Here is a 1,087,398-nt window from a genome sequence, read left to right as displayed (position 1 = left end):
ATACAGATCCTACGGACGTATATGAATCAGACACATGCCAGTTACATGTATATACAAAGAACAGGCAATGGCATTAGTATGTGTATAAGGGAAAGATCCCAACGCACCAAAAAGAGCTATTACTTAAATCACCTCGATATAAAACAAAAGACCACATGGAATACCCACTACTAAATTGCTTAAAACATATAGTAGATAAGGCCAGAAAATAGCACAAGTGGCAATGTGGAACACCAGTAGCATACAAACGGACACAGCAAGCATTAGACATACTCAAACAAAAAGACCCCAGGGGAACCACAGAATTAATATACCATAATAAACAAAATCTGGATAAGTAGTACAATAAACAGAAGTTTAACCCTAGATACAACAGGAAATATACAGTAAACTACAACAACCTAAGATACAAAAAACACAGAGAAATAAAAAACCAAATTTATAATTGCCTATATCAAATGTTTAACAATAGGTTTTGCTTTAAGCACCCACAAAATGGAACTAGACCTACAGAATAGTACCAAGAAATAAAACGACAAATCGCAGAAGAATCTATTCCAAAAAACTCAAAAAACGAGGCACGCCATCTGTAAAAGGGCTACAAGCTGGCATAAAGAGAAAGACGCTAATAACCCTCAACGCAACCAAAAGCAGACGAAGCAATAAGATAGTATTAAACGCCGAAGTCATGGGACATCGCGTTCACATACTTATGGACAGTAGCGCGATAGGCAATTATATCTCACCCAGAGTTATAAATCGTTACTAACTACCGTGGAAACACAAAAAGGCACTATACGAGTTAACTAATATTAAAGGAAAACTTTTTGCCTATAATAACGGAATTATTAACCAAGAGACTGATCATCTTAAAGTACAGATTCAAGGTTATTTAGAAGTGATTTAACTTAATATTATGGACGTATCGGAACACGACCTAGTGTTAGGGTACCTATAGTTATAGGAGAGTAACCCACTAATCAACTAGAGGACAGGCTAACTAAAGTGGAACGAGACTTCAAGCCAATAGAATCAGCAGAATTCAGAAGAAAGAACGAAATTTCGTCATAACTTAGCTCATAAACAGAGTTCTGAAGAAAAAAAACCTTTAAGCAAGTTATCTAAGGACCAACAACAACAAACAAGCGGCAGAAAAGCAGTCAAAACAATTGGATCCACCGTAACAACCTTAACAGCGCTACAAACCGGGATACGAACAACAATAAGCAACAAGAAGACAAAAGCCAAGATCCGAAAGGTTATTACCACCTTAAGGAAAGACCTCGCGAACACAAACAAGAAACTCGAAGGAGAAAAGAGGAATAAGAACGATAAAGACGATAAAAGCCTAATAACAAAAGAAGAAAAACTTAAGAATATCCCTAAAGAATACCGGAAATACAAAAAATTATTCGCAGAAGAATTAGAAACCAGATTACCCGAACACAGTCAATAGGATCATAAAATCGAATTAGCAGATGGAAAGTCAACAATATTCCACAAGATCTATAACTTAAACGCAAAAGAACTCAAAACGTTACGAGAATATATCGACGAGATGCTAGTAAAAGGCTATATCAGAGCATCAACATCAGAAGCTGGATACCCAGTTATGTTTGTTCCAAAGAAAAACGGAAAATTGCGGTTAGTAGTAGATTATTGGCGATTGAACGCGATTACCATGAAAGACAGAACACCGTTGCCACTAATATCGGAACTACGGGACCGATTGCACGGTATGAATTGGTTTACCGCGGTAGACCTAAAAGGAGCATATAACTTAATTCGAATAAAGAAGGGTCACGAATAGATGACAGCCTTCAGAACGAAGTTCGGACTATTCGAATATTTGGTAATGCCAATAGGGCTTACTAATACACCAACAACATTCCAGAGAATAATTAACAGCGTACTACGAGAATATTTAGATAACTTCGTGGTAGTATATCTTGATAATATACTAATCTTCTTGAAAACCCTAGAAGACCATAAGGAACACGTACACACGGTACTAAGAACACTACAAGACGCTAAACTATTGCTTAAACCAGCAAAATATAAGTTCTATACACAGGAAGTAAACTTCCTAGGACACATAATACGACCAAACGAGATACAAATAGAAAAAACAAAGATTAAGGCAGTAAGGAACTGGCCAACACCGAAGAATATTAAGGACATATAAAGCTTTAGAGGCTTTGCGAACTATTACAGGAGATTCATCAAGAGCTACAGCGAAATCGCAGCACCCTTAGATAAACTCACCAAAAAGGATAAGCAGTAGGACTAGAACAATAAGGCGTAATATACCTTTAATAAGATCAAAGAACTTATCACATCCGAACCTGTTTTGAGAACCTTCAACCCAGAAAAGGAAACAGAATTAAAAACCAACTTATCAGACTTTACTCTAGGAGCACAAGTTAGATAAAGAGATAATAACAGAAAACTACACCCTATTACGTTCTACTTAAAGAAACTTCATGGAGCAGAACTCAACTACCCCATCTACAATAAAGAATTCCTAGCAATCATCAATACTTTCAAGGAATTTAGACACTATCTCATGGGAAGCAAACACAAAGTTAAGGTGTATACCAATTATAAGAACATCTCTTATTTTGCGACGACGCAACAATTAAATGGACAACAAATTCAATGGGCCAAATATCTTTCAGAATTCGACTACAAAATCATCCATCAAAAAGGATCCGAGAACGGACAAGCAGACACTCTAAGTCGAAGAAGCAACTATAATACAAGAGTACCTATAGCAACAAGACAACTCCTTAAGATCAATAAAAATGGCAATTTCCAGCAAAGACAACTGAATGCCATATTGAAAGTACAAAAAGAAGACCCAGTATACAATAAAATACACTAATAGGCAACAAATAATATCCAACACATTAGAGACGTACCGATGGGATGCACATGCTACCCAGGAGGAGTACCAATGTATGGAGAAAAAATCTGGATACTACCAGACTTATAAGAAGAATGCATTAAAGAAATGCATGAACACCCAGTTTACAGACATTAAGGAATCCGCAAAACACTGGATAAGATACGACGACAATACGATTTCTTAGGAATTAAGAAAGTGGTCGAAAAGGTTATTAACAAATGTATATAATGCGGAAAAAGTAAGGCTTCACGACATAAGCCATACAGAGAATTACAACCATTACCAGTACCAACACAACCATGGGAATCGATAGCTTTCGATCATATTACAAAGCTACCAATATCAAAAGAACCAATAACTAATATGGAATATAACAGCATATTCGTGGTCACGGATAGACTCATAAAGTATAGATACTTTCTACCGTACAGAGAAGCAAGCAATGTAGAAGAACTTGCATATATGTTCTTACGAATAATAGCAAGCAACTATAAACTGCCAGAAGAAATTATATCGGACAGAGGAAGTACATTTACTTCTAAGTTTTAGTAAGTACTTATGGCACAACTTAGAACAAATCACAAGTTAAGCACTGCATATCATCCACAAACAGATAGACAGACAAAAAGATTAAACCAGACGCTTAAACAATATCTGCGATGCTACATCAACCATCAACAGGACGATTAGGTTAAATGGTTACCTACAGCGCAATTAGCTTACAATAGCTCAATATCGGAATCGACAAAGCAAACACCAGCCTACGCCAATTACGGATTTAATCCCAAAGTATTTCGAATACAGCGTAAAGGACCACAAGCAGAACAAGCGATACTGCAAGCAGATAAACTAAAAAAATTGCACGAAGAAATGCGACACGAACTGGAATTCGTACAAAAAAGAATGGCACAATACCATAATCAGAAAAGATTAAAGGGACTAATCTTTAGGGAGGGAGACATGGTCTACCTACTCCAACGAAACATCAAAACAACGCGACTAAGCAACAAATTAGATTACAAAAAATTAGGACCATTCGCCATCAAAAAACAAATATCGACAAACAACTATGAACTTTCGTTACCAAAGACTATGAGAAATCATCCTATAGTACACATTTCACTCCTTAAAAAGGCACCAAGCAACGCACCAGCAGAAAAAGACATCAAAGTTATAAACAAAACAAAATACAAAGTAGAACGGATCCTAGACATAAGAACAAAGAACAAAACACGCCAATATCTTATTAAATAAAAAAACTATGGAGACAAGGAAAACACATAAGAACCTACAAAACACCTAAAGAATTACCAGCACCTGCTATAGCAGTATCACTAGCAGCTTACGACTCAGCGCTAAGCAAAGCGCCCCAGTCTAAAACATCAAAGGCACCCTAGTCTTAAGCATCTTAAACAGCCTCAGACTCTTACCATTAAACCTGCTCTAATTCACGCTTCTAAGCCTCCTCCTCCTCCTTCTTTTGATCCGTATCCTCTATCTCCTCCAGAGAAGCGAAGTCACAACGAGCTATTTCTAGACCCTTCTCACGTAAATAATAACGCATGCGCCGAAGACGCATCAAACAATTTAAGGCCTCATCTATTTCCAGCTAAGCCTTACAACGCCTCTCAATTAACAGTTCCTCCGTCAATTCCTCCTCCTTCTCAAGCCGACGAAGTTCCTCGGTGATACAGTTTACTAGAACACGTCAGCAGTACACACTACAGCAGGAAAACCCCGCACGTACAGTTCGCCATAGGAGTGCAAGAACTATCACAAGAACGACCCAGAGAATAACAAAGAGCACAACAACCAATGCTCTTAACAACCCAACAAGAACTCTTCTTTTCAAAACAACAACTACAAGGCGATACCTCAAAACCCTGTTCACGAATAAAGGCGGCGGTCACAACGCGATTAGTGGTAGAACAAGATCTCTTAGGTTTATCCACACGGTTAAACATAGTAAAGGAAGGATATTACAAGGAAGCAGAACACTTATAACCAACAGAAGAAAGGGCGAACAAGACTATTTATGAAACAAGGCTTAGGTCTTAAGGGCAAGACCATGGGAGAGGGGACATCGTGTTACGACCCAGTCACAAGCTACAGCGTAGGTCGCAGGTTAGGCCGGCTGCATAAGCCACGGGACGGCGCAAGCACAGCGGGTGACGGATTAATGGTCGGAACGGGCCGCTAATAGGGGAGAGTTCACTGACTGTTCAGTAAACTCCAGACGAACCAATAGCACGCATGTAACCATAGTTTACCAGGACTTTAGTGAATAACGGGTGAACGCTGTAGTATATAGGGACCCCCAAATTCGCTTCATAGATAGACTCTAGCTCCTTAGCTTTTAACACCGATCATTACATTAAATAAGCTTTGCTTACAACTCTTTGACTCTGATCACCTGGTTACGGTCTACGACCTATTACCAACGTAACACCCAACTGCTCAGATTGACTGCCCTAGTGGCTCTGCCAACATAAACTACGACTAGTTTATCCCTTGGGAACCTTAGCCGTTACACTTAGCCTAATATAGCCTAATATTATTTTAGATTTTATGCTTATATAATACTTATATTATATATATAATTTTATTTAATTATAGAGCGAATTAACCACAAACTAATATTATAATAATTATTTATTCTAGATATAAGTAATAATATTACTTATATTAGTTTTATTATAATTACTTATATTACTTACTTTATATATAGTAAGTACCTTTTTACTAGTAGCTTATACTAACTATTATTTTGTGGTCCCTCCTGCTTGTGCTGCCACGTAGCTTATGCAGCTTGGCCTACTCTTGTGACCTACACTGCAGCCTGCGGCTGGGTCGTAATATTATAAATCGCCTTTTAATATTTTCCTAGCTTTTTTTAATTCCTGTTATTAGCCTAATTAGGCTAGCTAATCTATACTTATTAATATTAGTATTAGGAAGCAAATTTGGCCCTATTTTAGCTTACTAATATTATTAGCTAATTTAAGCTTATAAAATAGCTACAAATTATATTATACTAAAATTCGAATTGTAATACAATTGGAATTAGAGCTATAAAAGTAGTAAAGTTTTATAGTTTTTAGTGAAAATTAGTATAATATAATTTAGTATAATATATTATAATTATATTATAATTCGAATTTTAGTATAATATGGTTTTTAGATATTTTATAAGCTAAAAAAAATTAAGACGAAAAATTAAGAAAAATAGTATAAAGCCAATTAATAAAAAGTAGTATTATATTATAATTTTTCCTCTTATTATAAAGCAATATAATATAATATTATATAATTATAAGTGCTTAAAAAACGATTTTAGTCTAAAATAGGGCTAAACTTGGAATTACCTGGACGTACTGTATATCGGCGGGCTAACCGCGCCCTGCGCAATTTCTTAATCCAATATCCGAAATAGGGCAAAGAATTACATTTATGCGTGGGGGCTCGTTTAGTTGAGCGTTTCTTGGAGCCAGCCACGCCGGGTACACCCGTGGAGCTTTTACATCTCGGCGCCTGGTCCCGAAGCCACCGAAATAGGGTGCGCATCGTCCCCGCTTCCTTGTTTGCATGTGCGGTCAATTAAAATTTTAGTCGGACCCTGGACCGCCAATTTGGCCGAGCAAAATGCAAGGGATAATGTCAACTATGGTTGGATATTCTTTCCTTCCTCTATTCTAGCTACACATGCATTTTGCCTTGTGCCAACTCACCTCGCGCCCGCGCCCTCTTGAGCCCATCCCTTGAAACCACGCGACACACCACCAGACGATATTGAACCTACTCCAAGCCGCTGGGGGCTTCACATGTCTATTGACCGCAACAAGCAGAGGACACCTGCGACAAAAACCGCCTCAGCCCCCAGGACCATGGGTTCAAGACCACGAGTTGCCATGAGCAGGGGCCATGACGACCAACCACGGCGAAAAGCCATCCACACCGCAACGAGATATCGCCGTCTCGGCCCCTCGGAATGCCAATTTGGTCTCAGCCGAGCGCGAGGTTCAAGTCTCGTTCCCTGATGGCGGGTTCCAGGCGTGGCTGGTTGTATTGCCCTCAACACCGCGGCCGTGTTTGAGTCGTACTTCAAGGCGCACCAGCTAAAAGACTAAAGCAACTCCCAGGTTGGCTGGATCTTCAACCTGTGCCTGTTTCTGGTCTTTTTTGTCGGCGTCCAGGCCGGGCCTGTATTTGATCGGCAAGGGGTAAGACTTCTCCTGGCGGCGGGCAGCTTGTGTGTTGTGGCCAGTCTGATGTTGCTGAGCATCTCAACGAGTACGTGCCCCTTGCAGCCACGGTGCTTCTTGGTGTCTGGTGCAGACACTTTTCATGCAGGGGCGTCTAACGGTATTTTCTTGTAGCCTGTTATCAGATCATGTTGACGTATTCTGTTCTTGGCGGGCTCTGCGCCCTTGCCAACATCTTTATCCGCACCCGTCTTGCACCCCGGGTCAACGGACCTGATGGCGGAGCCAATGGCAAGAGGAACTCTGTGTGGATGGGACAAGAGATATGATCTGTCGGCGCTGGGCATCATCTTCATGGAATTCGGGCTCTTTGTGCCGCTGACCTACATCGTCTCATACGCAATGGCACACGGATTCAAGACTTCAGAAAACTTCACGGTTTTGTCTTTGCTCAACGCAGGCTCCGTCTTTGGTAGATTTCTGCGGGGCTTTCTCGCAGACAAGATGGGGCGCTTCAACGTTATCATCTTGACAATCTCGCTCTGTGTTGCCACCTTGCTGGGGCTTTGGCTACCGCCTGGTTTCTCGAGAGCGACTATTACTGCTTTTTGCGTCCTGTTTGGCTTCGCAAGCGGGAGCAACCTTGGACTGGCGCCCGTGTGTATTGGCCAATTTTGTGCTCCGCAAGAGTACGGGCGGTTATTTTTGCACGGCGCAGATGCTTGCGAGCTTTGGCGCCTTGACCAGTGTACCCATCGGAGACGCCTTGCTGGGGGGTGGCCAAGAGAGCAGCGGTTGGTTGGGCCTGATTCTATTTTCTGGCTTGTCCTACGTCGTTGCCTTGGGCTGTTACTCCGTACACATCTGCGCGTGTTCTCGCCACCGGATGGCACCCATGGGCAAAGTTTGAAAGCCTCCTTGAACTGACATGCCGATACGCTTGTGACGCGTTTGAGTACTCCGTAAGCATGAACTTCAAAGCATGACATGCATATGGCAACGGATGCCATCCCTGGCTCGACAGCGATAAATCTACTGGCGCTGTTGTGGATTTATACCTATCAAGCCATTACTTTTCCTCCCCAAGTAACAATCCACACGCCAATTTTTTGTATATAACTAGTTGGAAAAATTCATTAAATCCAGCTCAATGTGCGCCGGGTATCATCTTTGAAGTAAGATTTGGATTGAGATTTCCGCGCCGTGGTGACAAGCACCAAACGGATGCCGACCAGGCCCATTGTGTTGTAATAACGTATTTGACTCTCGTTGAGATTTATTTAATTGCCGACGCTGGGTAAACGATTGCTAGGCAGCTACGGAGTACTTTGAGCAAGTTATGTTTTAATCTCGCTGCCTGATTTTATTTTGACGCACTTCCCTCCGGAATATGTCTAGGGGATGGGTGCCTTTCTAACAGCTACCTTGCCTATGTGCGACCAAGTTTATCCCACATTCCAACTTGTCAGTGTTCTCTCCAGCCAGTGAATGCTTCGAGTTCCATGTCAGCTATCACAGTGACTTGTACATGCTCTGACTCGCGTGCTTTCTGTCTATTGTCATCAAGTGCGGGCCGTGTCTACCCAAAGGACGACGCATGTTCATCGCTACTGTGAGTTCTACCATCCGTCATCTTTTATCACGCAGTCAAAGTCTCATGCACACCAATCTCAGCCGCTAAGTAAACCAATATAACGTAAAGATTCACCCTACCACCCAATTCCGACGTTTAGAACCAATCATCGGCTGTTATTACTAGATTGTGTCACGAAGAAGCTGAAAGGCCCGATTAGCAAGTCTGTTCAAGATATGCATCTTCAGCTTGTAATTTGTACAGAGTAGATCGGGCTTCCTGTCAGACCATGTGCCGGCGCAAAGCGGCCATCTTAGCGTGTCCAAAGCTCAATTTCAGAGAAGTATCAAAGTCTGGAGGCATTTCTGTCCAAGCGCAGGCATTGCTCAACTCAAGTTAACCTCCTGAGGAATCTTTACTCAAATGTTCACTTACTATCACCCTCTGCCTACGTTTCAAAAAATCACGTCGTCATCACAAACATGAGGTTCCTAATTCTGATCTCGATCCTTGCTGGCCTCGGCCTGGCAGAACCACAAAATCAGCATCTTGCTGAGGCACCCATGTGCCCAAACGGTGGTGAATCATGTCTCACGGACGACGCCCCCCAGGTATGCTGCCCAGGGTATTACTGTCTGGTACCACCACCGTTTGGTGGGGTAATCTGTGCTTGGCCAACAAAAACTAAAGCAATCTTTAATACTAGCAAGTCGTCAACATGGGGTGTAAATGTTAGCTTGGCCGTTATATAGAGTTCTCCGACGGAGTTTAAGCTCAGCGGACTATAGCGGGTTGTCAGTACTACCGGCGTAGCTATTGAGCAAATAAATTATATGAACTATTACAATTTGTATGGAGTAATACGGAGGCGTATTGAAGCACTAGACCAAATACTATCTCTTTAGATGCGGAATAGCTCGCGGAGACTGTTTTGACATACAGTCTTCTTTGATAAGCGAGTCTCCACGAGCTCTTCCGCATCTAAAGAGATTTGTCGGCAGGTTGTCGAATTTCACAAAAACGGACCTCGAGTGATAATGAGTTATCAACAGCAATTTTCGCAGTGGAATAAAAGATATTGATAGTGCAAAATAATAATATTACCAATGTCTAAAGGTCTAAGATGGAAGCCCTGAAAACTCGGGAAATTGACCTGTACCTTTTTATACCCTGTTAAAGCCCCTGCGGACCCATGTGATGGCCCTCACCCTATCCCTAACTCGAAACCCTAGAAAAATCAAATATGTTATATCACGGCTCTCGGAGCCTCGGGCCCTTGAAACCTCTAACTATCGCCTGATAAACTCAATACGTGAGCCATCCACACTTGGCCTTCGTTTTATCTGCCCACAACTCCCAGAAACACTACCCCCTAATATTTCTTGGAGGTTTTCCTAAATTGGCTGAGGATAGGACGTACACAGGTTCTCTTAACAGTGAGCATTATATTCAAGGCATCAACTTTATTTGAGACGTCTAGTTACTCGGTGAAAAAATAAAGCTAGGAAAGAGTGGCCCCGAGTCCAGCAAATACAGACATGATACTGAAGAGAGCTGGTAATCCGTCCCAGAGCTTGGAGGCCCCTAACCTCTGTCAACGAAGCCGTGGGGACGCACGTTCTGGTGAGGTTGAGCCGCGCCGGGACTGTTGCATCCGCCGCGGAATCCCGGCAGATGCACAGGCGAGCAGCGTAGACTTCGACTTCAGGTGAGCCCCTGCAAGACCTAGATACGGCAAGGTCTGGCGGGTGCCGTCGGAGCCCTGAATGCCAATCCAGCCAGACCATAGGGGTAGGCGCTTCACATCCAGGCCCTCGGGATCAGACGCGGAGACATCAATGGTAGCAAACTCTCCCGGACCGAGTGTGATGCCGCTCTCGCTAAACTGGACCTTGGCCGGGGCTTGGACAGCCTGGCCAGAGGCGCGGCGATTATCTTGACCCAGGGTGGATAGGGTCAGGGCTGAGATGGGGGATAGTTGGTATTGGACTGTGGTCTTGGCCTGATTTTGAATACGAAAGCTGACTGAAGGGACGCGGTGGGCGGTATCGTTGAAGGCCAGGCTCGTCGGGGTGACGACGAGGGTGATGGCACCCGCGGCTTCCGAGGCGCGGACGAGACGACTGCCTTGTTGAGCCACGCTGACGAAGCTGCTCGGGCTCTCGATCTGCGGCTTGCCGGTTCCTATGATGACGCTGTTGAGGACGGCGGCATCCCAGGTACCGCGCGCCTCGTCAACAAGCGCGTAGATGCCGGTGCTCGCGCCCAGGGCCGGATGCTGATGGTCTACCTATCCAGTACGTGAGCTATTTGGTTCCGGAACGGGCGGGGATCAGCATGGCAAACCTACGCCCGCGTCAATCACGGCTATTCCGACGCCGTGTCCCAGATATCCCTTCTCATGAAGCTTGTCTATAGTTGTCATCAAGTGCGTCCAGCGGACTTTGGAGTCTTCTCGCTTCGCGGCACGGCGTATCCTCTCGTCCTTTTGCTGGGTGCCAGGCTGCTCATCATCGGCAGCGGGCTCCGGGCTCGTCGTCACAGACCAGGTCCTCCTGGCGAAACCCTTCTTCTGAAGCTCAGCGTGAAACTCCTCGGCACGAGTGGCATTGGGTATTTGGAACACCAGACCCCGAAACACGGATGAGTTGTATTTGTGGCGGATGATACCTTGGCCCTGCTGAAGAGTGTTGGCTAGTGCTGTTAACTCGGCTTCATCCGACTCAAGAACATACAGTCCAGAACCGACATCGCCCGTGCTGCTGCCCTGTTGCCCAACGTCGGCAGCTAAAGACGATGCTACGAGAACCCATGAACGGGCGAGGCTACGTAGACGCATCATGACGCCCATAATCAAGACCCAAAAGAATGAAGCAGAAGAAATAGCCAAGTGTCAAGTGTAAAACAGCGTCTTGTTGTTGCCATGAAGAGCTTTGAGCTGGTTCTGCGGCCCTCTACCACTTTATATGGATGTATTTGATACGCTGGTGAGGTCTTGAAGATTTATTCAACGTATTGCTAATTGTTCGGCATATACTACAACCGGGGTGTAACGCCAGGGACGAAGCGAGATGTTTCTTCATGACCCGTCAGAGTCCAGACCACCTTCTTCTCCGTGGAACATACAGAGGCCTATTGCATGGCCAGGCCCCGGTGCTTTGTCACAAAGTTTCGGAGAGCTGAAGTGCATAATGTTGCTGGTGGTACCGGACGTTAGGCACCCGAATAATAATCCCCCCACAACCCGAACAAAACGGGAACAAGCTGGCTTGCAAGCTGTTAAATTAAGACCAGGTAAGACTCCATCGATATATCTGGTTTTTCCTGGGCATATGCAGCTGGCGGGCGTGAAATGGGCCGGTCATATTATGACCCACCAGACATGTTGCATAACTTGTGTAACAGTTAAATATGGAGATAACAGAAATGTTACGTTAGTAAAATCTCCTATAAGAATATCCTTTTATAAGAAAAAAGTTTAATTTAATTAAGAAAACCTTAATATATAAGCCCTGGTAAAAGGCCTAAAAGAAATATAATATTAGGTGTATATACTTACCTAATACTAGCTTTATTTAGTGTACTACTTAGGGTTAATAAGCGATTATAATTAGTATTAGGGCAACAATAAGGCCTATTTATTTTTCTACGCTATTTTCCTTGACAATTTTCTAATATATATTTATAATTTTAAGACTTTTAATATATATAAAAGTAAGTAATAGCTAGTAATAGCTTTAAGCTTCTAGTAGTATTAAAGGGTATTTATAATTAAAAAAAAAGATATTAATTTATGGTTAATTTGCTCTATAATCAAATAAAATTATATATATAATATAGGTATTATATAAGCGTAAAATCTAAAATAATACCTAGGTTATATTAGGCTAAGAATAGTAGGAAACTAGAAAAGTAAACTATTTATATATATATTATAACATGTTAAATATACTAGCGTAATTAGTACCGCGCCGCGGCTGCTAGCTAAGGCTATTTTATAATAGCCTTAGCTACTATTATTATAAAGGCAAACCTTATATATTATAGCGTAAACCTATTAACTTTATACTTATAACTCACGCTAAGTTATACTAAAAACCTAAAATACTTATATATATAATATATTTATATAGTTTGCTCTCGCCTATATTCTAAGTTAGTCCTGTTCCTTTTTATCTAAGTTATCTGCCTTTTTTACTATTAAAACCCTATTATAAATAACTAATTATAAGTTATTACCCCTATATATATATATCTCCTATAAGTACTATAACTGCTTACTTACTAATATCTACTATAGCTATTTATAAATAATAATAATATAGGCAAAGGTGCTAAGCTACCTAATATAAAGCCTAATATAAGTAAATTACTTATTATAACTTTTAGGGGTTAAAAGCTAATAAGACTTAAAGGGTAATATAATTAATATTAGATTAAAAGCTTTTTATAATAAAAGGGATAGCTATTATAAAGCTAAAAATCTTAACCTAATAAAAATTAAAAAAAATAATAAAATTATTAAAAATATAAAAAAAAAGGCTTTTAGAAATATAAAGCTAAAGTATAGCTTTAAAAAGGCTATTATACTAGCTATAAAAAGGCCTAATAAGGCTAGTAATACTAAGAGTAAAGCTGCTTAATAAATTTATATTAGCGGTTTTACCTCTTCTAAAAGGGAAAAAAAAAAAAAAAAAAAAAAAGATATATATAAAATTATATAACAAATTTTTAAGTTAAAAATATATACTAGGTTTTTTTTTCGTATAATATATAGAACTGTAAGCCCACCCACGAGCTATACTACATTCTATAAGATAACATTTGAACCTTTATAAATTGCCATATCAGGTCACTTGTTGCTGGACTTTCTTATACTGCAGCGACTCCACCAGCGGCCCGCGGGTGCCGACAACTAGGAGTACTTGCTGCTGCCTAAAGTGCCCTGACTCGGCACCAGAGTCTAGAAACTAACGACATGCCCTATTCTGAGACCTTGATTTATGACAAATCTGCTTCGGCTTTGTGCATGTGAAGCGACAGCTGCATTGGCAATCTATTTTTGTCTTTTAGCTTCAAGTATTTGTCTGCGTTTACAATATGCTACTTCTTCGGAAAGTGGCGCTTTTTCACAAGCCTATTAATAAGAGCTTATTTCGCGACAATACGCTTTCTAGCTATTATATTCCCTGAATCGCTTCCAAGAATAGTATGAGAGTCTAATATAATATTATTATATAGCTCAAAAGGCCGACTAGATTAATATACTTGCTCTTATTTTAGACAAGGCTATCGTCTTAACATAAAGTAGAACTTACTTTCGAATAAATTCCCGGCTTATTAGGCTGACAGTATTCCGTGTGCTCGATATATAGTAGCGGCGTCCAAGAGACGTCGACTATCTGATATCTGGTAAAGCTTTTAGAGTAATTATTATATTCGTATACGTATTATCGGCCCGACGCAAAATCCTGTCGAGTTACCGCTGCAGATGTTTGAACTCCTGGCTTTAATGCTGACATGGCAAATAGTCGTGTAAGTGCAAGTCGACAAAAAAACTTGCTTTCGTGATACCGTCGTGGTGTTGCTAAGCGTCGCTGTAGGCTGGTCTGGCAAGCGAGTTTAACGGCCTAACAGGCAGCTGATTCTTTGACCGACAATGCTTTTACGGCCTGGTATATAGGACTCCCGGATTGTTGCACGCGCAGTGAGAAGAATATAGCTAAGAATAGCTTTATACTCCCGGTTGCTCTTCTGGAAGATATTACCAATAATACCTACTAGATTATACTTTTATTAATGCTAAAAGCTACTTTTAATAGAAACAAGCTGCTATTTATTAGCATTACTAAAAAGCTCTAAAAGGCCTTATTATAATTATTAAAATATAATTATTAAAGCTTTTAAAACACTTATATTATAATTTTATTTAAATTAAGTTTTTTATAATAAAATATTTTAATAAATAATTTTTTAAAAAGCTTATTAAATAATTATAATTAAATATTTTTAAAGACTTTTATTTATTATTTAATTGCTTTTATAATTTTTAATATAATAGTTTTAATAGTTTTCTTATTAATTATTATAGAAATATTATATTATTATAAAAGTATAAACCGGAGTTTAAAATTAAAAACAATTTTATAAAAGTGTAAAAACTAGTAAAAAAAGTTAAGTATTTAGTTTTATTTACTTATTATTATTTAATATGTATATAGGTATTATTTCGAGTTGGTTTATATCAATCGAGGACACTCAGCGCATGCGATCGTTGGCATCAGCGTAGAAATACTAGTGGGGTTGTTTTTCAACATGACGTGTTTTGTGAAGCTGAACTCATGGGTGCTCTCTTCCTCAATCCACATTTCGCCTTGCTGGATGATTTCCATGTTGACAGCGGGGGAAGTAGAGCGGTTGTATATAATGGTATTATGACCGGGCAACATGAGATTTGTGGCAAAATCCAATGATGCACTGCACGAGTAAAGAACACCTTGGTCGCTATTAAATGAAGAGCAGGAACCGAATAGCCTTGTTCCTTGGCTGTGACAGGGGCTAAAGGCTGAGAGCAATATAACTCAATTTATCTAATAACAGTCTTTGGTATTAAAGGTCCTTGGATTTCCTCAAGGCCTAGTTGGCCAAAGAGCTCTTTAAATACAAGAAGCCGGTGAGGGTCTTCTGCCCTAGGTCCCGTGATCGAGCCCTCGTGTAACCGTGTAGCATAGGCTCGGTCGGTTGGGCGATTGCGCTGAGTCGCTGACAAAGGGTCAATGCGATTGCACTTGGCTCAAGCTTCAGTTGGTCCTATTGACTGGCTATCCAAAATGCTTGGCGTTGGGCTGGAATTGATGCGGCGAGGCCAAGGTGTTGAGTCAAGCAGGCGATAATTGAAGGTCCGTGAGGCAATAATTGAGCGGTCTGAGAGGTCCGAGGATTGTGATATTCGTTCTTTCTAGGGTTTCGAGTGTGGGCTAGGATGAGGGCCATCACAGGGGTCGTCAGGGGCTCCAACAAGGTATAAGAAGGGTCAACATCCCGTGTTATCAGGGCTTTTTTATCTTGGACCTTCAGTCATCAGAAACATCATCACTTTGCACCGTCAATAGGCTTGATTCCAGTGCGAAAATTGCTGTTAGTAACTCAACGCAAGAATGTCTGATTTATGTGACCGGTTTTATTAATGCCGTCGCCGTCACAATGTGGACAGCATGAACAAGACATGACGGTTAAACGGTCAAAGCCCATCTCCAACTTTAGTAACGAGCACCATGACTCACAAGGGCGTCAGATTTCGTATTATCGAATAATTCAAGTGTTAGGTCGGTTGGGCGTGTTGGACGCGTTGGACGCGTTGGGTGTTTGTTGGTGCTTTTTTCTCTTGGTCTGCTTGCATGTTCAACACAGAAATTTGCTCCATATTATGCTTTGCTGCATTATCTACACATAAACCAATGAATTCCATGTCTGGTGACTGGGATGCCTCTTCACACCCAGAACCCTGCTCCTGCAGCACTCTCCATTCCTCCAGGCCACTATTTAGCTGCGCCATCGCCCAGGCTCTGGCCAAGGCCCTACCAGGCTTCGATGACATTTCCATGTTTGACAAATCAGGTGTTCCGCCAATCATCTCCTCCCACCTAATTTCTTTGGAAATACGGCGTTTTCTATCCAGCCAACGCGGAAACCCGCCAAATGGCCAATTTATTGGCCGGGGGAGCTAGAAAGCGGTAAAGGCAAGACGGAGAGCCTTATTAATAGGACTAAGAACAAGCGCCATCTACGGAGCATGCCAGTAGCACATGGCAAGGTTCAGGGAGTCAGGAGGACAGCGTGGGGGGCTGTGTGGCAGAATAGCGGCAGAGCGAGCGTGGTGCGTACGGATGGAGAGTTGGCATTTAATAGACCATGTCGTAATTTGTTTGAGACATAAATGCCTAACTTTTATGTATTATTATCTAGAGACATGCAAAAAGAGAAGCAACCTCAAAGAGAGCCTTGAGCCCGCGTCCATAAGTTGCCAGGGGCAAACTTATACGAAACCAAATCAACTCATGCCAACGGGGCCATGCCCGGCGCCCAAGTTCAGGGTCCAACACAGTCAGCTTGGCAGGATCAAGCGCATAACATGCTAAGCTATGATGACGGGCGAGCGTCGGGCAGCGGAACCAAAATAGACTGAAGCATATTTGAAGCCCAATCTCATCAACCCTCCAGCCATCTCTCCTCATATAGAGATAAGATTATTACGGCACTCCATTGCTCCAGTCTATGATAACCGTCGGTTGTTTAAAACACGCGGCCGCAGTGATTGTTCAAGAAGTTCATGTTGACAAAGCCGTTCTGTCAGGTAGGTAATGGTTAGCAGAATATAAAGTTGAAGCTGAAATGACTCGGTATCTCACCTGCTCAACCTTGTCCCCAGCGCAGCAGTAGGTGCTACCAGAGCAGTTTTCCCCAAGAACGTTGAAGTTGCAGAAGAATCCACCCATGAAGCCTCCCGAGCCGCTACAGCAAACGTTCTTTTGGTCATTGCTGCATACATTCACGTTGCCACCATTGTCGCCGGGGGTTTCGCCAGGGGTTGGGCCGGGAGCTGGGCCGGGAGTTGGGCCGCAACCGTCGCACTCTTTGCAAGGCAGAGCAAAGGCAGAAGAAGCGAAAAGAGCAAGAAACGCAATAGTGAACTTCATGATGGCGATTGTGAAGAGAAGAAGCTGGAGTTGGTTGATGGCTGGCGGGTTTATAGAGTAGAGAAGCGAATGTTGAGAAAGGATACTGTTTGAGGGATGGAGATGAGTGGTGAGAACACGGGGGGAATGGCTCTATTTAACTTGCATCTCATGACGGCTTGAAGCTTTCTCAAGATGGTGTAGGATTATGGACAAAGCTCTAGTGCCTCTAACTGTCCACCGCTAGACTTGAACTCTCGTGGTCAAAGCAAATTACAGGACGGTTACAGCCGACGACTTGAACAAGTGCTGAGCAGAGGCAACTTGGGAGCACAGACGGATTGTACCTCCTGAAACGTGATTAACCTAATAGCTATTTCTTCTTGTAGTAATTATTGATGTGACCTACACCGTTTACGTAGCATGAGTAAATAATAGAACCAGTGAGATCCTTGGCAGGCATGTCCAAGTAACAAGAACTGACTAGTAATTTTCATCTGCTCTTCTTGAGCTGATATCCGTGGCCTTGTGTAATGAAAACTTTTTTATACTATTTCAAGACACATGGCATATTAAGATGGGTATTGACTAACACTGAATAACTTGGCAAGTTGATTTAAAACCAGTGCTACATGATCCTTAGACAAGGAAGCATTCAGGTGTGACACTAAGGAGTAAAATAAACAGAGAGCAGTGCAACAAGTCGATCAATGGCAAGTCAGCATCGGTGGTCTCATTTCTAGCATCAGCTACTCTGCCAGAACTAGCCTTTACGGCCTCTTCTCCCCTTTCCAGGCAGTCGCCACCTGGACCCTCGGGCTTGCAAATATGGCAACTAACAAATCGCTCAAATTTCCCGAATTGGTAGTAAAAAATAAAGCTGGAGTTGGTGCTAGTGTGTGTGAGGGAGAGACATTTTAAGCCACCTCAAGCGCTAGCTTTTCTAGCGGCGACGAGAGAAATATGCGCATAAGTCTTGGGCATTTGTTAGTGGATCATGGCGCATGTGCCTGTCTGCTCGATTACCCAACTAGGCAATAGTTTTTGTGTGAGCAATGGCCGATGTTGATGCCTTGACCCTGTTGAAATGTCTCGGACAAGAGGCGTCCGGTTGGGTCATGAGCGGGCGAGTCTCCGCTCCATGACACCCAACCCAGTTGAGGGCGAATTACTTGGGGCACGGCCGCTCTTGACTTGTTGTCAGGGCACGGTTGTCCCATATTGACATATTTCTCCGCTTACGGCTCAAGTGCCGCCGCCAGCCTTGCAAGTACCAGACGGATGTTCCAAGGATTTGGACTAAAGATATATCGTGGGGTTTGGCGCCCGGCCGCTAGCCTGAAATGGGGTGTGGAGTAACGTCAACGGTGATGTGCACCTGGGGTCGAGTAATTCGCGCTGGGTTGGGTGTCATGCAGCGGAGCCATGTTCCGTGCCATTTTGTCTGTGCAATTTTCAGGTACAGACATCAAATGTTGCGGCAGTACGATTAGATTTGGGGGTCATGTCTTGCACGTGCAACTACTAGAAGAGTCAAGGTGGTATTATTGAAAATCTATGTTCGTAGGTAACAGTACATGTATGTTTAAAGCATTTTGAACATGGGGCTCGCGAATGGCGCCTTGCCCGATCGGGGTGCGCCGCCTAACCCTAACCTGGTCGGGAAACAGCGTCTGAGGCTGTAGACTCTTGGAATCATGCCGGAAATCCGCAAGGCGCGATTCACGGACTCGGAACCAGCCAAGTTGAGTATCGGGGAATTTTCTCCACCATGATCGCCGTTGATGCTAGGATGCCCAAGGTCACATCGTGCTAGGGAGCCGATTACCCAAATACAAGACTAAGATGGAAGCAGTGCTACCACTCACTGTCTGGCGGTCATTTCCCCTGGATGCTATGTGCCGCACTCGTCGATTGTAACCTCATAATTGGTCGATGGACGGGTGAGGTAAAGGAACTCCACGGACCGATCTGCACGTACAACTCAGGGGGGACCGGAGCTCCCGTCTTTCACCAATAAGTCGCCCACACAAGGCAGGTGAGAAGGATTCTCCCTATTGACCAGACCAGGCAGTCAACAAAATTCTTCCGGGAGCAAGTGCTTGCCCAGGACTATTCCATCAGCACTATCTTTCCTGCTTGATGAACATCTCTCCTCCTCCTTCATGCTCGGCAAACTCTCCCGACATCACGCAACAGAGAAGCTAATTTGTGTTAATTCTTCAAACTTGAATCTCTTCACCCCTTCCATCCAGGGAACCTCGGCGATGCCTACACTTCTGGCCTGCTCCCCAATACTGAGCGACTGAGGGACAACGAACTCCGCGTGCATGCTAGACTTCTCTCTCCAACGGCTTTTGTCTGTTAATCTCAAGGCTTTAATTCTGAGCCGGGCAAGACACCTCTTCTCAGTAAGTAACTCTTGCATTACATCGTACTCCCCAACAAGAAGGGCAAAAGACAAGGGTTATATGGATGCCGTCGAGACGCGTAGCCACTTTTCCATGTTGAAGGACAAGGCTGTCCGTTCCAAAGCCAGATACAATGGATTACAGCTGCTTTTGGTTGAATCTGCCTGTTTGAAACCGCGAGACAGTATTGTTTCGATGATTTCCACCCAATCACCCAGTGCATCGCGACAAGCCACCCAATGCAATGCGGTCGAAGCCCCCGAGACTGGAAGAAACAAAGGTGGCTGTACCGTCTAGTGCTAGTTGGATTTCGGAGCTGTGAGCTTTCCTGCCGAATGACTGTTCAGACTACGACCAGAGACAGCCAAACGTCTCAAAAGTGGCCCTAGCCGCTGCGAAATAAAGGGGCAGCTCGTCGAGCTGTTTCTCACAGTCCGCTTCACCCCGAGCTTGGCTAGTTTTTTGACGACGTCAGCCGTGCCAAGAGATTGATTCCGGCAATATAATGCAGGAGTGTGCTCCTCATGGCGTCGTCGCCGTTGATGTTCAGTCCCCGCTGTTTCGGCAAATCCACTTGACAGTGTTCAAATTCGTCGCCCACTCGTATTCCTACTAGCATAGATTTGGAGGATTTTGTGTCCGTGTATGGCTGCCTCAGAATATCCTCGACTCTTCACAATATAGTGGACTTCAACATTAATGAACAGTGCAATGTCATCCTTGACCCTGCTTTCAGCGTTGTCCCTGTCAAAATGTGTCCAATGGTCATGTGCCAACCGTCTAATCATATGTCCTTTCCCACTCTCCTCTGACTAGCTTATTATGAGAATCCTCAGGTTGACAGCCCGCTTTCTAATATATTGGATAGTGTTTTTTCGGCTATAGTATCACATTCAACGAGGCCTTCAATGATGAGGAACATCATGTCCAAGTCTGAAGAAGTGATAATATCGCACAAGTATTCCCAAGGGGTTTCGGGTCGTACGAACTAACAGCTGTCAAGGATGGCGGGCATGAATGCTACCTTACATGTTATTTATAATTAAAAGTGCGTTTTCGAGGTCTTTAAAAAATATATATTATTTAAAGCTATTAACGCTATTATCCTAGCCGCTTGAACTAGTCTCTATATAGCTTAAAATTAACTAGCAAGCTTATTAATAGGTTATTCTAGATAAATTAACTTACTATAAATACTTGAATACCGGAAGTTTTACACGTATTTTAAAGCTAAAATAATATATAAAGGAACTTAATCTACTCCGGCCTAGGACTGCTATATAATTTAAATCTAATTGCTATATATTAAGTTGCCCAAAAAAGTAACCTGTAAGTATATGGATTTATTAATACAAACAAGTATATACATAAAGAATCAATACGTATTTTAAGTCTGTAAGAAAATATATTAAATATCGACTTGAGTCTTTTGTAAGTACTTCTTCATATTTGTTATATATTATTCTCTGGTACTTGATCCTACCCTATACCGTTGTGAATACCAATTCAAGTATCCACCGGTCCACAACCTGTGCGCAATATCTAATATCCGCTTGTGCTGTCTGGTGGCCTGACTAGTTACCCAATCCAGCATAGTTCAACGTGTGACACGTTCATTCTTCCTTGTTCATAGTTTGATGTCTCAGTTTCCAAGTCCTCCATCCCCAACCTTGCCGAGAGGATGGTCTCCTATGAGCTTTACGATGATGGCGCGTGGGACCGTGGCGAGGCTATATTCCAGGCTTTGCGGGATACGCTGTACGATGAAGATCTTTACCACGAGATTGCCACGTTTGTCACTAAACATCGAAAAGGTGGTAGCCCCGTCAAGTGTTTCCCTCCCAAGATTGGAGGGTTCAATTTCCATTATCGCATCCTGTACTGCGATGGGAGCTCCGCAATCATTCGCTTCCCCATGCCGGGGTACTTCCGGATGGCTGAGGAGAAGCTCCTCGGCGAGGTGGCTGCCATGCGTTACATAGCCGATAATACGACCATACCTGTGCCCTCCATCCTCCACTACGGCATGGCAGACGAGAGCCCCAGAAGGCTTGGTCCTTTTCTAATCATGGAGTACATTGAAAATTCCGGCGACATGGCTGATGTGCTGAGGGCGCCCGGGCACCCCCATGAAGACAAGCCAGTCCTCGATCCAGCCATGGACGAAGCGAAACTCGACCATGTGTACGGCCAAATTGCTGACATCATGCTCCAACTGGCCAATTGCGACTTCTCCCGCATCGGATGCCTTGGAATGAGCAACTCGAATGGCCATGATGGCGACCCAGAAATCACCTCTCGGCCTCTGTCCCTCAACATGACCCAGCTGGGGGAGGTAGGAGGCGTCCCTCACTTCGAACTACCCCCTACCTCCAAGACATTTTCCACCTCGTCCCAATACTACTCTTCTCTGGCCGATATGCATCTGCAGCAACTCTCGTTCCAGCGAAACCAGGTCGTCCTGTCAGACGATGAGTGTCGCAAGAAATACATCGCCAGGTAAGCGTTTCGGCCCAGTTCCCATCAAGCCATCACTAACGTCTTGTCGAGGCAACTCTTCCGCAAAGTGGCCGCCAACCATGGCGTTGCCTCGCCGGACACAGACCCGGGCCCTTTCAAGCTGTGGTGCGACGACTTTCGCCCTGGCAACATTCTCATTGACGACGAGTACCGCATCGTCGGTGTCATAGACTGGGAGTTTACCTATGCCGCCCCCGTTGAATTCGCCTACTCCCCGCCATGGTGGCTTCTTCTCGTCATGCCCGAGGAGTGGACCGAGGGGCTGGACGACTGGGCTGCCAAGTACGAACCCCGGCTGAACAGCTTCCTGCGAGTCATGGAAGCAAAGGAGCGTGAGTTGATGGAGCAGGGCCGCCTCCGTCAGCCCCAGGTGCTGTCCACGCATATGCGCCGCAGTTGGGAGACGGGGGACTTTTGGCTCGTGTACGCGGCGCGCAAGTCCTGGGCATTTGATGGCATCTTTTGGAGGACGCTGGATAGGCGCTTCTTTGGGGACAATCCCGCCGGCTTCATGGAAAGGCTCAAGCTGCTGCCGCCAGAACAGGTCGCCGCCATGGAAGCTTTCGTGGAGAGGAAGATGCAAGAGAAGGAAGAGAGCACATTAATCGACTGGTATGCCAAGGACTCGGCGTCCAAGTTGCCGCCGAATATTCTGTCTCTAGATCCAGTAGAACCATGCGAAGCACGCCCTAGCTGTGCACCAATTACGGACGGACCTGACGTAGAAGTCGTACCATGACACTCACCTGGGCCTCAATCTGTTTCGACTGTCGACTGCATATTTTTTCTACTCGGATTCTTGCTGAAGGCGGCCTCATTCTTTTACGCACGTAGAAGGGCAAATGGGGATTACTTCGTGAGTCTGAGGCGTCATCGATGTTACGCCAACCTGATATCAGGCAACTTCCTACTTGCATATGGCTCGCATCACGCGATGCGCAGACTGGTCACACCAACGGGTGCGGCTGGGATCCCGCCCACCTTGTGCAAGTAAAAACTGCCTGGCGCTCCGGGTTATTTCCGATCCTGCGGGAATCGCGAAATTGTGGCTGAGTTGTTCAACGACATCTAGCCTTCAGGTTATGTGCATCACAAACAACGAATCTCGGTCAAGAAGCTTGGCAACAATCGATCTTGGGTTCTGTCAACACATGTTGCTAAATCGATGATTCAGATCACAAACTGCCCATCAAGTCAAGGTACACTCCCTCTGATATACCAGGTATAAAAACGGCAATCCTTCACTTTCTAAGCCCCGAGCCAATAAAACCGCAATTACTTTGGCTCGGTGGCTGGTTACGGAAGTGTACTTCCAAGAGAACTCACGCGTCACTCTCGGACCCGTTTCATGTAACCATTCCCCTGCAAAGACGGCAGAGTCCGCGGCCGAAGGAAGCCTCGTACGGATTCTGTGTGTATCTCATTGGCTGGCTGGTTTGTTGGTCACACGAGTACGCGTGCTGCCAAAAAAAGGAGCCCGGGGAAGCCATTGTGCAACCGCCGAGATGCTCTCAAATTACGGAGTAAGGGGTCCTGTCGTCAGTTCAATTCCTTCCGACTGGACTCTTGCGTGAAATCCAGCTCTCATCTGCCTGGATGCTCGCGAAAAGCGCAGGAGTTGAGGCGCCTTCTACTCCGAACAGCCTGGGTCCTTATTAGCGGCCCCAACTTGTGTCTTTTTGCAACTATAACCTTGTGAGCACGTATGAGGCAACAGGAGGAGACACGGCTTGAGTCAGGCTGAAAGAGAGACAACAAGAAGCCGGATGAAAACCATGAAAGCTGTGACGAGATCGCCAACGTTGATTCAAGACCCAGAGAGCGATGTCCTACGACAGCGCCAATACCGCCCACACTGTCGGTCCAAAAGCGACCAAAGCAAAACACTGCCGCGCCCACGACCAGCCTCATCTTCTTCCAGATTATCCAGTCCGAAGACACCCGAGGAGACGGCGGAGGACACTTGCCTGTATATCGACACACAACTGGAAAAGAGAATTCTCACGCCCCCCGGGAAGACGGCCACGGGCAACAACTACATGCTGGAAGCCGAGGTTGACGATAAATCCCTCATCGCAATCGGCTTCACCAAGAAAGCAGCCTACGACGGCCTCAACGATATCCAGAGCATTCGCAAGCCAGCACAACTCAGCGTCAAGGAGCCCAGGCTCCCAAAAATCGTCAAAACCGCCGAACAGCTGATCCTGAATGAAATAAGGCATTTGCAGCGCGAGTTCACCTGCAAGGCATGTCAGGTTGAGCACGGCGAGTACTTTTGCCATTGACCTCGGGTCTGCGAGACAAGTCACGGAGCGACGGACGAGCTTTTGCGCCAGCGAGCCGTGGGACGAGCACGGAGAGCTGCATCCATTTTGGAAGCGGCGCCTGGAACACACAATGAGCGCGAGCAGGTTTCTCTCCGGCCACGACCACAAATCTCGCGCAGGCGTTGGCAAGCCCTTCGGGAAAGGACATGGTGGTGTTCAACGCGAGGAGAGTAGCGGTTCTGGCGCTTTGCACCTTCTGCCATGTTCCCGGGCGCGGGACGCTGGTGATGTTGCTGTCTTTGATGGCCTTGATGTTGGTCGAGAGGGACTCGTGGCCCCGTGGAGCTGTGCGTTTGAGACGTTTGTCCCGGCCGCGACATTTTCCCGCCCAAAGCTGCCGTCCCCCGTTCCTGGCGACGTTGCCGTACGCCATGTATGCGTCTGTCATCTTGGCGCGTTGGCACGGCTGATGAAGGTGGAAGACGACGATGTGGGCAGAAGGGCCGACCAGCCTCGCGACAAAGACGAGCCGAAACAGGACCAAGGCGAGGAAATTAAACCGAGTACAGAGGCGATGGGCATGGAGTCATCAGACGACGGACATGACAGCTCGGACGACGAGCCCAGCAGAACAGGCCAACTCGTCTGCCCAACAGCAAGTGACAAGTCATGCGTGTACATACAAGCATCAATTCGCGTTGCCCGCTTGCGGCACTTGGATCCAAAAAAGAAGACGACGCGTCCCAAGCGCAATGCACCCAGCTCGCCGGTGAGCACCACTCCGCCCAAGACATGCATACAAACATGGAAGCATCCATGATTGCAACCCCACGGATGCGCCCACGGCCAGATCCACGGTCCCACCAACATGCAGTTACGAGCCAAGGCGACAATAAGACGGGCAGAGCAAACAAAGAAGACAACGACACCAACCAGTCCCATTCCCCGCCGGCCGCCCAAATCGTCCAAGCACATTGCAATTTCCCGCCATATCCGACCTGACACACCAGCGGGGTCCAAATTCGAGACCCGAGCGTACATAATACTACATATGTATGCGTCCGGTCCGTCGTCGGCCGTGTGTGTGTGTGTGTGTGTGTCTGTATTCGCGCCGCACACGATCCATATAAGTAGCACTCACATCCTATAAACAACACGTCAAGTCCGTCACATCCCCCCCATCAGCCAATCTCCAAAACACCACATCCTACCGACCAGTCCGGACATGAAGCTGCTCGCCCCCCTCCTCGCCCTCGCGGGCCTCCATATCGCATCCGCGCAGCAACTATCCATCAAGTCCCCACGACCAGGCACCGTCGTCCACCGCAACACCCCCACGGCCATGACGGTCCAGACAGAGGTCTGCTGCTCCCGAACCGAACTGACAGCACTTGACTAACACGGCACAGAACAACGGCACCGTGCAGGAGGTCTCGGTGGTGCTCAGCATCCTCCCCTGCCCGGACGGCTCGTGCCCCAACGCCGGCGAGGACCTGGGCACCATCCTGTCGGTCGGCCCCTTCCAGCCCGTCGGCCAGCCGCCCGAGCAGACGTTCAACATCACCATCCCCGACTCCTTCCCCGTGGGGTACGCCGAGCTGGTCGCTACGCACTTTGTGCTGAGGGGGGTGAGTCACCTTGTTCCGACCCGGTTGGTGGCGGCGTGGCGAGAGAGCCGGGCACTGACGAGCAGACGCAGGACAAGCATGCGCCGTTTCTGCAGATTGCGGGCGAGATTGTCATTGTGGTGTGAGGCCGGGTGCGAGGCCGGGTGCGCCTTGACGTTGGGCATTCGAGTCTGCCCATGGCTGCCGGCGCCTGACCACGTCCACTTGGTGGCATTTCGAGCATGGCCATTTTTTGACTTTGTGTACAAATTCAATGAGCGAGAGACTCTTGTTGATTGGCAGCTGGGGCAATATGCATTACACCACCACGAGTCAATTCGTCATCATCTTGGGGCGGAACTTGGATTAAAACAGCTCAATTGGATACTCCATGTAAACTACTCCGTACCTAGTAACTTATATAATGAAAACGTACTATATACATATACCCACCCCAAAAAGCATGCCCGTAACCAGTCGACTTTATGCCGTGTTTCCATTCTTTTCCAAGTGTGAGGTGCCAGGGATGCCATCGGCATCGGCCACAGTCGTGGGCCCATCTCCGGCGACACTGCCTTGCTTGGCCACACTCTGTCGATGCACCCATGTGTCGTTGGGTCTCCACTTTGTTGACTTCCTCGCAGACTTGACCTCGGTGTAGAGCAGGTCGATCTCCTCCAGGGTGAGGCCCTTGGTTTCGTAGATGAAGAAGTAGACGAAAGCAATGCAGATGAAGCAGCAACCGAACCAGATGAAGAAAATCTTGGACTGCAGATTCGCAAAGCCGGGACCATAGTTGACAAGATAGGGAGTCGAGTACGCAATGGCCCAGTTGAAGAGCCAGTTTGTGGCTGTAGTAAGGCTGAGAGACTTGGCACGGAGCTTAAGCGGAAAGATCTCGCCAGTGACCACCCAAGCCAGTGGTCCCCAGGTCGAGGCAAAGAAGAAGATGTAGATGCAGGAGAAGGCGACGGCAGCCTTTTGGCCCGCCAAGTTTGTGACGTAAATGTCGCCATTGGGGTGTTGGCCCGAGGACAATGTACCCGTCATTGCGACAATGAATTGCGATATACACATGCCAATAGCGCCAAAGAAGAGCAACGGACGCCGTCCCCATTTGTCAATGGCGTACATGCCAGGTATGGTAGAAACCACATTGATGGACGACGTGATCATTTGAATGACAAACCCAGACGACACGCCGGAATTCTGAAAATATTTGGTGCCGTAGTAGAAGATGAAGTTGATGCCAGTGAGCTGCTGAAGCGCCTGCAGGGCCATGCCTGTGAATTGCTTCTTGATATTGAAACGACGGAAACAGTCGAGGTATGTGGCAGCCCCGAGGCTCATCTCATAGTCGTGGTGAGCTTTGACTTCGTCCAGCTCCGAGCGCACGGCAGGGTGGTCCGGTGGAAGTCGGCGGAGCCTTCCCAGGGCTTTGGCGGCCTTTTCATGCTTCCCGGATCGAACCAAGTAGCGAGGCGTCTCGGGAAGAATAAGCAATCCCCCAAAGAGAACAAGAGACCAGGCAAATTGCACCGAAATTGGAATCCGGTAGCTGCCCGAGTCGTTTCGGTTGGATGTAGCATTGTTGACAATGGCGGCGAGGAGCAAACCAATGGTGATGGCAAACTGGTAGGCGCCAACAATGGCGCCTCGAATCCACTTGGGTGCCGTCTCGGACTGGTACAGAGGGACCAGGGCAGATATCAAGCCGACGCCCAGGCCAGCGAAGAACCGGCCGGCCAGGAACAGCGGAATGGCAGTCGAGGCGGCCTGCAAAGCGACTCCAAGATTGAAGACCCAGGTGGAAATAATGAGAGCCAGCCGACGGCCTATGTAGTCACCCAGAAAGGGCGAGGCCAGGGCACCAAAGAAGGTGCCGGCGGAGAGGATAGAGACAATGGCGGACTCCTGGTTGGTCGTGACGTCAAGATGCCCCTTGGGGTTGATGTATCCAGTGCTAAACTCGGTCTGCCAGTATGGCATGGCCAGGATACCCGAAATTGTTCCAGTATCATAGCCAAACAGCACGCCACCAAAGGCGACGAAAAAGCCAATGGCGATGCCGGGCCACGACTTGCCTGCCTCACCGGAAGGCTTGGAGAGGGAAACTCTTCGCAGAACACTCATAATTGCTCTCCCCCGGATACTGAAGTGCGTGAATTTGTCAGTAAGGAAGATGCTCAACTGCTGATGACACGGAGGGGGACACTGCAAAGGAGGATATGTGGGAGGTGATGCAGACTATATATAAGCCTTGAAGCTACGTAGAAGAGCAAGCCGAAGCCAGCTTGGTGGATGCAGAAAAGCGTAAATTTCCATCCATGTCAAAACCGGAAATGCTAGCTTTCGCCCAAGAGCGTGCCAGTGGTGGCAATGGGCGCTCCCAAGCTATTGGAGGCGAAACTTGGGGGCAGATGAGTGTGGATACATGGTTCATCTAAGTGGTGTGTGGCATGTGCACGATAGATGGACGAGGTTTGGATATCGGCAATAGTCTGCAAGGAGATGGTGGCTGCACTTACACCCTCTCTGGTTCTCCCATGGTGACAAAGTAAAAAGTGCTCAACGGTCGATGGGCCGGATGGTTGCTGCAGTCGGCAGATGCCAGTTGAGACAATGTGTGGCGGTCAAGGCAAGCATTGGCGTCCAAGAAGGGCCGAAAATGGGTCTTTAGCCGTGTACTGAGTAGAATTAAAGATGATGGTCAGGGAACGCGAATGAGAGTACTGAGAGAGACTTAGGTTTCGGTGGCGCAAAAAGAGGCCGAGAGGTTGTATCAGGATGAGGTCGTCATGCCGTTGCCAGGTCGGAGGAGAGACGAAGAGTCTGGCGCCAAAGTCAATTCGCACTCGAGGCAGGCACTGGCGCAAATCATGTTGAAAGTGCAAGCGGCCCAGCTCTACTCGACATGTCAATATGTCCGGCGCATTCAGTCATTCGGCGTTTGGGACGGCAGGGGCCATCAAGGCCGAATCCGGTCGATTCACGCATTATTCGCCTGGTCTGTGAATTGGTTGTTTGTCAGTAGAAGAAGACGCAATGGAATAGCTTCCCTCGATGCTTGTTTGGCAATCTGGGGTAGACCAAGGCAGGCAGGGGTCTGTCGGTCGGCGCCACCATCGCTATACTCCACCGAGTCCGCGCCGATGCCGGTAGATGCACACGGTCTGCCGATGCGCACCTCACAGGGTCGTTTTGGCAGTTTTGCTTCGTACATGTTGGCCGCTCGAGCATTGGACCTCATGATGCTTCAAGTTCCACTCTCCAGCAGTTTCGGTTCCGTTGCTGCCCGACCATCTCGGCAGGAACGTTGAAGTGAGAACCAGCTGGCGCCAACTGCTCTGGTCCAAGCAGGGCAAGGGCCAAGCTGGCTCCTCCGCATGAGATCCACATGCAGAATCCAGTCATCCCAGATTCCCAGTGCCATCAATTCCCTGCTTCTCCTCCATCTGCCGTCGTCTCTGCATCTTGGGAGTTGGAATGCGCCCGCACCGGAGCGCCCTTTGGCACAGCAACCGTCCCAAGGCTGTTGCATACCCCCCTTGGTGATCCAACTTGCCAACCCTCTCGAGCATAATCGCAACGCTACAACGTCGTCATCGGCTGCTCCTCCCCAGATCTCCACGCGCCTGAGGCGTCTGTTCGACTTTACTTGGCAAGATCGCCACTGATGCACTCGAGCCATGCAACGCCACAGGCATTGGTATCCAATTGCCAATTACCGAACCCACGCTGACTGACGCCGCGGGCTTCCCTAGCGCCGCCACGGCATGGCTGGCAAAGACAATCACGGCTTGGCCGCGTCGACTGCAGCGCCAAAACACGTTTTGGAAACAGAACCTGTATTGTATTGGACGGCTCCGGTCTTCCATTGGACCTGGTCGCCGCCCCAGACCAACACGGCTTGAATGTCGCAGTTCCCGACAAGTGCCACCCATGCAACGACTGAATATTGCCGGCACACGGCCGACACGCGCCGCCACATGTGCCAGTTCACCTCTGCACTTCGCTGTACGCGATCCCCCGAAACAACTTGAGAACCAGACGTGCTTATTGGACCATATGTCGCGGGGCGGTCACGTAGTGCCATCGCCGGCCGCCTCTGCGCCATTCAGGCAAAAGCACCTGCTTCGTGGTTTGTATTCGTTTCAGCGGGTTCCGTTCTGGCATCCCAATCGTAAAGATGACGTCCAGGATGGAATGTACGAAGCTTGCGCAGGAAATGCAGAGCTGCCATTATTGGTTGATTTTGCAACGCCTGGCTCTCGTAGTCACTACCCTATACACCACCGCCAACCCTTTGCCAACGTCAGAGGCGCCATTGATGCGTTTCGTTTGGCAAACAGCTGCCAGCAATCAGTCGCTGGGATGGCCATCAAAGCCACCTGGGGCAATATCTCACACATCTATCCGTGATTTGGCCGAAGCCCTTTGGAGTCTTTTTGTTGCCAAAACAGACAAATCCGACTCCTGGGTTGGCGGCGCCAGTTAGCTGTCGGACCGACGAGGTCTCACCCAACAGCAAGCAGGATGCTTTTCGGCAAAATCGCGCATTTTCATGCATAGGGTATTGCCATAGTCACACTGCTAAGTTTTGTACTCGTTTGTTATCACATGGCAATTATCCGCCTCACCACAGCTTAACCACGATGAAACTCGGCTTCTCGAGTTTGCAAACTAGATACATGTAATGTGTCATCTAGTTGTATATAAAACAGCACCCATGTCCCAACAGTATCCTACGGTGCTTATTTGTTTCACAGCTTGACTACAGAGTAGCTATGAGGTTCCCGTGCAAAAAAAAAGAGAGAGAGAGAGAAAATACAGCCAAGGTACAACAACACCTACGCAGCGCCTTCGCTTGATCCATCTTGGAGATGCTCCGTGCTCAGTCTGCCCATCTTTCACAGCCCCTTTCACAATTTTGTTATGCATATTAGCGAGGCCGCGACCACGATAGTTCTCAGCAGTATGGGAATTGCCGTGAAGATATTATTTTTTTATTATGATTTGCCAGCCAGCGTGCGTTCACACGTCATATTTGCCATTCGGGGCTCGGATGGACAGACTACGCAGCACTACAATAGAACAATAAACATGAGGGCCAAGGATGCCGTGGGCTTGCTAGCGGGCAGATCAATGTTGAGGTTGGGTTGCGTCGCTGTTGCAAGTTGGTTGATGCCCGTGCTGCCCGCAAGCTCAACCACTTCTGGTCTTTGCAGAGCCGCTGCCCTTCAATTCTGGCAGTATGTAGGCTACAGGCAGCAATTGCTTTTGACACGCAGCGGCGTAGTATGTACAGATCAGATTGACCATCGTGGGAATGGCTGTGTTGCCGAGATTTGTGAAATAGCGGCCAAGAGGGCAACCCGGCTCCAGCTTCCATCGTGTGACGGCGCATTTGTCGTCCAGCACTTGATGTTCCATAATAACATTGAATGCGCGTGGAGTGAAACACCAGATAGCCCTCTTTGAGCCAGATGTCGAAACACCACGACAGGTGGATGGAACACTACGCAAGCGCCGTAGAGCAAGGAAGACGCTATGGCGTGAAGGAGACGGCACAACTATTGAGAAGCGAAAAGCTTTTCGGAATCAAAGGGATGTTGAGCAGCCGGTACAAGAAGAAATGCCGTGCTCGAATCATTTATATCCGTCGACGCGACGTTCAGCCGTTGCAGCGACGCGGTACGATGGTGAGGCGCAGAAAGCCGCGGACTTGACTGACAGTGGAATTGCTGGATTCAACAGCTTCATCGGCGAGCAAATTCCACGGCTGGAGAAAATGATGAATTTGATATGGATGGCCGGTCGCAGGCCCTGAAAGCCCCTGCATCGTGACCCTCGATTTGAGCCCTAGACAAAGCAACGCGGATTTTATTTGGCCAGTCCCCGGTTAAAGGAAACTACGGAGATGTACGTAATTACTTCCGTTATAACGTTACTTGAAATGTATTATTACCGGGTAGTACCTAATTAGTCGTCGGCCCCTGCTGGGTGCCTCCACCAGCCTTACGGCAGTCGGAGAGATGGGATGTGTCAATGTGCCAGGGTAGCTCCTCTGCTGATGCAACGCGAACCCAAAGTCCGATTAGGCTACACAGGTGGTTCGGAGATGAGGACCAGCATCGCCATCAGACTCGCTCGCATGTGATGCCACGGAAAGGGACCCAAGGCCAAGGAGCTGTCAGCAGCCCAAGACGGCGGGCAAATGTCAGCGTCCGTGGAGAATGCGGTGCGACGATAAGAAGACGTGCTGACCCAATGCAACGGCCGGGCCCATTCACGTTTCGGCCAACAATGAGTCGAACGGCGAGGAAGCCGCCAAGATTAAGCTTTTACGGGACGAGGCGGACATGCGGGCTTTGGCGGGCATCAAGGATGCTGATACCAGACAGGAGTGCACGGTCATGGAGGGCGATGCGAGGTGACTCGAAATGAATCATTCTCGCAACACGGCCTCGTGATTGGCTGCCTGGGTGCCGTGGACGGGCCACGGACGGAGCTAACCTAACAGCAGGTTGAAAGTAGAGAGCTGCTTTGAAATCGGCACGGCTTCCTGCTCCATGTCTGGTCAACCCAGTGCCCCTTTTGCAACGCCAGGTCCGCACCCATGGCGTGAATTCCTGTGAACTCCTCTCAGGTCCGCTCAACCCCGGAGCCGCAATTGGACAGACCCAGCATGCTGAGGAGTAGCACGACTGAAATGTGTCCGTGAATGTGTCCGCGTCCATTAATAATAATCACGAGCGGGTCCGGCCCCAAGCTGGCAATGTCGAGACGGTTGAGAAGTCGAGAACCCACATGGCGTGAATCCGGGTGACGGTACAAGCCGGAGATAGTACCTAATCTCCAGCGTATGATGCAACATGAAGAACTGTCAGGCCTAGTGCCGTCTAGTACAAGTATTGTCGTCATGGCCGCTTCGTTCAAACGGCGTCCAGACCGTTGAACCAAAGCGACTGCCTGTCTTGAACCTCTTGCCTGTATCCCACCGTCACTCACCTATACCCGGACTCAGAAAACCCTCGCTCCTTGATCCGTACTATAATTGAGTCTGGCTGTTGGGTCGATTTGTACACGCGCTTGTTTTTTTCAGTATTCATCGGGGCCTTTCGGCCGAAAAAAAAAGAGAGGCGCAACATGCCAGGCAGCGGCGATGAAGTGGCCGGGTCCGGTCCTCCAGCGACCCATGACACCACGAGGACCTCGAATACCAACAACGAAACAGACGGGCAGCTGTCAGACGACACTTCCAACGATGGATACTGGGGGGACACATACGCCGACGGGCCCGTCAGCCAGCGTGCTGCGCGGGCCGACTTCCGGGAACTGCAGCACGAGCTGAGCCGGCGAAGCACCAATGCCTCGGCCGCCCACAAGAAGTCCGGGCCGGGACACGGACTCATGGGCAGGATCTTCTCTGCCAGGAGCGGCGGCGGCGGCAAGGAGAAGCAGTCCTCGCCGGCGGCCGACGAGGCGGACAGCGAGCGCACGGCACACGCCGACGGCTTCGAGCTCGAGCAGTTCATCCGCGACGGCCACCTGGAGAAGCGCAACCCCGACAACGGCGAGTCGACCAAGAAGGTAGGCGTCTTGTTCAAGAACCTGACGGTCAAGGGCGTGGGCGCGACGGCGACCAGCGTGCGGACGCTGCCGCAGGCCATTGCCGGCACGTTCGGCCCGGACCTGTACAAGCTGCTGTGCCGCTGGATCCCGGCGCTCGACGTGCGGCGGCCCGGAACGCCGCGCGACCTGATCCGCGACTTCACCGGCGTCGTGCGGCCGGGCGAGATGATGCTGGTGCTGGGCCGGCCGGGCGCCGGCTGCAGCACGTTCCTCCGCGTCATCGCCAACAACCGCGGCTCGTACCAGGCCGTCGAGGGCGACGTCGTGTACGGCGGCATCCCGTCGTCCAGGATGGACCGGCGGTTCCGCGGCGAGGCCGTCTACAACGCCGAGGACGACCAGCACATGCCCAGCCTGACGGTCGGGCAGACGCTCACCTTTTCGCTCCTCACCAAGACGAGGAAGCACGAGCGCGGCAGCATCGACGTCATCGTCGACGCCTTCCTGCGCATGTTCGCCATGGCGCACACCAAGGACACGCTCGTCGGCGACGCCTTCACGCGCGGCGTCTCGGGCGGCGAGCGCAAGCGCGTCAGCATCGCCGAGACGCTGGCCACCAAGAGCACCGTCACCTGCTGGGACAACTCGACGCGCGGGCTCGACGCCTCGACCGCCTTCAACTACGCCAAGTCGCTGCGCATCATGACGGACGTCTCGGGCCGCACCACCCTGACCACGCTGTACCAGGCGGGCGAGGGCATCTACGACCTCATGGACAAGGTGCTCGTCGTGGACGAGGGCCGCATGCTCTACCAGGGTCCCGCCCGCGAGGCCAAGCAGTACTTTGTCGACCTGGGCTTCCACTGCCCGCCGCGCCAGACCACGGCCGACTTCCTCACGTCCGTGTGCGACGTCAACGCGCGCCAGTTCCGGCCGGGCTTCGAGGCCCGCTGCCCCAAGACGGCCGAGGAGCTGGAGCGGGCGTTCCGCGAGAGTCCCGCGTACCGCGTGGTCCTCGACGACGTGGGCGGCTTCGAGAAGCACATGCGCGACACGGGGCACGCCGACGCGCAGACGTTTGTCGACTCGGTGCGCGACGCCAAGTCCCGGACGGTCCTGAAGCAGTCCGTCTACACGGTCAGCCTGTGGAAGCAGGTGCTGGCGTGCACGCGGCGCGAGTTCTGGCTCGTCTGGGGCGACAAGACGTCGCTGTACACCAAGTTCTTCGTCATTGTCAGCAACGGCCTCATTGTCGGGTCGCTCTTCTACAACACGCCGTCGGACACGGGCGGCGCCTTTCTGCGCGGCGGCGTCGCCTTCTTCTCCATCCTGTTCCTGGGCTGGCTGCAGCTCTCGGAGCTGATGAAGGCCGTGTCGGGGCGCGCCGTCATCGCCCGCCACGGCGAGTACGCCTTTTACCGGCCGAGCGCCGTGAGCCTGGCCCGCGTGCTGGCCGACCTGCCCATGCTCGCCGTCGAGGTGGTCGTCTTCAGCGTCATCATGTACTTCATGACGGGGCTGGATGTCGAGGCGGGCAAGTTCTTCATCTACATGCTCCTCGTGTACGTCACCACCATTTGCCTGACGGCGCTGTACCGCATGTTTGCGGCCGTGTCGCCGACCATGGACGACGCCGTGCGCTTCTCGGGCATCGCGCTCAACCTGCTCATCGTCTATACCGGATACACGCTCGCCAAGCCCGTGCTGCTCGGGCAAAAGATTTGGTTTGGCTGGCTGTACTACGTCAATCCCATCAGCTACGCCTTCGAGGCCGTCCTCACCAACGAATTCGCCGGCCGGACCATGGAGTGCGCGCCGGGGCAGCTCGTTCCCCAGGGCCCTGGTATTCGGCCCGAGAACCAGGGCTGCGCCATTGCCGGATCACATCCGGGGAACCCCCGGGTCGCGGGATCCGACTACCTGGCCTCGCAGTTTGAGTACAGCCGCTCGCACCTGTGGCGCAACTTTGGCATCGTCATCGCCTTCACCGTCGGGTACATTGCGCTGACGGTGCTGGCCACGGAGAAGATGTCCTTTGGCGGCTCGGGCCTCGGCGCCCTCGTCTTCAAGTCGTCCAAGACGCCGCGGCGGGCGGCCCGGGCGGACAACAAGACGGACGAGGAGCAGCACGCGCAGCCGGGCGACGTGACGGCGGCGGCGGTGGCGCGCCAGAGAACCCCCGACGAGGTCCTCGAGGCCTTCAACCGCAGCGAGCAGGTGTTTACCTGGGAAAACATCAGCTACACGGTGCCCGCGGCGCAGGGCCCCAAGAAGCTGCTCAACGACATCAACGGCTACGCCAAGCCCGGCGTCCTGGTCGCCCTCATGGGGGCCAGCGGCGCCGGCAAGACGACGCTGCTCAACACGCTGTCGCAGCGGCAGACGGTGGGCGTCGTCGAGGGCAGCATGCTCGTCGACGGCTCGGCCCTCACGTCCGACTTCCAGCGGCGCACCGGCTTCGTCGAGCAGATGGACCTGCACGAGGCGTCGGCGACGGTGCGCGAGGCCCTCGAGTTCTCGGCGCTCCTCCGGCAGGGCCGCGACGTCCCGCGCCACGAGAAGCTCGCCTACGTCGACACCGTGATCGACCTGCTCGAGCTGCAGGAGCTGCAGGACGCCGTCGTCGCGTCGCTGGGCGTCGAGCCCAAGAAGCGGCTGACGATTGGCGTCGAGCTCGCGGCCAAGCCGTCGCTGCTGCTCTTCCTCGACGAGCCCACGAGCGGCCTCGACTCGCAGGCGGCCTATTCCATCGTGCGCTTCCTCCGCAAGCTCTGCGCGTCCGGGCAGGCCGTCGTGTGCACCATCCACCAGCCGTCGTCGGAGCTCATCGAGCAGTTTGACAAGATCCTCGCGCTCAACCCCGGCGGCAACGTCTTCTACTTTGGCCCCGTCGGCCGCAACGGCCACGCCGTCGTCGACTACTTCGCCGCCCGGGGCGCCCACTGCCCCGAGGGCAAGAACGTGGCCGAGTTCCTCGTCGAGACGGGCGCTCGCGCTGACGCTCGCGAGCACTGGAACGAGCAGTGGCGCGTCTCGGACGAGAACAAGGCCCTCGTCGACGAGATCCAGCAGATCAAGCGGCAGCGCGGCCAGGCGGCCTCGTCTCACCCGGTGCTCTCGCACGAGTTCGCCGCCCCCGTGTGGGAGCAGACCCGGCTCCTGGCCAAGCGCATGTTCGTCAACCAGTGGCGCCAGCCGTCGTACATTTACGGCAAGCTCTTCACCGCCGTCATTGTCGGCATCTTCAACGGCTTCACCTTTTGGCAGCTGGGCGACACCGTCAACGACATGCAGAGTCGCATGTTCACCTCGTTCCTCATCCTGCTCATCCCGCCCACCGTGCTCAACGCCATCCTGCCCAAGTTCTACATGGACCGCGCGCTCTGGGAGGCCCGCGAGTACCCGAGCCGCATCTACGGCTGGGTCGCCTTCTGCTCCGCCTCGGTGCTGTCCGAGATCCCGGGCTCCCTCGTCGCCGGCGTCGTCTACTGGGCGCTGTGGTACTGGCCCACGGGCCTGCCCACCGACTCCCTGACCTCGGGCTACGTCTTCCTCATGACGGTGCTCTTCTTCTTGTTCCAGTCCAGCTGGGGTCAGTGGATCTGCGCCTGGGCGCCCAGCTTCACCGTCATCAGCAACGTCCTGCCCTTCTTCCTCGTCATGTTTTCCCTCTTCAACGGCGTGGTTGTCCCGTACGACCAGCTCAACGTCTTTTGGAGATACTGGGTACGTATATACACTTGCACACCTCGTGTCCTCGAAAACCCGGCTAATGCGATTCCAGCTGTACTACTTGAATCCCAGCACGTACTGGATCAGCGGCGTTCTCGCCACCACCCTGGCCAACCAGCCCGTCCAGTGTGCCGCCAACGAGGCTGCCTACTTTGACCCCCCGGCCGGCCGGACCTGTGCGGACTTTGCGGCCGATTTCGTCGCGCGCGCCGGCAGAGGCTACCTCGTCAACCCGAATGACACGGACAACTGCAGCTACTGCCCGTATGCGAGCGGCGCCGAGTACCTGGCCTCGCTGAACATTGAGCCGAGTCAGAAGTGGAGAGATCTCGGCATCTTTATTGCCTTTTGTGTTTCCAACTGGATGTGAGTATTGTGGCTGTTTATTTGCCGAGACATTCGGTGACTAATGGGTGTTGTCTAGGCTGGTTTACTTTTTCATTTATACCGTCCGGGTCCGACGATGGAACTTTGGTCTGGGATATATTTTTGGTTTTCTTTGAGTGTACTAGTAGACTAACGGCCGCAATGGCGTTTTTGGCCCAAGTGAATCTGAGTCGTCAACCGGCTCGGGAGTACCAGCGTGCATTAAAAAATTAGAAGCGCGAGATGCAATAGATTACTAATACAGTTCAACATTTCGATTTATTAATAACAATTTGGACTACTGAATTCGTTTCCTGGCAATTGACCTATGTACTATACTAACTTGACAGGTTTTGTTGCTTAATCGTAAAGTAAGCAAGTACGACCAATATCATGTCTTAAATACCTTTTAAAACTTGTGGTATAAAGTGGATTTTGTGTTAATAGAAGCGTTTTTGAAAGATATTAGTTACTGCCTGTAGACTATTCGAAAAAAAAACCAAGGCATTCGCTGGTTTACTTCTAAACTGCACTGGGACAAGGACAGCACGTCTATTGAACATGAGCCGGCTTGAATCCTCCCAGTTAGGCGGGCTATGAAGCAACCCACAAACACACCAGGCAGTGTCTGGTGCGCCATACGCATGTAGAAGGGTACGTGTATAGGTTCAAGCGTGACGTGGCTCCGGGTGGTGATGCCACAAGTGCGCCATGACAACTAGAGCGCGGCTACATCAACGTTTTCTCCAGAACTGCATGGAATGCTGATCTAAGACCTTGCGCATTTCAGAACGGCCCTGGTGCTCTTCAGCAGCTAAACCCGAGGCCATGGCCATGTCGTATGCAGATTCACTCCTGGGCGACGCAGCAGACACAACCACAACGGCTTGGCTGCAGCGACATCGCGTGGACGATAAGCTGTCCATGGAAGTTGAGTCTCCAAGGATGATGTAAAGGAGTATTCTCTTGGGATAGTTTGAATGGCTTGTATATCAAATTGCAAAGTCATAGGTGGTCAATGAATGGAGCATTCAATGACCAAAAAGACTTAAAATAGTGTTATAATACAACCATAGGTGGACAAAAAGACCTAGTGTGTGGTTTCGTACCAAGGGCTATATGAGTCCTCTTATCTCAGTTTCCTCGAGTAGCCGTGTGCCTCAATAAAGACGTTGTCCATCTCACGGCGGAGTGATGAGGTGAGTAAGGCCACAGAGTAAATAACAAAACAGTCTACTAATAACCCAAATGGCAAGGCAATATCATGCCCGTTGCCGTGGTGATGTCCTAGGTACTCCCCATGGAGCAGCAATTGCACAGCTTTATTCGAGTCGTTTGATGAAGCCGTCAGCCAGTCGCCTCATTTTACAGGTTGGTGTGTCGAACGATCCTGACCGTTGTATATTCGTGGTGAAAATTTTGCCCCCAGGTTCGTAGGAGTCTGTGGATGCCCGCAAAGTTATCTCAGTGGTGTCTGGTATTGGATGTTTTCTTTTCTTTCTTTTTCTTCCTCTTTTGGCGAATGAGCAGAATGGGCTCCAATTAATGACAGGAATAATCCTGACGACACACGAATCATCAAAGCAGTACTCCCTATACCCTTCTTCTATGACCAATGTTGCTCTGAATTAGCCGTGCACAACTGTTAATATTTTAACATCAACTAATATAAAACCCACTATTAATAATAACTTGAGCATCCAAATTTGTTGTCTCATTAATATCTCACACTATGCCTCGACCCTCGAAGGACGTAGGCGGTCTGCTACCTCTAATAGCATTTGACACCATCGACTTAGACAAGAGAAGAGCATTCAAGTCCCGCACATGAGCACGACAGCCTGAATGGAAGTGGACCGGTATCCAGTAGTGAGCCCGATGCACCCATGGGTCAATCCAACTCTGCTGAATGAAGCGGTAATACCAGAAGCTGAGAAGCCTTTAGTCAAGACCGAGGCCAGTGACGCCCACGCCTTGGGTAGCGGCAGCTGTAATTCTCTCAAATCGTTCAACGGCCAGTACTACTCCGGCATGGTCGTCGGCGGCTCTCACACTTGGAACTACGACGGCGGTGTGTGGCACGAGGTCAAGACGGAGCCGGACCTGTGGAAGATTAAACTACGGTCCCTCCATATGATTTGCGGGCGAATCCGCGCCGGCTTGAGCCGCAGGTGGAGAAATTCGGCGAGCACAAAGAAGCTGGCCGTAAGAGCGCGGCCCATTTTGTTGAAGAGGCTATTAGTCGGTGTGATGGCCAAGCGATTGACTGGTGGTATTTGCAGCATTTTCCTATTCCACCGAGTTTATAGGGGACGAAATGAGTAACGATTAGTAGTATTTTATTTTGTAGCACATTGTGGCACATCTCGTGTTTCAGTTCATTGGGTCACCAGAAATCATGCGTAGTTGTATGCGGTAGTATAATATGGCTAGGTGGGATGGTGTGAGTTGGTATTAGTGGCAGAGACGGCGATTAGAGCGGTATGTTTGCCTGGCAAGAACACGCCTAGTCTGTTTTTGTTATATTAGGTTCTTGTATAAAGTAGTTAAAACTATGTAATAGTTAAATACGCCGCCATATATATATTGTATCGCCCGCGAGCCAAGTATACGCCTGTAAGACATGGATAATATATTACTCTTTACCTAGTATAAGCTACTCTTGTGAATGAGGAGAAGTGACAAAAGTTATAGTGAGAGCCTCCACGGCAGTTACTGCATTGGAGTTGCCTCAGTCCCTCTCACTGAATACAAGTCGTTGGCCAACGTTCATAATGACACATGGTATATATACGTTTGACTAAGTGATTTCTCCATTATTATTAACCGTAACCAGACGTGAATTGAATTCACAGGCTCATTACACGCTAAAAGCGTTTGGAGCAAACGACGTTGAAGTCTTGTACCGAGTTTGAACTGGCCGTCGGGCTTTTACCCCGAGTTTTGTCATGAGCTTTCTGTTTTTCCGCAGCGGAAAGCAGATCGCCACTGCTGCAATTGTCTTCTTGAGGGGGCCTGTCCGGCCTCGCCTGTGGCTTACCAGGCGGCAAAGCTGACTTGGCGTCTTGACCGTGGTCCGATGTCTTGGAGTGAATCTTTTTTGTCTCCCCCACCCCGACAATAGGAGGCTTTACGGGTCTCCGAATGTCTTCCGTGGGGGTACTTTTCGAAATGCTTGACAGTGGTCCGAAAATCGCTGTAGACGACTCGCCCGTTCCCACTAGTGAGCGGCTGTCGCCTTGAATGTGAACGTCTGGTCCTTCTGATGAATTACCAGAAGGATCCTCGTCGGTCTCAGCATCCTTCGTAGATGCCGCGTTTCTCTGGTTTTCTCCCAAGCTTTCCAAGAACAGGTAGGTGATGGTCACGGTTTTCCCATCCCAGGATTCAGCCTTCTTCTCTTGCCTTTTCGCCTCTGCCCCAATTGGCTCATCACTTTGTGGCAAGAGCTTTGGACACGTTGAAGCTTCCCAACGCAACTCGAAAAGATGAAACAATACTTTCCGATGCAATTCTTGTTTGCCTCTCTGTTCAAATACTTCGTTAAGCCCTCCTAGAAACAATGAGCCCGCGTAGTGGCGCAATGCCGCTTGAGCTACCACCCAACGTCTCATTGGATGCTGTCAATCTGCTTCTCAAGGAGGCTGGATGGTGCCCCAAGGATATCGACCTCTTACCCAAGGATGTCGTCTATCGATTCTACTTGACAAACCTTCGACCGCTCGATTTGTGGCCATCAGCCACGTACGCAGCGTCGGGCTTGGCAATGATAGAAAGAATTCTCTGCCCTTCTGTCAACTCACTCTTATCCAAGTGTTGGTTAATCAGATCGACCCTCACCAAAATGAACAGACCGACACTCCTTTCTGGATTGACACAATGACACTGACCACCAACTTGAGGCGTCGCAAACTCATGCTTTCGTCCCTTCGCAGGGTCTTTGGGACGGCAACCGCGGTTCTAGTCCTGGATCCCTCCTTGTCCACGCATTGTTTCTGGTCTGCGGAAGAAGCTCTCATTCAGATACGATACTCGCTGTGGAAACAAAGACTCTGGACGATTGAAGAAGACTTTTTTGCCAGGAGACTCATCTTTCGCTTTGCCAACCGAATGGTCTCTTTGGAGGAGTTGCTGACGGCATTTTCGGCTTCCCGACCTCTACGAGTACCAGTCCTGAAGCCGCCTCTGGAAAATTTACCCGTCGACCATGAGAGCATGATGTCTCATCTCATCTGCTTTGCTAATGACATTCATGCGACCCCGGAAAACACAATAGACAAGCGGGAATTATACCGAATACTCCGTGCTGGATATCTTTCGTCGCCCAAGGTTCGGTACTTTGTGGAGCCTGGGGAATTTAATCTTACGAAACAAGCTTGCTTCGCAATCCAGAATACATATCAATCTACTACCTCACTGAATTCCAGCTTGGATCACGTTGCAGCTAGATTGGGTTTAGTGCTGCACGGCTTTTTAGGAAGAAAGTCGTAGTGAATTCGATGCGTTACAGATATAGTAAAAGTTGCCGTGAATCAGAGACGAGTATATACTACTCTTTTAAATACCAAGAAACTTCCTCTTATCCAGATTTAACTTTTGGCCATGTTTAGTCTTGATAGCCGACGCTACGATAACCGGCAATTATACCAAGCTCTACGAGTTTAGTCTACAGAGGCAGTTTCCGACAGGTAACTCTCCCAGTACTCCCGTGAGCCTGGTTGTGCAAATCATGCAGCGTTTATCCGTCCACTTTCATCAAATCGCATTTAATTCTAGATTCCTTTCTCTCAAGGATGATTAGCCAGTGCATGGATGCTGCTTTGGCCAGGATATCCCCCCGTCACAGCCCGTGCATTGATAGAGCAGAAAAGTGCATCGCGCGGCAGGTAATTAGGCACTGGAGGTAGACAGTTACTGGGAAATAACGTAGTAAAAAATTGGCTCATGGCTCTATAAATGAGTGGAAGAGATAAGAGTGCTTGAAGGCACCCAGTAAAAGATTGAGTAGTATAAATTTTCGCAAACCCAAACGTCGCCCTTGACATGGAACCCCCAATTAAGCCCAAACCCGTTTAAACACCTCGTTAAATTGTAGTTGTAGCTGTTGGAAAGCTGTCAACACGAGCTTGAAACTCACCTCGTCGTCGTTCGGCCCATTCGGCGTGGATACTTGTTCCACGGGTGGGACACTGTAGCGTTTATTAGGCTGGATAGAAGGTGTGTTCTCATCTTGTGAGATTCCGCTGCTCAAGTCATCGTCCCATGACTCCGCAAGAACAACCTTTTTCTTCTTTGCAGAGAGAGCAACGAGGTGTTGCGGGGCTCCTTGATCAACCTCATCCCTGGCCTCGGAGGCATATTCGTCCCCGGTATCGTCTTGGAGGACATCACTCAAATTTTGCACATCCATCATGGCGGCATCGCCAGTGGAAGAGCCCTGTTCGAAAAAGTTTGTGAGGCTTGTGACTATGGTCGCCAGAATAAGCGAGAAATCCTTCAAGTGAAACCATACATCGCCACCCTTTATACCGTTATCTCGTACCAGCGCCTCCATGTCTCCATGCTTGAAAAAGTCATAGATGTAGGCATTCCAGGGTATACGAGCATCATCATTTGGATGAATGGGGATGTATGGAACCCCAGATTCCTCAAGAAAGACACCGTCTCGGACGGTAGTGCAGAGATCGTGGATAGACTGGAAGTCATCAGTGAATCCAGAAAGAGCAGCAAATGGTGAGCAGAGCTTGGGTGGAGGGAGATGGTCAATGATTGACAATGCATCTCGTCCATTTGTCCCTTGAACCTTGCGTTTTGTAAAAGGGAGCTGGTTGTCTGGCTGACCGTCGAGATATTGATCGATAAACGAGCTGACGTAGTTTCGAAATATGTGGAGAGTCTTGTTATTGTGCTCATGAAGGATAGTCTCGGCCCGTTTCGGTAGCGGTGGCAAGATGACGAGAGATGGAGACCTGTGAATTCTGTCCTCAGTCGGTTCGTCACTCCCCAAACGGAGAGGTATACGGCAAAACAGATGGGCGAGAACAAGTGCGAGCTCAAGGTGAAGCTCTTGCGGCTTCTGGTGAAGGGTTCGGCACAGCTCGTGGAAATAACCACCCTTCAGCAACGAGTGGAAAGCAAAGACGGCGTTCTCAGTAAAATAAAGATGGCCGATCAAGCCTGCAAAATTGAGGGGAGCCCCGGTGTGAGACAATAGATGCTGTCTTCGGAGATACTCTATTGAGAAGCGCAAATGATGTCTGATTGTCATCTCATTGGATGGGCCACCGAGGTAGAGGCGAGTTTGCGACTGTATGGACTGAATCGCCTTGACCGCGTATTCCGAATTTGCTGTGTGATGCAGCAGTCCCAATAGGCGCAGAACCAGAGTAGTTGATAGTGGAAACTGGCCGTGGAGGTCGGGGAGTCTGGACGACATGATTTCAAAAACCCTCTCGGGAGTCATTCCTACGAAGACAACGCTTCCGAGAAGGTCGAACCCCCGGCGGCCAGCTCGCCCTGCTGCTTGATTGTAATTCAGGGCTGTGAGGAACACGGAATCGCCGAAGAATACTACAGTCTTGCAGGGCATGTTAATGCCCAAGGCCAGGGTGCCCGTGGCGACCACAACCCTCAGAAAGCCCCTCCTGAAAAGCATCTCAACCCTACAAGGCAGTGTCAATGGGGCAACAAGACGACGACTCGAGGACGAGATGGACTTACACTTGGCGATATTGCCGATTCATTCCCGCGTGATGAACTCCCATGCCCCGTCGTAGAGCGTCAATGATGCCCGGTTTCAACTTTGCTTTTTTGAGGGGCGCGATGATATCATCAAACTCGGAGTCGAGTAATTTTGTTCGGTCAGCAAACGAGAACATGTCTAGTATTCCTTTTGGATCAAAGCTTTCCCAGAAGCTAACGTCCTGATTTGTAGCTTCTTCGACCATGTCTTTCTTGCAAAGCCCATCCTGCGAGGACAATGACGTCCTGTCTTTCCTTTTGCCGTGGGTTTTGGAGGTCTTCTTCCATTTTTCATATTCAGCAGCCTTCTTCTTCAATTCAATTCTGTTTGTATCTTTCCAATCGGATTCTGCGAGCGTAAGCTGCTTTTCAACAAAAGAGATTATTTTTTCACAATATTGCCGATCGTAGTTGAATACGATTGCAGGAAGCGCCCCATGGCAATGGAGGTCAGCAAGGAGCTGTAGCGCTGAAGCAAGTAGACCAGACTTTTTACTGTTTGGGTTTACATCAGTATTACTCGGCTCGTATGTGCTCAAATTGGATGCTTCATGCTGAATAGACAGGTGCCGTTGAATAATTGGCGACTGAAGGTCGCTTCGGACGGATGAAAATGGCGAACTGGTGTCTTGCATCCATGCGAACAAGGCCTGCTTCAACTCAGCCTCCCAACGAGCAATATCATCCTTCTTCAAAATGGTAGGAAGGGCATTCCGAGGATTCAAGGCGTCATGCAATGGAAATTCTTTACTTTGATGCTTCATCATACACTGCCATAAGACGAAGCAATCTCTCCCTTCGAGATTGATGTCGTTGATGGTACTCCGATTTCTAGAGCAATGACTTTAGCTTGAGTATGTCAAGAAGCAAAATTTGCACTTGTCCATACCTGTTGATGAGACTAGCCACTGGGTGAATACCCGTGAAGGGCGACATCTCATGCTGCTCCTCATCTAACCCTGGAATCGATAGTCCTTCTGCAGGTCCAAGCCCCCTAAAAACCTGGTCTTTCGTAGGATGATATATGAATTTTCGAAGATCCGAATACCTATGTGGATGAACAATTATTTCCAGCTCGTGGCCTTTGGCTTTCTCCGATCCTTCCAACCAGGCACCGAAATCCATTGGATTACCCACCGTTGCGGGCAAGGCAATGATGGGACAGGGCGCGAGAAGGAGTAACTGCTCCCATATGACTCCCTCGTCTGATTGTCCGATACAGTGGACCTCGTCAAAAATGATCCTCTTCACCCTCAAAGACCACGAGTTGGCCGTCTTTGCATTTGATGGTGCTAACAGCATGATTTGCAGCATATGCGGGACTGTAATGAGGACCTGGCAGCCTGTAGGGTTATTGATTCTGTAGTCCCTTGTATGGATTGCCCATACTGATCTGCCCGGAGTAGAATAAGTCTTTGAGAATCTGGCTTGCACCTCGGCGGCAATTTGATTGACAAGGGCCTTGGTGGGAGTCACATATACGACGACGTCGTCGTCGTTTGAGTGCAGCACCTTCTTCATTGCATAGAATGAAATAAAAGTTTTGCCAGCCGAGGTCGGCGCAACGACGAACAAGCTCTTGTTGGCATCTATGGCATCCAAGACATCCCTCTGCCAGGCATCTGGGCTGAACGGTACACGAGGGTCTGGCATCGAGTCAAAGCCTCTTTCCAAATATGGTCCGCAATGAGTCAGCTGAAACTCGAGAGAATCAACTGGAATCCGTAATTGATCGCTCAGACTTGACGTTATACTGGCAAAGGGAAGCTTGCGTCCCTTTGAAAGAGTGTCTGGCACCATCACTGTCGGCATTTTGACAGCCCTTGCGAGCAGCGTAAACAATGCAGCCCCTTCCTGCGAAAAGGTAAATGTGCTGATTTCGACGAGCTTTGACCACAAAATCGCCAATAAACCCATCTCTGTGTACTTGCATTAGGGTGTATTACTCGGTGGTGAAGTAGACATTGATTCTATTCACTTGCAGCTTACCTGGCATTCTTGTCCCTTTTTTCCTGGCATCGAGTATCATCAAGGCAATGGAATTGCACAGATACAACGTCACCTCTCCACCAACAGTGTCCATGTCTTGAGACGACAACCCGGCAAGATACTTGACGACCTTTGGACATCGGCTCTCCAAGTTCATCTCCGTTTCGAATTCCCGCCTTCTTTCGCCCCAAGCCATTATAGACGCACTGGCTTTGCTTTTCATCTTTTCTGCTTGGATTCTTTGAGCCTCCTCTAGAGCATTTTGCCGACCGCTGCACTGCGCCGCTTTCTTGGAGTTGTGCTTATGAGAGGCTCTCTGAGATGAACCGCTGACCACCACACGTGTCTTGTCCTTGCCTTCATTAGAGCCAGATTTGCCTTCGGGGGTGGACACAATGGTTTCCGGATGGATGGCTTTGCCGGCAGAGTTTACCAGGCTAGCAGAGTAAGCCATCGTGCTTGCAATGAGCAATTGGTTTCTCCTCTTCGCAAAATAACCTTTTTGCCGTATTTTGTGCCTGGGGTCGATAGGGACACGCGCATTGTGCCAATGTGAGACTTCTTCAAAAACCTTTGTTGTGACCTGCGAATCATTCGAAGCTGCGGTGGACATGTTTACAGGAGCAAGGAAATCGTCTAAAGCTGGGTGACTGAATGGGAGAAGCGAAGGAGACACATGTTGTCCGGCATCAATGGCAGTATCGCTCGCACTTTTTCTCCAGCGACATTGCGGAATCGATGCCGAGACATCAACAAGCGTAAGTTGGTAGACGAGGGCGGCGAACTTTTCGACCTCGGCGGTGATGCATCCGGGGAGAGCCAGATCTTGTAGACGTCCGAGAATTTGGCGCAGAATGCGACCGTCAATAAGATCAAAAACGTCCCATCTCTCTTTAAAAGACATAGTCTCCACGACAGAGGTGCAGATGTTGCTGAATGACGCAAGGAATTTGTCAAGGCATGACTGCTGAACCTTGCTGAGCGGCGCTTCCCAACACGCTCTCTGCGACAGATCAAGACGTCTCAGGAGAGACAGATGGATGATATAAGCGACAGTGCAGTCTCTCATATCATTTCCGGATTCGACCAACAGCGTGTTACTGATGGCGGTGAGACAGACCATGTCCCTACCCGACAAGGGCTCGCCGTGTTCCCAAGGGGAGCATATGGAGAGCCTCGTCCCGCGGCTGGCCTCCATTTCGGCAATCCTTTTGATTGGGATTCTAGGTGTCCGTGGCATTTGGTCTACCCAAACATGTCCGCCACTCACCGATGGGGAGCATATTGATGCGTGGACCTTTCCTCTGGTTAGTCAAACACGAAGCACTGCAAGATGGGACGGATCTCTATCTAACCTTGGAGCTTACAAACTCGATATTGCTTATGAGAGCTACACTATAGCCTTTGAGAGATAGGTATTGGATGACTTTGACGTACTGGATGCTATTGGCGCCGGATTTCCTGTCGATATCCTGGCCATCAAGACAGAGAAAGAAATGGATGGCATTATGTGTGAGATAGTCCTGAAAAGCGTCACCTTGCATGCTCTCGAATTGAAAGCTGATGGGACTCTCCCCAGTTTCGGCAACTCCGATGGCATGCTCCAAGTGTTTGATGACAATGGCTCGAACAAGCCGGTATCCGGATGCAAGAGCATCAGAAACGTCTTCGGGGACACAGAGCTCCTCTTGATCAGCAAACCAAACTATATGGAATTTGCATCCACGCCTCTGGAGATTGGCGAGAAAAAATTCTACTCCATATATCGCGTGCAGTAGTTGGAATCCATCTAAAGCTTAGTTTAGCAGAAGTGTTCTTGGGGAACAGCAGAGACGACAGCATGCCAGATGCACGTACTGGTAAAGTCGACCCTAGCCTCAGTGATGCAGTGAAATATTAATGAATCCCCGTGAATGGCGAAAAGTTCCTTTCCAGAAAAATGATCGACAATATCTACCCTGAATGGTGATAATGATTTGTACCAGAGTAGCAGCTCTGTTTCGCCCTCTTTGCACTGGCCGTCTGACATTTTATTTGTTTTGCGAGGCGATCAGTGAGGCATGAAATTCTTGTAAGTGAGCACACACTCCGCAAATCGCGACTAAAAATGAGGCATAAAAGGATGCTTGCTCAGGGCATAGTGCATAGGGTCAATTGCCATATATTTGAGAACACGGCCGAAGGACGAGCAAGGTTCAAGCACAGTTGACCTAGTCCTGTGTCAAGGGCTTTCAGCGTAATAACTCGATTCAAAGATGATTCTGTAGGACGTCAAAGGTCCTTGGGTTTCCAAAGGAAGGCAGCGACGAGTGACCACTATATATTCATGAAGGGAACAGTCATGCCCAAGGCTTCCAACGGGTCATGTGCTCAGGCTGTGTAACCTCGAGGTCCTTTGTAGGCGATGCCCCTCTGTTGGGCTTTGTTGTTGGGTCCCGACTGTGTAACAATTACGATGGCTTAGGCCAACATGAGACGAAACCGGAATTGTTTTGTAGTCTTGGTTCACAGTATGGCTATTCTCAATACTGGGCTTCCGGCAACTCAGCATTGGTTTTGGTTTGAGATATTATTGAGCGCACACATTGCCCATCGGAGATGTGTAGCGGCCACCGAAACCGCGTCAAATGTATGAGTCGGAGTATGAGATTCAATATCCTGTTCCAATACATGGCGGTTGACGTGACGGTGAGATATTGGTTGGCCAGCAGAGCGTCAGAGTTGGCGTTTCCTCCTGTAGTGGTTCATGGGCACCTTGAGTCCGTCGCACGAGCGTGTTGACCGTATGCATGCACTCTCCTATGAGATTGCTAGTGGTGCCAGCAAAGTGCCTGTGCTCGCCCTGATAAGCCTTCGGTTTTAGCTAGTGATAAGAGTTTGTGTAACCCTCCCATGGCTGTGCTTTGAGCGGTGGCAAAACTTATGCCAGCAGTACTACAGACTACATGCTCGGCATAGTCTATACATCAACTTGGGTTAGTTTGTTTTATATGTCGCGAGATTAGAATTTAGCCTCGGCCCCATTCCCTGGGCCTATCGGGAAGTCACTAGTAGTAATGACCTCAAGAAAGAGAAAAGCAAATAAAGGGAGAGTTCAAGAAGCCCGACGTGTCGTGAACCTCACCCGTCTATTGGTCCCAGCCGGTGCTGTAAGCCCGCCCTCTGGTCACTCGTGAAGCCAAACCCGTGCTCCTTGCGCAGCGTCGCTTTATCCAGTAATAACACGCGACGGCAATAGCAGAGGAACCGCTTCCAGTGGGCCAGGTACCGCTCCATAATTGTCAATCTTTTCCTGGAGCGGCCCAAATAGCCGGCTGTGGACAGGACATCTCCTGGATTCCATGTCACGCCTGGCAGCAAACAGGTCATTAGCAGCATACTGGCGAGGCCCGCAACGAAGCGTCCAAAAAAGATGGTATTTTTTTTTATAAAGACTGCCCCTTCCGAGAAAATAAAAGGATCAAGAGCACTGTAGTAATCAACTATATACTCTCTTTTGTAAAAACCAGACGATTTTGTCCATGTGCAAACTCCTGGTTCTACTCCTTGTTCCAGTACTTGCTCCAGTCCTTGTGGCTCCAGTCCTTGTTGTCCCAGTCCTTGTGGCTCCAGTCCTTGTTGTCCCAGTCATTGTGGTTCCAGTCCTGGTTCCAGTCCTGGTCCTGCCAGTCCTGGTTCCAGTCTTCAGGCCACTCCTGGTTACCGTCCTCGTTGCCCCCCTGGTTACCGTCCTCGTTGCCCTCCTGGTTACCGTCCTCGTTTTCACAGTCGTCTTCTGGTTCCTCAGGCTCCTTCGGAGGTTGCTCAGGCTCCTTCGGAGGTTGCTCAGGTTCCTTTGGAGGTTGCTCGGGTTCCTTTGGAGGTTCCTTGTCAGGTTGCTTTCCTGCCTGATACACGTCCGTATCGCTCCCCTTAGTCTGCTTGAGGACGTTATTTTGGTAATCGTTGTTATAATTGCCAGGAGGATCATAGTTGCACACAACATAGACGCCAAGCCCGCTGCACGACTTCTGTCCACATCCCACGTTCTCTGTGCCCTTCCACACGACCTGCGTGAAGTGGCCGGTATCCTTGGAGAAGCCTCCGTTGTCAAAGTTATACTTCTTTCGCTCGGATCCCCACATGTTGACAAAGCTGCCCCAGTCGCCAGCGGCAGAGTTGACCGCGAGGTTCTCGCCGCCCTATAATTCATGGTTTTTTTTAGTATACGTGGCTGGTTAGGCAGGCAGGGCGCTTAGGGATAGGAAACCGGCGGCGCCAACTTACACCGTTACTGTGCTGGTATTTGCAATCATTGGCCCAGTTTTGAGCCTTGCTTGCGAGAGCATCGCTCCATTTGAGGTCATCTACGCCGTGCTGGCTGCGGAAGAAGTTATGCGCGGCGAGCATCTCGCCCTTAAAGTCGCCGCTTGGTGCCCTTTTCGCGGGTGCGGCCATGGCCATGCCAGTGGCCGTAAGGGTGGGAAGGATGCTGGAGAGACGCATTTTATGATAAATCGTGCCGAGAATAGGCGATAAGGTAAAAAGAATGTAAGCTGTTGGAAAGAAAGTAAATAGAAGGAGAGGCTTGAACAAGTAAGTTTGTTGAGATGGATCAGACCAAGGTAGGTGGTGGTTTATACATATATAGTATTTTCCTATCCTTTTCTCCCATGTATATACTAGGGTCTTTGGAGACAAGCATACGTAATTCTCACATGGGATATCTCAGCTAGGCCGCAGCTCCTTTATCCGGTCCTATCCAACCTGGAAATTAAGGATAGTTCTTCTCTACACGGCATATCCCAGCTCCATGTCTTCGTACATGGGATTCGCAAATCATGGTCGATCCGCGTTCATGTTCAAGATTCATGCGACCGGAATACTACCTTGCAGTTCTCCATGTAGTGATCAGCCATGAAATCCAACCTCGACCTTGCTTGGTGTGTGTATGTATGGGCCGTTCCTTTCATTCAATCTAACAAACAAATTGCGCAGGATTGTCAGCTATCAGGGTCCCAAAATTAAAGGGCATGGTGGAGTAGCATTGTGAATCAGATTTTGTCTGAAAATAACCCTGCAGTTTCAACGGTTCCAAACAAACATTGTTTCCACCACGGAGACTGCCAGAATCAGCAAATAGCTGCGTTATTTTTTCTGGGGAGCGCATGAATAACTCCACCCATTGACCCAAGTTTTCATCCCAACTTGCTGGCTGTACCCCGGAAGCCATGCACTCCATGTCCGCTAAGCTTTGACATGATTGGCCACCCGGAATGGCTCAATCATCAGACGATTCTGGCCAGTAGTAAATTATAGGGGGGGTGTCTGACCGTACGAGTACGGTACAGGGGGCTGTTGAACGGTGCGGGCAGCTATTAAACGGTGCAGAAAGTTGTTAAATAGTGTAAAAAGCTGCTGACGATACAGAAAGCTGCCAACGGTACAAGAAGCTACTAGTCGGTACAGGCACGGTCTAATTAATATAAAGAATTTATATATAAAAATTACTTATTAATTAATAATATAAATATATGTAATATATTATTAAATTAATATAAAAAAATAAAAAAAAGGCTAGCTAATTACCAGGACCCACTAGTAACACAATTAATCTCTTTGAAGCTCGAGCACCTTGCGGGGCCCCCGCTGCCCCACGGATTGTGGTGAACAAAGCCGGTACTGAGTATAAGTACATCAAAGGTGGGCAAGACGCTGTGCGCGAGTACGCAAGAATTAGGAATCATGAGTATGATATTGTCCGCGGTGAAACAATGATGATTGCATTGTTGCCATTCCTGGAAAATGTTGACCAACTGATTATCGGACATGGACGGAAGCAGCTTGGAGGTCATCATCAAGGACTTGCCGCAACTGTACGACAACTAGAGTCTACCAGTTGTTCCTATGCAACACCCCGATTTCTCGATTATGCAGCACATGGAATTCTATAACGGCCAATGGGAAAATGAGATGTCGCGCTGGAAATCAGAGTTCGCCACCATCCCGAAGCCACTGCCCGTTCTGCCACCTGCAAAGAAAATTATCCGCGCACCACTGGGAATATATTGACCGTAGCAACACGATTCGTCATTAGCCTCTCAAATTGGGAGTACTTGCAGAAGGACCAAAGTTCGCCCTTTCAACTTCTGCCTTGCAACGTTCAGGGTGCTTCTTGATCGACTCGCTGGTGGCAAGATCGCGGACATGTGCATTGGTATGGCGGACAGCGGGCGAAATAACCATCTGGATACCAACAGTGTCGGCGTCTTCCTAAATCTTTTACCTCTTCTCTGCCAGCAGCAACCTTCTGAGGTATTCAGGGATGCGCTAAATGAGACTCGGTCAAAGTGATCACTGCATTGGCGAATAGCAAGGTGCCATTTGACGTGCTTCTCAACGAGGTAAACCCGCCTAGAACATCTACTTCGAGCCCTTTGTTCCAAGCGTTTATTAACTACAGAGAAGGAGTCCAGGAGAGAAGACAGTTATGTGGATGCGATAGTGAAGCCATTCAATTCGACGCTAGCAAGACTGCCTATGACCTGAGCCTCGATATTCTCGGTAATGCAAAAAATGTCGTCAATTACCTTACTGGTCGGAGCGCTCTTGATAGTGATTCATAGGCTGAAATGATGGTACAAAGCTATGTTGTCCTCCTCAAAGCATTTGCAAAGAGTCCCCCGTTGCGGATCAACCGACCTTCACTCTACGATTCGCAAGCGACACGCGACGCATTAGTCTTCGGGAAAGGGCGAACCCAAGTAAGATCGTGGCCAGATACATTGATTCACAGAATTGAAGACATGGTCCAGGTCCATGGCGCAAAAACTGCATTGAAGGCTCGACAATCAAGGTTCACAAATAGCTAGAGGGCAGAAGGCACTAATGCCATCGGGGCAACTCTATTGTCAAACGGCCTTGAAAAATCGCGCATTGGAGTTCTGTAGCACACCAGGGTTGACTTTTACTGCAAATTATTGGCAATACTCCGCATAGGAGCTATCTATGTTCCCCTTGAACCCAGCTTGCCGTCTGCGAGGCTCTCTGACTTGGTAGAAGACAGCCGACTGGAGGCCGTCGTGTATATGACAAGGGTTCAATACAAAAGGCTTGGAGCTAAAGGGCTCAATTTAATAATAATCTGAAAGGGTCTCTAAGGTTATAAGTTACTATAAGAAAGAAAGAGAAGGGTAATTACCTTATATATACAAAAGAAATACCTAAGCATAGAGCTCTTACCTAGGGATATACTTAAGCTATAACTAATAAGTCCTATATTAGTAAAGCCCCTTTATTGGGCGTCACGATCTGTTGCGCCTTTTCCGTGTAACAGTGTATAACAAGCCTAACCAAACGACAATAACTTATTTGGAGTAAGGTTTCAAAAGAACCGATGCAACGGCACTGCAATTATCCTGTACACTAGCGGCTCGACCGGTAAGCCAAAGGGCATTTTATTGAGTCATGAATCATGGCGCAACCAAAGCGAGTCATCTTCCTCGCCGTGGAAGATTCGTGTGGGTGCTGGGTTACATTTTAAACATGTCACAAATATTTGCGGCTTTAGCAGATGCCGGCTCGGTTTTAATTCTTCCACTGAAACTCCGAGGGGCTTCCCTTGGAATTTCCAGGTTAATTGTTTCAGAAAGAGTCAGTCATGTGCAGGCTACGCCATCAGAACTGTCTAGCTGTAATAGATGGGTTTAGAAAGCTCTCTAAGAATGATCTGAAGATGGTTAATGCCTGCGGACCGGCCGAGGCTACACCAGCAGTTGGAAATCCTGAAGTCAGGTATATGACAGAATATGAGCTTGATACACCATTTGACCTATTCCCCAACTACTCCATTTATATCATGGATAGCCAACCCCATCCAGTCCCTGCAGGAATTCCTGGAGAAATTTATATCGGTGGAGCGGGTGTTGCTCTAGGGTATCTGAACCACGATGCGCTGACTAAAGAGAGATTCTTGCCAGACGACTTCGCGACACGAGTACACTTTGTATAATTGGACTACAATGCATAAAAATGGCCACTATAGCTATTTTACATTGGATGAGCACTTATTTCTAGATGGAAGAATCGACGACGACGCACAGATCAAGCTACCCGGAATCCACATTAATCGTCCAGCCATCAAATCAATCATAGTACAACAGCCAACGGAGCAATTGAGGACGCCATTATTTCTGTTCATGACTCTAATAGTACTGAGTAACTTATAGCCTACGTGGTTATGTCTGCAACATTTCAACGGGGAACCCCTTGTTTTCCTTGAGTGTCTGAGAACTTCCTTAGCAATCCCACAGTATATGCAGCCGGCAGTTCTGACCATGTTGGATCAATCAACAACTAACTACTCGGGAAAAGTCGATGGAAAGGCTATTTCAGAACTTCAATCTCATCCGAGAGAAACATTTAGCACGATAATGCCACAAGCCAACGGCTTAGTGGCGAAGTCAAGAGAAATATGGTTACAAATACTGGGTGACACGCCATCTTCCCTCCACATTATCGATTCAGATACAGATTTCTTTCATGTCGGCGGAAGCTCCAGGTCCCTGATCGAGCTGCATGCGGAGATTAACAAGGAATTCAATACTGACATGCCTCTGATACAATTGTTTGAAAACTCCACACTGGGTGCAATGGCTCGCCAGATTGATCCAGCAACAGGCTCGCTTCCAGCCAGCACGGGCCTTAGCTTTACAGTTCCCGCTCCTTCAAATAATCACGAGGAGCCTTCAACAGTACCCAAGTTGGACTGTATGTCAAGTCAAATCAACTGAGACCTGGAAACCAGCTTGACGGATGATCTCTACGACATCGACATGGACCCGCAGTCAAAGGATCAAGGCCTGCCATACAAGACGATAGTTGTCATGGGTGCAACAGGCTTCCTGAAAGGCTGATGCGCAGAATACTGAGCGACAAAGATACTCCGTATAGACAAGATTCATGCAATCGCTCTCCGACGGCGTCGATCCAACTTGCCGGCAATTTTCTCCGACCCGAAAGTACAACTGCATATGGGCGAACTCGACGCACTGCGACTTAGCCTGTCCAAACAAGCGGCCCAGGAGATAGTCAAGCTGTGTCTTCCCCAACGAATCCCGATGCACCTTATCCCGTCGGAAAATGTGGCGTACCTCTCCGGGCAGGCTTCGTTTGGTGAAGAGTCGGTTGCCGACTTCAAGCCACCGTGCGATAAATCCGATGGATATACGGCGACAAAATGGGCGAGTGAGCAGTTCTTGGAGCTTATAAGCGAGAAGCTCTTGATTCCCATCTGGATCTATCGGCCGAGTAGCATCGTAGGAGATGATGCTCCAGCCCCTGACTTGATGACAAATCTATCAAGTTTCTCAAGGCAACTTCATCTCCCGCTCGGCGGGGCACGTTTAGACTTTATTGGCGCGGAGCGAGTGTCAGCAGAGATTGTGGATGAGGTGAAACATGACAGCGCCTATCCCGGCGGACTAGTCAAATACATGTACGAAAGTGGAGACCTTGAGTTCGCCGTGGACAATATGAAAGGGTCTCTCGAGAGGCAAACGGGTGCAAGTTCCGAGATCCTTCGTCTGGAAGAGTGGACCAGGAGGGCAGCGGCGGCAGGATTGAATGAGATTGTCGCTGCTTGCCTGGCTAGAGCCGACGAGCTGCCTATTGTGTTCCCTAAGCTGCTGAGGCGGACCAGGCCTAAGATTGTTGAGGAGACTCTAACGACATATACATCGTCATTCTCGCTGAGGAATGTGGTAAGCCGGTGGTGGTCTGTCAAATGAAACAACCTGTTGGCTATGAAATATGGCAAACACTAATTGACAAGTTTCTGGGTGTGATGTAGGATTGCTGAATTGGGCTAAGCGGTAACAGGATGCGACGTGTCGAATGTCGTCAGTTGTAAAATATGGAGTATTCTGGAAGATAAACTAATAAAGAATGGCACAAGGACTTGGCAGATTTGTGTAGAACCCATGAATTTACTAAATTGTAGCGCAGTAATTATTTTGACTACCGTATTATAACAAGCCTTTATATTCTTCTACATCTAACCGTTTACGGGTGAACGCGAACCAAGAGCAAACTACCGAATTACGCGGAGATACGGGCTTGCCGCGGCAAAACTAATCTTTATATAGCTGAACAGACGCAATAAACTTTTTCGTGGCTTGAAGCTCTGTTGGGAGTCATACATACTAACCTATTTATACTTGTACCGTAGTATTTAGTTCGTTTCTAGATTTACCATCTTTAGATCCAGCAAGAGGGGATTTTGGTTGCGGGGCGGCAGTGCCGAACCGTCAACGGGTGCACGCTCGGAGCGGGAGTGTGGAGACTTTTCGGAGTAGGGTCTGGTGGGGCATCGGTATTCCGAACGCTCCATCAATTGATGTCTGGTCTGATTCGCCCATCCGGGCTACAGATGCTTCGCCTATACGCGGTAACAGAGCCGTCATTTGAGGCAGTCAATCAAAAAAGGATCCTTATTCGAGCGAACACCCAAACTCTAATTTTTGCCTCTTTCTCGAATTCATCGCCATTCACGACGAACCCAAATGTCAGAGCCAGAGGAACAAAAAAACTGGAAGGAGAAGCGTCGGAGGCTCTCCCCTCCGACGGACTCGAGGCCATTACCATTCGGAGCCGCAGTCACAGCCCAAGAAACGATACACGCTCCATCTTTGGTAGGCTTTTGGGTGGCTTTGTTTCACTGGCCTTATATCTGCCCTTGACGGTTCTATTCTACCAACATCCTTGCCGAGCATTATTGCTGATCTTCAAGGCGGAGATAACTTTAACCAAGTCGTCAGTATCTACTTCCTCACGAGGTATGTGGTTCTGGGAGTACTGAAATATGTTCTGGTATGTACCGAGAAACGACAAGAAGCGAGGGCTAACCGACAGATCCCAATAGTGCTATATTCCAACCACGTATGGCCAATTGGCAGATCTCCAGGGCCGCCGGTATGTCATGATACTAGCCACCGCAATCTTCCTTCTTGGTAGCGGCGTTTGCGGCGGTGCCAGCTCCATGGACATGCTCATTTGGGGACGCGTTGTACAGGGAATTGGCGGAGGGAGCATCAATATCCTGGTTGGTATGATCATCTGCGACCTTGTGCCGATGCGAGAGCGAGGCAACTTCATGGGCACAACATCCGGCCCTATCATCGGCGGAGCCTTAACAGATAACACCACGTGGAGATAGATCCTTTATATCAATTTGCCTCTTGGGGGGGTATCGTTGGTGCTGTTAGCGCCTTTCCTCCAGGTAAACTGGAAGAAGGACTTATCTACGGCAGATCGATTGCGGAGGATCAATGTTGTCGGCAATATGCTCCTCGTCTGCGCTACCTTCTCGATTTTGAGGGCATTGACATACGGAGGCACCATATACCAATGGGGTGAGAGCAACATCGTGATCCCCCTAGTCCTCGGCTTTGTTGGGTTTGGCATCTTTTTGTAGTGGGAAACGAGACGGTGGTACCCATATCCAGTCATGCCGCTGCATCATTTCCAGAGGCGGACCTCATCGGCCGCGTTCTTCATTTCTTTCCTGACCATGGTCATATCCTTCTGGGTCGTCTACATTTATCCTGTATTCTTCCAGTTGATGCTGGATTCGCCTACGCGTTCCGGGGTACACCTACTCCCCTTCTAAATGGTCTTTCCCGTCTTTGCGGCGGTTGGCGGAAGCATCGTGTCAAAAACGGGACCGTACAAGCCTGTTCACCTTGTGGCCATGGCTGCCGTCGCAATTTGCACTGGCTTCGCCAGTCTTCTCACCAAAAAATACGCACATGGCTGTCTGGGTTGTACTTCAGCTACTTGCAGCCTCATGTTCGGGTTGCATAATTTCTACCACACTCCAGGCAGTGCAGGTTGGTCTCCCGGAAAGTGAAGTAGCCTCAAGCATCGCATCGGGGTCCTTCATTCGCTTGCTAGGTACTACACCCCCAGCAGTGTTCTACAACCGATTCGATCAGCTAAGCAAGCAGTTTGACCCCAGCATCCGCGATAGTTTCACGCGAGGAAAAGCGTACGAGCATACCACTGCAGCTTTTGTGCAAGCATTCAACCCAGCTACTCCTAATGTTATAGTGAATGCGTATATGAACGCCCTCAAGAACGTCTGGCTTGTAAGTATTGCATTCGGAGTAATTACAGTATTGTCGGTTACCCCTCAATTGACCGTGGAGCCAAAAGGGTCAATCCGTATTGAACAAGTCTCTCGTGACTGTTCAATCTAGCACTGTACAGAGTCGCTACCATCAATCGCTACATATGTAGGTCTAGGTTCTAGCCTGAGACCATAACATCACATGTGCAATCAATTAATGCCGCCAAGCCGGCCGCAGGCACCCCCCGGGAGGGTCCCCGAGGGAGGGTCCCTGGAAGGCCCCCAGATAGTGTAATTCAAAGGTCGAGTTGATCTATTGAGTCATTCGCTCTGTCCTGAGAGCATAGCCTGGTTGATTTATCGCTATAAATGACGATACGAGGTGTATTGCCCATGAGCATAACGCCTAGCTGACTAGGACGTGGCGCCCTCTTTGTACCGGGGTTCGTTGGCAAGGAAGGTACCACGCCATTGACGACAGGAGTCATGTCGCCAGAACTGTCGGCTAACAGTAATGCTACAAGTCAGTACCAAGAATATTGGATTGGGATAACATGCTGAGCGGATTAAATGAGGCCCTGGTCCTTGGTTGCATTGATGGAATTGTGCTCTATTAAGCGGCCGCGCAATAGATAGTCGAATCGCCAAGAGCAAGGGGAGGTTTCGTGATCAGCCTGTTTTTTTTTTTCATGATTACAGAGTGTTGAGAACAGAGTGTTCCAACGCGGACAGAGCTTTCCGACATGGATAGAGTCTTTCTACGTCGAGAGGGTCTGACCTCTTCAAACTATAAGTAGTGTCGTAGTAACGCCATCAAGACTGTTTTTCTTTTTTCACCATCAGCGAATATCCTCATCGCCCCTCTTTATTCATTATCAATTTAACACAGTCATTTTTAAAACATCCCGGCCTATAGTCAACAACTATGAGGGCCTACCAGCTACTTTCTCTTTCGGCTATGCTCTCGTCTGCTGCCTCATGGGGCATTAAACGAGCGGCGCTGGAGCCAAACCTGGACCTCTCCGTTGATATAACGAATGATATCAATATTGACCCTGATATTATCGGCAAGGCTCTTTTCGAGATTATTCCCGATGAGAAGGCTAGAAACGAAGACAATCCCATCTCGCGTCGAGACGTCTTCAGCCGCCAGGAGCCAGGAAATCCCACTCTCAGGTCAGCGGAAGAAGTCTCCAAGATCAAAGCACCCGGGACAAGCAAGTCGGGAGTATTCTATCGCGGCGATTCTCGGCCTCCCGAAGAGATATTCAAGTCGGGCTTTAAGCCCCAAGGCGAGAATACGAACTTACAAAATCACCTTGATTTTAAGCCCAACTCTGGTCTTGTATCTGTCTCGCGATCGCGTGAGGCGACGTACGGGTACATGTTTGGTAGAAGCGCAGATAAAAACCCCAAGGGATACGTCTATGTCATTGCAGCCAAGGATATGCCCAATGGCTACTGGGTCCCAGGAATTCATCCCCCAGAAAAGAACGCTGCTGTGAGCCGTAACCAGGAGTTTGCCGTCAACGGTGCTATTCCAGCCACAAGCATCTCCCACGCCTTCGAGGTGACCCAGGCCAACCCCACCGATAAGGCGCGCAAGATTAAAAATGAAGCGTACTCGCTGAGGTCGGCTTCGAAATGCACCATAATGAAGAGGCGAGCAGGCGGTAGCTGTGACCCGGCTGGATGGGTCGACATTGAGAAAAATGAGCCTAAGAAGCCTGCTTCTGGAGACGGCGGCAAGGGCAAGAAACCCGTGGGACAAAAGATCTCGCAGAGCAAGTTCCTGCAATTCATCACCGAGCTAGAACCTAAATCCATTGGTGGCCTTATCAAGGTGCTCAAGGATGGCGAGGCCACTATTGCCGACGTGCAGCTAGGCTTCAAGCGGGCACTTTCAGAGGCCATGGATAACCGTTGGGCCGACTTTGGGGATTGGGACAAGGCAGCAGAATCGCTAAAGAATATTGTCGTTGATGTCGCCTCGACGGTCCGATATGCAACGCCGGCTGGCTACTGGTCCGACGTTATCAAGAGGCTCCCTGATATCGCAAAAGAAATCAGCAAGGGCAAGACACCTAAAGAGAAGCTAGAAATTGCCAATAAGAAAGTTAATGGTGCTGTTAATGCATGGGCATACACACCAGTTGGCTTCGTTAATGAGGCCTTGATGAGGGAGGCGGCTATGAGGACGCCTGCTGTGCAGGCTGTTGCGATTTCTATCAATAAGCTGTGGTCATATACCCCTCTGGGATGGCTTATTAACCAGATCGCGCCTATTGAGTCCTTGCGTAGGAAAATCAATGCTCGTGAGGAGGTGTTGAGCCTGGGATACTAGAACAGAGCCAACCATTCGCAGCGATGGCTGATGGCAATAAAGCAGCGGTCAGAAACTATGTATAACTCAAAGCACTCAAGTGCCATGAAGTATTCTGGTTATAACATTCCATAGGCCAATTTACATTACATTGTTGCCTATTTTTTCTGCGAGTCGTCGTCTAGTGATGTTGATGCCACTCAACACCTGACCCCTTGTACAAAAGCCTTCCGGAATTGCAGTGGCTCGTTTGACCACTTTTTCTACTTATTAGAGACTATAGCAGAGTGTAGTTAAATCGTAGGACTTGTTTTCGAATAGCATGACTTATGCGGCCTGCGTAGTCTGTCATCGCCTCCCACAAGCAAGGGCGTACCGCTTCTCCGGGGTAAAATAGCCGGAACAACACGAATCCGCATGAGGGTTATTCGGTGCACCTCGCACCTACGATCACGGCGCCGAAGCAAGCCTCTTGCACAACAGCAGAGCTAGGCACTGGTTCATCACGCTTGACTATCGTTGCCATCTCGTGTCCCCGAAGTTGAGTGGCGGTAGAACGAGACGAGAGTTTCTTACTCGTGTTAGGACACGTTAGGATCTTCAATCCAGGCGTTAAGCGCATCCTTCACCTTTTTTCCATTGTTCTCGGCGGAGGCTGAGACTTCAGCCTACGGTGCCATGCTTGCACCCGTATTTGTTATTTCGCAGAGCAACCTCGATTTTGCGGCCTGAACAATTTCCATTACACCAGTCTGGTCCTCTCTTCAAGGCTGCATACGGAGGCCTCAGTCAAGCCTGAGTCGTCGCACGATGCCCAGTTCTTCCAGTGCGCATGACTCAAGTCAGACACATCGCAGCAGTAATCTCTAATACCGCGGCGGCCAGCACTATCTCTGCAGAGCCGAGCACCACTGCTGTCCCGGCTAGAAGTGAGAGGCGTGTTGAACGTGCTGCTCCAGGCGTACCAGCAGTTTTGTCCCCACCAGACGTTAATGGCGCATTTATGCGCCTTGCCATCAATTGATACCTCTCACACCAGACTGGTGTCTGCATGTGGTCTAACGCCGGCGCTTGTGCCTGCATGTGAGTACATGTATCGTCAGTGGGGGCCTATAGGGGCCTGTGGCGGTGCGGCCACACCAGACCAGCAGTAACAAAAGCGGCAAGAAGCGCCGCGAGGTGCTAAAAGTACCCGGAAATTTAAGGCTACCGTTGGCAACTAAGTGGAATTGTCCACGTAGTTAGTCATCAAATTATAGGACAGCTATAAAAGTTTAAAATACTTAAAAAAAATTATAAAAAATCTAATAATATTAATATTAAGTTAATTTTAAAGTATTTTACTTTATAACTAAATAAATTTATATTAATAGTTCTACTTTTGTTGGTCTCATAAGGCGTTGGTGTTACTAGTAACAGTGTGCAATTCGTATCAATTCAAAGGCTAAGGAAAAGGAAGCTATTGCCCGCGTACAGCCCGGCATCGTGGCCTTTATAGATGGTGTTGTTGCCCTGGGTGACCCCTATCGTGGGCCGCCCCACAGGCCCGGCTGGTGGTGCCGGAACGGAACAACATTATTCCAACCAATCAGGGTGGTTGCAGGCCGGAGCAGATTGGTCCGACCGAACAACGCCACGTCATGGGCCAATAATTATCACAACAACTTTTATTTTTAAAAAAAAATAAATATTATAATTTTTATTTTTAAAATATGCTTTTTTATATATAGAAATATTAAAATTATATAAAAAACCTTAGCAGAATTTTAAGCTTTACTAGCAGCTATAATTCTGTATATTAGAAACTTGATATATTTGTATTATAATACTACGTATTAACTTTGCGAGACAAACCTGTGTGAGGCGGACCGAGACTTTGTTACCCAGGCTCCATCCACGTTGCTGGACTACTCCGCAGAGTCTGGTTGTTTGTAGGAAAATAGTCAAGCCCTCAAGCTTCTATAACAGCAGTCTTTTCACCTATAGGGTAGCCCGGTCGATGCCATTTATATCCGCCAGTCATTTGCCCCAAATGGGTAAACACTGTCCCATGGCCTCGGCGTCAATACGCAGGATAGATTTACACTGTCAAACGTTACAGTCGACATCAGGAAGTTTGCCTGGCCCTTCTCCTATTGGCTAGTTCGGGAACCAAGGTGGCTTCAAAAAAGACGGGCGGACTCCAGTCATTACTATCTGCCGAAGCCTGCTATAGCAAAACTATGAGTAGTAGTTTTTAACGTACCAGATATTCTTTATTTTTGGCTTACTAAACCGAAGATTTTTAATACAGGCAGTAAACGGCGCCCAATATATTTTTCATCCGTCTTGTTTATCGTCACAAATTTTTGACATTTATTCTCGTAACCAATCACGTCCCAGGACGCCTCTCGCACTAGGATAGAAGTCCCCATCACGTGCGGCGGCACTGCAACCTACAATTCGGCGCCCCGGACTTTTCTTCGACACCCAACACAAGACGAGCACTTGAGATATCAGAAGGAAGAATGAAGAAGCCAGAATGGCCAAATGAACACTGAATTTTTTGCCTGGATATCACAAGCAGCAGCCCTGAAGAGGGCAGGGCTTCGTTAGTGATAACTCGAACAACCCCATATTCGGAAACCGCGATGCCTCCTCTTGACGTGCCCATTTCAGCTGCGGCGTGTAGACGGTGTCGACATCACAAGGTAATGCAATAATTCGCGTCTTCTCGAGTACATGCCTCTGAAACTCTTTTCTCAGCTCAAATGCAGCCGCGAGCGCCCCGTATGCCTTCGTTGCAACAGACTACAGACAACATGCACGTACCCAGAGCTGGTAGACCGGCGCCGGGCAGGACGGACGCCTCGCTCACACCGCCGAGCGTCGAACCCAGCGCCCGGGGACGCTACTGTCGAAAGTACTGGCGACACGGATGCACAAATTGCAACTAGTGCGCCCTTGACAGGCTCCAACTTGGCTGACGACTCATTACTTTCCAGCCGACTGGCCCCAAACGCTGAACAAACCCCGTCCGACACAATTGTAGACATGCCGTCAGACGTATGTATACGGGTCCACTGAACATACTGAATACTCACTTAAACCTTTATATAGTCTTATGCTCGTCACTTGCGAAGTTGTGATTACGAATCACAAAGTATGAGAGCAAGCCATGGCCACGGGTTTAATCCCGATCCTTGCCACCTACCACCACGTACTGTGGGCCTTTGTTTGCTTGAAATCTACTTTGCTCGCATTTACAACGCCAACTTGCTCTTTTATAAACCCCTTCTTTTCCAAGAATATCTAGAGGACCAAGTTCCAGCTGTACTCCTCCAAGCCGTCTTTGCCTTGGCTTCTTTGTAGGGCACCTCGTCGCTTGCAAGGCCAGCAGGAGCTAATCATAGCGCCAGATTCCTTGCACCCAGAGACGAAGCAGATGACATATCCGCTGATTTCTCAGAGCTTCGGGCCTTCGCCACCTACCACTCTCGCAGCTTGCTTTGGGCAAAAGCCGCCACAAAAGAAGCAATGGCCGCCGTCATGGAAGCGCCGTCCCTACCGGCTGCCCAGGCTCTAGTCTGTCTGACCTTGTACTGGTTTGGTACCGGGGATTCCAAAAGTGCCGATTTATGTCTTGGTACGTGTGTATTGTCTCTCCTTGTTGATCTTTTCTGACGGGGCGTTGGGTAGTTTTGGCATACAGGTTCTGCACTGTTTGGAACTATAGAAGGCAGATTTCTGAAGGAGCTCAAAGCTTGGACACTTCACTCGAATCTGAACTGAAGCGTCGGTGCTTTTGGGCCTGCTGGGCATCCATGTGCATCGTGGCTGAACCTGAACCCATCTTCAAGGATGCTTGGTCCGAGGCAGCGTTGTTGCCGCTGCCGTCGGTGATATCCAACGGGCCGTCTGGCTGGCAAGTAACCATTGGGGAATACATGGACTCTGAATGGTCTTTAATGTCAGAATTCAATCAGCTAGAGCCCGGGAAAGAAGCTCCACCATCGGCTGCATTGATCAAAATGATTGGAATTTGGTAGGAGCAACGCTTTGGGCCTTTTCTTCAAGTGGCTAACATTGTCACAGGGCGAGAGTTCAACTTTTCGTCACCAAATCCATGCATTACTCATCTACCGAGAAAATGAATGCCCTCTCGAGTCTAGCGGCGCAAGCTACCTCTATGCGTCACAGCATTGTGCCTGGGCCGTATAGTAATTCGACGAGACGTGGGAAATTGGATAGCCGCCAGCAGTTCATGGTTATCGATGCCTTCTATTGTCTTTGTCACGTAGCTCTACACTCTACAATTGTGCCATTATTTTCCGGCTCGCCACTCGATCAACAAATAAGTGCCGAGGATGTGAGGCATAGCGCTCAGGCTGTGTTATACCATGCAGAGTCGTTTACTTCGTCGCTGGCTGACTGCTTTGGTGGAGAATTAGATGTTACATATCTGCCTCCGGTCGTGGGCTACGGTGCTTTTCTAACAGGCTCAGTGCTTCTGGCCTTTGAGATTTCATACCAAGACAAAGATGTGCGTCTCCAAAAGCACAGCAGAATGTCTGCCGTTCAGTCAATTGTTACAATGCTCGACACTCTATGTACTTATTGGAAATGTCTCAGACGCCCGGTAAGTCGTCCTTTGCTCGTTGTTGCTCAGAAAGATTTCTAAATCAGATCCTGTAGTGTGAAAAGCTCCGAAAGGCGGCCAATGCAGCAATGTGTCATGACCCGCGAGCAATACCTGCTGGACCACAAACAAGTTTCCACACACAATATGGCCCTCGCTCAACGGTACATGATAGGAGATATTCTGGAAACCCGTCCAGTCCGCGCCCGCCTTTGCATGGCGCGCCAGACGAGAGGCTGGCTCGACAGAACCCATCGGCATTGGTGCACAATGACGTGATGCAAACACATACACCTGACACTCAACGTTCTGATCAGGATCCGCAATATGCTGTTGGTAGCAGCATACCAAACACGTTACGAAGTGATGGCACTGCGTATATCACATCAATAGACGATGAGTGGTGGAACATGCCCTTTACCTCATATGGTGACTTTCTTGGTCTTGATCCAGTCAACCTCTTTCGTCAAGGCGATGACCCTTTCGGTTAGGGTGTCATGAAGCTTGGATAGGCTGATGGCGATTGTTCTTTGAAACATATTGACGCTGGACGTTTGTACACTACCGGGCTCTGTTTTTAAACTGTGGCTGAAAGGTTCCCGAGAAACATGACACGATACAATCCGGGGCAGCAACATCCAGGATTGGTTGCTCGAAATTATGCTCTCCACGCGTACATCTTGCACATGGTTTCTTCCACGAAATGAATATAGAGAATCACCTGAATACAATCTGCACACCTTCCAAACCACCTAGCTCCAGAGGTCAATCCACACAATCACTTACCGTACTTGCGACGACGGCACATGCTTAGTTACCAGTTACGTCCTTATACGGGTCTTAGCACGGGATCACTATTCTACTCTTCGAACCGCTGAAGTAACCAGATTCCCGAAGTAACCAGTGGAATATCACCTCTATCAGTCGCGCCCCAAAACCCTAATGACAGTGCGAGCTTGCGCCCTCGTGGACACTTATTTCCACAAACTCCTTCCCACACTCGAGCCTCTCAAAGAGCTCTCTGGGCAGCTCCTATGAGAATTGATCATCCGGAGCGTCCAGGACCAGAATTGGCGTTTTAATCTTGTCTACCAAGACCTTAAGCGTGTACCCCTTCACAATACGCAGGACATCTAAAAACCCACTTGCCATTTGAGATGCGCCATTTGAAACTCGTATTCACGGACACAAGCAAGCGCATAATCGCATTCATGTTACCGTCCCAGCCTGCCCATATAAAAAACTTGCCATGAGCGGGCGTTTTCTTGCGCAAAGCAGTGTCAAAGTCGTACACGCCATATGTGAAGATAACAGCCGGGGCACGAAGCTCGAATGCGGCGGCACGTCCAACCAAGTACACTCGCCCCAATATTAACGGCCAAGGATCACAACCTTTGTCTTGCCGACGTGTTCTTGATCGAGGGCGTGGTCAATCACTAGTTAATCACCTTCCACCAGTCCGATCGGAAGAATAGTCGCTGTTCGCGTACAGTCTCCCCTTGTCACGTCCATCGAAGGTCAGCGCATTGAAACCTAGCTCAAGCGCCGAGGTCGCAACTGCATAACGAAGTTCCCCCCTCGTAGAGTCAAAGTTTCCATTGGAAATGGTTGTCGGCCTTGGCGTTTCGCTCCTATCTGGTCGCAGGATGGTGGTTGGCAACGTGGTGTTTCATACGGTATGTCGACTCCCTCCGTAATATGTGGCATGAGGTCCATGGCCGAGTAGAACGTCTGGGTGTTCAAGTCTGCTAGACTTTTAGACACGGAGTCCTCGAAGGGATTGTTGCGACGGTAAAATTCGGCCATGCGGCAGTAATTTGAGGGGCAGAGATAGGCGTCCTGGGTTCGTTTCTCCTTTTAGGACTAATTTGGCATTTTTCATAGCACGGTCGGCGGCAGCTTTCCAATCTTGCAGACAGCTCTCCTCGTTGTCGGACTTGATTCGCGAACAATGGTAATTACTTCAGCGATGTCTTTGGCGCAGCCGGCTGCTCGGAGTGTCTCGTAGCCAAATGAGGGACTGCTGGGGAAGAAACGTCGTAGAAGATGCGCCAGTGCTGTTGGCAATTGATTTGGTCGCCATGGAGTGTCTGTGAAGTTGGCTGGGGAGAATTACTGTGCCATGCCTTGGTGGCTTCATAATTCGTGGAGCGGCATCGACTTGTCTCTCAAGCCTACACACAGGACATGTATCCCAAGGTCATGGCCTAAGCTGCGGCCTGATGTGAACAATCAATTGACCAATTCGGCGTGAATCAACTGGTGATCAAGAACGTCCGAATTGGATTTACCATCGGGTGAGGTTGTCGTTCGGGCCGAACGTGTTTTCTACGACGTCACCCGTTCGGGCCGTATCTCCACCATTTCCCTTTTTAGACTAGCCGGCAAGTTCTGCGACCCAATCGCAAACGGTGCCGTGCCAAATCAGCGACGATAGCACATTCGAAGGAGGTGTAACTGGTTGCTATATGGCCCTTATCTGCAAGCATTAGCAAAGGGTCCATTATAATGCGAAACGTTTGATGTAGGCCGAATCTTGGTTCCACTTGCCAATTGTTGCGACGTTGTCACTGCAGCATTTGTAATGTACGGCCCGAGGCATGACACAAACTATAAAGATAAGATGACTTGCAGAAATCTTGTCACTATACGGCAATTGAGTTACGGACCTGCGTCGCCTAGTGTGCCGTTCAAGTATAACAACTTTACATGTCATGTAACCCGATTCATCGTACATCCACCCACCAAAAAACTACCATCGTCCCCCGATGCAGGAAACACGAATAAATCAACCCAGCATGAGCAGAACAAGCAACAATTTGATACAAAAACCAGAAGGCTCCTCTTTCGAAGTGTCTTGGGACGGCGACAAAGACCCCTCAGATCCTCGCAACTTTACCAAACTGAAGAAATGGACCATTACATTCATAGTTTCCCACGTGAGTTTATGCGTGTAAGTTTTACCACTTCCCTTCAGAGAAATCTAGTCGACCCGTCTCTCAACTTGGCAGGACCTGTGCAAGCTCCATTTACACCTCCACATATGAGGGAATGGAAGCGCAATTCCACAACTCAAGAATTGTGTCAACACTCGGGCTTTCAACCTTCGTCTTGGGCATTTCTCTAGGCCCCATGCTTCTCAGCCCACTTAGCGAGCTCTACGGCCGACGACCAATTTACCTCGTGTCATGGAGCTTATACATCATCTTTCTCATACCACAGCTTGTCGCCAAGAATATTGCCACCATGCTCGTCTTTCGCTTCCTAGATGGCCTACTAGGTAGCACATTCCTCGCCGTATCTGGTGGAACCATTCGAGATTTATTCGCAAGTAAAGAAATAGGAGCGCCCATGGCCGTGTTTGCCGTCTCGCCATTCATTGGCCCCAGTCTCGGACCGTTGGTGGGCGGTTTCATTAATTATTACACAGACTGGCGCTGGACATACTATGTTTTAATGATTTGGTCCATCCCTGTGTGGTTGACGATTGTACTATTGGTTCCCGAAACATTTCGTAAGTCACAAGTACCAAAATGCATTTATCTATTCTAACTCGTGTATAGATTCAACGCTGCTGAAAAAGAAAGCGAAACAACTTCGCAAAACAACTGGCGACAATCGGTGGATAGCGCCCATGGAGCCAGTCGAAAAGTCCATAGCTCAAATAGTTGGCACGTCCCTCCTCCGGCCCTTTCAGCTCTTGATTTTTGAGCCCATGTGTCTCAGTCTTTCCGTCTTCTCTGCCATACTTCTGGGCATCTTGTATCTTTTCTTTGGCGCCTTCCCGCTTGTTTTTGGGGCAGTGTATCAATTTAAGCTGTATCAGACGGGTATCTCATTCTTGGGCATCATGTGCGGTATGCTGATACCAGCCGTCACCGGCCCGTTTTGGAACCGCATTGCCTCCATTCTCGACGTTAGGGACAAGGGGGAAAAAGACCAGGATGGGGAGGAGCCTGAGGGTAGACTACCGCCTGCCATTGTTGGTTCGTTCTTGGTGCCCGCTGGAATTTTCGTCTTCGGCTGGGCTGCGTATTCGAGGGTGCACTGGATGGTGCCTATAGTTGGATCCGCCATTTTCGGACTTGGGTGAGTGTAGACCAAGTTGATCTTACTTCCTACGACTATAATGCGAGCTCACGATGCTTCATTGCTGCATTCTATCCACGTAGCGACATGGAATTACTATTAAGCAGAATTTACCGTCTTCACAGTTGGGGAAAATTGAGACTAATAAACTGGAATGCAGGACCATGTTGGTATTTACCGGTATATTCACATTTCTTGTAAGTACATTGTGCTACCTCTGCATCGGAAAATATTAAGAAAAGGCGCTAAACGAAGTCCATAGGTCGACGCCTACCCCTTATATGCTGCGAGTGCATTAGCCGCCAACGCCTTTGTGCGTTGCCTGTTTGCCGGTGAGTCCCCCAACGCCCTGAGAATCTAAATACTTTATTCGTGGCGGCATTGGTCTGACTCTTCTCATGAACAGCCGCATTTCCCCTATTCGGAACGCAAATGTATGAGACGCTGGGAATTCAATGGGCTTCGTCGCTGTTGGCATTTCTTACCGTGGCAATGATACCATTTCCTTTTCTGTTCTTGATGCGTGGCAAACAAATACGAGCGAGAAGTCGCTTCGCTACTTCACTGGTATAGACCTGAATTTATATTGTTTGGATAGAGGACATTATGACAGGAAAAGTCAGGCTACGTGGGACCAACTCATGACAGGCCTGATTCCATTTCAGGATGCGTAATCTTAACGTATTTGAGATAGAGGTTCCTATGTCTGCTCTGGAGGTGTAATTCGAAATTCCAGCTTGAATGTATCCAAGTATTCAGTCTAGTTCAGCGCCAGATCTACTGGCATTCCGGGATGATGTTTAACCGCAACACTAGCTATCGCCCTAGTATATAACTGACTAGTCTAAAATGTTTAAATAATATTAGAGTAAAGAAAGTGAAATCCACTAATAGTTGACTTGACACTGAAATCCAGCTAGCTATTCAGCAAGCAGGTTGGTGTACAACATGTTGCGTCATTCCATTAACTGGAGCCACACTGTCAACGAAACTCAAGAGGGTATAATTTCTGTCCAATTATGGCATGTTCGGTTTATTACATGGGATGCAGTATACTGGGTCTGGGTGTCCAGATTGTTGGGTTAAAAATGTTCCGTCGAGGCTGCTGACATGTCAGAGTGGTTATCAGGTTAGACCACGAGGCCATAAGCAAAAAGGTCGTCCAGTAATAGCGGCCCTTGGCGGAATAGCTCCTATACCCAGCTAATAAGTATGCATGTCTTGTCTATCTTTCCATGTGGCTTCTGACACTACGATAGCTGCTTTCTTCCCAGGGCTTGAATTAAAGGCTACGATCCGGGTCTTCAGGGGGTCGACTGGGAATCAAATAGTCAGTCGTCTAGTCAAACTTGCAGGCTTTTCGAGGACCTCCAATCGTCAAGATTATCATATTTTCCACTATGCAATTTCGTGGTTACCATCACTGTTAAATCCAACATAATTATACTGCAAAAGCCAGCCAGTTGTTCGGCTAATTCTAAAGCGGGACAGTTTGAATTCGCCCTACCCCGTAAAGATATTCCAATTGTGTTGCTCTCATACCAAGGCGTTACCAGTGCTTGCACATTATCGTCTTTAGGTTACCTCTGTCAAGGATGTTTACTCGATGGAGCATCGACCACGTCCATACTCCATCCTTGAAAGATCTTGTCTGCTGACCAAATCTCGATATTTTCTGAATAAAACAAGCTTTCTGCCCTTCCAGGTATCGGCTCTGGTAATGTTACACGGAAGTCACGTTGTCATAAAGGCACGGGCCGAGCCTTGAACCCGACAACGGCTACACTGTTGAGGGTGGTCACGTGATGAGTTCAGACTCACGCGATGCCCACAGCATCACACACTCCCGGCTTGTTAGCATCGTAGCTAGTTCTCACAAGCACAAGCAATACAATTGATATTTGCTGTCAAATATCCATTATAACATACATGAGGGCTCGAGACCTAGTGGAAGCCTCAGACGCGCAGGCTCAATTACTCACCGCTGTTTGATATAAAAAAACGTGCATGCATAAACGATCGAGACATCGGGTTCAAGTGTATGCACAAACAACTTGATGACATTCAAATCTACGTTTGGCTTTGTGGGCTCCATTTTATGGTGTTGAGCCGGCTTACCTCAGCCGGCTCGCCATCCCTTTTGGGGCCCCACTCCGGTGGCTGCAACCAATCAAATACATACATCACTTCTGGTGCTGCAACCATTCCAACAAGAACCAAGGAAGGACCAGACCTTTAATATTGAAGCGAATTATTAGCCGGATGCGATATTGTCCTACGCCCTTCAACACAAGCCGTTCCATTTTGTCACAGCGAACAATCTTCTCTATAATAGCCAGTAAAGTCTCAGTCCACAAAATGTTTCGACATAATAAACAGCCGTGTGTGCATCTATGTAACAAGGCCTAATATTTAGGGGCTTAGAACAACAGTCGTATGCATCTAATACTTTGCTTTGATATCAAAGGTCCTTAGTTTTCCTTAAAGCCCTAAGAGCAAAAGACCGTTATTTATATCAAGAAGTGGTAAGGGACTTTACCCTAGGTCTCGTGATCCGAGCCCTTGTGTAACTATCGTCGGGATCAAGGTTTGGCCCGTGTCTTCATGGCAACGTGTCATCCGTGTAACAATTTAAATGCTGGGACCTTGAGAGAGAACCACCCAACGGAATGACCTGGCCTTTCCACGATAGATCTGGTCTGTGTCCCTGGCACACCGCTTCTCTCCGAGCAATTTCCGAAACCTTGTCGCGGCAATGGAGAGCAGTCTGGTTGACGCCTTGGGCATTGTAATAAGGGGCTTTATCTCAACCACTTCTTTCATGGAAAATGCAAACAGAACAACCGCAGCATGGATGCTTTCTCGAACATGGGATTCGTAAACAATGTGGCATTCAAACTCCGTTGTGTCAGGGGAGAGCACGTCAAGGCGTTTATCAGAGTGGTCCGTTCGGCAATGGGGGGGTTGTTCAAAACGCAAGAAGGGCACATCGCCCCGGAGCCCTCTTGTGACAAGGGGCAAAGGATTGGCGCAATACCTCAATTCATCTAATAATAGTATTTTGTATTAAGGCCCTTGGTTTTCCTCGAGGCCTCGTTAACTGAAAGGCTCTTGGAGTACAAGGTGTCGCGGGGGTCTTCGGTTCTTTGAGGTCCCGTGCTCGTATCCCTCCTGTAACCGTGTGGCATGGGGCCCCGATCCAGGTCTCCTGATGCCTCCTTTACGTGACCTCTGTTGGCTCGACGCCTTTGTTACGGCCTAACCGTGCAACACTCGACGTCTCGCTTACCAAATCCGACTTCATTGTAGTCGATGCAAAGGCGGTGGTCCTAACATATGATATGCATCGCAGGGGCTTCCATGGCTTCTAAATGCTAACAATCGTCGGCGTTTTAAATCGGATCAAGTAAGAAGTACAAAGACCTAGTCTGGAGCGTTTCGCCTATGCTGCGGTACTTGGGTGAGCCGCCGGCTCCGTGTACCAGATATCTTGACAAAGACTGGGTGTCACAATAAAAGTGTGCCGCACATGAAAATGAAAGGCGCACCACACATTGCAACATTCGACATCTGGGGCTATTTGTACCGCATCCTTTCACACCCAACCATTGAGGACAGCAAGACCGAATCGCTGGGAATCGGGGTGGGATGGGGAGCTGAGAGTGGCACGCATGAAGCTGCCAAAGAAGCTCAGTAGAAAACAATAAAGCACGAAGACTTATAAAAGAAGAAGAAAGGCAAGAACTACTGTGCAATGGCCGCCGTTAACGATCATGTGGACGTTTCTGACGCAGCTTACAACTGTTCGGACAAACATTCCCAGACATATGCGCCGTACCTGGTCCATCCAAGAACAAATAGAACTTACAACAAACATAACAGCTTATAAAATAAGACAAGGCGTAGACTAAAAAACCCAGTTCATCGTCTCGCCTTCATAAATGCCGACAGTTGCAGCTACCGACACTACCAATCCTTCATTATCATCGACATCAAACTGCCAGCAACTACTCTCATCCAAGTAAATATTCCCTACACTGTCAATCTATACGCCGCAAAGTTCAAACATCACCAGCATTTTGCAAACCTCCGCCGAGTTGTCGCCGAAATGGCTTCAACCGAAGTGTAGGTGCTCATCCCCCGAAAAACTTAAGGCAAATAAAGATATCTAGGACGTGCTCTAACCTCTAGATTTAGGGAACGATGCGATTTCTGTTCACACAACGTTCCAGTCGCGTCCATGGCAAGCCACTTGCGCAATTGCACTCGGTTTTTTTTATCCGACTATTGGTGCCCACGCCGTTGGACCTGCCGTCGATGTAAAAGACAGTATGACAATCTGGGTAATGCAGTTCTTCATTTAGATCGCTGCTGTTGTTCGGAGTGTGGCGGGCCCATGGTGACGAATCCCTGCTCAGCGGAAAATCACATAATATCCGCGAAAGGGAAAGAAGGGAAAGAAGGCTTGAAGCCTGAGGATATCATCATTGGTAAATCGGTTCAATACCGAACTGGAATGCAGTAAGCTAGGTGGCTTACTACCTATCGAGTGCAATGTGTGCACTGAATGTGTGGGAGGATGGCCGGCAACGGTAGCGATAACGCTACGATCCCGGCCCGGAGACATGGTTGGATCTGGGAGAGCAGGTTTTTTTCCCCATTCTAAGGGTTTTCCTCACTCTAACTAGACAAATAAGTAGCGTGTTTGAATTCAAATGTTTACGATTTGCACACCAAGTGGCTCGAACTAAGGACGGCGGTTGGGTTTTTAATCAGTTAGGATATTAATTTGGGAGGGAGGTGAATCGACTTGCAGCTCTATTCAGGAAGAAGCACTTCCATAATGAGCCCTATCTTCTTTTCGAAATCGGGGTGGGAGGGGGAGCTGTGACTTTGTCTCCTTAGCTTCCGCAGTAGCACACCCATGAAGCTGCCAAAGAAGCTCAGTGGAAAATAATAAAGCACGCAGACTTGTAAAAAAAGAAAAACTAAAAGATTCATTATGGAATAGTTACTGTTAACGATTATGCGGATGTTCATGACGCAGCCTGTGATTGTTCCAAGAATCATTCACAAACAGCTTAAACTTATAACCAATACAGCAGTGTATGAAATAAAGCAAATGGTTCATTGAAGCAGCCTCTCTATCTTCTTCACTATATAAAGGCCGACAGCTGCCGCTACCGAAGCAATCCATTGCTCATCCTCATCCACGAAAACAACCAGCAGCTACTCTCATCGCAGCAGTTATTCCCCACGCGGTCGGCCTATACACTACAAAGTTCAAATATCGCCATCACTCTGCAAGAACACCCTCGAGTTATCATCACCATGGGAAGGAAGTAAGTGCTTATCTCTCGTGAAATTCGGGAAGAAAGAGATCGGAGACATGCACTAACCACTGAGTTTAGAAAACCTTGCGAGCAATGTGGATCCGAATTTAAAGGAAGGAGGGACAGGCACAAGATAAAATGCACCCGATTTTTATTCGATCCTGAATCCAAAATGTTTTTGTGCCGTCGATGCCTAGTTGAATTTGCAACCATGGAAGGCGCAGAAGATCATAGGGGAAAATGCATATGTGAATGGTGTAAATTTCCTTTGAGCAAAAAGCCTGTGGAACGTTGTGAGTGCGCTTATGACGACAATGGAAACAAGGCGCCGCCGCGTCCAGGATGTGCCCGGTGTCCCGGGACCGGGGAAAAGGAATGCTCATCGGACTCTCACTACATCAGCTATTTCGGAAAGACAAGAGAACCAATTTGTTTCTGGGGTCGTCCCCTCAGCGAAATCATGAAGGCAGGGGGGCACTTGGATGTAGGAGAGAATAACCACATGCAGCAATAATGACGAATATGCTACTATGCGGGTCGGGAGATAGGCGGGGATCTAGGAGAGGAGGTGAGGTTTTTTTTCCCATTTAAAGGGTTTTCCTCACTCGGAATAGACGGTTAAGTAGGGTATCTAAATACAAATAATTACAATTTGCACACTGAGCGGCTCGAACCGAGCACGGTGCTTGCCTTTGCTTTCAGAGATTGGTTCCTGCCATGCTAAATTGATAATTTCCCGGACAAGGCGGTCTAATAGTTTGGCGATTACGAAACTAGAGGCTTCGCTTGCGTCTTTCATATAAAATGCGTAACCTCGGTTGATGACAGAGGCTTGCTATGTCTTCTTTCTTGTATTTATCACAGTATATATAATTAAGTTGCGTGAATAAAAGAATAAATAAAAAAATATGAGCCAGATAATCATGCGACACATCTGGCCACAGTATATCTTGGCCGTGTTAAGGCCAGGGAACCGCAACTGACCACGCAAGTCACACGATGTATAAGGGCGAGGTCCCTAGGATCTGATTGAATTAACTCAAAGACTTCTCTCGGAGGTTGTAGAAAATAAATATAACTATTCTTTTACCCACTTATGTTCAAAACGGGCCATTGTATATCCTCATAGTACTAATGTCGCAAGCTCGCCGTAGCGTTGGACAAAGGGTCATTGGGTGAATGGAAAACACCAACTATCGACTATTATGGAACTGGTAGCCGCTCCTACAAAGCCAACCTTAGAGCGTTAATTGAACATCTACCGAATACACAGGTTTCCTATCACTTTAATTTCTGTCCACATTCACGCATCCTCCTGCTCTCGCGATAGTCTTGCCTGCCGCGTTAATGCTGTCCTCACTGTGACAAGGGCAGGATCACTGGGCGTGGAATAGAGGACTTAATTTAAACTATAATAATTAACTTTAAGTTATTAAAGGTCCTTGGGTTTCTACGAGGCCCTAAGGGGCGGGAGGCCCCTATAAATACAAGAAGTCAGTAAGGGCTTATGCCCGAGGCAGCCCTCGCTCGTGGTCTGACACCGGGCTCTCGTAACACCTTTCTTTGTTGTTGTTGTTGTGTAACCTTTACAGTCTGATACCTCTGTTCAGGTCTTGACCGTGTGACAGTCACAGATCTTTATGTTCTAAGATTCCCTGTTACTGCCACATGATCAGTTTACGCTACTGGCACGTGCGATTAGCAGCGTCTTATGTTCGACTAGTGGGCAGAATTTAATGCAGCACGACTTGCAGAAAGGCCGTTTCATAGAGGGAGCTATGACTGTCGCAACCTTGATCACGCCACATCGACCGGACAAAGAATCGACAAAGAATAAAAGCAGCCATCCCGGGTCACAGACCACAGCCGTGAAGGAGAGCTTGGTCAAGCAGCGCGCACAGCTTTCTGAGAGTGGTAGGTGCGGCGGTTGTGGCGGCACGATGAAACTAGGTGTTGCAGAAACACAAAGGCTGTTGAAGATCAAGGGCGGTCTTGACACCGACTGAACTACCCAGTCTACTACGACTACATGTCTTGAGCAGAACATGTACATCTAAGACTTAACATGTGTGCTCTTTAGTGTCTTTGTGAGGTAGGGCAGTGAATTCATGGTAGGACAAAGCCTCACTTCCTTCACTGAAACAGCATGCCAACTTTATGGTCTTGACTAGGCAGTGCACTGGCAAAAACAAACCCTGTGCACCTAGGCCTTTGACACCTGCGTAGTGTAGTGAATCCAGGTTTCATGCTCTATTTAAAGGGCCATGTGCTCCCTCCCTCCCTTTTCGCGGGTCCCTAGGCTTTTCTACTCAGCAACATCCAAAGCTCCATCCTCTCAAGAGACAATTACAATACCACCCATCAAGGCCCTCATAATGGCAGAGCAACAACAAAATGCAGCTGGGTATGTTCCTTGAGCTTCGCACTATGCATCATGCCATCACTAATACAAAAGCAACTACTAGGAACGATGCGACTAACCAGACGTCTGCTCGAGGACGTGGCCGGTTGGATTCTCGTATCCAGGTTTTCGACTATAAGAAGACTTCTCGTCAAGAATACGAGGTCACATGTCCGATATGTTCTTCGAAAAGGTCCACTTTTTCTGAACTGTTTGACCACATGTCGAGTTGTCACACATGTCGTTGCTGCGAGAAGTCACTTATAGAGAGTCTCGAATTGAAGCCTTGTCCTTTCTGCGATTTATCTACGCGGCAATCATGCGATCGTTGTTGGGGTCAGAACTCGGCGGTGTGTGAGGATAAGGACAAGCTTCACTATAGCATACGAGAGGCGTATGAAGTGGTGCAACTGCTCCAACAACCCAAGACCACTTGAGCTTTGCACGTTTGGCTATTACCTTCAATATGCATGGCAGAGTTTCCAGGTGTGGCTATCCGATAGGGTACGGAAAACAAATCAAGACGACGTGCTTCCTGGACAACTCATTTCATCCGCGTACTCTTCGAACCGGATACGGATACGAAAATAGCGGAGGAGAAATGCCCATGCAAGGCGGGGGGGGGCGGGAATTGAGGCTTCAAATGTTACCTACGTTTGCTTTCTTACACTACACTCTTTATATTGCTTTTTTTGTCAAGGGTATCTATAAGTATGCGCTTCGGCTTGCATGTAGATACCCTTTCATTTGTTGACTTGTTTTTTGTTATTTTCCTAGCCTTTAGTTTTAGTATGAAACTAGCTGATTAATTCAACATGATCAGCTCTAGCTTGATTATATTACGGCTGGAAAAAACTTCCTCTTATGAATGTTCCTAATTTGTCAACATGTTCACTCGAGTGGGCTAGCTTTATTCAGAATCGCATGTCCGTCTTTTTGGCTTTCTTTCTTGATGTAATCGCATCAACACGCACATCCTCTTGCAATGAAGAACGAACCAGCCTCTCTGGGCCTCAACAGCCCTATGAACGAATCTTGGGTATATTATGATCCTTCTCTCTCATGTTGCCACCCCGATATACCAGTAGTATCGTAAGAGGAATCGTGGCCAGCGAGACGAATGCCAACAGGCTGTTGCCCCAACCATATCCCAGCGTCGCATACATGTCCAAACCAGCAAGCGGTAGGACAGCGCCAAGAATGCTGCGCAACAAGTTGTTGGCCGCCAATGCGGATGTTGAGTGGTGGTCAAAGGCACGGATCAGATATACTTGGACAGGCATGAAAACAGCCATAATGGCAAAACCAAACACACCAAGACCGATCAGTGGCACAAGCCAGAAACTTTTCGCTTCCACCGACCACCCATACCAGAACAACCCGGCCGGGACAAGAATGCCGGCCGGGATAAGCAGCCAGAGCACTTTCTCCGGGGCAGATTGTGTGTCTATGCTGGCTTTTTTCTTTGCTATTTTGTCCATTGCCATGGCGGTTGCGAAGACTCCTAGAAGACACATCAAGATTTGCCGTCAGCGATATCATGCAAACGTGGGTTAAGCTAGATGTTCACAACCGTTTCGCCATTTAACGGAACAAGGTTGAGAAACTCACCAGCAATCGCACCGATTCCGTCACCGAGATAGGTGAGACCCGCTGAGCCCGCTGAAAATTGGTATCGCTGCTCAAATACCAGTGCCAGGGTGGTGAAAACGAGATATTGAACTCCATATACGATAGCTACCTCCCACGATAATATAAAGACAATTGGGGACGTGACTAGAAACTGTAGTGGGCGTACTAAAGCTTCCTTGAAAGCTGGTGTCCGACTTGTGTTGGAGTCTAAGCAGTATCTGTATCGCGAATCTCCCGTCTCTCTACGCAGACGTCTTGCCTTGCGCGACAGTAAAATCGGCGCGTAAGTTTCTCGAAGAATGAACAGTGATGGGACAGCAATTGCTCCATACTAACAGTGGTTGAATAAGTCAGCGTTTCTTTCCCGATGACGCACCAGACATTTCATAACTTCCTATACGAACCAGAATGGTGTTCAGCCACAAGACCCATCTCCATCCTGCGTACTCACTCAAATAGCCTCCAATCACGGGGGCGATAAGCTGCAGAACTTGTCAGCTTGTGTATTTTGCTCGTCTATGATTCCACTCACAGGTGCGATCAAAGATCCTATAGCTATACTTCCAGTCGCTTTACCCATACTCGAGGGTGGCATGAGATCACCGATAGACCCGCCAAGCAAAGCGGCAGGTGTAATTCCTACGCAGCCAGAGAAAAAGCGGAAGGCGATAAACATGCCAATATTACTACTCGCGGCGGAGGCGGAGGTGAAGGCGAGGAATAAGAGGCTGGAAATATGGTACACAATGATTCTTCCGTACATTTCTGATAGTGGTGCAGTGATGAGTGGTCCCAAGGCAAAGCCTACAACATATATCGACAGCGATAGCGAGGTTAACGCAGAGTTGTGAGTGTCGAGATCAGACACCAAACTTGAGAGGGCTGGTGCGAGCATAGAGGAGGACAAGCATCTACAATACAGTGACATACGAAGGTAAGTATGCAACCAATGCCTGGAAACTGGAAACTTGCACGTGTCTCCAAATGAGTCAGATCAAGAGACGAAGACCTACGTGACAAAGTTCAACAAGCCAAGGATGGTCAACTGAACCCATCGCGACCGTGCGGACCAGTTTTTGGGATTTGACACATCGCCATGTCCATTCCATGCAACATTGTATGGATCGGTCTCCGCCTCTGTTGTGCGAGCATGGACGGTCTTCTTCTCTTGGGCCTGGTCTTGAGCGAGGATGGTTTGCGCGGCATGCGGATCGGGTGAGAGAGTTGGCTCAGTCATTGCCAACGTTTAGCAGCGGCAGTCTGTCTCATGAGAAACGAATGACTTTAAGCTGAGGAGGCTGACGATGGCCATTCAGAGACAATTGTTGAAGTGACGCACCGACTGGTAGACGACCGGGATGACTCCATCGTTTTCATCTCAAGGCATGTTGGCCGCGCTGACCAGAGATTTTGCGCCTCATGGCTGCATATCGACTCCCAACGCAGTTCAATGCTAGCTTCCCTTTCTGGACGACCATCTGCAGTGGCGTCCGGTGGCCATGTGAGCATCAATGATGCCCCGACCCCCAGATGCATACTGGGTGCGTGTGCGCAAGCGTCAACTCCAGTCTGTCTCGGCGCATTCCATACTCAGCCATGGCGCCCCCCTTAACCCGCCTGTCATGCTGGTTGGTTCAACACATGTTGTTGTGAGTCAACTTGTGCACACCACACGGACTGTGAAATGCCCGAAAAGAGTCAAGTCGACGTCTGGTCAATTGGATGAAGTTGATTGACTTGACATGAAGGAGGGGGTGGCTGTGCCGTGCCGTGCCGTCGATGGGCCAATCTGGTACCCCCAGCCGGCCTCCTCCAATGTTGTCTGGTCAATGCAATGTTCAAAGTCAGAGTTGCGCATGCTCGCTGCAAAAGGTCGCCACGTACGGAGTCAATCAAATAGTAAATTGACGTGCTGGGTCCTTGTTGATGACAAGCCAGGCATCAATGGCCACACGTTGCGCGTGGCCCTGTGCTGTTTCGTCAACCGAATCGTTGATTCGGTCCATCTGGACCGTCTTGCTCGGACACACGTCCCTCGTGGATTTCGGCCAAGCCAATGTTCCCTTTTTTTTTTTGAACCACGTAGCTTTCACAAAGCCTACATGGGACATTGATGTTTTCTTCGAATCTTACCAGACACCACAGATTCCGCCATGGCCACAACGCACGACTCGGTCCACGAGGCCAGGGCCGAAACGACACCACTCCTAGGACAGTCAACATGTCGCGAATACAATCAAGAAGATGAGCAGACATCAAACATCAGCGCCAGAACAGTCCTGATATTGGTCGGCATCTGCATCATCGCCATTGACTTTGGAAACTACTTGTCCTTCGCGCCTCAAATAGACATTCTGGAGCAAATTGTCTGCAGAAGACATGGCATTGCAAGACCAGGCGATGCGTCAGGCCCAGATTGCAAGGCGGATGGCATCCAAGCTGAGCTGGCCATCTTGGTCGGATGGATGGCCTTCTGCAACCAGGTTCCCGGCATCATCTTGGCTCTTCCGTACGGCTTCGCTGCAGACAGATTCGGCAGAAAACCTGTTTTACTGCTCAGCTTGATTGGCCTCATATTGGAAGAGATGGTAGTTCGATTCATACTTGGGACGAGCGATAGAATCCCTGCCGAGGCCATTTGGGCCGCGCCGCTATTGCAATTGATTGGAGGAGGACCTCAGATTGCAACATCCATGGCCTTCACCATCATAACAGATGTTTTTCCGGCTTCACAACGGTCGTCCATCTTTTTCAGGTTGTCGGCCATTATCTTGCTCGGCGAGCTTCTGGCAACTCCGTCTAGCGCTCTCGCAATGTCATGGACGCCTTGGTTTCCGTTTTTGGCCGGTGTCGCTTTCGAGTTCATCGGCCTTGCGGCTGCTTTTGCGCTCCCTGAAACGATGCCAGCACGTTCTCGGCGAGAAGCACCGTTGGAAGAGCGGCGTGCCTGGCCTGATGACCAACAAGGGACCCGAAAACACGTCTTTTCCATTCGGTCCTTGTTGCAAAAATGGTCGCTCTTCCGCGGTCATGGGATTAGTGCCAAAGTCATGATGAACATACTTCTAGTCACAGCATCATTTTTGATGGCAAGCATTGGAAGAGAGGCTCTGCAGTTTGTCGTCCAATATGCATCAAAGAAGTTCTCGTGGACTATTGCACAATCAAGCCTTCTAATAACTATCAAAGGCGTCATTAACTTATTGAGCCTCTTATTCCTGTTGCCTCGGTTCTCCTTTTTGATGTTGAAGCACATGTCAACCGTCAGAGCCGACCTTTTTCTCGTGCAGGGGAGCGTGTTTCTCTTGATGGTAGGCACGGCCATCATGGCTCTTTCGCAGCAATCTGAAACTTTCACGGCAGGAGTCGTCAGTTTTGCCTTTGGCTGGGGCTATTATGCGGCACTCCGCAGCCTGGCAACCTCTCTGGTTTTGCCGTCACAAGCTGGAGCTCTCAACACGGCCATCGCTTTGGCACAAAGCTTTGGCGCCATGGTATCCGGACCCGTCTTGGCTCTCTCTTTCCGTCGGGGCCTTGCCATGGGTGGAATTTGGGTAGGACTCCCATACATGGTCGCCTCAATTCTTTTCTCTGGGGCTGGCGGATTGGTCCTTTGTATCCGCCTGCCGCGACAGCTTGAGCGGACTCGGAATGGCTTAGAATGAACTTGACAGATTCAGATGCCAGTTCATGAAGCAAGTACGGATACAGAAACGAGTAGTAAAAGTGTACTTGGATGCAAGGACCCCGGTTTCGAGGCCATTACCTCTAGCTATGTATTACGACCGAGGCCAACTAACCAACGTTGTCCCTGGCACTGGGTGAAGATGGCTGCTTGTTTGTTTTGCTACGTTGAGGATACGAGGTAAGCGAATATAACGCTTGATATGACGCGGTCTTTGCCACAGCTGGAATAATTAATCATTCTACCTCTGCTTCAAGAAGTTGGTCCTGGCTACTCCGTACCTATGGTTTGAAAAGTTCTTGAACAGATGTTGGTCTATTTAATGCCCTCCGGTTTTGCTTGCCCAGTGCTGTAGGGGCATTCAATGTTCGGACCACGGAAGTTACCCGAAGGAAACATTCCATTGCCCAACGTTATTAGAGATGGATCATTATGATATGTTGGTTAATCCCCTAAGCGGCACGACTGTTGTTGGAAACGCCATTTCCTCAGCCTACTTCGTAAAACCTGTTGCAGCAAGCCATGCCGGTGACGCATTTGCTCTCCCAGCAATGGTGCACGAATCGTGCCAGGATTACTCACTCGCGTCACTAGCGAAGCGGTACGGGCAAGCGAAGTTTCAACGATCTAAACCGCAATAGTTAATGCATGCATATGCTGTTGGTAAGACCGCCTCCACGTGCAGTGACACGAGGAGGAAACACGGTACAGTAATAGAATCAATGGGTTAGGACGTTTTGTGAAAGGGAGTTTTGCTGTCGAATGAAGAACGGAGACACCGACAGAGACGTACTCGCACGGCCAACAAGCCGAGTTCTCTTTGCACGCAGCACAATGAGAGGATAAAGCTGCTAGCTTTACCTAATGGGGTCAAGTTTAAGTAGTGCAAGAGTATCTCATATCTCCCAGGTGAGGATTCGGCCAAAATGTTGAAATGATGTTTTTTCTCAATCAACCTCCGGCTTCAAATATTGACATGGAGCGAAGGCGTGAGCGTAACCGCGTCTCCAAACGCAGATCTCGTGCGTCAGACTTCGGCCTTGCCACCTCATCGTATTGACGATTATAAACAAGCTGATCTCTGGATGTAGGTGCGCGGCAACGCTCAAGTCTACCGGAAAATCTTCAAGTTGATGCTTTAAACATGCAACCTGACCGGGCCGAGTCAAATACGAGAGCCAACGAGGGGAATCAGCAGGCAAGTTGTCGGTCGCATGCCAAGTTGCTCCAGATGTCCTTCTTTTCCTGACGCGACGATCTTGAACTGCAGTTAGAAGCTCAGCCTACAATGCATCTGCTCGAGACAACTACACAAGACGGCGGGCGGAACCCGGTGGGCTCAGACACCGTTCTTAACGCGCCGCTCTACGATCTGGAAACCGCAATGAGTTCCGTCACTACAACGCACCACCAACATGGAGACTGCTCTGATATTTTTACTCCTTCCCAGGATGGGTTTGGAGACTACTCGACAGACTCTGGGCAAATAATCGGACAAACCGAGCAGCAATTCTTGGATTGCACTGATTTAGCAGGCCAAACACACTTGTCAATCTCGAGGAATAACTCGACGTTGCCTTCTTATTTTGAGGAAGAACTTCTCCCATCCGAGGTGCGTATCCTTTTGATCGATTTGTTTGTTTTTCTTTTTCTTTTTCTTTTTCTTCTTTATTTCATACCACGCAGCAAACTAGCATAGACCAAGTACAGCCGAGCGTCAGCTGGATTGCGGTGCTCATCATCACTGCAATCGAGTTGGCTAACATAGTACATGTCTAGGCCTCCTCAACTTGTTTCCTCGAGCCCTGCGACTACACGAAAAGCAGCATGGAAAGTAGAGTTTCCCGTCAAGTTTCTTCCAACATGCTGCTAATGACATTGAAGGGGGGTTCAGTGGTGATCGCGCGTTTGCTTATTCTGAACGGTGCAGATGTCAATACCCCGGACAAGACCGGCTCTTTCCCTATTCACTTGGCTGTGCAATACAGGAGAACTTCAATGGTAGAGTTGCTATTGAGCTATGGCGCAGATATCAATGCAACTGATTCATCGGGCACAACACCACTAGAGTTGGCAGTCATGTCACAGGACGAAGTATTAGTGCAGAGCCTCCTCGCACGGGGGGCGAAAATATCTTGATTCCTGCTAATAGCTAGTACACTTATTACTGCGAAACATTGTCAGAGTGTCAGTAGTTGACTATTTGGCCCTGGCAAGCAAAGCTAGAATAGACACTTTTGTAATTGCGCGGTCAGTTCCTTTTCTTCTCAATCATGAAATCCTGGCAATTATGGCTTTCCCCATCTGGTCCGATAATATTGTAATCTTCTGGGGCATATCCCTGGCCCGCTGCATAGGTATATCGAGTCAGTATCTCTTGGGAAGCTGGTACGAAGTACAATGCGTACAGTATAAGAAATAAACCTACACCAAATTGGGAATTTTGCCAACTCTGTATAATTATTCTCGGCAGCATACCTGCGAGCTGCACTTGCGGTCCCTTTAGGCATGTAAATCGACCGATGGATACCCTGATCGTCTGTATAATCGTATCTGTTCGTATCCGCTGCGAGTGTATAGCCAGCTGGGAGTTTCTCTCCCGTGATGGGGTGGAAAACTGGTGGCATTTGGGGTTTTTGAGGCGGTCGCGTTGACGAGAATGACTTGCCGCTCTCTTCTGTGTTGGAAGTCATGTTGTTCAAGCCGCGAAATTCCCTATTTAGCCACGACAGAGCGACTTGTTGCATCCGTTCGTGTAGTCACACAGGATATGAGGACTCTTTTTCAACCCAACAGCACGCCAAGGAGCTGATGACAGGAAGAGCAAATCAACTGAGGGTGGTATTTCTTGTGAGTCTGTGCTCATGAAATCCGGAGCACTTCTTCGTAGTCGTTGAGGACGTTTGACTTGATGTGGACGACCAAGGCAGCGCTGAGGATGTGACTGAAGAGCGCTGCTTACTTGGTTGCCTGGTGAGGGGGAATGCGGAGGGCCAACCAACCGTAACGTCAATCATCGATGAAATGGTGGCACGGGTCACTTGCAAAGTGTCAACGGCGCACTCGCAGGGTATCTGGGTACATGTAGGGCAACATTCTCCACGGTCAACGGTAGCCTGCATGGCCACTGTCACCTGCAGGGTCAACATGCATCGCGCCGATTATCGTGTAGTCCGGTGGAGGGAACAGTTGTAGGATCAAAGTGTTGCAGCTCCCAGGACACTTGGTTTGAGCCATTATAATTTACAATTCATTAAATTATATCCAGATCGCTTCCAGCTTCTGTTGTTGAGAGTCAAGTCATTCGCTTAACTTGGTCTTGGTCATCGCCTAGCATGCCCCATCCCACTTGACATCTTACATATCAATCCTTAGTACTGTTTTGAACATCATCATGGTTTCCTTCATTTGGAAAATATTGTGGCTCAATGTTATCGTCACCATTCCGGCCATATCTGGCAAAAGAATTTCATTTTATAACGGCGGTGGATGCTCAGGAAGCCCGATGACTTGTGAGAACATGAGTGCGGGAAGCTGCTGTCAGTCAGCTGCGCCGTTTTGCGCCTTCGCAGAGTGTGTCGACTGTCGAGTTGGCAATGACGTCTACACATACAATCAGGCCAGATGTCACATCGGCTCGCTCAATGCCTGCCGCATCGGCGCCGATGCTGAGTGCTGTCTAGGTGCTGGGGGCGGAGCAACTTGCGCCGCCAATTGGTTTCTCGGCTCCGGGCCTGCATTCAAAATCGTCGGAACAGGATTCCCAGACTCAAAGAAGACTTTCGGCCGAAATGTCAACCAGAGTCCGCCATTGGATTGCGGTGCTGTGGTTGAGCCTAACCATTACAGGTTCATGGACAGCAATGGTGCGAGACATGATATCTACTTGCCAAAGGGAACCTTCCAATCTGCAGTAGCATACGTAATGAATGGAAACCTTGACGAACTCATCAAGTTCCCAGTGTGGGGTGAGTTGAGTTTCATCTTTGATGTCATTTTGCGCCTCATACAAGTGTGTAGACTACTAACATAATTTACGTTGTGATTAGCTGACCAACACTATGCTGCGGACGACTGTGTCAGGGTTAAGAACGAGGATACTGTTATTGAAAAGTAATCAAACTTGACCGTTTCTCATCAGGGGACAACCATTTTTCAATGAAAAATGAGTGGACTTGAGTGCATAGCGATGCATTAGCATGGAGATAATGCCAAGACAATTCCCGTTCTTCAAACTGTGCTGCAAGCGACGATTCTCTCCTTACGGTCCTCGGACCGGGTATAAGAAACTTGATCATTAGTGACTTGATTTCCAGTAGAATACATTGCCAAGCATTACTTGCTTCAGACGGGTATTTAAATTATTAATCCCTCCGCCCCCCAAAAACCCTGATGTTTATCTAGCACGGAGTTACAAAACGCACAATGTCAACGGTCTCGCCTCTCCATTCTGTCAACTGGCCTTGTCCTCTCCCACTCAGACACCCAATGCACCATACAATCCAGCAATGCACGAGATTCATTCACTCTGTTTCCCAATGAGGGTGTGGAAATCTCCAGGAGGTAGTCGTCCCCTCCGCGCGGCGTCACGTCGACACGCAACGGTTCAGGAGGGTCGGCTCTGACCAGCTGCAACGGCGTCAGGTATTCGTCGTGGCCTGCAATCCGAGTGACTGGCTCCGCAGCGCTCTGATAGTAAAAGACACAGCCGTACTGGGTTTCAGGCGCCCAGTCTGTGCAGTGCCTAACGATGTCCGACAAGCCAAGGGTCTCGTGGGGAACGGCGGCGATGAACTGCTCTTGAATCGCCATAAGCATGTCGATAATCTTTTCAGGATTCTGGCAATTAATTCGTGCGGGAATAATGTTTAGACATGGCCCAATTACTCTGTAGTGATTTCTTTCAACAGCTAGTGCACGTCCCGAGACTCCGCGGCCAAGAATGATCTCATCTTGACCGCTCACGGAAGCCATCGAGACGGCCAACGCTCCGATGAAAAAAGTCGCAGCTGTCACCTTCTTGGGGAAGCAGCGAGCTACCACTTGATGCTCGAGGCGGCAGCGGTCGGTGTTAGTGGCAAGGACATCAGCGCCATTCGGGGAGAGACTGGTCGGTGGCGGACTTCCTTTCAAGACTGATCTCCAGAAAGTGAGACCACATGTAGTCTTGGCTTGCGACATGGTATCTTTGAGGTAGCTGAAGAAGGAGCTCATCTGAGGCAAAGGGCGCCTGTCGTGAAGAGCTCCAATACACTCTGCCAAGTATGGCAAACTTATGCCATCGTAGCAGGCATGTGATAAGCCAATGACGAGACAAGCTTCCGCTGCGTCCTGGCGCCGGACTATGAAGAATTTGATAAAGGGCAATGCTGGGTTAAGACGCTCAGTGAGATCTTGTTGGCATATGGTTTTGCAAGCTGCATCTAGCGAACCCGTCACCCGACTGACGCTCACATGCGGTTCAACACGATCAAGAAGCATTTGGAAATAGCCACCTTGATGCCGCAGAAAAATAGTTCGAAAGATGTCTATTCGCTCGACCAGTGCATGGCATATTCGACGGATTTGATCTTCATTTACCGGCTCCGGGTCCTCCAAGTCCTGAAATTTTAGAGCAAAATAGTTCCATTCGGTTCGTGGCATGGCGAGGTTGCATCTGATAGCATACGCTTGGAAGTCGGTCACGGGCAAGATGTCTCCGATGTGCTGCGCATCCGCATGCAGCATTTTAGAGACCTCAGAGGGTTTGGGTAGCCAAGGACCTCCATCAAACCGTGGTTCATGCTTCATATCGACGAGGTCGCCGTTTGATGAGGCTTCGTTTGAGACCTTGTCCATCTCCGCCCTCTTGGCCATGTCTTCGAGGTTGGGGTTCTGAAAGATCATCACGACTGATAGAGTCAACTGAAAGTTGCGAGCTATTCCAACCAGATGTATGGCTGTCAGCGAGTCTCCCCCCAGTTCGAAAAAGCTATCCTGCCGGCTGATTGCCTGCGGTGAGATACCCAAAGCTTGAGCCCACGAATGCGCCATCTTGCGCTCTATATCCGTGCTTGGCTCGGCGCCGGGGACTTTGCTGCGCAGGCTTTCTGCCTGTTTCTGGCATCCTATTTGTCGCAGTACCCTGCGATCAATTTTGCCCGATCTCGTAAAAGGTATTTGCTCTAAGAGAATGAACCCAGATGGTATCATATATCTTGGCAGTATGGTACTGAGTCTTTTTATGAGACCTCGAATCAGAGGAGCCGCCTCCTCTCTACCGATAGTGAGGCTTTTGTGAATATTACCAGCGATGAACAACATAAGGCTCTGGGATTTTATCTCCGGTGTTCCTCGATAGTCTTCTATCACGTCCACCGCAACCTGGAGATCGGGATCAAGAAGGTCACGTACATGCGTTTCAACCTCTTCTAACTCGACACGCTGCCCGCGAATCTTGATCTGAGAGTCTTTCCTGCCCAAAAAGTGAAGTCGTCCACGAGAATCGGTCCTGACGAGATCACCAGTACGGTATAGTAGCCCTCTCCGCCCCGAATTTGGGGTAGTATCGCTTCCTCGCAGCAGCCACTCTGGATCAGAGAGAAAAGACTCAGAATTTTCCCTTGGCGAGTTAATGTATCCTTGACCAACAAGGGGACCTTCAACAACAAGCTCTCCCTCCCCCCCAACAGGGGCAAGAGTATCTGGTTGAACAGAGCTCAGGATCCAAGCATTGACCCCGTAAGGAAGTCCCAGGTTTACTTTATCGAGGAAATCTTTTCCATATGTGGCGATCATGGTTGTGGGTGTGCATTCACAGGGCCCATACGCAATCCGAACTTCGACCGCTGGTCCCCATCTTGTAACGTCATGCATACTGCAGGCCTCTCCTGAAAGCATGACGATTTCAATGCCGGATATTGAAGATGGTTCCAGTGTCCGGGCTAGAGATGGTGTCATCTGAAGGAAATTCGCGCCGAGACGGGTGATTGCTGTAGCAATATCGTCAACACAGTCATGGTCTGTCGGTATGCAGATGCAACCACCAGCGTATATTGTTTGAAAGAAATGTTCCCAACAGACGTCAAAAGCATAAGAAGACAAATCAAGTACACGAGCAGCCCCTTTGAAGCCCAATGCCTTGTTCTGGTGAATAATTGCACTGCAACAATTCTTATGGGATATAGCAGCCGCTTTAGGAACTCCTGTGCTACCGGATGTGAAGATAATGTAAGCTGAATCTGTGGGGCTTGATGGGGGAATCCAAGAATCGTCATCATTTCTGAGCTTCCACGCTGACGATGGGTATGATAAGTCATTATCAATAACCACGATATGACTGGCAATTTGTTCCGCCACCGTCCCGGTGCCGGTCGTTGTCAATATTAAACACGCTCCAGCCTGCTTAGTGATTATCTTGAGGCGTCCCGCCTCTTGTGACGGATCTATCATCATCGCAGTGCCCCCGGAAATAAGAACAGCAAGCATGGCCACTGGAGTCCAGACAGATTTGACCGAGCATATGGCAACCACAATGCCAGGACTAACACCGTGACAAACTACCAGAGTATAAGCCAGTCGTCGTGCTTTCTTAGAAAGATCCTTGTTCGAGAGTTCGCCGTCCCATGCACACACAGCCGCCGTGAGTCCCTGGTTTGATATACAATCAACCAGCATATTGCCCAGATGGTTGTTGCATGTGGGGGGCACGCTCAGATTCGATTGCCAGAGTGTCTCACGATCTTGCCGGGTCAACATGTCTATCTTTGCTAGAGTCATCTTGTCTGTGCCGCTGTGCTCACATAGTTGTCTCAGAACATGCTCGGTCAGGCATGCTATACGCTGCACTTGTGCCAGTTCTAGGATCTTTGAGTCGTAAGTCATCTTGAGTGCCACTCCCGCCTGATTGGACCGAGGTTCATTATCTACTGCGAACTCGATTGTGATGGCAGTGCTGTCTCCCTGTTCGATATCTTCGCCAAGTTGCAATCCAATCATCTGGTCATCTAAGACCGCGTAGCCGGATGGGTGGACTATCACCAGTGACTGAAACTGTGTTGCCACTTTTGTGTCACCATTAAGGCGGCGGATACGGCCAAGGCCATATTGCTCTGCGGGTATCATCATCGCAGCGTGTGATTGAATGTCCTGCAGTAAAGCTCTTGGGCTGTCAGGCCAGTTTATACGAACCCGAATAGGGATTGTGGCAATGGTAGGCCCGGCAATCGTCTCAGAATTAGGCACCGGTCCCTGCCGGCCCATCACTGTCATGCCAAATAACACATCATCGCAATTTGTGTACAGAGATACGACCAGCGCCCACGAAGCCTTCAAAACAGTCGTTGGAGTGTTGTTCACTGGCCATGGTACACTGCTGATAGAGTGATTATGGTATGCATCCGTTGTAGGTTGATAACCCTGACTGGGCAGAACTGGAAACTGACGGGCACTGAGACCAGACAAGTACTCGGTCCAAAAACTTTTGGCAAAATCATGATCAAAATCCTCCACCAAGTATCGTATAAATTCATTATACGGACTCAATTTTCCCTGAAATGTTCCAGTCAAGTAGATGGATTCAACAGCCCTCAGAATGAGTGACATACTCCATCTGTCGTATATTGCATGATGAGCTGTGAGCAGGAGGCCAGGGCCTAAACACCGTCTCTCACCCATCGATTTGATGATACATAGCCGGATGAGTGGCCGCCCCAGCCCCATAGAATTCTCTGGAACGTCGTCAATTGTATCACAACTTAACCAATCTATTGCTTTGTTGACTTCCACCTGCAGAAGACCGGACCCCGGCCAGTCGATTATACGAGTTCGCAGTATGGGGTTGAGAGTCGCAACCTGGTGCCATGCTCGCTGAAGACGGCCGATGTCCACTGATTTAGACAATTGGACTAGACCTTGGGAGACGTAGTCCCCACCACGCTGTATCGTACGAGTCATCATGCTCTCTTGCAGAGGAGAACATGGGTATGCGTCCTCAATATCCGTACGATCGACATTGCACATCAGTGCTAAGCCCGCCGGGTCTGGAGACGGTTTGAGGAGTGAAAAGGGTTTTGGTGTTTGGTTTTCCGCTGAAATGTCCACGTTGAGATTCGCAGAGGCTGCCATGTCCGCCAAAGCAGGCTTTTCAAGAATTTGCGCAACTGATGTGGAATATCCTGACTTCCTTGCAGCTGCAACCAACTTCATTGCAGCAAGAGAATCTCCCCCAAGAAAAATGAATGAGCTATTCCTATGCACTGAAGTCATGGGAATATTGAGTGAATCGGCCCAAAGGCGTCGGAAGACTGCTTCTGCATCCGTCATCTCACCCTCAACCTGTCCTTCCAGCTGGCACGGCACTGGAGGTACCCATGAGAAGGTCCTGAATTGATGTAGATCAAATTTCTCCGCCCATTTCTTTAAAGAGATTCGATCCAGTTGTCCATTTGAAGACCTTGGGAGCTGTTCTAGCGTCAGATAATGGTTAGGAATATTATAACGAGGCAGATGTCGTGCCTGGTCGCAGTATACAGCAGAGATCCTCTCGAGCACTCCCTTGCCTCCTGTATGTGCCTCAAAGAAAGCAACAACTGGATTAGGGCTCAAAGGCAAATCGATTTTAGTAACAGCCACATCTGAGATCTCAGGAGGCAGGCTGCCTCTGATGGAATTCTCGATCTCTTCCATTTGCGCACTGGTGTTTGGCTGTTCCAACACTGCACTATGACTCCCGGACATTGCAATAGCCATGGCATCGCTAACGTACGAGTGGCAGTCTATAATAAGAATGCCTAAAACTCCCTCTAGTTGTTTCATCATCGAGCGCACCTGTTCACCGCTCAAAATATTTTGGTCGAAGCTTGCCCTCATGCGAACACCGCAATCCTTACCGAGCGAGCATTCAAGCATTAGCGCATACGTATTAAAGGCCGTAATATCTTCACTGCCACTAGAAAGGCTCAGAAAACTTCTATCAGTATCCTCCACTGGAGGCTGAACTACAAGGAAGGTTCTGAAGTCAGTTGCCATTCGAGCCTTATGACTCAATCTTTTCATGTTCCTGATACCAAAATGGGAGAAATCAATCATTTCAACCATTTGCATTTGTATGGTCTGGAGAAATTCCACCACTTTCATTGAATTTTTGACCTGAATGCATATTGGTACGGCTGCTATGGTTGGGCCACCAATTCTCTCGACTCCAGTCAAAGGGATTTGTCTCCCTAATACAGTGGTTCCAAACACGACGGATGATGACCCGGAGTACGACGCGAGGAGAATGGACCATGCCGCTTGTATGAATGTGCTTGGGGTAACATTGCTCGCCTTATTCCACGGTATAAGAGGAATACAGTGATCACACAAAGCCCCCGGTGACGGCTTGTACTCCAGACTGGGATAGACAGGGAATGGCTTGATCCTGGTGTTGTTTAGTTGACTGAGCCAAAAGTCGGCGGATTTTTTGTGTTCATTGGATATGAGATACTGAATAAAGTTGCGGTAAGGTAACAACGGGGCGTCATAGTCACCTTCATATGACTTTTTCATGCCTTGCATTAGTAGATTCAGAAACCAGCCATCGTAAATTGCATGATGCATTACAAGGACAACACAGTGTTCTTTTTTTGCTGTAGACCCCGGCAAGTCGGGCTTGACCACGCCGAGCCGGAAGAGAGCATCGCCAAGCTCCATGGCTTTATTTTTCTCAGACACTAAACATGCTTCCAAAGTCATGTACCACGAAAGTGGAACCGGCTCATCAATGACGTCCTGAACGAGGGTAGAAGGGCCATGTTCGCCTCCAAAGCCAACGTCGAGGATACGAGTACGAAGTATAGGTAACTGGACGGCAACTTGTTGCAAGGCATCGAGTAGTCTGGAAAGCACTATGTTATCCGGCAGACGCAGGACCTCGTGGGTGATAAAGTCCCTTGGTCGCATTGCCGCAAGAGCCATCATTTCTTCTTGTATGGGAGAGCAAAGATATGCATCTTGGATTTGACTCGCTCCGCATCCGGTCATTTTTGAGATTTCCGCTCGCAATATCTCAACTTCGTTTGAAGTACCGGCCAACATGGAGAAAGGGTTGAGGTCAAGCAGCTGTGCTTGCGGCTGTTCAGCTTTTGTGCCAGCCTGTGCAGCGAGGTCGACAAGTTTCGGATGACGGAAAACATCTGCTACAGTCAAATCCATCATTCCTTGCTTATGGGCTAATGATATGAGTTTCACAGCAGCCAAAGAGTCACCCTTTGCAAAAAAATTGTCGTGGAGTTGGACTGAGGATTCATCGGCATGGAGGGCAGCGGCCCATACTTGTCGGAGTCTCAGCTCATGATCTGACATCTCGCGAACAGCGCCCATACTATCCTCTACTTGCTTTCCAGTAACAGCTTCCAGGAGCTCATCAGGAGCTCCGAGGGCAAGGTTTCTCAAGGCCCTGCGATTCTTTTTCCCAGAAGCGGTCATTGGAATATGCTGAAGAGGAAAGTACGCCGAAGGAATCATGTACCTGGGAAGATGAGAAGCAAGAGCAGAGTTTCCCTGGGTTATTAGGTCTCGGAGTCGCTGTCTCGCAGCAAACTGTTCCCCGTTTTGTACCACGAAGGCAACGAGCTGCTTGACGCCAGATGGCCAGTGGATGGCTTCAACCACAGGAGACGAATCGTGAGGCCAGTATTGTCCGAGCCAGTGCTCGATCTCACTAACTTCGACTCTCTGTCCATTGATCTTGATTTGAGTGTCAGATCTTCCGATGTAAGATATTGTTCCATTCCCGTTATACCGTGCCAGATCTCCGGTGCGGAATAGCTTAGCCTGGGGTGCCCGGGTTACTCCAGCCAGATAGCCAGTGTCTGGAGGATCGATGAGAGATCCATAGCTATTGTTTTCGTCACCGAGGTATCCTAGGCCAATGAGTGGTCCTTCGATTACAAGCTCACCAATTGCACCAATGGGTGCCAATCTGTTGATGTTGTTGACATCTGCGATCCAGAGAGTCGCACCGATTCCTTGTCCAATGCTATCCAAATTTTCGATGCCATCCACATTCAGATTGGCGGCACACATGATGGTGCATTCTGTCGGCCCATACGCGTTTATCAGACGTGTTCTTGCAGAACAAATCCAGGCCCCGAGGACGGTTTGACCCAGCTTCTCGCCTGTCAGAATGAGCGTTTGGAGATGGGGAAGGCTGGCAGGGTCCAGCACTTGGGCCAAGGATGGTGTAAGTTGCACCAAAGTGATTCGCTGATCTTGCAAAACAGATTGGAGGCGGTTCATTCGGTCTACATCGGTGCACACGCAGAGACAGCCAGCGGAAAGCAAGGTGTAAAAAGTGTTGAAAACATATGCGTCGAAGCTATACGACGATGAGTCCAGAGTACGTGCATCGGTAAAACCGAGTTCTCTAGCTTGGTACGTTACCGCAGAGCAAAGGTTCCTATGGGAGATTTGTACGCCCTTAGGTTGTCCGGTACTCCCGGACGTGAAGACAATATATAATGTTTGTGCTGGGTTCACATTCGCGATGACGCTTGGAGGGGACAACGCTTTCGAGCAGACATGGCCGCGTAGTAGAGCGTCGTCTACCACAACAACCCTTGCCGCCAGCGACTGAGCCCTTGCAAGAGTCTCCGGCCGGGCCAGAATGCATGAGACTCCCAATTGGTCTATGATGCTCTTGATCCTCTCTGTGGGCTGCTGTGGATCGAGCAAGACAAAGATGGAGCCAGCCTTGGCCACTGCCAAGATTGTGATTGTCGTCCATACGGTCTTCTCAAAGTACAAAGGAACGACCTGCCCGGCAACGGCAATATTCCTTGTCGAAAGTAGGAGCCCCAGGGCTGAAGATTTTTCATCTAGTTGCGAGTAACTAAGAGCTCCGTCCCATGCGTCAACTGCGATACGATGCGGATGCACTTTGACAATTTCAAGAAACATGTCTTGCACAAGACAGTCTATGGTCCGGGATACTGACGCGTTCCATTTCCAGATCTGAGACTTGTCCTGGAAGCACACCAGGCCCAAGTCGGACAGTTTTTGTTGTGAGAATAAAGGCATCTCATCCTTCTGCCCGGAAGCACAGAGTTGACGTGCTATGTGCTCAAATTGCAAGGCGACACGGTCTAGTGAAATAACATCATCTTGGCACCGATTCGCATGGCAGCGAAGTGTGATCCTTTGCCCCCCTGATCGAACACACTCCACAACAAATTCGTCGCGGTTCCATAAGGTTTGGTGTTCTTCGCCAATGGTTGAGTTCATGGATCCGTCTAGTACTACAAAAGTCGTCCCGAACTCAAGTTCTTGTAATTTGCATGGACCACCACAGCCATCGCCGGCTTTTTTGACATTGTCGCAAAATTCACCCAGCTCTTCAGTGCGTAGCATGGAGTCCGATATTGAGCTGAGATAATCGGAAACAGTCGACTGCCAGTTCACCATGACATGGCAAGGGCGAAGAACTATATCCGCTGCCATCATCGGCGTCTCTGTCATCAATAATGTGTTCGTATTGAGTATGACATTGGAGGAGTGGGTGTACTCTGCCATAAGCAGTATCCAAGCGGCACGAAGTCCAACCGGGACAATTGCCGAATCATTGTCGCATGCCTCGACATTGATTCCGGTTATTTCATGTACTACTACTTTAGCCGGCTGTTTTTGCCCCGTTGAATACTGCGCGCTGATGAGATTGGCAGGGTCCCTGTCAGCAAAACAATTCTGCGATACAGCTTCCATTTGGCTCACGATGTCCAGTAAGTTTGCGACGAGATATTGGTTGGGCTCTTTTTAGTCAAATTCGGTGGCACAAGATTCGGGAAGATGTCAAAAATAGACAAATATGTTCTTCTCTTGTACCTGGGTGGATTTCTGTTTGAGTACATTGATTGCTCTCGACATATGCCTCTGTTGGATGCATCTACCCTTAGTGATGTGCGTATGTCAACGTAGTGCGAGAAAAGTCAAAGATTCTGACGCTTGTTCGAGTCAATCCTGGTACTACTGTTTGACGCATGGTGACAGCTTGAGCACGGCAGGTGAGACAAAGTGCTGCAAGGTGACATGCATTAGCTTAGGTCGCATCATGGGCATGCCACACGCAGATCAATCTCCATTTCGTCCACCAAACCTCGGTTGAGCTGCGGGCCGTCGTTATCAAGTAACTCGAATTCTAGGTCGAACCAGGTTATGCGTGCGCGCGTGACCGAGATATCAGGGTTAAAGTAGTATCGAAGTCGTCGTTAGCCAGGGTTAGCTATTGGTATCGTGCCCCCTGTTATGTTGTTTAGCCGGCTCGCTTCCCCTTTTCTGGGCCCCACTCTATTAGCTGCAACCAATCAGGGTGCATGCAGGGGCGGATACTAATTCCAACACAAATGGTTATGTTGCAAGTTCATCAATTCATAGCAGATACGTCAGCGTTGGTATGGCATCTGATACAAAATTATTAAGCAAAGCGCCGCTTTGCTTGAGGTTTGCGTCATTACAAAGGGCAGGCAAGTAAGGGAGCGGAGCTACCTAATTTGCTTCTTTAATAAGTGGTTACTATGCTACGCTACCACAATTACAGGCCATATATAGTTTGAACTTACATATGTAAGCTGTGATTAGTTTAGAGGGCCTTAAATTGCTATAATTGGCTCAAATTTAAAGGCCGGTACGTCCCTTTATAGTAGATTATTACTTGCGGACCTGCCCTAATTCGATAGCAGCTTCAAAAGCCCTCGAATTCAGCAGCCCCAAAAGCCTCAAATTTGACCCGCCCGGCTCACCGCTTTGCTTACATTCATGACAAGGGCTTACGTTGTCATAAAACCTACGTATTAACTAGAAGAGGGACAAAATAGCGAAAAGAGGAAAGAAAGACACCAGCCGCGGTGCTCCACTTGGTCACAATAGTAAAGTGAGTGCAAGTCCCTGCTTGTTCTAGAATCTAGACGGAGTTACTTTGGCACCTAACACTACAGTCTCGACTCAAAACGACAGCAGAGTCTGCGGGCCGGAAATTGGCTCCCACAGGCGCTTCATAAAGAAGAAGAAAAAGATTTCAGTCTACAGTTTCGCGGTAGACTTCAATAGCGCCTTGGGCCGCCGCATCATATCCCGATGGGGGATACAGGCGTTGATGCCAAACGGCCTCAAGTCCAAAACCGTCTCATTCATCACTTCAAATCCCAATTTTTGATACAGCCTCCAACCCATATCCGAGGCCTGCATCGCAGATATGATACCTCTCTCATCAGCAACCTTCACAGCATGTTTAATCAATAGGCTAAGTGCACCACGCCGCCAGTACGCTGGGAGCGTCATTCCAACCTCGAAAAGAAGGTAGGGCTCATTAGGGAAGTGCTTCTTCCTGAATAGAGCTGCAAGTCGATTCAGCTCCCTCCCAACTGCAGTCTCTGAAAATGCGCTCATTCTTTCTTCATCAATCCTCGTCAGGTCGCGGCTGGTCGCACCTTGTTGGCTCGGCCTAGATGCTGCAATACGGGTTGAACCTCTAGTCTCGCATCCTTTCTCGTCAGAATCAGTGTTGCCGCTGTAACCATCTCGTGTCTCAATTCGCCACACGATGAACGATACAATTCCATGATACTTGTCGCATTCTGATGGGATGCCTGTGTCCGTGACCCTGTAGAAGGACGTGTTGTCTTCTGCGCGACGACGAAATGCTGTGCGAACAACATCTCCCATACGCTTCAGATACTCCTCTTCTGAGACTTCTCGATTGGCCTCGAAATTAGCTAGTCTTCGCCTAGCGATGGAAAGGGGATGTAGCGGGCTCTGAGCCACGGCTGCATGCTCGATCGCTACTATGATCGGGATATCATCTTCAACGACGGGTGAGACGACTAGAGGCATAGTTGGATTTATTTCAGAGTGAAGCAGATCTGTTTTTTTCGGGGATTCGTAGGATCAGGAAGTCAAAGTTGAAACCTTACACGAGTAGGAGTCAACGGATACTCCTGCGGCATCATAAGCTTCTCTAGTACCACATGCAAGCAGGCTCCGCAAGCCTAACACCATGAAGCCAAGATGATGGCCGTCAAAGTCGCCGAATTGAGACTGGATGTGGCGTGGTCAGGAGACAAAAATCGGTGACTATGCATGCAATGAGTGACCTTGCATATCGACGGAGTGACCTTGCATTCTCTTTCCTAAATAAGTCAAAGCTTCCGATGTGCAAAGCGTTGGTTGTCCTTGGGTTTATGTTTTCTGGTGGAGTTCATGTCCGTTACTGGAAAATTGCAGCAGCGCTTCGACGGTTCGTACGGTTCAAGGTTGTTGTTGGTGGAATGGTCTAGTCAATGCAATCAGAGCATTCAGGTACCCAATTTGATTATTTGTTCATGTCGTGTCGCCCCTTTGAAGGTATTATTTGGCAACACTTCGCTAAGCATAAAACACAAATCACAAATCACAAGCAGTACCCGAGCCCTGATAGAGTTGTTGCTTTCCTCGAATTCTTAATCGAAACCATGTCTGTCTATTTGAATAGCCATTTCGAATTGGCTTCGAGGCTGTTTGAGGATACTGAGGCGTACAAGCCGGGTCAGAAAGTCATTATAACAGGACAGGATTTGGAGGTCTCAACTGTAGTGGCTGTCTCGAGGTAATTTGGTGTCCCGAATTCCCCCTCAAGGAAATTCCGCGTTATTCATGTGCTATTTGGTAGAGGGCGATGCCAGCCACAGCTCACCAAGGACGAAACAACTTCACGGCGCATCCGCGCAAGCGTGTCTCGGCTTGCCGAGTATCTTGGTAGTGGAAACACTGTGTACGGTACAGTCACAAATTCTCAACGCCCTGAATTTGATCATCGTCAGGTTAACATCCTACAGGGGTAACGACTGGCTTCGGTGGAAGCGCCGACTCACGCACAACAGAAACGGGCAAGTTACAGTTGGCTCTGCTGCAACTGACTCAAAATGGTGTCCTTCGCGAGTCAGATAAGACGGCTGATAATGCAAACGGGAACTTTGAGCACCATACGGAAATAAGCTGTTATCCAACCGCTTGGGTGCGTGCTTCCATGTTTGTCAGATGCAACGCAACTGCCCGTGGCCATTCTGCCGTCACGTTGGAAGTGCTGCAGGCCATTCTCCGTCTCCTACGACATGATGTAGTTCCAATCATCCCCCTGAGGGGAACAGTCTCGGCATCTGGCGACCTGATGCCACTCTCATACATCGCCGGCGCAATCGAAGGCAATCCCGATGTTGTTGTTCGCACAACGCTTGGCACAAAGTCTATCATTCAAAGTGCCAGCGAGGCGCTTGAGCGTGAGAATATCCAGAAAATCATCTTTGGTCCAAAAGAGGCCGTGGGTCTTGTCAACGGCACGGCTCCCTCGGCGGCGGTGGCAGCGCTGGTCATGTACGAGGCACATCATTTGGCCACGCTGACGCAAGCCATCACGGCTATGACAGTCGACGCCATGACGGCGAATGCGGAGAGCTTTCACCCTTTCATCGCGCTTGTCCGGCCACATGCTGGCCAAATAGAGGCCAGCAAAAACATCCTTGCGTTCCTGCAGGACTCATCTTTTGCCAAGGGAATCAAAACCGTAAAAGAGTCTAACCCAAGCGGCCTTGCGCAAGACCGTTACGCTCTTCGCAGCTCCCCTCAATGGATCGGGCCGCAGCTAGAGGATCTTCTTTCTGCGCATAAGCAGATCACAACCGAGTTGAACTCTTCGGCCGACAACCCTCTGGTAGATGGCGATTCGGGGGATGTGTACTATGGTGCGAATTTCCAGGCCGCAGCAGTAACTTCTGCCATGGAGAAGACCAGAATAGCACTGCAGATGCTGGGTCGATTACTTTTCGCGCAGTCTACTGAGTTAATCGACCCGAACCTTAATGGCTTGCCCGCGAACCTGGCCGCGGACGACCCAAGCACCTCATTCACCATGAAAGGGGTTGATATAAGCATGGCTGCATACGCCTCGGAGCTGTGTTATCTTGCGAACCCTGTGAGCTCGCATGTGCACACGGCAGAGATGCACAACCAGTCTATCAACTCATTGGCCTTTTTGTCCGCCCGTATGACCAAGAAAGCAGCAGAATTGCTTTCCCTAATGGCTGCAACATGTTTGTACATTGTTTGTCAGGCCATGGATCTACGGGCTTTCCAATCTGAGTTTCTCTCCGAGCTCCAGGTTGCAATTGACACTTTAAGCAAGGAGGTGCTTGCAGAACATATAGAGCAACCAGATCTGCTCGAGCTTAATCTTGCCTTGAGGCGATGCATAGAATCATCGTGGAAGGATGCATCGCGATTGGACGTTCCGGACCGTGCTAAAGCTGTCGGCGACGCAACAACGCTGGAACTTATAAAAGCCATCACTCTAAACCAATCATCGTCTTCAAAATTTGCATCACTCTGCATCATTGAATCGTGGCGACATGAGGTTGAAAACATAACAATGCGCGTGTATGGCATCGTCAAACGGAAATTCTTTGCGTGCCCTACCACTGAGAAATACATTGGAATTGGTCCCCGAGCACTCTACATGAAAATTAGGCATGACCTTGGCGTGCCGTTCCATCAGGGACTAGTCGAACACCCCGTCTCCCAGGGGAAGGACGAAAGGATCCAGGGCAAAACCGCAAGACCTCGAAAAACAATAGGCTCGTGGGTATCGATTATTTATGAAGCCTTGTTAGAAGGCAAGATCTATGATGCAATATACCGTTGCTTGCCCCGCGAAGCGGAAAACGCCGCCAGCAATGTAAGCATCACTAATGCGGACCACACGACTGATTGCTGTCGAAATACTGAAAAAATGCGAGCAGGGCGGAGTATCAGCTAGCGATATCATCTCAAACACACGCCCACGTTCTATCGAGAGCGCCGCACCAAGCTCAAGTCTATATGAAACATCGAGTATTCGAAAGAGGAAGCTGTCCCAGGACCATCTCGCGTGCGCAAGAAGCCAAGAACATCGCCCGATACGCTATCGACTTAATCTAGTGGATTCTAGTAATGATACAACAAACTCGGCGAGTATGGAATAAAACTAAATCCTTCTAATTACTTAAGGGAATTGCTAGACGGGCATGACACTTTGGCTACACGGGCATGACTCTTACATGGGTATGATTTTTACTACTTTTAATTAGTTATATTATTCCTATTAATAAATATAGGATTTTATTACCTTAGCTATAAGTACCTAGGCTATTTTACCTTACCTTTATATAAATTAGTTTATTTTACCTAAGCTATTATATAATAATTATATAATTATATAATTAATATAAGTTTAAGGCTTATTTTCTTTTTTTTCTTAGGTTTTAAATAAATTATAATATAATACTTTATATTAAAAAAAAAGTAATTAATTTTTTTATATATAAATACTTTTCTTATTTTTAAGACTTATAAAAATATATTTATAATATATTTATATTAAGTCTTTTATATTATATAAATTTTTATAAGTAATAAAGCCTTAATTTAGGTAATTAATTATATTAAAAAATATAATAATAGCTTAGTTAATAAGGTATATTTAGTTTTTTATTAATTAAAGATTAATTATACTTTATAAGTAGCTTTATAATAAGTATTAATTAGTTTTATAAACTTAAAAATAAAAATATACTTAATAACTTATTTACTTTTTTCTTATAAATACTTTTAAATTTTTTATACTTTTATAGCTTATAAAGCTTTTATAAGCTTATATAAGGCTTTTAATTTAATTATAAAATATATTTTTAAAATAACTTTATTTATAAAACTAAATAAAGCTAATATATTAAAGTGCTTATATTTAGCTTAAAAAAGGATTTATTTACTCTTAAATCTCTTAAATTACCCTTATTTATATAATAACTTTTAATAAGAATAAAACCTAAGTTTAAATTTATAATAAGTATAATATAAAAGATTATTAATAAAAGCTAAAAGTTAATTATAAATTTTATTTAATTATATAAATAAGTATAAGCTTAATAAAAGAAATAAAAGTAATTACCTTTAAGTTTTAAATTATATAATTTTTTTTTATTATACTTTTTACCTTATATATTATTTATATAATCTTTTTAAATATTATTAACTCTTAAGAATATTAATTTATTACTTATATAATAATTTTTATTTCTTATTTTAAAGCTAATTTTTAACTTATTAATTCTAAGTAATATAATATTTTTAGTTAAAACCCTTTTTAAAATAATAAATATATTTATAAAAAAAAATAAGTTTAATATTATTTAATAAAATAAGTACTTTTATAAAAAATAATTAATTAAATACTTAATTTAATATAATTAGTTTAAATAATTTTAAGCTATAAAGGGCTTTAATCTTTAAAACTAAAGAACTTATAAGTATAAATATAAATAAATAATAATTATTAAGGCTTTAAAAAAAGATAAATAGCTTTTTTAATAATATAAAAATATAAAATATTATTAATATAATTATATATAAAGTATTATATTATTTATATACTTTTTTTATTAATAACTTATTATATTAATTAAAGTAATTATTAAGTTAATAAGCTATTAAGTAGGTATTTAAGCTAATAATATAGCTATTATTATTAAAAAGTAATTTCTTAATATTATACTTTTATAAAAGGATATTTATAATACTTATTTACTTATTAATTAAAAAAAACTTAAAGGTTATATATTTATTATAATATTAATTAGACTTTTTAATAAAAAAAAAGTCTTATATATTATTAAGTAAGCTAATAATAACCTAAATAGATTACTTAGCTTTATTTAAACTTTTTTATATTATTTATAAATATAAAAGTACTTCCTTAAAGTTATTAGCTTTAATAATATATATAATATTAATTACTTTAAGCTTTTTTTATTTTAAGCTATTAAATAAACCTATTTTAGAATAATATTTAATATTATATTTAATTTAATAAATAATAAGAAAAGAAAAGGATTTTAATTTCTTATAAAAAGTATTTATAAACTTAATATAAAATACTTAATTTAATAGCCTAATATTATTATTATAAACTTTAATAAGGTAATAAAATTTACTTTTAATAATTAGTTCTTAAATATATAATAATAGCTTTATATTTATTATATTTTTTTAAATATTTTACTTAAATTAAAAACTAAGTAAATAAGTAAATATAAAAAGAATATTAGCCTTAATATTAATAATAATAAAAATATTCCCTTTAAGATATAAGTTAGGCTTAATATTATTATAGACTCAAGCTAAAGGCTCAGGTCTAGGTAGAATCCTAAGCAGAGCCGGCCCGGACTTAATATAAATAAACTTTAAGCTACTAAAAACCTTAAGGTTTAAATAAAACTCTAAGTAAAGCTAAACTAAATCTAGTATAAATAAACTCTAGATTAAAATAAGGTATATTAAGAAGAATAAAAAGAAGATAAAACCTTTTTTTTTCTTTTTTTTTTAAGTTTATTTTTATTATTTAATAATATATATATATAGCTATAAGTATAATTAATTTATTATAAAAAATAAACTTTACTATAAATAATCTTATAAAATAAATAGCTAGTATAAAACCAGGCTTATTTATACCTAGAAATACTATACTAGCTAGCAGCCCCTAGAGTAATATTATAGTACTTTAAGAAGTTATTACTACCTAGGTATAAAAGCTTTATAAGCTTATTAAATAATATTTTCTTCTTAAAAACTAAATAATATAAATTCCCTTTATAATAATAATATTAGCTTATATTAGCCCCTAAGTAAAGTGTAAACTAATCCTAATAAGAGCTTTATTTAATAATAATAAAACTATATTTATAGCCTAAAAAAGCCTAATATAATATAAGCTAGTTATAAATATAATATTTATAAGTAATAATTATAATTAATAAGCTTTTATTTTCTAGAATCTCTTAGCTAAGGTTTAGGGCTAAATAGCTCCTTACTTTAAAGATAATAGGAAAGTTAGCTATAACCTAGCTATATTTCTAGGCTACTTAGCTACTATATATATTAATTTTTATAGGAAGAAAATAGCTTTTACTAAGCTTAATTAAATAAAATAATAATAAAATAAATTATTTATAAACTTTTTTATCTAATTTAAAAATAAAATTATACTTATTAAAAGCTTTAAATAAAAGAACTTTATTAAGTTAATAAAATTATAGTAATTTCTTAATAAATATATATAAGAAAAAATTATTAGTTAAGAGATATTATATTCTAAATATACTAAGATAATAGCTTACTTTTATAGTATAGCTGTAAATATTAAATTATTATCATTAAAGGAGAGATTTTATAATAAGTAAGGTAAATATAATATAAACCTTAAAGGGAAGCAGCACAATAATAAGAATATAATTATAATAAATATAAGTAAATTAGGGTTTTAAGCTAGGCCTAGGAAGAGTATAAGTTATAATTACCCTTAAAACTAATAAAAGAAATAAGCTTATTAGGTATTAATTAATATAATTAATTAATAATATAAGAAAGAAAAATACTTATATTATAAATTTATAAGCTATTATATTTTAAAGTATATATTCCTTCTTATATAATACTTATAAGCGTTTAATATAAAGAAAATAATAGTAAAGAATTTTACTTCTAGTATAAATAAGAATAAAAAGCTGTTAAGAAATAAGACGCCCTTATAATAAGTCTCTTATTAAGAGTATTATAATATAATAATAATTATAAACTAAGGGATATATTATATAAGAAATAAGAACTAAAGGAAATTAGGTTAAAAATAAATATATTACCTCTCTTAGTTTTTATATTAATTAACTTCTTAAAGTTTATAAACGCTTAAGTAAATATAAGCTATAATTATTATATAATAATAAGTAAAAAATTTATATAGTATATAAAACTAGACCTAGTCCTATTAAGTAAACAATAATAAATATATACTATAGTAGAAATAAGAAAAAGAGGGGTAGTATAATAAGAGTTATATTTCTTAATCTCTTACTTAATATAATTTAAGGTAAATATAAATAGCTAGGAATCCCTGGTAATAGTATATATAATACTAGGCTTTACACGGGATATTATACTAGGAACGCTATAAATAATATAGTATAATATAAGCGTATAGCTAGCTAAAAAAGAAATTATAATTAGCATTATAAATAACTTAATAATTTAAGGGTTAAGTAATCAGGGGACCTAGAAGCTTATAGTATTAGTAATAAGGTTAGTATTTACTAGTATTATCTAATAAGCTTAAAAAATAAAAGAGAAGTACTAGTTAATAGCTATAAGCTTACGCAAGATAATATTAGTATTATATATATAAGGGGCTGACCTGGACTAATAGTAAAAGAAGCTACCCTAGCTTCCCTATAACTTATAGGACTTTTAGAACCTCTTTAACTAAGAAAAGGTAAATAAGCTGCCCTTATACTAGGGCTAGCTAGACTATTATATATAACTAAGGCGGCGTCTAGATAAGACTAACCTAGATCTGTGTTACGAACCAAGGGTACCTGAAGCAGACGGTCGGCGTTATAAGCCGTAAAAGACAGATAAGAATAAAGCCTAACAGGATTATAGGTTATATAACAGGATTAAATAGGATTAATCTAAGCTAACCTAATAAATTAAAAGGGATTAATCTGATTTAATATAGAGAATTAAGTAAGATTTATTTAATTTAAGAATATAATAAAAAGATAAATAAGTACTTAAGGAAAAGGTATTTTTATAGCTAGATAATCTAGATTTTTATTAATTAATCTAAGTAATAGTTTTATTATTAAGAGTTATACTTTTAATAGCCTTATTATAATATTACTTAAAAGCTACTTTATAGTATTTAACCTGACTTACTTCCTAAGAAATAAACCTACTATGCCTTAGAACCTAAGCTACTATTATATTTTAATTAATCTTGTTTAGTAAGTTACCTTAAAACTTTGAGCAGTAATAACTTCTAAGATATTTACTTTAAGCAGAAAGACTACTAATCTAGGGGAGATAATAAAGTACCTTTATAATAAAATTACTAAAATAAAGAAGCAGAATTAATAGCTTCTTAAATAATAAAATAATTTATATAAAAAACTTAACAAGTAAGAAAAGGAACTTATAGTAGTTCGCAAAACTATACTTATAACCCTTATTAAAACCTATAATATATTAAAATTTCTTAAGCTAGAACTATATAATAATTATAAGGGTGATATAAGGAACTTCCTTATATAAGCCTAAGCTTACCTCTAAGTTAATAAGAAAATTTATAAAACGCTTAAATCGTAAATTCTTTATATTAGTAATCTCTTAACTAGAAAAGCAATAAAATAGTAGGAGCTAATTCTTTATGCATATTTTAAGTATAGCGCTAAAGCCAGAGTAAAAGTTATTTATATCTTCTCTGATTATAAAACCTTTAAAGAATAACTTCTTGTTATATTTAAAAACCTTAATAAGTATAAAGAAGCTATATAATAGCTTACTTGACTTAAGTAGACCAGATTTGCAGCTTATTATGCTAAGGAGTTTAAATGTATCGCAGTAAAACTTAACTAGAATACTAAACCTAAAATAGAGGTCTTTTATTAAGGACTTAAAGAAAAAGTAAAGGATAACATTTATTAAAAGGATTGTTCTAAGCTATTTAATAACTTTATTAAAATAGTTATTAAGGCAGATAACTGTTTATATAAATAATATTAAGAGAAAAGCAGTAAGAATTATTAACTTTACGCTAAGTTTAATAAACCTAATAGCAGTAAATTATAATAAACTTCTACTATGTATAAATACTATACTGGACCTATAGAACTTGTGTAACGGCTAAGGTTCCCAAGGGATAAACTAGTCGTAGTTTATGTTGGCAGAGCCACTAGGGCAGTCAATCTGAGCAGTTGGGTGTTACGTTGGTAATAGGTCGTAGACTGTAACCAGGTGATCAGAGTCAAAGAGTTGTAAGCGAAGCTTATTCAATGTAATAATCGGTGTTAAAAGCTAAGGAGCTAGAGTCTATCTATGAAGCGAATTTAGGGGTCCCTATATACTACAGCGTTCACCTGTTATTCACTGAAGTCCTGGTGAACTATGGTTACATGCGTGCTACTGGTTCGTCTGGAGTTCACTGAACAGTCAGTGAACTCTCCCCTATTGGCGGCCCGTTCCGACCATTAATCCGTCACCTGCTGTGCCTGCGCCGTCCCGTGGCTCATATAGCTGGCCTAACCTGCGACCTACGCTGCAGCTTGTGACTGGGTCGTAACATGATGTCCCCTCTCCTATGGTCTTGCCCTTAAAACCCAAGCCTTGTTTCATAAATAGTCCTGTTCGCCCTTTCTTCCGTTGGTTATAAGTGTTCTGCTTTCTTGTAATGTCCTTTCTTCACTATATCTAACCGTGTGGATAAACCTAAGAGATCCTGTTCTACCACCAATCGCGTTGCGACCGCTGCCTTTATTTGTGAACAGGGTTTCGAGGTATCGCCCTATAATCGTTATTTCGAAAAGAAGAGTTCTTGTTAGGTTGTTAAGAGCATTAGTCGTTACGCTCTTTGTTATTCTCTGGGTCGTTCTTATGATAGTTCTCGCACTCCCATGGCGAACTATACGTGCGGGGTCTTCCTGCCGTAATGTGTACTACTGACGTGTTCTAGTAAACCGTATTACCGAGGAACTTTGTCGGCTTAAGAAGGAGGAGGAATTAACAGAGGAACTATTAATCAAGAGGCGTCGTAAGGCTCAGCTAGAAATAGATAAGGCCTTAAATCGTTTGATGCGTCTTCGGCGCATGCATTGTTATTTACGTGAGAAGGGTCTGGAAATGGCTTGTCGTGACTTCGCTTCTCTGGAGGAGATGGAGGATACGGATCAAAAGAAGAAGGAGGAGGAGGCTTAGAAGCGTGAATTAGAGCAGGTTTAACGGCAAGAGTCTGAGGCTGTTTAAGATGCTTAAAACTAGGGTGCCTTTGATGTTTTGGACTGGGGCGCTTTACTTAGCGCTGAGTCGTAAGCTGCTGGTGATACTGCCGTAGTAGGTGCTGGCAATTCTTTAGGTGTTCTATAGGTTCCTATGTGTTTTCCTCGTCTTTATAGTTTTTTTATTTAATGAGATATTAGCGTGTTTTGTTCTTTGTTCTCATGTCTAGGATCTGTTCCACTTTGTATTCTGTTTTGTTTATAACTTTGATGTCTTTTTCTGCTAGTGCGTTGCTTGGTGCCTTTTTAAGGAGTGAAATGTGTACTATAGGATGATTTCTCATAGTCTTTGGTAACGAAAGTTCATAGTTGTTTGTCGATATTCGTTTTTTGATGGCGAATGGTCCTAATTTTTTGTAATCCAATTTGTCGCTTGGTCGCGTTGTTTTGATGTTTCGTCGGAGTAGGTAGACTATGTCTCCCTCCCTAAAGATTAGTCCCTTCAATCTTTTCTGATTATAGTATTGTGCCATTCTTTTTCGTACAAATTCCAGTTCGTGTCGCATTTCTTCGTGCAATTTTTTTAGTTTATCTGCTTGCAGCATCGCTCGTTCTGCTTGCGGTCCTTCACGCTGTATTCGAAATACTTCGGGATTAAATCCGTAATTGGCGTAGGCTGGTGTTTGCTTTGTCGATTCTGATATCGAGCTATTGTAAGCCAATTGCGCTGTAGGTAACCATTTAACCCAATCGTCCTGTTAATAGTTGATATAGCATCGCAAATACTGTTCAAGCGTCTGGTTCAATCTTTCCGTCTGTCCATCTGTCTGTGGATGATATGCAGTGCTTAACTTATGATTCGTTCCAAGTTGTGCCATAAGTGCTTGCTAAAACTTAGAAGTAAATATACTTCCTCTGTCCGATATAATTTCTTCTGGCAGTCCATGGTTACTTACTATTGTTCGTAAGAACACATATGTAAGTTCTTCTGTATTACTTGCTTCTCTGTACAGTAGAAAGTATCCATACTTTATGAGTCTATCCGTAACCACGAATATGCTGTCATATTCCACATTAGTCATCGGTTCTTTCGACATTGGTAGCTTCGTAATATGATTGAAAGCTATCGATTCCCATGGTCGTATTGGTACTGGTAATAGTTGTAATTCTCCGTATAGCTTATGTTGTGAAGCCTTACTTTTTCCGCATTATATGCATTCGTTAACAACCTTTTTGACCACTTTCTTGATTCCTAAGAAATCGTATTGTCGTCGTATCTTATCCAGTGTTTTGCGGATTCCTTAATGTCTATAAACTAGGTGTTCATGCATTTCTTTGATGTATTCTTCTTGTAAGTCTGGTGGTATCCAGATTTTTTCTCCATACATTGGTACTCCTCCTGGGTAGTATGTGTATTCTATTGGTACGTCTCTAATATGTTGGATATTATTTGTTGCCTATTAGTGTATTTTGCCGTATACTGGGTCTTCTTTTTGTACTTTTAATATGGCATTTAGTTGTCTTTACTGGAAATTGCCATTTTTATTGATCTTAAGGAGTTATCCTGTTGCTATAAGTACTCCTATATCGTAGTCGCTTCTTTAACTTAGAGCGTCTACTCGTCCGTTCTTGGATTCTTTTTGATAGATGATTTCGTAGTCAAATTCTGAAAGATATTCAGCCTATTGAATTTGTTGTCTATTTAATTATTACGTCATCGCAAAATGAGAGATATTCTTATGATCGGTATACACCTTAACTTTGTGTTTGCTTCCCATGAGATAGTGTCTAAATTCCTTAAAAGTATTGATAATTACTAGGAATTCTTTATCATAAATAGGGTAGTTAAGTTCTGCTCTATAAAGTTTCTTTGAGTAGAACGTAATAAGGTGTAGTTTTCCGTTATCGTCTCTTTGTCCAACTTATGCTCCTAGAGCAAAGTCTGATAAGTTGGTTTCTAATTCCGTTTCCTTTTCTAGGTCAAAGGTTCTCAAAACAGGTTCGGATGTGATAAGTTCTTTGATCTTGTCAAAGGCATATTATGCCTCATCGTTCCAGTCCCACTGCTTATCCTTTTTGGTAAGTTCATCCAAGAGTGCTGCGATTTCGCTATAGCTCTTGATGAATCTCCTGTAATAGTTCGTAAAGCCTTTAAAGCTTTGTATATCCTTAATATTCTTCGGTGTTGGCCAGTTCCTTACTGCCTCAATCTTTATTTTTTCTATTTATATCTCGTTTGGTCGTATTGTGTGTCCTAGGAAGTCTACTTCCTGTGTATAGAACTTACATTTTGCTGGTTTAAGTAATAGTTTAGCGTCTTATAGTGTTCTTAGTACCGTGTGTACGTGTTCCTTGTGGTCTTCTAGGGTTTTTAAGAAGATTAGTATATCATCAAGATATACTACCACGAAGTTATCCAAATATTCTTATAGTACACTGTTAATCATTCTCTGGAATATTGCTGGTGTATTAGTAAGCCCCATTGGCATTACCAAATATTCGAATAGTCTGAACTTTGTTCTGAAGGCTGTCATCCATTTGTGACCCTTCTTTATTCGAATCAAGTTATATGCTCCTTTTAGGTCTACCGCGGTGAACCAATTCATACCGTGCAATCGGTCCCGTAGTTCTGATATTAGTAGCAACGGTGTTCTGTCTTTCATGGTAATCGCGTTTAATCGCCGATAATCCACTACTAACCGTAATTTTCTGTTTTTCTTTGGAATAAATATAACTGGGTATCCAGCTTCTGATATCGATGCTCTGATATAGCCTTTTGCTAGCATCTCGTCGATGTATTCTCGTAACGTTTCGAGTTCTTTTGCGTTTAAGTTGTAGATCTTGTGGAATGTTGTTGACTTTCCATCTGCTAATTCGATTTTATGATCCTATTGACTGTGTTCGGGTAATCCGGTTTCTAATTCTTCTGCGAATAATTTTTCGTATTTCCGGTATTTCTTAGGGATATTCTTGAGTCTTTCTTCTTTCGTTATTGGGCTTTTGTCGTCTTTATCGTTCTTGTTCCTCTTTTCTCCTTCGAGTTTCTTGTTTGTGTTCGCGAGGTCTTTCCTTAAGGTGGCAATAACCTTTCGGATCTTGGCTTTTATCTTCTTGTTGCTTATTGTTGTTCGTATCCCGGTTTGTAGCGCTATCGAGGTTATTACGGTAGATCTAATTGTTTTGACTGCTTTTCTGCCGCTTGTTTGTTGTTATTGGTCCTTGGATAACTTGCTTGAAGGTTTTTTTTCTTCAGAACTCTGTTCATAAGCTAAGTTATGACGAAATTTCGTTCTTTCTTCCGAATTCTGCTGATTCTGTTGGCCTGAAGTCTCGTTCCACTTCAGTTGGCCTGTCCTCCAGTTGATTAGTGGGTTACTCTCCCATAACCATGGGTACCCTAACACTAGGTCGTGTTCCAATACGTCTATAACATTGAGTTAAATCACTTCTGAATAACCTTGAATCTGTACTTCGAGATGATCAGTCTCTTGGTTAATAATTCCGTTATTATAAGCAAAAAGTTTTCCTTTAATATTAGTTAACTCGTATAGTGCCTTTTTGTGTTTCCACGGTAGTTAGTAACAATTCACAACTCTAGGTGAGATATAATTGCCTATCGCGCCACTATCCACAAGTATGCGAACGCGATGTCCCATGACTTCGGCGTCTAATACCATCTTATCGCTTCGTCCGCTTTTGGTTGCGTTAAGGGTTATTAGCGTCTTTCTCTTCATGCCAGCCTGTAGCCCTTTTACAGATGGCGTGCCTCGTTTTTTAAGTTTTCCGGAATAGATTCTTCTGCGATTTGTCGTTTCATTTCTTAGTACTATTCTATAGGTCCAGTTCCATTTTATAGGTGCTTAAAGTAAAACCCATCGTCAAACATTTGACATAGGCGATTATAAATTTAGTTTTTCATTTCTCTATGTTTTTCGCATCTTAGGTTGTCGCAGTTTACCGTATATTTCCTGTTACATCTGGGGTTAAACTTCCGTTCGTTGTACCACTTATCCAGATTTTGTTCATTATGGTATATTAATTTTATGGTTCCCCTAGGGTCTTTCTGTTCGAGTATGTCTAATGCTCGCTGTGTCTGTTTGTATACTACTGGTGTTCCACATTGCCACTTATGCCATTCTCTGGCCTTATCTACCATATGTTCTGAGCAATTTGGTAGTGGGCATTCCATGTGGTCTTTTGTTTCACATTAAGGTGATTTGAGTAGTAGCTCTCTTCGGTGCGTTGGGATCTTTCCCTTATACACATACTAATGCCACTGCCTGTTCTTTGTATATATATATAACTGGCATGTGTCTGATTCACATACGTCCGTAGGATCTGTATAAGCTTAGCATTTAATAGGTGTGTTTGAATTAGGTTCTAAGATCATCGTTTGATCGTTATTGATTATCTTTACTCTCCATTCTAGGAGTTCCCATCTAAAGTATAGTGCTTTGATTAGATATCCTTTTATCCTGATTAGAAATGCATCTAGTCGTGCCTTGGTTTAAAAGTGTGCCTGGCACATTATAAACGCGCATAATGCCCATGCTAAACGTGTATGTTCTGCGTGTCTTAGTGAGAGTTTAGGATTATCTTCCTTCTCTCCTTCCAGAAACCATAGTATCTGGTTTTCTATTACCGTGGTAGTGTCCACTGCTAGAATAGGAATTACGAAATGTTTTCTTGTTAGTGCGGGGAAATATCGCTGTACAGCTTGTTCTTATGTGGCTGTCAGCCTTGCAAGCGTTTCTTCCTCGTTTTGTTCGTCTTCGGACGCTTCTGGAGTATCTAGGATTACGTTGTCGTCATCAACGCTTATTTCCCTTACTCTATCTTTCGGTTCGTCAAAGGTGGTAAGGATTTATGCGTCTTGCTCCTCCTTATATTATTATTCCCTTCGAATCTTCCTTGCTTCTGCTTGTTATCGCACCCAATCGAGAATTTCTTGGTGCGAGTCTTCGTCCAAATATTCTGGCGATTTTGGTTCATAGAGTTCCTTTCGTCCTGTTATTACAAGCGTTCTCTTTTCTATTGATTGTTCGTCTAGGTCTTCTTATACCAGTTGTTGGGCTACTTGCAGTCCATTTCCCATAAAGTTCATAATTTTCTTCTTTAGTTTTCTTGGTTCTTTTGGAAACCATCCTCTTTCTTGTTTACTGCTTATATAAACGTAGCAGTTGTCGTCATAGCAGAAGGTCCAGTTGAGGTTCTTATGTTCCACCTCTGATTCGGTAACTTCGATTTTCTGTTGGTTAGTAGAATTGAGTTGTTTCTTACCTCCTTTTGGTACTGGCTTCTATTCTTTCCTGGGTTTCTTGTATTTATTGGCGAAATGTCCTGGTTTTCCATAGTTATAACATTTCTTTTCCTTTTTGTCGTCTTTCTTGGTAGCGTTAAGCTCCATTCGTCCAGGGTTAAGAGTGTGACCATAGGCAATAAGTTCGTCACGCTTTTTGCGTTAATTGGCTTGGTAACTCTTTCCTTTGGTAGGGTTCTAGGTTCCTTTATCCTGTTTTTTCTGTATGCGTTACTAATACTATCTGTCATCGATTCGTACCGCCATAGCAATATAATCCAATAAGTTATCTGGTTTGTTCTCTCTGTAAAGTTCATCTTTGACTTCTTCCTTAAGTCCTTTATAGAAAGCTGACATAAGAGGTTCATCCTCCTAGTCAAGCTGAGATGCGAGTTATCAGAAGCGAGCGGCATAATCGGATACCAATCCCTTCTGCTTAAGCCCGTTAATGTAGTACTCAGCAGCTCTAGCTTTATCAACTGTTCTAAAGGCTTTCTTGATGGCTTTTTCGAACTCATTATAACTTTCAAAAATAGTGTTGGTTTCTTCTTCGTGGTCGTCTTTTTCTTTATTAAGGTAGTCCCTCATAATGGGTTCAAACCATGCGAGTGCCACTCCCGTCATATATCCTCCTGCGTGTAGTACCTTAATAGAGGATTCTTCCATTTTATTCGGGAATTGTCGGTGGTAAGCCCTGAGTTAAGTAAGGAATCCTTAAAGCGCACCCGGGGATCCATCGTACAGTCCTGGTGCCCTGGGTCTAAGGATTTCTCCCAAGTCCTTTTTAATTGTGGCAGCAGTCGTGGCTTATTCCTGCCGTTCTTCTTCCATCTATTGGACCCGTTCCCAAAGGCGTATAATCTCAGCAAGCATCTCGTGAGCAGAGATGGTTGTTGGTCCTTCTCGGGTTTCATTTGATCCAGATGCGGTGGTAGTCTTGCGTGGTGCTATATTAATAGTTATTAGGTATTACTCAGAGTAACGTGGTAGTAGTCTGAATAAGAGCTTTTAACGTGTAACAGCTAAGGTTCCTAAGGGATAAACTAGTCATAGTTTATGTTAGCAGAGCCACTAGGGCAGTCAATCTGAGCAGTTGGGTGTTACATTGGTAATAGGTTGTAGACCGTAACCAGGTGATCAGAGTCAAAGAGTTGTAAGCGAAGCTTATTTAATATAATGATTGGTGTTAAAAGCTAAGGAGCTAGAGTCTATCTATGAAGCGAATTTAGGGGTCCTTATATACTACGGCGTTCACCCGTTATTCACTAAAGTCCTGGTGAACTATGGTTACATGCGTGCTACTGGTTCGTCTGGAGTTCACTGAACAGTCAGTGAACTCTCCCCTATTGGCGGCCCGTTCCGACCATTAATCCGTCACCCGCTGTGCCTGCGCTGTCCCGTGGCTCATGCAGCCGGCCTAACCTGCGACCTACGCTGCAGCTTGTGACTGGGTCGTAACAACTTGATGCTGTAAACAAGGAAAAGGGGAAGACTTGTTATAACTATAGCAAGATTAGATACTTTGTAAATAAGTGCTGAGCCCCTAAAAAACAGTAGAAGCTTATTATAAAAAGTAAGAAACTCCATATAGTAAATTAAGAAGAATTACCTATATAAAACCTTAGTATAGTAAATAATAAAAGAAACCACACGTTAGTAAATAATACTAGTTCGGATAAAAATTAGGAATTTAGAACCTAGCTAGTACCTAATAACTTTTAGGAATACTAGACGCTATTACTAAAAAGCAAACCTTTACTAGAACCAATCTAGAAAGAAGGAAATCCTTTAATTAAGGGAGACGAACCGGAAATCAAATATAAACTCCTTAATTGGACTTTTTGTTATAATAATAATTACTATACGCACCTTAGTAGTAAGTAAGGTAGTGGATAGTTTCCACGAGAATAAAAAGGGAAAAGAATAACCCTTATAATATAACCAAAATTATAACAAACCGATTTAAAGATATTAAATAGGAAATTATACTGTGCTAAGAATAACGTATACACTACCCAAACCATGACCTTATAATATAAGGATAAAGGGAATTATATGATTGCGAGCAACTTGCTTAGCCCGAGTTCAATTAATATAAATAGTAGATTAAGTAATTACTAAGAAAGCTTTAATAATATATTAGAAGACAACCGCTGATAATAGCGCCTAGAATAACGTGCTAGGGAATAATATAAGGATAAAACTAGCAAATCGGGAAATAATAGCTGTTGTTGTAATTAAGACTGATTTCTTGACGGAGATCTGACAGGTTTTTATGTACTATAAATATTAGTAGTATAGTATATCTTATAATTGATATAATTATAATAAGAAGAAAGATCCAGGTAATAATTAATAATAGAGTATAAGGAAATTTTATCTTATTAAATCTTATTAATAAATTATAATTGCCTTAGACACCTAAAAATAAGCCTTATTAACTTATAATTATAGAAGAAACTGCGGTAAAGTATAGCTAAGAAGTAGTTAATATAGAAGTTATATAGCTTTTAATTAATATATAAGGCACAAAACACTAAGTTATATTAGATATTATAGTAATCTTAAAACACGATATTATATTAAGGATACCCTGGTTGTAAGCAAGTAATCTATAAGTTAATTAAAGAACCGGCTAATTTTAATAGGATTTACTAGGATATAGTTACAATACTAAGAGCGGCTTATAAAGGGCACCTTATTTAGACTATAATAGGCCTCTAAGAATATATATAATTACTAAAGAGCTAAAGGCTAAGATAATAAAGATTCCTAAGGAATACTTAAAGTATAATAAGCTGTTTAGCGGAGAGCTAGAAACAGGACTACCAGAGTATTCACGCTGGGATTATAAGATTAGACTCTAGCCTGGTATTAAACCAATGTTTAATAAAATTTATCCCTAGAACTCTAAGCAGGATAAAGCGCTTAAGAAGTATCTAGAGGATATGCTAAGAAAGGGATATATATAACTATTAGAGTTCCTAGTAAAATACCTAATCCTATAAGTACTAAAGAAGAACAGGAAACTATAACTATATATTAATTACTAACACTTAAATAAGATTATAATTAAGAATCAATACCTGTTACTACTTATAACTAAAATATAAGATAAAGTTAGAAAAGCTAAATAGTTTACTATACTTAACCTGAAAGGAGCCTATAATTTAATACGAATAAAAGAAGGCTATAAGTAGATAATAGTATTCTAAACCAGCAGAGAACACTATAAGTACCTAATAATACCCTTTGGACTTATTAATGTACTAGTAACATTTTAAAAGATAATTGACATAATTATATAAAAATAACTAGGGATATTTATAGTTATATATCTTAATAATATCCTTATTTATTTAGATATACTTAAGGAATATAAACAACATGTCTATAAGATACTATAAACCCTATAAGATAATAAACTCCTAGTTAAGGCTTTTAAATGCTAGTTCTATAAATAAACTATACACTTTTTAGGCTATATACTTATATATAAAGAAATATAAATAAGCCTAAATAAGATAAAAACTATTAAGGAATAGCTAATACCTACTAATCTAAAGGAAGTAAGAGGATTTACTGTATTTATAAACTTTTACTAGAAGTTTTTAAGCGGGTATAGAGATATTTTACGACTTTTTACTAACCTAATAAAAAAAGAAGTTAGCTTTAAATAGACTAAACTTAAAGATATAGTATTCTAGAAAATAAAAGAATTAGTTATAAAAAAACTTATGCTAAAAGCACCTGATTAGGATAAACCTTATAAGCTTAAAATAAACGCCTTAGACTTTATACTAGGCGGACAGCTTAGACAACAAGATAACCAAGAAAGATTACACCTAGTTATATTCTTCTTAAAGAAACTCCACAAACCCGAACTTAATTATGGGATCCACAATAAAGAACTTATAGCTATTATTAAGTGCTTTAAAGAATAAAGATATTATCTTATAGGAGTAAAGTATTAAATTAAGGTTTATACTAATTATAAGAATCTTATATTATTCTTAACTATAAAGGATTTAAACAAACAACAAATCAGATAGTATGAAACCCTTATAGATTATAATTTTAAGATTATATATTATAAAGGATCTAAAAACAAAAGAGTAAACACGCTTAGCTAAAAAGAGGATTTAAAATCGGATAAGTAAGTAAATAATATATTCTTACTATGCACTACTAAGGATAAGAATTTTATGCTGGGCACCTAAAAGATTAATATAACCTGGCAAGTTAAGCTAGATAAAATATAGATATAATAGATTATATTATATATTAAGAATAATAATTATTTAAATAATTAGAAAACAAAAACGCATTTATTTAAGGAAGGTAAGACCTTTTTATATAATAAACGGTAATATATTTCTAGTATACTTTAAGAGCAGCTTATTAAAGAAATATATAAACACTTATTATATAAATATTAAAGTGTAAGAAAAATAATTAGTAAAATAAGAAGATTATATAACTTTCTAGAAAGCAGGAAAATAGTATAAAAAGTTATTAGGAAATGCAACACGTGTAATAAAGTAAAGGCAGCACGATATGTACTATACGGCGAACTATAACTGATATTACTACTTAAAAGAGTATAGTAAACTATTATTATAGATTTTATTATTAAACTACTAAAGTCTAAAAAACTAATAACAGGAGTTATATATAATAGTATTCTAGTTATTATTAATAAACTCACAAAGTATGCCTATTATATCCCCTATATAGAATTAAGTAATACTAAGGACTTAGTATATATGTTTTTTAAGACAGTTATTATATAATATGGATTACTAATAAAGCTTATATTAGATCATAATAAATTATTTATGTTAAACTTTTAGAAATACTTTATAGAAACTATAAAAGTTAAGTAGAGCTTATTTATAGTATTTTATTTATAGTTAAATAGATAAATAGAAATCTTAAACCAGATACTTAAATAATATTTATAAAGCTATGTTAATTACTAATAGAATAATTAGGTAGAATAGCTACTACTAGTATAATAGGCTTATAATAGCTCTAAAATTAATAATATAAAGATGTTATTATTTAGGGTAAACTATAGATTTAACCTTATTATTAAGATATATACGGTATAAAAAGTGAACGCGCTAGTAGCTATAGCGCATATAGTAACTATGACAAGAATATAAAAGCACTTATAATAGAAATAGATATTTTTATAAAACTAAATAAAATATTATACGGATAAAAAGAGATTACTAGCGCTAATTCTAGAGAAGGGATATAAAGTATATCTTATTTGCAAAAATATTAAAATAAAACAACCTAGTAATAAACTTAACTAAAAGAAGATCAGATTATTTCTTATTAAATAAAAAATCTTAAATACTAACTATAAACTATTATTATTAAATAAAATAAGAATTTATCTTATATTTTATATATTATTATTAAAGAAAGCACCAGATGAATTTATAATCGCTATAAATATTATAACAGAAAATACTAATAAATATAAAGTTAAACAGATACTTAAAGCACAAGAAAATATAAAAAATTATTATTATTTTATTAAATAAAAGGGATACTTAAACTTTAAGAACACTTAAGAACCAGCTAGAAACCTTATAAACTGCTTAATATTACTTAAATAATTCTATTAAAAAACAAAAACTTATTAAGAATAAAAAAACCTAAGTTTATTAAAAACTTAGGTATTTAATTAAGTATATTGGATTCTAACTCTAAACGCTCCTAGGCCTCTAACTTATTTAAACTCTCCACACTATAAGTAATTATCTTTGCAGCCTTTTATTATAAGAATTTCTCCTAGTAATAAATCCTTTATAAATAAGCTATTACCTGCTCTAATTTCTTCTTGGCTAAAGCACGTTCCTTATTAAGACGATTCTTCTTGTAAAGGACACGATTATAAGTATCTAAAGATATCCCGCCCGGATTATAGCTAGTATAACTATATAAAGCGTATTTGCTACACTGATTTTTTCTCTTAGTAATAATATACTCTTGATTATTTTTTTAACATAAGTTATAAGAAGGTATAATAAAACTAAAGGCAGAAATAAAATCGGAAAAACATTTATAATTGATTTTTTGGTTAGGATAGGATTGTTATTTTAAAATATGGTCAGAAGATATTATGAAAGAATAATAAAAAAAGGAAAGGGAAAAAGGGGAAGAAGAAGGTACTTACCGGATAACACGAAATAGCCTTAAGAATAAGACTAATAAGGGAGAAGTATTATATTATAAACCAAGAGTACCTAAAGTAAATAATTAGCGTTATAGGCTGTAGGAGATAAATAAGAATAAAGCCTAATAAAATCATAAGTTATATAATAAGATTAGATAGGATTAATTTAAGCTAACCTAATAAATTAAAAGGGATTAATTTAATTCAATATAGAGAATTAGGTAGAATTTATTTAATTTAAGGATATAATAAAAAGATAGATAAGTACTTAAAGAAAAGGTATTTTTATAGCTAAATAGTTTAGATTTTTATTAATTAATCTAAGTAATAGTTTTATTATTAAAAGTTATACTTTTAATAGCCTTATTATAATACTACTTAAAAGCTACTTTATAGTATTTAACCTGACTTACTTCCTAAAAAACAGACCTACTGTGCCTTAGAACCTAAGCTACCGTTATAATCTGCTATAAGCGCTACTTTATAATATACTATAAGAATATTTATTAGAAATTAGAAAGCAGGTTATAAACCTAATAAATAAAGGATAAATCAGGGCAAGCTTTTTATTAGCTATAGCCCTAGTATTATTAGCTAAGAAGCCGGGAGAAAAATAATAGTTTTATATAAATTATTACGCCTTAAATAAGGTAATAAAATAAAACTATTACTTACTTTTACTTATTAAGAAAATACTATATTTTCTTTTTAAGGCTAAATAGTTTATAAAACTAGATATTTAATTAGTATTTTATAAACTCTAGATTATATTAAGTAAAAAGCTTTTAATTATATTCTAGACTTAATTTAAGCTTTTTAAGTAGTTAGTTTACTTATTTAGGTTAGTAAGCACCTTTATAATATTTTAATAATATATTAATAATACCTTAAAAAAAACCCTAGGTAACTTTATTATAATATATTTTAATAATATTCTTATTTACTTAAAAAGCTTATAAAAAAACTATATATAAAAGGTATATAATATGCTTATAAGGCTTTATATAGCTGGGTTATATCTTAATATAAAAAAGTATATATTTTATATTTAAAAGATTAAATACCTAGGGTTTATTATTTATATAAGCAAAGAAATCCGCTTTAATTTAAAAAAAATTAAAGCTATATAAAGCTAAGAACCTCTAATATATAAAAGAAAAGTCTAAAAATTCTTAGGTTTTACTAATTTTTATTAGGATTTTATTTTAAACTTTTTTTCCCTTATAAAATTACTTCTAGGATTACTAAAAAAAGGCATATTTTTTTAATAATTAGCTAAGTATAATAAGGCTTTTAAGGTATTAAAAAAAGTATTTATTTTTTACCTGGTTTTAAGATAATAAAACCTTATTAAAAAAATAATAATTAAAGTAAATTACTTAATTAATACTCTAAGGGAATACTTATTATAAGTTACTAATAAGGTGCTTTACCTAGTAGTATATTACTTTATAAGGCTAATAGCCCTAAAAAGAAATTATATAATTTATAATAAGAAACTGCTAATAATTATCTTTTATCTAAAATTATAGTTAATAAAACTTTAAAGTATTATTAACCTATTTATAATTCTTATTAACTATAAAAACCTAGAATATTTTATAGCGCTAAAAGAAATATTAGAATATTAGGTATAATAGGCCAAGATATTATCCTTATTTAATTTTTATTTCTGGTATAAACCTAGCTTATAAGTGTAATACCTAGATATACTTTCTAGATAAGACTAAGATAAAAATCTATTACCACCTTATTTTAATAATATTATATAACTTATAAATATATAGCCTTTATTACTTAGTAACTAGCTATAATACAAAAATAATTAGGAGAAGATAAGTAGGATAATTAGGCTTTTTTTAGGAAGGAAAATTTTTAATAACTTATATTTATAAAGCTTATAAAACTAAGATATCTTATATAATAAAGTAATAATATACTATATTAAGGCTATCTAAAAAATACTTATAAGTTCCCCTAAAATATAAATACTTATAAGTAAATTATAAATTATACCTTTTTTATATATAATATACTATTATTTTAGGGCTATACCTAGGTCTTAAAGTAGGAGTTACTTATAATAACCTTAATATAACGCGTATATAACTTCTTTTTAGTAGGCTACTTTAGGAAAAATATAACCTTTAAGCTGTTATAATAGGAATATTATTAGGATAAAATATTCTAGAATATTATATAGTTTATAAGGAATTGCTATTATTATAGTAGGTATAAAAGCTGCTAGCTCTAATAAAAACTATTATAACTTATATTAGTTATAAACTAGTACTAGTTATAAATCTTAATTAACTTTATAATAAACCTTCTAGCCTAGGAGAAAGGGAATACTAAGTACTTAATAGTTATTATAAACCAGCTATCTAAATATATCTAGCTTAAAGTTATAATATTAATAAAAGCTAAGATATATATAAAATACTTTAAATAATATTAATAAAGGTTTTATAAATTTCTTATATAAATTATTATAAATTAAGAATTAAACTAATTAAGTAAGTTTTAGATAATATTATATATATTAGTAAGGATTATATAACTTCTTTTTATAGTATATTACCCCTAAATAAATAATAAAATAAAAAGGGTAAATTAAGAGGTATAAGTAGTTTTATAAGTTATAATTAGTTTTAAATAATTTAACTAGACTAAATATTTTATAGCTTATTAACTAGTATTAAATAATTATAACTTAATAATAACCAAGATAAGCTTAAATAAAGCTTTATATAGGTTTAATATGCTTTTAATTTAAGAACTTTCTTACTTATATAAGTTTATAATTTTAGCTAAGAGTAAAATAATTATATTTATTAATTATTTATAAGAGGGAATAAACCTAGCTTAAGCTATTATAATATTTAGCTAATAATAGTTTTAAAACTTAATAAATAAATAATAATAACTTATAAAAAGGTTTAAGAAAAGAGATATTATATAATTAAACTTATATAATATTAAAATAAATAAATTAAGTAAAAAACTAAACTAAGTTATAATAAAATATAAGGTTATAAAGGTATTATTATTATTAATTATTTAGTTAAATATTCTAGAAAGTATTTACCTAGTATTTTATATAAACCTCTTAAAGTAAGCAGCTTTTAACTTACTTTTAAGCCAGAAGCTTCTAGACTTTAGATTAAGATTAGAGCTAGTATAAATAAATAATAAGATAAATAGCTAGGTAGCTATAAAATTTATAATAAAGAAAATCCTAGTAGCTAAAAACGCGCCTAAATAAGAATATAAATAAAACGCGCTAGTAAAATAAAAGGGCTATATTTAACTAATATAAAAGCTATTAAAAAACGTATAAAACACTAAAGTACTAGATTATTTTAAAACTTATTAGGGGGATATCTGCTAGAATAATAAGCTTATACTAGCTTTATATTATACCTAAACCGCGTTACTATAAGACAAAAATAAGAATAATAAGCTTATACTAGCTCTAAGCTATATTTAAGCTATAATACTATAAAATAAAAACCTAATAATTTTTATATAAAAAAAAAGCTTATAAGAGCAAAAAATATTTATAAAGTTTAGTTTAGAGGTATAATAAAGCTATATAAGGCTATTTATTTCTCTTTTTAGGACTATTTAAACTAAAAAATAATAAAAGCTAATATAATAAATTATATACTTAAGGGTATTAAAACTAATATAAAAATAATATAAGCTAGGTATAAACTTTTACTATAAAAAAAAGGTAAAAGAAATATTATTTTAGCTTTTTAGTTTAGTATAAGTAAGTACTAACTAATAATAAAAAGCTACTAAATTATACGCTTATTATTAGGTAAATACTATAAGTTAAGTAAAATACTCTAAGAAAAGTAAGGCTTTTAGCTTATATATATTACCTAAAAATAAGTATAAGTTAAATATAATAATAAATAAAGCAATATATTATAAGAATTAAAGCAAATATAAAAAGGTATATTATTATAATAAGGTCCTATTAAATGCTATTAAAAACTAAAAAGAAACTACTTAGAGCTAAGCTAGGGCTAAACTAGGAGTATAAGTTAAAAGGACCTAAAAACTAAAAGTATTAATACCCTATAATTAGGCTAAATAAGGGAGAGATAAAAGTAATATAATATAAAGTATAAGGTAATTAGGTGTAATAAAGTTTTAATTAAATATATAAAAGCTAAGAATCTTAATAAAAAAAGTTTAGTTAACCCTTTTAATAGTTAAAATAAGCAAAAATATAATAAGAGTAAGAAAGCTAAAAGTAAGAGAATTAATAATAAAGCAAGGGGGATAATATATAATATATTAATAACTAATAGATAGGTTAAGGTTACCTAGATATAAGCTAGCACTAGGATAGTATAAAGTGTTAATAGTAAGGGCTAAAAGTATTTAGTGTGAAATACTAGGGATACTAGATAAGGTATAAGTAATATAAAACCTAAGAGTATAAGTACTAAATAAAGCGTGGGTTAGGGAACGCGTGGCAAGAATAGGCCTAATAATATAACTAGCTTAAGCCTTCTAGAACTAAATAGTATTAAGGGTATAATACTAGAGGACCTTAGGGTTAGGTAAAATACTAAAAGGTAATAGCTAGTTAAGGCTGAAGTTATTATTAGCTAGGTTAATATTACTCTTATTATTAGTATTACATTAATTATTAAAGTTAATATTATTATAAAATAAGTCCTTATTAAAAACTAAAATAATAGTAAAAAGGGCAGGCTAATAAATAATACCCTTATTAGGGGCTAAGGTAATAATAAAAAGAAAAGGCCAGGGAGTATAATAGGTAAAAGGGGTTATAAACTAAGTAATAACTTAATATAACTAATAAGTTTTACGTGTAATTAGGCGCTATTACTAAACTAATTTATGTTAGTTAGTAGTAATCTGGGTAATAAAGGCGGTTATACTGCTTTGCTTATAGAAGAAGTTGGTTAAAATAAGCTTACTAGCTTATAATAAGTCTTGCTTATACTAGCCGGGGGTTAAAAAAGCGTTCGCCAAGATAACAGCCTGGTTAAAGGGTTAATTATAAGTATTAGTAGCCTAAACCGCCTTAGGGTTATAGCGGGTATAGTTAAGTATAATCCTAAATTTCCTTATAGTAGAGGTAAATAAGGCTAAAAATCTAGTATAATATACTTTTTAGCTATTAGCTATATTTTTCTTAAGAGCTGTAAATATAATATATTACTTATTAATATATAAGTGTATAACTTTCTTTTATTAATAATATAATTTTATATTCCTAGTAAAAACATGTATTTTTTAGTAGTAGTATTTATAAGTATTATAATAAGCTTTATAAGCTATACTAGGTCTAGGTATATACTTTTTCTTGCTTATATTTATAATTTATTAGTAGTAAGAGATATAAAGGTTAGGTATTTTATTATTATTAAAAAAATTTTTATTATTTAAGTTACTCTTAATAATATACTTACCTAAGTAATAATTACAGCTAGAGCTAGAAGGGCGGTTTAAGGGTATTAAGTTAAGCATGGTAGTAATAATAAATATTTTTTTTTTCTTTTTTATATTATAAATAAAACAGCTTAAAAAAAAACATTTTAAAATAAAATAATAATAAAAGTATAAGTAAAAAGGTAATTAAGTGGTTCTAATTAAAATAATTAGAATATTAAGGTAATTAAAAGGAGAAAAAGGGAAGTTATAATAAATAAATAAAAATATTTTTATTTTTTTTAAAGGGGTTATTTTATACCTTATAAGAGAGTTAAAATAAATAAGAGTAAAAGTAAGGTATATATATATTAGCCTTAAAAGGGGGGGGTTACCTAGTAATATAAGTAGGTAGAAAGGTATATTATAAACTTAAGCTAAAAGCTTAAGTCTAGGTAGAATTCTAAGTAAAGCTAGCTTAGATTTAATATAAATAAACTTTAAGTTATTAAAAACCTTAAGGTTTAAGTAAAACTCTAAGTAAAGCTAAACTAAACTTAATATAAATAAACTTTAGATTAAGATAAAGTATATTAAGAAGAATAAGAAGAAAATAAAATCTTTTCTTTTTTCTTTTTTCTTTAAGTTTATTCTTATTATTTAATAACGTATATATATAACTGTAAGTATAGCTAGTCTATTATAAATATTATAAATAAATATTTAATTAAAGACTTTTTAACTTATAATTATATTTCTTATACTTATTAAGGTATTATTTTAATATAAAAATAAGTTTTTTATATTAAAATAAAAAAAGTATTTAAGTAAATATAAAAAGATTTTTATAAAAAGTTTAATAACTAATAAGTAATTTTATAATACCTTTATTTAACTTATTTATTTATTAATACTTAATAGGTATAATACTTTATTTATTATTATTATAACTTTAATATTTATATTATATTTAATATAAAAGTAAGTAATAATAATATTAAAAGCTATCTCTTAAATAATATAAGCTACTTATATTAATTAATTAAGGTAATATAAAATATAATATATAACTAAGAATATACTTTTATAAATATATATAAATAAAATAATATTTTTATTACTTCTTAATACCTAGGTTTAATTAATAATTATTTTAATAAACTATAAATAATTATATCCTTAAAAAAACTTAGGCTAATTAATAAGTAATATTATATTACTTATAAGTTTTTATTAATAAATAAGAATTCCTTTTTAGATTTTATTAGACCTTATAATAATAATTATATAATTTTAATTAAACTTAGAATTTTTTATTATTATAAAGTTTATATAAAGCTAGATTTTATAATACTTTTTATTAAATAAAAGGTTTACTTATATTAATAACTTTAAGAATTAATATTAAAAAATCTATATTAATAAATTCTTAACCTAAAAATTATTATAATATTATATAAATAATTAAAAAATACTATATAAGTAGTTCTAATAAGGTTAGCTATTATAATTAGTAATTAATTTATTAATTAACTAAGTAAGTAAAGGTAAAATTAATTATAAAGGAGTTTTAATAAGTTAACTTTTATTAAGAGAGTATAAAAAGCACCTTAAAAATTTATTATATAAACTAATAATTAAATTAATACTTTAACCTAATAATAAGTAAGTAAATATTTTAAAGTTCTTAAAACTAAGAAGATAATAGGTATATATTATAATAATTAAAGAATATAACTAGGTATTTATAAGATTAAAAGTTAATAAGAATTAACTAAAAGTAATAAAAATAATATAAATTATATTTTTATAAGATAATAAAATTCTTTAAGTAAAAGTTATTTCTTAATTATTTTATAATTATATTACTTTTTATAATAGATTTTATAATAGTTATAAGCTAATAATCTAAGAATATTAATTTAAATAAGATATAAGCTTATAAAAATATAAGGAATTAATTATACTTATAAATAGCTTATATTAATTTAAGAGATATTAATAAAGCTAGTTTTATTACCTTTTATAAAAAGTACTTATAAGTTAAGAAAGAATATAGCTAATTAAAAGTAATAAAAATCATGCCTATATAAGAGTTATACCCGTGTAGCTAAAGTGTTATGCCTGTTTAGTAATTCCCTTACTTAAACCAGCATCAATGAAGCTTTGAACGAGCTGCTTCTGAAATGAGTGAGGGACTTAGGATATTATCAACGCTAACTTATAGCGATTACCGACTAAACGAGAACAACATTGAAAGTAAACCAGATACTTTTTCACTAAAAATAAGTTTCTAAAAGAAGAAAAAAAGAGTATAGATAATAGATTGGTTCTCCATTCGGAAAATAGATACGCACAGATTTTGCTAGTAAATATTACAATATAAGTATTATCTAATTACTCTAGAGGCTGTATTTATCTCTCACCACGGCCGGGTCGAATGTGGCCGAGTAAGTAAGTGGAATCACAATCGGACAAGCACTTGAGCATAATACGAGTATCGTACAAGCGTAAAATCTGATAATACAATATTAAATTTTACGCTTGCACGATACCTGTATCATGCGTGTAATTTCATTTGACTACATAGCGAAACAACCAACAATTAATTAATACAATATTAGGCTATACCAGGCCAAGGACAGCAAGAGACCAGAACGATAGACCGTCTCAGCGCAATTAGAAGGCCCGCTAGCCAAGGCTATCTCACGATATAGGCTCTTTTTATAAATATTATAAGTTACTCAAAGCCTTTATTAAAGGTTCATAAATATCCTTAAATCGTTTAAATTCAATAAGGTAATAGTAATATTTAAGAGGGTTTGAATTATATCTAGCTTGGCCTTTTCAAATCTCCTCGAAACCTTCGCGTCAAAGCTGTTATCCCAAGATATCCCGCCAAGTTCTGTTGGGTTTGGTCCCCAGATGTACCTCCGTTGAAGTTCTTTCCTATCGCTTGCACATCTTCAAACTCATCATCATCGCCTTCATCATCCGACACAAAGTCTTCATCCTCTTCGTCCTGTATCGAGTGTTGTGCCATTATGGCAGCTTGTTCTGCTTTGAGTTTTTCGAAGTAATCATCAATCTCGACAGAAGTGCTCATATCCGCAAGGGTGTTCGGTATTGCGGCCTTGTTGGCTATGCCTTGGTTTGCAGCGCTGATTCCAACACCACTTGTGCCGGAAAACGATTCACCTGTCACAGTGCTGTAGGACATCCACGAAGGGAGGGCATTTTGGTGGGTAATGCGAGCCTTTTTGGCTTCTCGTTCTGCCACCGACGTGTCATCAGATGTTGAAATGTTCACGGTAATAGACTTTGGACCAGTATTGGTGAGCTCCTTCACAGCCATCGGCCGGTTTGGGTCACCTTCGATAGGGATTATTGCTGCACGCTGGTGAGCAGCATCGCGAATAACTGGACGAGCCTTCGATAGTGCCGTATTAAAGTCATATTCAGGTATATGTAAAGAATCTATTTTCGGAAGAAGTTCGCTAATAAACTGAAATTGTTCATTGAGTCGGGTTGACTGCTCGTGTCCAGTTGAAGTGCGATCAGCCTCACATATAATCGTGTGATTACATCGGTGGCAGAGGAAGCCACTTGCCCCAACACTATCCAAGATCTCCATGGTCGTCCATCTAGCTTCACAAAAATTACAGTAGTATTCTTTCTTCTCGTTCGCAGATACCGGGGAGCCCTGCGGTTCATTAATAATAGTGTATAGTCGCCACTTGATTGCGTCAATGGTATGACGATAATTGATACAGTACCGAGTTCGATTGCTGGAACGAGAGTTACCCTCACGTTGCTCCAATCTAGTATGAACAGTCAAGAAGCCGTCTTCTCGTAATTTACCGCATATTTTGTGCAAGTCTTTCGTGTTTATAGCCATCAAATAAGCCAAGTCGTCGTCTCGGAGAGCCTCATGGAGAATGAGAGCATCCATCACCAGAATATCGCGTGTAGGATAAAAGGCCCGCATCACCGATCTGATCAGAGTCACTGCGAGATCCATTGGGAAAATCTGTGAATGGAGTCTCCCGCCTGTACATCACAGCTGCGGCCGGCTCTCTTTAGGTCGTAGGTCGTGCCTTTGGGTGACAAAGCTCCAAACTAGCTCGCGACGGGGTTTGGGAAGAGGGTGTGCGTTCACAGGCAGCAGGGGCAATAAGATCCCAGATCGATTGACAGGTCTGGACTCTGCAGTCCATCCGCAAGTGTTGCCTTGAGAAGTGGCTTTACACGGTCGAAACTGAAGTAGTCAGAGATCGTGGAAACGAGCCACGAGATATCCTCTGCAAAAATGCCACAAGCTGATATTTTCGAGGGCAATCTGACTCCGACATCGACGTCGCGCTGCAAATGTGTCTCTGGATGAAGGTGGTGAGTCTGATGACACTGGTGAGGCTGGCGACGGATCCAATTGCATGAGAAGCAGCAACTCACGTGATCATGGTGAACGAGATTTGCGCGAGAGTGCTCCTTGCGTTGGCTGTCAACGGATCGCCAGTAAACCTTTAGCTCTTCAAAGCTGAATTCATTGGGTGCGTTGTCATAATGACCAGTGGATATCACGATTTCCGTGCTGGTCACTTTGCAAAATTTCTTCGTCTTCTTCACAGCTAACTTTGCCTCTAGGCGTGCTTTACGCACAGACATAATTCTCGCTCACCCTGTCCTACAATAATTCGATGTGTTATTTTAAAAAAAAGGTCGCATAAAAAAATCATAGACGGCATGCCTTCTCAGTGAAGACAACATGAAAGAGAAAGATAAATCAAGAAAGGAGAGAAACCAGTCAATACATCTTGCCCCATCTCCGAATCCAGTCGTTCTGTCTTCACATGCCCAGAAAAACTCACAATCGAACTTAGCTGTTGCAACAAGTGCTGTCTAGTTTCTGACGCTTTGAGGGCCAGAAATCCTCTGAGACTGATACACGCCGCTTGACGTTTCGGACATGGCCAGAAATTTTGCTGCTTCGTCTTGGAAGATTACACCTAAGGATCAAATTTCTTGCCCGAATGGCATTTGGCGTCATATACGACGGAATATTCGAGCTGCTACCATCGTTCGAGGGCGTCTCGGAACTCGAGCTGCGATCATTCAACACTCCGGATGGTGTTAATAGCGTAGGTTGTCTTGACGTCGGTGGCGGTCTCGGAAAGCCGACGCAATTCCTCGTATCAAGCGGTAAATATTCCATGTCCTGGGTGTTGTCCGACAGCTGACTTGTTGGGATTGATAATTCGCCTTGCGATTGCACGTAGTCCAAGAAACCTGACGCGCACAGTTGCGGATCGATTGCCCAATTCTCACCGTCCTTGTAATGCGATGGAGCATGATATTCTTCTCCATTTTGTTCAGGATATCGCTCAACCTGAGACTCGGCCTGTACTGAAACCACGCCATCTCTAAGAACGTTGGGACTAGTCAAGGTGGATGACGACAAACAGGCTTCGGGGGATGCACTGCTATTGACTTCATCGTTTGGATATGAAATTGCGGCCAAGCTTGCATCAGCCACGACTCTAGACCCCATGAGGAGATCCGAAGACACAATCATGCTGCCTTGTGAAGTCTCGATAGTCTGAGGCTCGCCATTCTCTTGTACCAGAGTGGATGACATCATAGGGTCGCTGGACAGGATACTGAGTAAGGGATATTTATTTTCGGAAATAATAGAGGTTTTAATAATCGATATTTGCAAATAGCTGACCAGTATGGTAGATCCTGATGTTTGTTGTATCCGTTAGAAATAATTGTCGCCTGTGATGGAATGATGCAGAAGCGGGCGAACTCAGCTCCTGAGCACCAAATATCTTCCACTGACGTCAGTGGGGTTTTAGCACCATGGTAAGAAAGTGACGTATCAATTGATGATACAGAGTACAACGTGTCCGGTGCAACACTCAACGGCTCGACTACTGTTGGATTTTGCCAAAAAGTCAATTCGATATCAAGTTCCCCAGCGGAATAAATGGCGTCAAGTCGGAGGCTGCGTCGAGTCTGACCCTCCCCAAGCCCAAATGAGTCGTGATCAGTGGGGATTTCAACGGAGCATTACTCGCCGTCGTTGTCCACAAGGCCCCGGTGCCAGCTTCGGCCGAGATGTCGACGGTGGTTGTTCTCGGTTCCGCCAAGCCTGACTTTCGTGAGGCACTTTTACAAAATCGACACCGACGTGGAAGTCAGCCAGTGCCAACAGATGGTCTACGCCCATGAAGCCCAGAAGCGAGATGACGTTGTTGGCGTCATAACCAACAGATTGCCAACTTGCCGACCTATTGTAATCCGTGGCACCTTGGCGGGTCTGTGTAACTCCAGATGTCTTAACATACCCGGTAGCTCTCAGTTGTGCAGTGCACTCCCCTAGATGGAGTTTGGGTGCGATTGAAAGATATGCATAACTACACTAGAATCGATGAATTATTTTGCATCGGCGTGCGGCCCTGGCAGCACACTTCAAGTCGTCACGGTGATGTCACCACTACGTCGCTTACATGTCTAAAACCTTCGCCATGTCTCAAACACTGCCTACCTACCACAGCATTTCAGAAATTACGCATAATATTTTCTTTCGACCATTGAAACATCCCATAGTCCATATCACTTATTTCCATTAAACTTCGCAACACAATTTTTCTCAGCTGAGGCTATCCGATTTCGCAGTTCGAAAATGTCGAGAGAGAAAGTTGTCATGACATACGCGACCGGTGCAGGTCTTATCGGTGCTGCCATATACGCTACGCGAAAAACCAAACCGAGACCGAAGATAATAGAACAATAGCTCAGCAGAAGCATGATATCGGGCTAAGTGGCGCTGGAATTGGAAATAATCGGATTGCCGGGGGCACGGGGATCAGGTCGTCAAATCACAACGGCGGAATCGAGAGACAAACTTTCTTCGGGTCAAATAGGTGGCAGTGAAGGGGCTGGAGGCTCTGGTTCTCGTAGAACAGAGGTTTCTTTCGTAACACTAGGTTCCAATAGCACCTCGCGTGGCGATCAAACGGGTCAAAACGAAGTCCGTTGTTCCCAAGGATAATCTGTACTAAATCGCCAGCTAACGCCACGACATTATCAGAACGAACCCAAAGCGCAACTGGAGACAAAGTCAAATTCACCAGAGAAGTCTGGCCGGTTTAACTCCATGAAGAGTGCGGTGAGTGGAAAGGACACTGCTAGCCGCAAAGGCGAAGAAGGGCTCCACGACACAAAGGGTATTAGCAAGATGGGAAAAGAGACACCTTCGAAGCGGGAACCGGCGGCCGCTTCAGATTAGACATGGAAAGGCATCCGTAATCATCTCTGATGGAAGAAATCATATCCAATCCCATGCGATGTGCTTCACAAGTAATATGACTTAAAGGAACTGTCTTGGAAGCACTTTATTGTTGGTGGAATCAAACGGGTTGAGGAAATGTAATTAAGCAACTCTTCGGTCACATAAATAACGATGCTCTGAGTCCATATTGATCTAAATAACCATGTCTTCGTATTGATGATGTCATCCTATCTTGACAAATCCCCCTTGGCCACGTCGGAGCGACTCAAGGAGAGATTGAACATGTTTGGTTGGCTCTCTCGCATCATGCCGAACAGTAGTACTAGTGTCCAAAACAAATACCCACATCAACAAAAGAGACTGTGTATTCTTCAACTTTGAAGATATTCCGGCCCTGTCTACAGCTTCTCCTTGTCAGGAAACTGTCGGAATAGATCAGCCACCTTGTCAATAGGGGCGGCAAGCAAACCCATTGCAGTCTCAAACGGCGGGTGCTCTCCAGCACTGGGGTGGCTGCGAGAAGGCACAAATAATTTGGTGCGCTCAAAAGACTGGGCCATGGACTTGGACTCATCCTCGGATGACTTTAGTTTGCTTTCCAGAGCAGGTAGATCTCGTTCCTCCTCTTCTTTAATGTGATCGGAAAGAGAACCCCAAATCTTCTTCAACTGTTTGACGTAGCCCGAGTCAGAGGCACTCAACTCCTGAAACTCTTTCAGCATTTGCTTGACCTGCATTGATATCTCTTATTAGTATTTGCTACGGATTGCTGGTTGAGCCCTGTGTTTCAGTTTCTGTACGTACGGAATGGTGCTCCTTCCTGTCAGATTCGGCCATTTCTTTACCCTCTGCACCGAGGTGCTTTTCTAGGGCTGGATAGACGACCAGTTCTTCGCCCACAGAATGCCTTGCGAGCTCCCAAATAAATTGGTTCCCGAAGCGTTGCTGATGGTTATGATCGTTTTCGTTATTAATTACTTCATTGTAATACTGCTCAAGCTCTCTGTGGTCATTGATGATTGCTTGGGATATGGTAGTCATGGTGGCAGATTGTTGAATGGAACGACTTGACAAAGAAGCAGGGGCAATATTGTAATATTTGGGAAACCTGGAAGCGACAGTGCGTAGACTAAGCATAATCCGTTCGGTAAATAGGCAAGTGTTGAACATTCTGGACACTGCCTCCACTGATATTTATACTCTATTTGAACTGGTGTTGATAAAAGTAGCACATCATGGAACAACTATACTTGGCCAATGAAAAGCTGGTTATTTGCAATCAGTAAATAAATGGTGACGTGCAGTCTTGTAACAGTGACGCCAGTGACATGTGTTGTGCTTCAACGTCGCAACGCGACGTTGACGACCAACGGCCACGGTGCTGCGAAATATTTCATCATCGTTCACGTGCAAACACCCAACTAGATGCGCAGCCACGGCGTAGGTGGAATAAAAAATGTCAAAAATCACGGTCAAGCTCTCAGACGGCAGTACTTATAGTCCCCAAAAGGCATTTTGCCATCTTTGTACCATACAGAACTCGGTGCAGTTGCAAGAGACCAGCAAGCAGAGGTCAGCATTGAGCTACAAAAGACTAAAAATGGGAAGGAAATTAGAGTTATAACAATCACCCCGCTAGGAAAAAGACGTCAGCCGCACCATGACATCCCGGTGCCGTCATGTTGGAGGAATGCGTTTCCCTGGCGGAGCTTGTAAGAATGGTGTCATCCTGGGTGATTTGATACGCTTACTAGTTTTTATGACGTTGGATCGAAATACGTTTTGACATGAGACTCAAAGATACGTAAATTCTGGAAACGAGGTATTACTACCTACCTAGGTAGGTACTTCACTGCATGTTGAGACCACGAGTAACTGAACGCCAACTTGCCGCAAATTTTCCCACCTACGCCATATTAAGTCCCAACAGCATCGATAATGCTTTATATATCTATGTAGACTTCAAAATCTCTGAGAGCCTGTCCCATCTTTTGTTTATGGCCGGGGGCTTGGAGATTTGGGGTTTAATGGCATCAGCGTGACGTCAGCAAAGCACGACAATTTGGCGACAACTAACTCGATGATGACACCCGAAAACAATTAATCAAGTATTTTCTCTCTTTCAGATCAACTCAAACTTCAATGGCTATTTCAGCAGTAATATAGTGGATAAGCGCCTGTACGGGAAAGATGACGTTTCTTCCACTAATCGACACCAACAAAACACGCGGGGATGTTATCTCGGCTGGGCATAACGGAGCACATAATCGATCATGGGTTTTATTTATATCCGGGCCCACGGCTTCGGGAAAGTCCACGGTGGCGAAATTTCTTGCCTCCAGGTTCAATGCCCAATATATTGAGGGAAACGACGTCAGACACGCACCCATGAAGCCTTTCAAAGCGGCGCTAACTGGTCTGTAGCTTCAACCGAAGGCCAACATTGACAAAATACACAACGGCGAGCCTTTGACTGATTCGGATTGCGAACACTGGCTTGAAGCCATCTCGGAGCATGTCTCGGACTACGAAAAGGACCAGGTTCACCAGCGCCGTCTCATCATCATATGCTCAGCATTGAAGCGGAGTTATCGCGAACTGCTAAGGCAAAGCTGCCACCATGCTGGCTATTCAGTCGTGCACTTTGTATACCTCGACGCACCAGAGTCCGAGCTGCGGCGTCGAGCAGAGGCTAAACATGATGATTTTCCCGAGTCAAATCTAGTGCACAGCCAGTTTCAAAAACTTGAGCGACCTGGGATTGATGAATCTGACGCCACGATTATTAGTGTAGTTCCTCCCCTAGAAGATGTCCAAACTGCTGCGCTGGAGGCTGTGTCAAAGACCTTTATCGACAAGGGAGTGCAGAAATAATCAGTGCTATACGAACAGTACCAAGAAATCGTGGAGCGGGTCAGATTACTGGGTGAGAATGATATGACCAAGAGGATTCCTTCCAAAATACAAATACGACTGAACGGGCAGGAATTTCGAGTATATCTAAGGTTTAAGTTGAGATATGGAAGTTGGTGAGGTGGTGGAGAGGGTGAGAGAAGCAAATTGCAGAATGGCCGTTGGTCTATGTTCATAATACGACCGTTCATTCTAGCTCTAGAAGCATTTTGACAATGAGCCATGTAATTTAAGCGCTAAGCCATTCACTCGCTTCCTAGTAATAATCGCCTGGGGTCAATTAGCTCTAAACGAGGCACAAAATTGGAGATGCCACCAGAAACTATTGTTAGCCTTGCAACGACAGACCCAAGCTAGGTTGAAAATAGATGAAGCAATGGTCTAGACTGACTCTCCGTTTGGACCTTATGCTTGTCCGCCTGGGAGGAATGACTATTCCAGGACTGAATCCACCGTTGTCGATGGTGACAATAGATTCGAACCAAGGAGTGCAACTTATGCAGTTGATGAATCCTGAAGTTACTATTCCCATTCATTGCGATGACTATAGTGTTTTTAACTCGCCCCCTTTTAACTTTCAGGCAGAAGTAGAGAGGGCTGGGCTGAAGAGCCGGATGGTGTATCTTGGTCGTGGGGAGGCGTATCGATTTGCACTGAGGAGTTAGTTGGAGTTAACGTATTAGTCCAGATGTCGTTACAGACATTTGCCATTGGTGGCTAGCTATGGCAATTGAACCCAATAAAATGAATATAAAGTGGATTCAGATTTGTACTTGGCGGCAAATAAGAAAGCGAACCATGGTCAAGTTGAAGTGGATTTTCACGATTTAAAAATGCTAATTGTGTCCTCTTGGCAGCAAAGGACCTTGATACCTACAAAGGGGGTATGTACTCATTATAAAAGACGGCCATATAGTATAGAGACCTATCGGACCACATGACGTAAAAATATGCCATGATCTTGTTGCATCAGTTGACTTGCGTCTCTAGTACGTCTCTGTACAAGCTCCTTCAGTCTCTTTAGTCTTCTCATCCTGTCCCGGAGCTATTTTTACGCGACGCTGAAGAACCAAAAAGGTACCAGGCACCTTTAACCTGAATTCCAGGGGTATTCAGTCAAGAGCTACTATCGCTTTATCCTTTACCCCATAGCTCAGTAGCGAAACCCAACAACCATCACGATAGCGAGCGACGGCACAGTGGCCACGCCATCTTCCAAACACACAAAGCGGCATCACGCTTCTCGCGTCATCATCTTCAACCCTTGGTACGCCAGACTCTCCAACTCAACCCACAGCCCAAGTACTCTAGGATCCCCAAATGGAAGAATCTGCGAGCAAACCATGCCACCGATCCCATTCTCCCTATCAGCCCAAAAAAACACATTTGCGATACCCGCCCACCAGCCCGTAGTGTCAGATCTGCCCGTTGGACCACCATTAAGCATAAACGTCAAGCCCCAACCTTGCGGGGGATTTCCAGGGGTGGGATAAATGTCCGTCACGGGGTTCACCAGTTCAGGCTTCGACGCCGGAAATCCCTGTCGACCAAACTGAGGGAACTGTGGAATCTGGTTGGTAAACATTTCGTCCACGGTGGATTTCTCGAGTATCTTGACACCTGTTCGCGGGCAAGTGCCGTCGTTCAACAAAGCGGCCAGAACACCTATAACACGCCCCGTGTGAGTTGTCAGATTGGACGAGCATGCGGAGCGACAAGCACAAAGACTCACGACAGTATTCCTGAGGCTTGGCAAACATGCCAGCCCCGCCGCTGTTAAAGATGGCCTTTTGCTGCTCGGCCGTCGTGGCCGTCAAGTTTCTGCGCTGGAGATGGTCGCGACGGGACAGCTTGCCATCCGGGGCCCGTTGGTGCATGTATACGAGATGCTTCTTCATCTGCTCTGTTGGAAACATGGTGAGTTGCTCAAGACCAAGGGGTTTACAGATATTTTCCTGTATGTACTCGTTGAGTTTCTTTCCGGTCGCTCTTTCGAGAATAACACCGGCCCAGTCCATGTTTACCTGCGCGCGCGCGATCAGCATGACGCCAGAGCGGGCGATTTGGCGATTTGCTCACTCCGTACTGCCAGCCTTCTCCGGGCTGGAATAGAAGCGGTTGCATGATATCCGCCATGTCGCCGGAGAACTCCTCGATGCCAGCTGGATATCCCCAGTCGCGGAGGCGGTCGCTGAAGAAGGAATATCCAAACCCGGCCGTGTGCGTCAACAACATTCGCAGGGTGATGGCGTTCTTCTTCTCTACCAACTCTCCAGTGGGTGTGAGGACTTTCAAGTCCCGCCATTCGGGGCAGAAGCCTTCGGTTTGAGTGGCATCGTCGAGCTTCAAGACGCCCCTTTCGACAAGTTGCATGCAGGCCAGGCCGGTCAGGATTTTGGTGCAAGAAGCCAGCCAGAAGATGCTGTCCGGAGTCATGGGCTCGTTTGTCGAAACTCCGCGTTTGCCGGCTGACTTGACAAACAGCTCGGAGCCATCCTTGGCAAAGATGACGACCGTCGTGCCTGGAATGGCATCTTCGCCAGCCACTGCCTTGTCAATGGTCGCACTGAGTTTTTGCTCGATTTCGTCGCTGAAGCTCATGGTGCTACTTTTCCAAGTTAATTCTGCTGATTATAATATAAAACAGCTCAACGAGTGGAAGGCGGGGGAGTGAAAATGATTCTCGATGTCGCCTTGACGGCTGGTGAGGGGTTGTGATGCATGCACGAATCTCAATCGGGCGATGGGTAGTTACACCCCAGGCTACAAATGCTCGGTGATGAACGCCGAATATGGACTATTGAATAAGGCCAATTCGTTAGACTAGATGGCTGCCGTTGCTATTCTTGCCGATTGACGCGATCGTGGCCTCGCTCCACCTTTGGGATCAATGTTCTTCAGCGCACCGTCGCCGCCTCGGACGGCAAGAAGTCAATCCATTTGAGAAGCACGACATGAGACATGTGGCTAGCACACGTACTCTGTAAGAGACATTATCGTTGTTCCCAATATACTGCCTGGGAAGAATATGTCCTGCAAAACTCCTCGTTGCGTTTGAATCATGCTTCGCAGTTTCTAAAGTGAAAACTTGGAATGCTCACCGACTTGATTCCCAATATCCTCTTGTATCGGACCAGTCAGAATCATCTTCTGAATGACTTGACAAAACACCTCAGTTCTGGCAACATTGATGTGGGTGAGGGGCTGCAGTGGTTTGCCACGAGCTGGTTACTACTTGACGTATTGACATATCATTGATGTCAATATACATGCGGTGTCGCCAGCCACTACGCCTTTCTGGCGTTAGGCAGGCCACTACTTCTCTGGAGGCTTCCATGTCATGGATAAGCCATCAACATCTGTCTTAACCTTGTGGCTTCTCCGGATTGCACGCCGGTATTGTTTCATCTCTGCGTTGCTTATAAATAGTGAGACGTCATCAAGGTCGGATACGTCGGAAACGCCAATTTGTGATGCAGAGCCCAGCCGTGTTAAATATCTTCGCCACCTTCACGACTCCTTGGATAAAAGAGGTCGACCAGACCCGACCGATCAATCGGAACATACACGGCATCGCGCTCTGAACATCACTGCTCACTGGGCCGGGCTTGCTTTCACGACAGCCCGAAAATTGTTTCGCCCTAGTACTATCATTCTACCACTGCCAAATGGCCCAAAAAGGCCAGGGACGCAAGATTGCCATTATCGGTGCCAGCGGCCAGGTCGGCAAACCAACAGTGAATACCCTCATCAGCAACGGCGGGCATACCATCACCGCCCTCCAGCGACCGGAAGCTACGAGCGCCTTTCCCAGCGAAGTCATTGTCAAGAAGGGCAATCTCGAGGATGAAACCTTCCTCACGGACGCGCTCACGGGACAAGATGCTGTAGTCCTGATGCCTCCGCTCTCTCTCCTCGCCAAGCTGCAGGAGCCGGCGATCCGTGCCGCCGCCAAGGTCGGCGTACCCTATGTGTTCCCGTCCGAGTTCGGCCCCGACCCCTTTGCCGGCAAGCTCGTCGAGGAGAACGGGCTGCTCGTAGCAAAGAAGAAGATTCGCAATCTAATCGAGGAGCTTGGCGTGAGCAGCTGGGTCTCCATTGCCGTCGGCCCATGGCTCGACGACGGCCTCAAGGGAGGACTATGGGGCATAGACTACAAAGCTCGCAAGGCGACGTTGTGGCGCGGCGCGGATGCCAAAGTCAGCACGGCGAGCATCGCCCACGCTGCCGAGGCTGTGGCCGCGGTGCTGAGTCTGCCCGAGGCCGATCTGGCCCGGTACAAGAACAAGGCTGTGTACACTCCCTCGTTCCACCTGACGCAGAGGGACATCTTGCAGGCTGTCCAGCGCGCGACGGAGACGACGGATGCAGACTGGGATATTCGGGTGCGCGATGTGAAGGACGTGGAGAATGAGTACGAGGAGAAGATCAGGCAGGGCGATGGTGTGGCGCCGTATGTAAAGTTTTTTGTTACGCACTTCCTGCAAGGTCATGGAGGCGATTTTCAGAATAAGGTCGATGTGGTGGAATTAGAGAAGCTGGAGAAGCTGGGCTTGCAGAGGGAAAGCCTCGAGCAGGCCATCAAGAAGGGATTGCAGTGATTTTGACGCTGGCGAAAAAAAGCACATGGCAGGTCGACTGGTTAAGTTTTCATTACTATGGAAAAGGTTTTGAAGATATTAACGCATTTGCATATTTTTTAGCAGTTCTCCATATCCATAATAGTCAGACTGTAGCCCTCTGCGGCTGGAAAGTTGGAACAAATATCAACAGACTATGGTCCATAATAAACAGTAATTACCATATTAAAGCCCATGTAGCTAAGAGCCCCCCAAGATTATTAGTGCAAACCCTTCTCCAGTTCCATTATGTCTTTAATGTGTTGGTTTTCGGACAACTTTGCAGACACCTCCTCCATCAGCGGCAGTGGCAGCCTCGGCGCAGCAGGATAACCAAACTGCTGGCTGAGGAACTGCTTCAAGCCAGACAACTGTAATAGCGTCAGCGCTCGTGTTAACTGTAAACTCAAATGGCGGAGCACCTACGCCTTTCTTGATAATGGCCGCTTCCCCAAGAGCAGCCAAGCCCTGAAGCTCCTTTGCAAACTGGCGGTCAACGGCGTTATCGACGCCACGAGACGCCCGCCAGAGCTTCATGCAAAATTCCTAAAAAAAACAGTAAGTTTGAATCACGGCCATGAAGCTAGAGAACTCACCGGAGCAACGTTGGGCAGGGGACTAATGGCCCCGGCAGATCCTACACAAATCGACGGGAGGAGAAAGTCGATGAACCCTGCGAGCGTGGTAAATCTCGAATTATCCACCAAGGTTGTAATTCTGGCCAATTTGCCAACATTGCCGCAGCTATCACGGACTCGGTCAGCATCACGAACGAGGGGCCTAGTTCTACAGGACTTACGATAGCATGATGCCGCATATATTCGGCGCAGCCTTTGCAATGGCGACCACATCGTCGCTGTCAAGGTCTATCCGAGCAGCAACCGCCGGGTAGTTGTATATGATTCTTGAAAATCGCCGATTAGCAAATTTGATTGCTTGCAATTGGGTCCACGGTGCCAGGGACGGCGGCCGTGGGCGCGGTATTTGGGGACGACTAACACGGGGACTGGGGACGCGGCAGCTACATCAATGAAGAACTTGTGCATCGCTGCTGGGTTCGCTTTTAGAACCCTGGCGTAGTAGCCTGGCGGAACAACGAGCACGAATTCTGCTCCGGAGGCGGCGGCGTCTCGCGCAAGCTGAATGGTTTCACGGGTGCTGGGGGCGCCGACGCCAGCCACGATGGGTGTTTCGTGCAAATCAATAGAGTTGAGAGCATCTCGCAAGGTCTTGATCACCTTGATACGCTCCGAGTGATCCTAACATATGTGTTGGATGGGATGAAACGCAGGGAGGAGGGGGGACATACAAGGTGTGCGGCTTCGCCTATACTTGCCGAAGCCACTGGCAGAATGCCCGCTGCTGCAACATCTGTTCGTGGTTGATAAGTGACTCATCTTTCTGGCCGTCATCATCACCGGTTCTTACATTTGGCGTGCTTTGCGTAGGCATCCAGATCTGGGTAGCTTAGTATGTTGGTTCTCTCGCGACTGGAAACACATGCCGGTGACGTACCTAGCTCGTCATCCTTGGTGAAAAATACTGGCAAGGGAGCGTAAAGTCCCGCAGGAGGTATCTTTGGCATTGCGTGAAAGGCCTTCGTGAGGAATCTGGATTATTTGTAGTTGTTTTGTCGAAGATGATTTATGGTTTGAATGCAGTGGTGAGAAGTTGGTGTTGAGTCTTGACAGTCAATCACGCCACGTACTTGAGCTTCGATGCGCGATGCTATGAGGAATGTTTGACGCCATCAATTGCAGCCACTGCACCCGAACTTGCCGGGCGGGAGGAGCTCTTTCATACCTTGACGTCACTGAGAAATTTCTTGGAGACTGAAACGCGATGCATCTCTTGACCGTTGATTGGGTTTAGAAGCGCCACAATGACAGGATGTTACACACCAGACATGTTTGCCTTTGGTTCTGGAACCGTCTTGTATCTTTTGCGTATCCGGAAGATAACATCTTTCAATCTCTCTGTCATCTTGGGCCGTCATTTAGCATCTGCTGACTACCTGAGTCTGTAGCTACCCAGTGCCTTTATATGAGCTTCGTTGTGATGCCGAAATTCGTGACGATAAACATTGCTGATTGTTCAAAGTATATATCTCTCTTTCGGGAAATGTCAAAATGCACTTCAAAAGGTACAATGACTTTAACATTGATGCTCTCCGCAGCCAGGAAAATAAATACCACGTCTGATATATCACAAGCCTCCTCGTAGTCTTCGCGACTCCTCACCCCTCATCAGTATCCAAGCCTCCCAAGAAATATCCCGATGGCCCTTGCCAATCCCACAACAAGCTGCTAATAAGGTCGTCGGTTTGGCATGCTCCCATCCCAAGATCATTATTCGTCTCAGCCTGAGACGTCTCCAACACGCTTCCATCAGCATGAGCCGAACCCGTGTGCGAAGCCCGCAAATAAGCCGTGAATGAAGGTTGCACGAACACACTGTTCTCGTTGGATGCACCACTATTTGCGCCACCGGCATCGCCCTCAGCTACACGGCCTGCTTTACATCTTGCTTCGCGCGCAGCCCGGGCCAGCTCCTGAGAGACTTGCACCAATGGTTTCAAATACGTGTCCTGCTGACTTGCCATGAGCTCCGACGTGAACAGAACCAGTCTCTCCATACACCGTAGCTGGCCTTCGGCATCCTCGCTCGACGGGTCCGAAAGAACAGCAATGACCAGCGGCATGAGGGCCTTGTGCGCATGAGATACCGCCTCCCTATGAAGTGGTTAGACTCACGTCCGGGTCAGCAGGGCGGTGACGACTCACCACATAAGGTTGTTACGATGGCGGGGAATCAGACAAGCCAGCCTCTCTATTTCAACGCTCGAATGCAGACACCGCTCCAAATGCCGGAACCTCATCCTGGTCTCGCCACGCCTTGCGTCACGGTTGGGGGAGCTTTTCGAATCGCGGTACCAGGTGGCACTGTGCACCGTGATGATGCAGCCATGAAGGGCCATCGCCAGGCCGATAATGTGTGAATAGTGGCCGGGATGCCAATCCAGGGTATGGCTGGGCGTGTCCCGGCCCAGCATGCTGCTTGGTATGACGAGGCTCAACTCATCTAGCTCTGTGCCGAGCTCTCCGATCCCGAATTCGATATCCTCGATGGACTTGGCGGACGCTGACGTCGTGAATAGTCTAGTGTAGGCTTTACATTGTATCATGGCTAGTCTGGATTTTGCCACGAGAATGTTGAGCGCCCTGTCGCCGGATAGACCCAGCAGGATGCCCAGGTTGTCCCTTGGTGAGAGGGCCGGCAACGGCACGCCAATGTCGTTGATGTCCTGCGTACATGGACGGCCGGTGCGCGCAGCCGCCGTCGAGTCGAATATGAGGGCGATCCAAAATAGTCGGTTCCGTTGGACTTTGTCGGTGGGTGACAGTAGTGAGTGGCCTGTCGTCCGGTGCATCCCGGCCGCGTGGACGAGGCGCACGGCAGCGGCGGAGAAGGAGAAGAACGGCTGCGGATTTGGTGTCCCGTAAAAGAACCATGCCAGAGTCAAAATACCCTGAACTGACAACATGCTCACGCTGCTCGTGAGGACGGACGTGGCGCCTTCCACGGCCCTGTCTGCAAAGTTCCATGCTTTCTCTAAAGCTTCCTGTGGGTTCGAGCTCTCCTCAGCGCGTTTTCTCTGTGCCATGGCGAGAATGGAGAACAATGCCACCGGCCAAGCTGGTTCTGTGCTGGCCTTGTCTGTATGTAGATTGGTTGCGTAGTGTTTCTCTAGAAGGCTAGTGAGCGTGGGAGGATGAAAGATGGGTAAAGCAATGTTGAAATTTTCCAGAAACTCGTCGACTAATGATGACGCCTCCTCCCATGGTAGCGACTGCGTTGCTGAGGCGGCCGTCGAGCAACTTGAGCAGTTGAGGCTTGCTGGGGATTGTGTAGATGCGTGGGGATGAGCCCATTTGGCCCAGCTGTTCCCACGAGCCGTCAATGGTGATAGAAGTCTTTGCCGCAGAGTCGAGTCGTTGGTGTGCAGCTCTAGCCATTCTAAGCCACCGGGTGAGAGGATAGCTAGGCTGGCAGAAGGCCCTGGTTGTGTTCCAAGTCAGTTGATTCCATCTGACTGGATTGTCGTTTGACATACCAAAGTATCTCAACTCCCCAGTATCTTCGACCACCATTGTACCTACGGCCGACCCGTCGGGAGGCGAAGTTGTTTTCCTTGAGGCCTCAGCTGACTCTTCATGCGTGTGCTTGCAATCTTGGTCCCTCAATGGCTCTTGCCCGCGGACGACGCTCTCGGACAACGGGCGAAACGTTTGATCAGTAGGTTGATGATCCGAGTAGTGGCAATCAGCGCCGCTGGTTCGGCATTGCAAACAGATGGGGCGCACGCCGTTGCATCTGATCTTTCGGTGACGGCAAGCATCACAAGCCTTGGCGTTTACAAACAGCAACTCCTTAGCAAAAATGGTCTGGTCAGTTCGGAGTGTGGACGACTAACCTTGGCAACTCGCCGTTTCCAACCGCTTCGGAGTCGAGTCCCGGGCCGTTGACCCGTCGGTGCTTTGGCATCCATTCGAGCTGCCACTGTTGGCTTCAACAGTGTTGGACACAAGGACACCTTGACTGTCAATAGCTGGAGTGACGTTTCAAAATTGCTTCTAGAAGTGCCGAAATGTCCGAGTCTGTGCTCCGCTCCTCCGCGGGGTCTTGGCTTGGCTCGGCGCCACCGTGACGGGATCGGCGGTGGCACGCTGTGTCCTTTGCATCCCTTCAATGTTCCCTTTATTCCCGGGTTGGCATTTACGTCTGTGACTCTGCAACTCTCAGGGGAAATGTGCACATCAGCGTCGGTGTCAGATTGCAAGGCATCGTCAGACCTTGAGGGTCGTTTCTCGCCATCACAGCTTCACAACACCCCACAACTAATAACGCACGCATCACAAAATTATCATGAATACAACCCAATTCTTGGCGCGAAATGTTACTGTTAGTAGCATTACCTGAGCATATAAAAACGTACCAGTGTCTCGCCGGCTACCTTCCTGCACAAAGCTCTTGATCAAACTATGCACAACTGTGGCAGGCGCTTGATATCAAGGGCTTGGAAAGGATTCAATTCAAAGATAATCCAGTAGGGTGTCAAATTTCATTGGTTTTCCTCGAGGAAAAGAGGGACTAGTGACCACTATATATGCATGAAGGGAACGGCTGTGTCTAGGGCTCTTGCCCGGGCATGTGTTCAATCTGTGTACATTAACCAATAGGTCCTTTGCCGGTAAAAAGCTCCTTCATTGGGTTTCATGATCTGGTGGGCCTTTTCTGTAATAACACTAGTCTAGTTTACCGGTATGCCAACCCTTGTGCGTCATGTCCCTATTCAACCATCTATGCCGCCCATTCAGGAATCGACCTCCCCCGTACTCCAGAAGGAACTGCGTACTCAAGCACCGACGTCTCAAATTTAAAGGGCGGTGCCAAAATGGTAATATCGTCACCCACTCCCCACTCTCGCCCAGACATAGTGGAAAAGTAGTCAGGGTTTTTAAACAGTTCCGGCCGAGCCTTGGATATGGCAGCGTGGGTTTTTTGTATCAACGAAAACATTTCGTCATAATGCCGAACGTGGAAGCCTTCATTTCGTGCCAAAATCGCTTTTCCCTGGTCCGCAGTGTACTGGCCAAGGCGATAGTACCATATGTTGTACTGCGTCAGGCTCACATCAATGTCGTACGTGCAGTCTACCTTGGTCCGTTGAAACAACGCCTGCAAGACTGCGGCTGCGCCCACAAGACCTGTCTGATAGTCGGAATTGGCTACAAAACGCGACAAGATTAGCTGATGCATCATTGGCAAGAAAGGGGGGACATTGACGTACGAAGCAGAGGCACCACCGGCTCATTCAAGCCCAGGAATTTCCCTTGCAGCCACGAGATGCCCACGAGGCAGTCGCTTATCTGCTGCCAGCCGGAGCGATATGCCAGCGGGCCCTTGAACCCGTAGCAGTTCTCGCGGACGTACACCAGCTTCGGGTTGATTGTGCGCAGCGACGCAGAGTTGAAGCCCAGTTTGGCCAGAATGCCGGGGCGATAACCGTCGATCAAGACGTCGGCGCCCGCGACGAGTCGCTTGAATGTGTTCTTGCCCTCGTCACTCTTCAAGTCGATATCTGCGTCCTTCTTGCCCGTGCTCAGATCAATCCATGTTGCAGTGACATCGGGCAGGTTCTTGTTCGACACCTTGATGACTTGGGCGCCGAGAACGGCCAGGACTTTGGAGATGACGGGGGCGGCAATCACACGGGAAAAGTCAATGACACGTATGCCCTCGAGCGGCTTGAGCTTGTCCGACTTTTGCGCTGGCCAGGTGCTCCGTGGTGCGGGAACCGGCTTCATAGTCCAGAGCGGCTCATCCGCCATGATCTTGCCGTGTTCCGAGGCAAAGAATTCCTCGGGGGTGAGGCACGTCACCCCTGCTTGGCGAAGATGTTCGTTGGCCGTTTTTTCCAGGTACGCGGCGTCATACTGGGCGACCTTGTCGCTGAAGATCTTGATGGCCTCCTCACGCGTCACGTCCTGCTCTTCCACACCAACCAGGCCCATTGTCGCCGAGGCATTCATTGACCCGTGCAAATGGTACCATTTGCCATCCTTGGTCTGGTAAACGTTTGTCGCCTGCTGGTGGATAGGCTTCGCCATGTCGTACAAGTCCCCCTTCTTTAGCTCGGCCAGCACGCGGTCATCCTGCATGGCCGGCTTGCCATTGATGGTGGGCAGGATAATGGACTCTAGGAAAAGGGTGGCGAGGTCCCTAACACGGCCAGGGGTGTAAGCAGCAAGCCCTTCTATATGTATTTCGAACGCCGGGCACTCACGTATCAACTTCGGCGGCTTGGTATCCGATGCCGTAGCGGTCGGCACTGATGGCACTCCCTTCGGCCGCTACGAGGGCAGCCAGCGCCGCTGCGGACTCGGTGACTTTACATGGGGTCGGGATAAATGGCTTGGGATCCTTGCCGGTAATTTTGACTCGCTTTGCTGCTTCCACAAACTCGCGGGGCAGGGATAATTGCTCGTTCTTGAGGAGTTGCTCCTCTAGGATGCGCTGGCTCTCCTGTTGAACCGAGTAATTCTCCATGACTGTAGTAAGCGACTTGCAGTGCTGTTGCAGAAAAAAACAAGGGTGATGATGATGATGAGGTGACACGTTTACTCTGTTTATTCTATTCTTTTTATACAACGGCCACGCTTACTTTTATATAATCTGACTGACAAACTGAGCGTTGCATCAGCCGACTCGGATCGGAGTAAGCCGGTTCCCCCGGCACGTCGCCATCTTCGCACTAGACAGAAGGGAATCGTATTGCATGCTCGAATACGGAGTAGATGCCCTCCCATTGAAAGGAGTTTTGGCATGTGCCCCGCTCAAAACTCCATCAGGTCGTGACGGCTCCGGAAACTCCGTGGGAGTTGAACATGGCGCAGCCGGGCTCTCGGAGTTTTTGGGACGCAAGTGTCGGCAACGTCATAAACTCGCAAGGATGGCCGGCACGTAGTATCGATGGCAGGTTGGTGGCCATGAGTTCACCGGGCGTTTGGAGAAACAATGTCAAGAGCCTCGGTCGGCATTCATCCACACCAGAGGCGGTTCACTTATAAAGTCGACGAACCGCCAGCCGGGGTCATTGGCATTTTCTGATTTAGCAACAAGTCTAGAGATTCTTACAGAGATTATTCAAAGTTATACTTCAAGATGTCGTCCTGGCGTGAGGGAGCATTCGGCAAGCGAGCAGTCCGCATAGCGAATTGCTCCGGCTACTGTGGTGCGCATCAGAAACCCCAAAAACACCGTCAATCAGTTCGCTAATCAACCATGCTCGTCAAGGCGATCCTGCGATAGAAATGTACAAGCAGGCCACTCTCGGAGATGTCGACTTCATCACGGGTGACTACCTCGCCGGTAAGTGTGTCATGTATAGTCAACTCCTAAAAATTCTATACTCACTCATTTGCAGAGGTCAACATTGCTCAAAACGCGGAAGCATTTGCTTCAGGCTCTCATCCAGGGTACGAAATGTCTGCACTTGAAGGTCTGGAAAAGACCCTCGATGTAATCAACGACAAGCGTATCAAGGTCGCTATAAATGGCGGTGCGCTCAATCCCAAGGGACTAGCTGAGAAAATCGCCATGATGGTCCAGGAGAAGCGGTACTCACTATCAGTTGCCTATATAACCGGCGATGATTTACGCCATCAAGTCGGCCAAAATATGCCCCCGACGCTAGACTCTGCGCTTCTCCCACACCTGGATGAATCATCGGCCAATTCCAACCAAGAACAAAGCCGTTCGTACATTCAAGACGCTCAGGACCTGGCCACGGGGGCCCAGATCGTCTCGGCAAATGCGTATCTCGGTGCTCGGGGCATCCTGACCGCTTTCCAACACGGGGCTGACATTGTCATCGCAGGACGTGTGTCCGATGCGTCACCCGTCATTGCAGCGGCCTGGTATTGGTGGTCTTGGAGCGCGGCTGACTATGACAGGTTAGCCGGCGCCTTGATTGCAGGCCACTTGATTGAGTGCTCTGCATACGTCACCGGGGGCAACTTTGCTGGATTCACGGAACCTCAGTACGGTGGACTGGATCGTTTCGTCGACCCTGGATTTCCGATTGCCGAGGTTCATGATGATGGATCTTGTGTAATCACCAAACATCCCGGTACTGGAGGTGTTATAAACAAAGACACCGTCAAGTGCCAGCTACTCTATGAGCTACAAGGTAATGTCTACATGCACAGCGACACCAAAGCAGTATTGGATGGTGTAGATATAAAATCCATTGGCGAAAATAGGTGAATCGATCCCCTGCTTGAGTTCTTACGCTCTCTTGCACGCCCATGCTAATTTATTCATAGAGTCCTTGTTACGGGTATCAGAGGGCTTCCTCCTCCGCCAACAACAAAGCTAGCTATTTTTTATAAAGGCGGCTACGAGTGCCAGCTGCTGTTCAATGCTACAGGGTACGGCTGGGAGGAGAAATGTGCTCTGTTGGAACAGCAAGTCCGCCGTAATCTTGGTGTCAAAGTGAAAGATCTTGATCTCCTCCAGTTTCAACGGTAAGATACGGCATCTATTCTCTTTATGAAACGATCCGGCTCTGACCCTGATTCTGGGCTAGAATTGGCACCCCCGCTACAAATCCAACCAGCCAGAATAGCAGCACCATGTACATCAGGGTAGTAGCCCAAGGCAAAGACGCAAAGGGGGTTTTGGAAGTCGCGAATGCTTTCAAAGACATCTCTCTCAAACACTTTTCCGGTTAGTCAACGGTCTTGCTCCCAAGATAAGAAAATCCTTTTGTGCACTCTGGTATTCTGATTTTTCTGAGTAGGATTTCACTGTGCCCTAGACATGAGAACTGCCGTCCCAAGACCGTACATTGCATACTATCCCGCCCTGTGCCAGCAGGCTCATCTCAAGGAGACAGCACATCTAATTGGAATTGACGAATCCGGTCAGACAATTTCGAAATCCTCCTATCCTGCAGGTAGTGCACCTGCCTTCTCGTCCGAGGCGTCAACTCCTCGAGATAGTTACGACACGAGCAACCCTGTGGCCTTTACGGGGGCACACAAATCTATCCGCCTTGGAGACATTGCTCTTGCACGGTCCGGAGACAAGGGGCCAAATCTGAATGTCGGTGTATTTGTCCGAACAGAGAAGCAATGGGAGTGGCTGCGGTCATGGTTATCTCGTGAGCGAATGTGGCAGCTGTTGGGTGAAGACGCCGACCCGAGCTACACCGTAGAACGGGTTGAATTCCCCCGCATTCACGCGGTTCATTTCGTCATATACGGCATTTTGGAACGGGGCGTGAGTAGCTCGACGAGACTGGATGCATTTGGCAAAGGATTTGCTGACTACTTGCGAGACAAAATTGTCGACGTGCCACTTGCAGTCTTGCAGTAGTCTATCGATGAGTCGTCTTCTGCCATAGCTCTACCAACTTATGTAAATTATAACGCCTTTATGCGTAACTGAGTTAGTCTTATTATATATTATACGCAAATTAAGTCAGCTTTTCTAGAATGTGAGCCGATACAGCTCGTAAAGGGAGGACTTGGAGCCTATGAGAGTCGACTGGTGCTCCCACATTGTAATTGATCAGATAATTCGAAGCGGTTAATATGGTGAAAGAACCTCGACTCGGAACGGCCGACCACATTATTAAGATGAGAATTTGAGTTCTTGATATACTTTGGTGGTACACATAACTGGCACGGTATGTGGTCGGCCACGGTGGCAAGCCGGGATGAGAGCAAGCCACCATAAAGTCTGTCAACTACCCATGTTTAAAAGACAGTGCATATTATTATGGACTCGAGCCTAGAGCTCATGTCTGTGGTGATTGCCTTTCAATGTTGGGTCAGCACTAAACCCGCTTTAAATGCGCTTCAAAGGTAGAATAAAACCTAACTATACGAGAAAAATGGACGGAGAGGGCCTTTCCCTTTTCTCTCCTTGAGTTTACGATTACATTCAGCGATGCGTACTTGCAGCAGCAGGTAGCACCAGTTTATTACACATTTCTAGGTTGATAGCAGATGCGTTGCGCTTCACAAATGCCAATGATGCCAAGTGTCAAACAGCCACACAAGTTAGGATCACGAGACCTAGGGTATTAGACTCTCATCGATTTCTCGTATACGTAAAGCTTTTTAGTTATCTAGGGCTTGAGGAAAACCAAGAACCTTCGATACCAAAGACTGCTATCAGTCACCAAGTACCTTCCTTCACCATTGATATTAATCGCAGTACCATCAACTCTGGTTGTAAAGTGCTGACTGCGAGCCTCATACATTCCGTGCTCGGTTCCGCAGCGTTCCGATCAATCACAAGACCACGAGGTCCCGCCACTTCGGCTCGCTCTGTCAAATGCTCTGAAAAGTAAAGGCAGCCAGAGGGAGCAGAAACTCCGACGTTGATACGGCTGGAGTGGGAGGCTTCTAGCATCGAGTATCAGCCGTCACGGCCTCGGAAAATCCGTAAACACCAACTTGTCCGAAATCTGTGCAAACTACAACTCTGTGACCAAAGACACCACAAGCACTAGGCCCGAACTGTTTAGGGAGAAAGATGACCTTCTTGCCACGCCATATGACCCACGCCTCATCTCCGTCCTTGTTGTACGAAATCCAGTACGGACTCCATGAAGGAAGTTGAGATGGTCCCGAGGAAGCGCTGACGGGCGACTTGGCTCCGTATGGTGTCATAACGTGGCTCGACGAGTGCTTATCAAGCCACATCTTGTAAATGCGTAGCTTAGTGTTAATGGGAGAATCCTTGTTTACGTCATCGCCACTGTCCATGTCCCAGATTCGGATTGTTTTATCCGCACCCGATGAGAGTATCTGCTTCGAGTCCGGGGAGATGAGAACGCTCAACACGTAGTCCCTGTGGCCCTCGAACGTGTGCTGCAGATTCCAACCACTCTCATCTTGTTGTGGTGCCCATACCATGATCTTTCCGTTGGTGCCGCACGTCGCGATGTACTTCCCACCGGGGGAAAAGGAGACGCCCGTGGCAAAGCAATCACCCTGTTCGAGGATTTGAGGTTTCTGCTCGTCTCTGTCTCCCACCTTCCAGACACGAATGGTACCATCATCCGAAGTGGAGGCTACGTAATCTCCATTCAGCGACCAGGGGGGAAATCGGAACCCGTCCGTGTGGCCAAGGAATTTGCGTAGTCGCATCCCCGTCTTGACATCACAGACACGTACGCTGCAGTCAGCACCAGAGGGGAGCAGCATCGCCCCATGCTTGGGTGAGAACGAAACAGACAATATCTTCTTTTTATGCCCATTATATGCGAGGATTCACGAGTTCGTTCGTCTCAATATCCCAGAGTAATATATTTTCTCCAACTTGAGATACAGCCAATGTTCGGCCGTCGGGGCTTAGAGCCTTGTTGATCGGTGACCTAGGCTCTACCCAACCCGCTGGCTCTGGTTCCTGTTCTATTCGCTTCCTAGGGGCGTGCCAAAGATCTACTGTGCCCTCGTATGACCCAGTGGCGAGGTAGGCTCCATTCGGTGAGGCAGCGAGGCCGCCGCACAGTATTCGACAAGGTGATCTCATCACTTGCAGATGTTCTCCTGTCCCGAAATCCCAGATGTCAACGTCCCTCTCTGTGCAGGAAGCGAGGCGATACCCGTTTTTATAGGCAGCCAAGGCAACGGAGTTGACGGCACCTCGCCTTGCGTCAGGAGGCTTACGTGCTTCGGGCTCCTCGGTGTTCAGCTCCCAGATTCGGACTGTGCTGTCCTTAGACCCGGAGGCGATATGCCTTAATTTGCACGAGAACACGAGAGAGTCGATTGCCCCTGTGTGACCCTTCAGTCTGTGTAGTGGTTCACGCAGCTTGGTAGTCTCTGTGCCGGGATGGGACTGGCTGCGTTCGATCCTATCCAAGTCTCTTCTACCGTTCGATCAATTCTCGGTGTTACTCACAGGCTTTCCTTCTCCAGGTTCCGTATGCTCATTTGTTGCTTCCAGTTCACTAGTATCCTTCTTCCCACCGTTCGCCTCCATTTCCACATTTCCACATCCCAGATGAAGCTCACGTCCCAGACTTTGACTTCGAAGTCAGTAGAGCCCGTAGCTAGTAGTTTACGGTTTTTACAGAAGACCACACTCTTCACTGTACTTGTAGCTGTATTCTCGATATCATAGTTCTTGAACGTACTGGACGCAGACATTTCACAGTCGAGATCCCAGATGCTTGCTGCCCGGGATATAGCCGCCGCAAGTTTGCTTCCGTCATCCGAGAAGTAAACCGCATGCACAATCCCAGGCTGATCTAGGAGACAATTCACTTCACGACGCAGAAGCTTTTTTAAAATGTTAATCATGCGGGTTTAAAGGCTGTCGTCCAAGACACTTGTCCCTTTGACATCGTGAAGTAGATCGGCCGCATACCAAGCCTCTTCGGAACGTAGGGCGTCGCAGACGATACTTACCCATAGGTAGTTAACCTGAGACGCCAAATGCAGTTGTCTGATAACTTGTTCCTCAAGCTCCTCGTCGTACTTGTTCGTTCTGGCCAGATCCCTTACTTTGGCTGCTATGTAATCGTGCATTGCGACGTCCATGCCAAGCAAGCCTTGGCTCAGGTCACCATGCCGGCAGCCAATGTTCAAAAACGTCGACTTGAAGCGCTCTGGCCCGTCACTTGAAATGAGGCATTTAATCTTCTTAGACAATTTTAAAGACTTTCTGTCGGGGACTGAAAGTCATCAACCCCCGGCTGACTGTTCCAAGACATACACTGATCAAGGGCATCAGCAACTATGTATGTTATTGCTAGACTTTCATCTTCTATCATGTCATAGAAAATCGCGGACAAGGCTAAAAAGTCATTAGGATCATTGAGGTGTCGACGCCTAGTTGAGTCAAGCTTCCTAGTCAGGTGCGTACATAGGTCCGGTTGGTACACAAGAATGAGCCATGCGCCAGTAAGAGATATCCCTGGGCTTCCTGAAGCTAATTCATGACGGTGAGAGCACACAATTGTCATCATATAAGACAATATGGCTGTGTAGAGCGATATTATCCGTTGCTTGAGCTCCGTGGGTACTCAGTCGCCTTTTGCTACCATATCCCATTCAGCATTCTGGGCAGACGGCAGTACCATTCCATCCTTGATATGATATAGGTAAGGCCCCGACAGTCATCATCGTTTTCTTTGGTTGGATGAAAAACGATCTGCTTCTCTATTAGCAAACGGATCATGGGTGCCATGATTTGCCGGGACTTCTCATACCTTCGATGCTGCATAGCTCGCAGCTACCCAGGCAAGCACTGCCTCTGCCGGCGTCATCGAAGCCGTAGCCCTAATGATATTAAAGAGGAAAACACCGTTCCCCCGAAACTAGAGACCGAGAAGATGCTTCATTTTGCCCCACCTGGTCTCCCAGTCTCGTTGATCGATCAGGTTCCGAAATGTGTCAGACGATGCGTTCTGGGACGGCAGATTTGCAGCAGTGCTCTCTAATTCTGGAGTAAGGATCGTCTCGTACCAAGTCACGAGTCTGGAATTTCTCGCCCGGAGAAGATCGTAGGCCTCGTCCCAGAGTGTTTCTCCTAATGTCTGAGTACCGGCAGCTGATAGCGACATGGGTTCCGGAGACATTTCCAGCCAGTTGCTCTGACCTGGATTATATGTCGCTTGAAGCTGTGTCTGCCCATGCTGTATCACTGGCTGTTTCTTCTCGTTCTAGCTATTCATTGTTAGGTTTTTTTTCCGGAATATAATTTGGGTTTTTTATTTTTCGCAGTATAGCTTGCTGGCAAGAGAGGCTGAAGTTCCAGATGTCTGGAAAGGTCGAGACTCGCCTCGCTCTGTATGGACAAAGAGATCTGAACTGGGACACGCTTAGGGACCAACAACAAAGCCCAAAGAAGCATCGCCAACAAAGGACCTCAAGGTGACAGACTGAGCACATGACCCAGTGGAAACCTTAGGCATAAATTTTCCCTTCATGTATATAGTGGTCACCCGTCCCTACGTTCCTTTAGAAAATCAAGGACGTTTGATATCCTAAAAGTTTATCTCTGAATGGATTCATTACGCGCCGAGCCCTTGTATCAAGCCCTTGTCATATTTGCTGCTTAGCGTCTGTCAAGTCGTTTCTATTGGGCGGGATATTGGTCAAAGACGGTAATGCCACATACGTCATTTACGTTGATGCTATTTGTACATACCTTGCCCGTATCTTTATTTTCGTTCACTCTACGTGAGACGGGGAAAGTATGTGATCACATTTACTAGCTACCCTCATGAAGGGTAATCAAATACTTGTCCCTGTTGAGTTATCAACAGTAATTCAAGGCAGTGCAATGAGGCATATTGATGGTGTAAAACGATGATATTTTCGGCATCTGATAGTCTAAAATAAACGCCCTCAAAACCCGGGACATTGAGCCTTCTTATACCCTGTTGGAGCCCTTGAGGACTCCTATAATGACCCTCGTCCTAGCCCTTACTCGAAACCTAAGAAAAAGTAAACACCACGACCCCCGGGCCTCTCGGACCTCTCGAGCCCCCGATTATTGCCTCAAGGACCTCCACTTATCGCCTGCTTGACTCAATGAATTTCTAGTTATTCTCGTCCGCATTGCCTACCCCTAAGACAGCTCCTTCGTTGGCATCAGGGTCTTGGAATACCATTTCCGTCACATGGCTTTCGTCGGCGCTGCTAAGACAGGTGCTTAGTGGCAGGGTGTCCGAGTTGCCTGGCGCGGATACGTGCGTTTTGAATCAATGGAGATGATATGCTTGTCTGTAATCTTTTGGCGACGGCGTAATGCAGAAAAGTCAAAGAGTGAACGGATCTGCTCCGGTATAAGCTGGACAAGCAGACGAATCTTTGGCATTCTGTTATTTTGGTATTTGACATCGCCTCATGAAAAATCAAGCACCTTTGACACCCTAAAGTCGATCATTATAGTTTAAATTTAACACTGTGTTCTAGGCCCAGCTGCCCTGCTCTTGTAACAGATCTCGATGAGGGAATTCGACTCGCAGCACGGACAATATCCGAGCCAATGAAGACCATGTATTACCAAGCACTGCATGGCGGATCGAATCAGATCAAACGTGCAACTGAAGTCATAGGAGATCGGACCGCGACACACTCAAACAATTCGCTCTTTGACGACAGATCCTCTGTCGAGATCTATCTTGCACCAGTGAAGCGGCTGGTGCTGCATACATCAGATACCTACTAGGCAAGTGGAGTACTCGGATATACGTTAAGTTGCATATCACCATTGTAATAGCTTTGTGGATGTCCAGCTGACTCCAGCTCACCATCATTCTAGGCACTGATATACAATAACCATGGCTGAAGCCGCTGGCCTCGTTCTGGGCGGCATACCGTCGTGATCTGGGCTCTTGAGAAATATGCAGAGCCTTTGGAGGTCTTTCAAAACTATATAACCTCTATAGGGACTCTCCGGATTAGCCTGTTTTTGTAAAACCGAAAATTGAGGTTAACTCTCTCCAACCTGGGACTCGGTACTGAGCCATAAAGACAAGAGTTGCAGGACTGTTTCTGTACCAAGTTCCCAGACACCTCTCACCAGTTGATCTTTATCGTTCAGCACGCCGATTGAGGACCTAGACATTGACTTCAACGGATATGCACAGGCTCCGATGCATGGAATTGCCGCAGAATTGAACCTCATCTAACCAGCGAATATACTATTAGACGAACGCCCTGCCGACTAAGGCTCAATGGGAATGGCATCGAGTCTAACATAGCTTTAGCACAAAAGAGAGTAACAAAGTGGTCGAGGAGCTCAGGTACTTGAATCGAGATTTGAGAAAGGGTCCTTGGCAAAGCTGAAGTGCCTGCTGAAGATGACAGTCACAAAGTTCAAGACCTCCAGCGTCGCTTCAACAGTCAGTGGTGCAACTTCATTCGTCAATGTATCTACTCTCTTATGGAGCGCTTCAGTCTGGATTCTGTTCTACCTGTTCTGAGCCTCACCAGGCCGCCATTGGTCTCGACTGGCAAGGGTTGGAATCGGATGCAGCCCAACGTTTTAAAGTGGCATCTCTTATGAGACAAATCCTCGCCCTCAATTGTCTGGATTATGGCAAAACATTCAAGTTACTTTGGATACTCGGGATGAGGTACCTAGCTTAATTCAGAAGGTACTAACGCCATCAATCTCTTCGGCTAATGCTCCCTCCCCAGCCTCTTATCTCAAACCTAAGAAAGCACGTTTTGAGTTCCGTTCACATATCCGGACACCATCACCACCGCCAATTTCGCCGACATTATCCAGAGAATTGACTGTTTCTCCTTCCATGATGAGTAACTAAATAGTGAGTCGTTGTGATGTGATCTGTGTGGGCTGTGTGGGCTGTCGTGACTGGGCTCCGTCAGGCATCGTCAAAGCCTCAGAAGAAGACGGGCATCGACGATTCGCCCTTGGCCACGACCAAACGAACTCAACAAAGGTCATCAGCGCAGTTCCCCTGAAGTCTCTGCTTTCATCTCATCAACAGTCAGTGCGGCAACGATGCTCGTGTTTTTCCACGTCCGCGAAACAGAGATACGGCATCGCCGCCTCAATAGCCTGGTCAGTCTTGCACCTGAGCGGCAGTCCCTGGCTTGGCGATTATTGGGACCAACACCAAATAAAGATTCTGATTGAGAACGGTCAAAGTGGAAGGGAGATGCTCTCGCGTCACCCGCATGCTTCGTACATTTGCACCTCAGCAACCAGGCCGAAGGAGCCACCCATGGACGACTTCAAGCATCTCATTCCCAACAGAACCATCTTCGCCCTTGTCATTATACTAATCTATTTTTGCATCAAAATGTCTTTGGTGGAGATTCAACAGACGGGCGAAAATTCAGTCTCTGCTTGAAAAATATGAGACGGCGCTAAAAACACGAATTAATGTCTGGTATACCGGGCCACGGGAGACTCACATGGATATGCGGTGGAGCGAGACGTAAATTCTATATCCAGGGACGGGATAGGTGCAAGGACTTTGGCGTGGCATAGTTTAGGCAGCAGTTCCACGATGCTGTGATTTCGCCGGTGCAGGCCACGTATCTCTTACGCCCCCGGACTCGCACGTCCCCACGTAACCAGAGCTTGGAGATATCGTATATAACTGGAAGATTTCACAGAGATATTCCGGGCATGGTCCTTGGTTGCGATGGATCACCGGGAAAGAGGTCTAGAAAACAGATTTCGTCAGGACCCAATATGCCGATATACCTCGGCATATTGGGTTCGGACCGACTTCCACTTATAGGCTCCTGCAATTAGATGTTAAGACCGACCACAAGAGACAATTCTGAGTTTGTGGGCTTCTAAATAAATTCTGGTCATAAGTGGCTGATGTGCAGGGAGGCAGAAAGGCTGGTGGATGGAGCTGGAACCAGGGAGGCGACTTCTGAAATTATTCCTAATTTACGAAGAGACGAAGCGAATCGCGATGGATTGGCGTCCTTGTAGCCCAAAGTTGCAATATTTTGCTCCGAGCCGTGAAGTGAGTCTATGGACCAAATGTGACGCAACACGGCTGCACCGCCCATTGACTTGGTGTGTGAGAAACAGGGGCGGCGCCGTGCTGCGACAAACTGTGATCGCTCGGGATATTTCCATCCATGTCTCCATCAGCGCTGCGCCTTCATAGTGGACCTTTGTGTGCCTTGTCAAGCTGCAGCCGCAGATCCCCAGACCATGACTCATGATAAGGCTGATTCTAGTTGCTGTAAATACGACCTATTAAATCAATAGTAAGGTTCTTTTCCACGCTCAATAGATTGTACCTTTTCAGTTGGACGTCCAAACGAGGGGCATTACGTAAAAGTTCAATAGTTGTTGAAATAGAATACTGTTGCCCTTGGGCCAGCTTGCTAAGAGGCAAGAGGGAGAAAGAAAAGAGAAATGACAAGTATGACAAGATACCAACCTTTAGCTTTAAAATAGTAAACAAGCCACAAGCTTTATTCAGTATGTTCAACTAGTTACCAGATATTTTCCAACTAGACAAAACGAATGTTCTCCCGCCTCATTACTGCCTCGCTCTTTGTTGGCCCCAAACCCTGCAAATGAAGGTCCATGTCTATTTTGCCCAACGGCCAAGGCGAACCGTCAAAGTTGTCTAATGCCAAAAGTAATACACCGCCTACACCAAAATTTGTCCCAAGAACGCAAAGGACCTTAGAAAGTCGTCGTCATAACATATACAGCCGCCTTGCCGGTCCTTGGGCAAGGTTTGCTTCCCTTTCGTTTTCTGACCCCCCCCCCTAGTTCTCCATCTAATACCCAAATGGCTTCCATGAAACATTGTGGAGCGCTTGATCACATGGAATGGAGAAATTGTTCTTTGCCTTCACTTTGTTGACGGGACTGGGGGCTAGCACCCCGTGGGGCGAGAAATTGGACGAGGGATATATTTCACAGATTTAATGCAGGGTCTCGGTATCCCCAGCACCTCTACTCCAGTTGCTGAGGGCATCCCTGGTGAACGTCAGCTCATACCAGCGCAAGGTGGTTATCCGCTTGCCGCGCTGCGCGTCCGATGTGACAAGGATTTCATGGAAGGCTTGGAGTGAATGACTCGATTTCAAAGATAATCTTAAAGGGTGTTAAGGGTCCTTGGTTTTCTTAGAGGAAGGATAAGATTAGTAAATACATAAAAGGAATATTTATGCTTAATACTCTTGCCCAGTCATGTGCTCAGCTTGTATAACCTTTAGGTCCTTTATCGGTGAGGACCCTTTGTCGGGCGTTAAAATTTAAAGTTATTGGGCTATTTCCGCGTAATATCCGAAGCGGCGAAACGGGCATGCCGGCCGGATATTAGAGCCAAGATAGTTTGGTGGAGCATGACGCGAGCACTGCCTTGTCCACGTAAGCAGGTTCAAGGTTACCTTAGTCATGTATTGCCTGAGACTCCAGTCTGTATGTAGATTGGGAATCTCTGTGTTCATGCCAAGCCTTGTTAGGGTTACAATTCAATTGGACCCTAGATGCTTAGCCAGGTGTAATATGGCAAGGGGGATCGATTGTTAAAAACCGACCGGACATCGACCATTAGTAACATTTGAAGGCTCTTTGGGGACCTGTTGCGGTACAGGCACCGTGCCGGGACCGTAATAGAGGTGCCTATCATGTTCTATATTATTATAGTACCGAACCCGTACGGTTCTACGCTCTAGCATAGTATTCATAAGGCATTTGACCAAACTACGTTATCTCTATGCATATAACTCTTAATAAACGGGCTCCTTGCGCCTTCTAGGTACGTGTCTATCAGCCCATGCTAATAGGCGTGGCCACGCTATATACGTTTGTGTCTTAGCACCCCCTATATCTTGTATTACGAAGAGACTTGGATTCAAGTTGCCAAGATCCAAGCTAAGAATAGGGATATGAGATATATGATATTTGGTGGTTTTCCAACACGCTCCGTATACGGCTAAAATGTATGTAGTGGATTGAACTCTATACTCTACCAAACGGAAGGGTCTAATGCCATGGATTCAACGTTAAGAGTATGTAGTTACTCTATAGAATCCTGCACATTATGGTCTGCCATAATCACAGATTCCTTGTCATGTATGGAGAGTTATGGAGAGTTATGGAGAGTAGACTCGTCATCTTTTATTGGGAGACTGGTGACACTATTGGAAAATTTTCACGTGCCCAAGACTTGAGCGGCTTGTATATAATAGACGTTCTTGCTGCCTACCTTTTTGCTTTCCAGCTACAAACTCATACACACCTTTAAATCATTGCTTCTACATTAACGCAGTCCACATATATCGAATCCTTTATCCCGCAGAAAGTCTCACTGCCATCTCAACCCGAAATGCATCTCGTCTCAGCGTTATCAGCCAATGTTTTGGCTCTATCCCTGGCGGTTCTATCGGCCACTACGGCCGCTGCCCCCAATCGAGTTGAAGAATTCTGTGACTGGCAACCCGGCCAAGAGCTCAACACGGTACAGGATACCGTCCGTCGGGCTGACACCACCTCCCAGGAGACTATATTGGAGTTTGATCCCAAAATAGAAAAGCTTATACAACAACTATGGCCTCCGGAACCCGTTGACGACGGACGAGTTATCAACGTCGGCGTGCATATGCATGTTGTGGGAAAACCACAAAATAATGAAAGTGAATTCCTCATCGATGTAAGTAATACACCGCCTCTCAGTTACAGCAGAATTCGCCCCTTGCTTACATCGTGTAGCGTACTGCTCTGGATAAGCAATTAGATTTCCTCAACGAGAGTTTCAAGCCGGCAAATATCTCGTTTACGCTTTCAAGTGCAGACTGGACCAAAGGAGGCATGCTGGCAAGGGATATTTTCTTGCGACGCCCACTAGCAAAGAGCCTCCACCGAGGTAATTTCTCGGAGCTTAACATCTTCTTCTGCGATGACGATGAGACAATTGGTGGGAGTACAGTGACCCTCCGGGGCTATGATCTTGACGACGACGATGATAAATCAGATGGCTGCGTCGTAAATGCTAATACCGTTCCTGGAGGGCCCCATCCTGTGTGGAATCTGGGCGTGACAGTTGTTCACGAGGTTGGCCACTGGTTCGGGCTTTGGCATACCGACCTTACCGATCCAGGAGACTGTGAACCAAATTGGCGAAACGCGACTGGTTTGAGCAATGAGTAAGTTTACCTACACTACTTACCCAAAACTGTAGGGGTGCTGACACAACGGGATAGGCCGTGCGGCGCTCGATGTGACTCAAACTATATGAGCTATGGTGCCGAGTAAGATCTATTCTGTAATTGTACTGTTTTTGCTTTTGTTTGGAGTAGCTAACACAAGATGCAGCGCATGCTTGACAGAATTCACGTCCGAGCAGATTGCAGAAATGAGAAAATTTGCGCGGAAGGAGCGCGGACTTTAATGGAATCTTACCATCGCGGACTTCTATGCCTCTCTTATCGGGATAGTCTTGGCAGGTTATGCACGTTGTGTTACACAATAGAAGATTGGCTCATGTTATATTGTATTGCCATGAACCCAGTATGTTGGTAGAACGAAAATTTGGGGAGAGCGATGCGTGTGAGGACCTTGGCCCGGTGGTGTTTAGGAGCTCAAGGGCTCGTCGGGCTCTTCTTTTCTTGTCCCTCGCTCTGTTTCTTTCTTGGCTTTAGTTTTTTTGGGAATGGTGTAGATAGTTGTCAATTATTTCGTCGCATTCGCTTCAATTTTCAGCTGCTATGCTACCTAACAAACGGCTTGCTCGCAAGGGCAACAGTGAAAGTATCACACTACGACTCTTGAGACAGCTTAGAGTAAGCGACGCTTAATTTCCTCCACAGACAGCGGATCCATACTCTTCTAAATGAGCGGGAAAATTGCGTTCCGGGGTAGCTGAACCTTTTGGCTTTTCGATAAACAGCGTCGCATGAGCTTCCTATTCGAGTCCGCCACCAGTGACTCAATATGAGAAAGAGGCTAGTCGAAGGGGTGGGTGACTCACAATAGCAGCATGCGAGCCCACTTGACGCAGATGAGGCCTATCATGACTGGTCGTTCAACTGCTTACGCTGCCTGCCGCAGAAGCTTGGCATGGAACGTGATTAATTCGTGCATCGTCTGTCTAGAGTTTACGGAGTTGGCCGGATCCCCACGTCTTGGCATCGCCAAGATCTCGGACCAAATCAAAACAATACAAAGAAATGAGTCTTCACTGCCAAGTGACAAGTATAAAAACGCAACCAAACCGGCTGGTCAAGTTGCAAAACCCACATGGTCAACACGTCAATTCCCACAGCACATCCCAACACCGTCAACATGGACAAGGGCGTGTTCAATTGCAGGACTTGCAACGTTGAGTTTAGCTCATCGCAAACGTGGCGCGCTCATGCTAAAAGCGATACTCAGTAAGTCGCTCAATTCTTTTCTTGTTGAGCCTGGTGACGTACTAATTGCATAGTGTTGCAAATCTCAAAGATCGCGTAACCTCATCGGGTGTTGTGTTGCCATCCACCATGGCCAGAGAAGACGAGTGGAATAATCATGGCTCGAGACCAGCACAGAAGTCGCAAGACATAAAATTATCTTTCAATCGTCCTACAACAGAAAGCGACGAGTCAGATGATGAGCTTGCCAGCGGAGGAAACTCAGACACAGAGAGCGACATGGCCCCAACCTTTGTACCCGATCAGTGTCTCTTTTGCGGCACATTGTGCGGTACATTTGAACAAAACCTCTCCCACATGTCAAAAGCGCACTCATTCATCATTCCGAATCAGGACTCTCTCATTGTTGATGTAGAGACTTTGATCTGGTATTTACACCTCGTCATATACGGCTATCAAGAATGTCTTGTCTGCAGCAAGACCAGGCGATCCGTCGAGGGCATACAACAGCACATGATGGCAAAGGCGCACTGCCGACTTGAAATCAACGACGACATAAGAGATTTTTATGAGTTTTCCGAAGCTCCAAAGCCCGAGGACATGATTATCTCTGGGGAATCCACCATGAAGCTGCCTTCAGGAAAGATACTCGGTCAACGAACATTACCCAGCGAAAGCTTATCGCGACGTGCACCAGCTCGCTCGGAGCCGCAAGTCCCGACACAATCAGACAGGTCAATGGCAAAACCTGGGTCAGAATTGACGACGAGAAACGATCGTACCTTGGCTAGAGTTGCCACCCAGTTATCGCAGTTTAGGGCAGGCGATCAGCAGAGTCTTTCCCATCTTCCCGCCTACGAACTTCGGTCTGTACTTGCTTCACGAATGAAGCAATTGAGTGCTGCGAAAAGGGTGGAAAGGAGAATGCAAAATAGGTTACAGACAAGGGGGAACAAGACTCTGATGAAGCATTTTCAGCCTGATGTCCCAGGTAGGCAAAACGGCTAAGCGGATCATTCCAATGGTTGCTGCACTTTATAGAGCAATACATTAAATATCCAATAGGAGCTATGATCCAACTTGTCTCCTTGTTGATATTTACAATATATTGTAATATGATGTGACAAGGGCTTGTGTTTAAACATATGGTGCCTAAAATAGATCTTTTTCCGCAAGATAAATCTTGCCACAAACCTCTGCGCCGTCATGAACAGCCAGTGCTATTTCACCCTGTATCTTCTACGTATACTTTCCCTCATTTTAAAGTTTCCCAGCCAAGTCAGCAGCGGTAGTAGACCCGTCCCTGCTGACATCGCCAAAAACCCCAGCATACCCATGTTGAGCGAGATACTCCCTAAAAAGAGCGTCCTCACTCTCAAGATCTCTCTCCTTGTCAGGAATCAAGAACCACGAAATGGCGGCACCAGTCATGGCAAACGCCGCACCGATGAGGAAAACACCCTGCACGCCCTTGTTCGTATCGCCGAATGAGTTTTGAATAGGGATGAAGACCTGGGTGCCGATGGCTGCGCCGGCCTTTCCAACGGCGGCAGCAAACCCGAGGAAGTGGCCGCGCACAGGGGTAGGAAAGGACTCGGCGCCGCAGAGAAACGTCGCAACCTGCACCTGTTAGCCTGGGTACATGTACTGTTTGCGTTTTGGCGTCGCGGTCGTCGACTTACACCGGGCCCCATTTCTCCGAGGGTGTTGAAGATGCCGTAGAGAACGACGAAGAGGGGGAAGATGGGGAGGATGTGGTGCAGGGCGCCGCCGATGACGAATCCGAGAATAGACCAGAGGACGAAGCCCAGCGTCATGGTCTGCTTGCGGCCAATCTTGTCCATGAGGAGGCCGCCAATCAAAGTACCCGGGATGTAGAACAAGTTGAGCACGGTGCCGTAGCCAATATTCTCCATCAACGTGTCGTTGGGGTTGAGCGTCGCAATGACGGTTGAGCCAAAAATGCCAAAGGGGTACGTCTGCGTGCCTGAATCAGTCTTATGCCAACCCGCATGTTATATGGGGGAACTCGGTACGCACAACAAAGTCGTACATGAACCAGGCCAGGGAGGTGCCGAGCATGGGCTTCCAGTAGCGCTTGATGACGAGCCAGTACGGAATATGCTGCTTCATGGCGTGCTTCTGGTACTGGGTCGAGTTGATGAGTCGCAGTCTGAAGAAGAGCAGTGCCACTGGTAGAAGGATGCCCAGGCCGAAACTAACGCGCCAGACGCCGTCGCCGACGTTCCAGCCGTACGCGGCCAAGACGATGAGCGCTACGATGCCGGCAATCACGAAGCCCATATCGATGGAAAAGTCGGTGGCGACGGCAGTCAGGATTCCGCGCCGTCGTCGCACGGACAAGGTCTCATCGGCGGCTTCGGCAGCGCTCGTCGCACAGGTTGGGTATTCGCCTTTGGGCAGCGCATGTCCATGTTAGCCGTCGCGTTCGAGGGCGTCGCCTGTCTTGAGTCTTGACTCACCTCCGGCCCCGAAGCCGGCTACGCCGCGCCCGATAATCATCATCCAAAACATGCCGCCGACGGTGGTGCCGTGGGCCGCGGTCGACAGGACCAGGCCCAGGACGAGAAAGAAGGTGGCCCAGAAGATGCCGTTGCGTCGGCCTAGCTTGTCAATGGCCCAGCCGAAGAACAACATGCCAAACACCTCGCCGATGAGAAAGGCGTTGGAGACTCTGGTCTTGACGTCCTTGGTGTACTCGTCGGGGTAGAGCTTGGCCAGCACCGTGTTCATGTAGCCGACAATTTGGGCATTGTAGCCATCGGAGAATAGGGCCAGGCCGCCGACCAGAACCATGAGCACCGATGACGCCTTGCTGACGGGTCGGGGTGCGACCTGCTCGTCCTTGAGGTCGACGGCGTTGTCTGCGGTGGACGGGGTAACGTCCACCGTCGTGGCATTTTCACCAAAGTCCTTCATGGCGACTAGTGCTTGCAGAAGCCTGTCTTGTCTGAATCGCTGATGCGGCTGTCCAAGCATCAGCGAGAGGATGACATGCAGAGGGTTGGGGGCATCGAGGTTTTTTGTTTGCGCCATCACGAACCTGGGTGTATTTATGTCCATGCAACCCGACATGTGAGGGTGTAGTCGACAGTCAATGCGTGGCGCTTGACTGTGAGACCCTTGGGACAGGCCTGGTCAGTTATCCGCATCTGCATCTTGTCTCATTCTGTCGCAGCTTGTATCCAGCCCACGTGGGTGCCTTCCGATACAGTTTGAGATGAGCGCATGGAAAGCAGTTGACGTCGCCGGTAAGAAACAAGCCACATGTCCGATAAACGCTTCATGCCCCGCCAATTCCTTCATGCCGGGCAGATTTGGCGTGCGCGTAGCCTGTCATCTGCAGCCACAAGGCGGCATTGTGCCGATGAGCCGTCACCCAAGGGCCTTGTTACGTTGGAGTTGATGAATTAACTGTTGCCGTTGGCCCACGTGTACATTATGAATGCAGATACGGTTCCACATCAGGAACAAATGGCCGTACGAACCATTCAATGTTTGCATATTGCTTTTCCGGAAGCCTTCTCCACACGGATGTGGCTGGATCGCGGTCCGGGAGGAAGTCCGAGTATACGAAGACGAGTCCATGAACACGTGTGTAATTCGAGGAACCTAAATCAACGGCGTCGTTATAAAAAATTCCGCAGTACGGCCGTAATTGAGTTTGGAATCGGGGCCTTGGTATTACACTCTGTGACGGCCTTTGTCTCTTTCACGCTGCAGGGCATCATCACGCGACAAGACTCTGGATTCATCTTAGACCCCCTCCCAGTACAGAGACCCTGCATCAGGCACAATCTCAACGACACATCACGTCCAGATACCCTTCAATATGGTCGTTACCGACCAGCAAATCTCCTTCTTCAGGGAGAAGGGATACCTCATTATCCGTGACTTTTTGTCCCCAGAGGAAGCCGAGAACCTCCAGAACTGGGCGCAACAAGTCCACGACTGGAAGCCTACTACAGAATCCGAATTCATGCCCTACGAGGTCCGTCTTGAACCCCGCTATCTGATCATCTCTGTCCGGAAATACTCATGTTAACACCAGGAGGTAAATGCGTCTGGCAAGCGTGTTCTCTGCCGCACCGAAAACTTTGTCGACTATCACACGGGTTTGAACAGTCTGCTCCGTGGGGAAAAGCTGCTCGGCCTTTTGAACGAATTGGCCGGCCAGCCAATGCACCTCTTCAAGGAAAAGATCAACTACAAGCTCGCTGGTAGCGGTGAGTTGAGCAAAATCAACCATACACTCTGTGGGAAGTAGAATAACCTGAAAGATAGGTGGCTTCGCGCCTCACATTGACGCCGTGGCATACACGCAAATCAAGGACGTCAAGCACTTGACTATTCTTCTCAGCGTCGACCCATCCAACATGACGAATGGGGGCTTGGAAGTTGTCGACGGCAGCCACGAGATGACCATTCCCATCAATGGCAAGACGCACTGCATCGAGGCTGACTGGGTTGATTCGCAGGAGTGGGTTCCTGTCGAGCTGGAAGCAGGTGTGTATTAAGAAGTCTGCCGAGGCTGCGACTTGGTTACTGAACGGAGGGATGTAGGCCAACTTCTCATTTTCCCGTCGTACCTGGCTCACCGTAGCGGGCCGAACAACAGCTCTGATGACCGCAAGGCTATTTACGCCACGTATAACTTGGCGGCTGAGGGCGACATGCACCGTGAGTATTACGAGGACCGCAAGAAGGAGTGGCCAGCGACTCATATGCGAAAGGAGGGGGAGTCGTATGCCAAGGGGGCTTTGACGTACGGGTTTGGGTCGCCCATGTTGAGTGTAGATGCCGGCAAGCAGGTTGCGTTTTGAGATTGTAGTGGTTATTGTACGGCACGGTGAATGGAATTCAATCAAGTCAATTTCGCAATGTAAGATGCGAATGCTCAGGTAACTGTGAATTACAAGTGTAGTGGCTTTGGCTACATTCCAAACAATATTTGACGTAGAGATCCTAACGTCGCCTGACTAACAGAGTCTTGCTGCCTTGGTTGTAAATTCGCATAGTCTGGCGAAACTTTCGGGACAGTTTTCCACCGAGACGGGATCAATACTTTCCAGAGATGAGTAAAACTTTGAACTGCCTATTGCATGCCCTACGCGTGGGCCGAGACACATGGTGTCAACATTGAATTGTTTCACACGCCATTGGGCTCTCAACGCCCACGTGCGTCGTGACGAGCACGAGTTTTCATACTGCCAGCAGGGGTTCGGGCAGCTCGGGGGGAAGTCCGACGGCATGAATTGATCCATAACAGGCTTCGCATGCATCAATTCTTTCCGGTGGACTAATTCTACAGCGGAAATATATGTAAGCTCGTTGCCGAGTTTCCTCAACGTCAGGGCATCCCACGTGTGAGAAGACATTTGAACTCAAACCTTGTCACACCGAACTCCATCGCGCGTCTGAGGAGACGCCGGGAACGACCTCAAACATTACCAATTCGCCAATTTCTTCTTTGCCTATTCTTCCCGTATCAACTCAATTCAAAGTCCGCGAGGCTTCTTCTTCATTCACAGCCATGGCCATGCCAATCCCCAGCCCTCTGGAGCCAAAATCAGTCACGTCGTATCTCCTCTCCGTCCTCGAGGCATCCGACCAGACACCGTACATTGGCGAGCCGATATCCCAGCTGCAACACTCTCTCCAGGCCGCGCACCAAGCGGCCTCTGCATCGCCCCCCGCGGACGAGGCAACCCAGGTGGCCGCCCTCCTCCACGACATTGGCCAATTCGTCCCCGGCAGGGACCTCATCTCGCTGACGGGCGGCCAAGCCGAGAACCTGGGCGGCGCGGCCACGGGGGAGAGCGTCGGGCGCGTCGGGCACGACACCTTGGGCGGCGCGTTTCTCCTCGCGCTTGGCTTCTCGGCCAAGGTGGCTCGCCTGGTGGCATCGCACGTCGAGGCCAAGAGGTATCTGTGCGCGGTTGAGAGCGGATACTACGGCAAGCTCTCGGACGCGTCGAGGAAATCCCTGGCCTACCAGGGCGGCCCCATGCGCGGCAAGGAACTGGCCGACTTTGGAGGCGATCCGTGGTGCGGGGAGATGTGTCGGCTGCGGGTTTGGGACGACGAGGCCAAGGTGCAGGGTCTGCAGGTCAGGAGCTTGGAGAGTTGGCGATGCGTCATTGAGCGACAGCTAGATGATCAAAGGCGCGTGGCAGATGGAGAGATGAAATAATAACAAAGTGACGTGAAGCTCTCTCTCTCCACTGGCCCCGGAATATTGATACTCGTTTTCTGGTAGGCTCAAAGTGAGAATAAAAGTACCAAGCAGTAGAAACCGCTCATTGGCGCAAACATCCAAAGATGCATTGTTGGAACCTGCGCTGCTCCAGGGGGATGGACAACTTCCATGGTTGCATGCAGGCCATGATTGTGCGTGGCGAACACGACTTCAGACGGACAGGCATCCTCATCCCTATTCCAGAAACAATCTGCTAGGTACAGATTGTCCTGTGCGACTTGCATGTAACCATGCTTTGCCGAGGTGTCATCCGTCTTGGACTGCTCCGTAGATTACTTCTGTAACACATCGTGTCACCCAGCAGTCACACATGGCAGGAACAGTCATTAGCGCAGCGCCTGGTAGATGAAGAGAATGACAAATTGGTCAAATTCGAAAAGCATTGTTTCTGATTGCTCTCGCTACCAGTCCGAGCCAAGGCCGGGGCTCGGCTTCGTCGCCAGTCTTGCCATTGTCTCGATGCCGTCCTGCACAAAATTCGACATGGCCACCATGATTCACAGTAATGAGACTTTTGCCTCGCCAAGCGGGACCAACAAGGCAGCATGGCGCCGGATTTTGCCATGATCCGAAAATAGTAGCCCCCGACGATTGTCGGCGTCACCAGTCTGCTAGCAAGGCTAACGTAGTCTGGCTTAATGAGTCTGGTCAATTGCTTCTTTGAGATGTCTCACCCGAAAAGCCGGAAATATAGCGCATGCAACACTCGCCAGCTTAATGTTCCTTCCCACCCTGTGGCTTTTCCTCTCCGCAAATGAGCAGCCATCGCCGTTGTGAACCAGATGCCGGGGCTGATCCCCGGGTTCCCCTTACTAAAACCAGACATGGAAGCCAAGAGTTTGTCAAAGCGGCCCCGAACACACGCCCCAATTCTTAAACGTACATTGAATGACACTGTGGGGATCATGGAAGGTTCAATGTTACTACCAGACTCCATCCTGCGTGGGCGGGAAGCCGTTTGCCCCGTGGCCGTCGTGGACAATGGAGCAGGTCAGACAGGTTGCTTTTTCCAGAGCTGGCTCGTGTTGCTGAAGAGGCAGAAGGCAGAAACACGAAATGGAACCTTGTCACACCTCGTGGTTTTTGCTTCACCTGACGTTTATATTCCTTTCTCGCCTCCGTTCATGATGGGATGGAGACTGATCTCTTCTGCCGAATACAACGGTCCACACACGGCGCGTCGACGTTGAAAGATGCCAAATAGCTTATACCCTAAATTCATGACCAAGGAACTAACAAAAAAAACTGCACAGACCCCGATGAAGCTAAAGTGGCGATGACTTGCGGGGAGGAAAAGACAGTGATATACAACCACTAACAAAAGACTGTATGCGGCATCTGGCTCACTTTCACGGCTTCCTTCTCATACTAAATACCGAACAGTTCCATGTCTATAAGGAGAGATTCCAGCCCACCATCTCTCTTTTTTTGTTTCTTTTCTCCCCCGTGGGTTCCTATTTCAATCTGTTTCCCCGTTATCAACCCAGCCGGAAACGCTTGTGAAGAAAAAAGCTCAGCCAGCAAGCCTTGGGCACGGAGTAGGCAACCATGGCAACCCCAGACTTACTTCACATGTCGATATACGACATGCCGACCTCGCCTACCCTCTGGGACAAAGTCGGCAGGTTCTACATAGGCTTCTGCTGCACGTGGACGCTCCTCGTGCTGTCCGGCATGGCGTTCTGCCTCGTCCACCGCAACAACCCGGCCCTCAAGATCCGCGGGCTGCCTCTCTCCTTTGGCTCCATCATCCTGCTTCACTCGTACTGGGTCCTGGCGCAGATCACGTACCCCGTTGGCCGCTCGATACCCGTCATCCTGGCCTATGACATTCAGTACTTCTTCATGGGCGTCTACTTCCCGCTGGGCATTGCGCTCTTCCACGCCTCCAACCTCCGGTTTCTCCGCGTCGCCAGGCTGCAGAGGCAGTTTACACATCTGCAATCTGAGCATCGCGTGGCGCCCAGGTGCAATGGCGCCAAGACTTCCCTTCTTTGCCGTGTCCGGAATATGAACTACACCGCGCGGACTATGCTGTTTATAGGCATCGCCATGGTGGCACAGGTCTGTAGGATTGTTATTTGCCGCGTGTGTTTCTTGTGCTTTTCTTCTGACAGGTTTTGCTAGGTCCTTTTGACTGTTGGCATGTGGTTTGCTTGCAAGAAGTACCACCCTACGTATGGCCTGCCTGGGACGCAAATCAAGGGCGATACGCTGCCGGAGCAACTGGCTGACCTGGGCCGTGGGTGGGAATGGTGGCCGTCTGTCCTCTGGCAGGTGGTTTGGACGTGGATTGTGAGTCGATTTGACCTTGTCCAGTGAAAGAAATACTCTGATTAACCGCATTTCCAGGTCGCGCCGTACTTGATTTGGCGCGCTTGGGGGATTCGCGACACCATGGGGTGGCGAACGCAGACTATTGCTTGCTGTTTGGCAAAGTACGTAAGCTGTTGTACAGATTTACGGCGTCTTCTCCATGCTAATTGTACTAATTGTATTGTTGTAGTCTTCACGCGACGCCCATGTTCCTCATCGCTTCTTACCTTCCGGCATTTGAAAAAGTCAACGTCTACTTCGCGCCGAGTCAATGGTATGTCTTCGACAACAACGGAAATGGAAAACTTTGTATCTAACGCGATGCAGGATCCACCTCTCCATTATGATTTTCGAAATATTCACCGTTTTCGTGCCCGTCTTCGAAGTCATGTCCATGTGGTTCATGCAAAGGAGAGTCAACCAGAGCAACGCAAAATGGGACACGGCATCACAGTTCAGCAGCGCCTCACAATCGTTCACATTGATGGGCAAGGTCTCAACACAAAGCCTGTACGAAAAGGGCAGGCCGCTGGACTATCTCGACGAAGAGCTCGGGGACCGGCTCCTGACCATGACGGCGCTCGACCACGTCCTCAAGGACAACCCCGGCCCCCTGCAGGAATTCTCTGCCCTGAACGACTTCTCCGGCGAGAACGTGGCCTTTTTGACGCGCGTGGCGAAATGGAAGACGTCGTGGCCCCTGATGCCTGCCGGCGAGCAAAAGCTCGACGTCTACAACGAGGCCCTCGCCATCTACACCGACTTCATAAGCCCCCGCGACGCCGAATTCCCGCTCAACTTGTCCTCGCGCGAGCTCAAATACCTCGAGGACGTATTCGAGAAGCCCGCCCGCATCCTGTGCGGCGAGGCATCTGCAAACCCCGCCACCCCTTTCGACATCGAGGCGCCCATGCCGCTGAACCGGGAGGTCTCGCACTCCGACATGGCAACCCTCGCCAAGTACCGCGGCGAGATACCCGCGGCTTTTACCCTCGGGGTGTTCGACAATGTCCAGAGCCACATCAAGTACCTCGTCTTGACCAACACGTGGCCCAAGTTTGTGTCCCAGATGCAGTCGCGGAGGCGGTCGAGTGAAACGGGACGCAGCGTGATTACCGACGCCTCGGGCCGCTCGCACGGCAGTCGGCTTTCTGCCCGTCTGGCCAAGTTGCTGCGCGACTTGGGCATGTAAATTCTAAAATGGGGTTGATGGCGCCGGTATATAGTGACCATGGACGGTCGTGAAAGGCAGGATATTGCCTTGGAATACGTATATTTTGTACTAAAAAATGGCTACTTTAGCCCATGTTGTTACATTTCTTATCCCATATTGCACCATATTCCAGTCTAATACTGTACAATTTATTCATCATTCTGCCTCGAGAGTGAAGAACTGCAATTTTGAAGACGACATGCATAGCTTGTGAGGCGCAAGTAACCCCGGACTGCCCACGAAATCCGCACCTCTAGCACCTCTACACTGATAAAAACAAGGCAATAGAAATTATGATGGCCGTTGAAATCGTAGTCCCAAGCATGAACGGCTCCTTCTGCGCCGCTAGGCTCGACTCCCAATTCGTATCGTTGCACGGCCCCGCGAGGGAAGCATTCGGCCAAGAATGCAAATTGGCACACTTGCCGTGGACAGCATACCCCGCGTCACATTCCGGACCAATTCCTCTGTAGCCTTGGCCTGGCAGGGCTCCGGGCGGGGATGCGCGTCATCGGGGTCGAAAACAGGACACATGGTGTTGGTGCTGTCGCCGTACTGGCTCTGGTTGCGCGCGGCATGGCTGTCGACGCGGTCGACAATGTTGACGGTCCATACCGGCAGCGGGCAGGCTGTGCTCTCGTTGCCCTGGAAGACGTCGGGTGGTTTCCCGCCGCGGGTCACGTTGAAGAAGATCTTGCCCTCGGCCACGGGGCGTTTCGGGGCGAGCGTGACTCGGTTGTTGTCTGGGGTGCAGTTGCGAAGCATGGTCATGTGCCACGCAAGATACCACTGCTCGACGGTGCTGTTGATATATATGCCGGCGGAATATATCTTGGTCATGGTTTGCGGTCCGCTGTAGTTTCTTGATGTCCACAGGTCTGCGCCTCGCAGGGGAAGCCGGTCGCAGTCGAAGCGCGAGGGTTCTTCGCCGACAGACCCCGTTTGCCAGAAGAGTTGGAAGTTGTGAGGCCATACCGGCGCTGGGTTCTGGATGGCGAATACGATGGGAAACGGGTACAAGCGCTGATATGTCTCGTTTGCGTGGGGGAATACAAGGTCGATTTCGGTCGTGGTAGATTGGGCTACGGCCACGGTCAGGATGCATGGCGCCGCCAGGAGGGAGAGGAAGAAGCATGGCAGCTCCATGATGGTGATGAATCACAGCACCGCTGGTGATTTGACTGCTTTGGATGTCGCCGTCGGGGGGAGGGAGTGGTGGCGGTGAATAGTCAGTGTAACCGAATCACAGCAGAATGATGTTGGACTTGGACTGTGTAATTAGTCACTATGACGACACTGCGAATGTCCAATCGCGTGTCAAGTCATATATCATGTGAGCATTCTTCGCTTAGGGAGACCCGAGTACGAACTCGGACCAAGAGGTTTAATTAATGAGGCGGCCAACACATTCGCCCGTACCCGTGTTTGATGGAAGGGAAAGGCCGCAGAGAGATGCCGGTACCACTGGGCTAACTGGTGAAATGCTCATCAGTTGCGAATGCGAATAACAGCGACCAAGGTCTATCATCGGGGCTTGCTCCATGTGTCATCTTCCGATGAAGTATATCAGGTTCCCGCCGTCGCGCTCAATATCATCTGATACTGTATTATCATGGAGTATAATTCCTGTTCAACAACATAATTTCAACTTCCTACTGTAAAAGACGTGAATCATGTCGCTAGATGGCTTCAATCAAGGACTTACATCACTATTTAATGCTACCCATAGCTGCCAATCGTAACAAAAAGGCTTCTCAGGGACGTGGATATGTGAAAAAGTCGGTCCAAGTGTGGGCCGCAGAACTAGCATCTTCAGACTTGGAGAAAACACCCGATTCCATGAGAGGATCACACCGACGAGAGAAAATTAGGCCACGGCTATCTTTGTCCCCTCGTTGTCCTTAAAGAAGCCGGTAGATGAGCAGGTGGATGTGTCGATTCTAATTCTGGAATCTTCGGGCGCCTGGACCCGCGGCACCGCGCTGCCGGTGCCATTTGAGTTGCAGCCTGATGGCGTCTCCCAAACGAGCTCCATTTGCATGGGGTTAAAGTGGACTGGATGTAAAGTGGCGTCAGGAACGAGAACGGTCAATGCCAGGCAACACTGGGCACATTACGTATGCAAAGAGGGACAGAAAGGCTGAGCGGTGCCAAACCAGGCATCCATAATGCCGATTTGAACAAAGACTCGGGGTTGTTCCAACATGATTTGCCGTAATAAATTACAATGTTGGATCTTTTCAAAATCCAATCCCAACAAGCGGACAGTGTGAACTTTGAAGTCTGACCTTGACTTGATCCATGGTCGGCCGTTCCCAGCCAAAACTGGGCATACCGTCATGGACAACAATAGGGCCATGCACAACCTGTCAACAATTATTAAGCGGTAGGCATGGCAAAGTTATTTTGTGCATGGCGCCAAGTTTGTATCTGACAACAATGCCAGATTGGAAGCCGTCGTCTCGCGCCTCGAAGATTTGTCCGTCTTTGATGGTCCAATTCTCCCCAGCACACTGACAGACTCGAATTCCGAGGCTATTCAGGCCTTTGACAACTTTATCGACTCGTCAGTCAAACAATACTTGCTTTTAAGTAACCGATTGGGTGGACTGGTTGCCGTGCAGGTTTGTAGAGCGGTTGAGCTGGCCGAGTTTTATTATCTACTTGTCCATTTGCTAATTATTACTGTGAACCAAAGGCTGCCGAGGTTTTCAAGGGATTTCAAGAACAGAGAAAATTCCTGTGCATTACCACGCAAACCGCCAAACCGGATCCAGCTACGCTCGAGACTTTACTTGGACCGACCAAGGACGCCATCGTGGCGGTGACGGATATTCAAAGAAAGAATAGGTTTGATGGAATGTATGTGCATTTGACTGCTGTTGCGGATGGAATCAGGATGCTGGCATGGGTCAACATCCACAGTCGGCCATTCGTCTTTGTTGAGGAGTCCCTTGGTTCGGCTCAATTTTTTGGAAACAAGATACTCAAAAATCAAAAAGAAAAGTAGGGAGTGTCCATCACAATTTATCCGCCTGTCAATTACGACCGAGGCTAATTATAATGGTAGAGACAAGCTGGAGGTGGAATGGATCAAGTCTTACTACCAAGTATGCCAGGGCTTGGCCAGTTATGTTAAGCTACATTTTCCTACAGGAATTACTTGGAATGCCCGCGGAGGGTTGGCAGAAGCAGTCATGGGATTGCCTTAGGTGGTATTTCGACACGTGGCAAGTAAACTAGTTAGACTGAAAGCGCTGGTCCTTGTTGGCCGAATTGAGATGCTGTAATATTTGTATATAGGTATGTATATGTTTAACTCACTACTATTACGCATATCGGACCATTGTGTCGTAGGCTGCGCTGGAAGCTGTGGACCAGTTTGTTATTGTAAGGTTCATTTCGCCCATGTTGCTATACAGCAAGTACGTAGTCGTAACTCATCATTTTCTTCCTGCCTCAGATGGACACCTCAGATGGACAGCGCGGTTTGTTGAACAAAATCTATACGAGTACCGGGCACATTGATACTATATCACAATCGGCGTTCAACAGCCTTGTGTTCAACTCTCAAGGCGGTCGATGACAAGCAGTCTCTCAGGTTCTCTTGCCGCTTTTTAGAAGCTTTGTGTTCTTGCGGCTATTGTAAATAATGTGAGCGCCTCGGCGGTCATGGAGTGCGTTGCTGTGCGTATCAGAAGAGAGACACGACAAATACAATCCCTCAATTGTTCATCCAAAGTCTATTTAGGATTCGCTTCTCTCATGTTCAGAGATAATATTGCGCCGGCCCCACCAGACCTGACATGCTTCAATGTTGTTAAAGGAACCAACGAACTTATGCTACATAACCACCAATATAGCTACAAACTGACATATGAAACTTGACCATGATATAGGCCAAATTGTGGCGGGGGCCGAGGGAATGGACTCCCTATAGTATATACCAAGCCATTAATACCGCGTGCCTCAAAAAAAGGTATCCATGCCTGCTGGCTGTCCACTGATCCAATTTGCCAAGAGCGCAGACATGTCCTGAGACTCCCATTGCGGCAAAGAACTTGTCATCGACTCATCAAACACCTGTTGCATCGTCTCCCCAGCCATGGCTTCAGACCGATGAACCCCAACGTCCAGTTGCAGCGAGTCTTGTTGCCGGCTGTACGTCCCTACACAAGAATTCCGCGCTTCCACCAATTGTCTAGCCAGCGTTGCAAAGGTCCCGCAAACCTGGAAAAGCCGCTCAGACGTCTTTGAGGAGCCCTGAACCTTGTGCAAAATGCCCACCATGTCGTCTAGAAGTTCAACATCGTCCATGCGGCTGCCTGCAACGGCATGAAGAAAAATGACTACGAATGAGCTAAAGGAGGAGCAGTGCAAAACCCTAACCAAGTTAGTCTGTCAAAGTATCACGCTCCAAGAGTGAGTGGTGGACTTACCAGTTGGCATAGTCCTTGTCCTCGAGGAAGCCGGAATCCAAGTAGCCAGAAAAGCACTGCATATGGCTCTGCAGACACAAGCGTGCTGCATGGAAGCAATGCGTGCTGATTCGTGCCACGCTTCCCGTCATCAGTGACCCCCGAAGAAGAGACGTCAGTGTCGAATAGTACGTTACATCCCAGTGTTTTCTCGACAAGACGAATATTTGCCTGTGGTTGACGAGGCTAGGATCTATCTGCTCAGGTGTCAACTCCAGGCCGTCAAATACTCTCCAGACTTTGAACTTTCTGTACCTGTTGGAACTCTGCACGCACCTCGTGCATATTGGCTTGAAGAGAATTGATGTGCTGCTCTCGGTCGGGCGAGCTACTTTTTATAGCCATGGTTGAGTAGAGATTATTGTAAATCTGGCCCTGGATCCTCGCTAGCTTGATAGCAACTATGAAGGATTCATCCCATGGCCTGACCCCTACAATAGGTGACAAGGCAGGATACTTGGCGTCTATCTCAAAGTCTTGCATATGGGATGAATGCCCCTGTAGAAGGGACATGTTCTTGTCGAAAACGTATACCGTCCAAAAAAGGCGGCGCATGTGCTCTCGCCTCCCCGTTTGGTCATTTCGATACGTAATCTCCCGGTGGTACCCGAGTCTTTGGTATTGACTGGCAGCGGCTGATATAAAGGTGGCGCAGAGCAAGGGCTTCGTTTCTTCCTGTGCTTTGATCATCTAAGAGCTCTGGGTTAGCAACATGACCCCCTAGCGCAATGGGCAGTATAAGAATATGCATCTTACTCCCATTGTTAGAGCCAGAAGATTTTCAAAACTTGGTACGGCGAATACATCATACGTTTCAAGTCCAGAGTTTACGTGTTGCTCGCACTTGTCGAGAAGGGGTTTAAGGTCGTAGTCATTACATAGAGCGGTTGAGAGCGTTATATGTTCTCTTAGCAGGAAATATAGAACCGCGTGCAAAGCAGTGATGTGGCCGATGGTTACAGAGTTGGTAGGGAAATAGACTTGTCGCGACAGGTCCTCGACCAAAGCTGGGTCGTTGATGGCGTATGACGAAAGAAATACCGGGTGCTGTTCTAATAATGTCAGCTATTTGCTTCAAAAGAGACTAGGCTACGGCTAGGTGCCAACTTTTGATGTGTTGTAAGATGGCGATTATAAGATTCACAGGCAGAGGTAGAATAATTGAGCCGTGGCTGGTAGCCTGAACTCTGTTAAATTGATAGTCGGCGGTTGACGGCGTCGACTTGGTGTCTCTGAGAGCCAACCGCAGCGTATCAAGGGTGGTATCGACGTCGGGTCCACCCTGATGCCTTTCTATATCAGTTGCCTGTTTTGCGAATTCAGCAGCCTGAATTGAGAGGTCGTCAAAGGACGAATGCCCCTGATATGGACTGGTCCCGGTGGTTGGTTCGGCCATGGACGGTACAACATCAGCCCTGAGGCCTCCCATCGGGCTTTCCAAAGTCGTGCGATAATCGGCTCCCCGTGGCTGGGGATCTTCTGCTTCTGCCAGTCTTTGATTTTCTACCTCACCAAGCCTCTTTTCAAGTACATCGACTCGTTCCATCCTGACTTTGAATTAGCATAGTCTTGTCCCAGGTGCAATAGTAACGCACAGAAGTGATATTCTATCAGCTCTCGCTCGGCTCTCGACCGCATTGTATGGAGTCTGGCAAGCAATGCCAGATGCAAGGCAATTAGAGCAGGGGGTAGATCTGTCGCAGCGAACCTGTCACCATTCACTTAGCACCTAGTTTTGCTTATCCTCGTCGGATCAGTACCTTGCGGACTTTGCAAGCTTCACACTTGGGAGGATTCGTTAGCGCAGAGGATTTTCAGAAAATTAGCAGGAGTCATACTGCTCGCGGGATGCCTGATAGCCGCAGCCGTCTGGCTTGAATCGTCTCTCCTTCCCCGTTCCTAGACATGCCGTTCGGTCGGTTCATTTCGTACTCTTTTGATCGTGGAAAACTGCATAGCTTCCGCGGCGCCACGGGCCCGAGGCCGATTGTACCAGACTGCAATGATCATGTGACACAAGTGCTCGTCCCACTTGGATAGAATTGGATGCTTGGTCAAATGAGAAGGAGAAATGGAAAGGGTAATCCCCATTCTCGGCTTGAACATGCGCTGGGCTACGACTGGCTTCCGACGGCGCCAATGTCAAGGCTGCCGTTGAGGTGCCAGATCTTTCCTGGCCAAGACATGTTCCGCGAGGCGCCGAATAGTCTGGTTCTCTTGACATTATTGTTGCCTGCTGTCCGGGTGTTCGGGGTTCGGGTGTCCGGCCGTCCGGTTGTCCGGCTGTCCGGCCGTACTCGAGACCCACGAACTGTACTACGTCACATGTCCACGTAAACACCCTTCGTACGATGTCTAATCACGAATAACCTGTCGCGTTCCCATGTATTCTGTGGCTTGTTCCTTGCATTCAAGCGATGCAAGTGATACCTGTCTTGTGTCCACAAATATAGGCCCAGAATTTTCAGCCATCCAAATGTAACAAACTGTGGCTGTGGCCCATGACTTGATCTTTAAAAAGTCCAACTATATAATGCTATGTAGTCGGTAAAGCAGGCCGATATGAATTGACATTTCATACCCACACGCAGCAACACCATGGCTCACAATTTGAAATCAGAGCGGCTTACACCGTTGGATACAATTATGCCCAGAACTTATATCAGAGCATTCTTAGTATTTCGGGTTGCTAATACAGGCGATGCAGCCTTGCAGAAACTGAGGGCCGGCTTAGATCTACTAGCAAAGCAAGTTCCATGGTTATGTGGCCGAGTTGTCTCGGTGTGCCCCGACGCCGACAAGGCGGCCTCCTTCGAGATCCAATGGGGTCCATGCGAAAATACGCTCAATATGGCCGATAAAGGTTCAACCACAGTCTCATACAAGGCCTTTTGTATGGACGGCATGCAACCCACTGCGATACCCGATAGCGTGTGGCCGATGCCAGACATGGCTGGCAACGACCTCACGGCACCAGGCGCGCCGATATTCGATGCAAGTGTTTTTCGTTTTGCTGGCGACGAAGCGATAGGGCTATGCATCTGCTTACATCACAACGTTGTAGATGCATTCGGATTCGCAGAGATTGCCAAACTCTGGGCCAAAAACATGGATAGCCCGGAGCGATTGACCCCCATACCGACCCGTGACGGGCCTGATCGGCTTAGACGACATCTCTCCTCTGACCTCGAAATCGCCTCGTCAAAATCTCTCGACGCCCTCTTTGCTTCTCATCCGGAATTTTCCAGAATCCCCCCAAACTTGCCTTCCGAGTTCCACCCTTGCGTCTGCAAGGTATTTGGAATACCGGTATCCCAGGTTCAATCTATCAAGAATCAGCTAAGCGGGCTCACCTCGACGACACCAACAACAAACGCCGTGGTTTGTGCTCTCATCTGGAGTGCAATCACAAGATCCCGAGCTCGACGCAATCCCAGTCTCCTCAACCAAACGAGCCGCTTGGTAACTGCTGTTAACGGCCGACCTCGTATCAATGCAAATCTCTCGGGTGAAGGGGAGCCGTTCCTTGCAAATCTCGTTCTTTATGCCATGGCCGCCATCCCAGCACCGGACCTTGATGTCTCTACTGAGAAAGGCCGTACACAAGTTTTGGCAAAGATCTGCGATGCCATTTCTCAATCTCAGGCACACAGTCAAATCAACTCCCGTGGCATTGCCGAAGTTTACAACTTGGTAGAGCGCGTGGGCCATCATGGGAACATCCATGTTGGCTGGGACTTGTTCAGCTCCCAGGACCTCACCATCACAAGTTGGTCCGACCTCGATCTCTACCAGGCAGACTTTGGTGTAGGACTTGGTAAGCCAGACTGTGTCAGGGTTCCATGTTCTCAGGCGGATGGCGTCGGCCTCATACTGCCGAGAAAGTGGTCTGCTTCCACCAACGATGGATCTGAAGTGGTGGAAATCATGGTTATGCTACGAGACGACGATATGAATGTATTGGAGGATATTTGGGATAACCTTTTGGTACACGAACTTCACGTTGCCATTGAGGCACGGGCTGAAACTTGAACCCGACAATGGTTGACTCGAGACATAGCTTAATCCTTTGGAAATTTAAGCAAACTACTCTATTCATCATTGATCGTGACGGTAATAACCCCCTGGCAGATCCTTTGGGGTGATGGAATTGCATATAAAGTGCTCATAGTCGATCTCGTTCCGCATGGCCGGAACATATGTCGGTAAATACGACTGTGAAGAACCGTCCCAGTAGTAATAGCCTTGGAAATTCGATAATGTACACGAATGTAGACTTATCGCATGTGTCTATACTACCGAGGGCGATAAATCGAAGAGGCTCTCATCTGCAACACTTGGAGTATACATCTGTCGCATAATAATGGCAAGTCGACAATAAAAGACTCACAACCAATTCTAAAGGCTCAGATCCTCATCTCGTGTCATGTATCATATCCATTCAGAATTCAGTACACCCATTGACTCCTTTTTGTCATCGCTCCGGCATCCACCATAAGGAGTCCAGTTCATCCACCAGCCACCAAGTTCCCCAACATTACAAACTTCCAGATTCTAATTTCCCTCCGGGGGCCCTTCGGGGACCCTGCCGGGGGCCGCCTGCGGCGAGCATCAGTGCATACTACATTCGCAGCAGCCAGACAATCCATCACAAGTGCGCCGCGCTCTCGTGCAGAAACCTCGTCGGCACAGGCACCCACCCGGCCCGGATGAACTCGCCAAACCCCTTGCCCAGGTTATCCAACAGCCCGGAGCTGCTGACGCCCCTGCCCAGCGCGCCGTACACGACAAAGTGCACGGCCAAAATGCCGGGCAGCTCGACGCGCTCGACAAAGTACCAGTCCCGCCAGTCCCCGCGCATCAGCTCCCTCAGCTTGTCCCTCGTCATAAAGGACCGCAGCCAGTCGAACTGGTCCCTCGTCTGCACAAACAGGCCGAGGTTGACGTTGCCGCCCTTGTCGCCCGAGCGGCCGAGCACCACGTCCCCCAGGGGCCGCATCGTCTTGGGCCCAAAGGACGCGAGGGGGACGGGATCCGCCGTCTCGTAGTTGAGCCGCGGGAGGAGCGGTTCCGTGAGTCGCGGCGGCCCGACAGGCATCCGGCGCAGCTTGCTGGCGTCGTCGGCGTCGGTGAGGACGGTGGCGGCCTCGGAGATTTCCGCCTGGTCCACCAGCGTCGGCAGGTAGCCCAGGAAGGGCTTGGGCTCGAGGGTGCGGAGATCCCAGGAGCAGTGCGCGCCTGGACAACGTGTCAGTACAGGCTTGTGTCATCTGGTGCTTTCGTGGCCGAGGCCGCGGGTCGTACGTACCGGGGAAGTGGCTCATAAAGACAAAGTTCCAGGCGCCGGCGACGGCTCGGCAGACGCTCCTGTCCTTGGCCTGCGCAAAGATCCTCATGTAGGTCGTGGACGCGAGCTGCGAGACGGGGTTCTCCTGCGGCGTGCCGACTCTCTGAAAGTCCAGGACGTCGAGGCTGTCCAACAGGCCCCATTCGTCCAGCTTGCTCTTGACCTGCGCCTCTTGCACGTCCCACTTGTGGTCGGTTGCGTATCCGCAGGCGTTCATCAGAATCTCCAGCTGGTAGCCGCCCTTGTAGAAGACGGCCAGCTTGGTGGTGGGCGGAGGCGGATGGCCCCTGGCGCCGGAGACGTGGACGCGGTTCTTTGCGGCTTGGGGCTGGACCTTGACGCCGGCTAGGTCTGCCTTGACGTCGCTGTTGAGGTAGATGTTGCCCTGGAGCTCGTACAGGAGCTGGCATCGGACCGTGTCTGGCGTGACGAAGCCGCCCAGCTCCTCGTGTTTGGTGATGACGCATTCGCCCTGGTGGGCGACTTCGGCGATCGGAGGGCCGAGGTTGATCAAGGCGCCCACGGGGTATTTGTACGCCCCGGAGAAGTTTCCGCCCGTGGCATACGTGGAACACTCGATGAGATGGCCGGCGACCAGCGCTCCCGCGAGTTCGTCATAGTCTGTTTCCTCCCAGCCATGCCACCAGGCTGCGGCTGCGAGGACAGGAGATGCATCGGCCACCCGGCCGCATATGATGATGTCGGCAGCCTCATCCAGCGCGCGTTTTATGGCGCGATATCCGAGATAGGCGTTGGCCGCCACGATGGGCATGTGCTCCGGGTCCTGGAGAAAGGACAGGGCATCCTCGGCAAGTTGGACATGCTTGTTGGCCGAGTCCAGGTGGATTTTCGAAGCTGTTGCGGCGTCGGGCAGAATGCTGTGAACTTTTTGCATGAGATTGTCGCCGTCTACGTAGGCAACACGCAGGTCCAGTTGTTTGTCTTTGATCTGCGATATTGTTAGCAAGAGTTGCAGAGTGGCATCATGTTTCGCACCATGTTGTGTGTCTTTATGGCCAAGCCTCTCGGGTTGAGCCCGCCCCCGTTGACGATGATCTTGATGCGCTTCTCGTTGGCAAGATCCAGCGTCAACCGCAGGCCCTCGAGAGCCGTACGGACCCATCCGGTCTCGATGGAATCCGGCTCGCCCGCGAGCTTTTCGGCTTCGGCAGCCATGTTTGCTTCTATTGCCCAGGTTTTAGAAACACAGGGAAACGTGTCAGCAGATGCTACATACCCGCCAAGTAATCGCCAGTAATGACATCGACAGAGCCGTACTTGGCCTGGTTGTACATGTAGACGCCAGGGTCGCTTTGTGCCGTTAGCAAGCGCTTCACAAGCAGCGCAAAGAGGCACCAGAAAAGTCATGGCCTCGATACGTATATTCACCCAGTAAGAACAGGTTCAACTACGAGGGTACACACAGACCTTACTGCCCCAGAACAGTTCGCGATCCGAACGGGTCGCTTGCGCGATTGGGAGGCCGGATTGGCCGTCATGGTGGCCGAATGGATGTAGGCGCGACTCCCAGGAACGGTTCCGCGAGGCAACAAGAGGCAAGGAAAAAAGAAGCAAGGCAAGGCAAGGCAAGGCAAAGACAAAAGGTAGAGTCAGATGATAACCTCCTGTTCAAGACGGAGCTCGGCCGGCGATGCGGGGAGCTGGCAAGCGGCACGAACGGAAGTGTGCCGAGGCAACATTGAACTGGGGACGCCGGCATTCTGGACTCCATCAATTGATGTCGCCTTCAAATCCAATTTGCCGGATTGGGCGGCCACCTTGCGTGTCTCGGCACCACGTACCTCAATCCGCAACCATCCATTGGACCTGTTCCATGGGAGCTGAGTCGCTTGCTTTTCATTACATCCTTTGTTTCCGGCCACCAATGGGGCCTGGTTCCATGCATGACAGCCCCCAAGCCTGCATGTAGTTATTGACGCTTTTGCACAACCAACAGCCACCAGGTGGTCACGTCTCACGTCATATCAAACACAATTCGAATTGCTAGCCTTGCGCTGTGTCGCCACACCATTGCAGCCCAACCCCAGAGAGAAAAATGATAAAAAAGAAATAAAACGCCCAACACCGTCCATTCCTCATCACCACCGCCCGTGGCATACGTCCGGGGAGTAGTCCGTATGCGACTTGATAAAAATACAAGTACATGAAATCATCTCCACCAACGCAAGTTGGCATCGTCGTAAAAGTGCAGGGCATGTGCCCATCAAGAAGGGTAAAAAGAGAGAGAGGGGAGAGAGAGAGGAGAGCACCTCAAGCCCGACGTCGACGTCGCCGCCCCGGCCGACCTGGCTGCACCGTCTTCCAGTATTGAGCCACGACCTCTGGCGCAGTCTCTTCGACCACAGCCCTAGGAACCCAAGTCGCCTCCTTTGGGCCGTAACCCACCCATTCCACCAGCAACTTTTTGCGGTCCTTGCTGTGTTTCCGGATAGCATGTATGTCAAACAAGTCGGCGTTATTCGGGTTCACAGGGCGCCCGCCCTGGCTCTCCCAGTACTCTAGCAGCGCGTCAGGCGCGTCCTGGTGCAGCTGGTCTTCGCGTTCCCACGTGGTATCGCCCGCCTCCCACTCGACCTGGACCTCGACCGAGTCCCCGTTCCAGCGATAATCAACGAAGCGATTGAACGCGTACTCTCCATCTTGTGCCCCCTGGTCCAGCGCATTGCCGGGACGGCGTGGGCTTTCCGCGCGGCTGCCCGCCCCGGGACTCGTCTTCTTCTCCGGCGACTTGGACTTTTCACTGGGCGACTTTGTGGATATGGGCGAGATGTCTGTGTCGTTTAGGATATGCTGCTACATAGCCCGCAGAGAAAAGTCAGCACCGTGACCCGAGGAGGTCAAGAGACGCGCACGCGGTTGCAGAACCTACGAATCGTACAGATCTCTCCATCTTTTGTTCCGGGAGCGACCTCCTCCTCGACTTGTTGCTCGAGAGCGCTGATTTGGGTCCGAGTGGCGACGGGGCGGCCTCTCGATCCTCCGACGTCTTACGTGGGGAGAATAGCGAGGTGAGGATATTTTTCATGGCGATGGGGGGGGTTTCCGACGGGGAGGAGATGGGGGACTGCTGCGCTCGGCACTCAACAAAGCACAGAGGATGTAGTCGCCATGTTTGCGCAGACCAACCTGCGTGTTGTCAATCCATCGCGTTTCGTCGAGACAAACAGGCCCGCCACTGACGCGGTGGACGATGAAACGCCACCAAGAATGCGACCCCACGTGACGATGCAAGGTTCTTCCTTGGCAACGCTCCTCTTCTCGGCAGATCCGCTGTGGCTGAGGGGAGTGAAGGGGCTGTGCGGCCCATAATTCGCGGAGCTCTCACTTGTCGACTAACAAGGGGATTGCCGCTAAGGTGTTGAAGCTCCACGGATATCCGGCGTGGGTAATTCTAAGTTGTAACCCAACTAGATTCCACCGAATCAATAATACGTGCTAACTTGTCGATACATATCATGGCCCTATATGGGCTTCTACGGGGTGCCCGTTTTCATACTGGGGTATCCGCGAATTACCCAAGTGTTTAATGAGAAAATGGGTAGCCCACGGATACATAAGTACGTAACCCAAGGCAAATTTGGATACCCGCGGGTGCCCATGGGTACTTGACCAGACCCCTTTTTACATCTTGGCTGCCGCTTAAAGTAAGCTGTCAATCTGGTCAATGCACACATGCATTTCAATGTCAACTTGAAAGCATCAAATTCTCCTAGCTTCCGCCCTCAAGCGCTATCTGAATCCTCGTTGTTCTTGATCGCTACGACTTGGGCACCCCTAACTTGCTCGATAATAAAGGAATTATTTCAAGAACCATTGATTCCAGGCCGGCATCGCCTCCTCCATGACGGTAATCCCATTCTTCTCAATCAGGGTGCCCCGGCTTTGTTATCCAGGCAGCAACCCGCCAGAGACAATGATTTTGTTGTCGACGTCCCAGTGAGTGCTGCAAGAGAGGCCTCGTTCCGACCAGACGTTTCCATGTATGCCAGCATGCAATCCAGCGCGAGCCGTTACAATTCGAAACATGTCACCTATTGATACGCGCCGCCAACGAGCTATACATGCCACACGTGTCACGGGGGCCTGGACAAAGGGATCGGATGACAAAGGTTACACAACAACAAAGAAAGGGTATCACGGGAGCCCAGAGTCGGACCTTGGCCAGGGCCAGGGCTGCCTCCGGCCTCTAGGGCTCACTGACTTGTTGTATTTTAGAGACATGGACCTCTGACCCTCAAAGCCGTTTAGGAAAAAGTCGATTATTAAATTCGCATTGAACCCTACTGTCCCAGGCCCAGTCACCTCGTACATATCCACTACCGGTTACAGATGAGAAGGCTTTTTTGACTTGGCTACGCCCGTTAGTCCTCTGATCACACATGCAACGCAGCAGCTCACCTTCAAGTTCTGCCCCCTTCATCGCGAGCCTCCTCAACGGCGTGCCGTCCACAAATCTCTCCGCCAGCGCATCCGCTGCATCGTAAAGAGCCAAGAGCCTCTCTGCCCTCAGCGGCGCGTTCTGCAGCTGCTTGGCCAGCATCATGCTCCTGCCATCATTGACCCTCAGCTGCTCCTGCAGAAAGGCCTCGACGCCCTCGTGGAACCCGGCCGCCGGCAAGATCCTGTTCACCAGGCCCCATTGCTCCAGCTCCTGCGCGGTGAGTTTCCGGCCAAACATGAGAAAGTCGTTGGCGCGGTGAACCCCCATGCTCTGCGCAAAGTTGCGTATCGACCCGTTCTCGGGGACGAGGCCGAGCGCCGAGAAGGGGACCTGCAGGAAGGACGACTCCACGGCGAAGATGATGTCTGCCAGCCCGAGGAACCAGGCCGCTCCGCCGCCGACGGCAGGGCCGTTCAGGGCGACGACGAGCACTTTCTGGTGCTCTATTATAGAGCGGACCAGCTCCACGCCTGCGAGGAGATGAGAACTCGGGCAGGGCTAGATGGTTGGGACGTGAATACCTGGGAATAGCTGTGTGGAAAATGCGAGCTTTGCCTCGGTGTTGTTTGCAAATGGGCCGAAGTTGACCAACGTGCCCCCTGGACATGTCCTTTGTTGAGTCTTCTGATATCCCTTGCTTAACGGGAAGCGTACGTACCTCTAATGTCGGCACCAGCGGAAAAGTACCGTCCTTGGCCGGTGAGAACCGTGAATACGGTATCCGGGTGCTCGTTCAAGTCCCGGACTGCATCGATTGTTTCTTGCAGCAGTTTCCCACCAAATGAGTTGAGGGCATGGGGTCGATTAAGCTATGGGCGGTTAATAACAAGCTCTCAGACGTTCAGTGACATGGCAGATACTTTAATGGTTCCGACTTGACCGGTAATTTCCACAATGATATCATTGTACTGTTTGGTTGACATGTTGTGAACTTGTGAACAGGATATAGAAGGGGAAATCTCCGCAACGAAAAAATGTAGTGTTTGATGCAAAATAAATCAAAAGTTGATGATGGAACCGCGCGTCTACTATTCAAAGCAGTATATATGTTTCTTCTCGACGACGCCCCGGTGTCTAGGATGGCAAGGCGATACGTTGAGACTTTGCTATTACCTCGGCTTACGGGCGGGGTAAGCTGTAACTGAGGCTGCCGGATCATGGATCGACGCCGATTAAGCTTCAAGGGTCCGGTGACACATACCGAGGCCAAGCCACAATCAAAGATTCAATCACCCTCTCGCTGGAATCGTATCCATAGACTGCCAAGTTGGGAAATCAAGACCCTAGCCACGGCGCGCCGATAGGAGGCCTACCAATGCCGTTGAGCCCGCAAATCAATTGCCAAGATCAATTACATGCCCTTTCTACGGGAGAGAAACCAGACACAACAAACACAGTATCTGTATACTTGCATCTTAAAAAGACTTGGCCTGCAAAACCCTCATTACGCGACACGTCAGCTAGACAAGATACCCCTATATCTTGGCAGACACTTCAAGTTCATTCTTGCTCTGCTCTCGAAGAAGCCGCTTCAGAATCTTGCCGCTCGCATTCTTCGCAATGGCGTCGACAAACTTGACGCCCCCCGTCAGAGCCTTGTACCTGGCCAGCCGGCTCTCCATGTACTCCCTGACCGCCCGCTCGTCCAGCCTCAAACCCTCGCCGCCGGGCCGTCGCACAACAAACGCCCGTGGGAACTCGCCCTCGGCCCCGGGGAGAGCGACACCGACAACAGCAGCGTCCACAACCTGCGGGTGCGAGATGAGGACGGCCTCGAGCTCAGACGGCGCCACTTGAAAGCCGCGCACCTTGATGAGCTCCTTCTTCCGGTCGACAATGTACCACTTGCGCGTCTCGCCGTCGCAGTAGCCTATGTCGCCCGTCTTGTACCAGCCTTCCGAGTCGAAGCTTTCCGCGTTGGCCGTGTTGTTGTCAAAGTAGCCCGGGGTAACGGTCGGGCCCCGAACGCAGATTTCGCCGCGGACCCCGTAGTCGCGTATTTCGCGGCCGTCGTCGCCAACAAGCCTAAGAGTACATACATTGTCAGCTGGTGTAAAAGACGCGAATGGGTGAAAATGCCTGCCGGACGAACTTTAGCTCGACGTTGGGGATGATGCGCCCCACGGAGCCGGTGTCGTCGTGCTCCCCGTAGGGAAACATGGTGGCGACGCACGAGGTCTCCGTCATCCCCCATACCTGCGTCAGTGCTGCTCCGTTGCTGAGGAGATGCTGCAGCCTGGCTTGGAGCTGCTTGTCCAGTGGCGCGGCGCCGCAACGAGCGTTCCTGACGGTAGCTAGGAACGGCCTCGTCGTTGCGTAGGGCGACGTTACAATGGCAATGGCAATCGGCGGCACGAGGCCGAGCTCCGTGGCGCGGAAAGTCTCTACGGCGTGCAGAAACGCCTTGAGCTCGAACCGGCGCATCATGAAGACGACGTGCCCGGAGGCGAGGGCGCTGACGTGCGTTCCCGGGGCGGCTGCGGCGTGGAAAATGGGCGTGGCGACGACGCGGGACACCTGGTTCGCAGGGGAAGGACGCAAAGTCAGTTATCGGACGTGGTAGGGCCATCACGCGGCCTGGCGGTGGGCGTGACGAGAGGGCATTCGGGGATGGGACCAGGTTAGCCTACCTCGTATGGCCGCTGGTCTGCCTTGACCACGAGTTCATGCTGGGCGATCAAATTATAGTGTGTGATGGTCACGGCTTTTGGAAGCCCGGTTGTGCCGCTGCTGAAAAGCCTCGCGGCTGTCGTCGACTTGGAAACATCGTGGTCATCAAATCGAAGCCAGTCTTGCTCGCCGTGCTTTAGCAGATCCGTCCATGGCCGCCTGCCTGCGGGAACTTGCTGACCCAGGGGATTGAATATCCAAATGTTATCATCAGGGATTTTGTTGTCCCTGGCGGCTTCAAGGAGAGGATTGAGTATCTCTGGCTCAGATATCAGAAAGCTGCACCGGGATGTCTTGATGTGGTGACTGAGCTCCCCGGCCGTGTATGCCGGATTTGTGCCGGTAAAAATCCCGCCAGCACCGATAATGGCCAGAACGAGCATGGAATAAGAAATCTGTACGGTCAGCGCGAGGAAACACCCTCACGGAGCGGATTTCGCGGCTCACATCATTAAATGAGTGGATGGCGATGCAGTCCCCTGGCTTTACGCCCGCTGCTCGAAGACCGGCAATCAGCTGGCGGATGATGACTCTGGCTTGATTGCATGATATTGTACGGGTGCTGTCGTTTGTATCCACATAGATCTGCATCATAAATGATTAGTGTGGCTGCATGGATTCAATTCCGCATGCACATACTGGTTTGTCCTGGTCGTAATCGGGTTCGTCAAATATGTAGGACAGGATGTCCTTGGTTGGGAGGTCGATCTGTCTGCTTGCTTTGAACATGGTGGAATGCAATTATATCTAGAACAAAGGAGGTTCGGGTCTGTCTATACCAAGATGGAGGCTGAAATTCGTGCTATTCGTCACGTTTATTATATATTGCAGATTGAGAGTTGAGACGGTTCAAGCAACGTCCATGTCGACTTACAAGCCGAGGTTTGGCTGCACAGTGCCGGTGCCATTGATGCGGGGTAAGCTCAGCTCAATTGACAACTTGGACCTTGGATTCCGAGGTGGTGGCTGGGTGGTTTGGCTGACACCAGGTCCGTGCCTGTAAACTATTGACCAGTGAGACAAAAGAGGGTTGTGTGACAGGTCCTGGACCGATTCAATGTGACATGGAGGACATCGGATGCCAGACGTCCCGTGCTGCATACGAAAATGGCGCCCGGGGTGCCGCTGCGCCATCAACCGGCACACATTGACCGGACCTTGCACTGTGCGAGGACTGTCCATCAAGTACACTTGACCCTAGCATGGCAATTGACTACATAGATGCAACTTCACTATATGCTGTTCCCTCGACGGTTCCCGTGCATTGAAGAGATTCATCATGCCACTTGAGGACAAAAAGTATTGAACCACCTCAGGTACCTGGCTGTTACGCTCTTTTACAACATGCTATAATACATTAGGCAATGCTTGGTCATGATCATATTGACTATACAATAATACACCGTATTTTGCTAGTATATAATATAATAAACCAGAATGTCGCGGTTTCGTCTGCCACGCTCAGCGGCAGTCGACGCCGCTTTTGGCTGCAACTGTTACGCGGAAATGGCCCAATGTCACGGTCACGAGACCTAGGGCAACGTCCCTCACTGACTTCGTATATTTAAAGACCCCTTTGGTCAACGAGGCCTTAAGGAAAACCAAGGGCCTTTAATACCGAAGGCTGTCACATGAATCAAGTCATGATACTCTAAGCCTTCAGCCCTTGTCCAGTCAGTCTCTGACTTCTCATGCCCGTGACAGCAACGTGGTCGTCCCATAAAATGATAAATTGCTATATGAGGCATTCGCAATGACAGTCTAGTACTCTTAATTATATCACACTTCCTTGTTGACTTTTATATGCCACCCTAATGATAGTCAAGTTAGAGCCAGGTGGCTTCTTGGCGTCAAGCAGATTTTCCCAAATTATAGAAACACGCAGCAGTTCCACTAGCCCTCGTCATCATCCAATCTCTTATTATCCTGTTCGGCCTTGAACTTTTCAGCATTCTGCGCAATATAAGTCTAATTATCCTGGCCATGGATAGATGCTATAGCCGTTTGACCTTGTTCGGTGGGCCTCAATCTTGTTCCTTCATCCTTGCCCTCCTTTTTGCAAGTGCTTCCTTTACAATAACACCGCCAAGACTATGGGCGATGAAAAGCATTGGTCGCACGTTGTATTCCTACGTAGCAGTGCTATATTAGCGTTAACAAAACACCCCGCAGATATTTCGGCACCGGCTGACCTTTTGTCTCGAAATCAAGTGGCTTAACAGATTTTTTGCCTGTTCTTGCCCACCCGCGATTGACGCCCCATGAAGAATGTTGGCGTTATATCGAAAGGCTAGAGTTCCCGCTTCCGCCATTCCTAAGGGTAGTAAGTCACGGAGACAGTTGAGCCTGGTTGTCCTGACAGTATAGGCACTTGTTACACGGAAAAGGCCCAACAGATCGTGAAGCCCAACAAAGGGGCTTCGCCGATACAGGACTTATTAGTTACACAGTTAGAACACGTGCCTAGGTAAAAGCCCTAGGCCTAGGCGTTCCTTTTATGTATATAAGGCGGTCACCTTTCTCTACTTCCCTCGTAGCAACTCAAGACCTTAGAGATCCTTCGAGATTATTATTGAATTAAGCCCTTTTGCTCCAAGCCTTCTATGTTGAACCTGGTTTTAACTCGCCTCAATATATTAATACCCTTCAGCGAGCACATAGCGAGGCGAGTTGCAACACGTGTGTAAGGGGTAACACGCTGCTATCCGTGCCTTTTTGCCTACAGTGCCTGGACAAAAGTGATGATCGATATCTCAAACGTCTATTCGGAGCTGTCAATAATTTAACATGCCAAGAGGTAGTTATATCTTAGCGGCCCTAGCTATATAATACGGCTATGTTCTCGTTACTATACCCCTCCGTGTATTTTTATACTGTAACACGTGGGAAGCAGATTCGGCTTTATTTGTATTACTTTCATACCCGTATTAATATTACTTGACGCGTTTATTCAGGCTGTCTTATTACTATAATTTTACATATAGATACACTGAAACGTGTGGATATGAGTTATCTAGCTAAATTTGATTGATAGCCACATGCATGCATATTATATTATAGCTCCGTGCCTCTTGGCAAACTAAACCACAGCTCCACCTAGTCTCGAGTAATGCCGGATATAGACCCCTGAGGAACGCCCTCATCATTTGCGATACTGTTGCACGAATTGCCTACAAAGTGCCTCATATAACCTCGTACGCTTATAAGGAGTATATTCAAGTCTTGAGTCTGTAGGGGTCATATTGACAGAGAAAATTACAATCAAGGCAGATGTCAGATTGACGCGATTCGTGACAATGTGGGGTTTTGGATCGTCACTTTTATCCCCCCATTATATTACCGGGTGTAGTCGACGACAATACGCGTAACATGTGTGGAGAGTAAAATGTCAATAAGCTGAGGCAGCATTGACAGAACCCACCAAGCGGATTTCATGGTCCTTGTATGAAGTTCGTCGTGTCATTGTCTCCGATGCCCGTAACAAGACACAGGACGAACAAGCACGGCCATAATAACCCGTGCTGACTCGTACTGACCCATACTGCCGCGTGACCTCCATAAGTAAGTTTCGAAGTTTTATAGGGGGCTCTGCAAGGCATAGAAGCGAGAAATAAAGGCTACGGGAACAACAGGTCGAGAGGAAGGCAGCCATGATTGCGAGGCGTACGCCCAAACGTGCCAGGGGTTTCTTTGAAGCCTGACTCGTCATCCACGTATGTATATTTTCCGTCCAGCAGCCTCGGTTTCCCTGGCAGCAGTACTGGTCAGTTTATTACGCTCCATGTCGGAGGGTTTCGCCCTAAAGGGCCGCTACGTTAACCTATCTGACCATTCGACACCTATGGCTACCTTCGCATCGGGAAAACCATTAATGTGTCGAGGGGCTTCCTGAATGCGAGCCTCAATAGCAACTAGTCCAACGAGGACGAGCTGGTTGACGTACAGGGTGTTGAACTGGGCAAGTCGGAAAAGTGGCTATTTTGGTGTCCAGCACCATCTTTATTGCTCCGCAAAGAGAGGCGTTCTTTTTGTATGACATGGTACAAGCTTGGCGAGTACCAAATAACGTGGTCAAAGCAGAGAGTAGAACGATTCTGCATAAACGTTGAATAATGATTCCATTGACTCAGATTCGGGTCCTCCGTGTCCATGCCAACGCCAAGCGACAATTGCGCGTCTTGAGGAAAAACTATCTGGATACATTATGCGGGAGCGGATATCCGCCAAGCCTGTCATTTGACTCTATACCTCATGATTTGATAAGCCAATAATCTGGGTTGAAAGAATCAATATAAATTAAATGTGTGAAACCTCATCATGGACATATATATAAACCAATCTTCTCATGAGAACAATTTCTCTTCCAGGCACTGATATCAACAAGACTTCAAACATGTTTCTCAAGTCGCTCGTGACGCTCCTCGGGGCTGCTGTTGCGGTTCAGTCACTCCCAGCTGGCGAATCCGCTAATGAGTTGGGTATGTCTCGATTCAATTTTGCTCATTAAGCTCATCAACTTATTTTCTCAGAAAAAATCGCGTCAAATGCCGGGTTCCAGCGATTCGAATATGTGACGGAGCACGTCCGTGATGGCGATGGGCTTAGTCGTTCCTCGGCGCCTAACTATGTCTGGAAGGACTCGGACCAGAACCTGACTGCAGACTCAATCAAATTTCTTCAAGCAGGAAATAACGCACGTAATTAGTCTTAATCACGAGGCAAATAATGAGAACATTACAACTGCTCTCCAGAACGTCGGCATCGCCTACACGCCACTACCTATTGTGGATTTTGGTACCCCAACGCTTGAAGACTTCCAAAAAGGTTATGAAGGGTTCAAAAAGCATCGACCAGGTACCCTCGTCTGGTGCGGCTTCGGCCATGGCCGCACTGGAACAATGATCTCAGCCCTACAAATCTATATCGAGCATGAGAAGCCCTCACCTCAGCTGCTTACACGTCAAGACTACGACAACAATCACGTCGAGGAGGATGCGTAGAGAGCTATACTTGATAAACTTCAAAAGGTACTACAGCAGCAAAGGGAGGAAGCTGCCAAGCCGAAACCCAAGCCGCAGCCGGGTTCTGCCGAGTACAACACACAGCTTCTAAAGGAGAAGTGCGACGCCTCTGGCAACTCGCCGGCGTGTATGAAGGCAGGAAACCGGTGCGCTGCCCGCTTCGCTGCAAGTGAGAAGATTGAGAATTTTCTCAACTGTGTAGAAAAGGTGCAGGTTTGCCTTGACTACTACCGGCAAGAGGAGTGCGAAGAATTCGCGGCACAATGCCAGGCTGAGCTGGGAACGCTCAGCTCTAATTTCTACAGCCTGGCCGAGTGTACGTGCAAGAAGCAGGGAAAGGTGGAAGGGGAAGCCCTCAAGTTCTGTGTGAGTGAAAAGGCAAAGTTGTAACTTTACAGACAAGGTCCAGGTTCACCACAAATGTGCCTCGAGTTCGGGCGGACACGACGGTATTTTTTGGAGGTTGGGATGCCGCTTTTGGAGGCCAACTTGCGAAGCTTAGCTTTCATGTGTGGACATGGTATTGCGAGTTTTACAATACATCAGCACCAGGCTAATTGAATTCTCCCTTTGTGTTTTTTTAGAATGCAGTGCGCTAGCGTATGCTGTCCATGGCCTTGCATATTCTCACTCTTGTCGCGCTCGGGGAGTTACTTCATTCTAGTTCCCGCATTAGAATAAACCTACATATGTAACTTGGTGCCAAGTGATTTATTTTAACCATCTAAAATAGCAATGACCAAGTCGGACTCTCTATAAATACGGTGCAACATTCTACGAAGCAGAAATGCTATTTCAAAGTATATCATCTTTCCCAAGTTTGTGGGATGTTCCACGCGTGAAAGAGTTCCGATACCAAGTTTCAAAGCTTTTAGAATTTGCTGAATGATGCTAGACGCTCTTTTAATTGATACTTGGGTTTGTTATTCTAAAAGTATATGCAAGACCAACCCTGTAAAGTCGTGAGTGTACGACCTACAGCTGCAACGTGAAGAACTCCACCTGGCCGGGAACATGCCAAATACAAGCCAAAGAAACAAATCGACATGTACAGTATCCTCATGTCCTTTGCCTTTCCTACTTCAATCAACACTTTGCCCTTGGGTACATCTACAGTAGCGAAACTCGTCGTGTTTGATACAGCAATAGAAAGTCGATGCCATCCAGTGGCAGCTTCAGAAATGGCAACAGGTCAGTCCTCACAAGACAGGCTGCCATTCTTGGTCGAACTTTGCTTCCGCCATGATGCCAGGGAATATTTCGACCAAAACGATGGCATGATCCACGCCTTTTAGTTCAAGTTTACAATGAGCGCAGACGTAGACAGGAGCACGTACATCTCCTCATTAGGACGCTTGATTAATGGCATTAGTGTCATTAGCTCTATTAAATAGTTTTACAACAATATTTGATTGTCGCGTCCCGCCAGTTAAAACTCCAGTTTGTTAACGGCGGCCATGATTTCTGAAGCCTTCGAGAACGTTCCATCCCAACAGCCCAGTATTATATCCCCTCCAAACAGTCCCTCAACGCTGGGGAATTTTCCGCTTGCAAAGCAAGCGTCCACACTCGCTTCGCACTCGTCCATTTCCTCTATGGAGGTAAAAGGTCCTGTACCTGTGCGGAACGGCCAGTGTCCTTTGACGATGGCATACAGGACGGATCCGAGGCTGAATATATCAACCGTAAAGGTTGGTTCCCACGGTAGCTTCGGATTAAAAAACCCAGAGTCTGGAAGTTTCTTGGCGGAGAGCGCAAGCTCTTCGCATGTGGAACCGCCGAAGTCACAAAGCCATAAGTCAAACGAAATCGGAGCAGTACCGTGAACGAGGAAGTTCTCGGGTCGCAAGTCACTGTGTATAACTCCTCGGCTGTGGATAAAAGCGATAGATTTGACGGCCTGGATGAACCATTTCTGACGGAGACAGGATGGAATCGAAGCATTGTGTTCATGTAGATAGCACTGGAGATTCCCATGGCTTGCTTCAACCAAGAGGAGACCACTAGGATGGGGACCTAAGAATCTTCAATCGTGTAAGAAAGTATGCATGGGTTTGACAGTAAGAGTACAACGAGCTTTCACTGTACCTAATGATCCTCGGATGCGGGCCAAGCCTTCGAAGAACTTGCTCCTCAATGCTGAAGTAACTGTCAACATTCTGTCGCTTGGCAATGACTTGATCTTCACCAATCTGAACGGCAGCTTTTAGTATGATGCCTCGTCGGGGCCGGAATAATATCGCCGTCGAGCCAGGGAACGCTGCAGCTGGTAATCTTTCCAGCTCTGCCAAGCTCGCAAATGGGGTTTCCGCACGTCGATCGTTATTGCGAAATACAAGGTTATACAGCTTCAGAATAAAATAGTTTTGCCATGATCGCAGAAGACACCAAAGGTTAGACAACGAACGCATCCTTTAGCATATTAGCGTCTTTTGTTCGTGTAGACACAAGCTTAGGAGAGACGGAGTCGTTACGAAAACGAGGACCAAGACTCATCATGCGTGTAAAACGGCTACGGCGGTGGAGCGGGGCAGCCAATTTGCAACGAACGACTTTACCGACAATAGATAGGAGCCATTTGGGGTCAACTAGGTCTTGAAGAAAATCAAGGACCTTTAATACCGAAGGCTGTTGATAGATGAATTGAGTTACGTTGCTGCAAGATTTTAGCCCTTGTCACACAAAACTCTCGTGGCACAGGCAGGAACTCAGACTGATAGGCCAAGCTTCAAATAGCTGTATACCATGGTAAAAAAAATAAAAAAAAATATACACTTATAGGTTATAAGTCTGTAAAGCAATCCAGGCTTAGTGCCCGGGGCATTCTTCACCGTCGCTTCCACAGCAAAAAATATCCATCTTTCCAGTTCGCATAGCATTTGACCAGAACGAGAAAGTTCAAAAAGAATGGGTCTGGCCGGGGATTGAACCCGGGACCTCTCGCAAGCTATGCATCAGGGTTATCCCTAAGCGAGAATCATACCACTAGACCACCAGACCAGGTAGGATGAAAATCCTGTTTCAATCACGTGATGATTGATTGTTGAAACCGGCAGCACTAAACAAGATTATAATGATGGCGCCACTGTTGGAGGTGCTTAAGGAGCATTAGAACAGGCACCGGGGGGCTGTTTCAATATAAATCAGTGCTTCCCCTGTTTACTATGTTTCAATTAACCTCTTATATTCTGTGATGCTTGCCTAATCGCGCAATTCTAGCACAAACACGTGGGTGATGTGCGGCCTTTAGGGTAAGGCTTTGTATGTGATTGTTTTAAACCCTGGAGCCGCTGCTCCATGCAAAGGGTGTATTGGAGGACTTTGGAGCTTCTATTTTATTTTGCTACGTGTTGTAATCGGTAATACTCGAGTTTTGTACGCATAATGGCTACCTCTCGCTTTGCTTTAATTTCCTAGAAGCTGCATCTTATCATGCGCCCGGCGCACGTAGCAGTCATGTCTGCGGTAGTCCAACGACCAATGACCAACATAAATTTAGTACCAACAGCGCCAACACGAGGAAAACACACTATAATCAACCAGAGCTATGAACTAGTATATAACTAGACATATCTTTTAATTGTTACACTGAAACTGCTTGGTCATCAAAGTTGCGCCATCTTGACGCGTCAAATCTTTGCGACCACGCGTTACTGAGGGACCACCCAGCAAAGCCCCACCACTCCGAGTTTTCCCTTTCTTCCGTGGCCAGACTTCGCAAGCTTTGCGAATCAGGAAGCGCAAACTCCCCAGACTTATCGGCAGTATTTGCGGCTGCTATAGCTGCTTCTTGGTAAAGGACTACAGTCGACACGTGTGTTGCCCCCATGACAGCTTGCTGAGGAAGTAGGCAGGCGTGCCCATGAACACCAGGATCAGGCATATCACATAGTCAAGTCCCTTGTCCTTCGCAACTAGACCTATCGACCAACTGGTTCGATAGGAAGAGCCCCGTCTAGCTGGATATGGCGGCTTCCCGAGGCGCAGCATTGACGCTGCGGTTGAACACGGCGCATCACGGACTCAGCAGATAGCGCGAATCTTGGCTCTCCAATTCCCCACAGTACTGCAGTGGCCATTCAATATGGCGTCGGTACTGTTCCGGGAGCGATTTTGCCAGGCCCCTCGTCCACGAAAGAATGGTCAGCTTTCGACCCGGGCATTTGGGCTCCTCCTTGAGTGAAAGACAAAATCGACCGAGCACATAGTCAAGCAGAAACATGTGGATGAGCAACAATTTTCCGGTATAGTTTTCTGGATTCACAAAGGCGAGAAACTCTTGGTTGTCGAATGTCGATGGCATCATGAAGAGGGGGACAAAATGCAACCAAGCTAAATACGTATTAGCATCCCCGGGGAGACTTGGATGGAGCAAATTCTTTACCAGAGTGTGACGAGGTTTTCAGAGCATCTATACAGGCGACCAAAGCCTCGAGGTATTTTGTTTCGTTCTTGGTTTGGCAAATAGGCTCCATGCCTAAAACAGAAGCCCTGAAAGCTTCAATCAAGGCCAAGTCTTTTGGCTGCTCTTCCACCATCTCGCCCAACGACATGACGTGGCCCTCGGGGCTGAATTTCTTGAAAATAGACGCATTAAAGTCAGGAATGATGGTGGTGGCAACGAGGTTGCCTCCCCTCGTCATGGTCAAGTAGTCGACCATGTTGTCTGACATCAAGGAGGACTGGGTGAGGAGGCAAATGAGAGTGGCGAACAGGATATCGGCATCAATTGGCTTTTGGGGCGGCTTGTCTAATTGCTCATTGACCAATTTGATGGCCGCGACGCGATGCTGCAAGGCTTGCGCCTCGTAGTTGACGTTGCAGTTCCTTGACAGATGCGATGCTCCGAGTCCGAGGATGGCATGTGCAAGGCATTCGGACTAACAGGGAAGAATTAGAATGCGGTTCACCAGCAAAAGGGAAAGAGCCTGTTTGATGAATAACAAATGTGTCACGGTTGGCCACCACTTACGCTGTATGACATGGCAGCGCATTCCGCCCAGACCTCCCCTCCCCTCAGAGGCAGCGTTGGAAATCCGGCGGTAAGGAATTGGTGGTAGAAGCGCAGGTCTTCAAGATTCAGGGCCGAAGGGTTGGGTCGGACCGCTGTCCGCGGCGTAGATGATGATTGAGGAGCGGGATATTCGCATATCAAGCCCAGTCGACGACATGGCGAACATTCTGGGCGAAGCTCGTTGCATTTGACCCTCCTTCGCTTACAACTGAAACAGCCCAATCGCGACTTGAAATGGCCGCGACGACTCGATGGCGCGGCTGCTTTGACGGCGTTTTTTGCCTCGGGCGACGATCCGTGACACTCGCTGGACGAGCTGTCCGGAGGCGTGATGGCTTTTTGAACCATGATGAAGCTGTGGATGCGAATTCCTTGGTTCGTGGTCTAATAACCCCAGGCCGACGTCAAGATCGGGGTTGAATCAATGGCCGTCGGCGCCCTGGCTGGCGCGCGAAGCAGACAGCTTCATTCAACGACAACTGCCACGGCACAATCTCGATGCAATCGGAGAGGGTCGATGAGGAGCAGCGGCTTAGGGTGCCGAACCAGATCTTGTGGTCGGCGGTCGCACGTCCGAGGAACATTGAATCTGCCGCTGACCTGTGGAGCCGCTGGCTGCATGTGTCTGGTGGCTCAACATTGAAGGGAGTAGGGACCTGGGCAGCACAGACATCGAATTGAGGGTCAACAACGCCCTTTGGCGCCTGCTGGTTTCCTTGCCGTCGCCCCAGCCGCTCCTTCCATCTGGCCGTCGTCGCCTATATGCACCACTACCGATTTGGCTACATCACGTGTGCGCATTTTGCAGGCGGGGATGTGCAGTTTCGCCAATTGAGTTCCACACCCGGTGCCTTGATTCACGGCTGAACGGCTTCTCGAAATCGATTATCGGTTGCACGACAATGGCGCTCAACTGCCGAGTCCAGGCGTCGCAGATAGAGTACGACCCCGATATTTGGCTGCATCGTGCTGCAGCCCTAACTGCAGCTAGCCTGTCAATCTGTGCATGACTCGACGCCATGGGGCAATGCCAAGTGCTGGCTCAGCCTGAAGCCAACAGGGAAGCGGCTGCATGGTGACAATTGACAGCCTTGCGCATCTACCAGACCTTGTCTATGTACCGAGGTACTGATACATGTGCCAAGGCCTTTGCGGCAACCGCCTCAACTCTGCCACTCGTCGTCCAGTGCCCTCTTATCTCGCACCATCAATCAGCCGCAAAGTATGAACGCACATCCGGGCGGAGATTTATCCGTCCGAGGATAGCGCCGCCAGGTGAGACATTGATACCAGACCAACTACTTTTCTCCCCATGGTCCACGGAGCATCTCACACAGAATACAGAATAGTCTGGTTGGCCAAATCCACCCCGGTGAGCAACATGGCCAGCTTTGCCGAGCATGAAGTTGACGGGTTCGTCGTCATTTCTACCGACGCAGACCAATGCATTTGTCCGGCGACGGAACCAAAGCTCCTGAAAGCCATCAGTGAAGCCGCTGCTGAAGTCGGCAAAGAATTTTGGCCCATCAACATCAAGATTCATGACAACCCCGAACTGGGATACAAGGAATACATTGCCCATGAAGCTCTAACGTCGTTTATGAGGCGACAGCCAGGGTGGAAAGTAACACCTTCAGCATACGGGCTGAAGACAGCATGGGTTGCGGTATTTGACAGCGGTGCCAAGGGCGCCGTTGTGTCGTTCAACGCAGAAATGGGCACGTTCATCTCGCAATCTTGGTCGTGTGCTTGCTGACCCTGAGATTCAGACTCCCTACCTGGAATCGGGCACGCATGCGGGCACAACCTAATTGCCACCGCCTCGGTAATCGGCGCAGTTGCAGCCGCGCAAGTAATCAAGGACGAGGGAATACCAGGCAAGATTGTTCTCTTTGGAACTCCCGCAGAAGAAGGTACGCATATCCCTCGGTGAACAAGGCCGGACATGCCTCCTCACATATTTCTCATGTAGGCGAAGGCGGCAAGATTCGTCTCCTGGAGGCGGGCGCATACTCGGACCATGGGGTCGACATCAGTCTCATATCGCACCCTGGCATTGTGCCTGACGCTGCGCGCATGCGCACCACGGCCATTGAGCGGTTCAAAGTGGAATACTACGGCCGAGAAGCACATGCCGCTGCCAATCCGTGGCTTGGCATCAACGCCCTAGACGCACTCGTATCCGCATACAATAACGTATCGATGCTCCGTCAGCAAAACATGCCTGGGGACATTATTCAAGGGTACATTGCTCACGGCGGCGTGGCAACCAACATTATTCCCGCGTACGCCTGTGGACATTTCGCCGTGAGGGCCAGTTCACAGGCCCGCCTTGAGGAGCTCAGGGCGAAAGTGTATGCTTGTTTCGAAGCAGGGGCCACGGCAACCGGTGCGAGAATGGTTCTCACAAGGGGCGGCGCGTACAAAGACCACGTCCCGAACGAGGAGCTGGCGCAGTCATTCACGCGGTATTTCAACGCGTTGCGCCCGGAGCACAAGATTTTGGAAAACGCAGAATTGGACGAAGCTAGGGGCACGACGTTGGCGAGCACGGATCAGGGCGACGTGAGCTACGCGATGCCCAGCTTGAGTGCTGCGTTTTTCATAACACCCGGCCCGGGAGGGCAAGGGCCACACAATCCCGAGTTTGCCGAGGCGGCGAGAACCAGAGATGCCTATGAGAATGCCGTGAGGGTTGGCAAGGGGTTGGCCGGCGTGGCGGTGGACGTTTTGAGCTCCAAGGAGTTGTTGGAGAGGGCTAAGAAGTCGTGGAGGGACAGGATGCACGCTGCATCACGATGTACAAGAGGGGAGACGCGAGTCATGCGCAATGGTCACGGCTATTCATGATGCATTGTTCAGTATGGTGTCCTGGTTCATATCTGGACGCACCTTCGTCGTGGTAACGAAAGAATGTGACGCTACATGTGAATCTGGGACGGCACACGTACGGCTTGCGACGGTAAGAAACATGGAAGCAATTAGCCCAGGCTAGGTAAACTCCGCCGCATCACAACCACCCGTGGACGGGACATCAAAGACCGCCGGAGACTTCGGGCCCGTCAGATTTGAACAGATTACCAAGCGTAAACCACGTTGTTCTTGCCGACGACCCGACAGCCCGGCCACCCCAACGTTAGCGGGCATCAAAGCCTGGCGGAGGCGTCGCTAAGTGGTTCCATGTCCAGCTTGTTTGGTTGGTTGTTCAAGCCGTCAACACCTTGCGGAGTTTGGGCGGAATTCCCGCCATGCAACTAGTAATTGCATTCATCCGCGGGCTAAAGACGCTTAAAGCGGCAGACGTCCCGTGTAGAAACAATGGCGGAAACACTCGTCGTTTGTGTGCAAAGCGTCTCTACGTCTATATACGACCCTGTCCGGATGGGTTTGTCAACTTCTCTACGCCTACAACCCTAATCCCCGTCGGAAGTTTGCATAAACTTGAGCGGTGCCGCAGCACCCATGGCAGGCCAAGACGGTTCTCGGGAGCCGCCGGATCGACCGCGCACCCCTTGCAATGTAACCCCGAAGAGAGACGGCAGCGGAAATGACCACGGGTACAACTCGTTCCCTGGATACAATACAGCCTCGTCGCGAGCGTCAGACACAAGACCGCCGACGAAACCGGCCGGCGCCCGCGTCCTGGCACCGGACCTGCTGCGCGGGCTGCTCATGATGGTCATGGCCCTGGACCACGCGGCCCTCGCGCTACACACGTGGGAGCATGGGACGGGTCGAGTCGCCGAGGCAGACGGGCAAGCGGTGCTGCGTTGGAACACGACGGCGGCGTACGCGGTGCGCACCCTGACGCACCTGTGCGGCGCGGGATTCACGTTCCTCCTCGGTATGGGCGTCGTGTACCTGGGCAGGTCACGCACGAGGCTGGGATGGTCGGCAGCGCGGCTGGCGCGCTACTTTGCGGTGCGGTGCGCGGTTCTGACCGCCGTTACGGCCGTCTTTGGGCTCGTCATGACGGGCGGCCGGGTGTGGTTTCTGAACGGGGTGCTGTTCTCGCTGGCCGTGGACTACTTGCTCGCTGGGCTGCTGTGGCTGGCCATGGACAGGACCGAGGGTTGGCTGACGCTGGCGATGGCACGGGTGGGAAAAGGCTGGACAGACGACGACGAGTTGGCGGCGGATGATGACGGCGTCACACGGCCCTTGCTCCGGGCGCGGGACGATACACGGGCGACTGCGGAGAGGTGCGCCCATCTATCGTGGAGTATTCACAACGTCTTGTTGGCGGTATTGAGCCTGGTCACCATCTTCTGGAACATCTGGCTCAGCGACGACGGCGGCGTCTGCGCCCCCAGCAGAGAGGACGTTTCGACACGCTCCAGTCCGTCGAGCCCATTGCTTCGCGTCTGGTTCTGGGTCATGATGGACGTGCAGTCGCGCGTGGTGTCGGGCTTTCCGCCGCTGGCGTGGCTCTCGTTTGCGCTGCTCGGCATGCTCTACGCGCGCGTCACGACGGCACGCCCGTGGACGCGCCGGGCCCTTGTCCTCGGGCACGTTCTTGGGGTCGTGTGCTTCTCCATCCTCTTCGTGCTCACGCGCGTCCTCCATCTGGGCAACCTGTCCGAGCGGTGCCTGCAGACGCCCGACCAGCAGCGCCGTCCCGGCCAGAACCAGTACCTGGCCTCGGCCGCGTCCTTCTTGTACGTGGTCAAGTATCCGCCCGACGTGGCCTTTTTCGCGCTCACCATGGCGGGGAACCTGCTTCTTCTCGCGCTGTTCACTGCTGTTCCGCCGCGGGTGGCGAGGCGCTTCGGCATGCTGCTGGATTTCGGAACGAGCGCGCTGTTCTTTTACATTGTGCACATGGTGGTTTTGTTCGGGGCGGGGACGCTCGTCGTGGCGGCATGGGGGCGCGAGACGGGCGTCGCCGACCCGATGGATCCTGAGAAGACGAGGGGGGTTGATAATTTGTTTGGGTATTTTGGGTTTTATGCCGTCACGATGCTGGTGTTGTGGCCGGTGTGCAGAGCGTATAGTCGGTTCAAGAGCACCAAAGGGCCAGATTCCATCTGGCGCTTCTTTTAGAGTAAAGAGTAGAGTGAGGACGGGCTTTGCATCTACATGCCAGACATCTGGTGCTTGGCGTTTTTTATAGAAGCATGCATTCTCCAGATGTCATGGTGTCGCACTTGTGCCTGGTGTGAGTGGATGTGCCAAGCTGTCATTGAGAGCGGCGGATGCAACACCTGGCAGGTTGAAGACGTCAATTGGACCAATTGGGCCATTGTGACTTGCCGCATCGGGCACCTCGCTGAACCGGTGACTCGTTGCTCAACAGGAAAAGACACACCGAGGTTGTGAGCCGCTTCCATCTGGGTTGGTGCGAGCGAAGCTGAGCAGCCGCCAAGTAGCCGGCCGGTGATGGCGGGGTTCTTTATTGCCGAGGCCGTATAGCCGGCCCGCGCCTCGACGGCTTCAAAGTTCAAATTCACGTCCATGTGGGATTGGAGGCCACGTACAAGTGCATTTAGCATTTATTAACAGTAGTGCGCGTAGGTTGGTGCTACGTGCAACTCCCGATTTCCATCGTCTGCTGTTGCCCTCAACTCTCAGCCTCAGCACTCAGAAGGGCACGCCAGGAGGACTGGCACCGGCACCATGTTGTCACGGAGCTCGTTGCGGCTCGGCAAACACCACGCCATAGCTAGAACATTTTGCACATCTCATCGACGACTTGCAGACTACGACAGCACGATAGACAGCTTGCGACACATCAATTCCAACACGCGCGTCATCTACCAAGGCGAGTCTCGAGGAAGCCTATACGAGCACGAAGCTAATGTCTCATAGGCTTCACCGGTCAAGCGGCATGTCGACCGACGGGGTGAACCACCATGTATTTACACATGCGGGAGATGCTGACTGGCGGCAGGCCACTTCCAACGCCAAAGACACGATTGGCTACGGCACAAAGGTCGTCGGCGGCGTCTCGCCCGGCAAAGGCGGCCAGACGCACCTCGACCTCCCCGTCTTTGGAACCGTCAAAGAGGTACTTAACTCCCAGCACACCAACTCGCTCGCCAACAAACAAACAAGGGCATTCATTGACCAGCCACAGGCCATGGAGCAGGTCGACCCGCACGTCAGCGCCGTCTTTGTGCCCGCCCCCTTCGCGGCCAGGGCCATCATCGAGGCCATCGAGGCCGAGGTGCCCGTCATCGTGTCCGTCGCCGAGCACATCCCCGTCCACGACCTCCTCCGCGTGCAGGAGGTGCTTCGCACGCAGAGCCGGTCGCGCCTCGTGGGGCCCAACTGCCCCGGCGTCATCGCCCCGGGCCAGTGCCGCGTCGGCATCATGCCCTTCCGGCAGTACGCCCGGGGCTGCGTGGGCATCGTGTCCAAGTCGGGCACCCTGAGCTACGAGGCGGTGGGCGCCACGACCGCCGCCGGCCTGGGGCAGAGTCTTGTCGTGGCCGTGGGCGGCGACCCCATGCCAGGTATGTTGCGCAGTCGTTTTGCCTTGTGTTCACCCTGACGTGGTCCTGACGTGGTCCAGGCACGACCATTGTCGATTCCCTTCGGGTATTGTTTGAGCATGAAGAGACGGAGGGCGTTATTGTGATTGGCGAGATTGGCGGCGAGCAGGAGCTGCGCGCGGCCGAGATGATTAGGGAGTATAGGAGGTCGACGCCCAACCCGAAGCCGGTGGTGGCCATGGTGGCGGGACAGACGGCGCCGAGGGGCAAGGTCATGGGCCATGCGGGTGCTGTTTTGAAGCCGGGGGATGTGACGGCCGCCGAGAAGGCGAGGGCTTTGGAGGACGCGGGTGCCGTGTTGGTGCCTCATCCCGGCGTCATGGGCTCTACCATGAAGGCCCTCCTGGGGCGGTGATGACGTCTGTTGGATATGGAGTAGGTGTAGCGTTGAATAGAGTTATATAGAGGGATTGGTTGCTCGTTTCGCTATGCAGAGCACACTGACTCGAGAGCTGGGTGTTTAATTTGAGGAATATCTGTCAATGTATTCTCGGGTGCGTCGGCAGGTCTGGTTGCTAAAGATGGGGCGGTCAAGGAACAGTTCTTCGCCAAAGCGAGGGCTGGGCATCTTGGCCAACGTGGCTCCAGCATCAAGACGTTGAAACGTGCAAGGTGTCCTCTGATTCTTAATGGCCACGGCTCACATCACGCAAGGCAGTTTATTGAGTGTTGCGATAAACACAATATTGTCCCTTTTGGCATGCGTTTGAATCTTAGGCATGCACTCCAGTTGACCTCTAGATGTTGTTTTCAACTATTAAAGCACTACCATGCTAAAGCGCTACATGTTGGAGTCTGAGACAGCCTTGGTAATATGACCTAGCTTGAGTTTCTCTCCTGCATCTAATAAGATTACTAGCTTTTGAGCCAAGTCCTATATGTTTTGCGTTCTGGAAACCAAGAATCTAGCCGTTCAATCCAGAGGTAGTAATTCAGCTAGATACCGGGGGCCCTTTATTTGAAAAGACACTTACCCTTCCTCTAAATCCAGCTTCACACTCTTTACCATTCGAGACATGCCCAACTCTTTGACAAATTGACAAAGTAGCTAGTAGATTGAAGAGAGGCTGAACTCTAACAAGACAAAGATGTGAATCCACGTCCGTAGCGGTTTGAAAAGGCAGCAAAGAAGGCTCGTAAATAGAGGGCTTCTAGGAGGCTACGTATGCGATTCCGAGTACGGTAGACAGTGGTTAAAGCGGTTTTAGTTTAGACGTTCCGAAAAGTGACTGTTTTGGTGTCTGGCACCAGCTTCTGCTGCTGCGAGTTCTACGAGTCAATATGTTTCAACTAAGTGGGTTTTAATGCTGATTGGCATGATGATTTTCCAGGCTTTTGCAGCTGGTAAATCTATGCAAGTAGTATAGTTATTATGCATTGTCCCTAAACTTTATCAAGTCTCCACTATATAATATGGCCACGACCTACTCTGAAACTATTTATTCATCATGGCAAGGAAGAAACCTCTGGTTGTATCTAGTCAGGTACTACATTAGCATGATATTCCAGGTTATTCAGCTGGTCATGCGCTGATGCAAAACGAGCTAGGACCATAATTGCATGCGTAAGATCCTAGTAATGCTATGCTTTCTAATATATCTTGTTTTATAAGAACTTTTATAAACATGTCTAAGTAGCCTACAAGTTGCAATTAGTATTACACTACTCGCAATATCTTGACTGACAATCTATACTTTCTAAGTCTTCTTAAAATACTTGCTTACTATTTGTACCCAACTATCATCATGAAGCTGTCAGCTACTTCTCTTCTTGTTACTTTTGCTACTCTTTCGGGAGTACTAGCGCAGACATGCATGTGTCCAGAAGTGCCCTCTGTAAGCAATGCCAATTAGCACTGATCCTATTCGTAGCGCAGTAAATTAACGAGCTATATAGATGGGCCAACCTATGAAATTGGCAAGAAAAATCGAACTTTGGGCCACTGAATGTACATATAATCTGGCTTACGGAGTACGATTCTCTTATATATTGTAAGGATTTGGCTTATAGGTAGCTAATATCATTATATAGGAGAAGGACTACCACCTACGCTGTAATTTTCACCGAGTAAGTAAGTATACTACAAAAAACAGAGTACTTTCTAATAAGCCAATAGAATCATCAAAAACCTGTAAGAGCTACTATAAGTAATTCAGAATCTTACACCAAGCAGACTTCTAATAAGACGTTTATTTATAGACAGAGGAGGAGGCCAAAGCATCAGGCGCGAAATGGTAAGTATCATCGCGGACGAAATATCTAGCCTAGAATGCATTACCAAACTAACTAATAATAGGAAGGTTCTCGCTACGGAGCTGTAGACGCGTAACATTCTGTCCGCAGGTGAGGCCAGTATAGGCTAGGGTGTTACGACCTGGTTCAGAGTCTGTATCTAGCCCTTTGATACATATGTAGGTTCTGTCACGAACCCGAGCGGACGATTTCGGCAGTGTGTGGAAGCTAGCCAACTGGATAGGACCCCTTTTCATAGAGCTTGCAGCTAGGTTAGCTAGTCGACAATGACAACAAGCATCTTGTAAGACTACAAGACTCTTCGGGCCCCTGCATGCGCCAATCCGCGCGGTAGTAGGCACCGCGGCAGAATATCCGAAGAATAAGGGTGTGTGAGTGATTCAAGTGTTCGACACCTGATTCCTAATGTCACGGGCCGGATTGGGCTCCTCTACGATCGGATTCGACGGTATAGGCGTCGAATTTATCGACTCGTGAAACGCGTGAGGCCATTTGACTTGAAGGATACATGATTTGCCCCTCTGGGCCTGGTTCCAATGCGAAACGCTGATGGAGAGATGCCTACATTTGGGTTGTATGTTTTCGACACCACTAATTTTGACGGCGACTATAACACTCCGCACTTTGAGTAGGGGAGGAGGAGAAAAACATGAATGGATTTGTAAAAACGAAAAAAGAAATTGGCTAATAATAATTCTGCTAGCATCACAGGTCAAACGAGAAACGGTTGCGATCCGTGAGCAATGACTGGCCATAATTTCCTCGCCGCAAAGTCGAGGAGGAAATGATGGAGAATCTACGCCGGGGAAATACTGTAAAGCTACTGAATCTACTATATCTGTTGAGTTTTGTAAGGAAGTCACGACATCGCGCCGAGGAGCAGTCTCATGCAGGCGAAGGCCGAGTGAGCTACGGCTGACACCATAGACTTTTGAAGTAGCCTGAATGTTTTGCTTAGGTATCTATGCCTTCCTTTCATGTCTAAAGTTGTATTACGTTCTTTATTTAAAGGCTTGATGGCATTTAATGCAGAAGGAAGGGGTTAAACGCGGACAGTTTCATTTTATTACTTGGCGGGCAGTTAGATATGCACATACGCAAATATAGACAAGATAGTTACAAATTGCTAGTGAAAATGGTTCAGCAAAGAATCGGGCTACTTGAAATACATCATTTATTGAGAGGCGTGCTTTGTGATGCCGTGAGACAGGTGACAAAGTTCTCCTAAATGTCGGATTTGTCGATCAGTGGTTATAGATTAAGCTATTTAGTTGAGACCGTGTACGGGAGGAGCTTTGTTTCCGCGCTTTGCCTTGGACGTAGAAATACCGCCATAGGCACATTTAGCCCCGTTAAAAGCAGAGTTAGCAGCCGACTTCCAGATCTCGGTGACGTCAGAAATCATAGGTGCAGTCCAGTATAAGCGACAGTCAGCCTTCTCAGTAATATACTGAGAAGGGATACCATCATTGATGTTATCGCGTAGAATCTGGTCCTGGGCGTTGATACCAGCAGCAACAGAACGCTCCATTGGTAAAGTTTTAAACCGTTGTAGCCCAGACTTGACAGTGCTGTTGGTGGTAAAACGGGACACAGAATTAATATACTGATAGATCTGGTTAAAATAAAGGCCTTCTGCTCCCTTGACACCGCCAACGCCTTGCATGGGGCCCTGATTAGGACGTCCACCCATGGCGATAGATTTAACACCGCCTTGGTGGCGGAGTAATGTAGAGACTGTACTGCAACTCGATTCGCAGAGACCGTCATGGAGAAGAACGATATTTTCGGCCTCGAATGGCTGAGTTAGGTTGGTGCGTGTACCGTAGCCAGAAATGTCAATGCCCAAGAGCTTAGTAGTAGTCAAGGGATCGCCAACGTTTATTCGTATAAGGTTGCTGTAATTGGTATTTTTGTAGGTATGAGGAGAGTATTTCTCCTCAAACTTTTCAAAATTGTGGTTGCTGATGTTTAGATTATGTCGATAGCTCCAAGGGGTATAGTATAGCGAACGCAACTCCAAATTGGTCTCCGTCGCAGGATCAATATCCTTGATAAGCTCAGACACGACCCGGGGCAAGTGCTCAAAAGTCTTGCTTAGCTTCCAGCGGGAGATACCGTCCTGTTCAATAGACGGGAATAGTTGTCGGAAGAAATCATAAGCAAGTAAAACAGCACCGCCTTTATTACCCTGCAAATCGATAATAAGCCTCGTCTTGCCTGCGGCCTTGGCCTTTCGTAAGAAGTCGCTAATAGCAGTCTGGAACTCGGCGAAATTGCTCACCGGGAACGACTGTAAATAGATCACGGCCACATTATCAAGGCCCGGCCCGCTGAGATAGTAGCCGGAGATAGTGCGATCGGGGGAGATGATAACAGGAGTGGGATAGCCAGGAATAGTAACGTTGGTGATGGTGTTTATAGTTGTGTTGGTATTGGCGGAGGCTGCAGCAGGCTGAAGCGGAAGAGGGGAACAAAACCTTTTGTACATGGAAGGTCCATCAACGACGCCTGTCATATTCCCATCGATCACGGCCTTATTTTCTACCTCTATAGTTGTACCGTTGGCGTACGTTAGATTTGTAGTATCACCAGGGTAGAACAAAAAGCTGTAGGCGCCGAAGAAGTCACCAACGTTGCCTTTAGCAGCAGTTGGTTTCGACCAAAACATGGAGTTGTAGGATGCGTCGGCGTCATGGAAAAGGCTGGCAGCATTGGCAGTGTCCTCGATATACTTGGTTGCATTAATACCATTGATCTTGGTAAGAGCCTGGGCAGTTTTTGGGTTGGCAAGAACGTCGGCTGAACATCTGTTAGCCAACTCGTCCGATATCCCCTCCTTGATACCTGAACCTACTCTGAAGCTTAATAGTAGGCAAGGCCTCTCCATTCTCGCTAATAGAAACAATCGAAACATTACGATACCAACGAAAGGCTCTATGCAACAAGTCGGGCTTAAAGTAAAAATGGCCATCATGGCCTGGGGCCCAGACCTGCTTATAAAGGTCGGTCTGAAAGTCGAACTCGTTTGAATATTTTCCAGCTTGTACATTTGACCGAACCTTGGCTAGGTTGCCAAAAATATCAAAGCCTGGATAAAAGTACGATTCAGGAGGGTCCTTCTTATAAGCCGCGTCACTCTGCCACTCAAGATAAGGTTCAATGGCATCAATCAGCTGCACAGCTTCGTGTTGACCTAGCGGTACGGATTTAAGGCATTCGTGGGCAAGTGACGCCTTGACCGTGGGAAGAGCTAAATAACGAAGAGGACACACGTTAATATGCCTACTTCAAGTCAAGCTCTTCTAGGCTTGTATATTCTGGCATCTGTACGCAAAAGGGTGCAACTAGTAAGAATCCACTTACTCGTCTTGTTCTGCCTATTGTGCTCTGCCCAATGTGCACTAATCTTGGCGCAGGGATTGCAAGTAGCCGTTGAGGTTGGCGTCGTGCCGAGACTGGTAGTGGCCGAAGATCCCGGAGTCATGACAGAGGAATCGGCAGCCGTCAATCTGGCTACGCCAGCAATGACTACAGAAAGAATGTTGATGCAGCGCATTGTGAACAAATGACTTGGATTATACCAGTTGTTGTGGCTGGGGCTAATCTTAACAACGACGAAGCTCCTTCATTATATATTGCTGTGGTAGTGTTACTACTGACGGTCCGCCATGTTGTCTCCATCATATCCGAGGCATAATATGGGTCTGGTACCCCTACCAGCTTTCTTCGCATACGCGTCAAAGAAGGCTGTACCTGGGCGGCCGGTATTGATGCCCCACGCTGCAGTTCAGCAATACGAAAGGCGATGCCATGTTATTTGTGGAGTGGTGCTTGACAAGTAGCCACGGGTCGCTAGATATTACCCTTCAAAGACTCAACAGATGATTGAATATCAGAGAACCACATCCCAGTTGCCTCATGGAGAATTCGTTGCGTCGGGTGACATGAAACGGTTACGAGTCATCGCTTTCCACACTCTTCATCTTGGCGTAATCAAGGCCGAGAACCCCGTAACATGACTTGGCTCAGTGGGCGTGTTTTGCTCCTTCTGCTTGTACTATATAGAGAATTATATCATATCACCTTGACATTTACCTAGTGCTCGGTCATGATTGCCGACGCTACGGGAACTAGAAATTGCACCACAGAAGCATTGTCCGCCAGGTTCACAGTGTCTATCTCTGCTTGGAAGGCAGTGAATTCCTCTTTTAGTTGGACCCAGAGAAGTCGGTTGTGGAGAATTTAGTTTCCAGCCCAAGGTAAACATCCGAGAGATGGTTGAGGCCCTTCTCCCGCCGCCGCTCCAGATATTGGTCACAGCGAAACAACGTCTCGCACTTGCTATCGATCCATCCACTGCCCTTGGAACATTGCCTGTCCTTTTCGATCTGCTCCCTGCTTATTTATTCACGATTCTTCAATATGGGCTGTTTGAGGTAGACCTGACGCTCGCTGTCTATCCATGTATGGAGTACTGGATTCAAGGATCCGGGACTGAGTTTTGCCATGTTGCTGCACCCCTGTCGTCCGCCTCCAGAAACTCTTGGTGATGCCGCTTTTGGAAAGCCTGCGTATAGCGCCCGTGGAAAAGGTCCATAGTGAACATGGTGCGGTCACAAGTGGCGTAGTGGTCCATTGTAGGTTTTGGAATCTTCCAACACGTCTGAAAGGCAGCGTTCGTGTATCCCAGGATGTCCTACTCGCTGGGGGTGAGGTAGACGTCCTGCAAGTTCTTATACTATTTTCTCTCATAACAGTGCTCCTTGCTGTGATGCGCAGAACCTAGAATTAGAAATCATGAGTTGCAACGCGTATCGTTGTCTAGCCCTGGAGACCACTCAATGTGCTCCATGAGACCTGAGCAGGCTCTTTCGAGCCCATAAAGAGAAAGTTTTGAACGGCAAGGTTGATTACTTACATGGCGCTGACACCGAATCCTGTTCTTTCCTGCATCGCTCAACACGATTGGATAGTACAGCTTGGGCAAAACGGAGTGTGGCTTCTTGATTGGGGCGTTTTGATGCGCCCTGAAAATTAATCATAGTCATTAGGTGCATGGATAACAAGACACTAGGTGACTTGTAAATTACGTGACTAAACTATACCACCAATGACCCTAAATATAGAATAGGGCATGTGCTAATATAACTCGATTAATGCATGTATAATGCGTGCTTTACCATGATGGCATGATGCGGCGACTGGCGCCATGTACCAGTCGCCAGACGCTTTTGTAGTGTTGGAATGGCCGTCAGGGTCAGCTAGATCCGAACTTGATTATTCCAGAAAAGGCAAGGCTAACAGGACACGGGTGGCGTCGTGGTACAACTGTCAAGGGTGTGACTATAATAGTGGCGCGTGGCGGTGAAACCTGGCAGGGAAACCTAGTCCTCGATTGGGGCATATAGCGGTTAGCTATTTGGGGAGGCGTATTAATGCCGTGGAACTCAGCTTATGGGTCAAGAACGAGTAGACCATAGGCTAGGGTGTCTAGTGTCTATTTATATATATTTGTGCTGGACTGGCCAAACGGACCATCGCGGTCAACTATGTAGGTCAAGCTTAAGCCTAGACCATAACAATATTGCTCACGAGGTAACGTGATTAGTGTATTAATCGACATCAAGTCCCCCACTATCTATTATTGGTTTGGTTGCACGTAGTCCTGGCATCTCATTATTACCTTGTGGTTAGAAAATTATAGTATAACGTGACTAGGTATCAGACTAGCTAGAAGATATCGGGTACTATTAGTGGAAATTCTTCAAAGAATGTCAATCTTTTCTGGTCCTCTCTCAGCGCCTCAGGCAGCGGGTATGAAAGACCTCTGACGAAAGCCAAAGTGGCAGTCCAATTGTCTTTGTAAAGCTAAGAAAGAGAGGAGAGTACGCTCGCTCGCGTACGTTGCCGCGCGACAACCTGACCGAAATGAATCCACGCCAATCCCAACATTTACCAAATTCCCAGCTCGATACCATGTTCAATTGCCACAGAATCTGTCGTTACACGCTCGCCCGCATTGGTTCGAGCCCATGTCTCCTCCAGGATGGCGGGGATCCAATTCTTGGACTCTGCGTCACCATATAACCCTAGCCCTTCAAGTTCCATTTTGACGTACAGCCTGGTATCTACGTCCACTGCCGATTTGCCGACAACATACAATGGCCACAGGGCCTGTCTTGCATTCAGGTCTCTGTCAACCAGAAGGGCTCTTCTGAATTGCCCGATATGGGCCTTGAGCGCTCTTGTGAGGTCATCCACGTCACTCAGAATGGCAAAATGCATGGTGTGCATGTGTAACAGGGTTGCAATAGCGCAAGCTTGCCAGATATGGCGTCTTGCAGAAGCAGTATCTTGCGTCATCAGAGTCGTTATCCACTGTCGGATATCGGCAGAAATGTCCGTTCCCAAACAAGACAGTGCCATCAGGTCCAGCAATGACCGTGGCAAGCCAGTAATTTGTTCTATTCCACTGCCTCCCAGGCACCACGTGGCCCATACATGTCTGGATGGCGTCCGCCTTCCCATGATCCACAAATCGAAATCCATGGATGCCAGCACTTCCAATTGTTTTGCGTAGTCTGTGTCTGCGCCTCTGCCATTGGAACAAAGTGAAACTTCGGCAAGGCAGCAAAGGCGATGGAGCAGTGTCGTCCACTTGTAGCCTAAATGCATCTGTCTTCGTTAGCGCCATATTTTCACCGGCGGCTCTACAACATACCGATGCATTGCAAATAATCAGTCCCGTGTCCAGTACATAAGTAATGTCCTCGGCCGATGGCATGCTGCGATAGAGGACCATGGCTTTGTCAAACTTTGCAAAGCTCTCGACGCCGCCTACTTGCGAAGCCTGGAAGCAAAGAACGGCTGCAGTCAAGGCCATGGACCTCTGGCACCGTGGAAGAAGATGATGTATAATTGGATTACAGTACAGGCTTGAATGATGAAGCATTCGTTGTCCATTCTGGAGAACTGTTGATTTGTTAGCAAGGGAAACGCAAGCCTTGTCTAAGAGACCACTTACAATCGTGAAATAAACCAAAATCAGTCGGGTCCAGGCCCAATGAGTTAGCCCAGTAGGGAACATCCGGCATCAAAATCGTCGGTTGGTGTGATGGAAACACACGCAGGTGCCCGCGGTTCCCATTCCTCATTGTCACGGGCAAAGGTTGGAGAGGGGCAGTCCTTTTCTGGATTCCCGCTCCGCTCCCATTCATCGTACTCAGTCGCTCCCTGTCCGGAAGCCTGTGACGAGATTTGGGCGATGCTGCCTCTTGCGAAGTCCCTTTTGCATGTACCCAGACAAGGCGAGTTTGGTAATTGCATTCGAAGCGTAGCCGTTGGCAGCGGCCACATGTAGGTTTGTGTTCATCACACTTGCGGCTGACCCTTCTGCAACGTCGACATCCTGCTCTCGACCGCGTTGGGCGCTCCATAGATGCTACTCTCTTCCCGTGCAGTCGGAACTGGACCCTAATCGGGATATGCTTTCTTTTTAAATCCTCAGAACCCCTTGCCACGCGAGACCTGTTTGAAACTTGGCTTAAGAGGGCTTAGGCCGCATCCGAGAGGGGCTTAGCGCATATGCACGAGAGGCCCACGATTGGCTGCCACAGACGATTGTGGAAAAAGGACGGTGATGTTGGCTTTTGCTTGTTTACCCAAGTGCTTTTCGTACAAGGTGATCCGGCGGTGCACTCGGTGATTTTGTGCACACATGCAAGCGGCACCCTTCGGTTGACCTCATCAACAACAGTCTCAGCTGGACAACCAAGGCGGTAACCCTCCTACTACGGCATTTCCACCTCGGTCAACCACCGGGCTGCATGCTGGGACGCGGCACCGCCACGGATATGTGGGAATACATAAGCGGGTCTTTACTATACCGCATATTTTATCTAATGCAATAGCTAGGTGTCCATACTCTCGGGTGCGCGTACACCTGCACCTGGAAGCGATAAAGACGGGGACTGTTTTTCAAAATGTCCAAGAGAAGCCAAACTGCCACCTCGTCAGATTCTTTATTGGTAAACTAGTTGGGCACAAAATGAAGAGAAAAAGTACAAGTCGACGCAGCTAATCTGCAGTCACAGGCAGACGGCATGTAGGGAACTCCCCGTCTAGAGACATTGAATCCGCAAACTGACTGATCATGAAACACAACCCTGTCACTTAGTAGCCCACGGCCACGAGAGCTACCACACCGCCGATGACAGGAATCCACGCGGGGCGCATCATGTCGGCGCCACTAACTGTCACGTTTCCTGAGAAATTGACACCGCCACCGCGGCCAGTGGGAGAGGCGCTGGTTTGAGCAGGCTTTGTTGGGCTGGCAATCCCGTTGTAGTAGCTGTCGCTTGCGCTGGAAACCCGCGCATTGTAGTCACTCGCAGTAAGAGGGACCGTCGCCGCGCAGCTGAGCGTTGTCGACTTGGGGTCGAAACGGGTTGGGCCAGTGCAGACAGGCCAGCCGGGGCAGTTGCTAAGGTTGAGCGTGCCCCCGACACAGCAGTACGTATTGCTGCCTTGGCTATTGGCCGTGGCGTGAAGGACACCGGGACAAGTCACGCCGCTGCTTGATCCTCCTCCCATGGTCTTGCCGTTGATGATGACTTGGGCTGAGGTTATAGCCACAAGAGCAGTGAGAATGAGCTTGGAAGGCATAGTGCGAAAATGAAAGTAGGACGATGGAAAAGGATGGGATGAAATGTATTGAGATGGAGGGCAAAAGGCTATCTGGCCGTACTCAGTGACGGCTTTATACACTTACCAGGCTATCGTGGGGTGAGGCAGGTCTGAGTCTATTCCTGGAGTTGCTCCTATGAGCACTGCCAGCAAGCGTGTGCCAATATTTGCATGGAGGATATAACGTCTGGTTGCACTATAGTGTGGCTGTTGTGGAAAAATGGGAAAATGGGCCGATGGTGATTGCGACGCTCCCGTACCAGCGCGTTGTACATTCGGATGCAATGCTCATCGGTGCCTCTCCACAATCAATCAGAGGCAACTACGTATAACACATGATATTGAATGGCAAGAGCCTTGAAGACGATTGGTTTGTGTATAGACGGCATTCTAGACTCTGCGCAACTGCCCTTTCACTTGCAATGGTTGTATTACGAGACTCATTGTTAACTACAGATCTTGACGAAATCATGATGCTTGTTCTTGGCCTGGCAGTGCCGCGCTGTGGGGACGTGTATTAATAACTTGTTACCCGGTCTGCCGGATCAGGATCCACTAGCAATACGGTTATCCCCAAAAGACTAACCTAGAAACGGCTATTTTAACAGGACGTGCGGGGCAGCGAGTGGCAGGGTGTCTATTTTGGTGACGAGTTTATTTTTTATAACCTCTGTAGTTCTTCGCTTGTTCACGAGACTATCGGTGAATGCGGCAGCGATGTCTTTTATTCGTATAAAGTTTTTTGTAGCATTGTCAAAGCTTGCATCGTACCCAAATTTCATGACCCTAACAGTTTCGAGTTCCTTCCGAAGTTCCCACGGCCAGAAGAAGCCCGTCTCGTCGTGGCTCCATGTGTCCTTGGGATGGCCAGTGAGGCCATGAATGAACACAATGCTACTGAATAATTAGCTGGCAAATTGAAGTCTTGATTGAAATCGAAAAACAAACTCGATGTTGGAAGCTTCTGTCGAAGTATTGTCAAATAGTATTGTTATCCCATCCTTCCGTATGGTAGGCAATGGAATATCGTAGTCTGGGGACATAGATTGTAGTGCCATCTCTTTGTAAGGGGTAGATAAATAGCATCATAGCTGATTTAAGTGTCCAAGGAGTAGGACAGATTGAAAATTGATCAAAATCTCCAGAGAGGGTGAGCACCCTCTTTTATTCACTGGCAATCGAGTAGTTCGAGACAACGCGACCCTGCTGGATCACACCCTGACGCCACACAAACAAGCTGTATCTTCCGCTGAGAAACGGAACTTTCCGGCAACACGACGCAATCGACGGAAAGAGGTGTGTAACCCGCGGTATTTCAGAACAATTTGTGTATTTACGAGGTTGTCATGCTGTTAGGGGGGGGGGGGCGCAAGAAAAGCAGCTCAGTGTATCTCATCGCATAATTCGCTATTCTAAAACTGATACGTCTGTAGCAGATGTCTCGGAGCGGTACGCTGAGTGAAAAAGAAACAGATATATATAGAATGCAGTTGCTACTGCCGCTGCGCAATGTGAAGACGACCCGTTAGTCCCAGACTGCCCAATCCAGAATGAGAAACTATATTGCCAAGGCGTTCCTGTCAAATGTATTATCTCTATGTTGATTCGTTTGAAACTTTTCTAGGCTGATGTTATTGGAGCTCAGCTGCGAACTGCTATTCAGCTCTCGGCCACACCAAGGCGCCACAGGCTCCACGAGTCACCTGGGTGCGATTCCCCAATCGATTGGCAGGAATAGAGGAATTGAAGTGTTCAAATTTACCAGCTCATAGGACTTTAAGCTCCTAACTCTAGAGAAGAGGGCTGAAAAAAACTTACCAAACCTCCAGCGTAAGGAGCTTATATTTCTCTAGCCCCTGTCTATTTGGAGTGCTGGCTGAACCTAGGCCACCGACTGAGCGACGCCACTGCTAGACACGACTACACTCAGTGGCTATCGTTGAGCTGCTACATCTCTAGAATGCTTCTTGTCGGCTGCGGTATTGAAGGCACGGCTTGAAGAGCTGTCTATTAGGATTGACGGGGCTACTAGGTTTCTCAGCGCCAAGATTATCCAAGCGCTTGCATCGGGGCTCTCGAGCTTGATGCTCGTTTGCAGGAGTATTGGCCATGGCAAGTTTTCGGAGGGATAGCTGTAGGTGGCAATGATGGAATAGAACCTGCCGTCTAGCTCTGCGGGATGCGCAAGCAGAGAGTGTTCGGCCAACCCTGGTTAGATCAACTTGGCCAGACATCAAGCCAGTCCGAATTTCCCCTTCAATAAGGTTAGTGACTGAAATCTCCCACTAAACTTGCAGCCCATGACAGCGAGAGGCGAGTATAAGCGCTCCATGTCTGGATCAACATCAACAAGATACGGCGCCACAGGGGCGCGCTCGGAAAGAAGATGCAACAAGGGTTCTCCAGAGAAAGCTCTTCACTAACAAAGGCAGTTTTATTTACAAGTGTAACAGTCCAAGCTAAGTATATTGACAGCAGCGTTGGTGTCATTTATCTTTAATTCGAGAAACTCCCCAGCCTGGCCAGCCTCTCAAACTACTAATATTAGCAATTATGACATCCAGCAACTACGCCAAGCCTGCTTGTTCAACTAACACAGGCAGGCTTATCCCATAACATTGGGCTCAGCCTTTTGCAATAAGCTGCGCTAACTGTTAAAACCCAGTAGCTTCACAACTAGATTCCAACGAATAGAGCTATCCTAGACATGTCTGTTAAGAAAATTGATAATAGCACTATATGTAGCAGGATGGCTATATTCCTGGTTCGGAGTTAGCTTTTGCCCCCGAGAAAGCGCAGTATCAACTTACAAAGTTTAGCAGATGCCCTGTCTGAGGAACAATCACAGCCTCAAAGTCAGTTACTTTGGTAAACTTTGGCCGGACTAGCTCTGCGGCCGATGGCGTAGAAGACGAACAATTCCCTCCACAAAATATCAGGTCTCGATCTAACAAAAACGTCAGTAATGACCCTAATAGCATTGCCAAGATCATCTTACCCCCATCTATAACAAGAACCGGGCCCTTGAAAGGATTCGAGACTTCTTGTGGGCTACCTATGGTGAGAATTTCACCAATGGGAATAGGCTGCGCGATCGAGTTTGCTGCAGCCGGAAGGGCGAGGTCGAAGTTGGATGGGGCAAATGCCACTGCTTGAAAGGCTTGGGCAGTCCCTAGAGCGACGTAGCCATTAGGAAACTGCTTCAAGGCCGGATTGCTGTTTGCCACGACCCAATTGGAAGCGTAGCCGAACCACGCGAAGAAGGTTTCATCGATGCTGAACCCTGTGAGGACGATCCCATCCGAATCCTCGGGGTACTTTGTTGTGAGACCATACGTTAATATTGAGCCGAAACTATGGCCAACATGGAAGATTTTGTCGAATTTAGTCTTTATCCCGGGCACTTTGGACTGGCGAAGCAGTTTGGTCAACTGGTGCAGAGCCGAGACCTCGAGCGAGGCCTGAAGTTCCTGGATGGGGTCACCGCGGGACGATTCGCCGACACCAAGACGATCATATATAAGGGTCGAATAGCCCTGCGCAAGGGCACGGTCGACATAGCTGTAGTTGTAATTGTTGTACGAGAAGTCCCAGTAGTAGCGATTAATACCAACGCCATGCGTCAGCACTTGAAGCGATTTGCCGTGTCCAGATTCTGGAGTACAGTATGTTGCTGCAAGATTATAGTTGGCTTGGATCGTTTTGTACTGTTGTAGCTTAGTATTAGTAAATGTATAATATAGATAACAACTGTATAGTTTACTTACGCCTTGTAGCACATCGTCCGTGTAGTTAACACCGGCTCGAAAGTTGTTCAACACAAAGTCGGTGACGTCTACGTCATTAGCCGGAGTGGCAAGACTAAAGACACCGTTGCGAGATGAGATTGAAATGGGTATCGTGATGTTCTGACATCTCCTCGCCACCGACAGTCCTGTCGTGAGGCTCAGAATTGTCAACAACAGGAGACTTCGAGCCATAATGTGAATTGTGTAGGTATAAAATGAATTAATTTCGGGGAGAATTTACTTCATTCAAGTTCAAGGCATTAGACAGAAGTCCAATAGAGAGAGTAATATATATAATAACTACAAGTAATCTAGTGTCTCTCGCGTTGCTTCATGTGAGTATTAATCGATTCCATATATGTGAAAGGTTAATACAACGCCACTCGTATTAATCAGCCCTTAAATTTATTACAAATTCAGTATTATACAAGACGCCATGTCCGCATTGCGTTATTTAGGTGGGGACGAAGATTTTTACAATTTCCCTGTGTAGTAGTAGTCTCCACTCCAAATATATACCTTGTAAATTCGAGATGCTCGCATGCAATCAAAGAAGAGGGACCGTGGCACGGGAATCTCAATACAAAAGTCTACTTTTAACTTGAGCCATATTCGGCTTAGCTGTGGCGCCTAGGGTGTGTTCTAGAACAAACAAATTTGCCCAAGCATAAACGCAGGCAAAACCTTCCTGGGAAGCATGTTAGCGTAACAGAATTCTTCTACTAGCTGCGAAAGAAACTTGATCCCAGCCAGTGTAAAGACACTGGCTAATTAGTATTACCAGTAGGGGTAATACTATTGACGACATTCTTCAGGTCTAGTCACATGACAAGAAATAAAAAAGGTAAATCTAACAGGCAGAAGGGGAAATTATTAATTAATTATGATATATTTCTTTGTACTATTTTCTGTGTTTGTTTCTTACTTTTTACGCTTTTCACGACCGGACAAATTTGACGAGTCAGCGGTCAATATTCACCAGCTGTCAAGAACCACTCATAAGCCGGGATTTAGGGATATTCGGGCAAGGGCCGCTGTTCAGCCACACCGGGTCCTGTGCACCTCGGGATTCGGACCAGATTTCTATTGGTTGCAATTCCGAACCGCGCCCAAGGCAGCCACGTTGACGTTAACGCCGCACCGACGTCACAACATTACTCGTTATTACTTCCGTGTTTTCTCTCAGAACCTGCGCCAAAAGCTACCAAGAAGCCTCGGCTGATTACATATCCATGCCGCTCGCGCAGTAGCCATACTATTCCTTCTTGGTCTGACTATCACGGCACCTGTAACAACATTTATTCCGGATGCTTTTTGTCAGCTGATTTTAGAATGTGCTAGAGTCGATCTTCCGTCTCTCAAGCTACTCCGTCGCCCGAGATATTCCCCCCTGGAACTCCTATTCACGAGGAAAAAATGCCTGGCTGTAATTTTACGCATTATGATCCGGTAAACCCTGGTGATATTCTCCTCAAAATATTAACTAAATGTAAAAATTGGCTGGGAATTAACATTTACAGTGTAGTTGGCACAGGATATTAGCAGGTATTTTCTATTCAGATTTGTCATCTCATCTAACTGCTTACATTTTTTATCGCTAATATTGTTTTCGACATAGGTGTCTGAGACGGAAGCGGTGTGCTACCTTGAAAATTTGTAATCACGATGCCACGAACGAGAATATAGCGTACAAGTTGGATATGAACATTTATTTAGTTGTAACAAATAGTAAGCATCAAGAGCGTCGTGTCTTCGATACAGCTATAAGCGCCAAGATTAGCTCGCCACGGGGAGACGTGTCGGCATCTTACACTTGCAGTTACACGTTACACCCTTGCGACAGCCGTTATGGTTATTCAGAAAGCAAATTGCCTGGCAAGACAAAACTACCTTAAGCCACTGCCCCTTTTAAGACCTATATTCGAATTCTGCTTCAAGGATTAGACTACGTACATATGCAAGCCCATGCAATACACCTTGGTTTGTGCTCGCTGCTTGAGACAAGGGCTCGAAGAGGGCTTGGAGCAATAGCTCAATTCAACTAATAACAGTCTTTGGTATCAAAGGTCCTTGGTTTTCCTCAAGGCCTTGAGGGACCGAAGACGTCTATTTATACAAGAAGTCGGTGAGGGACTTTGCCCTAGGTCTCGTGACCGTAGCCCTTGTGTAATCAGCCATTTCCGTGTAACACTGCTGCAGAAACGTATTCTGCTGACCCGGCTAGACCCGAAGCTCGACATCATGATTGCAATAGAAGACTAATCAACCATCGACAATTTCATCCAGGGCCATGGCAACCACCCCGTGGCACGCAAACATGTTAATGATTTGCTATTTACCACTGCCACAATGACTTTAGGCCGGCTCTAAAAGCTGCCCGGAACTTGATACCATCAATTGATATATTACTAACTTCGCCCTTTCACTACAGTAGTCTCCTGCTCAGCATATGGCAGACATAACAGCCCTTTTAGGCGATACCCCTCCTTTCTAGTCGGGTGTAAAGGACGCATACGACATTGGAGGTGGTCTCCTGCCACGATGAACCCGAATGGCCGACTCAGCAGCGGTGCGGCTTCCTATCTTAGTGACCCGTTTCTCACTAGAGAAGGCGAGTTTAGGTGAATGGGTTTCAGGTGATGTCTACTATTCTCTTCAGGTACATTTATGCGTAATGACTTGGTATTCCAAGTACGAAGCTTAGCAAGCGAGATCCCAGAGTGTATTTTTAAAAAAAAGAACGCGCAACAGCCTCGGAACTAGTAAGCGATCCTTGGCTTAACTCCGGAACACGATTCAGCCGGAATTGCATGCTCGGCATTGCACTTTGGCAGGCCCGCCAGGCGCACGATTTTATGGCTTAGCAAGGAATAGTTCTATCCGATTTCTATTGTAGGTTGAAGCCAAGATAAACCAGCACGAGCTTGCCTTTCCAGGCGTTGTTGAGACGTAGCTGATAGTTGACGTCTTGGCTTGAACTGACAGCAAGGCCCAATAGCTGTCCTCGCTCCATCCAGGATATTGCCGCCTTATAGGAAAGTGCTATATTCAAGCGTTACACATGAAGACTCGGAGATGTTACTCGGCGTCCCCGAAAAGAATCCATCTGCGTTAGGCTCGAGACACGGCCACGGCCGACCGTTTGTGTCTGGTCAATAGTTACGAGATGGGGTTCACGGACAATGCCACGTAGCCATTGACCTACAATACCGTGTGGTTGGAGTTCAACTTTGGACAAGCAGTTTCCAAATATACGAGGGCATATACACATCATGTCCCAAACGTATAAAATCATTCTTCTACTGCGATTCATTTATCATCAGCCTGTTTGCTGTTTGCTTTTACATTTAGCATACCTGCGCGTCAAGACACGTTCCAACCCAGTCTCTTTTACGCGTAAATTTTGACATCAAGAGCAGCAATTTCCGCTCGAGCCTTATGCGCATAAAGCGCCAAGGGTCCGCTCTAGCCAACGGCCGAGCAAAGTGAAAGGATACGAGCTCGAAACAACTCGATGGCCAAGCGGCATTACATCACACGACTGGCAATTTATCCTGATATTTTCTCCGTGCCCTATGAGCAGCAAGCACCCGCAATGCCTCCCCAGAAAAGACAACACTCGACCAGCCCTGATTTTTAATAAATACCCCAGTGCGCTCCGCAAAATCACGGTGGCTATGCTCGGCGAGCTAGGAACGGTATCTGCGACGCTCCCCGGGGCCCCAAATGCGGAACCTCCGCACCCCTTTACCTTATTGCGGGGAACATGTATCGGGTGATCATGGAACTTTTCCTTCTAGTCCGGTATTCAAATTTTGGGTCCGGACACCTTGTTCAGTGGGTTTCGACGCTCCTCTGCCTGCCGAGGCGGTCGAGCATAGGGCTGGGTGGACGGTCCGAGATGCCGGCCCTTGGAACGCCTGTAGATCTCCTTCTACGGAGCTCAAAAGTGATGCAATATCCAAACGTAGCTGGAACAAGAAAGTAGTTTGGCACGCTTTCGACGTCGTGCTTGAGTCACCCGCCGATCCACATCATTACAAACCACGCTCGCCGATCGTGAACCTGCCACATGGCGGCTACAAAGGCGCCGACTGGTTCAATTTCATCTGTTTAAATACGGCCGTCTGTATCGGTTCCCTTCGCCGCCGGCACGACATCACGCAGGATAAGCAAGAGAACAAAGACGCAGCCATGTCCGCAACGACGACTATTTCAGCCATCGAGCTGGAACAAATGCCGATGCCCATTGAGCCGGCTCCCGCAAAACAAGACATAAAGCAGCCCAATGTCCGCCCCGACGCAGCCTCCGGCTCGTCATGTCTCGTAGGTGACAACGGGGGCAGCGAGCCGTGTCCGCACCCGGCTGTCCCTGCGACGGAGCGCTGGAACGAGTCGCGGACGCATGTATACCGCATGGCGGCGTGTTTCTTTTCCTTTCTGGTCATGGGGGCCAACGACTCGGCCTACGGCGTAAGTCTGCTATACTTGCTGCAAGACGTCAACGGTTCTGTTGCTGACCGCGTGTAGCCTCTTCTTCCCTATGTATGTGTCCTGGGCGTTTTGTTCACCCGCGCCGGGGCCAAGCTGACGCGCTCTTGCAGCTCGAGAAATACTACAACCTCACGTATATTGTGGTGTCGCTCGTCTTCCTGTCCCCCTTTGTGGGCTACGTCTGCTCGGCCATCCTCAACAACTACCTCCACCACAGGGTCGGGCAGCGCGGTATCGCCGTCATCTGCGGCGCCTGCCACGCGGCCGCGTACACCATCATCGCGCTGCACCCGCCGTACATTGTGCTCGTGTTCGCCTTCATCCTCGCCGGGTTCGGCAACGGCGTGGCGGACGCTGCGTGGAACGCGTGGGTTGGCAATCTCGCCAACTCGAGCGAGGTGCTGGGCCTGCTGCACGCCTGCTACGGCGTCGGCGGCGCCGTGAGCCCGACAATCGCCACGACGCTCATTACCAAGGCGAATCTGGGGTGGTACTCATTCTACTACATCATGGTATGTTCCTGGAGATGGTGGCGTCGGAGAGAAAGGGGCGGGCTAATGCGTCGTGTAGATTGGCATGGCTGGCGTGGAGATGGTTGTTCTAGCCTCTGCTTTTTGGTCATCCTCGGGAGCAGAGTACCGCCGCATTCATAGCAGTGAGTCGAACAGGATGGGCCTCAGTGAGGCGCTTTTTTGCACGCCATCTGCGCGTGTGACGTGGGTGACTGCGGCTTTCCTATTGTGCTATGTGGGTGTTGAAGTCGCTCTTGGTGGATGGATCGTCATCTTTATGATCCGCGTTCGCCACGGCGAGGCTTTTGCCAGCGGCATGTCTGCTGTTGGTTTCTGGCTGGGAATCACTGCTGGCCGCGCCGTTCTTGGCTTCGTCACGCCCCGGGTTGGCGTCAAGCTATCTACTGCTGTGAGTTTCTGCGTCCCCCCTGTTTTGTATGGACATGCTCTCATATTGGTAGCTCTACATTGTTGCCGCGGGCGCTCTCGAACTCATCTTTTGGCTCGTACCGCAATTCTACGTATCTGTAGTGGCAGTCGCTTTCCAAGGCTTCTTCCTGGGCCCAATGTTCCCCAACGCAGTTCTCGTGGCTCAAAAGCTGCTACCACGCCAGCATCATGTCGTGGTCATCGGGTTTGCCGCCGCTTTTGGAGGCTGCGGTGCGGCCGTGTTGCCGTTTCTGACGGGTATTCTTGCGCAGGCAAAGGGTCCCATGGTTCTGCAGCCGATTGTGCTGGCATTGCTGGCCGTCATGCTGGGGATCTGGCTCTTCTTTCCGCGTGTCGAGACGAAAAGGGAATGAAATAAATTAAAATTGAGCGTTTTATATTTTGAAAAACTTTTATGGATATTGCATATACGAGGCGTAAAAGGTTTAGTTTGGGAATAGTTGGGTAGCTGTGGTTGCAATGGCGCTGGTACAAGTGGAAAGTGTCCTTGGGTAATTGACAAAACGGAGAAAATCATGAGAAGCTTGAGAACATGTTCATATGAGTCGTGTATATATACCTACCTATGTAGGTAGTCCTTGAAGGGTGTCTATATGCCACGCTTGATGCCAACCTCACAAGTCCGGCACGGGGTCAACCGTCTTCACAACCCGGGCCGGCGTGCCGATTGCCACCGAAAAATCTGGAATCGACTTTGTCACGACGCTCCCGGCGCCAATCGTACAGCCCTTGCCGATAGTCACGCCCGGCATGATGGTTGTGTTCCCGCCGATCCAGCAGTCATCGCCAATGCTGACGCTCTTGGCATACTCGACGCCGTCGCGGCGCGATTGCACGCCCGTCTCATGAGTGGCAGCGAAAATAGATACAAAGGGACCAAACTGCACCCTGTTGCCAATCTTGACGATGCCACAATCCAAAATGACAAGACTGTTGCAAGAAAGTTAGCCCAGGAAGCCAAGGGTGCCGGCGAGAGGCGAGGTACTTGAAGTTGGAGTAAAAGTTCTCTCCAATGGTAATGTTGCAGCCGTAGTCGATGTTGATGGGTGGCTCGATAAAAGCCCCCTTGCCGACTTTCCCAAAGGTTGACTGCAGCATGGCCTCGCGGTCTGCAAGGAGGGAGTCTGGGGTGGCGTCGTCGGGGAAGTGGTTGTTGTACTTGTGCATGAGGCGTCTTGCGCGGAAGCGGCCGTCTACAAGTTCTTTTGCCTGGGCATCGTACCTGGGCGGTATTAGTGAGGCTGTGGTTTATATGGTAGGGGGCTGCAGATAGAGTGGTGTTGGCCATACAGGACTCCTGATATCATTTTTTCGTAGTCTTCGCACCAGGGGGTGTTGGAGAGCGTTCGCGCAAACGCGATGGTTTCGGCGTCTTTTTCGGTGCTGGCCATTTTATGAAGGAAACGATGAATGCGAGAGAACAGAGACCAGGTGAGTGAAGACGGAACCAGAAATAGGAAATGGAACGTGGGAGTCTAGAGTGAACAGTGGAAGATGCGGATGAGCAGTCAAATAAATATATTGAGTCAAGTCGGCATGGACATTGGAACTTCCAAACGTGCACAGCCATGCCCAATATGAAGTCAACCGACTGGCTGAATGTGCGCCGCCCGCGCTCCCCCGAAATAGCGGGGCTCCAGGGCTAAGCGTGGCGCATCTCCTGCAGCAAGGGTCAACTGGTGCATGGCCGAGGCGGGGCGACGGGTGGCAGCGCTTAGTGAGCGTGGTCGCCGGACCGACAAGCTGTCAAAGATTCTGGTTGGCTGGAGGCGCTTTGACGAAACAACTTGACTATCTGGTACAATTGACGCCATACATATGTATCCTCCTGGCTGGCGATGCTGGCCAAGAATTTTCCAACTTCCCATATTGGACCTGCCCGTTCCTGACCGTCCCATGCCCGATTTCCCAGTCCTCCAGAGCCCAACATACACCGAGTCACCATCTACATCTATTGATCAGACTCTATCTCGACACTGCAAGTTCAACCGCCCGCTTCGCCGCCTGCCCAAAGTCCGACTCCACGACCAGCCCCAGATTTGCATCCTCGAGCTAACGGCCATGTCAGCGCTTGTCCGAACCTCAATCTTGACCTCATCATAGAGACTCACCATCTTCAATCCCTTTTCGGAATTTGTGCCCTGCAGCCGCACAACCATGGGCACCTGGATGTCCAACTCGCTCGTTGCGCCAATAATTGACTCGGCAATCATGTCACATTGCGTGATGCCTACCCGCCCACATGTCAGTTTATCCATTGACCACCATCCGATCACGTACGTACCGCCGTAAATGTTGACCAGAATGGCCTTGACTCTCTCATCGCGCGTAATGATCCGGAACGCCTGGATCATGGTATCTTTGGTCGCCTTTCCACCTGCGTCTAGAAAGTTGGCGCTCGCTCCGCCGTGGAACCCAATGGCGTCGTTGGTGGCCATGGCTAAACCCGCGCCGTTGACGACGTTGCCAATGTTTCCGTCCATTCTGACGTACACTAGGCCGTGTTTTTCGGCTTCCACTTCGTCGGGGACTTCTTGCGCCTTGTCGCGTAGCGCAGAGACTTCTTCCTGCCTGTGTTCGGCGGCCTTGTCAAATGCGAAATTGGCGTTTAAGCTGGTGAAGGAACCGTCAAGTGATCGTCCCAGAGGATTTATTTCAAGATGAGTGGCTTCTCGGTCTCGGAAGATGCTGTACAGTTGGGTTAGGATATGGGTCAAGTTTGCCGTTTCTTGGTCCGTCGTGCCCAGACGCTGCTGGATGTCTTGCACCAAGGCATTGGTGATGCCCTCCGATATGCCAAAGCCAAAGGTAAACAGGCTGTCAGGCCGTTCGCTGATGAGAACATCGAGTTCAACCCCGCCCTCTTTGGAGACAATGATGGCGGGCTGGTAGTTTTCCCGATCAATCGTCATGGCGAGGTACCATTGAGAATCGTAGGTTGCTGCCTCGGCAACGTAGAGCTTCTCCACGACATGGCCGTCGGTGCCATTGTCCTTTGTGAGAAGTCTCTGGTCGAGCATTTTGGATGCCACGTGCTCGGCTTGGTCCGGGGTGGAAACGGCTTGGATGCCGCTTTTGAGGCCATTGTCGAACTTGCCGGCGGCTCGTCCACGACCCAAGACTTGGGCTTTGATGATGCATGCCGGGCCTGCGATGTCAGCACTTTGAAGTGAGCATCCGTAGTCTGGAAGTGCAGTTACCCAGCTCTTGTGCTGCAATGCGGGCCTCACTGGCCGTTTTCACGGTTCGGCCGCGAGGAACAGGGACGCCATACTGCTCCCGTCAGTTCAGACTCACGAGAAGTTACGAGATTGAAGTTCCCACCTGTCTCAGAATGTTTTGCGACTGATACTCGTGCAAGCTTATCTGCCGAACCTGCTCCTTGCAAGTGAGCTACGCAGAGTCAGTACGAGTACAAACACCAAATGAGTGACACGACTTGCTCTTGGGGCGGCCTTCCAGAGGATCTGCGAGAATCTCGAGCTAGACATGCTTCGTCGTTCCTGACCGACCGGGCCTCGAGACGGAAGCCTTCCAAAGTGGACGCGGAGAGCAAATGATCGATGTGAGAATACTATCCAATTATAAGTTATAGCTTCGCTAGTATGCACCATTTCTGGTCGGGCGAGATGCACGAACAGATCATGAGGCACTCAAAGCATTCTACACAGCTTTGTGGAGATCGGCTACTTGGGTGGAGCATCATGACCCAATTTGGTCTGGGGTAGCTGGAGTTGGCGATGCTTATAACCGGGTGCCGAGGCTTTTGTAAGTCGTATCCTATTGCTGGCGGTGCTGAACTGTGGCTACTTTGAATGCACTTGAAGAATAGGCATATGTGCACGTTTAATTTGCGCAGGGTTTTTTTTTTTTTGCCGACTGTAAAATATGGCGGGAACTCCTTATACGTCCTCCTCTCATGAGTTTGATGTGATGAATATGTGGGGAGGACGGGTTGAAGCGGCCACAAAAGGACGTTGACGTCGAAATGATTGAAAAAGACATACCTCGATACTGTATGGCCGTCTGTGTAGTGTAAACGCCCCCAGCTGGGACTTAAGGATGCTGTCTGCGGTGATGAAGCATATTACGCTCCGAGACGCATCACGTCACGTATCTCGACCAGAAATCCGGCGTTTAGAGAGTTTCTGCGACCCTTCCCCTTTCTTCTTCTATCTTTTTTCTTTCAACTGACACTCTATTCTAAGTAATTATGTAAATTGCCCCCTGTGAGACAACATGGCGCCATTATGGTCTGTCCTACCCGCAGCTCCTGATCAACAACGAACAAGATTGCGCGGTCAATGTTGAATCGTCAGATCTTCAGTTGTGGGTCAGCCGTGCCCAGGATCAGGCAACACCGAACCTGATCCGCAGTCCACCAATCATTGTGGGCCAATCCAACTCAATTGGCTCGCCCGCGTTTATGCCGTTTGTGCCTGAGCCTTGCAGATTGAATGCCTGCTGACTAAGGCGAATTTTTTCCAGCTTCGAGCTCATAAGGTTGATTCACTTGCTACGCGACCAGTCCCGAAACACCATACGTTTTCTCAAAACAATCCGCAAAAGCCGTCATCATGGCGTCAAAAAAGCTTACCAGCACTTCTCGAAAGGAAAATCCTACTAAGGCTACCGTCATAAAAAAAGAACCAGCTAAGCCCGCCAAACGGGCGACTGTCGCAAAGAAAAACACTAGCGAACCAGGTCAGTCCTCGAGCCCATCTCGACGCGCCCCAGCGTATCAGACAATCATTCCACGACTTAAATTCTAACATTTTAATAAAAAGTGGTTAATGGAAAGACACACAATGAACCAGATCCCAAGCCGACTAAGCGAAAGCGCGTCGCAGAGGAAGATGAAGACGATGTTGCGCGCCGCAGAAAAACTATAAAGAATGAAGCTCCCAAAGAACGAAAACATGTCAAGCCTGTGGCCAAGAAGCCCGTCAAGAAGGAGAAGCCCATCATTGAAGAGCCGGCCGCTCTCAACAAAGCACCTACTGAGCTTATTGCTGTCTTTTCGTTCGGCAGCGGCGAATGTGGCGAGCTTGGTCTCGGTCCCAAGCGCACAGCTGCACTCGTTCCCAAGTTCAACCCAGCCCTGGACCCCAATGAGGCTTCCAAATATCACATTGTTCAGCTTGCTTGCGGCGGCATGCACACCATTGCTCTCACCGCTGATAACAAGATCCTGACTTGGGGCGTCAACGATGAGGGGGCTCTGGGAAGAGACACTGCTTGGGAGGGTGGCCTCAAGGACATGGACGCCGAATCCGACAGCGGCGACGAAGACGGCGAATTGAATCCACACGAGTGTACCCCAACCGAGGTTCCTTCCAAGAATTTCCCTAAGGGCACAGTCTTCACCCAGGTTGCCGCCGGTGATAGCTGCAGCTTCGTGCTGACCCAGACTGGAAGCGTCTACGGATGGGGATCATTCCGAGTAGGTGACACCGACATCCTCTGAACCGCATATAATGACATAGCTTATTGACACCCCTCATTAGGATAACAAAGGAGACAGACGATTCACAAAGACCCAGAACGACAAGGTTGTCGAGATTCAGAACGACCCCATTCTGATTCCAGAGCTTGAAAATGTCATACAAATTACTTGCGGTGCCAATCATGCGCTGGCCCTCGACAAGTCGGGCCAGGTTTGGGGATGGGGATCATACGAGCAGAACCAGCTTGGCCGACAGCCGTTTGGTCGATACCAGCAGGAGACTCTGCTGCCTCGCCAGGTTCGAGTGTGCACCCGCCCCATTAAGTACATTGCCTCTGGCGAGTACCACTCCTTTGCTGTCGATCGCAAGGACAACGTTTGGGCATGGGGTCTGAACAGTTTCGGCGAGGCCGGGTACGCCAAGGAAGCTGGTGGCGACGAAGCCATCCTGCCGTACCCCATGAAGATTCGCGACCTCTGCGGCAAGGGCGTTGTATCCATGGCCGGCGGCACCCACCACTCTGGAGCTGTCACCGAGGACGGCAAGGTCTACATGTGGGGGCGTCTTGATGGCGGCCAGCTGGGCATTGACTTCTCACAAAGCCAGCTCGACGACGAGCACCTCGTCCGCCGCGACGAGTACAACAAGCCCCGCATTTGCCTGCGGCCTACTGTTGTCCCCGAGTTGGGCAATGTCGTCGACGTCGCCTGCGGGACCGACCACACCATTTTCATCAACAACGAGGGCGTAGGCTATGCCACCGGGTTTGGATCCGTCGGCCAGCTCGGCCTAGGCAACGAGGATGACTCAAATACCGCCCAGCGCATTCGGGGCAAGGACATCAAGGGCAGAAAGCTCGTGGGTGCTGCTGCGGGCGGCCAGTTCTCCGTGGTCACCAGCACGTCTGCCGTGCCCAAGACGGAGTGAGGAGCCGCGTTTGGATTGATAAAATTACTTGTATAAAAGATGGATGGAATGGTTTGCAACTGGATGGATCAGCATGTGTTCTTCTTTTTTTTCCTCCTTTCCTTTGGTTTGATAGAGGCACCACAAGTTTGCACACGAAGCTTAATATTATGACTTGAGAGCTCATACATGCTATCTATGGACCATGTGATGTAGCCACGATCTGCGCCTTCATACACACCGTCCCGTCCTTGTCGGCCACCACGTCGTACACGCCGTCTCTCACGTCCCCCGTCTGGATGGTATACGTGTCCCCCGCGTAGAGGGGAGCCACGGCACGGTACGCAACGCTCGCCGGCGACGCGCCCGCGCCCCCGCCGTGAACGTCGCCCCAGTAGTCGAGCATGTTGATCAGGTTCAGCGGCCCGTGGACCACGACGCCGGCGTGGCCCTCGACGCCGCGGCTCCATCCTGCGTCGTAGTGGATCTTGTGCCCGTTGAAAGTAAGTGCCGAGAAGCGAAACAGCCCAACGGCCGACCAGGTGAGCTGCCGCGCGGGGAAGCCTGTCCATTAGCAACGGCACGTCGTTTTAGGGGGGGGTGCTCACCTCTCTGGCCGGGGATGTCGGTTATCGCGGTGGGGAGGGATGCCTGCGCGGGAGGGCGCGGTTCCGGCGGCGAGCCGGTGCGGAAGTCGGTTCTGAAGATCCACGAGCGCGTGTCGACGAGGCCGGCGCCGCGCGGGCCCCGGAGCTCCTTTTCCACCTCGACGAGGACCATTTCGCGGCCGCTGGACGTGCTCGTCTTGGCGGCGGCGCTGAGGAGCCGCGTGTGCTCGGAGACGGGGTCGCCTACGCGTAGGGGCGAGGCGGTCCAGGACATGTGCCCGCCTGCCCACATGCGCCGCGTGAAGGGGGCGGGGGCGTTGAAGGTCCGGTCTGTGCCGTCGGGGCCGAGGGCGCTTTCGAGGCCGCCTGGTGTGAAGTAGACGAGGTGGTGGCCGGGGGGGATGGGCGTGCCCGGGGCTGGCGGGGAGGTGAGGATGTTTTGGGCGTGGATTGTCGGGCGGTTGAGTGTTAGGGAGAGCTTTTGGAGCTGGTTTGCGTCGAGGACCTGGTGCTGGATGAGGGTTTTGCCGTGGAAGGTTTCCAGGAGGCGGGCTGCGGCGGCGGATGCGGATGTTGGTGATGGTGATGGTGTTGTGTATGCTCGTTTGGAGGGCGTGATGCGCCGGAGCGCGGAGGGGCGCATTTTGGCGTGTTTTTCTCGGGGGTTATATGTCTGTGGAGTTGGTTTGGGGTGTATTTGGTTCTGAATTGAGCTGGTGAGTTGTGTTGTTGAGAAGTTGTGACGATGGCTGACGGTTGGTGCCGCCGGTTATAAGATTCCGGGTGTGGTGGAGCGAGTTGCCGAGTTGGTGCAGGTGGTGCGGCAGGTTCAATATGTTACGATGACTTGAAGAATGGGTTCAGAATAGGAATGAGACTTATTTTGGTTCAAATATAATTGTAGTTTGGTGTTGGGTAGAAAATACTTGGCGTTATGGAGCGAGTTGCCGATGGGCAATTCGGCAGAGGTGTAAGCGGTTGGGGGTTCAACACGTTTGCATTGTTGCAGTTACCATAGGACCGGAATGAGAAAAATACATGTATTCACAGTATATTTACCATCTTGCAAATCGCACCGTCTCAGCCATCACACCGTCGAGTACATTCAGAGTGTAACAGAAGTATTGGCATCTTGACACGCAACCCCCCTTGCTGAATCATTACACAAACTCAAGAGACGATTTACATCATTTCGCAAGACTTTTCGCCGACGCAACATATTCTCAGTGACACAAGGTAACTCATCCCCGAAACTAGGAAGCATTCGCAATGCGCTTCAGCTGGTCGAGGTTGCCGTTGAAGATGTCATTGTCGCCGCCCCAAGGCGCCTTGTCGCTATTCTGCCAGATGGTCTGGTAGCTCCAGCCGGCAGGCAAGGTGCCGACAGAGGTAGCATAACGAGCCACCACAAGAGGGCACTTGCTGCCAAAGGCGGTGCTGCTGCCGGTGCACTGGTTCCACCAACTCGTCGACGTGTAGATGAGCGGGTAGACGCCCGTCTTGGAGCGGTACGTCTCGACAAAGTCGGAGATCCAGCTGACCATGGCGCTGGCCGAGAGCCCGTAGCAGGTGCTCCCGCTTGGGTTATACTCGAGGTCGACCATGCCGGGCAGCGTGATGCCGTCCCGGGACCAACCACCGCCATGGGCGAGGAAGTAGGTTGCCTGCGCGGCGCCCGACCCCGATCCCGGGTGCGCGAAGTGGTAGCCGCCGCGGATGAGGCCGGCCTGCGTTGCGCCCGTGTAGTGCGAGCTGAAGGACGGGTCGATGTACGTTGTGCCCTCGGTGGCCTGCCATTTGGTCGTGTTAGACGGGGTTTGCGTGGTCTGGTATAGTTGGGCCGTGAGGCTGTGAGCGTCGTACCTTGATAATGACGAACCGGGCGCCGTCGGCGTACGCCTTCTTAAAGTCCACGTTGGGCTGGTAGTGGGAAATGTCGAAGCCGGCAACCGTGGCCGTGGCAAGGTTGGCCATGGAGGCGAGGACCGCGAAGAACGCAACTGACTTCATGGTGGTGGAGGGCTCTGGATCTGACCTGCTTGCCAACGTGAAGCCATTGAATGGAGAGCATTCGCAACTTATATACTTTGAACGCTTGGAACTGGTGAAGCCAACCACTTGCTTTCTGTGGCGTCAGACAAGCTGTTTCTACCGCCTAATTGTGCGGTCCTTCAAGGGGGAGTTTGGCGGCGGATTAGAGTTGGCATGCCGCGCGATACAGAATGGGAATGACCTGCGTCAAAAGTGTCTTTGACGTCTGAGACGGCTTGATTTACCCCCGTGTGCTTCTGCCTCACCTGCCGGGATGCTCAATTGGCCTGATGGCAGCATGGCCGGCAGGCACATCCCCTGCGAAAACAGTAGAAACAATCTAACATGGAGGGCGCCAATTTTGTTTAGCCTCTTCGTCATAGTGGAAGGGATCTGCGATCCGCGATCCGCGATCCGTTGTGGCAACGCTGGTGCTCCGTGGACCCTGATCAACCATGATGGCCGATGTATGAAAGCAAGAAGAATTCACTTTGGATTCTTCAAAACGACAAGATATCAAAACCACTGTCATCTCATGCCATCTGCAGATTTACACCAATGTCGAGATGGGTCCAATTGGGTTGGATATGGCACTGGTAAACAATTGAATCGCCAACCATCGGCAGGTTATTGTCGCCCAAGCCCCCTCAGACAAAGAGGACACCAGACGGATGATTGTCTCTCCATCTTACCGGCTGGCGTAACTTTTGGTGGTTTTCGAGTTGAAGTTCAGAGCGGGGCGGAAGAGGGGGTTACATTTACGTTCGATCTGAGCAAGTTCCGCCAACCTTGAGCGACGGTGGATAGGCAAGACTAGGCGGCTTGCGGGAGGTAACTAGATGGCGCCGTGTCCAAAGCAGCTGAACATTTGCGGTTTCATTCTAATGTTGCCAATGCCACAATTATCCGGTGGAGAAGTAGCCCGTGGCCGTCCTACACGGCACCAGATGTTAGCGCTGAGACAAGCCACGGCGTTGCGGGAGAACAAGCCGCCTGCCATCAAGACATTTCAATGTTCGGATCCGAATCGTCCCCAAGATGCGGTCAATCCGCAGCATTGCTTGTCTGGATATGAGTTGAACCCTGACTGGATTTACTCCTTGGCGGTTACCCAGTAGGTGATTGTTTGTCATCTGGCGAAATCTACAGTCGGTCAGACACATTACATCGCAGTGAGGGTATTGCCGTTTGTGTCCGGCGCCGATCGCTCGCGTCATAAACGAGGACCGCGCCAGGTTGGGCATGAGGATAAAAGAAGTTCAACCCCCTGCTCGTAGTGCATGTGAGTGTTTCACAATCTTGTAGATGAGCATTACTGCGCCGTCCTGGAGGCTTCATGACGAGGGACAACAAGGATGGTGCGCACTGCATGCCCGATTTGTAGGCGCTTGAGTTTTCGGTATAAGTGAGGGCGGCGTACGGGCATTCGGGTTCATTATCGCCGGATGAGCTATCAACCAGCCTCGGCAACCATGTCCGCTTTCTGCTGTCTTTCTGTGTTGCCGGGAAAACCTTGCAAATCCCTTTTACCTGCGCTACAGACATGCATGAGATGGATCCGCCAACTCGACCCCAAGTAATGCTCTATCCGTCGTGTATTTTTCCCAATCAGGTGAAGCAATGGCCGACACACAACCGTTCTTGCCAGGCTAGTGTAGACACAAGAACACTACAACTCTAGCCAGTGTCTTCTTCTATGTATATACGCCAACATAACTAAAACTCTTTGCTTCTTGCACTGCCTCAAGTTCAGTCTCAGGGATGTCGAATAGGCAGACATTCTGAGAGGCCCTGGGAGGTGGCCTTGTTAAGCAATTTCCAGTACGAGCCCCAAGCACCCAGAATCGCCGTGATTCCCGTGCACAAGATCATAGGCCCGTATATGGTGGCATAGCCCAAGGATTCCTCGGACAAGGCACCTCGTGCTGTCGTCAAGGCACCACTGACAGGCCCCCCGAGCACGAAACCGACACCTCTTCCGCCAAGAAGCATGCCGAAAATGACGGCCGTATCCGAAGACGAGTCGTCCCGCTTGATCTCCCTCATCATGGAAGACCACGTGCTGCTGAAGCCCCCCGCAAAGAAGCCATAGACTAAAACAAAGACAATCATGTTGGCGAAGTGACGACTGAGCCCCCAGAGCAGAAAGACGGGCACGGCACTCCCAAACGACGAGATGAGAATGACCGCCGTGGCCGACATTCTGTCGCCGAGAACGCCGTGGACCACGGCGCCGGGGATGGACGCAAACGAGAACAAGGCGACGAGAACCGGCCCGCTGACCGACGACAGTCCAATGTTGGAGGCGTAGGTGGCCATGTAGGTGCTCGGCATGATGTAGCCAAGAGCCTGGATAGCGATGCCGAGCTGCATCATCCAGAAGGGCGCACGGCGCAGGAACCCAAAGGACAGAGGGCGGGCCTGGGTCGAGGGCGGCAGCGGCACACGCGGCTTCAGGAAGAACAGCAGCGGGCACGTCAAGACCACCGACGCCACCGTCCACGAGAGCAGCGTCGCCCTCAGGCCGAAGCGGTCCAGCAGCGCGCTGAAGACAAAGGGCATGGCGACACCGACGGCCGCCTTGCCGCTCCACATGACGCCGTACGCCATGCCCTTGCGCTGCACAAACCACTCGTCCATGTACATGGAGATGGGGCTGAAGAGCAGCCCGCACCCAACGGCGTAGAGCACGCCCTGCGTGGCAACGAGCCCGCCCACCGAGTCGACAAACGCCGACGACACCAGCGACGCGACGGTGACGAGCAGGCCCAGCGGGCCGCACCATCGGCGCAGACGGGGGTGCCGGTGAAGGAGGAGGAAGGCCACCGGCATCATCAGGTACATGATGCCCATTTGCGACGTGCCAATCGTGGCAAACGACCCGGGCGAGCCGGCCATGCCGCTCTTGGAGCTGCTGTAGTACTCCTGGAAAATGCCGTACGACACGGAATACCCTGCCGAGTGTTAATCGCCATTCCCGCGACGGAAGCTTGGTCGAGGCTGACCCCATATCGGAACCTGGGCCACGGTGCAGCACGCGAGGCTCACGTAGGCGCCTCGCCCGCGGTCGGTGGGCGGCAACGAGCGGCCGTTTTGCAGCATGTCGTCGTGGTCGCGGTCGTGGTCGCGGTCGTGGGCCGGGCCACGCTCGCGGCTGACGAAGCTGAGCTCTCTCGATTCGGGCTCGCGTTCACTCATGGCGAGGGTTGAGTAGTTGGTGGGTATGTTCTCCTGGAGCGGAACAGATGTCGACGGAAACTATTTAAACAACTCTTGATCGATCCATGGCGATGACGGGCAGCGTGTGGGGCTGTGGAAAAGATTGATGGCCGACATCGCCCACTGATCTGCAAATTGTGACGTTTTGTTGGTGACGCTGGTGGCCTGCATTTTGTGTCGTGACGGCATGCTCATCCCCTTCTCTTTGGCTGTGGATCGGCTTGCGGAGACTTGCTTATGTAAGAGAATTATGAGGCAGAGGAACCTCCACAAGCCATTCCGCAGTCAACGAGATTCGACAGCTTGCTCAATCGCTTCACGCATCAATGATCGCTCTTCCTCCCGAGATGTGCACGGGCACGCGACTCCTTGTCGTTTTTGGTCCAGTATCCGCCACCCCGCGGTGAGCTCCGGCGCCGATCCATCTCGCATGCGGCTGGTCATCTGTAGATTGTGCTTGATCCAATGGGAGCTTCATATCCGTGTCCCGCTGCCAACGACCCGGCTGGTACCGCCATGCCGTGTCTGCAAGGTAGACCATGCGCAGCGCCAGGGACGGGCTGATGCTCCATGGTTCGGGCTCCAAAGCAAAGTCTTGTTGGAAGAGATGGCTTGCCAGTTGACCAGAAAGAGCTTCGTGCATTCCCGGCTGAGCAGTCCAACTCTTTGCTTGTGGCCGAGGCTCCCGACTATTCGTCAATGATAAGCCCGCCAGTTGCTGTTCCATGGCTGTCGTGAACCATTCGACTTGCTAGACGACTTCAACCAGCAGAACGGCTTGCCCTTTACTCGGCTTCCTATCCGCTGCCCGGCCTCGTCATGCGCTTCTCAACTTTGCTGGCGGGCTTGACGCTGGGCTTTGCATCTTCGTCGCAGGCAATCAACATTCTCCTCAACAATGACGACGGGTTTGCATCAGGGAATCTGCGCGAGGTGTACCGCTTGTTGAAAACGGCCGGTCACGACGGTCAGTATGGCAAAGCCACCCGCAACTAGCATGTGTAGCTCACAAAAGCCAGTCTGGATTGTTGCGCCGGCCACCGAACAGAGCAGCCAAGGCGGCCGTTCATCCTTCACAGAACTCGGCAACCTGACTGGGCCGTCACAATACGACATTATTCCCGCGGGCGCCCCTTCAGTACGTCATGCGAGCCCTTGGGGGTTACCTTTTCCCATCACTGACGTCTCAGGTCGGCACCGACCCTCACGATTCCCAAATCTGGTACTACAACGGAACACCCGCCGCGTGTACGTTTGTTGCGCTAGACTACGTTCTTCCCCGACACGCGCCCTTCCACGTCCCCGACCTCATCGTGACGGGACCGAATTTCGGAGCCAACCTCGGTCCATTTGTTTGGACCCTGTCAGGAACCGCCGGCGCATCGTAAGTCGTTTCTTCAACGGCACTGTGTCACATTGCTCACCTCCACTTCAGCTACGCCGCAACGGAGCGATCCGTGCCAAGCATCGCCATTGCGGGGAGTAATAAAAAGATTGCCTATTTCGACATCAAAAACGAAACCAACGAGGCCACATGGACGGCCAGGGTCTCGGTAAAGGTCATTGAGCAAATCATCCGCAGCGCTCCCGACGGCGGCCCCCTGCTTCCTCTGGGCTACGGCTTGACCGTCAACATTCCCCTTCTCACGGCGAACAATACGGATCCCGAGATTGTCCAGACACGCATGACGGGAAACGCGCACATCAATGAGGCCGTTTGGGATCCAGCCACGGGCGTCTTTCATTGGGCCAATATCAAGCCGTACTCGGCGGGTCTGAATGCGTGTGTGAATGGTGACTGTCGGCTTCCTGGCGAGACGTATGTTGTGGAGAGTGGGAGGGTTTCTGTGTCGGTGTACATTACTGATTATGATGCGCCTGCGACCGAGTACACGCAGAGCATAAGGGAGCGCGTCAAGCCCCTGACGAAGAACTGTTCAACAGCGAAATAGGTCACCTGGTAGCTCGACTTGGTGGTTTTCCCTAGATGTTGACCAAATGTAAAGGCGTTTTACGCTTGAGTTTGACTACTTGGACATTTGCACATCTTGAATAGAGCCGCCAAATATGTACGTGACGGACAAGCAGGGAGTCATACAGTAGGCTGACAGGGACAAGGCCCTAGTCATGGAAGTTGGTGAATATGTCTGCTAGCACGAAAGCCTTGGGTAACGAACGCTAAGCAGCCACTTGGGGTCAAAGAAAGGACTGTATGTACTGGCGGAGCATGGCAAGGGAGAAACGCCGCACTCGAGCACTTGCGTTTCATTTACTAGCGCTGCTTTACTACGTGAGCACTTGTAAACCTTGGCAGATACAACAAGGGAAACGATTAGATGAAACAGCCGATGGTGTTAAAGAAAAGAAACTGGATAGGAAACATGACCAAGCCTTTACCAACTGTGATGAGTTATGAATGCCTAGGGAATCATTTAATTTCTGCTTTTGCTTGCAGACTTGCTGTGCTGTGCGGTTACACCGTCAGCTGTCCACTATTCAACCTTTACATAGCGTGTAGGATAATGTTGCCTTGGTGTTGACTTGCTTGTTAGATACGTCTGTTTGCAGATATGCAGGGGTTGGGCAGAAAATACCCCCAAGGGAGAGCTAAATACCGTCGACACTTGGATTCATTTCACACCCAGTTTGAACTTGAATGATGACAGAAGGGTTCATGCCGAATGTGTTATAAATACCACAAAGTTGGTGAAAAGCTTGAGCAAAACTTGCGAGGTTTTACTATATCTGGGTGTCGAAATGCCAGGCTTTCTTGGATGGCGTCTTATAACATCTCATACGCGACAAGTCGAGACTTTTATATTTCGCAGTTGACACGAATTTGGTATGCTTCTCGCGATAGTTGGCGAGATGACGAATAAAGTGATGGTATCTGAATATGCAACATTGGACTTTCACAATTGACGATGCACCTGAAACCTAGTCGTGGTCAACCATGATGAACCATAACCACAGTTCATATCCATTGCCCAGAACTTGGCATCCAAGTGGTCAGAACTAGTCGGAAGGCCTGGATACTTTTTGCACTTCACGCGTGTTCTGCACCACCAACCACACGAGCTTCTCAGTAGCGGCGACCTCCTTATCAGTCTTGTGCACAGATCTCATGAGAGATTCTCTCTTCTTCCGCGTCGTCGCACCAGGCACCTGGTAGAGTTTGTGCAGTGCCTTGCCACGAGCCTCCTCCATCAAGACTTCCGATCCTACGTGCCACTTCCAGATGGCCCGCTCCCTGCAGTCTTTGATATCCTTGGCATGTTTGTGCCGCACACCGCACTGCTCGACGGGGCTCACCCTGCCGGATAGGGCCAGAAGCTGACGCTCGGGAACCGTGTAGGCGGAACGCTTGCCTCCCCTCAAGTCATCCCTCGTCGGGACGGCAAACATGGGGTGCAGCGGAGCCAGCAGATCCGCATCGGGGCCGAGGCTCAGCAGACGCCGCAGCTCTTTCGAGTTGACGATTCTGGCGGTCAAGCCCACGGGGTTGAAGAGCGTTTCGTTCATCTTCTTGAGGTAGCCGACCTTGCGCGAGGTCGGGCCAGAGACGGAACCCCAGAAGGCCGCCGTGCCAGCTAGTTGGACCAGTGCGCCGGCAAGTCTGGTGAAGCCCGAGGGATCCAAGTGTCCCACGAGCTTGATGGCGCTCCCGGCCTGGGAAATGTACGTGAAGGCCTTGCTGCCTCGCTTGTGGACGTTGAGCGCGTCGATGAAGGCGATGAATTGGGCTTGGGGGATGCCAAACGCTCCCAGGGCCGGCGCGTAGCATCGTGTGAAGGGCTTGCCGACACATTTGTACCGCGACGGGTCTCCGCACACGCGTGGTATGACGACGGGTAGAGCGAGTTGAGAAGCTAGCGGTTTGCGCTTGATCTTTGCTGGCTTGTAGAATCGTTGGGCGTCCTCGATGCTGCTAGCATGGAGGTGAATATCTTGATGGCTGGTGAAGGACATGGTGCAAGGGGATACAAGTGCCAAATATGTGAAAGAAATCAGACCCGAGTGCTCTCATGGTTTGGGTGTGAAAGCTCAATTTATTTACTTTGGAAATTTGGCGAGATGGGCAAAACTACCCTTCCATTACCAGATTCTGCCTTGGCGAAGAGGGCGTTTAACGATCGTGTTGCATTATATACGCCTTTTCATGCCACGAACGAAACTAGTTGGTGGCGCCAACTGCAAGAAAATAGGCAACACTCAATTTAGGAACTGGCTGCATCAAATAAGCCAACAAGATTCTATTGCTTCGGTTCGACGCAAGTCAACGTTGTCTTGGATTGTGAAGCGTGGATATTTGAGGCCCCGATCGCCCATATTACCTTTTACTCTTCCTTACTCTTCTCATCCCCCGGTTCTATTTCTGGATACATCATGTCAACGGGACCATACAAGACTCTGGGCTGCAGCCACCGGCTTGACCACTACCGCCACCGCCACTTTCTGGCTTGTTCCGTGAGCGTGCAAGAGCAGGCTCCAGGCTGAGGATAATAGGTGTCGCCGGAAGAGTTTTGCCGAAGAGGGTGTATACTGGAACTTTCCGAGGTCGATAACTCGGGTTATTGCTTTTAGTTAAAGCTAATATATAATCTTAGCTTTGGTACCCTCCGTAATGAGGGGGAAAACTATAACACAGAGCTACTTTTTATTAACTAGCTCCATGGTATTCTTCTTAATTTTCCCCTTTATTTTTTATTTTTTTTTTATTTTTTTAGTTATTTTATTAAGTTTTTTAACTTTTTTAGTATTCTTAGCCTTTAATAATATATCCCTTTTCTTATTAATATCCTTTATAATAATAGCCTTTTTATTACCCTTTTAGGCTTATTAGCTTTAATCCCTAAAGTTATAATAGGTAATTTACTTGTGTTGGGCTTATTACCTTTTTTGGCACTAGTCATGGTTGTGGTTTCTTTTCTAGGTTATTGATTGCCGACCGAGTCTGACATTAGTAAGTGAGAAGCTATAGTGCTTCAGGGAGCAATGTAAAGCCGGAGACCCACGAGTAGCTGCTTTGCAGAGCGATTTGTTTAAATTGGTACGGTGATTGCAGGGAAGATGATGGGCTTCGCGAAAGTTGGGCGTAGACTTCGTTGATTTATGTTATGTCAGATTGCTCTGAGTTTTTTAGGGTATAACTCACGTGGTTGTGAGTTATTATTATTATTATATGTATTTTTAACGCGTAAAGTTATAGGCTTTTACTAGTATATAAGGTTATAAATTACCTTTTAAGCTAGTAAATTTAACGTATTATAATACATATATATAGTGTTTTTTAAATTATATATTATTATTAAATTAGCTAAATATAACTATTAATTATATTATTAATAGGTCCTGGTAACTAACTAGCTTTTTTTTTATTTTTTTATTATAATTTAATAATTTTAGCTTTAATTATATTTTCATTTATAAAGTACTATTTAAGGGTTAAAAAGTTAAAATATAAAGGGTTCTTCTTAATATTAATAATAATAACTTATAAATTATAATGAAATTTAATAAAATTAATAATATTATTATATATTAAGGTAACATGTTATTATTGGTTTGTACTTTATGTATAATAGTTTATAGATAGCTATAGTAGATATTAGTATATAAATAATAGCTGGATCTGGTTAATTTAAGTACAGGCTAAGTAATATAATACGTTATGTTTCCTCTGGTTATAATTACCGGCATATCTGGGGCACAAGCTATGGGCCGCAGGGTCTGCGACTTCAGTCTACAGAGGCATTATCCGACAGTAGTAGTCGATATTAATTATGCCGACAGATTCGCCAAGTCGGCTACAGAGTAGCCGTACTTTGAAGTTTCAGGGGTTACCGAAGTTCGGTAATTTGTGGGTTCATCCCTAAAATGCCGATCTGTAGTAGTTTAACGTTCCATCTAGTAATGCGGTGAACATTTTTTGCGTAAAGGCCTGGGCTTTTAGTTGGGCTATTGTAGGCCCCACTGCTAGTACTACCAGACTGCTTATGCACCACCCCACTTAATTGGGCACGCAACACAAATAAGTGTCAATGTAGTGTCCCACGAGTAAGGATTTGGGTGTGCTCTACCCTACATATATAGCAAGTCAACACTTACTATGGCATATCTAGGAGCTATTAAAGGTTTAGGCTATAGCCTAAGTTAAACTCACAAAACTACCTTCTTTCTTTCTCATCACCAAAGGTTGTCTATAATAGTGCTATAAGCTAATTGTATTAAGATGGTAATAGTCTAGCCCAACAAGACATGGTGAGTGTCAGCACAGACATCTAAGTGGTCGCCCAACCCAATTGACGATTGAGCCAAAAGGGTCAAGTACGAATTGAACTAGCTGCCCCAAGCTAGCTCAATTGACACTATACGGCCACGTCCACAGGTATCTTCAACAACTAGGTCGGGCTCTAGCCCAGACCCTAACAAAGATTTATCTGAGGAGCAAGAACTCTATAAGGGCTACACCGCAATAAGAGTTGCATTTCCTGCGTAGCTATTTATACACAAAAGAAACCCTTTAGTAGTTTCGGGTTGTGCCCCAGTTTTTCAGGAGGTACCGTTTAGGTAAGTGATATTATAGCTCTTTTTGTCACATTAAAGCAGGCACAGCCTCGATAATGCCATCCTGCAGACTAGCCGTGTACGTGTATATCTTATTTATCTTCAACCCGGCTTTGCTGAGAAGGGAAAACCATTGCTCGTGTGTGCGCTCCTGGGACGCTAGGGTGCTCATCATCACAAGGTCGATCTGGGTAGCCTGCCAGGGGACGCCACAATCAGGCAGTACCATATCGTCAATCAGAATAACCGAGTCGGGGGCCATAGCAGTAATAGTATTCTTAAGGATAACTATAGCCTTATCGTCGGGGTAGTCGTGAATAATATTACGCATGTAGTAGATCCGGGCGTTGGTAATAGTCTGCGGCTCGAATAAGTCTTGTGCCACAATTTCAATGCCTGGGTGCTTAATAGCATGCTCTAGCGTTGCAGGAATATCTTGTAGGATAATCTTATTTGGTAACTCGGGCAGTTTCTCTCGAAGAGCAACAGCCTGATGTCCAATTCCGCCTCCAACGTCGATAAAGAATGGCTGTTCTGTTTTAAGCCCCTTGGTCTTCTCCTTGTATGGGTAAGCGTCTAGCCAGGTAGGCATGCCTAGGCGGCCACCAGCCATAAATTGGTTGAAGTGCGTGAAGTTTTCCGGCTTGGATTGGACCCAGATAAAAGCAGGAAGATCGGTGTTCCATGCCTTCTGGAGAGGCGTGTCAACAGCACTAGTAATATCCTGGTATTTATTTTCTTTGAGAAAATCAGGAAGAGCCTGGATAGCAGGGCCAACATTATCGTGACTATATTCTATAATTAGATTGCAAGAAGGCAATATGTAGTTAAAACAGGTACGCAGTACTAACTAATGGTAAATGCCACCCCGGAAGCCAGGATAAGTGAATGTCTTTGTGATTTTATTGTTGGTGAAGGTATTCTTCCCGATCTCCTTAATTACTCCATGAGATGATAGGTACCGCAGGACGCGCCCTAAAGCCTCAAATTAGTAGCCGCTCCAGATAGGTCTTGACGTAACGTACCCAGAAGCGTCGGTGCCGCGCCAGTCTTTTGCGACAAGACATCGACAGACAGAGGTGTTGGGCTTTCAGCAAGAATGTCAAAGAGCCTCAGATCGCAACCGATTCGAACTAATGCAATCTGGATTTGCTAGCGGAGTATTAGCAGGGCAAATTTGGCGGATTAGAAAAATTCTTACTAGGTACATAATTCTCTGCGCGGAATCCTGAGGGGATTCCAGCGCTTGGGATAGCTTGCGGAGAGCACCCAGAACTTTTCTCTGACCAGCGTTAATAGTGGCCTCAAGAAAATTTTTAGCTTTAGTTAGTAAAGTATACATATTATTAGTATTGAGGGAGATAAGATGATTGAAGTCAGAACTACTCAAAGAATAAGTAAGAAAAGAATAAACTAGACAGAAATAAATATAATATTTGGCTTATAAGTAACTTTACCGCGTTTTACCAAAGTAGTATAATCGTAATAAGAAACTTGTATGATATAAACTTGATACTTGAAGTTATTAGTGATACTTATTATGTTGCAACAAGGTTTGATCAACGCCGAATACCTGATACCTGGCTTTAAATTCCAGGCGGGAGTTCAGCGTAGCACATTGTCGGATATTTAAAATAAGAGGGGCAAACCCGTCGCAAATTTACGTGTGACAAATAGCTGAGAAAAGGTTATGTTATATTCTTGGTGGCCTGGTTGCAGGGTGCAGGATTCTTCTCGCAGGTATTTCAAGTACGCAGACTAATAATAAAATCTGTTGTTTCATGTAGCTTATCAAAGATTATGCAATATTTGCGACACTCAATGTCAGATACCCGGACTTTAAAATGGGGCAAGTCGCTGGCCATGCAATTCGTCATGGGAGACGCTGCCTTGCAACGCCTAAGCTCTAGAGACGGCCGGCAACGGCGTGAACTTGAGACACCGACATGCCAGGCGGGCAACAATGGTACAGCAAATACTAATGCCCGCCAGATACCGCTCCCAGCTGCAAATCACAACCGCCGGCATCTTTGATCTTCCTCGTCTTGTTGACCAAGTTGATGCACAAAACAAGCCGTTTTACAACAACTTTTGTCACGTTATAAGACTTATTATTAACTAAGCTTATTTTCTTAAATAAAAATTCTTCTTCTTCTTTTTTTTATCCTTTAAAAGGGTTTATATTTTTTTATCTTTAGTTTAAAAGATTTCCTAGCTACCTGATAAAATCAGGGTAGCTGGCCAGCCTTTAAACCACTAATATTAATAATTTTATAATATCTAGCAATTACGTCAAGTCTGCTTGTTCAACTAACAGAGGCAGCTTTATCCGACAGATACAGTATAAGGCGTTAAAGCAGAACTCCTACTATACAAAGCAAGGCATAAGTTAGGCGGAGTTATAAAATTAGGTACTCTTCTTATATTTACCTGCTTACTAGGTGATATCTTAAGCGGTATATTTTTATAATAAGATAAGCTTTTTTTGGCAGGAGAACTAATACTATTTACAAGGTTTTTATTAGTTAAGTTAAAGGATACTATAAGTAAGTTAAGATACCTAGGCTATTAGGTTTTCTTATTTAAAAAAATATAAAAACTATTAATAAAAAGCTTGCTTTAAGCGTAAAAGTTTTTACTACTAAGAATATAATTAAATTTAAGAGATTATTTAGTATAAATATATTAAGTTTTTATATAAGTTTATAAAGCTTTAAAAGCTTTATTATTATATAAAGCTAAAGGGATAAAATTATTATAATACCTAGTAAGCTTTACTTTTAATTTAAATATATAAGTAGCGTTTATAAATCGCAGTATATAAGTTAACTTTACTATTATACCAATATATAATTAATAGATAGGCAGATAGTTTACTGCCAAAAAAATAGCATTAAAAGTAGTAAATTATATAATAATTAGTAAGTAACTTATAAAGGGTAAAGAATAATATAAAATTAAAGGATAAGGTCAAAAAAGAAAGAAAACACTTGCCTTAAGCGCCTCTATCTTATTATTCCCTAAAAGCCAAGCCTAACCGCGAATCATATATACTCTCCCTATATCTAATAGATCACTATAGAACGCGATATAAAAGCTCCTCTAGTCCCCTGCTGTGACATTACTGCTGCCTTCCTTGAACCCATATAGGTCATTGCAATATAAATATGTAGTTTCATGCTCATCAAAAAATCAACAGTGTGGGAACAACAAACCAGACGCACAAGCCACGGAATGTCGCACTTATTTACGCCAGATTTCTGCCCTCGGACGGCCTAGTCGACGCGACTACCAAATAAACAAGACACCTGGATGGTCTCAAGGGTAATATAATTGCTCGGCTTGCACTCTCGCGTCCATCCCGGCTCAGCAAGCGAAGTTACTAGCATCGAGATTAGGAGCTCAAAAGCCCTCCTCATGATGTTACACGGAAATGGCTGGTTACACAAGGGCTACGGTCACGGGATTAGGGCAGAAGGTCCTCACCGACTTCTTGTATAAATAGACATCTTCGGTCCCTCAAGGCCTTGAGGAAAACCAAGGACCTTTGATACCAAAGACTGTTATTAGATGAATTGAGTAATTGCTCCAAGCTAGGCCCTTGTCACACATGACTCGTTGTGCTATGACACTGTCATGCGCGTGCACCTTGATGTCGGATTTCATGACGCAAAACGAACTCGAGTCAAGACGGATACCGTAGAACAGACTCAATTTCACACTGTAACTCGTACGATTACAGTTTCAAATTACCAGCCTGTTTTATTGTATGCTCGTTTGGCTACAAGTCCGCGAGTAAGACTTCCAAACCCATACAAGCCACGTGTAATGATCAATGCAACACTCATTGTATCCCAATTTTCGAATTGATTATAAGTATTTCGAAGAAGGTGCCAAGAAAATACTAGACACAGTAGCCGCAGCCCTTTGCATTTCATTAAAATGAGCTCATGTTTTGCTCGCAGTAGGATATCTCACGGCGTTTTTATACTACGGAAGGAGGCTTGACTTTCAACGACTTTATGAATCAACTGCCTATAATTGGCAGCAGGCACAGGATGCGCACGTCTCCCGACCGACGGACTTGGATGGTCATTTTCAGTGTGCTGGCGACTATTATCATACTATTTTACGGCTACCAATCTCCTTGGACAAGTCAACTCGTCCGCCATGGCAGCAACAACCCAAGCATTCCCAATGACGTGCACTTCGTGTACGTGCTGAAGGATGCCAACGCCGACTTTTCGTTTCAGTTCAAGCACTATCTTTCTGTGTATGCGGCCTGGCATTACTGGCAACCGCAGACCATCTATCTTCACACCAATGCCCACGACGACTCCATAACTCGCGCACGAGACGGGGCATCTGGTAAATGGGACAGACTCATCTTTGGCATGCCCAACTTGAGGATAAACGTCGTGCCAGTGCCCAGTCACGCAAACAACAGTGTGGAGATAACAGGAATGGAGCACAAGTCAGATTTTCTCAGGGTTCAGGCGATCCGAGACTTTGGCGGCGTATACATCGACTTTGACGCCCACGCCCTACGAGATATTCGGCCCATACTAAAGAGCGGATTTAACGCCGTCGGGGGAAGGGAAATCAGCGGTCAATTAAACAGCGGGACCTTTATGTCGAAAAAGGGCGCCAAGATGATTTCACTTTGGCACGAAGAGATGCATCAGGTATATGATGGGGGATGGGTCACTCATAGCAACCTCGTGCTCACCCGGGTTGGCGAGCAACTTGTTGCAGAGCCGGGGGAGATGTTGATTCTCGACAAAGCAGCCCTGGCTCCGGTAGGCTGGGAGGCGGAAGACTGCAGCATGCTGTTCGAGGTCCATGACGATACACCCCCGGAAACTGGAGGAAAGGTAGAAGGACAACAGTTTCACGACGAGGGCTCAGGTCGACCGGGTGGCAACCCCCCTTGGGCGCGGGATTGGTCCAGTACATATATCCTTCATGCTTTTCAGCCCGACCGGCATGGATATATCATCAAGGGCTTCGATTATAATATCACGCCGCGATACGTGCTCGAGGGCCGGAGCAATTTTGCCCGCGCCGTTTATCCTGTCGCGAAACATATGCATGAGAACGGACTGATTGGGTTGGATGACTCGCATCATGGATTATAGTTTGGTACAAACACATCTGATCAACTAGACAGTACTGTATATACGTGGGATGGCATGGCATGGCATGACAGGTGTCTGGTTTGAAAGCGACGTTTGGCACGTTTTTATGGCCAAGTTCGGGGGCGGAGTTATCCTACAAGGACGCAGATACAATATATTTACATTGTTTATTTTGTCCATCTCAGCTTCCAGCCACTTGACCTCCTCTTGGTGGAGAGTTTCGAGACGGACGTACTTTCGATGCCAAGCTGTAGATGTCTTTCAATTATGCACCCTGGTTATGCTAGGGCCGCACATCAGGCTTACTTTGCGTCATGTGGCAGCATAAAGCACTGAAACAGGGAACCAACGACTATTGACAGCTTGACCGCCTGAATGGCAACAAGTCGCAGCCGCAATGGCATGTGCGTCTTTTACGAAAGAGCATTCTTGTGCAAGAGTTTTCACTCGCTGATGTGAACACCTTGCACGCATTGAAGCTCGATTCAATATGTCTCAAAGATTGTCTCATAAGTACTCCGTAAATGTTGAAGCGGTAGCGCGTGACTAGCAGGCTGCAGCGCTAGAGGCAGGTAAATGGAAGAAGCGAGATGGATGACCTAGAGCCTAGTGTTTACACATAGTTAATGAAAGGCTCAAGTGTACGTTGTGAGAGATGTGAACAGACGATACGGATTCCGATGGACTCTGCAGACTATCGGTTCTCTCGCTCGATTAGCAATGGCAGCGGGCTTGGCTGACTCAAAGCGCGAGATTCGGCCGAGACACCGCGCCCTACGTTCACATCGATGACTGGCCACGAATCGAGAGGAACGTAAATGTACTCCTCTGCATGTATGCCTTGTGCGGGGAAATGGCGGCGGTGGTTTTCAACTCGACAGCAAGGGACGTATTCCGATGTTGAGTAACCACAGCCACTGCCGTCAGCAACAAGACGAACAAGGCTCATGCGGCCCGGCGTGCTGTTACATCGTCGACACACGCCCAGTCGTATCGTCGAAATACGCAGTTGAGCGCCCGTACTACCGCGAAGCTGCTAAAACGAAGCGGTTTAGAGGCTCCGTCGGTGCTACTCTTGCGTCGGCGCCCCGAATGGCTCCCCAGTCCGCGGCTTTGATCGGTGCCAGGGTTGGAAACACAAAACGAGAGTTGTCCGTTCCCAACGTGGCACAACCTTGGACGGCGGCAGAGCGACATGACGTGACGTATCGCTGTTGCGCGAGGCATGCAGTTCCATGCACCAGACGCGGCAATCAGGCGTCAATGAAGCGACATGAGCACAGCGGCGTATTAGACAAGAGTCAAGGCTGCCTTGCTGGCCTTGCGGGTTTAACCACTTTGCGCCCGGTCTGTGGCCGTGACCAAAATAGCTGCTGCAACGGCATCCCGGGCCGATTTCTGCGACTTGACTTGACTTGACTCGACCCAAGGCTAAATATGTAATCACGTCTTGCAAAGTTGCGACCCATCGTCATCGTGGCGGAGAAGCGTCGGCAAAGAGCCGATTGTCCTAACCTGTAATTGCCAGGGCCCGGTCGTATTCCATCATTGCGATGTCCTCTTGGCATTGCCACGCTGTCGAACCTGGTGGATCATCTGTAGCGGCAGCGTTTCTTTTTGTCCCATCCAGGCTGTTGGAGAGCACGAAGCCACCCGCAGCCTCAGCCGCCCTATTCGAACCCATTGACCGGCCAAGTTTTCTCGGGGTTGTCGCACACGAACAGCCCTGTTGACAAGTGGAAAGGCATCCGGAAACCTCTCGAGGCCGTTGCAACGGCGGCAAAGAAAAGGGTCTCGGCCTCGGATAGTGCAGGTATCCGCGCAACAACACACATACGCCGCCCGGTTATGTCATGGGCAGCAACGAAGCCCTGCCGGGTTTAGCTGCGTCGGTGGCGCCGTCTCCTTCACCGACTGTCACGGTGACGTGGGAAAAGTTCTGTCCCCGTTGAGGCAAGGCTTGCTGACATGGAGTTCTTCATGGCCAAATACGAGGTTGCGGCAGCTAGGCCCCAGACAGCTTCAGCCGGATGCTCCCTGTGCTCCGTAGAGCCGAGATGCAGAGTTGCCGAGATGCAGAGAGCCCGGATCGAATCGAACCAGTCGGCCAGTAGCAAGTCGGACACGTTGACACGTTAGGTAATGGGGTGGCAGTTGATTCAAATCATACCACGACTGACGCTGCACGAACCATGGGTTGGACACGGCGCAGTAGGTTCTTTCGTGCCTTCTGAGCCACTGCCAAGCTCTTTGGCCTACGAGTGGCTAGGAGCGAGTGAGGAAGCCTGCGAGTGTCTTGCCTCGAGTGAGCCCGTGTCTTGGGCCGTGGGCTTGGGGCGAAGGGCCGTTCGTCCCAACCTCACCTTGTTCTGGCATATTTTCCGGAACCAGAAACCCGTCGCTGGCAGTCAATCGCAGGGAGACAAGTTTCGCCCGGGGCAATAGCAATAGGACGCTGCCAAAACGGCCGACATGCGGCAACGAGTGGTTGGCTGGGGTAGTAACCTCCAGCAGTGATGTGGTTTTACGAGGTGGGCCAAGCGACCCGTCTGCCGATCATGTCGTGTTACGGGCGTGCATGCTTGTCATGCTGGACCTGTTGCCACATGGGGTATCGACCTGGAGGCTGGACCGACGGCAGCTTCGTGATGTCAGCCTGAGCTGCTGTCTCGCCCGCCGTGACGACAAGAGCACAACGCAACGAGTCCGGGAGACTGCGCAAAACGAGAAAATTATATAAGGCGCCCTGTGTCTGTCCCAAATTCCAGCTATCCTCTTGCAATTCACTCCTCAGCATCCATCTACTGACTCGAGTCTCATCCCATCCAAGCCCATCCATCCACTTACACAAGACACTTGCACCCTTTCCACCACCGCCAACATGCAACTCACCCAGACCATCGTGGCCGCCCTCTTCGCCGCCTCCTCCGTGGCTGCGGCTCCCGCCCCGGCCGAAAAGTCCATGCTGGTCCAGGGCATCCCCGAGTGGACCATCGAGGGCGCCCACCGCTGGTGCAACAAGGACAACACCGAGTGCCACTGGAAGTTCGCCATCAACCCCAAGATCTACTCCAAGACGGCCGTCGACTTTGTCGTCAGGAACGCCGGGAGCACCCCCGCCGCCCAGAGCAACGGCGGCGCCCAGAACTTTGGCGACTACACCATCACCTCTGGCTGGAGCGGCCAGTTCGGCCCGGGCAACGGCTTCACCACCTTTGCCGTCGTCGACAACAAGCACCGCATCATTGCCTACCCCGCCTACAGCGATAAGGAGGTCGAGAACGGCCAGGTTGTCTCGCCCGACAAGAGCTACCCGGCTCAGGGACTTCCATAGGCGTTGCGATGAGGACGGACGCTATTCATGATGAATGACGATATTGCTGGCATCTGCTGAACGGGAGGCAGTCAAAGTATGTGGGGGCAGCATCTAATAGCATACTCAGTCGGGTTGGACTTGAGGCGACGATGATGGGAAATAGCATTAATGGACATAGCAAATTGACTATAATAGAACATGATATATTCCGTTTCCGTGTATCGCAACTATGACGTCCAAGGGTGTAAGACGCGCGGGCGGGAAATGAGCCCTTTCATGCCATGTGGCAATGCAGGTTGCATGGTCATAACGATCCAGCCTGGGGTCCTAGACGTCTTGCTGAACTTGGTACACGGCTGCGGGGCCGGGGGTCGTAGCCACGAGGACCAGCTGGACTGTGCAAAGTGTAAACTAGATATGTTGAAGGCGTTGAGCAAGGCGAACGGAATTCGTGAAACGGCGAGCTTGGAAAGGGCTCTGCCGTCTCTGGCCGGTGACTGCTTTGGGATTCATTTATGATAGGTGTGAACAGATTATCAGTGTAAAGAATATAAACGGCACAATGGTATGGGTTGATAAAGAAAAACCTCGGTTAGTTACTTGTAGACTTTTCAAGGATCCTTTACTTGACCCGTCAAGGCCCGTAACTGTAGCATTCCTCTCCTTCTAGCGCTGCGATTCCGAAATGTCACCAGAGCATGCCTTCAAGCTTCAACGCAAGATTCAATCATACCATCGAGCATCATGCCGCAACCCATGTGCCCTTCTCCACAGGGATGCCAACAGGTCTGGCGCTCAAGTGCCGACGAGATCAGCGCGCACTAAATATAGAACTCGGCCCGCCCCGCACCGAACATCTAGAAGGATCCAAAATGTTTGCAAAAACCACCAGAGGGAAGGAGCAATACTGCAAGTTTCCTCATTCGTCTACTCTGGCATCACCCCAATTTTTCCACTCAAAGGACAGCGAGGAAAAAGGCGGCAAAGACTCCCAACGCAAAGGTTGTGTCGACGGGTGGATGAAGAACAGTTGACTTGGTGGTCCTGCGCCACGACGCATCTTGCAGAAGTTGCCAGCTCAATCGTTTTATATACATGCAGCAGCCACCACTGGGCAGCTTTGGCCTTCACATGACAAGGCTGTCCAGCGCAGGAGCATCGCTTTAGAAGGACGACAAAGCCCAGGATATGTATATACACCTCTTCACGTGCGAGCCACGGCCACGCCGGCCTCACGACCAGCTGCACCTCTTGAACCACTCGGCGCGCAAAATGTCCCCCGTGCAGAGGCGGTTCTCGGGCGCGTACGCGCAAATCCCGAGCAGGAGCGCCTTCAGCGCGGCCACCTCGTCCCGCGGCACCTCCATCGTCTTGACGACCCGCAAGACGCCGTCGACGGTCCTCATGCTGGACTTGTCCCCCCGCAGCACGCTGTCGATGCCGTACGGCTCGCCGTCCACGTCGACCCTCCTGCGCAGCGTGTTGCCCTCCTCGTCGCGGTAGTCCCCGTGCTGCTCCCACCGCGACCACCACGGCTCCGGCAGCTTCCCGAAGAAGCTGACCATCTCGTCGAGCACCTCGTCCGGCCCGTACAGCATGTGGAACAGCGGCGTCTGCAGCCGGATCTCGAACAGGGTGCAGCCCAGCGCCCAGATGTCGCAGCTGAGCCCTACCCGGTCCTTTTGGTCGTCCACCAGCCGCTCCGGCGGCAGGTAGTTCTCCGGCGTGCCCAGGTCCGGCGGCGGCGCGGACTCGAGGTACAGCTGCCCGAGGCGGATCAGGCACACCTCCTCCCGCAGGTACTTGGAGTCGAGGCGCGACATGTCGGCCGCCGGGACGAGGTACCGCGGAGAAAAGGGCGGCAGCGGCCCGCCGTGGTCGGCGACGACGTTGCCCGGCTCTGGGTATCCTATCTGCGAGAGAAGCTCGTCCTCGCTCAGGCCGTCTAGCCCCGAAACTTTGAGCAGGATGTTGGACGGCCGGAAATCTGCTCGTGTTGTTAGCTTATACAGCTTTTTTTTTCTTTTTAGCCGTCAAGGCCTCACCTCCGTGGCCGACGCCGCCTTCGTGCAGGCAGTTCAAGGCCAGCACCGCCTGGTGGCACAGGTTTCTGAGAACCAGACCCGGGTGCTCGAGTCGCTGCCACAGGACGGGGGAAACACACTGGCCCAGCAGCGGGAAGACGATGCACTGGTGCGTGCCGTTGGGCCCGTAGACCGCGAAGCTGTCCAGCGGCAGGGCAATGTGCCGCGCCCCGGGGTTCGTCTGGTCGAGACGCTTCAGGATGGACATCTCGGGCACCCGGTCCAGCGACACGTCCGCCGTCATGACCTTGACGGCGACATAGCGGTGGAGCTGGTGGTCTCGACACAGCCACACGGTGCCGTACGCGCCGTGGCCGAGTTTGTGAATGACGCGGTATCTCTGCGCGCCCAGGCGGTCGTGTATGTGTACCGGGTGATGGCCGCCTTCTTGGTACTCATCCAGATTCTCTACCTCGTCCTGCTCGCCGTCGTAGTAGGTCCCGTGCGCGGTGGATGCCGGCGCAAACGCAATGTCATCATACGAGAATTGTATTCCCGAATGCATCATGTCGATTCGGTCCAGCTCGCACTCCATCGTTACATTCATGTCTGTAGAGAAACGAGAGAGGAGGCAATCCGTTTTTTTTTTTTTTGAGGCGAGGCGGTGATTTCACAGTGTCTCACTCGGTGTTGGGGCCAACAAAGCGGACGTCAGGAACTGGGAGGCATTCCGCTTCGACAGGGGCAACAACTTTCCCCCAGAGCTTTTCGTCAGTGAAAAAAGACGGTATGCAGTTGAGAATATACATTTGTCCACTGGCGGAAATGAGTGTCCATGTCGACTTGTCATGCCCTTTTTGAACCATCTCGGGAGGCGCCAACCCCCGCAGAGTCATTAGCCTCCATATTGCCCACAAGGCGCCACGGCGGCCAATGCGACAGGCTCTTTGCTGGTTCGTCTTGTTCGGATTCGGCTGGGTTTGCGAGCTTGTTAATGGCCACTGGTTATGACCAGGATGGAAAAAGCTTGCGTTTTGGCAGGGCCGTTTGTTTTGGTGGCGTCGATCCCGGGCCGTGTGAGCGCTCCCCCTTGCGCAGTTCGTGCACGACGCTCAATCTGGTCGTCGAGACTCGAAAAACGTGGCCATGTCTCGGTGCAAGGCCCGCGGTTATTTCCATGGATTGAGATTGACTTGGGTTTATAAAGCATGAGTGACGGCACATGTGCATTGGCCGGTGTCTGTTGCCGCTCATCGTCAGAGGCGACCGCGTCGACAAAATGTCGACATGCTGTTATGCGCAATGCAGCACAAGAGCAACCTGTCAAAGAGCGCAATAGTCTATTTCGCGATGGAGTTGGAGCAATGTAGTAGTACTCCATACTCCGTAGTCCATACCATACGGAGTAGTTTTGTTGTCCAATCGGGCAACGCGGAGGATGTGAAACGCGGGGGTCAAAACAGACTAGTACTAGTAGTATGTAGTTGACCTTGATTATTCTTCACCCCGACAGCAAAGGCCCTGGATAGAGCTTAATTGGGATGATCCGTCACGGCACATTTGCGGTGAAAGTCGGTGATGGCTACAGGCGGTCACGAAACGACACGCGCGCGTAGCAGCACCATAAACGCCCAAAGCAACATGTCCACTTTTTGGCCGCCCAGTTCCAAGAGCTCCTCCCGGCAAAAAGTCACTCCCGTCACGCGAGTCGGCAACAAGAGCAACAAGTGCGGCCAAGACAATAGTCAACGGTTCCCAGCCTTGGGCCACAGCAGCAGACATGGGTTTCAGAGTCGTCCGATGGCTTCGGAATTTGCGACGATGGACCCAAATTTGTGGTTCATCCCTAGTCGCCATGAGGGCGAAGGCCAGCTAGCAGCGACCCAAATCGTGCCATCTCCCATCGTTGCCAAGTTGCCAATTTACCCTCTCTCTGTCTGGTGGGTATGACGCTCAAGTGGGGTCCAGCACCAAGCTTTTGGGTGGGGTCTCCCGCCCGGCTGGGTAAATAGTGGGGCGGGCCGCCCACTCGGGGCTGCAGCCCGTTTTGGCAACCCATCAAACGGCACAGCCGAAAACACCACCAAAAAATATGACATGATGGAAAAATAACACAACAACAAAAAGAAATCGACGGAGACAGGACTCGAACCTGCGCGGGCGAACCCAATTGATTTCTAGTCAATCGCCATAACCACTCGGCCACTCCGCCTTGTTGTTCGTTGTGAAACCGGCTTCTTAATCCGCCTTGAAAAGCTTACACACAAACGAACCACGCGCGGCCCGCCACCCAAAGGGTAGTGAAATATTCCGGGCGATGAATGGTTCCCCAGTATGTGTGTTGCTCATGAGAAGGTAAAAATGGGTTGCTCATGAGTCATCACGGGGAAGTTACCAGCCGATATCTGATGGTAAACCCAGCGCTGGTCACCCACGATGGTGGTTGGAAGCTGAGCCGGAGCAGTGTTCCCATACCCTATAGCACGAGTCGAGGAGGGACAGCGGCCAAATCTAACGCGCAGTGCAAAGTCTTCCATTCCAAGCAATGTCAATCTCGGGAATAGTAGAAAAGACATTGCGTCGTGGAGAGCCAGTCTAAAAATCTAGGTCTTGGAGCAATTTGTGGCTTCTCGAATGTTGGCATTTAGCCTACGCAGAAAGACATGTAGAGTCATCACCAAATTTTGAATGCGGATTACGTGAACCTTGTAAAATGGCACACTTGCCAAGGAAGCAAACAACACGCCGGAATTTGTACGCCTCATGCCAAGCACTTCAACACACTCGTACACTATTGTCATGGGTTGTTCACAGACTGTATCCCCATGAGTTTTGCAATAACCTGAGCTCAACGCGCAGTATGCTTTTTCCCTTCTTGCTGCTCGGAAAATCAGCGGTAGTGTTACAAAAAGCATGCCCCGGAACGATTGTGATGACAATACCCCATTGGCTACGACCCTTGCTATTGTTCAGTATTGACACCAGTCACATATTTACCGAGTACTCCGTATTTTTGATCCAGATCAGATCGTTGTGCAACGCATTTGTCGCCGTGAAGCGACCGCTGAGTCTCAAGGCATTTTACTCGGAGCATCTCACCCTACTATTATTTGAACAATTTATGCGAGCTCTCTAGAGCCACGTCTTGCTTGTCCCAAAAATAGAGCCCTCAGGCACTAGGACCTAGCATCACTGTGTGCCACTCTTGCGTTGTGGGCGACGTACCGCGTGCCGTGTCCTGCAAGGTTGGTGATGGCTTCAAATTTGCGCCATCTCGCACCACCTCGCTTGTTCACTCTGGGCTGAGGGTCTTCTTGTTGGCCCAGGTCGCGGAGACAAATGCTAAAAGTGGACCCATGTCCAATCCAATGTGTGTCTGCAAAAAAAGTCGAAGCAAGCCACAAACATGTGGCCAACTCGCGAGTCTTCTTGTAAGTGGGAAACACAAAAAGAAAAGGACGACGGAGACAGGACTCGAACCTGCGCGGGCGAACCCAATTGATTTCTAGTCAATCGCCATAACCACTCGGCCACTCCGCCTGTTGTCTTTGTTGAAGGATGGTGAGTTATTTAATTATATGAGGGCGTTTGTGCGCCATTTTCGACGTGGTGGAGATGGTGGTTACACCGTCATCATCCATGATCCAAGTCTGGAAACGCCCCACCACACCACCACCCCGCACAACCTGGCTCGCCCCACCTCGTCCCGCCCCGCTTCTAGTATTTTTCGCGGTTCCTCCTTTGGTGACTCGCGCTTTCCCAATGCTCACGACCGCTGCCACAGCAATGCCGCCAACGTGCAACCTCGCGGCATGTTGGAACCACAATCACGGACGGTATTGTCAGTGGAGCGAGCGAGCGAAATACCAAGCTTCCATTGTGAAGGCACGGCCGGGCAAGGGAAAGAGTACTCAGGTGAGTGTACAGTGGCAGTGCCACTGTACACTCCGGTCTGGACTCTGGAGACGGCCGAGAGGGCGAGTTGCGATCCATTCGTTGGTACATGACTTTATACATAAGTTTGGGAAGCTACCGGCTAAGCCAACTAGTCGCGAATAGGTGGTAAGCTTGAAAGCTGCTTGCAAACGCTAGACACCACGTTCTCATTCTAGATATAGGTCCAGGAACTTCTGATCTCCATCGAACATACGCCCTGATGCCGCCTGGGTTACCCCCAAAGAGCACCGACAATTTTTCATCACTTTATCCATGGAGAGCATCTCTATCTTCTCGAATAACTCACCATCCTTCAACAAAGACAACAGGCGGAGTGGCCGAGTGGTGTTGTCGTGGAGGGCACACTTTGGAGTACCAGTGCCTCAACGCCGGGAGCTGCGTCGGGACACACACCAGAACCAAGTATCGATCAAAGTATCGAGTGATGGCCGTCGCCATTGAAGCAATCACTGACGTTGCGGTAGCAACGTCAGTGCACGTCTTGTCTCGGAACAGGGGTCGTACGAAGCTTACATCCCCAGACATGATGTTGAAACCAGTGCTCAATTAGTTGGATTCGACATCAACTTATACATTATACTATCAAAACACCGCATCTTGCGTGCTATTCCTGATCTCAGATACTTGCCGGCTTTCCGCACCGGCTGTGGCCTGCTTGCGCCTCTGCATTGGCTGCTTCATCCACAAAGAATGGCCGGTACACGCCGACACTGGTGGCGATTGACCCATGCTTCTGATGCGGTGACAAGAACGTCATTTGCTATCATCAAAGGATGGTTGTACACGTCGTGCAACGTGTTATCCGACAGCACGTACGTACTATCCCATCCCAGACGGGGAATAATTTCGCTTCGTGCTCGATTCGCTACGAAACGCAACTCGGCCCGCGCCGCCATGGCCAGAAAACGCCAAACACGAAAAACCAAGCTGAAAAGATGCTCCGACCAAAAGCAAAAAAGGCCCAACACGAGGCCAAGTCATGACTTGTCGCTGACAAGGGAGGTTCGCGCGGACCTAGACCGAGCAACATGCAGCAGCCCTAGGCTTTGTGGCGTTCTTGTTACCACACGCAAATGGCAACTGGTTGACGACGTCGGCATCACTGAGCATCTTGTCAAGCGCCTCATTGTCGTGAAGTGTGCCATTCACAACAACTCCGGCAATCGCGTCAATGTTGTCGATGTTTTCGACCGGATTCCCCCTCAGCAAGACCATATCCGCCATCTTTCCCGGCTCAATCGCCCCCAGCTGGGAAAGCATATTCAAGGACTCGTACGCATTAGTTGTCGCAGTTTGAAGCGCCTGCAGCGGCGTGAATCCCGCCTTGACCATCAGCTTGAGTTCCGTGTGTGTGGCGCCGTTCGGACAGAGGCCTCGCCCCTGCGGCGTGTCGGTGCCGGCGAGCATCCGGGCGCCGGCTATTCGCAAGTTGTTGGCCAGGCCGAGGCGGCGCTGCGACGGCCCTTGGATGAGCGTACCCGTCACCCAGAGCTGCTTCTCGCCTATCGTCTGGGTGAGGTTTGCGTCGTCGGGCGGAATGCGACTCATGTGCTCGATGAAGTTCATCCCCTGGTCCACGGCCTCTCGCGCGTCGATCGAGTCGGGGACGTGGCCCCCAAACATGATGTTGTTCTTTTGGCACGCTGCTGCTATGGCTTGAAACACGGGCCGGCTCGGGCGCAGGTGGACCTTGATCTTGTTGACGCCTTGCGCCATGAGGTTCTGGACCTCGCTTTCCACTGCTTCGGGATCTTCCAGCCTCTTGACCGTTTCGAATTGCGAGTCCGCGCCGTCGAGCATCTCGCACGTTGTGAATATGCGCGGGCCCAGCAGCTGGCTTTGCCCGATTCTTAGCACTGTGTTTTTGACGGCGTCGCAGTTGCTGCCGAGGTCTTGGACGGTCGTCACGCCGTTGGCTAGCAGCGCGGGGAGCACCGAGTTATCCGTCGTCGCGAAGCTCGCTGGGTTGTTGCTAAAGTATAAGTGGACGTGCATGTCGGCGAGTCCAGGCATGACGAACATGCCCGTGGCATCGAAATTGTTCTCGGCCCCCGGATTGATCGCTTCGCTTTGCATGCTCACAATCGTGTTGCCATTGATTAGAATATTCTGCGACTCCTGGACTTGGCCCGTCGCCATGTCGATGACACCGACATTGTTGATAGCCAGCGTCTGGGCTTGTATCAGGTTTACATAGGTCGATCCTACTACGCAGGCCGCCTGTAGAATCGTTCGTGTATGCATTGCTGTTGTAAATTTGAATTATGTCCGCAAAGGGCGCATGTATCGGACGTTAATAAAGGAATTGTGTGTTTACAATATTGTGGCCCCAAAGGGATTGTTGTAAAGAGCATTCCGCGAGCACTAGCTTCAACGAGGAGGATGCCGGGGCCTCGTATTTTAAACCGCCAACTTGGTTGGGATCTCTATGCAAAAAGATTAGATGGCTCTTTTATTCCTTGCCGGCCGGCCCGGCTTCCAGAACGCTACCCATGAGCCCACGGAGATTTTAGGTCGTAGGACTGAGGTCAGAAACAGCCAGATCTGCGACCAGAAACTGTTGCAGGTTGACGGGGAGAGGGGCTAGAAGCCCCTTCTAACACGGCGGCGGAAGCTTGCTTTCCGCGTCTACAGAGATTTTTAGAGAGCTCTTACAGGGGCTCCGATTGACGGGGGTTATTCGTGTCTCTTCAGTCTGGATTTTCCGAAAGGTACGGGAGGACGCGAGGACTTGCGCAGACTACGCCCGCGAACGCCCGCGAACGCCACAACCGTTACTTTGACCTAGGTGCTGGAGCGATCTTGGAACTATCCTGCCTGTCGCAAGCAGAATCCCCTGGAAAATAGGCAGGCTCGTGGCTTGTCTTGTAGGGATTTGTGTAAGAATCTGTCGTCTTGCATGTGGTTGATGTCGCAGGATATAGGGGGTATTAACAGACAATTACTTGTGGTGTGGCCACGCCCATTTTTTGTGCAACAGTTGATCCCCCCACCTTGATCTTGATACCGTCTGGGGGAGGTACGGCGCATGCACCTTTGTCTTCTGGGAGCATGGTGTCTAGTTTATCAAATGGCCCTTTCATTAGCCAAAGAGTCACTGGTGTCTAGAATGGAAAAGAACACGGGACTGAAGTCGGGGAAGGAGAATCTTGTTTTCACTCTGAGGAGCTCCTAATCACTGGAGCACGATGCTCAATAACTGACTCGTTAAGCGCGGACCATGACACACGGATCATGTATCCGACACACGGATCATGTATCCGACACACGCGCAAAATAATGCATAAAAAATGAAAATGACTTCAATGTTCTTTTAAACTTTCCCGTCGAAACCGATCATCTTACACGAATCGATACGGTGGACATTGGTAAGTATCAAGTCCAGCTGGTGAGCCAAAAGGCACTGGTCATCTCCAAGCGCGGACATCTGGCGTGGAGACATTGGGATAAGGTTACATTAAGAATAAAATAAACATTCGCATGAGTGCAGCAGCGTCTTTGTCCTCGTCGGGTCTCATAGTCATGTCGTGTGTCTCATCTGTGTGTGATCCCCGTCATGGTGTCCTCCTACCAAGCGTTTGCGAAAGTTGAATTGAGGATGGGAATGATGTCGCCAATCTAGTATAAATCAGTACTATTAGAGCGAGGTAAAGAGTAATAAACAGATAAGGTACCTAGTTATTAGCTTTTATATTCTAATATATTCTAATATATTAGTATATACTTATTTATAAATAAATATATTATAATATATTAGTATATACTTACTAATAAATAAATATATTATAGTATATTAGTATATACTTATTAATAAGTTAATATATTATAGTATTTTTAGGTATATCTCCTTATAAGTAAATATATTAATATATAGCTCTTACCAGATAAATACACTCTACCAGATTGTTTCTCTGTCAGAATATCAATCAGAGTACGATTGTGATCTGCACGGATGTACAGCATTGGAAGGTCTTAGGCTTATACTTTCCGACGTGAGCATACTGTCGACCTCTCATCGCTTCTTCCGTTGCTTCGGAGTCCAAAATAACGCGATAAGCTTTCAAATGTTACAGCTACCACCTTTATAGACAGTCTGCCAGCAGTGCCACAACACATGTGCTCCCAATCGTTTGGATAACGGTTCATGTCCAATGCATAAAAAACATACTGGTCCTGATGTAATAGGGCTTGTCTGCCCAACCAAGCCATGTCTAACGCGCAAGACAAGTATGGCACTACCCCAAGAATTCCTGGCCCAATTGAAAATAATTGGTTGTCCACAATAGTAGATGCAGCTGAGTTGACATTGTAGCCTAGTCTTGTAAGGGAAAACAGAAGATCTACCAAATTAAGACTCTTGGCAGAGTCGTAAAAACACAGAATATTGGCGGTGGGGCGGTTATCGTCGTCGTCGTTTTGTTGTCGCTGCCATCTTTGTAACTTCCCGTATAAAAAAAAAAAGAGATGCCGGCTTCTCACTAGCACTGCTTCTTTCATATTCCATTTCCTTCTATTTTACAGTTACTACCTACAAGCCACTTTGCACCTTGCTCTTGTATTCAGGAGAATTTATTGGCTGGACCTATGATTTCAGAAAAGTTGGCACCTGTCGTGTTTATTCCTGCCAGCTGTAACACTCTCTTGGTAGTTGCCCAGGATCCTGCCCTAGTAACGAGATGACCGGTCGGGACACAGGATCAAGAATTACCCAGATATCTAGTAAAAACAGCTCCATCTCTCTCCTCTCTCCTCTTTTCCCTCTTTATTCTTCTTCTCCCGCAGGACCAGCCACAAAGCTGTAAGTACGTTGCCACGTTTTCCCTTGTGGATTGCCTCGTTGAATGATGAAAAACACTTCCATCAATATCGAATTCCTTGATTTCTGTTTTTTCAATTGATCAAGTATCTCTTTTCCAGTATGGAAACCCCTTTGTCCATCTCCATCACACACTCAATCCTGCCTCACCCATGCGGCCAATTGACATTTGAACTGTATTTCTGGAACAACTTTGCCAACTTTTACGTTTGATAGATCTTTACCAAGAGTAGTAGGCTCCTTTTCACGTTTTCCCCCAAGTTTGTGCTATACTGACTATTTTTCTTTCCAGGTTATCCTCCAAAAGTGAGCAATTACTCCCTCCGTTCAGAGGACCGTACATGAATTGCACACTGACACAGCCATTGAATGCGACAGAACCGATCAAGTTCAATCGTAAGTTCATTTGTCATGCAATCAATGTACGGTAATGCTAACATCATGGTTGCAGATTTACTTACCCTTGTTGTGTACGTTGACCCTTACCGCTCGAGCCGCTGCCTGAAACAGACATTTCTCCGACACTCTGAATTTTGGCCTCTTCGCTAACGACTTACAATCTGTACTCATAAGCCAGTCGAATAAATTTTTGTAAGCCATACAGGTGTCATTTCTGGGGTTTAGGTAGCACTAATATTGGAACGCAGTTTTTCGTACGTTGAACGTGACGCAACTCAGGCTTTTTACTACCCAAATTCAATCAGTCTCATCTTGCCACCTCCAATTCTTCAATTTATACTGACCAATTGATCCTTTACGCTCTAGGTTGAAATCATTATTTCGGGACGTAAGTTTAACACGTACCTGCATTTTTGATATATTCATGTTGACCAGTCTCAGCAGCCTCTCTGAAGTACGTAAGTCATTTGCCGACAATGGCCCAAATCTTGTCCTGTCGTGACCTGTTCCATACAATTCGCAAAGATTGCCGAGACCCATATACTTATCAATTTTTTCTGGCCGCAGAAGTTTTTACTTCTATCATGTATGTCCGTCTACCCTTCGTGGTTCTGTTTCGCTAACTTTCCTGCTTGCCTAGTATCTGGTAGTTAATTTTGTAAGTGCCTTGCACCACGATGGCCGACTTGTCGAACACCGCTTCACCGTACCTGCTCATAACCCGATCTCCCAATCTTCTGACGCAAAATTGTTCATTCTCTCTAATTTCTCTCCAAGAAAATTTTGTGAGAGCACGCGCCAAGCCATTTACTCAGTCCGACAACTGACCCATCACAACAAAAAGATGTCTCAACTCCCTGGCCGCGTACGTTGCATCTTCTCTTATCCCATTATATATACTGATACCCAACTGTTTTTCAGATGGGAGATTACCAAGTCTCGGCCCCTGGGGCCCTTGCCGCTGCCGCCGCCCGGAAGAAGGGCAAGAAATATGCCGCGAAGCGGCAGCAGCAGAGGTCTACATGCCACAATTGTGGCCAATTGGGGCATTATGCCCGAGACTGCCGGCTCCCCCGCCGCCCCGCCGCCGCCGCCGCGCCACGTGAGTATTATGTACCCTCTGGGTAATAAAGTATTTTAACTAATGAATAGTGTACGCCGGCGTGGTTAATAATTTTTTTTTCAGTGGCTCGGCTGTTGTTCACGTAAGCTATATGACATGACACACCAGACTCTTATTTAAGCTCTTGCTAATGAAATACGGGAATTTAGGGGCCTTCGGGCACCATGTCTCCTGGTGGCCCCCCAGCCAATTCAAATGGGGGGGTGAAGAAGAATAAGAAGAAGAAGAAGGCCAAGGCCAAGAAGGCCGAATTGGCCAAGAAGGCCGAATTGGCCAAGAAGGCCGAGGAGGAGGAGGAGGAGGAGGAGGACAAGAAGAAGGTCAAGGAGGAGGTGGACGACGAATTTTTTTAGTCTTTTGTTGGCTCTTTTTTTTTAAGAAAATATTACGCGGGTTTATCGGGCGGTGGGTATTGACTTCTTAGCACGCGCTTTGTGATATCATGTCCTAGTCCGGAAAGCATCAGCAAAGTCCCTGCTCCTTCATATCATCAGCATATTTATCCCAACCGCTACATTTAACCTATTTACACTAAGCTACCTGGAGTTTGATTTTGTCTAGCGTAACAATAACAACAACAACGACAACGACGACGACGATAATAACAAGAACAATAATAAGAATAATAACAAGAATAATAACAAGAACAACAACTATAGTAGGAATTTTAAGAATTTTTATTTCTTATTTGATTCTTCTTTATATAAATTAAAGGATATCCGTGATTTCTTTGCCAAAATAGCCGCCTCATATCTAGTAACAGATAAAATTACATCCCTTGATAGCGAAGACGAGATTACAGATTTAGGCAACCGCGTCAAATCTTGGTACCGAGACGGATGAGACAACGTATGCGTCTTTCCTGCTGTCTCGAATCTCCGAAGGCCAAATGAAGAGAAAGCTCGTCCGATTTCTGGAAACGGATCCATCGGCTACGGACATGAGCCTCGTGCCAGTTACGAACTTTACGAAAAAGCCGTCACAGACAGGGTGGGACATCCATTGCCGAACCATGTCGGGACTCCAGGACGACTTTTGTGATAAGATGAGGATTGCTGGAGGTTGGAAAAGTTCACATCCCTATCCCGAAAATAGCTGCTCCATCAGGACTGATGAGAGCCAGATTCACGGTTTTTGGCATTATCCTTCTAAGGCATCCAAGACTAGGTGTAAAGCCATGCGACCAGCCCTGGCAACAGAACCGTTCCAACGCACAAAGTGTCAAAAGTATTGGCACCATTGTAACGTTATCATTGGATTGACTAGAGAGTAGGCAAATTTCGAGAGCCCCCCCTCCCTGGGAATGCTCAAGCGACGTAATTCGCAGGATTTCGTCTCGGTGACGGACAACAAAGTATAGAAAGACATTCGTCAATAATATCAACACGATGCTTTGGCCACATGGTGTCGGTCGCTAAATCGCACGCCGCCCATACCAGGATCCGCGTCTGATGTTGATGATACTTGGCGGGAAACCCCAGCGGACAGTTGCTTATTGTACAGACGGACCCCGTACTTCGATACTCTAGTATTCGTAGCAAAAGAAAGGGCAAAAGTCATCCGGTTAAAGTCGAAATTGGTGCGTGGCCGATTTGCATGGTCTCCTGAATACAGACGTGTTGGAAGAGATCTGAAGCGACAAGCAGGCCTGGCAAATGCATTACTCTATCATGAGTGCTTTTTGACGCTTTTCGCCCAATCAATTCGCACGCAAACGACCCGATTCCGTCGAAATCGACGTTGCACTCTGCATGCAAGCTCCACAATAGCATTTGTGCATCGCCTTAAACTAGACCAGCACGCTTCATGATGCGTCTGGCGATGCCCAAAGAGATGTTGAACCTATCCGTGCATAGAAAGAATCTTTCTACTCTGGCCGCTGCAAGCCCTAGAATATCGCCTCATTTAATTTATTTGCGTTCATTCTGATGTCTCCCAGAAGCCTGTCCCACAGGACCTCTGTCGCAAATCATTCCAGCTCATGAGAACCATGATGTTCAAACCATGGAGTGTTGCTGGAGAGCGCGTGGCAAGGGGATTCACGACAAGATCTCTGCTTAGGTTGAAGCATCAATGCTTCAACCTACCGTGCTCATAGGGCCTCAATAAGGCACATGGGGTGATTGGGAATTGGCGACGGCGTCTAATTTAATTCAAGCTACATTGTCTTCAGTTGCTGCCCGCCAGCAAGTTGTCTCTGGAGACAAAACTACCTGGGAAAACAGCGAGCTCTGAATCACTGGCGAGACGGGTGGCTGGTCATGCTCTTGAGTGGATGGCCAGCCATCAGGATAGTAAAAACGTCTTCGTGGGGAGGACTTGCGATTGATGAGGTCAAAAGAGGTCCCAAGCAGCGTGCGATGAGAACCGAAAAATTTGGGTATAGTTCCAAACGCGATTCGCACGACGATTGGCTCCAGCAGTGGGTGTTTTTCCCTTCTTTAGCCCAAACTTTGGTCGCTAATTCCTGTTGTGTATAATTATAAACTGTGTATATTTAAAACTTGAGCTCCTATCAGTATGCAAGACATCAAATGACTATTGTTAGCTTAAACTTCAAAAAAGTAAGGTGGGGTTGTAGGCATTTTCTCAATATAATTCGGTGCTATGACACAAGACTTGTAGTGGGAGGCAAAACATTAAGGGGATGCAAATAATTCAGGTACCTGGCTGTCGCGCTCCATATTATGATATACTACTGTAGTATACTAGGGTATACTACTGTATCTGCCATGTGGTGCTCCTTTCCTGTCAAGTCCGACTTGGTGAGTTTGGGGATTGTCTAGGGTAGGTTGATTTAGCGTTTCCCGGAGTACGATCGGTTCCGACCGGAAGAGAACTTGCAGCGCATCAAGGTATAATAGTTTGCGGAATGTGCTATTCATGTTCCATTGCCTTTGGTTTTGCTTTGCATCGGGCGATTTTTGCTCATGTCGTTATTTGACAGCGGCGTTGGTATAAATCGTGCAAGATGTAGGACTGTCAAGTCAAGAAACCTTGAGTGACACAAGAGTGCATGCAAGTCACACCATGACTGGGGGGAGAAAATATTCACAGCGCACCACGAACACGTGTGTTTCATGCGTGACCTTGAGGGCTGTATTGATTTATGGATTTTGTCGTATAGTACTGATATTGGCGCGCGTTACAAGTTTTGATTCCCGTTTCGCCCTTGATAGCTCGCGACAAGACAGTTTTCAGCTACAATGGCAAAAAGAGGTGCAAAATAGAGAGCAGATGAACAGCAAGACAAAAAAAAAAAAAGGAGAGAGACAGAGAGAGAGAGACTCGCTGGTGTACTCCGTACACAAATATTACTGGAATAGAAAGGAAAATGATCAGGCAGCAGAATTTCTGCAACAGCAAGTGGTTCGATCAAACCCAGCGTGCCCAGTCAAGATGTTTGCTACCAGACCACATTCATGCTTCAACCCTCTTCGTTCAGGTCATGAGATGGATCATGGATTGACCCCAAGTGCCTCACGACGCGACACGTTCATTGGTTTGTGGTAATGGATTGCTCAGAGTAAATTGCACTATGGCCGGGCTTGTGCTGCCATTGGATGATTTTGCACCGCGATGGTGCCGCAGGGTGCCTCAGGGTGCCTCATTGTGCCTGAGGCAGAAGTACCGATGTGGACGGGCCGAGAAATACGCGGCTGGTCTGAGGAATACGTCTTTGGTGAGAGTGCTGGCACGGCGCTGTGATGCCTGGGGACATGGGGAACAGGGGTCAAGTTTTGTTCTTTTGTTCAATGTGCAACATTCAATTTTTTTCTAGACAGTGTTTCTGCCGGCATTAGATGGACCACCGCACTGTATGCGGGCATATTTCTCAGCCCATACTGGCAGGACCAATTTATCAGCACTGTATTATGCACTGTCGTTATAGGACTGAGCAATTCGTGTATGTACCGTGCGCAGACCGTCTCCGTGCGCGTAAATCTCTGATCGCCATGCACACTGTATCTGCATCTAGGGACCTGGTGCCAGATTCCGGGCTCGGGACTTTGGCTGTCTCGCATCCGGCCTGGACATTAAAATTGATGCCTCCAGTCTCTGCTTCCGCCTCCACACAGCCAGCCAGGCGGCATGACATGCACCTCAGCCTCTTGTCCGCCAGAATAGACGTTTCCTGACATCTGGTTCCATGTCCATCGCGACAATTGTCTCCACGGGCTACCTCAAGTGCGGACGGGAGACGCTCTAGCTGACATCGCGGCCACGACCGAGGCTGCGGAGCGCGTATTGACTTTGCTAAAGGGCAGCCTCGCAACGTTGGCTTCGACTTGGTGAAATTTCTCCTCTGTTACAGTTCTGGCCGTTCCATACCCAGCCTTGGGTGAGTGACTTACTGTGAACTCGGACCAGGCTCTCTCTCTCTCTCTCTCTTTCTCTCGCCCAGCCCCCAGCCCAGCCCAGCCCAGGCAAAGGCGAAACTCTCCGTCCACCTTCACACCATCTCTTCCCCCATCATCATTCATCCATATCCATTCTTTTTTTTTCTGTCGCCTTCATTCCTTGCTTTGCCCCCATCGCGCACATCGCTCCTCACCGCGAATATATCCTCCCCGTCGCCTGCAGCTTTGCGCATTACCTCTGCTGCTCCGCCCTCCGATTTGCTTCGACCGCCGCGACCGAGTCTCTCACCCCCCTGCCCTGCCGTTCTGCGTCTGCCGTCCGCCGTCTGTCGTCTGCCGCGACTGGTGTCGACTGACTGACTTTCGCCCCTCTCACCCGCGCCACGCCAAACGGCCACACCGGCTTGAGCTGCTTGGACTGTTTTGCTCTGTGCCGTCGTCGTCTTTTGCTCCGCTACTCACGGCCTGGCATCGGATTCGTGGGGTCCTTGAGGCACATTGTCTTTTTTCTCTTGACCTCAGTCCTCGCCGGGCGTCCGCTGTCACCGTGATATCCTCACCTTACAACCCCCCCTCCACCGGCTCGTTCGCGTCGCAGCTACTCATATACCCGCCGTCATCATGGCCATGAACCCGAATATGGGCATGGCCAACATGAACCCCATGGGCGGTGCTGTCGGCGGTGCGCCAATGCCCATGATGAACAACGGTGTTGCCATGAATCCTCAGCAGGCTGCTGCCGCCGCCGCCGCCGCGAGACAGTCACAGCTCGACAGCCAGCGCGGCGTTCTCAACACCTATATTTACGAGTACTTCCTCCGCTATGAGATGTTCGACTGTGCTCGTTCGCTGTTGTCTAGCAATCAGCAGGTAAATGTCCACAAGGACGGAAAGGGTGGCAACGCGGCCAATGGCGAAGATCCCATGGACACAGACTCCAAGGATGATTTGGACAAACTGCCCGATGGCCTACCGCCTCCCAAACTTCCCATGCCCGCGTCCGACTCTTCGTTCCTGTACGAGTGGTTTTGTCTCTTTTGGGATATTTACAATGCTCAGCGTGTCAAAGGTGGCAATGGCACTGTTAACCAATATGTCGCTCACACTCAGGTACGTTTGGACTTTAGCTGCTGTCTCTCACATCCTGCCACGCCTGTAACATCTTGAAATCAATGTGTCTTGTCCCGCATCAACTAATGTCGAGTTCCTTTACAGCAACAGTCTCGATTGAAACAAAACCAGCAACAAGAGCTTTTGCGTCAGATGCGCCCCAATGAATTTGCGCAACAACAATATCAAGCCCAGATGATGAGAATGCAGAATGGCAACATGAATATGGGCATAAAGCAGGGTGCCCTCGCCCGTGCTGCCATTGCGAATAATCAGAATAAGTACGCTCTCATTCAAACCATGACTGTGTAAAACGACACAGTTGCTAATTGCCCTGTCTCGTTCTAGTCCTCAGATGATGATGCAACCAACCAAGCAGAACCAGATGCAACGTGATCCGTCTGGCATGGATCAAAACCGCGATCGCCCGTCATCACCCGCGTCCGGAGAGAATGCGCCGTCACCTTCCAAGCGACAACGTATTGATGGAGGAGCACCCTTTAACCCTAACCAGCCAGGAATGGTGGCTAATGGTCGACCCGCTCAAGGCATGCCCGGACAGCAGATGACGAACAACCAAAATATGGCCGCTGCTCAACAGATGTTGGCTGCCAACGGTATCAACCCGAATAGCTTAAATCCGCAACAGCTCCATAACTTTATCAACGCCCCGCCAGCCGCCCAGCAGAAATCGATTGCGACGTACTCTCAGAACCTGCAACAGCACCATGGTTCCCAGATGGGCAACAAGCAGCAGATGCCAAACGCTGGGGGGCCTCAGAACCAGGGCTCGCCCATGATGGGACCAGGACCGGATGGAACTGCCCTTAATGCCTTCTACAATCCCACCGGTGAAATGGGGGGTCCAGGGGGGATCCGGCCGGGCCCTGGCGGTGCCCAAGCCGCTGCTGGGAGCAATCACGCATTGCAGGACTATCAGATGCAGTTGATGTTACTGGAGCAGCAAAACAAGAAGCGTCTAATGATGGCTCGGCAGGAGCAGGATACCATCACTGGTATGCCCGCAAGAGACGGAGCTGCTCCCGGTGCTCCAGGCCAGCCAGGTCAAGGACCCAACGGCCAGCCCTTCCCCGAGGCTTCTCCTCAAGCGATGCGATCTGGAGCGTCACCAAACCCTGCCGACCAGATGAAGCGTGGCACCCCTCAGATGAACAATTCGGGCATACCATCACCGGTTCCTGAAGGTGGCCAATCGCGCGACTCCCCTAACCCTGCCATGAACTTCATGGGTAACCAAGTCGACCCCAACATGGCACCTCACTTCTTCAAACCCGGTACCGACATGAGTCAGGCCCAGATGAACGGCATGAGACCACCAAGCTCACACCCGGGCCAGCCATTCAATAGCCAGATGAATCCGCAGCAGATGATGGCCGCCCGCCAAATGCAAGGGCAACAGGGACAGCAAGCCGGCCAGGGCGCACCGGGACAATGGCAACAGGGTCCCAATGGCCAACCGCCGCAGGGTATGCAACAGAACCAGCAGGTGCAAGGAACGCCGCAACCGCGATCGATGGGCCCGCCTTCAGCTCCTGCCGGGACTGCAAATGCAAATAGCCGAACGACTGCATCACCCCAGCAAGCTGCGGCCGCCCCTCCGACGCCGAGCCAAGGAAACAAGCCTGCGCCCAAGAAGAAGGAGACGAAGGCTGCCAAAGAGAAGGTAAGGAAATACCTGCCCCTCGCTCAACAGATTTTTCATTGTTCTTCTTTTTTGTTCCGGAACTAACATATATACAGCGTGCCGCTGCCGCAAAGAAGGCCAGTCAAAATGCCAACGCTGCAGGAGCTGCTACAGCAGGTGAGAACTCGGCCGAGACAGAGGCTACGCCAGCGACGCCTATTACTTCGACCAACTCGGGATTCAACAAGAATGCGCCCAACGGAGCTGCTGGCGCCAATGCGCAGGCTACCACAGCCGCGACTGCTCCCACTGCTCCAGCTGCTGCGCCGGCTCCTCAAGCAGCACCTGTGCCGCCTCAGGCCCATGGCGATCCAAGCCAAAACGGAATGATGGACAATTTTGGCAGTATTGTAAGTTTGCAAAGGAGTATTGCATACATCTGGCGTCCCACTAATTGCCTTCTTAGATGGAGTTTGGATCTATGGAGCTTGCCAACCCCCTGCAATCCGGCGATGTTCTCAACGACTTTGATTTCGACTCGTTCCTTCATGAAGACAACACTGAGCCATTCGACTTCAACGGCTTTTCCAGCATGGAAGGAGGCGACCCGATTGGAGCCGACTAAAGGTTAGCGATACGGGGACAAATCCAACATGCATATATGGAAGGATGAAAAGACGAAGACAAGTTTGTGAATTTCTTATGGCTCTGACCAGTGTTTCTTCTATTTACTCTGTGTGTCATTGTGGCTCAACTCTAATCTGGCATCATTCGACACGGCGTTTCAGGGGGCTTTTACTATATCATGGAATTTCCTTCTTTTTTGTTTTTATGCGGCGATCCAGGCTCTCGGGAGAGAGAGGTTACGGATTACAGATGGGAAAAAAGAGCCGTTGTTTGTTGACTGTCATCTCTCTGTCTTCCTTTTGATTCTTGTGTTATTTCCCCTCCGTCCCCCCCTCTGTGTGTGGTTTGGCTCTTTGAGAGTGTTTTTATTTTGACGTGTCACTTTGACTTGCTGCGGGGAATGGCTGGGTTTCAGGCAGGTGCAAGGAAATCGAGGAGTTGTCGTTACCGTCTCCCGAGTGTTTATGTTTGGTCTACGTCGAAAGCGGTCTTCGAATATATCATACCACGTCCTGCATGCCGATCAATCACAGTGATTACCGTGCTTCGACGCCTACTTGTTTGCCGACTTGGGATGAATGTTTTGAGGACTCTTGGTATATCTAGAGGAGACTTTGGTTTCACCTTGGAACATTTGATGTATGACCATTATATTGACATGGATTTGTATGCGATTCCAACTCAGCAAACCTAGATGAATGACACCTAAACGCCACACTCCATTATGAACCCATCAAGCTAGGACTAATGAGGATTCTGTCCCCAGAGCGAATCAATCATCTTCAGGGGGCAGTTCGTCATCAATATAGCGCACCAACGAAACCCTCATTTCAGTAGTGTCATTTCCCCGCAGCACATCGCTGATAAAATGCGCTTCCACCTGCATCTGTACCATTTCCAAAGCACCCCTCAGCACGCCGCACAGGATATTCGAGTACCAAAGTTCGTCCTGGGCTCGCCCGTCATCCGGGAGCTCGACAAAGTCGGCAAAGGGATTCTCGTCGAATAGCAGCGAGAACTGGTTATTGTCGGAGGTCCAGTTGGTTATTTGGGGTGTGATGTTGAGGAATATTTTGAAGCCGACCTGGTTTTCGTCAGTGAACTGGACGAGGGATGCGGCCGAGAGACATACTCTTGCAATCATGTCGGCAGTTTCCCTAAAGTTTGCACACCGCTTCATGGTGTTCGACTTGGCGAGGTAGTCTTCTATTAGGCGTAGGCCAATGTTGTAGCCCATCTTGTCCAGTTGCTTATTCACCTCGGCGTAGTCATTGTCAAAGTCCTTGCAGAGCTGGGCTACGATGGTGCCGTACGTGAGGGTTACGAGTTCGGCGTTGACTTTGTCGATGCGCGTCCTGAGCTGTTAGATGACCGGCGGGTAGGAGGGGGAGACGGAGGCGCTCACTTCCATATTCTGGACATGTTAGTTGGGCACTTGGTCATGCGAGGGGAGTGACTGGACGTACTCTTCGCCTACGCGGGAGGCTTTGCTCGCCGCCATGATGAAGGCGGGGCGAGGTGTGGTGTAGGAGGTGGCTCGACTGCTTGCAATGCGGAATCAGTGACAGATTGGTAAGAAGAGCCGGTACCCGGAGAAGCTTGACAACAGGTAGACTGTCGTAAACTACCCCAATTAGAAGAGCTTCGTCGCGAGTACAACTAACCCGTTGTGCTCGAAGCTCAGTGGCGGGGATGGAGGTGGTCACAGACGTACGTACAGCAACAGAGGGAACAATCACCGGCCCGACCGCCAATCGTAGACCCGCAGTGGGAGTTGGAGCTCAACCCCAGTTTTTCGACATGGAAAAAGTTCCCTAGCCGCGATCACCACGGCCGCAACACGTACATAGTGACGCGATAAATTCGATTTTTGGCAGTTTGCAGACGCACCGACTTGTTGCACTTCGAGATACTGGATAATCGAATATCTCAGAATTAGCTTTTACTCCTCCCAGCACCACCAAAATGTCTGCCGAAAAACGTCCCGCAGAGGACGACCCCAGCTCGTCACAAATGCTTGTCAAGAGGCAGAATGTTAGCACGTCAGAGGGTGCTCTGGCGCGCCTGAATGCGTCCAGCAATGCATTGGTTCAAGCGGTGTGTAAAGGCTCACCCGAACAGACGCGAATTCGGCTAATGTATATTTAGAATGCACGAACAAGCGCACTGCAAGCGCCGGTGATGGAGCTGTCGGGGCACACGGGGGAGGTTTTCACAGCCAAATTTGATCCGACGGGCAACTTGATCGCATCGGGATCCATGGACAGAAGTATAAGTAAGTAAATTGAAGGGGCGGCGCGGTCTGAGCCCGAGAATATGCTAATAAGATGCCTTAGTGCTCTGGAGGACGTATGGCGACTGCGAGAACTACGGTCTATTAAACGGGCACAAGGGCGCCATTCTCGACCTCCAGTGGTCGCGGGACTCGGAAATATTGTACACTGCATCGGCGGACATGCACCTTGCCAGCTGGGACCTGACATCGGGCACGAGAATACGCAGATACGTCGGGCACGAGGAAATCGTCAACGCTGTAGATATCACCCGACGCGGCGAGGACCTGATCATTAGCGGCAGCGACGATTCCACCATTGGCATCTGGGACCCGCGCAGTAAACACGCCATCGACTATATCCAGACCGACTTCCCCGTCACAGCGGTGGCCATGTCTTCTGCCGGAAATGAGATCTTCGCGGGCGGCATTGACAATGACATTCGCGTGTGGGACCTGCGCAAGAAGTCGGTTGTGTATTCTTTGCTGGGGCACTCGGACTCCATCATGTCGCTCAAAGTGTCGCCCGATTCGCAATCCCTGGTCTCGTACGCCATGGACTCGACGGTCAGGACATGGGATATTCGTCCGTTTGCACCTACGGAGAGACATATCCGCACATTTGACGGCGCGAATGCCGGCGTGGAGAAGAACCTGATGGGCGTGAGCTGGGACGCCGACGGCAAGAAGATTGCCGCGGCGTCGGCGGATGGAACTGTGGTGGTGTGGTCGAGTCAGAATGGCAAGTTGTTGTACAAGTTGCCTGGGCATAAGGGGACCGTCAACTCTGCCGAGTTTACGCCAGGAAAGGAGCCGATATGTAAGTTGTGTCAAGACCATTCTTTTGACGCGCTCGCTAACCTTTGGTAGTGCTCTCCGCCTCATCGGATAGGACCATGCTTTTGGGAGAGTTGAAATGATCCTGAAATAAGGCTGTCTTGGTGGCATGGACTACGAATCACGGAGTCGCAATCAATAAGGGCAAGGGCAAGCCGAGCAGAGCGATTCGGATGTACGCTGGAGCAAGCTGGTTCATCGTCAGAGGAAGAATTAACCCATTTAGCGTCACTGCTGTAACAACAACCCTGTCCATGGCTGGCAGGCTAAAAGAAGCACTGGAAGCAGTCATTTGCGCAGACGGCACTACACATTTTCCCGACATGGTCAATGGCGTTGATTTGATATCTGGAACGCAAGCCATGGAAGATGAGAACGGCGTCTGGGACCTTTACGACTAATCTGTTTACGGTGCTGGAAGTCAATCTTGATTAATGTACGAGAAGCCCTATGAACTGCGCGGCAGTTGTCTTTGCTAGAGAAAGAGCAGTTCCTGACGAGATAGAAGACTAGGTCTGCGCAGTCGCGCTGTAATATACAAAGCCTTTGTCAAGTCGAGATATGCGCTGTGAAATCTTGACTTGTTGCCTGTCTCGAAACGATTTGGGGTTTCTATCTGCAACTTGAGTTGTACCTGCAATCGAGTGAGGAATATACATCTCTGTGAATATATCTACCGTCTGGCTCCCAGCACCGAGAGCCTGCGGGCATGACTTGAGCACTGCCGATACGTTTCATGCAATGACATTGGCTACTGAATCATATAGCGTCGGTGGCAACGAGCAGACGATCCCTCGTCATAGACATAGCTCTGACCGCCGCTTTTCCTCCTTCTTTTCTTCTTTTTTTTCTAAAATTTAGACTGATGATGTGTTTTCGGCAGTTATAGCGATAGGTATATACATCGGACGCCGGGCATACGGTGTACTTGGCATGTCCAGTAGGCGCATCTATCTGCGTCGAGGTACGGTCTGCACCCGATCATTTCGAACCAGCACATCATGTCCACGATATCAAGTACAAGGAATCTCTACATTCCAGAGGGCCAGATGGGCCGATGGATGGATGGGGTAGCACGTCCGTGCATGCGCCACCATTTCTACGGGAGTGCCGAGGCACCATGTTGGGCAGATTGTCTTTCATGTCACATTCACTTCACGCCGCTCTGAGAAGGAGCATTCATTGCTTTGGGAGGAGCCAGCTGGTGATGTGAAGAGTTTTATTCAGAAACTACCAGACTGCAGAGTTCCTGATTCTGCATGGATTTGACAGCCAGTACACCTCTGCTTGCAGGCCGGATAGCACGGCCATGGTCGACTTAAGGTGCGTCTCATCGTCATGGTTGTAGGATGAATGACCGCGCATGACCTGCTGACGTCTTTGGCGTTGTTGAAAGGAAATACGGAAGATCTCAAGACCAAATGATACCTCGAAATCCCCTAATTTCGGCAGAATGGCTCTTTCTTACAAGCGTAAACCCGTGGCAGCAGCAGCAGCAGCAGTGGTGGTGGTGGTTACAGCATGTGCGGCCAGTGTCCTCGAATGGCTGCTCGCGTGTAACCACGCGCCCGGCCGGAGAAAGATCACCGGGCCCGTCAAACGAGGATTCTCCAGGGCGGTACGCGGGGACATACATGTTCTGATTGACGGGGCTTCTTCCATCGTCGATAGTGCGCCAAGACCTCGACGGGGAGTAGGAATCTTCACCGGGGCCGATATTGGCATTGCGGTTTTCGCAGACTCGGGGGGGCTGGGAGCCTGTTTGTCTCGATGAATTTCGGCCACAGCCTTTGGCATATTGATTCGAGCCTATATAGACGTGGCAGTTGTTGAAGACTTGGTGGGGCTGGGAGGCTGTTTGGGACGATCCTCGCGTGTAGTCAGAGCCTTGGTCCATGTCCCTGCCGTCGTCTGCGAAGTTCGAGCCCTGGAACGAGTACGCCCGAGGTTCGCGCCTGAACTGTTCATCCATGTCGGCCACCGTCTCTTCATAGCGGGGTCGACTCAAGGGTTGGACCAGGTCTTGGTAGGGGCCTTGGGGAGAGTTTGGGGGAGGGTTTGGGGGAGAGTCTCGATGTCCTCCTGGGGCCATGGCGAGCTTTCAGAATCGGAGCTGTTGTTCTATCTGGGGAAGTGGTGGAAAGGTTGGTTGTCGTTGCGGAGTATGCCAGGAACCACGATGGAGCGCCGAGTGTCGCAGTATTTAATGCCCTGGGGGACTCTGGCGTTTGTCGATACAGTCTTGGTCAGCTTGTCGGGTTCGTCTCGTTGAAAAGACGCTGCACGACGAGTGTTCAAGACATGTGTGGTGTTCATCTGGACTACAATGCCTGCAGCTGTTGATGGCCACATGGGTTCACTGAAAGGCCATGTTTCGACAACCCATCGCTGAATGGGAGTTGTCAGATGCGCGAACAGCGCCTGATTACTATTATCTTGTAGTCCGACTCCTTCAAGGGACAGAGTGAAGGTCTCTTGGGACTCGAATTCACACACATGCTCTGTTCGGTATACGAGGCATGAACATGCATCTTGACGATATGAATGCAAGGCCAGGTCCTTTGTCGAAGTGTGGCTTAGGATGCACGCCTCTTGGAGCGGCTAGGAGCAAACTGACATATCAGAAGGGAGCCATGTTCAACTTTTGTGCTGGACACGGTTTTGTAAGCCAGTAACGTTTCCACGCGGTCTGCAGGATATCATGTTTGCTTTCTGAAGCCGAGCACACCCAGTACCGAGACTTTCTGGGCTGGCACACCGTCTGGCCATGATGAAAGAACGCATTGAGTGGGAGCCCGGCCCCTGCTTTCCTCCTTTCTTTCTCATGATCCAGGGCTTCTTTGTGTTCCTTTGTCCTAGACACACGGGCATGCTCTGTGTCTGCCGTCGGATGGGCTGAGTTATCTTTTAAGCCCAGTTAAGCCCGTGGCTTGAATGTGTAAAGCCGAACTTTTCCTTTGATCTACGCAAAGGCGCTGAAACTGTACCACGGAGGTCTTCTCCGCATCAATCTGCACCGCGCAACAAAGAAACCATTGGAAGCACAAAGGACTCATCAAGCCCGTTGATCATGCGAGTACACATGTATTCATTGTCCATACTGAAGGCCCGTACCACCTCAAAGAGGCCCTTGCATTATACTGCTCAGCATGCACTCCTTGTGTACAATTGTGCTTGTGTGACGCGACTTGTGCTCAGAGACTCCCGCATACAACTACGTCCGAGGAGCATCCATTGCCAGGATACAGCACGGACACAGCTAGGTTTTTTTTTCCTTAGTAAGCTAGCATCTAACAAAGATTATTACCTCTTTGCTTCATAATGAACTTTTTTAAGCAGAAAAAGCATGCCCCAGAGCATGAGGCATCGACACCTGGACAGTCGCTATCGGAAGCGGCTCAACGCCAGCCAAACATTACAAGTTGTACAAATTGGAAGCACCATGGCAGCTATCTATCGAGACTGATGTATGGGAAACAATAGTGAGTCAACTATTCTCCCCTCGCATACCACGCCTTGAAATTGCCTCGCAGCCGCAGATGCGATGGGCCCAATCCCAGAAGCTGACCTAGTCATCTTGCCGGAAGCCAAAGAGTCGGTGCTGTTGAGGCTTCCCTTTAGATATTGTGATATGTAGGCAAACTCAGACCGGCGGTCTCCTTGCTGCCCGTTGATGCCACCGTCATTCTACTCCCTGTGAGGTCTGTACATGTTTTTGGCCGCTTCAGTGGTGAATTTATTGCTGGGTATATTTATTTGCAGCTTTTTGCTTATAGATTCTGTTCCAGGGTCCAGTATAGAGGGCACGGAAAGTGATGAGTTAGTCTGCCGGTACTCTCATCGCCTCTCTTTCCTGCTAAGAATAGTCTAACAGCCCGCCAGATAAGTAGGCTCTATGAACTCGACCACCGATACGGTTGCTCCCCTCGAGCATGATTATTTTTGTAAAGCCTGCCTGGTGTAAGACCAGGTGGGTCATCAGACCGAACGTGTCAGCTCCCGCAATGGCAATCTTTTTGCTCTTGGCGGCGCTGACATCAATCATACCAGGCTCTTTTCGAGACAGATGCTTCGCCCCGTCAAACCAGGGTCGCGGCGTATCAGTGCCGCTGGCTCCTGTCATGGCGATGGGCTCTGTGACTCGTGACGCAATGTCAGCCGAGCACTCTTGCTCACTCGTGTGGTAGGGCATGAAACGTATACAGACGGGCCCGTCGTCTAGTGGTCGTTCTATTCACCACTCTATATACATTCTGCGGTGGGCTTCGGCCGGCCAACGCATCATCCTTATTACAGGCTGAAATACACCACTCGGTCGTCGTGTTCTGTGGGATGATGCATACAAGTCTCGAGTCAGATGCGGTGCATTCTATCCTAGCAATAATGTGATGACTGTCTTGCTCAGATTTTGCCTCGCATGCTCCGTAAGTGAAAGAAATTAATCCAGATACGTATTCTGACTGTAAGACATGAATGTTTACTAAGCGAGAGGTTATTTCTCTTCGGATTTCAAATTCTAGTGAAAGAGAGTGGGCAAGACATTGGACAATGAGTGGAAGGAAGTAGATGGCGAGAGACAATAGTTGGTGACCCATCATGACAACTTAGTGAGATTTTGAGCGGCCCTCCTATTCAAAGTGAATAAATTATGAGAGGATGCGGTTCCGCCGGTGTAGACGAGGTCTTTCTAAGATCAGAGACGATATTCGATGCTGCCCAGCCCAGGTGTCGCCTTTTAGCCCAACATAGTTCAAAAGTCCCGTATCCTGGCCTTTTCCTTTTCAGATATCAGAATAAATAAACAAGATAGATTCCAAGTCGCCATCAAGTGATGCACTGTCTGCAAATTTGGCACGGTGTCATGTAGGAGAGGCAGAGGAAGCACAGCCGGGACATGATTGCTGTAGTATATCACATGCCATTTATTTCTTGGAAAAGAGGTATACCGTGCCGCTAAAAAAAGAAAGAAACAAAATAATAACCTGTAGCAAGGATATAAAGCACACCGGCAAATAAAATTTGGTCACGTTGTGGAAACATCGGTATGCCGCCGCCAATTATTGCATGACGCACATCTCGGCCAACAATTGTGTGACCGAGGACCATGCTTTATTGTAGGCGTTTTAGAAATTGCAGACATGTCTGACGCTACTGTCTAACAGCATCTGGTGTTGGAAGCGCCCGACCCTGTCTTGGCCAAAAATGCCGCTGCAGAGCGAACTGGAACAACGTGGTGCAAAAAATAAACTCGCAGATTCAACTGACATCAATGGACAGGTCCCCAGTTTTCCGGGGGTCCAAAAAAAGAAACAACAATGTGGCTCTCCCGCCGGGAATTGAACCCGGGTCTCAAGCGTGACAAGCTTGCATACTGACCACTATACTACGGAAGATGGAATGGCTTTTCGAAGCCATCGTAGTGTGTTGTCATGTCTGGTGCGATGTTAATTATAACTATAAAGGCTCCATTCAACTGGGCAACTCGACCCGATTTCCAGCATACTCATTCAGCACCTCGAAGCAATTGACAAATGCACAAAAGTGTGTCTTTCAAGAAACAGCCAACAGCAGCAATAGGTCCATACAATTTTATTGCGACATTTCTGATCAGCCTTGGAACGAACTGTATGGGAACGATTGAAAACTACATATCTCTTGGGTATTTGCTCCGAGTTCGGCAGGCCCGTCTACCACGATACTCGGCTCTTGTTGGAGTTGTCGCGCTTTGGCTACATTACAAGCCCGTACATTTTTTTAATAGAAATTTGCACCTGGTATTGAAGATTTGCCAAAAAATTGAGACATACTTCAAGACATGGATAGACAATCTCACACTGGAGCTTGCGAGCTGCACCTCTAAACTGTTGCAAGTGCCATCTCTGGACAGGCAGGGCGAACCTACTTGAAAGTCTGGTAGTTTTCTTCATCATTCCGTGCCATTTGTGCTTCGTCACACTATTGTAGGTATGGCTCTCAATGATGTCAACAGATTAGTCATTAGTCAGGCCTGTATCTAGTAAGTTCAACAAGCTGGGCCATTTCTATGTGGCTCAAAACTAGGTCGCAAGGTTCAAACCAGAAGCTAGCTAGCAAAACTAATAGCTACGACCAGCTGTTCAACGGAAAGGGGTGTAGATAGATTCGGTCGAGGAACAAGTCCACATTCAACGCGACTCGTAGCTGCCAATCGTGGCAGCCATGGCTAGCCGAAACTATTTCCCATGTCATTGAAGCCTCGTGAGAGTAGCCATTATCAGTTTTAGCTTGTAGTCTATCATGGAAGTGTTATTTTACATATAGAGAATTGGCTGGTGCATAATCCTGGTGGAAATGACACTACAAGTCAGAAATATGTCAATAATATCTCGGTCACTGTTCTGCCGTCTGTCTTCGTCAACCAATGCCAGGGGAAACTTTGTTTTGGCATCAGAACACGAAGTCGATTGATGTGACTACCAGTTCCTCCCGGACCAGGCCCCTTCATATTCTCATATCCCGTAACATACCTAGCGGCCCTTTTTGCCGATGTTCGCTCCGAAGCTACAAGCCGGCTAGTGTTCCTTCGTAAGACTATCAACCATCCGAGGCAGGTTCGCGCCCGATAACGGCGATAGTGAGAGAAAGACTATGAGCCATGGGATGATGGAAGATCCGGGGGAAAGAAATGAGGAAGGGATAAGGATCGAAACTTTTGCGTGTTCAGGAATTGGATATCCAGCATGTTGGGCTCTTTAGGTCTATTTCTTTGCCTTTTTATCTTGCCTTTCTTTGGAAACACGCAGAGGTCGGTGCGGTTAGCTGAGAAGGAAAGCATCTGGCCGGGACACATGCGGTAGTAAGATAGGCCGCCGGCATCTGCGGTGCTCGCCGTCTCAGTTCCGGGTCGAAATCCTTCTCCCGAGCCTCTTGCCGATCACACATGTCTACATGATTCAATCTCAACTGCCTCTCGACGTACGCCATACAAGGCTTGGCTTGGCGAGATGGTAACTTTTGACATGCGCGATGATATTGTGCTATAGGATGTACCCGAGGGTTGGAACCACACAATGGATGACGTTAAAAGATTCAAGAACGTTTTTGTAATAATATCGAAATGGTCATCGTTTAATCATGCTCGATTTCGTGCTGTTCTAACCACATAGACAAACAAGGCCGGCGCCGGACCTACCCTCTGAGACGGCAGAGCCGCCACAATTTGTAATAAGCACATGCAAGACTCTGACAAGCAAAACTTACAACATTGGGGATTCTCGAGAGATATACAGCGTTTACTTAGTGGCATTACCTTGCGACTAGTTGTTCCCCCCGGCTCGCGAGTCGCCTACAGCATTCAGAGCCGACCACCAAGCTCTTTCTGAACACGGTTGGCTCGGTACGTGCTGGAACTGCTTACATCCCTATTTCTTGTCTCGCGAAAACAGGTCAACGTGTACAGCTCTTCCAATGATAGGGCTAGCGTTATCCGGCCATACGTGCGCTTCACTTGGTCGTGAACAAAAAACGATCCGGCTATACATGTATGTAAAAGTGGCTGCCCAGCCACGAAATCGATCTCAAGGCGATAAAATCGTATTTGGCGAGTGACGCACCTACCACTTTTTTTTTCAGAGCTGGACGAGTCAGGCGGGAGACAGCACGGAGAATATCAACGTTGCCCTGGCTGACGGAAATCATCTCAGCATACCAAGACACATGCCGTCGAGCCGTTTTCGCCAAGCGGCATGACATCCTTCTCCCCTGGCCAGGATTCGACTCTGGAGTTTTTCAATCGGTAAGCCTTTGCGGTGAGCCGTGGCCGTTCGCAAGTGAGGACCACTGTCCGGGGCCACGCAATATTACGTCTTTGATCTCGCGGCATGCCGTCTCTCATCAGCCGGGATTCGGCACGAATTCGGGACCTCTGTTGAAGACGTGGCTTTTGTCATCGACCACCACTCCGAAGACGGGTTTCCGAGCCGATGCACACTGCAAATATGCCTCAAATGGCAAGATTTGTGTAACAAACACCCCTTTGTGTTCCAAATTCCGAGTCTTTCACTCAACAAGGCCTGTTGGAATTTGGAACAGAGAATACTGGGTTGCATCGAGAACCTGGTGCAGAGTGCCAAATTGACCTGTCCGAATCCACCGCGGGACGAGGGAAGGCTACCATCCTCGAAACTCAGTCCGGCTCAAGCCCTTGATATTGCGGCATGGCCGTCGACAGTTCTTTCGCAACGATACTATCCCTTGGCCCTGCGTGACAAGGTTCCCGTGGTTGCAGGGGAACGGCACGTCAGCCGTTCACGTCTTTGGGATAAATGCAGTCTCTACAGGTGGAATATGCTGCGGTGCCGGCGTCATCCATGATGCGTGTTGATCGAGAGGGAACCGCTCTATGCTGAAAGCAGTTGCATACGCTCAACCTCGTCGTGTCGTGAAGCTCGCCATCGTCCTTCAGACCTAAGATATAAATCAGCTTAAACCAGGCGTTCGCAATAATCGTCTGTTGCGTCATGCCGGCGGGTTTTCTGAAGATATACGAGGCTGCTGGAGGTTGGAGAATCCATCTATCAGGGTCGTATCTTGGTGGCAGAGTATGGCACCCAAAGCTCATTCATTGCTCTGCGGCCTTCCAGAACCAACCCTCCGTTCGGTGCCGTCCATGTATCGCGTTGGAGCCGTAAATGAACCGTCACACCTCCCTCCGGTTGGATTGTCGGTGGCTATAGCTTTACAATTCGCTGTTTCCCCTGGTTTTGTTTCTTTGTCCGAGTCGTAGCCTTTTGCAAGAAGCTCAAGGATAGTCGGCATCCGTATCGACGTTGTTTGTTTCTCGCTGGCTTGCTCATGTAACCGGCTCTTTTCGTCGTCGTACTCGTCAGACTTTGTTCTCGTGCTTGACGATGAGGAGGTCGAGTTATTGGCCCTCACCCAAATCTCTAGGTCGTCCATGGTAGACGCTTTTCCGGAGGCTCAACTGACCCTGAAAGCTGGCCGCGTCCGAGAAGGGGGTATGCGCCTTTTGTACTCCGTATCGTCTTCGAATCACCCGTACTATGGAAAACAGTACCCACAGACGCAGCTCAAAGCATGAGTCGCGGCAAGCGGGTTCTTGCAAGCTATACAAAAGTTCCCAACCAAATCCGGGGTGTAGGTGGTACCATGTGTAGGCCATTCTGATGCAAACTGCGGAGTAACGGGTGCGGACTCGAGAAGGCTTGAGAAGGTTGCTTTTGCAAAGGTGACTCTGGGTTCGGGACTCGCCCCGAAACCCAACAGGATCGCAAAAAGCAAAAAAACACATCCCCCGCTTGGTTCTCGATGCTTCACTGTTCCATCGTGTCGCAACCCCCCACTCGTGTCGTTGCTCATTGACGGCTGTCATACGCAGAGGTACGGGGAGGCCTGATGCGAGGGTCAGAAACAACCAATTGGAAAGTTTATCTGATGTCACGAACTTGGCATCTGCCTGTTATTGGATCGCCAACAACCCCAGGGTCTCAGTGCAGCTTCTACCCCGTCCGCCCTGGGTTTGCTTGCCTTTCCGGCGTCTCCACGGGGGCGGGAGCGATAACACGCGTCTTATTCCCCTTCATCATCAACCTCCGCCGCGGCCAGATCTCGGGGCACGACCAATACCTACATGCCTTGATATCAGTACAGAGTACTACTAGTACTACACAACATACTCGGGTGCTACCCACAAGTGCGCGGATCGAGCCGTGTCCATGACAAGACGATTCATGCAAAAGCCAAACAAGGGTCAGCCGGCACGAACATGTTGGATCTGGAAATTGGTTTCCTGCAGGCCATCACGGATCTACACCCGTTTAGGCCAATCCTCCCGACCATGGGCTCGTCCAACAGGGGTCTGCTGCGCTTGCTCGACAGTTGACGCTTTGTTGTTTGGCAGCATCGACATTCCGGATGAGCGCATGGGAGGCGAAAGCGGTCAGAAGATTGTAATGTATGATGTATGCATGCCCATGAGTCTGGTGGAACAGATCGACCCATCAGCATTTCTCGTCGCGGTTCCCTGCTACCAAGACGGTACTCCGTAGACCACCCTGCTCTTGATGTCTTGCAATATCAGCGGCTTTAAGATCCTGTCATCTGGGTTTAGTGGCCGATTCATGTTGCACGACGTCCCTCGACGGGTCATGCGGCTTTTGAAGAGCAAATATAGTAACGCAAGGTATATTTGAAAAAGTGCCAAAGTGTAATGTTGAACCCCCCCTTTCTCGGTGTCGTTCTTGAAGTGACCCAGGATTCGGGCCCTTTGCGAACTGCCATTATTATTTAGAACATTTATTATACGGAGTAGAGGGTGGTACATACAAAAACCGACAAGGCAGTTCGGCCTCGTATTTCACCCGCTGTGCCGAGTATTCCGTACTGCATCTCGACTCACGCCGCCAGTCGTAATACACCGTCCAGATTTCTGCAACCTGATACCCGTCCTCTTTCCATTTTGATTTAATTTTCTCTGGTTCCGTGCTACCAGCTCTTCTGGGTATAGATTAGACCACTGTTCAACCTGGATGTTTAGCAATCAGCTCTCATGGTTTACTTGATCTTACTTACGTTGCTTCTCTTTGACCAAACGGCCCGCACATGACAAATTATACATATACGATGGCTTGATACAACTCGTGTCAGTCAGCGTGGGATGGGAGACTTTTCGGTGCCCCATTTAACATGCCAAGCGACACGTCGTTGCATTCGAAAGGGGCTCTCTGTCCCTGGAAAATGCCGCAACTCCAGCTTCTATACGTGGCCTGCGTTTGACTCTTCATGTGGTTCCGCCATCTCCAACAACGACATGATACACCGACGACTTTCAATGGCCTGTCGTTTCCCATCCTAGTCTACGACAAGCCAGATCCAACGCCCATCTTTGCTGCAGGCCATCCCCACTTGCATCAAGCTTACAAAAGAAAGAGGCTGTATTACCATCCGGCCACGAAGCACTCACATTGAGTAGCAGAGTCGTCTATCCTCAGAAAGACTCTACATAAACCCCATCTCCAGCGAGTCCATCTCTTCGCTGGACACGTCTGTCTCTGTAGCAGATGGGCTTGACGTCGGACAAGGGAGAATAACCGCTTCTTTGCGTCCCATGCGGGTGACTTTGGGCAATCAGATACCAGACTGTCTCGCCCAGTCAACCAGGCCAGGCCCTTGCATCACCTAGAGATGGCTCCCCGTCTCTTTGACGCATTCTCAAACCTGGGCCGTGGTATTGCGGCGAATAGCCGGCTTTGTATGACACCCCTTGCGTCCAACGTTGTCATACCCACTAGCATGTCATTCTCTACGCCAGGCTGTGTACTTGTATTCATCCACCAATTTTCCAGAATATGAGCGAAAGGGGGGGATGAGCTGTTCGCAACCATATCTACCCAAAGAAGATAAATACGCGTTACTGGGTTGAAAATACCATCTAGTTCTGCCGGGTGCCTGCACCACTCTTACTAGAGGCACGGCAATAAACATAGCCCAGGCACATGTGATGGCACCCAGATGGACATCTTACCGCGATATATAGCTAAAGTATAGCACGGCGGTGCTTCACATAGCAGTGTAGGCGCACCGCGTCCAACACTTACCAGCCCGCCCACAATGTAGTATATCCAAGGCTCTCTGGCAAACAAAGTCTTGAACCTAGTTCACCACCGAAACCTAATGGACGTCTTTTTCCACCAAAATAATAATAATAAATAAAAATAAATAAAAAAAGAAAGAAAGAAAAAGAAACAACAAGCGGTTCGCGGAAGGAAAACATGCGCCTCATTTCCAGCGCCACGGAGGCATCGACTTGCAAAAACAGGCACAGGAATAGGCTGTACACAGAGTATAAAAGTGGCCGCCGTCCTACGGTGCGCAGAGACTCTCATAATGCGACGAAAGGGATGCCATCAAGCCCAGGGAGACGACTATAATAAACCACGGTAGGAGTCAAGCAAAACCCGGTACGCGGGCGAAGAGCGAAGCCGTGTCTCACCGGCCAAGGCCCTCACGACTCACGAGCGCCCATCTCGTCCCGTGCCACGCATGACGCGTAGTCTCAGTGGGCGATGAGGCGTTCCTTTTTGTCGCGCCGCCCTTTATTCGACTCATCATATTCATTCAGGTCTTGCTTGCAAAACCGGACGGGCAAGCCAACTAGACGTGTTTTTCGAACCAGCTGGGTGGTTGGGTCCCCCGGCAGCGCTCTCCTTCCAGACGGTTACAGCGGAGCGGAATTGGGAAATATTTAGCGACGGTCACGGGCTTCGGTGCAACGGGGGGGTGTCTCGGGTCTTGTCCTCGCTCTCCCTTCTTCTCGGCCAAATAAGATGGTTTTGCCCCGTTCTGGCGCCATTTCCTGCTCCTGCTTGTTCGACTTCATCCTATTCCTCTGAATCCCATCCATCGTCAGGACCACTCAGGATTTTTTTTTTCACGGCCTTCTTTGCGATGGCCGTCGTTGATGACCATCTCCAGTGGGGTCATTCGCGGCTTCTGGCCTTCCAGACAAGAGGAGGATTGCCTGCGCGGACTGGAGGGATCGCGCAGCTGGCTCAGAAACAGCTCAGCAGGGTGGTATTCACACTCCATGAGGGAGTCGAGGTTCCACCGCGACGAAGCAGCCCTAACCAAAGCAAGCAGGTAAAGGTACTTGGGGGGCGTTGGCTAGTGGGCAGCTATGGCGCTGTCTCGCACGCTGACTCGACACGGGATGGTCCCAAGCCCTCGACGCCTCCAAGGACAGGGGCCGCGGCGGAGGTCGGGATGGGTCATTTCTGGATGAATTGGTCCAATGGCCGCTGGTGGTCGTTGTGCGACTCCATCACTTCTCAGGAGCTTGGCCAGCCCGTCACCATGCCTTGGGTGTACCAACCGTCAGTCAGTCCGTCCTGCCCGCCGTACGGATGGGCTTGGGGCCAAAACAGCCAGTCGCAGCTAGCGACCGCCGAGTCGATGGTGTTATCGTCTTGTCTGTTGCGTGTGTGTGCGTGCGTGCGTGTGTAGATGGATGCGTCTGGCGCATGTATGTACGGTTGGTTCGCAGCGCTCGCTTTGGGCTCTCTCCCTCCGCCTTGCGTCTCGAGGAGTCGTCGTTGGCCTACCCCATCACTCCGCACAAAGAAGCATTATGCATGCATGGAGCGTCAACACCAACCCGGCGGGATGAGCAAGTTTGATGGGCCTTACCTTACGAAATGGCGAGACAAGAGTCTCTGCTGGTGGATGATGCCGGCGCCCCGGCGCAAAAGCTGTCATGGTGCAGCATCAGATGTCCACAACGCACCGCGGGCTTCACGGGATAAGCGCGCACAGGCTTTCCCACCCGGGACTGGTTACGCACGGCGATTCCGTAACGAGGCAAGACTTGCGCAGCTGGCGGGGGGGTTTGCCTGTGCTGCCTGGCCTGGCCATCTCGTCCCACGGCACGGGGTGCTGTGTGGCACTTGATAGCTGTTGAACCAGCACAACCGCTTGAGCCGGTACCAACGGGACGGATCCGACGACTTTGGGAACGATAAGCTCGAATTGATGCAGGGCGTGTGCTTAGCAAGGCAGTCGTCCATCTACCCCCGGGTCCCCTCTCGCCACGTCCGTTTGGTGCGTTTTTGTGTATCCGATACCCGGGCAGCAGCTGCGGCCGCCGTGTGTGCGCTTGTATCTGCAACTTTGGCAACCCCGTGATAGCATGTACCGCGTGTTCTCGGCATACTAGGCGTTTGGGCAGATCGGACAAGCAAGAATGTCGACCTGGTTGCATCAGCAGTGGACCTCTCAGCCCATTTCCCACACGGCCCTTCTTGGCCCTTTAAAAACGACGACGACTGCTGCTAACCAACTGTCCCAGACGACGGTGTGGCAATCTAGAATTACTGGGTGGTTGTGCATTTGCGTGTTGTGTCGAGCCTTTCTGCCACGATCCTCCAGGCGCCGGGCTCCTCGCGGGGAGAAGAGGGCAAAAAAGCAATTAATCGATCTGCGTTTCCGTTTTGAGTACCCAGTCGTCCTATCCCATCAATCACATCGTCCCAAGTGTAAAGTCCGCCGCAGGTCAGTGGGATGTTGTGCGTTCTCCCCCCCATTCCAACCGCGACGCTACGCCGTCGAGTGAACTTGGTTCGAGTTTTTGACACGGATGGGCCATAGAGAATCATGCAAAAAGCCCGCATTGTCACTTGCAGGTAGATCAAGCGAACAAATGCAATGCCAGTCATAGGTTCATACCGCGGCTGCGACTCGTGTCGTAAATGGAAGAAGAAGGTACCAGACCAGATTGACAACACCAAGCACCACCGCCGGCCCCCATCCCCATCTCCATCCCCATCCCCCTCGCCCTCGCCCTCGCCTCTGCCACGACTGACATGCGTCCTTCACGTCTATCTAGTGCGATAGCACGCAGCCCGGCCAGCCGTGCTCGCGCTGCCGGACAAGGAACATTGCCTGCGTCGGCGTCGGCCAGCAGCGCTTCAAGTTTATAAACCAGTCCTCGTCCTCGTCCTCGTCCTCGTCGGCCTCGTCGGGTGGTGCTGCCGCTGCCGCTGCCCACAGCCAAAAGGTCGTCAGCCGCTTCGTCGAGCACGCGACGCCCCTGGCCACGGGCAGCCCCAAGTCGCCGCTGCGCAACGGCAACGACCGCGTCGCCGACACACTCGTCTACTTCCTGGCCTCGACGCACCAGGGCTACAACCTCAAGCCCTTCCGCCTGTCCGTGTTTGGGGAGCTGCCGCGCCGCATCGGCTACTCGCCCGCCCTCGACGCCTCCCTCGCCGCCTTCACCAGTCTCCTCGAGACGCGGCAGTCGCCCTCGGAGCAGCTGAACCCCAGGTCGCTGCAGCTGTACGCGTCCGGCCTCAAGGCGCTCGAGACGTCGATTGCCAACCCGTCGTCGAGATACCGCTCCGACACCCTGTGCGCGGCCTACATACTGTCCGAGTGCCACATATGGCAGGGACGAAATGCTAAGCTCTCCCGTGGACATGCCGAGGGCCTGGTGTACCTAATAAATAATATAGCATGTCAGGATTTAAAAGATTTATTTCTCCGCGGCATATGCTACGCGATAACGGCCAACTTGGTAGGTCCTCGACGAGCGAACAAACGGACCACGAACCCGTACACACACACAGAGAGAGAGAGGTACATGAGGCTAACCGGTCTGCGCTCTAGCTACAAGACAGCGTCTTCAACCCAAACGTCAAGCTCAACCCGTGGATCCAGGAGCTATACGACATGCCCGAGCAGCCACTGCGGCCGCTGCTGGACATCCAGGCCATGTCCCGCCTGCCCACCTGCGAGCTGCGCGTCTTCGCCATGCTCCCCGACCTCATCAGGCACCCCAGCGAGAACAAGGAGCAGATCCACTGGATCTACAGCTACATCCTGGACCAGTACCTACAGGTCAAGGTCTTCATCAGCGCCAACCGGGAGACGTCGTGCTGGAACGCCTACGACGGCATCATATGCAACGAGCGGCACGGGCTCTTCATCGCCATTGGCATCACGCTCAACGCGCTGCTGCGCGCCTTCAACCCCAGCAACATACTGCTCGTCAGCCAGCGGTCCATATTCTGCGCCGACGCCATCATCCTCGCCGAGAGGGCCAAGCAGGAGCGCCCGCTGGCCGCCCACCACGTGCCCCAGGCCATCGTGGCCGCGTGGTGCGTCACCGACGACGAGGGGACCAAGGAGACGCTCCGGCAGCTGATTGAGGACTACCGCTCCACGTTTGCCATGGCCAAGCTCGTGCAGCACCTCTCGTGCTGGCCCGAGGCCCCGGCCAAGCTGCGCGAGATTCCGTGGCTCACGCTGCCGAAGAAGACGGAGGCGGCAGCGGCAGCGGCAGAAGCGGCGGCAGAAGCGGACGCCCAGTCGGTTGACACGGACGACGGGACGGAAATCATCGACAGGGAGACGCACGAGTTTTGCTGCATTCTATAGCCTTTGGTTGGCGGCGACGGGCTCGCGTGCAGGTTGTTCGAGACAAAAGCAGGCACACACGGTACCATTGTACTTGTCTAATCAGAGACGAGGGGGGCGCCCCAAAGGGGGGAGGGGACGGATGGGGAGGGGAGGAGAGAATGGCCAAGGAAAAAAAGCCTGGCCATGGCTTTTTGTGTAGTCAAAGCTGCCGAGAGCGGCACACTTGGACCCAGGAAGCATAACGACTTGGGTTCGCATGCTTGAAGCGTCTGGCAGGAGGACGCGGGCTGGGCCACCGGACGTTTCACAACGGCGGGCGCAGCGCATGACAAATACACGGCGTCGGTGCGATGTCCATGGCGACGGGGCCATACTTACATACCCTTGATTAGATGAAAAGATACCTCTTGCCAACAACATCGTATCATTGTGCGTGTCTGTGCCGAGGAGGATGCTTTCGCAGATCCTTCCGTTCCACGCTGGGTCAACATGATGATCCTTGGGTGAAGCGACGGGTAAAAATTGTCAGATATCATATGGTCTAGAACGGAGAGGGGGTGGGTTTTATATAGAATTTAAAAAAAAAAAAAAAACGCTGGCTCGACTGCCGAGCCAGCAGTGACATGCGGTAAATAACTAGTACTACTACATACAATATCCTACAAAAGGGCAAGCAATCAAGAGGTTGATCCCATGTCGATCCCGTAAAGGATCCGGCCCACTTGGGGGACTTTTGCAGCGCCCCGACGAAAAAAAAAAAAAAAAACAAGAGAGAGACGTGGAGAGACTAGATACTGTTGGGCCGGTCGATGCTGTTGCTGCAGACCATGATGGCTGTCTGTCATTTGATACCAGTCCTACACAACCAACCAACTCGCAACTCGCAACTCGCCCTTGTTGTTGTTGTTGATGTCCAATTGCCTCTTCTGCGACGATGCCAACATGAGAAGACGCTTCCAAGAGGGCGTGGGAGGAGACGGTGCTCGGTGCTCCCGGTGCATAACTCGGCCCCCAAACCCTCGACCCCCCCCTTTCACCCCGGCCAACTGACCAGGACCACGTAGCCCAAGCCGACCAGACAGCTTCCTGGCCGGGAATGTGGTCTGGTCTCAACTTGTTTTTTGTTCTGAAACCCACGTGGGACCAGGAGTCAGCTAGTACTCCGTAAAAAGGAGAAGTACATAGTACCAGTCGTCCCTCGGCAGCTGCCGCCCCGACAAAGACACGGCAACCGGAAAACATGCATGACAGGTCGTTGAAATCGTGACCACTGCCCTGTTTTTCTTTTCCCCATTCACGTCTCCAGCTCGACGCCGTTGCGCTGCACGTAGTCGACGAGCGGGCCAAAGGCGCGGCACTTGTGGTGGATGTTGAAGTCGGCCCTGACGCCGAGCGGGCTCGCCTCGTCGTGGAGGAACAGCACGGGCGTGATGTCACCGGTGCACATGAGCGAGAGCCGGAGGGCCTCGATGCAGTGGTCGACGTGGGTGCGACCCGTCGCGGCGTCCTGCAGCATGGACGGGTAGAGGTCCTCGCCCCAGGATGGGTCGAACCTGTCGAGCGGCCACGAGTACTGGCGCAGCACGTTCTGGTCGCGAGTGAGGGAGTCAGCGCAAGTCGTGGTTGCCGTTGGGTTGAATATATGTATGTATGCATGTAGTCTGGCGTGGCAGTGGCAGTGGCAGTGCACACGGCGCAGATCACGGTACACCCAGGAGGAGGAGGAGGAGGAGGAGGAGGAGACCACATGTGCAGTATCAAATCAAGTTGGACGTACCAGGCAGTGTAGTTGGTGGAAAACCTCAATCGTAGCCCCAAACTGCGGATGGGCAGGGTCGCTGCCCTTGACTTGGGCGTGTCTGCCGGCGTGAGTCTGGTTCAACGCCGCCACGCCTGCGGCGTCGACGCGGATGAGATGGTCTGGGGGAGGGTCAGCGGGACGGGGTGCATCGTTTGGTTGCTTTTTTGCCTCTTGGTCGAGACACGGGAGGTTTGCTCACAGTGCCAGAGGTCGTTCCAGGCGCGCTCGCGCTCGAGCGTCGGCGGGCCGCGATACTTGGTCGACGAGTTGAACTCGTTGGCAAAGTTGCCCTCCCAGAACTCGACGGCCTCCCACATGGGCGCTGCAAAGGGCCAGACGGCGACCGTTAGCGACGGGCGGGTTCAGACGGGCCGTACATGTAGAATCGTGTTCAACCCACAGTATGGTGAGACCTTCTGGGCGCATTCCAGGTGCGAGGGGGACGGCCGCCGGCGAGCTGCCACCGACAAGAGGCATATCGACGTCAGGAGCAGGACGAGGTTGCCGAGAAGGGCCAGCGTTGCCTGTCTCCGCGTCCAGATCGGCCGCCTGCGAGAGGGCGAGCTGGTGTCTTCCGTCGCCGTGTTGATGATGTTGTTGTTGCTGTCGTCGTCGGCCGGGTCGAACTTGTCCGTCGCCTCCAGGCGCTCGTACCGAATTGATGCCATGTCCATGGTCGGTAGGGGATGATTTTTTTTATTCTTTTTTTTTTTTTTTTGGCGTCCAGGAGGAGGACGACAAGTCTTGTTTCAACATCAAGTCGTGGGATGATGAGAGGGGCGCCCCCCCCCCATCCCCCCTGGCCGCGGCGGTCCGGAACAGCTGGCGAAATTGATAGCTTCGTCGTGGCGGGCTCAAGACTCGGGCGGGCTAAACGATAGCGTCATTTGGTGGTAGGCCTCGAGCCTGTCGATTTCTTTGCCACTGGGAAGGACAACGGCGTAACCGGAGTCTGCCAAACTTTTCGCAAGTGGATGCAAATTAGACCCCCCCCCCCCAAAGACCCAAGACCTTCCAAGACCTCCGAGACCCCCCTATACTCCATAGTTTTAGATCCCAAATCCCTCGCCAACATTGAAAAGCTCACAAATGGGCAGAAATGGTGTGGCTGAGTGGGGCCTTCCAGACTTGAAGTAGTCGGTGCGTCGTCTGTCGTACCGACGTCAACTGGTACGATGGATGCCATGCTGCTCGAGTGTGGTCGCTCACAATAATATAAGAGAAGCCCGTCCTCTGGCCTTGATCTCCAAGCCCATCATTCAGCCTCCTCCGTCTCCCACATTGCTTTCTTTTTCCTCCCCGTATCCTCGGCCTCGTTCTACACCGTCAGAAACAGACCCCCCGTAGCCGACGCACGTCACGCTGCAACGTCAAAGTCACCATGCTCTTCCCGTCGACCTTTATCCCCGCTGCACTGCTCTTCCTTGGGGCCGCAGTTGTCTCTGCCCGACCTGGTATGATCTACATCCCAACCTGCTGTCGTGTCGAGTCCCTCCAACTCTAACCCGCACAGCCGCCGACGTGGCCGCCGAGAGCAGCGCCGACGACAAGACGTACGCCATCAGCGCCATTCTCCGCTACCGCCAGAAGGAGAAGAAGGACGTCGAGGACGTGGTCGTGCGCGTGGCGGAATAGTTTGGTCGCACCGGACATTGATGTCTGAGTCGACACGCCGCCGCCGCATACTTTTACACTACTACTACTACTACTAGTACATGTACATACATACATTTTGATTGACACTTGACTACATGCAGCCTCGCGCTTGATGCGATGGCCTCCTGGCGAGATTAGGACTAGCACGAGCATTTGGACGGAAATGAAGACGAGACGTCGTGGCCCACACGCTGCAGCGCTGCATCATGGCCCCCCTGTGCATTCTGTGAACATTCTCCGTACATGTGAACCCCCCCCGAGGCTCCCCGAGGCACCAAGTGACCCTGCCTCGCCGACCAGACGGTAAACCCAGTCCATGCCCTCGCGTCCTCCAGCCGCAATGCTACCTCGCAACGAGACGGCAGGCCCCAACCGGCAAGGTGCATGTCGATACCTGCCCAGGGTGGGCCCGGGGCGAGTCTGCACGAGTCTGAACGAGTCTGAACCCTCTCCATCTCCTCAATCGCCGGCATCGAGCCGTCCACCTGCCTAGTTGGGGGTGTGCGCAATCCCGCTTCCCGATCCGGGGGGAAATATCTATGTGGTTGTAGATTCCACACATGTAGTCGCCATCCCTCTCTCCGTCCCTTTGTCCTTTTGTCGGTTTTCCTCGTGCAGCATTGTGTTTGTTTGTTTGTTCGCTTGCTTGTTTTCTTTTTTTTTAATTATTACTTTTCGCCGGCTTCCCTTCCCAGCTCGCCCGGCCGCCGCCGCGACGCTGCCCCCAGCCGGCCACCAGCAGCAGCACCACCGACCACCAAGCACATGAATGCAGGATGGACCTCGTGTCGAGGGCCATGGGCGCCGACGGCGACGACGACTCGTTTGGGCCGCAGCTGGGGTCGCACTTTGACTTCACGCTGCTGTTCGAGCACGCGGTGCTGACGATCCTGCCGACGAGCCTGTGCATCGTCGCGTCGCCGTTTTACATTGTGCGCTACGCCAAATCGCCCGTCTGCGTGGCGAGCAGTCTGCTGCTATGGGCCAAGCTTGTAAGTGGACTTGACCTTGACATGGCGGACAGGGACGGTGGCGCACCCTTCCAGCGCCCAACCGGCCGGGCCAAGATGCTCTAGCTCACAAGATTGAACCACATCAGGCAGTGCTGGCCGTGCTCCTGGGCGTCGAAATCGCCAGCCTCGGGCTCTGGAGCCGCCTCCCGGCCGTCCGGTCCGACGCCTCGCTCGCGGCGCTGTCCCTCGTGTGCGTGGGCACGCTGTGCATCGTGGCGGCCGTCGGCCTCGAGCACCGGCACTCGTTCCGCTCGTCGGCCCTCATCAGCCTGTACCTCAGCCTGACGGCGCTGCTCGACGCCGTCAAGGCCCGGTCCCTCTTCCTCCGGCCGGGCGCGCGCCTCCACGCCGTCGGGGGCCTGGCCGCCGCCGCCGCCGCCGCCAAGCTGGCCCTGGTGCTGCTGCAGGAGGTCTCCAAGCGGACGCACATCAAGGACCCGGCCCTGCGCCGCTCGCTGAGCAAGGAGGCCACGAGCGGCTTCTGGAACCGCTCGCTGTTCCTGTGGCTCAACTCGACCTTTCTGCTGGGCTTCCGCTCCGTCCTGCGCATCGACGACCTGGGCTCCCTGGGCGACGACTTCTCCGCCGACCACCTCTCCGCCCGCTTCGAGCCCGTCTGGGCGAAATGTATGCTTTCCCCCTTACCTGTGGTGTCGAACTGTGTGTGTGTGTGTGTGTGTGCTGACCTGCCCAGACAAGCATTCGTCGTACGCCTTGGCCAAGTCGGCCCTCGTGACGCTGCTCCGCCCGTTTCTCGCCGTCGTCGTCCCGCGGCTCCTTTACACGGCCTTTACCTTTAGCCAGCCGCTGCTGCTGCGGCGCATCGTCGGCTTCCTCGGCGAGGACGACCCGTCCACCAATGTCCGGAACGGCCTCATTGGCGCCACGGTGCTCATATACTTTGGACTGGCGGTACGTTTCTTGTCCCACGGGCTACCACCCGCCCGCCTGCCCGGCAACGGACATGGAGCAAGGCAACTCACGGGCAGCACTAGGTTACGAGCGCCAGCTACAATCACCTCAACAACCGGCTGGTCACGCTCCTCCGGGGCGTCCTCGTGTCCGAGATATTCAAGAAGACGCTCGCCATCGACCAGTGCAGTGCGCGGGAACTCGCCGCCGCGACGCTGATGAGCACCGACGTCGAGGGGATATCGCTCGGCCTTCGCAAATTCCACGACATCCTGGCGAGCATTGTCGAGGTCGGCCTGGGCATCTACCTCATCACGACAATCGTCGGCAAGGCGTCCTTTCTCATCGTGTTTCCGGGAATCGGTAAGCCACACGTGCTGCTGTTGACTCCTGGTGTCCCGTTACACTCCCCGACTAACAGCCGTCCAGCTTCGACAATCGCCACGTACGAGATTGGCAGGCGCATGGCTCCCGCGCGCATCGCCTGGAATAAACAAGTCCAGAACCGCGTCTCCGTCACCTCGAGCGTGCTGCAGCAAATCAAAAACATCAAAATGATCGGCCTGCGCCCCGTCGTGGCCGACCTCGTCCAAGGCCTCCGAGAGACGGAGATGCAATGCTCTAAACGGTTCCGCGTTCTGGAAGTCATCATGAGCGCCTCAGGTTCGAGCCCTTGCTCTCTCTCCCTTCTCCCCCTCAGCCTCGGCCGGCAACACTGACTCTGTACACAGTCATGCTATGCTACCAGATCACGCCAACCATCGTCATGACTGCGGCGATCCTCTGGACAACCTTCTCCAGCGGCCTCAAGGCCTCGGAGACGTTTACAGCGCTCGCCATTGTCGTCATCACGTCGCTGTCCATGGCGCGCGCCATGCTGTGCTACCCCATCTTCGTCTCGACGCTGGGCTGCTTCCAGCGCATCCAGACGTACCTCCTGCTCGAGGAGCGACAGGACCGCCGCCGCGGCATCAACGACCTCGTCCTCTCCAACGGCTACCCGTCGGAAAAGCACGCCTCGTACCACTCCATCTCGCCCGTCGACAAGCCCCCGCTGGAGCTGCGGGCGCCGCAGACATCCACGTCCGTCATGTTTGTCAACGCGTCCGTGGCGGCCGCGGCAGGCAGGGAGCCTCTCCTCAGGAGCGTCGACGTGTCCGTCTCGCGCGGCAAGCTTGCCGTGGTCCTGGGGCGCACTGGCTGCGGCAAATCCACGTTTCTGAGGGCCATCATTGGCGAGGCGAACCTCACCGACGGCCACGTCTACGTCGAGAGGCACCAAGTCGCCTACTGCGACCAGACGCCGTGGCTGAAAAACGTGCCCGTCCGGGCAAACATTACCGGCGACCACGCGTACGATAAGGACTGGTACAAGACGGTGGTCGAGGCGTGTCTGCTCGCCGACGACATGCAGCAATTCCCCAGCGGCGACCAGACGCCCTCGGGAGACAATGGCTCCAACTTGAGCGGTGGGCAGAAGCAGAGGATTGTACGTTTCCCGCCATCCATACATGCCGTGTGGCCTTTTCCCCGTCTAATAAACTGACCCCCTTGGCTAGGCTCTTGCGCGGGCCGTCTACTCGCAGGCTTCTCTGCTCGTGCTGGACAACGTGCTGAGCGCCCTGGATCGCAGCACGGCCGATGCCATCTTCGCTCGGCTCTTCGCCCCCGGCGGCCTGTTGAGGCGGCTCGGCAGCACGGTCGTCATGACGATTCACTCAGGTATTGCCCGCTCTGATCCCACGCTCACCACACTACCCCAAAGCTGACTATTTTCCCAAGCCGAGTACATCAAGTCGGCGGACCAGATGCTGGTCATTGGCGACGGGGGCTCCGTCAAGTCCCTCGCCGGGCTTGGAGACGCCGAGCAGTGCCGGGAGGACGTGACGGCGTGGCTGTCGCCCGCGCTGGGCGAAAAGGTCGACGACGAGGGCGAAGCCGCGGACGAGGCCCGCGACGCTGGCAAGCAAGACCTTGAAGGTACTAGCGCAAACGACGAGCTGTTGATTCGTCGACACGGCGATTTCCGCCTCTACTCGTTCTATCTCAAGTCGACGGCGAAATGGCTCTGGGCGATATGGCTCGTGACGGTTATTTTTGTCGCCGTCGCAGAGCGGCTGCCCGGTGAGTTTTGATTGATTTCGTACATGTGCAATGGGCGCGACGGGCGGGACTAATACGAGGCGTCTGGTTAGAAATCTTTCTCCGAATCTGGCTGGACGTGGCGCCGGAGAATAAAGTCTATCTTGTCGGATACATCCTCTTTGGATTTTCGAGCTTTACAGCCGCCGGCATAACGTTGAGGTAGAGGACTTTGGAATTGCAGCCCCGGTTCCGTATTTGACAACTAACACGGCTGCAGCTTGTACTATCTGAAAATTGTGCCGAATAGCGCCGAGAATCTACACCGTGTTCTCTTGGACAAGGTCATGGGGTGCGGAGTACAACGGAACCCTGTCTGTATCGCGGCCGCGCTGACGTCGAGCTAGATCTACATTGTCGTTTCTCTCGTCTACAAGCAACGGATCGCTGCTCAACCTGTAAGAGTGGCCGAAATTTCCCAATCGCCAGACGAATGTATTCTAATGCTGCGCAGATTCAGCCAGGACATGAGCCTCATCAGCCAAGACTTGCCGCTGGCTTTTTTTCGCCTCTTGTATTGTACGCTTTGTGCTCGTCGTCGCGTGAACAAGCATATATCTAACCTTGTCCTGCAGCCTTTTTCCTATTAATCACAGACATTGGCATCATCGCCGCCGGCGCCACGTACATTTCCGTCATCATACCCTTCATCCTCATGTGCGTCTACATCATTCAGTACTTTTACCTCCGCACCTCTCGACAGATGCGATACATTGACCTGGAGGCCAAGACGCCTCTCTACACGCAATTTTCCGAAATCAGCGCCGGCCTGATGCACATCCGGAGCTTCGGGTGGGACAGTCAGTGCCTCTCCCGCAGCCGGCAGCTGCTCGACGACTCCCAAAAGCCCTTTTACTACATGTTTTGCATCCAGCGGTGGCTCGGCCTCGTGTCGGAGCTGTGCGTGCTCGGCGTGGCCACCATCCTCGTCTCGGTCGCGCTGTGCTTCCGGGGCACGACGTCGCAGAACGCCATGGGGCTCTCGCTGCTCACCCTGATCCAGTTTGGCGACTCCATCCTGACGCTGCTCAACACGTGGATCGACACCGAGACGTCTCTCGGCGCCATTGCGCGCATCAAGTCGTTTGCCGAGACCACGCCGAGCGAGGACGTCGACGATGGCGGTGGCGGCGCCGAGCTGCCCGCCGGCTACCTGGAACAAGGGGCCATCAAGATGGTGGGCGTGACGGCCACATACAAGTAAGGACTTTATTGTTTTACGCCCATCACTCGTAGCGAGGCTAACGTGGTGCCGCTGAAAAGCTCAGACGCGTCGTCGACGGCTCTCGACAACGTGTCGCTGGACATTAAGCCCGGACAAAAGGTGGCCGTTGTCGGGCGAACGGGGAGGTATGTCCTGCGCATCAAACCATAATGTAATCGACACGTATCAAAACACAGCGAACTGACAGCCAGATGTAGCGGGAAAAGCTCCCTCCTCCTCACCATCCTCCACTTCCTCAACTACACGGGGCGCATAGAAATCGACGGCGTGGACGTGTCCCAGATCCCGCGACAGCACCTGCGGTCTCGCATCACCACCATCCCCCAAGACATGGTGGAACTTCCCGGAACGCTGCGCGACAACGTGCTCCCCGTCACCACGACCGGGACACGGCCGGCCGCAAGCCACACGCGCGACGCGGCCATCGACGAGGTCCTGGCCAGGGTGAGGCTAAAAGAGCACGTCGACGCCCACGGCGGGCTCGACGCCCCCTTGGCGGACATGGGCTTCTCCCACGGCCAGAAGCAGCTGCTCGCCATTGCGCGCGCCGTCCTGCACAAGCGCGAGGGCGGCGGGCGCATCCTGCTCGTCGACGAGGCCACGAGCGCCATGGACGCCGAGACGGCGAGGGTCATGCGGCAGGTCATGGACGACGTGTTTGCCGACTGTACCGTCATTGCTATCTCGCACCAGCCGGGAGATGTGGAGAGCGCGGATGTTGTGCTGCACGTGGAGGATGGCAAGGTCACTTGAGGCCAGGGGGGTCAAACATGTTTATGGGATCATGAGCTCACGCACGCTAGCGATGATGCAGCTTTTAATACACGCTAGCGATAATGCTGCTTTTAATACATTGACGCGCATAAATAAAGAAGATGCGTGGCGGGACATAGCGAGAGGGCCGGATCTTGACGGCAGGCCACTCTTTAGTCTTTACTATACATAGCGGAAATACCAATCCAGAGCCACATACATGATGTGTGGATGCTGTCAACTGGTCTGGTGTCTGGTACATATGTAGCGGCACGGGCGTATTCTACTTCCTAGTACCTAAATTATCTTGCTGGGCGGGTTTCGTAAACCCGAGACCGCCCAGTCTTACAAACTTGTACATTCTACTAGCCACGAGTGACGCGACCTGCTGTTTCAGCAAGTGACTGTTCTTCGCATCCTCCGCAGATGCACACACGCGGTGGTTGAAAATATCGAAATACTATATATTGCTGCGTTGAGTAGCGATACTATGCAATATGTACTTATGTATATATATATGCGTCTAACTCGTTGAAGTCGTGCATGCTCTTGCCACCCATTCATTAATGCTGTTATAAAAAGATTACGTTCTTTTAAAGACCAAAACAAAAAACACCCGCATTAGAAGTGAGTAGAGACAAGGCCCCCAACCCCCCCCCCCCCGGTTCTGCATCCATGGCCGGCAATTTCAAAACGAACAAATACCGCCTCCCTCGTCATCCATGGTCCACGAGCCCGCGAGCCCCTTGACGTCCACGTCCGTCTCGACAGCGCCCTTGTCGGCCTTGGAAAAGACAGCGTCGGCCTGGTACTCGGCCTTGAGCTTCCTCTTCATGAAGCGGCGCGTCCACTCCTCGACGGCCGGCTCGCCCGTCTCGTCCCTCGCCTGCTTGAGGAAGGGGATCAGCGCGGTGCCGCCGGTGCCCGTCTGCCCCTTCTTTGCCTGGGCCGCCGACGCCGACGCGGCGGCGAGGTTGACGCGCTTCCTGCTCTGCGAGCGGCCGCGCGCGCGGGCCTCCCTCGACGGCGTGATGATGTACCGCGTCACAATGGCAATGTGCTTGTCTCGAAAGGCGCTCAGCATGGCGAGGCAGGCGTCGTAGGCGAGGCACAGCTGCCGGTTGGGCTTGTTGGCCTGCACAAAGTCGCGGATGTTGGCGACCCGCGAGACGTCGGCGAGGAAGCGCGCGTGCGGGCCCGGCATGTACCGCCGCATCTCCTGGATGAAGTTGTTCCTGCTGGGGGCGGCGTGGCGGCCCCCGGCTTCGGGCTCCGACTCGGACGAGGCCGGGTTCTGCCTCTCCCCGGTCGGCAGGTGCTGGATGCCGAGGACGATGTCGAAGAACTGGATCAGGCTGCTCTGCGCGTTGCTCCCGCCGCTGTACTGGCGGTGCTTTTCCGCCCCGGTGCCCTCGTCGTACAGCACGCCGTGCGGCAGGCCCGCCTCGGCCATGTTCTTGCTGCCCGCGAGGAACGGGCGGACGCGGTGGTAGAAGACGGTCGGGTCGCAGCTCTCGTGCATCCGAACCAGGATGTTCGTCAGGTCGGTCAACAGCTCGGCGAAGCCAACGAGGCACCGCGTCACCGTCTTCGCGTCGTCCTTTCTTGCCGCGGCAATGGCCGTGAGCATCAAGTCGAGAATGGGGGCGCCGCGGGCCTCGATGGCCACCGAGATGAGGTAGAACCACGACTCGTCGATGGATCCGGTAAATGTATTCAGCGTGGCCAGATTTTCCATGTTGTCAATGTCTTCATCCATGAAGACGGGCTTGAAATTCCACAAGCAGACGGCGGCGTAGGTCGCAACGGGGGGAACCTCGAGGTGGTCGGATATTTCGAGCAAGGGCACAGAAATGGCCATGGGAAGTCGGTCGGCCGGCGCGTCACCCCCCCAGATGTATGCGTGGGCCATGAAGCAGAGCAGGGAATACGCACGGCGCCATTCTGCTTCGTGTTCGAGGCCTATGGTAGAGAGGACGGGTAGGTGGTCGATGACGCTGCGGAGGCGACGGGACAAGACGAGGGCTTGCAGATTGGCCGCGATGGCCTCCCACTTGTTGTAGTAAGGATCGGGTAGGTGCGTCAATGGAAGGGTCTCGGGCAAGAAGCCATGTCTGGGAGATAGGCCGTAATCGGCGAGAACGGGGACAGGAGGCAGCATTTCGCCAGGCGAGGTTTTTGGTTGAGGCTGGAAAAGCCCTCGTCGTGGCCCCGATTCCGGTTATGGCCGATGGAGTCGGAGTATCTGTCTCTGTCCTGACTTTGGCCGCAGCCTCGGCCTTGGCTTCGAGAACTTGAACTCGGTTGCACGGCGACAAAAAAAAAGACTTCAGAGTCAACAGAGAGTCTAATTAGTAATAGCACGGTGATGCAAGTGCATGAGAGTTTGTCAAGTTTGCGCGGGGGAGGGGTTTGAAGGAAAAAGAGTCGCAATCGATAAGACCCGGTCGTAGGGGACCTGGGTGGCTTATTATTAATGTCTGGGTCATACGACTCGTGCCGAGGCCGGACGTCCTGGTTACAATAGTATTGGGTTTCGGTTGACTCGGAGTGGAGCTGGGACGTTTATATGCCAACATCGTATTCTAATAGGCTACCAAAGATTGAAAAGGAAACCCTTCTGGTCTTATTCAGTTGCATTTTGCTCCAGTTGTCTCGGCATTTCGAGCCATAGGTACGGAGAATCAGGTTCCATAGTTGCACGGGAAGCCTGCACAAAACGTGCGACTTGTCAGGGCGGGCTTTCATAGGGAGGGTTCTAAGGATTCGACCCCTTTGAAGTCAATCGACGCCGCCACGTGGTCATACTTGTATCCACAAACTGTAGGTCAATGCTAGTTGTTGCCATGAACTTGGTTCCTTTCGGGTGAGTGATGGCTTGTTCCAGGTCGAATCATATTCAATCCTTCCAAGTCGCGAGCCTGCAACTAGGACCCACAGGCAAGGTACCCGATAGCCGGTCGCTTCGAGTCCTCAAGTTGGTTGGGAATCATGAACTGATGCAAATGCCACTATGCAGTACGGGGATGAGAAGAGAGGTCAGCTTCAATTTACCCACTCAAGGGCCTTGCTGAGCATCTTAGTTACAACCCGAATCTTTGGAACCTGTGCTCCCATCGGATGCCCGTCCCCGTTTCCCCGCCAAGAGGCGCCACCAGTCAACCCACTTCAAAGCTCACACCTCACCTTGACCTTGCCTCACCTGGACCACTTGAGCCTCTACCACCGCATCGCCAGACCCCAACAAGCGCGATAAACAGCAGCTGTTCCGGCGACTTCGACACCGCCATCGCCAGAAGCTGACCCATTCCCAAACTCGCTACTTTGAAAAAGATAAACCCCTCCCGAATCACCTGTCATCGAGTGTTGCTCTCCAAGCCCTGCTCTCCTCAAGGCAGTCGCAAAATCATCAAGTCCATGCGAATGGCCACCGCTTCGCACGGTTGAGCTTGAGCCCCTTGGAGACAGGCTAAGCACTGCAAATCGAGGCATCCAACAAGCTCCAGCTTGTGGCTTCTCCAGCTCTCTTGTGCAGCCCTCTCCTCCACAATGCCAGTACAGCAACATGTTCTCAACTGGCTGTACAGCGTTCTAACCAGTGTATGCTTGCCCAAGCTGGGTCCAGATCAATCCTTCATCCTTCTGATATAACGCCATAGGAATATCACGACGTCAACCGCACATACCATGATGTCGCCCAAGCGTTGACACAGTATCCCACGCTCTCCCCGCGCACCGACGTACATAGTGAGCCACTTCAGCTTTGACCAGACACTATCAAATCGCTAATAGCATTCTAGCCTTCTCCAACGGCTCCAGCGCGCTTCTACTCCATATCACCGGCACGATACCCGTCAACTTTCGCGGAAATACATATCGATTCCCGATTTCAATATGGGTCCCTCACGCTTACCCTCGCGAGCCGCCGCTCGTCTATGTCACGCCAACCGACAACATGATGGTTCGTCCAGGGCAGCATGTTGACCCTCAGGGGCAGGTGTACCACCCATATCTGGTGGGATGGGCACAATTTTGGGATGTGAGTTGGTCAAATGATTTCTGTCAGCATTTGCATTCGTCTCCCAAAGCTAACGGCTCTTGCAGAAATCAAATATTCACGACTTCATGTCAGTTTTATCCGATATATTTGCCAAAGAGCCCCCGGTTGTATCCAGACAAGCGACTCAACCACAACCGCAGCAACCACCTATTCAAGCACCACCTCCGGTCCCCCCTCTGCCCCCGGAGATGGCACCTCGACCGCCGCAAACACTTCAGAGCTCGACAAACGGCTCCCGTCCGCCGCCGCCGCCTCCGCCAAAGGAAGATCAAACACCCCAAACCTCCACCCACCCAGCCTCTCCTTCGTCAGATACGACCGTGCGCACGTCCTCTGTCCCATCCCGATATGAATCAGCACCGCCGCTTCCCACCCAAGCACCAGCATCACCGCCCGTTGTACGACATGCTCAACCTTCCTCTCAGTTCCAACAACTCTCGCAGCAGCAGCAGCAGCAGCAGCAGCATACACAACCTCCTACGGGACATTGGCTTCCACATGGACCGCATAGCTCATCTCAAAACCCGCCGTATTCGGCACAGCAAGTGCCGTCTCACCAGCTTCCACCACAATGGCAAGCTCTAGGACCACCACCACCTGGATATGCTGTAGCCCCTGGGGTAGGAATGCCACCACATATTCAGCAGCCTCTAGTACAGCAACCTGCTCCTCCCCCTCCAAACATCCTTGATGAACCACTCACTCTCGACATTCCCGAAGCCACGACCGTAGCGCCTCCCCCAATACCACCAAATCCCGAAAAGGACAACCTCTTGCGACAAATTGCCCAGACCCTGTATGTTATTCGACAGCGGTCTCGACAACAGAATGATTCCACCATGGCAGGGCTTCAGGGGCAGCGAAGCGCCATGCAGAATGCCATGGCTGGTATTCAATCCGAATCGAGCCAGCTCACTCAGCTATCTAATGTGCTTACGTCGAACACGACCATTCTCCACGACGCTTTACGGAAGGCAGACGCGGTTATTGATGGGTCAAGAAGCCACCCTGCGCCTGATATCGACGAGCTCCTCGTGGCTCCGACAATCGTGTCTAATCAACTGTATAATTTGGTGGCCGAGGAGAAGGCCCTCGGAGACGCCATTTTCATGCTGGGCAGGGCTGTTGAACGGGGCCGGATTTCCCCGGCCGTATTCGCAAAGATGACACGGTCGTTAGCAAGAGAATGGTACCTCAAGAAGGCATTGGTGAGAAAGATTGGCCAAGGCATGGGCATGGCGTCAGCATAGTCTAGCAAGGAGTGTGAAGCCTTTGGAAAACCACAGTGGGATCACGGCGAATCAGATGAAACAATGTAGCCTCGGCGCGAGAAGAAGAAGAAGAAAATTCCCGTTTTGCTTACCGATTTACATGGTTCGTCGAACATGGCTCAATATCATATTTGTTTGCCCGCACTCTCCACGGTGACACGCCGAGCGAGCTGTCCGCCCAAGTCTCGGCACTTGAAGGCGCAGATGTTCCCATACAGACTTGACAACGGCCTCTGCGCTCCTCTCGTCTCTGGACCAAGTCGCGCCTCGCAGCCATTCCGCCGCCAATGTCCGGTCCCTGCGCCCCTCCCGGTCCTGCATGGCGCCGGCGCCCCGGTCCACAATGTCTCAAGAACAATACTACACCAGCGCCACAACCCCAAAGAACAATATCAACGGGGATACATGGATTCACCACCCGGCCCGGCCATCGTCAGCGGGAGGAAGCGTACACGTCCCGAGCTGCCAGAAAAATGTAACCCCATAAACGAAAAAGGGAACCCAGATATCCCGGTTGAAACTTGTTTGTCTTGACGGCGGGCGGCTCGCTTGAATTTGGAAAGCATACGCGATATAATGACTTTTTTTTTTATTTTTACTTTTTGTTTGTTTTTCTGCAAATGCTTTCGTGTCAGTGCAAGGCGGGTGCCGGTGTGACAGGGTGAACCGTATTTGAAGCCCCCGTTCAAACCGGTTGATATTGTACAACGGGCCCTCGTTGCGATTGTACCATGGTATTATCCCAGAGCCGAGCAGCTTCCATTGTCGACGTCCAAGCATTGATAGCCTCTGCTCAAACCTACGACATCAAAAAGGGCCTCTCGACATACAACACTCCTCCTCTCAACATCTCCAAAACGAAAAACTGGGCGTCATGAACACCACGACCACCGCCGACATGGCCTTCAACCCGCTCCTCCAGCCCGTCACGTTCCTCTCGGCGTCGCAGAGCCCCATCTCCATCCCGATCCCCAGCATCGACGCCTACAACGACGAGACGATCAGCGTGACCATCAACTACGCCTTCCAGCTCGGGTCGTGCGCGACGCTGCTCGTCATGGTGCTCGTCATGACGCCGCCCTCGAAGCTGCGCCGCCTCTCGTCGGCCCTCCACCTCGCCGGCCTCGCCGCCTGCATCGTCCGCATGGCCCTGCTGCTCGCCTTCTTCCTCTCGCCCCTCAACCACTTCTACCAGTTCTGGGCGGGCGACTACGCCTCCGTCCCGCGCCGCTTCCTGGTCAGCAGCGTCGCCGGCAACGCCGCCTCCCTGCTGCTCTTCGTCGTCCTCCAGGCGGCCCTCATGCACCAGGCCTGGACCATGGTCTCCCTCTGGCCGGGCCCCGTCAAGCTCTGCCTCGGCGCCGCCTCGGCCGTCGTCTCCCTCCTCGCAACCGGGTGGCGCGTCGCCTTCGCCGTCGTCCAGAGCCGGTCCGACCTCGAGCTCGCCCCGGCCCTCGACCAGGTCTGGGTCTTGCGCGCGGCCCTGATCCTCAACGCCCTCTCCATATGCTGGTACTGCGCGCTCTTCAACCTCAAGCTCGTGCTGCACCTAGCCGTCAACAGGGGCATCCTGCGGTCCTCGCAGACCCTGAGCCCGATGGAGGTGCTCGTCGTCACAAACGGCGTGCTGATGATTATCCCAGGTACGTCTTGTTTCTGCAGCTCGACAGTGAACTATTTATTTACTCTTGGTAAAAACAAAAAACTAACACCAAACCTAAATAGTCGTCTTTGCCGCCCTCGAATGGGGCCACTTTCCAAACTTCGAAGCCGCCTCGCTCACGCAGACCTCGGTCGCCATCATCCTCCCCCTCGGCACGCTCGCCGCCCAGCAAATGACCGCCGGCGGGAGCCTGGCCTACCTTTCCGGCGCGAGCAACCACAAGTCGAGCGGCCCGTCCGGCGGCGGGGAAAAGCCGACCCCGCCCTCGACGGCGGTGGGATTCTCGGGCCTCAGCACCACCTGCGGCTCGGGCAGCCTTCACCAGTCGCCGTCCGCGAGGCCTTCAAAGCTGGACCACTTCGATCTGGAGCTGAGCAGGATTGACTCTACCGGCGCTCTGGCTAATGACCGCGTGCGTATTGATACCGATTTGGAGCAGAATGAAACGAGAATCTAGGGGGTTCTTTGACTTCGCTTACCCCTGACAAGGGGCGGTTTGGGTAGATACAGATGGACATCTGCCAGCTTAGACTTTTTATTTTCTCCACAGTACAGGCTTTGCTTAGAGATTAATATTGCGCCGACCTGGAATTCTTGGATGGGGTCCAAAAGCCCTAGTTTATATCATCAAGTGTCAGAAAGGGGGGGCAGGAGATTGTGTCCGCGTACTGGCATAGTTGACAGCATACGGAATTTCACTTCAATTTAGCTTATACAATGGATATCTCCTATATTTGTGTAAATTAGGTCCTATGCTGCATGTGTCTTGGCAATGCCGTAACATGTAAACACCCTGTTCTCTGTACACATCTTTCCATGCGTTTGACTTTGGGCTCAAACCTACTGTTTTGCAATCAAATTCTTCGCTAGTCAGTTTGCGCACGGTCTTTTCTCATAGTCATCTTTTCCCGGCAGAGACTGACAAGTCGTTTCATCTCATTGACTCGCACTGGTTGCGGTTGCTCCAATGCACAATTAACACGGGCAATAAAAGGAGTGTTGCTTCGAGACGTCCACCGTCGCCCCGAAAGCCTCCAGGTTCGACGCCTTTCGCCAGTCTGCGTAACTTGCATGCTCTTGGGCCCCTGTCCCCATTGCCCTGCATAGCTGCCAACGGACGCGGAATCGTTCTGTGGCTGCTGTGTGTCCGATTCGGGGTGATTAATACTAGAAACCCTTGGAAGCGAGCCGTCAGACTTCTTTTCTTTCTCAGGGTTGTTGATATTATCGGTCCAGATCTCCCAGTGGCCAGATAGTGATGAACGCACCGTTTCCATGGGTCCATCGCTAGGCACACGCTGGTCCTCACCCTTTCGACTGATCGATTTGGGCTCGTCCAGAGCAGCATGGTGCTCAGTTTCTATATTCTGCCCGATGGGCCTCTGTCGCCACCGGGCTGGTCCCCAGGAGGAGGAGGACTTCCTCCTGACCTCCTCAGTTATCCCGGGCTTGGGTTGGTGGACTACCTGACAAGAAACCGATGCTGGGATCCGAGCTTTATATCGAATGCTATATTTGCTTTTTACATTTGTCTTTTCCTTGGCGATTAACGATTCGAAAAGGCCTATTTTATTCTCAATTTGTGACGGGGCCGAAGAGGCAGGTTGTTTGGGAGTTGCCTCTAACTGTGCCACAGCAGCCTCGACACTCATTTCATTGTGTAACAGCACTGGAGATGTCAAATGGCTGGGTCCGTGCTTGAATTCGGGCGATTTCCGTTTTATATGCCGCCTAAGTGGAAGCTTGCTCCTGGCCTTGCTGACTGATGGCGTTGGTTGGAACCCAACAAACAGAGGCAATTTATCTGTCTCCTCTTCCCTGCCACTCTTACCGGGGGCCGATTCGATATGCGGCACTGCCCTGTCATCTCGGGCCTTGGGTATGAGGCTTATCTGGCTTTCGGGCCGAGATGGAGGCCTTGCTTGGGCCGTCGAGGTGCTCTCGCTTGCATTCAGAGTCAGACGACTAGGGTGCATATCTGTCGGCTTTGGGGCCTGCAATGGCCCAGAAGCTTCTATTACTGACGAAATTGTTTTATATTGGTTATTTTCTTCCGCGGGATGGAGACCACAGGCGGATAAGCGGTGTGGCTTTGCGCTTTTCTCCACGTTTGGAAGCGATGGATAGGTGGATGATAGTGGCAGATATCCAGATAGTCGTTTCGACACGTTTGCTCTTTTCGGACAGGACAGGACGGCAGCTTGACTCTGGGCCAGGCATGCTAACGGCGATCGAGCTCGGACTGTTTGCCATCTAGCTGGCAAGCGTAGTTTGCTACCTTGGCGAGCTGGGCCGTCGGTCGAGCCTGTTGAATGAGACTTGTCTGCGTGTTGTCAGCTATTGCCCATCTTGAGACTACTCACAAGAAATCCGACCCTCATCAACGGTGTCTTCGACAGCACCTTACTAACCGGGATTGGTAGCACCAAGGTTCACTTCAAAAATCTTTTTTCTCTCTGCAACCACTGAAGAGCCCTTTTCGACAGTCTCCGGTCTCCCAGGTTGCCAGCTACACTGGACCTTGTCGTTTGATGCACTTGATTCCTGAGATGCCAGGTCTTGGCTTGTGGGTGCGTTTCTCGCAGAAGTACATAAAGACGAAGTTGTTATGGACGAGGGAGCAGGAGGTGGCTCGAAGAGGCTCGTTGCACACAATGTAACTGGAGCTCTTGCTGTCCCTCTCAAGGATAACGGTTTGCTTGGGCGCGACACGCTCTCCAGGCCCTCAAACTTGGAGACTAAATGAGCGAGGCCCCTACCCGCTCCCACTCGACGCTTCAATTGGCGCGCTGCGATAGCGTCAGCGTCTTGGGGCTCGGAAATATCTGTCGTCAAAGTTTGTGTCGCAGACAACAAAGAAAGTATCGGCATTGTTGCCAGGAATGCCGTTCATGCCTGATGCAGAGTAGACTGGAAGTGTGCGAAGATGTCTAGGATTTAGTTCAAAGCAATGTTTTCCTAGGTTCGTTGTCAGTGTTTCCAGAGTATTGAGAGACGCCTTCCTGGTGTGTCGGAATGGATCATGACCCTCCCTGTATGTAGGGAAGGAGTCGTATGACTGCGGTTGACAATCATGCTTTCCACAAGCTGTGTGAGCAGGGCGGCTGGCCGATCAGGACCATCACTTCAAAGTCCGCAACAGATGGGCTTCAAGGCGAAATATTTGTATTGATTCATGTTTGATCCCGTTCTCGAGACGAACTGCGCCCATTTACAATTCTCCCATTCATCACACCATGCTTGAGACCAATTCTATTTCTCTTCCTTCACAACGATATGCCAAGTGACCCCTCTAGCGTACATTCGTGTTCATCTATTATACAGGTAATGGTCGGTCGTCCAGCGCCCATTCATATTTGGCGCTTCGATTCCGCAGCTGGTGTGGTTTTAAAAGTCGGTCAATTACTGGCTATTCACATAATCTTGTCAGCATTTCGTCAATGCGCCTCGGCATTGCAGGGAGTTGGATATCGCATACGGAGGCAGAAGCAGCTCGCCCCAGGGGCTAGCGAGAAAAGTAACGGCGGCCTTCAGCAAGTGTCAGAGTCCAAGGTAAATTTTATCGAAAGTGACTCCCAGGCCAAACTCACGCCAAACATGGCAATGCTGCGGACAACAGCCGCGTTTTCGGATGAAGTCAAAGTGCCGTATGCGGAAACGAGGAAACCCTTAGGAGCACGGCGAGATGAAGGCTTCTCAGCGAGGACTCTCTTGGGAGCAGGCATTTTGTATGGATTGGGATTAATGCGACGGCGTGTGAAGTCGTTTTGCGTTGATCAAAATGGTGAATGGCAGATCAAAGCGTTTGGACGGAATGACGATTTTGCTGGAGCTCTTTAAAAATTTCGGGCGACGGCTTCTTTTCCAGTGACAAGGGGCCAAATTGACTACCACCCCAGACCCACTTGCCATCACATGATTGGCGTCATCAGCAGCCCAAGCAAGTCGAGGCTCAAGATAGACATGATCTTTGACACTTTAATTGAGACAACATATCGAGATATGCAAAGGCCTTACTTCCTCTTCGAGTGTATTTAATTCAACTTTTAAAAAATAGCATTCTGTGCAAATCATCTCCCATCACCGCATCCTGAACCTAACCCCACCTGTCCTCACTGGTCACGTCACGCCTTCCACATCAGCCATACATACATGCTCAGACAGCATAATTTCATAGAGACGTCTCATCCAACAAGGTCACATCAATAATGGATGATCAGTCGACTATACCAGAACCCGGCGGATTCATCCGGCAGACCGGCCTCCCGTCTCCGGCCCCATCCTCAGCCTCCACCAGGCCCCTTGCCGGACTTCCTCACCCACGAGGTCACTCACTACGCCCGGGGTCAAGTAAAGAGGACATGGTCCGTCGCTACGTCGAAGAGCGCCTCCTACACATTTCACGCCGCTACGTCAAGAAATTCGGCAACCCAAATCCCGGAGATGAGGTCGTCGGGTTCAAATCCTTCGGCGAAGTCGCCAAGGAGCTCGACGGACTGGTAAACGTCCTGTGGAAATCCGGAACACGTGCGTGCCAACAATTCGCCCTTTTCCCCCGCCTTCTTCGTGAATACTAACCGCCTTGTGCTAGCGAGCTTGCAAATTCCGTTTCTGTTGAAACTAGCCAGCGACTTTACGCAGTATGTGCGGTCCTTCCCGCCCTCTCCGCGAGCAACATTTGAGTTGCTGAGGAAACTGGACCACTGCTTCGCCAGTCTGTTGCGCGGCCAGGACATGGACACAAATGAGACCCTGCCCGGGTTTGAGAATGGTCTCCGGGCAGGCATGACCACGACCGACATGGTCCGGTGTCGGAGTTTGGTGGAGCAGACGAGGGTCTTGATCGTGGAGGTATTGAGCAGCGGCGACGTGGATGATGAGGACGATGAGGACGAGGACGAGGATACGGATATGGATATGGATGGCGGTGAAAGTGCGGCGGAGGCCGGCGGCAACCGGACCCCGACGCCGTGGGATATTGAGGAGGAGAGGTTGCACATGGATGCGGCGCGGATATACGAAAATACTATTGTGCAGCTGGGCGAGAGATTGGGCGATCCGTTGGGAAGTGAAAACAAGATTGATAGTTCTGCGGTGTGTTCGACTGCTGATTAGCGCATAGTATTGCTCAGACTAATAGTAATAATGGTAAACATCATGACGATTCCGCCTAGGCTCAATAACTTGGATAATATTATCTGGTATGGTCCTTAGAGTTCCTTCTAGATAATGTTATCAGAGGCCTCTGTGGACCAAATCATCTTTTATTCGTAGTCTTTACATACAATCGCGTCCGGTAAGACCTCTCCACAAAGTGATAGCGATAGTAAATACGCTCAATGCCTCACTAGCACTACCAGATATGATTGCCGACTAGTTTCTTTTGGACCTGCAGTTCAGTCGCACACCACTGCTACCAACGCCAGGTCCATAAACAGGTGTATTCAACCCATCGCAAAGGCACCACTAAAGCATGTATCTAAAGCCTCTATTCAACTTTACAGTTCCTTCGAATCTAGACTCCACAATACTGGTACTCTTGGCCGGAGCATCGTCCTCTCGGCGTGGCTCCTCATCAAGGACGGCCTCGGCCTCATCAAGCTTCCGATTTTCCCATTTCAAGCAAAAGAGCAGCGCAGTAGCAGCCACCATAGATCCGAATACAAAAGCGCTGTTGGAAATCATGGCAGGCAGGTATTGCGGCCCCGTCGATTTGTCATACAGGTAGGGCGAGTAGACCTGGGCAATGTTGCCGACCATGTTCGTGATGGCGAAGGCTGCCGAGCGCTTCTCCAGGGGTCGGGGCAACTACAACGTAAGCGGTCAGCCGGCAGGGTCCTGAAAGGACCAAAAGCAGAGCATAAAACGAGGGCAAAAACAGCGCTTACAGTCGACGACAGCCAAGCATACGTAATGTCGAAGCATCCGTACACGCCACCCAGCATGAGGAACAGGGAGAAATATCTCGGCGCCAACGAATGAGTACACGCGGCAACGATGAAGCCGACCATGCCAACGGCCAGCGGGCAAACGAGGTGCCAGTACCGCTCCTCCAGCTTGTCGCTCGCCACGGAGACTGCCATGGCAACAACAGCGGCAAACACATACGGCGGAGCCGTCATGAGCAGCGATTCGATCTTGCCAAAGTTGAATGTAGCCACCAGCGTGGGGATAAAGGCCGTGACAGCGGCGGCGGACGTCTTGAGAATGACAATCAGCGTCAGCAGCCAGACCTTGTAGTCCAAAAGCGCCATCCTGAGGCCCTGCAGCACGGAGCCCTTTTCCTCGTCGACGCTCCCGCTGTGCACGCGCAGTCTGTGCATGGCAACCGCCCTCTGCTGGCTCGACAGCCACGCCGTGGTCGCTGGGAAATCGGGCAGAACGAAGATGGACGCCAGGGACACGGCCACGGTCGCGGCGCCCTCGATGACAAACATCCACTGCCATGCGTGCAGGCCCCGGGCGCCATCGAGGCCGTACTGCACACCGGCGCCGACGAGGCCGCCAAAGGCGCTGGAGAGCAGGCTCCCCGTGTACATGACGGCCGTTCGCGTGGCCAGCTCGCGCGGCGTGTACCAGCTCGACAGCAGGAAGAGCGCGCCAGGGAAGAAGGGGGCTTCGAGGAAGCCCAGAAAGAAGCGGCATATGACGAGTCCCCTGAAGTCATGGACGGCGGCGGTGGATGCCGAGACGACGCCCCAGAGGGCCATGCATGTGGGCAGATAGATGCTCGGCCTGACCCGGGTGAGGATGAGGTTGGAGGGGATTTGCAGAGTCAGATAGCCTGCGAACAGGACCGAGATGCAGATGTTGAACTGGTTCCCTTGCAGATGGAGGTCCTTCTCGATGCCTTGGATGCGCGCATTGGGCAGTGCGTTGCGATCGAGATAGCTGCCGATGCGATTAGCCAAATGGAGATGGAGTTGTGGGGGAGGCGCAGTCTGGAGACTGGGACCGTCGACCCTTGGTCAGAGTCTGGTCGTGGAAACCAACTTCAGAACAATCATGGAAATCATGACGGGCATCAGGGTCCAGTCGATCCGGCGCACCAACTCCTTCTCTACGGCGGCATACTCCTCCTGCGAGGCTGGCAGGTAGTCAAAGACGGCATCTTCAGCTGGTCGGGTCGAATCGGCAGACAGTCGAGCTGTGTTGGTCGCGGTGCTGCTTGCTGAGGGATCCATGGTGCTGACCCTGCGGTAGCCCGTGGACCGAGGGCGTCTGAAAATACGCAGCATCCAGGGCCGCCTCTTGTCGGGGCAGTGAGGGGCCCCGGTGTCTTTTAAAATGTCAATCAGGCCAGATACGATGATTGCCGAGGCCTCGTTTGCAGCAGACTGGACGTATGGTGTACCGTCAATGTGACGGCGGGGTAAAAGTCAAGTCAAGTCAAGTCAAGTCGAGTCTGAGAGATAAAGACTCTCACGAAGCTAGTGACATGGAGGGGAGGGGCGGCAGCAAACCCAGGTTGAGGCCGATGCCGCGCTTGTTCCCGATGACGAATTCAATCGGCAGTTGGCCGAGTGGCTGCACGGTCAGACGAGCATGCAAGCCGGATTATGAAAAACAGTCCGCCATTGTTCTACTTAACTACACTAAAAATTGCAGCATGGGGACATGGTCCCCGTACATATACAGACATGGAGTCACTGGGTGCCAAATAGGCGAGCCACGTGGGGTGGAATGAATGACTGGCAGCAGAGCCAGCACCGAGTATATTTAGGCTTACTCGTACGGCTTCATCAACGCGTTCCCCAGAATCTTGTCATCAAAATCCGGAATGTGGGTGGTGTGGCTCCACGGCTTGAGACCAACCTCCTTCTGCACCGTCTTGGCAAAGCAGCCAAGCCATCCCTTTCGCGGAAATGCATCAATGACTTCCTCCCTGGTGACAGCATGCACAAGCTCCTTGATGTCGGGCAAGTGAGGGTGGTCGCTGACATTGTCATAGATGGTGGCCAACTGAATCACCTGTCCCAAAAAGGTAATGTTGCCGTCGGTGCCCAGGTCTTGGTGGCGGATGATGGCTTCGCAGACGGCATCGGCTTGGTCCTGTGTAGATCCAAAGTCTTGCAAGACCCCGCGGGCTTTGAAGCCGCCATAGAACTCAAACGACATGCGGGTTGCCGACATGTTCTCTTCGGCGGTGCCAATGTCGTGGAGGAGGGCCGTCAGGGCGAGAGTCGATGGGGAGAAGCTCTTGACATGCTCGGGAAACTGTTGCCGGATAATGGCAGTTGCTATGGTTGCTCATGTTAGTATATGGTGTTGTGTTGTGAAGCAGGGTCAAGCATGTTGATGCAACTTGATGGTGTGTGCCTAAGTTAGTACTTACCATAGTAGTACACCCTCATGGAGTGGTTAAATGTTTCGGGAGGCAGCTTGTCCTTGGCATACCCTTGGGCCTTGACCACAATAGGATCATCAGAGGGAAACTCGATGCAATCCACCTTGAGCGGAGTTGGCGTATTCTTATAAGTCTTGCCGTCGAAGAGCTGGCCGGCATCCACTGGGACAGCGGTCCAGCCATGGAGCAAGACTTCATCGGGTGCCATGTTGGCAGCGGCAATGAGAATTGGAGATGATAGGGAAAGGGCAAAAGAATATTTCATTTGGGTCGATTGATAGTTTGAAATGTTTACAGGAAAACTCGTGGACGTCGACTCCCCCCGCCGTTGAGTCGCTTATATACAACAACGCCTGCCTGAAACGACGGCCTGGCGTGTAATTCTGGCGGGCATCATGATGCAGCAGCCACGCGGGAATTCCGAGTCGCTTAATAATGTCATATTATTACGAGGTGTTATTAGACAAGGTTCAGGCACATCCTTATTTGTAGTCACCTGAAACGCTTCAATCTCTCATGTGACAATAATCCATTGATTGATGGAATTATTTACCGTCTTCAGAGTCTCCGGCGCGGTTAGGCTGGCCACCTACACCGTGGTGCAGGGTAGGTGTATCGTAGGGCGGCGCGCACGAGCCAGAAGCTACCAGACCACCCCAATTGGGTGCATCAAACCGCCAGGCCTGCAAAACAATTCATTATTGTTCACAACTCGCGTCTTGGCTCGCAGCTCCGGTTTCTGGTGACGATAGAGCTGATTGATTCAACTTTAACTTAGATTGAGTTCACTCCTTTATTTTTACAAAATGCAAAGGGTATCTTGGCTTGCAGCGGTTTCTTGAGCCAATTTATTCAACCGTAAGCAGACTGGTGTTATCTAACTTCGAATAACACTCCCCGTTAGCAATGAAGAGGACTTGCTTGAGCCAATTTATTTTTACTAGAATGAACGCCTGGCTGGCAACTGAGTGGCTCGTTTAATTTGGCCTTAGTAATCCTTCATTTTCTCAAAAATGAAATGCTGCGTAGGGCTGTAATCCTTTATTTTAGTGACATGCTGCATAGGGCGCTACTTGATTTAACCTGTTGGCAGCTGAGTGGCTCGTCTAATTGCCTGGCCTTAGTAAGCATTAAAATGGGCCCTACACACTTTGGGTCTAGCGTCATTGCCGTCTCCGCAGGCGCGTGCAGGCAAAAGCGTGGCAAAAGAGCGGCAAAAGAGCACTTCTGCTGGCGGCGTTTGAACATTTGGATGCTCTATGCACATCATCAACGACAAGTCAACCACGCCTCCAGCATTGCGATCATCAGCTAGCCCTCCCTAACCTGTACGCAATAAGAATATTGCGCGCCGATAATCTGCTGGATTGCGCTCCCAGCTGCACGCGCGGTGCCAGAGGCGCCAGGTGTAGCACTGACCCCCTCGACTCCGATCTGGTTTGCAACTCCAGCTCAGAGTCCTTGGACCTGATTCGACCTCAAGAAGCATTAGGCAAAACCGACTGCCGCGCATCGAACACCAAGCTGGGACATTGTGATAGTTGGTTAGATTAGCCCTCGAGCCTCAATAGAGTAAACGTAGGTTCTCTGCCGGCAACATGGCGGACTACGAGGAGGATTACGACTATTTAACTTATGATGGCGACGACGACGAGGGCATCACCCCCGAGGACTGCTGGACCGTCATCTCGTCCTTTTTTGATACCAAGGGCCTTGTTTCGCAGCAGACTGATTCCTTCGACGAGTTTACACAGACGACGATACAGGACCTTGTCAACGAATATTCCACCATCACACTCGACCAACCGAACCCTCCATCAGCCGCGGGAGAAAAAGTTGCCCTCCGCCGATATGAGATCAAATTCGGAACCGTCATGGTGTCACGTCCGACCATCAGCGAAACCGACGGAACTGTGACGTCGCTGCTGCCGTACGAGTGTCGTGACCGAAACTTGACTTATGCAAGTCCTCTCTACATCAACATTACTAAGAAGGTCTCCAGGGCTGTTGAGCAAGATATACCCCTCAAAGAGTTGGATGACGCTCAACGTGAGGAGCTGAAGAGGACCGGTGAAATGCCTACAAAGCTTGTCTGGGAACTCGAGGAATCCGCCGAGGACGATGACACTGGCAAGTCGGAGGACTGGAAGAACATGGTGTTTGTTGGAAAACTTCCCATCATGGTCAAATCCAAGATTTGCCACTTGAGTCGCGAGCAGGAGGACAGCTTGTTCATGGTCAATGAATGTCCCTACGACCAGGGTGGTTACTTCGTCATCAATGGCAGCGAAAAGGTCCTTATTGCCCAGGAACGCTCTGCCGCCAACATCGTCCAGGTTTTCAAGAAGGCTCAGCCTAGCCCGTACACGTACACTGCTGAAATCAGAAGTGCGTTGGAGAAGGGCTCACGTCTTATTTCGAGCTTGTCACTTAAGCTATACGGCAAGGGCGACTCCGCTCGTGGTGGCTTTGGTCAAACCATTCACACCACTCTTCCCTTTGTAAAATCCGATCTACCAATTGCCATCGTCTTCCGTGCCTTGGGTGTTGTGTCTGACGAGGACATTCTCAACCACATCTGCTACGACAGAAAGGACAGCCAGATGCTGGAGATGCTTCGACCATGCATCGAAGAGGCCTTCTGTGTCCAGGACAGAGAAGTTGCTCTCGACTTTATCGGAAAGCGAGGTAACCGAGACCAGGCCGGCTTGGGCAGAGACAAACGCGTTCGTGTTGCCAAGGACATTTTGCAGAAGGAGACGCTTCCTCACATCTCCCAAACCGAAGGCAGCGAGACGAGAAAAGCCTTCTTCCTGGGCTACATGGTTCATAAGCTCCTCCAATGCGCTCTCGGACGACGTGAGCCCGATGACCGTGATCACTTTGGCAAGAAGCGTTTGGACCTGGCTGGTCCCCTTTTGGCCAAGCTCTTCCGCGGCATCATTCGCAGAATGAATACGGAATTGTCCAATTATTTGCGAAGATGCGTTGAAGGTAACCGTCATTTCAACTTGGCAGTTGGTATCAAGCCTGGAACACTTTCCAACGGTTTGAAATATTCCCTTGCCACTGGCAACTGGGGAGATCAGAAGAAGGCCATGAGTTCGACTGCCGGCGTGTCCCAAGTGTTGAATAGGTATACTTTTGCTTCGACACTCTCTCACTTGCGACGAACCAACACACCAATTGGTAGAGATGGTAAGCTCGCTAAACCGCGTCAGCTGCACAACACACACTGGGGCTTGGTCTGTCCGGCCGAGACGCCAGAAGGTCAGGCTTGCGGCCTGGTCAAGAACCTGTCATTGATGTGTTACGTCAGTGTGGGTTCACCGGCCGAGCCATTGATTGAATTCATGATCAACCGTGGCATGGAAGTGGTAGAAGAGTACGAGCCGCTGAGATATCCCCATGCCACCAAGATCTTTGTCAATGGTGTTTGGGTTGGTGTACACCAAGATCCTAAGCACCTGGTCAGTCAAGTCTTGGATACTAGACGAAAGTCGTATCTGCAGTACGAGGTGTCTCTCGTCCGAGAAATCAGGGATCAAGAGTTCAAGATTTTCTCCGACGCTGGCCGAGTTATGAGACCAGTGTTTACTGTGCAGCAAGAAGATGATCCCGAGACGGGCATTGAAAAAGGCCATCTCGTTTTGACCAAAGAGTTGGTTAACAAGCTTGCTAAAGAACAAGCTGAACCACCCGAAGACCCAAGCGAGAAAATTGGCTGGGAAGGACTGATTCGTGCCGGCGCCGTCGAGTACCTCGATGCCGAAGAAGAAGAGACATCAATGATCTGCATGACGCCAGAAGATCTTGAGCTGTATCGTCTGCAGAAAGCCGGTGTTGCTCTTGATGACGATATTGGAGATGACCTGAATAAGCGTCTCAAGACCAAGACCAACCCCACAACGCACATGTATACGCATTGTGAAATTCACCCCAGTATGATTCTTGGTATTTGCGCTAGTATTATTCCCTTCCCCGATCACAATCAGGTAAGCAGCCTTTGTCAAGAATTGTCTCATGCTCTACTGACAGGCTTTTTTAGTCACCTCGTAACACCTATCAATCCGCCATGGGTAAACAAGCCATGGGTTTCTTCCTCACCAATTACTCTCGCCGTATGGACACCATGGCAAATATTCTCTATTATCCCCAGAAACCTCTGGCCACCACTCGATCCATGGAGTTTCTCAAGTTCCGTGAGCTGCCTGCTGGCCAAAATGCTATCGTCGCTATTGCCTGCTACTCGGGTTATAACCAGGAGGATTCCGTCATTATGAATCAGAGCAGTATCGACAGAGGCCTGTTCCGTAGTCTGTTCTTCCGTTCATACTCCGATCAAGAAAAGAAAGTTGGTTTGAACTACACGGAAGTATTTGAGAAACCATTCCATCAGAGTACTCTTCGTATGAAGCACGGAACATATGACAAACTTGACGATGATGGTATCGTCGCACCCGGCGTGAGGGTATCCGGGGAGGACATCATTATTGGCAAGACGGCGCCCATTGATCAAGAGAGCCAAGACCTGGGAACCAGAACCAGCGTCCATCAGAGACGTGACATCTCCACACCGCTGAGAAGCACGGAGAATGGCATTGTGGACTCGGTCATCCTCACAGTTAATGCCGACAATGTCAAGTACGTCAAGGTTCGTGTCCGAACAACAAAAATCCCACAAATTGGCGACAAGTTTGCTTCTCGTCACGGTCAAAAGGGAACCATTGGTGTCACTTACCGACAGGAGGACATGCCATTTACACGGGAGGGTGTGACGCCAGACATCATTATCAACCCGCACGCCATTCCATCTCGAATGACAATTGCTCACTTGATCGAGTGTCTGTTGAGTAAGGTGTCGACATTGGAAGGTATGGAGGGTGATGCCACACCATTTACTGATGTGACGGTGGACTCTGTATCTGAACTGCTGCGCAAACACGGTTACCAGTCCAGAGGATTTGAAATCATGTACAACGGCCATACCGGCAAGAAGCTGAGAGCACAGGTGTTCTTTGGGCCTACATATTACCAGCGACTCCGTCATATGGTGGACGACAAGATCCACGCGCGTGCTCGTGGACCTGTGCAAATCATGACACGGCAGCCAGTGGAGGGTCGTGCTAGAGATGGTGGCCTGCGATTCGGAGAAATGGAGCGTGATTGTATGATTGCTCATGGTGCAGCTGCCTTCCTGAAGGAGCGACTGTTCGAAGTATCAGATGCCTTCCGAGTCCACATATGTGAGATTTGCGGGCTAATGACACCCATTGCGTGAGTACCCGTTTAACGTGCCAGCGTGAGGATGAATTCTGCTAACATGTGCCTAGAAATCTTTCAAAGCAATCGTTCGAATGCCGACCCTGTAAGAACAAGACCAAGATTGCCCAGATCCACATTCCCTATGCTGCCAAGCTGTTGTTCCAAGAACTTCAGTCCATGAACATTGCAGCAAGAATGTTTACCAACAGGTCCGGCGCATCTATCCGATAAGCGGGACTCAAATTGGCCCAATAGATGGTTATGTAAGACTGGCGAAACGGAGAAGAGGAAATAGACAATTGCGTGGTTTCTGTTCAGGGAGTTGATTGAACGGGAAAAAAGAGGGACGAATGTATTATGATGACATAGCTGCACACCCCTTTTGCTAATGCATTGAAGTTGAGTTAGATTCTTTACAAGATGCATTTGTACTGCTCCCGCAGCAGAGGCTGTACCACCACAGGATAATATGAATATGCAAAATTTACCAAAAAATGACCCCCAAGTTATAGTACATGTTATACAGAGTCGTGATTCTATTTCCCCCCGGTTCGCTCAAATCTATGCTTCCGCACCTCGATTTCTGATTTTAATTTTCCAAGCATCGTCATGCATGTGTAGCATCATCGCGGCGGCGCGTCCTTGGCATCCATTTCAGCCGTCGAGTCACGCACCGTCTGGTGCTGCTTGTACTCTGCCTCGAGGGCCCTCTGCATGTCGAAGTCGAGCTGCCGCTCGCGCTTGACGCGCTGCTGCTCCATGTCGCGGACGACTCCCTCGTGCATCGCCTATACAAAGTCAGCCCCTTGGTCTTTGGCGCACGACATGAGCCAGCGGAGCGAACCTCCTTCTCCCACTTCTGCTGGAAGTGCACGAAGCCGATGGTGCAGGCGGCGAACAGCGACGTCCCCGCCAAGGTGAGCTTGGATGCGCGCGACATGGCGGCCTGTTCTTCTTTTTTTGTTTGGTGTCTGGCGAGCAGCAAAATGCCATGCACTTTGCTGGCGTGTAAAGTGAAGGGTTAGACAAGCTCGGCCAGATTAAGTCCTGCAGCCATGGTGGGGCACGGGGCCGGGGTGAGCTGTGGGCAAGACGTAGGCCCGCCGATTACCTCACTTGCTTCCAGCACCTCACCTTCATCCTTCGTTGTCCAATCCAATCCCCAACCCGTCGCAGTCTGCAATTCCGCCTTTTCTACAGAACAAATCGCCCACCATGGTCCGTTGCCTGATGCCGTGAATTCCCCGACGACGCTAACTCTGTGCGTGTAGTCTGCCCAGAACTCTGCAGGCATCCAGACGCTCCTTGATGTACGGCCTGCCCTGCTCCTCACCTCGTGTACTGTGCTAATTCGTGTAGGCTGAGCGGGAAGCATCCAAGATTGTGCAAAAAGGCAAGTTGGCCCATATACGGAGGAGACGCTGAAAGCCGTTTACTGACTGACCGTCGCAGCACGAGAATGTGAGTAGCAGCCCTGGGCACGTACGACCAGACGGGGTGCTAAAACGACGGGTCTAGTCCGCACCAAGCGCGTCCGCGAGGCTCGTGACGAGGCGAAGAAGGAGATTGCAGATTACAAAGCTTCCAAGGAGGAGGAGTTTAAAAAATTCGAAGCCGAAGTACGTTTTTTGTTGATTCATGGGCCGGGGAGGAGCGCGAGAAAGCTGACAGACGGGGCAGCACAGCAGGGGAAACCAGCAGGCTGAGGAGGAGGCGTCCAAGGAGGCCGACAAGGAGATCCAGATTATTAAGGAGGCCGGGTCGAAGGGACAGGCGGGCGTGGTGAAGAACCTCCTTAGCGCGGTGTTTGACGTGCAGCCCGTTGCGCCAGAGAAGGAGTAGTGCGTTTGTGTATTTGTTACGTCATGTTGGCTTGTATGGATTCAATGGCAGTGAGAGGGTGTACATGGTAAGCGAGATGGCCTGGACGGGCTCGCGTGCACATCATAGATACGTGCGTGGAAATACATATATTTTTTTTACATTATTGGTTGGTGCCGTTGGTTTTACTGCAGGAATTGTATGAGCGTGCCCAGCATTTCGCTGAGATCCTTGCTATCATCTTCTGATGTGTCGAGCCCACGCTGCTGTTCGGACAGGACGCTCGCGAGGGCCGAGACGTCCTCGTCTCGCTCGGCGAGGAGCTGCTTGATCTTTTTGGATGCGCCCGTGTCTTCTGCCACTAGCCATGCGAGCGCGACGTCAATCTGCTGCAGGGTGTGCAGGCCGGCGTCTAGCCTCTGCGAGAGCAGCTCAATCTCGGCCTCTTTCTCATCTGGTGCCTCTTGCCGCGCGAATTCCTCCTCTGCCCTCTTCACTCGTGAGAAATACTCTCGGTGTAATCTGACCATCTTGCTCGTCTTTTCATAGTCCTTCTCCACAAACTTGGCCAATGTGCGTATCCTCTCGGCCGAGGAAGCGGGCAATAGGCGCAGCATGGATGCAAATAGACTTATCAGGTGGCCCAACAACCGATGATCCTGAGTTTTGTTGAATAATGTGAATATGCCCTTGAGACCACCCGCTTCTACAATCTTCAGACACACTTCGGCACCAGTTGCACCCCCCGCCGCGTGGTCCAGCAGTCGTAGTGCCGGTGCCTTGCTCATTTTCCCCTCTTTCAGCATAATTAAACATAGTTCTACGCCTTCTGCGTCCAGGAATTTTGCTTTACCGGAGGGCTGGTCGACAAGACATGTTAATGCCTCAAAGAGGTTCTCCATGAATTCTTCCTCCTCGCCACCTTTGTCCGGGTCTCGCCGTCGGTAAGTAGCGACCAGCTGCAGGAGCTTGTCGATTGTGTCAAGGTTAGAGAGTTGTAGGCAGTTTTCCGGAGACGCTTGAGCGAGGATGGCGAGAATTTCAGCAGCATATTGTTTGTTTTGGGTCACGAGGGATTCTTTGCGCTGGACTCGTTGCAGTAGCCACTTCAGTAGACTGTCGTCTTGACATACTCGTGTGGCGGTAGCGGCTCGGGAGCAAAGGTTTTCTATTATCCCGAGAGCGTAGTAAACGCCGTTGCGGTCTGCTTCATCGTCTTCGTTGAGCCGTGAAAAGTTGGAGACGACGAGTCCCACGAGATCTGCCTCGATTAATGCATCCACTAGGGCATTCCATTGCTCATCCTCGGCTGATACATCCTCGTCGGTTAATTCGCCAATGATTTCTATGGAATCAATGGCAATGTCTGTGTTTTCATGGGCTAGTAGGCCTACTAAACTGTTGACGGAGCCTAACTTTACAAAGTCTGGGTACAGCTCTGGATGCTCCGATAGAATGGATAGGCCCTTGATATCGGCATCGAGATCGGCCTCGCTGCTTATGAACTTTTGGGGATCGCCCTCGTATTTCGCTCGTAGCTCGGCGTTTTTGGTAATGTGCTTTTCGAAGTTTAGGACCGTCTTGCGCAACCATGTGGCATCAATCTTGTCTGGGGCCTGATCCGCCTCGCCAGCCTCGTCGACGAAATCGAGCATCTGTGATTCTTGTTTGCTTATACCACCGCCGAAGAAGCGACCTTCCTCATCATCTCCATCTTCGTCTTCATTGTCTGGCGGCATGGAGGGCCCGAAATCATGGTCGTCGTCAGGCTGTGGACCGGCTTCGTCATCATCGTTGGGTTGGTCTTGGACATGGGCGCGGCGGTTTGATCCATTGACGCTGAGTTTGGTGGACTTGTAGATTTCATCTGTGCGGGTGCCACTGGTTAGCTAGACGGGACTCGAGCCAGATAGTGGTGATGTTGCGGGACTGACTTGGATCTTTGATGGCTTCGAGTTTCCTTTTGCTGGGTACGCCAGATTTCTGCTTGCGGTTTAGTATTTATATAAAAGAGAAGAGAACAGGGAGGATAGAGCCAAGTCGATATACCTTGAAAATATCATCAATGCTGGCCATGACGTCTGTTTGGTGTCAAGCAAACGCGTAGTATCAAGAGCTTTGCGACAAGCCTCGAGTTGCGAGGTCCTCGGTATGGAGTAGTATCTGGTGTGAATTGAAGGTAATTGTGGGGCTCGAGCACGAATTGCATGGTGGTTGGCCAGTGCCATCATGGGCCTGTCCATGCACACCTCGATCATGACAGCATCGGAAGACTTAGCACTGAAGCCGAATGGGGCCCGTCCAGATGCAAAGTTATTCAATCACCTGGGTAGGTACCTACTAGGCCGGTAGTAGGCCATCAAGACTCCCTACGCTGACCGGATGAGGCGTAGCATGGCAGACTGAAGATGGTGAACGGGCTGAGCATCGGCCTCAGCCAACGTCCGAGTGCTTACCGTCTGTATTCCGACCCCATATTTCCTCGTCGGCCGTCAAATCAAGATATCGAACCCCTGGAACTGGGCCCATGAGCGGCCGAAAACCAAAACCGGAACCTGCCTGGATCTGACTGGCCCTGACTAGAGATGAATGGAGCGCCATCGGCACATCGTGCGGCGTCAGTGGCCGAATTCTGGACGACGACGATGAACTGAAGGACGGAGACAGGGGCGGCCGCTTGGCACCAATCTGTCCCTGGCGTCAAGGTTGAGCATTGGAACTACGGAGTACTACTGGTACTAGTAATTTGGTCATCTGGTCCCTTGCGTAGCCAAGCACTCGATACGGTTGCCCTTCCAGCCCACCCCTTTCCCTTTGAATGTCTGCTTCTCCTCCGTAACACTTGAACGTCCGGAGTCTGAAGTCTGAGTGTAAAGTGTCAAGTCAAGTTGCCCCCTGACCCCCGGCTAGCCGGGCTCTCTGCTGCCCGAGTCCCTGTCCCTGGGTCGAGTCACGTTGTCACGTTGTCACGTTGTGGCTTTGCCATTTTGTCACTCCTCGCCTCCACTTTGTCTTGAACCGGCTGGTCTCCGCTCAAGAAGTTACTCGACTCCTTTTGACCTCGTCCCCCGTTTCCCAAGATTCATGCGCAGGCACGAAACATCCATCGATCCCGGATCCTGTCACCCAGTCGGCCCAGAGAGTCAGCGCGGCGCCGGTATGCCCTGGGGACGAGTTATGCTTGCTTGAAGCCTTGACTCTCCAAGTCCCTGGTCCCCTGCCGTCAAACATTCAGGTACCCTCCTCAATTGCACTCGCTCCCCACGCTCCATCCTCCGCGAGTCGTCGAGTCGGTTGCATGAACTGCGTCACAGCCCTTCGAACCACCGCCTGTCTCAACCAGTACCTTATCTGTCTAGACAAGCAGCGATATGGAATAGCTCCGTCGGCGGCACCGATTCGCCTCATATCTAATCGACAACAATTTCGACTCCTCGCCGAATATTGCCATCTATACCTCTAAGTAGGTACGGAGTACGTGGTAGACAGCTCGAGATTACCTGCCTCTCGCCAGCCATAGAAGAACCGCCGACTTCTAAACTACCATTGGCCTGGTTGATGCCTCCTCACCCCATCAGCATCGCGTATGTTGAAGGAGCATGCAGCAAGAGCATATTCTTGACCAGACTGCCAAGATAGAATCTCACCGTGCCTCATCTGCTACTGCCGTTGCAGTTGCTGCATCTCTTCAACAACCCACCACCCTCACCACACTGGATCCGTCCGTGCATCGACCACTTCCCGGCGCAAGCCCTCCACGGTATCGAAAGTCGTCACTGTCAGCCGCCGCTCAGGCGCGACTGCCACGAGTATCGTCGTTGCTGCCGCCGCGACGTTCTGTAGCGGCTGCAGCAACGACAACATCGACTTTGACCCCAGTGTATTCGCCTGGTGAAGACCCCCCCCCAGACCACGATTATTACTCCCGCCCGAATACGCTCCCGGTAACACCACCCAACGAGCCCGACTACGACAACAGGACAGAGCTAGGGGCTTCCAGTTCCAAAATCGAGCTGCCGGTGCTAACTCTGCCACCTATCCTACCTCTGGGCCCGCTCGACGAGCCACTTCAAGCCCGACCATCAAGCTTGGAAGTTTTACCCGGCGGTGACGCGAGTGACGTTGATATCCTTGGAACCTCGCCAGCAAAACCCGAATCCGCTTATTCCTCTGACTCATTGCCCAAAATGCCATACGAAACCATCAGAGAGCCATATCCCCCTTCTACGCGTGGTCACTCGCGGAGTCGAAATGGAAAGCGTAGCGTAGATCTAGCCAAGCCTCGCACAGCAAAACCGCCGTCACAGAAGGCAATGTTGTCACGGGCATTGCAAAAGGCAAACATGGCTGTCCAGCTGGACAATGCGCAGAATTTCGAAGGGGCCAGAGAATCCTATGCTGAAGCATGCGAGCTTCTACAACACGTGCTACTCAAGACCACGGCGGACGAAGACAAGAACAAGTTAGAGGCGATTGTGAGTGCGGGAACAGTGACTATCTTTTGTAAACCGGCGAGCTGACCTGACATCTGTAGCGACGAACATATGCTGGGCGTATTGAGGAGTTAGATCAAATGGCCCCTTGGCAAGCCGCAAAAAACAAGGAATTGCCAGCTCGACCAGGCAGTGCAGACGACCCAGATGTCACGTCGGAAATAGCAACTTCAAATGGGTCGACACATGCCAATGTAGAAGATGACAATCAGCAGGTGCAGCAGCGTCAACAAGACGTAAGATATCCTAGTGACAGCTCTCAAGAAACGTCACGATCAGCGAGATTGACAGCAGAGCAACCTTCACTGCACTCGGCTTTCTCACGCTCCCCACGTTCTCCGGCGAGACTTCGAGCCACGGATGAATATACCACGGAGCCCAATCGCACAATACAGCCGTTGGCCGCACGTCACCCTGTATCACCGGCGAAGCCCCAACATGATCGTCATGATCCAAACGATCGAGGCACCGAGTCTTACCACTCCGGATCTTGGAGGGGCTCGAGGGAGAGTGGTGCTGGGCACTATAGAAATGAAAGTCAAAATTCTTGGTTGGATCCTATTGACGAGTCAGGTGGATCGACGGGAAGAACGTCATCCTTACACTCGAGAGGCTCGTCTGTGTTTCATCGAGGTCACATTCGCAGCATCAGCGGCAACACAGAGGCGGAGTTCGACACAGCTTTGGATGCGGCCATTGAAGCTGCATACGACGATGGATACGAACCCATGGAATCGCCCAAGTACGATAGCATTGACCACACCGAAGAGATTGTGACAAAGGCGCTCCGGAAGGTCGAGGCTGCTCGAGAGCGTGTCAGACAAACGGAGCGAGAAGCGTACCCAGAGGAGTACCAAGGCAAACGAGCCGGAAAGCCAAGTAAGGGAATTTCTGGAGGGTTTTATGAAGATTTGTCTTCAGACGAGGAGGAAAGACTTTTGGAAGAAATGACCCGTGACTATAACATTGAAGATTTTATGATGAACGAAGAACAAAAGCTGGGTACCGCCCAACCAGGGAAACCTCCCGGTCAAGACCCACGAGGCTGGGTGAAGGAAAAGGAAAAAACTAAAGTACCAAACACACGATCGCTGGCCGCCACTGTCGACAGATCGACCGTACTGCCATCGCATCCGGTCCCCAAGAGTCTGCAACCGTCTGCGCCGCCGCCGAAGCAATCGTTGCCTGAACTGCCTTTAACTCGAGCGCAATCTCCCGGGCAGACAGTTCGCAATCGCAGGTTGTCCGGTCAAAACCCAAAGCAGCTCAAAATCCAGACGACACAGCTCCGACCGCCAACCGCTACCAGCTTTGAAGACTTGTCACAAGTGAAGTCTATCTCGACGCCCGACATCCCCCCCGAAGTAACTGTCCCGGACAGACCTCAGACCAGCCGATCGGCCAGAAAGCTCACACCACCTAGTCCAGATGTACCAGCGACCGAGCCCAAGATGCTAGGGTCGCCACCGCACCAACGCGGCCAGGTAGATGTTGATGAAAACACTGCAGCTCGGTCCGGCTCACCGACTGTAAGCAGGCTTCGGAAGAACTTTTCGTCTTCGAGCTTGCGCAGTTTGAAGAGTCGCAACATGTCGCTTTCTAATCTTGACGACGCATCCGACATGTCCCCCGGAACCCCTTCAAGCAATCATTTTGGGAGTGCTAGGACTCCTGCCATGCCTGCGATTCCCGGGTCACTTGCAATGTCCCTACGCGAGCAAATGGACTTGGTTTCTCCAGGGAGCCTATATCTCTTTGAGGACAACATTCACTTGCCGGCTACCCCTGGTTCGCCTAACCCCATGGTTCTGGATCCTCCCGTGGCCCTTGAACCCTGTCCAAATGATGTGATGCTGCGGCCGTTTTGGCTCATGCGGTGCCTTTATCAGACATTGGCGCACCCACGAGGAGGCTACCTGAGCACGAAGCTGTTTGTTCCCCGGGACGTTTGGAAAGTGAAGGGCGCCAAGCTTAAGAATGTGGAGGACAAGATTTCAAATTGTGACTACCTCACGGCGGCCCTCCTGAAACTTGCAAAGGTAGACACATGCGATGCGGATGCCGTACTAGATGAAATGCAGTCGCTGGAAGGTGTCTTGGAACAGGTGCAAACCGCACTTAACCGCAAACTCGGAAATGATGTGGGCGTGCAGGGCTCAGGGGGGTTGTTCAAAGAAGCGTCGAATGTTGTCGAAGGGGATGGAGCACCCCCTGTGCCACGGACTGCAAGCGTGTCCGGCAAGTCATCGTCCTTCTCTTGGAGACGACTTCGACCCAAGAACTCCAACATGGGACTGAGTGGAGCTTACAACAGCCGGATGAGCGGAGGAGAAGGCCATAAGGAATCGGCAACGATGCCAACACTGCCCATGACACCGCAGCCTACAAGCCGGCCTCCGAAGCGTGATCTCAGCCAGGCCCAATTCGTCGGTCCCAACGCGCACTACATGAGCTCGCTTGCTCGTTTGTTTGATGCAGCGCAAGCCATTGGTAAGGACATTTTGCCATGGACCTTTTGATGAGGCCCCAAACTAGTTGAAGACTGACACGTTTCGGCAGATCAAATCGCGCGGCAGGTTGATGACCCAGGACTGCGGCATGCGGACAAGACGCAGGTGGGGCTTGAACTTTGCACCCGACATGCTGCGGAGTTTTTCGGCTTTTACATTTGCAGGTTTGTCTTGACAGACCTCGGTATGTTGCTGGATAAGTTTATCAAGAGAGGGAGCGAATGGGTATTGGCATGAGATGCATGTTTTGTTCACGTAGTGGCGGGTGTTTTGGGTTTTGAGATGTTGTGCACATTTTGCAAGCAATGGAACAACTACAGGCGACTTATCGGGCATGACGACTACAGCATTACCGTTATTATTTTCTCCATCATTATCACCAAATACCAATTACGGCATACACGGGTGGCGGCTTGACTACTTTTGATTTAATTACACTAATGCATTGGCATTGAGAGCGTTGGCGAGGAAGCCTGGCTTGGGCTTTGTATGATGATGGATGTATTTTGGGGAAATATAAGAGATTCTGCCTAGTCGTGCGGGTGTGTCAAGTTGGTGAGAGCGCAACCAAATTTGTAGTATGCCTGGGCCTCGCCGCCTTTATCATGTCCCCCTTTGCTGCCACGGCCGCCCTGCCCAGCTTGTGCTCCAAGGCTGCGGTATAATTTACGTGGTAAACTCGTGTACGCTCTCAGCTGTATATGTTGAGCGAGCGAATCTAGGATAAGCAGGCCGAGGAAAGGACACGAAAAGAGATACGGATGCACATGGCCCAAATCATGGGACTAGACGCAGAAAATACGGGACGACTACTAGAACGACTGCCAAAATTAAGACGACAAGCTCTTTGGAAATACAAGTCATTGTTCCCCACACACACAAAAAAAAAAGAATGTTTTGCATTTCAAACTTGGGAGGAACTAGGATTTCTGTGCGTCGCATAATGCTTGACGCAAACACAAACGCTCAAATGAGCAACACCAACCACAGCCAACGTTCACACGGCAGCCGCCGCTCCGAATGCAGCCGAGTCACCACGTGTACACATACTCGGTACTTTTTAAAGCATTCATGAGGATTTGCAAAAGGATCCAATCATTACCAACCGGCCATGTTGCTTGCTAGCGCGGGCATTTTTGTTGTATTGCGTAGTAGCCATTATCAAGGTCGCAGATGGGCAAAGAGAATAATAGCCAGAGTTTGAGGTGAATAAATGGGTGGAGATTTTATTCGTAGTTATTAGCTTAATATAGTGAATATATGTATAACCAAGTAAATACAAGCTCATCTTCTCAAGAACCTACTGGATTACCATGCCAAGCCTCTGCATTTACATTGTGGCCTAGGAAAACCCCTCTATAGCAGGGTAAAAAACCTATGCTAAAGCTGGATAATATCGCCCACAAACATGTACTGTGAAATGTTGCATGCCTCACCTCTGCCTTGATTAACCAATGTTGAATGCTGAGGGACTCGATTGTTGTTGAAAGTCCAGGTGTAAGTTGTCAAAGTGCCTATGCACAGTGTGCAGTGCGGTGCGTATTGACCTTTTATTGGCCCTGTTAGGTAATCAGGCTTCAATACCCTGACCCGGTTTCTCCATGTGGTATCATTTCCATCCGTTTTTTTTGGCATTCATCAACAGCCAATTCACCGCCCATGCGTTCACGTTTCCAATTCCCTAGATGACCTGGGCGTGGAGAGCTGGAAGAGTCTGGGCGCGACAATGCTTACAGCCAGCAAGGTCCGCCCTCTTCGAGCAACAACCCATCCTCCGCCGCGCATTCGCTTCGACAGCAAAACCAACGCCAGCCAAGCTTGAAGCACGAATTGCGGCCATTCCCATTGAGCGCTATCGAAATTTCTGCATCGTGGCACATATTGACCATGGCAAGAGCACCCTGAGTGATCGATTGTTGGAGCATACGGGCACAATCTCGCCGAGTGATGCAAATAAGCAAATTTTGGTTTGTTGAGACGGGACCTGATGCACTGGCATTCGGCAGAGGTAGTTGCTAATTGAGGCCAAAACCAGGACAAACTGGACGTCGAGCGCGAACGCGGAATTACAGTCAAGGCGCAAACATGCACAATGCTGTACAAATATCGCGGAGAGGACTATTTGCTTCATTTGGTTGATACACCTGGCCACGTCGATTTCCGCGCCGAAGTGACTCGATCATATGCCAGTTGTGGCGGAGCCCTGCTTCTTATTGATGCAAGTCAGGGCATTCAAGCGCAGACCGTGTCGAATTTTCATCTTGCCTTCGCGCAGGACCTGGCTCTTGTTCCCGTCATTAATAAGATCGACATGCCTTCGGCAGACGTTCCCCGAGTCTTGGAACAGATGGAAACTACCTTTGAATTGGATCCCAAGGATGCTGTGCTAGTAAGCGCCAAGACAGGCAAAGGAGTCCCGGAGATTTTACCGGCTGTGATTGAAAAAATACCCCATCCTATTGGCGACGAAAACTTGCCGCTCAAGTTCCTGCTTGTGGATTCGTGGTATGACAATTTCCGGGGCGTGGTCCTACTCGTACGAGTATTCGATGGCACGATCCGGGCTGGGGATAATGTGGTTTCTATGGGCACGGGCATGAAGTACACAGTCGGGCAGGTCGGCATACAGTACCCCGATGGAACGCCACAGAAAGTCCTTCGAGCCGGTCAAGTTGGCTACGTGTATTTTAACCCGGGCATGAAGAGAATCCAGGATGCCAAGCTCGGTGATACCTTTACGACGGTTGGCTGCGAAAATGCGGTTGAACCTTGTCCGGGCTTTGAAGAACCCAAGCCCATGGTTTTTGTGGCCGCATTCCCTACCGACCAAAGTGACTATACTCGTCTGGCGGACAGCATCAATCAGCTTGTGCTGAATGACCGAAGTGTCACATTACAAAAGGACTTCTCAGAGGCTCTGGGGTCGGGTTGGCGGTTAGGATTTCTCGGCAGTTTACATTGTTCAGTATTTCAGGATCGCCTGAAGCAAGAGCATGGCCGGAGCATCATTATTACTGAGCCTACTGTCCCAACAAAAGTCATTTGGCCGGATGGATCAGAAGAGATTATTCAGAACCCGGCCTTGTTTCCAGACGCAACTGACCACCGCATTCGAATGTCCCAAACACTTGAACCGTACGTATGAGTCATTCTCACAGCGGTACAGGAAAGCTCACCGCATCACAGATACGTCAAGGCAACCATGACGCTCCCGCACGAATATCTCGGACGGGTAATTGAACTTTGTGAAGCAAACCGCGGCGAACAGCAGAGTCTAGAGTTCTTTCACACAACGCAGGTTATCTTGGTGTACAACATACCATCCGCGCAGCTGGTGGAAGACTTTTTTGGCAAGCTGAAGGGCGCTACGTACGTGTTGTTGTACCTTGGTCACAGGCCACAGACGAGATGCTAACAGGTAGTAGCAAGGGATATGCCACGCTGGACTATGAAGACGCCGGCTGGCGGGAGAGCAAACTCGCCAAGATCCAACTCCTCGTCAACAAGCAGCCCGTCGACGCAATCTGCCGTGTTGTACACGGCTCGCAGGCCGACCGCATTGGCAGACGATGGGTCACCAAGTTCAGGCAGCATGTCGACAGGCAAATGTTTGGTACGCTCCTATACCGACTCGCCCGCCCGAGTCTGCTGAGGCTAACTACAAACAGAGGTCGTTATCCAAGCAGCAGTCGGCAACAAGATTATAGCCCGCGAAACAATCAAGCCGTTCCGCAAGGACGTCCTCGCCAAACTGCACGCCAGCGACATCACGCGGCGGAGGAAGCTGCTCGAGAAGCAAAAGGAAGGTCGAAAGAGGCTACGAGCCGTCGGCAATGTCGTTATCGACCAGGAGGCATTTCAGAGCTTCCTGTCAAAGTAATGCACCTGTACAGTAGTAATTTGCTATAGAGCACGATATATACCCCTGTACAATACAAGATCCAATGCCCGTCCGAGGCCATGCCTCCCCAAGGAGCACGTCTCCCGCAGACTCAGTTGCGCAGGTCCGGCAGCCCGTCTCCGAGGGGAACCGTCTCCGCCCAAGAGAGCCCCAGGCCGCCCTCCAGCGTGCTCTCGTCTTGCCGCACAACGCGCCGCCCGTCCTCGCCGAGCTCGTCCTCAAACTCAAAGATCCTATAGTCGCTGTTGAAGAACCACCAGCCCACGCAGCCCACCCTCAGGAAACCAGAGTGCGACACGACAAAGACCACCTTCTCCGGCCGCCGGTACAGGTCCTCGAGGCACAGGCGGCCGCGCTCCACCACGGCCGACCGCGCGTGCGCATACCGCGTCGCCGCCGCCGACGTCTTGTCCGGCCACACGGGGTCCAGGCGCGCAAACGAAATCTGCGGCCAGGCCGGCTGCAGCCGGGCGAGCGGCGTGCCCACGTCGCACGGGTCCGCGGAGTTTTCTGCAACTCTTGCATTAGGGGGGGAAATTGTCCGTGGCTCCATGTCGGCTCTTGTTTTGAGGGGGTCAACTCACCCTGCCAGTCGGCGCTGGCTTCAAACACGACCCCCTTTGCGGCGAGCCAGTCGAGCGCCAGGACGGCGGTCTGCATCGTGCGGACCATGGGGCTGACGACCACGGCGGTGTCCTGGGCGGGGAGGGCGTCGAACCGCCGCCGGAGGGAGTCGCGCAGCGCGAGGCACTGCGACTCGCCTAGCGGGGTGAGTTGGGGGTCGGGCAGGCTGTAGTCTTGTGGGAGGCGTTAGTGGTCTCTTTGGGGGGGTGGGAAGGCGGGGGAGACTTATTGTCTACGTTGTGGTAGCCTTGGGCGTGGCGGATGAGGACGATTTTGGGAGGCATTTTTGCGGTGTGGTGATGGGCTTGACGAGTTTTGATGGTGTTGGGGCGGTTGGGCTTGCGTCAAAGTGGTTGACTGGCTGTGGGGGTGGAGCTGTTGGCCGTGCACACTTACGGGACGGGGGTTCATGTTGGCGGTTGGTAATTTTTTTTATTCTATCAATGATATATATTCATGTGGGATACAGGGCTTGACACCATTATGCTTTGCTATGTGAGTCCTGTTTCGGCGAGGTAGTGCGAATGCTGGTCGGAAACAGCAATATCCTTGGTCGTCTACGGCGGTTAGTAACTTATTTGGGGTCGCGTTTGGGGAAAAGACGACGTACATCGGCAACGACAACGAGCGAGCCCTGCGCAAAGCCGGTGGGCCACTCTGAGCTCGTGGGCTTGAGGGCCATCTCGGGCGAGAGCTGTATTGAGGGGTCTTGCTGCCAGATGCCCAGCCAGTTTGGGCCGTCCTTTGCGTGGACTGCCAGCACGCCAATCTTGTCTCTGATGAGCCTCACGCCGCAGAGGGCGTGTATCGTGGGCACCAGGTCTGTGGCGGCGCCGCGGGTGTCGTCGAACTCAATGGTGCGCAGGTATTTCATGCCGAGGGTGTACCCGCGGTCGTTGTCGATGTCGTTGTCGACGACGTACTTCCTGCGTATGGTGTAGAAGTTGAGCCGGAAGGGCACCTGGGGCTTGATGTCGGCCAGCGGTATGGAGCGCGGCCGCTCTAGCCGGGCCCGTTTGCCGTCCTTGGCGCCTGCGGTGGCCACGTCTTCCACGGGGATGGGTATCAGGGTGACGAGGATGGTGAGGGCGTTGGCGCGGACCGTGTCGAAGTTGGCCGTGTGCGGGAAGCGGTTGGGTCCCCCGAGACGCAGGTTCCTGACGGCCTGGGCGATGCGTGATGCGCGATTCGGCTCGTCGATGGAGAACTGAGCCGCCGGCGAGTTTGCGAGCATGCCAATGACCTCGGCCCAGAAGCGGGTGTTTGCATCAGGGCTCTTGCGGACCTGGGTTGCGTGGTAGAGAGCGTGGGCGACGAAGCTTTCCAGTTGGGGAGGCAGCTCGTGGCTGCTGACGGAGAGGAGGGAAGGGGGGATTATGCCCTCGTCTGCGATGCCGGTTTGAAGAGCCTCCCAGTACCGCAGGGTGTCGTTTGGCGGGTTGCCAGGCTCGTAGTCCAGGTCACTGGCGTCGAGACGGTGGTCGATGGTGATGTCGAGCTGCTCGGGGGTTTCCTTGAAGGGAATTTCCGGCAGGAAGGGCGACACGTTTCGGGCGCAGTCCAGGAAGCCGTCGAGTTCGGCCATGGTGAAGACCGTCTTGCCCCATAGCTTGACGACGACGCCCCAGCATGCGGCGTGGACAACTCTGGCTTCTTGGTCGGCCTCGAAGGCGTGTGAACAGAATCCCGGCTGGACGAGCGGCTGCGGCACGCGGGCCTGAGATGGCGATGGATGCTTGAGTTCCTGGGCAACGGCCTTCCAGCCCTCCCCGCGGAGGTTGATGGCGGCGAGGGCTATTTTGGAGCCACAGAGGTAGCAGTTGTAGAAGGTGGCGACGCTGTGAGTGAGGTCGTATGGGTTGACGTTCATGGCGGATGATGTTGGAGGGTCGAGGCGTGAGACGGCCTCATGGGCGGCTTGATGGAGTTGTGGAGGATGCAATTGGGTGGGTGCTCAATGGCGTCGATAGGATGATGGAATATGAGATTGCTGGGATTGTGTTTGTTCATCAACATACATATCTTCCAGGCCGGCTTGAATCGGTGTAACAGCAGTCGACTACTCGAGGGCCGTGTATGTCAAAGCATGGATAAAAGTCTCAAGCTGGCATTGACCAGGCGTGATGCTTACAGACGGCCGTGGCGGCGGCGCTGAGAGACATGAGTGGCTGCCGCGGTTGTTTCAGGGCCTGTACTCCGTACGTCTGGTGCCATGCATGGTCTGCCGGCGTCGACACATGTCTGGTGGGTGCAGCTTGCATGCGGTCTGGGTCTGGTGTTTTCAATGCTGTGCAGGTCAAATATTATTGGCGTGCAGTTAGAGAGTCGTCAAGTTGTTGTATCACGAATACTGTGCAAGCTTGGGTGCGTTTCCGAGCAATCCATTCACAAAGCCCCGCACGTGACAGCGCCATCGTCATGATGAACTTGGCTCAGCTGGACTCGACAATCCCATCCTCCCTACGCAATCACTGTTTCATTACTCATTGAGCCGAAAGGCAACTACCACGCACAATGTGTGGTCGATACGCGTTGGCGCTCGTAAGTCACCGTTGGCTCACAGGTCACTCAGACAGCCCAACTGACGGAACTAGCGCGCCTCTCAAATACGCCAAATGCTACAGGACGACGACATGCCCGTAGACTATTCGGTAGATGACGAGGACGGCCCCGGCGCCCCCCGGCAATCATACAACTTTGCTCCCGGATACCACGGCGTCGTCTACAGAGCCGATACCCCGGATTGGGGTGCGGGCCCCCGGTCCCGATCTCACCAGGCCAAGGGCACCGACGGCGACGAGGCCGCGCCAACTGAAGAGGATGCTGCCACCGCGGGCCAGGTCAAGTACAAGCTGCAATCCATGAAATGGGGTCTTGTTCCGTTCTGGACCAAGCGAAACCCCGACTACCAGACCCTCATGAGGACCATCAACTGCCGCGAGGATTCCCTCAGCACCCCCGGCGGCATGTGGGCGTCCATGAAGAACAAGAAGCGCTGCATAGTCATTGCCCAAGGATTCTTCGAGTGGCTCAAGGCCGGGCCCAGGGACAAGCTGCCCCATTTCGTCAGGCGAAAAGACGGCCGCCTCATGTGCTTTGCCGGACTGTGGGATTGCGTCCGATACGAAGGTGCATACGCCCGCCCGCCCACTGCTGACTGACCCATGAAAGCCCGTCTCGCCTAACAAGAGCAACAGGCTCCGACGAGAAGCTGTACACCTACACCATCATCACCACCGACTCCAACAAGCAGCTCAAGTTCCTGCATGACCGGATGCCCGTCATTTTCGACCCGGGCTCCGACCACATCACACAGTGGCTCGACCCGGCCCGGCACGAGTGGTCCCGCGAGCTGCAGTCCCTGCTGAAGCCCTTTGCCGGCGAGCTGGACGTGTACCCCGTCACAAAGGACGTCGGCAAAGTCGGCAACAACTCGCCGTCGTTTATCGTCCCGCTCAACAGCAAGCAGAACAAGTCCAACATTGCGAATTTCTTCTCGAGCGCGCAGAAGAAGGGACCCAAAGATGCCGAATCGGCCGCCGTCAAGACGGAAGACTCTAGCGTCGAGCGTAAGCCTGTGGAGGAGGATGAGCGAGAGAAGCGCAAGGAGCCGCCGACGAGTCCGGATCGCCCGGTGAAGAAGACGGCTTCGGAGAAGGCAAAGATTAGTTCGACCAAGAATGAGCACAAGAGCCCCAGGAAGGTCAAGGGGCCGGGGTCGCAGAAAATTACGAGATTCTTTGGAAATGCGTCATGAGGGACGGTGGACTGCTCGTGCGAATCTGGCCGTGCAACGCGGTTCCCATTCCTCCTGTCGGGAAAACGGACTCTCAAGGCGTCAACAATCAAGCTTGCAATGATGCTCGCAAAGGTGCTCCGCCGACTTGTGGTCGTGTATTGCCGTTTGGCAGCTCCGCCGCGCCAATGGGCTTCAATTCTGCTCCGTGCTTTGTTGGGTCGTTGGCTTGCGCCGGTATTGGCGGCTCATTTCCGTCTTTTCGTGCCATGTCCGCGTTCCTAGGGTCTGTTTTGTCAAGAGCAGTGCGAAATCGGTAACAGGGTCGTAAACGCCCGGTGGTCAAGGGGAGTGGCGGACAATTGAAATGTGTAATGAAGCGTGTATCAGGTATATACGCAACGATATTTAATCTGTACATGTACACGCGCATATTTTCGACGCAAGTGCTGGAGCCGCACCACGCGCAAATATCATGCATTGGACATTTTAAAACCACGGAGACTCCTTGTTGAAGCTAACCGTGCCGACATGTAATTCCAAGTACAATGACTATATCCGTACAGATGGTGGTGATGCAAGACCCTCCTCCCATTGCACCGTCCCCGGTATTCACAAGGACATTCCCGTTCTTATTTATGCCGGTACATGTGGACTCGTATAAAAATGCCGGGCATTTTCAAATCACAACACCTCGCAACATGTACTCACGCCATCCTCTCCACCTCCAACGCGGCCAGGACAAAAGCCGACTCCCCTAGCAAACTGTTTGGCACAAGAGACCGTGTGGTATAGTACTCAAAGGAGGCGCTGGAATTCAGGCTACACACAGAAACCGTCTTGTCGAAGCCAATCGTGCCGTTGCCCGTGTCGGTGACAAACCGGCCCACGGTGTAATTGTACGCCCGCAGCGCCGTGCCCCTGTAGTCGGGCGTCCGGCCGCACAGCAGCCCCGTCCGCAAGGCCTTGAGGATGGCGAATGTGAAGAGGGCGGTGCTCGAGCTCTCGAGGTAGTTGGCGCCGACGCCGGGCAGCGTGACAATCTGCCACCACGCGCCAGTGGCCGGGTCGGCGTGGCGCACGAGCGCGCCGGACACCTGGACGGTGATGTTCCTGACGAGGGAGCACAGCGCGACGCGGTCGGCGGGCTGCTGGGCGGCGTCGTCGTCGGCGGCCGCGCACGCCAGCTGGTCCCAGGCCTGCACGAGGCCCGCGAGGAACCAGCCGAGCGAGCGGCCCCAGACGTAGGGGCTCGCGCCGGTGGCCGGGTCGGCCCAGACGGCGGTGCGCGACCAGTCGTAGCCGTGGACCAGGAGGGAGGTGTTTTGCTGGGTGCAGCGGTCGCGGAGGAGCTCGACCTGGTGCCTCGCGTCGGAGAGGTTGGCGCGCGGCAGGGCCGCCATGAAGGGCAGCAGCGAGAACATGCCGTCCAGGTAGCTCCATTCGGGGTAGACGTAGTACCACAGCCCGCCGGCCGGGTTCCGGGGCTGCAGGGCGAGCGAGGCGTTAATGGCGGCGTAGGCGGCGCGGGAGCGAGCCGTCACGGGGCCCGCGTGCGATGCGAGCGCCGCGTCGATGGCGGTTGCGAGCGAGAAGCGGTCCAGCGGCCGCGTGGCGGCGTACGAGGCGTTGGCGAAGCTGGCCGAGGCCTTGTCCAGTACCGACGAGAGGTAGCCGCCGTATCTGGCCTTGGCGGCCGGGTACTGCGCGATGGCGTATTCGAACGCCTGCGCGAGGATGCCGCTTTCGAGGGTGCTGCTTGCCGCGCCCGAGTCAACGATGCCCTGCTGCCGGGCCATGATGCTGTCGAGCATTCGCGTCGATAGGGCGTGTTGGGAGGCGCAGGCCGTGGCGGCGAGGAGCCACGCCGGCAAGAGACGCATGATTATTTGTTGTTGCTCGACAGTTGAACGATTGGAGAGTGCAAAGTCGAGGGTGGCAGGTTAGAGGTGCTGCCGCCGCGGATTTCGTGCTTGCTTCTATGCGACCTGTGATGCTTTCGATGTGTGCACGATGCACTGTGCTGTGTGTAAAACCAAGCCCATGTTGAATACCGGTGAAGCGTCTCGAGCTTCCCGCCCAATGGCTTTCATGTTATCATTCGCGGGAGTGATTGAATCTCCATGGAGACTGTGACGTCGAGTCGGTATGCGGACACCGACGGCGTGTTTTGTGGAGTTGGTAGCTGGGATTTGTGCATCTCCAGACATGGAGCGTGATTTATGCTCAGCCGTCCGTGAACCACTTGCACATCTTGGCATGCCGTCCCAACGTAGAGGTAAGGTTTGTGAAGAACGGCACTGAGCACCCCGTGCAAGTTTGTTTCAAATACGGAGTATTTGCAAGCACATACTTCATCCTCGTCCTCGTCCTCCTTCATCTCATCTATTCCCTTGGCGCCTGCCACGTCCCACGATGCAAGTCAACACCCCGCCCTCCGTCAACGTGGGCGTCCTCATCCGCCGCCCTCCACACGCCGTCTTGGAAGCGCTCGCCGACCCATCCATGACCACGCGCTTCTGGTATGTACACCAAGTCGTCGGGACGCATGAGCCAGGGCACAACCCTGACGTGGGAGTTGGAAATGTACATGTATGTACGGCGTCTCCACGGCGGTGCACGTCGACGCGGTAGTGCCCGATCATCTCATCCGCTTCCGATGGGGCATGTACGACGAGGACAGCCCGTCCACTGTGGAGTTTCGTATTATTCCATGTCCCTGCCACGACGGCACTGCGTATCTGCGCGTCGTGGAGACGGGGCTTCACAGGCCACGGCGACAGCCAGCTCAAGAGGGCGGCCGAATCCACGGCGGGCTTCACCTTGTGCTGAGCGCGTTGAAGGCCGCGCCGGAGCACGACGTGACGCTGAGGGTGACAACAGGTGCGTTTCGGTCGGATTTGAGCGAGCAGCAAGGTCGGGTGGTGTGATGACGGCCACGAACGAGGACGAGTTCGAAATGGTCGCACTAGTGACATGTTCGCCGGGGACTGGACCATGGAACCCGGGGCCATGTCTTCGTTGCTCTGCGTCTTGGCGGGGGCTGTTGTACCCTGGCCAAACGAAAATAGCAAAAACGAATGTCCACGTTTGTCGACTTGGTATCTGGCATTTGTTTTCCTTTGCAGTACTACTCGAGCCGAAGTGACAAATGCAACCTCGCTGGCGGCGCATATCAGACAGATTCCGTCCGAAATCATGTCACCTTGGGGGGAAATCAAGTTTGAGCAAATTGCACATGTGTACCTGCATATGCTGCGCAACAACACGAACTCTGCTGCCGGAGCGGAGGCACGCTAGTGGTTGAAAAGCTTGGCCTGCATCCATGGGGCCCTCCATCATGGGTATCCGGCAATGCTACACCGCAGCCACGCCGATGCACAGCCAGCTCGGGCAGGGTAGCCTTGCGTTTGCTTCAAGAGGTTCTGCTTGAAAAAAAGGGGGGCCAAGAGGCAATCGTTTGTCTAGCGGTGCACAACAATACGGCTAGATAATGGCTCACAGTGCAATGCTATATCGGTCAAGGCTGTGGGAATTATATACGATTCATTCTATGTAAAATATTCTGAGCCTGTAATATCCATTCGCCCGGTACGGAGTATTATAGCGTACAAGATGTAAAAAACAACCAAAAAAATAAGAATAACAACAAGGCTCCGGTCATTATGTTCATTGCTCTTCACGTGCGGTCTGGATTCGCCACGCGTAGCGTAGGGGTGGTGTCCTTTTCCGGCAGAAACTCCAAGCTGCCAGACCTGTTTCTCCACGAGTACAGGCCGTGGGATCTCGAGTCGGAGAAGGGGTTGGACAGGTTGTCCAAGGAGCTCCTAGAGGTGCCGCCCGACCGGCCTGGCGTGCTCACGCTCGCGGCCGCGTCGCTGTCCTTGTCGTCCTGCTTCCGGCGGAAGAAGAACCAGATGATGCCTATGGCGATGATGGCGACGCCGCCTATGCAGCCAAAGACGATGCCCAGCAGGGTCGGCACCTTGATTCCGCTGTCGTTGCTGTTGCTGCCCGAGGAGTCGGTGTCGCCCGTCTGCGTCGGCATGACGGTGACGGTTCGCGCCACGCCGTCCACCGTCGTGACTTGCGGCGAGGCGGACGGTGCCGGCGTAGATGAAGCCGATGACGAGGCGGAATCGCTCGCCGATGAGGGTGTGGATGAGGCGCTGCTGCTGCTACTGCTGCTGCTGCTGCTGCCCTTGGTGCCCGCTATCAAACTCGCATCCACCAGCACGTAGCTGTATCTGCTTTTGCCGCCGCACATGTCGAACGGGTACCCGGGGCAGGGGAGGCTGCATCCGTCCTTTTGCGACGCCTTGTCGGGCGTGTAGTTTGTGCACCAGCAGTTGCTGGACTGCATCACCGCGTAGGCATACTTGCCCTTGCACGTCGAGGTGCACTTTCCCGAGCTCTGGTAGATATCGGCACCTGTTTGAAAGAAAAAAAACTCACGGTTAGTTTACCCAGCTCTATAGAAAACTGAACACGAGAAATGCATTTGGCAAGGGCGGTTCCGCCGTACTTGGGCTAGAGTCAGACGTGTTGATGTCTGCACATAGGTTCTGTGCCGAGCACAACGCCGCGAGCAGCGCCAGGCTGAGCACCCGTGAGGCGACCATGTTGTGATGGATGGAAATGTCCCACGATTGGAAAATGGGCAAAGAGGAGGGAGGAAAACAGAAAAAACGAATAAAGTAAAAGAAACAAGAAAGAAATACCCGCTCGTCCCGTCTAATCCGTCATGACGCGATGGAAAATGGAAGAACAGGAAGAGAAAGGTCGGTCGGAGAGGCAATTATTGTGTGAACAAAAATACGTGCTTACGGCCGGAGGCAGCCTGTTCCGGAACGAAGCCGAATCCCCTCCCCTCCCCCTTGCTTGGGATCCACCGCTGTGCCTGTCGTGCCTTGGAAGGTTGGCATGGCGTGAACTTTAACACGAGGGGTAATGATGTGTTGCACCGCGTCAATATTTTGTTGATTGCTGTCTTTTTTCCCCTCTCTCTTTTTGTCAAGCGGGAGCGAGGATCCGGCGGTGTAATTGGCTGGGCGTTGGGGCCAATTCCTCTGTCTCGCCTCGCAGACGGACGCCGTGGCTCTTCGTCCTGTTTACGATGCACAACTTTCTTCATTTACTCTGTGGGCCGCAGCGCGATTGATTGCACATGTGTCAGGAACTAGGGGCCGGTGGCTGAGTTTGTGGAACCCCGGGTGCCGTCTGGTACGTCCACACACGAGCCGACGGACCAGACATCCTTCAGCAGGACAAGGGGGGATGTGCAACACCAGCGCCTCGCCAGGAATAGTAATCCGCGCACTTGACGGTATTCTTCACCGGCCGGACATACAATAGGCCGTGTCGCGCCCGTACGATGGAGCCCAACATTCAAGCTTCCCAAGATGGCGCTAAATGCAGATCGCGATCCATTGCGACACCAAAACATTTTCCCCACAGAAAAAAAATTGTTTGTTGCCTGGCTCATGACAAACGACATAGCTGCGTGGTTTTTGTTTTCTCGCCAATGGGTTATCCTGCATTCATCTAACAATGCACGGATGCTCATCTCTTGATTCGTCCTCTCAGAACCGCTATCGTTGCGGATACCATGCGATCATAGATTCTCTTCTAGACGCGACTTGGCTGGTTACTTATGTGTAAATTCATGTGCTTTCAATGTTCTTTTACTAGATTTACCAGACCCTTTATTCGAGTTACTAGCGCCAAGGGTATTTATTACCAAAGCAACACTGGCGTGTAAGCTAAGCAAATACTAGGCTTAACCTCTTATCCCAACATAATTTTAACATCTATGTCGTCTCTCATTGCCAGGTATACTCAGCGTCAAGTAGAAAGGCTCTCGAGCAAGTAACAGTAATCTTGGAGCTATCAAGCCAGAATTCGGCATCCAGGTGAGCTCCATTGAGCACCTCGGGCGGAACAGATGCATTATGGTCAGATAAGCTTGCGACCCAGTCACTCATTCCGGACTGGATCTGCCCCGTTCGGTGGGTTTCGCACTCTGCAAGCTAAACGTCTGGTGCCGTTGCAAGTTGATATCCAGACTCATTGCATTATTCTGTTCTGCAGCAGGTCCATGCGGTTCCATGCGATGCGTACGGCTCTCTCGACGTTATATTGACGGGACTCTCGAGCTTCTCCTATCATTTCATTGACGTCTTAATACGCACAGTGTAGCTTCAGTGCATCGGCGCATCCTCACTCGATGATCTTGAAGCGACGGGAACGTCTGGTAGACGCTATAGCTTAAGAATAATATTTCCACCGGACGTCTCAAACATATGCCAGACGGCAAGTAATAGTAAAGCCGCCGCCTTTGGCACTGAACGAACGCTCTCACGCTACTACTAGCAACATGAATCACAAAAGTCCACCGAATGCATGGCATGCATTCACGGAAGGCAGCGAGGTCCTCCCAGCGGAGTATATTGACAACTGGCGTAGCGACCACTACGAGCATCAAACGATATCGTGCAAGAAAACAGAACCAGCGAAGGAGAACTCGTTGAACGACATAGCCTCGCTGTTGAGCTCCCGAGTTCGTCGCTGCCTATCTTGCTATTGGCCAATGGGTCCCTCCCAGCCTGGCAGACCATGAAGGCAAGGCTACATGCAGGTGTTACACCGGGGCTTGTGGGTCGTGCCGCTCCGTCACAGCACTAACATCGGACCAGTTGCGCCACAAACCACACACACAAGACCTGTACCTCATTTTTCTGCCACCAGACGACCAACGTTGAAATCTTAGGGCAAGAGTTGCCGTCTCCATGGCGCCAGCCAGACACCAAGAGGATGTAGGGCGAAATGGCGAGCATTTCGCTTCTTCAGTCGCTGCCTACGAGTCGGATACTGACTACAGCTGCATCTCGCTCGACTCCGACGACTTTGACTTCCCCGTTGTCGAAGCTCCGTCGAGCATAGAAGCGCAGAACGGAGCTGGCGTAACCGCCTCGATCGATGCGCAGCGGGCGCTCCCCCCGGCAGATGAACAGGTCCAACTGCTGCAAACTGCAGGCAATGGTGTCCAGCCACATGCGAACCAAGGAGACTCTTCAGCTCGGGGGGAAGAACGTGTCGATAACGCCGAACCTGAGCTGTGCCAGGAGCAGCGGGAACTGATTGATCTGATTGTCAGTGGTCGCAGGGTCTTCTTCACAGGCTCGGCAGGATGCGGCAAGTCCACTGTCCTCAAGGCTGCCGTCAGGAAGCTCAGAGAATTGGGCAAAAGAGTCCACGTCGTGGCGCCGACTGGCCGAGCAGCCCTTGAGGTCGACGGTGTGACGACGTGGACCTACATGGGATGGACTGCCAACCACCACAAGAAGTCGATAAACGAGCTGAGGGACTTAGTGCGCGTTAAAGAACGTGGCTATCTCAAGAAAAGTCATAACCACACCAACGTGCTCATTATTGACGAGATAAGTATGATCGAGAACCACCACCTGGAGCGTATGAACATTTGTATGAAGGAGGCCAGGCGATCGGTGCAATTCGGTGCGGATCCGGATACTTGGATTGCTCCGTTTGGCGGAGCACAGGTCATCGTGACTGGTGACTTCTGCCAGCTGCCTCCCGTGAAACCCTTTCAACATTGCATCGTCTGCGGGAAGAAGATGCAGGCTGACGATTACGAAACCGAGTACAACTGCCCGGAAAATCATGGGCCATTCCAGGAGTCCGACAAATGGGCCTTTAGGAGCAGGGCGTGGGAAGAATGTGAATTTATTCATGTGGAGTTGAAACAGATCCACCGACAGAAGGATGAAGGGTTTCTTAAGATGCTGCAAAAATGTCGACTTGGGATTCCACTCTCCATGGATGAGACGAATACCTTGATGGATCATAATCGTCATGTCACCAACGCTACGCGGCTCTTCCCAACGAAGACGGAAGTGTCTGGGGTTAATGAAAGAGAGTTTAGGAAGCTGGAGACTCAGATATACACATACCAGGCTTTGGATGGGTTTGACCCCAGGGGCCACAGGAGGTTGAAGTACCTCGCGAGTCACTCGAACTGGATGACAGAGAACCTCGAGGATCACCGTCTAGAACAAACAGTGGAACTAAGGAAAGATATGCACGTGGTGCTACAGGTCAATCTTGACCTCCGGGCGGGGCTATGTAATGGTAGTCAAGGAATTATTGTCGGATTTGAAGCCTATGATGATGCCAAGCGCCCCAGAGCCTGGTCAGGACAAAAAGAATCGTCTGGGCCACATGCGGAAAGCCCGACGATTTACGGGGAAAATGCCCCCCTCAAAGAACAACAAGTAAGGAGTTTCATGAGTCGGCAGAAAGACAAAATGTGGCCTCGAGTGCTCTTTCATCACAGCGACCAAAGGCGGACTAGTTGTATACGGACTATTTACCCAGAATGCATAGTCAACGAACGAGGTGACAAAGAGCCTTACGCGCTCTTACACCGTACGCAGATTCCCCTTACGGCCGCCTGGGCCATGACCATCCACAGAAGTCAGGGGATGACGCTGGACCGCGTTATTGTCGACCTGACGAGGGCATTCGAAGAGGCTCAGGTATACGTCGCCTTGTCGAGGGTGAGGGGTCTGGCTGGGCTTAAGATTAACGGTAGCTCGCGGGGTCTGTCGGTTGGGCATGGAGGCAACGCCGACGTCATACGATTTCTCAGGGAGAAGTCGATCGCATCCGACCTCCCGCCTTTAGAGCCTTAACCATCACTTGAGCTCCTAGCTCTTAAGTTTCAGCTGATTGTCCAAGGCGAAACCGCAATCTGGCGGATTGCGTCTTACTTCTCCTGACCAATGTTGACGGCTGCTAGCTGCAAGAGAAGACGACATGCAAGGCCCCGAGGTTCGCAATGCTGTTCGACTTGACTTGTTGAATGGGATAGTAGTATCATGGCGCTGTACGCGCTCAGATGATGTACTGCAACAAAGCGCTAATCGTCGAAGAAACCATGGGTCTACTCCAGTGCAAAATGCTGTCATAGTCGATGGGTTTCGTCAGGTAAACCCCATCGCGCTTGAAGCTTCTTTTTTTTTTAGGCAGTGGCGATGAGCTTCAACAGCTTCAACACCGGCTTTGGCACGATTGGCAGCAAGCTCGTGACGCGGTAAAAAAAAACCCCAATCTCTTAATATATATTTCATAACATCTTTGGGTATTATTTTCTCATAAAATGTAATCAATGGTATATATAACCCCACCATACCCGGACCTTGATGACAGCCGCTCGCCTAATGAAGATGCAAAACACCTCACCCAAGGTCATCGTTCTAGCCCTGGTTTACTAAACCAATATCTTGCACTAGATGGTTCACGAATTTCGGCTCTTGCTAGTGGCGCAGTAAGGATGCGAGCGAAATCGGCCACCAGACCGTTGAACTGCTTCTTTCAGCCAGTGCATGTGCCATGCCACCTCGGGCAGACAAATATCAGCTTTGCACAAGACACCACGACTCTCTTTGCATTCCCAGGTGTATGAGCGGCTAAAGCTTGACGAGTCTTCGGTTGACGCCAGGACGGGTGGCCAAGTCTGCCGAGCTGATACTCCCCTCCCAACTCCAGCCTGCCGCGCTGGCGGCTCACAACATTGAGGACGGCCTGGCTCCTCGCGCAGTCGTACCTGGCCTTGCCATCGGAGTCCTGATTCCTATTTCTAATGTCTACTACGGCCTTCGTATTGGAGTCGTCATCTAAATGTCCATGGCCTCCAGTCCGCTAGGCTTCGCAGGATTAAAGCTCGTCTTGCGATACATCACGGTGCCGCTTCTGCCCGCTAAGAATGTCTTGCTCGTCAGCGTGGCGACGACTACTGGCGCCGTGCCTGTCACTATAGGCTTTATCGGGGTGATTCCCGCTCTGGAGTATCTCGTTGGACTAAGGGACAACAGACCGTTGATACTGCCATGGGAGAGGCTGGTGCTTTGAAGTATTTCTCTGTGCTTCTTTGATCTCGTCTTTGCTGCTTGGCTGAGGCCGCATTTCATTCAACGGCAGGATTTACCTTGGCCTGGAGCCCGTGTTACCACTAATTTGATACATACTCTTCACCACGGGGCATCGACCCTTCACGCGGACGGGGATCCGACACCAAACATCTCACCAGAGCAAGACACAATGCCGCACGGCCTTGAACTGTTCCAAGGTGATCAGTCGATTCATTCGCAGCCCCTGCGGCGGTCAAGGTTCGCTACTCAGGCCGGTGGTGGGAGAAATTCCTTCCTAGTAGTGTTGCATTTACTCTTGGTACAAGCGACTAGTTGTCCTGTCCTACGGGGACCTTGGGTATCTGAATCCAAAAACTACCATTGCGGTGGGGATATACGACACATTATCTTTCACTATAACCCGTGCCATTGGTGGCTTTCTTTACTAGACGCAAGGCGGCGTAATGATAGGAAGGCAGGACATGTCATAATCTTTGCAAGTGGACTATTACTTGGGGAGATTCTTGCCAGCCTTGTCGCAGTTGCGCTGACCGCAGCCGACACCCTTGGCTGGGAGGTGTGAAGCTCGTAGGGGTGAGTATGGCCACGGACAAGGATTACTTCATTTAGAGAAGCAAATGGTTGGGTTGAATAGATGGGCATTCAACAGATTAGAAGCTGCATGCGTAGTCCCAGATCCTTTGCCGCCTCTCTCCCTGTTACACGGTTGGCAGTGTTGGCACACAACAAAGGGCGTTAGGCCAACAAAGGTTACACAACAACAAAGGCAACGGTCACGAGGCCCGAAGTCGGTCACAAGCGAGGGCTGCTATATCCCCACACGCTAGACTTTCTGCAAAGATTTTCCAGGGACAATCTTCTCCAAGGCATGTCTCAGGCACACAGCTCTCACCGACTTCCTGTATTTATAGGGACCTTCTGTCTCTGAAGGCCTGGTACTAAACTGAGGAGCTTTAATAACCCAAAGTCGATTATTATAGATTGAATTGAACCTTTCGTTCCAAGCCCGGTTACCCTGCCCTTGTCACCCTCCCGCAGTTGTGCAGCGTCTCAATTAAACCCTACCATCGTTCAGCAAGAAATCTTTCAATCTGAAACGGCCAAGTGATGAGAAAGTCCCGAGACTCACTTGACATCCTTGGAGAAGATGGTCCCGGGAAAATCTGTGCAGAAAGACTAGCATGTGGAGCATATCAGCGCGATATCTTGCCTCCCGGGAGACAAGTGTATCGTGCGTCAATCTTCACACCAGTTGATTTTTATAGGCCTATCAACGGCCGCAATGTTGCATAGCCACCTAGGTAAAAGGCGTCTTTGGGAACAGTGCTCAGAGGCGGGAGGTGTCTGAGGGTTACACACAATAGTTTTGCAAAGACAAAATAATGCAACTATTGTGTGATATGTGATCAAAATGCGGAGGCGGACCGCCGGTGACAAAGGAGTTTGGTGTGTTGTGAAGATACCCTACTATCGAGACTCATACCATGATTTGGAAAACTTCCGAGCAGCCTACCAAGTAAAAGATAGGAAGCCGCCATTCTTTCATTGAGCCTTGCATTGCATTGATAGTGTAAGTTCAATGTTGTCAGACTTTTCTGACTCACGCTAAGCAACTTACTGCGGCTGGAAGGCCGTTCGCCGTGTTGAGCAGCTCCAGTTCGCTGAACATGTCTCCCATGATGCAAGCCCCAAAGAAACTGCTCTAGGTTGGTATTAACCCCAGAGGGCTGTGTTATATTTGTCTGACTTTTCGTCCAGCTAGGCAAATAACGTTCGACTCCACGGTAGCCAAAGAAAAGAACACTATCCAGTAGCCGCATGCATCATTGGACCTCCAGATATTTTGGCCCGGAAAGACGGCACTCATCAACCATGACCTCGCATGACGCAGAAACAGACTTGCTTCTCGTCGAAATGGCTCTAAAGGGAATGGCAGCCGCCGGTATGCCGCATCGGGTGAAGGCCGGAGCACCGGTCTACTAACAAAAGTTCGTGGACGCGCTGGTGGAGCCCTTTTGTTTTCCTAACTTGCAAGTAGTGAATATGCGGCCATATACGGATGTGCCTTGGAAATCAAAGTGGTCTAGCAAAAGCTCTGAATCGTGGATGGGATTGCTCCGTGGCCAGCGGGCAAAGTAGAACCAATACATGAGATTCCCGATCTGCGAGCGCATCTGGTTAGAGAATTCGATCTGAACGCCAAGGCTGCAAGGCGATAAGGATGTTGCATCTTGTCATCCTGTGCAACGAGAGGTTCCATGGCGCGCAGATGGGCCCCTTCTAGGTTGCTTGTTAAGGTGTTAGTGTTGCCTCTTTTGTAACTAGTTATGCGGCCTTTACTATCCAGACGGGCAAGTGTTGCAATGGCAGCCGGTTCCGTCCAAGCTACTCCAGCCTATCGGCTTGTCCGGAGCGCTTTTTCGTGCTTGGCGAGCCAACTTGGCAGTTTATCAACGGGGCCAAAAAAGGCGACGTTGATGAATTCAAACACCATCGTGACTGGCTCTCTTTGTTTGTAAGACAGATTTGACGCGTATTCTATTATTCTATTTTGAGCATCTTGGTGCCGCTATTATCGTGGCGCGTTTTGATATTACTCAGGGGTGATGCGCAACCGTGGCGGCATCGGTCACACATTGTGATGCCGCGCCCAGGGGCAGAATTCCTCCCCGTCTACCATTGTTCCGCAAACAGACACGTCCCGCGGGACTATTGGCGATTCCCGTGCCACAAAGGATCAGTTCACAAGGCTATTTTGAGAATATTGTATTAGTATGGGCGGATCCCACCCCGGCTCGCGGTGGATTGGTATCGTGGATGCTCATCCACCACCTCTCCACCTGCGCTGCTGAACACCGAGGTCTCACCGTCCGTCAGCATTCCTTCCACGAAGCTTATTCATTGGGACCTTGGGAAATTTTTTCCCCTCGTTTTCGAAATGGCTATATAATCGGGGTGTTATGGCTGCTGGATGGATGTTGTGTCCGGCTGAACAATCACTTGTTGCTACTCCCAACTGTATACACTCGCTCCAGTGGACGTTCTATTCTCAAGAAACTTTTTGAAAAATTAATATCCATACTTGTTTATCCTTTTCTCAGGTATTGTTTGAATATTCGTCAACATGAAGGCCTCTCAAGTTCTCGCTGCTGGCGCTCTCGTCGCCCCTGCCCTGGCTCAGAACCGCACCGAGATTGTCACCATCACCGACACTGCTTATACTACCTACTGTCCTGTATGTGTTGGACTCGGCATATCAATATGTCCCATGGTCTGTGTGTGCTAATCTTGTCAGGTGCCTACCACTATTCCCATTGGCAACATGACTTATACCGTCAGCAAGGCTACTACTCTTACCATCACCAGTACGTTGGCCCTTCTCCCTGCTTCCTTGAGACCATGTTGCTAAATCGTACTGTAGACTGCCCTTGCACCTTGACCAAGACCGGCTGGTTCAAGCCCACGGCCACGCCTACGGCCCAACCCGTCTGCTCCGGCGGTGAGGATTGCGGCCATGGCGGCAACGGCGGCGGTAACAATGGCGGAGACCATGGGTGCGATGGGGAGGATTGCGGCAGCAACGGCGGCAATCCTGGGGGTAACGGCGGCAACGGCGGAGGCAGCGAGTGTAATGGAAAGGACTGCGGTAACAATGGCGGCAACGGTGGCAACCCTGGAGGCAATGGCGTCAACCCCGGAGGCAACGGTGGTAATAATGGTAATAACGGTGGCAACGAGTGCAATGGAAAGGACTGTGGCAACAACGGCGGTAACCCTGGAAGTAATGGGGGCAACCCCGGAAGCAACGGCGGTAACCCGGGAGGCAACGGAGGCAGCAACGGCGGCAGCAACGGCAACCCTGGCGGCTCTGGTAACCCGACGCCGGCGCCCCAGGGCGGCTGTGACGAAAAGACCGGCGCTGGCTGCCCTGCTGTCCAGACTGCAACCGGTGCCCAGCCCACCGGTACTTCTGCCGTAGTTGCCGGCGCCAATGTCAACGGCCTGAGCGCCGGAGCCATGGCTGTTGCTGGATTTGCCGCCATGATGCTGTGAGAGGCATGGTGGAGATGAAGACATCTACTGATCAAGTAGTACACATTTATAGAATGACGCTCGTACACACATTTTAATAATAGATTTTTATTCGTACATTTCATAACGGGGATATCTCTTCTATGCTCAACACAGGAATTGCAACGCAAAAACTTCATCTAATCGAGCCAACCGGAAATTCCAAGGTGCCGGCCTTCCAGCCCTCGCCGCCTTCTTTTTCACCTCCAACCCTTCTGCACGGGCATCTCCACATGAGCACTCAGAAGAAAATAGGCATACTCGCCTGGTTCTCGTAATCAACATTCGTCGAGCCACACTCAATCCGGTCCTTGCAGGTGCCAAAGACGCGGTCCCACAAACGGGTCTGCTTGCCATAGTTGCCGCTCGACTTCCACCCCTTGCGGTGGTGCAAGTCATGGTCCTCGATAATAAGCTCAGCGTCAAACATGCGCAAAAAGACGGTAAGCACATTCGGAGGCGTGGCGTGAAGACGCAGGCCACTGTGGCCAGCCAGCTCCGCAAACACAACGTACTGGTGGCAGATCCACCACTCGTAAAAACCCATCGGCATGCCCATGAGCTTCATAGAAAAGTAGGTCAGCAGCGGGATGCCGGCAATGTCGAAAATCTCCTGCTCGGTGTCGGCGTACAGGGTCAGCAGCGGGTTCGGGTGCTTGGTGAGGTGGTGGGTGCGGTGGAACTGCCACAGGCCGCCGACCTCGTGCATCAGGCGGTGGTACCAGTAGAACCAGAAGTCGAGGACGATGCCGTAGAGCCCGGCCTCGAGCGGCATCCACCACCAGCTCATGTCGGCGGGGGCCTCGGACGCGCGGTAGGCGAGGAAGACGGTGAAGACGGGGCGGAAGGTGGACGTCGAGACGAGCGAGCGCATCACCTTCCAGACGCCGACGTCGGGCACGCCGTCGCGCTCGTGGGCGTCGCCGTCGAGGAAGCCGTGCCGGTGGCCCATGGCGCGGAGCATGTGGATCTCGCGGATGGCGATGAGCTTGAAGGCGACGCTGTAGAAGAGGAAGGCCTGCAGGGCCGTGAGGTTGACGCCCGTGTAGTGGACGTAGAGCTGGTGCAGGGCGAGGGGGAGCGCCGCGTGGACGATGACCCAGCGGTGCATCAGCCAGTCGGACAGGTAGGGCACCTTTTCTGACTTTTGGTGCACGGGGATGTCGTCGTGCAGGTTGGTGGGATGCACGTCGGTCATCTCGTAGAACCAGTGGGCGAGGTTCCATTGCCGGCGGTCCTTGGTCCGCCAGGTAGACTTCATGGAGTCTTTGGGGTTGGGCTTGGTGTCGGACATGGTGGCCGCAGGGTGTCTGTGTCAAGGGCCGATGCCTTTTGCTTGCTAAAAAAAAAAAAAAAAAAAAGGAGCAAGCTGGTTCACAGACGGCTGTGTTGAGTTTGTCTGCAGTGTGAGGCGTTGTTCTTCTGCTTCAAGTTGCAGAGACGCGGCGGCCCGGCCGTAATTATATGCGCGACTCGCCACTGGAGTCTGACTCTCAACAAGGTGTAAACCTAAACTTGGTGGTGCGTTTGTGGAGAGAAGACGCCTGGCGGGACGGAGCGCCGGACCATCTCTGCCATCCTCAAAACATGTGAAGGGGATCAGGCCTCTCGTCAAGCGACAACCCCAGGTTTTTGGCTAATGGCCTTCTTGTCCAGATGCCCCGGATTGGATTGCGAGAGTCTCCGGATTTGACGCCCCCCCCCCGCTGCGTCATGTCTATGTATTTCGCGTCCTGGAACCAACATGCGGCGGCACAAGGTTGGCATGTGCAGGGAGAGTCGTTGGACATCAACACTCTTCTCCCTCCCTTGCAAGCCCTTGCTTCTACCTGGCCACCTGCTTGCTGCCGTTGTGATGAACCATCCGGCGGAATACGTTGTCACAGCCTGGGTTAGGTGTCGGGCACAAGACGCAGACAGGAGCCGCCTTTTGCAGCCATCATGACCAAACAGTTGAACTTTTCAGCCTCAGGGTCTGGCCTCATTGTCTCGCGCCCCTCGATGCCATGTGGACGGATCGGATTGCACAGATCTCAAAGAGCCAGTGGGCTGATGCTCCCCGTGTTTCCCTTTCCTAATCCGGCAATGGTTGCGATTGCGAGCCACCGTGAGTGGTGGGCTGGACTCTCGGTGGCGCCGGGGGTCGATGTCGCCTGCGTCTGCTTCCATTCACGTGTGAAAAAAAAAATGGTTCATTCTTCTCATGTTTGGTTGGTGGGGTTTCAGTTTTACCCTCCAGTTCACGAGTGTCTCTATTCCCCCAATTTATCGAGCCTGAAGAGAGCCTGTCAACCGCAAACGGAACATGACGGATTGACATGACGAGTAATAGCGAGCCCCAATGCCCATCAAACCAAATCTCAACATCAGGACAGGTCTCCTGTAGCTGCACAAGCCGTCGTGTCCGAGTCCGCATGTGCGTCTTGCGCGTTTCGTCGACTTGCCGCGTCAAAAGATGACTCTTACGTTTAAAGTGTTTCAGCTCACGCAATTCACGACCCTGGCGGCAACGCATGGCCAACGTCATGGCTTACCTGTCAAAGCACGAGGTTATCCATTTACATGTGAAAGGGACCTCGAACACGTGCGGCGTGGCACCACCGGACTTGATTAGTAGTACATCCCATCAACGATCTATTATGCTAAATAGACGGCACCTGACAACAGGCACCTTCACCGAACCCAGAAAGGCTTGTGGCGCCCCCATCGCCACCCGCCCCTGACTAGGCAGACGAATTTCCCCCTGTGATGGAAAGCTACCCCAGATAATGATACAGGGTGGCGAGTTTGTGGCCGCATCTCCCCATTCACTATACCGTTACACCAGAGGCCAAAAGAGCTGCTCATCATCTTGGTCATGGAAGTTCCAACTTGGTGACACTCTACATGACTCCATGTGCGTGTAGGGTTTATAAAGCCGTCAGTTAATTGGCTTCGATATCCAAGAATTGCTTTGTTGGTCCTCGATGGTGTCGTGCAGTGCGATGCATGTATCTCGCCGAGCCTTGGCCTCCTCCCAACACTGCGCATGCGGTCTTGCCTGACAAGTTGATGCAGTTTGCAACGTCTTTTTGTACCATGTCCCAACAGGGTTTCACAGCTTCAATCGCACAATGGTTGCGGCGGAAGTCCTTGACTGCTATAAGCCGACATGATTGTAAAGCGCCCATTTCCATACAACACTCGGCGCAACGTCTGATACCCGGCGATAGGTGGCCATGCAGCCCAAGTGTTGTAGCCTCATTTTACCCAAGCCATCCCAAATAATCATGCTGTGTGGCACGGCAGTGTAATGTTATCCTCTTCCTTTACTAATTTGCAGAAACCTCGGATTCTGGCCACGTCCGCGCTTAAATGCATACTTGTCTCACTACTCCGTATGGCCTCTATGATGCTAATATTACACTGAACCGGTTACCCACTATGATCTACAGGAATGACTATAGCCGAGAATGCATAATCATTAACGGCCCACATGAGAAATTGAGTAGTACCAGAATATTGTCCCAAACTCTAGCTTGCAGGCTTAAAGCGAGGCTCCAGAGAACTGGCCGGATGCCCATGATTCGTGTTGCGGGTGTTATACTAGGCAGATTTAATTCGTACAAACAATTCAACGTCCTTTAATGATTCAGAATATACGCACTAGATGGAGATTATGACCAGAGATTGTGCTCGAGGGCACGACACACAGAGACACTAAATAACATGTTTCACAACTGCCTCCAGCGCAGCTATGTATTTTCCCCTTTACAACAATTACCTCAAAATAAGTTAAAGGGCTTATTTAAATTTAGAAGTCCACTGTCAACAACCAATAAAACGTATATATATACCTATAATAAAGTCGTTAGTCGAGTAAAGTACCCGGAGGGTGCGAACCTACATATATACCGACGAGATTTGTCTCTTACCATCGGAAACCAGTCAAGTAGACCACATGCCCGCTGCCAATATCAGGTGTCTGGTTCCTTGAGAGAGGCCTCCTCACCGCATCATGCACGGCCATACAGTTCTTGTAGCGATGCAGCCCTACTGTAAACCCGATCATCTCCGACCGCCATTTAGCAAGGCAGGCCAAGTAGGCCAGGTGGGTAATACAACAAGTCATCCAGAGCACAACGGTAAGTTATTACTTGTACATGTGCGTAGGACTAGTTACAACGAGCTTTTTGTATATATACTATATTTGATTGGCTCAAAATCCACACGCTACCTACACGTTACCCTGTTACTAACTGTGGGTAGATATGAGCAACACTGTAAACCTAATATATTAAGGCGTACCTAGCTATACACGTAATTAAAAAGTCTTAAAGCTCTTTATTACCTAACTACAAAAGAGCAGGGGAAAACTCAAACACTGAGAACAACGTAATAACTCAAAAGTTCCGCATTCTACCTAGCTAGCTTATATCTATAATCCTTGGGTTTTACATGAGACCTGTATTCCCCAAGTATCCCCCTACTGCCTGCTATTAGGTGCAAGTAAAAATACATACACAACATCTATTACTATTATTAGGCCAGTAAAAACCAGCAAAATATTTATACTATATTAGTTCGTGTCCCAGAGTTCGTCGAGCATTCTAAGTGTCTCCAAGTTTTCTAGCTCCTGCGCCAAAAGTCCGGAGCATGTGTTACACGGAAATAGCTGGTTACACGAGGGCTACAGTCACGGGATTAGGGCAGAAAGTTCTTACTAACTTCTTATATAAATAGATATTTTTGGTCTCTTAAGGCCTTAAGAAAAACTAAGAACCTTTGATACCAAAGACTGTTATTAGATGAATTGAGTAAATTGCTCCAAGCCCTCTATTGAGCCCTTGTCACAGCATGCTCCAAGTCACCCTCAAAATGCATCAGAGGCGGCCGCACACGGTAATCTTCCCAATCACCCGCCCATCGTAAGTTACTCTGTGGTTCCGCGTGCTCGCTAACATTCATATACATCCAGTCTACGCTCTCAAATTCGCTTAATGTCACTTATCCTTCCCAGTTATTAGCGCTCTCTGCTCCTCCCTCCTCCTCATCTTTTTTATCCTCTCTCCCCTCAAGTGATTTCCTTAACTACTCCCTAATCTTAGCAAGCATGCGTTCCCAAGCAGCATCGTCATGTTCAGGGATATATGATAAGGGCTAAAGGCTTGAAGCATCATGACTTAATTTATCTAATAACAGTCTTTAGTGTCAAAGGTCCTTGGTTTTTCTTAAGGCCTAGTTGATAAAAGAGCTCTATTTATATAACAAGTGGTCTGCTTTTGTCAGTCTGGCCGATTCGTCTTCCCAAGTTGCGCTTTGAGGCTCACCCACGGTTGATATATTGAAAAATAAGAAAGGGAGAGAAACAGAACAATGGGAAGAGAGCTTCGAGAAAGGGGCTGTTACATGGCATAATTACTTACTAGCTGTATTCGGTGTCATCCCCCGTTCCCCGCACGGAAGTTAAAAAATAAGCATAATATTGTGTGGAGCTGGGCGCCCCTCAACTCGTATGGTAGGCGCTTAACTCGTATGGAAGGCGCATAATACTCTTTTTTATAGTTTAATTGAGGTATTATATTAATACAGAGATTTATATATAATGCCAAAATGCCCAGCTTCCCACAGCGGGCGCTCTTTGTCGGCGAGCCAACAATTGCCTTTGTGCCGGATCCGAGTGGACTCTGCTATTAGCAGCTTATTAATAGAGGCGAGAGTGTAGCCGATATTCTCAGGCCGATGTGGATGATTCTCGGGCTGTGTGGGTTGTTGCCCTTCAGGTCGAATGAAATTTTACAAATGTCCTTGCATTACGGGTGTGAGTACACATTTCTAGCATGGCATCTTCTACTCGATAAATAGCAGGTATTCCCCCGACTTTTTCTTCAAAGCTACTCTATTACTATTTACCTACCATCTAGTATTTCTTTCTTGTCAAGACATTGTACAAATTTCTACAAGTATTAAAATGAAATACTCTCTAGGTCTCATTTTTTCTTTCGCGGCCGTCTGCCTCGCCGGACCTGTTGAGAATGCCGTCGCGAAGCCGCAGCCAACGCAGCCGCTTGAGGGCCCGTATGACCACCCGGAAATTAACCCGGACGAAATGGTAACTGGCTTTTCATACCTTGATATTTATAAATATATAAGAATACACTAACTGTATATTATAATTCTAGACTCCTGGTCAAGTGTTACAATTATGGTCAGGCGCGAATATTACGTGCGAAGCTGATGTAAGTTAACCTACTTCGTAAAAAGTACATAATACTAATTATTAAATATAGTTTGGAGGAGTGGGAATATTCTGTTCTATAACTGCGCTATAAAGAGTATGCTAATACAATAGTTTTAAATAGGAGCATAGTACAATACACTGTCTAATTTACAAAAATCAACCGGCCTATGATGGACTTAGCCCTCTTTGTAGGGAGCACAAGGTAAGTTTTCTATACATTTATTTAAGCCAAGGCAGTCTGCTAATGCGTATGTGGCCTGATAAGTGCTTGGTCTGCGGGTACGAGGGGTCATATCTTATGAATCAGAAAAGAATGCTTGGCGCTCCGGTAAGCTCTTGCTACGAATAAGCGAATTAGTAGTATTTTCTAATATAAAGGCATAATAGGACGAGGTCACTTGCTTGATCGAAAAAGTACTATAAGCGTTAATGTGGTAATATACAAGTTATTAAGCACGTACTATATAGACTTGCAAGGCATAAAAGCACGCTAGGTTTCTTTGTATCTTGAGATATCACGTATAGGTTTTTATTCCCTGTGAGGGTTTTCCTGTACAAAGATATATTAAGTTAAATAAATTGCTTTGACGTGTACGCACCGCGACTCCAAGACACAACACCATGCCTAATTACCGGAAACTCGGATTCCACATGAATAAGTCACTTGACATTATCGACTACACCGTCCGAAGAAAGGTTGCGGAATGCGTTTAATCGGCAGGCGTACATTGGAGCTATCATCAGCCTTTTGACCCGCCACAGCGCGGCTTTTTTCATGGAAATGACCTGAAAGCAGAGCTCAATATGTGGGCTTAAGAGAGGAGCAGCGAGGGAGAGTATTGCCGGACGAAAGAACCAACTGCACCGCTATGGCTAATGAATTCAAGGAAGATTTTGAGAGGGATCCAAAATGGAAAGCTCGATGAGCTTATTGAGGCTTGTAATAAGGCATATCGTGGTGGTAATATGGACGTTTGGGAGCGGACAATGAGGCGCTGTGCGGCGCTTCGTAGCACCGACGAATATCTGGTGCGGATACGAGAGTTGGCAGTCAACGGGCTCTTGTATTCTTGTTTTGTGCTCAAGACCGATCCTCCGAATAATGAATATGTTCGGACCGCACTGGAAGAGCGCTGTGGCGCGTTTAAGACAGAGATACATATGGAGACGGCGGAAAGGGGTACGAAAAATACAGACGATACAGATTCTAGCCAGCACCCTAGGTGCCACGTGGTCAAGAGATAACTTCAACCCAACGAGGCGTATCAGGAAGAACTGGTAACGATCAACTGTCCCCCAGGGTCAGAGAATGGAGAGACCCAGTCCGCAGCTACAGCTACATCGCCAGAGCAAACCCCAGAGCCGCAACGGCAGTGTTTCGACTCGACGGGCCCAATCCCATGTGAGGGTAGACAGACCACGGCAGAGCTTGAGATGGGCCGTGTTGTCTGGAGTTTGCGCATTTGCTTGGGACCCGGAGGGCGGCAAATGCAGGGACGAGACCATGGCGGTTATCTGGGAGCGAGGGTCGTAACCACGGTTGTGGTGGCCGCATTGACTGGTCGTACATCTTCCATCTTCATGACTGTCTGCTGCCTCTTTTTGCACATCTGTCAAGGTCAAAGTCGCTCATTCAAGGCAACACCAGCCACGCTGCAACAAGTATCTGGTCTCGTATTATTCCAATATCGGCGTACTAGGTGAATACTAGCTTTCTATGGAGCCTAATGCTCACAAAGCCTGACCAAATGACTGATAGAGTGTTGTTGGACTGTTGTCGTTCCAGATGGATATTGGGCTGACGATGCTATTTGTATTCTCCGTAGTTTTTTGGGCTACCGGCTTGCTGAAAATCGAATGACTTTATTAATCAATGGCCATGCAACTTTACCTTGTGGCCTGGGCTGTGAGCCTCTGGATTCGGTCCGAGGTGTGAGTGGTAGTGTATCTACAATTGACTTTGCAGAACTGGCGCCGTTGTGATATGGCTTCTTCACAATGGTGAAACTTGGCTGTATATTTCTATCCGATGCGTCGTTATATACGGTGTCCCTTGCAACTGTTCTTCATGTCGTCTCATATTTTAGGGCTACCTGTGAAGAATGTCCTCAAACCAGTCATATATGACTTGATTATGCTGCTTCAACGCGCCAATGCCTGAATGCGTCCCAATAGAATCCTTGTTCTTAAACTGATACAAAGTAGCCCACTTGCCAATCGCTTGGGCCAACTGCTGCGCTTGGCCCTTGAAGAAGATGTCACCTTCGGCATCGCCAATCAACGCGGGTGTTCGAATCTGGTGAGCCACCTTCGCCAGCGAAAATTTCTGCACCCTGGTGACAAATTCGAATGGCGAAGTCGTGTTGAACGCCCACATGCCTTGCTCGAGACCCCAGCGCAGGCGTGTGCGTACGCCTGGCTTCAGATACTGCTGAGCGAGCTGGTCGAATTTTGCCTTGTCACCCGAGTCGTAGATTTGCATGGCATCGGGCCCAAAGTCGTGGCGGATAACGGCGCCAAAGTCCCATACACCGTCCAGGGCCATGATTGCGGCGAAGCGATGATCGAAGGCGGCCGCGCGCGGGGCCATGTAGCCTCCTAGAGATAGGCCGTAAAGAGCGACGGCTGTCGGGTCGACCGACTTGGTCATGTTGAGGACATGGTCCAAGATGGGGGTGACGACTTTTTCCCACTCCGCGATGAAGCCCTTGTTTTGGTAACGACGTGGCGACGGCTGTCCAGGACCTTCATAGGTGAGGACATTGTAGCCTCGTTCGAGCGCAGCGACACCAGCGACGTGGTACATTTCCTCTTGAGATCCATCATAGCCGTTGCCCATGATGATGGTTGGCCGTTGCTTTACCTCATGGTCTGGCGTGATCCAGATACAGGGAATATCGAACTCCGGAGTCTTGATGGTGAGTCTTGCGCCAGGCGGCGAGAGCAGTGCGAGGCCCTGGTCAAACGCTTCCGTCTGTTTGGCCCAATAGTCCATAATTCGAGGGTCCGCCGGATTGCCATGGAGATAGAAATCAGCACTACGAAAGTACGTGGCGGCACTGAAGAATGCAGTTCGCGCCGAAATGGGAAACTTGGTTTTGGCGATGCTCAATCCTCGCTTATAGACTGTGTTTGCAATGCTGAGAAATGACGTTGCGAAGCTCTCAAAGTCACCAGGTACAATTGAATTAGCAGCCCCGAGACACTCGTCAATATCTGAGCCGTCAAAGGGCGCCATCGCAAGAGCGCGAAGAATCCCAAAATGGAAATCGGAGTCCTTGCTGAGCTGATACATGGTTGCATTGGGGTCCGCCATTGTGGATGATATGATTCGGATGCAGCCGATCTGATGATTGGGGAAAGCTGTCGTTGCGACAACGGAACCGATTATCTCAATAGGCATATGCCAAAGTCTTACAGCGTCTTGTTACGATGGAGGCTTCCATAGCCTTCTTATACTTTGACCCGCCGGCAACCTGTTGTAAACCAACACGACTATATGCGCCCAAGTTCTTTGATAATGTGATAAAATGCCACAAGGTGGGGGAAGAGATCGGTGTTCCCTCGTGTGGCGGAATTTGTTTGTGATTGAGCCGAAGAGACGAATAACAAATAGGTGCAAACCGTCTCACGCTCGAAGAGGAATGGCCAAGGCACAAACATCCTGGAACCAATAACGAAGTTGACATCGTTACCTCGAATCGGGACCAGTGTTAAACGAAAAATGATGCATCATGCTTGCAGTGGCGTCTGTCAATGCGGGGGAAAGCAAAAGTCCAAGGTCGACCTTGACTTTGTCCCTCGCGCTTCATTCCCGTTCGGTTGCCGGCTGTCCCTCCTAGTTGTGCCGATGATCCTTCAAGGTGCATTATCTGGTGGCGGTTGGCAGAAATTGACACAGCCGGTCAGGCTGTCGTGGACGTGGCGTTGTGTTTGCATACTTGGGTGTCCATGGCTTCCTTCTTGAAAAAGGTCGTTTATGCAGGTCACAACCCGAGATGAATTCTCCATCGACACATTCGACGCTGCCATTTCCCCACGATGCCTTGGAGCTGGTTTGAGGCCGCCCAGAACGAAAGGGAGGGATCCTGCGTCGTCGCCTTCGGCTCCGGCAGTTGGAATCCGAAGGTTGCCCGACGAGCATTCGTATCAAGCTACTTTTCCCTGCGCCTGTGCCGCCGACAAACGATGCCTGGTGAGGATGGAAATTGCATTTTCGCGGGTATCATTTGTATATTTGCCCCTGTGAGCTTCTGTAGCTGCCTCTTCGACAACGTTGCGTCTGGTGCCACCAGTGTATTTGGGAGCACCAGACTGGAGGCAAACGTAGTCATTCTTCGCCTCGGGGAATGCAATTAAGCTTCACGGAGGTATAAGAGCTTCAAGACAACTACAAGGGACGACGGTGATGCTCTGTTGACAGGAGCCGTCGCAGATGTATCGGACCATGATAAGTATTGAGGGAATTCTGGAGCGACTGGAGCGGTGGTTGCCCCTGGTTTGGGAGTGGTGACTGTTCAAGGTTACATATGTAGCAAGAAATGAGGCGGAGATGAGTTGGAGATGAAGTTGATAACTCCATCGCTCTTTCCTACTGTGAGGAACCCTGTGGGGTGAATGTCACTGGATTGACTCAGTCAGCGCTAAGATCTGGTGTGCAATATGGCTTTGGCATGCGCCTAGCCAATACTCAAGTGCTGTCTGGTGCCAGTGCCAGGCGTATCCCGTCTGGTGCTACCAACCAATCAATTACTGACCAGACCCAACCGAACATTGACCAGACTGAACATTGAACGCCAGCACCCAGCCTGCCCAGTGTACCTGCACCAGCTTACCTCTTTTTCTACTCCGTACACATGCAGCGGCGTCGCCAGATAACATGAACCAGACCCCTTTTTGAGCCGCTGCAACCCCAGCATTTCAGAGTTCTACCAATTAACGGCCAAGCCATTGCATTTCAACGATGCCATAGGAGAGCAATCGGTCCATTGTGAACGGGATCGGTTCATCCAACGAGTACGCAATCGCGAGGCTGAACTTCTCCAACTCGCCTCATCTAGCTGTAACAAGACTTCTCCCTTTATTTTGTCCGGGGAAGCTACAATTTCATCATTTTTATCCAATTTTCAGACCTTTAGAAATGCGTCTTACACATTCCTTTACGGCATCGCCTCATATATTGCCCGGGCCGCAAGGTCCAAAGTGAGGTGGCTACAATGCTGTAGGTGCCCGTTCCACTTGGATACCAAACTGGATAAAAGCAAGTTGCTAATGGCATCCAACTGCCTCGCAGAAAACACAACCATACCTGCCCTGAAAGCTCTGGCTTATAGCACAGATGATAATGACGGACTATTTTCAACGTTTATATCATCCTCGATTATTCTGACGGCAGAAGCTCCGACGACTGGAATTCTCTTCTATCGGTAGACTGGAGCAGACCCCAAACGGATTCGAACTCCGTCAAAAGACTGCCTCAATGGACATGAACATGTAGCAATTGGAGTGTTCAGCTCATTTACCATTCAGAATACCTACTATAGCCAACATTGGTGTTTGCGGTCGGTCAATTCCTACGCAAATATGCTCCTGGACATTGGCTATAATGTATTCTCGAAAAGCCGATAAGCCGTTGAGATTAGCATGGGTCAAGATGCTACTTATTACCATTAGCTCTTTTATGCGTTTTTAGCAAAGAGATTACTGTGGTGATGGATGCAGCGGGCTCTCCGGGGAAACAGTCGGCGCTGTTGACCTTACTTGGTCACATTTCTAATGTTCCCCGTGCTCGCCCAAACGCCAGCATTGTCGCTTTTGGTACAGCCATCTCAATCGTACTAACCTTGCTATGGAGAAGATATTGGCCTAACATCAACCCCCAAGTGCTCTGATCTCGGCCTCGAGCTGAGCTTGCTCATGCCTCGGCCTCTGAATGGTCATGTCGAGTGCATCTGATTCGTCTTGGAGCCGGAACGACGAACCCCATGCTACCTTATTCCGTTTGAACTTGGCCGCTTTGGATGACGACGACATCCCTTTATCGGTCTATGATGACATACCTCTCTGATGTTTCGCATGCCTTAGGGATTGAATCTTAGCCTTCACGGGTTCTTTCTGGTTATTCGTCCTCTCGTGATAGAAACTACATCAGGCGTAGCACACAACGGTGTGGATCTAATCTGAGCGAACAAAGGATAGCAGTACAAACTATAACGCCACTAACGTGCATTAGCCAACCAGATTATGGGATTTGTCGACATTTCGTCCAAACCGGCAAGTCCATCGCGAAGTTCTGGGCCTGGCCTCTCTTTAAAGATACTCTGAAGCGACTGTAGAGTGTTTGTCGCCCGCTTTTTACTCTCAGAGTTCCGAAATTACTTCCTGGCGCAATTTTACAGCTTCAGTTCTTTATAAGGACCCAGTCTTCGTTCCAAAATCAGCCATACATCATCAATTTAAAGATTCTTCGCTAAAACATGCCTTCATACGTACAATTACGGGCCGTACCGATATTATTGTCACCAAGCTATCGTCTCTGAAAAGTCGCTCCACTCCCCATCCATACCATTGGGTCGAAATCGAAATAGAACCTTCACAAATTTTCCACCGCTTTGGGGATAAATATCTACCGAGTGAATACGGCACCATTCTGGCACGACGGCTGGATCGGTTGGCTGCGGCTCTTCCAAACACGCCTCCTCCAACTGCATCAGGCGCTCTGCTATTTTGGCATAGGTCATTGCATCCCATGAACCCCCAAGGCTAGGTGCTATCTGTAGCAGTTCAATTGCTCGTCGGCGAATGAGCGAGCTTCTGCATTTTAAGGCAGTGATATATAAGGAGTATATGACGGCCCTGTCGAGAGCAAATTCTACGTGTTGCCGTGGACTGCCCCCGTCTGAGATGGGGCTCACGGGAAGCGGGCTGAGAATTTCGGACGCGCTGTCTACTATAGCGAGGAAATCACAGGTGAATTGGTCGTATATTGCTTCCTCGGTGTACAATGACGTGGCCACGAGAATGATGCCCGTGAGGCATTTGACTCGTAGGTTGGCTTCTCCGGCGGGGGATAGCCAGTCTCCGTTGGAGCCGGGCGTGAGGTATTTTTTTCGGAATTGATGCAGTTTATCTTCCAGTAACTTGGCTTCTAACAGAAGGTCGAGTGGGATCGATCCTGGGACTCGATAGCGATAGTCGTCTGCTTTAAGTCGGAGGAAGGTGAACACTGAGCCCATTAGATCCGCAAGCTCGCTCTCTGGGTCTCTAGAGACTTTTTTGAGACTAAAATCCGCTAATTCTGTGATATTTAGAGCGATTAGGGGCGATCGCAGGCCAAGAAAGACGGAGACCTGCAGGTCAAGCCTGGTGAAAGCCAGAGCCAAATCTTGATCAACTAAGAATAAGTCAGTATTTGAATATACATTACAACGCCCCTCAATACTTTTAAGGGGCAGCTACATACTCGAGTCGGCATTGGAGTTAAGAATTTGAAGGCTATGGTCCAAATGACAGAGCGCCATCTCGGCATTTCTCATGAGAAGCTCAAAGCAGATGCACACAATCGTACACAACAAGATGACATTGATGGATCGTCCGTCGCCGTTCGGAATCATGTTCTGCATTCTGTGTATACACGCGCGATAATTAAGAATAGCAAGCTGCACGTCTTCCGAGACCTCTGTCGCTTTTGGATCCCACACCGTCATCGCCCTCTTAGCCTCGTCGTAGGCATCACACAACACGCTGAAAGCGATGACGGCTTTTAAAAGCGCCGGTTCTTCATAGGCAGCCTGCAGCATGAGGCCCTGTAAGGATGGCCGGCCTACGTCTTCCATAATACAATAGACGAGGCGGTGTCGAAAGGCTTCCATGCACTGTTGCTCTTCGTGGTCGAGGCTGCTGATTCTCGAGGGTTGGAAGTGAGAAAGCGTCAAGGGCTGGATGAAGGTGAAGCTGTTGGGCTCTTTCATAACGGGCTGACCGACGCCATCACACTCGCGGCCGGTTCGTTTACAGTTATTACAGGTCGGCCATGTTTCGTCACAACGGACCTTGCGGATCCTTGAACCAAAACCACGGTTATTAGTACAGGTTTCTTGCGATTCATCAAGATGGGCTGGATTCGTTATAAAATAACACGAAACAGCACAACTCACTTGCACGTTCTGCATCCAAATTTGGTCTTGGTATAACGGCGCCGCTGTCCTGTCGCGCGTTTTGGTTCGGCATTCGTTCTGACACTTGCTGGCTTCACCATTGTCGATATGAGTTTACCATGGGGCAAGTCAACCACAGTGCATGCCTAAATCAGGGAGCCCGCCATGCAATGAGACGGAACTGGGGCGTGGCGAGTTTCTTATCCTTCTTTCCCAGAGGTTCTCGAATGTCACTCCAAGTACAAATCCTGTGTGCCCGGGTCTGCCACCGCACAGGAAAATAAGGTTCCATGGGGGCATGCATACCTGTCCGTCGGCCGAGAAAGCGGTGATAAACTCTTTTTGAACGAGCACTGCCAAATCCTTCCCACCAGTAGTCACAGGCCGCCGACCACCCTCATGCCTCCTCTCCTATACGTATTACATACAGGAGGAACGGAGGTAAATGCGGGAGTCGTCAACAGGCCGGGAATTGCGCCACCACCACACCGTCCAGACCGGCAGGCATCTGTGGTTCTCGAGACGCCAATGGGCCGCTTCGAAGCCACCATATGTGCCTTTTTGGCCGCAGCATAGTCCCTGGTATGTCCATAAAGTTTCCACTTACTCAAGGCATCCCCCGAAAGTTCCGTCCTCAGTTCCGCTGTCACATTCGGAATGGCTCCTCCACGTTTTGTGAGGTCGTTGCAAGCGAAGCGGCTGAATTCAGCCCAGCAGGACGCCTACCATTGTAGAATCCATGCCGTTACAACACATGGCGGCGCGTGGGCGTTTGCGCCCATGGTTGGCTGGATTCTTGACCTGCCTGCATGTGTTCATCTGTTGTGGCACACGCACAAAAGGTATGCTTCGAGTCAGCGAAGCAGAGAAGGACAAGACGGCCCGTTCGGCGTTGCTGGGTTGCTACCCAAGCGGGAATAGCCTCATGTCAATATTGAGCCTTCTGTCGACACACTCGTTGCAACGTGTCGAGCTGATGTTGCCTCTTGCTGTTGTGCCTTGGTGGCAGCATCGAGATCATCTCTGGGGTCATGGGCAAATAGCATGGCGTTTTAATTTCCCCAGCATTTGGCCATGCCCAATAGTTCAAGCAGCCATACCAAGGTGAACCAGAGCGCGAGATGTACATAAGCACCCATTTTCGAGCATGACCTCAAACCCCCGACTACGCTCCTGCAGCCACATCGTCAATGCTGCCCATGGGGGCCGCCCAATACGTTCACAGCACCCGATGATCTGCGTTTTCGCTACTCTCAGTCTTCTTCCTCGTGGCCACCGGGGGGTGGGCACTCTTTGCTGCTGAGAACCACCAAGAAGCGTCTGCGTGGCCATCGAAAGTGGGCGCAATGGTAACACAGCAGGACCAAGATTCCGAGAGAGGCCCAGATCATCCGGCCCCCCCTTTCAAGCAAATCCATTCAGACCCTTTGCACCCTTTCGAAGGAATATCGAGCCCCCTCCCGGTGTGACCGGCTGTCTTTGCCGATGGCGGAGATGCAAGATGGCCGACGAGCAGCTAAATATAACCAATGCGGTATGCGTACTTTGCGCACGTTGGCATGAACAAGATGACCTGTCTCCTTTGACGTTCCTTCGTCGCCTGCAGGATTTGCCGGCGGTCAAACGACCTGACCGCAGCGCTGACTTTGTGCTCAGATGGCCCCGTTGAACGACCAGCCCTCCACGTTTCCCCTTCCATGCTCCCACATGGCCATTTTCAACAGCTGTTCAGGTGTCATTTCTCCGTGCCATGCGGAGTAATTTGCAGCTGCATGAAGGATTGTGCCGCATTCACGGAGTCCGGAGTACATGGCAGGGTACTGTACCACAAACAGCCTGGGTTTCGTCCAGCCTTTGGCTCACTCGCGGACCTCTCGCATCCAAGTTGCCCAACTGATACAACAGCAAGGTCAACGGCAAGAATAGCACAGCATGCTTGCCATTCTCGTGCACCGGTGGTAGTCGACCGAAACAAAGCTGCGTCTAGCAGAGCCGCGCGCAGAGGCGGGTCAAGCACCTGTGATTCTGCCCCTTGGACAACCAACCCTGTCCAGGTTATGCTTTACTTATTCTATTACAACTTTATTGACGAGGCATGAAGACTTTGTGTTATTTACAAAATAATATGGAGAGCAATTGTCCGTCCAAGAAAGGAATTAGGGAATACCTAGTCACACGTGCGGTAGCTCTGTGAATCCAACCACGTCCTCCGTTTACACCGCCCGGAAAGAAGCCAACGACAACTCCAGTCTATTCACTTGGCTGTTTCCGCTAAAAAGTCGGGCTCTGTTCGCCTCGGTCTAACAGCTCGCTGTCGTTAACTGCCGAGCGCAGCTCCACAACAAAGCAACTCGGCCAGCTCCAACTACACACGTCGTCTTAAACCTCCAGGTTCACTTCGTCCATCACGCGGCTCCCAGTCAAATAGAACCGTAAATTCATTGCCTTCGGGAACCTGCAGGGCACAATGGCCATGTTCACTGATAACCTTGATTCACCTGCACGCGCGCTTCCACCCCAAAAAAATTCTTCCGCGGCTCTGCCTGATTGTTTTTCGCCCAATGTTCTCAACTGCTCAACACGGCTACCCTTCTGCACGGTGAGTTTTTTTTGTACCCAACATTTTGCCATCCATCTCTCAAGGTCGTCGAATATTGCAACTATTTGTTCTGAATCATTGAATCAAATACAACGCTCATAGCTTGATATCGCCATCCTCAAAACCAGTTGCTTGGCATGAGTCTCCAGCAACGTGATGCAGGCGACTCTGTTCGTCACATCTCAGAATCATCCGGTGCGTGCGCCAATTTTCCAAAGAAGAAGAATAGCAACGATACCACCATTACTTAAACTCATTAGCGTTGGATCGAATTGTCCCTCCTTCGAATCAGCTGCCAGGACGGCGGCCCAGCTGGCTCACTACTACTGCTATCCAAGTTCAACCCAGTCAGAATGAGCAACTCCGTCAGCATCCCGGCCTTCAAGGTAACCATTTTCGCGGAAGACTAGCCTCCGCCATCAACAGCCAGGCATTGCAGACGTCTTTTAATAACACCTCGAATTGCCCTTCTACTATGACCACTCAGGTTGCTGGGTTTCGCCTTCCATCGCAGTACGATGGCACGCAAAGGGTTTCTGGAAGTGGCATTTGGCCTCTGACACCTATAATTGAGCATCCTAGTCTCGCGTTTTGTTCTGTGATGCCCTCACACCATGGGTCTACTAATGCTTTCGTGGCCTCACACCCCTATACACCAGCTTCCTCTGATGCGAGGATGGAAGAGTTGTCCCATCAACTCCAGCTCCAGAAAGTCAAAGCCCCGGCCATGATTGGCAACACTTTCGTCTCGAATTTGATTCAGCAATCGACTACAGTCGGGCGCAGTGCGGAGGGTGTTCTATCTGCAGTCACTGTTGGGACCGCTAGAGTTGCTGCAAACAAGGATGGTGTTCCAACCGGCAAACGTGACCAGGAAGGTGCCGAGGGTTGTATTCTCAGCGGCAGCTATGCGCCCACCAACCGCGGTAGCCCTGCTCATGCTTACGCCCACGCTGGGCTCCCTCGTCCTGTTGGTCGTATAGGCTCTGCTGGGCCCCATGACTCTGCCACCCCCCTTGGGTATCACGAGTTGTATAGTCCAAACGGCGCGGCCATGGCTACTAGGTCTGGCGGGTACATGAGTCCTACTCAGGTTGAGCCCAAAGGACTCGGTACTCCCACTAGTCCAGCCGAGCGTGCAAGTCCAAGCAACTTTACTCATTCGAAAGACGCCAATATTGCTGCTGGAGATCGATGCCTTCCTCCTGGATCTCGCGGGCATCCGGCTCCTTCTCGTCCTCCCACCCACTCTGTTGGTATCCCTGGTGTCTATCGACCTACTGATACCAGAGGTCCGTTTGGGCGTGTCCAGAATCCCTCTATGTATCCTACCCCTGACACCTTCCAGGATGCCAATCATCAGGGGAAATCCATAGCAGTAAGATGGGAAACAATACCTATCAGTAGAAAATGCAGCACGCACTGACAGTTCCGGATAGGTCAACACCAGAGGAACCCCGGCCAACCTGCAATGTAACTCCCAGCCCAGCCTCGCCACAACGAATGCTCTAGCCCCGGGCACACAAGCCACCGGCTTCGTGCCCATGTTGGCCGTCACCCGTCCCGACATGACCGGCCGAGACGTCACGCCCATGCCGCTCGGGAGCCAGGCCGTCATCGACTTGAAGTTCTCCCCGCACTACCGTGGCATGCACACCGAGACCAACGCCAGCGCAGATCACCTCCCGCCGGACCAGAACTGCTCCCTCTGGATCACCCAGCTGCCCGCGGACGTCAAGGTCGCCGAGCTCCTAGGCAAGATCCGCAACGTCGGCCGCGTCTACGCGACCGTCCTCAGCCCCCCGGACGGAAGCAAGCATCCCAAATCCGCCGCCAAGCTCGTCTTCTTCACGCCGGCCGGGGCGCAGAGGCTGCTCGCCCACGGGGAGGGCCACCCCGTCGTTATTCGCGGGCACAGGGCGCAAATCATGCCCAATAGGACCAAGTGCGGTTCGCAGAGCACCGAGAGGGGCGAGTCGCGCGTCTTGATCATCACGGGACACAGGCGATTTGTGAACGAGGCCAGCCTGACGGCGTATTTCGAGGGCAGGTTCACGTTTCAGATTGACAAGGTGCAGACGCTGGTCGAGTTTCAGGACCGGGCTGTGGTCGAATATCAGTTTGGTAGCTACCGCTGCCAGTCGCAGATGGGCCTCAAGGCGTTGCAGCTGGATCGTCCGAGGGGCCTGGAGATGGTGGAATTCGGTGCCGACCCCTGCGAGGTCGGCAGCGACACGACCTCGTTTACGGTTGCTGGGGAGAGGATCCAGGGGAAAGGGCTGTTTCCTGACCTGGAGTGAAGGGGGGGATATGGTAAACGCACAAATGAGAATAACTTGGGCTAGACGGAGGCGGTGGTTGGGTTGAAGAGTGGAACTAGTGATGCTTCTTGTTGGCACGCCCGAATGCCGGTTTGTATTGGTATTGCAAGTACTTGTTGCGAGTTGGACAATGGGGATTTGAGGACCAAGGCGAATGAAGACAGCTACTGTTCAGAGCTAGGCGGTGCAGAAGAGCAAGAGGCGTCGACCAACTTACTCTTCATATGGGAGTTGGGACGACAAAAAAAAAGTCTTGTAAGGGTATTCAATGGGCTATTTGGCGATAGATTCAATGTTAGAACACGCCGGTAGGTTTGTCGGCTTTTAATGAAGTACAGGTGCGAAGCTTAATCCTCCACGCCTCTCCAGAACGACCTGAGGTCCTCCTGTCGCGACTTGGTCTCGCAGCCAGTCTCCTTCTCGATGCGCTGCAACACGTCGAGAATGGCCTTGTGCTCGGCCGGGTGGCGGATGCACCGACCGGCCACCCACAACAGCTGCACGGCATTCATCCACGCCCCGTGGTGCTCATTGGAGATGCTAACGGCGCAGATTTGGCGAGCATGCCAAAGAGCAGTGCGGGCTTTGGGCGGCGTCACCTCGGTAGGTTGGTGTTGGAGCATGAGGACCGACGCGGTGTGGTAGAGCTGAGTGGCCGATGTGGCGGCAGGATTGGAGAAGATGACGGTTGGAAACGGGGTGTTTGTGGTCGTGGATGGCATCGACATGACGGGCAGAAACGGCGCCGGACGGCTCTCTTGCCAGTCGCACAGGTGCTTCCAGAGCCGGAGCCAGCGAGTGTGGAACGCCGGGTCGCGGCGGTTGGTGGTTTGGGATGAGAGGAGATTTAAGACGCGGGCTGTGAGGTGGACGGCGTAGTTTGCCCATCCGGCACAGGTTTTGGTCTGATGCAGTCGCACGTCGTCGTCGGTATTTGACTTGGACCAAGTTGATACGGCGAGAGTCGGGGCGGAGAGGAGGGCGCCGCAGACGTCCGTTCTTGCGAGGCACCAGAACAAGGCTTGGTCGACGCCCCCGACGAAGCCGTTGATCCCGACTGCCCCCATGAAGCTGGCGCATCCGTCGAGATGCCGGTGCCATGATTCAGGGGAGCAGCTAAGCGTCTCTAGGACGCTGAGGATCACGCATGAAGCTACGGCGGCTGTTGAGCGGGACGCCAATTCTGGAAGCAAGAGACGTACGGCTTCTTGGTACAGCGCCAGGCTCCGGTCCGTCGGGTTCGCCGGCCTTTTCAGCTCCTGTTGTCGTGCAGAAAGGGCGAGGATGGCGCATCGCAAGTGGTCGTTGGACGGTGCCAATGCGGGAAGAGTGTGCTGGAAGTGACGCTCCATGTCGAATATGTCTAGCCAGGGCGCTACGTTTGCGAACCAGTTTCGCCAAAGGCTGCATTCTTCTTCTGTTGATACTATAGCTTGCGTGGTCTTTGATATGGCTGTCAAGTTATCGGGCACGCTGCCAAGTGGTTCATCGTGGTTACAATCTTGACAAAGGTCGTTGTCTTGTCCGCCGACTTTGGCGCTTCGGGTGGCTGGCCTTGTAGACACGTTCCGTCTTGATTCTTGAATCAACTGTTGTCTCAAAATAGAGTGGGATTCATGATACGCAGAGCCTGGTAGGAATCGTCCGTCCTCAAAATACGTCCCGCTGGGAGTGAAGGGTTGGTAGTGGTCGAGGTCATCGCAATCGGCAACGGAGCGAACCGGCGTTGGATCCAATCGCACATGTACCGATTTGTGAGTAGGTTCAGTAGACTGGCCTCGTTGGCTGGCGTCGGACAAGTCAGCAACAGATATTTCCGTCTGTCGGCGGCTCGCCGGTGAGACAATGCCATTCATGGGTGGTGTCTCGGGATCTGTGGAAGAAGCGCCAACCGCTGCACATGAATCTACTCTTGACGCCTCGTTAGGAGCAGATATTTCTGTCTGTTGGATACCTCCAGAATAGCCGGTGAGAAGACGGTTCTCTCTAGCAACACGTCCCGCGCTGAAATGGTCACCATGGTCGTCATGGACGACATTTCGCTGCGACGCCGGTGGAAGGCTATAGTCACGCATCACCTCAGAGGTCACGTCCACAATCTCGTACTGTTTCGGGCGGTGTCGTGAGAATCGTCGCATGGACGGATGATTTCCGGCAAGATGCTGCGCATTCTCATGCCGAAAGCTGAGCTTCAGCCCCCATGAGCACTGGTGTTTCTTCTTTCTGCACCCGCCGCATGATGGCCGCTGCTCATCGCATTTCCGCTTCCTCTGACGGCAATTGAGACAGCCCGTCCGTGTTCGTAGGCTCTTGCGATGCGCAAGTCTCTGCTGGGCGTTGTCTTGGTCTGCCGATGCGGTCATGATGAGCCCAATGCAACGCTGGACATGAAAGCGATGCCAGCGACGCGTCAACTGGTACGTAGCTAACCTCTTCGGCCCGCGGTATATCAATCAATGATCCTTTCCAAGCAACACCCGCAGCTTGTCATGCCTTGGCGGTTGTAAACTTGTCAAGGCCACGATTCCCGAGCCCGGTTCTTGGCCACGACATGAAAGGCCTAAAGGCCCCGTAACTGACCACGCGATAGGGCTAGCGCCGTTGCCGCCGTTGCCCTCTGCAGCCAGCAATCCTAGAAATGGCTAAGTTATTGGCATATGCATCAATGATTTTTTATAATATTTGACCTAAATAATAGGAGCGTAAGTAAAGTCCGGCTTGGCCAACATGCATCTCGTTCATCTCACTTGTCATGGTGGGAAAGCGGCTGGATGCTGGCAAAGGCTCCAGCACTATTAAATACTTGGCGAGTTTCTCTCGTCCTTCCTCCGACCAACTTTCGAATGTACATTCAAGGTTCTCATATGTACGACTGTTGATTGCGCTTGGCTACTACGTCATGGGGTAAAAAGACGCCGCAATAGTGACTCTGGATTGAATATCCCCAATGTCCTGGATAGCTCATAACTTCATAAGTGTGTCGGTAATGAAAACCGTCACTCTAGACATGCTTCCCATCGCAAGTGCCAATATGCAGTATAAAATAGCAAAAGTAGCGAGCACTGTTCAAGTACAAGCAGGTTCCCGGTGCGCATGAACCCAACAACTCAACCATCGTGTCGCTTCGGGTTGGAGTGACTCGCTTGTTGAAGCAATCTCAAGCACCCTCAGTCCTAATACGAATACGCACTGCTCATCTGGTTGCCTCACTTCCATTTCAGCCAGCCAATGCCTTTCCCTTTCTTTTGTCCCTGCTCTTCCATCCTTGTTCGCTCTTGCTGCCTCCTGGCCATGTCCGCCTGCAACAACATCACTTTCCCATCCATCTGCTTCTCGGTCGGGAACCCACGGCCTCCGTCGGGGCTGGTCTCCTTGTCCTCCGACCCTTTATAGGTTCCCTCTGCTACGCCCAGCAGTTGGCAAAGCCCTTCTGCCTTTTGCATCAGCCACGACCCATGGCGCAGGCCGTCTCGCCAATGCGGCGGCAGCGCCCTGTATCCCACGTACGCGCCGAGAAGAGCGCCAGCGAAGCACGCGTTGGTGTCGGCATCTCCGCCTCGCATGACGAGATCCGTCATCAGGGGCTCGAACATGGCTGACTGGGCCGATAGCGAATGCCCCGAGTCGGCGGATTTTCGCATCGCCATGCGGAGGAGGTGAACACCAGAGCCGAATGTCTTGTAGACGTATCCCATTTTGAGTGCATCGTCGAGTTGCAGCGCGTCGAGGTTCTCAACCTTGGTGTGTCTTCTGAACTCGGCGAGATCCAGGTCTGGTTCGTCCCGTCGATCCGGGTCTTGCATCTGGCGAGCCCTGTAGCCCGTCCACCACGACAATCCCTCCGCAATGGCGGTATCAATGTCGTCTTCTTGGCGGACTTGTTGGCGAAGAAGACCTCGGATAAGGGCGGTCCCAATGGCACATGAGATTATGCATCGCGGGTCAACATGTGTGACGGCCGAGTACGCAGCTGCCGTCTCGAATGTGTCGTAAAGTGGCTTGTCCAAGCAAAGGAGGCCGAGGGGGTGCGTTCGCATGAGGCTTCCGTTGGGGGCAGCATGATAATTGGTATTCTTCCAATGGGCTCTGGCCGTGCCCTCGGGGTCATCGAGATATGTCCTTGTCCGCACAATTGCGCCCACGGTTCGTCCCAAGCCCAAGGGCAACGTGTCCAGCGCAAGCAGCCCGAATCGAACCCAAATCGAGAGCCGTGACGCAAAATCCTGCGCATCGAGCTCCGTGCAGTCCTTGTGCAGACAGGACAACAGTATCAACAGCGCATGGTCCGTATCATCGGTCCATTCCCCGGGGCGATGAGGATTCCGATGTGCGTCGCTCCGGAAGAGGGTAGCCTCAGATTCGGGATGGAGCACGAATTTCCGTGACGGGTACGCAGTGGCGGACATGTCTCCAGATAGAAACTCGGTGTATAGTCCGACGGCATCTCCCAAGGCTGACCCGAACAAGCATCCAATGATCCTATCATGGACCGTCTCCCTGGCCAAGGCGTTGATGCCTTCGGGGGTGATGCCAAATATATCCATGCTGCTGTGCGCTGTGGTGTGATTGCCCTCTAAAGGGATTGCCAACGGAGAGGCTTGACTCGATTATGTACAGTCACGTACCACGTCGTCGGTATATAATGCTTCACTGGCAAGGCAGCCATTATAGAGGCTGACAACCAAGGCAGACTCGATGTCTGGGCTCTCACGTCAAGACTCGACAGACTTAACTGGTCAATCCAGAAATCGTTAGCGCCAGTTTTCCGGTCTGCTCTGTCAGTTGTGGGGGAACAGAATCCATGTCAAGTGTCGAGGGGCTCAGTCCACACTTATCCACCCATCTCTGACCGTCTTTACACAGGGTAGTCACCAGTAGCAGTCATCATCTCATCGTGATATCGGCCATGATTCCCTTCAGTTTGCAAATGGATGTCGCTTTTCTGTGGATTCATAAATTCTATCCGCCGCCTAACTTTCATAGAGGCACGTAGGAGACGGCAAATGACCTGAAATCACCACCGCATGAAAGTCCCCTACTTCTGTCCATCTCGATCCGCCTGCTACCCTGTACTTGGAGTGAGATGAAGACCAATATCAATGAATTCATTGGGCTATTGACGAGGAAGGCGTGATTCGCCTTGCATCTTAACACAATGGCGACAACCGCTGCGATATCCCTCGGCGAGAGAACGGCGTCTAACGTACGACGCAGACAAAAAAGACTATGCTCGGATGCTTGAACCAACGACACTTGCAAAAGCTGTATATCTTGTTCTTGAAGAGCCCTGTTTCCGACAGACATTGGGACTTCGGCCATGTCAATAGTATCCTTGAGACAACCCTCGTTCCTTAGAGCGGCCGCTCAGCTGATGGGCTTTTGTAGAACAGTCGGCCTGGTACGGGAATACTAGCCGTCCCTTGAACAGTAAACCTGGAGTGAGAATTAAAGTCTTGGCCGCATGATTATAGTTCCGATTGAAACGTACTTTCTGGGGTCTTTTCGGCTGGGTACCACAGGAAACATGAAGGCGCCGTTTGAATCGTTAAAAGTCGCCATGCTGGGCAGAGCCCGTTGTGGGAAGAGAAATGCCGATCTGGGAACCAAAGAGTTCTGGAATCCGAATTACCCTGAGCTGTAAAAACAGCTACTTGTCAGTGCCCCATGACTCCAGTAGAGCTTTACATTCATAATCTCAGCTCGGAACGCTCGTGCTTTTGACGAGTATGTATATGGAACGCAAAAATACAGAAATGAACAAATCGTCATGTTTCCACCAAGTAGCAGCTTCGGCGGCTAAATCGTCGGACCCCGGCTGATTTGTAGACTCGAGGGGAACAATGTAGCTGGGTTGTGACCTAGTAAGGGAGGATCTGCTCTGTCCCCAAGGTGCTCGCGTCAAGGGCCAGATGAAGCCGGGGGAGGAATTGATGGAATATAATACGGCGTACAAGCGACTTAAGCAAGTCTTGCCTCTGGGAGTGCCATGATGGACTTTCTAAGCTAGCGGGTGAAGGCTTACGCTGATGTTGTGGGCAGATTCGTTTTTGAGGAGGTGAGGTGGTTTGGTCCAAAGCTGAGACAAAGGAAGCCTTTCGTCAATGCTCCCCGAGAAGTCATTATGCTGGCCCAACCTGGGAAAGCAATGAGGCTTGTTGCGCGGCACGGGCATCACTGGCGATTGATCACTGATCAAATGTCATGGCGTCAGTCGGAGAGTGCTTGCGAACCATCCACCAACATCTGTCTTGGGCATGATTGTAAAGCTGGAAGGCGGTGCCTTCATTCCATTTCGACCGGGCATACCTTCAGGGCGCTATCTTGTTTCCCGTTATAACAGGGTCGTGGTATCATAAAGTGACTGGTCCTAGTAGCCCCAGGACTCCATTGTTTGGCGGTGGATAAGATGGCTTCCCATCGCATCTAGTGTCCAGGCAACTTTCGTTGGCCACGGTCCAAGAGAGTGCTGCCATATTTTCCAACAAACAAACAGGCTCAAGGAAAGGCAGACAGTCGATTGAAATTTAATCATTTATATTCTGAAAATAAATGTTTCTCTGTAGCCGTCCGGTTGAGAAACCTGCGCGGAGAATGTAAAATGTTGTGTTTTGTGGCCAAGGGCCTGAGACTTCTTTGCTGGGAGCAATGCATGTCATTGCCGCCTCGCAACTATAAGTTTCTTTCATGGAAATGCAAACATTCTTTCCAATAATGCTCTTCTTACATCTTCAACTTCATCCAGAAAGTCGGCTGGCGTCTTGTGTAATCCACTGGCTGAAGGACTAAGAAACCTGATGCCAGAACTGCCGACCTGTCTCCATCAGCCAATATAATCTCAAATACAAGGTTAATCTTCAGCATATAACTAATACCATAAAGTAAAAACGTGAAATTTCTTGTCATAGTTCCCGCTTGTTTTGTAGACCAAGTGTGATTCAATGACGACTACAGCGGCGGATACATTCGAGCACAGAATGCAACTACTTCAGTGGCAAACCAATATTCCTAGAGTTTGTGTCAAAGCGTGTGCCGGGATTTTGTGGCGTCACTAGTTAGTACGCGATGTGCATGTCGAGGATAAATGAGATTCTCAAAAGCACTGTGCTCTGCATACTTGTCCCAGCGGGCGTGATCCTTATCCTGTACTCCGTAAAGGCATGGTCTTGATCCAGTGAAGGGGGCAAGACTCCTTGTCTTGTACTTATAGTGTTGGCGGCGTAGGGAGAACTGTCAACAATTGAACAAAAGTCAATCGCCCGTGGCTTGAAATAGGCAAATGCGGCCCAACCTTATACCATCTCTCGACACGGTGCATGGCAAGACCCAATCCGACTCTGCATATTGCAGCACTTTTCCTCATAGTGACCTGCTTGAAGCAATGTATCTTCTCATTTTCTTCTGGATTAAGTAAACACATCTACAAACAAGGCAACTTTGACTGGGACATATTTCCAGGTGTGGGCTTCGGTCAGCAACTATGGCCCGGTCTGTACACTCACTGACTAAATTAGCGAGTACATTCTTATCCATTAACGCCTACACCATAAGAGTGTAGGTTTGAACTACGTCTGTTCGGTCCTGTCGGCAATCGGCCCGTAGATGTACTCGGGAAGTTAAAAACATGCCTGTGTACCTGGGTACCTGGGTGACTAAAGGCCTACTTGAGTAAATGCTTGGGGTGCTGATTTATGAGACTCAATGTCCTGAGCAAATTTACGCCGACTTTCAAATATTCGTTCATATCCAATAACCAAATTTCTTCTATAAATTTATGTTGAGAAATGGAACCGCCGTGCGGCGGATATTGTTGCCTCCTACCAGATTGAGGACAACCGATCCAATAGTCGAGGAAGAAGAGCTTTTGCCAGGCCCAGCAGAGCCAAATTCTCGTTCCTTCGTGCCCGAGGAACAAGTTGACGAGCCTGAAGCATGGACACCTGAGCAAATATGTCTCTGCAGTGCTAGGTGGAAGAGATACCTGGAGAAGGTGCAAGTGTCGGCTCTTGGGGGAGAGGGTCATGAGACAGAGCAGGACAGGTACCGGACTGTCTTGGAGATGTTGGAGAGCGAAGATGCCCGACTGGGGAAGGAAGGATCGGAGGTTTCGCTGCAAAGAGAGAAGTGGGAGATGATGCAGCGGACTCGTCGAGTACGAGCTAGTCTTAGACCGCACCTCGACGAGCTGCAGGCCATTGCCAACGCTGCTGAGAGGGTGCAGACGCACGAGACACGACTGGCCCAGATGAAAACGGAACAGGAGGAGTGGCTGGAAGACATTTCCAAGAATCCCGGATGGCTTTGCAGCTTTAAGAACGTCCGAATCGGGGGCTTTTTTGATGTAGACTCTGTGGAGGTTCGAGTTGTTACTGGACTTTCACACTCGAGGTACTACCTGGGCCACAGCGGCGGTGACTATGTCTTTGAGTATGGCGGCCCCGGAATTACAAGTGGCGACGAATACTGCCAGGGAGACGAGGCATGGGATCCGAATGGTCCGGTATGGAAGCATCCTGGCTTGCACGGTGCATTTGGCCTTGACCAGGGCGGTGCAGAGACTGCCAGCTTCAAGTTCCGGGGCTTAGTGCCACGGACCTGGAGAGAATACTCGACAAGATTTGAACTCGTCTGCAAAGATGTCCTGCAGGTACTCGCCGCATTCATTTCCTTTGAGCCGGAGGGTGATGGGCCCCTATGGGGTGCCCAGTACCAGCACGTCCCGACATTCTCTGAAATCAACATTCGGATACTAGCCCATGTGCGCGATGCTTGGCGGATGAGGGTTTCGCTCAATCATCCGTACCTTTGCTGGGCCCGGTCGATTTTGGGCCATCATCCCCGGATCTGCGAGTTCGCCTTCCTGGTCGAGCAACTGGATGGAAGACTGAGCCGTGGACTTACCAGAGTGGCAATGGCACCACTTATCGAGACGGTAGAGTCGGCGACAGAAAGGGCCCTTGAAGAACTGCACGCCATCTATCAAGATATCCTGGGCAAAGAGGCATTGAGGGAACTGCACGAATCGAGAAATATTAAGCACTGCGTGCTTTATGACAAGAAAGGCCAAGAAATAGAGGTGAGGTCACAATTAATCCACACACCCTGAGAGCATCGGGATTATCTTAATCCGACCATCACGTCCTTCCTTGGCCCGCTAACATTTTTTTAGGAGATACATGCATTCTACGCGCAGCCGAAATTCTGTCTCGACCCTGTCCACCCGAACAATCGCTTCAATCGCCCACGAGTCCAGGAAGCGCTGGACACAGCAGTCAATCTTTGCTGTCAAGATTGGCAGTGGACTGACCGTACCGCTTCCGGAATTCTATTTGAGCTCCGCGACCAATTCTGCACACCAATCTCAACTGACAGCATCGCGACGGTTGCTCATCAGCTAGTGCCGCTCCAACCTCAGGCACTCGGTTCGGGTCAGACAGATCTGGCTCCAGGACAAGATAGCCACAACGACACCTCCACAATCGTAGTAAAAACAGAACCAGAAACGGCATACACTCCTCCAGAGACAAGGGGAAGGAAGCGAAACGCAACGGAGTTGCAACAACAGTCTCCAGAGTCGGCATCTCAGGGGGATAAACACGAATCCGACGACAATCCTCCACCCAAACGACGTCGCGGCCGCCCACGCAACCCACCGAGAACATAAAAGATAGCATCCGCCCACCGCACAACACCACTCATGGCGTCATTATTCTCCCTCGGCAGCCTCCTTGGCAAGCCGCCCAAATCAGCAATCCCCTCGGCCGCGCGCCTCCTCTCAACCACCACACCCACCATGGCTCGCCAAGCGCCGTCCAAACCCGGCCCGGGGACAAAGCCCGTCCGCAAGAGCCGCCAGGCCCCCAAGTCGGAAAACTTCCAGCGCATCAAGACCCTCAGGCAGAACATGTTCTCGCCGGCCCCGCCGCCGCTGAGGATGGCCCGGCAGCGATACCTGCGCCACTGGACGATCCACCGCGCGTGGCAGCTGTTTCGGCGCCAGCAGCATGAGAGCATGGGCAAGGAGAGACAGCGCATGCACGCCGGCATGTACAATGCCTGCGAGGAGCTGAGGAAGACGGTCGGGCCCGATGGCAGGGGCGAAGGGTATCTGTACAGAGTGGCCATGGAGAAGAAGGGCGTCTGGGGCACGGATGCTGTCCCCATTGAGTATGCGCGGTTCCAGACGGATAGTCCCGCAAAGGAGCCTTGGAATCACGACTGGAAAAGGTAGCCCTTTATTTCAAGGCATGGGCTTGTATAAAAGTACTGTTCACACACCGTTATGTGGATACGTAACAGTTGTAGACTAGCTTCTGAAGCAATAATAGAATAGCATAAGCCAACATTCAATGGCCAAATATTACTTTTCAAAATGGAGCACTTTCATCGTCATGGCACACAATGGGAAAAGTTGGCCACTGCCACGTCGAGTATAGAATCATTGTTGTTATTAAATGCCAATTGTCTGACACCTAATCTGCTGGTCCAACCCGCACCTACTTTTAGGAAATATGCACCCGAATCATCCCTGGTGGAATATTTCTTTATCCCAAAACAAATCGCAAAAAAACAAGTCAACACGCTGCGAGACGGACCGACTATGCGCTACGCACAGGCCAGCTGATGTGATCTATACCCTTTCCGCGCCATATTAATACAGAGACGCTGCTTTTTGTACTGCGAAAAGCAGATCCGTGTGTGCCTCGCTGTAAAAGTTCAGATAGACTCAACTGAGAGAGAGAACAAGTTCGCTTGCCAAATATCACGGCCCAATTAAATAAAGAACAAGCAGGAGACGAGAATTAGCAGTCGAAAGGAAGGGAGACGCACGCGTCGCCATTTAAGGAGAGGATGCTATGCTTTACCGAGATGCTGGTCAAAACGAAACGAGATGTGGCAGACGGTCCCAATTTGACGGCGATGAGGAGGGAAGCCTCAGGGACACTTCGTTGGCCCTCATATAATCACCAACGTATTTAGATTGCTGGTGAGCCCGTGCTCACAGAATGACGCAGCAACCGCCTCCTTCGCCCTTTTCAAATGTTAGGAGGGCGGCTCGCGTTGCGGCTTCAAAGACGTCGTCGACTCCCTCGCCGCTCAAACTCGAACACTCCAGGTAACGCTTCGCCCCAACTTCCCGAGCAGCCATCTCTCCATCGTGGGTTGTGAGGAATCGCTGAGATTTTTTGCGCATTTCCTCAACTGCGACTGGATCTTCTCGAAGATCCTTTTTTAACCCTACTAGAATGATGGGGACGCCAGCGCATAGTCGTGTCGCTTCCTCAATCCACTGTCCGATGCAAAGTCGAGTCAGCGTCAAGATACGTCTGATAGCAAGCTGGGCAGCACGTACCTTGTTCTTTACGTTCTCCAAAGAATCAGGTGTGTCAACTGAGAACCCGATTAAGATGACATGAGCTTTTGAGTAAGCCAACGGCCGTAGCCTCTCGTAGTCTTCCTGACCTGCAGTGTCCCATAACGCCAATTGCACGGATTTTCCATCGACTCTGCAATCGGTTACGTAGTTTTCAAACACTGTCGGGATCTAGATGCGTTGGCATTAGGATCATTTCTAGCTTCTATTGGGTCTGACATATATCTTACATATCGCTAAAAAAAAGAGAGAGGTTAGCTAAATAGCTTATATATAAAACTTATAAACTGGGATAGCACAAACCGTAGGAAAATATCCCAGAGTGAATACACTGAGCAAACTGGTTTTACCACAGGCACCGTCACCAATAATGACTAGTTTTCTGCAATAGTAGAAAATTCAAATTAGCAACAATTCATGGCTGTATTCTGCGGGCCGAAAAAAGAGGCAAAGGAAGACGCATTGGTAATCAAGCGTTGTGAAACGGTAATCTGCCAATGGAATTAAGCTCAATTGGCTGCATGCTCGTACCTGCGGATAACGTTTTGAGAATTTGAACTAGCCATCTTGAAAGCTAGGGATCAAGAAACTTGAATAGGGGATGAATTCGGCGCCGAGGTGTTGGACTCTGTTGTCGTTGTTCAGAAGTCCACGGCCGTTCAGTCCACGAATTCCAACTAGACCCGGGTGGCACAGCCGTTGGAGTTGGAAGGAAATTCGGGAGGAGTTGGGTGCAAGCAACGACGACAAGGGACGCTTTATGCTCCTGCGCAGTGTTTATTAAGAGCAAACAACCAAAGCAGGACGGCGGGCCGCGAGACGAGTTTGGAGGCCGCAGTGGGACGAGGGCTAAGCTGGGTGTGAGACGTTCGACCGAATACGAGGGATAAGAAGGCTGCCACCAACAATTGGCAGATTTCGGGTTCGAACGTCGGGCGGTAACAGGGTCAGATCGGACAAGAGATCGTAGAGCGTAGACGCGGTGGAAGTTTCGTGCAAGAACGAAGCGGGGGACTCGAACGGACACACGGTGATGATGAGGTCGCAAGGCAAGGATGGGGTTTGGTGAAGAAGGGAAGCAGCAGAAACAGCAACAAGAGAACCTTGGCCGAGCAGACCAGACTCGAGTTGGCTTCCAAAGTCGAACTAGTTTCTGGAGTCGGGGGGTGTGGACGAAGGAGACACCAGCGCCGGTTGAACCAGCATTCGAGCGAGAGTTGGGGGCAGATGGGGCGTTCAAATGTTGACTGCTCAGGTCGGCGCCGGCTTACATAACGGCAACTCCGGGCGGGAAACTCGTCATCAGCCATTTGATGACGGGCGCGAGACCCCTTACTGCTTCCATGTACTCCGTAGTATGTACTATTCCTTGGACTTGGCCGTGTCTACGTGCCGTCACAGGTCCCGGGACTTGTGCATGGTAGGACTTGAGCGCCTGCAAGATGGCAAGGGTCCGGTTGTTTGCGGGCGGAAGTGCCTACGGACACATCAATTGATCAACCCATGTTGTAGACACCAAGCCGACAGACTTACCCATCAGTCTGGATAGACTAACGTTATGCAGCCCCAGCTCAGGCCAGCCAAGAAGATCCCAAGCCTTCGCCCAACTGGTCTGTTGGAGTTTTCGTCTTGGCCCCTGGACCTGGTTTGGTGCTGCTGCCGAACTGATTGGTTGCTGAGGCATTGGGGGGGCAATTGACATGTGGGCAGCTAGCAGTTTCGCCTCTCCACGGAGTACGGAGTAGACCAGACAGCTTCCCCAACAAGGAGCACTGGGCCAAGCAGGCAACATTGCAATACCTGCGATTACTATTGTCGCGAGGCGCACACTTTTCAATGCATCTAGCGTCCCGCCTTGCCTTGCCTTGCCTTCTCATGCTCATTCTGCGTCTCTTGGCAAACAACAACCCGCAGAGACTGCGAAGAGACCTACGGCACGCCACGTTTCCCGGTTAAACGATGCCGCCGGGCAGGTCCAATGAGGAAAATGCCCCGGTCCTGTCCTGTCCTGCACCGCGTCCATACATATGCAGCGCAGTCCGGACTTGATGGTCCCATCGTTGGCTGTTCAAGCCGTCAGGGCAATAGGTGTCCTGTTTTACATGTGTACAAGTGTTGCAACTTGGTTCTCGGCAGCGCCTGAGTCCGCAAGCATGGGGGGATGGGGTTATTCATCCCGAGACCAAGTTGAATGGACTCAATGGAGTCTCGTCCAGAGATCAAATGGAGAATTGGCCTGCCAGGATGGAAGCTTCGGAACTCGGCTACCAGTGAATTGTACTCAAAATAACGATGAGGTGGCTTCGCATCCGAGACCAGAGAGGAGGCTGTGCTCCGTGGAGCCAGCCCTTGCATTGAATGGAGGTCAACCTGCTGCAAAGCCTGCAATCTGGTATCTTAGTTAGCCCAGCCGCTTGAGATCGAGTTTGGCTAGGTAGAGGCAGCAGACGCTGGATGGGCGACCGCCCTGACTGGTCGGAAGGGCGAAACGTCTCATGTTGAGGCTTGATTGTTTAATCAGTGGTATGAACTGCATTTATGCCGACTAGCAGTTATTTCCTGCATGCCCGGACTAGGTGACTGGGGAACAGGGCTGACAGGGTCCTGCTGCAGTCTCCTCGTATTCATTGACCTCTCACGATCCAACCTCCAGACTACCTAAGTACCCAGGTGGCTGCGGTGGTCCCTGTTGATGGAGGCCGGCAATGAAGATCCTTTTCTTTGAATAATCATGTGGACTTTATCTTACCTTTGACGTTTTACTTTTTTCATACGTACTAGGATGAAGCTCCCGCTTGACCCGAATCAACTCTGACTGGGCACCACAATGTTGCAAACCAAGACGACAGCCTTGGTGTGCACAATCCGACGACATTGCAACAAGTCTTGGAGAGTCACGGGGATAGAATCACTAGGAGAGTGGTATGGGTCTGTTAAATGTGTTAAAATTCCATTGTATAGCTTCGAGGAGGCTATACAAAGAATTAGAGTGTCGTCAACTCGGAAGTTTCCCTGTTCGGGCTCGGAATCACTCAAGTGGCTCAATTGGAGCAGGGCTGCCTCAAAGCAGTCAGGCATGCTGGCCATGAGCAAAGTGGCTTGTTAGAATACCACATGTACTACATGTGAGAATTGTGGAAAAAAATAACTCCGTAAGGAAAAAAGGGGAAAAAATGTAGGTTATGCAACCTCTGGATTCTGCTCAACACCTGGTCCCTCTCCTCATCAAGGTGCGCAGGACGAGAAGAATCCGTCATCGATGTGGTCACGTGCATGTGCACGGGCTATGTTTACTGCCAATGCCGACTAGCATGACCAACCGCCACACCACAGAATGACAGAAGGGGCTCTGATTGAAGGATGAGACCCAGTTTTTATGGGCTTCAAGAATGGTCCTCTTCTGGAGATGCAGGACTAAATGTACCGCCGCCATGTAACTACACCACATCGTGACTTCCACCTTGCAGCCAGCCCGATCATCAACCTCTAAATTGAAGACGACCTCCCACCAGTCCGCCTGTTACTGCTTCTGAGACTACTCTTGCAGCAGGAGCAGCTCGTCATTTTTCCCAGGGAGAACTTCATTCCAACGGGGGAAACGCGGCTCCCCCACTGGCGTCATTGCTGACCTAACCCTCAGTTGGCCGACTCGAATCTGAGTGGTTGAAGTGGGTGAGTACTCCATGGCGTCCCTCAATTTGAGCCGCTTTCCAAGAGCATCCACCAAATCCCATCTCAACCTCAGCCGTCGCCGTCTACCTGCCGCCGCTGGCGATCCCTTCCCGGCTCCTGTCGCGTGCTGCAGACTTATTCCTAGCGTGGCTCATTATCCGTTCGAGGCTGACTTGTTGCTTTGTGCGCATCATCAGAATCGGCCATTGACGTCGCGGCGAGCACGCCCCAAACAGCCATCAGCAATCACCACCTCTTCATGGTGTCGCCCCCCGACGTTCTGTCGAACGTACGATGCCGGCCACCAACCAGAAACCGGCTCCTCCTACGCCGGCATCACCTCGAAACACAGCCAAGTACACAAACAAGGATGGATCAAAGTTCATCACTGTTCCCAAAAGCACACCTTCCGACTCCTCCCAACCCTCAACGCCGACAATTGCCGCTAAATCGGCGAATCCGCTGCCAAACCCTCCCACGCCTGACGCGCCTTTACAAAATGTAAATCGCAAGAAGCAAAAGCGTCGACAAAAGGCATTAGCAAAGGCCGCCGCCGTCGAGCAAGCAGCCAACGCTCTTCCAGACCCCTCACCAACATCAAACGGGCTCAGCGAGATCTTACCCGACGACCAAGACATCGTCGTAAGCGATGAGGAAGATATGGAGGATGCGCAAAGTGGCGAATTTGCTGCTCCGGGGACGAATGGTCATTCCCATTCGGCTCCCAAGTCCAAAAAGACCAAGAAAAAGAAGAGAAAGAATGCCGAAGAGTTTGGCGATGTTGACAACTCTCCAGTTATTTCTACTTCTGTACCCCGAATGACCAGCCAAGATGTCTCTCGACCACCGGGCATGTCACGAGATAAGATTTGGAGCACAAGCAATCACGAAGAAAGAGAACGCATTAAAGAGTTCTGGCTTGGACTTGGCGAAGACGAGCGAAAGTCACTGGTCAAGGTGGAGAAAGACGCCGTCTTGAAGAAGATGAAGGAGCAGCAGAAGCACACATGCAGTTGTACTGTGTGTGGACGGAAGCGAACAGCTATTGAGGAGGAGTTGGAGGGCTTGTATGATGCGTACTATCTGGAGCTAGAGCAGTTTGCCAACCACGGTGATGGACCACCAATGCTGCAACCACCATCACGAGACTTTCCCCCGCAACCTCGCCGTCGACTACCCTCGAATTATACCCCGCAACAGCCGTCTCATGGTAGGATTGTAGAGCACGTGGGCGACGAAGATGAAGAAGACGAGCTGGAGGAAGTTTATAGTGAGGATGAAGCGGAGGACGACGAATATAGCGACGACGAACCCCCAGAGCAGTTTCACAACCCCTACGATCGAGACATGACGGATTTCTTGGCATTTGGCAGTAGTTTGCAAGTCAAGGGTACGCAGCTTCTTGAATCTCTTCTCAGCGTATATGGTAACATGGACTTAGGCGGCATTCTCACCGTGGCGGATGACCTACTCAAAAACGACGGCAAGCGATTCATTGAAATGATGGAACAGCTAGCAGAACGTCGCATGGCTCGCGAGGAGGACGCAAGAGAACACTTCTCCCGCGGCTACGGTCATCCCAACGGCTCATACTCCGCTCCTCATAATCATCCTCCTGACGATGATGACTACGAAGATGAAGAAGAGGAGGAGGAAGATTATGAGGACAGCCAAGACGAGGAGTATGAGGATGAAGAGGTATATTCTAATCCTTCTATAATGCCGTCCGGGTTCCATACTGAGTGCTGCTGCCAGGATCAAATGACGGAAGAACAGCGAATGGAGGAAGGCCGCAGAATGTTCCAAATATTTGCTGCCCGAATGTTCGAGCAAAGAGTCCTATCCGCATACAAGGAGAAAGTGGCCAAAGAGCGGCAAGATAAGCTGCTAGAAGAGTTAGAAGAAGAAAGCAGGCAAGTTGATCAGCAAAAAGCCAAGAAAGCGAAAAACGCGCAAAAGAAAAAGGACAAGGCTGCTCAAAAGAAGCAAGCCTTGGCCGAGGAAAAGGCGCGCAAGGAGGCTGAAAAGGCTGCGGAAGAAGCTGCTCGGCTTCTAGCCGAGCAGCAGAGGCTTGCTGAACAGAAACACAAAGCCGAGGAGAAGCGAAAACAGAAAGAATCCCAGAAGAAGGCTGAGGAAGAAGCCCGATTGAAGAGGGAGGCCGACCGTCAACGACGCATTCACGAGCAGCGCGAAAGACAGGCGGAGCAAGAACGCAAAGCCCGCGAGGCAAAGGATCGCGAAAAGAAACTCAAAGAAGAGCAACGTCAAAGGGACAAAGAGGCTCGGGATCTGAGAGAGCGGGAAGCACAGGAGCGTAAAGAGAAACAGGAACGCGACAAGCGAGAAAAGGAGGCGAGGGCAGCTAAAGCTCACAGAGAGCTTTATGAAGCTGCTCAACGAGCCAAAGAAGACAAAGCAAACATCAAGTCCTCCACCCAAACTGCTCAGGCACAGCCTATTCAAATCGCAAAGCGCGGACAGGGGTATACTTCTACCCCCCTTCCGGCTGTTCTATCGCAACATCCGCCTAACCCGGCAAGCTACGCTTCGCCAAAGATTCCAGTAGCCACGCCAGCGATCCCGAAAGCGCCCACACCTATTCGATCTCGTGCGTTGTCTCAGCAGCAGGACTCTGGTCCAGGGAGCTCGGCAGCTTCCCAATCCGCATCGGGGCCTAGCCAGAATCCGTCTCCTCATCCCGGGACCCCTATTCAGGTCAGCCCCGGACCCATTGGGCAAGAAAGAAAAGCCAGCACAAGCAGCTCGATACTTGCGGCTCAGCTCAATCAACCCGTGTCACCTCACAGTATGCAAACCAGACTACCAAGCCACACGCCGCCTTTCCAAATGCCGCCGACAATGGGTTTGCAACCGCCCCCAGGATTGACACAACACCGGCCGCCACGCTTTCCCAGCCCTATTTCACACGAGGCTATATTCCCCCCCCTGCAATTTCGTCCTGGTCCTAACGTGATGATGCCGCCTCCTGGACTGAACGGTCCAGTTGCACGAGGATTTCACCAAGGCCCAATGGCGCCTCCAGGATTCAATCACGCTTCCACCGATCCGTTCCCCATGCACCAAGGGTTCCCAATGGCGAAAGAGCCTCTGATTCCTACACATACACGCCAAGGCTCTCTTGGATACGATGGGGCAGCAGGAGTGCCGACCCAACCTATTGGAAGACCTGCACCGATTGGCCGCCCTGGCAGCCTGTCTCAACGCCAATCTCGCGAAGAAGATGACGAAACTAAGCATCTGGGTAGCAGCGCTCTGGTGGCTGATGATGCACCTCCGCTGGAGGGCATGAACCCCAGTAGTCTGCGTAATCAACCCCCGGGGCCCCGTGGAGGATTTCCGACAAGCCCTTTCATGGACGCAGGATTTCCCATGGGACAGAATCCCTGGGGTCCTCCGGCGGGAGCCGCACACGGGCAGCCTTTCGCACCGCCTGGTTTTTCGAGTTCGACGTGGGGCTCTCCGGGAATTCCGCCAGGCTTTGGCATGGCTAACATGGCCTCGCCAACTCCAACCATGAGTTCCATTCGATCTTCATCCCAGCCACGCCATGTTATGGTCAGATCTTTTCTGTGTGCTGCATACAGAGAACTGTCTGCGTCTGGAGCCGCCGATGCAGAGGGATACATGGACCTAGGCGCGATCAAGTCACAGGTGGAGATTTATGCCAACGACTTCTCCCTAACTGAACAAGACCTACTGAACCTCTGTGACACCGAGGGCAACAATTCCAACGGGGGTGGAACGTTTGATGCCAGGCGTGATATGAGCGGTGCTGGTCAGCACAGGATTCGATGGACTCTGGATCAAAGTGATGCTTCAGGGCATTCATATCGAGCGGTAGGGGCACCAGGAGAGGTTTGCAGTCCTCGTACCAACCACGCGTCTTTGCGGGGCCACTAGAAGAGCTCCTCTGAAGCAGGGGGTGTCGTCATGGCGAGCCCTCTGGTTCGAAGGAGCGGTTTCCGGAGAAGTGGCAGTGGCGACAGGAATAGGGCATCGACTTCTGCATCAAACATGGCAGTGGATCGAGATTTGAAGATTGACTGGTCTATCTGGAACAACCCAATCCCACGCCTCTCTGACGGTCTGTCGTGTAGTGTGTCACATTCCAGGATCGGTGCGGCGCCTTTTGACAGAAGAATTTCTTGGAACGTACTCCGAGGTCGTAATCCGACAAGGAGACATCACAGTGACGTCTAAACTATCTTGAAAGGATGGCAACTCTCTGTAGCCGAGCAAGACATGACGTATAGCACCATGGTAGCGTCTATATTGGAATTCTCAGCGAGACGGCATTGGAAGGGAATTTTGGTGGGAGAAATGGGAGCGGCAGGCAAGGAGGTAGGGCAGCGAAACATGCACGGCATTGATCAATCAGGTGTCGACTTTATACTAGCCACTGGTCGATTCGGTCGGCCGTCATTATTATTGATATGTGGCTACCAGCGGAACGGAGGGAGCAGGACAAGATTCGGTTTTCATTACTCTATGTTCGATTAACAAATATCAAACATGCCCATTGCCGACGGTACGGAAGGGTTATTTAACAGCGCCTGCAGAGGATATTTTCATCTGCGCGTGTCTCCTAGTTGTGAATGTGTTGTGAATGTGGATGCCGCCTATCAGTGCAATGTTGAGGATGAAATCGCATGCCTTGCAATGTGGTGCTCCGCTCGTGATATAACGTCGACACTGCGATGGACGGTTTGAACTTGTCAGCCAACTACTAGCCCTAGTATCGGGGACTTTACAGCCATTAGAGCGGGTGTGAACTGGAAACGCATACTTATGCAATTACAATCCTTGGGCTTGGAAATAACCCCACAACATGTTGGAGCCAAATATCCATGGAACATATGTATTGTTTTTCTTATGCCATAATTACAAGATGCTGAGCCAAGAAAAAAAATCCCTTTCGTTTCAATCCAAACCTTGTTCTTTATAAATTGAGGGGAAGAAAGCCCCCATCATCTCCCACGATCCATTTCCTCCGCAAAGATATCTGCCATTCCACAATATAACCTGGGTGGTCGTTCGTACTTGGCCCCCAAAAAAAATCGACCATCCATCCATCCATCCATGCCCCCAATCCTCGTTCCGCTAGAAAAAAATAAGAAGAAAAAAAGTCTAAGCATGGCTAGGCTGGTCCTGGAAAGGGTTGGGACTACTAGCCTCCTGCGTCTGCTGCATGAGGGGCGCGCGGGCCTCCTGCGAGCGCTGCTTCTTGGTGGCGGCGCGGGCGAGGGCGACGGCCTCTGCCTTGGCGGCGACGCGCTTGTGGTGCTTGCGCTCGCGGCAGCAGGCAAAGGTCAGGTAGGCGAGGCCGATGGCGAAGAAGGCGGCGAAGACGATGGCGACGATGATGCCGCCCGTGTCGATGGGCTGCTTCTTCATGCATATGTCCTGGTGGGTGCTGTCGACGGTGCAGATCCAGCCCGAGAGGCAGTCGCTCGAGGTGCCCTTGGACGGCGTGCACGTGCGCGTCACGGCCTTGCCGTTCTCCGTGGCCACGTCGCAGCTCGACGTGTCGAACTCGCTGGCGCTGAAGCAGTCGGCGCCCTTGCGGACGGGGGCCGGCGTCGTCGTCGCCCGCGCGGCGAGGTGCGCGGCCGCGACGACCGCCTGCGTGGCCCGGACGGGCTCCAGGGCGGCGCGGAAGCGTTTTCGCAGCTCGTTGCCGGTGCTGTATTCCTGGCACCGCGTCGTGATGTACCGGGCTTCGAGGGCCGCCTGGCTGGCTGAGCAGCCGGCGTTGGTGTAGCACGGCGCGAGGTCGCTTGGCTCGAAGCTGGACAGCGAGGCGAGGCACCGGCTCACGGCGGCCTGGTTGCCGCAGTCGGTGTACTCGGCGAGGGCTTTGCTGTGGACGCGGAAGCACTCGTTTCGGGGGAGGGCTGCGGCGGTGCTGGCGAGCAGCAGCGCGGCCAGGGAGAAGGACCGCATCGTATATGGAGCGGTGAGACGCTGGATATTTTTTTTAGCTGTTCTTCCGCGAGCGGGCAAGTCGCCTTTCGTCCGACCAGCGCCGATTCTTGCAACACTTTTTTTTTTTTGGTGGTTTGGATCAGGGGTCTGGGATCTTCACTCGGACGGCAAAAACTGGACCCCGTAGGAGAAATAGTTGGAGTCTGGGTGCAGCGCCGGCAGGGACAGGTGCGAGGCAATCGAAAGGAAAAGGAAGGACGGGGAGGGAGACGCTTCTGTCAAGGAGACAAGGGGGAGATGGATTGTCGACTCTCTGTGCTTGGAGGTGTTCGGAAAATGGGGGGAAAGGCAGCCAACAGAGGACTGAGGCTCTCGTTGGGAAGCGAAAAGGGAGCGCGGCTCGGACCCAATAGTTGGCATGCCATATGCCGCGCGATGGGTCCATCAATTGGACGACGTAAAGTGGTGCCCTCATTTATGAGAACGGTCCGGTATGGAGATCTCCATGGAGGCGCTGTCAGCCCTAGCTCAGTCGGACACTGTGGCTGACGGGTTTGCCGGGCCAGAGCACTTGAGCGCCATGGGACCAGGCATCAATTGCTGTCAGCAGGCACTGGCCTTTGCGTCGATAATTGGGCTGTGCGGCAGCGGATGGCCGATGGGCAACCAGCCTTGTACCACGACGGGGAGTCCATGACTGGCAGCAACTGGCAGCAAGAAGCATCGATGTCTACCATGCACATGTGTACTATTGACAGTTAGCCTCCATTACCCTGGCCCCGTTTTGCTGTCGACCGGTCAGTTTCCCAGCTATTTTTAGCACCTCGACCTGCTCCATAGAGGACTTGCTTGCGAATTGATTCTGTACAGAGTACGGAGTAATTTGTCTGGTAATTCCCTGGGTTCTGGGGCTCCAAATATCCCGACGTGTCCAGTCGCACTCATCAGCCAAACGTCTCATCTTTCAAGGACAGGACGAGTCTTCGCCACTAGGGGGGAGGGCTGCAGAATCTGGGGTCCGGAGCCATCCGTCCCCCTTTGTCACACCTAGAGTAAGGGGGCGGCAGCGCATGGCCACTCGTCGACGCCGTTGAGCCATCACTCGGGCGGCATCCGCGGCCAAGGTAAAATCATTGATGCGTTACAACTTTGCCGGCTATGCAAACTCTTGCCAGTTGTGTGTTGAATCCTGTCCTTTTTCTCACCACAGTTTTGCCGTTGCATTCCATTAGGAAACCCGGCTCTGTGGCATGGACTCGGTACCCAAAGGCTGTGCACGAAAAAGCGCAGTTGCGTGAACAAAGAAGAAGGAGAAAGGTGGTCTGGTCTGCGGCACCGTGCGGGTCTTTCGAAGGCCATCGATGGGCGCACCGTCGTTAGCCAACGACGTCATCGCCCACGACACCACTTCGTCATCGCGTCCGCTCGACTTACCCTACAAAGCAGGTCGAGGTGCCAATTTCATGTCCAGCATTAACCTTGAACGACTATATAAGTAATTCTCCCTGGTGCTCCGTTCTTCAAGCTCGCAAACCTTTATCGTCTTGACTACCCGTTCTGGCGATTTTCCCAGTCCATTCCCCCCAATCAACCCCCGAGTATCCATCCCGAGACCCATCATCGCCATGCCGCTTATTGTGCCCGGAATCACCAGCCAGCCCGGCAATAAGACTGAAGAATGGCAAAACAAGCTCGTCGGCAAGAAACTATCCGACACGGAGCACACAGAGACGGTAAGCCAGCCGAAAGGAACAACACTCGCTCCCTACTTCGTATGTCCACGTGCTTACCGTCGCAGCTCTTCTGCAAGAAAGACCTCCCGCAGGAGCACCGCGTCATTGGGCCCGGCCAGGCCGTCACCATGGACTTTAAAGAGAACCGGCTCAACGTCCACCTGGACGATAAGGGTACCGTTTCCCACGTCACCCACGGGTAGTCCCTCGAAGATGCCTGTCCCTGGCCAAGTTTGATGACCCCGGGTCCCGGGACGTCCAACAAGCGCTTGGAGACGTGTGTATTTTACGCCTGCACTCCAACAAAGTAGAGTCTTTTAATAAACACATTTTGCTTCAACACCAGATCCATCCATTCAGCTGCCCTCATTCAATCCATATGACTCCAAGTAGATGCTCGCCAGAAGCAACCTCCCGTTGCCCCCCCGTATTGCATGTCGCGTCTTTACCCCGCCATCACAAGCCCAGCGGGGGCACCAACTTTTTGCCTCGCATCGACCTCAAGAGTCTCCCACCCCGCCATCCATACACCAAGCTCAACACCAAGTTCTAGAAACAACCCGCCCCCAAGATGTTCAAAAAGGAGTACGTCGAGCCCGCCAGTAGCCAGACGCAAGGCCCTTCCACCAAACTGACAAGCGCAGCATCGCCCCCTCGCCCAAGCAGAAGCTCAAGTCGTCGGTGCAGCGGTCCCTCCGCCAGTCGCTGCTCACGACGTACCCCCTGCTGACGCCGCACATTGACGAGATCCTGCCCAAGAAGGCGTCGCTGGCGAGCATGAAGCTGCCCGACCGCAACACGCTGTACGTGCTGGACGCGGAGCCGCTCTTCTACCAGCAGGACGGCGCGGCCGCCATCATGCCGCACCTCAGGCTCGTGCACCGCTTCCCGCAGAGCTTCCCGACGATCCGCATCGACCGCGGCGCCATCCGCTTCGTGCTCATGGGCGCGACGCTCATGGCCCCCGGCCTGACGTCCAAGGGGGGCAGGCTGCCGGTCGAGGGGGCCGCCGCGCGCCTCGAGGACGGCAGGGAGATGGACCAGGGCGTCGACGCCGACGGCCGCTGGAGCAGGGAGCTGCACAAGGGCGAGCCCGTCGTCATCATGGCCGAGGGCAAGCAGGAGGCGTGTGCCGTGGGCATGCTGGTCTGCGGGACCGACGAGGTCAAGGCCAAGGGTAAGGGGCCGGTCGTTGAAGACGCGCATTTCTTGGGTGATGGGTTGTGGAAGCTGGCTTTCGATTGAAATACTGCGAGTTTGCTGCCGTGTGTGGTGCATAGCATACCGGGAGGACGAGAAGGATGGCTTTCTTGGGCTGAGATACATGTATATTTATGACCATTGACGACAATGACTGGGAGTCGAGGAATGGATATGAAATAGCATAAAGCTGACGATGGAATGCGCTCTACCGACGCTGCGAACGAGGCATATCTATTTGAACCGTCGACGATTCTGGACGGAGAGCGGTCTCGGTCGATGGTTTCTTGGTCAAGCAAAGAAATGGTGTTGCGAATGATGATCAAAATACCGCGTCTAAATGCACTTCCGCTCATGTAGATCCTCTCACGACGGTCGCCTCTTTCCCTTTGCCGCTTGCCCCTTTATCCTTGAGTTTATTCTCCTGGGTAGTGTCCATGTTGGTCTATCACTTTAGCTTATGGAGAGGCCGCCAAGGTATCTAATGTCGGTGCAGTTACAGTACATTTAGTAAGGACATATGTAGCAAGATATTGATACGCAGCACTTGCGCCTTTGATTAGCATTGTAGTGAGAACGTCCATGGCCACTCTCAGATCCCGATACTCCATGATCAATCGGCCAAAGCTCAAACACAGCCAGACACCAATCCACACGGGAAGAAGACGCACGCCCAGACATTAATATCCATCAGAATCATGCGTCAAACCACTGATGCTCTTTAGCCAAGGCCCACCAACATTCTCTAATTTCACATCGACCCCCCCGGCCCTTCTTCACTTGTAATACTCATCCACCCACCTCTTCATGGTCCCCAAGATGTCCTCCACGACCCTGCGCAGCGCCGGGTTCGCCGCCGCATTCCTGATCAGCATGTCGCTGCAGTGCACGCCCCCGGGGAGCACCCAGACGGGCGCCTCGGGCGTGAACGTGAGCGGCCCGCCGGGCCTCTCGTCCGCCGACACCGTCGCCGCCCGCCACGGGTCCAGCTCGCCGTTCACCCACATCAGCCGCGTCGTCTTGACGCGGCCCCAGCCCCCGGTCCTGCGGTTGGTCTCGCGCGCGCTCCGGCCGAGCGCGAGGCCGTACGTGCGGTTGCCCTCCCGCGGGAACATGTTGCGGCACTGCATGCGGGCGTAGTCGAGGCCCACGTGCTTGGATGCGAGGCCGGTGATGTCGTCTGGCCCGGAGACCTGCCACCACTCGAACCTGCGAGGTTGATTTAGCTGGATGTTAACCTTCTTTTTTTTTGGATGTCTGCGCGGGTTCGGACTTACGGCTCGTTGCATAGTAGCCAGTACCACTGTCTGTTGGCCGTGTTGTTGACAGAGAGATCCGTGTACATGGGGTTGTCCTTGTTGTTCATGTCCATGCACGCTGCGGTGTTGTTGTCTGCCCAGTAGCCGAATTCCGCGCATGCTGGGTGCTCTTGTCAGTGTCTGGGAGTTCTGTTGTTGTGAGCGCGGGTGACTCACCTCTTGGTAGATAGACTTCTTTGGACCACTTGGCGAAGCCGTCGAGGGCTTTGGAAGTACCGACACCCTCTGGCCCTGGAACAGCAGGTCGGTCGCTAATTATGCGACTGCTTTTCCGTGGGAAGACGTTCTGTTTTGTACCACGTTAGATGATGTTCAGGTATGCTCGAATATGGACCAGTGTAGCGTGGGATAGTACCTCGAGGTAGTTGCACATCTGGTACAGGGCGTTTGGTTTCTTCGTCTTGAAGAACACGGTCCTTTGCCATTCTTGCAGACCACCTGCGAGGGCCGCGCCGAAATCGTCGTCATGAGTGAGTGATTCCAGGCCGAATTTCTTCTTCAGGGCATGTTTTTCGTCCTTTGTGCCGTCAGATAGGATGCCGTCAATGTGTTTCATGACCCCTTGCATATCCGTGCTGCAATTTTTGGGCATGGCCTCCTTGATGGGCTGGTTATATTTCCAAAAGTTGGTAATCGCTTCGACGACGGCGCTTGAGCAGTGATATGCCCAGAAGGTGCCCGGGGCCAGGTGGTGCGTCCATGCCGCGAGGGCGCCAGAGTACGAGCAGCCGGTTAGAACCCACGGTGCCTTGGTTGGCTTTGAGGTCCCCCCGAGGTCGAATGGCAGCTCGACGTTGTGGGCAAAGTAGATTAGGTCTTGGATGGCGTTGTCGAGGTTGAGGTACTGGAGGTTGGTGATGGTTAGGTTGTTGAAGGGAGAACTCTTGCCCCAGTATCGGTGCTCGAGCACAATGGCGGCACCGCCATTGGTTTGAGCAAATCTCCCGACGAGGGAATTTTTGGTCGCATGGAAGGCATTGGCCTCGTGCTCAGCAGGCGCGTTGAGTATAATCGGGGACCCGGGCCCGGCCCAGTCATCCGCGTTGTACCAATAGCGTTGGGAGAATCTGCCGAGCTCGGGTTTGTTGTGGTCTATGAGCTGCTGGAAAACGCCTTCGTGGGTTGGGCCATAGGATCTCTTGGTCAAGCTGCCATCGTTGGGTGGAGGAGGTGGTAGGCCGTTCAGGTGAATCCGGCTGATGCGAGCCCCTGATGGCACAGCGAACAAGAGGTTTGCTGCTATGCCAACGAAACTACTTACACGCATTGCTTAATATGTCTGGCAGACGAGTATTTTGCAGTAAATTCCGGGGGGCCACTCGGCTGGAAGATGGCCAAGGCAAGATGAGTTGGGAAAATAGCTTTTGGCTCGAGGCGGCAAAAACTGAAATCTATATACTTTGCAGTCACCTTGATCACATCTTCTTGATGGCGCCATGTCGTCCCAGCCTCCTAGTCGTAGTACTAGTATCAGTTAGTGGCCTGCTATATTCGCCATGCCATATAGCAAAGATGGCCCGTCGACTTTCTATTACACGCTTGTTTTTGGGGCAACTCGACGAATAGCAACGTAATCCAGGCACGACACTGGTCAAATCACACGCTTACAGGGGGGCAAATGAACAAAATACGCCTCAAACTGCTCAGGCTCTGCAGCTGCGTGCCTGATCTGCCGCCATCCAGGTTCCATGGCTTCGGGTCTCGTGCCGAAGTGGGTGTTGCGACGCCACGGGAAGATTGTGAGCTGCCCGCATCGGAAACTAGGCTCATGTTAGCATCTGTACTTGCGAGGCGGTACGGCTTCTAGTGAGGTCATGGCTGTAGAGACTAGAGTTGGCGTTAAAAGAAGGTTGATTGCAATTTGAAGTCAAAAAAGGGGGCGGCTTCTTTGCTGTGGCTCTAGGTGCTTTTTAAACTAACCATGTATTGCCATACGTCAAGTCGTTACGCAGGGAGACAACTCATCAACACTGAATCATCAAGTATATCATGTAGCCACTGAGAGTCTATGCAGTTGAAACTAACATGTCTCGTCCGAAGGAGGTATTGCCATCTTCATAGCATGGGGACTTGATGCATGACAGCTTGCTCCGTACATGCGCAGACACTCAGCCTCCGCATTCATGATGGCCTAACACGACACCTGACATCATTGGAAATGGGGTAGCCGGGACCTTTTGGCCTAGAATTTAAACCAATCGCACTAGTTGCGTATCTTGCCATGCTGAAATCGGGCGCCTTGCCCCTTGTCGCGGGTCGTCGGTGCAAGAAGACGCAGTAGTCATGGCAAAAAACGGGGCAGAAAAGAGATTCACCATCATACGGCGTTGAAAGATTACGGAAATGATGCGGAACTACCCGGATTTCCATGGGAACTATATTGCATTGACTTTGCTATCACCGGTCCTGGAGGACTGACGCACCAGACTCGAGAGGCTCACCATCCATGCACCCCAACATTTGAAGCCTTTTCGCCACAGAAATAGCACTTGAGCCTATTCGACGTCTGGGCAGCATCTAAAGCACGGAGACTGCAGATTATAGAGTTAGCGACAAACGACTCGAACAGTAGGATGAAAGGCAGTGGTCACCTACTTGGCCAACAACATGCTACACCATCAAGATCATCAGCACCTCTTTAAACAACAAGATTATCAAGGGAAAATAACGTAGCGTACCCAGCCACTGGCGCAAGGCGGTGGAACAGGAATACAATCATTGTTACAATCGGCCGGTTGGGGCACAGCAGAAACAGACACTGCGGCCACAAGAACAAGTCTCACAAGGCGGTTCATATTGATCTGCGTCCGTTTGTTGCTGCTAGATGGTCAAATAAAACGCAAGTTTATGATGTTTTTGTGTCGTTCGGCAAGGACTACTTATGTAGCGCATGATACGATTTGACGGCTGGACCGTGGTCGCCCGAGAGGGTATTTATTCTTTCTGGCAGCATTCACGGACCTATTGACTGCATTCTTCATGCGGCACCGCATCATTGGACACGAGACTACGTGCAACCATGCCACGCATGATCCGAGAACGGTGTACGGCAAACACAACACCACCGCATGAGCTGAATGCCAGTAGAAGCCCTGATTGGGTGGCCGTCACTCAGCTTTCTCGTACACACGGAACGTCTTGCCGATGGGCGTCGCGGATCTGTACGACGAAGCGAGCCATTCCCGACATTGACAGCCAAAAGGCGATGCATGCACCTGTTTGTTTCCAGAGTACGAATTGCCAAGAAGAAAACTAGATTGCGTCTATCGCCCTTGTCCTAGTGGAAAAAAAAGAACATGGCCCCATCGTTTCCCCGCCAAACTCAGAAGCCATGAACCACGGTGGTGTTTCTCACAGCCCAAGTTCCGAGTACGCATTCAGGGCCAACTGCCCGCCCAGATGGGCATACAGCACATTCCCGGCAGAAATCTCGCCCGATCGAATCAGCCCCATCATGCCGGCGAGGCTCTTGCCCTCGTAGACGGGGTCGGTGATGAAGGCCTCGGTCCGGGCGCCAAACTTGATAGCGTCGACGGTAGCCTCGTCCGGGACGCCGTAGACGCCGGCGTTGTAGTCGGTGTTGAGGACGACATCGCGCTCCGTGACGTCGTGCTCGTCCAGGCCGATCCGGGAGGCGGTGAGCCTCGCGATGTGGAGGACCTGGGAAAAGGTCTCGCGGGGCCGGCCCGAGGCGTCGATGCCGATGACGCGGCGCGCGCGCGAGCCCTGCTTCTGGGCGAGCTTGAAGCCCGCAATCATGCCGGCGAGCGTCGAGCCCGTGACGGCGCACACGATGACCGTGTCGAAGAAGACGCCCATCTCGCGCTCCTGGGCCTCCACCTCGAACGCCCACCGCGCGAAGCCGAGCCCGCCGAGGGGGTGGTCCGACGCGCCGGCCGGGATGGCGTACGGCCGGCCGCCCCGGGCCTCGACGTCGGCCACGAGCCGGGCCAGCGTGAACTTGTGCTCGATGCCAAAGGTCGACGGGTCCAGGCGCACGTCGGCGCCCATGAGCCGCGAGAGCTGGATGTTGCCTACCTTTTCGTAGCCGGCGTCGTGCCAGTCGACCCAGTGCTCTTGGACGGTGGCGGCCTTGAGGCCCAGCTTGGCTGCTACCGCTGATACCTGGCGCGTGTGGTTTGACTGCACGCCGCCGATGGACACGAGGGTGTCGCAGCCTAGGGCCAACGCCTCGGAGGCGAGGTATCTGGGGTTTTGGTGTGAGCTTCACGGCTTGCGGGGGATGAGGGGGATGGGCAGCCGGGGACGAAGGGGGGGGGGCCTACTCGAGTTTGCGCGTCTTGTTTCCGCCGTATGCGAGACCAGAGTTGCAGTCCTCTCTTTTGGCGTAGATGTTGACTTTTCCTCCGAGTGCCTTGGACATGCGTGGCAGGTGCTCGATGGGCGAGGGGCCGAAGAGAAATGACTCTCGGGGTATGCTGGCAAAGGGCTCGGGCAGGGTGATAGTGGCCATGATTTATTTCGGCTTTTGGACACGGAATGCGAAACGAATTGGAAGAAGCGCCATGTTGTCCCTGTTCCTCGGGGCAGCACCTCGATTTATATGTCCATGTCTGGTTCAAATGTTGCTGGTGGACAAGCCGGGGCGTCACGGCCCAAGTCCGCCGCGGCGGGGCGCTGGTGTCCGCCGAAGGCGCAACATGGCGTTGCTTGGGCTGACATGGTTACAACTTAAAGTATTGACATATGTACAATTGATGGCTGCCAACATGTGTCCCCCTTTCCCCTATTCACATACAATATACATATACACATCTCTGTTTTCCCCTCGCCTCTACTCCCTAACCGCCGTGTGTCGGTTCAGTACACGCCCGGCACGATCCGCCACTTGACCTGCTTCTTGTACTTGTCCCAGTCGGCGCCGTACTTGTCGCCGCATGCCGCATCGTCTCGGCGCTCGCGGTGGACAAGCAGGACGGCAAAGTACAGCGCGTACAAGTACGTATACACCATCCCCCATCCCCGCGCCGCCCCCTGCGTCACCTCTCGGCCGTCCGCCATGGCAGAGCCTCCCGCGCCGGCGTTGGCCACGGCACTGCCGGCAGGCAACACCACGTAGCCAGCGATGCCCGTGGGCAGCGTGAATGGAGAGGCTTGCAACCAGTCGCCAAAGTAGTTGATGTGGCGCGCCACACCCCACCAGCCAGACGTGAGAAGGCGAGTGCCGCGCTTGGTCTGTATGTACGACATGCGCGCCACTCGCGGGTCGTCTGGGGACCGTCGAAAGAGGGCCTTTTGGTTGTTGGCCGCGCGGAAGATGAACAGGCCAATGGCAAAGGCGGCGCCGATTGCTGCGATTCCCGCCGCGCCCAGGTCGACGGGGTGCATGGACAGGTACCGGCATTGCGTCGAGTACAAGAAGGGCACCCAGGCGATGTCTCCAAACGTGAGCATGAACCCCAGCCCATCCGTGGTAATGTCCATCATCCCGAGCAGGCCCGTCTCGGCATATTGCCCCTCAAGGACATAGTACATCTGCACCGCTGTGATGAACAGAATGCTGTTGGAAAGGGATCCGTAGTTGCGGTACTGCTTCGCGACAAAGGCAAGGTCGAGAAGAGCCCATCCCGTCAGGCCGGGCCGCATTTCAAGCCACGCCTTTAAGTCAATCTCGCCAAAGAAGGGGAGGGTGACGCGGGGGTTCAGTTCGCGACCAATGTAGAAGTCGTAGATGACGCTTCCAGTGCGCCCCCCTCGAGCTAGTTCTCGCAGGTGCTTGTTGCCAGGCTTGACGGCAAAGCTTTTAATGTACACAAAAGCCGAGATGGCGTACGCAAGCATGATGCTGGCCGTCAGTAGCTGCAGGTAGTTGCTGTCGATAAAAGTCCAGACGGCAAAGTCTGCGCCGTAAATGTAGGTCCCCGCGGCACATGCGGCTAGTTGCACCACCGTAGATGAGAATGCTAACGAGGCCCGTCGAGTCAGCACGGCTCTTGTGGCCATTTCCCGAGTTTTGCCGTCTCCCAAAATCTGCAAACGTACCGTTGAACCGATATTTCAGGGGTCGACCCGACTCTCTCAACTTGGTGCCGTATACCTCGGTGGCCGGGAGCATGCGGTAGAGGAGCAGGCTGAGAAGATAGTAGGCCAGCATCCAGCCGGTTGCTTTCCAGCTTGCGAAGCCGGCGAGGCCATTTTCCGGCCACGGAACCTGGGATTTGAGCACCTCCCATGAGAGCGTTTGCGGGCTTAATAGTGCGGGTGCAGGACAGCCAGTCATGTCATTGCAAGTGAAGAAGAAGGCATACAGCAGAGCTGGCAGACCAAAAACGATGGCAGTGGCACCTAATCTGGATTCAAACGTTGGCCGTGGTCAGCTTCGTCTCAAACAGGGGGGCAGAGAATAGGAGAAGGAGTGAGTCTTACGGCCCGCCAAACTCGTACTTTGGCTTTTCTGGCGCAGATTTAGCCATGCTCTGCGGGAATTCGAGATTTCAATGGACCAAGAAAAGTTCGAAAAAAAAAAAAGGCAGACCGAATAATTGAAGAGCATGTCAGCTTTATTCATCCTGGCAGGATTTGATAACTCCAGATTCGGACCCACACCGACGTTCCTCACCCCATCCGGAGTCCGGGGACCCGACGGCGCCCGAGTGGATACATGCAAGTCCAAGGTCCAAGTGTAAAAACGAGTATCCATGGGCACCCTTGGTGAAAATTACGGATATCCACGGGTACCCGTAAAAGCAAATGTGTAAAAAAGGAATAAACCGTAGGCATCTATAAATTCAAATAGGTACATGTAAGAATATGTGTTTATTTAAGACTTGGGGGATTTATCAAGAAGTCAAAAATATTTAAAGTTATTATTTCGGTGTCGCGGCCTAGAAGGCCCCGTTTTTTCCCCATGCGGCCGCCTTGCCATCTTGAGCTCTTCCAGCTTAACCCAAGACCCAATCCCCCCAAACGTCAACCAGACTAACTGCGGTACACAAAGCACCGAGAGTCTGGCTGGAGACCTGCCAGAGGTTCCTCCACTTTTGCAGTGTAGCTGCACATGTCGCGGCAAGTGCAAAACAAAGAAGCAGGAAATCAATTAAAACAAGTAGTCACGGTGGCAGTTCGCTCCAAGTTGACGCTCTGATTGGTGTAAATATTCATTAGTCATCCAAACCGAGAAGACGTCTGCATGAGCATCCATTTTCGTCAACACTGCCAAATCCACGCACGGGAATCTAATTTGGCACCCGAATCCTTTCCATGGCACCCTTGTTGAAATGGGCAAGAGGTCTTCTCCGCCGCTCCCCGTTGCGCCCTTTACAGTTTCCCGCAACGGGCTTTGAGGTAATCCCCGAAACTGAGCTGCTCGAGGAAGAAAACTACAAGGAGTTCAAGGCCGGCACTTACTGTCCAGTGAACATCGGCGATGTATATGCCTCAAATACGTACCAGGTCCTTGGTAAGCTTGGGTTTGGATCAACGTCAACAGTTTGGCTCGCCCGTAACCTGCAGTATGTCGACGGCACGCGTACGCGTTGACGGTTGGTAAATACTGGCCAACGCCAAAATTAGTAATCGCGGATATTTTGCCTTGAAAGTGTTTAAGCGAAACCATTACGACACGTGCAAAAATGAGTTTCAAATGTAAGACTCTATAGAGAAGGCGAATCCTTCTCATCCCGGACATGGACATGTCAGAACTGCCGTGGGTATGATTACCATGGAGCGGCAAGGCCAATGCTATCCGTGTGTCGTTCAACCGCCGATGTGGGATAGCTGGAAAGACCTTCTTTACCGAAATCCAAGTGGCCGGTTCTCTGTAGCACTTCTAAAGGGAGGACTTCGACATCTTCTGCTGGCTCTAGACTATCTACACACAGAGTGTAGACTCGTCCATACAGGTATATTCTACGGATCTTGTGCATAGGGATACAAGTTTCTAACATGAGAGTGGTAGATATTAAAGCAGATAATATACTTCATGCAATCGCTGATAAAGGAATCCTCGAGTCCTTCGTCAAGGACGAGATGGAATCACCCTCTCCGCGCAAATTCGTCAACAACACCCCTATTTACATGTCTAGACGGTTCGGCCTGCCTAGGGAGTTTGGTAGGATCGTGCTCAGTGACTTTGGAGAGGTGGTGAAGGGAGATGTGAAACGAAACCACAACGCGCAACCGGACGTTTATAGGTCACCTGAAGTGATGCTCAAGGCTGCATGGAGCTACCCGATCGATGTGTGGAACGTAGGGGCCATGGTCTGTCTCTCCATACACGAGTGCTTGGAGTTCATGTGTTTACTGACTGGCTCCATAGATCTGGGATGTATTTGAGGGTGGCCACTTATTCCACGGCCTGGATCCCTGCCCAGAAAAGGGCTACTACACAACCAGGGCGCATCTTGCCGAAATTATCGGGCTTCTTGGTCCACCGCCCCTGGATCTTCTCCGGCGGGGGACCCGAAGCAGAGAGTTTTTTTCGGAAGACGGTGGGTTTTTGGCCATTTGCGGGTTATGGAGCGTCAGACTAATGCTGTCTTTTGAACACAGGCCAATGGATTGCGGATTGCCCTATTCCTCAGGGCAACAGCCTGGAAAAGGCGGAGCTTGTTCTCGCCGGGAGGAACAAGGAAATGTTCCTGAATTTTATAAAGGGGATGCTGACGTGGCGGCCGGAGGACCGCAAAACCCCAAAACAGCTGCTTGACGACCCTTGGCTACAATCTTGGGAGATATCCGATTAGAGACTCGAAAAAGGGCCTAGAGAAAAAAGCCTGCACAATTCAGAAATCAGAGGGTTGAAAGATGCCAGGAAAGCTGATTTGGATGACGTGACTGCCAAAGGCTTGAAAGACGTCGTGTGTGGGCCTCCAGAGGCCCTTGACGTGATTAATCCGTCACCTGCGAGCTATGGAAGCTGCTCTTTTACTGGATGAGGATGAAACGGCTCCTAGGATCCTAAACCTTCTCTACAATAGCATTGCTACTGCTTACGACGAAGTTATCGCCTTGTTGTAGTGGATCAGTCGTTCCTCTCCTCTGTGGATACCCTCTCCATTGGCAGACGGTTGCCTAAATGTTATAAATGGCCCTCGTATACCGATGCACCCATCCATCTTGATACAATCTGCAGCCTGTGTTTTTTTCACATGACTGATACCAAGCTGTTGTGTGAGCTCGGATTTTGGACAAGCTTTGGATTATAGCCATGGGCGTTGTCCAAGTTGTTAGTCGTTTTGATAGCACCAACTCTACCATAGCCACGTAATGCACTACAAGTATATTGCTGTAATACGTTAAATACCAGTGAATTTAGTGAATTACCGCCAGAAACTAGTAAAAGCCGTCTCACGACAGCGTCAGCTAATGATTACACGAAAGTAAGATATAGTTTATGCCGGTGACACACACGGTAAACTTAAACATGGACGCACAATATATAGTAACGAGGTCTGAAATCTCTTTTATTTTGCTATTTTAAAATACGTCTTGTCCAGTCCGTGGCGTCACAAATATTCGCTCTGTACCATGTTTCGCGTTGCCATGGATGTGGCGACCGAGCCCGTGCAGGTCGACTCCAGACAGCCATCATCAATCACAAAGACCTCTTCGTGGACCTCACTGCCAGCGGAAATACGCCAAAAGATACTAAGCCAGGTGAGCTTGTCCGCCTCTGGGAGGGGACACAAGGGCCTGGGCTCCCCAAAGGTGGCTCGATTCACTGCAGTCTGCCGGGAGTGGCAGGTCTTCTTTGAGACGTGCACATTTCGGCGTCTTGTGCTTAACCCCGACTCTCTCGGCGAGTTTGACGCAATCGTCAGACGACACGACGCTCGTTTGGGGTATATCCGAAAACTCTGGCTTCGGGTTCAGCTCCCGAGGTACGAGTGTCCCGATTGTGATGAGACGGAGGACGAGGCAACGCAGCGCTGGTATGTTGGGCAGCCACATCTCCTACTCTGATACTGGTGTCAATACTTGGGTGCTAACCAAGTCGACCCTTGCAGCAACAACAAGATATTCACAACGTGTATTCGGTCCCTGCTGGGAACCCTCAAGCTCTGGGATCCCGTGAGACATGGGGGAGAGGGACTGGCGCTGATGTTGTCTGCTTCCTCGCCCAGCGATTCAGAGCATCGGTTTAAGCGATGCGAAATCAGGGACGATTATCCATTTCACTACACCGAAGACCTGTATTCTGCACCTGGCATGGCTTTTTTTCACCGGGTCAACATCGCGGGTTTGTTCAGCCGTTATTTTCATCGCGACCGCCTTCCGCCATGGGGCGATCAACATCTCAAAAGGGTGCAGGGAACTCCGCTCCGCTTGGAACGACAAAGGGGTGAGCGCGGCCGCTTCATCAGTCCATGCAAGAGTTTTCCTGCCGTGCCCATAGTCAGAAGCCTGGTCATGCGTAGACAGTTTCGCAGGGATATTCACGTAAGGGCCTTGTCTTGGCTACTCGCTCGAAGCTTTGTGGCATTGGAGTGGTTGCACTTGGAGAGGACTGTTTCCCTGGAGCCCCAGGAGGAAATTTCCTTCCATCAAGGTATGAAGACGCGGACCAGTCGTTACGGCGAGTATCTGGCGAAGCTAACAGGCTTTTTTCTCAGGCTTCCAACTGCACCTGCTGCCCTCCCTGCCGAAAACACTGCGCCGACTCTCCTTTACGCGGTGGAAAATCCCCAAGACTGAGCGCTACTATGATGTCGAGCAAGTGGGATCTAGAATTCCTCCCCATGACCAAGACTTCCTGCCTCGGGAGATGGCAAGGCTCTCTCAACGACTACAGCAGCTCTGCCCGCCATGGCAGATGGACACCGCTGCCTTTCTTCGGTCCCTCGTTCAACTGAGGGAATCACCAGGGATGCTTGAAAGCTCCCTAAAACACGTAATCCTGCGTTGTTTGCTCCCAAGCTCCCAAGAAAGCAGAGAAAATTTCGAATCGCTGGCACTCCTCGCAGCCAATGCGGCTCTGTCGCTTCCCCAACTGCAAGTCATGGAGCTATGGGGTACCTGTCTTGACGGAGCTGAAAGCAGGGCCTACATCTTCCAGTACGCTCGCCAAGACCGTCGAGCCAGTATCGTCTGGAGGAGCTGTCAAGAGGCCATGGTGGCTCGGGCGCGGATTCTCCGCCGCTGGACCGACGTGGCCCAGAAACACTCGTATTCGACTCTCGCGTACAAGTTTGTCCCCTTTGCCGAGACCAATGCGGAGATTTTCTGGTCTGATGGAGCCTGTGTATATCAGCATCTACTGCTCAAAGATTTATTGTTTGATCCAATTACGCGGGTCATCGTGGAGAACGAGCCTTATCAATGGCGTGGTTTATCGAGGCAAGGTGATGATGCTCTGGAGAATCTCGGAACTCCAAATTTGTTGGGTGGCCATTTATGAAGAATATCCCTGGACCGGATACCAGCCTCGCGTCACTGCAAGCGGATCTCATTGCTCGGGATGCTGAAATCAATGCCTATCTCGAGCAGGATTATGGGCAGCACAGCGTTGCGATATATCCATTTGCCCTACTGATGAGGCCTTTCTGTTGTTGACGTCTGGGAAGAGTCAAGGCAGATCCGCCTACCATTCTTAATTTGGTTTCCAAGATTCTTTCGTAGGTCTCCTGCAGGGGCGAGCAGCTAAGAGGCACCCAAGTCTGGGAATTGCCAATGGCTGCTATACATGCTTTTACTTGGAGCGCAGTGCCGCAAACATTTCGCGCCACGATCTGCGAGCACATTAGCACGGGAATATTGCAAACGCCGGGGATAAGGTTGTTCTTGCCGTCACACTCTCCCCATAGAACCTTTCAACTTCTCTTGCGAGCTTGCTTGTCGTCTGTAGCGTGAAACCCCGTCTCATCAGCGTTCACCAGACACAATGTCCAGTCGTGGACTTCCTAGAGTGTCTCCCTCGTGTGCGCGCTCTTGGGCAGGATAGTCGAACTGGTTCTCACCTCTGGTATACCACGTGTATGCTCGCAATACGCTCACCCACCCCGTGGACGAATCTAGACGCCTTGTACCCAGTCCATCGTTGGCGGCCTGTCGGCTGGATTTTCTTAAATCAGAAAGCCATCGCCTTCACCGATCGTTTATCCCCAGCACCGCAGAACGATCCACATGTTGTGCATGGCCAAGAAACCGGCCGATCACCGCTCTTGGCTGGCCTGCCCGTACGAGAGATGAACAAAAAAGTTGGACTTTTCAATGCGCAGTCTAGTGGTCTAGAATCTGCTTTCACCAAAGTCATTTCTTTGGTGTGTGTGTGTGTGTGTGTCTGCGGGTTCTGCGGCTCGACATCGACATGATCGAAAACATGCCACGGGAAACGCCCATGGTATGACTATGACTCCTCGAATCGGGCCATGTAGTAAGCACCACCCATCACTCGCAACTTGGGGCAATCACGATTCACGAGTGAGGAGGCAAGCTGCATAATCGCAACACCTACCCTACCCGCAAAGTGTAGAAATGGGTAGTACAGAGACATCTTGTCCATTCACCACCATCAACTCGTGACGTCGGGGTGGGAACGGCCAAGGGTGGCAATGCTGGTCCTGCAACTACAAGGGTCGTAGTGGTGGCGCGGAAAATATTAAACATTGAAGCTTCTCGGTCTGTTTCCGGGATGACCTGAGTCCATGTTTTCAGCTCGTCCAGATCAGATAAGGCGAAGGCAAGAAATGACGTCCCCATTCCGTTGTCTGGCGAACTACATGTGCAGATGATGGCTTATATTTTTACGTTTAGCGTATCGCGCTATTAATCTTGGCTTACTATTCGTAATTTTTTTAATATAAAAATACTTAAATATATATAATATAATATGCAGAGCGACGCTAGGAAGGTCTAATACCGGGCATGCAAGGTCTAGAACGAGCAATATCGCCGCCTGCGCTGACTGGTGCCAAGAGTCAAGGCAGTCTTGGCCATGGTTCCAACTGTGGGCAATCCGGACCAGTCGTCTTGGCTTCAGAAGCAAAGTGTCAACTGGTCGAAAAAAAAGAGGAATCCTTGAAAGTGCATGTGGGAGAGAGATTTTCTGCTGTGGGCTTTTGCCACGCGACAGAGGGGCAGGCAAGGGTGGTCATGAAGAAGCCTTAAAATATGCATGTCCATGCCGCCTCGCGCGTCGGTGATGGACGACGACAAGCGCAGCGCCTCTTCTTGCATCGTCGAAACCGGCGCCATGTTCTTTCTGCCCAAGATCTTTGCTCGTGCCGACGACGAGCCCCCCGCGTCCGGGGCGGCGTTTGCGTCCCCCAACGACAAGAATGTTGCCGACGGAAACAATGCGACGACCGTGGCGAGGACGGACTCAAGCCGCGATGATGCCTCTGTCGAAGCCCAGGCTGGTGTTTTGGAGATGGAGGCCATCTCCAAAGTATGGAGCAGAAACCACATCATCATAGCATACGTCTTGTTAGTATACCCATCAACGACATGAAAAGTGCAAAACAGGGGCTGACGCCGCCGTCACAGCATCTGGATCATCTACTTCATGGACTCGATGCACTCGAGCATGTCCTTCACGCTCACGGCCTACGTCACCAGCTCCTTTCGGCAGCACGGGCTCACGGCAACCACCAACGTCTTTGCAAACTTGATCGGAGGTCTCTTCCGGCTGCCGCTGGCCAAGATCCTCGACATCTGGGGCCGGCCGCAGGGCTTCGCACTGGTCGTCTTGTTCTTGGTCATCGGCCTAGTCATGATGGCCGCCTGCCAAAACGTCGAGACGTATGCCGCCGCACAGGTCTTTTACTGGATCGGGTTCAACGGCATCGCGTACACGCTGCAGGTCTTCATTGCCGATACCTCGGAACTGAAGAACCGAGCCTTCTTCTTCGCCTTGACGACGTCGCCGTTTCTCATCACAACGTGGGCAAGTGGCCCGGCGGCCAGCAGCTTCCTCACCGGCGCCGGCTGGAGATGGGCCTTTGGGACCTTTTGCATCGTCGTCCCCGTGGTGTGCTCCCCGATCCTCGTGCTCTTTCTGTACAACCATTTCAAGGCCAAGAAGATGGGTGCGCTGCCGGCGAGACAGCCTTCCGGAAGGACCCCCCTCCAGAGTATAAAGCACTACGCGATTCAGTTTGATGTTGTTGGGCTGCTGCTGGCCGCGGCCGGCATGGCGCTGTTCCTGCTGCCCTTCAACATCTACCAGTTCCAGGCTGAGCAGTGGGGGTCCCCCATGATCATTGCCATGCTTGTTGTCGGCGTTGTCCTTCTCGTCGTCTTTGCCCTCTACGAGAAGTACGTGGCGCCCGTGCAGTTCATCCCGTACCAGCTGCTGGTGGACAGGACCGTCATGGGCGCTTGCGTTTTGGGCGCGATTGGCTTCATCAGCTTTTACATCTGGAACGGCTTCTTCTCGTCCTTTCTCCAGGTGGTTGTCGGCCTGACGCTGACGGAAGCGACATATGTCGGGCGAACGTACAACATGGGAAGCTGCTTCTGGGCCCTGGTTGTCGGTGTCATTATTCGGTGGAGCGGCCGGTTTAAATGGCTGGCGTTTTACTTTGGCGTGCCGCTGATGATACTGGGAATTGCCCTCATGATTCAGTTCCGCCAGCCTGGCGTCGACGTTGGCTACGTCGTCATGTGCCAGGTCTTCATCGCCGTGGCGGGCGGCACTCTTGTCATTTGCGAGCAGATGGCCGTCATGGCTGCTGTCTCTCACCAGAACGTTGCGGTTGCGCTGGCAATGCTATCCATGTTTACTAGCATTGGGGGAGCCATCGGGTCCAGCGTTTCTGGAGCCATTTGGAATGGCATTTTCCCCCGTAAGGTGGCCGAATATCTGCCTCCGGATACTAAAGACCAGGCGGCCCTCATTGTTGGAAATTTGTCCAAGCAGCTGGAGTATCCGTGGGGGAGCCCGGCACGCGAGGCCATCATGGCTGCGTATGGAGATGCTCAGAGGGTTATGCTGAGTTCGGCAACTGCCTTTGTGTGCTTGAGTATAGTTGCTGTGGCGGTATGGCGCGATATCAAGGTCAAGGACTTCAACAAGGTGAAGCAAACCGATGCATAATTGAAGATGGCGACTTCCAACATGTTGAACCAAGTCTAATGATGCCGTTCATGTTTTACACTTGGGTATGGCGGCTCTAAATAACCAAATTGGGTACTAGGCTATTACGCTTTATATTATAAAATATTAATATATACTTTCTAATAAGTTCATATATTTGTATATATTAGTATATATTTTTGGAGGAATAACGTAACGTTTATGAATTAGCAATTTATTAATAGCAGCTCGCATCGCAATAAAAGTCCATGTCTGGCGCTCCCTCGAATTTACAAGAACTCCCAGTAAGCGGTTTCCCTGCATGGCGCCAGTACCAGAGGCTCAGGTGACCTACCAAAGGCAAATTGTCAAACTTCAACATCCCAGCCCCTATACTACATTCTCGGAGCCATGATGAGTACCCTTGACTACCACCGGCTTGGCCGTGGTGAACTTGGCAATGTCGCCAAAGACAGCTTCAGAGTTCTTTCCCGTCGATGCAGCCTCCCACGCAGCCAGCGATTCAAACTTCAAGATGGCTTGTATCTGATAAATCTGGTCTGGGGCGAACTGGGTAATCTCCCAGCTCTTCAGGCCCTCTCCTTTCCAAGAACTATACATGCGAAACCAAATGGTGAGTTCTGGACGCTGCGATGGGTGGTGCAAACAGATGCGGGTAACCGAGGTTGCGAAGCGCTTGCTCGGTGTCATAAAGAGGACCTGTCACTTACGCAGATACGAGGGGCATGTGGGTTTGCATGTAATACTTGATGTCGAAGTCGTGCCCCGACGGGTACAAGATGGTGATGGAAGCCATTGGTTATGTGTTGTGTGGATAACGAAGGGGGGTTCAAAGGTGTTGAGAAGCTATCATGTTGTGTCAGTCGTTGGGACCTGGGCAGTCTGCTTGAGAGCCCAATCTATTGATATTCCCTTGACCCCGTTTTCTGACATAATCATGCTGCAGAAACAGTCCAGTCAATGGCATCGATGCATGTCGTCGGAGCTTTTTCGCCCGGCATGCGGCATAATAGAGCGGCATCTTACCCCGCTCCTCGGCATCGATAAGAGAATACCCTCATCTCATCAGTTGATCAAGCCGTTCGTATTGTTAGATGAAGCGCCTTTCTTTGAGCTGACCATCTTTATGTAGTATCGTGCTCTTCATCGAGCAATTAGAGTGCCCAATTTCGCTCCTGGGTATACAAACCGTGACCGTATGGCACTGTGTGGTCCCTCTCGTCCTCGTCAGTCTACGACTCGAGTATAGCCTTGTCTCACACGAGCTCTATGCAGAGCTTTCTTTTGAATACCTCGGTAGCTAATATCTAACATCGATGTCGCCTCTAGTACATTGTACATTCATTCATCTTCCCCGCTCCAAAAATCGGACATGATGCGGCAACATCAGCAAACGGACACAGATAATCGGTACGTCCCTTGACACCCTTGCCAGTCACTGTTCACAATCGACCGGCGCCGTTTTCGCATAACTCCAATGTCCTGGGCGGAGCATTTCATTTTCACACCTGTCGCGGCCAAGCCCCAGGAATGAGATCCCTGGCGCCTCCACCACGGACTCACGGAGTGCACTGCATTCTAACTAGTAACGATGCCCGTCGGCCAAACACAAGTCAGATCTGCCCCCGTACGTGCACAAATATTCGCAAAAGGGTGTACAATGAGTAGTGATTCACTGTGAAAAGCTGCTAACATCTAAGGACCTACGAGAAGCGAGCTGGCGATCAACCGTCTCCGCGCCTGCTCTGCAAGTTGAAAACCGAGAGACGTCGTGTACCGCCCGCTGAGAGCTGAACTGGCAACATTTGGCTATGTAGAGTAACCAATACTATTGAAAGATACGTATCGAGTATAAATTCGGACGCGGGGCCCATCGTCATCCGACGTGAGTTGGACGACTACCAATAATAAAGGGGGGTGAGACACTGGGTTTGTCCGCGTCACACAAACAAGCGAGAGGTATTGAAGCCCACGGCTGATCACGGACGGCAAGATGAATTGCGCGCCCTCTTTCTCCGGACTGGGTGGCCAATTTATTGCGGGCAGAAAGAATCACAATTTTAACGCCCGGCCGTGACATGGTAGCGACAGAGTTTTGATCCATTAGTTTTGCTCAGTACCGCTCACATCATAATTACGAACATTACCCAACCCCATGGCTTGTTGTGCAGGCCAGGTACAAAAAAAAGGTGGCATCGAAACCGTTACAGCATATCCTGCCCATCTCCCCCTCGTCTTTTTGAATCTATTGTCTTTTTTATATAAGGCCTTTGTCACAGAAAATTAAATATTTCTTCACACGGCGCCCTATAGCATTTGAAACATGGCCATGAGGGCCAATGGCAAGGCAACATAGAGACCCTTGCTAGCCACCTCCAAGCCAGCAGCGGCTCCAGGAGAGGGAGTCGTTGAGGGAGCAGCACCACCGGAGGAGGTGGAAGAGCCCGTGGGCCTAGCAGTCGTCGCAGTCGAATTGCCGCCAGTAGGAGCAGAAATGCCAGTGGGAGTAGAAGTACCGGTAGGGACGCTGGTCGAGTTGCCGCCGCTCTTGCCATTGTACTTGTCGACGATGAACTGGACGATTTCGGGGCCGTAATTGCTAAAGTACTGGCCATGGACAGCCGTGTCTTCTCCTAAGTCGCAGTACACATCGCCGGTGTCGCACCAAGATGCGATTTTGCTGGCATATTTCTCGCAACTGGCGCTGTTATTGCGGGGAAATAGCTAAAGATGGCTGGTTAGAGCACTGTCTGGCGCATAGTTCTCCTCCTGAATCATAGTTGAAGTGGCGGATTGCAGATATGTAACTTACCCCGTTCTTTTTGCTAGTGCCCCTATCATAAGAGACATTGGCAATGTGGGTAGGGTCACCAAACAGAGCAACAGCGACAACTGTCCAAGTCCAACAATAAGCAATTGGCCACACAAGGAGTGATGGATGAACATACCATTATCAACGGCACTGGAAGAAATAGCATCGGTGGTCGTGAATCCCGCCTCGTCGGTTCCGCAGAGAGTATCCAAGGAGACCTGGGCACCCTGGGAGTAACCAAGAATGGCAACCTTGCCATCGGGGCAGCTCTTGTGGTAGTCCTCGAGGAGCTCAGTCAGGTTCTTGGTGCCATTGCCGACGGAGGAAGGGTATGGCGGACTTGCGAGAGTCGCTGGGTATTGGAGGCCGACTATCTTGCTGCCCTTGACCTGCTCGGCAACCTTTTTGCCAAGCAAGGTGCCGGCAACACCAATACCTTGCTCCTCACCAGTACCACGGACACTGATGATGTAGAGACCTGAGGCGCAACCCTTGGCATCATCGCCAGGATCGGTGGCTGGGATTGTTGCGCGGGCAGCGAGCAGGGCAACGGGGGCTAGAATGTGCTTCATCGTGAACGAATTCAAAAGGAATTGTTGATGATTTGTTGCGAGACCTGGGATATGATTGGGGAGCCTTGGTGTCGTATGTATGTATCCCAGCAGCTTTGCCCTCAATTCACTTCAGAGTAAAGGAGCGAGTCGAAGGAGGGGGGAAGTGAAGGAGGAGAGAGGGCAGGCCATAAATGGGGTGGACCTAGATCCTCAAAAAGGGATTGACATGAGAGCTTCATGGCCGGCCAGGATGAGCGACGTAAGCTGGGCATGCCGGGAAGCGTAACAACTCGTTTCAAGTCCGAGTTCGACTAGCTCCAAATCCTAGAGCCCACGCCGGCCAGTTCGGGATGGGCTTAAGGGTCAACTGTACGAGTCGAGTTGTCTAGCCCGTTCTGTGCAGGCTCCTCGGGGATGCCCTGAGTAGCGTGTGCAGTGGCGGGTTGCGGGCTGCGGGTTTAGCGCCATCTGCTCCACCAGCTCCGTCTGCATGCAAGTGTGGCCAAAAAGCGCCGCCCCGTTGTTGGCATTTCGTCTTGTCGTGATCTAGAAGGCAATTGGAGGTGCGGCCTCAGGAACTGCATGCCGTGCGACACATTAGCAATCTCTCAAGATTAGAAATGACGAACTGGACAACTCTTACTTCACTTCATATCGATGGACCATGTGTCAGAACGGAGTGAGACGCGGGATATGCGACCGGTAGGTTGGCCGTCGGTTGGTTTGACAGTTCCATGCTCCCCAGCGTCACGCAAGATCCCCCATCCCAGACCCCAGCCAGGAACGGAGAGAACAGGGGTCAAGATGGAACGGATGCCACTCTGGCGGTCGCTTCCCAAAATGGCGCCACAAATCGAAGGTCTTTGGAGCCTGGCACCAAGGTCGAATTGTACAATAACAACGACATCTGAATTCCCTGCTGATGACGGCCAGGTCCTGCCTGCAAGACGAAGAAGACGAACTATTGCAAGGGAGCCAGATGAGAGGAAATGAGTTCACAAATGACGGCCATGGGCACAGGGCGTCGAACTCGCGGGGAAGGCGCATTGCCGTTCTTGCCGATGTGTATCATTTTCCGTTGACTGCCCTACGGATGCTTACTTCGGGGTACAAGGTACCTAGGTAGTTGTCCAAGTTGAGGAGACTTGACCTCCAATCTTCTATGCCCAAATACTCAAATACGTACATACGCACCAGGCGCCACTACTCCAAGCTCCTGAAAGAATCGAACAATTACGGAGCACTACTGGCAACGAAAATGCAGGCGTTGCTCGTCCCAACATGCGAAGCACCCCGCCGCTAGTGATGCGAGGCATCTCATGGTGGCGGCCATGTCTTGGAGCTCGAGCCATTGCCGTCGCCTTCTTCCAAAGTGCCACCCATGCACGGCGCGACCATTCTTTCGAATCCCTTGTCGAGACTGGTCGTAAAATCAAATTGCAGAACCCGTGTCCAAGGTCGGGTTCAATTGCCTTGTTCCACTCCCAAGGTGAGAGTATCCAGGCCACAAAATCCTCACACACCAGACACATCGAGGCGGCGGAGGGTTAGGGCTTCACGGCAAACCAAACCCACAGAAGTCCCCGAACCCTGGGAAATGTGGCACGCTGCCCCTGGCCATTTTTTGCACATTGTACGTGGAAAAGCCACCCAGGCGGCAGCTCGGCAACTTGATCCCGACCGACGCCAAAAGCCCATTGTTCTACATTGAGATCCAGCCCCAAACCAGCCCTGTGGCACCAGATTCCCCATGGGGTCGGCGAGGAAAGTGTCTGGGAGAGTTGCTACACGGCGAGCTACACAGTCATGTTGCTGCAAAGCTCACTACTGGACAAGACTTCCACCGTTTCCCTGTCAAGTCCTAGGCTTACCAAGTATAGAGGCACCATTTGGATCAATGTTGCTTGCATTAAATACGAGCACGCACTACCGACCCCCAGCGCACTGCTGGCAAAGAAATACTATGAACATTAGCCTCCTCCATTATTTCGATTTCGTATATGCTGGCGAGATGAGGACGCTGCTTTCAGGACCGGGTTGATGGACTGGGAATTATCAATTTGACTCGGATTCTGACGCAGCATCCGTATCACAAACTTGTCCACTCCAGCTCTGAGAACTTCTGATGCCAACCGCGCTGATGGATCGCTTTGTGGACGCGACATGAGGGTCTCGGTTTTCTCGCATCATTCACCGATTGGCGTGGCTGCCGACTTTGAATGCGAAATCCAGGTCTTCGTTCAAGACATGGTCCGCGTATTGAGTGGCCTGCTGTGTTATTTCAGCACACAGCCCGAGGCCTGATCTTTGTCAACGCCGCATACGCCCTCCATGTTGAAAGGATGGTCATAAAATCAGGATTAGTCTTCTTCTTCAAATGTTCGCTCGTTTTTCTACGACACAGGAAATCACGGACTGTTCAATGAAGAAATTCGACAAAATCACTTGACTTGATCGCCAAGACACCCCCACATCCGGAATCCATTGCATTCCGCCCTCAGACGTCGGTATCGCCCTTTTGAATATTGGCCACATGGTTGATTGAGATCATAATCCGGGTCATTATCCACAAACTCGAGCATGGTGTACGTCAAGAAATGAAGTGGCTTCTTCGCCTCAGCTGCTATTCGAAGGGCTTGGCCCATCTTTTCCGAATAGACATTTTCTCCAGCATCTAATATGCAATGGGGAAAACTTTTTATGTCAGATGGGTAAATCCAGTAAGGTATCACCGCTTGTCAATCATCGCTCAACAACGTCGTTACCGGGAAACCCGCAGAGAGACAAGTTGGGCTACTTTTGCTATTTCATCAATGAACGCGCGCGTCTCGTTGGATTTGAGACGATTGTAGCTCGTAGGCGGTTGCTCCATCAGACAGCTTATCATAAATATTTTGCTCTCTGTGGGCAACCTTGTGTCAACAAAGTTTTGAAACGGGACGTGTCTTGGTCAATTAACGTCTTGGAGACATGCTAGGGATGGCTGGCCAAGCAGGGCAGACGGGGAATATTCCGTACAATAGAACACGAAGTGGCCATTCTTCGGGCAAACGCGCCGGTATGCCTGGGCTCCAGATGTAATCGATCGCTGGGACCAGTCTCTTCGGCCGAGTCCCCTCTTCCAGAAATGTTCTTGTATAGTCATGAACCGCCACACATTTCATCCAGGTTGCTTTGCTAGATTCAGAAGAACTCGTTGCCATGCCGTGGCCAGGTGGAATACTAGGGCTCGGCTTCGTCATCCGATGCACTGTCATTGTGAAACCCCGATGGCACGTTTAGTGCCCTCTGGAGGGCTCTTCCATATGTCTGTGGATTACTGTTGTGACGAACTGGTCGGCTTGCGAAGCCAATTTTCCTGAGTATGAAATCCTCCTTGGCGACATAGTCAGAACAATGGCTGACGCACCTTTCAGTTCGGGATTGACTTGTTCTTGCGCAAACGTGGCTGCTGATTTTAATGTCATGATTCCGGAATCATGGCCAGATTCCTGAAGTTCTGAGATAATCATTGCTTATGATCGCTCAGATTCTCGGCAATCTAGTTCAAGCTCAAAGAATGACCAACGCTCAAGTTGTACCTTTCCCGTCTGACCTTTGCAACTATTGGCTGATCATGTTGCTGAGTACTGTGTCAATGATCTATTTTTATGGGTAGTTGTCGTGACTGACGTTCATACTTTAGGATTGGAAAGAAATGGGACAGGGTTGCGGTCGGGAATCGGTCAATACATGACTTGATATCTGTAATCTTCCTGCCATCCACTATTGTCTTTAACGCGGCTATGAAGCTCTGGAAGCCTCGCCATCGGCCTTCATTAACCTTGACATTTGTAAGAGTCTCAAGAACTTCGTTACGAATAAACTTGCAATTGGCCGCTCAGATTGTCACGACAGCCATGTGTAGTGCCAGAGTTCCCTCCTATTCGGTGGCCACAACATGTTGCAACTTTAACCTAAAGCAACTGGGATCCTCATAGATCCTTTTCAGTCACAGTCCTCCTGGTTGCTGCCTCACGAAAACAAATAGATAAATTAGCTCAATCAACCACGACCTTGAAATTGTGGTGCTCGTATGCCTTCAGCAACTCTTGCTTTGTTTCCTTGCCTGCCCGGTAGGTGAACCAGTGGCATCTCCCGCACAGCTCTGATACAATGTAGCAATGCACGGATTGTCTCTATCCCTTGTTTCTATTGCAATTTTTCTATTGCTAATTGCACTATTTTCTTGCGTCAGGGTTGTCGGATACCATGCCACCTCGGAATACACTTCGTTTGTCCAAGATGCAGTGACCCAACAACTAAAAGGCGTTTGCTCACTGACCCAAGCTCCGATCAATGGAGGCCATATGGTCCATGTCGCCCAATAAAAATGGCCTATAGACATCCATTTACTCCGTAAGCGAAATGGCAAATTTATTCTCTAGATATCTTGCGCAACACATTGTAACGCATCATCTAGTTAGCACCCACATGCACAGCTGAACAAGTACGAGTCTTGACGGCAACGACATGGCCGTACGAACAATGCGGAACTTGAAATGCGCAAATTCGTTCAAACTATCAGTCCACGTTCCGAGGCGGCAAAAGTTCTTTCCTCCAGAAGCACACAATCCATAGAGTCGGGGCCCGACGACGCCGGGTCCGAAAAGCAAAAAAAAAGCAAAGGAACCGAGCCCCGAAATTTCTACTTTGCCATCATGTGGAACTCGGACTCTAAAGATCCATTACACTATGTGCACATTTGAGGACGCTAAACTACAACAGGAAGCCAAGACTCAAGCTGTACTCCATCGTTGTTAGTTGCCAGTGATGCCATTAAAGCCAATTAGTTCGCCCGAGAGTTGGGGTAAACCAACTCCCATGCCGGTTTAGTTGGTGGGTTCCTTTTAACGGCAAAAACATGATAATCAGTGACGTTCTTTGACCGCAAGTTTTTTTCTGGTTTCACCTGCTCCATAACTAGGTTGTGCTGTATTGCCCAAATTCGGTGCGAGTTGACTGATTTATAACATCCAAGTGCTTGATAAGCTTGGGTTCCAGATCGGGCAGCCAAGACGTAATTCTTGCCATTCTCTTTTGTTGGACACCTTGATTGCTAATGCTCCTGTGTTGGGGGGGTTTCCGTTTTTGTCGTTTGTCCGGGTTTCCGCATCGGCAACTCTGACTCAATATTCAGTGGTCCATTTGTGGATTCACGAGCCACGGATGTGTATACATACATAAGAAACTTAACCAAGGAGGTGCCGTTTGAGGAAATCGTCTCTCTTTTTTTTTTTTTTGGTTCACTCACCGACATGATTAGGGTTCTAGTATTGGCCATCGCACCATCTTTACGGACAAACGAGACACCGGTCTATCAAGGCGCCGAGGACACAGTATGACGACGCCAACAGCAACGTTGGCACCCGCGTCGCAGGCTCGGCAGGATTCGATGCCTCCGATGTCTATCACCAACGACACGGCGGAGAAGGGACCTTCGTCGGGCCATGATGGCAAAGGCTCTGAGTACTTTGACCAGGCGACCATCGAGCGTCTGGGCCGTCAGCGTCCGGAGGCGCTGTCCAACTGGCTCGCCGAGTCCTTCTTCGTCTTCACCATTGTCATGTCCATGATGATGAGCGAATACTTCATCGGCGGCTTCAACATTGTGCTGCCGCCCATCGCTGACGCCCTCGAGATTCCCGCCTCATCGCGGACTTGGCCTGCCGGAGTGACGAATCTCACAACCGCCGCCCTCCTCCTGCCGTTTGCCCGCCTCTGCGACCTGTACGGCGGCAGGGTCGTCTTCCTCTGCGGACACATGTGGCTCCTCACATGGTCTCTTGTCAGCGGCTTTAGCCAAAACACCACGATGCTTATTGTGTGCCGGGCCATGCAGGGCATCGGCTCCGCGGCCTTCCTCCCCGCCGGCCTGGCCATCCTCAGCCAGACATACCGGCCCGGCCCGCGCAAGAACTTTGTCTTTGCCATCTACGGCGCCTTTGCTTGTATTGGTTTCTACTTTGGCATTTTTGTCGGTGCCCTGACGGCCGAGTACCTCGACTGGCGCTGGTACTTTTGGATCGGCGCCATTGTCGGCCTGGCCGTTGGGATTTCTGGGTCGATTAGCATCCCCAGGCACTTGGATGATGTGAATCCTAATGCTAGGATGGACTGGCTTGGCGTCGTTACTATTGTTCCCGCCCTGGTTCTTATTGTCTTTGCCTTTACTGATGGCGGACACGCCCCGGATGGGTGGAAGACGCCGTACATTTACGTCACCCTGGTTCTCGGCATCCTCTTCCTTGCTGTCGCCGTGTATGTCCAGGGCTGGGTCTCGGCTCAGCCTTTGTTGCCTGCCGATTTGTTCAAGTCCAGGTACATGAAGCGGTTGATGACGGCGCTGTTCTTGTCGTATGGCGTATTTGGCCTGTATCTGTTCTACGCCAGTTTCTAGTAAGCACTGATTTTTTGCCAGATTATCCTTCTTTTACAGCCATAATCTGACCTGATTGATTACTAGTATTGAGACTGTCATGCACACAAAGCCAATCCTTACTGCCGCTTGGTTCACGCCCCTCGCGGTCGGTGGCATGGTGTTGGCCATTGCAGGCGGCCTCGTTCTGCACATCATCTCCAACCAGATCCTCATGATCATCTCTTCTCTGGGTTTCATCCTGTCAGTTCTCCTGTTCGCGCTTATTCCGGACCCAGCTACGTCCGGCAAGTCCACCAGCTTCACTTACTGGGCGTACATCTTCCCGGCCATGATTGCCGGCACCATCGGCGTGGACATTACCTTCAACGTCACCAACGTCTTCATCACCACTGCTATGCCGCGCCGACATCAAGCCGCTGCAGGGGGCTTGATCAACAGTCTGCTGTATCTAGGTATTGCATTCTGGCTTGGCATCGGGGAGCTGGCCGTGTCGGCAACGGTGCAGAGCAGGGGCGGCCACGAGAAGGTCGACGCGCGTGAACAGTACCGGATTGGGTTCTGGACGGCGCTCGGCTTGGCCATTGTGTCCTTGGGCCTTGTACTCACCATCAAGATGGGATCCGCCGAAGCCAGTATGACGGCAGACGAGAAGGCCGAGATGGAGTCGAGACTGCAGTCGCGACAGCAGTCACAGATGCAGCTGGAGGAGCAGCCGCCACAGGCACAAGCACAGCAGCAGCAGTCATGAGCCTTTCCAAGTGCCAACGCAATTTTCTGTATTTATGTAGCCTATCCTGTTTGGACAAAGTGTCACTTGCAAGCGGTTCAGCCTTTTTCGTTTTCGCATACACTGTTGCATTTTACAAGGCGAGAGTTTTATGGGTAGATATGGGACAATGGGCATATTTCATATAGACGATTTAATGACATAGAATTCTTCTACACTTGTAGACCTTGTTTCACATGATTGGTTCACGTGTGGTTGTGCGACACAGCTCAGTAAGACAAGCCGAGGACCGAAGCCGACGCCGACGCCGTGTGACCGGACATCCCCTGCCGTCTTGGCTCCGCCCTGGCCCGTCTTGGCCGGGTCCACTCGTACTGTTCCCAACTTCATCCTGCCTCAGACCTGTCTGGTGCCTCATAAGACAAGAGGTGGAAACCACGCGACTACCAGACCTGTAGATTAGGATACAGAAGCTTCTTACTCTCCATTCATGGTCTTTCTACAAAGCTAGCTGTTTTCCTAGGGAACACTACCAGTCGATTGTCCTGGGTAGGGTACGAGGCACTTATAAGCCTCATCCCCCTCCCACCGTCATCGTAGGAGTACACCGGACCATAGTGACGATAAGCCGTGAAGCCCATCAGCCAGGCAAATTCCACAATCCCGGTTTCCACCATGTCCAAGGAACCACATCATGCCATGCCGAACCGCGAATCCTTCACCACCAAAGACATCATCCACGACATATGGACGGCCACTGGTCTGCCCCCAGAGGCACTCACAGCCCTCGACCTCCCAGGCGCAGACGCCAGCCCAGCCCTCCCATCATCTTTCAAAATCGGCCCTCTGGCACAAGCATCAATTGCCCTGTCCGCCCTCGCCGCGCGCCTCCTCCGCTCCACCAGGGTCGACGACAGCGCCCTGCCCACAGTCCGCGTGCCCGCCGCCCACGCGGCCATCGAGTTCAAATCCAACAGCCTATACACGCTCCGCAGAAACGAGACCCCCCTCCCGCCGTACACGCACAACCCCATCGGCGGGCTGCACAAGACGTCGGACGGGCACGTACGCATCCACGACGTCTTCCCACATCACGTCCAAGGAACGCTGAAGCTGCTCGGGCTGCCAGCGGACGCGGCCAGGCACCACGTCGCAGGTAAAGTCGCGCGGTGGCGCAAGACGGACCTGGAAGAAGAGGGCACGGAAAGAGGCAAGGTGGCCATCTATGCGCTGCGGTCGTACGAGGAGTGGGATGCGCTCCCGCAGTCCGGGGCCGTGGACGCTCGTCCGGTTCTGCTCGAGCCCATTGGGGGCGGCAGCTCGACGCCAAAGCCCATGGCTCCCCTTGCCGAGGGAGGCAAGAGGTGTCTTTCCGGGCTGAGGGTCGTCGAGCTCACGCGCGTCATTGCCGGTCCCGTGTCTGGCAAAACTCTTGCCGCTCATGGTGCGGACGTGCTGTGGGTGACGGCGCCGGGTCTGCCGGCCTTGCCGATGTTGGATATCGATCTGAGCAGGGGGAAGCGCAACATTCAGCTCGACATTCACAGAGCGCAGGATAAGGAGCGGTTGATGGACCTGCTCAGGAATTGCGACGTCTTTATTCAGGGGTACAGACCCCAGAGTCTGGCCTCGCGCGGGCTGTCGCCAGAGGAACTTGTCAAGATCAACCCGAATATTGTTTGTGCCAACATGTCGGCATTTGGCCCTACTGGTCCGTGGTCTCACCGTAGAGGCTTTGACAGTCTTGTCCAGGCTGCCTCGGGGATGAATATCTCTGAAGCCGACAAGGCTGGCCAGGGAGAAGCATCCAGGGTTCTTCCGTGCCAGGCTCTGGATCACGCAAGTGGGTATCTGCTCGCTACGGGCATCATGGCTGCCGTTTACCGTCGGGCTGCACTCGGTGGTGCGTGGCAGGTTGATGTGTCATTGGCCGGGACGATGAAATATCTACGCAGCCTGGGTCAATATCCCGGTGCAACTGGATTTGCCGTTGGCGACTATTTAAAAGGCGAGAGTATTCCCGCGGAGACACTGGTGACGACGGAGACAGCATGGGGTACCTTGACAGCCGTGCGGCATAGTGCCGAAATTGAGGGCTGCGAAGTGAGCTGGGACTTGATGCCCTGTCCACCCGAAAACAATAACGCAGTCTGGAACTCATAAGAGACGGGGATATCGCGTGTAAACCTCGGTGCGTGCCATCCTTTGAGAAATTTCGTTGGCACACGGAGGGGAATGTCAGTATAGTCTTCGATTCTTGAAACACACCACTTGATACCTGTCGACAACTTTAAAGTGCACGTAGGTCAGGCGCGAGCAAGTCGCCGTAATAAGTGGACCTCAAATAACTCCTGTCATTACTCCATCTTGCTCCGTTCGTTTTCGAGAGCGTGCACATGCTACATACATCTGGCGGCTGCCTAACTTCGCCAGTAGCACACCAACTTTGTTGCTTTTCAAGGGATAACATGTCCCCAACACACGCGCCAAAGACCGTGTCAAATTCACAAGAAGAAAACTCCGCCAGTGGTCGATATGATGATAATCCAACAACAAAAGACATGAGAACAAGAAATATGTGGATATGTACTTGGGATGCCTGCGCAACGTTCAGGCCATTCAGGTTGGAATCGCCTTATGGCCCTAGTGGCGCGGCTTAACCGTGCAAACCACCAGTTCTCTGTCGCATCAGGTCTCGTCGCTCCTTATCTTTCTCTGTAGCACAAAGTTCATTAGTATAAGCGAACATGCTTAAAACCAAAAGAAGGGTTGAAGAGCTACTCACCCCCATCGAATACAAGGAACTCATGTAGAGCAGAGCCAGCAGGCACCATTGGCAGAACGGGCACCTTCTTGTCAGTGACAACTTCCAAAAGAGCAGGGCCTTCGGAGTCGATCAGCCACTTGAGGGCATCCACAGTCTCGGCAGGGTCAACCAGACGGCGAGACTGGACGTGCATTGACTCGGCCAGCTTCACGAAATCAGGGTTAACCTGGTGAGTGTGGGCGTAGCGATCCTCATAAAAGAGGTTCTGCCACTGGGTGACCATGCCCTGTTCTTCATTATTCAGGACGATAACCTTAACACCAATATTAAACTGCGCGGCGGTGGCCAGCTCAGTCAGAGTCATGCCGAAGGAGGCGTCACCATCAATATCAATAACAAGAGCCTCAGGCTGGGCGACCTTGGCGCCAATGGCAGCAGGCAAACCAAAGCCCATTGTTCCCAGACCTCCTGAGGTAATCATAGTCCGAGGATGTCTCCACCGGAAGTGCTGTGCAGTCCACATCTGATGTTGACCGACACCGGTGGCAATGTAAGTCTTGTGCTTGCGATCAGCCGTCAGATTGCTCAACTCTTCAATAAGGGTCTGAGGCTTGATAAGCCCATTACGCTCTGATCTGTCGTAGTGAGACAGCGGCCACTTCTTCTTCCACTCGTTGATCTTGTCAAACCAGGCCTTGCGATCCTCCATAGATCGAGGCTCGACCTCGGGCAAAAGAAGCTTTATGCTAGCGGCTACATCGCCTTCGATAGCCTCTGTAGCTTGGACAACCTTATTGATGTTCTTGGGCATAATCTCAAAGTGAACAATACCGCCACGCTTCTGGGCGGCAGCAGCCTTGGCTCCAGGAGCAAACTTGGCAATATTTCCCGTAACCCGATCATCAAAGCGACCGCCCAAGGCAATGATCAAATCGGCCTCTTGCATAGCCATATTAGCGTAAGCAGAACCGTGCATGCCCAGCATATGCAGAGCCTTTTCGTTAAGCTCATCATAGCCACCCAGACCGTGGAGGGTAGTAGTAACAGGAATAGAGCACTTCTCGGACAGTTCCCTTAAAAACTCGGGACCATTCTCGGACTGGACGATACCCTGGCCTGCATAAATGACGGGCTGCTTAGAAATGTTAACGAGCTCGGCGACACGCTTGATAGAAGCTTGTAACTGTTTATGACTGTGCTCCATGGCGGCTCGTGACGCGGCGCTGGGCAGAGAGGGGAGGGCCGTCTCGGTAGGGATGGCCTTTCTTAGAATACCGGCAGTAACGTCTTTGGGCAAATCGACAAGGACGGGACCGGGCCGGCCAGATGTGGCGATTTCGAAAGCTTCGTTGATTCGGCGAGGCAACTCGGCAACGTTCTTAACCATAACATTCCACTTCGTACAGGCCCGAGAAATTCCCACAACATCGGCCTCCTGGAATGCATCGCTTCCAATGGCGGTGGTGGGAACCTGCCCGCAAAAGACAACCAGAGGCGTTCCATCAGAAAGGGCATCCTGCAAAGGGGTGATGACATTAGTGGCACCGGGTCCCGAGGTTACAAGGACGACACCAGGCTTGCCAGAAGCACGAGCATAGCCCTCAGCCATATGACCCGCACCTTGTTCGTGTCTAGGCAAGATGAAATCAAAGTGTTTTGAATTATAGATGGCATCGAAAACGGGCAGAATGGCACCGCCAGGGTATCCAACTATACAAGCGGAGTGACTCATGTTAGTAGAGCATAGGCATATTAAGTGCAAGTGCAAGTTGACAAGGAGGGATATCAACGTACAAATGTGCTTGACACCTTGTCTCAACATCATCTCGTGGAAAATTTCGCCTCCCGTTTTGCCAATAAATCTGCAGATGTAAGAATTTCGCTATGAGCCCATGTGCACTGGTCTTGGAATTGTGCGCCAGTAGCAACAATTGCGGGTTGTACGTACGACTCATCCATGTCATTTTTGGGCTGGTTCGCCAATGGCTGAACATGACTCTGATCGGCTGCGTTGAAGGCAGGACTTGGCACGGCGCGTACACGACTGTTGGGAGTTGTCGTGGTCAGCTCAAAATGGTCCAATGCAAAGATGTGGCCGATGCCGGCGGGGAGGCACATGATGACCAGGGAATACACTCACGGAGCAGAAGACGTGGCCGTCGCAGCGGTGGCTTGATTTCTTTGCCCAGAAGGAATCTTTTTTGAGGCTTTGAGGGCGGCAGGAGAAGTGGTAGAGGTGAAGGATCGTGTTTGGCTGACGGCTCTCAAGGCCTTTGAGGCCTGGCGACTTCGGAGCATGGCGAATTGGTGGAGACCAGCTTGAAGCTCTGGTCACGCGAAAATATGCAAGATTGGTCCAATGCTAACGACTGCTTACCCGGCTCAATAAGTTGAGAGGGAAGAGTGACCTCGCTGGCGAAGATATTTCACCGCAGGCAAGAAGTTGGACCGCAGCGTGGAACGGAATGGCAGTTCGAAGACGGCGATGTGGAAGGATGGTGGGAAAGGAAAAAAATGTGGGAAGGAGGCAAAAGAGAAGACTTGGCCACGACCAGTCAGACGATTTGGTGGCACCGGGCGGAAGGGCGGGGGGAGCGACTGAGCTTGGGCCGGCCTTGAGTCACCGACTTAGCGCGTCAAAGTTGAGGACAATAGCGGATGGTCGGGCGCTGGAGCAGAGTCTGGTGCATGTGGGCACTGGCGTGAACCGGTTCCCGGCGTCCTTCTCGAGGCCCTTAACGGCGGCATTGAACCCAACAGATCAATTAATATCTGCTTCAATGTTCAATGCCCGAGTCCAAATCCCTGTCGCATTGCCTTTGCTTCAAGTACCACGCACGCTGTCAATACCTCCCGGATGATTCACAGTCGCGCGCGATCGGAGCAGCGACACCTTGTCCCATGTGCCGAGTCTGCAAGTCGCTGAAAGTCCACGCTACCCCGGCCGCCACTTTTGGCTTGCCCCCGGTGCCGTCACCATCACAAGCCAGTACAACGACCATCATGTCCTGCCGAACAGTCGAGCTTCGACAGGCCAGCAGATGCGAGCCCTGAGACAGCCAGCCATGCGGGGTTCGTTGCCTGACGGGTATTTTGGGCTGGCGATGTCTGGAAGCTTAACGTTGGCTTTTTCGGAAGTGTCTATGACCAAAGTCCAGGTGGCTTTGCTTAGTTGCACTATGTGCCCAATACTTTTCCACAGAGAGATCTAGCAACAGCCGAGGCAAACATTGAAGTATTAGGCGCCCAGATGCAACATTGGAACCGCCGTTAGCTTGTAGTGGTCCAAATTCCACATCAATGCAGCCTGTTGTACAAAAACGACCAAGGGCATCATGTATGTACGTCTACCTAGTAGACAGTCACCAAGGGACGTGTCTTAGAATTCTCGTCTCCTCCGCTTTCGCTTGTCTGGCTCCGATACACAAGGGCTATCCACTGCCGTGCAGCTACTACTGCCGTGCTCCATACCTTGTACTCCGTAGAATGCACGTCGATTTGCAATAGTTCTGCGGCAGGAGATGATTGATTATACATTCGCGCTCCATCCAATCATACTGGGTCCGCTCGTCATCTGCTTGTCAGCCAGGTAACTTGCAGAGCGTCTCAATTTTGTGCGCTTCAATCAGTACTTGGTAGAATGGCCAGGCCAACTTCTTATTACAGTCTCGCATCACCATGAAATAGACCGAGCCATACTAAATTAGCCAAGTAACCCCATCATCAGTGGCATATATTCTTTTATGCTTTACTTTGCGAAGTGATAGCTGAGGAAATCTCCTATTTTTTGTTCCTCATCAAACAACCAACGTCGCTGCTCTTGTTGCGGTCTCGGCCGCTTGGTGACCCACTTTCGCTGCGATCTCGGGCTCCTCTGCGCTGTAAGTGCATCTTAGCAGCTCACCCCCGAAAGTTGTGAAGGTTGGGTATAATGCTGACCCAAGAGATTCAAAGTACGTCCAGCAAAATCGTAATGAATTCTACACAATATTCTGTACTCTGTATGCAACGTGAAGTTTAGTATGTCCACTTGCCCGTCTCGTGCACAAGTACACAGGGCTTGACATCAAAAGTGAAAGGCACGCGTTCATGTCAATACCAAGTAAACAACAAAAAATATGGCGTGATATTCACATGTGTTGCGACCAAAGTGGTTCTTCTAATGCTATTCTTCATAGACATTTAGGTCGGTCAGTGTATACCCTGTGAGTCATTATCGATCGCTGTCCATTCGCCGTAATACAAGGGCACCTTATGGCCTCAGCCACCATTGAAATGTGAGTGTTTCCTCCTGCCCCGTCCTACAGCCCCTATCGCTGTTTCAATTGGTATCTTCGCTATATCCCTAACGTTGACGTCTCGCGTCCAGGCCCATGACCGAAGGATCATCATGGTATCTAAATAAATAAATAAAAAAACGAATAAAATGAGTACAAACAAGACAGGCCGAAAGAATGCATAGTGGCAATGCTTGGGGTAATGATACAAACGAAATATGCCAAATCATGCAGGTGCCCACGCTTCAACAATGGATTGCGTATTAGATGTACATGCTTCCTCCTAGCTTTTGAAAATAGATCTGTATATAAAACGCTTGGGCTGTGTGGGTATGAGGTACAGAGAGTGTGGTTGTATGGTGAGAAAAAGGTCGATAAGCAGGCGATTGCCAAGAAAAACATCAATATTTACCGACGTTACGGCAGGTTGATTGTAAAGAATTGTTGATTAGCGTGTAGAGAGAGTCTCAAATATTATTATGTGTTTGTAAATCAAGATGGTTTCGGCAACCGTGCCAGCGTTGCGAAATAGCGAGAGTTTAGATTCCTTATCATAACAGTGTTTCGTGAGAATCAGTAATGGATGAGACAGGAGCTGAGAACCATATCCCCCAGGTTTCCTACATGCCCAGCATTGTAGGTACCATTTCTGGAGGAATGCTCTCATGAGGGATTGCCTTTTTGGCTGGTCGAAGACTTTCCATGCTCACCACTCTATTCCACGAAGCCGGTCGCTTGTGGGGAACTGGAGTTGCTGGCCGAACCGTTGAAGTTTGACTCGCATTCATTGTGTAATCATATAGGCCATGTGGAATACCAACGTGTGGTGGGTAGGGGTCAAAGGATTCCATAGTGCACCAAGACTGGTGAGGATTCTGCTCCATCTGCATTGCGTACATCATCGGACCATCAACAGGCGTGTTGATTTGCTTTGGTAGGTCTTGCTGTACTTCGGGAGCAAACTGTGGAGCATCGACCGGCCAGGCAGATTCGTTTGGGATCGGATAGGGCGTTCCAGGGTGAGGGCCGTTTGGCAAGTCGTCGCCCATGACGGTATCAACGTTCCCGTTAGGGCCGCTCACAGGTACACTAGTAAAGCTGGCGGCAGAGCCGGCGGGTGTGCTGCTTGGGCCAACAACACTAGCGGGAGTTGGTGGACGCGATGACCGTTTGCCCTTTCGACTGGGTAATCTGAAGACAGATTGGGATATGCTTGATCGGCTTGATCGGCGTTTCGTCGTCGTTAAGATCGAAGAAGTGTCGTCGTCGGGTTTGGGGCTCGCTGTATTACCAACGTTGTGTCCGGGAGAGTTAATGAGACACTGATTTCGGTAAGGAAGTTGGAAGTATATGTCGATTTCTGCTGGTGGGGGCGTAACTGGAGACGTAAAGGGAGCTGTGCCCAGAATAAAGGCCAGCCGAACTAGATTGGAAATATCATTCCCAAGGTGACGGCATTCAAGCATCCGTTTAAGATCCCCCGATGACCGTGGCCGCCAATGTAGCCCCTGTCGCTTCTCTTTGGGCCAAATGCAGGTCTTCCAGGTGGATTTAACTTGTGGCTGTCTCATCAAATTTTGAATCAGTACTTTGTATTCCCAATCCTTGACGTCAAAACCGTCCTCGAAGTGTTTGGCGATGTGTTCAAAGTGCTTGTCCCGCGTTGCAGAGGCGTCTTCAGCGGATTGCGATTCAAACAAACGATCTTTACATGCGGCAAACCCACACGAAAAGACAAGCTGGGTACATAACTCTGTTCGTGCTGTGCTATTCGGCAAGGCTTTCACTCTGTGTGCCTCTTTGGCGTGAGTGCTATAAGCTCTCTCAGTAGAGAAGGAAAGATGGCAACCCTTGGTGCGACAGATCCAGATAACATCAGCACCGTGGAAGTTGTGCAGGTGTTTCTTGAAGTCGCTTTTGCGTCCGAAGCCCACAGGGCTGTTGTCAAGAAAGCACATCGGACATTGATACTTCTTCGAAGTAGGGGCAACCAGAGGCGGAGACGGATGGGAAGTCACATCATTCGGCGGGAGAGGTACGGGGTCAGCGGCCGGTGAATCCAACCAAGATCGCTCGCTAAGTTTGGTGGGTTCGGGATCATGCATCGGCTGCATATCGTGGGACACGTCAGGCCAAGTGTATTGGGTGTTGATAGAAGCATCGTCCGACCTGCAGTGGGATACATCTGAACCAGTCCAGGCCAAAGATGGCGCACTGATGCTACTGAGAAGTGTGCTTGCTGAGAATGTAGAAGCCCCAGCTACAGCAGCCAAGTCAGCTTGTCTGATTTGCGTCAAATTGAACGGGGACTTTTCTTCTTTTATGCGTCAAGGAAACTTACATGACGATGGTGACCCTGTCAAAGCGCAGAGAAGGCTGGGTATTCCATATCGCTGGACCAGTCTCAAGAGCTGCTGTTGGTCGTCGTCTGTCAATGGTCGCACGTTGGCGTCATCATGTGTTTGATGTGGTTGGCCCTGGTACGGAAACATGGCGGAGTGTCGTGACAATGGGAGAATGTCGAGCCCAAAATCACTCAAATGAAACGCCGTGTTAAGCGCCAATGCCAAAAGTAATTGCGATTTGTCGACAGCGGAAAGATCATTCGGTGTATGTCGTCGTCGGTGATGTTACCCGGACCGTTCAAGTCCAAATTTCCCTCCAAAACGAAGCCTTGGCTTGACCGCCGCCTCTGACCCCCGCGCGCAGAGGCGCTGTGACTGGAAGAGAGGGTGAGAGAGAGGCGTTGAGGACGGATGATTTTGAAGTCTAGTCTGGAGCACGCGATGACGCAGAGACGGACGTAAACCGCACGCAGGCAGCCAAAAAGAGACAAGTAATAGAGGCAGTTCCGCACGGGCGCACGATTGAGTTTGTGGTCTTGTTCGACTCTCGGGCGTTGAGCTGGATGTGCCACAAACACTTCCAAATTATATCCAACAGTTGATATCTTAGACTGTCGCGATGTTAGTTGAGGTGTAAGAACCAGGTCTCAATATGGATTCAAATAGCAAAGGGGGAAAGGCCGGCAAGAGTGGCATGAGAAAGCAGAGAAGCTGGGGCAGCGAGCTTCTAGAAGATCTCGGAGAACAACCAAGTTTCCGTAGGCAAGATGAAATATAGTACTCCGTACTCCAGGCCTGTCATCGATTGATACCAGACAGGTTCCAACAAGCCAACCGGAACCCGATTCCTGTTCCTGACCCTCCACCCAGCAGAAGGATACCCCCCTCTTGGCAGCAGGCATAGGCCCTGGATCCTCGACCCTGGGTCTTTTTTTGTTTCTTACGTCGAGTTACGTGTGTTGACGAAGAGGTTGACCCAGGGCCATCATCAACCATTGGTGCCATGGGACCCTTGTCGCAGACCACTTGCAGACCAGTGGCAGACCAACAGGGGCGGCCGTTTCAGGAACGACCTCATTTCTCACCGCAGTCTCAACGCATTCTGAAACGCCTTGGTTGCAGACAACCCCATGTCGCGACACCCGCTACGCTCAATCAGTACGTAACGGTTGATTGCAAAAGCCGCCCCCATTTGGGAATTTCGAGCGAGCCCGACGACAAGCATGGACCAGCGACCGGTATTGCACACCAAATTGGTCCTGGCTCTTCTCCGTCTGGAGTCGCCGACAGCCAACCACGAGGTGTCTCGGGTCGTCGTATGGTCACGTTGGACTGGCAAAGTAAGATTAGCTGTGAGCCACCCTTGTCGATCCCTCCCTGCAGCGAACCCAGCGTGGTGCATGGCGTTCTTTAGCAAAGTCCTTTGGGCAAAAAATTGGAGAAAAGAATGCCCACCCCTGGCAGGGCTGGCCGCTTCGTGCTTCTGCCGTTTTTCTAGAAGAGGAGGAATGGAGGGATGGCGGGATGGCGGGAGCCACGGGCTGTCAGACCCCGTCGCGTTAATGACGAGAGCAGAAGTGACGGTTGGTCATCAAACACGACACGGCTGGAATGCTTGATTGCGTGGTGTCTTGAAGTGATACATAATTACGATTATGCGGGCCCTTGTCTTGCGGGAACCTGAATCTTTTTGGTGGTGGTAGTATTATGGTGGTCGTTTCGTTGTCTCCAGCCCCCAACTCGCAGAAGAGGGGAGGTTAAGACAAAAACATGAGAGGGAGCGGGCGATCATTGGGCAGACGAATTTCGGCAGGTGCAAGCATTGGAGGCAGGAGACAACGTCGGGACCTACGGAGTACCTACCACAGGTACCCAGGTCTTTCTTGCCTTGCCCAGGCAGATGCGCACGCAGGTACCAGGCAGTCAGGCGTGAACTTCGCCGAGACAGTCTGCAGGAATCGATTCGGACTCAAACGATGCCAGCACAATAATAATGGTTAATCACCAGACTATCTATCTATCTCATTTATGGGCAGGCACTTCGTATTACTACCGGTGTCCAATCCTCCGTAGTAGGATCCGAGTCGTCCAAATCGTCCAAATCGTCAACCAGGGTCTGGCATCCCATGTTCTGTGCCGAATGAAAACTTCAGACACTTCACTCCTAGAGATGCACACAGATCAATATCCCGGGTCGCACGCTTTACCAGAGTGACTAGCAACGGGAATGGGGACGCACACCGTTGCATCGTCTCTTTCGTCAACGTCGCAGTCGATGGTAGTGTCAGGGCAGGGTTAAATTACCTGAGGCAGGTAGTTCAGACAACTTGATTCCTTGCAAACTTTACTGCACAAACACTCTCATGCTAAAATTGCATTCTACCTCAACAGGCCGAAGACGTGTCGAATTTGCCCTGGAAGAGTGCACACATATCAAGGATATGCCACTTTGCATTCTGGCTGTGCTCTGCCTTCGCACCGCATCAAAGAGTCCGGGGTGTACATCAAACCAGGTCAGAAAGTAACCAACCGTCTTGAATACGGAGTAGATACACCTGCATCAAAAATGGGACGACATGCATACATACATAGATTCCGACCCACAGTTCGGGCACCCTCATCTTGTCATTGAAAGACGATGAGGAACAACGTAGTATGCGCTGCGACACTACAAGTTATTATCTCGCAATTATCTAATGCTCTCCAGATGCTCTCCAGAGAGTGAGTCATCGTATTGAGTCGGCAATGCGAGTCACTGTGTGTGATGGTGAAATGATGGCGAGACAAATGCGGGCTCGCATGGTTTAGAAACACAACTACCGTTCAATCCGGATGTACTCCGTACAATACGATGGAGTCATGAACTGCCAGGGAAACCCATTCAGCAGCTGCTCCGTCCTCCGTACTCAGCAAAACAGTCGATACGGAACATGGCCAAGCGAGGGGTTCTATCGATGTCTGGTCCCCATTTACAATGGGACTTTACTTCTTATCTGCCGCACCACCGGCATGGAGGTGGTGGGTTTGATTGAGCATGCTAGAACAGGAATCAATAACTGGCAACAGAAAGAAGAACCCGGTCTCCTCCCATACGCCGTTCATGTACGCTGCTCACGCTTGGCTGTCAATGAACCCATTTTCGCTCCCACAGCCTCACTCCATATTACCATGGCATTATAATATGCGAAACGAAAGATGAGGGGGAAATGCAACGCGGCATGATTGTACTACTATGAGCAGCATTTTCCGCCAATGGCCAAGCCAGGGTGCCCGTCAATCCGCGCGACGGCACTTTCCAGCAGAAGCAGCTCCATTGACGAATTTGGACGTCGCTACTCCGTACTCTGTACGGAAGTATTGACACAATAGCTACTTACCTAAGTACCTAGGTACATGAGGTACCAGACTGAATGCCCGCTGCTGTCATGATTTGAGTTGCCGGACACTATGCTCCATGGGCCCCGTTCCGTTCTTCTAGAAAACGGCAGCCCTAGTCTGGCATCGGCAACGCCGTTCTATCAGTCGCGTCACGACATGCAGGGGTGCGGCGTGATGACGAGTGGCAGGTTGCCGGGGCAGAGAGCACTTTTCCTGCAAAATCCCAGTCCGACAAGAGCCACTTGTCAGCCAAGTCTATGCAGTCTCTGCAGGTTCTCTGTATTCCTTCTCGACCTCCAACACATAGTAATTCGATGCAGCAGGAGGCATCGCCAATTGGAAGCCAAGCCAGCTGAGGCACCGTCCACAATGCCGAACGGGATGAAAAATGGCTGCTGACAGATGACGGGAAGCATCTTGTTGTGGAAGGAAAGGGCACGTCAGTTGATATGCAACACTCACTCTCCGACTCAGTCATGACCGCGGCTGTAATCAATATTCATGAGTGATCTATGTGCTCCGTAGCCAGGCGAGAGCTCGGCTGCCCCCGCCATCTGCGTTAAGCATGTAGTATGTCATTTTGTTGTCATCTCTACTCCGTAACGACGACAAACTTGGATTCTAATTATAGATGTATTCCGTTGGTTGCGTGATATTGGTATTTTGTCCGCGTCAGTGGAACCGAGCCGAGCGAGCGCCTTGTGTGATGAGGTGATGAGATGGTTCCAAGATTATGGCAACTCGGTTCGGTTCCTCGAGACTTGTCCGATTTAGACTGGACAGATCGTTCCAGAGTGCGCATTAAGGTCAAGACGGTGAGTTGTCCTCGTCGTACCTGCATTGTTTCGCCCCTTGCAGTCCCCGACATGCGGCAGCGCGTCAAACCGGCGCACGGTACCCCATTGAGAACGGAGTTTAATGCACGTTATCAAGCAGGCCGGTCAAATAAACCCAAGCGTCGCCACGTGGCTCCGTCATACATTTTCTGGAAGCCCAGCCATGTGTGAACGCAAGTTCGGATGCTTGGAGTGCTCCGCGCTGCTCATTTCCCAAGCCACGCAGCATGTCAATGAAACATTGCATGTGAAGCGCTCGTTTTCTCCATGTCTGCGAATGTCTCGCGGCAACCAAAGTGGACAACCCGACTCGTAAACGCCAACCCTGCTTCGCTCTAGAGCTATCCGATGGTGTGGCAGCCTATTTGTATTGACATCTCCCAACCTGCCGGTGGTAAGGGGGGAGGGGGAGGTCACCAATGAGATTGGCTCGTTGCCTCTGTTTTTCTGCTGTTTGCATCATTCAAGACTGGGCGTGATGACACTAATGAGCTTAATGCGCTGCTGCCATGCACATTGATTGCTTGCCCCCTTTGCAATGCATCGCCGTACAACGATTGACACAAGGCCGGCGCTGGGGTCTAGGGTGGCTACTCCAGCGGTGGTTTATAGGAGCATTGGGGACAACACCCCTCAAACAAATATTTGAAGTTGTATTCCGTCATGATTCGGGTGAGTCGGGCTCTTGAAAATTCGCACCATGATGCAAGTCGACTTTCCTTGTCGTACTCGGGTAATTGCTTGCAACGTGACCAACAAGAGGTTGGCGCAACCATCCATACACACATCAAACATTGAAAGCAATTTTGCATGCGGCATCTCGATAAATGACTAGCATTGGTTCAGATTCTTACACAACCAAGCATGTAGTAGCGCTACATCAAGAGCAACAGTGGCCGGTCTCTCATTAATCCGCAACACGTAGGTCGTGCTGCCCTCGAAGGAAGCATGCTGATTAGAAATGCCGTTTCCTATTCAATCAAAAAAAGAGATCCAACTGTAATACAGGTGCTAGAATATGAACAACTATATATATATAACTTGCGAAACGTTCCCATCACTTGATTTAAACATCGTGGGTGCTATACATCCTCGACTAACCATTCACCAATCAGCCAATATAAACCCCCCAAATAAGAGAGTAGTATTGAAAACCCGCGCCAAGCGACATGTTTGCATCCCAAGACCCTGTTCTGCATCCCGGCAGTATTGACGATTCTTGTCACTAGAGCCAGTGGGTTTGTTGGCAGCCATGTAGCAGATCAGCTCCTCAGCACGGGATACAAGGTTCGAGGCTGAACGACACGGGCCCTCGACAAGACCGCGTAGATCGTGGCCTTGTTTGAGCGCAAAATACGGCCGTGGGATACTCGAGCTGGTTTCCGTTCCCGATATAGCACAGCAAGCGCCCTTTCTGCCCTCCAAGGTATCCTGCTTACTCTTTCTTTCCTTTTTTGTCCCCAGCAAGACGCCCTTGGAGCAAGCTGTGCCATATGTGAGCCGTAACAAGGCGCCGGGGCTCATGACGCGAATCCAGGCATCCCGGGCATTATCCATGCGGCCTCTGACGTGACGTTTGACTGTGACCCGAACGAGGCGATTCCGCTTATGATAATGGCCGCCATGGACCTGGCTAGGGCTGCCGCTGAGCGTGCTGATATCAAGAGATTCGTACTCACTCCCTCCTGTGCGGCGGCGGCAAGCCCGACGCCCGGAATATGGCGGTGCGTCGGAAAGGAGTTGACGCTTGGAACGACGAGGCGGTTGCTCAGGCTTGGGGGCCTCCGCCGTACACCCCCGAGCGAGGATTCTCCGTCTACATATACATAATGACACATGTACGCGGCTAGCAAGATGCAGTGAGAGAGGCAGCTGTGGTGGTGGTACAGCGAGCGACGGCCCGGGTTCGCCTTAAACACGGACAAGTCGGGAATGCCCACTGTCCTTGTTTTATTTACAATCGTTGGACGGCAGCGTCATGGCTGACAAGAAGACGGCTTAGTTCTCCTGGGCATGAGCATGGGACCAAGTCTTGACCTGGTGAATCAAGGCCACCCGTCTACGTCGGGGCTTACCGAGGCCATCTACGAGGGAAACATGGAGGCTGCTCGTGGCGCTGCGCGGTGTAGGTTGTCTAGGTGTAGGTTGTCTAGTTTGAGAAGAAGACTAGCCGGGCGAAAGAAAGTGACAAGCGCGATTTCTCATGACAGATTTCTACGTCGACGTGCAAGACACTGCTCGTCTGCGCGCGGCAGCTCTCCTTCACCCTCGGATGGAAAACGAGCGGATTTTTTTCTACGCTGCACCGTATACTTGGAGGGACATCCAGACGACGCTTGCGAAGCCGTATCCCGACAGGATATTCGCTCCGCAGATGGAGGCGTCCAGGTTGGACCGCAGTGATATCGAGCTGCCCGCGAAAGCAGAATACTGGCTTCAGGAAATGGGCCGCATGGGATGGACGAGCCTGGAGGACAGTGTACTGGCGAATATTCGTGATTTGGCGTAGCTCACATAAGATAACCAACGTTGGCTGTTGGAGCCGAAAAGAAGGGACTGGTACACTGTTTCGAGGGCTCACCAAAGCACTCTTCTTGTCTTCCACCTCACCCCCTTTCCAGTCATCTCGTACCGGCAGTGCAGGGCGTGCGGCACATGTAGCGCATCACAGAGCTAGATGACAACTTGGCCAAAGCACTCAGCACATGCAGTCATGTAGATCAAAAAAGAAACCCATCAGGACCACCAGGTGCAAATGGAGGGCAAAACACACCTCGTTGTAGTTCTGCTCGGCCATCTGATAGGAACCCAAGGCGCGGAAGCAAGGTATCGGACCTGACGCAAGTTCTCGTACGTGTTGATGTTTTCAGTCGTCGGTTGAGCCGCAGCAGTTCATTTTTTCCATCTATTATTCAAGGTCTAGACTTTTCATCTTCCGTTGTATGACGTGAGATTTGCCACCTGGTAATGGTGACAGCTAGAGTCAGAACGAGTTGCTCTGGGAAGGCTGGCCGTTGCAAACTCGCTGTATTCCGTCGTATTAAACGAATACATGAAGACGGAACATGCCCCTTTCTCACCCGCGTTTGGTGGGAGAAGAAAAGAGAAAGACACACACACACACACCCATACATGCAAAGAGAGGCGGTAATCCAAAACCTGGCTGCAGAAGGATTCCTGCTGAGCGCCTGGATTCGACCCCGGCCTACTCTGTGTAAAGGTGTAACTTTGGAGTCTGTTATGATGGCTGTTCCAGAATACAACCATAGTTCATCCCGTTTGCCCTACATTGTCCCTCGGTATGATGGGAACACAGCAGGCAGAGTACAATTTGTCTTTGATGTAATGGTGGCTTGCCATGCAGAGGATTTCTCAGCAGCTTGCAAGATGGCGCCGGTCCATCATGAGCGATTGACCGTATCTAAAAGCGACCTCGAAGCGCGTTTGTTGATGAGGCTTCCCACCGAGATCCCAGCTGCGGCAGAGGCAGAGGGAACGTATTGCTGCGCAAGGATCAACGGCTTCATAAGCAGCGGCCAGCAGCTGAAAACACGTCTGGTCGGATGCGTTCATAGCCGCAGCGGGCGATTCATGATTTATGACACAGACAAGTGCACAGCCGTGTCAAGTGCGACTCCCCCCGTGAGGAACCCGTATCAGTCAGAGAGTATTCAGCTTGTACTCGGCATGAGTTTTTCCTGGTGTCCTTGTGGTTAGCTGAGCAGGATGGTGTTGAGAGCGGCTGTTGATGCGAGGTACCCGGGGAGGTTGCCAGGGATTGGCACGACAAAGTTCGCCATTGAAGAAAATAACCTTCTTCTGTTGGCAGACACGTCTCAAGTGACGCTTGGAAGAAACTTGACATGATTGATGTCTATACAGCAGCCGCAGGCAGTGTCGAGAGCGACCAGAAACGGCAATTCTCACGAGTCACGACATCCGCCTCAAACCGGGGCAGCTGACCAAGTGTGGAAATGTCAATATCCTCTGACAACAAGGCGACAACTGCCGAGAATGTCGTCCGAACAAGTGACTCGACGGCGTGGCTTGCAGAGAGTGTCTACCATTGAATACAAAAGCAGCAAAAATGGCCGGCTGGGTCGGTGGGAACAAGCAGGTTTGTGGCTTGACAAGAGGCCCCATGTCCGAGTTCTGGCAACATTCTGCTCGGGAAGGATTGTCCAAGTGCGTTCAATGTCGACTGTGATTGCTGGAAGAATCTAGAACAGGTCAACTGGGTGCAATAGGCTGGGCTGGTTGACCAATTGATTCCTCATGCACGTGCAAATGGCGCTGGGTGGAGATGAAGGCTGTTCTGTTCTGGTGGCAAGTTCCAGCAGGCGCAAACATTGAGCGCCCTTTGCGCCCCTGTGGATTCCGGTGCCACCACATGCAGTTGACGCCTGGCGTCTTTATCATCAGCCAGCCCTGACGGCAAGCTTGTAGGGCAAACGAGGCAAACATCGGGCACGACATGCAAACTCCTTGGTCGGTTGACCGGTGATGGTGGCGATGGTGGGTGTTTGAGTTTGTGTTGCCTTTTAATTTATGAGTATTATTCTCTATTATTTTTTGCATCTCACTCAATGGAGACATGAAACATGCGCCATGACCGTTTGTCCCTCGTCGTTTCGCGTCCCTGCCGTGATGCATTACACGAGGCGGCTGAGCTGCGCAGGCACATGTCAGTCCTGGAGGAGGACCCAGCCACATGGCACAAGGCAAGGCCCCAAACCATCTATTGCTGCATCGACTCGTCCGAGTCCGGCACCCAGACTTCAATGTTCATCTACGCTAGTGTCCCATCCCCAGAATACAACAGTCTATCAGTTCGCACAGACGTGCTCCTGTCCAGATCAGGTATAATCTGCCGACAGAGGTCCCAACATTGAAGTACGTAGCGGTACGCGGGCCGACATTCCCACGACTAAAGGCAGGCGGCCGTCACGCGAGGCCAAAAATAAGTCGCAGCTACGGGGAACACTGATGGATGGCACTGGAATCAATTGATGGCTGCACGGGGGTCTGGTGGCTGGGACACGATGCATGTAAATGTTCCGACGGGTTCGCAGCGCCACGACAAGCTTCAATGTTCAATGTGCGTTTCAAAACAGCCTGGCCGCTCTGGTGGTACGACGCATGCGAGGGTGTACTCGGTAAGAAGGCTGGGTTGTCAAAAAACAATGCCGCCTCGAAAACCTCCCGGGAAGCAAGGAGCACAGAAGACGATTGAAATCACCATCCCTCCGTGGGCCGCCAGTCATTGGCGCAGGTTGCCACGGCCGAAACGCCCTGCACTTCACCATCTGCGGCTGGCACCAGCCGGCGAGGAGGGCTGAGCCAGCGCGAGGTCAGATGCTGACCATGCCCTTCCCGCAAATACGCACACGACATCTGGACAATGCTCGAGCCGCGTTTCGACAGAGCGTGCGTGGCAAAGGGGGTCAATTGGTTGGGGCTGGCCGCTGGCCGGCGGGAAGCCGTCGGATTGATGGGCCTATCTATACTCCCAGCCGTAATGGAAATGCTGGTCGGAAATGTCACAGACAGACAGCCTTCTTCTCAGCGCGCCCTTTCCGCCATGAGGGCGCCAGGCAGAGTGATGTCTGGTGCATAAACATTTACCCTTTTTTTTCTGCCCCGAGGTCCCCGGACTCCACCGCGGAAGCCGGCAGCCGCACCAACCTCACATATGCATCAATTGATCCTTTTTTCGTAGGGCCCAACTGTGCCCAGACCGACAGAAGGGGACTTTTCGCCTTTGAATTCTTTTCAACGCTGGGCGTGCTGCTCTAGCCTGCTCTAGTTTGTGCCAGAGAGCCGCAGCTGCAGTCGCAGTGGTCACTCGAAAAGGGATATGTGTACTCCGTACTCCGTACGTGTGGCCTTGTCACGTTGAACTCTTCTCCCCTGGTCGGTCCGCCAATCATCCCCGGGCTGTGATGTGGCTCAAAGGCGCCAGTTACTAGTTTCCTCCCCCCTTTTCGGGAGAAGAAGCGTCAAAGTGTTCTTGGTCTGCATGTGCAGTCTTGGCCGTCGTTAATCTCGGCAAGGTTGCCTGCCAAGGAAATCTACGCGGTTTCCATTAAATCTGTCAGCCCGGCCAAAGGGCGCGGGGGGGGGGGGCCGCAGAGGGGAGTAGGGCCAACGCCACCAGAGTGAATGAATGATTCCTGCTCGTTCCACTTTCTCGACATTGATGACTCGTATTGCTGATCTCGACGACGCAATCGTGCTGTAATGATTGGCAACGGGGGCCAGGAGATGGGCGGCTGCGGCGGAAATAGCCGCCATCGCTGCATCCATCTGTCGCCTCCCGGCTAAAGGGGTGGCAGTTCTGGCAGAATGGCCCATGTGGGGGAACATTGAAGCTTCATCGCATTGATGGCTGGCGGGTGGGAACACAAGGTCAAGCCAAAAAGCGCTGGTAGACTGCATTTTACTAATCTGGTATTATTTCCTTGGTCGCCTTCCTTCTACATGCAAGTTCGCCTCCCATCCATCCATCCACTTGTTCTGTCATCATATCCTCCTCCCTTGATAGGGTATCAAATCCGACGCCACTCTAGTTTAAAATGCTCCGCAAGTAGTAGTAGTATAGGCACTGAACGCCATGACGCCTCCGATAGCCAGGCGCTGCATCACATCCGCTGCTCGTCTTTCCCAATAAGCCGTTACGTGGGTGTCATGAATCAAACGTCCCCGCGCCCCCTCCCCCTGGAATTGCTCGACTGCGTCCAATACCATTGACCGCAGACAGCGTGCATGCGCTCCCGAGATGCCATATCTGGGATTGCAACCCCGTCCTGTCCAAGGCACTCATCAAGTGCTCCCGGATGGATGGTGGAGACGCGTCGGTCCCAGATGCCCCGACTTATACGGCCATTGGGCCGAAGTAAAGGCCGGCCAGCAAACCGACAGCAGCCGAATTCTCCCCCTTTGCCTCCCAGGCTGTTGGCCTTTGCGGCTTCCTCTTCACAGTGATCTTGCCGGTGAACCATAGCGGCCAGCCATATGGCTGTACTCCGGGGTTACCGGGTTGCTCATGTCATAGCCATCTGCCGGTAGTGAATTGTGAATGCCCATGTTTTCATAGCCACCCATCCAGTTGCCACGCCTGGCGTTGCTGCTGTCGCTGTTCATATCCATGTCCATGGCGCCGGGAATGCTCGACACCTGCTGCAGGCCGTGGAAGCCCGCTGCTGCCGGGTTCACAACCGACTCGGCTTCTTGTGCCACGGCAATGTACTGCCCCGTAGAAGGTTGATGTGGCGTCATGGCTGTGGATAGCATCTGTGAAGAGGGAGGGTACAATGCCGAGTCCGCGCCGCCGTGATAGAACAACTGCGGTGGAGTCAACGGGTGTAAGGAGGCTGCGGCGTCAGTGAACTGGACCTGGCCTTGGCTGCGGCTCTGGGCCAAGGCGTGATCCGCGTTGAATACCAGCTCAATCGAGCGAGGCACATGGTGGCCCGGCTGGATGTTGGCGTACAGGCCAGGTTCGACCCCGACGCCCCCGGTTGACACTTTGAACTGGCCCATATCCCGTTCCACCGCAAGCTGGGGGCTTTGTGCGTGGGCGTCAAACGACAGCCGGTGCTGGTACTGGGCTTTCGGGCATCTCCTCCGGACCGGGGGCTCGAGCTTGCCTTCCAGGCCGCTCAGATCCCCCGGGTTGGATCCCAGCATGACGATGAAGCGGAGCAGGAAGGGCAGGTTTTCGAGGTGGCCGGCCTCGAGGGTTTTTCGAGCAGCCATGCTTGACTGGGGCTCCCATTGAAGCCGAGGCCTCTCCATGTCCGGCCATGCCTTGTCCCAAAGGGCAGAAACTTGACGCTGTCGCAAGAGATTGCGGACCCTGGTAGAGTAGGTCCAGCGGCCGCCGTTGGACCCTTCCTCAAAGTGCTTGACAATGTGGCCCGAATACTCCTTCAGGGTCGCCGCCGTGTCGTCTTCGTGGGGGGCTTCGAATACTTGGGTGCAGTTCTCGAACCCGCAGGCAAATACTGTTTGGGGGCACAGCTTTACCTTGGCCTCGTCCACGTTCATGTGTGATCGTCCATGTGCAGTTCGGAGGTGGTTCTGGTAAGCTGTTTGCCAGTCGTAGGCCACTCGACACCCGGGGTGCTGGCAAAACCACACAGCATTGCTGTTGTGGAAGTTCTCGATGTGCCGCCTGAGGTCATTTCGACGGGTGCACGTCTTTCGTATGTTCTCCTCCGCGCAGAACCCGCAAGCATAGTCTAGCCTGTGCGTCATGGAGACAGCTGCGGTCCCACGGTCGGTGGTAGATTGTCGCCGTGACCTCTGTGACGATGCATTGCCCGAGAGCGAGCGGCTGGGCTTTGGGCCTTGGCCATGGCTTTGATGTGTGGTCCGACTCTGCATGCTGTCTCTGTCCGGGCCAAGAAGAGGCATGGAAAATACTCCCTCCGGCAGCTGGCCTTGTGCTATATAGTAAACAATAGTGTCAGGCTCCCGCGTTCCAGTATCCAGGTTCCCCGTGTTTGTGGAAAGGGAAGTTGAACAAAGTGAGAAGGCGTGCAGACGTACCAGATGGGCTTATACATGACTCCTCCTCCACTAGCCGGTTTATGTCTTCCTTGGTGTAATTTTCCAGCAACTGACGGATTATGGCTCGGGGGTCGTAACCTTGGATAGACGGTGACATGGATAAAGGACTTCCTGTATCCGACTCCGGCGTCATCATGGAAGGCGGGCTCGAGCCAGGGGACATAATCATGGCCGTCCAGATTCAGATCCAGGAGCGAGCTTCGTTGGAGTGTATAGAGAAATAATAAGACTGGTCTTAGCTAATAGGACCGGGGGGCAGCCCGGTTTCTACAGGACCTGTAGGGGGGGGGCCTGGTCAAGACTGGAGCGGCCGTGTAAGATGATGGAGCTGTCTCAGACGTACAACACCATAACCAGAAACGATGTAGTGTGGTATATAGTCGTGATATGAAGGACAGATGGACAAGGAAGAAAAGAGGTGAGATTTATGTACTGTAGGGATGGAGATTTGTTTTTCTGCTTTTGTAGAGCCAGTGCATGTGGTTTATAGTCGTCAAGAGATTGGGTCTGGAGCGGGTCTCGTGTATAGACTTGTGTATGAGTCTTGGGTCATGCTTGGAGTTGACAAGCAGACGGCGGGGGGGAATTGACCAAATCCGCAGAATAGATGGAAGGAGGCGGGAAGACCAGAGTCTTTATGGTTTGTCGTGTGGCTTAGGATCGGGACGAGCTACCTCTCCTGATGTGGAAGAGAGGCGTCAGCTCTTGGAGGGACGGCCATGTGGCCGAGAAGGTGACAAAGGCGAGGGTCTCAGCAAGTATTGAAATAGAATGATAACTACTAGCTAGTCAAGTACTACGGCAAAAAAGACGCCGGAGCGTCGCGGAACCATGTACTCGGAACCCATCTATGGCACTCGGTGGGAGGAGGGCAAGAGAGGTCAACTGGAAGAAACATTGAACAAACTAACTGCCACCACGGATGCTCATGGACCTGTCCCGTGCGGCGGCGCGGGCTGCTGAAGCATCGAGGTTTTACTGCAAGTGGAGAAGGGGGGAGTGCGTCTTGCATCTTGCATCTTGCGTCTCCTTTTCCTGGGCATCTGGAGCTAATAAGCAGTGGTGGTCATATTCTCCAAGACGACGGAGCACGGGGGCACAGCGTCCATGTTGGGTTCGGTGCGAGGTGATGAAACCAAGCGAGCAACTGTCAAAATCAGGTGGCCTGGCACGGGAACGAACCGGACATGAATAGTAAGTACATACTTGGACCAGACTCGAACTATGCACGTTGGGTTCCAGCCCAGTTCCTCATGGGGGTGTGGCAACATGGGAGCAAGGAGCCAACCCGCCGGCCTGGGATCTCGAGGATGGACCTCTGTCCGAATTGGCGAGTTAATACAATACAGGGAACGTATGGGGCAACCAGACAACATTGAACCAGTCAAGTCAATACTATGGAGTATGGACGGCTAGCTCTCGGCTAGTTCGTAGTTTGTTTTGTACGAGTACAGGGAATTGGTGGTGTGCTTGTCAACTTATAAGCACCGCGGACGGCGTACATACATATGTAGCCAAGCATTGTACAATTACTCGGTGCTCCGTTACAATACATACCTGACACTTGCCGTACCGAGTACTCCGTACCACAGCCAACAAGCGGCTTTTGTGGCGTCAGGCGTCGCTGTCTCTTTCTCCATTGCCTCTTATCAACTGCTAGTACTCCGTAGAGGGGAAGGGTTTGAGACAAAAACACGGCGGGTTTCTCCCAACGGTGGACAATAAGATTGGGGCGGGTTCCACCTTGACAGGCTCCTTGATGTTTTTACACCACTTGGTAAGTGAGGTTTGGTGATGATGCCTGCGACCAACTCCCAAGCTGCCGGGATTCGGTGGTATTGGGCAGATGGCCAACCAAGCGGGAGAAGCAACCAGTCCACGCCCCAAGTTGCCGGAAAAACAAATATGTGACGATAGCTGCGGGCTGAAGAGCCAGGGACTCGGAGAAAGATGTGGGACTGATCAAGGCTGAAGGTCAAGGACCCTGCAGAGTCGCCATGTCTGTAGAGGGGGGGCGTGTGAGTTGACTATCAATGGCACGACGAAGCATCACGCAACTCACAGTTCAGTCATACCAGCGCTTATCTGACCAGAGAACAGCTTGGCGGCCAAGAAATCGCCCTGTGAGGAAGAGCTGAAGTCGGTTGATTGAATATTCTTTTTTTAAAAAAAAATTTTTTTTAATTTTTATCTTGTGCTCCTCTGCCTCTCTCGTCGCCACTGGACCAGGCAGGGAGGGCACAAGAGCAAGGCCATTCTGCAACATGGCAGCATGGACAGACGCGCGCGCGCTTGTGAGCTCACCCAGGCTTTGATAGTAATTTCTGCACCGTACATACTCTTTACCCCGTAGTTGTGTAGCCGCCCAAAAGCGTCCTGTTGCTGCGTGGGGAGACTCATGCTTCCTGCAGACTTGGGCAATGCAAGTACCGAGAAATGTTGCAGTTGACCGCACGGCTTTGTCCCTCACACACGGGACTAAATACAACAGGCTCCAAAGAGACTGCCACGAGACGTGATGGGTGCTTGGGGGCCGCACGAGGCGAAAGAGGGCCGCGTGGTTGTCTGCCCCGGCGCAGACAGGAGCCAGAGACGTTGAAGGTATTCAGTGTCTGGTTGCACAACCACGGCTAGGAGCAGAGAGACTACTCCGTACTCCGTACATGTATCAACATTGAACATTGAAGGGACCAGACTGGCAATCGGCTGGCCCCTGTTCAAGCCCCAAGGACCACGGGCAGCCGTCTGCTCGGGACGGGAGGGAGCAACAAGGGTGGTTGATTTGAAGGGGTTTAAAAAAAGGAAGGAAGAGGCCATGAGGCATGCTTGTCGGATAAGGCCCTGGTGCCATTTGCTCACTTTTTTTGTTCAATCTGGAGTCTGGTCCGGCCTGGTACTCGGTTCCCCGTGCTCGTAATTACTCCATTGTTACTTGGGCACTCGCCCTTTTTTTGGGACCAGTGACCAAATTTATTTTTAATTCTGCCTGTAGTACTCCGTAGTTGAGTTTGAGACAAAGCTCTCCGGCACCTCCTGGCCGAAAGCCGGTTGCCAGCCGACAGACATTTGGGCTCGCAGCATCGCCTCATGTCTCATTCTTGCATCTCTGCGCCCCCCTGGGTTCTCGATACTGCTGTCAACGGTGCCGGACACCGGCATTTCCGGAATGACAAAGCATGAGAGGCAAGCTAGGGAAAAAGGCATCCAAGGCGTATTCCATCCATTCACGTCAAGTCTGGTTGCATGTACCGGACGCATCCCGTACAGAGTGTACATACAGCGTGCACAAATGTTATACCGCTCCGACAGCTCCTGCCTGTTCCTGCGGCATTGGCTATGTACAGCCAAACTCTGTGGGCACATGCAATTTGAAGACGGGGACTGGCACCAGAGACTTTCCCCTCTTTTTTTCCCTTTCCCTTTTCCTCTTCCTCTTCTTTTTTTATTTTAAAAGTGCTGCGGATGCGGTTCCGGTCTGGTACTTGATCCAAGCCGAGATCCCCCCCGAGACCCGGTCATGAGGCCAGTTGAGACCACATTGAACAAAACAACAAAACGTCAGTGTGGGCCAGTGTAGGCCCGGATCAACATTCAGCCCCAGAGTGAAGATACAAGTGTGATGAGCAGACATGGAGGCAGTCAATCAACGTCCCGAGAGCAAGACATGACGAAACGGAGGCCACGAGGCCAACATACGGTAGGAGAATATTTAGCCCAGCCTGCTGCGCCTAGCTAAACCGCCTTTTGACAGATTGACGGTTTGAGTCTGAACCGTCTCCCCAAGCGTTAGATCGCGCTGCTGCCGCGTCACCACTTACTTCCGAGGGAAGATCTGCCGCTTCAGCCGTCCCGCTGCTGCCACCCCGGCTCGAGCTTTCTGACTGCCAAGGCCAAGGGCTGGGCACGCGGGGGACGCTATTTTCCATCATGACGGACCACACAGCCTTGCCAAAAACGAAATAAATCGGGCTGTGGCCGTTGTCAGCCAGCCAATCTTCTGCCCGTGGAGGACAGCTGGGTCGCCCCGGCATGCTTGTCGAGCCGTTTCATCGGGTGCCATCCAGCATGCCAAGCCTGCCACGACGCCGGGAGCAGAGTCTCGTGAATACATACTCGCTTGGTCTCTGGTCGCTGTGCGCCGGCTGCTTGGGGGCTCGCTTGTGTGTGGGGTGTGTGTGTGTGTGTGTGTGTGTGAGAAGGATGCAAAGAGAGCCATGTAGAGCAAAAGCGAGCGCAGCTGCTAGACTTACTCCGTTGAAAAGAGTCGGGCATTTTTTCTATTCTCGGTTGGTATGCCGTTGACGATGAATTATGCCGGTAAACGTACATGCGACACATAGATGAGGCTGTTGATGACCAAGCTGGCTCGGAGGAATTCCAATCTCTCTGCAGATCATACACCATGAGGCGTACACTAGCAAAGAGCGAGTGGACGGGAAGGTCTTGACGGAGTTGAAAGAGACATCTGGCGAGGAAATCCTCCACGGCAGTGACCACTGCTACACAATCTCGATACTCATCTCGCGTGTTGGGCCTCCTCCTCTTCTTCTTTTCCCCCCTCTTTTCATCAGTCTGCACAACACACACTAGGGAGCCGGATGCGAATATTAGTTTCAAAAAGAGCTACGGAGTAATCCCACCAGACATAGACGTCGTAGGGCTACATAGTCTCATGCCACCAAAACCAAGGATGGAGCCAGAAGGCCCAGACCAACAGCGCTTGACTGGACCAGAAGCGACAAGCGCCACTGATCAGACGAATAGAGGTGATCAAGCCACGCGAATAATCTACCCAAGGTACCCAGGCGCCACGCAAGGCCGGGCTGGGGAAGGCGGCGACGTCTTATTTGGGGGCGGGCCAAGTTTGGCTGCCCGGGAATGACTGGAGGCAAACGATCAACACATTACGGAGCACGAGTACGGAGTAGTAGCCATCCTTTGTGGTGTGCCCTTCCGCTGGAACAGGTTGTCTCGGAATGTGCCGCTGCTATGAGATGAGGGTCGTGTGCCAACGGAGCCAAGACTTGCTTTTGTGCAGGTCGAAGAATCATGGCTGTCTATCAAACACATGGTCACCCTGGGATATATGGCAGGGAACAACTCGGCAAACCGCTGGTTGATGAGATCATGGTCATCTCAGCGTTCAGGCAGTGCTAAGGTAGGTATCAAACACCCGAATTATCCACTCTGTTAGAATATAGATTCGCTATTATATGTATTTCTCGAGAGATCGATCTTGGCTCGAGCACCATCATGAGCCCGGAGCCAGCTTCTTCCTTGTTCTGCATGCCGGATTCTGCAATTGGGCCCCGTGTTTGCCGTGGCTCAGCCCTGATCCGTCAGCTTGGCAATAAGACAAGCTTTTTTTGGGCGAGACATGGACAATCCGAGACGTCAACTGGTGCACATGCCACGCAAGACAGAGCGGCATGGTCTGCGTTAGCACCAGAGGCAAACAAACTGCGCAGTTCCCTCCCGGTGGCAAGGCCCCGGCGCCCCCTGCGCAGAAGGAGACATGGAGCTTGCTTCTCCATTGTGCATTGTACATGCACGCAGGCACCGAAACCACAGTTGGCCCTTTGCGGCTGACGGTCCGTTGTCGGGAAGTGGGCATACATCAGGGGATCGCCATCCGTCTGATTGGGAAGTTGAAGCCGCCACCTCAGCCGTGCCGATGACCTGCGGGACCCTGCCAACCCGCAGCAGGCATACGGGGGGATTAAACAAGATTGGGTCACCGAAAGGCGAGATAGGGGGGCGACAGGTCGCGGGACATTCCATAGTCTAATTCGTTTTGGCAGAGAATGCAAATCCGGGGCAATTGAGCATCCTCTAGGCAGGCAACGGACAATCACCAGACTGCACCACTAATACATACAAGTACGTACATACAATTACTCTCCAAAGTCTCTCTGTCTTCCTGAACACGCCTCCGGCAGCAGCGGTAGATGGCGCGTGTCCCCAGTATGGATGGCCGTCAGCAGTCATGGGTGAGAAATCACGATATAATCTAGAATCATACAGGACCAAAACAAAAAGGCCAAAATTTACCCCCATAACTTGAGACAGCGGGAGGGGACAGCGAGCCAAGCCATCGGCTGGCCCCCAATACATTCCCCAGGCTCAGTACTACTATTCTTTTCATCTTCTCCCCCGTCTGCCTCTGTCACTGACTGGCTGCTTTTGTATTTGTCTTGCCGCCCCCACGAACCTCTGGGCAATCATTGGCGTTATTTAACCCGCAATTATCCTCATCGTCTGACCTGTTATACTATCCAAAGAGGCTAGATCGAGAAGGGGGACAAAATAGGGAGCTTGCGCTCCGTACGGAGCACATGCATACGGCGCAGATCAGCATCCGTAAACTGCCGAGGCCGCCATCTACGCTCACGTATGTATACATACGTGGACGGCGCGGGAAGGGCTCGACTGAAGAAGGAGACTTGCAATATTCATCGGGCGTCCTCCGTTTGGTAACGCGGGAGTGGGCAAAGAAGAAACCCCCTCCCTCCCTTTCACCGTTCAAACTGCTGGTCTGGGGGAGCTTGTCTGGGCCTGTGGCCATGCTTTTCCATGTCGTGACTTTTTCAGCCCAGTGCCTGTGTATATCTGCTCCATTAGCAAAAAGTCTAATCCAGCCTTATCGACGTCGTATGCAGCTTGTGTAGCATCCCCCCTCTCCCTTCCCCCCCAATGCTGCGTGCGTAGCTTCGCCTGCTTGTCATTGCCGACATGTTGACCCAACTGCATAACTATATTCTCCGACTGGCAATCTTCAAAACAGGACAAGAAAAGAGGAAGAGCCGTCATTATTGTGTGTTGGTTGTTGGTGCTGTACCGTGAGAGAGCAAACTCGCTTCTAGAACGTTACTCAATGGCGTCCTAAGCAAAGCAGGCATGTACGTTCTTTTCGTACAATGCCTGATTTACGTGTAATATTACAACAGTAAAAAGGGGGGAAGAGGGGCAGAACGTTGATTAACCAGATTGAGGTACCTCGCCATCACGCGCCATACTACCACGTACAGCGATGTATGAATGTATGCTTGTGTTGCAAGGAAAAACAGAACATCTCCCAAAATAAGAGCTTCTCTTGTAAGAGGCCTCCAATTTTGGCAGAGTCGTTAAAACTACCATGTATGGACTTGTCACCAGCCGCATTTATCTCGCCATACATACGAAGTGCACTGACTGCAAGTGCGACGGCGTGGTACGACACGCCCCCTAGCGACACGACATGGCGCACAAGACATGTTGCTGTAGGACGCGGAAACATTGAACGCACAGTCGGGTTCTTCCACTGGTCTGTGCCTCGTGTCTGGATAACAACGCGAGGCCGAGGGCAAAAAGGGGTGGCCGGCGCGGAGAGCGCCTTCCGGGACCCACTTGCTTCGGCCGGTGTCTCCGGTCAATCTGTGGGAAGCACGGACAATGCCGTGCCGGAATGGTGAGACATTGGCCAACAAGTCTGCTACATTTTCATGGCAAATATCAAAGAATCAAGGCAATGGTGTGTAGTATCCTGTACACGCGTTTCCGCGACCTTGCACCTTGCGCTTTGCACGTCGGCCGGTTGTGATAGACCGCCGGCGTCACCTCATCTCTTCGCTCACACTCTCCGTCGAGAGAGATATCTTGTAAGAATGGGAGCGCTTCATCGGCAAATGCCGCCGTCATAGGTGGGACGCTCGAGAACCTAGATTTGACTTTGATACTACCTGCTCGAGCCATGTTACCTGCTCTCTTGCTACTCGCACAGCCTTCTCTTCCCCCTCTTTCAAGCTTCATCCAAAGGACTCGTTGCATCGTTTCAGGGGCCAGCCGAATTGACTGTGGGAAGAAAGGTAAACGCCTCTCCTGTAGTCTACGTTCGACCACATGGATTGCCGTAGGATAACTGTATGGGGAGTCATGGGGCATCTCCGCAGTCCATTCCGGCCTGGCGCCTCCCGTAACCGCACCATCCTCGCTTCCAAGAAGGAGGCGTAACATGGAACGTAGCGCCCAACTTTTAGGCAGTCCAACGCCGTGAAAAGACAGTAGGGCTCATCGTAAAACTAGAATACGGTTTTGCAGTTGGCGTCGGTGCCCTGGCTTCGAGGTTGAATTACGAGGCTGTGGCTGAAACAAAGACAAATTATTGTGCAAAGAGGCTACAATCATTAAAATTGCATGCCGTTGCCTCTGTCATAGATTACACCTCATCCGATATCGCAAATATCAGGGAGTTTTCCTTATTCATACTCACTCCCAGGCTTGTGATGGAACCAGTTAGCGTCATGCTGAGAATCACGTTGGCCTTGACGACTCATTCAAGGGGCTTGAAGCAGATTTTCAGCTTTCGAATTGGGAGTAATGGCGTAATTGGTTGTCTCCAGAGGCTGCCAAAGTATAGTGCCTGATAGGCTTTCTCACGGACTGGAGAGTTCAGCTTATCGCATCATCACTGACTATGTACAACGCACTGCCTCCTGCTGGCTTACTTACGACCATTGCCTGGGCCTTTTGGTCCTCTGTGAGCTTCATTTTGGAATAGTATTCACGCTCCAGGGCTTCTTTCACCTGTTCCACCTTGTCCACTGAAATCAAATGGACGCTGCACCCACCCCAACCAGCCCCAGTTTGACGACTTCCATAGGACCCAGCTTCCAAGGCAATCTGGCAGATTTTGTCGTTTTCCGGGCAACTGTTTTCATAGAGGATACGGCAAGAGTCCTGGGTTTCATTCATAATGCTTCCCAACTCCTTGTTGAAGCGCGTTGTATCCGATGCCCCGGTGTGCACAGGGCGCTCTAAAAGGGTGAGAAATTTCAGAACGCGCAGTGCTTCGGTAAAGACGTGAAGAGCCCGCTGTCGCAGCATGAATCTCTCTGCTCTGATGGGAATTTTGGCCGTGAACTGGTTTTCGAGTTCTTGCACGGTCACGCTGAGAACTTTGGCGATCTCCTCTCGGGTGTATCCCTCCTCTTGAGTGAGGGTCTCCTTCGTGACGGCAATGAGCTTCTCTAATTCTCCTTCTTTTGTCAGGCTCTTCGCGGCTGAGTAGTCCGATGCGTTGGCGTGGTAAAAGTACGTGTCATGAAACCCCTGAAGACTGATGCCCAACGGCCCAGCATCAACGGGTAGGCGCGTCCCCGACGGGTTGAGAACGGCGTTCAAGTATGCCGCCGCAAAACTCACCTCAACGACACGGAGATTGTAGTGAATAGGGCCAGTGACATGTTTGTTTGCAGTGACAAAGCTCTGTGCAATAAGGAAGCATAGCTCTGGCCGAGTTGGGGGGATTTTGACCGGACGAGCCTCGAGCCGGGGGCTGAATGATACGAACAGAGCAGAACCTGGCTCTGAAAACACGGATGCCGCTTGGTCCATGCTACGGAACGTGAAGGTCAGCCTCTCCCTTTTCCCACTGCTTGAAGTCGTTTCAGAAAATGCAACTGCTTACCCGCCAGAGTTGACGCCGACAGCTCGCTCGCTTACAATAGCCAGCTCCGTCAGTTCTGTCTTGTCCACCGCATCCACGCCGTTGGCTTTCATGACGGCGAGAGCACTGGCAGTAACAATCGCGGCGCTAGAACTCAGCCCTCCACCAACAGGGACTGTGCCATCGACCATGATTTCCATGTTGACGCCCTTGAAATCTTGACCACGCTTTTTCCGAAGCAGCTTCATGGCACCACGAAGTCCACTCTTGAAGTAATTGGTCCACTCAAACTTTGAGGCATCAATGTCGACGTCGGCATCGACAGGCACGTCAAACTCGCTTGCGGCAAACTTGGACTCTTCCACGTTCCCAATCCTCACTTTCAGTGTAGAGGCCCCCTCTGCAAGGGGAGCTGACGATACGGCCATGATGGCATCCGCTGTGATGGCCATGGGCAAGACTGAGTATAGCGAATAATCGATGTGCTCGCCGAGGATGTTTACTCTTCCTGGAGAACGCGCAACAAAACTAGGTTTGTGGCCGTAGGCTTTCTCAAACGAGGAGAGCAAGTCGTTCCATCTCGGTGCTTCTGTAGCCAAAGCAGCAGTCGGATAGATGTCGGCAAGGGAGCCGGCAACGGGCACGGATCCGGCCATGATGACAGCTATCAGAATTCAGGACGATGGAGCGACGACGAGGGTTTCCACATCTAAGCGCGTTTGTCTGTGCAATGTTGAGCTTTGGATGGGCCAAATGGTGAATTTTGAACGTTGTCACCTTCAATGTTCGTGCTGTTTCAACCCCGCAGGTGGCACGAGAGCTGCCCCTCCTCAAAACCCGGATCTAGCTCTGTTGGTTGTCTGGTTGGCGATGTCAACTGGTTCCAGGTCAGGTGAAGAGAAATGCAATGCAGGCAACGCAAGGGCCAGGGAAGCGCATGCGATATGCGAGATGGTCCTGAACGAGATCAGCCGTTTCCAATTAGGCCTCGGAGGGTGTTGCTAGCAATGGGAATGGCACAGCGAGTGAGGGTCGCAAGCCGCCACCTCTTATTTATGCGACCAGTGTCCAATGACCTCATTTTTGTCCACATGGGTCCGGTCGCCGCGAAAGGGAACATTGAACATTGAACAAAACTGGGGTCGACTACAGAGCAGTCGATAGCTGTTCAGCTTGCAGAATTTGACAGATGGCACCGGGGGATTGTGGAGCTCCCCTGCATGTGTTCGTTCATCTTTAAAGCTCTCCAGTCCTCCGGGCCTCCTGATAGGCGCGCAAACAGCCAACGCTGGCACCCGGGGCGAGGACATGGAGCTCAAGGTGCCAGGCCCTGGTCGTTATCTGGAGCCCCAGGAGCCCCAACATTTGATGCCGCCACATGTGCACATGTGCATCAACGATCACGGACAATACTCTGCACTCCTGCGGTCAGACATCTAGACACAAGGGATTATTATCTACTCTGAACAGCCAACCCACCTTCATTCTTGGCGCTATTTTTGAAACGAGCCCATTTGAGCCCATCGCCGAGGAAGAAGGCGTCGGTCGGCCCGGGTGTCAAGATGCGCACCTATAAGAAGAGCCGTGAAGGCTTACATGTAGATACCAGGTTTCATCTTGTGGCCTCGGGCTCTGTCTCCTCTCGGCGCATATGTCCCACCCTCATTTCAATTGATGTTGTTGTTGCGGAGTTTTGCTGCAATCGGTCACGTACCTATGTACCAGGCAAGCAAAACACCCTGCCAGCTGTGCAGGTTCAGTGCCACTCGTATGCCAGCAGTTGCCGGCTGTCCGTGTTTTCGTTGATAGAGTCTGGTCAAGATTTAGGTGCTTGAGTACTCTGCTCAATCCCATTGTTTTGAAGAAATGGCGCAGGCAGCCCAAGTGACTGTGAATCCAGACGTCCCTGTGAATGAATGTGTACAGGTCAACTAGTGCGTCTGTTGTATATGTGTTTGTTGTAACGGCCATCTTGGTTCAATACAACAAAACCTGCGCATATTCAAAGGAAGCAATCAGCTTGTGTTACCCGACATCGTTGACTGGTCCTCGCCGCTCCGTCTTACATTCTTTCTCAATTCTAGTCATTCAGCAAAACTCATACTGCGCGGCCATCCCCCCAGCAGAATACGCGCCGCCATCATGGCTTCTCCGATCAGGGACCTGGAGCCGGGTTCTCTCTACGTAACCATTTCTCTCCCGTACCACATCGAAGACGCCGATGCATCATCGAGGCACAACTTCCACCCCAAATCGTCTCGCGGACTTGACATAGCCACATACGAAATCCACTGCGCTCAGGACCTAGCCCAGGAAGAGTTCAACTGGGGCCTCTACTTCCACCGTGGAAATCAGGACGGCATCTGGTATGCTTTGGCAAGACAAGACGTGATAAGCTACCCTGCCCCCACGCTCTTCCAGCTATCACGGCAGCAAATCAAGAGCTCGCCGCGCCTTCATTGTCAGGTTGTCGGTCTGGTGAGAGTTTTACGCATTCCAGAAATCCTTTGCAGAGAGCTCACAACCTACCTTGACTGGCTGGCACTGGGGTCATACGGCACCGTGACGCGCACATTTATATGGGTAACGTCCATGTATATTCGCACCTGGCACCACGTCATCCCCAAACCGGAGAATCCAGCCTTGAGGTATGGAATTCAGTTTGATGTCAACTTGTTCCTTCAAGAGGCTCTGAGCTTCGCCTATGCCGAGGTGTCGTACACAATAGGCGGCCAGCTTCCCCGACCAATCATCAGATCAGCTTTCGGCGTTGAGCTGGGTATTACCGAAGAAAACAGATGCAGCAAGAACGAGGCACGAACAAACATCGAGGCTCGGAACAGGAGACAAGGTTTTCCGGGGTCATCTGCTTGCCAGGGTGACGGGTTTTAACCTCCGTCTCATTGGATAACTGATTTTGGGCAAATCCGACAGTGGCTGGCAGCCACCGCATGTGGCGGGTGTCGGTCTAGATCAGGAGAAGTTAAGCAGGCGATGATCCGTGATAAGTTACGCTGAAATGATGGGAACAAGCCTGATAATTGGTGGCATGAGAGGAATCATCGTCAAAGACTGCCAGGGCTTTAGATTGGCGATGTCTTTGAACGCAGAAATTAGGCAGTATCGAAATGGTGGTACCCAGAATTGAAATACCATACGGACTACTCCGTAATATTCTGTAGTTTCGTGTTTCCCTACTGGCTGTGCAAAAGAAAAATTCAGATGATGTAGAGATCATTCAAGCTATCTGGTGTATGTGGTTCGTGCGGATTTTGATCTCAAAGTATTGACTGAGTCGTGCCGTTCCTCGACTAGGCTGCGTGCCCAGCAGAATCGGCCCATCGGGTATGTCACCGTATGTGTTGTCCTGCGTCACTAGACGATTTGAGAAGACATATGACCACAACACCTGATCGAATGGTGCTGAGGGATATTCGTGCCGACGCCGACAACGTCAGTACAATGCCGCTTGCAGGGAGGGATCAATTGATAGGTGCCAAGCGTCGCTCTTACTCTGGAGAGTCAGGTCTGATCCGATGAGTACCGGACATAACTTCTGAAAGTCCCAGATCCCAGATGCGGGGTGGGGTCTGGTTGATAGCGGCAACACAAACCGACTTGCTGTAGGCTCGTCATGCTGTGCCTGGCATTGACCTTTGATGCGCATTGGCCTCGTCAGACTTTGCCAAGATTCTGCATACAGCCGCAACAACAGCATTCCATGCAATTGTAAAACTGTGTCTCGGAGAACTTTGTTGACGAGTGGCTTCTCCTGTGCGAACAATGGGAACAATGAATGGCCGCTTTCTTTTGAACGAAGCGGCGACAAGGACCATACAGATCGGTGAAACACCCCTCTGATCAAGTGATCCGGTATCAACGCCGACCCTGGCTATCGCGGCAAGGAGTTCAACTGACAAGCCATGTCATTGCTCCCTCGCAGTCTTGTGGGTGACATGCAGCAAGCGTCGATGATGTGTTCAGTCCGGAAGTAGCAGTTCCATTACATGGTCATTGGTCCTCCTTCCAGGGCTGACATGCTAGACCCATGACTAGTCCATGCATCGAAAGTTGCGACGCAGCAAAGTTTCCCGATCTCTGGATGCTGCCACCTACCAAAAACGTCGGGTGAGGTTCCATTTCACCCTTCCACCAGACTCTTCGACAGTCCTGCAGTGCTGCACCGTGGCAGCATCGTGGCAGCCCACCAAATCCCCGGCTTGAAATGCAGTAGAGGGGCACGGTGGTCGCTGTTCGGCGTGATAGAGCGATGTCCGGAGCACGAATCAGTGCTGTTTTCAACTACCGAGATCCTTGTCATGGGGGGTGATCGATGATAGCACAGCAGATCAGACTCTCCCACAACGTCATTCGCCACCTGCTCTACTCAATTAGCACCGGCGCACGCCTGGTGAACTTTATCGCCGTACAAACTAGATGGTGGTAAAGAGGGGTTGTTCTGGTTGTGGCGGTTGAAAGTGGGGGAAGGAGCTGACGCCGGGGATCTTGGCCACCCTTTAGCGGTTGTCGAAACAGATTTAAAAGGGACCTTGATCCTCCCCATCGAAACTGTTCGCCCAGCTGTCCCCTCAACTTCTGTCAACACACAGTCTTCAGAGAAAACAAGCACTTTTACACCCCCTACCCAAAAAGACTTCAAACCATTCACGTCATCATGGCTGGCGATTGCGGATGCTCTACCTCTGGCTCATGCAACTGCGGTTCCAACTGCACTTGCGCCAACTGCCCTGTAAGTCGAGCCCAAGCCTGTCCAAGTCCAGCAACTCTGCATGACTAACACAAGTCTGTGTTTTGTAGCACAAATAATGGATTCATCCTCCTCAATCACGCCTGCTTTACCGGGTTATGAGTCGATGATGAAGGAAGTGTGAAGTAGAATAGCAGAGTCTAGCTGGAGCGCCTCGAGTTGTTTTGTGCGTCTGAGAGGGGGGTGGGACGCAAGCCGCTCTTTATTTTGGGTTTCCTATGATGAGGTGGTTGATGGCACGGGGTTGGTTCGATAGGCTTTGACATCAAATTGATCACTTGGTTTGATATTTTGAGCTTCTGTGCCGCGAATGTATTCGTGAGGTTTTGCCAGAAGACAAATAACTCCCTCGCTGGGTAATAGTGCCCCCATGTACCATTACGAAGTCCCTCTGCTATGTACGTCTTCATGCGCTGGACGTCGGTCAAATTTCGCGATGTGTGTCAGGGAAAAAAGCCAGGACGGGACTGAAAGACCCTGCCTGTGCTTTCTGAAGCTCATCTTCATAACCATCGCCACTTTCGACCTGCGCCCACCTCTTTTCATGCAACAAAATGCTATGGTCGCTTTCCATTATGGACTTGACATCTACCAGCACTCGCCCGCTGTACAGCACTATGGCGACCGTGGCCATTCTTACGCAGGTAACGTTTAGTCTGCATATGCCTAGCTCAGCTATTTGTCCGACGTGCTCATATCGGCAGCCTGCCAGCTCTGTCGAGGTGAACTGCCGGACCAAGTTGAAACACCACAGCCCCGACAACAGCAAGTCGTATACCAAGTTGGCATATCGAGGGCTGTAATTCAGCCGCCAAGACACGAATCGAACAAGTACAACTACCAAGGAGAGGATTGCTAATCCAAAGTTGGACTCCCGAGCCCTGTTCGGAGTTGTTAGTTCTGCTCAATTATTTTGCTTTCTTCTCCTGACATACCTTGAGTTCATCTTGGTGACCGTTTCGATGGCTTCTGGGTTCGATGCAAAGCATAGACCTGTACGCAAGTCCACATTGCAACCGAAATGTCCAAGCATCTTCTCATCATTTGCATGCTCAGGGAGTTCCCGGACAAAACAGACCACTGCAGTGACCGAGAGACAGAACTCAAGTCCCAAGAGTAGCTTCTGCACCACGCCGTGTAGCGACATTTTGGATAGAGTGTGCGAGTCTCGCCAACAAAAACAGCATGCCAACTCAGGACATTCCAGAGAGCATTGGCAAGGTATATATATTGTGTCTACATACATGTATGCCATTAGTGGGCACTTCCTTGTGCTTGGTTCTATGCACCAGAGCCCAAAAGGTTGCAGCCATAAACTTGCTCATTTTGACGCACGAACCAAGGGACAGTGTGGTGCGGTGGTTCTGGAAATTCGAAATGCGTTACTACTTTTATACCAGGGTGTCATAGTTGACGTTAGCTGCAGCACACTGGCATCCAGCCGATTGGTTGCGGCGTGTGACGAGCTTACGATTCATCTTGCTCATGAAGGTGGCGAGGTTGGGAATGACGGCTACCACGCGTTCTGCTTGGACGATGACAGCAACCAAGCCACCCCAGGTAGATTTTCTCAAGATCTATTGTTTTACCTCCTTTCCCAAAACAGACGGTGTGTGTGTGTGTGTGTGTGTGTGTGCCACATTGTATTCCAATACCGGGATATATATATCTGCATTGTATTGAGACTTGGAGACATTCAACGGGGGATTCTTTACCTACCCTGTTCCCAGTAGGCCAACGGGTTTCTCAGTCCTTTGAGCGTCTTTGATTGAGATCATGGATTGTGACGAGTCCTCATATACGTGCATTTGCTTACACTTGATAGGTGTTGAATCTGGCAACAAAGAGGACGATTCAAGATCATCCAAAAGGACAAAACGGCTTGGACTCGTCTTTGTCCGAAGACGGCTTGCGGGTTAATAGTCGGCGGTGGGGCTCGGTATCACAAGTTGAGTGGGTTTGAGGCTGCAGGTCCATGATTGGCTCACTGCTGTCCCTACCGTTTGTTGAGAGGCGTGACATCAGCACAAGCAAACAGCCTCGGAGTCCAAACCATCACTCGGTCCAACTTGCAAACCCGACATACATCCGCACTGGTGTTACAGGCAGAAGGGCAGTAACAGGCTCGTACGCGATATTTTTCGGCATTTCATTTGTCCGCGATTACTTTCACATTCCGGCGAAAACTCTCGCTGATGCAAGTTGGCTACGGTTCGACCAAGAAACGGCTACACACTTCTCGCCAACTATGAACACTTGACGAACGGCTCCAACCTGGCTCTGAAAGCAAATCTTGCGGCTTCGCTTCCCAGAGCGTAGCACCGCTGGTCCAAAATGGCATCAACCGACAAGGGGACGACGTCACCGCCCGAGACGCTAGAAGTTGTTAAAGCCGAAAGACATCCCGATGCACCACGACGATGCTTCATTTGCTTGACAGACGAGGATCCATCTGACCCCCCAGGCTCATGGGTCGATCCTTGTCCCTGTACTCTCGAGGCACATCAAGACTGCATGCTGTCATGGGTCACGGACTGTGAGCGTAACAACAAGCCGCTGCAGTGTCCTGTATGCAAATCCACGATAGAGATGGAAGGGCCGTGGGACTTGGTTGTCGCACTGAACGATGCGATTAGCAGTCGATTTACAAGGGCCAGCCCGTTTATCCTCTTCACGGGAGTTTCTATGGGCGTACAGTTCAGCTTACAGATGTATGGCGCCTTGGCCCTCTGGTCGTTTGCTGGGAAAGACACCATGATGCGGTTTCTGCTCGGTCCTAAGATGGTCATCGACGCAAAGAACGCGGGGGGCATGCGATTTGTGCGAGAACGTATATGGAGCGCGCTGGTCATGATGAATATTGCGCCGACACTGCTGTTCAGCCAGCTGCTACCCAACCTGAGCAACAAGATATTCCTGCCTTCAGCTTCCTTGGTACGAGGACCCTTTGCCCTGCTCCGTCTGTACCAGAGGATGCGATATTGCTAACATGATGGATTTTAGTACGGCATGTATCAAATCATACACGACGATGCGTTCCTCACTTGGCCCCCATCCCCGCGACTTGCAATGACTCTATTCCCCTACGTACGCTCCATTTACTACAATTTATGGAGAGAGTTTGTGCTGCCCTACGAGATCAAGTTGAATAGACAGATTATGGGGCTGCCACCTATTGAACAAATCGAGGGGCAACAAGGCGCCAATCAACGCCGACAAGCACAGCGCAATGGAGATGGCGGCGTTGTCGGCCTGTTACAGGGCATTCTTGATGCTCTCGATCCAGACGATGAAGAGGATGACCCACAGGTAAACGGCATCGACCGCATTGAGTTCATGCATGGGGAGATAGATGCCGGTGACAATCCAGGTGCGGATGCTGAGATTATGATTGAACTTCGTATAGAGGAGGTCGAGGAGATCAGAGAGGACCAGGAGGCGGCGATTCCTAACAGAAACGGGGTCCACAGAGAGCCAAACGAGAACAATGCCGCCGGGCAGCAAGGAGGTCAAGCCCATGAACCTGCAAACCGGGCAGACGGCGCGGAACCCGCTCAAGCACCAGAAGGTGGTGAAGACGCCCAAGGAAACGAGGCTGGAAATGCTGCCGAGGGCCAGGTCCAGGCTCAACACGAAGCTCCGCAGGCTCCCCCAGCCCGCAGGATGGGCTTGGGGGCCCTGTTGTCGAGCATATCAAATGCTGTGGTTGGAGCTCTCATTCTTCCTGGTGTTTCCTTTGCCGTGGGGGAAGCACTGCGGCTTGCATTGCCCAAGACATGGACGTCAGGGTCGCGAAATCCTTGGGCACTATATGCCGGCGTCAGCGGTCGGCCGGGCTTGCTCCAGCAACAATGGGGACGAAGCTTAGTTGGCGGATGTCTGTTCGTGGTGCTGAAGGACGTGGTCCGGGTTTATGCCAAATCGAGGCGAGTGGCGGCAATGAGTAACCGACGAGTCAAGAATGTTGACAGAAAGCGTGGGGAGAAGTAGACCGGGTCGGTCGTTCGATATTCTTCAAGATTGCGTTCTACAGATATCTAGGGTTTCTTCCCCTAGACTGGGGATGGTACATATAGTTCATCAGGCAGGAGTTTGTTGGTATTGATTAGACGGCAATGAATAGTAGCACACATGGTTGGCAGTGCATCTCCCTCCTTCTTCACGGCTGTTATTTCTTGGGGCGGTTAGAGGCATAGTCGCTTGTCGGTGGCGGCATGATGTGTGATGACTGAAGAAAGTTTATTCCACATGCACATTGCAGGGTGCTTAACTTTAATGTTGTAACAAGACGGACAGACATTTTACACAATACTATTAACACTCAATGTCCAACACTAACGTTCATAGCCCCGCACTCGGTCCATAAGCCGGCTGCCACGCAAGGCCCCAGTGCCTGACGCAGACCTTTGGAAGGTTCCACGAGCGCATGATGTCAATAGGATTGATGGACCCGGCGCCCAGGCCAGGTGCAAGTACTCCGCCTAGACTGAAGCCACAGAATGTGACAATGTCAGTGCCGCGGGGCAAAATCGCCCACGCGGCCCAACCATCAACCTCCAAGAGAGCTTTTGCCCGCCCTTTCTTTTTTCCCATCCTCCGATATAGAAGTAATTAGCATCTTTGAATCGTCGATTTCCTGTCCCCAGCTTGCTTGTCACGCAAGTCCGATTCCTCAGTGCCAATGGTACGTACGATTGCGTCGCGGGGGATCCGATCGACCGCAGACGCAGACACATTCCCCCAAGCAGCATCAACTGCGAGGCCACTCTGAGCACAGCATTCTTTTTTTTTTTTTAATATGGCTAACAGGGCGGGGTGTGTGGTGCAGGCTTCTCAGCATACCTCCAAGCAGCGCCTTGCGCTCGCCATCTGCGACTTCCTGAGCACTTCGACCACGGACGGCACCCTCACCGCCGACGACAAGGACGAGGTCGAGGTCGCGGTAAACTGCATCGCCGAGTCGTTCAAGGTTGACCCCGCCGACAAGGACGCCGTCCGCGCCGCCGTCGGCTCCCAGAGCTTGCTGTCCATCTACTCCGTCTACGAGAAGCTGAAGGCTTCCACTGGTGCACCCGGGCCTGCGCCTGCGGCCGGCGGTCCTGCGGGCGCTTCTGCCGCCGCCGCCGAGCCCGCCGAGGAGCAGAAGAAGGAGGCCGAGGGCCTCAAGAGCAAGGGCAATGCCGCCATGGCCCAGAAGGACTACCCCACGGCCATCGATTTATACACCCAGGCCTTGAAGCTGTACCCTGCCAATGCCGTTTTCTTGTCCAACCGTGCTGCTGCGCACTCTGCCGCCAAGGACCATGCCTCTGCTCGCATCGACGCCGAGGCCGCTGTTGCTGTTGACCCTACCTACACCAAGGCCTGGTCTCGTCTCGGTCTCGCTCGCTTTGCCCTTGGAGATGCCAAGGGCGCTATGGAGGCCTACAACAAGGGTATTGAGTATGAGGGCAATGGCGGCTCCGAGGCCATGAAGAAGGGCTACGAGACTGCCAAGCGTCGCGTGGAAGAGATGCAAGCTGAGGAAGTCAGCCTTCCACGGTCGTCACCCGGGGCCGGGGCCGGGGCCGGGGCCGGAGGCATGCCCGACTTGAGCAATCTCGCATCAATGTTCGGTGGCGGCGCCGGTGGTGCTGGTGGTGCCGGCGGCATGCCTGATCTGGGTTCCATTATGAGCAATCCCATGTTCGCTAGCATGGCTCAAAACCTCATGAGCAATCCAGACCTCATGAGTAACCTCATGAGCAACCCTCGCCTGCGTGAGATGGCTAATCAGTTTAGCAGCGGCGGTGGCATGCCCGACCTGAACAGCCTCATGTCTGACCCAAACATTGCTGACATGTAAGCAACAAAAACTTCTCGATAGCAAGCTCAATCCACAACACTCCCGTGCGAAGATTGAATAGTTGACTAATGCATACTTGTCTGTAGGGCTCGAAACATGATGGGCGGTGGCGGTGCGCCAGGAGGTGCGCCAGGCGGTAACCCAGGTCAGGGCGGTGCTGGACAGTAAATTAATGAGCATTGGGGAGATGGGATGAGCTATGGGGACGGATTTCCAAGAGCACAAGGTATATCCTTGTATAAAGACACATAGATACCTAGGGAGACAAATCGATATGTGGTAGTAAAATATGAATTAGTCATTACCACGATTCTCTATCTTCTTGAAACTCTTCTTCCTGCGGATTGGACCACGAATGCGTCTAAAACTGTAGGGCTTCTTTCTCTTTTTACCCACCCTCATATGCCTAGGCCAATAGGCAATCAATCTGCGCCGGTGAAAATAATAATAATTCATCAGTGTTTGTATGCTTCAGCTCTAGCCTATAGCATAACAAATTACTGCTACATGCCAAACAGCGGTATATTGCTGATTTAACGAAAACAGGGGAAAACTATGCTCTCCAAGTAGCTGTCCATGACGGAATAACATTCATTCGTATATTTGGATACATGCGGGTTGACTCAGTGGTTTTAATCACTGGTTATTGTCGATTTGATATCAGCAACAGGCTGCTGCTGGACTTGCGTGATAATAGCTGTCATTTTCTGCGATGAGATGCCAAGATGGATCTCTATATGTAAGGAGAGGGAGTTGAGAGATCGGAGGAACTGCTGGGCCTAATGCTGGGATGGACTGCCGCAGGTAGCTTTGACCCTGCCTGCCCTCGTTTCCGTTGTTGTTCCTGATAGATGCGAGCTGGAAGAGCTTGCTGTATTGACGATTGACTACCATGGAGCGGCTTTGGAATATAAGAAAACGCCGGATTAAGCTTGATTTTTGAAATTGAGACGCGCCGTGCAACCTGGAACGAGAGAATTAGATGAGAAAGACAGGATCTACGCGAAGCACTCACATCACCCATTGGAAATAGTTTAGGAATAAACCCCGAGCGGGAGTGAGGTTCAGGCTCTTCAACGTTTTTCGATGATCCACTAGCTACCTGAAATCTTTGATAATGGGAAGGTTGCAGAAACTGGTGAAAGGGTGGCTCTAAACAGGTCACAGTTTCCGAGGGCCATGAGACTTTCTATTGTTCAAAGCCTGACGTAGTCCGATTAGCATGAAGGCTCTTCGCGATCGAAAAGTAAGTCTTACCGTCGGGGTAGCCGTCTGACTCTGAAAGATTTTGGTCACCACTGGGCTTCTTCTTGCCCACCGCCAACTGAGATGTGTCCTGTAGAGTGCTCTGGGTAGCGCCTACTGAATCCTCTGTACTTCTGAATCGATCTTCAACAGCCGTACTTAGAAGTTGCGATGAATCTTTCCGCAGTTCTGATTGCCGCTCCCTCAACTCGGCAAATTTGCGGATGTCTCCACCAAATTTCGAACATCCCGACATACTTTGCTCTTCGTTCATTTCATGGTCATCGGTAGAACGTGGAGTACGTCTCGGAGTAAATTCAGGAGCAACGGGATTCAACATGGATCCCTATTATAGAACTGAAGATTTACTATCAGTTATGAAGTAAGGAAATCGAATGACTATACCTCTTTCCGATGCTGTCCAAGAGCCGAGCTATTCTGCTCAGGTTGGTTCTCATCGGCGGTCAGTATCTCACTATCTGAGTCTGTTCCTTCAGATTGTCCCAATTCGGTTGCGGTTTGTTCTGATGCCAGGTCGTCAACCACTGCCGTTCTATCATCAATCAAGTCTACAGGGTCGGGGTTGTCTCGTGGTCGTATAAAGACTTGCTTTGACCACAAATCCGCGTATCGTCCATTGGCCACTATCAGCTTGCTATGATTTCCTTGCTCAACAACCTCACCGTTTTCTACAACAACAATACGATCGGCATTCATGATGGTTGACAGCCGGTGCCTAGTATAGTTAGTAGGGGGATCTGAAACATCTGGTATCTAGTACCTACGCCACAACAAACGTGGTACGACCTTGGCAGAGGCGTCTGAATGATAGTTGAATTTGCTGCTCAGTGTCGGTGTCAACAGCGCTAGTTGCCTCGTCTAATAAGACAATATCTGGCCGTCTCAAGATTGCTCTCGCTATAGCTACTCGCTGAAGCTCTCCGCCTGATAGTTTTCTGGGGTTGTTAGCTTCACAGTGCTGGGGACTGGTGGAAGATGTAATACTCACACACCACGTTCACCAACCCGTGTTTCATAGCCTATACTACTGTTAAATTCCATTAGCACTAGGGTAAAGTAGGACTCTTCTTACCCTGTGTAAAGCCTACGATCTTATCGTGTATACAGGCTGCACGGCAGGCGTCAAATACTTCTTCATCGCTAGCCGTAATTCTTCCGTATCGAACGTTGTTCATTATGGTATCGTCAAATAAAATAGGGTTTTGCGGAACGATGCCAATTCGATCACGAAGGCTAGCAGACGGTGGAATTAGTATCCCGTTGTCTGACATGAGCAGATTGATGATTTCTTACCTAAAGAGATCCACGTCACGGATGTCCTGACCATCAATTTTTATGCTTCCGTCGGTAACATCGTAAAATCGGTCAAGGAGCTTCAGCAGGGTAGATTTGCCAGCGCCGGTTGCCCCAACAAACGCTACAGTCTCACCTGCAGAAACTTCGAAGGAAATTCCTTTAATAACACCTTTCTGTCCATCATAGCTGAATGTAACATTATCGAATGTAACGTTGCCTGCTACAAACTTCAATGGCCTTGCTCCTTTCTTATTTTCAACTGTAGATTTTGTCTTCATGATTTCAAGAAGTCTCTCTGCATCAATGAAGTCGTCACTCATCCTCTTGCCAAGTTTGGCGAAAAATTGTAGCGGTGATGTCAGTTGTGACCAGTACATCAAGAGCATTGCAAATTGACCTGCGGATGCCTTTCCATTCTGGATTCGATAGACTGCCAGAAAAGCACTAGCCAGGAGACCGCATGTAAGAACCACCGTCTGGAAAGCTATGGAAATATACCAACTCAGAATATACTGTTGCTCTCTAAGCCACCTGTTGGTAACAGCGTTGGCGTGTCGATTATCTTCAAAGCCGATTTGATTAAAGGCGCTAACTGTCTGCCAACCTTGCAAACCTGATTGCCGAACGTAATGCTCCTGATATAGGGCATTCACACGGTGCCGACTTGCAGCCTTGGATTCGGCCACTAATCTGCCAGCCATGATGAAAAAGATGGTTCCGGTGGCTAGGGTTATGAAACCTTCGTATGGACCGAACGTGACGGACAGGTAGATCAAAGCGACACACATATCGATGAACATTGGAAGCGCCTGGAGCAATACGCTCTCTATTGCATTAGAGACGGCGTGGCCTCCATGTATGGCTAACATCATATCGGAAGAACTTTTCGAATCGTGAAAATCTGCTGATAAATGGATCATATGAGAGTACGCTGCTCGGGTCATGGCATCACGAGAATAGTACTGAACGGGGATCCAAAGCCATTGGCGCAAAAGCTCGATACCCGAGTCAGAGGCTGCGAGTCTCAGTCCAGCGAATACTGCCACTGCAACCCAGGGGTTATTGGAACTGTCCTCTTTGTTGGCAGCTAAGCTGTCCATGATGATACCCGTCTGTCTCGGAATCAACAAATGCAGGACATTGGACCCCAGAAGGCATAACCCCACTGTCGCGGCTCGAAGTTGTAGGACACGATTCCCGACAGGCCACACATAAGGGAAGAGAACCTGCGAGTAGTTAGCAACTCTAAGCGTTCATTTAAAAAGGTATGGAGACTTCTGAAGACTTCGTGTTCCAGGCCTAGGCGTAAGAATGGGTAGGTGGGTGGCAAAGGCAGAGACTTTCACTTACCATGAATCCCTTGGCATATGTAAACCAGTTGCCGCCTTCTTTCAATCTTTTCTCCATGATTTCTTTCGCCTCTCGCTCACGCCGCTCCCAGTTGTACTCTGCCTCCTCGTCAGACGCTGCTTCAGTATCAGATGTTGATCCATAGCCGGACGCGCTCCCATTGGCAGCGTCGGTTAGTAATGGCTGATGTTCTTCATCTGACCTATGATGAACAGCCTGAACACAGCGCCAAAAAGAGGCCCAAAAGACAAGAACAAGAAGAAGTGCGCATCGCAAGATTGTCAATACCAGCTCGACGGTATGATGGCGGCTCAAAGTTCTCGTATGCGACTGAACAGCACCAAAAGCGCCAAGCGTCGTTTCAAAAGCCAATGCAATGATCCAAGCCCCTTGGTAAGGATACCACACGAGGTCCGTGGCAGTGGATAGCCAGGAAATCTGGATACCAAATACCAGTAAGCAAGACAGGTTCCCGACAACACTGTGCTCGGCTGGTGGCCATTGCTCGTCTGCGCTGTTGAAGACGACTAGGCAGATAAGCTGCACAAGATAGGTCAAGTTGAATACTGAGAGGGCTCCAACAACATATTGCTGGCCTGAAGATTCCGCCTTCAGTTGCCATTCATGCCTGAGATTGTGCAGCGTGCACACAGAATAAAGGGATGCCGCCAGAAAGAACGAAAATACAGCTCCGGGATAGGCGTAGTAAAGCAGCGGCGGCACGGCCGAGTCCAGTTCTGATGCTGCTAACTCCATCTTCGAGTCGAGAGGTCTTCCTAGTGAAGAAGGAGAAGAAGAAGAGATGGAAGTTAGCAGCCCTGGCTCACCTCCTAGAAATAAACAATATCCGTCAATCTCGATAACGACGACAATGGGCGCACCGCCTTCCGCAGGAGCTAGGGGTCAAAAGTCGGAGAAGGTAACAGCGGGCCAACGGTCCGTGGCGACCAGACGATACTTGGGGCGATGGCGGTGGATCGTCAGTAGCGCCGGCTTGTACCAGCACCACGCAACGTCTGTCGACTGAGCCCGGGAGCGATCAATGATCGAGCTAGGCCTAGGCTGCTAGGCTGCTAGGGTCAATGGCGTCTTCAATTTGAGTTAGCATGGAGTCTGGTACTAGACTGAGTCGTAGGGATGGATGCAAGGACCAGCTGGTGAGCAAGCCTAGGCTGCCAGGTAAGTACCTACAGGGACCTTACCAAACTTCCAAGGTTCCCGTTTCCAAGCACAGAGTCGCCAGGTACTCAAGTTCCAAATAGCAGTCGAGATACTGGCTGAGGCCAGGCACGAGACCTATGAAGTACCCCCAGTCGTCAAGTGCCCAGGTATCTTTTTTTTTTAAGCAGGCCAAGGCGGCTATAACTAATCGGTGCTGGACCGCAAAAAAGAAACACCAGATGGGCACAATTGCGGCAGGGGTGATGCCGAAGAGGCCGAGAAACAAAAAAAAAAAAAACAGGTGATTTGAGATCAGGTGCGCAGTTTATGAATGGGAACAGAAACAAATTGGATTGAACTCGGCGGAAGGGGCGAGGCTCACGGTGTCTATTGATGCTTGAGCTTGGAACCTGGACGGGTAAGTACCTACAGATCAGGCACGTCCGCTAGGTCGGGAGGAGCCACATGGCAGTTGATGTCTTGACAAACTGGGAGCCCAGGGGACAGGAGGCAGCACTTTTGAGGTAGGCACTTAAGTACATGTAGGTACCGCGCGCACATGCACGCACCAGACCCCTTCGTACTTCCCCTGTTTACCATCTACAGCGCTCGACCACAACACAGGCACTTGGCCAAGCAGCCTCAACTTAGGACTTAAGCTCGCCTAAAGTACTTAGTAGAATGCTGACCGACTCGTGCAATGCAGCCAGGTTACCCCATATCACCCGCTATACCATCATATACTGCAATATGTTAGCGTATACTCTTTCTTGGCGAACCCCCAAGAAATCCTCCCTCCTTCTGCTTGTCTCTTTGTCACGAGACCCTCATCAGTCTTCACTCTACCATGTCCGTGAGCCTCAATAGTCACTTTCACCGCCAGAATGCCCTTTGTCTCAACGCTGTTCGATACCTTTTTGTTTTATTCAAAGCTCTTCACCCTAAGCCAAATGTGGCGATATTTCAACACACTGGACATGCTGTATCCGCACCGCTTTTCACGTCGTGCATTAAGTCGCAGCTAGCATTGTTGTGCGCAAAGCACGAACCAGGTGTACTCCGTAATGTACAATATGCAGTTGGCTCGCTGATGGTTCGTGTTGGAGGGAGACGCAAACTGGCAGACTACATATGTAGTCTCTTGGCGAATGGCAGAGAACGGAAGCCACGAGATATCTAGTACTAGCACTCCGTACTCCGTACCTCGTGGCAATATAGCCATGCCTGTCGCAAATTTTTGCCAAGCTCGACTCCGTTAGTCCGTGTTCCGTACGGAGTATCTCAACCCCAATTGCGCACTGGTTTTGCCCCCCTAGGCATACCAGCTTGGAAATTATTTATGACGGACTGGGGTTTGCCTCACCGTCTCTCACCGGTCTGCATCGGCCCCAATCCCAATCCCCCGGTAGCTGGAGCCAGGAGTCTCCCACACAACGCTGAAATTTCAACATCCATCGGCGCATTTCTGCCTCGGTTCTTGCACATCAAGGTTGGGTCAGTTGTAAGGAAGAACGGGGTACTCCGTACTGCGTACAAATGTATGTACCTTTCTGAGCCGTCAGACGTCTGATACATACATATTACTCTCTTTCCTGCTGTTTCCCTCGCTGGCGATACGCCTCTTGCTGGATCACGCCAGGCTTGCAGCCTGCTCCCGTGGTTGTCGACTAACATGTAGTTCGACTCAGAAATGTCACTGGCAATGGACATGCCGTGCGTCATCGGTGTGCAACATTGGGATGTAGTGTGGGCGTCGATGCCAGCACTGAGAATAGGATATGCAGATTCGCCCCTGCTCAGGGTAGCACATGACCTATTTGGGCCTCTACCCAAAACCGGCGGACAGCCGGATCACCGTACTTTGTTTGGGCATCGACGAATCAGCGCCATCCCGTCAAAGATAGCAAATGTCAACAATTTCAACAGACTGGAACATTATGCGCAGCGACCAACATCATGGCCCGGCCCCGAGTTGCGCATCCAACACCGATTAGTGCCTTGTTGTGGCGTGCATGCGAGGAGGTTGGTGGTCGTTATCAAATCGTTTCATATCCAACAGCCCTCATGACCTTCGGTTTGCTTGTAGCGTGATGAGAAATTTGCATATGTGGATATGGCCTCATTGTGAAAGTCGAATCGTACACAGCTCTTTGACTTTGCGACTTCTCTGGGTCTGCCCTCCCCAGTTGCTGACTGCATGTTGGTCGTAGCTTCGACATGCGTGTCTCTTGTTCAAGGCTGAGCGGTATTGCATGAATGCAGATGTTAGGTTCCTGCCGTGGTTTGGATGGTGGAAATTTGAGCTTGAGAACCAATCCAATACACTGCCAAGTGTATGGAGTAATAGGTGAAATTTGAAGAGGAAGGGCCAGACCGTGTCGTGAATCATCTGATCTTATTGAAGTCAGTGTCGGATATTGGGTATCAAGAACTCGTTGGGCCGCTTCATCACGAGCAAACTCTTCCCTGACGACGGGCTAGACTCAGACACAATCGTAACTTACTCTATCCGGGGTTAGCTATGATCCGCGAATTATGTTACCAAACAGTAGGTAACGGGTGAACTTTGAAGTCCTTCACCTACAGATCAAATTGGCACTGTTTCCAGTAAAACTCCCCCGTCCAACTGTCATTATAGTTTTGTGGGATTCTGAACCTCTGTACCGCCTATGAAGTTGGAGGCATTACTCAACAGTTTGTTCCACTCGTCGGGCCGTTCTAGAATTCCAGCTCCAGCGAAGTAACTATAACGCCGCCGGTCAAGCCGGACATCGAACAGTGATTCCACTGCGTCTTGCATACTGGAAAGGATACAGAGAAGGTGCAGGAGAGCTAGCCAGAGACATATTTCGGTGCTCCCATGCAAATGGATCTGTAGTTACAATCTTTCTAGTGCCCAGTTGCCATACATTCTCATATTCCCCGTGACAAGGAACTATCATGCTTCGGGCATCTTGACTAAGCCGCAAGGGACTTCTGAGAACCAAAGATCAGCCCACGTACTAATTTGGCTAATAAATTATATTTATAAAGTATTTGCCAAGGTTTTAGCGCATTTGATCAAAGGAGAGGAAATAACGAGGACGCTATTCCTAAGACAGAGAGGTGATACCAATAAGGGAACCGCCCCCGAGTGGGAAAGCGTGCCTTCACGGGTCATGATTGCTTGCGGCTTACCAAAGTTCCTTCCCACATGTATACGAGATTTGTAATGAAATTTGTATCTCCTTCATCTTCCTAGCCCAGAGGAGAATCTCCTGCTATTGTCTGATGAGATGACGTTTGCATTGAGAGTATAATTTGGCAAGAAGTTCCGAAGGGCCGGTCACATGACGACAGATCCGTTTTCAATCATACGATGTTTTTGAAGAAAGAAGGAGACTTTCGCCACTATATTCCCAAACTAGAACCGTGCCTACCTGCCTACCTAGGTAAGTAAGCAGAAAGTAATACGCAAGAGCGCAGCGACGGTAGTTGAGGGGAGAGTGATACCAGACATCAAACACAACTCGCCTTGCGTCTTGTGGTTCAAGAGATGTGGCTGGTAAAAGTACGGTTTAGTTTTGACACCTGATCGTCAACTGTGTCGATAATATTGAACGTGTTTCGTGGTCGAGAGCGTTCGTCTAGTCCGACGTTTCTCCAGTACGGCACAAAAGAAGCCGAGATATCGAGATACCTGCATAGTGGCTGTACTATGGTACTGGGTTATATCACTTAATACGCCCCTACGATCAGTTTTTCGGTCTATGTTGTGTATACCAATAGGGACAGTGATGGCTGATTCACTCCGAATAGCTCGGAAGAGACATTCATAACTCAACACTGGCATGTAGTTGACCCCACGTACCGGAGTAGCTGAATCGGAAATTAGATGGGGCGGATTACCTATTCTGATAACCGGCATATGTCCGTGAATTCCGGGACCGCGGGGTTCGTCAGTAAAGGCTGCGCATTAGAATTTGGAGGAATCTCAACGGCCCACGACGGCAGTGGACTGGTTTTCCGCTCGGAACTCCCAACAACGCGGAGAACCATGCCCTTTCAATCACCCGCAGAAGGCCAAGGCTTCGCGTAGGGGTCGCATACGCTGCCATGTGCCGGAACCATGGGCATAATTGGCGCCTGTAAGTATGTGTGTGAGATCCGATCACATCATGAGGAACTGTAATACCTTTTAGGGTAACACCCGGCGATGATTAGAGTGTGGTTGACGTGGAGCTCTCATGCCAGTCATGGTTCCGTTCTCGTTTTCGACGCTAACGGTATCAGAGATGGCCAAAAACGGAAAGCGCTGGCGAGGGGTAGATAGAGCCAGACTTGACTCGGCAGTGCTCGCCGGACAACCCTCCACCTTTATCCATCTTTCGTGGGTTCCTGGAGCACTAAACACCAGGTCGTGTAGCATGTATGTACGCAAGACACGGGGAAGAAATTTGCGGAGGGCGCATGGGAGGGTTTCGTGACGTAAAATGAAAATCTACAAATTGGGGTGCGGGGACCTATACTCTACGAGTCTATGCATACATACTTAAGGCCTGGCAGCACTCGAGCCTCTTTCGGTTCGGTTCAGATCTTGCTTGGAATCTCTTCACATAGTCCTCACTTTTCTGGTGATACTCTTTCACCTCGGAAAGCAAGACTTGTATTCCGCCGATTTTGACCTCCCAAATCCGGACCCAAACAATTGAGAGGAGAACAGTATCTTTCGATCTGATATTCCTACAACACTGTTGACCAGCTGGCTATCGTCTTCAAGGGCACCTGACAACACATCTTACGATACCAAATCCAAGTTTCGTAAACACAGCTACAATGGCCCCCTCAGCCATCGTCGAATTTCCACCTGCCACCCATGATGGCCAAGTCCTTGAGAGCCTGTCCGATGCCATCGATGATGTGAACTGCATCAAATACGACTCTGAGGCCAAGTTTGACAGCGAGAAGGACAAGTCTCAGTTCCGTCAGTACGAAGATGCCTGCGATCGCGTCAAGAACTTCTACAGAGAGCAGCACAAGAAGCAGACTGTTGCTTATAACCTGGCTGCTCGCAACCGTTTCAACAGCGCTTCCCGAGTTCGACCTGAAATGACCGTCTGGCAGGCTATCGAGAAGCTCAACACTCTGATCGATGAGTCCGACCCCGATACCACCCTCTCTCAAATTGAGCATCTCCTCCAGTCTGCGGAGGCCATTCGCCGCGACGGCAAGCCTCGTTGGATGCAGCTGACCGGTCTCATCCATGACTTGGGTAAGCTGATGCTTTTCTTTCCCGAGCTTGAGACCCAAGGTCAGTGGGATGTAGTTGGAGACACATTCCCGGTTGGCTGTGCTTTCGATAAGCGCATCATTTTGCCCGAGACTTTTGAGGCCAACCCCGATACCAAGGATCCCATCTACAACACCAAGTTCGGCATCTACTCTCCCGGGTGCGGCCTTGACAACATCATGCTCAGCTGGGGCCACGACGAATATCTCTATCACGTGGTCAAGGATCAGTCTACTCTGCCTGATGAGGCTCTCGCCATGATTCGCTATCACTCGTTTTATCCTTGGCACAGAGAGGGCGCCTATCGTGAGCTTATGTGCAAGAAAGACCACGCTATGCTCAAGGCCGTACAAGCTTTCAACCCTTATGACCTTTACAGCAAGAGCGACAATGTCCCTTCTGTCGAAGAGCTTAAGCCTTACTACATGGACTTGATTAATGAGTTCTTCCCTCAGAAGCTCATCAAATGGTAGAGGGACTGTTACAGAACATAGAGCAGAAAGAAATGGTGCACTTACCATACAAGAGTTATTTTGCTATTTCATAGAGTCACGTTGGACGCCCGGACCGACAATGACGATTCTTTATGCAGCGTGCGACGATATTTGGGCCCGTATGGCCATGTATTTTGATTAGTGGTACCTTTGGATGTGGGAGCATAGAGTAAAGTGATAGACGCAGTCATCTCGCATACTGTCTTTATTTTGCTTAGTATCCCAATATTGAACAATACGCTTTGGCTCGCTGTACTGTTCGGGGCTGAATGTAATTGTTCAACCTTAGTACCGGCCCAGCACCAAGTGTATCATGATAAATATTAGGATGTGCTGAGTCAACAATAGGGGGACGAAATATATTTGGTCAGAGGAGGTACCTGGCTATCGGGCGTGATGCTAAGATATACTGTATTTCATTACTGCTCACCTCGCTACCGGCAAATCTTGCCAGAGACTGTATATCCTGGGTTATCCAAATCTCCTGCCGCGGACTGAAAATGCGTTATGGAGCTGGGTGGGCTAGTGGTGACGGCTACCAGTATCAAGAAACAGCCACAAACTACTTAATCTTATCGTTCAAATGAACTAGAAATAGGCTTGCCGGGCGGAACAAGTAAAGCGGCTCCAAGGACAGTATCAAAGGCTATGGCCTGCGCAACGACAATTGGCGCTGCGAAGCTGTCAATTCTCTTATCAGCAGGCACTATGCTTTCAAATACGTACCACAGCTAATGCAAAAAAATTTCAATGTTGCTTTGGCGTATTCGAAAATCCCTTGGGATCGATTACTATCGATAGATACTTTCCCGAATCGCAGTCAGGTTGTACAAAAGATCAGCACCCTCTCATCCTCACTGGAAAGCGTTTGCTTCAAGTACCAGACCCCGTACCTCACGTGATACACCGTTGCGCGCCTGGCGGCTGGTCCCTTATTTTCAGGCCCCTGCCCCGCTGTCCGACGTGTTTTAGGGAGCACTTGAGCTCTCTGGCCTAGGTGTCGTCGGCGGAGCCGCTTCAATGTTAACATTGAAGTGCAGTCTCGAAAGTACCTAGGTACTTAGCCGCAGGTGTCTGTCGTCACCAGGGACCACCCACCCAAGCCCTCAAGTGCTGCTTCGCGAACCAAGTGCTCTGTGGACCTGGTTACATGTCGTGACATCCACAGTTCCTACCACACTGCTTGCTCCTAGCTTCAACCTCACCACCCCGACGCTTTGCTGCCGCGCCAGGCTTATCCACGACGAACCTCGTCTTGGTTTGCACTTAGCAGTTAATGCCGACTAGGCCAACTCTTTGCCTATCCACGATATCCAAAGCCAGCCCACCGCACCGGACAGAGCTTGACCATGACGACGTCGGCGCCTCCAGAGGACCAGGCTCGCCTGCTTGAGGATGCCTTGGTAGCTGTGCGGCAACAGACATCCCTTATGCGCAAATGCCTCGACACTCCTGGAAAACTCATGGATGCCCTCAAATGCTGGTGCGTTATTCCGACTTGTTACTAACTGGCTCAACCGGAACTAATCTCCTGTCTATCCACCAGCTCTACCTTGGTCTCGGAGCTTCGCACGAGCAGTCTCGGCCCTAAGCAATATTATGAATTATACATGGCTGTCTTTGACGCTTTGCGCTATCTATCGGTCCATCTCCGGGAAAGCCACCCCGTCAATCACCTTGCCGATCTATACGAATTAGTCCAATATGCCGGCAACATCATTCCCAGACTATATCTTATGATTACGGTCGGCACGGCGTACATGTCAATTGAAGATGCGCCGGTCAAGGAGCTTATGAAGGATATGATGGACATGAGCCGCGGTGTTCAGCACCCAATTCGTGGACTGTTTTTGCGATATTATCTCTCTGGCCAAGTACGCGACTTTTTACCGACTTCTGACAGTGAAGGTCCGGAGGGTAACCTGGGCGACTCTATCAACTTTATTCTGACCAACTTTGTGGAAATGAACAAATTATGGGTACGCCTTCAGCATCAGGGCCACTCCAGAGAGCGCGAACAGCGCATTCGAGAGCGAAAGGAACTACAACTCCTTGTGGGAAGCAATATTGTGCGATTGAGTCAACTAGTCGATCTTGAGACGTATAAAACCAGTATCCTCGGGCCATTATTGGAGCAGGTGGTTCAGTGCCGCGATGTCCTAGCTCAAGAGTACCTTCTCGAGGTCATTACGCAAGTCTTTCCAGACGAGTTCCACCTCCATACCCTCGACCAATTTCTTGGTGCTGTATCGCGCTTGAACCCTCACGTTAACGTTAAAGCCATTGTTATCGGACTGATGGACCGCCTCTCTGAATATGCCGACCGAGAAGGATCAAAGGATAAAGGGCCCGAGCAAGAAAAGATCGAAGCAGACGCTCTGGCATCACTTTTGGAGAAGGTTCAGCTCCTGAAGGATGCACCCCCTTCCTCTGAAGCCGTCCCGAAGCCGAGTACCATCTCACAAGAAGATGAGGATAAGCAAAAACATGGTGAGGATGATACGCCCAAGCATGAGGGTGAGGGTGGAACCACAGCTGGAGATGAAGCGAGCACTGTCGCTGAGTCAACAGCGCCGTCCAACGCTGAAACTGAAACCACAGCCGTTAATGGTCAAGACTCGGCCGGCGCCAACGTTCAGCTCTACGAAGTATTCTTCACGCAGGTAAAAAATCTGGTGGAGGCCCAGCACTTGCCCATCCAAGATATCATTGCTCTCTTGGTTTCTCTCTGTAATCTCGCCCTAAACAACTACCCCGATCGATTGGATTATGTGGACCAGATTCTTGCGTATGCCGCACAAAAGACGAGGGAGAATATTAACAATGCCGACTTGCATTCTCCTGGGGCTCAGCAGAGCCTCTTGGCTCTGCTACAAGCGCCGTTAACACGATATGTATCCATATTCACGGCCCTTTCCCTCCCCACTTACGTCCCTCTCTTCCAGTGCCAGTCGTATCCCACACGTCGTGTTGTGGCTGGTGGAATCATCAGAACTCTCTTAAAAGATCAAACAAAGATCACCAAGACTGAACAACTAGAAAATGTTTTGGAGATCATGTCGGTCCTCGTCAAAGAGGGGTCCCAGGCACCGCAAGGCTATCTTGTTGCGTCACAACGTCGCCCGGTGGAAACGGACGAAACCATGGAAGAACAAGGCTGGCTGGCTCGAATGGTTCATTTACTACAAGCGGAACACAACGACACCCAGTTCAAACTACTGCAAATGACGCGCAAGGCATACGGCGAGGGCAACGATCGCATTCGAACCACTACTCCGCCTCTAATAACCGCTTGTATTAAGCTTGCTAGAAGACTCAAGGCCAGAGAACACTACGACGATAACTGGGAGACGCAGAGCAATGCTCTATACAAATTTATTCATTCAGCACTAAGTAATTTGTATACTCGTGTGAATGGGCCTGGCATTGCTGAGCTGTCACTTCGTTTGTTCTGTAGCGCTGGACAGACAGCTGACATGACGGGCTTCGAGGAGGTGGCATATGAGTTCTACGCCCAGGCGTTTACGGTCTATGAGGAGGCAGTGACAGATTCTAAGGCTCAATTTCAGGCGGTCTGTGTTATCGCCTCATCTCTTCACCAGACGCGGAATTTTGGCAAGGAGAATTACGACACTCTCATAACTAAATGCGCGCAGCATGGTAGCAAATTGTTGCGAAAGCCTGATCAATGCCGGGCTGTCTACCTGGCGAGTCATCTTTGGTGGGCTACTCCGATCACATCCAATGGCGAGTCAGAAGAAACAGAGGTAAAGATGACCTTTGCACTTGATGTTCCATGTACACTGTAATTTATCGGATGCTAATTACTAGAACAGCTGTACCGCGATGGTAAGCGAGTACTGGAATGTTTGCAACGGGCTCTTCGTGTAGCGGATTCGTGCATGGAAACTGCAACCTCGATTGAGCTTTTTGTCGAGATTCTGGACAGATATGTCTACTATTTTGATCAACAGAATGAATCGGTAAGAGGGCCCAGCGAACGACTCGTGGTGAATAAGGCTGACATATGGTTACATTAGGTGACAACTAAATATCTCAATGGCTTAATCGAGCTCATCCACTCGAATTTGGCAGGCAACCAGCAAGAATCTGGTTCCATCGAGACAAGTAAGAAGCATTTCCATCAAACTTTGGAGAATATAAGGAGCAGACAGTACGAAGGAGTAGTACTTTACCCAAGCTGAAGGTATCAAAATGGCACCAAAGGCTGTGAAGGTCATTGGGAGAGAGTCAAGGTGGAGAGTGTAGATACTTTTTGAACAGGCGTCCGACTGAAGAGAAAAGTGCACGAGACACAATGTACTTCTTATGTGTATATATGTACATCTTGTTTTCTCCCTCGTCCTCTTGATGCGCTTTGTCCACGTGTCTAATCCCCTTCTCCCTTCCCCCTAAACCCGGCATTTTATTGTATTTTTCCATGGCTCCTCGAGGTTATTGGGCATTATCGGCTGGTAGGTGCTGTGAGACGAACTAAGCCGGTCCGCTGTCTACTGTCGCTAGCTGAAGATGCGCGTAGTAGATGAGATGATGGATGAGAATGCGAGACAAAGGCATCAGTTCCTGCAGATGCCACTGCGTGACTTTGGGCCCTTGCGTCGTCGAAACAGCAAGTTCAGTCTCAGACTGAACGCCCCCACACCCTGAGCAGCCTTGCAACTTCCGCGAGTCACACCAATGGCGATTTGTAAAGTGCCAGGCCGTGCATAAGGCGGTACACACAAGTAGAGAAAACCGAGTGAAGACGTTCGGCGAGACGGTTGTCAAAGCCTGCCGCGGTGTCTTTTTGGCACCTCGTTCAGAACTGGACATGGATTGTGAAGAGTCTGGTTCGTATGGTTTTTGTTGCCGCCAAGACGCTGGCGTAGGTACGTATTCAATCACGGTGGAGGGTCTTGGCATTGGATAAAGAGGCACTGGGACATCGAGTGCTGAGGTATCTGTACAAGCATTGATGCAGCATGCTGTCGTGTGCTTGGGGATGGTCAAATATCTTGATTAAAGCCAATATGAGTCTTACTGGCACCGCCACAAAGGTACATACTTACGTGTTCGCGGACTAGTGCTCCTTGGCGTGGTGCCCAGGTCTGCGGCACTTCAGGTGGTATTCAATGTTGCGCTGAGGTGAGATCCAAATGCCAGTTGATTGTTATATTTAATCCTGATGTTGAGGGCGTCCTTGGTGCATTTGGACAGTCTTCGTATTAGGTACTTTACGTACTCAACTACTTACCTCAGTGCTGAGTTTAAGTATGTCCTAGGTCCAAATAGATGTCCATGTTTCTCAGCAGACACCAGACCAGACATGTTCATAAGTACCTTGTCCAGCCAGACGCACGGAACTGCGACGCGACACCTGCGCCTCAAAGTGCTGGTTCACACTACTGTCCAACTAGCAGCGGCGCTGGAACGCCCAGCACTGGCATTCAAAGATGTGCGCCCACCCATTCAAACCACCCAGCTACATCACCACCAGGCCTCCTTAACATCGCGGCCATCATCCTTCAGCCGCCTGTCAAGCTGGCGACACTGGCTTTTGGCTCTATCGTTTACAATGAAGCATTTTTAGACGCCTTTAAATCCTAAGCAGCGCCGCATTCTTTGAATTTTCTTCTTTCTTTACGCTCATTGTAATTCCCCTGGTAATCGATACCGCTGTTGCCGACGCCGCGAATCCGTGCCGACGGACACAACTCAGACAGATACCCGTCGCAACTTAGAACGCATCCCACCCACCAGCGACCAAAGTAGAACTTGTTTAGTTCCAACTGTATTGCATGGCAGGCTGCTTTCGATTCGCTGCTTACCGTAGACTGCGCACCCTCTTGCGTCTAGTCCACGATGCCTTCCGACGAGAAGACCCCATTCTATGATCCGGTCCCTCCAACCTACGATGAGGCTTTGGCCAGTGGAAGCCGTCGCGGCTATGTCTGGGACCCTGCCAGATCATCGATAGACAATCGCGATGCCGACGAAGTTGAACAACAATCACTCCTGCGACAGCCGGAGACTGCCGCCGGACCATCGAGGCAACCACCCCGTGGATACCGGCCGCCCACGGTAGAAACCGACGATGAATTCAGTCTTTTGGGTAGTGATAGCGAGCTTGATAGCGATGAGGAGGCCGCTCAAATACGCCGGGAAATGCAAGAGATGGAAGTTGAAGAACCATCCACATCAATAGGCTCGGTATGGAGCAAGAGAATAGGTTTCTCCTTATCACTACCCAAATGGAAATGGTCCTGGAGACCGAGATTACCGAGATTCCGCATCCAACTTCCTTCACGCGCCACTGAACCGACCCGTAATGAGAACGAGGCCGAAACTGAAACTAGCACCGACACTCCACGGCAGTGGCCCAGGATGAACTCCATGGCATTGATTATAGTCTTTGCCCGGCTTATCGCACTTTTAATTGTCCTTGGCTTCATCTACTTCTTATTTGCCACTGGGTTCTTCAGCGGCTTCTCAACTCGTCTCCCAGGAGGTCTGCGCTTCGATCCGGAAGATCTCAAAGCCTTTCTACAGTCTAATGTCGACCCCATGCGTATGCGGGCTTCGGTTCTGCACTACTCGCACTATGCACATATTGCTGGCACCGAAGGAGACTATGCAATGGCCATGGATGTTGAAAGCATGTTCCATCGGGCCGGGCTCGAGTCGGTACAACTTGACAAATATTACGTTTATGTCAATTATCCACGAAAAGACGGTCGCGCCGTGCAAATCATGGATACGGATGGCAAGACGGCTAAATGGACTGCAAAGCTGGATGAGGAAGAACGCGGCGGAGAAGCAGCTGGGCGACAGACATACGCCTTTCACGCCCATTCCAAGTCTGGCGATGTCAAGGGTCCTCTTATATATGCTAATTATGGCTCTCCAGGCGACTTTCAAAAGCTCAAAGACGAAGGAATTGATACAAAAGGAGCTATTGCCCTCGTACGACAAATGGGTACCCAAAAGGACGTGGCCCTTAAAGTCAAGGCAGCAGAGCTTGCTGGATTCGCTGGCTGCTTAATCTATAGCGATCCCGCCGAAAACGGGTTTGTCAAGGGTGACGTTGCGCCCAAGGGACGATGGATGCCTGAGGATGGTGTGCAACGGGGTTCTGTGAGCCTCAAGAACATGGGAGTCGGTGATGTTCTAACGCCTGGCTGGGAAAGCAAAAAAGAAAAACAGAGAATGGCTGTCGAGGATGCGCCGGGTCTAGTGAAGATACCCAGCTTGCCACTTGCTTGGAGAGACGCCAAGGTTCTGCTGCAACAATTAAAGGGCCACGGACAACAGGTTCCCGATGGGTGGAAAGGCAGTGTCCCAGAAGTGGATGAGTGGTGGACAGGCGACCATTCTTCACCTGTCGTTCGTCTACAAAATGAGCAGGATGAGATCGAAAAACAGCCCGTATGGAACGTCTATGGCAAAATTTTAGGCATGGAACAAACGTCAAACTCCATCATTCTCGGCAATCATCGTGACTCCATGGCATTTGGCGCTTCCCAACCTCACTCTGGAACTGCGGTTATGATTGAGCTGGCTCGCATCTTTGGTAACCTGCTAAGCCGGGGCTGGCGTCCCCTACGTACTATTGAATTCATGTCCTGGGATGCAGCAGAATACAATATGGTCGGGTCCACCGAATACGTTGAAATGAACCTGGATACATTGCGGCAGAATGCCTACGCCTATATCAATCTAGACGCTGCGATCACAGGCACCCAATTCACAGCGGCAGGATCCCCGCCACTGGATAGAGCCCTCATTCGAGCTCTGGAACGTGTCGTAGACCCTTTCAAGAATGAGACTCTCAAATACCAGTGGGATAGCCGCAAAGCAACTCTGCAGGGCCTCGGTGGGGGAGGCGACTATGTCCCATTCCAGGATATAGCCGGTACAAGCTCGATTGACCTTAAGTTCGAGGGAGAGCCAGTGCCCTTCGGCTCCAGCTATGAAAGCTTCAATTTGGTTGAGCAGGTAATAGATCCGAACTTTATCTACCATGGACTCATGGGCCAGGTTGTTGGCCTACTGCTCCTCGACCTGGCTGACAGGGCCATCATGCCGTTCGACATGGTTGGTTATGCCCGAAGCCTCAATCACTGGGTTCATGACCTGGAATATTGGGTGAACAAGCAAAAAACTGCCAAGGACGGCGCTTCAAAGATACCTTTCCAGGAACTCAAGGATGCCGTCGAGTTGGTCAAGAGTAACGCTGAGGAGTTTGAGAAGTGGGAATTAGAATGGGATCGCTCGATTCTCAGCAGCGGCGGGTACGAAGCAAATGGTCTTGGGACCCAGCGGATCAATTATAATGACCGGATGGCTGCTTTTGAAGCTTCGCTCCTGGATTTAGAGCTCGGCGGTGGTGTAAGTACCTCATTCTTCTGTATTGGTGGACTGTGCTGACTTTGAATAGATTCCAAACCGTACTCAATTCAAGCACGTCGTGTTCGGCCCTCAGTTATGGTCAACTTATGACGCATCATTTTTCCCTGCTATTCGCGATACAGTAGAGGCAGGCGACTGGGAACTAGCAAGACTACTGACAGCAAAAACAGCGGCTTTATTACGAAAGGCTGCAACCATTTTACAGATGTGAAGTTTGTTGCCTCGGGTCAGCGGTTCGAACTGTGTATGATTCTAAAAAAAATGTTTGGGTTCGTTGAATTTTTTGTTTCCCCCATTAGTATTCGTCGCCTCATGTTTGAACGTAGCTTCTTGGTTCATGGGTCAAGCGAGTAGTTTTAGCTTACATGCATGTATGCAGAAAGACTTTGTTTTGGACGACAGAGAGGGCTTGTTTTCCTGTTTTGCTTGTAGATATGGGGAAAAGGCATTGCATGGAGTTGGGATCTGCTGATACGAAATCGGAGTCGTTTTCTCTCTTTTCTACTTTTAGTCATCTTTTACTGGACAAGCCAAATGGTCATCATTGCGCTTCTACTTTTTTATACATAATTGCATCACCAAGACAAACCGCACGGAAAGGGGCATTGCATGCCCGAATGAAAACTGACTGGTATAGCGAGGGTCGAAAACATGTTCATATCCCCGCTAAAGGTGCATGTCACGCAATATAGTATTCATACTGTAACGGCGGAGAGTATTTTGCGATAAGGAAAGATGCCCTGCCGCAAACTGTAGGCGATTCCTTTAAAAATCACGAGTCCCCGTCTCTCCCATCCATCACATGCCGCTACTGCGCACCCTCGGCCTTTCCGGCATTGTAGTCGGCAACCGACACAAGCTTGCCAACAATGTCGTACTTCCCGGAGAAGGTCTCCTCCCAGCCCTGCAAGGCGTCCATCTCGCTGGGTCCAAGACCGTCGAGCTTGTCCAGCGGGCCGTCCAGGTCCTCCGTCAGCATTTCCGTGTCGAAGCTGTGGCAGGCCAGGCCGCGGCTGGCATCGCGACCCGCAAAGTTGGAGTACGGGCCGCCGGGGCCGTAGAAGTTGCGCCCGTTGCTGACGTCGAAGACGCGGCCGCGGACGGCGAAGAAGATGGGGTTGCCGTTTTCGCCGTTGAAGGGCAGCAGCGTTCGCGGGGTGTAGGTGCGGAATACCTTGGGCGGAGGGCCGCGGGGGATCGGGGCCGTCGTGTTGGAGCGCGAGAAGGTCGAGACTGCCGTGTAGACGAGGACGCTTAGGAGGATGAGGTTGAGGGGTGTGAATGGCGTCGTTGTGCTATGTCTCGGGTTTCAGCGGCCTGGTCGGTGCGGATCTGTACCCCGCACAAAATCAAGTGCAGTCGAGGTAGCTTGAAGGGCAGGAGAAGAATGTGTCGTGGCGGGCTGTGCGTAAGGGAGAGGCAGTGTAGGTGAGCGTCATACCTGGCGGCTTCTTTGGCAGCCTCTTGCACAACACGATGTCCGACATAATCCATCCTGTGGATATATTTCCGACGGCGGAGCGGGCGGATATTCAAGGCACTTGGCTAGGACAAGCTCACGTCTCTGTACGATACAGGTAGCCAGGTACCGAAATAAAGATTACCGGACTTATGTTGCCTCAGGTGACGCAGATGGAGAGAACTCGGATAGTCTTTCTGAAAAGTAGCAATACCGTCTCTCGGTTGGTTCAACGGACGGGACGGGATGATGTGACCATTTTGGTTTTCCCGATTGGCCCCCGCCGTCAGCGCTTACAACATGAGTAGGATGGCCCGTGCCGACACGGCGGACCTAAGCCCGCTCTCTGCGCCACACATCCAAGCTCCAATCTACTGCGGATTGACCAGTCCGCACTCTTTTCGCAGTGGTGATAGGTTACATTGGTTGATAAATAGCACATTCATTATTTTACGATTTTTTTCATTTTCCCTTTGTCCAAAACTTTTATCGACAAAGGGTCCAATCACAAGTGACTATATTATAAACACTTCAACCCTTAGCAGCACCAGCCTTGATAAGTAGGATATCGCCATCTTCCACAACATACTCCTTGCCTTTGGTCATCATCTTTCCCTTCGCCTTTACCTCAGCTTCGTCACCCAGCTCCTTCAGCGTATCGAAGTTGTAAACGATGGCCTGAATAAAGGTCTTCTCAAAATCTGTGTGTATGACACCGGCGGCCTGTGGCGCTTTGGTGCCAGTGCGGATGGTCCATTGGCGGACTTCATCTGCCCCTGATGTGAAGAAACTACCCAGCTGAAGAGTCTTGCGCATCTGCGTGATAATCTTAGGGAGCGCCGACTCGGCCCCAACGTTCTTTTGTTCCTCCCTGGACTCGTCCTCGGTCTCAAAGCGCGTCAAACGCTCTTCATAAGAAACGGAGATAGGAATAATTGGGTCGCCAGTGGCATGTTCCTTGACCCACTCAACAATCTTTGGGAGATGCTTGTTCTTCTTTCGGACATAGTCCTTTTCAGATAGATTCACGAGATAAACCACGGGTTTAGCCGTCAATAGGAACAGAGGGTTGATAACCTCTACCTAATACCACAAGAGTCAGTACAGTGGTTTCTACCATAGCAAGATGTTTCGCAATTCAAGGTGCAAAGAAAAGTAGGTAGGCTCCTATCAGAGTAATTTTCATCTCACAATGCACTCTAGCGTTATTTGGCGAGGCATTCGACGAGCTGGGATTAGATCAGGCCAAGTGGCCTTTTGTCATCATAAGAAGCAGGGATTGAATGTATGAATAAAAACATCAAGACAGCAGAAGAAACGAAAAAAAGTTATGCAATAATTCTTACCTCTTTAGGACCCCAGACGCCTTTGCGGACATCCTTACCATCCTGCAGCCAAGCCAAGATCTTTTCAATGATATCTTGTTCCAGCTTAGCTTTCTTGAGCTCAAGGCTTTGACCGCCCATGCGGGTCTTCTTCTTCTGATTCTCCAGAGCCTTCTCAACGAACTCAATATCTTTGAGTCTCAGCTCTTCGCTGATAATATCCAAGTCTCGGGTGGGGTTAACATCACCCTCGATGTGGATAATTTCAGCATCGTCGAAGCATCGAACAACCTGGAAAATGGCATCTACGGCGCGAATATGCGACAAGAAGGCATTTCCGAGGCCAGCTCCGGTGGATGAACCGCGCGTAAGTCCAGCGATATCATAAACCGTCAAGTTCGCAGGAACCTGCGATTTGGGCTTATATTTCTCGCACAGCCAGTCAAATCTAGCGTCGGGCACAATGACACGAGCTTCTTCAGGATCAATGGTGGCATAGGGGAAGTTCTTGCAAGCTGTCAGCACCCCGGATCAAGGGCGAAGAACGAGGGGGGGCCTCATACAGCTGGGTTGCCTAAATTGCATTTTGTGATGGCCTGGAATAATGTGGATTTGCCAACATTTGCAAGGCCAACCTATGAAGACATGGTTAGTAGACGAGCGACTGACGAATAGCAGTCTCCAGCTGTGCCAAGGACAAGTAATCTCACAATTCCGCTCTTCAAGTTATTTCCGGGTCGGCCAAGGGGGATTTTCTCCTCCTGGACAACCTTCTTAGGAGGCATCTTGTTTCTGGATTTGGCGAAAGACCGACAGGGTATAATAATAGATACGCGCCGGGCGATTGGAGCTTGTCCAAGAGCTGCAGGCCTGGCTGCGCGCGGGAGAAAAGTTGGTATAAGAGAAGGGAAGGGAAAGGGAAAGGGAAAGGGAAAGGTGATGAGGAGCGTCGTGGTGAACGACCTGGCTGCAGGGAGCCTCTGCCGTCAATTCTAAGCGGAGGGGGAAAGAAAGGAGAAGGATAGACGTCTGCTCAAGAAAAAGGAGACAGACGACGCCCGTATTGGGGAGTGGAAAGGCGAGGAGTGGAAGAGGAAGAAGACGGGTTGGAAAATTGCGACGAAGGAAATTTGAAGAGCTCCCCACCACACGCCCTCTTCAAGTGTGTGGGAGCAGATAGCTGGGCTGGGGGCAGGAATCGGAGCGAGTGTTTTTCCCTTGGTAGGTGGGTACTCCACACATTTCTCCAAAATGCTGTTGGACCCGCCACGCAAGCTTGCTCTACATACTAAGTACATAGATGCAAAGAGAGCTGACACCAAGCATGTCTCCGGACCCGGCTACGAATCGCACATGGCGCCGCACTGTGCTCTTTGTTCCATGTTGGCCGCCACCAAGTCGCTCAAGTGGTGAGCACTTCCGCCATTTCCACTCATAAGAGCGACTTGCCTCCTGCCATTCTGACTCGTGCTTTTTCTCTATCAAGAGCTGGTTTCTATCACCTATGTTTCAGTGGATTTAATGCTGCCGAAGAGTGCGACTTAACACGGAGCATCGACTGTGACTCGGAGTAGAATAACTTCTCGCGGCGCTATTGTCTTTCGCAAGGCACATTGACCTTTCAAAGCCCGACGACTGCATTTCTATAACATGTCGACGCCTCGACAAAGCACAGGCCAATCTGGGAGCAGACACAGATCGACGTTGTCATTACAAAAGACCGAGGTCACAATCCACGTTTACGACCTGCTGCCAGTTCGTACTTACCCCGACGATGAATCACCTCACCTACTTCGTCATGTTGTTTATGTATTGCAACTACTAATATTGTTATCTTTGGTCAATAGCCAGGAAGACTTTCATCGGTTCTTTGGACTATTGGTGCGTCGCTGCTTCACTCCGGCGTGGTCATCTGTGGTAAAGAATATGCGTATGGTGGCCATGATAAGCGCGGTGTAACTGGTGTTTACTGGACCAAACCCAAGACCGAACCCCCTGGCGGCACGTTTCGATGCGAAATACTGCAGGGATTTACCCTTGCCACTCAGGATGAGATTGATACTGCATTGCGCGCTGCGTCCGAGGAGTTTCTGGGCACATCGTACAACCTTCTGACCAAGAACTGCAACCACTTCACGTCGTTCCTATGTCAAAAATTGACTGGCAACGCTGGCCCTGCCTGGCTCAACAGGGCCGCGAGTATCGGCGTTGCTCTACCTTGCGTAGTACCTCGAGAATGGATCGAACCACCCGAATACGAAACTGCGGACGGCGAGCTATTAGATGACGATGAGGACGTTGCAGATGAGTCTTCGCGTATGCTTTCTCGGGCCGAGCCACATTTCTTATCCGAAAGGGATGATGCTAGCGTAGAGTGGGATAGCGAGGACGAGAGGCGGAGAGGTGGTAGCGGGAAAGGGAAACGAGTTGTACGGGATTCCTCTGGGCGAAGCCTTCCAGCAGCAGAGCGAGCCCCGCGGTAGCTACAACCTGTCGCATGATTTCTGGTGTAAGTTCATTTGGCACGGCGTTTTCGGGTAAAGTAAGATACCACATGTGCTGGTTTTGTTTTCTACAGTGAGGCAAAAATGTTTGGCCTACCAACGTGCCTGTGTGTCACGCCCTTCACTTGGCGTACTGTGATATATCGCATCGACGTTTAAGGCACCGGGGTACATTAGTTTATAATTTGTCATGGTCCAAGGTATCTTTCCACTGAAAGAGATTGTTACGTTCTTTTGCGGGGAAGCTAGGTAGGATGTATCTCAAGGTCTAACACAGTTTTTATATAAACAGCGCTTGTACAATTATATAGTACAGTAGTGGCATTCCTAACATTCTCCCTCCTCCCTCCCCGTTTCTCGTCTCGAGTCAGCTAATCCACCCGCGATATTCTTACAGTCGTCTTGGTTTCTCGCTTCTAGTACCACCAAATTTGATGCGAGTGGAATCCGCGACTCGGACAATCTTTTCCCGCAAAACTTTGCCTTCCGGACTCATCAAGACCTTCACAGCTGCCTCTCGGCCCTGGCCAAACCCTCGCAGCACCAACTCCAATCTTTGAATTTTTATTGGCCACCCAGTATGAATAAGGCGTTCCAAGACGTATTTTGTGAGGGAGTATGCCGAGTCGAAGGTTCCACGTCGAGATTTTCGATAGCCAATATTTCCACATGACATAGAGATGATAGGCTCGCGATTCGGTTTTGTACAGGTGATGTGCGTATTGTGCTTGTGGGAGTAGACGTGGAAATGATAGGGTTCTTGAGCATCTTCTCTGCGTTGGGCGGGCTCGAACTTCTGGCCAGAAAGCGCACTCGTGTCAATATTGGACTTGTTGTTTAGCATATCAAACACCATGCTTTGTGAAAGGTCACTCATGGTGTTGGGTGTCGCCCGGTCCCGTGACGTTGATGAGTTATTCAAAACACTGTCTAGAAGCTTTTCGGTTTTGGGCCGTGCCTGCACCCGTTTAGGTCTGTCCGCATTTGAATCGTTCCATCGTGCCGCCGATTGGGACAATGTTCGTGATGGTTGGGAAGGACATTTCGTGGTCGTAGCGTATATCCGTCGAAATAATGGCAGCACAGACAGGCGATTTGTCAATGACCGGCTCATTTTTCCAGCATTGCATTCGGATGTAGTACAATGACTTCAGAGATGCGGCCTGCTTCAAAATTCGCAAGATTTTTTCCTTCTCATGGAGTCTGAAGGAACCATCAAGAGCTGCTGTATTGGGCCTCCCCCAAGGAAAAAAAGTGGCTAGCCGTGGTTTTGCCGATGCTCCGACCTACCGCTGCTGTACCCTCCGCCTGCAGCCGAGATCGCGGAAACCAAAATTTCATTCTCGCCTTGCCTGGAAGCTGTCGGCCCCCCAATTGCTCTCCTGCAACCCTTCTTGTCCACCAAGACGCACTCTGTGGGCTTCTTCCCATTCACCTTCCACAGCATGAATTCCGTCGCTCGAAGCGCTATTAATTCTGAAAATGCCCTATCCCGGGCATCTATTCATGTTGCCAATTCATATAGCAGGTCTCCTGCTTATACGAGGCTAGCCTCTCATCTTTCTCAGACTTCCCGACTCGCCACATGGAGTGCGAATCAGAAGATAAATACTACGAATGTTGTCCTTTCTCCTCTTCGATCTCAGTTTCATCCATCCAATATTCGGGTTGTCCCAATCGCCATTTCGCAGCGCCGACAGTTCCATGTGACCAGAAGGAGTTTGCAAGATGAGAAGCCTGGTAAAGACTCGGCCAAATCTGCTTCAGCCGGCGCCAAGGAATCCGAATCGGAAACCAAGCCTGATGAAGAACAATCAAAGAAGTCTGACGAAGGCGACAATGGCGAACAGTCACAGAACAAGGAAGATGGAAAAGAAAAGAAGGAAGATATGCCTCCGCCGCCGCCTCACGGCGACAAAACTCCCTGGCAGGTATTCATGGAAACTATGAACACCGAGTTTCAAGCATCGAAAGAATGGAATGAATCAACAAAGCAGATCGGCGCCGCTGCCCATCAATTTACTGAGAGCGAATCGGTTCGCCGGGCTCGTGAGGCTTATGAAAAGTCGACTGGTGCCATTACATCCACCACCGCTAAGGCTGTTAAATCCACCGCTGGGGCGATTGGAAAGGGTGCTTCTTGGACCTGGGATACCTCGGTAATGAAGGGTGTCCGAAAGGCAGCCAATGTCACGGGCGATGCTGTGGACAAAGCCACCAAGCCCATCCGCGACACCGAAGCCTACCAAAATGTGAAGAATGTTATCGACGACGGAAGCTCCTCCAGATATGGCGGATGGGTGGAGAAGGAGGAGCGCAGGAAGAGGAGAGCAATGATGGAACAGCAAAATGGTGCCTCTTCTCAAGTAATGGAGGAAGATCCAAAGTAAGAAGCTTACACATTCACTCTTGACACTTGGCTGTTTAATTACTGACGTATCAATGTAAACTAGTGCGGGAACTAATATCACGCTTCACAAAGACGCCGCTTGGAAGGAGGCTTGGAGAGATTTCCGCGACAGCAACAAGTTCGTCCAGGGAATTTTTACCATGAAAGGCCGATATGAGGAATCTGAGAATCCTCTGGTATCAACCGCTCGAAGCATAACTGACCGAATTGGAGGTTTCTTTGCCGAGAACGAGACTGCCTTGGTGATCAAGAAGTTCCGATCCATGGATCCCGCCTTCCAGGTCGAGCCCTTCCTGCAAGAACTCCGAGAATATATCCTCCCAGAAGTTCTTGATGCATATGTCAAGGGTGATACGGAAACATTGAAGCTATGGCTGTCAGCGGCACAATTTTCAGTCTATGAGGCGTTGACTAAGCAGTATCTTCAGGCGGGCATGAAGTCTGACGGCCGCATCCTTGATATTCGAAATGTTGATATTCTCCGAGCCAGAATGCTCGATCCTGGTGAGGTGCCTGTGTTTATTATCACTTGCCGCACCCAAGAGGTCCATGTGTATCGCAATGCAAAGTCCAATGAGCTTGCTGCGGGGATGGAAGACAAGGTGCAGCTGGTTACATACGCTATCGGCATTACTCGAGTTCCGGAAGACGTAAACAATCCCGAAACCCGAGGTTGGCGTTTGATTGAAATGCAAAAGAGCGGAAGGGAGTGGCATTAAAATGAAGTCGGTACGAGTTGCAGCAGATCCGGCCACAGTTTTGTTTCCGATTCTCGGCATAAGGGATGGAGTTTGCAAATTCATGTCACATCTTGTATATTATTTTTGTTGCCTACGCGCAACGTACCAGGTTTTTCTAATACCCTGGGGAAAGCATGGGGGGACCGATGGCCTGAAAAGAGAGTATTCGGTGAAAATGGCTTCGGACAGAGCAGTGACTATGGCGAGAGCCAATGTCATGGAAAGATGATACAACACCGCTCTGTTAGTCTTGCCTGGGAGCAAGACGTGTATACATGTATGACTAGGTATAGAAGGTATTCGGCATAGAAAGGGATGTTTCCGCATATCCAAGAACAAAAGTATAACACAAAGTACGTCATCTAATTAGCAGGTCGTGTGTTAGACAAGTAGTCGACACAGCAATAACAGGGAATCCATACATAGTTTCTTTCACATAGCGCACATCAAAAAACAAGCTCTTTCTGGTTCCATCTCTGAATAGCAATGCATGCTCGCCAACACAGACAAATTGTTGCAGAAGGGCTCACGTCTGTGGCGTCTGCTCTCTCAGTAACGACCTCACCTCCATCAAGGCTTTGCCCAGCAAGTTGAGACCCCAATAGGCCCTACGGCGTTCTGCATCTGCTGCCTTGCAGCCGATCCCCCAGATCTTATCGGACGGGCTGGCCTCTACAAGCTCGCGGGTGCCGGTTGCGAGGAGCATCTCGCGCAAGCTGCCATCGATCAGTGGTGCGTTGTTGCCCGTGCCCTTTCGAAAACCTTTCTCTGTAACTGCTGCTGTGAACTTCAGGAGGTTTCCCTGCCGAACGATGGCCGTCCTGTGCTTTTTCCATGTCTCGTCTGAGAAGTTCTGAACTTGGCGGCCTAGGGCTTTTGCGTTTCGTGGATGGCCGGCGGCCAGAACTTGGGCTGCCACGGCCTGGTCGTTAAACAAAAGAGCCTTATGATACATCATGTAACTTGAGAAGTAATTAGCACATCTTTCGCGTAGGGTGGAGAGTCCGCGCCGGGGAGACGGACTGTTCGGCAGTTTCGTATACTATTTTTGGGTTCTTGTCGTCCGTGAAAGGACAGTAGTACCATTGTGAAAGCCATCCGGTCTCTGTATCAGCATCTCGCCAGAAGTAGACTGGATTATCCGTGGTGTTGCTTGACTGGGTCATGTCCAACTTTGGGAGGGAGAGAGTGTGTCTACTGAGCACAATGGTTTTATGGCACAGGGGCGTTGTTAGTGTTGGCTGAGATATATCGGTGGCTTTGGTGGGCTATCATAGATGAAATGAGGGTCTTCTTGTTTACAGATATATTGTTTTGTCCAGGTGTGTTGAACACACGTATGCATGACCTTGACCTTGTGGGTGCTCCATGTCGGCAGTTGCCACTGTCTGGCGTGACTCTTATGGCTCTTTTCTCTCTTTGGCTCCTTCCCTGTCAGGGAGTAGTGCGGTTGAAATCTGGTTTCATGCACTCTGCCAACTACGCCGGCTGAGTCAGTGATGTTGGACACTTCATCCTTGTGTTCTCATGGGCGTTTTTACCCTTGGTGATATCTTTGTCGATTTGGCGTGTGGTTTTGATGTGAAGTGACGAGAGTGGCCAAATCCAAACGTGAAGGTGGGCGATATTTGTCTAATGTTGGGTGGGTAGCTAAGGTGCTTGGTAGGTAGAGAAGCGATTTGGCTCGTGCATTCCGGTCGCTGTATGGAACAACGGATAAAAGCATGGGAGTCTTTGTAGTCATTTTAAGGCTATCCTTAGTAGCAAAAGGGCACCTAAATTTATTTCACTTAAATACCAAGAATGCTTCCAGACCAGTCGACTGCTGGACGCCTACCCTGGGTCTCGTCAATGCTTCCAGGCAGCAAATGGCATGTACATGTACGGAGTACCTGCGGTAGCATGTATGGGCCTTCGACTAAATGGCGGGGTTCGTTGACATTCGCTAGCTCGCCTTATTCACCATGGATGGACCAAACACTCGCTTTTATATAAATCCAGGCATCCATCCTAGATATATTCACTCGCCCAAATCGCCATCACTACACCGGGATCTACCAACCCCCCCCCTCCCCTTCTAGCCAGTGACATTTGTCCTCCTAACTGTTTGCCATGATGGCCACATCCGCCCCCAACGTACGCGCCGGGGTGGCAGTTTTCGTGCTGGCCTCAAAGAACGAAGACCAGGAGAACCCGCGCTTTCTCGTCGGCCGACGCAAGGGCTCCCACGGTGCTGGCACAATGGCCCTTCCAGGCGGCCATCTAGAGTTTGGCGAGGAGACCGAGGAATGCGCCACCCGCGAGCTGCTCGAGGAGACTGGACTCAGAGTTGCTGACATCCGGTTTTTGACAGCCACCAATGACTACATGCCCGATGACAATAAGCACTATATTACTCTATTTCACGTCTGCGTCCGGGAGAATGACAGCAATGAGCCTCAGTTGCTGGAGCCGGATAAATGCGAGTCGTGGGAGTGGATTGCCTGGAAAGACTTGCTGGGGTGGATTCAGACTTCGCGAAACACGAGCGCCGAAGACGACAGTTTGAAGCACAAGGTCTTTCTTCCACTTATAAACCTTGTGAAGCAGAGACCGGGTGTTCGTCCAACTGATGTCTAACCAATAAAGAGTGTTGGGGGACCATCGTGAGCCTCTGCGCAACTATTGATATAATGGCAGCGAAAACGGTGCTTGAACTGTCAAGGTGTATTCGCAGTGCTATAAATACTGGCATAGAAAGCCGTGCTCGGTGATGCTGGGACAAATGACATATGTATGCATGTCTGACTGGGGGAAAATACACCATAGCGTACTACATGAGGGATAGATATGTCACTTGGCCAAGTACATTTTGTTTTACGTAGCACTCTGTGTTGGCAGCTTATTACAAACCAGCCAAAATAGAAGAAGGGCGTGTAGCATTGCGTTCGGGAACCGATTAAGAGTTTGATGGTAGCTCCCATACGCCCATGACCTTTACCACGCAGCATCGTGCCTTATCTCCGCGATGACGGCCTCCCTCCGCCTCCACAACGCAAAGGTCCTGGTGCTTGCACATAAGGCTCATGGCCGATTTCAAGCACGTCGGCATCTGGACACGCAGAGTGGCAGTTTCAGGCAGTTTGCGGGCTGTGGTGAGCAACGTCATATGGGCTCAGAGGCCTTCAAATCCTTGAATACGGCCTACAGCGGGTTTGTTTCGAAACAAATGTCGGCGGCAAAGGCAAGCTGACTTGGGACGACGATAGGCGAGAAGAAGGCTTGAGGCCCGCAACGACTCTGAAGATGGGAGGAAACCAGCCAGTGGATGGGAGATGGCGCAGGGGACCTGGAGCATGGTTCCCGTGGAAAGCCCCTGGCCAAACGGGCTGGGGGTTGGTGCCGTAGTTCAGCAGAACTCCTCCATACTCCGTACGGGGATGCCAATATTACAAGGTTGCAAGGGTTCAATGTTGGCGTCGTGGCGCGGACGGGAGGGCGACAGAGACGTGCGTGTGCCTTTTGGTGGCATTTCTTCCCGAGCGCGTTGCCAAACGACGGGCGCGTGGCAAGCGACCAATAACAGAGCAAGGCTGGTGTCGCGCTTCCTGGCGTCTCACGAAGCAGTCTAGTGCTTCCATGTCATTGCCGTGTCACTCCACGGTGTCCCCCACGGCATCCAATGTTGCAGCCGTTGACAGGCGGCATGGTCCATAATCCGCCACAACGCAAGACCGACATGAGCAGACCGGAGGCACAATCAACATTGAAAGGTCTCGACTCTCTGACCTCTCTGGGCCAGGAGGCAAACGGGGCGGTGCAGTTAGGGCGAGCTGGAGAGGCTTTTGGTGGCTCTGTAATTTCCCCAGCCGCCCGTCGGCTGGGAGACTTTTGGTCTCAAGCTACGGAGTACCAGACAGACCCTTTTCTCCGTTCAGGTCCTACTTTGGGCCAGTCCGGTTGCTTGTGTAGTTAAGCGCCGGCGGGCAGCCGCCATGATGCACCAAGATACAGGCCAGCATCTTGCCGTCTTGTGGCTGGGAAGAAGGCAGCCGACAGCGCACAAGATGCTGCCGGGGATTGCCGTCTTACCCTTTCCCCCCCGTCTTCCCTTTTTAATCTACCAGACTCTTCCTTTTTTTTTTTTTTTTTTTTTTTTTTATAGTAGCGTTCGGCCCTGATGGCTCACCTTTGCATTATAACTTAGCCGCCAGTATGGATCTCGCTCAGCCTCCTGCAATCTAGTGCAATGTCGCTGTCACTGTCAATGCCACTCTCCGTATCACCTTGGGTGCAGCTGCCTTTGGGGTTGCCGTGGCGTCGACAAGAGACAGTAGACAGTAGACACTAGACAGTAGACAAGAGGTCAAGACGCGATGGACGCGTCAGGAAATCGTCGAGACGTCGTTACGTGTCGAGTCGTGGGCAACGCGATGGTGTTGTCCACGGCCCAACGTCTTAATGCCCTAGGTGCATCGAGCCAACACGCGCACAAAGGCGAGTTTAGACTCTGCATCTAAAAATGAGTCATTGACGGCAGAAAGCTGGCCAACCAGGAGGCCGGCGCCTGCAGCAATCCGCACAACCCCAGAACCGTGCATGTGGAGCCCTGATCATGGCCTGGTTCACCTTGACTATGCTTCGGTTCCTCGGAATCCTGGCCCTTGTCCTCCCACCTCGATGTGCGAGGCGTTTGGATGGAGCATGGAGCATGGAGCATGCACTCCGTATGTGCATCTACTCCGTACGCCATGGTCGATATCCATGGACACGACCAACCTGCAGTTGATCTGTATAAACACGTCGACACTTTGTTCACGTATCAGTCGCGGAAACACCAATGCGCGCATGACAATGACCCGTATCGCATCTCTTGCCCGTGCTGGGGGCTCACGAGTTGATGCCCACTTACACGTTTCTTCACCGCGCCCAGTGGGCAAAAGCCAAGAGTTTCTTTCTTTTCGTGTCGGTCTTCTGACAACATTGAACCGAGACTATCCCATCGGGTCTCTTTCGCGTTTCACACCTGTCAACCTCTGTCGCCAAGGCGGCTGTTTTGTGGCGAGTCCACCGACGGTCCCTTGGGAGCCATGTCTAAATCCTTGCTGCGGCTTCCTATTCGCGTCCCATCTGAACTACACCAGCGACCATGCCAATGCGGTAGTACTCTGCACTTGTCTTCCCTATCCCGCCTTTTACTAGATTTCCGAGTGCGGCGCGCCTAATCGTTACCCTCTCACACGGCATGTATGTATACCTGGATACGCACGCCCCCCGGTCGACTATGTTGTAGCCGCACATGCCTACTCCTCCATCAGGCTCATGGCGAGAATAAGAAGTCGGCATCATCCCTCCAACTTCCCACCTCGTTTTCTGTTTCCCAATCGTTTCGTGACTGCCTTTCTCTTCTTTTCTTCCCTTGCCACGAGGCCTCCTAACCCACAGGTGGCCGCATATACTGGCCTTGCATCACCCAACTGGTTTCTGCCTTGTTCTCATTGCCCAGTCATTTCGTTATATTACACTGCATTTTGCTTCTCATGCTTAGTCAAGCGCTGGTCGCAACAAAGAAATCGATAATCTCTTGCTTCTCTGGGCGAATTTCGAGCCCTCAGTTCACGACGCGCACGCATTCAACTCGGCCTCGCTGTATCTCTCTACCTCACGTACCGCCTGCCACTTGCATTGATATACCTCCTGGAGCTGGACTCGAGTTCATCTAATCAGCATTTCTTTCATAATATTCATTCCTGAATCCTCCCACTCCCAAGTTACCATGTCTGCGTAAGCTTCCTGCCTGCTTCACTGTAAACACATCCCTTTCGTTGGGCATTCGACTAATTCTTCATTCTCATAGTCTGGAAGCGGGCGTCGCCTTCAACTTTACCTTTCCCTCTCCCTCTACGCCGCCTTCACAAGACGCATTTACAATAGATCCAGCATATTCATTTGATCCTTCACTCTTGGAGCTACCATGTGTCCGTCCTCATGCTCGATCTTCGTCCAAGGCGTCCTCCATATACTCGACTGTGTCCACAGTAGAGTCTACTCCAGACTCAGCTTGCACCAGGCTGACGACACCTCCCCGAGCCAGTCCTCCCGTTCATCAACATGGCCCGGTCTTGCTGCCCAAGATTCGCCATCAGGACCAGCATATCGATGCGTGTCACCCTGCTCATCATACTCCCCAGCATACTCCTGTATCAATGAGCAAGCTTCATCGTGCTCGCAACACTACTCCTGTTTCCACCAGAGCCTCGTCCGTCAGATCCGTGCGATCTAGCCACGCGCGAAGCTACACGAACCCGGAGGCGCTCACCAACATGGCTTACGCTCACCTGTCGTCTTTTCCCTCCGGCGGCTCTCTTCATGAACAGCAGTGTTTGTCAAACCCGGCTCCCCTTCTATCTTCTCCGGCCAACTTTCATAACCTCAACGGCTGCCATAATAGCAACAGGGGCAGCAACGCAAGCGTGGCAACTGCCGAGCCAGATGGCCTGTCTACCGTCCCTCGCCAAGCGTCAACAACGTGTTACAGCCTTGATGCTAGCACACTTGGCAAGTACGGTTATACAACCTATCGTCAAATCCCATTCATGGCCAAGACTACACCTGCATTGCACACCCCGCCTCCAGAGTTTTCATTTTCATCGTATGATCCACGTTCTCAGTCACCCTTGAGTCTTGATGGGACTCCGGAGCCGGTTGCTGCTCCTCTTACATCCTCCACAACACTTATAAATTACCTAATGGAGTACAATCCTGCTGCTTCTCTTGTTCGCACCATCTCGTTCCCGATGCGAGACCCAAGCATCAGGCACTTTTGGTGGGACGTTCGCAACATTCGCCCCTGGAGCTCCTTCAATGCGCAGGCTATATTTGCTCTACCGGGCGCTTCGGGCCTCCTGACAACTCCTGTGCCCGCCTCTCTCCTTCCGCAGGCCAGCATGTCTTCCAGGAACCCTGAGACTGAGGTTTCCCTCCACAATATTTACACATCATACTACCTGCCCAAGCTCAACTCTGCCCTCGCCATCTCTTCCAGCCGTCCTCTGCAATTCTCGGTACCAACCAAGTCGTCCAGCAGCGTCAAGGAACTGCTCTTCGTCGCAAATGCGGCTGGAGAATCATCTAGTGCTGCCGCTATTTTCGGTGGAAAGCCTCTGGCCAGAGTGGTTGGTCTCGTTCGGAGCTTCGATCGCTTCAACACCGGCATGCGAGTTGAGGGAAATGTAAAGCGGGTAGAGTACCTCCGTGGCCTGTCGGCTTTACATCACGCCATGCGCGAGCACAGCTGCAGATACGGCTTCATTCTTACCGAGATTGAGCTTGTTCTTGTTCGCTGCGGAACAGAGTCTACTCCCTTCTTCGGCGATCTGGAGGTCACCTCTGTGCAGCTCTCCGTGACGGCACCCGATGCCAACAATGCGGACGACGCGGAGGTTTCGACCCCGTTGACTGCTTGCCTTGCTCTCTGGGGCATGTGCCAACTTGCGAGCGATGATACGCCGGCAGGACATGCTCATTGGAGGGCAGACATTGGCGCTCCTGCCGAGGGAACACGACGCAAGGCTAAGCCTCGCGACAGCTGGATGCCACAGCCTCAGCTGGCAGAGAAGCGAGAGGCAAAGCGCAGTCGGGGATGGATATGGCCCGAGGACGCCATTGGAAGGAAGGAGTTGGGAAAGCGAGGAGTTAAATATGCGGGGATATAAAGCCACTGGCAATCGAACTCAACGGTAACAATACGGCCCGGCCGTTGCCGTCAGCAAGGTTTAATCAAGAGGCATAGTAATATGAGGTTAAGGCAGTCATGATTCGACGAATTTTTCTAACGTCCAGATTCGGACTATAATACACTGACGAGCCGTGTGTGTTTAACGTGTACATAGAATCCAATAAAGCAATATATATACCGCAACGCTGCCCGCTATGCAATGAAAGATGACTCTAACCCCCTTCAATTTACCTGTGATGTTATAGTACCACTAGGTTAGTTTGAAAAAAAAAAAATTAGGTCTCCGGCCGTCTATGTGTTGGTTGTTATTGTACTACATTGGCCACGTTCCCTGTAACCAAAAGATAAAGGCCATTCATCTATGTAGTGAGATACAGTCAATGCCAGTCCAGAGGATGCTCATGACTTGACATTTGACCGTTGCGTCCCGACCTTTCGAAGAGCGCGAACCATTCCATCTAGCCGCGTTCTCTCTTGAACGACCATGGCTCGTGCGAACTCCCGGATGGCTCGGCGTCCCATTTTCTCGTGCATGTCCTGCCATCCGGCTAATTCTCCTGCCACCGTCTGTTGTGTATATCGCAGCTCTCTGGAGAGGTATTCGGCCTCTTCGCGGTATTTCTTAGCCCGCTTCTCTCTTCCGTCTTGAATTCTTTGCCTGGTCTCATCCAGCAGCCCCAATACCCATCGTGAGGAACGGCCCGCAGAGCTGTCGTTTCTATCAGCGTCTCGTTTGGCAGCTGTTATCTGACTAATTAATGTCGTAGGTCGCGCAAGTGATGACAAAAGTGCTTGGACTGTCGATTGGATAGCCATCAAGGTGTTATGTAGCATGGCTTGTGGACTTGCTTGGGTCGGAGCCATGGCTCTTACGTATGCCTCCAGAGCGCTGATGTGGGATTGTGGCAAGAATTTTATTGAAGATACTGCCCTGTGTAGGAGCACCATGGAATCGTAAAGGTCTTGCCAATTATCATCGAGTTAGTATAGGTGCTTTTTTGCAGTTGGCTTCTGCTGTCTCATGTCCGCTAAACTCACCGCTTATAGCCAGTCCGACACCATTGGCGCGTCTTGTAACGCTTTTTGTCGAATAGCTGACACTTCGGACCATCTCCCTGGCATGATTCACAAATTGCTCCACTTCTCTCATATCGCGAATAGGTTCGTACTCTTCCTTGATTCTCTCGATCCTGGCCTCCACCTTGAGCTTCGTGCGCTGTTCCATTGCTTCAAGCTGGAGTTCAGGGACAAGGAAGAACTCCCATAGCATCTCGTGGGTTGCTAAAGTGGGATGGCTCAGCATAATCCTCAGGAACCAATCTGTCTTCGCTTGAACGTCTCGCAGAATCGCTCGGGATGGTTTCACGGGTATTTGAAATGGTGACCTCGTATCAGACATGGACGGAATCCATGAAGCAGGCTGCTCTTCGGCCAAAAGATGGGCCAACTGCTCGAACTCCGCCAGAGAGCGCCTAGTCGTCGTTACAGTGTAACTATCATGATCCGTTGGCGCCGCCGACTTCAGGACTAGCCTCACACTCCCATCTTCCACGAAGAAAGCACGGACAACACCAGTAATTCTCCCATCACGTCCCGCAGGCATGCTAAACAGAGCAAGGTCATCAATTTTGTTCCGCACATCGTCGTCCTTTGCAAGCTCTACAGCAGTGAGACCACGCATCTCTCTTGCTGCAATATCTACTCTGGGATCAGCGAATAGACACCTGACCATATCGTATCTTCCATATTTACTGGCGACCATGAGTGCTGTGAATCTTTTCTCGTTGGTCGCGTTCACGTCGATGTCGCAGTAATGCAATATCCTCATTGCAAGCCTTGTATCATTTATAATGTGGAGTAAAGTATTGCCCTTGGCATCCACATGGTCGTCAAGGTGTAATGCCTGTCCATCATTTTGGGTTTCTCTTGCCACCCTCAGTCCAGCCTCCACCATATCGTAGTAGTTCTCATTATCATAGGAACGGCACAGGGCGAACAACGGTGTCTGGCCATTCTTGTCACGTTGTCTCCAAGGGATTAGCTTCCCGATCCTTGCAATCAAAGAAGGAGCATGGAAAAGGTAATGCCCGACGCTGCGTCCCCAGATGTCTTGCTCGGATAAGTACTGCACACGTTGGTCCTCAGTACATATATCAATCCGCTCCAGGAGCATATTAATGAGATCCTTATGACCAAGTTGTATGGCAGCGCTTAGTAAAGTCGTTCCCTCATTATTCATGTCTTGAAGTATCACTTCAAGAGAATAGTACCCAGAAAGAGAGAGTAAGTACCTTAGAGACGCTGGATTTTCACTCTGGACGGCAATCATTAGAACAGACTCGCCAAAGGAATTGCTCGTCTGGGCCAGGCGCTCGACAGATACATCTCCTTCGATGGCACTGCCCAGAGTCCCAATACTGCCTGTGCGTGAGTGGAAGGAGATTTCAGACCCGCTTGATAAGCTGCGAGTGTCCATGGCAACTCGCTTAACTCGTTTGACCAGCGAAAAGTCACCCTCTTCACAGTTGCCATTAGACTGGAATGGAAATACATGACCTAGGCCGGAGCCACGAGAGAATCTGTCCGACGGGGTCAACGCCAGAGATGAGCGTCTTGAGGAGCTATCTTGTAGACTCCAGGTAAATGACGGACGCCGAATTGGTCTTGCCTGTTCATCAGGGTCTCCATCGAGCTCGAAATCGTCATCCCCGTCTACAACGGCTGACATATTTGGTTCCATGATTGCTTTCAGCTCGGTCAAGTCTGTCCTCTTCGCGGCATCCCACAAGGCTTTGTTCCGCCTGCTTGCTCTTCGGAGACCCGCCGAATCCAAAGCGAGATATGCGAGTACGGCCTCAAACGTACTTAGCGCATATCCCATTTCTCCACTGTCGACATCGTCAATAAATATGAAATTTCGAATATACACTAGCCGCGCCTGCAAATTTCGGACCTGGGAGCGAATTACGACGTAGAGAAGGAGCGAGACTAATGTGTCGGCATTGACCGTCATGATTGCCTTTTCATATACGGGGTCTTCCTTGCCGTTGGCCATCTGGGTCCTAGATGTATCAGTCAACTGCGAAGCAGCCTTCGTAGTAGACAATAGAGCATCCATCATTTCTCCAGGGCTCATAGCGTTCGCTATCTTCTTGAATTCTTCGATGGCGGGTCCAAGTTGGATAAGCAAATCATGTTTGGCCCTGGATCCTCCATCAATAGCGATTCCCAGCTGTGATATATCAATATACTCCATTTGCCTGATTTTTGCTTCGAGCTCGAGATCCTCGGGTCGTTTGATAGCACTGAGTTTGGGGAATATGAGGTGATTGATATTTTCAGTGACATAACGTTCGATGAGCTTTTCTACTAGGGGTCCAGTTAAGTCCGTTGTGGCTCCAAGAAGAGACAGCTGTTGTTTGTCGACGCTCTGAAACAAGTCAATAGCCGCAGTGACAGCGGTCTCTAATGAAGCCCTCATCACATCCTCGTCATCTTCGGCGTAAAAGTCCTCCGTTACTGGAAGTGAATCACGGTTGATGGCCTTGCCATTCCGGATGGAGAAACTGTTCGAGCGTGCTCTTCGCATTGCTGCAGTGATTGGGCCATCAGGCAGAGGGTCTGGTATTCTAGAAGCAGATGGAGGTGGCGGCAGAGGTTTCTCGAAGACAGTTGTAAATTCCAAAAATAACTTCTCAAGACCGGGTTGCATTTGTCGCGCAATCATCGGAAAGTTGTTTAGCAACTCATGAAAACTCCTAATATCTTTTTTCTTCGGAACAGTACCCTCTGCGGTGTCCGAGCCGTTTACTTTCTTGGTATCCAAAGTCATTTTCTTGTTCACACCGTTGCCTAGAACGGCTGGTAGAATCTTGACTTCCTCCCATGCACCAACCAGGGGTTTCGAAATGAAGTATAGCAGCCATTGCCGAGGCTCGAAAACGTCGGGGTACCAAATCGCGTCGTTTAGTATCTGTGCCTGAGCAAACGTTTTGAAGCCTGTGAAAGCAGAGTCAAGTTAGCGTTTTCTGAAGCCAATTGAACAAGTGCAGCAAGGACTTGGGATAATGATGGCGTCACACCTTTGTTACTATATACCACAGAGTCTTTAATAACGACGCTTCTTCCATTCAGGGTTGAAAACTGCTTTGCCTTGCCCCTCACATCGCGCAAGTTGTGGACGCCATCTTTACCCCCCGAGGAGACGCTAGGTGATGGAATCCGTAGAACATGACTGCCTAGAAACTCCTCCGATGCGATGACCTCGCTAGCGGCGGCGCCGCTGTCAATTTCGCGCGAAGTCAGAAGCTCATCTGTCAGTGGGACGAGAAGGATATGATGATGGACAGGCGTGCACTGGGCAGCAACGGGACTTTTGAAGAAGGCGGCAAGGAAAGGGTTTAGCGGTTGCATTCATTCGATTTCCCGTGCGAGTGCGGTAGACGTCGTCTGCCCCGGGTTGTGGGCGTGAAGGTAAGCGAGTTGGCACGGATTCTGCAATACGAAGATGGCGAAGTGAAAAGAGGATGCGGCTGTCCAGGTAAGAAATGCTTGCATGTGCGAAACTAGCAGCTCAAGTGCTGAGGTACTTGACTCCAAGCCTACTCAAGTGCCTATGGAAGGTACCTCCACTGAACTTAAAACAGGCAGCAGACAGGCGAAGAATTAGGCTCAGAGTTAACCAGATTGATGAAGGGGGAGGAAGGAAGTTAAGGTCACGACATGGATGTATGTAGTTGATGGATACTAGCCCCTTGTAGAACTACTCCGTTGTTGACTGCTCGGTCGTTGAACAAGCTCCAGGAGCTATGTGGACTCAGTGCTCTCTTACCATCGTCATCACGGGGTCCACTGCCATCTACTACTTACTGATACAGACCGGACTGGATCCATATTTGCCTGTCGCTGAGTACTCCGTATAGTCTGATACTACCTAGGTACTTAATTAAGTACCTAGGTAAATAGTTATTGTACTTACTTTTCGAAATGGAGCGCGATAGGCAGGTACCTCTAGGTACCTAGGCAGGTATTTTTTGTAGTCCTCGTCTGGGTGCAGTGGGGCTTTAAATGTTGAGCTCGGGCTCGCTCGGTCAAGGGGATGCAGTCTGACACATTGGGCTAAGACGACTGCCGTTAAGGGACTGAAATACGAAATTATAGAGACTTGATAATGTTTCAACTGCATCGGCTTGGGGCTGCTAACACATTCAATGATCTTCCGCAGTATTCATGTTCCATGTTGGTTGAGCGCCATACGTCGTATCCTGGGATGCATTCTGAACCAAGACGGTTTGCTTATTATTGTTGCAGAATCCGAGGAGCTTCTGGCTCCAACAATTACGAAAAGGGGTCCGTTATGAGCTAGATGATGTGTTTTGGCTCTCTTAAATCACATAAAACTGTTTGTGATTGCGTTTCTCTCATTTCTCTTGGATATAACCGCAGCCATACTGAAAGCTGCTTTCCTGAGATTGCCGGTGTCGAAAACAACCCTCGAAGGCAAAAGTTGCTATAAAGCCCCAGCCTGTATAAATAGACCTGATCTAGCCTGCTATCTTTGAGGAACAACGGAAATAACCTAATTAGGTAATTCCTAGTCATAGCAATCGGTTAGAATTGCTAGGAAACCATACTCTTAGGATAGGACATTATGAAGTTTTCGGTAACCGAACTCATAGAAGTGGTAGTTGTGGGCTTCTCGGTGTACAAAGTTTCTTCCAAGACAGGCTTCGAGCCCTGTATTTGTGGTCTTCGTACTTCTTTAGTGTTGTGCTGTTGGCTCATTGGGCCACCCACTAGACTTGTATATGTCAACTATTTCTCGCGGCTCAGGTGTGTTCTACGGGTCATACTCCAGCCCTCGACAGTCATGTACCAAGTTTGGGAGATACAAGAAAATAACGCTGACACGGGCAATAGGAATGGGTCATTGAACAAGACTACGGTCAGGATCCAAAAACTTTAGGCCGAGAGGGTATCTGGTTAGACCATATGCGGGCTGTGGTTAGAAGAGATATCTGCCACGTCAGTCTAGAGCTTCGCCATGATGCCCCAACAAGGGTAGTAAACAGGTCGAGATCATATCTCTACAGGAAGACGGTAAAATACACATGAAATCCTTGACACCGCTATACCCTTTATCATCGAATACTTAGCAGTTGTATTATAAGGATTTCATGGGAGGTTGGTGCGGTATCAAACAAGAGCTTACCTACCTAGATACTACCTATTGCGTACATGGGGACAAAGGTCAGTAAGGAAAGCACCAGACATTGTCCCTAATAGCCTAGGGATTAAATTTGCTTTCATTGGGGTATCAATGACAAAGCTCTAGCGACTATCAACGGTCCTTTGATCTGTCATTTATACGAGATATCTTTGAGAGACAAAAGCTGAGCTCGTCAAGATCCTTGCGCAGAACTTATCAGAGTTATACGCGTCACCGAAAACCATTCCTTCGTAAAAATGAAATATTACCTTAACTATATATAAACGCGGAAATAGTTCAAACGGTTCCCACATCAGCATTGCATGCAGAGGTTCGTCGGATTGGCCTGGAATATAATGGGAGCTGCCAGGAGTCCGCAGACACTGGCAATGGGTTGGACGAAATCGTCTGCTTCGGCGTCCAAAATTAATGGCCCGCTGGAACTATCGTCAAATGAGGTCCAAGAAGACACCGCCCAAGCCATTGGATACCGGAAAGTCTTGCAGGCAGCTGTCTATCTTATAAGTCAAAACCTGTTAGGCTACTGCGTCTTTTGTCTCTCTTTCTTGTCTCCGATTATTGAACTTGAGCTTCGTTGCCGTAGGCGTGGAAGCCACGACATGTACTATACGTCCATGCGCCCCTAAAGTAAACATAAAATTGTATGATCAAAGCGAACTCCAGATTCTTCTCCAAATAGAAGCTCTTCCAGTTTCGATATAAGCTTCATCTTCAGGCATAATCCCTTTACCATCCAAATCTATTCTTCTGCCACTGTCGAGATCAATTTCCGAACTACGCTTAAATTTGTCGTCATTTCCCCAGTACAGCTTCCCCACAAGATATATCAACCCAAAAAGCGGTAAAAGAATGTATGCGTCGACAAAATTGCCAGCATTGAAGGGTGACAGTGTCGTCCATCCCTGAACAAGGGCGAGGAATAGGTTGGCAACTAAGCCAAAGTATGCGACGAATGGATAAAACATGCTTCTGAATGGAATTTCGTCCAAACTTCGATTCTGAGCAGTCCAAGCTCGTCGAAAGCGAATATGAATAAAGCTGATACTACCCCATACCAGAAAGGTGCTGACACCTGAAAGATTGACAATGTATCCATATGCCTTGGACGCGCCAGTAGAAACGTTCATCATGGATATAGAGCCAACAGCATTAGTGAGCACAATTGCCCAGACAGGCACCCCCTTTTTATTGGTCCGACCAATAAACCTCGGTGCTTTACCAGACTGAGCCATGTATAAAATGGTGCGCGATCCGATATAAATTGACGAGTTGATGGCTGACAAACAGGTGATTAGGATGAAAGCGTTGACAAGGTGGACGCCTGATGCGACACGGTAAGCATGGTATCATCATTGGGTCATCGTGAGGGTAGTTTCTGGGCTGGTTTACCTCCATTCCATCCCGCAGTTTGAATTGCGATTGTCATGGGACTCTGCAGTGCCTTGGCGCCGCCGTTGACAAGGCCATCCGCATTGGCGGGACAAGTAATGCCAAAAAATAGCGCTGATCCCATGTAAACGAAAATGATTCTCCAAAACACCTGACGGATCGCTTGTGGGACAGCAACACCGGGGTTTCTTGTTTCTGTTGCGGCAACAGCGACGGATTCTATACCAGCGTAGAACGTAGAGCAGAAGACAAAGACGACCGCTACGCCTCGGAATCCGTTTCCATTGAAGGCTCCAGGGTCGTGCCAATACCTAAATCCCAGTGAATCCGTTTGACCAACCAAACCGCCCGCGGCATACACGATGGAGAAGATGAAGTACGCAGTCAGGCCCAAGATCTTAAACAGAGCCAACCAGAATTCAGCTTCGCCAAAAGCTTCCACGCCCAACAGCTGAAAGGCAGTGAAAAGGAACCAAAGGATGAGAAAGAAACCCCACAGCGGCACTTGCGGAGCCCAGTATGTGAGGATGCTGCAAATGACGTTGTATTCGTTGGCCAGCACGGCAGCCCAGATGATGAAGTAATTCCATCCCACAGCAACGGAAAAAGACTTGTCAACCATGCGCTCGGCCAGAGAAACAAATGAGCCTCCTCCTGGAAACAGCGTCGTCACCTCCCCGAGGGATTGCATGATTGCAAAGGCAATGACACCTGTGAGGCGCGGAGCCGGTTAGCCTGGTTTGTGCGACTCCCAACTCGCTTGTAATTGTCATAGCCAGCACGAAGTAATCCCAACACATTACACGGATAGGTGAGGCTCGGACGCAGGTGCAAGAAACAACGTACCGATAACCCCAAAGCCAATGATTAAAGACGCTGGGCCGCCGTTATTCAGAGCGCCACCCGCGCCCACCAACAAACCAGGGCCAATGATGCCAGCCAAGGCCATCATTGACAGGTGCCTGTTTTTAAGACCTCTTTTGACTCCCGAGTCGGGGTCAATGAGGCTGGCGTCACTAATATCACGAGGCGAACCATATGTGTTGAAGCGCGTGTTTTCTACCTCGTCGTCAAAAATATCGGCCGAGCTGTCTCTCGGATGAGGCTCGGCATGGCTCTTTTCGGCAGACTTGGTCTTCCAAAACATGGCTGGTTTGTCCTTGGCTGGCGCCCGTCGCCCAGGCGGGTCGACAGGGCTTGACTCTAGTATAGGAGCAACACACCAGGCTTGAGAGGAGGCGGCAGGAACAGAAGCAGAGATAATATTCCTGGCAGGTGAAGATGATGGGACGGGAGAGAAACGAATGAGGGGAGGGACAAAAGAGTAAAGGGGAAGAAAAGGAAAAAAAAAAAGGTCCACCAGCCAGCCCAGCTTAAGAAGATGAAAGGATGGGAAATCGCAAGATAGGAAAACGGCCTGGGGAGGGAGTCCCTTTTTTGCCTAGGTGCTGAAGCCAACTGGTCCTGTCTGACGTGCTTGTTCTGGTCCCTCGTCTCTCGAATGGACGGATTCGGTTAACATACATGCTTGATACTTTTTTGATTTCTGACTGCACCAATTGACTCTGCGGCCCGGACCTGCGCCACTGTGATTGCGATTGAGGAAATGGATCAGCCAACAGGGAGTCGAGGAAATGGCGACATAGAGCGCAGAGATTGAAGGGACGCCATGCTCGGATCCGCCTAGACGAGGCCCCAATGGGTTTGGAGTGGGCAGCCGTTCCAGGGATGAGGGTTAATAACTTGATACTGACATTTTAAAATTACTACAGTACGTTCTTCCGAAGAACAGCGGAAGGACCGCAAGTTTCTAACTTGATGCGGTGTATCAAACAACAGCCGTGAAATGCGTGACTTTTTGGGCCTGGCTCACCTCATCACGTCATCGTGGAGAGGCGCCACGAGTCGGCGTGCGCAGACTAATAAAGAACGGACTAGGCAGTGGCCCCGAGGCGGTGGCCCACCCAATGGCTCTGCAATTGCATAAGTCAACGGTTGTCTTGTGTTCGGCTTTGGAATAACGCAGTGTTTCAACTAACACGGCGGGACGCAAAATGGGATCTAAATGGTGTGGGGCAATGGAGGCGGTTTGCTCGATGTTGTAGAAGCAATACTGGATTATTAAGGGCTCGAATGTTGTCAATCTGGTTATAAATGGTCAAAGGCCGACACCAATCGAGTCTGGTGGGTGTGCCTGCCAACGATTGCTCCGAACAGCCGTTAACCACTTTCGTCGCTGCCAGGGCTCAGATCTCGTCAACTGATCTCAGATTAATGCAACCATCAGACCCACCTGCAACCTACTTAAGTAGAAACGAAAAGCGAAATATCGATTCGACGTCGGGGTCCTCCGTACGTAAAAGCGGGAACCGAACCTTGGAATTTTACCATAACTGAAGGGTCAATAGAAATATGAACTTGACACTCCAACTGCCCAGCCAGCCAGGTACGATAACTATTACCATCAATTGAATGGACTAGACAGTCTGTGTGGTAGGGTGGATCCTACCTACCTAGGTACTTAGCTACATGTATATAGAGTACGGAGTGAGTACTTAAGTACCTACAAGTAGGTACCTAGGTAGTTGACACTCGATACAGCTTGGCACAATGGCTTCATCCTCCCAACATGTAATTACATCGGGCGCCTCACCGATGTGCCTGCCTACCTGGGTAGGTAATTCGTTGGCCAGACTTACATGAATAACTGCCATGTCCTCGGAGTCGTAAAGCTAATGATTGTTTGCATTCTGGCTTGCACAAAGTGCACCTACACTTCCACTCCTCCCAAAACATCTTCAAACACCTCGAAATTCCCTTCCTGCCGACTATCAAAAATGGCAAACCATACCTCCTCCCACCAGCCTCCCTGAAACTCAGTCTCGCGTAAAACATCAAGCCAGCATTGCGCAACCTCCTCCTTTGGGTTCTTGAACGCGCCGCAGCCGAGGGCGCCTAGAACAAGCAAGCCGTGACCTCTGCGTGCCGCCATTCTGAGACAGAGCCTCATCTTAGCCTTGGTCATTTCCCGGTCTGCAGGGTTTGCGTATGCTAGTCTTTCAAAGACTTTGCCTGATGGTGTGTTGCCCCGGAAGCGTTTTGTTTCGGGGCATCGCAGAGCCGCAATACTCAGCACGCTCACTACTGGAAGGTCTTGCACCGGGATGTCGGGGGTCAAGAGTTTATGGCCAGAGGGCATGTCGGAACGAATAACAACAACATCGGGGGTATATATGCCCATGAGCTGCTTAAACGGATAGTAGCGGCGATGAAGCGATAACGATAGGGAGCTGCGGTAGCAAAGTGCTTCTTCTTGGGCTCTGGCTCCTTTCAGCCATCCCCCGCCGGGATTCGCATGGCTTGCCATGTTGAGCACGACAACCCGTCCAGCTGATGCAACGCCTTTCGAGGCGGTAAGTTTGATGGCTGCATTGAATGAGTCGTCGTTTACTATTTTAATGGCGACTTTCCGACTCGGAGTGCGACGCGGGCACTCTGCAGCCTTGAGTGGTGACAGGGTGCTAAGATACAGGGCCTCGGACTTTGCTGCTTGTATGTTGGGAAGCCTCTGTAAAATTTTGGGTAATACAATCCTCGTTTCCTTGGCCACCGTTGCTAGATCCTGGTTCTGCCTGGAACTCTGGTCGTACCTCGGTGCCTGTCCAGACATGGACACAGGAGGTCGTGAGGTTGGGTTGAGCGAAGCCCTTCGCACGGTGGTCGATTTGGTGGATGATACCCAGTGGTCCATGGTACCTTGGTCCGCAGGCGACATGGCAGCCGTGTCCTTCGTTTATAGCGCGGCAGTTCTGATTTGCGCCAGGTGAAACCCGAAATGCTTGGGGATAGAAAAAAGTGAAACTAATGTTAAGCCAAAGTTGAGATTTTGGATACGTTTCTATGGTCGGTGTGACTTCGACATTAGCACAGCAGGCATCAGCTTGTCGCTCGTCATTCAGCCACAGTGGGATTACTACCAAGCGCCATCACACGCCTCATCATTCAGGCGTCAACTGTAAATGGCTGAGTGCAGCAACGCCAACGAGAGATTATTGTCATTCGTTTTTGGCGAATTTTATCTCTAGTTTACATGCTACAGTCGACACTCTCTTAATCATGGAGACAGGTTCAATTTTGTCTCTACATCAATGCCTTCCCAGGCTACACCACATCATTCTCAATGCTAAATAATAGTACATCTAGGCTTGGTTTTCTAGGGGGTATCACTATGCTATACAAATATCCCCAGCTGCGCTCTTCACGCGTTCCCATCCCTATAATAATGAAACCACAATGAATTATTGGTCAAATCATTTGTGTGCTGTATCAGAAGCTGCATCATCTTCAAATTTTCGGGGGATCAACCCTTGAGCCATGTCGATGGCTCCTTGCATATTGCTCTTGTTGAACAAGAACAGACCCTGAATTGCCGCCGTACTCGTCCGCCGGTTGGAAGGAGTGCCATCGGGGCTCGTGCCAAACAATCCTAACTCATCCAGGCGACGTAGAAAGTGCTCTTTCCTAGAACCACTGTTGTCCTCATCGCCATAAAAACGATCCCACATCTGCCCGGCTTGGTATTTAGTCGCTTCACCAATCCTCAGCATCATGTCCACACGGCCAGGTCGGATCAGTGCTGGGTCTAGTCGCTCGATGTGATTCGTGGTGAGAAAGGCTATCCGCTCTTCGCCGGCCGCAACACCATCTAGTGCATTTAGTAGGCCGGAAAAGGTGACGCTTGCACCACTATACCCATCAGCATCACGCTGCCGACGGTTCACAAATGCAGCATCCGCATCTTCCAGGAGCAACAAGCACCTCTTAGGCAGCTTTGTCAGCAAGTACGCCAGTTTGTCGTCGGTCATACCCATTTCACTGAGGTTGATTGTGGCCACACCAAAGTCAAGTTCGCCTGCCAAAGCTTGTATGAATGAACTCTTCCCACTTCCTGGCGGCCCATATAAGAGATAACCTCGCCTGTACGGGATCCCACGGTCTACATACCATCCCTGGCGGGAGAGAAAGTCTTTGACATCCGCAACAATGCTTTCCTTGACCCCATCGTCCAAGATCACGGAACCAAGCGGCCTTTTCTTTCTCGGATCACCCAAAGGAGCCCATTCCATCCCTCGAGCCGAGTATACTACGGTTTTCCCTTCGTTTGCCTTAGCAGCCAAGCGATGAGCCTCGGCAAATATTCCCTCGAAAGTATGGCGATAGGCCCAAAGCGTTGTCAGCTGAACGATTTCGTGGGGCTCACCCGTATTCATATTGGCGGTGCTATGCTTTTCCCGGCTAACGGCAATGTATGCATTGCCAAATTTAACCACATGTCGCCCATATCCGGGCTGGAGGAAAAAGCTGGCATTGACAGGACCTCCAGCATAAGGGCCTTTTGTGTGTGTTGTCGTCGTGGTAACAGACAAATTATGAATTCGGGTGATGCGGGAGGCGATGAAACCAGCGGCCTCACGCGGCTGAGATAACCAAGCAAGGATCCAGGGATAGGCGGGATCTTGTTTGCTGATCTCAACGTTGACGAGGAGTCGTCGCCGAGCAGCTCCAAAGGCCACAATAGCGCCCCTACGAGCAAAGGCAGCGGCAGCGCCGATAGAGGCAAGACCGATGCCGCCTGCGAAAACCGGGTTATCGAAGAGAACGTCGGGGCTGAACAGCGAGGCGGAAGTCTGTGGTGTCGCCATACTGTATCCTGGACTGGACACAAGGCCCAGATGGCGGGATTGGAGGCAAGGTAGATCAATTCTTATGAGATGTCAAAAGGTACAATCTCGGAATGACTAAGCGGCCTGGTGATTCAGACTATTGGACAGCCGAAAAATAAGGCGTGGTGCCAGACCCGCATATCATGCACATATGCATCATGTCAGTGTGTGTAATTAATTATAGGAAATGCTCGCAAAATCTCCGGGTGGCTTTAAAAGCATACCCTAGGTATATCTGGTACAGATTGCATGACCATACCCTACGAGCACCATCTCCCAATTCGGGCTCAACTGGTTCAACCATTCCAATATTATCGTAGCAAAATAAAAGTAGATCCGCTGGACTTGGCGGGAAATCAAGCGTTCTGACCGTCTGTGGCCATACTCTGGGTGAATATACCTTTATCTGAGTACCTACACAGGTGCCTAGATTTGTAATTCACTTGTTGGAACATGGAATGTACGTAGTTGATGCCCTACCAGTGGTTTCGCCTTCGCATAGGAATGATGGAAGACTCTAGTACTGTCAATGTTGGAGCCTTCCTTCGGTGGAGCAGCCGAGCATCGAATGTTGAAGCAATTGCCCGTCGACGCCCGGCAGAATATCTACCCGACTTAATATATGGGTGGTATGGCACGCGTAGACAAATCACGGCGCTTGCTATTGCACATGGAAATTGTTCCGTTCGGGGGCGGGGGCAAGGGCCAGAAGAATGTTCTTGTAAATGTAGACCAGGCCATTCATGATGGGACTCGGATACCACCAACCAAAGGGTCTTTGCCCTCCATGCTATCCGTCAACGGTACAAAACTCAAGCCTGGCTCGAGCGGAAGAAAGACGAAGCAGGATTAAATTTCAACTTCAATACCTTTCTCTTAGCGCCTCAGCGCAGGTAGTTAGAATGACTCTCCGTTGAACTATAAATACCCAGGTATGTACTTACTGACGTAGGTAGGAACATTGAAGCTCATGCGCCCTAATTCCAGAATCCGCACCCTCGCCGGCGCTTACAAGAGAGCGGGAGACAAACAGATCATATACTAGCAGGAATACACGGCCATCGCACTCTGTACCGTGGTAAACTGTGGTACACCCGGCAACGCTACGCAAATACTACATCTTCCCAGAAACTGTGCTGAGATTGGGTTGTTCAGATGTCCCGTATGTTTCCGTCCAACAAGCCGAAGCGTCGGTTACAACAGGAGGCTTTCCCGGGAATGACGAGCCCCGTGCCGACTTCCTAAACCCAAAATTTGCTGCCCCGCAACCTCCTCTCTTTTCCATGTGGCTTCCTGACTTTGTTCCTTTCCCCTCTATCATCCATCCAGACTGACTTCGAAACATCGAACGCTCTACCAACATCTCACTCTTCACCAATTCCATTGTTGGGTACTTGTGTAAGTGTTGAGCCAACCCCTCTTCCCCTCAGACCCACCAGACAGTACGGAGTTAGAACCAGCACTTGTGTTTTCGGGCAACGGCTTCATCACTCGCAACGGACCGATCAAATAATAGCTCAAGCATGTTACCATGCGGTCAGTAGCCTGAAAATCGTGGGTCAGTCCAATGCCAAACCTCAGATGGTCAACAGTCCTTGACTCGGCGCACCAATTGGCAACGAGGGATATTTGGACCGCCCGGTCGCCGGCCTCCAGACCTATTGTTCTGACCTCATTCTTGATGTCATGAGCTCTCTGAAGGTCCAGTGGTGCTGCTTGGTGTGCTTGACCAGACATCAATGATGGAAGGGCAATCTCAAGGCACCATCGGCCCTCTTATTACGCTCAGTGTGCCCCCCTGGCTGCCCCTCCAAGTTGCGATAGCGATAGCGATGCCCCAGTGCTACCTAAAAACACCGGAAACCCCCACGCGCCCCTTCATCCTACTTTATCTACCCCTCCAATCCCACAGCATCCAAAAACTGAGCAATTTGCTGACCAAACTGGTACTTTCTCCCGATCTCTAGAAGTGCTCACACCCTCTCTGTTCCGATCCTAACCCATTGCTGTCGACTTTCTCATTTTCTCACAACGCCAATTGACAGTCAACTCAAATATCTTATTCTACAACCGCGACCATGGGCGTTACCGATGTGCTGAGCCGAAAGTCTGGCGTCATTGTGGGAGACGATGTCCTGAGACTGTTTCAGTACGCCCGGGAGAAGCAATTTGCAGTCCCCGCCATTGTACGTCTGCGTTGAACCCCGGCATTTATTAGTGCTTCCTCGCTATATTCTCACAACGCTGATCCCAATGTGATAATAGAACGTCACTTCATCCTCAACTGTGGTTGCGTCCCTTGAGGCTGCCCGCGATGCCAAAGCTCCCATCATCCTCCAGATGTCGCAGGGAGGTGCTGCTTACTTCGGCGGCAAGGTGGGTGTACCATCTCCTGGCTTTTGCTGCGAGGCTGCTGACATTGTTTTAGGGTCTGAGCAATACCGACCAAGCCGCTTCCATCGCTGGTGCTGTTGCGGGTGCCCAATACATTCGTAGCATTGCTCCCTCTTACGGCATCCCAGTAATTCTCCACACTGACCACTGCGCCAAGAAGCTTCTGCCATGGCTCGACGGCATGCTCGACGCTGATGAAGCTCACTTCAAGGCCCATGGCGAGCCCCTGTTTAGCTCACACATGATCGATCTCTCAGAGGAACCTGTCGATTGGAATATCGAGACTACCGCCAAGTATCTTAAGCGAGCGGCTCCGATGAAGCAGTGGCTCGAGATGGAGATTGGCATCACTGGCGGCGAAGAAGATGGTGTCAACAATGAAGACGTTGACAACGCGTCTCTTTACACCCAACCTGAGGATATTCTCAACATCTACAAGACCTTGTCTCCCATCTCTCCATATTTCTCTATTGCTGCTGGCTTCGGTAATGTCCACGGCGTCTACAAACCCGGGAATGTCAAGCTCCACCCCGAGCTGCTCGGCAAGCACCAGGCTCACGTCAAGGAAGCCATCAAGTCCAAGGAGGACAAGCCTGTTTACTTTGTCTTCCACGGTGGCTCTGGGTCCAGCAAGAAAGAGTACCTCGATGCCATCAGCCACGGCGTCGTCAAGGTCAACATGGACACTGATATGCAGTTTGCCTACATGAGTGGCATCCGCGACTATATGCTGAACAAGAAGGACTACCTCCTCACTGCTGTTGGCAACCCCGATGGCCAAGACAAACCCAACAAGAAATTTTTTGATGTAAGTGCTAACCTTCAAACGATCTGTTTTCGATGTACTTGCTGCTTCCATTCCGTGGTCGAGAAGCTGCTAATGTATAGGATTTAGCCCCGTGTTTGGGTCCGCGAGGGGGAGAAAACTATGTCTGCCCGTGTTACTGAGGCTCTTAAGGACTTCAGCTGTGCTGGGCAGGTGTAGGTACTTGCCTAAAATACGAAAACTTCTCTATGTTGTGGTAGGGGCGGTTCGGGGGCGTGATGACTACAAACAGTTAAGAATACTATCAGCTGAATTCAAAATGGAGTAAAATTAATTGAAAAACTCAGCGACATCGGCTAATGTTAGAAAGTGACTTGGTTTGATTTATGTGCTCGAGAAACACATTCATTACAACAACATCCAGATTATCCACCATGCCCACCCAATGATATGCACAACTTATTAAAAAACGCATAGAGAAACCCATGATCATCTCAGCCGTGTGCAAATATCAGGGCCAGTTGCAGACTTTTGCGAGATGTATTCGCCTGTCGCCAATTATGCCGCATTCTACCAGGATGTTCCAGAATAAGCCACAGAAAATCACAACATGTGGTGCAAGATAGCCAGGTACATTGTCTCCGATAACAGATCTGGCAGGCGACATAGCTGCAAAACGAAACGCTTGATGATTCGTATTATCCACACCCAAGGGTCTACTGTCCAAGCACTTCTTTTTCAATCTCCTGTACTTGCTCGTTGCTGAGCTTTTCGGCAGACGCCTTAGCGGCTTTCTCTGCATCGAATCTCCATAGGCCACCTGTCTTATCCTCTTCACCATTCAAAGGAATCCCAGCAGCATCGCCTAGCTCTTTCAGAACCTGGTCCTCAGCTACGGACGAAAAATAACGCCGCTCCCAAGTCCGCTCCTCAGATCGTTCCTTATTTCGCAGATCTCGCTGGGCTTGCTCAATTTTTCCTTTTTCAACCGACACCGTATCCATATCGCCGACTTGAATAGCTTTCGCAACTCTAGCCCAAGCCCGACGAGATTCGAGAGGGTACTGATCATCTATATGGGAAACGTTAAGCTCAGTCTGAGCGGTCCCAACGGCGTCATATGTAGCAAACAATGTGGCTGGTGAGTTCTTCTTGGCAGGACCTTCATATATCTCAAATTCTTTGGTCCATTGGCCTGTAACGTTATATAATACTTCTTTCTCGTTGCCTGTGGGATAAAGAGTAGCGATAACACTATTCTTCTTACCCGACAGCCAGCCCTTGCCACTGTAATCGATCTTGGCAGTATAACCGTTGGAGCTACTAATGTAGCTTGACCCGTCTAACTCGACAAAAGGTGTGCCAAAAATAAGACCCTCGATATGAAGAGATGGAAGTGTGATTAGATAATGTTCATGCTCTTGTTTATCACGAGGTCCAACCGGGATTGTCAGCACGGCGTGACCAATTTGCTTTACAATGATGGTGCTTTTAAACGTGGCCTTTTGGGCATTGTATCCTTCCAGCTGAACCCCAGTCTTGTCGTTGCGGATGCAATACGCAGTCGCGGGAGGATGGTGGCTGACTTGTTCCGAAATGAGCGTGGTCTCTCCAGCTTCGTCAGTCCAAGTGCCTAGGAACAGCTCGCCAAGAAACGGGTTCAAAGGCTTCTTTTCGTTGCCAAACTGTTCGCTTCTACTGGCATATTGATGTTTAAGTGTTGAAAGAAACCATTTCAACACGAGAACAGCGCGCCTGGCGGGGTCGGCTTCAGCAGCAGGAGCGGTGAAGATGGGCGGATGGGTTGCCCAATATGAAGAGAATTCGGTCAGAGATTGGGACGACAAGATGAACGGCGGCGCAGTGAGAGACGAAAGATCCCCGTTAAAGGAGGCGATTGACTTAATAGGAAACCGTGTCAGCTAGGGGTCCTGGGTGCCGCGTTCATAGGACAAATGATGTAATGTTCCCGTACCTTCAGGAAGGCTGACCAGCTTCCACTACTGGCTTGCGCCGCAGCCGTGGATCCAGAAGACGACATGGCGGTTCACAAAGAGAGGCAAAACTCGGTCCGCCAAACTTGAATTCAACAGGAATGGGTTGAATGAGATGAGTGGTAGCTGGCGTAGGCAATGATGGAGTGACGGATCTGCCAGCAAGTCATGTAAAACGGCAAAATCGTGGCGTTGGTGGAATTTTGTTGTCAAGGGTTATGCGGAATCAGGCACTTTATTGTACTAGTCGGCACAAGTCAAGACGATTCGTCGGTCATGTCAGTCTATGCGTCCAGAGAGTGGGGGAGGGAAACTGTCTTTAGCCAAAACAGTGCGTTTGGGCATCGTATCACGTACGATAATATAGTGTATGACGCCAATGTATGCTTAGCGATAGGCTCATATATATCTTGCCATAGGTTTTAGGTTAGATGAACAAGAGAATGTTGCTTTGCGCCCTATCGATAAAGAAATAACACGACAACCGGCTTTTGGAAACCTCAGCATGACCAGTTTGCCTTGGATCACGCACGTAATGTATGTAGTGCTCCCTGTAAGTTTGTGTAGTGGCTGGCCACACGCGACACTGCTCTGTCCATTGGCCGCAGAGCAATTTTTGCCCCGCTCCTGCTCCCCCCCTCGCTCCCCCACTGTCGTCATCCAGTTCTAATGTTCTTAGCTTCACAAAAGCCACCCCGTTCCTGCCGCAGATCTCAGCTACTCCTAGTTTGTACCAATTGCCAGTGCACCTACGATAATGCCGAAAGTCTAACCAATGCTTTCAATATTTGACCAGGAACTTCTAATTTGTCTTTGGTTTCAATAGAGATTTACTGCTGCCTACCTGCCTAGCAGGTACCTAGGTACCTACCTAGGTAGGTACTTAAGTAGGTTTATGTATAAATTTGTAGTTAAGCTGGGCAGCGCGTCAGCCAGTTTTGAGGAATCAGGGCAACTCGCCGCTGGTACAAGAAGCCACTGGTCATTAGAAGCCAGCTCTTCTTCGGCTCGCGAAATTCAGAGGATGCAAGACAGTCTCTGGCCAGTCACAAAGCTGCCAACAACGTTAAGTATCATACTGCACAACTCCACTTTATTTAGGCACCAAATAACAGGCACTACTACTCAAGTACCAGACGGTACGGAGTACATGGAGGCAAGTCCCTGCAGGTGGTGGGAACTTAATAATCAATATGCGCCTACTCCGGACATGGCGGCTGATTGAGGTACCTGCACGCTTTACCATCGCTTTCCAACCTCTACTCGCCTTTAGAGAACTTCGGCGACGTAACCAACGTACCTTGGAGGTATGCTTCATATATAACTACACCCAAAATTGGAGTTTTTCATTTGACGACCTCGTGACTTGCCGTACAAACTGGATATCTTTTGGAAATCTACATCGGCCGCCTCGAACGGCAACGCTCCCGTAGCTGCCGCGCAGGCAGTACAATCGCGTCAACCACACATTATGACTGAGCTCCCACATCGACCAAGCCTATCGCCACAACTGTGCTTCTCGTCGGGGGCTCTTCGTGGTATATTCCATCTCTTCGTATGCGTATACCGTCAATAGTAGTCTCTGCTGACCGGCTTGCAGACTTTCTTCGACTCTCGAGATCGGCTGTCGACGATACCATCACAGAGAACCTGAATGCGTTGGTTACGCCTTCACATCCTGGATTCGACCCGAGCTCAACGTCTCAGAGAACTCCTGCTTCCGGCTCGCGACCTATAGGCTCTGAGGCTTGCAAATCATTCAAGACAGCGGTGCTTTTTCCAGCCTGGCAGGCCAGAACTGAGGTATTGAATTACTGCGCACTTATTGCGGCTAGCCCTGATCCTGATGACCCAGAGGCAACCCTACGAGACATTGAAGAGCAGAAGAATCGTGAAAGAGTCGTAGATGAGCGACTAGATCCATATTCGAGCCGATTCTTTCTCCGGGAACCTCGAACCCGGATTCTGGCCAGCCTCGTCCGCCAAGAGCGTGGCGTCGAAGAAATAATACGCAACCGTACTTGGAGTGTTGTTCAGGAGCGATGTAATTATTCTCCTCACGATACCTGGCAAGCCGCTATGAGGACATGTGGGTTTGATGATGGTTCTAGGAGTAATTGACCCAGCGGCTTAATCTGAAAGAGATGACTTTGGCTACTGCACCAAGCCTGCATTCAAAAAAAAAAAATCCTTGTTAAAGATCTCATGTATAACAGGGCGCAATGTGTGTGCTATTTTGGGTTTTCGGCGTGAGTCACTGGCACAAAGTCAGTGGGTTTAAGTTATAACACGCAAAGTACCGTAGGTGAGCATTGACTCGATTAATTATTGACGAGGTGCAAAATGCTCGTGCTAGCGAACCAGACACTACTACACCGCAGGAACCTATCTACTAAGTAGGTACCTAGGTAACTACCTACTTACTTAAGTACCTAGGTGCTTAAGTACTTAGGTAAGGTAAGTTAGGTATCTTGCCAGGGACTAATAATATTCAATGTTGGAGTAGCCACCAGTGACCCGAGTGCGCGTCGATGTGTGTGTGCTGCATTTTGGTTAAGAACCCCCACCTGTCTCGCCCACTTCCACCTGCCCACACAACTTTGAGCATGTACTCCGTCCTGGAGCTGTTAATACAAACACCAGACTCATCCGAAGATCCGCCGATTTCAGAGCCAAAAAGCTTGGTTTCTTACCACCGCAGCAATAAGATCTGCCTGTCCGCTATCGCACCATTTGACGGCAGTTGCATATCGCCAGGGCACATTCCCCTTCTTCGGTCGGCGCAGAAACAATTGTGATACTATTTTAATCACATGCCATCAGTTGATGTTGGCCAACTCACTCTGTCGGCTACCATACCCCCAGCGCCCGTCCACCAGTTTCGTTGCTCATACGTCAGTAGCTACTAAACCAGAAAGCATTCCTGGAACCAATTTTCAGTCGGGTCAATCTCTAATTTCAAGATCGCGTATAGTATTGAACAACCGCAAACTCTCTCCCGTCTGTGCCGAAACTCCCATCCTCCGAAAAAGTAGCACAGATCACCGTCACCATGCCGCAGCAACTTGCGCCGAAGGAAGCGGCGCAGTTCCGACAAGTCATCCGCAGTTATGAAGACAAACAATACAAGCGTGGGCTTAAAACAGCAGATCTCATTTTGAAAAAGAACCCGAAGCATGGAGACACAATGGCCATGAAAGCCCTGATCCTTAACAGCCAGAGCAAAACCGAGGAAGCATTTGCTCTCGCCAAGGAAGCATTGACTGCGGATATGAAGTCACATATTTGTTGGCACGTCTACGGGCTACTCTATCGTTCGAATAAGAATTTCGAAGAAGCCATCAAGGCCTATAAGTTTGCTCTCAAGTTGGAACCAGAGTCGGCACAAATCCAGAGGGATCTGGCAATTCTCCAGATTCAAATGCGGGATTTCCAAGGGTATATTCACAGCCGCAACTCCATGCTCCAAGCTCGGCCGCAGCTCCGCCAGAACTGGACTGCTCTTGCCATAGCCAATCATCTCGCCGGCAATCTGGCCGAGGCGGAAAATGTCTTGACAACCTACGAAGGCACTCTCAAGGCTACGCCGTCACGTAACGATGTCGAACATTCAGAGGCAGTCATGTATAAAAACTCGTTGATTTCTGCGCAAGGAGACTGTGGGCGTGCCCTGGAACATTTGAATACTGCATGCAAGCACAATCTGGATCGGCTGGCCGTGATGGAAAGCAAGGCCGAATACTTGGCCAAACTGGGGCGGAGTGAAGAAGCCGCTACGGCTTACCGAGCGCTGCTCGATCGAAATCCGGATCATGCAGTGTACTACGAGAAGTTGGCATCTGCTTTGAAAATTTCCCCAAATGGTTCAAGGGCACGAAAAGCGCTGTATGATGAGTATGCGGAGAAGTTCCCCCGATGTGATGCGGCCAAACGAATTCCCCTAGACTTTCTCTCCGGTCAGTATAAATAATTGGAGAGCCTTCACTTTTTCGATATGACGGCTTACAAAAAATAGGTGACGAGTTCAACCAAGCAGCCGAGGCCTACCTCACGCTAATGTTGAACAAGGGCGTGCCCTCCACGTTCGCAAATTTGAAGCATCTGTACTCTGATTCGGTTAAAAAGAATGCTCTAGCTTCGCTTGCGGAAAAGTACCTCCAATCTGAGTCTACGCTATCAACTAGTAAGGACAAGGGAGAAGCCGCGGCACTCTACTTCTTAGCTCAGCACTATAACTACCATCTCAGCAGAGACTTGACCAAGGCTATGAGCTACATTGAAAAGGCCATTGAAAAGGATCCCAAGAGCGTTGATTTTCACATGACGAAAGCGAGAATCCTAAAGCACAGCGGTGAGATTCAGAGGGCTACGGAGATGATGGACATAGCGCGAAAGCTCGATCTCAAAGACCGTTATATCAACAGCAAGGCTGCAAAATATCAACTTCGAAACAATGAAAACGATCGAGCGCTCAAGACAGTCGGCTTGTTCACACGGGCAGACACTGCAGGGGGTCCATTAGCAGATCTTTTGGATATGCAGTGCGTCTGGTATCTGACAGAAGACGGTGAGGCTTATGCTAGACGAGGAAATATAGGCCTCGCTCTGAAACGCTTTCATGCCGTGGCTAACATCTTTGATGTTTGGCAAGAGGATCAATTTGATTTCCACAGCTTCTCCCTAAGAAAAGGCCAGATTCGAGCCTATGTTGAAATGATTCAATGGGAAGACCATATCCGTGACCACCCCTTCTATTCACGGGCTGCACTCGATGCCATCAACTTATATGTGGAAATAGCAGACAAGGCGTCTACAAATGGGGTCAATGGAAATGGCGGTGAAAATGGAGACGATGCACTGGCGAAGAAGAAGGCGGCGAAGAAGGCGAAGAAGGAACTTCAGCGCTTGGAGAGAGAGGCGGCCGAGAAGCAGGCCAAGCAGGACCCAAACAAGGGCACTCAAAGTGGTGAAGCGAAGAAGAAGGATGATGATCCGTTAGGTTTGAAGCTTGCTGCTACCACAGACCCTCTCGGCGAGGCGATGAAATTTCTCAGTCCACTACTCCAGGCTTGCCCAAGGAGTATCGACGCTCAGCATGCAGGTTTCGAGGTTTATATCCGCCGACGTGAGTGATGACGGCCCAAGTCAACTAGCCATTTTTTCTCTGGATCAAAGTATAACTAACAGGTGGCAGGAAAACTCCTCCCGGCGCTTCGATGTCTTCATTCTGCATTGGCAATTGACCCCTCGAATCCCAGGACAAAGGAACAGTGTTCTGTATTTGAATATACGTTCAAATCCATCGCCAATCTACCGCAAAAGGTGTCAGAAGCCTTGACTACGGAAGTCAAGGCTCTTTGAGAAGGGATATTCAGTCCGGAAGACAAGAATGGGATTGCCATTTAACCCTTATTTATAGCGACATAGTGTGGAATGAGACGGTCTCATTCTTAAAACAACGGTCGAGCGCTGCAAAATCAATTGAGAAGGAGAGGGGTAGCACAGAAGGAGATTTCGCAATTATGATGGCGACCGGCGTGAACAGGCATACTTACCTACGGGTCACTACAGCTGGATATGGTGATACGGCGTCTTGTGTTGGGAGCACTCCGGGACTCCAATATATGGCCTTATCGCTGTAATTTAGAGCTGCACATGGTTTCTGATGTGACGAAGGATCTATAAGCCACGTGAGGGGATACAATGTATGCTATTATTATATCAGTTAAACGTCGGATTCGAGAGGTAGAAGAGTCCTATGTATAAAAAAAAAAGGTCGTCATTCAGCGCGTACAAAGCCACTGATCGTGTTGAGCTCGCCAGACCTAAGCGAAGGGGACATTAGTAAGAACACTAATGCGTGATCACAAGAGGCTTGTCCAGCACTTGAGATCTTGGTCATCTTCTTCAAGAATAGGTAGGGGCAGGACGAAAGATCTGACTTGACAAGTTGACCCCCTCCACAACTTCGTACTGCGTACCTCTCCGAATGAGAACATGTGCAGGTGGCCATAAAGCTACGGCGCATCAACTTCATTTGGTCGGCGGGTCTGGTGCCACAGGTTGTTGGGATCTCGTACGGACTTGCCTATAAGGGTTCAAATTTCTTTAGCGGCCGATGTGGACAAGCGACTCCAGGTCAGTAGGCGTCGAAAGGGCCGTGAGAGTTACGGGCTAGGGTTCAATTCACTCACATGTACATACTCCGGACTTTAATACCAGGTAAGTTACCTAGCCCCTACCTAAGTACCTAGGTAGGTATCTATGATTTAAGCCGTAGGGACCGTGGAGACTGAGGGAGCCCGCGCAGTCCGAGCGAGCACTTGAAATGGAACGAACTCCGAGACTACAAAGGCCCCGCTGGGCTCTGAGGCTCTCAGGTGCTCGCCATCCAGATATGCCAGCCAGCAGAGTAGCGCTGGTGCTGCTAGTTTAAAGTTCCAGTTAAATGTAGTCATATTGAACAGATCCCCCATCGCTACTAGATACTTTAGGTACCTAGTAGAAGAGGCTGAGGCATCTGCGCACCTGGCTCGGTGTAACAGGATGGTGCGGTCACTGGCAACTACGAAGACATATTTCCTTATCACCAAGTCTACCATAAAAAGACACAGAGAATTGCAATATATTTTAGTAACACACGGGATAGTCGACTTTCTTGTGTGCTCAAATAATTTTTTACCAGACCCTAAAGAACGCAGGTAGGTATCAAACGCCGTCACCGGTTGGCCAGATCAATGCTGGTTGGTTACTTGGAAACGTACTGTACACTCAAGTAAGTACAGGTACTTTTGCTTTTAAGTAGCACTGAGGCCGTCAGTCTTGTCGGCAGGGTACAGCCGACCGCGGACGACCAGACAACATACCAGACTCCTCCAGTCCCCTGGTCATCCTTCCTGGCTTCATTTTTTCTGAGGAGCCTGGCATCTGTCTCCTTTCCGCGCAGCCCGTACACTGTATTCTGTCAAGTTATTGCGCGTCCTCTTTCGCTCGTTTTCTTTTCTTTTTTCTCTTTTTCGATCCCTCATTTCATTTACTTGCTTAGCCTATCAAGTTAGCCCTGTCAAGTTGGCAGAAGTGTGTGCAGGCACTGGCGCCGCAACAGACTCACTTTGCATGCTTCCTTGCCTTGTGTTTTTACGTCTCTCATGCAAATACCACCCCTTCCCCCCGGGCCAGCAGCAATGGAAAACGGAAATGCTCCCTTCATAAGGGACGCTTTGTATATAAGTATGGACGAGAAGAAGACTTTGTCTCTACCTGCAAGCGGGAACTTCCTTACAGTTTTTGGTAATACCTTCAAATCAATCAACTCTTCAATGTCAATTGTATTGACATTTGATAGAGCCAATTTCTAAGAGCAGACTTCGATCGGTCTGCAGATCTATCCTGACAGGTTAGAACCTCCAAGGCATAGACGCCCGGTGAGAGTGAGGTGGCTAGCTGACATGAATAGTAGATTCCTCTGGCAAGCGACAGGTGCCACTTTATAACGTCGTATGGATAGAAACTGCCAATGGTAATATCTTCATTGACTATGCGGCACAGTCGTCAAAGACGCATGTCAAACTTGAGAGGTGGGCATTTGCGCTTGCGAAAGACAACGAATCTCCAGGTAGCTCGCAGCCAGAAGAATTTGCGGCCCGTGTTCTTGAACGGGCATATGGGGATTCTCAGCTTCGAAAAAGAGCATATGTACTCATTAATCCCCATGCCGGCCCAGGAGGCGCTCTGCGCAAATGGAGCAACGAGGTCAAGCCACTTTTCGTTGCTGCCCGCATGGAGCTGGACGTCGTCACATTGACACGGGGCGGAGAGGCCACAGATCTCGCTGAACAAGTCGATATTGACAAATACGATACCATTATGGCATGTTCTGGCGACGGCACTCCTCATGAAATCTTTAACGGCCTGGCAAGGCGTCCTGACGCTGCCCATGCCTTGGCCAAGATTGCCGTCAGCCATATTCCTTGTGGGTCAGGCAACGCCATGTCCTGCAACCTCTATGGTTCATACCGACCATCGTTTGCGGCGTTGGCAATCATTAAGGGCATCACTACCCCCCTCGATCTCGTCTCCATTACGCAAGGCAGTCGTCGCTTCCTGTCATTTCTCTCCCAGTCTCTGGGGATCGTTGCAGAGAGTGACCTTGGGACTGAACATCTTCGCTGGATGGGCGGTTCAAGATTTGAGGTTGGTGTTTTGATGAGAATATTTCGACGCCGATGCTACCCATGTGATTTAGCTGTCAAAATTGAAGTTGGTGAGAAAAGCGACATCAAGGCTCACTATAAGTGGCATACCAACGGTGCAGGGGCCAAACAGCTCCCTCCAGATGTTGTTGCTACAGGACAAGTCGGCAGTAAAGGTCTCCCGCAACTCAAATACGGCACCGTTCAAGACCAACTACCAGATGATTGGGAACTTGTGCAGTACGATAAAATTGGCAACTTTTACTGTGGAAATGTAAGCTGGCCCGGCTATTATCTTTGTCTTTCGTAGCATTTGTGACTAACTCCAGTGCAGATGGCCTACATGGCACCGGACGCAAACTTCTTCTCTGCCGCAATGGCCAGCGACGGCTGCATGGACCTTGTTACAGTTAATGGGGATCTCTCTCCTATCACGGCCACTAAGCTCTTGTATTCAGTCGAGTCTGGAAAATTCTTCGACAACCCACACGTACAGTATAAAAAGATATCTGCGTACCGCATTGTACCCAGAAACCAAAAAGATGGTTATATTAGTATTGATGGCGAGAGAATCCCGTTTGAACCTTTCCAGGCCGAGATACATCAAGGCTTAGGAAGGGTCATTTCCAAGAGGGGGGCATTCGAGGCAGCCGGCCCGGCGAACTGGGATAAAGTGACGCTGGCGGATCGTATGCACGCGTAGGCACAATTGCGACTGGAAAAATGTGTTGGCGACAAAATTATGTTTAGTGGGAATTTTATCGAATGTCGTGGTGGAAGAGCTTTGATACCCAATTGTACCATACCACGAGAAGCAAACTTTGGTGGACACAACAGGTCCATTCTTTATGTGCCTATTTACTGAAGGGTAATTCGAGATGTGAAAATTGGCTGAGGACCTGGCCGTGGCCGCACTATTACAATATGTACTAATCATCTATGACTTGACATTAGCTAAAAAGCATATGGCACATAGTCTATTTGTCAAAGTGCCTCATACATGGCCAAAATCGTGATACTATACTACCTAGATAATTATATTGCGTTTAGTTTCCAAAAACACAAAGTTATCAAAAGAGTGTGTTTGAATGGTTCTCAAGCGAAATTTGAATTTCAGTTAATGGCTGCAACATGTCGGTGCTGTCTGTACCCATCCTCTTTATATATTATTCCAAGCTAGCGCTCCAATTTCTTGCAGGTTAATGATAAGATAAACCAGACCTGTGGAGGGGCAGCTTCCCCGAGCTCTAATAAATTCCACTTCCACCCACACTTCAATCTTCCCACTCGGTGCTACTAGAAGCAAAGTTCGTATACTGATGCGCATGCGACTATTTAGCGGAACAAACATCAGGCTAGGCAATTCGTCAATAATCGTGTCAATTTAACTTGTTTCACCATGCCTGGTCGAGGAAGCAAAAGCTCGTTGTCAAGTTCTTGGGGCCGGCTGAAGCCAGTAGAGCAAGATCCTCTGCAGAGCATGGGGTTGCCATCAAAAGGAGATACTCGGTGAGTCCTCGCAGACGAAACCAGTGTGAAAGAGACTACGGCCGGTGCTAACCCCCGGATATACAGATTGCTTGACTATAAAACACAAGAGAATTTCTACACCAATATTGTGGACAAATACATGGCATTCTGTTCCGAGGCGGGGCAACGGGACGAGCTTCTACGCCGCTTATCTTCCCTTCATATTGATGCGATGCCCGCTGCCGATAGCCGTATACCAATCCCTCAATATACTAATAGCAGTGCTGGAGCCTCGCGTTTCATTCCCACCGACAATATGTCAAGCGCCAACGATCTCTCCGGTATTCTGGTAGCTCTACGAAAACTCAGAGAAGGCATTGTCGCTTCAAGCCGTGTCGATGAGTTTTCGGCACAAGCATACTTATTTTGTATACGCTTGTCTGTTTTGGCGAAACAGCCAGAATCATATCATGCTGCTATATTACACCTTTTGCATGTAATTCATGTTAGACACCCGCTTACATCATTGGAAGTTCAAGAGGTGGCTGGATATCTTGTGCTGGACACAGCGTGTCGCCGACGACAGCTTGCGGAGGCAATTGCGATTCGCCAGCAGTTCAAACTGCAGGATGAGAAAGTAAATGCAGTCCTTCAGGCTATCATACATGACAATTACGTCCTTTTTAGGCGAATCCAAAAAAATGTGGACGGCCATAAAGCTCGGTTGATGGAGTGGGCAGAAAGGGATGTAAGAATACATACTCTCAAGTGTCTCGGGCGAACATACCTTTCTGTGGACTTCAAGTTTCTAGAGGATATCACAGCGTCTAAATGGGAAGATTTGACAAGAAACGATGGCGTGGGGTGGGAGCTGGACAAAGAAAGAGTCATCATTCGAAAATTCAAGACTCGGTGAAGCTGTTTCGCTTGGAGAACTTAGGTTATCTTAACATTACAGGGCTCTTCCGGTTCTATTACCTCAAGCGCAAATGCCTGGGAAATATTTAGTGTCGAAATGGTAGGCACAGGGCAAACCCTCTTGGTAAAGCCTGGCCAGCACGTATCGCATCTCCGGTTGATAAAACCAGCTCGTCCTCTTTTGCCCACACGCACGCGGGCTTGTATTCCCAGAGCTCCTTAAGTAGTCGCTTATTGACTTTGACCGGTGCAGTCCTCCGTTGTCGTAACTTTCAACACAAACGTGGAAGGCCTTGTCGATTCCTTCAATGGTTCACAGCAGCCAGATTCTCCACGGCCAATCGTCTACTTACTCAGTTGGGTGACCGCCAAGAGCAAACAAACAATTATTGCTGGTAACGGAGCCGCTGATATTTCCTCCAAACCCCAGAAATTCAGGGTACGAACTCACGATCCAATGATACCCCGCCGACAGGCTACAAATGACAAACTGGGTATCTCGGTTTTTGGCAGCTTCAAGACACATCCGATCGGGTAGGAGCGAGCGTCTTTGAACTATTGATGCGCTTAATAGTGGTAGATATTGGCTACAGTGGGTTTATGGTTTACTCGTAAATATATACTTCCATTCAGCCTAGGTCTACATGCATTAAACTCTGAAAAGGGAGAGTTTGGCATAATCCATGGATTCGATAGACGCAACGACATCTCGTCCGCTGCTGCCGTCGAGACAACAAGTAGCGGCGATGTAAGGAAGGAATACCAGCTCAACCTGAGGAAGAAGTAGGTGGAAACCATCGCTGCAGCTGTAGCGCTAATGCGTCAACTTGTGAAGCAATAAACTTCATTCACGAAATTGGAGACGGATAGGGGAAGACTGAACCTGTCGGCGGAGCTCTTATCATCTAAAGGTTACCACATGCAACATTGGTTTACAACCATAATCTTGCCGACTTGAGGAAAAGTGGATAGTGGACTTGGGGGTCTCGAGAACCATCGCAAAGCTGCAACACCGATCGGACATTCCATGAAATTCATAGCATAGACGTAGCGTAAGTTGCGAGCGATTGCCGAGCAGAGTACATATATAGCGCTCAACAATATCAGCCAGATTGATTGCGAGGAATCTGCAACACTCTTTAGGGAAACAGCACCACCCAGACTACAAGAAGTACTCCGTATCAAAACTCCACCTGCTCGTGCTTAATCGCGTCTGTGGTAATTTGAAGCCTCGGGCTTCAATCTAGTTACAGTTTTTCCCACTCTCATATCTTTATTTCGTCCTGGAATCCCAAACGCAGGTGCTAATGGGTGATTCGGTACCAACTACGGCAAGGACCAGATGTCTGGACTCTAATGTAGAGTATGTGTCAAGTGAGTCCTCCTGAACGATCGCCCACCCATCCGTCTATGCAGTCCCAACTTTGACTTGCATTGTTGTTGAGCTTTATCGAATACTTCACCACATTCTACACCCGAACTGGCTGGTTTCGGTAGTTTGGTAGCAAGGTAGACATGCCCTCCAATCTCCGTTAACCTGGTCTTCGTTCTACCGGCATAGAAAATCTATGCTAGCATGTACCTCGTCCCACCCATCAATCGTAGATAGATAGTGTTCCAAGATGTCTGTGTTAGCCTGTATTAAGCTAGGTATGTTGATGTGTTAAGATTTCGTGGTCATACGGCGTTGTAGAATGCTGCATCCGAGATCTGAAAGATGTTGGCGAGTTGCTTCAGGATTACTTCTTTTCGTAAAATTGGACAGCCTTCTCCAGTTCTTCGAGACTAGATCTATCCCCGTATACATCGAGAAGGGCATTATTTCGACGTTCCAGTTCTGCAGCTTTTGTTTCAGCTGCAACAATATCCGCAATCCGGCGTTCCCGTACGCGGCCTATGTAAACGTTGGCAATGTACCCTGCACCGCACAAAACGAGAGCAGCTTTGAGCCTGTTTGCGCGGACATGAGAGGTATATTAGCTGTAGCACTATGCATAGATGACGAGGGGGTCCGGAGTAGCTGTCTTTTCCACTACTAATGAAACATGTAATTGCTATCGCCGAGGCATGCACTAGCACACCACATTATATTACCATACAGAGCGCGATGGCCAGATACCTTATCCGGTCGACTACTTTTTGCTTCCCCCACTGAATGAATGACAGATACTTACCATCGAAAGGGGGGCCGGCGAGACTGCCGCAGGTGAGGGAGGATGCTCGGATGCACCCTTGCAGACGTAGAAAACACCCTGTTGTATAGGGCCGTCGTGTATATCATGCTGGGCAGTCGAAAGGTTAACATGTCCGAGAGAACACAGCACGCGGCGATGCAATCTCTAGTCTTTAAGTATACCAGTCTCCATTTGTCGGGTTCGAGTGGTCTGATAATGACCGCGGCGAAAAGTGCAAAGGAAGTGAAGAAACGCTGCTGGTTTAAAAGCCCGCCCCCTGTCCCCCGGGCAGGCAATCGGGTCAGCTGTTATTTCACTCCACGTCTCCAAAACTATCCACTCACGCACCGAACTGCTAGTACAGTACGGAGTACGTCGTCTCTGCAGGAGAAAATTAATGGCACACGATCTTCCCCTCACTACTTCAGTTGCCAGCGAGTCTTTCAAGCCTGCCCAGCACACATCTTAACCCAGAGACTGGATGACAATTGCGGGCAGGAATCTATATCAGACTAGGTGTGTTATTTTCTGTACATACATAAATATCTAGGTAATGAAGACCACAGGCATAAAAAGTCGACGTGACAGTATTAACTCGGATCGACGGGCACCTCAAATCCCTGTTCTCAGGAGTGGTCCCATCAACCCAAGCGGGCAACATGATGGCGGAGCCATTGCTGGGGCCCCGCCTTCTGCACCTGTCGCTAGGTGGGAAAGGCAATGCCCCTCGGCTGGGCCCGGCTTTGGTTTCGGCCTAGCCCATCTTAGGATCTTAGCCTCGGACAGACACGGAGCCAGCCCTCCTCCGGATCTCACCATGTTCGGAGAGAAACAGTGTCCATGGTTGCCATGTCATGCCACTCTTTGCCTCCCCTGCAGATTATTAAGATGATTAAGGCAATAAAGAATCTAGTTACGAAGAGTGTTATTGGACACTCAGATACGTGTTCTAGCTTTACGGTATACAGGACTATGGACTACATAAACCAGGGCTTTTTTTGGGGGAAACTAAGCATCATGTCCACTGTCCTGCTGTTAGTCTAGGAGTGTTTTTGGCTGCCATGAAACATAAGGGTGATAAGGATATCCTCTAGATCCGTACCAGTCTATGCTTTCATAGTTGCGCCCATAAGTCAGAGAGTGAGACCAAAAAAACACTTTAATTTTAAAGGGAATAGCTACTATGTATCTCTCGCCCTAAATCGAGACGCGGATTCCCCCTAAGGAGCTCGTAAGTACGTCTGGTGTGATCTTACCATTTCAGTCTGCTTTAAAGTGAAGGCTGCCATTTGACATTAACCAGCCACCATGATGCCGTAAGCAATCGATGATGTTTGGCCTTGACTTTTAGACGTCAGGGATACCGCTGCATTCAAGGCCTCTACCACAAAAATCTCCTACATTTAGAGCTACCACACAGACACTTCGTCATATCTTCTATCTTGCCTTCTAGCTCTTCAGAATCTCCACTCGCTCCATCCACGTAATCAAATGTCAGCTCCTCGGCCCTTTGAATATCCTTTATAGCAAAGAGGGCCAAGTCATGTATATGTTTATCTGCGTGGTCCCCAACACGAGCAAAAATTCGCATATTTGGATCGCAAGAGTGGTTAATGAATCGGGTAGGTCCCGACATAAATTCCCCATCCACCTCGAGTGGAGGGCCCTTTAGTCGGGCATCCAACGACTGAGGGTCCGTGAATTTGTCCAAGGCAAAGAGATATACATCTTTTCTGTGATAAACTACAGAGGCATCTCGGCGTCGATCAGCTTCGGCGGACGTGATGACTTCGCCAAGGTAACGGTCCACAAATTGGCCCTTCTTAATTGACTCTTGAGTCCGTACACCTGCATGTGTCTGTTGTCAGCAAGTCAATTTATACCACAAAATGGGTTCAGCTTACCCCATCCACGATCTGGTGTACGAAAGATTTGAAGCGGCACAGTGCGACCACGTTCAACTACTCGGTTTGGGCAATCTGGGGAGCAGGCACAGCCTTGGTGACATTCATAGAGTGGCAGCTTGGACGTATGGAGTTTTGATCGCAATAAGCCGGCCTTGTGTCCGTGCGTGTGGTAGGCATATGCCTTCTTCCGTGCTGGTGATAAGGACGCTCTGGTGGCCGAATCCAATCCACTGTGGTCATCATCTGCATCGTCACTGGCTTCGTCTTGGTCGAGATCTGCGAGACATAGACAGCCCGAGTATTGGCAATCTTCATCCTGACCACAGGTGCAGCCGCTTCGGAAGCTAAGGTCGGCTGCTGTGACGCCAGTGCCAAGTACGACGCCATTGATGAAGCGAAAATTTTGGGGTAAAGTTTGGCTGTCTATTTCGTTTACTACGGTGATGGGGGCCGTTTTGTGTGTCGGGAAAGACCGCAGCTGGCACCAGTGACAGTTTTCCTTCTCATCTTTGTTGTCCTGTTTTGATGATTTGGCACGTATCAGTCCCCGAAAAACCTTTGTTTGCATAGGGCACGCCCCTCGGATGTGGGTTGCCTTTCTGGTACACTGGGAAGTTAATAGACAGGGACATCTAACCTACATCTTTGCCATGGTGGAAGAAGTGTCTGCTCGTGGCATCTTCCATCGCGCAGTGTGGTGTTTGCTTACGGGCTTCGGATGTGCTTTGTTTTCGGCGGTTGAATCCACACAAATCGGTCACCACGGCACACTCTCCTCTCCATTTCCAAGCACTCCAAGTTGTGGGGGCTCAGTATGTATGCTTTGCCAGTGGGGCAGGGTAAGTAAGTACCTACTACTAGTAGGTATCTTAGGTAATTACTTTGCAGTCACTTGCGAGCCTGGCAAGCTACTGTTCGATCAATAGAGTCAATTGGTCCCATTGTCTTTCAATATTCACAAGAGCTTTCAGTTTCGTAGAGTCGGGCCAGCATTGAAGCTTACAACTGGAAGTACTACATACACAGCCAGGATGGACTCAGCGCTCCTCCTGGCCCCCCGACAACCCCACATGCACACCCTCCACCCGCCTCAAGCTAGCAGGTGCTGTGTGGCCAGCACTTTTGCGCTTCGCGAAACCCGACACTCTACGCATTCTCAACCTCTTATCTCTGGCACTCGTCGTTTGACGTACGCAAACAAAGGATTTCCTTCTACATTCCGCGCTCTCGTGTCCCCTCTCCCAGACAGAGCAGCCGACTTGTCCATCTGAGCCAGGTTTCCCCCAGCATCAAGCCGGTCGGTTCTCGAGATTCCTCGCTGGTTTCATTGTTGGCATGGCTGTGGCAAGATCTTAGTGGTGCTGCTCGTTCGGACCTCCTTCTCGTCGACTAGATCTCATTTTCTAGATTGATTACATTGGCTCTCTCCGTCGCTAAAAGCCCTTTTCTGCCCACTACCAAGATTCCTGAGCAGTTTTGCAAACACAGATTACGCTTGACAATGGTAAGCTGTCAGCGTTCTCAACTAGATCCTTCAGTAGGAAGAGACTAAACTATACCAAGGGATGCTGTTTTTCTAGATCTTCTGGCCCTAATTCGCCTTATCCTGGCGGCGCTACTAATGCGTCTGCTCGCCACATCAATCCCCCTGCCCTTGCGCTACCAGAAAGCGTGCAAGCAGGCTCCCAAGTCTTGCCTCGCCGGCGACACCGAGATCAAGGTCCACTAGATGAACATATCAACAAGCCCTTGCGTCGACATGTGTGGACATCAGCAGATCGCCAGTGGACGAAACAGCAACTAGATAACGAGAGAGCCGAATTCTTTGATACTCGAGTAACTGGACGTTCGGAAATATGGCAAACAATTCGCGCTGCTGTAGCTGTCTTGCAGGAACCTGGAGGTGAAGGTAGTGACGCCTTGGCAACTGCGCAGTCAATTTTATCTGCTGCAGAGATCTCGCTGCCGACGGGCGATCTTGCAAATGGTGTCTACGATTCGCTTGGCAACTACTACCAGCTCCCGCAATGGGTAGTTTCCGACCCGAGCAATCTTGCGACCCTCTGTGAAGGAGTCGACGTGCCTGACATGTCCACAACTGGGGATGACGACACCGCGGAAGAAGAGGTTGATCCTGTTTCTCTCGTAGATGACTCTGAGAGACGAAGGCATGAAAAGGGCAAAGAGGTTATCGATGGTTATGACCAGATAACTTTACGAGCACGCCTTAGTGAGACCGGGAGGGATTTTGAAATCCATGTCAGCAAATCGGATACTGTGCGAAATATAATCAGAAAACTTGCCTGTGAAGCGTCAGTAAGTGTCCTATTTTCATTGCTCGCTTCCTTTAGTTGTATGGTGACGTTCCTTGTTCCGTTGAGACGCCTATAGTTCCGGTTATGGCCAACCACAAGCTAATACCGCCTATCTGAAGCTACCCACCGAAAAGAAGATCAGAATTGCCTATATGGGCAAAATGCTCAAAGATAACCAGCCTCTTGAAATACAGGGCTGGCAAACTGGCCATGTGGTTAATGCACTCGTCTTTAACAGAGAGTAATATGCGCGCCACGCAAGCTCGTCAGCCACCTCTTCTTCATTAGCGGCTACGGTACAGCGATCAGAACTTGATTCATTCACATCAACTACCCACTATACTTGTAATGACGTCTAATTCCTAAGTATGAGCTCTTTTCTTTTTAATTCTTTTAGTTGACAAGCGGGCTTTGTACTAGCGAGTGCGGGTTCCTTCATCCATATACCCCTGATAATTGTACACAACTGCTTGGAAAGATTGGGATAAAACTAATGTCGGCATTACCATTGCCATCATTCACCACCGAAGAGAAGATCTATGACAGAAGTTAAAATTCAGTAGTTACTGTCGTATCCACGCGACTCTCCCAGGCCACTGTTAATTATAAGCGTCCTTGGCAAGATGTACACAATGTCTGCACCGAATCTATGGATAGTTTTACTTGGCTAATATCAGCCTCCCATGCTCCCATTATCAAAACCACCCTCCTTGACTCCGCTGTCATCCCTTAACTCACTTACGTTCCTGCTTAGAGCAGGTGATTTTCCTCCTACTACTCTCGCGTGATGCGGATCCGCATTCAACCGACTGCAGAGAATTTATGCTGAAGATCCGATCTTGTTTAAACCTTTCAAGGATCCTAAACTTAAAGCAAGGCCTTGAGATCTGCTTCTTATACGAACAAACCCGGTAATAGGGCCGTCTTCTCCCTCCTTTTCGATGCTAAGATTGGCCAAGGCATCCTCACCTAGATTCATTAGTATTCAACTTCTTTCAGATATTGCCCACTGCACAGCAAATTTTCTGAATGTTTGCACTACTTACCGAATACGGACCGAGCGTAGAGGTTTGCGCTCAAAAATTGGCAATCCCCTTTGAGGCTCGCCTCAGGTGTCAAGCAGTTCATGTTGGTACACGCCATCAGTTGATCCAGAAAGTCTCGTAACGACTTCGCTTTTGAGTTAATATTGACTTTGTTCTCCCATTCAAATTCAGTCCACATTGTTCGGAATTGGGTCTCAGTGCATGTAGCCGGTTGAATGTAGTCCATAATATCTACGTGTAAATCGTTTAGAATAACCACGTTTGTGTCAGTAGAATGGGCTCCATCGTATACGACATTGCCAAATATGACGCCTGTGTCCGTAGATGAGACCTTGATGGTACACTGAACATTGTGGAAGTCATGGGGGCCGAGATTCTGAGTGGTAGGTCTCTCCACGACCTTCAAGTCACCGAGGGTAGCGAATTCCACGGACAAGTTTTGAAGCGTTTCCGTTGTTTGGTTGACAAGGAGCACATCGAGGACGATATCAAACTGATGCACTTTCACATAGGCCTCCGCATAAACAGGATCCGAGAAACCGGTCAGCTGCACGACACGACTAAGTTTAGAAGACAGATCTTCTGCGGTTGCTTCGCCACCTGTTGCCCTCTCCAGGTCTAATTCAATGCCGTCTATTCCGTCTGTAGCATTCCGCTTGGAAAGTTGGCGGATCTGGACGACATCGTCAACCTGTACGGCCGATTTTGCTCGCTCATGTGCTTCTTTGGCTTCCCGCTTCTTCTCTTCCACCTGTACCATTGCGCGGAATGCCTTTCTGGTATCGTTGAGCCAGACGTTCTCTAGTTCCTTCTTGGTGCTGAAATCGGCGAGAGACCGCACACAGGACATGATGCGATCCACGGAGTCTTCATCAATGGGAGCCTTGACAAACTGCGATTGTCCGACGCGGAGAATAGAGATCATAATGAGCATCGCTTCAGCTCTTAGGGCATTCGTTCGAGCAATATCAGCCGAAATTTCGGAGTGACGCATGACCAGCTTCACAAGCGTGGAAGAAAGAACTGTAGCAAGGTAGTAGTCTCCATCTAGTATGAGTTGACGTAGGGGAGGCTTCTGCGCTGTCTTAACAGCCTCGAGCTTAGCGGCTGCCGAGGATTGGCTAGTCAAAGCTGTTTCTGTGGCATAAGTCCCGTCGGCCAAGACTTTACGTGAGCCGCTTGGGGCTGCCGGCTTTGGATTGCCGTTGACTTGATCTTGGATCGGCTCGCCGCCATCTTGATCTTCCAAAAGTCTCTGCTCTGAGGCGAGAATAGGAATCTCGCCCAAGCTAGCCCGTATCCGCTTCCACGCATCTCGGATATCTTTCTCCTCCAACGAATATTCACCAACGATCCACATAATACCTCTGTAAACTTTGCCAGCACGGACCTCGCTCAGTGTAGAAACGAGCCGTTCAACGATTGTCTTTCGAAGAGCTGGAAACTTTTCCACAACCTCCTTCACAAAGTTTATGACGTCTACTGCTGAGGCATTATTGAAATCCGCTATGAAATCCATAAGCAAATCTACCACGCTGGCAGCGACTTCCGAGAACTTGATCGCGCATTGATGAATCGAGTGAATGAGAAGAGATCGATACTCCGTATTTTTCTCATACTCTTGGTCCACGGTTTTGGATAATTCTTTCTTTAGCAAAAGAACAACTTCTTCGACATTCTTGCTTGATACCATGTCCAAGGCGATGCTGAGGGCCTTCCTACGCACATCAATATCTGTGCTGGAAAGCACTCTCAGTACCTCCATGACTAAATCATCGAGAATGCCTTCATTATTCTTGCGCAGCTGATCCACGCGATCCAAGACGATGAGCTTAACATTGTTGTCGGCTTCTTTTATGCTAAGTTCAATAAACTTGGTCGCAGCAGCTTTAACAGCCACTGGGTTATTCGTCAACGCTGTTAAGGAAGACGCTGCTTCATATACCACAGTTGAGGCACCGGCTTCCAGTAAGTCGAAAATGAGTCGAAGATATCGAGCCTGTAATTGTCAGATATGCAGACACATGATATGACAACAGCCAACTGCATACCTTGTTCTGGGAATTCTGGAAAGCATCTTTCCGAATAAACTCAAGTTCCACCAACTGTAGCAGCTCCTCGGCGTTTGGTATGCCATCAAAAACAGAACTTAGATACAGGAGGGCTGCATCATGATTTATGTTTGCAAGAGCCGCGAACGCATTTCTCTTGCATGTCGCATCGGTCTCGCCTTCGACGAAGGTGGCAAGGAGCTCCGATGCGTCTGGAATTAATGACGGGGAATGTGCAAATATCGAGGACACAGCAAAGACAGCGTTCTTGCGGACATATGCATGCCGATGCTCCAGACAGGATCGCGCTGACGAGAGCAGGGGTTCAATGAGCTCCGGCTCGCGCAATTTGCAGAGAAAACGCAGCGTGTTTCCTCGGATATACTCGTTCGGGTGCTGAAGGTCGTTACGAATGCCGTTGCTGCACAAGCAAGGGGGGGTCAGCTAAAAATAAAATCCACCCATAGTTGATGAAGGTTTATGGGAGGGAGCAATACCAAACCAGAATCATTTCCTGCTTCAATTTGCCGCTAGAATCGAGTTTCGGGCAGATCTCATAATAGAAGTATAGGAGCTTCTTGAGAGGTTTGTGCTTTGAAGGCATGACAAATCGAATGATATGCATAAGCAACGACGGCATTGGGTCTCCATTCAGCATGACTGTGAGAATTCGCTTCATGGTCTCGACCTTTGTCTCATCAGTGCCTTTCTCCAGCTGCATACGCAAATCTGATACCGTTGGCACGTCGGCCGCATTGTCCTGATGAACCAGGCTGTAAGCATTTTCGAGAAACCCAGACATATTGAGGTGTACAATGAGTCGCAATCCCAGGTGGAAGTAAGCAAAGGTGATGTCGCGACGAATGCCGATGTAGTTCGTAATCGTGGACGCCGGGATAGATACAGATAAAGGGGGTTGGCTTCAGAAACGCCTGTTTCTTCGTAGGCAGCTTCAGGAAAAGTGAGAATCAAGGAAACTGAGCAATTCCATATGCTAGAGAATTTCCTTCAAAACAACGGACAAACGACAGAGAGTGTGTGCGTGCCAGTTCCAAGGCTGAAGTCGCCAGGGTCGCTGAGATTTGTCGAAGCAGCTCTCCTTTGGCCACCAGATATGATACTTGGCCCTGACCATCCTGGGAAACAGGTGGCAGTTACGAGTCTGGGGCCCATATCACGTGCTAAGGAGGGGGCTTTGTCTGGATCTTGCCCCACGTTAGGTCGAGCTTGGTGTGTGCTCAGATGCTTAGCTAACATTTGAAGTGGGCATAAACAAATCAACATCAATTCAAAGCCCTGGTAATCTTCCTCTTAAGGACCCTACATTGATGCTCTACAGCGCAAACTTTACATAACAAGTGACAACATGTCTGCGACGAGCGAACCTTTCTATCTCCGATACTAGTCAGTCAAGGCATTTTGCCATATGCGTGTGAAGGTTTGACCTGCTAATGTTCAAAATAGCGCTGGGCATATGGGTAGGTTCGGGCATGAATTCCTTGGTAAGTCTACAGCGCACATCCTTATATATTTCGGGGCATTAATCCATGGGCAGAGTTCGATTTCAGAGTTGTGGGAGATGGAAGAAGTGCAGTTGCGAGATACGCGAACAACTCCAACTACAGGAACGATAGTCTCATTCGCAAAGAAAGTATGTTGCCAGGCTCGTTGACAAGCCGTCCCTTTGTCATTTTCTAGGGATAATTCAGTTTTTAACAATGCTGCCAGTGTGTGTAAGCTCATCTATTGTGGAAGAGATAAAACGCATTATCAAAACGAGCGAAATTATCAAGTGAGGTTGCGATCAAGGAGACAGTTACATGTATCCATGCTGACAATCTCTCAGAGAGGATGATTCCAAGTGGCCACAGAAGAACAAAGATGGCCGCCAAGAATTGGAAATCAGACTTGGGAACGACCATATTTCATTCGAGGTGGGTACAACACGGCCAGTGCCAACTTATGCTTCTCCATACTGATCCATGTGACCAGACCGCCAAGATAGGATCATTAGTCGACGTGACCGAGTCCGCCGATCCCGAAGGCTTACGAGTTTTCTATTATCTGGTTCAAGATCTGAAAGCACTTGTCTTCAGTCTAATAGCACTTCATTTCAAAATCAAGCCTATATAAGTCCGAATAAATATACGAAGGGCATAAGGCGGGGTATTTCTCGATGGAAGAGAGATATACATATTATTACGCGGCGAGAGGAGCTTAGGTGGTCCGACATGGCTATCCCAACAGCTGCGAGGTAGTCCTATAGACCTACCTAGGCCATACCGAAACGGCTTATGGCGATGGTATTGGCGTAGTTAGCACTTGGACGCACAATTGGGAACTTTGGCGCGGGGCAACATCAACTTCGGGTAATCAGATTCAGCTCTGGGCTAGGCTCGATTCAGTACGTTATGGAGCAGTTGCCCCAACGCCAAAGAATTCTCCAGCGTCACAAAACTCATGGCGCGCTATCAATTGCATGTCAAATACCTGATTAAATTGCCTTGCCCTCAGCTATTGTTGCGGATATATTCTCTTTCAAATATCCAATTTTGCTTCATTTTGTCCCGCTTAGTATCGTTCAAGGCTATCACCAAAGACCCAAGAACATTCTGGTTCTATAATCATTTTCTGACATTCGGTGATTTATGATGGCGGCGAAGCAACTTTAGAATAGCACACACACCAAAATGTTGACAATTTCTGTTCCTTGACTTGAAAGCTTGACATTGTCCACCGTAAAGTATGAAAAGTTAGAGTACAAGCCTGTCTCCAAGTATCAACATGATATCGACCGCAAGATTACGGGGTTTTCTAGGTCCTTATTTGAAGCATGCGATTGTGTGGTTGGGGGCCCTTCGTACGTGTATGCAGCTCAGCGAGCACACAAGCAAGACTCCAACGCACTTGGCGACAAGGTGAGATCACATTTTGATAGCTCCAACGCCAGCAACTGCATGCCCACCTTAAAGCTTACAAACATTTAATGTCGAAAGCCGAAGGTTTTAAGACACCAGATGTGTATTGATGAGGCCATCAGGCTGGCTGTAGCAATATTCTTAAAATACTCACCCGAACAGACATTGGCATCGAAGTCAATTCACCCACTCCTATCTACCGGGCACCTACATGTAATTGATAATTGCTGCGCCGCAGTAGGAGGCTAGGGTCTTTTACTTGGATACCTACTGTGCACGAGGTACCGGGTAGCTATCCAGCAGTTTGTTCATAATACTAGGACATGCAGCGAACCGTACGAGAAAAGCGGGAAACCCGGTTCTCTTTAAAAGCTCAAGCTCGAGACACTAATTACTTAATACTGGGTATATCACTTGGCGCTCCCTGTGCCTGGGCACCGGAGTACCGTATCCGCCTCTATCAACCAGTTCAGGTACTGCAGGTGGCGAGATGACCTGCCAACATCGAACCAATAAGTTGCCTTAAGTATTTGAAGTACGTACACGGGCACATGGAAGTACAACGGTTATGAGCACAGGGATACCTGAAGCCAACCTGATACTCCACACCCAATGATGTAGCAGACACGCAATGACAATGGTCTTCCACCCCCATGCCTGTACCGCAACCGGCACATGAGGAAAATTAAGGTACCAGTAAGGCTCTTAGCGGTGAACTGGGCACTAGAGCCCACCGGCAGCAGTAGCTAAGTGCCTAAGTACCTAGGTAGGTACTTAAGTACTTAACATTGAAGTACTTACTTACTTAAGTAGGTAAGTACTCCCCTACCCGTTGACAGCTAGGTGGACTAGCCACTGTAGGTAGTACTTAGAAGCAACACAAACACCCAAGCGGGAAGAAAGGTCCACCTTGCTTGCGCACATGCCTTGTACTATTATCAGGCGGTACTGGAGACGGGCGTTGGCAAACACCTCCACATCCATATCTCCGATTCAGCCCATTCAACCAGACTCTTCCTTACCAACACGATCGCCGCAACTCTTCCCGTGTAGCTCAGCGCTGCACCCTTTTTACCCTTCGATGAATTCTGGCATTTCCTTCGTCAAAACCTAACTCAAAATCTGCCATGTGCGTCGCGGCTTCATGAGAAACGACCTCTCCATAACTAATGCCTTCGACTGTCGCCCACCACAACCACTCCCAACTAACTTTGATCACTCCTCCCTCTTTTTGCAATTTTTATCAAGTTGGGTCTCGTTAACAACGATATTCAAAGGGGATCCCCTTGCCTAAAACGGCGCGCAATACGGCCATCTTGCCTCGCAGTCAAATTGCTCTCACAGCATCCTGTGCCCGAATTGATCCATCCCGCTCCCGTAGTAGTCGACTCCCTATCTACATCAGGAGGCACAAATCCGCGGTCGACCTGGTTGTCGTGCCCTATACAATAGGCAAATATACCTTGCCAGCCACCAGTCTATCCTCTGCTAGCAACAATGCCGACACCGTCACCGAATCAACCTCCGGATCAACCACCATCGGCCTCTCCGTACCCTTTCTCAACCTGTCCCGACGACATTCTCCATACAACACGTCATGACTTGGATAATCATTCAGGCCCAGCTCCCGATGGACTATCACCGGCCAACTTTGGGTTGGAATCACAAAGATCAATGCAAAGAACAGTGGAAACCGCCACTGACAATCGCGCATCAGAGTCTCCATCCTCAAGAGATACTACAGTCTCCCCAGCGCCACAAACCAGTACCACTGCAGTCACATCACCAGAATCTCGTGGAATAGATGCTGGACACACAATGAAGAACCCAGAGTTGGGTCCGGACGGCCCAACTCCGCACACGGCCAGTTCAAGGCCGAGTCAGTCGCTAGAGCAGTCTCCAAAGGATCTGGGAGGACCAGACTTGGCAATGTTTGAGGAAGAGGATGTCGCATGCACTCCACCGTCCATGGGATCCGACTACTCCAGCGCTCGGGTACGCGCGAATTGACTAACCACACGTCTTATTTTCTGCTAACTTCTTTAGGCTATACCGTTTGCACCGTTGTCCTTCTTGCAGCCAGGCAGCAGATTTCATGGAACACAACAGTCAGAACGCCAAGTATATGATGTCCAGGTGGAAATCAAACATGTCGATATGCGCGAGTCCTTTCTGTGCGGATACTTGCGCATTCAAGGTTCGAGATATATCCTCCCCTCCATACGCCTTCGCTGGTACTATTCTAGACTGATGTCTGGGAAAGTGCTAACTGATTGTTGTTACATAGGTCTCACTGAAGACCACCCGACTTTAACAACCTATTTCGAAGGAGAAATTATCGGATCGAAATACAGCTTCTTCACCCAGCATGAGGACTGGGGGGCGAACATGAGGGTTGATCTTAGCCATTGGGCAAAGTTCAATGCGTTTCGGCCGTTTCAAAAGCATGCGCGCAAAGGTCCAGTAACTATTCCTGATGTAACACAAAGAGAGAACATCTTTATGCGATGGAAGGAACATTTCCTGGTGCCTGATCACCGGGTTCGGACCATTACTGGAGCCAGTTTTGAGGGCTTCTATTATATTTGTTTCAACCAGCTCAAGGGGGAGGTCAGCGGGATTTATTTTCATTCAAAGAGCGAAAAGTAAGTGTAATCGACATGTTGTGGTATTGCCACAGATTGGTTCTAATTACGTTCCAGATTCCAGCAGCTCGAGCTGAAACACGTCCCAAATCGAGGATGCTTCAGCGCTACAGAGTTCCGGTAATGAAAGGCTACAGTCAGTTTGGAAAAGATTGGCACCTTAGCGTCCCTCATAAGGAGCAGAAGGGTTGGGAGTACAGTATGGCAGTTCGAAGTATACAGCGGCATTTTATTTCAGTACGGTCCCTAGCATCACACGGATTTTCCCGAGCTCGCTGGGTTTAGATGGCACGAAATGCGCAGTTCTTTTCATAGTCTACAGGCTTGGTTAAGCATAACATACGCAGGGGTCTTGGATAGCGTACATTGACGAGCGGGTTATTGAGGACGGGGCGTAAGGACAAATATTTAACATTTAGGAATACCAAAATGGTATGGGAAGATGATTTCTATTGTTGCTATCTTTAAGTCTCGAACTTCTTGAAATATCCGCGCCGGAACGGGTTCAGGTCGTCAACAGTTGAGCCCACCGTGCTGACCGTTTTCCGACTGTGGTATACTGCCACAGCTGCTGCAGAAACCTTTTCGTCTGAAAGTCGACTATATGTAATCAATCGTCTTGACCCTACAGCCGTGGTTAGATCTTGGTCTGTGGACATAAAAGCCATCAATGGTTAGGCCAGGCTGATGATTGACTGACGGCGGTAGGCTAAACTTGCATGTTAACGAGGTAAAGACTTACACTTGTTGAACTTTTGAACACAAACCACCACCACTTCGAGTGACGGGTGTGTGGGCACAGGTATTTCTTGGTCCTCGTCATTCGCGGTGGGCATCCAGAACGATAACCTGCCATTGTCAACCAACGTGGCTGCGGCGAAGGCGAGGATATCGTCCAGCATCGCCAAGAAACTGTATGGCTTTTTGGGTGGCACAAAATCAGGCGAGCTGGAACGGTCAGCCAAGGTCTTTGTTAGCGTCATGAGTGCCAAAATGCACACCAGGATAAATAACGCGTATTGTTGTAAACGTACGAAGCATTTTTCTTGCCCTGTTCGATAAGCCATGGTGTCTTTTCAGGATCCTTGAGTCCGAGAACTCTCAGCCCTTCCCGGACGCCGTATGGCGGGTCACAGACTATCCCATCCCATATCCGTTTATTCTTGCTAATTGGCGAATTCATGAGATCAGCAGCGAAGACGTCACCTAATCGCTGTTCGATGTCGTACTGCTGGAAGTTGCCCCTCAAGCTCTTGGTGCCCCCTTCGCCGCGCATGCTTCTGCCGTCTATATCACTGCCCCATGCCATCGCGCCGAAGCAAGCACAAGCGATTGGAAACGACCCCGTGCCAACAAACGGGTCATAGAAAAGCTTTCCAGGCCCTGCCAGGGCAATATTTGCGGTTATGAGCGACAGTTCCGAATCCATGCTAGTAGTAGATATGTATCCTCGCTTCTTCAGGTCGAATTTAAGAACAGTTTCCCGTGATGACTTTCCAACGAGGCGCCCTAAATAAATGTTGGTGGGTTTTTCTATTCCAAGTGGGACGCTATTGAATGGCCATAGTTCGAATACTGTAAATATTTCGTCTGGCTGCGACATACGAATCGGTCCCTCGAATGGTAGGTAGTCAAAGGTGTTGATAATGGATAGTCTCTCGCTATTTGAGTGTGCTCCTTGGTATGAGTCGATGATAAATTTGAAGGATACAGACTTGTAATCTGCCCATATTTTGCTAGTCCGTTCCGTCACGGACTGATGTAGGGCATCAAATGTGGCACCTGTCCCCCAGAGTTCATGTACGGACTGAGCAAGAATAGACCTTCGAATCAATCTATGGGCGTCTCCAGCTGAAGGAAGACGTGCAATGCAGAAGGGGGACTGCTACAGTGTTAATATTGGAATGAAATTGGATGGATGTAGCAACACAAACGTCATCCCTGTACTCGAGGACCTCCAAGTCAACGCCTTCTATTACAGCAAGAGCCTGTATCTCTGCCACGCGGAACGATTCATGGGCTTGTGCGAATTTTATGACGAAATCCATGCTAGGCTTTTGAAATATTAAATCGTCGGCTGTATGCGCTGGGCGAGTTGAGAGCAGAAGCCTGGGTCTGTTTATTTGTGGCCGTCAACTTCGATGGTGGCAGTGAGTCATTAGCATAACCACGCAGCGCACGCGTATTTGGATAGCCAAATCCGATGAATGACCACGAGCGGCCTTCTTATGCTATTCAACTCTTATCCGACTCCTTTCCCGTCGCATGAAGGCGATCTCGAGCCTTCGTTGTTGCCGGAGTCCATTCACTCTAGGGTTGTCGATTTTTTCCCCCAGCCCCCACTCACGGGAGGCACTAGGGCGGGTTCTGTCGCTAATTGTGATCAAGATGGACCTGACTGGGGCCTTGCTACTAAGTACCATCAATTGATACTTACTTACTTAAGTACTTAGGTATGCATTACTACCACCAGAATCACCACCGCCTGGAAGCAACGAAAGCCGAAGGGGCACATCTATCTAGGTAAGTTTTCAAGTCAAATACTGCAGGAGCCCACAAAGCTGCCTCAGTGGACAAAAAAGAAACGAAAATAGAGCCTCTTACCCTCATGGCTGTTTGAACTGCATATTTCTCACCCAAGCTTGCCTTGCACCCCATCATTGTATTTGTTGATTTTCAGCAACCAAGGATTACACAAAACCAAGCCTTGGATACCATACCGCCGACCGGTGACAACACCCAGAGCTACACTCGACATGGCATATTCTCGCTCCCTCATGTACCAACCTGCCGCTTGTCTTATGACTCATGGCACAGTAGGTCCCATCAACGACGATCAACCTTCACAACAAGGTGGTCCATGGGCCTTGATCGAAGACCAAGACTTTATTTCGAAGGTAGGTTTATCATAAAATAGAAGCTGAGAGAAACTTCCTTATTTCGCATATCTCTGATCAATTCAACAGGTTGACTTGATTGCACCTGTTGAAGTGTATCAGACCATACAGGAAAGGATCTTGCAGCACAAACCGCAGCCCTGTTTCTACCGTACCACCATATCTCTTGGCCAGCTGTTGAACTCGGAACAGTTCATCCAGCTCATCGAAAACCGTACGCAGAAGACTGACACTGAAAAGATGCAACCTGACTGACCGAGCACAGAAGAGATAACAATGTTTTGTGAGGCAAACTCGGCGTCTGCGAGCAGCTATGCTATTAGGAATGGTAGGCAACGAGACGTCATAATAATAACGAGTGTATGCTAAGTGGGATACCACAGGAATTCTTACCATTCATATGGACAAAGAGACGTTTCAAAGAGCCGGAATTCCAGGCAAGCCACTGGTTGCCCAAGGTGGAAGCGACGGCCAACCCAAATGGGGTAGGGAACTCTGCAGACATCCAATACTAAATCACAGGTGTACTATGATGCTAACTGAAATAGGCATTACGGTTGATTTAAACAGCCGGGCTTCATATCCTGATGGAAGAATACCTGTCTGCTTGGCACATGCCTGTTCCACAGTCTTCACTGAACGGTTAGTGTGGCTATTATGCCTCAAAACAGGATCGGGTAAGACCACGCCCAGTTCCGTTACATTTTAACCCTAGGCTTTTCTATCTTTCGAAATATTTTGTGTAGCAATCATGTACTCCATTTGTCTGTTTGAAACCGAATACCAATGCTGACACGATGTATCCCAGCCCTCAACAAGAATCCCTGGGAGAACTCCCAGCCACACCAGTACATCGTCGCCTCGAAAGCTTTGCATAAGATCCTTCCCCTGCCTGAAATGCTCCGTATCACTTCATCGACAGCCGCTGACCATGCGGGTCTCGAGGAGCGAGGGACTGACCTATATGAGTGGCTGTCACTGGTGAGACTCGAGAGTGCGCGAGTTGAGCCGGACGACAATATAGATCCCTACCTGTCAAGATACTGTGTCACGGGTAAAACCTCTGAACGCCTGAATGTTTGTAAAATCACGTGGCAAGGCTTTATTGGAGCCACTTGGTTACGCGACCTAGCCCGCGATGTAGTGGCAGTATGCCCCAGGCGGAGTTGGTTATCCATCATCGCGACCAGCTCTTATTGCGTCGAAATGGGCGTCAATGCCGAATCAGTCTTGTTACGGCCACCTGGACAGGAGGACCAGTATCTGATGTGGCAGATTAAAAGATGTAAATGAGCAGTTAGTGAGTCTGCTTCGACCTCACATTTCGCTCATCCCCTAGAAATCGATTTGAAATGGCATCCTCCACTAGTTTTCGTAAATGAGCCTGTCCAGCCGGTGCATTAAAATCATCTCGTTGTGCCAACTCTTCTATGCGGCGACGGAACCCTGTGTCGACGTCAGAGGCGACCTGCTCCCCTGCATCCATAGTGCCGACGATGAGTTTCATTCCCTGCGGTGGAGGATGGATGGCTTCTGCAGTGACACCGTGGGCAATAGCTTCTACTTTCTTTCCCGGCTGTTTGATGTCGAGGCTGGTCAGATATGCTGCAACTGTAGAGAACTCGCCCTCCGATTCAATCCTCTCCCTAGCCGTCATACCATCAGCTCCTTTATGATGGGCATCAATCTCCAACTCTTCGACCAAAACCTTTGCGGCCTCCAGTGTTTCGACGACGAACAGCGCTGTTTCGTCATCCTCATCCTTCATATTAACATCGACATGAAACTCAAGAACTAAGGCCCGTAGCAAATCCAGATGGTTGTAGCTGGCTGCTGCATGAAGGAGAGAATAACCATGCTCATCTTGTGCGGCTGCTAGGTTTGGATTTTCACGAAGAAGCGGAAGCAATGAAGGGCTGTTGTCCGCAGCAAGAAGGAACGTATTTGGTGACATGTCGACAGTCTTTGGGTTGTGCGACCAGGGCGAACGTAAGATGCACCTCTTAAGATGTCTGAGGGTTGTGGCACAAGTCATTTAAAGTGAGGTTGGACTCAGCGCATCTGCGAAAGTTCGGGTTGGATAGCCGGATTATGTCAGACAGGGTTTCTACTCACCCGAGCACACACCTTAAATCGGCTCTTTGGAACATCCCACATGACAACGACCCAAAAATTTCTAGGTCACTGTATCCTCTATTCTCGGAGTTACGTAAAGGAGATTGGGCTCGACTCCTAACAGTGTTATTTATTGGTATTTTCGTTATGTAGCCCAGTTATACTGATTTCGACAACCACACGGCAGCATAAGTCTTCCAGTCACCAGCTGTGTTTTGTGGATTAGACTGTAGAAATTTGATTAATGATTCATGGATAGGGAGTACCTGATTTCTCCCTCCCTAAGGCGGCGGCGGCATTCCCGCCTGAATCGCTCTTTGACAAGGAAGACAGACGGTGGCTGAAATGAGCTGCCCAGGGGGCACGGATGTGCATGCCTTCATTTGTTGAATCCGCCTGCCAAATCACATACTTACCTGGGTACTTTGTAAGTACCTATCTAGGTGCGTACCTATGTACCTACGGCAGGTACCTACGGAGTATATAACAGGAACTGGGAAGCTTTGGACCCACCCGGTCGAGGGCTTCTCGGCGATGACCCATTCTCACGACAAGCTTTAGTTATTGGCACAAGTCTGCTCCTGGTGTCAAATGTTTACATGCACACATCCATTCCTGCCTCAAGCTTTGCGAGGCTGGAAAACGCCAAGGCGGAGCAACAACGCAGGAGAAATTGAGGCTGTGAGTCATAGCGGTTTCCCGAGTTTCGGCTATTCCAAGTCGGTCTGCTTTCCACGTTCTAAGATATCTCGAGCGAACTAGTTCTTCTTGTCTTCTCACTCCAATACAAGACCACATTATCTGACACAGAAAGGGTTTCAATCTCGATTGAGCAAGTTCAGGTACTCGCACAATAAAATGTCGTCAGCTGCGCCGTATATCCCTCAAGATATCGACGATGTCTCTCGTATGCTCAATGCCCTAGAATTGGCTAGGAAAGAGAAGCGACACGGCGGGTTTGCTATCAAGAAGACAAGTTTCCAGGTCAAAGGCTCAACGAATGGGCTCAAAATTGATTCATGGAAATTACAAGACTGGGATTATAAGCGACCAGATCTTCCCACATACGCCCGGGGCCTCTTCACCACCCCTAAGGCACCGCGGCAGCACCCTGAAATAGCCGTCAGAGGTTATGATAAGTTTTTCAACGTCAGTGAAGTGCCGGAGACGAAATGGGAGAACATAATTGTCAACACACTCCCCCCCTATGAGCTCACGCTCAAGGAAAATGGGTGCATTATATTTGTATCCGGGCTTGACGATGGTACATTATTGGTCTGCAGCAAACATTCCACAGGCGACCGAGATGATATTCAAGTCAGCCATTCCAGCGCGGGTGAGAGACGCCTAGAAAGACAACTCTCAGCTATTGGCAGAACCAAAGAAGATCTAGCTAGAGAGCTTCGAAGCCGCAACGTCACCGCAGTCGCTGAACTCTGTGATGATTCATTTGAGGAGCATGTTCTGGCATATAGGTCTGACACAGCTGGCCTGTATCTCCACGGGATCAATCTCAACCTCCCGGAATTCGTTACGTATCCCAGCCCGGCCGTACAGGAATTTGCAGATAACTGGGGATTTATCAAAACGGGCTTTACGGTAATGGGAAACGTCCAGGAGGTGAAGACATTTCTGGAGGATGTTGCACAGACAGGATCGCACGACGGGAGAGAGGTCGAGGGATTTGTCATTCGGTGCAAAATGAGTGCAGACCCAGCCACGCGACCCTACCAGGATTGGTTTTTCAAATACAAATTTGAAGAACCATACTTGATGTATCGACAATGGAGGGAATGTACAAAGGCACTTATTGCGGGGAAACCACCCAAGTTCAAGAAACATCACAAGATCACTGAGGAGTACCTGCTGTATGCTCGCAAGCGGTTGGCTGCTGATCCGAACCTTGGGAAGCTATATAACCAGAACCATGGCATCATTGCCCTGCGAGACGATTTCCTCAAATTCAAAAACATAAATGGGCGCGACGCAGCATTCTTGGACGACTCAGATCCTGTTATTATGACAGAAGTTACGGGCGACGTTATTCTATGCCCAATTGCCACCATCGGCTGCGGGAAAACCACTATAGCCTTGGCTATGTCACATCTCTTTGGATGGGGTCACATCCAAAATGATAATATATCTGGCAAGGGTCGCCCCCCTCGATTTACGAAAGCTGTATTGGATCAGTTGGAAGATCATTCCGTAGTCTTTGCTGACCGAAACAATGCAACGAAAACCGAGAGGAAGCAGCTAATCACTGATGTGAAGTTGCAACATGCTGGTGCCAAGCTGGTGTGCCTCAACTTTCGGCATGATACTGAGTCTATGGAAAAAATTCGGAGTGTCACACAGGCCCGAGTCTTAGCACGTGGCGACAACCACCAGACAATACGTGCCGCGAGCGAGAAAGGAAAGTTCATCGGGGTAATGGATGGATTCATCAAAAGATTCGAGCCTTGCACACCATATGCTCATCCAGATGACGGATTCGATGTTGTTATTGAACTGGACCCTGTAGTAGGCAGTCGACAAAATCTAGAGACTGCGGTGAGCCGGTTGAAGCAACATTTTCCGAATCTTATTGAAGCAATTCCGTCTACAGAGGAATATGATGCGGCAATCCAAAATGCGCTTGATTACCAACCCGATATCTATCACCGCATTCCAGCTCGAGCAACGGATAATAATACTAAAAAGAAGCGGAAGCTAGAGTACATGTCTGTGGATGTTGCAAGCGACAAAGTCAACTGCGTTATACAGAAGGCTTTCAGCGCTTCCACTTCACAGACCGCCCGGTTCTACATGCAACTGAAACAGACTAGGAGGATACAAAGCAGGTTTCACCTTACGCTAATGCACAGAGCAAGCATGGATGAATATCCCGATCTGTGGCAACGATACACTGCGGCGTGGGAAGCCGCAGGTGGCTCGGAATCACAGTTTGGAGAATGTGACCTGTTATTGGAAAGGGTACGTCGATTTCGCCTACATCTGCCTAGTTTCGATTCACTAGAACTGTGTTTGAGCTGATCTTTGCTGTTATTAGATTGTGTTCGATGACCGTATAATGGCCGTCGTAGTGCGCTTGTTGGACGACACAGGTAAATGGGAGTGTGTGAACCGAGTTGCCCACATCACAGTGGGTACTAGGGATACCGGAGTCAAGCCGAAGGAAAGCAATGACCTCTTGGCTAAATGGATTGAGGCCGGCGCTGATGGCGAACATATTTCGGAGGTGGTTTTGGAGGAAAAGCCGGTCCTCAAAGGCACCGTGAGGGGAGTGCTCTCGAGATAGAGTGGCGTTATTTCAGTGGGCAAAGTGTTAAAGAAGAGATCGCCAAAGCTGAAACTTTATGTCGTCAATACCACACCCCCGGCCCAGAGCTTTCCTGACTGTGTTGTCTCGACATTATTTCATGTAATTGGTCTCGGCAAACTTTACCAGCCACAGCTTATTGTACACAACATAATGAGGTGTATCGAACAGGGGACAATAATTTGTATAATTTATCCAGTTCACGCCAGTTCGCTCCTGTCTCGTACAGCAACAGTTGCCATTGAAAAATCGCACCTCAAATTCTTGGGTAAATAGGATACATGGCTATCGCAAGGACTCGTCAAATATACTAAAAATCTTGAAGACTAAAGCCTATATTCGCTGGCACACTGCTATCAATCACTCATCATCCAGTATACGACTCGCTATGCGTCCAAAAAATGGCACTTCATATCTGCAATAGTGTAAGTTGGAAGAACAATACGAGGTTCAGATAGGATAGCATTCAGTTCAATACCTGTCCAGAATCTCAGCATCTTTATAAGCTCTTAGCGATAGGAGAGCAATGAGAGCAACATCGCCTATCGAGAGAACCCAAGTGAGGAACAACGACCACGAGAACAGCAGATGAAATACGAGTATTGTAGTGAATAATAAGGCTGATTGCCATGCATGGAACCTGGGTTGTCGCTGTTAACAATACCTCTTTTCACGTGTACTGAGATGTCTGATTGTTGTGATAGCTGCGGCCCTACAGAAATAAAGAGAATTTCCGAAGCTTACCGAACATAGTCACTATTGCGCTCCAGGATCAGTAAGGCGATTGCACCAAGAGGGGGAAGTGCCAGATAGGCCAAGCAAGCCTCATAGTCAAGCCGCAGTCCTAGGCTGGTATCGAACTCGCTGATTTCGGCAGCTGGATAAGAGCCAGGCATGGTTGTTCCAGCGCCAGCACTACCTGACCACCCACCTGCCTGGCTTTGAAGATTTGCCCAAGTCCGTTGTGGTTGTGGGTGTTGTAGCGGTGGAGGGCTTCGAGTATCGCCTGGTGAGAAGGGCCGTCTTGATGTACCGTCCTGGGACTGCCGAGGGGATGATGAATTAAATTCAGGGGAGGCAACACGAGAGTGTTCAGGCGGGGAGGATTGGTACGGAGCGAAATCCATTGTGGAAGTGGTCGAGCGTGGTTACTCAGCGGGCCGCCTTGTCGTGATGATCGCTCGATGGTCGTTTCCCCAGAAACCTAGGACCGCCTTGGTTGGATGAACTACTTATACTTCTTCTATGCAAAAATATTAGATGCTCCATACCCGCAACGAAGCCCAACTGCGGATTGTTCTCTATGCAAGACTCACCAGTGGCGGCGAAGTCGCCAGTCTCTCGAGTTTCACCCAGATGCTTAGATGCAATGGGAGCAGAACAAGCCAGGCCCTCCTCCTATACTGCGATATGAATGCAATGATGCTCGACTGTATTGCAGCCGCTGGGAGGGAGGTCGCGTGCTGGCAGGTATTTCGTAGCTATCTCCTAAAGAGGCTTTACAAATAGATGGCAGACAGTATGATGTACTTAAGTAGTCCGGTGGTTTATTATGCCAGATAGAGAGTTCATTGCAACTATGCAGTGGGGCATAATGCGTACTTAGTATGTACTTACGTACCTAGGTACCTACCTCCCGTCACCTGTGGACTGCTGCGGGTCCATCATATTGCGTCCAGATGTTGACAACTCATGCGGTTCATTAATGCTTTGAACGTAGTAGCTACGCTATTGGTACTGAATCGTTGGGGCAAGCAAATCCTTGGTATTTGGTACGATAGTAGTGGTACTACAGGTGTCATCAGTCATGTTTGATAATATATCAAGGTAGCATATTCGTGCATGGATCAAATGTGAATGATAATAGTACAACCGACATCTATAGCACCTGTCATTTTAATACATGTTAGGCTTGCTCTCTACCAAGAAGGTATTTAGCGAGGGCTGGCGTCAGAGGAAGGCTTTTCACGATTGCGATTTCTCGTCACCACAATCCAGCTGCAGTCTCCTACCCTCCAGAGCAAGCCATATACTTCGGCTGCCGCCCTCGAGGGTTTCCGTAATACCCAGGCCAGCTCCTTGCAAAGTGTTGATAAGCTGTGCTCGTAAGCCGTCCACTCCACCCTGAATGCCGCCCACCCAGTTCACCCCAGCCTGATCAAAAATCTGGCCTTCAATGCGACCACCCACTAACAAAAGTTTTGCAAGGCCATTCTGGCAGATGGGATCGTGGTAACCGGGGCTCTTTTTTCTAGTCGGTGCCGGGAATACCCCAGGGGCAGGTGAAAGAATAGTTAAAGCAGCTGCAAGATGTGCCGGCGAAACTGCTGGCAAAACAAGTGCCGCAATAGGACCAACCATTAGTGGCTGGAGTTGTGCAAAGGCAGAGTCCGCTGGAACGGTGGCTTCACCAATAGCCTCGTAGGCCATTTTTGAGAGGTCATGTGCTGGCTGTCCCTGGCTTGCCACTTGCGCAGAGAGTGATGTTTTTGAAACATGTGGGCTGTGAAACTCGACAATCCTCAATGCAACACTAAACATGTTTGTTCGCACAACCTGTAGCTGCATTCGTGAAGACAGATCCGCAAAGCCCAAGCCGGAATGCTGGCTGGGCTTTGGTACCGCATCAATGGCTTTCTTCAGCTCTCTCCTGACAGCTGCCCATTCAATGGCTGTCAAATTGCTGTGCTGGAAGAACAGCATCAATGGCGTCGTCCGCAGTAAAGAGGTATAGGTTCGAATCAACTGGCTCTTTCTTGTATCGATCGGCCTCGCACTAGCAGGTTTTGTTACTGGAGCATAATCAAAGTCACCGGGACAGAATTTCGCTGTATCAATCGTCGCTTGACTTGCTGTTGCAAATGAGGTTGTGGAAGAAAATGATTTGAACCGTCCAACCTGTTGACGAGGAGCTCTCTGTTTCGACAATAGCAGCCGCAGGCATGGTCTTGTTGCTTTATCCATTCCACGAACCATCCTGCAAATGTAAGCATTAGTCTCACATAGAAAACTTGCCATTTCCGGTGCGCATACTTACTTTTCGGATAGTAGCGAATGTCCTGGTACACCCGCGTTCAACAGCCTGGAGCTTTGGAAACACATCTGAAAGGGAAATATTCAGTGGGGCCGGATAAACTTTTGGCCCCTGCCCCCTTGGAAGTGCTCTCAGAAACGTTGCCTGCTGACTAACATCAGTGCTCCTAGAGCATTAATACTGTGAAGCTGCCAATGATTGCGCGCCACCGTCTGCCTAGGATTGTCAAGCATCCATCCCCTCTGACCTTGTGTACGAGGCTCACCGACCCTGCAGCTTGGCCCAGCTCTTGCAACATCTCGTCGCCCTGATCCAGTACCAAGTCCGAGCTGCGACGGTCTTTCTTTTTTAGCTCCGTAGGCCTGCCGAAACAAGTCTTTTAACCAATTACAATATCGGAGCTACTTTTCGTGAGACTACTGCACTTATTCACGGCGTCCACGATGTCCACCCTCGAGGAGCTCGACGACCTCGATCGTAGAGACAAAGATGAAAGAAAAAGAAATGGAGGTCCTGACCAAGACAGGGAGGGAAGACCAGATGGAGACGAGGAGATGAAAGATAAGGTAGATGACGATATCTTGGACGACGAGGTACTTGGCCTCAGTACACAAGATATTTTGACGCGGAAGCGACTACTGGAAAACGATTCTAGAATCATGAAGAGCGAGCTTTCCCGGCTGTCCCACGAGAAAGCAGCAATGGGGGAGAAAATCAAGGACAATGTGGATAAGATTGCGAACAACAGGTATGCATGGCACAGAAATATCAACATTATCAACCTCTTGCTAACTAAATTGCAGACAGCTTCCGTATCTTGTTGGCAATGTTGTGGAGTTGCTAGACCTCGATCCTACGGCTGAATCGTCAGAAGAGGGTGCGAATATTGACCTGGATGCAACCAGAGTAGGCAAGTCGGCTGTTATTAAGACGTCTACTCGCCAAACCATTTTTCTGCCGCTCATTGGGCTGGTGGATTCTGACCAGCTGAAACCTGGGGACCTCATAGGAGTCAACAAGGACTCTTACCTTATTCTCGACACCCTACCAGCCGAGTATGATAGTAGGGTGAAAGCGATGGAAGTAGATGAAAAGCCTACAGAGCAGTATACAGATGTCGGCGGCCTCGACAAGCAGATCGAGGAGTTGGTTGAGGCGATTGTATGGCCGATGAAGGAAGCCGACAGATTCAAAAAAATTGGCATTAAAGCCCCTAAAGGTGAGAAACCCACCAGCTACCGCCTTAAATCTTGCCGGCAGCTTCCCCCGCTTCGAGTTCTAGATCCTGTGACAGCTGTATCTCCACGTCTAGCAATAGTTCCGCTAATTTTTCCCTCCAGGTGCATTGATGTACGGCCCTCCCGGCACTGGAAAGACGCTGTTAGCAAGAGCCTGTGCGGCGCAAACAGACGCTACATTTTTAAAACTGGCGGGGCCACAGCTCGTCCAGATGTTCATCGGCGATGGAGCCAAACTGGTTCGAGATTGCTTTGCTTTGGCAAAGGAGAAGGCGCCAGCTATCATATTCATCGATGAACTTGATGCTGTCGGCACGAAGAGATTCGACAGCGAGAAGAGCGGCGATCGTGAAGTCCAAAGAACTATGCTGGAGCTTTTGAACCAGTTGGATGGCTTCGCATCGGACGACCGCATCAAAGTTCTAGCCGCGACAAACCGTGTCGATGTGCTTGATCCAGCTTTGCTTAGGTCGGGACGACTCGACCGAAAAATCGAGTTCCCACTACCCAATGAAGAGGCCAGAGCTCAAATTCTCAAAATCCACTCCCGAAAAATGAAAGTAGACCCTGGTGTCAACTGGGGTGAGCTTGCAAGGAGTACCGATGAGTTCGGCGGAGCAATGCTTAAAGCTGTTTGTGTTGAGGCGGGCATGATAGCCCTGCGGTCAGGAAAGAACAAAATTGGCCATGAGCATTACGTTGATGCAATTGCTGAAGTACAAGCCAAGAAGAAAGACGTGAGTCCTCATCCAACATCACCATCACCATCACCATCATTAAGAGACGTGGCTAATTATCATGGTAGACCGTCAACTTTTACGCCTAAGCGTGGCACCACTCGCTCACACCAGGGAATGGCACGTCGGTCTCTCGGAAACCACGCCAAGGTCGTAAGATGGATGCCATAATATAAGTAGACGGTGAGGGCGGATGTGTTGTTGGGTATCTTGTATCACTAGTACTACTGCGACTGCATGATGGCAGCGCATCCAGAAGACTATATAGAAAATATTTCCATGTACGGACACTACAACATTAACTGTGTATTCGTTCTGCTGGGCTTGTGTCCATAGAATACCGACTGTATACATCTTGGACATACACATCCATCCGGAGGATTTTGGATTACGTAGTAATTAGACAATTTTCCTGTACGATTCCCATGAAGCATAGATTGAGCTAGAGGGCTCGCTCTAAGCGCCAAGTTTCCGACTCACACACCTCCGATGATCTCAATATGCATATGTACTCCGTACTAGTACTTGGGATGCCACCGCAGACATTGGCCGCCACGCCTTTGGCTGGAGGGATCGGGTGGAGCTCAAAGTCTACTACGTCACTGTGGCGGGAGCTTGACCCAGTTGATTGACAGGCCAATTTATCAGTTTCGGGCGAAAAGGTCGGCATTAATTCTGCGTGTTGTTCAACTCACGCAGAGAGGAAAGGGAAAATAAATTGCCTCTATCTTAAAGGCCGTTGTGGTAGTTTTAGTTCAGCATGTGCTCCTGCATCGCCCGTTGAACCGTTGACGTAGCAGCGATTTTAATCGGCAAGTATTGCCTGCCACCTGCTACTGTTCAAGGCACAGATAGAAATTGTGCATTCGGCATGTAGATCAGAGGCGAAGAGTAGTGACGTGATGGATACGCCAACCCTGCTCATCAATGGCTTTTGGCTCTAGCTTATTACACCCACTGGAACACCCCACGTCGTCATTCAGTGCACAAGGGCAATAGAACTATGCTTTCTTGCTGCAGGCGTTTCTCCCCCCTCATATAAGCCGGCAGCTGGCAGTGGCTTCATAACCCTACTACGGCTTGGTTCAACTCTGCCATTTGCACTTATACACGAAACCATCTGCTTCTTCTGGATTACTACGGGACAAACGGCTAGCACCTCTATTTTAATCCCATTCCTACACAACTCAAAGTCGATACAATGAGGTTTCTCAGGGTTCTCCTCACGACTGGCTTGGCCGTGTCTGGAGCCGCTGCAAGCAGCTGGTTTCCAGGTACCAAAGCAGGTATGTTTGCTTGCACCTACGTACTCCGAATGAACTGGGCCCCCCATTGTACAATATACCATCCCATGCTTTTACGCAGAATCTAAAGGACTGATATCTTGCCTTGGTGTTGCAGTATATAATAAATGGCATCAGACAGAGCTCGAGCGTTGGCTGTCTGACAATGATATTCCCTATCCAAAAGCATCAGACCGAAAAGATTTGGAGACACTGGTTCAACGACACTGGAATAACATCATTGTGCAACCATATCGTAGCTGGGATACTGCCCAATTAATTTCCTATTTACGCGAAAGGGGACAAGACTTTCAGACGGCCACTGAGGAATCCAAGGACAGCTTAATTTCGCAAGTCAAATCAAACTGGTACGAATCCGAAGAGGCCGCGCGACAGTCGTGGACCAATACCAAGGAATGGATTCTAGATACTTGGTCAGAGAGTCAACTGAAGGCGTTCTGCGATGAGCACGGAATTCCAGGTAAGGACGCCATGAATATCCAGATTCGAATGGCCAGGAGGTTTTCCGCCTGCCACTCACCTATCTTCGTAACACCTTGGGTATATTTCTTTCACTAACGCTTGTGTGATGACTTTAAAGTGCCGCAGCCGCGACACAGGGATACTCTTCTGCAGAAGGCTAGGCTTGGGTACGAGGTTGTGGCTAAGAAGATGGGCGAAACCGCCGCGTACCCTGGTGACTGGCTCTACCAAACCTGGGGTGAGTCCGACCTCAAGGCATGGCTTGACAAGTACGGTATTCCAGTTCCGCAGCCTTCGACCCGCGACAAACTTGTCGCTGCCGCCCGCCGAAATTCTAGGTTGGCATACTTGAAAGCCCAGCAGGAGGCTGCGAGTGCGAGGGCGAGTGCACGAGCAGCTTACGCCAACCTGACAGACATGATAATCGATGCTTGGGGTGAATCTCAATTAAAGGAATTTTGTGACAGGAACAACATCCGCGTTCCGCAAGGCACAAAGGAGAACGAGCTTCGTGCCCTAGTTCGCAAACACCGAGCTGATATTCTAGGGGACAACGTTCAAGCAAAGGCGAGTTCCGGGTTCGGGGCTGCCACTTCCAATGCGCGAAACGAGTACGCCCGAGCCACTGATGGTGCCTCCCTTGCAGCTGAAGACGCGTTTAACCAAGCCACGTCGAAGTGGTCGGAGAGCCGTCTGAAGGCGTACCTGGATGCCCGTGGGGTTCCTGTACCTCAGAGTTCTGATGTAGACCATTTACGAGCTCTTGTTCGAAAGTATTCCCGCAAAGCGGCCTCGGGTTGGCAGGCGTGGTCATTCGACGACTTCAGTTACTCGAACCTAAAGGAATATCTGGTGAGGAATGGTGATTCTATCGCCAAACAGGCTGCTAAGAAGAAAGATGCTTCCCGAGAGGAACTTATCAGCGCTGCAGTCTCTGCCTATTCATCAGCCTCCTCGGCCGGTGGAAGCCAGTTTGCGTCGGTTACCAGCTATCTCTCGTCGGCTACGGCGTCTGTTGAGAAGACGGCATTTGACTCATGGACTCGCTCAGAGCTGAAGGCATATCTAGACAATTATGGTGTCCCGGTGCCACAAGGTTCTAAGCTGGAAGAGCTTAGAGCGTTGGCTCGTCAACAGTCCACGTATTTTAAGTTTGGTACATCGTCGCCGTCCGGTACTGTGTTGGCAAAGATAGGAGATGCTGCAGCCCAAGGGTGGAGATGGACACTGGACCAGCTAAGACTTGGGAGCGAAGCAGCGCAGGAAAAAGTAAGGGACACGAAAGAGGAATTGTGAGAAGGCATCGGCTCGGCGGTTGCAATGACAGTGTGGACTTGCGGACTTGGGGTGTTTATCAGTACATCATGAATGTTGCGCGGGACGGACTGTGCAAGATTGATCGATGACTGGTTCAGATTTTTTTGAAGCACAGTGCCACAGCTCTGGTATATATCGGCTTATTATTACTCTGACGCAAATTCTACGTTCCAAATTTGAGAAAGAAAAAAAGACTCTTTATCATAGTGTGGATAATATCGCATTTCGACAGCGACAGATAGTGACGAGATGAAAGCATCATGCCGATTAGATGGTCAATTTCCTAGTATGCTATTCTCCTTTTCCTATCACTCCGATGGACGACGGTACTTTGCTGACGGAATTCTTAATCCAATCACGTCCATAATCTACATGTGCCATCTGCTCCGGCGCTGAGGCACCACGGATGCCGTGGGTGCCAGTCAACATCCATTACGCCCAGCTTGCTAACGACTGCGTGACCCTTCAGCATTTTGACCGGAACAATGGTCGCATTTTCCATTAGATCGCTGACCACCTTACCATGGAAGATCTGAAGAGTCCCGTCATCACTAGCGTCTGCAAACAGCGGCAAATTCCGGTGATACTTTACCGCACGAATTGCTTCGCTGTGAAACCTCATCGTTTTGTATGGCCGACTTGAGAGATCCAAATCATGCCACAGCAGCCTGCGGTCATACGAACCCACAATGAGGTTATCGCCTCCAGAATGTATGTCAAATGAAGATATCCACCGGGCTCCAGGTTGTACAATTTTCACAAGTTCCTGCTTCTGAAGGTCATAGCACCGGATCATCCTCTGAGTCGCGACAAAAAATAAGGGTCGCGAGGGATGGAATTGAGCAGTTTGCGCAAGCCCAGGCAGTCGACGAAAGGGAATCTGGCTCAAATGTCGTGAGAGGGTGTGGATAGCCACGGAGCTTCTTTGTCCGGTTGGAGAGACGGAACAGAGAAAGTCGCCACGCCTATGCCAGTTCAGCGTTTTAATTGCTGCTCTGACAGTAGCCTTGAGCAAGACACCCGCGTCTTCGAGTTTAGAGCCGGGCCTTGACCATTTTGCAGAAAATTCCTTGGCCCCGCCGTCAACTCCAGAACCAGGTTTGGAGGGTGCCGCGTACCCAAAACCTGCATCAAGAACCGCCCGACTTGCCTGCTCCATGGCATTGCTGCAGACAGGTGGCACGACGAAAAACAAGCTCTCTCCTGCTGCAGCGGCGAGAATGAAAGTCTCCCTGTTTGGACGCCACCGAATACAGTCGACCGCATCCTCAGAACTCAGTCTCGCCATCCACTCTTGGTGGCCATTAATAGCCCAGAGACGCACAGTGCCGTCATCACCACCCGATGCAAGCCATTCTCCATCCGGGCTAAAGGCCACCGAACGCACACGGCCTTCGTGGCCATTGAAGATAGTTTGGCACATTGTTGGGAAAGGTTTAAGCTCTTCTGGTCGGGGCAGTTTGGGAAGCAATGAATTGGGGTCGATATTCAACCTGTTCTTGCGAACTCTTGGCGCCAAATAAAGGTCTAGACACCGTTCAAACCGCTCCTTAACTAACTCGGTATAACCAGGAACTTTTCGCAAGGATTCGAATCTTGCGGGAAGATACTCCTTTTCTCTTTCCTCGGGATCTGCGTCTTCCCATGCTTTTCTCTCCTCTGCCGTGGGCAAATATTCCTGTGGTGGATTGTAGCTTAAATCATATCCAGGTGGGGAGAGTTTCGGTGCAGGTATGTTCATAACGTGGTGGTCTCTGGGCTCCTCGTTGGCCCAGATATCGTAATACGACCCTTCTTCCTCCCTCTCCCCCTCTTCCGCTTTAGCCTCTGACGGCTTATACGGGAGAATTCGACCATCTTTGATAGCTCGGACAAGCTGACCAACTCGCTTTGCTTCATGTTTGGAAGGGATGAATCTTCTTTTGGGTTCGGGAGCCGCACTGATGGGCATTTGCTCTTCGATGCTAGTGAAATACGGGATCATGTCCTCCATCCCCTTGTCAGTCTTTGGAGCACGATATGCTTGGACCATAGAAACTTACTGGGTAACGGTCATGGCCTTCTTCTGGAACCTCGCCCAACTGCAGCCGACGCAAGAGTTCCAATTCATCCTGGCTTAGATTCAACGGTTTGCCCGTCTCAGGATCCGTCAAGCCTGTCCAACCCTTCGGAAGTTCTATACTGTCTAGCAAAGCGTCAAGAGCCTCTCCAGTGGCAGGACGCATAATCTTCTTCCCATTGATATCATATCCAATGTGGGGATACGAGTCGTAGAAGGACAATGGAATGTTGCCGATGGTGTTCGCTAGGCCTTGGGCGTCCGTGTCATCGCTATCGTAGACGGGGTCGACTTCATCATATTCGTAGCGCTCCCCGCCGTTAGCATCAGTCACGATACGGTAAGAAGATCCCTCCCCGCCACCTTCCGCCTCTGAGTCCAGCGTAGCGTCAACTGTTTTGGGCTCGTTGTCGACAGAGTTGCTGTCGAGATCACTCTGGCTTTCATCCGGATCTGAGTCGAAATCTTCAAATTCGGTGCTTTCGTCCTCTGACTCATTCTCGCTCTGCGACAAGACTCCGTCCAGCGTACATCCATCAAACTCTAGATCGGACGTGTCATCGGGTATGTCGAGGTCTTTCCTCTTGCGGATTTCACGAAGAGAAGCCATTGAATGCTGCGGATATGTTCTAAGAACCAAGTGACTTTATGATCTAACCAATGCAATGAAAATTATGTGAATGAAAATTATGTGAAGCAAGGGAGAGTTCTGTTGCTGTCCCCCTCTCGGGACCTCTTTGGTGTGTATCTTTTTTTTTTCGATTGTCGGAGCCGTCCTCAGCGACGCCTCCCTCTCACACTTTTTTTTTTCGTCCCCTTTAGGCTAGCGCAGCTCATCTTATCTTATCAGCAGCGCTATTGGGAAAGCGCCGCATCAGATGGGAGTGGGGGGCCTGAACAGTACGGAAATTTTGTTAAGGCATCGCATGGTGGCCCTAGCTGGACGCATACTCGGATAAGTGAATACGCAAAACGAAAACCACATATTAAGGCTCCTGTTTTAAAACATATAAATTAACGTTACATTGAATCTATCTGACCTGATTTGTGCTCATAAAACTTAGATGTCTTAGGATCTCCTCTCTCTTTTACAAAGAAAGACCCTCATTGTTACTTATTAACCGCGGCAACTGTCATTTAGTCAGATTAGCACTTGTACTTGATCAGGTGGTAGTCGGGAGTCACTTACAAACTCGCGCTTCCCACGACACATAGTACGGGTCCTTTTTACTCCATGAACCAGTTGACCTAAATGCTGTCTTGAAGTCGCTAGGTATGGAGTTGGCTTTGCTAGTATCTAGAGTACAGGAGATTGTTAGTGGCTGACTCTTTTTATATTTTAAAAATTTAGTCAGGATATTGTTGTTTCTGTCTTTCTTTCTTTTTACCTTGAGACTGGGAGACGTCGACAAGCGTAGCCTCAGATGGTATGGCGCGAAGAGCCACTTGGGAAGCTTGGGTCTTGTTTGCAGGCATAATGTTTATTGCAGGTTAATTGGTTGGTTGAAAGCCGAGTTCACGATGCTATCGAGTGTGTTTTCAGTTTCCTTCACGGCTACATCGACGAGAATTTCTATGAGCATTTATATGTGTATGTATGAAGCCGAGCTCAGGCGTAGTTGATGACAACTTCGGCTTAATTGTCAATCAACTGCCCCCAGTTGACTCATCTTCACCGTGCTATTAAAGAACATTTGTGGGATGTCATAGTGTTCATGGCCCACTTGATTACGCCCTTCGGGGCAGCCACGACGGCTTGAAGTTGGCCGTCAGCGCCCGATGCCGCCATGTGTCCGAGGCCGAAACCGAAAAGTTCAAGCCGAAGTCTGAATCGAAGCCGAAGCCGACAAGCTCGCTACGGATGCTTTCGGTCCAGAGCAGGGGGTGTTGTTTTTATTGTGTTTTTTAAAATCATGCGTATACGAATTAAATAATAATCGTGATGGGACTAAAAAAATTTTAGGCACTGGCGGACTAAAGATATGTGCGGATGCTAATGAGTGCGAAATATTAAAAAAAGAATCATTCTTTTTTTAAAAAAAAATAATAATTAAATAAAATCCCCGCCGGTACATAACACGTTGTAGGGTTTTTAATTTAAAAAATCGCTTTTTTAGTGCTAAAGAGTGCACTGTCTTTTGCACTTTGCACTGCGAGCACAGTCTCTAGAGAGCCCTATAATAGCTTTTTTTAAAAAAAAAATTCATCACTGAATGTATGGGCTTAAAGACTTTTTTTTTTTCTTAGAAAAAAACACTTTATGTCGTGAAAATGAAAAGGAAAAAAGGCTAGCTCGTTAAAATAAAAAAGTGAGGAAAAATATTTTTAACAATATAAATAAATAGCTAAATAAAAAATAAATAAAAAAGAGGCAGAGAGGGAAAGGAACACGCAAGAAATACCGCGTGGCGACGTTGACGCCACAAAATAAAACGCAGGCGTATTAGTAGTTACTAAGTATATAATTGCATCTGCAGCCATCTGGTCCAGTGTTCACAACGATGGCGTCTTCTGTGATGAGTTTCTTTAAAGATTGGAGTGTGCCATATCCGGAGGCAGGACATGGCTTCTGGGGCGAGCAAACGTCAACACTGAACTTCTGTGAAGAAGTATGTGTTCCTAAGAGGCAGTCTCTTGATATGCAATACTAATATTCCAAGGACTACGTATTATCCTTCTATTGTGCTGAGCTTTGTAATGTGAGTACCAAAACATGACTTTATCTGCCAGCTTATATGCTTGAATGAACATCGCTCTTCTCCTACACTGCAGGGGCAACGATGGGAAACGCTAATGAGATGATACATAGATCTGGTGCAACTCGTGGATGAGCTTGGTATGATGATATATACGACTTGTTTAATGATTTATGCGAGTTTCGCAGTCTCAAGATCCCGGGTCTTTGCTGTCAAGTTGGGGGTTGACCTGACAACATTGGCCGTGTTCATCACGGTGGGTGAGCTTGTTTTCCGGAACGACGGAAGATATCCTCCTACTAATGATGTTCCTAGCTGTATTATCATGCCACAAAAGATCCCGCGTTTCACCAAGCTGCCTATGCGGTTCTGACCGCTACTGTTTTGATTCGCAGTATATGGGTTATGGAAGTACAAGTGCGGCCCCCGTTGCAAGCAGAAGATGGGGCCAGAGCTCGGTATATACTCAAGACCATGTGGGCATTGGTCGCTACGGGTGAGATACGCGGCTTTCGTAAGAGAGACGTGTAATTTTGCTAAGCGCAGATCCTACACCAGGCCTTACTGTGTTCCTCACTGGCTATGCCATTTGGAACCTTGATAACATATTCTGCTCGCAACTACGCGGGTGGCGACGGCAAATCGGTTTGCCGTGGGCCATTCTTCTAGAAGGTCATGGCTGGTGGCACTTGATGACGGGCCTAGGTATGGTCACCAGGCTCTTTAGTTTCTTATACAAATATGATGTGGGAAAAGCAGGCTAATAATCAGTGTGTAGGAGGTAATACGAGTCACATGCAAATCTACCCTTTCAGATATCATAGCACTTTGAAGATACCTCCTCATTAACAGGGGAGTTTCGTTTCCTCTCTAGCCTATTACTATATTGTTTGGGGCATTTGGCTGCGTCACTGCCTCCTGGAACAAAGCCAGAGGTACACTCTATACTGGCCAAGGCTCCTCGCATCCATCCCGGAGATACGAAAGGTTCAAGGTAAGGCAAAGCACCATTAATGGATGATATATGGCTTCCAGTTTCCAGCGCTACGGGTTCTTGTAGCTGGGATGCTTTTTCCAAGCCTACAGGGGGCTTAACGCCTGGGCGACACGCGCAACCAAACCTTGGCTCAGGTGAAAATGGCCTGGGTTCTATATGTCAAGGTTTATTTTTAATATAGACGAGAATTCCTCTTCTAGCTAAATACTATATGTAAAACCCCTTAGCCAAAGATATAGTCGGGTCACCACCTAAAATGGCGACTGGTTGGACGAGCGGTTGGCAGCATCGAGGCGCCCGCCGAAAATCGCGGCTGAAAGTACGGAGTAAAGCCACTTACATCCATCCCCCTAGCTGTGGCGAGTTCGTTCGCAGACTCGGACCGGTGCCAGGTACACCCGTTAATCCTCCAACCTCGTCATTCGATTCCGTCAACAAAGGTGGCAAAATTCAAGCTTCTCTATTCTGTTCAGGCTTACGCGTTTCCGGATTTGCCTTCTCAGGTCCATCTACGGACTACTAATTTCTACCTACCAACATCATGTCCATTTCGAATGAGGCTCTTCACAAGGTACATGCGTGCACCAAGCTGCATAATCTTGCTTTCGGCTTGAGCAAGCGACAGTGTTGATTAACATTTTCCAGCTTGCTCGCGAAATCGAGACCCAGGCAGTGGCTGCACAACAACAAATTGGCCTGGCACGAACTCAAATGGCTGCAAAGCAGCGCGAGCAACGCTTGGTTAGCCTAACCCTTAGCGAATTGGCGAGCCTTCCGGAGGAGGCGGTAGTTTACGAAGGCGTCGGCAAGATGTGAGCTCAAGCATTTTGATTTACATACACTGCGGTAATATTTCGATCACTAACAAGAATCCCAATCCTTCTTCAGGTTTGCGTCACTTCCCCTTCCAGTTTTACGACGGAAGCTGGAGGGTCAAACGCAGGATTTAGATTCTGACGTGGACAAGCTTAACCAACGTCTTCTATATCTTGAAACCACGCACAAAAACAGCCGCGAGCACATTGAACAGATGCTCCGCGGTCGCTGAAGCTATGGTTCAGCTGCCTTGCGTGGCCAAGCTTGCAGAGCAACCTGCAAGTATGGACAAACGGCACATCAAACTTTGAACCAGGACGATGACCTTACGTCAGCTGGAACTTGCTTATCCGCGACCGAACACGCGCCACGTCGTTTGTTATTGTCTTTGCCGCTCAACAAGAAGCGCAGCCTGTTGCTACTTGAGCACTTGAGATTTATCTACCTAGATACCTAGGTAGGTATTGGGATACCTGTTAGAGAGAGCCTTTGAGGGGTGGACAGACAAGGTTCTTATGTACCTACCTAGGTAGTGAGTGAGCGGTTGCCCTGGGCCTTCCGCTCGTGTGAATTGTGGACAAGTTTGAGCCAGCCATTTTACGATGACGGCTCGTGCAATGCCTCCAGTACGAAGGAGAGCCATTTAAGAATCCGTTTGCGTGTCGCCGAAGCTCGCTGACCCTAAGTGTGCAAATTCAGCAACCTCGGGCTAGCCAATCATCCCGCGCCTACAGCCGCCTGAACTGAGCTGAGAAAAGACAACCACCCCTAGCCATGGTTGCGCCCGCCGCCGCCCCCGCTCCAGCCCTACGAGAGAAATGTCCTGGGCCTTCACTTCCCCCTCAACCCTCTCATGCGTCTTACATATGTACATACCTAGGTAGATAACTAGGTGAATTTGGTCCCAGATTTTCCACCTTGTCTGCATTTCGCTCGCACTTTTTCTTCGAGAATCCCCGCATGAATTTAACTGGCGACGATTCCAATATTCAGCATTATTTAAAGACGATCCTCTCCATCGTGTGGATTATATAACGTCGTGGTAATTGACTATGAGTTACTATTCTGACGACGAGGATGTGGATGTTCGCATCCGTCACCATGGCCACTCTCCTCGGCCTGTTAGATATGTCGAGCGACCACGAAATTATTATGGTGTACCTGCTGGACCTAGCTATCTAGTCCCGGAACAGCACACGACCGTCGTTGCGCGTTCTCGTTCCCACGACAGATCCCGTGATCGAAGAGCCAGCCCGCCCAGCCCTGTGCCAGCCCCAGCCCAGCCAGTGATTATCAATAACCGGTTCTACGGTGAGCACTCCTCAGATGATGATGACGACTATCGACGACGTCGGCAAGTCGTTTATCGTCGTCGCAGCTCCGATTCGAGGTCGAGGTCGAGGTCGAGGTCGAGGTCACGCCTTACTAGAGAGGAATGGGAGGCTGAACTTGCTCGTCGTGAACTTGAACGACTCCGCCTTGAGAATTCGCGGGATAGGGAGGAACGCCGCTTAACAAAAGAGGCTAGAGATGAGGCCGAGCTGAAACGTGCCAAGATGGAACTGGACGAGATTAAACAGCGTGAGGCCCGGGCCGAGGAGGAGAAGCGCATCAAGAGAGAGCTGGAGCTGAAACGGCTGAAAGAGGAGGAGGAGGAGGCGGAAGAAAAGAAGCGCCGCCACAAGGAGGCTGCCGAGGCAGTAGAACGCTACAAGAAACTCGAGGCGGATCGAATGGCTGCGGAAAAATTACGCAAGGAACAGGAAGAAAAGGAATACAAGCGTCGCATGCAGGAAGACTTGTTGAAATCTGGCCTAGACGAGAAGGCCATTTCGGCCATTCTTGAAAAGAAAAAGGTATCTAATGCACCTGAGCGAGGCCATAGGCCCACCTATACTCGAATGGCCCGTAGGCATTTGTCCATCGAGACTCTAAGGACCTTCCATATCGATTTCGACATTGACAATGTGAGTAATTATTCTCCGATCGTTTTTGCAGGATTTTGATTTGTTTCTAATTTGGGATAAACAAGGACCCCGAGTATATTCTGATTAAGCGGTGGGTTCCAGAGTGGGAACAAGATCAATTCTGGCGGCACACGAAATACATCCGTGAGAAACGGAGTAGCACTCTGTTGATTGAGGAGAAAAAGACACACCGGCACGAACCTCAGTTTGAGTGGGTTCGCAAGAAGAGTGATCGTAAAAGGAGCAAGTCTCCTGGTGGTCTTCTGATGTATCTGGCTGGAGCCAAGCCTGCCTAAGAGGGGAATAGCAAGAATGAGTAGCAAGAAAGGGCTTCCGTTTGACTCTCGCTTTGGCGTTTCTGTCTTTTTGTTTTTGTCTTTCCCCGCTATCCCTCCCCCCAACAACAACCCTTTTTTTTCGTTTCTCTTTCGTTCGAAATGTGTGTCAAGTTCTCTAGTGGGCAGCCGTTCACAAGTATTCCATAGAAGTTATGCTTATCTTTGTTTTGTCATTTCTCTTAATTTAAATGAATCGTATTGATCGCCCCGAGCCTGCTTCGTTCCTTGTCTTCCTTATCTCTCTCTGCTCCTCCCTTTAGAGATATTTCATTAGCTAGCCTACCATTCAGAGTTGCTCTATTTACACAAACACACGCGCGCGCGCACACACATATATAGACGCTGAGTTGGGTTGTTTTACCTCCATAGGATGCATTTTCTATTAGACATTCATGACGCACCAAACCTACGAATGAGCTCTTCATACACCGTCCAGGCCAATGCGGAACTGAGCGCTTTGCGGCTCATTCTCAATGCCAGCCCATCTAAAAGAGATCGCAGGCCATCTTCGGTGATCATTTTATAACCTGCCTGCCACACATTCCTGTATAGCCGTGGTTGCAGCTGGATCCTGGTCTTAACTGCGTCAAAAGGATTTGATATAACAGAACAAGCGGCGCCAGCTAGGATTCCGGATGCGAAATTAATAGTACTTGCCATAGATGCCGTCATCTTGTGTTGTTTACCTTCAACACGAATTGTAGACGCGGCTATCGAGCCGAGTTCGGTCTTGAGCACTTCATAAAACAACACGTACATTCCCGCGTAAGGCGCATCTCGGATGGCCGTAGCTCCAAACCCCGAGAAAAAGCCCCGAAACCCGTCTCGACGCCGGATATCAGCAGCGGCGGAGACAACCGATGTGTAAGAGTAAAGGTTGGACTCGAATCGAACCTTGATGACGGTCAGGGGCATGAGAACAAGGCCTGCAAATGTCCTGGCTACGGCGCCAGAGGCTAGATTCGCCCAAATAGTAAGAGTAGGGAGTGCCGAGGAAGCATTATGTTTATTGTGGTGCCGTCCCAGGATATTTGTTTGCTGTATGTGTTGGCGTATCGCATTGAGGGAAGTAAAATACAAAGCCGATCCAAACCCAGTTCGGAGGGCGGAAGGTACAGTTCCTCGCCAGAGACTGCGTGCAACGTGGGGAGAGTGGCGTATATCTTGCCAACAGGTGGAAAGAGATGAGGTACCAGACTGTTGTACTCGAGTTTTAAGCAGGTCTAGGGGCTGCAGTATAACCGCAGATGCTATGCCAGAACCAAGCCCAGAAACGAAGTGTTGCGCTACAGTCGATTTGTAAGTTTTGGCAGCTCACGTTATCCCTATGATGCCATTGTTTTCGTACCTGATTTAGCTCGCACAGGCGTGTTATTGTTTTTCATTTCACTGAAAAGGAATTTCCCATTGTGTTGTAGGCTCTACACACAAGATCACTGGATGGATACGTCTGGCAAAGAACTTGCTGCTCTGTGATGAGAGCACGTGGAGTACGCAGGCGGATGGAGCCGCGGCCAAATCAACCACAGGCTTACGTGAGAAGTGCGGTACCCCTGCATTGAAAAGGTACTTAATATCTACTTATCCAGTAGGTACTTAGTACTAGGTAAATTAGGTACTAGATAGGTAGCCTGGCAACAGCACCACGTTATAGGGCTCAACTTTTAGAAGCTCTAGGGAGAAAGCTCCAGGGAGAAGTTCAAAAACAAAATAACTTAAATTTCTCCGTAGATGTATGAAAAGTCCGCTTGTGCTTTATCGCTCTAACCAAAAACAGGGGCCACGCGTGAACATCAATACTTGACCGGTCAACCTAAATACCATTTAATGCATATCTCTAATAACCAAACTGGTGGGAGTAGTCTGGCTGGTCCGATGTTCGCCAATGACGGACTCAAGTCGGCCTGCTAACAGCCTGTGTCGTTTAACCAGCTCTACCCATTCCGCCATTCCGATAGCTGACAGAAACATACCAAAGTCCGCGCCTAGCCGACCCAAACTTCCAGCACAATACAAAACTTGTGTCATAATGCTTTCTCTTGAGGCTTGGTCTTTGATGACGGGTAGGTACGTTTGTAAGGTGTCCATCAGAAGACCTATCAGGTGCAACGGAAAGCTAGTAAGGACACTTGGCAGAGGATTCATCGGGTCGGTTGCTGCGCTATCAGAATGGGAAAAACTGGAATCCACGCTTTTGGAAACCGATATCATGCCGAAACTGTGTTCGCGAAATACTTCTATGAAACGCTTGAGATACCGCTCGGTGTGCTGGCCCCCGGACCATGCTTGAGATATCTTGACGTCTCGTATGCGCTCCTCATCTGCCAGTTGTTTTAGAGGGTCCAGTGCGTCTAGGGTGGCAATCAGTGTGCTAAGTCGACACACGAGGAATATCGCAGGCAGGGATTCCTCTGTTTGGATATTGGTAACAAGCTCGGGGACAATTCGTTTGAGCCAGCCCATCGTACGGAGGCTTGGAGCGAGTTTGAGATTGGGTGTTTGTAACGTAGCTATTAGGTCGACTGCCATTCGCCTAATGGCTGAATTTGCCTCGTCCAGCACCGATGCGACAAGAGGCGAGGATGGGTATAGGGATGCAAGGCGACGAACATGTGCATACAGGTCGAGACTAGACGAGTAACTGACCGGGCTGGATGTGACAGCAGAGTTGAGAAGCTGTGGGAGCTCCATCATATCGACTAGTCTCTCCCCATTCTGTAGGAGACGGAGTGCCTTCTTCCGCTCTGTGATGCTGCTGTTCTCGCTGGCTTTGCCAAACTCGGAAGAGAATAGTTCTGCCTCCTGATCAAGCCTTGGAACTGTATGCGTCAGTTCGCCTGTTCTTTTGGCCAGTAGGGCAAATAGCTGGCGTAGCGCTGAGTGACTAGCGGCTGATTCGACAATGGGCCTATGTGATTTTTTGGACAATGATTGCACGGATAGTAGCAACGAATTTGACGCTTGTGAGAGTTGTTGTGGTTCTGTGGTTCGTATGGACTCGACTGATTGTCCCGCCAGGTAGGTCAGATAAGACAATACGGTCGCATCAAGTGCTTTTCCCTGTCCCAGGAGACGATCGCTCAAGGCCTCTGCCATGTTGAATGAGTTGGCTGTGGCATGCAGGCAACAGGTGCTGCCTTTTTAGCGCCGTGGCTCAGGTCGAATTGTCTTTGTATGTGTGTGTGTGTGTGTGTGTGTGTGTGTCTATCTCAGAATTAAGTGCCGAGCGCTGGAACCATATCACTTGCCTGGTTTATTGTCTCGCAGCTGCCTGTACACGCAGCCAGCTAGTGGTGTTCAAGTGCAGCCACGGCTTATTTAATATAAAGGCGGCCTTTTCCCGAGTCTGTAATATCAGGCTATGTATTTTCAGTCAACATGTACCGGTATTTGGTTTTGAAGTGTGTGGTTGGCTACACCGGTGAATGAACAACAGATCAAGTTTGGTGGACGCAAGTGGACCGCAATTTCCTCCCAATCAGCGGATATATGTCCGTCACAGCCTCCACCTACCCTATATCACAGTCATGTTTTTCAGCTGTGTTCCTGTGTTTTCGCATTGCTATTGCTGCCCTGGTCATTACTTCCCTTCGCCAGCCTTCTTTGTTGGTCATCTATCTGCCCTCGTCCATAGCCCTCCTCGCATGTCTTTCGTTATGCTAGACTCCCTGCCTCGATAACAGTGCTTCTATTACGACAAGCGGAAGTTTTGCGTGTCCACCGTCGTAAGAAAAGGGGAACACACGGCGCAGGAACAGCTACCTACCCAGGTACCAAGATCAAGTAGGCATGTAAGGAGCTTGGAGGCAAGACACAAAAAGGGTTGGTTAAAGTACCTATTGAATAAGGTCCGAGTAAGCACAGAGCCACAAGCACCTGGGCCAATATACTATGCTCAGTCCTCGATGGCTCAAGGAGCGTTCTGCATCCCGCCTCGGCATCACACGGACATAGTGGCATCAACCTGACCAGACCTGCTTATTCGCTCCGACATGCTCTCTCTACCAGGCGCGAGTCGACACCGAAAGGAGCAGTACTGGTGGTCACGACACCAGAGGAAATACGTATATTGTTACACTTAGCGCGCCACAGCGAGGCATATGCCACGACAAAGACAGCACCCGGCCTCACAGAAAAGTCAGATCGTGTACCAGCAGCACCAGACATCCCGCCCAAACACCAGTTCGTGATCCCGGGGCGCACTAGTTGACCATGTAGTGACAACTGAAGATAACGAACAACCACGAAGGACCACCATCCGAGCATATAAGGAAAAAGTAAGGTGGAATGTGTGTGAAAGCGGCAGACTCATTGCTTGACGAGACGTAATCGAAGCCAACATTGAAGCAGCAACGTCAACGCCGAGGCTTTCTGATGTTTTGTTTGTCACCAGAGTTCCGTGCACTGTGGAGTCTCGGGATCTTGGACAGCTGGAAGTATCGATTCATAACCCATGACACAGCCAGGCGGAGACCTCACGTGCAGGACTTCCCCAACAAATCTGGCCCGGACAGCACCCTGAACCCACTGCCACCGGACCCGCAGCACCTTACGTGGGACTAGACGTATACTGATTTGATGGCTAGTAAGCCTAACAGGCCCAAGACGCGGACCAATATATATTGCCAGGCAAGGCGATATTACGAAGAGCAAACTTGCACACATCCATCCCCTATCGTCCTGCCTGGTGACATACCACTACCGAAGCATAGCTACCCAGGCACCCAACTATTATCGCCAAAACTCCCATATTGTCGTCTATTTGGTACCTGCTCAACGCATCGGAAGCCCGTTCCAACCGCGCTCAAGAGCAGCACCCGTATATAGCCAAGACAAAAGGAATCAGTGAGCGTGGAGGAGGCCCGGAGACAATCATTATAACATGAAGGACCCATTCTTCATCGAACCACTGCCATGGTTGGTTAAAATGGTACAGCCCTGGTGCGACTGGCTGAGTCTGCCAACATTGTCCTTGCACATACACGAAATTATCCTCGGCGCATTGTTCTACTCCGTTATTTTCTACCCGATTTCGCCAATTGTATCTCAGATTCTAGCACCAAAGTACTACAGAACAATGCCTCGGAAGAGACGCCTGAACTGGGATGCACATGTCGTATCGATGATCCAAGCCACACTGATCAATGGTCTGGCAATCTGGGTCATGATCGCAGATGATGAGAGGAGGGAAATGTCATGGGAAGAGCGTATATGGGGGTATACAGGGGCGACAAGCATGATTCAGGCTCTAGCCGCAGGGTATTTTGTATGGGACCTCATCGTCACCAGCATGAACCTGGATGTATTTGGACTTGGGACTCTGGCACATGCGATTGCGGCTTTGCTCGTCTTCTCCCTTGGTTTTGTAAGGCAATACCCCCGACTCATCTCTAATGACAGAAACGCAAAGTAAGTTTTTGAGGATGATGGACTTGCTAACTTTCCACAGCGGCCATTTGTTAACTATTATGGATGCATTTTCATTCTTTGGGAGCTGTCGACACCCTTTCTAAACATTCACTGGTTCATGGACAAGCTTGGCATGACGGGATCGAAGGCTCAACTATACAACGGATTTCTCCTCTTATCTAGCTTCTTCTCATGTCGGTTGATATACGGTACATACCAGTCAGTCATGGTATTCCGGGATATCTGGAGCGCAATAAACGGGCACCCTTCTCCCTCATCACTACATTTGATGACCATGCAGTTTGCAACCGATGTCTCCACCATACCGCCGTGGCTTGGGGCTGTTTACCTGGCAAGCAACCTTACTCTCAATGGCCTGAACTTTTATTGGTTCATCATGATGATCAAGGCCGTTCGCAAGCGTTTCGAACCCGGCCAGCAACCGCAGACTGAGGTGGAAGTTGACATGTCTTCTGTTGCATCTGCCGTCTCTAGTGGATCCGCGAATCTACATCGACGAAAGGCTTAAGTGAAGGGCATTGAACATATCAAGTTCTCTTTCATCATGCCTCCCGATTCGACAGCCCCTCAGCCTGTATATAATGCCCGTCCATGCAGGTTTCGATGCTTCTGATGTTTCCCGGATTTTGAATACATGGTTCTAGATACACAAAGCAACGGTCAGTCTTAGCTGTTTTTGTATTAGAATGGAAGCTTAGCCAATACGACTTTGACTGCTCTATTTATATCCGATGATACGATGATTAGAGTATCAATGTGTAGCTGATCCTATTGCTGAACGTTGGGCATTTGACCTTTAAACGACAGGGACGCACAAGGAAACACCTGTGTCCTCATCTGCGTCTTCTTAATATATATTGGTGAATGTAGTAGTCATTAAATCTTGTCCACTGCGATCGCATAATATGTACAAATTGTATCGAATCACCGTTCCGTGTCCAACGAAAAAGAATAGAACATCGGTACGTGCCGCCATTAAACGCTCTTGCGATAAGAGAATCAAAACTGTATAGCGTGGCGGTCAAATGGAGAGAGATCGGATATATCTGAAGGCTACCCCATCCAGATTTTAGTCAACAAATAAGAACGGAAAGAAAGTCGTACGCTATCTATAATGCTTAATAGCCACAATTTTTGGGTGCGAGTACGCAAGGCGATTTAAACCCATTGCACGAGAAATGGTGTTTCATTTAATTGGCGCCCGACATGGCGAATAAGGAAACACTTAACTGCAATTCAACGGCAAGATGACATGTCAGAGCTGCTGACATAAAACAAATGAGCTGCTCCAGGAACCAGCACTGTGTAAATTAGGCATTAAAAACCGAAAGGATTGTCAGGAGCTTTAACAATTAGATAAGACACATAATATTTTTTGGATGACTGCGTTCTGCACTTACTTGCTTGAGATAAGTTGGCTCGTCTACCAGTTTGCTGGGGAGTGAGCTTTTTCGGATCTGAAGAGATTCCGAAGCGAACCGGAGGCGGAGGCCCTGTTTTTTGAGGCTGCAATGGTTGTACAAAGCTACTGCCACCTGCTATACTGGTCTGTTGAGGCTGTATGCCTTGAACTCCTGTACGTTGTGGTTCTAATGCTTGGGGTAAGAAGCTATTTATGTTGCCAGTCGCCGCCATACCTTGTGGAAATCCTGAAATTGAAGATGGGAATGATGCTTGGTACCCTGTCGGTTGAGTTTGAATTGGCACAAATTGAGCCTGACGATTGAGATTCCCGGGAATGCCTGTCGTCATAGGATGCATGAATTGTTGCTGCCCTGGAATGCCAGCAGAGAAGGATGTTATGCCCGGTGGCTGGACGCTGATATAACCAGTCATGGCAGGCTGCAACTGTTGAAACTGGGAGGTGTACTGTTGTTGCAACCTGGCTTGGGCAATATCGCCGAGGCTTTGGCCTGGAGGTGCTACTTGTCCTTGGACAGAGCCAGTCATCTGAGGTGCCAAGGCTGGAGGCGAGAAAGTAGCTGACTGGGCCGAGTGAGGTGCTGATAACGGCCTTTGCGGGGGCGGCGATACCAAAGAGGTCTGGTTTGGTGATATTGATGGGGGTGCAGGCCGCTGTCTCGCAAGCCTTGGAGGGATCCCAGTAATAGCTTGCGAGGCAAGAGGGCCGGTTCCGTTAGAGCTGGGCACAGTTGAGAAAAATGTCGGACTCACGCTAGGAAGATTCTGTGCTGAGGGTTCCTCCTTCTGCTCAACTGGTTGGCGTAGCTCTGCAGCAGATACCGCTTCCACCTTGCTTGGCTGAAGGGGCTCTGTCAATAGCGACAACTCCTTAATTGAGCCAGTCAGCGTAACACCTGAGTTCGAGGCTGTTGTTGGCTGCATTGCAGGCGCTGCAGCAACAGGCTTTGCTGGTTTGTCTGTGGTGCCTGCAGGGAAACTGCTCGGCTTCACGTCCCAGGCATCATCATCAAAACCACTTTTTTTGTTGTCAGTCCTGGTGGGACCAGTCCCAGAAGGAGATGCAGCATTCTGAGAACTAGGACCAGGCGATCCAACGTCATCCTTGGAGAAGGCAGCAGCATCTACCACGTCGCTTGTTTGCACCGCCGGCGCAGGTCGTCCTTTTCTAGTATTGTTTCGAAGAGCGCCCCCCGGGCCAGAGAAGAGCCCCCCGGCATTTGCTTCGGAGTCTTGAACGTTACGTTCTCGGCCAAACTTCATGTCTAATGTGCGCATGACTTTGATTATGTCTCCCTCCCTCAGACCGAGCGTTCGAAGGATTGTGGCGTTAACGTCGGGAAGTACACTTTCATCCATGGAATCCTTTGTAAAGGCTTGGGCGTATCGTTCGCATAATCCAACTGGAACGTCGCAAGAAAGAAAAAATTGAAACCAGTCATACTCTGGCTTGGGATTCTTGCTAACCGATGCGCCGACCTCGGCAGGCCGTCTGTCCATCAATTTCGTCCTTTTGACATCCGCTAATGGTTTGTCGTCATCCAAAGAAATGCCAGTTACATTCTCAACGTATTCCAGGTCCTCGCGTGACATTTTCGCAATCGGAACCGCAATTTTGACTCCGTTCAATTTGTGTAAGTGGATCTTCCCGTCTTTGAGCCCGAGGAACTGTGCCTCAACGCTGAAGGAGCCTGATCTATCGGTCCATGTTCGTAACTTAGAAATGTCAGGCTCTAGGGTTAATGTTAATTCGATTATATCTTATTCATTAGAGAAGTCCTGGGGGATTGACAAACTTGATTTTGATTTGTGATGATTTCCGACTTCGTTGCGTCCGTTTTCCCGCCGGCTTCGCTGTTGCCTCGAATTATTACCATTTTCTCCGGCTACAAGGCTGCTACCTCTTTCAGGGAGAGGCGTCCCATGTCCTACCTGCTGAGGCTCCTTGCTTGCTCTTATGGCCTCTTTGGTTAACCTTATCTCCTCGAGCCGGTTTTGCTCTACAGTTGCCCTAGCAGAGTCGATCCCAGAATTGCTTGAAGCCGGTGGAGACGTGATTCCGGATATTTCGATATAGCTGCTGGGTACGACGCCCTCTTTGCCATTCTTCACTCGTCGGACCTGCCACCAATCTTCACTCTTGGAATCATCAATGATGACAACGTCATCACCAGCTGCAACAGTAACTTCATCATCCCCCTGTGCCATAAAATCATACAGAACATGCCCTTTGTGTTGCCTGCGTTGCGAGCTCGCCATAATCACCTCTCGTAAACCTTCAGCACGCACTGCACCAGAGAGTTCACCTAGGGCTGCCACAATTTCTTCCGCTGTATCTTTGGCGCCAGCGTGGAAGTCGATGCTTTTACTGGGACGGACGAGTTCCATGAAAACATGCTTGCCCTCCCTGGAGTAATGCGTCATCCTTTCCGCAGCCCATTCTTGTGGAGGGTCGTCTTCAGCACGTTCAGGAGCAATGAGAATTGTGCCTGTGCCTAAATTAATGCCCAAGGTTGTAGGCATTTTCTTCCGTTTGCCCATCACAGACACCATTTCGTTGATATTGTACATGTGGAACCCTCCAGGTGTTCGATATGGTTCCTCTGTCAGCTGAGCCTCGCGTGCCTCTAGTCGAGAAGATGAGCGCTCCGGGGTATCATCAATTGTGCTTGTGGGTCGGGGACGGGAAGGCAGCGCCGGAGAACGAGGCTCGGGGTTATCCTCACGATCCTCTGACGGACGAGAATCGTCATGTTGTGTCTGGTATCCTGTCGGCTGTTGGGTAGGCGGTGAGGATGGGTTTTGCGTCGACGCCCTGGCTTTTCCTTGGATGACACTTGCTAAAGCAGCCGCCGGTGTCGACAGGGACGAAGTTGTGTTGGACGGTGATTCTTTCGGTGCGGCTACCGAGTGAGGCCTTACTGGCAATGCGGGTGGCGCAGGCAAGCTTGGAGAGTCTTGGGTTGTGCCTTCTTGCATCTCAATGTAGTTTGATGGAACGAACCCATACTCGCCGTCAAGACCAACAAGTATCCAGTCAGGGTCGGACGTGTCGAACACTTGCAGTACGGCTTCTTCAGGAAAAGAAAGTTCTTCATCTGTCTGGCGGGTATATTCGTAAATAGCGCGGGCATGGCTGACAATCGGAGCCTAAAATACCAAGAATTATTGGCATGAGATCGTCTCACTCGAGTTGAAATGCTCTTCGCAGAACCTACCTCCTCCACATAATTATTTGGTACTAAACCAACCGGCTCATCTTCATCCTCCATACCGGCCTTTTTCTTGGCTTTCCACCATCCATCATCTTCACCCTTCTCCAGGACATAGAGCACATCACCTTCGGCAATGGCCAGCTCGCCTTCGGCTCGTGGTTCATAATCGTAAATAGTTGTGTACACACCTAGAAATCCCATATCGGCGTCGGCTAGGGAGATGGCGCGTGTGTGCTACGCACCACCAAGGTTTCCTGGATTTTTCGTATATTGCGTTGCAATGACGCGAGCTCGGCAGGTAAGGAGAGGCAAGCGGAGGGAATGGGTACAGGCAGGTAAGTTGATTGTGGTGGAGGAGGTGGGTGGTGACGACGTTGGAGCAGCAGGTTAGGTAAGCTCACTCTCAACTTACAAGGGGTGGTCGCGACTTGGTGGGCCGACATGGCTTCCTCGGTGACGCATGGAACGCCCTGCATTAGAAAAATTAGAAAATCAGATCTTCTTCGAATTACGACCAAAATAACTAGCAAGAGTGTCCAAGAGTCTATGCTTGCTATTAAAAGTATGATGTCAACCAGATAGTTGTGGGCGATTCAATGCATTTCAGTTGGGCGTTCATGCCTGGGGTTTAGATTACTGCTATTGAACACTTCATGATCCTGATAAGCTCTATTGCTTAACATTGTCCCTGTATAACCGAACTAGCCCCCCAAAGAAAAAAAAACTTCTTTTTCAGGAGTGGGTTAAACCAAGCATCTAGCTCAAGAACAGAATCGTCCATCGTCTAGTTCACAACAGTTCGCCTTATATTCAGCTTCACAGACTCTTCTTCGACCTGGTTGCTCGCCTTCTCTCTCTTCTAAGTTTGGCACTCTGTTTACCGAAAGTGCTGTCATTGACAAAACGTAGCTTCACAGCCTCCTATTAGTAGGGGTTGACTAGCATCAGGTTTGTACCGATTCAAGAGACTTTTATAACTCGTCTTCGTCGTCATCCCCAGGCGCCCCACTTGAGTCAACGACCCATTCATCGGCCTGTTGCAAGCTTCGCAGACTCTCAGACCGGTGATCCCGAGTAAAAATTCCGGGGAACAATCTAGGGTCGCTTCCAGATAAGTGTAAATCTGCCATAGCATGTGGACCCCTTCCGGAGTCGCAGCTGGCTTCGCCGTTGAGGGGAGATTTGACGCCCACGCTTGTAGCCCTAGCCTGAGCCCAAAGCGTATTCTCGCCAATTCCTGCCAGTTTTAACGGCTCGTCCGCCCGAGAGGCTGCTCTATAGGCGGCTATATCTGCTGTCACGGTCGAGCTCGGTTCTTTAGTTCCATCATATGCCACATATCGCCGTAATCTGTGACGAGGTCAGACACGAATCTCGAAAATTTTACACTCAGTATCTTGGCTCCGGCTTGGGAATACTTACACGTCTCTCTCTTGAAGTAAGGTGTGATATCGGAATTCTTCTCGGCGATCGGGGACGTTGGTCTTGACCATCATATTTCCATCCTTGCCTGGTTTTTCAAAATTATGTCCAAGCCACATCCTTTTAATGGATGCTTCATATCCGCTTTGCTTGACTGAATTTTTTGCCAGTTCGCACATATCCACAGAGCTAAGCTTATAGATCTGCGCGGCGACTGCATACTCCTCTATGAGCGGCTCTTTGGTAAACGCAAATTGCAATGGGTCGTCTGTGGAGAGTGAAACATTCAGCCCACGTCTGAAGTACTGGTGAAATGGGTTCCGTTCATATGCCAGGAAAAGGGCATTGTTGCTGAGAGGCGACATAGCAATTCCTATTTGCTCTAAATAAAACGCGTATTGTAGCAGAGGAACCTTGCGGAGTAATAGTCCGTGGCTAATACTGTGACATGAGAGAAGGGCTACTGCGAGGTGCTCACTGTCGCCTGCTTCGCCACAGTGCGGGCGCATGACGAGGGTATTAAACCCGCGATTCTTGCGCCAATGGTTTAGAGAAGCCACATTGGCGAATAAATAGTAGATCCAGTAGCTATAAGGGGGGTTTTGCTTGGAATCCCATACCTGTGGAACAGGAAATTTTCTGAACAACCGTCGTTCTACCTTGCTTTCATCATCGACGCTGTCAAACCCGATGACTCGCTGCAGAAAGATATGTAGTTTGGGGTGACTGGATGGATCTTTCGTTACTTCGAAAAGTGGCTGAAAGACATTCTTGACTATCTGCTCAAACGTTTCCATGAGACCGCTTGCTTTGTAGACATCATAAAGCCGGGGAATCTGAATGAGCCATCGCACGTTGTGCGAGAAGAGCTTGTTATCCACCACCCAAGCTGCCAGTTTGTCCCATTCATCTATGGACTTGCCATATATGGAAATACGCCATTCGACCATTTGATATTTGCTTGATTCCAAATCCGATATAACTTCTTTAGTAATTTCTGCCAAGTATCGTCCGTGGATAAAATTGTCCGTCTTAAGGAATATCGTTCGTAACCGAGATTCTCCGATGGGGTTGTACTTGAGATTGAACTTGTCAAATCTGTGAAACGAGTCGGTATGTGCCTAGTGTAGTGGATTGTTAGTGTCTGCAAGCATTTGTGCGTCAGCAGTGGCACCATGTTGGTCTTACATGCATATCGAGTGTATCAATACTCAGATCGTAGGCAGTAAGATTGATACTAGCAAACACTTCTGCAAGGGTTAAATGTTTGCCATCTCGGAATAGCACTACTTCGTTTGGATACTTCTTCATCTTACTCTTGATGAATCTTAGTAGGTGCTTCTGATTCATACAAGCAGAGTGATGAACGTGAGTGTCGACTTTGCGAACGTTGTAAAAGTCTCGATGTGGCACTTTCTTGCTATCTGCTGTTTCTTGGTACTCATTGAGCAGAGCGTATAAATTGAATTTTGCTTCAAGATATTGTAGTCTCCGGAATGCGAAGCTCTTGCTGGGCCCATCCGATGAAATCGTGAGAATACTCTCGAGGTCCATATAAAATTCCCTGATGGTTGGAACTTTGATTGCCGGCAGCGTGGCGTCATCACTGTCAAACACTTGATAAACGCCACTATCATCGAGTCTGAAGGCCATACCGTCATCCCCGGGCAATGGTAGTAAGTCGTTCATGTTGAAATCCTCTCCAACATCGAGATCTGGTTTCCTTCTCCAGCTGGAAGAAGGACGGTGGTCATTATGCCCTGTTTGGGCAGAAGACAACGCATCGGGAAAGTTGGTACGACCACCCTTGGTTTGAGCCCAGGCTGGTTCAGGTGGAGGTGGATATATATCCCAGCTGGATTGGTCTCTAGGATTGTCATCTGGCCCTTGAGACGACAGTGCAATGTACTTTCGTCTCAAGTCCAACACCTTCTGAATGTTTTGAGAAATGGCACTGAGCTCGGCTGTAACATGAGGTTCGGTATCGAAAAGAGTGTTGCTGGGAAATTCGGCCATGCTTCCCTCGGCAGCAAGTCTGGTATTATTCACCTCGCTCTGACTATTTCTAGAGTTGGGAATAGCACCGGAGCTAGTGGCAGGATGATTGTGAGCAAAGCTCTGAGGCATAGAGGAAACTTCGGTGTCATCAACTGTTGAATGTGTCAGTCACTTGGTGGGCATTTCATGATTATTTGGTTGCCAACCCACCTCCATCTTGGTCAAGAATTAAAGAGTCAGCCCCATATTCTGTAACAGGTCGGGACCCCGACGCCAGTGTCGGGCTGTTGGGATTTGAAGGAGTCCAACTACTGGCACCTGCGGTTCCACTACGAAGATCAATTTTGCTTCGCTGATAGAAGAGTTTTGCATCCATTTGCGACATTTGCCGTTCCGCGACAGGATCATAGAAGGTTGTGCGCTTCGGAACATCTCGTAACAACATGCCATCTTGCAAGCCAGCTTGTTCGTCTGCAGGCATAGGAGAAAAGCTCCCATCGCCGTTTTCTATTGCTTCGACTGTTTCGTCATTTCTCAAGTATGCATCGTCCTGCTCAGTATCTTCACATCGAGCTGGCCGGGTTCGAGAATCGTGGGCGTTATCTGCAGGATGTTGAGCGTTAGCCAAGCTGTGATGAATAGATGCAAGACAATGTCTGGTAACATAATCAAGAATAGGACTGAGAAGATCATGAAAGAAGTTTGCAGCAGAACTGTGCAACACATGGTGGAAACTCACCGGCCATGTTGTGTCCAGTTGACAAGCGGACACTGGTTGTCCGTAGTTTATTCAGCTCTTCGCAGATGGCAATGCGATCGATTACTCGGGAGACGCTGCGAGGATGCCACTAATATTTGTCGAGAACTGTGGTAATGTTGGTGTGGACGCGAATTGAGGTCTCTTGATTGAAATGGAGAACCAGATAATACGTGGAGGGCTGGAGTTCTAAAGATGGGGATAATTAGCTGAAGCCAAGGTGAGCCCTCCGACTCGTCGCTGTGATGTGCTGAATGGATTGCGTTGGGTACCTAGGTAGGTTTATCCTTTATGCCGACTGGCATGAGACGTTTGGATTTCTGAGCTAGCGTGATTGATGTTAGTGTTGGGTCAAGTGTACGGTATACCCATGCCGACACCATTGGCATTACAGGTCATGGCAGGCCACTGGCGGGGTCCGAGGGGTCGGGGTTTCGGAAGGTGCCTATACTCAGAGTATGCATCAATTAAATGAGGTTGTTGACTGCTGAGTCCGACGTCAGCAAGGAGCTGCATTGTTTCGGGGAGCCATGCAAAGGCGGAGACCCACGAAAAGCCGCGTTGTTTACAGGAGCAATTGATTTTAATTGGGTGTATAGAGGCAAAATAAGGTGATTACAGGGAAGATGATGGGCTTATGAAAGTCGGGCGCAGACCTCGTCGAAATGTTGTGTCGGATTGCTCTGAGTTTTTTGGGCGTGAGTCACTGTAATTGCGTTTTGTTCCAGGCTTTGAGTAGCAGAGGCCGTCTCTGGATGGCTTTCGCCGGCGCGTAAGGTTATGAATCACCTCTTAAGCTAGTGGGTTTGACGCATCGTAATACGTTTAGTATTTTTTTATATTACGTGTTACTACTAATTAAGCCAGGTACGGCTACTAGATTATGCTACTAGTGGGTCCCGGTGATTAACTAGCCTTTTTTTCTTTATTATTATTAATAATTTAATACATCAATTAAAACAGGGGTTGTATCCGGCATGAGTCAACATTTGAACATTGAAGGTCCGAACTAGGCTGCAGACTAGTTTCTGTACGAGCAATAGATTTTATTTCATGTTTTTTTTTCTGTTTGGGGCGGGGGAGGAGAGCACGACTATAGCCAGAAAATGGTCTTCCGTGTCTAAGATCTTCGGGTTGGGTTTCATATACAATTGTTCATTTTTTTTTGGACTTCCAAACGAAGGTTCTAATATCTAGTGATCTCGATTACTCGCTCTAGATGGTTGGACTATTCTTGCTTCGCCACAGTGTTAGCCTTTTTTCCACCGCTGTATTGTTTTGGTGCTGATCCAAGCGAGTACAATGCCCCTGCCATGAAAACTATTATCGCCCCAAAGAGGGTGCCATGGGCAAGGGAATTGCCGAAAAGCCAAATGCTAAGCAACAAGCTTACAAGCTTTCTTATATTTAGCACAATCGTGACTGTAAGAGCTGAAGACTTCGCAGCAAGCACGTTGACGCCACGGATGCAAGCATACTGGGTGAGTACGTTGATGGCTAGATATGCAAGTTGGCTTGGAAATGGTGTTGCGATTGAAGAGTTTACCCAAGGTATTGATAGTGTCAGTATGTTGCTATGCATCATGCTCCTGAAGTTTCGCATCATTGACGGCACGAACGGAAGGAAGAGAGGCAACGAGAGCATATGAGAGTAAAATAGGTTTTCTCTCCAATGGGGCCCGTATTGTCGGTAAGTTGCCTCCGTGTATAGTCCCATGATGGCGGAGAGGACTTGGGCTACCAGTAAGATGATGAGCCCAGAGTTGAAAGCTGGGCGACCAGAGTCTCGTTGTAAAACAACCTAAAGCACATTCCATGTTAGCATGTCGCAGGCGAAATTATTGAAAACAAGGTGACTAACCTTTTCTTGGGCATCCGACCAAGCTGCCAGAACAACCCCGACACTCAAGAATATGACGGCGATAGCTTGCAATCGAGCATATCTCTTCCCATACAAGTATCCTGCAATCATTGTAGTAATACTACCCCCTGACCTCAGGATAATATGTACTGGAACCGAAATATCGTAGCTGAATGCGTGGTTGTTTAGCACATTGATACAAAAAAAGAGCACGATGTTGATTAGCCACCGCCGTAAAGGAACCTTGGCAGGCGCTATAAAGAGTGGCGGTCTACTCTTGTCCAGTTGCACTACGTATCCTGTCACCGCGACGAAACAGAATTGTACAAATGTCAGGAGCGTTCCTGCTAGGAGGATTAGCCAACGACTAGAGATATCATTGCGCATGTATGGATAAGACCCTACCACTTCCTGGCTCAAAGCTTCGCAGTGGCGTGTTAGCTATATTTCCTCAAGCCGAAGGACCACACAGGAGAGATATTCCATACTTAATAATTGCTTCCAGAGCGTAAACCTTGAGCGAAACAAGTATTAAAATTGATGCATATCTTGTTGGAGTGGAGATGGGATATCATACATTAGAACAGCAACCCCCGAATATGAGGCTGAGCATTGCGGCCACGGTGAGAATCGGTGCGACCTCGATAAATGTCCTCATGGATGCCTGAAGCGCTTTGCCATGGTTGGAGTGGTTTCCGCCTCCATTTCGATGCTGTGCGATATCCTCCGCCATTTCGTCTATCTATTGTGTTACTTGGACATCAATCAGAACTGGGCCTAGGTGAGGTTTCGTGAGCAATGAAAACTCTCGGTGCTATCAGAGGTAAGCCGAGTTACTCACAATGGGATTGCTCCTTTAATACGTTTCATTCACGGTATTTGGCCTCAATAACTTGCAGCGGAAACAACAAGCAGATACCGCAGCAGTTTCTTTGCCACAGATTCTGATATTTGATCGTGCACATGGATCAAATTTATGAATCAAGCAACGTACAGGTATGCCTGTCCCATGTTCGGACATCTGGCTCCTGAAATTGCTCACCCTGAAGTGGGTCTGATTGACTTGCCTTAGTGAGCGCTAACGCTCTTCCTAGCAGGACAGTTAGTCATCCGTTATGCGCAACACCTCCTCTGAACATGAAATGATCCGAAGATGTGGTCAGTACACCTGTCAATGACGTTCATTGTTCCTTGCCTTCTAATTGTGATTGAAGCAATTTTGTTCTTCGTCTAGTAGACACTTTAGATGTCTTGAGCCGGAAAGGGTTTACCTCGCATTAAAAAAACACAATAAGTATGGAACATGAGCCTAGAACCTGGAGGGGCATATCGAGAAATAGTTTATGAACAAGACGCCCTTTCTCTTGTCTTCTTTAGTTGCATCAGCCCATAAAACGTTCCGACGAGGACAAGTGAAGATTCTGTTGTATGTCACATGTACAGAGAATGTCATATCTTATGGAATCCGAGGCGCTCAGTCTCTTAGCTTTATGTTATCTGGTTGTGTAACAATCAATAAGGCAGCCCTTCCCGGAAGATTTGTTTTATCGTTGCCGACGCGGAAATTGACCGCCTACGGCCTCTTGGCCCAATGTCATCCTCGAACCATCGAGGGATTTGCAAAGCTTGCATTTGGGCGGTGATTCAGCACTGCACTGAATGATGACTTCTGACAAACCAGACCTATGGTATAACGCCCCTACACGTTCCTCCCCTAGTTGCTGATCTGAGCCCTGGAGGCCACCTGCCAACCCGGTTCCTAGATTCAAATGCTGACGACCCTCTAATTGTCTTTCTTTTGGCTCGTTGTGGATTACCTCAGCACTCCTGACAACCATAATAAACTACAATTTGCACTTATAAGGCTGAGAATACGAACAGCTAAGGAAAAAAAGTATTAGCATTCGGAATCAACAAAAGGGCGAAAGGAATGTTGTCATACATTGTTCGTTGCTGCAATAGCGATGCTGTCTTCGAAAGGATGCCAACTCATGTGCAGTATCTTCTTGTTGAAATCAATCTGGTCTGCGTCCGTTTCTTTTCTCATGCGCTGAGCACCGCCTGCAGGACTGCCGGCTCTAGATCCATTCTTTTTACCCCCATTTGTCGTTGGGCTAGTAGAGGAGTTGATAGGTGTAGGGACGCCAACCTTTTTGGCCTTGAAGGCTGACTTGTCTGCCTGCAGAACAACTTCAACTTCCTTTTCAGGGTCTGACGGGTATATCATGAAATTGTTGTTGTAACTTCCTGTCATGACATTCTTCGCGTCACCTGAGAATACTACCTCGAACTTGTCAAAGATGCTGTCATTTTCGTACGTATCGCAAAGTCTCGGCCTTAAGTGTTCGTGAATAGGTATTGTCTTGACGGGCTGACGTTCCATGTTGATATCCCAAATTTTCACGGTGAGATAGTCGCGTGACAAGATATACCGGCCGTCATAAGAAAAGCGGACGTCTGAAATAGATGAGATAATCTCTGAAAAGAATGACCTGGATGAAGGGTCTTCCTCCTGTTCAAAGACTATGGGTGGTTAGCTCAATGATTCCGAATGGCTGGTGGACGTGGAGTGGTCAAATTCTTACGTTTGGCGTGTTGATCACACAATGCACTCTCCCGCATATCGGCTAATTTGATGGTGCCTTTGGAACTGGCATACATAAACCAGTTACAGCTCTGCGGGTGAAACTCGGCGGCCGTGATAACTTCGGTGAGCTCTTCCATATTAGCAGGTTTAATATCAACAATGTTGAAGCTTTGGTCTTGTATATTGAGATTCCAAAGGTTGATCCGCAGATCATCGCTGCTAATAAACGTTTCTCCATCGCTGTTGACTGATATGCTGTTGATATGGTAGGCATGAGCGTTCGCATACGTGCGTCGGGGGACCGCAGCAACAACAGTATCGTGGTGTGTTAGGCGCGGCAACTTTAGGTCTGCTGCGTTTCGGAAGTGCTGAGTAGTGGCCATCGGACGCGAGACACCTCCGCCAGCCACGCTACCGGGTGTAAGGTCATGCGAGAGATTATTCTCCGCTACAACCTTGAGTGACTTCTCAAATACTTTCCAAAGCTTGATAGTCTTGTCATTTGTGGACAGAAGATAGTGAGACGCGTTTTGACGGCGACACCATTTTATTTTATTTATCTTCTCCTCGATCTCGAGAGACTTCAGATAGTCAAACTCTGGCTCGTGTGATTGAAACTCGGTGTGGAACTTGTACTCGCAGGATTTCTTCTGAGAACTTGTGTCAATGGATACAGTAGGATCTATGTTTTGAGCCAAAGAAGGAGAAATTAAGCCTCTTGGGCATTCCATACCGTTTCGTTCCGCTCGAATAAGACCACTCGACCGCCTTTGTCGCCCGTGGCAAGGTAATTTCCAGTATGATCAAACTCGACAGTAGATATTATATCAGCTGATAGGCGGTGAGACGAGTGTTAGCGGATAGAAAAGCTAGGAACAGCATAGATCGCTCACGGCAGAGCTTGCTCACCTTCAGTTATATCCTCAACGTCACCTTTATCGCCGAAGCATCTGAAGTGATTTGGTCAGTATGCGCTTTATCTACCACTATTGAAAGTAACATACTGTGTGAACTTCCACGTAGGAGAATTCACTTCGCTGTCCACCATCTTTGCTGGAAGTGGCAACGGCAGCGAAGATGATTGGGGTCAAAATTGTGGCAGGCTGGTGAGACCAAGCGGTATGGTGACGGCGACAGCAAAATGCGTCGTGGAGACTGTCTAGGCGTCCCAGGATCGTGCGACGGTCGTGGATGGTGAGGCAGATGGCGGTCGCCTGAGATGATGAGTCTGTATTCGTGGCACGCGGGCCAGTCCTGTTGATAATCAATGCGGCGAAAGAAGGCGGGCGGTGGATGATGTCGTTTGACGACCGTGGGTGGCGGCGGTAGTGGGCCTGAGGGCAGCTCCCACAACAGCTCGCTCCTGGCTGCGGGCCAAGGTGGTGCTCCTACAGAGGTCAATGGTCAAAGGCCAAACTGGCTTAGCTACTTTGCCTGAGTACTTAAGTAAGTACCTAGTAGAGGTAGGCAGATCACAAAAGAGAGCAAGTTGGGGTTGCTACCGCGGCGATCAGAATCCTGAGAAAGTGTTGCGAAGCAAAAATAGTGACAATTATCTAAAACATGCTTCTAGGGATGATCACACGAGATAATTTAGATGGGATGATTGACATTTGATCAAACTCAACTATTGTTATGGCGTCGCTGGTAATTACGGCCTTGTCTGGCACTGTTGCGCTACCTGAGTACTTACCTAAGTACCTAGGTTTAAGTACTTAATCCATCCCGCTCGTAATTGGGTTACTAGTAGGTACGTCTACCTAAGGTAGTCCGTACTACGTACTTAAGTAGTCTACATTCCCCCTACTGCGAAAATACCTACCTACTTAAGTACTTAAGTGTACTTAACGATACCTAGGTCTAAGTACCTAGTATGTGCCTCAGCATATGGCTGCTGTTCTCAATTTGGTGTTAGGCTAAGTACTGGATAATTAATAAGTACCAATTCCGCTCTTCTTCAACTCTCCGGAGGCGACTTCAGCTCTTTTCTGTTCCAATGGATCTAGTGCGGAGAGCTGAAGAGGCGGGGCATTATTGTATTGTCTCGGTTTCAATGTTGTGTCACAGAGTACTTAAGTACTTTACTTAAGTAAGTAGAGTGCGCAACTGCTGCTAGGCATGTTTGGGGCCTAACCCCACCTCGTGAACTACCTTAGGTACCAAGGTAGGTACCAGTTGACTTGTATGTCCTCGCAAGGCACCTTGAGGATGAACCTGTAACCTCGGAGCATCAACGACAAGAACTTATGCCTGCCTCTAAGTAGGTAAGTAGCCATCTAGTCTATGTAAGTAGGTGCCTCTTGTGGATATGTGCCTGCGACATACACAGGCGTCATTACGGTACTGCGTGCATGCAAACGTTCTATTACTTAAAGTTACTAGGTTGAGAACTTCCAGGTCTAAAAGAATTCATCAATACAGATAAAATCACACTAGGAGATATGAAGAAGCCTTCCTAGTGTTTTGTTTACTCTGACCGGCAATATAGGTAGGCTCTTGCGATTAGAATTATGATGAGGTCAATGGTATGATAAAATGGACATCTACGTACGTCAACCAGACAAATCCCTGGTTGAATCAACGCAAATGTTAAGCGCCTTGTATTCGAAACTTCTGAGCTTCACCTCACCATCTAAACCGCACGCAAGCAATCCTGCTACGTCAGAGACGACTTTGAACTTATCGGAGGTTTCGGTATATATAGGGGATGCGTAGGAAGGTAAGGGATCACATCTAGCAAAGAATAGGTATACATGGCCCCAAATAGATATGATCATGGCTCTCCAAGTAGTAGTTCAAAGATTTTGACATAAAGAGAAGCTCGTTGTGGAAAAGAGAAAACAGGGAACACTGATTCGAGAGCTCTTGTGTGGCCGAAATGCAGCCGTAGGTTGATCTAATTCTCCATCTGCAAATACATCACGGTGTATGAGTTGATCACTCACGCTACTAGAATAACATGACGATACATTGTGAGCGACGACTTCCCGCACACACATATCTCTGGCGTGCGTGGTTGTCGAAGCTGTGGCTGCTTGCCCACTAAATACTTGGCGCTTGTGCCGAGCATGTGAGACCGATTTCCCATAAGTGGGGCCCGGCTTCTTTTACACCTGCCCGCGCCTACCACTAAGCCTCGTCCGCGGGTTTTGAGGTTCGGCGGAATCTGTCACGAAGTGGCACTTAATCTACCTACACTTCCCATCTGTGTCGGAGAAGGCCGACAGTTCCACACACAGCGAATACTACACAACATATGTACCGCAAAAGAAAGGACCTTGATCAAACAATCACACGAAATCGGATTCTACACCCAAACCACACTAGACATGGCTGATGATGGGGAAAATATGCCAATGGAGGGAGAGGTGCATTCCCAACACCAACCTTCGGACGGCTGGCTGGAAGAACATGGTACCAGTGCGAATGGCAATACTTCCAATTTGTCCAATGACAAGGGAAAGGGGAAAAATACAGTTTCGATCATCGACAGGCTTCAGTCATCTGGTAGAGCTATCATTCATAGTACAATAAGCGACAAGTGCATACCGAACTTCCCGTCAAGCCAAAAGGGAGGGGGGGAATCGAGCGCATCAGCATGCCTTACGACACACCAATCGATTTCCGGAACGGAGCAACAGAGAAATAGACAGGCTTCTGCTAATATGGCTCAACACTCGTTTAGATCGGACCGTGACTTACAAGGGACATCAAATGAATTTGAGGCATTCGCAGCTGGGGAAACACCGAAACCCAACTTATACACAACTGATGTCTTGGACGCACCTAGGAAAGATAAATCTGTAATGGAGCAAGAAGCCTTGGACGGCTCTGATGTGGTGGAGTTCCTCTCACAGCCAGAAACCGGGGATTTACCAATTTCTGAGGCACCAGAGGAGATGTCACCATTCGAGGTAGCCAGGCTACAAGCCGCTTTATTCGGATCTGGGAGCTCCTGGCCGTTTTGGGACCGACTCCTCAACTTTAGCCCAGCCTTTGTGGTAGGAGTTGAAGGTTGCGGGAGGGATGTGGACAGCTACATGGGCACATCAGACGCAGGGCTTGCCCGAAGCACCTGGTTAAGACACTGGAATGATGTACTTTCCTCCTATACTGACGAGGTATGGGGGGATCTAGGACCTCTCGCAACAGAGGCGAAGGAGGAGCTGCAGCAATATACCCAGACCCAGGAATCTCTGGAGGCAAGCACGACGGCATTAAATCGGCTTAGGCTCATCCTGAACCATGTCCGTGGTCATTGATGTAAAGTCAAAAAAAGGGATATGGCGGGATTAGTCATGTACATAACGTGCAATCAAATACGGCAGCGGCCAATATAAACAATGCTACAATACGTTTTGCCTGCAGGATGAGTTGTCCGGTCCGAAATTGAGGCAGAAGTGACTTTGACATGATTGGTTGCCGAGCCAACCAGTTAGGTGACATCATGCTCCACTAATCTAGGTCGCTGCCACGAAACCGTGAAACAGAATTGACCGAATATCCAAAAGGCTTCAGAACCCTTTACAACGTTCATACTTGGCTCTCGCCCAGGCCGGTGGAATTTTACACTCACGGCGCCATTTTCTGAGGTTTCCCTGATGTGTATCATTGTCTTCAAATATCTAGGGAAGCGCGATACTTCTGGTTCTCTCAATGGGGCGTTTTAGTTCAACTCTTGCTTTCATCTTGCTAGGCACCACCTCAGTACAGGTATCAGCCCATCAGGCGTCGCCAACGTATAACGCCGCGAGTACACCATTATTGTTCGGCAGAGCACAATGTCCAGGAAATACTTTCCCTTGCCCGACATCTCTTGGTGCCGTCTTCGACGGTGTTTGCTGCCAGAACGGTCAACTTTGCGCTCTAGATGGAAACCATAACGCTGCATGTTGTCCATCTGGGTAAGTGTAGCCCTTGAACAAATGAAGAAGATCACCAACGCGCTAACGAAATCGCTCTACACAGGGCCGTGTGTACTGGTACAGCTCCAGCCACTGCGCCAGGCAACATCCCAACTGCGACACCATCCTATGTGCAGAATCCGTATTTTTCCTTCCCATATGCTCCTACCTCATTTCCGAATAGCGCTTCATGCGCATCTGCCACGAAAGCTTGTTCTCAAAACTATAATGCTTGCTTGATAAACCTGGGTGGGAGTGGCTATGCAGTGACTGTTGATGTTCCAGGAGGAGGAGGCACAACTGTTAACGGGGAAGGGAGAAATTTGGGCGCTTCCGCTACATCAATCTGCGCAAGCCTTAGCAGTCAAGCATGCTCGAATGCCCAGGCAACCAAATGCGAGTCCTTTAGTCAAAGTTCAGAGACAGGGAAGAAAAACTCAGCTGCGCCACTTTTTGTGGCTGCTATAGTAGGATCTCTTGCTGCTCTCTTTCTATTCGTCTAGCAGCTGAAAAGCTGATGATAATGGCCAAATTTGCCTGCGACTCTCAACTACCCGCTGCGATTTTATTCCAAGGTGAATTATATTCTCTAGACACCTTCAAGCATGGAACAAACTTTTGCTTAGACCGGCATACATTAGAGATGCGAGACGCTTACGATTGTCAGGGAAAGCAAAAAGAGTACTCGGTCAAGATTGCGTCATATCTCGGACAGGTGACTAACAGAGATGGCTCGTCATGACACAAAAGCATGTGATGCCTTAGCCTTCCACATCATCTGTGGTCTTTCTAAGCCTAGACAGAAATTGCTACGCTGAGAGGTGTCAGAAACAGAGCCATCCATACAAGACGATGTCCTGGTAGCGAATGAGTGAGCTTAAAGCTATAAGTCGCTTATCAGCAGAGCTTCTCTTTCTCATTGCTGATTAGAGACTTGCTACATATTGAGAAATTTGACATGACCTTCAACAGTGGCATAAGCGGGTGGAAGACGAGGACACCAGATGCATTCGAAGAACCAGCAGGCCTAGATATCAACATGCGTGTTCATCGCCAATCCAACAGCAACAAAACATACAATGGCGGGGACAACGGGCCTTTTCTTCTGTGGTAGAATGCACGCTGTGCATGGGATACGCCCCAAAGCTTCCGTACCGTGTATTGGCTAGCTGTCACTCAAATTTCAGTTACAGAACATCATCCTCGGTCATAAAGAAGAAAGCTCCAGTAGATATCTGCTACACGTGGCATTCAAAGTATGCCTCCTTGAAAGATCTAGTGCGTGCGACCGCTGGTTTCCCTGTGTTGTAAATCTTGAGGACCCTACCCACGTAACATTTCTCCTTGTCGAGCGTCTGAGACCCTGCAAAGGATAGCAGATGTATCATTTCAACTCGAATTCATCTATGTGGATAGTATATTTTGCAACATATGTCGAGCATCCTGCAATAGACAATTCTCTTCGCTGACCAAGGTGTGAAAGCCCTCTAGAAATTTCCGCGCAACGATCTCAGCAGAATGCAGCTTTAACTCTTCTTCCGGTGAAAGTCTGGCGCAGGGAACTGTGATGTCCTCGTTGCGACTGAGCAGCATTGATAGGACATTAGCACGTTCAACGACTAAATTGGGAACTCCGTTTAAAGTTGCACAGTAACCTCCGAAGAGATCCGAGCTATATCCATCACGAAGCTTGAATAAGTATGTTATGTAGTCACCATTGAATTCCCCACACTGTGCTTTGAGTACATCCATGTGGGCTATTTGTAAACCACTGGTCGGAAGCAGCTGGTGGCAGCCAAACAGATCGTGGATATGTGTTGCGACCAGACTTCTGGGAGCTCTGACTGCAAGTGATGATAAGTGCTCCAAGAAAGATGCAAGGAGTCCAGCACCGTCATCTGAATTAGTCCCCTTCCCAAACTCGTCGATTATCAAGAGACTTTTCGAGGTCGACAGCTCTATCACATTGAGCAACTGTTTTAAGTCGATAGCAAAAGCACTTTCTTCTTTGCAAACACTCTCCAGTGTTGATATACGGGTCAGTATCCGGTCAGTGACACTGATTACCGCCATTTCTGCAGGGACAAAACTCCCTATATGGGCGAGATATACGATGAGCCCTACTTGCTTCAAGAAAACGCTCTTGCCTGAGTGATTGGGGCCGGTAAGAACCATGCACCTGGACTGATTTTGACACGAATCGTCGTCGTTGTGACCTCTACCTCCTAGCTGACAGTCGTTGGGAACAAAGCTTGGTACAACTAGTTCTTGCAAAGGATGTCGCCCCTTTTTAATTTCGAGAATGCCACTTCTAGTTGTTAATTTCGGGACACTCCATTTATACTTCTCTGCAGTTAGGGCCAAGGCGAGAATGACGTTAACATCACCGCAAGCGTCGGAAGCCACCGACAGACACTCGCTGGATTTTAAAACCTCTTGGGAAAGGACATGGAGAATCTCAACTTCTCTATCTGTGGCATTTCAGTAAAGCAAACATCTCGGACTCTCTTGGCCTACCTGCTATTTTGCAATAAACATCGCCGAACTGATCGTCAAGGTGATGCATATTGTCATTTTTGTAATAAGCTGAATCGTCCGCAACAAAAAGCAGTTCCCAATGATCCTCATTAGGCCAGTTCACTCGGTATTTCCCTTTCCCAGTCCTTGGATCAACATCAGTAACAATGAGGAACCCAAGCTGCGGTAGAAAAATGCATGATCTGATGTAAGAAACCGCCCATTGAGGCACTGTCTGAATAGTAGACACAACAATTTCTGCCAGGAAGCTATTCATGCCGTCGTAATGTCGTCTTAATTCATCGAGATTCCGGTCAAGGCCCAGCCTCACAGTTGTTCGACCCCGGTATTCGGATTGTTCGAAGTCCACAGTGTGACTAATTAGCTCGCCAATAGCCACTAGGGAGTCCTGATCAAATTTGGGAATCGTCTACTGAAGAATTAGTTATGCCGCTAGTTCCCGAAACATACGATATTCCTGAGGGTTTACTTTGTGTGGCACGCACAGCTCGAATGAAATGATGATCGTTATCGTCAGCCAGATCAATTAATAAACCTCGCAGTTTCAAAGCCTGAGAAACAAATGTACGAAGCATCGCCTAAACGCTCCCTTTGAAGGCCTGTTTTGTCAGAGAGTACCCAGTGCCTTTTTGAAGATGCTCCAGATAGATTTTCGCATTACGAATCTTTCCTAGGGCCCCAATAATACGTCGAGTTTTATCTGCATTCCGCGGCAGAAGGAATAAAGAGATAGCCTGCTGGCGGTCCTCAATTATTGAAACGTTTGAGACTGGACGTGATATAAGCCTGCGAAGCTTAGCTCTGCCTTGAGGTGTGTGGCTGTGGCCTTGGAAAAGGCCATATATGGAGAGGCCCTCTTTTTGATCTTGACTCTGCATTCTCCCACCCCAATACTGGCTGTTCGGGTGAATCTTAGACTGAATGATTTGCAGGGTTTGCAATGTTTCTGAGCCTAGGGCGACATAATTTGCCAAAGCAAAAGTCTTTACAGGGATGGGTTGATGTGATATGGGCTCAGAAGAGGGGCTGCTTCTCGAGATGCATTTGTAACGAAGCTCGGTGAGGACAGCACCAGCGCAACCGAGCTACGGTCGTTAGCTGTGAGTTGGTTCAACCTTAGAGTCACTTCTTACAGACACAGGATTTTTGTGTTCTCTAGTACTTGCGTTGGCAACACCCTCCTCAGGGCTGATGCTACAACGATCTACCCTCTTCCCATCTCCGCCATTAGGAAGATCACGGCGGACACTGGCATCAACTGGAGCTCTTGAGCTTGGTTGGGCAGTTGACAACTGATCATTTCTCCAGCTTGACAGTCTGTCTACCGCTGCCTCGACAGAAAACTCTGACGACGATAATATTTGGACACAGCTCTTATAAGGAAAAGCGCCTAGCAACTGTTAGAACAACTGCTACTTGAAGAAGACACGAAATGGAGTTAATGCAGGGAAGGGGAGAAGGGGACTGGGTGATCAGTCTTAATTTTCCTTACTCCTTTGAACGTGGTCTAGAAACTCCTGCGGAGCTCTGCTGGAAACTAATAACAATGTCGGGCAGGCAAGGGTTGCGAAATGCTCCGACACGTCCACAGTCGATCGATGGACATCTTCTGCCAACTGCAAGGAGCCGTCCATGCTGTCGAAGAAAGCACATCCCATGGTCCCATCATCGCAAACATCGAGTGCCATGATGACCTCCGGGGACTGTTGTAACGCATAAAGAGATTCGTCATTCTCCACTTGCGACCTGGTAGTACAGATTGCAGCCTCCATTAGGCTATGTGGATTGGCGATACAGAGTATTAGGAAATTGAAGATGATGCGAGTCCTCTGGTGATGGAACAAACAACATAATCTGAATGAAGCACGACGGTATAAAGTGATGGGAAGTCATTTTGCACGAGACCAGCTTCACAGGCAAGGCGGATGACTAAAGATTGTCATTGTGGCCCTCCGACAAAATGGCAAGAGGCAGCAGACATTTGGACACTCCTTCCCTCGCATTGCTATAGCTGGCCAATAACGATATCAATAAAAATACCTCAATAAGATCGGGAAAGATATTACGAGGGATTATGTATAGATTTATGTCATGAAAATGCGCACCTTGGTGCAAATATGAACAACCAAGGCGCATAGCTCCTCAGAACACAACAGCTTTGAAAGAAGTCTGGTTGAAGTCCGGGACTTGTAATAGCAAAAGCATTACGTAGATAGCAACTCATCTCGTCCGATACTAGGAAAATAGATGATGAAGTTTAGATTAGCAGAACTGAAAGGTATGAGTCGTCTTGCTTGTAGCTGCAGACAATGTTACACTATAAATAACTTCAAACAAGACACCACAATCAAAGGATGTATTTGACACCTCCTTACTGGCCTGCATCTTTCAAGAACAGCAGGAAATTTCTTGTTTTGAGGGTACGATATGTAGCAGGCTCCTCAGTCAAACCTTAACATCGAACACGGCCATTTGTTAGAGTGTATCTCTAGCTTTCACCCACTTTGCAAAGGCGAGACGTTGTCTGCGGATATCGAGAAAGCTGGGACGATATTCTAACATTCTGAACGGGCTCCCTCGAAAATCTCTGTCCACTTGCCCGTTGCCGTCAAGAAAGCCTGCCTTGCCAACCCGTTCGATCTTGCCGGCCCATACTTGCCACCGTATAGGGTGTAGCTTTTCCGACCCAATCACAATACCAAGGCACACAGCCAAAGTGGCCACCATTGTTTCTACCCGGATGTCAACCGGAAGTGTGCTTCCTGCGTGCTGCTGGGCTAGGGATTGCGCTTTCGATGTCGACGAGATGGCCGAGTGCTCTTGTGCTGAATAGCAACTGTGGTTGGCGGAGTTAGCCGAGATACCTGGCCTATATTCTAGTGGGCACATACGCATGTATAAGTAGGAATACTCCTACAAAAGTTACTGTGCTTGAAGTCCAAGACATTTTCACCGGTATCAGAGAGGGTTCTCAGTGTGTCCCGAGGCAATCCGTTGGCCTGTTCTTGTGCGTTCCTCCTTGCTTGCTTGCTTGACATGACGGCAATTCCCCACATTGCAAGTTCGACTAGATAAAATGGCTTACTAATAAACGCGCTAACCAAAAGCGTCCGAACATGGATTGCATCTTTCCTGGCTCTCTGTGCCCAGTAACGCGTTGAAATGCTAGATGATCTGAAAGGACCGGACACCAGTTGACCTCGCCGACGTACTAATTATAGTCTACATATGTAGGTACCTAGGCGGGTACTAGGCACCTGTGAGTTGGGAGATGGTTGGTGCAAGTGACTTCAAATGGCCGGTTAGCACATTCACATTTAATACAGCATGCTGTTCTTTGCCTGCTGAGCACAGAACCATCAAATTATGGAAAGACGGGAACTACTAATAATCAACTACTCACAAATTACTTGTGGACAACTAGAATTCTATAAGGCAGATTTTAATTGAATACATGCGCATTTATAATACTCATTATTATGCCAGGCCGTCATCTGCTTCTCTGTTCGCTGCTTGGATGCCAGCCAAAAGCATTCTGTCGTTCATCAATATGCTGAACTGCCCACTCCTCCTGCCCTTCATATGCATGGTCGGCCGCTTGGCCAACATTCATGTCAGGCGAAATAGGAGAAAAGTCATGGACTGCCTGCGTCTCTTGGGATTGCCAATCTAAATATCCACCAGGGTTCTGGGAAGTGCTCATGTTTTCAAACGACTGGAGGAACAGCGGTGCAATACATTCGTCCCCAGTTAGGCGCTCATGCGTGTTCGCAGCCAGTGGTACCTGTTGAGTTGGTAATTGGGTGAAAGAGGCATCATCGAGGACGTCGGGGTATTGAGACTCAAAATACCTAGAGTCCGCAGCGAAGGGCTGCTCATAGCGATCATGATGCCCACCTTGGTACATCAAAGGGTTTGCGAAGCTTAGTGGCCCCTGTGTCCACCACTTAATGTTCATGTTCCCTTCACCAGATTGATGCTGCCCTAGCGCTTCTACATGACTTGGTCGAGTAAGTTTCTTTCCCGGAGTTCCGTGAGAATATGCTTCCTTGTTACTGAATCGTCGGCATACCCGGCGCTCGATTGAGGTTGACAGTTTCTTAGAGTCGAGGGCGCCGCTCTTTGGCTTCTTTGCTTGATTAGGGGTGTATTTATATGCGGGAAATGCTTTACGATGCATTTGGTTATCGATTTTCGCCAGAGACTTGAATCTGTCCTTTATCTCCTTCGGCTCATATTTGTTCCATGATATACCAACAATCTTGGAGGCAAGTTGCTGCTGATCATTGCTGAGTACTCGCCGAGCGACTTGCTGGTACGCTTTTCGATACAGCATATACGAGTTCAATGGCCTCAATACCTTCCCTTCCTCTTTCGCTTTCCTTTGGCGTTCCTCGACCGAACGTTTTGCGAAAGATTCGAGGTCATTGTAGTCACTAGGGTATTCCCTGGAGAGTGACGACAACGGTGTCTTGATTAATGACTCGCAATCGGTAGTAAATGGCTTTGATGATGCGGATTCATTTCGGGTCGTTATTGAGGCACGCGAAAGATTGGCACGCTCAGAAACTCCTACTGGTGTAGTCCTCCCGGTCCGCATGTTGTTTCTATCTGTTGTGTTATCAGGTCGAGGACTTGACATTGGTAGCACCTCGAGACGATGACCTCTAACGTGAATCTGACAATTAGTTAGCATAAGTGTAACCATCTTGTTGGGACCTTTACGCTACTGACCTGTTGCAGCTGACAGTGCTCGAATAAGAATCGAACGATTCTCTGCCGCCTTTTTCTGGACTAGAAATAGTATCTGGAATCTGTTAATAGAAAGCACTCCCAAGATAGAATATAAGAGACCTACATGTTGGGAATGTGTACTTGCTGTTGTACGAGGTTCGTGGCAAATCTAGAATCTGCTTTTGGTATTTTGAACCCTCTGAACCGTGTCTAGCAGATTCGCAGTTCGGACCTTTCCGTTGGCAAGAGGTGATGGAATTGGCGTAATGTTTAAATCTTCTGTCCAAGCAGGTATGTTATAGGTGCGTGGGATCTGGGACAATTTCCGGCTTTGTAGCCACAACGCTTTAGATCAAACTTGGTGAGAAAGAATGGGTTTTTGCCAACGGTTGTTAGCTGTAGGATAAACTGGGTAAATAAGTTACACGATAGGCACAAGAAAATAAATATGAGGATGAGGAGGTGTCGTTTATCTTATATAATACCCCCCTTGAAAGCAGGAAAGAGACTTAGCAAAGTATAGCCCTGACGGGTCAGCCTTCTGCGACATTGTGTTGTTGGCCGTCACAAGCTTTTTCGGTTACCGGAATACCAACGACACCACCCTCGCCTTTGCTCGATAGTTCTATGCAGAAGAAACATTTCAGGTTCAAAAATACAATTCTGCCGCATGCGGCCACAAAGAACACACCGTTGTGGGCTGTGCGTTATGAAACGGACCACCATGCGGACAATTCAGCCCAACTAAGTGCCAGCGAGTGGCCTTGACAAGGCGCCCCCTTGTTTGGGGTCAACCATCGGGGTCTGGAGAGTATCAAAGCGTGATATATTTTGCGCGAATAGCATGTGGTCAGAATATGAGGTCACAGTTGCTTCACTCAGACCCTCTGACCGCAAGTTGCGCAGAGCATGTGAAACATCCCAATTTATCCGGCTTTGCCCTCCGACATAGTCTTTGAGATAACAAAGTTCATTTCGAAGGCATGAAGAGTCGAGACAGATTATTGTCAAATACTAAGCATCAGAATAGCTCGTGAGACAGCGGACACACCTCATGGCGCCAATACTACTAAAATTGTAAACCGAGTCACATGGCTCCACGTATGATGAGAACCTGTCGCTGTAAAAAGCGAAAATATAGGAATTTTTCACTAGTCGAGACAAGTACTCTGTAAACAGATGTAAGATAGCCCACCCATTAGATGAATCTTGACATTTGCTAGAGCTTGCATTCTTGCATCAACGACAACTTCTTTCATGGCCGATGACTATCTTGATGCGAATTTAGGGCTGTGATAATGCAAAGCCGACTCAAAGGCGAAATCTGGCCTTGGTAGATCTTCCTTAGTGCCGTCCCTGGCTAAGCAGTTTCGCCTGCAACCCTGCAGAGGCACATCGGTCTTGACAACATGTGCTTAAGAGATGCAGAGGATAATCACAACAGGGGCAACTTGCTTTCATACCCATTGTATTTTGTAACATTTAGCCGGCCTCGTGTTCTTCGTTCGGCCTTATTGGTGTTGATACAAAGCCTGGTGTGGCTGCAAATGATGTAATAGAGACTGGTAGTGAATCAGGTGCAGACGATGAATTTCTTTCCTCAGCGGCCCCTTTGCATGATTCGAGATTGTCCTTTGTGTGTGTGGCCGGCATGACGATTGTTGGTGATTGTTGTGTTAAAGGAGAATAACCAGTCTGATTGAGACGTAGGCCCGAATATTTGCTATCCCCTGGTGCCAAATAGGGCGCTGAAGAAAGGGATTCACCCGTATCAATTGGAGCCTTTGTGTCCACAATGGACAAACTGAGCTGAGCTAATTCTCCGGCCTGTGCATTCCTGGCGACGTCCTGCTTTGCAGTAGACGAACCATGCGTAGCGAGGGATTGACTTTCAGATAGCGCCGTAGAGCCAGAAATATTGGGAGAAGCCTTGTTTGAGGAATTGCAATACTTGTAGGACTCAACATCTCTATGAGAACCAAGTCTGGATATTGTCGCTTGAGATGGCGGCTGATTAGAGACCATTGCCAACCCGTTAGGTCGGGTTTCTCTCTGCAACACCAAAGATGATGGTTTTTCCGCTGAACGATCTTGACCCGACTGGATGATCGAATCATGCTTCACTTCGGATACCGTGTGTGCATCCGCCCTTGTTGGAGCGTTCGGCATGATCTTCGACGGTCGAACCTTGATTTTGATGATAGTCTTTGGTGATGCATTCTTATCATCGTCTCGGCGCCTGCACGACGAACAGACAAAACGGAACTCGCTTTGGTCTGCTTCGTCTTCAGGGATCCCCAGGCACTTGCTGTGCTGCCAAACGTTACAAGATTCACAAGCGACGCTGTGAGTCCCATCATCAACTTGGCCATGTAATCCACAAATGCAATCAAAGACCCAGTCGTCTTCTTCTTGTTCAATGTCCTTTAGTGCTTGTTGATTTCGCTGGATCTCAGCATGGAGGCGTCGCTCAGAGATGCGTGCGGACTCAGGAGCATGCTTGCTATCCTCAGACAACTGGGCTAGCTCTTCTTCATGGCGCATGCGACGGGCTTCTCTCTCCTTCAAACGTCGCTGGCGAGCATGCATACGGGAATCGCGCTCTTGCTCAAGTTTGAGCTGGACAAGCTTCTCCCGGTGCTCAGCTCTCTCGGCTTCTAACCTCTGACGCTGTTCCTTCTTTTCCTCTACATCCCTCTTCTTTTTTTGCACCTTATCGGCAATTCGGCTCGACCTTTTGGCGTTTGCCATCTTGGCTAAGTTGAGCAACTCGCGCTCTCGCTGGAGCTCTCGTCGTTTCGTCGCTTCCTCCTGCTTTTCAAGGATCGGTAGTAAATGCGTTTCAAGCTGTTTTCGCAATGTTTTCTCATTTCCATCACGAGTTTTCGCCAATGTTTCTATGAAAGACTTGGTTTCTTGCAACGTGATAGCAATGCATTCCCAAGCCCCCCCACCAAGATCATCCTCGGGAGGCTGTGAATCATATTGCCTGTCGCTCAGATCCTCGACATCGTCTTCACAAGATGATGATATGCGTCGTCTCTTGCTTACTCGGCGACCAGTCCGGTACTGCTTCGTCTTTCTGGGTTTTAGTTGTGGGCCGTTGCTCTGTGGTTCTGTAAATCGGTATATTCTGTTGTCGTCCAGCACATAATACACTCGGTCGTGTTTGTCCCATCCATACGGCTCAATGCGCTAGAGTAAATTAATAAACATCATGAAAATTTAAAAAGTGGCGCGGCTTAATACCCAATTGGACTGTTCAGCATCTTTGTGCTCTACCATTTTCTCTCGAAGGCGCTCCGGGTGCACCATTGTCCATTGTGTCAGCTTTTGAAGAACCTTGACCTGCTCATATTGCCTGTTAACGTTGAAAAATACAATAGCTCGAATTCGACTGATACAGTTCTGACTACCTTTGTAAAGACATCTAGGCCGCTGAAAGACACAGGGTTGATCTCGCTACCAAACGGGTTCTGTTTCGGTGCTTTCGCTAGATATTGCTTTCGAATTTGGTGATCCAGTACATCTGGTCTTTATGGAAAATTTAGCATACTGAGACTTTATCATGACTTGGATATTTCGGATAGGGCTCACGTCAGTCCACGGTGTGTGGACACCAGTTTAAGCAAAGCCAGTGCTATATCTGAGAGCAGCGTCGGTTGTGGTTTTAAGCAATCCGTTTCGATTTCCTAATAACCCGAGAGTTCAGGGTTGGTTAGACACTACCCAGTGTCAACAGTTGTCACGTTTATATGCACCTACCTCAATGTCGATGGCATCATCAATCTTCGCAGCCTTGCCAAACATGTATATCCACTGACAAAGGTTGGCGAATTGCCACATGTTGCGAATACGATGCAAAATAGATGGCGGTTCATCACCGCCATCACCGGATATTACGCGTTTGTGCGACGGCATGGCGAATGTTCTGCCACGTAAAGACCGGGCCAAATAACCCGAATGAAGCGGATGTCGATAAGTTGCAGGTTAGATCCAGCTGTTGTGGATGCAAATCATGAAAAACTGGACAGGGGTCACCACCCACACGCGCCTTTGACAAATCTGGTGTCACATTGTGGACCAGCGGTGCGTCGACGGTACTGGTGAAGCTCCACAGGCTTTCAAGAAATACATACTCCATGTCCGTATTTATCTAAATACCTACTTAAGTACCTAAGTACCTACCTACCCTAGGTACTTAAGTAGGTAAAGTATGTCGTAGGTAAGCTTGCTGAGCTCACACGTACTTTCATATGCTGGGATGTGTAAGAGTTTGCTGGGACATGCAGCGTATCTACCTAGGCATGTGGACATTATTACGTAGAGTTTAGTTGTTAGTTCAAAGAAGTAAACAAACAAGATATTCCACTTGGCAGTTCTCTCTTCCATTTCTGATGCGGTTGAAGGCTGAAAGTAATAAATCCTATCTAACGGAGGCACGGGTCTTTTATTACTCAATCAATGTTGGTACTACGCCACACTGGCCCCAAGCTAGAGCCCCACACCTGCAGGAAGAACATGGTGCCACGATCAAATGCAGCCGAGTTGAAGCTGCACGTGTGCCAGATGGAATAATAAATGTCCCAGGGGTAGACACCAAGAGACTGTGTCATCATTCGCATCGTCAGTGTTTCGCATTCAGCCCACAAACATTGTTGCATATCAGAGAGCCTTCTGATAAATACGGAGTAGCCGAAGTGCCTTTCATAAAGGGTGACGACGATAGTTCAAGGTAAAAAGTGTCGATCCGAAGCTGGCTTCATCAACTCTCACTTCCACTGGACTTCGTCGCACCACGCGATCTTGCAGATTCAATATCATCGACAAGCAAAGAAGAGCGCTCGTCAACGTTGCTGCACCGCAATTCTAGGCAGTCTCATTACCGTTTTTTAACGCGATCACAGCTGTTGATCATGCTTCTGGCTTCTCCTGGTGCTTCGACACACGCAATCCGTTGATCGTGATGTTCGACTTTTGACTACTCCATCAACGTCGAGTTTGAGCTACTACCAGTTACGCGGTCCATGTCCTCCAACCCCTCAGACGGCAGCCAGGCGCGGCGTCGTCGCTCTATTCCTCTACAGGACTTCCTCCTAACTCCAGGAGGCAATGCAGCTGACTGGCTGCCACCCAGTCATCAGCACGAATCTACATTTGACCGAAGCGATGATAGACATTCACCAGCAGTTCCTGATAATATTCCTGCAAACACGACATATTGGTATGCCTCGCAGAACGGATCCGACAATGGGACAGGTCCTAGTTCGCCTATAGACCCAACGGTTCTGCAAGCCGCCCTTCCGCCCGACTTTCAGACATCTCTCTCAGAACAACATGGCGTCCATGGCTCCCAGTCTGTCGGTACCTTCGTAGGGCCGCCATATATCGAAGAGCCCCCGAGCACCGAGTACGATGATTCCGACCGGATGCCCCTCACCGCCGGAGCACAACCAATATCGGGATCCATGCCAGTTGATGGTCATGATCCTAACATTCGAAGCAGTTTCCAAACTGTGTCAGACTTCGATTGTAACCCAGCCAAAGACCGTCAGTCAAACAACCTAGGGCATCATGTCCAATCTTCTTGCGAAACTTCACCAGGGAGACAACCCAGTTATGGTGGCACTTTAGGCCCTGGTGAATACAGAGTTTCTCGATCTACGTCGCCATCAGGTGCGTTACTCCGCGCCGGTTCGATTGTTCGGGCAATGTCCCAGCGAGTGGTAAATATTAGTGGAGAGAGTGAGCTGCCGGATCACAGGGCATCAAGACCCCAATCACGGTCGCCAAGAGCGTCTAGACATGACCGGGGGAGAAGCCCAGCAGTCTCTATGCTTGTTGATACTTCGTATCAATCACAGACAACGCAGCTTGCGCCAGAGAAGATGGATGCGGTTAGCCAGTATCGACCCTCACTTCCTTATAGCCGACCACCCAATCCCCTCAAAGGCCACTCGTTAGGCATCTTCTCTCCACAAAGCCGGGTTAGGCTCTGGCTGTGTAGCCTACTAGTCAACCCATACACCGAGCCATTCATACTTGTGCTCATCGTTCTGCAGGTCATTCTTCTGGCTGTAGAATCTGGCCCCAGTGTATTTGTCCCAGGGAATGAGCGCCCAGACCGATGGGGGAGGCATATCATTGACTGGATTATGCTTGGACTCTTCATCGTCTTCACCGTGGAGCTTACTGCCCGTATTATTGTTTCGGGTTTCTTTTTTAATGCTGCTGAGTACAGCACCATAGATCGCCAAAAGGGTATTAGGGCTGCCATTGTAGAACAATACAGGACTGCCTTTCGACCCCAACGACAAAAATCCGTAAAGAGCGGCTCACAAACGGAACCACAGCATTCTACCTTCTCCCGCTCCTTTACCACCATGATGCAAAGCCAACAATCGCTACCTTCAACCATTGAAGAGCAGCAGCGCTATCAGCTAGCTCGACGTGCCTTTTTGCGACACTCCTTCAACCGCCTGGACTTTGTGGCGGTTGTCTCGTTTTGGGTTGCATTTGTACTGGGTATTACCGGAATCGAAAGCCGGCACCACATATATGTATTCAAAATGCTCAGTTGCCTCCGAATATTGAGGCTTTTGGCTTTGACCCACGGTACTGCGGTAAGCCCCTTTCCACACTCCTCCTGACCAGTCTCAGCTTTCTAAATATGCCTGTAATGTAGATCATTTTGAGAAGCCTAAAAAAGGCTGCCCCTCTCCTCGTTCGAATTGCGTTCTTGGTCATGTTTTTCTGGCTACTCTTTGCAATCATTGGAATCCAGAGCTTCAAGTCTAGCTTGAAGCGGCAATGTGTTTGGTTGGATCCATCCGACCCTCAGAATATTACAGCAGCGTATACCAATGATATGCAATTCTGTGGAGGTCATTTGGATAATCAGACTGGTAAAATCTTGCCTTGGGTGAAGTTCGGGAGCACCAATTCGCTAGCAAGCCTGGTTAATGGGGCTCGAGATGGCAAGGGATTTATCTGCCCCCGGGGGTCCCTTTGCCTTCAGCAAGAAAACCCGTACGAGGGTACCGTTAATTTTGATAACATTGCCAATTCTCTGGAGCTTGTCTTTGTCATAATGAGCGCGAACACCTTCTCCGACCTGATGTACCACACGATGGCGTCCGACTACCTACAAGCCGCTTTGTTTTTTGGAGCTGGAATAATGATCATGTTACTATGGCTGACAAATTTACTCATTGCAGTCATCACCTCATCGTTCCAAGTCATCCGTGAAGAGAGCAAATCCAGCGCCTTCACAGCGGACAATGAGCCGCCTTTGCCCACTCGACCAGAGGAACGGGTCTGGAAATCACGATTACATCGGATTTATGATCGGACCACGGCTTTCTGGATACTACTTATTACTTTTGCATTGCTTTGCCAGTCTTTGCGCAGCTCTAAAATGTCGCACTCTCGGGAGCAATTCATCCACATAGCGGAGGTGATTGCAACCGTCTTTCTCGATATTGAAATCTTGCTTAGGTTTGCTGCGGACTGGCGTGGATTCTACCGAAGTTGGCGTAACAATTTCGATCTGTTTTTAGCGGTTGTAACGACGATTATACTTATCCCGCCGATTCCAAACACTCGGGCTTATTTATGGCTTACAGTGTTCCAAATTGTTCGAGTGTACAGGATTGTATTGGCGATTCCTGTCACTCGGAAACTCATCCTACTTGTACTTGGAAACGCTGCTGGTATTGCCAATTTGATGCTTTTTGTATTCTTGATGACGTTCCTAGTTGCAATCTTTGCATCGCAACTTTTTCGTGGTCAGATTCCTCAGAGTACGGATAACGGCGAACTGAACAGAATATCATTCTTCACGATTTACAATTCATTCCTGGGGATGTACCAGATTCTATCAAGCGAGAATTGGACCGAAATTTTGTATTCCGTCACGTCCCACACAAAGCAGTTTCATACTGCCTGGATTGGCGCGATGTTTCTCATAGGCTGGTTCATTCTTTCCTTTTTCATCCTGGTCAATATGTTCATTGCTGTCATTCAAGAGAATTTTGATGTCTCAGAAGATGAGAAACGGCTCGAACAGGTCAAGGCTTTCCTGCAGAGGAAGGAACTCGGACACAACCCTAGCAATCTCTCACTCTCGACAATATTTAGCCTAGGAAAATCTCGCCGACGTCGGGACCCATTAGACTATGGGCCAGCGATGATGGAAATGCTTCTCAAAGATGCAGTTGTACGGGACTTCCTAAACGATGAATCCTCAGACTCCGTGCATGAAAATGCAGTCTCCATGCCACAGAGAAGCGCAACTGCATTGTTTGGTAATGATGCCAACCCAGGCATGATTTCCAAGTTATGGAAGCGCCTTCTCAGCAAGTTGATGAACAAAGACCCGAATCCATTTTACTCTAATATCCGATTTGATGGTCCAAATGATACTCTCGATCCACGTCAAATGGCTCGGCAAGCGGTTTCAGCAACATCGGCAAGAAGAAAAGCCCAACGAGAATACCTCTCTCGGCACCCAAGATACAATGATTCGCTGTATATTTTCAAACCGAAACATCCTCTGCGACGTCTTTGCCAGAAGCTGGTTGGCCCTGCGAGAGGTCCTGAAAGATTCGATGGTGTGCAGCCCAACAAAGTAGCCTGGTATACTTTCTCCGCTTTTGTATACGCTGTTGTTGTCGCAATGGTAATTTTGGCTTGTGTTACAACACCACTTTACCAGAAAGAGTATAGGGAAAACCACAGTACAAACACGTGGAACTGGTATGTCTGGACTGATCTCGCCTTTACCTCAGTTTTCACAGTTGAGGCGGCTATAAAAGCAGTTGCGGATGGTTTATTTTGGACACCAAACGCATATATGCGCAGCTCCTGGGGCATGATTGATGGTATTGTGCTTGTGACACTATGGATAAATGTCGTCACACTTTTAATCAATGATGGAGCCATATCACGGGCTGTTGGTGCATTCAAGGCTTTGCGAGCACTTCGACTACTTAATGTCAGCGACAGCGCCAGGGATACGTTCCATTCGCTCATCATTGTTGGTTGGTGGAAATTGATAGGAGTAGGTCTCGCCTTCCCTGTATTTTGCGCTCGTATTAGGTCTCAAACGTATAGCGGTACTGATATCTCGACATAGGCTGCACTTATATCGCTTTCGTTGCTGATACCATTTGCCATATACGGCCTGAACCTTTTCAACGGTCTAATGGTTACGTGCAATGACTCCAACGCCAGCAATACCCTTGATGGATGTTTTGGTGAGTTTAGCAGCACTCCTTTCAAAAGCGATTGGAATATGCTAGCCCCGCGTGTTGCCTCCAATCCTTATTTCAATTTTGACGACTTTGGGTCTTCTCTCTTCACCTTATTTCAAATCGTTAGCCAGGAGGGTTGGACCGATGTTTCGTTTGCTGCCCAAGCTATTGTCAGCAAAGGGATGCAGCCTCAACAATTGGTGGCACAGGGTAACGCACTCTTTTTCGTCGTATTCAACTTGATGGCTACTGTGTTTGTCCTAACCCTGTTTATTTCTGTTTTTATGAGAAATTACACCGAACAAACAGGTGTTGCCTTTCTTACTGCAGAACAACGATCTTGGCTTGAGCTTCGAAAACTGCTACGGCAGATATCGCCATCCAAAAGTTCGTACAGAGAAACTGAGAAGAGCTGGAAGAAATGGTGCCATAAACGGGCCATTGAAAAACGCGGCAAATGGTATCTCGTCATTACCGTCGTTTTGGTGCTTCATCTTGTCTTGCTGATGACCGAGTTCAGCTCAGAGCCATTCTGGTGGACTAAAACTAGAGAAATTTTGTTTCTGCTCTTCATCCTGACATATGCCAGTAACATTGCTGTTCGAGTCACTGGTCTTGGATGGACTCGATTTCGAAAAAGTTCTTGGGATCTTTATTCGCTTATCACTGTTTCGGGGGCGTTTGTGGCTACGCTGGCATTGATGATTGCCGACTCTACAGCTGACGCGTCGGTCCAACTGCACAAATTCTTCCTTGTGGCAATTGTGTTGCTATTGATACCGAGGAATGACGCCCTGGACCAATTGTTCAAGACTGCAGCGGCCAGCTTGCCAATTATAAGCAATTTGTTGGCCACCTGGCTAGTCTGTTTTCTTGTCTTTGCCATCGCAATGACACAAGCATTTAGCCTTACGCGGTTTGGGGACGAAGAAACGAGCGACATCAACTTTCGCAGTGTCCCAAAAGCCTTAATTCTCCTGTTCAGGATGAGCTTGGGAGAGGGCTGGAACCAAATCATGGAGGATTACGCTGAAATTCGGCCACCCCTCTGTGTTGAAGAGAGTAAATTCTTCGACAGCGATTGCGGTAGTAAGGCGTGGGCCCGCTTTCTATTCGTTGCGTGGAATATCATTAGCATGTATATTTTTGTGAACCTGTTCGTGTCTCTTATTTATGAAAGCTTCAGCTACGTCTATCAACGATCTAGCGGCATGGCCGTGGTTGATCGAGATGAGATACGGCGATTCAAAGAAGCGTGGCGGAGCGTGGACCCAACCGGAACTGGTTTCATCTCCAAAGAACAGTTTCCGCGCCTGCTTGGAGAGCTCTCGGGCGTATTTCAGATGCGAATCTACCAGCCGGAGGATTCTATTGGACAAATATTGGAGGACGTGCGTGGCGACTCTAAATCAACCCGGCACATGTCCATTGCTACGGCAAACTTTTACAATGACATCGACGTAGACAGGCTTAACCAGAGACTGGCTAAGCTCGACGTCGAGAAGATTCGCGAGCGTCGCCGCCGATTCAAGATATTCTTTGGGGAAGTGCTGGTATCCGCGGATCCAGACAGAGGTATTGCTTTTACGGATGTCCTATTGATCCTTGCTCATTACAACATTATCAATGACAGCAAGAGCTTGAAGTAAGACATTGTTCACAGGCCTAAGGTGTTTGCGGCTGTGCTAACATATTGCATAGACTCGAAGAATTCTTGCGACGCCGAGCTCGGCTGCAACGTGTTGATGAAGAAATACGGCGGAAGGTGGTCCAAGGCTTTTTTGATACACTGTGAGAGACACCCTTACCCAGTAGCTACAAAACAAGATGTCTCGTCGAAAGGCAAACACAATAAAGTGCATGAGCTAACTCAGCCTTCCTCAGTTACTGGTCAAGAAGATTCAAAAAGCACATGGAGAAGAAGCATGCATCTCGTATGTCAGTGATCCCGCAGCTTGCGATACCACACATCCTTGTCGACGACAAGCTTGGCGGCAACTTGACGAAGAACCAGGGAAGGGAGGCAGCCTTTCCAGAGCAGCCTCGGTGGACACAGCTGAGCGCAGGGGAGGGAGCTGGTCAGCAAGCTCCATCAGAGTCAACCCATCTCAGCCTTCATGACGCAGTATACGAGCACCCTCTTAGTCGTACTCGGTCATCTCAAACTACTACTTCGCGTCAAGACACCTCCTTTGGGTTTAGTTTCGAACTTTACGAGCCCGAATTCCATACTCCAGATGTGTCCCAAGGAAGCCGTCGTGGAAGTGCAACCAACCCAATGGAGGCTCGCGATATGCTTGATGATTCTGTGTGGATGGAAAGTATCAGAAGGAGTGCGACGTTACGGAAGCCCGATAGGGGATCATACCGCTTCGGGGATCTTGGGTAAAAAGGAATCCGGCGCGAGATCGGATGGTATAGATTGATGCAAACAATCACACATAAGGGAACTCGCTATGTGTGAGATGATAGCGGCAACAGTGTTGACCTTAGTACATGCATGAAGAAAATCAATTACTTGGTTTTTTTATTTCATCTTACTCATTACTAGTATCATTAGTAGGGGGTCTCAGGGCACAGGCATGACGTATCGACGCATCGTGGTAGAGGTATAAAATAATTAATATGTCATTTACCTGAACACGTCAGGTATTATTATTATGCAAGGTGGGACGCTTGAATACAAGGTATCCTTATGAAAGGGAAAGCAGTGGCTCCCAATTGAGGTGTGGTTTATGGGCATTGGACGAAATTCGGCTATGCAAGGTCTTAAACTATGCGCATCGTCAACGTGTCTTCATTCTGTGATGCATTCACAGTAGGTATGACTCTGGGTTACATGGGCTCACCACTCCGCAGCACCGAATGCTTGGTTTTGACATCTCGATTCGTGCCTGCATCCACTCCTGCTGCACGGCTGCTTCATACCATTGATGCGACACCGAAGCAACGCTGGTTTCAGTTTCGGTGATCGCAGGGGCGCGGCCAGGGTTTTGGCGTTGAATTGTCTCCTGAATGCAGGGCGACCCTGAAACCGAACAGGGGATGATAACGTACATAATGCCCTCATCCCAAAAAGGCTCATACATGGAGGGCTTACAATTGATGTGCTTCGACACCCGTTCACAGGGATACGACCCTGACGCGACTTGTGATCCATTGTACTGTCGGGAATCTCGGGGCATTCCGCACCAAAATGGGATGTGGTGTAGCATTCATTTATGCCCCCCTTTGCCAGCGGGGCATTCCTCTGGCATTAGACGTCGGACTATTTGGGCACCTGTCAATAACCCAAACGGTTTGATTGTCAAGGGAAGCAATACTCGCTAGGTCCTATATTGTACGTGCTGGGTTTGGACAAGTCGTCCCGCACTTGGCCTGTGTTAATAAGAGGTTCCCCCTCCCTTACGCGCGTTGAGACCACTTTCAACTCAATCAATTCCATCCAGATGATCAGAAGAAGAGAAATCAACCACGAGCTAGACAGGCTCTGCTACATTCATTCTTTTTCTATTTATGACTGCGGCCCCTTGATTACCCTAGCTCTTACGGGACCGTCTTGAACGACCACGTACGAGACACGAATATATTTAAAGATCGAACAACCTCTTTGGTTTTGTGGTCTTGTCCCCGACTACACTCAGTCTTCGCCACCTTCAAAATATCTCCCTCATATCAGAAACAGAGTGTTCAGCAGTGTTCTGTATAGCGGGACATACTCAACTGGACATCTATCAAAGAACAGGCTTTCGGTCTGATATTCTCTTCTCGCTGGCGAGTCTTTTTTTTCTTCGTATTTGCAGTACGGCCTTGTTCTTCTCATTACAATGCCTTACCTTCGATTCCAGCCTTCCACCTCGGATGGCCAACTACGAAGTCAGAGGCTTTCAATCCAGTCACGTCTGTCAACAGCCTCCTCCCACGAAAGCACCAACAAGTCGAGTGTTATACAAACCACAGAAAGCCCCGTAAACGCCATTATATCTCGTCAGTCATCTATGTCTATACTTGAAGAAGAGCGGAGACACTTTCCTACCGGCCTAAGTGTTTTGGAGCCCCGTCCCTTAATATATTGGAGTAGTTTAGAAGAAAGGATCCAATCATGCTCTATTTAAAAGTTCGTTCCTTATCCTGGGGGGGAATGCGGGGTGTTTTGGGATCTATATTTCATTGAAGGTTCCCATCCCGTTGATGGGTTTGCGAGCTCTTGTCATTTTCGAAGGCGTCGGTGTTTTCCCCCACAAGATACAACCGGCGGTTCATCAGTCTCAAGTACACATGCACTCCATATATATGTAAATATAATTATCGTCACGGGAAACTTATGGCTTATGCCATTTTCTCTTCTCCCGATTTCTGTGCAAATACATCCTGCTTGAACTATCGTGACGTAGCTTGATTAGCTTACACTCTCAATCCAGGTGCGATCCAAAAAAATTTTCATAAAAAAAAAGGCAACAAAAGCCAGGAATGCCACGATGATGACATTGATTCAAAAACCCGAAAGTCACCGCCTGCATATGCCCCTATTATGTGCGCAATTTTCGTCACCTCCGTAATTAATGTCTGTGATGCGAAGAAAAGTTTGAAGAGTCGCCATTGTTGCCCGCTATATATGCCGAAAGGGCATTTCACGATGTTAGGAGTACCATCGTTGATAAAGAGCTTTAGCCAGGTGCCATAAAACCCAAGTGATAATGGCTAAGAAGACGGCCAAGAATATGATGATTCTGTTGCGACCTCTGAATGCCTCTTCGGCTTCCAATTTCATGATTCGTCCTTGCTTAGTATGGTAATGCCACACCTCTTCGTCGTAATGATGAGGACCTTGCGATCTGACGCGTATATCAGTCGCATATGGCTGTGGCCGGAATATCACATGGTGAAGTAATGTAGGCAAGCGTCCTGATGCCTCGGTATGATTGCGTACCCTCATATAGGAGTACTCAAGGTCGACTATAACAAGAGATAACAGGAAGGAGACAAAGTTTATTGGAGTCATAATAATCTATACATTAGTTAGACGCCAAAGGTCTTATTTCCAGGCTACGGCCACATTGGATCATCCTAGAATCGAGCCATACCGTGTATACAGAAGACGCCCCCCACGAGAGGCGAGACTCCGCAACCTTGCGCCCATGGGCCAAGTCACCATCTGACATCGCAGAGGTTGTAGTACTGTAAGCCGAGAGAAGTAAACAAGGGTGATGAAGACTTGCCCTCGAGGCAAGCACTGCAACTGCAATGTGCAGCTCCAGAAAATGCAGATACCGATCAAGACCGCATCTGTGAGCTGTGTATTTGAATGGCGAACAAAGTCATCAGCGCTGACTATGCTGAAAGAAAGATACAAGCAATGGTACTCTGGTCCTCAGAGCTGGTCAGGCGTAACTTTGCTGCCGTGCCGTCCTCACATGCCTACTTAAATACGCAACGCTTTGCTGGGAACAACCGCCCTTCCGTATCATCCGCCGTTGTGGCGAAAGACGAACAACCTCGACTAACCATGACGAGCCGGTGGGCCGTGTTAAGAGCTTGCCGACCCTATGGTGCGCGAAACCCAAAATGGCACGAAGTGTGGCTGAATTCGGTCCTCTGGTTTGGCAACTCGTGGGTTCTACCGCAGGGTGCTACGGCCAGGGTGACTATTTGCATCCTCGCAATTAGAACTGCCATTTTCCTGTGACAAAGGGACTGGACCCAGGATGAACAGAGCCGGGGTGTCAGTTGTGCGTCCGGAAGCCCTGCTTGTTACATCCTCTCATTATGACAAAAGGCGGCGGATCAGATAACTGACGACATGGAGAAGCGAGCAGCTTCCTATAGAGTCTGTGTTATTTATGTGCGTGGCCATCATCACTCTTGGCATAGAGGCAGTGTTTACGGGTCATATACGTCAATTAGCTGGTCGCCCGGTTCCAGCTTGCGGAATTATGGGAGAGGAATCTATTTAGTTTAGTGTCCCAGGGTCTTTCCAGCACTAGGTCCCCAACTCTTGCCAAACCAGGTTTAATAAGACTGCAGCTTGGCCACTTATTTCTGTCCTTAACCTATTGAGCCAATTGCGAACAATGATTGTGAAGGAAGTACGGACTACGATTCAATAACAACCGTTGCCGTCCAGATAGCGACAGTCTCATCGCGTGTTGTGGATATCGAGGACGAGAATATCGTGCGCGCCAACCCGAGTCAAGTCGTCCATTACGAGAGCAATCCTTTTCTTTTCCACCATAGAGCTGACTGCAACCCATCCTTCAGCGTCAAGAGTGGTGATTGTAGGCGCTCTTTTACCGGGGGTTATTTTACTAGCATCCGGAAGCCGCGATCTCTCGATATTGTACTGGCACAACACGTATCGTTGAGCAGCAATGACTCCTCGGATTCTCGAAGCAATCAGGTCAACCATGTCCGCGCTTGATGGGGACCGAGACTTGACAAGCACAGCAGTCGATTCCACAACAGTGTCTATAGCCTTGAGGCCAGCAGCACGCATGGTTTCGCCGGATTCTGCAGGCCACATGTCAACACTGTCATTGTACGATACCCCGTGTCCTAAGGATAAGCACAAAAGCAACCAAGACATTTTGATGGTGATGGTATTGGTTAGGCGTTTTGCAGCTCAAACTTACCAACAAGATCAACAATTCCGTCAGCGACTCCCAAGGCACAAGCGGCTTCAACGCTGCCGCTCAGCTCAACAATCTTGGTCTGCGGTTTTCGCCTAGGACCGGGTGAAGAGTCATCGCCAGCACCTTTAGCTTCTAGTCGAGCAAAATATTCGGCAGCCAGGTGCACGAAGCTTGTACCAATAGTTTTACCAATCAGGTCTTGACCGGTAACGTATTCACCCTTCTCTGGGACTTGTACTTGGAGCTTGCATGCGCCGAATCCCAGCTCCATAACCATCTCACAGTCTGGCGTCTCGTCTATGTCCACACCGCTGCTTGTCACCGCACGCACAGACGCATCATGTTCTTTGACCTGGTCCCATCCTGTGATGCCCAAATCAACGCGGCCCTGGCCGACAAAGGTTGGAATGTCCGCTGCGGGCAAGAATATGAGTGCAATTGGCAGATTTTTGACGAGAGCGATATCAAGTCGGTTTTCGCGGCGGAATTGGATATCGGCACCTTCTAGCAAATTCAGCGCAGCTTGGTTCAACCGGCCCTCTACATCCATGGAAGTCAGCCATTGAAGATTTCACCCACTATGCTAGCGAGCGACACAAATTTCAAGTATAATACCACTCACTCTTTGGTACCGCGAACAAAAGGCGACCCTCGAGGCTGGGTTGAGGAAAGGTCGGGTCAGCAAGACTGATTGATACAGCGACGGTATCGCGGAAAAAGCAGCTCCGCATGGTGGGCGTTTGGGGAAGAGAAGAAAAGAGTCATGGCGGCACCAGCTAGAAAGTAGATCTGTCCGTACTTACTGGTTGACTAGATCCATATTCTGTTGCAGAAGGAATCTCTCCAGTCTAGGTCGCGCAAGATTGATGATGAGCGGAAATTGGAGGAATCACTAGCTCATGGAGGGGCGGCAGCGGTTTTTTCTTTTGCCGCAGCCAGGAGAGTTCCGAACGCGGGGCAGGTATTATGACTGGACCTCATCCATCGAACAACACACACAATGTCAGCACGACACACATTTCGGCAGTGAATACTCCGTATTGGGCAAAGAACCGATGTGTTGGCGCATTAGCATCCCTCGCCCCCTTCCCTGACACAATCCAGCAGCAGGAGGCTAAATGGAGCAGTCAGACTGCCCAGATGCCACATGCAACATCAGGCACGCGGTTGATGACAAAGTCTGGAAACTGACTATGGAGTGAAACAGCGATATCGTGAAGGCAAAGCCTTTTGGCAGTGTACCTATCACCATTACGTACCTATGTATGTAGTATATACATCAAACATTCAATAGTTCCATTGCCCACCTAGATAGAACCTACCAGGTCTGGCAGCTTTGATCCCTCTTGGACAAGTCTCGAGACTGTCTCCGTTGTTCCCCGCGGGTAGTACTACAGCGATGTAGCAGACATACTGTATTAAGCAATACGTAGTAGGCATCCAATAAGGGACACCTGCCCATCAGAAGAGTGTTTCATCCTACCAGCTCGAGGGTAGATAGGTTCAAGTTTTACCTTTAATTGCAGCTGGGTAGACACGCCAGACGACAAGATCGAAGTTTTCTGTAGAGGACCAAGAATGGCCGCAACTCCAACTTGGAGACTTGTTTGGGCCAATACTTGGCTAGCGTCCTGGCATGTGTCCTTGCATGTGGTTAAATCATGCCTGGCCCCCAGTAACCTGAATCCACAGTTGACCCTTTGTGATTGACCCTTTGCGATTGACGTTTGGCGTCGTCTCTCACAGACCTCCAGGGCTACCTAAGCGGTATGTAGTGTGAATGACTTTAGGGTTGCGGGCATTGATTTTGCTTCCGATATCCGCAAGTAGTTATCATTGCGCCTAGGAGCCAATCCGTGGGACGAACCGTCCATTCAATGCATGTGATCATTATCCTTGCTCTCTCGACCACCTTGTCATGTAACTCATGTTCCATGTTCCACCACAACCAATCCAAAACCCTAGTTCAATCCTCCAGCCACCATCTTTCATGCTCCAAATATCAATGCCCGCATGGTGGTTGCCGTAAATTGGCTCCAGATCCACATGCACACTCGCACTTCCGGGGCTCTTTTTCTACTATTACTACTAGTACTGCGCACCAACATGGCACTGGGGTAATATTTATTGATGCTACTAGTACTTACCAACCTAGTCATTGCCTAGGCCCGGAGGGAGTGCAAGCATTTTTTTATCGTCCGAGGGAACCGTCGAGGGCAAGCCAATGGCGTGTTCATTGGTTTGATGGCCAACCGGTGCACATGTCCTACATAGTCGATTTTGACAGCCTAGGCGTCCACGGCACATCCGTTCACGGCTCAGTTTGGCGCTCTACTGGCAACTGGAGACGGACCAGCAGTTATTTGACGCCACATGAGCAACGTTCTCTGGCCGCCAAACGGAAGCCCAACACGGCCTCAACGTGACGCGGTTGGAAGCGCCAGCTACCTCTGGATTGGGAAGCTGGAAAGCACTGGTCAGGGTCCCTCAGTAAGCGAGTAAGAAGCTCCAGTCTAGAGCACACTGTAGGTCTCAAACCCGGCCATCACAAGGTACCTTCAGCAGTCAAATGCTTGACATCTTCCCAGTGTGCCAAAAGTGCTGGGTCAACATCGAAAGCGCATCCGCTCGGCGGCTCCGTCTTTTGGGCGAGCGCCACCTCCAAGCATCTGGACGCCAACTGATTGAACTGGACTGGTTATGCCGCCGGCGTAGTGCTCCAGAAACCACCATTTGAACCATTAGTACATATCTCGCTTCTCCACAACATTCAAAGTTGCAAAAGCATCATTGATCCATCTCGCCCGCGGCTGGTCGCTGGTGTCACTCCAGTCCCCCTGTTTGGTTGGCTGGCTTGGTCTGCCTCGAAATAATCTGTCGTACTGTGGGCACTTGAGGGGTCTTGTTCCCAACGTGTCGACCAGTCCAAGATTTGCCCAACATCAAGCCATTTATGATATCTCGACCCTCTACTCCGTATTTCGTTCCCTTCCACGCAGGTCGCCCTCCTGTCGCAGTCCTTCGCGACACGGGATCCAAAAAAAAAAGCCTCCGTTTTCTTTCATTTAACCTACCCAGGCCGAGCCCGATCGGCCTCTAGTATGAAAGCGGCAAATTCCCTGCAACTTCGACTGATAATAGCTCACTCGAGCGCCCAACACCACCACCAATATCTCGACTGCCGCGCTGCGCCGTGACATCGCAAACCTCTAGCTCGCGATTGCGAGCACGGCTACAAAGGCTGTATAGTTTCCGCCATCCTTTTTCTCGATATTGCAACGCTCTGTGTATACAGTCTCTCTCGGGCTCCGACGAAATGGGGTCGACGTACCCTCCTCCCTCAGACATGTCGCAGCAGTTACCTCTTCCAGGCGGCTCGTACCCGCCGCCAGGTTCAACTGCTGCCTCAAGCCACCAGACCACCGGCCATTCAATGTATGGCTATCACAGTCACCATAACCACCAGCAGCATCAACAGTTACCGCCATCGCAGCCTCGTCCTTCACAGCTCAGTGCTCACGACGTACATCATCAACGACCTGGCAGCCAGTCACAAAGTCAACCCCCTCATCATTCGCACCCAAACCCACAACCTCATCAACTCTCTCAACATGTCCAGTCGCACCCTTCTCATCCGCTTTCCCACCACCAACTTCCCCCGTCACAAATGCAACCTCCTTCACGTTCCAGGCAAGATGACACACAGCCAGCATCTGCTGGTGGTGTAACCTCAACACCCGCAGGGAAACCTCTTGGGAATCCCCAGCAGATATTGAGCCCGTTCTCGAAAATTGACGACGTGACTGGTCGCAAGTACCAGTACGTATTACTAGGTCTATCTTATTTATTTCTTTACATCCGATGGGAGATACTGATACAGGCTCACAGACTCGACGTTGTTCAACAACCCCGACGAGCGCGAATGTGCGGTTTCGGCGATAAGGTAAAGACACCGTTTTGCCATCATTATGTCTTTTGTTGGCTTCCTAACTAGACTCAGGATCGACGTCCTATCACTCCACCTCCGTGTGTCCGTCTAATCATTACAGATATTGCCACTGGCAAAGAAATTGATTGCAAGTGCGCCTTCCCTCCGGTGAGCTAGCTCCTCTAGTGATCTCGCCAAACTTACACTTTTTTTTAGTGACATCGACCACTCCATGTTTGTCCTCAACGTTGATCTCTGGAATGAAGACGGCACAAAGGAGGTCAACCTTGTTCGCTCCTCCACAGGCAGCCCTTCGATCTCATCGACTACACCTTACTCATATACCACCTTAAATGGAGGTGATACCGGGATGGCCCCGTACACGCAACATGTCCTTCCATCTAATCGCGACCAATCGTACAATACACCCCCCACTGTCGGTTACGGTCAGGACTATCAGATACAAGGTGGATACGGCCAAGGTGCGTATACGTTTGTGTCCTAATGACTGCCAAATGGTAGCCACGAAGAAGTAGATACATCTGAACTTTTTGTCTACAGCGCCGCCCTATCCTTCAAATGGCTCATATGGCCCACCACAGCAATATTTCCCTCATCACCAATCATACCGCCCTGAGGGGAATGTCACACCTCTACCTTCACAGTCGAATGTTTCTCCGTATACTAGAAATGGTTCTACCGGCCCAACGGGCTATGTTCAAGACCATAATCCTATGGCGAGGATGGCAATGGTTGGCGGACAGCCACAAGGCATGTTTACTCGAAATCTGATCGGCAGCTTGGCAGCTAGTGCATTCCGTCTTAGCGACACTCATGATCGTATCGGAATATGGTTTGTTCTTCAAGATCTCAGTGTCCGGACAGAAGGGCCCTTCCGGTACGAATACCCATGGATGATTTAGTCTTTGTCAACGCATTAACTTAATTTTACTTCCACAGCTTGCGGTTCTCTTTTGTAAATGTCGGGCCGCCAGATGGCACCCCTCGCGATTCTGGTGCCCCAAAGATCAACAAAAACAGGGCCCCAATTTTGGCGTGCTGTTTTAGCGACGTGTTCAATGTATATTCGGCCAAGAAGTTTCCCGGTGTTTGTGAAAGCACGCCATTGAGCAAGACATTTGCCACTCAAGGAATTAAAATACCAATTCGAAAGGACTCGAATGTCAAAGGTGGTGACGACGACGACTACGGCGACTAGTGTCTTCCGTCAATATTCGCGGAGACAATGGGATAAACAAACATATGCGGAGAGACAAACTCAAGCTCCTCATTTGGTGTGTAGGTAGTTCTTGCAGGCGTTCCTGGCCATTTGGAGAGAGGTGGGAGGCGAATATGCCAAGGGGATAGACAGAAAACGAGTGAGGAACGAAATATGCTACGTTGCGGAAAATACCGGCTTATGCTTAGCTATTTATTCGGTGGAATTGTAAGTTGTAAGTTGCACGAAGGCTTCCAGATAATATTATGCTATTGGGAAAAGGAATGTGTTGGTTTATTCATTTCACTGTGAGTTTCTTTTTTACGACCAGATTTCAGGTACAATATCAAAAAGATTTTGCCTACGCTTCCTGCGATGCCATGGATCAGTGCGTTAGTATACGTCATACGAAATTCCCCAACGGCATTCTATGGGCCATCTAGCATCTCTGCTCCCAAGCAATATATATATGCCTACCTTCTGGGAACTCAAGTCCACAGGTAATCCTCGTTTTCTACATAGGTAGGTATGTATCGTATATTCCAGATGCTATAATTCACAATGAAAACAGGCGAAGGTGATCAATGGCTCTAGGACGCGTCGGTAGACGGACAGACTTTTGAGGATGTGAATTATCGAATCTCCTTCGCCTTATAGCATTAGTAATTCGTCAGTGCGCAGGGCAAGGAGCCATCATATGAATGCCCAATAGGTGAGGTCCAATGTGATGCCAATTAAGGTCTTGCCCACAGCACGTATACCAAATCCCTAGGTCTACAACAGCATCACCACGTGCTCCATGGCTTCGGATTTTATAGTTCACATAGGCGAGTAGTCTCCGACTATATTTTATTGGCCACCTAGGGATACTCGTAGTTGCATGTTCAAGGCAATGGGAGGAACTTCAAAGGGGGGGGGGGGGTTGTCAAGATCAACCAGACTCGGTCAGTTGACGTTAGGAGCTCACTTACAAGCAACATAGCGCTAGTCCTAAAGGACGCTGTGACAAATGGCTGACTCCTTGTCGGCGCAAGGAACCACCAAACCAAGCCGATGAAGGCAGTATGCGCAGGCCATCCTCCATCCAAACGGCCTGGAACCGTCAACTGGTGTGCAGCCACTTGCACCACCAGGAAGCGGGCACCTACCTGGTCGAATATTAATTTCTTCCCCTAACCCTGCCCCCCGACCTGCAGTCGCCAGACCTGCCTTGTTAGACCTCTTGACCGGTCTATTGGCCATCTCGACGCTTTTTGAAACCTATTATTATCATTGTACCCGCGCGATTAAGCTCGAGGTGTCGAAGTGGCGAGGAGAGTTGCCCGCTGCCCTGACAGCTTAAGGGATCATCGTTTTCAAAACACCAACCGTCTCGCGCTCGCTCTCGAGTTTGCCCTCCTGCGGTTGCGAGAATTTTCCAACAAGAAGCGAAAACATGGCACAGAAAAATGAAGCCAGCAGATCGCCAGTGACACCCCAGCTGTCCTCCCACGGCCGTGGTGGCGCCGGCAACATGGTTGACTCTTCCCAATCATCAAAACTTCATCCATCAGACCTCGAGACACCGGTACTAAAGAATCCGGTCGTCACCACGGGTCGCGGTGGCACGGGAAATATGGCTAAGAATGCTGACCCTCGTGAGACTCGGCGAAGACAGGATGTTGGAGCGTAAGTAGACGGCAGACGATGAGCCCCTATCCAGACCAGCGTCGACCGTTTCGGCTTACACATGTCCTCTTTCGCCAGGGTTCCAAGACGATACAGCTCCGGTGCCCAGCATTCCGGCCGTGGTGGTGCAGGCAACGTGTTTCGTGAAAACGAGGACTCGGGCGAACTAGGCCGTAAAATCAGCAGGGACCAAGCTGTGACGGATGATGCTCCTAGTCGTGACGCCGTTCCGAGTCCGGATCCTGATGCGACTTCTAATAAACGCAAGAATTGGCTCTTTGGGAAAAGGCCATAGGATTGAGTTCTCTGCTTTATTGCTACAGGCTTCGTGTCCTAATGCATTACCATTTGAAATGGCACCACTGCTTTGTTCTGTCACGCGCAAATTTTTTCTGTCTGATGCTATCCCTCAGGATGAAATAGTTCTCAGATTCTGTTTTTGTCTTAAGACTTACGAGACTATGAGTGCGGAGCGTGGATTTGCGGTTTGGTACGGTTTTGCTATTTTATTTGCTTGGCTTTGGATCTTGGTGTTGCGCATATGATATTTAAAAGACGTTCTGTGTGTTTCAAAGTTGGCCTTGGTACTTATCACGGCAGCATGACCAGAGCGGATGCAAAACGGATCGGCATATATCACAGGGACTGGGTGATGCCAGATTTGGCAAAAGAGGACGAAAGCAATATGCGACTGTTTCCTCATCATTTAGAAAATTTAAAAAGGTTCTATGTCAAGTTTAAATTGCTTTTCGGTATGTCGGACCCTTATAGTGGAATGGTCCAAATCGACTCGATATACTTATTGCACTGGTGTGAATGTACCTTGTGCCTTGTACCCTCCCAGCTTCCTGGACTCATCTGTGTGTGTCAAATGGACTAACAGCGTTCTAGTTGAAAGTCACGACAGGAAGTGACCAGGAGCAGATACTCAACTTTTTGTCAGCCTGTGAATCTCCTCGAAAAAGTGCTTCAAGTTGTCAGGGTCGACGCCAGGTGTAATACCTGTGCATGGAATATGGTTAGCTTTGCGCAGATCAGACGGCCAACATAGGTTATTAGTTTCTGCTTGTGCCATACCGTGTCCTAAGTTGGCAATCCAGCCCTTCTTTTCGACCCAAAATCCTTTGACCATTTGTTCCACAGCCAGTGTTATCGCTTCCTTAGTTCCATACAAGACACCAGGGTCAGCGTTGCCCTGGAAGACTACATTGCGTGATCCGCGAGTCCTGAGAGCCGCTACAGGGTCTTGGAGCCAGTCCATGCCCACAACGTTGTATCCTAGATTGCATACAGAGTCCAAGGCATACCATGCACCCTTAGGAAAGACGGTCATAGGAACACGATCCAGTCCCAAGCTCTTCAGCTTGCTCGGGAGCTTCTGTGCAATGTGTGACAGGTAAGGCTCGGAGAACTCGCGGAACGACGATGGAGACAGCTCTCCAGCCCAAGAGTCGAATACCATGACCATCTGAGCAAAGAAGAAGGCAAGATGTTAGTCTATGAGAGCAATTCAGCTATTAATGGCGGAGTTCAACAAGAGCGGCCGTGCCCCGTCGGCTTTTATCATACCTGTGCACCAGCCTCTACTTGACGGGCCAGATGATCCACGCATATATCTGCAATCTTTGAAAGAAGCCTCTTGCTTTCCTCAGGGTATTTGTATATCCAAGTTTTGCTGTGAGCAAATAGTTTAGTGCCACCACCTTCAACCATGTAGCAAAAGAGAGTCCAAGGAGCACCGCAGAAACCAATCAGAGGTACTCTCCCAGCGATTTTCTTTCTCGTAAGTGTGATGGCTTTGTAGACGTAGTCCAACTCTTTTGCCACCTGCACGTCTCTGTTGAGAACTTGGTCATATTGGCCATCCTTGGGAGTCTTCAATGGATTAGGAAAGTGCGGGCCCTTCTTGTCTACCATCTCGACCTCCATTCCCATTGCCTGTGGAATGACTAGAATGTCCGAGAAAATGATTGCGGCATCCAGTAATCCAGCAAAACGTTCAACCGGTTGAAGGGTTAGCGTCGACGCAACCTCCGGATCCCGGCAGCACTCGAAGAAATCGCGATTTCCTTTCGCTTCATGGTATTCGGGAAGATAACGGCCAGCTATAATTCTTTATCAGTGAATCAATTTTCGTAGCATGATTTGCCGCGGATGGTAGTGCTCAAAGACTGCCGGTACTGACCTTGCCGCATCACCCACATTGGTGGGCGTTCAACCTCTTGGCCTACACATTACGTCGTCAATATTGCCTTCACATATTCGCATAATGACACTTGCCTACCCCATGCTGCCCGAAGTAAAAGATCGTTCTTCAATGGCTCAAAGGAATGGTCCATCGTGACAGGAGCTTCCAACAAGTCGCAATTGCGGAGGCAATGAAAGATGCAAGTCACCCCACCGGCCCTTATTAACCTGTTCAACGAGGGGCAGCTAGCTTATCGGCGTTGATGACACCCGACTGCCGCGTCTCACAACGGAGCTTTTCGGCCCGGCCATTTTCTAGGAACGTCAACACTAGATGGATGCTCATTACGGAGTACTCGATGCAAATCTGCTAAGCGAAGGGTTCACGATACAGCCAATATATGTTGATTCGCATAGCTACCTACCACTTATTGCCGATTCTGATTCGACCTCGCATAACATCTAAATTTGGGGCCTTTCACCTTGATGCAGGTGTCGGACAACACGCGACCACAAGATCTGCAGCCGAAGGGCCACGAGTACGATGCCCTCAGAACAGGAGTATCAAATCCACCCTATTGTCCCGGACTCAGTAGTCCACAACACCAAGGTATGGACTTAGCCGCCCACATAGTCCTTTGTTGTGGGCTGTGTTCCCTAATACCTCACAAATCAGGTTCTGTCCAATCTACAAAGCCTCACCGCGTCATTATTCGGCGTTGCCACCGGTATCCTTGGCCTCGAGTCCTATAACGGCTTCCTCGTCTACATAGTTTTGTCAATCGTGACCTCATTGATGTTCTATGGTCTTCAGGTTGCACCAGAGTCATTGGAAGAAGGTCGGCCACTTCTAAGTACAGGACGATATTTTACCAGCGCTTTCGATTTTTGGACAAGTGGGATATTCAACGGACTCCCGGGCTTTATCCTAACATGGACTCTATTCTACGGTCTGGTGCGAGTCTGATAGAGTAGCTGGGTGTATAAAATGGCATTAGTGTAACAGAGAGGTCTTAATAATATGTCAAGCAGTTTCAAGCTTCAACGCGCATGATGAATAGCGGAAGCTTAGATGCACTGGGCATCACAATCTAGTTTCTATGTAGGTTCAAATCAATCAACTATCTCGACAATTTTCCCCACGAATCCTTCGAGTCCCGATCGATCTTGGCTGCCGCCTTCTAGCATTAGGACTTTAGAGCCTAGCTCAATCCATTCTCTGCTATGAAGTAATTCTAGCGACACCTCACCAGACCAAGTCACTCCAGTGACTGCTGCAGCATCTCCAGTCTCAGTGTCCGTGTTCAGGCTAAAAATGTCCTCAATGTCATCACTGCCAGTAGTCGTGGATCCTTGATGGAATGGATGGTGCGAAACTCGTAAAATTCTAGCAGCAGCTCTAACACTCGCTACATAGACGTTGACGAGAGAGCCCGATGTCAAATAGCATATCGCAGGGTCATAAAATGAAGCAGTAAACCCACTAGCTGCTTGGAGGGACAGATTTGAATTTAGCATGTGCGTGGATGGGACAGCCAGAGCCATGCCCCGTCGTACACGAGGCGTCTCCGCCAGTGGGAGACTCAAAGATGTCCCCGGCAGCTCAAACACGAGGCCTATAGATCCAGCTTGTCCAGGTTCTAGGGTTCGCACAGGCAATCGTAAGTTGCGGATGCTAACAATTTGCGCTTTGTGCCATTCTCCTGGCGTGGCAGATGCAGAGACGGCGTTCCTCATCGCTATTCGAGCCAACTCCGCAGATGACGGGTGCGAGATCGATAGTCCAGGCGCTCCCACTGCTGGTCGATCGTCGACAGCCAAACCCAATCCTTGCGACTCCTCATCCTCTGGTTGAAAAGGACCAAGTACAATTTTGTCCCCAACTGAAAAAGATCCAAATCGAGCATAGCCAGAAACTACCACGCCTCTATTCTTTAATTGATAGTTATCGGTTGCCAACGCACAATAGGAGCTTGGTAAGCTAAATGTGTCATCAACATGGAAGAGGGATTGTGGTTGTTCGGGATTCAACGCCATGCCGACATAGTCTCGCGACGTTGGTGTCGGAGGCAGGGGTAGATTTGCGAGCAAGGCATGCAACAACCCAATGCCAATTCCTTTCACCGCACTAGTGAGAAGAATTGGGACGTATGAAGTTAGGTTTTCACCCTCTGCCATGTTCTTCACAACCGCATTCACCTTGGCGAGGTCATCGCCAGGAATGTCTCGCAAATCATCGTGTTGTATCTGGTCTGGTTGAAGAATCTTTGGTATTCGTTTAGCGTCCTTAATAGTCGCCAGAATTTTGACCAATGTTTTCTGTAAAATTTGTTTGGAGGCCACGTCGAGCTTAGTGATGACCACCGCCATGGGAACCTCGAGTTTAAGAGCCAGATTTAAATGTGCAAATACTAGGTCGACACCAGCTGGAGAAACAGCTCCTACGCCTGAAGAAGCATATTCTGAGGCATCTGCTGCAATGCAAAGAATACTCCAATGGGGAGCCCAATTCATAAGGCCGCGTAGCACGGTGCGCCGATACCGAGGGTGTCCGCCGGAGTCGGACAGGAACACCAACCTGCCATTCTCGGCGCAATCATGAATGTCAACCCATGACTCTATATTTCCCCCGGAGAAATTCAAAATTGAGTTCTTGTTGTATCCAATCAACTCTTGAGCTGTTGAACTTGTCACACCAGACACCATCTCATGACGATGCTTGAGCAAGCTTAACCGGCTCTTCCCTCGACCATTATCCAGAGTTCCAGTTGATAAAGTACCTAGTAAACTCGATTTACCTGACGTAGTGGGTCCGGTAAGGGTCACTCTAAGTTGCGGAGTCGTTGAGCTTCCTCTGCTGGGCATGGCGATTTGCTCGGGGGTAACGGAACCCGTGCCGCTTGCTTTCGACGCGCTTTGGCCAGACTGCCCGTATTCTGTATCTGAGGTATCGTGAAGACCGAGATTGGGAGTAACAAGAGCTTCTGCCACCCAGAGTTTCCCTTTCTTCGCAATGAAATTCACTTCACGGCTGCCATCAAGCATGGATGACGCGGCCTCCTCCCACTCACAATCTCCAACAATAACCATGCGGACAACATCTACGGTGCACCCCAGACTTGCCGCCATGGCACGCAGTGTGCTGATACTTTCAGCCATTTCATCCTTTGTCAAACCAACCAGTGTCCCGTCATCGGAGACCCCTATTTCGTACAGCGCACCTCTTGACTCCTCGAGCCCAGGAACCAGTGGTTCCAGCCTAATTGACGAGCTGAGGTCAATATTGTCATCGGGCAACCTGGGTATTGACAATTCTTTGGAACTAGTAGCATGGTATGGAGAAGACTGTTGGAGACGCCACAGCAGCTGTGTGGTGAGATGCTTCAGTCTCTCCTGACGGGGTAGGTTTCCTGATGCTGGAACGGCCAATGTCGGTGGTTTTGTGCGGCGTATGTCCTTGGGGCAAACAGCTTGAGAGGGGTTTTCAGGCTGGTTGATGGTGCTCATAGACTTGAATGCTCTTCTTGGTCTCAGAAGCAAGTGAAGCTTATATTCCGTTGGTCCTTCCTGGGGCTCTGCCTGCAGCTTTTTAACGCCATATTCAGACAACAACCCAGGACCTGTGGAGTCTCGCGGCGATCTGCTGAGTACATCTGAATCTTCAGGAGTCAGCCAAGGAGAAGAGACCCGCGGGGGGTCTGGGTCGTATGTAAAGATTGAGGCCATTCGTTCTCAAGTCGATTGGAGCGATATACTTGGGCCGAGCGACAGGCTTCACTTGTTTGTTGGGCTTGTGGTTTTTGTGGTTGTCGGTGACTCAGATTGAGTTGAAGCAATTAAGCCATACAAGCGATGAAGGTATCATTCTTGGGGAAATATCATGTGAGGATGCAGCGTCTGAAGTTTGGTATGATTAACTATCGGCCTTGGGGCCTTTTCGCGCTTGCACCTGGATGTCGTGATGAGAGTATCAGCCGGTCATCAAGAGGGATGATCGAACTAGGATCCAAGTATTGAGTATTAGAAACATTGGGTGGCCTGGGGGACTCGGGGCCATTGGTGGCGTACCGTACCAGACGGAATACGGAGCACCGGACGAGACTGGATGGGCCATTTGACTGTTAGCACAAGTTAGTCATTCCAGTCGCCACATCCATCGATAGGCGGTACGTCCATGTGCAAGCACACCACACCACACATACAGCATGCTCAGAGTACTTCAGATGTCCGCATGTACATCGCCATAAATTAGTCGATACGTTCCAGACAGCAGGTAATTGGGCTTGTGGGTCTCTGAAACTCGAAACATTTGACGAGACTCCACGGTTTGGTGGCCTCAAGCACCCCTCGAGTCGGAACTGCTAGCCTTTTGCTGTCTGTGTTCTTTGATCATGTTCATGCCCGTGGTGCCTAACGCAGACCTCACTCAAGTGCTATTTTCGACTTATTGATCCGTGCCACTTTCGTGGAGAGTGTGTGGCTGAATGCTCGGGACAGAAGTACTACTACTCCGTAGATGGGAACGAGGCAACGGGGCCTACCGTCGTAAGCCTTCATGGCCCCATGCCTAATTTTAAACATCCCTGGCTGCCCATGTTTGAAGCTGCCGCGATGGTCAGATTGTGCCCCCGTACCTGCCGAGTACTATTACTCCTGTCTAATAGCCTACCTACGACGGAGTAGCAAGGTACCTAAGTCATGGGTTGGGTACTATGTACTTAAGTAAGTAGACGAGTCACGCCTGGTCAATATTAATGTGGTCGGACGCTGTCTTCTCATCCTCTGGTGCAGCAGACAACGCGGATGCATTTAAACAAGTACTAGGGAAGGCCTGGCTGCCTCCCATGCATAGATGTACGTCCTCATCACGAATAGGCGTTTAAGTCCATGGTCACTTTGTTGAGTCAAGTCACGTACAAGTTGACCGTCTTTCAGCGTATGGTGATGCCTACAGCCGCGCGACGGAAGACAATACGGAGCCGGGGAGTGCACCAGACTTGGCACATGCATTCTTGAATGCTCGCTGTTGCACTACTGTCGGGTCGGGTTCCGCCTACCCCTACCCCTCCCCCTCCATGTCCCCCTCTGTGGGCCTTCCCAGCAGCAACTTGTAGTGTCAGTTGACCTCCATGTTCGTACGAATAGGTGGCGTCCTTGCCGTCTTCACCCTACAAGACCATACTCAGTGGCTCTTTCCCAGTTCAGGCCTCCGCTAACCTCATCTCTTTTCACTTTCACTTCATGCTTTATAGACCAAGAGTGTCTCCTCTACTAGCGTTCATAGGCAAACGTTCGCTGTTATCGGAATAGTCGAAGTCCTTACTCTGTTTTCCCCGTTTGATTCACCGGCACAGTACTTCGTACCATGAAAAGATTCGGGTTTGGAAAGAAAGGGGACGACGGCAGCCGCAAGAACTCATCACAATCCGCCCAGTCGGAAAACCCTTATGCCCAACAAGGAGCCAACGATCCCTATGCCGACAGCGCCAAATATGCAAACGTGAGTCCATATCAGCAAGCTCGAGCTGGTCTCACTGTTGGCCAACAGCATTCTCCCTCTTCCAATGGGCAAGGAGGGCGACTCGGCGTCGGATATGATGCCGGTAATTCAAATCAAGTCCCACACAACAGTTACAGCGCTCCCCCATCTACAGGCTACGGCGCCGATCGATACGGATCCGCCGGTGGGTATGGATCAGATCGATACAATAACTCAGGTGGTGATGCTCGCGGTCCTGGTGGTTATGGTGGGTTTGGCCAGGCCAACAACGAGCGTGATAGGAATCCTGAGGTTCCTTTCGCTTCAGCGCCGGGCCATCGACCTCAGGATCAGAAACCAGCACTGACACCGGCGATAACTTCCTATGGGCAATCCGTCGCAGACGGCGATGCGTATGGTAGTGGTTATGGCGAGCAGAGAGAGCTGACGGCTGAAGAGCAGGAGGAAGCAGAGTACCAGTCTATCCTGGCTGAGAAGCGGCAGATCCAGCAAGAGAGTGTCACGTCAGCAAATCGCTCAGTTCAGACGGCGAGGCGAGTAAATGAGCTCGGACAGGCTACTCTAGCACGCCTTGGCGTTCAAGGTGAGCGGTTACAGAATACAGAGAAGAATCTCGATCTTGCCGCGAACCAAAATAGAATTGCCCAGGATAGGGCTGCGGAATTGAAGACCCTCAATCGAAGCATGTTTGCAGTTCATGTTGGAAATCCCTTTACCTCCAAGCAACGACAACAGAGAGCGGACGAGGAGGTCATCAACAGACACAGATCAGAAAGAGACCAGAGAGAGACAACCCGTCGTGAAGGCTACGCTGCAAATCAGCGCATGGAGTCTGCGTTCAAAGAACTCAACGCATCTGAGGCCCGTCCCCGTCCCCAGACTCGCAAGAAGGACTATGGCAAGTTCGTATTGGACGAAGAGGACGAAGAGAGCAGAATGGAAGGCATGAGAGCTGAAGACGAAATCGACGATAGACTGGATGAACTTGGTCGAGAAGTATCAAACATGAATTTGATTGGACGAGCCATTGGCAGAGAAGTTGAGGCTCAAAACAAACAAATTGACAGAATTATGGTAAAGGTAAGAATGCTCCGACAGCCTTTGCAGCTAATCTCTGGACTTAGCTAACACACGTCTGCAGAGCGACGCAGTCGATGATGCTACCAGAATGAACCGAGAACGTCTGGCTCGCATCAAGTAAGGTCATTGTGCAAGTTTCATTAGTTAATGTTGGAACTTGGCCACACATAGTTACTGTCCATCATATTCGGTATAGTTCCACATGTGCTGATGCTAGGGCATACCTGTGGTCTAGAGATTGGAGATAGGGCGTCGGGTGAGACAACGTGCCGTGTTTATCCGTACCTAGTACCTAGGCGCAAGGGGTGTTCCAGTGACTCATCAGCTATTACAAGACATCTCGTTCAATTTCTTTATTTAATATATTAGACTTCTGTTAGCTGGTGATAATTGGTACCTGTCTTGTGATAGTTGTGCCGACGTTGCCTCTACAGCATGCTTAGGGTGCCACTAAAATTATGGAGACTGGTGAACTGCTGGTTGGTTCAAATGTTCCAAGTAAGTAGTGGGGTACTCAGCACGAAGATCGAAGCTGCCAGGCCATAGTTTATTTATGTGCTTCTAGAAAAAAAGGTCAGGTCACACCAGCTCCTGTCACATCAACAAGACTACGCCACCCAAAAACTCGACCACAGACACCTACGATGTCCGCCGAAAACACCACACAGCGCCCTACCAAGCGCCGAAAGACTCAGTTATCTTCGCAGACACTCCGCATTGGAGGTAAAATCATACCTCTAGATGGCTATCTTACGTCGTCATCCGAAAAGGCCGTTGTAAAGCCTGAAATGCCATCCGAGGCTATCGCAGATCACGAAGTCAAGGCCATTCCTTCCACAGAAATACCAAAAAAAGATCACGAGACGAAATCGATTGCAACGCGGGGAATCGAAGATGCGGCTTTACTAAAGACTCGTCAAGAGTTACCTATATGGCAATATCGTCATCAGATTCAGGAGGCCCTGCTTGGTCCCAAGAATGAAGTGCTCATTTTGGTCGGCGAAACTGGTTCAGGTAAAAGCACACAGGTTCCACAGTTCCTCTACCGAGAGTCTTGGTGCAAACGTCGGAAGGTCAGGGTTCCAAGTCCTGAAGATGAGGTTTATGTTGGAGGCTGTATTGCTATCACACAGCCTAGAAGGGTAGCTGCAACTACTCTGGCTCACAGAGTGTCTCAAGAAGCAGGAACTCCTCTTGTGAAAGGAAGAAAAGAGGGCGTTGTTGGTTACTCTGTTCGATTCGACCATCAAGTTCCGAAGGGTACGAAGATCAAGTTTCTCACAGAAGGAACTCTCCTACAAGAGCTTCTCAGGGATCCTTATCTAAGACGGTATAACGCCATTATTGTTGACGAAATTCATGAGAGAAGTCTAGATGTGGACCTCTTGGTGGGCTTTTTGAAACAGATTCTTTCTTCTGACCAGAAAATGAGAGGCGGTCTTCCTCTAAAAGTTGTCATCATGAGCGCCACTGCAGATGTGGATGCCATCCAGTCATTCTTCAACGATTCATCAATATATTCCGACGCTAGATTAGTCAAGGTTCTTCGCATCAAAGGTCGCCAGTTCCCTGTAGAGGTCACCCACGAACCTCAGCCAGTGGCGGACATTCAAGATTCGCTTGTGAAGAGAATATTTAAAATTCACATGGAGGAGCCTTTGCCGGGGGATGTTCTAGCGTTTCTGACTGGCCAAGAAGAAATTGAATCCGCCCAGAAGTTGATTGAGGAATATGCGACTACCTTAGCTTCAAATGTTCCCAGAGTGAAGGTCTTCCCTCTCTATGGCCAGTTATCCATCGACGGTCAACGAGAGGCATTTCTTCCGGCTCAAACCAAATTTACGAGAAAGATTGTCCTCGCCACTAACATTGCGGAAACTTCAGTCACCGTCCCTGGAGTTCGATACGTTGTTGACGGTGGAAAGGCTAAGATCAAGCAATACCGGCCAAGACTAGGCATGGAATCACTGCTGGCTAAACCTATCTCCAAATCCTCTGCTCTTCAGCGTACTGGTCGAGCCGGGCGTGAGGCTTCAGGGAAATGCTTCAGATTATACACAGAAAGGGCGTTTGATACACTCCAAGAGTCTGATCTTCCGGAGATATTGCGAAACGATGTGCTTGGTGCTGTTTTAACGATGAAGGCGCGTGGCGTTCAAGACGTACTTGCTTTTCCGTTGATGGATGCTCCCGAATCCGAGGCACTTGAAAAAGCACTCCTAAATTTACACTATCTTGGTGCCTTAAGTGACGATGGATCCATTACTTCAGCCGGAGAGAAAATGGCGCGCTTGCCGATTCCACCCTCCCTGGGTGCGGTACTTCTTGCAGCTGGGGAACCGGAGTTCGACTGTGTACTCGAAGTTATTGATATTATATCTTGTATTACCTCAGGAGAAGACATCTTCCTACAGGTGCAGTCGGAGGAAGCCCAGGAAGAGATTGAGGGTTTTCGAAAGGAGGTGCAGCGACGCGAGGGCGACTTAATTACTTACTTAACAACTATGCAACGATACTGTTCTGAAAGTGTCAACAGGTTTGAATGGTGTAAGCAGAAGAAGATCAACATGCGGAACATAAAGCAGGCTTTGAACATTCGGAGACAACTACGGGGTATTTGCCTAAAGGAGAGACTATTGAGCGAGCCTCCTTTGCCTGATCCTCAGCCATTTACGCCGCCAAACCCCGAGAGGGCTAAGGCAGTGTTACGATGCTTTCTTCGAGGATACGCTTTGAAGACAGCGATGCTAGCCCCTGATGCAAGCTACATTACTGTTCACGGTAAACACGTGGTAGCTATCCACCCGGCAAGCGTGCTCCATGGACAGAAGAAGGAGGCAATTATGTTCTTGGATCATGTATACACGAATAAAAACTATGCTAAGAAGGTAAGTGCAATATGCGCAACATGGATCGAGGAGGCACTACAGAGATAGACTCAAGGTTCTACAGCAGCATAGACGAGAGTTATTGGATGCATTTATTATGATTTCCTCTTGCCAAGCATTCTCCCATTATTCGTTTACGGCGATATATAGTACAATATAGGACACTGCTATGGATGGCTTCCTCCTCTCTCTTCCTCTACAAATCATGCCTCCGATGAGCTGCCGTTGCCATGATTCTGTATCGCCTGCATTAATTCGTATAGTTGATGGATTTGCTCATCTATAATTTAAAGCATAGTCAGCGTAAAAATAAGTCCCTGGAACATATCTTTGCCATCCAACGCTAGACTCAAATAAAAAGGTAAAACGTGATTCCACCGCACTTTCAAGTTGGACTCACCGCTCATCTTTTGAAGCTTCCCTTCATCAATTTTCTCACCAACCCAAGAATCGCCCTCGATTTTTTGGGCATACGCTTGCCATTCGGTGAGAAATCCAATCTACTGCCATGTTAACCACCGACAAACCAAAGCTGGAGACCACCGGCTCCGCTTTGAGAAGAGTGGTGCTAGCACTGTATTCGGATTGTCAGGGTACTTAACTTACCAGATGAGCTGGGTTGTCGACCTTTCGATGTAGTCTGAACTCGGCTTTGATATACTCATCACCTAATACACGCATCTCAGCCGGTAGGTGCTTCCTGTGTGCTCGCAAAAGTCGCCTGTACAAAGGAATTGGTGGGAGAAGAGCGGTCTTTGTTTGGCGCAGACTGTTTTGTATTGACGCGGTAGCCCGTCTAGCAATAGATGAATGCATGACGGCTACAGAATACGCGATCTGAAATATTGATGCCTGGAATTGTGATTCTTTACGATTGGATTCGTAATTAGAGTTTTGGCGAATATTCTTAGACCAAGACCGTTCCGAACGGGGTCAAATTCGTCGAGAAGGTGTGATCAAAATGCTATGAATCACGAGCAATGGGCCTGGCCTATCCGTAACTTGATTCAACTGATTGTAGAGGAGAAAGGTATCTTCGCAAATGAAATTCACGGTAGTATATAGAACGGAAGGTTGCGGCTACAAAGAAGCAAATGCGAGGCAAGTTGGCAGTTCAGCGAGTTTCTCGCCCCTGTGAGAAACCCGACCTAGTCGATGAGCTCAGCCCCACATCAGGTGAGAACATGTGCAAATCTTGACAACCATCTCCCAATCAAACATAAAATAGTTCATGTCCTTGCCGAAGCAGGCATTGCGAAAACGGAGCAAAAGGAGAGACAAAGAACCCACCATCGGCGGGCTTGCTACCAAATTCGACATTGACAATGTCTTTTTCATTCGAGTTCTCAGGAGACGACATAGATGCAAACACGACAAATGACAGCGCAAGGGAACATTTTCAGCATCAGCATCCGCAGCCTGCAGGAAAAGCCAGCGCATTCCCCATTCAAGGTAAACCACAGCTTCCACCAATAGAACATGACCTAAAAACGATGCTATTCCGTATGCCATCCAAGATTGCGTACAGCATGCTGGACATAACGCTTGACAGTGGTGAAACCATACAGCTTCCTCGAAGAGAGCTATGGGACGTCAGAGTACAACTCATGGCTGAAGAGGAAGATGGCATAGCACACTTGGGTGAAGGCTTAGGCGACCGAGATGTCAAGACTGGTGTTTATGAAGGTGGTTTCAAAAGCTGGGAGAGCAGTGTTGACCTGGTCAAGGCCCTAGCGGCCCAGAGTCATCTGGCATCCTATTTAAATTCATCCGTTCGCATCATTGAGGTATGTACTCGTTCTCTTCTTGTTTGATATAGCCGCAACTTCGCCAAATGATTTTCCTACTCTACTTCAAATAAAGGAAGGCTATATCTTACAAGAAAGCAAGTCTACGCTCAACAGTTGCTGACCCAGTCATATTCCATAGCTCGGCTGTGGGACTAGTCTCCCTTCCTTAGCCATGTTCCAATGGGCCATGTCCTTACAGTCATCATCATCAAATCAACAGTGCAGCTTTTTCCTCGCCGACTACAATCCATCTGTACTCCATCTCGTCACGTTGCCAAACTTCATCCTCACATGGGCGCTATACCACCGGCAGAGTCTCACCGAGCTTCAGGACGCCTTCTCGCTAGAGGGTGAGCTTGAATTAACTCCATCGATCCTCGAAGGGTTTGAAACATATCTCTGCACGCATGGTATGAATCTTTTGTTTCTATCGGGCGGGTGGTCAGCCGAGTTTATCCAGTTACTCTATTCCACTTCGACTCACTTAGCTGGCGCTTTGCCGGAGCTATCTCCCGTTTCTATACTACTGGGCGCTGAAACAATATATTCGCCGTTTGCTCTTCAGGCGTTCACGGAAGCAGTGCTGGCTATATTAGAACGGGAAAAAGTTGTTTTTGGATCGCAAGCGTCAGCATGGGTGGCCGCTAAAAGATTGTACTTTGGAGTAGGTGGCTCCCTAGACGATTTCGTAGACAAGATTCAAAAAGGTGGCACAATAGTCACCAGAATAAGGGAAGAGGCAGATGGGGTCAGACGCGGGGTTGTTCGCTGTATGCTGGCACCAGTGGAATAACAAATACCCTCGCGTGCAACCGGCACAATATCACCCAAGTCCCAATAGTTTCTCTTCTGCCTAAGATTGTCATGAAACCAGGTCGGTAGTTTGATTTGATTCTGAAGATCTCAGAGACTGGGGGCGAAAAATGAAAAAAAAAAATTGTAAAAGATTGGGGGGTATATGCACACTTTTCCTGACTTCCTAAACGCCAAATCGAGTTCCCTCATGTGTCATAAAAGAAACATTAAACCATTCATGATAAATTTCGTCATGCTGCTAGTAATACACTCCATACCAGTCTATCCAGTCTGGATGACCGGCGGAGCTTATTTTGCTTTGCGCTGAAACTTTTCAGCACAAACCGGACAGTACCAAGTACCATTAGGTTCGCTCTTTAACCCAACACAAGACCAATGGAACCACTCATAAGGGCAATTGTCGTTGTCACAAGCGACCATGTCGCCATAGCTTACGTTATGGCATAGGCAATACTTCTTGTCATCGCCGCCCTCCTCCTCATCATCGTCTGCATCTCCAACCGGATCATCCCCCTCGGCATCCTTGCCATCAGCTGTGGGCGTGCCCCTTCGTCGACCATCACCTGCTTCTTCTTCTTCTTCGCCACTCAGGCTTTCTGCTTCGGACAAATCGCTGTCTGCAGTGGAAGCTGGCGAGTTTCGCGCCGAAGCTTTCTTTACACGTGATAAGTAGGATTTGTTGGGTGGTTTCTTTCGTGATACCGCAGTCGGCGTGCCCCGGCGGCTGCCAGCGGTGGAGCCCGCCTTGACAGAGGTAGATCGAGGGCCAGCACTGCCAGCCCGCACGACGCCTCCAGCGCCTGAAGCAGATGCATTCTTTGGCGTCCCGGGACCAAGCGAGGAATGCCTAGCCAGGCCGCTGGATGTGGTAGGTGCGTTGCCTGGACCTGCATTTGCTCGCGGACCACGCTTCATCGACGGGCCTGCCGAGCTTTCGCGTTGTCTGTTGAGGATCATGCTAGCTGCAGGCGTAGCTGGGGCAGAAGCAGAGTGTTGCGGTCCATTTTGTTGAGGCTGGGCAAGTCGAATATGAGGATGCGCAGGAAGTCTGGTAGTTGCAGGATTACTATGAGTTGTGGTTATTGTCGCAGCCGGGGGGGCGGTATCGGTAAGACTCGCGGAAGGGTTGATGGCTCGGATTGACGGCGCAGTATGGTTTGCAGCGCTGGCACGTAGTAGGGATGGTACTTCATCGGGATCAGTAAAGCCTGGTTCGGCGCGGTCGTACAAGAGTTTGATTTGGATATCAATACTCCGTAGATGCTTGTCCATGGTCAATTGAAGCTTCTGTGTCAACGCGATCTTGTCTTGAGCAAGCCTGTCCGCCTTTGCGAAATTGTCACGAATCTGAGCACGTAGCAACTCTTCCTTTGGATTAGGCTCGTGGCTGCCGTTGGACTTGATCCATTTTTGTATCTTTCCATCACGGTCTTCTATCATGCGGATGCATTCGTTGTATTGGCGATCTTTGTCGGTTATCTCTTCGTGCATGAAGCGAATTTCTTCGGGAAGGTTCTGGACGCGGTTGATCCAGTCGTCCAAGATCAACCCTGGGTCAAGAGGTTCTGCTTGAGGCATCCTCTTGACAAAATCAATAGAGAGATCGTCTCTGGGCATGATGTTAAGACCCAGACACCTAACGCTAAAAGCAAGCAAAAACAACGACAGACGAAAGAAAATCGGTGGGATTAGTTCAGGAAGAAGAAGGGAAACACAAAGAGTCTCTGCACACCGCACACCAGCCACATCCACAACCGGCAAAAAATCCTGCAGATTGTGACGTCGTGGGCGCAAGTTGAAATAAGTAAATACAAGAGTTGAGAGAAGTAAGATGGGGGGAGGGGGATGTCAAAAAAAAAAATCAATTCAATCGTGCCTAACCAGAGAGAGGCAGATGGCTTAGCAAACAAAGGGTGTACATGAAAACAGCGGCATTATGACGACTGGTGGCGTCTCTTTTGGCACATTTGTCCTTGCAAAAAACGCGGGCCTGGATGTACGCGAGAAAGCAGAGAGATCCGAGTGATGCTAGTGCCCAACGTCAAAATGACTCGCTCAGTTTTTTGCCCACTCGAGCCAGATTGCAGAAGCCAAGAACGAAGGGTTTGCTGACAGTGCTCACTCGTTGCATGGGCGCAAGGAACTTTGAACCCGAGTGGGCACTCTGGATGTCGTGTTCTAGACGATCTCGGCCAAGCAACATTTGACAATCCAGCTGGTACAGCTGTGGAAGCCTGCATGTAGACCAATGGAGATCAGACAGGGGCCGCTCAGAAGCGAGCTCGAGGCCCGGGTGCTGCGCATCAGGCTGGTGCTGACCCGGTGCCAGTATATGTACCAACCAGACTGAAGCAGGACCCGGCTCCAGCCAACAAAGACCATCGGTCCAACCAGCCCGCAGTACGGAGTAAAATTGCCGGGGCCAGCCAGACAGCCAGGCCACAAGCGACAAGCGGCAGGCGGCAGGCGACGACGATTGACAGACAACGGATACAGGCGCACGTCGTCAGTCGGAGCAGGGTGCAGTGCGTCTAGGAACACAGAAAACTTTCCCCTGTGATGTAACAGAAGTACGGACAGAGGTACAACTGCATCCTTGTGAAGGAGTGTTGAGTGGCAAATATGCAAAGTGCGCGACGGTGTAGACCAAAATGCATGGCCGCCAACATGAATGGTTAGGACTCACCTCAACAATCTGAACCGTGGTGGTAAGTCTCTTCGGAGGGGATTGTAGCACAGGCTGCCCTTCCGTTTTGCAGCGGTCGCAGGTGCAGACGCCTCTAGGGAGGAGTCGATAGGGATCCTGTATGTCTGGCGAGAGTGCGTGTTGAGGTAGAGATAAAGGTTGTATGTAGTGTGGGAGTTGACGTCGGGAACTTCACAAGCCAGGCTGACAACAAACGTACATACATACATATAGGCGCATGCACATTGGCCCAGCTTCCACAGCCTTGGATCTTTGGACGGTGCTGCTTTCCACCACAAGGACATACCACGTCAGGTAGGTGACGGAAATCATAGATATCATACTTCTTGGACCCTCCTTACTTGTATTTAATACTTGATTATATTTCTTTCCCTTTGATCAAATTTTCTTGTCCTTTCTTTCTTTATTCTCCTGTCCTGCTTTAGTGATCTTTGAGTTTGTCCTATAGAACAGGGCAAGACGTATTAATAAGCCATCTGGACTACAAACTACGCCTGAACAAGCCTAGCGTGATGCTCCCCAGCGGCCTAATCTTCCCATCCATCCTGCACACATGTTCAACATCAGAACCCAGCAATTCCATCTGCCAACCACCCACCTACCTACCTAAGTAGGTGCTCAACGGTCGTCAGCTGCTGCTCCAATCCCATCACCCAGCAGAATCCTCACTTCTCTCGCCTACGCACAAAAATTGCGCGCTTATTCTTTTGCCACTAGTTAAAATCTGGCGCTCTTGGATGCCCATTCTCACAGGCTTCCGGCACGGGAATGCCTTCGATTTACAGACGGCTTTTTCCAACCTGTCGCAGTGGAATGAATTGCTCCTAGCAGTCGTTTTAAAGGAAGCCAGCATACTAAGTACTCACCATGGATATCAATCCTTACCGCTTTCGTGTGCCCAAACCGAACTACTTGCCCCATAAGCAAGATATTGATAGCGACGATGTCATCGTTGAGGAGTACAGCAACGCCCCGTTGGGTCTTGCTAGCGAGATGGATAATGCCAAATTCTACAATAAATGCAAGCGCCTTGCTGAAGAATCCGCAATAACTCGCCCAAAAGGATACAACGTATCATTTCATTGCAATCCGGATATGGAAAAGCATCACTTTGGCATGACGCACCCGATGAAACCGTGGCGCCTTACCTTATCGAAAAGTCTGATATATTCATACGGCATGTCTTTTGCCATGGACAACTATATTTCTCGCGCTGCCACATACGAAGAGTTGGCTTCCTTTCATTCCACCGACTACCTTGACTTTCTTGGCACTGTCTTGCCGGAACCAGTTCCCCGGGACTTGGAAAACCAGAACCCTGATCTCAAGTTCAATCTCGGTGGCTCCGACTGTCCACTGTTTGATGGCTTGTACGACTACTGCTCTCTGTCAGCTGGTGGCGCTCTTGACGCAGCCAGAAAGATTACATCCAAACAGTCAGATATTGCCATAGCCTGGGGCGGCGGCCTCCATCACGCAAAAAAAGCAGAGGCATCTGGATTCTGCTATATCAACGACATTGTTATTGCAATCCTAGAGCTTCTGCGCTTCTACCCACGGGTTCTCTACATAGATATCGATGTTCATCATGGTGACGGCGTCGAGGAGGCCTTCTTCTCTACTGATCGTGTCATGACTGCATCATTTCACAAGTATGATCCACACAACTTCTTCCCAGGTACCGGTGCTCTAGATGACAACGGTCCCAAAAACGAGCATAATCCAGGGGCTCATCACGCTGTAAATGTACCACTCAACGACGGCATCACTGATGAACAGTACGACATGCTTTTTAATTCTATCATTGGCAAAATTGTTGAAAAGTTCCGTCCCAGCGCCATTGCGCTGCAATGTGGCGCTGATTCTCTTGCCGGTGACAGGCTTGGCCGTTTTAATCTCCAGGTCCAAGGCCACGGCGCTTGCGTCGAGTTTTGCAAGAAAGTTGGACTTCCTCTTATTCTTTTCGGCGGAGGAGGCTACACACCTCGGAATGTCGCTCGTGCCTGGACCTACGAAACTAGTATCGCAGTCGGGTGTCAAGACAATATCAGCCCAGTCCTTCCCCAGCATACCCCTTGGCGCGAACAGTTCAGGCAGGACACACTCTTCCCTACTCTCGAGCAGATATTGGGCGAGCCACGACAGAATCGCAACCCCCAAAAGCGCCTGCAAGAGATTGTGCAGCACATTTCGGAGCAACTTCGTTTTGTACAAGCTGCACCCAGCGTGCAAATGCAAACTATTCCTCCTGATCTTGGTGCTATCAGGCAAGAGGTTGAGGAGAGGCTAAAGGAAGAGAATGAAGAACGAAATGACGAACTACGCCGAGCCAGAGAAGCAGCTGTAGGAACGCCGATGGAAATGTGAGTGTCTAACACCCATGGCCCGCGCGACACACAACGGCTTAGGCAATTACTTCAATAAAAGCATTCGCAGACTTAGCTTTGTGTATATCAGTCGACAAATAAGTATCATTACTTAGGTACAGAGGAGGTTTGCTGGCTAGGAAACCATGTTGAAGAACCCCCTTTCAACCTTCATACGACATATCCCTAGCCCTACAACGAAGACTGAGGTCGAGAAGCCATCTGGGAGGGACCACAAAGACGGTTGCTCAAATCATCATCATTATTGCATGATGGACACCTGAATCAGATGCATCGCCAGGATAAAGCCCGTCAGCCGCTACGCTCAAGTTACCAGGTCTAAATGATATGCTCAATGAAGGTTATGGAACGCTGATCATTATCATGGTGAAACTCATTCGATAGGGAGAGCATTCATGGGGGCTGTTACGAAATAGTATATGCCAGCTGCTTACCTAGGTATTTGGGTACTACCGAACAAGCTGTAGACATCTTCGATGGTGTCACTTCCATTGGAACTTGGGGGAAGGCTGCGGATGTTCCGAATCAATGTACCGAATAGATATATACCAACCTACCTAGGTATACCCTATTGATAGAAGCCTAACTAAGGTATTCAAATTAAAGACTGCTTGTCTACCATGCCAGCTGTGCGCATCATACATGTGCACAAGTACTTCGGCCGTCCAGCTGTTTTTATTTGCTTGTCTAAGTGAACATCTTGGAACACTATACTTTCCTAAACTTAAATTGGTTATGTAAGGTGTACTATAAGCTCGGCCTAGTTCCGTCCGGTTGATACATGCCTGCCGGACAGGTGCTTTCCTGAATGGACTACTTCACATTACTGCCGAGTAACACAATGTATCCATAAATACGGCATTGCACAAAATGGCTGTTACACGCCTACATACGCAAGACGAACTTAACTGCATTGAAAACTACTAAATAAATGCGTCATTTAAAAAAAGTAATACCTGAGGATTCCATCAATAAACAAGGGTGACCAGGCATAAGTTGAGAAGAGACCAAGGCTTCCGACGAGTATTCGCATGCTGAGCCTACTGCTTTTATCCCTGATGGACTAACTAAGCCATCGCAATATTACCACGGATCCTCGATGAATGTAGGTCTCAGCCAGAGCCAGATCCTTTAGACAGGGCTGTCTTAACATCCCCTGCTTTCATTGGCGCTTTGATGAAAAGTATGTGCAGACGAAGATCCAAAAAATGTATGAAACCCAGACATTTGGCATCGAAAATTACGAGTAGTATCGGATGACTGCCTTGGCACTCTCGCTCTTTGTAACCTGCAAAATGAGTTGTTAGCTTTACGGGGCCTGTAAGCATATAATGCTTGCGAGTAATACGTACAGTGCAACCATTCCCATTGCCTTCCCCAATAAAATTTCCATTCTCATAAGCGCACTTGGTGTTGCCATCAATAGTAATTTTGATATTGAAATTCAGTTTCGCGCTGCTCGTCGGTGCGTTCTGGAAAATAGAAATGTATGTGTTGGTGTCATTAGCCTGGCCAACGCCAATGTTAATAGGCGCCCAGTTACCGCAGGTTTTCTTTTCCTGGGACTTGTTCTCGTCGCAGGGACAGTTCCAGAGACAGGCATCCTTTGCAGCAAGGCCCTTGTTGTTGACGTAGTACTGAGCTGTGGTGGGCAGGTTCTTCCAGAAGAAGTATGTCGATGAGTCAGGATTAGTCAATACAACCGACTTACCAGGCATGGCCTCGGCGGGAAAAGTCATGCTTTCAGTGCCAGGGTAGTCGGTTCGGCAGGTAGAGACAACTTCGTCCAATTCGTTAATGATAGAAACGCCGCCAGCACCAGGTTCGCAAAGAACGGGGTTGCTTTTACGAGTCAACTCAAGTTTTCCACCTTCGTTGCAGTAAAGGCCACCAATGGATTGCCCAGTCTCGCCTTGCGCCTCAGGCCACTGGCTCTTCTGGTAGCCAGGCGGACACGCATAAGAGCACATTGCCCCCTTAGTGCACTCGTCGTTATGGATGCCAGTGACGATGTTGTTGATACTTTTGGATTTGCCCATTGAGTAGTCAGGGCAAAACTGTATGCCAGACCATCCACCCATTTTCAGATAGTCCAATGGAACGGCGCCGTAGTCAGAGGGGAACTTGGAGCAGTCTATTTGACCGCTGGGGAACTTGGAATCCAGGCCGATACCTCCGCTTGGGGGGGTGCTGGGTGAAGGACTTGGTTTGGGAGCCTGAGTGCTCTTAGGAGGTGGTGGTTGCGAAGTAGTCGTAGGGTTCGGCAGGGATGCAGCACTGCTTGATTTCTCCAAAAATTGTGCACCAAGGTCCTGAAGGCTGGTGGTAGTCGTAGGCTTAGGGGGTTGGGCGAGGGGAGGGGTGAAGATGGGCGTGGATTCGCCAGCAATGACAAAATCGCCGTTGTTCAAACCAGCCAATGCTTCTTCCATTGAAATTTTCTCCCCGCCAAGTATGTACACAGTCTCGGTTGCGGGGACCCAAACGATTCCATCGGCTGCACGTCGTTCAACCTTGGAGGCAACATCTTTCTTGGCGTGGTGATGGAGGTGCTGGTGAGAATTCGCAGCGACTTCAATTGCCAAGGTGGCCGCAATGGCGACGTGTACTAGGTTCCTCATTGCAGGTATCGTTGAAGATGATCAGTTAATATCCTCTTCAAGTAATCTCTAGTCAGTATTTACTGATAGGTTCGAATATGTGATTTGGGGAAATCAACAGCCCAACAGCATTGGCAGTTGGACTGACTGAATGCCGCGGCCAAGCCGGCGCAGATGTAAACAACCCACCTGGGGGTCTCTCACTTTTGTGAAGTATTGAGACTCGTGATAGTTTGAAGTTGGATGAAACGAGCGTGATGAAGCGATGGACCAGGAATAAAGGAGTGTGGTAGAGAGCCGAGACTCTCTGTTGGAAAGGGATCCAACGCAATTCAATCGAAGGCGACGGCCGGTGAAGCGGAAAGCAAAAGGAAAAGGGAGGGAGGAGACAGGGAGCGAAACGGTTCGGACGATGAAAATCACCTCAGCCAGGACTAGGTGCATCGGGGCCATGGGGCTTACCCCACGAACCAGACTAATTGGACGCCCACTAATACAAAATGAGAGTCCCTCGACTGGGAAATTACACTTGCTGTTCCCTGGCATTGTAACCCTAGATGGGAAGGGCATGGGAAGTGGCACCACGCGCGTTATGACCTGAACTCCTGGCACGCCACCACGTTTAGTTACGTGCCAGTCCAGGTCAAAGTACAAGTCTGGCATGCACACGGTACTGCCAGCAACGCAGTACTACGCACGAGCGTGAAATGTATCAAGGTACTCCATCCATCGAACGGAGTGCCTGGTTCCTGCTGCTTTTCATGAACTAAAATGAGGCACGTATGCACAAACTACAACTGAACCCTATGTACCTAGGTACCTACTTAGGTACTTAAGTAGTTATCGCCCGTGACCTCACAAGGGGGGTATGTCCTCCGTACTAGGCATCCCAGCCCTGAATTATCAACCACCTGCGAACGGGCAGTGATATTACTCACTGTATTCTGGACAGTGTGTGCACGGTATTGGGCCGGTAATCCACTAGTAATATCAATATGTCGTGTTTAGGTGAGGAACGTGTTGTTAATAAAAAAAAATAGTGAAGTCGCTAATCTCCTATAGAGAGACATCAGATGATTGGACACTCTGTTAGAAAAACGAGCACTCCGTAGAGGTACATGTACTCTAGTAGACAACATTCCACTTTCCTACTTTATCATACATAGACTCCTCTTACTAGCCCTATAGCCCCTGCCTGCTTGCGAGTAGCTGCTATTATACATTAGAGTTCACGGCAAAGCTGGAGGATATGGATGAAGACGCTTTTTGGCAGGGGTCTGTTTCGTACTGCTTGAGGCGCTCGCGAGCTTGTGGTGGCGTTCTTGAAGTGGATGAATTGCTACCGACCTAATACTAGTAAATACTTATGTAATAAAGCCCGATTGGCCCCTTGCCCCTGGACCGCAAGCTCGTGAGCATCTGAAGAGATTGGAGAAATGGCCGCGGCATAGGCGCTGCTGTGCTTTGTTTCTCATGAAAAATGAAGGGAAAGCACGTAATCTGCATTTTTGCGGTGTGCCAACAGATACCTCGTCGAGGACTAGGGCAATCTTCCAAAATCTCCGTCTTCTGCTATGGAGGTGACTCTTGCATACTTGCACAGTCAAGCGGTATTAGCAATCTACAATGGACGCACGTTACATGGTTGGTTGCCTTGGCATCTGAAGTTCCTTACTCCGTATCGTACGGAGTCAATAGTACATACATACATACAGTACAGTACATACATATTGGCCGAGTGGCTCAGGAGAAAACGCGTTTATTGGTGGCAAGACACTGAAGTGCCTAGTCACATTGACGCAACAGGCCAGAGGCTGTGCCTGACTCTGGCGCACGGGTACCTGGAGCTAGCCTTCTTGAGAATCTCTGCCGTCCATACACTCTTTGTTCGCCAAGTAAAACTGGGTAGTACCGTAAAGGGGGGGATGTCGGACATGGTATCCTGGTCCAGGTAATAAAATCTCGCTCTGAATGGATTTAAAAAAAAATGTTTACGACCTAGTCGGGATAGGCTAGTACTACTACCCATCCCATAATAGGTCCTACAATAGACAGGAGGGGGTTAAATGAATACAAGACAACATAATACATAATTCTAGTATGGAGTAACAAATTACAAGATCCTCATCCAATGCTTTGACGGATCCTACGCCTGACACGCTAATATTAGTTATACAGTAGCTGAATCTATCAACCCTACTTATCCGGGAGATAACATTAAAGAAGTTATTAAATAAATATTAAGGTGTAATTCAGTCTAAAATATCAAGAGGGTATTCGTGCGATAACTAATACCTCCAAATTAGCTAAAAGCATAGTAATAGTACTAGTTGATGTTGCAAATCTCCCCTTCCCGCAATAGCACATGATCCGACAAATAGTATCCGCCCAGTGCCCATGTACTCCCATTCAGATCGTCTTGACGTCAACACAGATCCTCGCTCCCAGCCGTCTTGGACCCCTTCATCAAGTCCCAGCGCCTGCAACCCATGAGTTCTTGTCCTTGCGTACGACTACATGAATAGCTTACTTAGAATGCTCTTGTACCCTGCATTGAGCCTCATGCCTTGTTTACGGAGATGACAAGACGAGACTTGACCACATCTTGACCTTGACATCGTTGCCAAATTCGGTTCTTTTCGTATCAAGCATTCTCCGTCGTTACGGAGCAATCCACTTTACATTAGGCATTGCTTGGTTCTCTTGCTCCGCCACTGCAGTGGCCGTGCCCCAATTTGCCAACGCCGGGACGATCTTCGTAAAAAGGGGCAGGCCTCCGAGTAAAGACATTGACCCAGTTCCCCATGTTGGGACAACAACTGCCAGTTACAACAAAATGTACTTGGCTATCCTCTGACATATCAGAGTAGTTATGCATTGAGTGGCATGATGCATCATATTTAAGTTAATGCGATGCGTAACGGTTGACTTATAGCCGCCTGAATGTTGTAGGCTTGTTCCTGATCGTGAATCCTAGCAGGCTCTTCATAGTGCAAATCAGAGCACGGGCAAGGCTAATCCGCAAACGCAAAATTGCGTCGCATAAACGCAATACCACAGGAAATCCGTTACCTTGCACGACACAATTCGCCGGCTGCGCATTATTGAAGAGTGCCGTTCATACATTAACATTTTTTGATGTTCCTTCGACATAGCTGGCACTCATCGGAGGCATGGCAGACACGAGATGGAGGATTCCGTGCGACATGTCGCCAATCAAGTTTTAGCGGGTGCAACAATAGTTTTCCCTGTTGAGCGGGCTTTTACTATGGATACATTGATGTATGTCTGGTATCAATTGATATCTGTGTGGCCTTGGGCTCGGGGCGCTGTAGTCGTCGACACTACGCGCACCATATTGGCCCCAACATGCTTCCCGATGTCGATGGTTCGTCGACCCCAGCAGAATAACAACATGGACGCTATGACCACACGATACGCCAAGCTATCACAAACCTTACATCTAGTTAACAACTGTGCACATCTAACGGTCTTAGGATCCTAAATAAGCTGAAACAGCCAAAAACAAGAACGGCACCGGGCACACGCTTGCGACGAGCCCATGCTAAGCTATCTCCTGCAGATCAAGCAGTAGAGCAACCTACCCTGCACCCTTATCTAGCCCGTGGCTGAGGTATTTCATCACGCCGGTTATCTGCTCGAAGTCAGACTTGGATGATAACAACACCTGTTGCTAAGATGTCGCATTCGGCCACGGGCACTAGATGGGACAGCACCAATTCGTCGAGCTGCACAATTCCACGGAACCAGCAACACGATTGTCGTGGCGTAGGCTCCCGATGTTTGGAGCCATCTCTACCGGTGTAGCCCGTGATGAACATGCGAGGGATCCCGTAGCTATACTGATTCGTGGAATGCAAAATCAGTAAACTGAGTGTATACAAGTTGCTGGTGGCCTTAACCCCACAAGCTAAGCAGCAAAAATTGGTTTCAATTGATGTTACCAGTCCTGCGGACGAATGCCAAGTAAGAGAAAGCAAGCCATCGAATTTGAATGCCCTATACTTATTGACGATGGGCCAGATCGTGGAGTCAGGATGTTTCTTACATGTGACATGACTAACAAAGCGAAGTGGGATGGTGAACAGCCAACGTACTATAATCACGCTGACAAAGGCATGATGCATGTTGTGATGATATGCTCAAGACTCCCAAAACAGTGCGTGCCTAAGCTGATTTCACATAAGCATTTGCGTGGTGGACACTGCACACGTCCAGCGACGGTCACGGGAATGGCGATCTGACTGGAAATCAGAGGCACATGGTCTCCTGGGAGTAGGCAATGTGTGTCGTCGATAGCACCGGGGACCTAGATACTACTAACTGACGTTACCTACTAAGTAGTGACCTAAGGATTGCCTGTCCAGCGGGACCGGATAATGACACAGACACTTTAGCAGGTTCATCCTCAGCGCTCCATGCAGAACATTACCATCACTATCCTAGGTGTCATGTACACAGAAGAAACGGGGCACAGGGTCGGGATGACGTCTCGACGTGGCTCAGATGTGGCTCCCCGTCTCACCCGAGAAAGGCAGTCTGATTGCCTGATGTAAACGAACGTCCCGAGGTTGTCGCCCACAAGCCATAGACAAATAGTCCTTAGAAGCAGGGCCTGGAGTACGGATGTAGACAGAGCAGAAGTCGTTTAAGCCGCACACGCAGCAACTCTGCCGCCGCTATAATATAAATATTGCAGAATAGTATCAATTTCTGTATACAAAAAAAATGCACCATACCTGGTGCTTAGCAGCAGCGCGTGATTTGTTGCCCCCCACGTGGCGTTGTGACTTCAACTCGAGTTGGTTTAGTGGTTTGTAAACCAGTCAACGGAAACGCCTTAAAAATATCTGGACTTCGAATGGCACCGGCTGTCTTCGACAACCGTCTCTTGGCTGATGGCACTGCAGGGCATGGTTGAACATGAGACCAGCAGAGCAGGTGTCCGAGTCGAAAAGCCTCGATGCATAACATGCGCCCGGGACTCTTTTGCTCTGTCCATTGGACGTTGGCGATATTCACTGCCACGAGAACATTAGGCATACTCCATCAGTAGGTAGGTAGTTATTGCGTCGATCATTTATATACAACGGAGGACCGAACGGGGCCTATGTTCTGGGGGTAGCAGTCGACTGACGGGTAAACCGACCACGCGGCATTCAGATGAGCTGGCCCCTACTTAAGCTCCAAGTACTTAGAAGTAGTACTACTAGTAGTATCGACTAGTACGGAGTACCAGAATAAGCCAGTGTCGGCCCACAATGAGCAAGCACAGCCCAGGAAACAGCACGAGAGGCGTGGCTGGACAAGAGGATTGACGCCCTGCACGGAAACCATTATACTGGCTGGCGAGAAATCCCTGCCAGCGTCGCGGACAGGAACCAGACATGATCACGAAGACAACAGGCAGGGCAACATCGGTGATAGAAGTTGGGATTTAGTTCAGCAGACCAAATGCCGCGTTCACATGGTCGAATTAGTGCCACAGGATGAAGGGTCGACATACGCCAGTTTGGGACAAGAAGAAAAGAAAACCTTTATCCTTAAACTGAGCCACTGAAGCACGAGCTTCGGGGAAAATTAGAGGTTATTGCCGCAGGGTATGATTGAAAAATAGGTGGACGAGTGAGATAGTAGACACCGCAGTAGATGAACTGAGAGACATCAAGTGATGGAATGTCCGGTGGACCAAGTACATATACAAGTGCATACTTAAGTACCTTAGGTATCTACGGAGTAGAGGAAGGTAAGGTAGTTACACGTACTGACGTAATCCCGATGTGCGTACGGAGTATTCTGGCACCGAGAATGTACATACATACATAAAGTCGCGCTAGCTGGAAAGGTGGCAACAGACAACGTGTTTGACCAGTTTGACCACACCAAGGTTTCGTCCTCGGCGAAACCTGTTTGCTCGTGTTTCTTGTGGGATATCAAGGTGGTGGGAGATTTTTGCACGGCAGGTCGATCGTACGGCAAAATCGCTCTTAGCACTGAACAACGTCTTGCTGACCGTAGGACATGATTGCTCCACAACGCCGGAATGGCGATGCAAGGAAGGAATCAATAGTACTTAGGTATTAGTTATGGAGCCCCCGGCGGCGGAAATGTCCTGTAAAAACTACCAAAGCAATGCAGAAAATCTAGGACCAGTAAGCGGGACGAAGGATTCGGAAGTGGTGAGGTTTTTGTGACGACAAGACAAAGATAATAGCCCGACTCTGCCTATCCCTAGAATTGACACAAGTAACCCAGGCTGCCGACCACTGCAGAATTCAGTTCCAACGAGCAGCAGTTGAAAGCCATTACACCCGACGGCCAAGGATTGAATGGTCAGCCAGTTTTCGGGTCTGGGAGAGATGCGATGGGCTTAAAAGACACAGAAAACCGCATAAGACGAAGAAATATGATGACCAGTCGGAATTGTCTTAAATTCTTGTTTAAGTACCGAGTGTCGATGGCTGGGACACAGCCTTGGTCAGTCTTGCCCATGATGCATGTATCATCATCATCAAGCTGGTTTTGGAGCTTCTTGTGGCTGGTCATCGTCCCCACAAATTGCAGCTCAACACTGAACTCTAGGCCTTGTTTTTTTTTCCCCGGCCCTCTGTTCGCTGACCGCGCCACTCTTCTTGGGTCTTCTCGGTTGCCCGCTCGGTGAATGTTCCGGCCTCTTCAATTGCAAGCGCAGCACATCGCCTCGCTCGCTCCTGCTCTCGCCAACATGTTACCCTGATTCAGATCCTTGTGTCTCTCTCTGTTACCTTCCAGTTGTTCTGAAGCGCCCGTTTTGGCTGGAATTTTGGCCTTGGCTGAGCACGTTGAAGGTACATGTATTGACCCAACTTAAACTGGCACCTGGCCGTGGAGCCGTGGAGCCAGACGCCAACATTTGCGCCTTTGCAACTCGTGCCTGCCTACCCAGCTTGCCAGCCCACCCCGGCCTTGCTTGATCTGGCACTGGCACTCGCCTGACGCCTGCACTCTGACAGTTGACTGGGTTTGCCTGGCCGACTACCTAGGTACTTTACCTACCTAGGTACCTACTGCGCCCCCAGCCCCAGAGGCCCCAGGAGGCGTTGACATGAACAACCTTCTCTGGAGGTCTCTCACTTCTCTTGCTCTCATCACATCTTACACATCTCGACCTTCACTCCACGCGACATTTTCCGTCAGCCAGTAAATGACCCGGAAATTGTTTCGAGACCGCCGTCCCCTGAGTTTGAATTCTTTTAGGCCGCAATTCCTACTCTTCGCGATTTTGCCACCGCTCGTCGTTCTCGACCGTCTTAATCAGGACGAAGAAAAAACAACGAAAAAAAAAACAAAAAAAGGTCCAGCTCTCGCCACGTTCTTCAGCCACACCTGGATAACGGCAGCCTCAACATGCTTCGATGATCTGAACTGTCCATAATTTTAACAGTAGGCATCATCTCGCATGGTCGAACCTATTTCTTCAATTCGTTAGATACGTTAATTCAGGATATCTATGGCATCAAACGTCGCCAGTCTTGCAACAGAAGGCCCGCCACCCGGCCATCAGAATTCCGTCTCTGCTACTACAGCCCCATCCGACGACATCGTGAGACTAACTAAACGACAACGCGAATCCGAGTCCGTGTCACCGCGATCTCGTGCCGCGCAGCTTTCCAAACCACCTGGCTCGCCCTCCAAGGTCGCCCGACTATCTCTTGCGACGACCATTCGACCTGCCGAGCCTCTCACAGGCGCTGCGGCTCTCGAAGACGAGCGTCGACGAAGGGTCGAGGAGCAGGCTCACAGTTCTTCCATTAGCCCTGACCCGGCTCGTTCAGTACTTGAGTCCCTAATGTCTGGTGTCGCTCAAGCGATGAGCCGTCCTTCTGACACCATTCAGCTTGCTCCGACCGCAAACATGGAGCCTGCAACAAAAGCAACGACCGAGCTCTCCATGGCTACCGGGAATGCTGCTCGTATGGATGACCATGATCGTGACGAAGGTAGTCCTCCTGCAAATGCGAACGCGAATTCAAACAATGTACCGTCCGCCCCTGTTGCTGAGAGCCCCGCCCCGATGGACTTGGATTCCAAGAAAAATGATCAAGTCCAAGGTCACCAACTTATGTCACCAGACGAGAGACCACAGTCTGGTTCAATGTCGTATCCTGGGCCTTTACAAACTGCCGCAAACCTCTCTGAACCACTCAATCGAGGCATGAGCTTCCCAATGCCGAGCCAGATTCAGAGCTCACCCACATCATCTGGTGGCAAAAAACACAAGTGTCCGTATTGCAGTACTGAGTTTACACGCCATCATAATCTCAAGAGCCATCTCTTGACTCATAGCCAAGAAAAGCCATATCTCTGTACGGAGTGTCAAATGCGATTTCGCCGGCTTCATGATTTGAAACGACATGGAAAACTCCATACAGGAGAGAAACCACATATTTGTCCAAAGTGTGACCGGAAATTTGCGCGTGGAGATGCTCTGGCACGACATAGCAAAGGAGCAGGAGGTTGTGCGGGTCGACGAGCTAGCATGGGCAGCTTTGCTGACGGTGATGAATTGGACGGGACCATAGGCGAAGGAGATGACTCAACTATGTCAGGAGTGGCCTATGATAGTGTGGAAGACGAAGAGCTCAGACGACAAAGTCTTCCGAGCATGGGTGTACAACACTCGTCTGGTGACAACTATGGCGCACACTCTCGTACATATCCTCCAGCAGGTCCTCGACCGTCAGCGAGCGGCCTCTATCCACCGAATGTGAATCTAAGTCAGGCTGGCACGATTAGCTCCACCAGTGTTCCCGACAGCATGGCGAGCAGCCATACGGCAAACACTAGCGTTTCCTCTATTCCCGGCGGCCCTGGAGGCTCGGGAATGTACTCACAGGCGGGTATGACGGAGAGCCCGAAGCCTCTTAGCCCCGGGCTTCCAAGTCACGACTCTGCGAACTTGGCGAGACAACGGTCCCCTACTATGACCCAACAATATCAACAGCAGCAAGTTGGCAGGCCGCCATCGGACCTGCAGTCACCACACAGCAGCGGTCAGGCAAGGCCCAAACTACCAGGATTGTCACATCCAGGTTTTGTGGCACCAAATTCAGGCACATATTCTCACGGTCGGACGCCGAGCGGTGCTCAACCTTCCGGCGATAGTGGCAATATGTTTGCGCAAAGCGACCCTAGCGTTTGGGAATATATCCGTCTGCTAGAGGACAAGATCAAGTCTCTTTCAGACAAGGTTGTTTCACTTGACCAGGAGGTGGCTAGCCTGAGGAAACAACTTGACACTCGTGAAGGTGCTTCGACTACGTGAGGGTTAGCAACTTGTTCTTATCTGGATCTTTCTTCAACCTTTATGTGATCTTAAATAGGGCCGATGGAAAATATGAGCAAGCTGGGTTCTGTAAGACAGGCACCTCACTTGAATTGCTCATAGTTTAGCGTTTTGATTTTTTCCCGGATTATGGAACAGGCATGGGATGACTAACTATTGTGACCAAAAGGCGGCATTCGGATGTTACATTATAGGTTTGGGAGACTCTTTGGTCTGGGAATTGTACTTATATGGCAAGGGTGATTCTCGTATACTGTACTTTGGCTCATTTATGACGCAGTAGTTCAGAGCCTCCTCCCTCCCCCTTTCTGGCCAAATGCTTCGGATCAAATTGGTTGTGAATGAACGCCTTCGTGGCTGTGTTGTGTAATGAGCAGTGTGGCCCTGTCGTTAAACCGTTGGGCCACTGCGACGGGCTGTCCAGGGTTGTGCAGGTACTTCTGTGGGCCTAATGGAGAAAGCGGTTGTGCTGGGATATTTCACGTGCCGAGTCATTGTGTCTCGTACGTCATTGGGTTAAACATATGAGACCTGAGCTTATGAGCACGGTAAGAAGTTCCGAAATCTATTTGTCCACCCGCAGCTACGAGGCAAGCGATCTGTACCGTCTACCAAATCCAAAGTCGTCGATCGGTGGCGACCTCTGATAACTCTTATCTCAGTTTTTCGAGGGGGTGGACGCCCTTTCGTTGCGCCGCCTTCCTGCGTCCACCGTGGCCAAAGGCGCCATTTCAGACGCATAGCAACTAGACGGGCTGGCGAGATTTTCTTCTTCCTACTACGAAGACCGGTGAACTGCATTGGAATTTAGACGGGGAGGGAAAACAATGTCTTCCGTTGATAACCTGCAGGCTACCCTTTCATCAGGGAGTAAGTCAACTTTGACATCGTCTCGTCGTGCCGAACAGTTCAATTGCTGCTGTTGAAGGGGAGCTTGCCTCTGGAGTCTAGAGGACTTGGGGCTGTCTCGATGTCATAGAAACTGGATAGACAGAGAAATAATATGCTTACTAACGGATATTTGATGCAGTGGGCAGTCAAACGAACGAAAAAGTTGTCGTGGAGTCAAATCCGCATGATAAGCAGGACTTTCCACCACTTGAACTTGAAGATTCAGACACGACAGTCCAGACCGTAAGGAACACCCATGGTTTCCCCTCTACGTCGATCGTTTTCTAATATTTAAACTAACCTGTAATCGCGAGGCTGGACAGGACCTGGCACATGATGGCAAACTGATTGACCAATCTGAATCATCGAATCCCAGTGTTGTGGCGGAGGAAAACGGCAAGTCATACTCTGCAGCTCTTCAAACCGACAAGCTCGGGGAGGATAAAAAGATTACCAACGGGGATTACTTGCCTTATCCTACCCTCTTTAGTGGGATGCACCGAGACGCTCACGAGAGGGAGGCTTGGAGAGCTGGAGGCATTCGCTTCGCCCCCCTTCGTGTGCCCTTTAAACGTCGTATGCAGACAGCAGCAGTCCTTTTCCACTCTATGTCTATTGTCGTGCTGGTGTCCTGTTTCTGGTTCAGCTGCGCGAACCCTCTGACCTGGCCCATCCTCGTCCCTTACCTTGTTCACCTGTCGTTTTCTAACGCAGCGATGGACGGCAAACTTTCTTACAGATCCGAATGGCTTCGATCGTTGCCGCTTTGGAAGCTATTTGCGGGATACTTTCCAGCCGCTCTTCATAAGACATTTGACTTGCCTCCCAACAGGAAGTACATTTTTGGATATCATCCACATGGGATCATTTCCCATGGCGCCTGGTGTGCCTTTGCTACCAACGCATTGGGATTCTCAGAGAAGTTCCCTGGTATTACCAACAGTTTGCTAACACTTGATTCTAATTTTCGCCTTCCATTCTACCGCGACTGGATCTTGGCTATGGGAATTCGATCTGTTTCGAAAGAATCTATTCGAAATACCCTGTCTAAAGGGGGAGCTAGCAACGATGGGCAGGGGCGGGCGGTCACAATTGTTATTGGAGGCGCTCGTGAATCTCTACAAGCCGAACCCGGAACGCTTCGCCTGATTCTCAAAGGGCGCAAAGGCTTTGTCAAGATGGCCCTGAGATCGGGAGCAGACCTTGTGCCGGTGATTGGTTTCGGTGAGAATGACTTATATGATCAACTGAGTCCGAAAACGCATCCCATGGTCCACAAGATCCAAATGATCCTTTTGAAAGTATTCAAATTTACGATCCCGGCTCTTCATGGCCGTGGACTTCTCAATTATGATGTCGGTTTGATGCCTTACCGACGGGCCGTCAACATTGTGGTCGGGCGGCCCATTGAGATCAACGAGCCAACCGAAGAGCACCCCTCTCAAGAAGTTATTGACAAATACCATGAATTGTATGTGGAAGAAGTTGAACGGCTCTATGACGCTTACAAGGACAAATTCTCAAATTTGAATACGGTTCCTGAATTGCGCATTCTGTCGTAAAGGGTTGCGAACGCTATGACACTCTGTTGGCTGGGGGCGAACTTGTTTGTAACTAGATCAATAATCACTACTGGTTACTCTAATAGAGGCTTCAAGACGGTGTTCGATAACATGCAAGGCAGAATTGTCCCGGTAAACTCACGATGAAAATAGTGTATTCTCGAAAAAAGAAAAAGAAAAGAAAAAACGATTACATTTGCTTGTGACACCATGAAAACTGACCTCAAGATTACAGTGACTGCTCTAAATAACCCACTTAGTTGTTAACGGGTACTCGTTTGTGGGTGAATTGCAGAGCTGGTGTCACGCACGTGACTTCGCGTTGACAACTTCGGCGTTGGGTCGCGTGAAGGCAATGGGGTCAGCGAAGAAGTCTGCTCTCGTCAAACCTCGAAACAACATCCCAATCGACGACATCCCATCTGAATCAAGCTACGTATCTACCAAAATGCCTCGAGCATCCCCTAGGAAGCGGCAGGTGGTAAGCTACAACGAGGACTCTGACGGGGCGGCTCCCAAAACCATCAAGAAGTCGAAAAGCGCCGTCACGAAAGTGGCAACGAAAATCACCGGCAAGCGAAAGTTAGACTCCGTAACCGAAAGAGAAGGTAGCACACAGAGTAAAAAGCAACAAAAAAGGCCCAAGACAAACGCAAAGGCGGAAGAAAGCGCAATGAAGTTGGCAGACAGGACAACCATGTCCTCACTGACCAAGGCCATGTACATAGGCGCTCATGTTAGTGCCGCTGGAGGTGAGTTGTGGATAGAGTTGGGACGAATTGGGATGGAATCCAGCCCCTTTCACGTCTTCTACGGAATATTTACTAGATTCACCCCGTTTAGAACTAATCACATGTCGTTATCCTTTCGCATAGGGGTCCAAAATGCTGTTTCCAACGCCGTCCAGATTGGAGCCAACTCATTCGCTCTCTTTCTCAAGTCTCAACGCAAATGGGACAATCCTCCAATTCCTACAGAGGCCCGTGATCTCTTCACTAGCAACTGCAAAGAGCACAATTACAGCACCGCAGAGCATGCCCTACCCCATGGGTCGTATCTCGTCAATCTGGCGCAAGCGGACGAGTCCAAGGCCGCACAAGCCTACAAAAGCTTCGTTGACGATCTCGAGAGATGTGAACAACTCGGGATCAAATTGTACAATTTCCATCCAGGCTCAACTGGAGGAGAGGCCCGACCAGCGGCAATTGGCCGGATTGCTGCACAATTGAACCGTTCACACAAGGCGACTCAATCAGTGATTACAGTCCTAGAGAATATGGCCGGTGCGGGCAATGTGATTGGCTCAACCTGGGAAGACTTGAGGGACATTATTGCGTTGGTAGACCAGAAGGATCGAGTAGGCGTCTGCATAGATACCTGCCATGCATTCGCAGCTGGGTACGACCTGCGGACCCCAGATGCATTTAAAAAGACCATGGAGGCATTCGACAAGACTGTTGGATATAGATACCTCAAGGCGTTCCACTGTAAGTATTGCCTACCCTTCAATACCGCCGAAAACATTTTACGCAAGATAAACCATCTTACGTTTCCCGCCTCGTAGTAAACTAATATCCTTTGCTAGTGAATGATAGCAAAGCCCCCCTTAATTCCAATCGAGACCTGCATGCGAATATCGGAACTGGCTTTCTAGGCCTCCGCGCGTTCCACGGCGTCATGAATTGCGATAACTTTTGCAATATGCCCATGATCCTGGAGACACCCATCGATAAGAAGGGCCCAGACGGAAAGACAGTTGAAGACAAGCAAGTCTGGGCAGATGAAATCAAGCTACTAGAGAGCCTCATAGGAATGGACCCAGAGAGCGACGAGTTCAAGGAGAAAGAAAAGGAACTTCAGGTTAAAGGTGCAGCAGAGCGCAACAGAATCCAAGACCAGGTTGACAAAAGATCGGTCAAGAATGCTAAGAAAGGTTCAAGGACGAAAAGAATTGTGTAAAACTGGAAGAACACACACGACTCAGGCGAAGAGAGTGACTAGACGATTCCAAATTCCCCTTCTCTTGCAGGGACCGTGAGATCTTAGTACATACCGGCTATTTATTACTCAGCACGGGTCGTCTTGGATCAAAATAACTGGTAAAGCAGAAGATCTTGGCCGTGCTGACACGAAGATGGAATCGAATAATCATCGGTATTGTCATGTTCCTCTATGTATATGTAATATTATTTGTACCATTGAAGTTCAACAGATATGGTTACATGCTAATTCTGTTCAGTGCTGCAAACGCTCACGGGAAACGCCAAATAATCAATGTCTGCCCTATAAGCCTAATGGTGTGAATGAAGATAGCGACGGCTCCTCCTGACTTGAATCAGAACAATCTGAATGAGATACTCCCCCAGCCACGAAACCACTCCAAGGTTTCTTTTTACCTGCGAGTTTTTGTGTATCCTTCCAACTTGCCAATTAGAGATCGCAAGCCGACACCACGATCACAGTTTGCTTCAAGCCACTGTTCCATTCTTCCTCGCAGGCTTTTTAATGACTTCAGCACCGGCATCTTACACCCATCTTCAAATTCTAAAAATGACCCGGGGTTAAGTAGCACTTCGAAGCACTCAGACCAAAGATCTGCCTGCCAGTATCGCTTCAAGCTTTCACGGATCTTATATTTTCTGCCGGTACGACCAAGCCCACCTTGGTCGCATCGTTGAGTTTCAATGTACTTTCCAAAGAGCAGACAGTGAATGATACCTGCCAGACCGTGGTAGTCGATTTGCCATGTCCACGGGCGTCCTTCGCGCATCTCCGCGCAGTCCTGCGATGAAGTCTTCCAGTCGGCGATAAATTCCACGTTCGAAGAAAAGGCCTTCATGTCAATGCCCCGACCAAAGTCAATGAGAAAGATGCCTCTCGATGCCCAGCCGCCACTGCCGTCCGCTTTCCATGGCGTTAACAGAGGTTCTTCCGAAGACATCGTATCTAGCCGAAGCAGGCAATTATCGGCCTTGAGATCACCATGTAGGATGTTCTTGGTGTGAAGGGCTTCAACAGTGCGCATGAGCTCAATGGAGAAGAACATTGCCAATTGCTCATCCATTAAACCAGACGGCTCGGCTCTGAAGAAGTTAACCAAGTCTAGGAGTGTTCCATGAGGGTGATATGGTAGAAAAAGGAATCCTTCGTCTTGATATAGCTGTAGCTCATGTGCATAAGACAGAGAAGCTGCTGCACGGTGCTGCGGACCTAAACGAGAGTGTGCAAGCCTCATGATGTAGAACTCCCAGGAAGTTGGTGGTACTTCCATCTTGAGTGCCTCCAAGTCATTTCGGTGACTAACAGCAAACATGCCTTTGCCCATTGTGGCCAGTGCATTCTCGTCATTTTCATTCTCCTGCGGAGCCGAGTTTTCGACTAGATAGACAGGGGCAAATGCCCCTGCACCAAGCTCCCGTTTCAAGGTATATACTCGGGTTGTGCTGGGAAACTTAATCATGACTGGAGATGGGAGAGGTCCCGTCTTGTCGGCGCCGCCCTTGCTCAATCTGTTCAAGGCCTTGGTAAACTTGCGAATATCAGCTCCGAATTCGTATTTTTGCCCACTTCGGTCGTAGAACCCGGCATACGAACTCAAAGGAGGTTGAAGGCTGTTTAGAATTTCTTGACGGATAGAAATGTCAACGGGATTGCATTGGATATCTTTAATGACGGGACCTTTTGGGGGAATCGGGTTGGTAGAGGGTCCCTTGACAATAGATCTGGATTTTGGGACCAGGGCAGCAGGGATTTTCGGCATAGGACATTCGTCGTCCACAATTTCTCTGAGAGGGCTGCTTAAGGGCTCGTCGTCTGACTGGTCTTCTCCCATGGCATTGGTAACTCCATCTCGTCTACATGGTGTTTTGAATGTGTCTTGACGTTCAAGATCAACATCAAGTGAGCATTCTGTCCGCTCCGTAATTGGCGTCATAAACGGGAGTCGGTTATTCGCCACCTCGGCCGGGTCCCTATACGGCCGTGTCGGGGGGTCATAATCTTCTGGAGGAATGGGAACGAATACTGTGCGGGTTTTCGGAGGAGACTGCTCATCCGGAGGGGCAACCATTGCTTCATCATTCGGACAAGTTGTTGGACAGGTCTGCTCTCCGGGTTCTGCCTCCTCAATATGGCCGTCATAATCGCCGTGTATTGGAAGCGTGCCGTCCACATCGACTGTCTCAACATTTGGGATGTGCTTTTGAGCTGAAAATTCCGACCACTCACTTAGACTCTTTGTGTCAGCAGTCCCGCCGTCGCCATGTTGACTGGTAGCATCGAGTTGTCTAGTTGTGCCTGTGCTTTCGCCGTCAGTGGTATAGTCGCCATCTGTCTCGTAATCCTCATCCTCTGCGCTTTCGTTTCCGTTGGCCAGCTTAAGAGGGGCGTTGAAAATGTCATATATATCGTCAGTCGCTGCCTTCGTGTGGAGCGTCATTGTCGGCTCAGATGTTTGCTTCTTGCGAAATTTGGGACCTGAGGGGGATTCCAACTTTGCCTTGACTAGAAAATGTCAGCTCCACCAAGTCTAATAAGGCAAAATTTGATATCTGGCATACTGATTTGGGTCTCGTTGACTTCCATGATTTTCTTTTTTGCAACACGAGGCTCTCGAGGATGCTCTTTCATGCCTCCATTTTCATCGAAAAACATCGGATCTCGGTGAATAGCAAGTTTGTTACTAACACCGCGACTGATCTCCTCAAACCCACTGAGAAATTGTATCGGCTCAGTGACAAAGTCGTCCTCCACGGTCTCATGGCCCCAAGATCGATCCAACCAACCACGACGTGCCGCAATAATTTCCTCAAAACTCAGTTCTGAACCAGGTTCTTCCGGGGTTGGGTACACAGCTGCAAGGTCAACGAATATGTATTCTTTCTTTCCTGTTTGAGGGTGCACAGTCACTTGGCTTTTGGCCGATATAAGGACGACATTGTGTATTTGAGATAGCGACTGGATTAACGAATACATGCCACGGCCAATAAATTAGTCCTATTCTCATCAATATATGGGCTTGGAAAGGGTGTACTCGGTTCGGAAACTTACCGGGTCCCTGAACACTGCCATCTTCGGCGCAGTACTCTTCTTTCCACCGGCTTTCAACGTCTCTCCAACCCACGGCTTCGGTTCCATGACATTTTCTTTCTTACGGTCAGACAATGACCCAAATGATTCCCATCCCTTGGACCCTTCTGCCCTAGATGACAAAGGTGCTGGCTTGGCATCCGCATCTGAAAAGATAGCAAGCTTTGATTTGGCTGGCTTTGAACTGGCGCTGCCGGCACCGGTCCTAGGCCGTGACGCTTGCGGGTCGCTGGACTGCGACAAAGATCCAAAAGGATCGACCTTTGCGGCCAGCGCTGGACGAACGGTAGGAAGGGCTGGCGACGACGGCTCAATGGCGTCGGCCGGCTGCTGCGCCATTCGTTCCTCGAACTCCTTGAACTTTCGCATCAATCTCTGAACAGGCCTACTTTCACGCTCGATCCCGAGCTTATAGACCTCCTCTGCTTGTGCCCATCTTCCTGCAGCTTCCAACCAAGCAGCGTACTCCTCGTAAAAGAGGGCCAGCCCTTCTCCTATTCCATGACGCGAGAGAAACATGTAGGTCTCTCTTGGGGTGTCTGAGAAGAAGTGGATGTAATGAACCCAGAGCCTCAGGTAGCGAGGGTCATTTTTATATTGTGCAGAGGTGATGAATGTCTTTGTGGCGCGTTCAAGCAGCGTGTGCAGCTGCGATTGTGGAGTTGCTTGTGCCGTTGGGTACGCATCCAGTGTCCATCTGACGTACCTGTCGAACACGTCCAGCGGATCATCTGATTCAGAGATATTCTGAATTTCTGCCTCATATTCGGCGCGAATGCAATCGTGGACATTTTTGGTATCCGAGGGAGTCGGTGTCGAGAGTTTATGCAGAGGTGATGGAGAGTACAACTCTGCTAACTTCCTTGCCGATCGTCCACCGGGCAAAGACTGTATATTCTCCTTTTGTCCTTCGATGACGTCGAAATCAATGAGATTACTCGAGGCTGCCATTATGAGTTAGAATGCACTGGAGCAGCCAGTTCTTTTTGAACTGCAACTTCTGATGTTAGATGTTAGTGACTGAAAGCTTACGCCACATTGTTTTTATTCCCAGTAATGTTGTGTTTCTTCTAAGGGTTGCTGTGGCAACAGCCACAATGTGGCTGCTGAGGCCAAACCCGCCACACAAGGTCATCGACTGAGACGACGCCTAGCTACGTTAGGTACCTGCTAGCTACCGCAAGTATGTACTAACCTAGTGCTAATATGTTTGGTACCTAGACCTATGTGTTACCTTTTCACGATGGATAGTTTCACGGAAACATGATGTAATGCTTGTAACCACTTGAAGAACTTTGTTTCTTGATGATATTTGCCTGCTGTCTCCGCTCTCAATACCTTGTGTTACTGATCTATTTGCGTTGACTTTTGTTATCTTATTTCCCGCGCGTTTTACCTCGTCATTTTGATTTCATTCTTCATTACGGTGTGTAAACCACTTTTTTGGTCAATTGCCACAGTTTGGCAACGACAATGGTAGATACATTGCATTTAGAGGTTAACCGACTTGCGGAAGTTAGCACCGGCATAGATGGCTTGATCTCCGAGCTCCTCCTCGATTCGGAGAATCTGGTTGAGTTTAGCCAGACGCTCAGAGCGGCATGGGGCACCAGTCTTGATCTCGCCAGATCGGATACCCACGACGATGTCGGCAATGGTGACATCTTCTGTCTCACCGGATCGATGGGAAACCATGACCCCCCAGCCGTCAGCGTAGGAGTCCTTGGCTGCCTGAATAGACTCAGTCAGGGTACCAATCTGGTTGACCTTGAGGAGCAAAGCATTGCAGGCCTTAAGCTCGATAGCCTTCTTGATGCGGAGGGGGTTGGTGACAGTCAGATCATCACCGACAATCTGAATATCCTGGGTCTTGTAGAAATAGCTCCAAGCCTCCCAATCATCCTCAGCGAAGGGGTCCTCAATGCTGACAATGGGGTACTTCTTGCAGAGATCTGAGTACATGGCAGCGAGTTCCTCATAGGTGATCCACTTCTTTGGGTCGCTATCAGGGTTCTTGAAGTCAAGGTCATACTTCTTTGCGTCTGTCTTGTAGAACTCGCTTGACGCAACATCCATGGCAATATTCATCTTGCCAGTATAGCCTGCCTGCTCGATGGCGTCGGTGATGAGCTCAAGGGCCTCATCAGCGGTCTGAATATCGGGAGCAACACCGCCCTCATCACCCACGTTGCCTGCGGACTGGCCATACTTCTTCTTGGCCAGAGACTTGAGCTTCTGGTATACCTCAGCACCCTGGCGCATGGCCTCGGAGAAAGTGGGAGCATCACTACAAGTTTTATTAGTGACAGACCCAAATATATAGGTAATGTAGGTATGACTTACGAGGGGACAATCATGAACTCCTGGAAAGCAAGACGGCCGCCAGCGTGAGAGCTAATCTAGTTAGCCATCCGTTCCCGGTAATACTGAACAATAATGCACAATCCTAGAGTTACTTACCCGCCGTTGAGAACGTTCATGAAGGGAACGGGAAGAACGTAAGGCTTCTTGGTTCCGGCCAGATCGGAAATATGAGCGTACAAGGGAACACCCTTGTCAAAATTAGCAATTGAAACCTGGAATTGGCCAGCCTAGTTGCAGTCATCCTACCTTCTCAGCAGCACCAGCCTTGGCAATAGCCAGACTGACACCAAGAATGGCATTGGCGCCGAGCTTAGTCTTGTTGTCAGTGCCATCAAGGTCATTGAGAAAAGAGTCGACCTTCGACTGGTCCTTGACATCAATGCCTTCCTTGATCAGGGCAGGGCCAATGATCGCGTTAACATTCTCAACAGCCTTGCTAACGCCCTTGCCGCCCCACTTGGACTTGTCATTATCTCGAAGCTCACAGGCTTCGTGCTGACCTGTATTCTCGGTTATGCATTGCACAAGTATTGGGATGGAGGAGTATCGGGACGAACCGGTAGAAGCTCCGGAGGGAACGATAGCTCGGTGCAGGCCAGTCTCGGTAACGACGTCAACCTCGACGGTGGGGTTACCACGAGAGTCGTATACGGACCGCGCGTGAACCTTGGTGATGGCCATTTTTAAAGGTCAGGTAGTTTGATATGATTCTGCAAAAGAGCCCGGAGAAATGTTAGCCAAGAGCTGGACTGACAATGCAACGTTTGGGCAAGACAATGGATACTACCAACTGAACTGTTAAAACAGGGCGAGAAACAGAAATAGAATTAGCCCGAAAAGCAAGTTGCCATTTTATTTGCTCAAAGGGAGAAAACCATATAGCAGAGAGGAAACTGGAAGGAATAATACGAGCCTAAGGACTGGTTCGAATATGCCTCAAAGACCAAGCTTTAGGCTAGATCGTCGAATGACAGCTGGGATGGAGGGGTAGAATGGTGGCGTAGATGTGCAGAGATAAGGGTGACAACAAAGAGAGACTAAGTAAAGCTCAGATGTTGGAATACGTACCAATTCAGGAGGGGTAATGGCAATTTTCGAGTGGTTTTCTCGAATGGCTTGGAGAAAGCTTTGCAGGAGGGTATTTGTTGAGGTTAAGTGTGACATGAGGTTTTTGAGCTGCGTGTTCGGGCGGGACGACTGGATCCAGGAAGGTTGCTGCGGCCAACTTGTGTAATAATTGGATCCCAGTTGCAGGTGGGGCAGTATCCAACAGCCCAGAGAGAGAGGGGCAACACATGCAGTCAACTAGAAAAGAAGAGGGGGCTGAAAGGCGAGGGGCAAGACAACAAGTGCATCGTGCGCAGGGCGGGCATGAGGCACAGGGAAAAAGGACTCTGCGTTTCACCAGTACCTGATAAGGGTTTACTTGCGACATCAGGGAATTATGCAGAGGTTCAATGTATCCTACTATTCGGCTACAATTTGAACCAATGAAGAACCGCACCCTGATACTGTTGTCAAATTTGTCAAACGGGTAACTAATAAGACATTCGCAGCTGACTGGCCGGGTCTTATGGTACACTTCGTGGTGACAAATGTACCTATCAGCGACTAATAAGTGTTTTTTCCTAGCCCACTTAGTTGCCAACGGGTAATCTTCACAAAATTTCCAGGTACGTTTGTGCCACAGTTGACATATTTGCCAGCTGTTATATGTGTCATGCCTGTTACTCAAGCAACTTACGCCTGGCCCATTGCATATCGTGTTTATCTCCGATGCTATCATCCGTGTGACAAATCTTTTCTTTGAGATTATCATCAATTGTAAATGCATGCTTAACCAAACGCCATTATGTACCAAAGCTATCATCTCTTGATCCCCAGGCCGTTAAAACCTCTCCTTCATCCTTGCAGCAACGGTTCTTAGGTTTCCGTACACCTTGCCTGGTGGCTTGCCAAGAATCAAACTCACGACCGACTCTCGTGCCATGTGGATATTCTTGAATCCGCCCAGAATGTGAATTTTAGAGTCGGCCAGTACAATTCGAGTTCTGCTGGCGTTCTCAATTGCGAATTTAGTTTTTCCATCCTTGCCAGCAATGCGGCCAATCGCACGTGCTTGGCTGTCACCGTGCATGATCCTGACGTCTTTGATCTCGAAAGTTTCGATATAGAGATCATCCAATCTAAGCAAAGCAACAGCGTCGTCAACGTCGAAGCCAAGGGTGAAAGCCTTCACAAAGTCCTCGCCTTTTTGTAGCGCCCCAGAATCGGTTGTGTGCTGCGAAGTCCTCAATTCGACCGTCTTGCGTTTAATATTCATTCGACATTGTAGTTTCAGGTGTTCAACTAGAGGAGGGTAAATAGACGGCCATGCTTGTTTTAGCGGCGTCATTCGATGCGGCGGCACCGGGATCTTTCGAGTTTCAACTCTTGTCACGGGATCCTAGAGATAGATAAGTTAATTCCCATTATAAATCCGCTGTATCTTATAATTGGCATTCTTACAATATCCCTGGATGGAGCAAATCGAGGTCGACCCTCCTCATCGATGGCCATTGAATCATCTTCTTGTTCATCTGCTGTTGGTGCGGCGTCTGCATCTACTGGCATAGCATCTGGCTCCCCGAGCAGAAACCCGCCCCCGTTATCTTGTCAAAAATAGTTAGCTAACTGCGAGAGAATATATGACATTATCAAATATAAAGAAACTCGAAGTACCTTGCGTTTGAGACGAGGCCGCCACAGCTTGGAGCGGGGTCTCCTCAGCCTTTTTTAAGGCTGTAGGGGCAGGCATGGTGATTGCACTCGAATATAATCTGAGTGATATTGTATTTCAATATCCTCAAGGTGCTCTAATGCGTCAGTCTTACGTATGATGGGATTTTTCTTTGGTGAGTCTGGATGGTGTGAAAGCACGATGAAGAACTTGGTTAGCGGCGTAAAAGCAAAGTTACCCACCGCCGACTTTTGCGATCGCTGGGATCTTCACAAAAATTTGTGGTGGCTTATCGTGGCGTATCTATTGGTCAGACCTTGGCGGCAGTTCCGGTACGTACCCAGCTCTCTCGGCGCGTCATAAACGACTTTTATGCATCTGGAGCAACATTGGTTCTTCTCGTCATAGTATCAGCCCGCCTCCTGTAGCCCATTCAATCTGGGCGAGGGCGATCGAACCAAAGTTTGACACCCAACGCCTTGAATTCATTCCTCATAGGCGCCATGATCCGGAAGCATGTCTAAGGCCTTTTCATCGCGGCTGCTGGGAAGCCGTCTTTGGTCACAGTACACCGCAGCTCCTGTAGCTGGTTTCTTTCGACGGCTGTCCCTTCAGAGACTAGGTCAACAACCGCTGTCGACATCAACATGTCTAAACCCTCCGGCATGGTGGCACGTACGCCCTATTCAAACAGTAACAATTCCGCACTTCATGTCATCTTGCTCTACGAAGCGCATTCTCCGTTCGACCGGGCTATTGAAGCCGTATTATAAAGTGCCAACTCGTAGCTACCACCATGGCGGACTGGTGCGAACCTCGATAAAGCTACCGCAACAACAGCAGTGCAGCTACTCGAATGAAAAAAAGCCTGCAAAAGAACACGCGATAGCAAGGGGATCTTCCACGTCGCCGGAGAGGAAGCGGCCCGAGTCAAGTCAACAGCAGCAAGAGGTCCCAGGGCAACCGAATAGTGAAGGTGATAATGAATCGATAGCATCTTCGGTATCTAAGTACCTCCACTTGCCAACGTTACCACATCGACCAGCAAAGGAGGAGCTTCTGGCCGCCGCAAACGGATTCTGGGAGAGACTCAAAGTTCGATTTAAATGGATGTCCATCAGAAGCATGCGCCCATGGAATGCCGATGAATGGGGAGCATTCGTCTCTTGGTTCATGTTGGGGCACATTGTGTGGATTCTTGTTGGGACCACAACTTTCTTTTCTCTTCTCATCTTCTCCATCAACACCGTCTTTGCACAAGGTAAGCGGCTTGCCAATTCTCTACGTCTGGTGGAAGCGCTAATACTTATATCTAGAAACTCTTGCGAAGTGGGTTGGCGATTACTTGACGCAATCTGCTGGCGTTACGGTTGTCTTTGAGTCAGCAATTGTTCCCAAATGGAAAAATGGAGTGATCGCATTTCGAAATGTGTTTGTCTCTCGCCGTCCAGGACAGGTCAAGTCTTCTGTGAGCAAGGGCTCTTCGGATGCTGCTGCGGTGGCAGCTGCTGGCCGACAGGCGCACCTTATCGAATACTCTGACCCAGAAGATGATGGAAATTACACACAATTTGATGTTACCATTGCCAACGTCAATGTCACTTTGTCGTTTCTCAATTGGTGGAACGGCAAGGGTTTGCTAAAGGATGTCGAGGTAAATGGGGTTAGAGGAGTTGTGGATCGTACTTCAGTACAGTGGCCAATTGAGGAAGTAGATCCTCTATCATACCGACATGAACACCAACCTGGAGACTTCGAGATCGAGTCATTCAAGTTGGAAGATCTGTTGTTGACTATTTATCAACCCGACGGCTTTCGGCCATTCTCCGTTAGCATATACTCCTGCGAACTCCCACGACTTCGAAAACAGTGGCTTTTCTACGACTTTTTATCCGCAAATCATATGTCCGGATCGTTTGACGGATCGCTTTTTACCATCCATCCCCGTCAAGTCCATGGCATTGTGTCTCGCCAAGACCAAGGAGCCATGATGGGATTGGGAGAACAGAATGCCTGGCAGAAGTTTAGCAGACTTCGGATTGATGGCCTAAAAATTGACCATCTAAACCGAGGGGTAGAAGGACCGTTCGGATGGATTTACGAAGGGAATGTTGACATCGTGGCTGACGTAATGCTACCTGCTGAGACAGACGAAGGAATCACGAAAGTAATGGCCGATTTCTATGATCAGCTTGAGGAGGCGGTCATTATGAACAAACAGCGGTTGTTGCAAAATTCTACAGACAACAGCCCCGTCTTGCTTCAGTCTGGACATCTCTCGGAAGCCGGCCATGTCGATGCTACCGAAAACAACGAAGGCGGCGAACCGGGCGAAGAAGATCGCCGCTATATTATTATGGACATGCGTATTCATATGAATGATGTGAAGGCCGCAGTACCTCTGTTCACAAGGGATATATCCTACGTCAACCAGGCACTTGTACGACCAATTGTGGCCTACATCAACGCCAAGAAGACTTACATTCCAATATCTTGCCGCATAGTCAAACGTCTCAGCGATTTTGATGGAAGTTGGACCGTGTTCGACTGCGGGCTAATGAATGACGCATCAGTTGAAACGTATGATGCCTTTGCCAAAGACGTGGAAAATCAACAGAGCCGTGTCCGTCGATTCAAGAAGGTTGGATTCTGGACACTGTCTCTTGCAGTCCACGCTCTATTTATGGGAATGGCGGGAAATGTGGTTTGATGTAATACCCCTTTGACGACATCTCTACTCTATTGTAATACCTCTTTGAGTTTGTATTTCTTTTCTTTTCGCTCTTGCAACCTTCTCAGTAGCTTAGCGAAACACGAATGGGCTATTGATGGAGGGAATATTGTACTACAGCGACAGCACAGAACTTGGACAGTGCAGCGAAATTGGGGTACGGCGTTGAAACTAGGTCCCAGGGTTATTTTATTTTAATCTTTTTTCTTATTCACGACGGCGTTTTCGGGAGAATAAAGCTCTTGCATGCGGATCGGGCAGAGGAATCAGGGACGCTAAACTTGGGACCCCTTTAGACATATAATGAATGTTATCTGCAATACATTCGCGCTGGCCTTCAAGGCACAGGACAACAAATATTGCGTGGCTTAACTGAGTTTTGACTTCTGAAGCCTATTGTTTCAGTCTAGGTAATTACTACGCCTCCTTCAACTGTATCCGGTCCAACAATACTCCACAAGATGAAGCTATCTCCATTGACGGAGCTATCAACAGGTAGAGAGCCGTAATGTAGGTATCGAATAGGAACAAAGAACGCATTAATTTGTCCACAAAATGCGAATGACCCCGTCTAATGCTCCCCCTGATAATCAAATCCTAGTTTCCGCTCTGCTTCTCCCCCAAGCCGAATCCATCCTCATTCGCCCCATGAATCACAAAGCATGCCAAGAAAGTGTCTTCTGGGTGATGTTTTTCAACGGCGGGTATGCGAGCATCAAGTGAATTCGACAGAATCGAACACTCTAGAAGCGGATAGCATCTGTCTCCGCGCAGGCTCGGCGCAAGGTTTGCTATGAGCGGATTGTAAATGCTCTTGCTGTACAGGTTGATGGGACCTCCATAGTAGTGCCAAGGGTTGGGGGCTGAAGCAGCTGCTTTGTTATATTCTTGAAAGATCTCTTCACATGAAGTCGTCACTGTTGACATGTCAGAAAGTTATACAAAATGGTAATTCTAGTTTGCACATACTCTCCGAACGCATCGTCATCATATGTTGACACATCCGTGGTATTGGCACGGGTAGTAACAAGTGAGGTCTTAGTTTTGGCAGCCTTCGTTTTCTTGCCTCCTTTATCAGAAGCTTTCTCGTCCTTCATCTTTTCGTTGCTGAGGCGAGTCAGTGCACTGGCAACTTTCTTGACCTGGTCACTTGATAGCTCCTTGGCTAGGTCCTTGACGAATTCTTCAAGGAAGAGACCATAGTGGGCCTTCTTGCTATTCCCATTGATAATAGGCGCAAGCGTGGTGCGCATAAGTTCAAACTGCTTCTTCGTCTGCGGATTTAAAAGCGGTAAAGAAGCAAGATTCACAGTGTTGGTCGGGTCCTTTTCGTCGACAACAATGGCAGCAGCGATAGTCGGAGCCTTGCGGCCGCTACTGATGCCAACGCTGCCAAAAAGATCCTCAGCATGACGCAGATCGGCCTCCTGCTCAGTACGACGTAGTCTTTCGCGGCGCTGTGCTTCTGTCTCGTCGTCCTCGCTTTCCTCTTCCTCTTCCGCACGTTGACGAGCGCGGTTGGCCTGATGTTCGGCGATTCGCTCGGCCTTGGACTTTTTGTTGGTGGCAGCTTCAGCGACAGTTTTTGCCTTGGCCTCGGCAGCCTTACGCTCTTTCTCACGCTCTACCTCGGAATCCTCAGCGGCATCCCAAGATTCGAGGACCTGAACAAACATGATATCAGCTTCGTTCGAGCAACGTGTTGGCAGGGCCACAGGCTTTGGAATGAAGCAAGTGGTTCACTCACATCGCTATCGTCTTCCTCATCCTCAAACTGGCGTCGGCGAGCAGCCGTAACAGGAGGAGAAGAAGGGGGAGTGCTGGAGTCGCTTTCCTCCTCGTCTGGGGTAAAGAGCGGTCAGTTAGATGCAGCCCAGGCACAGGAACAGGCGCAGAGATGCTTTCTAGGATCGGATGCAGTCTCCACAGAGCCGCATCATAAACAATGGGGGCTGTATCTGTAGATCTGGATCTATCACGTAGATACACGGGATGTGCGCGAGGAAGTGGAAAGTCGTTGAAGGGTGTGGTGAATTCCTTACCCCACTGTTTCTTCGCAGGCATGATGTCAAGGTTCAGTATAAGGGTTTGAAGGTGTGTCTGCGTCACGACGGCTCGGGATGGCGCTACCAAAGTGATAGATAGCTGTGTCGCTGATGGTTGGTTAGAAGATAAAGTGTGTGCTGGCGTTCAGCGTCGCGGCAGGAGGAGATGTGGAGAGAAGAAGACAGATCAATGTTACAGGAGGATGGAAATTTTTTTTGTGTCGCCCGACGACGACGGTGGAAGGGAGGGGGGAGAGGGGGAGGGACCAGTTAACACGGAAAGGGAGGGGCCGACGGCGTTGTGCTTTGTTTGCCCTGCGCCAGGCGTTAGGCAAGACACGGTGTAATAAACCTCGCCTCGTTCTCTTCCTTGAGAATAAGAAAGGAAAGGGGAAAGGAAAGAAAAAGGCGACGATGATAACAAGACAAATAATTTTTTATATGACCAAAGAGCAAGATTAAGAAAGTTAAGAAAGCAGTTCGAGCAACGGGCCTCTGAAGCTCTATGCCGGACACGTTTGGACAACAGACACAGATTGAAATGGTGATGGTAGTGGCTCCGTGCAACTTTTCTAGTTTTGTGAGTGTCATTGGTATCGCCGGAAAACCGAGCCATCGTCGGTACCACCCGCGGGCCTTCCTTATGGCCCTTCCTTGCTCCGTACTCCAATTCCCCATAATCGAAATTCTTTATTCGGCAGCTGATAAAGTCACTTGCATGGAGATTGTAAGAGTCATACATGCAGGTCTCGAAAACGTGGAAGCCAAGTAGCTCCGGTCGTGGCAGCTGGAGGCTGATGCAGTGGCCAGACTGGTGCGGCCATGTCACCTTGAACTCGACTTAGTATTACCTTACGTACGTATGTACATATCTAATACTTGTCTACAATCCACTCGAAACCTTGGGTCCTTGAAAGAAACCGGGCCGCTCTATAGGTACTTTACTTAGACATGCCCTAGGTACTTAAGTAAGTAGGTAAATATGTACCTACTTACCTACAGGTGGTACGATTGTTGTGCAAAGGCGACGCCAGCCTCTGGGCCTCCGCCTGGCTCACCACTTACTTAAGTACTAAACGTCAACGGAGAACTCAAGTATAGTACAAGGAGCAATCTTGACCTCAGTTTGCTTGTGCGCAAGCACAGAGTAGGCCCCAGAAGAGGCGTTGGGCAGGCATTTAATTTCTGCCCAAAAGACTGCCCGACCCGTCAGCCAGTCACCCCACAGGGGTTGAAATGAGTCAGTCCATCTTAATGGAATGGAATATCACGCAGTCGAGTTCTCTGTACTTCGTGGTGTACGACCGGACTCTCCTAGAAAACGTCACTTCCGGGAGTGCGAAGCCTCAAATGGGATATAGGACCTGCCAGGCCGCAGATTGATGCACAAGCAAGTTGAATAGCCATGACGAGGGTGTGATGGTGAGCACGTATACTTCAAACTGCAAATTGCAGCTCGGGTGGTCCGTACCCCTCCCAAGCAATCTTGTGGGCGGGTGACTCGAGGAAGACTTGTTGCATGTGCCAGACATTGTGCAATAGATGAATGCTGGTCGACAAAGGCTTGTTGATGACCAAGCCCAGAGTAGTTTCAGTGTTTCCATGTTTCTTAGGTTCTCGGGTTGTCTGTGGCCTGGTGTGTGTCAACTTTAGAACAGCAGAATGAATCGCCGCTCTGCCGATCCAGGTAAATTCGTCTCCAGACGTCACCCGCTAGCAGGAACTTAGGCATGTTAGCACTTGAGGTTTTGATCCTGCACGTGAACACCACACTACCGCCTAGGCTACCGTGGCGCTGTTGTGAATCTGGCTCCGCGCCTCGAAGCCCGCCTTTCAAGCCACTCTGCGGTTTTGCTCCGCCAGACCCTGTGGTGGGGAACCAGGCAAGGTGCATTTTGAGTCACAATTGCTTCAGGTGGGAAGAAAAGTTCATCTTGCGCGACGAAGCCTTCATGACAGCTCGCCCAATTTCATCTCTTGGCCTTCCCTTCAGTGTTTCCACTTCTTTTCGTCCGCGACGATCGTTATACCAGGCTCGACGCTCTTTTGGCACAACCCCTCGAACCCCACGATTCTCGACTATCCGAGTTGCAACCCCCACTACTACGCTCAAAGCCCTAGGCATATCTACCTGTAGTAGCTGGGACTGTAAATCAATATCGTTGCCACAGATTTTTTCGCCTCGGAGGATCAAAACAGCTGCTATGACTCAGTCGAACATCGTGAACCAGCTGGCCCAAAAGGTGGAGGGTTTGACTCTTGATGGCCTGGCGCAGAAGTACCCAACTGCCCATCCTGAGATCAACCCTCTTGACCTATATAGGGCACATCTGAGCGATGTCCTGTCCAAAATTTCAGGTGTTGAAACATCCATAATTTATCCCGTTGTCATGTGGACACAAAGCCTTGACAAGGGCGACTTCGTCGTTGCGGTTCCTGCACTCCGAATCAAGGGCAAGAAGGCTGACGTTTTGGCCCAGGAATGGGCCGAAAAGGTACGATTGATCTCAGAAAATCGGTGCGAGAGTTTTCGTAAGGAAATATACGTTAACATCCGGTTTACCTTAGTTCCCAGAGGATGACCCTCTGTTTGACAAGCCTGTGCTCAGCGGGCACTTCATGTCTTTCTTCGTCAAAGGAGAACCTCTTACTGAGTCAATCATTCCATTGGTGAGGAAAGCTGGGACAGATTTTGGTTTGTTATACAAAAATGGCATTAAGTCATCAAACACTGACAGCCGAAGGTAAAAATCGATTCAATGGCCTCCGGGACCCGAAAGACCTGAGCTCCGGCAAGAAGCGTATTGTGAGTAAGGGTTCTGTATTCCATTGCTGTCATATCAAACCATTAACACCAGTTTAGATTGTCGAGTTTAGCTCTCCCAACGTTGCGAAGCCCTTCCATGCCGGTCATCTTCGATCCACCATTATTGGTAGCTTCATTGCCAATCTCTATGAGGCGAACGGTTGGGACGTCGTTAGGATGAATTGTCAGTGCTGCCCAGTCATGGCCGCCGATATATAAAGAGAAATACAACTAGTGCTAACTGCAGCTTGTAGACCTTGGAGACTGGGGAAAGCAATATGGTCTGCTGGCCTTATCGTACGAACGAAATGGGAATGAAGAAGAACTCAACAAGAATCCCATCGACCACCTCTTCAAACTCTATGTTCAGATCAACGCAGAGATGAGTGCCGAGAAAGAAGCCATCGAAGAACAGAAGAAAGAGGGTAAAGATGTCAGTGCTTTGGAAGCCAACAGCCTCGACGAACAAGCCCGCCAATACTTCAGGAGAATGGTAAGACGTAGCGCATTCTGTATACATGAAGCCTTCGAGCCACCGCCAAATTATGGCGCCGCTAACAAACACGCAACTAGACCGATAGGGATGAGGCAGTTCTCGCTCAGTGGCAGCGATTCAGGGATCTCAGCATCGCCCGTTACAAAGGCAAGTGGGCAAGCTTTGCAAATGGAGTCGGACTGTTTCTGCATCATTTCAATTTTCACCTACCCCATATTCATCCCCGTGAGCTCCATTAGATGTACCATGTTCTGACATTATGTAGAAACGTACTCTCGACTCAACATCCAATTCGATGAGTTCAGCGGTATGTTGTAAATATCGGCACTCACAAACGCCGACACTAAACTCAAAATAGGCGAGAGTCAGGTATCCGAGGAGTCAATGTCCAAAGTGGCCGACGAGATGAAGGAGAAAAATATTTCTCGAGAAGACAAAGGGGCCGTTCTTGTTGACTTTACCCAACTTCTCCCAGGCAAAGAGGGGAAGAGGCTGGGAACTACTGTTCTCCGGTATGTACTCATCATTGAGTAGTCAGGCGAAGCGAGAGCTAATCTGATTATTATATTAGAAAGCGAGACGGAACTGCGCTCTATTTGACTCGCGATGTTTGCGAACTGCTTGGACGTGTAAGTGTTCGCTGCCCCCAGACACTGCTGCACTGGTTGGCATGTGAGCATGTATTGGCTGATAACCCTTTTCCTACAGTATGAGAAGTACAACTTTGACCACATGATCTACGTGGTTGCTAGCCAGCAGGATCTCCACCTCAAGCAGCTTTTCCAGATCATCGAGCTTCTTGGGTACAAGGACATTGCCAAGAAGTGCCAGCACATCAATTTTGGACTAGTCCTTGGCATGAGCACCCGAAAGGGAACCGTTAAATTGTAGGCTTCATACATCTCCACGGTACTGTATATTTTCTACCGGGAGTGTTGCTGACGAGCATTGAAATAGCCTAGATGATATCCTTAAGGACTGTGCGGATCACATGCACGAGACTATGAAGAAAAATGAGGAAAAGTATGCTCAAGTTGAGAACCCAGATGCTACAGCCGACACGCTCGGCATCAGCAGTGTAATGGTTCAGGATATGAGTGGCAAAAGGTGAGTGGTGATGGCTTTAGGCGCCTAGTCGTCTCAAATTGCTAATCTCACATCTAGAATCAACAATTATACTTTTAATATGGAGGCCATGACGTCCTTTGAAGGTGACACTGGTCCTTATCTCCAGTATGCACATGCCCGATTGTGTTCAATCAAGCGCCGTGCAAACCTCACGGATGAGGACTTGGACAGCGCCAACTTGTCTCTTCTGAAGGAGGACCATGCTGTCAATATCGTGCGAATGCTATCACAATGGCCAGATGTTTTACAAAACACGCTCAAGACATTGGAACCAACAACAGTTCTCACATATCTCTTCAAGATGACACATGTTATCAGCAGCAGTTACGACCACCTGCAGGTTGTTGGCAGCGAACGAGAGCTAATGAAGTCCCGTATGGCTTTATACGATGCAGCACGAAGTACGTTGGCTAATGGCATGCGCATCCTTGGATTGACGCCACTTGAAAGGTAAGCAAAGCGCGTAGCCCGTTGTACCGATCTCAACACTGACAGGGGACCAGGATGTAAAACAGGGCAAATTGCTCGACGTGTGGATGAGAATAATGGACCAGCAGGGGTAGATGAAGGTGAGGTCATCAACGACACAAAGCGATTACGGTTGGCAATGAAAATAGGGCAAACAACGACAAGCCGAGCCTGCAACATTAGGCATGACAACCTGTTGCCTTAAAACTAGGGTACACCTCAATATATAATTATTGGATCAAGCCAGCTGTTAATCGGCAGCCGGTGCCAGAAGTAGAGTGGAACTTGTTGATTCGGCAATAAATCGTCGAGCCGCCAGGGAGCATATTAGAGCAAATTTTTCGTCTTTTTGAGGGGTGTTCTCGGATTATTAGGGGGAGGGTTCTCTTCCAAGTGCATAAATCCTCACACGGGTGACGGTGAGCCAGAACAAAAACTCGGTTTCGCCCCCGTCCCACTGCGGCGCCAGAAATGACTTGTTTGGACATGGAAATGACAAATGAGGTCTCTTGAAGCCCGCTGAGGGTAGCCTATTTTATGCTGCGTCTACCATAGATTACCCGAACGTGCAGTCACAGCCCACCAGGTTTCCGACCATGTAATGTTTTCATCATCTACCTAGGTAGTTACTACGTACTACGTACTGAGTTAATTCCGTGCCATGCGCGTGATGACGACATACATGTGCTGCATCCGGCAGTCTGGGTTGGTGGAGCAATCAATGTAGTACGTACATATGTATGGATGGCAAGAGCCGCATCCTTAGTAACAAAGCTTACTTGGTTGGTGCCGCCATGGGCCTTGGCGATTGGGTGTCAAGATTGGAAATCGGGTCTGGTCATAAATACTGGTCAATATTTTTGCGTCTCAGCTTTTTGTCGGGAATTCGGGATCCAATGCGGAGCACGGAGAAATGGAACCCATATGGCCTGACGACTTCTGAGATGTCAACAATTGGGATGTTGAGACACCTACGAATGAGGAATCGAGATGTTGAAAAGTTTCTTCATGCTCGTGACAGATACAGCCTTGGTGTAGCACAGATGCTGATGGGGCACAATGGGGCACACTGGGCAATATTATGCCAGCAAGTTCTCCGTACGGACGGGATGATTCGGAATCCAATTTCTGCAATAGTAAGCCAAGTCTGACACGGAGTTACTGAAGGGGTCAGCTACTTGCTACTTCTAAGTCTACTTAAGTACTTGAGTCAAGTACTTTACCATTACCCAGGTGCCTCAGCAGGCATGTCCACTAACAAACTAGTACTTATTCGGTAACTACCTAGGTACTTATGTACCCACGTACACGTAGAGCGATTAATGCCTGAGAGCCCGGAAGATCCCGATGCTTCTACTCTTGCAAGTGCTTACTCAATGCTGGCTCCAAGTACCAAGTACCTGACTACTGGCAGAACTTAACTTGATTGAAAGCTGAGTCTCGACATGGGCCCGATGTCCGCTCGCCAGCTCCCGCCTGCCAGGCCCCTGAGCCTGACATCAGCCCGCCTGGACACCACTGCAGGCTTGACTTGACGGGTTAGGGCAACGTTCAATGGATCAATCGACATTGATGGATTGCAGTTGGCCGCCCTCCCCGCGGAGTTGGTTGTTACTTGACCCAGCAGGGTGGGCGACCCGTCAACTGCTGGTGCGGCGTCGATTCCGATCCGTCTTCGTCTGGCATCACTTCGGTGTCTTTCTGGAATGGCGGGTTTGATTTCCATTTTTATTTCTTCCCTTGTTTACCTCCGTAAGACCAACCGTCTTGCTTTGCTTGGGCCTTGTGGCCAAAGGCATCGCCGATAGCCTACCGGATATTGCCAAGCCGTTATGCTTCGCCGTGTAATCGGATCCCGGTGTTGAGTCAAGAGTCTCATGCATATAAATCCAGCCCAGCCGGTTTAGACTTTCGTAGACTGAAACCCCATCATCATTGTGGCGACACCATAACCAACACTACTTTATCTTTTTTTTTAATTAAAGTAAAGCCAACCTCTTTCCTGAACCCGAAATTGTCGATTGCCGATCTTTAATCAGGCAATCACTCGTTCACGCTGTCCAATCATTGTCAACAACGAGACGAACAACACCGTCACATAAATCTCTCGCCTCCCATGATTTCCACCACCATTCAGACCCGAACTCATGTGTCCCGGCAGGCTGTCAAGCTAGCCCGATCTGCTGACCTTGCTCTTGCCGGATCACCACTCGGCCTCAGACTCGCCTGCGTTGGCCCAGCCCAGCATCACCACATAATCGCCTCGCCACGACTCTTCTCCACGACACCCAAAAACCACCTTAGAGACATTTTTCCCGCCAAGGACACGCCACACATTCAAAAAACAAAGGCAGCATGGCCGCATCCTGGATATACCCTAGAAGAGATGGTGGCCGTCGAGCCCGCTCATCGCGAGCCCCGAAACTTTAGTGACTGGGCCGCCTGGAAGATTGTTCGCTTCGCGCGTTTCTGGATGGACAAGGCGACGGGCATGGGCAGAGACCAGCAAGTTGATAAGAAGAATCCCACCACATCTGTGGTGGCAGAGAAGCCACTGACTGAAGCACAATGGGTACGTACGCATTCTCACATCAAGAAGAAGAAAAACCAATGGTCCAAAAATTCGCCACGGACACACGGCCTACAGACAAGCAAATCATATTACAGCTATTGCTAACACGCGCCTATCCAGCTTGTCCGATTTGTCTTCCTCGAGAGCATCGCCGGCGTTCCAGGAATGGTGGGCGGCATGCTGCGTCATCTCAGCAGCCTCAGGCGCATGAAGCGCGACAACGGGTGGATCGAGACCTTGCTCGAGGAGAGCTACAACGAAAGAATGCATCTGTTGACGTTCATGAAGATGTGCGAGCCCGGCTGGTTCATGAAGCTCATGATCATCGGAGCCCAGGGCGTCTTCTTCAACGCCCTCTTCATCACGTACCTCCTCCATCCCCGGATCGTCCACAGGTTCGTCGGGTACCTCGAAGAAGAAGCCGTGCACACGTACACCCGGGCTATCCGTGAAATCGAGGACGGCCACCTTCCAAAGTGGGCTGATGCGAGGTTTCAAATCCCGGATATTGCTGTCCAGGTAAGCATCCATGACACTGCATGAAAGCCTGCCATGCGAAGCAAAATGCTAACAAAGGGGGCCTTGTTCTCTCATATCGTGCAGTACTGGAACATGCCGGAAGGAAACCGCACGATGAAAGACCTCATCTTGTACATTCGCGCAGATGAAGCTGGTCATCGTGGAGTCAACCACACCCTTGGAAACCTCAACCAAAAGGAGGACCCTAATCCGTTTGTCAGCACATTCAAGGACAGAGAGCCGCCTAAACCGGCTTTGAAGGCCACTGGGTACGAGCGATCTGATGTCATTTGAACGCAATGATGTCCGGAAAAAAGGGGGGTGGGGAGGAAAAGGAAAAGGGAAAGAAAAAGGGAAAAGACGTCGGGAAGAATATCAACAGCACATATACCGGAACAGTTTCCACATACATTTTCCCACATAGAGTTTCATCTTGGTCTCCTTTATACCATTGGAGGGGGGGGTTATCTTCAGCCGCTTCTCGAGTTCACCTTACCCTGGACTAAAACATCTACTCTAGATAAAAGGGGCGTTCAAGTTGGTCAGGGTCTTGTCTTTTTTTATTTTTGGTTCATTTGTCTCTTGGAAGGTGTAGAGATTACAGCGTTACATTTCGGAGTTTTGGTTTTGGTCTAGATATGGCAATACCTCCCGGCTCATGCACTTGTTGCAAGGCAATTTTGCACATTCCTGCTTCTTTTTTTTTGTTCCCTTATTGTTGTTCTTCTGTATAGTACTATATCGGAGGCCTCAAGGCTCAATCAACTACCTGGTTGGCTAAAGCTTAGACAGTCATAAACTCATAATGAATAGACTGGGATGCTAGGTGTGAGATTGGCGAATACCTCAAGTTACACTAGTGCATGAAGAGGGCGCAAATGGCAGTACTATTGGACTACGTTCCGCAGCAAGGCATTCCTAGAGACTACGCCTGGCCCTTCACAGCGCAAACCAGCCCATTCGCAAAATCGACATGCGGGCAGAGAACAGACGACATACATACATAACTCTGTCCTCTAGGTCTCTAGACGTACGGGTTGTGATGTACCGAGAATACCGCCATGGCGATGTGCCACAAACGGCACACTAAACCTTTTCCTCTTGCACGGCGGAGCATGAAAAATTTAGACGTCAACTAGTTTGCAAAAGGCCCTCTCGTTTGCGCCATCCGTTTTAGGTTCACGTGCTGGCTGCTTGCCCTGGGTATGTTCTTGGCTTCTGGTCGCCCGTGGCTGTCTCGAGTATCCCTGTATTCGAAAGGGCTTTAATGGAGTTTTTAGCGTGCCATTGCCTCTACTAGGGCTGTTTGTATTTTATTTCCATAAACCACGACGTACCGGCGTGCGAGTGGCTTTTGCCATGCAGGGTATTGTAGCCATGCCTTAACAGGTCTGGCACTGGATTAGCAGGAAAATGGCATCGACGTTCATTCATCCTATAGCCCTATACGATAATGCGTAGGCTAGTGTAGTGTTGAAGGTGGCACGGGAAGTTGGTATATTTTTAGATGTTGTATCGACGACACGTCCTCTGCGACATGGGCTACAACATTCGAGGTCCAGTGGAACACCACGCAACATTGAACCCCTACATGTTGTAGACAGTAGCTGGATGCTGAACCTGATGTCGGCTCATCCTGCTAAACCTGACGCAGTGACGCGTCTGCCACGCAAGGGTTGGCACTCGGCTTGGCAACAAGCAACGTGCATTTGACGATCAATAGTACTTTCCTTTTGAGTGGATAGCAGTTAAGGACGTAAGTACTAGTAGTACTGGATGGATCCACCGGGGTCGGAGAACAGCCACCACAACCCAAAGATGGGTGGGGCTATTTTTGGGGACGTTGTCGTCAGTCACCCCTTCCTGGAATAGACTAAATAAGTCTGTACAACATGCGAACATCAAATGGTGGATTCCGCTGTTCTAGAGCTTCAAATGTTGGCCCATCAAATAGTCCGGCCAGCGGTGGGCTGCACTGCACTGCTCTTAATGCCCCGGCATAGGGCTGTCTTCTTTTTCATTATCGCTGGCCCATGATACTGCAGCACACAATAGTTCGCTTACAGAGTATGAAGGGACATTGCATCCCGTCGTTCATCTAGTCCTAGGGTAGGCTCTGTCGTGACTGGACATGGTTATGCTACTTGTAAGTGATATTGACTACCTAGGTATTTTTGGGTGAGTTGTGGCGGTAAAGCTTCATGTCCCGACTGAAGCCCGTCGTAAGTGGCTATGCTGGACCAGTCGCACGCATAATCCGCACCCCGGCCTGGCCATGCTTGTCTGTCCCTGTACGGCAGCTGCTCTGATCGATAATGCCAATGGGGATGGATCCCGTTGTGCATCCAAACTTGTGCGAGTCAGACCGGCTTTGGCATCAACGGCAGTTTGTTGATGCGGACTGGGCGCACACAAACCAAGACCAAGGCCAAGGCTGCCACGAACCACTGCTGGGCCAGGCCAACGGGATGGGGGCGGATGTAACACACAGTTCCGGGGCTATGATTGAACTGCGTTCACCCTAGCAGCATCGCCTCGGTAGTGACGATTCTCGCCCGGCGGCTACGTGCTTTGAGGTGTCCGTTCACCCTGGTATTTCCCTGTATCCCGCACTACTCCTGCGTGCCAGATCCGCAAGCACCCAGTTATAAGGCTGTGGCTGGCAGTGAGGCTCACTGGCTACATCTGATGGCCTCGATATGTTTTGGGGGCTTGGAACGGGGAGCTTCGTCGCAGAAAAGGCTGAGGTGGAACCCAGTGCTTTGTCCATGTGTCCTGATAGAACGAAGCGATGCTGTCAAATCTTGCATCCTAGAGATGATCATTCTGACAGCAGCTCCAAATGCACGCTACTCTGCAGTCAGAGAGCCGGCGACAAAAGGGCAAGACGAGCACGTTGGGGGCCGTTGACGAGCAAAAAAGCTCATGCCGCATCCCAGACCGCATGAATTGATTCGTTCAGACTGGATACCGCTGTGCCGCCGTCATGGTTGGTTGGGTGGTGGTTGATATGACTGGCCGTCGGCAATTATTGCGCGCTCCGCAGTACTAACACATACTAGTCCTCGCATTGGCATATTATTAGTACCGAGGTACATACTACTTATGTTGTAGTGTATTGTCTGTCGGCTGAAGTACGGAGTAGCGGCAACGAACACTGAACACAATACCTAGCCATAGGTAGGTAGTTTGGGATCATGGGTGATGGGGTCATGGGCAGCGCATAATGGATCCGGTTTATCGGCCGAATGTGGACAGGGCTGCATGATTGACGGCTGGTTTTCTCGTCAGGGCCCGGACGATCACGAAGCCATCTCTTCGTCGCTTTAAGCGCAGCCATGAGCCTGGGCTCCTTAGTCAGGGGACGGAGGGTAGTTCAAGTATTGTACGGAACACTCCGTCTCTTACGATAGAGAGGAGAGTGGAATGGATACGGGGCATTTTGCCCGGTCAAGCATAATTGGGCGGACTGGGGATTCGATGTTGGATCAGTGAACATTGCTCATGTGAAGGCAGCCAGCCCGGCAACCTGTGCTGACACTCACCTTCTTGGACCTGAGATATCACGTGTATTGTCAATCATCAAAACCGGTCCGTTTTGGCCCACACACATACGAATATTGAGCTAGTATCTCGCCCTAGCTCGTCAAAAATAAGAGAAAATCGGCATTAGACATTGACCCCCAGAGCCAGACCATGCGTTGCAAGACCCTCAGCCGAAGGGTTGTTTTGTAGATTGCACTCATCAATTCCGCAACCGCTCCGTCCTCTGCTCCGTCCTGTTACACCGTCCTGTACGCCGTCCTCCGCATGCTTCTGGGGCGTAGGGCAGCATTCGGCTGTTTTCCGGTCAAAGTGGGCACTTGGTTCCTGGGATGGATCATCCCTATGCCCAACGTGGCAGTTATGCCTCGTCAGGCAGACTCGAACATTTTGAAGCCCTTGTCCCTCGTGTGCTCAGGTGGCCGGGATTGGCCCAATTACATGGTTGCTGCCAGGCCAATTTCAATGCCTGATATTGCCCTGAAACGGCCCGCGATACGGGCCATTGGTCTTGGGGCGTTGGTTATCACGATCTCCCCGGTCGTGTTTGCCTAGCCTGCCTCACCAATGAGCCAAGAGGCTTTGGCGAGGTTCTGGGTAGCCTCGGTGTTCACACTCACCAACTGCATATTACTCCGTACGGAGTAGGGAGAAAGGTAATTCCCCTTTGGGAACGTCCCGGGTCAATCCCCGAGTTAATCGATTGATATGCCTTCTTGTACACCAAACTTGTGAGCCCTCCGCATCTCCTCACGTGCGAGGAAGTGAGTTTGGGCCACAATATTGTTTGAATCATAGCCAATCAATGAAATATTATTCCTTTCATCTCGCCATGCACTGTCACAGAGACCAATCCAGACCGGAGAGTAGCATAATTAATCTCGCAAACCGCCCCCCTCTTCTTCATTCGGGGACTCGGGAACTCGGTGACCCGCGGGCTTCTTGGAGCAAACCTGGGTTGGGGAATCATCATGTTCTTGGGTGTAGGTCTTGGATACCAACCTTATAAGGTCCACTAACAGCCGGGTCCCTCAATGCTGGCTAGTCTAGTAGTAGTAGTTATATCGAGTGCCGGATGGTCTCAACTTGACGATGCACACCCTCCCAACATTGAACTGACACAAACCCGCTCATTCATTAAAGGGCTACTAATATTGGAAAATTGAGATCGATGTAGAGATTGCTCTACGTACATATTATACCGCCAGCGAGTCATCCACCCGAGAGAACAGCCGTCCCGTGGCAGCCACATTTATTTGGCTTAAGCAGATCATGCACTAGGCTTAACAGGCCGTGAACGTCCATGAAGGCTTTCCCTGTCAGCTCAACGTTCCGTACCGGCGGACTCCATCCACAACACCATGCACGCTATATTCACGATTAGGTAGCGCATGGCTGTCTGACTAGTGATGGACTTGCTAACGCGTATTTCAGTCATTGCCAGCAACTGATTAAATGCTCGCCCTCCGGCGCGCAAGGAATGCCCTGATTTGGCCCAAACGGCGCAACACCACGACTCGTTGGACTGAAACCCCCAAGCAGCAACCATGTGGCCCTGCCGAGGCTATTATCTCCACTGCCGATGTCGAGATGTTTACCAGGCACGGAGTACGTACCAAGGCACTTTAAACAGACCAGACTCCATAAAGTGACATGCAGTGCGGAGCCTTCCTGGTCTAGATACTCGTGCACCTGTTGCACCGCCTCGCCGGCGCCCCCGACGAAACTGGATACACAGGCATCCAGAAACATGGGGACGCTTGCGCAGGGAGGACGGGACGATGAGCGTGCGTGCTAATACGGGTTATGCACCTTGATTGCAGAGCTCCTACTTAAGTAGTCGAGCAGCGCGTACGGACGACCAAGTGACCGCTTAGGCAGGTACATGTCAATTTAAGTACTTAGTAAAGTAGGTAAGTATATAGGTCCTTGGCGGGGAGGCAAGGAGACACTTGGAGTACGGCCGCTTAATCTACGACCACATGTCAGCTGTCAAGAAGCTAGAGATGGTTACATATGTACTAACCTTTAGAGATGGCCTTGAATGTTCCAAAGTTCTACCGTCTACGACGCAATAATAGGACCTAGTGTACTACTAACCTAACATGGAAGTGGGTAGGCCAGACCAGCCTGTTTGCGGATGCGCGACCTTGATGCCAACCAGTTGACCGCAGTTCTCGAATTACTTGCGTGGTCCAGCCAAGTCAACATTGAATCTAGTAGCACTGTACTCCGTACGTTCGGGTTAATTGCAGCACATCGCATGGCACTTGAACCCACTTGAGCACTCTGAACCCCAGCCTGCCGTTCCGACGCCCCCCCAAACGCCCCTCTCCTTCCATGTCTCCATTCATTCACGCCCAGCCTTGAGCAGTCAGCATCGACATTGTCCCTAACATCCAATGTTGAAACCTCCCACCCTTCGCGACATCCCGCCAGCCCTACACTAGATATCCATCTTTCTTCTCTTCTCTGCCACAGTCCCAAACTCTCGACCTGTCCACACCCAAGCGCTGGCGCATACATGTGTATTCTCCTTACGATACACGCCCCCCCTTCGCTGCTTCTTCTGTTCCGTTTTACCAGACTAGTATTCTTCGGCTCCACGGGCCTCAACTGCCACCCGAGCTGCCATCGCGCTTCTCTTTCCTAGTCTTATCTTGACCTGTGCTTTGGAATAGAACCCCGAACAACATCACGCAAACAACCATCGGCCACGCCATCCAGTATCCAACATCAAGTCCGAAAGTCTCACGCCCCTCTCTCTCTCCCCTCATCTCCCACCGCCGAATCTTCCTCACCCGCCAGCGTCTGAAACAAGGCTGCAGTTGAAGACCGGCTCGCACCACTTTCGCGCGGCCGACTTTTTGATAGGGTGTCTTGCCCCAGTACTTCTACACATTGCATCACTTGCACTTGTTGTAGTGCTGCACAGCCCCTCGGTACCCCCTTGGCTGCCAGAAGGCTGCCTTGGGGAAGTCTGCCTCGCGATCATACACAATACATACGGCCCCAACAGGATGGATCAACAGGCCCACAACGGCCAGTCGTCCTCGACAGCCGGCCATGACAAGGAACAACAACCTCATATAAACCAAACGGGTCCCTCGCCCTCGGCAACCGGTCTGGGTGCCCCGGACGACTCATCCGTCGGCTTGGGTCTCGATCTCGATGCTCAACCGCAGCAACAACGGTCAAGCTTGACATTTGCCGGAACCTCAGACTCGGGGTTTGACTCATTTGGCTCGAATACTGACTTCCTTGATCCGCAAGAGACGTCGTCCCAGCAAACGTTCAGCCAAGCGACCGTCTCTGATCCGACTGTATTCGATCCTGGTGCCAGTTTCGGCCATCAGCCCACCCCCGGTCAAGGTGCCGACGGCGCATTGTCCTTTGATTCCCAGTCGCAACCAACGGCATACCTGTCTCCAAACCTCAACGACGGAGACTTTTCTCTCTTCCCTTCGAGCAGCCAGGGTGACCAGTTCAACGCCCCGCTCTTTGAGCAGTCAAGTCTCAACCCGAATGATATTAATAGCATGGCCTCTCCTCAATCCCATCACACGCCTACCCCTCCAAACCTTCTCCAGCCAGATAGTCTCCAACCTGGTTCTGCTCACCAGTCACCCTCCTTCAGCCAGCATCACCAATTCTCTTCCCCGCAAAGCAGTCACTCAAGGAACGCTTCTCTTGGACCCGAAGCTGCCTTGCTACCGAACCAGATTGGTGATTGGACCCAGCAACCTCAATTCCAGGGTCATCGCCGCAGTCCCTCCGAATACTCGGACGTCTCGTCTGTCTCGCCGTCTCCGAATTTAGTCAGTGCAGACTCGTTTGATGACCATTCAGGCCACTCACCTTTACAAAGAGCCTCGGACGGTAGTCTGTATCAAGACGTTTTGAACATTGAGTCCTTTAGCATTGGCGACAACACTCAACACGGCAGAAGCCCTTCTCATAGCCCGGCCATAAGTCCTAGAATCAATCCTCAGCAGATGCCCGAGATGCATCAACCGGTATTCGTTCTGGCACCTCCGAGTGGTGGCTTTGGCGCTATGGGCTACCCTAGTATGCAGCCTACATCATTTCCTCCACTGGCTTTGCAGGAACGAGGCGATATTTCCCACATGGCTCCTCCAGCCATCAATATCGATTTCGCGCCAAACAATGCAAAGCAAGGTCCTTACGAATCTGTCAAGTCTCACATTGACCAGGACTCTTTGACGCCGCCATCCGACAGAGGTATGTGTTTTTAACAGCCTAACGATGCTCCCGCAGTTACAAATTCAACAAGTCTAACCTCACTGCTCCAGGTCGACCTAAGTCACGGCCTCGGTCTGTCACAGATCCTTTCCATCCCGGCGGTGTGGCCTTGAGTCGGCCTCAAAACTCTGCTAGCCTTTCGCCAACTCCTCATCTCTCAGCTCGGTCCGAGTCCTCCCGCTCCCTATCACCCCTAGAAAGGCAATCTGCTTCATCCTCCTCCCGGAGACGCCAGTCTACGTCTTCCGTTCCTAATAACGTCATCGCCCTGCGCTTGGCGGATCCTGAGTATCAAAACAGCCCAGAATCAGGCTCTACAAAACGCGTGCAAAAACATCCGGCTACATTCCAATGTACACTATGTCCTAAGAGGTTTACACGAGCATACAACCTGCGATCTCATTTGCGAACTCATACCGACGAACGTCCCTTTGTATGCACGGTTTGTGGGAAAGCATTTGCCCGCCAGCACGACCGCAAGAGACACGAGAGCCTTCATTCTGGAGAAAAGAAATTCATTTGTAAAGGAGATCTGAAGGGCAGTGGCCAGTGGGGCTGTGGGAGACGTTTTGCCCGTGCTGACGCTCTTGGCCGTCATTTCCGTTCTGAAGCTGGCCGTATTTGTATTAAGCCGCTGCTTGATGAGGAGATGAATGAACGACACAGACAGTGGCAAGAACAGCGATTGCAGCAAAATATTGCCCAGAACATGGCCCCACAGATGACATTAGATCCAGCCACGGGCTATCCCATGGATGCTAGTGGAAACTACAGTCTGCCCGCGGCTTTATTGCAGCAGTATCCTGCTTTAGCCCAGATGAATTGGTCTGCTCCTGACGCGGGTGGTGCGATGGAGGACGATCTTAGCGGACGGTCGTCGTTTGACGCCAGCGACTACGATGAGACTGAAGAGACGGGCTATGTCAGCGGACCCGGAACAACATACGGAGAGGGTGGCATAGGCCAAAATTTTGGAGAAATGGGCTACCCTAGCGATTTTGGCGGCCGCTGAACCTGGGCTCACGATTTTGGCGTTGGAGAAAAAGGCAGTATATGTGCGGAAAGAAGATGACGCGTTGGTTTTCTGAGTTGTGATTGGAGCGGTTCTTTTCTATCTAGTTGCTTCGCTTGGATTATATCTTTGGAGGACCTGGACTGAGACGTGCATGACACCAAGGCATTGGATAAAATTGCCTTTGAAGGTATGCTTGGGATTTTGATGGATTTTGATGATTCTCAATTTGCGGACGGGGCATTCAAGTGCGCCTTTAGGTTGGTCCCCTTTGCAGGCCTTTTTTTGACCACAGAGGGCTTACCGGTTTCGTTTTGAATTCGACTTTGATTTTTTGAGGTACAAGAACAGAGGATAGACATGCCACGAGTATTAGATACCAAGCTTCGAATGCTTCGAACCCGAATCTACGATATTTCATTCATATCACCCATACACTTTGCCTTATCCTTTGAAGCTTCTCGAATGATTGGCAAAACTCCATCGCATGGACAGTGGCCCGAACCGAGGCTGAAGACTCAGATCTCCGCAGAAGAATATCAAAATCGTGATGGCTGAACCCTCGAGTTTATTTCTACGCTGCCCGAGATCTCTTTGCCCCCAGGCGTGCAGGGTTTGGCCTCTAATTTCAGGCACAGTGGCAAGATATCAGGCGAGTTCCATACGCCCGTTGCGATATGATTAGACCCATCGTAGAAGAAGCGAGGGATGTGCAGAACCAATAACCCGCCGTGGTCAGAGGAGAAAGGGCCACCATGTGATGGGAGGGAAGGGGACGCAAGCTATGGGCGAATACAGGTAATAGATCCACTGGCAGAATGGTTCCTCAATCCGCGTCAGTTCAACCAGGTCTATTTGCCTCACCCATGTTGCCATCTAAAGAGCCTGCCAAAGGGTCTCTTCTTATATCAGCCCCCTAAAGAGTTTCCCGTCACTGGATAGGATGACAGAAGCGGAGAGCTTGAAGTATCGAAATCTCTGCAAAAACCGAAGATGTTGTCCTGCGATCCCCTGTCATGGGGCCATCCCCCAGCGCTTTTGATGAATCTTGCGGCACGCCGGTTGCGTGTCCCCAATATTAATACATGACGCGATCTATGTCACAAATCTGAGGGAAACAAACGACCGCACAGTATCCCCACAAACATAGAAGCACCTGGCATGGTTCTGGATTGGCGATACTGCCTTTGACTGTGGGTACATGATGGAACTTCAGAAATGCTCAATGGCTGACGACTCCCCAAATAGTAGTCAACTGTTTCATACTAACTCGGACCACTGCACGTAGACGCGGCTTTGTAAACCCTACAAACCAGTATATACACAATTCTGCCTTGCCATTTCCTCTGAATAGTGCTTGCTGATCCTAAAGAGATCCGGGAGGAAGCCAGCAGAGAGGGTGTGCGGGATACCACCGTTCGGTTGGTGACCGACCTTGAGCGTGCACAGCCTCAGAAAGTGGAAAAGGGGGATCGAAGGAAGCGGAAGGTGGGTAGCCCGTAGCAAGGTGTCTAATATAGTCTCGCTTGTTTGTGTCGACTGCTATTAGAGAACGAGTATTTTGTGAGTTGTGACAGTGGCTTTGGGTCAAAGCGGTGTTTGAGCAGAGTAGGCCGTTAGGAGTGTTTCCGACGAGACCAATGGCATTCAGCCGGAGATGCCTGGCGAAAAGGAGTAGCTTTTGGTCAGTGCTCTGACAGACTGGATTTCTCTCGCACAATGCATGATACGGTCAGGCTAATAGTGCTCGTATACGGAAGTGTATGGGCACCGATGCCTTGTGGTTTCAGGCCGCCGCTCTAGCAGTTGTGGTGTGGGAGTCGTCCGGCTTGTGTGCCATTCTTGGAAACCTCCGTGCCTGGGTCTGATACTAAGTACGTATTGTGATAGATAGCTTTCATGTGCGAGAAGCTAGTTCACACGCGTCTTGCGATAAGTATATCGACGTCCATAGTGTCATGAGCTTGTCAGTCTTGGGGGAGATGCGTATGGAGCTTGGGGTACCTAGTAGGCAGGCTTCTGTAGAATCACGTTATCCTGATCCTGATTGAAACCTGGGAAGTATAGATGGTGCCTCAGATAGGTAGATATGGACCATGAAAGGCCATTTCAGTTACTCGATCATCGATCTACGACGATGGAGCTGCGTATTGCTATAACGCTGGAGCAAAAATATACGGTAAAACCGACTCTTGGTCGAATATTTCTAGTGTACGGCTCACAAACGTGCCATTTTGGTTCCTTGACAATGGGCTCTTGAGAGAGAAACTACGGATCCATGTTGCGTTACGCTCAACATGAAGGCAGCCAGCAAAATAGGGGAACCAGCATACTGTTAAGAAACTACAATCCGTAGAGCTACAAGTAAGCAGATCCCACGCTTTCCCCATTTTTGTCTTCTACATTTCGAGAATTCGACCACTATTGCAGTGAGAATACTTGGAAGAGGCTACATAACCTAGAGCCAACATTGAACTGCGTTCTCACCTTAGCGGCGCAAGACTCTCGCGGTCCCGGGCTGACTTATTCTTTGCAAACTTGCTGGGATCTACTAGAAACTAGAGGCTCTTAATTTGCTATTCAAAGGCATGGAATCCCACGAAAGCTGAATGCTTGGCGTGCACCATGCGTAGTCCACAGCAGCGTAATGACTGTGGCTTCCAAGAAGGAGCGACTTGATCTTGAAAAATCTTTGGAATAAGCTTCCCATCCCACCGCTTGTCAGCCTCCCAGTCCCCTACAATTGAGTTACCCTTGCCATCAAGTGCATACTTTTCGACTTTTTGGGATCCAAAGTGGTTGGCGGGATGAAAGCGGTTATTGGCATCGCTTTCAAGTGAAATAACATGTGTGATGCCATATTTCAAGAGCCATTGAATAGAATCTCGAGTTACTTTCTGGTCCGAGTCCTCGCCACCGTAGTAGGGGCAACTACTGCGAAGGCTGCCACAACAGCCGATAACGGACTCTTCGGAACCCATCTCAAGGAGACGGATATCCAAGTTTGCCAATGAGAAAGATGTCGTTCTATTCACCGGGTTATTCGTGTACCGTTGTTTCTCACGCCATCTAGAATCAAGTCAAAGGAGGAGTCGATGAAATACGTCATCCAAATGCCAAATGCTCTTAGATGCCCCATCCTTGAGCATGATGTAGCACGTGTAAGACCAAGAACTTAAGACAACATTGAGCGCCAGGAAATGGCCATGGCAACCCGTGGTTCATACCCCTTCCCACGGGCCAGGCACCCTCTGGTTACTACGTCTTATATATGCATTCCTGGAAAGGACGAACTTGTAAAAAGGCCATCAAAGCGGACACAAATGAATCGCCCGATTCTCGAAAAAATGTACTATACCGTAGGGACGTGGTTTGATGACATGTCTTCAGCATACAGGAGCTCCTGCCGGTTTCTTTCTCGTCATGACGTCGACCACCGCTCCCGCAACCTCATATGGGCGTGCAGATACTTGTATATTCTTATATTGAATATGAGCCACAGGGCGACCTAAACTAACATGCCACCGAGATGCCCACTTCCAGGGAGACAATACTGTTGCACATAAGACTTGGTCGCCGAAAAGTCAGGAGACGCCTATAAGTTGGAACATATAGACGTCGAGCTTAGTGCTGCAGGGATTGATGAGCCATTGCAGCTCAATGAAATAGGCGCCATGCGAAGAAAAGACTCGCGAATACACTCTATTCATGCATTATTAAACTTGGATCGATATAAATTGTTCTTTCGGTTTGGAAAGACCACTAATTGGGGTGCTTGAGCACCCACTGGGAACTGCTGAATGGAATAAAGTAGTATCTTGGGGCCTGCGAGCAAGGCCGAGTCCAACTTAGCAAGTGATAGATAGTTCCTTCTCTCATTCTTACCACAGCTCGCTCCAGGGCTGCTACCGATACGCGAGCTTAAAAGGCTAATATAATATGAAGTATACAACTAGTGATCGAACGAAAACGTTTACAGAGCCCTGTGATACGATTGGAGGATTCGATTAGCACTCACCATATTTGGGTAGTACTACATATGTGGAAACTAGATACGTGATGTGCTGTATGTCGGAAGCAGTCCTTTTTTTTTTATTCCGGCCGCTTGTTGGAATGCTTGGGTGTGAAGAGATGCGCGCCTGTGACGTCTAAACTCAGCAATGTCACACCGGAATGTACAGTATAAGCCATGCTGGAGCTGAATAGAACAAGTAAAAGTCCACAAGCTACCGCTTATCAGTAGATATCGGGCCATGCTCTCTGAAGCTTAGGATTGTTCTCATCCAACAAAGTCACTCGGTCGATGGAAATCGAAGGCATGTGCAGAGGAGTATAAACTAAGACTTATCTACATGACGCTGCAGCAATGAGTTGGGGGCTGAGTTTAGGCTCCCACGTCAGGTACAAATGCGAATGCCATCTACGGAAAAATTTATAGTCTCATGACACGACATTTTGCCCCCGCATATTGTATGCAGCTTCGATCCATCTCTGCGGACTCGGTGAGTTCTACGAATGTCGGTAAGCAGGGTGGTATAAAGTCTGAAGCCTCTGTCTAATACTACTCTGCAGTGATGGGCTTATACCACCATTATGGCTGGGAATAATTGTCCAGAGGGGTAGGGGTAGTGCTCTTCGTTTTCCCGTCTTCGGTAGGTAGAAGCAGCTGGTGTCGACTTTTACTAATATAGAAGCTGATTCAATGATGGTAACGGAGCCATCTCATGGCTAATGGGGTTTGTCTGGGCATCTTGCATGCTTTGTAGTATCTAGTTCCCGAGGGTCAGCGCATGCGAGTCATTGCGAACAATTATACGAGGCACATCATCAAGGGAACCGACGTGCATTCGCAGTCAGCCCAGAAAGTGCCAGGGCTTGTTTTGCCGTTCCATTTTCGACGTACGAAGCTTCCCCCCCGTGGAGTCACGGAGCCCAATATTGCGTTGGATAACAAGACAGGCATGACATCTGCTCCATGTGTTGTCGATGCCCAGCATATTGCCGAGAATGGGGAGAGGACCCCGAGATATTGTATGTTTACATATTGGGTCTTACCGCTGTATAGAAAGCGATCTCTGATACAGGGGGTACCACTAGACAATAACACATCAGTCAAGTAGCGGCTCTCATTCCAGACAAATTGCGTGTCAACGGGTCAAGTTGGTTCCAGGACGAGGTGGGACCAGAAGGCGAGGAAGGCGATTGTTCGTATGTTGTCAGAAGCCCATAGAAGAGTACAGATAAGCAGCAACGTCAGAAATAATTAAATGCTCTGCTTGCCGCTCCATTCTGCGGTTTTGGCGGGTTGAATTCAAGGCATGGCATGAAAGAAACCTTGGCGAGTTGAAGGCACGGCAATCGAGGCGGTGAGCGGTTTGGCGATGCCATTTTAAGCAGAACACCCGCAAAAGCTGGATCCAGGTTCCACAGGCAGGTGCATGCGTGCTTAGCATTGGGTACAGGGCTGCAGCTGGTTGGCTCGAGTGGCAGCTGGGCAGATGTCCTGGTGGTCGGCTTCAGAACGTGGCTTTTCCTGTTGTCCCGCTATAATGGTCAGCCCCACATTAACGTGGTTTGAATGTTCTTGTTTTGTTGTAGTTCCCGATGGCTGACGGCCCGCCATGCTCGGGTGGATGGACGACGGAGAAAAGCGGACAAGAAGCAGATGTGTACGGTATTGTAGATGCGCGTACGTGAACATGCGATGTGCCAGTCCATTGCCTGAAGTAGATGGATGTACATGCTCAAGCGCGGCTGCGGTGCATGGCTGCCCAGTGATGCATGTATCGGTACCTCACCAGAGATGACGATCCGTTCATCCATCTTGACCCATTCAGGATTGATTTAGTTCCTCCGTACAATCGTGATTAATAGAACTTTGGAAGGCAGCTTATCAGGCGGCCAGATTACCAGACTCAACATCCACCAGCAAGTGCCAGCGTTCCTCCAGCTGCAAGGCCCTGGCGAGCTTGAATCGCGCATGAAACCATGTGGCCCGTGGGACTAGAAAAAGGACGGACGCCTAACATTATGAAATGGCTGAGAAATTCTGCCCTTCAAGTATTGCGCCAGAGCGGCAATCGCCAAACGAGATTAGAGCTGAGATAAGGGCTAGGCAGGGCATTTGCACAATTATGATACAAAAATCAAATACATTCCATAATATATTTTTTTTTAATCTGTTTCCAATCGAGGGGCCAAGGAAGCCAGTGTCTCAGGACGCGAAACTCAAAATAGCCTCGCCAAAATGTTGCGGTCCGGAGGAAAAAAAAAACGGCCAACTGCGAGACCTAAATTGGGGGCGTCATCGTCATCAAGCATGATTGGGAGCAGCCAAGACCACTGCAAGGATGGCATGAGGGTGCGCGAGGGTCAAGGGAGATAGAGTCCTCCTTGTGCCAGATGTCCTCAACTTTTCAATGCGCCTCGAACATGTCCTGAGTGGATGCCTTCCTTCTCAGCTGCCGTCCTTGGGGGGCATTGTGTGGCATACATATGTCATGCTCGGCATCCTCGACTTCAGGAGACGGTACGAGCTGAGTTCAGGTTGGCCAATGGGTTTCACGCTGCGCATGTCCCTGTTTGAGGATGGTGGCATGCAAGATTGCCATCCATCTATACCCCAAAGGATTGATGGACATCTGGATGACGGGCGGATAACAATCGATAAGCTGCCTGTACTCTTTACCGTAAAGGCTGCAAGAGTCACAAGACTTCTCATCACGCAGTTCCATGCCAGATGAAGGGGGGTTGGTTGTCCAGTGGGTAAGGATGCGTGACCGGGTTGCAATGTGGTCAAGCTTCGTGAGTATATTTTTGAATTGATGAGACTTGCGATATGGACCAGCCGACGAGGTCTGGTGACGGTAAGGCCCAACGTCCATTTACCCCCCCGCTAACACCTCCTGCTCCCTGCCTGTGTGCCCCACCAACCCACCCCCAGCCATCTTTTCTGCCAGACAACCAAACAATGAACGCCACCGACACCAAAAATTGGGCAAACCGGCTGGTGCATGACTGAGTAGTAGTATGCCGAGTATGTACGGAGTATCTCGGTTCATTCATCACCACGCTCGACTTGCAGCTGCGCGCCATGATTGCCGCGACATTAAGCGAGACGTTGTCTTCGAGGGACGGCAGTAGGGAAAAAGTTTTTTTAATTAATTTTTTGGGCTGTCTACTCCATGCTCCGTGCTGCATGAGCTTACCAACCTAACTTTGCATCCGCGTCCCCTTTTGCCTCACCTCGCCTCATCAACACATCTTGCATCCTGCAGAAAGGGGGCCGTCTGCATACGTAGTACCGGACATATGCACTGCACCCTGCACAAGCACACACACACACACACACACACCCACTCTCTGGTGCTGAAAGTTTGTGGCGCATCTGCGTTTTATTCTATCCAGGTTCAGCCTTCAAAGGGTCTGGTTGTGCAGTGAGCGACCTGCATCTGGCGTGTGTCGTCTTGCGTCTTGCAGCAGCTTGTTCCGCCCGTGTTGAAATCTGGTTTTAATTTAATTACTACACCCAACCATTCAACCGCCTCCCTCACCCTCACGCATTCATTGCATTCGTGACGGGATCCGTTGGCGTCCCCTTTGGCGCCCTGTTTGGTACAACATTGGCAGCAGTTCACTCCAAGTGGCCTCGGGTCGGTCGATCTGAGCCACGAGACCCCGGCTTCATTGGTTCCTCTTGCGCATCACTTGTCACCCATCACCGCTCCTCTCACAAGGGTTGGCGTGCATGCGTGCTCCAAGGACCTTTTTCTAAATTTGATTATTTTGATTTCATCTTCTACTTTTAGTCCTCCTTCCCCTTCCACTCCCCCAAATCGATCAAGACTCTCGACCCGTCGTCGTTCCGTCTCCCGCGCAATCGTAGAAAGGCGGAATCAGCATATGAGTTTCGTCGTTGAGAGGCGGCTAGTAGAGAGGCGTTGTAAAGCTCCGCTCTAGTCTGGTCCGTCTCTCCCTCACCACGACGGAACCTCGCATTCCTCCCGTGTCAGTCTGACGTCCGAGATAATTTCGAGCGCAAGCTGGACGACGCCCAACTACCTATACATCTACTCCGCACAGCGCACATACGGCCCCCTCACACCCAAGCAATTTCGAAAAGCCAACCGAGCCAGCCTCTGGTGCCACAAGGCAAATATTGTGTCGAGCGGATTGGGAGCCTGCCATCGGATTAAACTCCCGTGGCCCCGGTCAAGTGTTATCTTATCCATAACCCAATTAGCTATTAGCTTCCAGGTCCCTTGCCCCGAGTTACCTCATAGGACCCTGAGCGTTTTCTGACCTTTTCCCTTCCTCTCTACCCATTTTCACCTCTGTACCTGCTCTTGAGTTTAAGCAGGCATTCGTGTGAAGCTTGCTTTGCGGAAATCTTAACACACCATCTCCTTAGGTATCAGTTCGAACCCCAATTGCAGCCTCGTAACGGCAAAACGATACCGGCTTAGAACAGAGTCATACTTCCTCGTATGCTCTTGGCACAGCCATCAACGACTAGAACCAGCAGACTGCCGAGCCCATCATATTGCGACTCTCAGAAGGAATAGCTTCCATGATTCTGTCGTCGATTTGCACCTTTGAAGGCTTCAACTTGCACAATGGCTGCGGCCGAAGTTTTGGCGTTCACAGAAAGCTGGAGAGAAAGCGGACAAGGCTGGTTCGGAACAGCAGAGACCTTGAGGACTGGCTGGGATAAGAGGTCATTGCAGCTTCAATTGACGCGTATTTCCGTTGCATGGATCAACAGTAGGAGCTCTCATTTGGTATGGCTTGGCTCCGCCGAATTGTTGCCCTACGACACTGGGTCTGGCTCTAACACTTTTGGTTGTCTGCAGGCTTCAAATCCATCACGACCTCCAAGCGGCAGGCCACTCTTGGTATCAGACTTTTGGTCTAGGCGGTCTAATAGGTTGCCAAACGATACTCCACCCCCCGATTCTTCATTTGATGTATGCGATCCTACCGACACATGCTGCTTTGCTCGCCAACGGAACCCGTCCTGCGTGAATCGTCTTCTTCTACAGAAACCAGGCGAAGATGCAGAGAAACCGCACAGGTCTGAAAATGATCTATTCTCGGATCCAGTCCTGGGTGTCACCGTGGACTTCGACTCCCGGCATGGCATAATTGAGGCTGCTAAAAAGAAGAAGAATGCCGCCCAGAAAGCCGCGGCAGCTGCAAAGGCGTTTGACGATAATAACGGTGGTGATAAAAACGGGGACGGCGAGGAAAATAACAACGGCGGTGGAGATCAAGGCGGTGGGGATCCCGGAAGTGGCAGCGCTGGCGGTGCCGGTGATGGCTCTGGGGGCGGTAATGGAGACGAGGACAAAGACAAGGACAAGGACGGGTCTGGCGATGCGAAGGAGGATGACCCTTGGGATGACTTCATGCCAGCCAAATCCAAGAAGAAAAAAGGCAAGAAGGGTGCCGATGCGGAAGCAGAAGCGGCACCAGCGGTTCCCACTGCAGACGTTGGAGGAGACGCCTTCCACGAAATAAAACTTGGCGACGATTCTGGAGGCAAATTAGACATGAACTTTGGTTCTACCGATACTAAAGACAGTTTCGGGGCATGGGGTACAAAATGGAACACGGGCGGCAGTGGCGGCGGCAGTGGCAGTAACTGGGATTGGTCTGCGACAGGCGGTGGCGACGCCGGAGCTGGGACAGATCCCAAAAAGGACGAGCTTGACTCTAATCCATGGAATACCAAAGGCTCAAAAGCGAAGAATGGCAAAACTACGTTTTCGTTTGGATCCCTGGATAAACCCGAAACCGAAACGGAAGACCAAGGTTCCGCTGGGCCCAAAGAAGACGACTTCGGGTTTACAACTGCCGTCTCTGGAAAAAAAGGCAAGAAGAAGAAGGGAACCAGCATCTGGGGCGCAGATACTGTTGAAGATTCGAAGGATACAGTTGTCGAGAACACAGATGCCGGTACGGCGGGGGACCCCTGGGGCTGGACGTCAACCAAGAAGAAGGGGAAGAAGGAAGAGCTTGAGCTAGAGCCTGAACCGGAACCAGAACAAAATATCCCGCCGCCACCAGTTGATGATTGGATGGCCCCTACTTCGAAAAGCAAGAAGAAGAAGAAAGGAGCCGTTGCTGTTGAAGAGCCAGTTGAACCATCCAAATCAGACCCTGAACCCCTTAAGGAGGAGGCTGATGATATCTGGGACACTTGGGGTACTGGGAAGAAGGATAAGAAGAAGAAAGGCGAGGAACCACCAGCTCCACCACCTGAGCCGGAACCTGCGCCTGCCGATGACTTCTGGGGCGCCGCGACCACAAAAAAAAGCAAGAAGAAGGGTAAAGCAGCCGCCGAACCAGAGCCAGAGCCGGAACCTGTCAAAGAACCGGAACCGGAACCTGAACCTGAGCCTGTGAAGAAGGATGAAGATAGCTGGGGTATCGCGACGACCAAGTCTGGCAAAAAGGACAAGAAGAAGAAGAAAGCATCCATGTGGGATGATCCCGAGCCAGCTGCCGCGCCAGCCGTGCCTGAGTCCCCTCCAGAAGAGCCCCCAAAAGAGAACAAGGAAGAGGCTGACGATATCTGGGGCATGGCTAGCAACTCAAAGAAGAAGAAAAAGAAGAATAAGGATCTAGACCCTGAACCTGAACCAGAGCCCGAACCTGAAGCTGAAACCCAGCCTATACCTGAACCTGATCCAGAGGAAAAGGAACCAGAAGATATTTGGGGCACAGTCAATTCGTCAAAGAAGGACAAGAAAAAGAAAAAGAAGGGGGTGGCCGAGGAGGTCGTTGTACCAGAACCAGAACCAGAGTCCCAGCTGGAGCCGGAGCCAGAGCCGGAGCCAGAAAAGAAGTCAGAGGATGATCTTTGGGCCGGCCTCTCGAAAAAAGAACAGAAAAAGAAGAAGAAAGGTGCTGTCGAGGAGACGAAGGAGGCGGTAGCTCCCACAGAGCCAGAACAGTCCGTTGACGATGGATGGGGCTCTTGGGGTGCAAGTTCCAAAAAAGACAAGAAGAAGGAAGGCCTCAAAGAAGAGCCGACGAAAGATGACGTCTGGGGCTTTGGAAGTAGCTCTAAGAAAGACAAGAAGAAGAAGAAGGGTGCCTCTGACTTGATTGAACTGGACGACCCGGATAAAACGGCCTCTAGTGAAGAACCCCTAAAAGATACTGTGGAAGCTACTGGCGATGATGATTTCTTTAGCTCTTGGGGAACTGGCAAGAAAGACAAGAAGACGAAAGGATCCGATGACTCATCCTTAAAGCCCGACAGCATTGAGGAACCCGTTGACAACCTTTGGGGTGCTGTCACTAAAAAGGATAAGAAAAAGAAGGACAAGACGAAAGACGACCCCGTGGAAGTAAAGGAAGACACAACTGGTGAGACAGTCCAACCCGATGCAGTAGAGGAGATCAAGGACAGCAAGGTTGATGATGACGGCGACTGGGCCTGGCCATCATCTACTAAAAAGAAATCAAAATCGAGCAAGGATACCTTAGCTGATCCACCCCCTCCCGCGCCCACTCCCCCCTGTATGGACCTTACTGAACCAGAAGATCGAACAGGACAAGCCGATGCCGATCCGTGGGATGACCTGACTACGTCTAAATCGAAGTCTAAATCCAAAGATAAGGAAGCAGAGAAGGAAAAAGGAAAGTCGAAGACTGAAAAGGAACCGAAGCTGAGCGAGAAGGACCTCAAGAAACTCGAGAAGGAAAAGAAGAAGGCCGAGAAAGCTGAAAAGGAACGACTGGAGCAAGAAGCTAAGGAAGCTGCCGAGCGAGAAGCTGAAGAACTTGCTGCTAGGGAGGCGGAAGAAAAGGCAAGACTCGAAGAGGAAGAAAGCGCCCGAATTGCTGCAGAAGAAGCTGCAAAAGAAGCTGCAATTGTCCAAGAGGAGGAAGAGCTTGCGGCTCTAGAGGAGAAGAAAGCAAAGAAGGGCAAGCTCAATAAGAAGGACACAGAGAAGTATAATCGCTTAAAAGAGAGTGTTGATAAGCGAGCAGACGGAAAGGCTGCCGAGGAGGCCGAGGAACAGGCAGCACGGGCAGCAGAGGAGCAGGCAGCAAAGGAAGCAGAGGAACAAGCTGCAAAAGAGGCAGAGGAACAAGCTGCAAAAGAAGCTGAAGAACTAGCTGCACGAGAGGCGGAGGAGAAAGCCGCCCGAGAAGCCGAGGAAGCCGCTAAGAAGTCTTCTAAGAAGAGCTCCAAGTCGAAGGAGAAGGAGAAGGAGAAAGACAAGAAAAAGGACAAGAAATCGTCAAAAGAGAAAGAGCCAGAGAAGGCACCAGAGCCGGAGCCAGAGCCAGACGCCGTGCCTGAACCGGTACCTGAGCCAGAACCCGAGTTGAAACCAGAGGAAGTGGAAGAGCTGCTTGCTCCAAAGGTAACAAATGATGCATTCAGTTTTTGGGGGGTAGGCGGGTCCAAGAAATCCAAGAAAGGTTCGTTGCCAATGTGGCGCTACCCCAGCTTTCCCCAATCCCTTCACCTAATCTCTCGGAGTGAGGCCGAAATTAGGTTCGTTGCTTACTCATCTCTTAGTTCTGGAAGATGCTGTCAACGACAAGGACACGACACCATTAACCCAGGCGGCTGAGGCTGTCTCAAAGGGGGTCTCGTCACGAAAAGCTGTTGGGGGAAGGATTGCAGACAAGCTGAAGACTTTTGAGGCTGCACCGGAAGAGCCCCTGGCAGACCCTATTCCTCCTCCACCCGCGCCACCAACTCCTCCAAAAGAAGAGAAGAAGAGCTCCAAGTCCAAGAAGAAATCCAAGGAGATAGAAGAGACTGAACATGAGAGTTCGTCTTCAAAGAAGAGCCATAAGTCTTCTGAATTACCTGGAAGCTTCCCGGCTGACGATGACGAAGATGACATAGTTGCAATCGTTGACATGGCACCAAAAGACAAGCCAAAGAAGAGCAAGAAGAGCAAGACAAAGGACGAAGGGCTACCTCCGCCTCCGCCTCCGCCTGTGCCCATGCCCCCGGCTGTTCCTGATGCTCCGTTGACCCCTCCACCTGAACCGAAATCATCTAAAAGAGACCGACCTAAGATCAATGGCGACGGTGCTTCGTGGGCAAAGTGGAGCACGACGCCAGCGACAGCGCGAAAGGAGGAAAGAAAAGAAGATAGAAAGACATCTTCGTCTTCGAAGTCCAAGTCTGACAAACCATCTAAGCGTTCTTCTGACAAAACCTCATCCAAGGATTCCGGCTCGGACAAGGCAGATCGTGCAGAGAAGTCAGACAAAGCAGCTAGTAAGGTCCGCATGTCTGCCATGTTCAGCACGCCACCTATCTCGAGATCCATGTCCACTCGAGATAAAGAGAGGCGTGGAGGCACTAGCGGAAGGCCATCTTCACGCAGGCATTCCATGGATGTCCATGGTCTGGCTTCGCCCCCGCCAGAGAATTTACCTGATATGTCGTCAAAGGCTGCCAAGGTCCTGGGCATTGACAAGTCAGGCGGCAAGAAGAAGTCTCGAAGACGCCCTGAGGGCGATGATTTCGTAATGGCGGGAGCTCTTGACGCTGATCCTAGTGCGGCAAAGCGCGACAAGCGCAGATCCAGGAGATTCCCTGAAGATGACGTTGTCATGGTTGACTCCGGTATTCCATCAGAACCCCCGTTGAAGCGCGGCGCGTCGGCGTCCAAAAAGTCAGGGTTTGCTAGTCTCTTTGGCGGATTAATGACTCCAAAATCAGCGAGGTTGGATGCCAACGCTGAGGCTGAGGCAACAACGGGCGAAACAGACCGCGACACTCGTAGCTCAGCCCGAAGGTCGCGACGTAGCGATCGAGAACAAAATGACAAAGCAAGTGACGAATCCCGGCGCGAAAGACGACGAAGGCGTGAGGAAGACACCGAGGTTCGTAAAGGCGACGACAAAGAAGCTAGAAGAGCTGAACGTCGCGCCGCACGCCGTGAAGCAGAAGAGCAGCGTGTCCAGGAAGAGCGAGAGGTCGAGAGAGCCGAGAGGACTGAGCGGCGTCGTTTGCGCAAAGAAAGGGAAGCCGCTGCCCTCGCTGTGGAGAGAGATGCCAACGAGGCACGCCGGGGTTCTAAACAAGACCGCCGCCGCTCTCAACATATTGATGTAACCGCCGAAGACGACCCTGAGCGTCAACGTAGACGAGAACGCCGTGCTGCCCGCGCCGCTGCAGAAGGTCTCGATGGCCACAAGAGGAAGAGCAGTCGACGACGCACTGAACCCTCCGGCGACGAGCAGATATATCCGCACAAGGACCGCAGACGAGAAAGCAAAAATGGCACAGCCTGGCCACATTCTGGGACGTCCTCGTGGGTCAAGGACCACTCGGACGCGCCGCCACCACCCGAGGACGGCGACCCAACCAATGAAGATAAAGTCAGACGTGAAGCGCGGCGAGCTCGACACAGGGCCAAACTAGGTGATATGACGGCAGATGATATAGACGACCAACGTCGACGTCGCGCAAGACGTGAAGGACGAGAGCGAGAAAGACGTGTTGCTGGCTCAGAAGGCAGTGACGAGCGGCAAGAGAGCAGAAGGAACTCAGTTTTAGTTGACCCTGCTCCTCGAACAAGCTGGTGGAGGAAGTTAACTGGATAAAACTTTGGGCTGCAAAGCATTTGTTTCTGAGCAAGCAAGCACCGTTTGATTGTTTCTTTATTTTACTTTATTCCCTTTCTTCCCTCGTTGTGCCGATTATCGGAAGAGGAGATTACGGGGTGCCTACGTCCACAACAGAAAAGCCATATTGATTGCATGTGTGAGTTGCTAGCAAGCCCGCTCGCATCGTTCAGGGGTTGATCCCAGCTGGATCTGGGATTTTCAGCTGCCCATCTTGCATTGGAATACATGGCTACGTTTTCTTGGTTGCTGGGAGCATTTTCACATGATACCCGCCTTGGTAAGAGACGGAATTGCCACAGGCAAGATGTCGATTGTATTAATGGCAGACGGCAACTTACATAGTGGTCTGCCATATTGGTCATGTACAGTTCCGCAGACTACAGCCGCTCTGGTCTGAGTTTGATGTTTGGTTAACAGCTTGCGTCCCACGATGCGCATACCCCCCGACAGTGATTTTTGCGAAGAACGCAGCTATAAAAACAGATGGCGGATATATAGAAATAAAAACCACGAGGTTTCTCTCTCACAAATGATGCGTAGCATGTACCTACATTCCCGAGGCCTATGTGTATGGTTTCTACCGGAATGTACGGAGTAGGTGCCATTCTTGTTCTTGGGGTGAGAGGCATGTTCAGTTGACTAGGCCGCGGTGGTGCTTGACGCTATGGGGAAAAAAGAGAGGGCGTCAATTACATAACTGCATCTAAGTATGTACCAAGTAAGTACGGAGTACCTGCCTAGTAGGAAAGTAAATTGCTCTGTTAGCAGTTCCTGGGAGTCGTGACAATATCAGTCGTTGTCACAGGAGGGACAGGGCATGATGCATGACTCTGTAGACAAGTCGCGGACTTGGTCGTTGGTACGAGCTGATTAGATAAGTCGCTGCAGGTGGGTGCCTCTAAGTACTTAAGTACCTACTTAGGTACCTTAGGTAGGTAGGTTGCGACTGGTATTGGTACCCTCGCGTCCCACTTGATATCTTAAGTACTTACTTAAGTAAGTAAGTACATACAGCCATGCCAGAGCTGACTGCTGTCGTGTCGCCTCAGTATGGAGTACCAAGTATAAACTACTCACCTACCAATATACGCCTGCTGAATATGCCATTCACCCCGTACCACTCGACCTGACCCAGTACAATGCATGCGGCCAGTGACGTATCAAAGAACAAAACCCGGCCCAGCTTCGACCGCAGGTCATAGCCCAGTCTCTTCACGCCCTCCTGTAATCCTTGGTGACAGGGCTGGACGTGCGCATCGCATCGCAAAACGACAAGAGCCTCGCCATGGCTGTCTCAGGAAAGCAGTCAAGATGGGGCTCGTTCCTATCTCAGGCCGTTGCAGGAGTTGAATCAAGGCTGGATAACATCTTGGCTGATCCTGAGGAGGCCCGGGCCCAAGACGCATCTGCTACTTCTGCCGCCTCCCCTGCCGGCTCTGCATCTGTCGAACCGACAACCACAATACAGCAACAGTCTTCAAAACAATTAGCACTACCTGCTAAGCCAAGTCCCAGTGAGCTTGACTACTGACGGGGAAATTATACTCTGGCATCTGTATCTGAGCTGACTAGTCCCGTGTCAGGCAACTCACGGTCTTCCTCTACGAACCGTACCAATGATCGATTACAAGCAAGATTGGCTCAGGCCATGTCTGGCAAGAGCACACCCAGCCGTCCTGCGAGCAGAGGTGCGGCGTCTCCTCGAAGTTCAGTCGACCAATTTAGCCGAACTTCCATAGAACGACCATCGACGGATGTACGAATTGAAGCAAAGGCAGAGGATGGCGAGACTTTTTTAGAATCTACTGCGGAAGCACCACCTTCAGTCGCTGAATCGTCAGGATGTGCATCAGAAACGGCTGGGCCCGCTTCCACCGAACCACCCGTCCGTGATGTCGACCAAAACGAAGCCCTTGATAATGGGGAATCGCGACCCAACGAAGACTTGTCTCAGCTTTCTGGGCAACTGGAACCCGCCGAAGATAGCACCCCAATTCCGACGGCATCCGCATCATCCGATAGCGCAGAACTTACAAGACAATTAGAAGAGTCCAAAGCTAGACATCAAGAGGAGATCCAGGAATACATCGAAAGAATTGATTCAATTCAATCCAAGCTCCAATACTTGTCAAAATCCGCCGCAGATGCTGCCAAAACGTCGGCATTATCGGCACCAGCAGGTAGTAATGAACGGAAACTCGTTGAAAAGGATGAAAAGATTGCTTTGCTCATGGAAGAGGGACAGAAGCTGTCAACAAATGAGCACAAACTTAGAACTACAATCAAGAAGTTGCGTGCTCAGATAGGAGATACTGATAAGAAAGTAGAGGAGTTAAAAAAAACCCGAGACAAAGCGTTGTCTGATGCAGAGACTCTCCGTGCTCGCCTAAACGGTTCCGAAGAGACTGAAAGACGTCGGGAGGAGGCTAAACGTGCTACCGCTGCACTGCAAAAGGAGGTCGATACATTGAAGAAGGACAATGCAAAGAAAGACGAGGCTTACCGGCGACTGGAGCAAGAATGGAAACATAAAACAGAACAGGCTGAATCCACACAGCGAGAAGCCATGAACAAGACACTGGCCACAGAGCGCCAAAAGCAAAAGATTCTGGAAGACACCAACTCGAACATTTGTGCCGAAAAGGATGCAGCCGTGGAGAAGGCTCGTCAGGAAGAGATCGAATGGCGTGAAAAGCTCGACCGTGCCGTTGAGCGCGGCCGTAAAACTGAAGACGAGCTTAAGCTCGAGCTGCAATCAATGGAAGGCAAGTTGGAAGCTATGAGAACGGCGGCAGAAGAAGCGTCGTCAGGGTCTGGGGGAGAGGCCCAGGTAAAAATTTTCAGACAAATCGAGACTCTTCAATCTCAATATGCATCTGCCAGAGAAAACTGGCAGGGTATTGAGGCATCTCTTCTTGCCAAGGCGGCAAACTTGGAAAGGGAGAGGGATGAGGCACAACGTCGAGAATCAGAAATGAGAAAGAAAGCAAGGGATGCCGTAAGTTTAATATGCAACAGACCGCATCTACAAATTTGTTCATACTGACTTTCTAAAAGGCTGTCCGATCAAGACATCTTGAGGAGGAGCTACAAGATGTACAACCGTCTCTCAGTTCAGTTCGCCAGGAATTGAAAGCATGCCGCAACGAGTTGACGACATTGCAGGTTTTGTACAAAGATTCACAAGCTGCCCTGGAAGAAACTCGAATGGAGCTAGAAAAGATGACGCAGAATATTATTGAGAGAGAAGACCTTGTCGAAGCAGAACGACGCCAATGGGTAGATGAGGTTGCGGGAGCAACGTCTAAGAGTCAACAAAGCCAACCTGACTCACCACTTCTCTCAGCCCAGAGAGCGTATAGTTCCGATATGATGGGCCTCGGCATCCTGGCCAAATCGCGGAGATCTCAGGCGCCTGGCAGTATACCAGATAGTATAGCAGAGACCAAGTCACCCATCAGACGTCTGTCGGGCCAGCCACCGCTCCGAATCAGGGAGTCATCATATGCTGGTTCTGCCCTGCTGCCTACGCCATTCTCGCCGTTCGAGCCGTCAAGCGAACCCCCACAACTCCCATCACCTCCTGCCGCTGAGCGAGAAAACGGAGTGTCTGACACAATTCCTTCCTCGCCTCGTCAGGTGGCACAGGATATGGTCTCCGTGTCAACAGTAGCTGCAGGGCCTTCAGTTCAGTTAGTTGAGAGAATGAGTGCTGCCATCCGAAGACTGGAGGCAGAGAAGGTCACGGCAAAGGAAGAAATGGCGAGGGTTTGCAGTCAGAGAGATGAGGCCAGAGCAGACATGGTCAGTCTCATGAAGGAGCTAGAGGAAACAAAAGCCGTCGCGGCCAAGGTATCACAGCTGGAAGATGAAGTGTCGCATATCGACTCAAGATATCAAACAACACTGGAGATGCTTGGTGAAAAAAGCGAACTTGTGGAAGAGCTAAGAGCTGATGTTGAGGATGTCAAGGCTATGTACCGTGAGCTGGTTGAGCGAACGGTGAAATGATGCGTCAAATTTTAGCAAATAGAGATGGGCCCTGGCATTTTTCTTTGCGGGATCAGGATAGATTCCTCTACCTACTTATTCATAGTGTCTACGGACCTAGGTCGATCCCTTCTCGCTCGGCGCCTTGCACAATGTAGCGGCGAACCTGTGAGTGTGGCGTTAACAAATTATGGGACTTCTGAGTAGAAATACTAATGTGCATATATATATGTATACCTCTTTGTCAGGTGCTAAATCCAGAGCCAATACATCCTCTGTGTTCTTCAATGTGAAATCAGCACCTTCTTTGAGCAAGGCAAGGGCGACATCGCCTATTAGACTAATCAGCACCGGGTTAAGCATATACGCCAGCCCGGGGATGTGTAACTACCATGTCCCTCCGCGATAGCGTGATGCAGAGGGGTAAATCCTTCGTCGTCTGTAGGATTCAGTGGGCTTTTATTCTTGAGCAGTAGCGAAACCATAGGCACGGAACCGACTGCCGCCGCTCGGTGGATGGGATACTGTCCGCGTCGGTCACGGAAGCGAGTTGAAGCAGGCGGCTTCGACTCTAGCAATAGACGAGCCACGTCCATATTCTTCTTGGACGCGACGAAGTGAAGAGCAGTCTTAGAACTTATTAGCACATCCATTTGTGAGGCAGCCTTGCCGGTACGTTGTTACCGTACCTGCCCGCTGGAATCTAACTCACGCCGTCAGTTTCAATCGCTTTGACATGGTCACATATACAAGTATATATTAATATAGCTTACTTTTCTCGTTAACTTCTGCGCCCTTTTGAATCAGAACTCTTAGGATCGCCTCGCTGTCAGCAACGCTGGCAGAGATCATGAGAGGGGTCCAGCCGCTATCATCCTGTTTGTTCAGGTGTTAAGAAGGAGAAAGTTGCCAAGGGCAAAAAAAGGCCATTTCACAACTCACTTGCACATCAGGATCGAAGCTCGTCTGATTAGCCAGCAATGTGACGATTTCTAGGTTGTTTGATGAGGCTGCCCAGTGAATGGGGTACCGACCATCGTCATCCTTCTTCCTTGATAACTTTGGGTCCGTCTATGTAGCTCGACGTGTTAGACTAGGCTCGTACTTACTGCAAGGACGGGTCAAGGAGTTCCACTTTATAGGTTGACGGCATCCTTTCTTACTTTTAGTAACCCTTCTGCCTTGAGAACTAAGTTTTGTTTCGTCAGCTTGGTTGAAGCCGCATGACATGAAAGCGAACCCGCCACATACCATTTCCTTCCCTTGCGGCGGTATGAAGAGGAAATTTGTCGTTTTCTTCACTCATATTGCTTCACTTAAAGCCAAAGCGCGGCTGAGGTAGCACGGATATCGAAATCAAAATGGAATGACGCAACTTTCCACCGGCCCGACAACGATACGACCTGTGATGCAAGTTCACTAGCTGATGCTTAAGGCATCTCCCGCTGACGTCCGCTTGCAGCTCAAGTCAGTGGCAATTGTGGCGGCTGTGGAGCAGACCTGCTTGCGCCACACGAGGCTGCAACTCAACCGCGCCTATTCCACCTTTTCTATATTACATTGATCGTGAACCGCCAGCTTTTCCCCCGAGGAGACTTCGCAACTGCACCCAAAGCACACTGCCTGCGATGGAGACACCACAGCAGCCACAGGATGCGCTGCAGCTGAGTGCCCTGGCGTCCCAGAACTCCATTATCTCACGAAGCTTGTACACAAGGGCAGCTGAGCAGCTCAATGGCAAACGACAGAAGCTCGAAGACGTGTTCGAAGATCCCATGATGAAGCACCGATTCGAAGCCGAATACTCAAATTCAACGACCCTACCCCCTACCTTGGCAGCCAGACAGCCGTCGAGCAAACCTGGAAAGAAACTGGCCGCCAAACAAAAGACTGCCGGCACGGCGCGACTTGCGCAGAAACTGCTCGAGGCTGGACCGGGATCAACGACGGCAGGCTCGTCAGCAAACCCAATGCCCGCCGTGAACGACTCTCCAAATAACAATACGGCACTATCCACAAGAGGTCCGCAAACCTTCCAACAGACCAAGCCCGAGTGGCATCCCCCATGGAAGCTGATGAGAGTCATCTCTGGACATCTCGGCTGGGTGCGCAGTTTAGCAGTAGAGCCAGGAAACAAATGGTTTGCCAGTGGTGCTGGCGACAGAACCATCAAGATTTGGGATCTAGCCACTGGTTCATTGCGCCTGACTCTTACCGGACACATCAGCACTGTCCGCGGCCTAGTAGTCTCACCCCGACATCCGTACTTGTTCTCTTGTGGAGAAGATAAAATGGTCAAGTGCTGGGATCTGGAGACAAATAAAGTAATCCGACACTACCACGGCCACCTCAGCGGCGTATACACTCTAGCCCTTCATCCAACTCTTGACGTTCTCGTCACGGGTGGTCGGGACGGCGTTGCCCGAGTCTGGGATATGCGAACACGCAGCAATATCCACGTGCTGTCGGGTCACACTGCCACCGTATCAGACGTCAAGTGCCAGGAAGCAGACCCCCAAGTAATCACAGGTTCTCTTGATTCTACGGTGAGGTTGTGGGACCTTGCCGCGGGCAAGACCATGGGCGTGCTCACCCACCACAAGAAGGGTGTTCGAGCGCTGGCTGTTCATCCCACAGAGTTTACTTTTGCCAGCGGCAGCACAGGGAGCATCAAGCAGTGGAAATGCCCCGAGGGCGCATTTATGCAGAATTTTGAAGGCCACAATGCCATCATTAACACTTTGAGCGTGAACCAGAACAATGTCTTCTTCTCAGGAGGTAAGATGGCAACCCTACCCTGCCTATATCTCCGTTAGCCAGGGCGCACTTGCTAACTGTGTGAATAATAGGTGACAACGGGTCAATGAGCTTTTGGGACTGGAAGACAGGTCACCGCTTCCAGTCACTCGATACCACCGCACAGCCTGGGTCTTTGGACGCGGAGGCTGGCATAATGGCCTCGACGTTTGATCGCTCTGGCCTGCGTCTGATTTGTGGCGAAGCAGATAAGACAAGTCCGTAATCTCCTTAAACTATACCCGCACTGTCTAAATATATTTCTTGCTAACCACTTCTGTAGTTAAAATCTGGAAACCGGATGAGAAGGCTACTGCAGAAACTCACCCGTTGCAATGGACACCGTCACTAGGACGACGCAAGTTTTAAGGTGTAGGAATTTGTTGATGGCAACGGACGAGGACGAGGACGAGGATCATGAGCATGTATGTACCTAATGGCGTTGAAACAAAATGGCCGGCTTTGAAATACCCATAATACTACTATCGTATGCTATACACCGAGTCCCATGGCTCTCAGATCTCCATCGTCCCGAAGTGCCATTTTGACCTCGTCATCGGCAATGGTCAACCGCAACTTGGTAGAACGTTCGGCCCGATGTGCTTCTATATTTATGAGTCCTGCCGCAGCAAGATCCAGCGCAGCTGTGTGGACGTAGCTTGGCCTCCCCCGGTGTCGGTGGGTGGCTCCTGGTGTCCCCTGAAGGCCGCTGTCTAGAATTTGCGCCATACCGGGGAGCGCGGGCGATGAATGAGCTGTCGCTCGTTGTAACTCGTCCAAGATTTCGCCAAAAGTCGACTCTGCTAGGCCTGTTCTTCGGATCCTGAAAAGGACAGCTGCCATGACCAGTTTCGACATTAAAGGAAGCCCTCGCAGGTGTTGTTGCACGGGGTTTGTAGTCGCTTCGTTGATGGCCTTTTTGATGGTGGCAATGGTGACCTTTCCACGGCGAGTCAAATCTTGTGTGCCGTTTTTACTCGGTGTCATCGGGTCACCTTGCGCATCGCCTTCTGCGATTTCCACAGCCCGGCGGCAGATATCCAGCGCTCTTCTGGCATCTCCACTCACGGCGGCTACCTTTCTGCTAGCAAACTGGACGGCGTCTGCGTCTACGACGTTCCCAGGAACGCCCTCTAGGCGGGATTGTATAATCTTCATAAGCTGTTCATGGGTGTAACCTGGAAATGTAATGCGAGTGAGGCCTGAATAAGATTCAAATTAGATACCGCATATAATGTACGCTGCAATGTTTCTCCGACCCAACTTCAATCATTCTTACCTAAGCGACTGCTGATTTTATTGCTAAGTGTTCTTTCTGGAAGATCCATGGTATTCGCAACGGCCAAAACAATAAGACGACTATGCCGCAAAGTCGGCCAGTTAAAGAAGTTGTACATGACGGCCTGGTTTTTCGTCACCAGTTGATCTAGTTCATCCATCAACACTACACATGGGACACGTCGGGGACTAGGATTGTTGAATTCTCTTTCCAGTAGATCGAGAGCCTGCGATGGGCTTGCTCGCTGTCCCCGTAGTGCTTCCCAGAGCAGGGTATACGACTGATGAGGGTCTGTAATCTTCATGCCATTGATCTCCACGAATATGAAATCATCCAACTCGTCTGACCCAACTGCATCCTCCAGACGAGATATGACTTCACGGACCGTAGCCGTCTTGCCTGTGCCGGGGGTGCCCGAGATGTAAATGCAATTTCCGCTACCGTCTGTAATTGCTGCTTCAAGGTGAGAGTAGACAAGGGAGAACTCCCCTTCTCGACAAGGCAAGCTTGTCGGGACGGAGGATACGTGGAGGCGAGAGCGTGCTATCTGGAACGGTGAGGATTGAACTGCGCTGGGAGAGAGCTTTCTCATTGCAAGTGGTGTGAACTCGAGTTTCTTTCCGGTCCCCCTGGTGCTCTGAATTAGTGTCAATTAAATCAGGGGAAGAGAAGAAATTTTTATGCACCTCTTTTGGGAGCGAGAGCCTGGCTCTGCATGACTACGCTTGGACTGCGGTGTTGTGATAGTAGTCCGGGAACCTTTAGTAGGAGTTTGCGGAGGTAAATATGCAGTGTCTTGTGGCGATTGCTCCCGGGCTTTCCTTCGACCCCGAGCTGCCTTTGTGTTCTTTTCGACAAAATCTATCAATTTGAACATGTCATCAACACTTGAATACATCTCTTCCCAAATGAATTCCTCCGTGTAGGTTGCCGTTCTAGTATTGCAGCCCCGACGGCAAACAAATGTCTTGCCATAGTCTTTCGACTGGCGGGGGATTTTTCCAGACGGGTACTTTGATAAAAAGGCCTCCAGTGACATCACCTTGGCCTTGCCATTTATTGACGCCAAGGGATTGATATCCCATGACGGGGATATGTAAAGCTCGTTCTTATCGGTCCGGTTAGTATATTCTTCTTTCGATAGCCTTGAACGGATAGGAAGCAAGCACACCCAATAGAAATCATTCCGCTTTTTATCCTTATTACGGATTTCTTTCTCTGTTGAAAACCACATGAAATTTGCTGCATTGTCGCCTTCCCCGTCGTCCTCTACAAACTCGCAAATGATGCCTACCCAAGCTTCATTAGAGCCATCAGCTTTCAGCAAGACCGTGTCACCTATCCGACATTCAAAAGTGCCCATTCGAGCTCCAACAATTTTGGTTCCCATAACTTTCCGCCTTTTTCGATCGTTTTGCGCATCATGGTTCGCTCGCTCCGGATCCTCGACATTGTAGATCCATTCCCAGGGTAAATCATCGCTGCCCAGCTCGTCGTCTGAATCTTCACGGCTGATTCCGGGCAAAGTCTTCCTTCTCCGAACAGCGGGCTCGGGCCCCCTTCTGGTGAGATTATGCGGCGCCATAGATCTGCTGTACCTAGTGGTGGGAAGGGATCAATCATTTTTCTTGCCCATCAACGCGTTAGAAACCGCGATGCAGCTGCTGCCCCTGCCTAACTTCAATGGAGCTTAGTGCCCCACCCTTCCCAACCAGAGCTGGCCATTCTCATGTGACATCGGCACTGGTCTGGGTGTGATGCAACATCTGTTTTTTATGTTTCCAGGTGTTATTCGTCCTTCGCCCCGTTTGTTGAGATGGTTGAGAAGGAGGAAGATGTTAATTGATTACAGCCTTTGTATTTTCAAAGATTTTGGCACTACAGCAATATCTTGCTAAACGACGCGCTTGTATATTGCCAAATGTACCTACTAGGTAGTCATGGTCTTATAAAGATGGCAATAACTCCAGTCCAAATGGGCGCTGGGTTAGTCCAAGTATAACTACTCACGGCGACTTGGATATTTGCTCAAATACCAACCTGTTGCTGCACCTTCATTACGTTATGCTGAGTTAATCCACGTCTAAATCGCGAGCCGGCTGCCAACTGCCGGGAACCTTCCGGGCACCTGCCGTTTACCATATAAAATTGGCTCGTCAATCCCCCTCTGTCCAGACTTTTTTTTCAAGTTTCACAACCTTTTTCAGGGACGAACGAACGCACAAACAGACTATACGCAAGACTGGAAGAAACAAGTGCTGCATTCTCTTTGGCCATGAAGTCTTCGCAAACATGCCCTCGCAAATATCGAGGTGTTGATTCTCTAAACGGCCCCTCTACGGCGGAAGGAAAGGGGGGAAAGTTTGCAGAGCAGCCGAAAATTTCAAGTGCCAGATTCCAAATAGACGATGAACGAAAAAAAACAGACGTCACCACCGAGGCGCAGTATCTACGTGAACCTCCGGCCGGCGAGAATCTCTTAGAGGTATGTGCAATGAGTCGTAAATATGGTCATTCAGCACTAACATTACTCTAGGCCGTCCTGGTTCTTCCTGAAAGGCATATGCTTCTTCGAGAATTGTCTGAGTCCTCTTCATTCGATACTATAAAGACAGAGAAAGGCGTCTGGATCAAACACGACAAACGAAACGTCCTTCATATTTATAGCCGTACAATGTGGAGCCTGCAAGAGGGATTCAAGGCAGTCAATTGGGCTCTTCATGATATGCGTCTGGCACAACAGAACGTGGCAACTCTATTCTTGGTCCAGAAGCCTATGGATGCTGGCACAGACACTTTAATTACCGTGGATTTGGATGCTCGTCCCCGAGTAGGACAACGTCAAAAGACAATGATCGGGACCGCAGAGGTGGCTACCGATGTCCTAAGGCAGCTCGGTACAAGTTTTTTGTCTTCTACGACTACGCTCCAGACCATCAAACGCTCGCTTCGTATGCATGTAGACTTTGGCCATGTCATCATTCGACGCCGGAAGAGAGGCATAGGGAACGCCATGTCGTACTCCGATTTCACAGAGATGGCTCTGCAGTATGGAGCCAAGGGCGGAGCTGAGCTAAATACGAGGTGATTGTCTCTCTGGAAATGCCTCGGGGCTGATACCATTTGCTAACATGAAGCTAGGGTAGCAGAAGTTGGCTATGTATCAAAGCTGGTCGCACACCTGCTGGACCCACAAACGAATGTCTCCCGTGAAGTCGAAAATATTACTTACAAGGACAGCATCCATATGAGAATAGGAGATCAAATCTTCACAGGAGACGTCGGATATACGCAAGGTCGACAGCCGAACTTGACAAATTCTCGTTTGGTTGTATCAGAAGAGTGGCCACCTCTTAGGTGGATCATAGTAGCTCCGGACAGGTAACCTGAGTGATGTGACTTGTTTTGGGCATCACTGGCACACAGGCTGACAAGTCGTGAATAGGAAATACGACTGGGCTCTCCAGGTAGACAGCGACTTGCTAGTTCAGCCCATACCTGAGCTTATCGAATGTTTGCTTAAGGACATTGTGGTCTGCATCGAAGGACCACCAAAGAATCCCGCAGACCTCGAGCACAGGTGTGTCAATATCAATGTCAAGAATCCCGACAAGTGGATTGGCAAGTTGAGCGAGATACGTACAAAGTCGTCAGCTCTGATACCCTTTCGCGATACGCCATTTGTGGTAGAAATAAGCAGGAATTTCGCATGGAGAGACGTGAATACAAAAGAAGCTCTTCATTCATGGACTGGAATCCAAATACTTGGTCGTCACTGGGAGGACAGCCTCAATTACAAAAATATGCATGAATCGAAGAAGGACTGGGGACCTCACCAGTCTCATATCTGGGCAGGCTCAGGAGAGACCGCAGAGGACCAATTCGCAGGTTTTGTTTGTCATGTTTTAGAGATATTGTCTGCCTTGGAAGTGTCAAACGTTGATGATACGGCAACGTAGCTCAAGGAGAAGGCAGAGACCATGAAGGAGGCCAACTTCACCAAACATTGTGCGACCACAATTTTGATTCGTTGTTCACTATTTCAGTAAATCGGCAATGCAATACTTTTGTTAATATATCGTCCGCGCCATCCCATTCGGGCACTTCATGAGTTAGCTCCCTGGGCAGCCATGATCTTTTGCCGCAAAACTATTCAAAGACGTGTCAATATGGATGCACCTCTTCAGCAGAGAAAAAAATGACATACCTTCCTCTACTGCTCTAACATTGTTCTGTTTGCGCTGCACAATTGCTTCCAGATCTTTCAAATTGTGGCCCAGCTCTTGCACTTTGTCGTCATAGAATTGCTCCGCCGCCTTTAACTTCTAGATCGAGTAGATTAGCTCCAGTCCTTCCGAAAGTGCCGCCTGTACCAACCTTCTCGATGAGGAAACCAGTTCCCACGTCAACCAAGACAGACTCTGTATTGGACAATTCTCCCTTGACATATAATGAGTTGGTTAAAGGAACAAGAACCGAGTTTGAAGCTGTCGCAATTTTTCCACATCGTTAGCCTTCCACTGCGTCCAGAGTCACTCTAGCTCAATGGGCTTGGCAAATCCCACCGTCGGTCGCAGCAGATCGAGTATTAACACATCGTAGACAATCCTTGAATTTGTTTTGGGCCCCGTGGAGCTGTGCGTAGGACGAGGTCAGGTGCTCGAGTTCTTCGTCGAGCTGCTTCTTGACCTGCGCCAGCTGCTGTGGCTCGAGGGTGTCGAGGTTGACTGTGAACTCTGTTAGGCTTGTACTCGGAGGTGGGTGATGTAAACTAGAGACATACTGGTTTCCCGTTCGCCAGCCATGTTTGCCGCGCTGATACGTTGTTCAAGCGACGTCGTGGAGGCGAGGTTGTCACAATTTGCGGTTGGGGTTGCCCCTCGGTATGCTGTGGTGGGGTCAGCTTTAGCTAGCACAGTGTTTACCTACTTGAGAGGCTCGTCCAACGACCTTGACAGTTCACGCTACATTATGATGCAGCCTCCTACTAAGCCGCTGTCTCGTGTATTCCTTTGGATAAAAACTGAGTGAGTATTTACACAACGAGTTTTGTATTTTCTATGGAAGTTATACATATATTTAATAGTACAGTTTAAATTAATGTTGCTCGCTTCATACCAAGTCCACCGTCTTACAATTGCGAGAGTAAACAATTCAAATGTGCTGGCAGATCCGCAACAGTAATATTCTCCTTGGAGGACAAGCTCCTGCATTGTACTTCGCATACTCCCCTTTCTCTCCATGCCTTTCCGAGAACAATAGTAACAGGGTAGCCAGTCATGTCGGCATCCTGCATTTTCCAGCCGAATGTCTCCTTACGGTCGTCCAAGACTGCATCGAACCCTGGCCCAGAACTCGACCAACGGGTGAGTTTGTCATGGAACTCCAGGGTTTGAGAGTTTACCCCAGATGTTGGTATGACCACAATCTCGAATGGGGCAATCGCTCTGGGCCAATTGAGGCCTCGCTCGTCCGCTTTGTGTTCAGCCACTGCACCAAAGATTCGAGATACACCAATCCCGTAGCATCCCATTTCCACTGGGACAGGGGCCTTGGAGTTTGGAAGAGTAACGGATAGCTCGAATGGTTTTGAGTAGCGGGTACCGAGGTAAAACGTGTGGCCTAGCTCCAATGCCCGGTGAATTCGAAGTGAACCAGATTCACATCGGGGACAGCTATCACCGTCCATCAGCCGTACCAGATTCAGTGGCTCTCCATGTTGTGAGGCATTGATGTCTGACTGAGATAATGGCTCGGCGCTTTGGGCAGAGCCCGGAATCAAGGGCAGTCTTTCCTTCAACTGACTATAAACAGTTTCCAATCTAAAGTCAATAACGTTGATAATTCGAGGTCGCGTGTTCTTCCCCTCCTTTCTGGCAGCCGCGGTGTCCTTCCAAGAGTGAACGGGATCATTGACACTTGTATCTAACTCTGCGATGAGTTCTTTCACAGCATGTGTATTTATTTCTGTGCCAGTGCCATGGCTACTCTTGATGGGATACCAGGCATTGATCAGTGTCGTGCGATCTTTGGTGACACCACGCCATACGCCAATGTCTGCCTGTGTGATGGCCAGCGGTGGAGAAGTCTGACGAGAATGATCGGATAATCGTGCCGTTGCAACTTCATCATTAGCAGAATATTCACAAGAATCACATGAAATGACTCTGTCTTCTCCGATGGGATGTGCCAGATGATACTCGTGGCTATAATCGCCCCCCATGTCTCCTGAACTTGCCTCAGCAACCAGAATGGGGATTTTCATATCCGCAAAAAAGGCACGATATGCTTTAGAGACACATTTGTATGTGTCAATGGCTGATTCAAATGATGTATCAAATGTGTACAGATCTTTCATAATAAACTCCCGAGAACGCAGCAGTCCGTGGCGGGGACGCATCTCGTCTCGGTATTTTCTAGCTGTTCCGATGGTTAGGCAAATACTTTCGGGAATCTTATTGAAAGGACTGACTAGTCTGATATAGACGCAAAGGCAAGTCTTTAAACGATTTCAATGCGCCAGCCACCAGTGTTGTGATCTCCTCCTCATGCGTGGGTGACAGCATGATGGGGACTTGCTTTCGATCAGTCAAACGGAAAAGCTGAGCCTGTTAACAGATGCGCAGAACATATGATTCGGCCACTTACTTCTGAAGAGACACGATCTAATCTACCGCTGCGGCGCCATAGTTCTTCCGAGGTAATTGTCGACAGAGATAGCCGTGATGCGCCTGCAGCAACCGGGTTAGTCTCGTAATGATGGATAGCATGGTCCAAGGAGTGGCGAACCAATTGACTCCATATGTTTGTCAAGAAGTCTCTCAATTTTATTTTGCACGCGTAGCCCTAACGGAAGAAGCTGAAAAATACCAGATTGAGTCTAACAACGAGGTCAACATCAGCTCCTACGGCGCTCCAGAAACGGAACCCACCTGGCGAAGAAAGCCTGCTCGGACGAGTTTTCCATGCCCGGCTGCTCTAATTGTCAGTAACTTCGGTGACTAACCGAGACTGCAGGACAGTCTTACTCTCTCCTTCGATAGCTGAAACACCGCCCGTGGGAACCCATATCTTCGAAAGAGTCGACCTTGCACGACATCCCTTGGGCGTGCCGCGGTATACGCGTGTGCTCGGCCGGGACACAAACGCGGACGAGGAAGCTACCATTAATCGTCCCAGCCTTTCTGATTTATAAGATAGCATGGTAATATTTCGTGCCGAGATATTCCATTGCCAATAGGGGCATTTCAGACAGACTGCGGCGACGGAAGATTTATCAGAGACGAGACTCACCAGCCGCGAGACTGCGGTTGAGGATAGGATGAGTTGGGTTTTTAAGGTGGGCAGTTGCTCGCGGCTGGTCTAACTCAGCTCTCGACGGCCCTCTGCGAACAGAACCAACACAGCCAGCATATTCCTCATGAACCAAACTTCCATACGGCGGATTTACTTTTTCGTATTTGAGAATATATCAGTACTACTTATGATTTTCTTTTCCCTCATCCATATTGTAGCTAGCTGGCTGGCTAGCCGCATGGCCTCAAAAGCGACTTGTCTGCCTTGTTCCGCATAACGCCCACAAATGTTTTAAGTGGGGCGGTTTGATAAGATATGCCCATCAAAAAAAGTTCGGAGTGGCAGTCCTCATTCTCCCTCTGGACCCAACGACAAGATTGACAGAACGAACGCCCGCTCAATGCCTAAACCACAAAAGAAGGGCAAGGGCCCTCGCGGTCAGAAAGATAGGCAGAGCTTCGATGAGAACGCTCTTGAGCAGCTTACGTCTAAAATCGGCCAAAACCTCAACTCCAACACCAACAAGCGCAAGCATCCCCCCACCAATGCCGGAGGTAAAGAGCAACAGAAGAGGCGGCGAAATTTCGAGGACAGTAGGCCGTCAAAGAACCAGATTCCGGATGACCAAGCAGCTTTGTTGGCAGAAATAAGAGCCTTGGGCGGCGATGAGAAGGATCTAGAGCTCATCAATGGCGTCGACTCTGACGACGAGACTTACGGGAAAGAGTCTGGGGGAGCTGTTGATAAGGATTTGAAGGACGAACTTCTCGCACTGTCGAAAGAATTGGGATTTGCGGATATCGATCCCGAAGTGATGATCGCAGCCGATGAGCAACCATACGAGGTCAACGATGATGAAGATGAAGAGGAGGGAGAAGATTCTGACCACGAAGGGGAAGACGACGATGTCGACAACATGGAAACCGAGGCGATCAAACGCATTAGAAAGCCGGGAGACATGGTAGGAAGACGTTTGTATCAATGGGAGATTTTCAGCAACGTTAACTATTACACTAGATCTTCGAGCCGAGAGCTGATTGGCACGCCTACAAACTTGCGAAGCTGCCCAAGCCGACTGTCGACCAGCTGGGCCCGTTTGCTGGAACAGTTGAAGCTCTCAAAACACATGCCAAAACGCTTCTGGAAAGCGACTGTAACAAGTACAAGACTAGCGTGTTTGCTTCGTCGTCTCATAAGTTCTTGTCTACAATTATGTCTTCAGGTACCCTGACGGATAAGGTCTCGGCCTTGACGTTAGCAGTGCAAGAGTCGCCAGTCCACAACATCCGTGCCTTTGATGCTCTCATGAACCTCGCCTCGAAGAAAAGCCGTGGCCAGGCCATCGGAGCGATCGGCGCACTTGTGGATTTACTCGGGCCAGGGACCCTTCTTCCCGCCGACAGGAGGCTACGCCCCTTTCATGGCCAGCCTGGGTTGCTTGGGACACTTCAAAAGGACTCCATCAAGTCATGGACACCTAGCCAACCTCTTCCGGGAAAGATTACTGAGGAGCATCTCATCTCATGGCTGTACGAAGACTGGCTCAAGGAAACATATTTCAAGATTATCCAGTTGCTGGAAACCTGGTGCTCTGACGAGATAGAGTATTCCCGAATGAAAGCTGTGGATTTTGTTTATGGACTCCTCAAAGAAAAACCGGAACAGGAGTCAAATTTGCTCACCCTCCTTGTCAACAAACTTGGTGATCGAGACCGCAAGATTTCATCTCGGGCATCCCATCTGCTTCTGCAACTTCAGGTCTCACACCCTGGAATGAAACCAATCATTATTCGAACTATTGAACAGGATATCTTACTTCATCCCTCCCAGGACCATCGATCGAAGTATTGCGCCATCAACACCTTGAACCAGACAATTCTCAGCAACAAAGAGCCGGCGGTAGCAGAGACTCTTTTGCGAATATACTTTGACCTTTTTGTTACAATGCTAAGATCAGGAAGCTTGGGAATGCCATTACAAAATGGAACTGAGGGTGGCAAGCGGTACGGCAAAGAGACGGGCAAACATAACAATAAACCCAATGATAAGCCAGAGGGCAACCCGCCTCAAAAATCGAAAACGGCGAATCCCTTGGCGCCGGAAACTGAAGCAGCAGACAAGTTAGTTTCTGCACTGTTGACAGGAGTAAATCGTGCGGCCCCATTTATTGGTACCAACGATGATATGTTCGTACATACTTACAAGACTTATTATACCCAATATTCTCATAATGCATACAGGCTAACTTGATGACTAGTATGGAAAAGCATCTAGATACGTTGTTCAGGATTGCACACTCGGCCAATTTCAATACTGGTATTCAAGCATTGTTGCTTATTCAACACTTATCCGCCGCTCGTAACTTGGCAACAGACCGATTCTACCGAACTTTGTATGAGTCGTTACTGGATCCTCGTCTAGTCACTTCATCCAAGCAAGCATTGTATCTGAACTTACTTCTCCGTGCCTTGAAGAGCGATGTTGATGTTCGAAGGGTCAAGGCTTTTGCAAAACGGATGTTGCAGATTTCAAGTCTTCATCAGCCTCCCTTTGTATGCGGATTGCTCTATGTCATTGCGCACCTGAGACAAACTTTCCCTGATTTATCAACACTTGTTGAAGAACCCGAAGCTTCAATTTTCGACGACGAGGCATCGGCACAACTTCCCGGGTATGATGGGCACAAGCGCGACCCAAAGCATAGCAATGCGCAGAGGAGTTGCTTGTGGGAGATGGTATGTTATACAAATTACAATGACAGCCAGTCAGCCGTTATACTGACCTGCTCTAGATTCCCTTCCAAACACATTTCCATCCGTCTGTCAGCGTTTTTGCCGCGGCCCTGCTGGATAAAACGAAAAAAGTACAAAAGCCAGACATGGAGAGCCATACATTGATCCGATTTTTGGACAAGTTCGTGTACCGCAATCCCAAGTCGACTGATTCTGCTCGTGGCGTATCCATTATGCAGCCTCTCCGCGCAACCAAGGATTTGGGCGACTTTTGGCTGGGCAGCAGGGGGCCTGGTACCGCATCCGCGCCAGTCAATTCTGCAGCATTCTGGAAGAAGAAGGTTGAAGACATTGCAGCTGACGATGTCTTCTTCCATGAGTATTTCCAGCACGTTGCTAGAGAACCTAAACCTACAACTAAGAAAGCCAATGAAGAGGAGGAGGAGGAGACGAACGAGGATGAAATTTGGAAGGCTCTGGTATCCACGCAGCCTGATATTGAGGATGATGCCGACGAAGAGGGCTTTGATGATATGGATGGTTTGGACATGGATTCCGAAGATGGTTCATCTCCTGCCCTGTCTCTGGAGAGCGACCTTGACGATGATGAAGATGATGAAATGCGTGAAACCTTTGACGGCGAGAATGAAATTGACTCCGACGGCTTGGTAGCAGTTGAGGATGAGCAAGATGCCGACGAAGGCGATGAATCTCAGGAGAAGAACAAGAAAAAGTCGAGAAGAAAGGCTCTTAAGGACCTCCCGATGTTTGCATCGGTTGATGACTACGCCGAGCTTTTGGCTGCAGAGGAAGACGGATTGTAAGAGGTTGGAATAGAACATTGTAAATATTCGGTCCATTCAAGTAGTATAAAGCAACTGGAAAGCGCTGCCAAAACCTATTCGAATAGACGGACCCTTTTGTGCATCCGGCCTTCTGTCACGACTCACGATACGACAGGTACCAGGTACCAATCTAAACTTCATCATTCATACCAGCTTGGCATTTCATTCGCTGACTAGCTCGGGGCGGCGAATCAGAGGCCTAGGAAATGCCATATAGACGGACGAGGGGAAGATTAGTACTTAAGATTCAACCATTGACGGAGGTGGCACTGGCGTATCGCTGGGGAAAAAGCTGCTGGTTCCTGAATGGGAAAAGCGGAGCCGCCGAACCTCGGATAACCAAGGTTGAAGTCGCCGCCTTGAATGGGAACGCCGAAAGCTAACTTTATTCTCATCGATAATCATTCGCAGGACGTACCATTTCCATCTCTGTGATCTTGGGTCCCGTTTTCCTTTCTTGAACCTTTGATCTTGATTGCGAAGGTCTTTAGGTGTGCGCGGGGCCTACAGCAAGTCCATAATGTTCGGGCAACCCGTCGCTCGCCGTCTGGCCCAGCAGACACGCACGATTTCCAGACTGTACAACCCAGCATCGTCGCCGCTTTTGCATGCGTCAAGGAGATCGGCTCGGCGATGGCAACACTCTGGCGCTACTGCAACCAACAGTGAAGGAGCTGCTACCGCATCGAATTCTGCCAACACTGAGCAAGCTGCTCAAGCCATTAGCTTTGCCGATAATGGCAAGGGAAATGTTGCCTTCGCGTCAGGTAAGATAAGAAGCCCTCAGCATAGTGAAGAATATAAGCACGAATCTTTGGCTGATATGGCCACGATGCGCAGGCAATTCGAGTGGCGGAGGTGGACTGGCACTGCGAAAAGGCCTCTTCTACGTCATGTTCGGGCTCGCTTTTAGTGCCATTGGAGCGTATGGCTCATGGCATACCCTCAAGACGCAGGGATTGGGTTTTTATTCCGATGAAGAGAGCTTGAAGCGATTTACCCCCGAAGAAGCCGATGTCGAGGCGCGACGAATCGAAGACACAATTAATAACCTCGCCCTGGTGGCTGAGCAGCGCCAGCGCCCAGAAATGGTCGAGTCGCGACCACACCTAAAGATGCCCGGTCAATATCGAGCACGAAGCCTCACCGGGAGCGCATTAACCGGGCCCGGCAAGGTTCCTGTCCCTGCGTATGCTTGGGTTGACAAGGGTGGCAAGTCCCTTGTCTCCGTCGTCTACGTCGGAGAAGACTTGTGCGGCCACCCGGGTATTGTCCACGGCGGGTTCCTGGCCACGATGCTCGACGAGGGCCTTGCACGGTGCTGCTTTGCCGCTCTACCTCACAACATCGGGGTGACCGCCAATCTCAACATCAACTATCGCAAGCCTACTCCTGCGGGCAGCTATCTGGTGCTGAGAGCAGAGACCACAAAGGTGGAGGGCCGCAAGGCCTGGGTCAAGGGACATATTGAATCTGTCGCCGCTCCGGGAGAGGAGCCTACAGTGTATGCTGATGCAACAGCCTTGTTTGTATCTCCCAAGTTTGCAGCGGTAAGTGGAACCCGGCTCGGCATGCTAGACATGTTTAAAAAGTTGATGTTCCTAATTCGCGGATACAGATGATGCCGAAGATTAATTAAGCGCATGCCTAGACGATAGAGATGTGGATGGATTGGCTAATTAGACAGAGTTGCCTTGCGCGTGCAGGAATAGCATATGATTTACTTATACAGCATGGCTATGTATGACGGTGGTTGTGTCATTTGACGCATCCTTCTAGCAATGTAGATATATAGAAGTAATAGACTTGATAGAGCTGAGAATCTGGTGAAATAGATGTTTGCCCAGATAATGCCCCTTTGGATATACAGACCGACGCCGATCTCCTTTTCAAGCATCGTCTTTCGCGGCGCCAGCTGCCAGGTAAATAACAATTTTTCGGCAATATCCAGTCGGCATTCGTGCCCGAACAATCTTTGATGGCGTGATGGCTCGGGACCGGCAAGAAGAAGGTCTCAGGCCGAGCGAACGGCGCCGAAGATGAACGAATTGTCATCAGCCCCCCAGATTACAGAGATGGCGACATCGCCTGCCTAGGAAAAACAGTTCCAGAAGTGCCCGCGCAAGAATAGACATTTTAGCAGCAGTATGAAGGCAGCATAAATAAACCAACACCACATGCGTGTCCCAGAACACCACCACCGATCACGGGCAGCGTAGTCATCGCTCCCACAATTCGCAACGAAACACAGCCATGCCCTTCAACGAAGTGGATAGCGATTAAGCCATGTATTATGTATGTACAATGTATCGCATCTCCAGATATCCGCACCACAAGCCAAGTGGATCCTCCGTGTCCCCTTCGGACTGTCGCAACCCATCCCGCCCCGGACTGTCGCCATCACGGCGCATTCTTACTCGTCCATCCATTTGGACCTGGCGATGGCGACACCACGAGCGCGGGGAGGGGGGCAGAAAAACCCACGCGCAACACCTCAGGGACGGACTACCAGACCAAGAGCAAGAAAAACTGAGTATTCTGTTAGCGGCAGGATGAATAAGTGGATTCAGTAGACTAGGCAGGCTCCCAGGCCGCATGTATTTCAAATGCTCGTGCTGCAACCCGACTTAAACGTCTACTTGCTATCCAGCTTCGTGTTTGATCCTTCTAAGCTCTTCTCCCGTCTCAATTACCTTGATCTCCCCTTTTCCCAAGCAGTCTGTCCCAGACATTATACAAAATGGCTACGTATGTGCAGGCGCAATGCGATAAACCCCTCCATCACAACCAACCCGCCAACCAGACTGTCACCAACTCACCATCATGACGATGCGAACAGCAAACAACTCCCCCTCCCCCCCCCCTTTACAAAAAAGCAAAATTGCAACCATTGACGCATCAAGCGTATGCTAACGACACCAGCAACATCACGTGGCACCCGTCCCTCTCGCGCAAAGAGCGCAACGAGCTCCGTGGCCAGCGCGGCCTCACCATCTGGCTCACCGGCCTCTCAGCCTCGGGCAAGTCCACCGTTGCCACCGCTCTCGAGCAGCACCTCCTGCACCTCGGCCGCGCCGCCTACCGCCTGGACGGGGACAATGTCCGCTTCGGCCTCAACAAGGACCTGGGCTTCTCCGAGAAGGACCGCAATGAGAACATTCGCCGCATCTCAGAGGTGAGTCCCCCGGGGGGAGGGCGCCTTTTACTGAGAACCACCAGACCATGGAGCGGGCTTGTGCTAACCAGAGGAGAACAGGTCGCCAAGCTTTTTGCCGACTCTTCCACTATTGCCATTACGTCCTTTATTTCCCCGTACCGAGCAGACCGTGATGTCGCCCGCCAGCTACACGCCGCTTCGCAGGATGTCAAAGACGAGCCGATCCCTTTTGTCGAGGTATTCGTCGACGTTCCTCTCGAGGTCGCTGAGCAGCGTGACCCCAAGGGTCTGTACAAGAAGGCTCGCGCTGGCGAGATCAAGGAGTTCACTGGCATCTCGGCCCCTTATGAGGAGCCCATCAACCCTGAAATCACTATCAAGACGCACGAAAACTCGGTTGAGGAGTGCGTCGCCCAAATCGTCAACTGGCTTTTGGAAAAGGGATACCTTACGTTAAACTAGGTGGTCGTTTTGCAGCATGAAGCGAAAGGGGAAATGGATAATAAAAGAACAAGAACAAAAGTAAAGCATGAATACGATAGATAGACCACTGTCCTATATTTGGTCATGATGTCTTTTTGCCAGGCATGGCCAAGCGTGCTTCACAGATCATGAAGATAGCTAGAATACAAGCGCCCAAAATGAATCTATGCGGGTTAATCACTCTTCTTTTGTGGCTACACCATCATCACCTCTCTCTAAAAAAAATATGGGTTGCAAAACTAAGCGTGTCCTATCACGGGAATTCCAACTCATAATAAACGTAGGCTGTATACTCGTGTCCTTCACCAGTTCCAAGACCTGCCGCCGCCATCTCCGAGGACATGGCCGCGTCATCTTTGGTGACCCTGCCGCGCTTGTCGCGGCCGAAAGCATTGCCTCCCAGGTATGAGTACTTAGAGTCAAGCGCTGCCTTAACCTTGGGTGCCAGCTTGGGAGTGGTCTATGGAGGGTCAGTCAGCTTCAATACCTCTGCGGCCATATGTTGTCTGGGTCTTTGAAACCCTGAGGGGATACCATACCTTCACCAATGCAGTGACATATTCAAGCGGCAAACCGTATCGCAATACGGCCTCAACAAAGACTCTCAATGTTAAGACGTGAATCCAGACCATGACACTTTCGCTCCACCCTGTTCGCCCGATGCGAAGAGCCTCACCACAAACCTTGCGCTCCTCATTGGTCACCCGGTCCAACTCACGCTGCTCCTCCTCTCGCCCACCTTCCACATAGGTATATTGACGTGGAGTCCACTTTTGCTCTCGACATTTGTGAATAAATTCTGTGCTATATTTCTTGAAAGTGGCGACTGCGAAAAGCGTGAACTCGTCGTCGTGATCAACTTCTACAGAAGATCGGGGCACGACCATAGGAGATAGCGTCTCATAGGTTTTGACGAATTCCTTCTTGGAGTTGGTTGGCACGGCGATAAGATGTGTTTCAATGTATTCGGAATCTTTAATGAGGAGCTTCGGGTTAACGATGGGAGTCAATGACTTGGTTGCGAGATTTCCTCTGCAAATCCAAACTTCGGTCAGAATACTCGGCTTTGAAGATTGTGAGCAGGTGACGCTCATGGGTATGTCTCACGTCTGGCGCCGCTGCAAAGCAGCAAGGTTCGATTTGACAGTGTTGTACTGGCTAAACTTGGTTTTGACGTCATTGTCCACCGTTACCAGTTCCTGTGGGAAGGACAATTCAGCCAAATTGTCTTGTTTCTCAACACAACAGATGATGATACCTTCTGAAGGGTGTCTATCAGTTCACCCAACGACTTATCGCTTCGATATCGAATCTTATTCCAAGTGAAGCTACGGAGATACTGTTCCGTCGGCTCTATTGAAACCATGTGCTGTCAGCCTCTGACGAAATTTTGATGGCAGATAGTCCAACCGCATAGCAACTCTGTAGGATCGACTTAACTAACTGTCATTGACCATTTTGTAAGAAGCTAGGCGCTCTTCATCATTGTCTAGAACAGATCGGAGCGACTCGCCGACTTTGGTGACGACGGATTGACATGTCGTCTCGAGCTTGGCTAGATCATCGGCTTGCTGAACTAGGGCGTCAAGGGTGCCAATCTTGAAATCGGGGATGTTGAAGGAGTTGACAGAGCCATTGTCTGGCGAAATGGAGGCGCTTAGAGACGAGATGGCATCGGCTTTACTGCTAGAGTCGAAGACGCCGAGGGGCAGGGACACAACGGCATAGCGTGAAGGCATAATGACGGTGTTTTGACCGACCGACCGCTGGAGGAGAGGTACAGACGCAGAGATATAATATCGAGGGCCCCAGAGGGGATGATACACGGCTCGGCGCAGAGGACTCGGAGGGTTCTGAAGAGCGGCCGTCTCGTGGGGGGGCTTTTGATGCGAGAGGCGCTGGTACTGCACGGTGGTTGAGACGAAGCTCCTAGGTAGTTACTTACCTAGGCACTAAGGTTGGTATTATGTGATGTCGTTCGCTGGGTCTGGAGAGTGGGGAAAGAAGGGCCGTAAGCAGTGGTCCGTACATGTAACCACATGCAGTCGCTGAGTTGCCAAGGAGTCTGGTGGTAGTAGTTCCGGACATGGAGTCGAGTCAATAGCATACCCCGCCGGCAGGGCCTGTAGTCAGACGCCAATGGATCAATCACACATGTGCTTGCTCCAGCAGACAAGCTCGCTGCAGGTTGGCTGGCAAAGCCCCTGGGGCTCGCCTGGAGCGACCTGGGACTGGTCTGGACTCATTCAATGTTGTGCCTGGTGATGGCAACTGGCCCCCTCGAAGTCTCTCAATGGTCTGGTACTCGGTGCTTTGTGCGCTGTATATTATTGACACTCAATACTCCCGTCGTCCATGCTTCGAGTAGATGCACCCAACGCCGCCTCGAGCCGTCCTTTCGTCTTCTCTTCAATGCGCATCCAACCGACAACAAGCCACCAATGTCCCATCTACTGTCCGCCCACGGCTTCATCCTTCGCACACTCTCGCACTGCGCTTCCCTTGTCTCTGTTGCCAAGCAATCTCCGCTGTCGTCTTTGACGCCCCGTCTCTGTACCATGTGAGCCCGAGAACGTCGCGCCGAAATTTCAGACCAACGGCTCTGTCCGTCGGCAAGGTGTAAGGCATGTAGTTGCGACATCTGGCCATTGACAACTTGACGGTTTCTTCCAGGTTGCAACAATGTCGCCGGTCGCGGGTGCGTCTCCTCATCGCTACAGTGACAATCTCAAAATTCGACGACACCTTGTTGTCCTCCTGCTTCAGGAGCTAACCCACCAATCACAGCTGCAAATAATCTATCCACGGATGGTACATCGGCTCATCGAGGCCACGAAGCTCAACCTGTTGACATAGTAGTCGGTGCGAATGGCGGCTCATCCATTATACTACCTTCGGATACATTGACGGCTGCTGAGCCCTTGAACGATGGTCAGGCTTATTACATGTTTCTTCCCGCCCAGTGCGCTGCAACACACACTAACGCTTTGCCAACAGACATTCCGTATACCTCTGGAAGTTATGCGTACTATGATGGCCGCGTCAAAAACGGTGTCCCTGCCAAACTGCAGAATGTTGACCACGGTAAAAATGGCAACTTTGCCGTCATGCACATGGGAGTAACGAATCTTGCTTCCGCCGAACGGCTTGCCGCAGCGAGACGAACGAGTGAGGGGACTGCAGCTGCTTCCAGGTTATTCAACCAAGCCGGTTACAAGTCACTACGGCAATTAAAGCAGAACGGCCCAGCTGTAGAATCGCAACAGCAGGAGTTGGTACCGAATACTGCACGCAAGGAGAGGACCAGAGGCAAGCCACAACCTGGCCATGGATTTGCCCAGAGAACGACGTCACTATCGTCCCATGAGACAAAGACGGAGCAGGCTCGACTTTTGACTCTGCTGAGGTCGTTGAACCCTGTCATGGTTGTCGACCAGCTTTGCAGAGGACTCGCATATTTTGGAGGCATACCTGGGGCTCCTCCACCGGCAGATGATAGTGCCTTCCCGCAGAGTAACGCCGCAAATGGTTCTGGTCATTACTTCGTTGGCTGGCTTGCCGAAATATTTCCAAACGTAGATGCCTCAACAGCTCCTCACCCCAGCGTACCCGACACATCTCCGCCAGGGAACCATCCAGCGACGACTGCCTCTCCTTGGATGTCCGCGTCTTCCCCGGCTTCAAAGTCCGCTACTACGGTCTCCGTTGCCCCTACAGTACAAACGGATTCCTCGCCGACAAAAGAAGACGCAATTGTTCCGGGAAAGAGGAAAAGAGGCAGGCCCAAGGGGAGTAAGAGCTCCAAGGTCCGCGCAGATAAAGGCAAAAGGCACATGTCGAAGGCACTCAAATACAGCGTGCCACTTGTCATACCCGCTGTGGCTGAAAATGAGAGTGTAGCTGAAGGTGACAATATGGAGGCGGATGTTCCAGTAACAAGCGACGACGCCGCGACGCCCGTACTCCCTGATGATCCTAATACACAATCGAATGCTCCCAAGAGCACTCCGGTGGCTAAAAAGAGGGGTCGACCAAAGGGTTCCAAAAACCGGCCAAAGACCAACATCAATGATGAGAATCAGACGGCGCCGCGTACCCACGACGCAACACCTGCACAGACGCAAACAACTGCTACCCCTCCATCTGGCACTGCAAATGCCGAGAATATCATATCTAACAATGACTATTCGGCGCAATCACAGTTTGCAGGAGACAACCTAGGCCGACATCACGCAGAGTCGAGTCCCAATCAGCCAAACATGTCAACTCAACAACCCATCGCCGCCAGCACAAGCAGCAGCTCGCCAAGAAAGAGATATGTCACACAGCAAAGTCAGTTGGATGTTCTAGGAAGCAACAATCAAGTTGCTCCTTCGTCTCAGGCGCCCCAGGGGACGAAGCGTCAACGCGTTTCAAACGGAAGCGTTCCAAACATTGGTTCCGGATCGCAGCCTGGATTCCTGTCAGGCAATTTCGACTCTCAGACCCAATCCAATGGCTCTGGAGTTGAAGGAATGGGACTGGGGCCACATGCTACCCAGACATCACGGCTTGGACAGTTCTACATAGCTACCTCTCCACAACAGCAACAGCTAGAGTCGCCAAACCTGAGTCATGCCATACCAAGACAGCAAACCAACCATCCATTTGCGTCTCAGCGTATAAATGCGGCGGCACAGAACTATCACTATAACCAACACGGCTTACAGCAAACCTCTCATCACATGACACCGATTAGCCCCTCGGGTCGCAGCTTTGGTCCGACCATAGCTAACAATGCCGATGTTCGCTTATCTCAAGATCAGGCTAAACAACAACCAGCCGGGCCACAAGCTGGAGGGAGAAAGCAAGGCTATTTCAGCAACCACAATCGACCACCCGGAACTCAATCATCCGCTAATACCGCCCTGGGCGCCTATTCTACTTTTAACACTCAAGGCTTCATGTAGGAAACAAGGACTGCAAGTCGGCCCAAAGAACCGACGGCGCCAGCATACTTGCTTGCGTATTCGTCTTCCTCCTTGCTCTAGAAGAGCTTATTGACCAACTTGTTTTTGAATCTCATGTTTTTGGGTCACTCTTTCGAGGCGTCAAGATGGCAAGCATATTCGTATTTTGATCAGGGTTAGTATTTGAAGGATTCGGCGTTGTTTCGGTTCATATCCAACCGGCGGGGAAAACTAATTTCAAGGTTATTTGTTCTTTCTGACAATGACTGAATGAGACGTTCTTATATTATTTTTATGGCCTGTGTGAAAAGAGGACTGACTTCAAGAGCAGCTTGATACCATCTTAGATAGCATTATGACAACTTGCAATGCCTGAAGTTACGTATGATTGAATGTGCATCGCTACTGCGACATTTCTACAGCGTTGCAACGGCGCCAGGATTATTTAAAAAGGCAATATTTTAGCGATGAATTTTATATTCTCGCCAACGCTCTTGGCTTGCTCCTCTTAGGTCCCCGCAAAAAAAAGAGCATCGACAAAAGAGACGTTTCGACAAAGTTATGGCACGACTCAAATGTTGCGTCCCGACTATGTGCCTGGCCTGGTTTCTATAACAGCCATGCATAAGGGGGTATGAGACGAGAAAAAAAAATACACCCAACGCGATAAGTCCCACCTCCATGTATCCTTTCTTAGCTTTCCCCAATGTACCATGTAGCAATCCATCATGTTCACTCTCTGCCAAATATACGCATGTCGCAGAGGATGAGAGTAAGTTGCTACGTAAATCCAAGAAAAGAGTAACGCCTGTAAATGCCCATGGTTCTTTTAAATACGCAATGAATCCACGCACGTGAACAAATAACATCATCGCTGGACAGCCAACGGCAGATGTTTTTTCCAGTTTACTCCGCATCATCGTCTCCTGCACTTGCTGACGGCCTAATGGAGTCTGGGTTATTTCGCCCGTACCACCACTCGTCTTCTTCGTCGAGTCCATCTTCGCGAATAAGGTCCAACATGACCTGCTGATTTCGCTTAATGTCTTGTGTCCTTGGAACAATACGTCGATCAAGAATCAAAGCCTCAGCCGTGGTCAGCCATATTTGTTGTAATACAGGGGTGTCATCCAGCAATTTCTGCACATCGTCATGGCTGAGTGCAGACATGGGGGCGTCAGCTGCCAAACTTGTGTGAAAAACCCAGTTATAGTCAATTACACTGTCCATAAAGCTGGCATCGATTGAACCCGTATGACTTCTCGTCTTGCCAAATGTCTCGCTAAATGATGACCTGTGTGCAGGCCGATCTCCGCTTGTGGACTTCTTGCGACCAAATCCTTTCAGGCCTAATCGTGACTTGACAGGCGGTGGCTCCAATACAAGCTCCTTGTAGTCCCTGGTTAAGGAGTTGTACCAAACATCAACAGCGGCACGACGGTTGTTGTAGCCCTTGATCTCCCATAGTCTTTCAACTTGTCGCAAGCCTCCAATGCACAAGATTGCAGAATGAATTTCGTCAGATGGGCGGTCTCGCAAATACCCTCTGAGAGATCTCTCAACACGGCCAACATAGGTAGGAGGTCGCAGCCGCCGGCAGAAGGATGATATAATCAGAGGAAAGACCTCGTGCACTCGCAACAAAGTTTGATCATCATACATGTTCATAATCTCGGACTCGATGGGATTCAGGGTATAGGGTTCTTTCCGTAACCCATGGCCATCGTGTTCGACGATATGCTGGAGGTGCAATTTGCGGTAGGTCTCAAAGAAATGGAAGACGGTAAAGAGAAGAGGGATTAGTCGACGACGCATGCGCTCACGTTGCGGGGTAAACGCCAATTGTTGAGCTTCAGATTGGCGTAAAAAGATCTCTTTTGTGATCCACTCGCACATTAGATGGGCAAGCTTGGCTGCAACATGCAATCGGTGCCACAGGCTGCACAAGTAATGAAAGTTGACCTCGGACTGATCGGTAATCGGATACAAGCGAAGGGTGTAGGCGGGTATATGGGTATCGAGGTGGTATCGAACAATGGGAGCTTCGTTTGCGGTGATAAGACTATGCCACGTTTTGGAGGCAAGTCGGAGGCTGAGAATGTCCGTAAGAGGCAATAATGACAGGATTTCAACCTGTAGTTCGTTTGGGAGAGCTAAGAATAATAGGTCGAAAGGAGCACTAATATAGCTTGTTAGATTGTCGAAAACACAACAAGATGGTGCAAATTCAAACCTTTTTCGGGTTGACTCGGTAGAGGCTCTAATCGGAAGATGCGTCTCGATGTCGACCCCATGAGGTTTTGAATGCAATAATGATACTTTTTGGCGAATACCAAAGAACCGACTCCTATCCTTCTTCTGCTCAGTTTGTTTTGAGGGCTCAAGTTCGACAGTTTTCGTGTCTCGGAGAGGGAGGATGAATGTCGATGAGGCAGCCGCGGACGGCGTTGACAATGTTTCGGATGCATCAGGCAGTTGCTGTTGTTGTTGTTGTTGCTGCTGCTGCTGTTGATGATGATGATCATGGTGGTGGTGGTGGTGGTGGTGGTGGCGATGATTTTGTTGGCTAGCGTTAAGCTGGCTCAGCTTTTCGAAGTACCGCTCCGAGGCGAATTCAGTGATGTGAGGCGGGTCCATGGCGACCGCGCGAGGGGGTTGCTCAGGCATGGTGAACAGTCCTTCAGTATTTCGATTCAGAGCGAGTGACGAGAAGAGTTTGCGGAAACGAGCGGCCAGGCCGGCCGGCTCGAGTAGGTAAAGCGCGTCTCTATTGTTGGGTGAGGCAAGCACTAGGCAATCCTGACATGGCTGGCTGAAGTCGATCAAGCACGATCAACAGGTGTTCGTAGGAGAAGCACCCAACGTCGTCGGCAAAGATGACGCAACGAAACGGGATAGAACGAGACAACGGAGAGCTTTGGATGGAAAAGAAGAGTGAGGTTACGACGAGGTCGCGGGTGAGACTCGAGGCAGTTTTAACGGCTTCAATTCCAGCAGGAGCAGATGGCGGGTGGTTATCGGGGTGATCGTATTCGCTCAAGTCCTACCTCGACCCGAGTCTGAATTGGCCATGTGTTGATAAGGAGAGTGAGAGAGGAAGCGTGCTCGAGGCTATAATACAAAGTAGGTCGTCGGCAGGGGGAACGGCGGGACGTTTCGGTCGTAGGAGAAGATAAGGCAATGGAGGTCGTAATGGCGGGATGAGGAACAGGTGAGGACACAGAATGGAGCGGAACCGCAGTCAAGAACCAGGACACGGACGAGGAGGCTGACGCTGACGACGAGACGGGAAGCGGGAGATGGGAGACGGGAGATGGGGACGACACGGGGCGTTGCAGCGTGGACATACTACGGACTACAGCCCTGGGGGTGGTGGAGCTATTACTGGAGGGTGGGCAGAACAATTGAGCACTCGAGGACTTGAGCACGGCAAGTTGGGAAGGCAAGAAGGGCAGGGAATAGAGAACGGCGCATGGAGAATGGATGGCCAGCGTGGGCTGGCACCCCAGCCGCCGCCGCTGGTTCGTCGAAACGGCCGTTTGGCCGGCCTAATAGTGGAGTGGGAGCGAGAATGTACCGACGACGTTTCAATCACACTGTGCCAATCAGCAGCTGCGTGTCTAATCTACGTGGGGAGCCCGGGTCAGGACAGTACGCCACGACGGGTTAACTGTGCTCTGGGTGGGCTTCGGCCTCATTTGCGGAGTCACCCAAAATGTCGATATGTCAAGTGTGTACATCCCAGCTGGCAGCTCTCAGGTGCTAGCGCCTGTGCGGATTGACGGCACCGAGTACGGACGACCGAGTGCTCGACCAACTTTGCAATCGAAGCCGTGGTCGACCATCAGAGACCGAAACCCAACCGGCATATCACCAGCGCGCGAACTTTTGGCCAGCACCCGAGATAACGACTGGGTGCTGGTGCTGGACTGTTGGGACTAGGAGAAGGTGAAAAAAAAAAGACAGAAAGCCCCCCAACTCTCGCTCCACACGCCCTTCTCCTGCCAGACTTCCTCCACGGTGACTCCGGTTATCTTGGGCCGACCCCAGAGCCAGACAAAACTGATTCATCCACACTGAATTCCGCTATACAGCCTCAGAACATTGCCATATTCATACAATGCTCCGTACGGAGTACTGTCCAGGCCCTCGCTGGCTTTGTCCGGGCCGTAAAGTTCTACTCCTACACCGTCTTGAGGCCCACTCATGACGGATCTCGTTTGGGTCTTGTCTGGTTGGACACAACCTCACCATGGAATTTAGCCGAACAGGACCGGCGGCGACCGTCAGCAATGACAGACGTAAACACCCTTCATGTCCATTTGATGTGTCGCTCAATTCTTCGACTCTGATGATCGCGCAGCCTACCGGCTCGCAAGTCCGCGACTCGCCAAGGCCACATGGTTATTCCTACGTGCTTGCATACCTCGTCGGGTCGGCATCGCCCACCAGTAGTTCATCTAAAACATTGGCACGGTTTTGGGTCGGTAGAGTTCCGACAGCCAAGTACGAATTTAAAGGGGGAAAAAAAGGAAGGAAAAAATTGGGAGCATTTACAGGATTCGTCTTCTCTATGCCGCACAACCCCGACCAACTTGTTGGCATCATGGGGCGAGGACGGCGGGATCGTCCTTGTGAGCCGTGCTACAAGCTCATTTCCTGTTGTCTGGGGGAGAACCCAACTGCCGAGGCGCATCGTCAAAATGAAGGTTTGAATGGTGTGACATCGGATACTACTACGAAAGGCTTGAAAGGTATTCATTGATTCAATGCCGGCGATGATGCATTCGTTGAGACGGTGATGTAGCACTCATTATCCTACGCCGTGCCTACCATTGCATGGCCGGTGACCATTGGCGGGTGTGTTTATGGGTTTAGGCCTTCTGGCAGCGACTAAATTTGCAGCTGGCAAAGCGGACGTGCGTGTCTTATTATGCGCAGTCCAGCCATTGCGTTGCGTTCGATGTTTGGTCGTTTCGTTTGTGGTTGTCTGACTTTGTTTGATTTGCCTTGAATGCTGCCAACATTTGAACCAGGCAGGCACTTGCTGCAGGGGCAGGTGGAGCGCCGGGTGCCGTCCACCGTCGATGTCATTGGCTTGACATGGACCGACTGGCCACATCCACGCTCTGCCATGTGCCTCGATGCTGCCAGGCGCTGCATGTGCTTACTCCCTCCTCCTACACACCCCATATCACTCCAACCGCATGCCATCTTGCTCTCATGAACAGTAAAATACTGCTCATGACGCAGGATGCAATATACCCGAAATAAGGGGCTCATTCTCCTGCGAACGCAACGATTTCGTCCCTGAATTCTTGATACGGCGACGGCCAACCTCAGAACGAGGTCACAAGGGGTGCCTAAGGCCACACCCCGGCCCTTCTCCGGTGGTTTTTGAGACCGACACCCGAACTCAAAGTTCCGTGTCTCGTTGATGTCGATCCAGCCAGCTTGGTGTCTCCTCCAGCAGGCCAACTTTTGCAGGTGCTACTACTAGTATCAGCCCAGACGTAGCCCCTCAAGCGAGACGCGGTCCGTCAGGGCAGTACCAAACACTAGAGGCATTGTTGCTAACTGCGAGGTAGCAGCTAGATAGTTCCAGAGTGCCGCCGGCTAGCATTGGCGATGATGACTTGTTCAATGGCGTAATGATACGATTTATTCTTGGTACTTCATATCTCGGTCACGACATAGATACAATTCTGTCGACTGGCCGGCCCCTCTGTTGATACAACGCATTATTACTTCCCGTGTCTACCAATCTAGGGCCGATTCAGTGCCACGGACTCGACCGCGACGTTAATGGAGCATCTTGCTGGTCGCTCTTGCGGACCCGACGGGTCGTACCTCTCCACACTGGTGACGCCGGTTTTCTCTTTGCGTGCAATAAATATGCTATGGGTCGACCCCATCCTAAACAACAACACAGATGTAGTATTACAAGGGCACTGAGGATTCCGAGTGATTCGGACTGCAATAATACCAATACTTGCGCTGGGAAGCAATGTCACCACAGTGCTATAACGTTCCCGAGCTCACTCCTTGCCTCCGCTGCCGTTGATATCGCTGCCTATCGTCATCCAATCACATGATCACGCCTTTACTAGAACAACATGATTGCCTTTTATAACTTAGTTGTGGAAGGGAATCCTCACCTCAAAAGATGCGAAAGTTGGATCAAACACGGTTGATATTTGATTGTCACCCTCGTCATATTTGATGTCTTACCTTAAGGACTGCGTGCTTCGGCTTGTATGCCAGCCAGGTCACTGTTGATAGTTCGCACGACGACAAGCAACGGCCCGGCAATGTACACCCGCTCCAGTAGTTTTTTCGATTCCACGCCGTGCACATCTGGTGCTTTAACATGGCCATGGTCCAGAATCTCCTTGGCATGAAGCACGCATGTAACGGCAGAACATGGGATCGCGTGCGTTGCAGATGCAACCTTATCAGCCAGCTCCACGGATAATGTTCGCTGGTGCGCAGGCACGCTCTCCCTCGCAAATTCGGGGGGGGGAACGTACTAAAAGGGGGAAGCAATTACACCCACTCGCAGGTTCTATTATTAGGCGTCATAAATCCAGTTATTCGAACCAAAAAGACAAATGTGCAACTTGATCATGTCGTTTGCAATCAAGTACTCGATCCGTGGATGACTTTTCCACTCCCATGTCTGAAGCCTATCTACATAACTTGCCAGATAGACGTGTAGAGCAACTGAGTAGACTTTCTCGGCAAATTCACCCGAGCATACAAGCCTTTAAATCATGGAATGAGGCTCATCTGAAGCGAACTAGCCTGTTACAACAGGACTACTACCAGCAGTGGTTGGTAGTATTGACAAGGTTGGTCGGCACTCTGCCGAGGACGGATGATGCGACAGTGTAGAAATGACTAGAATGGCCAAGTAGATGAATGAATCAAAAGTGCCGCCCAGTGGCAATGTTCCCTGGGCCAGGAATGGAGAAGTCGAGTCGACAACGGCCAGACATCGGCGCAAGTCCAGACAGGAGGTCGTACCGCCGAATGGTATCTGAAAAAGGAAACATAAGGTCAAATGGTGTTCAACCGGTGTGGATGACGAGGGAACGGCAAGTTGGGAGTCTGATAGCCACATGTAATAAGTGCATTACCTGACACAGCATGCATCCTTGCCCGTGACGACGCTTCTGTGTCATCTGGCCGGTACATTACTACATTGTACGGAGTACATACATACGGAGTACGTGCGGACGTAAAACAGATGTCCATGGACGATTTGGGTGCTTGGCAGAAGCCGGGCCGGCCGGTGTCATGCTCGGCGGTTCTGTGATGCCCAGTAGAAAAGGCCCCATTCTTTCGTTCAAAGCACTCGGTCAATATGTACCATTCGGCGGCTCTCGTTATCGGGACCCAGCGCCCATGGACGGGTGGGGTCTCGAATTCATTCCGAGATAAGGTTGGTACTCCCATCTCGGGCCATGAAGAGTCGACTCGGCCGTTATTGCGACGCAATGGGGCCTGATGGATACTTGGGTACCAACGTGAACGATAGGGGGTCAAGTCGCGTTTTCTTTGCCGTTATGCCCCGTGCTCAGCACAATACATACTGCAGCACATATAGATACTTTGGCAGTACTTGGTTAGATAGTATACGCGGCGCATTTAGTATGATCGGGAGGTACCAGGTAAGTAGATAGATACCTTGGTCTGTACCCCCCATGTGCCTGCCCGACTTTCTGATACCTCTCCACCGGCAAGTCGGTCCGGTTGCGAACTCGGCACCATCCAAAAGCTGGGGCCTTGGGACATGGCACTGGCGTCAGTTGACCGGATTTGGCCAGGTGCAATGGTTGATATTTGATATGATACTGAAGGGAGAGCTGCATTTTTACTGTAGTATGACAGGGTAGGCGCTCAGTGCCCTCCTCGGAGCGTGTGGTGGTCCGGCCAATGGGGGTAAATAGGTCTACATATGTAGTCAGTCCTCTTGCGTGCCTGGGCAATTGCAAGGCGGGCTCGTCATGCAGACCACATGCACATGTTGGGCTGCCCGGAGGTATGTCCTGGCTGGTGTTTCAGACTCAAAGACTCGAGAATGAATAACTAAGAAGGACATTGAACGGGGAAGAGCGATTTCCTTGAACCCACAGAACTGGCCCGGTGGCCTGGTGGGCTTGGGGTTACAGGATCGCCACGGGTGAAAACTTGCTGCGCGGGTTGCTGCATGTGCTCTACTGTTTGGATGCGGGATGATAGTCAAGTAGGTACGGAGTAGTGCCTGGTTCGATTGTGGCTTTCGGGAGGCTCGTGCGCGCTGGCATTTAAATTGCCTGTCCTTGACACTATTCCAAGCAATGCAGGTACGTCGGCCAGTGCTCGAGTGATGGATGTGAAAGAATGAAAGAACACGCAGCTCGGGTTAAATAGGATGCACAACTACGATATACACGACGAATACCATGAAGCCATACAATGCGCCGTTGGAGTACAATATATACTTACCAAACATCGTATACCCTACTTAAGTAGGCAGGCACCTGACATCCGGTGCACATTTTCCCCGCATAATGCCCGTCCCAGAGGGTCCAGGGTAGCAAACAACAGCACTTGCCTCTGATATTATTTCCATCATCGTTCCTCATCGCCTTCTCGTTGTTCACTTGTTTCGCGGGTAGGTGTATGCTGTGAAATAACGCGCACACGCGGGATAACAAGCAGTCCTCACTCTCCAGCTTCAACTCTCACTTACTCCAACATGAACACACGACGCTCCAATCACGTCAACCGTAGGCATGCTGGCACTTGACTCGTTGCCCCCCGTTGAGCCTGTCATCGTCGTTGAGTCTTCGATTTGCTGGTCTCCCTTGGCACCCTTCAATGACATGTTGCTACCGACCCCTCCATTTCTATTCTTGGCCAGCAATAGTCTATCTTAGTGCGCGGCCCTGTACCATACCGGACTGGACGTACGTAGTGAGTACGTACCAGGTGCGATGAGGAGCTATTTAAAAAAAAACCAAAAAAAAAAAAACCAAACCAGCCGACTGTCAGTCACCATGATGTTTCCCCGCAGCAGTCGACAGCAGGCAGTAACGACTCCGACGAGTAGCAAGCTGCAAGCACTTTGACTGACCGTCTCATTCCGCCACCCTCGTCCATGTCAACGGCTCAGCTGCTCGTCTTGCCACAACGGTTCAAGGCTGCTTCCCAGGTTGCCAGGTTCGTTTTGGCTGGACGGAGAAGATCCGCGTGCCGTGTATTCTCAAACGTCTAATCCCCCACACGATCCAAGCAAGCTTCAAGCTCCAAGCTCTCGGCTAGCTCAGTCGGCCCGCGAGCTTCACCTCTGTTTCTGTCCGCTGCCTCTGCCTCTGCGTCGGATTCTGCTCTGCGTCTGCGTCTGATTCCGGCCCCGACATATCCGCTCACGTCATGTCCATGTCATCAACGCCGCCATCTCGCCCCTGATCCAGGAACTAGTCCCGACTCCATCGCCGGGAGCCAGCTGAACATCACCACGCCGTATGCCCTACATCCACGATGGAGCCATCACCGGAGCCTCCTCGGTCAGCCATGGAGTCTGCCTCTGCGTCGGCCTGTGCGTCGGCCTCGACATATGCGACCACGGTCGACGCGCCGCCTGAATCCTCTATCGCCACGGCTCATCTGGCACGCTTTGAATTTAGCGACTTGGGCACCAAGATCCTCATGGTTGAGTGGCATCCCAGTTCTGCCGCCGTCGCCTCCTCCTCATCGCCCTCCGCGCACTCGTCCACTGGTGCTGATCATAATACTGAAACCGATACTACTGTTGCTGCTGATGCTGACCCCACTACCGGCGGCACTCTCGCCGTCACACATGCACCCTCCACACCCTTGGCCCCTAAGCCTGCTCCAAACACAGATGCCGCTCCCATACCCGGTGCCCAGGCTATCAAGAACCGTGATTCAGTTTCGGCTGCAGATGCCACTGTCTGGGAAGTTTCCTGGCCAGGAAAGTCGACGTTTCTTCCGGCCAGAGACACCGACCAAGATGAAGTGGGGACTCGCCGCCGTGTGTACTTCCTTCTGCCACCAGAAGCATCTATTCCCACAAACGTCACGATCACGCCCCCAGGTCAACCGAGCATCCTGGTCAAACCTCTCCCCGCCATTTTCCCTCCTGGATTCAATGTTGAGTCTGGCACTCGCGGCGTCTTGCATACACTATGGGCAAAGAAGCGCTTGTCGGAGCTCCAGTGCGAGATGGATGCTGAGATGCGAGCTAACGCGGAAAGTGTTGGCTTAGAAATGGCTCTGACTGAGAAGCAATGGATCATTGACAATTTTCTTCCTCCTCCATCCTCACCCGCACCTATGTCTCCTAGGTCGTCTGTCCCCGGCCGGCTGGGAGATAAGCTTAAAGGGCTTCGGCTGGCTACTTCGCCTGAAGATCTAATGCCCAGTGCCACAGGTGAGTGTAATTCCACGTCCCCATGTCAATACTTGGGAAATGCGATTAGTTGTTGACATGTGGCCACAGCAAACACGTTTACCGGTGCCGACGTTCCGTCACAAACATTATCGCCATCGGGCGGTGATATTGCTGTATCTTCATTCTCCGCCATTTCTCGTGGCAACGGCCTCACACAAGCCATGTCATTAAACGCGGTCATGCAGGGGGACACGCCAGCAATTGACCTGAGCTCTCGTGACGACGACGATGATCTGTTCGCCCTTCCGCTTAGTCCGCGGAGCCCCGAAATGAAAAGGAGCCCATTCAGTGCTCTCTCATGATTGTAAAACCTCGAATTTCGCACAACTTTTGGTGGCTTTTATGATGTGGTTTACTTTTGTCACTTGAACTTGCACATGATACCCATTGATCGCAAGCAATAACAAAAAAAAAGAAGAAAAAAAGAAGGAGGAGAAAGAGCAGTTAGCTGGCACGTCGGATACCCTTGTCGTGTCTATCTAAGACTTTCCTCTGGGTTGACCCAGATTTTGTTTTGGAGGAGGGACTGAGTAGCGCGTATAACACATAGAGAAGCCCTTAATATTAGCATTGCCAGATAGTTACCCTCACTCTTTAATGGTTTTACAATAGCCTCGACTGGCAAGAGAAGCACCGCTGCACTAGCAAACATGACGCACATCAAAATATAAGTATACAACGTGAGGAGCAGTGACAAGACGAATCCCGATACAGATCCTTGTGTAAAATTATAAAGGTCATGTAGCATATGTATCCCACCATGCCCAAGGAGGACAGTGTCAATGCCAACCATGCCCTTTGCACAAAATAGCGCCATGGATTTCCGTCCATTCTCAGCCGCAGATGTAAACATGAACAATTTGTACAAGTTGCCCCTTGAGCTTATATTTTCAGAGAGCCCCCGACGATCCAAAAATATACACGCGTCGCAGCCTCCACGTCCACCCAGCATGTCTAAAGAAGAAGAAAAGGAAAAAGGGTAAGTCATCAAATCGTAAGCATTAGTCGTCGTCGCCGTGGCAATCACCGCCATCCGCCCACCCTCCCCTCATCCCACCTCTCCTTCCTCTCCTGCCTCAAATAACACAGCACCTTTGCCTCCCTGTACCGCCGGATCCACTCCGTCAGCTCCCTCTCCGACGCGGGCACGCCGTCGACGCCCGCGCCGCCGCCCTCGAGGAAGCTCTCCTCCATGGCCTGGCACACGAGCGCCTGCTCCTGCACCCCCTGCGCCAGCTGCTGGTACAGCGAGGCCGGGGAGAACGGGGCCAGCGCGTGGTCCATGTCGGACTGCTTCTGGCGCCACTGCCGCTCGAGGGCGTGCGTCGCCAGCAGCTGCGCCTGCGTCGTGGAGCGCTGGTGCGCGAGCCGCGCCTCGGCGCTGCGCAGCTGCTTCGCCAGCTGGGTGTTTTGGTCCAGCGCCGCCGAGAGGTTCGCGTGCGACGTCTTGGTGCTGTCGCGTGATGAGGTGGGCGCGTGGGCTAGGGCGTTGAGCAGCACGGGGTTGGCGAGGATATCTGCCAGGTCTTGCGTTCTGAGGGGGGTTCCTCCTTTAGTATGGAGGCAGTAGCGGTTTTGCGGTCTGGGGGGAGAGGGGGCAACACGTACGACTTGTCTCTTAGTATTTCGGGGAGCCAGCCGTCGCCCGGGTCGGGGATCGGCTCGGAGACTGTCAATGGGGGAGGCGTTGAGGTCGCAGAGACGATTTGGCCGTCGTTCGGGAGCGGTCGAGGTAGGAAGGGCGCGGGAGGTGGTGACGAGCTCGTGGTGGGAGTGCTGATGCTGCTGACGTCGTGGCTGCCGCCTTTGGGGGGCGGTGCCGGGGGCGTCGAGCTGTGCAGCTCTGGGGTGAAGCTGGACATTGTGTGTTATGATGCCGCTTTCCTCCCTTTTTTCCCCCGCTGTGATGTGAGTCGGGATGTGTTCCTGGAGGTGTAGTTGAATTAAAGGTGGGAGAGAGGCGCATCGAGCTGCGTGGCGTTGGTGGGGCGGCGACAACAACCGCAAGGACATTACATTGTGGGGATCCAGCAATCAGAAACCAGGCTGCACATGTCGCAATAGTACTGATCTCTAATTATTTACCCAAGGTACCCATGCGATGAACATGAGATCTTGGTACTAAAACTACACGGTTTACATTACTCCTGCACTCAAACACTAGCCCAATTACAATTCTACTCCGCGTTTCCTGATCTTGTTGCAGGTTATCCTGACTTAGTGTAAAATATGTGCTCTGCACTCCCCAAAAACCTTTAAAAAACCGTGGTACTTTCGCAACTGACCAAACTGTCTTTCTTCACTTAGTTTCTGATGGACCACAGATCTCTTGACCACCCCATATATCGTAGCTCCTTGCTGGCCGAGCCCACGGGCCTCTTGCTGTCCCCCGTTGCAATAGCTAGTGCCTTGCTGCACGCTGTAAATGCCTCCACGAGTTCCGTCATTCGCCCGGCACTCACAAACGTATCCGCTAGGTCAGAGTTCCGTTCTGCAATGACGGAAGCCAATTCCATACATTCGAGGAGGTGATCGCGTGTCAGACCAGTTCCCGCAAAGTGTAGCGCGCTGACGTACGCCAGGATCGTCTCCGGTAGGTATGCTTGTCTGAGCCTTTTAAGCTCATTGTCGCCGGCTGTAGGGTACAGTTAGTAATCTTGTCAACAAGCATGCCACGGAAGGCGGTTCGCCAGCTAGACATACCTTCAATGCCAGATAAGAGCCAGTTGTGCAACAAGGGCTGCATGTTGTCCTTGGTCGCGTCAATTGTCGAACCCACGCCGTTCCAGAATTCCCGGTTGGATGCATCAGCACTGATATGTGTGTTAGCATTTCCATGTTCTTGCCGTGGGATTAACAAATGCCAACGTACTCCCTAGATATCACAACGAGCGATGCCATAGTCTCGAGGCTGTCGAGCGCCTTAACAAGAGCCTCGAGTTCTCGGTAGTTCCGCGCGTCAGCCATCACCTGCTCTGGCCGTACATTTTCGATACCACTCAGCTGCAGCTGTTGAACCCAGAAGTTGATATCGTCATACATGGCGACATCCCCCTCGTCCTGATCCGTCATGCCTCGCATAACTTCGCTATAAGAAACCTTCTGCATCAGTCTTCGCGCTGCGTTAAGCCGGCAGCTCCCTGTTGTAGGCCGTTAGCACCTTGTATATACAATCAACGAGTTCGGAGATGCCGGCCTGCAGCTGCATACTAAGGAAGAATTTGTACACTCTTGTGCCAATAGAAAATACCTGGGGCCAGGTTTCGCTGACCGTCAGAAGCCACTCTAGAGATCGGATGACATGAACATCTTTGATGTCAACCTTGTCCTCCTCCTCCCCAAAGAAGTCGGGTTTGATGGGCCTGCCATGTCGAGCAGTTGCTGGGCCATCACCTAAAATGTTAAACAATTTTTCGGCAGCAAACGAGGTTGCATCGTGATCCAGCTCGTCAAATAATAGGGTCGCCTGCCTCTCCACGAACGCCAATACGTCTATTCCAGCGCGCTTGATGAGTTTGAGTTGCGTTATGCGATTGCTTGCGTCGGGTTCTTCAATGACATTCCAAGCAAGAACTTCGTAAGATCGAGGGCTGTCCAAGACCGAGCAGTAGAGTGGAATTAGCTCCTGGAGCTTGCATCGTCTTAGGTAGTCTGTGTAACTAGCAAGAATATTCTCCTGGATGAATCGTTTGTCTGGGGGGAACCCAGGCTCCATCCAACTGTGGCGATGGCCTTCGAACCGTTTTAATAGGGCGATGAGGACGAATACGTGAGCGACAATTCGTAATCCGCTGTGCTGTGAAAAATCGAAATACTTCCCCTCTATAACACCATCAGCGGCTGCAAGACCCCTGCGAACAAGACGAGATTTTTCAAACTCATTCGCTCGTCGGGTCAGCATCTGTCCTTGTTCAAAGAGATGACGTTCTAATTCCTTCGCAATGAATGACGCCTGGAGGGCCTTGTTGGGCTCTCTAGCTTGCGCCTCCATGTCTGGTCTTGATTCAATAGAGTTGACGAGTCGTTTTTCAATGCCCTCCTGGTTACCGTGGAACTGTACTGCATCAAATGATGGGAACGATTGCGTCATGTTTGAGGCTACATCAGATGGGCACTGAGATAGCATGTGTGCGTCGATTTGTGATCGAAGAAGGGCGTTATAGTTGGCAAAAAGGTAATCGTCCCACGTCTTTGCTACCTTTTCCACACTCAAGATGTCTCCTGACAGCACTCCGTACACAGCCCGCTCGTCATCAGAGGAGCCTCCTTGTCTTGCCAATGCAAAGCACATTCTTCGCCATAGTGCCAAGGCTGACGGGTCAATATTCGATGCGGGACTCTGGTTGTCGTCAACAGACAGTGGCATGGCGGACATTGAGACTGCCCTCCACAACTCCGTCCGCTCTTGGCACCACTCACGTATATCTTTCAGGTTGCTACCTCGTCGCAAATGCTTGAAGCACCCAAGCCATATAGCGCGCTCAAAGAATTCATCTTGAGGTTCTAGCTTGCGGCGCTGTCGGGTGGAGGCATCAGGGTCGAGGTGTGTAACTAGCGGTGCGCCGTCCGCGTTAAGATGGGATGCTGTCACGTTGGGCGACTGACGATCTAACAAATGTGGCCATGCTGTCATGCTCTTCCTGAGCTTTATTTTAGATCGTGTGTGAAGCCAGCCGTGGGCAATTATGTCCCCTCTATCCGCATCTTGCTGAAGTTTTCGGGCTAGGTCGTCGATGTCTGGCCCAGAGGCAGAATTGGTTTGCAGCCATTGAAGAACAGCACGGCGCTCCAAGGCAATGCCGTCAGTCGTGAGGTAGTCGCTCACGTAGTCTCGCTGTGCCGGTTTCGCGGCCGAAAGAGGAGAAAATCGCATCGACTCATCATTGGAATCCGAATATCGCAAAGGAAGAAGCCGCCGAAAGAGGTCCCACGTTTCAACCTCCTTTTCCAGCTGTTTTACATCGTCCGAGTTCTCCATTTTGCCTCCATTGCTCAATCGCTCATCCACGTCCATGTCCATGTCCTCGCTGCCACCTCGTGCACTCTTGGGCCGCTTCTGTGCTAACCGGCGGATCGCATTCTCGTGGTACTTGCGTGGGAGGTCCAAAACACGAGACTTTTTCTCTTGCACGCTGAGGCCTGGCATTAAACAAGCATCCAAAGCGTTAGCAAAATCTTCGACCTCTGGCCCAGGGTTTACAACGCCCGTCTGCTGTTGCTGTTGTCTCTTGCCCGGGTCCATCTTGTTCGCGACAGGCCGTTGGCTCTCCACTGTATATGGAACTGAGTCGAAAAACAAAACGGTCTGTAAAAGGCGGTCGAATGCGCGGTCGATGACTCTGTCGGGTGCCCGCCAAACAGCCTAATGCTAACCCGTCAGATTGTCAAGAGTTTCGGCTGGGTAGCTTCAGGCTGGCATCGGCATGACTCCAACGCCTGCTGCGAGTGAGGATGATTGGCAGCAATGGGCGATTTTAATCACTGAGCTTATTAATTCGTAGGTGACGGGCAGCGTTGTGGTTGCGATCAGGGAAAGTTGGCCAAGCTCGACGTTGATTGTGTGTTTGCAACTTTGGAAGCGCTTGAGCTCCAACAATGCACCAAAAAAGTTGGCGCTAGACGTGCTAGGCCAGAACGCGCCCAGAGTGCAATTGATTGACTCGACTTGACAGCGCCCGCGCGGATCAATTGATGGCACATGGCGCTACGGGGTACTGCGATATGCAGTAAAGCGAGGCCGGCCAGCCCCCCAGTGGGTTGATAGAGGCACAAAATTTTGCTGCCCGCTTATCTTCCTTTTCTTCTTCTTCTCATCAATGTCACGGCATTCATATTAGAGTCTCGGAACAAGACCCCCCAATGCTTGTTCAGATCTACGGATCTCTTGCGCGCTCAATGACTGCCTAGAAAATACTCGGCGCTCTTCACAAAAGTTACCTAATTTCTCCTGCTGGTGGACATCGTATACGATGAGCGTTACATGCCATTTTTGTACAACTGATTTCCTTCTACTCCCCTTGATTCATTTGCTTCATCTTCAGGCGGAGCAAACTGGGCTTGGGGCAGCTTGGAGTGCTCGCATCATCGCCATTCTTGTGGTAGAATGCGTCGCAGCATTCGTAGAGAGCCTTGACAACGTCTTGACATTTAGCATCATTGTAGTTGTTCCGCGTCAGACAGTCTGTTGAGATGGCCAACGTTAGTATGTTCTGGTCGCCGTTATGGAGTTAGTCCATGCATGAACTGGTCTCACACCTTGAATTGCGCACTACTGGTGAAGCTGCTGTCAGCCTTGATTGCTGTAGGATGGTTATGAATCATTAATCTTGTGGGCGATACTGACTGCTCTTGGATGGCATGGAGGCTTTGCGTCGACATCTGCCTTCAGAGAGCCCTATTACATGGCATTAGCAAACCGTCCAGTCTCTTGCAAGAATGTTGTATAAAGCACCAACCATATTTAAGTCGTGAATATGATGGCTTGTTTTGGGAGCTCAAGAGTGGCCAGCTGTTGACGAAGCAAGCAATCTTGAGCAAACCCATGAGAGAAATGTGCTGTTGAGAATGCTGTTGTTGTCGTCATTGAACAGAAATAGGGTTAGGGTTGGCAAAAAAAGTGGAGGGCAAATATTACACTGTGCACTCGGTCGCAGCTCGAGGGGCAGGCTGCCGAGTCGCCCAAGCCACCGTCAAGTGTGCAAACCCACCGAACGCCAGCCGCCAAGTGCCAGTACTCAAGGCCACCAGACGTCACTGCGTCTCGCTGATCAGTGCTCAACTGCCTACATATGTACTTAGACTAAGTACGGAGTATGGAGTCAATAGCATGTCAAGTGTGCCAAATTACACTGTGAAGGGCGTCTCCACCTGTTTCTCACCAGACCAGACCTCTCTCGCCACCGTTCCGTTCCCCGTACCCGCTTCACGCCAGCACAGCCAACCAGATGCCCTCCTGCCAACGATTCCGACATCGCCCAGTGCCTGCTTTCAAGGCCTTCTTCCCTTCGACAGGTTGCTAAACTCCGGGGCGCAGGCAGGATTTGGCACGAGCCAGGCGACAACCAAACGCAAAACGAAACCAAGGGACCTTCAACCTTTTCCCCGTTCCCCAAGAGCAACCATAACTTGCCTCTTGCCAACTTCTCCTGCACCCTTTTTCGCATCATCTATTTCTATCGTCGCATCCGCATCACAAGCGCCCGCCGCCCATACGAAAAAACCACAGACCAAAGAAAACAGGAACCATGTCCAACGAAGAAGGCCACACGTCACCAGAGCGAAACGAGGCGCCCGCCGGCTCAGAACACCTGAATCTTAAGGTCACTGACAATAACAACGAGGTGTTCTTCAAGATTAAACGCAGTACTAAGCTTGAGAAACTCATGAACGCCTTTTGTGAGCGCCAGGGCAAGAGCCCCTCTTCTGTGAGATTCTTGTTTGAAGGCTCGCGGTGCCAGCCTACTGACACGCCTGATACTGTACGTTTTTCACCCCGTTGCGCTTCACGCCTTTCTTCGTTCGATAGGCATCCTTCCTTCTGGATTTAACTACCCAGGTAGTCTTGAAGCAGTCCCGTGAGGCGTGTATGACTAATCTCCTCGCAGCTTGAAATGCAAGACGGCGATACCCTCGAAGTCCATCAAGAGCAAGTGGGCGGCTCGATTTAAGCCAGATCAGATGCGATAGGACACGCACATGTATTCGGTCGGCTGCTTGGGTTCGGTGGCGTTAGGTAATTCTACAGGACAAAGATGATACAACGGGTCGCATTTTCTGTGCAAACGAGAACGACAGACCGTTTTTTCTTTTTGCATCTTTGCTTCTGTAAGCATGGATTCACGGAATCCATCAACGAGATAGTTCGCAAGTTTCGTTTTATGATGAATTTCAATACACACAGACGACGTTCATGATTTCTCAATCAACCAAAAACAATCTCACACACATGGTTCCCTCGCCTGCCTATATTAAAATGTGATGCTTGGAAGAAATAACAACAAATTCAAAAACACCCATGCGGGATCCCTTCATATACGGAAGAAAGTCCCTTTTCGCTCATAGTCCACACTGTACAAATCATGATGATACCCTTTGATCCTGATGAAAAACTCCCTCCAAAAATTCAAATGACACAATGCAAACGCCGCATAAAAACCATGCTCCATCATGCCTTCAGATCACGCGTTCGGCAGTCTGTACAGAGCACAACCATGACCCCTTTGACTTCCTTTGTGAAAATCTGACCATCTACAAATCCCCCTTCGCATTGCGCGCAACGGAAACAGTGCTCATGCCACTCACCACCGAGCGCTTGAATGTACTGACCAATCACTGCCTTCTTGCACATCTTGCATTTTGGCGCTCGTCGTTCTGTTCGTTTGGTTTGACACTTGATGCACCATGCATAGCCATCTTTCTCGATGTGAGTCATGCCATGCTCAAAGGGATCACCACACTCTGCACAGAAGAAATGGCCGTAGTGCCAGTGCTCCCCAAGAGCAACGATGTGTTCCCCAAGAATAGGAGTCTGGCAATGTTTGCAGCGCGGCGCGAACAGTTCATGCCAGTCTAGGTGACAGTAGAAGCGAAGTCGCTCATCCCCATCTTCCTCCATGGTCATGCCTGGTACCTCGTCCAGTATTTCTCCTGCTTCGCGACGACGAATGCGCTCAAGGCGTGCTTTTCGCTGCAGCTCTGGCTCAGGGCTAATCTCCATGGCCTCTAGGCTGGTACCACAGGAAAAGCAGCTAAAGCATTGGGGGTGAAAGCGCTCCTGAGAGCCGCCCAGTGCCACAAACCTGCCCTCAATTGGAAAGCCGCATTCATGACACGATGTGGTTGGCCTTCTAATGCTGCCAACAGCGGGAGACCAGTGACCACGAGGCATCTGAACTTTCCGTGCTTTAGGCTGGGATGGTGTTGGGGCAGGTAGGGGCCGTGAGCTGCCTGCCTGTTTTGTACGTGGTGTCACAACGGATGGCACGTTCTTGGTTGCCGATTCATCTTCAACAGCGATCGTGGGGATATTCATCGGAGCAACATCCTTCTTCCTCGAGGGGTCATCACACCCAGCTACTGAGATCGATGGAATACTCGCAGATGCCGTTGATTGCGGCCTCGGCGGGTCGACCTCTGCAACATTGATAATAGGGATCGCCATAGACTCGGGCGGCTTCTGGTGCGACTTGATTTTGACGTCGAGCAGCGAGATTTTGGGTGGCCGGTCTGGGCTGATATCAGTGGACTCCTCAGGCGGTTGCCAATTAGTATCAAAGCTTACAATCGGCCGTCCAGGACTGTCGCTAACGGCGGTCGGTTCTGGCAGCTTTACGCTACGGTCTTTCAACCTGAAGCTTGTGGCAGCGCGAATATCGTCACTGCGAATCTCTACCCCGTTCTTGCGTTCCACCTGGGGCTCTGGTTCAGCTTTGGCCTGTTGAGAGTTGGTCGTATAAAACGCGTTCCGCGATTGCGATGGAGGATTGCGATGGATCTCAATTTTGTTAAGCGGTTTGGTTGAGGACATGGCACTGTTGGAAGCCTGGCTTATCTGAGATCTGTTGAGAGGATTCTGGGGAATACTGCTAAGCTTGTCTGGCGACGCGCGGCCACCAGACAAATCCAGGCTCTTTTTCACAGAGCCTTCGGGCTCTTCCCAGATTTGATCGCCTGAGAATGGACGCTCCACTTCCCCGCTGATATTCCTCATAAGACTACTGCGGCGGCGGAAGCCAGCACCAACGCTGCCATATGGCTTTGTTGGTCTTGTAGAAGTTTTGGCAGACCGCGCAGAATCCGAGGATGCTCGATTGCCAGGTACAGATCCAGAGCTATCTGTAGAGCTACCAGACACAGACCGGGAACCAGGATCACGACCTAACCCACTAGGGGCAATGCCATCACCATATCTACCGATGCTTGCAGTACGGGCATGGGCATAACTGTTCTTTCTAAGATGAGATTTGTAGCGATATGGCCCGTCTGGCTCAGGTTCTCGGTATCCATGCTGGTGCTGCCAGACCAACTCTGCAGCTTCGTTCAGAGCAGCATTATAGATACGGCTATCGTCATCAACAGCAGCTTTGGAGCCATCGCGAATGTCCATGGCTTCCATAGCATCACGCAATGAGAAGGCCTCTTCCTTTTCCATCCATCTTTGGCCTCGCTCCATGTAAGTCGCGGTTGGGACCACTTCTGATGGTTTCACGGGTACAGCTGGGCTGGTTGGATAGTAGTCTCGCCCACGGGTGCTTGATATGGAGTATCGAGAGGTGACTGTGCCCGTACCAATGCTTGGGGCCTGTGATGGCATGCGCTGCGGACTCGTCTGGTTTGTCTTACTTGCAGGCTGGGATAGAGGCGGAGGGTCCATGCTGTGTCGTCCGAGGCTCGTGCGTGAGGGTGTCGATCGGCCACCCGATGGCGGCAGAGGCCTCGCTCCACCAGGTCGTGCCGTGCGGTTGGAACGCAGTTCGGAGAGATAGTTCGCTGCGAGAGCAACGTCTGTCAGAATAGAGCTTTGTATAATTCTGTTTATGCCCTTCTCATACCAAATTGATCGTTGGACATGTAGGTCGGCGACGGCGGTGTCACCCTTCGGGTCTTAGTCCCGCTGGACTTCCCTATCGTGGGGAGGCTGGCGTTGGCCATGAGTGTCGTTGAGCTGAAATCAAGAACAAATTTACAGTAAAGTTGATCACGGAGTCAATAAAATCATGAATCAGAAGTGGTGAGGTGAGTAATAGGCAGTATTTATGAGGAGGTGTTCAAGGGTGTTGACTTTCCCAACGTCGTTGGGCCGGACTCTGGAGCACTGTCTTGCATGCTGTGAAGTGCATGCAGTTTTGTACGCCAATCACAAAGGCCGGGATTGCAGGGACTAGAGGCGGCGGTTGGCTAGGCAACGCGCCACCAACGGTCCGGGGATCCACCATGGAACAATGGGACGGCAGTTCAAGAGTGTGAGCGAGCACGCGAGACGGGCGAATCAGCGTCATCGAAGCCATCACAGTCATCGGTTGTTCTGTTGCAAGTGATGGTTTCATATCAACAACAGCTATAATACATAGGAGTGTTACAACGAGAGACCGGCCCAGCCGCTACCATCTCAGCTCGCCCTTGACGCCTTTTTCAGGCTCTGGTTGTGTTTTTGTCTGGTCCGGTTTTGACGGTTCCGCAAAACCCAAGTTTTTGAATTCGTCCTTGGCCATCAAGTTTCTACGGCAAAGGAAGAAATGTAAATTCCTCGGTTAGCCTCAACTGCTGAGAAGCCCACTTGTCAAGCATAACTCACCGGTCCATTCTGCAAGACAGGTATGCCTTGGCAAGATTTCGGCATTCGTCCTCATTGACACCCCTCACTTTTTTCATACAAGCCAAGTAGTTGGTCATTACTTCCCTGCATTCGCCTAGATGGACTAATCAGGATAATTGTTCCTGTTCTCCCTCGACTCAACAACTTACCATCGTGGTCCAAAGGGAAACTCCCTCGCTGCGGACTGGTTGAGTGGGATTTGCTGGTCAGACTTGTCTTTCAATTCTCCCTCGATTGGACGGACAGGGCCTGTGAACTTACGGCTTGGGCCTCGTCGACGGCAGACTTCCTGGACTGCCAAATGTACTCATGGCTTTGGTGATTTCTGTGTCTGCATCTGGTCACGCCGGATATTCACAGCGCATGTTGTGAATTGAAGCAGGGATTTGGTCTTTGGATGTGGTGAGCTGAGCCGCGTGGTTCAGTCTGACGGTGTGGCGCAGGCAGATGCATGTGGCCTGAGGAAGAAGTCAGCATTCTGAATCTGCGTGGCCGAGCTGGCCGACAGGGCCAAAAGTGGGTGTGTCAGTTGGTGCCTGTGGCGGCCCTGGAAATAAGCCACACATCATGGATTGCGCATGAGAACACGCAGCCGGGGCAAAATGACCTTTGCAAGGCGATGACGGGGGAGCCACAGTACGGAATTTCAAGGAACATTGAGGGCTCCCAACTCCAAACAGAGCTGAAATGGCAACGTCGCCAGGACTCTGTGCCCCATTCCACGTAGTTTTCCGTAGTGCAAACTCTCGGTGCGCCAGAATACTACCCAGGTATGTCTGTGTAGATCTGGAAGAACCTAGTGAACACTGAGGAAATACCCTGCAAGCAGGTACCGAGTTACATCCAGGTACTTGTAGACAGTGGATTGGGTGTTCTTGTCGCATGAACTGTACTCCGTATGTACTCCGGCCAATGTGTGTACATCGTGCATGCGGTCGCGTGGCCCACCGATAAAGTCACTCCCAGCAACGTCCAACACACTAGACTTCAACTCGAGACCCACGCCTGCGTCGCTCAAGTGCGCTTCCTTGGATCCAAAGTCTCTGTTCCAAATTCAATGTCGACGCGCAGCGCAATCCTCGACTACGTGCTGCTCGCTTGTGTATTCGTGCTCCGCGCCCGCGGCCACTTGACCACCCCAGCTGCAGTCTTCCATTCTCTCCGGTTTTAATCTTTTCCCAGTAGCCTTTTTGCCATTGTCGCAGTTGACGCTGCACCCCCCCGTTGCCATGGCTGCCCTGGGCGAGGACTTGCTCACCACCGTCAACAAGCTGCAAGATTTGGTCTTCAACACCATCGGCAGCGACTCCCTTGACCTCCCACAGATTGTGAGCCCCTGTGGACCAAAAAATTAGCAATTGGCACTAGTTCCTAAACTAACAGCGTTATTTTAGGTTGTGGTCGGCTCACAGTCGGCTGGTAAATCGTCGGTTCTAGAAAACATCGTCGGCCGGGACTTCCTGCCCAGAGGAAGCGGCATCGTCACCCGCCGGCCCCTGATCCTGCAGCTCATCAACGTCCCCGAGGACGACAGCGCCCCCGATCCAACGCTCGACCCGTACCGATCACCAGCCGCCGCCCGGCGATCCGAGTGGGCCGAGTTCCATCATATCCCTAACCGACGTTTCAATGACTTTTCCGATGTCAAGCGAGAGATTGAGAATGAAACCACACGAGTCGCCGGTAGCAATAAGGGCATCAACAGGCAGCCCATCAACCTCAAAATCTACTCTCCCCATGTTCTTAACCTGACCCTGGTTGATTTGCCAGGTCTGACAAAGGTAAGCCTTGAGCAAAACTTGTTTGCCCAGCATACCTGCATACAAGCCGTTTCTAAAACTTGTGCTTCCTGCTCTAGGTGCCTATTGGTGATCAGCCCACCGATATCGAGAAACAAACGAGAAACCTGATTTCCGAGTATATCGCCAAGCCCAACAGTCTTATTTTGGCTGTGTCGCCGGCCAATGTCGACATTGTTAACTCGGAGGCGTTGAAGCTCGCCCGACATGTGGATGCCCTTGGCAGAAGGACCATCGGTGTACTGACCAAACTGGACCTGATGGACCATGGTACGAACGCGCTCGATATCCTTTCTGGCCGTGTCTACCCCCTGAAGCTTGGATTCATTGGTGTTGTCAACCGGTCGCAGCAGGATATTCAAGGCAACAAACCCATGGAGGAGGCTCTTCAGGCAGAGATGGACTTCTTCAAGCACCATCCGGCCTATCGCAACATCTCCAACCGATGCGGTACGCAATTCTTGGCCAAGACCCTCAACTCCACACTTATGTCGCATATTCGAGAGCGGTTGCCAGATATCAAGGCTCGTCTGAATACGCTTATGGGCCAGACTCAGCAAGAGCTGGCTAGCTACGGTGACATGGCCTTTAGTGGCAAGGAGCACCGTGGCTCGCTCATCCTGCAACAAATGACTCGCTTTGCAACCTCTTTCATTTCTTCCATAGATGGCACTTCAACGGAAATTTCTACTAAGGAGTTGTGCGGTGGTGCCCGAATTTACTACATCTTTAACTCTGTCTTTGGCAGCTCGCTTGAATCCATCGATCCTACTTCTAATCTTACTGCCCTGGATATCCGCACCGCCATCCGGAACTCGACCGGTCCTCGACCCAGCTTGTTCGTTCCCGAGATGGCTTTCGATCTGCTGGTTAAGCCCCAGATCAAACTCTTGGAAATCCCCAGTCAACGCTGTGTCGAGCTTGTATATGAGGAGTTGATCAAGATCTGCCACACCTGTGGATCTACTGAACTCTCGCGATATCCTAGATTGCAAGCCAAGTTAATCGAAACGGTATCCGACTTGCTCCGGGAGAGACTTGGCCCCGCCTCTTCCTACGTTGAATCTCTCATCTCCATTCAGCGGGCGTATATTAATACCAACCATCCCAACTTCCTTGGTGCCGCCGCAGCCATGAGCAATGTTGTCAGCGCAAAACAAGAACGTGAACGAAAACGTTTGATCCAGGAAGAGCGAGAGCGTCGGGAAAAGCGCCGGCTCAAGGAGCTCGGCACCAATGGAGAGCCAACAGAGGATGGGGAAGATGGCAGTGTCACAGAGAAGGGCGAGAATGGCCGCAAGCAGAACTCCAAATCTGGCCGGAGCCTGTCACCCGCTGTTCATGAGAATGCTCATGGAAGCCTTGCCGCTGCTGTCAATGGCATTCGGCCTAACTCTCCTTCACGGGTTAACGGTCAAGGCTTGGGTGCCAGGGATACTTTTTTGAACTATTTCTTTGGCAAGGATGGCGCTACTCTGCAGAGTGCCCTGCCTGGCAGCCATGCAAACTCTGGCAGGCACATCAGCCAGTCTTCTGAGCCAAGCATATCTCAGTCTATTCGCCGAGAAGAGAGGGTTGCACTACGACCTGCCCCCTCCCACTCTCAAGTTGACGAGTATGATCCCACTGGACGAAGCTACGGCCTTGCGTCACATCTTGTAAGTCTACCGATGTTTGATAATGCTGATATGTCGTCTAACGTTCTCAATCGTTAGGGTGAATCTAACGAGCCCGCCATGACCGATCGTGAGGTTATGGAAACTGAGCTCATCCGAGCTCTCATCTCTTCCTACTTCAACATTGTCCGAGAATCTATTGCCGATCAAGTGCCTAAAGCTATCATGCATCTCCTGGTCAACCACTCCAAAGATGTTGTTCAGAATCGCCTTGTCAGCGAGCTATATAAGGAGAGTTTGTTCGAGGAGCTCCTGTACGAGGACGATGGTGTGAAGAAGGAGCGCGAGAAGTGCGAGAAGCTCCTCCAAACATACAGGGAAGCCGCCAAGATTATTGGTGAAGTTTTATAAACGCAAGACAAAAATTACTGTCCCGGTTTCGTTTGTTTTCCCCCAAGATCTCGTCACGTTGTCAATTCGGTATTGCCACTTTGTTGACATTATAAAGAAGAGCAAAATGAAGAAGAAAAAGACCAAAAACTTAATGATGGGGGTGGCGTCTTTATACTTTGCACATGCTCAGCGTGGATTAGAGCATAGAGGACGTTGATTTGTAAACTCTGTTAACTTTTATGTACACCATGACGAAGGAGGGAAAGAAAATGTGAATCAGTGTTTGTGAGGGAAACAATATGTGGTTGGGGCTTATGGCGGTGGGAGATGGAAGATGGAACTACACGTGCCATGCCACTCAGCACTTTTTGAAGGGGAAAACGGGAGGGATATATAGTGTATCGCCCCTCTTTTTGTGTATCTACAACTTTTCACTCGGCTTGTTGCACATCTTCTCTCTGTATGAAATCGAAGAACATGTGTTACTACTGCGTTCAAATGATGCTATTTGCAAACTCGAACGTGAACTACGGGCATACAATAGGGCTACAGGGTTCCTGCTAGTAGTATAGTGATTATGCATTGATTAATCTAAAACATGATTTATGCCAGTTCTTTCCGCTTTTGTTTTCTTATCCAGCGCTGTATGATGCCGTGGCTATAATAAAATCAAAGCAAGCAATCCTAAATTACAAATATACTTAATACAAAGCGGATATCCGTCTAGGGCAGTGTACGCCAATTCGTCCATCTCCGTGTAAGGCTAGCCTCTCCAGGAAGCGGCTGGAAATCGAGGATCGTATTCCTCGTAATCCAAGCTTCTGGGGTTGCTTCTCATTGTACGCTCACCACCACTCCTGATGTCATGATTGTGCTGACGCTGAAACTCGTTGGGGACCGCGTATAGTTGAGGGCGGTCTTCGTAGTGCATTTCTCGTTGGGAGGGATGCCGAACTGGTCTTTTGATGAAGTAGCTGCCGTAGGGGTCGAATACTTCTACTATTTCGTACAATTCGAGTGCGTGGCTTTCGTACTGAGGGTATGGAATGTGATGTGCCTGCCTGCGCACATGGGTGTGGTCGTTTTCATAGCCATTGCCCAAGTGGGTGTTGTAGCGGCTGCTCATTGCAGATATGGTCTGGACAGGCTTTGTATATCCTTGCTGGTTGACACCGGTTCTTCGGTACTCCATGTGCCTGGGGGTCGACGGTGGTGGTGGAATCCCATGTTGCGGCAGCCTGGTATGGGATTCATCATGTATGCGATCATGTCGCCTTGACCACACAGCGGGCTGCTCAATAACTTCAAATCCATCGAGTTCCAGGCAAGGGACCGCAGAACGCTCGTTGCTGCATCTGAAGGTTACCTCAGCCAATGCCGATGGCTGCTGCCACTCCGTTTTTGGTGATCGACTAACAGCAGCGTAGCTATTGTCGTTCCGTCCAGCTCCATGGCCACAGCCGGGAGTCTCAAACGCCCACGGCAGGGCATCTGAAACCACGTCGAGAACCTCCTTGTCATCGCCTATTACACTTCGTAAGTTCGTCAAGGTTGATGTTTCAGGAAGCCAAATCATGTCCTGCCAGTCGAGTGGCTTATCAATGGATGACACCACTTGGTTGCTATGCGTCCTATCGAAATGCCTTGAGAGTTTGACCAGTGTGTAGTCCTTGGACTTAAGACTCGAATGAGAGTTCAGTTTACAAGGCTTACATGAGAGGCCAGGAACAGAGCCAAGTTGACTCATAGAGTTGTGAGTTTTAAGCGCCCTGGTGAACAATTTCAAGGGCGCTGCCTCAGAATGCTTGGTCTGGAAAGATTTTGCTATATGGTGGATGACAGCACACACTCTTACAGAATTCTGGAGCCCCTTAACTTTCGCCAATTTCCGCCAAGTCTTCTTGGCTACCATGACAATATCATCTAGGTATTCTAAATTTGGAGTCGGAGCTTTCGCAGATTGGACGTCTGTCCCGTGGTTTGTAGACAAACTCATACCCAGATCCGGGGTATACGGGCTATACTCCAAGCCAGGCTGCGCTGTCACCGACTGTGGCAGTTCAGGGATGCGGAGGAGAGAATTATCCGAAGGCTCTGTCTTCGCTTCTGTCCTAAATTCAGCAGAACGCTGTGAATCAGCTTTGAAGACGGGCTTCTTTGGCCATTCCGCTCTCCAATGTATAACAGAGTCACCCAGACTCAAGGCTTTTGTATGATTGGAGGCATAGTGCCACAGCATGCCATATAATTTATAGAACTTGGTGCTTCTTGCACAGCCATTGCAACGAAAGACATTCTTACGGACGGCATTGGTGTAGGGTTTGATTTTCTCGTCAAAAACCCATTTCATGTCCTCCAAAGTGAGCTTCCGGGTCCAAGGTGCTTCTGGTGGTTTGGTGATTAGCCTCTTCCCTGAAGCTTTGTCTGCTTTGGCATCATTCGCAATTTTCGCGTAAAATTTGTTGCGGACGTAAAGAAGAATGTCTGCCGCAAATTGAGGGGCGTTCTCCTCGGTCACCGTTTTGATACGCCACTCATTTTGGATGATTTCATCGGCAAATTCAGATATTTGGCCTCGCAAGAGTCCCTGAGCTTGATCCCAATCGGCATTCGTCCCTATGGCAACACCCCGAGGACCATGAGGATCTGCCGCAACCAAGGCTCCGTCTGAAGAATGGGTACTCGACACAATTTTCTTTAGATGCTTGGGCTTCTTTTTCTTTCTCTTTTTGCGTTTATTGGCTTGAAGTTCTCGTTCTTTGATCTCTGCTTCCTTTCGCTGCAGCAGGAAACGCGGTCTCAGAACCTGCCAAGCTTTGGCATTTAGCGGCTTGGTTGATTGAAGAGCCTCATGGAAGGCCGGCATATGTGCAAGAACATTCGGTAGAATTGGCGGCTTTAAGGTTTTTGCCCGCCGCTCAATTTCACCTCGTCTTGCAGCCTTGAGTATCTCTGCTTCCTCACTTGTTGGCTTCGATTTGCAGTCAGATACTGTCATATCCTCAATGGAGGTGGTCTGAGCCGACTCGACTGGAGCATTTTCTTGAGCTGGTAGATCTGCAAGTCCCGAGGCTGGAAGACAGTCATGATGCACGGGCAAATCTTCTCTGTGCTCACCATTAGTGCGAGCCTTCATCTCAACCGATTTGTTGGCTGTTATAGCCAGGCGTCCAGAGTCCGGCGAACGCCTAGTAGTCAATTCTTGGTTATTGGCAGCAGTCTGGACGCAAGCTCTGGGGCTCAGTCTGTGCATTTCATACACGCCGGCAGCAATATGCCACCTTTCCCATCGAGCAACATCAGCCAGACAGCGTTTACCCTCCTGCCCAAGGCCTTTGATCCATTCCTCTGCAGCAGCGGGACCAAGTCCCTTGACATCTTCAAATGCAGATTTGATATTTTCAATTTGCTCATTCCAAAACACCTTTATAGGCTGGGCATGTGATAAGCTTGTGGTAGAGACTAGTACGTGGGGAGGTACAACATGATTCTCCTGGCTTAAAAAGACCATTGGCACCCCGGGGAGTAGCGCAGATGGTGTGGACGAGTTTAGAAGTAGATCAATCTCCTATGGAGTATTAGGTGAGAGGCCTTGCCAAGGGACATTAAAGCACATACCGTAGTACTCTTGGCCCTAAGGCACCGACCACACGACACAATAAAGAAGGGAAACACGGGAGAGACACCCTTGGCGCCAGGCCCTCGCCTCCACTGGTCCCCTGAGATATCGGCGGCGGAATCATCACGAAACTTGCAAAACTGGCAAACTCGTGAGCAGCAAAGGCGCCACATTTCCAATTCTGATCTGCCTTCCAAAGCCGCTGGCATCCGCGGCCAGAACAGACGTCGTGATGCCTGCCATATGGCATCAGATTCTAACCTCGGGAGACTGCGGGTGTCAGAGGTGCCGAGAACACGTGTTGACTTGAAGCCAGACGAAGGGTCGAGGTAACTGTTGAACTGTTTGTTCACTAACATCAAGCTACCCAGGGTACGTGGTGGAACAAAGGTAAAAACATGGTGCCATGCCTCCGCTGGCAGTCGTGATGCCATATTTTGACGAATAGATTGAGGAGAACCCGGCGCCTCCTGGTCGTCTTGGTCCAGCCGAACTCGCTTGGAGCTTCGGAGCTCCTCGGCGGAGGGGCCACCTGCCAAATTCCTCTTTCGCTCGGCATCTTGAAGATTATTCGGTCGATTCTTGTTCGGCTGGGGACCCTTGGGCAGCCTGATTATGAAACGCTCTCCGCGCTCATCCAAATGGTATATATCAGCGGCCATCGAGCCGTGGTCTGGATCTCGTGCATGCTGCGTGTAGTTTTCGAGTTTGGATTGGCGGAAACGCATGCTGTTCAGACCCGGGCATGCAAGATGCTATCCTAATATACGATTCTGAAAGAGGTCTCAGTGCATAATGAACGGGATAGTAAATCTGATCCTTTCTTCCCGGGCACCATTGCGACCAAATGATGGAATATAGCTGCCCCAATGTGATGGATTGATGTAGAAATTTTTCTATCCTACCGTCCAGAGGGGCGAAAAGTGTCCCACGGATGCAACATTGGCCGTTGAAAATGAGAAGCCACGTAAGAGTGAAGCACCAAGCTGAGGAACCGGATGATAAATGAGTGCAGGGTGTTTTTGCCTTTTTTTGCGGATTAGTTTTTGACATATGAAATTACACCCTTACCTACCTGCGTGTATGTACATACATAAGTAGGTGGTATTGCAAATCCTGACTAAGCGGCGCTGTCACTATTGCCTGAGAATCACTTCACCTCTTTCTTCCTCACATTTTCCTGCATATTTTCCATCTGTCAATTATCTATGCAGTGCACACTAACACGTGAAACGGAGATTCTAAGAGTAGTGTGGGTGATATTAATTCTTGCTCAAGCTAGTCAGTTCAGTGTACATCAAATCAGCGAGCACCATTTTTTGTTGACTCCTACTGTCACGATGCCAAGCTACATATAACGTCAAATGCCATTCAAAAATGCCGTAACAATCCCTGCACGACCCTACTGGGAGTTCGTCATGTTGGCCTCCTGGTCATTTGATTCCCCGCCATAAATCTGAAAGCTTTGGTCTGCACCCCAATTTGCCGCTTGAGCATAATTCTCGAATGCACCCTATACCCCTGTTAGTCAGCGTGCAACCTCCAGCTATCATTATCCCTAACGCAGTGCTTAACATACCCAGTCAAAGGTGGACAACTCCGGGCCAGACCCAGAGCTAGCACCTATATTTGTGAACATAGACAATGGTGACTGGGCGCCGATGAGATTCAGCCCGTCACCCGCTAAGTCACCAAGATTCGGAGCGGGAAGGGTGAATTCCATCCCCATGAATGCACTGCTATTGGTGTTGGTGAATGGGCTCATTCCAGTGCCGAATTCAATAAGTCCTTCTGACTTGATTGTGTCCGTTCCAAGTGACGCATATGACGGATCCAATGCGGAGCTAATCGCATCAGTAGATGGGAGGTCATAGCGCGTATTGGATGACCCGTTTGAGTTTTTTGTCGGGTTCTGTAACTTCTGCAGCATAATGTCGATCGTCTTGGACGCTTTGAAAGCCTCCACTGAGCCATCTGCGAGGCTCTTCCAGATGATCGCCGCGTCTTCCAGCGTGCTAATCATCCTGGCCCTCTCCTCTGGAGACCATCGGAATGCACCCTCGGTGTCTTCAGGCAACTCAGACTGCTCAGCGAGATTATCGTAGTGAAGATCCAGAACGATAAGCATGGCTGGAAGAGTAAATTCCTTGATCGCGACCGACTTGACGTACCACTTCATGGTTCGCAGTCGACCGTTGCTCTGCGATTCACGATGGAGAGTTTGCAAGTGCTCCATGGCTTGCAATGATGCCTCAATGGCGCTTCTCCTTGAGTGTGCGTACCGAGGATTTTGCCTTGCTCTGCAGATGTACTTTCGATGTAACAAGCACATAATCTTTTGGCATAGAATGTCAATGTTGAATCTAGCAACAATCAGCATGACCGGGTCTCGCGAGCCGGCCAGAGGGCTGATTTTCAGATGAGGAGGCAGCTCTTGCATGATTTGCCGCAGTTTGGCGTCAAAACGAATAATTTCATCGTAAGGTACGCCCTTGTCTACTCTGTTTGTTGCCTGCAGGATACTGCCGAGTTCGATGCACAACCTGGCCTTGGCGATCATATATGAAACTGGAGTCGCCTCAGTAATAGGTCTCGAAGGAGGCAACTGCCTAGTATCTCTGTTAAATTCGTCATCATAGATATTATTTGGTAGCTGCGTATCACAGTCGTGATCATATATCATGCTTGGTAGTGACACCTGGTGAGAGAAAATGACGTCGGCCATGCGAACCAATGCCCAAGTTCTTCTTCTCATTTCCTGCTGGGCGTATCAGACGGCTGTGATCAATCTTCTACAACAGAAATCTGAGCTTACCGCTTGGAATGGGGTTAACGACGGAAACCACTTTGCGTCTCTGTGGTAGCCCATCCGGAAGGCTATTCTGATAGTCAAAGATACAATCATCCATAGGCCGAGATCAGCATCCCAACGGGAGGAGTACTCGCCAAAAACGTAGAGCAGCATGGTCTCCACAGTGTACTCTACTGGCTTGGTGTAGTCGGCCTTCATCAGGCATTGCACAGTCCGCAATCTGTACTCAGCAGCAAGTTCCAACGTCCTGCCTCGCCACTCTGCGGGCTCATCTCCGACTTTGTGATAACTCAACATGGCAAGAGACAATATTGCGTATAAAAGACCCAACCACATCACGGGTGTTTTCGATGGGTCTTGCCAGTGGTCCCGGAGTTGTTGTGAAAAAGTCGGTCCATGGATGATGCTGACAGCATTGTCCATGGAATTGAAGTAGCGACTGCAGAGCGCAAGAACATTTGATTTGGGTGGGAGCTCATCACGCAGTTCTACTTCGGACGCAGGGGATGCGCCCAGAAGCAATGTAGGCCCTTCCCGTGCGGTCGCCGGCTTTGATGATCTGACCTTCTCGTAACTTGACTCGAGTTCGTTTTTGTGACTGGTGAAGTAGTTTTTGACCTCCGCGATGTCTGCTAGAATCAGATGCCAGTGTTCCTGGCCAAAATACATTGACTTTCCCCTATCAGCGTCAACTTTGAGAACGCCAATGGACTTGGCAAGATGATCATCCACGTCACTGTCGTCTTCTGCCATGGTTGCCTCCTCGTCACGCGCTATCTGAGCCGAGGAGCCACTGTCGGTAACCGACTGAGAGGTGGATAAGCTGGTACGCGGGGCGTTAGTCTCAATATTTGCGCCGTTGTGCATCAAGGAAAGCACAAGGCCCTCAAGCCTGTCTATCCTATTTTGCATATCGTCGGGGCTCGAATCAGCTTGGTTTTGACTTTTCTTTCGAGAAGCGGGGGCTGCGTAGGAGCATGATGTCGTGTCCTTGCCCTCGCGCTTGGTACAATTGCTGCATGGGTGACTTCGATCGCATTTCCTGGATGCATGGGTTAGTAAAAACAATGGAAGTCTTCGTTCATGCTAGCCAGTCGTCTTACAGCCTGGTATGAAATGTTAGTATGACTATCATTATATGGGCGGAGTTCGCCCGTTGGCTTACTTACTTTCTTGTACGACACGGATAACAGCTCAGTGGTACTCGATTTCTCTTGCGCACCACACGAAACTGCTCTTCAGGCGACCCCTTGCCTGTGGAAGAGTTTGTAGAAGGTGGTGTTGGCGTCATTTTGTTCGAATTGTTCTGGATATGGTGGGTGGATGAGGAAAAGCCGGGTGGCTAGGCTGTTTCGGAGATAAGACCTTGGATGTCCAGATGGCCAGGTATGGAATCGCCGTCAACAGAATCGGCCTCACCCAGCAGTGTAGTCAAGAACCCCGTTGAGAAGCGCGGTAAGACCTAACTAGTATGAAAACGACCTGCGGCAACGGCGACTAGATTGAAAGATGATGTGTAGTGAGGAGGCTAGAAACGATCCAAGTTGGCGCTGATTAGAAACCGACCGTCTGCTATGATGTGGGCTGTCGTAGCTGGTATATTGCGCACCTGAATAGAACGCACTTCAGAAACGATGGCACACAGCCTGGATAGAAGCGATGAAAACGAAAACACCGGATGTTCTTTCCGGGTTAAAAGCCTGCTTCTCCCAGAAGTAACGTTTCGTCTATTGAGCGCGGGTTGAGATTGGAGTCGAAGACCCCACCAAAGTGCATGCGTGCCAGAGCCTCTTCTTGAAGTTAGATGCACACAATATCAAATGTCGGTATCGAATTGATTGGATGCCAATGCAGCGACCGAGTCGATACGAAATGGTTACAATGTAGGAGAAACGGCGCGGACGGATGGTCGAAGCGAAGGAAGGACTGGTGAACGGATGCTGGAGACCAACTACGAGAACCAGACGCTGATGCTGCAAACATGTAGAGCACGCAGTCGGTCGGTCGGTCGGTCGGCCAGTGGAATCACGAATCTGCGTAGCAAAAGAGGGCAAGCCCTTGGCGATGAGGTTGAGGAGAGAAGAGGGAAGCGAAGAAGCCGGCATTGGCTGTACTTATTTTATCTAAGCAATGCGCCTCGATTCTGCATTCGTGATGGCCGCACCACTCTTCAATGTTCCCACCTACTGGCACTAACCGGCGAAAATGGGGTGCATGCATGATGCTGCAGCCAAGCGCAAGCCTCGACTTAACGTCGAGCATACTTAAGTAAGGTGAAGGATGTGGGAGTCGAACTCTATTAGAAGGCGGACGTGCGTCTTCTAATTTAACGGCACGGGTACTTGAACCATCATGACAGACTGCCAGAGTCCACAAGTACCCGACACTTCGCAGGCCGCCTAGTACAACAACACGGTCCTTGGTGGACATCTGGAACTTAATGTGTCTGGTCGTTCTACTACCTTCACGGAGGAAAGCCGCAAACCCCGAAAATATTCGACACGCCCGTGATTTTGGCGCTACTATGTACCGCCGTTTACTCCGTACTGCAATGCGAAGCCACCATTTGCAGTGTAAGTGAGAGACACAAGGCTACCGGGTGCTTGCGTGGACAAATATGTCTGGTGTCAAGTATGTGGACAAAGTGGACAGCTCGCAACCATGGCTTATCAGTCGTTGTGACTCACATCACATCGTTGACACACACGGCGAGTAGCAGGAGGAGTTTGATGGAGACTTGACGAGGGAAAAGAGGGGTCTCTGATGCTACAGTGATTTGTAAGCCATATTGGCATAAAATCACCTTCAAGTTTCCGATGGGGTGCTTTTGGGCTTTTTCTGCTGGCTGGCAATCTTCTTGCGGCTTGTGGGTGTCTGGTGGGCGTTGGAGGAGGCGAACTTTCATGGCTGATTAATTGCACAAGACGGTTCATGTACGGAGTAATAGAACTGCATCGGCCCTGTCCCCTTCTTTAGGACGTCTCTTATTGGTCGCAGGCTTGGTGTGCTGCGATAATTCATTGGCTCACGACTTTCTCAACTCCCGTAAGGAGTAGACTACTGTCGACGGTATGCTGTCACCCTCCATGATATATGAAGGTTTTCCATCTCATTTGCACGAATATTATAAACTGCATTGTTGCGTCAGCGGATTGTGCATACAATGTTTAAAACCCAACAAATGCGATGCAGCTATCCACGCGTGCAGTCTCGCGAGTTATTAGCATTTGACGATATAATGTAACACGCTATCGTTCCCAAGTTTCGACCACGTTGTCATGCTCGACAGCTCGATCTCCGTCATGACAAGTCATATGTGCCGCTCAATGGTGCCCATGCTGTCCCGATTTACCTGAAGGTCCAGCAGGGTGGGATAAACAGCCAGTCTCTTGATACCTTACCCATATATTACCCGACAACCATGGACTTCCCCCAGAGCGTCGGAGTGGCGTGGCTCCAAGACCACGATGCAGTTTTCCACTCATATCTGACAGAAAGCGTCTCAGTTCCTGTGCCATATCAACACCGGGATTCTGCAAGTACCCTACTAAGCGTGCCGCCTGGTCATATTCGTTCCTCAAGCAGCAGCATCAGCAGTGCCACCCACGGCATATGGTTTGAAGAAATCCTCATTATTGCCCATTTCCTCCTTGATCTGGGTGACCATGTCAGCAACTGGAGTCATGATGAAGCGTCGTGAACGGTAGCAAGCAGTCGTTGATATGTCACTTACAATATCCAAACCACCAACAAGCTCGCCATCAATCCACAACTGAGGGTAGGTGGGCCACTCCGCAAATTCCTTCAGACCTTGCCGAACCTCATCGTCTGCCAAAATGTTAAAGAAGCCGTACTTGACAGAGTTCTCTCGCAAGATGCCAACCATCTGCCGTGAAAAGCCGCATTGAGGGTCACTAGGAGTTCCCTTCATAAACAGCATGACAGGTGCGGCCTTGACAAGATCGGCCAGGCGCTTGAAGAGCTCCTCCTTCTGCTTCTCGGGATCGACATTCGCCCCGTCCGTTTTGGTAACCGGCGCATTGGTCTGGTTGGTACTGTTGACAGCGGCGGTCGGCGCAGATGCGTCCTTTTGGGCATTCGTCTCGATGGCGGTTCTGACTTTGACGGCGCTGCTGCCGCTGACAGTCTCCACGACCCGACCGTTTCGAACGAGGACAAGGAACGGAACAGCGGTGACATCATAGGCCTCGCTGATATCACTTAGCTCCTCGGCGTTTATAGATACCCATTTGGTGTTCAAAGGGTCTGTGACGGGATATTCTGAGGCGAGGGTGGAGAGGACTGTGGCCATCTGAGCGCATGGTGCTGCCCAGGGTGCGTGGAAGGAGACCACCAACAGGGTCGAAGAAGGCAGGGAGGCGAGAGTCTCGTCCCACTGCGACTGAGTGGTAATCTCAGTGATGGTTGACATGTTGAATGATGAAGGGACCCTGTAGGCCTAAGCGATGTACGATGTATCGTGCACACGTGCTGTCTGCTATCTGTGGCGTTAAAATGCGGTGCGGTGCGATGAATAGAAGCAATGATCGTTTGGATGATGGAAATTTGGCGGGGCAACTTTTTGATTTAGAGGGACTCGAACTTCGGGGGACGGAAAAGAAGGCCCTGAAGGAGGGGCAACGGTGGTAGCCTGTGGTTGGACGGCCTTGCGTCATTTTGGTCGCATGGCATTGGACCACTCGGCGGCAAGTTTTGGCGTGGCCGGAAACCAGCGAACGTGAAGGGCCGGATTAGACATCAATTGAAGGGATCCACGGTGTCGCCAGCGATCATATATTCGGACTCGAGATGCTGATGCGTCCCTCCCTGGGTGGTTGCGTGGATGCATGGATGCGTTGTTAATTTCATGACATGTCGCTCGCGCAGAAGTCGCAATGAGGGCGGTCTGACGGAGCTGGCCTGAGGGGAGGGAACTCGTTTCGCGACATCCAGCTGGCCGAAAGAGAGGGAAAACCAGTAACAACAATACTAAAAGTGATATAAATCCAATCGACATCACACATTGATGCGATGCAGGCGTGCATGGCAGGTCGAGTGCCTGCTTAAGTACCTCCCAGGTACCTACTTAAGTACCTAGGTACCCTAGGATACCTTTTGCCTCGCATTCTCAAGTGCTACGTCTGAGGATCCCGACCCGCTTGAAGCTACTGGACTCCGTACTTCACAGCCGCCTTCAGCTCCAAGCTCCGACACTTTTAAGTACAGTGGGGGGGCAAAAGTCCACCATCCGGTGGGCTGGCAGGTAGATTACATGTAGTGAGTGCCTCACAAGGCCTCAAGTGCTCTGTCAGAGTTCTGCCCCTGGAACACCCTGACATCCATGTCCGTACGTCAGCAGTTCGCACTCTGGACCAAAAGGCTGGTTTGGCCCCGCCTTGCGCCCCGAGCAACGTCAACGTCAACGTCGCCAAAATCCGAGCTCAGCTTGTGGCTTCATAAACCACCGCAGCACCATTTCCTAGCTCCGCCTGGCCAGCAACTCGCTCATTCTCCCCGTCGCCATCTCTCTCACTTCCAGGACAACTGTTGCACTCCGCCGATTCTTCCGGGTTTCAGCGTCCTTTAGTCTGATTCCCACCCCCGACCTATCATACAGAGCTGTCCTTCCAAAGCCATTAACCGGCCCCGCATTCTAAGGAGCCAGGAGCTTTGCTGCCCGATTTAACCGCAACTCTCGATCGACGTCATTGTCTCTTCTTAATTTCTTCAACAACCGAACCCTTCTGACCTCGGCTTCGGCCGTTATTCAAGAACATGGCGTCGTTGAACCTGTCCATCAACGGCCCTTCCATAAAGAGCAGCTACAATGGCGTGGTCAATGGCCCTCCTCCCGCTGGCACCTCGGCCACACTTGCACTGTGGGCGCTCTTCTCCGTCCAAGCTCCCTTGATGAACGCTTTCCAAGACAGTGGTTCCAAGGAGAGTATTCTCAAGGTTGAAAACACCGGAGGTGAGAACATCCCGCCACGAAACCGGCGCGACGAGTGTCTTGTTCCCTTCGCTACACCCACAGTTCTGACGTGAGATTACACAGGTGGTGAACTGGCTGATTTGATCGAGGACTTCAATGAAGGCCGCATTCAATTCGCTTTCGTAAAGGTCAAGGACCCCAATACATCTCTCCCGAAGAATGTCCTCATTGCCTGGTGCGGCGGCGGCGTTCCTGAGCGCACCAAGGGCTACTTCACGAGCCATCTCAATGCTGTGGCCAAGGTTCTTCACGGATACCACGTCCAAATAACCGCGCGCTCTGATACTGACCTGGAGCCCGAATCAATTATGCAAAAGGTTGCCGATGCTTCCGGAGCCAAATATTCTGCCGGCGGTTCTGGGGATGTAGCTCGAGCAGCGCCTCCCCCAGTCAAGTCGAAGCCTGTCTTTACGCCGACCGCTTCCAGCACGGGTAGGGCATTTGATCCCCTTGTTGCTGCGCGCTCCCGGAGAGATGAGAATGTTGATGAGGAAGGATGGGGTGTCGATGCCCCCCCTGTCACGAGAACCGAGATTCAAAAGGTGGAATCTGCATACAAGCCTACAAAAGTCAACATGGCGGAGCTCACGAAGCAAAAGCCGGAGCCTTCACGATTTGATGCCAGCAGTCGACAGTCTGACGGAACTAGCGATGTTGTAGGAGGAGGATATCAGCCTGTGGGCAAGGTAGATATTGCCGCTATTCGAGCTGCCGCACAGAGAAAAGAGGATGACAGGCCCACGCCGGTGAAGGGCGCGTACGAACCAGTTGGGAAAGTCGATATTGCAGCCATTAGAGCCAGAGCCCAAAAACCTGTTGAACCACGGGAAGAAGAAGCTGCGGCGGAACCCAAGCCTTTGGCCGACCGAGCCGCGGCCTTTTCTCACCCCGCCCACTCGGAGAGAATAACGTCATTGCCCAAACCCAAGGTTGCTAACAAGTTCGGAGGCGCCTCCACGTTCACCGGTACAAAGGCACCGACTCCAGGAGGTCTAGGTTTCGGCGGTCCAACTCCTGCTCCCAATGTGCCTGTTGGATCTGCCAGCCGAACTTTTGCTGACCAAGGGGGCAAGACTCCCTCACAGCTTTGGGCTGAAAAGAAGGCTAGACAGGGCGGGTCAACTGTTGGCGCCGGATCTTCGCCTGTTGCTCCAGCATCGGTTACGCCTCAATCGAGTGGAGGGCAAGGATGGAAGAGCGGCTATACTGGAAAGTCCTGGGCCGTGCAAGCACCGGGCTACTCCCGAGATGGACTGGTTGAAAGCGAGCAGCAGCATGCCGATGACCGCCAAAGAGGACCTGCAGACGAGGCTAATGACTCTGCTTCTGGCGTCTCTGCTTTGAGAGATCGTTTCAAGGATACTTCGCTCATCGGCTCAGCACCTACACCCCCTGCGCCACGCCAGGAAGATGCGCAATCTGTTCCCCCTCCACCTGTGCCCGATACCTCTAGACCATCCGGCGGCTTCGCTCTTCCTGGCCTTCCCAGCAGACCGCCGCCAGCTGATGAGGAGGAAGAGGAAGTGGAGGCGCATGCTTCTACATATGAGCCTGCTGGGCAAAGGGAGCCATCGCCTATCCGAGTGGCGGCGCCTGTCGCTCGTGCTACGGAACCCGAACCAGAGCCTGAACCCGAGCCCGAGCCTGAACGACGACCTCTCCCCCCTCCTCTTCCCGCCCAGGAACCAGAACCTCCGGCTCCAGAAGTTGCTCGACCACTAGAGCCGGAGACAGAGCCAGATCATGGAGCCGCCGCCGGAGGCCACCGCGCCGTCATTATGTATGACTATGAAAAAGCAGAGGGCAACGAAATCGACCTTGTGGAAGGCCAGGTTGTTATCAACATCGAGATGGTAGACGCGGACTGGTGGATGGGAACGAACCACCTGGGAGAGAGCGGGCTATTTCCCAGCAATTATGTTGAACTAATCGAGGAAGAGGCTGGTGTCACCCCGTTGGCAGCTGCAGAAGCTCCCTCGGCACCCTCGCCTGCTGCTCGTGGAGCTCCAAGTGCCCCCGCGGCGGCTGGGCCGACTGCAACAGCTTTGTATGACTATGAAGCGGCGGAGGATAACGGTGAGTAAAATGCGTGCATACTGGGTTTATAAAGGACAATGACTAATATGGTTTAAAAACAGAATTGTCATTCCCAGAAGACGCGAAAGTTACAAACCTCGAATTCCCTGATGAGGACTGGTGGTTTGGCCATTATGGTGGCCATGCGGGACTTTTCCCATCTAACTACGTGCAACTGGACTCTTAGGCTTGAATGGTTAAAGAGTCTTTGCTTGTTTAGCAAGGGGTGAAATGTGTTTGCATTTGGCCCTTGGTAGCAGAAAATATTTCGTAGCTGTTTGCAACTACTGGACCGCCCATGGTGGTAATAAAATTATGAATTAGGTTTATGCTTATATGCCATGTTGGAAACAATGTGCTCTTTGAAGAAATTCCTGCTTCCTCGAATCTCCATATAGTTAAGACGAGGTTGATCGATTATGAACCCGTTCATAGTGCGCCTTACCCCTGCAACCATACACACTACATTTTGTCATCACCAGTGTCACTGCTCAGAGTATTAGAGTCACATTACTGTTGCATCATACAATACGAGTATCTTGACCACGTTCACACAAGACCAACAAAACGAGCACATCAAGATATCCACTCCTTTTATGAGACATCGCCCTCTATTACCATAGCCTAGTCCTAAAACAGCCCGGGGGCCTCACAGCACATCATCACCTGTGAGATCCCAATCCTTCTCAACAGGGTTATAAAAAAAGCCCGATCCTGAACAACTAAAAGCGACGAAAGTCCCGTACACCGCGAAAGCAGCAAAGCAAGAATACATAAAGGACGCCATAAACCTTCCCTTAGCGAAGACATGTCTTGAACCAATGAACCTGCTTGCCCCTGCAGGCTTCTGCCATTCGCGATAGTAATTGACATGGATGTGGATACGTAGCGCGTCGTCGTGTTGCAAAAGGGACGTTAGGGGGGAAGCAATGGGATATATGGAGGAATAGAATAAACTGAATAAAAGGGTGTTTTCTCGGCGTAGTTCGATATGAAAGGATTCGTGTTCATGGCGACTGGCACAGGGAAAGCGTAGGCATGATCTGCTTTGGGAAAGCTCTAGGTCGATGGCTGTGGCCAGCAGTCTTTGGGCGGTGTGATGGTTGAATGGCGCTTACAGGAGGCACTCGCAGCAGTCGATGCTGAACGACGGGTTAGCACAGGGGTTCTTGATTCCTGCATTACCACCAAGTGATGTGCGTATACGCGCTTGAATGAGACCGGACCGGCCTTGGCTCTCACGGCCACCATTTGGCGGTGTATGGCAGGGGGCATTATTGAGGGATTTGCTCTGTTTAGAAAAAAAAAAGCGTGAGTGGAATGAATACTTACCAGCATTCGCAACCTTCTTCGACGGCACAGCAGCAGCAAAGAGCTGCGAGACAGGCCACTAAGCAGTTATTGCTGCCACCACGTCGCCCACGAGATTCCTGCTGTGGAGGAGCCTGCTGGTACTGCATGGGAGGCTGGCCCTGAGGAGGAGCATAGTACTGTCCCTGGGGAGGACCGTATTGACCCTGGGGCGGACCGTAGCTCTGTGAGTCGGCGGAAAACGCGATGGTTAGCGTCAGAACGTTTCGGGACTCTGCCGCGGCGAGCAAACAGATACAAACTAGGGAACTAGTGAGAGCTTCCAGAGCTTCAAACTTACGGCCTGAGGATGGGCGGGATAGCCGCCCTGCTGGCCCTGGTAGTACTCCTGGCTGGACATTGTGAGACGGTAGTGGTGGTGAAGGAGGAGGATGGGGAGGAGAGAAGCTGTGTGTAGAGCGACGACGGAATTGAGCGCGGGCGACGAGGTAGCGAGGGTTGTGTATTAAAGTATAATACGAGAATGGGGTCAAAAGACTGAGGAGAGGTAAAGAGGAAGTTAAGAGGCGAGAGGTCGGAGGCGGAGCGAGGGGGGTGTTCGATTGAAATGTCAATCTACGGAGTACCTAAGTACTTAAGTAGGGTACTCAGAACGGCGGAGCACGGGAGCTTAGTGCATGTCTACCTCTAAGTACTTACTTTAGGTACTTGTATGTACCCAGGTAGAATTACTACTACTACTCCGTACACGGCATAGTTGGGAGTCAGATGCACCGACATCAGACTGGGACAGTCAAGGCAGGCCCCCGTAACCAAGAGTCAATAGGCTTAGATGCAGCAGACTAGCGCGCGTGTACTCCGTACAGCACTGGACTCTTTGTCTGAGATGAGTTGACGCCTGTTGACCTGCAAGCAGGCCGGCCTGGTGCTATTTGGATGCTGCCGGTGGAGCATCGGAGCACCAGAGCCCTGGAGGCCTGGGGTTGTGCGGGTGAGGGCGAGGACCTGGACATGACATGTCTAAACACAGAGGCACAGCCCATGCTGCGTCTCGCAGCTCAGTGCTACTACTCCGTACTCTTGACATGGATGGTAGATTGGTTCAGCGCCGACGGAACTGGTGGGCTGTTTTCACAAAGCAGCGCGGGAATAGCACAAAAGCGCGCGGGTCAGGGTCAACTGGTCATTTGGAGGCGCCAGACGGCTTGGCGTAGAACGCGCTGTCTTGTCATTACAGACATGGAGCGACAACAGTATGTACATGCATGTATACTCGACCACAGACCTAGTGAGATTGGCAGACGCAGCACTTGAGGGAGTGCTCCAAGCACAGCACTGGGATGGCCCTGGACGTGATAGTGACACGGTTAGCAGCCATTGATGGCTGCCAAGACAACGACAGCTGGCATCAGGGTGCACAAGTGACCTAAAACAAGAATGTTTTTTTTTTGCTACAGAGTATTCCCTAATACTATCGGACTACGGAGTACTACTGCGTCTGCCCACAACACAGGAATATGACCGGGCGCCAGGTGCCTAACAACCACTTCCAACCCACGATTCACCCACGCCCCCCCTCAATCCTTCCAAACGACAGCCATCGACCAATATTAGCTGCGAGACGCACAAGACAACACGGAGCACCCTTTGTACAAGTTGCAAGGCAGCCCAAACAGCGGGCTAGAGCTTAAACCTTCGTGTTTTGGTGTCGCCGTGGCGCCGCCACACCCAGACAGCTTCCAAAGGGCATGGAACTGAGAACAAAAGAAAAAAAGAGCTTCCAACATAGATCAACCACGCAACCACCCCCTGCTCGTACCAACTACATCAGGCAAAGGCAAGACCCCTCCGGGTCAAATCTGGGGCCCTGGGATGCCGAAGTTCCGGGACAGGGGCTCTGATTAGGCCCCTGGTTGGAGGGAGCTGGACGAAGCACTGGAGACCATGGGGTGGCCGATTGTGGCGCGGTTCATTCACGTTTCGCTGCTGCTGAAGATGGCAGGCAGGATGGATCCCTCAGGCTGATTGACTTTCTGCTGCTGCAACATTGAGCCTACGAGGAGGGCTGCCGGGCTTCAGCGGTTGGTGGCGATGCTGACGACGGTGTGTGATGCATCTTGCTCGGCCTGGGAGACAAGACGTAACTAACTTATTTTTAGGGATCTGTCTACCCACCTGACCGTGGGAATCTATCGACACGTTCGCATGAAAGACAGTGGCTCGGAGTAGCACTGGGGTACGTGGATTTCATCGACACCATGGAGAGGCCTCCTCGGTTGTATTGCGTGTCGAGGCTTCACATGATGCTGATGCTCATCCTCATGACGTACGCACGCCTTAATTATCCAGCGCAGAGCCGAGAGTGCAGAGTGTTCTTTCGATACTCCGTACTTGAAACCACAACCGCGGGACAGTCATCCATTGGCGCTGGCATCCGATACAGATTTCAGAACGTGGCCCCTGCAAAAGTGTGACGGGCTGCTTACACCGTCAACGGTAACCACAGATCTATGGCATTTGGGACGAATCCCGGTCCCGGGCCTTGGTTGCGCGCTTACTTCGTATATATAACTTGGAAGAGTTATGACGCTGCAGATGTTCAACGATGAATGTATGTACGACTGCATAGTACATACCCTGGTCGCTAGGGCTGGCAACCCAGCCAGCCTCTACTTGGTGCTCTACATATGTATGTACAATATAAGGTTGGTCACTAACCTCGTCGAGTCCTGTATCGTGGATGATTTGCCTTTGTGTACGGAGTACTCCGTATGCTGTGCATCTGCGCCTTTCACCATTGGCGAGGTTCTACTATGTAGAGCCATGGCCACCAACAATGTGCACAATCGATACGGCGGCATTTATTCGCCCGAAGCACTGCTTCCTACCATGTCGAGCCACGGTAGACAAGTTACCCTCGCCTGAAGATTGGGATCATCAATGGAAACCCTCCCAAGCTCATTTCCTCCCCACTGCCTGCCATCGTCCCCAATCATCCCCAATACACAAGACATACTCCGTGCCTCGCCAACAAAAAAAAAAAAAAGATGCAGCGGAAGTCGACCGAAGAGAATGCGCCTACTGTTGAGCCTACCCTCCCACCGCCCTCCTGTGCTGCGCCTCACTGGCCTTGCATCCCAGATCCCCAGCCAGCCATCAAATTCTCTTGCCAAGCGACATTCTGTCCACGAGGCCTGTCACGGCGTATCGCTTGGCGTGCCCTTTGTTTCATTTCGTTGGGGACCCGAGGGACCCTTTCAACTCTGTCGTGTTGGCTGCTGAGTCCTGACACGTATTGCCAGTTTAGTTCCGTTCCGTCGCGGGAACACCCGCCTTTTGCGAGATTGTCGTGTCCTTCCGACTCTTGGCGTTGCGGGTGGCATGGGGGGTTGGTTAAGCCCAACGTTTACCACGAGCGTCATGAATACCTGGCATCCTCTGCCGGTTGATTCGTGAACTCACCATATTGATTGGCAACAGTTGCTAGCCTTGGGCTGCGTGGGAATAACAACTCAAGGTTTCAAGAGACGGGAAGGTAAAAGGTCACAGTCGCGAAGAGTTTTGTTCTTGGATACCACTTTTGACGATTCACGATGCTGATACCATATCAGTCATATTTGGCCGACCTTTCTTCGCGGAGACTTGTCACACCGCATGTTCTCAAACGGTTCAATCTCATTTGACAACGAAATCACCAGTGCTCACACCCAAACGTCGATAAATTCCAAGAGCGAGTGCCCTTTGAGAAATGTTCCGTTGCGCGCTGGCCGCGAACCCATAAATAAAAAAACAGTCGACCGGTACTGGCAGCCTTTACCGCAAATACTGCTGACTTGAAAATTCCGGATTAGGCTCAGTCCGTGATCTACACTAGGAGGCAAGAAGTATTTGACCTGAAAAGATCCCCTTTTGTTACGCTTGAAGACACTAGGAAATGTTGGTATATACTAGCTATCGGCAAACACATCTTGCTGGGTGGGGACTGTATGTGCTGTTCTAACTCTTGAGGAACTGGCGGACAATGCCTCCGTTCTACCAGTGAGAGAACTGAGAGGCTGTTGCCTTGAAATATGACGTCAGAATATAATCAGGTCTTGGTTTCGCCCTGATATACATATATATATCGAGAAGCAAAGTGGGAGGAGAAGACTGGCCCAACCCACAACCTCCCACCAGAGCTGGACAGCTTTGTCACCTAGTTCTTAACTTGTCGAAACAAGGTTTTGTACGCCAATATGCCACCCAGCAATCTTTCGCAGTTGACGAATTGAAAACCCATGTCTGGTGTCTCAGAGGTTTCCTGCCGCCGTTCGAGTAAGAGGGAGCTCGGGATTCAATCGTGCAAAGAGTCCATCTCACCATCATTCTGAAAGGGTATCGCGAGTCCTCTTGTCTTTACTTTTACTTTCCACGGCGCATCCGGTTCCTTGCTCAGCCCCCATTGACCGGACTACTTCAGAGAAGAACAGGCGTAGATGGCACTTCTGTTTGTATAGCCGAGAATGCTGGACGTATTTGCTCCAACATGTTCTCGTGCGCGGTTGTATCGAGATGCCGAGCTAAATCAGTGCCGGCACGTGGTCCGCAAAACGTATTATTTGATGGTTCGCGTCGCGTCGTCCATTTGCTTTGTCGAATAACTGAGCTTGATGGCTACGTAGGCCAAGCAGGGCTGACCTCGCCACAGGTCTAAATCGGCATGTGTGTTTGTTTCCCGGAGAGAATGAAAGGTTTAAAGTGATGTTTACAATATATTTGGCCCCGTGTTTCCGCCTTGTTCGTTTCGGACTAAATATGACTTGGTACGCACCGACATGCCCAAGATACGAAATCTCAACATAACAACGGGGATATGGGATCATTCTCCAAAACGAGCGCTCGCCCCTAGCTTCTCAGACTTGTGAGAGTATGTACACACACACACATACACAGTCGACCTCTATGACCACTTGACACGAACCAAATATGGAACCGCGCGAATAACATGCGTCAGCCAAGGCTGAAGCTCGAAAGCCTTCAGCGGGAACTATACTAGTATCCTGCATCCCAGACACCACCAGACCTTCCATTTTTGGAATCATGGGGACCAACGTTTGTCGAGGGCCGGCTTTGGGCAACAAGGAGGCTTCATCACCCAACACTCGCATGAGCAAGTATCAACGCACGAGCCACGACTAAACCTGGCGATTCATTCATCAAAGTCAACTAAAAACAGATAAGCCGGCATCACACAGTCTGCCGTTCTATCAGAAGGGTACAATCATGTAAGCACCATCCTGGTTTCTTTGTGATTCAGACATAATTCATCTGAACTTGACCATGGAGATACTCGTCAGTTACAGGCTGAGCAGCTTATACAATGGCACCACCACGCAGCAGTGAAAAGTCCAACGTGCTCCTTGATGGACGATGACAGCGAGCATCACCCAAGCGCCCACATCTATTAAAACGGCAAAGTTGGCCGCTCGCAGTTTGCTTGCTCGGTCGTGTTGTGCTCCATTGTTCGAAACGAAACCATCCCTTGGTCTGAAAGGCGGCTCTTTGTTATACGTACAAACAAACAGCAGGCCCGTCGCCCGAACCGCATTACTACTTCATGCGGTCTTGACCACTCAACAGAAGACGCCCAACTGCGTATCAATGATTCCTTCGGCTGAGTCTTGCCGGCTGAGCAGCCACCATGGCGAGACATCCGCACCCACCACCCAGGAGAACCAGCTGGGCATGTTCGAAAAATCCTTGCGTGAGAAGGTCCACAATCAATGGGAAAGGCAATGCGTGCCCACGACCAAATGCGACAAGTGTCAGTCGCAGGGCCACAAAGTCCTTCAGAAGTGTTCCATTTGTACGTGGAGCATTTGCCAGGAATGCAGTAAAGATTCCGGACTCCGAAAGAGCGAGGGTCCATGTCACATACTAGATCACAACGCCGTGGACTGGATTTTGAAGGAGGACAGCACCAATGCCGAGAAGGATAGCACCAACTCTTGGAAGAAGAGAACCAATGCCAAGAAGAACACCACCCATGCCAAGAAGACGACTACGAGGCGCGCCAAAAGGGTCAAGACGGCCAACAAGGTCGAGATAACTCTTGTGGCTGTCACGGAAGAACCCCAGGCCAGTGACATCAGTGGCATCAGTGGCCACGCAAAGGGCCAGATTCTTCCTCACCCTCTCCAGGGACAAGCACACAAGGCAATTCAAACCATGCCCGCAAGTTATCCTCCACACAGATTCCCTGAAAGAAATGTCGATGATGAGCATGAAATCGTCGCTGGTATGCCCACGCAGAGGCAAAACTCGAATAGTCCCTACCCAGACAGGCAAGAGAATCCAAGTACAACAAAGGGTTTTGTACCGGCTCAGATCCTTCTGCCGAACCCGTCAACATATCCGTACCTGCCTTCCTTGCCACCATTTTCGTCTGGACACTCCCTGCCACTCCAGTATACGACGACTATAGGTAGGGCCGCTCACGGCCTCCCCAGAGAACCATGGCCGTCCCATACCAAGTTTCGTCAGCCGCTAGCTATCCGACACGGTTCTGCCGACTCGGTCCAAATATGGATTCCGCCGTTTGAGAATAGAATAGGTTATGGTAAACAGACTCGCCCGGAACCTGGGCCCCCAGGACCGCACGAAACTCTTCACTCGGTGCCGCGGGAATTCGTACCGACTCGTGTGTGTGAAGAAGAGCCAAGCAGGGAGCAGCTCGCCCCGGAGTGTTTCACCACCCCCCCGAACCTTACATCTCAATGCCAAGAGTACCATGAGACCAAGCCCATTCTAGGGAAGCGTGGCCGGTCAACATTCACACTACTTGAGCCCGAGGTCAACTTAGGAGTGCCCTACCTAAGACTTGCGCTCTCATTATGCGGAGACACCAAGTGATTGTGATCAATGCCACTCTTGTCGAGGGCGACAGGATCAGAGAATCCAGAGGCAAGAAGGGTCCAAAGAGCACTGTGGCTCAGCTGCGTTTGGTTTGCGCCCAGGATGGCGCAGTGTACCCCGTATGGTTCCCTTTTTCCTTTTTCTCTTTTTCGCGTTTTCCCTTTGTAGTAAGTACATGGGAGGACAACATGGTTTTTTTTCTCTCGCATACTCACGGTCTAGGGGCAATGTCCGACCAGACATTGGTGCTACTAGACTTCTTCATGGAGGAAAACAAGGACTTGTCACGGGAGGAGCAGCACGGTGCGTTTGGCGGGAAAGCGAGGAGACTAATGTATGGCGCTGCAGCAGGAGACAGGAATGAGGAAATAACCCGAAACCATCGCAGGGCACAATGAGGTAGTTGCAAACACAACCAGTAACACAAAACCACCAGACTGCTCAATGGAGGCCAACAGGCCAATCAATGCCTTGCACAATCACTGAAAGACACCAAGTCATGCAAATATCATTCTGCTGTGCGCCTGTATCTAACAAGCACATCCCACAAAAGCCTACTAGTATCATGCAAGAAATATCCTTTTTTAAAAAAAAACTTCTTGTTCGGAGCCCGAGAAAAGCCCCCTTCCGTCTCGGAGCAAAACGGTTTTTTTTTTTTTTAAAAAATCGCTTTTATTCGTCCTCATTACATCGTGGATGCATGTAGCCGACTGATCTGACAGGCAACCCCCCCAAACAAAGCGCCATACATACACAAAGCGTGTGTGCAGCGGAGGGTCGAACCCCCCCCTAAAAACACTGTAGTTTACTCGTTGTCCTCGCCCTCCTGCTCGCCCTCCTGCTCGTCCTCGTGATCGTCGTCCTCGTCGAGGCTGCCGGCGGGGACTTCGTAGAGTCGGAGAATGGACTTGTTGGGGTCCTTGACGAGGACGAACTTGCCCTCCTCGCGCTTGAGGCACATGTCGGCAATGGTGCGGACGATACCCCAGCCGTTGGAGAGGGACAGGTTCATCTGGTTGGCGAAGTCGCGGGGCTTCCAGCCGACGACGCCGAGGATGACGTGCTTGTCGTTGGAGCGGGGGTTGACGCGCGAGACAAATCTGGAAGAGTGGTTCAATTAGCACTGGTATTTTCGTTTTCAAAGCGGAGGAGGATGGGCTCGGTATTCATCGGAAGTGGGAAGACGTACCCAAGCTTCATAATGTCAGACTTGGATAGGATACTCTGAACGGTCCACCTGGCCAGCTTGCAGCTGTTGTTCTTCATCTCGGTAGCTACGACGGCACCACGCTGGGTGACGAGCTTGCTCCTCCAGTCCAGGGCGCCGCCACTGCCTTGAGCCTTGCTGTCGAACTCGTTGAGGGCCCGGATGGTGACGAGTTGGTCCTCGCCGCCAGCGGCGCCCTTCTGAACGGCATCGACCTCGGTACGGACAACCAGGTACACGGGCTCCTCCTCGTTGGTAGAGAGATCGAATTTTCTGTACTTGTAGGCCTTGCTCGCAGGTGGGTCGGCGTCCTCGGATGAGTTGTAGAAGGGGTTGGCGTGGCTCATGTCGACCTTGGAGGTCTCGCTCTCGTTCACCACCTGGTTGGCAAAATTGTGGTTGATGTAGGTGGCCTCCTCGGCAAGGGCAGGGGGCTGGTTGATGCTCTCCTTGCCACCGTCGGCGGCGTCGAGAGGCGCGTCGGCGGCATTCTCATTGACGGTAACCATGTCGAGAGTCGCATTGTCACGCTTGTCGAGGAAGAGCTTGTTGCCCTGGCGCACAATGACAATGTCCCAGGGATAGACGGAGCGAGGAGCGCACATGAGCATGGACAAGATAGTGTCAGTGGCGAAAATGGTGGCCTCGTCCTTCTCGGCGAGCTCCTGGATGACTGGATCGGAAGAAGTGGTGACGTTGTAAGCGGCTCGGTCGATGGCTGTAAGCTTCTTCTCAGCCCCCTTCACGGGTTGCTTGTCAAACGAGCGGTCGTAGTAGTAGAGGAAGCCATAGTTCTCAAGGTCCTCTCCATCATCAGCGTCCAAGTTCAGCTTAGCCAGGCGGTTGAAATCAATCTCCTCGAGCAACTCCCAGTCAGCCTTGATGTTAATGCTGGCATCGCGGTTGCGAGCAGGCTTATCGTAGTCCTTCCAGCCAAAGCGACGGCCTCGGGCACCAGTATTAGACCGGCCACCTCGGTCGTAGCCCTGTCGGCCGCCTCCAGAGCGCTGGAATTGGCCTCGTCCGCCACGGCTATCACCACGACCGCCACGCTGGCCACGGCCTCCTCTGGTGAACACGGCTCCGCGGCCATATCGTGATTTCGTGGAATCTCTGGTGTTGCTGACGATGGAGAAGGTAGACTCGTCCTCGGCGGGAGGAGCGTTGAAGCTGACGGCATGACTGGCACCGTATGCTTGTTGGTCTAAAAATAGGGAACATTGACATATTAGCCACATTCAACTTCGAAACAAGAATCGCAGTCCACCGCGGGACAAGGCGCCTACCTCTATAGTTTCTATTGTACTGAGATCGGCCACGATCACGATCCTTGCCTTCAGCAGTCCAGTCGGCCATACGGCCCAACTTGTCGCCTTTGGAGAAAGGCGCATAGGGCACGCCATTTAGGGTCGTTTCGGAAGTGACTGATGGGCCCCAGCCGTCGCCCGGGGGGCAGCTTTCGCAAACCTTCACGTAGTCGAGAGAGTCGGCCATCCTGAAGACTTGAGATTATTCCAAGTAGACAGGGGTGGTGATGAATGTGGATGGCAGAGAGCGGCTGTCTCAATCGTTTCCGCGATGCAGGGAATTTGGACTCTCGAAGTTGAATGAAATTGTGGTGGGGTGTGGGGCGGGCTGCCGAAAACTTGTGTCGCCCCGCGGCAGCCAGTCAACGGCTGGCAACAGCTTGCGCCCACAAAGCCCACATTTCAATTCTGCATGTCACGAACTGCCCAAGGGACTTGACCATGAGTTGGCTTCGCATCAGCCTGGCGCATCCAATGTAAAATAATCTATCAAGTAGGCATTGAAACATGAAACAGTTCATAATAGAAAGTGTGTGGTATTGCTCCACTTGCAAACAAGAAAAGAAAGATGCTATAACCTCCAACAAAACTCCTTCCCCAACCCCATCGCTGAAAAATATCATGTCGTTGTCGATAGTCTTGCATTTCAATTTTGGCAACCGCCATGCGATTCCAGAGAATCTAGTGAGCCATGATCTCTGGCTCCAGACCTGAGGGAAGCACGCTTTCGAAGGCATCTCTCAGTTCAAACTCCTCCATGACAGCTCCAAATCTAAGCAAGTGAATGTGTGTCAGTGAGGCAGCAATAGCGAATGTTTGGAACATGAGAGACTGTCAGTAACTTACCCATAACACCTCACTTTGCGACCCAACTCTGCAGCAATCCTTGCAAAGTCTTCAGGCTGGAAGTCGGCGAATCGTGGATGACTCAGAATCATCCCCCAAGCCATGACAGGAGTAATCTCCCCATCAAGATCGAGGTGTTGGCTCAAATCAAGCAGCGTGGACAGATCAGCCTTGCTAATCTCCCAAGTTCCCTGAGCTGGGTTGCTTCCATCTCCGTGGTCGTGCGTGTGACTGTTTCCAAATGGTGTCTTGGGCGTCAACTTGCCAAAAGGCGCAGGCGGACAGGTGGCCATGAGGGCGTGACCACACGGCTCACCGCCCTCCGATCTATCGGTAAGGAACGGAAGGTGCTGCATGCAAGGCTTCTCAAGTCTATTCGATAGGCCGGATAAAACCGAAATCGTTAGCAAACTCTATCTCTCAAACCCCATGATTGATATGGGTCCCCCCCTTCAGGAACACTCAGTTCCTTCTCACTGTGGGGGAGGTGATAAGTAGGCCCTCGAAGAAGCGGGATTATCGTACGTTAAAACGAAATCAATGCCTGCTTGCTCAAAATCGACGCCTTTGTTTGCAGACTGTTGTACCACGCCCCGCATCTGCTGGCCGGTCATGGGTTGAAAATTGGTGGAATGGCCGGTTGAAGCCCCAGATTGTGACCCCGGAGAGAATGAGGCATAAGAACCCGGAGCACCGCTGTTGCCGGGACTTGCACCCGCTGCGCCGGGACTGCCTCCGTCGTCCCGGTCGGCGGATCGTGGAAACTGTATGCCATGCTGAGCCATGATTGTTTTCAAGTGTCTATTTTCAGCCAGCAGCTTTTCTTTGCTTTGCGAAACGTTGCTATACAGTTCCTTCAGTCTCAAGACTTCGTCCTCAAGCGCCTTGATGTAGAGCTCCTTGCGTTCGCGGTGGGTCCTGGACAACGATGAGCTTCCTTTCCAGGTACTGCAGCCGGCCATAAACTTACCGTTGTGCTTGTCGGTTCAATTCTTGCCTGCGAGTGAGGGCCGGTTTACTATCAGGCTTTGGACCACGGCGTTTGGCAGGGTTGCCATCTTGCTCAGTGCATCAGCGGACAGCTCTCCACTTTCCACATGCATTCGTGGTCACCAACTGACTAACTCACCTCGTGTGGTTCTTTTCTCGGTCAAAGATTTGAGAAAGCCCAGATTCAGCGGACTGCGATCTTGGCTGGTCGCAGTGCCGTCTGGGGAGCTATGGGATTGAGCGCTCCCAAACTGATCAGGAGATAATGAAGACGACATGGCGGTGGCAATACGTGGTGAAGTCTGATGTCAGGACGTATCACGTCTGGTCTCGAGTAGTTAAATACTGCGCAGTTGTTAGAGCCAGCTCAAGCAAACGAGGGGTAAGAGCAGAGTCGCTCACAGGTTTGTCCAATGCCCGAAATATTACAGGCAAAGTTCACCGGGGAGACGACCAGATAGAGTTTCAGGGCAATTGCCAAGCGACAATGCGTTGAAATGGTAGGTCAACCAAACTGATCTGCGAGGAGATCTTGACGGCGGCTTGGATCCGGACCCAGAGGCCCTGAGACAGTTGGACAATGGCGAGGTTGAGCTGAGCAAACAGACCGACACCAAACGGCGGGGTCCGTGGACCAACTGGCCGGCTTTTAGGATCAATTGACGGGAGTAGAATGTAGGCAGGATTCCTGTGGCGGCCGGCTTACTCGAGTACGTCTGACACGGGCACAATACGCTCCCGTGGGCGTCTTCTCTGGTGTCGAGTCCCCGAGCAGTATTATTGCAGGGCGTAAGTTGGCCAAGCCAAGAGGAACCCGAGAGAGGTCAAAAAGTTGGTGGAACGGCCTGATTGGGGTTGGTCGGCCAAGAGTTGGACCCCGTCCCGTCTGCCAACCGCCAATGCCAATGCCAATTGACAGGTTGTGACCCGTAACGCGATGCGCAACCTCCGAGGCCAACCGCAGCTTGAAGAGACTCGACCTGCGCCGCAGCGTGCAGTTGACGGCACAAGAACCCAGTGCGTACACAAACAAGCTTGCTTACCTACCTACGTAGGGATGCTAGCCCAATCAACGTTGATGTTCACCCGGCGGCCAAGGTTTTTGCTGTGTGATGCCAACGGGTGGTGAGTGCATGGCATGTCTGGTCGATATACTCCGTAATGTGTATGTACACACAAACTCGCGTGTGCGCACACACACATGCACACCGGTCGACACCCACGGGATCTGTGCGCCTGCAAATGCACCTGCGGGCCACTCCGGCTGGTGAGTACTGAAGTATGTAGGGAGGTGCCTGGCAGGTCAAGACGGTTGGTTTGTTGTCGATTCCCGGTATTTTTGGCGATCTAGAATCGAAGCGATTAAAAAAAAAAATCCCAAGTCTTGCATCGGTCTCGCGCCATTTGCGCCCTGTGCGCAGCTGATACTTAAGTAGTACGTTGGATCCTTGCATCGTCTGATTATTCCCTCGTGCCGGTTGCCAAGAAGAGACGACGACGCCCAGCGTCTCCAACGCTCACACCGTGCTGCTTCATCAGCTCCTCGACGCGGCCGTCCCCTGATTGCCGCCTTGTGTCTCGGAACCCGTCTCCCGCCCGGGTTTCTAACTTGCAAGTTTGGGCTTCAATCTTGGGTGGTGGTGTCACAGTTGACTATGTTGCTATATTTAAGCGAAACCTATTCCAAAGTTAGTCTCCCTCGAGAATGGATGACGCCTTATAGTTCGGCCGGCTGGTCGCTCGTGCGAAGCTGTTGCACTTGGCAGCTGGCAGCTCCGCCCAATTCTCTTTATCCGGTCCTGCTCCGTCCATCATTGATGTCTGTTTGCCCCCGCGCCTCGCCCCGACCCTGGTAAGAGATGAGACATTGAGTCGAGTTCGACGATATCCGTCCGAGGTCGCCGCTCACTCATCAAAAGCCACCACCAGCAAGCAAAGACTTGATTAGCATCAAGCAAACCGGCGGCACCTCACACTCGGGCATTGTCGCATCAGGTGCCTCACACTCCTCCTGCCATGTCCCAGCACCCACCGTCCTGGACCTTCTTGAGGGGCCTCATCATCACATTGCCATGGCTGCTGTACCTGTTGCTGGTGGACGTGTGGATTTCTATGCTTCTGCCTCTTGCCATCTTCCTTCCTAGATGGGTCTACGATGCCTCGTCCTGTCTAGCCTTCACCGTCTGGGCGTGGATTCAGCTCATCTTTGAGTCTCTCAACGGAGCCCGCATTGAGATATCGGGCGACTCCCTGCCCAATGCCGAGTCGGCTATTGTCGTGGCCAACCATGTCGCCTGGTCCGACTTCTACTTGATTCAGGCCATGGCCCGGCGTTCCGGAATGCTGGGATACTGCAGGTATTTTGCCAAGAGCCAGCTCAAGGCTGTCCCTTTCCTGGGTTGGGGTCTCTGGGCAATGGGCATGCCCATGGTCAGTCGGAATTGGGTCAAGGACCAAGCCGAGCTTGATCGTGTCTTCTCTGGCATTGTCAACCACAGATTTCCTACATGTCAGTCACGCCTAGTTTAGAAGCCACAAATCCTGCCAATCCTCTCTCTGCTTTCCATCCTATGCTTGCCTTCATTTAACCTCCACTCCTACAACCGTCTCTTCTAACATAAGGCGTGCAGGGCTAATCAGCTTCAGCGAGGCGACGCGTTTCACTCACAAAAAGTTCGCCGAGTCTCAAGTGTGGTGTAAGAAGACTGATAGGCCCCAACCCAAGAATCTCTTATATCCTCGCACCAAAGGCTTTATCGCCACTGTTCAACACCTGCGCAAGGCTCCACATGTCAAGGCCGTCTATGACTTTGCCATTGCTTACCAGTGTGATGGCGTCTTTCTTGATGCACCGTGCATGTGGGACACATTAAGCGTGCCATCATTGAGCACGAGACACCAATACAAGTTCCATGTCCATGCCCGAAGATTTTCTCTCGAGACTTTGCCCGAATCTGACGAAGATCTAGCACAATGGCTCGAGCAGCGGTGGGTGGAAAAGGGCGAGTGGTTGGAATTGCTCAAGCAAACCTGGGCCACCACCGGCTCGTCATGATGCGTTGCCGTACGGGAGCATACGCAATCAATATTTATTTTTAATTGAACTTTTTTTTGGCAACTGCATCCATTGAATACCTCTGCCACAAGTGTCCAGCATCAGCGGACACCTCCTGCCACACTTTGCCAGCATATTCTTATTTCATGTCTCCCCCATATCATGCTGATTTCCCATGTGTTTCGACCGCATCATCGTACCCCGAACACAATCAGTGAATAAACGTGAAAGATTGGTTTAGTATTTTGCAGTCATTGGTCGGCAGTCGGGCAGGATGCGTGGCACAACCAAGTGCGTGACAGTTGCCACTACAATACCAGTCGTGACGGGTGTGCACGGCGGCAAGTTGGCTTATGATGACACATGGCCAGATTCTGGCAATAATTACTCCGTAGACCGAATCTATCCAGCACTATCCGAGACTGGTAAAGAAAGAAATCGGGCTTGGTGTTGTCCCATTGGACCCCGTGAGACAACATGGCCAAACAAAAACTAATTCCAAACCACTTGAACTTGCACTATAAGCCGGGGGCCAAGGAGATTGCCCCGAGGCCCATCCCCACGGCAAGAGTCATGGCAGCCGACTGAAGCACCAACTATTTCGAACGACGTTCATGTTACGAGGTCACATCGGATCAGCACCTTGCAGGCTGCAGTAGCCTACTTTAAGTAAGTACTTAAGTACTTAAGTACAAGTATGTGCCACCCCCTCTGTTGTGTTAAGGCTCCAGTAAGGTATTTGTAGGGATGTGTATCCAATGAGAAGCCAGACTTAAGGGGTACATGTATTTACTAGTAAATTAGGTGATAGTAAATGTCACTATCACAGGCTTTATACAAATAACTACTTAATAATATACCAAAATTTAGGGTGCTGTTAAAGTCATCCGAGATTGCTAGCTTCCTACAGGGGTGTTGTGGAGCCCGTAACCCCACTGGAGCCTTAACACAACAGAGGGGACCAACCTGCTTCAGCGCAGGCCTAAGCCGGCAAGGTCGACTCAAAAGTCAACTGGTACTTAGGTCAACATAGTGCACCGAGTACTTAAGTATCCAGGGGACCTGAAAACACCAGACCGCATGTGCTCGTAAGTGGCCTAACCAACAGGCGCCGAACGCTAAATTAGGCCCTAAGGGCATCGAGTTCTTACTAGCGGACGTCGCAAATGCAGCGTCAATACGGAGTACCGCTGACAAGAACAAGGACGGCGACATGTAGAGAAGCTTGGACCCGTGAGCAGGCGTTGGGTGCATTGCACGAGGCGGCGTGCTAGCCAGGGAAACAGCGTGTCATGATTGGCTGTGAGGACTCTTTCCCCGCTTAATGTGTCATGAGAGGAAACGCGACTGCGGCATCTGGGACGCTTTGCCAACGACAATGGTGAAAGGGAAGTCGTCCGTCCCTCCTGTTTCCTCACGTCAATACCGCCAGTTGGATTATAGGCTTCCCCCCGTCGAAATCGAGCCGGATACCTTCACCGAATTTGCCAATCGACGACAGAATCACTGCCCCCGAGCAGCCGAGCGGTTCCTGCCGCTCTCTTGTCCGCTCGGTGCTCTCCGCAGGGTGTTGTTTTCCCGTCGTGCATGAGACCGTGTGTTCCTGGGCCACTGACCATATCGATTTTCTTCACACGACGACTGTGGGAATCACTACACGAGCGACCACCAGTCATGTATCCAGCTCCCGCACTCCTATAGTTCTGGCGCCTTTGCCAGACTCCCGAGTCTTCCAGATACTACTACGACGTTTTGAGCTCTTGTTTCGAGTTTTCGAGCCCCATCTGCTGCCAATCGACCTGCCGCTTCGCCTCTGGCGATTCCGCGGCTCGAACTGCACAGCATTAGAACCAGAGCAGAGTGTGAACAATCCCTGGGCATTATGGAAACCCCTTCTGCCCCGCTGGCCGTGCCAGCCGTGTCTTCCTTGCGTGTGCAACAGGCAATGCCCATGGAAAGGACATTGAGCCAGGATATCCGCAATGAGCGCGAGGAGCTTCGTGAGGCAGCAGAGCAGACCCTCAATGCCATCGTCGATCTCAATTTGGACGGAACCATCAAATGGGTTAGTCCATCTTGGACCGAGGTCGTCGGCACCCCATTCGATGCCATTAGTGGCAAGCCAATGTCAGACCTCATCGCCAGCGAGAACAAGAACGTATTTACCGACATGGTCGTTTCGATGAAGAAGGACGACTCGAAGAGCTACAGGATTCGATTCGCCATTCAACTTGGCCCTTTGTCCAAGTTACGATACGTGGAGGAATTCGAAGGAGATGAGGCACTAACTGGCGAGCCACAGCTACAAACGGCTGATCTAGAAGCCCAAGGCATTATGGTATACGATAGTGCGTCCGGGGGGGAAAGTCATGTGAGATACCCTTGTATTATCATGGCTAACAAACTCTGGTGAACAATTCTCTAACCGAGCCTGACGCAGACTATGTGGATGCTACGCCCATGGACAGCTCCACAAGAAATTCAAATCGACTTGCCAGATGTCATTGTTGACTCCCTCGGATCTGGTGCTGAATTGCTGGCCAGTTATCTGACACGTCTCGCTGAATCTGGCGGTGACGACCTGCAAACCCGCGAACCACTGGCCCCTGTACTATGTCGAATCTGCGAGCGGCAAATTCCTCCTTGGTGGTTCGAAAAACACACCGACTTGTGTCTGCAAGAACATCGTGCAGAGATGGACGTCCAAATGGCGCAGGAGAACCTGACGGAACATCGGCACGCCATTGTTAGGGTTCTTGATGCATTGGAGGCACGAAAAAGCCGTCCAATGACCGGAGAGCAGCAAACAGGACCAATGGCAGAGTACAAGGGCATGCCCATTGGTCCAGCCCCGTCTGCTCAATCTTCACCCGGTACCTCGCTGGCTCGTTCTCGTGAGCGTACCGGTGGTTTCGGGCATGCCAGGGCTAGATCGTTTGCGGTACGCCGGCCCCAAGCTCGTATCGTCGAGTTACTCATGGACTTGTGTGACACTGCCATCGAAATAAGCACTCCAGCCATGAAGGAGATGTCTCAACAGGGCAATGGAGACTTGCGCACTCAATCTCCGCAGTCAGAGTCCAGAATATCGCAAGTCTCGCACTGGCAGTCGCCGAGCACGAATACACTCGAGCAGGAACAAGGCTTGGCGCTATTATGCTCAGACACAGAGAAGGTGGCGAAGTTGAAGGTTGATGCCGTCTTTCGTCATTGTAGAATTATCGAATATGCTGAGCGCATACGTATCGAGATGGCAGTCCTTGTGCAAGACTGTATCGACGAAGCCATGAGAAAGGCCGCACGGATTGCGGCTGGTCGTTTGAGCGACTCGACCGAAGACGAGACCGAGGAGGACATTCTTGCGGAAGGCGAAGGCCAAGTTGAGGTTAATGAAGAACCCCGAGGACGATCAGCCGATGAGGTACCGAAGCAGTCTATATCCAGCCCTTCTGCCTTGGCAGCAGCCTTGCGTCAAATGGACCTCTCCTCCGGACGTCCGAATCGCTCTCGTCCCGCCTCCTTCATTGCATCGACAAGGTCTAGCAGTCCCAAGGAATGTCCCACGCCACGGTCTACCGTTGATAGTGGCTCAATTCCGGCGGGGCATGCCCGCCATACCAGAAGAGGCTCGTCTCTATTATATGAAGCCGAGCTTGCTGAAGGAGACGGAAGCCTCCGGTCGTCATCTGTGGCCTCCCGCAATGCCACCCGAACAGAGTCCCCGATATCCGAGTTCGGCGATCTCAGGCGTGCTGCAAGCACCCGTCAACATCACCGAAGAAGCCTTGTCATACCCGGGACATCGTCACCTCGACGGCAGGAATCGCCATCTCGTTCTACTCAACCGTCCTCGCCGCTGCGTATCAAGCCGCGTGTCATACCCTACCAAGAAGGGCTAGCATCACCTGAAGCGTCGCCTATGTTCCCTACGAGTGAATTTAGCTCGCCGGTTTCCCATCCAGCGCGCCATCACCGACGACAGTCATCAGCAGCTATATCAGATTTCGTCATGCGAGCACCACCATCGCCTCGCCTAGGTGCAACGCAAGCACCACCACAAGCTCGCGCCGCACAGCCGTCTATTAAAGACTTTGAGATCATTAAGCCGATCAGCAAAGGTGCGTTCGGTAGCGTATATCTCTCGAAAAAGAAATCAACCGGCGAATATTTCGCCATTAAAGTTCTGAAAAAGGCGGACATGGTGGCGAAAAATCAAGTGGGCAATGTCAAGGCAGAGCGGGCAATTATGATGTGGCAGGGACAAAGTGACTTTGTTGCCAAGCTCTACTGGACCTTCTCAAGCAAGGATTATCTCTACCTGGTCATGGAATACCTCAATGGGGGCGATTGCGCATCTCTGATCAAAGTACTCGGTGGCCTACCGGAGGAATGGGTCAAGAAGTATCTTGGTGAAGTTATTCTGGGTGTTGAGCACCTTCATGAGAGAGACATCATTCATCGTGATCTGAAGCCGGACAACTTGCTCATTGATCCAAAAGGCCATTTGAAGCTGACGGATTTTGGCTTGTCACGAATGGGATTGGTTGGCAGACAAAAGCGCGCTTTGAATAGCGAGACGATGGATACAACGCCAGATTTGCTTAAGCAGGGACCTTTTGCTAGATCTACATCCATGGCTTCTTCTCGATCAACCTCCCTTGACTTGCATGGACACCCCCATTCTCCCACTGGAACACCTATGATGACCCCAGACGTGGGCAGTATTGGACAGCCATCATATTTCAGTCTCGCATCATCTATGCCACCAGAGAATCGTAGGGTATCCAGCAGCCTCAGAAGCGACAGCGGTGGCAGTGAGTCTCTGGCTCACCTGCTAACGTCATTTTCTCTGGCTGATTCCGACCCGGGATCCCAACCTCTCAGTGCGAAGGCGCCCATCATGGACGACGACGTTGCCATTCAAGGGTCGCCAGATATGATTGCAAGCCAGCCAAACATTAGAGCTAGCGTGGACGGCCACTCCCGTAACTCCCTTCCACCGTCGAACATGATGCCGCCACCAATGGCACTGTTTGATCCTGAGGACACGAATCGGCGTTTCGTTGGGACTCCAGACTACTTAGCACCAGAGACTATCAACGGAGACAAGCAAGACGAAACTAGTGATTGGTGGTCAGTCGGGTGTATCATGTTCGAGTTCTTATATGGCATACCGCCCTTCCATGCTAGCGAAGCCGAGCAAGTATTCGATAATATTCTAGCACGAAAAGTTCAATGGCCAGACGAGGCTGATTGTGAACCTATCTCAGGGGAAGCTAAAGATCTTATCAACAAGTTACTATGTATGGATCCCAAGGAACGACTAGGAGCTAACCGCGATGAAAAATTCTCCTCCGGTGGAGAAGAAATCCGAAGCCATCCTTGGTTTGAAGGTATCAACTGGGATAGCCTGCTAGAAGACGAGGCACAATTTGTCCCTCAACCCGAGAATCCTGAGGACACGGAATACTTTGATACCAGAGGCGCTGTCTTGCAATCATTCGCAGAGGAGATTGAAGACCAAATGTCTCCGCAATCTTCCACGGGTGGACAGGAGTATCCTGATCGACCGCACGACGCCCTTTCGCGAGTTCGATCCCAAGTCAATTCACTCAATCGCAAGCTGATGCCGCTACATATTCCACCCCACGTTCGCGATCTAAAGTCAAGGAGGTTGAGCGAACCCGTAGCGGCTGACGACTTTGGCTCATTCACTTTCAAGAATTTGCCCGTCCTCGAAAAGGCGAACAAGGACGTCATTCAAAAGCTGAGGGCTGACGCAATGGCTTCACAAAACAAGCAATCTTCCATTAGCCCCGGAGGAGCTGCAAATATGGCCTCGTCAGCCCCATCTCTAGATGGCAGCCCGGTCTTGGCCACACATCTACACCGATCCATTTCGAATGCAAAGACAGGGAATCGGCCACAGTCTCCGTCGGGGTACAGTCATTCCAATTCATCGCCCAGTCGAGTTTCTCAGCCATCATCACCTCTGCTTGTCTCATTTGTGGCTGGCCAAGGAGCAGAGGGTCGACGAAAGGCATCCAGCAACTCTTCAAGCCTCTCGCATCAGTCAGGGCCACCGTCACTGCAGCCTCACTCTTCTCTTGATGTGCCTAAGGTGCCGCCAAGCTTGCAAAAGGCTGCAACTACAATCGCCGCATCCCCTATCAAGGGCCGTGGATCGGCTCCGCCACCATTAGCCTTATCCCCACAGAAGCTCATGTCCACGCCGCGACAAAACAGTGGCTCGACGACACGATCTAGGTCGTTAACTGTAGGGTCGCAAGAAGCTAGTCCTATTTCATCCGATGCCCTTCAGTATCACCGCAACCGGAGGAGCCAAGTGTTTGACATGTCTCCCTCTTCATCGGATAACGAGGGCGACAAGCACAACGCTTTGCTACGAGTACAACGGCGCAGGCAAAGTTCACGGCGGCTTTCGCAAATTGCATTTGACAGCGGCCCTAACTTCAGGCCGCTGGATGTTTTAATCTGTGAAGATCATCCTGTATCAAGAATGGTGATGGAAAAGCTATTGGAGAAACTCCGCTGTCGAACGATTTCAGTGGCAAATGGTTCCGAGGCCGTCCGTTACTCCATGAGCGAAATCCAGTTCGATGTTATTTTCTTGGAGTACAAGTTGCCCCAGATCAGCGGAGCGGACGTGGCACGAATGATTCGGGAGACCAAAAATGCGAATTCTCATACTCCTATTGTGGCGATCACTGCATATCTTAAGGAGCTACAGGCGCCACACTATTTTGATTCCTTGATTGAGAAGCCTATCAGCTCTTCCAAACTTATTGAGGTTCTACGAAGCCTGTGCCAATGGCGTCCAGCGTCACCGAACCGGGCTATCTCAGGGCCCCCGCCCAACCCTATGCCCGTCGGTCCCAAGACGAAACCGAGAGCCGATGACAGCCCAACGTCGAGCCTGTCTGCTTTCCCAGGAAGGCATTCATCCGCAATGATATCCAGCCGAGAAGACTCCATCACCTCTAGCACGTTTGGGGACTCAGAGTCTGTCACGACAGACGATATCCCAGTCGTCATCAGCCGCAAAACAACAAGTGAATGGGAGGAAGGAGGCCTTGGAATTACGGAATCTGACTTCCTTTCGGCTGCAGAGGGATCCCCCAAAGGGATGCCGACCCTCTTGACCCAGCAATCAGCGCCAGGACAAATGGAACATCTTCGCCGAGGAGATAGGACCAGGCCGAGGAGGGAAAGCGGCGACAGAAAAGGAGTTGAGGCAACCGACTCGGCAGACGACGAGGACGAAGAAACCGGCATCTCCAAGGGAAAACACCGACGGCGAAGCAGCAAACCACTACAGGGCAAATCAACGCTGCCCAGTTCCAAATTGGCCATCGAGATGATGCGTGCAGACAGTCACGATAGCGTCACGGTCGGGTCTGAAAGCACCCCTGAGGCGGTAACGCAAGTAGCAACAACACCATCTCAGGAAATAGGCACTCCTATCCTGGCTGCAACCGAGGGGACAGAGACGGTCACTCCACCAAATAATCAGGCCAATACTACCCCAGCAGGCAAGCAAAGCAGTAAGGAGACGACCGATATGTCAGTCCCAGAATGTGCTGATGTCACGCCACGACCACAGACATGTGCGCGTCCTGCCACTGAGTCGGACTCGGTGGACACTTCCACGGAGGCTACACCACGACCTGGCGGGCCATGAAGCGAATCACGCCCGAAGGCACAACCCAATTACACATTTCGAATACGAGAAACGAGAAGATGAAAAGATTGTCATATATAGGGAAAGTATTCAAGTTTGGTTCAGTCGTGAATTATAGGGTGGACATTTTTTCCCCTCTTCATATTGATGTCATTTTCAATTTTTCACATTTGACAATGTTTTCCCCCCTTTGTATGTACGCAAGGTTGCAGCGAGGCGTCAATTGGGCAAGTTTATTTGTTTGTTTATCATTTTCTTTTGCCTTTTTTTTTTTAACAATAAACATAAAACAAAAAAAAACACAAGATGTGACAGCACTGCTGGGCGAGGCCACACTAGAATGACGGGCCGTTTTGGTGTGCAACATGCTTGAAAGACAGGGGTTTGATGAAGGCATAAAGAGGGCGGACAGGACGGAGGCTATTTTGTTTCTATATTGTGTGTTAAAAACGCACCGTCGCATTGCCTATTCCCGGGAACATGGGCTGCCAGTGTACTGCCCGCACTGATGATGATGATGAAGGCATTATGGGTTGAGTTGAGGACTTGGGACTACAGCATGTGTGCCTGAAGCGTGGGGGAGCAACATGATGCAAGTCAGGTTCTGATGTGTATGTATCTATCTTGGGGTTCTAGGAAAATATCTATATTTTGCTTAATGCCGTAGCCAAGGGGGGGGGGCTTGTTCGCGCGTGGGCTTTGCTTTGCCGCGTCTTGTCTGGTGTTGACTGAGCTGCAAGATGGAAGAAGTCGTTTGAACTGGCCAGCTGCAGCTGGCTGAGGACGTTTGATGCCGTCGTCGCAGTCGCAGTGCAGATGTGCGGCAAGGGCAAACGGCATCTACGGGTTGCGGATGAGGGCGAGACATGTCTCGGTCCCACCACCACGAGGTGTGCGCACTCTGTTGAGGGAGTCTGGCATTCATGTGTTTTGACCCTGGTTGCTGTGGAATCCAAGTCAAGCGTCGACTGCGAGACTAAATAAAGAGGCACGTGGGAATTTCAAAGCTTGGACTAAGACGTCGTGTCATCTTCTTGGTAACTAATGCTCTGTATTGGGCAAAATGATGTACATGTGGGAACTCAACAAAACGTCAAATGGTTTTGCGGGGGTCAAGAGGCAAAACTGCTGCTCGTCGTGGCAAGATTGGATCATTAATGCGTCCAAAAAGATAGACGAACCAATTGCTATTCACATGGGATTGCAAGAGTGGATAATGCGTGGGAGCCCGAGGCGGTCTCGAGGGGGCACAGGTGGTACTTGTAGTACTTGTACTCTGTCAAGACGCATCATGGTCTGAATGCGGAGAAGGAAAAGGCCCTGCAGGCATGATGAAGCCTTGGTTACGGCACGTTGTAGTACTAGTAGGTACTAGTACGTAGTATGTAGCAGATGGGCATTCTGAAGTCCAGGGTCCAAGGGCCAATTCATCAAGGTATTTTTGATACTATTTGTAGATGCCGCCCAGCTTGGAGTACTAGTCCTATCACGACGTACCAGACTACTCAGTATGCCACCTAAAATAAAAACCTTGGCAAATGCAGCAGGTTTGCGTGAGCTCCGTGGCAAGATGGCGCTTGGCCGACGACAAATTGTCCGGCAGTGCAGTGGACGAGCGCCGGTGCTTGAAGAAATGCCAAAACAAATGCTGGATGCTTGGCAGGGATCATGAACCATGCATGGTAGCCGAGGTGGCTTGGCTTGGCTGCGGTGTCTGCAGAGTCTGCAGCAAAGGGCCGGCGGGTCCTCACGCGACCAACTGCCCTTTCGGTGAGGTATTTGGGAGTGTGCTGTAGCACCAGATGCGACGAGGCATGAGGGTCGGGGTCGAGGAATTGACATATGCACGAGGCCTGCACGAGTTCGGTGACGGATAAGAATAAGCGTCGCATTTCGGCTTGAGCAGTGGCTTCCCGTTGGCGGTGGCATCCATTGATTGACCAGCCGCGCGTGATGCGAGTGCCGCCTGACCCGAACGCAGACGTGGAGGTGGCCGGAGGCGGCGATATTGATTATGCTGACATCAGTCTGTTGCTTCCTTTTCGGCCTCTGGTGCGTGTCTTCCAGATTGTCCCCAGATTTCTGGGCCCCCCCGGTCGGCGTGGCTGGAGATGGCCCCTCACCCATGCCAAACTTGTGGCATGCCCCCCCTGCCCAGCCAACCAGATGTCCCATTCTGCATCAAAATTCGTGTAGCAACACAATTATTACTCCATTGCACAAGGGTTTTTTTTTTTTGGCCGCCGTGTCTGCTGGCTCCTTCTTCCAGTAAGAGCTTCCATGCGTGTGCGGCCCAGATACTTCGAAGGCGCCGGGTGGCTCAACAGTGGACTAGCCCGCCCAAGTCCCCGCGAGGTGCGGAAACAGCTTGGATCCTGTAGGAAAAAAGCTTTTTGGACCCTTCGTAGCCAGACGATCGAGCACGGTGGCCGATGGACGCCTTTGACTGGTCCAATTCACTCTCGCCATCGTCCGTGGTCTCGGTCGTCGAAAACGGATATGTGCGTCATGGCATCTGGTTTAAAGAGACCAAGCGACCTCGAGATTTTGCACGTCGCTCGGTTGTTTTGGTCAGGGCATTATTGCTTTGCTCTGCTTCTGCTCACCATTCCTTGGAGGCAACGAGGTACTTGACATAAAGAGAAAGCTGCGCTGCTTCTTTGCTCTTCTTGTATCGTCAGCCGTGTTGTCGTGCTTGCACTCACTCCGTTGTTCCTTCCGCGAGTAGTTCCTGCCAAACGCGCCTCGGCTTCTGCGACGGTGGCAGCCGCTTCTTGTGTCCGGTCTGTCGCCTCTGCCTCTTCTTTTTGAAAATTTGACTTTTGGGGCCAATCCCTTCGACCCTTCGACTTCGGCGGCCATCGACGAAATAACTTTTTCGCCTGCCGTTCCTACATTGCTACAAAACCAGGCTCTTCTCCCAGGTCTTGCTCCCTTCAATCTGCGAAAGACATCAAATCAGATTGAAACGGACCTACACTTTCTTGCCCTGCACGTCTCTGGCTGTGTGTTGGCCCGTTCAGCCATCCGCCCTCCGCTCCCGACACACCCCTTCTCTGCCTGCATCTGTCTCTCGGTGCGCCTCAAACAGATCCAATCTGCCGCCCAAATCTGCTTGGCACCATCTCCCGCGGGGTCAGTAACATCCGATGGCCGGTCCTGATTCGTCCGACTCTGATTCGGGAGTTCATCACCACCATCACCACCACCAGTCTATTCCTGGCGAAATTCCCATTCCCCACGGGCCTCCTGGCGACCACGACAGCGATGACTTCATCATTCAACACGGTACCCCCGACGAGCAGCGCATTTTCAGCCATGTAACTCGTCCCGACGACTCATATACACCTGATGGTGTGTACTGGGCTGATTTGCCATGGATGCAGCGTGTCAAATTTGTTAGCCAAGTTGATCGTGAGGCTGCTGCCAAGGAATTGAGCACCATTGGCTCAATGATGAAGAAAGATCCCCTTTCTCCCCTTTCCTGGTACTTCCGACATGCCGTTATTCCCGGTGCTGGTCTCGGTCTCGAAGGCTATGTTCTCTTCTCCATTGGCAACTTGGAGCCACTCTTCGCCAAAGTCTGGCCCGAATGCTGGGGAAAGCACCAGGTTTGCAGCAAGAACTGGATTGCTAGTGTCACATACCTTGAGATTATTGGTATCATGGTTGGCCAGGTCTTTGTTGGCGTAAGTCTTCTTCCAATCCTACCGTTGCGTGGCCTTACCAAGTCCAATTGCTAACTAATGCCTTGTTCTTTCTAGGTTATTGGTGACTGGGTTGGTCGTCGCTGGGGCTTGATCCAGGATGCCATCATCATGTTTGTTGGTCTTCTCATGCTCACTGCCTCTTGGGGCCTTACTCTCCAGGGCTGGGTCATTTGCTATGCCTGGTCCTTGTTCTTCTACTCGCTGGGTGTCGGTGGCGAGTACCCTATTACCGCCACCTCTTCTCTCGAAAATGCTGTCACCGCTGGCAAGATGTCCACCAAGGAGGATCGTCTCCACCGTGGCCGCCGTGTCACCATGGCCTTCCTGATGCAGGGCTGGGGTCAGTTTGTCAACCAGGTTCTCCTCATTGTCTTGCTTGTCATCTTCAACAAGGGATCTGGCGCGCCACCTTACACCACCTCGGCTGCTCAGTATGCTTTCCGTCTGTCTTTCGCTTTCCCTGCGATTGGTACTCTCTGGCTCGTCTACTACAGAACTTGGAAGATGCCCAACGCTTCTAAGCAACTCGCTCAAGCAAAAAACCGTACCAACGTCACTGGCTACGACGTCACGGCCCTGCGCTTCTGCTTCACCCACTTTGGTGGCCGTTTGTTAGCCACTGCCGGCACTTGGTTTTGCAACGATGTCTTTTTCTACGGCAACAAACTATTCCAGGGTCAATTCATCAAGGTTATCTCGGACAACCCCAGCTCTCTCATGACGAACTGGACTTGGAACCTGGTCAACATCACCGTCTCGCTGGTTGGTTACTATCTTGCATCTCTTCTCATCGACAACAAACTTTACGGCCGCAAGATGATGCAGCAGGTTGGCTTCTTCATGTGCTTCCTCATGTTCGTCATCCCTGCCTTCCGCTACAAGTACTATACTAGTCCTGAAGGCATTCATTCCTTCCAGGCCATGTACTTTTTGTCTTCCTTCTTTAACCAGTTCGGCCCCAACTCTGTCACTTTCCTGATTGCCGGCGAGGTTTTCCCTACTCCCATCCGTGCCACTGCTCACGGATTCTCTGCCTGCATGGGCAAGGCTGGTGCTCTGCTTGCCTCTGTACTCTACAACTACATCGATGACCAGACCAAGTTCTACGTTGTTCCTTGGTTTGGTCTTGCTGGCATGTTCCTTACCTTCCTCTACCTCCCAGACACAACCGGTCTCGACCTGAAGGAACAGGAGCGCCGGTGGAGATATATTCGTGACGGCAAGGCCAATGAGTATCACGGGATTGCTGTCCACCCCCAACATCTGAGCCTGTGGGAGCGCATCTGTGGTCTCCACAAGACCTATGATCCTGAGGCGGACTGGAAGGCCAAGATTGCTGATATGCGAACAGAGTGGGAGGCCGTCCAGGCTACCCGTGGGCCCAAGGAAACTGAAGGTGACCATGACCATGGTATGCCTGACGATGGTGAGTTCTCTGCTGAGATTCACGCCTACTTCAAACGCTCGAGCCCTGGAAATATGAACAACTCTCCCGGCGTCCTCAGTGAAAAGGTTAGTGGTGATACAAAATAATCACCCAATATACCACAAAACGAATATATACATCTTTCTGGCGTACCACGAATATTGCATAGCATCATAGGTTCGAAGTGCTTCTTTTGGGCAATGTGCGGTTTTGTTTCGGCGTTTTCAGGCTAAAAGGCATGGAGGTCTTTATAGGGTCTCAGTTTTGATGTTTATACTAGTATTTGCATCATTTGCTATGGCGAATTTATATCGCTGTCACAGGCATCTTGAGATGTCATGTCTATCAAGTCTATTAACTAGACTATAGGTGCAGTTAGATGATCACTACGTCTTGAAAATAATTTCTCTATAAAAACATATCTGGCTTATTATTGTGTGATTTGGCCTAGCTCGATTGTAGATTCTTCAATGCCATCTAAATTGTGAACTTCGAATTCTGACTACGGGCAAGAATGAGCGCAGCAAGTTTATTCAGTACAGGACGCGTCTTTTACTCATGAGCCCCAAGATTTCACATATTCCTACACGAAACGAAGAATAGCGTAGAACATAAAAAAAGAAGAAGTTTGAGAGAAATCATCTCGCATGGAGAATAAGGAGAATACCTGCCTTCTTTGACAATAATGTACCCGCCACGTCTTTGAACTCCCCAACACCATGCAATGTCGACAGTAGTAGATATATCCTATCCCCTCCCGTAATTTTCGTTCCACTTTTCTAAACTAAAAACAACGCCAGTCCATCGTATGATGTGCTAAATCAAAAACCCGCTGGGGTTTTACTGCAATGCTTAGATATAGGATGCGTCTCCTTTGGGTATTTCCCTCCAAATTTTCCTTCCCACATAAAATAGCGGCTGTGAAGTAGCTGTTCTGGAAAGATTTCCCCTCCAACTGCCCGCTTTATGCACCTCCTTATCCCCTGGCGAAGTGAAGCACAACGGTCTAGCCATAGACCCCCAGAAAAAGATCAAAATGTCGCCAAACTTAATAGCCGAAACTGAGGGGGCATAATGGGGGAGGGTCAAGACATTCTATTGGGGGCTTCCGTTTGCAGCGGACTGATAGAATCTGCCGCTTCTGAATGCTGTGGACGGGTGTGGTTTGCGGTAGGTATGGGCACAGGCACAATAACCCGAAGTACACATTCATCCAAGTGCTCGTAGAAGTCCTGCGCTGTGGCAAACCGGCCCCCGCAAATTGAGCAACGGGCCCCAAAGTTGTGTGTAGAAGTTGGGCCATGGCCGTCCAGAAGATGCGCCAGACTGCCGCTGCGGTTATTTGTTGGCGTTTGATCAACATTGTGGGCTGTGGCAAGATGCCGCTTGAAGACGTCTGCTCGACAAAAGGCCTTCTCATATGGGGAACCCACTCCGGGACAGAAGGGACAAACCATTGTACCTCGATAATGCGTGAGAGCGTGGCGATTCTTGTCGTATTTCCGAGCAAATCCCTTTGTATGATATTCACAACTGACAATAGGGCATTTTTCTGGACGCTCTTCTTGATGTGTCAGCATGTGCGCCGCCAGATCTTTAACTATCCTCCCACAGTCTGGATGAGGGCATTGGCTTCGGTTATCCGTCGGCCGTGGTCCGGATTGAGTAGACTGACTCGAGCTCCCACGTCGCCACGGATCGTCTATAGGGGACACCATATAAGCCCTAGACGCTGATGCTTCCGGCATGGCCCTGGATGTAGATATTGACGATTCTAATGCCGGATCACCACCGTCTTCTTCCCCTCCGCTGAGATATTCTGCTTGCATAGGATCAAGTGGTTGCCGTACTTCTCGCATCCAATCTTTCAAGACGGACATAGGCGGCCAGTCACCACTGGCTTTGCCACCACGATGAGGACTAAAGTGTGCCCGTCGTAAGTGTGCGGCAGCATTATAATAGGCGCCATACTGCTTTTGAGCCATACATGCCTTGCAACTGGATAGCGACACGACTGGTTTGAGGGAAGCATCTCTTGCATTTTCAGGTTCGCAGCAAACCCAACGACGAACCATTGCCGAGTGTTTTGCATCAGTATGTCTCCTTAGCTCGTGTTCCCCTCGAAACCCTTCAGGGTACTCATTGCACTTGACGCAGTACACGCGCCGCAAAGGTCGATGATAGGGGGACCTAAATCGCGACGGAGAGCCAGGAGCTTTCCACGGAGTTTCAAGCTGACTTGGGGTTACAGATGCTTCACCTACTGTATGCCGTCTTGCTCTTTCCACCTCTGGACCATACGGTACACTCCCAAGGTCCGATGTGCGACGCTGCGGCAGCCCTACGTCATCTTGGAAACTTGAATGCCACATTTGGGGACCAAGCGGCGGTGCCACCATAGGCAGCTGGGGCCGATGCTGTTCTTGCACAGAACGAAGGATTGGCGCGGAAGACGACTGCCAAGCTGAGCTGTTTGGTTTTCGCTGCCGAAGGAAGCCATTGAAACCCCAGCTATCAAAATAGCTGTCGCCAAGTTTTAAAAGAAAATCGGCACTTGACTCGATCCCTTCGTTTACCCACATATCTCTCCGAATTAGGTGATTGATACTGTAATAGAGAGACGAGTCTTCATGGGACATGCTTCCTTCCCAACTATCTGTAAAGAGCGGGCCGGATGAACAGAATAGCTGGACCAAAGCCCGGTACATGCTATGGATAGCGTGGCTGGTGTTGCCTGTCGGGGATCGTAGTTGGTGCTGGAAAACTGGCGTAGCATTCAAAGATGGGGCCATGTCCAGCAAAAGCGTCCTCGTTGCGCTGAAAATACAAACCGAAAGAAACTCCGCTAGAAGATCCCTTGGTCGTTTATCTGATGTAGAAGAGCACATTATCTCAAATGATTGGAGAAATCGTAGCAGACAGTCCTCGAGTTGCCGCATATGCTCGTCTAAATCAACTCCCTCGGGCGGATTCTTCAGGTTGAATGTTGATCCGACACGAAAAAGAGGATCCGGGTGAATGATTCCGTAAAATATGGTCTCGCGAAGTAATAACTTGGCGGAATATAATGTTGGAAATGATGCCTCCTCATTTTCTCGCGACGTCGATAATGAACCGGTGATTCGAAGCAGCTGGAAAAGATCGTAGGCGGTATCCTGCGCGTGCCAACTACTAGCGATGGCAGCGAGCACTGGAGGGGCCCGCCTGGGCGCATCGCGGTTATATCCTGATGTCCCGTCGGTGGAGCTGTGTCTGGAGTCGAGATGTGCTGACCACCAGAAACCGTCCGGAAAGTCAGCGTTTTCTTTGACGATCTCCTTGAAGTTGTCGGGGAAAGAACAAGCGGATTCGAGGTACTCGTTTATGCCCCGGCGCTGCGAAAGAGGGGATGTTATCGGAGTGCGGGCTTGTCTTGGAGATATAGGCCCTGTGAATGTGGTCAGAAAAGCAAAAAAGGCTCCTTGCGCACAGAACATACCGGGTAGCAAAATATCTGCAAAGGAAGCAAGCGGGTTACGAAAACAGCCTATTATGCCCCAATGCTCCTCCTTTCCAGAAGGGGGATTATCAGAACAATTCGAACAAGGCTTATTAGCATCACACTAGACACGGGAAAACATCATTATCAGCAACTCAAGCCATCATTTCATAATTCAAAGACAAGGTATAAGGAAAGTGTATATGTACCTTTTTCTTGGCTATTCTACACCGAAGGCACGGTCCTGTCTCGGGAAATAGCTGGAGCTCTCCAATGGATTCTAACCGCGGTTGATTTGTCTTTGATCTTTTCAAAGGCGGTAGCATGGCCTCGATATCGGCGTCACTCGAGCTCCTACGCACACCCCTGGGCCCGGTTGGTGCATAGAAGGTATAATTTGCGGATAAGTCGTCCTTTTCTTCGGGTGGAAGTCGGGGGCTGATGACTGGTAAACTAGAAGACGGAGGCAGGTTTCCAGTTTGCACTGGCGGGGGATGTCGATTCGATTGGGAACTGTTTAGAAGCCGAAGAGATTGCTCGCCGATGGACGGCACTGGGGGAGAGGTTTCCACAGAGAATCCAGAATCCCTCTTTGCGGGGGGTTGGTGAATAAGACTGTGACTGTCTCTTTCTCCTTGGCTGGCGAAGCCGTAAACATAGTGGGCGCATTGGTCATGCCAACATTTGAAAGATAGCATCGATCGAAGTTTCCACCCATCCGCCTCTGCGTGCGCTTCAGAGCGATGCTGTGGAATCGAATCGTGTAGTTCGAGATGCCTTTCCAACCAGATACCAAAGTCTGGCGGCGCCGAGGGCAGCGACTTCCTCAACGGCTCTATAACATCCACTTCTATTTGGCGCATTAGCCATAATTCAGCTCGTGCTTCCTCTGTACTGGCAAGGGAGAGGCACTCGTTTGTAACGACATACCGTTTTGCAAGCATACTGCCTCGACACATTCACACCGATACTGAAGCGCTCGCGCTTCTTCTGGACCAGAGAGAATTGGAATCTTGGATGCCAGATCTGCTTACACAAAAACAGAGAGGTTTCCGTCAGCAACGAACTCAACGACATTGTCTGCTTCACAGCACGACAAGTCGTACAGCAGGTATAACAAAGAAATCAAAGGTCCTCTGCCCATGTACACCTAACACATCGCGAGATGCCAGGCGGCGGGAGTGACGCAAAAAAGAAGAGAAAAACCTTGACATTTAAATTACAAAATTATCAACATACCGTAGTGGTCTGCCAGATCCTCAAGAACGCACAGTTTATGGCGTAACATGTCTAGCTCAACTGGGATTTCCAGACCATGTCGGGCAGCGATCAAAACAGAAAGCCTCGACTGGATATCGGCTTGCTGGTTGAGTAACTGGCGGATGGCGACACCGAGGTCCGGCGCAGCATGATCTGCGCCAGTGCCTGACATAGTCACGACTTCATCCCCCAAAGCCTACCATATAGACATAGTTACCTCGGAGGGGACGAAGAGCGAATAAGCTTGGCGTCAAGGCTCCCTGTCTTCCCTTTTTGATGCTGCTCCCAAGGCGAGAAGCCCGATATCGCTTGTTGCAATCGCAGGTACCAAAATGTACAGCGGATGTTAGGTTGGTGATGGAGGTTGGTTGGGGGATTTCAACCAACGAGGGAGCTCGTTTCGACAATTCAGGCAAAAAACCGAGGTGAGAGTTCAGGAACAAGAAGAGAGTGCCAGCAACATCGGCCTTGTTCCATGGCTCAGGCTCAGGCTCAAGATCAGGATCGGGCTCTGGCTTCCAGGGGAGACATTCAACAACACAAGGTGCTTGTTTTCTTTCCCATACAACATAGTCTGGGACTGGGACTCGTCACTCGTCGCGACGGGGGGCAGTGTGTGTGTCCTGTCCTGTGTCTGTGCCTGTGTACGGAGCACGGAGTACGGAGTACGGAATATGTGGATTGTGTGAGCGAGTATTATGGAGCAGAGACGAACAGAGCAGAGCCAGAGCTGACAGAAGAGTGGTGGTGTGTGTGAGTGCTCAAAAGAGCCAACTGGTGTGTCTCTCTGGCTTGTGGGTGTGCGTCTGTTTCTTGTCCGTCTGCGCTGTCCGTCTGCGTGTGTTTGTGTTCAGATTGCTGACTGGGTGTGTGGCGGCGGCGTGTGTTTGTATGCAGAACAGTCCATGTCTTGCTGGTGCCAAACAGGTCAGCTATCGTCAGCCATAAGCCATCAACCAGGGCCGTTTGACGTTTCTCGTCCTTTCTTCTGTCTCGCGTCCGTTCTGGCGGGAAGGAAGGGGGGGCGTGCAACAGCAACGTGCAGCGACATGGTAGTTATCAACAATGCCAACAAGGGAGCTGGCAGCGACTGGGAAGCATTACCTTGGACTTAGTGACATGGATGCCATGGATGCCATGGGACGGACGTTGGACGCCGTGGTATTATTCCATGGATGAACTTGGCACTTGGCTGCTTGGGCGATATGTACATGGCAGGCCGCAGGAGTAGCACGGTGGGGGAGGGGCACCCACGCCGTTATGGTTAGGGAAAGTGGGTGCTTGATGGGTGAGTGGGACAACGGCGCCGGAGGGACTTGGCGGGCGTTCTGGAGTCGCTATTTCACACTGTACGAAGTAGTACGGAGTACACCTTGGACGTCATGCCTCCGAGTCCCCATACAGTGTTTGTTGCATATTGGCACATGATGCCAGGTACGTACGTGTCCGTACCTCCAGCCTGGAAGCCCAAGGGCCTTTCCTCCCAAACCCTTGCGCACCCAGCGGGAGGACCCGGCCAGGAAGGTGCTAGATGCCAAGTGCCAGGTGCTAAAGTGGGTTCAATGCTAGCCGTCTCGACAGCTTGCGAGCTTGCCAGCCCAGTTCCCCTGGCGCCTCCAACACTCACCTCTCACCCAGCCAGCCGCTCTGCGAACTCATTCAATCTGCAACGACGAGCCTGGCCCGAGCCAGAGCCCTGTCACGAGCTGTGTCTGCATCCCAGCCCTGCATCCGCCATCCATTGCCCATCCGCCTCGGAAGCCCACGCCTCGGAAGCCCACAACTTAACTGCCCGTGTCGCCGGAACGCAAGCCAGTCCGGCTCTCTCCCTCGCCCATGACCCTGTCACTGTCAACCTCTACGGCCTACGTACTCTGACGCAGGTTCATCATACGTACCCAAGCTGACAGTCCTTGCATTTCCCGCCTTCCGCTCGAAATCCCTCGGGCTCCATGCCACATACATGAGCTGAAATATCGCTCATCTAATCCTGCTTACCCTTTGTCAGTCTATTACATTCACCTCTTGTTTGTCCTCTGTCACAAAATCTCTTCCCAAGAACGAAAGAAATAAAACAGGAGACACAGCAGAGCCGGACCAGGTGGAAATGTTTCTGACCGCCTCGAGGGGTGCATTCCATTGGTCTTTGGACTTTCTAACTGCATTCCAGCCCCAATTATCAGAATAATACTCCGTACTCCGTACGGAGCAGTACGTACTTCCAAATCACTCCAGTATAAGCATCCATGCCGCAAGGCTGTGCTCCTCAGCATGCTGTGATTCGTTGGCGTCAATGGGATCTTTTGGCAGACTAGGCTCCGCGACTTTGGCTGGCTAACGGCTTATGGCTTGACAGTTACCCCGTACTCCATGTGTCTTTATGTGTGTGTCCCATTGCCTGCAGGTGAACAGATTGGGTCGGGGGCTGGGGTCGTACACTCCGTGTTTAAGAACAAACAAGTACCTACCTACCTTGGTAGATTGGGACGAATGCAGTGACCAGAGGAGCAGGGAGTCTTCTGTATAGGGATGCGACAGCCGGAGCAAGGACCGTGGGTAATGCCGTGCATAAGCCCACCTGCGGTAGTATTAGGGATGAGATTAAAATAACAATCGGCGTTTGGATGCTTCCAGCAGCAACACTTGATAACCTGCTAATCAGATAAAGTCTTCTGTGTTGGCCATGTTGCTTTCAACCCAACATTTATTCTTTCTCAAGGCAAACCGAAGGCAGGCCATGATGAATATATTCCGAAACGTCAAAGGGTCACGCTGATAAGCATTGGTTTGCTGATCTAGGCCGCGCTGTGCCCTTTTATTATTCATGAATTCCACAACTGCCGCCATGTATTTACTCCTGTATAATGTATAGTATGCTGAAAATAATCAGTACGTATCCGGGCGCCTGCGAAGCTACTGTATGTCATGTTGAATGGCTGCCTTTTAACTTGAATGGCCATTCCTCCATCTATATGTATAATGCCACGGTTGAGCTGTCTCTCCTCTGTCTCAAATGGACCACTAGGCAGCTTGTTTGAAATACCAACGCCGCGCCTGACCCTACCAAGAAAATACCCGCACCCGCCTAGGTGGAACCGCAATGTTTTTCGTGCTATGTCCTGTCTCTGTCCAGAATCAATCGTTACGATTCTTTTTTGGGGTGACAGAGGCTAGATCAGGTACTACAGCGGGGGTTCATGAAGTTCGACCCCTTTGGAGTCGCTCAACGCCACGTAGTGGTCAAATACTTATGACCACAAACTGATAATTCCGGATGAAGGCGAGCGCATTGGCAATTACACCCCCCCGGGTTTTTTTCCGGTCTCAGTCTTATCCTGTTCTCACGGCCTAGCTCACCCATCTCTTCTGTGGGGTGTGTACACTTGGCACACTCATCATTCGCTGCTCGCCCATTTCTCTTCTCGTAGGGGCATTTGCTTGCCGGAGGCTGCACGGGTGCCGTCATCTTCAGCCTTGAAGGCCCAATACTCGCCGAGCCTCTCCTCGGCGTATGAGGCGTAGTCGAAGTCGATGTGGGAGATCATGGCTTGGATCAAGGACCAGATGCCCCAGAAGAAGCCGGGAACACCCCGGAACACATCCACTTCCTCCATCAGCTTCCGAGTCTCTTCTTCCTCGTCCATTGCCTCGCCAGATAATTTAGCGTATGAGGCAATGTACTCCCGGACGAATGCAAGACGCTGTGATTTGGTGGGAATAGCGGCATAGTCGCAATTGTAGCCCACCCATTCGGCAAAGTGGTTTGAAATGTCAAAGGCAACCGGCGATGGAGTTCCATACTCGTAGTCAATGAAGCTAACGGACGGCTCCGTGCTGCCATCTCGATGAATAATTACATTGGCGCAGAGGAGGTCGCAGTGAGCAAATACCAGCTATACATTCACGTGTCGGTTAGCAAACGTCAATTTGTGAAGGTCGGATGTAGGACTGAGGAAGGGACCGAGGGGGGAGGGTAGAGTGTCTCAGGCAACATACCCCATTGTTACCCAATCCAGGGCGGTGGGCAAGACGCTTGACCATGTTTTCAAGCTCTTCCTGCAGCAGAGCTCGTCTCTCACGACGCGACTCTGTGTCTGTAGGCAAGGCCAAGATCCACTTCTGCATCGTCGTCCAGACATTGGGGATAGGCTTTCCGGCGGCGGCGTTCAGCAGGAGGGCATGATTATTGGCGTCGCCGTTAGTGGAGCTGTTTCGCCGAAGGGACGAGTCTGGGATACATGGCACAGTGGCATGCCACTGTGCTAGTCGTCGAGCAATAGCCTTGAGGATGAGAGGATCGGCCAGATCTTTGGGCTGAGCGACCGCGCCTGGGATGAAGCGGTAGAGCATGCCGTTGCCAAATCGAGCCAGCAGCTGAGGAGCCAGGTGGTATCTCATGAGGAGTTCATGGTTTGCTGCCTCACGCTCACGATCGATAAGGACATCGGTACCGTTTCCGTAGGCTCGGAGCAGGACAGCATCCTTGTCGATGTCAGCCTTGGTGAGCCCCGGACGGCGGTTGACTGCCTTGAGCAAGGTGTTGGTGATGCCGTCGGTGAAACGGACAAAATCGATGTGAGCTTCGTCCCCGGCCCAGTGAGGAAACAGCGTGAGGATGAGTTTCATTGCCGAGCGTTGAGAGTCACTGTTGTCGTATTTCAGGGGGATGAAGCGAACGTGACCATGTTCGGCAGCAGAGACTGCAGCGGCAGGCGACATGATGGATGAAGCGACAGGGCTGTCCGTCCAACCAAGCAGGGGAGGAGAAAATAAAAAGAAAGAAGGAGGCAAAGAATTAAAGTAAAAAACGGGCGGCTATCTGGTGTTTCATTAACCTCGAGATGGTGGGTGCCGTCAATTTCAGGGCGGATTCGCGCAGACGAGGCTACGCGCACCAGGTTTCACGGCGGCGGTTGCTGTCAGAAGCGTGAAGCAGAAGACTTATAGACAACTCAAAGAAGGACACAGGAACTCTTGAGAAGCGATACCGAGGCCTGCAGTCGAGGTGACGTTGGAACAGCGCACACGACCTATTGCCCTTCCAAGGAGTAGTTTAAAGCAAAATGGGAGGTTTAGAGGATGCGGTTGAGCGTGGGTGGGCCAGTTAAAGGAAGCGTCGCGCCCATGTGAAAGCGGCAGTGGTAGCGGAGTACTCCGTACTCTCAAGGCGTCAATCAGTCAATGAGCCAAGTCAATCTGGCCGTTGATCGAGTGGCTTGATCAGGCGAGGTTTGGTGCCACGGTGCTTGGCTGAAGATGCGGGCCCCCGAGGCCAACTCGACTCGCATGCGGCTGCCGCAGACGCGTTGAAAGCAAAGACTGATGATCTGGATTGTGTTTTACTGACCAGATGCAGGCTGCAGTGTACACAAGAGACCGTCGCCATCTTGGACAAGATGGCGGACGAGAGACGAATCAGGAGAACGAGGGGCGCGTGGCAGGCTCCAGCCTCCAAGTCCCGGCTTCAGTGGATGAAATTTGTTGGGCACAGCCGTCCAATCAGCAGGAAAGGAGAACAGGGGGGCAAGGGGGAGGCAGAAGCGGCCGGGGAGCCACCATCGACCCTTCCTTGCATCACAGGCACCCCGAGGCACGGGGCACGCACCAGGGGACAATCTGGAAGCATTGACCAGACTTGATTCCACTCAGCACCGAGGCATTGGAACATGCCGAGTCCACTGGTACGTAGTCTGCGCACAGCATCAGTTGCCCTTGCCCCCTAAGCCGCCCCGAGTTACATGTAGGCACCAGACTTTAGAATGAACATCTGCGCCATCGGACCAGACCCTGGAAGCCATTGCAAACAGACGAGACGGAATGCCACGCTCGTTGGCTAGGTGGACACGGAAAAGGGTTGGGGCAACTTATCGGACCCGCAATTGCACATCCGGATACAAGAATATCTGGAACATTTGGAAACGGCCAGCGACGTCACAGAGCTTCCTCTCCTTCAGGATTGATGTACGGAGTATGTTTCTCGAAAGCCCGCATGAGCCGCCGCCCGTTCATCCCCTCCATCACGGCAGAGCTATCAAACACTACGCAGCTGAGGGGGCTCCTTTGGTCCATGATTTTCTAAACTTGTCCCGAGCACGGAGCACGTGTTCCTCTGGGGAGAAACGCATTGCACGTCCCGCCCGCTGTGTTTGGTTTGTTGGTGGTTTTCATCGCCCGAAACAACATCTGAGGCGAAAACGTCTCTTGTGCAGGCAGCTTGAGCTAAAGCCTTCCCGGGGTTAGCTCACGCCTTACCCTCATATACCTCCCTCGACGTTGCGGCCATGCAAGCATGCGCATGCATCGGAAGCGTGTACATGGATAACTGCGTTGCCTCGCTGCAAAGGAACCTCTGGTGCAGAGAGAGAGAGGGGGTGGCGGCATGTCGATGCCATCCATGCTCGACCAGATCGATGCTCAAGCTCAAGCTCGTGCTCAGGCCTGCTTTGCTCGGCTGCCGAGCCATCTTCCGTGCTTGTTCCATATGACATGCTTTGCGCAAGAGATGCGTAAGCCTTGTGAGTGTGTGACACACCCATTTCCTATCTGGTTCTATTCACAATGCCCTCAAGCCGTTCGCCCCTGAAGCGTGTTGCGAACCCCTCCCCTCGATCCCGCACATCATTTATGGCTGGCCTCGTTGCACTAGTTGATAGACAAGGGCAGGCGACAGGAGAGACATGTGCGAGAGGCACCTTCGATGCCGGAAAAGTGCCAGAGCTGATTACATGGTGTGCCTCCATATTGCAGCTGTGCCTTGCCGTGGCTTGTTCAACTCTCTGTCTCATCTGACCGCTAGTTGGTCACTGAGCTGATAAGGGATCCTGCCAGTTTAAACATGAGTTGTAGCGACGTGAGGTACTATTATTTTTCATTTGGACCGCCAAGTTGAGATGTAGTAAGCAAACCGATTGTGTTTATAGGGCCACTGCTTCCTCGGCCCAAGTTCACCCATGAGCTCCCATCTCTGACCGTGTGTTGCGCTGACTTGCTTGCCACCTTTACCCAGTTTGATGGTATTAGATGGCCCATGACTATTTCGCGAGGTCTTGTACCGTCACCCTTGGTCTTTTCTATTACCGCTGGAGCAATACAAGTAATCTAGACATGATAATATTTGCAAGTACGGAGTCGAGACCAACACCAACTGTGGCATAGATGGACAACGAAATCATCTGTGTAACCCAGATAGGAATGTTGACCTCCACGAAGAGTACATGGCAGGTCACTACCCGGTATGTATAAATTTCTTGGCTTTGGATACCAGTGCTTTGGCCGTGACCAAAATTCTGCAACATGGGGAAGAATGACTTGTCAATTATACGTACGGTAAAAGCGCCATCGTACCAAGCTGGGCGGACTTCATGTCCATGTCAGAGTTTGGTTGGTTTGCGAGACCCCTTTTACTATCATGCCCGAATGCTCAAGTACGCCCGCCTCGACCCAGCCACAACATGTTATTACTCAGAGCAAGGCATTTATATAGTTCAACTAACCCTATGTATCTTAAAATATTGGCATTATCACTTGGTCCGAGTAGTCAAGATTACCAGCCGCCGACTCAATGCGGTCAGCGCAAGTGCCAAAGATGCGATCCCACACCCGTGTTTGCTTGCCATAATTAAAACTCTTCCTCCAGCCCTTGCGATGGTGCAAGTCATGATCCTCGCCCACAAGGTCCATACGGAACGCTTCAAGGAGCCAAACGACGGTCGAGGGCGGCGCGAAATTAGCCCGGACACCACTATGCCCCCAAATCTCCGAATACACCACGTACTGGTGGCATATCCACCATTCATGGAATCCAAGCGGGAAGCCTATAGCCCAGAGCGTCATGTAGGCCAGGAAGGGCATACCAACCATGTCAAGGAATTCCTGCTCGTGATCAGCATAGGCTGTCATGAGCGGGTTAGGGTGTTTAGTTAGGTGATGTGTGCGATGGTACTTCCATAGGAATGGGATGTCATGCATGGCGCGATGGTACCAGTAAAACCAAAAGTCAAGGGTGACACTATAGAGGCCATTCTCAACTGCAAGCCAAGCCCACCATTGCCAGTCACCCAATGAGGCCGCGGGGGATTGGCGATGGTTGCGGGTCATATAAAGAGCCATGGCGATTCGGGAGCCGGTTGTTTTGAGGAGAGAGGCGACAATCTTTGCCACGCCCACGTCTGGAACCCCGTCACGCTGACTTACGTCCCCGTCCAGGAACCCATATTTGTGCCCCAGGCGGCGAAGGATATGGACTTCGCGAATGGCGATGGCGGTCGAGGCAGAGAGGTAGAGAGCGAAGAGGCCAAGATAGCCTGGGCTCTGCCGCCCAGTCAACGATGTCCAGACCTCTTGGATCCCGAGTGGAAGCAGCGCGTAAGTGAGGATCCATAGATGCTGCGACCACTGAGAGACATGTGGCATCTTGTCCGTCTTGGGATGCACTGGTATGGGCTTGTCCAGGTCGACAGGATGCGCGTTAAACAGCTCGATCATCCAGTGCTCCCTGGCCCATGTGCTCCTATCGGCCAGTCGCCAGGTGGACTTCATCGAGTCCTTCGCATTTGGCTTTATAGTCATGTTGTCGCTTTTGTTCGCAAGTTGAATTCTTGTGATACACTTTGCCTCTTGCACAAGACACAAAATCTATCGGCGAGTTAGCTGAGAGGTGCAAGCAGACAGGCTCGAGGTCCTTCAAAGACCCTATCCTTTAAATATCCGTCGATTATAGTCCACAGCGGAGTGATGACACAACTTTACCGATCCCCCAACATGGTAGGAAACATGACGTGTCGTCAGGACTCGTTGGCAGCCTAATGTTTCGAAGCGCGCACGCAAGGCTGATGTTGTTCGTCCGATGGCCCGGTCCGTGGAGCACCAACAATCCTTCAAAACCAAATTATCGCGACACCCAGCCCGTGCTTTTGGACGATCCGTAAATGCTTTTACATTGCTCTTAAAGGTCATGGCTCGCAAAGACCCAGGGGAGGCATGGAGCCTGATGTATCGGACGAGGCCGTACAGCTCTAATCACGCTGACGGCTCAAGGAGTAGTTTGAGGACGCTGGGCTGAGAACGGACGATCTGTCGATGGACTATTTACCTACCTTTAGCTCCAAGGTACTTTCTTCAAGTATCAATTGATGGCTCTGTTATTTGACACGTGGTCTTGCCACAGAGATATCAATCAGCCACATCGAATCATCGCTCACAGCAGGGTTGTTGTATAAAGTACACAAGGACCTTTCACATGCTAAACCCTAGTCGCCCGTTCTGTCCTAAATATTTCAGAAACTCCCCGTCGGGGGGAGGGTGGTCTATTTAGTGGCCATGGACAGATTGTAGCAGGTACTGTAGAGTCTCCAGAATTTGGTAGCATTCAAAAATGAACATCACCACGAACATTGAGTGCACAAATCTGGACAATCTTGGCCTGCCCTGGGAACCACCTGGATATGCAGGTACCTATAAGCAGGTAGTTGCTACCAATGATGCCTCTAATGCTGACATGTGAACTGCAAGGCGTGGGTCGTTTCCGAATGGAGTCTGTTGGACCGGCCGCATCTTCACGGCACGGAGGGCACAAGAAATAGACTCTTCTCGTCTACTTCATTCAAAGTCTGTAATAACAAGGCAAGGCATCCTCTCAGCCTTACACATCAGGGCCTATCTGCGGTTTAGGCGATTTGCTTGTCCAAGTTGGCAATAGAACGACAACACCACTGACACAACTGTGCCAAAAGTCTGAATAACAAATCCAGCCAAGGATCTAACCACCATGCACTCACGTCTGCTAAGCCGACCCATCCGCGTTGTCGGATGCCATGCCGAAGGTGAAGTAGGAGACGTTATAGTCAGCGGTGTACCAGATGTACCAGGCAGGTCCATGTTTGAAAAGATGCAGAACTTCCAAGAGTCCACCGACTATCTGCGGCATCTTCTCTTAAATGAGCCACGGGGCCGCGCTTCATTGAACCTTAATGTCCTTGTACCGCCGTGTGATCCTAAGGCCGACATGGGGCTGATCATCATGTGCAACGACTCGTACGCTTTCATGTCCGGCTCCAACATCATATGCGCGATAACAGTCCTACTTGAAACCGGCATAGTTTCAATGATAGAGCCCGAGACAGTTCTTACTTTGGATACCGCAGCTGGTCTGGTTACTGCCACAGCGCAATGCCAAGCAGGAAAGTGCAAGTCGGTGGCTTTTGATAACGTCCCTTCATTTGTTGCTAAGCTGGGTTTTCCGGTTGATGTGCCTGGAATAGGCATCGTTTCCGTCGATGTTGCCTGGGGCGGCATGTGGTACGGATTTGTGGAAGCTGGCGCCCTGGGCCTTGCGGTGTCGAACGAGCATTGCCGCAAGCTGGTTGCGTTGGGTGACAGGGTGACCAAGGCCATCCAAAGCCAGTTTACCCCAGTGCACCCGGAGAAACCAGAAATGGCAGGTGTTTGTACCGTGTGTATAACGGAACCAGTCGCAAGAGAGTCGGGTTGTTTGAGGGCGAAAAACACAGTCATCGTCCCACCAAGTAGGCTGGACAGGAGCCCTTGCGGAACAGCGACGTCTGCCAGGATGGCCATCTTGTACGCTCGCGGCCAGTTGCAAGTAGGGGAACCCTCTAAACATCACAGTATCATAGGCACTGAGTTCACGGGGCACATTCGGTATGCAACCAAGGTCGGGAAGTTCGATGCCATTGTTCCGAATATATCGGGGAGGGGCTGGATCACAAGCTACAAAGAGATTGTTCTGGATGCTACCGATCCATATCCAGAAGGGTTCCGAGTAGGTGACCAGTGGCCGGTTGCATCCGAGGAATAGATGGGAATTCACCCATGTATCCCGAGAAAGATAGCACAATGGGGAATTCTCTTGATCCGGTTGATGATTCGAAATCGGGGAGGGACTTTGTACAATCTCCTGGATCGGACTCTCAGTAAAATTCTAGAATGAGAGCATCGCTTGGCGTACCCGAGACAGATTATCGAGATGTTTTAGCAAGATCGGGGAGTTTCGGCAAGAGAATGAAAGGTTACTGGAGGGTCTGGTACTTATACAGTTGTTATGTCAAGCTTGACGGGTGGTCTGTAGTCGAACGGGTCTTGTACTCTCAGTGCTCGACGCCACCACAGCCGTGGCCGACAACATGCAGCGAGCGGTCATGTGATTGGTCGCACCAGTTCTCTTTCGACAATAGCTCCCAAAGGACTCTTGCCTACATATAATATTCACTTTCAAGGCGAGCGAATTCAGACGCCCATTTGGAGGATACCTTGGCTGTGGACGAATTTGGTCTATTCAGGCGGCCTCGTCATGCGACGCGCCGATTTTGCGTTTCGCTCCTGAATGGAAGCTCCGAAGGTTATGTGACATATCACGGCCATCACAAACACCCACAGCCACAATGTCGTCTATTACCAGCGAAAACTTCCTTGCTGTCGCGCTGATAATCAACCGTTCGCGTGACGGGCCGGCATTTGTCTTCCACTACCCACCAGATGTCCAGCCCGTCACGAACCACCCAAAACAGCCTGTTGAGTCCACTGATGAGGATGGGGATATCCTCCTTCAACGACTCGCTCAGCCCATGAGCCGGGATATCACCGCCACAGACGGAGGCGGCAGCAAACATCGACACCACGATGGTCATCTAATGACGGAGACTGGCTCTCAAGTCGTTCCTTGGGAGCGTGTGGCTGGATTCCCGACACGGGATCTGGCCAGCATCCTCACTCCCGCGCGGTCTTACCACAAGAAGCTGTTTCAGCTGTCACTCGACCCCGTGCACTGCATCTCATATCCCATCCACGTGCCAGAGAATGGAAAATGGAAGCGCCATAAGAAATCGAACAAAGCCAAGGCCCCGAGACTGTCGGAGGAAAACCTGGCTCCCCATGAGACAGAACCGCCAACGCCATCTGTCGTCATCTCGTCAGAGTCTGCCAGAGACAAAGACGGCAAGAAAGACGATGTGGACGAAGAGAAGCGCAGTTCTATGACAATGTTTAACCTGGTATTTATTTTAAATCCAAAGAAAAGCGAAGACAAGGAGCTTGTTGATGCGTTGTATCACAACGTGGTAAAGAAGGTGAACAAGGCGTACAAATACAGCCAGCAGCACTGCGAATTCGTATGGAAGGAGTCAAAACGGATATTGCTAGCCAAGGATAGAGCCCGAGAAGACGGTAAGTCGTCACGTTTAACCACATCCGCGCCATTCGTCGAGAATGTGTTTTTTCTAACCCTCATCTACAGAAAAGAGCATGAACGTCCTATGGAAGGAGTTGCTTGAGATGTCCTCGCTAGCAGCATCTGTACACGATATATACGAAGCCGTGTCTCGCAATAAGATTGCAACGCTTCACCTAGACACACCGGCGGGAGTTTTGACTCCATCGGTACAGATTCCAGCGCCTTTCTTCGTTTCCGACCTCCCAGCAGACCATGACCACAGCCAGCATGGTCTCTGGCTAACGACGGCCAACTCTTTCCTCAGCCACGAACAACTAGACGACCCGGAGTTTCTGGACAAAAACTTTGCCCTGCTCCTGCTGGAAGATGAGAAAAAAGTCGTAGCTGAGCTCCAAGCCGATAGAGACCCAACAACAGTGTCCATGATTGAATTTGCCCGTCTAGCCAAACCCACCATGTCGTATGTCCCCCTTTCCTAACCGTGAGTATATAATAAACAAAGAAAACCCATCCTGATACCTCCTCAGATTCTACCAGGTCGGGCAAAGCAACGTCCTCACAGCCAGCCAAGTCCGCAAGTATGCTCAGCACTTCATATTCTGGCGCCGGGCCATTGCCATACCACCTCTACACGCCAGAGATGTTTACATAGTGTCGCCTAATTGCGATCTTAGCCGCCTCCCCAAAGACGCAGCTGAATGGCAACGCGCGTTCCCGCTGGCACCGCCGCTGCCCAACTTTCTCTCGGAATTATCTTACACACCGCGGCCCTACAAGACCTTCTGCCCCAGCAAGCCGCACCGCCCTCTGTACCTCCGCATGTTGGCGTGGCTCTTGCGAGGGGGATGGGTGACACAGCTCTGCACATTCGCCTACGTTGTCGTGTGGCCCGAGATCCTGTACGAAGTAGAATATGTCATGGAAGCCGAGGAGCTCGCGGCGGCGGCGGCGGCGACAGCGACAGCACAAGACAACAACCGCAACGATGACCAGCCCTCCCCATCGCCAACCTATGCTGCTCCCCCAACCACCAACCAAGAACTAACAACCCAAGACGACCCCGATCCCGCCGAACCCCTACCCGGAGCCGGCGATGAACCCAGTCCCAAGACCCGCGTCCCAGCACCAACCTCCACGGCCCAACACGCCGCGGAAATGGCGCGCCTCGAACGCATCGCCATGAAAGCCCACCGCGAAGCAGCCGACAAGGCGACGGCGCACGCACGCAAAACACCCCCCATCCCGACAAGCCGGCCCTCCGTCAACGACAGCCCCCATCTCGCCGGGCTGACGCCGCACATCATCCTCGATGCGAAGAAGGCCACGGGCAAAGAGTCGCGCTACCTGTCCGCCATTGCGCGCCGCCTCAAGGACGACAAGGTCAAAGCCGCATGGTCCGTCATGTGCAAGTACTTCGACGGCCGGTGTGCGCTGGAGAGGATCGCTCTGCAGGAAGACATGAAGCGCAAGGAGACGTGGACGTTACTAACAGCCATGAGCGAGTATCTACTTTGTACCAGACATTGGTGATGTAACCGAGTTATTCGCAACAACTGAAAACTACCACTCTCTTGAAATGCACGCGCTCAACATCACTAGTTGGGAGAGATGGATCAGAATAAAAAGAGCATTTGCATATTCCCATGAGCTACCTAGGTATCTATCCGACAGAAAGAGGGGGAGCGGACAAGACGTCACGCACACCAAGCAAGCCACTGTAATACAACAAACAGCACAAAGCTCATAAATAATAATTGCATCATATGCCACTCGTGAAACCAAATCGCAAAACTAAATTCCAATGTAGCTAGAAATAAAACAGGAGCCTTCTTCAAAGACCCATACAACGGGCGAGGAGGGCTTTGATCACAAGAGCCAACCGAGGTATCGCAAAATCAACAATTATATATCTGAGACACGACGCCGAAAGTAGCAAAAGCTCAGAGGAAAAATTCAGTAAGAAAAAAAAGGGGGGGAATTTCAAATCTGCAGAAACGGCCAACACGGCGCGATATGAAGAGAAAGAAAACGGACAAGGACGAAAAAAAAGGAGCCACCAAAACAATCATCCCTTCCTTACTGTATAATGTAAAACTTTGCGCCCTGTATATAGAACCCTGTTGGGGTCGGACACCGCCGGCCCAAAATATCCATGGGTCATGCCAACCTCCGTGTAGTATGTATATGTGTATGACCCCTCAACGCCGCTGGTCTGGGAGCGAGCCAAGCATTAAAAAGACACCCAAAAAAACATGGGAAGTATCCCACCACGCCAGCTTTCCCGAACTGTATGGAAGAAAACCTCAAGATGCCATAAATGCCAAAGCTATCGCAAGTCGTACTTCGGTTATCATTCGAGACAAAAAAAAATCAAAGTAAACGCCGATGAATGCAAGCTGCCAGGGTGACATGAAATACTTAGTTAAGGTCCATGTCGTATTCATCATCCTCCTTAAAATCCAGGGAGGCGTGGCCGCTGCCGTCATCATCAGGATCATTCCAGAACTGCGCAGTGTCATTGATGTCTGAAGCCATAGTCGTGGTGCCATTTTCGTTGGGTGTTATGCCAATGGCATCGAGGTTGGCGGCCAGGCTATTTACAGGGTCACCACGATAGTCAGTGTGGCTAGGCACCCGGAGGCCAGAGCCAGCAGTTCGTGAATAAGAAAAGGTGGCTGCATCGCTCCTGGAGATGGCCTCCATCAGCTCAGTCTGCATACGTCTCTCATCATCCGTCAGCTCGAAGGGAAAATGACCGCCCAGCTCCGCGATCTGGTTCATGAGTTCCTCTTGCTGTTGCAGTTTGAGGTGCAACATCCACATCAGGTCGCGTGTCCAGCTGACGGCGCCGTTGAGAATGTCGCCCTTGTTGGGACCCTTGTCCTTCTCCTCAATAGGCAGACCAGTGGTGATGTTGCCGGCATTGCTACCAGCAGCACGTCGTGCACCAGGACCAGCCAAGCCCGAAGTGGCCTGGGAAGGGTTGGACATGCCAGTCAAAGTGGGAGACAAGGGTGTACCATTTTGGATTAACTTGCGGATCTTCTCATCTTCGAGGCGGTGAGCGGGAACAAGCTTGCTAAGATCCTGAATTCTTTCGTTGATGTTGTCTCGGCGGCGACGCTCAACGAGATTATGAGACTCTCGACGGCGCTTTCGCTTCATCTCCTGGGAGGAGACAGCATTGGGGTTCACACCTAGCTTGGTTGGCATCGACGTGCCTCCCTTGAGCATGACCTCATTTATGGGCACCATCCCCTGCTGCATAGGTGAAGAGAAGCCGGAATTATATGAGGCAGGGATGCTGCCAGCGGGAGTGTTGACCCATTGTCCTGATGGCGACTTCTCATGGCTGCCCGATGGCCGCATGGCTTGTGGGCCAAATCCGGGCGAATCCTGGGAGCCGATGGGAATACCGTGAATGCTATTGGTCTTGGGCGTCATTGGGCTGCGGTTGCTCGAGGCTTTGCGTTGCATCTGCTGGGACATTCTGGCTCTGGCCTTGAGAAAATTGGGGTCATTTCCGTCAGCACCCATCTCGCCTGCAGCCAGCGGCGAGCCCGTGTAGGACATGGGAGAATGTAATGAGCCACCAAGGGAGTGGTTGTTCTGCATCTGACGGAATTGAGCTGTGAAGCCCGTAGCATATGGGCTCTGGATGGGGTCACCGTCCGGTGTCTGCGAGTAGCCGTTCATTTGAGCAGGGTCGATCTGTAAGCCGGAGCCTCTGTGCGACTGGAAAGCGTTTTGGCTGAAGGCCATGTTCATATTGCTGTAATCTTGGCTTTGACCATGCATGCCTGCCTGGCCGTCGGAAGGACTGGCAAGGCCATCTAACAGTTCATCGTCGCCAAAGACTGCGTTGCCGCTGGAGTAACCGTTCGGGGCGTTACTGGAGGCAGAGTTGAAGTTGTTGGCATTGGCGAAGGATGGAGAGTATCCGCCATTCATGGCGAGGTCATTGGGGTCGATATTGCCACCGTTAGGGGCGGTAGCGAAGTGGCCAAACCCGTGTTGGGCCATTGTATATAGATTGAGCTTCTGGAGCTCTAGAGATGTTAGGGTTGCCAGCTTTGTGGTTTGCGAAGGAGGAGTTGACGGCACCGTCAAGAGGTGGTGTACGCCGTTGCGACTGAGATGTGCGGTCGCCGAAGGCGTGTGGTTTTCGTTATGTGCCCGATGCGACACTGCGTGGATTTAATGAAGCGCTCAAGTATAGACGGCGGGCTGCGCGGAAGCGGAACACGTTAGCTTATGCGATACAATCAGCCGAAAGGCCGGGGCTGATGAGAAATAGAAAAAGAGCATAAATGTAGCCGGAAGGGCGACGGCCATACGTGTCGTCGGAGGCGGCGGATAGGGTTCTGAAATGGAAGAGGGGCCATGTACTGCGTGCTGAGCACGGAGTACACAATAGTGGAATTTGCCGGCAGTTGTCAAAGGCTCTTTACTCACTCACCCTGGAAATGGTAGACGGCAGAAGTGCTAGCGAAATGCTACTGCCTTTCCATCTACACCAAGTGTATGGCAATAGCAGCGAAGGAGGTGGGCGTTGGCGTTGGCGATGGCGAGGGAGTCGTCGTTGCAAGAGGGAGATGGAAATGCGACGTCGGAGGATTATCGCCGCCAAGTGTTTGCTTTTTCAACTAGCCAGTGGCTTGCCAGAGAGGGACGTACGGAGCTGCTGCGAATGGTGGATGGTTTGGCAGGGCGGTAGGCAACGAAAAAGACGGGACGAGGCGGGCACTGCGAATTCCACTTGGTGGACTCTGTGAATTTCTGTTCCTTGTTGCAGCCACGTCCAGGCTTCTAGATGGCGCTGGGCCTGTCCTTTTCTGTGCGTCGGCGAGCGTCTGCGAACTAGGCCCGGGCGGTGACGAGTGACTGGCTGGCGGTTGGCTCAAGGTTGGTTGGGCTACCGAGTCCTAGACTGAGGAGGCGTCCTGGGACCAGACCTGGGATGGTGTGAGAGGGAAACCTCGACGTTTGTTTAAAGCTGCGGGACACCGTTAGCCAAGTCGTTTGCTTCGGGATGCTTCAGCTTGCGGCCAAGCCAAGAAACGGGCGAGGAATAGGATGTGCAGGGTTGCACTACCAAGCGTAGGGAGGGTGGTAGTTGGAGAGACTAGTGAGAGGAGACGGCAGCAGAGGCACCGGGGGGCTTGAGAAGATGAAGGAAAGAAGCGGAGGAGTCGAGGAGGGGACAGACGAGGACGGGGAGGATGACGATGATGCACGGCTTGGGTTGGTAACATAACATGGAATCTGGAACCGACGATGGTCGCTGATGCAACACTTCCAATGTTTTGGCCGTGGACATTTGGAAGGCGCACGACGGCGGCGGCGGTTCTCGCGGCCACTTAGCAGCCAGAAATGCAGGGCGATCAACGAGGTGCGGGGGATCAATGATTGATAGGAATCGGAAGGGGCAGATCCCCGCGACTAGCTACAGTCCGGGACCACTGACGACATGGCAGCCATGATGGCACGAAGAATAAAAATAATCACAATAGAGTGTGCACTTACCAGGAATGTATCGCGGCGACCGAGACACGTTTCGTGAGACAGAAGCAAGAAAGAGTCGAGCTGCAGATGTGCAGAGCGGAACAGGGTCGAGATATACCAATGCTGGCCGGGCCAAGAATATGCAAACAAGGCTGGGTCGCAAAGAGGCAGACTCGTTGCTCGGTATGTAATGAATGGGTCAACCGGTGTTCTGAGCTTGTTCAGCTTCAGTGTGAAGACGGGACTTGACGCTAAAGTCGAAAGCACTGAAGATAGTGGGAGGGGCAGCTGAGGGGAGCCAAGGTCAGCTTTCAAATGCTGCACGGGTGGGGGGCAGCAGCGTTCAATGTTTAGCATGTGCTAGTGAGCTTGGAGCGTTGCTGGGGCGCAAATGACGTCTCACCTTGGGGTATATTGAACCAGACGGTGACGGGGGTATTTGGCTGCTGAGAGAGGCGCTATCCAACGGCGATGGAGTTGTTGGTGCGGCTTGGGGCTGTGCCAAGCGATGGGAATATATCGAATAAAATATGCAGCCTTGAGCGAACTGCTGCACGCGCGTATAACGAGACGTCAAGGCAGGGCGACGAGTTCGGCAGGTCTAGGAATAAAGGTTGACTGCAAGTCTGCTGCCTCGGCGTCAGTAATGAGTCTTCAACTTGTAAGCTGCATGTCAGACAAAGCAGCGACAAATAAGGTGCGACTTGGCGCATGAGTGCGCACCTTGCCGTGCAGTTCGTTACACAAGGATGCAGCACGAACAAGCCGTGCACATGTGCGCCCCTTGGGCCTTGCGATGCCTGGACATCGACTGGTCGGCTCGTCGTTTTGGAAGCTCAAGTGGGCAGGTGGTGCGGGAGAGATGGACCAACCAGATATTATGCACATATGCAGCCCAGTGTGAAGCGCAAAGCGCAAAGCTCGAGGCTCGACGGCTTTATGCTTTGTGCCTTGGGTCCTTCCAACGACACAAACGTCAAATCGATCTCCAACGCTGGCCGAGACCTTGTCTGTTGCAGCCGGATTGTGGCGAGGGAACCTGTTGCGTCCGCGAGCACTTGGTAAAGTGAGATGGGTGTTTTGCTAATAATAGGCAGGCTTGCGTTATCGAAGTGCCAAGATGTGGCGGATGCTTGATAGTTGTTGACCTGAAAGATGATGACGGTTTGGGTAGCCGGCTCGTTTCCTCTTTTTCAACTTTTCTCTTTCGAAAACAAAAAGAAGAAAGAAGGGGGTTGATCCTCGGGGGAAGCGTCATCTTATAATGCTCGCCCCGAGCGAAGAATGCCTTCATGGCCCAGCTCCCTCTCTTCTCACCTTGCCCGCCGCGCCCAGCCCATCCACACGCGGCCATGATGCCCAGCACACCCTTTGCCATCCATCTCAACACACACCTTTATTAGCACCGTTGGCCTACGGTAGCGAGTACGCTGGCGATAGACTTGCGGGCAGAGCGGGCACGGTACGGTACGAGGTTCGTCCCGCCGATTTGTCTTCTGACTGCTCCCAGCCACACACCAGCACCGGCGGCATCCACACAGGTTCGAGCATCTCCATCCAGCCATTTCCAACGGGCAGGGCGCCTTTTCCTTTTTGGATTAGCTATCTGGAACGTTCTTGAGCGCACTACGAGAATGAACCCAGTATGGTCTGGGGCACACGTACGCCCACGCACACCACACGCACGCCGGCTCGGACCCGTGGCTGTTGAAGAAAGGGGGGGGGGGGTGCATCGCAGCGGAGCGTGACTTTACTTTTAAGACACCAAGCCACAACCTCGACGCTCGATGCCGGCCTTATCATCGAGTTGCATCATGACATCGGTGCTTTTCTCCCGGTCATGCGTTGCCTCTATAGTCCTGAGACCTCTTGGGAGCGCAGGCCACGCGGTCATGTAAGGCACCGCCGCCCAAGGTCAGTCTACCACTTGCGACGATGCCATTTATAATGGATGTTGGGTTGTCGTGACCAAAATCCTGGGTTCCTGCGTCATTGTTATCGAGAGCTGTTTGATGCCATAATTCCACAAGGACATCCGAGGCTTGTCATATTTGGGCCTGATATTCGATAGATGCCTGCCCGGACACTCCTCTAAACACCGTCATCTTGGCACAAACTGTCATCATATCCTTCCAGCCCCCTTCAGCCGCGGCCATATTACTAAATATCCAGGTCACCCTTAGTGTTTCTCCTTGATAGTACATGGGTCGACCGCGGAGACTTCCCGTGCGTATATGCGTAAGTCATACATACATGCATGAGCTCTGGAAGCCATGAGGCTACAATATCCCGACGATTCCCCTGTGAGCGGCAGCAGCGGCGGCAGCAGAGTCAACTCCCGGTCCCATTAATTGTACTGTACATACTACTAAACAAGCCATGACCATGTCCATGCAAGGTAGAACGTGTGTCGGTTGACTGCCGTGTACGGAGTATGCACGACTTTTTAGGATCGAATGCTCCGTATGCAAGCGCGAGTGCCATATGTAGGTACTTGGAGCACATCTGCCTTGCTTCACATCTGCCGCTACCCATGTTCGCGTTCCCGCAAAGCCCGAAAAAAGAACACATCCATGGACGATCATCTAGCGAATAGGCCCGGGGGGGTTGGACGTCGAGAGAATGGGCCATCTTGCATCCAGCGGTAGTCCATGCCGGTGATACATGCGGCCGCGAGAGCCATGCACACCATGCATGCCATGCGCATCATGTAACCACAGGTAATCGGAGTGACCAGTTAAAGAACATGGAAGGAAAGACCAGCGAGGCCATGGACAGGTCGGACGAAGCAGCTGCAACGGTTCGTCCCCACAGGAGAGTGCAAAAGCCCGAACCCAAGCGGCGGCCGGCACTGCGAATGCCAGACCAGTCGACCAGGGAAGAACCAGCCACAGCTTGCCGAGCCAGCGCTCAACTGACATGTAGTTAGTCACTTCACTCAACGTTCGTAGCCGTGCAGCACGGCTGTCACCTAGTGAAACTTGGCCTCGCAACAGCTGCGGCCAGGCAAGCCTCTGGACACACGGCCACTCACAGTCCCCCCAGTGCCCACGGAGTGGCACCCGACCCCCCTGCGTGCCAATCATGTGGCCTTGGCCCGCACTCATAGACTACCATCCTACACCCCCCTGCCTAGCCAGAGGAGACCCAACGACGACACCAAACTCCCGATCCCGAAATCGACCTCGATATTTGCAACCAGTTGATCTCTATCCGCCGCCATTGCTGAGCTCTGCGATCGACTTTTTGGTTTTTCTGTTTGCCCTACTAGATTCCCATCCTGGGCACTCTTTATCGGGCCAGCTGCAAGCCTTGCACCCTCCCACCACCCTGCCCACCTTCTGCCGCTCCCCCTCCCCTCGACTCCTAACTTACGAACGGAACGCGCGGTTTGGTTCGTACGCTTCGCGTCTTAGTCCGTTGCTTGTCATCTTCGGAGGGCATTTGATTCGCGGCGTGCCATATCAGACTACTTTGGTAGGACACCCTTTCCTGGGACGTGTTTTTGCCATCGCAAGGCAACCTATACGACTTCTTCTATATCAGCACTGCGACTGACCATCTCCCTCCCCCCCGTGGAGCAGCTTGGCAGCCCTCTTAGTCCATTACTCTACATTCATCACTGACTGCTGGTCGACATCTCCACACATACCGACTATCTCCGGCCACCGCTCGTCACGAAACCCGTTGTCGATCCGGACATAGCTCCCAGCCTTCGAAGCTATTCCACCGAACCTGCCCTTGCGGCCCGCCACTCACGGTTCTATCGACTAGAGCCTTACTTGTCTCTTCCCACCCTTCTCTCCATTTATCTGCACTCCACAGAATATCCAAGTCGACATGGCATCGGCCTCGTTTCGCGATTCTTTAAACTCATTAGGCTGGAGCCGACGACAGGATGAGCCAGTTAGCACGGCTCCAGAGACAGGCTTGCTAGCCTCCGTCAGAAACTTCAACCCATTCCGAGACCGTGACTATGTCCAGCTCCCTACCTCAGAGGGCCCAGGGGCTCCTCTACCGGCACCAACTCGGCGAGAGGAAGAAGAGGGCTGGTTTGTTCGTGAGTCAACCCAAGTCATCCCCATAGTCTTCGTCAACTTGACGACATTGAGTAGCATGAAGACGCGGCACCCCTGCAGCGGGACATGTGCATTGCATTTTTAGGCACGCTTTAGATGTCTGCATGTGATGCAGACATCGCGCCTCGTGGGCGACAAGGCTAACATAGGTTGCAGTGAGTAGATGGGACAGATTGCTTGTCTTTGCGGCTTGCAACGTAGCCGCTCTAGCCTGCTTTGTCATATGCTTCACTCTGTTCCCAATAATGGCAACCCGGCCACGAAAGTTTGTGACTCTGTAAGTGCCAAATGTTGCGTGCGATTCTGGGCCCTTTGCCGTCATCACGGTCTCTCCTGGCTCTCGCAGACGCCAAACCCCTCCTTTTCGTCTGCTTGATTTGCAAAATTATTCACACCGTCTCAAGGCCTACGGGCCGACAAGTGAATCAAGATGTCCCCAAGGTCTCTGTCACCGGGAGGCAGATCTGCCGTGTCGCAGTTCGCCTCACTCCCGTTGACCTAGGGTGGTGGCTGCCTAGGCCCTTGTTTGAAACCTGAACGGCAGTGATTCACCGGCTCTAGTTTAAGTGGCTAACATGTTTGTGACAGATGGACTGTTGGGTCTGCGCTATTCTTGGCCTCGTTCGCAGCGGTCATGGGCCCAATGAATTATGTCTATCACCTCCTCTCTGCGCCCAGACTACCATTTACTGCAGCCTATTTTGGCTCCATTGCTATGACACTTGTGTTTTCACTCAAGGTAAGAGTCCGACGGTCTTATCTATCACGGTTTGCAACACAAACAACCCAATATGACTGACATGCTTCAAGCTGCATAGCACGATCTTGACTCTCTTCTCAGCACTTGTTCAACTGGCGTGTCTGGTGTGGTATCTCGTAAGCTACTTTCCCATGGGCTCAACTGGTCTCCGTCTGGCGGCATCGTTTGGCACAAGGCAAGCAACATCATGGATGTCAGGATAGAGACAGAGCAAGGGCGAGAGAGTGGGAGAGAGCGTGTGTGTATGGGTATCAGAGCGAGGACATGGAGGCCGCAGACAGAGAGAAAGAAAAGGGTGTATGGGACGACGTCATTTTTTTTTTTGGTTGTGACGACGATCTGCGAAGCGACTGTATGTATAAAGCGAATTGTACCTATCTTAGTAGGGTCTCCAAGCCACACCCGTGTGACGCAGGCATCATTTCTCACACCCGGAGGTAAACAAGGCCGTCACCTAGTCTCGGGCAGAACTAGCACGCTGTCATCTGACCTATTTTGGAAAGACGGCGTGACAGACGACGGGGTCCCGAGGTGGCAGAATGTGGTTGGCGTGGTTGGCGCTACGCCGTTCACACCGACAGAAACCAGACACCACGACTAATACGGGCTGCCCTCCCCAGCCGAGCAAGGAATGTACATGTTACGGACCCAAGGTTAAAAAAAAAAGAAGGGAGGGGGGGTCGGTACGAGGAAGCCCCCAGCGTCGTATTATTAGCGACTAGACTGCCGGACTGGAGCGCACTACTGTGTTGTCCTGGAAAAGTCGTGAGGGACGGGCGTCTCGAAGGGCGGCTGGCTTTGCGCTTATCTCTCCCATGTCTCTTTGGCTGCTGCTTCTCCCGCGAGAAGAACCCGTCCGTGGTTCACCTTTACAAAATGAGGATGGGGGTTGAGACGTTTGTGTGCCGGGACTCTCCGCACTGGAGTTTCGGCCGAGTGCAGACAATACATACATACAACTTGACGCATGTGCGTGTGTTTTCCTGGAGGATGTACGTTACGTGCGGTACATGCGGCATCAGCGCGAGGGATCAGCCGAGCTGATGCGCAGTTCGGCCGGGTGCCGAGACGGGCCTCGAGACGTCCAGACATGGCTTTGCTTCAATGAATGTCCCGATAGACTGGACGAAGAGGGGATTGGTTTGCTGGCTCCCCGCCCCCATCCCCCCGTGGATGTTTGGTTGCTGGTTCGTTAGTTGGGTGGTTTATTTTTTTTTTTTTTTTTTGCACAGCTGGGCCAAGGGGGATGATTACTATCTCTTTTTTTTTTTAATTTTTTTAAATTTTTTTTTGTCGCCTTTGGTGGATTTGCCCGCCGTGGAGGATGTTTGACGGTGGCGGCGCCGAGACCCATTTGCTCTTGGTAGTCTCGAAGGGCTGCGTACATTCCCGCCATGTCGGGTCGATGGGGAAGACGCCCGGAGAAGGGCGTCATAGTTGAACCTGTTGATTTGGGCGGGCTGGGCGGAGTGTACAGAGTACGATACCCCGAGATGGAAATGGGCATGCGAGAAAGGGACGTGGACGTGGTGCCGGGACTGGCTGCGGCGAGTTGGTCCTGTCTGTAGAAACGTGGACCACCAGACATTTCGATATCCAAATGCCCTTGTTTCCCCAGCCGTCGCCCACCAATCTCCGGGCTGTCCGGGGCAGTTGCCTAGAGAACACGGCTTGGTATCCGACGTCAACACACGATCCGGGGACGCGGAAGCGACGACGGCGACGGCGACGGCGACGAGGAGATGAGAGGACGCCAATCAAACGCGGCAGCTAGAACGGCGGGAAGCTCAGCAAGGCCTCTCAGGACAAAACGAAACTACCCCATGCCGCATAATCGGGAACCGGAAGTGGGAAGCAACATGTACCGATGGGATAAGATCAGATGCTAGCCGCGGAGCCAAAAGTACATGTACATAGCCTCGGGGGCTCAGATGAGCAGACGGTGCTATGAGAGTACATGTACGGAGTACGAAACAGCCATTTCTGCATCATTCACGACTAGGTCAGGGTCAAAACGCAGCACTGCGCCTCAGAGTACAGAGCACGGAGTACGTGTTGTGCCTTGTAATTGTAAACGTGAAACGTGATGGCCGTCTCTCCTCGGGGCCAAGACCAAGACGTTAACGTCACAGATGAATGGTTTGGCAGGATGGTAACGGCCCGCCGTACTTGCTACACACGATACATCGGCAGGCCTGTCAGCCGTAATAAAGGACACCGTTGACAGGTCAGCGAACGGATATTGGGTCGGGACTCGGGAGCCATGGCAAACACGTGTCGAGGCATTGCCGCAGAGATCAAACTCACCAGACGGTTGGCTGCAGTGAGTCACCGACCGGGGAGAGGGAAAGAGGACAGCGAGGCAACTCTTGCCGACTGGCGATGGCCATGACAGGACCGGGATCTAGGTCCTCAATATTATTTCACGAGCAGGGAGCACTGCTCCGCGCTCTCTCTGCCGCATCGCATCTGCAGCGATTCAGCGATGCAGTCTCGGGTGCGCGTGCAGTGCTGTCACAGACGAGCTGCTGTCACAGACGACCCGTGCTTGGCTGCGCCGAGTGTTGTCGTTCAGAGTATCCAGGCGCTTAATGCGGCCTGGCCGTGGGAGAGGGAGTCGCGCTGCCCGTGGCATTGAGCTCGACCAAGACGTTTCTTGGTCGGCCAGGCCCCTACAATATGTGCAGCCACCATGTTGACTCGTCTGCCACTGTCAAATGCACTCTTGCTGAGGCATATATTCATGCTGCCAGCAGCCGGGGCGTGATCACCGGACCCTGAAATCAAACAGGTCCCGCACGATCCTATTCACGGAACGCTGTCGGCACGAGTCTGTTCGTCAATGCCTGCGTTGCCTGGGAGGAGCTTGGCAGGCATCAAATATCAAATTTGACACATGGGCTGTCCTGCCTCACGCTCATGGATGCTCGCGGAGATAGGGGGCCCGGCCATGCACCACTTAAGCCCAGTTGTTTTTCACCAGACCTGATTGTATTATTTTTATTTTTATTTTTCTTAGGTGAGGCGCTGCGAAAGAGGCTCACCTGCGAAAGGAACCATGACAAATACATATTGGCGTTTCCCCTGACACTACCGAGTATTGAGCAGCTAGGCATACATGACGATGTAGCGATAGAGACGAGTTCCCCACCTCGAACATGCAATAACTACGTATGAGAAGAAAGGCAAAATAATTCAATTCATTCATCAGTCTATGCAGCCGCAGTAGGGGATAAAAAAAAAGTTGAGTCAGAGACGCACAGAGTGGTTCCCCCCCACATGTGTGCACCAGACATGGACCAGTTGACTCCTATGCTCCCTTGGAGTTGCCAAGTGGGGCCCGCAGACACCAAAAAGAGCCAGACCTCTCTATTCAAGTCGTCTCCGGCTGGTCCTCGTCCGTTCCCCCCCGCACTTGGGCTATGGAACTTTAAAAATAATACTACGTATAACTTATACGTTGTGCTGGCGCGCGCAGGAAAATAATGCGTGCATGCATGCATGCAAGGAGGTACAAAGGCCCGTCTTCTGGATGACATTGAGCTTGCTTGACAGTCTACGTTGACGCAGGCATGCAGCATCAGCCGCAGCAGCGTGAGACATCTGGATGGGCGAGAGATGTTTTCACCACGCGGGTTCCAGAGCTGCAGCGGCGGCATGTGCGGAGACGAGCATGCAAATGGAAGGTAGAGGTAATTCCATTTATAATAATGATTATGTCAGTTATTCTCGAGGCCAGCCACGGCGTACACGCCGAAAAAGCATGTTTGTGCCAGCAGGCCATCATCCACAATCATGTGTACAATTATGTGCTCTGTACTCCGTACATCATGCCATGTTGGATGCCTACTGGGTGGCAGCCGAGCATAAACACTTGCCCTTGGCCGTTATGGCATCTCGAGCCCGTACGACAGAGGCAAACGGGCAGGCAGACGCAAATGGCGCCTGGGATGATGCATCATGGTCTCGAGCCTATGTCCAAGCTACCTAGGGAGTACTCCGTACTCAGGTATTACATCCATGGCCCTTGGGATTTGCTCCTTGTGGGCATGGACGGCTGTCTCCACCCCACGCGCAAAATAATACGTACTACTACTACTACTACGTTCTAACCTTGGAAGTTGTGAAGTCTCTTGACATGGCTTGTTCGGCCGCGAGCCATTGTGAAGAATTGAAAAATTCAAATTCTTCTCAGAGCCGAGCTGCCCTGCCCCGATTAAACTGTTGCCCGTCGATCCGCTTCGTCCAGTGATCGTGCACAGCATTACTACCACCTTCAACCCGTCAACCGGCCGTGCCCAACTCTCGGGCTCTTGATTATTCGTAGTAAAGCGTCAATCAAACCCTGTTCCCAGTGGTTCCAGGTGGCAGCAAGGATCGATATCAAACTTTAGAAATCAGGGTCACCTGGCCTCGACTAGCCGCTGGCTCACCTGAGACTCTCTGGCTGTGCCCTCGAAGAGTTCCAAGCAGGACCGCGCAGAGGCGCTGTTGAGAATGACGGTAGAGAGAGACATGTGCACAATTGCTTCAAGCATGACTGTAGTGGAAGACGGCGCGACGTCGGTCTTGACTGTGGAGAACCGCATCACTCATATGCATGTACTCCGTATGTATGTACAATACATATTACCGAGTACGATGCTCCGTCCTTGAGCATTACTCGGCGTACTTGCTTCACCCTACGAGGCCAGCAAGTGGGTGTGGTGCATCCTGGTGCATCCTGTCGCTGACAGGTCTGCAAATGGCCAAATGTAGAATCTTCAGGTCTCAATATTCCAAAGTCGTCAACTGGTCGGTTTCTGCCAGAACAATTTAATGTGCAGCCACCTCGGAGCCGTCCCATTGGCCCCGGCAGCCGCCCCTCCATGTTTTGGAGGCACCCAGCCAGGTACGTATCTGATCCCTCGGCAACTGCAGCCCATCGGTTGCACAAAAGGTGGCACGGCAAGTTGCGAGAGGAGGGGCTTTTACTTCAAGGGCTTCGTTTGCGGTGCTAGTACTCCCTCCCGTGGAGAGCAAGCAAACAGGCAACATTGCAACAGCCAGGGCGGCGGCCATATGCAAGTGGCTGAGTTCAACGTTGGTTTTTTTCTGCCGGACAAGGGCGTCCAATGTTCATCCCACCAGACCAGACGTTTGACTGCCCGGGCGCTCAAATGCTTTGTGCCCAAATGCCCCCCCTCCGGGCACTGGCCAGGCCCCAGACAGCATTGAAAGTACCAGACGCCAGACGTCCCGTAATTTGCATGTGTGCACTCTATGTGTGTACGGAGTACTCCTGCTCCGTGGTTGCTTCGTGCCACTTTTGCCATGGTCAGCGGCCCTGGACAGCAAGTCGTCGGTCGTTCGGCTTGGAACCACTTGGGACTTGGGCTTGGTGGACCTCTTCAACTGGCCTAGGCCGACGGCCAAAAAAAATTTATTGTCGACGGGTCGATTTGTTTGCGCACACTTGAGCACTTGGCCTTGGGCACACGCAAAAAATAACCTCCGGCTCCCATTTGCCCTGCCCGCTGCCCCGGTCCAGTCTCTTTCTCGTTCATCTAGTGTGCGAGTGTGCGAGCCAGAAACTTGAGTGTGTGTTTCCCATCCCATTCCAACATACCACAACATTCACCTCGCAGGGTCAATTCCATCCGGATTGACGTTGTAGCTGGCTGACTGTGGTTGCTTCCTGAGTCCTGAGTCTGGATCTCAGTTGAGAAGGTTCGTTTGGTCTTTTTTTTTCTTTTCCCCTTCTCAAGTTGGCCGCCCTTGAACGTGAGAGCATGACCTCTTCCTGCCACTTTTCCTCTCGCACTGCTCCTGCCTAGCCTGGTCGTTGTTTCGTCGTCATTTTTTTTTCCTTCTCCCATTACTGCTCACGGGCTACGACGGCTGGCGCTTCGACTGCGTCGAGCAACCGCACGGGTTTAAGCTGTTTGTTTCTGCTCGCACACGCTACGCCCTAACACCTGGTTAAATAGTGTTACTGACAAAGGAGCCCTTTTTCTCAGTCGCTGTTTGATTTTCCCCTTGGCCTCTCGCCCCCAACTCGACCTGCTTTCCCGAAGCCGAGCCTCCGGTGCTGCAATCTCCGCGTCCTCCCCTTGGGTTACCACTTGATTCTTTTCCTGTCGTTCCCCTACTGCGGCGCTGACGGCCTTGTACCGCGAGCACTGCCATCACCCCCGATCGGATCACAGCGATTTTCCGGTTTGGTTTACTGGGTCATCTTTTTTTTGTGCCTCCTCTGCCACCTTCCTCCATCAGTCGACTCCCGTCGAAGCAGAATTGTCTACCCTTCGCGGCCGACATCCCGACGCTCCGATCGAATTTTATTGCCTTTCGCTTGATCGTATTGCACGGTTGTGCCGTCGTCCGACCTCAGGTCAAAGGAGTCATTTCTCTCAGAAATAAAATTAAGAAAAAAAGCCGATAAAAAGAGGTCAATTTGGACCAAACCTTCGAATTCGTTGTTCAGGAGACGGACAATCGGCAACCCGCCATTTGCGACCGCATAGCCCTTTGAGAAAACAAGGAAATAGATTGCACAGTCTGCGGGAAGGCTGCCGCTTCCATCACTGTACAGAGTCCCCTGGAGTCGTGCTGACGACTTCTCTTCACACTTTTGCAGCAGATATTTTTGCTTCACCCCGGCTGGGGAGTGTGGGCACGGCACTTCGCCAGAGACAATACGAGATTTCTTTCTTCGTGTTGTGATCAGGCTTTCTTAAGTCGGTATTGGCATGATTTCTGCAGCCGAATTTAAGTCTAACGATATGGCGGCTTCTTCGACATTTTCTTACGCGCAAGCGGCTAAGGGACAGAGCGCGTCTCCATCTACCGCTTTACCGAATGTTGTATCGCAGCCTCAAGGTGCCGCGTCTCCCGTGACGCCCGATACTCCCGCCGAATCCTTGGACGCTTCACGCCCCACCGAATCCCGCATCGTTGTGGCAGTTGAGAAACAGGATGTTGACAGCAATATTGGTTCCGAGAGCGATCTGCGCTCCGAGACGACTAACGACAGACGCTCCGAATTGAGACGAGATGACGATTCCGGAAGACTAGACCGGCCTTGGAGGAGGACAGACAAGGGCACGAGATCCTCAAGCACAGCTACAGGGTCTGTTGACGAGCAGGAGTCAAGGAAACCTCGCAAGGGGAAGAAGTCCAAGGCATCATCAGACAAACAGTCCAATGATCAGGCACCAGCAGCCGATAAGGACAAGGAGACTGCACAGCAAGCTAGCAAGGCCGAGTTGTCCGAGGCACCCATTCCCTCAATCAACATTTGGCACCAGCGCAAGGAGCAACAATCCAAGGCCAAAGTGTCTCCTTCCGAGGGCATACCCAATGGTACTACCAGCCATGATGGTGAGGCAAAGAAGCCCGCCAAGGACTCTGTCTCTGCAAATTCAACAAAAGAAAACGCGCCCACCAACGGGGTCAAGTCAAATCGTAAGAATGGCGACTCTGCTCGTTCCGACCGAAACGGTAGCCGGGGCTCCCGGCTGGCCGAAAAGGATACCAAGACTGAGCTACCTCCGCCAGTGGAAGATGCGGCTTCCTGGCCTACACCTGAAATCGCCATCAAGGAGGAGCAGAAGAAGCCTGCTGCTACAAAGTCTGCCCCGGCTCAAGAAAAAGAGCCCCAAGATGATGCATCTCACAACAAGCGAACCAAGGAGAAGTGGGTTACCTATGACTATGTACCGTCAGTCAACTTCGAGACCCAGCTGCCGCAGATGCGCAACTCCAAGCCTCGCGGTGGTGCCCGCAGCGCCAACAGTGGCCGAACTGCTCCCAACGGTGCTCAGTCTGGCGACAAGACTTCCGCTTATGCTGCTCCTAGCAAGCCTGTCGAGTCTAAGGACCGGGCTAAGGATAATACTGCTGGTGCCAACAAAAATGCATCGCTTCCTCCGGCCTCTAAACGGGTTTCGGTGGACGTCAACACTACTGCGAAGGAGCAAAAGAAAACGACTGCCCAGTCGGGTAACGACAAGGCAAAAGATGTCGCAACTGCACAATCGGTAAGACTTGCTTTGTTTAATCCCGGACATAGTCTCACACCACGTCCGAGACCGCCACGCCAGAAGAATAACCACACTGACCTTTGACCAGCAGAACACTAATGCTCGCTCCGAGGGCAGAGCTGAACGAGGACGTGGCGGCTATCGCGGCCGAGGCGCTCATCACGCTGTCAATACTCACTCGCAACACCAGCACAGCGCCGCCGGTAACTTTTCCAACAACGGATCAGTGCCCGGAAGACCTCAGGGTCCTTACAGCCCTCCACCACGACAGGGCCCTCATGGCCAGGGTTACATGGCCCCTCCCCAGCGAGGTGGAAGAGGCCGCAATGGCGCTGGTAACAACTTCCACCGCATGTCTCTTCCCAACGGTACTACCCGCATTCCCCCCATTCAGACCCAGTTTGGCTCTTATGAGTACCCCATGGCTCCTTTGTCGGCCATGTCATTTCAACAAGCCGCCGTGTGGGACGCCGCCTTCATGGCTGTACTTAGGAGTCAGATCGAGTACTACTTTTCCATTGAAAACCTGTGCAAAGACATGTATCTGCGACAGCGCATGGACTCACAAGGCTTTGTCAATCTTCATTTCATTGCCGCCTTCAAGCGTATTCGGGAACTTACCCCGGATGTGGCTGTGGTTCGAGCCGCATGCGAAATATCTTCGGAGCTCGACTTTATTGTTGGCGAAGATGATATCGAGCGCTTGCGCCGCCGTAACGGCTGGCAGAGCTTCATCTTGCCGGTGGAAGACCGAGATGAGTTCGCTCGCAACCCCGGCCCGGTACAGGTAACCTTCAAGAACCGTCCTTACAACTATGTCCCCCAATATAACAGTGCTATGCCTGTGCCTTATGGAATAGCTCCCACGATGGGTTTCGCCCCGCAAGGTGATGCTACATTCCAGCAATTCGCAGAAAGCGTACCTTCCGGCCAGGCCGTAAATGGACTGGTAAATGGAAACTGCCACGCCCATGCCAGCAGCACCCAGCTATCCGCTGATGTCCCGGACTTTTCTCCTTCCGGTTTAGCAGGGCGAGCCTCTGATGCTCTGAACCATGCCTCTGAAGCAACCAACGGGCTGACCAATGGAATCCACGCCGAGTAATGCAATCAAGTCGAAAGACGAGTTGAAGAGGTGGGGTTCTGGGAAACGGGCCAAGGGCTATATGAAGCGGGTGTGCAGCGGAGTTGCACCCCGAAAACAGGCCCAAATTGTTGTTTTTGACAAGTCCGTGCGAGAGGCTTAACGGGATCTCATTGAGAGAGTCTCCCCAGCACAAGCTGAGTGACCGATGGCAGACCGGATTCATCAACACACTTCTAGTATATATTTCGGTACCAGTGTTGGTTTTTGTCTTCCGGCCTTGAGCATCCATCGGATCTGAGACTTTTCTTTTCCTTATTTGTTTGTTTTTGGTTTGTTGATACATGGAGGGTTTATCTGACTCACGGCATCCCCAGCTAGGGTTGGCAGTACTAGGCGTCTCGGCGCGCCTTGGTATAATGGAAGCTAGAGCCCAGCATGAACAAAGAGCCGACATGAGTCCGGCGACTCTGTCATTTCGGTGGTTTCTGGGAGGGTATGGCGTCGATTCGGCGCAAGTGTCGAGCTTTCAAATCTCCGTTCCTTTCTCTTCTTCTTTACGGCTTTTTGCATGGGAACATAGGCGATAGGAAGACTACGTGGCCACTTTTTGCTTTCGGCGGCCCACATTGATCGAGAGTCGCATGAGACTCTTTCAGTTTTCAATTTTATTTACGAGGACTTGGTCCGGAACTACGAGCACCTTGGGTTATGGGGGTTGATCGAGAGATCCTCCTTTATCAAATGAAATCAAGTCGACTTCTTACGCCGATGAGGATTTTGGTTTGGGATTTCATTTTTGGCTGGGGACCACAGATGTCTGATAATACTTTACGTCGGTTGGTTTCAGTAGAGATGCATTACAGTTCTATCTTCAAAGTATCGCGCCCGCACATTGTTCCTTGATTCAAGCTACCGTCCAGCACCTGGGCTAGAGGGCAGGATTCACAGGGTCCATCTAGGATGGGGTCTGGGGCGTGAGAAGAGAGGCTTTTTTGTCTCAGTCAGACCAGATTTTCACAGGGCCAGTGGGCGTTTCCGCGGACAGGAAAAAACGCATTACAAAAGTGTATACAGAAAAGAGCAAGTGGAATAGCACAAAACACCATAAGGGGGCATACAAAAAGGCACATGGAATTCATTTTCTTCTCATGTTTGCGCGCACGAAAGTGGACGAATTCTTTCACAACAAAATCAAATCCATTGCTTGTTTATTCGATGCATATTTATTTTTTACTGGCCTACATTCCGCTCTTGTTGTGTTTGTCACGAAGAGTGGATTGGAAGAAACCAGGGTTGTTTTGGGGAGAAGGGCCTCCTTGGTTGCATCTCTTGAGTTTCTTGGAGACGAGAGAGAAAGAGAGGTTGACCTCTATACAGCCTTTTTCCCCTGAGAGCAACTTTTTCTGCTCTTCTTTTCAATCCTTTTTCTTTTCAAGTTTTTCAAATCGGCATCTTTTTTTTTTTCTTGCACAAAACACATTTGATGCTGGACAGCGTGGGTATGATGTTGCTGCGGCACTAGTTGTATTGTATGATAGGATCAAGATAATGGAAAACCGAGCATTGAGTTTTGTACACAGCAGTAGTATGGCGAGATTAAAGGCGTGTACAATTTCATTGGTATATATATATATATATCTGCTATTGATGTGCGCGTGTTTCCCATATTATTATGTGGTCATGCTTGCGACCACTTTCAGGTACGACGAAGAATTAAATAGCCACAGCCAACCCAGCGAGAGCGATGACACCGGCGACGAGATTGCTTCCAAAGGCGGTAGGGGCGGCAGCCGGATTTGATGTGGTGCTAGGTGTGCCGGTGCTGGAACCGCTCCTCGTACCGGACTGCGAGGCACTTCCAGGAGCAGAGGATCCTGGGGCAGAAGATCCCGGGGCAGAAGATCCTGGAGCAGAAGATCCCGGGGCAGAGGAGGATCCCGGGGCGGAGGATCCTGGAGTGGTGACCTGTACTGAGGAAGTGATGGTTTGGGTGACGCCGCTATTCAATCAGTACAAAGACGATGCTGGCGTGCCGGGGAGGAAACATACCTAGTCGTTGGATCGGGCGTGATATGGCCCATGGTAGTAGGGGCGACCGTTCCGGAGGACTGGGAGGCTCCCGAGGAGTCTGGCCCCGAGGCCGAGCTCATAGAGACGGGGAGGATGGTGAAGACGGCGGTGGGAGTGGACTCATTGGGCGTTGGCTGGGACGGGACGGAAAAGAGGCGGGTGCTGTGTGGCCTGTCAGTAGCTCGACTCTACGGCGGGCGATGGGCGGAAGAAGCCCAATGACCCTGGACGGATGTTTGAATCCATCCCAGACAGTGATGGTGTTTTCGACGCCTCGGTGTGTTTTGTGTTTTGGGGGTGCTTAGGAGGGAAACATACTCTTGCCGACGGACGCCGTGTGCGCAGCCTAGGCCAGCGAGCAAAGTGACTGCTGCGACGGAGTACTTCATGTCGACTTGGATTCTTTCTTTTCAAATAGGTGTTGTACGTTGAATATCGGCTGTCTTTGGGGAGAAGGGAAAATTTGGCAGGAAAGGCCAGTCGAGGAAGCCGGGTTCCAGCGTCGCAGCAGTCTTATATAACCGCCTGTTCGGTGTGGGCGGCGAACATCGAGGTGACACGGGAGTCGTGTACCATTTAGGCAGCCGGGTTGTCAGACCCGAAACAAACAAACCACACGGGATGATCGAGGGCCCTGCGACGGGGACAAAGAAGAGATGGACAGAAAAGGCACCGATTGGCACTGCTTGATACGAGCTGCCCTCACGCATGGATGGCAGCCCCGGGCAGAGGGCCGGATTACGCACGCCGCATGTCGTGAGTCGCCCAGAAAAGAAGCTGGCTATTTCAGGGATTTGCGGGGGGGGCAGCAAATGAAATGGGATAGAGGTTGCTGGGTGCTCGTGTTTTGGAGGGGAGGCTTCATCTGCGACCTGCCCGGATGGGCTATGATGAGCGTGGGCTTGGGGCTTTTTGCATTGAGGAGAGACAGCGGTTGTGTGCTCTTGGCGTTTTGGGGGGCAGCAGTTCACCGAGTTGATGGGGTGCCATGGACTAGTTTTTTTGTATATGGAGTATATCATGTTGGATGGGTTTACGAGGTTGGTTCGTTAGGGTGCGAGGAGAGGTTGCTGCCTCTACTTGGGACGGCGTGGCTTGGCAGCAACGGGTTGTAGCTGTGAACTCAGGAAACATGCGTCCAGTCCGCCAGACGTGCTCCGCATCCTAGGGAGTGATTATTCAGCGATTTTCGTGCTGACACCAGGGCTCGTCAGACGGTGACATCACATTTGCGACCTCGTCAACTTGTGTGGCCAGCAGGCGGTGGTGGGCGGGGCGGCAGTTGGAGTCACGATGCCATGCATCAACTTGCATTTTTGGAGGCAGTGCTTGTGGCTGGGGCCGCGAAGGGCCGCGAAGAATGAATTACCGGACATATGCATGACCTGCCAACTGCTGTCTGAATTGTCCATATGTCCAGATGTCCCACAAGCAATGGCTGCCATGCCTTGCACGCCCCATGCAGAGATTGATTCTCAAATCCGTACTTTACTCATCTACTCCATACTTGGGCTTTGATTGATGTGAATGCATTCACTTGGGCTCAGGCCCGCCGCTCAGGGCAAGGATCAGGCAGCTCTCGAAAGTCCACTTGTTGGTGTTGGCGCGCTTTTCTCATGTCCAGTTCATCCTCTCATTTGCCCAGCCACCCGACCCTTGCTTGACTTGACGCAGACACTTTGGAGCCCCATTGGAATGGCCTCCACCTTTTTCCTTTGTTCCAAGCTTCTCCCGCCTTGCCATCAGGAAAGGCGAAGCTACTAGACCACATGTGCATGCTGTGACGGCGGCGGGCGGCCCCCAGGCACCCATGTGTAGGCTGTGTGCCCCTCTTCTCTGGTGGTCACAGATGTCCAGATGTCGCCTCCCACCACCTTCTTCAACTAGGGAACTGGTCCAAACTCCGTTGACACCGGACCGGCACTCCCACAACTACACCTGCGTCTTGTTTACGAGGCCGATTCGTTTTTGTTTCTGGGCAAGCGCATTCGTTTCCCTTAACCTCGTGTCGAGTCGCAAAGTGGCACTGAACAGCCAAGCAGGCGGCACTACATGACCCCTCAGCCCGCCGCCTTTGCCAAAAATTCACCCCGCCGCTGGAAATGGCCAGCTACGACGCCTACGAGCGGGATAATCCCCGCCGCGGATACGTACGAGAGGACCGACGCGACGACAGAGATGCACGCTTCGTCGACTCTCGTGATTATGCAAGGCCCGTGCCGTCGAGAGAGCTAGTTCCTCGGGCCAGAGAGGACAGTGAATTGTCGGTGGAGGAAATCCGCCGAGACTTTCCCCCGCCCACTGGACGAGACATTCGCAGAGCCCGCTCTGCAGACCATGACCGTCACTATTACTACGAAGATGACTACGACTATCGCCACGACCCTCGTCATGACAGATCTCGCGAGCATGACCGCCACTCGCGCCACGGGGGCTTCCACTACGAGGAGGAGGAACGCAGGTCCAAGCACAAGAGCATGTCCAAGCAGGACAAGATCATTGCTGCCGTCGCCGGTGCTGCCCTGCTTGCCGGCGGCAAGGAAATCTACGACCGCTACGAAGCGAAGCAGGAGGGACTTGAAGTGCACCGCAACCCCCTCTCATCCGTCGCCCTCGCCGGGTTTGGGGCCCTGGCTGGTTATCAGGGTGCCGAGTTCTACAGCAAGCAGCAGGCCAAGAAGGACCAAAAGACCAACTACATCCTCCACCGCGGCCGTGACGGGCAAATCAGCGAGTACTACTCTGAAGATGACGACGACAGGCACAAAAAGGGTCACAAGAACTTTCTCGAGAGTGCACTCGCCGCCACGGGCCTCGGGGCTGCTGTCAAGACCCTAACCGGCGGAGGCAAGGACGATGATAAACACTCTGACAATCGAAGCCGTGGTGGTAGCCCGTCGCGGTCCCGCGCCGGCTCGCCCCGCTCCCGTTCCAGCGGCGCTGGAGCCAACAAGATGCAAAAGGCTGCCATGGCGTCCCTACTGGCCGGCGCCACCGAAGCTTTCCGTGTGGCAAAGGAGCCCGGCGGCTGGAAAGGCGAGAAGACGAAGCGTATTCTCACCGCTGCTGCTGGCGCCGCTACTGTCGACGCTGCCCAGGGAGAAAAGCATGGCAAATTGGGTCTCGCCGAGTCGGTCATCGGCGGCCTGGTCGGCAACCGTCTCATCAATGGTTCCAAGAAGGACATTGAGGAAGACAAAGCGACGGGGCGAAGCCGATCCCGATCTCGGGCTCGCTCACAGAGCGGAGGCGGAGGCGGCGGCGGCGGTACCGGTCTTGCCGCCTTGGCTACTGCCGGCTTGGGTGCCCTGGGTGCAAAGGCAGCAATAGATCACCGATCCCGATCGCGAAGCCGTGCTGGTAGCCGGGACCGAAGCTACGATTCTAGGGATGGGTCACCCGACAGGAGGCACCGCAGTCGCAGTCGCAGTCGCAGCGTAGTCGACAAAGCTCGCAACAGCTTGGCCAAGCTGGGAATTGGTGGTGGAACTGTGGCTACCGCTGATGACCATCGACGCCGCGACCAAGACGACTTTGATGACCGAGCATCTTCACGACGGTCTCGAAGATACTCCGATGAATATAGCGACGACGGCCGATATGGAGGTGGCCGCGGCCGTGGAGGGGACGACTACGACTATGAGCGATCGCACCGCGGCGGCGGCCGGCGAGATTCGTCCCGTAGGCGAGGTGGGAGCCGGTACGGATCCGAGTCTGACCTGGGTGACTCGGATGAGGACGAGAGGAGGGCCAGAAAGATGAGAGGTAAGCAGGTCATTACTACTGGTCTTGCGACTGTTGCAACGATCCACGCAGCACATGAGGTTTATCAAAGCATGGAGAAGAGGAATGCACGTCAAAAGGCTGTCAAGGAAGGCCGTCTCAGCGCTGCCGAAGCCAAAAAGCTCAAGACCAAAGCCATCATGAAGGACGCAGCGTCTGTTGGCATTGCCGCCATGGGAATCAAAGGCGCCATCGAAGAGATGAAGGAGGCCAAGGAGATGACGCATGAGTGCAAAGTCTTCAAACAGGAAAAGGCCCTCCGTCACCAGAGAAGAGAAGAGCGGCGCAAAAGAACAGCCACGCAGCCGGGGGACAGACCCCGGCGAGCCGAGAGCTGGGCACCGTCTCGTTATCGTGACGAGGACGACCTTTACAGAGATGACTATGGACCACGGTATTACGACGATAATCCGTATGGCTCAAGCAGACTCCCTGCGCCCCCCATGGGTTCTGGTCGATGAGAGACATGTGCTCATCCGCTCTACGCTTTTTCTTACTGCAGAGTATACTAAACATGGCTGGTCAACAAAGTGGGGGGTTATGGCCAAGTGGTGTGCTCTTCAACATGACTGAATGACATTTTATGAGAAGACGTCCGTCCCCTTATCGATGGCTTCAGCAATCTTAACGACATGTGCACGGATTTCTTGTCGTGCTGAATTATTTTATGACTTGAGCTTGGCGTTTCCTTCCTTTTCTCCTCATTGCGACACTCCAGAAAACGGCAGCGCATGATAATGAATGGATGCAATAACAAGAAAAATAATGGTTTCTCATGTGCTGCGTGGTGCGGGTAACTGCATATTGAGCGAGGGTTTTGCGGCGGTTCCTTTGACAGAGCTGTCGACATGACGGATCGCTCGGCATGCAGCCCTCTTTTTTTTTGCCTGCGATGGTTACACTCGCTCGAATTATCATCTTCTTACCATTTGTCCACTAGCACGTTGTTTATCTTTTGTCCTGCATTGAACGAATAGCTAATGACCAATTTCTTGTGACAGATCGCCGTTACTAGTGCCTCACCTTTTTAACCCAACACGGACGAGAGATACTGGTTGCTGGGATGACGAAGAGAGGCAAGGAGCCGAGGCACGCATCTTGCGCGGCAGGCAATACTGCATGTCGGGCGAGAGAGTTTTGGTGCCGGGATTCCACAGCCCGTGTCAGCAAATGGACGCACGAATGGAGGTGCAAAGTGATTGCGTGAGGGGTGGAGGCAGACGTCATCGATCGCAAAGGTTGAAGGGGTTGTTCCCTGATTTTAGCGGTGGGAGCCCGAAGGTCGCGCCGCATGTCGCTGCATGACGCTCGGGAAAGTCGGCTTTTTTTGCGACTAGGTAGGGGTTGATTTGAAGCAAGGTACTACACGGAGAAGACGAAAAAAAAATGACTGTGTGTGAGCAAGAGAGGTAGAATGGGGTGGGAAATAGCTGGGCATTTGGGGGCTGTCTCGTGTTTTGCGTATTGACTTTCTTTGCGGGTGGGCTGACGGGCTTGCTTGCATTGCTGCCTGCCTGCCTGCCTGCTTTTCAGGTCGATTTCAATGTTTTGCTTTTGTGTACTCTGATTGAACTGGTAGATGGGCGGATAACACGTATGAATGAATGATGAAATGACGCAACCTTTCACGCCGCATAGGAGTGTACTTGTCTGGTGAGGTATTGTGTCTTTGGAGCTTGTGTCGTGTCCCACTAACTAAAGTCGGTACTTGGTCAGTCGCGCACCGCCGAAACACCCTATACCCTCACTTCCTAGGATAAGGCGAATAATGGCTTGCTTACACCTATAATTGTGTCGGCTTTTTTTTTTATAAGAAAATTGCAAAAGTTTAAGTACCTTTAGCATTTTTTAATACTTGTCTGGGGGTTTCCTTGCCTGTGCCATGTTTCTCGTGTAGGATACTTACCGGCCATCAGGTGGCTCGCAAGTTATGCGCACTCACTCACCTATCAGACGAACCTGTCCATGAAATTACCAACCTCCATCAAGACGACTCAGCTCCATCGCATGTGCCCGCTATACCATCCTGACACGGATGCTGGCCCGAACAGCCCAGGAAGCGGTGCTCGCGCGTATCGAGGAGCAGCTTAAAAAAAAAAAGAATAAACTTGCAGGATGCCCAGCAGGGGGGGGGGGGGAGGCAAAAGAGAACCAAAAAATTGACCGAGACAGGGGTCGAACCTGCGACCTTCTGATTACAGAGAATCAACTGTTGTTAATCGTAGTCAGACGCTCTGCCATTGAGCCACACGGCCATTGATACGAGTGGATCATGTTGAAACGACAAGGGTTAGGTTAATTTTATTGCTTCCCATGAGAACCTTTTGTGAGTATGGGCCTCGATACGACAGATGGGTGGGTGGTTCTTGGTAGGCTGGGAATAAAACTTCAAGGAACTTTCCCATTATGAGATGCGACATGGTTATTAGCTGTTTAATCTGTCCGTGTCCGTACACGATGGCGCGCCGCCGGGACCAGCGGCATTTTGTTTCTACTTATACTTGACAACACAACCTTCACGCCAAATTTACGAGCACGCGACCAGCAGCCGTTTCAAGAATATGATGATACACAGGCTATTTATTCCCTTAGACGCCCGACAAGTCACCCCCCGTCTGCTTCCACTTCTGCGCCATGGCCATGATGTTGGACAGATTCTTGGCCTGCTGGTCATCCGCAGGGAACACGTAATCAAAGTACTCCTCGTAGGTATCGTCCTCCAACAGCCTCCTCTTCTTGGTCCTCCGCGGCATCTGCCTCTGCACCTTGTCCACGTCCTCGTCGGACCCGTGCTCCCGCTCAAACGACAGCCACGCATTGAGCAGCGACACGCGCTCCTCCTTGAGGTCCTTGTCGCGCATGCTCTTGTGCGCGCGCTCAAAGACGTTGCGCGCGCGGGCCTTGGCCTCCTCGCTGAGCGGCTGCTCCTCGGCGCCCTCCTCGTCCTCGGGGATGTTGATCTCGAAGTGGGCGTAGCTGATCCAGACCTTGACGTGATCCGTCTTTTCCAGCAGCCGTTCGTAGAGCTCGCGCGTCCGCTCGTACTCGCCTTCCTCCTCTTCAAAATCAATGTATGCCTTCCAGAGAAGCTCGGGCATGTCGAGCTGCTGCTGGCCAACGGCGAGCTCGAAGATAGCCCGTGTGCGGTCCAGGTCGTCTAGGCCGCGCTCCAGCTCGGCGAATTTGATCCACGTCTGGCAGTTGGCCGGATTGAACTCAATGTGCTTCTCGTACAGTGTGCGGCAGCGGACAAACTCGAATAGCTTGCGCTCGATATCGATGTAGCCATTGAAGATTTTGTCCTTGGGGCACATGCCGATGGCGCGGCCGAGCAGCTTTCGCGCGGCCGTGAGTTGGCCCTGGCGCACCTCGAACTGCGCTGCCAGAAGCCACACCTTGGCAAATGTAAACTTTTTGTGAGGTATCAGGCTTAGGCATGTGCTGTATATCTGGCGCGCTCGCTCCATGTCTTGGCCTTCGAGCTCCTCCCAAACGGCGTAGAATATCCAGAGGTATATGTATCGTCGCCAGTGCCGCTTCTCCTGCGTTGGGGGTACTTGGGCCACTGCCCTTTCGTAGACGTCGCGGATTCGATCAGCATCTCGGGACGATTCTTCCAACCCGGCATAGTCGAACCATGCGTCGTAATTTTTGGAGTTCTCCTTGACTTGCTCCTCGTAGTAGACTCTTCGCTTTGATAGCACCACGTCTTCGACGCCGTCCTTGTCGCCGAATTGCTTCTCAAACGTGGTATATGCTTTGTGCAGTAGCTTCGATTTTGACCGCGACAGCCTGTCCAGGGCGTATTTGTAAATGGCACGGGCACGCTCGTACTCCTTCAGCTTTGATTCGAATCGCGCGTATGCGATAAACAGTCTCTCGTCTACAAAGTCGTCGCCCAATGTCTCGACGGCATTTCCGAAAACCTCTCGAACTAGCTCGCTCGTCCCATACTCTTCCTCAAACTTGGCCCACTTGATCCAATTGCGCGGTTCTGGGTGAACCGTGGTAAAGTTCTCAAAGATGGCACGCGCTCGCTCAAACTCACCGTACCGCTTCTCCAGCTTGATGTAGGCACTCCAAGCCGCTTCGTCGGGCTGCCATTGCATCCATCGGTCAAATACTTGTCTGGTGCCGGGAATGTTGCCCAGCATCTCCTCCATGTACACGTACTTGTACCACAGCTTGTCGACTCGGGGCAAAATCGTGACAGCACGGTCCAGCAGGTTTCGTGCATGGTTGATATTTCTCGACTTCATCTCCGCCTCGATATATCTGATCCAAAGTACGACATTGTGAGGGAGGACATCGAGGGCTCGCTCGAAGACGGACCTCGCGCGGGCAAACTCCTTTTGTTCCAGCTCCCACTGCGCATACTGCGTCCAGTTCTTCAGGTTGATGCGGTTCCGGCGCACATAGTCTTCGAAATCTTTGCGCTTTCTCCCTTGATACTCGTGCAGCTCCTCCAAGTCGGAAAACTTCTGTGTCGGGGCTTGAATGCCGACTTCTTGGCGATCGACGGCTTCGCGGAGGAGCTGTTCTGCGCTGATCTGAACTGGCGCGGCGGCCTTGTTCTTGACCCTTGGGGGACCCCTTGAGGACTCCATCGTGAATTGAAACGACCGCCTCCCGGTGCAAATTCAGCGATGAGAGTTGTATGCGAGCCGGTCACCCGCGGGTTTGGGTGCGTGGTTGTCGTGTCGTGTCGTGCTGTGTTGTGTAGCGTCGTGCTACGACGTGCTTGTCTATGAGGTGAGGCTAAATCCTGGTTGCGCTTATCAGCGATAAGGTTTTGCTTGTTTGGCCGACGCACGGGCCACATACTGCTTTCAATGTTCCGCGACATCATTTCGCAGTCGAAACCTGAACAAAAAACAAGCATCTGGACTTATTTTGCACCTTTCTTGCCAGACGAACCCCTTCATTCCGCCACATCCGCGCTGCCACAATCGCTGCAATGTCTACCGTTGCTGACGAGCTTTTGAACGATTTTGGAAGTTCGGGGGACGAAGCGGAGGAGAATGACAATGATGGCCTGGTGAACGACGAGCCCCAGGAAAATGGCGACCACGATGTCATGGATGTCGATGGTGACCAAGAAGGATCAGACGATGAGGAAGGAAACGACATGAAGGAAATGGGGGATGCAGAGGCAACCAAGGCGAAAGTAGAGAAGATGCAGCTCGGCGCAGTCAAAGATGTGCGCAGCGTTGCCAGCTTGATGCAAACGCTGGAGCCAGTCCTCGAAGTTAGTATTTCCCCCCCCAATCTAAGACGACGTCGATTGCATTCTTTTGAAAGACGGCTCGTTTACATCCAGTTTCTTGAGACACAGCCCTGACATTTTGGACCGAGCGCTGCAGAAAATCGAGCAATACCGATCACAAACATCCACGCAGACTACCAATGCCGGCAACATCGAGGACCACCCAGAGTATCATCTGTTGACGCAATCAAATAGCCTATCAACCATGATTGATGGCGAAGTGGTGCTTGTGCACAAGTTCATCCGCGATCACTATTCGACGCGGTTTCCCGAACTCGAGCGACTGGTAACGACGCCGCTAGAATATGCCAAGGTTGTGTCAATCATTGGCAATGGGCCGATGAGCTCGGAGAGTATCAAGGCACTGCAGACCTCTACAGACAACCCAATGAAGATGGGACTCAAGGCAGTTCTTGACGGACCGTCGCTCATGGTTGTCACAGTCGAAGCCACGACGTCCAAGGGCCACGAGCTCAATCCCGAGGAACTGAACCGAGTGCGCCAGGCGTGCGCTATGATGGTGTCTCTGCACAAGGCCAAGCAAACCTTGACCGAGTACGTTCAGTCTCGCATGAATATCTTTGCGCCAAACTTGACAGCCCTGATCGGATCTCTTACTGCCGCGCAGCTTCTGAATGCAGCCGGCGGTTTGACAGGCCTCTCCAAAACCCCGGCCTGTAATATACCCTCGTGGGGATCCAAGAAGCGCCAAGCAGGCCTGGCCACCAACATTGGAGTTCGCCAGCAGGGATATCTCTACAACTCGGATATGATTCGCGGCATCCCCAACGATCTGAGGAAGCAAGCAATGAGAATTGTGGCAGCGAAGCTCGTCTTAGCTGCACGGGTTGATAGAATACATTCGACACCAGATGGTTCAACTGGGGACCAGCTAAAGTCGCAATGTTTAGAACGCCTCGAGAAACTTACCGAGCCACCGGCAAAAAAGGGGCAGCGAGCGCTCCCCGTTCCCGGCGACAAACCATCTCGGAAACGGGGAGGTCGACGAGCGAGGAAAGCCAAGGAGGCCGTTGCCATGACGGATTTGCGCAAGGCACAGAACAGAATGGCATTTGGAAAGGAAGAACAGGAGGTTGGCTACGGCACGGGCTCAGGCACGGTTGGCATGGGCATGATTGGACAGCAGAACGACGGCAGGATCCGAAATGTGCAAATCGACCAGCGGACCAGAGCGAAACTCAGTGCGAAGAACAAGGGATGGGGCGTTGCCAGCACTGTCGGCGGCGCTGCCTCATCTATCGGTGGCTTTGGCCAAACGCCAGGCAGTATTGATCTGCGTGCGAAGGGCCTTCGAGCATCTGGTGTTGGAAGCACAATTGGTTCTGCGACTGGCACTGCTTCATCTTTGGCGTTTACGCCAGTCCAGGGATTGGAATTAGTTGATCCAAAGGTCCAAGCTGAGCTCAGCAAGAAGCGCAAGGCGGAGGAAGATAGGTGGTTCAAGGGCGGCACATTCACACAGGTTGGGGGAGCGTCATCAACCAACGGTGGCTTCAAGGTGCCTGACCTGCCGGCTGCTAAGAGGGTTGACACTGGAGCTACAAAGATGGGACCTCCTCCGCCGCGGAAATAGGATGAATAGGGCAGCAGCATGTAAGACGGCGAATTGGCGTTGTACTTTAATCTTTTCCCCTTATCGGACGGTACTGGATCTATGCGATGGTTTAACAGCGCGTCGGTGGGCTGCTCGTACTGCAGGCTGTAAGAATAGTCAATAATGAAAGCGCATGGCAGACAAAAAGGAGGCTGACCTGACAGGGATACAAGTTTATTGCGCTCTGTCATTAGACGCTGGGGTCTTTGAGTTGATACATCTTGCGAGAGACTGCATGATCTCGTATGAATTAAGTGTGAACGGTTAGACAGGAATAAATGACTATTTACCAGTGATACATACGTACGGTGGGAGGCAAGACGTCGACCAGCACAGTATTTACCTGGCTACCGTGAGCTATACTACGAAATGCTCTAGTATATTAATACATCAAAGAGTCTGCCATGGACTGTATCCCGCACTATTTACTATAGGATGCCGCGAACAACACCGCGGTATAAGCCACCACATCTCTCTGGGGACTGTACGTTCCCAGTATCCTCCGTCCGACGAGAGTCGATGCAAGTAGCTGCGCCCCAGGGGGTGGTCTGGTATGCCGCTGATAAACGTCCGTGCAAGTCGGCCACCAGACGTACGCTGGAATCCCAAACCCAGAGTCAGTAAGTAGCACAGGGGCGGTGGCTGCAAATACCGAATCTCACAAAACAACAACCCCATCATGCTGACGCCGTGATTGTATATGCATTGTACGTATAGTAACCCGGCTCAACTGGCACGGTGAAACCCAGTCAAGCACGTAGTCAGTCTCAAGGTTCGTAGAGCCCAGCGCGGAAGCAAGGGGAGAAAACCTCACGAGCCACGAGCATCACCATCACACCTACAAACAAGCAGGCTAATAGGCTTGGAGGAAAAAATACAGCCAAGCGTACCTGCGTCTTTTTAGCCGCCCTTTATTATTATTTTTAATAAACTTCCCTTTTTCATGTTGAACGTTATTTTTTCCGTCGTCGGCTATGCCCTTGCCATTTCAATCGTCTGTCAGCATGATTCCATTTTGGGCCGATTACGTCGTTTTGTGTTAGGATTGCGACTCTCCCTGAGACTAGGTGAACAGACGACCCGAGACTAGTTCACAGAACATGAGGACCCTCGTATCTAAGACACGAGCAGATGATGAGGGATAGTACGTAGTAGTTTGGTTGTGAAATGCAGGGCATGCTGTGCTCCCACCGGTTCGCATGAGACTCAGCTTAACCAAGTCTCATTTTTTTCATTCGCCGGTCTCTCTGGCGCCGTTCCCTAATTCATCATATATATGCTTCAATTTGTATCTAGTCTTGTTGGCACAGGAGCCACGGAGATGCAACTGAGCCATCAACACTGTCTATAGCACTTGAGTACCTTCAAGTACGCAGTATATTGTGATGAATTAACTCTTGTTTAGCTGTCCAGCGTCAGTATACTTGAGCCTCAGCATCCTTGCCCATAATGTGGCTAGCAGTTGAGCTTGGGAGCCGCCGTTGCTTCAGCCCCGACCTTTAGGACTTGACAGGGCACTTCTTCCTCCCAGGACACCAGACGCCATGTTCTTCTTCTTTCTAGCGCTCTCGGAGTATTTTACGAGGCTTTCGGGGATTGTAGGATAGGACGGCCGGCACCCCTGGAGGGAGCCATCATTTGCGTACTTTTAGATGCAACTGGGTTAGCGGGATAGCTTTATCCTGATCCGAGATGTATGTACGAAACAAACAGAACGAAAAGTTTGTTTCCAAATAGAGTTTCCGTCCGTCCCTGTCCAATCTGGTATAGTAGCCATGGCCGAGAACATTCTGTCACGTCTCGTGCGCCAGAGCTGGCGCAAAACTCCAACATCTGGGCCTGGTCCAACGTTTGATCGAGTCGTAGTCGCATCGCCGAGTTGGCATCAACATGCACAGAAAGGGCTACACGGCACGCCGCTCAATGGCGCGTCTTGGAGGAAAAACCAAAGCTGCGGTCCCTTCTTTGCCAGGCACCAGAAACCCCGTCGCAACGTTTACAGCAGTCAGTTTGGGGTGTGTAAATCCCATAGCCCATCTCCCGTCCTGAATCACATTCCTCGGCTCCGGAGGATCAGCGATAACAATCTCGACCCATGCCAGCAGGCGCACCGCTCCGTCCCAAGAATGTGCCGCCAGGAGCCAAGTGCGTGGCTCTGGCGCCAGGGCTGAGAAGGGCATTGATTAGACGTTTGGAATCGATAATACAGAATCTATCCCTCAACAGCGAAACGACATGCGGGCAGAGTAGTTTTGGGTGTGGCTTTGGCGTCACCGCCACGTACCACCTTTGAAGCTCGGAAACTCCCTCCCTCGCTCAACATAGCGCATGATGCTTTGCCTTTTCAGATTCGAACAGGACGCATTTTGTTTCGCGGCATCGAGATCTGACATGATGAGGCTTGACTGCTTCTAGTCTGCCCCGCCGTCCTCTTGATTACTACTTCGAAGCACCCAGTTGGCCTGAAGCCCGTAGACGTTCAGGAACAGTGGAGTGCTTCCAGGACTCGTAAACAACTGAACCCGCTCGGTAGACAGGGTGAGAGACATGGTTGAGCTCTGTGTGATGTCATGAGGATGCATGCTTTCAAACACGCCGCCATACGGAGTACTCCTGAAGCAACTCGAGCGATGTTGAACGCAGTCGAGGTGAAATTTCGCGGCTGCGCAACGCCGCAAGGGAAACCCAGAGATCGCCATTGTATCAACGACGTGGCGTCCAACTTGCATCCCCAGCCGTGTGTGCTTTTGGGACCTGAGGAGAGATCCAGCATCTGCCCGAATGGTCAGCTGCCGTCGTCATCACGCAGTACGCTTGCGTCTGCTTACATATCCTGCGTGCTATTAAGGGTCTAACAAGGAGACGAAATTTGATGCCCGGAGCCTTTCTTCCTGTTGTTGAAAGTAATCAGGACAATATGAAAAGTGCCATGGCTAAGCAACAACCACTCACAACTACCGCTGGGGTTGCCGACCCTTCTCTCTGACACTCGACGCTCTTCCTGTGCCGGGGTGTCCAAGCATCTCAGCACTCAACACCCCCTCCCGTCTACCCCTTCAGCCCTCATGGAGGTGGCAGTGATGGGTAGTACTAATGCATTTGCAGCCCTTGCAGGGACCGGGAAGGGGACAGCAAAAACCGCAGGGTCCGTCAGCGTCGTCCCATGCATCTGTACTCCGTATGACTGGCGCTTGTCCGAAAAGCCATCTCCCTAGCATCACTTCTTTAAAGAGTCATGACGTAGTTGAAGCCAGGAATCATGTTTTTCTGCAGAAAGACTTCAGAATTTTGCCTTAGCGCGTTGCTGTTATGTTGACCGTCGGTCGCGACTCCCTTGTCTTTTGGATCCCGGCCAATGTCCATGGCAGACCGCGCAACTTCACACGGCAATAAGACGTTGTGCCCTCAAAAATGTGGCCGTTGCTGTTTTGGTTGAAGGCCACTAAAAGTTGGAGGAAGTAGATATTTGCCCAGGTGCCGTTCAACAGGGTGAAAGTGTCAGATACATCATGAATCTATCTACCCCAGGTTTGAGTTGACGGGAGCGCGGCCATGGACGAATCTTTGACAATACATAGCCATGTCTGCGATCCTGTCCAGCATTGTTCGTGGATCAGGGGACATATCCCCAAAGCCAGAGGTTTTAGTTGGCTTCATTGTGGGCTGTCATTCCTGCCAGTCGAATGCTCGCGGATACCACTAACCTTGCCAGTATAACCAAATGTGCCGCATTGCAACAGTAACTAATTCCTGGCTGGACAGGTTCGTACAAACATTTTATAGCACCTCTCCGTCAATACAGCTAGAGAGCTCGTCCGTGGTGCGTTGACGGTTTCTCGCGCATGCCTTTGTCCTAGCCCAACACCCAGCTGTTTCGATGACGGGCAGGGTAACTGCGGAGTGAAGGGTGTGTGCATAGAGCCGCGCCTAATGGTTACCGGTTGGTGGGTTCAAGTTTCTTGCATGCTCTACTACATATGTCGGCCACACGTCGACTTTCCAACCTTATTCCATCCAGGCCATGGAGAGCCTCGCAGAGTTGTCGGTGCGGATGGTATGGCAGGCGGGACTCTGTTGTTGTGGGGACGCAAAGCAGACCCTTCGGAGCTTTGCCTTTCCAGTCTTTTTTTTTTTCAGGGTGTCAGGGTCGTCGATCGTCGATCGCACAGCCAGAGCACGATCAGCAAGCTTATTCAATTCCCCATCCCCTCTTGCGTCCATTTGCGAGGGTTTGCTAGCAAGCCCAAATGCGGCGTAGAGCGCGGAACAGGGAGCAGGTTGCCATTATACGACGCGTTGGCGCCGTGATCATCACTGGCCTCGTCAGGACGGGATCGCAGGACAAGAACAGGGACTTTGTGCCCTGGATCCAATTGCAACCGGCGGGTAGAGGCGGTGACGGGCTGCTCATCGCAAATGCTCACGCTATCCACCCAGCCAACGCCAGGATTGCCGTCATTGTCCACCGACGGAGCATCTCCTCCTTGACATCACATAGTACATATGTACATACCTAGGTAGTTTGCCCTCATGGTACTCCGTAAAGTGAGCTGGCATTTCGGACCTGAAAGGCCAGGAGCAACCCGGCCGTTGCGTGCCAACGTGCCATCAACTATTGAAGCCAAACATCTCGACATTAGGTATTGACGCTATAGGACGAGGTACCGCGCTCTGGGGTACTCACCTGGTAGAGATATGTCATGTGGGGGACAAGTCATCACGTTGAACGTGTTCGAACCTGTCTGTCACTTTCCACGTTGACCTTTCTGGAAAGGTTTGGAAGTAAAATGCGGCTCGTAGCTCCTGCTCCCTGGTTCTGCGGCCACGATGTCACGTATTCTTTGCATTTACAGGCCAATCACCAAAATGCCAACCGAGTCAGTTACTGCTTTCTCTCTTGGGATGTCGCCGGATTGGGCTTTCAATGTTTTCGGAAATAGCTATACCAACTCGGTCTCTGGCTCTTCCGTAAGTGTTTGCCCTGCGAGCTGTTCCCGGAGTCTTAGTTCGCGCACCCCTTCCGCCTTTAGATGTAAGAGCCCGAGCCCTCTTCAGATTCTCATGCATTACCCATCTGAAGAGACGCATATTTTCTTTTCTGGTTCCCATACTTCCCCCGTATCAGGGCCTTCCAATTACCGCAAGCAGCTAGGCTTTAGCTTCGCGTAAGTGACTAGCCGACGAGCAATGACGTCAACGTGGGCATTTCTGGCCTGGATGAAGTGGCTCGCGGGCATTGGACATGTTGTATCTGACTCGACTCGAGGGTTCCGGACCCTGCCTGTTGCCAATACACTAGGAGTGTGCCCATCACTATGGAGCAGTGCGTCTGAGCTTGTCAGAGAACTCTCCCCGGGCACACTGGCACCCAAGCTGGCCACATCGACCTGGCAGTGACCCAAAACCGTTACCTGCTAGGTAGGGCAGGTATCCAGAGACCCGCGCTGACAGTATTATTGACCCAGTCAGTATGGAGTACTCCGTACATCCGCTTTATGTGTCTTGTAGGGAAGCGAGTTGGCGAGGTCAACAAAGACGCCTTGACCATCGTTGCGTGCAACGACAAATGTCAAACGTCAACAGGACGCAAGTGGCTCCCGGAGTAAAGTGGCCGCACCAATGCTCAAGGACGCTGGCTGGACGATGAAGTCTGGTGTGTGTTGCCCAAAATGCCCATTCTTCAGTTTGCTTAGAAAGCGGGGAAGAAAACGCATGCGACAACATGGTCTTGTTCGAAATTGCATGCTCGGGTCGCCGAGGTCGTGGTCAAGTACCAGACTTTGTACTTCGTACTCTGTACTCCGTACTCCCTACACGACAGACCGGAAGCCAAAGTACCTGCCAAGACACCCAGGTATCCCAAAGAACCCCTCAGTCCTCATCCCTTCAGCCTGGGACCTTTTTATCGATCTCTCCGATCATTGGACGATGCTGTGGGGGTGACCCTGGACCCTGATGCGACCCTGGATTTTCCGCCTTGAGCTTCCAAGACCCGAAGAAACGTGCGCTTCCCTGTAGTGCCGCTTTCCTTCTGCTGGGGCCGACAGGAATTTTCTCTCCCCCAATCGAACGCCAATTGGGCTGCGTATTGAGCTTGCGAGTAGGGAGGGCTTCCCGACGAACAGCCGTCTGATGCTCTGACTAGCATGCGCAGATGAGCTACGATGCACAGCCGCGACAAGATCAAACATGTATGTATATGAGGAGAGGAACAGGGAGAATTCGTTCTGCAACCGACTGGTTACAAATCCCCACCATAAATGGCGATATGCGCGAACAGAATAGCAGGCACCCTGATAAGCTTTGGTGATCAGTCAGGATTGGTTAGTTGTATCAGTAGGGGGATGTTGCATCTCAAGGTCGATGCCGACTTCTGCAGTGGTGGTTGGAGCTTTGTATCTAGGAGGCGCCTCGCCAGCGAATGGCCTGAAGGCTTTGACGTCACCATTCATCCATTTTCACTACCACCGTCGGGGCCATTCCCGGGCACGCGAGTCCTTAGATTGAACTGAGATCGAGATTTCGGTGGTGAGATAAAATGGTTTCTTTGTACATAGTTTTTTCTCTTGTTTCTTTTTTTTTGTTTTTGGCTAAGCTCGGAATGAAGAACCCCTTTGGTAACTGGGGGTGGGGTGGGAAGAGAGAGAACTCTTGGCCCCAGCTTGACCCGTCGAGGATCCGTCGCAACAGCACGGCCCCAAGTCTCAAGCAACAAGATCCTTGTGTCAAAGAGCCTAAGCGTCCCAGTTTGCTGTCAAGCGAAATGCTGGGTACGTCGGTGAAGAAAGCTTGAAGGAAGCAGTATGTACAGTAACTGGAGCTAAACGCACCAGTAGAGCGAGTCGGCAAAGCACAGGAATTCCCCTCATAAAGAACCCAAAGAGCCGAGACACAAGTATGGGGAGAATTTGCTAAAAGTGAAGCTGCGGTGATGATGACTAACAGGTCGAAAACGGCTGGACAGAGTGTGTGAGGAGGTCTCCCAATGTTGCTTGGAATATCTTGCGGACAAGGACTTGACTCGAGATAAATGATTGAGATATAAGGGTGAATGACGACCATTGATAAGATGTCCGTGTGGCAAGGCGGGATTGGCATACATATAACTTTGGCCGTCAGCACAAGCCTTTTCACCCTATCATGAACCCCTGTGGCAGTGACAAGATGGGGAGGCTAATGACGACGCCTTACCCGCGCAACCGAAATAGTAGCATTGTTTTGACGCCGCGCGCTTTGGCCTCGGGCTCGTTTTAAGAGCAACTTGTCCTTCATTATTATGTCTTGGCGGACGGGAAATGAAGTGATAAGCGTAGATGGCTATCAGTAACGGCCCCGAGCCCCGAGCCCCGACAAAGCCCCTAGATTGCCAGAGAGCAAATTCCGTATGGATAATAAAGGACGTTATAGCTCTGGAGACCGTGTTAGCGTGCACAAAGACAACACTCTGAATTCTGCAACAGACTGATGCTGATGGCCAATCCCAAGCCAGGGACCTCTGGATACGAGTCAAGCCGCAGACGGCACCGCAGACGGACAGTTGGGGAAGAAAAAAGGTTGTAGTCTTGCTCGCACACATTGATGCGCATGTACCCCGTATTACCAGTTGACATGTACTCCGTATGTGTGCCTGCAACTGCAGCTGCCGCTTCCAGCCGCGCACCAGTCTGCTTGGTCAGTTCTCCGTAACTCCAGAGGGATCTCTCTCTGGTCTCCAAACCCAGCAAAAGCTACCATGCACTTGTCAATGGAGCGGACACAGGCGCACTCCCCCTAATTCCCCACGGGTCCCTGTCGTGCTGTGCCTGGTCTCCACCCGCTCCATTGAGCGAACAGGCATTAGGAAAGGGGCGTGTGTAGTCTTGGGCTCGGGTGGTTGGACGACTCGTGTTGAAGGGTTTTTTGCTCCCTGTGGCCACTCGTCGATGCTGAAATAACACAGGGTGTCGAGTGGTGTACAAGACGATCAATATTCAGACGTTGCGGTTGCTGCTTGTCTCCGTGTTTCCATGATTATAGATAAAGAGGTCATAGCCGAAGCTAGGTTTGAGTATTACTTGGTTCCCGGGTTATTGGACGTTTATGCTGCGTCTCAGCAAGAGCTGGGTTCTCAAGTGTCATTCCAGGGCCATCTGTGCCAATGTTGAGGTGACAAGAAAAACGCCGGTGCTAGCGCCCAATTGATTTATTCCGCCAGGCTAGTTGGTAAAAACGGATAGCGGTATGATGTTGACGGCATGTCTCTTGGCCTGCAATTGGCGAAGCACGGGGAGAAGGGTCTGGTGCTGATTTCAAGATTGAGTTTCGAAGGCAGGGCTTTTGGCAGGATGTTGGATGTGTCTATGTAGGTAGTACGGAGTAGTACTGCATACGTACATACGTACCTAGGTAGCCGAGAGGGGGTGTGGCTGTGGCGTGGCGTGGCGTGGCGTGAGGCAAGGCCAGTCGGTCGTCTTGGCCAGTCTTGGTTCTCTTGCAGGCAGGCTGCACACTGGCGCTGCGTGCTCTGCGCCCCAGGCCCCAGGCCCCCCAAGCCCCGATGCCCCCCATGCTGGCCCCATGCTGGCCCCATGCCCCATGCCCCATGCCTCATTCGATGCAAAGCTGCTCGGGCAGGGTTCTTCGCATGCAGCTAGCTCCAAGTATTACTGCAGTGGTGCGGCAGTGCAGTGGTACATTGGTGCACATGCGCCGTTGTGCAGTTGTGCACTTGCGCCAATCGTCGGGTCGCTCTCTGGCTACCAGGCAGGCATTGATTGAGACACGACATGGAGGGGCCAATCTTTCTTCGCCATCATTCGGAAGCCCTTCTTCGATCCCACCCCCGATCCAAGGTGCAAAAGTGGTGCTCAGCGAGGATGGGGTTTCATGCGAAACACGCCCGGATTGCTGAAAACTCGATCCATCCCGCTCGTCCTGCCTGCTTCCTCGATTGGCCCTGACCTTGCCTGTTGTGCTTTTTTTTCGGAGTTGCTCCTCTTTTAACTCTTTTAACCATAGCCTCCCGCCTTCCATCGCCATCAGGTCTTCTGCCATTCTCACCCAAGACCACGCATCGACCTCCAACACGCTCAACATCGTCGGCACAGCCTGCTGCAAACCCATTGATGACCCAGCAGCCCGGCCCTGGCCTCTTCAACACCTGCAATACCTACCACCCTGCCACTCTCGCCCTGCCTTCACCTGCTTCACATGCTTCACCTGCCGCACGCCTCTCTGCGCTAGGACCTTGTCGTCACGAAAACGTCACTAGCACCCCCGTCACCTCTCTGGCTCTCAAGTGCTGCTCTCTGCCACCTGCAGCTCCAGTCTCCACGGCACACCCTCTTCGCCCTTGGGCCACGCTTTGGACCACGCTTTGGAACACGCCTTGAGCACGCCTCGTCTCTTTTTTAACCTCTGCATCTCTCACCTCACCTCACCTCACCTCACTCGCTGAGCCCACCCAAGCTTTCTTAGTTTTGCAACGGCTGGTCCTGAGCTCCAACAGCGGCAACACTTGGAAGAGCAAAAGAAGACCTGGGTTATCCTTTCCCTTTTCCCCCTTCACAGCTGCCGCACTTGTATGTGAGAGTTGATCAAGACAATCCAATTCCGACAGCCTCGTCAGTTGTGTTTCCTTCTTGCACGACTCTTACTACTCCAACCAGGCATATTCCGCCTTGCCGCTCACGTTGCACAACGCGCCAAAACCAACAACCGAACAGCTATCGATATAGGTCCCTGCGAGCTGGGCGAGTCTCTTGCAATTGAGCAATTCTTTGACATCCATTCGTACCAATCTCCTCTTGTGCCGTTCGACCTTCGCAGACAAGCCATCTGTTCGTCAGTTGTTCCGAATACACCCTTCACATTGGCTGTACAGCTACTTCCCAATCCACCAGCCAACACAACCGACACACTTGCAGACGTCTTCTCTAGCCGTTCAGAATGGAGGCTAGAAACGCCGCGGGTCGCCGCGTGTCACTGCTCAACGACGACAGTATTCGCTACGAAAAGACTCAGCTTCACCCCCACCAACAACAACAGCAACACCACCACCATATTGGCTTCCAACCATGTCGTCCATATCCCAGCCCACGCAGCAACTCGTCATCACCCAACACCCCGGAGCTGCTTCGTTCGGATTCTTACGACTCTCAGATGAGCAATGATCCCATTTCGCCTTTAACGCCTTCGGCCGACTATGCGTATCCAAGAGCATCCCTGTATGCCGCCGAGCTCCCTTCCAAGCGGCCCGCCTACGTCGATAGCAGCCGGTCAACCTCGTATGAAGATGACACTCCCGCTCCTTCTGCACCGCCGCCCGCAGACCGTCCTGGCAAGCGATATCCTTGCCGATATAGAGATTCTCATGGTTGCAAGAAGACCTTCACTACGTCTGGCCACGCATCGCGGCACTCAAAGATTCACACTGCCGAGAAGGCCGTTCAGTGTACATATCCCGGCTGCCAAAAGAAGTTTACCCGCGCCGACAACATGAAACAGCACTTGGAAACCCACTACAAGGACAAGAGCCGATCATCAGCCAGCCAGCGTGCGCAAAAGGCCGCCCTTGCTGAAGCACGCCGCAATTCATCCGCCGGTCGCAGCCGCTCCTCTACCTCAACGACCACAACTAGCAGTGTGGGCAGCCGTGAGGCTATGCAGTGGGAGTCGGATGTTTATGCCTCTTCTGCACAGCCTATGGCCTCACCAAGCACCAGCTCATGGGAACTCCGCACCCACAATCTTCCCCTGTTGAACCGTCCTGCAATCGCCAGGTCACCGAGCAGCGGCCTCGACGCCCTGGCCATGGCAGTCGCTTGCCAGGAGGGCAGCAGGAGGCAATAATATCGGTGCCTTGGAGAAATTAAGGCATTGAGCTCTCAATGTTGAGGGAACTTTACGTCCATGGCATTCTCTGTCAATTGGGCTCAAATACTCGTTAATGCTTAATCCCGCGTGTGACCACGAGTCTGCGCGGTAGATGCTGCACACTCGTTTAAAAACTAAAATTCGATTACGGACTGTATTTTTTCTACCTTCTGTACCGGAGGGCACAATGCTCGCGAGCAGCATTCGCCTCCCTTGCCAAACCCAACACGGCGATGGAGTCGTATTTTGTACATTTTGGTACTGGGCACCTCGTGTGTGCCATCATTTGATCCGGCGTTGTTGATATCCAGGTTCGGGGCGGCTTACAATTTTTCTTTTTTTCGGTTTTTATATCGGCGCTATCTGTTGATCTAGTATCACGGCGATCACACTGGGACTTTGGGAATACAATATACAGGTGGCTTGTACACGCTTTTAAGCACCTCATGACGTTTTCTTCATCTTCATCTGGCAAGAGACCAAGTCGGTCTTCAGGTTTTCTATCTCAAGTACCCCACCTCATCCTCGCAAACCTTTGAGATGCGTGTGTCATGTCATCCTTGTCTTGGCTGGTTGGAGTAGCGTGGGGCTTGTTCATATTCTGGCGTTTATTGATCTTGGAAAGACTTGTTTGTTTGTTATGAATGGTTCTATTAAGGGGATGTTATGCCATGCAATCACCGACATGAGACACACGCACATACACATATACACGCAAAAAATGTTCCAATCAACCGGCTTCGTTGACTGGAAGCACCATACGATAGGGTTTGGTGCAATGGGCGGCTTTTTAGGGACGTACATAGCTTTTAGGCATGGGTGTATCTGACCGACCTGCTCTCTGCGGTTGCGTTGATGGGGATTATCTGGGTATAGGAATTGATACGAATTGCCATGTCTTTTGCTCCTCTTTTGCTCCTCTTTTGTGATGCTATTGCTGCCATGAAACTGCTCGGGTGATGTTGGTTCGCACCTTGGCTCGTACTCTTTGACGCGTGCTTTTGGGCGACTGGTGCCATTTGGTGTGACGAATAGTTGTAATCAAGTAGACTATCCCCCGGGTATCTATGTGCTTGTTTTTTACGCCTACATAATAGTTGATGGTGCCGCCTCGCCATAACTCTCCCCTCCTCCTCCCCCTCTTCTTTCGAAGATATTGTCAACCCAACCGCCCGCTCACTCCTCACTCCTCCTCACTCCTCACCGCCCCCAAAAGAGTTTCTTAACCATCTGAACTACCAAACCCAAAGGGTTATGCGGCGCACCGCGTTCCCCTCTGCTCGCCCCGCTCTTCTGGGTCTGGTTCCCGGGCGTTCCGTCGGCAGACCCCAAAGCGGCACTGACAAAGTCGTATCCGATATCGAACTGGATACCATCAGGGTTGGTCAAGTTGTACCTATTGTCTGCCGGCATCCCCCCCGTTAGCACTTGTTGTTTGTCATATTGAGCTGAAAGGGGATAACGTTCAAACTACTCGTAGTAGTCGCGGAGAGGGGTGGGGGTTCAACCCAGACGCCACGGCCGCAATTACTAGTCCAAACACGGCAATTTCCAGCCTCTTGTCAGGAATCAAGATTTGAAGCCCAAAACCGGACCTGGAAGAGGGCGGGGGGGCAGGACAGGGCAGGACAGGACAGGAAACAGAGGACGCGAGGCCCCAGACTTACACCACAGGGAGGTTGCTTCCGGATGGATGCCAACGAGGACGACCCATCCGTCGCCGTGGGGGGTCCGCGAGGCAGCGACGTCGCCGGACTGGGAATACCGCGCGAGCACGGCGTGGCCGGCGGCCCTGTCCCTGGCGCGTCGTCGCGCCCCGGGGAGGCCCTTGATGGCGACGCCGTCCTGGAAGTAGGCCCAGCGGTCGCTGACGGTCTGGCCCCTGGCGTGGCCGGCCGCGGCGGACTGGAAGGTCCAGTCGACCTGGATGAGGGTGTCGGAGTCGTTGGCCACCTGCGCGCGGCGCTGGTCGATCTCGCGGTCGACGTCGGCCCCGGCAGGGAGGAGCCCGAGGCCCGGCGAGAAGCCGGCGAGGAAGGCCCCGAGGCAGACGCCCATGTAGCGGCCGCCCCGGGAGACGAAGTCGCGGATCGCGGGGGCCGCGTCTTGGATTTCCGCCCAGGCGCCGTCTAGGTCTGCACGCGGAACGGGCAACGAGGTGCTTGTAAGTACACGGCGTTTACAAGGACGAATTCGTCCTGTGAGAAAGCAAAAGGCGGTGGTGGTGCTTCTTCGTGGGATAGGAGTCCTTCTTGTTGTTGTTGTTTTGGCAATGTCATGGGCATTCAAAATGGCATGACCATGGCCAAACGAACACAAACAGAAGCAAAAAGAAAACTGATGCTTGGAAAAACGTCGACTCGGGAAAAAAAGAACAAGACAACGTACCTGGCCCGCCTCCGTACGCAAACACATCCACGTTGCGCAAGCTCTCGGCCGTCACCTTGACCTCCTCACCGGGACCAGCATACGTGACGGCCACCTTTTGCGGCGATGATTCCAAAAGCTGCGCCAGGGCCCCAGGACAGTTCTGGCACACGGCCGGTCCGCGATACACCAGAGCCCGGAACTCCCTGGCCGCGGCCGCGCCGGTCCACGCGGCCGCAGCAAGCATCACCACGCGAGGCCAGTTGCGCATGGTTTCCTGCCGTCTTGTTCTCGCGCCGGCCCGTCCTCCCTTGCTTGCCAAGCAGTTCCAGTGAAACGTCTGGTGGGCTGTCTTCGATGCGATTTCCCTGTGTAGGTATAAATCGCGGGTCCTTTCCGCCCCCGGTTCCCCCTTTTATCAATGTGACTATGGTACGGAGTAGTAGGATGTCGTCGTGACGGGGGCCCGGATAAGCGACTCGTTGTCCGCTCACGATCCAAAGTGCCCCGTCTCACCGTGCAAGGGCAGGCAGGCGAGTGCCAAGAAGGCGAGAAAAACCCCCGTGAAGCACGGATAGACAGCGCAATGACTCGTCTACGGGGAGCAAGGTGAGCAGACTGGATGGATTGGGGCCTCGGCCACGAGAGAGCAGCGCGTGGGAAGGGTGGCTATATACGGAGTAGACATACATACAAACAACAACGTTCCAGACCCTTGCGACGCCAGCGGCGATATGTGACTTGGAATCAGGTCAGGTCCAGGTCCCTTGCGACGAACCCCAGGTGCCAAAATGTCTCGACAGGAGGAGAAACCCAAGACTCGGGGATTCCAGGGCCGTGGGATCGAATCAATGTCTTGGAATAGGGCGCACACAAGCGACGCGCCTTTTGTCGTCTATTCACCACCCTCGGCCTCGACTCTGCGCCCGTCTCGAATCTCGTCAACAGCCCTCAAAGGCTGGAGCCGGAAACTCAAGAGGCAAGGTGAGGTGTGTCGGGGGACACCAGCCTCGCTATATATACGCACAAAGCGAGGCCGTTTATGACCAGCGTGCCAAATAGCTCGTACGGTGCTGGGCAAGGGCAAGACTGAATATCCTGCTGTGGCTGGTCTGTGAAACGCGCGGCCACCCGTCTGCCAAACAAAAACTCCAGATTAAAAAAATAAAATAAAAGGTCCGACTCGGAATTTCATACCCGTCAGCAAACGCTGGAGGGATCCCGGAGGGCTTTAAATGCCTGGCGTAAACCGTCGCGGAAAGACGCCAGACCAGACCGGCCAGCTTCCTCTTTCATGTCTCGCAACTCCGCCACAATCCGGGCAGCAAGCAAGCACTGCCAGTCCGTGCTGCCCATCGCGGCACCGGCCAATTAATCTCGAGACTTCGTGGCACCCGTTCGGTCAATACTGTCCCTGGGGGAGCATCGCCGTGCTCCGCCTCCCTTGATGCTACTTTGTTTGCAAGCCATTGCGCCTTGTGCTGCAGCAACTTGATGACACAGCTTGACAGACCGAAAAGAGGCAGGTCTACTTGACCGCGTCATCCCGCATGCACTCGTTCTGTAGGGTAGCTGCTTGGTTCGCGCGCAAAATCCGTCTTGGAGCCGCAGCCAACCCTGAGCGAGCCTTGTGCTTTGATGACGCATCTAGGGATTCAATTACTACCAATGGAAGAAGTCGAGTTTTTGCACCAAGGACAATAGTCGACGCTGAAAAGGCCAGGCCGCTTATGCAGGCCGCGTGGCCTCTGCCTGCCATCCCTCAACTCTCCAGCATGACGTGGCTCGCGGACCAGAACATGCCCAAATCCTTCAGCTGAATCGTGGTTTTATATCCAATTATATCCAATCTGGATGGCACCGAACCGAGATGCAATTTCTCGACGTGAATAAAGTACTTTCTACGGTACTATGTGGGACATTCTGTTGTCCAAGAGCTCATACTCCATCATCCACACTGCTTCTTATATGGGCGTCCACCATCACTCGTGCAAGTCTCATGCATCCCACAACTCCCCCTTCTCAGTGGCAGCTCTGGCCATTTCCAACTGCTCATCCGTTTGGCAAACCAACACTCGGTGCCGTGCCTGATCCGAGCCCACTTCCTCCACCACCTCTGTGAGATTCCTCGAGTTGCGGGCTTGATCAATGGCAAACCCGAGACAGCTTGTACGCCGCACCACCTCGCCACGTAGACGGGCACTCTTTTCTCCAATTCCACCTGCAAATACCAGTGCGTCAACTTGGCCCTCGAGCGACACGTAGTAGCTGCCAATGAAGCCGCAGACCCGATCCACGAATATGTCAAAAGCCAGCTTGTGCTTGGGCTCGTCAGAGCCAGCAATGACGCTGAAATCCGTTGTCCCCGTCAGAGACTTCCACCCGCTTTGTTTATTGAGAATCTCTTCCGCTCTGGAAATGTGAAGGTGTTCGGTAGAAGCCGGCGACAGTTTGCCGACATCGCTAGCGTAGTGGAAGACAAGACTGTGCACCACCATTGTTAGTCACAATCCTACACTGCGTCCCGAGTTATCTCAACTTCCCCCCCTTCTCCGTCTCTCACTCTCTCGTTTCCTATGTTTTCTTCCCAAAGAAAAATATGTCAACGTACCTGGGATCAACGCTACCACTTCGAGTTGCGCCTGGAAGGCCGGCCAAAGGTGTCAATCCCATGCTTGTATCCCAGCTTTTACCAGCTTTGATTGCGCTGGCGCTGGCACCGCTCCCCAAATGAAGCGCAATCATGTTGACTTGATTGGCGTCTTTTTGAAGAAACTCGGCGACTGACCGCGTGATGAACGCGTAGCTTAGGCCGTGAAAGCCGTACTTGCGAAGTCGGTTCTTCTCCGCAATATCTGGGTTGATAGGGTACGTGGAAATATGTGGTGGAATAGTTGCGTGAAACTGAGAGTCGAAGCAGGCAACATTGATAGCCCCTGGAAGCTGCTTTATACACGACTCTACAATGCCGAGAGCCGCCCCGTTGTGTAGCGGTGCAAGATCGCTCAGCTTTTCTAAATGGTGATACGTATCTCGAGTAATAGTCCGTGACTCGGTGTAGTCACCGCCATGAACAATTCGGTGGCATGCGATTGCCAAGTCATTCTTGGACGTGATTTCTCGCAGCTCACCGTCGTTGATGAGCGTATCTAGCAGAACCGAGAAAGCATCATCCTGTCCTTGGATCTTTTGGCCAGCCTGTTGGTCTTTGGCAATTGCCTTCCCATATCTCGAGTATTTGAGTTTTGCTGGTGGTGCTGTTAATCCACTGACTTGGGCCTCGGCAATCTGTCGCAGATGCCCATTTCTCTCCGCCGAGTAAGCCGATATCTTGACTGAGCTGGAGCCGGCGTTGATGGAAAGAATAATTTTCATAGTGAGCGGTTTATTTGGCGCACAAGGTGCAGCGCGTAACGCAGGCCTGAAATGTCGTTACGAGCGTCCAATTCATTGGGGGATGTCTCCAACTTGATGAGATAGATGACTGAAAAAGAACGTCATGTCATGATGGGTGGCCAGATGAGCGGAGCCAAGGACATGTATGATGTGATGTGTGAGTCGAGCTGCATGCGTTTTGGTGGGGGGTCCAATTGGCAGTCGACTTATCGGCACGCCACGCAGCCATGACCTCGGGGAGCTCGAGATAATTGAGGGGCTCAAATCAATATCGGGGTCTTTTTGAGGTTACCCTCAAGTGATTGATGACCCCGCGTACCTTAACCTCATAACAGGGCACATGGCTCCAGCTGATTCCTGACCACTTCACAAGTGGGCATTGGACACAGAACAAGATGCGACTCCCCGACGCATCCGTGGGCTTCAACGTGTGCTTCTAGATGTCGTTGTAGGAAGGCTAATGACAAAGCGGCTGCCCCAGAACCGTTGCCAGCACACCATACTTTTGCATGTGCTTGGTCCTGCCTTCTGTCGTCATAGTTTTGCGTGTTCTTTGTTATGATGGCGCTGATATATCATGGTAAAACCTTGCTCATAATGACCCCTCTCATCCCCTGTCGTCTGATTCTTCTGGCTCGGCAACAGGCTCGAGTGTGCGAGTCCAATCGGGGGACTCGAGCTCAACTGGCTGACCTGGCAGCATTTGTGGTGAAGGTAGTTCAAAATGGTGCGGAGGAAAGGGAATCCCTTGAAAGTCTCGATCAGTACTGTGAGCATACAGCCACATTTCGAGAAACCGTCGGTAATCTGTGGCTGCAGTTAGACCCCAGTATCTCATGACCCTCAGCGTATGAATGTGCGGAAGGCCAAGACTTACCTTGCCGGCTGCTAAACTGAATGGATAAATAACGAATGTCGACAGGTTGTGCAGACGACGGGTTCGATTCTGAGCTACTCTGGCCAATATTACCTCCTGATGATCGTACTCTTGGTCGTACCCCCCGAGCAAACGAGAATCGGCGTTGAGAGGCCTCATCAGGTGCGCTACCTCGCCGACCCCGAACACTAAGCTTCAATTGTTTCGCTCGATCATCACGACTTCGCAGCTCTCCATCAAAGATGTGCACATCGTACTCGCGATACTGGCCGTCCGTCTTGTTTGCAAGTACGCTTAGGGAATGGAACGTGGTATATCGGTCGCGCCACATCTTGAGACGTTGAATTGCTCCGATTCCCTTGACCTTACCAAAACTATCTGTTCGGCCATGGACATTAGTCCATACGACATCCACATCATAAAATCCTACCATGTCCTTTCGTCGTAAATCTCCCTGAAATCGAACAGATGCATCTACAGTTGTGAATTCGTATCTGACTTGAATGTACTGGTCATGAATACAAACACCTTCGTCGGAGAAGTACCGGATCCGATGAGGTTCAGGGAACGTCAGATATCGTTCCATGTCCGAAGGATCATGGTACTGTCGATGTCGAGAATGAAGTGTATGTGGATGGATCTCTGACGGGATATCCGATGGTACTGTTCTGCCACGTTAGCGACATGGGAGACACGGGACATGTACACCGGAGAGGTGCAAGGCGAAAACATTGACTGCTGATGGCATCAACGACAAAAAAGCGACATACAGTAATGCTCAAGCAGCTCGTTCTGGTAGCTACATTGCCACAAGACTCGTCTTTGCTCTGAACCAACCACTTCCCATGGGCCTAGATACACTGTGCGCTCGTCTGGGGTGTCTTGGAACAAAACTCTGGAAAGACAGTTAGTTCTCAAGACGTATACAATCCAAGTTGTGCTTGTGCTTGGATTACGACTTCCGACATGGCCTGGTCTAGGGTTCTCACATTGTTGCTTGATATCCTGGCGGCCCCAGATCCAGCGGACGAAGGGACGTTTGGAGCGCGACAGAGCCCCCGGTGGACGGCGCTGACAGCGTCGACACGCCCGAGATCGGGGTCCAGGTCGAATCTACTGGGCTGACATGGGAACGGCTATAGGTAGGAGGTCGCCCGAGAGACGATGAGGTGAAGGACGATCCGGAGGACGAAGAGGCACCGGCCATGCCTACGACGGCCCAGGTGCTAAGTAGCGTGCTGGAACCCCGTACGGCAAATGACGATCCAAGCTCGGGCGCGGCCGCGGGTGATGAAAGAGGTCATGACCGAGTCACAACGAGGGACGAGGGACGATGTGATGGCGGGGAAGGAATAAGCGCAACGAGCAGGGCAAGGAATTATTATGCTAATCAAAGCCAGGGTATTACAGAGGGCACTCGGAAACGTGCGGACCGTCCCTGTCAGGAGCCACGGACTAACAACAGGCCACGGAAATAAAGAAAAAATGACGACAGGCTGCTGGATACGCTTTTTTCTTCTGCCTCTTTTTTCCCGCTTGGTTCGCTTTGCCCTTGGCTGGCCCCCGTTGGAGCTAGTAGTTGGGCCGGTAAAATGGGGATGGGGAGCAATTGGGGAATTGGGCGTTGCGGCGAAAATGTAAAACGCCCACGCCCACGCCCACGCACACGTGAAGCAAGGAGCGACAATTGGAGCAGCTCCAGCGTGGCCGGCGAATATTGCACGAGACGTCAGGTACTTTGTGCCTGGTCGGCTACTTAAGCAAAGTCTGGCACCAACAGACAGTTGGAGCTCCAGGTTCGGGGCATGTCGAGATTATAGTTGCTGGGGCAGGATCCACACAAGCATCGAGAGCATTGAGAGCCACGGACACACGATGTCGACCCATCTGGGCACGGGTTGACAGGGCACAGGTCCTGCGAGGCTGTTGGCAAGCGAATCGGAGTGCGGGCGTGTCGAGCAGCGTGCCGATCAATAAGGCGCGCGCAGGAAATGGAGATTCAAGGCTAAACACTAAACATTGATGTGGGCTCAAGATGGTGTCTTGGATGCTCGACACCAGTAGGAGAAAGAGTAAGAACACGGAGGACGGAGGAATGCAAGAACACATCGATGCATGAATGAATGTTGCCAACATGACAGGTCTCCTGGACATGGAGCACCCAGCTCATAAAGTGACATACAATTGAATTGATACTTGACCCGGTCAGTCAGCATGATGGCCAACAACGGCAAGTGCAATTGTGCGCAGCTGCCTATGTCGTGCACGGGTCCAGATATCGGACACCTAGGTACGGAGTACATAGACAATGCACCTGGGGTTTGAGCCAAGCATTGCAATTTGAGACTGCATACTGTGTACGGAGTACAGGCATCAACGTTGAATGGCTCCGAGACCTAGACTTGGTCACCTTGTCACTCACCCACAAGTTCGAGCATCAATTGCACCAGACAGCATTGAAAGACCGGAGTACGGAGCACCGCGCACGGCGTCCAGCTCCCGGGGCCAGGCGCCCAGTCACACACTGTCCACGTCCCGCATTGCGCGGAGCGGGAGGATGGACCAACCTTCAGGCTTAGCAGCAGCCACGGAGTCTGGATTCGTCCAATCTGGCCGCCAGTGGTCGCTGCCAAGAGGGCCCACTGCCCGATCTGTACCACTAAACGCGGGAGAGCCGCCCACGAGGTCCAAAGCAACATCGTGACGGGCTGACCGAACTTGCACCCACCACTTCTTCAACGACCAACATTGAACCTATCCAGCGCCCACTCGACCGACAACCATCGTCATCTCGACACAGCTCTGACGCACTTGACCAAACCGCCTCCGCATTGCACACGGAGAGGGATATGGCACACGACTGGCGACACGAGCTTGCAAGGGTTCAGCACTCCTCGTCGACGCCCAATCCAGTGTGCTCCTCTGGCAACCTGGCTACCCAGTACTTGCTTATCTACAACTTTGTTCGGGTTTAAAGGTGGCTACAACCTACTCGCCATTCGAACTCTAAAAGAATCCCGCGGCTTTGTCTGTCCGGTTGAGCAACGTGTATATATATGCACATTGTATTGCATGATGGAAGCAGACCACGCAGACCTTTACCTGGGGACCACCGAGTCAAAGAGAACAGGGTATCCGCGCAATACGGCCTGACCTCTCGAAGCTCCGTCTGCCTCGCACAATACAGGCCTCGGAGTGTACGCCGGTGCCACCATACTGCAATGACTTTTTCGAACCATACATTGTCCGGATAATACTTGACGACACCTACAGTACAAGCAAGCCACAACTACCGGCCAATGCGGCTTGGAGACGAGGCTTGCAGGTTCGAGCCTAGTCGACGCCTTCAAGACATTAGCTCCCAACTCGATCCCCCACCGGCCAAGGGTCCATGACTCCACGTGCCCGCAGACGGCTTCATGCTTGTGTTACATGCCGCCTCAAATGGATCACTGTCCTGTCAGTTCATCATACATACAGTACTCTACCAGAAAAGACCCTGTGGGCGGGCAATTTACGCCGTGGGAGGAGGTCTCCATTCATTTTCTCAGCCGCTGCACGCCAACTAGGTCCCGGTAGCTTGGCACTGAGGATGATACTGTGCATTGGACCAAGTATTGTATGTTGTATGTACTCGTCAGCGACCAAGTGGACGAGCCCCTTAACAACTGCCTAAACGTTTAAACGTCTCTGCCGAGGCGTTGCGCTGCGCTGCGTTTGTCCATCTCAGCCCCCAAAGCGCCCCAGCCAGCCGCTCAGTCACCCGTCTGACTGCTTGGTGATCCTTGTTCACCCAACTCATCATCCGTCGCACACCAACTTCTTGACCCTTTCACTTTAAATATGCTAGCGACAAGGAACGCCTCCACGAGTTGTGTCGTGAGGTCTTTCTTGGCGACACTTTTCGCCAAGACGATACATACGGGGGAATAAAAACGAAGCCGACGACGTGGAGGAAGCGAGCCCGAATGTCCTCTCCTGGCCCTCAGCGCTACCTATTGCGCTCCTACTGGCCTTAGCTTCGTCGACCTGCCTAGGGAGCTTCGAGGCTGCACAAACACGATATGCCGACAGACTTGACGCCGTCTCGGCGCAAAAACCGAGGTTTTCTTGGGTCCGACAGCTCTGCACTATCCGCACAGGATTCGCAGGTGCGGCGAATAATTGCATTCCTTTTCCAAGTCACAGGCAATAGCGGGGTTGCTACTGACATTTCGTCTCTAGGATCGCCACCAACTTCGATATGAGTTGGACCTCAACGCATGGAACCTACGCATTTGGGGTGTTGCGGCTTCCGGCTTTCTTACCGACTCGTACGTATATTTGTAGCATCTGAGACAACTTTCCTCCACGTGATAACGACGACTCACACGACTTACACTGATCATTGCGTACTCTGCCGCAGATACAACTTATTTTCCACAAACGTTATCCTTGCCTCCGTTGCTTTCGTATATTATCCAGATGGCGGACAATGGCCCAGTCTTCTCATCAATCTCTTCACCTTGCTAGGGTCAGTCATTGGACAGCTTCTTTTCGGATTCCTCGCAGATTACTTTGGTCGTACTCGCCTGTACGGGATCGAATTGGTTTTGGTTATTGTGTCAACCATTGGAGTTGCCACAAGCAGCCGTGGGGTTGGCGACTTGTCATTTTTGGGACTCTTTATTTGGTGGCGATTTGTCATGGGAATTGGTACGCGGAAACTTGACCTCTCCCGTCACTGATAACGGCCGACCGTCACCTGACAGTCCTTTGTGAATTAGGAATCGGCGCCGAGTACCCATTGAGTGCTGTGATTACATCCGAGTGGTCAAGTACGCAATCCAGAGCCACTATGCTCTCCAGTGTATTTCTCATGCAACCTGTTGGACAAGCTTTAGCTCAACTGGTAGGACTCTGGGTGTTGCTTGGTTTTAACAGCTCCAACAACCTTCAGGCTTTGCAGTGTGGCCTTAACACGGCGAATGCAGAAGAGTGTCGGAGGGCCGTCGACGGCATTTGGCGCATTGTCATCGGTTCGGGGGCTATTCCTGCCCTTCTTGCCATCATTTTCCGATTCTTCCTCTTTGACTGTGGCCTATACAGTCTCGAGGTCCGCAACAAACCCGCCGTGGCTATCATGAACACCCAGAGAGTATATGGTGCGCCTGCGGGCGGCGCCCTCGGAAGCTCCTTTCAGATGCAAAATCAAAACGGCGTACAACCGCAACTATCCCCTAGACCGATGCCGATTCAATTCTCCAAGGAAGATCTGTACAACTACTTCATCAGGGATAAAAACTGGTACTATTTGCTAGGAACATCTATGACATGGTTTGTTCTTGATGTCAGTTTCTACGGCCTATCTCTGGACAACAGGAGAACCTTGTCAGATATGTGGGCAACCAGAGCCCCTGTGCCCATTGACGAGAATCTTGAGTGCTGGAATTCGTCGATCCCTGGGGGCAATTCAACTGTTCCGCAGTGGAAGAAGACAGGAATTCCTGTATGGCAAACTGACGTCTTGCACCCATGTGCTACAATTTATGACGTTCTAATTGAGCAGACAAAGCAATATCTTCTGACGGTCTCGCTTGCCTCCATCGCCGGAAGCGTTTGTTTCATTTACTTTGCAAACCGATTGCCTCGTCGGCACTGGCTCACTGCCTCTTTTCTTATACTGGCGATATTCCTGATGATTACTGGTGGCGTGTACTATGGCGTCCACCGCTCAGCCGCTGCACCTGCTACAGTTGTTTTTGTCGCCATTAACCATTTCGTATTTAATTTCGGTACGTGATCAACTCGGTCGGATCAAGGTTCCGTTCGCTTTGGCCAGGACTGACATTCTCTTCCAGGCGCAAACACATTGACCTTTATTATTCCGGCTGAAATCTTTCCAACGTGCTACCGTTGCACATGCCACGGTATCTCCGCGGCTTCTGGCAAACTTGGCAGCATTGTAGCTGTTCTCGTAGTGTACGGCATCAACTCTACCTACAAGAGCGAAACAAGACAAGGCCTCATTTTCCTCCTTTTCGGCTCAGTAGCAGCCATTGGCGCCGTATTTTCGTGGCTATATCTTCCTGATTCGCAGCGCGTGATAGAAGATGAAGGGAAGAGGTTCTTAGTGACGAAGGACCTGGAAGAATTGGGAGAAGGGCGTGAGAGGGCGCGGCAGAATGGCGAGTCGGTTGCGATTCGGGAGAAGTGGGAGAATTTGAAACGAAGACGGCCGTTGCATCCACGCAATGAGTCACCGGCATCATAAAGTTTAAACTACACATTTGTTTGTCGGCGGTTTGTTGATTTGTGCATTTGTGTTTATGTACAACCCGTAATGTTAGCGATTGCTTGGATCAGATACCCAATTGTATATATACCATGATCGATAGACCATAATAAGCTCCAGAGAACTCCAAACCCTAGGCTGATCGCTAGATGCACTATCTGCTACCCATCCCCCCCTCCTCAACATTAACAACCATGATGAAGCAAAAGCAACCAAACGTCTTTTGGTAGAAGCGTAAACATGGATCATTCCACGTAGCAGGCTTATTGAGCCCTCCAAGCAAGGAGCCCCACCGTACTAACATACAAGTCATCCAAGCTCGTCGTTGCCTTGACGTGCACATTTCTTTCCAACGAATCCAACCATCTATTCCACCTTGTTCCCGGCATGGGGTCCGTCCAGCCCTTCAGCGGCCTCAGTATCCTGGACAGACGTAAAGCAAACGGCGCAAAGTGAATATCCACGAGGCTCAGTGCCGACCCTGTAAAGAAGGGACCCTGTTCGTCGGCAGCGATAACGAGGCTAGCGATATGTCTCTGGAGACGGCGGGTAGATTCGCTCCGGGATGGTGGATCCCGGGAGAACAGTAGGTCGTAGAAAGCGGGCACGATGCGAAAGTTGACCTAGGTTTTCTTAGTGCTGAAACACGCGAAGGGTACCTCGGGACGTACATGGTCTATCCAGAGGCGGCATCTGGCTTTCAGTTTCGGATCCGAGGGGAGGAGAGGCGTCCTCGCGTCTACATCTTCGAGCTGCTCGGAGGGTTTTGCCGTCAGCAGTGGAAGGAGGAGGAGGGGGAGGCGTTGGGCTGGCAGGGGTAAGTAGAACGTACGTATTCGAGGATCACGGCGTTCTCGGAACAAGACCAGTCGTCGTGACGTATGGCCGGTACCGTCTCGCTGGGCGCGGCGGGAGGAGCCTTGGACGGGTCGGTCTCGCAATATTGATAGGATAGGCCTTTGGCCTCGAGGGCTATCCACACCCTTTGGGAGAAGGGGCTGCGCCAGCTTAGCGAATTTTGCTCCACGGGCACGACTTGTGCAAGGGGACGGACGTACCAGAAACAGGAGGAGTAGAGCTTCAGATCGTGCTCTTTTGCATGCTTCTTCACAAGCGTCGCCGCCGTACCAGTTGCCTTTCTCAGCGGCGCGCGGCCCTTCTGCAACCCGCAAGATTAGACTTCGACACCCGCGCGCGATGAACCAGCGAGGAAGCCTTCCACCCCCAAAAGGAGACATACCTGCATCTGCCTCGCTTGTTTCTCCTGCTTCGCCACATGGCGCTGCACGCTATTCTTCTTGATCTCGTCGCTTGTCTCGAGCGTGTGCCGGTGCGGACCGGCCACCCCGTCGCCCTTGCCGTTCCCGCCGTTCCCATTGACGCGCTGAATCGTCCAGAACCTCTGCCCGGCAGGCAGCGCGGCGCCAGCCGCGGCGACGGCCTCGGCGGCCTCGCGGTCGACGTAGGCGCTGGCGTTGGGGAAGTACTCGGTGATGCGGATCTTGACGTCGCACAGGTCCCGCTCGCGCGCGCTCCTCTTGCGCTTCTTCTTGGACGGGTCGTCCGACTTTGGGGTCCCCGGCGGCCGGCCCTTCATCCGGCAGTCCCAGTAGTGCGAGACAAACGGCTTGCGCTTGTAGCGCTGCGTTGAGCGGTGCGAGTAGACGTTGTCCACGTGGGGGAAGTACGTCTCGAATCTAGGTGGTGTTTGTTAGCTGGCGACGTAACAACATGGCCCTTTTGGAGAAATGACACGACGAAAAGCACTTTTTGCGAAAAAAAAACAACAAAAAAAAACAAAAAAAAAAACGACTGCCGACGGGGGGATACGAATAAGCAAGCGGGAAGAGGAGGAGGACATACTGCTCGTCCGTCAGGACAATCATGGAATCCACGTTGAAGAGCTTCTCCCTCCAGGCGCGTAAATCCGGCGGATCCACGACGATTTTCCCAGGTCTCTTCCGCTGCGTCTCGTGCGAGTCGGCGGCAAACGAGACGTGCCGCGCCCCATCGCCGTGCCCTTCCATGGCGCCGCTCAGCATCGTCGGGGGAGCCAGGATACCAAACTGGCCCCCGGCGGCGGCGCCATGCTGTCCCTGAGCAGGCGCTCGCCCAGACGAAGCGTCGGGCGAGGGCCGGTAGTCGTCGTCCGGGTCAGCATCACCATCTATCCCGACGCCGATGTCAAGACGGAATTGCCCCATGCCCGGCAGCCCCGCTCCCTCCTCGGGTCGGGAGCCGGGAGCAGCCATGCCGGAATAGAGAGGGCGCCGGAAGGGCTCTGGATGTAGTACTAGGACGGTTTGGTTAGAACAGGCCAGCGGGGCCTCGTACCTTTCGCTGGTCTGGTGCTGCTTTTACGTCTGGCCAAGGATGCGATGCGGATGAGGCATTTATGTGCGCCCTTTGGTGGCCGCTGGGGAGAAGAGCGGCGATGCGCGCACGGACCACCCTGTTCTCCAGCGGCGCAGGTGGATAATTTTGGATATGCATAAAATAGCCGTGCACAAGTCCATACACAATTATATACGTACATACATATAGACTTAAACATACATACGAACCCTATAACTGACAAGTCTCAAATTATGTTTGTGATAAATGTATTATCAAGAGCCATATTCATTCAATTCGTTCACAAAATATTTGGTCGATAGTCCCAGCTAGATGTGCATGGAATCTCCGCCCATATGATACAGTTGTCATTCCAAAGTGAACACACACAGATAGAGAGAGGGTAGTGAAAGCACAAATCCCAACGCCGATATCCAAACCAACCGCGAAAAGCGCGGGCTTCCCTGCCAGCCCTGGATTTCGCATTACGCCTCTGTTCCCAAAGAGTCTTGGCAACCTTGCTAAAAGAATTATTACCACCGAATCCCTTGTCCGCATTGCTGCTTATTTTGTTTTCCTGTTCCTTGTCACCCCAAGAGTTTCCCAATCAGCCTCGCATGGCGCTATCTTGCCCCGAGTCCCACGATGACAGGTCCATGGCATCCATTGGTCCCATGTTCATCAGTGCCCGAAGGACTCCCTCGCCAACTGGTGTCATGTTGGGAGGTGGTGCTTGGCCATTCATCTCGGGTGCCCAGGCTTGCGGTACGGCAAAACCGTTTTGCTGACCAGCCATGTTGTGGTTCATGGCAAACGTAAGCGACTCGCCGAAGAAGCCCTGGTGATTGCCGGCATCCGCCGGTGCGCCCTGGTTCATCAAGTTTGGCTGGGACGCGATGGGACTTGGGTGGAAGCCGTTTTCTCGTCCCGAGCCGCCCAAGTTTCCGGGTGCAAGGTGAGACTTTGCGTCTGATGCGCCGCCGCTTGAGTTTGGTGTTGGGCCATTCGACTGTCCGGCTTCGGGCGAGCCTGCTCTATCATGACCATCGCCATTGGCTTCATAGCCCGGAACGTGACCGCTGGCGGAGCCGCCCTTTTCATACATGGTTCCAGAACTCGGCGTCAAAACGGGCACCGGGTTTTGGTCTGTCGCGAGCCAGGACTGTCCCCCGCCAAATCCAGCGTTGGTAGCTGAGACGTGTCCAGCCGTGTTGTCGCCTTGGCTGTCGACTAGGTCGGGCGCTGTAGCTGGATTCCCATCGTCGCCATGTGATTTCATGAAATGACATTCCCCTCGGTACGCCAAGATTCCTTGAACACCTTCAGGGTCGGAACAAAGTGGACCGGCATTCTCGACTTTGCTTCCGAAGTGAGGCTAGTTGTCATTGTTAGCTTGGTTCTGACCGAGTACCAGTTCATGATAATGACGAGTGCTTACACTGTCTCCGCCGCGGAAGGCGTTTCTCAATTTCGGAATACGCATAGCGAGCGCTTCAAAGTCTACATCAAGTTGTACCAAGAAAGACTCTGTTAATGGGTTTCGTCGTTTCAGAGCATTCATCGCTGATAGGAGAAAGCGCAGTGAATCGGCTGTTTGCGTATCATCTGGGCGGCTCTTCAGGTACTGAACAAAAACTCGAGCTGCTACATAGAGGCAGAAGGAAATAAACGGATTCATCTGCAAGCCTGTGTTAGACGACCTAGTATTTATTACGTTTGCTGTTGCCGCGGGCACGTACCGATGACAAGTCCATATGAGAAATCGTTCTCATGATGCTGGCAATTTCGTTTGCAGCCGTGATGCAACGCACTTTACTTTCTGAGCTAACCGAGGCCGCAAGCTTGTTCTTATCAGCTTTGAAGATGGCAGCTTGATGCAGGCAAATGGTTGACGTATGGATACTCATGTTGGTGAAGATGACATTGGGGCTTGACAGTCCGTTGGGCAGCTTCAGGTGGGCGGGGAGACCTAGCGATGTGTTCAGGAGGACATTGTCCATCTGTCTATGCCGTTTCCAGAAGGGGCCGTTGAGGTCATGGTCGAGATCGTCATCGTCCGGTCGATGAAGATGTATGAGATTGCGTCCAAATAGACATGCCATAAGTACAACGCCACCAAACGACGAAAGCTTACCGACACCGGGCGGGCCAGTGCATTCTTGCAAGGTCAGCGTCTGCTCGGGCCGGCTCATGTCAAAGGCCTCATCAGAAGCTGGCATCTTGGTCATGATATCCTTTTCATCAACCGTCATTGGCCATCCGGTACCAATGCTTGCATATCGGTCTTCGCAGAAAGCCATCCAAAATGTGCGCCGCCGCTCTTCGCGCTCTGTCCAGTCCTTGGGCGGGGGCAGACATTGCTTGACATCAAGCCCAGTACCGTCTAACCGGTGTAGACCGATCCTGAGGAAACGTTAGCTGATTTCAATAGATGTCACAGAAGAAATTGGGGGTCTTACATCTGGGCGAGACGGACTGCCGAACCGGTGTTGATCCAAGCACGGGGGAAGTACATCATCTTCATTTCATAAGCGGCCAATAGAATATGCGTCTGACAATGTGCGACAGAAATCATGTGCTCGCCATATCCTTTTACATAATCTGCCTCAACATACTTGCGCGCTCTCTGATAAAACAGGTCTTTTAAATCTGCATATTTATCAGTGATGGAGCATGCCAAAGTCCACATGGCATATCGCAAGCACACTGGCGGCCGCTGATTTGGCGCCCTATTTGCATGTGGTTAGTTGCATTCATCGCGCGACGCTGGTGCAGCACTTACAGGTTCATGGCCGCGAGATAACGGTAGCGGTGGATCATGGGCATGGACGGGTGAACTTTCTCGAAGTACACCTGATGGAGTTCGTCAATGGTTTCCTGTGGCGGCAACGGTTCTTCGAGCCCAAGGCCAATCATTTCCCACGTGAAATTGCCTCCTCCAACGTTGTTCATGGGCATGCCCATGTTGGAGTTGAAGTTGAAGTCTTCCATGTTGGCTCCGGCTTGCGGAGACTCGCCATTGAAATGCTGCCATCTATTGTCCATGTCGCGATCCCCTCCCATGCCCATGGATGCATTTGCGACGCCAAGATTTGGTGTCGCCGCCTGTGGGTTGTGAGCTCCAGGCATGGACATGTTGATGCCTTTGGTGTTTGGGCTATTGATGGCCGGCACTGGATCTTGGGTCTTTAACAAGGTCTCGACTTGTTCTAAGCATAGGAATCGCGGTTAGCCTTCTTTTAGCCACTTGCTTTCATGTTTGCACAAATGTGTCAGGCCACAAGCCGTGACGGCTCGGGAAGCTGCACTCACTCAGTCTCTCTTCGAGGGCCTTGACATATCCTCTCTTGGGACCGCTCTTTCGCCGCTGTTCGTCATAGGCGCAAGAGTGACCCAATCGCGAGCATGTGCTACAGCTTGGACGAACTCCATCGCACTTGAGCTTGCGCTTCCTGCAAATCATGCATGCCAGCCGCTTCGGCTTGGGAACACTGGAGTTGTCGGGGATTGATTCTCGCACATGAACAGTGCTCTCGACGTCGGGACTTTGGCCCTGGTGGCCACCATGGCCATTGCTGGACGAGCCGTTGTCGTCTGACGAGCCAGCCATGGTCGTTGGCGGCGGCGGCGAGGGAAGATTGGGATATCGCTCGCCCAGGTCGGTCGCGCGGTTGCAGTTGGAGGGTTTGTCGGGATAGAGTCTGGCGCTGAAGAACGGACGGCCGGACCCTCCCGGACGGTGGGGATGCGGCACAGGCGCGAAAGATGAAGATATATCGGCGGAGCGTCTACTGGGACAACGGCCGACAATGATGGGGGCGAAACACCTGCTTCACGACGGTGATGGAAAGAGGCAGAGTTGTCAGCCGAACGTTGGGGATCCTTGGCTGGATAGTACCATGACGCTGACGCCCCAGCCCAGAGCAGTCAAGTCATGAAGCAGCCAGCAATTGCCCAGCTAAAGCGGAGTCCGCACATGCATCGAGTCTGGCGCATTTCCGCATGTCCACCGCCAGAGTGATTTGACGGTTGACTCGGCCCTGGCTGCCTGGCGATGGGCTAAAGGGGGGGCCGTGTTAGACCTTGCTCAGCCGAGCAGTCTGGTCTGGTTGCAACACTCCAGTCGGCAGTGATACTACTCCCTCGCATGGGCTGAGGCGGTTGGCTTTGGCGGCGTTTCTGGACCCCCAGAAGTTTGGCGTCCCCGGCGGTTGAACCGCACATCATCGGTATATGTACATACGACCAGACGCTTGAGTGGCTCACAACCCTTGGCAAGAACACGTTGTTGGCGCTTTCTCGGGCCTGTCGTTTCGCGGCGGCATGTATCACCTACCTGCACGAGACATGCAGCATCCATGTCCCCCCCTCATTGACGCTACAATCTATGGCACCAGTCTCTAGTGGAGAGAATACACTTGACTGCTTTGTTGACTGCTGCAGCGCCTGGGCTAGTTCATCACTCCCTTTCAGGGACGACGTCGTTATGCTCAATGGAGCCCTCCATTTGAGGCTTAGCCGTCTATGATTTCAGCCACATGAACAATCACTCTATGCGGACAATTTGGACCTCGATTTGCATCTTTGTATTTGTTGATGCCCGAGCCTCGTTGCAGAATATCGTCCGGTGTGGATTTGGCAGTTCTCAATGTCAGACTCTGCAAGTACGGGGTACTCGCCTCCAAAATACGTTGATTGGCCCCCGCCATGCCCCACATCTTGCCGACGAAGGTCTGTCCCCTCGCACCAAATGTTTCCAAGAAACGTCGAAACCAGTCGGCATGTGAATGGCGTTGGGACAAAGCAGGGCCTGAGCCAGGGAGAAATGCATGACACAAGATCAACATGTCCTGTTGGTCGCGTCCAAGGCTTTACAATAATGGGGCCATGCTAGTGCCTTGTTGAGGATTTCTATTACCTACCTGACTTAACCCCGAAGCACCAGGCTGCTTGTTCGAGCGGCATGTTGGGATGGATGGTGGACAATGGACAACCCTCTCACTGGAACAAAGCCCTGCATCAGCGATGGGTTCAGGTGGGTGCGCCGCTGCTGCTTACATCCATGCTTCGCTGTTTGTTGCGCAACCCAGTGCTTGCCTACTCCGTACCAGCCTGCTGCAATACGACTGTCTGGACTCGTCCGGAGACTCCGGGCGTTGCATCTGCAGTACATACGGGAAGGGCATCCGGGAGGGGCCCACGCGCAACATTCAATGCCACCAGACGCATCCGCCCACGGAGCCGGTATTTTAGTTGTCATGATTAATCAATCTGATAGCAGGAGACACTTGAGGGACTCGACTCGACATGTGATTGCCTCGTTTCAGCTATTTATGGTCGAACAACACTGTCGCCCAGAGAATCCCGGGACTGGGGAAGTCCATGGAGCTTCTCCTCAACGGCCAGACGCAGACGCCCTGGTTCGATCGGCAGTCGCTCGGTGCCAAAGCGATGCACACGCACCGGAAGTTGCCTTGTTTCCTCGACGGGACCGGTTTTCACTTGCTCAACTCCCAATCCCGCTCCATCGTTGCGACTCGGGCGTGCGCGGAACCAGGCATGAACGCGCCTCGTCATGGAACCTGGATGGGACGTTTGAGCGTAGACCGCTTGCAGGTGTGTCTTTGCTAAGGAGCTAATTATAAAGCGGCTTTGGCTAGACCATCAGTTGGCAGGTTGATCCCATCATGGGACTCGGTGCTCGGTCTGGGTCATTTAGCCTGTAGTGTCTTGTGTCTCACCCAGCCATGACACTGTAATTATCCAAGGAGATTGCCTGATCCATTCACACGCCCATATTCGTTTCCTGCACAACCCAACAAACAGCAGTGCTGCTGCGGTTTGGATCCAGAGAAGCAGGGCGCATGAGAATCGAAGCTGCTGAACGACCCACCTCAGCTCGGAACGTCAAACCCGCATCAAGAAACATCTTGCTCCCAGGCACCGTCTGCCCACGACAGAGATTGGTTTCCGAGTTGCTTCTAAAAACAGGCGCCGGAAGGGCCTGAAGGGCCAACTCGTTATTGGACGGGGGACGGGCTGCCTCGGTGGGAGTATGCCCGGCTGACGCGGCATGTAGACCAATGAATTCATCAGCCGCATCGTTTGCTGACATTCGCATCTTCTCTTTGATCGTATCACGCAACTTCCGGGAGACCGGGAGCACGGATACAGACAGAAGGCTACCTTGGCAGTTGAATCTGTTGTTTACTATATGTTGGCCGAATAGTTATTATGCATTGTGCGGCCCGACACCGTCACTAGAATATCAGTTTCGCAGTTTTCCCCAAACCACCCCAAAACATCATCACTCCCCGCCTCTCACCAATCAAGTTACACGCTCCAGCAAGCCCTTATTTCCTGTCAACGTCCACGCCGACGATTCGAAGAATACCCAGGTCGCTGTATGCCAGACAGTAGCGAGTCGGAGCCCATGCAACCACAGGCGACGAACTCGCCGTCTTAAATGTGTGAACGTGCTCGCCTGTTTCTACGTGCGACACCTCCAGGCCGCTCCCTATCGTGCCGGTTAGTCGTGCAGTCAAGAATGGCAGGGGCGGAATAAAAAAAATTGCATACCCTCGTCGCTACCGCCAACCACGTAGCTCCCATCAAACGTGAAGCCTAATCACGGTTAGCCACTCATACGCAAATAAAGAACCACTGAACTCATCGGACGTAGTTGACAAAGCAACACAAACAACATACTTATACTCCTCACCGGGCCAGTCATTCTCGTCAACGTCCTCTGGCACAACCAATCGCTGGTATCCCACAGCGCAATAATAGAATCCGAGCCGCCCGTGGCCAAATACCTCGCGGTGGGCTGCATCTCAACCGTCAAGCACGACGAGGTATGTCCATTGAGCATGTACTCGTGGTCCTCGCCGCCCCGGGCCTGCATCAAAAGAGGCTGAAAATCAGGATACGACAATATGCGGATCCGGCCCTCGGACGTGGTGAGGAATATCTTGGTGCCGCTGAAGCAGAACGCTATCTGGTTAGTCTGCATGCTCTGCTGGTGCGAGGACAGCGGCGTCGACTGCCGCGGCGAGAGGACGTAGATGTTGTCAGCCTACCGGCAGGGAGTCACGGTCAGCCACGAAACAAAAAACACAAGTACATCAGATAATCCCCCCATTCCCATAGCCCGTCTCATGAGGCCAAAGCAAGAAAAAAAAAGAGTTTACCTTGTTGCCCACAATCAACGTCTCCCCGTCCGGCGCCCAGACCAGACTCAACGCGTCGCCCAAGCCCTTGACCTCGTTGAAGCATTCCTTGGTCCTGACATCCCAAAACTTGACGACGCCATCCGCGCTCACGCTACACAGCTCCGCGTCCTTTGTCGGGTTAAATGCCACTTTCTCCACAGACGCCTGGTGGCCCTTGAGCTCCGTCGAGAACTTGACGTGCGGTTTCTCAGGGTTCCCTGCCCACAAGGTCAACCAGATTGCCCCCCAAGGAACAAGACAAGATGAAACGTACAAACTCGCAAGGTCTTGTCCGCAGACCCCGTCGCCACCAACGTCCCCAGCGGATTCCACGCAATAGCTCTCAGTCTACAAAAGCACCCGTCAGCAGCAAATTCCCACACCGACAGACTCACACGAGACAAAATAAAACCATACGTGTGCGAACCGCCCCGAGACGAGTTGGGATCGTTATAAGGCTGGCTGCGCAAGCCGCCAAAGTACGACGAGAACTTGTCCTTGGGCAAGCTCTGTCGTGCCCGCAGGACCGGCGCCATGTCAACCTGCTCAAACCGTAGCAAGCCCGCGCGAGGACCCTGACGGAAGAGAAAAAAAGACGCCCGTTCCTTTCAAGTATATATACACATATATATACCTTCCCGGAGATGCAATGGCGCCAGTGTCGTCGAATTGAAGCAAGACGTGACGGCGATAGTTCGTGACGGAGCCTCACAGACTCAGTTGGCGACAAAATAAGACGTAGGCGTTGAAGAATACTTCCCTCGTGGACAGCAGGTAATTTTGCTTTCCGGTTCTTTTCTTTTTCAAGGCAAGTGACAAATAAAAATGGGTATAACAAAGCCGGCCAGCACGTAGTCGCAAAGCATTCAATCTTGTAGTCAAGATTAAATCAAATACTAATTGGACCTCGTCGTGTCGAGTCTCTAATAATGTCAGCACCCCCCGGCGCGTGAAAAGTGACCAGGCCCTTGGCGTGTGAGACGCCCCTGGGTTGTGCCCCGGCTTGCATTAACATTGATCCGTACTGTCGCCGCTGGAATTCTGCAAAGGAGGTAGTGCCCGCAGTTCATCACTCGTGACACCGCGCCAAGGCACGCAACAATGGCATTTCCAAGAACCGACCCCGCAACTAGGTAGGTACCTGGGCAACCAGGCACTGGCGGCGAAATATGTGCGCTACCAGGGTGGACGAACCTTCGGTAGTGCAAGTCTCCATCTCGCGTGCATGCATCACATGAATAACGCTCTAAACTTTGAATAATAGACCGTTGACGACTGGTGACACGCCAAGAGACAAATAACACTCAACACCTGCTACAATCACACATTCAATATACGCCGACCTTTTCATGCAATGCAATTCTCATTCCTGTTCCAAACCCTGCCTGTAATCCGATCGATCAAGTTTTATGTACAATGTTCTATCACGGCCTTGTAGGGCGCAAGGCCTTATTGAGATTTGGGAGACATATTCCTGTCTCAAGACCAATACACATCCAACTCCAACAGACCGCTATGCGTACTGCTTCGACCCAAGCACAGCTTCTTGTCAAGTGTCCGAGTCTCAGTTCACAGTACGCCTTCATCCCGTACACCACACCAAAGCTGCGCAAATGCCGGCGACTGTGCCCGAACAGCCGGCTTCAACCATCCAATCCAATTAATCCTTGCCAATTCGCCACCAACTCCAAGCGCCATGTGTTAAAACAATCAAGTTAACAGAGCTGCATGCTGAAATACTCTCTAAAAACAAAAAAGGGCTCGCGATGAGTGCGTGCAATCCAATAGTGTCGTGGCAGGAAGGCATTTGCCATTGGCCATTCAACCTGCGTGAGCCACAGGCCAATGGTCAACAACAGCCTTGCACATGGTCGTGTGTATATTAAAGTCGTCAAAAGAGGTGATGTCGTGAGCGTAATCCAACCTCGGCAGTGGTATCCTGACTTTTGTAGGCTCATATCTAAAGAGATGTGTATTGCGAAGGGCGTGTGAATCAATATTGTTTGTGTTAAAAGCGTCGTCACGCTCATGATGATATCTGGTCAAGAGACAGCTCCGTGTCTGTGATGCCAAACAGAGCCGCGTTCTTCCGGGCCCATTGGCGAGCAAGGATGGAGGCTACCAGTCAAATGTTAACAACTTGTTTTATTTTCTGCTATAGCTTTCGTAGAGGCTTTGTGGATGTCGACTCACCTTTGAGGAACTTTTTGCTGGCATACTTCTTGAAGAATGCTTCGTGAACCACGGGGCGGGCAAGATAGTCAACCATCAGATCAACCAGAGGCTGGACCTCTTGCTTGTCATATCCAGCGTAGTAAGCAAGAATCTCATCCTATTGCAGCTCTGTCAGTGACATTGTCGCATTACTCCTTAACACGATGTGTAGGCTTACCCATGGACCTCGGTCCAGCATCATGCGAGCCAGGTACATGGCGGCAGCAGCACAGTGACTCGGTCGGAAGGACATGAAGCGATGGTCGAGGAGACTAATTTCCATGAGATATTTGCCAATTGTGCGAGACTGGATGTCATAGTTGTCCGCCTTCGACACCCGGCGAAGGAAGTTCATGGGGTTGGGGTAGCTGAGGTCATAGTTGAGGGTGCTGAGCAGAAACCGCTCTGCGGATAAAATCTCGGCTTCACTGAAACCATTATCGGTAATACGCTTGAAATTCTCGACGTGTGGCGACAAGACCTCCTCATACTTGGACGCAATGAACATGGCGGTGATGCCAACAAGCTGCAGACGGTCAAGCTGAACAACCTTGGCGGAGAGGAAGCGATCAATAATGTTGACGGCAAGGAAGAGAGTCTCTGGTAGCAAGTGAAATCTTGTGTGCACCTCAATGAGCCAGTCAATGAGAATACCGCGCGTCTTCCATTCAAGGTCGTCTTGGTGTGACATGTAGTCGGGGTTGGGAACAGAGCGACATTCAAGATCGCGCAGATATTCAAAAATCTCCGTGGCATATTCAGCAACCATGAGAGGGTCATCCCAGTCATCCTCTTCGATAACATTGACTCCCTCAGGCGGAACCAGCTTATCCTCGTCATCGGTGGTCTCCTGTTTTAGTTGGGCAACAGGGGCGTGATTCTCGTCACGGACCAGGTCCACTGACTTGTGAGTTTGTGTCTTTTTTCTGAGGGGCTGGGATTCTCCGGTAGCAACATCATCCTGATCTTTGTTGGCAGTGGACGCGACTTTTCGCTTTGGCCCAGCCCCTATGGTTCCCGAACCACCGCGTCTTGCTTCGGCTTTGTTCAATTCCTTCACGCCGAGGGCGCTCCGGGCAGTAGCGGTGCGAGTAGTGGTCTTCTGGACACCAGTTGGATGGGAAGCCTTGGAGACGAGCCCGACCTTGCCACCAGCCTTCTTCCCTTCTACAGCTTCGGACTTGTTGACGTTGCTGACATCGCCGAGTGCAGCACGCTTCCGTTGAACGCCAGCGTTGCCGAGGTTGGCGGCCGACTTTTTGGGCTGCAAGGCACCCTTTGTTGGCATGGCGAGCTCGTCCACGTTGAGAGCCGCGGCCTTGGCTCGTGTAAGACGCGTCGAGCTGTTCTCGTCGTTCTCGCTTGACACGAGACGCTGACGAGAGGTACGAGTCTAGATAGAGCCACGAGGCGTTCGTGTCAGCAAGTTCCCAGCCCGTCGTGGCGACACTTTCAACGAGTTTGCAGTCAAGAAACGCGTCTGATTGCAACTTACACCGGGAGGCATATTACAGTCTAGTATATATACTAGATGTTACATATGAGAGCCAGAGGCTGTGCTACAGAGCAAACCGAAAAAAGTCAGTCATCAAACGCGTCTAGAAGTAAAGAAGAAAGAGTTGAAAAGAGTCGGGGAGGATGGAAGAAAAGCCGCTCTCAGCTGAGACACTGGAATGAGAGAAATTCGCAGCCCTACCTCTGGTTCGAAGACAGATATATGCCCGACACAATAGCGCGATTGGAATGTTTTGGCGAGATGTATGGAGCCAAAAACTGTAAAACGTATTGGAGGAACCGCCCGAGGATGGATAACGGCGCGCTGAAGGTGTAAAAGAGATAGAGAGGGACAAGATGACAGGAAGGACCGGTAGTAGTAGAGGTGTTTATGTTAAGGAAGACAGTCGTGAGGACAGACGAGAAGTGTTTTGAGGAGCGGAGCAGCAGGGGAGGCAGAGACGTGCGGTGGAGCCCGTCGCGGATGCTCGTCGAGGTACGTACCTGGACCGACCAGATGCGGCGCGGCTCGCGACGTTGGTTGCCAAGGGTAAAAAAAAATGAGAGGCCTGGACCTATGAGCAGAATGGCCTTGCAGTCAGCAGCGAGCACTGTATTGCCGGGCTGTGATACGCCAAGCCAGTCCGTGTTTGTCCCACCGTTGCTGCGGGCGATGGCGATGGAGTCGTTTGTGTGCACTTCCAAGGGATGGACTGTGTCTAAGTACTTGAGGGCGAAGGAGCTACGATGTGAGAATTGTTTATCACGGCGGGTCACGGGTCACGCAAGGGCGACAGTAGTTTGCCGGAGCACTCCGTCCAAAGGGGCCAGGAGAAATACTCGGGGTAATATGACAATATCGTAACAAAAACAAGATGAGAAACAAACCAACGTTGGCAATCTGCAAGAGGTGCTACAATATCCAGGTTGCAGCCAAAGCATAGCGTGTCGTCGATGCAGCGATGAACTGGCTTGTGGAGGTACAAGACGCAGCTGGCGACTCACAACGCGACGACTGGAGCTTTCGCGGGTCTGGAAGTTGCGTCCTAACACTGTCTGGGCACGGAGAGGCTGGGTACGTACCTGCTCTAGCCGTCTTAAGCAGTTCTAGCTCGGCTCTAGCCACTATCCCTGTGTCAACAGTGGCAACCGCGGGGCAACGGCCCGTTGATTGGAGAAGTGGCCGCCGCTCATCTCGCGCCGGTGCACACGCCATGTGGCTGGTCGCGCGAGCCTTCACGACGCGGAACACCCGCACTGCTGCCTGTGGCTGGTAGAATGTGGCTGATGCTGAATCGAAGCGCCCTGTGGCTCAGCCAAGCTCGGTTTCGGCAAAACGTTCTACAGTCCTCTGGTGGAAATTTCAATGTGGGACCACCACTTGACGGCAACTGCAAATCGTCGACGCCTTGGTCGACAAAGCTGTTGACCCTTTCTACGCCGCCTCGTTCGACTTCACGGCGTCGAGGCACGATTTCGAGCCTTTATTGCGGCCCAGACATTGGTGCGCGCGTTGCTGTTTCTCGACCAATGCCTGCAACGTGGGCCGCTTCTTGAGCTTGATCATTCACACTGCAAGCTCCTTTTTCCTTCTGAGCGGTCGACTATCAGGACGTCTGACTTCCTCTTGCACCCCAATCGAATCGCACACTCAGAAAATTGAAAACATATGTTTTTGGTTACTTTGATTTAGAATGATTGCTCCAAGATTACCGCTCTCCGCGGTTACCAGGGGCTTGCATCGACTGACGTTTAATCAATCCGCCATACGTGCATATGCAACGTCCAAATCCAAAGTCAGTTCCGACGACAGCGGACTCTCTAGCGCATCTCTCATGAATGCTGCGGAAACTCGAGGCTCACAGTCCGTCATTCTCCGAACGTACAAGCCCCGGACTCCCGGTGTGCGACACTTGAGACGTCCCGTCAACGACCACTTGTGGAAGGGCAGGCCGTTTCTCCCATTAACGTACCCAAAGAAGGGCCAAGGCAAAGGTGGACGAAACGTACATGGACGCATCACCGTAAGACACCGAGGAGGCGGTGCGAAGCGGAGAATACGCACAGTCGACTTTGAGCGGTGGAGGCCAGGTCCGCATCTGGTAGACCGAATTGAATACGATCCTGGACGAAGTGCACACATTGCACTGGTCACGGAGCAGGCCACGGGCCAGAAGTCATACATTCTGGCTTCTGAGGGTCTACGGGCCGGTGACATTGTGCACAGTTATCGCTCAGGTATTCCGCAGGATCTGCTAGACAGCATGGGTGGCATTATTGATCCGGGTATTCTGGCTGCTCGAACGGCGTTCCGTGGAAACTGCTTGCCCATGCACATGATTCCCGTTGGCACGCAAGTCTTTGCGGTTGGCTCTGCTGCGAAGCGCGGCGCCGTGTTTTGCCGCAGTGCCGGGACCTCGGCTACGGTGGTGAACAAGAATGAGGAGACGAGGGATGACGGCACCAAGATCATGACAGGCAAGTATGTTGAGGTCCGCCTCCAGAGTGGTGAAGTGCGGCGAGTTAGCAAGAATGCCTGCGCAACCATTGGCGTTGCCAGCAACGTCCACCACCACTACCGACAGCTCGGAAAGGCTGGACGAAGCCGATGGCTGAACATTCGACCGACGGTTCGTGGTGTGGCCATGAACAAGGGTAAGTCGTATATACAATGTCGTGAAACCAAACACGAGACTGACGATTTAATAGTTGACCATCCTCACGGTGGTGGCCGTGGAAAGTCCAAGAGCAACCGAAACCCAGTCACACCATGGGGTAGACCTGTACGTTATTGCCAGCAATCTCGTCATCAGAGCAGCGTATAGCTAACAATGCAATAGACCAAGAGCGGTTACAAGACGCGGCGCACGCATAACGTCAACAAATGGGTTGTCACGCCCCGACCTCGCAACCACGGCAAGCGACGAGACAAGCGATCATCAAAGGAATAGACACTTCGAAGGTGAGAGTCGAAGTTTGCAGAGACCAGGCGTGGAAAAGCAGAAAAGAGCATAGTGCTGTATTAAAAGAAAAAGGAGCAGAGCCTGTGGGAGAGCTGTGTATACTACGATGGGCCATTGTAACTGTACTATATGGATGATATAGACGAGCCAAGCGAGACAGACAGGTGTTTGGTCGTGGTTAAGTTGATTATCGTCTCCCGTTCATTATGATTATATTACCGTGTTCGGGATTCGTCTGGGCCCTGCTGGCTTTGATGGATGACTTATTCATCCATTTACCATGACTCTGCTCACGAACAGGCTTTACCGGTGACCGGTGTACCTACCGTGAGCAGGCCGAGCGACTTTTGCACCACCCAGCATTGTTACATTCTACCAGAATCAGGCCAGAGCAGCAGCAGCTCCCGCCCAAGCTAAAAGTGCACAAGATGCCACATTCAAGAACCAAAAATAACAAAGGCATTTGTGGTCACACAATAGGGCTGTAAGCTTAAAAGCGGGCGCAGACTCTCACTCAATCTCACTGCCCCGTGCGCGCGGCACCCGAGCCGGTCGTGCAGAAGAAATGGTTGCCTCCAGCTGGGCAGTATTTCTCGACCAGACCGCATATAAGAGCATGGCTGAGCATCTCGGTGCCCTGGCTCGGACAAGTTCCAGCGCGTCAGAAATTGTGTCTTGGTTGTCCGACGCGGCTGTATTCTGCTTGGCCCGGGCAAAAACGCCGAGCACAAGAGGAAGCCAAGCCAATCATTATGCAACGAGAAACAAAAGGAAAATCACGTAGATCTGGCTGAGATTTTCCCAAGCCAGTCACGACTTACCACGCGGCGCCAACCGAAACATCAAAAAACGCCCAGTCTTGGCGCTTTTGTCCTTTTTTTTTTTCCCCTGCCGAGACGGGCTGCTGATTTGGCGCCGCCAGAACAAAACAAAGAGGTGGGCGTTTTTTTTTCTGCTCCTCCAATGCGCCTCAGTTTCATCATCATGACACGCGCCATATTTCCTGGTCTGGTGTCGAGACTGGGCCCAGCGTCAGGCTGAAGACATGTCAAGACGGAATGCCCAACATTAAAGCTGACGCCCATGGTCGCAGTGCGCTTATTGCAGCAACTAGGCCCTATTTATTCGACATATGTACAGAGTCAATGCGAGGGATGCGGAACAGGCAGCGTGTCAGACGTCTGAGAAAACTGCGCCTCGCGGCCCCCGCGGCTGGTCAAGAGCCCATTCCACCCCGAATCTGCGCCTCGCTCCAAACAGGTGATACTTGGCATGTCTTGGAGATGAGAGGTGTCCATGCCGTACGATGGACCATGGACAGATTGACTCCAGCTGGCCGGCAATCCAGGACGAGGCCAGCTGTGCAAATGAATTCCACACTTGCGCTCTCCACCGGTGGCGTGGCAGCCAGACGACGATTTGGCGGCGGTGCAAACCGGGGACACCAAGCGAGAGCCTGCTAACGGTATATGTACTAGTAGATATAGCGGCTGGTCCCTGCATCTTCGGCGCCCATTGTATTCTCGCTGAATGCCCTTTCAACTTTCTTGTTTTTACCAACCAGACTCTTACGACGCCATCGGCACACATTTGCCGTGAGCAACGACGCTGGGACAACCAAGGCGGCAGCTGCCCGTCCATCCACCAGACTGCGCTGCGCCTCCAACCCTCAGCGCCAAAGCACCCTTGATGCATGTGGTCTCATCTATTAATTAAGCTTCCACACCATCCATCCAGAGCGCCGGACTGAAACCTTGCCGTGTCAACCTGGCCAGCAACCTCCTTGGACCTATCGATTCGGCACAGTGACATGGCCGCATAGCCACCCGCCTCCAACCACCACCCATCACCACAAGCGCCGAAACCACGGCTTCTACGCAATACACTGCCGCCATTGCCCTTTTAAGGGTTCGGCCATTCCCGCCACTGCCTTGCTCTGCTCTCATCCGTTTCTGCTCCGCACACAATCCCAACGTGACGGCGAATGTCTGAGTACCTAAGAATGGCCCATTCGGGGTCTTCATCCGCCGGCAGCTTCTCCGTGAAGCTGCTGGCCTCGTACGCCTTTGACTGGATCGTGCTGGTCGTCATTACCGTCGTCGCCGGCTTCCTGGGACGCATTGAGCCGAACAAGCGGCCGTTTGCCCTCGACGACCCCAACATCTCGTGAGTGTCTCCGTACCCTCTCGCCTCGCTCCGCCAGGTCGCGTGACACAACAGACAGCATGCGAGCAACGGGAGAAAACACCAAAAAACTAAAACCCAATGCACAGGTTCCCCTTTACCGAGAAAGAAACCGTGCCGACCTGGCTCCTCGTCATCCTCTGCGCCCTGGTCCCCGTTATCGTCATCTTCCTCGTGTCCATGATCCTCATCCCCGGCAGCACCGTGCCCAAAAACACAGGCTACGCCCTCATCTGGAAACGCAAGGTGTGGGAGCTGCATGTCGGCTGGCTGGGGCTCCTCATGGCCGTTGGCTCCGCCTTCTTCTTCATCAGCGGTATCAAGAACATGTGCGGCAAGCCGCGGCCCGACCTGCTCTCGCGATGCGAGCCCGACATCGCCAACGCCGCCAAGTACATTGTCGGCGGCTTCGGCCAGGAGGCGGCCAGCAGCAGGCTCTACTCGGGCGACATCTGCAAGCAGGCCGACAGCAAGAAGCTCGACGACGGCTTCCGCAGCTACCCCAGCGGCCACGCGGCCGCGTCCGCCGCCGGCCTCATCTACCTTTCGCTGTTCCTGGCGAGCAAGTTCTCCGTCACCCTGCCGTTTGTCGTGCCCTCTGCCGCGCCGCTCGACGACTCCATGCACAGCGCCTTCCCGTCGCGCACCGTGCCCTTGGCCAGCAGCGACTCGTTTGAGCAGTCTCGCCTGCGCGGCGATGCCGCCGGCAAGCTGAGGACCCTGAACCGCAACGCCCAGTACAACACGCGCCTGCAGTCGATGCGGCGCCAGGCCGCCGCGCCCCCCATCTACCTCCTCGCCATCACCCTCGTCCCCTTTTGCTTGGCCATCTTCATCGCCGCCTCGCGCTGGTTCGACTTTCGCCACCACGGCTTCGACATCCTCTTCGGCTTCCTCATCGGCACCATCACGGCTATATACAGCTTCCGCTACTACCACCTGCCCATCATGGCCGGCGCAGGCTGGGCCTGGGGCCCTCGCAGCGACGATCGCGCCTTCTGGGCTGGCGTCGGCCGCCTGGGCTTCGCGGGCGACAATCTTGACGACTACCCGCAGCGCTTGGAGCCCGCCGACCTCGGCGAGTCGGGCGACGTCGATGTACACGGCGCGCGGGGGCCCTCTGCTGCCACTGGTGCTGTGCACCGTGGCGAGCGGCCCGTTGGCCCGGCAGACTATCAGTTTCAAGATGTTGAGCTCAATAGGATGAATCAAGGGGGCCAGCCGCCTTATGGACAGGCTGCGTAGGCTATTCATGCCTGTAGTGGGGTTTACATGTCGAAGCCCCGTGCTATAGGGAGGCGAGGACATTGGACGGAGTTTTTTTTATTCCTTTTTACCCTTGGAATTTGTAGAGTTATTAGATATCATGTTAATACCAGTGAATTTCACTTGAACACTTGTCGAGGTAGTTTGTGGTTTGAACTGCGCTACGTATCTAGCGCAAAGACGGAGCACGACAAACAAGTCAAGCACGCCGTAGTATAATATACAACCTTGTTGATGTGTGCGCTATACAAGTACAACGTGCATGGCCGGGCGCCCGTGTTCATCTATCTACATGGTGCAAACCACACATTCCATCATGTACACTGGCACAAAGTGCGGCATTGTGTGTAACTGCTAGATTTCCAGCCCACTTACAACACACCAAGTTTTACTTTTCACGACCACAACAGTCGGCGCTCCACGCATGTCCTTGAATCCGGACCCAGATCAGACAAGAAAAAGGAGTTATTGTGTTAACGTAGTGTTGTCGCCGTGAACCCAGCTAGAAAGAAACGCTTTATGAAGGCATCAAATCCTATTCAAAAGCCAATAACGCTAAGAACCATAACTCGTCGTACCCATTCCCACAACGCCCGACATTAAAGAAAAAAGGAGTAAATCCTCCCAACGAAACCCGCCCGCCTCCTCTTGAAAAAAGCATCCATCATATCGGCATCACGCCCCGCCCATCAACGGCCTCAAACTCCAGGTCCTCGTCGGCCTCGTCGTCGTCGTCGTCGGCATCCTCCTCGACGCCAAAGCCAGAGTCAATCTCGAGCTTCCTCAGCCGCCTCCTCATCTCGTCCCTCCTGACGCACTGCCACCGCACCAGCGCCGCCGAGGCGTGCACCTTGAACCCATACACCCGCGGCACATACCTCTCCATGGTCTTGGTCGGGATCAGCGCCGGATACACCTGGAAGATGATGTTGTGGAAAGACGTGCCGAAGTAGGCGCCGTCAATGGTCGCGTGCCGGCTCGACTTGGGGTTGTAAATGTCCTCGCAGCGGGCGCAGAATAGCTTGACGGGCTTGACGTTGGGCACGTCGCTCAGCCCCATGGGCAGCAGCGGGTGCGAGTGGCAGTTCACCCGGGGGCATTTCCCAAACTCGGCCTTTTTATACTTGTCTAGCTGTTTTTGGAAAAAGAAAAAAAAAGGGCAGTCAGCGCCTGGAGATGAACGGGTAGGGAATCTACAAGGAAAAGAAGAAGCAGTACCATCTTTGTGAGGCCCCGCGTCGTGACGATGAACCGCGCGTGCACGAGTCCGTACAGATGCCGAGCCGACTTCTCAATCGTCTCGCGCATCTCGTCGTCGCAGTCGAGGTCAAACACATCGGTGACCAGGTCCAGTGCATACTGGTAGTACTGGACCTCGGTGTTGAGACCTGTCAGGTTGAATCGGTCGGTGAGGTAGTCTTCGTCGATTTCGCAAAAGTACTCGTTGCCACGGGATGAGATGAACTGCATATCGCGCGGTTAGCCGTCTCGTCACATCTGGGTATGTATGTAGCTGGTCTTTTTTCCACATTGGGCCATGAGGGACAGATAGTAAGTAGATCCCCGGGGGAAATGGGATGGATCGAGTGCCGAGATGAGCAAAACTATACGTACCCAGTCACGCCAATAGCTCGTGTAGTCACTATCGGACTCGCTAACATAGTCGTCCATCATTCTAGGCAAGCTACCAGAGAGCTTCAATGTGCTGGGATGGGAGGGTTGTACGTGATGCCGACCGTGGCTAGGATGGGTTGACGTTGGGAGGTGGTTTTTGTGTTGCATGCACTTGCAGCGAGATTGGCGGGCCGCAACATGGCGGGGTTGATTGGTGCGATAACGTGACTGGCATTGAAGGCGCGAGACAAAAACCTCACCACTTCAAGCGACAATGCAATGGTCAACTTACAACCAGTCTGGACCGCCCATTAAAAATTTTTTTTTTTTAAAAATGCAATAATGGTATTCCCGCTAGTTTTCTAACATCGTAATCCCAAGATACCGCCCGTCTAGCTACATGAAATTCCCCCTCCTACCCATGCATTTTTGTACACACCCCTGCCCACCACATATGATTCCCACCTCATGGCGACCTAGCTCCGTTAAAAGGACTGGCCGTTGACCCAACACTAGACGCGTCGCTTGCCGACGGTACATCAGACTCGGTCTCCTCACCATCATCCCTACTACTTCTTCTAGTGCCATTGGCAACCCTTGGACCCGGAATCTTCAGCCGACTCACTATCTCCTGGGGAGCACGTCCTTGCTTTTGTCCTATATTTACCACCTCCATCACTTCCTTGAGCACTTCTCCCGTCTCATCCATAGCCGCTAAGAAACGGGCGAGTTCTTTGCACAACTCCCAGTCCCCTTCCTGGATTGCCCTCGACAAGACGCGTACAGACTGGTCGGTCAGCGACTGGAATTCCTCAAGTGTGTGCAGCACGATCAGGTAGCCGCCTGCGGTTTTGAGTGATCCCCGTTGCAGCGATTCCTCAAACAGCTCTTGCGCTGGAGGCAAGTAAGCAAATAATGTCTTCCATTGCCGCACTTCTGTTTTGCGAGTGCACTGTAGCACCACGTCTAGATACTCTTTAGATGATGCTGACAGAAGAGACAGCACCCGGGGAAGAACAGCATCTTCAGGTTTCGGACATGTATCTGCTTCCTCGTCCAGGACACGATGAAGCAAAATTTCCAATCCGTGCGACAAGTACTCCAAATTTTGATATTGTTCACAGAGCTCTCCCGCTTCAATCGTTCTGCCCTGTCGCAGGTAAAAGCGCAAAATCTCGGGCAGAAACAGGTGTGTCTAATTACAGTCAGCACAACTACTCCGTCGAGCAATACGGTTCCCGTGCTAACTTACCCTGATGGCGAAATGGAAAAAAGAAAACGTCACATCCCGCCTTTGGACCAAGTCTGATTCAACTCCTAGTATTATGCCCTTTTCCAGTAGAACTGACAGTGGATAAAAATCCACGGGAACAGATACGGGCGCAGGAAAGTCTTTGCCGCCATCGGCCAAAGCACCATTCAGCAGTTCGTTAATGTTAGCCCACGCCTTCACCTCCACGCCGTCGAAGACCCATAGAGAATATTTCAATGCAGGCGGGCCACGTCTGAGTGACGGATCGTCTGATAAATGGGCCACATTGAGTAGGGGCTGATCTCTCATGCTGGCGTGGTACTCGACGTTTTGAGCAATAATACGCATATCGTACTTCAACTGGCCCTCTTCATTGAGCGAAGGGCTCAGAAGAACTAGTTTACCGTCCACCAAGAATATCACGGATGCTACAGCCACATCCTGAGACGGGTCCCCATCCACCATCTGAGATTCAGGTAATATCCAGCTGAGCCCTCGAACTCTAGCAGGAGATCGTACTATGCCATGAAACGCAATCTGTCCCGCCTGAACAAGACGAACAGAATCCGCCCATGGGGTAAATATGAAATGATACAAAATATTCTCATACGTGTAAACAAGAAGAGAATCTTCACCAGACGTGGTCACGAGCACAACTGGTGCGGGGATATGCTGGCGGAATAATACTTGAGCCATGTCGAGGGGTGTTTCTCTTGAGAACAGGCGCAGCTCGAAGCTCCTGTCGCTCTCGACTGCAGCAACGAGAATATGCTGATACCAGCACATGCCGCCTCGGACTTGGAAATCGTTTTCCATGGCTTCGGTTGTAAATGTCTTCCATCGGCCGCTATTGACGCTATAATGTGCAAGGCCACGGCGGCCGGCGACGGCGACGTATCTTCCATCTGCAGATATGACCGTCTGGCGGATGGGCCACTGATTTAACAAATATGTTGGAGGTATCCTGGCTGTGTGCCACAGAAAGGGCTCGGCTGAGATGCTCGTCATATCGGGGAGGTCATATCCTCGATACACCATAACTGCAGCCGGGGTCTGAAGGACCGTCCGAAAGACGTTTGCTTCATTATAACAGCCCGTGACTGCGTTCTTGGCCATTTCCAAACTCCAAATGGCTTCGTGGCAAGGGCCTGCAAGTAGGATTTCAGAACCGCCTCCGATCCACGAAGCTGACGACACTCCGGTCAGCCACTGCTCATCATTCCCGCTGGAAATGCGTGCATCGGACCCGAAACTGTTGCTACCTAGTTTGCCAAACATACTCCATGTCGACCATCCCTTTTCAAATCCAGCAAAAAGGCAATATCCGTCAGGGGAGTAGCAAAGGGAAGTAAAAGCTCCAGTAGCGGCGTTTGAAACGGGGATCTTATGCTTATGTGAGAGCACAATATTACCCGAGTAATCTCGAACAGAGTACACGTAAACTGTCCCGTCAGCGCATCCCGCCGCAATCAACGAAAACCGGGCATTTATAACAGCCTTGACGGCGTGGCTAGCAGAGGTTTCAGGAATATGAAAACAGTAGCCTTTAAATAGACGCTTTGCGTCCACACCTTCAGAATCCAAGTCCTCCCTCGATTGTTGTCTTTGTACCGCGTATACTCGTCCATCGCTGGTGATCCAGGTTGCTAAATTCATGGGTCTGTCGTATGTCATCTCTAGAATAGACGTCTTATTCTCGACCCACCCCATCTTGCTTATAATCTCGGTTCTCGTCTGGTTGCCCGTGCTGTCCGGAGTCCATCGGATGCATTGAACAGCGGCGGGCTTCCTTGTCGCCACAACCAATTCGTCATCGAGTGCCAAGGCACTTTCAATACCAGCATCGATCTTGATCACCATTCGGAATCGCACGCTGACGTCGCGGACCCCTGAGCCTTCTCCTGGACCCCAGAGAATTTGGTCTCCTCTCAGCGCCGCTTGGGGCCCAATCAGACTTTGTTTTCGCCGTTGGACGTTGTGGTGGTTTGGAAATTGGGGTTTATAGACACACGACTCGCCATCGGTAGCAATTGAATAGGTGATGAGGTATCCTTTGGAAGTATGAACCACTAGTATGGCAGAGTCTGGACGCAATAAGAGGTCGACATTGGTTCCGTAAGATTGGATAGAAGACTCGGATCGCACGACGACTGCAAGTACAACGGTAGGCTACAACGTGTTAGCTATTATCATGGCCTACTTGGGAGGAAGGGGAAAATGTTGGACCGACCTTGGTTTGCCACAAGGTAATGCTTGTTGTCGTGATGACGCCAAACAGGTGAGCAGTACGGGTGACGGCTAGGGCAAGTACGGGATCTTTAAATGGAACTGTAGCTTTGTTTCGCGAATCAATCGAGGGCGAGGGGCTCTTTGCTGAAGGAAACAAGTCGTCTCCCAGGACGGGCTGGACAGCCGGCGTGGCTGGCGTCAATGGAGTAGGAGAGGGGTGTTGAAAGTCGACGTCGTCGGCAGCAGCTCGGGACTGTCCATCTTTGCCGAGTGATGACGAGGAACTGTATGCGTCGGGCTGCTGGAGGCCGTCATAGGACACGACGAGGTTGAGATCGGGAGCGCGACTGCTGCTGGTGGCATAAATGCGTGGAGTGCCAATGGGCCAATACATTATGGCCGCAACCTCCTCGGCAGGCCACCTTATGCGCAGGGTTCGAGGACGACAGTGAGGCTATTGCACTTTGTTGACCATGTCCGTGTATGGGGTCCCATTGGTCTGGGAAGATTCTGTATCAATGAATGACGGGGCCTTGTTGGTAACGAGTTGGTGATGGAGGCGCATATGGACTGGAGCAATTGAATGTCTGGCATGACATGCAAGCATCAGGAGCTCCTGGCCATGTCAGTCAGTGTCTAACATGCAGCTACGGGGTAAACCACTAGGGTGCTCGCCGCGTCGAGACAAAGTGGGTCGGATCGACCCGAGAGGGCGATTACATAAGCATCGAATAGACATACCTACCTTGCTTGTTCAAGATGGGAATATTCCCTGTGCTTTTGGAGTCTGTGTAGATGACAAAGATAAAAAATTTAAATGAAAAAAAAAATTGAGCAAGGTCATACAAACGTCTTCAAAATCGGAGCATCCTTCTTACCACAATTTGGCACGAATATAAACTGATTTTGTTCGTCAAAATTCCGCGGACACTCCATCTCTCCATAGGGTCCCAGCGGTTGAGCCCCTCATGCTTTCCATACCCCAGATAACGGTCAGAATGCTATTGCATTTGTATGCGTATACTCCGTACTATAATGAAGCTCCTCTTATGGCCAAGTGTGGGGAACTCACAATCCTATTCATGGTTGTGGCGCAGGACGGAGAGACGATACAGAGAGATGGGCAACTGCACTGCTTTTAGATTAATATTAGTTATGCTCCGATTTTCCGCATGCAATAGGAAGTCTGTGAAACACGGACGTCGCACAATGGCCCTCTCGCGACGTGTGGTGTGGTTGTTATCTTAGTCCTATCAAAGCAGATACGGAGCATGTAAGCCGGAAGCTGGCAGGCATGTCAACACTAGTACCAGAGATGATAAGGCAAGCTGCAGTATGGATGACAAAACGAGACAAAGACCAGGCTGTCTCATATCGCCCGAAAACGGCACCGGTTCACCCAAGGGCGCGCGCCTTATGTACGTAATGAAAGAGACCAGGTGACCCGTTGTCGCAGGTGCCCCGGGCCCATCAACCCGCCGTCCAACCAACCATGCCCGCAACCACGCAGCAAATGGACCAACAGCCAGAGGAGCCCGCGGCAGCGTCAGTGGATAAATGCGGCTAGGAGCGGTGGCCTGCCGACGCCGGACCAGTGGCCATCTGGACGCCTGCCCACCTGGACCCCGGAGTCCAAGCGCCGTGACCCCCGAACATCTGCGCCCTTGGCCCCGTAAAAGGCAAGACCGACTTGCGTCTTGCACTTGGAACTTACACCACACTTTCCTTCCCATCTTTTGCATTTTGCCATCATTATTCCTGTCCTCAAGTGCCTCTTGGCAACCAGACACCGCTTTCTCGCCTACAGAAGCTGCCCCTTCAGCGTATTCTCTGCTGCATCCAAGCCACTTGCACGGCCCTTGCTGCTCGCTGATAACACAACGCCGAGTCACCACCGTCAGACACTTACATCCCGCCTCCAAACATGCCGGTTGCTACACCCCACACAGCCCTCCCAGGCCAGCCTGGCCAATCACAGCCCGCGCAGGCAAGCTCCAATGGTGTCAACGGCAACCATGCTGCTGCCGCTGCTGCTCTGAACGGAACCAAGAATGGAGTCACACCGGGCTCGTCCATCATCGAGGACATACTGGCCAGAAGGGCCAAGGCCGGAAAGCTCGTTGCCGGAATTGCTGCCGCTTCAGATAGCGATATGTGGAAGGGTCCGGTAAGTCACCACCCAATACCTACCAAATCATATTCTATCCATGTATTTAATTATCATCTAAACGACACAATCTTTTCTAACATGCGAACAAGCAAAATGGAAAACCAAAGGCAAAGCGCTGGGACAGTACGTAAACCCTCACCCTCCTTTTCCCAAGCAACCCCAGATTCCGTCGTCTTACAGCCTCTGCAACAGGCCATCTCAGCAAGGAAAGCCTAGAGCGAAAGCCATGCACCCTTAAGCTAGCAGCGAAGCACCTCAAGAAACCTGGTCTCATTTCCCTCGGCGGCGGCCTGCCTTCCAGCGAGACTTTTCCATTCGCTGAATTCGCCATGAAAGTCCCCGTCGCTCCTCACTTCTCCGAGGAGGAAACCCTAGAGAACGGGCAGACTGTCACCATTGGAAAATACGATGTGCGCGACCACGATGCCGTTTACGACTTATCCATTGCCCTTAACTACGGCCAGTCTACCGGCTCGGCGCAAATGTTGCGCTTCCTCACCGAACACACCGAGATTGTGTGTAACCCTCCTTATGCAGACTGGCGCATCTGCCAAACTATTGGCAGCACCGGCGCGCTAGAGCAAGCTCTCCGAATGTTCTGCGACAAGGATCGAGGGGATTCCGTTCTGACCGAGGACTTTAGCTTCTCAACCGCTCTGGAGACCATTGCCCCCCTCGGTGTCAAAGTCTTTGGAACCCCCATTGACGATGAGGGTTTGGTACCAGAGGCCATGGACATGCTCCTCACCAACTGGGACGACAAGGAGCGTGGCGCTAGAAAACCCCATGTTTTGTACACAGTCCCGTCTGGCCAAAACCCCACGGGTGCTACTCAGGGCACCGAGAGGAGAAGGGCCATCTACTCCGTCTGCCAAAAGCACGACGTCTTCATCATCGAAGACGAGCCGTACTACTTCCTTCAGATGCAGCCCTACACCGGCCGCAACCAGCCTGACGTTCCTCCCCCGAGTACCGTTGAAGAATTTGTATCATCCTTGATCCCGACGTATGTCAGCATGGACATTGACGGCCGCGTCTTGCGCATGGACTCTGTCTCCAAGGTCCTAGTGCCCGGCTCGCGGCTCGGCTGGGTGGTTGCCTCGGAGCAAATCATCGAGCGGTACCAGCGTCACGCCGAGGTAGCCAGCCAAGGACCCAGCGGTTTCTCCCAAATCATTCTGTACAAACTCCTTGACGAAACGTGGGGCCACGAAGGCTACCTGCGGTGGTTGATGAACCTGCGCGTACAGTATACCAAGAGAAGGGATGCCCTGCTCGCCGCATGCGAGGAGCATCTACCCCGGGATATCGTGACCTGGACCCCCCCGGCCGCGGGCATGTTTGTAAGTGCATTTGCTCCCCTTCCATTACCTGACTGAGCAGCAAACTGAAACAAAGCACTGCAGTTATGGCTTCATGTAGACTACGCCAAGCATCCTCAAGCCGCCACCAAGTCCCTCAACGACGTCGAAGAAGAGATTTTCAACTCGTGTATCGACGGCGGCGTCCTCGTTGCCCGAGGTTCCTGGTTCCTGGCTGAGAAGGAGAAACCAATGCCTGGATTATTCTTCCGCGCCACATACGCTGCTGCCAGCCCAGAGAACATGAACGAGGCCATTAGGAGATTCGGCCAGGCTGTGCGTCATAGTTTTGGCAACTGGTAAAATTCAACGTAGCCGTCTTATGAGTGATATGACTTACATCAATGTGAGAGTATGACGTAATTGGAAATGGCGAATATGGTGAAGAGGAGAAAGAAAAAAAAGAAGAAATAATAATACGGATATGAGTGAGGTGTATTGCTGGCTAGCTCCTGACAAGATCAATATGTCCAAAAAAAAAATTAACCCTCGACATCATCATACACTTCATTGTGATTATCCCCCATAACATGTGTCATAAGCTTGTGGTTTGCCGAATCTTGGCTTCGTTCCACATTCATTCCGTAATTCATGCCTTTTCAGCCTGCTGTGCTTCCCAAAACGCAACGCGAACTCCCTGCCCTGGCGACAAAACAACGTCTGCTTTCAGCATAGGACTATCCCCATCCAGTTCAAACATGTGGCTGTCTAGACGGTCGAAACGCTGAAACATCCTAACTAGGACATAGCTCATTTCTGTAAGAGCAAACTGCTGGCCAATGCAGATACGGGGACCGGCATTGAAGGGTATGTATTCATGTGGCTTCGGATGCCAGTTTGTCCATCGCTCGGGACTGAATAGGGCAGGGTCGGCAAAGGTCTCAGAAACAGCGGGGTACAATTCCGGACGGCGCTGCATGACCAGTGTAGAGTAGCCGATCTTGGTGTCTTTGAGAACGGGAAGGGGTTCGGTGCCGTCGGGTCCGCCGCCGCGAGGGAGGGTGCAGTCCTTGAGGGCGAGGCGGACGTTGAACGGGACGGCGGGGTAGAGGCGAAGCGTTTCGTTAATGACGGCCTTCATGTAAGGCATGTTCTTTAGATGTTCGTAGGTGGGCGGCTTGGTAGGGCCGACAACCTCGAGGATTTCACGACGCATCTTGGCGAAGCATTCTGGATGGCGTGCCAGCTCGTAAATAGCCCAAGATAGAGTTCCGGCAGTGGTGTCGCGACCCGCAAGCAGGACAGCGATAACCTGGTCTCGAATAACCTTGGGGTCGCGGGTAAATCGAGCAAGTTCATGGAGGAAAGTGTATCCTTTGTCGGCTTTACTCTTGGATTCCAGTTCCTCGGGGGTCATTTGCAGTGCGAGGTCGATGAAGCGTCCCACAAAGGTGTTGATGACACGGAGATCAGCGCGATATTGCCATTTCGGAATCAACCAGCGAAGGTTGCTAGCACGAGAGGCGATGTTTTGGAAGCGTTGAACATTGTTGAAGGCTTCGGCAAATTCTTGCTTTGGGGTACTTTAATCCATGTCAGCATGGAAGCAAAACAACAAAGGGTTCAAGTAAGCAATAGTAGGGGACATATATTAGACGATGGGAATGCGATCGTACCTCATCGACTTGACGTCAGTTCCAAGGAGGAAATCCGTTGCAACATCCAAGGTGTATCGGTAAAACAAATCCGCGATATCAATGACACGTCCATTGACCTCTTTCATATTCACCGGCTGGTTCTCTCCTTGTAAAGCACCCCCATTTGCCATCGTCCTAAATAGAGTATCCATGTGCCCCTCGAAGCACTCGAGATCGCTGACACGATCTCTCGTAAACTGGGGTCTCAGCATCTGCCGGCTGTTATGCCACATGGCACCATCGGTTGTGAAGATACTATCACCCAGAAATTCTCCCCACTCTTCGCGGAAGGGTTCTCCCTTGCCAAAATCAGAAAACTGCGTTGCTAAGATAGCCTTGATATTTTCCGGGTCAATGGTGAAAATGACGCGTTCGTTGGCAATACGACCTTCAACCGTGTTGCGCTTGTTGCGTTTGAAAAAGTGATCACGCCAGACTTCCATAGTTTTATGCGTCCAAACTGCGCGGATGCCTCTCGAAACTATATCAAGGCCTGTTGGCGGTTAGACCAGTAGATTGGATGATACTGAAAGGCAGATCAACGAACCCAACGGGACCCAGCTTCCCATGTCCTTGCCATAGTTACCAAGACGTTTGATCCGGCGGTGCTCGTCAAAACGTTGAATCACGCGATGGAGGACAATGGCAAATAGAAGAAAAGAGAGGATGACCCTCGCAGACAGTAGCTCCAGGACGGCTTCAACGACGCCCATGATGGCGGTTGAGAACGACGGGCTTTGTCAAGCAAGTGATGAAGAACTCTACGATGTATGTAAGCCCAAGCCGTTTACGATATGAACAGCATTTGGTGGAAGGAGTTTCATTGAACCATAAAGACCAGTTTGGGCTCAATCAGGTTCCAACTCCAATCAAGTCGAATGACCACGAGTTAACTGCCCAACATACCCAGTAGATTTTCAATTATCGTCTGTGCGCTCCGCAAATATTCGCAGGACAGCGCACATGGAGGTTTGCGATACAGCTGAACAGTTCAAAGCTGCCCGTGTTGGTTCACCAGACGTCTCTCGGTTGAACCGAATCTTGCTGCATTCGACAAGGGGCAGGACGAAAGGACAACAGCATAACAAGATCAGAGTGCCTTCCAAAGTAGATCTTGATGAGAGGTCAGAAGGAAATGAAACAAAGGCCCAGCTACTACTCCGTAGCCGTGTTCAGGATAAGCGAAGAATGGAAGTTAGCAAGGTGGGCCATACCGGGGGGCTTTAAAGTATTTGGTCTTTGTCGCAAGCGGCGGTGAATGCGAAACATGACGGCCCGGTACCAGACCTGGAAGTTGGAGTGACGTCTGGCCGTCGGGGCACGGCGTAACCATATGTTGCAATTAGCAGTTCATCTGCCCAGGTCCAGGCGGGGCGTACAATGTGCAACGAGTGATGGACGACGTTTCTCAACAGGCATCGGCCGATGCTTGCCCAAGCCTGCACAATGATCGGCCTTGGCACTGCCGCTGCAACAGCTCCACCGTCATGGCCACCCGAGTCGACAGGACAGGAGATTTCAGCTTTCCCCGATCGTCCAGTCCCCATGGTGGTTGTGCTAGCCCCGTGGATTGAAGCCGGGGTGGCAGCCAGAATATGGGGGAAGTGGAGGCGTAGCGAAATCAAGCCGAGGTGGTTGGATGGTTTTGGTCCAGTCTTCAAACGACCCCAGAGGAGAAGTTTCCGTGTTTAACATGACACATGTAGTTACATGACCCATCACAGAGGGTTTACGCCTCGAGTTGCGTGTTGCGGATTGCGTATTTTGCATGTTTTCTGGTACAGACAACATCGGACTGAAACGAAGAGGCGCGCCGTGCAAGGCCTGGACAGCACCTTCCCAACTCTGGCGCGTGCCAGGCTGTTGGCCTTGGCTTGAGTTTGCCTGCACAGCTCTTTGTAATCACATGTGAGAATACTGTGCCTGAAGCAGTTTCATGCTCTTGGGTACCTGACACGCCCGTATTGACTGAATACCACATGTGTCAGACTAGAGCAAACTATTAGAGGCAGCAGGCTTCCCCGCGCCTCCACGATTGAAATGCCGAGGGTTTCTTGTTCGACTTGTTGCCGAGCCTCTCTGCTCTGGAATCCGACACCAGGCTTATTCCATGAATAACACCCAACCCTCCAGCACATTATCGAGTACTAGTGGCAACAGTGGATGGTGAAATGCGCCACGTACATGCGCAGAGAAGGGGGTGGCAGGATAGCTTCCCCACAGCCACCACGCAAGTGCAGCCATTGATTGATCGCATCTTGAAATACAATGCAGAGCATACATTGTCATGGTCCATCAACGGGCTTGCTTGGCATTCTGCACAGCATAGCCGCCCGGTACGCCCCCCTCCGGCTACGTGTACCTGTCCGCACGGACTGCAATAATCTGCACCTCACGGGCTTTGTGCAGCTATTCCGGCCGCTCATCACAGCACCTACCCCGGTAGGTAGTGCCTCAGTGACTGTCGGGGTCCGTCATATTGTCCGGTTGGATGCGATGCACTACGCCTCGTCACCCCTTTGGCAGAATGGCTGTTCTTCGCGCAGGTGTGATGACGAACAGTCCGCAGCCCGGCTCGTCAGAGTCGTCACTGACGAGATGCGTCGCGCATGAGCTGGTCGTCAGCTATACCCGTCCTACTTTTTGGAGTGGTCCTGCGGGTGAGAGGCGTGTCGGTCTCAAACCCGATTAAAAAGGTCCATGATGCAGGGTAGCATTTACCAATGATCGAAAAAGCAAAACAATAACGGCTTGTATCAAGGTTTACTGGCGGAACAGAAAGGGGATCGGCTGCATCGGTACGATACATGCTCCGGAAGAGTGAATGAACGATGCTGTTATTCGCCGTTTCTATGCGTATTGTTACACATCGTTTCTTTTGTTTTTCGCATGCGGCATGGCATGGCTTGATGCACACCAGATCAGACGGCATCATGCAGCACACCGCCTGCCGATTGGCAGGAGCGAGGCAGTTGCAGCGATGACTAATCGATCACGTGACAGAACTGCAAGCATCGTGGTTGATAATCACAGATGCGTCTGGATGGTGCCAGAGCCCTCGACAGGCTCAAGAATCACAGAAGAATCGAATGAGGGCACTTCAAAAACGTTGGCCGTCCTTTCATCCCAATCAACTAGGCGTTTGTGCTTGGCTACTAGCGCTTCAACCTGCACGGCTCTTGCATGCAGATAAGCAGGAGAATGGCCGCATCACGTGACTGACCGCGAGACTCCACCTTTCTCTCTCATCTTGCTTAGTCTTTCAGAGACCCTGCGGCCGTGACTATGGCATCAATCCCAACATCGACGCCTTGACCATTCTTTGTTCTACAATACCTACGGCTTGGTGTGAATAATCGGCGGTGCAAAACGCTGTGAATTACTCTTCGCGGCTACTGGCCCAATAATTCCAACTCGGCGGCCCTGTTGAACAAGGAAAATCTTAATCGACGCGTCGAGTTCAGACATCGGAGTTGACGACGCCACCGGCGTATCGCAACGACTTTCTCACCTTCACCCTCCACCTTTACAACTATCCGTGACCCTCTCAGCACTCTTTTCAACGTCGAATATGTCGGTCGAAGTTAGCTTGAATACTCCTCTGGCGGATGCGCTTGATGCCGCCATCAAACCCAAGCTCATCGAAGTGGGATGGGGTACTGGCTCCGATGACTCTGCGTCTCTTTCTGAGTACATCGTCCTGATGCTTGTCAACGGCAAAAGCCAGGATCAGATCGCCGCAGATCTTTCAACCGACCTATTAGGTCTCCCTGCCGATGACCCTACTGTGCACGACTTTTCGAGATGGCTCTTCGAACAGGTTGGCCTCCTTAACGCGCAGTTGAACGGCCGCCACCCCGCTGGTGGAAATGCTCCAGAAGGCGCATCGCATGACATGGCTCAAGGGGGAGACATGGACACTGATATGACTGTCAATGATGTTTCAGAACTTAATGCGTAAGTACCGAATCTGTTTAGTCCGTGTTGCAGTTCCTTTTACTCTGTTCACAGCGCCTAACACACATATGAATAGCCCTACTGGCCCCCGCTCGATGCGAAATGGAAACTTCCGAGGTGGCAGAGACAAGAGGATGCTTGGACACATGTCAAAAGCCATGGACCGGACCGGCGATAACGCCCTCCACCGCGTGCGAGGTAACGGCAATGAGAGGATTAATACCCATGGTCGCGTTCCACCATCTGGGCCCCGAAACGCCCAAGGACGCATGCAGCGAAATAACCGTGCTTCGAACCTTCAAGCTGGCCTGGCTGCAGGTCCCCAAAGCGCCGGATGGATGATGAATGGACAACAACCGAGCGAGATGGATATCATGGCTATGATTGAGCAGCAGAATCAGATGATGTACCAGTTGTCACAACAACTGATGGGCGGAGGAGGACACAACAGAGGGTTTGGTAACCAGCGCCGGGGCAAGTCACTGTTTGACCGCGTTCAACACCCTCACCAGCGGAGGGGCAATCAACATAACCAACAGACCGATGCCGACGGATCAAAGGAAAATGCCGAGGGCGGGGAAGATGTTGACATGTCTGGTGACAAGCGCAACCCCCCGAACCCCGACGATACTGTTTGCAAATACAACTTGCATTGCACCAACAGAGAATGCAAGTTTGCCCACCAGTCGCCCGCGGCCCCCCCCGGCGTGACTGTGGACGTTACCGATGTATGCAGCTTTGGGGCTGCTTGCAAGAATAGGAAATGCGTTGGTCGTCACCCTTCGCCAGCCACAAAGCTTGCGCATCAGAGCGAACAGGACTGCAAGTTCTTTCCCAACTGCCAGAACCCGCGCTGTCCATTTAGGCATCCATCCATGCCCTTGTGTCGCAATGGTGCCAATTGCACCACCGAAGGCTGCAAGTTTACTCACGTCAAGACGAAATGCAAGTTTAATCCCTGCATGAACCCAACATGTGCCTTTGCGCATGAGGAAGGCCAGCAAGGCGGTTTCAAAGATAAGGTCTGGACTGCCGACTCATCCAACGAGCACGTCAGCGAGAGGAAGTTTGTAGAAGAGGGCAGCCAGCCCGAGCTTGTAAAGGCCGATGAGATGACGACGGACCAAGCGGCGCAGGACGCTGAGGTTATCGGATGAATGGTGTCGAGGATATAAGAAACCGTCAACGGGAAACCGTAGAGGAGGCTTTGCAATGTGGCCTGTGGTGGTCGCCGCCCTGGAAAATTCCAAGAAAAGAGGCGAAGCGACCGATCCAGAGTATTGGGCTTGGAGGTCATGTACATTATTGATGGACGAATGTTTCTGTCACGATGGAAGGGCATGGATGGCGTTTTATGTTTTGGGGGCGGCGAGGAGCATCGAGATGTTTCATGTCCTCGAGAGGGCCACACACCAATCGGTGGGGAGGTGTGACCGAGGTAGTGGCTCTTTGCAGTTTATCTGGCGCACAGCTTGAAAAAAAAATGAAGGAGCTGAGCGCCATGGAGGAAGGGGATGGGAAATCAATAGACTATAACTTCTCTGTCGCTGTCTACACATGTGTCTCGTCTCGACTCTCATAAGTGAATGTTCACAGGCCATCTACTGATACATACTATGGTTTTGATAATCTTGAATACATTTTTGCGTGTGTACACTGTAGATGGGTGTTATCCATCACGCCGGCTCACATAACATAGTCTTGAAGTAGACCGGGGCGTCGATGGTGGTGCACTGGTGGAGCTTGGACGCGCCAGAAGTGGTGCTCGATGCGGAACATTGATTGACATGGGAACCGTAAGCTCGGCTGCCAACAAAAGACGTCACCCGAGGGTTGACCCGGATCGACCCACTGCTCTCAACTCACATCACCATGAGCGGTTGAAGTCGTACACACCACAGGCATGCGTCGGAACCGGGCAGAAGACGCTGCTATGACTTTTCTATCTCTGGCATCAGCTACTCGGGGCTCCACCAGGACAAACCTCACACGAAGCCACCAATTGCGTTGTTTGAGCAGCGTGAGCGCATCATCACCGCCATCGAAACGAAGCCCTCGACATCTCGGCCGAAGCTGCAGCCAATGCGTGCCGCACCATGCCGCGCGCGCTAATGGCTCATATTTCATGACCAATCGACGGTCGTACGCGACGCAGAGCAACAACGGGGACATTGCTGTCGTCGGAGGAGGACTGACGGGTCTTACGACAGCGTACTATCTCGCGAAGCAGCTGCCGTCCACGGCCAAGATCACACTGTACGAGGGGAGTGACCGGCTCGGCGGATGGATTCGAACGGATCGTGTGCCGGTGGACGTGGAGGGCGTCGGGGGGGTCGTTAGTTTTGAGAGAGGCCCAAGGACGTTGTCGTCGAACCATCTGAGTACGTGGAAGTTTGACGATCTCGTGCTGTACGACTTGGTAAGATGACAGACGCTCTGCCGGACATCAGAATATGCTGCTGATTCCCTTTCTACTCTTGGTGGGTCGTAATAGGCTCTCGATCTAGGTCTCAAGGTCTTCACACCACCCGATCAACCACGCTACATCTACTACCCGGACCATCTCGTCACACTTCCACCCGCCGGTAGCTTCGCCGAGTTTTGCCGCGAGCCGCTTTTCCTTCAATCCATCTGGGGCGGCCTAGGCTTCCTCCTACGCCGCATGCGCAGCCGCGCGGTTCCCATAAAGGACATGTCCGTGTCAGAATGGCTGTACGAGATTAGCGGAAGTCGCGCCGTCGCGGAGAACGTCGCATCCGCCATGATCCACGGCATATACGGTGGTGATATAGACAAGTTGAGCGCCAGATCAGTGTTTGACCGCTTCTATTGGGCGTATTACCTGCCAAACATGGGCTCAGATCTTAGACAGATGACCATGAGAGAACAGATGTTTATGAGTGAACTATCGCAGGATCCGCAGATTCGCAGGATGGCACTCAAGGCACGAGGTGCATTGTTGCATTTCGGCAGGGCGGGAATGGACAGCTTGCCAAAGGCGCTGGCAGATGTGCTGGAAGCAACCCCCAATGTAGAGATTAAGAAGGGCATTCCGGTGCGTGATATCAGCTACGACATGGAGACGGAAAAGGTCAATGTGAGTTTTTGTTTGCCAACTGGACAACGCATCCGCCAGCACTTGGATTCTGACCCTTTGACAGATTACAACCGGCAACTGGGCCGACGAAGAGCGGCAGCACCTCGAGAACAAAACCACCACCTCCCACGATCGTGTCATATCCACCATGGCAAGCCAGGACCTCTCCCGCGTCACGGCCTCGAAGCTGCCCAGCCTCGCGGAAACGCAATCTGTTTCCATCATGACCGTTAACCTTTGGTACCCCAAGAAGCACATGAAGCCACGCGGCTTCGGCTACCTGATCCCTCGGTCTGTCAGCCGCGAACACAACACCGAGCGAGCCCTCGGCGTCTTCTACGACTCCGACGTCAGCGGTGCGGCGTCGCCCGACGAGCCCGAAGGCACGAAGCTATTCGTCCTCATGGGCGGGCACTACTACGACTCTGGCGCTCCTCCACCCTCAGAATCAGACGCCATCGAGCAGGCCAAGTCCCTCCTGGAGCGCCATCTAGGCATCCCCGCCGACACGCCCTGCTTCGCCTTGTCCAGATTTGCAAAGGAATGCATTCCGCAACATTTCGTAGGCCACAACGACCGCATGATGCAGGCCGATCAACAGCTCCGTGACGAATTTCATGGCAAACTAGCAGTGGCAGGCGGCTCGTATAGCAAGATTGGTGCCATGGGCGCGATTCGCGCTGGGTACGACATTGCGAAGCAGACTGTCGGCGAGGGAGGGTGGTACACAACGGGACTGGAGAGTCTAGAGTTTCCAGAACCGTTTGTCGGCGTGCCCATTTCGAAAATTCCCGTCAGGAGGTTTAGACAGCTAGAGCAGAACAGGGGCTAGCTCGAGGGCTGTGGAAAAAGAGGAGGGAAAACGGCGGGACTGTATATTAGGGCTGGGCCGATGATTCTAGCATACCACTGGGACGAAATCACACAACGTATAGAGTGCAGATTTTGACGCACAAGCACACATGGACAGATGGGTAGATGATATAATAATCCCCTGTGGCAAACAATGTTTGCAGGGTCTCGCGCCATTTGGGAGCAGATTGAGGACAGGCCCGTGCTTGCAGCGTGCTGAGTGCTTGTCCTCCTTTTTTTTCACCTATCCTTGAGAAGTTTATTGTCCAGTTCCTGACCCAGCCGTGCCAGCCATGATGAGGCAACAATCAATCATGTTCCATCGCTTGATGCGTCACAAGACTACCCAACTTCCTCATCCGCATGCAGAGTGTTTGATGTTTCGCACCACCGGCAAGGCCCTGGAGTACTGGGGAACGGTTGGAGGGACCATGATACATTGTGACGGGCGTGATCGGGGCTAATTACAAGGCCAAGTCCATTGGCTGTGTCCATGACGCTGCCATATTGACAGCTCACAATACCTCGCTTAGTCTGTCGGTCTGTATTGCCCTGACTAAGATGCATTGCTATGGCTATCAGACATGCAGATACAATGTAGCAGTCTCTCAAGGCCTTGGCGTACATTTGACACAATGTGCCTCGTAGTAAACGCTAGTTATACTGCGGAGTAGGAACTTGAAGGAATAGTAATCGGCCGTCCTGACTTTTAGTTTGATCTTGGGCAATCAAATGTACAACAAGGAGCTGTGCTAGCCGCTCCGGCTGACATGCCAACTTTGAAGAAAATGGTATGGTGGCCTCTGCCTGTCAACATGTATACTGGCTACTGATTAACATTGTCGGTTTAAAGACAGTTGCATGGGTACTTTGCCTTATTCCCGCGCCAACTCTTCATATACAATGTACTGAATAGAGCGACCTTGAAGCCAGAGTGTATGGCTGCAGTTATGGGTGGTACCCCTATCAAGACATGGAACGTTACAGTAGACGGCGCGGCATGGTCCTTTGATATGGATAAGGGTACTTTTACCAAGGTTGTAGAGTGAGTCTGGGTATACTCTAGATGATAGTTGAGATAGGCATGCTTGGACATTGGCAAATTGAATCCATGGGTGGGTAGAGGATCGAAGGGCCGACTGCCTAGATGCTCATTTATTTCGAACTCGTGCCATGTTGCGCCAGGTGAGAGCACCAGTGCCACTTAATAAGCCCAAGTTGAAACTTTTTTGACTGGACAACAAATCACATCGTAAGGCGTGCGTCGGCCGAGGCGTCGGTGCAAGACGCCATCTTGACGGCGTTGGCGTTATCTGGGATAGGAGCTTCTGCCGAAGAACAGCTACTGAAGATGGCAGTCAGGATGTCACGAGCCTCAGTTCAGTAGTATTATCAGGATACTCAGATGAGCTAGTCGTTGCTAGTCGTCATGCATACAGCCTGCATACAGATCCCACTAGATATACTCCCTATTTGGGCATTCTTACCCCATTATACTCCTTCCCCCTTCTCCTACCATCCATCATCTCTGCCATGGACCTCTTAGTAGCGACATCCGAGTCGCTCACAGTGGTGAGGTTTACTTCAGGCCCTCACGCCAGAAGATTTGCCGACTCAGCTCCTTGGTAGGCGTGCTATGTTCTGGGCTGTCTCTGCACGGTCGTGGGTAGACACTGCAGCGACAACTTGGAAAGTGCGGAATGTATATCTCTCTCACTACCTAAATGCTTTTACAGACTTACTAACAACTTGAGCTTCTTGTTCGGTTTCTGCAGTGATGGACTGTAGTGACGACACGGGATTCTCTCGCCACTCATTATAGGTTTTGCAGCCCCGTACTTGATAGAGAACCCGTTTATGATATCAAAGCTCCCTAGTTTCTCTGAATGATCTCGGGGCAGAAGCCCCCAGGGTTAATTTATACAAAGCAGGCGGAGCCTTGAGACCTGGAAACCCGAAACCTCAACCTAGTCTCGGCCCTTGTGTAAAAGACATTGCTATTTAACGAGACTTATATAAGAGTTTCATGTCTCCCACGGCCCGGGGGAAAGGGGGCTAAGAATGTGTTAACATGCAGGATAAAAGCCCAATCTGGTCGCAGTTCAGCATATACTAGTATTGTTTGGAGAGCTTGGACAAAATCACAGATCCTTCTTGAAACTTTTATAAAAAATAGTGAATATGTGCTGATCTATATAAAAAAAGACTATAGTCTGAAGCAAAACTAATGTACATGCTTTAAGCGAATGAAATACATAAATGCGGCTATTTGCCACGTGTCCTGCACATGCGATAACAAGGTGCCCCCTATTATCTTTGCCTAAATGTTGGGCTTCACTATTACTAAAGCACACATCTTTCACTGCCATCCTTCTTTCGCACAATCACATTCCAATCCTCACTGTAGAATCCCTGGGTGAGAACCTTTCCTTGCACTTGCGCGTTTAGACATGGACCCATAGATTCTGTGGCAGCCTGTAATATAGTATAATAGGTCAAACTTAGGTCACGAGCGCTCTAAAAGGCAATATATTAGTAAGTTTGTACCCCTTCGGACCGAAAATTCTTCAGACAGTCTTTTTACACCCCCCTTTCGTATGGAATAACTTACATTATTACACACGACGATTTTCGCCTCACCATAGCACGATATGTCGCTACATTTGTTCGCGCCTGTAAGAATCGTCACTGTGCTCCGTGCCGGGTCTGGTCCTATTTGGAGCTTGTTGCGTGCTCCAACAGCGTCATTGATGTCGGCCGGGCTCCAGCCGAAAGGAGACGTGCAACTCGCCACTTGAAAGACACGAGCCTTGATTGGGTTGCCGTCGAGGTCGGTTGCTTTGATAGCGAGCCCCTTGTGCGTTCAACCTTGTTAGTGCCAGAAACCTAGCTGTGGGAGAGGTCCAAACGTACCCAGACTTGGGCCTGCAACAGGGGAAGCAGTGCAAGTAGTTTTCCGCCAAACATGGTGAGAAGGTAAAGAGAATGAGTGGTGATGTATGATGATGGTAATAGATGCTGTTGAGAGTCAAGAGTTGTCAACTGCGGCTTGGTTTGTGCTCATGAACGAGGGAACCAGCACCCTTTTTAACTTGCGTTGTATACATGTAATTGTAGTGGTGTATAGATTATTCAAGTCAACTTGTTCCGGTAACCAACTACAGGACCTCGCAGCATGAAACAGACAATCAAAAAAGTCCGCCACAGGCACCATCTAACTTGAGGCTAACACCGGCCATTCCCTAGACAGTGCCAAATTCCAACGTGAGAGCCCAGCTCCCAAGGCATAAAGTAGTTTCTTGGCAGCCAGGGAGGCGCGTTTCAATTATTTCGAGTTTCAGGTTGCAGCTGTTGGTCGTCTCTGTTGCCTATTACAGAGGCAACACCGCGCCTCTCGACACCATTACAGGAAAGATGTAGGAGGCGCTTGGGGTTGGTACGGGCGCTTGTATCAAAGACGGAGTTATTTATAACGTGGCGCTGGGACTGCTGAGAATATCCCAACGCGCGTGTATGTGCACCGGGACAATGGTGAATCTGGTTTGCAACCTCCAAATAAAGTCAAGTCACCGGTGGCTATTCTCCGCCATATCGTCTGAATCCGGCGAGGCTTGACCACACGGTCCAGGTAACTGCCTGGTAGCCGCCACACCAATTAGCCGCTTGGGGCGCGCGCGAATAGCGATGCGTCTGGTGAGATGCTCATGGAGCTCGAGTTCGGTGCTTTGTTATCAACAAAGGAAATCGGCGTGCGTGCCTCCCGCTGGCCCTCCCCTTCAATAATTGCCAGACATGGCATGGAAGTCGGACATTTATTCGCTCGCTGCCTTGCTGCCTGCGCGCTTAAGCAACCTCCCTATTTCTGTCTGGAGGCACTGAAACTCTGGAGAAGGGCTTGGCATGGTCTCTTGCCCAAAGATAGAATAACTCGGTATATTGGTGGTTGTTCTGCCAAGTTCCACGCCAAAGTGTCCGGTGCCAGGTATCGTTGCCCCCAGGCCTCTTTTGGCTTGGTAATTTTACCCGCTCCACTTCTCCTCTTAGCTGGTTCAAGGCGAGGCTCAAGGGACGGGCCGTGCCTACATTACCATGTAAATGCTGTAGCACGGCCACTTTAATCGAGCCATCGAATTCGCCCAGTAGGCCAGTTCTATTTCTTCCCTCTTAAGGACTGGCGTAGCTGATAGCATTACAAGCTATATGTAAAGGATTGATCCCTTGAAAGAAAAAGCTATACCAGCACGTAATTGACGGACCTGTATTGGGTCAGGTCAAGATGAAGGGTTTAGCCTGGATATGCGTGCCGATGAATGTGTGCTGACGCTCATAGCTTCGACAATAGTAAGCCAGGGCCGATAACCCAACAGGGGAGCATAGTTGCTTAGTTTAGCAGGTAAAGAGCTTTTCAAGGACGCCACTTTGAACCAGCATCTCGCACTCGTGCTTCCTAGATCTGGCATCAGAGGCGCTTGCCTGCTGCTCGATGACCTCGCATGAATATTGATCCAAGCCAGCCATATATTCCGACAGTTGAGCGATAGACTCATACCGACCATGCCAGCAGTTCTCAATGATACTATCGTACTTGTCTTTACCTAGAACTGGAAACTCCATATCCTGGAGCTTACCCTGACAAATGGGACCATGGTCACGCCCCCACCACTCGTCCTCATAGGGATCATGACCGCGCGTCAAGGCATAGGCGACTGAACCTATGGCGAATTGCTCTGTTCGATAACCAGCGGTGCCGTAGGTTCCGCAATCCGAGCCACCCTCATCCCCTAGTAGCCGAGCAAAAGGTTCCGTCAGAGAGGGTACGGTGTCTCCGATCTTGCACGCACGATCAAAGTCTGCAAGCTTGATGTCCCGCGCGTCGGACAGCAATATGTTGGCTGGCCAAATATCGCAGTGCGCCAAACCCAGCTGCTCGAGCCAAGCTGCTGCCGTTGCAAGCTGCCGCGTCCACCGGAGACAGTCTTCCGCCGTCTGCAACTTCTCTACTCGAATTACTCTCTGCGTTGACCCGTCTTTCGCTTGTTCGTCGTTAAGGATGGTTCCAAGATTCCCACCCGACATGAACTCCAAGAATATTGCGTCCTTGGTGTCGTGAAAGTGCTGGATAATGTATGGTGATGGCGGTTGGCGTTTTAATATTGTAAAGACTTTTTGTTCGGCTGTAATATAGTCGCTGCGGCCAAGACGGCTCTTTTTCACGACGATGGCGTCGCTAAGCTTGAATACTAGTCCGGTGCTACCCAGGCTGAGCAATTGGGGTTCTTCGAGATGGTGTGCACTCTTTTGCGTGGTCCAAAAACCGCCTTTAGCCATGCTGCCAAGTTCTCCGCTGTAGCATGGACGCGGCTGATGAAAAATCACATATCCGTTTAGAAAAAGAGTTTGTGCTGGAAAGTGTGGCTGATTTAGGTCGTCAGGATGTACCTATAAATGGAGAAGTTGATATTAAACAACATTGAACTTAGGCTCAGAGGAGTTGGGATAAAGGGGGCTGACGGAAGTTGGCGAAAATCGGGGAAGAATACTCGGACCGATGTCGTCGGCACGGTGTACTCGTTTGTACCTGTAGGCAAAGTGTGCTAGCCACTTAGTTGGCCATAAAATTACGGGACAATTATAAATCTCCGGAATACTTTTCAATTTTTTAAAAAATAAATATTACTAATAATAACTTTAATAAATTATATAATATATATTGAGATTTAGGAACTCTGCAACAGCTGGACCCCAATGCCCTGCGAAATGTCACCATCCCACGGGCCCTTTGACACATTATCGTTTTCACCGGATTACTCCACCAGCATATGCTGCTCGTCCTGTCACATGTGTGTCCTCTTCTTGGGGCCAATCATAGGCTGCATGATTCGCGACGAAGCAAAATAGTACAAAACGAACAAATCAAAGCCCAAGCATACTTGATCAGAATCCACCACTGTTGGAACGGAAATTGCGATTGACGATTTTTTCGTTGCAACAAGAAACTCGCCACTGCGTATTCCGCAGACCAATGCGTCCTGGTCACGGAAATTCTGTGCGAAATACGTCATGCTTTGCTAAACCTCCAACTTCCATGGAAAGCGCGAGATGCCTCGGTTTCTGTTCCACCAACTTGCCAGTTATTCTATTCTAAAAGACGGGGAATAGAATTCCTGCTAACCGAGACAGTTGAAAAGCAGAAACAAGGAAAAAGTAGGTTGGTGCTTCATCGTCCGCCTTTGTCGATGGGTAACCCTAACCCTGCCTGGCGTGTGTAGCCTGTCCAACGTCCTGTTACACGGAAATGGCCTATTACACAAGGGCTACAGTCACGGGACTAGGGCAAAGTCCCTCACCGACTTCTTGTATTTAAAGAGGTCTTCGGTCAACGAGGCCTTGAGGAAAACCAAGGACCTTTGATAGCAAAGACTGTTCTTAGCTGAATTAAGCTATTGCTTCAAGCCATCTAACAAGCCCTTGTCACACGTGTCGAGTAACTACATACTGGAGACAAGACAGAGCCGGCGCCAGGAGGAATCACCTTTCCCGCCTATTTCGTGGTCGACGCTGAGCCAGCGTGAAATTGTGTCAAGCGGCACCAATCAATCGCCGAATTGGTAGTTATCGCACACATCCACCACCCCAGACCTGGAAGTCAGTCATCTGTATGAAGTGCCTGGGCCACATTTTTGCGTCTTCCAAAATCGTCGAGACCCTGGGCACTCGGATCATGATATATATTACATATTCTGAGAGAGAATACCCAACGAATACAATCTTTGTTCATCAACAAGCTCGCTTTTAAGGGTGCATTAGGTTGGATACATGTGCCTATTGCCCCGACATCTTCCCCGGGGAGACCTTCGCCTCTGAATGCTTTTCTTTTTTTTTACCGAAATCCCCAAAGGCCCGTTGTTTCACACACGACGAAGAGCCAGAAAATAAAAGACAGAGAATGCGTCATCCTCCAGCATGACCCCAGATCCTACTCTACATGTCGTTGGCCTTGTCCTCCAGGACAGAGACCACACTAGAAGCCCCTTGAGGAACACTGGCAGATTCCTTGGCTGCACCATTAGCATTGTTGGGACTCAGCGCTTTCGGTCGAGACGCAATTGGCTTTAGAATAGGGCTTCCAGGCCTGCTCGTGATAAACTGTAGATGCGTGTCAGTGAAACCCGTCGAAAGTAGGAAAGAACAAGTCGCGTCGAACGGCATTGCGCAGCAGCTTACATTGGTAGCAGCGCTCAGCAGCGCGATCAGGGAACTTTGAACCACATCCTCATGAATGCCGATGCCCCATACCATCTCCTTGGTGTTTCCAATCTTGCACTCAATATATGATGCAGCCTTGACGCCACGACCCTCGCCAATCGCATGTTCCTTGTAATCATTGACGTCCAGGTCAATGCCAAGATCCTTGAGGGCATTCGCCATGCTAGAGATAGGGCCATTGCCCCGTCCGCGGAGCTTGATCTCCCTACCGTCGACTGAAATGACGCCCTCAAAGACACGCATTAGGTTTTTAGTATCCTGTGTCTTGCCCGGCGACGGCGGTGCAGGAGATTGCGAGCGGTCAGGGGTAATTGAGTAATCAACAAGGGAGAATCGAGGGTTCTCGTGAAGGTAGTAGGTCTTTTCGAAAAGATCTGTGATTTCGTCGGCTAGAAGCTCACGGCCAAGACTATCAGCCCGCTTTTGAACAACCTTGGAAAAGGCAACTTGCAGACCGCGAGGGATATCCAGGTGAAGCTTGCGCAGGATGATCCAGGCAGCGCCACCCTTGCCGCTCTGGGAGTTGACACGAATGATAGCCTCGTAGGTGCGGCCAATGTCCTCTGGATCCAGTGGCAGATATGCAACTTCCCAGCGGTCCTCGTAGGTCTTGCCCTCGCGTCGGCGATTGTGCATCGATTTTGATATGGCGTCTTGGTGACTTCCCGAGAAGGCACACACCACCAGGGAGCCGGCATACGGGGCGCGAGGATGGACGGGAATCTTGTTACAGTTCTCGACCACGTCAATGATTTGGTTCAGGTTTGAGAAATCCAGGTTGCAGGGAACGCCTTGGGTATACAGGTTCAGGGCCAAGGTGACCAGGTCAACATTGCCGGTACGCTCGCCGTTTCCAAAGAGACATCCCTCCACACGGTCAGCACCGGCCATCTGAGCCAACTCTGCCGCTGCAGCCGCAGTGCCCCTATCGTTGTGGTTGTGCACGCTAACGCAGACCTTTTCGCGTTCCGATATATTCCTGCAGAAGTATTCAACCTGATCAGCGAACACGTTGCAGGACGCGTTCTCGACCGTAGCCGGCAGATTCACAATCATAGGCGTCTCAACTGTTGGCCCCCAAGCCTCCTTGACGGCGTTGCAGACCTTGACGGCAAATTCGGGCGAGGTATCAGAGAAGCACTCGGGGCTAAACTCAAACTGCCAATTGGTGCCTGATTGGGAGGGGTCGTCTTTCGTCAGGGACCTGACGACCTTGGCGCAACGCACAGCGAGCTCAAGAGTGTCCTCTTCGGAGTAATTGAAGACGATTCTCCGGAAGCACTCGCTAGTAGCGAGATAGATGTGAATAATGGCATTCTTCGCACCCGAAACAGCCTCAACCGTGCGCTTGATCAGATCCGGTCGACAGGGCGACAGCACCTGGATCGCAACATCGTCTGGAATGGCCCCGGGGGTGTCAACCAGGCGTCTCGTGAAGTCGAAATCGGTCTGGGAGGCGGAAGGGAAGGAAACTTCAATTTCTTTGAAACCTATATCGCAGAGCATCTTGAAGAAACGCCATTTCTCCTCCCCATTCTGTTATTCGTCACAGGATCATCAGCCGACCGCCAAAACATGGCTGAGATGCTAGGGTGCGCAGCACCTTTCACGTAATTGGGAGAGATACATACCATTGGGTCTGGGTTGCTCTGGTTTCCATCTCTAAGGCTAGTTTCCAGCCATCGAGGGGCCTTGTCAATCGTTTTGGAGGGCCACTGGCGATCGGGCAAGTTGAGAGGAGGGAAGGGCTTGTATTTCTTCCAGGGTTCCTTGAGCCTGGATGTTGGTAGGCACGGGGTCAGTATTATCTTTGGTATATATGAAGTAAATGCAAAAAGAGGTCCCAAAAACGTACATAGGCATCTTGCAAGAAGCGTAAGCGCAAGTTGGGAGTGGTTGCGAGGGTGCTTAGGATTTGGGTGTTGGGCTGCGACTGCGGGGAGTGGCGAGAGCCGTGAGCGCAAGCAAAAGAATGCAGATCAAGACGTCGGATTGGAAGAAGACCTAGATCCCAAGGAAGAAGAGGACAAGAGTAAAGAAAAACTGTCAGATTCGCAGCAGGATGCGGCTGGGACGGGCAAGTAGAAGAAGTTGAGTTGAGTCACCCACTTCAGAGTCATAAGTCGGAGGCGCCGATTGCCGCTCGCCGTGACCCCTCCAACATTTTCTTTTTCATCTCCGACCGCGGGGCCGTCGTGCCATTATTGTGGGTGACTAATCGCAGGGTCTTTGATAGGTCGGACAAGCTCAGCATATGTGGACCCCTGTGTGGACCTGCCTCCACAAAATTCCAAGTACCGCCATAAAGTCGGCAGATCTTCAGTGATCAACGTCAATTCCTCCGTCCTTGTCTTTAAAGGCCATGATATGTGATGACATCGTGTCGGTCTGCTTCAAGAATATTTTTGTCTGAGCTGGGAATATACGTCTATCTCCTAGTAGACATGTCCGATCGGATTGCACTCCCCGGCGACAACTGCATGTGGACGTTTATTGTTGAAAGTAAAAACAGAAGACCTACCAAATTAAACTCCACAATTGTGTGAGGCTTCCTCCTTTGGCAGAATGGTCAAAAACATTTATGAAGCCGTTGGATCCATGGTTAAGTATTGAGGTAGACGTTGAACTATCGAGATGGATACTACTGCGCGAATAACTGTCATCATGAGAGCCTCACACACAGGATGTCACCCCTTTACTGTTGCACCATCAAGGGCTGCCGGGATCGCTCTGGACAGGCCAGGAGCTGTCCCATCACGCCAAAATCGCACATCCCGCACCACCGCAAGCTCACCGGCTTTTCCACGTTAAGGGCTGCTATAGGTTATGCAGCGCCAAGAAAACGGTGTTGCCACGGATGATCTCGAGCCACCGTGTTATCAGTCGTAAGGAGTGCAAGCAGAGACATTGCGAAGTGACCGCCGGATTGCCACAGATGGTTATTGCCGGGCTTTTCCATTCTGACTGCTTGAGAGAAGCTGGGTCAATGGCATGAGAGATGGCCCTATCAAGTGAAGCTGAATATCTGCTAGCCCGCCGAGTCAACTTGCCCTCCCTACCCCCCGATCAGGAGGCACGGCAGGAGCTGTTGTTCATGCTAAAGTGAGAATCAGTCCATCAACACACATATCTCTCAATACAATAAATATTACAATAGATTTGAGTGATGGAAGACAGGGTGAACCAATTGCCTTTGAAACGCCGTGGCAGCAGCCCTATCATTCGGAACGGAGGGCTCAATGTTCATCCGGAAGCGTCGCTGTCACGATGAATATTTGGTCTCCAAATATCTTCTGGCTAGAAATACGCCGTAAAATTATAGTGAGGTGTTTGTCGATCTAACAAGTCAAGTATATCTTCAGCGCCTAGTCCAGATCCATGGTAAACTAGTCACGACCAGCCTGTAAACCAGGTTCGTCTCTTGTCTTCATTATTTGTACTTGTTTCTACCAAAGGATTTTTCATCTTCACTGTAGATCATTGCTATATTATGCTCAAAATACCAAAGAAGTAACACGCAATGTCTTCCTCCAGGGCAATTTTATGCTTGTCACGACTAGGAGAAAGGTATGATTAGCCTCGCAGTTGGGATAGCTATTCCTGCATCATTGAAGCATCTCTTGGGTGATACAACCACTCCACCTTGGCCGAGCCATGTTGGGGCTATGGTGACGATGACCATGTTAATGTTTGGCCGGTACTGTGGCGAGAGCAACGAGTTGATAACCTGGCCACCTCCTTCAACCATGACACTGTTGAGTCCATTTTCCTTGAGCTTCACTAGCAGGATATTCCAGTCGAGGTGATGCTCGCCAATGTCCGAGGTAGCGATTTCCACAATGATGTATTTGCCTCCATATTTCTCCGGCGGTACCCGTTTGTCTGCTGGGGGTTCCCTGAGTGCCGTGACGATCCATGGTGGACGCCCGCAGCCCTCTCGATATAGCTTGAACAGCTTTGAGTTGTCGATAAACTCCCATCGGGCCGTAGGAGCAATAACAACTGGTCCTGCTGGCCGTCGAGGCCATCGCCACCAGAACCACAGACCCCGGCAATGCGACAATCAAGGCTGGGGTCGTCAGCGACGGCGGTGCCAACACCAATCAGAATGCCGTCATGGCGAGATCGAAGGTAATGCGTCATGGCCTTGGACTAAGGTCCGGAAATGGCAGTGGGAGCGCCGGGCGACAGGTGAGCGACGAGTCCAGCGATGTAGCAAATGTCAGTGTGGTGAACGGCAGGTTCGAGTGACGAGTTGAGCAATCCCTTGGCGGTAAATGAGGCTCAAGAAAGACCCTGTCTGACGGTGGAAATTCCATGGCATTTTTCGGGACTGGCGACGCCATGTTGGTGGATGGGATGAGAAAGGGTTTCGGTTGGGTTGGAGCTTTATGTGACGGCTGGATATCTCAATTCTCGAGGGCAACAGGCAAGAGTATTGCAGACGGGGATGAGAAGTCGAAAATGAATGGCACCATGCAGTTGGCTCCTGTTGAATCAATGTTACACCCCATAACTGCCACAGAGCAAAGAGACTTAGAATATACAGCTTTACTCCTACACGCATCAATCAATTGATGTACGTACGGAGTAACCCTAACCCCTACCCTAACCCGCAACCTCGGACCTTGGTGGTGGATGAAACAAAGTCACAAGTCAGACTGCGTATTTTAGCCGAAATGGACATCTTTTTGCATTTACGTAATGCGAGAAACGCAAACTTGTGCCGCCCATCACGGCCGAAACCCGGCGCTACTTTGCTCGTGATGTCAACTCGGATAAATCTGCCACTGTTGATGGAAACATCAAAGCGATTCAACTGCCTGGGGCAACTGGCAACAATACATCGAAAGCAATAAACGTATCGAGACTCTGGTATATAGTGCCAAAAAATACAAGCAAGAATACTCTATTTATAGAATTAGGAAGAATTAGTTAACAATAAGTCTTATAACGTACTCTGTTGAAACTTGGCTGAATCCCATCCAGCGCTTGTAAGCTAGTCAACAACAGATTCCGCCAAATCTGCCCGCATGGCTTGTCTTGGCCCGCTGCTGAATTCCATAGTTACATGTTTAGAAATGGACGACGAATAGCTGTGATATTGATGGAACTTGCTTGAGTACTATGCTACTCCTTGCTTTGTGTGCAAAGTGGGCATCATCCAAAGGCTACGTACGGGTCTGCAAGCCGCGCCAGCAGCCGACTCTTCATACTCTAGGCGCCGTAATTCATTTGGAACATTTCTTTTCGGGCGACTTACACAATGTTGGTTCGGTGACACGCCGTCTTTCCCAATGGGACAGGTTGATGGACAGGTTGGTGTCATCTACCCCGAAACACAGGGACAAAACTAAACAAGACCAGAAACCTCTGAGCTGCCGAGCCCTGATGTCGATTTAGTCTGGAGCTCTCAAAGCCGTTATACTAATCGAATTTGCGTTACAAAGAGTCCACTGTGGTAAGAGTAGCAAGTATACTCGGATACCCTGCATCTTAAAATCCGCGTGGTTGGACCAGGGACGAGAAATACCATGTCGCCATGGCAGCGAAAGTCCGGGTTTCTTCGGATGAGAAAAAAATGTTTCGAAGTCCAACTGGCTGTAGAGTGATATCATTTAAGTTGTCAACTGATGATTTTGACAGCATGTCATAGTCGCTGACAATTCTGCGGGAACTTTGCGAATTTTCCGTCCCGCCAGCAGTATCGTCACGAGTGGGCCAGTCAAGCATTTTCTCAAGGCCTATAAAGGCCAGGATAAGGACATTTTGTCCCTGTTCTTCATTATATAAAACCCTACAGATGCCGTGGATCGATTGGGCGGTTCAACATGTCTACCCAGAGCACAGCATCAACCCATGATAAGGTAGCATCGTGGGATACAGGTTGCAAAAAGTACAGTGAGCCGTCAGGGAACGTACTAAGCAAATGGTACAAATGTCAAAGGTGGAAGCTGTGGGCTCTATTCTACGGTATAACCGACGCGCAAGATATCGCCGAGATCGCCGCAGGCCACGACGGTTAATATCGCCCTCAAAAGTGTGGGTGTGGTGTAGTCGAACAGAATGGGCGATGTATAATTCACATGCGTGGTTTAGCCAACTGATGCCAAAAGACACTGCATAGGTAAGACGAAAGGGCATCGGGGAGCACACAACAATGTCAACGGTTTGGCGTATTGAGTTGAGTTAAGTTGTAACGGACAAGCACAGTCGGTGAGAGCACCTTGCCCGAACAGCACCTCCTAGAATACAATAGTCTTGTCAAATTCTTCCAATCCCGTCGACTTTAAGCTGCGGTATCGGCTAGATCTCTTGATGCGTCGTTGCAGGCACCGCGACTCTGCGCGACATGCAAGTAAAAGCCAAATCAAGGGCTGAACACCAAATTCCCCCTCTTGAGCAGACACGTTTCCAATCCCTCAGCAGCAAGTTCTTAAAGTCGCGCCTGAACAACTGTCCCAAACATTACTGGGTAGGCTGAAAAGCCTCCGAAACTGCTTTAAGCTGGGCGGCAACACGCGCCTCGCGGGAAGCAGGCCCGCTCGAATTCGAGTATGGATCTCGTTCGAAGAACAAGGTGAGACGGTCGTTGCCGAGATTTTGCTCGCCGCTGGCAATTCCGTGGTTCGTATAAGCGTGATCTGGCTTTGGGGGCGCCGATCTAAAGCGACAGGGTCAGCAGGGACTATTCGTTGAGGCTTGCCAACAGTCGTCACGTTACCCGTTATAAACCGCTCCAGCAGAAGGCATTTCTTTGGTTAGGAGATACGACGGACAGGCCACGCAAAGGTCACGGGGTCGAGGATCTGGTGATTTCGCAAGAAAGACTCTTGTAAGTGCATATACTGAGCGAGTTTGGCAAAATGACAAGGAGCTAGACGTCACGAAAATCACGACTTAGTTACAATTGACTAGAACAACTCCCAATGTCAAACTGCAAACCGGAGGGCAGACTACGTCCATCGACAGCAACCAACCATGCGACAGCTACAACGCCTTGCCAACAATCGACAGCCTCAGAGGAGCCAATCTCACAGCGGCACCAACTACGGGGTATAGACTTGTGCTGACAGGCAGCTGTTCTAGACCTTGAAGGGAGGTACAGGGCGGGTAGGGTGACAATGGGGTTTGGTGTTGTCAGGGTGGTGAGAACTGGTAGACGGGTTACTTGGAGGACACCGGCGACAGTACACAGCCAGTTTGTGCTTGGCTATCTGCTCAGATAGCCTCGAGAAAGTGATGCTGGGGAGCGTAGACAGATGCATGACCAGAGACTTGCTGCACATATCCACATGGGACTAATTGAGCACAGCAAGCGCCTCGTGCATTTGCCCAGTACCGAAAACCCCAGAGAGCTGTTCCAACACATTCAGACCAGACAAGACTGTCAGCTGGATGCCTTCCAGACGCAATGCATGCTCACATTTGCGGCAAAGGATGCGTGGCTTGCAACATGGGAACACAAGGGCTGAAGTAAAGGCTTCGTTCCTCGGTCTGGTGAGTTTGCCGGGCCAGGAAGAACAGACCCCGCACGGCGTTCACTTTTGCCATGGATGAAATCCCACTTCTGCAATAGTGAAATATGGCTGTTTCGCTCGGAAATAGGCGGACTGTTTTGTGCTCACCAGCTGTGAAAATTTGCCGGTCTGGCGGCGACATGGCGGCCGGCCAATGTGAACATGCTCCAACCGCAAACTTTGGCTTCGAGAAGTGCGACAACTTGCATCCACGGGCACAGGTCGCAAACGTCGTTTGCTGGGCGGCAAAGGCGTCGAAACCAGCCGAGGCAAGGATCAGGACGGCACAGAAAGTGAGGCTGGCAGCGTGGCAGCGTGACGTGTCGAAATGTGTGTCCGCCTCACTCTGCCCGCTTCACTCTGCCCGCTTCACTCTGCCCGCCTCATTCTGCTCACCTCATTCTGCCTGCCTGCCTCACTCTGTCCGCCTCATCTTCGTCGCATGCGAATTTGGTAGACGCTCTTGCCGTGGTGTCCAAGCACTCGTCTGGCCCTCGTCTGGCCGCAGCCTGCGACTGTGACCATTCCGACGCAATTGTCTCGTGACTGTTGTCTGGACCGGGTGAAAAGTCGGACCGGTAATGACAAGGGGTAGTGCCCTGCACGATTGATAGACAGATATAGGCTAAGAGTCTTATTAGTTTAGGTATGAATAGATAAAAAACTCGGCACAATTGGGCGCGGTTAGGGTATTGGCCAATTGTGGCCAATTGCGGCCCCAAGGAGTGCTCACTTACGGTTTGTAGTTGAAGAGTGCTGCGTATCCTGGAGGAAAGAGATGGTGTTGCAAGATGGAAACACGGTCGTCGAAAAGTTTAGCCTCGAGGGGAGACTGCCGTTTATGTAAATGGATACAAAGCTCAACATGCTGGGCTGAGACGAGTGGGGACCCCTGATGATAACCTGAGACAGGTATGCACTGTGTATTGTGTCTTGAATGCAGCATCGCGGGCATTCCGACATTGAACGCACCGGGCCCTCCAACCAGCCAACGGTGGCGGGCCGTTGGCGCCTTCATGCAAGCCCTGGGCCGGAGCACCTGCGGTGCCAATTTATTGCATCGATGTCGGCGGACATGGAGTCGCCTGGCTGCATCAATGTGCCATGTGGACACCGATCCATTTGCTTATCATTGATGCCTTGTACCATGCCAGCTGCAGGAAATCTCAACCAGCATATCGATGCAACCCGTACCAGAGTAAGCTTCATAATCCACGTTGTACCGGACCGTTGATCCTTGACTGCACATCCACAGTGGCCTTACGTATGCAGACTGTAATTGACATATGTAGGCATGGCATATCTAGGCGCCGATTAACATTCAGACAGAGTCTCTAGGCACAACAATCGCCTGTTGTTGGAATTCAAGGAAGGCATCGCCTCACTTGCGCTTCTGCCTTGTTCACCAATCATGAGTCATGACACATCTTTACCCAGCTTCTCGCAAGCGATTGCGGTGGCAGGCGTTCGAGATTCGAGCTTTGCATCATCGGGTTATGGAGAGGAGATGTAGTCAGGTGTACAAGGTAGCACATGTGGCTTCGTGTCCGTTCCCTTCTTGGAAGGTCAACGGTCTGGTAGAGTCAATGTTTACCATGCGTGTCCACCATCAACATCGGACATCACATCACCAGGGGGGCCACACCCAAACGCTGCGCAGTGAAGCGGGTGACTCGGCGAGGCCAGTCATGCCACAAATAGGAGCGAGGAACATGACGTCATTCGTCTTTAATGCTGGCCTTATTACTGGACGCTTTGACGGGTTGAACCAACAACCGCACGATGCCTGCGTCCATCAACACAACCGTGGAACCGCACTCCACCTCACACCCGCTACTCAGTAGACATATCTGAATTGTGAGATATCCTTGTCTGTCCTGTCCATCAAGTCGGCGTTTTCCATTTCAATTCTCCCCGGCACATCACAAGCCTGGTCCCGACGCCGGTTCTCCCACATGAGATGGAACCGGAAGGCCATGCAAGACACGAGACCAATGCCAAAGCATATCAACATTGCCAAAAGTCCCGAACTATACGTCGGCGCCTCCTTGGCGAAAAAGAGCTGCGGGCCAATGATATTACCCGTGCAGTAAGCGATGAATGACTGTCCAGTCCAAAAGCAAGTTAGTCCAGCACACCACAAGTCAGCCGTGAAAGCATGATGAGCAGCCCTTACAAATGCATTGACCGTCATTTTCTTGGTAAAGCCGCCAAAGTTGCCCGACGCCATGGACATTAGAAGAGGAAAGTTTGCCACATAAGCAAAGACAAGGCAGAAGCCTGCGTAGCGCGCCCACTTCTGCTCAACCGAGCACTGCCGGATAACAACACAGCCAGCAATTGCGACACAAAAGTTCCACGCCATGAAGTAGGTTCTGGTATTGCGGAGATACGTAGAGCCCGCAGTGGCCAGGAGCACGAGCGCAAAGGAGACCACATAGCTGGCGGTTTGAAGGAGCAGCGTCGGGAACGTGTCGAAGCCCAAACCGTGGATGATGATGACCCCAAACTGCACATTTTGTCAGTTCCTGTTTCAATTCTGAAGTGTCTGTTGGGCAGGATTCGTACGCTATGCACACCACCGCTCGGAATGCTTCCGCACAGCTGAATGACGACAATGAACCACGTCTTGGCGTCGAGAGCAGCCTCGCGGCACTGTTTCCACTTGAACTGCGAGCTTTTAATACCAGTCATGTTCTCTTTTACTCGCTGTATAGCCTTTCTACGATCCTGCTTGCTCATGAACCAAGCTGTCATGGGAACGTCGGGAAGCAGGAAGAAGAGGCAAATCGACCAAGCCACAGTGCTGCCGCCAAAGATGAAAAACACAGCCTGTATCAAACAACACTGTCAGACACATGAAAGACACAATATGCAGACAGCGAACTCTACCTTCCAAGGCGCAATGCTATCCATGTGTCCGATTCCGTAGGAAGCCAGACCGCCGGCTATACCTGCGATGGTGTTGCCCGTGAACCATGCCGCGTGCCGGAGAGGCTGCTCGGAGCGCTTATACCACATTGCCACGATGGCGGTCAGGCCGGGAGCAATGGGAGATTCGCAAACGCCCAGGAAGAAGCGGAGGGCGAGCAGGTCGGCGGCCTTGGTGGTTACGGCTGTCAGCATCAGCACCGCGCCCCAAAGAACGCTGGACCGGGTGCTTGTTATCAGTCTGGTGTGCTCAAGTGGGAGGGAGGCCGTTTTACGACTTACACTGCCACGGCAATCATCTTGCCGACTCTCCAGCGCACCATGATCATACTGGCCGGGTATGCTGCGATGAGGAAGCCAAAGTAGTATGTGCTGTTTGCCCATGAAAAGTCTGTGCCGCTCAGGTGCAGATCCTCGCGGAGTCCAAGGATGGCTGTGAATCCGATGGCCGATGTGCCCAGGAACTGGAACATGTACGAAGCCGCCATGATGGGCAACAGACTATTCAGTCATGTCAGCTTTTGAAATGCAGACGGGTTCTTGGCGGCAACGAATAATTAGGGACATACTACAAGTCGATCCTGCGGAGGAGTCTCTTGTTCTCTTCTGGGGTGAGCTCTTCTGTAGCTGCAACGTCATTGTCGGCATGGTTGGACTTGAGCTCGGTTGCGTCTACTTCCTCCATTGTGGCTTGGTAAACGCCCGGTCTGGTGATATGTGTTGCGGTTTTCAGCAAAGAAAGGAAGGTTATTGCTCTGCCTTAAGATCAAAGAGATATCGACAGAGAGAACTCCAGCTGCCGGGGTGATGAGGTGGAATAGCAGGGTTGAGATGATGAAAGAGCTTACACGGCGGCGCTCTGTGTATATTTACAGTGCCGTTGCAATATACCGACTAGCCTTGGGCAAGTACTGCTTATATTTATTAGTCAACTTATACTTGTTCAAGCCCTGGGTCCAAGACAAGTATAAACAATCACTGGCGGTGCATTGGCCTCTGTCACAGCATCATTCCCAGGATGGCATCATGGCCTAGTGTCTCATATCTGTCTTGGACAATGATTGTATGCTAGCTCGAGGTAGCTAGCTCCCTGCACCTCCATTGATCTGCTGCCCCAGGCTAATTGGCCGAGTGCTCCCGGGACAGCGGTTTCGGGTTCGAGACGAAGAAGGGCCGTTCGTGAAGCACAATGCAGACGATTACGCTTTGCGTTATACTCGTAAGCTTACCCAAGGCGTGAATGGCTGGCGCCTAGAAATCAATTCTGACATTCTTTCGGCTCCACGAGCTGGGTTTTAAGATGTTAAGAATGACAGAATGTCTACCAAGATGGTGAAAATAGAACCAAGGACCACGAGAGAATCGGCCCACCACTAGATCCAAGACATTGGAAGGCCCGGGTATACTTGAAAGGAGGTGGCAGATGACAACGTTACGAGTGCTGTGACGGCTACTGATGGTACTAGCGAGTCAACAGCTCATGGGCCTCTGAATGCCAAAAGTATCGCGAGGACAGTCGGGGATTTTCGAGCCAATGGTGCGGGTGTACTAAAGAGACACGATATTGTGGATTATGTGGAGTGAGATAACGTCTGGTGGGAACAAGACTACCGAGTCCAATCTGCCGGATATCGCTACGGCTAGCTCAGCCCACGGCAAATAAAGTTGCGCATTTGCGCCTGATCTACTCGCCTGTGCGCACAAGACTCTGCATGGAAAAGGCGCGCCCTAGATGGACATCCAGGTATCAAGGGGCGCCACTCTACAAGGACAAGTACTGCATATGTATCTACGTATTAAGTTTATGTCAACCTCTGAGTGGATATACGTAGCTCAAACCGCTTGTCAGCAGGAGAGAAGTGTGCGCTTCGGATTTATATTTTTTTTTAGATTCCATCTCCGAGAGGTCCACCGAGATCAGGCCGGCAAGTACCGGTCGCCGAATATGCCCCCGTATAATACGGAGTAGTAGCTTAAATAATAAAAGTCCTGTGCAACTGTCGGAGATGGCAAAACAAATTGTAAATCCGAAGCACGCTCGCTAGCCGGTTCTGGCCAATCAGAGATGTCGAGACGATCCTAATAGGTAATATGCATGTGGATATCCGAGAGGGGCCCCGAGCAATTCACATCCAACAGCCGGCATGGATCGATCTCTTTTTGTAAGTGCCGCCTCCCTTGTGCGCCCCAGGCCCCCAGCATTCGTCAATCACGAATCCGTCCTGTAGAGATGTGAAAATGGATACGTCGTTTATCTGGATATTTATATCAAGCTTGATATACCGGTTATCTACTATTCTCTGATTGGCTTTTTGCCCTTGTATCATGTGCTCTACAAGCTCCTAGGCACTTGCAGAGATACTGTTGAGTTTACAACAGCAATTTTGTGAAGTGGAAGATGACGAAACTTGGGACGCTTTTTAGGGTCTGAGTTGATAGCTTTTTATTGTCGATGATGGAAAATCCTCCGCATTTGACCCCGTGCCCTTTTATACATGTAGCCGGTCAGAGGCCCCTGCCCCCTTCTCTGACGATGACCCTCAAATTTGACCCAACAGATATGTGCAAGTAGCCTTAATAATCCCGTCCAATGATCCAAAATTACCCGCAATGCCGCATGTGGCCATTCCGGCGCTTCAAATGCGCTTATAACCGCTCGGATTGTCATGTGTCGTGTCCAAGGTATTCGAGCGCCCGTTGTTACACGGAAATGGGCCGGTTACATAAGGGCTACGGTCACGGGATTAAGGCAGAAGGTCCTTACTAACTTCTTATATAAATAAATATTTTTAGTCCCTTAAGGCCTTAAGAAAAACTAAGGACCTTTAATATTAAAGACTATTATTAAATAAATTAAGTAATTACTCTAAGCTAGGCCCTTGTCACACCCGTTCTATAACCCTCGCATTTAGGAGGCCATCAGCTGGTGACTCTTTCAAATGTTGGCCTTGGTGGCGGCCGTCACAGCTCTCGAAGCGGCCCAGTTTCAATTTCAGAGCACACAATAGTCCGTGAAAGCCTTTGGGGTTGCCACTGCCCAAGTCGAATCCCCAGTCAAATGCCGTCGATATCTGTTGTAAGTTAGCTTAGCTGGCTTCCTCCAAGACGCCGGTGTCATGGCCGTCTTTGCTGCTCATATCACTTAATATAACTTACTGTTTGTGAAATTATACCGAGACACTAATAAATCCATTGATATGCTCTTTGCCCTTCGTCTGATGTACTCCAGCCACTGGAATTCTTGTCTTTGTCTTTGTTGGAATAGGTTCCTTAGCCTGTCCGGCTATGCCGCATCAGGAGACCCATTATGAACGATGCTTCATGTTGTTCCCGCAACGCCATCATTCTTGTTCTTGAACTGAGCAGAAAAATCCCTACCGTTCATGTTAGTTCTCCAAGGTTCTCAGCCACGTAATAGTATCAACATGCCTGGACTTTTTATTGATCCTTTGATCACGGATACGCCTGTCGAGTTTGTAACACGTTAACTCAACCAGTAAAGCAAGGGTCTTCTTGAAAACTGACTTCCTCTGACGATCTTAGAAGGTGTGGAAAGTCAAAGAAGAACAAAGATGAACGCAAAAATGAGGTTTCGGGATAACGCATGATGCGCACTGGCGCGGGCAAATCCCTTTGCAAAAGGCTACTTGTTAGAGATTGAATTGCCAACATTTGAACGCTTGATTGATCGCCACGGCCGGGCACAAGATCTTCCAGCAATGGAAAACTCACGCCATACCATTCAATGTTTGCACAATGATCTGCCAGTGGCTGTCGATAAAACGATACCAGACTCATCTATGATCTGATACTACTACCTCTACTTTCCATATCCGTTAGTTAACCCTAACCCTAGCCAATCCTAACCGTTATATTAAGTGGGGCTGCTATCAGATGAGCACCTGCACCTAATATCACCAAACGTCTTAAATGCCCCAACCTCGATATGGCATGCGATGCTGACGCCTTACACGATAAAGGTAGGTTGATTCATGGAAAAACGTCTAGATAATCAGACCTACGATAAGCCCGGTGTATCAGACACACGGCGATGTAGCCGCGTCAAAACAAGAGACGAAGCTCCTAGACTGTGGCTATGTGAAGTTTGAACGGCTGAAGTCGTTGGGGTGACACGAAAGAAGCGAACCAATACCCTAGGTACCCGCAGGGCCATACCGTGAGACTGATTCGGCAGTATCGATACCTAGCCTGCTTCCTGCCCAACGTGAGGCCTTCCTCTTCATCCATCTTCCTGCACGGATGCCTGATGAACATTTTCCGCTCGTCGCGCCGCGTCGGCCAGTGGAAGCATCAGTGATTCTTCAAAACAAGTCAGAGATCATTATTGGCTATTTTACTACTTATTCCACGGCCTCGACTCACCTTGCGTCTGCCAAATCTCCATCCGCAATACGCAATTTCCGACGGCATCACAGATCAATTAATTCTGAGTAGCCACCACCGCCTTTGCATCGGGACGTGGTTGTAATCGCCTGCGGCTAGAACCCCGGGCTCTCTGCCCGTGTACGCGATCCATGTATGTGTTTTTACTTCACTGCCTTCGGGCGCAGTGGCCAAGACTCCAGGCTCTGATGTTGTTGACATTGCGCCTCGACGGCCACAAAAACATTGAAGCCACTCTAGGGCCGAATGTGATATGCTAACGATATATCGCGCAGGGACAGGCCTTCTCAATTCGGAGAACACGATCCCCGTCACTCGATTACAGAAGGCACATCTAACTCATCGGAAAACCTGCTAAACCGTGATGGCTTCGAGTATTTATTGCAGACAGAACCCCCTTATGACGGTCAAGACAACACCTACGCCCAGATCGCTTGCAGCGTGGGTGGGTTTGACGGTTGGGGACAAGACACAGGCAGCGGCAGGGCTTGGCCGTCTAGAGACGAAAACAGAGATCGAGATTGGAGAAAGTCGCGAGACTTTAGGTCTCGTCGCTCACCGCCTAGAGGAAGACGGAGTCGAACACCCTCACAGTGTTTTTACGACAGAGACAGAGATGAGCTTTTATCAGATGGTCCCGGACCTCATGATATATCCCCGGGGTTACGTTCAAATCCTCCTCAAGGTACCCCGCTCAACTATAGGCTGCCCGACGCCTTACGTATAAATTCTCCCCAACCACTCCCGTTAGACTATGAGCCGCCGTTTGTAATGCAGACTTTTGAACACAGTGGTGGCTTCAGCATTGGGGTACGAGAAAGAGAGAGTGATGATCGTTACGGCGACCGATATCCTCGAACTCGATCTGAAGAGGCTCAATGGAATCAGGAGAACCGTGTCCCCGGAGATAGAGGCTCCCCAGGGGCAGACACAATCAGGCGCAGTCCCTGGGAGGGCCACGAACGCAACCACCCTCCAATGTCTCAAGAGCCGTCAGCCCAAGACCGAGCCGTCTCTCCGCCTCCTGTTGCACCCTCGGCTCCGGCATTTGGATCTGTTCCAAGTCACACTGGGAGTAACTCTGCCTTTATCCCTGCCCAAGTGTGTCACGGCTTTAACCTGCACCATTTTCCAACAATTCCTCCATTTGTAAACCCCGCCCAAGCACAGCAGTCGGAGCCCACGATGTACAAGCCTAAATTATCCTATAATTGTGCCGTGTCGACTTTCCACTATAACGATAATATAGGAATGCCTCATGAGTTTGAGCTTAAGCAGCCGATTACAACAGCTTCAGAAAACGGCACTTTATACACGACACAGTGGGATGACATTCTCTTACCAGAAATCCTCATAAAAGCTGATCGTGATGGTAGAGAAGGAGATCAAGAGTTTGAGAAGTGGCGGCCTTTCAATAATGACGAGGACTCTAATTCACGAGGATCCAGCAATGGGGCACGATCAAACTACAGTGCTAACTCAGAACAGGTCGAAGGTGTTTCATTTACTGGAGAATTTGGTTATGAAGCTCAATTTTCGGACGATGCAGACTCGATATACACAGCAGATCCTGATGTTCCGCTATCTAAGAAGAACGCAAATATCTGTTGGCTTGCGGACGACTTGTTTAACAAGGCCTTTACGGAGAAGCCCGATGAGGACGGCCTAGACAGAATAGAAAAATTGCTTCCTCAACTTCTAAAGACGTTTGCTATAAAGGTTGGATCTGGTGGTTCAACGCAGATATATAGAGACGTGATGGTATTTGTGCGAAGGCACAGAAGGTGAGTAGGGTTTATCCACCAATGTATCGTTGCCCGGGCTCTAATTTTACAACACATAGTGAAATTACCAAGGCCATGAGGGATAGGTATAATGAGGAGAATAACCTCCGCTCCGATGTTCTCGGGAATAATGTTACAAGAATAGATCCGGGAGATCTTGTCAGGCATTGGCGTCAGCACACAGATACATTAGAAGATCTGAATATTGCTCCTAATGAGATCTCGGGAGATATAAGCGATTATATCTATTACGAGGATCTTGAAGAAGCCGACCCAGCCGCTGATTCTCTGCCAGAGCTTTCTGTTTACAAAGATTTTATATCGAAACTCCCCGAGTACAAATGGCTTTTGGAGCGCATCCAGGGAGCCCTGTACATGGATAATGCTGGAAATGTGCAGACTAATATCAGGGACGCAATTTTACAGTGCCTGCCCAGAGCCAAAAGAATCAGCAGAGGAGCAGCACCACAAACGCATAATTTGACCTTTACTGCAGACTGGGACCTATGTGAATTTCTACAAGAACAAGGATACCTAGACAGCCCTGAGAGAGCAGTGGAACGGGCTATTACAATTACTGGATCGGAAACAGATGCTCAAGCAGCAACGACGGCACAGTATCTAAGTCAGACGTGGCCATCATCTGGCATTCACCTTTTACATGTCGTGAAGCGTGTGGTGCAGGATACTTGCACCGTACCATATCCTCGTGCGTAAACAACATATAAACCTGTTTTTTTGGTGTGCTAACCCTATCTCAAGATAATCTACCAGATGGGACACGATTAATTGTGTGGTCTCTAGGGCCGTGGTTTACGCTTGAAGTCATTGGGGTAGCAGACTCCATTGTAGAGATCGGAGAGCAGCTCGCTTGGCTCGGTTCGGCTCTCCGTGTATCCCCCTACCAGACGGGAGTTGCTGTCGTCAATGCATTTGTGAGCAGAATGTGGATAAGTCCAGCCAGTGAGGTGACCCAAGGATCCAGTTCAAATTTCTTCTGCAATATCAATTTTAACCTCGACGCCGTCGATAGCACTGGCGAAATACCGAATGGCCAGTGCTGGCATGACTTATTCCGAAATCCAGTTATAGTGAATGGCTATCCCATTCCGCGGAGGCCACTATCCAATATGGGACTTGAAATCAGTCTAGATACTATGGCGCACTTGGCAGGAACACGTCATATCCACCTCTTCAACAACAAGATATTCATCAAGGCCTTTTCGACCATGCTGGTTCCAACGCGACATTCTGACAATATCTTTGTTTGGCACTTGTTCTCTAAGAAGAATGGAGATCGCATCTCATATCTGGACAGCGATGGCTCCCACGTTGAAGAAACTAATCTTAATGATTTGGAAACAAGTCGGCATATTCTTGGTTGGTCCTCAAGTGTAAGATATATTACAGGTAAGAGTTCCATGCGACAGTGTAGCTTATTATCCGATGTTGACCTGTTTCAGGAGCTGCCGATGCAAATTATGTGATTGAAAGTTCCTGGTTGAGATGCCTTCATGAGAATTGCAACTTGAATGGGAAGGTGGTAACCCCAGGCCTATTGATTAAATCTGATCACGCAGCAGCCCTGGGGAAAAGAGACGTGTCACTACGAGTCTCTGGCGATACGTACAGGAAAAAGCTATATGCCCTGTCTAATGAGTACGTGGTGCTTTGGGACGTGGAGTGCAAACGTGGATGGTTGGTGAATGGAGTGAATGCATTGCTCCATCTCCTGCGAGCATCTCTTGAGTTTAACAAATCAGATGATTTCTCATTTAGATTTCTCTTCAAGTCTGACAAGTTTAGGGAAGCAAAGAACCCTTATACCGTCTCCGCAGCGCTTGAGGTTCTTATGAATGCCTCAAATCTCGACATGGAACTTTATGAGGAAGATGAGAAGGACGAATCAAACGCAAGCATCAAGTATCGAATTCGTGATCGCGTCAATGATTTGTACGGGACCCTTGAAAAACTCATTGATTACCAAAGAAGTATAACATCTGAGCGGTTCAAATCTTCTCCGCGGAAGGACCTTGAGGGCTGGGACTTCAAAGACATTGCAATAAACAGCGAAAATGCTATCTATCCGTGTCTCGCAAAGTTGAAAACGGTCGGCAAGGGATGGGTGGATTTTATCCGAGCTCTCAAGGCTGTCACAGTGTTTGGCAGAAACTTTGGTGCTTTACTTGACCACGTACCAGAAACTGGCAGGTGCAGGTACTGGAAGACATTACCATCAAACAAGTATTATCTGGCTGCTGGTATGGAGGATCTGAGCAGGATAATGAGCCGCTTGGGGGATCCAAGAGCGAATCCCCCACTATTGATAGGCTCAATTGCGTGGTATCCATCCGAGATCGCCACGAGATGTGCGTGCAGCGCCGGCACAGTGAAGCATAGCGAGCTTGCTCAAGTTCTATGGCCATCACATATGAGGGAGAGACTGCGAAAGAGCACCTCCTTTCCGCTGAACAAGATTGGCGCTGTGGTATTTGGTCACAATGCAGACATTAACTATATATGGAAAGATATCGGAGACCCTGACAAAGGAGAGCCTCCGTTATCGGGTGAAGAGTCAGATGATGACCCTGCAGATAGCGGGATTGGCTCGAGTGTTCGTTTGCCCACCGAACCTGAGTCACAAGGTCATTCACCCACGAGCTCCAGTTCCGGTATTCGTGCTCTTCAACACGAGCACTATATGATCGGAATAATTTGTGCCTTACCCGAGGAGTTGAAGGCCGTGAGGACCCTGCTCGACAGCCATCATCAAGATCTACCAAAGCGACACAAAGACATGAATACATATGTCCTTGGCTGCTTAGGAGGCCAGAACATCGTTGCTGCTTGTCTTCCATATGAAGATTACGGTACGAATGCCGCTTCCAAAGTCGCCTCAGACATGGAGAAAAGTTTCACTAATCTGAAATGGTATTTCGTCGTTGGAATTGGAGGAGGAATACCTTCAGAAAGGCATAATATTCGACTGGGTGATGTCGTGGTCGGCACCGGTGTCATTCAGCACGATATGGGCAAAGCGATGCAAAAGGACACCAAGTTTCTAAGCACAGGAATCTTTAAGCCCACGGCCACTGAACTACGGACTGTAATCAGTCTCGTTGAGTCTGAGCAAGAAGGCTGTCAAGTTTTCATGGAAACTTGTATAGAATTCATGTCCAGCAAGTCTGATGCCTATAAACAACCTGCGCAGGACCACGATAAGCTGTTTGAACCTCATTCTATACATGAAGATGGCCAAAAAACATGTGGAAACTGCAAGGGCTCATACTCTTCCAGGGGAACCCAGGAGCCCGGGCCGCGAATTCATTACGGTCGCATTGCCTCTGGAAACCAGGTTGTAAAAGATGCAATGATGCGGGATCGTATTCGCGCACAAACCGGAGCTTTATGCTTTGAAATGGAAGGCGCTGGCGTCATGACAACTGAACAATGCTTGATTGTTCGAGGAATATGTGATTATGCGGACTCGCATAAGAATGACGAGTGGCGTAATTATGCAGCGGCGACTGCTGCTGCTTATACCAAGTACTTTCTCCTCCGCATGGGCAGCTCTGCCGTGTACAATCTCGAATCGGGTCAGCGAAAGAAGCGAACGACCTCGGCTTTAGACGATGAGGGTTGCCGAAGGACCAGATTTCGGCTTGGTGAGGATTGAAATAGAAGACGGACGCTCCATCTCTACCTCCGCTGGCCTATTTACTGCCACTTGCAAGAACTGTCACCTTCAAACACCAACTTATTATATATAAGTCATAGTCGGTGGTAAGTTTCGTAAACGTTTCCAAATTCGTGCACGGGGAATGTCATTCAAGCGGACTAGTCTTGCTCACCGAGACATGCGATGACGGATAGTCCTTTCTCTATTCTTTCTGGAGATTCTACCTGTCTCCTGGTCTAGCATACATTATTGGCTGGCTCTGGGTCAAACGTACAGGCGCCTTTGCTCACACAGTCGTCCTTTTCGCTGGCACACCTCACATAGAGCGACTTGAACTTCCAGCCTTCGGTCCACATCTTACGACGTGTGTCTCTGCTGGTATATTCGTCGCCGAACCACTTGCCAGTGCAGCCCAGTTGCTCCCAGTAACTGATTTGTATTTGGCCGTCTGGGCAGATACCTTGTGGGATCGCCTTGACAGGCCCTACCCGGCAGTTCGTGTTGATACACGCACCTTCCTGGTGCATCTGAACGCTTTGGATATTGGTGTCGGTGGCGTCGTGACGGCATCAGGAACACGAACGCAATACCAGTAGCCGATCCACATATTGGTACATTCTATCACGGGTCTGTTAGGCTACTTTGGATACCATTACATTATTTGCTTCATACGGTGAGAATAAATGACCTACGGGTGTTGATGGAAGGGTTCCAAGCATAAAAGTGAGCCGAGCTCACGCCAAATTCGGCCTCGATACTACCGCACTGGCCACCCGATAACACGAGATAAAGCTTGTCACGGTTGGGGACCAAACCAGGCTGCATAGAGGAGTGTGGAGACGACGAAATTGTCAATGTCGATGTCGATTTGGTTGTGGTTGTCCTGACCGAGGTGGAGGATTGGGTCGTGACGTCTGTCCTGTCGAGACGTCGCCAGGCCGTAACGAAAAGCGACTTGAGATGCATGGTTTCTTCTGGTGCAAAAGAAAATAAGGAGTATCAAGACACAGGGGATGGGGGCATGCCGGATAGTTGGCTGTAAATAGCATGTTGATGGCAGCCCAGGTTATATGCTTTCGTCAATGGCCACATGTGAGATTGGTTCCAGAAACTGACTCTTCTACTCCGTGCACCATGTAACAGTACATCAATATTCGCAACGCACTGTTTTGTTGGTTGCCTAAGATCGCTTGCACATTGAGGCAGGGCCATGCGGCATTGGTCCTGATCCTTGCACGTGACTACCTACATATGGTAATCGCGATACGATTATGGGGTTAGTTCCCGTTTATGATGTGCAATTTCCGAATCGGATTCATATTTGGTTGGCTGGCGGCCTACTCGGCTGCACCCGAACCGTCACAGTCCGGGGCTCGGGCCGCCTTGGGTCGGGCGAATGACCGGCACACGGCCATCAGGATTCAGGAGCCTGGACGTGCTTGGCGAAGAAGGGCTGGGCTATTGGGTGGCCGGAAAATCCCCCTGCCTCAGTTTCCCAAAGGCCAATAAATACACCCCATACTTGCACCTGTTCTTGCGCCAACATGCCTGCCGCGCTTGCACAAGACACGATAGCTTCTCTCCTCGCTTCGGTCTCCTCTACCTGTTGAACATGACCACTTTCGCTCGGACAATTATCCACATTGGCCGGCTGTTTCTCCTTCTGGCCTCCTGTGGCTGGGCAGCCGTGGATGTCGCCGGACAGTCGAAAGTGCCCGAGACGGTCGAGGTGGACTTGGTCTTCCCTCACAACGACACGTATGCACCAGTCGCGTTGATGCCGTTGGTCTTTGCTATTCAGAATTTCCCTACTAGTCGCCCGCTATTCCTACAGATTGACTTTGACATCTTCCACACTCCGTCGTGGAATACAACTGTACAACAGGGCATCATTTTCCTGAATCATGCCAACTACTCCAACAATGCCAGCACTATACATTTTGTCTACGACTGGACTACTCGGCTCAATAATACCGAGGGGAGCTGGGCAATGTGTTGGGGAGTTTATTCAGCAAACTGTACCGATACGGGCCTGGCACCTGGTCCTCTGAAACTCGATCCGAACTACCGGCGGAATCTCGTCCACTTCTCTACCAAACATGGTGCCCAGCAGCCCGATCTCGTTGCTGCTTCCAAAGACGGTGTATGCGACGAGACAACCGGAGTCATTTTCAACATTACTGAGGTGAAGGAAGTGTCGTGGTTCAATAGACATTCCGTGGACCATGACGTTTGCCCGATTCTTGCGCCGGAAGCCCCGAAGCCAAACCCTTGCTTGGCCAAGGTCAACACTAATTTTTTAATACTCGAACTCCTTATATATATACTTGAATAATTTACAACACATATATTTATTTACCCTTACTTATATTATAATATATTTACTCAATAATTAATACTTGGCAAGGCGTAAGCGCTTGTATTAAAAAGAGTAAGCCTGCTAAGTAATTTACTTTTTTCTTTCATTTCTTTTAGTTGTCCTCCATTCCTCCTTTTTCCAACCAAACAATCAGCTTAGAGCGGACAAGAATTCCGCTACCTTTTCAGAAGGGTTTATGCTGCCAAGCTGCGAAAAGAGCCAAATAGAAGAAATACGTGGACTGGTTCTGTATTTGTTCATCGGAGTACTTGTACCTGAGCAGAACTTCTTGCCTTTTATTACATCGGCCACAATGGCGCTGTTCAGCAGTGCTCCGAGAAGTGATGGCTCTGTTTGTAGAGGTGTAGAGTGGCGGCTTCGCATCCTGGCCTGAATCCGAGTATCAAGTAGATCCAAAAATTCCTTCCTGGCAAAGGCACTTATTGACACATACTGCACGAATTTGATTCGAAATCTTCCAAACCATGTATTTCTCTCCCGTATACGCTTAGGCTTCAAAACTCACAGACTATGGGAGCACCATCTCCCCCTTTTAGCCACATAGTCTCAGTCATCATATATGATGCCCGAGCCCTCGGTGACAGCACTGTTGATCTGGCTATCTACAGTTAAGCTGGTATCTGAAGGCGCCACCAAGACAGTCAAAGCGGACTGGAAGTCAGTCCTTCCCAGCAGCAACTGGCCATCTAGCTCATTGTTCGCCGCAACAAGAACCGTCTTTTCCTTCTCAGTAAGCTCATCTAGAACAATGAACAAGTTGTAATTCATCTCTGATCCACCCGGGAAGCGACTGCGCACAATGGCATCGCATTCAACGGCCGAGGCTCCAAATAGGACGGATGGCACTTTAGGCGCTGAATCTAGGTGCGTGTCTGCTTTACCCGAGTGAAATGGTGCTTCGCTGATGGAAGTAACAAAGGCCATGGAGGGTCCTGCGATGTCTTCGTCGCCCCAGTCCTGGTCACAAGTCTCTTTGAGGAATTGGTTTAGAGTCTAAGGAATTATCCCAGTCAGCTATAGAGCGGTGGTGATGAATATGCCAACAACTCACCTCGAGGCTGATTTCTGCGGTTTGGAAGATGGGAAAGTAGGGAATGTCCGTGTCTGGATTTTCTGGCCCGCTACCTCCGTCCCAGTTTTCATGGGGAGGGTAGTCGCCGACATTTATACGGTTGGGTCTGGATCGAAACTCATCCACCCGTTGCTTGCTCCAAACTCCGCCAACCATTGCGGCTTCATTTCGCAGGTCGCGTATAACTTTTTTGAGCTGATTTTCTGAAGCTGCTTCGATGGCTGCGAGGCCGTGGGTGGCGGATGCTAGTTCACACCGGAAAGCAATTTGGATTTCATTACTCTGCTCGTCTTCTCGTCCATCTACTGCGATTTGGCAAGTTTTCCCATCTTCCGCTGTCGTCTCGTCAAGAATGACGAACGATTTATGGCTAATGTCGCCATGTTGTCTCGACTTGGCTGCGTCCATAAATTCACCGAGTGAATCGTAGGCATCTGGGAGATCTGCGGTGAAGGGAGTTGCGAACGAGTCAAGCTTATCGTCATCTCGGTTCGATATCAGCTCTGATAGATCCCTTTTGGCTACCAGTACGAGTACATCGTGGGAGAGGAGGTCCCTCAAGGCCTGGTAACGGTTAGACTCAGACTGAACTTGAGGTGCTCAGTGCGACAAACTTGGGAATCGATGTCTGCAGTGCAGACAATCGGGAACTTGACGTCTCGGGAGGACCGGCTGCGCAATGTAACACCCATGATCAAGGAGGTACGAGAAAAGATTGTCCGTGTGATTACTTTTCCAATAGAATCGGATCGGTATTGGATGGCGATTTCGTTTGTTGGATGATGTTTCGCTGAGTTGCGTTGGTTGACTTGACATTTGTTGTACGAGCCGCAGAGCGGAAAGCGGCGGCGCAAAGACCATTTTATACACTGTGCACAGTGGACCATTGATTATGTTGCATTTATGATTTATGCAAGACAAATACACCACGTCATACGCCTTTGTTCATCTTGAATAAATGTGGAGAAGCATGTCTGCTGAAAGTCGCGAGCGACATGATGACAATCTTGTTGCACAACCAGCCCCCAAGTGGCTGCACCCAACATAGGACACACTGTCTCCTTCGTTCCTGGGTCTCGGTCATACCAAAGGATTTAGATCGACCTGCAAACTGGGGTAACTAAATGGTTGGTTGCGCTGTCACCGGCGTCTCACTTGTGACGTGTGTCACGGCTGAAGCTGAAGCTGACTGTGCTGTAAGCATTGATGTGGCACCATGATCGAGATCGTCAAATAAAAATAATTGCTCATTGTTGACACATCAATGGATGTGGTGTTTGACCCTTGCATACTTGTAGTCCGTCATCGTCTCTGTTCCTTGGGGGCCGACTGGAAATCAAGCATGAGTAGTAGATCGAGAACGAAGGTTCAACTTACTTCAAGCCAACATCCAAGTTAATCCGCCTTCAGTCTACTGAACCTACCTACATCCCGCCATCTTACTTGAACTTGACATGTATGAGCTTTTGAGAAGCATCATTGAAGTACTAGTTGCGCACGGAATTTATAAACTCACAAAACGAATATGCGCAACTAGTCCCCTTGTATTCCATTGGTATATGACAGCCATTGCTTATTTTATCTCGATAATGGAAGTTCGATTCAAAAATGAGGTTGCACTACTGCAAAGAAGAAAAATACACCCAGCTAAGTGTTTTTAGCTCAAGTAGGTGATGAGAAACGAACCACCTGTTGCTTGCCGTTTCAACAGGCCTGACACTCTTGGCTGGCCATTCTAAGAGCCTGTATCAAAACAAGTTCTGGTAGAGTTCATTGTCTATTCATCGTCCTCAATCTCGAGGTCATCCTCTCCATCAACATCTCGAGCCTCCACCTCACCATCATCCTCGTCAAAGTCCTCCGGAAGTTCAACATCGTCAGGAATATCACGGCTTGAGACCCAAGCGCTATCCCCATCTTCAGAATACGACCCGATGTCACGAACAACCTTGGGGCTGGCAGCCAACGTCCAAGGGCCATTAGGGCCGCCAGACACAAACTGGTGACCATCGTTCTGGCACTTGGGCTTTGGACCACACCAGTCTTCGGAGAGCTTGCTGATCTTGTCCCACTTTGTGTTCCATTGCTCCCCGTTCTTACTAGTAGCAATACCTCTAACCTTGCGTCCTTGTCCTGTAACGCCGCATTAGCTTCACACTTGCGTACATGGTGAGAGGGATGGCAGGTTCTCACTCTGCTGCTCTTTACCAGGCACGCATCGAAGAGCAACCTTCTTGGCGAAGTCACTTTGACCTCCCTCTTTGGAGGATGCATAAGGATACTCGTCAGGGGAGTTGCCTCCCTTCCAAGCCCAACCCTTCTTCTTGCAAGGGTCCTTATCGTAACCCCATTTCTTGCGGTTACCATCACCGTACTTTTTGGCATTAGCCTTGGTTTGACCTCCGCCGTGGAGGGTTGCAGAGTTCTTTTGACATTTGATTGCCCAGCAGGTATTGAGACAAATTTGCGGTGTCTTTTCACAGTCGTAGACTACGCCTTTAGCGGCGGCTGAGCCGACAAGGAGAATAACTGCTGCAGCGAAAGGGACGTGCATTGTGAATATGGGCAGATTTCGAATGAGCAAAAACTTGTAATGGCTTGGGTTGAGTGTCTGGATACGCAGAAGGCAAGTTTTGGGGATTTAAGACGATTAAATACTTTTACGACTTGCAAGACAATAAAGCACTTTAGCCATGAGATACCTGTCCCATAAGATAAGTCTTACTTGCATATACTGAGTCAGAAAACAGCCAAGGCGCAAACATACCTCGATTATTTTTGTATGATCTGCAAGCGATGGCTGACTGAGCATTTATTAAGGGCTTGAAGCTGCGGTCTTTAGCCTATGAGGATATTCTATTGGCCGGGATTCTCAAACATGAATGCTGTGGGATTGAAAGGAATCCCTTGAATCCTTTTCTGGTTACTTGGGGGCGAGCTGCAAGTCCAGGTAGTGCAAGATCGAAGACCTATTGACACCATCGATGAGTTGCACGCATCTACAGCTCTGACGTATTAGGTCTGAAGCTTAACTATTAGGTGGTCTTATGCTCTCTTACAGAAAAATTAATCTTTTCAGCAAAGATGGTATCAGGAGTCATCACGAATCAACATTTTACCTTTCAAAAACCAGATATTCCTGGCGCCGAAAAATCGCTCATCCTCCATGCGGTCGCCATTCGTAACACGAAACTGATCACGCAGTCCCGCATTGTAAATCTCACGTGCATTAGTGGCTATGCATGTAAGCTGCATAACCTGTAAGACCCTATTTTCAGATTACTTCATGAGGTTGACTGATTTAGAGAAATGATGCAGAGGGGGGAATATTTAGACCAACTGCAACAACGGTTCTGATATGATCAAGTACGTCATACCCTGGCGCCATATTGTAATGGCCACTGCGGTAGCATCAGTAAGCCTCATAGCTCAAAACAAAGTCATCATTGCCATGACTGAGTGCCAGCATCACATAGGCAAATGATTATCGGCGGATCATCGCTCCCGCCCAGGTACAGCTTTCTGGCCCCCGAATCCCACAGTCAGCGACGATCACAGGATCGAGTCGAATTCCCAACTGAGGAGACTATCATGGCATGTTTGTTGCGCTGAAACAGCATGGAAATTAAAATTCAAGGGTCATGACACGAGTGATAAATAACTTCCAAATACGGCGATGATTTACTTCCCTCCAGCAGAGCTTGTCAGCCTTGTCTTTTAAAAGCAGAAACGTCGTACCTCAGGGAAAGTAGCCCAGCTGAGGAGCATTCAGCTCTGCCGGCACGCCGAACCGAGTTGCTGCATAGGAAATTCCTCCCCGTCATAAAACGGATATCCAGCACGTTGGGAACCGTAACTAACCACGCAATACACCATGAACCTCCTTTTATTATAACAAACTTATAATTCGCTCATGAAGCCTCCGAGTCTCTTGCCATTTTATTTCCGTCGAATTTTATAAATTATCAGGCCATATCCAACGAAAAAGGACCGCATTATTAGATCCAGCGTCTGGTGGCAAACAACCAAGCCGTATGTTTATAGAACACTTCTCAAGCATCGGCTAAATTACATTCCTGAGTAGAATAAGGTAATTGGAGGACGCTGTCGATGGTCCCTTTCAGCTGTGGCTACCCCCTTCGGCTCGGACCCCATCCATCACCGACGCCGACCTGCCTCAATTCTTGATGTCGGACGGCTCGGCCGCCGAAACTATGCAGTAATCACCTCACGCCCGAATAGAACTCTCTGCATTTGGAGACTAAGCATCCCTGGTTCCCCTAAAACAACTCCTTGGCACTGGCAGCGACAAAGTGGACGGAATAGACGAGCGATCCAGCCACCGAGTAATTCGTCCGCCCGCCGGCAGATCCGCTTGCTCATGCACCGGAATTTTGTCTATCATCATTTACCGTATGGTTATCGCCGCCAAGAACGGTACATGATTCGTGGTCTAATCCATAGAATGACGGCCACGGCTTACTCGGACAAGTTATGATTCTGTGCCGCAGTCCGATTGGAGAGGTTACTGCCACCTCACTGAACAGACATGAATGGCAGGCGATTAGCTACTACGTGCATGTCGACGTATTTCAGAATTCGTAGACAGCTGCCAACTCATTAAAGGGGCCCTGCCGCCGAGTATAATAGGGTTACCTTGCCACCACTGAAGACAGTTTCTCAGACTCATCGTAGAGCTTTGTTTGCAAGATTACATATCCACCATGCGCCTTTTCGTCAGTGCTACGCTCTTCGCCGTTGCGGCTGCTCGTGCTTGTCCCGGGCGGATTAGTTGTTACTCACCGCCACCCGGAGATGTGAACATCTCGTCATTTCAACTGTATCCGGAAAACGCATGCTTTGACCCAAAAAGATGCGTCGCATATTTGAGGTAGGGCCGAGTTTCTGAGACGTACCACGCACGTATTAATGTTCGCAGCGTTCTATTCAACGCTTCAGTCGCAGTCTATGATCCAGCCAAGAATGACGTGACAAACGTTATTACCTTCCCGGGTCTAACTGGCAACCCTGCTTTGCATGCCACTGGAGTACGAGTCGATCCACTGGATCGTCTCTCTGTGGTGATTAACGCTGGAGCCGCGTTTGACACCCTCGGGAAAGATATATCCGGCGATAGCTTCCTCGTCAAGTACGACTTGAAGACGAGGCAGACAGTCTTTAAGGCAAACTTGACAGCCGTTTCACACGGCTTATACGGCGGGTTCCAAGACGTTGAACACAATAAGGAGGGAGACTCGTTTGTGTTGGGAACCTACGGCAGCAGCATAATCCGAGTGAGCACCGATGGCAAGCACATCGTCCCATGGTTCGTCGGTACCACTCCAACTTCCAACGTTGGCTTTACTGGTCTCGCCACAAGCGGCCACAACCTCTTTGTTGCAGACCAGACGGACGGGCAACTGTACCGCTTCGACACTCGTCGTGAAAGGGGAGAGCCGGTCCGAATTCCCCTCGGCCATGGTAATGAGACTATTGGGAAGGACCTTGACGCCGTCTACATGCCGCCGCGGTATAATGGCAGAATCATCCTTGTCTCTGATCTTAATCTCGGCACTGTCGTGCTTCGTTCGCGAGACGCGAGCTGGAATTCTGCCGAGAGGCTGGGGAGCATTCCAAGTCCTTATCACGACCAGGGTGGGATTTCGGTTGCTACGGTGCAGATTGGAGACAGGATTTACTCTTTGAATTTGTTCTTGGGTGAAACAAATACGGTCCCTGATGGAGACGACACAAACAGGACAGACAATCCATTGCAAGACATCTCGGCCGAAGTCGAGAGGCTGTCTTTGTTGTGATGCCGGTTTTTCTTGTCCAACAGCGGCGGTTTTTGCGGGTAGTATATGGCTTAGTTGCCGTACAAGGCTACTTCTGTTGCTTCAATACGCGGATTCGACAGAATTGCTGGATATTATTGAATCCCTGTGACCAGATGTTGGAAAGGCTAGCCAGCCACACTGCTGACATTGGGTGGCTATGAAACCATTTTTAATCGATTTCTCGCAGGATAGAAGTAGGAGTAATAATACATCTGTGGGAAAAGCTTACTTAGTTGGTAGCAAGTCTCACAACGTCACATCAGTCTCCAAACACCATTAGAAACCAAATCGTAGAGAAAAGACCCGTGGTGTGACAAGGGTTCAACAAGAAATGCTTGGAGCAATAGCTAAATTCATCTAATAACAGTCTTTGGTATCAAAGGTCCTTGGTTTCCCTCAAGGCCTCGCTGACCAAAGACGTGTTTAAGTACAAGAAGTCAGTGATGGACTTTTCCCTAGGTCCCGTGATCGTAGCCTTTGTGTAACCGTGTGACATTAGGCCATTTCTGTGTGACACGTGGCTTGAAAACCCGTGAGGTTACCGGCAGCTACCTGCCCACATACCCTTTAACGGAGAAAATCCGTCTCAACACGGTACCTTTCATCTCCTTTCCACTCAAACACCACACTGGTCTTACCCCCTGGCACAAATTTACGAGATCCCAGGGAACTCGGACAGAGGAATATTCATCTCATCGAGTAAGTTGTTCCAGATGGAAATGGGCAGAAAACCGCTTTCCTCGTACAAACTTTGCATGCCAATCTGATCATCTAATCCGCCTTGGACACCAATAGTTCCGCGACTATCGCTCTGTGTAGAAGGAGAGGCCCCATCTAGTGCCAGGTTTCTATTCGAAACAGATCCCCTCATTGCCTCAGCATTCTTCTTGAGCCGCTGAAGAACAATATATTTCGTGTTGGAGCCCGACCCCCCTTCTCTAAGCGTCGATTCCTCAATCTCGAAAAGCCTGTAGACATTCTCCCACGCTCTGTCGGCGTTGGGTCCATCCGGCCGGACATACAGGTGCCACAAGACGTATAAAAGTACATGGTACTGTGGATAACTGCGAAGCCACCATCTATATTGAAGCAGGAGCTCGTCTGCCCAGAGCCCCATGTATATCTCTAAACACCGGCACGCCGTCACGATATTTTCTTCCGTGGTCATCACGTCTCTCTGCCCGGGATGGTCCATGTTGACCAGCTGCTGGCGTGTGACAAGGTCCACCTTGTGAACCATCAACAGCGCCAGTTGCATCGTCATCTTGTGCAACGGGATAGACGAAGAGCAAGAACTCGTATAGGCATGGACGGTGTCTCTCATGCGGTCCATCATATCCCGTCTAGCAAGCTCCTTGCTGTTCGAATCGCTCGCCGATGTAAACAAACTGTCCAGACGGTGAACTGTTTGTGTGATTTCCATATTGACAAGGTGGAGGCTCATCCTTGTCCACCCAGCCTGCGGCGGTGGCAGTTCCCTCATGTCAGGATGTAAGTCGTCGTCGTGTATGTTTAGAGGCAACTTTGTGTCGGAAGGCGGCAGCCAGCATGACGAACTGATGCCGTGGTCTTCCGCGGCCCGGTTGTCTCGGGCAAGCATGTGCCACCAAAGGCGCCGTCGGACCTCTGCCTCGAAGGGGCGTAACCCCAGGTTAGATCCGTCTCTGTGCAACCCTATTGACTGGGCGATTCTGAGGGCAAGCCCGTTCAGGATCCAGGAGCTTCGTCCGTGGCTGTGTGTTCTGCTCGCTGTCTGCAGGGCACTAGTCAGCTTCGTTGCGTGTTTGTTGCCAGTGGGCGATAAGATACATACCAGATATATTGCCAATCCCTGCAAAAGGAGCAACGTGGGGTGTTCCAAGATATTAGCTGCGGATAAGCTCCGCTGAAACTGATGTCTGAAATGACGCAAGGCTGTGAATCGATTCAAGCCGAGGACATGCTGGACCTCGTGGTCCTCTAGTGTTGATGTAGCGGCGAAATACACTGCCCCAAGAACAACTGAAGCATCTTTGGAGACGGCCTTGGGTTCTCGAATGGCCTCAAAAAACAAGACTTCAGCTGTTGGAATATGTAGTATCTTGATGGAGGGGTCGACATTTTGCGTAAATATTCGCCATAGCTCCACGGCTCCTCGAGTCAACAGCTGCCAACTGGTATTCGTGGCATCTGCTGCGATAGGAATCGACGGGGTGCCCATTAGACCAAGCAGTGTATCGCTTGCTTCTACTTGGTTTTCATGTTCACTCCTCGGCAAAAGCGACGGCTGGTCCTGATCCTTGCACAGCATTAGCCACACAGCCCAGATGCATCAGTCCAGTTCCCATTTACCTCCTCTATCGCACGAGTTGTGAATAGATCATCAAAGTACTGGCTTGAATTGTGGTTGTGGAGCAAGATTTTCGGTGACTGGCGCTCCTTGGGCCGCGGCTCATGGTCTGCAAAGGCCCGGCCTGGCTCCGACGGCTGCGTAGATGGGGTGGTGTCTATTGTTGCAGCCGTGATGGTCTTCTCCAAGCTGGACAGGCGGGACGCGACATCAGAAATGGTCGTCTTACGAACGCGGCCAACTGCCTGGTTGGAAGGTGGATATGCGCACAACGAGCCGTTTCGCGTACACGCCGAGCAAGGTGACCGTCTGTCGCATCGGACTTTTCTCCGGTGGCACACGACGCAAGACCGATCGTGTCGTCGGGGCGGACGCGCCGAGGTTGGCATGTGGTGCGGCGGCTGCGGCTCGGCCGTCCCATCCGTCACTCGGCCAGGGAACGAAACCATGCCGAGGGTGATGACAAAAATACATCACTGCAATGAGTGACTACGACATGGAGTGCTTGGCCGAGTGGCATCTTTGTATCGTGAACAGAGGTCGGGCTCGGCCAAGAATAGAGCCCGAGCCGAAGTGGATGACCAATACTGTTTCGGCACAGGTGGGAGGCGGTCGGATGACAAGCGGATATTCCAACATGGATGATATTGCTGTGAATTCCCGGCTAACTACTCTAGTTCTGGTGGACAAAAAAGCCATAAAGAGAGGAAGAGGACATGACTCGTAACGTCTCGTAGGTTGCCGACGACCAAACGAGATGCATGTAAATTGGGATGTATGGACACCACCTTGTCCACGATGAAGTTTCATCAAGGGAGGGGGGCGGGTGCCAACTGTAAACTCAATGGACTCGAGAGAATCATGTCCAAGAGTGGAACCTTTGACTTGTCCAATGTGACTGGACGCCCTTTGTCTTAGACATCTGCGCCCATTTGGTCCGCCTTGGATCCGGAAGTGGATCGCCGAAGCGGCCCCACAAGATGCGCATGTCGGACTCGGCGCCGGAAGGTGCGCCGACACCGAGGCATATGCCTGCTATAAAAAACAGCTGACTATACGGCTGTGCTTGGCAGCGCACGCACTGCTACAAATTTCGTTGGTACTCCATGGTAGTTCGGCGGCCGAAGCCTACAAGTTGGACAGTATTCCCAGTGCTACACACGTATGAGATTCACAGTTGCCTCGACACACGTGCCCCTCTCATTTCGTAGCCGACGACTGACATAAAACGTTCCTGCGGTTACTGGAAGAAGCGAAATAAGCTATTAAGTAGGTACTCAATGGCACAGGCTTACGTGCCACGGCCTCTGTAACAAAACTAGCTGACAACAAGAAGAAAATGGTCCCAGTGACAACGGTTATTCAAGATATCGACGCCCCGATTGGGGAGGTTTGGGCTATTGTTTCAGCATGGGGCTCAGAGAGGCTTTGGTTTCCAAACATTATGACGTCAAGTGTTGAAGGCTTTGGAATTGGAGCAGTGCGCACATTGACATTTAAACCGGGAGAATTCACAGTCTCGGAGAGACTGGAAAGCGTCGACCCCCTCACACATACGATTTCCTACGCTCTTGTACGAAACCCCGACCACCATAGGGCTAGGAATCCTAGGGGGAGGATTGTTTTGGACAGCCTTGCGGCTACGAAAACAAGATGCACATGGTCCTCCGAGGCGGAATGGGTTAGCGAGGACTTCAAGGCTGACTTTGCCAAATTTATTCACAGCATGTACAGTGAGGCTATTGATTCCATTGGCAGACTGCTAGCTACTTGATAGCATGGATGTCGGCCGGTATCATCACGTGCATAAGATAGGCGCATTGGCTGAATCTTTTGTTCATGAGCTCAAAACTCTCAAGAGAAACTGTGAATTTGCTAGGGCTGCTGTAAAAGAAGTCTTATTTGTCTGTTGATATATTAGCGTACAGAAATGTATTTCATAATTCGCAGGATATGGGATTCTAGCTCATTCCCTTGAATAATATCGATGTGCAGCACAAGTTATTGAAAACACAGGGGATAAGGCAAGGCACCATAACATTAGGAAATTACAACACGCACACTAAAACTAGACAAGGCGATGAGGTTTTCCGACTCGCCACTCCCCTATCCTCTCAAGCATTTCTTACAGCCGAGGGTGTATGCAATCTTTGCCGGGAACTTGTGCGCGTCTCCGGACGACACCAAAACCCGGTCGTCACGTCTCCAAAGTCTATCCAGAACCCCACGAGGAATAAATCGTCGCGTCATGTGCAAGCAGTAGCAACCACAGCCGCGGGGGGTCATTCCACTCTGCGCGGGCTTTGGCATGGAACTGGCTATCGTATTTAGCCTCTCAAAATCCAGCTGTAGATGTAAGCCAAGTCGAAAAAAGACGCAATGGAGTCAACCGACGCCAATATTCGATTACTCGATACAACGACCGACGCCCATTCTAGCACATATCTCAACGTATCTAATATCCCACGGCCAACCCTTATGACTGTTCTCTCCCCTCACATTCCGCAAGTGCTCGTAGAATCTCGTCTCTGGACTACATATAGTCTCGTATTAGCCCCGGCCTGTCTGGTGGCAACCATCGCAACGGCATGCTTACCGTGTACTGGGACGCGATGACAATCGACCAGTTTGGTTTGGTACCAATTGGTTTCTTTGACATCCCGGGCATGTTAGCGCCTACTCCCTTGGATATTTTACAGCACAAAGAGCAGCTCACTCGTCTCTCCAGGCATCGCATAAGCTTATTCCGGACCTCCTGAATGGTATTGGCAGTGTCGGAATATCCCCTAATATCGGTCGAGCCAGCGAGTGGGTGGGCAATAGCCAGTCCCGCCATAACGGCGATGAGAGCAATTGGACTCTTCATGTTGATAGCTTGACGACCGAGATACAAGATCTGTGTGGGAGTATCGTTTACTCGGTATTAGCGTCCCAAGTCAAGTTGTTGAATACAAAGTACGTGTGTCGTGTCCACGCAAAGGTTCAAATTTGGGAGGGGCTTTGGTTCTCTTTATACGGTCCACTTGTTTTGGACAAGTGGTCTTCATTCCCATGGACTCTAGAATCTTGTTACCGGCCTCCATAAAGCGCAGAGCCTAGCCTTTGACGCGGCAAACGTACAAGTCATGTACCTGCATCTGTAGATGGCGTGAGGGCGTCCACCAATCCTGGAGCCTGGCCTGCCGTCAATGATGTTTTTTTGTAGCAGAAGCGACGATCTAGAACCTGGGTTTTACGTTGGATGGGCGCAACTCTCTGCCCATTTGACGGTCGATCCACACATCTCGTCATTATTTATTTAGCATCTGTCAACGAGTCATCAATTGCGTCTTCTACCACAAGTTGGGGCATAGTCACAGAGTTCAGACTAGGACTAGTCACGAGGGTGAAATTAGAAGCGAGCTAACAAATCTACTATGCATGATAGTAGTCCTTTACTCCTTTTTTTTTAGGAGACTACCCCGTTCTTGCAACTCGTCAGCACGCGGGCTCTACCTTGTTTAGTAACATGCAAAGGCTTCAAGTGCAGTGGGACGCAAAAGTATTCGACCTGAATCGGTGCCCAGCTATCCCATCCAAGAATGAGAAGCTATTATCTGGGAGCCCCTACGCGTTTACCCTCCCGTCGGCAACATCTTTTCTCGCGACGTGCCGGCGGGCGGTGACATGGTGACCATCTGCACTCACAGGCATTTCAGCAAGCAAGGAAGTTTTAACTCGTTTCAATGGTCAATGGTGAGTAGGTCTCATAACCGGGTCCACAACCTCAAATATAGCCCGTGACAAATATAAAGTGTTACCGCAGAAGGGAGTTTCACGTCGACTCACGAGCCATACTTGTCCAAGATTATTTAACTGTAATATACAACTACACAATAGATGTAGTGCAAGTCTCTCTAGTAGCCCGTCATCGTAATAAAGAAACCGCCAGCTTTGTCTCATCTGAGTCGACATTCTCATCTGGTTCCCATGCCATTCAATTCTCTCGCTTGCGCCAGCACATCCCTCGGCTCCTTCTACATTTCAACTCCGTAGTTTTCACAGGCAGCTCAACAGGGGCTTCAGCTTGTCCAAGACCTTCTGCTGCGCGTCCGCATCGGCCGTTGTCTTATCGCTCGCATCCCCCACACTAATCGACACGGAACAAGGCGTGCTCTGATGCACATGCAGCTCCGAAGGCAGACGCGAGCCACCACACCAATTGACGTCGGGGGTCGAAAAAATGCCCGACGTGATGCGACTAAGAACGTACTTGACGTCCGATGCCTTGGAGCAGCTCCCACCCGCCACAATCTTGGGCATGTTGACATTGAGAAAGACGTCCTTGGGCAGGTATGGCTCTCCCGCGTCGATGATGCTCTGGGTAATGTTTGCGGAAATCTCGGCAAAGACGGCGCTCTCCAGCGAAGCCGGCGTGTTCCAAGGGTGAGTGTCCGTGTTTGCCCCGGAAAATGCAATGGCAGGAATGCCAGCGTCGTGAGCGGCATAACAGGCAGCGCCGACGGTGCCAGATACCCAGTCGACCAGCCAGAGGTTTGCGCCCACGTTGGGCCCCGTGACGACGAGCTCCGGCTTCGCGCCGCTCCAGAGCTTGGGGCCGATGCTGTCGATGCCGTAGCGGGCAGAAGTGGCCGGGAAGGAGTTTACCCAGTTGAGATCTGGGCGAGTGGCGTTGGACCCAACGGGGCCAGAGTTGGCTGGGCAGCTATCGTACATGCATGGGTCTTTGCGCGGTTGAGGGTCTCTGTCCAGGGAGCCTGACGGTCGCCGTGAGCCATTAGTACACGATGGTTACGTTTGAGCGCAGGAGAGTCTGTCTGGTCTGGTGGACAAGCAGGAGTTGGCGCGGAGCAGGGGCGCGAGTCGAAACCTCAGTTACCTCTGCCTGACTGGTTCTCCGCAGGAGCGGACAAGACGACTTGATGTCCCAGGGCATTCAAGGCGTCATTGAGGACGCGAAGATTCCCCTCGGCCCAACCATCATCGTTGGTCTGGATAATGCGTATGCCGTGCGTAAAGGGGAGAGCAAAGGCCGCGAGCGGGGCCGCGATGTGTTTCAATGATCTCATGGCGACACGTGGCGTGGCCAATGTAGTAGCAGCGGACCGGGAAAGAGACACAAAAACGACAGAAGGAGCTCTTCTTGATGCGAAGCAAATAACGAGTGGACAGGAAAGGTAGAGGGCCTCTCTGATACAGGATGAAATAGGACATCAATTGATGGTGCTGATGCGTCGGGATGGAAGATGTCGATCGAGTAAGTGCTGCCCTCCCACGTGCCTGCTCTCACTAGTCTCTTTAGATACAGGCACAGACAATTGATTGGTTGCAAGAGACGAAGCGCAATTTGCCACCAATCAGGTCCGTGCCCAGACAAATTATGTACATGCGCATAAGTTATAACAGTTCTAACCACATGCCGCTCGATTATTGGATAAAGGTACTGTATATCGGCTCATTGCTAGATTTGGCTCTACTCACTTGCATAGATATGTCATGATGTATACTCTGGCTCTACTACGATTGACGTGATCATGATGGTCCCTGGATAAATGCATCTCCACCGAGCTGCTTTGACAACAGTCACCATGTCCGTGCGCTCACCTGTTTCTTCAGGTCAACTGGTCCGCAGCGTCCTGAACAAAAACCGGAGCCGTGAAAAAACCTTGGCCAGCTGCGCCGGAAAACTGTGCCGGGCTGACATTAGGAACCAGCCTCGGCCCAGCACCGCGGTTAAGGCCCGCCGTCCCTATCAAGTCTGGTCAGAGTAACTCATCGCGTCCCTAAGAATGCTTAATCAGAGTGACTCGTAGTGGTCCATAAAGTGTATCTTGACCCATGTTCTTATCAGATATATACTTGCATATATTAATATACTTGACGTATTATATTAAGGACAGTCTACTAAGATTGCATTTTAACGTTACTTGGAATGGCTCAAAGCTTTATTTACGTTGGCCGAGTATTACGCTCCGGAATAGAGGAATAAGGCTGTGTATAGAAGCTGCTTTTGTAACTGGTTTTGGTGGTTCCAACCTCACGCCGCCACTCAAGAACACACATCGCCATGGTAGTCTTGCTAATGAGTCAAGACCATATTCATCAAAAACACTTTCAAAACAAACTCCTCCTCCACCTAGATCAGCTTGGCCAAGGACCCCTTCAACAGCATGAGATTGAAAGTATTGACCTATTTCTTGGCACCAGGCCGAGGCGGAATACTCGGGTCAGAGTACGGCAAATTTGCATGGAACACAATCAATGAAGCGTGGTGGACGCTGCAATTTCTGTACAGAAAGACCTCTGCTACTGTGCCCGGACCACGTAGAGCTCCCCGTGCTGACGCAACTGCCCAAAGCCTTTGAACCGCGGCGGCACAGTCCTTCACCCTCCTATTCCATCATGTGGCACTTCTGAAACCTGTGTCTGGTGCATCTTTTACAGTCTTTGTCTTGTGGATCCTTTGAGCCTTTGTCTGCGCAATCTCTTACAATCTTCATCTCCCGTGAATCTTTGAGAGCCTTTGTCTAGACTCTAGTGGGCCTCTTGCAGTCTTCATCTACCCATTGTGCTTTTAAAACCTTTGTCTCGTCATTCTTTCAGCGTCTTGGTCCGTCAGACCTTTGTCACTATTGTCTGCTAACTCTTTTAAAACTACTGGCTTTATTCTTATGGTTTGCACATCTTTGTACGGTAGGCACCCGGTTCTGATTGTGTTTGCGTCAAGTCATGAGCGCAGTCGATTTAGGAGATCAGTCTAGAGTAGTATTTAATGGCAGGGTATCCCAGAAGAGAGCTAGCCAGAATCCAGACTATCTCTTTACTTTATACTGTCTGATATTATCGCCCTTTTATCCTCTTCGCATTCAGCAGAAACAGAAATCTAGTTTCCTGCTTGAATACACGCACCGACTCTGTGATATATTTAACGCCTGCCATAAATATCAATCCCTCGATAAACGCAAATTACAATTTTGGTATAAAGAGGAAGATGGGTACGAAGAAGAAGGAGACATTGAGAGATGTAAGCCGTTTCATTACTTTTCGATTTTTACAATAACAACCTTCAGAGTGCTAATATGCTATGGTATCGGAATAAAAGAAATGGGGACGGAGCCTTGATATCGTTATAACGACGGGTGAGGGGGGGGACAGGCACCCCATTAACTCTCTGGAAGGGTGCGAGGGCTTTGAAGACGTCTACACAACGGAAGAACAGGAGGATCAAAGTGTGACATTGAAATTGAAACCGAAAGTGCCTCCAGGTGTGAATCCTCAAGCGATGTGGCACAAAGTCGGTAAACATCTGAAGGAGAAAGGCTATGCACCCGATTATGGGGTTGAGTACGGTAACAAATTCGTCTTTGCAGGAGAAGACTACAAAAAAAATAGAATGTCTATACGCTGATGGAAAAGGCGATTTGGATGCCACACGGACAATCGATTGCGGAAATGGCGCGGAAGGTGGACGAGGCTATCTGGTGGAATTTTGAGATGGCTTTGAACAAGAGCAGAGATTCAAGGTACAATGTGGAATCTTGTTCTGGGCCTATCGCGGATCTCTGTTCTTAAACATGCCAAGGCGGACGGTAAGGCGGGCCTCTACCACCACCGACAATGTGTTGTATCTTACTCTCTCACGACTATGGCGTTGTTGTGGCTAGATGCATAGGTAATCAGCCAGATAAATAACCTACCTGACATCTTCAATCGCTAATCTCCAACAACAATTCCCAGTAATGGTCAAGGCTCAGCGGTAATAAAGTCAGTACAATTCCTAACAAATGTCATGGAGCAGTCAAAGGTTAGTAGTAGCTATTTGTGCGGGCCAAATCAAGTGAAAGGGGCTAAACATGTTGGCCATGGCGTGGTATTCCTCAAGGAGAAGGGTGAGGTACTTCTCCCTCGCGGCCGTCATGGTCAGGATGATAGCCTCGCCGGCCGACCCGTAGATAACACCGCCTCGCTGCTTCGCTCCGGTGCTGTGAAAGCACTCTGGTAGCCTTGGGGCCTTGGCAACCCAGTCCAGAACGACACTCTTGAGCTCCGTGGCGGTCTATCGGCGCCGAGTCCGGCAAGAGCTCACCGAGGTGGCCTGGTTTAACGGGAGACACGACTCGACGACTCTCGATGGAGTCGGCATAGTCGGCCACTCTGAGGAGAGAGACGCGGCGTGACTGGCCAGCATGATCAAACAAAGGCACACCTGCCGCAATCTTTCTTGTTAGTGTCTAGCATCAGCATCATGACCAATTCAAATGGACATGTCCGCCCTTCCCCCCTAAGAGAGTGGCACACCACACGGCAGACTCCACGATGGCATCGCAGGGTTCAAGACCTTGTGCCGTGCTTGCCGCCGTTTTGCACACACGACTGCGTCGGAGTGGAAGCTTCGAGAAATATAGTCATCTGCATGGACCTTGGGCACGTCCGGTCCTTTCCAAGACTATTAGTCCCTACTAATCACGACTTGCGAAGCAGCGGCTACTTAGTCGAGGTTCGAGTGCGGAGCGTGTGGGGTTTAGGTAAATAAACTAGGCGCGTTAGAACTGAAGAAGTATACTCACGGAACGCTCGCGGGTTAGAGAACTAGTTGACATAATAATTACTCCTCATCTCTGGACATTTTCTCCTTCTACTTCTTCTTTGATTATAGCTAGTTGGTAGAGAAATCTAAATAGGGCAGTTGTATACTTATAGTACTTGTGTATTCTAAAATTGATAACTGTACCTTGCTAAAGCCTATTTGTCTTAGTCTTTTAATTTCTGCTCTTGTCCGCTTATTCTCTTTGCTACGATTTCTCGTGTGTGGATGTATTACTAACTTTTGTGCAAAATTAGCTTCATCTTGATAGTAAACAGCTAGGGGCTAGCTAGTTGAGTCAACTCGCTAGAGGCCTTTCACAGGAATTAAAATCGGCACTAGATAAAGGACTATTTTTAACCCATCTCAACCTTATCAGATCTTCTTTACATAAAAGTCAAAGTTATTATCACGGGGCGGCGTTGCATCCTCAAGGTGCAGCGTTACAACTCCCATCTCAAGAATAGGATAGATATTCACTTTTCCGTCAACAATATCGTTCTCCGGTTGGTTCTCAAGCGAATGCTTTGAGCGATGTACTTTCTTCTCTTGACAGCAAGCTGGGAAACTCTTTATCACTATAGAACCACCATTGTCTTGGTTAGGTATTGAAATACTCACTAATACTTTAGTTTGGAGCTTTGTCGGAAAGTCGCCCGAGGGCGGCGGCTTGGCCTCTTCGGGCTTCTTGCTCACTCGGGCTACCTGGAGACTCAATTAGGGTCGCTTTTCAATCATAGACAAGAGCTCTGATACGCACCCAGTTTCTGTAGAGCTGCAGCTGGGTGATGACTTTGTTGTTTAGCTTATCTCGGTCGCTTGGACCATTTGTATAGTGATCCGAGTCGACTAGGTGGGAAATTTAGCTGAATACCTGGTACATTCGTGAAATTGGTGCCATCATACTTGCTCGAAGCATATTCTGAACAACGAGACACTTGGTAAAATCGTTAAAAACAGCCCAGCTCTTCATGGAATAAGTCAGCGAAAAGATGAGTTGGAGCTGAATTCTTTCAAATACGTACCCGATCTTTAGCTTCCGTCTTCAATTTCTACAGTCTCTTATAATCGGCGCTCTTGATTCAAGTCTTACAACACAATTCACACACTCTCTCCACCAGCATGGCCTACAAACAATGGATTGGCATCAAGAACCGCAGTCGCCTGCGCAGGAGTGACATTCGCATCAAGGACGCCAAGCTCGAATCGTAAGCAGCTCTTCCCCATCATCAATCTTAGCCTTTATGTGACCCAATTGAGCCTTTGCAGCGGCAAATTCTATCGCGGCAACAAGGACAACGGGATCGGCCCGAGCGAGATCAACAAGATAGTCATCGCGCCGCAGTCCGAGGCCTCGGTACATTCATGCGGGCGGTCGGACGCGGACATCGGTACCGAGGGCCAGTACACGCTGGACGAATGGAACGTCACGCACGAGACCAAGATCTACCGGGTGTATTGGAGCGCGCCATGGGGTGCGCACTCTAACGTGCTCAGCATCCTGGACTGGGACCCCAACACGTCTGATTACTCCGTTATCAAAGATGATGTGCAGCAGGACTCGACGATTGGAAATGTCGAGGTTGTGATGGCCAAGTTGGCATGAGATGGAACGTTCATGGGACCCGACTTGAGTTGGATCGTGGCTGGCTCATGGTGGAATAGATGAATAAACGATGAGAGGTGAGAGCGCAGCCAAGCCATTTTTGGGCCTATCCAGTTATAATATTAATAAACTTTACCGAGTCTGGTAAAATTTTCTTCTTATGAAATTTACTTTTTATAAAATTTACTTCTTTAAAAACTTACTTTTTACAAAATTCACTTCTTATAAAATTTACTTTTACAGTAACCTTAATATATGATAAAGCATAGCAATGAATCTCTACACGTAATAGTATAATTTGACGAATTTACTCTCTTGGTTATAACTATCAGACTCGTACTCGTACTCCAGCAGCCGCAAAAGCACCCTTGCCGTCCAGGGAACCTTGCATAGTATTTGACATATAAAGAGACTACCCCATGCGATACGAGTTTGTTTGGCAAATGCAAAGCTTACTGCAGATATAATCGGATGAAAATGATGACCATATCTCAACTTCTCAGCAGCTTGTTCTTTTTTTCAGCGTTTCTCGGATGGCCCCTTTCTATTCAAGCTCGATCGATAGAGCGGGCTGCCTCTGGTGACCATGTCGAGAAGGAAAAGATTCTCCAACAGACGTTTGACAGCCCCCGACCATTTTTTGCTATTGCTCACCGAGTCCTCATGGACTACGGCGTTCGAGACGCTCTCAACCACAGCGCTAATGCCCTTGAAATCGACATGACGGCTTGGAGTAGCCAGTGGTATGCCGATCACGATGGGACGCTTACCTCTCGAGGCGACACAGCAGAACACATGTTTAGTGCCATTGCACAAGAGCGGCGTGCTGGCAAAACCGCCATATTTGTCTGGTTTGATCTCAAGAATCCCGACTACTGCGACGACCGCTATCCGGCGTGCAATATCGAAGCGCTGAGAAACCTAGCCCGGGATATTCTACAGCCTGCCGGAGTGAAGGTGTTGTATGGGTTTTACAGCTCGCAGACTAGCGGGCGGGCATACCAGGTCATCAGCCAGGGCTTAAACAGCAATGAGGCAATTGGTATCGACGGGAACGTGGCTGATGCCAACCAAGTTTTTAATAGTAAAGGTCCGGCCTCTATCAAGAACCGAGTCTATACCAAAGGACTTTTTGATCCGGCGTGGAACTTTGGCAACTGCGAAAGTAGTGGCAATCAGATTTGTCCACAGCTCCGCGAGGGTGCTCAGTCGAAAAACTTTGGCAAAGTTTTTGGATGGACGATTGCGGAAAACAACGGAAAACAGGCAGACCAACTGATGGGCGTTGGTGTGGACGGTCTCATCTACGGATTCGTGGCCACGCATTACTACGATCATGCTGACACGAGGGCTGCAAGGAAGATTCTTGCAGATTGGCTTTCTAAGAACCAAGACAAAGCCTATCTTGCAACCCTGACGGACCAACCTTGGTGAGTTCTATGATGAGTTCTGCTGCACAACTTGCAAGGAGATGGAAGTCATACAATTTGGGTTTAGAGACAAGGCGTTTGTACTTGAATGAAGTAGTGCAAAACGGCAAGCTGCCTAATGACATGTAGTCATGCTCTGTCCAAGTCTGTCAAGATCAGGTCGCAGCCCAAGCTGTACCATACAATGGTGCTGTGCGACACACCTGCCAAGTTTTCTGCCCGGTATTTCGCCTGGGACGTCATAAAGGCCGCTGTAAAGTTTGTTTCCATGACCTAATTCATCTCCCTTGTGGAGTCTGGTACTTTTGCTGTATATATATAGCCTTGTTGCACCTCAAATCCGTAAGCATCCGTGAGTGTATCAGTCAACTTAGGGGAACACAACCACTCGTCTTTAACATGTTGGGGAAAAAAAGAGACGTGTACATGAAACTGAAACAAGCTTGGATTCAACTAACTAGACTACAAGTTAAGCTATCAACAGCAAGGTCCAGATAGGTATTCAAAACACCTGCATCGTTTCCACCGTCCACAACTAAGCTACGCAAAGATGCCCAACTCGAGATGGCGCAGGAGATGCACAGCTTCTCCCCCTTCAGCTCGTGCTTCCCGGCATCACGGCCGCATCCGCATCCGCCCCGTCCGTCTTGGGGAGAGCCTTGGCTGCGCACGCCCAGATAACTTGGATTCTGGACTTGGGCCACGTCCCGCCGCAAGATCTCAAGGCGCGGGTACACTCGCGAGGGCCGGGGAACTTGCTACACAGTTCTCGCTGCTTGGTTCGCATCTTTCGCCCGGCTTCCTCGTCGGGCAGGAACGCATCACGTATGCATTCAGAGGCAAAGCCGTCCGACGTGTCATCGGCAGAGTAGCAACTCTCGACAACGTGTCTACAGGTTTCTGTCTTCGACCCATTCTCCTCGACGCAACTCTTCAGGTGCTTGTTCAGGAACTCTTCAGGTGTAGGGGGACCGCCAACGTCTCGCTGGGAAATCTTCTTCAGAACCGCCTGCATTGCCTTGAATCTCTGTTGCATTGCTTCCCAGTTCTTTGACCGGGTTTCCGCCAAGCTGTCCCTCAGATACTGCGCCATGTCGTCGTTCAATTGACTGTCGCGGACGACCTCCAAGAGCCCGATGGCCAGACTTACCAGAAGCTTATGCTTTCGGGGTTTTAGGGCCGTAAGGGGAGGAATGGACGGATTCGTAAAGTCCGGGTGTGCGGTAGGGTGACGACCCATGGAGTCTCTGCCGAGAACCTTGTCCATATGCTCAATCTTTTCGGCTTCGTGTATCTTGCCAAACTTCATGGCAGCGAGGAGTCGAAGTCCCTTGAGCAAAGCGGGATGATCAACGGGGAAGACAGAGTCATCAAACTCCTCTTCCTTGAGACGACCCTGGAGGAATAGTGCGGTCTGGTGCGTGTGCCGGATAAGGATTAAGTCTCGGTAAAGATGCGGTATGTCCTCGACCAATGCCTCCCTTACCTCCGTGTCAAAGTAAGAGCGCAAGTCCAGCGTCTCATTCTGAGCAAACGCCATTCCCTTGGACTGGCCGAGGACAAAGGCAACATTCAACGCCTGTGGCAGTGGTGGAAGGGACTCGCTGAGACGTCTGCCAACCTCCTTCATCTGCGTGCGAGCCTCGGAGTAATGGTCAATGGGTTTAACGGATGGACCGCCGGCGAACACAGCGTCAGCAATATCGTCCAGTCGGCTTTGATCGCGGAAATTCTCGATAAACTTATCCGAATTAATGTGCTCGATAAACCCATCATTGACCTTCTTGGACAACTCTGACAGCGAGAAGGCTGTGCCATTCGCAAACTCTTGTGGTATGTCCAGGAGGAACTCGCGCTGCCGGCGGGCAACCACATTCCACCTATCTGCACGGATCTTGTGAATAGCCTGCAGGGTTCCTTTTTCGAGCACGGCCAGGTCGACTGTCTCTCCCTCGCCCAACGCACTGGGATGGTAGAGATCGGGCGAGCCGCTCGCATTCAACGCGCCAATTCTCCCGGCGGCCTCGGACAGCACGCTCACGGCATCAATGGCAAAGACGCTCTCCAACTTGGCGGCAAAAGACTGCGTCGGGTCTGTGCGACTGTTCGAGTAGACGGTTCCGTACACCTTGCTAAGCGCCTCGGCCCAGGAATCATCGCGACTCTCCCGCATCTCCTCAAATTTCGGCGGCTCGGGAGGATGGGGGAAGAAGCTCATGACGAATCGGACAAAGTGAAGCGCGAAGCCAAACGGGGCCAAGGGACCGAAAAGAAGGACATCCGCGATGCCGCACAAGACGGCGTCTACGGTGACGAGATCGATATCGTGGCCCTTCTCGGCGCCGGCGGCCGTGGTGACGCCACAGCCTATAAAGGGGACGATGGCTGTGAAGGCGGCGGCCTTGTCCAAGTCGGTGCTGTTCGTCCGGAAGGCCTGGACGATGCCATTCACCCACAGGGCACCCCCGGCGGCTCCGGCCAGCTTTCCAAGAGTGCCGGAGAGCTTTCCGCCGCGGCCGGGGACCAGGTCCGCCGAGGTCGGCTCCATGGGCTTGTATCCGATCTGCTCTCGGGCCTCGTGGAACGTCTTGACCCCGTTCTTCAACCACGAGTCTGGTATCTTGGGCAGGCGCTCTCCAATGGCCGTTTCAAACTCCTCCGACGACACCTGGTTGGCCCTGTTGGCCCTTTCGACGAAGCGGCCAGTCGCAAGAGTCTCGGCATCGATCACGCCTTCGGACCCTTCCGCAACCGGCGGGAGGTCGATAATTTCCTTGATCTCGGGGAATTCCCAGGAGAAGCAAGCATTGACGCCCTGCCGCTTGTCCAGTCTTGCGACCTCTCGCTTGCGAGCTTTGGACGTGGCGCACACGAGCGGCTCAATGCTTTCGAGCGCCGTGTTGAGCTCCTTGATGTTTGTTTGGTGGTTGCCCCGGACACTGTGTAGATATTTCTTCTTGAACCAAGACGCCTTCATCCAAGGATTCTCCTCAACGGCGGTTTTGAACGTCTCCTCCAGGTTTATCTGCCCCTCGGCATTTTCCCTGATGGTAGGCGTGTACTCGGCCAGGGGTTTGAACTCGGCCACGATTTTTTCCGTAACCTGCCGGCCTCCAAGATGCTGGTCCCAAAGTTCCTGGAGCTTCTCTTTTGTAATGCTTCCCTTGTTCTCGGCGACGGTTTGGTCAAAGTCGATGGCCGTGGCCCCATTCGTTACCACTTTCAAACCTTCGTACGGCTTGAAGCTGTCAATCGTGGCCCGCACACGGCCGTCGAACACGCGCTTCATGGATAGCACAATGTTTGCTCTGACTTCCCGGAGCGTGTCTTCGAGCGCCTGCCCGTTGAGCGTGCCGTGCTTGAATCCCTGCGTCTTTTGCAGGATGCCGGAGAGATTGGTTCCCAGCTTCTTGAAGAGGTCTGGGTAATCCTTTGCGTTGCTTATGATGCGGGACTCTGCTATCGTGCCCGTCTTGCCTGCCTTCACAAGCAGCTCGACGGTTGGCTCGATTGGGGGGAACTCTTCAGACGTGATCTTGACGGTGGCTTCGCTGGGGCCGCGGCCCTCGATGAAGTGGACAAACTGGTCAAAACTGCAGCCGCTTTCGGGCCCTGGGCACCCGCCGGCAATGGTTTTGCCGCCGCCCATGTTGTCTAGCTTGTAGGCATAGTAGTACAAGAGTCGCTCGTAGGCGCCGGGCGTGGAGTAGGCGGCTGCTATTAGAGCAGAGCCAAAAATGGCTAGGAAATGTTTGAACCGCATGTTGCGGGCGTATCGGCCAAGGGAGTGTTCTTGCAACGAATAAATGAAACTATGGAATGAGTGAATGAGTGAGATGATGGATGATTAGGACAGGAGAGGACGGCGTAGATGTATTTATTCATACTTGTTGATTTACCGGCATATGGTATTCTGCGTCATCAGCCAGGACTTGGAACAAAGTTTCTGATTCCCCATTGCCTAGCCTCGCATGACAGCTGATCCATTTCTGAAGCCGATGCATAAACGCGAAGCTTGAATCAGGTGGTGGAATGATGCCAAACCATCCGTGTAATCGCGCGTGAACAGTACTCTGCATTAAGCGAGGTCGTATTTTCTATGGATCCAAACTTCTTCGTCTTGAATTGTAGCATGTCGGGCTGCGGCTTCGTGGGGGTGCGTTTGCCATGTCTGATGCCACATGACCCTATTTGCTCGGGTATCTCGAGAGTCACGATGTACGGCATTGACCGTGATGGGCCGTTCAAAACTCAGTTACTAATTTTTCGGGATGAGTTATATATTCCACTGGCGACTATTGGGATCCCTGTGAAGCTGATGTAAAAGTAGGAGACCTGATGAAGGGTTTTGAATCATGCTACTTCTCGGGAAGTGGCAGGAATTTCTCACGAGAAGAGACCCTTGGGATATGAACTTCTCGGGAAGTGGCAGGTAGTTCTCACGAGAAAAGACCCTTGGGATATAATATACATGGAGGTTTAGTCATGCAGAGCAAGTTTTTTCGTTTTTCCTTGTCAGGTAGCCCAGTATGATATCATTTCGGAATCACAATAGACCGAGTGGGTGGGCCGAGGCAATATGGGAGACCCCAGAAATGCAAGATCTTCGGGGAATTGAAATATGTACCTCCTTTGACGGCTTTCCACTGCAGCTCGTACGGTCATTTTCACACTGCAAAGTCTCCACTCAAGTCAAACAGACGCTGCATCGGCATGATGCTCATCTCCTTTGGCCCATATAACAAGGTCTAGATTAAACTACCGACCAATTCGGTAGTCGGCAACGTACAGTACCGGTCCAATAATCGGGGTTAACGCTATGACACCTGCGCTAAGAGTCTGTTGAACAATGTTCGTATGGTTATTGAAGGAACGGGATTGCTGAATTCGACCCCCGACTATATCACAGCCTCCATTATGCCCGTCATGTGATAGTCATGCCTACCACTAACAACCAGAGGCACGGTGGCGGATACGGGCTTGATTTGTGTATGGGGATCCTTCTTGTCTGAGAAATTATATAAGTCTCTGCCCAAGTCGGTGGAATAAAGTGTTGGTGCATCCCATGATTCGCACATCGATCCGTCTGCCATCTTCCTTCTCACAACCATCCACAAAGCTCACCACCGAAACCTGAATACCAAAATGGTTCGCATTGCAGCTGCTGCTCTGGCCTGTAAGTCAAAATATGCCAATTCCCGATATTTGAAGCCGGGCCTGACTGACTTGGCGGGCGGCAGTCGCCGCATCCTTGATGGCCGTCTCGGCGAGCGCCAATGCACCCGGCCATGTCGCGACGCAAAACCTCAACCGGCGTCAAGAGGCAGAGTCTGTGCCGTCCGGCGGCATGAACCAGGAAGAGGACTTAAACGCGCTGTTGAAAGAGCTCAAAGAACTTGGTGGTACCATCCAGAGCTTTGCAGACGAAATGATGAACCATTCCGATCAAGTCTAGTCAGAATTTGGTGGTCTCCGAATAGTCTTCTCTGCGACTTTGAGTTGTGTATCTTTTGCTTTAGGCGCCATGAAAAATGTGCGACACATTTATAGGCATTTACAAGCGATATAAATTACAACCTGGCCTCTGTACCATGATGCGCGCTGTGATGGTAATAAGAAATGTTTGTGAAGTTGACATTCAAGGGTCAAGCCGAACGGGCTCAGACCCACCTATATCCGCACTGCGAGTCGTGCTAATTGGGTGACTAAAGATGGCCCTTGTCATGTTATCGGCTCCCGCGCCCACTCGCTTTTAAGCTTAAACTAGGTCATGACATGGACCAACAAAATTAAGCCCCTCAGCTGGAGTGGGGCCCGGAAAAGGGGTAGCGAGATCAATTGATGGCTCAACACCATAAAAGGGAGCCCACGATGGCAATATCTAGCTTTTAATACCATCGACTTTTATCAGTCATTTTCACCTTTTATTTGTACTAAACCCTTATACTGGGTTTCCCGCAATACAAATTTGGTGATTTCACCCAGGCAGTCATCTCGCGATATGTAATATCATGAGAGGCCTCTCAGGGGCACCGAACCTTCTACAGTCATACCCCTAGCTACTTGATTGCAGGCCCGGTTATGCAACGACCTTCCGGATGACCTTTGCCTTCATCCTTGAATTCATTTATAGCCATCACAGCCCGAACCCGGCTGCTAGCCTCCAAAGCCATCGACAATTGAAGAGGTCAACGGTCTAGCCGACCGACCGATATAAAGCTTCCAATACAGCCGACTATCCGACCGAAGCCCTTACGAGGCTGTGTTAAATCGGAGAGGCAGAATCGCCCCAATCTATCGGTCTTGCAAGACCTTCCAACAAAACTTACAGGCTTTTATAAGCTTAAGGTCTTCACAGGCCCGACGATTCGAAGCTGCGTAACTGAACCAATTGATCAAGGCTAGCTACTGTTGCAGACTGCTGCCAATGGATGCAGGCTGCTGCCCATGAAAGCCAGTTGCCTTTAGATACTAGCCATCGTTGAAAGCTGCTACTAGATGCAGTCTGTTGCCGATGGATGCAAGCTATCTAGTTGAACCATTTAATCAGAGCCCCGTTGGCTGTTATGTTTGTAGTAATTTATTAGTATATTTACCGTTTTCACCGTCTTTTGTATCTTTTCTTTTGCGGGTTTTCCTGCTACAAACTATTACACGTAGTAAGATTCTAAGCTTTATAATACAAATATACGACTTGAAAACCTGGAAACAACAGAAATAACGGGGGGGATATGTAAGGGAAAATCTCCACCTTGAGATCTAGATGGCATGAGTCAGCTCTTCCTTTGGAACCTCGTAGTGCTCTCTTTACATAATCGCTTTGTCCAAGTCGCTGTGACGGAACAAGTGCACGAGCAAAGTCAAATGCGACTCGGATAAAGCGATTACTCACAAAGAGAGTCAGAGCTTCCTCGGTCGAGCTATTCAAGTCCTAAAGCAAAGGGGTTCCCTTGTACCGTCACAGAACCGTCACAGAATAATCACGTAATACCGCAGGTGGGTTCCAACCATGGCTAGATGAAGGGTCCCGTCCACCAAGGTTACACAACAACAAATCAAGGTATCGCGAGAGTCAACTAGGCCTTGAAGAAACCAAGGACCTTGACTACCAAAGACTGTTATTCGACGAGTTGGGTCATGATGCCCCAAGCCTTGAGCCCTTGTCGCGGTGGCGTTGGGGGTTAATACATGGCACTGTGCACTGTGCAGTTAATCGGTGCACAACCAGCTTCTCTGTAGCAGCAGCAGCCTTACAAAAGTTTTTTTGTCTGGGAGCCATGGCCATCTGTAAGAAGATGATGTGGTTCTTCGGACAGATGTCGGTTGCACAAAGGGTGTTGCATGAGAGACCAGCATGGACCGTACAGACATGACTATTATGCAGCTGGTCCGTCCAAGCACTTGCACAATCCAACCCCTGTAAGTTTGGCTAGCAGTATCTTTTGGTAGAGCGAACAGGAGCCAGGGGCCTGATAAAGCGTTTATAAAAAATATTATATATATAAAGCAGAGTAAAGGTACTAGAAAATTACTATACTTTGTATTACTTTGATAGGATTAAATTTCTCGGCTAAGCTCTTGAAAATAATAGCCAATAGCTTATAACCTCACAGCCGGCCCCATCTACTAATATCACACATGGCTAAACTTGCAGGGGGGTTATATTGTACTGCCAGTTATTCAGCTCGCTTCAGCTCGCGCCAAAGACGTCTGGTGGGTCCGTCGCTTCTTCCCACTCGGAAGACGCCGTCCACGGCCCCGCTCTGGTCCAGAACAGCGGCCATGGTTGCTCAGACACCGAGTCCCGACGAAAAACCATCCATGTCTACCATGGCAGACAATTTGACCGTAGCCACCTGTTTTTTGAATCTTGCCCGCATAGTATCAAGATGAAGATGAGGGCCGCTCATCATTTTCTGCATTAAAACATCAAGAAATCGCCCTAGGCAACATGACCAATGTAATAGTCGCAAATTGCAATATTGTTCCAACGTGCAACGGTTGGCATAGAGGTTTATAGTACTTGGCCTGGATACAAGACCGCTATCCCTGAGGGCTTCAACGATGCGCTGTTTATAGTCTGCATAGTCGCACAGATGTAGGCAACTTGGACGAAATTTATATAAAACTGCTCTTAACCTGGATCGAAGTCAATACTATTTTTCTTGAAGCTTACATGGCCTTACCGCCGCAAGTATAACGCCAAGTCTTGTAAACAGTCGGCAACATGACAGTTCCTTTTATTCTACTATACCTACTCGTCTGGTCTTTGCACAGTCAAACCCTCGGCGTCCCAAATGTGCGGACTGACCATGACCCAACTTGGGACCCATCACCGTAGGCTCAATCCGAAAAGGTCCTGGAATACGGAGAGGCACGACTCGCTCTTCTTAACAGTGACGACCCCGGCATTGACGCGGATCGATTCGTCATTAACCGATATGATTTGCACCAAGGGAAAATTATAGACCAGCCCAGGGGTGCTTCTCTCCCTTGCAAACGGGCGGGCGTCCCCTGCGTCGCCGTCAACACCAATGCCAAGGACGCGGAAAGTAAGGGGCCTACCGTCGAAAAGACGCAAGACGGCGAACTCATAGCGGAAACCAGCAAGAAATCTAAAGAAAGCTTTAATTGTCTTTTAGAAGAGTACAATTTTAGCAGCGTGGCCAAGCAGGATAAGCTGTATACTAAGCTGAGTACACGACTGCCAGAGTTTACCGCGCCGCGGGTTGACAGAATCGCCGGTTTTACCAACAAGATTGCCAGAGGTGCCCTAGCTGTAGCCGGCCTCGCCCTCTACGGCAAAGCCGTGGCAGACGTCTTCTCCAGCGATGCCAGCGTCTTAGATAAAGCCGGCCATCGTGGCATCCATCCTGCCCGGAATTGGCTTCGCCGTATAGCTCGCCGCCGACGAGGTAGAACGGGGACACGCCTCCGCCACCCACGCCGCGCTGTGCTTTGCCCAAGACGCCCTCCTCGTCGCCGGGTTTTAGGAAGCCGCCCTAGTCATGCAAGTAGGCGAAGCGCTCGGCACCTGGATCAAGGCAGAAAACGAGCGTAGCAAATTCTGGGACGGCGACGTCCTCGCCTAAAAAGGCGCAGAGGGCTGGCGTCGCAACCTGGACGGGCTGCTTGCCCATCTTAAAGGAGACGAGTTCTTGGCCAACGCGACTACCCAGTTCGCCACGCCACGTACCAGATACTCACCTTGTTCCAGGCGTCGCAGCTCACGGGCGATTTGCACGCCGCGCACAGGGTCCTGTCGGAAAACGCGACAATTTCTGCCGCGGCACAGCAGGACCAAGGTAATGCTGATGTCGGCGCCCATGTGCGGCCGGAGCTGAAGCGGCAAATCTGTGCCACGATAGCAGAAGCCAAGCATCAGCTACATGTGAAGCTTGAGGGCATAGCGCTTAATTACACGGTCAAGTTAGGGCGCGAATTCAAAAAGCAGTTCCTTGACGAGTGGTTCGGGCACCTCCCCTGCGCCCATCTTGGGCGTGACTATCCCCGAATTGCCCCATGTTACAAAACACTCCAAGAGCAGGTTAACAAGGCGAGAAACACACCCCTGCCTCTGTATGAAGAGCAAGTCAAGGCGGCCGTCAAGGAGGCGATGGAGCGCCTAGCAGCTCCCGCTCCGTGCCAATGCGAGCAGGGCAGAAAGAAAGGCAAGTGCGAATTCGGGGACTGTCAGGGTCCCAAACTTGAAGGTCACCCCCGGGATGCGGGCGGCAGGGTATACATAACCGACGTGCCGTCTCTGGAAATGGCCAGGAGAGTGTCTATATCAGAGAGCTGCCAGGCCGTCTTCACGACATCTCATGGTCCAGGCTCGGCGGGTGAAACGGGCAGGCCCCTGTGGTGCACGCCGGGCTAAGACGTCTCGTCATTGATCACAGTTGTACCAGCTGACATATTCACCAGACCCTCGGCCGAGGTGCGTCCCGCAAGTCCCCATGTAGCAGTTTCAATATTCTTATACAAAGACGCGGCGTGGACTGCTTGCATCCCGCCCTGCCTATTCTAAACACCTAAACCCGATGCATCGTCAAGCATGACCCCGTGCCAAAAAGAAAATGGAAATGCCAGTATTCGCTGTTTATTTCAGCTACCTACCCCCGCTGCCTCAAGCACAGCGTGGTATTCCAACTCCGCCACCCATTTTATATGTCGAGGTATCATTAAGCGTAGCATACAAAAACTTTTTTTTTTCCGAAAAGGGACACCCACTAGCTCGCATTGCAGGGGGGGGACGACAAAGCCGCACCTCTACGCTGTTCCCATTTCTCCGTCTAATCCAGAACAACGACTTCGTTGCCCTGCGTCACACCGGGTCCACTGGTTATCGTGCTCCGAATCGCTTCATCCACAGCCAACAGCATCTTCACCACGCCGTCTTGCGGGCGACCAGCTGCGCCCGTGGAGAGGCCGAGCCAATTGTCGCCTCGTTTTTTCCAGATCGGTTGCAAGGCTGTGGAAACCCTGTCGTCGGCGTTTGGTTCGGCGTCGGATCGCCAAACGTGCCACCACGCCTGGCTGCGGCGGGGCTGCATTTGTACTTGCAGCCGGATAGGGTTCTTGAGTGTCTTGGCGTCTGACGCCATGGTGTATTCGACGCTCATCCAGGCCACCGTCTTCATGGAGAATTCTATACGGCCCTGCCCGGCAGCCTGAATTGGTTCCCATTCCGTTTCCATCTTGTCGATGGCCTGGAGCGCCGGCAGCGACGCAGGGAGCCACGCAGTCAAGACCCCAATGCCGCCATCACTATTGACCAGCTGTCTCATCAAATCGAGGACCCGGAGATGGGGATTACCCTTCTCAATTTCGATGTCAATGTCGTCCTTGGACAGATCCAAAACCACACGCCAACGCTTGCGCGAGTCTTCCATGACCTGGTCCGCATCGTTGCTGCTCTGTTTGGTCTGAAGTTCGCTGTAATAAAATGTTATTTGCCGTAGAGTCACTGACTCGGTGGTAATGGTGCCATTGGCACTCTCCAATGCTTCCAAAAAGTTGACGAATCGGTCAATGGCCTTGATTCGTGACTTGAGCGTATCGAGTATAGGCCTGCCTACTGCGCGTTGTATACGCAGGGCGAACTCGCCTCGTTTAGGATTGTAAGATACATCACGGTCCGCGAGACCGTCGAGCGAAGCAAACTTGGAAGGTTTCCTAACCTTGAGGATTGCTTCCGATGTACAAATAAGCTCGTTTTCTTTGCTTCCATCATCAGCATTTTCAGCCTTTGATAGGCATCTGATGCCCCTGAAAGTAATGCTGACAATGTTGTCTGCCCACGCCTTCTTTCGCACCAGGACAGCACCGGACGCCTGCTGGATAAGTGACAGAAGCTCCAAGTTACTGAGTTGCCCTTCGCTGTTTGACAAAGCGTCCTCCTCTGGCTTGCTCTGGTCAAAGACCATGGAGGGAAACAATGCAGAAAGTGCCACATCGGTTGATGGCAGTCGCACTGTCTGAGGTGTCGACAAGCTAATTCTATTACTTGACCTGCTCTTAATTTTCTGTCGGTGCAATTCTCGGAGGTCGACTGATTGGGCAATAACTCCGGTGGTAAAGAATGCCAGATTCTCCCAGAAAACATCTGACAAGTCGGGGTGGCCGTTGTTGAAGGGTAGTTTTGCCTTGAATCTAAGTGTTTTGCTTGCCTGGTTGGGATTTCTATAATCCAGATTAGCCTTCGGGAATAGGTCACAGGGCACACTGGTGGGGGAAGATAAGGCTTACGACTCGAGCAGCCACCACTCGTCACCATTCAAGCTCAACACAACAACCACAAACCAATTCGAACCCCACCCATCCTTCTGCAAACAGATGACCCGAGTCCAGTCTCGCACCTTGATTGCCGATTTCAGTTCTTCCGCCGCCATTGGTGGTTTTCTAACAAACCATCCCATCAAAGTCGCCCGACAGTGCAGCTCATCCTCCATGACTGCACAGCGAAGAACTTCCAAGCAGTTGAGACCATCTTCCGCGGGGTTTTTTCCCATGTTAAGCTGGTGCTCTGGCTGTATAGTAAACCTCGAAGGTGGTTTTAAAGCGAATACGCCCGTCATAGGTTCGAGGAGCATCGAGGCTTCTCCGCTGTGTCCTACTTGTGTCGTCAAACTGGAAAACGCAGGGTCGGTCCTCGATACTCGAAGAGCCATACTGGCTTCGTGATTCTTGAACCGCGCCACTGTCAAAAGCTTGTCGTGTATGCTGGTGAGGATGTGCTCTACGTGCCGAGCAATGACATTTGTTAACAAAGCTTCTGCAGAGAGCTCGTTCACATTGAACTCAATCTCTACACCTTTCACCTCCTTATTGTCTCGGTACCAGTTTACCACCAATTGGCTTGTCGATGAGGCGGCCTCTTTGCCGTTTCCTGAGCGATTGCTGTTGACTGCCACTATAACCCAGCTCTTGGACCCCATGGTTGTAGACCGTCCCGTCCAGTACTGGATTGAAAGCGCCCGGTTCAGTGGTTCCACATTCAATGTCCCTGTCCAAGAGGTGCGACTTAGTTGCATGGCCTGTCTTTTCAACTCATGAATCTTGGTCGTGAGGACAAGCTCGTGGAGAAACTGGTAGCAGCCCAGTAGACCTTCTTTCCCAAGAACATCATTCACACAGTTTTCCAGGTAATTTCTTAATGATTCGGAAATTGACGAGGCTGCTGGCGTAAAAGCGTATCGGAAGTCGATGAACCAGAACTGCTTCTCAAAATCCTCATCCGCGATGGTCAAATCAACCTCAAATTCGCCTTCAACCTTAAATGTAACTCGTCCGGAACTGATCTCGTAGTTGCGAAAATGATACGGAATCTTGTCGAAGTCGTCAAGGTTAAGTCTCAGTGATAGCAGTGTGTTCAACTCGTTTATCCACTTCAGCTGCAACTCTGGTGTTAGGGTGGGCGGTTCGATATATCCAAGCTATCAAACCCAATTAGCACCTTCATGACAGATCTCATGAATCAAACATTGCTGTCACTTACATCGGGCATCCAAGGAGCGTTTCCGGTAGAAAGCACTTGGAGAGCAGTCTTTAAATCCGGGCTTGGCATACGGGCAAATGTCAGGTCCCTTTTCACATTAACCATCTCGTCGAGGGCGGTGTCGTAAAGGATCCTTTGTTGATCTATGTGAAACTTGAGGTCAATAAGCTTGCTGACCAAATGAGCCTTCCTGCTCCATTCTGCAATGACGAGGGCCTTGAGCCACTTTCCATGCCATTCTTGTGCAAAGTTAGTCAGTGCCCCCTTCTTCCTCAAGTTATCTGCCGAGCTATCGTCTGGTCCGCTGGATGAATACGATGAACTGCCGTTTGCCGCCGCCGCTGGTAAAGGCATCTTGGCCATCTCGGCGACTTTGTCCTGAAGGGCATTATGTGAGGTCTGTGCTAGGCGCGTAAGAAGAAGTGATAAAGGAACAAATCCTTGAGTAATGTGTACGATTTCGTCTGGGAGGTCGTTCATGCGGCTTATAACTCTTTCGGCTTCTCCGTTTTGATTCGATTCTTGCGATCGTGATTCGTCGTTGCCGTTAATAGCTTTGGCACTACCATCTGTCGCTGTTGCAGCAGAAGCTTTCTCCTTTGGAAATCCTGAGTCCTGCGGGGTGCCATTGGCACCGTTAACACCGTTCATGGAGGAATCCCTATCATGATCGGTGCGCGTGCCATTGTGGCCGCTCGATTCCATGGTGATGACGCCGGGCATTTACCCTCCTCCAACGGCCCGCCTCTCCAGAAACAGATTCCACAACCGTCGCCCCTGACAACTTCGTTCGGCAAACGGCGGTGGTTCTATGTCGTGAAAGGATGATTTTGCCAACCATGGGAGCCTGAATTCGGTTCTTCCAGAGGTTAGCGCAAGAGGCGCATGCTCTCTGGGACTCCCGTCCGCCGTGTCCAGCGAAAGGCGCTAAAGCACGTGGAGGCGTCGCATGAACCAGATCAAGAGCCCTTTGGCTACTGATTATTCTGATGTCGAGAAGAAGGAAAGCGGTCTCCGGCGGCTGTGCGGACTGTGTTCGCGTGTCGGGGACGAGAGCCAGAAACAAAGACCTTGTCTCGAAGACTTTGGACAGTGTCAAGGGGAAATCGACGTGACTAGAGGATGGGGACCGTACGAGGTTGTGGTACTGATAATGATACAAATGTAAGTGATCTGTCGACGCTAGCATTCACTTCTCTGAGAGATGCAACGCGCGATTGCAGTGATTCTGATGAACGGAGTGGTGATTGCGATCCATTGCTGCTGTGGTTCCACGCCTCTTGGATAAGGCCGGGTCATGTGAGTGCAGACGCACGGGCCATATTTTCCATTCTTGGGCGCTTGGCTCATTACATAATCAGCCCCCTTCGGCAGCATGTGGGGACGGTTCGCCCGTCGGCAAACTAGGCGTAATGGAGTATCGCGGAGGCAATTAATCCCGTTACAATTTAAGAGAGGCACTCATTTCAACACACAACATCTAGTCCAAAAGTCTACATTTGAGACATTTTTGTTGCGCCAAACTACCATAAGCTGAAATTGAAAATGTTTTTGCTCTATTTATCCGGCCGCGTTCCCTATCCGCTGATGGACATTAATAATCAATAAGCGTCACCTGGCGCTCCTTTTCTTGTATTGGCCGTCATGGAACGACTTCAATATACCGACTCGCCAACAGCAAGTCACTCCCATGATCCATCTAATCAATTTGCATGGGTGTTACCGTTTAGCTGACATGGAGTTAGCTTGCAATTTTATTGAACCAAAAACGTTTCCAAAATAGTACAGACATGGTCAATAATAACAGCGACAACTTACAACTTGTTTGGTGGTGCAGCCGTAGTCGTGGGCCACTGATAGCCGGCGGCATCGCTGAACTTATAGCCGTACGAAGCAGTGAAATCATCGAGAACAGCAGGGCCGCGCGAACCTAAAACACAATGAACATCAGTCTGCCTAGCCCCAGCAGGGAGTCTTGGGGCTCAACATACCATATGGATACTCCATAGGGATAATTTCCTTATTGTCATCCAGGTAGTGGAGCAGGGGAGTAAAGACGCGCCAGCTGGCATCGAGCTCGTCGTCACGAACAAAATTGGAGTGGTCGCCCTTGAGGCAGTCCAGGACGAGAGACTCGTAAGCCTCAGGAATCTTCAGATCCGAAAATCGTCGTCGGTAAGTAAGATCGAGCTCAGTAACCACAGTCTGCATGCTCAGGCCAGGCAGCTTCGAGTTCATCTTAATGTACACACTCTCGTTGGGCTGGATGCGCATAACCAGCTCGTTTCGCGGGATGTCCTTGAAAATACCCGAAGTGACATCCTTGAACTGGATTCGAATCTCTGTCTTTTGCTCGTTCAGGGCCTTGCCAGCCTTCATGATGAAAGGAACACCGTCCCAGCGCTCGTTCTTGATGTACGCAACCAAGGCACAAAAAGTGGGGCATCTCGAATCTTTGGGGACGGTGTCGTCTTCCTTGTATGAAGGCTTGCTGCCGTCCAGCGACTTTCCGTATTGTCCAATAATAACATTCTTGGGCTCTATGGCAGGGATAGCACGCAGGACGCGCACCTTCTCATCACGGATATCTTCCGAGTCGAACGAAATGGGTCGCTCCATGGCCAGGAGAGTCAAAACCTGCAGCAGGTGGTTCTGCATGACGTCTCGAATAATGCCAAACTCATCAAAATATCCTCCACGTCCCTCTGTTCCGAATGGCTCCTTGAATGTGATTTGAACATTATCAATGTGGTGTCGATTCCAAGTTGCGCCGAGGAAGGAGTTACCAAATCTGAGAATGAGAATATTCTTGACCATTTCCTTACCAAGGTAATGGTCAATACGGAACAGCTCTTCTTCCTTCCAGTCAGGCTCGAGTGACTTTTGGAGTTCACGGGAGCTTGCGAGATCCTTGCCGAAAGGTTTCTCAACCTGAAACAACACCAGTTAGCAGGCCATGTGGTGTACTTGGCGGGCAATAGAGAATGGCTCAAGGGACACGTCGACGCACAATAACCCTGGCGATACCCTTGGGAGGGTAGCAGCACTTCTTCAAATGCTGCGAAACAATTGTGAAGACGCTGGGAGGAAGAGCCATGTAAAACAACCGGTGAGTCTCGGGGCGGCCCTTTTCAATTTCGGCCAAGTGGTTGTTGAGAACCTCGAAGGACTCATCCTTGTCGTACTGGCCCGAGATGTACGAGCAGAGACCCAAGAAGCTCTCGAGCTGCTGCTCAATCTCCTTGGTAGGGGTTTTGATGTACGACTTGATACGCTTGAGGTACTCCTCGTGGTCCATCTTGGTGCGCGCATACCCGATGATTCTCACATCTTTGGGCAGGAATTGATTTCGATACTGGTAGCGGTTAGAACAACAGATGCTGGCGATTCGATTGAGCTGGGCGGCCTCGGCTGACAGCTCGGAAGGGTATTCCTGCTCACCAATCCAAAAAGCGCCGGGTACTAAAGGACAGGGCAAGCAGCTTTGTTAGCGCAAACGTGATGGCAGAAAACAGTTGCACGGGGGACAAGGTGAGGCCGTACTGTCTTCTTCTTGGCCAGATCGCCTGAGGCGCCCAGCACGACAATGGACGTATTCTCCTTCAGCTCCATGGTTCTGCTGTATGTCGACGACTAGGATCAGCACGAGGCGCGCGATAAGAGGGATTATGAAGCTCGGGGTCAACGAGAGTCTTGATCAAGTCCTCCCCCACCCAAAAACCCGAGCTTCCCAGCAATGGTGGGGTAGAATGTGCTGGCTGGGGGCCAAAGGGCTGGACGTACGCTGCCTGGGTGTGGTCCATGATGAGGTCTGCAAATCGCACCGGGCGACAAGATTGGATGCCTGCGAGGATAGAGTCGAAAGGGATAGGACAACGGTCGTGGGATCAACCTATGTTCGATAGGAGGGGCGCGGGTGAAAGAAAGAAGGAGATACGAAGCAAGTGTTTTCGAGGAATGATGAAAGGTGTTGGGCAGTGGACTCGGGCTACAGAGGGCCGGATAAGCTGGGACGGAGTTAATAATGACCTCAGGACGGGCGTGTTTCGTGGGCAGCGAGCCCCAGTCTATTCCCCGAGCTGCAATGCACCTTGTGCCAGTATGTGCTAAGTAGTCAGTACTTAGTAATGAAGCTACTAAGTAGGTAGCACTGTCTGGCGGGAAAATTCGAGCTCCCAGCTGCCCGTGTTGGAGGTAAACACATTGAGCCGAAAGCAACCAGACAGCACCAGCACCAGTCGGGAACTGAGGGGCAGTGATTTGAGGAGGGGCAAGGCTTGGAGCCGGCGTCGACGGTGACTGCCTTGGGGGGGCGCTGGGTTCTGGTTTCCACCAGCCTGGCACACCAAGTACGTCGTAGCTGGCTTACGGCTCCATGACACAGCAATTGCGCATCATCACTTCATCAACGGTGGAAAACCTTGTCGACGAGCAGTCCACGTCCGCTCCGCTTCCGGTCCTTGGGTGCTGTCTCCTGTCTCACGCAGTGCTTGAGGTGCTGATCACGGACAAGGCGGGGCAGCATCGTAGACTTGGTACTCCGTAGTAGTCAAGTCCTTCAGAGCTCAAGTCTCAGGACAGGCCATCAAGTCTCATCGGTTTTCCCGCGTCGCCAATGCTCCAGCCAATAAATGCTTCGCAGGCCTGTTCGTTGGCCGTCACTGCCGCTCACGCAAGGACGCTGTGACGCATGCGCACGCATGGAAGTACGCAGCTCTCATGCAGGTAGCTAATGTGAATGTCTGCATGCTCAAGAAATGCTTGGATAAGCTTCTGCCACTTCCCTGCTGGCGCCATGCAACCCACGGTGAGTGCGGCGCCTCGTTAGAGACATGGATATTGATATCGATTGATGCTTCTGCCCGTGCCCGCCTGGTGCCTGTCCAGCTTGTCCGAGCCTTCCGCCTCCCAACGCCACTCGCATTCAGATCTTTCAATGAGATTCGCTTGAATGAATGCGTGGGTGTGTTTGCCGTCTATGGTTCAACCAACAATCTCAAAAAAAAATTGGCTGTGAGTAGATGGCTAATACAGATTTCAACTCCCATCTCCCGAGCAACCAGGTTGTTCACCCATCTCGGCATTTGTTCATTTGCATGCTGTGCATGTAAAGACCTACTGGCTCCTGCAGATGTCGGTCCTTCTTTCCAGGGTTTTTCTCGCTCAGTCGACTCTTTTGTTTTCCTAGTGCTGGCTTGACAAAGAACCCTAACCCAGAGCCTCAGACGTGAATTGCTCGGCGGGCCTACTCTTCTTACTAGGTGCGCTCACGCAAATAAATATGTTTTATTATAAATCACTTAAATTCCTAAGTAATACGGCGCGAGCGCACCTAGTAAAAAGAGTAGGCCCGCCGAGCAGTTCACCCTCCGACAGCCAAAAGTTCACGGCTTTCTTGCAGCAACCTCTCGTCCCTGGCGTGGCTTGACCTCCGCGGCCAACATACTATCTGCGAATAGCCATAGCCAGACCAAGGCGGATGTCAAATTCGCCCAGAGTACTGCACATTTCTTCGCCACAGTCGCTCAAACGCAGCCGAGGTGCAACATAACTTGACCTCGTCCATATTCGGAGTTAATGTATGCGGCAATTCCGGATCCCATTGCTCTCGCACGCCATTGTGGGACAGACGTCAATGTTGCCTGCAAGTGCTGATAAATGAACGGTGGAGCGTGCAGTCGTCCCGGACATCTAGGACATCCTATTCTTCCAGCCCATCCATCATCTTCAGCCACCGGATAAGATGCCTCAAGTACCTAGTAATCCTGACCGACGACCCGAACAAACCCCTCTCGCTGCTGCTGCGTCATTACATCACCATTTCTAAATTCGAAGCTTAACCACCAAGTGAAAATGACCATGTTCGCTCCGTATTGCCAGTCCAGTAACATGAAGACGCCATGTCTATTGCCGTTGGGTCACCGACTCACCAGCAATTGACCATTATCTCCCGCACCAATAACAATCACTCATTATCCCATGTCGGCGGTTCCTTCATCGTGCCTTGTGCAGTGGCCGGTAAGCAGTGGCTGGTAAGCAGTGGATCGGCTATGAACTCAATGTGGCGGTGCAGCCCGTTCCGCGTCCGCAGCCACACTTTCGCAACATTACCGACTCTACCACACAAATTTAAAATGCTGCCCTAATGACCCACGTGATCTGAAGGGCACAAATTTTCGTTCTAGTGACACCACACACCATTACCGCATCCACTCCTACTCAGCCGAACATCACGACACAACGACGTGCACCAGCAACCAGGGAAAGGTCTTTTAGATAAGACAGTTTCCAACGACTCTTTCTTTGTATACTTTGGTTGATTGCGAGGGCGGTATAACACGAAGAATCTGCCAAGATGCCTTCCGAGAGCGGCCACAGACGTGAGTTGAATCCATCCATCCCTTCTTGTCTGAACAAGGCCGTCATTTTCGCGATGCGCGGTCCAGGAACCAGAACCTATGGCTAACCGCGTTCTCGACAGTATACGTCAAGTGAGTATTCCTACGCGATGAGGATCGAATTCGAAACGAAGTCTCCTGCGGTCAGGTGGAAATGGGAGTTGCACGACAAAAAAAAACGTCGATTGAATCGCCCTGTTACGCGCGTTGGGCCGTGCAACACCCCATGGAAGCCGACTTGCATCACGCTCTGCCGATGAGAAACTCTGCGACGGTACCGGCAACTCTTTGCTGACGGATTTGAATTAGGGGACGTCACCTGAGCTACCAGCGCTCCCGCCACGTCACCAGACCTGGCACCAGCCTGATCAAGATCGAGGGCGTCGATGACACCTCTGCTGCCAAGTAGGTCGCCCGCAAGACACCCACGGGCCAGGAACTGTCACGAATTTTCCGCGTACTGACCGAGATTCCAACCACAGCTTCTACCTCGGCAAGAAGGTTGCCTTCGTCTACCGCGGCCAGAAGGAGATCCGTGGATCCAAGATCCGCGTCATCTGGGGCAAGGTCACCCGGCCACACGGTATGTTTTCACTCTCCCCCTGGTGATTCTTTGGCCACAAGTCGCTCTCTTGCACCACGGTCAGACTAATGCGATTTTTCTCCCTACAGGCAACTCCGGCGTCGTCCGCGCCAAGTTCACTTCTCCCCTCCCCACTAAGTCTTTCGGTGCATCGGTTCGTGTGATGCTGTACCCCTCTTCGATATAAGTGCGAGGATTCGGAATGGAGTTGGTAGTGAGGATGGTTTTCATTTGGCTGCATTGGTCGAGGCAAGGATAAAGAGCATATTTGCCTTGGTTTGAGGCATTCAATTCAAAAAAAGACTTCAAACCCTCAAAATACCCGCACCCTTGCCGATCCTCGAACCATTTGGGGACATGTTTTTTGTACCTCGTGTGTGTGCATGACGTGAACACTGCGGGATCCGAGCCTGAAATCTTTTTTTTTCTTTCCCTCTCATCATCGACGTTTCGTCCTTCGATCGATTTACCTTTGAAATCGGGTTGGCGTTCAAATACGAATTATTTCTGGTCACCGTCGACATTGCTGGCCCGCCTGTCTGTTATGTATGTGAAACAAGGAATTCGTAAAGTCAGGGGACTCCATGTGGAGGAACAGCCTACCTGGTGATATCTGACGGTGCGCTAATGGGCCGCCTATATCGAAGAGAGCTATCAGGAATCATCATGTTCAATGGTTGCTTCTCAGGAACCCTGCGACTTGAATTCTGTTTGTTAAAAAAGCGCGGGCTAGCAAATCGAATGATGAGATGGCAGTCAAGGCATACTTTCCATATGGGTACCGACCGCGGGCGATGTATGTCGTGAGTCGTGACCGTCCAGACGCATGGTACTATATTTTGTTACCGAGGCTTTCATCTTTTCCAGTGTCTCCTCCATTTATCAAATCGTTCCATTGTGTCTTCCCATCTCCGTGAAGCTGTTATTGCAAAAAAAAAATCCACCCTCCATGGTCCAGCTCCGATATCGCTGCCTGGATTTCAACAGTGAGTACCCTATAGTTGCGCTTTGCCCGATCACAAGTTCGGAATTTTGTGTGCCTTCATCTGGGTGAGGTTACCTCGATATTTTAGAGGCCCCAGAGACTTTGGGCATTCAGGCATCAGTCTCGCCGCGCATTCAGAATCACGCTATTTTAACTCGGTACTCTGTGAATGCGCAAGTATTCCCGCTGCATCTGACAGAAAGGTCATGGCTATCCGTCTGACGTTCGAGCACGCCGTTCCGCTTGCTTCTGCACACCCTTCTGGTGCCAGTAACTTGGGATTCGATATATGTACACCGATATCAATATGACAGAATTATTATCATGCACATTGCACATGGAGGCTTTTGATGACCATTTGCTGGCTAAAATCAAGAGAGTTGGGCGAAGATGATGGCAGACAAGTTCCATACAGGGACCGCGCTGCACTACGCCATGACTGGGAGACAAAGCCACAGCACAGCGGCATTGAAACAGGATACTATACGGAGTACCAGGCATTAATAGAAAGAGGAAAAGGGGAAAAGCTTCAACGCAGCCTGGTGCGTGGCTGCCGAGCTTCCATATTTCTAGATGGAGCGCACCTAGGTGTAGGGTATCCGGTTCATAAGCCCAGGGATGCAAAGCCTCTCCATTCAATTAATGTTACAATCCACCACACTTGCCACTTCACAACCTGTAATGATCTGAGTCGCGGCTCTCGAGCGGTAGCCGCGGCAAACAATGTGATCGATGCAAAGTTGGCATCAGCCATGGTTGTCTAGGCCACAACACCCAACCACAGTGGTTGGTCAGCGATCAATGGCCTTACCGATATTGATGAAACGAACTATCCGACAGCCGGTGGGCATGGCAATTGCCCAGATATCGCCCAAATCTTCGAAGCACTGGCTGGCTTGATGGCTTGGTGGGAGCACAGTGGGCCTAAATCGAACGGTATCAAAGTGCTGGTACTACCACAATTCAACCTACGGTACGGAGTACGACAGTGAAACTGTGGGCAAAGTATAACTCCAATTGGCATCGGTGAGGCGGGCAGATGCGCACAGCATCTTTGTACCGCTGCATTTGAAGACAGAGGAGGTTGGCTACTGCGAAAACGCAGCACGTAATGCAGAATTTCGCCCGCCATTACTCCGTACTCCGTAAACCGAGGAGGAAAAGCCCATGGTTGTTGGCCTTGGGGCAGTGCAACTGGACCTCGAGGCCTCAATGGCCTTGCAATCCATACCTTTGTTCCGGAAGCATCGGCAGCCAGTTTGGATCGTGGCACACAGCTGATCAAACGACGCCGAACATGACCCGAGAGATATACAGAGACCGCGAGAAAAACGATGCTGACCGTTGTCCGATGCCTAGGCGTCGACGTCTGCGGGTTTCTTTCCAGTGCAGATGCAATGGAATTTGCTAGGCGCACATCCAAGAGCTTTAGATGGTGCTGTCGTCATGGAAGAACTGCAGATCATTCAGTCTTTTCCCTGTCAGCGGCATCATCGTGGATGGAGCTGGCGCCGATGCAGTGCATATGCCAACCCTGTATTCTGCAGTAGTGGCATGGCGTCCAACCTAATTGTTCCTGTCTGACTGGGCAGCGCCACCAACTACGAAGCAGCTGCCCGGGTATTGCCATAGCGTCGACGCATGTGCGGGCCAGGTGGCTTGCTCTTCTCCAAAGATCTACCAAGCTTTCCCGCCCTCTGACGATGGGCTTTTCCCTTGTGCAGTTTCACAGCGTCATGGGAAACCACTTGTTTCAGATGCGAGAAAGCAGACCTGTCGACACCACTCGGCCGATTCAGAACCCTGCACGGACAGACAGTGAGTGCACTTTCCGTTGTTGTCGCCAGATAGGTACTCCGTACTCCGTATTGTCTTTGCTGATCAAGAGTTGAGTACGACTTGCGTCACGATGCGTATTGCATGTCCAATTGGCCTCGAGTTGCGGCACACGAGGAAGCGGAATATGGCCATTTCAGGCCACGCCAAAGCCAATTGTGTCCCAAGCGTCCAACAACCCGTGGCTTGGCTGGCCGATATTGAGCAAGATGGTGTGAAGGAACCACAACCTTGACAACGAACACGAAGTCGGGCCAGGGCAACACGGTGGTGATGTGCGTGCCTGGCGTAAGAAAACACTGGGGCTGGCGTCGCAATGGAAGCGCCCACGTCCAGGAATAGCTCCTTAGCTCCTTCGAAACGACGGAGCTCGAGTCTGCTGCTGTTTGCTGGGCCATTGCAGCAGCGAGTTTCAATCGTCTGCTGTCCACCGACTTGAAACGAGACTGTGGCAATGGGTCCGTCCTGGAGATGCACCGACGCCCAACATGTTGAAAGGATGAGCGGGTTTCCCTTTGATCGGTGCTCGGAGATATTTGCCACCAACGCCTGCTTGAAGCTGTGGCCATTGTCCATCCAGCATCTCCTTCTGGTGCCTGAGAGAATTGACACGTCATGATTGATGGGATCCACTGGAAGCGAGGCAGGACGGCTCGCAGCACAAGCAGTCCTGTCGTGTCGTGTCGATTTACTGAAGTATTGCTGGGCTAGTCTCCAGGTACCGAGGACTGCATGCATGGCATTGCGACTTGGCATCAATTGCGACACTGTACTCCGTACATACGCCAGAACTCTGCAAGCCGTACCGAGTACGTATGTACTCGCACCAGTTGACTCGACGCACATCAGCAAGTTGGTCAAAAACAAGTGCCGACATGGAGTGTTTGAGTGGCCCGGATTCACGGAACATTGAATGCAGAACTTGAGTCCAACATTGAAGTACTTTACTCCATACCCCGTAGATGCACATGATACAGCGGGGCCCCCAGCCAAACCTTCCTGGTAGTGCCTTCCATTCTGGCAGCTGAACAGGGAACATTGAAGCAAGCGCCTGCCGTTCCAGCGATCAATCGATTGGCGACTTGCTCGAGCTCTTACGGAGTACATGTACTGCATGTACACAATTGTCGAGTCCTTTGGCCTGGTGCCAGTTTCCTGGTCAATGACTGGCCAACTGTTGAACGAGCATGGCACTCTAAAGTTGGGAAATTTCGTCTCCCGCCTTTCCCACCTCGTATTCCAGAGCCTGCCTGCGTTGATGCCTGCGTACCTCCAAACTCTCATCGACAAACGTCTTCAATTCAGTTTACACGTACGGAGTACTCAACAGCAAGATATTGACGGTTTGCCAATCTTACGCTCGCCAAACAAAGACACTGCGACTTGGGCCCATCGACTTCTGACCCACAGTCTTCAAGAACACCAGTCGTGCGTTTGTGTGATGTTGGCCCCAGTCGACCACGTTGGGCCGTCTCCCAGATGGAATTTGCTTGTTGACGTCAAAGGACTAGCATTGTCTGACAGAAATGGCGGCTTTGATGGCAGTGTCCCTCATCCACCATCTTGGTCGAACCGAACTGCAGCAAGCCCGCAAAGGCAAGTCCTGACAAGGATGATTAGTTCGTTTGGTACTCCGTACTCCGTAGTAGTTTTGTCGTTCTGGCCGACTGAATAGCGCTGGTGGGTTTTGATGAGACGGGCACGGTGATTGCACACAGCGCAGGTGTAGCAATAAGCCGAAAAGATTCTGGTGTGTACAATGTGGTAAAACATTTATATACCGTGAAACATGCCAATATATTTACTTGCCGTGAAATGTGTGCTAATATACTATGTATTATAATATAATATCTGATAACCAGGTACCGGGTGGGGCGTGAGCGCGCCTAGCAAAACGAGTGAGTCCGCCGAGCAATTCACCTTGATGAATCAAGTCCAACACACCACTGCTGGAGCCCTGCTCGCCATCCCCCTGCACTTGAGCATTGACAGGCTCGCGTCCGTCTCCTGATAAGACTGCAGGAAACGGCACTTCACAATTTGTGCAAACCCTTTGTTGTTAAGGATAGTTAGCGATACGGCATCATCGTGGCCCACGACCCAACACGGCCGATGAACTAGACCGGCCATCCATGCATTCCTCAACATTGGCTGATCGTCCCACCGCGGGCGGCTGAAGTGGGTGTCGCTTTCCGTATCTTCAAGTACGGAGTACCTAGGAGGTAGGTATCTTTCAGTAAGGGACCGTGTGGCTTGGTTGCCCAGCTACCGCCGCAAACGACAGCGCCATCCGGCCTTGGATCATTCTGTTGAACCTTTCAATGTTGGCTCACCTTTGTGGTGCCTTGATTTGTACCCCCGGGTCTTGCGCCACCCCTCCCCCCTCCTTGCCACTCTGCGACAAGGCCAAGTCAAGCGCCGCCCGAAATCCTGGCTGTGTGGCCAAGGAACTTGAGCAACTCCCACTTGAGCTTGTCACAGCTCCTGCCAGGTTCCACCAGGCTTCGGGTTCGGGACGCTGCAAGCATTCGATTTCCTTGCCCAGCCTCTTGCTTAAAACTCCCACATCTTTCGAAACCAACTGGCAAAACTCCACAGCGAGAGCATCCTCAATTTCGCATTTTGATCCAAAACGGCCTTCCTTATCGAGCCGACGCCTGGACCGGTGCGCTGTCCCGCAAATATATCCCAGACACCCAGAACCCTGGGTTCGCGAGCCGTGTTTGCTTAGAATCCATTCTTATCCGCCGACCAACAGACCCTCGAAACGCCCGATCCCTTGACTCCGCCAGCGTCCAAGTTGGCGCGAGCGCCAGGCTACACTCGTCGGATAGGACTGATCAATCCACGCAATAAAAGCGAACCCACACCCCGGTTGTTCGCCATGGCCTCTCGCGGGGACCAGTATCAACAGCGGCAGCAGCTGCAGCGGCCACAGCAAGCACCTTTACAAGCTTCGCCGGAACAACAACAGACAGGACAGACAAAGCAGCGTAGTTACAGCATTCAATCTCAGAAAACCCATCGCAGTAGTGGGAGCAAGCACGATTTCCACGAGACCCACGAGGAAAAGGAAGCTAGACGATTACACAGCAAAGCTGATCCCACATTAGCTATGAACGAAGCTGAGCCATGTACGTAACTAACAATATCCGATGCGTGCTCATGCTGGAGTTATAATCATCATGATTACTGCACTGTCACACTTCTCGAAATCACGATTAACATTGGTACTAGCCATGGTCGCGGCCATGAAGTCGGAACGGACTCAAATCTCTCTTCGCGCAATACAGCACAAGGATACCTGGGGGAACCCCATCGGTATGTTTTGTCGGTCACGTTACAAATAACGCTGGAGTTGGTATGCTGATATCAGGCAGCGGATCCGGACAGATCAAACCCAACCAGAAACCGATGGGAGCGGCCGTTGGACACGATCCGTAGCTTTGAGGCTGCCATTGACGGTGGCTATCAGCGTAAATCACTATATCGAGCAGGCAAGTCGTGTCACTCCAACTTGCCATATTCGTCGTGTCTGATCCGTGGCTAACGCGACTGTCTTTTAGACACTGAGTCAGTAGCAAACTGGAATAGACGGAGCAGTGTCCAAACTGCGAACCAGCCACGATTCCCTCAAGACAGTTACTACGGCGGCCGACCTGTTTCGTTCAGGGGAGATAGCCAGTATGGACTGCCCACACCTGCAACGGCAAGGAACAGCGTCTACGACAATCCAAATGCAGGCGGCGGCTACAATAATAGTGGCTATGACAGAGGATATGCGGGAAGTAGGCACATGTCTCGGGATCGCAGCCAAAGGGTGCAATCCGAGTCGCATCACCAGATGTACGGGCGCGAGCAGGGTGTTTATCCTATGCCTCACAAGGACAGGTCATATGAGACTGTAACATCCGCTGCACCTAGCGGTAGCTCAGACCCTGCCGGCTATCAGACGGACCCTACGTCCAGCGACAACAGCTCGATCGACAGGATATCACCAGCGAAGCGTTCTGAGCCCGTCAATGATTATGGCATCGGATTCAGTCAGACAAATGCGTACGATGTTCAAAACTTCTCTGTCGGCAAGCAGGTTAAGAACCATTCTCTGCCGCCACTGCCACCTCCTACGGAGCCCCAGGCGGCTACTCCCCCCCAATCTGTGCCTCGCAAAGGGTCTCTTTTGCGACGAAAAATATCACAATCAAGTGCCAATCCAGAGAAGCAGAAGAGCTGGTTTAGCCGTCGCTTTAGCAAAAACAGCTAGAGCTCTGTTCTTCTTACCCTTTAATTGGACCGTATTCTTATAGAGGCCTATTTTCCTTTGTCTATATACACGCGCTAGGGGATCCATGGAGTTTTGGCGATGTCGGAAACGGTACTAAAGATTCAGTCTGTTTGAGAGGTCAACAATGTCTTGGAATCAGGGTTATTTTACCACGACTTATTCTCGATACCCGATCATAATGGTTAAACCTAACGGCTTGGCTGGGGGGGTTTCGATGGTGGAGAGGACACTTGCTTTGACGGAATCAAATGTGGCGACACACGCCCGGGTGGTTGGCATGGTCGCGACGGAGACTGCTGCCAGGCGTTCAAGAAGAGGCCTGGCAGGCCGACGGATATTGTTTTTGTGTGACTGGGTTGGTCGGCGGACTGGGAGGGGGCCCTTTTGACAGCGGAATGAGCGAGAGACAGGTCACCGGGGCCTTTGATTATCACTTATCAACTAAATTTATGCGGCATTCACGATCTGGCTACGGCGGGAGCAATCAGCGCATTCCTGCCACTATAATAGGCCTGTAGATATCATGAACAAAACAGGAATGTATGGAATTGAATTGGCAAATTGAACAGAGATACGCGCCTCGAAAAGTTAATGACCTAGCCCTTTGTTTGCGACAGCTTTCCATGCCACAATAATGACGATACATGGTGACTCGTAGATATACATGAGAACTGTAAAATGGCAGCAGATTGCTCATTGGTCTTTTTTTGTCTCTGGTTTCTTGACACTCTCTCCCAGTGTCGCCGAATCATCCTCCTTCATTGCCACAATAATGTAGCTTATAAGCACCACGTTGGCCAGAAGAGCGGCCAGGCCTCCTGCAAGGGAAGAGTTTCCTGCTCGAAGGCGTGAGTAAAAGCACTGAAGGCTGGCGGCACTCGTGAAGAGGAACGACGAACCTTTGAAAACGGTGTGGACGGTCAGAAAGTACGAGCCTATGGGGACGACGATCATGGCGAATGTGAAACCGAGAAGCTTGAAAATGACATCCCTGTCCATGGGAAAGAAGAGGAGGGAGGGCCCGGGGTTAGCGGCTGCGTGTGAAGCTTGGGGTTTGCATGTGGGTGAGGACTCACTTGGGGACGGCGGGGGATATGTTTGACTTTTCGGGCTGGTCGTCTTTTTCGAGGATGGTCTTTTCGGTGCTGATGATGCGGCGGGTTGCCATTGTGGGTGGGGTGATGGATGGATGGGGTTGGGAACGGGGGAAGGCTTGTGGTTGTTTTCGTGTTTGTAGCCGTGGTGTTGGGTGGTTGTGATGGAAGCGCGAATGGTGTAGTTACTCGGTACGATGGTCCTCTCCACTTGCGAGTAGTTCAAGGATAGAAGTTCGGTTGAGGCCTACCAAGCGCCTGGACTACAGTCTGTAACGTTTATTTAGATGACACTTGTGGGCGAATTATTCCCAGTCGTAAGCCGTTTATTTCAGGGTTCCTTGATGGCAATTATTCCTCTAGCAGGAAATTGAAGAAGTGGCCGGCCATGTCTGGCCACGTCTGGCCATGCATCCCTCCGTTCGTAATCAGAGTCACACGTGACCTCGCGAATGGTGGCGGGCGTCAAAGCGCGCCGCGACGCCAACAGCCGTCACGAAATTTAACCCACTCTGTGCATTGAAGTGTTAGAGTGGTTTTGCACCGTTCCCACCCCTCCCAACACCTGTGCCGCTCGAATGCTCTTCCTACACTGAGAGCTGGGCCAGGAGGGGTGCGTGAGCCGTGTATATTGCTTTCATGAGTGTCGGATCAGCTGCAATACCCACTCTGTTTGCTCTTTGTTGTCATTTTTGCCAAGTTGGAACTTTTTGCTTGCGCCGGTCAATGCTTGCGTCTTCTGCCTTCCTCTCTCCCTTCGCCATGATCGACTCATCGCCTCCGCCGCCAACACGGCACTCAAGTACCGCTCCACGAAATCCGTCCACCTCACGAGTCCCTGCTGGTCTCGATGATATCGATGAATTAGCTGGGGACACTATTCCCTGCTCACCGTCGGCATTCTTGCGCAACCCGTCGCGAGAACGGGAGATTACACAACCGACACAGATTTTGAGCAAGCCGGGTTTAGCATTGGCCATGGACCGCTCCTCTTCGCCCGCTAGCATCATCGAAGTTCCTGCTTCTTCGCCATTCCAGCCAAAGGAGCCCTCGAAACTGGGTTCTCGCCTCGCACCTGCGGGAACCTTCTTTCGGCCACCGCCTCGACCACCACCGTCTCGTTCAAAGGAATCTAAGCGACCCGCCGCAGAGCCAATAAGTCTGATTTCTGACGACGAGGGCGACTCATCACCACCTAGGGGGGACATTCGACCAACCACGTTTAAGGCAAAGATTGCCGAATTTGTGTATAACCCGGCTGCTGAGGAGAGAGAAACCAAGAATAAGCTGCGACAAATATATGATGTCTTCGGCGACAAGTATCCTTCAGAGAGAGTCAGAGAAGCGCTTAGAGCGTGTGGGAACGACCTTGACGATGCAATCATCTGGCTGGAAAGTGCGCCGGAGCAGACAGGCAAGAGTATCTTTCCAGAATCCAGCAAGCCAAATAAGAGGCGGTTAGTATCAAAGGCAACATTGCAGAATAACGCAAGGAGACCAATATCGCTTGATCGAAACACGTCGCCTTCCCTCCCTTCAAGTCCGCCCCAGAAGAAAGAAAAGCCACAGAAGCGCCGGCTTGTCCAAGGATTGAAAAAGCGAAACGATTCCTCGCCTCAAAAGTCTTTTGACGGGCCAACATCCTCAAGGAAAAATTCCGTGGTGATTGACCTCGTCGACAATGATAAAGAAGATGCGTTTGAGGCCGAGCCGTCCCCCGCCCCATCAGTAGAGAACGACGATAGAGTACTCAACTGTCTTAATACAAGTACTCTCAAGGAACTCGCAGCAATGACGGGTATGAAAGAGGATCTTCTGGAACCCCTCATGGAGAAGAGGCCGTTTGATAACCTGTCACAAGCCCGTCGTGTCAGTGCGACGAAGAAAGCTGGTGCTCGAAAGTCGCCGAGAGTCAGCATAGGAGAGTCCGCTGTTGACGCTGTTGAAGTATTTCTCAACGCCGTGACAGCTATTGACGACGTCGTTGCGAAGTGTGAAACGAAGGGGCAAGCAGTCAAGAGTGTAATGGACAGTTGGGACCTTGACATGTTTGGTCACAACAAGCGAAGTAGTCGAGCATCCCCCGATAACGATATGCCCCCTACGCCAAGCAGTATGACTTCCAAGTACACATCACCATTGGTACCTCGGCAGCCCAGGATGATGGATGGACATTGTCGAATGAAGCCATTCCAGCTTTTTGGTTTAAATTGGATGTCATTGTTGTGCAGCTATGATATTGGCTGTATTCTGGCTGACGAGATGGGCTTGGGCAAGACTTGTCAGGTCATCTCGCTCATGTGTCATATGGTTGAGGAATATGAAAGGGAGCCCAAGGCGAACCGACCGTGGCCAAATTTGATTGTGGTGCCGCCGAGCACTTACAATAATTGGCTTCATGAGTTTGAGAGATTTGCTCCAGATCTGTCCGTTGTGGGCTACCGAGGCTCTAAGTCGGAACGAGCTGAAATCGCTTATGAAGTCGAGCGAGATCCAGAGTCGTATCATGTCGTTTTGGCCACTTATTCACAGATCAACTCGGATGAAGATATCGAGGCCATGCAGTCGTTTGATCTGAATGCAGCAGTTTTTGACGAGGGTCACAAAATGAAGAACCCAGAAACAAAGATTTATCGAGATTTGCGCCGCATCAATGCAACATGGAAGATGCTCCTGACTGGTGAGATAAATCGATGCGCAACTATTTCCGGGCTTTTTGAGTTAACTTGGCATAGGAACACCGGTGCAAAATAATCTGCTCGAAATGACTGCTTTGCTAAATTTTATTAACCCACAGATGTTTGACGGCTACATGGATGACATTCGATATATTTTCAGCCAAAAGGTTACGATTAAAGACGTGTCGAACGGAGCTTTCTTGTATGCCGAACGTGTTAGACGTGCGCGAACTATTCTGGAACCATTCATCCTGCAGCGACGAAAGGACCAGGTTTTGTCAGATATGCCGCCAAAGATTTGCACCGTTGTGCACTGCGACATGACTGATTCACAAAAGAAGACATATGCCGAGTATGAAGAGCTCTTCAAGCTGGAGCCATCTTTACGTGCATCCAAGGCCAAGGGGCGACAGAATGATCAAAACAATGCGTGGATACAGCTCCGCAAAGCAGCATTGCATCCCTTGTTGTTCCGACGGCACTTTACAGATGAAATGGTCACAGAGATGGGCAAGATATTAATGGATAGAATCCCACAATCTGAGCTCCATCAGCCGGATATCAAGCATCTGGTGCAAGAACTCAAGAATTCGTCTGATTTTGAGCTTCACCTGTGGTGTCGAGACTACCCCAGGTTGCTTAAGCAATTCGACATATCTTCTGCTGCGGAATTGGACAGCGGCAAGGTCACGAAGCTACTAGAGCTTATCAGGCAGTATCAGGAGAACGGGGATCGAGTGCTCGTGTTCAGCAAGTTCTCTCGGCTGATTGACCTTTTACAGGAGGTTCTTGCTCTGCAGGGCATTGATCATCGTGTTCTGATGGGAAGTACGGATGTTTCAGAGCGACAGGTGCTCATCGACGAGTTTAACGGGAATGCAAACATCCCAGTGTTTTTGTTGACGACTGGCGCGGGCGGTACAGGCATCAACCTCACTGCCGCAAACAAAGTCATCATCTTTGACCAGTCGGACAACCCGCAAGACGACATCCAAGCGGAGAACCGGGCCCATCGTCTTGGGCAGAAACGAGACGTCGAGGTGATCCGACTGATTGCTTCTCAAACAATCGAAGAGCTCGTCTACAAGGCGTGCCAGAAGAAGATTGAGCTCGCCAACAAGGTTACCGGGGCGCTGGAAGACACGCACGGCGCAGAACAGAACATGGAACAAGAAGTTCGCAAGATGATGCTGGAAGGGAAGATGACGCCCCCGTAGGGAGCGGACGTTGTCACACCCCGCCAACGGAGCTAGGCAAGAGGGAATTAAGACGCTCGGGGGTTTTCATGAGGGGGTTTATGTCGGCGCAAAAATAGATATGGGTTAGCCTTTGAGCATTTGTTTAGACATTGGCATATGACATGGTCTGAGGGTCGGAATGGCGCCTTCTTGTCAACATGGTAGACGATAGACAAGCATAGAGCGTACAATTGCTGCTTCACTGTACCCACGTGCCTCGTCAGTATGTAACCCTAGCTCTGGAATAAGATTAGCACCGTTCCTCCTGCTGTCGCTACGGGGTGGGCAAAGATGAAGGCCCTCTGGCAAATCATGCTCGCCAGCGCAAGCACGCGTTCAACCCCAGCCCGCGGCAGTCTTTCTCCCCCACGCAACCTCCCCCGGTCCCGCATCCCGCCTCGCATCTGCTCGCACCGCAGGCCATCCATCTGTTCTGTTGGCCCTACTTTGTCCCGCACGACGTAGACGCGCTGGCTTACTTTCCCCTACGGCCGGTCGTGTGCACGGCAAAATGCCGCAACAGGACCAGGGCAGAGGAACGACGCCGCGGGAAACCATGCAAGCGACGGGGCCTGGGAAGCCAGACAAAAGGAAAAAAAAAGAAGAAAAAAAAAAAAAGGCGCATCAAGCGCCAAAAATAAATTACAACCGCGGGCGGGCCCTTGCGGACCGGACCCTGATGGAGGCAAAGACTGTGGACCCGGCCGCCATTTGGCGCGACGCTAGTGCATCTTGGTGGCACGAGACAAGACGGACGGATAGTACGTATTGACTTTTTGGTTGCAATTACTACTACTACCCATCGTGCCCAAGCAGAACCAACCATTTGATTAAATCCATCCACGGGCGCTAGTAGAAAGAAGGAATATACGCTCCGCGCGTTTTCTGCGCAAGTCTTAAAGTAGCCAAAAAGAAAAAAACCGAACCATGCTTCCAAACAATTTCCTCATTCAGAGGGGGATATCTCCAGACCAAAATACATGAAAACCTTTCATTCTTCAGGCTGTTGGTTCTCTCTACAGATCCTGAAACCTCTGCCCAAACGCCAAAGCTGGCCCTTTCGCTGTGGGACCAGCTGTAAAAAACAAATAAATAGCTTGTGTTGAAAAAAAAAAGGGAGCTGCGTCTTGCATAGCCCCCAGCGTGAAATGAAGTCGAGATGCTAGTCGTTGTGTTCTGTCGTTGCCGTGAATGTGCTTGCTGCCTTGTAGACGCAAAAAGATTGGGGAAGAAATATATATGACATGAAAATGGGTGGTAATGGAGCAACTTCACCGCCAGGTAGAGTGTAGACGACGGCGGTTACTTGATCTCGTCTTGAGACCAACGTCCCCTCTCATGATGAGGCTCTTCCACCGTCGACTTACGCTGTGTCTGTCCTTGCCCAGATTGCGGGCGCAGTCGTGCCACTCCGACTTGGCGAGCTTGAGTTTCTCCAGGACGAGCTCGACTAGGATGCGGTCGTCCTCTGCGCTCCACTCCTCGCCGTCTGCTTCCACCTCGACCTCTGTTCCCTTGCCATCGCTGGAGCATCCGCCCTCTAGATGATGGATGTCGTGAAAGTCGGAACGTTGCAAGCCTAGTGGTAGCCGCTCTGGGGCTATCCGTGCACGTTTCGGTGTCGTGGGAGCAGCGGGCTCTTCAGGTTGGTTGTCTGAGCGTGGTTGCAACTGCTGGCAGTCGCTTCCGGACTCGACATCGCTGTCCATGTCCTCTTCCTCTGATGGGACATCTCCCCGGCCCATGTCATCGCCCCCGGGGCGGCGACGTTTGTTGATGCCGCGCGAAGGTGCAGGCCGCTTGACCATTCTTCTCGGAGCATACAAGTCCTCGCTATTAGTGCTTGAGCTTGAGGGCGTAGGACGTGCCCGCAGACGAAGCTTCATCGGCAGAGCAGCATGGGCCAAGGGAGGTGTAGGCAACTGCGCCAAGGATGGCGGCGGCACGATGGACAGGGAAGAGGGAGAAGCAGGCGTCGCAATGAGCGATTGTAAGGATCGGCAGGTCGTCATGATGTTGCCGAGAGCCGTGGCAGAGGTAATGGTGGGCGGACTGGCGGGAGGAGAGAAGTAGCTGGACTGAAGCGCGGGCCGCGACGGCTGCGCCGAGTCGCAAGAGAGTGCCGAGGGGAGAAGCATTGTGAAGTTGATGTTTTCGGCGTCAAAGCAAAAAGGTTGGTGTTGTCGAGGTTGGCGCGTGCGGCCAGCGAGGTTGGTTGGGCTGCGATGCGAGTCGATGACACGAAATTGCGCCCGGATGCGCCCGAGGCGGGCAGAGCAAAGAGCGTTGCGCTGGTTCGACGGGCAACGAGAGCGTTGAGATTGTCGATAGACAAGGCAAGGGGCACGGTTACGAGCGAAACTGCCGGTAAGCAAAGGCCACTCTCGAGCAGCAGGTTGTGATTGCGGCCCGGTTGCGTTGCGTTGCGTTGATATATGTGTGTAGGTGGACGGATGGTGTCGGAGGACCAAAGAGAGGCGGAGGCAGAATATACAACATGGAGAGAAGGGGGGTGGCCGGGGTGCCTCAAGGCGAGAGTGGACGACACTTGCAGCAACGGGTGGTCTGACTGTCAACGGGCAGGTGCATTGGAGGTGAGGGGAGCGACTTGCCAAGTTAAAGAGGATGCATGGGCCTAATATGGAAGCGGAAGTGGAAGTGGAAGGGAAGGGCAGGGAAGGGCAGGGGGGCGCGGGCTTGGTGGGCTTGGTGGGCTTGGTGGACTTGGCTCCAGAGTTTGGCTGTCGGTTCGGGGGACAACTTGGACGAGTCCAGAGACAGACGACAGACGCAGAGACAAGCTCACTAGCTGCGCATCATTGATGGACGAACGCAGCCGGGTGAGAGGGTGGGCCGCCTGATGTGCTGATGTGCACTAGAGGACCTGGGCCTGCGTGGTTCAGCAAGGGGGTTCAACTGCTCCAGATGTCGTGCAAAGCTGGCACGGACGAGAGTGACGGCGCGGGTACATGGCGCCGGTTGCAGACGACGGCCAAGCCAAGGTATGTAGCAAGTACCCAGGCACTGGGGCCGGAGCACTCGGCTGCTGAATTGGGGCAGCAGAGTCGCCTGGTGTGAGTGGGCTCAGCTCTGGACAGCTGCTGAGGCAGGTCAACCGGTGCTAAAGCTCTAAGCTATGGTGGGGACTGGGTACTGTCACTCCGCTAAACTCCCCGTAGCGAAACGGGTCGGGAGGAGCCTGAGCCCGCCGAGGTACCCGCCCGTCCAGCACCCATGTCCCTGGACCATCCATGGCTCCTGCCTTGCGGAAGCTGCTCGTTGAAGGAAGGAGCCTGGGAGCGTACCTCCTACGGTGTGCGGTGTAGCCCATCACACATGGCCATGACGACCAACATTCCTCCACCACCTGGCTGCTTCGAGGTCTCCGGACGAGCCAGGCTCACACCGTGTTCCGACTTGCTCTTGAATTGCAACTGCCGTCATTGCCGTCATCGGTCGGCGTTAAAGTCACCAGTGATTACCGCAGCAAAGGAACCCAACGACCAAGAACCGAGGCGTCCTGATTCCTGGGCAACGTGTGTCTCACACTACAAGAGCAGTCCATCGCAAACCCACCGAGGACAACACTGCGCTTATCAAAGCGCCGAGCATGTCGAAGCTCCCATCTTGCCTGTAAGAATTGCGGCTCTTGCAGCGGCAGATCAGAATATGCCTAGGTGCGCTTAGCCGCCGCCCTTGATCAAGCCCATCAGCGCACCCACTTTGTTCCTCTTTTACTCTCCCTTTGCTCACTTCCTCCACAGCACTGTTTTCAAGAGAGGTTGTGTGTCTGCCATCCGGACTGGCCTTTACGCACAGGGTGACTTGACACCACAACTGCTCACATTCTGAGCCTCTCTTGTTTTCTCAATCCCGGTGGCAGTCCTGTGTAACAACACCGTCGTTTGGGAACAACGGCTGTGCTTTGCACATCGTCATGCAAGAAATATACAATGCACGGTCCTTGATACTAGTAGCCTGTTTCTCCCTTGGATACCGATAGATCCGAATCGGTGTCGGTTGACGTGCAGCTGGCCCCGGCCCCGGCCCCAGGCCTGGTCAGGTTATAGTTCTGATGTGTCTCTTGCAACGAACTGTCCTGTCTAAGAAAAAAAAGCAAGCTGTTCCCAAACAACAAAGCCACAACAGGTTCGTTTCACCTCTTTAGCCTGGCTTCTGCCTAGCAACTGTACAGCACTATTTGACTTTCTGAACCGTTTCATACGTTCCCACTTGCACGGACAGGACGATATGACACAGATACAGCGGTAGGTATATTGTTTGTGGGACGTTGGACGGGAAGGCCATGTTTCTGCCCTGCCGCCATCACATCACGACTGCTTGGACGAGCTGATCTATTGTGGATGAAATGACACGCATGGTAAAAGAGGCGGCGCAGAGGCTAACGCGCCTCCCGTTATGACTGCATCCGGGCAAGCTTTACTCTGAGTGTTTCTTCCGCTAAAAGGCCGCGAATCAAATGGATTGGTAATGTGCGGTTGTGTGTTAGGACACAACTTGCTGGCGCAGCTATGAAGATGATGGGCATGCCCGCGATACCTGGACTATCGAGTCGAGCCGTCCGGATCCGGTGGCTGCAGGCTTCCCCAAGATCAAGAACCCTACACGGGCCCCTGCGGCTGTTATAATCGCATTATACTATATTAACTCTCTACCCACAAACCCAAGTGAGGAGACGAAAAGATTGCTTCATTCATCAACGGGCCCCCATCCCTCGCTCTCGCTAGTGCGAGAGAAGGCATTGTGTCATGCGCTTCTGCGCCTTCCCCCCGGCATCAAATGCAAAAAGGGCTCCTCTAGTTCCTTTGCCCCTGCAGCTGCATAATATCTTGGTGCTTGCGAGGCTGGTCTAAGATGGGTTCGGTTATCGTCCCTGACGAGGTCGGCCATCGAGGGGTCCATCGTCGTAACATCGCACTCCATTTTTACTCCCTCTTTGTATCTTGCGCCGGATCGGTTTCCTCAGAAACAGAGCCCCTCAAGGCTAGGACGTCAAAGAAAAGGGCCTCCCTTTAACAAGAGGCGACCCCATCTAGGCATCGTCCTTCTCCCTTGGGTCCATCACCAGGAGTAACAGCCCCTCCCCCTTGCAAACTCGTCTTATAGAGTGCTTAGTGGCATCTGACGACTATTTCTGTTCCTCGGTATTCCCTTTGTGAGGGGACTATTGGCACTATTCAACCCTCGGGTTGAAAATCGCAGCTCTTTTAGCTTGTTTTGGTTACGCTGAAAAGCGCCAGGGAGGGCAGTTGGATCTCACAGGTGTGGATGGAACTCTGTCTGGCACATGGATACAGACTCGAATCACGATGTCATTATGCAACATTGTTCATCGTGTTGGGCTCGAGGCTTTGGCATTCATGTAGGAGTCTGTCCGGGTGCAGCTAACGTGCAGTGATCCTTCAAGCGTCAAATACCTCAAGTCCTCGTCATTGAGACGTCTGGTCATTCCCAACGGTCAGCAGGTTACATTTTTTGTCTTTTTGAGACGCATGCATCTTGACAAGCATCCATCCATGACCACGGCCATGCTCTGCTCGTTGATTGCCAATGGCCACACACCGCCCCCCAAAGGACCGTTCATGCTCATGTGCAGAAATGCCTGCGGCTGACAAGCCATTTGCGGCTTGCTCAGATGACGTTGACGCGTCTCCGTCTCGTCTCGACGTCGCGATTCTATCACGGTCTGTCGCGTAGCAGGATCGGCGCCCAATCAACCAGCACGCAATTATGGATCGCTCCCAGTCACTTGATGGCATTTGGAAGTGCCTCGCCAGCCCCAAATGTCTCACCCAGTCGCGGCGGCAAGGCTCTTGATGGTTTGCGCCCCGCACGTTTTTCTTGATACAACGCATCATCCGGGATCCCATGTCGTCACCGCAGTTGTGAAGGGCCCTGACCCGGCAAACGTTGGCAAGCGTTGGCCAGATGGACTCTATGATGCAATGTCGCGGAATCCAACACGAGCCAGAGACTGGAGGGACAAGATCGGGGCCCGGGTGACGAATCTACATACATTGGCATTGCGAGCTGTTGTGCGCGTCCGTCGTCGTGTAATTCTCGGGTTGCCTTGATGCACACATTCGAAGCAAAACTACCAACAAGAACCCATCTCCCTGCATCCTCGGCCCTAAACAAGAGACAATCTGTGCATGTACGCGCCGAATCCGGGCGAGCCGTTTCCATGCAGGGCAAACACACATATGAACCTGAGGAGCGGGCACAGTCCAATAGCAACCAATAAAGTCTTTTCAGTCAGAAGTGCACTTGTTATCCCTCGCATATGCGAGACGTAGAAATGCATCCTGTCGCCGTAGCAAAGCCCAGTCGGTCTTGTTCCCTGCTACCCCAGAAAATGGCGGCCCAGAAAAAAGCGCAGACGTTGAAGCTTTGGCAAGGCGCAGGGGAGAGGAAAATGGCGTGAGATGGGATGGTGGCGGGGTGGGAATGGGCAATCTTATCGATTGGACACTTCTCCCTTGAGCTATTAGTCCGGCAGATGGACAAGTTTAATGTCGACTTATTCCTTCCATTCGGGGCCCCCTTCACTCATCCATCCGCCAGTGCTGCTAAAGGAAATCAAGTGGTGCCCAGGAGAGCCACCCGTCACCATCGTCTGGACAACAAGACTCTGGGCACACGTCGTCAAATAGCATCATGCCAAGCTACCCGTTTCGTCTCCAGCACCCGTCACCCATAGCTATACAGCCGGTGATGTATCGTAGCTAGGCCACACACGACATGACAACATCCCAACAACTGTAACTACACAAACACACTTCCACACGGCTCAGCTACCCATGACAAGTCCCGCCCCGGGACAGCGTATATTAAATATGCTGCAGCTGTATAGCAAATAAAGTATATATAAAACTCCCAACTCCCTCATCACGGGGTTTGACCAAAAGTGCCAGCGACGTTTAAAAAAAAAGGACGAAATGAAAACAAACCCCGTGGAATCCAAATCAACGCAATAACAATATGCAATGGGTCCTATTACGGCAATATCGCAACCCCGGCAGCGTTACTCCTCCCGGTATATTACGTGTCCTCCTCAACATGAAGAAAATAAGTCGGCAGTTTGTCTGCGAGACATCCAAAGGAAATATCAAGAAATTGCGAAGAAAAACTCCACGCCAAAAAGCAATTCTCGTCGATTCAGACGCAAAATTTCGCTGCAGTCCTCAGAACCACCTCCTCTTCAAGATGCCTGTTTCTATGCCGTTCCTGGCTCAGTACGTTTTTTTTTTGGGTCGTCAATGACCAAGTCCACGGAATGAACTTGCATCAACGCCCGTCTAACAGTTGGCCCAACCACGTGTCCAGGGTACATGTAATCGCGCTGGCGCTATAAAAAAGACCCTTTCCACACGTTGGGGATGTTTTGTTTCGAATGTTCGAGAATGATGATGAAAAAGAATGAAATAATACCATGACGTGTATGTCGAGTTGTCGCTGGCTATTCCCAGCAGCAATCCAACTGGTTGTGAGCAGCGCGGCCGCCTGCTCCAAGACGTAGGGGAGGGGTATGGGTATCCAGTCCAAACATCGTTGCTGAGATCAGTCGTGTTCTTCTTTCGTTGGCAATCATTGCTCCTAGCCGATGAATTCTTTCCGCTCGTCCAAGCCCTCGGCCACGACTCTCCTACATGATGACACAGTCCTTGTCGTCTTTGCCACTCTTCTTGTCACGCGGCGGTGCAACGTCCATGGGAGTGCCTCCTCCGCTGACAGCGGCTTCGATGACGGCAATACGCTGCTTGGCTCGTTCGTCACCAGACGAGGCGGCTTTCACGTACCAGACATTGGCCTCGAGAATGTCCCGTCGACAGCCGATGCCCATTTCAGTAAAGTACCCCACGGCGTACTGCGCCTTGACAAAACCTATATAGACAAGTCATTAATCTCACAGCTCTTCAACGCACTCTGCAGTCTGGGGTCAATTGTGTGCCGTCTTACCTAGCTCAGCAGATCGTCGCGCCCATTCGTACGCTTCCTCTGGATCCTTTTCCAAAATCGGAGGAGCTCCAACCATGTACCATGCGCAGAGGCCCATCATGGCAGCGGAATGCCCACGTTCAGCAGCACCGGTATAAAAGTGCACGCTTAGGGCAGGATCGCGAGGACAATTCAGTCGACCATGCTCGTAAGCATCACCCATTCGGTAGTTAGCCTCCGGGTGACCCAGGTCTGCTGCCTGGGTGAATAGCTCGGCGGCATAGCTCGCATCTGCAAAAATGTCATCACCGTATCCAGTCTCGTACAGGCAGCCAAGTTGATAAGGGGCAGCGTTGTACTGGGAATCAGCGGCCTCAGCGGCAAGCTTCAGCCACTTGATGCCTTCACGGTATCGCTTCTCGCCCAAATCACCAGAAAGGCATGCCTTGCCCAAGCGCGTCATGGCACCCGGATGGCGTTTCGAGGCGGCAGTCCGGAGAAACTGAACAGCCTTCACGGGGTCTTTCCGGCACCCCCACCCAAACTCATAGCACAGAGCGGTGCGGTAGGCAGATTCGGCGTGGCCGTGCTTAGCCGCGAGAACAAAGAGCGGAAAGGCTGAGTTGTAGTCTTCTTTCCCCTTGCTGAAGAGACCAGAGGCGTAGCCATCGGCAAGATAGTATTGGGCAAAAGGATACCCGCCATTTGCCAATCGCTGAAGGATCTGGCGAGCCTCGCGAACCAGGTCGTAAGGGTTGGTTACAGAACCCTCGACGATGGGGCTGTCGAGATCCCGCAATGGCTGCTGTGGGGTCTTTTTGACCTTGGGGTTCGACACATCCACGCCTTGCTCCTGTGCAGTTGAGATGAGAAATACGGCAAAAGAGTACTGGGTCGAGGCAGAGGTTGTCTTCTTCACATTCTGTCGATACATGTCCAGTGTTTTCTGGGTGCTAAGAAGAGACGCATTGTTTCCAATGACGGTTCGAAGATCCGAGTTATCCAGTGAGAAGGACGGGGGGGCCTGCTGGGGGTAAGGGACTTTGAGCAGTTCTGCGTACGACGATGGTCTAGCATCGGGAGACTTGCGAGACTGGACAGAAGGAGGGCGCATGTGAGAGCCGCCAGGCAGAAGGTTGGGGGATCTGCCGCGCGGGCTGTAATCCGAAAGAGTCGAATATGACGACTGAGGTCGAGGGAGAGAGTTTCTTTGCAGGTATCCCGATGTGGGGGTCAGGTGACGCCTGATGTGGCCCTCATTTTCCGGGAGATCAGAAGACGACGATGGCGGAATTTGGCCAGCTCCTCTGCTGGGAACTCGTGCAGGATGTTCTTGCTGTTGGTGGTGGTACTGGAACTGTGGAACAGACAGATTCCTGGGTAAGTTTCCCTCGATGATGGAACTTCCCGGCGAGTCACCATTCGGCGGGTACTCCGAATTATCGTTGACGCCGGAGACGGAGCTCACGCTTGTTGAAGCTGACGACTCGGCGGACGGTTGCTGCTGCGGCGAGGTGCTTGTTGTGTCGTCAGACTCGCGGCTGTTTCGATTCACACCTTGATTTCGGACACGATCCTTGGGGCTCATGGTGGAGGTTTCGAGTCGTTGGAACGATGCGGCCGGAAGGCTAAGATCTAGTGATGAGTGGGCGAACTTTGCTGCTAGCGCATCGACGTCGTCGTGAACGGGTCCAACGGTGGACGGTTGAGACTGCCGGGCGGTGGAGGTCGCGGACAAGGGAATCATTTCAGATCCATCTATGGAGGCGGCCGACGATGCATGACTATAGGAGTCTTGTGCAAGACCAAATTCCGCAGTCTGCGGCTTCGCATGTTCAATATTGGCATTTGACGGTTGGGCCCAGTTCTCGGCCTGAAAGTTGACCCTCACAGGAGAGGCCGGTGTGTCCCGTAATCGTGCACTGCCTCCCCCCAGTGAGGGAGCGTCGACAGTTTTTCTGGGGGCAGCGTCTGCGGGAGGCAATGCATAACCATGCCGGGAAGTGTGATCGTGATGATCGCCGTGGGCAGTAGTCATGGTATGAGGCGGAGAGGTGCTAACGGCGGCCATGGTTGAAATTGCCAATGGCACGACTGTCGTCGAAGAAAAGTCGCCGGTCGTGGAACTCGTCGTCGGTCTCGTGATTCCTACCAGCAACACATGCAGTTGCAATCGGCGAGAGTGGTATCTATAGACAAATCGGGCGGGTTCTCAAGTTGCAGCAACCCACGATGGGAAGATGCTACCGCGAAGCTCAGTCGCTGTCGGTTCTTTCAATGTAGTATTTCAACTTGAAAGAGACAGAAATTCCCCTTGTCGAGTCTCACGAGGTGGAATTGCACGGGGCCGCAGGAGGTGTCTGCGTGGAGCAGCAAGGGGGGGGTGTTTGGTTCCGTAACACTGCAGCTCACAACCGGGTACGGGAATCCAGGATGGACATGAACAAACGAGGGACGTTGGGACGTTGAAACCGTCGACTGGGGGGAGGGAAGCAGTTGAATAAGAAAACAAGACACTTCACCCGGCCACAGCCCTGAAGAGCGGTGGAGGGAGGTTAGGAGACGACGTCAATGGAGAAGAAAATTCCACAATCCGAGGGTGAGGAGTCGTCGGGCCAGGCGGCGGCGCAGGCAGCGAGCGAGAGAAGCAGGGCGCTGGTGTGGGCGCCTAGGCGAGACGGACCCGTTGACAGACCCGAGAAAGCAGCACATGCACCGCCCAGGCTGGCAGTGGCAGGGACGGGGGTCTCAAGCAGAGGCGGTAAACATTGATTGATTGATTGATTGATTGATTGATTGATTGATGGTTCAAAATCCCCGGCAGGACAGGCAGGGACAAAGCTGGCTGCTGCAACCTTGACAAGGACGTTGAATGTTGGAGGGGACCAGGGTCCAGCTACACAGAAGCTTATTGTAGTCGAGGAAATCCCCAGTGCCTTCATCTGGGCGCCCGCTGCGCCGGGACAATCTGGACGACGCCCAACGCAGATCACCCACGGCCACATCGGGACATCTGGGCTTTCTCTCGCGCGCCTCCGACACGTTTCCAGCCAATGCAAAACAGCGCCCATGACACCCACTGCCTTCAATGTTGCGCAAAGCCAAAGGCCACGGCTATTCATGGCACTCTGCACATTCTCCTGCCACTGCTGATGCTGTGCAGCCAGCCCCCATCCGCCTTGGTGCGTGCCATGGTGTGGTGGAGCGACATGCGGCGGCAGCGACGGCGACGGCGGCGCCTTGTGCTCATCGCCAACCTGCTCCGCGCCATGCGTGAGTGTCTCATTGTTACTCGGTTGATGCTGTGCTAACAAGTGATAGCCCTTGCGTGGCTTTCCTAGGCTGCCCTCCGCCCAAGACTCGACGGGCGCCTCCTGCAAGCCAAGGGAACCCAGGGAACCAGGGCCACGCACTTGGCCCTCGCTTGTCAAAGAGGACAGAAACCATAATCCGTACTCCTCCATACATGCTAGTGCTACGGAGTACATGGTACAATACTCCAGATGGTGGAGGCTGAAGGTGGCAGAGGCAGAAGGCCATCATTCTGCGTCTGGTGGAGCAAGACCCGAGAATAGTAGCGGGCGGAATGCATCATCTTCACATTGACTCCATGGTCCATTCTGGGCACTAGCCCAGCCCCTTGACGATGGGAATCTCGCTGAGTCTCACCGAAATCTCTATGCAGTACGGAGTAGTATGCCTCTCTGCCTCAACCCACGACCGGCAGTCGTCGCAACATATCGATGCGATATTACGACCAGCACGCAAATGCGACCAGACATGTGCAATGATGACATATTTTCGGGGACAATACGGGAGAAGCGCACTATCTCTCATGGGCCGCACCAATATATCCCAAGCCAAGAGCGGGCTCCTGGCCACCCATAGGGCCATACACGAGCTCCCATGTCGGGCCGGAGGGCATCTGACCATCGCAAGGACCTGGAGAAGGATCCGAGCTTCACAGAGCCAGGCCCGAGTGCAGCATCAGAGTCGATTCGAATCTTGACTTTTCCTGCAGGACTCGAGCTGGAAAACCGCCGCCAACAGAAGACTACGAGTGTATTCTTACGCTACTCAAAGAAACCGGGAGGGATGCTGGAAGTACTCTGTAGCAAAGCCAAATTTAGAAGCTGCTGATGTGAAAGAAACATGCAGGCTCAAACACCGCCTTTTCCCCCCGTATCACACGGCACGTCCAAGAATTTGCTCACGCTGATCGCGGGACACATCATCGGAAATGGCGGGAGGCCGGCACACTGCCAGGTCAGGAAGGGACCGCAGCCACAGAGGCCAGAAACAGCAACAGCGGATACCAGTGCTCCGCCGGTTCGCGAAGCTGCACATGTGGTGGGTGGTGCATGGTGGAGTGCCATCGTCTGTCGGATGCAGTGGACGAGAGCAGCAACGGGCTGCCATCTGACGGGCCCTTGTTAAAATTAATCAATTGACAGATGTTGCCCCATAAACCATGCTACGGCTACTAGTACATCATTATGTACATACATGACGGCCGCCATGGTTAGATGGGCGGCGCCCTTGGTGGGCTATTGGCAAAATCTCTCTCAGCTGTCCGTTGAATATGGGCAATAGGAGGGGCAGCTGTGTCCTCCATGTCTGCCTCGTCACTGATCAGCCCAGGCGACGTATGTGCCTGTCATCTGTAAGTCTGCCCGGTGAGGCGTCGCGGCTGAAATCTGGATTTGGATTTAAACAGGGACACAAAACTACCTGGACCCTACACGACATGCTCAGATTGGCAGGGGGGGCGAGACAGCTGGATGAGGCTGAAAAGAAGTGGTAATTTGCGCTTGACTACTCCGTACTTGCCGCGGCCGCTGGCTATGTCTGCCCAGGAATATTCCCACCAGCAACGAGTTTTCTCGTCGTCTGTTGGAGAATCAGCTACCCGTCAGCGACTAGTTTTGCCGCAGAACAAGACATGGACCATCCAACATTGTTTGCTAAGCGCTCTCTCCACTATGTTATTATAGTATGTATCATGTATGTATACCAAAATCACAGATTGGACATCAGCACTTGAACGAGACTACCACCAAAATAACCAAACCATGTGGACCGATTTTCCTATTCCACATTCACCGCACTATACGGTTGCTTTCTCTCCGTAATGCTGGTCACATCCCTTTATGAATGTGCGCAGGTCCAATTAATATATTTAACCTACTTATTATATAATACTTAAAAATACTTAAAAAAATACTTTTTTATTAAGAATAATAAACTAATATATTTTTATATACTTATATATTTTTATAATCTTATATATTTTTATAATCTTATATATTTTTATAATCTTATATATTTTTATAATCTTATATATTTTTATAATCTTATATATTTTTATAATCTTATATATTTTTATAATCTTATATATTTTTATAATCTTATATATTTTTATAATCTTATATATTTTTATAATCTTATATATTTTTATAATCTTATATATTTTTATAATCTTATATATTTTTATAATCTTATATATTTTTATAATCTTATATATTTTTATAATCTTAATTCCTTATTATTAGCTAGAACCCTAGTCCGTTATAAAAATTAGACCTGCGCACATTCAAAGGGATGTACCAGACCTTATTCATGTCAGCAGTCAGTCCCGCCAGACTACCACAAAAATACACGCGGAGATTTTCGCTGGTGCGTGGTTTTGGATTGCAAAGGCACAGACTGCGCACTAGACTCCTGTCACGTAGCATCACCCATCTGCAAGCACAGGCGAGCACATACATGAGACACGTGCCGTTGTGCAGGAACAAAGCAAGGCTCTGAGCAAATCGTCGTCTCTGGAAGATACCAGTGGACATGGGGTACTTGGTACCATGTTGTGTTATTGTAGTACGGCCAAACTAATCAATGTCGTGGAGTTTCAGGTCTATGCCCGAGTTGATGGACATGATTGTGGCGTCGCTTGGCATCCAAACCTTCATTTCTTTAGCACAAACACGGCTGTTTCGGGCTCCTTTGACTAACACTAAGGGCTGAGGCAGAAGCCAGCTTCAAGGTGTGAATAAAAGAGCTCCTGGACAGTCCCGGCCTGTCGTGCAATGAGACCGAAATCCCCCGATCGGGCTGTCCGGTTGTTGTAAGTCTAGGGTATGATCTTTTTTAAAAAAAAAAAATACTGCCGACATGGTGAGCCAGACTCGGCCCATGCCGGTCAGGGGATGCGATTTACCAGCGATTTACCGCGCCTGCATGCATCATTCTTCCTTGCGCCTTTACAACCAGACATGACACAGTTTTGCTGGCTTGGCTGTGTTGGCAATTTTTAAGTACTTAGCTAGAGCTGTCAAGAGCGTGCACAGTGTTCTTAGCCGCGACCCCTAAAGCGGGCCGTGCTGATGGAATGTCGTCATCCCTTCAATCGCGCGCATCGCATTGACGGGTCAAGTCAATTCTTTTCCTTTGCTTCTGGCCGTTCCACCCACTCCAGGGCAAGGGTCACACCAACGTCGGGTTTCGGCTCAGTCTTAATTAATGCGTCGAGTCATACCATTGTGGCACCGGCATCAGCGGTGTAAGTAGGGATTGGCAGTGATGCGGACAATATAGCTGTGTTCCCCAACCGTGGCGAGGACGGAACGATGGTCGCCTACTCCGGAGATGGGGTGCTCCATTCAATATTCGCATCGCCAAGGTGAACGCAGCTGATGAGGCTGAGGGTTCACGGTAGGCGTTGCTCGGTCGCCGCAAGGACGTTCAATGTTGGGTGTTCTCGACTGATCATGGTCTTCAGTCACCAAGCGACACGGCACCATCGACAACTGCCGCTTTATTTCACAATCAACTGATTCCCGGCGGCGCCATCTATTTGGCGACGTCTTGCCTCTCGTATTATATCCACAGTGATTTGCTGGCCGGGGTCAACCACCCACAGCAGTGACGATGGCATGCAATAACTGGTAGAACCCTGCAATAGGCGTGTGACCGTGTGGGGGTTGCTCAACGACAACTTCACATGTCGACAGTATTGGATGCTCGTTGATCGACTCTTGGACTGTAACACAACAGAGCGCCAGACGCAACCCAAACCCACGAGGCCGGGTTCGCCGCCGCATCAAAGTATGACGGGAAATGGAGCGCTGTGCGAAGGGGCAAAAAAAAAAATAGACGCTGGGAGATGGCGAATTGACGTCGAGGAGCCAGGTGAAGGATAGAGTCTTGACGTTTACTCCGTACACACGAAGCTAAAGGGTCAAGTGCTAGAATGGCAAATGGCTAGTGGTGCGACACTCTGCTGCAGGTTTCACGGCGTCTGGATTCCATCATTCCAGACCGTGAGACAAGTGAAAGGGTGTACGGAGTATACTGTCTGGAAAATATATTAATTTTTTAGGGGATGAGCAGGGAGAATCAATTGCATGCCCAACTTATCTCTTCACGCTCCCAGGCTATAAGCAGCAAGTATGGAAGTCGACGCCTCATGACGCGTGCATTGGCCGTCTGTGTGCGCAGATGCGGCATCTGGAGGTGCCACGCATGGTACCGACTGGCTGGTGCTTCGGGATTCATAGAGTCGCATCGTACGTTGCGAAGCTTTTGTTTGGTGGTTTTGGAAAAGCGCAACAGTCAAGTCCCTTCCATCATGCGTAAGCATATGTCAGGCTTGACAAACAGGATACGAATCTCTTGGGTCTGGCCATATATCAACAGGGATTATTATTATCATGCAGACTACGCATCAAAATCAAACTGACAGCAAAATGCGCACTGAGCTGGACATGATGACCACAAATCAGGCTGAATCCCAGATCAGCACCGGTAGACGTTCATCACTCATCCGCCGCCTGTTCGGGCCATGGGAGAGCCGGAAGGCGGGATGCACGGCGACAGGCGGACGCATGTGCTGACCGCCCTGCGAAGTCATCACCATGGTATGCGGGAGCAACTGGCGATGACGGATGGAGGGCACGACCCGGGCCATGGCGGGCTGGGGGCCGATGACCACGAACGGGCAAAAAGGCAGACGCCAGGCACGGCTCTCGACGTGCCCGTATTTCGAGACGCCACTGGCGCCTCGAAGGTTCACGAGCCGGTGCCGGGTAACGAGAACGCCTCGCAAGTGCGGTGCGGTGCGATGTGGTGTTGTGTGGTGGGTGGGGTGGCGTGCTGGCCCTCCGGCGTCGACTGGACAACAGGGGCGGCGGGGGGTCGAGCCCAGGGGGAGCATTAGCGTCGAGGGGGTATACTCCAAGTACCGTTTGTTCGGGGCTGCCGGCCCATCCAGTCGAGCAGCACCACCTGGCAACCTGCGGTGTACTTTGGGCCGGATGGTCCCTTTTCGCCAGGGGGACGCTTGGAGTCTTGGAGTCTTGGACACGGAGCCCAAAAGTCCCCGGTTGCGAGGTCGATAGTCGACTGGTGCGTTGCTGGTGCGTTCAATGTTCTGCATTGCTGCCGTGATAGTGGCTCGAGTGGAAACACGGGGGCATCGTGTTTGTGCCCTTGGGCCGGTGTCTGGAGGGACTGTCTGGAGGGACTGTCTGGAGGGACTGGCGGCGTAGCTGCGTTGGCGTGTGCAGGGCAGAAATCGGGAGCAGATGCGCCCGCGGCACGTCGACCCAAGTCAGCTGCTGAGAAGACAGGAGAGAACATTGAAGCGTTGGAGGCGTTGCTGTCGTATCGCCAGCTTGGCCGCAGCCACCTCGGGCACCCATCTCCAGACGGCGCATCTGCACTTGTCTAGCATCATCTCTTTGCGGCGTGAAAAATTACATTCGACACGGAGCGTCAGAAGCTTGCCAGACCGTTGACGCTTTTTTCTCTTCTTTAGTTACTTTTTTGCGTGTCCAGTGTCCAGTGACCCGTCGCCAACACCCGCACCCAGCCAGCACCCGCGCCAGCCAGTCAGGGGCCCGCAATATCGCTCGGCCGTCCCCCTCCTCCTGTCTCTGCTTCCCTCGCTGCTTGCAACTGACTGACTCCCTGTTCCCTGTTCCTGTTCAATAAACTTCTCCTTTGGCCACGGCAACGCACCGCCTCTCCACCACCACGTCCATCCCCCGGCGATCGCTCGTTTCTTGTTATTCTAACTTATTCGGGGGACTACGGGCGCCAACGAGGACAAACAACAAACGGCCGTGACCATCTGCTTCGGATCGTCCTGCTGCCTCGGACGCTCTTCTCGCCTTCGTTTTCTCTGCTCTCAACCACCTATTCTTTCCTTTGCTCTTATTATTATTCCCCCCCCGTCTTGGATCGAATCACGGGGCCCTCCCCTGGCTTGAATCGCTACTCTTTTTTTTTTTTTTGCGACTTGGGACTTGACGGGACGAGTTTGCACGTTTGTGAAACCGCCTTTGACGACAGACGCTCGGAACCGGAGTTCGGCATCTTTTTTTGGTCGCCTCTCCTTGCCGTGGGAACACAGCCGTTTGGCATTTGCCTAGGTACAATTCGTTTATTCTGTGTCCTTGAAGCTGCTGTCTGCTGGGTATACGCTCTTTCGAAGAGGCCCTGACCTCGGCGAACCATCTAGCTTGGTAAGTAGGCACCCGTCCTTCGCATTTTTTCTGTAATTTTGCCCTGACATTTCTTCCTTAGAAGCATGTCTCTCCCTGAGCGACCGGGCGGTAGCCCGGTCTACGAACACCGCAACGTCTATCGGAATTCGCCTTCGCGACGCCCTCGCCCCAATGACATAGAGACTGGCTTTCAACCTGTGCCAAGGGCAGGACATGAACGTGGGAAATCCGTATCTTCTTACGCCGAGACCATTTCGAACCCTAATGCCAACACAGAGACTCTCCCTCTGTCACCGACGCATCCCACAGCCTCGCCTCAGCCGCACAGCCCAGACCAACCCTTTACCCGCAAAAGGAGTCTGATTCGACCAGAGCGCAACAGGATTGGCAAGGACCACAGAAATTACCACTATCACAAGCATGCGGCCAACATGGAGACCATGCCCTCGTCCACCGGCAACGACCCCATCTTGGAAAACGTCGAGGTATCAACCGAACCATCGGGGGGCTCACAAACCCACGGAAGCTTTGCCGATAGTTCTCCGCCACGCCATCACCGCAGTCGAAAGACGAGCGGCGGTGACCAAGAAAAGGGCAATGCTCGTGTCAAGTCGCGTCCGCACCGCAACAAGTCTGGCAAGATCACGAAAACAACTAGGCATAAAAAGTCGCGCAAGAACCCTGCCATGGCCGAACAGATTAGACCTCCGAGTGCCTGGAACGTTTACTGCGCCATTGTGACATTCTGGTGTCCTGACTTCATATTGAAATGCTGCGGCAAGCCCACAAAGGCTCAGCGCCGAGCTTGGCGCGAGAAGATGGGCCTAATCAGCATCATTCTCGTCATCATGGCCATTGTTGGTTTCCTCACCTTTGGTTTCACTGCTACTGTGTGTAGTGCACCTCCCGAGCGATTGAGGGTCAACAAGGTGACGGGTGGCTACATGATCTTTCACGGCGTCGCCTACGATTTGTCCACCTCGCACCATCCTCCGGCCGAAGGTATTCCTCTGCGGCAAGATGGTACGGGCGCCAACGTTTTGTTCGACTTGCCCGAGAAACATTCAGGACAGGATGGAAGTTTTCTCTTCCAAAATGTCAACGGCCATTGCAAAGGTCTCATCAACAAAGCCCCGGGCTCTGACGTTCCCGACAACTCGAACAACGAGCTGGCCTGGTACTTCCCCTGCACTACGTTCAACCAGGACGGATCCAGTCGTCCCAACTTCACCAACCCGTACTATTTGGGCTATGCTTGCCACACGAGTTCCAACGCCCGAAATGCCTTTTACGTTGGCCTGAAGGGAGCCGCTGATGTCTACTTCACCTGGGACGATATTCGCAATAGCTCTCGTAATCTGGTTGTCTACTCCGGCAGCGTTCTGGACCTCAACCTTCTCAACTGGTTCAACGAGAGCGAGATTAGTGTCCCTGACCGATTCAAGGTTTTACGAGACCAAGACAGCGCAGTCAACAAGGCCATCCGTGGCCGCGATGTCACCCGAATGTTCCAGTCCCCTGGCGATAAGCAGATTGCTCAGTGCCTCGAGGAAATCAGCCGAGTTGGATTCGTTGATACCGAGACTGTCGGTTGCATTGCTTCAAAGGTTGTGCTGTACTGCGCTCTTATTTTGATTCTGTCCGTCGTCGGAACACGTTTTGTCTTGGCCCTGATTTTCCAGTGGTTCATCAGCCGCAAATACGCAGCCGCAAAGACGTCGCAAACCTCAGATCGCAGAAAGCGTGCCAAACAGATTGAGGATTGGTCCGAGGACATTTATCGCGCCCCCGCTCGATTGCCCGGCGATGTTGGTAGCTCTGCCATGGGCTCTTCTGATAGAGCGAGCAAGCGAGGCTCGTCCTTCCTGCCCACGACGTCTCGATTCTCTGCCGTCTACGGATCTGATCGTCCAACCGGAGCCAGACGTCTCCCCACCACCATGTCTAGCCAAGGTCCCGCAAGTTCTCTGCTCAATCCCAATTCCATCTACAGACAAGGCAACGATAGCCGAGCCAGCTTCTTGCGTCCCGATCCTTACTCGAGTGCCGCCAGCCCCTCTGATGGCCCCGGTCCCGCTGGATTCATTCACGACTCAGTTGTCCCCCAGCCACCATCTGACTGGATGCCATTTGGATTTCCCCTGGCTCACACAATGTGCCTGGTTACGGCTTATTCGGAAGGCGGAGAGGGTATTCGGACCACACTCGATTCCATTGCCATGACTGACTATCCCAACAGCCACAAGGCTATCGTTGTTATTTGCGACGGTATCATCAAGGGCAAGGGTGAAGCTGTCTCTACTCCCGATGTCTGTTTGGGCATGATGAAGGACCATGCGACTCCTCCAGACATGGTTGAGTCATTTTCCTACGTGGCCGTTGCCAGCGGCTCGAAGCGTCACAACATGGCCAAAGTCTATTGCGGTTTCTACGACTACGGCAACAAGAGCCGTATCCCTGTGGACAAGCAGCAGCGTGTGCCCATGATGCTGATTGTCAAGTGCGGTACCCCGGACGAGGCCGACAAGGCCAAGCCCGGTAACCGTGGCAAGCGAGACAGTCAAATCATCCTCATGTCCTTTCTCCAAAAGGTCATGTTTGACGAGCGAATGACAGAACTCGAATACGAAATGTTCAACGGTCTCTGGAAGGTCACTGGTATCTCACCCGACTACTATGAAATAGTACTCATGGTCGATGCCGATACCAAGGTGTTCCCTGACAGTTTAACACACATGGTGTCTGCCATGGTTAAGGATCCCGAGATCATGGGTCTGTGTGGTGAGACCAAGATTGCAAACAAGCGAGACAGCTGGGTTACTGCTATCCAGGTGTTTGAGTACTTCATCTCCCACCACTTGGCCAAGTCGTTTGAGTCCGTTTTTGGTGGTGTCACCTGTTTGCCTGGTTGTTTCTGCATGTACCGTATCAAGGCCCCCAAGGGCGGCCAGAACTACTGGGTGCCTATTCTCGCCAATCCTGACGTTGTGGAGCACTACTCGGAGAACGTGGTTGAAACGTTGCACGAGAAGAACCTATACCTGCTTGGTGAGGATCGTTACTTGACGACTCTCATGCTGCGCACGTTCCCCAAGCGAAAGCAGGTGTTTGTACCCCAGGCTGTTTGCAAAACGACTGTACCCGACAAGTTTATGGTTCTGCTCTCCCAACGACGTCGCTGGATCAACTCGACTGTTCACAACCTTATGGAGCTTATTCTGGTTCGAGACTTGTGCGGTACATTCTGCTTCAGCATGCAGTTTGTCGTTTTCGTTGAACTGGTCGGCACGCTGGTGCTGCCAGCCGCCATTGCATTTACCTTTTATGTTGGTAAGTACAATCATCGACTGCATCGTCATTGCGTATGAATGCACTAGAAGGAGTACATGGGCTAACTTTTGTTGCAGTCATCACCTCTATTATCCATTCACCTCCGCAAATTATTCCGTTGGTGTTGCTTGCTCTTATTCTAGGCCTTCCCGGTCTCCTCATCCTGGTCACGGCCCACTCGTGGTCCTATGTCGTCTGGATGCTGATCTACCTGGTTTCCCTGCCCATCTGGAACTTTGTTCTCCCGACATATGCCTTCTGGAAGTTTGACGACTTCTCATGGGGTGACACGCGTAAGACGGCAGGAGACAAGGTCAAGAAGGGCGGCATCGAATACCAGGGCGAATTCGACAGTAGCAAGATCACCATGAAGCGATGGGCCGAGTTTGAGCGCGAGAAGCGCGCCAGGTCCGCCTACTTTGGCTCTCGGGAGAACGTGGTCGGCGCCCCTGGCGGCTGGGCCGCTCCTCATAGCCACGCCCAAACCGATGGCTACTACTCGGATGTATAAAACAGCAACAACAATAACTTGCGTCATGAAAAGAGCGTCTTGTTTCTCGTTCAATGATGGAGCACTAAACGTTCATTGGGTCCCTTTCATTACTATGTGGTGTTTTTTTTTTTTCGTCTTTTTCCAAATATGACACGAACGGGGTGCTTGTACGAACAAGAATATTAATTGCTTGTGTCCTTTTTTTTTATTCACCTTGGCGTGCCCGAAGCGATGGTGGCATGGGGCCTAGGGGCTCACCGGCCTTTGTTGATTTTGTGGTTGCGGCTTTGCCGCTCGGATGGGGGCTGGCGATTAGACATAATAAATAGTGAGTAGGCTGCGTATGGGACAGGGCGTGGCTGGCGTGTGGTGCATTACCCTTTGCATGTATATAGGTCGGCCGGCGTAATAATATTGGCCTTGGACTACATTGTCTATGTACATGGTGCCCTTAGGTGATTGTCAAGTGGAAGGCGTGTCGTTATAATCGACTCGTGTCTGTCGTTTGTGACTGGCCATGCAACTTTTCATCTCTTGTCAACTACCAACTTGCACCACGGGCAGCAGACGCAGGCGTGAGAGCAACGAACGGCATAGTCCAGATGACCCTTATGACGGACAATGATGCCCCATCTAGTGGTACATGACGCCACATCACACTGGGATAACAACACCATGGAATATCTCATGTAAACGTAATAATCATTAAAGGAAGGTACGAATCAGGTATCTCAACTCAATACCGGTTTTCACCATCCCATCTCCGAGCTTCTAGCCCACACAGTTTCAAGTACGGTGTGAAAGAGAAAAGAAAAGAAAACAACACGCACAAAGCACAGGGTCATCATTGATCGTCTCATGTCCCGCGTACGCCATGACAAAAGTGATCCGTCAACGCCGGCCAAGCTCGCTACAGCCAAAAAAGAAAAATCAGAAATGAAAAAAAGGCAGAAATAGAGGCGTCACCCAAAGATATTACCGGCAAGCTTCACACCTGCAACTCCCACTGTTTACACTGTTGGCCATATGAAACACAAAGAGGCCGTCGGCTGGCTGCTTTTCTCTCTTTTTCAACTCGAGTCATGAGGTGAATTACTTCTTGGAGCCGTCGGCTTCCTCTTCGCCCAATTCCCAGGGCTTTCGGGGGTCAACGAGCGTTGACAAGCGCTGGTCGCCCCAGCGAGCGCCAATCGTGACCCAGACGTGTTTCTGCGGGATCGTTGTGTTGACGAGCTCTCTGTAACCGGTCCATCTCAAACGGGACTCTCGGCTCATGGAGCTGTTTCCAAGACCACCGTTGGCAACCCATTCCTTGACGACATTCTTGATGAACTCAACCTTGCGCCGAAAGTCGTTGGCGGCGGGAATGCCTTGGACCTCGGGATCAATCTCGGGTCGTTTGCGCGTGCTGGCTGAGCGGGTAGACGACTTGCTTTGGAAGTTGAGCAGGGTCTGCAGAGGGTATGAGAGCGTTGCGCGATCATCTAGAGCCGCTGCACCGATTGTGCCCGTCGACGCTAACCTTTCAGCGGCGTCTTGTGGGAGATGCCAGAAGTGGCACCAGGTTCCGGTAGCATCAAGCACGATCTTGGTGTGGTCGGGGAAATTGAATTGAAGATGTCCGTCACAGAACACCCAACAACCAACGTCTCCAAACCTCTGGTAAAATGTTACCAGTTCTGCCATTGTGCCCTTTGCCCCTGGTGACATGACCCCTTGCCCCTCGCTTTCTTCAACGGGAAGGTTTTCATCTCTGCCATAGGCAATCATGTAGTTGGCAAACTTCTTCCAGAGAATAATTCTCTCGCGCTTGCGGTGCTGATAAATATCTTTGCCGGGGTTCATCTTGCCAGCTGTGCCGTCCTCGCTGATAGCCACCCTGAACTGCTCGGGTGAAACATTCACTTCTGACAGGCCGCCTTCGCCATTGTTCTCAAAGAACTTGATTGCTTCGGTCATGGGGACTGGTTGGTTTCTGTCGAAGTATGATGTGTCTTCGCGACGGAGAATGTGCTTCTCTGCGCCTCGGATGAAGATACCGGCAGGAGGCAGCATGGCCGTCTTGCTGCCCTCGGTTGTGGGTATATCCCTTAGTACACATCCAACACTACCATCGTTCAAAATATAGCCAAGACCAAATTTGTTGGTGTAGTCAACCCATTTGACAACCACATGAGGGTGGGGAGGTGTGACAGATTTGGAAGAAATGATTGCCATGGTACGGGAATTCAATGACCGCTCTAATTCCGTTTGCAGCCTCTTCAATCGTTCGAGAATAATGTCAGGCCGTGAGCCTGCGATAGTCTCAGGTTTCTCGGATGGGGCAAAAAGGGTGGTCGCTCGAATGGATTGTGAATTTGATCTTTTCAGTGGTTGCACAGGCGCAGATGTCATCGTGGCCGCTCGCTCAGCTACTTGAAGGTTTGGGGCTGACCGCGCCGATGGCAAAGCTGTCCGGGCAGAGCTTCGCATGTTCTTAAGGGTGCCCTCTGAGGACACCTTTGAGGCCGTTTCCCGAATAACTTCCCGCCGTGATGCTCCTCGTACACTTTGGCTTGCCGTCAGGGCAGGATCTACAGGAGGGTTCGATTTGGTTGTTGAAGAGGTTGCCGCAGGCCTGTTTTGAGCACGCTGCTGAGCAGCAAAGCTCTGGGGAGGCTGCCTTAGCAACCCTAGAGGAGCCTTTTGTGCAGCGGTGGGAGGCTCTTCGGAAATAGTCACTGGTTGTGCGGTGTGAGGCCCAACGGAATGTGAAAGTTTGCTCCTCTGAGGCATGTGCTCTCTGAGCCAGTCGTCAAATGGTCGGTAAACCACGTTTTCGGCGAGAGGAATGGTAGGCGTCAGGCCAACCTTTTCCTCTTGAGCCATTTCCTTCCAAACTTGCGAGTGGATGACTTTTGCATCGGACCAAGGGCCAATTCCACTCTCGAGGCACATTTCTTTTAGATTTCGATACGAAGTAGTTTGCAAGGCGCTGCTCATTCGGGAGACATAAAACTCGTCTCGCTCAGGCGGCAGCTCTCGGAGTCGATAGCTCATGTCAATGTCGGTGGGCATGTAGCCTGAGGTGAAGAAGGGGTGTAGGATAATGTCATCTGGCTCGGGGCGGCGGTCTGCGTCCTCCAACATGGTGGCAACCAGATCCTTGGCCTCTTGGCTAATGAACCTTTGAGTCGAATCGCCGGTGGGCCACTCGTAATCTCTTTCTCTGGCTCGGCGATAAATCTCATCTGTAGTTGATGATTGGAAAGGAGGTTTTGATGTGAGCATGGCGAACCTGGATCAAGTTAGTAAAGTGGACTACGAACAAGGGGAATCCCGTCGAGCAAGAATCGTACATGATGATTCCCAAGCTCCAGATATCGACCATGTGATCATGCCCCTTCTTGCCCTTTTCCAAAATTTCAGGGGCAATGTAGTTGGGGGTTCCGCAAAGTGTGGTTCGGCGAATGGTCTGCATGTCCCTACCAGTAACCACCAAGGCAGCTAAGCCAAAGTCACCAATCTTGGCATTCATGTGAGAGTCGAGAAAGATGTTGCCCATCTTCAAGTCGCGGTGAATAATGCCCTTGGCATGCATGTACTTGATTGCGCCGGTAATCTGAACCGAGTAGAAACGGACCTCGGGTTCGGTGAGTCCTTTCCGGCGTTTGACCATGTCCATGAGCGAGCCATTGTTGCATTGCTCCAGGACGAGATATGTGCAGTTGTTGAAGGAAAAAGCTCGGAAGAATTGCACAATGTTCTTGTGCTTCATTTTGGAGTGTATTTGAAGCTCGGTTTGGAACTGAAGACGGAGGCTGTTAGGCCAGCTATTCCCAGCAAAGTCTGACATGTGGGATCAAATGACTACTTGCCTTTTGCTCCATCTTGGGAGGCATTTTGCTCTTGACAATCTTCAAGGCGTATTTTTGCCTGGTTGCTACGTGCAGGCCGCTGTAGGCCAGGGCGAAACCCCCCTTTCCCAGTAATTTGCCAACTTGGTATGTAGCCCCCTCCGGGCGGTCGGAACTACATGGCTCGAAGACTTCGGGAGGCGGAGGCGGAGGATGCTCCTTGTCCTTGGCGGCCCGAAGCTGTGCGGCAGTCTTGACTTTGTTTTCCGTGGTTTTGGGCAATCGCTGGGCATTGGCATCTCTAGGAGACAAAGCCTCGAGGTCGACACCGCCTTTGGCCGCAGCCAACCTATGGGCCATGGCTGCTAAGTAGAGAGTCGATTGTTGTGTGATGAATCAAACTATCGCTGCGTGGTGGATGGCGTATTAAAGGGATGGTGCGGTCGTTAAGGCTGGCGGTAGCAGTGGAGGAATCGCCAACGGGAGCCTGGATTCAAATCGAAGAGTGAGAAATACTGTTATTCATGATTCAATAACCTTGAATGAGGAACAGGTCATCTTTGATCCAGCTTTCTGGCAGAGCAGCGGATGCACACGTGGAGCAAGATGTCAAAGAAAGGGATCAATCTCGTGCTCACATTCAGTTCAAGCACATGTAGCATTCGCGGTGAAGCAAAGCTGCAGCGAGCCGACGATGAGATATTGGCGAGGGCTCCTCGAGATGCCAAAAGACAGTTAGCAATGCTAGATTGTCGATGCGGGTGCAAGGAGAAGCGACAATTGAGTGCTGGTTGTGTGGCTAAGCGGACAATAAGACTGGGACATGGCAACCGGACGACTACGACGAGTCTCTTTCCTATTGCTGGGGGCGGGTTTGTGTACTTTGACCGTGTCTGGTGGTTGCCGGGGAACCAAAGTCACTCCAGTTCATCTATACTCTGGCCAATTACAGAGCCGTAACCGGCGACCTTGAACCGCTTCTAGTGGCTGTCAACAACCACACCAGTCCCAATCTGGCGGTGAGTGGCCCCACAGCCCGGACCAGTTGAGCTTCAATGTTCTGTGAAATTCTTCATACCGCTGATGAAAAGATGCTCCTGATATTTGTATGTTATCCCCAGCGCCATATTAAGTGCGTCTTTGTATTATTAGTAAAATTGGCGGGGGACTTGTTATTATGCCGAAATCTGAGATGGTCAAGGCACGGTAAACATGAGTGGTACGTTGTCGATATAGTGTACTAGGTGCCGGCAAGGCGTTAACACACTTACAAGACGGTTACAGAGAGGCATAACCGCTACGGTAGTCACGACCAATTGACCAAGGTGCTCCAGATGTCGTCATTGACCATTATATGGAAGGTGCTGGCTTGAATTTCCCGGCACTCTTGGCGCCTTTTGGCACGTGAATTGGTGAATTGCGGCGCGCTATTTGAGTAGAGAGCTGCTCAGAATTTAACTGGATTGACATCTCTCGCTGCACGTTACATATGTACGGTCTTGTTGCCTGGTGCGGCTCAATCACGGTGTTACTAGTGGTCTTGCATGGCCATCTAGGCCTCTCTTTTTTCAGTAACTTAATAACTTGACATCTCTACGTGCATAGCAACGAGGCATATTTCCAACTTCATATCTCTACATGCATCAACAAGGCATACTCCCAGAAAAGAATATAACCGCGAGAACCCAGCCCTCTATACTCAAGCTTCATGCCCGTGTCTCCAAATACACCTGACACTTCATATGGCGCTGGAGATAATATGACATTAGGAGCATCTTTTTAGAAGCGGTATAAAGAATTTCAGCGAGATCAAACGCCGTATAGAGCGGGTGGCTTCTGGTGGCTCCAGATGTTAAAGAAACCCAACTGGTCCGGACTGTAGTGTGTAGACGAATTATAAGCTTATATACTTGACAAGTATATTAGTAGATATTAGTAGATATATTACAAAGGAGTCTAGTTTAAATATAATAAATGGTAAAGGGTTAAGCGCACTTGGCACAAAGAGTAAGCCCGCTGAGCAATTCACTTGCCAACTGCACTACCAAAAGCGGAGAACTCGTGTAGCAAGATGTGAGCGGATAAAGGTGGGCTGAACCGCGCCCCGACCAATTCACACCCATGGAAGCCCTGAGAGGTTTAGTCAGGTGCCTGGATGTCCCGGATTAGGGGACCGTGGTCCCTGAATGATGGACGCGGATAGTGACGACGCCTGGCGCCTACCACGGAAGCCTCCGGAACCTGGCATCGCGGCTCAGTCATCAAGGCTTCATGTCTAGGGACAACTCTATTTCTCGACGTCGCCCATTCCCGCAGCCGAGCACAGCCAGAACATTCCCTCGCGCTATTCAACAACGATCGCCCGCTCCCCGATCTCTTTGTTCCCAGCATTACGCACCTCAAGTGATTCCGAGGTATTTTCTCGCGCTCCCAGGCGCCAACCTCGACGTCGACGGGACGCAAGTACGACAACCATGGTGCCTCTACCTCTATTCAAGCTCGCATCGCTCTTCGTGCGGCACATTTCCAAATATGGCGCGGTAAGCCGGCAATCCTCTCCGCGAATGCGCCATGATATCGCGAACTGATCCCCGCCCCCCAGAACCAAATCAAAGCACAAGCCCACGACCATCCACGATTTCGCGCATTCGCCGCCAAGTACGGCCAGCACATGCACCAGCTAAACATGCGCATGTCCGTCGCCCTCCTCCGCGACCCCGAGGCAGAGCGCCGCGCCAAGGAACGAGCCGAAGCCCCCACGGTCAAAACCGAGGAGCAACACAAGCGCGACGAGGCGGCCAAGTCGAAATCCAGCCCCGGCGCCTCCTCCTCCTCCTCATCATCATCCTCCTCATCACAGTCGGCAAAGTACCCCCGATTCACGTTGCAAAACGTGTGGAAGAGGAAATTCCGGCCTCTGCCCGAGGGCAAAGCGGTCGACCTATTCGCAGACGCTATTGGCGATGCGTTCATTCTCGGTGTGGCAGGCGGCCTGATCATATACGAGTCGTGGAAGGCGTTGCAAAAACCAGACGTGAACAAACAGCGAATCGACGATTTAAGCGAGAGGGTGGAGGCTCTGAGGAGGAGAGAGGAGGAGCTGGCAGATGCGGAGGAGAAGCAGAGACAGAGGTTTGAATCCTTGGAGGAGGCGTTGAGGGCTCTCAAGAACCCCAAGACGAAGGAGCCTTTGCTACCGACATTACAGCCTTGAAATGATGCTCGGTTTCGACGTTGAAAGAGCGACGAGCGCATTCTTCATTTGTCTACGAAGCTTGGCGAGCTGGCACACATGGGTGGAGTTTTGAGCGGCTGATCCCATTGTACATATTGGCATGTGGGACTTTGATTTTGGACTTTTGTACTACCACCAGGCATCTTCTCAATCAGTGTATATCATAGACCACATAGAAATCAGCGGATGTCACTTCTGCTCTCACAGGGCAGAGGGGGATGAGGGGCCAAGGCAGCGGGCTGGACAGGCGAGGGAAGGCAAGAAGCAGAGAGCTCTTTCCATCCCGAAAATAAATCTCCAAAGTCTCTTCTCCAAGAATCGAAAACCGCCGCCCTCGTCTGGGATACAAATGCGTTGATTAGCATTGACAAATCTGACTACTGCGCAGTACGTGCTTGGGGCATAGTCGTGAAGAAACTTCCTGGTCATGTTCAGTTCATCACTTCGTCAACGATCTGAGTGGTCTCCGGCGCTCGCCCTTTTCGCTCAATCTCCCTCAAGATGGAGAGGTAATATATTTCCAACCAGCCGAGTCTAGTACACTGACAAAATCCTCTAGAAACAAACCTCCTCGGGCATGACCTCGAATTCACAGTTCAATACTCGGCCAGCTCCTCGCTAACCTATCGGATGGTGCTCATCTCGGCAAAACAGGTTGGTACTGACGACGCAACGCGCAGGATCAAGCAGCTTCCCAAACACGGAACCGATAAGAAAGCTGTCGTGCTTCTGATGCAAGGACATGATGCCATGTCTTCGTTTATGAGACTGCAAATACAGTACGTGTCTGCCATTGGGCTGATTGCAGTAGTCATTCTAACAGCGCAGAATGCTTGAGCATGAAAGAATCTCTACTATACCCGTATCCAGCGCTGGCCAGTTTATTGACCATCTCGATGCATTGAGAAGGCCCAGCACGATTGGCATGAACGGACTCGCCCAAATTGACCGTCATGCGGTCCAGAAGGATCTTTTGCGTCACTGTGTTTCAGGGACGCCTCTATCAGTGCAACAGGTAGATGTACTGTTAGGTTCAGTCAGACATCTGAGGGAGTTGGCCAACATGGTGCAGACCCGGGAAGGACAAGAGACCATCTGCAGGCTCTTGGGCGACGCCGATGGTCGCAGCTTGATTGAGCACTTTACCAACGGCCCGAAGTTCACGTAGGGAGAGGCCTCATAAAAGACACGTCGATTATGCCTTGTGCCCCCGTTGGCCAAATAAAAGGCCTACAAGGCTGAGGTAGACATCAGATAGGCTAGGGTCATCGAATCAATATGCCTTCAGGAGCCATTTCTACGGCACTTAGCCGCGCAGCCTCGAATATGAAACCAACACAGCCAACAACGCAGTGTTGGTCGTAGCTTAGTCGGCAGCCGCGCGCCTCATGGCGCAAATGGGCTGGTTTCACAAGAAATCCATCAAAGCCTAGTAAAAGTCATTTATAGACAGAGTTGACCAACAACGACATAAAAAGTCTGAGACATCCAGGAAGCGCTCATCTTCAGCTTCAACGCTCTGTTTGCATAGTGTCATGTGCTTCACCTCCTCTTGCTGCTCGATCCACTGGCCATCAATGATGGCCCAAGCGAGCGCTGATCAGGCCAAGCGACACACAGTGACGTACATATTTTCAGAACCAGTTGGCCGAGGGTTTTTTTCGTTGACCTTGCTGAGCTCGCGCCAAGCACTCAGTCATGAGACGATTCTGCCATAATCCGTCGTTGGGGTAATTATCTTTTCCCCATCCATCGTATTTGCCCGGTGGCTACTCCGCACGACCAATGGAATTTTTTGCGGCTTCCAACAATAGAAACAAACTATTTATGCATGCCGGACAAGCCATCCCTGGCGACGCAAGGTCAGGTGTTACCCCATCTCAACCTAAGGGAAGCGGAACAGGGAGTAATCACGCACGATCAAAGAAAGTCGGCATCCGCAGCTGTAAATCGTCAAGGGCCGATATATTGTAGGAGAGAAGCATTGGTGTGAGCATAAGAAGCACAATGCCAGTTGGTTTGAAGCCCAAATTCGACCAACAATTGGAGCTTCAGCACGCTTTCAAGTCTCGTCTCTTGCGAGAACGCGCTGAACGATTAGGTAGCCAAAGGAGACGGCTGGTCTTGAGTGGCGGCCAGATCAAAGTGCGAGTTGTGAACAAATCCGCATAATGGCCCCCTCCTCGATGAGCAACCATCGTCTAAGTCGGTCGAGTCTAGATGCAACTGCGCCTGTCCAGGCAGAGTGATGCTGGATGTGATTGGCTGTATTTTAGCTCATGAGCGCCACAATGACGACCCGTCTCCAATCAACGATGCCTCAGAGCCGCCGGAGCGTGATCAGGGCGCACAATACATAGATCCGCATGGACTTGGCTAGGGTACCGGGGTTCATTGGTTCGGGTCGCTGTTGTGTGCGGAGGCAAGGACATTGTAGTTATGTTGTAAAACAAAAAAAGCTTGTTGAAGGCAGAATATTAAGTCGTCCAGGCGATGGACGTGCCATCCAAGTCAGTCTCGCTAGAAAAGAAGGGTTGCATTCTGCGATGCTTGGCTCCAGGGATTGCGAGATAGCTTCAATGGCCTTGTCCCGCGAGTGAAGACGGCATGTCACCACCCGTGTCCTTCTTGCCTTGATTGACTATTGCTGGGCAAATGCACGGAAGGATAAACCATGTACTATATAGTCTCTTCCCAGTTGAAAGCCGCCTTTTAAAGCGGACGTCTATACTCTGAAGGGTTAGGCAGCGACACGTGCAGCCGTCGCTTTGCATTTCCCGGATATTTGCCATTCACTCCACTGTCACCCGATGCACCTCCTGGAAAAGGAATCAACGTTGGGTGAGAAAGGAGACGTTGCGGAGAAGATACAGAGAAAATAAGACCGGCGCATCGTAGTTCATTTCACTCTTCGCGGCAGTCTTAGATGAGTCGAAACAACAAATGGAGCTTCCTTGGTAACACGTTGGTGTCATCAGAACGGGAACTGCACGTGACGGAGCAATAGGGAACCAGCGGTGGGAGTCAATCCAATAAAACCTACTCCGTAGAGGATTACTCCGTAGATGAGATCCCAGTCCAGCGGGTGGTGTGCGGTTCACCGTATTGTCGGGACTTGATTGATATGAGGATTTTCGCAGACCTATGACGGTCACATGGCGTGAGCGGTGACAAGGGCCCAGCTATCGGGTTGGCTAAGCGTGGTAGTGCCTAAAAGTGCTTCATGTATAATACCTCGTGGTTTGTTGACGATTGAACTGTATTATGGAGTTGACGGTGGGGCACATCGTGATGGATGTGTTCGTGGAGTCGATCTGTCGTGGGTTGACGAGGCGCCTCAGACACCATGTGCTTCACCATGGAGCCCAGACGTCGCACAAGTCATACGAGACCCGCCACCGTCGCGCCTGTGTAAGGGGAATTGATAAGTATAAGTCACAGACGAGACTTTGAGAAAACAGTCGACATATAGGTGAGTCTTACCAGAGGGTCAATTTATCTCCGCCATCACAGTGGTGATGTGTGATGATCCCAATGGCTCGTATGTACTCCGTATAGCACCCAGAATGTGTCTCGCAAAGCAGGGACAAGCAGCCACACATGCACCGTCGGCAGCCGACGCACGCACCCACGATAGGTTGCTTGTTGAAGTAGTACAGATCGGGTCGTTTGCCCATTGCAGTATTTTTGTGGCTGGTTAAAGCGAAGCAAACTCTCGGCTGAGCAGATTGAGGAGCCAAGAAAATAGAGACGAGCGGCCGCTGCACGCGATGCCAAATGATGCAAGAAGCCAGCAGAAGCCGTCCTATCGCGAAGCAGAAACCAGCTAGTGGAGGGTTGCAAGGCCATAGTTGCGGTACAGGGGGTTGATGGTGAGCACTACGTCCAAGAGGTGAATTTGAAGGCTGAGGGTAAAAAGTGGTGGTCGGTTGGCATCAGTCTGGAAGACGTCGAACATGCGAAAGAGACGGTGGCTGGCACAAAAGGTACCTCGGCTGCCAGCCTGGGGTTGCGGGCGACCCAGGTATCCCCTGGGGCTGGCCGTGTCTGGCAGGGAAGGTGCAGCCGGGTGCTCTTCTGTAGCAGCAAATGCGGCACCGTCCCCATGCGACCCAGAAACGGGAGGGGCGACCCAGTCGTCCCGGAACGGCAAGGGTGCTGATTGGCTCTCGGCCAACGTGTAACCGCCCGAGTTTCTCCAATCACCTCGAGCCACACCACCGATTCACCTCTTTGTCTCTCCCCATCGCCAGCCCAGGACACGGCCGTCATGTCTCTTCAACATGCCACCCAGCCAAGTTCGACTCTGTGCCGCTTCCAAGTCTCGCTGTTGCTAGCCGTTCCTAAATAGTACCCCGGCCAGAGGTGGGCTGGCCGCTCCAATGGGCCAACAGTCTTGTCGCAGGCCTGCTTCTTGGCCGAATTCCCGGTACCTTAGTTTCGCCCTCACTCCCACCGCACCCATGCCGTCCAACGATGTGCCGTTGCCTTCAACTTGGCTGTTAGCGGCTTTCCAGGTTCTCCTCACGCCTATCTTCATGTATTCACGCCATTTGTGCTTGGCCATGTATGCGCACAGTACTAGTCCATCGGCGCCAACCCCGGCGGTTGCACGAATAGACTCTGCAAGGGTCGTGGCCATGCGAAACTGCAGATGTCATGCCGGACCATGCTGTACTATCCATCGTTTAAATCTAGCTTCCCATCTGCTACCGCCCCAGCGTCAACCTCCTTGATCTTCCTCCCCTCCAACTACTCTCCTTGATTCACGTCTCCGACATCGTCTCGTCTGATAATCCGTCTCAAACGCCTCCTCGTTCATGCGAACAAGAACCAGGTCTAACCCTTCAACCACCTCGACTACGGACGAAACCGCCTTGTACTTTTCCCGGCCCAGGATAGAGTCAACAGTTACTTCTGCTACACGCGAAGCCGTCACCAACACTGCAGATCAAGCAGCGCCATTCTCAATCCACCCTCGAATCATCACCGACTCAGAATATCCGGCTCCTGCTCAACCTCAACATCTTCCCACGGCTCTATCGCAACTTACACATGTCCCTTGTTGTGCACCCTGGCCTGGTCGCAAGAGGTTAGTGCCGCACGGATGCCTGCTGTCAAGAAACAACGGACTCAGTCACATACTCGCAATTCACCATCAAGTCGGCCTCATCCGGTATTGTGTCTGTCTCGCCAGCCATCAGTATCTGATACACGGGCTTGGGCTAGCCTCGCCCTTCTCGGCATCGGCTACGGCCCTCCGGCGCCCTGCTAACCCTGCTGCCGACTGGGTTGTCAAACTTATTAGATCCTTACATTTCCTCCCCCTCCAGGAAACGTTTGGGTCTGTTCTTCCATCTCTTGCGATTTCATCCGTTGTCTTTCATTCTTATCTCCGGTTTCCTCGACCAGTCTGGGCCTGTCGAGAACCACCTAATATCGAGTCTTTCTTTTCAAACTACAACCATTCATTCGTCTCAAAGCTGTGTCGGTCTGGTTACCAGCACTTCCTCTGCGTCCTCTGGCTTCCTCTCAACCGGCTCGCGCCAATCTGTACCATTGACCCGCAAGAGAAAAGTTGGGGCCCCGACGGCAAATTCAGTGCATATCACCCAGACGTGTTATCATATAGACCATCGACAACAAGCGATTCAAGACCATCCCGCAACTTTGGGAGGACGTATTTCAGGATACAAAACAGAAAGAGACAGGAAAAGAAGAGAATATCTGGACTAGGTTAATTATTCGACACCATGGGCAGACTTATCAAGAACCACTTGGGCCGCCTCATTATCCTGACCGCCGCAGCTTGTATGTTCTGACAGCCAGTCCTCGACGGAGAGCAATAATCACTGACATTTGTGCAGATCAAGTTGGCGCTGCCATTTCAGGGTTCATTTGGCCCAAGATATTTTGGGACTTCCTCACCAAGAACCTGGACCCAGCTGTCAAACCCATCCCGATTCTGCAAACAATCAACCTCATCTTTGGACTGGGAATGCTTGCCCTGGAGTGGCCATTGAGCTTTGTCGCCGGTTCAAGCCTTCACCGATCACTGGAGTTTCGACTTGCAGTCCTCCCCCTGACGGCACTCACGTCCATCTTGATGTATCAGTCTACCAACCCGGCAATCTACTACGTGATTGGAATGGTTGTATATTTTGTGGCATACAGCGAGGGCGAGGTATGCTTAGCCCTTGAGACTTTGCCCAGGCAAATCAGCATGCTAACATGGAACGAACAGATGATTTGCGCCAAGCCTTGGACTCTACCACAAAGAGGCATGGCTGGACTAGGATTGCGCGCGTAATCGACAAGGCCGGAGCAGAGTCTTATCGCAAGACGGCTTAATTTCGAATGAATTAATTATTTTTCATCAAATCTTATTTTGCATTTTAGCGCCGGCGTTTTCGATGTCATTATTATATTACAACTCGGACCTTGACGGAGCATTTTCAGCATGTCCGGTGGGGTGGTGGACTGCAGCATTTTTTTTTTCCTTTTGATTCCCCGATGGATTCTTGGGAGCGAAAAATGGAGGGCCAGTGGGTGGTGTTGGCGGATGCGGGTAGCCAGGAGAATTCATGCCTCTGGTCACTCTTATTTGGGAGAATGTTTCTACCATGTAACATATGTACTTGCGTAGACTACTCCGCACAGTTGCATTGGGTACCTTATGGTGGTGGACGGGCGAAAGCAGCTGAAAGGGGGCATGGGGTAGAGTAGCACTTGAGGGCAAACTATTTCGACCAACGCTTGAATGGATCGAAGACGAACAAAGAAAATAGAAGCGTCGCACGGAATTTCGGAACAGTGTCCCGCACAAGTCGTGTACCGGCCTTGCAACAAGCCTCACGACTCAAGATGCCAAGTGTGAAGCGCCTCTGTAACATCTCCAGACCCATATACACCTGAATCAGGTAACTACATAAACAACGCAGCTCAAACCCGTCAAGGCTCTGCCCAAACCCTGTGCCCGTCGCATCCCGAGGAAGTGTCCGCCGTGGCGCCAAAAATCATCATTCTCGGTCCATGTCCAAACACAGCGAAGCTTCAGAAGTTCAAATTCGGGATTTCCGAGGGAGACGGTACAAAACCGAGGGCAATATATCCAAGACAGGCGTTTGAAGGAGCGCCTTGCAAGTCATGCCTACGAATTGCGCAAAATTTGTCCCCGGCACCACAACGGACCAAAAAGGGTCACGACAAGCTGATTCTAAACATACGAGTTTGAACACCTCGAGGCATCTCCCACTTGAAGACGGAAAAGAAATTAGGGCTTAGCCAAGCAGACTGGCATTTGAGAGAGAACCCAACTCATTGATGTAGTGCCAGATAAGAATATGCCTCTAGAATCATGAAGCGATCCTTTTCTAATCCCCGGAGAGACTTTGCTTCATTTTTCTCGTTTTGCAATGATACCTAGTGTCTGGATTTACGCATAGAATTTCCAGAGTGCTTGATGAAGCTCTTTGAGTCAGTTTGAACGGTTAGGCTACAAGGCGGTTTGATGTAGGGTAGGCCAGCTGACGTTCCTTGCAAGGAGAGGGAGGATGCTGTGCAAATGGGAAGCAATGCTGCCAAGGTACTGGATTGGAACTAAAGTGGCCAAGTCTATGTAAACTCGATACGGGCTTATGAGAGCTTCGATGGTGAGCGCAGTACGAGAATGAATGTACCGTGTGGCTTCGTTGATGCTCCGCCCTCTAGGCGATGGTGATTTTCGGAACATGAAAGGTGAAGACGACACCTAAGCCAGCACTCTTCTCACAACCACATTCATGTAATCATAGGCTGAGATGAAGTGTTCTGTCATTCGCCATGCGAACTGGTTTCCTCTCCCTCAGCTTCACCGATGGAGGCGGTACTACAGTCTCTGACATAATGTATTTGCTCAAGAAGTATACACTAATATGCTGCAGTGAATTATAGTACAGGGCACGATAGCTAGGCACCGTATCTGGTGAAATACTTTTCACCTCTTACTGCATGATAGCCGCGTCTCAACTTGACAGAAATGACCCTTCCATAAAGGTCTTGGTATGGCTACCTACCCCGACCGCCGTGCAATACCACATGCCCAAAAAAATCATAAGGAGCGAAGCACGCACCATCTACACACTACAAATACGTGAAAAGCCGCTTCGCCCAGTGATATTCACACCACCACACGACAAACTCCCAAAAAGACAACCACCCAAACCGCCCCACTTCACACCTCCTCCATCGCGCTCACTCAACGCGCCTCGCCTCACCCACGCAAAACCCATCCTCACACTCACCAGCCAGCAAACCATGGCCTCACCCGACAACAACGACCGCGAGGTACGCACCCCCCACCCCGCACCCGGCACCCCAACAAGCTAACAATCCCCAGCGCCTCAAATCCGCCCTCTGGTTCGCAGTCGGCCAAATCGTCGACGAGGAGTGCCTCCGGCGAAACCGCAACGCAACGCCCCAATTCATCGGCGCCCTAACAGAAATGGTCTGGACGCAAATCGGTAAAAAAAAACAACCCACCTCCACACTCACCTCAAGCAGAACACCTGACGCGGCCAGCAGAAAACGTAGCCATAGACCTGGAGAGCTTCGCCAACCACGCCTCCCGGCCCAACGTCACGACCGAAGACGTGCTCCTCCTGGCGCGCAAGAACCCCGACCTGCAGCAAATCATGGGCGAGTTCGTCGACGAGAGGAAGGGAATCAAGGAGGCTAAGATGGCTAGGAGCAAGGCCGGGGGCCGTCGTCGATGAGGGCCAACCAAGGGCCAACTACACCCTCTGTGCACCCACTACCTCTGCCACGGGCACTATACTACGGGCATTGTACTACGGGCGATTGAAGACGCATGGACAGAGCAACTTGAGCAGCAGAGCGCGGCACCTGGCGCCAGGATCTTGTCGGTATCGATCAGCGCGGCTGGGCCCTTGAAAGTTGACGCCTTGAGACGGATTGATGCCGGAATCCACCGTGGGGCGAGCATCCGGACCGCGTCGGCGCAGCGGGGCCCCTCGTTTGAGCTGGTATTTCAGTCTACACACATGTAATGTTTGCCGCCCGCCGCGGGAGGCATACTCGCGGAAACATACGTCACGCGCCAGAGCCACGAGTCTTGTCGTGGGCGGTGGGCTAAGTCGCCGATGCCGGATATGTGGTGCATTGTGGGTATGAGATTCCCCGTGGGGTGAGGCATCTACTACTGTCTTCGGGGTCGAGTGCTCCCAGTTAAACATGTCTATTTCTATGCTGTCAGACGCCTTGATGTCTATATTCGTGCCGTATAGTAGTCCGTTCCTGTCATGGCTGCCAAATATGGCACCTGTTGGTATATCATGCCGTCGTTCACGTCCCAGTTTGCCAATCCAAATAGTCAAAACGCCCGTGATGCTACCTTTGTCCCCAAGGCAAAAAAAAAAAAAAAAACACAAGCATTCGTGTGTATCAATATCAAGTGTCATCGCTGCAAGATCAAATTTGTATTCAACCCTTGTAAGACACACCATGTATTATATCCCGTTTCGTTCCGTGCTCTCCCGAACGTGCAGTCCCCGTCCCGAGCTCTCTGCAACCTCCTCGTACTTTTACCATTTCAGCGGCCAAAGTCCAGCTTGAAGCCGCTGTTTTCCGTCTGAAGCGAGGTGCATGACACCATCACTGCACTTTTGCCATGATATGTGAGCGATGTTTTCCATGGTCCGAAAGATTGTCGCCAACTTGTCGCATGGCCGGGGGATGGGATGTCTGTCCGTTATCGCCTGGCACGTGGGGAGAGCCTTGATGTCGCCTCGGCAGCTGTCTGTGTAAAGTCTCCAGGGTACACATCCGAGGGTTTCAATCGCCTCGTGAAATTCTTTCTCATTAAGCTCTTTATCAATAGGTAACTGATACCCGTCTCCCATGTCAAAAATAACCAAACGCTTGCGTATCTAGAACAAAAGAAACAAATAACGCCATTTTCATTCACCTAGACCTTGATGGTGGTCTTGTTTCCGTACTCTTGTACGTACTGGTCGAGAATGCCCAATGTGACGCCGGAGCCGCCGCACACGATGATGACAATGTTCTTCTGAGCCCATTCAGCATCAGTAAGACCACGTCCTAGGGTCTCCCGCAGATCTCCCTTGTATACGGTGGCGAGCGCAGCTCCACAAGATACTTCAACAAGGTGACGGGCGTCGTCGGCAAACCGGACGCAGCTGATGGCAGCGTCCGCGTCTGAGACGACCAGACTGTGAATGTTGGGATATTGACACCATTTCCACGTCTCAGCAGAGATACGTGAGCAGCCCAGCGACGTGGCAATGGATGTAATCTCTGGGAGAGTGATGTGGGCATTGGCCTTGATCGAGGCATTCATACTGTCGGCACCGAGAGTTTCAACACCGACAACTTCGGGCTTGGATCCGCACCAGGGGAAACTCTCGATGCCTTGCATGAGACCGTTGAACAAACCGCCACCACCCACACTGCAGACAATAGCATCAATGGGCTCGTCCATTTCCTCTCGTAGTTCGGGAATGATGGTCGAGGCGCCATCCCACACATGCGGATGGTCAAAAGGTGGGACGTAGACACCGTTGGGGTCCTTGGCGAGGAGTTCCGTCCGGAGGTACTCATCGGCGGCAGCCAAATTCTTGCCAGTTTGGTGGACTTCAACACCAAGGTCGAGAAGCTTATTCTTCATCATCTTCGACGTTGTCAATGGGATGACAATGGTGGCAGGCCGTTGCAGAGCAACGGCCGAGGTAGCACAGGCAAGACCAGCGTTGCCACCAGAGGAGCAGTAGAAGTGAACATCGCCGGCACTGTTGGCAACAGCACGGGTCATGAGGTTACCGATTCCGCGAGACTTGAAGGAGCCGCTGGGCTGAAGGTTGTCCAGCTTGAGGTAAATGTTGCTAGAGTTGCTAGTGTTAGCGAGGCCTCTCATGCTACTTTGGTCCCAAAGAGACTTATCATCGTCGTAGACCTACCATCCCGCAACACGACTAAGCTGAGGGCTCAAGACACAAGGCGTCTTGTTCCAAGGGAGTTTTGGCTCAGAACCGAGAGAACCCATGTTGTAGGATGAGACTCGGTGAGTGCTAGGAAGGATACTCTGTGTAAAACGGACGGGCCAGTTGATAGGATCCCGAAATGTTGAAGACAAGCCAAAGCTGGAATGACAACTACAAACCCAGAGGAAGCAACTTTCGTATCAGGCTCATAGAAACAAACGAGTCGTGGGAGACGGACTTGATATATGTTTTGACGGGGGGCGGGCTACCGCCCGTATACTTGCAAGCAGGTATCCGCCGGAAGCCGACTAGGGAGTGTGTCTGTGGTGTCCTCAAAGGTACACGGTGCCATGGTGGAGAAGATATGGATCATGGGAGGCAACGCCATTGTTGGACTAATCTATACACCTCTCAGCATGCCTTGTACGGAGTACTCTCGGGGTGTATGATTAAGATGAAATACCCGTTGACAGACACCCTGTACACGAGTGCGTTGTGTTCTTGTTCGTTTAATTTATCGCTTTGAACTGAAGCCGTACGTAACGAAGACAAGCATGGTTGTCCGTTATACGTGAGCGTGGCTAGCCAGGTGATGTTTAGTCGTGGCGACACAGGGGAAGAATTTTCCTTCTAGTCGCCCCTTCTCCCGGATTGGCGGTAGCACCGTCCTGTCTGTCTCGCGCAAGATTAGTACACAGCCTTGTTGGCCAGGTGCTCGCCGTTTTAGCCCTTGGTTTCTGGACCGTTACCAGGAAGAAAGGCCATTCTGCTTGCCCAAGCGTTTTCTTTCGTCGCACGCCCCGGCGTGATGGGGACCTCTAAACTCCGTTGGGAAAGTATGATGGCAGACCTTCGCCCCCATCTAACACACTGTGGACATTGGCGTGGGACGATCTCTAATGCTGAAAGAGTAGTTTCAACTGGTAGCCAAGAGATAAAATCCGGGTTGACGATAATGCTTGCTCCGGCGCATTTCGAGAAGTTGGTGAATTGGTTCGTGTCTGGGGACGAGGCGGGGGAGGCGCACGCCGTGGTGTGTGTCTCGCCGTTATCAGAGACACGGCCAGGATGTACATGCTATCTCGGGATGTGTACGGAGTAGAGCACGGAGTACAATGGAACTACCAAGGTAGTGGTGGGAGGACCTGCGACAGCAGTGTCTGGTTGCGATAAGAAGTCTGGTGGCTGTGACGATAAAATCACGGACAGTGGGTTTACGAGGTCCATGAAATGGGAGAGAAGAGAGCAAAACATGTGAGAGAAAGTCTCTCAAAAAAAAACAAAAGCACGCGCAGCACGAGTATGACATTAGCGACGAAACAGGCAAGAGCGGGGAGATGGACTTGCTGACCAAAACTGACGAGAACGGGCAGGAGCGTCTTGGCCGGGTCAGATGAGCAAGATTGCGAGATTCTCGCGACAGATTGGGCACCTTGATCTCGCATCTCTCATCTCATCGGCACCACGCACCCAACACCAAGCCTGGTACACGATGGATTAAGGGGCGAAGGAGCCGCATGACAGGGCGGGACAGCATCAATTGATCTCAGTGCTGTCTTGACGGTTCCTCGTACCTCGCGAGCTAGGGCGCACCGCGCTATCGTGGTCACCACCAAGACTGGACCCAGAGCCACGGAAGAGCGAATCCAAGGGCGTCACAGCACCGCGCGGTCCCAGCCGGACAATCGGAATGAAGCGCTTCGCAGCTACGGTTGCCGTCCACCAGGCTATCAGCAACGTGCCTGAGGGTGGGCGGCGCATCTGCATGCCCTGCCTGCACACCCCTGACATCTGGGCCCTCGTCATGGCCCCGTTTGGAAGCTTGTTGTGGCAGATTACGTTGTTATAGGGTAAAAAATAGATTCTATGGGGTAATCAAACCCAAGTTATAGGGTAAAAAGATCCCGATCTAAACACCAACGACCCACCGGTATCCGGGGACCGCAGGGGCATCGTGGAGCCCAGGGAAAGTATTTTTTTTTGTCGTTGCTCCCTGTTTGCTAATGCGACGTCAGATAAATATCTACCTACCAAGGACAGACAGTTTACAGAATGTTGAGGGCTTTTGGATTAATTTACGTGGCTTTCCATCAGATCGTCATACAGATTTAGCCGCTTGTCATCCCCGTGGACGGAGGAGAAAACATACGCCGCCACTCTCTCATGGACGGAGATGGTTCGGTGTTTGGCGGTACTATTGATTCCACGCTCCAACCACCCCCCTCCGGTTTGAGTCAGAACAGCCAAATCCCCAAGCTGCCACATGCAAACTACAACAACACGGCGCTTGCATATGCAATCTTTGCTCTTGCTTCCCAGTGAAACAAGCTTGCTGCTCGCGGCATATTGACACAACTTCTTACTCTTAATAGTCGTGAGAAGCATCGGATATGAATCATTCCAAAGCTTAAGTCTTATCAGATATCCACAGGAAACCTGGGCAATGGAGAGATAACAAGTCCTCACCGAGCTGACCGCAAGATAAGCTGGTCTTACCGTCCATTCCACTGCCACTATTGGACGCACCTGTAACGACCGTGCCGGATGCAACAAAGTCAGGTCTATTGACGAAACAGTCATTTCCAATATGCGATGCTTGTAATGCGGTCCGAGTATCGGATATGAATTGTGACAACATTGAATACAGTACCAGACTTGATGCCAGACTGCCCGTCGCAGCCCGTCGACCCCCCGCAGTAGTGCGTTCCCCGGATTGCAGTTCTCCAAATTGACATCGGCCTAGGTGGCGCGGCATCTGATTTCAGCAACCTTAACCCAATGTCAGATGTATGAAATGCCGAAGAAGTCCGTGGCACACTGCCAAAGCACGAGGTCCGTAGAATTGCGATTTTATTCCGAATCTATGTATATCTGAAGCCACATTGCCACGGTCTGAGCGTCTTGGTGTCTTCACACAGTGCGGTCATGTGGACAGTGCAAAGAAACAACGTATCAGCTTGGCTTTGCTTAATTAAATTGGCATGCGAGGATTTGGCCTGCAAGCCCCTTGTCACCGACTTTTAATATGATGAGCTGGTGAGGCGCGTCCATGACGGGCGTTTGGCAGTAGGTGTTGAGCCTTGACAGGGTGTGCCAACACCAAGGCAAGCGGGCCTTGCACAGGCTTCCACTACCAACCACGCGCGATCTCCAAGGCGCGACATCGATGGTACCATATTTCGTCGAATAGTAAGCATATAAATTATTTCTAGCCAGAAGGTGCAGAATCAGTGACGAGTTAAGGATTGAACCTCGCAGTAGTAACTTGCTGGTGCTCACTCTTCGGCATACAATCCAACCCCTGTACGTTTAGCGAGCAGTGACTTCAAATGACAGAGCTGACAGGGGATACAGGTCCAGCAAGGCAAGGAAATAAATTGATAGTATATAAAGTGGAGTAAAAGGTATTAAAAACCATGTATTTTTTATAAAAGTAATAATACTTTTTACTAGGGTTAACATCTCTCATATTCTTGTATCGCTTCAACAGGATTAAGGTTCAAATGTTATGGGGTGCAAGACCCTGATGCCAACGAGTTGTCCCAGGGGTAGGCAAAGCGTCGACGGTCGAGTACGTCTGGATGACCACCGAGGTAGACCACCAGTCGACCGGACCTTTAGATTACACCCTCCGGTGGCCGCCTGCGGTGAGCTCTGGCCGGCTTTAACAATTGATCATTTACGAGGTCCAGCACTGAGTCGTGATACTGCACACACGACGTTTGCGATGCTGTGTACATGAGATTCGCGATGCTGCACAGGTGAGTGGCGTAAGCCATATTTTCCCAGCCATTAACCAGTTGCCAAATATACTGTATAGGAGAGGCCTATATCATATTAAAGATGCAAAGCAGGAAGTTGCACACGTGAATTGTTCGGCGGGCTTACCGACTCTTTTTGCTAGGTGCGCACACATCCCACCTAGTATCCGGTTATTAGGTATTAGTATATTATAATATATTATAATATATTAGTTTATATTAGTTTATATTATAAGGGGAGTTTACGTACTAGTCAGTAATAGGGCGATACGCGCATCTAGCAAAAGGAGTAAGCTTGCCGAGCATTTCGCCTGCACACAGCTCATTGCTTGCCAATGCCGTTTCACTGTACGCGGCCACTGATTTTCACAAGGCTCTTTTTTTTCTCTAATATTGATTCATTAAAAGAAATACACGGGGCACCTTGACAGCTGTTAGCGTATAACCACACAGCTGGCACTATATAGCTGGCATTACACAGCTGGCACCATGCAGCTGGCACCATGCAGCTGGTCCCACACGCTGATGTCATAAATACTCAGACCCTGAATTGAACTCTTCCTCTTCCTTTCTCCCTTCCCACACTCTCTTTCAAGCTGCCCTGCATCTAACCACACCTACTAGTCACGATGGCTTCAATAGCCCTTCAACCTAACCCTTGCGAGGCAACCCTCGAAGCAAGGCTCATACAGCACCTGTCATTAGAGCAGCCCGCGACCATGTCAACACCGAACGATACCATCAGACCCTGCGACACATCGGCAAACATGGAAAAAGACACGCAAAGACGCCGATCAAGACGCAAAGGAAAAAAGAAGGCAAAACGTACTAGAACTGCTGAGCCAGGCGATCCTGGTAAAGGCAAACCTATAAATTGGGAGCACCTGTTGCGAAAGCATGCGCGAGATGACATTTAGAAAATGTCGCCTCGTCGGCGACTGAAGCAACCCACAGGCAGAGCCCCCAGTCCTAAGATTCCGGACCCTTTAGACGACGGCGCCTGCTTCCACGAAGAGATGAGCACTGGTTCTGAGCACGAAGTCGACGAGCCCATGAGCACGGAGTCTGTCCACGAGGAGACGGGAGCTGGAAATCCCGGAGCACTAGACACCGAATCTAATTTGCAGCATCCGCGACGCAGGGAAAAACCGTGTCTATCGAATATGCCTCTCGAAATCAGGCTTGCGATATATAAATACATTCTCGTGACGAACTGCCCTATTCGAGTTCATTCGGGCTGGAGATTTGTTTTTAAAAGACAGTCTCTGGGAATCCCGACAGGGATCTTGCGCACATGTTCGCAAATATATAAGGAAGCGATCGGCGTGTTGTACGGCGGCAACAAGTTTCTGTACGTGCTGCGAGATCACGTCGCAAGGGTCACCGACGTTGACCGACTGGCGCAAATCGACGACCCCGACGCACCGTTCCCAATCAACGGGGACATAGATGAGGACTACGACGTAGAAGATGAAAACGATCCCGACTGGCGGGAGGAGACCAGTGGCCAAAATGGACTGCCGAGACGAAGTTCGAGGCGTCGAGGCGCCAGAACAGTACAGAGAGACATCAATATTGATAAGTATTCCTGCCTCTTTCAGAATATAATTGTTGAAGCGGAACAAAACCGCTCCTTCGAAAGGTCCAAGAAGCTCATGGCGAATGCACTGAACCTCTTCAAATACGACGACCGAGCCAACCGCCACCGCGTTTTTAACATACATACTTTGACAGTTAGGGTGACGCCAAAGTGGGAGCCTCCAAAGGAAGACAACGGCAGCGGACACTACACCTTTGTAGACTTTTTCAACAGAGGGTCGCCCGTTATGGAGGCAGTTTGGCGCATTCATTGCCAGTTTCTACTTGTGGACGTTATGGGTTGCAGCGGAGACGGGGGTATTTATCTCGGACGCCAGTTCAAAATAGACATGAGGCATTTGCGACTAGATAATGAGGCGAAGCGCACGAATATAGATGCATGGAGGAACGACAAGGTAATTCAGAGACAACGGATGGCATTTGCGCGCAGGACGTTCAAGGCATTGGCCACACTGGACAGGCACGTTGCTGCGACTTGTGAAGAGCATCTGGAGCAAACCTTGCCTGGGGATGACTGGGATGAATGGGCTGGTGTGGTATGAGTCGATGAGTGAGGCGATTAAGGGGCTGGACCCGGGAGTGGACGAAAATATGGCATTGCTACTAGCACGATCAATAGCTAACCAGAAACGGCGGCGAGCGTGATGGAGGGCGATGCGCTTCAGTAATTAGCACGTACATCGGAACAAATGTTAGCTCATGGCTCATTATGCATTTTTTTACACCTTCTTTCTTTCCATACATGGTAGAAACTGTGAAGATGTTTCATCGCCTGGGTATTTCATGCCGCTTTTGCAGTGTATCCCTCATGAAGTAGACCTTTGTTTCTCAAAACTGACCAACGAGACTTCTAGCGTTTCCATATCAACTAGTACCAGCTCCTTTGTTTCCGCAAATGAAGGGACAGTAATCAGCCTCACTGACTGACCATGCGGGCCGCTAATGGTTCTTGTTGAAAACTCAGGCTGACAGCCTACAAAGTACAAGTGCGGACACGTCTTCATGACAAACGGGTCATCTTCTTGGAACGGATAGCTCCCTATCTCTCGTCAGTTTGACAGTTCACCTTTTGCACGCGAGAAAAGAGGCTACTTACACAATGTATCGGGCGCGGTGGGCGCGCAACACCGCCACCTGCACATGGCTTCCATCATGCCCAGTCTGTCGTCGCTGTCGACGTACTTGAACACGTCGTCCACATTCTGGCCGCCGGTGCCTAGGACCCTCCATCCTTCGAGCTCGCCTTCCCAGGGGTTTGTGACGGCGTCAAACCACCCCGGTTCTTTGGGCTTTGTTGGCTCAGGCCCGTATGCTCTCGCACGGGGAAACATGGCCATGTGGATGGGTTGCTGGGGGTAGCTTGCGTTGGCGGGATCCTGAGCTCCGGGGAGGAGGGTGATTGGTATCGAGGGCAGCAATGCATCGGCGAATTCGTCAAAGAGCTGTGCTGGGAGGGCGTTGTAGGAACTCGCGTCGTATCCGTACTTTTTGTGTCCCTTCTTGAGGGTCTCTTCCTCCTTGCGCTCGGCGGTAGTGGAGATGGAGTTTCCGGCGATGATGAGCCGGCTTATGCTCGCGACTTCTTCTTGGTCAGACGATGTGAGTGCTAGGCCGAGGAGGTATTCTTGCAGGAGGTTGAGTTCAACAGCGTGAGAGGCGTCGGTGCTGGAGAATGAGAGGCCGGACACGATGGCGATCTTTTTGCTGGGCGTTGACTGTGAGGCGTCTGTCATTTCAACGTCTTCGTCTTCCTCCTTGATGATTTGTCTTCTTTTCCCGTGGCCGTTGGTCGAAGAGGATGGTTTGGAGAGAGCCCATCGCTCGGGCTGGTCGGGGAGGTCGGGGAATTTGGTATCAATGACTTCGAATTCGCCGCTGCTGTTTTCGGTGCCCATAACGGCGATGATGCAGCCTGTCACGAGGGGGACAGATTGTAGGAGATCGCCCACGAGGCGGATGCGGCCGGAGTCGTCTTCGAGCATGATTTGGTCGGAGCCATCGGGGGAGAAGTAGGTTTGCTGGGTGGGTATGGGGGCGGAAATCCATCGCTGAGATTGTCAGTCAACTATATAACGTGAAGATGCGGTGTCGTTTGTAGGCATTGCGGTGGTTTCGGAGCATGGGACACATTGAGCTTACGTCTTTGGATACATCCTCTAAGATATTGGGCTTAAGCGACATTTCCATGTACACTGTTCCCGCTACCCAGCACAATTCTCCCTGGCGAACATCGAGCACCCGTTCTACTCTTTTCACCTCTTCGCCACCAATCATGGTGCCCTCCCATGCGGCCGATGCCACCTCCTCCACGGCAGGCTTGATCTTGGTAAGACGCAAAAAGTACATGTCGCCATATTGCTGTTTGTACGAGCGTTGCTTGTCGAGGTCAAATGCATGCAAGGGATTGTACGAGTCGGCCACCCGGCTGGGCGTGGGGGTTGCGGCGTCCCTGGGAGGCAAGTTAGCATGCAGGTTGACAATTGCATCAGAAATGGAACTTACGACGTCGTTTTGGGGATGAGGTGCGATACTTCCTCGAGTGTGACCATGCTGGGCTGGTGCTGGGCTGCGGTGATGCAGCTATGGCAATGGACCGAGAGCTTTTTGGGTGAGACGCGTCGACAGTTGTGCCAATTGACAGAGGCGCGTTTCTAATCTGCGGGCACTTAAAGTGGTGGGGCGGCTCCAGATGTGCATTCAGTTATGAATCTTTGCACAAATTTATGCCGTCTAGAGTCGGCGGGCGCCGTGCCTCGGCCTCAATTCCTTCATGGACGAATTCAGTCCAGGCCAGTCTCGCGCTCAATTTAATCTAATCGTCGGAATTGCTGCATTTAACGCAAAATACTGGCACCTGATCCTGCAGAAGAAAAATTGAGCATGATGACAGTATGCTATCTGGGGACTCCAAACAGGGCGGAACAACGAGAGATTAACCACAATCGTTCGAGAACGCGGCAACAACGATATACAAACTGGCATATTCCGGTCCTCTGATCATATGGCGAGCATTCTCCGGCACTTGGATCCGGCCCAGAACCAATACTCTCGACTCTAGGAACACGGGGTATGACTCATCTGTCCTTGCTCAATCACGATGGCACCCGGGAGGCAGTCAACACAATCCCGGTCTTTCAACACACTAAAATCCCCGAATTCTCGATCGCCTCCGTATCCGTTGTATGTATTCTTCTTACTGATGGTTTTGGGCATTGAGGGTCGATAGGAAAAGTCCATTCTTCATCTGGCTTCCCGACATGCTCAATCCCCAGAGTACCACAATGACCGTCACGCCATCACCATGGACATCGCCGTCCCCAAACGCTGTCGGGCGCATATTAATACAGCTTGCTCTCCCGATCCTGGACGCTCTCGGCAACAGTGATCTTCAAACAGCCCGCCGCCTGTCAAACTTGCCACTCACGCCCTACATCGCCACCGAATGCGCAAGAGTATGGAAAATGCGCGCCGTTCAAATTCGTGGAGACCCCGAAGACGCAGCTTGGGTCACACGTCTGCTCATAACCTCTGATGGAACTGTCGTCGGCCGTGCCGGGTTTCATGGCAGACCAGATGCCACTGGCATGGTAGAAGTAGGATACTCGATCGACCCACAGCATCGAAGGCAAGGGCACGCTCGTGCTGCGCTTGCCATCATGATTGAGATGGCTAGAAATGACCCCAGTGTGAGAACTCTAAGGGCGACGGTGGCACCGGACAACGTGGCGAGCAGAACGTTGATTGAGAGCTTTGGGCTTAAAGAGGTTGGAGAACAGTGGGATGAGGAGGATGGGCTGGAGATCATTTTTGAGGTTGGCTGTGACGTGGCTCCTGAGGAGGGCAGGCTAATATGAGGCGACTTTTTCTCTGCCCAAGGGGAGAGTGGCGAGTGGCCTGAACATCATCATCAAGACGAACCTCGTCCTGGTTGCACAGGGTCCTGAATATGGCACCGCGACGCCAGAGGTCAAGTGCGATACCAGACTCTGAAACAGGCCCTGCGTCAATGACGAAGATTGCATTGCAGCCAATCATGGCATGGTGTACAGTATGTGGAATGTAGATGACAGTCTAGTCGTGGAAAATTATCGCCATAGTGCGCTGTATCGTTTCCATACCCATGGATCAAGTGGCCTCGTCACGGAATTTGAGCGGACTGCGGGAAGGCTCCTCAGAACTCCAACTGATGGAAGCGAATTCATAACTAATTGAGTGGACTGGAAAGCGCACCACCCACGGAAGACGTTACGACTATTTGAACATGTTTCATGGGGGATGGATGAAAGGGAGACTAGCCGCAAAACATTCATACAGATATGGCCGAACAACCTGCTTTTCTGTGTGGAAGAAAGACGATTCAATTCACCAGGTGAGAGCGAATATCACAAAGACGATGTGTATAGGTGCATAGGGTTGTATTCGTACGTAGTTGCAGAGTTGTAACTATCGTTGCTGTTCTTGTCGAGCCACAGTCAACGATTGGCAGCGACTAACTGAATGCCTCTTGTCCCCGTTGCTTCCACTTGGCAGATCACTTCTTGGTGCCCGAACTTGCACCCGAACCCGAGTTGTTTCCTCCATGACCAGAATTGTTCGCCTGATTCGCGTGCTGATCACCAGCGGACTGGGCTCTGGCGGCAAAGCCAGAAGAGGACATGTCGCCGCCACTTTTGGCCTGCGTATGGCTTTGTTAGAGAACACTTTGCAATGATATGTATAAAGGGCATATACCTGGGAGGATTGAATCCTCGAGGAGTCGGATTTAGTCATTGGATTAGGCATTTTTAGTAGTGAAGTTTTTGATCGTTTGTTGAGAAAAGTAGTTGTTGATTTGCTTGTGCAGACGGTGATGCTGTTGAGTGATGCTAACTTGTGTTGTCCAATCAAGAAAGCTGGTCAATGTGTGGAATTATATAGAAAATCTTGATCCCTGAAGAGTCAACTGGCTTTGCAGAGTCATTGCTTTTGATGTGGTATTGAGGCAAACAATGCCTCAGTGTTGCGTGACGTCGGCGAAGGCTGGTTGCCGGTGGCGGAGACAACCTGTAGCCAGCCGCGAATCTCTTGACGCCCTTAGCCGATGTTGTGCAACGGATGCCCTCCTATTCTCCGAAAACGCCATTGTCTGAGTACTAGCGCGGAATAAATCCCCGAAAGTTGGACAGGAACTCGTTTGTGGCCACTGTTTTATGGAGTCTTTGCGTTTGACTCAAACGGTCACGCGAAACGACTTCATCCAGAAGATCATCTCGGTTTGAGAATGACTTGTGGCACCGTTTTCACTGCACTTGGCCGTCTTGTTTCATAACCAGGACGTGGCTGTCCAAATATAGGTTGATTGCCGCCCCGAACTTCATCGGACGCATGTCAGTTTGGCAGTTGTTTGCCGATGCAAGATGCGATGTTCGTTTTCTTTTCAGGTAGCATCAGCTTCGTTGCAACATAAACTTGGTGAGTCACGACGGGACTGCCCGTGCTTGCGTGTTTGACATGCATCACCAGGGTCGGGTATGTGCGTGGATTGTGACAGTCTGAAATAGAACACTAACCACGACGGACCTAGAGTCCTTTTTTGAAAGTAGTCTTGCCTTGTCCTTAATACCGCCCTATTGTAGCCAAGTCCTAGCTGTCAAAATGACTGCCTCAAAGAATGTTGACTACGAAGTCGATCTTTGACGAATTCCAGGACCATCGGTGGCATCGAAGAACGTTTTGACGTTGAGCATGACAACTCGCCCGTGCCAGATGCCTGTGCCAATCGATGTTACCAATGTTGATGATCCGTCTATGCCTGTCCACATGCTAAGCATTGTCGTTATTATTGGGGACACCGGTGACCGGAATCAACCGGTTCTTTCCCATGAGACATTTCAGCGCGACTGTCTCGTTTCTCGTGGCACAACTTGCTACTTTTCCCGTATGATGTACTGTCGTGCATATGCTTTTCATCATGAGGTTCCGGGTCTTTGGAAGAGAGATCACCTTGAATACAAATATCAAGGAACATCTTGATTGACTCAAATAGTCGTCTTGGTCACCACCAGGACTTGACCACCCGAGTAACAAGCCGCAGACCTTGGAAATTTGTCCTGAAATCAGCCTAGAGGACGTGGAATCAATGCAAGTAGTCGAAAAATAAAAGCTGGTACGTATCACAATGTTTATTAAGCGTTGCAAGAGCCGCGCGACCGCCTTCCGTTAGCTAGAGCCTCGGACCGGCAGAAGGTGCTTCCGAAGACCTGCTCACAAAGGCTCGAACTGAGCAACCCCCAAAACGCTCAGATCTACTCCGTAGCATTTCTTCAACAGGCTCGAATTTATCGGCGGCAGCGGCTTGAGATGCCTAAATCCAAAAGGCTCGAATCCAATAACTTCAACGCGGCTGAATTCATCGGCAGCGGTAGCAGCTTGAAGGGCTCGAATCAACAGTCTCAACAGGCTCGAATTCAGCAGCTTTGGTTGCGCCCATGGCAAATGATCATATGGTCATCGGTCCTACATATCCAGTAGGAAGTGGGAAGTTAAATTTTGAGCCAACCCACAAGCGAGTTGTCTCGGCTGAATGGGTTTCCGAGTCTCGAACTTCATCGCGAAATGCGGGTGAGCTGAGGTGTGGTGGCACCGAACAGCTCGAATATCAATCGCCTGCCGCCTTGACCGAAAATACCAGACAGTTTCATTGGCACGCAAAAGTTCCTAAGCTACAGCCTCATTACTCTCAAGTTGGGCACACTTCTTCAATAACTGTACGACGTTGGGCATATTGCGACGTGCCAACTCTCGTAGACTCCCACATGGTGGCTTGGTCTTTGTCGAATAGGGTCAGAGATTATCATCGCCGATGACAGCGACAATATTGATCAGCAATTTAATGGGTAGCACGGCGCGGTCGGATATGAGCTGAGAGCTCGGATATGAGCTGGCTAGGTTGTTCTCCTGGCAGGGCATGGCACCAGACACTTTTCGCGCCATACTCTTACTGACCTCAGTAGCTGCTCTGACAAGTTTGTCTCCAGCCACTTTCTTGAGTTCACTGCGATAGAAACCGTATCCAACATCCTGTAAGCTTGAAACCAAGACACTTGAGTTCGTATGCCATCTTTCGCTGCGGCTTGACCCGATTTGAGCAATATTTCTTTCTTCAAACAGGATGCCGGCCGCCTGGAAGCTTGCCCTAGCAGTTGTAATAACGCTTGCAGCGACAAGCGCTGCTGATTCTGGGGATGACTTCTCTAATAATTTGTTTTCCGACCTAGCGCCGTACGTATCAGTCTGCTTTATCTTATTTTGCTAACGATATGCTAACAATTTATTACGCTCAGACTGCTAGCTCTTTTCGGAGAACGGGTCACTATGCAATTCATGAGCCAGTCGACTGGTTGGGCTGATAGTATTATTTTGGCAATGGCTCCGTTAGGGATCATTACTATTATTGCTAGTGCCATTAGAGTCGGTGGTCCTTCATGGCTCAAAGCTATTATTGGAAGAGCGAGGGAGAACCTTGCGGTTGCTGAAGCGGAATTAATGTCATCTACTTCTCATGAGGTCTGTGAGCTGTGGAATGGCCGAGAGGTGGTGAGATGCATGGGATCACCGTCGACGGCCGAATTCATATGCCTAAGACCTGCGAACATGAAGTGCACTGAAAATGGTGCTAATCAGGTTCCGGATATACTCGAACTGAAGGAGGCACTCGATAAACAGTATCTGAAGGAGCTACGTGAGTGAAATTTCTCGCCCAGAATGCACCCTGACTTACCTTTCTTCTAGCATCGAATGACGGGGCCAGTTTCTGGGAGACTATATTGGATAGTATCGGTCGCAACCGCGAGTCGGCCAGCGCGAAGGTAGAGAGAGGGGCAAATTCACAGACATCCGTTACCATACCGGTTCCTAAGCTTACCATTGTTCGGAATCAAGTTATTGATGCGCCAAATATCTCTCTTAATTCCCATGGCTACCTTAGCCGTAGAGAATTACGCGCCGTGGCCGTCTTTGGAACGATCCTTCAGCTAGGTGTCCTGACCTATTTTGGGTTTGCCACCTACCATCCGGCGCTAAAGTTTACCAAGGGCGACGATGCAGTTGCAAATTATGCGTTTCCTTGCACTGCTACTGGCACGATTACATTGGTAGCTGGCCTACTACTGTGTGCACATGTTGTGGAGAGCAGCACCGAAGAGAAAAGATATCAGCCGTCCAAAGAGACAAAAGCTCGGTTGGTATGGCTACAACAGGCCCAAACTGTTGGCGACCAGTCTTTCCAGTCTTTTGCATTATCGGCTGGGGACAATCAGACTATCATTACAACGTCCTGCCGGGTGAACAAAAAAAGCCAAGGTATTCATTTGGAGCTGAAAACTATTATTGGCACCGCGGTCAGCCTCTGCGGGTTTGTGGTGCAATTTATCGGCTTGCGTGGAATGCATTGGTCCGCCTCAGTTGCTCAACTCGGAGCAGTCATCGCGATGGCTGCTCTTAGGGCGTGGGTTCGTCGTGGACTCGCACAGCCTCTTCAACGGGTCCGTCTGACCCCAGAACACGAGCTTGAATGGTTCGCGATGGCATTAGGAGATTTTGATGGAATACCCTGGCAACCTGATAGAAGTCCTAAGGAATACAGAGAACAAGGACAGACGGCCCGAGCAGGTGTCAACACGATGAAGAATAGCGGAGGCAACCCAACAACGCATAATATGATGGTAACGCGGAGAACACTTTGTGAGCTCGCTGGCTGGCAGGGGCCAGCATCCGCAGAGGCCTTGACCCTTGCAAGGGCGATCAAGATCACAATGGATGCTCTATCTAGTTATCTTCATCCTGAAAGTGACTTCACCTGGTCCCTTGGAGCCCTTTCAGCAGGGCACGAGGACAAGCCACCCAAGTTTTGTTGGACGCGAGACGTAACCGTAGACACAATTCGGAAGGACATCGAAGCAGTGCTATCTTTACGGTTATATTACGTCTACTCGCAAAAGCGACAATATGAAGATCAGCCAAAATCTGCCCAAACACAGCGTCGCAAGTATAATGCCCGGTTGCACGTTACAGAGATGCCTGCAGAGCGAGGTTTGCGCCTTCTAGGTCCAGGGACGCGGGCCCTTCGGCGGGATCTCGCATGGTGGATGCCTCCTGATACAGCAAGAATCTTGGAAATTAAAGAAGATGAGAACGGTACGATGAAGGTTGAAAACCATAGAATTGTTGGCTATGGTGGGCAGCAGAGTATTCGTGTAGCTCGGTACGATGGCACGGAAGCCAGCCTTAGCCCGGACGATACATATCATTGCGAAATTGAAGAGAGCACGCTCTTGGCGTCGGAGTCGTATGACTCCTTAGAGCTACTCTACGCGCAAGACATGTTCACGAAATTCATGCAATCTGTGGCAGAGAAAATGGCGCGCGCCATCGAGGGCGGTTCTAACGTGCGACCTAAAGACTCTAGCAACATGGTTGCCTGGAAATGCTTCACACTTCATCACGATCGGCTGTCAAAAATGGCTCAGGACATCCATAATTGTGGACTTGGCAATATTCATCAGACCTATCTAAGCATTATTCAACCCCTAAGCACCGAACAGAAGCTTCCCGAACCCGATAACGTTATTGCACTGGCGCGGAAACATGCCAAGCCACACGAACGACTCCAGGATTTTGCAGAGGCTAGCAACATATATTTGTGGCTCTTTAGAACGGCAAATACATTTCCAAGGAAGAGTAGCATCTTTGTAAAAGCTACAGCCATATTAATGGAGAATGTAAGGATGGTCACCCTCACTTCTAAATTAAGGGAGGCCCAATGTTACCCGGAAACGAAAATCTGGCAGATTAGAGCGGCTAAGTCGAACATGGAAAATGAGTTGAAAAGAGTTGATCGGACAATACTATCAGGCCTCATGAGCTTGTACAAAAAACAGAGTCGCCAATGGGAATGCGATATTTTACAGGATGCTGAGCCTACGATAGAGGGACACACCAGTCACCCAGGAACGTTCAATTGCACGCCGTTACATCAAATATGTCAGGAGGATAGAGATCATTTTTTAAGTCGGGAGTTGGCAGTTCGATACCTAGATCGAAAAGACATTCACGGGTGTACGCCCCTCCATTACGCTGCAGTCAAAGGTTCTTTGGATGATACCACCTTTTTGTTGGATTTTTATCCGGATGTTGATGCGCGAGATCTCCTCGACTGGACCCCATTACACTACGCCTGTAATGCTTGTAGTCATTCCGGAGTTGTGCAGTATCTCCTTGACAAGGGGCGACCACAAGTGAACGCCCAAGGCATAGATGGAGTAGCTCCGCTGCATTTGGCCGCTATGAATGGAAATATTGAAACGGTGCAAATACTAATTCGGGCCGGAGCAGCTCTTGATATCCAGGACGCCTCAGGAGCTACGGCGCTACACTGGGCCGCATTCAAGGGCCACGAAGCCATGGTCGAATATCTGTACGAAGACTCGAATAAAAAGCTGCGAGATAAAAACAGCCGGACTGCCTTGCACCTGGCAGCAATAGCGGGAAAGGAGAATGTAGTACGCTTGCTGGTTCCATGTTCCGACAAGCAGACCAATGCCGACATGGACACCTTTGACAGCGGTGGATATAAGCCGCTACACTACGCCGCCATGCGTGGGCACGAGGCCATCATGCGCTATCTCGTAAATGTGGCGCCTTTTAATAGGGAGCAGGCCACGAACTACCATGGCGAAACGCCGCTACATTTAGCCGCTCGCCGAGGGCACGAGGCCATCGTGCGCTATCTTGTTGGCGAGACGGGCGCTAATAAGGAGGCCAAAAATAAGCAAGGCTTTACGCCGCTACATGCAGCCGCTGCATATGGCAATGAGGCCGTCGTGCGCTATCTCGTTGGCGAGACGGGCGCTAATAAGGAGGCCAGAAATAAGCAAGACTCCACGCCGCTGCATATAGCCGCTGCATATGGCAATGAGGCCGTCGTGCGCTATCTTGTTAGCGAGACGGGCGCTAATAAGGAGGCCAGAAATAAGCAAGACTCCACGCCGCTGCATATAGCCGCTGTATATGGCAATGAGGCCGTCGTGCGCTATCTTGTTAGCGAGACGGGCGCTAATAAGGAGGCTAAAAATAACATCTTTAATCGTACGCCGCTACATCTAGCTGCTGCATATGGCAATGAGGCCGTCGTGCGCTATCTCGTTGGTGAGGCAGGCGCTAATAAGGAGGCTAGAGATGGTAGTAATAGTACGCCGCTACATAACGCCATTTTTGAAGAGAACGAAGCCCCCTCGATGTATTTGGCTGGTGAGGCGGGTGTTGATATAGAGGCTAAAGACCATAAACAACAAACCCCGCTATTCTGGGCCGCTCTTGAAGACAATGAAGCCATCGTGCGCTATCCCGTCCATGAGGCGGGTGCTGATCTAGAGGCTAAGGACTTTAAACAACGACCGCCGCTACGCAGGGCCGCTAAATGGAGCAATGAGGCCATCGTGCGGTATTTTATCGAGGCGGGTGCTGATCTAGAGGCTAAGGACTTTAAACAACGAACGCCGCTACATAAAGCCGCTTATCAAGGGCTTCAAGCCTGTGTGCGGTATCTTGTTGGCGAGGCAGGCGCTAATAAGGAGGCTAGGGACCGTTTTAACAGAACACCAGCACAGGTTGCCGCTGCCTGCGGCTTTAAGTCTGTTGTGAGAATACTCGAACAAGATGAAAAAGCAATAAGAGGAGCAAATTGAAGTCATGGACGCAACTACAGAAATTGATTCTTGCTGAGATGGACAAGTACCCCAGCCACTTGGAAGCAAAAAGTGTCTTGTCGACTTCGAGATTTGTCCTGGTGAGGGGCAGTTTCTTGCTATTCTAAGACGACCTCACTCGGCGCACCTTGTTGGATAATGTGGACATGACCACGGTTGACCAGGAAGGTTTCTGCGTTGGGGAGGAGGCAGAGGTGGGCATAAAAACGCATTTGTGCTGTTCACTGGGATCAAGAGCTTGCGTGGATGGAACAGATTGTTCTTGAGATGGTTGAATGGTGTGGTACAAAGTTGCCTAGAGTATGATGACTGAGTCTTTATTCAAGGGCTAATGTTATGTATACGACTTGATGTATGGCTAAGGTGTGAAGTATTCACGATTTCAGGCAAGACCATGTCGCATACTCAACGACAAAACCCGGCCACCTACAGAACATCAGCGAGCCAGTCTTTCAATCGCCGACCCTGCTCCGTCTCCTTCCTATCCCCGACAAAGATATTATAAACAGGAGCCACGTGGGCTTCCCGCCTACCAATAAACAACTCAATAGCAGGAAAAGTCGGCTAAACCATTAGTCACGACACGTTCAAACTCGCAACACAAGACACGACCGACTCACCTTGACCTTTTCCACAAAAGCCTCTATAATCGGCCTCAGCACCTCGTTCCCGCCCCCCAGGACCAGAATCTTCTTCACAGGCAGCGACTCGAACCAGCTCGGCGGCGCATCATACGGGTCCGTGTAGTAATCCCGCTTCGCACCACCAAGATACAAGTGCAGCCACCGAATCGCCACGTCCGGCACCAAAACGTCGCCGCCGCAGTACACGTCCCGCCCCTCGGCGACCTTCTCATCCATCGACGCAGGCGGCGCCATGAGGACCGTCCCGGCCAGCGGCTCGCGTAGCTTCAACTCCTGAATCGCCGGGTGCGGGTGCGCCAGGTGCGAAAGCACGCCCATCCCCAGACTGGCGCCGGCCGAATCCCCCCCGAGCAGAATAGACCCGGGCCGGCGCCCCTGGGACACAATGTACCGCAGCGCCTCGACAGCCTGGGTCAGCTGCGTCGGGTACCTCGCGTGCGGCGAGAGCGTGTACGACAGCGCAAAGACGGCCAGGTCCTTGTCCCTGGTGCGCGCGGACACGACTAGCTTCTCCCAGAACTCGAAAAAGGCCGTGTTGGCGGGCATGCCGAACCCGCCCCCTGGTGTACATGTGTGCATTAGACAACAGAAGGCTTCACTGACAAGCTTGCAACGTACCGTGGTACCAAATCAGCACGTTTTTGGCATGTTTATCCCCCACCCAGTGTCCCTTTGCGCCGTGGCCCAAAGACACCGTCTGGGGCTTGAATCCCGCAGCCCGCGCGTACTGTTCGTATACTTGCTCGGTGGACGGGAGTGCCCACTGCAGCTGAGCCAGGGAGTATCGCTCTGCGCTTTTGCGAAGGATCGCATACGCCACGTGGAGGCGGTACGTGGGCGCGTCTCTTTGCGTTCGCCAGAGACCCGTGATGGCGGCTACGAGGCCGGCTGCGAGGAGGGAGAGCACGCCGGGGATGAGGTCTAGCTTGCCGGCGAGGGAGAGTGGTTCTAGTGCTGTCGGCGACATGTTGATTTGCCCTTGCTTCTGGATGTTGCCGAGCCCGAAATGACGATGGCTCCGAAGGGGCGGAGGAGCAGATGCTGCTGTTTTTATATCATTTTGAAGTTAATGAGATTGGATGGCTTGTTCGGTGGTCGTTTACTCCCGAGCGGCGGCTAGTATAGATTCTGGCCGTCGGACACGGAGGTACGAAGCGGATGGGTTAGGGTATTATTCCCCAGATTTGTCGCCGGTTAGAGCAGCCGCGTGCCACCGACATGAATTACTCGGCGGGCTTACTCTTTTTGCTAGGTGCGCTTATCCACTACCAGGTACTTAAACATTAGGTTATATTTTATTATAAATAAATATATTTTATTATAAATACTTACCTACTAAGAGAGGTAAGCACACCTAGCGAAAAGAGTAAGCCCGCCGAGAAATTCACCCACCGACGGCCGGTAGTCGAGAAACGGAGCCGGGGGAATAACGCGACCGGGCCGGAGCCGAGGCATCGACTCTAGGTGGTTGACGGTTAGTCCAGGACTCCAGTATTGGTGAGGGGAGATTTGCCAGAAATAAGACGGCGACTCAAAAGAGTTAGGCGGCCTCTGCCTGTAATAGTACGCTAATATGTTTTATTTATTTCAACAGGAAACTATCTGCGCTTGTTTATCGATTTCTAATTCTGCAATGAGGCACGACTGCCTAGTCTACTCTATAATACACAGCACTACCACATCAAGTGTCTCTTCTTGCCCACAACAGTCCCGTTATTCGAATTGGTATAGAATGTCACCGCATCAGTCGAATTCTTATACGTGTTGCCACAAACAGCAGAGTAATTCCGAAACGTGTCTGCGCGCTGCTGCAGAAACGCCGGCAGCACCTTGGCCGAGCAGCTCTGCCCCGGTCCGTCGAAGCAGCCCGGCAGCACCTGGGGGCTCCGGTTGAGCAGGACGCGGTAGTATGTCGTCGCAGAGGGAGACGAGCTCATGTTCCTGCCCTGGGCGGCGGCGACGGCATGGTTCGCGCTGCAGTTCATGCGCTCAATGGCAATGTTCGTCAGGAACGGGAGGATGCGGCTCGAGACCCAGGCGCGATTGTAGTTGATCTGGTCCAGGGGCATGGTGGCGTTGACGTCGTTGCCGCCAGAGAAGAGGCTGTTGTTGAACAGGCCCATGGCGACGAGGGCCGCGGGCGGAAGCTCGCGGTGCGTGAAGGACACGTACATGTCTTGGGCCGAAGTATCGGCCGCCAGGAGGTTCATCGTCGCGTTGACCCACGGGAAGCCGATGGCGCCGGCGTAGGGGCTGCCGTAGCCGGTGTTGTAGTGGTACTGGATGTCCTGGCCGTACTCGAACTGCAGCCACTCGTCGGGGGAGAAGAGGTCCGTCGAGCAGAAGGGCGAGGACCCGCGGATGACGGTGTCATAGCCGCACATGGCCTGCATGGCTGTGACGTCGTCGGACGTGAAGTTGAAGCCTGGGGCCAGGCTCTTCAGCCGTGCGATGATGGGCGCCGTGTACAAATCGACGTATTTGCGCTGTTGCTCTGCTCCTGCGGCGGCGGTGTAGCCTTTGCAGCTCTTGTACGGGGTCAGGCTGTCCGCTCCGTCCTCCTTGCCCTCTGGGATCTCAACCAGGTTGATGGTGTTGTCGTCCATCTCCAGGCCTCGGACGAAGCCCCTGGCGCTCTGTACCGTGCGTTCTGCGGTCGAAGTCCATACCCTCTGAGGCAACTTGAGCTTCGGATACCGGTATGAGATGGAGAGCCCGAGTTGGCCGGCCTCAACCTTGCCGGTCCTGGTCAACAGCTCCTGCTCGCTAAAGGACGGAGGCTCCCAGACGGCCAAGAAAGAGAGCTGGGGTATTTTGGCCCAGTCGACTGTCGCGTTGCCTAGCTTGTAGAGAAAGGGCTGCAGGTACTGCTCGTAGTCGAAATCGTTTGCATTGATGGCTGCGTGCCGTACAAGGTAGGCCGCTCGAGTTACCGTGCAGCCTTGAGGAGGGTTTGGGTCTCGCGGAGGATCTGCCGGTTCATAATAGGGAGCAATTCCTGCGAGATGCTGGAGGGGGTTGAAAGAATATGACGAGTAGAGGGGAGTCTGAAGCTGCATGGCCCCGACGCCAAGCGCAACGGAAGTCAGGGAGTGAAACGTGGTCGCCTTCATTGTGACGGCCGCGAAACGGAATTGTATCTGATGCCTGGTGTTTCTTTTCGGCGTATAATGTTGCTTCTGTAAGCGACAGGCTGTAGATGTGTGAGAAGAGGCCAGCCAAGGTGCTCAGGCAGATTCCAAGCAGACAACAAGTTGAAGCTGAGGGAGACAAAATGGTTGGCCTCGTGTTTTTTTAAACAGATTGTCTTGTATCAAGGACGGAGCCGCAGCATGGCCCATGACGGTCAAGGACTCGAGAACAAAAGCATGGCAGAGTATGCCATTGTTGCGCATACGTCACACACGAGCTGTTTCGGGCTCCATGTTGCAAGAAAGCGGCCATGATTGTTCTTCAGCGCGTGAACGCTCCAAGCGGTCCACGGACCATCGGATCTTGGTTGTGGCAGATACGTCATTGATGTGCAAGATCTCGATTCCAAGACCTGGTTTGTCCAGGCTAATTAAATTAGTCGGCCCCCCACTTGACCCCCACTCTTGGAGTTGTAGATTTCGAGGTCGCATGTGATTGCGCTGTTTCTAGTATTCTACCCTCGCCCAGACATCGCCGATGAAGCCAGCAACTTCCGACGCCCTCTTCCTCACCACGGCGCGCCCAATACCCAGAACAACAGCACTACTCGCAACGCCAGCTGTTCAAGCTGCTCCCTGGTGCACACACCATCCAGCCCGCCCAAGACCACAAGCGAGGGCCCTGCCGCCAGAGAGCCGCCAAACGAGACGCCCACGAGATGAGCTGACGGCCACTGCAAATGACCCAGGGGAGAGCTAATCAGTTGTCTGCAAATAGTGGTCGAGACATTCAGGGAGAACTTGACTTCCCCATCAGATTTGATTGACATGCATGAACGTGTCCCACTCATCTGGCACCTCCCTCACCGGTCCATACCTCACCATGTGCTCCAAAACCTCCTCTCTCAGGTATTTCATCCTGACATCCGTCGTTTCCTCATCATCAGACTCCTCACCACAGCCAAGGCAGAAGTATCCCCAATCGGCCTGCCGACCAGAATCGAACAAGTACGGTGCGGTAATGATGGCCATGAACCGCAGAGGTTCCCTGTCAAATTTGTCGTCATTTGGAAGACCAGAACCCTCCAGGTCCTGAATCAATGCTCGCCGGTCAAAAAGTTGAAGCCGATTCCGCGCCAATTTGCCCTCGTCACCGTTCCAGGGGGCACAGTACCACCCAGGTAAACTCAGAATACTAGGGGGGTTTGCCTCACGCAGTAACTGGCGACGAGTGACGCGCGGCCGTGTCGGGTCGGGGGTGAGCAAGCGTGATGCGCGGCCGATTGTGAGAGGAAAGTATTCTAGCCGCTCGGTGAAGCAGAAGTAGCAGACTCGGCGGCAGTCAACAAGGTAGAGGAAGTCGCCAAAATGCGAACACGTGGAGCATCGGCTTGTGCTCAGGGTTCTGTATAGTACACGGCAGTCAAATGCATCTGCCTCGACGGCGAGTATGGCGCGGATGATGTCGGGGCAATGCTTGATGATGGCGGCGTACTCGGGTACCGAGTCGACCAGCTCCATGGCGCGGCGGTTGACACGGCGGAAAGCTGTTAGCGACGGGATGTCGGTACATAGCAGAACCTGGATGAGCAGCTCTGCTGGAAGCTGGTCGAGATGGCCGACGGAATGCCTCGCGGGGATGGACGCGTCGGTGTGTCGGCCATTGTCAAGCGGACAACGTGTCGTCAACTGCGCATTATCCAACGTATTATCACGGAAGGGGAGCCTTTGCGTCGTATAACTCATGGGATCGAGCGGATCAGGGTGTGTTTCATCCATGACGGCGCGCTGCAAGACCAAGCTTCTAGACGACTGCAGTGCAGAGAGAGAGCAAAGATTCAAGGTCGAAAAGTGGCAAATTTGTGTCGATGGTAAGAAAAAAACGCAGGGGTAGGGAACGACTACTCGTATTTATAGAGCTCTTTGGAACTACATGTAGGTTTGAGTTTGCTTCCACGCAGTCCGTGGCTGAGGCCATCGCGAGATTAAGCGCCGCCACGAATCACCAACTTTACTAGTGTCTGACGCATTACGATGCGTGGACTTGTAGTTATTACGTCAAGTGGTCTTTACGTCTGGTGCGACGGAAGGCTTACAAGCAGCCCGACTTGCCGCGTTTACAGTCTAATTCCTACCATGAAGCTTGTCGAGCGCCGCTCCCCGACGGGATTTGCATTGGCCGGAGCATTGCTGTACGCCACCAAGAACGTGGCTTGCTGGACGACTGGCCATCCTGAGCACCGCGCAAGAAATGGATCAATTCATCCATACCATCAGTACGTTTGGTGCGGCACCGGGCCGCGTCGGCTCGTCCGCTCATGCAGCAGTCATCCCACAGTTCCTATGTCGAGCTGTCCCGGCCCCTGGCCCGTCAACGCCACGTTCCGCGAAAAGTCCGGTGGTATGAATGCGGCCGTGGCTTAGCTACATGTGTTGATGACATGTGCATCGTGAATCTGACTGCTCGCATCACTGACGATCTTTGTTGCCGAACCATCTTTCATGCGACAAGGATGCCATGTGATTTTGTCCCGCGCCTAGACATGCCACCATGTTGGTGGCTTGCGACGTTCTTTGTCTTGTATATGTAAAAGCTGATGTCATTGAGAGACTTGTATGATGACAAGTACTGCATATAGGCATGATCCGGACATGAACAGAATAGATACTTGTGTAGGGAGCTCATGCCCACAGCACCTAATCGATGGAATCCAGGTTTCATGGACCTATGTACTGCGACACGACACTTTTCGCAAATTCCATCATCCATCCCGTATACTTGCGCGAAAGAAACAATTCGCCAATACGGCTTTTCTCACTACATCACACAGCCAGCCTTCACGAATGACATTTGACTTTCGGCCGCGGCTGTGACTAGGGGATCTGTTTGGTCACACTCCTGGCAACAAGTCAAGTCAAGTCTGGTTGCCACTTGCTCGCGCGCCTAAAGTCGGCGTTTTCTTACTAAGCCTTCCAACTTCCACCTCTCGGTACATATGTAATTCTACCAAAACTTATTCGACCTGGTCATCTTACGCAACATGGCCGGAGCAGAGGAGCAGTCGATTACAGTGCCAATATCACTTTATACCCAACCTGTCCGGTTCAAGAGCAGACGACCCGGTGCGAGAAGCAGTGTCAGAACGACTACGAAAGAATCGACGATTCCACGTCCGATAGTGCAGCCAGCACATCCATCAAGCGAAGAAGGAAAGATGTCGCTGTACCCGCTTCATCAAAGGACGACAGGATAGCGGACCAGGATCTCTTCATCACAACGTCTTCAGCAGTGCGGCCTGAAAAGGGGTCCAGTGAGAGATCTAATCTGATTCCAAAAAGCCCTCCACATCAGCCAAAGGCAGACGTTGCCTCTCAAAGAATTGGCCCGGTCCAAAGGGGCGCTTCTACTATCCGGTCTACCATTATACAGGACTACGACCCAAATGTGTGCAAAGATTGGAAAAGGTACGGAAGCTGCGGCTTTGGTGGTGAGTCTTGTCTACTAGTTGCTTGTTTGTGTCCAGACTCTCCATGTGTGCTAACGTTATTTCTAGATAGCTGCAAATTCCTGCATGCCCGGGGAGATTACAAGTAGGGCTGGCAATTGGATACCGAGTGGGATACACTCACAAAAGGAAACAATAATATCGGTGGGAGAATTATTACTAGCGCAGATCGAAAGATGGCCAAGGATCAGGATAGTGGTCATGACGGAAAAGCGGAGGACTTCCCGTCTATATGCAGTCTTCGCAGTAAGACTTTCAAGAAGCCCATTATCGCGAGATGCGGCCACTACTTCGATGAGCCGCGTGCACTTGGGCGCTACAAGACTGATCCTGGCTATGCGGTATGCGGAGCAGCTACGAACGTATTTTCAATTCTGCTAAAATGTCATCTAGGAGTCGCTAGTTGGGAAAAATCTCCCCTCAAATTGGCTGGTGCAAGTCTCTCTTTCAGTCGGCTGGCATTCAGCAACTTGATTTGGATCAGACCCTTGCCTGATTGATCAACCATATTAATCCCGTCTCTTTCTTGAAGGACTTGACTGGAGAACGGTTTAAATACGCACTTGGAGCTGCCACAAACTCCTGATCATGAAGAAGAGAGCAGCAAGAGCTAGCACTGACTGGTTGCTTCGAGAAATTTCTTTTCGAGGGCTCGGTTACGGGACTTGGAGCAACGTGGACTTTCAGCCATAACTCGTTTGGTGTCAAGGGTCCTTGGTTTTCCTCAAGGCCCTCGGGGCAGATGAACTTGATTTGTACAAAGCAGCGGTGAGACTACGAGCCTGAAAGCCCAAGTCCTCAACTAGGTCTCGAGCCTTTGTCACCTATCGTCAGGATCGAGGGTCGGTCCGTGCTGCAATGCTTCGTGACCTCATGGTAGTACAAAGCACCTACGTGGGCAAAATTCGACAAATTGGCCCAAGGATCTGCACAGACAACATGTGCCTCTTACTAAGCAGAATTGCCTCTGTTCTTCTCGCAATGTGTGGCAGAAGTAAAGTCAATCCCCATCACGCATCAGCGAATACTTCGGCCTTGGACCCCAGTCACGGCTCGATACTCCTCATAAATAAAAATGGCCACCATATTGACCAAGAATGCCACTGACAAGCCCAAGGTTCTCGTTGGAACAGAGGGAAATACTTGGATTTAGACTCCTGATGGCTGGGACCTGACGCACCCAGCAGACCCAACATCCAACTTGGCAGACAACGGCGTCGACCTTGATTGTGAACTTGCCAACATTAAAATCGACCCAATCAAGACGGCGTTGGTCATCATCGATATGCAGAACAGGGGCCTTACATAAAGCACTCGATCCGCCGTCCGCCCCCCCCATGTATGAAGCCCAGGACGCGATCCTCCACTACGCCATACCGGCTGCGCGCAAGCTTGGTCTCCAGATTATCTGGCTTAATTGGGGCCTGACTGAAGATGATCTCGCCACCATGCCACCGGCCGAAGTTCGCGTGTTTGCCTTTGATGTCAACACGGAAAAGGTCGACTACGGCCTTGGAGACCGACATGGCGACCCTAACGATCCCGCAAACTTTCTCAAGTGCGGCGAACGGCCGAATCTCACCAAATTGCCAGGCACGGACCTAGGAGAAATTGTACTCGAGGATGGCAGCCGGGTCAATGCCGGCCGGGTCATGATGAGGGGAACATGGAACACGGCGCTGCATGGACCCTTGGCTGGCGCGTATGAGGAGGGCAAGAAAGCGGCCCGTCCAGACGTCTGGATTCACAAGAATCGCAACTCTGGTCTCTGGAACGACAAGTCTGCCTTGGGCGAGTATCTGAGGGAGAAAGGCATCCGTACCCTCCTATTTTCGGGTGTCAACACGGATCAGTGCGTCGGCTCTACTCTACAAGACGCCCATGCTCAAGGCTTCGACACCATCATGTTGAAGGACGGTTGTGGAACAGATAGCCTGCTGTATGCAAAGGCAACGTACGAGCTCAACTGTGCCCGATGCTGGGGTTTCTTAACTAGCTGCAAGGCCCTTGCGAAGGCAGCCAAGCTGGACTATTAGTACGGAAGAAAAGAGAACAGCCCTTGGTGTCATAATGGTACTTATTCAATCCATCTATCAGCAACACGTGTCTTCACCATTATTCAGCAACCCCCTTCCAGAAAGACGATTGTGGCGGAGTGGTCGTTTGCGTGGGAAGGGGCAGCAGCAAACACTCCAGCCGCGAATGTATGTCCCTCCTCGCCATCCGATGACTGCTATCTCGGGATATGCCTCAAAAGTACTCCAAGAATCGAAGCCGTCTCTGCTCATCGGTCATTTTCTTAAAAACCTCCACCTCTTTCTCCTTGACGGAGATGTACCACTCCAGCAAGTCCTTTGCAATCCAAGCATTTACAACAGCATCCTCCTTTAAACAATCCAGCGCCTCTTTAAACGTGACTGGCATGCTGTTATTGATTCCATATTCAACCCGCATTTCCTCGTTCATCAAATGTGGGAAGAGCTTGCAATCCTTCCAAACTAACTCCGTCTTCTTTGCAAGCCCATCCAAAGCAGCAAGCAAAACAGCCGCGGCGAATAGATAGGGATTTGCAGTGCCGTTCATCATGCTGAACTCCCAATGCCAGTCGCAAATCTTGCGAACCGGCAAGTCACGGTTATCGGTGCCAAATCCAACCCATGCGCCCGCAGCATCGCCAATGGAACGGGCGCAGCCATCGTAATTTGCCATTCCAAAAGCACACAGCGAGCCCACGTGGTCAAGGACGCCGGCGATAAAATGATCTGCCGACACGCGTTCCACGTCGATGTCGACGAGGGAGAGATGGAGATGTAGGCTGTTTGATGGTCCAGGCAGTGTTGGTTTCGGGGTCATGGTCGCCTTGAGATTCCGACGTACGCATATCGCCCGAATAGTTTCCTGTGCTAAAACAAGGGAATCAACGGCTTGTAACGCGGGTTCAGGGGTAAGGGCAATCTCTAGCTGATCCTGGACTTCTGCATGGAAGTGGTGAATGCTAATGGAAGACTGCTCGAGAGCGTCGATAATCTCTTCCACTAGAGCCAACGATTCGGCGCGCAATCCAGCTGTTCTAGAGTATCCATTCAGCCGATCTAGGGGCTTAATAACGTCATTTGAGCCATTTCCATCTAAGAGCACAAACTCAATCTCAAAGCCTACTAGCACCTTGACACCCCGTTCCTTGTCAAGCCGTTCAAGAGCCTGGACAAGCAGCATGCGTGGACACTTGTCGAGCCTGGTCTCGGCATCCTTTTGGTCGACGAAGCTCATGGCGGCCGCGTGGCCGGTCTGAAAGCCACAAACACGTAGGGAGGACCAATCGGGGCGCAAGAGCCAAGTTTCGTGGTAGTCGCTGAGGGAGAAGATTCTGGGGGCGGTGGAGATGGGTATGATGATGCTGTTCTGGGCGAGACGGATGGTTTCGCTGCCGTTGGCGATTCGCAGGCAGCGAGCGATGGGGACGAAGCGTGCGCGCAGCACGCCAGAGTAGTCTATCCATTGGATGCGGATGTATTTGATGGACTTGTTGACTCGGAGGAACTCCTTGAGCTTGTCCATATCCGATGGCATGGCAAGAGACGAGATGGTTTAATGTTGGTGTTGGGCAAGCTGGGAGCGATGGATGGATTGATGCCAGTCTGTGCTGGCTCACGCCTGCGGCACGGGCCATATGCCAGCAGAAACTTGACAGCATCTCCCAGCCACGCCGCCCTGTCAACCAGCAATTGATCCTAAAGAACCAGACTGTCATTCAAACAAGTCACCTCCTACAGGCGACGTGGTTGTCTCTCTGTTCACTCCATCGCGCCATGTCAGAGCACATCATCCGCCCCCGTCAATCCCAACCGCTACCTTTATCAGATGCCAAAGAAACCGCGCTACAAGCAGTTGTACGGGACGGTATGAACAAGGTATTATGGGATGAGTGCCAGCTTATCTGGGATTCTCGTTCCTTGATAGACGATACTGCGACTTGTGAAGATTGAGTAAGGAAAGCTTTCAGCCTCGCAGGCGTCTTGTCTTGGCGAAACATGTAAGCCAGCGGCTAATATTAAATGGCAGATATTTATATATATATATAAATATTTCTGCTACTTATTAGAATACATTACTACTAAACTTAAAATATTAGCTATATATAGCCCTACTAAAACGGCCTTTATAGCAAAACAGTTCGGCTTATACAGTGATTACCTACTTTTAATTGGATTTATTTGCCTTGTACCTGCTAAGATAACAAGTTATAAGAAGACGCAAGTTTCTTTTATATTAATTTTTGTGGATTTACGCGTGGATTTAGTAGAGTATTTATAACCCTAAATATTATACAGCCAGATTTATTTTACTTTTTTAAAGGATATAATATTATTTATATAATATTATTCTGAGTTAAAAAATATATACCCTAATACGAAAATAAAACCTTTGCATTTGCATAATAGCACAGGGAAAACCCCTAATAAAAGGGGAGAAAAACCTGTACTAAGGCCTTCTAGAAGATCCACCACTTACTACTTGTAAATCGCAAGGTTTTTTGACTACTCCCTTCGGTTCCGGCCAGAATCGCACCTTATATTAAGATGTATTACTCTTCTTGGCCTTTCTAGGAGCATATTATAGAGTGGGCTTGCTTCGGTATAGCTGAACAGTCGGTTTCGGTCATGTCGCCTATCTTCGTCTTACATAGTTCATCACTAGGCGGTATTAATAATATCACTACCAAGCGTGAGGCAAAGGACCTACCTATATAGCACGCAATACCCTCCCTCAGGAATCTGAATTCCATTATATATGCTGAATTTACCTTTATTAGTAAAATAAAATAAAAAGGGTTAATTACTTTACAAGGGTTTCTGTTAGCTTACCGGCTAATAAGCTTCTTATCTGAATTTAGCGAGCGACAAGTTGTCTGGATAACGATACCTGCTTCCGGCTTATGACAACCATGATCGAGATAGATATAAGCCTGCGTTATGTGAGACCAACGCTATCCTTTAAAAGGGTAAGATAGCCTACTGTTGGATCATCAATATATTGAGCGGTGTTGTATTGAATTCCGTTATATCGAGCGTCGCTGTATTGAACGACGGCGCCTAGAGCGGCAGTTGCAAGAATAAGCAAGTTTGTGATCATTTTTTTGACTAGATAGATCAAGATTTGTAAGGTAGCGCAAAAAATATAAAATTATATAATAAATTAGAATTAATAGTACTAGTTATATAAGATCTTTAGAGAATAATATTTATAATTCTAGGAGATAAAGCAAATATTTATACTTTTCTAGTTTCTTACTTATAAGTGCTTAATAATTTAGTATGAAGGTATTATATAAAAGAAAATATATTAGTAGATACTACGTAATATCTTGTTATAATTGGAATGAACTAAAGCTTATATTATAAGTTAAATATATTAGAATTTAAAATAAACCAAAAAGGTACTATAAAGTATAAAAGTAAGTTAATAAATAGGGTTTTAGTTTCTAGTAGTAACTTAAAATTAACTTATTGTAAGTGTAAGCAAAGCGGTGAGCCGGGCGGGTCAAATTTGACATAGGCTTTTGGGGCTGCTGGATTCGAGGCTTTGAGGCTTTCGAGGCTGCTATTAAATTTGGGCTCGTTGAAGCTGCTATCGAATTCGAGGCTTTTAAGGCTTTCGAGGCTTTTAAAGCTTTCGGGGCCTTTAAAGCTTTCGGGGCTTTTGAAACTTTGGAGGCTTTTGAAGCTTTGGAGGCTTTTGAAGCTTTGGAGGCTTTTGAAGCTTTGGGGGCTTTTGAAGCTTTTGAGGCTTTTGAAGCTTTCGAGGCTTTCGAAGCTGCTATCGAATTTGCAGCATAGACTTGCCCCAATTCTGGCCGTCTAGTACTATGCAAGATTAACCTAAAAGGCCTGCAGACGACACATCACATGTCTCCGCAAAGCAGGCTGGGGTAAATCAAGAGCTGCATTTGCAACACTCAAGTTCGCGTTCAGCACAAGCACAAATGACGAGTATCAAGACTATTTCCGGCTCGATAATTGTGCAGATACACATGTCTGTAACGAGGTGTCTCGCTTCACTGAATATAAGCCTCTCTATGACGGGACCATACAGTTTGGCAACTCAGGCACGTACATAACAGGCACGGGCGGCGTAAGCGTACATGTCCTCACTCCATCAGGCCCGAGTCTAATTCAACCCGAGAACGTCGCTCACGTTCCTGCATTCCACTGGACACCGTCATGATTTCGACAAGCAGGAACTTGAAGTGGTTCCGCGCGAGTTGCCTCAAGGCGGGAATGCCAACGATGTCGTCAACGAGGCTGTTGGATCTCTAACAGCCAAGGTGGGCTCCGTCGGACCTCAGGCTGTGATTAGGTCTTTCCTCACGCCTAGAAATGGCGCGGATCGAGACGAGACGCAAAAAACGGAATGCATCATTAGTGACCGATCGTACCTGAACCGAAATACGTCTTTTGCCATCTTTTGTGACAAGGTATGATTCACTACTCTTCTCGAAGACCCACTGCTTCATACAATGTGCCATCCACGCCTTGCGAACTGGCTCTTGAACGGCCAGTGTTGACGACACCTTGACAGTCTTATCTGTAGCCAACGCTGTTTCGTCAAGCCCATCATGAAGCCAAGTAATTTGATTGCCGGATTCCTGGCCACATCGCTTGTATGACCCTTGCTCTCTGCAACGTCGAAGCATTCCACGTTTTGTGATGGCAGGTCGACCAAGTACTCTGATATTTACTTGACAACTCATTCAGCACATGCCATTTAATCTTGTGTTCTCCGTAATAACCATATGTTACATGTTGTAATGTTGGATTTAACTGATTTGTTATTGAGCATCCTTGTACAGTGGACTGGGAAGTCGTCCATGTGCAAAGAACTGGAGGTGATGGCATACTTTTGCCACTAAAGAAAAATCACCTGGCAAGGTCAATAACCGCCTCTTTGGAATCGAAACAGAGTTGATGTGCATCATTCTCAGGCGGATCATTTCTGTTACACGGAGGTACAGACCCACGGAAAGTAACAATCACTTGCATTTGAAAAGCCGATAGCGTTGAAGAAGATGCTGGATTGTCAGGTCCAACTTGGAAGATGCGGATAACGAGATGGAGCTGCATGACAAAAAGATGAGGGGCACAAAATTAATGGCACATACAACACTAGGTATTCGCTGGTCGTCACCGACCCAACTACTAATCCAGCGCTCGCCAGGTTATCGTACGAGATCAGACGGGATCGTGAGTTCTACTGGCGGCTGTGGTCGTATGTGTCAGGCATCGCTTTATTTTACTTTATAGCATTTAAAGACAAGAAGCGCAAAAGAATACAACACACGTGTTGACTAGTCGTCACCGACCCAACTATCAACCTAGCGCTCGAGATGGTACTGAAACCACAGACAAGTAACGTTGAACGCTACATAATCCGTTGGCATCACTTTTACTCTGACGAGGAACAGAACAAAACAATTCCCCCAGTCTCAGGCATTTGTCTCAATGCCCCCATACGCCTTTGACTTGGGCAGCTTGGCCCACGGCGCAAACACGTTTTCGCTCTGATCCAGGACCGGGCCCAGCTCCGGACAGTGTCTCCGCAAAATATCCTTCATGGTGGTATGCTGCACCCAATGCAGCCCTTCCTCGGTGTACGTCTGCGCGTTCCACGAGCCGGCGAAGAAGCGATCGCTCTTGAGGCGATTGCTTGCCATTAGGATGAAAACGCGAAAGGCCGTCTCGCTAAAGCCGAAGCCCTTGATGAGCGGCTCACTGTGCGACCCGACGAGGGCATCCACGAGCTCAATGTCGCCGTAGACGTCGCGCAGTTCTTGCGCCAACTCGTTATTACCGCCCGTCAGTTGTTCAAACGTCTCGGGGGCCGACATGCCCAGCAGTCTGCGGAACTGGTTGTACCGCGGGACGCCGCGCTCGCGGTCCCGGAGGATGTCGACGGTCCCCAGGTCGCGGACCTGTCCGTCGGGCGTGTGCAGGCTGCGCAGGAAATCGGGGTAGTTGTTGTTCGTGATGGCGCCGGCATAATTGATGCCAAACGAGTAAAAGGCATCGGATAAGTCGAGGCCCGTCTTGAAGGGCGCCGGCGCCTGGTGGAAGATGAGGTCGTTGATGGGCACAGTCGAATGGTGCGCGCCCGTGGCGCCGTTGAAAAAGGCAATGCTGTCTATTCGGGCCCGTGGCATTAGACACGTATCCTCTTGTTATATGCCGAAAGGATCGACTTGCCTGGAATCAAGGGGTGCATCCTGTACACGGACACAAACTCCTCGGTGAGGGAGTAGGGAACGCCAAAGAGCTCGGTTGGAGACCCCGGGATGCCGCTGATTATCTCGCTCGTCTTGGAGAGCCGGCCGACGAACTTTGTGAGGGTTTCGCCGGCGAGCCCCCACCAATTCGCATTCATGCCAATCTGCAGAGCCGGGTGGCCGAGAACCGCCGGCGTCCATTCGACCGTATGGATCTTGGCCATGAGTGCGCAGTTGACGAGCCGGGCAGTATCGAAGATCTTGGTGCTGCATCAAGCAGACGGTTAATAAATCCTGCCGAGCAAAAGACGGGAAAATGGCCCACGTACCCGTTCCAATCTGGATACGCCCGACGGAGCCTGTCGCAGATGGCGTTGTGCTCGAGGACAAAGAGCGAGTGAAGAATGTGTAGGCCAAACCACCAGTTGTCGACGAAACCAGTCAGAGGGACGCCGGCCGCGTCGTAGGAAATCTGCCTCAACTTGCCGTCCTCGTGCGCGGTGCGTAGCCTCTCCGTTTCGACCTCGCTCGAGCCGTAAATCTGGGACCCATCCCACCAGGCCGTATTCACGTTCTTGTATCCCGGCGTTTCGATATCCGAGGCGTCAAGGATCTCGTCGGGCTGCGTCTTGAGCAGTTCCATCCGACCACCTGGCCAGCCGTCTCCTTCTGGAAGAGGAATATTATACGAGTCGTGAGCCTGGGCCCCAAGTTTGTTAGCCTATGTCGCACATTTTCCCCAACCAACTGGCCACGACGGACCTTTTCATGAGCCATCCAATCGTGCGTTTGAAACTGAATCCAGGCGGCGGCGAGGAGGTTGAGCGTCGTGGCAGGGATGAAACCACCCTCCCGGCGCTTCATGAACCTTTCACTAATGACGCGGGGATTCGGATTCCAGAGCTCTTCTTCTGTTGGCTTGCGGCAGTATTCACGAGGAAACTGGCGTCCGAACCTCATGCCCGCACAACCCATGCGTGGCATCGTAAGCGAGTTGTATTTTCCGTCCGAGTTTCGCGCGTGGAGGAAGCGCTCATCCATGGGCTCTGGCTCGGCCATGCTGACCACAGCGTGTCCGGGTGGGTAGCCGTCGTGGAGGTTGTTGCGGCGCAAAGTCGTCCTGATTGCCTCGAGGTTGATGGCCCCGATGATGCCCGGGAACTTGTACCACGGCACAATCTTGTTAATCATGCCAAAGGCCTTGGTTAGAACGCGGTCGAACAGGCTGGGCCTGTAGGGGGGAAGTTGTCCAGGCATTTTGACCTCTTGGCTGGACATTGGGCTACGAAAGAAGACTTCCGATGTTCAGTGCCCGTGGGGTATCTGCTTGAGGACATGAAACTGCTCGAGCTTGGAGAGGCAACGAGGCTACCGCCAACTATCCGTCTATATATACATGTGTCACTTTGCGTGTTTCTCGCGGGCTTCAGACTCTGTATTGGTCATGGCAGGCGGCCGCTATCTTGGTACGTCTGATGCCGATAAAAGCCGGATGCATGGATACGCGCTTGCCGCGGCGTACAAGACGCAAGAAGATCGGCGAAAGGCTGACAGATATCAGACATGTAGCTCGTCTGACAGCTCGTGCCTCGCGGGACGGCTGGTCGTGCAAACCGCGACTTGACTCTTCACAGACAGAACTTATTAAACACTTGTCCCGACCAGGCAACGATCGCCGTCTCTGCATCTGCTGAGCCAAGACATCGCCAGCAGATGAGGCCCAGCTGAGGAACTGTCAATGGATCTGGTGTCACTTATTATTGTGCTCGCTGCATGTCTGTGACCCGGGTCGGCCCCTGCTCCATGTATGTACTAAGGGCCCCAATTACCAATCCCTGACACATCTTTTGTTTGCCAGAGCCAGCGGTCCCCGGAAGGTGTAAGATCTGGTTGGTCCATGTAGTCATCTCATGGGAGGATCCTTTTTGGTTTGCTTTTTCCTCTTCTGCGCACGTAGTAGCCTCAGTATGTTCCATCAGAAGAAGGACTACGAAATAGATCTTACGGTAATTCTGCCTGCTGTCGCCTAGGCGCTGGCCTGGGCTTTTCGTTTGCCACCACTGTCTCTGGTGTTGTTTTTATCAGAGTTCCTGTCTAGCATTTCAGCGGCGGCAGTTGCGCTTTTTCCGGCACGTTCGACAACAGACACATCGATGGCGGCAATTCAACGACCAATCTGTCGCAAGGATCAGTGCTGAGTCTGGTGACGGTGCGAAGGGTCAATATATAACCTACAGCACGAGCCAGAGCCCGTCTGATCTCGTACGATAACCTAGCGAGCACCGGATTAGTAGTTGGGTCGGTAATGACCAACGAATACCCGGCGTTATATGTGTTTTTTTTAGACTCCAGTCTCTCTGACAGGAACCTATTAAGAAACAAGGTTGATAGCGGTCTTTTTTGTTTCAAATATTGTCAGAATATAGCTATTGCATAAACCAGCAACGTCATCTCAACACGTCGCCTTAATTTGGCGTCTATACCCTTTATAATATCCTTGATACGAACTCTGCCGGCACATCGTGAAGCCGTAGCAGTTACGCTCGACAGCGTACAGGAGCCTTGAGGTCAAGTGGAAGGGTTCCCTTCCAGCCCACAGGCGCGCCAACCTTGTCCATAAACTCAATGGCATGCTGCTTCAATGTCTTGTTCTCCTTTGCGAATTCGCTTGCAAGTGGCCCTAGTCGTCTCTCCGGCGCGCCAGCAAGTTGAGGCTGTCCTTGACTAGCGCGATATTGGTCGTATACTGAGTTGTAGTCTGGGTTGTTGACCCATTTCAAGTCGGGGAACTCCTTTTCAAAACCCTCAGCCGTCCTCCACCTCTGTTTCTCTTCTCGCCCGATGCCGCCGTCGGCGCTCTTGTTGGTCGACACATTCTTGGGAACCTCGAGCCAGGCCTCAACCTGGTCCCAGCGTATTCCCCCCGTGGCAGCAAACTCGCGCTCTAGATATGAGGGCGTGAAATCAGAGTGGTCCAAGTCAATCATATTTGGCGTGGCGTGGATTCGATATATCCATCCTGCTTCGTTTGGATTGTCCTTGATGGCAAAAGCAACAGCGACTGAAAATATCGTCGAGGTTGCCGCGTAAGCCGATTGGAAATCCCTGCCGGGGCTTAAATCGGTACCTTTATTGTGCGACCACAAACTGTATGAGCTGTCTGTCATGTTCCCCGTGAACTCGGGCGGGATTCCGCCGTCTTTTTTATACTGTTCTGGAGGAATCAGGTCGCCACGGTAGACGACGCTGGGAAGATTTTCTGATGTTGGCGTAAATGATGGGAGGCGAGCAGCACCCAGCGGGATGGCCAGGGCAGACGCCAGAATCAGGGCAGCAAAGTGCTTCATGGTGATAGATGGGCTGTTAATGTTGTAGAGATGAATTGCGAGTAGTCAAGATATTGGTTGCTATTTTGCGAGGTAAAGGGCATCTTTTATATTTTTTTTTATTCTTAATACATTTTTACGAGTAATAGATTAATAGCGTGATATAATGCACCTTTAGGTGGGGCGTGGCACGAGTAGTAGTTCTGTAAAGCTCAAAGTAAAATAAGGCAGTTTTTATTTTAAGGCATATACTTACGCATAAATTTATAAGCGTTCAGCTGTCTTGTGGTGCTAAATCCGCGCATGGTAACCCTTATAGCACAGCTGCTATAAAGATAAGCAGATAGTATGCAAGCGTATCCTAATATAAGTAGCAAAGCTAGCATAGCTTTAGTTATAATATAAACTAGTATTATAACTTGTTAACAGAAAACGCTGCGCATTAGCATTGATTACATGCGTGTATTAAAGTCAATGCAAGTTGTATTAGCATAATAGTCGGTTTCTGTTAAATAGGTATTAAGTAATATAAGTAAAACTAAAAGCATAAAAGTAATATAATAGCAGGATAAAGTACTAAAAATATAACTTTTATGCAAGTAATATGTTACTTTTCTTGACACGTTAATATTATGCTATAACTAAAAAACAAGGGAACAGCCCCACTTTAAGACCCAGATAGCGAGTCAGCTTTTTTCGGCTTTTCTGCCAGACTAAATAACCGCTTTATCCGAGTTACGCGCAATTATTCTTATACACTTGTATCGTCACGTATTATTCGCCAATACTTATCTTTGATAAAAAGCAAGTGCTATTGGCCGACTAAACAAGCCTTTAACCTTGTAGGTAGAGTGCTCTGAGGTGTGGCTGTAACCAGCAGTTGGGCTGTGCTCCGCCGGTCACGGCACCATCCGTTTTGCAACCAGACGTTTTGACGTAAAGTACGGCGGCAAACGGTAATCCTCCCACACCAACTCTCGGTTCTCTGTCCTTTAAAACGGACACTGTATCCTTTCTGTCATGTGTTCAATCTATGTAAACTCCATGTCCTTTGTCGGTGAGGCTCCTTTGTTCGGTTTTATTGTTATTGGGCCAAAACCGTGTAACAGCTGTGGTTGTACGTGACAGAGACCTTTCTTGGTCTAGCTTAATATTTATGTGTATTCAAGAGACGAGAAGGGCAAAAAGACATACAACACCGGGTATTCGCTGGTCGTCACCGACCCAACTACTAATCCGGCGCTCGTTAGCTTGTCGTGGGTGATCGGACGGGAACCTGAACTTTGCTAACGGCTATGGTCGTATGTGAAGGCAAGGTCATCTATTGAGAATTATAGTTTGAGCTTCCAAGAACCCAGGAACAGTGTAAGAAACGATGTGCATTTCAAATATTATTAGTTGTTACCAACACACTTTCAACTCTAGCGCTTCTTGCCTTCTTTTGACATCTAATAGGATCTCTTCGCCAAAACGCTGCATCCTGCGGACGTTGTGCCCTCCAGATCACTATGTGCATCCAAGGCTGTCTTCACGTCAGCTGGGTGACCCGGGTACCCTTATTTGCCCGTCGCCTAGTAGATGCGGCTCTTTCTTGGATGTTTCAAAGCTAGCTTAGGGAGACTTGGCCTGTTACTCGCGATCGATTGCGGTTGGAACTGCGTATTATCGTGGTATTGCCGATGACTGTGACAAGGGCCGGATCCAGGGCTTGAAGCAAATTGCTAGATTAAATAATAATATCGTAGGGTGTCAAAGGAGTTTTCCAGCAGGATCAAGGGGATTAATAACCACCATATTTGCATCAAATGAACACTCGTGCCTGGGGCTCTCACCCGGGCACGTGTTCCAGCTATGTAACCAACAAGTCCTTGATCGGTGTGCCCCTTTATTGGGCTCGCGATCTTGTTGAGCCTTCTCCTGTAACAATGACAGTTTATTTCTTACTCTCTACGCGACCAAGAAACATGGGTTGCAGCGAGCTCTGGCTTCACTCGGAAAGGACTTGTTGATTACGCAAATTAAACACGTACCCAGCTAAGACCCCTAGGTATAGCCGTTCCCTTTATGTATATATAATAGTTATGGTCCCCTTCCTTCTTCTTGAAAAGCCAGGGACCTTAGACACCCTACTCTATTATTGTTGAATTGAATCGTTTCTAAGCCCTTGTCATATACGAAAAGGCGGCCGGCGCTATTCCCCCCTGCCTTGCGCATCTCCAAGGGAATTTGAATATCACGATTTACATCTTCACAGAGTTCCGCTATACGGCCTTTGAAGGGCTCTTCAGAAGTTGCCCCCATCAATCATACTTTGCTTTGGACTCCGCCATCATTTACACCAGAACTCAGCCACCAGACACATGCGCAGCTTGCAGTGCGACAGCTCATGGGGTTGCACGGCAGCATGAATCTTCTGTAGACCTTGTACACCCTCAGCCATAAGCTTTGCCATGCTTAGCTGTTCTCCTGTCCAGCGCACAATTACCATCCTCATCTCTTCCAACGCTGGCTCGAAATGTTAACAAAATGTGGCGTTATTGGTACATGGCTATACTTGTTACAAACTATACTGCCGCATAGCAATATCTCTTTTCAATGGAACACGCAAACTTGACATAATTGCTAGCTGTCGTGTCTACTTATTGGAAATCCGGATAGCCGAAAGAGCGATTATACAGCTCGAACGAGAAGAAGATTTGGCATTTAAAAAGGGCTGCAGGAAATGGAAATGATCTAAAGCAACATGACCGAATAACTTGGCCATGACGGAACTTGATCTCATCGAGACACAATATGAACTTCATTACAGAGGCTGTCTGCTATAATCCTGGCGCGGTAACCTCCTTATAGTCTATGCTTGGCCCAAGAGCTGCTAAATCGACAGTAAGCTGACTCTCATGCTGTTTCCGTTTCGGTTACATGTGTGGTTACCTTGAACGATGCCCTACCTCCTTGCAATACTGTCAACTGCCATCCCAAGTCAGATCTCCTTCATGACCTCGTACGAAAGTAATTCGGGTCCAAGGCACATGCATATCTTGTCTCGATGCCACCGCGTCTCCTTGAGGCGAACAGTAACGCTGACGATTGACTCATTCGGATACATTAGACGGGAGGTGTGTAGAATCTGGAGGCGCGGCCGAGTCAATGTGAGGCAGCTCTCTGATACCATCATCTGGGTCGTCAGAGGTGAATTCAGAGGTGTGAGTGAGGCCCGGTCTGTCTCCTTTGTCATCTTCATTCCCGGCGCACGAACAGGCTTTGCTACGACACAATCCCTCTGTTCAGAAGTTCGACGTGGCGGCGTTGATTTTGCCAAGGATCGTAAACGTATGCCCTCTTTAGCTTCACACAGTTATTGCAGCACCGTCGCTGTTCGTCAAATTTCACCTCTCCGGGGCACAAGCCAAGCAACCACTTCGAACTCGACCTCTGTAGCCAGGCTGTTGTGCACAGGGCACACCTTGTCGTACTGACGTCATTCTCCTGCATCCTAGGCAATTAGTAGATAAGGACTGATGCATTGGTGTTAACGCAGAGAACAACATGGCACCATCTGGCACTGTCTTGCTTGAAAGCCATGCACAAACAAGAGCCGCTAGATGATAAGCCTAAACCAGATCCCAAAGCTGGAAGTTCCAGAGAGGATTGCTAAAGTCGACTTCATCAAAGGTACCCTCTGTCCCAAATTCCACATCCGCGGCATTCGGACCAAGAATGGCACTCAAGTCGTGATCCACTAGACATATCAAGGCCATCAGAATCTGTTTAGACACGAGAGGGTTCGGAAACGGACCACGACAGGACGTAGCGTACCTCCACTCTGGCGCCTCTTCTCCTTATTCACCGTTTCCAGGAATCTCCCCAGTTGGCCCCTGGCCCTGGGCGCCCCTTCTATCTGCCACCGATGCTCGTCCAGCACCTGGAAGGCATTCGCCACGGCCTGCCCATGAGGCCCGGCACCATCCTCCAGACCGACCCCCAGCTCTGGCACCAGCGTGGAAGCGATAATCACCGTTGCCGCAGACAGCGTCACGTATACCGCGGTCGAGCTGAAAATGCGGCAGCACGACTGCAGATTCTCATGAAGCAAGTCGATCGCCGACAGCGCCGCCTGGACGCAAATGGTGGACACCTCAATCCCCAAGGTGGCTTCTGCACGCGACGGAGGCGCATCGAACGCCGGCGCGAGGATTGTTCGCCGAGCCGTGGCCAGCATATTGGGCCGGAGGAGCACGAGGCGCGTGTGCAGGATTCTGTGCGCGTGTCAGATGCTGACTTCGCCACGGGGCCAGAGTTGGTGTCTACCTGATTTTGACCGCGACTGCCTGCAGGCTTAGTGCCCGGCCACGCCGTGTGCTTGGCTTCTCGTGGTTGTCGGATCGCAGGTGAGCTGGCAGGTTGGCGTCGATTCGGTCCAGCTCCTGGTTCAGCTGCAAGACTTGGGCAAGTTCGGGTAAACAGAGCGCACGGGCAAAATAGCCGTCATTGATGTCTGGAGCACGGTGAAATACGTCGAATATCTTGATCGTTGCGATGAAGGAGTCGAGAAGCGAAGGTCTCGCCGGGGGCTGGACGCCGTCTCCGTCTTCTAAGAGATACTCATCATCAATGGCACTGGGAAGAGGGACTTTGCCGTGGAGTTGAGTTAGGGCCCTCCATCCAAACAGACTTGACAGTAACCTATGTTTGTTTAGTACGGCGGTTTTGGACGGTATTGGTTACAAAGGCCGCGTCAATGGCGGAATAGTTACAAACCTTTCCATGGTAATGCAGAGATGCCATACCCGCCTACTCATCTCTCGCCGCAGTTGACTCTTGGACGAGGATTCCTTATCAACATGCAGACCCAGAGTTTGGGAAACCCGGATCGCCACTGCCAGTGTATTGCCGCATCGATGTGAATACTTGGTGAAGCTCAGGTAGTGTGTGGTGAGAAGAAGGTATTGCACTACTTCCAAGCTTGGGCTGTCGAGGGCGTCGAGAGGCAGCAGAGTTCGAGCTCGGCGGTAGAAGCTTTCAGCAGTCCGCAATTTCAGATGCGGCTCGACGTTGGAGTTGTTGATGCAACCCAAAGCAAAGACGATATTGAGCGTCGCATAAAAGGTCGCTTCCATGGCCAAAGTCTCCCACGGGCCCGGCCTCTCTGGTTCCCAAAGGCACATGTAGCTTGCTCTAAAACTCGGCAAATGTAGAATAGGGAAAAGGGGGTATACAAATCGCTCATAACAGTCAATCAGTTCGTCTGCGGTAGCTCTTCTCGGGACCACCATGGACGATGTGTCCGTCTCGACAAGCCAGGCGCCGCTCCTGCGCCGGATTGACGCATGATCCAAAGATGCGGAGGATTGGAGGCTGGCAACTTGCGTCATGTCGGAAAGAAACTGTGTCGTTGGATTGTCTGCAAATGTCGAGTCATTGTCTCGGCCTTGGTCTTCTGCCGCGTTGCGTGGACTTTGCCAGGGGGCTGTAGATTGACGCTCTAGATGTTGCAAGCGGGCCTCGATATCCGCCAATGTGTTGGAAGACGCGGGGACGGTCATGTCGTCGTATTCACACGCAGCACCCTTTGCCACGCACGGGGAACAGACCGGACGCTGGCCATCGCACCGCGTCTTCTTGGCTCGGCATATCTTGCATGATTCGCGAACCTTGCGGCGCTTGGACGGCTGGTGGCCATGCTCATTGTCCGGCGCCATCCCGCAGACTGCGAGGAAAGTAAAGAGCTCCCATCGATGCCCTGGCATACACCTGCGACTCGGAAAATTACGCGGCGTCGCTGCTTGTATCTGGAGCGCTTCCGTTGTGGCCGGGACGTTTCGCGGCGGCTTGTCTGTCAGTGACGTCACGGATGGACCCCGGCGAGTCCGGCAGTTGATTGGTTCAATGGGAGATCGGAACGTTCCCCGAAACATCCCAAGTCCCAACTGCCGATCGGGCTGTTCCCCGTTTGTTCAAGTGCTGGTGAAGTGAGACGACGCCTCGGCCGGAACTGCAAACCGCAAGGTCAACCAGCGCATCTACCATGTATATAAACCGCCTTCCCAGCATGTCATTGTCAAGGACTTCTCCCACAAAAGCCCAGAGCCAGATCAATCAATTGACCGAGTCTCTAGCGACCCAAACACGTCCAACCTCACCGTTTCTACTTCAACATGTCTGCCATCCCCAAAGTCAATGTCCACCACCACATTATGCCTCCTCAGCTTCGCGGTTCGTTCTCTGCTGGCACCCGCATATCAAACGACTTGGCTAATATTTGTATCTATAGGCGTGGATGAAGGGCTGAAGGGCATGAAAGTCCCCGACTGGAGCGTTTCCAGCGACGAGGCCTTCAACAAGTCCGTGAATGTGCATTCGGCAATCTTCTCCGTCAGCACGCCAGGTGTCACCTTCATCTCCGACCCAGAGGAGAGCGCCAAAGTCGCGCGGGCCATGAACGAGTACAGCGCCTCGCTTCGTGACCAAAACCCTTCCAATGGATTCTTTGCGACGCTCCCCTCTCTCGAGCATACTGATCTTGTGCTGCGCGAGATTCGCTATGCTTTCGACACCCTACACGCAGACGGTGTCACCTTGTTTACCAGTTATGCCACCCCGGGCGGATACTTGGGCCACCCAGAGTATGTCCCCGTATGGGAGGAACTCAATCGCCGCAACGCAGTCGTCTTCGTCCACCCCATCAACCACAAGGACTCGGTGTACTGGGACGAGAGACTGCCGATGCCTGCCTTTGATTGGCCCCACGAGACGGGACGCACAGCCATGGACCTGATCCTCAAACGACGCCCGCAGCAGTTTCCCAATGTCAAGATCATACTGTCTCATGGCGGTGGTACCCTGGCGGCGTTGGTCACGCGGGCTTGCATGATAGAGCTCCCCGAATTCGGTGGCGTGATGAGCGCCGAGGACATTGTTAGCCAGGCAAAAAGCTTCTACTCTGACCTTGCACTCTCGGGAAGCAATGAAATGCTCCCCCTGATTCTGGGATTCGCCAAGAAAAGCCATCTTCTCTTTGGCAGTGATTTTCCACATGCCACGGCCCCATTTAGTCAGAAGTTCACCAAGTTTATTGACGAATTCCCCATGGACGATGATGCGAGGAAAGAGATATATCACGGGGCTGCGGAGAAGTTGTTTCCAAGACTGAAAGGAAAGTTTGCGGCGTAAAACATGGACCGCGCCGGTGGAGGCTGTGCGTCCTTTTAGACATTGGTGTTGTGGCTCGGTATACCAGGCAGTGAAATACAGACAAGATCCAGGAAGCGCGATGCTCACCTTTAATCGGGCGGGAAATGTCGCTGCTTTTGGCGCTTTGTGTAGTAAGGAATGAATAGACTGCTCAAGTATAAGTGTGTATTAGCTACGAACGAGAATAGTACTGCAGGTTCACTTACTGGTCTTGGTAGCTTTATAATAGGCATATGACGGGTTTAAGCTCGCTTGGCAGTTGGTTTAATTCTAGTTCTCCAATCTAGCTTATGTGAGTTTATTTTCTACCACCGACGTTGTCATTACCGGACCTGGGTCAGTAGATCGACAGTAGCCACGTTACCAAAGGCACATTAAGCAGAAAAAGAGACAGATTATTCATTAATCAATTAACAAACCCATATTTGTGCCATTTGTATTTTACTTGTTATCTTGCTTCTTACGCGTTTCAACACTCGGCCGAGTCCGACAACTTGTCCATCGAATCCACTTGTTCACAAGTCAATTCCAGCCCATGGCATTTATTCTCTAGTACGAGACATTGCTTAGCAAAAATACCAGCCTGTGTATGAATAATGTCAAGAAGAAGAACGCGCTCTCTTACTGAGCAATTATACCCCCTCATATTCCGTGAACAATAAAAGGTCAACTGTCAACCCGTCTCATGAGTCGTTTAAGACTCCATGTCGGCCAATCAGAAAAGATTCGGTCCGCTTAAACAGGCAGCGGCTCCGGTGGGAGCCTGGATGTGTGGACTCTGTGGAGCTAGTCGCCCCCTTAAAAGGCCACTCAATCCTCTCTCTTTTGTCGCTTGATCGAGCACCGCTGTCATCAGTCTCAATTATATCTCTGGCCATCTAGCCAAGGTGCCTGCTATCGTGTGACGGCCGCTCTGTCCGCCTCTGGCCTGAACAACTGTTCCTCGAGTCCATTTGTTTTCTCGAGCAACGTTGCCCAACTTGGCGGGATATGACTACTGCCATGTCTGACCGAATTTCTTCGGTCCTGGAATTGGAAGACGCCAACCGTCGGACGCCGCTTTCATACGCAGCCGAACGCGGTGAAATCGATGCCGTCTCGGGGCTTTTGAATAAGGCTGCAAGCTATCAGGCTGTCGATGCCTTGGGGAGGACCCCTATTTTCTGGGCTGCCATCCAAGGCCACGACAGTGTGATCAAGGAGCTTATAGCGTATGGAGCAGAGTGGAAGATTGAGGATGCTTCTGGTCGAACTCCTCTATCCTACGCCGCTGAGAAGGGACACATTGATGCAGCTTGCGAGTTGGTGACGGCCGAGGCCCCTGAGGAGTCGTCAGAAGGGGAAGACGAGGAGCAGCAGGAGGAGGGTTCAGATGAAGGAGACAGTGAAAATGGTCCCGACAACGACTCTGATGATTGCTCCATGGCTTCTACCGCTTCCATCGTCTTGCCATTGAACCACGCGGTCCGCCGGGGGGATGAGGCCGCCGTCAAGACCCTAGTGCAGCATGGCATGGACATGTTCTATGAATCAGCATGGGAAGACGACCCACAACCAGTTCTGCTCGCGGCCAAGAGTGGTAACGGTGAAATCTTGGATATGCTTCTGCAAGCCGGCTTTACCGCAGACTTGGCCGAGGACATGTATGGGCGAACGGCGTTGATGTTTGCCGCTGCAAAAGGCTACGAATCCATAGTCCGAATCTTGCTGGCGAGGCAGGATCATCATCTGGAAAGTGAGGATGATACAGGAAAGAATGCACTCGCATATGCGATCAAGGGAGGACATGAAACCATTGCCGAGATGCTACGGCAGGCAGGTTTGAGCGAAGAACGAGATGAAGCGCAGTCCGAGACATCTTCCGCCCCCGCTGGTGACGATGACGCGGATATGGATACGCAAACGCCTGCTGATTCTTGCAATGCGCTGGTAAAATCAAGCATGACGCAGGGGACAAAGAACGAGGAGGCAGTTCGCCAGCATGATGAGCCCGTCCCGAGAGCCATTGACAGTGGTAAACAAGACGCGCTCTTATCAGCTATACAGAGTAAAGATGTTCATACCGCACATACATTGGCAAGACAGAGTGGGATAGATGGTACTGCCCTGGATATCATGGGCATGTCCCCTTTACTGTGGTCGGTCAAGTCCAATATGCCATCAGTGACACGAACGCTCATGGCCACAACACACGCGCTACACGTGGACAGGCAGGGTCGGAATCTCATCCACCACGCAGCCATGGCGGATAACGGTGAAATTTTCCCACTTCTCGTGAAAATGGGGGTTCCCGTTGACGAGCCAGACAAATCCGGCCGAACACCGCTCTCGTACGCTGCGGAGCTGGACCGGGTCGCCATTGTCAAGTTGCTTCTGCAGAACACTGCCGTGGACGTCAACCGTGCCGACGAATTTGGGCGCACGCCACTTTCATATGCCGCAGGCGGCGGCTCGGACCAGACAATACAACTACTACTGGAGAGACCCGGGATCAAAGTGACTTTGGCCGCTGACAATGGACGGACACCGTTGTCATACGCCTGCATTCATTCGACCTCGTCGGCACCGACGTTTGAGCTGTTGAGCGCCGCCGACGCTTCTGTTGCCGACGTTGTGGACAAGAATGGCCGGACTCCCATCTCGTGGGCTGCAGGTTCGGGTTCCGCCGCTGTATGCTCTCGGCTCATTGCCCTAGGAGTCGACGTCGAACACATGGATAAAAATAAAAGAACCCCTCTATCTCTTGCAGCTGAACGGGCCTACGACGATGTCGTGCGTGTGCTCCTCGAAACACGGCGGGTTGACAAGATGTCCAAATGTGCAGCTGGACGGACACCGCTGGACTGGGCAGTACGCGAGTTCTCCGAGCTGGATGGGCCCTGCTTCGACTGGCACAGGCGCGAGGAACGGAAATGGGCCATTGCCTATATGCTCATCACAGGGGACTTGGATCAAGTCCCAACCGTCACGTCAATCGAAAGGCTTCTCAAAGAGGCTGTTGAGCTTGACAAGCCGCAGGTCATCTCGCAGCTCATTCCCACTCACTTGGCAAAGGACATATACTCTCCCTTGGAGTTGGTTGAGCATGCCATGGAGCACGGGTCCGATGAGACGGTGAGAGCCGTCATCACGGCTTTGGCAAAAACCGAGATTGAAGTGCCTCATGCGTCTATTCTGTCTAGTGCAGCTTCCGCTGGGAGGACTGTACTGGTTGAAGAGCTCCTCAGCAAGAAGAAGGCGTCGGAGACTGGTGATCAGAGTCTCATCTCTCAAGCCGCTGCCAATGGGCACATAGAGACGATACAAATGCTTCTTGAAAAGGGTACAGATGTCAACCAAGCGGATGGAGAAGGGAAGACACCCCTTATGTTGGCGGGCATGCATGACCAAGAAGAAACTATAAATATGCTTCTTGAATCCCCGGGGATTAATGTCAATGCTGTGGACAACGATGGACGGACAGCTGTGTCTCATGCGGCCGGTGCTTGGTACCCTGGATGTTTGAAGTTACTCCTGGCAGATCCGAGGGTGGATGCGAAGCGGCAAGATTCCCAAGGCCGATCGCCACTGTGGTATGCTGTCGCTGCGTGGCGTCGCAAGGCCATCTGCGCCCTGTTAGAGGCTGCATAATGTTTTGGGTTTGAAGAGGAATAATCGACTTCACGCGCAAAGAAAGAAACAGCCTGGCCGTCTGCATCAAGATTAGCTGCGGTGACTGGAATTGGGCCAAAGCCTACCAGCATATTAGTGTACGCCAGGAGCTTCTGAAGTGACAAGGGCCATGGAAATGAATAAATAAGTCATTGTGAACCAAAAATAGCACGAGTAACCTTTCCATTCAAGGCCCTCGACGACATGACTTTGCTCCTCGTCTTTTGGGCCTGCAAGTAAGCTGCTGTATTCACTCTGGATATAACAGCCCAAAAACGGCGAGGGGGCCGTAAAATTCCCTGTTTCTTCTATGGAGTAGTGTGAGGCTCGACAAGAAGTATTTCCAGCGTCTTCTTGGCTCCGACGTACCGTGGGATAGGAGAATGGCGGTGCGGGTGCCTTCAATATTGTCCGATCGGGAACGCTGCCGGATGTGCTTATCCGTAGTAACAGAGATACTTGCAGCCTTAAATCACAAGATTATAATGCCAACGAACGAGTTTTCCTAGGGGTAGGCAAAGCGGGCGAGGATAACTCGATTCAATGTTCACCTTGCACCCTCCAGGGGCCGCCTGCCGCGAGTTCTGGCCGGCTTTGACATCAATTACAAGGTCGCGATGCTGCACACACGAGGTCGCGGTGGGTATGAGTCCAGCTGCATCATTTTTTGATGTATAATATTGGTAAAGTACAGAGCCCAGTCCATGAGTTGCTGCCGCACGCAATATAATCCGGCAACTAGATATGCCACGCCAAGATAACGTACCAATAGCGCCGTTCGGGATCGAACCTAGCCTTCTTATAAATCCCACGGATAAGCCCTCTCCACAGTTATACTTTGAAATCATCTACGGGGAAAATGATTGTATCCGGAGTAATGGGAATAACTTTTTTGCCGTTGCTGCCGGGAATGACTCCATCAGGCCCGTTTGTGGGAGGAGTTCTGTTATTGCGGTCATTACCAGGAACTCCGGTACTCCGCTGAAAGTTGGTTACTATTAGTAATTTTTCAGTTACATGTATGTAAAATAAAAACTTACAATCGGGGCAGCCAGAACAAAGCCGCTAAGCGACATGGTAAGAAGTGCAGAGAGAAGCTGCATATTGAACTCGATGATAATATGGAGAGTTCAAAAAAAGTTGTGTTTGAATTTTCTGATAAAAAAAAAATCTCAAGGGTATTTGATTCTTATATAGTTTTTTTAGGAACTTATACTTGCTCTCTAAGAAAGTGCGAATTACTCGTATTATAATATACATTACTTATATATTTAGTATAACTAGTATTATATTTAAATATAAACTTCATATGTAACTTGTTATGACCTAGGCTGTTACAGGGCACCCGGCCAACGCCGATGCCATAACGCCACCAAATAAAAGCCTCACAATCGGCCCCTGAGCGTGGCATAAACTATGTAAACGGGTAACCGACTCCTTGATAACTTGTGGCTCTTCTTTCCCGTAACGCAATTAATATACTGGTACGAAACACGCCTCTGACTGCATAAGCCCCGTGCCCCTTATATTAATATGACTCGCATTGTTTCGTACATGAGTCGGAGCACCCGTCAAGGGTAACACGTCTGGTTGATTTTCCAAGCCGTATTAGGCATTATTGCTGGGTTCTCTGTCACGGACCTGTTATACCTGAAGCGCACACGTGTAGCATCTTTTCCCATTCGTCACATACATGTCCAGAGGCTAAGCCTTTCGGAGCGCATCCCTACCTAACTGTTATGCCATGAAAAGGACACAGCAGCATAATGTACTCTTGCATTAGTATGTCGTGTGACAAGACACAGCCCATGACGTGACTTGAGGACAGGTAAGTTTCAGTGCCATGCTCGTCTCACAGTCTTGTCTCGGATGACGCTCTCCTCCGTAAATCGACACGTTGCTATTATCGAGGCATGATGGGACGATAGCAAGCACCGCACGAAATTTCTAATAGAATCTCTCAGAGGACATCATTTCGGTATAAGCGGCGGACAGAAACATGGATTCTATTAGCGTTCTCAACGCTTGGTCAAACAGGTTCCATTAAGGATATAAACAACGCTCTCACAATCTCCTTTGAGCCGAACTGCATCTACTCCCAGAGTAACAAACGACAGTTTTAAAGAGAAACTCGGATAAAGCTGCTTATTTTCTTGACCCCTTTATCGTGTTGCGCGGGTGTTCCTGACTTTGCCGACGTCAATAGTTCAAGGGCGTGAGTTGCCGGAACAAGGACGAGGTGCGTTAAGCCTCTTTAACTGTGGCTGTTATGTGACGAATTCTTATTCCCCTACCGAGAGGCAGAGTATTTTAGCTGATTCACATGGCATTTACTTCTCCATCCTCGCTTACCCGACAACTTGGCAACCTTGACCTCAGCTTCATGTAACCGTGTGACATGGGACTATGTGCCAGGGCAGGACGGCATCGAAGCACAACTTCAATACGAAAACTCGCATGGTGAGAATGTTTTGCACCCGAAATGTAAAATATTCAACCTATAGCTATTCCGTCCGTCTTGTAATTGCTTCTTGTAAAGAAGGCTTGCACCAGACTGATAATAAAAGAAACACACCTTAGTCCGCGTTATTCATTATACTGCAGCCTCACATAACTAGTTCGGGTCGACAAGGATGCTTTGGTTGAGGCAAGGTAGTGCTAGCCAAAGCAGCTATTCCCAAGAAAATTTAAAATGTTTTACTGTCACGATTACACTAGGGATACGATGACGGGACCTAGGACAGATGACCATTATCGACTACTTGTATAAATAGACTTTTTCAGTTGAGTAGTTCTTAGGGAAAACCAAGGACCCTTATTTCTAAAGACTGCAATTGCATGAATTAAGTCATGTTACTCCAAGCTGTTAGCCCTTATCACATTTACCAAGGACCACCTTCATGGACATAGCGCGAGTAGTTTAACACTGGAGGGCTGAAGAGTAACACAAGCAGCAGAGAGGCAGAGTTTTTCGGGCTTTGTACTAAACTTGCAGAGAGTATAATAAGGTGTGATTATTACTTTACAAAAAAATGCTGGATCCTGAACCGGTGCTCCTAGATCTCGTGTAGCCGAATACGATGCCGACTGGAGCAAACGTCCTATCTAGCTCGAATCCAATCCATACTATTCCCTAAGGCCCGATAACGACAGAAACCCGCTTATGGCCGGCCGAGCTTAAACTCCCTAGGAGAACTCCATACAACGGCCACAGCTTACATAGTAATACACTATATAGAGCATGGGGAAGTATGGAGTTACTAGAAGCGCAACGCAGGTTAGTATACTACTAGCTATTGGTAAGCTAGCAAGATTGGGAAAATACTTACGAACTAGAGTAGTAGTTTATTAATATAGTAATTAATATTAATATACTTATAATATAAAGGTATACTTACGAAGCACTAATATTATTAGACATATTAGTATAATACTTAATTATGATATTAAAGGTAAAAATAATACTTACTCCCTATTATTAATACTACTATTAGTATAATAGTAATTATTTTACGTTTTTTATAAAAGTAAAAGCTTACCAATACAGTCTTATATAATAAAATATTAGTAACAGATAAAATATAAAAGAAAGGTTATATATAAAAATATACTTACAATCTGGTAATATCATGTTTTAGCGTATAATTACAAGTATTATATACTAGATATTTTAAGAGAGATACTTACAGGCTAGTAATATTAAATATTAGCGTATAGCTACTAGTATTATATACTTAGTATTATAAAAGAAATACTTACAGACTAGTAATATTAAATATTAGCGTATAGCTTCTAGTATTATATACTAGATAATTTAAGAGAAATACTTACAGCCTAGTATTACCATATATATTAGTATATTATTATAACTTATAATATAATAACAAGTAAAATACTTACACACTATAATTTTATATTAGTATATATCTTATAATATGATAATAATAGTATAGTACTTAGTACTTACACCCTAAAATTACCATGTACTTAGTATACTACTAGTACTTATTCTAGGTAATTAAAAGAATACTTACGAACTAAATTATACTATATATGAGTATATATCCGGTTAGAAATATAGCTAGGAATACTTACCAACTATATAATATATATTAGTATATATCTAGTTACTTATATAATATAATATACTTACAGCCTAGAGTAATATATATATTAGTATATATATAGTTACTTGTACAGTATAATATACTTACAGCCTAGAATAATATACATATTAGTAAAATATTCAGTTATTTATATAGCGTAAAATACTTACAAGCTAAAGCAAAATATATATTAGTATGTATTTAGTTATTTATATAATATAAAATACTTACTTGCTAAGGTATAATATATATTAGTATATATCTAGTTACTTATATAATATAATATACTTACAGCCTAGAGTAATATATATATTAGTATATATATAGTTACTTGTACAGTATAATATACTTACAGGCTAGAATAATATACATATTAGTATATATTTAGTTATTTATATAATATAAAATACTTACAGTCTAAAGAAGAATATATATTAGTATATATCTAGTAATTAATATAATATTAAATACTTACAGGCTAAAATATAATTCTTATTAGTATATATTAGCTTATTTATATTATATAATAATACTTACAGGCTAGAGTTATTGTATTTATTAGTAGAGTAATAATTATGAATAATATATATTCTTTATATTATAAATAAACGTACAACCTATAATTATAATCTATTAGTATTATATTACTATAATTATAAACGCTAATAGGGGTTAATACTTACACTCTAGAATTTCCATTTCTATTAGTATAGTATTATTTTTAGTGTATAATCTCTAGTAATAAAAATACTTACAATCTAGAGTTTTTATATTAGTATATTACTATTTTTAGTATTTAATGTATAAGAATAAAAGTACTTACAGTCTATAATTTCCATTTATCTTAGTAGAGTACTATTTTAGTATAAGTCTCTAGTAATAAAAATACTTACAATCTAGAGTTTCCATTTATATTAGTATATTACTATTTGTAGTATTTAATATCTAGTAATAAAAAGACTTACACTCTAGAGTTTCCATTTATATTAGTAAAATACTATATTTAGTATATAATATATAATAGGAAAAATACGTACCGTCTAGTATTATTATATATTAGTATATTACAAGTTATAAACAATATATTATATTTGTAATAGAATTAAGACTTACACACTATAATTATAATATATATTAGAGGTTTTTCTATTAGTAGGCTCTTTATTCTTTTAAAGCACTTACACCCTAAAAGTATTACAGGATATTAGTAAAATTGCTAGTAAATAATACGCAAGTTATATATAGTACTTACAGTCTATAATATAATTCATATTAGTATAAGTATAAGTAACTTATATAATCTTCATATTAATAAATTACATACAGCCTATATTAATAATATATATTAGTATATATTATATTGTGATATTTATGGAAGTATTAGAGGTACTTACAATCTAAAATATCGTAATATATTAGTAAAATCACTAGTAAATTATATATAAGCTGTATTATATTAAGTACTTACGCCCTGTAATATATTAGCTATTAGTATAACTAACTTGTATAGCCTTTATATAAAGTAAAATACATACTTGCTATAATAATAATTTATTTTAGTATATATTCAGTTATTAAATTAATAAACTCAGAAAAGCTACTTACAAGCTAGGTATAGAACAATATATTAGTATGTAATAAATACTAATATTATAAATATTATTCTTAAAAGAAAACATACACACTAAAGTTATTAAATATTAGTAAATATAAGATATTAATATAAGAAGTATATTAAAGATAATACCTACAGCCTAGAATTATAATATATATTAGTATTACTTATTAATATAACAAATATACTAAGGTAATACTAACAAGCTGGAGTATTTAAGTTAGTTATAATATAACTAGTTAGTAAATTTGTAAATTTACTTACAACCTGTAATTAGGATATATATTAGTATATTTCTCGGTACTATTATTTAACTCGAAATGGAGAAGAAATTATACCTGTGAAGGAGTCTTTAACTATATATATATTAGCATATAGAACTTATTCCATCAGAAGATAAGTATTACGACGCTGAATTTATACGTACTCGTTTTTCAAGGTTTGTATTCTCTTCTGTTGGGGCTGCAAGTGCGAGACCCGCGAGAGGAACTAGGAGCATGGTAGGCTTCATCGTGGCGGTTTCGTAGTGGTTGACGGTTAGAATAATAAGTCAAGTATTGAGTGATATGGACCCGAAATGGTAGAGTTAGTATTGTGCAGGACGTTTGAAGAAAACGGTTCAAATGTTGCCGCGGGACATGTTTGTGCAGCGGCACTATTTAATATTTCATGACCAGGATCGATGATTGCGGTGGCGGCATCAAAAATCTGCAACTGCGACCCGTCTCTAGTCTAGTGGCTCTTCCTTCAAGGAAGGCACTTGACTTTATCGACGACGGCCCTGTGGATGTGGCGGCGGCGCCCCCAATGCCACATCGAGCTCCTGCAGAGCTCTCTTTAGTCCCATGGCGTTCATCAAGATGTCGAGACCAAATACTTAAGCGCCATTCATCCACGTACTCGCTCGAGATGAATATGTACATGTCAACTCGCGACCAACTAGGCCAACCTTGTATGTATTGACGGAGCACAAGCTGGTACCACGTCCCGCTTTGGAATTTGCTCCTGCCAGCTGAGTTTTCACCATGGCTGGGCTTTCCTTCAGGCTAGTAGCAATACATGACGCAGAGCAAATCAGTTGACTTTTGTTGTTGATGGTGCTGAAATAGAGCTGTACTCGGTTAGATTTGGAATTACCTTGATAGGCAAGAACTAGCGATGTGCGCATTCCATGCCCAAGGCTCGGCATGTAACGTCAACATCAACGTCGGCCACTCGGAACCCGGCTCGCTTGACTTGAAGTCGACGGGTCATAGCTGAGCACTTGGCCAAAGTTCAAAGCCCCTGGCGTC

At 50.4% G+C, this 1,087,398-nt stretch overlaps 328 protein-coding genes and 7 non-coding genes across 335 annotated transcripts; 156 read left to right on the top strand and 179 right to left on the bottom strand.

The window, feature by feature from the left end:
• Positions 1–6,829: 6,829 nt before the first annotated feature.
• G6M90_00g111840 (uncharacterized protein) lies at positions 6,830–7,439 on the top strand (the record flags this gene model as incomplete). Its single annotated transcript, XM_066131837.1, has 3 exons — positions 6,830–6,970; positions 7,048–7,198; positions 7,285–7,439. 3 exons carry the CDS (start codon positions 6,830–6,832, stop codon positions 7,437–7,439), a joined length of 447 nt encoding a protein of 148 aa, XP_065987810.1.
• Positions 7,440–10,277: 2,838 nt separating this feature from the next.
• G6M90_00g111830 (uncharacterized protein) lies at positions 10,278–11,534 on the bottom strand (the record flags this gene model as incomplete). The annotated part of the gene is made up of 2 exons (XM_014688198.2): positions 10,278–10,973; positions 11,034–11,534. The coding sequence occupies 2 exons, from the start codon at positions 11,532–11,534 to the stop codon at positions 10,278–10,280; spliced, it is 1,197 nt and encodes a 398-aa protein (XP_014543684.2).
• A 5,441-nt stretch (positions 11,535–16,975) lies between these two features.
• G6M90_00g111820 (uncharacterized protein) lies at positions 16,976–17,379 on the bottom strand (the record flags this gene model as incomplete). The annotated part of the gene is made up of 2 exons (XM_014688199.1): positions 16,976–17,029; positions 17,092–17,379. 2 exons carry the CDS (start codon positions 17,377–17,379, stop codon positions 16,976–16,978), a joined length of 342 nt encoding a protein of 113 aa, XP_014543685.1.
• Positions 17,380–21,450: 4,071 nt separating this feature from the next.
• On the top strand, positions 21,451–23,028 carry G6M90_00g111810 (uncharacterized protein; the record flags this gene model as incomplete). Its single annotated transcript, XM_014688200.1, has 2 exons — positions 21,451–22,268; positions 22,320–23,028. The coding sequence occupies 2 exons, from the start codon at positions 21,451–21,453 to the stop codon at positions 23,026–23,028; spliced, it is 1,527 nt and encodes a 508-aa protein (XP_014543686.1).
• Positions 23,029–24,064: 1,036 nt separating this feature from the next.
• On the top strand, positions 24,065–25,376 carry G6M90_00g111800 (uncharacterized protein; the record flags this gene model as incomplete). Its single annotated transcript, XM_014688201.2, has 2 exons — positions 24,065–24,558; positions 24,626–25,376. The coding sequence occupies 2 exons, from the start codon at positions 24,065–24,067 to the stop codon at positions 25,374–25,376; spliced, it is 1,245 nt and encodes a 414-aa protein (XP_014543687.2).
• A 405-nt stretch (positions 25,377–25,781) lies between these two features.
• On the top strand, positions 25,782–26,309 carry G6M90_00g111790 (uncharacterized protein; the record flags this gene model as incomplete). Its single annotated transcript, XM_014688203.1, has 3 exons — positions 25,782–25,916; positions 25,966–26,184; positions 26,256–26,309. 3 exons carry the CDS (start codon positions 25,782–25,784, stop codon positions 26,307–26,309), a joined length of 408 nt encoding a protein of 135 aa, XP_014543689.1.
• A 337-nt stretch (positions 26,310–26,646) lies between these two features.
• ecdD_2 (Major facilitator-type transporter ecdD) lies at positions 26,647–28,296 on the bottom strand (the record flags this gene model as incomplete). The annotated part of the gene is made up of 1 exon (XM_014688204.1): positions 26,647–28,296. The coding sequence occupies one exon, from the start codon at positions 28,294–28,296 to the stop codon at positions 26,647–26,649; it is 1,650 nt and encodes a 549-aa protein (XP_014543690.1).
• Positions 28,297–33,312: 5,016 nt separating this feature from the next.
• Positions 33,313–37,973, top strand: atrF_2 (ABC multidrug transporter atrF; the record flags this gene model as incomplete). Its single annotated transcript, XM_014688205.2, has 3 exons — positions 33,313–37,464; positions 37,523–37,836; positions 37,895–37,973. The coding sequence occupies 3 exons, from the start codon at positions 33,313–33,315 to the stop codon at positions 37,971–37,973; spliced, it is 4,545 nt and encodes a 1,514-aa protein (XP_014543691.2).
• Positions 37,974–39,681: 1,708 nt separating this feature from the next.
• Positions 39,682–40,161, top strand: G6M90_00g111760 (uncharacterized protein; the record flags this gene model as incomplete). Its single annotated transcript, XM_014688206.1, has 1 exon — positions 39,682–40,161. One exon carries the CDS (start codon positions 39,682–39,684, stop codon positions 40,159–40,161), a length of 480 nt encoding a protein of 159 aa, XP_014543692.1.
• A 1,258-nt stretch (positions 40,162–41,419) lies between these two features.
• G6M90_00g111750 (uncharacterized protein) lies at positions 41,420–42,327 on the top strand (the record flags this gene model as incomplete). The annotated part of the gene is made up of 2 exons (XM_066131836.1): positions 41,420–41,629; positions 41,689–42,327. 2 exons carry the CDS (start codon positions 41,420–41,422, stop codon positions 42,325–42,327), a joined length of 849 nt encoding a protein of 282 aa, XP_065987929.1.
• Positions 42,328–42,892: 565 nt separating this feature from the next.
• G6M90_00g111740 (uncharacterized protein) lies at positions 42,893–48,595 on the bottom strand (the record flags this gene model as incomplete). Its single annotated transcript, XM_066131835.1, has 6 exons — positions 42,893–44,498; positions 44,557–45,408; positions 45,467–46,496; positions 46,567–47,863; positions 47,922–48,355; positions 48,424–48,595. The coding sequence occupies 6 exons, from the start codon at positions 48,593–48,595 to the stop codon at positions 42,893–42,895; spliced, it is 5,391 nt and encodes a 1,796-aa protein (XP_065987902.1).
• A 1,510-nt stretch (positions 48,596–50,105) lies between these two features.
• Positions 50,106–51,051, bottom strand: PRY2 (the record flags this gene model as incomplete). Its single annotated transcript, XM_014688208.1, has 2 exons — positions 50,106–50,747; positions 50,833–51,051. 2 exons carry the CDS (start codon positions 51,049–51,051, stop codon positions 50,106–50,108), a joined length of 861 nt encoding a protein of 286 aa, XP_014543694.1.
• Positions 51,052–54,977: 3,926 nt separating this feature from the next.
• Positions 54,978–57,760, top strand: ccsA_3 (Polyketide synthase-nonribosomal peptide synthetase; the record flags this gene model as incomplete). The annotated part of the gene is made up of 3 exons (XM_014688209.2): positions 54,978–55,314; positions 55,498–56,306; positions 57,467–57,760. 3 exons carry the CDS (start codon positions 54,978–54,980, stop codon positions 57,758–57,760), a joined length of 1,440 nt encoding a protein of 479 aa, XP_014543695.2.
• Positions 57,761–59,597: 1,837 nt separating this feature from the next.
• G6M90_00g111710 (uncharacterized protein) lies at positions 59,598–61,016 on the top strand (the record flags this gene model as incomplete). Its single annotated transcript, XM_014688210.1, has 1 exon — positions 59,598–61,016. One exon carries the CDS (start codon positions 59,598–59,600, stop codon positions 61,014–61,016), a length of 1,419 nt encoding a protein of 472 aa, XP_014543696.1.
• Positions 61,017–63,796: 2,780 nt separating this feature from the next.
• G6M90_00g111700 (uncharacterized protein) lies at positions 63,797–66,104 on the top strand (the record flags this gene model as incomplete). The annotated part of the gene is made up of 7 exons (XM_014688211.2): positions 63,797–63,897; positions 63,980–64,040; positions 64,095–64,342; positions 64,394–64,620; positions 64,674–65,019; positions 65,070–65,613; positions 65,670–66,104. The coding sequence occupies 7 exons, from the start codon at positions 63,797–63,799 to the stop codon at positions 66,102–66,104; spliced, it is 1,962 nt and encodes a 653-aa protein (XP_014543697.2).
• Positions 66,105–68,411: 2,307 nt separating this feature from the next.
• On the top strand, positions 68,412–70,275 carry atB_1 (Efflux pump atB; the record flags this gene model as incomplete). The annotated part of the gene is made up of 6 exons (XM_014688212.2): positions 68,412–68,566; positions 68,625–69,127; positions 69,177–69,702; positions 69,863–69,899; positions 69,965–70,034; positions 70,109–70,275. The coding sequence occupies 6 exons, from the start codon at positions 68,412–68,414 to the stop codon at positions 70,273–70,275; spliced, it is 1,458 nt and encodes a 485-aa protein (XP_014543698.2).
• An 8,183-nt stretch (positions 70,276–78,458) lies between these two features.
• On the bottom strand, positions 78,459–80,305 carry cpaT_2 (MFS transporter cpaT; the record flags this gene model as incomplete). Its single annotated transcript, XM_014688213.1, has 5 exons — positions 78,459–78,940; positions 79,048–79,399; positions 79,473–79,550; positions 79,601–79,979; positions 80,082–80,305. 5 exons carry the CDS (start codon positions 80,303–80,305, stop codon positions 78,459–78,461), a joined length of 1,515 nt encoding a protein of 504 aa, XP_014543699.1.
• A 916-nt stretch (positions 80,306–81,221) lies between these two features.
• On the top strand, positions 81,222–82,733 carry atnC_9 (MFS efflux pump atnC; the record flags this gene model as incomplete). The annotated part of the gene is made up of 1 exon (XM_014688214.1): positions 81,222–82,733. One exon carries the CDS (start codon positions 81,222–81,224, stop codon positions 82,731–82,733), a length of 1,512 nt encoding a protein of 503 aa, XP_014543700.1.
• Positions 82,734–86,273: 3,540 nt separating this feature from the next.
• G6M90_00g111660 (uncharacterized protein) lies at positions 86,274–86,870 on the top strand (the record flags this gene model as incomplete). Its single annotated transcript, XM_014688215.1, has 2 exons — positions 86,274–86,721; positions 86,803–86,870. The coding sequence occupies 2 exons, from the start codon at positions 86,274–86,276 to the stop codon at positions 86,868–86,870; spliced, it is 516 nt and encodes a 171-aa protein (XP_014543701.1).
• Positions 86,871–87,181: 311 nt separating this feature from the next.
• Positions 87,182–96,211, bottom strand: NPS6 (Nonribosomal peptide synthetase 6; the record flags this gene model as incomplete). The annotated part of the gene is made up of 1 exon (XM_014688216.1): positions 87,182–96,211. The coding sequence occupies one exon, from the start codon at positions 96,209–96,211 to the stop codon at positions 87,182–87,184; it is 9,030 nt and encodes a 3,009-aa protein (XP_014543702.1).
• A 1,575-nt stretch (positions 96,212–97,786) lies between these two features.
• On the bottom strand, positions 97,787–98,596 carry G6M90_00g111640 (uncharacterized protein; the record flags this gene model as incomplete). Its single annotated transcript, XM_014688217.1, has 1 exon — positions 97,787–98,596. One exon carries the CDS (start codon positions 98,594–98,596, stop codon positions 97,787–97,789), a length of 810 nt encoding a protein of 269 aa, XP_014543703.1.
• Positions 98,597–99,213: 617 nt separating this feature from the next.
• cctP_3 (Phenylalanine aminomutase L-beta-phenylalanine forming) lies at positions 99,214–101,754 on the top strand (the record flags this gene model as incomplete). Its single annotated transcript, XM_066131834.1, has 4 exons — positions 99,214–99,347; positions 99,411–99,517; positions 99,577–101,468; positions 101,533–101,754. 4 exons carry the CDS (start codon positions 99,214–99,216, stop codon positions 101,752–101,754), a joined length of 2,355 nt encoding a protein of 784 aa, XP_065987933.1.
• Positions 101,755–111,482: 9,728 nt separating this feature from the next.
• On the bottom strand, positions 111,483–114,481 carry G6M90_00g111620 (uncharacterized protein; the record flags this gene model as incomplete). Its single annotated transcript, XM_066131833.1, has 4 exons — positions 111,483–111,742; positions 113,755–113,842; positions 114,155–114,265; positions 114,317–114,481. The coding sequence occupies 4 exons, from the start codon at positions 114,479–114,481 to the stop codon at positions 111,483–111,485; spliced, it is 624 nt and encodes a 207-aa protein (XP_065987826.1).
• Positions 114,482–128,337: 13,856 nt separating this feature from the next.
• Positions 128,338–129,138, bottom strand: G6M90_00g111610 (uncharacterized protein; the record flags this gene model as incomplete). The annotated part of the gene is made up of 1 exon (XM_014688219.1): positions 128,338–129,138. One exon carries the CDS (start codon positions 129,136–129,138, stop codon positions 128,338–128,340), a length of 801 nt encoding a protein of 266 aa, XP_014543705.1.
• A 1,242-nt stretch (positions 129,139–130,380) lies between these two features.
• Positions 130,381–131,139, bottom strand: G6M90_00g111600 (uncharacterized protein; the record flags this gene model as incomplete). The annotated part of the gene is made up of 1 exon (XM_066131832.1): positions 130,381–131,139. The coding sequence occupies one exon, from the start codon at positions 131,137–131,139 to the stop codon at positions 130,381–130,383; it is 759 nt and encodes a 252-aa protein (XP_065987832.1).
• Positions 131,140–133,196: 2,057 nt separating this feature from the next.
• G6M90_00g111590 (uncharacterized protein) lies at positions 133,197–133,839 on the bottom strand (the record flags this gene model as incomplete). The annotated part of the gene is made up of 2 exons (XM_014688220.1): positions 133,197–133,529; positions 133,603–133,839. 2 exons carry the CDS (start codon positions 133,837–133,839, stop codon positions 133,197–133,199), a joined length of 570 nt encoding a protein of 189 aa, XP_014543706.1.
• Positions 133,840–135,071: 1,232 nt separating this feature from the next.
• Positions 135,072–135,672, top strand: gntK (Thermoresistant gluconokinase; the record flags this gene model as incomplete). The annotated part of the gene is made up of 2 exons (XM_014688221.1): positions 135,072–135,140; positions 135,223–135,672. The coding sequence occupies 2 exons, from the start codon at positions 135,072–135,074 to the stop codon at positions 135,670–135,672; spliced, it is 519 nt and encodes a 172-aa protein (XP_014543707.1).
• A 1,273-nt stretch (positions 135,673–136,945) lies between these two features.
• Positions 136,946–138,312, bottom strand: mlcH_1 (ML-236A carboxylate methylbutanoyltransferase mlcH; the record flags this gene model as incomplete). The annotated part of the gene is made up of 3 exons (XM_014688222.1): positions 136,946–137,376; positions 137,444–137,735; positions 137,791–138,312. 3 exons carry the CDS (start codon positions 138,310–138,312, stop codon positions 136,946–136,948), a joined length of 1,245 nt encoding a protein of 414 aa, XP_014543708.1.
• Positions 138,313–139,379: 1,067 nt separating this feature from the next.
• On the top strand, positions 139,380–140,312 carry G6M90_00g111560 (uncharacterized protein; the record flags this gene model as incomplete). The annotated part of the gene is made up of 1 exon (XM_014688223.1): positions 139,380–140,312. The coding sequence occupies one exon, from the start codon at positions 139,380–139,382 to the stop codon at positions 140,310–140,312; it is 933 nt and encodes a 310-aa protein (XP_014543709.1).
• A 239-nt stretch (positions 140,313–140,551) lies between these two features.
• On the bottom strand, positions 140,552–141,915 carry G6M90_00g111550 (uncharacterized protein; the record flags this gene model as incomplete). Its single annotated transcript, XM_014688224.1, has 8 exons — positions 140,552–140,701; positions 140,757–140,876; positions 140,927–141,074; positions 141,130–141,234; positions 141,330–141,589; positions 141,640–141,701; positions 141,759–141,788; positions 141,846–141,915. 8 exons carry the CDS (start codon positions 141,913–141,915, stop codon positions 140,552–140,554), a joined length of 945 nt encoding a protein of 314 aa, XP_014543710.1.
• Positions 141,916–142,566: 651 nt separating this feature from the next.
• Positions 142,567–144,481, bottom strand: fsdR_2 (Fusaridione A cluster transcription factor fsdR; the record flags this gene model as incomplete). The annotated part of the gene is made up of 3 exons (XM_014688225.1): positions 142,567–143,062; positions 143,114–144,389; positions 144,445–144,481. 3 exons carry the CDS (start codon positions 144,479–144,481, stop codon positions 142,567–142,569), a joined length of 1,809 nt encoding a protein of 602 aa, XP_014543711.1.
• A 1,210-nt stretch (positions 144,482–145,691) lies between these two features.
• Positions 145,692–147,440, bottom strand: Sugct_3 (Succinate--hydroxymethylglutarate CoA-transferase; the record flags this gene model as incomplete). The annotated part of the gene is made up of 3 exons (XM_014688226.1): positions 145,692–146,119; positions 146,182–147,113; positions 147,178–147,440. The coding sequence occupies 3 exons, from the start codon at positions 147,438–147,440 to the stop codon at positions 145,692–145,694; spliced, it is 1,623 nt and encodes a 540-aa protein (XP_014543712.1).
• Positions 147,441–148,055: 615 nt separating this feature from the next.
• On the top strand, positions 148,056–150,272 carry G6M90_00g111520 (uncharacterized protein; the record flags this gene model as incomplete). The annotated part of the gene is made up of 6 exons (XM_014688227.2): positions 148,056–148,125; positions 148,188–148,262; positions 148,318–149,155; positions 149,219–149,419; positions 149,482–149,621; positions 149,695–150,272. 6 exons carry the CDS (start codon positions 148,056–148,058, stop codon positions 150,270–150,272), a joined length of 1,902 nt encoding a protein of 633 aa, XP_014543713.2.
• Positions 150,273–151,309: 1,037 nt separating this feature from the next.
• Positions 151,310–152,056, bottom strand: HET-E1_15 (Vegetative incompatibility protein HET-E-1; the record flags this gene model as incomplete). The annotated part of the gene is made up of 1 exon (XM_014688228.2): positions 151,310–152,056. One exon carries the CDS (start codon positions 152,054–152,056, stop codon positions 151,310–151,312), a length of 747 nt encoding a protein of 248 aa, XP_014543714.2.
• A 109-nt stretch (positions 152,057–152,165) lies between these two features.
• G6M90_00g111500 (uncharacterized protein) lies at positions 152,166–153,442 on the bottom strand (the record flags this gene model as incomplete). Its single annotated transcript, XM_066131831.1, has 3 exons — positions 152,166–152,781; positions 152,814–153,193; positions 153,323–153,442. 3 exons carry the CDS (start codon positions 153,440–153,442, stop codon positions 152,166–152,168), a joined length of 1,116 nt encoding a protein of 371 aa, XP_065987953.1.
• Positions 153,443–154,233: 791 nt separating this feature from the next.
• Positions 154,234–154,494, bottom strand: G6M90_00g111490 (uncharacterized protein; the record flags this gene model as incomplete). The annotated part of the gene is made up of 1 exon (XM_066131830.1): positions 154,234–154,494. One exon carries the CDS (start codon positions 154,492–154,494, stop codon positions 154,234–154,236), a length of 261 nt encoding a protein of 86 aa, XP_065987848.1.
• Positions 154,495–160,710: 6,216 nt separating this feature from the next.
• On the top strand, positions 160,711–161,772 carry G6M90_00g111480 (uncharacterized protein; the record flags this gene model as incomplete). Its single annotated transcript, XM_014688230.1, has 4 exons — positions 160,711–161,034; positions 161,094–161,527; positions 161,585–161,632; positions 161,697–161,772. The coding sequence occupies 4 exons, from the start codon at positions 160,711–160,713 to the stop codon at positions 161,770–161,772; spliced, it is 882 nt and encodes a 293-aa protein (XP_014543716.1).
• An 893-nt stretch (positions 161,773–162,665) lies between these two features.
• Positions 162,666–163,741, top strand: TRI15_1 (Core trichothecene cluster (CTC) protein 15; the record flags this gene model as incomplete). The annotated part of the gene is made up of 2 exons (XM_014688231.1): positions 162,666–162,754; positions 162,808–163,741. The coding sequence occupies 2 exons, from the start codon at positions 162,666–162,668 to the stop codon at positions 163,739–163,741; spliced, it is 1,023 nt and encodes a 340-aa protein (XP_014543717.1).
• Positions 163,742–163,993: 252 nt separating this feature from the next.
• On the bottom strand, positions 163,994–165,673 carry GIT1_1 (Glycerophosphoinositol permease 1; the record flags this gene model as incomplete). Its single annotated transcript, XM_014688232.1, has 4 exons — positions 163,994–164,353; positions 164,416–164,712; positions 164,774–165,147; positions 165,217–165,673. 4 exons carry the CDS (start codon positions 165,671–165,673, stop codon positions 163,994–163,996), a joined length of 1,488 nt encoding a protein of 495 aa, XP_014543718.1.
• A 913-nt stretch (positions 165,674–166,586) lies between these two features.
• On the top strand, positions 166,587–167,577 carry phnY (2-aminoethylphosphonate dioxygenase; the record flags this gene model as incomplete). The annotated part of the gene is made up of 4 exons (XM_014688233.1): positions 166,587–166,745; positions 166,806–166,980; positions 167,039–167,260; positions 167,318–167,577. The coding sequence occupies 4 exons, from the start codon at positions 166,587–166,589 to the stop codon at positions 167,575–167,577; spliced, it is 816 nt and encodes a 271-aa protein (XP_014543719.1).
• A 710-nt stretch (positions 167,578–168,287) lies between these two features.
• On the top strand, positions 168,288–168,947 carry phnZ (2-amino-1-hydroxyethylphosphonate dioxygenase; the record flags this gene model as incomplete). Its single annotated transcript, XM_014688234.1, has 1 exon — positions 168,288–168,947. One exon carries the CDS (start codon positions 168,288–168,290, stop codon positions 168,945–168,947), a length of 660 nt encoding a protein of 219 aa, XP_014543720.1.
• A 1,614-nt stretch (positions 168,948–170,561) lies between these two features.
• On the top strand, positions 170,562–172,521 carry G6M90_00g111430 (uncharacterized protein; the record flags this gene model as incomplete). Its single annotated transcript, XM_014688235.1, has 5 exons — positions 170,562–171,077; positions 171,141–171,308; positions 171,366–171,451; positions 171,520–171,603; positions 171,657–172,521. 5 exons carry the CDS (start codon positions 170,562–170,564, stop codon positions 172,519–172,521), a joined length of 1,719 nt encoding a protein of 572 aa, XP_014543721.1.
• Positions 172,522–172,887: 366 nt separating this feature from the next.
• Positions 172,888–173,688, bottom strand: G6M90_00g111420 (uncharacterized protein; the record flags this gene model as incomplete). Its single annotated transcript, XM_014688236.1, has 1 exon — positions 172,888–173,688. The coding sequence occupies one exon, from the start codon at positions 173,686–173,688 to the stop codon at positions 172,888–172,890; it is 801 nt and encodes a 266-aa protein (XP_014543722.1).
• Positions 173,689–174,881: 1,193 nt separating this feature from the next.
• CAP2_1 (Adenylyl cyclase-associated protein 2) lies at positions 174,882–175,754 on the top strand (the record flags this gene model as incomplete). The annotated part of the gene is made up of 4 exons (XM_014688237.2): positions 174,882–174,928; positions 174,989–175,166; positions 175,241–175,548; positions 175,613–175,754. The coding sequence occupies 4 exons, from the start codon at positions 174,882–174,884 to the stop codon at positions 175,752–175,754; spliced, it is 675 nt and encodes a 224-aa protein (XP_014543723.2).
• Positions 175,755–176,511: 757 nt separating this feature from the next.
• On the bottom strand, positions 176,512–178,566 carry G6M90_00g111400 (uncharacterized protein; the record flags this gene model as incomplete). The annotated part of the gene is made up of 5 exons (XM_014688238.1): positions 176,512–176,926; positions 176,982–177,217; positions 177,276–177,710; positions 177,777–178,072; positions 178,128–178,566. The coding sequence occupies 5 exons, from the start codon at positions 178,564–178,566 to the stop codon at positions 176,512–176,514; spliced, it is 1,821 nt and encodes a 606-aa protein (XP_014543724.1).
• A 1,052-nt stretch (positions 178,567–179,618) lies between these two features.
• TRI16 (Trichothecene 8-O-acetyltransferase) lies at positions 179,619–181,052 on the top strand (the record flags this gene model as incomplete). Its single annotated transcript, XM_014688239.2, has 1 exon — positions 179,619–181,052. One exon carries the CDS (start codon positions 179,619–179,621, stop codon positions 181,050–181,052), a length of 1,434 nt encoding a protein of 477 aa, XP_014543725.2.
• Positions 181,053–181,668: 616 nt separating this feature from the next.
• Positions 181,669–183,866, bottom strand: G6M90_00g111380 (uncharacterized protein; the record flags this gene model as incomplete). Its single annotated transcript, XM_014688240.1, has 5 exons — positions 181,669–182,258; positions 182,329–183,316; positions 183,364–183,551; positions 183,605–183,678; positions 183,796–183,866. 5 exons carry the CDS (start codon positions 183,864–183,866, stop codon positions 181,669–181,671), a joined length of 1,911 nt encoding a protein of 636 aa, XP_014543726.1.
• Positions 183,867–184,638: 772 nt separating this feature from the next.
• Positions 184,639–185,413, bottom strand: G6M90_00g111370 (uncharacterized protein; the record flags this gene model as incomplete). The annotated part of the gene is made up of 2 exons (XM_014688241.1): positions 184,639–185,181; positions 185,258–185,413. The coding sequence occupies 2 exons, from the start codon at positions 185,411–185,413 to the stop codon at positions 184,639–184,641; spliced, it is 699 nt and encodes a 232-aa protein (XP_014543727.1).
• Positions 185,414–186,711: 1,298 nt separating this feature from the next.
• Eci2 (Enoyl-CoA delta isomerase 2) lies at positions 186,712–187,752 on the bottom strand (the record flags this gene model as incomplete). The annotated part of the gene is made up of 5 exons (XM_014688242.1): positions 186,712–186,740; positions 186,787–187,299; positions 187,351–187,428; positions 187,488–187,638; positions 187,690–187,752. 5 exons carry the CDS (start codon positions 187,750–187,752, stop codon positions 186,712–186,714), a joined length of 834 nt encoding a protein of 277 aa, XP_014543728.1.
• Positions 187,753–188,304: 552 nt separating this feature from the next.
• Positions 188,305–190,228, bottom strand: azaF_2 (Acyl-CoA ligase azaF; the record flags this gene model as incomplete). The annotated part of the gene is made up of 5 exons (XM_014688243.1): positions 188,305–188,854; positions 188,922–189,346; positions 189,460–189,894; positions 189,947–190,084; positions 190,139–190,228. 5 exons carry the CDS (start codon positions 190,226–190,228, stop codon positions 188,305–188,307), a joined length of 1,638 nt encoding a protein of 545 aa, XP_014543729.1.
• Positions 190,229–193,844: 3,616 nt separating this feature from the next.
• Positions 193,845–194,910, top strand: G6M90_00g111340 (uncharacterized protein; the record flags this gene model as incomplete). The annotated part of the gene is made up of 4 exons (XM_066131829.1): positions 193,845–193,977; positions 194,029–194,192; positions 194,251–194,495; positions 194,544–194,910. 4 exons carry the CDS (start codon positions 193,845–193,847, stop codon positions 194,908–194,910), a joined length of 909 nt encoding a protein of 302 aa, XP_065987944.1.
• A 1,039-nt stretch (positions 194,911–195,949) lies between these two features.
• On the bottom strand, positions 195,950–196,678 carry cmk-1 (Calcium/calmodulin-dependent protein kinase type 1; the record flags this gene model as incomplete). The annotated part of the gene is made up of 2 exons (XM_014688245.1): positions 195,950–196,536; positions 196,609–196,678. The coding sequence occupies 2 exons, from the start codon at positions 196,676–196,678 to the stop codon at positions 195,950–195,952; spliced, it is 657 nt and encodes a 218-aa protein (XP_014543731.1).
• Positions 196,679–197,429: 751 nt separating this feature from the next.
• Positions 197,430–197,520, bottom strand: G6M90_tRNA00000118. The gene has a single exon. It is a non-coding gene; the product is annotated as a tRNA-Pro (tRNA).
• Positions 197,521–198,535: 1,015 nt separating this feature from the next.
• G6M90_00g111320 (uncharacterized protein) lies at positions 198,536–199,882 on the bottom strand (the record flags this gene model as incomplete). Its single annotated transcript, XM_014688246.2, has 3 exons — positions 198,536–198,852; positions 198,905–199,400; positions 199,493–199,882. 3 exons carry the CDS (start codon positions 199,880–199,882, stop codon positions 198,536–198,538), a joined length of 1,203 nt encoding a protein of 400 aa, XP_014543732.2.
• Positions 199,883–200,915: 1,033 nt separating this feature from the next.
• On the top strand, positions 200,916–202,384 carry Pm20d2_2 (Peptidase M20 domain-containing protein 2; the record flags this gene model as incomplete). The annotated part of the gene is made up of 3 exons (XM_066131828.1): positions 200,916–201,252; positions 201,304–201,447; positions 201,507–202,384. 3 exons carry the CDS (start codon positions 200,916–200,918, stop codon positions 202,382–202,384), a joined length of 1,359 nt encoding a protein of 452 aa, XP_065987816.1.
• A 612-nt stretch (positions 202,385–202,996) lies between these two features.
• G6M90_00g111300 (uncharacterized protein) lies at positions 202,997–204,577 on the top strand (the record flags this gene model as incomplete). The annotated part of the gene is made up of 1 exon (XM_066131827.1): positions 202,997–204,577. One exon carries the CDS (start codon positions 202,997–202,999, stop codon positions 204,575–204,577), a length of 1,581 nt encoding a protein of 526 aa, XP_065987928.1.
• A 336-nt stretch (positions 204,578–204,913) lies between these two features.
• G6M90_00g111290 (uncharacterized protein) lies at positions 204,914–206,383 on the top strand (the record flags this gene model as incomplete). The annotated part of the gene is made up of 4 exons (XM_066131826.1): positions 204,914–204,940; positions 205,049–205,333; positions 205,425–205,989; positions 206,049–206,383. The coding sequence occupies 4 exons, from the start codon at positions 204,914–204,916 to the stop codon at positions 206,381–206,383; spliced, it is 1,212 nt and encodes a 403-aa protein (XP_065987838.1).
• Positions 206,384–207,773: 1,390 nt separating this feature from the next.
• G6M90_00g111280 (uncharacterized protein) lies at positions 207,774–208,349 on the top strand (the record flags this gene model as incomplete). Its single annotated transcript, XM_066131825.1, has 6 exons — positions 207,774–207,863; positions 207,925–207,999; positions 208,060–208,095; positions 208,145–208,159; positions 208,228–208,262; positions 208,325–208,349. 6 exons carry the CDS (start codon positions 207,774–207,776, stop codon positions 208,347–208,349), a joined length of 276 nt encoding a protein of 91 aa, XP_065987861.1.
• A 1,199-nt stretch (positions 208,350–209,548) lies between these two features.
• On the bottom strand, positions 209,549–211,840 carry ustP_3 (Peptidase S41 family protein ustP; the record flags this gene model as incomplete). Its single annotated transcript, XM_014688249.1, has 3 exons — positions 209,549–211,083; positions 211,139–211,534; positions 211,648–211,840. The coding sequence occupies 3 exons, from the start codon at positions 211,838–211,840 to the stop codon at positions 209,549–209,551; spliced, it is 2,124 nt and encodes a 707-aa protein (XP_014543735.1).
• A 2,396-nt stretch (positions 211,841–214,236) lies between these two features.
• On the bottom strand, positions 214,237–215,438 carry G6M90_00g111260 (uncharacterized protein; the record flags this gene model as incomplete). The annotated part of the gene is made up of 3 exons (XM_014688250.2): positions 214,237–214,959; positions 215,006–215,256; positions 215,309–215,438. 3 exons carry the CDS (start codon positions 215,436–215,438, stop codon positions 214,237–214,239), a joined length of 1,104 nt encoding a protein of 367 aa, XP_014543736.2.
• Positions 215,439–216,456: 1,018 nt separating this feature from the next.
• On the bottom strand, positions 216,457–216,948 carry G6M90_00g111250 (uncharacterized protein; the record flags this gene model as incomplete). Its single annotated transcript, XM_014688251.1, has 1 exon — positions 216,457–216,948. The coding sequence occupies one exon, from the start codon at positions 216,946–216,948 to the stop codon at positions 216,457–216,459; it is 492 nt and encodes a 163-aa protein (XP_014543737.1).
• Positions 216,949–219,670: 2,722 nt separating this feature from the next.
• On the bottom strand, positions 219,671–220,949 carry G6M90_00g111240 (uncharacterized protein; the record flags this gene model as incomplete). Its single annotated transcript, XM_014688252.1, has 4 exons — positions 219,671–219,730; positions 219,780–219,916; positions 219,968–220,676; positions 220,737–220,949. The coding sequence occupies 4 exons, from the start codon at positions 220,947–220,949 to the stop codon at positions 219,671–219,673; spliced, it is 1,119 nt and encodes a 372-aa protein (XP_014543738.1).
• A 4,002-nt stretch (positions 220,950–224,951) lies between these two features.
• On the top strand, positions 224,952–226,566 carry BSC6_3 (Bypass of stop codon protein 6; the record flags this gene model as incomplete). Its single annotated transcript, XM_014688253.1, has 5 exons — positions 224,952–225,230; positions 225,288–225,302; positions 225,362–225,763; positions 225,822–226,172; positions 226,225–226,566. 5 exons carry the CDS (start codon positions 224,952–224,954, stop codon positions 226,564–226,566), a joined length of 1,389 nt encoding a protein of 462 aa, XP_014543739.1.
• A 261-nt stretch (positions 226,567–226,827) lies between these two features.
• On the bottom strand, positions 226,828–227,604 carry G6M90_00g111220 (uncharacterized protein; the record flags this gene model as incomplete). The annotated part of the gene is made up of 3 exons (XM_014688254.1): positions 226,828–227,143; positions 227,199–227,435; positions 227,504–227,604. 3 exons carry the CDS (start codon positions 227,602–227,604, stop codon positions 226,828–226,830), a joined length of 654 nt encoding a protein of 217 aa, XP_014543740.1.
• A 574-nt stretch (positions 227,605–228,178) lies between these two features.
• Positions 228,179–229,704, bottom strand: G6M90_00g111210 (uncharacterized protein; the record flags this gene model as incomplete). The annotated part of the gene is made up of 6 exons (XM_066131824.1): positions 228,179–228,265; positions 228,325–228,443; positions 228,498–229,361; positions 229,414–229,486; positions 229,538–229,606; positions 229,657–229,704. The coding sequence occupies 6 exons, from the start codon at positions 229,702–229,704 to the stop codon at positions 228,179–228,181; spliced, it is 1,260 nt and encodes a 419-aa protein (XP_065987860.1).
• Positions 229,705–230,790: 1,086 nt separating this feature from the next.
• SRM1 (Guanine nucleotide exchange factor SRM1) lies at positions 230,791–232,587 on the top strand (the record flags this gene model as incomplete). Its single annotated transcript, XM_066131823.1, has 3 exons — positions 230,791–230,917; positions 231,001–231,656; positions 231,721–232,587. 3 exons carry the CDS (start codon positions 230,791–230,793, stop codon positions 232,585–232,587), a joined length of 1,650 nt encoding a protein of 549 aa, XP_065987987.1.
• Positions 232,588–232,762: 175 nt separating this feature from the next.
• On the bottom strand, positions 232,763–233,817 carry G6M90_00g111190 (uncharacterized protein; the record flags this gene model as incomplete). The annotated part of the gene is made up of 2 exons (XM_014688257.1): positions 232,763–233,130; positions 233,175–233,817. 2 exons carry the CDS (start codon positions 233,815–233,817, stop codon positions 232,763–232,765), a joined length of 1,011 nt encoding a protein of 336 aa, XP_014543743.1.
• Positions 233,818–234,427: 610 nt separating this feature from the next.
• Positions 234,428–235,184, bottom strand: LYS (N,O-diacetylmuramidase; the record flags this gene model as incomplete). The annotated part of the gene is made up of 2 exons (XM_014688258.1): positions 234,428–234,964; positions 235,038–235,184. The coding sequence occupies 2 exons, from the start codon at positions 235,182–235,184 to the stop codon at positions 234,428–234,430; spliced, it is 684 nt and encodes a 227-aa protein (XP_014543744.1).
• A 1,776-nt stretch (positions 235,185–236,960) lies between these two features.
• Positions 236,961–238,403, bottom strand: MOT10 (Monocarboxylate transporter 10; the record flags this gene model as incomplete). The annotated part of the gene is made up of 2 exons (XM_014688259.1): positions 236,961–238,159; positions 238,211–238,403. The coding sequence occupies 2 exons, from the start codon at positions 238,401–238,403 to the stop codon at positions 236,961–236,963; spliced, it is 1,392 nt and encodes a 463-aa protein (XP_014543745.1).
• Positions 238,404–238,740: 337 nt separating this feature from the next.
• Positions 238,741–239,151, bottom strand: G6M90_00g111160 (uncharacterized protein; the record flags this gene model as incomplete). Its single annotated transcript, XM_014688260.1, has 1 exon — positions 238,741–239,151. One exon carries the CDS (start codon positions 239,149–239,151, stop codon positions 238,741–238,743), a length of 411 nt encoding a protein of 136 aa, XP_014543746.1.
• A 92-nt stretch (positions 239,152–239,243) lies between these two features.
• Positions 239,244–240,376, top strand: PHO2_1 (Acid phosphatase; the record flags this gene model as incomplete). Its single annotated transcript, XM_014688261.1, has 4 exons — positions 239,244–239,391; positions 239,444–239,562; positions 239,615–239,808; positions 239,860–240,376. The coding sequence occupies 4 exons, from the start codon at positions 239,244–239,246 to the stop codon at positions 240,374–240,376; spliced, it is 978 nt and encodes a 325-aa protein (XP_014543747.1).
• Positions 240,377–241,439: 1,063 nt separating this feature from the next.
• G6M90_00g111140 (uncharacterized protein) lies at positions 241,440–242,393 on the bottom strand (the record flags this gene model as incomplete). Its single annotated transcript, XM_014688262.1, has 1 exon — positions 241,440–242,393. The coding sequence occupies one exon, from the start codon at positions 242,391–242,393 to the stop codon at positions 241,440–241,442; it is 954 nt and encodes a 317-aa protein (XP_014543748.1).
• Positions 242,394–245,019: 2,626 nt separating this feature from the next.
• On the bottom strand, positions 245,020–246,333 carry aflO_1 (Demethylsterigmatocystin 6-O-methyltransferase; the record flags this gene model as incomplete). The annotated part of the gene is made up of 4 exons (XM_066131822.1): positions 245,020–245,779; positions 245,843–245,966; positions 246,017–246,143; positions 246,193–246,333. 4 exons carry the CDS (start codon positions 246,331–246,333, stop codon positions 245,020–245,022), a joined length of 1,152 nt encoding a protein of 383 aa, XP_065987983.1.
• Positions 246,334–249,049: 2,716 nt separating this feature from the next.
• Positions 249,050–250,129, top strand: G6M90_00g111120 (uncharacterized protein; the record flags this gene model as incomplete). The annotated part of the gene is made up of 1 exon (XM_014688264.1): positions 249,050–250,129. One exon carries the CDS (start codon positions 249,050–249,052, stop codon positions 250,127–250,129), a length of 1,080 nt encoding a protein of 359 aa, XP_014543750.1.
• Positions 250,130–253,010: 2,881 nt separating this feature from the next.
• G6M90_00g111110 (uncharacterized protein) lies at positions 253,011–253,463 on the top strand (the record flags this gene model as incomplete). The annotated part of the gene is made up of 1 exon (XM_014688265.1): positions 253,011–253,463. The coding sequence occupies one exon, from the start codon at positions 253,011–253,013 to the stop codon at positions 253,461–253,463; it is 453 nt and encodes a 150-aa protein (XP_014543751.1).
• A 1,214-nt stretch (positions 253,464–254,677) lies between these two features.
• dsk1_3 (Protein kinase dsk1) lies at positions 254,678–256,064 on the bottom strand (the record flags this gene model as incomplete). Its single annotated transcript, XM_014688266.1, has 2 exons — positions 254,678–255,432; positions 255,491–256,064. The coding sequence occupies 2 exons, from the start codon at positions 256,062–256,064 to the stop codon at positions 254,678–254,680; spliced, it is 1,329 nt and encodes a 442-aa protein (XP_014543752.1).
• A 1,536-nt stretch (positions 256,065–257,600) lies between these two features.
• Positions 257,601–257,681, bottom strand: G6M90_tRNA00000117. Its single transcript has one exon. It is a non-coding gene; the product is annotated as a tRNA-Ser (tRNA).
• A 1,247-nt stretch (positions 257,682–258,928) lies between these two features.
• Positions 258,929–259,009, bottom strand: G6M90_tRNA00000116. The gene has a single exon. It is a non-coding gene; the product is annotated as a tRNA-Ser (tRNA).
• Positions 259,010–260,440: 1,431 nt separating this feature from the next.
• G6M90_00g111090 (uncharacterized protein) lies at positions 260,441–261,670 on the bottom strand (the record flags this gene model as incomplete). Its single annotated transcript, XM_014688267.1, has 1 exon — positions 260,441–261,670. One exon carries the CDS (start codon positions 261,668–261,670, stop codon positions 260,441–260,443), a length of 1,230 nt encoding a protein of 409 aa, XP_014543753.1.
• Positions 261,671–265,485: 3,815 nt separating this feature from the next.
• On the top strand, positions 265,486–266,117 carry G6M90_00g111080 (uncharacterized protein; the record flags this gene model as incomplete). The annotated part of the gene is made up of 4 exons (XM_014688268.1): positions 265,486–265,506; positions 265,563–265,743; positions 265,794–265,846; positions 265,914–266,117. The coding sequence occupies 4 exons, from the start codon at positions 265,486–265,488 to the stop codon at positions 266,115–266,117; spliced, it is 459 nt and encodes a 152-aa protein (XP_014543754.1).
• A 4,629-nt stretch (positions 266,118–270,746) lies between these two features.
• On the top strand, positions 270,747–273,505 carry somA (Transcriptional activator somA; the record flags this gene model as incomplete). Its single annotated transcript, XM_014688269.1, has 5 exons — positions 270,747–271,235; positions 271,341–271,516; positions 271,584–272,919; positions 272,997–273,290; positions 273,347–273,505. 5 exons carry the CDS (start codon positions 270,747–270,749, stop codon positions 273,503–273,505), a joined length of 2,454 nt encoding a protein of 817 aa, XP_014543755.1.
• A 774-nt stretch (positions 273,506–274,279) lies between these two features.
• bet3 (Transport protein particle subunit bet3) lies at positions 274,280–275,008 on the bottom strand (the record flags this gene model as incomplete). Its single annotated transcript, XM_066131821.1, has 3 exons — positions 274,280–274,862; positions 274,913–274,921; positions 274,974–275,008. The coding sequence occupies 3 exons, from the start codon at positions 275,006–275,008 to the stop codon at positions 274,280–274,282; spliced, it is 627 nt and encodes a 208-aa protein (XP_065987831.1).
• A 464-nt stretch (positions 275,009–275,472) lies between these two features.
• Positions 275,473–276,699, top strand: cwf17 (Pre-mRNA-splicing factor cwf17; the record flags this gene model as incomplete). The annotated part of the gene is made up of 4 exons (XM_014688271.1): positions 275,473–275,604; positions 275,656–275,782; positions 275,844–276,599; positions 276,650–276,699. 4 exons carry the CDS (start codon positions 275,473–275,475, stop codon positions 276,697–276,699), a joined length of 1,065 nt encoding a protein of 354 aa, XP_014543757.1.
• A 1,328-nt stretch (positions 276,700–278,027) lies between these two features.
• On the bottom strand, positions 278,028–278,708 carry G6M90_00g111040 (uncharacterized protein; the record flags this gene model as incomplete). Its single annotated transcript, XM_014688272.1, has 1 exon — positions 278,028–278,708. The coding sequence occupies one exon, from the start codon at positions 278,706–278,708 to the stop codon at positions 278,028–278,030; it is 681 nt and encodes a 226-aa protein (XP_014543758.1).
• Positions 278,709–281,937: 3,229 nt separating this feature from the next.
• G6M90_tRNA00000115 lies at positions 281,938–282,009 on the bottom strand. Its single transcript has one exon. It is a non-coding gene; the product is annotated as a tRNA-Asp (tRNA).
• A 3,202-nt stretch (positions 282,010–285,211) lies between these two features.
• Positions 285,212–285,553, bottom strand: G6M90_00g111030 (uncharacterized protein; the record flags this gene model as incomplete). The annotated part of the gene is made up of 1 exon (XM_066131820.1): positions 285,212–285,553. The coding sequence occupies one exon, from the start codon at positions 285,551–285,553 to the stop codon at positions 285,212–285,214; it is 342 nt and encodes a 113-aa protein (XP_065987936.1).
• Positions 285,554–290,812: 5,259 nt separating this feature from the next.
• On the top strand, positions 290,813–292,546 carry G6M90_00g111020 (uncharacterized protein; the record flags this gene model as incomplete). The annotated part of the gene is made up of 3 exons (XM_014688273.1): positions 290,813–290,869; positions 290,994–291,683; positions 291,776–292,546. 3 exons carry the CDS (start codon positions 290,813–290,815, stop codon positions 292,544–292,546), a joined length of 1,518 nt encoding a protein of 505 aa, XP_014543759.1.
• A 1,276-nt stretch (positions 292,547–293,822) lies between these two features.
• On the bottom strand, positions 293,823–295,003 carry cctO_5 (Cyclochlorotine biosynthesis protein O; the record flags this gene model as incomplete). The annotated part of the gene is made up of 4 exons (XM_014688274.1): positions 293,823–294,116; positions 294,306–294,448; positions 294,529–294,651; positions 294,730–295,003. 4 exons carry the CDS (start codon positions 295,001–295,003, stop codon positions 293,823–293,825), a joined length of 834 nt encoding a protein of 277 aa, XP_014543760.1.
• A 707-nt stretch (positions 295,004–295,710) lies between these two features.
• Positions 295,711–295,964, top strand: G6M90_00g111000 (uncharacterized protein; the record flags this gene model as incomplete). Its single annotated transcript, XM_066131819.1, has 2 exons — positions 295,711–295,783; positions 295,843–295,964. 2 exons carry the CDS (start codon positions 295,711–295,713, stop codon positions 295,962–295,964), a joined length of 195 nt encoding a protein of 64 aa, XP_065987911.1.
• Positions 295,965–296,761: 797 nt separating this feature from the next.
• On the top strand, positions 296,762–302,030 carry abcB_9 (ABC multidrug transporter B; the record flags this gene model as incomplete). Its single annotated transcript, XM_014688275.1, has 15 exons — positions 296,762–296,977; positions 297,085–297,625; positions 297,693–297,910; positions 297,994–298,273; positions 298,340–298,573; positions 298,642–299,399; positions 299,470–299,632; positions 299,693–300,034; positions 300,106–300,214; positions 300,273–300,344; positions 300,400–300,450; positions 300,507–300,571; positions 300,628–301,252; positions 301,316–301,402; positions 301,475–302,030. The coding sequence occupies 15 exons, from the start codon at positions 296,762–296,764 to the stop codon at positions 302,028–302,030; spliced, it is 4,317 nt and encodes a 1,438-aa protein (XP_014543761.1).
• A 688-nt stretch (positions 302,031–302,718) lies between these two features.
• Positions 302,719–304,191, bottom strand: BNA2_2 (Indoleamine 2,3-dioxygenase; the record flags this gene model as incomplete). The annotated part of the gene is made up of 1 exon (XM_014688276.2): positions 302,719–304,191. One exon carries the CDS (start codon positions 304,189–304,191, stop codon positions 302,719–302,721), a length of 1,473 nt encoding a protein of 490 aa, XP_014543762.2.
• Positions 304,192–305,579: 1,388 nt separating this feature from the next.
• TSG101 (Tumor susceptibility 101 protein) lies at positions 305,580–307,340 on the top strand (the record flags this gene model as incomplete). Its single annotated transcript, XM_014688277.1, has 4 exons — positions 305,580–305,630; positions 305,690–305,777; positions 305,831–306,069; positions 306,135–307,340. The coding sequence occupies 4 exons, from the start codon at positions 305,580–305,582 to the stop codon at positions 307,338–307,340; spliced, it is 1,584 nt and encodes a 527-aa protein (XP_014543763.1).
• An 895-nt stretch (positions 307,341–308,235) lies between these two features.
• Positions 308,236–309,481, top strand: G6M90_00g110960 (uncharacterized protein; the record flags this gene model as incomplete). Its single annotated transcript, XM_014688278.1, has 2 exons — positions 308,236–309,004; positions 309,087–309,481. The coding sequence occupies 2 exons, from the start codon at positions 308,236–308,238 to the stop codon at positions 309,479–309,481; spliced, it is 1,164 nt and encodes a 387-aa protein (XP_014543764.1).
• Positions 309,482–312,426: 2,945 nt separating this feature from the next.
• On the bottom strand, positions 312,427–312,749 carry G6M90_00g110950 (uncharacterized protein; the record flags this gene model as incomplete). The annotated part of the gene is made up of 3 exons (XM_066131818.1): positions 312,427–312,433; positions 312,503–312,552; positions 312,615–312,749. The coding sequence occupies 3 exons, from the start codon at positions 312,747–312,749 to the stop codon at positions 312,427–312,429; spliced, it is 192 nt and encodes a 63-aa protein (XP_065987869.1).
• A 483-nt stretch (positions 312,750–313,232) lies between these two features.
• Positions 313,233–314,139, top strand: G6M90_00g110940 (uncharacterized protein; the record flags this gene model as incomplete). The annotated part of the gene is made up of 2 exons (XM_014688280.1): positions 313,233–313,551; positions 313,616–314,139. 2 exons carry the CDS (start codon positions 313,233–313,235, stop codon positions 314,137–314,139), a joined length of 843 nt encoding a protein of 280 aa, XP_014543766.1.
• Positions 314,140–314,490: 351 nt separating this feature from the next.
• prlL_7 (MFS transporter prlL) lies at positions 314,491–316,208 on the bottom strand (the record flags this gene model as incomplete). The annotated part of the gene is made up of 3 exons (XM_014688281.1): positions 314,491–314,832; positions 314,913–315,915; positions 316,018–316,208. 3 exons carry the CDS (start codon positions 316,206–316,208, stop codon positions 314,491–314,493), a joined length of 1,536 nt encoding a protein of 511 aa, XP_014543767.1.
• Positions 316,209–316,749: 541 nt separating this feature from the next.
• G6M90_00g110920 (uncharacterized protein) lies at positions 316,750–317,579 on the bottom strand (the record flags this gene model as incomplete). The annotated part of the gene is made up of 2 exons (XM_014688282.1): positions 316,750–317,264; positions 317,360–317,579. 2 exons carry the CDS (start codon positions 317,577–317,579, stop codon positions 316,750–316,752), a joined length of 735 nt encoding a protein of 244 aa, XP_014543768.1.
• A 1,390-nt stretch (positions 317,580–318,969) lies between these two features.
• Positions 318,970–322,867, top strand: RPB2 (DNA-directed RNA polymerase II subunit RPB2; the record flags this gene model as incomplete). The annotated part of the gene is made up of 3 exons (XM_014688283.1): positions 318,970–321,366; positions 321,420–322,648; positions 322,705–322,867. 3 exons carry the CDS (start codon positions 318,970–318,972, stop codon positions 322,865–322,867), a joined length of 3,789 nt encoding a protein of 1,262 aa, XP_014543769.1.
• Positions 322,868–323,259: 392 nt separating this feature from the next.
• Positions 323,260–323,576, bottom strand: pet117 (the record flags this gene model as incomplete). The annotated part of the gene is made up of 2 exons (XM_014688284.1): positions 323,260–323,424; positions 323,481–323,576. 2 exons carry the CDS (start codon positions 323,574–323,576, stop codon positions 323,260–323,262), a joined length of 261 nt encoding a protein of 86 aa, XP_014543770.1.
• A 275-nt stretch (positions 323,577–323,851) lies between these two features.
• vma-10 (V-type proton ATPase subunit G) lies at positions 323,852–324,478 on the top strand (the record flags this gene model as incomplete). The annotated part of the gene is made up of 6 exons (XM_066131817.1): positions 323,852–323,854; positions 323,908–323,946; positions 323,996–324,029; positions 324,089–324,097; positions 324,155–324,255; positions 324,317–324,478. 6 exons carry the CDS (start codon positions 323,852–323,854, stop codon positions 324,476–324,478), a joined length of 348 nt encoding a protein of 115 aa, XP_065987920.1.
• A 164-nt stretch (positions 324,479–324,642) lies between these two features.
• Positions 324,643–326,533, bottom strand: ctnnbl1 (Beta-catenin-like protein 1; the record flags this gene model as incomplete). The annotated part of the gene is made up of 3 exons (XM_014688286.1): positions 324,643–326,324; positions 326,392–326,440; positions 326,507–326,533. 3 exons carry the CDS (start codon positions 326,531–326,533, stop codon positions 324,643–324,645), a joined length of 1,758 nt encoding a protein of 585 aa, XP_014543772.1.
• Positions 326,534–328,056: 1,523 nt separating this feature from the next.
• Positions 328,057–335,340, top strand: GUF1 (Translation factor GUF1; the record flags this gene model as incomplete). The annotated part of the gene is made up of 8 exons (XM_066131816.1): positions 328,057–328,932; positions 328,992–331,440; positions 331,510–331,644; positions 333,201–333,427; positions 333,496–334,595; positions 334,647–334,829; positions 334,886–335,073; positions 335,129–335,340. The coding sequence occupies 8 exons, from the start codon at positions 328,057–328,059 to the stop codon at positions 335,338–335,340; spliced, it is 5,370 nt and encodes a 1,789-aa protein (XP_065987909.1).
• Positions 335,341–335,452: 112 nt separating this feature from the next.
• On the bottom strand, positions 335,453–336,269 carry G6M90_00g110860 (uncharacterized protein; the record flags this gene model as incomplete). Its single annotated transcript, XM_014688288.1, has 3 exons — positions 335,453–335,871; positions 335,946–336,151; positions 336,211–336,269. 3 exons carry the CDS (start codon positions 336,267–336,269, stop codon positions 335,453–335,455), a joined length of 684 nt encoding a protein of 227 aa, XP_014543774.1.
• Positions 336,270–336,476: 207 nt separating this feature from the next.
• Positions 336,477–337,855, bottom strand: G6M90_00g110850 (uncharacterized protein; the record flags this gene model as incomplete). Its single annotated transcript, XM_014688289.1, has 2 exons — positions 336,477–336,542; positions 336,596–337,855. The coding sequence occupies 2 exons, from the start codon at positions 337,853–337,855 to the stop codon at positions 336,477–336,479; spliced, it is 1,326 nt and encodes a 441-aa protein (XP_014543775.1).
• Positions 337,856–338,499: 644 nt separating this feature from the next.
• HMCES (Abasic site processing protein) lies at positions 338,500–339,742 on the top strand (the record flags this gene model as incomplete). The annotated part of the gene is made up of 3 exons (XM_014688290.2): positions 338,500–338,526; positions 338,580–339,114; positions 339,183–339,742. 3 exons carry the CDS (start codon positions 338,500–338,502, stop codon positions 339,740–339,742), a joined length of 1,122 nt encoding a protein of 373 aa, XP_014543776.2.
• A 686-nt stretch (positions 339,743–340,428) lies between these two features.
• yteR_1 (Unsaturated rhamnogalacturonyl hydrolase YteR) lies at positions 340,429–341,604 on the bottom strand (the record flags this gene model as incomplete). Its single annotated transcript, XM_014688291.2, has 1 exon — positions 340,429–341,604. One exon carries the CDS (start codon positions 341,602–341,604, stop codon positions 340,429–340,431), a length of 1,176 nt encoding a protein of 391 aa, XP_014543777.2.
• Positions 341,605–342,136: 532 nt separating this feature from the next.
• G6M90_00g110820 (uncharacterized protein) lies at positions 342,137–342,651 on the top strand (the record flags this gene model as incomplete). Its single annotated transcript, XM_014688292.1, has 2 exons — positions 342,137–342,243; positions 342,300–342,651. 2 exons carry the CDS (start codon positions 342,137–342,139, stop codon positions 342,649–342,651), a joined length of 459 nt encoding a protein of 152 aa, XP_014543778.1.
• A 749-nt stretch (positions 342,652–343,400) lies between these two features.
• Positions 343,401–344,343, bottom strand: G6M90_00g110810 (uncharacterized protein; the record flags this gene model as incomplete). Its single annotated transcript, XM_014688293.1, has 2 exons — positions 343,401–344,152; positions 344,247–344,343. 2 exons carry the CDS (start codon positions 344,341–344,343, stop codon positions 343,401–343,403), a joined length of 849 nt encoding a protein of 282 aa, XP_014543779.1.
• Positions 344,344–346,509: 2,166 nt separating this feature from the next.
• Positions 346,510–348,432, top strand: PIF1_1 (ATP-dependent DNA helicase PIF1; the record flags this gene model as incomplete). The annotated part of the gene is made up of 1 exon (XM_014688294.1): positions 346,510–348,432. The coding sequence occupies one exon, from the start codon at positions 346,510–346,512 to the stop codon at positions 348,430–348,432; it is 1,923 nt and encodes a 640-aa protein (XP_014543780.1).
• A 988-nt stretch (positions 348,433–349,420) lies between these two features.
• On the top strand, positions 349,421–349,651 carry G6M90_00g110790 (uncharacterized protein; the record flags this gene model as incomplete). The annotated part of the gene is made up of 1 exon (XM_066131815.1): positions 349,421–349,651. The coding sequence occupies one exon, from the start codon at positions 349,421–349,423 to the stop codon at positions 349,649–349,651; it is 231 nt and encodes a 76-aa protein (XP_065987923.1).
• A 3,144-nt stretch (positions 349,652–352,795) lies between these two features.
• G6M90_00g110780 (uncharacterized protein) lies at positions 352,796–353,724 on the top strand (the record flags this gene model as incomplete). Its single annotated transcript, XM_014688295.1, has 3 exons — positions 352,796–352,906; positions 352,967–353,036; positions 353,093–353,724. 3 exons carry the CDS (start codon positions 352,796–352,798, stop codon positions 353,722–353,724), a joined length of 813 nt encoding a protein of 270 aa, XP_014543781.1.
• Positions 353,725–353,983: 259 nt separating this feature from the next.
• vlmA_7 (Fatty acid hydroxylase vlmA) lies at positions 353,984–355,036 on the bottom strand (the record flags this gene model as incomplete). Its single annotated transcript, XM_014688296.1, has 1 exon — positions 353,984–355,036. The coding sequence occupies one exon, from the start codon at positions 355,034–355,036 to the stop codon at positions 353,984–353,986; it is 1,053 nt and encodes a 350-aa protein (XP_014543782.1).
• Positions 355,037–362,051: 7,015 nt separating this feature from the next.
• FUS2_3 (20-hydroxy-prefusarin hydrolase FUS2) lies at positions 362,052–363,278 on the bottom strand (the record flags this gene model as incomplete). Its single annotated transcript, XM_014688297.1, has 1 exon — positions 362,052–363,278. The coding sequence occupies one exon, from the start codon at positions 363,276–363,278 to the stop codon at positions 362,052–362,054; it is 1,227 nt and encodes a 408-aa protein (XP_014543783.1).
• Positions 363,279–366,480: 3,202 nt separating this feature from the next.
• On the bottom strand, positions 366,481–367,932 carry G6M90_00g110750 (uncharacterized protein; the record flags this gene model as incomplete). Its single annotated transcript, XM_014688298.1, has 2 exons — positions 366,481–367,355; positions 367,425–367,932. 2 exons carry the CDS (start codon positions 367,930–367,932, stop codon positions 366,481–366,483), a joined length of 1,383 nt encoding a protein of 460 aa, XP_014543784.1.
• A 3,461-nt stretch (positions 367,933–371,393) lies between these two features.
• G6M90_00g110740 (uncharacterized protein) lies at positions 371,394–373,017 on the top strand (the record flags this gene model as incomplete). Its single annotated transcript, XM_014688299.1, has 2 exons — positions 371,394–372,095; positions 372,157–373,017. The coding sequence occupies 2 exons, from the start codon at positions 371,394–371,396 to the stop codon at positions 373,015–373,017; spliced, it is 1,563 nt and encodes a 520-aa protein (XP_014543785.1).
• Positions 373,018–373,385: 368 nt separating this feature from the next.
• On the bottom strand, positions 373,386–375,401 carry G6M90_00g110730 (uncharacterized protein; the record flags this gene model as incomplete). The annotated part of the gene is made up of 1 exon (XM_014688300.1): positions 373,386–375,401. One exon carries the CDS (start codon positions 375,399–375,401, stop codon positions 373,386–373,388), a length of 2,016 nt encoding a protein of 671 aa, XP_014543786.1.
• Positions 375,402–376,244: 843 nt separating this feature from the next.
• On the bottom strand, positions 376,245–377,582 carry G6M90_00g110720 (uncharacterized protein; the record flags this gene model as incomplete). Its single annotated transcript, XM_014688301.1, has 1 exon — positions 376,245–377,582. The coding sequence occupies one exon, from the start codon at positions 377,580–377,582 to the stop codon at positions 376,245–376,247; it is 1,338 nt and encodes a 445-aa protein (XP_014543787.1).
• Positions 377,583–380,809: 3,227 nt separating this feature from the next.
• Positions 380,810–382,699, top strand: G6M90_00g110710 (uncharacterized protein; the record flags this gene model as incomplete). Its single annotated transcript, XM_014688302.2, has 2 exons — positions 380,810–382,111; positions 382,205–382,699. 2 exons carry the CDS (start codon positions 380,810–380,812, stop codon positions 382,697–382,699), a joined length of 1,797 nt encoding a protein of 598 aa, XP_014543788.2.
• A 33-nt stretch (positions 382,700–382,732) lies between these two features.
• G6M90_00g110700 (mitochondrial 54S ribosomal protein mL40) lies at positions 382,733–383,266 on the top strand (the record flags this gene model as incomplete). The annotated part of the gene is made up of 1 exon (XM_014688303.2): positions 382,733–383,266. The coding sequence occupies one exon, from the start codon at positions 382,733–382,735 to the stop codon at positions 383,264–383,266; it is 534 nt and encodes a 177-aa protein (XP_014543789.2).
• A 768-nt stretch (positions 383,267–384,034) lies between these two features.
• rho2 (GTP-binding protein rho2) lies at positions 384,035–384,975 on the bottom strand (the record flags this gene model as incomplete). The annotated part of the gene is made up of 5 exons (XM_014688304.2): positions 384,035–384,325; positions 384,389–384,580; positions 384,640–384,645; positions 384,713–384,791; positions 384,941–384,975. The coding sequence occupies 5 exons, from the start codon at positions 384,973–384,975 to the stop codon at positions 384,035–384,037; spliced, it is 603 nt and encodes a 200-aa protein (XP_014543790.2).
• Positions 384,976–388,375: 3,400 nt separating this feature from the next.
• NST1 (Stress response protein NST1) lies at positions 388,376–392,005 on the top strand (the record flags this gene model as incomplete). Its single annotated transcript, XM_066131814.1, has 2 exons — positions 388,376–389,779; positions 389,837–392,005. The coding sequence occupies 2 exons, from the start codon at positions 388,376–388,378 to the stop codon at positions 392,003–392,005; spliced, it is 3,573 nt and encodes a 1,190-aa protein (XP_065987995.1).
• Positions 392,006–393,232: 1,227 nt separating this feature from the next.
• G6M90_00g110670 (uncharacterized protein) lies at positions 393,233–394,048 on the bottom strand (the record flags this gene model as incomplete). The annotated part of the gene is made up of 1 exon (XM_014688306.1): positions 393,233–394,048. The coding sequence occupies one exon, from the start codon at positions 394,046–394,048 to the stop codon at positions 393,233–393,235; it is 816 nt and encodes a 271-aa protein (XP_014543792.1).
• A 1,607-nt stretch (positions 394,049–395,655) lies between these two features.
• Positions 395,656–395,966, top strand: G6M90_00g110660 (uncharacterized protein; the record flags this gene model as incomplete). Its single annotated transcript, XM_014688307.1, has 2 exons — positions 395,656–395,763; positions 395,829–395,966. The coding sequence occupies 2 exons, from the start codon at positions 395,656–395,658 to the stop codon at positions 395,964–395,966; spliced, it is 246 nt and encodes an 81-aa protein (XP_014543793.1).
• Positions 395,967–396,334: 368 nt separating this feature from the next.
• TMA20 (Translation machinery-associated protein 20) lies at positions 396,335–397,008 on the top strand (the record flags this gene model as incomplete). The annotated part of the gene is made up of 2 exons (XM_014688308.1): positions 396,335–396,348; positions 396,408–397,008. 2 exons carry the CDS (start codon positions 396,335–396,337, stop codon positions 397,006–397,008), a joined length of 615 nt encoding a protein of 204 aa, XP_014543794.1.
• A 731-nt stretch (positions 397,009–397,739) lies between these two features.
• On the bottom strand, positions 397,740–399,549 carry G6M90_00g110640 (uncharacterized protein; the record flags this gene model as incomplete). The annotated part of the gene is made up of 4 exons (XM_014688309.1): positions 397,740–398,172; positions 398,241–398,382; positions 398,439–398,568; positions 398,638–399,549. The coding sequence occupies 4 exons, from the start codon at positions 399,547–399,549 to the stop codon at positions 397,740–397,742; spliced, it is 1,617 nt and encodes a 538-aa protein (XP_014543795.1).
• Positions 399,550–401,633: 2,084 nt separating this feature from the next.
• G6M90_00g110630 (uncharacterized protein) lies at positions 401,634–402,756 on the bottom strand (the record flags this gene model as incomplete). The annotated part of the gene is made up of 2 exons (XM_066131813.1): positions 401,634–402,489; positions 402,569–402,756. 2 exons carry the CDS (start codon positions 402,754–402,756, stop codon positions 401,634–401,636), a joined length of 1,044 nt encoding a protein of 347 aa, XP_065987901.1.
• A 347-nt stretch (positions 402,757–403,103) lies between these two features.
• erg-3 (Delta(14)-sterol reductase) lies at positions 403,104–404,716 on the bottom strand (the record flags this gene model as incomplete). The annotated part of the gene is made up of 3 exons (XM_014688311.1): positions 403,104–404,206; positions 404,286–404,593; positions 404,670–404,716. 3 exons carry the CDS (start codon positions 404,714–404,716, stop codon positions 403,104–403,106), a joined length of 1,458 nt encoding a protein of 485 aa, XP_014543797.1.
• Positions 404,717–405,503: 787 nt separating this feature from the next.
• Positions 405,504–406,987, top strand: G6M90_00g110610 (uncharacterized protein; the record flags this gene model as incomplete). Its single annotated transcript, XM_066131812.1, has 4 exons — positions 405,504–405,771; positions 406,201–406,502; positions 406,561–406,732; positions 406,794–406,987. 4 exons carry the CDS (start codon positions 405,504–405,506, stop codon positions 406,985–406,987), a joined length of 936 nt encoding a protein of 311 aa, XP_065987908.1.
• A 799-nt stretch (positions 406,988–407,786) lies between these two features.
• G6M90_00g110600 (uncharacterized protein) lies at positions 407,787–409,641 on the top strand (the record flags this gene model as incomplete). The annotated part of the gene is made up of 3 exons (XM_014688313.1): positions 407,787–408,175; positions 408,251–408,792; positions 408,857–409,641. The coding sequence occupies 3 exons, from the start codon at positions 407,787–407,789 to the stop codon at positions 409,639–409,641; spliced, it is 1,716 nt and encodes a 571-aa protein (XP_014543799.1).
• A 1,722-nt stretch (positions 409,642–411,363) lies between these two features.
• MFS2_4 (MFS siderochrome iron transporter 1) lies at positions 411,364–413,280 on the top strand (the record flags this gene model as incomplete). The annotated part of the gene is made up of 2 exons (XM_014688314.1): positions 411,364–411,668; positions 411,729–413,280. The coding sequence occupies 2 exons, from the start codon at positions 411,364–411,366 to the stop codon at positions 413,278–413,280; spliced, it is 1,857 nt and encodes a 618-aa protein (XP_014543800.1).
• Positions 413,281–413,649: 369 nt separating this feature from the next.
• On the bottom strand, positions 413,650–414,076 carry G6M90_00g110580 (uncharacterized protein; the record flags this gene model as incomplete). The annotated part of the gene is made up of 2 exons (XM_014688315.1): positions 413,650–413,872; positions 413,991–414,076. 2 exons carry the CDS (start codon positions 414,074–414,076, stop codon positions 413,650–413,652), a joined length of 309 nt encoding a protein of 102 aa, XP_014543801.1.
• A 1,511-nt stretch (positions 414,077–415,587) lies between these two features.
• On the bottom strand, positions 415,588–416,664 carry axe-2 (Acetylxylan esterase 2; the record flags this gene model as incomplete). Its single annotated transcript, XM_014688316.1, has 3 exons — positions 415,588–416,004; positions 416,093–416,172; positions 416,229–416,664. The coding sequence occupies 3 exons, from the start codon at positions 416,662–416,664 to the stop codon at positions 415,588–415,590; spliced, it is 933 nt and encodes a 310-aa protein (XP_014543802.1).
• Positions 416,665–422,089: 5,425 nt separating this feature from the next.
• Positions 422,090–423,815, top strand: terJ_1 (Efflux pump terJ; the record flags this gene model as incomplete). Its single annotated transcript, XM_066131811.1, has 2 exons — positions 422,090–423,060; positions 423,152–423,815. 2 exons carry the CDS (start codon positions 422,090–422,092, stop codon positions 423,813–423,815), a joined length of 1,635 nt encoding a protein of 544 aa, XP_065987946.1.
• A 654-nt stretch (positions 423,816–424,469) lies between these two features.
• uctC (Acetyl-CoA:oxalate CoA-transferase) lies at positions 424,470–425,957 on the top strand (the record flags this gene model as incomplete). Its single annotated transcript, XM_014688318.1, has 1 exon — positions 424,470–425,957. One exon carries the CDS (start codon positions 424,470–424,472, stop codon positions 425,955–425,957), a length of 1,488 nt encoding a protein of 495 aa, XP_014543804.1.
• A 493-nt stretch (positions 425,958–426,450) lies between these two features.
• On the bottom strand, positions 426,451–428,679 carry ILV2 (Acetolactate synthase catalytic subunit; the record flags this gene model as incomplete). The annotated part of the gene is made up of 4 exons (XM_014688319.2): positions 426,451–426,509; positions 426,580–428,271; positions 428,356–428,423; positions 428,510–428,679. 4 exons carry the CDS (start codon positions 428,677–428,679, stop codon positions 426,451–426,453), a joined length of 1,989 nt encoding a protein of 662 aa, XP_014543805.2.
• A 2,779-nt stretch (positions 428,680–431,458) lies between these two features.
• Positions 431,459–433,330, bottom strand: G6M90_00g110530 (uncharacterized protein; the record flags this gene model as incomplete). Its single annotated transcript, XM_014688320.1, has 2 exons — positions 431,459–433,098; positions 433,180–433,330. The coding sequence occupies 2 exons, from the start codon at positions 433,328–433,330 to the stop codon at positions 431,459–431,461; spliced, it is 1,791 nt and encodes a 596-aa protein (XP_014543806.1).
• Positions 433,331–439,410: 6,080 nt separating this feature from the next.
• G6M90_00g110520 (uncharacterized protein) lies at positions 439,411–439,906 on the top strand (the record flags this gene model as incomplete). Its single annotated transcript, XM_014688321.2, has 2 exons — positions 439,411–439,522; positions 439,608–439,906. The coding sequence occupies 2 exons, from the start codon at positions 439,411–439,413 to the stop codon at positions 439,904–439,906; spliced, it is 411 nt and encodes a 136-aa protein (XP_014543807.2).
• A 4,466-nt stretch (positions 439,907–444,372) lies between these two features.
• G6M90_00g110510 (uncharacterized protein) lies at positions 444,373–446,134 on the bottom strand (the record flags this gene model as incomplete). The annotated part of the gene is made up of 2 exons (XM_014688322.1): positions 444,373–445,847; positions 445,951–446,134. The coding sequence occupies 2 exons, from the start codon at positions 446,132–446,134 to the stop codon at positions 444,373–444,375; spliced, it is 1,659 nt and encodes a 552-aa protein (XP_014543808.1).
• An 8,145-nt stretch (positions 446,135–454,279) lies between these two features.
• Positions 454,280–456,051, bottom strand: gal1 (Galactokinase; the record flags this gene model as incomplete). Its single annotated transcript, XM_066131810.1, has 3 exons — positions 454,280–454,389; positions 454,455–455,344; positions 455,417–456,051. The coding sequence occupies 3 exons, from the start codon at positions 456,049–456,051 to the stop codon at positions 454,280–454,282; spliced, it is 1,635 nt and encodes a 544-aa protein (XP_065987977.1).
• Positions 456,052–457,537: 1,486 nt separating this feature from the next.
• Positions 457,538–458,287, top strand: G6M90_00g110490 (uncharacterized protein; the record flags this gene model as incomplete). The annotated part of the gene is made up of 1 exon (XM_014688324.1): positions 457,538–458,287. One exon carries the CDS (start codon positions 457,538–457,540, stop codon positions 458,285–458,287), a length of 750 nt encoding a protein of 249 aa, XP_014543810.1.
• Positions 458,288–460,587: 2,300 nt separating this feature from the next.
• Positions 460,588–461,310, bottom strand: G6M90_00g110480 (uncharacterized protein; the record flags this gene model as incomplete). The annotated part of the gene is made up of 2 exons (XM_014688325.1): positions 460,588–461,044; positions 461,099–461,310. The coding sequence occupies 2 exons, from the start codon at positions 461,308–461,310 to the stop codon at positions 460,588–460,590; spliced, it is 669 nt and encodes a 222-aa protein (XP_014543811.1).
• Positions 461,311–462,497: 1,187 nt separating this feature from the next.
• G6M90_00g110470 (uncharacterized protein) lies at positions 462,498–464,153 on the top strand (the record flags this gene model as incomplete). The annotated part of the gene is made up of 2 exons (XM_014688326.1): positions 462,498–463,097; positions 463,167–464,153. The coding sequence occupies 2 exons, from the start codon at positions 462,498–462,500 to the stop codon at positions 464,151–464,153; spliced, it is 1,587 nt and encodes a 528-aa protein (XP_014543812.1).
• Positions 464,154–464,961: 808 nt separating this feature from the next.
• G6M90_00g110460 (uncharacterized protein) lies at positions 464,962–466,176 on the top strand (the record flags this gene model as incomplete). Its single annotated transcript, XM_014688327.1, has 2 exons — positions 464,962–466,004; positions 466,095–466,176. 2 exons carry the CDS (start codon positions 464,962–464,964, stop codon positions 466,174–466,176), a joined length of 1,125 nt encoding a protein of 374 aa, XP_014543813.1.
• A 1,021-nt stretch (positions 466,177–467,197) lies between these two features.
• Positions 467,198–470,676, bottom strand: hmt1 (Heavy metal tolerance protein; the record flags this gene model as incomplete). The annotated part of the gene is made up of 8 exons (XM_014688328.1): positions 467,198–467,211; positions 467,266–467,599; positions 467,659–467,989; positions 468,039–468,209; positions 468,263–468,293; positions 468,347–468,507; positions 468,568–469,796; positions 469,921–470,676. The coding sequence occupies 8 exons, from the start codon at positions 470,674–470,676 to the stop codon at positions 467,198–467,200; spliced, it is 3,027 nt and encodes a 1,008-aa protein (XP_014543814.1).
• A 5,220-nt stretch (positions 470,677–475,896) lies between these two features.
• MIOX1 (Inositol oxygenase 1) lies at positions 475,897–476,823 on the top strand (the record flags this gene model as incomplete). The annotated part of the gene is made up of 1 exon (XM_014688329.1): positions 475,897–476,823. One exon carries the CDS (start codon positions 475,897–475,899, stop codon positions 476,821–476,823), a length of 927 nt encoding a protein of 308 aa, XP_014543815.1.
• A 1,370-nt stretch (positions 476,824–478,193) lies between these two features.
• Positions 478,194–481,049, top strand: Vps35 (Vacuolar protein sorting-associated protein 35; the record flags this gene model as incomplete). The annotated part of the gene is made up of 4 exons (XM_014688330.2): positions 478,194–478,327; positions 478,391–480,611; positions 480,681–480,827; positions 480,885–481,049. The coding sequence occupies 4 exons, from the start codon at positions 478,194–478,196 to the stop codon at positions 481,047–481,049; spliced, it is 2,667 nt and encodes an 888-aa protein (XP_014543816.2).
• Positions 481,050–482,706: 1,657 nt separating this feature from the next.
• Positions 482,707–485,464, top strand: FOLH1 (Glutamate carboxypeptidase 2; the record flags this gene model as incomplete). The annotated part of the gene is made up of 2 exons (XM_014688331.1): positions 482,707–485,232; positions 485,282–485,464. The coding sequence occupies 2 exons, from the start codon at positions 482,707–482,709 to the stop codon at positions 485,462–485,464; spliced, it is 2,709 nt and encodes a 902-aa protein (XP_014543817.1).
• Positions 485,465–486,061: 597 nt separating this feature from the next.
• DAP1 (Damage response protein 1) lies at positions 486,062–486,747 on the bottom strand (the record flags this gene model as incomplete). Its single annotated transcript, XM_014688332.1, has 2 exons — positions 486,062–486,548; positions 486,695–486,747. 2 exons carry the CDS (start codon positions 486,745–486,747, stop codon positions 486,062–486,064), a joined length of 540 nt encoding a protein of 179 aa, XP_014543818.1.
• A 496-nt stretch (positions 486,748–487,243) lies between these two features.
• Positions 487,244–488,822, bottom strand: OLA1 (Obg-like ATPase 1; the record flags this gene model as incomplete). The annotated part of the gene is made up of 4 exons (XM_014688333.1): positions 487,244–487,795; positions 488,059–488,544; positions 488,601–488,672; positions 488,748–488,822. The coding sequence occupies 4 exons, from the start codon at positions 488,820–488,822 to the stop codon at positions 487,244–487,246; spliced, it is 1,185 nt and encodes a 394-aa protein (XP_014543819.1).
• An 865-nt stretch (positions 488,823–489,687) lies between these two features.
• sdu1 (DeSI-like protein sdu1) lies at positions 489,688–490,520 on the top strand (the record flags this gene model as incomplete). Its single annotated transcript, XM_014688334.1, has 2 exons — positions 489,688–489,792; positions 489,885–490,520. 2 exons carry the CDS (start codon positions 489,688–489,690, stop codon positions 490,518–490,520), a joined length of 741 nt encoding a protein of 246 aa, XP_014543820.1.
• A 412-nt stretch (positions 490,521–490,932) lies between these two features.
• On the bottom strand, positions 490,933–491,418 carry G6M90_00g110380 (mitochondrial 37S ribosomal protein uS11m; the record flags this gene model as incomplete). Its single annotated transcript, XM_014688335.1, has 1 exon — positions 490,933–491,418. One exon carries the CDS (start codon positions 491,416–491,418, stop codon positions 490,933–490,935), a length of 486 nt encoding a protein of 161 aa, XP_014543821.1.
• Positions 491,419–491,986: 568 nt separating this feature from the next.
• Positions 491,987–493,670, top strand: tim44 (Mitochondrial import inner membrane translocase subunit tim44; the record flags this gene model as incomplete). The annotated part of the gene is made up of 2 exons (XM_014688336.1): positions 491,987–492,927; positions 492,995–493,670. The coding sequence occupies 2 exons, from the start codon at positions 491,987–491,989 to the stop codon at positions 493,668–493,670; spliced, it is 1,617 nt and encodes a 538-aa protein (XP_014543822.1).
• Positions 493,671–494,217: 547 nt separating this feature from the next.
• Positions 494,218–494,857, bottom strand: RIBX (N-glycosidase R617; the record flags this gene model as incomplete). Its single annotated transcript, XM_014688337.2, has 2 exons — positions 494,218–494,653; positions 494,715–494,857. The coding sequence occupies 2 exons, from the start codon at positions 494,855–494,857 to the stop codon at positions 494,218–494,220; spliced, it is 579 nt and encodes a 192-aa protein (XP_014543823.2).
• Positions 494,858–495,806: 949 nt separating this feature from the next.
• Positions 495,807–496,310, top strand: NUDT1 (Nudix hydrolase 1; the record flags this gene model as incomplete). Its single annotated transcript, XM_014688338.1, has 1 exon — positions 495,807–496,310. The coding sequence occupies one exon, from the start codon at positions 495,807–495,809 to the stop codon at positions 496,308–496,310; it is 504 nt and encodes a 167-aa protein (XP_014543824.1).
• A 3,136-nt stretch (positions 496,311–499,446) lies between these two features.
• On the top strand, positions 499,447–501,385 carry G6M90_00g110340 (uncharacterized protein; the record flags this gene model as incomplete). Its single annotated transcript, XM_014688339.1, has 2 exons — positions 499,447–499,454; positions 499,528–501,385. The coding sequence occupies 2 exons, from the start codon at positions 499,447–499,449 to the stop codon at positions 501,383–501,385; spliced, it is 1,866 nt and encodes a 621-aa protein (XP_014543825.1).
• A 422-nt stretch (positions 501,386–501,807) lies between these two features.
• G6M90_00g110330 (uncharacterized protein) lies at positions 501,808–505,821 on the bottom strand (the record flags this gene model as incomplete). Its single annotated transcript, XM_014688340.1, has 3 exons — positions 501,808–502,370; positions 502,447–505,407; positions 505,491–505,821. The coding sequence occupies 3 exons, from the start codon at positions 505,819–505,821 to the stop codon at positions 501,808–501,810; spliced, it is 3,855 nt and encodes a 1,284-aa protein (XP_014543826.1).
• A 2,463-nt stretch (positions 505,822–508,284) lies between these two features.
• AGP3 (General amino acid permease AGP3) lies at positions 508,285–510,173 on the bottom strand (the record flags this gene model as incomplete). The annotated part of the gene is made up of 3 exons (XM_014688341.1): positions 508,285–508,958; positions 509,027–509,737; positions 509,873–510,173. 3 exons carry the CDS (start codon positions 510,171–510,173, stop codon positions 508,285–508,287), a joined length of 1,686 nt encoding a protein of 561 aa, XP_014543827.1.
• Positions 510,174–511,796: 1,623 nt separating this feature from the next.
• On the bottom strand, positions 511,797–512,801 carry G6M90_00g110310 (uncharacterized protein; the record flags this gene model as incomplete). The annotated part of the gene is made up of 1 exon (XM_014688342.1): positions 511,797–512,801. One exon carries the CDS (start codon positions 512,799–512,801, stop codon positions 511,797–511,799), a length of 1,005 nt encoding a protein of 334 aa, XP_014543828.1.
• A 535-nt stretch (positions 512,802–513,336) lies between these two features.
• BCS1 (Mitochondrial chaperone BCS1) lies at positions 513,337–514,728 on the bottom strand (the record flags this gene model as incomplete). Its single annotated transcript, XM_014688343.1, has 1 exon — positions 513,337–514,728. The coding sequence occupies one exon, from the start codon at positions 514,726–514,728 to the stop codon at positions 513,337–513,339; it is 1,392 nt and encodes a 463-aa protein (XP_014543829.1).
• A 2,099-nt stretch (positions 514,729–516,827) lies between these two features.
• On the top strand, positions 516,828–518,128 carry fbaA (Fructose-bisphosphate aldolase; the record flags this gene model as incomplete). The annotated part of the gene is made up of 4 exons (XM_014688344.1): positions 516,828–516,935; positions 517,015–517,125; positions 517,178–517,951; positions 518,039–518,128. 4 exons carry the CDS (start codon positions 516,828–516,830, stop codon positions 518,126–518,128), a joined length of 1,083 nt encoding a protein of 360 aa, XP_014543830.1.
• A 497-nt stretch (positions 518,129–518,625) lies between these two features.
• kes1 lies at positions 518,626–519,950 on the bottom strand (the record flags this gene model as incomplete). Its single annotated transcript, XM_066131809.1, has 2 exons — positions 518,626–519,810; positions 519,885–519,950. The coding sequence occupies 2 exons, from the start codon at positions 519,948–519,950 to the stop codon at positions 518,626–518,628; spliced, it is 1,251 nt and encodes a 416-aa protein (XP_065987895.1).
• A 1,424-nt stretch (positions 519,951–521,374) lies between these two features.
• Positions 521,375–522,024, top strand: G6M90_00g110270 (uncharacterized protein; the record flags this gene model as incomplete). The annotated part of the gene is made up of 2 exons (XM_014688346.1): positions 521,375–521,441; positions 521,504–522,024. 2 exons carry the CDS (start codon positions 521,375–521,377, stop codon positions 522,022–522,024), a joined length of 588 nt encoding a protein of 195 aa, XP_014543832.1.
• Positions 522,025–522,955: 931 nt separating this feature from the next.
• On the top strand, positions 522,956–525,264 carry NAA16 (N-alpha-acetyltransferase 16, NatA auxiliary subunit; the record flags this gene model as incomplete). Its single annotated transcript, XM_014688347.1, has 3 exons — positions 522,956–523,859; positions 523,919–525,028; positions 525,098–525,264. The coding sequence occupies 3 exons, from the start codon at positions 522,956–522,958 to the stop codon at positions 525,262–525,264; spliced, it is 2,181 nt and encodes a 726-aa protein (XP_014543833.1).
• A 1,823-nt stretch (positions 525,265–527,087) lies between these two features.
• Positions 527,088–528,798, top strand: LCB5 (Sphingoid long chain base kinase 5; the record flags this gene model as incomplete). Its single annotated transcript, XM_066131808.1, has 4 exons — positions 527,088–527,193; positions 527,249–527,299; positions 527,363–528,369; positions 528,430–528,798. 4 exons carry the CDS (start codon positions 527,088–527,090, stop codon positions 528,796–528,798), a joined length of 1,533 nt encoding a protein of 510 aa, XP_065987812.1.
• Positions 528,799–529,494: 696 nt separating this feature from the next.
• Positions 529,495–530,481, top strand: G6M90_00g110240 (uncharacterized protein; the record flags this gene model as incomplete). The annotated part of the gene is made up of 2 exons (XM_014688349.1): positions 529,495–529,604; positions 529,671–530,481. The coding sequence occupies 2 exons, from the start codon at positions 529,495–529,497 to the stop codon at positions 530,479–530,481; spliced, it is 921 nt and encodes a 306-aa protein (XP_014543835.1).
• A 1,741-nt stretch (positions 530,482–532,222) lies between these two features.
• Positions 532,223–532,764, bottom strand: G6M90_00g110230 (uncharacterized protein; the record flags this gene model as incomplete). The annotated part of the gene is made up of 2 exons (XM_066131807.1): positions 532,223–532,433; positions 532,658–532,764. 2 exons carry the CDS (start codon positions 532,762–532,764, stop codon positions 532,223–532,225), a joined length of 318 nt encoding a protein of 105 aa, XP_065987793.1.
• Positions 532,765–534,038: 1,274 nt separating this feature from the next.
• On the bottom strand, positions 534,039–535,216 carry dim-5 (Histone-lysine N-methyltransferase, H3 lysine-9 specific dim-5; the record flags this gene model as incomplete). Its single annotated transcript, XM_014688350.1, has 3 exons — positions 534,039–534,505; positions 534,562–535,163; positions 535,206–535,216. 3 exons carry the CDS (start codon positions 535,214–535,216, stop codon positions 534,039–534,041), a joined length of 1,080 nt encoding a protein of 359 aa, XP_014543836.1.
• An 849-nt stretch (positions 535,217–536,065) lies between these two features.
• G6M90_00g110210 (uncharacterized protein) lies at positions 536,066–537,124 on the top strand (the record flags this gene model as incomplete). Its single annotated transcript, XM_014688351.1, has 3 exons — positions 536,066–536,068; positions 536,128–536,880; positions 536,999–537,124. 3 exons carry the CDS (start codon positions 536,066–536,068, stop codon positions 537,122–537,124), a joined length of 882 nt encoding a protein of 293 aa, XP_014543837.1.
• A 575-nt stretch (positions 537,125–537,699) lies between these two features.
• On the bottom strand, positions 537,700–540,778 carry sec26 (Coatomer subunit beta; the record flags this gene model as incomplete). Its single annotated transcript, XM_014688352.1, has 4 exons — positions 537,700–537,848; positions 537,926–539,924; positions 539,977–540,397; positions 540,474–540,778. The coding sequence occupies 4 exons, from the start codon at positions 540,776–540,778 to the stop codon at positions 537,700–537,702; spliced, it is 2,874 nt and encodes a 957-aa protein (XP_014543838.1).
• Positions 540,779–541,694: 916 nt separating this feature from the next.
• Positions 541,695–542,109, top strand: MAGO2 (Protein mago nashi 2; the record flags this gene model as incomplete). The annotated part of the gene is made up of 3 exons (XM_014688353.2): positions 541,695–541,768; positions 541,823–541,910; positions 541,969–542,109. The coding sequence occupies 3 exons, from the start codon at positions 541,695–541,697 to the stop codon at positions 542,107–542,109; spliced, it is 303 nt and encodes a 100-aa protein (XP_014543839.2).
• A 2,282-nt stretch (positions 542,110–544,391) lies between these two features.
• On the top strand, positions 544,392–545,663 carry Gid4 (Glucose-induced degradation protein 4; the record flags this gene model as incomplete). Its single annotated transcript, XM_014688354.1, has 4 exons — positions 544,392–544,889; positions 544,941–545,091; positions 545,182–545,539; positions 545,597–545,663. 4 exons carry the CDS (start codon positions 544,392–544,394, stop codon positions 545,661–545,663), a joined length of 1,074 nt encoding a protein of 357 aa, XP_014543840.1.
• Positions 545,664–546,003: 340 nt separating this feature from the next.
• On the bottom strand, positions 546,004–547,587 carry TRM11 (tRNA (guanine(10)-N2)-methyltransferase; the record flags this gene model as incomplete). The annotated part of the gene is made up of 5 exons (XM_066131806.1): positions 546,004–546,164; positions 546,282–546,487; positions 546,574–547,048; positions 547,145–547,421; positions 547,474–547,587. The coding sequence occupies 5 exons, from the start codon at positions 547,585–547,587 to the stop codon at positions 546,004–546,006; spliced, it is 1,233 nt and encodes a 410-aa protein (XP_065988004.1).
• A 708-nt stretch (positions 547,588–548,295) lies between these two features.
• On the top strand, positions 548,296–549,083 carry G6M90_00g110160 (uncharacterized protein; the record flags this gene model as incomplete). Its single annotated transcript, XM_014688356.2, has 5 exons — positions 548,296–548,436; positions 548,506–548,650; positions 548,702–548,764; positions 548,820–548,921; positions 549,007–549,083. 5 exons carry the CDS (start codon positions 548,296–548,298, stop codon positions 549,081–549,083), a joined length of 528 nt encoding a protein of 175 aa, XP_014543842.2.
• A 650-nt stretch (positions 549,084–549,733) lies between these two features.
• Positions 549,734–550,390, bottom strand: G6M90_00g110150 (uncharacterized protein; the record flags this gene model as incomplete). The annotated part of the gene is made up of 1 exon (XM_014688357.1): positions 549,734–550,390. One exon carries the CDS (start codon positions 550,388–550,390, stop codon positions 549,734–549,736), a length of 657 nt encoding a protein of 218 aa, XP_014543843.1.
• Positions 550,391–551,409: 1,019 nt separating this feature from the next.
• trl1 (tRNA ligase 1) lies at positions 551,410–553,849 on the top strand (the record flags this gene model as incomplete). The annotated part of the gene is made up of 2 exons (XM_014688358.1): positions 551,410–553,524; positions 553,601–553,849. The coding sequence occupies 2 exons, from the start codon at positions 551,410–551,412 to the stop codon at positions 553,847–553,849; spliced, it is 2,364 nt and encodes a 787-aa protein (XP_014543844.1).
• Positions 553,850–555,835: 1,986 nt separating this feature from the next.
• G6M90_00g110130 (uncharacterized protein) lies at positions 555,836–556,972 on the bottom strand (the record flags this gene model as incomplete). The annotated part of the gene is made up of 2 exons (XM_066131805.1): positions 555,836–556,847; positions 556,908–556,972. The coding sequence occupies 2 exons, from the start codon at positions 556,970–556,972 to the stop codon at positions 555,836–555,838; spliced, it is 1,077 nt and encodes a 358-aa protein (XP_065987876.1).
• Positions 556,973–557,347: 375 nt separating this feature from the next.
• RPT5 (26S proteasome regulatory subunit 6A) lies at positions 557,348–558,968 on the top strand (the record flags this gene model as incomplete). Its single annotated transcript, XM_014688361.1, has 4 exons — positions 557,348–557,652; positions 557,708–558,123; positions 558,245–558,879; positions 558,948–558,968. 4 exons carry the CDS (start codon positions 557,348–557,350, stop codon positions 558,966–558,968), a joined length of 1,377 nt encoding a protein of 458 aa, XP_014543847.1.
• Positions 558,969–560,080: 1,112 nt separating this feature from the next.
• On the top strand, positions 560,081–561,941 carry MSC1 (Meiotic sister chromatid recombination protein 1; the record flags this gene model as incomplete). The annotated part of the gene is made up of 3 exons (XM_014688362.1): positions 560,081–560,165; positions 560,281–560,643; positions 560,764–561,941. The coding sequence occupies 3 exons, from the start codon at positions 560,081–560,083 to the stop codon at positions 561,939–561,941; spliced, it is 1,626 nt and encodes a 541-aa protein (XP_014543848.1).
• Positions 561,942–562,317: 376 nt separating this feature from the next.
• Positions 562,318–564,631, bottom strand: erb1 (Ribosome biogenesis protein erb1; the record flags this gene model as incomplete). The annotated part of the gene is made up of 2 exons (XM_066131804.1): positions 562,318–563,949; positions 564,005–564,631. 2 exons carry the CDS (start codon positions 564,629–564,631, stop codon positions 562,318–562,320), a joined length of 2,259 nt encoding a protein of 752 aa, XP_065987884.1.
• A 500-nt stretch (positions 564,632–565,131) lies between these two features.
• G6M90_00g110090 (uncharacterized protein) lies at positions 565,132–565,497 on the bottom strand (the record flags this gene model as incomplete). Its single annotated transcript, XM_066131803.1, has 3 exons — positions 565,132–565,151; positions 565,211–565,318; positions 565,410–565,497. 3 exons carry the CDS (start codon positions 565,495–565,497, stop codon positions 565,132–565,134), a joined length of 216 nt encoding a protein of 71 aa, XP_065987926.1.
• A 1,025-nt stretch (positions 565,498–566,522) lies between these two features.
• On the top strand, positions 566,523–567,248 carry G6M90_00g110080 (uncharacterized protein; the record flags this gene model as incomplete). The annotated part of the gene is made up of 3 exons (XM_066131802.1): positions 566,523–566,630; positions 566,682–566,720; positions 567,033–567,248. 3 exons carry the CDS (start codon positions 566,523–566,525, stop codon positions 567,246–567,248), a joined length of 363 nt encoding a protein of 120 aa, XP_065987802.1.
• A 1,007-nt stretch (positions 567,249–568,255) lies between these two features.
• G6M90_00g110070 (uncharacterized protein) lies at positions 568,256–568,762 on the top strand (the record flags this gene model as incomplete). The annotated part of the gene is made up of 3 exons (XM_014688364.1): positions 568,256–568,285; positions 568,360–568,526; positions 568,603–568,762. The coding sequence occupies 3 exons, from the start codon at positions 568,256–568,258 to the stop codon at positions 568,760–568,762; spliced, it is 357 nt and encodes a 118-aa protein (XP_014543850.1).
• An 820-nt stretch (positions 568,763–569,582) lies between these two features.
• G6M90_00g110060 (uncharacterized protein) lies at positions 569,583–570,793 on the top strand (the record flags this gene model as incomplete). Its single annotated transcript, XM_014688365.1, has 2 exons — positions 569,583–570,497; positions 570,563–570,793. 2 exons carry the CDS (start codon positions 569,583–569,585, stop codon positions 570,791–570,793), a joined length of 1,146 nt encoding a protein of 381 aa, XP_014543851.1.
• A 432-nt stretch (positions 570,794–571,225) lies between these two features.
• On the bottom strand, positions 571,226–571,750 carry mic-13 (Mitochondrial glycine transporter; the record flags this gene model as incomplete). Its single annotated transcript, XM_066131801.1, has 2 exons — positions 571,226–571,458; positions 571,522–571,750. The coding sequence occupies 2 exons, from the start codon at positions 571,748–571,750 to the stop codon at positions 571,226–571,228; spliced, it is 462 nt and encodes a 153-aa protein (XP_065987976.1).
• Positions 571,751–572,659: 909 nt separating this feature from the next.
• cog8 (Conserved oligomeric Golgi complex subunit 8) lies at positions 572,660–573,931 on the bottom strand (the record flags this gene model as incomplete). The annotated part of the gene is made up of 1 exon (XM_014688366.1): positions 572,660–573,931. One exon carries the CDS (start codon positions 573,929–573,931, stop codon positions 572,660–572,662), a length of 1,272 nt encoding a protein of 423 aa, XP_014543852.1.
• Positions 573,932–575,912: 1,981 nt separating this feature from the next.
• Positions 575,913–576,773, top strand: G6M90_00g110030 (uncharacterized protein; the record flags this gene model as incomplete). Its single annotated transcript, XM_014688367.1, has 2 exons — positions 575,913–576,200; positions 576,285–576,773. The coding sequence occupies 2 exons, from the start codon at positions 575,913–575,915 to the stop codon at positions 576,771–576,773; spliced, it is 777 nt and encodes a 258-aa protein (XP_014543853.1).
• Positions 576,774–577,582: 809 nt separating this feature from the next.
• Positions 577,583–581,103, bottom strand: sla1_1 (Actin cytoskeleton-regulatory complex protein sla1; the record flags this gene model as incomplete). The annotated part of the gene is made up of 5 exons (XM_066131800.1): positions 577,583–577,608; positions 577,666–577,839; positions 577,903–579,420; positions 579,484–580,837; positions 580,906–581,103. The coding sequence occupies 5 exons, from the start codon at positions 581,101–581,103 to the stop codon at positions 577,583–577,585; spliced, it is 3,270 nt and encodes a 1,089-aa protein (XP_065987842.1).
• A 770-nt stretch (positions 581,104–581,873) lies between these two features.
• On the bottom strand, positions 581,874–585,068 carry ada1 (AMP deaminase; the record flags this gene model as incomplete). The annotated part of the gene is made up of 5 exons (XM_014688369.1): positions 581,874–582,252; positions 582,325–583,445; positions 583,513–584,474; positions 584,533–584,925; positions 585,062–585,068. 5 exons carry the CDS (start codon positions 585,066–585,068, stop codon positions 581,874–581,876), a joined length of 2,862 nt encoding a protein of 953 aa, XP_014543855.1.
• A 3,729-nt stretch (positions 585,069–588,797) lies between these two features.
• Positions 588,798–590,575, bottom strand: pab1 (Protein phosphatase PP2A regulatory subunit B; the record flags this gene model as incomplete). The annotated part of the gene is made up of 6 exons (XM_014688370.2): positions 588,798–588,821; positions 588,883–589,463; positions 589,526–590,177; positions 590,261–590,358; positions 590,437–590,477; positions 590,532–590,575. The coding sequence occupies 6 exons, from the start codon at positions 590,573–590,575 to the stop codon at positions 588,798–588,800; spliced, it is 1,440 nt and encodes a 479-aa protein (XP_014543856.2).
• Positions 590,576–593,192: 2,617 nt separating this feature from the next.
• On the top strand, positions 593,193–593,789 carry G6M90_00g109990 (uncharacterized protein; the record flags this gene model as incomplete). The annotated part of the gene is made up of 1 exon (XM_014688371.1): positions 593,193–593,789. The coding sequence occupies one exon, from the start codon at positions 593,193–593,195 to the stop codon at positions 593,787–593,789; it is 597 nt and encodes a 198-aa protein (XP_014543857.1).
• Positions 593,790–595,835: 2,046 nt separating this feature from the next.
• MSH5 (MutS 5) lies at positions 595,836–598,657 on the bottom strand (the record flags this gene model as incomplete). The annotated part of the gene is made up of 5 exons (XM_066131799.1): positions 595,836–596,902; positions 596,949–597,378; positions 597,959–598,054; positions 598,103–598,359; positions 598,462–598,657. 5 exons carry the CDS (start codon positions 598,655–598,657, stop codon positions 595,836–595,838), a joined length of 2,046 nt encoding a protein of 681 aa, XP_065987960.1.
• Positions 598,658–599,444: 787 nt separating this feature from the next.
• On the bottom strand, positions 599,445–600,007 carry G6M90_00g109970 (uncharacterized protein; the record flags this gene model as incomplete). Its single annotated transcript, XM_066131798.1, has 2 exons — positions 599,445–599,794; positions 599,887–600,007. The coding sequence occupies 2 exons, from the start codon at positions 600,005–600,007 to the stop codon at positions 599,445–599,447; spliced, it is 471 nt and encodes a 156-aa protein (XP_065987991.1).
• Positions 600,008–600,459: 452 nt separating this feature from the next.
• Positions 600,460–601,569, bottom strand: G6M90_00g109960 (uncharacterized protein; the record flags this gene model as incomplete). The annotated part of the gene is made up of 1 exon (XM_014688374.1): positions 600,460–601,569. The coding sequence occupies one exon, from the start codon at positions 601,567–601,569 to the stop codon at positions 600,460–600,462; it is 1,110 nt and encodes a 369-aa protein (XP_014543860.1).
• Positions 601,570–603,185: 1,616 nt separating this feature from the next.
• G6M90_00g109950 (uncharacterized protein) lies at positions 603,186–605,624 on the bottom strand (the record flags this gene model as incomplete). Its single annotated transcript, XM_014688375.1, has 5 exons — positions 603,186–604,898; positions 604,953–605,051; positions 605,120–605,237; positions 605,301–605,395; positions 605,469–605,624. The coding sequence occupies 5 exons, from the start codon at positions 605,622–605,624 to the stop codon at positions 603,186–603,188; spliced, it is 2,181 nt and encodes a 726-aa protein (XP_014543861.1).
• Positions 605,625–606,730: 1,106 nt separating this feature from the next.
• cch1 (Calcium-channel protein cch1) lies at positions 606,731–613,346 on the top strand (the record flags this gene model as incomplete). Its single annotated transcript, XM_014688376.1, has 5 exons — positions 606,731–608,326; positions 608,389–610,764; positions 610,840–612,602; positions 612,659–612,748; positions 612,842–613,346. 5 exons carry the CDS (start codon positions 606,731–606,733, stop codon positions 613,344–613,346), a joined length of 6,330 nt encoding a protein of 2,109 aa, XP_014543862.1.
• Positions 613,347–617,093: 3,747 nt separating this feature from the next.
• Positions 617,094–618,317, bottom strand: HIS1 (ATP phosphoribosyltransferase; the record flags this gene model as incomplete). The annotated part of the gene is made up of 3 exons (XM_066131797.1): positions 617,094–617,464; positions 617,587–618,126; positions 618,209–618,317. 3 exons carry the CDS (start codon positions 618,315–618,317, stop codon positions 617,094–617,096), a joined length of 1,020 nt encoding a protein of 339 aa, XP_065988000.1.
• Positions 618,318–621,253: 2,936 nt separating this feature from the next.
• On the top strand, positions 621,254–622,733 carry VEL2 (Velvet complex subunit 2; the record flags this gene model as incomplete). The annotated part of the gene is made up of 6 exons (XM_066131796.1): positions 621,254–621,405; positions 621,475–621,529; positions 621,587–621,666; positions 621,731–621,996; positions 622,076–622,412; positions 622,475–622,733. The coding sequence occupies 6 exons, from the start codon at positions 621,254–621,256 to the stop codon at positions 622,731–622,733; spliced, it is 1,149 nt and encodes a 382-aa protein (XP_065987888.1).
• Positions 622,734–624,168: 1,435 nt separating this feature from the next.
• Positions 624,169–624,696, top strand: G6M90_00g109910 (uncharacterized protein; the record flags this gene model as incomplete). Its single annotated transcript, XM_014688379.1, has 2 exons — positions 624,169–624,401; positions 624,480–624,696. 2 exons carry the CDS (start codon positions 624,169–624,171, stop codon positions 624,694–624,696), a joined length of 450 nt encoding a protein of 149 aa, XP_014543865.1.
• A 633-nt stretch (positions 624,697–625,329) lies between these two features.
• HEM12 (Uroporphyrinogen decarboxylase) lies at positions 625,330–626,740 on the bottom strand (the record flags this gene model as incomplete). The annotated part of the gene is made up of 5 exons (XM_066131795.1): positions 625,330–625,403; positions 625,479–625,869; positions 625,971–626,506; positions 626,587–626,628; positions 626,686–626,740. 5 exons carry the CDS (start codon positions 626,738–626,740, stop codon positions 625,330–625,332), a joined length of 1,098 nt encoding a protein of 365 aa, XP_065987879.1.
• Positions 626,741–627,701: 961 nt separating this feature from the next.
• GTPBP2 (GTP-binding protein 2) lies at positions 627,702–630,314 on the bottom strand (the record flags this gene model as incomplete). The annotated part of the gene is made up of 1 exon (XM_014688381.1): positions 627,702–630,314. One exon carries the CDS (start codon positions 630,312–630,314, stop codon positions 627,702–627,704), a length of 2,613 nt encoding a protein of 870 aa, XP_014543867.1.
• Positions 630,315–631,953: 1,639 nt separating this feature from the next.
• Positions 631,954–633,289, top strand: SEC9 (Protein transport protein SEC9; the record flags this gene model as incomplete). Its single annotated transcript, XM_014688382.1, has 2 exons — positions 631,954–633,168; positions 633,230–633,289. The coding sequence occupies 2 exons, from the start codon at positions 631,954–631,956 to the stop codon at positions 633,287–633,289; spliced, it is 1,275 nt and encodes a 424-aa protein (XP_014543868.1).
• A 523-nt stretch (positions 633,290–633,812) lies between these two features.
• On the top strand, positions 633,813–636,104 carry G6M90_00g109870 (uncharacterized protein; the record flags this gene model as incomplete). Its single annotated transcript, XM_014688383.1, has 1 exon — positions 633,813–636,104. One exon carries the CDS (start codon positions 633,813–633,815, stop codon positions 636,102–636,104), a length of 2,292 nt encoding a protein of 763 aa, XP_014543869.1.
• A 1,277-nt stretch (positions 636,105–637,381) lies between these two features.
• HPM1 (Histidine protein methyltransferase 1) lies at positions 637,382–638,639 on the top strand (the record flags this gene model as incomplete). Its single annotated transcript, XM_014688384.1, has 2 exons — positions 637,382–637,843; positions 637,986–638,639. The coding sequence occupies 2 exons, from the start codon at positions 637,382–637,384 to the stop codon at positions 638,637–638,639; spliced, it is 1,116 nt and encodes a 371-aa protein (XP_014543870.1).
• A 311-nt stretch (positions 638,640–638,950) lies between these two features.
• Ing1 (Inhibitor of growth protein 1) lies at positions 638,951–640,279 on the bottom strand (the record flags this gene model as incomplete). The annotated part of the gene is made up of 1 exon (XM_014688385.1): positions 638,951–640,279. One exon carries the CDS (start codon positions 640,277–640,279, stop codon positions 638,951–638,953), a length of 1,329 nt encoding a protein of 442 aa, XP_014543871.1.
• Positions 640,280–642,236: 1,957 nt separating this feature from the next.
• On the top strand, positions 642,237–643,736 carry phd1 (Histone deacetylase phd1; the record flags this gene model as incomplete). The annotated part of the gene is made up of 1 exon (XM_014688386.1): positions 642,237–643,736. The coding sequence occupies one exon, from the start codon at positions 642,237–642,239 to the stop codon at positions 643,734–643,736; it is 1,500 nt and encodes a 499-aa protein (XP_014543872.1).
• A 1,260-nt stretch (positions 643,737–644,996) lies between these two features.
• Positions 644,997–646,377, bottom strand: sun1 (Secreted beta-glucosidase sun1; the record flags this gene model as incomplete). Its single annotated transcript, XM_014688387.1, has 2 exons — positions 644,997–645,044; positions 645,109–646,377. 2 exons carry the CDS (start codon positions 646,375–646,377, stop codon positions 644,997–644,999), a joined length of 1,317 nt encoding a protein of 438 aa, XP_014543873.1.
• A 7,489-nt stretch (positions 646,378–653,866) lies between these two features.
• ZFP92 (Zinc finger protein 92) lies at positions 653,867–655,681 on the top strand (the record flags this gene model as incomplete). The annotated part of the gene is made up of 1 exon (XM_014688388.1): positions 653,867–655,681. The coding sequence occupies one exon, from the start codon at positions 653,867–653,869 to the stop codon at positions 655,679–655,681; it is 1,815 nt and encodes a 604-aa protein (XP_014543874.1).
• An 848-nt stretch (positions 655,682–656,529) lies between these two features.
• Positions 656,530–658,155, top strand: DGAT2A (Diacylglycerol O-acyltransferase 2A; the record flags this gene model as incomplete). The annotated part of the gene is made up of 3 exons (XM_066131794.1): positions 656,530–656,572; positions 656,733–656,836; positions 656,908–658,155. The coding sequence occupies 3 exons, from the start codon at positions 656,530–656,532 to the stop codon at positions 658,153–658,155; spliced, it is 1,395 nt and encodes a 464-aa protein (XP_065987854.1).
• Positions 658,156–658,603: 448 nt separating this feature from the next.
• Positions 658,604–660,114, top strand: APN1 (Apurinic-apyrimidinic endonuclease 1; the record flags this gene model as incomplete). Its single annotated transcript, XM_014688390.1, has 3 exons — positions 658,604–658,907; positions 659,031–659,642; positions 659,741–660,114. 3 exons carry the CDS (start codon positions 658,604–658,606, stop codon positions 660,112–660,114), a joined length of 1,290 nt encoding a protein of 429 aa, XP_014543876.1.
• A 433-nt stretch (positions 660,115–660,547) lies between these two features.
• On the bottom strand, positions 660,548–664,194 carry bub1 (Checkpoint serine/threonine-protein kinase bub1; the record flags this gene model as incomplete). The annotated part of the gene is made up of 3 exons (XM_014688391.1): positions 660,548–662,658; positions 662,715–663,111; positions 663,205–664,194. The coding sequence occupies 3 exons, from the start codon at positions 664,192–664,194 to the stop codon at positions 660,548–660,550; spliced, it is 3,498 nt and encodes a 1,165-aa protein (XP_014543877.1).
• A 540-nt stretch (positions 664,195–664,734) lies between these two features.
• Positions 664,735–666,288, bottom strand: emp-7 (Enolase; the record flags this gene model as incomplete). The annotated part of the gene is made up of 4 exons (XM_066131793.1): positions 664,735–665,530; positions 665,587–665,637; positions 665,704–665,795; positions 665,854–666,288. 4 exons carry the CDS (start codon positions 666,286–666,288, stop codon positions 664,735–664,737), a joined length of 1,374 nt encoding a protein of 457 aa, XP_065987829.1.
• Positions 666,289–667,495: 1,207 nt separating this feature from the next.
• Positions 667,496–668,404, bottom strand: PNO1 (Pre-rRNA-processing protein PNO1; the record flags this gene model as incomplete). The annotated part of the gene is made up of 3 exons (XM_014688393.1): positions 667,496–668,053; positions 668,116–668,258; positions 668,329–668,404. The coding sequence occupies 3 exons, from the start codon at positions 668,402–668,404 to the stop codon at positions 667,496–667,498; spliced, it is 777 nt and encodes a 258-aa protein (XP_014543879.1).
• Positions 668,405–668,973: 569 nt separating this feature from the next.
• On the top strand, positions 668,974–671,036 carry MDM31 (Mitochondrial distribution and morphology protein 31; the record flags this gene model as incomplete). The annotated part of the gene is made up of 3 exons (XM_066131792.1): positions 668,974–669,090; positions 669,152–669,587; positions 669,643–671,036. 3 exons carry the CDS (start codon positions 668,974–668,976, stop codon positions 671,034–671,036), a joined length of 1,947 nt encoding a protein of 648 aa, XP_065987809.1.
• Positions 671,037–671,958: 922 nt separating this feature from the next.
• Positions 671,959–673,121, bottom strand: HCR1 (Eukaryotic translation initiation factor 3 subunit J; the record flags this gene model as incomplete). Its single annotated transcript, XM_014688395.1, has 4 exons — positions 671,959–671,974; positions 672,027–672,721; positions 672,805–672,899; positions 673,100–673,121. The coding sequence occupies 4 exons, from the start codon at positions 673,119–673,121 to the stop codon at positions 671,959–671,961; spliced, it is 828 nt and encodes a 275-aa protein (XP_014543881.1).
• Positions 673,122–675,306: 2,185 nt separating this feature from the next.
• G6M90_00g109740 (uncharacterized protein) lies at positions 675,307–678,042 on the top strand (the record flags this gene model as incomplete). The annotated part of the gene is made up of 13 exons (XM_066131791.1): positions 675,307–675,597; positions 675,671–675,797; positions 675,847–675,908; positions 675,966–676,092; positions 676,163–676,401; positions 676,482–676,629; positions 676,670–676,711; positions 676,763–676,916; positions 676,976–677,033; positions 677,113–677,291; positions 677,362–677,511; positions 677,569–677,982; positions 678,036–678,042. 13 exons carry the CDS (start codon positions 675,307–675,309, stop codon positions 678,040–678,042), a joined length of 1,998 nt encoding a protein of 665 aa, XP_065987813.1.
• Positions 678,043–680,116: 2,074 nt separating this feature from the next.
• On the top strand, positions 680,117–681,385 carry AOX1 (Alternative oxidase; the record flags this gene model as incomplete). Its single annotated transcript, XM_014688397.1, has 3 exons — positions 680,117–680,572; positions 680,693–681,091; positions 681,149–681,385. The coding sequence occupies 3 exons, from the start codon at positions 680,117–680,119 to the stop codon at positions 681,383–681,385; spliced, it is 1,092 nt and encodes a 363-aa protein (XP_014543883.1).
• Positions 681,386–687,654: 6,269 nt separating this feature from the next.
• crzA (C2H2 finger domain transcription factor crzA) lies at positions 687,655–689,909 on the top strand (the record flags this gene model as incomplete). The annotated part of the gene is made up of 2 exons (XM_014688398.1): positions 687,655–688,876; positions 688,948–689,909. The coding sequence occupies 2 exons, from the start codon at positions 687,655–687,657 to the stop codon at positions 689,907–689,909; spliced, it is 2,184 nt and encodes a 727-aa protein (XP_014543884.1).
• Positions 689,910–698,524: 8,615 nt separating this feature from the next.
• On the top strand, positions 698,525–704,501 carry G6M90_00g109710 (uncharacterized protein; the record flags this gene model as incomplete). The annotated part of the gene is made up of 3 exons (XM_066131790.1): positions 698,525–698,689; positions 698,762–702,350; positions 702,451–704,501. The coding sequence occupies 3 exons, from the start codon at positions 698,525–698,527 to the stop codon at positions 704,499–704,501; spliced, it is 5,805 nt and encodes a 1,934-aa protein (XP_065987904.1).
• A 1,309-nt stretch (positions 704,502–705,810) lies between these two features.
• G6M90_00g109700 (uncharacterized protein) lies at positions 705,811–708,536 on the top strand (the record flags this gene model as incomplete). The annotated part of the gene is made up of 3 exons (XM_014688400.1): positions 705,811–706,039; positions 706,109–707,523; positions 707,583–708,536. 3 exons carry the CDS (start codon positions 705,811–705,813, stop codon positions 708,534–708,536), a joined length of 2,598 nt encoding a protein of 865 aa, XP_014543886.1.
• Positions 708,537–708,624: 88 nt separating this feature from the next.
• Positions 708,625–709,821, bottom strand: G6M90_00g109690 (uncharacterized protein; the record flags this gene model as incomplete). Its single annotated transcript, XM_066131789.1, has 8 exons — positions 708,625–708,681; positions 708,753–708,847; positions 708,907–709,144; positions 709,205–709,218; positions 709,289–709,391; positions 709,458–709,586; positions 709,679–709,704; positions 709,767–709,821. 8 exons carry the CDS (start codon positions 709,819–709,821, stop codon positions 708,625–708,627), a joined length of 717 nt encoding a protein of 238 aa, XP_065987896.1.
• Positions 709,822–710,143: 322 nt separating this feature from the next.
• prp46 (Pre-mRNA-splicing factor prp46) lies at positions 710,144–711,680 on the top strand (the record flags this gene model as incomplete). Its single annotated transcript, XM_014688402.1, has 3 exons — positions 710,144–711,293; positions 711,365–711,529; positions 711,595–711,680. 3 exons carry the CDS (start codon positions 710,144–710,146, stop codon positions 711,678–711,680), a joined length of 1,401 nt encoding a protein of 466 aa, XP_014543888.1.
• Positions 711,681–711,803: 123 nt separating this feature from the next.
• orc1 (Origin recognition complex subunit 1) lies at positions 711,804–714,175 on the bottom strand (the record flags this gene model as incomplete). The annotated part of the gene is made up of 3 exons (XM_014688403.1): positions 711,804–712,513; positions 712,591–713,219; positions 713,277–714,175. The coding sequence occupies 3 exons, from the start codon at positions 714,173–714,175 to the stop codon at positions 711,804–711,806; spliced, it is 2,238 nt and encodes a 745-aa protein (XP_014543889.1).
• Positions 714,176–714,865: 690 nt separating this feature from the next.
• On the top strand, positions 714,866–716,549 carry G6M90_00g109660 (uncharacterized protein; the record flags this gene model as incomplete). Its single annotated transcript, XM_014688404.1, has 4 exons — positions 714,866–715,075; positions 715,127–715,674; positions 715,732–715,971; positions 716,036–716,549. 4 exons carry the CDS (start codon positions 714,866–714,868, stop codon positions 716,547–716,549), a joined length of 1,512 nt encoding a protein of 503 aa, XP_014543890.1.
• Positions 716,550–716,695: 146 nt separating this feature from the next.
• Positions 716,696–717,395, bottom strand: G6M90_00g109650 (uncharacterized protein; the record flags this gene model as incomplete). The annotated part of the gene is made up of 5 exons (XM_014688405.1): positions 716,696–716,739; positions 716,798–716,915; positions 716,968–717,077; positions 717,156–717,317; positions 717,374–717,395. 5 exons carry the CDS (start codon positions 717,393–717,395, stop codon positions 716,696–716,698), a joined length of 456 nt encoding a protein of 151 aa, XP_014543891.1.
• Positions 717,396–717,721: 326 nt separating this feature from the next.
• PRS (Proline--tRNA ligase, cytoplasmic) lies at positions 717,722–719,793 on the bottom strand (the record flags this gene model as incomplete). Its single annotated transcript, XM_066131788.1, has 5 exons — positions 717,722–719,010; positions 719,063–719,192; positions 719,239–719,321; positions 719,500–719,568; positions 719,619–719,793. 5 exons carry the CDS (start codon positions 719,791–719,793, stop codon positions 717,722–717,724), a joined length of 1,746 nt encoding a protein of 581 aa, XP_065987893.1.
• A 493-nt stretch (positions 719,794–720,286) lies between these two features.
• On the top strand, positions 720,287–723,442 carry NOC1 (Ribosome biogenesis protein NOC1; the record flags this gene model as incomplete). The annotated part of the gene is made up of 4 exons (XM_014688407.1): positions 720,287–720,847; positions 720,904–722,072; positions 722,144–722,621; positions 722,678–723,442. 4 exons carry the CDS (start codon positions 720,287–720,289, stop codon positions 723,440–723,442), a joined length of 2,973 nt encoding a protein of 990 aa, XP_014543893.1.
• Positions 723,443–723,983: 541 nt separating this feature from the next.
• On the top strand, positions 723,984–725,085 carry G6M90_00g109620 (uncharacterized protein; the record flags this gene model as incomplete). The annotated part of the gene is made up of 2 exons (XM_066131787.1): positions 723,984–724,230; positions 724,304–725,085. 2 exons carry the CDS (start codon positions 723,984–723,986, stop codon positions 725,083–725,085), a joined length of 1,029 nt encoding a protein of 342 aa, XP_065987990.1.
• A 1,118-nt stretch (positions 725,086–726,203) lies between these two features.
• On the top strand, positions 726,204–727,082 carry met14 (Adenylyl-sulfate kinase; the record flags this gene model as incomplete). The annotated part of the gene is made up of 3 exons (XM_014688409.1): positions 726,204–726,211; positions 726,386–726,638; positions 726,720–727,082. 3 exons carry the CDS (start codon positions 726,204–726,206, stop codon positions 727,080–727,082), a joined length of 624 nt encoding a protein of 207 aa, XP_014543895.1.
• A 274-nt stretch (positions 727,083–727,356) lies between these two features.
• vma5 (V-type proton ATPase subunit C) lies at positions 727,357–728,842 on the bottom strand (the record flags this gene model as incomplete). Its single annotated transcript, XM_066131786.1, has 5 exons — positions 727,357–727,563; positions 727,643–728,135; positions 728,211–728,302; positions 728,362–728,456; positions 728,548–728,842. The coding sequence occupies 5 exons, from the start codon at positions 728,840–728,842 to the stop codon at positions 727,357–727,359; spliced, it is 1,182 nt and encodes a 393-aa protein (XP_065987984.1).
• A 943-nt stretch (positions 728,843–729,785) lies between these two features.
• On the top strand, positions 729,786–732,052 carry G6M90_00g109590 (uncharacterized protein; the record flags this gene model as incomplete). The annotated part of the gene is made up of 3 exons (XM_066131785.1): positions 729,786–729,801; positions 729,891–730,034; positions 730,101–732,052. 3 exons carry the CDS (start codon positions 729,786–729,788, stop codon positions 732,050–732,052), a joined length of 2,112 nt encoding a protein of 703 aa, XP_065987989.1.
• A 906-nt stretch (positions 732,053–732,958) lies between these two features.
• On the bottom strand, positions 732,959–734,719 carry G6M90_00g109580 (uncharacterized protein; the record flags this gene model as incomplete). The annotated part of the gene is made up of 2 exons (XM_066131784.1): positions 732,959–734,231; positions 734,286–734,719. The coding sequence occupies 2 exons, from the start codon at positions 734,717–734,719 to the stop codon at positions 732,959–732,961; spliced, it is 1,707 nt and encodes a 568-aa protein (XP_065987872.1).
• Positions 734,720–741,580: 6,861 nt separating this feature from the next.
• G6M90_00g109570 (uncharacterized protein) lies at positions 741,581–742,816 on the top strand (the record flags this gene model as incomplete). The annotated part of the gene is made up of 2 exons (XM_014688413.1): positions 741,581–742,493; positions 742,563–742,816. The coding sequence occupies 2 exons, from the start codon at positions 741,581–741,583 to the stop codon at positions 742,814–742,816; spliced, it is 1,167 nt and encodes a 388-aa protein (XP_014543899.1).
• Positions 742,817–743,537: 721 nt separating this feature from the next.
• On the bottom strand, positions 743,538–744,376 carry G6M90_00g109560 (uncharacterized protein; the record flags this gene model as incomplete). Its single annotated transcript, XM_014688414.1, has 2 exons — positions 743,538–744,048; positions 744,123–744,376. The coding sequence occupies 2 exons, from the start codon at positions 744,374–744,376 to the stop codon at positions 743,538–743,540; spliced, it is 765 nt and encodes a 254-aa protein (XP_014543900.1).
• Positions 744,377–744,817: 441 nt separating this feature from the next.
• Positions 744,818–747,756, bottom strand: NUP84 (Nucleoporin NUP84; the record flags this gene model as incomplete). The annotated part of the gene is made up of 4 exons (XM_014688415.1): positions 744,818–745,149; positions 745,218–745,327; positions 745,387–745,654; positions 745,725–747,756. 4 exons carry the CDS (start codon positions 747,754–747,756, stop codon positions 744,818–744,820), a joined length of 2,742 nt encoding a protein of 913 aa, XP_014543901.1.
• Positions 747,757–749,758: 2,002 nt separating this feature from the next.
• SMT3 (Ubiquitin-like protein SMT3) lies at positions 749,759–750,181 on the top strand (the record flags this gene model as incomplete). Its single annotated transcript, XM_014688416.1, has 2 exons — positions 749,759–749,992; positions 750,119–750,181. The coding sequence occupies 2 exons, from the start codon at positions 749,759–749,761 to the stop codon at positions 750,179–750,181; spliced, it is 297 nt and encodes a 98-aa protein (XP_014543902.1).
• A 497-nt stretch (positions 750,182–750,678) lies between these two features.
• G6M90_00g109530 (uncharacterized protein) lies at positions 750,679–753,164 on the bottom strand (the record flags this gene model as incomplete). The annotated part of the gene is made up of 2 exons (XM_066131783.1): positions 750,679–753,002; positions 753,065–753,164. 2 exons carry the CDS (start codon positions 753,162–753,164, stop codon positions 750,679–750,681), a joined length of 2,424 nt encoding a protein of 807 aa, XP_065987797.1.
• A 449-nt stretch (positions 753,165–753,613) lies between these two features.
• On the bottom strand, positions 753,614–754,139 carry COX19 (Cytochrome c oxidase assembly protein COX19; the record flags this gene model as incomplete). Its single annotated transcript, XM_066131782.1, has 4 exons — positions 753,614–753,731; positions 753,808–753,922; positions 753,978–754,012; positions 754,090–754,139. The coding sequence occupies 4 exons, from the start codon at positions 754,137–754,139 to the stop codon at positions 753,614–753,616; spliced, it is 318 nt and encodes a 105-aa protein (XP_065987910.1).
• A 918-nt stretch (positions 754,140–755,057) lies between these two features.
• DNM1 (Dynamin-related protein DNM1) lies at positions 755,058–757,654 on the top strand (the record flags this gene model as incomplete). The annotated part of the gene is made up of 4 exons (XM_014688418.1): positions 755,058–755,156; positions 755,223–755,609; positions 755,687–757,285; positions 757,343–757,654. The coding sequence occupies 4 exons, from the start codon at positions 755,058–755,060 to the stop codon at positions 757,652–757,654; spliced, it is 2,397 nt and encodes a 798-aa protein (XP_014543904.1).
• Positions 757,655–758,399: 745 nt separating this feature from the next.
• On the bottom strand, positions 758,400–761,983 carry G6M90_00g109500 (uncharacterized protein; the record flags this gene model as incomplete). Its single annotated transcript, XM_014688419.1, has 2 exons — positions 758,400–761,204; positions 761,255–761,983. The coding sequence occupies 2 exons, from the start codon at positions 761,981–761,983 to the stop codon at positions 758,400–758,402; spliced, it is 3,534 nt and encodes a 1,177-aa protein (XP_014543905.1).
• A 674-nt stretch (positions 761,984–762,657) lies between these two features.
• fsa6_1 (Fusarisetin A cluster transcription factor fsa6) lies at positions 762,658–765,358 on the bottom strand (the record flags this gene model as incomplete). The annotated part of the gene is made up of 4 exons (XM_014688420.1): positions 762,658–762,768; positions 762,835–764,013; positions 764,071–765,109; positions 765,237–765,358. 4 exons carry the CDS (start codon positions 765,356–765,358, stop codon positions 762,658–762,660), a joined length of 2,451 nt encoding a protein of 816 aa, XP_014543906.1.
• Positions 765,359–767,644: 2,286 nt separating this feature from the next.
• grx4 (Monothiol glutaredoxin-4) lies at positions 767,645–768,499 on the bottom strand (the record flags this gene model as incomplete). Its single annotated transcript, XM_066131781.1, has 2 exons — positions 767,645–767,722; positions 767,801–768,499. 2 exons carry the CDS (start codon positions 768,497–768,499, stop codon positions 767,645–767,647), a joined length of 777 nt encoding a protein of 258 aa, XP_065987883.1.
• Positions 768,500–769,842: 1,343 nt separating this feature from the next.
• Positions 769,843–772,322, top strand: DBNL (Drebrin-like protein; the record flags this gene model as incomplete). The annotated part of the gene is made up of 3 exons (XM_014688422.1): positions 769,843–770,038; positions 770,123–772,135; positions 772,198–772,322. The coding sequence occupies 3 exons, from the start codon at positions 769,843–769,845 to the stop codon at positions 772,320–772,322; spliced, it is 2,334 nt and encodes a 777-aa protein (XP_014543908.1).
• A 927-nt stretch (positions 772,323–773,249) lies between these two features.
• Positions 773,250–773,846, bottom strand: G6M90_00g109460 (uncharacterized protein; the record flags this gene model as incomplete). Its single annotated transcript, XM_066131780.1, has 3 exons — positions 773,250–773,277; positions 773,468–773,670; positions 773,787–773,846. The coding sequence occupies 3 exons, from the start codon at positions 773,844–773,846 to the stop codon at positions 773,250–773,252; spliced, it is 291 nt and encodes a 96-aa protein (XP_065987828.1).
• Positions 773,847–779,086: 5,240 nt separating this feature from the next.
• G6M90_00g109450 (uncharacterized protein) lies at positions 779,087–780,337 on the top strand (the record flags this gene model as incomplete). Its single annotated transcript, XM_014688424.1, has 1 exon — positions 779,087–780,337. One exon carries the CDS (start codon positions 779,087–779,089, stop codon positions 780,335–780,337), a length of 1,251 nt encoding a protein of 416 aa, XP_014543910.1.
• Positions 780,338–781,145: 808 nt separating this feature from the next.
• On the bottom strand, positions 781,146–783,041 carry EIF3D (Eukaryotic translation initiation factor 3 subunit D; the record flags this gene model as incomplete). Its single annotated transcript, XM_014688425.1, has 3 exons — positions 781,146–781,440; positions 781,530–782,751; positions 782,834–783,041. 3 exons carry the CDS (start codon positions 783,039–783,041, stop codon positions 781,146–781,148), a joined length of 1,725 nt encoding a protein of 574 aa, XP_014543911.1.
• Positions 783,042–783,535: 494 nt separating this feature from the next.
• Positions 783,536–784,968, bottom strand: G6M90_00g109430 (uncharacterized protein; the record flags this gene model as incomplete). The annotated part of the gene is made up of 5 exons (XM_066131779.1): positions 783,536–783,626; positions 783,701–784,072; positions 784,178–784,618; positions 784,671–784,758; positions 784,830–784,968. The coding sequence occupies 5 exons, from the start codon at positions 784,966–784,968 to the stop codon at positions 783,536–783,538; spliced, it is 1,131 nt and encodes a 376-aa protein (XP_065987966.1).
• A 1,738-nt stretch (positions 784,969–786,706) lies between these two features.
• On the top strand, positions 786,707–787,745 carry LPAT2 (1-acyl-sn-glycerol-3-phosphate acyltransferase 2; the record flags this gene model as incomplete). The annotated part of the gene is made up of 2 exons (XM_014688427.1): positions 786,707–787,199; positions 787,321–787,745. The coding sequence occupies 2 exons, from the start codon at positions 786,707–786,709 to the stop codon at positions 787,743–787,745; spliced, it is 918 nt and encodes a 305-aa protein (XP_014543913.1).
• A 1,882-nt stretch (positions 787,746–789,627) lies between these two features.
• cek1 (Serine/threonine-protein kinase cek1) lies at positions 789,628–795,447 on the top strand (the record flags this gene model as incomplete). The annotated part of the gene is made up of 2 exons (XM_066131778.1): positions 789,628–790,116; positions 790,186–795,447. 2 exons carry the CDS (start codon positions 789,628–789,630, stop codon positions 795,445–795,447), a joined length of 5,751 nt encoding a protein of 1,916 aa, XP_065987979.1.
• Positions 795,448–798,596: 3,149 nt separating this feature from the next.
• G6M90_00g109400 (uncharacterized protein) lies at positions 798,597–800,690 on the top strand (the record flags this gene model as incomplete). Its single annotated transcript, XM_014688429.1, has 2 exons — positions 798,597–799,136; positions 799,212–800,690. The coding sequence occupies 2 exons, from the start codon at positions 798,597–798,599 to the stop codon at positions 800,688–800,690; spliced, it is 2,019 nt and encodes a 672-aa protein (XP_014543915.1).
• A 978-nt stretch (positions 800,691–801,668) lies between these two features.
• Positions 801,669–805,493, bottom strand: G6M90_00g109390 (uncharacterized protein; the record flags this gene model as incomplete). The annotated part of the gene is made up of 5 exons (XM_066131777.1): positions 801,669–804,010; positions 804,062–804,185; positions 804,271–804,911; positions 804,992–805,087; positions 805,301–805,493. The coding sequence occupies 5 exons, from the start codon at positions 805,491–805,493 to the stop codon at positions 801,669–801,671; spliced, it is 3,396 nt and encodes a 1,131-aa protein (XP_065987948.1).
• Positions 805,494–808,716: 3,223 nt separating this feature from the next.
• Positions 808,717–810,040, bottom strand: ETNK1 (Ethanolamine kinase 1; the record flags this gene model as incomplete). The annotated part of the gene is made up of 2 exons (XM_014688431.1): positions 808,717–809,214; positions 809,318–810,040. The coding sequence occupies 2 exons, from the start codon at positions 810,038–810,040 to the stop codon at positions 808,717–808,719; spliced, it is 1,221 nt and encodes a 406-aa protein (XP_014543917.1).
• Positions 810,041–812,824: 2,784 nt separating this feature from the next.
• On the bottom strand, positions 812,825–813,889 carry vlmA_6 (Fatty acid hydroxylase vlmA; the record flags this gene model as incomplete). The annotated part of the gene is made up of 1 exon (XM_014688432.1): positions 812,825–813,889. The coding sequence occupies one exon, from the start codon at positions 813,887–813,889 to the stop codon at positions 812,825–812,827; it is 1,065 nt and encodes a 354-aa protein (XP_014543918.1).
• A 1,198-nt stretch (positions 813,890–815,087) lies between these two features.
• Positions 815,088–816,137, top strand: 4HPE1 (4-hydroxyproline 2-epimerase 1; the record flags this gene model as incomplete). Its single annotated transcript, XM_014688433.1, has 1 exon — positions 815,088–816,137. One exon carries the CDS (start codon positions 815,088–815,090, stop codon positions 816,135–816,137), a length of 1,050 nt encoding a protein of 349 aa, XP_014543919.1.
• A 583-nt stretch (positions 816,138–816,720) lies between these two features.
• On the top strand, positions 816,721–819,038 carry npr3 (Nitrogen permease regulator 3; the record flags this gene model as incomplete). Its single annotated transcript, XM_014688434.1, has 3 exons — positions 816,721–817,501; positions 817,572–817,968; positions 818,036–819,038. 3 exons carry the CDS (start codon positions 816,721–816,723, stop codon positions 819,036–819,038), a joined length of 2,181 nt encoding a protein of 726 aa, XP_014543920.1.
• Positions 819,039–819,926: 888 nt separating this feature from the next.
• Positions 819,927–821,531, bottom strand: G6M90_00g109340 (uncharacterized protein; the record flags this gene model as incomplete). The annotated part of the gene is made up of 1 exon (XM_014688435.1): positions 819,927–821,531. The coding sequence occupies one exon, from the start codon at positions 821,529–821,531 to the stop codon at positions 819,927–819,929; it is 1,605 nt and encodes a 534-aa protein (XP_014543921.1).
• A 7,715-nt stretch (positions 821,532–829,246) lies between these two features.
• On the top strand, positions 829,247–829,420 carry G6M90_00g109330 (uncharacterized protein; the record flags this gene model as incomplete). Its single annotated transcript, XM_066131776.1, has 1 exon — positions 829,247–829,420. The coding sequence occupies one exon, from the start codon at positions 829,247–829,249 to the stop codon at positions 829,418–829,420; it is 174 nt and encodes a 57-aa protein (XP_065987931.1).
• A 5,196-nt stretch (positions 829,421–834,616) lies between these two features.
• Positions 834,617–836,981, top strand: G6M90_00g109320 (uncharacterized protein; the record flags this gene model as incomplete). The annotated part of the gene is made up of 2 exons (XM_066131775.1): positions 834,617–835,873; positions 835,968–836,981. 2 exons carry the CDS (start codon positions 834,617–834,619, stop codon positions 836,979–836,981), a joined length of 2,271 nt encoding a protein of 756 aa, XP_065987961.1.
• Positions 836,982–838,676: 1,695 nt separating this feature from the next.
• G6M90_00g109310 (uncharacterized protein) lies at positions 838,677–839,422 on the bottom strand (the record flags this gene model as incomplete). Its single annotated transcript, XM_014688437.1, has 3 exons — positions 838,677–838,962; positions 839,013–839,195; positions 839,352–839,422. The coding sequence occupies 3 exons, from the start codon at positions 839,420–839,422 to the stop codon at positions 838,677–838,679; spliced, it is 540 nt and encodes a 179-aa protein (XP_014543923.1).
• Positions 839,423–841,135: 1,713 nt separating this feature from the next.
• G6M90_00g109300 (uncharacterized protein) lies at positions 841,136–843,277 on the top strand (the record flags this gene model as incomplete). The annotated part of the gene is made up of 1 exon (XM_014688438.1): positions 841,136–843,277. The coding sequence occupies one exon, from the start codon at positions 841,136–841,138 to the stop codon at positions 843,275–843,277; it is 2,142 nt and encodes a 713-aa protein (XP_014543924.1).
• A 1,699-nt stretch (positions 843,278–844,976) lies between these two features.
• On the bottom strand, positions 844,977–845,071 carry G6M90_tRNA00000114. The gene has a single exon. It is a non-coding gene; the product is annotated as a tRNA-Arg (tRNA).
• Positions 845,072–845,404: 333 nt separating this feature from the next.
• clf1 (Pre-mRNA-splicing factor clf1) lies at positions 845,405–847,423 on the bottom strand (the record flags this gene model as incomplete). The annotated part of the gene is made up of 1 exon (XM_014688439.1): positions 845,405–847,423. The coding sequence occupies one exon, from the start codon at positions 847,421–847,423 to the stop codon at positions 845,405–845,407; it is 2,019 nt and encodes a 672-aa protein (XP_014543925.1).
• Positions 847,424–847,773: 350 nt separating this feature from the next.
• On the top strand, positions 847,774–849,676 carry Prpf31 (U4/U6 small nuclear ribonucleoprotein Prp31; the record flags this gene model as incomplete). Its single annotated transcript, XM_014688440.1, has 2 exons — positions 847,774–848,064; positions 848,180–849,676. 2 exons carry the CDS (start codon positions 847,774–847,776, stop codon positions 849,674–849,676), a joined length of 1,788 nt encoding a protein of 595 aa, XP_014543926.1.
• Positions 849,677–859,624: 9,948 nt separating this feature from the next.
• Positions 859,625–860,527, top strand: NRG1 (Transcriptional regulator NRG1; the record flags this gene model as incomplete). The annotated part of the gene is made up of 1 exon (XM_014688441.1): positions 859,625–860,527. One exon carries the CDS (start codon positions 859,625–859,627, stop codon positions 860,525–860,527), a length of 903 nt encoding a protein of 300 aa, XP_014543927.1.
• Positions 860,528–861,751: 1,224 nt separating this feature from the next.
• G6M90_00g109260 (uncharacterized protein) lies at positions 861,752–863,189 on the bottom strand (the record flags this gene model as incomplete). Its single annotated transcript, XM_014688442.1, has 3 exons — positions 861,752–861,954; positions 862,219–862,686; positions 862,940–863,189. 3 exons carry the CDS (start codon positions 863,187–863,189, stop codon positions 861,752–861,754), a joined length of 921 nt encoding a protein of 306 aa, XP_014543928.1.
• A 1,726-nt stretch (positions 863,190–864,915) lies between these two features.
• On the bottom strand, positions 864,916–866,293 carry G6M90_00g109250 (uncharacterized protein; the record flags this gene model as incomplete). The annotated part of the gene is made up of 2 exons (XM_014688443.1): positions 864,916–865,402; positions 865,530–866,293. The coding sequence occupies 2 exons, from the start codon at positions 866,291–866,293 to the stop codon at positions 864,916–864,918; spliced, it is 1,251 nt and encodes a 416-aa protein (XP_014543929.1).
• Positions 866,294–866,921: 628 nt separating this feature from the next.
• On the bottom strand, positions 866,922–868,398 carry G6M90_00g109240 (uncharacterized protein; the record flags this gene model as incomplete). Its single annotated transcript, XM_014688444.1, has 4 exons — positions 866,922–867,121; positions 867,192–867,854; positions 867,962–868,086; positions 868,181–868,398. 4 exons carry the CDS (start codon positions 868,396–868,398, stop codon positions 866,922–866,924), a joined length of 1,206 nt encoding a protein of 401 aa, XP_014543930.1.
• Positions 868,399–871,255: 2,857 nt separating this feature from the next.
• On the top strand, positions 871,256–873,444 carry pho-5_2 (Repressible high-affinity phosphate permease; the record flags this gene model as incomplete). Its single annotated transcript, XM_014688445.1, has 5 exons — positions 871,256–871,342; positions 871,416–871,504; positions 871,597–871,886; positions 871,958–872,965; positions 873,032–873,444. The coding sequence occupies 5 exons, from the start codon at positions 871,256–871,258 to the stop codon at positions 873,442–873,444; spliced, it is 1,887 nt and encodes a 628-aa protein (XP_014543931.1).
• A 284-nt stretch (positions 873,445–873,728) lies between these two features.
• GSTU1 (Glutathione S-transferase U1) lies at positions 873,729–875,717 on the bottom strand (the record flags this gene model as incomplete). Its single annotated transcript, XM_066131774.1, has 6 exons — positions 873,729–874,088; positions 874,137–874,217; positions 874,298–874,463; positions 874,524–874,624; positions 874,706–875,162; positions 875,329–875,717. The coding sequence occupies 6 exons, from the start codon at positions 875,715–875,717 to the stop codon at positions 873,729–873,731; spliced, it is 1,554 nt and encodes a 517-aa protein (XP_065987971.1).
• Positions 875,718–876,406: 689 nt separating this feature from the next.
• On the bottom strand, positions 876,407–879,409 carry ctnR_2 (Citrinin biosynthesis transcriptional activator ctnR; the record flags this gene model as incomplete). The annotated part of the gene is made up of 6 exons (XM_014688447.1): positions 876,407–877,174; positions 877,238–877,477; positions 877,539–878,202; positions 878,259–878,528; positions 878,582–879,008; positions 879,112–879,409. The coding sequence occupies 6 exons, from the start codon at positions 879,407–879,409 to the stop codon at positions 876,407–876,409; spliced, it is 2,667 nt and encodes an 888-aa protein (XP_014543933.1).
• Positions 879,410–882,152: 2,743 nt separating this feature from the next.
• On the bottom strand, positions 882,153–883,546 carry THO3 (THO complex subunit 3; the record flags this gene model as incomplete). The annotated part of the gene is made up of 6 exons (XM_014688448.1): positions 882,153–882,316; positions 882,379–882,423; positions 882,508–882,874; positions 882,990–883,228; positions 883,285–883,358; positions 883,428–883,546. 6 exons carry the CDS (start codon positions 883,544–883,546, stop codon positions 882,153–882,155), a joined length of 1,008 nt encoding a protein of 335 aa, XP_014543934.1.
• A 1,490-nt stretch (positions 883,547–885,036) lies between these two features.
• On the bottom strand, positions 885,037–886,731 carry nimE (G2/mitotic-specific cyclin-B; the record flags this gene model as incomplete). Its single annotated transcript, XM_014688449.1, has 4 exons — positions 885,037–885,128; positions 885,204–885,342; positions 885,403–886,617; positions 886,720–886,731. 4 exons carry the CDS (start codon positions 886,729–886,731, stop codon positions 885,037–885,039), a joined length of 1,458 nt encoding a protein of 485 aa, XP_014543935.1.
• A 1,681-nt stretch (positions 886,732–888,412) lies between these two features.
• Positions 888,413–889,669, top strand: RML2 (mitochondrial 54S ribosomal protein uL2m; the record flags this gene model as incomplete). The annotated part of the gene is made up of 3 exons (XM_014688450.1): positions 888,413–889,373; positions 889,428–889,501; positions 889,559–889,669. 3 exons carry the CDS (start codon positions 888,413–888,415, stop codon positions 889,667–889,669), a joined length of 1,146 nt encoding a protein of 381 aa, XP_014543936.1.
• A 2,014-nt stretch (positions 889,670–891,683) lies between these two features.
• G6M90_00g109170 (uncharacterized protein) lies at positions 891,684–893,110 on the top strand (the record flags this gene model as incomplete). Its single annotated transcript, XM_014688451.1, has 2 exons — positions 891,684–891,847; positions 891,955–893,110. 2 exons carry the CDS (start codon positions 891,684–891,686, stop codon positions 893,108–893,110), a joined length of 1,320 nt encoding a protein of 439 aa, XP_014543937.1.
• A 685-nt stretch (positions 893,111–893,795) lies between these two features.
• ckb-2 (Casein kinase II subunit beta-2) lies at positions 893,796–894,802 on the bottom strand (the record flags this gene model as incomplete). Its single annotated transcript, XM_014688452.2, has 3 exons — positions 893,796–894,263; positions 894,350–894,595; positions 894,746–894,802. The coding sequence occupies 3 exons, from the start codon at positions 894,800–894,802 to the stop codon at positions 893,796–893,798; spliced, it is 771 nt and encodes a 256-aa protein (XP_014543938.2).
• A 409-nt stretch (positions 894,803–895,211) lies between these two features.
• Ric1 (Guanine nucleotide exchange factor subunit RIC1) lies at positions 895,212–898,620 on the bottom strand (the record flags this gene model as incomplete). The annotated part of the gene is made up of 3 exons (XM_014688453.1): positions 895,212–895,940; positions 895,998–898,166; positions 898,228–898,620. 3 exons carry the CDS (start codon positions 898,618–898,620, stop codon positions 895,212–895,214), a joined length of 3,291 nt encoding a protein of 1,096 aa, XP_014543939.1.
• Positions 898,621–900,150: 1,530 nt separating this feature from the next.
• ARO8 (Aromatic amino acid aminotransferase) lies at positions 900,151–902,060 on the top strand (the record flags this gene model as incomplete). The annotated part of the gene is made up of 4 exons (XM_066131773.1): positions 900,151–900,393; positions 900,486–900,519; positions 900,589–901,739; positions 901,803–902,060. 4 exons carry the CDS (start codon positions 900,151–900,153, stop codon positions 902,058–902,060), a joined length of 1,686 nt encoding a protein of 561 aa, XP_065987801.1.
• A 286-nt stretch (positions 902,061–902,346) lies between these two features.
• CYP52A1 (Cytochrome P450 52A1) lies at positions 902,347–904,107 on the bottom strand (the record flags this gene model as incomplete). The annotated part of the gene is made up of 3 exons (XM_014688455.1): positions 902,347–903,280; positions 903,374–903,887; positions 903,942–904,107. The coding sequence occupies 3 exons, from the start codon at positions 904,105–904,107 to the stop codon at positions 902,347–902,349; spliced, it is 1,614 nt and encodes a 537-aa protein (XP_014543941.1).
• Positions 904,108–906,965: 2,858 nt separating this feature from the next.
• Positions 906,966–908,508, top strand: NAB2 (Nuclear polyadenylated RNA-binding protein NAB2; the record flags this gene model as incomplete). Its single annotated transcript, XM_014688456.1, has 2 exons — positions 906,966–907,351; positions 907,428–908,508. The coding sequence occupies 2 exons, from the start codon at positions 906,966–906,968 to the stop codon at positions 908,506–908,508; spliced, it is 1,467 nt and encodes a 488-aa protein (XP_014543942.1).
• A 968-nt stretch (positions 908,509–909,476) lies between these two features.
• Positions 909,477–911,280, top strand: hem14 (Protoporphyrinogen oxidase; the record flags this gene model as incomplete). Its single annotated transcript, XM_014688457.2, has 3 exons — positions 909,477–909,770; positions 909,846–910,448; positions 910,513–911,280. 3 exons carry the CDS (start codon positions 909,477–909,479, stop codon positions 911,278–911,280), a joined length of 1,665 nt encoding a protein of 554 aa, XP_014543943.2.
• Positions 911,281–913,643: 2,363 nt separating this feature from the next.
• Positions 913,644–914,267, bottom strand: G6M90_00g109100 (uncharacterized protein; the record flags this gene model as incomplete). The annotated part of the gene is made up of 3 exons (XM_066131772.1): positions 913,644–913,817; positions 913,912–914,154; positions 914,214–914,267. 3 exons carry the CDS (start codon positions 914,265–914,267, stop codon positions 913,644–913,646), a joined length of 471 nt encoding a protein of 156 aa, XP_065987818.1.
• A 1,419-nt stretch (positions 914,268–915,686) lies between these two features.
• On the bottom strand, positions 915,687–916,628 carry G6M90_00g109090 (uncharacterized protein; the record flags this gene model as incomplete). The annotated part of the gene is made up of 1 exon (XM_014688458.1): positions 915,687–916,628. One exon carries the CDS (start codon positions 916,626–916,628, stop codon positions 915,687–915,689), a length of 942 nt encoding a protein of 313 aa, XP_014543944.1.
• Positions 916,629–918,281: 1,653 nt separating this feature from the next.
• LEU4 (2-isopropylmalate synthase) lies at positions 918,282–920,429 on the bottom strand (the record flags this gene model as incomplete). Its single annotated transcript, XM_014688459.1, has 4 exons — positions 918,282–918,446; positions 918,525–920,102; positions 920,198–920,342; positions 920,422–920,429. The coding sequence occupies 4 exons, from the start codon at positions 920,427–920,429 to the stop codon at positions 918,282–918,284; spliced, it is 1,896 nt and encodes a 631-aa protein (XP_014543945.1).
• Positions 920,430–922,122: 1,693 nt separating this feature from the next.
• RIB7_1 (2,5-diamino-6-ribosylamino-4(3H)-pyrimidinone 5'-phosphate reductase) lies at positions 922,123–922,709 on the bottom strand (the record flags this gene model as incomplete). Its single annotated transcript, XM_066131771.1, has 2 exons — positions 922,123–922,539; positions 922,614–922,709. The coding sequence occupies 2 exons, from the start codon at positions 922,707–922,709 to the stop codon at positions 922,123–922,125; spliced, it is 513 nt and encodes a 170-aa protein (XP_065987889.1).
• A 2,325-nt stretch (positions 922,710–925,034) lies between these two features.
• Positions 925,035–925,319, bottom strand: G6M90_00g109060 (uncharacterized protein; the record flags this gene model as incomplete). Its single annotated transcript, XM_066131770.1, has 2 exons — positions 925,035–925,230; positions 925,291–925,319. 2 exons carry the CDS (start codon positions 925,317–925,319, stop codon positions 925,035–925,037), a joined length of 225 nt encoding a protein of 74 aa, XP_065988003.1.
• A 2,604-nt stretch (positions 925,320–927,923) lies between these two features.
• G6M90_00g109050 (uncharacterized protein) lies at positions 927,924–929,702 on the bottom strand (the record flags this gene model as incomplete). The annotated part of the gene is made up of 6 exons (XM_066131769.1): positions 927,924–928,190; positions 928,263–928,595; positions 928,655–928,918; positions 928,979–929,234; positions 929,300–929,518; positions 929,587–929,702. 6 exons carry the CDS (start codon positions 929,700–929,702, stop codon positions 927,924–927,926), a joined length of 1,455 nt encoding a protein of 484 aa, XP_065987899.1.
• A 2,740-nt stretch (positions 929,703–932,442) lies between these two features.
• On the top strand, positions 932,443–938,881 carry abaB (Conidiophore development regulator abaB; the record flags this gene model as incomplete). The annotated part of the gene is made up of 5 exons (XM_014688462.2): positions 932,443–932,489; positions 933,697–935,205; positions 935,265–935,914; positions 935,968–936,615; positions 936,669–938,881. The coding sequence occupies 5 exons, from the start codon at positions 932,443–932,445 to the stop codon at positions 938,879–938,881; spliced, it is 5,067 nt and encodes a 1,688-aa protein (XP_014543948.2).
• A 239-nt stretch (positions 938,882–939,120) lies between these two features.
• Positions 939,121–939,850, bottom strand: G6M90_00g109030 (uncharacterized protein; the record flags this gene model as incomplete). Its single annotated transcript, XM_066131768.1, has 3 exons — positions 939,121–939,418; positions 939,468–939,502; positions 939,557–939,850. 3 exons carry the CDS (start codon positions 939,848–939,850, stop codon positions 939,121–939,123), a joined length of 627 nt encoding a protein of 208 aa, XP_065987874.1.
• Positions 939,851–940,496: 646 nt separating this feature from the next.
• On the top strand, positions 940,497–941,219 carry G6M90_00g109020 (uncharacterized protein; the record flags this gene model as incomplete). Its single annotated transcript, XM_014688463.1, has 1 exon — positions 940,497–941,219. The coding sequence occupies one exon, from the start codon at positions 940,497–940,499 to the stop codon at positions 941,217–941,219; it is 723 nt and encodes a 240-aa protein (XP_014543949.1).
• A 591-nt stretch (positions 941,220–941,810) lies between these two features.
• On the bottom strand, positions 941,811–943,028 carry G6M90_00g109010 (uncharacterized protein; the record flags this gene model as incomplete). Its single annotated transcript, XM_014688464.1, has 3 exons — positions 941,811–942,257; positions 942,316–942,900; positions 942,951–943,028. The coding sequence occupies 3 exons, from the start codon at positions 943,026–943,028 to the stop codon at positions 941,811–941,813; spliced, it is 1,110 nt and encodes a 369-aa protein (XP_014543950.1).
• Positions 943,029–944,113: 1,085 nt separating this feature from the next.
• Positions 944,114–944,890, bottom strand: G6M90_00g109000 (uncharacterized protein; the record flags this gene model as incomplete). Its single annotated transcript, XM_014688465.1, has 2 exons — positions 944,114–944,469; positions 944,530–944,890. 2 exons carry the CDS (start codon positions 944,888–944,890, stop codon positions 944,114–944,116), a joined length of 717 nt encoding a protein of 238 aa, XP_014543951.1.
• Positions 944,891–947,060: 2,170 nt separating this feature from the next.
• TRI14_4 (Trichothecene biosynthesis protein 14) lies at positions 947,061–948,152 on the top strand (the record flags this gene model as incomplete). The annotated part of the gene is made up of 2 exons (XM_014688466.1): positions 947,061–947,227; positions 947,276–948,152. The coding sequence occupies 2 exons, from the start codon at positions 947,061–947,063 to the stop codon at positions 948,150–948,152; spliced, it is 1,044 nt and encodes a 347-aa protein (XP_014543952.1).
• A 673-nt stretch (positions 948,153–948,825) lies between these two features.
• On the bottom strand, positions 948,826–950,951 carry asaR_1 (C6 transcription factor asaR; the record flags this gene model as incomplete). Its single annotated transcript, XM_014688467.1, has 3 exons — positions 948,826–949,926; positions 949,987–950,451; positions 950,505–950,951. 3 exons carry the CDS (start codon positions 950,949–950,951, stop codon positions 948,826–948,828), a joined length of 2,013 nt encoding a protein of 670 aa, XP_014543953.1.
• Positions 950,952–952,978: 2,027 nt separating this feature from the next.
• G6M90_00g108970 (uncharacterized protein) lies at positions 952,979–953,368 on the bottom strand (the record flags this gene model as incomplete). Its single annotated transcript, XM_066131767.1, has 3 exons — positions 952,979–953,035; positions 953,099–953,152; positions 953,219–953,368. 3 exons carry the CDS (start codon positions 953,366–953,368, stop codon positions 952,979–952,981), a joined length of 261 nt encoding a protein of 86 aa, XP_065987988.1.
• Positions 953,369–954,540: 1,172 nt separating this feature from the next.
• PHO2_0 (Acid phosphatase) lies at positions 954,541–955,571 on the bottom strand (the record flags this gene model as incomplete). Its single annotated transcript, XM_014688469.1, has 2 exons — positions 954,541–955,259; positions 955,382–955,571. 2 exons carry the CDS (start codon positions 955,569–955,571, stop codon positions 954,541–954,543), a joined length of 909 nt encoding a protein of 302 aa, XP_014543955.1.
• Positions 955,572–958,300: 2,729 nt separating this feature from the next.
• Positions 958,301–960,059, bottom strand: ELI5 (Tyrosine decarboxylase 1; the record flags this gene model as incomplete). Its single annotated transcript, XM_066131766.1, has 4 exons — positions 958,301–958,558; positions 959,708–959,791; positions 959,847–959,935; positions 959,993–960,059. 4 exons carry the CDS (start codon positions 960,057–960,059, stop codon positions 958,301–958,303), a joined length of 498 nt encoding a protein of 165 aa, XP_065987982.1.
• A 149-nt stretch (positions 960,060–960,208) lies between these two features.
• Positions 960,209–960,692, top strand: ASPH (Asp-hemolysin; the record flags this gene model as incomplete). The annotated part of the gene is made up of 2 exons (XM_014688470.1): positions 960,209–960,294; positions 960,356–960,692. The coding sequence occupies 2 exons, from the start codon at positions 960,209–960,211 to the stop codon at positions 960,690–960,692; spliced, it is 423 nt and encodes a 140-aa protein (XP_014543956.1).
• Positions 960,693–961,169: 477 nt separating this feature from the next.
• On the top strand, positions 961,170–962,399 carry SMASE (Sphingomyelinase D; the record flags this gene model as incomplete). Its single annotated transcript, XM_014688471.2, has 2 exons — positions 961,170–962,122; positions 962,252–962,399. 2 exons carry the CDS (start codon positions 961,170–961,172, stop codon positions 962,397–962,399), a joined length of 1,101 nt encoding a protein of 366 aa, XP_014543957.2.
• A 318-nt stretch (positions 962,400–962,717) lies between these two features.
• On the bottom strand, positions 962,718–965,885 carry G6M90_00g108920 (uncharacterized protein; the record flags this gene model as incomplete). The annotated part of the gene is made up of 1 exon (XM_014688472.1): positions 962,718–965,885. The coding sequence occupies one exon, from the start codon at positions 965,883–965,885 to the stop codon at positions 962,718–962,720; it is 3,168 nt and encodes a 1,055-aa protein (XP_014543958.1).
• Positions 965,886–967,267: 1,382 nt separating this feature from the next.
• Positions 967,268–967,577, top strand: G6M90_00g108910 (uncharacterized protein; the record flags this gene model as incomplete). The annotated part of the gene is made up of 2 exons (XM_014688473.1): positions 967,268–967,298; positions 967,363–967,577. 2 exons carry the CDS (start codon positions 967,268–967,270, stop codon positions 967,575–967,577), a joined length of 246 nt encoding a protein of 81 aa, XP_014543959.1.
• Positions 967,578–969,904: 2,327 nt separating this feature from the next.
• G6M90_00g108900 (uncharacterized protein) lies at positions 969,905–972,002 on the top strand (the record flags this gene model as incomplete). Its single annotated transcript, XM_066131765.1, has 3 exons — positions 969,905–969,970; positions 970,464–971,037; positions 971,302–972,002. The coding sequence occupies 3 exons, from the start codon at positions 969,905–969,907 to the stop codon at positions 972,000–972,002; spliced, it is 1,341 nt and encodes a 446-aa protein (XP_065987839.1).
• A 415-nt stretch (positions 972,003–972,417) lies between these two features.
• On the bottom strand, positions 972,418–975,827 carry RGR1 (Mediator of RNA polymerase II transcription subunit 14; the record flags this gene model as incomplete). The annotated part of the gene is made up of 3 exons (XM_014688475.2): positions 972,418–973,807; positions 973,874–975,060; positions 975,123–975,827. The coding sequence occupies 3 exons, from the start codon at positions 975,825–975,827 to the stop codon at positions 972,418–972,420; spliced, it is 3,282 nt and encodes a 1,093-aa protein (XP_014543961.2).
• A 1,109-nt stretch (positions 975,828–976,936) lies between these two features.
• On the bottom strand, positions 976,937–978,734 carry gsdA (Glucose-6-phosphate 1-dehydrogenase; the record flags this gene model as incomplete). The annotated part of the gene is made up of 5 exons (XM_066131764.1): positions 976,937–977,052; positions 977,114–978,053; positions 978,133–978,477; positions 978,564–978,584; positions 978,666–978,734. The coding sequence occupies 5 exons, from the start codon at positions 978,732–978,734 to the stop codon at positions 976,937–976,939; spliced, it is 1,491 nt and encodes a 496-aa protein (XP_065987925.1).
• Positions 978,735–981,477: 2,743 nt separating this feature from the next.
• Positions 981,478–982,290, top strand: rpl35b (60S ribosomal protein L33-A; the record flags this gene model as incomplete). The annotated part of the gene is made up of 5 exons (XM_066131763.1): positions 981,478–981,502; positions 981,604–981,613; positions 981,830–981,925; positions 982,003–982,103; positions 982,193–982,290. The coding sequence occupies 5 exons, from the start codon at positions 981,478–981,480 to the stop codon at positions 982,288–982,290; spliced, it is 330 nt and encodes a 109-aa protein (XP_065987786.1).
• Positions 982,291–987,808: 5,518 nt separating this feature from the next.
• Positions 987,809–989,188, top strand: G6M90_00g108860 (uncharacterized protein; the record flags this gene model as incomplete). Its single annotated transcript, XM_014688477.1, has 4 exons — positions 987,809–988,058; positions 988,162–988,245; positions 988,305–988,400; positions 988,491–989,188. 4 exons carry the CDS (start codon positions 987,809–987,811, stop codon positions 989,186–989,188), a joined length of 1,128 nt encoding a protein of 375 aa, XP_014543963.1.
• Positions 989,189–989,902: 714 nt separating this feature from the next.
• Positions 989,903–990,377, bottom strand: vma-21 (Vacuolar ATPase assembly integral membrane protein vma-21; the record flags this gene model as incomplete). Its single annotated transcript, XM_066131762.1, has 3 exons — positions 989,903–990,045; positions 990,109–990,200; positions 990,286–990,377. The coding sequence occupies 3 exons, from the start codon at positions 990,375–990,377 to the stop codon at positions 989,903–989,905; spliced, it is 327 nt and encodes a 108-aa protein (XP_065987791.1).
• A 688-nt stretch (positions 990,378–991,065) lies between these two features.
• On the top strand, positions 991,066–994,198 carry fft2 (ATP-dependent helicase fft2; the record flags this gene model as incomplete). Its single annotated transcript, XM_014688479.1, has 2 exons — positions 991,066–992,983; positions 993,039–994,198. 2 exons carry the CDS (start codon positions 991,066–991,068, stop codon positions 994,196–994,198), a joined length of 3,078 nt encoding a protein of 1,025 aa, XP_014543965.1.
• A 1,292-nt stretch (positions 994,199–995,490) lies between these two features.
• G6M90_00g108830 (uncharacterized protein) lies at positions 995,491–996,357 on the bottom strand (the record flags this gene model as incomplete). Its single annotated transcript, XM_014688480.1, has 1 exon — positions 995,491–996,357. The coding sequence occupies one exon, from the start codon at positions 996,355–996,357 to the stop codon at positions 995,491–995,493; it is 867 nt and encodes a 288-aa protein (XP_014543966.1).
• Positions 996,358–1,001,885: 5,528 nt separating this feature from the next.
• SKT5 lies at positions 1,001,886–1,004,249 on the bottom strand (the record flags this gene model as incomplete). The annotated part of the gene is made up of 2 exons (XM_014688481.1): positions 1,001,886–1,002,124; positions 1,002,200–1,004,249. The coding sequence occupies 2 exons, from the start codon at positions 1,004,247–1,004,249 to the stop codon at positions 1,001,886–1,001,888; spliced, it is 2,289 nt and encodes a 762-aa protein (XP_014543967.1).
• A 7,515-nt stretch (positions 1,004,250–1,011,764) lies between these two features.
• chs-4 (Chitin synthase 4) lies at positions 1,011,765–1,015,522 on the top strand (the record flags this gene model as incomplete). The annotated part of the gene is made up of 2 exons (XM_014688482.1): positions 1,011,765–1,015,011; positions 1,015,089–1,015,522. The coding sequence occupies 2 exons, from the start codon at positions 1,011,765–1,011,767 to the stop codon at positions 1,015,520–1,015,522; spliced, it is 3,681 nt and encodes a 1,226-aa protein (XP_014543968.1).
• A 1,074-nt stretch (positions 1,015,523–1,016,596) lies between these two features.
• plo1 (Serine/threonine-protein kinase plo1) lies at positions 1,016,597–1,019,700 on the bottom strand (the record flags this gene model as incomplete). Its single annotated transcript, XM_066131761.1, has 3 exons — positions 1,016,597–1,018,781; positions 1,018,843–1,019,291; positions 1,019,362–1,019,700. The coding sequence occupies 3 exons, from the start codon at positions 1,019,698–1,019,700 to the stop codon at positions 1,016,597–1,016,599; spliced, it is 2,973 nt and encodes a 990-aa protein (XP_065987892.1).
• A 2,114-nt stretch (positions 1,019,701–1,021,814) lies between these two features.
• On the top strand, positions 1,021,815–1,022,554 carry G6M90_00g108790 (uncharacterized protein; the record flags this gene model as incomplete). Its single annotated transcript, XM_014688484.1, has 2 exons — positions 1,021,815–1,021,880; positions 1,021,943–1,022,554. The coding sequence occupies 2 exons, from the start codon at positions 1,021,815–1,021,817 to the stop codon at positions 1,022,552–1,022,554; spliced, it is 678 nt and encodes a 225-aa protein (XP_014543970.1).
• A 448-nt stretch (positions 1,022,555–1,023,002) lies between these two features.
• Positions 1,023,003–1,023,743, top strand: G6M90_00g108780 (uncharacterized protein; the record flags this gene model as incomplete). Its single annotated transcript, XM_066131760.1, has 3 exons — positions 1,023,003–1,023,084; positions 1,023,135–1,023,354; positions 1,023,404–1,023,743. The coding sequence occupies 3 exons, from the start codon at positions 1,023,003–1,023,005 to the stop codon at positions 1,023,741–1,023,743; spliced, it is 642 nt and encodes a 213-aa protein (XP_065987887.1).
• Positions 1,023,744–1,028,328: 4,585 nt separating this feature from the next.
• Positions 1,028,329–1,028,885, top strand: G6M90_00g108770 (uncharacterized protein; the record flags this gene model as incomplete). The annotated part of the gene is made up of 3 exons (XM_014688486.1): positions 1,028,329–1,028,386; positions 1,028,443–1,028,759; positions 1,028,820–1,028,885. The coding sequence occupies 3 exons, from the start codon at positions 1,028,329–1,028,331 to the stop codon at positions 1,028,883–1,028,885; spliced, it is 441 nt and encodes a 146-aa protein (XP_014543972.1).
• A 1,985-nt stretch (positions 1,028,886–1,030,870) lies between these two features.
• Positions 1,030,871–1,031,328, top strand: Cenps (Centromere protein S; the record flags this gene model as incomplete). Its single annotated transcript, XM_014688487.1, has 3 exons — positions 1,030,871–1,030,900; positions 1,030,953–1,031,076; positions 1,031,138–1,031,328. The coding sequence occupies 3 exons, from the start codon at positions 1,030,871–1,030,873 to the stop codon at positions 1,031,326–1,031,328; spliced, it is 345 nt and encodes a 114-aa protein (XP_014543973.1).
• Positions 1,031,329–1,032,539: 1,211 nt separating this feature from the next.
• On the bottom strand, positions 1,032,540–1,033,634 carry Sds (L-serine dehydratase/L-threonine deaminase; the record flags this gene model as incomplete). The annotated part of the gene is made up of 2 exons (XM_014688488.1): positions 1,032,540–1,033,473; positions 1,033,549–1,033,634. The coding sequence occupies 2 exons, from the start codon at positions 1,033,632–1,033,634 to the stop codon at positions 1,032,540–1,032,542; spliced, it is 1,020 nt and encodes a 339-aa protein (XP_014543974.1).
• Positions 1,033,635–1,038,253: 4,619 nt separating this feature from the next.
• On the top strand, positions 1,038,254–1,039,474 carry G6M90_00g108740 (uncharacterized protein; the record flags this gene model as incomplete). The annotated part of the gene is made up of 1 exon (XM_014688489.1): positions 1,038,254–1,039,474. One exon carries the CDS (start codon positions 1,038,254–1,038,256, stop codon positions 1,039,472–1,039,474), a length of 1,221 nt encoding a protein of 406 aa, XP_014543975.1.
• Positions 1,039,475–1,039,738: 264 nt separating this feature from the next.
• cdc1 (DNA polymerase subunit delta-2) lies at positions 1,039,739–1,041,481 on the bottom strand (the record flags this gene model as incomplete). The annotated part of the gene is made up of 4 exons (XM_014688490.1): positions 1,039,739–1,039,971; positions 1,040,029–1,040,980; positions 1,041,072–1,041,381; positions 1,041,435–1,041,481. 4 exons carry the CDS (start codon positions 1,041,479–1,041,481, stop codon positions 1,039,739–1,039,741), a joined length of 1,542 nt encoding a protein of 513 aa, XP_014543976.1.
• Positions 1,041,482–1,042,213: 732 nt separating this feature from the next.
• On the top strand, positions 1,042,214–1,042,786 carry G6M90_00g108720 (uncharacterized protein; the record flags this gene model as incomplete). Its single annotated transcript, XM_014688491.1, has 1 exon — positions 1,042,214–1,042,786. One exon carries the CDS (start codon positions 1,042,214–1,042,216, stop codon positions 1,042,784–1,042,786), a length of 573 nt encoding a protein of 190 aa, XP_014543977.1.
• A 677-nt stretch (positions 1,042,787–1,043,463) lies between these two features.
• Positions 1,043,464–1,043,714, bottom strand: G6M90_00g108710 (uncharacterized protein; the record flags this gene model as incomplete). Its single annotated transcript, XM_066131759.1, has 2 exons — positions 1,043,464–1,043,607; positions 1,043,664–1,043,714. The coding sequence occupies 2 exons, from the start codon at positions 1,043,712–1,043,714 to the stop codon at positions 1,043,464–1,043,466; spliced, it is 195 nt and encodes a 64-aa protein (XP_065987968.1).
• Positions 1,043,715–1,046,082: 2,368 nt separating this feature from the next.
• On the top strand, positions 1,046,083–1,050,655 carry Ank3_4 (Ankyrin-3; the record flags this gene model as incomplete). The annotated part of the gene is made up of 3 exons (XM_014688492.1): positions 1,046,083–1,046,192; positions 1,046,255–1,046,652; positions 1,046,703–1,050,655. 3 exons carry the CDS (start codon positions 1,046,083–1,046,085, stop codon positions 1,050,653–1,050,655), a joined length of 4,461 nt encoding a protein of 1,486 aa, XP_014543978.1.
• Positions 1,050,656–1,051,102: 447 nt separating this feature from the next.
• G6M90_00g108690 (uncharacterized protein) lies at positions 1,051,103–1,052,287 on the bottom strand (the record flags this gene model as incomplete). The annotated part of the gene is made up of 3 exons (XM_014688493.1): positions 1,051,103–1,051,240; positions 1,051,297–1,051,880; positions 1,051,939–1,052,287. The coding sequence occupies 3 exons, from the start codon at positions 1,052,285–1,052,287 to the stop codon at positions 1,051,103–1,051,105; spliced, it is 1,071 nt and encodes a 356-aa protein (XP_014543979.1).
• Positions 1,052,288–1,052,993: 706 nt separating this feature from the next.
• PHO1 (Acid phosphatase PHO1) lies at positions 1,052,994–1,054,433 on the bottom strand (the record flags this gene model as incomplete). Its single annotated transcript, XM_014688494.1, has 1 exon — positions 1,052,994–1,054,433. The coding sequence occupies one exon, from the start codon at positions 1,054,431–1,054,433 to the stop codon at positions 1,052,994–1,052,996; it is 1,440 nt and encodes a 479-aa protein (XP_014543980.1).
• An 831-nt stretch (positions 1,054,434–1,055,264) lies between these two features.
• On the bottom strand, positions 1,055,265–1,056,230 carry G6M90_00g108670 (uncharacterized protein; the record flags this gene model as incomplete). The annotated part of the gene is made up of 1 exon (XM_014688495.1): positions 1,055,265–1,056,230. The coding sequence occupies one exon, from the start codon at positions 1,056,228–1,056,230 to the stop codon at positions 1,055,265–1,055,267; it is 966 nt and encodes a 321-aa protein (XP_014543981.1).
• A 1,262-nt stretch (positions 1,056,231–1,057,492) lies between these two features.
• cwc24 (Pre-mRNA-splicing factor cwc24) lies at positions 1,057,493–1,058,046 on the top strand (the record flags this gene model as incomplete). The annotated part of the gene is made up of 3 exons (XM_066131758.1): positions 1,057,493–1,057,522; positions 1,057,582–1,057,939; positions 1,058,006–1,058,046. The coding sequence occupies 3 exons, from the start codon at positions 1,057,493–1,057,495 to the stop codon at positions 1,058,044–1,058,046; spliced, it is 429 nt and encodes a 142-aa protein (XP_065987905.1).
• An 87-nt stretch (positions 1,058,047–1,058,133) lies between these two features.
• G6M90_00g108650 (uncharacterized protein) lies at positions 1,058,134–1,058,431 on the top strand (the record flags this gene model as incomplete). The annotated part of the gene is made up of 2 exons (XM_066131757.1): positions 1,058,134–1,058,298; positions 1,058,351–1,058,431. The coding sequence occupies 2 exons, from the start codon at positions 1,058,134–1,058,136 to the stop codon at positions 1,058,429–1,058,431; spliced, it is 246 nt and encodes an 81-aa protein (XP_065987907.1).
• Positions 1,058,432–1,059,294: 863 nt separating this feature from the next.
• On the top strand, positions 1,059,295–1,059,993 carry rutB (Ureidoacrylate amidohydrolase RutB; the record flags this gene model as incomplete). Its single annotated transcript, XM_014688496.1, has 1 exon — positions 1,059,295–1,059,993. The coding sequence occupies one exon, from the start codon at positions 1,059,295–1,059,297 to the stop codon at positions 1,059,991–1,059,993; it is 699 nt and encodes a 232-aa protein (XP_014543982.1).
• A 214-nt stretch (positions 1,059,994–1,060,207) lies between these two features.
• On the bottom strand, positions 1,060,208–1,061,527 carry fluG_1 (Protein fluG; the record flags this gene model as incomplete). The annotated part of the gene is made up of 1 exon (XM_014688497.1): positions 1,060,208–1,061,527. One exon carries the CDS (start codon positions 1,061,525–1,061,527, stop codon positions 1,060,208–1,060,210), a length of 1,320 nt encoding a protein of 439 aa, XP_014543983.1.
• A 3,582-nt stretch (positions 1,061,528–1,065,109) lies between these two features.
• Positions 1,065,110–1,065,225, bottom strand: G6M90_rRNA00000023. Its single transcript, XR_010715694.1, has one exon. It is a non-coding gene; the product is annotated as a 5S ribosomal RNA (ribosomal RNA).
• Positions 1,065,226–1,065,440: 215 nt separating this feature from the next.
• On the bottom strand, positions 1,065,441–1,067,474 carry DOX2 (Alpha-dioxygenase 2; the record flags this gene model as incomplete). The annotated part of the gene is made up of 4 exons (XM_066131756.1): positions 1,065,441–1,066,135; positions 1,066,198–1,066,484; positions 1,066,547–1,066,917; positions 1,066,980–1,067,474. 4 exons carry the CDS (start codon positions 1,067,472–1,067,474, stop codon positions 1,065,441–1,065,443), a joined length of 1,848 nt encoding a protein of 615 aa, XP_065987846.1.
• Positions 1,067,475–1,068,754: 1,280 nt separating this feature from the next.
• G6M90_00g108610 (uncharacterized protein) lies at positions 1,068,755–1,069,564 on the bottom strand (the record flags this gene model as incomplete). Its single annotated transcript, XM_014688499.1, has 1 exon — positions 1,068,755–1,069,564. One exon carries the CDS (start codon positions 1,069,562–1,069,564, stop codon positions 1,068,755–1,068,757), a length of 810 nt encoding a protein of 269 aa, XP_014543985.1.
• A 1,166-nt stretch (positions 1,069,565–1,070,730) lies between these two features.
• G6M90_rRNA00000012 lies at positions 1,070,731–1,070,846 on the bottom strand. Its single transcript, XR_010715683.1, has one exon. It is a non-coding gene; the product is annotated as a 5S ribosomal RNA (ribosomal RNA).
• Positions 1,070,847–1,073,154: 2,308 nt separating this feature from the next.
• On the bottom strand, positions 1,073,155–1,075,242 carry sor3_1 (Sorbicillinoid biosynthetic cluster transcription factor sor3; the record flags this gene model as incomplete). The annotated part of the gene is made up of 4 exons (XM_014688500.1): positions 1,073,155–1,073,282; positions 1,073,360–1,073,799; positions 1,073,852–1,074,226; positions 1,074,302–1,075,242. 4 exons carry the CDS (start codon positions 1,075,240–1,075,242, stop codon positions 1,073,155–1,073,157), a joined length of 1,884 nt encoding a protein of 627 aa, XP_014543986.1.
• A 456-nt stretch (positions 1,075,243–1,075,698) lies between these two features.
• PATG (6-methylsalicylic acid decarboxylase) lies at positions 1,075,699–1,076,713 on the top strand (the record flags this gene model as incomplete). The annotated part of the gene is made up of 2 exons (XM_014688501.1): positions 1,075,699–1,075,756; positions 1,075,815–1,076,713. The coding sequence occupies 2 exons, from the start codon at positions 1,075,699–1,075,701 to the stop codon at positions 1,076,711–1,076,713; spliced, it is 957 nt and encodes a 318-aa protein (XP_014543987.1).
• Positions 1,076,714–1,077,736: 1,023 nt separating this feature from the next.
• Positions 1,077,737–1,080,364, top strand: Ankrd28_2 (Serine/threonine-protein phosphatase 6 regulatory ankyrin repeat subunit A; the record flags this gene model as incomplete). The annotated part of the gene is made up of 1 exon (XM_014688502.1): positions 1,077,737–1,080,364. One exon carries the CDS (start codon positions 1,077,737–1,077,739, stop codon positions 1,080,362–1,080,364), a length of 2,628 nt encoding a protein of 875 aa, XP_014543988.1.
• An 852-nt stretch (positions 1,080,365–1,081,216) lies between these two features.
• Positions 1,081,217–1,081,461, bottom strand: G6M90_00g108570 (uncharacterized protein; the record flags this gene model as incomplete). Its single annotated transcript, XM_014688503.1, has 2 exons — positions 1,081,217–1,081,366; positions 1,081,426–1,081,461. 2 exons carry the CDS (start codon positions 1,081,459–1,081,461, stop codon positions 1,081,217–1,081,219), a joined length of 186 nt encoding a protein of 61 aa, XP_014543989.1.
• Between the last annotated feature and the right edge of the window lie 5,937 nt (positions 1,081,462–1,087,398).

This window comes from Metarhizium brunneum, chromosome 7, assembly GCF_013426205.1.
Source record: "Metarhizium brunneum chromosome 7, complete sequence".
NCBI classification, from domain to species: Eukaryota; Fungi; Ascomycota; class Sordariomycetes; order Hypocreales; family Clavicipitaceae; genus Metarhizium; species Metarhizium brunneum.
This window is presented reverse-complemented; position numbering and strand designations above follow the sequence as displayed.